General features: G+C 44.4%; 12 protein-coding genes and 4 long non-coding RNA genes across 44 annotated transcripts; 5 read left to right on the top strand and 11 right to left on the bottom strand.

The window, feature by feature from the left end:
- Nucleotides 1-1,319: 1,319 nt before the first annotated feature.
- Nucleotides 1,320-105,148, top strand: TBX4 (T-box transcription factor 4). 7 transcript variants are annotated; one of them, XM_083715149.1, is made up of 10 exons: nucleotides 1,320-1,686; nucleotides 2,116-2,185; nucleotides 57,793-57,948; nucleotides 61,429-61,523; nucleotides 72,477-72,596; nucleotides 75,245-75,392; nucleotides 87,850-88,002; nucleotides 98,580-98,668; nucleotides 99,773-100,014; nucleotides 101,576-105,148. In XM_083715149.1, exons 1-10 carry the CDS (start codon nucleotides 1,670-1,672, stop codon nucleotides 102,202-102,204), a joined length of 1,719 nt encoding a protein of 572 aa, XP_083571275.1. In that variant the 5' UTR covers nucleotides 1,320-1,669; the 3' UTR covers nucleotides 102,205-105,148. The 7 variants fall into 7 exon arrangements, with proteins under 7 accessions (XP_083571275.1, XP_083571277.1, XP_083571274.1 ...); XM_083715151.1 differs by lacking the exon at nucleotides 1,320-1,686 and adding an exon at nucleotides 38,314-38,459 and having other exon boundaries at nucleotides 2,123-2,185; XM_083715148.1 differs by lacking the exons at nucleotides 1,320-1,686; nucleotides 2,116-2,185 and adding an exon at nucleotides 26,801-27,018.
- LOC310832977 lies at nucleotides 65,934-71,213 on the bottom strand. 2 transcript variants are annotated; one of them, XR_014558498.1, is made up of 3 exons: nucleotides 71,142-71,213; nucleotides 70,443-70,569; nucleotides 65,934-66,042 (listed from the first exon to the last, which is right to left on the bottom strand). It is a non-coding gene; the product is annotated as an uncharacterized lncRNA (long non-coding RNA). The 2 variants fall into 2 exon arrangements; XR_014558499.1 differs by lacking the exons at nucleotides 70,443-70,569; nucleotides 71,142-71,213 and adding an exon at nucleotides 67,119-68,421.
- On the bottom strand, nucleotides 77,019-299,372 carry BRIP1 (BRCA1 interacting DNA helicase 1). Of its 12 annotated transcripts, XR_014558455.1 has the most exons (26): nucleotides 298,947-299,371; nucleotides 297,056-297,183; nucleotides 295,744-295,855; nucleotides 293,806-293,994; nucleotides 291,633-291,763; nucleotides 289,637-289,762; nucleotides 265,134-265,430; nucleotides 260,234-260,455; nucleotides 258,754-258,953; nucleotides 256,230-256,362; nucleotides 255,585-255,739; nucleotides 255,314-255,479; nucleotides 254,776-254,916; nucleotides 253,293-253,454; nucleotides 222,525-222,684; nucleotides 220,672-220,793; nucleotides 199,911-200,023; nucleotides 194,105-194,187; nucleotides 189,573-189,896; nucleotides 184,022-184,822; nucleotides 181,993-182,067; nucleotides 180,157-180,235; nucleotides 159,460-159,533; nucleotides 154,560-154,659; nucleotides 100,612-100,770; nucleotides 97,740-100,025 (listed from the first exon to the last, which is right to left on the bottom strand). XR_014558455.1 is itself a non-coding variant. In XM_083715014.1 (25 exons), exons 2-24 carry the CDS (start codon nucleotides 297,146-297,148, stop codon nucleotides 100,618-100,620), a joined length of 4,137 nt encoding a protein of 1,378 aa, XP_083571140.1. In that variant the 5' UTR covers nucleotides 297,149-297,183; nucleotides 298,947-299,372; the 3' UTR covers nucleotides 99,900-100,025; nucleotides 100,612-100,617. The 12 variants fall into 12 exon arrangements, 6 of the variants coding, with proteins under 6 accessions (XP_083571142.1, XP_083571140.1, XP_083571144.1 ...); XR_014558454.1 differs by lacking the exons at nucleotides 97,740-100,025; nucleotides 100,612-100,770; nucleotides 159,460-159,533 and adding exons at nucleotides 77,021-77,392; nucleotides 77,765-78,079 and having other exon boundaries at nucleotides 298,947-299,372; XR_014558456.1 differs by lacking the exon at nucleotides 100,612-100,770 and having other exon boundaries at nucleotides 181,188-182,067; nucleotides 298,947-299,370.
- A 1,392-nt stretch (nucleotides 299,373-300,764) lies between these two features.
- INTS2 (integrator complex subunit 2) lies at nucleotides 300,765-331,952 on the bottom strand. Of its 5 annotated transcripts, XR_014558460.1 has the most exons (26): nucleotides 331,837-331,952; nucleotides 329,979-330,511; nucleotides 329,607-329,745; nucleotides 328,399-328,501; nucleotides 327,950-328,063; nucleotides 326,483-326,613; nucleotides 325,516-325,689; nucleotides 324,105-324,331; nucleotides 322,407-322,532; nucleotides 321,117-321,188; nucleotides 320,845-320,959; nucleotides 320,644-320,712; nucleotides 319,295-319,429; nucleotides 317,680-317,856; nucleotides 316,619-316,727; nucleotides 315,015-315,119; nucleotides 313,802-313,966; nucleotides 311,988-312,189; nucleotides 311,264-311,389; nucleotides 309,021-309,210; nucleotides 306,643-306,948; nucleotides 306,119-306,226; nucleotides 305,157-305,262; nucleotides 304,713-304,889; nucleotides 303,682-304,119; nucleotides 300,765-300,896 (listed from the first exon to the last, which is right to left on the bottom strand). XR_014558460.1 is itself a non-coding variant. In XM_083715023.1 (25 exons), exons 2-25 carry the CDS (start codon nucleotides 330,269-330,271, stop codon nucleotides 303,950-303,952), a joined length of 3,639 nt encoding a protein of 1,212 aa, XP_083571149.1. In that variant the 5' UTR covers nucleotides 330,272-330,511; nucleotides 331,837-331,952; the 3' UTR covers nucleotides 301,456-303,949. The 5 variants fall into 5 exon arrangements, 4 of the variants coding, with proteins under 4 accessions (XP_083571149.1, XP_083571152.1, XP_083571150.1 ...); XM_083715023.1 differs by lacking the exon at nucleotides 300,765-300,896 and having other exon boundaries at nucleotides 301,456-304,119; XM_083715026.1 differs by lacking the exon at nucleotides 300,765-300,896 and having other exon boundaries at nucleotides 301,456-304,119; nucleotides 330,449-330,511; nucleotides 331,837-331,950.
- Nucleotides 331,953-334,505: 2,553 nt separating this feature from the next.
- On the bottom strand, nucleotides 334,506-437,596 carry MED13 (mediator complex subunit 13). The gene is made up of 30 exons (XM_083714985.1): nucleotides 434,815-437,596; nucleotides 432,700-432,934; nucleotides 408,989-409,157; nucleotides 384,860-385,005; nucleotides 381,526-381,723; nucleotides 378,630-378,812; nucleotides 376,944-377,106; nucleotides 374,304-374,414; nucleotides 372,344-373,027; nucleotides 365,325-365,532; nucleotides 364,363-364,429; nucleotides 363,722-363,849; nucleotides 362,606-362,696; nucleotides 361,074-361,288; nucleotides 357,536-357,732; nucleotides 356,298-357,211; nucleotides 354,369-354,536; nucleotides 352,780-353,003; nucleotides 349,770-349,959; nucleotides 348,140-348,590; nucleotides 346,792-347,008; nucleotides 346,094-346,285; nucleotides 345,635-345,858; nucleotides 345,018-345,160; nucleotides 344,154-344,312; nucleotides 343,873-344,061; nucleotides 343,005-343,156; nucleotides 342,103-342,276; nucleotides 340,613-340,713; nucleotides 334,506-339,925 (listed from the first exon to the last, which is right to left on the bottom strand). The coding sequence occupies exons 1-30, from the start codon at nucleotides 434,878-434,880 to the stop codon at nucleotides 339,793-339,795; spliced, it is 6,492 nt and encodes a 2,163-aa protein (XP_083571111.1). The 5' UTR covers nucleotides 434,881-437,596; the 3' UTR covers nucleotides 334,506-339,792.
- On the bottom strand, nucleotides 414,103-419,620 carry LOC310832980. Its single transcript, XR_014558502.1, has 2 exons — nucleotides 416,206-419,620; nucleotides 414,103-416,162 (listed from the first exon to the last, which is right to left on the bottom strand). It is a non-coding gene; the product is annotated as an uncharacterized lncRNA (long non-coding RNA).
- Nucleotides 437,597-445,745: 8,149 nt separating the features above from the next.
- Nucleotides 445,746-520,085, bottom strand: LOC310832831 (uncharacterized protein). The gene is made up of 30 exons (XM_083715021.1): nucleotides 520,067-520,085; nucleotides 518,479-518,704; nucleotides 517,251-517,397; nucleotides 515,044-515,158; nucleotides 511,998-512,110; nucleotides 509,835-510,009; nucleotides 507,106-507,334; nucleotides 505,186-505,309; nucleotides 503,742-503,910; nucleotides 502,578-502,756; nucleotides 498,185-498,328; nucleotides 496,716-496,877; nucleotides 494,142-494,257; nucleotides 492,985-493,028; nucleotides 492,149-492,252; nucleotides 491,060-491,219; nucleotides 487,677-487,778; nucleotides 486,430-486,591; nucleotides 484,451-484,544; nucleotides 481,699-481,843; nucleotides 480,049-480,253; nucleotides 476,715-476,893; nucleotides 476,168-476,333; nucleotides 475,330-475,491; nucleotides 473,915-474,078; nucleotides 468,486-468,667; nucleotides 456,015-456,072; nucleotides 453,472-453,624; nucleotides 450,339-450,539; nucleotides 445,746-448,587 (listed from the first exon to the last, which is right to left on the bottom strand). Exons 2-30 carry the CDS (start codon nucleotides 518,608-518,610, stop codon nucleotides 448,549-448,551), a joined length of 4,125 nt encoding a protein of 1,374 aa, XP_083571147.1. The 5' UTR covers nucleotides 518,611-518,704; nucleotides 520,067-520,085; the 3' UTR covers nucleotides 445,746-448,548.
- A 174-nt stretch (nucleotides 520,086-520,259) lies between these two features.
- Nucleotides 520,260-537,683, top strand: RNFT1 (ring finger protein, transmembrane 1). Its single transcript, XM_083715228.1, has 9 exons — nucleotides 520,260-520,417; nucleotides 525,203-525,636; nucleotides 528,387-528,463; nucleotides 530,575-530,675; nucleotides 531,596-531,749; nucleotides 533,882-534,040; nucleotides 535,500-535,565; nucleotides 535,997-536,098; nucleotides 536,708-537,683. Exons 1-9 carry the CDS (start codon nucleotides 520,389-520,391, stop codon nucleotides 536,840-536,842), a joined length of 1,257 nt encoding a protein of 418 aa, XP_083571354.1. The 5' UTR covers nucleotides 520,260-520,388; the 3' UTR covers nucleotides 536,843-537,683.
- A 757-nt stretch (nucleotides 537,684-538,440) lies between these two features.
- Nucleotides 538,441-564,175, bottom strand: RPS6KB1 (ribosomal protein S6 kinase B1). The gene is made up of 15 exons (XM_083715192.1): nucleotides 563,752-564,175; nucleotides 558,106-558,155; nucleotides 556,799-556,919; nucleotides 556,488-556,556; nucleotides 554,257-554,404; nucleotides 554,047-554,104; nucleotides 552,896-552,996; nucleotides 551,639-551,729; nucleotides 550,322-550,412; nucleotides 548,879-548,986; nucleotides 547,922-547,984; nucleotides 547,285-547,362; nucleotides 546,498-546,605; nucleotides 545,298-545,410; nucleotides 538,441-544,592 (listed from the first exon to the last, which is right to left on the bottom strand). The coding sequence occupies exons 1-15, from the start codon at nucleotides 563,821-563,823 to the stop codon at nucleotides 544,355-544,357; spliced, it is 1,509 nt and encodes a 502-aa protein (XP_083571318.1). The 5' UTR covers nucleotides 563,824-564,175; the 3' UTR covers nucleotides 538,441-544,354.
- A 195-nt stretch (nucleotides 564,176-564,370) lies between these two features.
- On the top strand, nucleotides 564,371-570,811 carry TUBD1 (tubulin delta 1). 2 transcript variants are annotated; one of them, XM_083715211.1, is made up of 9 exons: nucleotides 564,371-564,584; nucleotides 565,528-565,722; nucleotides 566,927-567,074; nucleotides 567,198-567,414; nucleotides 568,367-568,598; nucleotides 568,875-569,039; nucleotides 569,342-569,482; nucleotides 569,691-569,874; nucleotides 570,381-570,811. In XM_083715211.1, the coding sequence occupies exons 2-9, from the start codon at nucleotides 565,551-565,553 to the stop codon at nucleotides 570,481-570,483; spliced, it is 1,362 nt and encodes a 453-aa protein (XP_083571337.1). In that variant the 5' UTR covers nucleotides 564,371-564,584; nucleotides 565,528-565,550; the 3' UTR covers nucleotides 570,484-570,811. The 2 variants fall into 2 exon arrangements, with proteins under 2 accessions (XP_083571337.1, XP_083571338.1); XM_083715212.1 differs by lacking the exons at nucleotides 566,927-567,074; nucleotides 567,198-567,414 and having other exon boundaries at nucleotides 564,373-564,584.
- Nucleotides 570,812-574,977: 4,166 nt separating this feature from the next.
- On the bottom strand, nucleotides 574,978-575,743 carry LOC310832968. Its single transcript, XR_014558489.1, has 2 exons — nucleotides 575,642-575,743; nucleotides 574,978-575,536 (listed from the first exon to the last, which is right to left on the bottom strand). It is a non-coding gene; the product is annotated as an uncharacterized lncRNA (long non-coding RNA).
- An 8,632-nt stretch (nucleotides 575,744-584,375) lies between these two features.
- On the bottom strand, nucleotides 584,376-689,508 carry VMP1 (vacuole membrane protein 1). 3 transcript variants are annotated; one of them, XM_083715240.1, is made up of 12 exons: nucleotides 689,383-689,494; nucleotides 673,286-673,385; nucleotides 671,143-671,278; nucleotides 670,397-670,487; nucleotides 669,066-669,176; nucleotides 652,653-652,820; nucleotides 642,664-642,795; nucleotides 621,989-622,069; nucleotides 611,607-611,723; nucleotides 607,671-607,732; nucleotides 588,175-588,274; nucleotides 584,376-585,806 (listed from the first exon to the last, which is right to left on the bottom strand). In XM_083715240.1, the coding sequence occupies exons 2-12, from the start codon at nucleotides 673,353-673,355 to the stop codon at nucleotides 585,666-585,668; spliced, it is 1,209 nt and encodes a 402-aa protein (XP_083571366.1). In that variant the 5' UTR covers nucleotides 673,356-673,385; nucleotides 689,383-689,494; the 3' UTR covers nucleotides 584,376-585,665. The 3 variants fall into 3 exon arrangements, 2 of the variants coding, with proteins under 2 accessions (XP_083571366.1, XP_083571367.1); XM_083715241.1 differs by lacking the exon at nucleotides 689,383-689,494 and adding an exon at nucleotides 677,113-677,131; XR_014558474.1 differs by lacking the exons at nucleotides 584,376-585,806; nucleotides 588,175-588,274 and adding an exon at nucleotides 603,078-606,822 and having other exon boundaries at nucleotides 607,388-607,732; nucleotides 689,383-689,508.
- On the top strand, nucleotides 588,274-603,548 carry LOC310832961. Its single transcript, XR_014558480.1, has 3 exons — nucleotides 588,274-591,119; nucleotides 601,838-602,781; nucleotides 603,080-603,548. It is a non-coding gene; the product is annotated as an uncharacterized lncRNA (long non-coding RNA).
- A 92-nt stretch (nucleotides 689,509-689,600) lies between the features above and the next one.
- On the top strand, nucleotides 689,601-692,485 carry PTRH2 (peptidyl-tRNA hydrolase 2). Of its 2 annotated transcripts, none has more exons than XM_083715314.1 (2): nucleotides 689,601-689,694; nucleotides 691,808-692,485. In XM_083715314.1, exon 2 carries the CDS (start codon nucleotides 691,815-691,817, stop codon nucleotides 692,331-692,333), a length of 519 nt encoding a protein of 172 aa, XP_083571440.1. In that variant the 5' UTR covers nucleotides 689,601-689,694; nucleotides 691,808-691,814; the 3' UTR covers nucleotides 692,334-692,485. The 2 variants fall into 2 exon arrangements, with proteins under 2 accessions (XP_083571440.1, XP_083571439.1); XM_083715313.1 differs by lacking the exon at nucleotides 689,601-689,694 and adding an exon at nucleotides 689,895-689,999.
- A 5,928-nt stretch (nucleotides 692,486-698,413) lies between these two features.
- CLTC (clathrin heavy chain) lies at nucleotides 698,414-773,308 on the bottom strand. Of its 2 annotated transcripts, XM_083714989.1 has the most exons (33): nucleotides 772,686-773,306; nucleotides 747,109-747,316; nucleotides 742,053-742,321; nucleotides 739,993-740,154; nucleotides 739,114-739,227; nucleotides 738,048-738,221; nucleotides 731,417-731,614; nucleotides 729,973-730,173; nucleotides 728,576-728,728; nucleotides 727,004-727,126; nucleotides 726,031-726,168; nucleotides 725,041-725,205; nucleotides 724,700-724,880; nucleotides 723,473-723,636; nucleotides 720,769-720,894; nucleotides 719,540-719,682; nucleotides 719,135-719,369; nucleotides 717,518-717,640; nucleotides 717,248-717,393; nucleotides 716,232-716,415; nucleotides 715,590-715,782; nucleotides 712,658-712,815; nucleotides 711,405-711,569; nucleotides 710,622-710,729; nucleotides 710,310-710,477; nucleotides 708,926-709,075; nucleotides 708,527-708,658; nucleotides 708,217-708,327; nucleotides 707,866-708,036; nucleotides 706,623-706,844; nucleotides 704,719-704,739; nucleotides 701,173-701,248; nucleotides 698,414-700,089 (listed from the first exon to the last, which is right to left on the bottom strand). In XM_083714989.1, the coding sequence occupies exons 1-33, from the start codon at nucleotides 772,725-772,727 to the stop codon at nucleotides 699,965-699,967; spliced, it is 5,049 nt and encodes a 1,682-aa protein (XP_083571115.1). In that variant the 5' UTR covers nucleotides 772,728-773,306; the 3' UTR covers nucleotides 698,414-699,964. The 2 variants fall into 2 exon arrangements, with proteins under 2 accessions (XP_083571115.1, XP_083571116.1); XM_083714990.1 differs by lacking the exon at nucleotides 704,719-704,739 and having other exon boundaries at nucleotides 772,686-773,308.
- Nucleotides 773,309-776,406: 3,098 nt separating this feature from the next.
- On the bottom strand, nucleotides 776,407-800,887 carry DHX40 (DEAH-box helicase 40). 2 transcript variants are annotated; one of them, XM_083715144.1, is made up of 18 exons: nucleotides 800,786-800,874; nucleotides 799,811-800,012; nucleotides 799,364-799,509; nucleotides 798,729-798,848; nucleotides 797,445-797,675; nucleotides 795,598-795,664; nucleotides 794,270-794,401; nucleotides 793,939-794,038; nucleotides 793,159-793,245; nucleotides 790,807-790,989; nucleotides 790,588-790,668; nucleotides 788,024-788,181; nucleotides 785,940-786,054; nucleotides 785,039-785,147; nucleotides 783,031-783,125; nucleotides 781,602-781,671; nucleotides 779,343-779,571; nucleotides 776,407-777,478 (listed from the first exon to the last, which is right to left on the bottom strand). In XM_083715144.1, exons 2-18 carry the CDS (start codon nucleotides 799,992-799,994, stop codon nucleotides 777,339-777,341), a joined length of 2,247 nt encoding a protein of 748 aa, XP_083571270.1. In that variant the 5' UTR covers nucleotides 799,995-800,012; nucleotides 800,786-800,874; the 3' UTR covers nucleotides 776,407-777,338. The 2 variants fall into 2 exon arrangements, with proteins under 2 accessions (XP_083571270.1, XP_083571269.1); XM_083715143.1 differs by lacking the exon at nucleotides 779,343-779,571 and having other exon boundaries at nucleotides 800,786-800,887.
- Between the last annotated feature and the right edge of the window lie 35,349 nt (nucleotides 800,888-836,236).

Here is an 836,236-nt window from a genome sequence, read left to right on the forward strand (position 1 = left end):
CGTATGTTTTTGGATCAACACGACAACCTTTCTTCAAATACCGCCACCCCACCCCCTTGAACAGGCCGTCTAAAAGGGCATCCATAGTCAAATCCATCATATTTATTACATTTAATCAAAATTTGATTTTGGTTAAATTTATTCCATATGCATTGTGCATGACGTGTTCCCATTTCAAGTCCTGAAACACAGCTCTATAAATATTGCCCTGTTAAGTGGCAGCTACGATGGATCAGATACTTGGCCATTGAACACTAATATGTTCAGGGCCAAAGAAAAGAGCCAGCCTGGTAAAACGCCTAGAGTATTGGGCCTTGGGGAACCTGGGTTCAAATCTCTGTGAAACTCCGTGGATGACCTCAGGCCAACCAATATATGTCTTACCTAACCTCCTTCAGGAGGTGGTGGACTTTCATTCATTGGATGTTTTTAAGCAGATGTTGGATGGCCATCTGTCATGGATGTTTTAGTTGTTCCTGCATTGCAGGGGGTTGGACTAGATGACCCTTGGTCCCTTCCAACTCTACAATTTTATTGTTTTACCTCACAGGGTCATTGTGAGGATAAAATGGGATAGTCCCAGTGCTTGGGAGGAAGTTACCTCAGATTAACAAATAAAAAACTGAACTCTACATTGTCATAAAATTGTTATACCAGGGATGGAGAACCAGTGGTCTTCTCAATGTTTCAGGACTACAACTCCCATCGGCCCCAACTAGGATGGCTTATGGTCAGAGATTATGGCAGCAGTAGTCCAGCAACATTTGATGGGGAGCTGATTCCCCACCTTTAACAAACTACACTTCCCAGGATTCTTTGGGGGAAGCCAAAGTGGTATGATACTGTTTTAAATATATGGTGCGGATGAGGCCAACTCCTATCATCCTTAGCCAGCATGGCCAATGGTAAGGAATTATGGGAGTTGTAGTCCGCAACATCCAAAAGGCACAGCATTGGTTACCCTTGGCCTAGGGCAGGCTTCCTCAAACTCGGCCCTCCAGATGTTTTTTTGAGATTACAATTCCCATCATCCCTGACCACTGGTCCTGCTAGTTAGGGATCATGGGAGTTGTAGGCCAAAAACATCTGAAGAGGGCCGAGTTTGAAGCAGCCTGGCCTAGAGCCTGCTCAAAATACTGTAGTTTCTGAGGGCCTAACAAATTTCCTTCAAGTGTCCTTATTTCTCCTCAGAGAACTGCAATTCCCAGTGTCTCTAAAGGAAAGAGTAAAAAAAAGAGGGACTTTATAACAAGCCCAGTTCTGCTTAACAGTAGCACAGGCGACCTGAAGCCATTTTGCAGGCGGAGGTGTTGCTCTGTCCTTAAGGCAGGACCGCAGGCCTGAAATGTGGCCTTTGGGTCTCTTCCTTAGACCGCACATCCTCCTCAGCCTTATGCCTCATCCTCCTTGATTGTTTTTGCCTGGCTGGAATGTGACCTTGAACTCTGATAATGCTCCCTGCTTGCATGGACGGAGGATAGAAAAGGATGTGTGAAGGATCTAGCCTTTCTTAAAAAGTCAAAATCCACATTCACCTGCAGTTGCCTCTGGGAAAAAGCTTGCCCAGGCTGAAAAAGATTCCTTATAACCTACCTGCCCTAAGGTATGGCCTGAAGGTGCACAAGGCCTCTACCAGATGAAGTGAGGCAGGTGTGGGTAATTGCAGAAGATGCAAAATGTCAACAGGTGTGTGGATCTTAGCATCAAAAGTACTTAAGTGATAGAAAGGAGAGAACCTCACCGGCTCTGAGGGGCTGAGTTAAGTAACTAAGGTGAGGACATACTCTTGAAAGAGATGAGAGCTGATACAATTTAAATGGAGGCCAGGGTTGACAATAACATTTTACATTGCCAAGTGTGTCTGGCTACTTTTAAATTATTAGCTGGGGTGAGTGTGTGAGTGACTATTTTAAAATGGTCTTGTTTGGCTTGAGATGTTCTCAATGGTTTTAAAATGTGTTTTTGTTTTATTTTTAATTGTATTACTTTACTGCTTTGTTTGCTGCCTTGGGTTCCTTTGGGAGGGTTTTAAATTAGTAAAATTATATAGAAATGTAACTGATAAAAAGATATCCACATTTTAAAAATAATAATAAATTTTTCTTACTAATTTAGCTGCTCTACCACTGGAAGAATGAAAATGGTGGAAGACACACCCATAGATGACTCCATAGCCCAGATAAATGTAAGTGTCCTTTGTGGCTGCTGCCAGTATTTCACCGTGCAGACCTTTCCCCCCAGAGTAAAAACTACTTATCATATGCAAGCTTGTGTACTGAAGTAGTTTTTATGCTGTAACACACACACACACACACACACACACACACACACACACACTTATTTTGCCCCAGCTGTGGGCAACCAATACTTCTGTAACCTCATGCTGGGAGATGGTAGCTAGGACATGCACTTAAATTATGGAACTTGCACCCACAAGAGGCAGTGTTGGCCACCAACATGGCTTTAAAAGAGGATTAGTCAGATTCATGGAGGATGAGGCTATGAACAGCTACTAGCCACAATGGCTATGTTATGTTCTACCTCCAATGCCAGAGCTATCGTGCTCCTGGATACCAGTTGCGGGGAACTTCAGGTGGGCAGAGTGCTACTGCTCCCATGTCCATCTTGCAGGCTTCCCATAGGCATCAGGGTGGACAGGATACTGGACCAGATGGGCCAGTGACCTGATCCAGCAGACTTGCCTTATGTTCTTATGTGACAATGTATTGGTTAAGGTTTTTGGACTAGAACTGGGAAGACTTGGGTCCAAATCTCCTCCACTCAGCTATGAAGTTCACTGGCTTACTTTGAGCCAGTTGATGGTTGTATTTATGTATGTTTTAATGCACCCAAAGCTTTTCTTATACTGCAGCACAGAAAGAGTGCGATAAAGAAGGCCCGAGATATTTTTGTGTCTGATGCAGAACAGCAAAAGGACACCCACACACCCAAAGTCTGCCCAAAAACTTTGGTGCCTGAAGCAGAAAAGCCTACAAGCAACCTCTTCCCATGCCCCCACAGAAATGAAATGAAATTCCAGAAATAATATATTAGATAGCTATTAATTTGGTGCCTTTTCATGACACTGCAAAAAACAGCTGTGCCAACCAGTTGTGGTTGGTGTCATGGTCGGAAGTCCCTCTTCCAGACACTGAGTTTGGATAAGGGATGGGGGCAAAATTTGATTCAGTTTGCATTTTAAAGGGGAACCCACCTAGTTCATGTTTCCAAAGCAACACACAAACCAAAACGTGAGAAATTTGTAATTGTCTGAATTTTGCAATGCAATTCTCCAGCCAAGTAACGTTCACAAGGCATATATTAGTGAAAATGACATACAAAAATGTGTATATTAGGGGAAGCGGCTTTGCAAAAATATGTGTTTGCAGAAATCATATGCAAATATGTGTATATTAGGATTGATTAATAGTAAAATACTGGTGACTTTAATTGCGGATTTTAAATTAAAAATAATTGCAAACTGATATGGAAATGTGGAGAAGCTGAGTTTAAACTTTTATAAATGAGAAATCTAAATTGGCAGATTGCCTCATCCCTAGCATGCACCTTTGCCCTTTTGGATGGTCAACACCTGCATTCCAAAATTAATTCTGCTCCTTGTAAGAAGCTCTGCATTGAGCTGCTAACTGAAGAGAGAATAGCTAGTATTTTTAAGGCATTGTTTTCAGCTGCAGCTGTAGATTTCCAGTAGCAAATGTGGGGTGGGGAGAGAGGGTATGAAGTTGTTTTATCAGGTTCGAGCCTGCAGCTTATGGAACATTATGGATTTCTTTTGCATTGTCTCCTGAGGATTCTCCAAGATTAAAAAGTAAGGTACTGTGCATCCAGTTTGGCTACAAACTGACTGGGGAAAGCACTTGTGTGCTAATAGGAAAAACATAAGCCTTATTTTTTTCCCACCTGAAGGCCGTACATTATAGAGGAAAAATAATAACTCACCCTGTGTGATTTAGATAAATATATATATATTTAAAAACTCTAGCATAGGATCTCTAGCCAGGGATGACCCTACTACAAGGTGGAGTGAGCTATCCTGTGTCTCTGGGGGCAGACTTTGGGGATACAATTGAAAGCTGTTGTAGCTAACCTTTTCTAATCCAAGGAGCCCAGGTCAAACTCTGTGGAGGGCCAATTGCCGAAATGCACATGACTGAAGTGTAAAAGTGTGGCTGAAGTCAAAGTCAAACTGAATATCTTTATATTGCATGTGGTTATGGGCCATATTAAGAGAAGGGCTGTAGTTCAGTGGTAAAGTTTTGCATGCAGTGGAATGTTTTGCATGCAGAAAGCCCCAAGTTCAGTTCCAGGGCTGGGAGAAGATTCCTGTATGAATCTGAGTTCACCTGGGCACAGTCTTGTCCCCGTCCCCACCCCACGTAGGGTGAGATGCATTGTATTTGTATTTCACCTGACAGCAAGTGTGCTATAATGGTTAGAACATCACACTCTAACCTGGGAGACCTGGGCTCAAATTGCCACTTGGCTATGAAGCTCACCTGATGACCTTGGGCTAGTCACTGCCTCTAAGCTGAACCTAACTCACAGGTTAGTTGTGGGTATTTAAATCAGTAGGGGGACACCCTTAAGCTGGGATATAAATGCAACAAATAATGACTATACTTTAAATTATTGTATTATTTCTAAATATGCATCTATGCATTGAAATTAGCAAATGCAAACTTTTGGTCCCTTCTTTTGGAGGCGAGGAGTGATGATGCACACCATCCTTCTCTTCCTGTCGCTGAGGAGAGTGTTCCACAAGAAGGGAGCCATAACCTCCCTCTTGTGCATAGGTGCCACTATTTTGGTTTCATAAGGAACAGAATGCACAGACTGAACATCCGAAGTAGAATCAGTGCTTTTCCCCCCAGGGGTACTTAAGGGTAAGCAGTACCGGCACATCTTTTCGTTGTTAAGAAGTGTGGCACTTAATGTACCATAACAACTTCATGGTGAGTACTGGCACCTCTTTTTCTAGGAAAAAAAAAGCACGGGAAAGAATGGTGATAAAAAATAAGCGTACTGCAAGTATTCAGGCTCCTATCCTGGCTCTGATGACTTGTGAGCCGAGATGGATGGGTGGACCCATCAATTTTGGTCCTCTCAGTTTCTCATATTTCAAATCTTAAAATCAGTTCTCCACATTTCTGCAGCAATTCACAATTATTATTATTATTATTATTATTAAAAATTCTCCTGAAAATGTCAGCATTTTTGTGTAAATTTATTAGCATTTTTGTGTAAGTTTATTGCATACACATTTTTGTATGCAATTTTCCCTAATACAATGCATTTTTGTTTTTGCACAAATACATGCATTTTTATGCACACTTTGCCCTAGTATATACATTTTTGTACACATTACTTGAATGGAGAACCACATTGCAAAATTTGGAGATGTATGAATTTTGAAGGACTGATGAGTTTTGAGTTGCATATTATGTCGGAAAATGCGAATTTGGTAGGTTCTGAGTCAAATTTCTCCCCCACCCCTACCTGTGACAGATGTTGGGGGAATGCCACAGAATTGTGACAGAGTTTCTTCTGTATTTAGTGGAGTGTGTGTGCACATGTTGGGGTCTGGCACAAGCCAGCTGAATATGTACAACTGGGGCTTTGGGGAATTAAATTGAAAAGGTACAAGGTGAGGTGTAGAAATCATGACGTGTGAAGCGAAATGGGAAGCTCCTGCTTTGGCGGGGAGTTGCCACAACCGCTTCAAGGTGTTCCTGAACCTGTCATCAGGCTGTTGGGCCTCCTTTCCAAAGGTAAATAAGCCAAATAGTAAGAGTGTCCGCAGCTGACATTCACCGGGGATACCAGCTGAGGCCGAAAGGAAGAGGGCATGCATTGGCTGAAGGAACCAGCATATATGGGAGTTCGACGCCAGTGCAGTGTGGAGTGTTTACCTTAACAACTAAGGAATTATGACTAATAATCTGAGGATCAATGCAGAAAGGGGACATAAGAGACTTTCAGGCAAAACACATGCAAAAAAAAAAAGAAGAACAGCCATCCCAACTGGTTCCCTCCAGATGTTGTTGGACTCCAGTTCCCCTCAATCCAGCCAGCATAGCTAATGGTCAGGGATGATGGGAGTTGTAGTCCAAAACAAATAGAGGGCACTAGGTTGAGGAAAGCCTTGGTTATTAACAGTTCGGGAAACACTGATTTAGATCTTTTTTAAAAAAATGCAAAGCAGCATAGGAAAGACTAGTTGACACTTGCAAGAGGCCTTTAAGCTGCATTTTCGGCCCTAGCAAAGGAAACTGTTTTTTTGTGATGGGGGTGGGGAAGGAAATGCATGAAATGTCTGTTTAGCTTGAATTTTGTATTCCTCGTAATTAACATCATTCCGTCTGATTAGTTGCCAACAAGCTGCCGCAGCAGCTGCTTAATTTCCCAGATCTTTATGGCGACCCTGGCAAGAACGTGTGGGATCAGGTGTTCCCCCTAATTGGCAGCGATCTTTTGCTGAATTTAGTCAAATGCTCTTTGACATTTCACCCTGTTGGGTCTTGTAAAAGTAAACTCCCTTTAACTTCACTAGGAGGAGATCTGGGAGATATGGAATAAGTTTTAGGGAAACTGCTTTTGTGCTGATGTAGAGAGAGCTGCTTTGAGGGTGGCACCCGGTGTTAAGGAGAGATGTGAAGGTGGTGTCATGTGGCTTGCTTTTTCTCCCTCCTCCAAATAACGCCTCATTCATGAGTGCAGAACCTTAGACCTGGGGACCAAGTGTGAACAGATAAAGGTGAACTTGCCTAATTTGGACTTTCTGAATACAACACGCTAACTGGAACTCAACCATCCATTGAAAAGTCCACTTCTCCAAATACGTCATAGGATCTTAGAGTTGGAAGGGACATATTTTTCCTGTTTCTAAAAAACTAGTATGAAGTGAAAGCCAAATCAAGGCTGCATCATAACAACAGCACCAGGAATATTAGTGTCTGTAGCAAGGAAAACTATATCTTCTCCTTGTAGTGTCTTAATTCTGGTGAACGTCATGACCTGAGACCCACTGGGGTCAACACAGCAGGCAGACATTTCTGATCATACATTTCTTTCACAGCACTAATATTTCTGTTTTGAGTTAGCAGGCTGTAAGTTATTGTTCTTAGAAACTATTGGCAGCTAGCAGGACACCAAGGAGAGCTTGTGCCAATTAGGAACTCAGAGAAGCTGCTGAGTTCCTTCAGGCTAACTGGAAGGTGAACTATGGCTTCGTAGAAAGGCACAGTGCCCCTATGCTGACATGTCACTCCACTTACACAGAACATGTTTCTGATACCTGACAGGTACAACTCAGGAATACCATATCTGAGTGTTATAATTCAGAGGCTTCATCCTGCTAAGTGTTGAGTCTGCAGAAACACGTTCCCACAGCTAAACTGCAAGATGTATCTAGGACTGGATCTAGCACATTTTTTAAAAGTGTTTCAGGAAAATGTGTTGTAAACTTCATTATGGCGAAAGATGGGACTCCACAGTGCCATCTGGTGTCAGTGTTATAACACATATAAAACTAATATAGCTGAGTCCCATTATTGCTTATGCCACAAGATGTGTCCATAATTGCAACTGCAAGGCCAGTTATGCCTAGCAGGCCTAAATTTGAGATAAGGGCCTAATTTTGCCCCTGCCCGTGGGAAGTGTTGTAGCAGTTTGACAACTCACTTTTGTGGACACTGGGCTGGGCAGTGAGCTGTGGCCTGGCTCCCACCCCTGGACAGGGACGAGAGGACCATGTGAGGGGGCTATGAGCTGGCGGAAAGAGGGGGGAAATTAAAAAGGAGGTAAAAGAAGAGGCGGCAGGCTTGTCTCGTTGATGGTTGAGTGTGTGAAAATGACCCACACAAAAATAAGGAGAACCAGCCAGGGAAGAAAGCGGGGTGGGGGAATTGAAAAGGCTCATTCCCTCTACCACAACCAGTGCCAATCCCCATCAAAATACATTTTTATGCATTTTATTTAAATTTATATTTAGTGGGCTATCTAGATAGAGCAGTCAAGTCCCAACATTTCCTATTTGCTAGAATGGGCACACAGAGGAATGTGGCTCCAGCAGGGAGGACTTCCTGTCAAACCTGCAGGAGCTACCTCCCCCTGGGTGCGACCATGTAGAGATGGGTGTGACCCAAATAAAAGGACTGATTGTGTTGCCAAAGCGCTCTCTCGATCTTTTACTCTCTTGGTGTCCTTTCTTCATCTGCTCTTTGCCTGCGCATGGCTCATCCATAACAAAGAATGAGACTTAGCTCAGACTTCTCTCATACCTTCCAACATTTCTCCAATAAAAATAAGGATGTCTTCTTCTTCTTCTTCCCCACCCATCTGACTGGCAGGCTCCAACCTCTCTGGGCGGCTTTCAACATACAGTATATAAAAACACAATAAAACTATACATGATAGCCTTCAGATAGCTTCTGAAGATTGCATAGTTACTTATCTCCTTGGCTTTCTGGGTTGTATAACTCAATAACCTCCAACATTTCTCCAATGAAAATAGGGATGTCCTAAGGGAAAGCAGGACATTCTGGGACCAGATCAGATACCAGGACGGCTTCTGTAAATCCAGGACTGTCCCTGGAAAATAGAGACACTTGGTGGGTCTGTCTTCTCTTCAATATAATCTACAAATGCACCAAGGCATCCTGGATTGCTTCATTAAAAGGCTGAAACCAGCTAACTAACAGCTTCCTATTTGCTGCAAAGGAATGTGTTCTGATCTATGCTCGCTCACGCGAGTAAGGAAGCATAATATACATTCCTACATATTTTCCCTCTAAGTAGGCCAGGAACAGAACTGCATCATTTTGAAAAGTGCAAAAACTGGTTTTGCATAGCTGTATTTTCAAATACTGAATTCCTCAAGCATTGCTACATACAAACAAACCTATTTTTAAGACTAAGCCGATTCCTGGCCTGGTCAGCGATGAGCTAATATGTGTGTATGTGAACCAGCTTGCAAAATAGCTCTTCTTTTAGGGCTGTTATATTATTTGTGACATATATTCTTGCCCATCCAACAAGTCCTCTGATCTTAAAATTGAAAAGAGAGAGGTTCAGAGTTAAACTAAGGGATTGTGTATGATAAAACACAGAGGCCTATTTGTTAAATGGCTTTGTCTTATGAAACCAACTCCCCCCCGCCTGTCCGACCGCCATATTCTTGGTTTTCCCATTACCAGTTTTATTGGGTTTTCTGTCGGAAAAAGATGTCATCTGAAGCTTGTAGCTGAATGCTGACTTAGATAGTATTATGTGCAACACACACACACACACACACACACCTCCAAACAACCCAGCGTCTTTTGAGTGTGTGTGTGTGCACATGCATGTGTGTGTGTAAAACCCTCTGATGCTCATAAGCAATGTGGCTCCCTTCCCAGTTAGCGCTGTGGGGCGGAGAGGTCTTTGTCTTTCGGATGCTTCTCCCACACTCTTCCGTCACCTGACCACAGCAGAGGTGTGAGGGAGGAAGCAAACTGTGTTCCACCTACTGATGCCAAAATATTTCTCTCCCCCCCGCACCACCCCCTTCTTTTTATAGCTAAAGGAAGATGCATCTGAGTTTCCTAAGTTTAGGTTGTTTCTTTTTAATGGAAGAGTTGGATTATTTTCCCCATATCTGGCCTTCTGCAGTTGTTCTTTGGGGACATCAGGTTTTATTTGGGGGGGTACACATTTCATATACAACCTGTTTCTTGAGAATCCCCATTATTTTGATCCATTTTATTTTTAAGCAATCCTGGTGACCAGCCTGGTGCCCTCCATATGCTTTTGGATTGTAACTCCAATCGACTTCAGCCACAGCCTGTGGCCTGATCCAACAGGGCTCTTCTTCATGCTCTTATGATGATTGTTCTCATCCCATTGATGTGGGAAATCTCCACAACGCCATGAATGAAATCATTTTAAAATTCTACTAAGCACCGCCACAATATTGGTGTAAAGGGCAGATTTGCAGGTTGCTGCAAGGGACAGGAGAAACCACGGAAAGTTGCCTTTCTTCCTGTCCCATGGTGGATATCGCCCATTTATTTATTTTGCCCAAGCCTAGCCACTCAGCTACCTTAGTAAAAAAACCACACACACACACACACACACACACACACACACACCATGTTTAAAATGCATTATAACACTGTGACACCAAATGGTACTGTGGAGTTCTGTCTTTCGGCAACTTGATTTCCCATTATGAAGTTTACAGTGCGTTTTCCTGAAACTTTTTTTGATGTGTCTAGATCCAGCCTAAGAGAAAAGTGTTGTATGAAGTTGGGACTTTGTCCCTCTGTCTTTAACCCTAGGTGAGTAAGGGGTTTCATTTTAAGGAAGGCTTCCATTTTAAGGAACTCTACCATGTTTCTAACCATATCAAATAATTCCTACGCAGTTCTTGCATCTCTGAGCCCCAGTGCTCCTATCCGCTGGCTGCTTATTCTTATGAACTATTAAATGGGCCTATGTACAAATTAATGCGCATGCCAAAAGCACAAATCCTACTCCACTCCACAGGTAACTGTTGGCTCCTGTGTCAGTTTAAAGTCCACTTGGTTCTTTCTTTATTAACATTTATTTATTTTGAGTTTTATTTTGCAGGTTGTAGTTGCCACTTAATCTGAGCGATTTAGATAAAAGTCATTTTACCCATTGCAATATATTACCATGGCAGCGTTCAACATAGTACTTCAAGTCAATCCACTGAAATACACTTAACAGCACAGAAATACCACCAACGGTACCAGAAAGCACTGATAATAGTATTAGAACATTGAAATATCATAGAAACGTATGAAGCCATATTACACTGAGTCCATCTAGCTCAGTAATGTCCACACTGACTGGCAGCAGCTCCCCAGGATTTCAGGCAGGCATCCCTACCAGTCCTACCTGGAGATGCCAGGAAGGATCACAGGCCTTTATACCCTTGATGCGGACTCTTGCTTTTAAAAGGGTGACGTTTACATATGGTCATCAAAAGGGGAGTGTTCATATGCCTCAGAGGCAGCACTTTTTATTCCCACTTCATGTGTGACCAGGGCACTGAACCCTGAAAGCAACTTCACAGAGTAAGGCCGAGCGAGGCCTGCCTTCAATTGAAGATTCCTCCGACTGCAAGGGACTTGGGATATTGTTCACTGGCAGGTTGACATACAATATTATAAACTGCACTTCCTGTGACTGAGAAGTACTTAACCTTGAGGCTTCCCAGGGCTTCCTCCTGACTTACGATGTCCTTTTTATAGGATGGTTGATGCTAGTGTTTGAGTGATTTCATTGCCAACTCCCCCGTTCTATGGGGTTGGTTTTTTTTTTAAAGGCCTACTGTCCAATTTAATGGGCAGTAGGCCTTAAAAATACCTACCCCTTTAATAGCGCCGCTGAATCTCTTGCCCTTAGCGATTCATCCCTCGAAGGCTGTGTTGCAAATGCCATTCGGAAATCCGTTAACACAGTAACCTTTGTCAGTTTCCCAATTCGCCCTCCTCCTGGGGTGGCAGGAGATTGAGAAGGAGCCAAGTCTGGGAGACATGACCTGCTGACCCACCTTAAGCTGGGGAGGAAGGAAGTGGTCTTTAAGGTAACAGCGATGCCAAGACCTGCTGTGTGACACGCCCAGAGAGCCATTCCATTCTGATGCCGTTTGGGCCCTGAAAATGAAATGGGGAATGCTAATGCAACACAGAATCCATCATACAAGCGTTGCAAAACAGCCGTGAGCTTGTTTTGAAGGCTTGCAATAAAAAATTCCTCCTGCGGTCATGTCGGCCCTTTGAAGCAGATCAGGATTCTTTCCTCACCACTCTTCGTGCAAACGCACGCACACACGAAAAAGAAAAAGATGCAGTAGTAGCTGTTGTTGTGCTTAAATAATACAGGAATTGGAAGAATGTTTACTTTGTAAAATTCAGTTCAGGTCCACACTGCATTTGATAAAGAGGACTTTAAAAGGTAAAGGTAAAGGTACTCCTGCCCGTACGGGCCAGTCTTGACAGACTCTGGGGTTGTGCGCCCATCTCACTTAAGAGGCCAGGGGCCAGCGCTGTCCGGAGACACTTCCGGGTCACGTGGCCAGCGTGACATCGCTGCTCTGGCGAGCCAGAGCCGCACACGGAAACGCCGTTTACCTTCCCGCTGGTAAGCGGTCCCTATTTATCTACTTGCACCCGGAGGTGCTTTCGAACTGCTAGGTTGGCAGGCGCTGGGACCGAGCAGCGGGAGCGCACCCCGCCGCAGGGATTCGAACCGCCGACCTTTCGATCAGCAAGTCCTAGGCGCTGAGGCTTTAACCCACAGCGCCACCTGCGTTTGAGGACTTTAGTCCACAAAAATTCTCCTAAAAATACTTTAAAGCTGTTTGTGGTGGGCTTGCCGCAACAGTCTTTCATTGACTAGCCCTTTGGAAGCTGCAAATGCAACCATAACTCATAGCCAGCACTTCTGTGGATGAGAAAGAGACAGCAGAGGCTTTGTATATTGGTGTGAAGCAGGAGAAACCTAATACAAGAGGTCAGATAAATTTAACATATTAAAAATACTATGAAAACCAAAGGGGCTGGCTTAGAAATTGACTACCAAAAGACAAAGTGGTGTTCACAAGCTTTGATGGCTGTGAAATGTGTCAGGCGAGCTTGGCTGCTGGATCAGGCCATCTAGTGCAGCATCCTGTTCTCACAGTGGCCAACCAGATGCTCCAGTGGGAAATGCACAAGCAAAACCTGAGCACAAGACCACTATCCCCTCCTGAAGTTTCCAGGAACTAGTATTCAGGAGCTCGCTGCCTCTGACAGTAGAAGGTAGAATATAGCCATTGTGGCTAGTAGCCACAGTCTTATCCTCCATGTAATGCTCTAGTCTTCTTTTAAAACCAGTGTAGTTGGTGACCATCGCTACCTCTTGTGGGAGCAGAATCCAATAGTTTAGCTATGCACTGCATGAAGAAGTACTTTCTTTTTGTCTGAGGAGAGTCCGGGGGCCAAACTGAGAGGTCTGGAGGGCCACACTTGGTCCTCAGGTCTGAGTTTCCCCACCCACCCTTTAAAGCAGTAATTGTTTGCTTCCTCTTTGATACACATAGCTTCATAATCTAGGAAATAACATTAATAAAAGTTATTGGGGCCTTCTCGCCCATGAAGCAGGCTGAAGCAGACATATTGGGCGGCAGAATCCTGTGGCACAGCACTCCTATGGGCACCCTGCCCACCCATGCCACTGCTGCTGGGGTCATGCACTGATTTCTTTCTGGGAAGCTGCCACTGCCACTACGCAACTGAAGTTAGGAAGGCTGCAGCAGGGGGAGGGCGTCAGCGAGGGGTGTTGTCTTCCCATTTCAGGCAGCAAATAGGCAAGACTACTCCTGGCAGTTCTTCAGTAGTCAAACGTGGAAGCAAATAGAACTTTCAGAACACTCCATGTCTCCATGGCAGACCTGTGATGTTGAGAGAGTGTGTATCTAAATGATCCTATCTTGAAAAACATTAAACATTACAGACCGTTTCTATTTATTTTTCTCTTCCCGCTAATATTGTCCCCGAAATTAAGCTGCAAATGTAGCTATTGCTTTCTTTCTTTCTTTCTTTCTTTCTTTCTTTCTTTCTTTCTTTCTTTCTTTCTTTCTGATTAATCATCCGTGTTTGGCAGCCGAGACAGATTTCATGACAGCGATGAGTGCTTTTGATGTGCTGCTCCTGTCAGGGTAACTTCACTCCTCCTTACAGTGCCTCTCTCTCCCCTCCTTCGCTCCTTGGTGACTGAGGAATCCTTGCAACATCTCTTCACCACTAACTTGACTTACCTCACAGTTTATTTAACAAGTAATGACATCAAGGGTGTCTCTGAACCTCTGACTAAATGGTTGGAGACTTCTAAAAACATACACTGGGCTCTACTTAGACTTCAAAGGTGGGCAGGATTCTAGGTTGACCAGGAGGCTGTTTTTAAGTCCCTCTTCTTTCCATCCTTTTTAAAGAAGGAATGGGTGGGTGGGGATTTAAATAGAACTGGGAGGATATACACAACAGCTTGGAGAAATGGTGGGGCCAGGAGATGGCCACGAAGGCTAGAGATGGCCAGTAGCCATGATAGCTGTGCTCTGCTGCAAATTTTGGAGGCAGTGTGCCTCTGAATACCACTTGCTGGGAGTCGCAAGTCATCTGCTTGGCCACTATGGGAACAGGATTCTGGCTAAGCAGGGCTTGTGCCTTTTGTATCTGAGTGTGGTTCGGGCTTCTAGCGAAAGATCAGGCAAGCTTGAAGCCTGCCTACCCTTGCTGTAAAGTGCCTTTACACGCTGACAACTTTATTTATTTGCTCAGTTTCTCAGTTGCCTAATAATCAAAGTTCTCTGGAGAGCAGGCAGATTAAAATCACAGTTTGAAACTCCTGTTAGTAACAGCGCACAAACATACCAAAGCAGAGGTTGGCTTACACTGACGATGTCAAGAGCTAGTTGATGAACATTCAGTCACAGGCTGGTGTGAGCAAGCGGAACTCGGGGTGAAGGGGTGGGGCTATGCAAATAGGATTAGCCTCAACTTCTTCATCATGCTTGATGTCCCCAGTAGAGAGCACAGGAAACAGTTTTGGGCTCTAAGGGTGTGCCCCTTCTATTTCCCCTCCTCTTTAAAATGAACGAATACCCATTCTCCCCCTGCAGTACAAGTCCCACTCCCACCTGATTGGGATCCTCGACTACTGGTCCTGCTAGCTAGGGGTGATGGGAGTTGTAGTCCAATGATTTCTGGGGACCCAAGGTTGAGACAGGTTGACCTGATGCACACATCCCAATCAGAAGCTGCATTACAAAGCCCTGAACAACTTGTGTCCAGGGTACGTCAGGGGCCACCTGAACTCTTATATCCAGATGAATTACTGAGATAATCTACAGCAGCATCCTTAGTCATTCCCCACATTGGTGGGGCTCATCTGACAACAAAAATAAACTGAACTTTTATAGTGTCATGAGCTGAGTAATATGGAATACTCTGCCAATAGAGATTCAGCAGGTGCCTTCTATTTCAACTTTTACATGCCCACAGAAAACTTTTTTTAGTCTTTCAGGCTTATGCAGCCAGTTAAGAATACATCTTTCCATGATAGCTAGCTAAATTCTGATTTAAACATTTTAATGTGATTTTTATTGTATGGTTATATGTGTAATTGTTGTAAATCACTCTCTTTTTATGAATTTTTGAATTTATGATTTTTTAAAATAAAAATATATGCACACAACACATATACAAAACAGTCCTGGCAATGCACAAGTCTTCCAGTTATAGTGTTACCACCTATCATAGTAGCAGGTGTCTTTTTGCTAGTGCTTGCAGATCCAACTGGGAACTCTGCAACGCCCAAATGAAATGCTCTTGATTAGGCTCAATATTAGAAGGCAGGTTGTTATGTCAGCCCCTGCTCAGCAACAAGAAGGCTTGTGCAGCAGAGTGGCTAAAAACCTAAGGCTGTGCACACACCATACATTTAAAACACATTCCATACAACCAAAGAATCATAGGAACTGTAGTTTAAGAGTGCTAGGAATTATAGCTCTGCAAAGAGTAAACTAAAGTTTGCAATTTTTAAAAGAAGAAATTCCTCATGAAAATATAATCAATGTGCACATTTTTGCACGTAGTTTTGCCTGATACAAACACATTTTTAAATAAAATTTCTGTAATAGAATGCATTTTTCTATGTTGTTTTACTTAATTTAATGCATTTTAATGCACACTTTATCCTAGTAAATGCATTTTTGTACACATTGCTCGGTTGGAGAGCTGCATTGCGAAATTCAGAGAAGTGTGAGTTTTGAAGGATTGTTGTGCTTTGGTTCATGTGTTGTTTCAGAAAGTGCAAATTGGGTATTTAAAAGCAAACTATACAAATTGGAAGATAACAAATCACTTTCATATTGCTTTTATTCGGATAGTTTTATGGGGTAACACAAGAAGGAGGTCTGTGCTGCTTGTGAGCATACAACCTAAAAGTTCAAGATGGGGGAAAGACAGCTTGAGGCCCCTTAGAGAAAGAGACAAGAATAATGATGGATGGATGAGAAAATGCAGTTTACAAGTGACTATATCGTAATCCTATTATTACCCTTCTCCAGGATACTCCATTCCATTTCACTCTTTCCCTCCCCTCCCCCAACTGACACTCGACATTCTGTTGTTATTGAGTGTGATCAGTCTCCCACCCCATTCATTTTATTTTGCACTTCTGCAAATCATGGGATTTCCATGAGTATGCTGATATCTCTCTAGTTGCTGGCACTCAACATCTGAATTTGTTATTAGAAGCAGAGGTGACAAGTTTTGAAAAGAAGGCCATCTAAGCTAGTTGATCTCTCCACCTCCAAGGGCAGTGAAATTCCAGAAATTAAATTACTTATATAAATCATTACATACATACATTATACATATACAGAACAATCATTATTGGGCAAAGCAATATTTTGACAACTGGAATCATACCTTTTGTAGAGTTTCTGGCTATTAAATATGTACCTAAAATCTGTGTTTCCACTTAGCAGAGTATTATGGAATGACACTTGGGGCATTCAAGTTTTTGTTTTTAATATTTGTCCAAAACAAAACAGCCACAATCCATTTTTCTGGAGAGGGGAGAGAGTTGATAGTGTGTTCAATCAGTAATACCACTCTTGCATCCAAATCTTGAAAGCAATTTGTGTTTCTCAGCAGTCCTTACAAGAGCTCCGTAAGGTAGGATGATGATGATGATGATGATGATGATGATGATGATATTGATATTGATATTGATACCGATACCCTGCCCATCTGGCTGGGTTTCCTGGCTAGGTTTGCTTATTCCCATACTCCTACTGGAGGGACTGAGACTGGAATCTACAGAAAAGAGAGATCCCCAGATTTACTTAATGATGCAATTGACTAAGTAGGTATCTTTAGCAGCTACCTCTGTAGGGCAGATGTGGAAATGCAGCACAGCTGTTACGCTTCCATAACATTTTGTAAGCCATTATCTGCTTAGATATCCTGGTGTCATTGAGGATGCATCGAGAGCCAGAAAGGAAAGAAGCCCCATTCTCCAACCCACACAGAAAGCAGATTGCCCTGAATTAAATTCTGAGTTGCCGCAGGCGACTGAATCCTAGAACTGGAGGAAGATAACTTACTATTACCTGAAGATGGGATTTTGTATGTTTTGGGTGGAAAGAAGTGTTTTTCAGCAACAAGGTCAAGGGTGGAGAACCTGTGACCATGAAGATATTATTAGATTCCAATGCCCATTAGCCCAACCAGGATGGCTAGTGGTCAGGAATGACAGGAGTTGCAGTTCAGTAACACCAAGAGGAGCACAGGGTCCCCAACCCAGCTAATGCTATCCAAATTGGCTCCTATTGATTTTTTTCTAGTGTGCCACCTAAGCTTTGCTCCAGCTTTGCTCACTTAAAAACTACTGTGTTCCTCTACCTTCCTATTCTCTGTCTGATAAAGAACATGCACCTCTCACGACTAGAGATGGATCCAAGTAACTGCTGGATTGTATCATTTCAAAGCTAGTGAATCCTGCCATTTTTTAACTTGTTTGTTCCAGCACTGCAGCCTGAGCCCTTCATACTATCTAGTAGTGCAGCGGTAGGGAACTTGTGGCTCACCAAGTGTTGTTGCACTCCAGCTCCCACCATGCCTTGTCACTGGGAGTCTAAGAACATCTGAAGGGCCACAGGTTCCCCATCCCTGAAGTTGACTTGCATCCCAATTGAGGCTGTGATCCTACACACCAGGCAGTAGTGGTGGTTGGTGTTCATTGATGGAAGGCAGGGAGACCAACAGTAGGTGGAACCAGAACCAATGAAAGGCAGAGCCAGCTAAACTAGTTTTGTCCCCATCCTCCTCTCTGCTGAGCACTATCAGGGCAACACCGAGACTAGGGAGGATGAGATAGTGAGTATGGTCTGTGTGTGTGGTTTGGGAGCTGTACGGTCAGGGGAAAAACAATGCTGTCCAGGGTTGTAAAGACTGCAGAGAGAATAATTGGGTGCACTCTTCCCACCTTGGATCAAATCTATGCTTCCAGGTGCCATAAGAAAACTGCAGAGATAGCGCAGGATAGTGCGCACCCCGGAAATGATCTCTTTCAGCTTCTGCCTTCTGGAAGAAGGTACAGGGTTATAAAGACTAGGACTAGCCGCCTGAGAAACAGTTTCTATCCAAGTGTGAGTTTGGTTTTAAACGCAGTGTAAGGTAGTCTCTATGGGAGTATATTGTATTTAATTATGGGGTATGAGAGTTTTTAGGGGGCTAACCAGGCTGGGATAGCTGGGATAGCACGCTTGTTGGTTTTTGAATGTCTGCTGTAGATTTTTTCAATTTCGTTGTTCTGTATGGAACAATGAGAATAAAGATTATCGTATCATATCATTGTAAGGAAGAAGGCAAGTAGGTGGGGGATGTCTGAGAGCAGTGTGAGGTTGGTGTGGCAGTGCCCCATTTGCCCTAACAGCTGGCAGCCTCTAGTGGCTGGCAGAATGTCTCACTGAACTCAGTGAGACTTACTTTTGGAGCAGGAGCACTCTGCGAGTTGGCACTCTCCTCTCCTACTCCCTTCCTAAGACTGTGACTATGCAGGCTTTGTGGATCCAATCATGGCAACTTTTTCTCTCCTCTCACCTTGGGATTTTCTTAACGTGTAGTCTGGATTGGTGAGTTTTGGAGAACTCTAAAGGTCACGCGTGACTTTGCAACATTTTGCTTGACCTTAATAAAAAGTATTTCCTAGTTGCAGATTTTGACTTCCCCACCCCTGCCCCAGCAAAGCAACACTGTTTCCAATGCTTTTTAAAATTTTTTTAGAGCAGACCTGCAGATGAATATGTTTTCTGTTTGAATGCTAAATGGATGCTTTCTGAATAAGCCACTGTCTGAAATTCCAGGTGGTTGTTAGTCGCTCACATAACCAAAGTGCTCTGTCTAGCTTCTCTTTTTGCCTGGTGGAGGAACACTGTATAACTCCAAAGCTTGTACAAACTTTTTACACTGGCAGGTATCCATTTGATAAAACATATACTAGAACACAAGATGGTTAGGCTAGGCCCTTCTCTCGCGGTCTTCCCCTGAGCAGCAGCTGTTGAGTGTGGCCACCCCAACGTCCCTGAATATGTATACCTGTGCAAAGTTCGTCTCTGCTCCCGCCCTTATAAAGAACAGTTCCCACCTACTCTGTAGGCCCATCTCTGCCTCTGTGCTGAACAGGCCTGAGGTCAGGATGAAGGAGCCTTGTCTCTCAGGTGCTCACAATGAGCTCTTGCCAGTGTTGCGCCGGGAGTTCCAAACCAGCACAGTTTCCAGGGACATTGATACTGCCGCCAAATTTATTGGTGCTGGCGCTGCCACCGTAGGTGTGGCTGGCTCTGGTGCTGGCATCGGGATCATATTTGGCAGTCTTCTCATTGGCTATGCCAGAAACCCTTCCCTGAAGCATCAGCTCTTCTCCTATGCCATCGTGGGTTTTGCACTCTCTGAGGCCATGGAGCTGTTCTGCTTGATGGTGGCATTCCGCATTCTCTTTGCAATGTGAAGGAGCCAGGTGTGCTGCCTGTCATGTGCTCTCCTCTCCCCCCCCCCCCATGTTTAGTCCAGTGTGTACGACAACCTGATTGTTCTGTGGTAGATAGGGGAAACCCATCTCTTACCAAATCTGTCCAGCTCAGAGGGGGCAAGTCAATAAATACTGTATTGGTCTAATAAAATAAAATAAGGATGGTTAGGCTATTGGTGATTCCACTTGGTGACTCCTTCCTTTCCCATTGAACTATAATGAAATTCCACCTAATTAGAACCATTGAGCTATGATGAAATTCCACCTAAATTAGATGCAGAGGCAATTTTTGAGGGTCCTGGCAGGGTGGGGAAACAGTGGTAGAGGCTTTTAGGAGAAATGTTTTAATTTACAGTATTTGATTCTGAAGGAAATACAGATCAGATTGCCAGTAGGATCCTGATCAGGAATGAGGCATGATTTGCTAATCTCAGTTTTCTGCTTTTTCATCTTTGGTCGCATTTCATACCAAGGAGAAGTGCAGCTTTCTGATTTCTTATCAGTGATGGTGCAGCTGTTTTGCATGCAGAAGATCCCAGGGTCAATACTTGCTGGTCAGCATAGACAATACTAAGTAGTAGGGAAGGATGAATCTGTCAATTTTGGTGTTTTGTTTTGCCAATCTTAAATTTAGTTCTCTGCATTTCCATACCAGTTTGCATTTTTAAAAAACATAAAAGCATGTATGAAAATTCACCAGCATTTTCCTTTGCATAGACAATTTTTTGCAATGCTCTTTCCCCTAATGTAATGCATTTTTAAATGCTATTTTCACGAATCTATGCATTTCAAGGCACCTCAATATATGCATTTGGGGGGGGGGGTATGCATTAGTTGGCCGGAGGATTGCATTGCAAAATTTGGAGAACTGCAAATGTTCATGGATGGCTGTGTTTCGGTTCATATATTGTTCTGGAAACGTATGAACTAGTTAAATTTGCTTTTAAATTAGAACCAAATTGAATTTCTCCCCCATCCTTAATTACTGAGCTAAATGGACCAATGGTATTGACTCAGTACCAGGCAGTTTCCTGTGTTCTTGTGTACCAATTCTTCGTAATTTGAAGCAGCTTTGATGCTCGCTTCCTGCAACTCTGGATATTAAAGGAAAAGAGGATAGGAGATAAGAACTTCAACTTCGTCCAAGTTTCCCATGCTGACCATTGTTGGCTTTTTAAAAAATGTGTCATTAGAGCCTAGTATGTGTAATTCATTATTTAATTTTCCCACTGGCTCTTCCATCCTTCCCAAGGAATCTGAAGAGAAGTTCAAAGCAGTGTGTTCTGACAGTTTTTGGTACAAACACTCACTTTCTCTGTTTACATTATAGACATTGTTTCTTTAAAAAAAAATACATTAAGGCAGAGAAAACCTTTTAAGACTGCTTTATTTTATTTTCAAGTAAAATACTAAAAGTGCTCCTGCTCAAACAGGGGAAAGTTGACTGTACAAAAATCATAGCTGAGGTTTTGGGGGGCTTGAATACAACTAAGATAATTGTTTATAAAAGTATATAGCTGGGATGGAGAGAGGGGAAGATATATCAATTTGGGGGGAGTCTAAGAAGAACTAGTGCAAACATAGGCAAACTTGGCCCTCCAGATGTTTTGGGACTACAACTCCCATCATCCCTAGCTAACAGGACCAGTGGTTAGGGATGATGGGAATTGTAGTCCCAAAACATCTGGAGGGCCAAGTTTGCCTATGCCTGAACTAGTGAGTCACCCAGGCTGATTGGCCATAGCTTGAAGAGTCTCCATGGTGTAGAGAAAGTGGATACAGTAGAGATAATTTTTGTCTTCCTCTCTCATGATACTAGAACTCAGGGACATCCAATTAAGCAGACCAGATGGGCCTTTGATTGATCCAGCAGGGCTCTTTTGATGTCCTTTGGAGTGACAAAGAGAAGTGCTTCGTTCAGTTTTGTGGAACTCATAGCCACAAGACATGGCTGTGGCCACTGTCTTGGATAAATGGATTGAACAAATTTAATGGAGGAAAACAGGGGTCTACTAGTAGCTTAAGGGAACCTGCATAGTCCAAGCCAGTACACCCCTGAGGAATAGACACAGAGGACAAATGAGAGAGAGCCTAGATGCCTTTCTTGTCAGCTTCTCTAGCTGACCTTTGGTCTGATCCTTCAAGCCCCTTATTGTGTTGTTACAAAAGGTTAAGGGCAGAATCCAAACCCCAAGCTAAGCATTTAAGGCTCCAATCCTCTGAACTCTTACTTGAGAAAAGCCTATTGAACGAAGTCGGTTTTACTTTACGGTAAAGATGTTTTGCTGCCTGTCCAATGAATAATAATTTTCTTCTGGCGATGGCACTGTGAATCATGCAAATCTTGAGTCCTGTGCATGGTCTCTGGTCGGGCAGCCTGGCTAGGGAAACCTGTGGCCCTCCTGTTGTTATTAGACTCCAGCTCCCATCAGCCCCAGCTCCTGTGGCCAATGGCCATGGATGATGGGAGATGTAGTCTGGCAACATCTGGAAGGGCTACAGGTTGTTTACCTCTGCTCGAAATCCAATATAAAAACGTTGCTCCCATTACTCTTCTTCTGTTTTACTGAACTCTCACAAAAGCTGGGTCTTAAAACGCAGTCAGAAAGTGTTGCAGGGCACTTTGATTGAATAAGTACACCTGAATTCGTAGTCGGTGGCTGGAAGTGTGGGGAACTGAGCCAGTTCCTCTTTCGAGGAGGAAATGCACATGCATGCCAGCCCCCCTCTTGGAGATTTATTATATAAAGCTCAAATGTATACCTTACAAAAACCGGTGTACAGCAGGCCACGCTCAAAGGACTGGTAATGCTCTCTGAAGGCTAAGCGATGTTAATTGCTCCAATATGATTGTATATCTTTTGTGATTGTCAATGGCAAGGGGGATGGGGAGATTCAGAATTTTAAAAACTGTTTTGTTTGTTTTTTGAAACGCCTTAATTTGATCTTTTAAATAATGACAAAATGGATTCCTTATTGTTTAGCTTTGTGCTAAACAAACAAACAAACAAACCCCAAGATGGATGGAAAAACCCTATCCTTCCTATATTTGGCTTAAAGAAATCTAAGCCAAGCTATTAATTCAACACTAAAATTATTAAACTTTATTAGTAGAGTTCCAGGTTTGAAGGTCTTGTCTGAGCAGATGAACATGGCTGGATGCTTCATTTTGTATATTGAATGTTATGTTTCAGGAGTTAAGTTTTGATTAAGTTTACAAAAAAGTAAAGGAGTGGGATGTCTGAGACAGCAATTCTAAACACAATTATTAGGGAGGGGGAGAGAGTGGGTTGTATCCAATGTTAGCTCTGTTCTGAGCAAACCCACAGAAGTGAGTAGGAGTGACTGACTTGAGTTCATTACTTTCAGTGGGTCTACTCTGAGTAGAATTTAGCCAGATACAAGCCAATGGTGCTTCTGAGTAAAGATTAGGATCTTGCTGTAAGGCTGCACATTTACTTGGAAGTAAGCCCTACTGAATACAGTGCGGCTTAATTCAGAGTAAACATCCAGGAAGATCAGATTGCATATCTACAGTCCTGTCTATGCAAACTTACTTGATAGTAAATCAATATTGAATCTGCTAAAATTTACTTCTGAGTAAACATAGGGTCAGCCTGTAAGTTACTTGGCCATAAGTTCCACTGAGCAAAGCAAGGGTTTACTCCCCATCAAATATGCATTGGATTGGATTGCAATCTTACACACACTTTACAAAGCTTCATTAAACTTAGTAGGGCTTGCTTTTGACTAAACACGCAGAGATTACTGGCAAGAACAGTCTTTTTGGATTGCATCAAAATGGTCTCCCATTCCTTGGCCTCTGTAAGATGTTTGCCCAGTAAAAATTTCCATTTAAAGAAATGGCAAAAGAAAATAATGACCTAATGAATGATACCTCTCCCTAGAAATACAAACTGTTCAGCTATTGAGGGAGAAAAGTGAGAGTGGGGTAGAATGTTTAAGTGTGCAACTCAACCAAACCCGGCCACATTTTAATGTTGCATTTCAATGGGAAATTTCTGAGATTTAAATGTACTTTGACTAGTTAATGCAAATCCCCATCCCAAAAAGGAATGTTTGAAAAGGCCATTTATATGGATGGCAAAGTTTTGCAACTTATGAATGGGAAAGGCAAGAACAGACATTTTTACATTGGTGTCCCCCACTTCCCATAAACAGTTTTGTTCCCCTATTCTGTCCAAGACAGAAGGAAGAGAGGGGAGGACTCATTTTGGTTGCTTGCTATTTCTCTCTTAAAACACTCCCCCCCCCCCACCATTTTGGGAAACAGCTACCCAGCTCTTAGCTGAAAGCTCCTCTTTCTCTCCTGTTGGCCACTCAAAACAAATAATAGTGATAAATCCTTTTCAGATGTTTGTGGAAATAAATCACTAGAAATTTAATTAATTGTTTCACCTTAACTTTGTCCGGTCATTCCTTGTTTCCGGACTGGACTGCTCCCATTACTAAGATTTTGGGTCTGCAGGAAAAAGCTGGTTTCCTTGGCTCCTAAAGGTGTGAGATCTGGAAAAGTTACACACATCCACACACCTCAAAAAGAGTGTGTAGGGTACCTTTGGGGAATCTTTGGGGGGGGGGAGAAGAGGACAAGGAGGGCATTTCCAGATCTTCAGGGATGTGTAGACTAAGTACATATTTCCTAAATTTTGACCATTTATGGAAGGAGAATATGGTTTTTTAAAAAGGTCATATTTTGAAGAAGAATTCTGTGCCTCTAGGAAACTGGCTATATTTCCCTTTATAAGCACAGTTTTTTCCCCCATTGCAGCTTGAAGTAGCCTTAGACAGACTGACTTTAAATTAAAATGAAATTTGCAGTGGGTTTAATTGAAGCAAACCTGTGCACTTTTAACTCTGCTTACTGGGAGCAAGACCAGTAGGGCCCCAGTGGGGCCTTCCTCCAGTGTAATTGTGTAATATGGGCCTCTTATTCTGCATAGGTCACCTCCCATTTTTTTTAGCCTCACAACCAGCTTTCTGCAGTGAGTGTATTTCATGCTCTTTCCAAGAATTCTATCCCTATTTTACTCACTCACTCTTCAGCAGGACTCTCTCAAGAGTCCATGGGACAAGTGAGCAAAGCTGTGCATGTCTACACAGAAGTACGTGCCATGGGACTTGCCCCCAGGTTACTTCGCATGGAAGTAAATGCTACTCCTGAATGATGGAGTCCACTCATAAGATTACTCAGAGCATGCATTGTATTGCTTTGTAAGTAGGCATGGATTTAGGCAGTTAAAAACAACAACATGCAACATTCCAGCAGCAGGATCGGAACCTCTTCCTTGGAAGTAAGTACGAAGAGAAGGTCACTGGGTTTGGGGTTACTGGGTTGGAAGCATTTTTTAAAAAAATATGCGACCCCTCCCTAGTTCCGCCGCCGCTCGTTGGGGTGTTGTATGTGAAGTGGACTAGTTGCCAGAGTTTAATTTGATGCGGGGCATATATGCCAGGCAATAACAAGAGTGCCTAGAGCGTGTGCAGAGTATCTGTGCGTCGCCACGGGCCAATCACAACGAGACACACGCGCGTCCGGGACTGAAATAGTCCCCAGGGTGTGATGGCTGTTCGGCTTCACTCCGGCCACTTTTGACAACTCCACTAGCTATTTTGTGCCAATCGTTCGCCTTTTATTCACTTGTCGTTCTCAGGTTATGCTAAAAAAAGTGAACGCTGAAACGAAGCAAGAAACCCTTTAGCAGCAATTTTTTTAAAAATTGGGATGGTGTTTATAGCTTGACTGTCTAATAATAAACGTTCCCCGAGCGCTTCCTTGAACGCAAATCGGCTGAGAGAAGACTCACTAAGGAACACCAGGATTGTTTAAAAACAGCACCGCCCCCCCCCCCCACGCAAGTCTCTCTCAGTATTACAGTTTAATGCGTCCCGATGGTTTGCATTGTAAGCGCCTCGGGGCTTTGGTCGTGCTACATAAATCAATGATCTTTCGAATTTGAACTGAATTTCTTTCTTTCTTTCTTTTTTAAGTGTGTAAAAGATCGTGTTGAAAAACACCAGATCATTTAAATTGGGGGAGGGGGGCAACATTTGCCAGAGGTGGAGGGGGCGGGAGAGAGAAAGCGCAAGGCAAAATTGGAAGTCGATTTGGACAAAGTGGGGGGAGCAAACAGACAAATAAACAAACGAAATGGGTTATCTTTGCGTTCACAAAATCAGGCAGAGATATTTTTTTGCGGGGGGGGGGGGAAACCTTACCTCTCTAGATCCTGTCTTGACTTCAACACGGTGTTCTCAAGAAATGGATAATTAATTATATGGCTTCAGTTTTTAAAATGTAGTGAGGGAGGGTTAATTTAAAAAAAACAAAAACCCCACACACAAGCATCTAAAAATCTAACCTGGAAAACTTCAGGCTGATCATCCAAATATTTAATGACATCATTCGATGACATGAGACCAAACTCCTTTAAAAAGAAAAGTGGAAGGTCGCCACAAGCTCTCCAGAAATCCAGCCTAGCCATTCACTCCCTATGCAGGGACCAGTTACTCAAGAGGAAGAAGCCCCACGGCGTGCCCAGTGAGTGCTTAAGTTGGCAGGGTAACTGCGCCATCCTAAGCACGTCTACTCAGAAGTAAGCCTCCCACTGAGTTAAGGAGAGCTTTCTCCTAAGTCAGGCTTTGGGCAGCTTCTCCACCCTTTAGGTCGCCCCTAAACAAAGAAACAAACAAACAAACAAAACACAAGCAAAAAGGTTATTACATTTAGAACACGCGTTTGGCTTTTCCCTCTTGATAAAAGTTGCCCCTGTTGAAGGAAAGGGGAGAGAATGTTATATTTCAGAGCCAAATAATCGTACGCAGCACCTGTTTGTCTTCCTTCTGCTCCTCTGATATAAGCAACAGGTAACAACAACCCACCTTTTTAAAATAGGAGGTTTGCTCTGGGGTTGCTTTTTTTCACCACCGCCACAAAAGCCTTCTCTTCCCTGCTCCCGCCTTCTCCTTCAGTATCAAACTTCTAGACAGCCCCGGATTATATACATAAATATATTTAAGGTCTGGGGGAAAATGGTTCATTAAAAGGCTGACCCCAGTTTACTTTTCCCCCCTCCCCCGCCTTCCAAATCTGCTTCTGTTCCCAATTTCAGCACCACGTGACGGTGGGAGTGAGTTTAGGGGGTTTAAATTCACTTTCAAGGATAGAAAAAAAGGGGGGACAGAAGTCTTTAATTTTTTTAAGGAGGGAGATAATCTTGTCCCAAAAAGAACCGGTGTTGTGTTGCGTTGTTTGTTTCCTAAATGCCACTGTCTTTCGTGGAAGGTCCACGGAAAACAAGAGTCCTTGTAAAAAAGATTCCCCCCCAAAACTTATTTTTTGGGGGGTGGGAAGGAAAGGCAATCTTTGGAGTCGGGTTAAAACAAGCTGAGGTAAGATAAATCTCCCCTTGTTATGTTATGCAGTAAATGTGTGTGTATATATAATATTGCAAATAAAAGTGAATAACAGTGCATTATATACAGTATAGGTCTACTCAAAAGCAAGCCCCGCTGAATTGCCCGGGTGTGTCTCTAAGATTGCAGATAAATGCGTGTTTAATTATGGTTTTGTTTTTTAATTGCAATCGGAATACAATTGGTTCTAAGATCTGGGCACCACAAACCTTTTTAATGTCACGTCTAGCTTGCAATCCTATCTATGCAATTTACCTTGGAGGAAATCCCATTTAACTCAGCGGCGCATGAGTAGACCTGTGTATGAAGAATTTAAAATGGGATAGCCCAGATGTAGCCTGTTGGAGGGCGCTGGATAATGCTGCAATCCTATGCACATTTTAAGTCCCAGGGGTTTCCCGAGAATGTTAGGATCGCGCTGAAATATATTTGTTTTGGCAACTCTTTATATATATCCAGTTATATTTTATATATATCTATATATCTATGACGTCTCACTGGTATACTAGTACATACGGATAGGCTGCAATACACAACAACCTATTAACGTCGGTGGCAAAATTCAGGTTTTGCGCGTGGGATTGTACTTGCGGACGTTTATCCAGACATCTTCCTTTTGCACGCCTCACTAGACAAGTATCCACACGTGCCTTTGCACGCGTGTAAATGTTCTCTGGAGGGTTCCCATTATCCATATGGATACAATACAAAGTTGGGGAGGTTAAGCTTTGAAAACTAATCATTGTGGATTTAGCTGAAGAGGTCAGGCATTTAAAATCGCAGACAGTAATTCTACCCCCCCCCAAAAAAGCACCCGCTTCTAAAAAAAACCATATTCTGTGCTACAGAGACCATGCATTGCATTTGAATTATTTTTTTTATTCTTCTGAAGTGGTTGAAGAGGAGAGTTTTTTAAAGTATCTTTCAATAGTTCACTCTCAGGTGCTGTTACAGTTTTAAACTCTACTTTTTATTATCAGATTTTCTTCACTCTCCCCCCCCCTCCTTTCCCCTATTTTGTGGAGTTTTTCTTTGCTATTTTTCTTTCTGTCCTCACTTCCCTATCCTCTTTTCCCCATTTATTTGCGTGTTTGCTTTCCTCCATTTTATATATATGCATTTTTCTATTGGTTTATAAATACTAGCTGTGGACCTCCATCCCTTAACAAACGCCGCATTTAAACAATCGCAAGGTAAGCGCTCTTGGTGTCCCGATGGCAGACAATTTGAGCACCTGCTTAACATACTGTAATGTCTACTCAGAGGTAAACTCAGATTGCGTTCGATGGGGTTTAGTTCCTAAATCAACACATTCCCTAGTCCCATTGAATTAAATAGGACTTCTGAGTAAACATGCATGGGATTTCACTACTAATCCTTGCCCTTGACATTTATACCCGCAGAGCGATCCTATACATCTCTGCTCAGAAGTAAAATACCAATGGACTCCATAGGATTCATTGCCCTAACCAGGGCGCTCAGAATTGCGCCTTGACAAAAAAAAAAAAAAATCCTCTTTTCATTTTGGAAGGATGTCGGTGCCCTTAATCGAGCAAAGTTAAAAGGGTTGATTGAGCTCTATAATATGGTAAATTTCCAGAATCCAATTCTCACCCTAGTCAATAATCTAAAATCGCGAAATTATTGATATATTCAGAGGGGAGGGAAAGGAAATTAATAGATCTCTCCTGATTTAGCTGCCTTCACACCGGTGTTTTTTTTGGGGGGGGGGGCGGCAGTTCTGTCCAACGTCAGTCGTGCTCGGAGAAGATCCTTTGAAATGAATGGGCATGTCTAATCTTCCAGTTCAGTGGATCTACTCGTAGATTTTAGCTGGTTACAACCACGAGGCTGCCAGCTATGGGTGCTTGTCTGGAAGAGTAAAAGCTCACTGGCTAGGAGGAGTTTACTTCCAAGTAAAATCTCGGACTGCAGATTATAGGATGGACGGGGATATTGCAGGACAAGAGAGTCTTAAATGCCTCCTTCGGAAGCCAACGCTACCCATCCCAACGGAAGTTGTGGCTATATTACATTCTAGATGCGGAGGCAACAGGCAGTAGAAGCGATTGGCTCGTTGATTCCCAGCCATCTCTCTCCTTCTAATTTCTCTCCATTTTCTGCAAGAAAGCCTGAAAAGAGGACCTAGAAAGGAAGAAAAAAAAACACCCTACATTAATGGTGTTTTTTTTTTTAAGTTAAAGCAAGCTTTGAAATTAAATACATAAATCCGAATTAATGACGACTAATCTGTGCGAGCATGTTTTTTTAATAATAATAATAATAATCAAAACTATGGTTTGTATCCAACTAGATTGTACTCCGAGACCATCTACTGAAATCAATTAGTCATGTCCATGAATGGCAATGGTTCTTTCTTTGAGCAGGACTGAAACGTTGGGTGCAACTCCGCAGGTTTTCTTCCCAGAGATCCATATCCACGGAGAGTCACTTTTAAGTTGCAACCTTAAAACACTCCTTCTTGGTGCATTGAACTCGATGGGCGCAGTTTGAGAAAAGAATGGGTGTTAGGGTTGCAGTGGAAGCGGGCCATAATTCACAAAGGAGGGCGCCCTATTGGAGCTCATGGGAACTTAATTCACCGTTCAACGTGGATATGTAAAACTAGATACATTCCCCGGCCCTATCACAAAGTTGGGGCCTACAAGGTCTTGATTCCTCCAGGCGGCCGACCTCGCTTTTTGGGGCGCTTTTACGCACGAGATCCGTTTGTGTCCGCGGGCTGACACCTAAGACCCATTGGCCTTGCAGTCCGCGTGAATTTAAGGTGCAAGAACAGAGTTGGGCTTTATTCCGAGTAAATAATTTCCAGGCTACCATTCTATTCACACTTCCATAAAAGTGAACTCTGAGGGGTTTACTTCGGGGAAAACATGACTTGTTTTTATATGTATATATGTATGCATATAAAACTGCCATTAAGGTCGGCCAGAAATGCCAAGGATCAGGATGGGATTCTAATCTCTCTCTACTGGGAAAGAAGTCCCATTGAAACCAGTGGAGGTTACTTCTGAGTAAACATGCTTCGGAGCGGGTTGAATGTGCGTGAAACCGCTGAATTCACTCCGGAGTCAATCCGGTTCCATGTTTAATGCCACGTACGCATTTTAGGAGAGCGAAGTGACTTGTTCCCCAAAGTAAGTCGCTTGAGAGCATCTGTATGCGTCTCGTTTTGCTATTTTAATTAATTATGTGTTTTTAAAAATAGGGTGTTGAAGGTAGAAAACTACTACAAAGTTTCGTAGGAAGGATCTTAATTTTTGAATAAAACCAATAGTTTGCTGGTTATTTTTTCTGATATTATGGTTGGTTCTCAGAAGGACATTTGCAAGATTGTGGATTTTTGTCTATTTCTCTGGATAGGATATTTTAGCACCAGGACATTTTGAACAAATATCCATGTTAAATGTAGAAAACCCTTTTTAGAGAGCAGAATGCTAATTTTTTCATTTTTTTAAATTTAAGCATATTTAGATCTGTGTGCGTGCGTGTGTATGCATGTGTGTGGAGTAAATGTGTAATCTTATGCACACTTAGCTGCTAAATCCAATGGCATTCAAAGCCCTAGCCTGTGCCGCCGTGTTCAATGGAGCAGCCTCCAAAGTAAGCACACCGAGGACTGCATCTTTAACTTCCGAATAAACGCGCTTATGGTTTGCACTAAATGACACATTGAAAAAGAACTCGGATTCTGTAAGAATATAGGAGTTAAGGAGTTCACACAAGAATTTGTCCCTAACCCGAGGTAACCCCACGATTCTCTGAGCCAGTTTCACTCGAAGCAAAGCTTGGCCAGAGAAGGTCGACAACCCTGCCGTGTGAACCCTGTTTACTTGGAAGTAAGCCCCACCGTGTTCAACGGGGGCTTACTCCCAGGTAAGTTGTAGGTAGGATTCCAGCCTCCTGTGTCCAAAGCGCTGGCAGGGTCCACCGCCTGGTGACATTTCGCAGGCTTTCCCAAATCGTTTATTTATTACAGGCTGAAATGTTGGAGGCTTTATTTTTTAGCGGAGCGGGGGGTGGAGGAAACGCACCATTTGGCACCGACTGAATACTCTCCATTGTGTTCTGATATCGGCACCGAGGAAGCCGCGCCAATTGTTCACCTTCAGCTGTGTTTTCGTACTTCTGGATCCTCTTAATTTTGTGTTCTCTCATATTTATGTATGTGTGCGTACTGTATAGTATATGTTAAAAAAATTCTTTCCTTGGGCGTCAATTTCTTTGACTCTTTTCATCCTATCAGAACTGAGGTTGTGGAGACGAGCGAAGCAGCCTTCTCTCTCCCGCAGTAATTTGGGGGGTGTTTATTAAGGCTCGGCCTCTTTACTCAAAAGTAAGACCCCTCCACCACCTTCCGCTTCCACATCCCATTAAAACTGACACTGCTCTAGACATTTGCTTTTTGCAGGTAGGGAGGTAGCATGTATGTACAATATGCGTGTGATATATTTACTCCTCTTATTTAATCCGGTGTCAATCCCCATTCAAAAGAAAAGGAATCGCTGCGGAGTTAGTGGGTGTGGGATCATAACCATCCTCTTTTCGGGGGAGTGGAGAAAAGAGAGAGAGAGAAGCAAACTCCAGACTGTTGTTTTGGTGCAGGAAATATATAATTAACTTTTTGCAAGTTTTGCCCTCGGAGCCATCAAATCTCCACATCGCCATTTCTTCAGACCGCTGCAATTCCCGCCCCGCACCCTACAAACCCACCCTTCCCAAACCCCAAAATGAATCGGTTCCTGACCGACCCACCCCAATCACTCGCTATGGGGGGGGGAGGCGTAACCTCTCTTGCAAACGTGTTTTTCTCCCCTCCTTCATTCAATCAATGGGGGGCTCTTTCAATTTTCTACACCCCCCCCAAACTACATTGCTATAGGGTTCATGGACAGGGGGAGTGACGATGGCCCTGATTCCCCCACCTAAAAAAAATAATGAATTTACAAGTTCCCTCGGAGGAAGCAAATCAAAAGGCCCAGTCAATAATATTTGTAACTGTACAGTTTTGGCCGCCATATATATCATAAATAGCACATTTTTCAGAACAGCTAATGGATCAGTTTTCATTTGCGCTAAGAAAACGAGCCGGCTCCCTTATTTACTTCCAAGTGAGTCCCACGTATGAGTAAGTAGCGCTTATTTTCCAGGTAAACATGCTATTTTGGAACAGGGTGGGAATATTAATAGCATAGATGTATATTTGTTTTTAATCCACCGGACTGACTGGTGTGTGTGTATGTATACATTATACATATATATATATATATATATATATATATATATATATATATATATATATTTGCTTTCGTAGATTTTCACGGGTACAGGAATGCAGGTTTTGGTGTCCTCGGGTGTCTTCCCGTGTAAAAGTTGGGGTGTCTAGACACCCCAACTTTTACACGGGAAGACACCCGAGGACACCAAAACCTGCATATATATATATATATATATATATATAAAATGGATATGTTTGCCCGCGTATCTTTAATATTTCAGCCTTTAACGCCACAAAATTCTCCTCCCCCAGGAATGTAAAATGCCATCAAATGTAAGTTCGATTTGTCTTAAAATGAAATGGTGTTTGCTTGTGTGTTTTTGAGGCATCTTAAATGCCACAGGGACTTCGATTTTCTTCTTCAAGTCCCCTTTCTGTTTTGTTTCGCTGCTTGAACAGTCTGGGCCCAATAATATTTGACTTATTCATGCCCCCTCTTCTCCAAATGCTAAATTGGTTCCCCGAATATCCTTTTTCCTTCCTCCCAAGCCTAATCGATTCCCCAAATTAATCAAATCAGTTTGAAACTAGATGAATCTCGCTCCGGTAAGTGTTTTAAAATACCAAATATAGTTCTGAGGAAGGTGAGATGAGGTGCTTCCCCCCCCGCCCCCCCCCCCGCCCTGTATCTTGGCCGGGAGGGGAATAAGACTTTGACTCTTTAAGTGCTCTGTCGCTTTGAACTCCACCTAAAAGATAGATGTAGAGATTGCCCCAAAAAGCGGGAAGGGGGGTGGCAGAAAAAAATAGCGAAAAGCTTCCCCTCTCCTTTCTTCCTCTTCGCCTCAGAAGGGGCCACGCTGAAACTTCGTCTGGGACTTGAGTTTTTAACAGCTCAGGTCTGTGCCATGCATGGCTACTTGGAAATAAACGCCAGTGAGTTTAGGGAGGCTTACTCCCAGGTAAGCGTGGATTAGATTGCAGCCCGAAAACGCCTTGGTAGAAGCTCCTCTCCCCTCTGCTCTGAAGCGAGGATAGCTGCAGAATATTGTTTTCCGAGCTGCAAAACTGGTAAATGGTCTGTCTGTCTGTCTGTCTGTCTGTCTGTCTGTCTGTCTGTCTGTCTGTCTGTAACCACTTCTGTCCGCTTAGAGAGATGCAAGCTTTTTGAGTCCCACAGAGCTCTGCTTCAGGAATTCTATTGTTTGTTGGATATTTTCGCGACGGGGTGGGGTGGAAATGTGGACACCTTTCTCCCTGCCAAAAGGCTTTTTTTTTTTTTTGAGGGGGGGCGCGCTCTCAATCTCCAGGCAGCACAATCTTGGTTTGGAAGGCAGGGGGTCATAGCCAAGACCTACTTGGAATAGACTCATTGAAGTGAATGAGCCTATGTTTGTCATATCCATTGCTTTTCGACGGGTCTACTCGTGAGTATCACCAGTACTGGATACAAGGCAGGAGTTAGGAAGTGGTGGGTAGTCAGACAGTTGTTAGTACTGCTGTTGTTGATTCTTATACTGTAAGGGTGTAAATCTTTGCAGAATACAGGAGCATAAAAGGTCCCTTTCCCCAAAGAGCTTACAACCTAAAATTTGTCCACAGAAGAAAGACTTGGGGGGCATAAACAGGGGGAACCCCATATGATTTATTTCAGTTGCACATACTTAGTTCTGGTAACAGGCACCATTACAGGAGGGCATTGGGGATTAGAAGGCTGTGCCAAAGGGTTCATAGAAAAGGTGGGTTTTGTGAGAATGGATTTGGTGCAGGTAAGAAAGAGGGGTCGTAACAAAAACTTTTAAAAATCACCATCAGTGATGTTGATGATGAAGACAGCCCCCTGTCCCTAGACTCTTAACATAAGTGGCCATAATTTTTAAAGATTGTTACTCTTAGGAGTTTCCTAAGCAAGGTAGCGGAAATCCACTCTTGACTGAGGACCTCTTAGGAGCTGGATGGATTTGGTCTGTCAAATAACCGGATGGCTGTTGTAGGGAGTCTAGTCCTCCAATGCCATAGCATATAGATTATATGATGGTGCTGCAAGTCCCAGGTGTATGGCAAAAGACCACAGAACCTCCTAGGTTCAATCCCAAGCATATCCAGGTAAGGAGAGAGAGAGACTCCCTGTCTGAAATCCTTGAGAGCTGCTGCCAGTTGGTGTCAACAGTATTGAGCTAGATGGACCAATGTGCTGACTCGCAATGAGGACATTTCTCATGTACCTTTGTGTGTGTGTGTGTGTGTGTGTGTGTGTGTGTGTGTGTGTGTGTGAATTATAAAATTTACTAGGTTTTTTGTTTTGTTGGGTTGCAAACTTTCTAGAATCTGTGTCCTTCTGAATACAAATAAAATTTCAGCTAGAAATTGGCATGTGGGGTTCGCCTTCTAAACTTGAGGAAGTTAAGCCCCCTCAGGCTGATTGTAGTATAATTGCATTTAATTCAGGCTATCCAGTGCTTACTTCACTGAGTTCAGGGTCATTTGCTGTTTGGTTGCTGACACTTCAAAATGTTTTTTTTTGTTTTTGTTTTGCTTTCTATGTGGTTTTGTTTGCCCACTCAGTTGAGTGATTGTGATGGATGGGTTTTGGACCAGAAGAGAGTTGGTCTTTTTCTGTGTTTCTTCCAACACCTAATTATGGAACCCACCAACATGATGTTGTGAAGGCCACAAATGGCTTTTTAAAGATAGAATAATAAGGATTACAGAGCCATCCTATGCAGAAATAAATCCCATGGAGTTCAGTGGGACCTACTCCCAGATGAATGTGTATACAATTGCTGTTGTGAGGCCATTTCACAGAGAGATCTATCTATAGCTATTAGGCTATGGTATCTAAATTGAACCCTGGAAGCAGTATACCTCTAAATTTCAGCTGAGGGAGGGATGGCCATATTTGGGGTAGAATACAGGACCAGACAGACCTTTGGTCTGATACGGTGAGTCATTTCTCATATTTCAATGCGCCCAAATATCTATATTATATTAATTATTTTCTAACAGTACTCTGTAAATGTGCAAATCATTCCCAAACCTTTGTATAGCATATTCATCTTCACATTACCCAATTTGGTCCAGTGTGGCTAAGGAAAGTGGAGATGCTGCCATGCGGAAGTCAATCAAATCCCACTCTGCTGCAGACACCATTGTGTGGGCCCTGGGCAAATCCCTCTCTCTAGACCTCAGTCCTCCAACCTGTAAAATGGGAATGAACAGTTATCTGTCCCCTAACACGAGCTGTAAGGGCCTAGCTTTGTAAAAGGTTGTAATAATACATTTTAGCCTTTCTATGCAGGTTGTGATTATCCCTTTTATATGGATGGAAGCGTTGAGGCTGGCAGCTGCTCGCCCAGTGCAAAACATATTGGATTCTGAGGGTTGTGCATATATACGTGTGCTGTTCTGCTTTCTGGTTTCCCAGAAGCATTTGGTTGTCAACTTCTGGCCTAGAAGAGGTTCTGGTCTGATACAACAGGGCTCTTTTATGTTGTGTATCAGCTTGTCCAGGTCCTTAGATCTGGAGAAGAGGTCTTTCTCATTGCCCCATCACTAGGGGATATATGTGGGGTGGTGACATAGGATGTGGGTTTCATCTTCATGGCACCCTGAGAGTGGAATGCACTCGCCTCTGGAAATACAGTGGGTGCCAGCATTGTTGACATTCCGGTGCCCTGTTAAAACCAGTCTCTTTGTCCCAGATGTTGCAGGATGCTAGTGCGTTGCTGTAACTGATGGAGTTTTTATGTTGGAATTCTATTTTACATGCACTCACTTTTGCTGGCTTCTTGTAATATTGTAATCTGTTTTAGGGTTGTTTGATGAAGAGCAGGTAAATCATTGTGCTTAATTAACAGACAGACAGCTTATTGGCTCTCTGGGGGAAAAGGTTCAACTTTTTAAAATTCAGGAACAGGTTATGAGTATGATGCCGTAGAGATCTGTGTGACTCAGGGGAGGGCAGAAGCGAGATAGCCCAGGTCAGGGTGTGCTTGTGCCATCAGCTTCCAGCCCAGCCAGAAAGGACTCCGTCACAGTAAATTTTACCTCTATTATTAAAATTGCAAACCATTTTGGATGCGTTGGCAGAAAGGCAGTATACAAATGCAACAAAACACAGACCTGTGAAACATACAGAAAAGGGGAAAGTGACATGACCCAGGTTGGAGCATCTTTCTGAAGACAAAAGATGAGAAGCTCTTGGTGACAAGACAACTACTGGGAGGAGATCAGGGTAGAAATTGTATAAAATTTAATTTGCAAGACCGACAGGCAAACTTGTTTTCATCCCCTCTCTCTCCCATAGGACTCACCCAGTGGAAATAATTAGCAGTCAGTTCAAGATTGACAAACAGGGGTGTATTTGTTCACTCAACTCATAATAATTAATGGATGGGATTCACACTCACAAGCTGCGGAGGTGGCCAGAAACCGAGGGGACAGTTTTCAAATTTTGGATTCGGCAGATTAGTGAATGGAGGTAGAGAATTGTGAAAGCTGAACTGAACTTCCAGGTTCAAAGGCAGTCTATCTCTGGGGCTGGAGGGGGGCACTGTTTTCACGCCTGACTTGTGAGCTTCCCAAAGACAACTGGCCGGCGGCTGTTAGAAAAACAGGACACTGTACATGGGCATTTAGTGCGGTGCAGCCAGTTCTTGGTGGTTTCAGCGTCTTTCAATGCTGCATGCCACAGACAGACACCCTGCAGCAGGAAGGAGAAGCAGCACCTGTTGGATAGCTGGTCTGCTGTACTGCTGTTTTAAAGGCACAGACAGTGGCGTAGCGTGGGGGGTGCAGGGGGGCCGGCCGCACCGGGCGCAACATCTGGGGGTTAGGGTTAGGGGGCGCAAATCCATGGGTTAGGGGGCGCAAATTACTTGCCTTGCCCCGGGTGCTGACAACCCACGCTACGCCACTGGGCACAGACCTCCTTGCCTGTTGCAGCAGGAGCACTGGAGAGCCCTGGGGACACAGAAAGATAATCCTGAGTCAGATCATTGGCCCCAGTGCTGTCTACACTGACTGGCAGCACCTCTCCAATGTTTCAGGAAGGCAATCTTTTTCAGGCCTGTCTGGAGATGTTGGGGTTGGACCAGGGACCTTCTTCATGCAAAGCAAATTCTCCTCTACTGGGCTACATCCCTTCTCCCTTGCTTGTGCTTTGGGGCTCCTCTTTTGGGGCAGGGTGTGCACTGCCTGTCCCCCCTCCCAGATATCTGGCCCTTGATATAGATGTGGGCTTTTATGCTCAAAAGCCGAAGGCCTGCTATCTCTTTTGCCGTTCAGCCAGTATTATTAGCTGATGCCCCGAGCATGTTATTTGCCTGACTGTGCTCTCCAGATGTACTATAATTTAAACCATGATGTGCCTCTCTGACCCCCCTCCCTTTCGGAAAGCAGCATCCAAACATTGGGAAGGGAGTTCAGGGTGGAGGGACGAGATGGTGCTGTCCCAGCTTGGCTCCATGGTGCTCTGAGCAAAAAGGGGGGAGAAAGGGGGTGAGGAGGCAGGGCCAGTTTTGGGAAAGGGGACTGCAGGTTGAGGGAGAGTGTGGCGGAGATGGGGAATAGAAGGAGAAGGGGGCCCCGGTTGCTTGGAAGATCCTAAGTAAGAAACTAGTTGGAACTCCCGAAGACTGACAGCAGCAACGTCAGCAGAGGAGAGGGAGGGAGGGGCGGCAAGAAGGGTGGGCAGTCAAGACTCCAAACTGGCGCTCTCTCTTCCCTCTTCTCTCTCTCTCTCTCTCTATCTCTCTCTCCCTCCCTCCCTCTCTCTTTTTTATTTAATGGAACATTTTAAGAGGAGATCTTAAAGGTACAAAACGAGATCTATGGGAATAGACCAGCTTAGAAGGAACCATCTCTCTCCATTTGGGATCCCCTCCCTCTGCGTATTCTTTTCCCCCCGAAAAATAAAATTAAAAAGCAGATTCATTTTTTAAGGATATAGAACCAGAACCGGACACTTTTTAAATTATCCTTTGGTGGTGGTTATTTTGTATGTTTGTGCGAGTTTTTCTTCTTCTTCAAAGGATTTGGGAAAGGAAGGGTGATTTCCCACCCCCACCCGTCTTTTTAACAAGGATGCTGATCCCTCTTGGATGCTTTTGATGAAGCAACAGCAGCGAAACTTCGCCAGACTTCTCGTTCCAGCAGCGTCAAGCCTCGAGCGATTACTGTGAGTCAAGAGTTTCTCTCTCCACTCCCCCCCCCGCACCGCACCGCGTCGCGCCGCAACACACACACACGCACACACACATCGCAAAGTAAAGACCCCCAGCTAGGTTAAAAAGGGGGTGGTGGATGGAGAGGGAGGGAGCAAACCAAAGGAAGTGTTTGCCACCTCGCCAGCGTTTTGCCAGGCACAGAGTGGGGGTGGGTGGAGGGAGAAGAGGAAGGACCAAGCTAGAAACTACAGGAATGAATTCACCACCACCAGTAGAAAAAGAGGGAGGGGAGACCTGCCAGGTTGGGTCCAGATCAACATTATGTGCAGTTGTTGGGTTGCGCTTCAGCCAACCTCTCCTTTCTTATATGTACGTGCACGCGCGTCCCCTCCAATTTGTGTTGAGCTTATGTATGTATCCCCCAAACTAATCACAGGGGCCTATGTGATGGCGAATGCGTTTCAACTCCTGTTATTTCTAGGGGAGGAGAGGAATCGCCAAGGTTTGGGGAGGGAGCATGAATCTTTTGGGCAAGGTTCTGAATGAAAAGAAAATGGAGGGCGGGAACGATTTTTTTTTAAAAAAAAAATACACATATAAGTGGGTATTATAGCATTCTAGCTTGAACATTCTAAAAAAAAAGCTGCTATCTAGAATTTGTAATGGATTTGCCAAAACCACACACTCCCTAATAATTATTTTTAAAGATCCAGTGTAAGTTTTATTTTTCAAAGTATTTTTTTTTCTATCACACTTTAGATACTCTCACTTTAATCTGATGATTTATTTAATTTTACCTGACCTTCTGGGTGTTTTGAGTTGATGATTTGCAGAGCGTAATCTTTAAGCATCTTTGCTCAAAAGGAAGGCCCCTTGAGTTCAATAGGACTCCCTGACTAGCAAGACTCACAGCACTAGATCACTCATTCACTTGATCATTCGACCGCACAACTTTGCGTACCGGAAAACAAAAAGTACAGAGCTAATGTTGCTATATATCACATTTCAAAAAAAGTAAATTATCATTTTAAAAGGCCTCCCCCCCACAAGAAGGCATGTTCTAATCAAAAAGAGTTCAAAGACCTGCAACTATGCAATAGATGGAGATCTTGGGAGGTGGGAATAAAAACCCATTTAGAAGCAGAAAGAGAAAGTATTTTGAAAACGGTTCTTAAAAAAAAAAAGACAAAAACGACGACCAGATCGATTTGCCAACATAGTAGTCGGAAATTAGGGGCGTGTGTTTTTTTTTATCCTTCAGGACTTTGTAACTCCCTCTATACTCTATATATGGCGAATGCGCATTTGCCAACATCTCTGCCTTTACTTCGGGAACGTCACAGACTCCCGACCGAGGTGGATTCGAAAGAATAACACCTTAAACATTAATGCCACTAATACATAAAAGTTCTGGGGAGAGGCGCCTGCGTAGAAACGGTGTTCCTTCCTCGCCCTCGGCTTTGAACTTCAGACAACTCATCTGAACCCGCGTTACCTTCGGGGCGGCGGGGAGGAGTTGGGGAAACTGGATGTAAACAAAAGCGTCCGCGCTTTGGAGAGCGCTTGTTTGAGAAGTCTTTTTGATCCAATGTGGCCAGGTTGAACCTCCTGTAGTACAGGAGGAGTAGGAAGGAAGGGGAAGACGACGTAGGAAGAAGTTTCCCCGGGAATTTAAAAGAGTGTGTGCGCGTTGGGGCGGGGGAGATGCGCCAGCCTCCGATATTAAACTACGCTTAAACTTGGAAAGTTTAAACCCACTGATATCTGCAGAGCCTACAGTAAAAATTAAAAGAAACTGGCAGCGCTCCAAGTACAACTGGGGAACTCACCTTAGATTTCTAATATTCCGGGTGGGGGTCGATCCTCCAAGTGGTGGCACTGAGTGGAAATCTAGACACTTAATTTTTTTTTTTTAAATGGGTAGGCCATGCTTGATTATGTCGTGGCTGTAGCTCTCCAACGGTTTGACTTCACCTCCAAAGCCGCGGTCTTCCATTGTGTCCAGATACAGACGGGTGCCTGCCAACCAACCAACCGGGTCCCCATCCAACTTGATCATTATTTCAATCAAGATCTAACATGATAACATTAACAGTAGCAACACAAATGCATTGTTTTTGTTGTCCTCATAGGATGCTTAGTTGCAATAATATAAACGGCGCTGTTCTTAAAATCAAGGATGATAATTTTCCCTGGCCACGTTTTGCCCTTGAAGCAGCTTGTGTGTGAGAGAGCAAGGCCACCACTATGTTACAGGCGGGGAAACTGAGGCCGAGAGAAATCTGGCCAAGTCAATGGTGGCCAGCTGGCATTTGTTTTATGAGTTGGATTTCTGAAGCCAACCACACTACGTGAACTTACTCTGGAGTAAGTTATTTAGAAGACGTAAATCTCCGGCATATGCCCGTAAATAAATGTGCCTCGCGTTACACAGCTAAGGCGGAATGTTTCTTTCACTCCGGTCTTTGGTCCCCAAACTTGCATGAAATATGTAACTTATTTGAGAATCAAACAGGCATACGTTTTGGGGTGGAATGATACTTTCTTCCTCTCCCTCTAATTATTTTAATAACAAATAGCTTCCTAATTCTAGGTGGCCTTCACCACGTATGAGGAACCAAGGTGAACATTTTCTTTTAAAATATCGATGATGAGACACACCCACCCACAAAACTTCTTCCTATGTGTTTTGGTTTTTTTTAAAAATACGAGCAGTGTATTTTAACTACAAGTGTCACACACCTCACCACCTTACAGACCGTCCTTTAAAATTAGGGAACCTTACACGCTGCCTAAATGTCCCTGGTAGGCATGTGGGTTTAGAAAGATGCAGGCTCCGCAGAGCTGGACTGAGTTTCTTCCAGACTAAGTGCGTGTTGGCTTGCAGCTTAACAGGGCGATCCCACTCATGTCAACTCAGAAGTAAGTCCTACTGGCGTCAGTGGGGCCTACTCCCAGAAAAGCAGATTTGTAGTTATAGCTGCGCCTATATGCACGCTCATGCCTGAGAGTAAATCCCACTGAACTCAACTGGGCTTATTTGCGAGTAGACCTTTGTAAGGTTGCATTGTAAGTATCCCAATAAAAGCGACCTCTCTGGGTGCCCTTTGAGCAGCATGTTAGCTTCCCTCTTGAAAGAAACTGTTAAAATCGCTTGGCTAAATCTGTTTTTTAAAACAAACAAATATAGCCAGAATCCTCCCTGTTTGTGTAAATGTCAAGGCATGCATTATATAAAACTCCAACGCACCTACTTTTAAAAGGGGGGGTTGGGCAAAGGGAAGTTTACTCTCTTCCGCTGTGCCGCCGTTTTTTTAAAAGCTGGCTTAAAAAAAAAAAGAGATTTCAGGATGGTGTGTAGATAAATGGTTCCTTTCCTTTAAGAAAAGGAAAACAAAAAGGAAAGTGCGTGTGTGTTTTTAAACGTGCTGGTGATCGCGCCGCTCAGACGTCACCAGAGCGCCCCTTTTTAAGCCTAAGGCGTTTTGGACAAGCAAGACATCCAGGGAGGCCTCATTCCTCGATCCCAAGCAGGCTTACTTGGGAGTAAAGCATCAGCCTGGCCCATCCACCCCCACCCTGCTTTCTGCGGACGTGAAATGCTATATCCTCAGCAGCAGGTAGGCGCACTCCTAGACGCGCCATGGAGGGAGATACTTGGAAACGAGCGCCATTGAATCCGGTGACTCTTGAACAGTGGGAGTAGGCATGCAAAGAAGGTTTCCCGTTTGCAGCGCCGTCCTGGGCAAGTTGACCTGGAAGTAAGTCCCAATAGACCCAGGAAAGTCGGGCATAGAGTAGCGGATAGGATTGCAAGGGATATTGTATGGGGGGAATTGTGGGGGAAGGATCCCATTTAAGGCTGAGCAATTCCTGGTGGTTTCCATGCGCGCACCAGTGCCTCCTGCCCCATAGCGCCCAGACGTTCTCTCTGCCGCCTCCTAATGTATATATACTTACTGTCGGTACTTTTGCGTTCCTCCTAAGAGCACGTGAATACTGTAGTGAGATGATTATGGTAGCGCCCTCAGCGTCCAGGCGGCGTTTTACAGTTTCCGGAGCCAACGCAGGTCGCTGCACGCGAGGCAAATGCAGCCTGGTTTCTGACTAGGCCTCATTCGCTTTACAGCTGCTCTGTTATGTGAAGTAAATCTCAGGCAGCGAGACTTTTTCGTTTCCAAAATTCAGGTGCATACAATTAAGTAAACAAACTCCCTCCCCCACCCCCCGCTAAAAAAATGAGGCTGCAGGGTCGTTTACCTGCAATTTGACATGCCACACAAGCGTATGGATGTTGATCCGCAACATTCCTTGCTGTGTTCAAATGGGGCTTCTTTACAAGTAAATGGTGCGTAAAACGTAAAGGTGGGATTTGGGGGCATAAACAACAAAATCTACTATTATTTTAAATTTCCATGCCTTTGTATTGCGGGATACTTTCTTTCTTTCTTTTGGTCTGCACCCCGCCTCTTAAAACTGTTGAAACTGGGGGTGGGTGCGTAGCTGACTTGGTTCAAAGTTTGTAAATTTGGAAGGAGAAACAGGGTTTTAGAAAAAGACAGAAGATGGAGGTGAGGGTGAAGTTGTAAAGCCAGAAAACAACACTCAAGGGCATGTGACAGGCAAGAGTGGGATTTATTTCACTGGGGGGCAAAGGCGAAAAGGCTCGTCGGAGGGAGGGAGAGCCGCGCCGCAGTCCTCCTAGATGGGGCGTCGGGGAGAAAAGTCCATACAACCCCATCGAGTTGCCTTGGATCCTGCAGAAATATCGCTGCGAGGAAATGGTTGGGGCAGGACTAGAACCCAAATTTGGTCGTGTTTGGTAGAAAACACAACTGCGAAGCAACGCGTGAACAGAGCCTGCCCGTCGGCGGCCGCCTTATTCAATGCATTTTAGAGCGATTTTATACTGCTGTCAACTCCTACCAGTATGAATCACCCTGGTCAGTTACACTCGCTTAGTTTGTTTATTCCGAGTGCTTGGTCTGGTGTCTCCCCAACATCCCAAAGACTCGGGAATGCTTACTAAACTTTGTATATATGTGTGTGTGTTTTGAATTATAGCTCAATTAAACGGTTGCATTGCTTTTTAACTAACTCTCAATTCAGGCTGCAACCCCTATGCGCAGTTACTTCCGAAATAAACAGGCAGAGCATCGGATTACGCTACCTGATCATAGCAGGCATGTTTACTTAGTCTAAGTCCCGCCGGCTGCTAAATATGGGGCAACCCTCTACCCGAGGTTTTGTTTAAGAACTTCACACTCTTGAATGATCCAAACACACACACACACAAGCCACCTTAAAGCGTGTTTTACCCAGAAGGACGCTCCCTCGAGTTTGGTAAGATTTTTACTCCAGAGGAAACGCCCCCCCCCCCCGTTTATATTTGCATTGTGATTTAAATTGGTGGGGTTTTGTTTTGTGATTTAAATTGGTGGGGAAACACAGCGGATTTTGTGGCGGTGAGAACAACAGGGAGAGAGAGCGCAACATGAAAGGAGTTCAATAACCTGTTTTTAAAAGGGGGATCTTCCTTATTTACTCAGGAATAAATTGCTCTAAAATCAACAGGGCTTGGGTGTCTTGTGTTTACACAGGAGGCGTGAATCAGTGGCCCATCAGACACTTTAGGTAGCTTCTGGATTGTGCCCCCATGACTGACACGTGACAGCCCCCCCAACCCAGAGGGCTACATTTATTTGAAAGTAAGAGTCACCTTGATTTCAATTGGACTTTCTTATGAGAAAAGCCTACCGAGGTGTTGCTGTAAGCCAGTGAACTCACCTTCTCACGACGAGGGTGTCGTCTTGAAAGGAAGACATGGCTAGCGCATTTAAACTAAAATCAGTAAAACCGTCTAGTAGACTCTTTTAAATAAATAGCTTGTTAGGGTAGACCGAAGTGAGGCCGCCTTTGTGCATACTTACTCGAACTTGATCCCGGTTGAACTCAATGGGATTTGTAGGAAATTGTGCATCAGATTTAAATCCGAGGTTACTTGGGGGGGGGGGAGCGGAGGGGACGTATTGTGCATTCCTATGCATGTCTACTCAGAAGTAATTCCCGCTGAGATCAGAGGCACTTAATTCAGAGGTAAACGTGCGTAGGATTCCGTCCCGGAATCTGCAGGACCCTATTCAAGTTCATTCTGAAGTACGTAAATCTCTCTTAATCGGTGGGGTTTAGTTTAAGGTAAAACGGACCAAGGGGTTGCACGTAAGATAACAAAGATGTTAGATATGCGATTCAAGCGGCCGTGTAAAGGATAAAGTCGCAAGCAAATAGAATCCTCTGTGCGCTATGCGTAGTCCCAGGGTACTCTAAGATTATTTTAGAGCCCTGAAGGAAGTCCTGTTGAGAGCTCAACGTGACTTCCTTCCAAGCAAATAAAACCCCGTGGTTGTTTACTCATAAGTAAAACCTCCCGTGTTCAGAGGCGTACTCCCAGGCATGGGAGCTGCTCCCAGGAAAATGTGCAGTCTTGTGTGTGAGGATTAACAAAAGTTACTCCAGGGTGTGAGTGGAATCCTTTAAAAAATGGATTCTAAGCAAGCTCCCCAAATGAAATGAACACGCTTTGCTTCAAGGAAAGCAGGATTTCCTCCCCACAAATAAAAACAAATCTGGAAGAGTGTTTGATTTGAGCAGACACACACCTTGATTGGGTCCTAAGGGTGGTATCCAACTAAGTCACATTCCACTGAAAGCACTGGACTTCACCAACTTTCAAGCCCATTCATTTCAGCGACTTTTAAACCCTAAATTTACCACCTAAATTTTCTAGTTTTGTGTAAAGAGAGGTCACACTGGGTGCAAAATCAAATCCCATTGAAATCTATGCACAGTTAATTTCCACATAGGATACCGCGTGCAAGTTTTATTTTAGTGGGGCTGGAGTCTGAGGACATCCTTCAAAGTGAGATCACACACACGCAAATGCAATGGGTTCCTTGTAGTAAAGTTTAGTTACATTTCAACATACTGATAGTACATCACGTGTGAATTGGGTCGGCTAAGCTTCTAAGTACCTTTAGCATGCTACTGTCTAGGGAGTATGCTTCACTGAAGATGATGGGATTTGCTTCTGAGTAAAACATGCCGAGGATTGCATTTTGAGGAAGATCAGGGTTGTAAGCTTACTCAGGAGCAAGTCACATTTCAATAATTTTATTCCACCTTTTACAATATACTGTACTTCTTGTTTTGCGTAGTTCATATGTGGTCAATAGTGCCTAAGCATCCTTAATCAGCATTGGCTCTCAAGCTTATTATCATCATCTTTGGTCAGTTTTATAATAAGGGTGAATTGTAAGCAGCCTTGAATTTTTGTTAGAAAGGCAAGAGATAAAAATGCTTAAAATCAATAAAAACAACACTAAATAACAGTAATAAATAAAGCTGTGATCCTGAGACTACTTATCCCCACTGAATTCAATAGTGCAATCCTTACCATGTCCACTCAGGTGCAAGTCCTATTGAATCCAAATGGGGCTTGCTTTCAGGTAAATGGGGGCTAGGATTCCAACCTCACTGAAATATACTTGAAGTGGGGTGTGTTTTATTTATTTTCATTATACCCAGCAGGGGTTAATTTGAAGTAAAAGTTGCACAGGATCAGATCTGCATTAATGGTGCTGCTTGGGGAATAGAAACAATCCATTTGTTTGTAAATTTCAGCATGGGAGTGAAGTTGATCTGATCTTTTTTTCAGGCTTAGCTTTTATATTGCACATTTCATTGTTAGATTTTGGGGTGTCCCCACCCTGCCTCTAATCTGCTTAGTAAAACTTGGGAGAAAAGCTGTCTGCCTCCCCTCACTGTATTATCTTTATTGCTTTTTTCCCAGTGACTGTCGGAGTTAGGAGAAGGCAGGCCCTTTTATCTTAACTAAGGCTCACCGTTTACACAGAACATCTTTTCGTCTGTTTTTAGTATTATTACCAAAGTTTTAAAATGGACTCCAGATAAGGAGTTGGGGGTGGGAAGCAATATTGCAGCCTCCCGTTCCCCTGAATCTAATTTAAGTAATGTTATGAACGAGAACATTTGCATGCCTTTTTATATCTTTAGGCGCAAGGGAAAAACCTTGTCCAATGGGGTTGACTAATAAGGCTAGATTTTTGCATGCTATACACAGATGTAAGTATCACTGAGTTTAAATGAGTTTGCTTCCAAGTAAGCATGCTATAGGAATACACTTGTAGGATTTTTTTTAAAAAATGTATCACATATGTGTTGCCTTGGTATCCCAGCAGATAGCAGGAACAATATGTAAAATTACGGTTAAAATTAGAATTAAGTGGATTGCCTGTAACTTTGTGGGACTCTCTCAAGATCTTTAAAGCGGACAAGGCTAGCCCCTGAGGAGGTATTTTCATCTGGTGGGGAATTAAGGGAGTTTTTCACATGGATTCTAAGTTCCATTGATCCCAGGGTAGAATCAGGAGTAAGGGGCTTCAAACCCACTTGCTCAGAAATAGATTGTGAGGAATGCAACCCAATCCTGCACATGCTTACTCTAAGGTAAACCGCCCTTAAGTTCAATGAGACCTCCGAGGAAATTTGCATATAGCTGTGCAGCTTTAACCTGAAGGAAAATGAGTTTAGGTTTGGAAGGATGAAGTCTCATTCGCCAGATTGAGATGGGAAAAGGCGTTCGTAAAGAGATCTGATTGATGCCCGCAATATTACTATTTATCCATTATGGGAAGCCTTCCCCAACAAAATTAAATCTTCCAGTGGCAGAAAATAATCACATATTTTCATAACCAAGAGAAAAAGATAAGAATCTGAATGTACTGGGAAAGGTAGAGAAACTACCAGTCAGTCTCTTGCCATTCAAAAAGTAAATCTACTTAGGAGCAAATTCCTTTGATTTCAATGCAGTTTACTTCTCAGTAAGCCTGGAAGCCTAAACACCGCCTTGCATGTTTACGCAGAAGTAACTGCCACTGAGTTCAATGGGACTTGCAAGTTTACAGGTTTCAGTCAGCATCACTGAAAATTTTGCTGAATTCAATGGGACTTCTAAATCAATGTGCATGGATTTGCAGCCTCTTTTGGACTTAGCTTTTGAGTAAACATTCATAGGCTCAGACTCTAAATGTGCTAAGGGGAGTAAGTCTGAACTATGAGAAAAAAACTTGTAAGTAAATGTAAGTAAGTAAGTAAACATGCAGAGGATTCTGTTGCACATGTGAGAAAAGTGATGCTCAAACTCACTTTCTAAGACTGCAGTCCTAACACACCCTGCTTTGTTACTCCTAAGTAAGCATGCATAGGAATCTAGTTGCAGTCAGCATACTTAAGCCAGAATTTCTAACAGGCTCCAATTTGAGAGCCTCCCCTCCCCTTTTTCAGTGGGAACAGCTGCAGCCCAGCTTAAGTAGTCTTTTTGGGCTAGCTGTGGGGGGGGGGTTGGGGGGGAGGAGGAGTCTTTCCTTCCTGCCTCTCTGCTGCTGCCCCTAACTTGAATATTGCCCTCATATGTTAATTTAAAGCTAGCCTATCTGAATGCCCTCTTGTATTTGCTGTTTATTCCCCAACACTACAGGAAAAAATATATCATGCAGTCAAGGTGTATCATTTCTGAATTTATGTTCCTTAGCTTAGAAGACCTCTATGTCTGTGACCCTGTTTGCTGGCAACTGGGGGTGTGGGAGATGCTTTTAAAAATATCCTTCAAAACCAAGGAACGATTTGGGTACCCTCTTGGGAAATCAGGGGTAAAGGGAATTTTAAAACTCTCATTTCTTTATAATGCAGGACAAAATTAGGAGAATATGTATAAAGTTGAAGGGCGATGTGAAAGGAGGACCTCTTTTGCATGTACATGGTGCTTTTGCATCTCGCAATGCAGGTCTCACAAGTCTGATGTCATTCCCAAAGTCAATTTGCCCGGAGATAACAATAGGACAAAATAACCCGAGCCATGGGCAGGAATACTACTTGAAACTCTCTTAAAAATGGTTGGCTCCAGTTGAGCTAAACCTAAATCCCGGTGACCATACAAAAATCAGAAGTAGGCATGCTCATCTGTTAGGAAAAATCCAGAAGTTACAGTCAGGTAGTATCTTATTTTGAGGACCAGCTAAAATGCTGCAAAAACACACACAACAAAACCTGGAACAAAACAAGCAAGCTTTTGAGCTATCCAGGACCCTTCTTCAACTGAACCATAAGACTTGCTCACTATTTTGTGGCATTCTATTCAACACCCCTAATAACCACATTGCCTTTCTGTGGTTTTTGACTTTGTGGTAATTGTTATTTTCTGCATGATGTTAATAGCCTTATCCTATGCACACTACTCATTGGGGGACCCCCTAGTAAGTGTGCTTAGGATTGTTGTGGAAGTCTTTCTGAAGCCAATAGAACAAGTTAAGAGTAACTAAAATCTAGTTGCTTCCTTCAGTGGGATTTAGTAATGATGACCAGCCTTAGCTGGCTGGCAACTTTTAATCTGTCTGCAGATTTGGGAAGAGGCAAGGACAGGCAAACTCGGCCGTCCAGATGTTTTGGGACTACAACTCCCATCATCCCAGCTAACAGGACCAGTGGTCAGGGATGATGGGAGTTGCAGTCCCAAAACATCTGGAAGGCTGAGTTTGCCTATGCCTGGGCAGGGAGATCTATAGAAAAACAATAGACTTGGTAAAATTTGGGAGGTTTTTTTTTAATTGGTTAAGTCTGCTGTGCTGTTAACGGTAGTATGAGCTAAAGGCATAACCAGGTAATCATGTGCATCTCCGTGGTTGTGGAAACCTTCACCTTGTACTTGCTGTTAAAAGAGCAGGAGCAGGCCAAGCCATTTTTTTCTGATTAGTTGGCAAACCTAAGTGGAAGAGAGGTGAAAAATGGGGTCCATTTCTTTACGTTCCCAAGAACAGCCACTTGTATTCAATTCATATGGGTCACCTCCTGAAGCTGTTAAAAATAAATAATTCCCAGACTGAAAAGAGATATTATTGTACAGCAATTGCAATAATATAATCAACACAGTTCATGTATTTAAAAGGAGAGGGGAGAAAGGTGTTTCCAAGGAGATGTTAGAGGCTCAACAACACACACACCAGGTCTTCTGCTTTCCTCAAACCAAAGAGCATCTCTCCCTACTATATAATACTGCCACTGTGTTTTTCACCAAAGTCTTGAAAAACAGCTCATGTTCAGCCAGCGTGCATTGATACAGAAAACGGAGGGAAAGTCCTGGAATTATAAAATATTAAGGGGGTATCGGTATTGCCAATGGGTGGGTAATGATGTAACTCTAGCAGCTTTTCTTTAAAAACAACAACAACACATTTTATGCTATCTAAATTTGATTTTGGGGGAGAAAAAAATGGCATTGTTTGTTAGAATTTTGGTCTCTTGAACTTCCAAAGTATTTGAATTGGGGGGGCGGGTGGTGGAATCTCAAGGGCCATTATGAAAGAAGTTGCAAGAACTTAGTAAAAGACACAAAGATAAAAAGCTATGTGTTGGCTCACTCTGGGGCCTACGGTTTATATCCATTAGGGAGTCTAGCCACTTCTGTTCCATGAGATTAGACTGAGCGAGTTCCCAACTGGCTTTGAACCAAAATGAATTTGGATACAATGTGAACCACTCTCTCTCTCTCTCTCTCTCTCTCTCTCTCTCTCTCTCTCTCTGTGTGTGTGTGTGTGTGTGTGTTGAGGATGCATGGGCAAATGATGTCATTTTCCTTGGAAGCCTATCCCAGTCTTTAATACCTCGGCCCCCATCCCACAAACCTTCACTTTCTCTTCCCTGGTGCTTTCCTAAGAGTCTCATAACGTTATTCTGTATTAGATGGAAGCCCCATTGATTTCAGTTGGACTTTACTCATGTATCGCTGTGTGAGAAGGTGACCCCCCCCCCCAAATATCTAGGGCAATACTCTTCCAACTATATTCCTTCTGGGATAAAACTGAGGTTCTTCAGCAGCTCAGCAAGGGCTCCTCAGTGAGAAGACCAGGCTTCCCAACATCTCTAGAGCAACAGTGAGGTCTGATAGCGTTGGTTGGAGTGGTGGGTGAAATTAGAATATGCCCCAAAATCCTTTGCAACAATTGCGGGGTGATGGGGGGGATAGGAGCACAGGGACGTAGGAAGTTGCTGCAGACTGTCAGACCACTCTTCCAATCCAACTCAGAATTGCCTGCTCCAGGAATAAGGAACTTGTGGCTCCTCCCAGATGGATTGCAGCTCCCACCAGTCCCATTCAACACAGTTCATCGTCAGGGATGTTGGAAGCTGGAGTCCAGCAACATCTGGTAGGGCACAGTTTCTCCATCCCTGGTCTCTGCTGACTGATGGTGGCTTTCCTGGAGTTCAGACATTTGTCTTTTCCCAGCCCTACTGGAGATGCCCACCTTTGTGGCATGCAGTAGTCAAGTAGACATGCAGTGGGTTTGCCTCTTCCTTCCTTCCTTCCTTCCTTCCTTCCTTCCTTCCTTCCTTCCTTCCCCTTTCCCTTTTTTCCTTGTCACAACCTAGTGGGGGTATAGAGTATTTGGCTGCTAAACAGACTCCTCCTAGCTACTGTGGTCCAAATAACCTAGGTGTTGGGATTTAGAGCAGGCAGACAAGGTTCCAAGGGCACAAAAGTGATGGGGTGGTGCAAGGGAAGAAAGGATGAGTTTGTTTAGCAGCCAAACACTTTGACAGGCCACCAGAAACAGATGCGTGGGCCAAATGTGACCCATGGACCATGGGTTCACCACTGCTGCTCTATCCCACACAGAATTCTTCAGACCAGGGGAACCCAAGCTAGAAGCAGCAGCTATACAGTATAGGGCCACCTCTTGGTCCTCGGCCTGATCAAGCTGCAGTAATTAGCTCTTATGTAGAGCATCTGCTTTGCATCCTGGATATCCTAGGTTCAATCCCTGGTACCTCCAGGTAGAGTTAGGAATATTCGTGTCTGAAATCTTGGAGAGCTGTGGCTGCTGATCAGTGTAGACAGTGTTCAATGACCAGTGGTCTGACTTGCGTATAAGGCAGTTTCTAGTGTGTTTATGTACCTGTATACCATGGGACGCGGGTGGTGCTGTGGGTTAAACCACAGAGTCTAGGACTTGCTGATCAGAAGGTCAGCGGTTCAAATCCCTGCGACGGGGTGAGCTCCCGTTGCTCGGTCCCTGCTCCTGCCACCTAGCAGTTCGAAAGCACCTCAAAGTGCAAGTAGATAAATAGAGACTGCTCCAGGGGGAAGGTAAACAATGTTTCCATGCACTGCTCTGGTTCGCCAGAAGCGGCTTAGTTATGCTGGCCACATGACCCAGAAGCTGTACACCGGCTCCCTTGGCCAGTAAAGCAAGATGAGCGCCGCAACCCCAGAGTCAGCCACGACTGGACCTATTGGTCAGGGGTCCCTTTACCTTTCTTTACCTATACCATGTTAGCTGCTGGGAATCACAAGTGAGAGAGTGCTCCTGTCCAGCTTGTGGGTTTCCTATGAGGGCCACTGTAAGAAGAAAATGCTGGGCTTGATGGTCCTTTGGCTCAGATGCTTCTGATGTTCTTGTGGCTGAACACATTTGCTCACTTACGATGTTTGGGCAGTTTCCTGTGCTGTTTGTTCCTGCCTCACTTTTTACAACGTGTGGTTAGGATCATAGTCTAAAGCTGCATTCTTAAGTATACTTTAGCTATACTATGTTGGGGGTGAGTGAGCTGGTAGTTAGGAGAGGGCATTCATATGTGCAAACCCATCCCTTCTTCATTTGTGGCACCAAGGAACGAATCTCGTGTGAAGGGCTGCAACTCAGTGACAGGCCTCGGGTTCAACCCCAGGCATCTCTAGGTAGAGCAAGACCCTTAGTCTGGAACCCTAGCGAGAGCTGCTGTCAGTCCATGTAAACAGTATAGGTAAAGGTAAAGAGACCCCTGACCATTAGGTCCAGTCGTGGCTGACTCTGGGGTTGCGGCGCTCATCTCGCTCCCGGGTCATGTGGCAAGCATGACAAAGCCGCTTCTGGCGAGCCAGAGCAGTGCACGGAAATGCTGTTTACCTTCCTGCCAGAGTGGTACCTATTTATCTATGTGCACTTTGACATGCTACGAACTGCTAGGTTGGCAAGTCCTAGGCTCTGTGGTTTAACCCACAGCGCCAAGGCAGGTCTTTATGTTCCTATGAATGAATGGCAATGGATCAAGACACTGAATTTTCAAATTTCAGAGTTGGAAGGAGGTATTGAAGTCCAATCCCCTTGCTCTGTGCAGGAATCTTGCCGCTACAAAACTGGCCAGCCAGGCTCTACAAACAAAGCCGTCCTATGCCACTGGTCTGTCTGGCTTAGTATTGTCCCTACACTGACTGGCAGTGTCTCTCCTGGGTTCCTGATAGGGGACGTTGCCACCCCTACCCAAAGATGCTGAGGATTGAACCCAGGACCTTCTACACACAAGGCATCTGCTTTGCCGCTGAGCTACATCTCTTCTCATATTCTGCTCATCCAGGGCCTGGAGCAGCTTAATTAATAAATGTATTATGCAACAACCCCCAAAATACCACATTAAAAACAATGCAGCAAGGAGCAACACTAAGGCAAGCAATCAGCTTTTGGTTTTGCTTGGGTTAGAACGAGGGATTGGGGAGAAATTCATTCGGTTCACTTTTTAATGCAAACACTTCTCATTTGTGCTTCCTGAACCAATGCACATACCAAAATGCAGCTATACTTAGAAAGTTGCACTTCTCCCTATTTTTTGATGCAGTCCTCCAATCATTTTTTCCCCTTTACAGAAAAAGCACATGTTGGGGAAGACTGTGGACAAAACTATATATTAGTGAAAATAATGTATAAAAATGCATTACTGCCTTAGGAAATTGCTTGCAGAAAAATGGGCATTAGGAGAAATGCCTTTGCAAAATGTGTATCGATTTTCATGCAGAATTATTATTATTTTTAATTTTTTAAAAAGGGACGCTGGCAAGCCGATGTGGGATTGGGACAAACTGATTATAAGATTGGAAAAACGAGAAACCAAAATTGATGGATCCTAGCTAGAACTGGACCTTGGGAATTTGTGGTTTAAAAAGAGGTGCCAAACCTCAAGCCTTCCTGGATGGAGTTAAGATTAATTTATGCCAAATGGGATCCTCAAGCTGTCAGTGGTCATGTCTGGGAAACTCTTCCCTCTCATAGAGTCTGACCTGACTCGCAAGCAACCCACCATGCTTGGCAAAGGCCACCAGCCATGTATGGTTTAGAATCATGGAATCACAGAGCTGGTAGGGACTGCAAAGGTCCTCTAGTCCTGCCATGCAGAAATCTTCACTAAAGCATCCATGACAGATGGCCAGCCAACCTCTGCTTAAAGAGCTGCAACGAAGAAGAGGCCACCTCCTTCTGAGGGAGTCTATTCTACTGTCAAACAGCTCTTACTGTAAGAAAGTTTTTTCTGGTTTTCAGTCAGAACCTCCTTTCTTGTAACTTGAAGCCATTGGTTCGGGTCCTACCCTATGGAGCAGAAGAAAACAAGCAGCCCCTCTAAGTCTCCTCTTCAACAATCTAACAACAATCTGGAAACTAATCTGTTGATGCAGCCTGGAATAGTATTAGGGTTTGTTTTTATGCTGCTGTATCACACTTTTGATTCAATTATGCTTGTGGTCTATTAAGACCCCAACAACCTTTTCACACAGATCACTGGAAAGCCAGGTGTTCCCCATCCTATATTTGTTTTTTTTAAATAAATATTTATTAAAGATTTTCTTAATACAATAAAAAAGAGAAATAAAGAACATAACATATAGTTTTACAATCACCATACTTTCTTCACTTCTTTGGACTTCCTCACATCTCTCGTTCCTGCGTTCCAAATTTTCGATCTTTACCCAGCAATTTATCACCTTGATTCAATTCTTGTATTATAATTTTCCAATATTATCCCTAATTTTAGATAGTATAACCCCCAGCTTAGAAGCTTAATTTTAACACAATATTTATCCAAAATTTTTCTTTTCTTATAATTTCATTTATCTTCATACTCCTTTTAACTAGCTTTTTGGTGCCATATTGTTAATAATCTTACATCTTTCTTAACATTCATACAATTTACAATATTTTTGTAAGTAATCTTTGAATTTCTTCCAGTCCTCCTCCACAGCCTCTTCTCCCAGGTCTCGGATTCTGCCAGTCATTTCTGCTAGCTCCATATAGTCTATCAGTTGCATCTGCCATTCTTCCAGTGTGGGCAAATCTTGGGTTTTCCAATGCTTGGCGACAAGTATCGTTGCTGCTGTTGTTGCATACATAAAAAATGTTCGGTCCTTCTTTAACACTCTCTGGCCGGCGATGCCCAAAAGAAAGGCCTCTGGTTTCTTAGGAAAGGTATACTTAAATACCTTTTTCAACTCATTATATATCATTTCCCAGAAAGCCTTAACTCTAGGGCAGGTCCACCAGAGGTGAAAGAACGTTCCTTCGGTTTCTTTACATTTCCAACATTTATTATCAGACAAATGGTAAAAAATTTTTCAAGCTTAACTGGAGTCATGTACCACCTATATATCATTTTCGTAATATTTTCTTTCAAGGCATTACATGCCGTAAATTTCAAACCGGTGGTCCATAACCTTTCCCAGTCAGCAAACATGATATTGTACCCAATATCCTGTGCCCATTTTATCATAGCCGATTTAACCGTTTCATCTTGTGTATTCCATTTTAACAGCAAGTTGTACATTCTTGAAAGTACCTTAGTCTTAGGTTCTAACAGTTCTGTTTCCAATTTCGATTTTTCCACCTGGAATCCTATCTTTTTATCCATCTTGAAAACCTCTTTAATCTGAGCGTAATGTAACCAATCTCGCACTTTATCTTTTAGTTTCTCCAAACTCTGCAACCTCCAATTATCTCCATCTTTTTCTATTATTTCCCAGTATTTCGGCCATTTGGCCTCCATATTGAGTCTTTTCCGGGCCTTAGCTTCCCCCCATCCTATATTTGTATAGCTGGTTATTCCCGCCTAAGTGTAGAACCTTGCATTTGTCCCTATTGAAATTCATTTTGTTAGTTTTAGCCCAGTTCTCCAGTCTATTAAGGTCATCTTGAATCCTGATTCTGTCTTCAGCAGCAATGGCCACCCTCCCAGTTTGGCATCACCTGCAGATTTAATGAAAATAATAATAATAATAATAATAATAATAATAATAATAATAATACTCCACCCATCTGGCTGGGTTTCCTCAATACCTTCATCCAAGTCCTTTGTAAAGATGTTGAACAATAACGGGCCCAAGACAGAACCCTGTGGCACCCAACTTGTCACCCTTTTTAGCATGATGAAGAACTGTTAGTGAGCACTCTTTGGATTGGGTCAGTCAACCTGCTACAAATCCACCCAACAGTTACCTTGTCCAGCCCACATTTTACCAGCTTCTTCACAAGAATATCATGAGGGAAGTTGTCAAAGGTCTTACTGAAATCAAGATATATTATGCCCACAGCATCCCCCTGATCCACCAAGCTTGTAACTCTATAAAAAAAAGAAAAAAAAGAATTGAGATTCATCTGGCATGACTTGTTTTTGATAAACCCATGTCCACTAGGTATTTTGAGTTTGAGTCTGGGCTTGTATGAACAGGGGTGGATGAGTGGTGGTTGACAAGTACCTGGCTGGTTGACAAGTACCATGTCTAGTTTGTGGAGTTACACATTGCAGAGACCTGCCCTTATACCAGGTTGTGTGGTGGATGTGGCTGAACTGTGGTTTTTGAAGTGAAGGTGTTTGTTCACAAACTCTTTTCTTTATCAGTATCAGGGCTGTGTTCACCTATTTACATTTAAGGCCTAAACCATAGACTTTGGGAATGGGACAACCCCCTCCCCCGCCACGATTGCCATTCTTTGGGATTGAGTGCTGGTGTTACCACTTTCCCACTTTCCCTCTCTTCCTCCACTTCATTAGGACTCAGCCTGGGTTCCTTGTGGAGTAAAGTTGGGCACGATCTCAGAAATAAGGTCAGATTAATGATGATTTTAATTCATTCTATGGATTTGGGCTCCAGCTTCACTGCAGCCACGTCTATGGTTTTGTTCTGTGGAATTTTCCCTGCGTAAAAAGGTCTGTCCAAAATTCTTCTCGACTCAGGATAGAGTGGCCGTTCCTGTAACACCGGAAAAGACCGCCATGTTTTTCATGTTGAGGAAAATGTGATGCTGGCAAGACTAGCGTGGGAATAGAATATTCTTCATAATGCTGAAGAGTTTAGAGATGGGACAAGATAAGAGAGGGCAGAAGGAAACGAACTCAGCGGCAGAACAAAGTTCCATTAATTTTGAACCAATTCACATGTTATGGTTTTATCAAATAGCCCACCAAGCTCTGCATTTCTTCATCCTACACCTGCTTCATATGTGGGTTCCTTGTTTTAAAACCAGGGTCAGATTATATATATATATATATATATATATATATATATATATATATATATATGATTTGTCCGTTTATTGTGGGCAAATCTTTCATAGGATAGAGAGCTGACTTTGACAGATGCGATAAAGCTAATCTGAAATAAAGTAATTATTGATGATACAGGAATCAAAAAAACTTGGTCTCAGAAAAGTGAGTTTTGATGATTGCAATGTTCACCTTAAATAGGACAAGAGAATTGTGACCCTGTGAGTTCTTATCTAGGTGAGATTTTTAATATATAAGGAAGGTCAGCTCCTCTCTCCTTGCAGATGTTGGGAGCCCTGGGAAAATTACATTTCCCAGTATGTTGTTTGCATGTGGCTTGCAGCTGCAGCAACCCGGTGCCAGAAGGAGTGGGAAACTTTCCTTCCTCTGCTGCTGGTGGAGTTACAGCAACAAGGTGGGAGAATGTGGGCAGCTGAGACTCGATTGTGCTCTTGATGACATTCAGGGGCTACAACAGGGTCTGATCTGGCTCAAAATTGGGCTTGGAATTAACTCAGCTGTTTATTTTTTACGGGGAAATTGTTCCGTTTTCTCCTCCTAATTATGAGCCTAAGTGGGGGAGGTGTTTCATTTAAGGTTCCACAGGGGTCTCTATTGTCTACAACAGAGATTTCCCATCCTCACTGTAACAAACCTTTGGAGCTATATGGAATAATAATAATAATAATAATAATAATAATAATAATAATAATTTATTATTTATACCTCACCCATCTGGCTGGGTTTCCCCAGCCACTCTGGGCGGCTTCCAACAGAATATTAAAATACAATAATCTATTAAACATTAAACGCTTCCCTAATCAGGCCTGCCTTCAGAAGTCTTCTAAAAGTCTGGAATATTCACTTGTGGAATTTGAGAGGAAATTACCCAACTGACTGAAAACCCCTTGTTTGCTTTTTTTTTTTTAGGAAATGCTCCAGGAGAAAAGTTTGTCTGAGCCGGAGGATGGATTTGCTGCGCCCCAGGCCCCTGGCCATTCTGAAACCACAACGGGTTCCCCTGTTCTGGGTGTAGCAGGAGTCAGTACGCCTCTGAACAGCCCCCAGGGTCCAGATCCAGAGCAGGTATGCAGCATGTTTAAATGAGTCTGTTTTCCCCCATCCTCTCATAATACAGTGGTACCTTGGTTGTCGAACGGCTTGGCTCCCAAACAAATCGGCTTCCAAACGCCGCAAACCCAGAAATGTTTGTTCCAGTTTGCGAACGTTTTTTGGAAGCCGGACGTCCGACGCGGCTTCCACGGCTTCCGATTGAGTGCAGGAAGCTCCTGAAGCCAATCAGAAGTCGCGCCTTGGTTTTTGAACGGTTCTAGGAGTCGAACGGACTCCCGGAACTGATTAAGTTTGACAACCAAAATACCACTGTACTAGAATTCACACCCACACAATGATTTCTACAGATTCAGGACAGGCAAAAGGAGAGTCCTTCACACTGGGCGCAATTAAACTATGGAACTGCTCTCATAGGAGGAAATTATAGCCACCAACTTGTATGGCTTCAAAAGAGGATTAGACAGATTCACGGAGGATAAAGCTATCAGTGGCTACTAGCCAATGTGTCTATTTGGTTTTGTCTGCTTAAAGCAGTTGTTCCGAAACACAAATGTAGTTGTTAAAGTCTCCTGTGCACCAAAATCGCCTTCCCAATGGAGGAGGCTGCCCTGTAGTATCTCTGCATAACTTAATGCTCTGTGGCTGCTTCTGCTCAGCCTCAGTTGGAGGTAAGGAATTCCACGGTGTCTGTTTCAAGTGTGATTAGCTCATTGGGTTGTTCCAGTGCAGAGGCTCCAAAGAATGGTTCTCCTTCAGAGATGGTCACATGTTGGTTCTCTGCATGAGTGATGGCTTTGTGCTTGCTGTTTTCCTCCAATGAGCCTCTGTTGGTGGCAGGCCGTTTCGTTGCAGCTCTGCATTGGGTGTGGATCGCTCCATCACTCCCAGAGATGTGGCAGAACGGTTGGTCCTCAGAGGAGGCTACCTGTTGCTTCTCTGCATGGGCTTAGATCTTTTGAATGAGAAGGCACACCCATGATAAAGACCTGTACAGAAACACTGGGTATTAAAATCCCCTCCATGGACAATTCTTAGGGGTCATAATATATTTATTTATTGTGTTTATATCCCACCTTTCCTCCAAGGAGCTGACTGTGCCATACACCATTACCCACCATTCATTTTATCATCACAACAACCCTAATACGGTGGTACCTCTGTTTATGAATGCTTCTGGTTACAGACGCTTCAGGTTACGAGCTCCGCTAACCCGGAAGTAGCTGCTCTTGGTTGCGAACTTTGCCCCAGGATGCGAACGGAAATCGTGCGCCAGAGGCCACATTAGCGAAAGCACGCCTCAGGATAAGAACAGTTGCAGCCTAAGAATGGACCTCTGGAATGAATTAAGTTCGTAACCAGAGGTACCACTGTATTCAGGTTATAGCTTGAGATATATGGGGGCAAGGTCCATGGTCACCTAAGTGTGCTGCATGGCTGAGAGGGAATTTGAACACAGGTCCCCCTTCCCCTCTCCAGGTTTGACACACTTAACACACTGTACTGGCTCCCAGGATTTACAAGAATGGAGTATTTTTAATTCACTTTTTTTTGGGGGGGGGCAAACCCTGACTTAAAAACCTGTACCATCTTCCTTGTTTTTGTTTGGTTTGTTTGCTAACCTTGCTAGAAAAAAAAAAACAACAGTTCTGACCACACAGTAGTATTATATGCCAAATTATTTATTGTAATCACATTTTTTGGGTTGTTGGTTTTGTTTTTTTCTTTAAAAAGAGAGTTATAGATCCTGCCATTTTTATGCAATAATTAAATGTAATTGTGTACCTTTCTGCCAAAAGGGGGAGAAAGATTGTAAATTTCCTTGCAAATCCACCCTGGCTCCTGATTGGTTAAATCTGTTTAGTAAGTGTGTTTTTATAAAGTGTTGACAACTTTCCTGTATCAGAATTATAACCAGTCGTATAATAATAAAGCTGAGAGGTGAAACTGAGAGGGAGCCTGCATTTGTTCCCGAAATTATATTTTAAAAAAACCCAAACCAGTTGTGTTATAAATTCAACATGCATTTAAGTAATAACAATTATGCCTCAAGCCCTGAAGCTCAGTTTTAACTCTTGTTTGCTCTGATGATTGATAGCTAATTATTTGGGGAGGGAGGGGGAGGAAAAGCAAAGACAAATTACCAGCAGATTATGAAAAGTCAAAGAAAATTGATCTTAAAGTAAAATATAAGTCACCAGCCATTAAATGGAGGGAAATGCAGATTTCAGTGAAGTCAACCAATGAGAGACTTCTTTTGGTCTTTGGTCCATCTAGTCAGCTGATTAGATTTGGTTAGTGAGCTGTAGACTCTATAGGTGGCCTCAGGTTGAGCCTCTATTCTCACAACCTCAAGCTTTCCTACCTACCTGAAAAGGTAACTAAGCCTCACAGTAAACATGTGCAAACCGTACAGGCACTTGCTTTTAATTCCAAGAGATATTCTTAAGGGTGTGAATTGTTTAAAAAATTATTAGAAAGGACCACAGACACCTCCTTTACCCCAGGCCAGACTATTTTGTCCATCTAACTCAGTTTTGTCTGCCCTGATTGGAAGAAGCTCTCCAGGGTCTCTCATTCAGAAGTCTGTTCCATCAGCTGCTACCTGATGCTTAAAGGAAATAAATAACTATAAATGAAAACAGGGGGTGATAAGAACCGAACCAGGGAACTTCTGTATGCAGTGCTTAAAATGGCACTGACGGCAGGCAAAATTATAGACATAGGGGTAAGCAGGGAAGCTTGTAGAAACAGCGGACTGGGATCGGGTGCTGTGGGATCTTCTCATTGCCACGAGCTTGCAGTGGTTGAAAAAGTCTGATGGTCACATCTTGATGTGACACAAGGACATTTGCTGTGTACTTATGACGATGACTGTGGGGCCACGTGTGCAAACCTATCCTCCAGCCTCTGTCTTCACACCAGAGCGCTTCTCGCGTTGAGTTGATGCACTTAACCGCCCCCCGCTGCCACTTCAAACTGTCCCATGAGCAGAAAGGTCAGGGGTGGAGTGGGTGGGACTGCATGTGTCGAGCTGGGGTTGGCATGGACAGCCCCACACCCTCTACCTCAGGGGTGGGGAACCTCTGGTTTGTGGGTATAATTAGGTCCTCCTAGGCTTCCCCATTTGGCCATTTCAACGAAGCCACACCCACCAACCTTACATATAGGAACCAGGTGTGGGGGAGGTTAAGACCTGGCTCAGCCAAAAAGGGCTTTGCAGGCATTGCTGATTAGCTGATCTGTGGCTCCTGCACAGGGCTTTGCTAGACTCAAGGAACAGCTGAGCCTGCATGGTTTGGGAGTAATTCCAGAGCAGTCAGCCGGGTAGCCTGGCCTTTAGTTCACAACAAAATCCAATTTTGTTTCTTCTCTTTACTGCTTGGTCTGGCCTAACCGACTTTCCTCAGTAGCTGTGTTGTGTTTGCCTTTTCTCAGTTTACATTTTTGTGGCTTTCTCACTTGTTCTTTTTTTGTTTGATTGTCTTGTTGAAGACCATTGAGAACATCAAGGTGTACCTGCATGAAAAAGAACTATGGAAGAAATTTCACGAAGCTGGCACAGAAATGATCATTACTAAAGCTGGAAGGTAGGTTTCTAAAATCCTGTCATTTTTAAATGTTGCTTTTAAATGTCTGTCTGTGTTCTATTTAGTTGAGCTCTGGATCCTTGCGCCAATGACCTCTTTGAAATTCTCCACTATAATTGCGGATAGAGGATTCTATTCAATGTTAGTCCTGCTCAGAGTAGATCAGTTGAAATGAGTGGACCTGACCTAACTTGGGTCCATTAATCTCAATGGGTTGACTGAGTATGACTAACACTGGAGAAAGCCCAGACAACTTGTGGGGGAGAGGCAGGGGTGTGGTGGTCTGGGGCTATGGTGGGTTGAAAATCCATTGCTATTCCTGCAGGAGAAAGTCAACCCTATTCACTGGATTCATATCCATTCCAGACATGGGACATATAAGTGAACATTGGCAATTTTTACTCTTGTTTCCATTTTCATCAGGATTCTCCCAATATCCATACAACCAGGGGCAATATATCAACCTGGTACCAAATAGATAATTCTTGCCCCTGGTGGTCACAAGCTTTGATTATCCATATTCACTATGGACACTCAAATAACACCAAGGAGCATCCATGGTGGATATGGATAATCAGGGCTACTCCAACTTGTTTGGTGAACTGATGACGTGGAAAAGAGAAGCGATTGTGGTTGATTTTTAAAGATTGGGGGTGTGATACAAGGGAGGACTTGTGTCCCAGCAGCTACAATCGGCTTTGGAAACATTATTCTTTCCCTTCCCTTTGAATGCATTAGAACGAAGCCAGCCCTATAAATTACCAGCAATTTATTGCTAGCGTCTACGTACTAGGTTCATTACTCCCTTGTAGGCTTGATCTGCGGGGGGATGTTGAAAAAGCAGAGCAACCTCCACGCTGCAAATGGGCACGCCGTTGTTGCCAAGAGCCTGTGATTTATAAAGTGGAAACATCTTTAAAATGCACTCGCTATCTTTTCAACGTTGGACTGTTTTTGTTACAGAAGGTGGGGCGGGTAAAGTCAGAGCGATTATTTCATATTATAAGGGGAATCATCAAAAGATTAAACAAAAAGAAGTTTATGTTAACCAAGTTCCCTGAACTTTGCATAAAATAGGTTGACTCCTTCGTGGATAAAATATGGCGTGTAGAAGTATACAAGGCTTTGAACATCGCAGTGCATAAATCTGTGTGTTTTTCCAGTTCCAGAGTTTCATTATGACTTTATTTTGGCATGCATAATATCTTCTTCTTCTTCTTTTTAAAAAAGAGTTAATTGGAAATTATGCATTAGATGCAAGCTCCAAAAAGCAGAATTTGCTGGCAATTTCTCTTGTGCTGATCTTATCAAAGTTAAACAATGAACTTGTATTTAAAACACCTTTCTGAGTGGTTTTGCCCTTCTTTCCCGGAGACATCTGTTGGCAAAATCAGGCCGCTGGTCTAGATCAGTGTCATCGGACATGGCAAGGCTATTCAGGGCCCCGAATCCCAGAGGGGGCCCGAAATCAATATTCGTCCACATTGCTTAAAAGAATTGTGTCCAGTAGATGCAATTTGAGTTGCATGGCTCAAATCATTAATTCATGGTGGTATCTATTTCGACAATCCTTATGTTTGAGAGTCAGTGTTGCAGGTGTTGCAAAGGTGGAGCACTGCAGCAAGTTGACTGTTCTGCTGAAGCGCGTTTTAATTATTTCTACATATTGTCTCCAGAAAATGACATTGCAAAGAAGCTCTCTCTTAATGAAGCTGGATGCGAATAAGGCAACAGGGGTTATCTAGACCCATTGCTGGTTGCCAGTGGCCCCCCACAACATTTCAAGCTTCAGGGCTTCAAAAACATAGGTCCGCCACTAGGGAAAGGGCTGCAGCTTGGCCGTTGAGCATCTGCTTTGCGCAGTTACTGTGTTGCTGCTGCTGCTCCTTTTAAAAAACAGGAGATGGCATGGAATGAATTTTAGGAGCTTTTGTATGCAAAGTAGGTGCTCTACCGCTAAGTAGTGAGCCCATCCCAGAATTTGCTGGCTCGCAAATTATTCTGCTTGGAGCGGTGAGGCTCACAATTGCAGGAGCAAGATTTTTGCAAGTCAGGAATGGCATGCAAAAATAAATCAAAATGCTGTGTGTGATGGAGGCTGTTCTCTGGTGCAGTGTTTCTGTTCCACACACCCTGCTCTGTTGGTGGGCTGAAGCTGGTGGTACAACTTAACCTCGATGGCTGGGTCCTCTCTGAACAGCATCCTTTAAGGCTTATTGATTTTAAGAGACCATCCCTTGGCCCCTAGGAGAACACTGGCTCTGTCTTTTATGGGAGCAATTAAAGCGGTTATGAAACAGAGCAGGGTCGTTAACCGCGATCCCACTTTTGTGATATTTATAGGGCCTTTTTCAAGATTTACATTTGAATAAAATGGGAATCTAATTTTAGCTCTGTTATGGGTTTTTATTTTGGGGGTGAATTTTTTTAATTTTGAGGTGCGGGTGGTGCACTGGGAGAGTCTAAAACCAGCCTGTAAAGCGATCAAACTCTGTTTCCCTCCTATGGTAATGGAAATGAAATCTTTGTTTAAATCTCTCATGCAACGGTATGGGGTTAACTGTCCTTCCTGTGAGATGTGTGAGAGAATGTTCTAAATATTAAAAAAAGAATTAGATGAGTTGTTATAAAAACATGTACCCAAATATAAAAACTCCCCCTTTTCCACATAACCTCCATGGCACTGCCACCAGATAAATCTCTTCGATCTGTCCGCAAGGCCACAGGTTCAGGGTTTCCTGTGTTTGGTGAAAAGTGGATTTGGGGCTGAAAAATGAACTAGCAAGGAGAACTCCCGCTGAACTTGCCTTGTTTGTTATTCTGGAGTAAGGATCTGGCCCAGGCTAATCCAGCACTTCAAAGAGGACGGCCCTCACTTTGTATATAGAACGTCATGGCAGAGAGTGGCGTGGTTGATAAGAGAAATTGGGGATGGGACGGTTTTGATGCCCTGGGAAAACGGGACTTTAGTGGGAAGTGCTTTGATCTTTTCTAAAGTATTTTCTGTAGGGTCATCTGCCTCTTTTTCTTCTTCCAAAAGGCCTCTGCTGACTCTTTGTCTCATACACGAAAGGCTTAGTATAATCTGTGCTTTTAAAGGGAGTGGGGATAAAAAAAAGGGAGGCAACCTAAATTTTCCACCAAGGAAAGCTTGCAGAATGCAAACTACAGCAATTTTTAGACATCATTTCTGAGGCTTTGCTTCTTCTGCAAGGTTGGGGAATGGGATCGCGGGACAAAGAGATACTGAAAGCCTTACCCCACTGGATTGCATCAGATTTTGTCAATATTGTTTCAAGCCCAGCTGTAAGGACTAGAAACTTGATGGTTGGTTCGTTTGTTTCAATGCAAATGGGAGAATGTTGAATTCTGCCCTCAGTACTGATGTTCTGCATTTATAGAATTACAGGTAACAGCTTAAGAAGTTCACACTTATCTGGTGAATATAGGACTTTGGTCTTGGTGTAATAAGGTGAAATGGCCCTGTCTCTTCTTCTGTCTACCCCCCTCCAATAAAAATTTCAAAAAGTCGTGTTGCCAACAAAATGCTAGATTTTGAATCCATATCCTCTCCAGTTATTTGATGGATGAAAATAATTTTTTCACCCATCAAACTTCAATTTTTCCACTTCTGCAATTTGAAGCAGCTTCTTTTTGTTTCTTTAAGTTTGTAGGCTCCCCCCTAGAACATGGGAGTGCACATGTTCCTTGTATTTCTTTGTTCTTAAAGCACTGGGAAAGTTCTTCATTCAGCCACGTCCCCCCTCCAAAAAAAATGTTGCAATGAGAATTGTTGTTTGGTGACCGGTAGGGTCTCTTCCAACTCTACAATTCTACGATTCCACCATTGGTGCTAGATCTAAAGAACAGTAGTAAGTGGCGGAATGAATTGGGCCAGTGTTACACTTGGTTTTCCAACATGGATATTGCTGCTGGAAACCAAGAAGGAGGGGAAAGGCAGAAGGGTGTCAGCTCACTTCAGGCGCACTGAACTATGCCTGCCTCCCCTTCCTTCCCTGGGTTACCATAAGTGATCTCTGTGCATTGGGAATCATAATCATAATAAGTTTATACCCCACCCATCTGGCTGGGTTTCCCCAGCCACCTGAGAAGCCAGGTAAACAATGCCCCCCTCCATCCAGTTCTGCCCTGCTGAGTGCTACTGCTAAACCATGGGTGAAACTAGGCTTTATTTCACCTTGGTCAAAGACCCAGTTTGCCACACACACACCCCTGTGCATTTATGCGTACACATACACACATGCCGGGAGTCTCAATGACACCCCTCTAGAGGCTTCACCCGGGGCAAAAAAACCTGGCTAGCCCCCCTGTAGCTACGGCACTAGCTAAACAATATTTCAACATTCTGGGTTTCTTTTGGGTCATATTAAATGGCACTCTGAAATGAAGTGAAGCATAATAGGCTTTATTTGACTCTTTTGAGCTAAAAATTGTCTTCTCGATCATAAGCGGTTGGACTTTAGTCTTTGCTTTTTCTTAGAATCTGAAGGTCCATCAGCTGTAACAAAGTGCAAAAAAGTGGCTTAAACAGATGGGTGAACATAGAATTAGGCAGTGGTTTCTGTTCCAACATGTGTTTGTCACAACAAGCACTGTTTCCATTCTACCGCAGTTTGCTTTCTGCCAAATACTATGTTGTTCTTTTCACTATCTGCTGTATGACAAAGAACATACATAACTATTTATGTAGCTTACAACCATTTCAATGTAAAGGAAATGTCAAAACAATGTTTTAAAAAATCACCAATCAGGTATTGTTTGTGTACCTAACCCCCCACCCTCAACAATGATGTGAACAAATACTGATCACATTTGCTTGACTAATTTCCTTACCTGCACCAAATTCTACTTCCCTTTCCATTGGAATTCTCCAACACCCCTACCTCCTATGGTGGGGACACTGGAAGAAGCGACTCTGAAGGGATCTCAGGATTTTCTGCGAAGAACCATAGATCAGTGGGAGAGCACATGCTTTGCATGCGGAAGGTCCCAGGTTCAGTCCCTGGCATTTCCAGGTCCCATCTGGAACCCTCAAGAGCTGATGCTACTCATTGTAGACAACACTGAGCTAAATGAGCCAATGGGGCCAGTTCTCTATATCACAGCTTCCTGTATTAAAGCAACCCTTAGTGCAGAACTCCAGGGACAGGAATCTTGTTTTATTTTCAGGAGACAAGTGGTAACTTGGTGGTAGAGCATCTGCTATGCATGCAGAAGTTTCCAAATTCAATCCATGGTATTTCCAGGCAGGGCTGGGAGAGACTTCCTGCCTGGAACCCTGGAGAGATGCTGCCAGTCAGTGTAGACAATTCTGAGCTAGATGGACCAATGGTCTGACTAGGTATAAGCCAGCTCGCAATTTTCCTGAGAGGCTGTTGCCCAGTTCCCACATACAAGCACACCTGTTTTCTAAGTCCTGATGCTCTTTCTGCCAAATGTCTCTGTTGGTTGGGATGAGGGATTCTGCCACTTCCGTCGTTGGCACTGCTGCTGACTCACTGGTTGGGGATGTTGTCCAAAACAAGCCAGAGATCCCTAGCCAAAAAGTCTAACACACATTCCTACCTCCCCTACCAGATAAACTATGTGATTCAAAGGCTGATCAATCTCTGGATGGACTTTTTGGCTTTATGTCAATAACCACCAAACACAGCCAGGAACTGTGGGACTGCTAGAAGGAATAAAAAAAAGAGGTTGATTTTTAAATAAATACAAATCCCCTAAGTGGTTTCTCCTCTAACAGTTAATTTAAAAGCCATTTGTGACTATCCAAATGTGCCCAGGACAAACTGAACTGAGGAGGGATCACTTCATTATCAGACCTAATAAGTCACTCTCACTTCATCGCTTAGCTATTTTAGCCCTGGCCTTTTTCTTAATTTTCTTTGTACTTGGCCACCAGCAGTGCCGTGTTCTACGCAGGGCTGCCAAAGTGATCTGATTGCATAGAAGGACAGTCCAGAAATGTCTACAGCAACCTTCTCCAACCCAGTGTCCTCCAGATGCTGTTAGACTACAACTCCCAGCAGCCAGCATGGCCAACAGTCAGGGATGATGGGAGCTGTAGTCCAAGAACATCTATGAGGTGCCAAGTTGGGGACGGTTGATCTACATCATGCAATAGGGTCATTGGAAGCTATTTGAAGAGCAGTGGTGGTGTGGCATGGATGCAGCCTTTTCCTCCAAAGTAGAATAGATAGTCCTCTATTTGATGTCTCAGGGGTGGGGAATCTGCAGCTCTCCAGATGTTGCTAGATGCCATCTCCCATCAACCCCAGTCACAGTCTTAAGAAAATAAGAAAAGACTGCTGGATCAACAATGGAGGCAGAACATAGTCATCATGGCTAGTAGACATCAATAGCCCTCTCCTCCATTAATTTTGTCAAATTCTCTTTTAAAGCCATCTATGTTAGTGGCTATCAGACAGCCCTTCAGATATTGGAAGGTGGCCACCATATTTTCTGAGGAACATTGTCCTTATTACCCATTTCTAGTATAATGTTTTCATGTGCAAAAACACCCCCCCTCCAAACAAAGGCCATGTAAGACCAGTCAGCCCTTCTCCTGCCCTAGAATTTATCCATAATACTTTGCAGCTCACAGGGGTTCCCCACTGAGCAAATCAACATAGAAAGCCAGTCAATAATGTGACTTGGTAATCTATTTGTTTCCTCTGCTTACAAAACTCCCATTTCTCTGTATGCAGATGGAAGAGAACATAGTTAGTGGGCTGGTGGGTTTTTCTGCCTCCCTTCTTTAGAATATCAAGGCCAGCTGGAGAGCTTTGGATGTGACAGTTCCTCTCCATGCTGACATTTCATGGGGTTGGTGTGTAACAGCTGTCGCCTTCCCCAACTAATAAAGATGTGCATCTCAACAAAGTCTAGCTTCATAAACTCACCTGCAAACCTTTGGAGGTGTTCTGTCGTGTCCCCCCCCCCCCCGCACTCATAAGCTAGGGTGAAAGATTTAAGTTGTGTTGTCAACGTGGGAGGGGGCAACTACCACAAAACTTCCCAGTTATTGCTGAATGAGCTCAGTCTGCTTTTTCCTTCCTTTGGCCAAAGTGTGGTTTGTACGGAATGGGGGAGAAATTCGTTTGATCCTTCTTTTAATGTGGAACTGCGGCTTAGTCACGCTGGCCACATGACCCGGAAGCTGTCTGCAGACAAATGCTTGGCTCCCTTGGCCAGAAAAGTGAGATGAGCACCGCAACCCCAGAGTCGTCTGCGACTGGACTTAACTGTCAGGGGTCCCTTTACCTTTACCATATCCACACTTCCTGAACCAAAACAAATGCTGATAAGAGGACAGCATCCCCCCAGTTACCTGATAGAAGTAGTACTAGAACATAAAAATATCACAGTGACACAGGAAGCTGTCTTATATCAAGTCAGACAATTGGTCCATTTAGGTCAGTCTTGTCTACCACTGACTGGCAGCAGCTCTCCAGGATTGCAGGAAGGGAGTCTCTCTCCCAGCCCTACCTGGAGATGCCATGGTATTGAGTCTGCATGCAAGGCTGGTGCTCCATCACAGAGCTATGGCCCTTCACTGATTTTCCTCAGCAGACTGAGTTAGGAGGTGCTGAGCAGGCCCTGTGGTACATCCAGCTGGTATAATTCCCTTTAATTCCTTGCTGCTACCCACTCACTGCTTTGTCTGACACCTTCTCACTTCACTCCATGCTGATGCTTCACTGCCATGGGGCATCAGCAGTCCCAGCATGCGCTGTGTCAGTGTAGCAATGGATGGACATGCACAGGTGATGTCTGTTGGGCTGTGGGATCCTGAGCTGGCTGCTACTCTGTCTCCAGGGCCTTTCTCAATATCCCAGTCTCTGTGGCACATTGGGAGAAAGCAGCGAGGCCAAAACAAGGCAGGCCCAGCCAGTCTAGCAACCACCAAGCCTCTTCGTCCCTGTTCAGGAAATATGGGAATGGGGCTGGGGTGTTTCTAGCCCTCCCTCCATCATAATTTGCCTAAAGGTAGAGCCAGACCCTCCAAGTGTCTCTATTTCCCAGGGACATCCCTGATTTAGAGAAGCTGACCCAGTTTCTGATTTGATCCTGGAATGTCCCACTTTTCCTTAGGATGTCCCTATTTTTGTTGGAGAAATGTTGGAGGGTATGGAGTTATCCAACCCCTGAGCCGTCTGAAAGCAATCCTGTATAGGGAAGTGTTGTTTTTTAAAATGTTTAAAATGTTTTTATATATGTTGGAAGCTGCCCAGAGTGGTTGGGGCAACCCAGTAAGATGTGTGGGGTATAAATAGTAAAATTATAATTATGGAATGGGACGTCCCTATTTTTATCGGGGAAATGTTGGAGGGTATGTAGAGCTGCCCCTGCCTTTTCTATTCACTGTCTCTGTGCCATTCAAGAAGCCAGATAACCACATGACTTGCTAGCTGAGAAAACTGGAGAATGTCTTCTATTATTATAGTCCGCTGCTTCAAAGACCTGGGTGTGCAAGTTTTGGATGCTGCCAACCACAATTGGGTCAGATAGTTGCCCAGTTATCTCATTCCGCCTGTGCTTTCCTTTGTATGTTTCAATCAAGAAAGAGAAACATCTCACAAATTCAGTTTCTATCCAATTTTGATGATTACATTACTACAACCTACTGGGGAGGTGGGATAGGCAGGGCTTTTGATCCATAGTGTCTCTTCCCACACAAATATATAAAACAAACACACATACTGTATTGCCCAAGCTTTTGACTGAAAGCCCCAGCAGTTGCCAAGAGGTTGAGAAATACATTTTCATTAAGAAAATTTAACTGACAAGTCGCTGGCATGGTGCTTGCAGACACCAAAAATGCAACAGCTAATAATCATGATGAAATGTCAATGCACGGCCAGAATTTTTCCTTTTTTTAAAAAAAAAACTTCATACCCAGGGCTTTTTCCTGGAAAAGGGTGCAGAAAATTGGCAAGATCCAGTGGCTCGTTGACCCAGCTTGATTTGTGAAGCCAAATGCTACCAAAGGCAGTTACAGAGTAGGTTGCAACTTAAGCAACACCTAAGATCAGATGTGAGTTCTAATTTGTTATCCTTTCAAAGAATTTCGGCTGTATATATGATGGTAGGGGCTTCACTGCACTCTATTTATTTTAGAGGGCTATTCTAAAGAACATTATAAACTCTGACTTGTCTACTCTATATGAATTCCATATGCTAAAGCTTAATTTTAAATGCCATTAAAAAGCACTTAACATTTACAGTATATCAGATCTCTGCTCCTTTAGCAGCTTGGATGTGCTACAGTTTGGAAAATGTTCGGTAGGCAAAAGACAAAAAAGAGCCCTTTAGAAGTTGGGCTCATAAATATCCTAGTAGAATCTTCCAGTGCTGTGTTTAAAATTATACTGAACAAACTTTTAATACCCAAGTTTTTTTCCTTATTAACCCCTGTTCATTTTTGGGTATAAGCTTTTTTTAAGGCCTAATTTAAAACAAAACAAAAATAAAATAAACCTTGGCTTTAAGATTAAATTCTTTCTGTAGCATTTCTCTCATCTCCCTCTAAAAAGTGTGAATTAGTCTGTATATTTGCAAACTGAAATATGCTACTGTATTTATACAGGTGCTTACCTGTGTCCCAAGGTTAAGAGAAGGGCACAGCTTATGAACAGAAATCAAAGATGGCTGGGGGTTTTTTTTTTGGTAAACCGCCCCCTTTTGAGCTCAAACTAATTACATGGTAAACACCTGGAATTTATGCAAGGGTGTTAGAAAGAGCTGATTCAAAGGTCTTCTAAAAGGAACCCATTTTGTGGATTTTTGCCCAAGCGGTTACAAAATGGCTGCTCTGACGACAAGGATCGTTTACCCCACAGACAGAGACTGTTCTTCTGTCACCAGGACTTGTCTTTCTTTCTTGTTCATTTACTAATACAAATCTCTATTTATGAGGAGGATAAGACTATCAAGCCCAATGGTGTTGTGACAGGTACCCCACTGCCATCTTTTTTGAGGAGGAATTTGAGAAGAAGCTGAGGGAAATTTTTATTTTTCTTAGGTGGAGAACTGAGGGAAAAGGGATACGTTGAGGGAGAATTTTACACCGTTACTTTCAACCAGTTTCTGGTTTAGGGAGCGCTTGGCAGGGGCGGGGGGGGGGGGGGTAAAGGTTTATTTGATAACACCACATTTCCCCAAGTCTCTGAATCTTGCACAGAAATGTTTTCAAAATGCTCCTAGAGTGCTTCACGGGAAATTATTGAAGAGATATATATGACTGCAAAGCACTATGTAATAACAGTACTCAGCTTTTATATAACGAGGGCCGGTACTGCCACTAGGCAGAGTGGAACAGCTGCCTCAGGCTAATGATTTGGGAATGGTTTCATAAGATGACAGCAAATTGTTAGTTGCTCACTTTATTATTGTATTTTTACTCCCAGAGAAAATTCTGTCTCAGGTGCCAAAATAGCTTGGCTGGCTGTGGGTACTCTGTGCACATTAACCAAGTGTCATCTTGCTGTCCTGTACCAAACAGCAACATAAACCAGCCAGTTGATTGATTGTGAATAAATTCTCTTAGACTGGTTGCAGGAAAATTTCTTGTTGGGTGCAAAATAAAACACTGAAGGGGTTTGGGGAGCAGGCTAGTTTCTCACATAGGCAAAATGAAAAGAATACTGCCTGTGCATTTTGCCTTGTATCTCAGGTTCTACAAATGCCAGAAACTTACTCTTTTTTGTGGGGGGTGTTAAAATTGGGAATCTAGGGATTATGATTCTCTCTCTCTCTCTCTCTCTCTCTCTCTCACACACACACACACACACACACAGTGAAAATATGTATGCATTCCTCAGCACTGCCTGGAGTAGGCTTATAGGGTATGCTTGTTTGCTTCTCAATTTGGCCCCTGCCTTCTGACCTAATGCCTATTTTTGTTTGTTTGCTTTGTGTCGTTTCTGTAAGGAGGATGTTTCCAAGTTACAAAGTGAAAGTCACTGGGATGAACCCCAAGACCAAGTACATCTTGTTGATTGATATTGTTCCTGCAGACGATCACCGGTACAAATTCTGCGACAACAAATGGTACGTTTTGAAATGACAATTAAAATCACCCCAGCAGATCTAGAGTTGCGGCCTCATCTGGATGGTAGTTCAGTTTTGGTGGTGTAGCTTGCAACAGGAAGAGCAGGAAATGTCTTTGGCAAAGCAATCTTTACTTACCTCTTCATCCCTAAGCAGCTCCACACTCTCATTTTTGGGAACTTGTAACCTGCACAGCCTCTACTTGGCTTTGCAGATTGGGGGCAGGTTTGAGGCAGACTTCCCCTATATATGGAGCAAGTATTGGAAACATCAAAACACTGCTCCTTATACTTTGAATTAGAGCATTGTGGTTGTATTCTGGACACCATTAATGCATTATGTGTTGTTCTGTGCCAAACTTTACACACCCACTGAAAACTTTCTATGCAAGCAATTAAGACTCTTTCCACATTTGCTAATTTGCTAATAGATGTCTGATTTTAACTTTTTATATGGTTTTTATTGTATGGTTTTATAAATGTTTGCTGTAAACTGTTTTGATTTTTTAAAAATGAAATAGCTGTATTTATATATATTTCTAAATAAGTGGTTTTTAAGTGGAGCAAGCAAAAGTGTGTTGGTTTAAATGCTTAGGGATGCCCTGCCTGTGTAAACAAGGACTGCTTTCGGTTCAATAACACTGATTGGGAAGCTGCTTCAGATATCCCAGATACTGTGAGCAACTCGTAAACAATGGTAGCTGCTTATTCCTGAGGCGTGCAGACTTGGTCGCTGCAAAGTGGCCTTGTGCAAAAATGTTTATAATCATCCAGTAGATGCTATTCACCGATTATTCATCGGTGTACTTAGGATTTTGCACTTTCAAAGGTTAAAAAAAGTTACGTCTACAACATACAATTTAAAGCACATTTCTTTCTCCAAATGAATCCTGGGAACTGTAGGTTTGGTAAGGGTGCTGGGAATTGCAGCTCTGTGGGGATTCTTTGGAGGAAAGCCCTGTGTTTTAAATGTATTGGTGTGGATGTGACCCAAGCTCCCTGTCCTTACAATCTCAGTGTTGACAGTGAGGAAAAACAACAGATGGAAGAGCTAAATGACAAATGGGAGAAAGTGGGAGTGACAGTTTTTGTTTCAGGTGGGGTTACAATTTGGAATAAGGATTAAGAAGTTATGTCAAGGACGTCACCATAAAGTTTTGAGAGAGGATATGAAGGAAGGTGAGGGGTGTGTGCATGAGATGTATATCTCCAGGCTACATCCCTTAATTGTGGGAGCTCTGAGTGTTTAATTCTTAACCTGCATTCTCCTTCCACAGTCTCCTTGGTATTGGGAAGGTGCTCAATGAACACTTCTTATGACCCAAGGTGTGTGTGTGTGTGTGTGTGTGTGTTTGTAGCCATTGCTTCTTACTGTGAACTACTGTGGGTTGCAGCTGCTAGGACAGTGAATAGTCTTTCCCAATTCTACCTAGAGACACCGTGGATTGAACCCAGGCCTTTCTGTATGCAAAGCAGGTGCTTCCTCTAAAAATAAAGATCTCATTTGTCAAGGTTCTGAATTAAGGGCTGATTTAAATAGCAACATAGGAAACTGTCTTATACTGCATTAGACCATTGGTCATTCTACCTCATTATTGCCTACACTGGCTGGCAGTAGCTCTCCAGGCATTTTGGGTAGGAGGTACTTCCTCAACCGTACCTCAAAATGCCAGGGATATGCTCTACCACTGAGCTATAGCTGGTGGCAGACAGTGAATGCTCATCTTGTTGGTTTAGTGAGAAAATTAGGGCAGTGAAAGGGAGGGAAATTCTTTTGTAGCAACCTGGGTTTTCAACCAAGCTGGAACTCTTGCTCCCCAAATGAATTGTGGGAGTACAGACTATTTCACTGGACCAGATCAACAGTACTAAGGAAGCCTAAGAGATGGCAGATGGAAAGGCGAACATGCTCAGGGCTTCATCTGAGGTCCAGCTCTGGAATATAATTTCCAATGCCAAAGCAGAGCTCCGGAAGTCATGAAGTAAAAATGGAAAAACACAGTGATGGTCTCCATCAAATCTCACAATTCCACCTCCCACCTTGTACGCAAAGCTTGTCAAGCTTTCAAAAAGCACTGGGGGGTATTCAACAAAGTTTCACTCAGGGTAGACTCATTTAAATTATATCTAAATTGGGTCCATTAATTTCAATATGTCTGAGAAAAACTTTGTTGAATACCACCGTGAATGTGTGTGTGTCTTCAAACCATCCTTGGACTTATCTGAAGGATGGTAAATTTAAAGTAAAGAAATCCAGTTCAGAATATCAGCTGGGTGAACTATGGAAGCATAGAGCAGAGACCTTTTCATACTACCCGCAAGGCTGTTTAAAAATCTTTAGGTTAAATTTGTTGATGTTGCTCTCTCTAAAAATAAAGCATACAATAAAAATACAAGGCTCGCATTTCATGGCTGGTGTTTGGTAGTTGAAAAACAAAGTGGTTTTTTTTGTCTTTTATCTGCTGTATTTACTTCACAGTCCATCAGATTTCTGCTCTGTTCTTCTTCATTCATTTAGAAACCTTTTATGGTTATGATTTTGTAGCTGTCCTTGAATGGCTGGAGACGTTGGGCAAAACATATCGTACTGAATTAAATCTACAAATGAACACCATAAAATTAACCTTTCTGCGTTTGCTCCCCTCACAGGATGGTGGCAGGTAAGGCTGAGCCTGCGATGCCTGGGCGATTGTATGTCCACCCAGATTCACCTGCCACAGGAGCCCACTGGATGCGCCAGCTGGTGTCATTTCAGAAGCTAAAGCTCACCAACAACCACCTGGATCCCTTTGGACATGTAAGAGAAATGACTATATATAATTACCAATGATGTTTAGGCTGTCAAAAGATTCCATCTGGGAAGTTGCGTAAAACTTGTTGTAGCAAAAACAGCAAAGGGTGTTTTGGAACCTTGAAGATTAACAAATTCATTTTTGCATAAATTTTGTATGGAGTGGAGTCCAGTTCTTATGCCATAATAAACTGGTTAGTTTTCAAGGTGCCTTTGATGTTTTAGGACTACAACTCCTATCAACCCCAGCCAGCTGCAGGTCCCACTCATGCCAATGGTTCTTGTGCAGAATCTCTAACTCCAGGTTGAGCTTCCAGCATAACTCTACACACTCTTGTCACTGGCACCCAGAATCTGCGTAGCCTTATAGTTTTGATAGTTGTGCCAGACATTTTTTTGTGAGTGTTGTCTTTGATTTCCGTCAGCAGAGGATTCAAGCGTGGCCACATGTGAGCATCAGATACTCTTTCTTAAGTATCTCAACATTTTTCATTGGTTGCTGACACTGTGTTGTCTGTTTATCCATTCATATTTGCATATTTCTCTTGGGCTTTGACTCATTCTGCAGTTTCCTGTTTTCAGCCAACTGAAACCTTTGATGTATAACACTTTGTAGTGTGCTCAGAACTGATGGTGTAAGTCAATCACCCCCCCCCCCCCGGGTGTTCAGAATATTTATACACAATATACAGGGTATTTTTTATTTGGAAAATCTTCATTGCAGAGACTGGAAAAGGATGTGACCGGTGGTTTTTATAAGTGCAGAACCTTCTCCAAGGCATAGCAGTGGGCCAATACATTGCTTACTTATTGGTATATCATTGCAAAGGGTACATCTAACTAGTGTTAAAGTGCAGATGGGAACATATGTGTATAAAGGGGTCTATGCAATTCTTAGCAGCAGGATATTAACTCAATTACTTTCTCTATATTTACATTTTTAAGAGTTATTTTATTTCTTCCTCTTTACCTACCATTACCTGGGCTGCTAATATACCGCTATTTATGTTGGTTCAATGTGAATGTTCATTTTGGCCACAACCAAACAGGACATTTTTTGTTGGCATTGGAACCTGGATGGCTTGTTGTTGCATGGGATATAAAGTTTTCGACACAGGCATTCCCATTTTCCACTTTCTGCATTCAAGCATAACTGATTCAGAGTTGCATTTTGCAAACTGCTCTGACTCTTGCCTTATTGACAAAAAGGTATGCGATGGAGTGATCTTGCCTGTAGCTTTCCCCTTGAAAATTCACGAGTCAAACATGGTTTTTAAAGCTCTGAGTGGGTCAGAGTCCAAGTTGCTGCAGAGCTGCCTCCTCCAATGGCAGTAGACAAACTGGCTATGGAAGGCCCTCCCCCTGGAGTGATGTCTGTCCTCCTTGTTTGTTTCTGTCTATCCAACTCTATACGGTTTGATACTGTGTTGTCTAATACCTAACAGCAGTGAGCAATTATGTATCTTTATGGATATACAGTGGTACCTCGGGTTACATACGTTTCAAGGTTACATACACTTCAGGTTACAGACTCCGCTAATCCAGAAATGTTACATCAGGTTAAGAACTTTGCTTCAGGATGAGAACAAAAATCGTGCTCCAGCGGTGCGGCAGCAGCAGGAGGCCCCATTAGCTAAAGTGGTGCTTCAGGTTAAGAACAGACCTCCAGAACGAATTAAGTTCTTAACCCGAGGTACCACTGTATTTTATTGTTTTATCTTTGCTGTGCATCACCCTGAGCACCTTCTGGAGGAAGGGCAATTCATAAGTGTAATAAATAATAAAATCAAATTTGCATGCATGAACAGCTTCCAACATAGGCTGCTATTCCTCCTTAGACGTTACTGTGTTTAAAGCTGTGCTCTGTACACGATACATACATGAATAAGCCATATTATACTGGTCTGTGAAACCTTTGTTAAAATGCATTATAGCCAGGGACAGGTTTTGGAAGATTCTTGGATGAGACACTCTCCATGGTGATGCTTGCTTAATTTGTCCCATGCCTAGAACAGAAATCAATTCAGTAAATATGATTGGTATTCATTGCTTCTGTTGCTTTCAGCCTGCAAATGATACATGATTACACCTGCCCATCCCCGTTTACATTATGTTTCTTTTTCATTGAAATTAATGGGCTGGAATAATATAATAACAACATAACTTATGTCATTAATCATATAAATTATGAAAGTTACGTAATTTCAAAGCTGAAACGAATAAAGTAGTTTTTGGCAGAAAACAAACCGCAGCAGGTATCTGAAGAAGTGTGCATGCACACGAAAGCTTATACCCAGAACAAACTTAGTTGGTCTCTAAGATGCTACTGGACAATGTGTTCTGCTGCAGTCGAAATAAATAAAAAAATCAATTATTACCACTGGCAATATTCCATCCATTTGCCATTTGGGCAGACTGAGGTACTTCTTTTCTGATGGTGGAGCTTCTCTCTGTTGCTGGGTGGAGGGACACTTCTGTCGCCTCCCTCCATTTGCCCCAGCAGGGCAGATTGGGAGTTTGGAATGCTCCGTTAATGAATAATCTGTGGATGACTTCATTATGCCTCCCCTTGCTGAGAAGAGTGTGGTCTTTTCCATCTGATGTGAACCTCGTGGGCTTCATTCATCCTGACCTGGGTCTTTTTCTTGGAATAACTGAGATTCTCAAGGAGCTAAAACAATTTTTGCGTGTGCCTTAAAAAAGGAAAAGAAAAAGTACTACAGTAGGAGAAGCCAACACTCTTCAGTGGCAGATAGTTGAAGAGGCATTTATCAGCCTCTAAATGTTAGACATCCTCTTAAGCCACATCTACTTAAAAGCAAAATCCCTCCTCTTGGGGTAAGACATTAATTTATGTATTTCAAAATCTTTACATGCGCGGAGATAATCAGCCTGACAAAAAAACCTGATTTATGTGTGCGTCCTGAGGGTGGCTAGGGATATAACAAGCTTAACTATTTTGACAGATATTTGGGCTTTGGATGATTCCCTTCTTTTCTTTCTTAGGAAGGGGAAAAAGGGGAAGCCTTTTTGAAACATATACAAGTAAAAAATGCTGACACAACCAAAATGTATTCATTAATAATGCCAGATTTATTTAAGCTGCTGTGGATCCAACTACTGCTGGAAAATGATACTCCATCCTTCACAATGCCATTGGAAGGGAAATTCAATTAATACTATTGCACATACATTGCCCGTCAAGAAAGATTCATCTATGAATATAATGTCTTCAAAACGTGCAAAATAAGTTTGTACATGCAGTAGGCTGGGGAGGGCATTAATGATATCATCTATCAGAAGTGTGATATGTTTTCATAGGGGTACTCATTCATGAAAGGAATTCCAGTGTCAGGAAGCTGTAGATGTATAGGATGGTTAGATGTATGGTTAGAAGAGAGAGGTTGGGAGATGCCTTGGCCAATCAAAAGACAGGACTTGCCAACCAGCACAGTCCTGGAGAGACCAGCTGCAGTTCGTAAAGCACTTCTGGAGCAATGAATTTCTAGATCACTCAAGCAAGTGGGCCAGAGAATAACCTACAGGGGAATGGGCACAAAGTTGTTGAGGGTTGGCAGAAGGTAAATTCCCATCAGCTGGTAAATTGTCGCATCATTTGCAGTAGATTGGCAAGGGTTTCTAGATGGTGGGCTTTGGAGTTCTAGTAAAAATCTGAAGTAGACCCTAACACCTGCCCAATGCCCTGTTAGCAGTTCTGACACCCCCCCCCCCAATCCGTTGATGACTTGGAAATTGCAGGTCTTGGCAGATCACATATTGATTTTTCCACTTGTAACAACTCTAATGCACTGTGCTAGCTGCTTTATGATTTTTACTTGCATCTTTATTGCTGCTTTTATTTTTTATGTTGTATTTTATTGTACTGTGTTACAATTTGAAATCTATGAAATTCAAATTGTCACACAATGAAATACTATATATAAAATTAGTTGTTATATATTCTATTACAATCAGATTTCCATAGAATTCAAATTCCATTGCTATAAAACACAAGAAACAAAAGAAGCAACAAAAATACAAAAAGTTTCAATCTGAATGATTAGTATGATGGGTGTGCCACCTCCTGTCTTCAGCTACAAATTCACACACACACTGCAGATCATGTGAATGTAGCTCGTGGACCCCTGTTGGTTTGCAGACCACAATTCAGGAACTCCTTCCCCCCATGTTCAACTGCAGGATATCTAATGCAGTTTCTCTGGCTGTGTCCATTCCACAGAGAAAGGCGGAACCCCCAATATCAACTGTTGTCATGCTTTGGAGTGACTCATTGCCTCCTTGCAGAATCAAGGTCTCTGGGGAATGAGGCAATGCTAGAGTCCAAGCCAAGGTGCTTAATTAGAGGGAATGCAAAGTATCTCTAGTGGAGAAACCAAGCCAATGTCAATTCCAGGAATGAAATTGGAGCAGCTTAGGCAAAAAGGAGGAGGCAGCAGCAATAGTGGAGCTGAAGGAACATAGAAAGCTGCCTTAGTCCAACCAATTTGTTCATCTAGTTCAATATTGTCTACATTGATTGGTAATCAGTTCTCCAGGGTTTCAGACGGGGGCATTCCCAGGCCTATCTGAAGATACCAGGGATTGAATCAAGGACCTTCAGCATGCAAATCACAGTATGCATGCTATCCTTGAGCTACAGCTCTTACCAAAATGTGGCAGAGCCAGGAAGCAAGGCAAGAAGAAGAGTGGGCTTGGAGTTGTGTCACACAGAAAGTGTGTCACTGCATGGTCAAATCTATCGATAGGAAGAGGAAAAAGCAGCATGCAAGGGAAGGAACTGTTCCTGGGTAGAGGAAAGCATGCAGGAGGCTGGTGATGTATGCCAGATTATTCTTTTCTCTAGTTAAGTCCCACAGCTAGCTACTGGGAAATACACTGTTTTCAGGAAAATGACAAAGAAATTTGTGGCAACTCAGATTTATTATGGCATAAGCTTTTGTGGACCAGACCCTTCATCACAGTGACAATTCCTTTAAAGCAAAATAGTTACAGTGACTGATTAACAAGCCAGCAAGAACATTTTGCTCTCTGGAAAGGAAGATTCTTGATCCAAGGTATGATGGTGCTTCTCCCCGCCCCTTGGGCATTTGGTCAAAATTGGAACAGTTGGCTTCTGGGGCCCATATTTATCTGTCTACAAAGAGGCAGTTCTTCTCCCAGTTGATGTACTTGATAAATATAAAACAAAATGTACAGCTCGTATTTCCTTCCACTGCCCAAAATGAAGAAATGGAGTAATTCAGTTGACTCATTAGACCAAATGCTTGAAAAGAAAGTAAAAGACAGAGAGCGTGTTCAAGAGGGATTATACTTCAGTTATATGATTCCTTGGGAGAAGCTATTAAAATTGTGGGGCTGGCACACCACTGTCTGTTGTTTTGTATTAAATGGGTGATTGTCATGGCAACTTTTGCAGTGTGTGACACCTGATCTCCTTTGGAGAACCAAGGAACTCTCTTAAAACAGCTCCCGATTTATTTATTTATTTGCTCACGGGTCAACATACTATGCATTGATTTCAGGGAAAGTTTGCATTACACAGAGCAAAGTGGCCTGATCAGACGTTTTGAATACTTAACGTTAACTTAAGAAGCCACATCTCTTTCAATTTCCAAAACATTTATCATTCTTAAGAAATCCAAAGCAATGCTTTTTTAAAAAAACAACAACACAATTACTATATGGGCCTCTATCCTGCCTTTCCAATGCCTTATCAAGTCTGTACGGTGCTATAAATGTAAGCAAGACTCTGTGTTCCCAAAGGTACATATCTAGTGCTAGGAAGCTGAACTGGTATATAACTCTGAAAAATATATATAGATCGATATTGGCTAAATATATGTTTGGAGAGGGGATATGTTGCGGGGAGGGAGGGGGCGAAGGTGTTTTATAAGTGGCAGTACATTTTGAAGTTAACGGTTAACTTTAAACTGCTTTAGTTTGTACAAGGAACTCAAGTAACAAAAATTGTGCCTTAAGAAAGAGAAAATGGACAAATGTTTAGGGGGTGAAAGAGCCAAGGGCTAATTCTCATGTATTGGAATAACTCCTAATTTGATGTTTTCTGATCATGTAAAACTGCTATTGAGGGAATGCCCATTTTAGGGTTCAGGTGCTTAACAAAAACAAATATCTACCTCTCTGCAGATGGAAAGCTATATATCAGGGTTTTAACCAAACTTTCATGACATGCTAACTCTCCAGGTGCAAATGTTAATCTGGGGGAACGCCGGAACAATTTGCTCTCTAAAATACTATAGTCTGTGAAGGACTGCACCAGGACCCTAGGGTGATGGGTGGGAAAGAAAGAATAAAAATGCTATTTGGCGCTACATCCCAAGTAATGCAAGGCCCTTTGATGGGCTTTACTTAGCACTAGCATCACCAGTGGAATTTGAATTGAGTTCATTTCATTGATAGTACATATGATTCAAGCTTTGTTTTCTTACAAAAGAAGAGTTCCAAGAGTCACTTTTGTCCACTAAGGGCCTTATTGCGTGGCGAGTTCCCATTCCCCCAGCGGAAATAATGACACATGACACAAGTATTAAGGTTAATCGGCTACATAAGGCCACAACTTTATTGGTTACAGGTGATGAGCGGTATTGGCTTAGGCATTGGTCCTAACCAACTATATCCGACTTCAGCCAGTCTGCTTGAATTCCGGGAAGGGTTAACCACCAGTAGGGGGAGTCCTGCTGATGCACATTAACTGGGAACTCCCCTGGGGTCACCAATTGCGGATGTGCATTAGGCCTTCACCTCCCCAGGCTTCGGACAGGGCCACACATCCCGGAATCCTTTATTGGACTACCCTTCAATATGTGGGGCAGGTGATGGCACTACCTCCCCTCTTCCATCTACAGAACAATACCAATGCCTAACTGCCAATACCAAGAAAGTTGTGACGATTTGCTACGAGGTAGGCGAAAACCAAGTGGTTGGTGCCAATTTGCCTAGTGGAAAAATTCCTACCAGGCCCCTCAATGGCGACCAACCAAGGTCCATAGCAAGGTCAAGGAATGAAAACCTTATAGGGCAGGAGGGTGGGAAAAACTGGAACAGCTGGCATGCGGCAAAGAGGGAGATCCCCGGCTGCCTCCTGCCTTAAATAGGGCAGGCCACACACCCATAGCCAGCCGATTGGATGGCCAGGGGATGACATGGCCGGGAATCCCCCCAATTGTGCAGGGTGGGGCCGTGAAGCCACAACCCCACCTCCTCTGTAGGGCGGAAGTGGCTTAATCGGAACAGGAACTTAGTCCAGGGGCCAGCAACCTGGCACCCACCGGCCTACACAGCCCCCTCCTTTGTCTCTCCCCATGACTGCAATTACACTTGAAATAAGTGACTAGGGTGGTAGTGTGTGCTTGGTTGTGATTTGTGTGTAGCAGCACCCACAGTTGCTTTTCCAGTTTGCAAATGTGCTCGAAATACGTTGTCTTGTTGATATTCTTACTACTACAGTACTACTATTACTACTACTAATTTTATTATTTATAGGTAGCCCACCTGGCTGGATTTCCCCAACCACTCTGGGCAGCTTACAGCATATTTTAGAAGCATTTGTTGGGAAGTAGCTTATAAATCCTTAAATAAAGCTCATCCACATTTCTGTTTGCCCCATGATTTCTAGGCAAGAGTCTAGAGGTTTTTCTTTCGTACTGCCACTTCCCCCGGGAACACCCACAGTTCACTGCTGAATCACAATGAACATCAGCCCACAGAAAACCCAATTGACGTTCATTCCAATTCAGTAGTAAACAGCTGGTTTCCCCAGAGAAAGTGTCGAGACAAAGGAAAATCTTATTGGACTAGAAATCATGGGACAAATGGAAATATGGATGAGCCCAGAATCACTGTGGAATCTGTATGAAAAATCTGAACATTCATTGTGCACAGGCTTCTGAGTGCCTGTCATGACGCAAACTTATACCCAACCTGACAGTTTCTAATAACCAAATGGTGTGCACTTTACTTGCTGAAACAAAGCTTCTGTTCATATGGGTATTATTTACACCAAACAACGAGCTCCTCTCACGACGTGTAGAAGTTTTCCCTTTTTCAGAGCTAAACCTTTAATTTTCAAATCTGAGCATAGCTAATTGGGGGTTTGAATTCTAAATGCAAGGCTGGAACTCTCTGGCCAGAGGACCCCACCAGCTTAAAAGGGAAGGTAATGCAAAATTGTACAACCAGGCTGGGAAATGGGTCATGGGGGTAGGGATGGGCAAATCTGTCAGTTTTGGTTCTTGTTTCTAATTTTTCCAGTAACTTCATTTTCCTAAATGGCCAGATCAGTTTGCATTTTTCTAAAAAGTCCTAATGAAAACTCATCAAAATTTTGGTGTGTAATTCTCCTAGTAAACACATTTTTGTCTGATATTTTCACCAATATATGCATTTATACACACTTTGCCACAGCATGTGCATTTTTGTACACATTACTTGGCTGGAGAACTGCACTGCAAAATTTTGAAAAGTGATTTTTGAATGAAGGCTATGTTTCAGTTTCTTGCTTTAGAAAGTCTGGGTTTAGCTGGTTTGTCTTTTAAATGTGAACAGAACTAGACTTCTCTCTCATCCCTAAATGCGAGCATTTGCATATTTGCAGGTTCATATTGCATCTACCTATCACTATCACTAAGTGCCTGCAGAAATCTTGGCTGCATTACACCTGAGCTAAATAGAAGATGTTTTGTGTGCTCAACACCAGGATGTTTGTTGTGGTATCAAAGTCACCGTTTGAAGATAGATTTTCAGATGTCCTCCAGTGACATCATTGCTACTATATCGACTAGTCCCCCACTGCCAAAGCAACTTTGTGGTTGCTGTTTTAACTGCAGTTCAAAATTCAAACTCACAACTAAATGCATTCCCCACCTGAGTATGAAAATGCTGCAGGTGACTAATGATCAGCGGGAGGGGAGCCTGCTTGAGCTCCAGGTGTGCTCATAATACTTGGACTGAAATCTAATCAGCGTATCTTTGGCAGGTTCATGCCCTAAATTTTGATGGGCAGGGGGCAGTATTAGGAGAGGTGCTTGTAGCAAACAGTATTTATTAGAATGAATGTGCAAAGTGGCCCGTGCAGAACTATTCAAAACAAAGTTTATTTCAATGCCATGTTTATTTCTCTGTTCATGTTTTTTCTGTGGCATATCCTACCACATTTAGTTTTAAGAGGCTACATAGGAAGCTCCTTATACTTAGTCAGACCATTTGTCCATCTAGCTCAGTACTGTCTGCTCTGACTGGCAGTGGTTCTCCAGAATTCCAGATAGGTAGATTCTGGCCCCACCTGGAGATGTCAGGGATTGAACCTGCGACCTTCTAAATGAAAAGCATGTGCTCTACCACTGAGCCACGGCTCTTCCCCAAGTTTGATTCACTTTATTTATAAAATGTATAAGTTTTCATGGTCGGCAGGCTGCATGCGAAGCCGCTGCCTTTTATTTGCGTCATTCTGTGCAGTCAACTCCCCTCGTGCACCAGGTACTCCATCCCTCGTCAGCCATGAAATTCCTCCAAGTGCTGTAGGCAGGGCAGAGATGCAGGACTCCAGAGGCACGCTGGGGCAGCTTAACGACTAATGGAGTGTGCGCCCTTTGCAAAGCTCCCGCCAACTGGCTCCAACCCAAAACTTTAGGTAGGTTTTACGGGTCACAGTTGTACCTTTTGGAGTCTCTGTAAAATATCCCTTTGAGCTGGGACACCACCTCAGCAATACTGATTCTAGGCAGGTAGCCTGGGCTGCTGTTTCATATGCCCCCCCTCCCTGTTTGCTTCTAAAAACACTTTCTTTGTGTGTAAGAAAGTAGTGCAGTCCAGCTGATGAGATTCAATTGGAGATCTTGAAAGTGGATTAAAGCATTAGACCCAAATGGGAGCTGGGCGCCTCAACTCTCTTGGTATGCTTTGGAGCTCCCGGAACTTCTTCTGCTCCTGGAACATCTACATGTTACGAATAACAGTGGAGCGAGTGAGGAGGGGTGCAAAATTATGGCCTGTTTTAATAGAGTGTTTGGTGAAGGGAAGGTGCTTTACTTTGATCTGTGTTTTTCGTCTTTTTAAGCGACAAGAGATTGATGGAATCTCCATATCCTAGAGGTTACCAGACCATGGACGACATAAGTTTGGCTCTCCCTGACTTAGGAGTTAGGAGATAAGAATAAACTGCAACATTTTGCTGCAGCAGGTCCCACTATTTGCTGTTAGTAGATAATGCCATTACAACTTGAAAATCTCATTAAATATATTTTAAATTCTCATGAACAATAGAAGTATGATTAACTAACTTCCCAAATTAACTACAGTGATTACTGTTTTGGGAGTTAATTTAAAATCTCCTCAGTGTAACTTCTGGAGCTGTCCTCCGGTGGTTTGATATCACAGGGCAAGCAAGCCAAGTGAAATATATATTAATAACAGCCTTAATAAAGCAGCCTTCCCCTCTTCCTTGGTCAAAGCTCTATAGCCAGACAGCAGCCAAATAGTTAAAAGAGAACCCCATACAAAGCTGATAAAATGCCACGCTGCTTTCTCATTCCTCCTCAGGGAGGAGAGGGGAAGGCTGATCTGGAAAATATCATCAATAAAAACTACATTTAAATGGTATATCATGCAGCTGGCTACTGTGGGCAGAATTATATGCAGTCAGACCAAAAGGGCCTCAAAAGAACTGATCCTGCCATAATGGTGTAGCTTGACCCAAATAGAAAAGAATAGGCTTCTGTTTTCCAGCCCCAGCCCCACTTTCCATCAGCATCAAGATTGTGAACATGGCTAAACGGAAGTGGAGGGGCCTCGATCGGGTTGCTGGATGTTCTTTCTGCCTAGATACCATAAATGTGCAATGATTCTCCCCCTTTCCTCTCCCCATAACACTCTGGGGGGTGTGGGCCTCTGCAAGTGGGAGGCAGGGAGAGAAGGGGGCAGTCCCCCTCTTCCCATATGAACCATAATCTCCAGATCCCCAGCTTTCCATAAAAGAGAGAGTAAATTTCTAGCATTTGCAGAACCTGAGATATGAGGCATAATTTACAGGCACTATTATTTTCAATTTTGGGGGTGAGAAACTGCCCTATTTTACTTTGTCCTCCCCCCAGGCAGAAATTCCTGTGGATGTCCATGGCTATGGGGTCCTTATGAATATATGCAACTGTACCTTGTACGTACATATGCATGTGTATATATCTATCTATCTATCTGCCTGTCTATCTTTAAATATACTATATGGTGATGGGCAAATGAGTCTATTTCTTGTCTACTTCACTTTTGTATTTATTTCTTACAATATTTATATGCAGTTTGAGGCAACCTGGCAGCCCTGCAAGCTTAACTTGCCACCCTGTGTCTCAGGACCTAAGTAGGAGACTCGGCAACCCTTTCCCATCCAACTCTTTCCCATCTAACATGAGTAAAAAGCTACACTGGGCAATACTAACTCTCTCCTCTAATGAAAACAGACCCATGCAGAGGATGCCTTTGGCCTTCCATCATTCAGTGAAAGTGGGAATAGAGCAGCTGGTATTGCTGTACCGTCAAGTGCATACTGCAAAAGGGGGGGACGTCCCCCAGCCTCTCTGCTTGCTGTTGGCTAAGAAATTAGGGGAAAAGGTGAGGAATGTTTCTGTGAAGGGAAAGAAAAATGAGCAAGAGAATGAACAGGCATAGGATGAGGCAGTGCTTTTTAAAAAAAAATGTTTAGGGGTACTCTCATTTTGACTTAAGAAAATCACCATTTTATAGTTCAAATCGAGGGAAATAAGTACAAAAGCAAAGTTTCACAAAAATGTTTAGGGGTATGCATACCCCTGTGTACCCCCAGAAAAAAGCCACTGGGGGGAGGAGTGGCAAAGGTAAAATGAATACACTGATTTGTGATTGGAACTGTTTGCATTGCTTGACTGTTTCAACAATTGCCATAATTCCTTGGTCCATTCCTGGGCCTAATTTAAAGTGTTAGTTTTGATTTTTGAAAAAAACTCTTAATGACTTGGGAGCACAGTGCTTTAAGAAATGATCTATCTCCACATGCCCTTGTCCATACGCAAAGATTTTCTCTTCTCTGGCTTCTGTAGTCTGAAGGGGTTTATGCTGCTTTTAGAGTTTGTTCCTCTTATTTTTATGTTTGTCTAAATTGGTTTATTGGGTTTTATCAATCAGAATTTGTTTGAAAGGCATGGTTTAAAAATATGCTATTGATGAAATAAATAAATTGGAAGCAACCAGATACGTTTGTTTGGCTTCAGGTCTCAAGAGTTACATCATTTTTTTTTACTCACACACAGGAATGCAGACTCCTTCCTACTTGAAATCAAAGCCAAAATTCACCATAATGTTTTAAATGCCTTTCCCTGCTCCTATAATGCACTCCAGTTGAATACACTTTGTTGTACAGTATTCCTAATGAGTTCCCTTCTTGTTTTCCTTTCCTCAGATCATTCTTAATTCTATGCACAAATACCAGCCAAGGCTGCACATTGTGAAAGCAGATGAGAACAATGCATTTGGCTCCAAGAACACAGCTTTCTGCACTCACGTGTTTCCAGAAACATCCTTTATATCCGTGACATCCTATCAGAACCATAAGGTTTGTGCCACCGTGGCCCAAAATAATATTTTGTTTTGTGAATTTGGTGATATGTTTGGGGTTGTGGCAGCAGCAGGTGCAACTTAAACCTTTGTAAAAGAAACTCCACCAAAGTAGCATTTTTCCATTGCTTGTCCTGATGAGAACTTTACTGCTCAGACAGAGAAGTTTTAGTACTATGAGACAAATAACCTTCTCTCGTCACTTTCTTCACACTGTGACTGGATCATTTCTACCTAATGGTTGGTAGTTCACATTTATACTTTAATCATATCGATTCCTTCTTACTATTCTTCCGGTGTGCCTGTAATAACCTCATTGCTCAAGGGTTCCAGTCTTCTCATATTCTTTGTCTTCAGGTTTTGTAGGTTCGAGAAAGCTTTGGGACATTATTAGGTGGTTAATATCCAACTCAGTTTTACTCAGTGTAGACCTACTGAAATGAAGGAACCTAATTTGGTCACATTCATTAATTTCAGTGGGTCTACTTTGAATAAAACTTAGTTGAATACCACCCAATGTTTCATTTGGGTCACACAGGTGCACCCCCCCCCCCCAGATTTGAAATGAAGAGAGCTTCGTTAAGTTCTTTATTTATGTTGTAAAAAAAAAAAAGGAGCAGCATTGCTAAGTTCTTGGGTTCGTGGGATTGTGGTGCATTGGGGCAGCTGCAAACCTCTGCGTTAAATGGAATATGTGCACCATTGTAGTCATTACGGATGATACCCCGCCTTGCAGGCAGGTTCTCATTAAAGGCTGATTTCCTGTAAGAGTGTGTAGGTCAGGGATGGGCATTTTGTGGCCTTCCAGATGGTGCTAGACACCATGTCCAGACTTTGGCCATGCTAGGAGTTGAGAGTCCAATAACGTCTGGAGTGTGGCAGGTTCCCAACCCCTGGGGCCCATGCTCAGAAATCAAGCTATTGCCTTTGGAAAAAATTGCATGGCCAAACTGTAATCCAAGAATGTTGGGCCAGCTGGCAGTGAGCCAAGGGCAGACAAAAGTAAGGACTGCTTCCCACAAAGAGTAATTAACTTACGGAGTAATTGGCTATGAGGTTATATGGCTTTTTTTTAAAAAAAAAGATTAGACAAATGAACAGAGGCGGTGAAACATACAGAGCAGATGCCACGATTTGCTAAATAGAACATCTGTGTTCACAGGAACTGTGCCTATGGGGAATAGAGGCTGGGCAGAGCACATCACACGGGAAGGATGTTGGCATTATGCCAGGCATTATGCCAGGCCAAGGTGGGCCTCCATCCAGAAGACAGTCTTTTTGGTTCTTAAAGGTTGTGTCAGAAGACAGGCTCTGAATAGAAAGCACCCACCCACTTGCCCTATGCTTGGTTTTACCAAAACCCAGAGGATGCCATTCAGGAAAGGAAGGAAAGTGTACTGAGTGTGTGTATGTGTGTTTAAAGCAGGTATCTTGGCAGTCACAGTGAGCCCAGTAACTAATGAATCAGAGGCCATAAACTCTCGGATGTCATTCAAAACAGCAAGCAAACCTAATAATGACTGGTAAAGCCCAGCCATAAATCTACAGTGAAAAGTAATTACGGTATATGTATTTAGGGAGACATACAAGGAATGTTACTATAAAAGCAGTTAAGAGCCTGCCTTGCGGTCAGAACATGAAGGAAAAGAAGGATTTTTTTCTTTTTTGAGTGGGCGTGAGATTGAGAGAACTGGAGGGGGGGAAACACAAAATGGATTTCAGCTCTTGTTCTTGTGGTAGATTTACATGCATTTTGTGAAGGTTTGGTCTGATTGGATGCATGTGATACAACTGGAATCTGAGTCAAGGTCTGTACAGACTGAGAATTGGCGCTCCAAACCACACACTGTCTGTGTATGTGTGCGTGCACTATCTATTGCTCCACAACCTGTAGAGCAGGAAGGAGAACAAACTTCAGACTTGTGGGATCAATGTCTTTCTTTGGGGGGAGGGGGGTGTTAACATCAAGTTCCACCAATTGGAGTCAAGTGAGAGAAAAATGGCATGGGGTGCGTGACTGAACATAGACCTAGAATTAAGAAAGAGGTATTCGAGCACATGTTTAGCTTTTGATACCAAAACTGAGCTTGGCGCCACCCCCCCCCCCAACCCCAGCTCTGGTTTTCCTCTAAGTATTCTTGGTTTCAACAGTCTAATTCAGGGGTCAACAAACTTTTTCAGCAGGGGGCTGGTCCACTGCCCTTCAGACCTTGTGGGGGCTGGACTAGATTTTGAAAAAAAATATGAATGAATTCCTATGCCCCACAAATAACCCAGAGATGCATTTTAAATAAAAGGACACATTCTACTCATGTAAAAACACCCTGATTCCCAGATCGTCTGTGGGCCAGATTTAGAAGGCGATTGGGCCAGATCTGGCCCCCAGGCCTTATTTTGCCTTTTAGAGGGGAAGCCTTTTAGTTGCTACTGTTAAACACTTGGGGGGGGGCAGAAATGTTTACTGATCTATTGGAAATCACCCAGGCATTTACCAGTAGATTCCCGGTCTATATTTTGCCTGCTTACAGCTGCAAAATGAATGAAGGGCTCCCAGCTTGTATCTCGGGAAAAGGTGCCCAACAAAGCCACTGGTTTGAGCAGCTGTTTAATTAAGGGCGGAAAACATAGAAAGGCACAGGGGATTGTAACAAACTAAGTTCTGTTCAGACCAGACCAGACCCACTTAAATTAATGGGCATAAAGTTAGATGTGTCCATTGATTTCAATGCCTCTGAGTTAGGGATGTCGGAGAATTTTGACAGAATTGGGAGCAGAAATTGCAGGAGTTCGCTTATTCTTCAGGAACAAAAATCCATCCAGCAGCTGCTACTGCTGTTTTCAGTTTATGTTTATGATGCATAATTGATGTTTCCCGCCCCAATTTGCATTACATTTCCAGTGTCAGACTTTGGGCTCTCAGATTTCAGCGGCACCCTGTGCAATGTGAAAATTCAGGGACCCCTGCCTCTCACACTCTGTTCTACAGTATAGATGTGGCACCCAGTGCAACCACACTGGTCACACTCCCCTAAAACTGACTGGAATTTCCTTTGCATTGAAATGAATACAGTGTTACCTCAGGTTACAGTCGCTTCAGGTTACAGACTCCACTAACCCAGAAATAGTACCTCGGGTTAAGAACTTTGCTTCAGGATAAGAACAGAAATTGCGCAGGTAGCGGCGGCGGGAAGCCCCATTAGCTAAAGTGGTACCTCAGGTTAAGAACAGTTTCAGGTTAAGAATGAACTTCCAGAACGAATCAAGTTCTTAACCCGAGGGACCACTGTAGTGTAGAATAGCAAAATGATAAGGTAATGAATTACATAAAATTCTGCCACAGATGGCAGAGATGAGAAACACAGTTTTTGTTAGAAGCTGAACTGCAGTCCAATGGAAACAGTAATGCATGTAACAAACATGAATTGGAACATAAATCAGTGCCTTCTTACATCCTTATTCTGAGTAGGACTAACTTTAGATGTAATCCAAAGCAATTTCTCCCAAACTGCTTGTCACAGGATTCAACCAAAAATGTTGACAATCACAAACTTTACAGCACAGTGTGAATTTCATGAAATCTGTGCCAGATTGTTGGGCAGGGGGAGAAATCCCTGATCAAGGAAGGCATTCAAGAGCACTCGTCCTCCTGACACCGTCTTTGACTCGCTTAACCCATAGCAAAGTTGTCAGTTATAAAGTGAAGCTCTCCAGAAACAGTTTTGTCTGGAGAGGCTTTATAGAGGGAGATCACCTTAAGGTCTCACTTAAAATGTCAGTATTAGGGAGAGGGTCGTATTTCTACACAAATGACCCAGGGAGATGTACTGGTTTCGACACCCAGCTTAAAAGCTCTTTTCCTCACAACTCCATTCACAAACAGGAACAGTTGCTGGCTTTGGTAACTTCAAGCAGCTGAACTGTATACAGTACTGTTTGGGTACTGTGAGCCTCATGAGCTAACCAAACGAATCAGGGAAAGCAGTTTTACAGCACTCTGGCTTTGTAACTTCAGGAGTTTATTCCATTTCCCAAACTAAACAGTGGACTCTGTGAGGCGGGAGATGGAGAATACAGATTGTTGAAACTGCAGCAGATTGCTGAAACTGATTCAGAACAAGGCACCAAACGCATCATAGGACTGACACTAGCAGCTATTTAGTTCAAATCTGAGGCTGTTTGGTAGCCACTTTGAACTCTGCCTCATGCTTTCCTATTTATTTCAAACACTGATGTGCCATTAAAATGTTCAAGACAGCTGACAATGGTTAAAAATAAGAAAGACATGAGATTAAAAACTGCAAAAATGGTTTAACTTTGGAGACAATGGTGGTGAGATACTTTATAGGCAAGAATGGCATCATTCTATGCAATGTGCTGGTAGTCTTTATAAAAAATGCTGTTTTTTATTGTGATATGAATGCAAGCCAGCTTAGGAACTCTTGTAAGGGCTGAAAAGTGGGGTAAAAGTGATATACCAGTATTTGATTTATCTTCAACAATATTGACCCCCCTTAGTTGCCCCACATCTAATTCTATCTTCAACAGTACCACTCACATGCATCAATACAAGAATGGGCAGAAATTAGACTAGACTTGGTGCAGTTAACTAAATTTAGACTCTGGACTTAGTGTTTTTTTTGGGGGGGTGGCAGCAGCAGCAGCTGGCAATGTATATTACTTCACTAACTTCAAAATGTGGTAAGCCAGCAAGGATGAGAATGAAATTTGATCCATTTAAATGTGACTCCAACTAATTAGCAGCACTTTCTGGAACTATATATGAACCAAAACACAGCCATATTTCAAAATTTGCACTTCTCTGAATTTTGCAATGCAATTCTCTTAGCTAAGTAAAGTGTACAAAAATGGATATACTAGGATAAAGTGTGCATAAAATTAATACATTGGTGAAAATAACATACAAAATGCATTCTATTAGGGGAAATTGCTTTGGGGGAAAATGTGCATCATAATAGAAAGTCATACTAAAATACTGCTGAATTTTTATGAGTACTTACAAAATTTGCAAATTGATTTGGAAATGTGGATAAGTGAACTTTATGTTGATCAAATGAGACACTGAAATTGACAGATCCACATGTCCCTAATTAGCCAGCCCTGGAGCATTTGGGTGCCCTCCTGCTCCTTCTGTTGTCCAGGCTCTGGACCTTTGCCCCAAAGTCCTACTCTGATGGCAGCACTGATTCAGATGTAGCAGTAGACTCATCAGATTTTTTGTTTCTATATTATTTAACAACCAAACCCTCCCTCTTAAATTAAGCTGCTCAAGTCTCTGTTCTGTGTATGCAGATTGGGGGTCATGTGGCGTACTAAGTAATTGACTCTGCTTCCCCCCAGCCACTATTTAACACCTGGCTCTGATTAATGGACCTTGGGGTTCTAGTAAAAAGCAAAGTAGATCCCATAGGCTTCAGGTTTGCTCACACCTGCTTTAGAGGAAATGCAGAATGGCCCAGGGCACAAGCTCAGAATTCTCAAAGCATTACTTAGGCCAGTGATGAAGCCCCATAAATTGTTTTCAGTATCAAGCTAATCCCTAAAACATTCTGCTTCCACTAAGCTGGGTGGGGGATAAAAAATCTATAAGTAAAGGTAAAGGGACCCCTGGCCATTAGGTCCAGTCGTGACTGACTCCGGGGTTGCTGCGCTCATCTTGCTTTGTACAGCTTCCGGGTCATATGGCCAGCATGACGAAGCCGCTTCTGGCGAACCAGAGCAGCACACAGAAATGCCATTTACCTTCCCGCCGGAGCGGTACCTATTTATCTACTTGCACTTTGATGTGCTTTCAAACTGCTAGGTGGGCAGGAGCTGGGACCGAACAACGGGAGCTCACCCCGTCGCAGGGATTTGAACTGCTGACCTACTGATCAGCAAGTCCTAGGCTCTGTGGTTTAACCCACAGCGCCACCTGCGTCCCTCAAAAAATCTATACAGAATGTCAAAAGCATGCTTTTTTTGGTTCTGCTTAGCCTGTAAAATATCAGACACTCTTCACATGTTTTGAAGAATCATCACTTGCTTGATGCTACCAAATCTAGCTTACCTCACAGCTTCAGTAGCGTGGTAAACACACTATCTACTAATGTTAGAAACATAAGCCCAATTCCCACCATCTTGTGGACATCTCCTAACCTCATTAACTTTCCCCATGTTCAAGTTGGCTGCAAATTGTGTCTCTGAGCACGTACTGAGTGCTCTCACCTTGCTTTCTTCCCACTTCTGTCCTCTTGTTCAGAGGCACATTGTAGTCGGGATCCAGAATGCCAAGATGTTTCTGGACTCCAGCTCGCACCATCCCTGACCATTGGGCCATGCTGGCTGGGACTGATGGGAGTTGGATTTCAGCAATATCTGGAAGGCACAAGGTTGGTTTCCCTTTACCAATTAAACACCAGCTCCTTTCACTCCAAGATGCATGGCAGCCCAGAGGACACAAGATTTATTGTAACCTATAGGAAGATATATATCCAATCCCCAAGATGAATCCATGTGTTGAGTTGACCTGTGCCCCATTTAGGCTGTGGCTATTTAAGCACCCACTCTAAAAAGGACCTGCCAACTGAGAGACTATATTATTTCAACATCCAAAATGCTGCCATTATGGAGCCACAAACAAGCAGCTCATTCCCAGGTTGTCTATTCAAATAAAAACAGACTTGGCAGAGCCCAGGCAGGAACCCTCAGTGTGAATCTTGGTTGCAAAGTTACAGTTGTAAGTGCAGCTGTATAGCCCCAATATGGTTAACCAAAGAATCCACTAAGAACATTCTTAGTAACTCTGTGGCATCTTTTAATCATGTCAATTATGCTAATCAGCTGAAAGGACTCTGGTGTGAGATCTGTAAAAGCACTTATATCAAAGCGTCCATTTGGGGCGGTGATGTAGCATCTAGCAACATCATCTTAATATCCTGGGACCAGCAGGATTGTATCATTTGGTGTGATACAATCACTTGAAGACAGAGAAGGCAGGAAGGATATGGAATCTGATAAAGGGGCAACAAGAAGAATTAAGGAAGGGTTTCCTGGAAAGGAAAAGCAGAGAAGAGGTAAGATTTTGAGGCAAGAGTGAATAGTCTAGGCATGCCAGGTCAGGCCCATGGTTCATCTAATGCAGAATTGTCCACACTGGCTGGCAGCAACTCTCCAGGATTCCACTCAGAGTTCTCTTCCAGTCCTACCTGAAAATTGAATGTGGGCCCATCTGCATGCAAAGCAGATGTTCTGCCCCTGAGCTATGGACTTGCACAAACATTGTGGCCACCTGTTCTATAGGAGCTGCAGGGCTAAATTTAAAGGATGGCTTCCCCTTCAGGGAAGTTATGACTGAGGCAGATATGTAGAAATCCCAAAATTAAGAGGATATGTAGAAATCCCAAAATTAAGAGGCAGGTTTTCCTGATGCAAGAGCCCATTAGGCTTGAAATCTGGAACTTACCCACTGAAGGTCAGGGCTGTGGGTGCCCTAGCTCTTTCCCTGACTCTCTTCCCACCCACCCTAAAACAAAATGTATGGAATGGAGGATAGCTGCAAACGTCTTTTTGTTTAGCAAGGAGATGGGAGTTAGAGTGAGAAGAGAGAAACACTGTAAACAGAACATTCTGCATTCTGTTTGCAGGCAGTAAAGAACTTATTATAATGCCAGTTGTCAAGGTGTCCTTTGGTGACAGAAAGGAGCTGAATGAAGAAGTGTTCAATTGCACCTTGGTTTGTGGGTGGAGTGTTTAGGCAAAGCATTGCAGCATCCTGCGGTCTTTGGAAGATTGTTAAGCTGCCACAGGCTCTACCACAGCTTAAGGAATCTCTAGGGAAAGGCTAACTATGTGGGGGGGGGGCAGCCTGACTCCCTCAATTACAGAGCCAGTAGCATCACTTTTCAGGTATCATTTAGTCACTTGCCTGGAGCTGTGCCTGCCATCAGCCTTGAGAGTGCTGCTCAATGATGCAGTGCACGGGGACACAGGGCGTGGAAGGTAGCGTTGTAAAGAGAGGCTAAAAATATAATGAAAAGCCACATTTTTGAAAATCCTTTTTTGAAAAAGAAAGAGCAGAATTGGCCAAGATGAGTGTGCCAGGAAAGCTGCAGCCAGCCAGCAGAAGGTAAAGTGGCCTCCTTTTGAAATGTCAGTGCCTTCCAGGAAGAGGGACTTGCCTTGCTCACCCACTTTCCCAATAAGCATTGCTGGGCTGCTATGTCGTGTTTTAGCAGGGGCAGTTTTCTACTGGGGTCCATTCCACATTTGTTTCTGTTCTCTCTCCCCCCCCCCCCCCGTAACGCTCTTTTGGGCTGGCTTGTGATGTAGACAAGGCATGACCCAGCCTGTAACAATTTCACCGCTTTTGCTGCTGTATGCCACCATTTTTTCACACTCCTTTTATGACAAATTTTTAATAACTGAATTTTTCCCTCGCTGTGGATTGCCACGAGAGTGAACTAAGTGTTATTGTTTCTATTATCTGTTGGTGAGGGTGCTTTCAGCCTTGCTGAACTGACTTGGCACCCTTCACCTACTTAATGGGGTGATGGAAAGGCATCTTTGGCAATGAAGTTCTACCCTCCATTTTACTCTTAACAACTTGTCAGTGATCCTAATTCCCCTGCCTACTTCTCAATGCGGTTGTGAGGCTGTGCTTAAGTTGAAAACCTTCCCCAACCTTCACTTTTAACTGGGGGTGGAGTCACATTAGTGATTATAGGACAAATGTGACTGTGGTGGTAGCATGGATCTCCAGAAAGAGCTCTGGGGCAGGATCACTTACTCAGTAAGGAATATTTTATCCCGAGTCTTTGACAGCAGGGTAGTGGTGGGCGGACTTCTGTCCACTCCAGCCATTGCTGAGGATCCAGCTTCTCCCTCCATTAACTTGTGATAGAAGTGTGACCTCTCTGTTAACCTGCACATGGTGAAGGGTAAAGTAGTGGCTACGTTGCCAGAAATGGCTTCCCACTTCATCAAGGACGCCCCCTTTGGGTTTACTGGGTCCTTGCTGGAGTGGTGAGTTCCCCCTTCCTTGCCAAAGCCCTGCTTTCTCTGCCACTTATGCCAGTTCATGGAGATAACTCTCTCTCCATCAACTGTCTGTGTGAGTGCAGAGGCTTTAATGTATGTATGTGATTTTGAAAAGTGATTATTTAAGTATCTCCCGCTTCTCCATGTAATTTAATACCTTCCCTATTTTTATTATGGAATGGAAACACATCAGAAACTGTGTTTTAGAGCTTGTCCACACTTCTGCTTGTCCCGTGCTTTCTAGGCAGGTTTTTCATTTGCCCAGCCACTTTCTCCAGGCAAACCCCACTGTTTACCGCTAAATTGGAACAAATGTCAATCTGCAGAAAACCTGTTTGATGTTCCTTCTGATTCAGCAGTAAACAGCAGGCTTTCTTGGGGGAAAGTGGCAGACAAGCCCTACACATTGTGTCCCTTCAGTGCCAACTGTATTTTTCTGAGAAGTGCAAGTACAATGATGGCGCATATTAATAGGGATTTGTTTTGCATATAAAGAAGAACCTACCTAATTCACAGTTTCCAAAACTATGCAAACTGAAATAGGGCCATCCTCCAAAATTCACACTTCTCTGAATTTTGCAGTGCTATTATCCAGCCAAGTAATATGTACAAAAATGCATATACTAAGGTACAGTGTGTCTAAAAATACACATATCAGTAAAATAACACACAAAATATCTTTATATGAGGCATGATTGCTTTGTGAAAAGTTGTATATTAGGCAAAATGCATGTACAAACGTGCACATTAGAATAAATTTGCATTAAAATGCTGTTGAATTCCCATGAGGACTTTTAAAAGAGTTGCTGATGGATATGGAGAGCTGAAGACTGGAAGAATGAGAAACTGAAATTGTCAGATTTGCTAATCATAAATGAATGTGGATTGCACCTTATTCTGACATGTTTCTGAGCCAAAGGTCCCAGAACCAAGGATTGATCTGAACCAATATGTAGGTCACCTCTACACTGTAGACATGGACTGGTTTTATACTACCAGGAGGTACTCAAGCACAAAACATGGCTATAGGTTGGTAAGTGCGTTGGACTAGGACCTGGGGAACCAGGGTTCAACAGCCATGAAGTTCACTGGGTGATCTTGGGCCAGTCATTATCTCGCAGGTCAACCTACCTCAGAGTTGTTGTGGGGATAATGTGGAGGGGGAGAACCAGGTACACCACCTTGAGCTTCTTGGAAGAAAAGGTGGGATATAAATGCAATAGATAAATAAAATAAAACACTCTGTAGCCATAGCAGCTTGAAAAGTGACGGGGAGATGTGTGAGATGAATGACTAGCTACTGGGAAGAGATATAAGCACCCCTACAAGCCAATCAGGAGAAATGCTAATTTTCATCTAACCCTGCAAACAAATCAGAAAGAATACTAATAAAGACTGGATATAATCTAACTACTACATAACTTTGTTCAAGCAATTCAGGATGAATGCTAAATGCTCAATGAATAGGTCTTCTGGAGAAGCACAAAGTCTGCAGTCTCCTTTCAAGTTAATAACTCACCACATTTATTTCCTTAATAGATAACTCAACTGAAGATAGAAAACAACCCATTTGCCAAGGGCTTTAGAGGCAGCGATGACAGTGACCTGCGCGTGGCAAGATTACAGAGGTGGGACAACTAAACAGAGACAGATAAAATTAGGAAGGGCCAGAATAAGCACAGGTGTCTCTCTGTCTAATACAGCTACTTCATGGGCAGTGTTTTCTTTGTAGGTGGGGAAAACTGTATATATTGTCATCCCTGAAGTGTGCTGCATAACTAAGTTATTAATTTTATAAATTGTCAAGAGTGCTTCTCAGCAATAACCTCAGAGGAGAGTTCTTTCAGACTTGAGTCCTACTATAGCCCAGCAACAGACACAACACACAGGGCTTCTGCTTGTCTGTTTTGGCTCTTGCTTTTGCTGGATCGTGTCCCCTTGGGGGTTCTGTGCAAGCCGCAGCAGATCTTGATCTTCATAGCTATCTGATGCTTTGACTTGCACATTTTGCTGCTTTGGCAGGAGCCCATGTGTGCTTGGCAGAAGTGGGCTATAAATAAATTAAATGTGCATTACAGATGGGAAACAGACATGGAGCAAGGGTGCTTTGCCCAAGGCCACCCACTCAGCTCTGTGGCTGAACTGTGATCTTAAATACAGATCCTGTCGGCTGGGGAAAAGAGCATACGCTTTGCATGCAGAAGGTGTGAGGTCAAATTCCCAGCATCTTCAGCTAAAAGGCCATCAGGTAGCAAGGAGCTGCTACAGTACCCATACAGTCTTAAGGTGACTTTCTTATGCCCAGCACTCCAGGGCAGTTCTTCTGAGGAACTCCTTCCACATCCGACAATCCAAAGAAGTTGTGTGTGTTGCAGGAGATTCTGGGGACATATCCTAGGGGGCACAGTCCAGGTCATGCATAGTGCTAGTCTGAGAGCCTAATTGGGTTCATTGTTACCCCATATGGAAGGGTGTGCCTTTCTAAATCATGCCCTCCTAAATTTACACCCATCACTCTCCTGCAACAGGCCCACTGCAGAAGAATAAGAGCAGAGATGGCCTTTGGTCAAGCTGCTTTTAGAGAAACTAGTCCAGTGTTCCTGAAGGAAGCTTCCAAGGAACACAGTTTGGAAACCATCTTTCTAGAGCCACACAATAGTGAGATAACATTCCTGATGGTTTTGTTCTGTCTAAATGTGTAAAACTGGTTCTTTTCCTATTGCATTTTGCAGCAAAGAGTATCCAGTGATCTCCAAAAGCATAATGAGGCAGAGGCTGGTGTCAACTCATGGTCAGCTTTCCACTAAATCTGACGTCAACTCGCTCCACGGAAGCCACCAGGGGCTCCAGCATTACCAATATGAGAATGGTGCTCACATGCAGTTTGCAGCATCGGATGCCCAAGACCTGCCCCTCAACACCTTCACGGCACAAAGAGAATCGGGGCTCTTCTATCACTGCCTGAAGCGGCGAGGTAAGTGAGATCTGTAGGCAAAAAATTTTAGGCTAGGAGACCTTACCTAACAGAGTAGTGGGGTTTTTCCAGCGGATTCTCTAAGGGAAAAAATGTCTCATACAATGCAATTCTGATTAATAGCAATCTTAGTTACTCTGAATCCTATATGGTTGCATTTCTTGTAACACTAGTTCAATGAATGTGCACACACATGGAATTTCATCTCTCTATGTGTGTATGTGTCTTATTTGGTGTAGCACTGCAATCTTAAGCACACTTATGAGGGAGTAGGTGCCATTGAACTCCAAGATTTAATTCTGAGTAAATGTGTTCAGAGCTCAGCTACATGTGACTTTGAAACACTTGACCTAAAAGTTAAACAAAGCCATAAGCTGTGTACCCAACAAGCAGAAGAGCAAGAAAATTGTTAATTACACCACTCTGAAAATTGGTTCTTTCAGAAAAATGCATTTATTAACTAGCTTATTCATTGTAAAAAAAAATGGGGTTCCTCGCAACAATAATTGGGGCTTCCCGACCTCAGAATGCTGTTCTACAGCAAAGAAGCATGAAGAGAGATTCCCCCCCCCCCCAGCACATAGCAAAAACGTTTACCAGCCCTTAGCATTTATCTGGCAAGTTTTCTGCAGCATTTTGACGTGAAGTCCTGGCAAATGTAGACCACTTCTCTTTTTCTGGACAGCGCTCTTGATAAGGCATTTGAGGGCTCCTTGAACTTGTCAAAAGCAACACTACAAAAGCATTGTGGCCAGCCTGTTATCGAGATGAATGAAAAGTAATTGCTGGGTGTAAGAAAGCAGTAGCCAAAGTCATTTAAACTTTCAACTGATAGAGAAAGCCCCTTAAATTAAGATTGATTGGAATAGATGGACATTGGCAATGCCCTGCCTTTTTGAGAATGAGGAATGTCTTTCGAAGAATAAACAGGGCTATTGGATTATTACAAAGGCAACGGTGTAGCTTCCCCGATCAACAGACAGCCTGATTCTGCTCAGAGATAGGTTCACCTTAGGCATGCCTACCTCTGCATAGGATCAGGCTGTAAGGTGCATAACACAAGGGATTAAAAAGCAAGTTGTATGAAGGCAGACTGAAGAACCAGGATAGGGGTTAATGCTGGGCAGAGGAGGAAGGGGCTATTCCTACGGTATTTAGAATAGTTCAAATGATCACAAGGAAGATGACAGGGGACACCTGCCACACCTGCTGTGGAGAAAAGGCAAAGTGGCGAGTTTCAACTGGAGCTTTGTCTTTCAAACTTTCTAACTTTAACGTGCCCTTTTCCTAATTGATTTTTTACTGCATCTTGCAGAAAGGGAACGCATTCAGTTGCCATACCTTTGGGGGCATTCCTATCGCCCTATGCAAACACAGAGAGTGACCAAATATATCCAACAATCCAGAGGGATGGTCAGCAATAGGGCACTTTCTGTACCTGGGCTGGATATTGATTATAAGAACTGCATGTAGAGGAAACTAGCAATGTAGTGGTCTGTGCCCAGAACCTTTTAACTATCTAAGCATTTCTCGCTTTGCTTGTTCCTTGGTATGCATGCAGAGGGTGCCCGGCATTTGGATTTACCCTGCAAACGCTCTTATCTGGACGCCTCCTCTTCTGTCGGGGAAGAGCACTATTTTCGGTCACCACCTCCGTATGACCAGCAAATGCTGAGCCCCTCCTACTGCAGCGACGTGACGCCGCGGGAGGCGTGCATGTACTCCAGCTCCGGTGCTGAAATTGCAGGTGTCTCATCAGTAGAAGACTTGCCTCCTCCTCCACCTCCTCCACCTTTGAGCTGCAATATGTGGACCTCAGTTGCACCTTACACCAGCTATAGTGTTCAGACAATGGAAACTGTCCCCTACCAGCCGTTCCCTGCTCACTTCACAGCTACCACCATGATGCCGCGTCTACCCACCATCACGAACCAGAGTTCCCAGCCGCCGGGCAACAGCCCCTTCACGGTCTACAATCAGCTTTCACAGTCTCAGGCCCGGGAGAGAGTCCCTGCGCCCTCCTTCCCAAGGGAACGGGTGCACCCCTCAGTGTGCGAGAGGAAGCCCCCCTCTCCCCACTTAGGCGCAGCCAATGAATTCCTCTACTCTCAGACCTTCTCGCTGTCCAGGGAATCTTCTTTACCGTATCATTCAGGAATGGGGACTGTGGACAACTGGCCTGATGGATGATTCCTGCAACTGGGCAGGGAACCTAAAAATTGCGGTTAAGAGTCAATGCTCCAGGACTATGTTAATTCAGTGTTAATACCTGTGGGTAACTTGCACTTCCGTGACACCGACCAAAAACATCGGTGTTTGTGTAGCTGAAGAGCTTGTTTTCTGTTAGACACAAAAGCAGCTCAGTCTTGGGGGTGGGGGAGGGGGTAAAAACCCAGTTCAAAAAAAATAAAGCACTCGGCTCAGTGGCCTGGACCACCAGTCGTATTGCCCAGTGAGAGTATTTGCCTCAAAGAGAGATGTGGTTCCCTCCATGAAATCATGAAACACTTATTCTCCCTTTTCAAGCACATGCATGCACACAAAATATACACCAGACTGTTCACTGAATGCCTCCTCAATTTCCATGCATTTTGGATACTTTACAAAAAACAATGCAGAGAGCAAACACACAAAAATTGAGCGTGTGACCCAGAAAGCCACTTAAGCAGATTAAATGTGTATGCCACTGCCTTCAACCGCAGTAGGGCTTGGCCAAGCTGGTGCAGTCTTGGAAGCTGAAATCAGCACTGATCAGGGGAGATTTTTTGGGGGGGTTGCCCCCCAGCCCAGTTTTTGCAGATAGAGAAAGCACTTCTAAAGAACATCATTTTCCTCCCAAAGGCACTGGGGGATCTGTTTATTTTGGTTTCTTTCATTGTCTGTTTTCCAATCTTAAATTCAGTTCTCCATATTTCCACATCAATTTCACTTTTTTTTAAAAGGACTTATAAAATTCATCAACATTCTAATCAAAATTTATACACATTTTTTGTATGCAACTTTTTTATCATATACACATATTTGCAAAGCCATTCCCACTAATATATGCATTCTACATTGCACTTTGCTGGAGCACCGCATTGCAGAATTTGGAGAACTGCAGCTTTAGAAGGATGGGCTGTGTTTTGGTTCGCACATTTGTTTCAAAATGTGTGAATTAGGTAGGTTTGTATCACGCAACATCCTGTGTTAAGACCTAGTGCTGTCCCAGCAGTGCCTTCTGGGAGGAAATTTATGATGGATGGCCACTGGCTACCCCAAGATTTTGTTGCTCTTACCCTCCACGTACAGCTAGGGGGAGACAGCACTTTTTAAACTCTGCGGGAAAAGAAAGAAGGCATTAAATGATAGCCCCTCCACCACAACTCTCTAATGGTTCGGGGTAGTCCTCCAAATAGTTTGCAGTTAGTAAATCAGATACAGGGGAGACCCAGACAAGTCAACTTCTGAGTTAAGAATACAAACCAGGAAAGCAACCCTCTGAGTTTCTCTGGCAGGAATACCACTGCAATGAACAGGAGTTGTGCTCTCTCAACATGACTCCCATAATTCCAGTGGAGATCCTGCTTGGGGGTGGGGGATCTGGCTGGATTGACCCTGCTCAGAGAACCACACCACAGAATAATCAATTTAAACACAATGGATTTAGTAATACACCACCAAAAAAGTATTATTTCCACTTAGCTTCAGCACAAAAATGACAGATGGTCATAAAACTCACTGAAAATGGCCATCTTGCACCAGAATCTGCCTCTCCAGAATATGTAGTTCAAGTAAACATGAAACGTAAGAACATGAAAAGGGCTCTGCTGGCTCAGGCCAAAGGTCCAACTCATCCTTCATCCTGTTCTCATAGCAGCCAACCAGAAGCCTGCAAGCTTGACTGCACCACTTGAGGTAGGCTTGACACAGAACTGTCCTTTCTATGAAACTGATCATGTGCAGTTCTGCCCTCAGCCACGTGCCCTGCTTTAAAAGTCAAAATGTGCTTTATACTTGTCCTGTTTGCCCCATAGTGGGGTAGGAAAGCTGAAAATAATGCCAATATATTTCACATCAGGCAACCAATGCACCTCATTTGTTTCAGATAGTACATGGGTGGACAAGTCTAAAAAGCCTGGGACACAAATTTTCACGGCCCTCTAGCAGCTATGGTGCTTGCTATAATGTAGTGTATTGAGTGTTAACTCTGGAAGTGTATACTTAATTTGGCCCAAACTAAGCCTCCTGATCTCATCTACCCATGTACTTTCTGAAACTAGCTAGGGTTTATGGGAGTTGGAGGTGCCATGTTGGCTACACATCTGCTAAAACATGAGTGGCAACAATATCACAGGCAAAAGTGGACAGGTTTTCCTTACTGGAACGAGTGCAGAGCCTATTCCTGGTCCTTAAAAGGAAAGTAACGAGCAGAAGGAAAGCCCAGAAAACCAAACCCAATTAATTCCTGCACCTCCTAAGAATTCACATGCAAAAACCACACTTCAACAGGGGCATACATTACTGACCAATTCCTAGTCACCCAAACTGGTTCTCTCCCCAACACGGTGACGTCTCCAGTCTGCTGGGATTCTACACCAACAAATTGGGATAATGAAAAGGAAGAGATGGTTTTCATGATGGCAGGGCCACTAAGGAGAAGGTTACTTTTCACCCAGAACATCCTGTGTGGTTATTCAATTAGCCTGTGTGCGGCTGGTGTGGGGTTCTATAATCAGAACTGGGAAATCACTACAAGTGTTGCATGCTGAATAATTATTTATATCTATATATATATCTATATATATAAAATATAAATATATATATCTCACAAATGCAGGCCCACATGTTCCATTCAGCTTTGCTTTTTTTTTTTAAACAACGAAATACGTAATAGAATAATGAATGTTGCAAGGGACATTTTTTAAGGAAAAAAAGCTATTTAAGTTAAAAAAAATTTTTTTACACCCGTTTGTGATGTAAAAACTAAGTTTTGGTTAGATGAAACATATATGCTACAGATAAATCTCTATTAGAATCCACTTTAGATAAAACGCAGTGTGGCATTGTTGTTTGTTTTTTTAAAGCTTTGTTACAATAGTATGGACATTTTATTTTACATATCAGAACATAAAAAACATTTTACTACTATAAACTGTCTCTGGGTGGCTTTCAATAACTAGCATCCACATTCCTGGGTATGTTGCTTCTCCATCATTTATAATAGCCCTTTGGACAACCTGCTGTCCTCCAGATGTTTTATATAGCAGCTGCCATCAGCCCCAGCCTATAAGGTAAAACTGTTCTTGGTCCACACTGCCATGGAGAAGAAAATTCTCTTGCAAGGAAAAGGAAGAAGGGTATGCTCTCCTTGTCCTTGACAGCATTAACAATTTTTTTAAAAAATGTGTGTGGATATTTCGTTGCAACAGTCAACCCCCCTTTATCCCACCTTGCATAAGATAGGACAGTGCAGGAACAGCTTTGCAACCCAGAAGGCTATGTGTTCAGTGTCCCTTACCTCACACCCTATCTGCAAGTTGCTACCACCATTATGAAGGGGCTCCTTTGAGTATATCTTAATTATACATATACACATTTATTTATCAGTAACCTTGCTTTGTTCAAAGACTTGGAGTGAGGAAAAGCAATTTTTAAAAGTCCCAGCCTTTTTCTTCTCAGGTCTTATATGGATTTATATTTCCAGCACCTAACTTTTCCTCATTGGTCTGTTACCCCCATATCCGTTGGCCTCAACAGCACTTCTACCAATATTGGATTTGGCCCTCACTCTGCGTAGAACAAATATTATAGCAGATTGCTGAGGGCCTATACGTCATGCTCAAATATGCCAGAAATTAAAGAAACTAAATCCATGGGTTAAAAAATAAATTTGCTAGCATTGGCCATTTCATGCATTTGAGAAAAGCCAACATCTGGAATAAAAAGGGCGCTTTTTGGCAAGGCTATTTTCTTATGAAGGAGGCGGGGGTCCTCTCCACATTCTGGAAAATATGGGCTGCTCCACATTACTTTTAGTATGTCATTAAATAATTCTTATTGCAGCTTGTAGAAAAAGAATGTTTCCTTTGAAGAGGAGAAACTCCCCAAGGAGGAGGGTGGAACACTCTGTAAGGCAGAGAAGAAGCTATCACTTCTGTTGGGCAGGCAGGCTTCTCCAGCGTTACTTGGCCCAGATGAGTAGACTGGGAAGTAGCCGAATCCTAAGCCTTGCCACAAAGCCACAGAAATTGTTAGTAGGGGGCATTTGTAGTAATTCTTTGCACAGTGCAAAAGGTGAAACAACTGTTTGATACAAAATTGCAACCATCCAAGATTATTACAAATTATGAAAGGACCTGCTAATTGCCTAGGATTGCTGAGAATAACCATTGTACACAGCTGTAAAGTATCTATGTGAAAAATACCCAGTTCCTGCCAAATAACAATTACAGCCAAATGTCCAAACTGAATTATGGCCAGCACCATGTTAAGTATGGGTGACCATCAAGGTAAAGGCCGCATTATATGGTAACACAAGCAAGTACGTTGCCCTCTTTGAAAAGAAGAAGAAAGCCTTTTCACAACCTGGTGCCTTCCAGATGTTTTGGACTACAACTTATACCAGCCAGCAGAAATACGGCTCTCCTTCCAAATTCACACTTCCCAACAATGCAAAATTGCCTGCAAAAATGTGTGCACTAGGCAAAGCTGGATATACATATGTACACACACATATATAGACATATGTGTATATTAGGAGGAGAGCCACATGTGAAAATGTGTGTAACCGTTCATGTGGAATTTATATTTGCAAATGAATGTGGAAACAGGGTGAACTGTTCTGAAGATTGGAAAAAATGACAAACCAAAATTGACAGATTCAGCCATCCTTACAATAATACAAAGGGAACTATGCAATAAAGGACATGGTTCTGTCTAAAAAAACCACAATCACATTCGGGAACTGAATTATGAAGTTCAGCAAAAGCCAAAAGGTAAGAGACCGGGGTTGCTCCTTTAGGGCTCAGAGTAGTTCTATGGATTGCAGCAGCAGATGGTTGGGATGGGTCATATTTATGACACCCCCCGCCAGTCTAAGCCCTGAGGTGGAACCCACTCAGTGGAGCACACTTTTTAAAAGGAGCCAAAACACATTCAAACAAGATAAAGGCCTGGTATGGATGTTAACTCAGTCCTGAGCTAAGCCCTAAAATCTGCTTGTCCTCTCCCAAAAAGGCTGGAGGGGTGGAGAAACTGCCCCTTAACCAGATTTAACACCTATAAACCATGGTTTGCAAAGCCACTTATTCAACTCCTGATTTTACTACGCCGTTTGTGGTCAGCCCTTAACAATGGTTTGAGTGTAGCATCTAACCACAATTAAAGAGCACAAACCATTGTTAAAAGTGTTTACATTCACTTTCTCCTCTTATACAGTTTCCTTCTCTTACCCACTTTGTTTTGATTCTTACTTATTCTGACTCTTCAGCCACTGCTGTTTGTGTCTGGGTAACTGCTTGACCAGTGCTGAAGCCCAAGAGTGGTCCTCAGCCCATAGTTTGAGAAGCACCGCTTGAGATGTTTTAGACTACAATTCCTGCCATCTCTGATCACTGGTCATATTGGCTGGCTGATGGGGGTTGTAGTTCAATAACATCTGGAAAGCACCAGGTTGGGGAAGTTTGACAGAAGGTCTGCTGGGCCAGAGCCAGCTTCAAGTTGTAGGTTGTTGGGGTTTTTTTGGGGGGGGGGCAGAAATGGGCACCGGAGGAATATTTGATAGCAGCAGTACCAGCTCCCCAGCTGAAGCATAATTCACATTTCCCACAATGCACTGGAGTGATGCTACATGGGGTGCATTGTGGGAAATGTAAATGGTGACTCCTAGACCCAGCACTGGTCAAAAGGGCTCCCTGGCACCTGCCCTAGGATGCCACATGCTGGCACCAGGCTTAGAGCTTTGAAAAGCCATAATCGGTGCCTTGAATTTTACTCAGAAGCATGCTGACACTTACTGGGGAGGAGCCAAAGTTGTAAAGCAGATAAAATGTATTATTTTAAGAAACCAAGTGGTTAGCAGTGGTTTGGTCTCAGACCTTTGCGGAAGGGAAGGGCACCCTGTCTTTGATGAAGAGCAAAGGACTGTACTAATATCCAATTAGCTCATTTTCATTGCATCCGACTTGTCGCTGAAGGGGTTTGTACACACAGGGCAGAAGTGTTTTACAACATCCCAAGTTCTTTTATAGAGGAATTGTTTGAACACATATAAAAAGAAACACATAGAGCCCAGTGCTCTAACAACTTGCCTCAAGTAATGTTTACACAAACAATGACAACCACACATCTCAGGCTTTCCTTTCTTTTTTTTAAAGAAAGACCGAGCTCCCGAACGTTGCTTCGTTTCAGCTAGGAAATACTTAAGTGGTTCTCCGCAAGCCATAAGGAATCAATCAAGAGGTATCTTGGGAAGGTGATGAACTCGCCGTGTGCATCAGGAAATAATGGGAACCAGCAACGGGCGAGCTCAGCCAGAGAGAAAGCAATGGTGAGAGTTACCAAGAGATGGCAGGCAGGACAAAATAGACAACGGGACAGGTAATCAATTCAATTTGAACAGGTGACTGAAGGCACCATAGGCCCCTTGTCTTTGGTGATTAAAACATCATTCTCCAAGATGAGGCATCAAAGGTCAGGCAGAAAGAGAGAAAGTTAAGGAGTCAATGAAGCCGCAAGTTTAGCAGGGATCTCAGCTCAGAATGTAAGGGACAGCCTCTCTTCCTGTCCTTTTAAGAAAAGCAGCCAATTTGAAGATTAGATAGCTTTCTTTCCTAGGCATTCATCATTATGAAGGAGAGAAGACAGCTTGGAAGCTGGAAGAAAACCTTGATGGGGATTTCTGTACAGTATCATTCAGACAAGATTTTACAACTGCACACACATGAACCTTACTCTCCTCCCCAAAGAAAAAAAATGTGGGTGGGTGAGGGGAAGTCAGCCGTTTCCCCACATTCCTTCCTTTCCAGAGGGTTGGGAAGGGGAATGGAAACTTTCCACACAAGTATTCCGATCCACCTTGACTGTGTGCAGTTGGAATGCTCGTCTGGACACACTTCTCAATGCTCAATTTACGGATGCACAGGGTGAAGAGGAACAGCCCCGTTTTGAGCTGTGACTCACTTGCAGGAAAGGGCAAGCAGCGCTGCATCCGGGCCAGAGGTTTATTCCCAAACATTTTAATGTCAAGTTCATACAGTCGTTACAGCACATAAAGGTCACTCCCATGTGGAATTTCTCCTCTCATTCTCCTATGGTGAAGCTCCTTCCCACAAATGTGGTCAGATTTATATTTATCCATTTAATGAAAACTGACACAATACTAACCTCCTACTGTAGAAAAACAACTAGGACCAAAAATAGCTTTTAAAAGACTATGCTCTTTAAATAATGATGTAACATTCTAAAGGGCACTCAGTTTGAAACTGCAGGCAATTGCTCTGGAATCCTTGTGGAATCTCATTTTCTGTATATTGGTATTATATTTTAAAATATGCCCTTAACCGAGCCCCTACTATTAAATCATTGGACCCAATGATTAATCAACGGATACTTCCTCCAAACGCAGAGGACACAGCTGGTCCCTGCCTGTTTTACTGCACACTGATTGGTGGTGTCTTTGAACAAAACCTCTGGGTTCCCATGAGGTGCAGCTCTGTGCAACTGTACGCCATCCTCTGCTCTCTAACGGGGAATCCATAATATCAGTCGATCAAAATCAAATATTTTTTTTAAAAAGTACTATGGAATATCACTATATGGCTCTACAGTTCCTCATATGGAGATTCTTGAATTTTAAAATGCTTCCTAGATCCCCTTTCTTAGGGTTTTAAACTCTTTTTAACTAGATAATTCCAGTATGTGGCTGCATATAAAGGGGGGGAAATGCAATCGCCCTTTTGATATCTGTCTCAGCGGAAGAACTCAACGAACGCACTGAGGTTTCGCTAATGAAATTCTAGACGGATTCCACATTGGCAACCAGATCTCTATAAATTAGCCTCTGATGCTTGCTAGGATTATCATAAAAAGGGTTCTGTTATCCTGCAACTGCTCCCCCCCAGAAGTCTTAGCGCTTATGGGTAATCTGAGGATCCTTAAAGGATCAGCTGCATAAGCAGAGCAAAATGGAATCCATAAACAGTTGAATCAGTGGAGGCACCTTTAATCTTCTGCGAGAGAGATCATTTCTGATGGAGTCCATTTAGTCTCTGGGGACTCTGTTAGGCCCCTCATGGGAACAAAAGGCTGCAAATGCAGCCAGATTCCTGTGTTATCACCAGGAAGGCAGAAGCAGGCTGCTAGAGATGCAAGGGAAGAGTGAGCCTAAGAATGTCAGAAGAAGCCTTCAGTGGGATCAGCGTCCAACCAGATGCCCCAATGGGAAGCCCACAAGCAAGACCTGAGTGCATCAGCGCTCCTCTTCCCACTTGTGATTCCCAGCAGACCGCCTCCAACCATGGAGGTCAAACATTGTGGCTTGTAGCCGTGGACAGCCTTCTTCTCAGTTTGCCTAATCCATTTAAGTTCATGGCCATCACTGCCTCTTTCAGGAGCAAATTCCCACCTTAGCTATGCACTGTATGAAGAAGCACACACAGACACATTTAGCAACTGGATGGTGATGCAATACTGACTGCTGGCCTTGTTGCTTGGGTCTGACCGCTTGGCACAGCTCCTGGGTTCTTGGTACCTGACTCATCTTTGTCACTCAGTCCTGATACTTGCATGTTTGTGTTCATTTTGTACCAAGCTAAGCAGGACTGGGTCCGCTCAGTGCCTGCATGGGAGACACAAATGAAGTTTTCTGGTTCTCTGCTGGCATCAGTGCCCGCCTTGGCCAGAGCATTAGAGCATCAGAAAGTAGGAAAAAACTTTTCTTTCTTTCTTTCTTTCTTTCTTTCTTTCTTTCTTTCTTTCTTTCTTTCTAACACAGTTTAACTGTCATGGCTTCTCCACAAAAAAAACTCTAGGACTTACAATTCATTGAAGGTGTTGATATTTTTTTTTTTTTTTTTAAAGTGTCTAGCCTCCCTTATAGAAATTCAAACAGTCTCTTTTTATTATCAATGCTGGCAGCTGCACTGATGGTTAATTGCACAAGGAGGGGACTCCATTCTAGAATAAATCTGCTATTTCTCCCCTGGATCAACAACAACAACAACTGCAAAGAAAGCTCCAAACCTCAGAGTGCCTGAACTGTGATTTAGGATCATCACCTGCCTTCCTCATCCTCATCCCAGCATCCTCGAGCCTTTCATGAAGTCAATTTCCTGGAGGCCTGTGGCCGTCACATGGAACAATCCATCCTCAGTGCCCCTCTTAAGATGTTGATCCTTTAATTTCCTCCACCCAGTTCCTGAAGGCAAACGAGGGCCCACTTTTTATGCTGCGCCTTTGCACTAATCGTTTGTGGCAGGCGAAGTGAAAAAAAAGAAATCATTCCACATATTGCTACCAATTTGGCCAGAAGAGGTACTAATTTGGATGAACTGCTAGGCAGTTTTTAAGAGCTGAGATGCTGGATCACTTTAATAATAATAATAATAATAATAATAATAATAATAATAATAATCTACCTTGTGGACCAAACAAATGATCCACTATTCAAGCAACAGCAATTTAGGGTAAGCTGATCCAGAACTCCACAATGGTGCTGTAGCATCAGTTGGTGCAACAATTCTACAATTCAATTATTCTAACCACCAGTGCTAGCTGGCAGCAATATTTTGCAAACCTGTTTAGAACTGGGTGGAGATGGGGCAGGATGAGGGCTGTAGCCCAGTTGCAGAACACCTGCATTGCCTGAAGAATGTTCCAGGTTCAAGCCCTGGCATTTTTAGGTAGCGCTGGCAAAAGATTCCTGTCTAGAAAGCTGCTTCCAGTCAGTGCAGACAGTACTGAGCTGGAAGGACCAACCAACTGACTTGGTATAAGGCAGATTCCTATAATGTTCCTGACTAGCACAGAACCGGCTGAGTTGGTGGAACTCAGCTGACTGAACAGATGTCAATGGACTGGCCACAATGGCTGGAAGGAACAGAACTGTCAGCCAAAAGAATAGAGATGTCACCTCCAACATTCCTCTGCAATGTAGTTTAGCATGGTCATTTTAGAATTTGGCTGACTGAAAATAACTTCAAATTTGGAATACAGGAAACTGTCCTAAACTAGGTGTCCCCAACTGTACTGGGCCTGGGGGCACATACAAAAATCTAATAAGTTGCTGCAGGCACCACAAAATACTCATTTGACATAAGAAAAACTTACCCTGCCCCGGCAAAACGCCGCTACCCACAGCAAAATAAGGAAAGCACAGACACACCCGCCCCCTCCATACAACCCCCTCCAAAACAGAGACAACAATTTTAATTGACAACAGTTTTTTAAAAATTAAAAATCAGGGCCTTGGTGGGTGGCAAAAGGAATGTCTGAGGGAAGCATTTCACAGCATTGGCTCATTATTATGAACTAGACATTGATTGGCAGCCTGGGGATTTCTAAAGGATGTTCAAAATTCTGCAACACACAAACATCACTTTTGATGACAAACCGAGATTTGGAATCACTGTTACAAGAATGCATTAGGGGTATGTTTGGTTAAAAACAACAACACTTGGCCACGTTCATGAATTTACATATTGACTTATTTATTTATTCTTTTTTAAAATTCTGCCTTTTTAAAAAATGAAGTGCAAATACTAATTAACAAATAGCAACAGCCATAGCCATAGCCAGGGATTGAACCTGAGACCTGCTGCACTCATAGCTGGGTAAACATGGACTTCTGCGTTTTTGCCACAATACTTACTGTCTGGCTAAGACAGGCTGTAAACATTATATTAATAAAGGAGGTAAGCAGTATATTAAGATCCAAAAAGATTTAAAGGAATGCTGGCAGCAGTCCTCAGAAAACACAGAAGTTGTAGAACAAAGTCAGATTTGTACTTGCCTCCTTGTTTTTGATACCTTTGCTCTCTGCACCAATGAGGGCTAGAAACTTACTTTTTGCTTTAAAGGAAAAGGAGGATCGTAACAAGTGCATCTACGAGTGATGCAAAAGTATGTCAAAGACTGTTGGCAGCATTTCGCCAGTCCCAAGATGTACCAAAAGAGGAGGAAAAAATCCAACACCAGTTGATTTATGTGCTGCTAATTCCCCCCTGAGACGATCAGATTTGGACTGGCCTGATTGTAGCAGAAAAATCTCTGCACAGAGATCAGCTCTGAACTTGGGCATAAGATCCTAATTATTTGAAAGCCATTTGTTTTCACAGTGTGCATTTTTTTAAAAAGAGTGTTCGAGTCAATGGCATTTTAATACATTATTAAATGGCTTTTTTACAGCAGGACGTCTGTTTTGCTCTTTCTGCCCAGGACTGAACTTGGGGCTGCAGAATTTTATGTTTCAGGCTGAATCTCTTTTCAGAATTTCACATACTTAAACTAATTTAATAAGAAGAAAGTCTGAAGGACTTGCTAGTTTAAAATATGTCCTCGCAGTACCTTTAGACTTTAAATAGTATTGCATTAAATACAGCGAATGCAACTGAAGAAAATGTTGAGGTGCAAATACCATAATCTTTTAAAAGGATATTAAACTGATAAGTAAAAATAGCTGAAATGTAAACCCTGCGATTCTGGCATTTAAAAGCCCAATAACTGATTTTGAAAACTTTTTTTTTTTTTTAAGTCCTGACCTTTCTAGTTGTTGTGGATACAGCCCCTCCCAAAATGAAAAGAAAAAAAATCTGCCTGGGATACCACGAAAAGGATAAAGCAACTCATCATTTATCCATTTGCCTATCTTGTTGCTATGAATTAAGAAATTATCTCAAGATACATTCATTTTAGTAGCTGCTGGGCAACTGATTGCTCAAAATTGGAAGACCCCAGAACATTTGGAATTGTCACAGTGGAAACAGAAAGTATGGACACTGGTGCCCTGCAAAAAGTTAACTGAGGAAGTCAAGGCATTAGCCAAGCGATTAGCCGGAAAAGGAGAAGATGATAAATTTATGGTGACATGATAACCATTATTACACATTCAATGGACTACCACTCACAATGGCACCCACTGAACTCACTCCTGACACCTTGGAACAATGTTTTCCTGTAAATAAATATTTTTGGAGGCTGTAAGGTAGGGTGGGTGGGAAGTAGGTAATACTGAAAATTAGATCTATTGATTTAATTCATGGGTAGGCAAACTCAGGCCCAGGGGCTGCATTCAGCCCAATCACCTTCTAAATTGAGCCCGTGGATGGTCTGGGAATCAGTGTGTTTTTACATGAGTAGAATGTGTCCTTTTATTTAAAATGCATCTCTAGGTTATTTGTGGGGCATAGGAATTTGCTCCCCCCCATATAGTCTGGCCCCCCACAAGGTCTGAGGGACAGTGGACTGGCCCCCTGCTGAAAAACTTTGCTGACCCTTGATGATAATAATATTTATACTGTGCTGCTATCAGGGCTTTATTTCAGCTGGAACTTGCCGGAAGTCAGTTCTGGCCCTTTCTCAGGTGGGTCCCATTGCCATTATAAGAGAAGGGAAGTGTTCACAGTGAGTTCCGACACCTCTTTTTCTAGAAAAATAGCAGTGGTTTCCATGAAACTATTACTCGAAAGGGTTTGTAATAAGATGCCTATGGACTATCAGTGAAAATAGAAACTGACTCTTCTTCGACATACTAATAATTAGAAGAAGCAGTAGTCCTGTTTATTTATTTGAGATCTGTATCATTCCCAAGAATAGAAACTGCGGCCAACAACACTTAATACAAGCAATAACATACAATAAATAATCCCATCAATTAAACATCAAATAAAGCCCATCAATAAAGCCGGCAAAACATTGTAGCAATGCCAAGACCAACAGCAATTAAAGTTACAAAATAACTAAGCCATCTTCATTGCATCTTAGAAAAATTAGAGCGATTCCAAAAGACCTCATCCCTGTTATAAAAGGGTCTTCCTGCTTTCCTAAAAACCCAACAACACAGAGCAGGCCTCTCTAAACTATATGGTGAAAAGAGTTCCCTAACAAGGGTGCCACCACTGAAATGGTTCTCTGCCGGCCTTCGGCAACCTGGTGCCCTTTGAATGTTGCTGGACTCCAGCTCGGTCCCAGTCAGCGTGGCTAATGGTCAGGGATGAGCCCACCCTTCGCCTCGAGAGGGACTAAGGTCAAGTCTCATTACAATATATGCTTAGACTGGATTGCCGTGTTGTGTTTTGAAATGATCTCCTGTTTAAGTGCTATTGTGATGATGTATTGATTTGCATTTTTGTTGTTTTGTAGTAAGCCACTCTGAACATCTTTATACAGAAAAGTGGCATTCAAATTTTAAAATAAACAAGGAGGCTCAATCAAGTGACAAAGCAGCATTACTTTTTGTCAATTTAATAATGTAGCACATTGGCTTTCTAAGTTCTGGTGACAATGTGCCAAGTGTTCCTGGAGAACTCCATTAAGACATCAATCAAAGCAACATTGTAATCTCCTAGTGCAAAACGGACAAAGTTTTAAAAACCTGCAATTCCAAGGGAGAAGACTGCCATCTATAATCACATCCACACTACCAGTTTCAAGTTGGCATAATCATCACGGTTCTCAGCCTGAGAACTGGAGTTACACTGAGCAAGACAATTATCCATCATAATTCCTTATAGTACCTTCACAAAACGACAGTTCCTACGAGGAGGGAGCCATGACAAACAAAATGATTTCAATCTGGTTTAAATGTGGAAATGTCTACATTAACAAAAGTATTATTTGCATGATTCTTGGGGGATGCCATAACAATTAAGGTAGTTTCAAACCGAGGGGGGTGGGGGTGGGAATGCAAAGACAAGGGTTTGTGTGTGTGTGTCTGTGTGTGTGTGTGTGTGTGTGTATGCGCACTTGTGTTTAAGAGAACAACCGTTAGGAGCACAGAGGTGCATTCTGAGCAAAATCATTTCCACACAGTCCCACGGCAGCTGTTGGGCCCTGATGCTGCTTACAGATTTAAGAACTTTTTAAAAAGAAATGAAAAAGAAAAGGAACGAGTGTATTCGAAATGCAGGAATTTCACCAGTGTCTGGATGGATGTTTTGCGTTAACATGGCTTTCAAGACCAGCTACAGGCCAGCATGCCAAAATTCAGCCAAGAGGTGTGTTTTTATGGCAGAGTCATAAACCCACAAAATTAGTGGTTGAGAATGGAAATTCTGACACATTCTTGATATTAATAGCGGGAATAAGCAGTGCTTTTTCTTTTTCTTTTTTCTTTGACAGGCTGAGCCAGTCTCTTATATCAATGGTGCTACATAGTCTGTTTCTGTGTGCAGCAAGTATGCAGCCTTTAGCCAAGTGGTCGCTACAGATTTAAGCCTCTGGGGGTGGCTCTCCTGGGGGAGAGCACGGAGAAGGGGCAGCAGGAGTTAGGGGTTGTGCCCTTGAACAGCAGTGTGGGTGCAGGGCTGAGGAGTAGGCAGTAGATAAGGACTTGGAGTGTGGGGAACAGAACTCAAGTCTCTGCTTGGCCATGAAACTCACTAGGTAGCCTTGGGCAGCCACCCACTCTCAGTCAAACCTACCTCACTGGGTTGTTGTGAGAATAAAATAGAATAATGCACCATGGAATAATGCCGCCTAAGCATCTCTCAGAGGTGGAACCCAGGCAAGGGCTTCAGAAAATGTCTTAGGGTAGACTCAGGCCATATCTCCCTCCACTGGCTTCTGTGCCCACCATCTTCCTTTTCTTGTGGGAATGGGAATGATTTCCTCTGGGCTGCATCAACTCTCGCTTTGCTGGCATTTTAAAAGGGACAGGCAGGACCTCTGGGCTGGTAGCAGGCAACCCTAAACAGTCTCTATTGAGGATGGTTGGATGTGGCATTTTAAAAGGCTCAAGTATGCTGCTGTTTAGTTTTTGTTTTTAAAGGGAATCTGGGCAGCTGCAAAGGTGCTATTCCAGTTCAGCCACTGCAGCAAGGTCACCGTCCAGGGAAGATTCCTGGCCACTTTTGTTTCCACTCCAGGCTGTGTATAAGGAGTGGGTTTAGCCAAACGCTGGTGTGATATATTGACTCTGCTTGGAAGAAATAGCCAAGTTCTTAGAGTCAGGCAGACACAGATAAGTGGGGACCTTCAGCCCTGTCTAGACTAATAAATGAAAGCTTCTCTCCCACAGTGGTCAACACTAAAAGGGATGTGGGTAGCTGGGTCCACCGGATCACGTGTGGTAGGAAGGACTCGAATTTTGAAGCCTTTTGGGGCAAGCCAAATGCTTCGTCGAAGGCATCAGTCTTCTGCGGTAACCCTACTAGGTTGGCAAATGCCAAGCATCACAAAAAAATGACAGCTTTCCTCACTGCCAACTGCGGCTGGATGGAGAAAAACCCCAAATTCACTGAACACTGGAACAGGACCGCAGTGTGAACTGACCAAAAGGGTTATGTTAGCACTTTGGAAGCTCAACTTGACTGACCAATGCACGGGGATAGGCCCTTCCCCCTCCCAAAGATTGGTAAGAAATAATGGAAGACTTGTGCTCCACTGTTTCACACTGAAAGGGGGCGGCAATTAAATAAAGCATCCTCTACTGACCCAACAGATTAATCAGGAGTGGGCAGATTTTGTTTCTTTGTTTTCTGCTGGGTTCACCGGTTGGAGCCTGGTGCAAAGTAACAGCTCGGGAACAAGATGAAGAACTGTAGAGCCCAGTGCCTCTGAGCATACGCTCGGCCCAGTAATTTGTTTTCAGTGCTCACAGATACACCCCTTCATACAAAATGCTACTCCTGCCCCCCTCCACCCAGCTTTCTTGATTACAGCGGCCTAATTTAGGAGGGGGGCGGGATTCTTGTAAAGCCATTGGAAGTTGACAACCCCTGCTGATCTACTGCAAACAACCTGGAGCTTTAATGGGAGATTCTGGTCTACCTATTGCCTGCCTATGGATTAAATGATCTGGACGTCTGCAGAACCATGTGCCAGACCCATGTATATGTAAGCCAAGCACTTCCTTCGGAGATCATGTGCTACCAGAACGACGTTTGTACAAATGGAAGAAGGCAAGGGGCCAGTCTGCAGCACCACTTTGTTCCCCCTGTTATCACACACTTGGGTGGGTACAAGGTCAGGGAAGTTAGGAAAGAGCTGGCTGTGTGTGCAGTGAGCCATCTGAGGCACCACAGCTACATACAACCCAACGTACGTTGGCCTTTCTCTACATAGTCAAGGGAACACAGAGAGCTGCCTTGAACTAGACCAGACTCTTTCTTCATGAAGCCCAGCCATAGACCGGCTTCTGACCCCTGACAGTATGACAAGAAGTTGCCTCATAGCAGGCCAGTCTCTTTGCCCATCCAGCTCAGTACTGTTTCCTCTGACAGGCAGAGGCTCTCCCAGCTCTCAGTCTTTCCCATCACCTGCTGCTACTTGATCCTTCTACTGGACGACACCAGAGAATGAATATGAAGCCCTTTTGCATGCCAACCATGCACTCTCCTCAGGTATAGCTCCTCCATATTCCACCCATACAGAAAACGAACATGTTGGGCCACTTCCCTGATATGCTAGCTTTCTATGGGCAAGGATTTATTTTTCTATCTACAGAGGAGCATTAAACCTGTGAGCCTCTCCCGGAAGTGATGTAGATCAGATACAGGTTGACCTTTGCTTGTGAAATCACAACCTTCTCTCAGAATGTTTATTGGTTCAAGCTCCAGAACCTTGATAGGGGATAATGCTATACATTAACTAAGAGCCTACTGGATTGTCAACCCAGTCTATCGGATCCTCTCTTTAGCATGTACTGTCTTTGCCCAGGTGCCTCTGTTGCCCGAGAATTAACCCATAAAGCTGGGTGACAAATTAAGTATCGTGTAGGACATTAGAATAACAGAAGCCATCTTCAGTCCAAACTTGGCCATCAGCTTGACCCAATTGTGAAAGGAATTGTGATTGCCCTGATCTCTAAACACAATCTCATACCATGTCTTGACTATCTCATGCACAGAGTCCATCCCTGCCCACAGAAAACACTCTGGTATTCTGTAGTGCTGGCCCTATTGTTAGGTAAAATGAGCATTCAGAGGCTGGATGTAACACCAATGGCTTTCCTACACTGTTAGGGTGTTGGATGAAAGTGGATGGAGAAATGTTCTTTTCTCTCTCATGTAACACTAGAACATGGGGATACCGATAAGGCTGATGGACAGATAAAAAAGAAACCACTTCTTTGCACAGCACATAGTTAAAGTAAGGAACTCGGTCCTGCTGGAGGCAGTGATGATGGTCACTGACTTGGATGGATTTAAAACAGAGTTACATAAACTCTTGGAGGAGAAGAATGGCTACCAGCCACCATGTTGATCTTTAGCCTCCACTGTTGGAGGAAGTGTACTTCTGAATACCAACTGTTGGAAACTGGGGCTTCCCAGAGGCATCTGGTTGGCTGCCCTGAGAACAGATGGACTAGATGGGCCATGGCCAGATACAGCAGCCAGGCTCTTCTTATGTCCTGGTGATGACCCAGAGTCCCTCTCAACTGCTATGAGTCTGTTTCCCCTGAGACCCCTAAGTGAGCCTGCACTACACCCCTTAAGCTAGCATCCTGCACCCTCACCATAGTTAAAGTATGGTAAGTTTCAACAGCCAGTCCCGCTGGAACCTGCACGTTCCAGGCAACGGAGGCGCCATTTTCTCCATTGCCTTAGGCAGCAAAATATATTCAGTTGGCCCTGCTACTCTGTACAGCGCCTGACACCCTGTCAGTGGCAAATAAACATTGAATAGCAGCAGCGCCAGGAGGAGAAACCAGAATGAGAACCTTACAGAAGGAATGCCAGAGGCCATTCGTTTTGCCCAAGGGAACGTTACTGTCAAAAGCCAGAGCCCCCACTCCTCCAAAGAATGCCTACTTAAAAGATAAGGAAATAAAGATACCCCCCCCCCGAATCTGGATTTAATTTTTTTTCTTTTGGAGGGGGAGAGGGGGAGTTAATCCTCACTTCTACATAGTTTTCAACGTTCCCCATTTCACACGATTTAACTGCCGAAAGCTCTTGAGATTCTGGGTCTTAGAAGCAGAGCTGGTGCATTTCACAATGATGCGGCTAATGTGTCAGAACTTGTAAAATAGCTCTTAGCGGTAGACCTCCATTTAGAGTAAGACGGAAACTGGCTTTAAACGGTCACGGCTTTAATATCTAGTCCATTACACTGGAGCAAGGTCTTGTAAAGAGTCAATTATGGGATACTTCTGATTTGATCCACATGCAAGGGAAATCCGCTCCTCTGCCTTTAAACCTCTCCAGTAAGTGTCCTGTTTAAATAATTAGTGACACTCTTTCTTTGATCAAATTGATTTGCTTTGTTATTCTTTTATGTTAATTTGGGAACTTAATCCACGTAAAACCCAGGGCAGACTTTAATCTGCCCTTCAGAAACTCTTCCACCCCCACCTCCCTTCATATATATTGGGACAACCAAGAGGTTTTCCAGAAAACCCTGCATCTCTTTAAAAAGTTGTCTTCAGTAAACTAAAATACCATCCAATGTAGAAAAGAAATGAAATCCAAATAATAAAAACCTAGCGAAAGACACTCCTGCAAAGTGTTTATAAAAAAAAATGGTGGTGTTCAATACAAAATAAGCAATGATTACTATGTTAAAACAGTCAGCGAACTGATTTCTGAAGAGTTTATGCATGGTCAAGTGTGTCTGGAGCACTGCCTCTTAGTGTCAGTGCGCATGCTCAGCTACCAAGTGGTAAAACTGGTGTGCGTGTATCCTCCCTTTATGAAAAAATCTCCCCCTGCACATAGAAAAGATAACCCAGGGAGATGGCAAAATTCTTCTCTCTGAGATGCTAGATTTCCATAAGCAGGGAGGGTATTTGAATAGGATCCAGTTATAATTCATATCTGAAAACTGGTTTTCTTTCAAATAACCACAGGCTTCCTGCACCTGGAGGAGGGAGAATGTTTGCCTTCTCCCCTGGCGCCACCTATACAGTAATACCTCTGCAAACGTCCGCCGCGCCTAGTGTCTGTTCCGGCGAACATCTGTGGCAAACCCAGAAGTACTGGAATGGGTTACTACCGGGTTTGCTGCTCGCGCATTGCAGAAGCGCAAAATTGCGCTTCGTGCATGTGCAGAAGTGCAAACAGCTCCCCGAGCGTACACAGATGCGACGCTTTGCCCTGCGTCCTTTTCAGCTAGCGACCAGGGCTCCGGAACAGATCCCAGTCGCAAAACAAGGTACCACTGTACAGAATGAAAATCCTGATTCCATCTGAATTTTACACAATATTATCTGGGATCTGTAAGATCCCAGATGCCTGCACTGATGTCAGTAAGGATTTCTTAGGGAACTGAGCTATTCTCTCTTCCCCAAATAGGATGGGTCTACACTTGGGGCATTGCTGGGTACTTAGAAGACTTGGTGCACTGTCCCACATGTTTACACAGAATTTGCATATGCTAATTTACATTCATTCATACAAATTTAGGCTGAGTTTCAGAGAGGAGGAAAACAAACTCTGGCTGTTCGGACTTAACTCTGAGCTATAGGGGGTGTCAACAGGCTTTTCTGGGCCCAGTACACTGTGTGGATCAGGCCCTTTGCCTCACCCACAATCTGTTAGCAAGAACTGTGGCATATGTACATATGAAAGCTGAACAAGTGCCTCTGGGCAAATGAAGATTGTCTGGGCTGGGGTCTCATGCTTTGTAGCATGCCCAGTCGTCTTATAACCAAAGCTAAACAATTTGATTTTTTTTTAAAAGAGGGGAGAGGGGCAGGAGATCTGGGGCACAGCACAAAAAGAGTGAGGAATCACACACACACACCCCAAGAACACCCCTGTAAGCAAAGCCTTTGTTTCAGATTCAAAGTCCAGTGCTGTTTACATGGGTGGGGCCAGTCAGTGATGTTGTGATCCTTGGGAGACATCAGGAGTGAGTGCTGTGGTCAGAGACGCAACATCCTTCAGGCCTTCTGCCCTGGAGGAACCAGCACCATTAGCATGACGGTGAAAAGGCCTTTGGTGGGAGACCAAAGAGCTCTGGGACCCTTCCCCAACTTGGTGCCCTCCAGAGCTTCCTGAGACTACAACTCATTGACCATTCTGGCTGAGGCTGATGAGAGTTGGAGTTAAACAACATCTGCAAGGCACCAGACTGGCGAAAGCTGGTCTGCAGCCTCATAGACCTGATTGTGCCCATCCTTTTGCTCTTCTGTAAGCAACTTCTGGGAGCAAAGAAAGAGCTGGGAGAATAGGATGCTGGACAACACAGGCCTTTGGTGTGATCCTGCAGGGCTCTTCTCAGGTGTCAGGTGTAACATTTCTCTTAGGTTCCTGCCTTTATCTTGGGAGAAAAAAAGACTGTTCATAAGGGAAGCACTCCAAATCTTTGTTAAAAGTGTAGATAAGATTGTTCTGTTTCAAGCAAGCTTACCTCTGCGTTATCCCTCCATAAAATGCTGCTCATACAGGTACATGTTGCAGAGCAGCTGTGTTTGTGTGTTTGTGGAGGAGGCGGACCTGCAAACTGGCGACACAAGTTCTGCGGGGATCTTTGTTGGAGAGTTAATGTCTTGACGACCTCTACTGTTCAGATAATGTACTGTACCAAGCCTACGCCATGCTAACATCTTTCCTCCTCTGCCTTCAAAAATAATCAGGCACATTCATTTGGCACTCATCGTCCACAAACCACACTGGCAAAAACAACACCCAGGTTGCTGCTCAAGAATTCATTTTATCACCCAGACTCAAATGATTTATCTTGAAGAGGCAATTGATTTTGTTGTTTACAACAATACGGCTCTAATGAGTGCCTTGAATGTGGTCTTAATGCGGGGAGCTTCACACAGTGCATGGGGAGTTATATCAGAGTGCACTCTGTAGTCAACACAATAACATGGGAAGCTGCCAGGTTCCGAGTCAGATTTCTGGTCCTTCTAGCGCAGTACTGTCTACACTGACAGGCAGCTGCTCTCCAGGGTTTCAGGTGACAATTTTTTCCAAGCCCTGCTTGGAGATGCCGGGGATTGAACCTAAAACCTTCTGCATGCAAAGCGGATGCTCTGCCACTGAGCTATGGCCCTTCCAGAAAGCCAGTGTGGTGTTGTGGTTAGCATGTCAGCCTAGGTCCTGGGAGACCATTGATCGAATCTCCACTCACCTGGTGACCTTGGGCAACTCACTGTCACTCAGACTAACCTACCTCACAGGGTTGTTGTTGGGAGAACTATGTACACTGCGTTGAGTTCGCTGGTGAAAAAGGGGCATATAAATGCAATAAATAATCCTCAAATTCTGTTCCTAAGAAGTTCTTACTTGTTCCAATGGTGCTTGTGCAGGAGAAGTGATTGGGGTGGAATGTTTCAATGACTGACTCGGTCATCTGGCTGTCTCTGCCCAAATCAATCTCCTCCCCTTCTGGCGATGGTTGCTATGCAGTCCTAACCCTATTTACTTGGTAGCATGCTAAGTTTGCTTTGGATTGCAGCCTTGGGTATATTGTGGCATTTTAACTGGCATGGGTGCCGCTGACTTTGTGGCTGCTCTGACACCAGTTTGCCTGAGTAGTTCACTTAGTTTGCCTCTTGTGTGGTACACAGAAAGGGATGGATGGATGGATGGATGAATGGGGATGTGAATTCCAGGTTCCTTTCAGTTTCACATTTTTCCAGTCTTCCGTTTCCCCCTTTTCCTGCATCTGTCTGTCATTTTTTTTTTTTACAAAAGAAAAGTTCTCATGAAAATTAATCAGCATTTTGGAGTGCCCATCTCCTATAATATTCTGTTATGATTTATTTAATGTATCAGGTCCTAATACAAATATAGGGTTGTAGCAAACATTATAATCGTTCTTTGCATATGCAAAGAGCTTTTTGTGCCAAGAAATCTGAATATTATTTGTTAACTAAATAAAAAAAAATGACTACAAGTTTTGTCAGGTTTTCAAATGTGCCCACGGGGCCTAAGAAGGTTGGCGAACTTTGCTTTTGATGATGCAGAGGGCATTGCATTTATGAACAGGCACACTGTCTGTAAACACACAAAACTTCACTGCTCATAGAAACCTAGTGTAGAAGGGAGAAGAATCTTTCTGATAAGCTACTTGTTTTAAGTGCATGGAGTTTATATCTTTATAAACACACACACACACACAGAGGGACCATTTAAAAAGTGTATTCTGCCTTCAGCTTGCTATGGTACAGTTTCTCTAGCAGCTCCTTTGCTGCATGTATTGACCAGTTCAGCTTCAGGACAGACGACACAGGTGGAAGTGCTACAACATGCCTAGGATTAGGATGGGAGCAACTGCAGGTTCAGCTGTAGCCGCTTCCAGAAGGGGTTGTGTAAAGGGAGGACTAGCTACAATAAAATAAAATGACTACACACGATTCTCTACCCATCTGACAACCTGCATGGGAAGACACCACATGGCCACGCCCTTTCCTGCCACAACCGCAGGATTAAGACACTCTTGCTTCTAGAAGGAGGGCAAGGAATGGACTGCCTCCAGGAAGGATGCTACTGAAGTATTAACGCTAATCTAGGTACAAAAATAGTCCCCCCCCCCACCCAATCATCACCATATAGGACTCTAAGCGCTCAACGGACATTGACATATAGCTCTTTGTAACCCTCTGTGCTGGGGACGAAAGCATTATCGCCCTAATTTCACAGCCAGAATAAACTAGCGTGCGCCGGGGTGGGGGAGAATAAGAGAGATTATAGGATTTCTGCTGTGTACGCACAACACATTTAACCCTCCCACGCACACACACACCTCGCAAGAATCATGGGAACGGTAGTTTACCCCTCACGGAGCTACAATTCTCAGTATCCTTATAAAAAAAACTAGTGTCCCGGATTCTTGGGGATAAGGGGGGTGCGCTTTAGGTGTATAGTGTGTATGCAGCCTTGCATCATAAGGCAAGCACACCCTCCACATTTCAGCCTAAAGCTCAAATCTCATAAGTGTTGCTGCACTTCCAAAGCACAGTTTTCTGGCGCACGCTTCTTAAGGTGTCCACTGCCACGTGGGGAGGAATAGCATGACAGGGAGAGTCTTTATTTATTTAAATTAAATTATAAAGTTCAGAAGCCTATTTTGTTATGGCATGTGTAGAGTGCAGCCAGATCAACAGTGGATTGTGTAACTGAACCCAGGACATGGCTTGTAGGAGAAAACACGTCAGACACAATTTCTCCGATGAAAATAGGGACACTCCATTCCATAACGATAATTTTACTATTTATACCCCACACATCTTACTGGGTTACCTCAGCCTCACTGGGCAGCTTCCAACATATAGAAAAACATAATAAAACATTAAACATTAAAAAAAACCCTTGCCTAAACAGGATTGCCTTCAGATGGTTCAGGGATCAGATAGCTCCACACCCTCCAATATTTCTCCAATGAAAATAGGGACAGCCTAAGGAAAAGAGGGACATTCCGGGATCAAATCAGAAACCGGGATGGATTCTCTAAATCAGGGATGTCCCTGGAAAATAGGGACACTTGGAGGGTCTGCAGACAGCATACGTAGTAAGGTCAGCAACAGTATATTTTACTGACAGGTAGTAGAGAAAGATTTTCATGCTCATGAAAGAAAAGCAGATGCAGGGCCAGCCAAACTCCCGTGGAAGGGAGTTCTGCAATCTGAGAGCAGCCACTGAGAAGGTCCTTTTCTGCATCCCCACCAATGTGCCTGTGATGGTAGCAGGACTGAGAAGACCTCACAAGTCCAGGCAGGCTCACATTATAGACATACAGTCTTTCAGATAGCATTAAGGTTATATTCCCCATTAAGCTGTATATAAGTAAACAAAAAAAAATACTTATATCCTACTTTCCTTTCCCCATGAAAGTGACCCTTTAAGGCAGTTCATTGCCATAATTTAAAAGAAGGAAAGGATAACAAAAAGAAAACAGCTGCAGCGAGAGTAATTCTAGCCAGAACAGAGAACAAGAGGGATGGGTGAATCTGCCAGTTACTTGTTTTCTAACCTTAAATTGAATAATTCACATTTCCACAGCATTTTGTGGTTTTTTTTTTTTAAATAAAGGTTCTTGTGAAAATTCATAAGAATTTGAGTGTGAATTTTCCTTAATATACAGTTTTGTATTTTGCAAAGCGGTGTTCCGTAATACAATGTATTTTCCCCGCATTCTTTTCAGTAAAACGTGCACAACCTCACGCTAGCATATGCATCCTTGCCCATGTTACTTGGATGGATACCTGCAAGGCTCAGAAATATGAAAGAAAAGTCCTTCTTCCTGCAGTGCATAGTTAAACTATGGAACTCGCTCCCACTGGAGGCAGTGATGGCCACCAACTTGGCTGGCTTTAAAAGAGGACTGGATAGATTCATAGAGGATGTGGCTATCAATGGCCACTGGCCATAATGGCTATGCCCCCCTCCACTGTTGGAGACAGTATGCCCAGTTGCTGGCAATATCAAGTGCTCTTAAGGTTCAGCCTGTGGGCTTGCCATAGGTACAGTGGTACCTCGGGTTAAGAACTTAATTCGTTACAGAGGTCCGTTCTTAACCTGAGGTACCACTTTAGCTAATGGGGCCTCCCACTGCCGCCCTGCGATTTCTGTTCCCATCCTGAGGTAAAGTTCTTCACCTGAAGCACTATTTCTGGGTTAGTGGAGTCTGTAACCTGAAGCGTCTGTAACCCGAGGTACCACTGTATCTTGTTGGCCACTGTGAGAACAGGATGTTGGACTAGACTGGCCACTGGCCTCATTCAGAAAGGGCTTTTTTGATGTTGTAGAATTCACAGAAATGTGAATTTCAACAATGTGTTTTGGTTCACATATTGCTCTGGAAAGCGTGAATCTTTAAATGTGACATGAGTTTCTCCACCACTCCTAGAGAAAACATTATCCCAAGAACACCTGGCTGGGAAATGTGTTGGAAGGGTGGTCAGGGAGTTCTTATCCCTCTCTGTCTTCACCCAGATCGCTTGTTGCGACATTTGCCCGTCTGTAAGTCCAGCGCTAACCCCGTTTCGGGGACCCTGTCCTTGACCAGGGCTTGGAGTTCACTGGGAGGCATTAGGCCTTGGCAGCCTCCCTTCTTCTTCCCACTTAAGCTGCAGTAAGCTCACATACAGAAGGGCTGCGTCGACATATCAGAGTGGAAAAGATGTTTGGATTAGCCGAGAAAACCCATTTCAAATCTCAGATGATAAAACGCCCTAAATCCTAATTGCAACTTTCATCTCACGTCTTAGAGGCCTCGCAGCCAGCTGATATGCCGATACTGATCAAGCGTTTATGTTTGATAAATGCAGCTTACCGGGATCCCCGGCCTCGCTGGCTGACAGAGTTAGCTCAATAGGATCCAGGCTCCGAAAGGTGATTATCTGCCTAAAGGAGGAAGAAGATGAGCCCCCAAGGACAACCTTGTTTGTCAGTTTGTGCACTTAATCAGAACAAAGCTCATAATGCTAAGAGCTTCTCTGTGTTATCGAAAATAAAACAAAAGCCGCTTTTAAATAAATTATGCTGCCATTTTGCTGGGGGGAGAGAGGGGAAGTTCACCGCTAAATTACCTTTTGGCTGCAATTCTGCCAAGAGGTAATTACATTCTGAATGCTATAAGCAGGGGCTCGGGTTGATATTGGGACAGTGCTGGGGTAGCGGTTAGAGCTGGTAATGGAAACTTTGGCCCACCAGATGCTGCTGAACTACAATTCCTATCATCCCTGGCCATTTGGCCATGGTTACTGGCCAAAAGCTCCTCCCTCTGGGGTTAGGATGTTGGCCTAAGATTGGGGGAGGAACCAGGTTCAAATCTCCACTCAGTCATGAAGCTCATTGGGTGATATAGAGCCAGTTACTCTTTCAGGCTAACCTACCTCATAGGATTCTTGTGAGGATAAAATAGAGGTGGGTGGCAGCCATGTATACTGCCTTAAGCTCCTTGGAAGAAAGGTGGGATATACGTGCAAGTAGTAATGATAATATTCTGATATTAAGGGATTTAGGGTTGCTGCACCTTGTCATCCACTGCCATTGCTACCATTTTGCACCTTGCTGTCTGGGCATTGGCAAGGTCCACCAGGCTACAATGATGAGGGGCTGTAGCTCAGTGGCAGAGTGACCAGCAGAAGGTCCCATGTTCAGGACCTGGCATCTTCAGGAAGAGCAGGGAAGACTCCTGTCGTACCTGAAGCCCTGGAGAACCACAGCCAGTCAGAGGAGATAATGCTGAGCTGGATGGATGGTATTCTGGCTTGGTACAGTGGTACCTCGGGTTACATTTGCATGTGTTTGTATGAAAGCAAGTTGTATGAAACAGCATTAGGTGGGAGGCAGAAATGCAGCTTGAAAAAATTGGAAAGGGAGAAATATAGCAGGATAAATCTTGGGTTTTTTTGTCTCATGCATACTGTCCTAAATAAATGCAAACCCCCCCCCCCCACTTCCAAGTACATTTTTGGAGGTATTATTTGATAATATGGTCTAATTTTTGTTGTGGCCTTGTTAAATCGATGTGGACGTTGACTGTATGCGCAACTTGAAGACTTGACCCAAATAATTGCTTATTTCTGCTTTTAAAAGAAACATTAAAGATTCCACCACAAAAGAGGTTTGTATGGTTACAGTGGTACCTCGGTTTCTGAACATAATCCGTTCCGGAAGACCATTCGAGTTCCGAAATGTTCGAAAACCGAAAACTCAGTAGCCAACAGCTAGGCTATTGGATCTTGCACTCAGCGGAAGCCGTGTTTCCTGTTTGACTTCCAAGGCGTGTTTGAAATCCAAAGCATTTACTTCTGGGTTTACGGTGTTCAAAAACTGAAATGTTCAACAACAGAGACATTCAAAAACCAAGGTACTACTGTATATGTTTCTTTCTCCTCCTTCATCCATGAGTCCTCTGGGGTCAGGGATGAGCAGTAGAGAACAAAGGGCAGTAAGGCCAGTCCAAATCTGCGAATGGGCTTGATCAGAGATCAGGACCACCTTTACTTGAGCTTATGGAACATTATGTAAAACGCCCGGCCTTGTTTTGATCAGACGGCAACAGTACAGTACTTTGTATTGTTCAATGATAGTTTGGCCAACGTTGTGTGGAACGGCATGATATTAATTTTAACAGTAAGAATGAACCTAAGAAGAGCTTGCTGGATCAGGCCCATGGCCCATCTAGTTCAGCATCCTGTTCTCGCAGGGGCCAACCGAATGCCTGTGGGAAACCCTCTAGCAGGATTTGAGCACAAGGGATCTCTCTCCTCCTGGAGTTTCCAGAAACTGGTATTCAGGAGACGAGGCAGAGCACAGCCATCATGTATGTACATTGCCACCTCTCCTTACGCACTGCACAGAAAGAAGTCACTGGCTCACACATCTCCGTCTAAGCCAGCACATAATATGGAAACAGGCCTAATGCCTCTTTCTAAAGACCTGAGCCTGTCAGAGCTAAATTGCTAATGCCCCTTAACTACATTAAGATAGCACCAAGGGTATAGGCTAGTTACTTTATCTCAGCCTCCACTCCGCACTCCCATAATGTGATTCTAATGCAATGTGACCACCGGGTCCTCTTTATTTCCCTGCATTATAAATTTAATATAGGAAGCATTATTTTTACGGAACGTCTCGGAGGTTCATCCAACTCCATTTTTCTTCCCGCTTTTTATAACAAAGGGAAGGATTATTTATTTTCATAAGGGCCGCTGCAGTCCCAAAAGAGAGAGAGAAGGAGAGAGAGCCATGTGTTGAAACTTTTTTAAAGTTCATTTTTCTTTTCTCCTTCATCAGTCTTGTTGTATGTGTGTGTTTTAATTTGAAAAATGGAAGTTTGATAAACTCATTTGAAATAACCATGGAAATGGATCCCTCCAATGGTAAATTCAGGTGGCGAGTGCCAGTTAGATAGATCCCAGACAGAAAGGGGACACTGAGGAATAAGAGGGGGGTATTAATAATCTGCTAGAGACCGCAATGCCTCAAGGACTGCCCCCTCCATGTGAACCTACCTAGACCCTGAGATCAACATCTGAGACCCTTCTTCGTGTGCCTCCTCCATGAGAGGTCTGGAGGGTGGCAACATGAGAATGGGCCTTTTCTGCACTGGCTCCCCATTTGTGGAATGCTCTCCCCAGGGAGACTCGCATAGCACGTTCATTACAGACTTTTAGGAACCAGGCAAAAACATTTCTCTTCAAGAAGGTCTTCTACAGCTTTTAAATGTCTTTGTGGGAGGGGGGGATATTGTTTTGGGCTTGGTTTATTGCGTATTTTGAGCTCTCATTTTGTATTTTACGTTGTGAACTGCTCCGAGGATAAAGGGCAGTGTGGTGTCAGTTGGAAAAGAGTAATGGAAAACTGGGGTTGTGGTGGAATGGAGTATTCTGGAGGACGACACAATTAGGTGACTGGAAACCTGAGCAGCGGCAGTCTCTCTGGACCATCTATGAGGGAAAGGCTCAGGGTGAGAGCATTTGCTTTGCATATGAAAGGTTCAATCACTGGCCTCTCCAGGTAGGGCTCAGAAAGAACCTTGCCTAAAACCCTGGAAATCCACTGCCAGTCACTGTAGACAATGCTAAGCCATATGGACCAACAGTCTGACTCAGCATAAGGGTGATCTCTATGTTCCATTAGAATTATAAGGCAAATACAAGTTTTGGCACATTGTCCTCCCTTTGTAACATGGTGTTTCGCCTCAAATATTCTGTTACAATGCTGTCAACACCTTTCAGCCAAAATTTCTGTAAAAATATAGCTGAAAACACTTGCTTGTGAAAGTTTCAAAATAGCTAGGTGGGAATTCTGAACAGAACCCAGGATCTTAGAGCAAAAGGATGCATTTAACCTTCTATGGTTATTCATCCTGATGTATAATGCAAGAATTCATCTTGCCTCCAACAAGTTCCTTGAGCAACTAGGAGTGATTCCTCTGTATTCATAGGCACCGACTCCATGGGGCCTGAGGGGGCCCGAGCCCCCTCAAAAATTCGTTTGGGGGGGCTCCACCCCCCCAATAATTTAAGAAAATTATTAGTTATATTATGCTTTGTAAAATCACAAAATTATGTTGGTATTTTTTATTTTCCTTGTTTGACGATAGTTACCTTTTAAAATACATTCAGTAATAAGTTAAAACAAAGCCACTCCCGATCTAGAGAGGGGGTGGGGTTGCGGGCTCTCGACCCATCAACAAGCTCGCGGGGCTGGCGTCAGCCCCGCGAGAAGCGGGGATTCCCCCTAGCTCATTAATATTCACCGCCCACGGCGGCAGCCAATCGGCTGCCGCAAAGGGCGGGCCCTCACAGGTTCACTTAAGGTCGGGGCAGCCCGGGGCTCGCCCCTTTCGTTCCCCCAGCAGCAGCGGTTTGGAGGTCTTGGGCCCCCCCAATATTTTTTATAAGTCGGTATGGGCCCCTGCCCCCCCAATATTTTTTATAAGTCGGTGCCCCTGTCTGTATTACACAGCCGAAGCCTTAAAGAGGGGAGGAAATCAATTGCAAGTAAACCAGAAACAAGCATGTGTGTTTAACCACACACCCAGTTGCATTTAAAGCACAAGCAAAGATACAGCTTTTACACTTGTAATGACATTTGTGCCCTACTTTAAACGTTACCAAACTGTTTGTCTAATCCTTTAGGAAACACCATAATAAGGCTCATCTCCTTACTTGCAGCCCATTAGGAAGGCAAACACAAAGATTTAGTTCCTCAAGTCTGTCTCTAAATCTTCTAAGTGAAAGATGATTTACAGTTAAGCTAACAGAAATGTGACCGCCCTGGAGTCTGGAAAGCCTCAATCTGATTTGGGTAATCTTAAATCACGAGAAAGGATCTCGTCTCATGAACCTTGGATTCATTTAACGAAAAAATCAGAGCCCATTGCGAGACATTCATTAAATTATAAAAAAGGTTTATGGAGTTTTTCTAACACAGGAAGAGTGTCAGCAATCGCCTGGGAACCAAGCAAAGGAAGAGGTGGAAATAAACCCTTTTTCAGGGGAGCCAGATAAGGATTATTATTTTTTCACACACACCTCTCCCCCAAAATGGCATAAATTAGTCAACATTTTTATGAGGAGTGAAAAAGTCAAACTCAGATATTTTAATTAGGAATATTAAGACGGTGGTGTCTCAAAGTTCAAGTCAATGAGTATGCTGTGGGAGATGGGAGCGCTTCAAGTGCGTATAGCTCACTGACTGACCTTGTACTTAATCTAAACTGGGACCTGGACAAAGTACCTAGTGGGTGTGATTTAGCAAGTCGGCGAGAAATCTTATTTGCTTGGTGTACAAATGGAAGATAGTTACCAGTTGTGCATTTTAGGTGTCAAACAACAAACCTGACAATGAGCAAAGGTATCTTCTATTGAGACTGCCAGTCTAAGGGCCCTGCCATATTCAGTGGTACCTCAGGTTACATACGCTTCAGGTTACAGACTCCGCTAACCCAGAAATATTACCTCGGGTTAAGAACTTTGCTTCAGGATGAGAACAAAAATTGTGCTCCGCAGCGCAGCGGCAGCAGAAGGAGGCCCCATTAGCTAAAGTGGTGCTTCAGGTTAAGTACAGTTTCAGGTTAAGAACGGACCTCCGGAACGAATTAAGTACTTAACCCGAGGTACCACTGTATTACACAGCTCAAAAGCTGCTTTGCTGCCAGTGGACACTCAGCAGGGAGCTGCATCCAACTCAGGTACTGAACAGGTGTACCTCTATATAAGGATGGGGGAGAAATTGGATTCAGTTTTCATTTAAAGGTGAAGCCACCTAATTCATACTTTCCAAAACAAAACAGCAACAATGTTGTCATTTGAGATCTGCATTCCTCTGAATTAGGCAATGCAGTTCTCCAGCCATGGGGACATATAAAGGCATAATTGATGGAAATAACATCGAAAAATACATTATATTACAGTAAATTTCCTTGCAAAAATGTGTATATTATGAGAAACTCTCACCAAAATGCTGATGAATTTTCCCGAGGGCTTTTCTTTTTTAACTGCAAGACTGACTCTACAATTCTACGATGTGGAAATGTGCAGAAGTGAAGTTAGGATTAGAAACCAAAACTGACACATTTGCCCATCCCTGTACTTCCAAAACACATGTCTGCTGCATTGCATTCTTAGATGTTCACTTAAAAAACTATTTAAGACATATGCGCATACACACATGAAAAGATGGAGTCCATCAACAGTGTAGGTAATTAACAGCATATATGATGACTACAGCCAGAATCTTGTAGACAAAACAGTAGCAATTACAAGGGCAGGAGAAAAACCAGGAATAATTACGAAGAACACCCACAACTAAAGGTTGTTAGACAAACTGGGACTTTGCCTCAATAGCAAGCTTAACACATTAGGTCAGAATGAAGGGGAAAAAGAAAAGTTGGAATAAATTTATGGCTCACTGAATACACTTTATCAATTTCTGTAAAAAAGAATATGCCTGACCACATATACAACAACGCTTAACAGGAATCTAAATGGATGGCAAGAACACAAAAACACCTCTGAGCAAATAAGTTAAATAGAGTTTGAAATTTAATGCTATCAAGTATATACATCACTACAATTGAATTGTTAGCAAGATATACTTAGAGTAGACCCATTTAAATGAATGGGCATGACTAACGTAGGCCCATTAATTTCAACAGGCCTACTATGATACAATAATTTACTTCTAGAATTATTTCCTTTAAAAATATGTATGGTGCACTGGATAGACAAACTTTGTCGTTTCCTGCTCTTCAATTTAGAGAACTCCACTCTTCTCAGAGCATAAGACATTTGCTCTCATTTTTGTTTCATTGAGGGTGCTGTTATGTCTGTTTTGTGATCAGAAATAATAATTATTTTAACAGAGAATGTAGCAAAGTAGTATGTGAAGAAGACTCAAGAATGGTTTCACATTTAATATGGCATCAGGTTGACGAATGTTTTCTACAGTATATGCATAAAAATGTAAAGAAAAAAAAATACATGTTCCCAAATACTTGGGGAAACAAAATGGACAACCACTGGTCATCAACATGACCAGTCAGCCTATGCTTGTGCCATTTTGCTGACTTTGGATTCACACACCTCACATCACACCATACGACACATGGCGGGAACTTGTCCTTCAGTCACACAAACAAGCCTAATTTTTTTTACAGCAGCAATTCTTGCAACATGATTAATAGAACTGAAGTTAAGGAGAGCTTGTTCCCCGGAGGAAGCTGTTTTCATGTGAACAGCTCCAAGTCTCCATTTTCAATAAAGCTTTGTTGCAGACTTGGCTTCTGTGGCATCTTTCTATTTTACAACTTGAGCAACCCTCGTGGCTGTAATGGCTATAGAGAAAGGCCCGACCTGCTTTGCTGTATTTTAAAAACGTGGGTCCCAAAGAGCCTTGGGGTTGACAAGCCACCCTTCCTTCATACACCACAAGGTGAAAAATAATCCCTGCTAACATTTAATTACGGCATTTGCCGGGTTGGCCCTCAGTATCAAAGACATTCAACACTTCTCCCTCAACGTCCCACATCGTTCCTTGATTATACCCCACAACTCCGCCAACTCCAGAGCTATTCCACTGAAATTGTTATGGTGACGCAGTAGTAAATGGCCTTAGAGGCTCAACTAAGGCACGCCCTGAAGAATCCCGAAGGCGTGACATGTGCTTCTCCTTTTTCTTTCTGCTCTCCTCTGACAGCCAAGCATCTACTAGAAATGACCTGCAGACAATTCGTTTTAGAAGCTGTCGGCACCTTTTCTTTATCAGCCAAAGGAGCGCTTTGCAAAGCACTCCATCTTCCCCTGCATGGTCTGGGTAGCTTTGTGGCAGAGTGTTCCCAGGCCCAAGATGGCCTAAAGTAGCAGAGAGTGAGGAACGGCATTAAATCAAAGACAGTATCTTGCATATATGCTGTAATCATTGTATACCCAGCCAAACAGAAAGGAACAGCCTCCAAAAGACTAAACTAGAACACAACTGCAATGTGTTCTTTTTATTTGGATGGCATCGGATCTCAGTGAGAGGGAGAGAGCATGCACTGGCTGTAAATGCAGTTGGGCCGGAAAAAGGTGAATAGTCAAAATTAGGCAGGCACAAAGATTCTAGGCAGAAGGAGCTCAGGCAGTGTCCTCAGTGTCGTGTAGTGGTTAAGAGTGGTAGACTCGTAAACTGGTGAACCGGGTTCGATTCCCCGCTCCCCCACATGCAGCTGCTGGGTGACCTTGGGCTAGTCACGCTTCTTTGAAGTCTCTCAGCCTCACTCACCTCACAGAGTGTTTGTTGTGGGGGAGGAAGGGAAAGGAGAATGTTAGCTGCTTTGAGACTCCTTCGAGTAGTGATAAAGCGGGATATCAAATCCAAACTCTTCTTCTCACCCAAATCACACAGTGTCCTCATCAAAAGTCAGCATGGCAGCAGAAGGGAACAGTGCTGCACGGGATTAACACAGGGTGGAACAGAGTGATGTTGCCCCCACAGAGTCATACCTAGGGGTTGACAAAACCAGCCCCTACCAGGGGTGCAGGCCCAGGTGGAGTGTGACAATCACCCTAGAAATTGCTGTGTGGTATGCCTCTTTGCTTCATCAGTCCAGCTGGACAAGGTGACTTGGAAGACCCAAATCAGGCCAGGCTAGCTCTACAAAACCACTTCTTCAGGTTTGGTTCATCCTTGAAAGATGCTGCTAAAGCAACTCATCCTTGAAAGATGCTGCTAAAAAGCTGTACCTTGTCTGCTCTAAAACGTGACTGCTAAGTCTGTATTATACCATGGCATCTGCCTCCGGTCCTTTGGATCCTTGTCTGTCCACTTGGGGACCTGACCAATGACCATGTCGCTTGCCCTTGTTCCTGCCACCCGTCTAGAACAGAGAGTGGGGATTCCAGCTCCCATCAGCTGCAGCTAGCATGACCAATGTGTAGAGATGATGGGAGTTGCTCTAGAAGCATCACATATTGTCTTATCCTTTCCTTGTCTACCTTATCTGCCTCCACGGCCTGAGTGCCACCTGACTGGGGGTGAGAGTAGCAAAGCACCCAGAACAAAGCACTTGAAAATTTCATTGATTTCAGTGGGAAAGTTAGGCACACGCCTAGATCCCTTCCGCTAAAATCAATGAGGCTTAAAAAGTGCAAACTTCGGCTGGATTGTGCCCAAGGTTTTGACAGGGTGGGTTTTTTTGTTCTGGGCGGCATGGAAAAGTCTTCATTTCCTGGGTGCCTCGTAGGTCATGCTACCTTTAAACAAAGGGGGAACCTGTGGAACGGCACAACAGTTTACAAGCTTAAAGACATGCGGATAAAAAAGGGGGGGAAATTCATCTAAAGCTGTTACAGTGTTGTGTTTTCAAGCAGACGTTGTTTTCATTGTATTATTTAAGTATTTGTTCTTTTGTGTATTGCCAAAAGCACTTTGGTAGGGTGGAGAGAGCTTCACAAAGAGGGCCATTATCCCTCCCTTCCTTAGCTTTTATACTCTGGCTGCTCAGAATTACTTTCACAGATCTCCTAGGAACACACTTTAAATTCCATTTTAAGAACTCAAGCCCAAGCCCCTACAAATGCAGCTGGTTTGGGGGTTCCTGATCTAGCCCCTCAGGAAGCAGCTACCGCTACACTGAATCTGAAACTCGCAATAACAGTAGAAGGAAGGAAATCTCCCCCAATCCCTCCCCCCCCAACCAAAAGGCAAATTTGATATGCAGAAGCCATTATCAGGCTGTGTCCATATAGTATGAACACAATGATTGGCATTTAAAAACTTTGAACGTGTACATTTAGTATGTGGTGCTCTGAGTATAAAATTCAAGGGAAACATTTTTATACAGACATATAATCAGGGGGTGGTGGTGTAGCAACCATCAAGGGGGAAGATGAGTGTCTTTTATAGCAGGTGTGGGGGACCTTTGATCCTCCAGATGTTGCTGAACAGCATCAGTTCCAGCAAGCACTGGCAAATGACCAGGGATGGTGGGAGTTGTAGTTCAGCAACATCTGGAGGGCCAAAGGTCCCCCACTCCCATTTTATAGAGTTAGCTAAGGTACTTCCGTTTGCATCTAGATGGCAGGTGGTTATTAGCTACTATGCTATGGGGCTGGAGGGTAGGATGGAACAAAACAGTGGGAATGTTCCCAGTGAAGGAGATGGAAGTCTTGAGTTTTGCAGCTGATGGTCAAGATGGAAGCTTGATGCCACCTGCGCAGGGATGGCTAGAAAAGGTTTCCTGTTTGGGTGGGATCTTGCCTAAGCAAGAAGGTCTTCCTGGCTTTGATGTCCTTAAGCGTGGCCCTTTGGTCCCAACTTATCTTCATTCACTGGCTGACTTTTGGCTTGCACACCTTGGCTCTGCTTGACCATCAACCACAACAATTTAATTCCTTAGTTCCAATTCTTGCTTATTCCTCATCTCTGAGTCCTGGCTTCTGGTTCCTGACAACTACATCATATCAGACAGCTGCCTCTGGCTCAGACCAGACACTCGGACTCTTTCTGTGACAATTGTCCTGCCTCAGCGGTTCCTAACCCCCCCCCCCCGCTCCAATGGATCACTTGAAAATTGCTGAGTGTCTTGGTGGACCACTTAATGATTGTTCTTTCTGCCTGTTGTAGCAATTGTAATGTGCTGTGCTATGTGTTGTACGGCTTTAATTGTATTTTTACTGCTTCCTTTATTTCTTATATATTGTATTACCATTTGAATTCCATATAACTCAATAGAATTCAAAGTGCAAGTGATCTTTACAGACACCTGAATGAAGCCTACGGACCACAGTTTGGGAACACTTGTCTTTACCATAACACACAAGAGCCCTGCTGGATCTCACCAAAGTCTCATTGAGTCCAACATCCTATTCTCACAATGGCTAACACGATGCCTATGGGAATCCCACAAGCAGGCCAGGAGTGCAAAAGCATTTTCCTAGAGTTCCCTGCCATGAATTCGCTGCCTTGTTTGGGCAAGGTAGCTGTCTGCCCTGTACTGTGGACACACCACCAGTTCCCTACATGGACTGAACAGCTAGTTTCCTGACTACGATTCCCTGGATCCCCTGTGAAGGCAGATGGCATATCACTGTGGACTATATACACTGGCGCTTTGCAAGGACTGGCTGCTAAAGGTACATTTAAAAAATGAATGAGGTCACATACCTATCAATTCATGGCCTGAGCCAGAATCTGAAGCTACCCAGCTCTAAGATGAGCATGCTCTACTTGGAACCTGTGGCCCTCCTGATGACGACGGACTGCAGCAGGTATCATTCCTGACCACTGGACCTCACTGGCTGAGGCTGATGGTAGCTGGATTTCACCAACATGATATACCTACTCCTGCTTTAGCAGCTTCTCCTGATTACAAGCTGTTTAGAGTGAAGAGCCACCTTGAATCTTACAGTTTTATAGGACCTGGTGCAGCCTAACCAACTTGTGGGGTCACCTGGCAGCATTCAGGCTGGAGCTGCAATGTGGAGCAGGGGTGGGAAGCTGGTAGCCCTACAAAGATTGCTGGATTCCCATCAGCCCCAGTCAATGGTCAGGGATGGTTGGTGCTGGAATTAAAAAAAATAACAAGCTGGAGGGACACAGTATAGTAACCTCTGGCCTAGAGTGTGCCCATAATCTAGAGAGCCTAAACACCCTGGTTTGTTGAAAGGCCAGACTTTTCGTGTCTCAGGGGACTGGCTGTTGGAGGCTGGGAATCCAAGCCACCCTGGTTACCTCTACACCTTGCACTCTGCAAAATATTAACGCTTCGTGGAAGCAGAATGCACTTGTGAAAAAAAAGCAAAATGGCAAACAAAGTAAACACATATTTTCTGAAGGCCACAGATCAGCAGAAGGAGCTTATTTTTCTAAGGTAAGGGCACCACGTGTTGTCAGACTGCAACTTCCATGACCCCTGACATTGGCCATGCCAGCTAGGGTTGACAGAAGTTGGGAGTCCTACAATATGTGGAGGACAGCATGTTGGCAACCCCAGATCTTTCTGGCCTCCAGCCTAAAGGGAGGCTCCACCAGAAATATAGGGAACAAAGCTTTCCCCTTTAGAAAGATGAAACCCTCTGTATACTGGTGAGAGGTATTCAATAGCAATGTTAGCACACCTGCCAAAACATCTTTTCTATTAGTGTTTATATTCAATTCTTTGCTTTGCTTTCACATTATAGGAAACAGCTTACAAAGGTACCTTTGTCCTCCCACCAGCACCATTAGTAGCTTTTGAACATCTTGCTTATGTTTCCTCTTTGGATGGGCACATACAAAGTCTATTATTCGCAATTCACTGTTCTCAAAAACCTGTGAAAAGTTCAGTGTAGCAGGTGACTGAAAGACAGCGGCTCCCAAAACATTACAACTTTTGTGTCAGCCAAAGGGCGTTGCCCCAAAGATCGAGCCACTGAATACTCTCTCATGCATCATGACTTCCCCACATTAAAGCCTGAGCTAATACCGGACGGAGCTTTTATACTGTGCATGGAGGAAAATTAGGCAGCCTCTTTCATGTGCAAGGTATTTACCAAGAGAGGATCAAGCTTTTGTTGCTCAGCAGAAGTGATGACAATGGAAGAACAACATTAAATGAGCAGTGCCAAGTGCGCTGCGATTGTGGTGAATCATTCGGGAGCATTTGAAAGACGTCGCGTCGGCTGGCTTTTAACTTCCCCTCGCTACGAATGTGGGTGGTGTGCAACGCAGGGGCCAGAGGGAAAGCAAATGGTGGGTACACCGGATAACAGATGGCAATGAACGCAAGGACATATTCTGAGCCTGTTGGGTCAGGCCAATGGCCCATCCAGTCCAGCATCCTGTTCTCACAGTGGCTGACCAGATGCCACAATGGGAAGCCTGTAAACTGAGCATGAGCATAATACCACTCCAACCACCTGTGATTCCCAGCAGCTAGTGGTCAGAGGAATACTGCTTCTGACAGTGGAATAAGAACATAGGCATTGTGGCCAGCAGCCACTGACAGGCTTGTCATTCACAAATTTGTCTAAAACTCTTATAAAGCCAGCCAAGTTGGTGCACTGCCTCCTTTGGGAATGAACCCCTTAGTTTAACTATACACTACATGAAGTACCGGGTACTTTATTTTGTCTGTCCTGAATCTTCTAGCATTCCAGTGGTGGTAAAAAACCCCGTGTCCCTCTAGATATTATTGGATTACGGCTCACACCTTTCCTCACCATTGGCCATGGTGGCTATGGCTGATGGGAGCTGGCACCAAAACATTTCTAGAGACACAGGTTCTCCCCATCCCAATGCGGCAGGTGATCAGGCAAGGCAGCTCCTCTGACCTATTCTGCCCATGGCTCTGTCAACCTCTTCCTTCCCCGCTGTGAGGCATACATGCAGGTCTGAAATTTTACAAGAACATAGGGAGCTACCTGACATCAAGTCAGCTCCATTGGCCTATCCAGCTCAATACTGTCTACACTGCCTGGCAGCAGCTCTCCCAAGATTTCAGACAAGGTTCTCCCCCATCCCTAACATGGCGATCCCAAGGACTGAACCAGAGACCTTCAGCATGCAAAGCAGATGTTCTACCACTGAGCTATGGCCCTTTCCTACGAGGTTGGGCAGGAAAGGAGAATAAGCAAGAGAAACTGCTGCATTGAGTTATTTAAAGGCAACGTGCATGTGATCTAAGCTTTCCAGGTAGCAGCCCTGGACTCAAGTTCAATTCCTGGCATCTGCAGTTACGAGCAACATGGATTGGGAGGCCTTTGCCTGAGCGATCATCAAGTCAGAGTTCACAACAGAGTTAGAGATGGGCCAAGAATCTGTTATAAGCTTGTGTGATGGTAGCCGCTTCTCCTCTTCTTCCTCCTCCGTGAATTTGTCTAATTCCTTTCTCTCACCATTAAAGTAGTGGACATCACTAGATAGCATGACAATGAATGCCATCAGTTAATTATACTCTGTATTGTGAAGAAAGGCTTTCCTTTTGCCTGCCAGTCAGATTCATTGCATAAACTTGAGTCTCAGTATTATAAATACGAGAGAGCACGGACGCTAATACTCCCTTACGTGCTCGCTCTGCACCATGCATAAAGTCATACATCCTTATTGCAGTGGTGCACACACTTTTTTTTTAAGGCTCCAGGACACATCTCCTCATAGGCAACCTTTTGGTTGCCATGCATGGCAGTGATGGGCAGAGCCAGAGACAAAGAGCAGATGGAGCCACAGAGGCAACTTGGACCTTTGTACTGTATTCTATGTTCCAGCAACACACTCAGAAGGTTCAACAAAACCGCCCTCATCTCTACATCCAGGTGAGAACGAGGCATTATAACAGTTCAAAGGCAAATTGCAGCAAGGCAAAATCACTCAGAGAAGGCAATGGAGCTATGGTGAGACCTTGAGGGCAGAGAATGGCTTGGGGTTAGGAATGGGAGGGAAATTCGATTCAGTCTGCATTTAAAGTCAAATTTACCTAATCCACATTTTCCAAAACAGCAAGTAAATTTAAACACAGGCTATTCTTCGAAATTTGCATTTATCCAAATTTTGTAATGCAGTTTGTCAACCAAACAACATGCACAAAAATGCATATACCAGGGTAAAGCATACACATAAATGAACATATTAGTGAAGATAACATGCAAAAACAAAAAAGGAAAATTGCTTTGCAAAAACGTGTATATTAGGAAAAAATTAAGCTCAAATAATTAATTTTCCTGATTATGTGTTTTTTTTAAAATGCAAACTGATGTGGAAATGTGAAAAGTGGAATTTAAGGTCAGAAAAATAGAAATTGAGAGAAACCAAAAATGACATATTCACCCATCCCAACCTGGGATGAGTCCCAGGGACCAGGCGGAAAGGGTCACATTCAGCTTCCTGGCAAACAGGAAAGACAAATTAAGAAAACAACCATGGCTGCTTTCTCACTTGGTCACTGCTTCTCCTAAAGATAACCCTGATCTTACTCTTAGAGCAAGGTAAAGTCACAATGGCTAAAATATAGTGTCAGGTGGGTATCATTCCATGCCATGCATCTCCCTTGCTGCTGATTTTTCAATCTTAACATGTGTCAAAAAACAACAACACTAAAGTACCAACCTGGATGCATAACACTAATGTATTTGCTACTTCAAAAAACATCCACGGCTTGGAGGAATGAACAGCCTTTGGGGGAGAGACACAAAAGGTTTATCCATCACCATTAAAACACAATAGTTGCTCGTTCTCTTAAAAATGTCTTCAAAGGGGTAGATGCAGTGTTTTTAACAACAGTCGTAACAACACCTGGGTTCCCCGTCAGTCTGCTCCAACACAATGATAAAAACACATTCCATTAAAACTCCAGGAGGGAACAGAACAGCATCAAAGTTCTGAAGGACACTGAGTGGAAGCAATGGGAGAGAGAAAGAGCACACAGGGGACTTAAGGGGGTAAAATGTTGGGTTTAGAGTTCTTTTCTACTTCCGTGTTCCCTTTATTTCATTAACAGAAAAGCAGATATAAAACACATTGGGATCTGTGTCTAAAAGGCAGCATCAAAAGCCCATTTTCTAATGTTGCCACCTGCAGTCATCTTTTGCAATTGGTACCAGCCTAGCAAGTGATCCAGGGAGCTCACTGGGGTTCCAGTTTTGAACTAGTGCTCTGAACAGTGGTCTCGTCTACCAAAATGATCGAAGGGCAGGAGAACTCTGCTATGATGAACGGTTATAGCATTTGGGGCTTTTGCGTTTAGAAAAGAAAGGCAAAATGAACTGTGGTCATGACGACAGAGGTGCATAAGATTATGGAGAAAGTGTGTAGTTTTCCTCCTTCCCATATAATACTAGAAGCCAAGGGGTCGTCCTGTGACGCCTAGCGTTGGAAGATTAAGCACAGACTAAAGGAAGGACTTCTTCACATGGCACATAGTTCAACTATGGAATTTGTTCCTACTAGGGGAAGTGATGCTCACCCAATTGGCTGCCTCCATTGTTAGAGGAAGTATGCTTCTGACTCCCTGTTGCTAGAAACTGCAGGAGAGTAGAGTGTTGTGCTCAGGGGTCCTGCTTGCAGGCCTCTTAGAGGCAGCTGGTCTGCCAATAGGAGAACAGGATACTGGAACAGATCCTTCAGTCCAATCCATCAGGGCTCTTCTTAGGTTCTGAGTCCAATTGTCAATTTAGTCTGATTTTATCTATATTGACTGGAACCAGCTCTCCAGGCTTTCATTTCCAGCCCTATCTAGAGATGCCAGGGATTGGATCTGGAACTTTTCCTACACAAAACAAACACTCTCCCCCACTGAGCCATGGCCCTTCTCATTCCACATGATTTATTTTTTTAAACCAGGGAGAAACACATCTGAATTTTTTCAGTGTTCCTGGGGATTGTTGATCTGGAAGCTACTGGTTATCACTGCCCTGCCGCACCCCGCTCCCGTAATTTCAGTGTTAGGATGAAAGAACAAAGCCAGGAACTCTTGTTAAGCACAGAAAAACAGATTTGGAGTCTGACAGCTCCAAGCTTCCTTCTGCCAACCTTGGGGATGAAGCTTATTTGTTTATCCCATTTGGATCCCACCCTCCCTCTGAAGAGCTTAGGCAGGCGTTCCAGCCTCACCGTATCCCTGTAAAGAAGGGGCAGGGGCAAACCAAGGGTTGCCAGCCAATATTCAATGAAAGCCATCAGACAAAGTAAAATTAGTGCTTTGCTGCCACCTACAGTTGTGTAAAAAAATCCTGCCGTGGTTTGATTTATTGTGCTCACTGACAAGATGAGGTTGTCAGCAAAAGGAAAATGAGCTCCACTGCATTCCATTTGAGCACTTCTGGTCTAACACTGAACTGCTCACCCTGCTGTTAGTAGCACTGGGTGCTACTATTTCAATATTACTGAACACTCAGGCTGTGGATGATGGCCAAACTGAATAGGAAGCTAAATAAGTCTTTAGTAACCACACCAGATTTTTAGAAGCAGGTGCAGCTCCCAACCCCAACAATATCTGAGATTGCAGCATGTACTGTTTAGTTTGCCTTCCTACAAAATCTACATTATTCGCCTTGCTGTCTGCTGTGGCAAAATGACATAACTTACGTAATTCACGTAATTCATCACTTTGTCATTATGTTATTCCACCCTGTTCCTTCCAGTGCAAAGGAAACGCAATGCAAATGTGAAAGGGAGGGGACAGAAATGAAATCCATTATGTGCCATTTGCAGGCTGAAAGCAACAGCAATAGTGAATACCAATTGTATTGCTTGATAGAGTTCCGTTCAGGACGTGGGACGATTAAAAACACCAGCAATTCCTATTTCTGTTTTCATTGGAATTCTCCAGAATTCCTATCCCACAACAGTATTGTTTGCCCTGGGACAGAAGCTGGCAAATGGAAGCCTTATTCTGGGGCTAACAGCAGCTGCAAAGTTCTGGTGGGTGGGACCATGGAAGAGGAGAAAAGGGTTCATCCTCTTTTCCCCCTGCACTGTAGCCTCCATGGAAAGGGAGAGGAAGGCAATGGGCTGCCTTGTACCAGGTGAGACTATTTATCCATTTAGTCCAGTTCTGGCTACTCTGGCTGCTATAGGGTCTCAGGCAGCAATCTCTCTCACCAGCTGCTACCCGATTCCTTTTTTATCTGGAGACATCCGGGATTGAACTTTGGGACCTTCTGCATGGATAGAACTATGTACCATTGAACTATACTCCCCTTTCTACCATCTAGTTGTACACTCATCTTTCTGGCGTTGACCAATCTGATGGTCCCTAGTTAGCTCACATGGAGAGTAAAACAGATTTGTTTTAAAGGAGTACTGACACATTGGAGTCACAAACAGCTTTAGTAAAGAGAACACCAGCAAGGCTACACTTCTCTCAGCTGAAACTCTTGGCCATTTCAACAAGGTTTTGAAAGTTGTGCAGGATTAGATTTATTTCAAAAGGATCAAACATCTATATAACCATCTTCCCTCCTTTCTCAGTCTTTGATCAAGAGCTTATTCCTATAAAAACTAAAATGAGGTTGGAGAGCACATTGGCTGATTGTCTAGAATAAACCTTTTCTATTCTCCAGGCATGTTGTTTTTTTGATCCCCTTTTGTTTTCCAAGTCAAAAGACACATTATCTGAAATAACTTGCAAAATTCGGAACAAATATTCACAAGGCTTTGAATGAACTCTTCCCAACCCCTCACTCATCTTTCAGCATTGCAGAAAATACTCTTATTTTATCCCTGTGCTTTAAAACAAACAGAAAAGGTTGCCAGCTGAGGCTCTCAAGATGGTAGAACCGAGAATTATATCAGGGGGTTGTGGGGGGGAAATCCTCCAACAGGCCAACAACTGTCAACAGTTTAAGCGGCTGCTGTTTGGTCAAGTGAGTTTGCATACAGCCGTGATAAAGGGGGGGGGGGGGAGAATGAAATCAAAGGAGTACAATGTAAACATTTTACAGTTTACATTTAATAAATCCAAATTAAACATCCAGATTCGCCCTGAAAACAGGTCAGGAGGTTGTGTGGTAGAAGTGGATCAAAACCCAACACTGGAAGCCTTAACAAGCAATATTTAGTGTAAAATCTGCTTCAGTTAAAATGCAACGGCATATCCCCCTTCTACTTGCTTGACAGAATGAGCCTAAGCAAGTTTACCTGGAAGTAAGTCCTAGTGTGTCCAGTGGGATTTGCTCCCCAATAAGCATGGCCAGGATGGCAGCAACTTGTTCCTAAATGCATAATTTTAAATGATTTATTAAAAGGTGGAAAGGGGGGGGGGGGCAATATTCAGCTAGGATGGAGAACTTGCGGCCTTCCAGGTGTTGTTGAACTACTACAACTCTCATCACTGGCTGGGCCAAGGATGATGGGAGAGGAAGCCCAACAAATATCTGAAGGACCATAGGCTTCCCCACCCCAGGTATTCATGGTTCACCTGAGTTCTGGTTTCCTGTGCTTCTCTATTTTATCTGATGTTGATCTTGTGCAGTCAGCATGGCTGCGTCTGATGGGAGTTGTAGTCCATTTGTGTAGTGGTTGAGGGTTGCAGAGGGTCTAAGACCTGTTACTATTTCTGCAGCAGGGTCTCTGTCCCCAGTGTCCTAGAGCTGTCCAATCACCATGAAATGGGAGCTTTTCAGCTACTGTTTTTTAGCTTACCATTGAGGAAGACTGAAAACACAAGGTGCTTCACTTTCAAGAGAATAGTGCAAGTTCTGTTACATACAATGGGAATTCACAGAAAGCACAAGTAACTTCAAAAGACAATATTGCAGCACTCTAAATCATTTGCCCATGTACCCACAGAGAAAATAGTAGGCCTACATGAAAGGCAAAACATGAACACCTGCATTGATTGTTGCAATGCATCCCTAATTATTATTACTGTTTTGTGCTGCTAACGGAGCAGTTTGACTTCACCCCCAGAGGCGCCCTCCATTGTCTCTTGAGACAGACAACAACAACAAAAATTAGATTATTGTATAACCTTGGAAGGGATGTGGCTGTGCAAAAGTGTCAACTGTGCTTCAGTTCTTCCCATTTACTTTCACATCTAAAATGGTTTTGCAGCACACAACATATCCCATTTTATTTTATTCCATAATCAGATGTACTTGTAGGATTACAGAGATTGCAACCAATTCTAGTATCTAAAATAGCACCTCACATATATGTATTATCCTGCAGGATTACTATGGCTGCAGATCAGTTCAGCTACTCAAGAGCAGCACATATGTATTTAAAGGAACCATACTGAAAGATGCAGCCATAAAGAAATAATGTAACAGGTGGCAACATAAACAAACACACACACACACACACACACACACACACACACACACACACCCAACTGCAAAATTGGGCCTATGAGAGTGATTAGCGATTGCTTAAATTAAGCCTCCTTTTCTGAGTGACCAGCATTATATGTGAATGCTTTACTCCTTTCCTCTGCCCTAAACTCCCCTTCCTGGTATTGAACCTGTAAACCACACCAAAAGCTTACTCGGCCCCCTATCCACTCCTGTCCTCAGCCATCTTGTGAAGCTTCCAAACGTACGATCTTAGTGACATTTAAAAAATACTTTTAAAAAACCCCAAAATTATGTGCCATGTGATTGACATGGCTTGGATTTCTGCTGCCAATCAATAGGAATCCATATGGCACCTGTTTACAATGATCACAAGTCACTCACCATCAGCATCATCATAAATCTTGGACAATAACTAACTGGGAGCCATGGCCCACATTTCTTCACATACAATTTTTACTGCCTTGATGTTCTTTAGAGCTGGCATGTCAACATGTAAGGCGGGGTTATAGTGTACTGCCCCTGCCTCCGGGCAGTGCAACAACATTAGACTAGTTCTCAAATAGCAACCAGAGATATCCCCCCCGTCCTTAAACTGATGTTCCTTCTCCCTCCTCTGGCACTCAGTTTTACAGCTGTTTGTATTGATATTGCAATTTTCCATTATTTGAATTCCTACCTCTTTTCCAAGAGGCGTGTGAATCTCGTTAAATGTTGTTGCGGAACTATTAGCAAACACCCATCTCTTGATTCCTTCATGGTTTCTTTTGGCATGCCCTTCTGTCCTCGTCTACTTTCCCCATAAATTACTGAGTCCTGAAAAGACAGCAGCCCCAAAGAAGAACACCTATATGCTTTGCAAAGCCCCAAATGCTAGATGCAGAGAAGGCTACATACAGTTTTATCATACGCTTGTAAAACACACATGTAAGGCTGCCGTGCTAGAACAGGGTGTTTAGTCTGGGATCACCAGATCCCTGTTCAGCCACGAATATCACTGGACTACCGGGAAAGGACTATAGCTCAGTGGCAGAGCACTGGCTTTGCATTGGTGGCCCTAGATTCAATACTTGGCATTTATTTATTAATGTAGCAGTTTCCCATGTTCCTGCTTTACACTGTCAGACAATTGATCCACATCTCTTAGTAGTGTATTGTTCATTAGATATGGTAGATGTACCAGTACTTTTTATTCTCTAATGGTGTTTAATATGTGTTCTAATGGATTATTTTATGTTGTATGCTGCCTTGATAACTTCTGGTTTGATGGTGGAATATACAGTGGTACCTCAGGTTAAGTACTTAATTCGTTCTAGAGGTCCGTACTTAACCTGAAACTGTTCTTAACCTGAAGCACCACTTTAGCTAATGGGGCCTCCTGCTGCTACCACACCACCAGAGCACGATTTCTGTTCTCATCCTGAAGTAAAGTTCTTAACCTGAAGCACCATTTCTGGGTTAGCGGAGTCTGTAACCTGAAGTGTATGTAACCTGAAGCATATGCAACCCGAGGTACCACTGTAAATGATTATATTAATTTTTGGTGTTTAATGTTTTAGGGGATTGTCTTAATATGTATTACGTTGTCTTGGTAGCTTCTGGTTCAAAGGCAGTGAATGAATCATTTTAATAATAATCTGGATGGTGGTGGCTGGGATAGAAACATAGCTGAGTTAATAACAGGAGGTGAGAGCAGGAAGATAGAAGCTTGCAGCTTAGAAGCATTCACGGGGAACTTTTTTGGCTTAACATCGTCAAATGAACACAAAGGTCAGCTTTATTCAACCCTCTCCACCCCCAGTCCTTGAAAGTGTAAAAATAAAAGTCTGGAAGCAATCGTCGCTAGCTATTATTCCTTCAGCCTGTAATGCAGTGGAGTGATAAAAAAGAAAAGAAGGATTGACTCTTATGAAGTAAAGAGCCAGAGAAAGGCGCTATATTATGCATGAGCCATAACGTTTTGTCCTGCATAAGCAAATCTAATGTACTTAACCCGGCTTGTGCGCTAGCAGATCACATCTGCACATTTTTTCATGCTGACACTCCAATACATAACACAAGTCTTCCACAGGGCTCGCTCAATTATTTTCCACGTCCATTTCGACACCACCCACCTCTTCCATCAGAGGGGCAGAGAACATGCTTTCCATGTACGAAGTCCTGGTGCCTTTCAGTTAAAGGTGATGGGGAAGATTCTCTGCCAGAGACTAGACAGCCATTGCCAGTTAGAATAGACAAAACTGGGCTAGATGGATGGATAGTCTGAACTGGAATAAGGTAGTCAATTACAGACATTTAGATCACTTCTGGAGTTCAGTTTCAAGTCAAGGACTGATACTCAATACTCTAAGTCTTTCCAAAGATCTAGAAAACTGCATGTTTCAACAAGGTCAGCCAGTCTGGCCCATGATGTTGGACTCTGTAAAGGGCAATGACTTCTATCCAGCAAGTTATTTGGCCCTTGTTGATATCACCAGCCCCTATTACATTTCTACGAGCAAAGATGCAAAGTGAGCCCAAAATGGCCTTTAAAAATTGATAAGGGCTTTATGGAGCTTCTAGACTTATGTATCAGTTTCATCTGGCTCTGTCAAAATGCTAGTCAATTTCCCGCTCTTGTCTGATTTATTGCTGCCGCACACCATATTTGCATCACTCTCCTCGTCTGACAGTTCTGTCAGGGCCAGGCTCCACTCTTGGTTAGTACTGACTCAATGAATTTTAGCTCCCCTCCAGTCTACTTTCTGGACCTACAGTCAGCTCTTTCTAGGAGCAATCTCCACGCTGTTTAGTTAGCTCCTGGTTCACTTATAGCCCCAAGGCTTTGGGAGAATTGGATATAAGCCACCATTTTGCTTGCATGCAGGCCATGCCCCTATACTGAGACCAAGCAAAACCCAGAATGGTTTCCAACTGGAAAACTGGGAATTAAATATTCAGTAAAGTTCACCGAAGAATTGGCAACACTCCTTTCATTTACTAGGAAATTGGGGAGTTGAATAATCTGGGGTTGATTCTTTTCCATCAGTCCAGGGGGAAAGTATATGATGTTCTGTCTCCTAGCCTATGGCAAAGTGGCTGTATCAAAGTTGATGCCAGATTCTGGGTGGCTTTTGGGAAAATTAGACCAAGGGTGATATGAAAACTGTGGAAATATTGGCGATTAGGTGCACTTTCGCATGCAACTGGCTAGCTCAGAGGCAGCTCATGTAATGGGGACATGGTCAGGCGTTGCCAACACCCAATATGTGTAACAGACTTCAAGGGACTCTCTCTGCATGAACCTAAGTTGGAGGCAGCTTAGCTAGGTCCCATGTAAAGAAGAAGAAGAAGAAGAGGAGGAGGAGTTTGGATTTGATATCCCGCTTTATCACTACCCGAAGGAGTTTCAAAGTGGCTAACATTCTCCTTTCCCTTCCTCCCCCACAACAAACACTCTGTGAGGTGAGTGGGGCTGAGAGACTTCAAAGAAGTGTGACTAGCCCAAGGTCACCCAGCAGCTGCATGTGGAGGAGCGGAGATGCGAACCCGGTTCCCCAGATTATGAGTCTACCGCTCTTAACCACTACACCACACTGGGAGCAAAGATGATTACACTGGTTGTTGGCGAACTAGGGCAGCGGTCATGGACCTGTTTCAGCCAGTGGGCTGCATTCTCCCATAAGCAACCTTAGGAGGGCCACTTGCCAAAGATGGGCAGGGACAGAGGCCAAAGTGGCTGGGGCAATTGATGTGACACTTACCTTTTCCCAGCCACACAAAAGCCAGAGGTTTCTCAACTCCCACCCCTCCATCGGGGCAAGCAAGTGGTATTATCGTAGTTCAAAGACACATCCCAGCCAGGCAAAAACACTTGAGGAGGGTGTGTGGCTGGGCTGGAGAAGAATGTGGCTTGGGTGATAGACGTGGTTAGAGAAGAGCCCTGAGGGCCAGATAGAGAGGCCTGGAGGGCTGCTTTCAGTAACTGGGCCTGAGGCTTCCCACCTCTGAATTAAAGGCAGATAAGTCTAACAGATCACACGGCCTCAATACGACACAGGAGTCCATACTGCCTCCCTCTCCTCTAAGCAACACATCGTGCTTTCTCTTGTCCTCATCTGTCAACTGACTGACTGCTCTGAACACTAATTTTGCGCAGCAATTAGCTCACCACTTCCAAGTTCCCCTCCTCGGTGCCCGAACATGTCTTTGCTTTTCAGCAGACACTGCTCTCTTTTATTGGCTTAAGAGCAACTTAGCGGTGACTCATCTTTGCATGAAAGACAGATGTCATCTCCAGTTTGGTTAAGCATTAACCTTGCTCTTTGGTAGCAGCCAGTGTTCCCTACCCACTCAATGCCTTTCTAACACACACACACAAAATCAAACACATCATTCATTGTGACCTTAGTCAAAGAGGCTGATGAAAGTAAACACCTGCGCTAAGCCGTAGCTGGAGAAGGTATTTGATCTCAAGCTTTGCTCTTCATTTGAACTAGGACGCTCTTTGACAAGGCAACCAGCCTCTCCCAGGGTGGTGTATGTGCCTCCCCGACTCCTGTTGTTAGCACTAAAATACTTAAATCTCCTATTGTGAATCCTATCAATAATCGCGTTTGGGCTCCTTCTTTTAAAAAATATCTATCTTATCGTGTACTGTCTTTTAGCCTGTGAGCTCATACCTGCTCTAATCCTCTGAAGATGAATGACATACAAGTTCTAATGCCGCCAGATCCTGTTACTAACAATTACCAGTTTTTCCTCCGTATTTTCACAGCACTTAAGGACACAAGGAAGGGAAAGGAGGGGAGGGCTTTCTTCAAAAAGAAGAGATCAATAGCAGTTCAGAGCCAACGATGTTGTATTTTGTTGGATTAAAAGTGTTTAGCCATGATCTCTTCCAGCAAGACATGAAGTGTTGCATCAATGAAAATATACAGTAGTCACACCAAACAAAACACACCGAAAGGGCAAAGGAAACAATGGGAGGATTACCTTTAAACAACACATTAAAGCATGTACATAAAGGGTTGGCAGCAGCCGGGGGAGGAAACTCAGCAAGTCAGATCCTGTGTGTCTCCGCCCCCTCCCCCTCCCCCAAAATACATGTTCAAAGTCACAGTATTTAAAAGAGTTTTCTTCGAATTAGTACGATTTCTAAATTGTGGAGTTTTTCTAGATAGCCTCAAAAAGACACAACAGAGCAAGCTATGTGAAACTGTGCGGCCATTTCCCTCCAACCACCAGTCCTTTCTGCAAACGAATGTAGTTGGATTTATTTACATAATGTATATCAAATATCTTGGATATAAACTTATGTTCCCAGAGGGGCTAATGAAGTAGCAAGATACAATAAAAGTAAACATAAAATGAGAAGCAAAAGCAAGGCGTACAACCTAACATAACAAACTAAAAACAATGGTTTGAACCTGACTATTCCCCACCCACCTCCCGACTATAGTTTAAACAAAGCCACAATATTGAGTTTGGATCCCATGGGGAAGTGTAGTTAACTTTTAAAATGATGCTCTTTTTATTGCTGTTTTCATTTGGGTTTCGTTTTTTATTTAATCTTCTGCTCAGGTTAGCTTGGTGCAGATGTAACAGGAAATGATGGTTTCCTGCTATAAGAGCGAACTTTCTGTTCACATAGGAAGCTGCCTCATCCCAAGTAAGGCCACTGGTCCATCTCACTTGCTACTGCCTGCACTGATGACCAGTGGCTCTCCATAGTTTCACACAGGGAGCGTTCCCATCCCTCCCTGGTGATGCCAGGGATTGAATCGGAGACCTTCTGCATTCCAAGGAGATTCCCTGCCACTGAGCTAGGTCTCTCCATCCCTCCCTTGTCCTGGTGGAGACTGAAAGCTTCCGCTCTTTAGCTTATTTATCTGGACGCAGGCAATCAAGGCAGTTTACAAATAAAAATAGGAATCTGCTTAACAAGTCACCAACAAGTACAAGGGGAATATATGAATTTTAAAATAATAATAATAATAATAATAATAATAATAATAATAATAATAATAATAGTAAGAGACCCCGTTCCAGCCAAATAGGGTTCATTCTAGAGGTGAGTGAGCATTTTAGAGAGCAACTTTAACCATAGAGAGTAACTATATTAAACTACATTCTCCTCCAAAGCACAGGAGGCAAATTAATATCCAATTCACATCAGACTACCCGGCATAAAACACAGTTAATAGGAATATGTGGTGGAATAAAAAAATAAAATAAAACTGAGGAGCAGACAACTTTGGTATGCTAACAAAATTTTTACAATCTGTAGTATAGTTATTATTTTTATTATACCGTCCTGATGGATTTATTTTCTTCCTTCTCTATAAACCTCTTACATCCAAAATGGATATTAAAGGGGATATGTGAGAAATAAACTAGCCAGAAAATCCTTTTATCAATACTAGACCCCCCGGGCCAAACCCTTGCAGCCATATGGAACGGAAGCACATGCCAATAAGCTAGTGGGAAGAGTTACGCAAAGTACTTCCAAGACGAGTCTGTAAAAGAGTTTCTAGGAGTTACGGGGACACAGCTGAGTGTATGCAGCTCTTGGAGAAGAGAGACTGCTACAGGGCAGCTTTCACTGCCCTGGTAACCACCAAATGCCTTGGACTCCACCTCCCATCATTCCTGACTGTTAGCCATGCTGGCTGGAACTGATGGGAGTCCCAACAGCATTTGGAGGACACCAGATTCCCCACCCCCTGATTTAGAAGGGGAACCTGCCCTTGAAGCTCAGAAAAGTTTTTGCTGCTAGCTATATGTAGGCTCACTGTGGCATCACAGGTTGTTACATCAGAGCAGCTGAGCCCAATACCAATCAGAGGGGTGGGTGATATCTTGGGCATTTGGTTACCCTCATTTGGTAACAAAGGCCCAGTGCAAAATCAAAAAGCCTTTTGTGGGACCACTAGGGAACTGCAAAGCTGACTTAACAGCTCTCTTGGCAAAAAGAAAGGCAAGATATGAAGAGATAACAGGCAGAAGAGAGGGAGGAAGAAGTGGATGAGGAATCAACCCATTTCCCATCTGGGCCAAGTTTCACCCTTAAGTCCATTCTATTCCATTTCTGTGTTGATCTGAGATTATTTTGAAATATATGTCTTTGAAAAACAAAAGCACTGCACACACTCTCAAAATATGCATCTTTAAATGTATTTTGATTTTTTGAGCCAAGAACATCACCAGAAAATTTGGGAAGTTGTAGACAATAAAGTTCAAGTCTAAACCTTTATCCCATGTGGTGTTCATCAGGCACGATCATACTGGAATTAGCCAAGAACTAATTCCTCTATTTGAGCAATTGGGGTCTACCATTCTAGTGGGCCCTCAGCTAGCATGGCAATTAGCTTCCATATGTAGCAAATATAAGATTGGTGTTAAGGAAGTGCCAGCACACAATCTCATTAGGAAGAATAACAATAATTGGAAGCTGAGTGAGTAAAGGTGTACGAATATCTACACTTCAAAACTTAATCTGGTTTAATATTCTTTCCCTCTCATCGTACCCCTAACTGTGGGTCTCCAGATGCTACTGGACTACAAAAAAGAAATGGGGGAGAGATTTGGTTCAGTCCACGTTTTAATTAAAACCAGCATCATTGGCACTTCCCAAAACAATATCCAAACCCAAACGCAACTATGCTTCAAATTTCACACCTTGCTGTATATTGTGATTGTCACGCTCCTGTATAGGCTAGGGTCCCTGTTTCAAAAGGTCTAAGGCTCTCATCAAAGTACTCACCGACACAGGCAGGGTAGTGCTGGAGCAATGCAGTCCAAACAAAGCGCAGATGGTCAGTCTAGGTCCAAACACGATCCAAAAGCAATTGCCAGGAAACAGCCTAGGAGGGAACACTAGGATCAGGAACAAAGATCTACAGAACAAGTGAATTGTGTTTTACCCCAGCTACTGGAAGGCTCAAGAGGGAGACATTATATGCTCTGGCCTCCTGAACCACACAGCTGCAGGTAGTAAGAGAGCTTCAGAGATTGCTTACTTATGAGTAGACCCCTTTCACATGAGCAGACCTAGAACTTCACAGACACATACTATAATGTTGTTTTTTGGTCTGAACCCAAATCTTTTGGTGCCGGTGTTCTTGAGGACTAGGAAGTGGTTCCATGAAATTATTTTATATACGTTTTTATTGTTCTGTGACTTCAAGAATTTCCATAGGAAGTAATTTGTAGATGGAAGAAAATAAATACGAATAAACAAATATATTCAGTGTGAGTGCAAAATTCAAAGTTGATAAGCCACAGTGTTAGGGAAATTGATCCACCTTCTCACCATATGATTCACAATATACTTGACCAGATCGTTTATGCAGAGAAAACTAAAATGTGTAAAGCTGAAGAAAAAAAAGTTTGTTCCAGTGCAATAGGAGATACTCAATTTAGGGAAATGGCAAAAAAACTTAAGGATTTCACTCAACATGAGATTTATAGGGTGAGAATCATTTAATAATAAAACACCCTAGAGAGAGTTGGGAGCAGCAATTCCCAACTGGGGGTCGAAGCATGAGAATAAGAAGAATTATATTCAGATTTTTCAAAGGCGCACGATTCCTGGAGTTGCAGGGGTAGTGAAAACCAAACACTTTTCTTTCCATTAGGTTTCAGTGATAACATTCTGTGCCATTTTAATAGACTACGTATCTTGAATTACAAGAACGCACATATACATCGGCATATACAATCCCTTAGTGAGAGGGAAAGATCTCAGTTATTCGCAGGGCACTCAATACCATTACATAATACCCCTTTCCAAACAAGCAAAAGGAGGCAAAATTTTTAGCTGGGGATTTAGTCACACTTCATCAGGATCGCGTTTACACGGGGCCCAGCCAAATGCAAGTGAAAGTTTTACTGTCAGTTCACTTTGCATGTGCTATTACTAATCCACATGAAGCCTGCTGAGCTAAACCCCCAAGGTGCAATCAGTGTTAAAATGTTGTGAAGAGAGTGTTTAAAGTTGAGGTTAAATGCATTTGCCAAGGTATGGGTTTTGTCCAATGACAAGCTGAAAGTGAAACGGGCAGAGGTTGGGGGGGGGGGCGTGTGTGTTGCTCTAACCAGATATGTGCCATAAACACGGCAGGGTTACAATGCAAAGGTTGCTTACGCACCAGATATGCTGCTGCAATCATCATTTTGTCGATATGTATGCTTCACAATGGGACGCGGGTGGTGCTGTGAGTTAAACCACAGAGCTTAGGACTTGCTGATCAGAAGGTTGGCGGTTTGAATCCCCATGACGGGGTGAGCTCCCGTTGCTCAGTCCCTGCTCCTGCCAACCTAGCAGTTCAAAAGCACGTCAAAGTGCAAGTAGATAAATAGGTACCGCTCTGGCGGGAAGGTAAATGGCATTTCCATGTGCTGCTCTGGTTCACCAGAAGTGGCTTAGTCATGCTGGCCACATGACCCGGAAGCTGTACGCCGGCTCCCTCGGCCAGTAAAGCGAGATGAGCGCCACAACCCCAGAGTTGGCCACGACTGGACCTAATGGTCAGGGGTTCCTTTACCTTTTTATGCTTCACAATTGTCAGCTAGCAGTCCGGCTACTAAGTCATCCAGTAGACAAAACGGACACTGGTAATTTTGGAAGAGAAATCACTCCCATGAGAGGCTTCAAAAGAGGATCATACAAACTCAGGGAGTATCAATGACTGCTGATGTTCTACCTTCACTGTTAGAGACAGTATGCCTCTGAATGCCAGTTTCTGGAAAGCGCAGGAGGAAGGTGGTGAAGGAGCATCTCCATCCCCATCGTTCATCCTGGACACTGAGGTCCAGCGCCGAGGGCCTTCTGGTGGTTCCCTCCCTGCGAGAAGTGATGTTACAGGGAACCAGGCAGAGGGCCTTCTCAGTAGTGGCGCCCGCCCTGTGGAACGCCCTCCCATCAGATGTCAAGGAAATAAACAACTATCTGACTTTTAGAAGACATCTGAAAGCAACCCTGTTTGGGGAAATTTTTAATGTTTGATCTTTTATCATGCTTTTAATATTCTGTTGGGAGCTGCTCAGAGTGGCTGGTAAGATCTTACTAATAATCTCCTTTTAGTGTGCTATTTATTATTCTTATTCTTATGCTCAGGTCCTGCTTGTGGGCTTCATATGGCTATCTATGGCATCTTTTTAACTGCACTGGTTCAGTACTGGCATGTTTGGCTCCTTGGGCTCCTTTGAAGGAAGTTGTGGGATATAAATTTAACAAATAATGTGGTTGGCTGATGTTACAGCAGGATCCTGGGCTAGAGGGGCCACGGGCCACTTAATGGTACTGCAACTCTACCATGGGCTTTGCAAAATCTGCAGTAAAGCACACGGTTTCTGTTTGCAGATAACCTCCCCAGGACTTAAGATCTTCCCCAGAGGCCCTTCTCAGAGTGCTCCCTCCGCTGTTAGCTTACAGGAGTGGTAGCCCCTCCATGGGGTATATTCCCCCTGAGGAAGCTCACCTGGCTGCCCTCTGTACAATCTTTTTGGAGCCACTAAAAAAATATTTCTCCCCTACCCCCTTCAATAGTTTTAACAGTAGAACAAGTTCATTTAGGGTTTTACAATGAACATCCACTTCTCCCTAGCTGGTGTTTTCTTAACGGCCGTTGTATTGGGGTTGCTGATTTTCTTTCTGTGGCATGAGGAATTTTCTTTAATTTATATCACAGAGGAGTTGGTTGTTTAACGTTTTTGGGACGCGACTATGCTTGTCAGTTTTTGTATTTTGTGATTCTGTTACGTTTTCGTAAGTCGCCTTGTGGCTCCAATGTGAGAGGTGCACAAATCCAATAAAAAGTAATAAATTGAAACACATAACCTCTGCCCCTGTGGGTCCAGAGTGTTGCCGTCCCTCTGAGAGTTCCCACCCTATTCATCCAAAAATGCAATTTCGAAGCAAATGTGGCAAGTTCCAGCTTGAGCAAAACCAACCGACCTAAGGAGTTTGAGGTACCTGAGAAATGTGTGTAATTTATCCAGGGGTTCCAAACAGCAGTAGCTGGAGTAGGCCTACACTGTGAGATTGTTCTGAATAGGTAGAACCAGCTCTAAGACCGAACACTTATTTACAGCAGGCTTCTTCAACCTCAGCCCTCCAGATGTTTTGAGACTACAACTCCCATGATCCCTAGCTAGCAGGACCAGTGGTCAGGGATCATGGGAATTGTAGTCTCAAAACATCTGGAGGGCCGAGGTTGAGGAAGCCTGATTTACAGTATTTATTTTACATATTGTTATCCTGCCTGCCTTTCAGACAATCACTGTCCCCCAAAGTGGAGTGCATCAATTTTTAAAAATGTCATTTATTTGGCTGATGGATGGGACTATACTGCCCCCCCCCCCCACCAGTCCCAGAGCAACAGACACCTAGAACCTAGCATTGTTTCAGGCAGGGAGGGAAAATACAAGCTCCTGTGTCTGCTCTTTCCGTGGCTGGTGCATGGGGCCCCGCTGGGTCTCTCACTTGCCCTGAATTAATCATGGGAGGAAAGGGGTGCAGACTTCCAATGGTCCCAAGTCCCTTTTGCTGATGGCAGACGTCAGCGCATGCAATCCTGGGTGAAATTGTTCTACTGTCCAGGCTTCATAGAGCCAAATTCAAATCCTCATTCAGCCATGAAGCTTACTGAGTGACCCTGGACTAAGTCACTCTCTTGCTCTCTTCTTGAGAATATAAAACATCCAGATTTTAAGAGTTTGTTTGCATTTAGAGTTGACTTTATGCAAGCGTGAGTTACATGGCTCAGACATTTAATGTCTATTATTCATTCCTGCAAATGCGGGCGCTCAGGAGAGCAAGTCTGCATGATTAATCTGTGGCTCATGCGAGTCTTGTGCTCTCTTGTCCACACCTGTGCAGGTGGGGTCGGTTTTCTCTCTGAAGATCTACCTTTTCTTCAAGAACAACTTAAACAAGTATCATACTAAAGCTTTCAGGAAAATTTAAGTGCTCTTTAGGTTAGCAGTCTTGATAAATTCCATGCAGTCATCTAGAGAATTTTCACTTGGCAGTCCAGAACTATCAAGGTTATTTCCTTCTGAAAAATGATGTTTTGACTGGATTGGGGAAGCAGGGTGGGGGCAAGTTTTTTCACTACGGCAAGATGTGGCCGTCAGAACAAGAGAGAGCCATCTGTTTGCAATTGGGCCTGGCTATTGTGGTCTAGTTTGCTGGTAACAGTTTGCATACTAAGCTTAGTAAAGTACACATTTAAAAAAATAAAGGAAATATAATCAGAAAGAGGTAATGTTACTGTAATTTTAATTTACTCTGGAGGAATAAAGGTCAAAATTTCAAATCTATTTCACTATGATGGGTTGGCATGGTGTAGTGCCTGAGGCTGCAATCTTTTACACACTTACCTGACGGGTGCAAACCCCACTGAAATCAATGAGCTTACTTCTGAGCAGAATTGCAGTGTAAAAGGAGAGAGGAGGTAGGGGATTTATGGGTTCAAATCTCAGTGAAGCAGCAGAACTATTAACTGAAAAAGACTTTGACATCTCAGAAAGCACCTCTCCCATACATTGAGAGTTAATTATCATTTGAGGTATGACAAAGTATAATACGAATAAAACAAAGTTTGTGATTGGGGAAACAATAAATATATCAAGGGAAGGCCATATCAGCATCAATTTACCTGGCTCACCCTGTAGAACTTTCCAAGGTTTGTTCTATACAGGCTCAGAACAGCCAGGAGGTTCTGCACGGAGACTGCAAAGAAAAAAAAAATGCTTAATTTAGATGACTTAAATCCCTAGGTGAAGAAGTTGAATGTTCCAGCCTTACAGACCCAGTTCGAATCCTCATTCAGCCATGAAGCTAATTCACTGAGCAAGTCACATTTTCTCTCTTCCACTGTGTGGTTTTAACTAATCTTTATGTTTGTTATATTGCTGAGTTACCTGTACAGGCAATCCTCCTTTTGCACGGAGGGCTCCATTCTGGACCCCAACACGCGTTGGCAGAGCCCACCTGAGCCCACTCTGCCCTTTTACATTATGTCTTTATGATGTTTGGGGCCTATTTCTGGGTTTGGTTTTGATCACATGTCACTCAGACGTGCCTAAACCCGGAGTTGCCTGTACAGTGGTACCTCAGGTTACAGACGCTTCAGGTTACAGACTCCGCTAACCCAGAAATATTACCCCGGGCTAAGAACTTTGCTTCAAGATGAGAACAGAAATCATGTGGCGGCAGCGCGGCGGCAGCAGGAGGCCCCATTAGCTAAAGTGGTACCTCAGGTTAAGAACAGTTTCAGGTTAAGAACGGACCTCCAGAACGAATTAAGTTCTTAACCCGAAGTAGCACTGTACATTACTTAGAGACAGTCAGAATTAAGTGGTATATAAATGGACAAGCTGACTGACTACTTATTAAGCCGGACAGGAGGAAAAAACTGTATACAATGCCCTCAGCGCCTTGGGAGAAAGGTGGGGTGGAATGGGAATTTATTTTTTTATTTATTGGATTTACATACCACCCTTCATCAAAAGATCTCGGGGCAGTTCACGAGGAAAAAACCCCCAGATAAAAACACAAATAAATATATTACGTGTACCAATAAATATATTAGTAGAGAATTGGCTGTAAAGCTGTCGAGTAATGCCAAACGAATAATTCCTTTGATATTGTCAGCAAGGTTTACAAAAGCAGAGGAGGGGAAACTCAGTTATGGATTTACTACGTGGACTTAGGATGAAGGGAGGCTGCAGATCTTCAGGTGTTGGACTGCAACTCCCAGCATCCCCAACCACTGACCATGCTGGCTGAGGCTGATGGGAGCTAACAGCCAACACCATCTGGAGAGCTATAGGCTTCCCAACGACTCTTATCTCCAACTCTTCATCTGCACCATGACCTACCTAGCAGGGCTGTTGTAAGGATCAGTAAGTATGTCATGTGAAACATCTGAAGACTCTGGGAAGCATTCCATTCTATTATTATTATTATTATTATTATTATTATTATTATTATTATTAACAAAATGAAAAGCCACTGAAGTGCAGTTCTGCTGCTCTACACAAACTTCCGAGAAGGTCAAATTTCCCCCACCAATAAAAGTGGCTCTAACATTAGTTTTTTTGTTAAGAAACCTCCAATAACTGTTGAAACTAGGAATGGTTTTAAAAAAGCATTTGCAGGCAACTGCTTAGAAAAAAAACCTAAAGCTCTTTTTGCACATGGAATGAACATTATATTGGACTCATCCAACAAGCTCCAATATGAAATCTCCTCTCATGCTAAATAAGCACCTGGGCTGAGAGAATGATTCGGGGAATCCAGAGTTGAAGCCTGAGCGCCATTAATAATTATTGGATTAGTTGTTTTTTTAATCTAGCTCATTGTTTCTTTTTCTACATATACAAAGTGATCCATTAAAAGATTTTCTAAAAGCCTTTTAAGACAACTAGGGGTGGAAAGAAATCTGGTTCAGTTTGCATTTAAAGGCAAACCTGATAAATTCACACTTTATGAAGCTGTATGCAAAACGAACTACAGCTATATTTTGAAACTCACTTTTCTCTGAATTTTGCAACACTGTTCTCCAAACAAGCAACATGTATACAAAAATGCAAATACTAGAGTGAAGTGTGCATAAAATGCATATAAAAGTGAATCTAACATGCAAAATACATTATATTAGGGGGAATCGCTGCAAAAATATATGTATTTGGAGAAATTTTCATCAGGATTTTTTTTTAATGATAGCAATAATCACAAACTGGTGGGGAAATGTGGGGAAATGAACTGACTGGAGAGAACAAGAAACTGATAAATTTGCCCATCCTGAAAAGACATTGCACTGCCTCATTTTAACACAGTTGAACGGCTTCAGGTAATGTTGCCACAAGATGATCAAATAGAATGCAAAAGAAGGGCAGATAAAGAGTGCAGGTTTTCCCCGCCCTTGGAGTCATCACATAGGCCAGCATATTGTTTGTTTGTTTGTGTGTGTGTATCTATCTATCTCTACACAGAAACGATTAACTAAGAGGAACTTCACCAGATGCTTGGGAATGTAACTTGCTCTTCAATTATATTTACTCAGCATCAACTCAAAACGAAGTGCACTGTTAGCAAGACAGGAAAACCTTTTAAGATTACTGTCTGATAAGGGCATGGGTAAGCTACGTAGTAAATCTTAACAGCGATGGGGGGAGAGAGAAAAAGGAAGTTATTAAGCCTACTGTGCAAGGAATCACATAGTCACCATATCATGATGGAAAGTTTCTAAACTGAAACATCTGATCTGTCGGTTTCTTCAGAGACATGGCTGAATGTAAACATACCCAAAGCAGATTTATTAGTCTGTGGATAGTCCTCATTATTTGAAATGCATGTACACGCACACACACCTAATAGCTATCAGAAATACTTCATTTCTAGAAGACGTGATTTTTGACCTGGAAGACTTTCCCCAAATCCAGATGTGCAGTGGTTGGTGGCAGTTGCTCAGCAGTGAATCAAAGGTATTTTGTCTATGCTTAAAACCATTATTTTCTTTTATTGCTGCTTCACATGTGCTCCTGGGCTGTGTGGGTTTAGGTTTAAAAGTTTTAGTTCCAACTGAACTTTAGCCATTAGTATATTGCCAAAACATTAAGAAAAATATTGATGCCAAAGTAGCCATTAGCCAAATGTTTCTTGCCAAGGACAGCAGCTGTGAGTCTACAGTCTCCCTCTATAATGTATAGTACAACTTGCCTGCTTCCTTTTGTCACCGTAAGCCACAGATCAGTGGTAAAGAACACCTGCTTGGCATGTAGAAGGAACCAGGTTCAATTGCTGGGATCTCCAGCTAGATTTGGGCAAAACCTTGGAGAACCACTTCTGACTTAGTGCAGACTACTATTCTTTCATTCTTCCAGACCCGGGAATCACCTTTAACCAAAACCTGCAAGTGGAGACCCATTCCTTAATATTTTGTTTATCATAAATTTATGTGGAGGTGAGAGTGCTGCTGTTGCAACCCACCTTAGATCAGACTGTGACTCAGAGGTGGGATTCCAAACCCACCAGTTGAAGAGCGATGTTGTTTGACCAACCTTCCCAAACTTGGTGCCCTCCAGATGTTTTGAACTACAACTCCCTACATGGCTGAGGACATTAAGGAGGGCATTTAGAGGGCATGAGGGTGGGGAAAGCTGCTGAAGACAACACCGAACTAGATGGGTAAACTCTGACTTAGGAGTTTAAAAACCTAGGTCACCTCTGTCTAGATCAATATTGGTGTGTTTTATGAACTAGCAATTTTACCTTGGGGACGCAGGTGGCGCTGCGGGTTAAACCACAGAGCCTAGGACTTGCCAATCAGAAGGTTGGCGGTTCAAATACCCGCGACGGGGTAAGCTCCTGTTGCTTAGTCCCTGCTCCTGCCAACCTAGCAGTTCAAAAGCACGTCAAAGTGCAAGTAGATAAATAGGTACCGCTCCGGCGGGAAGGTAAACGGCGTTTCCGTGCACTGTTCTGGTTCGCCAGAAGCGGCTTAGTCATGCTGGCCACATGACCCAGAAGCTGTATGCCGGCTCCTTCAGTCAATAAAGCGAGATGAGTGCCGCAACCCCAGAGTCGTCCGCGACTGGACCTAATGGTCAGGGGTCCCTTTACCTTTACCGTAATTTTACTGTGATTATTTTGCTTGTGCAAACCACAGAAGTTCCAGGAAGATGTTGACAAACATTAGAAAGCAACTAAGCATGTTCCCTTGCCAACCGTATAGTAAAAGCTATGGTTTCCCCAGTAGTGATGTATGGAAGTGAGAGCTGGCCCATAAAGAAGACTGATCGCCAAAGAATTCATGCTTTTGAATTATGGTGCTGGAGGAGACTCTTGAGAGTCCCATGGACTGCAAGAAGATCAAACCTCTCCATTCTGAAGGAAATCAGCCCTGAGTGCTCACTGGAAGGGCAGATCGTGAAGCTGAAGCTCCAAGACTTTGGCCACCTCATGAGAAGAGAAGACTCCCTGGAAAAGACCCTGATGTTGGGAAAGATGGAGGGCACAAGGAGAAGGGGACGAGAGAGGATGAGATGGTTGGACAGTGTTCTCGAAGCTCCCAGCATGAGTTTGACCAAACTACGGGAGGCAGTGGAAGACAGGAGTGCCTGGCGTGCTCTGGTCCAGGGGGTCACGAAGAGTCAGACACGACTAAACAACAACTAAGCATGTTCCTATGAAGCTGCCTTATGCCAAGGGTTTTAGATGGCAGTCTTGCCCAGCTCTGCCTGGAGACCGCAGGGATTGAACTTGGAGCCTTCTGCCCCGAGCGCCTCCTTCCCCCCATTGCTGCAGAGTGGGTCACTTGTAGAGAGGGCTTTCAAAAGCAGGTTTTGACATGGTGTTGGAGCCCAGACTACCAAGTACACCCTGTTCAGCTCTTTAGAGCCAGGCCAGGGATACTATTTATGCCAGAGCAGGGGCCGTGTCGTGATGGACGAGGCTGGGTTTAAGAACTTTACATGAGAGATACAAAACAGAAGGCAAAGAAAGGCTGAAGTGCGGGGTAAGATTTACGATGTTCAATTATTTCCCTCACAATTCCCCCCTCCCTCTAGGGTACAAGCACATAATATATTGTACTTTCCATTACCTGGTACAAATATAAAACATATCTGAAAAACACATTTCATCCCTATAACATATTAAAACAACAAGAAAGGGGCCATGGCAGGGTTTGATAGATTAACTGTCGCCCACTGATGTTGTGCCATATTAGTTAACAGCAAATTAATATCATCGCACACATTTTATTCCCCCTTACATCTTACAAAGAAAAATTAGGCCAGAAAGCCTGCAATTCTGAAACTCCTGTATTAAATCCCAAAAGCCGTAACAACACACAGTGGAGCAAGAGCAAACCTTGTCCATTTTGGCTACTCCGGGACATTTCCTTTAAGCCACCGTAAGCTCCAACTCAAAGCCGCAGAGACCCCCTTTTGCGATCTAGATTCTTCTTGACACGCGTGTATTTTATGAACTGGCATATTTCACTGCATTTATTCTGCATGTCCTTATTGTGATCTGAAGCCAGGGCTTTTCATCAGCACCCAATTGTTAAAATAAATCCAAACAACTCAATAGCTTTGGGGTTACGTAGTTGTAAGAAGCCGTAAAGGTAAAGGTAAAGGTACCCCTGCCCGTACGGGCCAGTCTTGCCAGACTCTGGGGTTGTGCGCCCATCTCACTCAAGAGGCCAGGGGCCAGCGCTGTCCGAAGACACTTCCGGGTCACGTGGCCAGCGTGACATCGCTGCTCTGGCGAGCCAGAGCCGCACACGGAAACGCCGTTTACCTTCCCGCTGGTAAGCGGTCCCTATTTATCTACTTGCACCCGGAGGTGCTTTCGAACTGCTAGGTTGGCAGGGTAAGAAGCCGTAGATGGTTGCAATTTTCTGGTACACATGAGTAGATATAGATGAAATCGATTTCATTTGCTATGAATTAATTCACACACACACACACACACACACACACACACACACACACACACACAAATGAGAGCCACATGGAACCTCCATCTCCAGATGCAGTTTGCTGCTGAATATCTATTGTTGGACAAGGTGGGCGCAAGGACACAGGAAAAAGCCTTACATTGAGTCAGTCCATTGGTCTATCTGTCTTAGTGTAGACACGGACTGGCAATTGCTCTCCAGGAGTTCAGGTAGGAGTCTCTCCCAGTCTAACTGGAGATGCAGGGGATTAAATCAGTGGCCTTCTGCATGCAAAGCAGGTGCCCTGCTATGGTTTCCATACCCTGCTCTGGGTTTCCTGGAGGTTGCCCTGGGGGGCTCCTGTCCAACAGCCTCAGGTGCAATGGTCTCCTTATGTTCAACAAAATAAAAAAAATCCTTCCAGTAGCACCTTAGAGACCAACCAAGTTTGTTATTGGTATGAGCTTTTGTGTGCATGGACACTTCTTCAGATACCAGTATTTTCATGCATACACACGAAAGCTCATACCAATAACAAACTTAGTTGGTTTCTAAGGTGCTACTGGAAGGATTTTTTTTTGTTTGTTTGTTTCAACTACGGCAGAACCACACGGCTACCTATCTATATCTAGAATTATGTTCATCAGTCCACTTTGATTTTTTCTGCAGTAGCCAGAGTCCACGATACACCATTTAAATGCACAAACCTGCCCTGGCCTGTTTCCAAACAGAGAGAAGCACATGTTGTCACAAACCCTTATATATGGTTGAGAGAGACATACTTTTTTTAAAAAAAAGTGGGAACAGTTAACAAGTTGGGATTTGCTGATGGTAATAATTACATTGTATATCTGGGGATTCATGACTTCAATAATTAACTCTGGGTACTAAAAGGAAAGAAATGAAACATTTAAAACTGCTTATATATTTAAATTTACAGGTTTGTGCATTTAGATGATGTATCGCTCGCTCTGGCTACTGCAGAGAAAAGCAATCACAAATTACATATTTCTAAAGGAAAGGAAGACCCTAAACAATTCTATGCCATTTGGTGGGATTTAATTTCTTATCTATCCAGTTCAGATATACAAAACTCTCTTCCTCCACCAAAATGCAAAAATAGGCTTTTATGAAGTTTTTTGCTGCTTTTATTTTTCTACATTATCTGCTCTCTATTCATTAGGAAAATACAACCTCTACTGCTGCTACGTTTAGCAATTTCAATCAGGTTTCCCCCCGTTTGTTTTTACTTTTGATTTTACAGTAATAAAAAAAAAACTTCATGAAAATAAATAAATCCATCAATTTGGTGGTCTGGTGGTCCCATATGGTAAGGTTTTGTTTCAACTTGGGAGGGAATCAGACAAAGAGGGTTGGGAAAGGCAGATGGTGGCAGGAGGAGATGATGAGGTTAGCAAATACAATCAGCAACCAGACGTTAGCGGTTTTGACAAGTGCCATTAAAGACAGCCAAAATAAAGCTGTCGCCTAAATGCTCCATGTAGGGGAATTCAGAGGGAACCTGGAGCCCATCAGTGCTAAATCTTTTAACCTCCACAAGAGAAGAGGAACAATCTCCAACCATCTACAGAATAGGAGGAAAGGGGATGTCTAGCAACTATTAGTGGCGCTCCAAGGGTAGATTCACATTTTTTAAAAAACCGAAACAAAACCAAGCAATCCCAACAGTCCCCAGGTATTTGTGAGGGAAAATGGGTTGTCTGACCCACAATTCCTGTATAAAAGGAATTGGCTATAAAAGGAGCAGAAATGGCTTCTTCCCATACCTCTAAGAAGTTAGTTTGCATTTGTCTCCCTCTTCTCTCTCTCTGAGGAGGAAAACAAATATACTTTTAGGAATATTAAGTTATGCTCCAGAAGGGAAAGAATATATCTCCAGCAAAGAAATTTCAAAGGCAGACTCCAGCATGAAATCATTGCCTCGAGTTTTAAAAGATGGTTCATTCTGTTTGAGAATAAATAGAGTCAATGGTTTTGCATTTCCCTTCAGGTGTCTGTTAACTTAGCATGCTGGGGGGGGGGGAGTATTGCATTATTGGCAATTAGTTATTGCTCAACTTCTTTTGCAGACATTTAGGCTTCCACTGAATTGCCACAGAATGTACTTTCATTGCCACCAGCTACTTTGATGGTGCTAAGCATCTGCTCAGGGTTTAGATGGGAGAAACCTTGGGACCACAGGGCTCGAAGGGGGTACAGCCCCCCCCCAACCCAATACGTCAGGGGCCGAGAGTCTCGCAGGTAGTTAGCAATGCGATTGGCAGGTGACCACAGTGAGCCTTTGACAGTGGGGCAGTGTCCCCCCACTCTCTGCTTCCTCACCTGGGTTTTGCTCTTCCACATCCTAGTGACCCCTGCCCCCCCAGCACACCCTTTTTAGCATGACAACCCCCCCCCAATCATTTGACCCACCACTGCAGTGGAAATTGCAAATCGGACAAAACAGGATGATTGCTCTGGAGAGAGACTAGAGTGATTGGCAATGGCCGGGTTTGGCTCCTTGGCTGCTGGTTGCCGACCCCTTACAGAGCTCAGCCTCCACCTCTTAAAACTACGCAGAAAGAGGGAAAACAGTGCCTTGTCTCCACACATATACCAGCAGCTGGCAGAAGGACAATTAGGACCTACTGGTAGCTCTCCAGGTGATTTGCAGTAAATAAGCAATGATACAGAATCCCAACCATTTAGCAATGCCAGCAACAAAAAGCCTCTCCTTCCCTTAAATGAGGCTGCTGAAATCAATAAAGCTTTGGGTAAAAAAGGAAATGTGTGTGGGTTCCAGTTCTGGGTTGAGGATGTTCTCGGGGGCACCATATTCTGTTCCAATGCTAGATCCCACAGAGAAAGCAACAAGGCCGGAGGGGCAAGGCTAGGTTGAAGGTTGCTGGAGCACGGACAGGCCTGTCAAAACTGGGAGCTGGCTGAGGCCTTGTGAACATCTGTCTCCAGACTACCTCTTCCAGGCTCCACCCCCTTGTGGAGAACATCAGAGGCTCCTAGGGCCAGCTCTCTGGCCTGAAGATGAACACTGCTCCTACATTCTATAGCTTTCATCTTAGTTTGCTCCTTCCACCACCAGACTGGTGATGTGTGTAGGGAGATATCTGGTTCTTCAAAGGAAGGTGCTTGTGAAGATCTGGGCTCTGGCCCTATAAGTTCTTGGGGGCTGAGAAGTTCTTCTGGGGGGCTCTTGTCCAATAGCTTCAGGCGCAACGGTCTCCTTATGTTCATCAGTCCACTTTGAGCCTGGAACCTGACTCATCTCTCCATCTAGTGCCCCTGCAGCCTCTGACTCAATGTCCAGGTCACTGCTAGATTCAGGGGTCAGGATAGTGCCCACTTCGCTGTTTCTCTATTTTGCATTTGACTCTGATTGGTGCATCTTGGGATTATAGTGAAAAACAAAGTAGATTCAGCAAGCCTACCCACTCTGCCCACTCCTACCGTACACCACCTTCGTTCCATAATGGAGGAAAGGAAGGAGAGACACATGCTGAATAAATTTGACCCCAATTCTTTGCATTTTAAAAAATACGTCCATGTGTACACATACCTGGCAACTGAGAATAACACTTCATGAATCTGATGACATGGACATCTGATGGTGTCATAAAAGTCAATGCCATAACAAATCCCACTAGTCCATAGGTGGTGCTGAACTTCAGCCCCCATCAGCTGCAGCCAGCACAGCCACAAAGTGCCCTGCCATCTGAGCTATGGAGGGTGGTCACAGGAGATGGGGCTTTCTCAGTAGTGCCCCCTTGCAGTGTAATCATATGGGGGGACCCTGTGGGGATGAGCATGATAGCTACAGCAGGGAGCCCTCCTTCACTCACGAAGGTTTCCTGCGCATTTTAAGGGTGGAGCTAGCACATTCATCCCTCTGAGCCCCATTTGCACAATTACTGTGCATGGTGTCAAGAGTACTTGAAAAAGTCTTTTGTGAACGCCTTTCAGGTGCCAGGCAAAACCTTTTTCTTAATTCTCCCAGGCTTTAAAAATCTGATACTTTCCATCCCATTTTGCTGAGTTTTGACACGCCTGTTACACTCCCCCCTTTTTTTAAGGTTATAGCTTTTCTGCCTGGTGTGGATTTTAGCTCCTTTTAATTGTTTCAATGCTGCTAATCAAACTGCATCTTAGTTATTTTGTTTTTAATTTGATTTGACACTTCTTGTCCATTGCTCAGAGAAGGCAAGTTACGGGGTGACTGTTAAATGCAGTAAGTAAAACAAACTCTCTCCACTGAAGTGGAATTTCAAATTTATTGGCTTGCATGTTTACTCTGATAGAGGAAGAATCCTTCCATTTTGTTAGGAAAGAAAATCCTAACAGGTGTATGTGAAAGGCTATTTGAAGTTATTACAAATATCTCAAGTATCTCACTAATACTGATACCAGGGTGCGGTATATTATTATATTATATTATATTATATTATATTATATTATATTATATTATATTATATTATATTATATTATTATACACTGTGATCAACTCCCGCCTGGGAACCAATGTCCCCACTGTGGAAGGACATATGGATCCAGAATTGGCCCCCACACTCACTTATGGATTCATTGTTAAATTTGTGCTTATGGAAGACAATCTTACTCGGCTACGAGTGATCGCAAAAGAAAGAGAAAGAAAGAAAGAAAGAAAGAAAGAAAGAAAGAAAGAAAGAAAGAAAGAAAAGATAATAAATTTATACATAAAGTAAACTTCAATAACTGAACTCACCAGAATAGGCAGGTGAAAAAAGCAAATCAGGCTAAAGCAGTAAAAACATTTCAAAATGCTTGAACAAACTAATCTATGTTTTAACTGGGTGCCAGAATAACAGCAATATTGGAACCTGGCAAGCTGGCAAGGGGAGGGTATTCCAAAAGCAGACAGCCACCATAGAAAATGCTTTATCCTGCATCATCACACAGTTGTCTCATTTTCACACTCTCAACAACCTTACAAGAGAGGAAGACTAGCTTAACAAACTTCACAGCTGGGTGGGGGGTCTGAACTCAGATCTCTCTGGTACAACTCCAACACTTCACCCACCAAAGCCCACTGACTAGAAAAGTTATTAACTTTGGCTGGATCATACCGCAAGTTCAAATTTATTTTATTTTTTAGAGAAGGAATCTCCATCCTCTCAACTCATACTGATAAAAGAGGCCTGGGACTAGAATCGTTTATTACAGTTTGCCTGATGACTTCCAAATGTTCTTGTATCGACCGCTCGAAGATAGAATTTCTGTTGCAGAAATTACATCCGACTGACAAAGAAATTCAATCTCAGCAGAGTTTGGCAATGTTTCCCTCTCTGAAGCACAAGATGGTGTTTTGGAAACTACAACAGAAACATACCACCCCGGTCTACTGTGCATATTGGACAGTTTGTCCAAAAATAAAGCAATGAAGTAACACTTGAGTGAATACTTTTCAACAGTCAGTGAGGCCTGGTGGGTTTACCTGGCGGCAGCGGCAGACAACCAAACAATGTTCTGATGAGTGCCAGGAGACTAGATCTTGAAGTCGCTACTTAAATTACCCACAGTGACTTGGATGCGTTGCCACTTTGGGGCATTGTGGGAAATTTAGATGGTGCTTCCAGACCAGGTGCCGATTAGAGTGCTGTTTGTCCAGTCAAAACCTATGCCACAAGAGTATTCAGTCCTTGAGTCCAGCTCTTCAGGGTCTCAGGCAAAAAAAGGTCATTTCCCCATCACCTGCTTTCTGATCCTTGTTTAACTGCAGATGCCAGTCATCCTAACACTGGGAACCTCTGCATGCAAAGCAAGTGCTTGATCACTGGGTGACAGTTCCTCCCGGCGATTGCTCTTGCTTATAGAGAAGCTTTGCAGCTACAAGTGCGCTACAATCAAGGTTTTAAAAAGGGCATCTCTTTCCATTCCGCCCCACCATATCGGTTCCACACAGCACCGTTTTCATTCCGCTGCAGTTTGGATTCCACAAAAATGATGTTATTCGGCTCACTGTTCACCATGGCCAAATTTAATAATATGTTACTGTTAGGAGAGTCCACGTCATTCATTTCATTAGGGCCTGGGGGTGCTCTCATGAAGGTACTGGGGGGAAATGATGGCAAGCAAATTGAGGACCGGGGGCAGGGGAATGTTGACAATGAATACCAATCACATTCGCCTGCCTCATTATCATTCCTCTTTGCAGATGGGCATGCAAACTGACATAATTCCCAATACCATTTTCCATTTTAATTGAATTCTCCAAAATCCCTAAATACTAGTGACAGCTTCCATTCTCTAAACAAATAAAACAAGGCTGGCTCTATTCATCTTCCCTTCTACTCGTTTTTAAAACTGGAGGTGCTTGGAACTGAACCTGAGACTCAGAGAAAAGAGAGTTGTCTGGCATCTATTTTAGTATGATTTAAGCACCAGGCAAATATATATTTTTAAATTTTCTCAAGCCTTTTAATCTGCTTTAGTTTATACCGCCCTGAGAACCCCTGTGATGGGGTGCCCTATAAACACTGTAAATAAAGCAAAGTAAAATAATGTGAAGGTTCCCCACACTCCACTCCAAACATGAATGCCATTCTGTGTTGAAATCACACCCTCAGCAGCTAGGAGATTTCCCATAGTGATAACAAAGAGGGGTTTGTTAATGCTGCAATTGAGGGGTCAGCGGCAGCTGCGTCCAGGACTGCATCATAACAGTTCTAAAATACTGGCTGGCGACAATAGCTCTCATTAGAATACAGAACAATTAGAATGTTGCATTTGTAATCTCAGCATCTGCTACTGAACTCTTTTTAAGCAGATCTTCATAATACAGAATCTACTAGAAGCTGCGTCTAATTCAACCACCTCAAAATTGCACCAAAAGATTGCTTTAATTGGAAGCGCGGGGGGACACCCAGTTCATTTTCTTCAGGCAAAAATAACCATACAATGTGTTAAAGTAACAAAAAACCAAACCAAACCCCAAAACAAGCTTATTCGCTCCCCCATCTCAGCACGCTTCATAAGTCTTACTGTAAATCAAAAGGCTTAATTAAAAATGAGGAACTGGAATGTCAGAAGCGTGGCCAGCTGCTACTGGAGAGTTCAGTATTAAAACATTTTTAATAAAGACGTACAGTAGCACTGAACATTTCATTTTGTTTGTTGCGTTGGGTTCTGCTTAAAAATGCAGTTTACGGCTAAACAAAATAAGATCTCAGGGTCTCTAGAGGCATGTTTGCTTACTTTAATGTTTATAGTGTGTCTCCTAGAGATAATTCTATTTAGAAAATGTTCAGAAAAGGTGACCGACATTCAAAACTTGGATGGGTCCAATAGAAGTCCTTATTTGGCTTAGCTCTTTGTATACATCTATGTATTTGTAAGAGAGATTTCTAATTTAAAAATCAAATGAATGTGGAATGCAGTATTTTGGCTGTAAAACACAAAATTCAATATGGCAATATGGTAAAGTTAAGCGGACACTGTGAATCTCTCTCTCTGGGCTATATCACATGAATGAAGAAATCTTTGCTGATTAATTATATTAGTCAGTTAATTGATCAATCAATTAATCTTCATAGAAATATAATAGCTTTAAGGAAAAACACATTTACTTTTAGAGGATACACACACACATCACATTGTCTTAGAAGAGGTATTCCCCAGTGTCTATCAGATGAGAAAAAATGCTTCTTCTAAAGTGGTACTTGCTATCATGGTTTGGTGCTACAAATAACAAAACATTAAAAGCCTACTGCTCTCTTAGTCAATGTTACCATTCTCAGTTGAGCCAATTAAAAAAATGAGCCAATTAATCAAACAAAAAGCTGTAGTTATGTGTGTATACAACAAACTGTTTCTATGTGGCTTCCTCCTGGCTGAGGGTTCTTAGGCAGCCACCTGAGCCTTTTTCAGGATACTCTATTCCCTCCCCCCATTTCCACCTGGTTTTCCTTTCCTCAACAGAGAGTTGATGATCTGTAGCCACTGAGTAGGCTTTAAACTATGTTGGGCTGTTGTAATGTTTTTGAAATTCTGCAAAACATTATTCCCTGAAGTCTGCTAGGAGATGTGGGTGAAGGACATTGTTTTAGCTACATGAGAATTGGCACTCAGAGAATGAGTTTGCTATTAGAATATAGGACATGTAAGTAAAAAAAAAGGGGGGAAGGTAAGGGATCCCTGGACGGTTAAGTCCAGTCAAAGGCGACTATGGGGTTGCGGCACTCATCTTGCTTTTAGGCCGAGGGAGCCAGCATTTGTCCGCAGAGAGCTTTCCGGGTCATGTGGCCAGCATGACTAAACCGCTTCTGGCGCAATGCAACACTGTGACGGAAGCTAGACCATTTACCTTCCTGTCGCAGCGGTACCTATTTATCTACTTGCACTGGCGTGCTTTCGAACTGCTAGGTTGGCAGGAGCTGGGACAGAGCAACGGGAGCTCACCCCATTGCAGGGACTCGAAATGCCAACCTTCTGATCGGCAAGTTCAAGAGGCTCAGTGGTTTAGACCACAGCGCTATCCGCATCCCTTTGACATGGAAGTAAAGGTAATTAGAAGCACAATGCCATCAAAATTTGGCACTTTTCAGACCTCTCAATTTCCATGGGCTGAGTATTTAACTGTGCCCTAGATCTTTTCATTTTCTTAAACTGTAATTACTCATCCTGGAACTGTAGGAGGGACAGGGATACGACCTGATCTAGCAGGAACATCTCATATGCAGGTCCTAGTGAAATGAATGGGAAATCTGAGAAAGCCAATTTTGCTTCCAATGGGGCTACTGCATAGTGTCCTATTGAGTTGTGTCATAGGAACATAATGACTGTCACAGAGTTATAGAATCATAAGAGTTGGAGGGGGCCCGAAGGTTCATCTTGTCCAACCCCCTGCAATGCAGAAATCTCAACAAAAGCATCTATGACAGATGGCCATCCAACCTCTACTTTAAAACCTCTAAGGATGGAGAGTCCACCACCTCCCGAGAGTCCGTCCCGTTGCTGAACGGCTCTTACTGTCAGAAAGTTATTTCTGATGTTTAGTTGGAATCTCCTTTCTTGTAACTTGATGCCATTGTTTAGCGTCTTAACAAACAATAAGAGCCGTACTGGATCAGACCAAAGGCCCATCTAATCCAGCATCCTCCTCTCACTGGAAAGTAGCCAACTAGACCAATGCAAGACTTCCCCTGGGTGCTCTGCCCACATTTTGTCCTGGCGCCACCCCTCCCCCCCCTTCACCCACCAGTGTATGTGGCCCTTGGAAGGCAGTCCTTGAGGGAACACAGCCCTTGGGCTGAAAGGGTTTCCCACTACTGTCTTAGGAAAATGGACAATCGCTTCCAGTTATAACCCTATAGGCAGCTCCAGACATTCTAAAGAAGGACACCAGTTGACTGTTCCTGCGTTTCTAATGTATATCTCAATTTTTTGAGGGGGTTCTGCCTTCATCAGCTGCTACCATGGTCAACCATGAATAGCTGATGAAGGCAGAAGCCAAAATGTTTGCCACATAAATTAAAAAAAACCCTGTTTTGTTAATCACAGTAACGTATATATTATTTAAGTGATTAACCAAATCCTAAGAGGGATTCAAGAGAAGCTTGCATTAGTGCTGCTTGGTGCTTTTATAACTATCTATGGGATATACTCACATGTATACACACACACCTTACAGATGAAAAATAATTTTAAGCTGGAAACTGGCCTAATGGGCACATCTCAAAGATGAAAGACGGTAAGGGAAGAGATGGAAATATAGGTTACGCTGTCAACAAGAGTTTAGTTAGAAAACCTAAGCCAATCCGATGATTTTCATCACATCTTTTCAGAAAGGTTTGTCTCCTCCTAGATTTGTCTACTCACACAATTCTCTAAACCAGATTATAAAGCTAAATCCAACCAAAAAAACCCTTAACGGATCAGGATTTCATTTCTGGCGCTGCAAAAACTTCAGTTGTGGCCAAGTCTTATCAGCTATAGTGGCAGACAGATTACAGAAGATGCGGTTCAGGATAAGTATGAAGCACTACCCGGCTTAAACCAATTACGCACTTAGGAGCAAAGTTGTCAAACCGCAGATGATTGCCAAATCCGCACATTTAATTTTCTCGGCACTTACATATTTCATGGGGAATTATACTGCCAGTGCCGGCTTTGGGAGGGACAAAGACAGCTGGTTAAAATAATAACAAAAACTTTTATTTAAAACCATTACGGGAATAAGTGGGATATAAAACAATGAAGCCGGGTTTAGCCTGAAGAATGCCACAAACAGAGGATGAATAAAAGGCCAAATCCAGCCGGCTATGAGATTTGATTTCTCCCTCCAAGGCAACATTTTACCCACTGCATGTGTTTGCTTGTTGATGGATATTTCCATTAATTATCTTGACAACTGATTCTCATCTCCTTTAAAAGGAGAAGCTGTGTATGAGCCCATCCATTATAATAATAATAATAATCCTGATCTGTCCTAATTATGCTTCGTGGAACTGGAGGCTCGAAAAATGGAAGGCATGCAACTGTAATTCAGCTTCTAGGGCTTGCTACTGCCTTACCACAACTCTGTGGCTCCTGAAGAACATTCTGCTACATTCTCAAAAACATATGACCAAGAGAAGAGAAGAGAAGAGAAGAGAAGAGAAGAGAAGAGAAGAGAAGAGAAGAGAAGAGAAGAGAAAGGGGGTGGGGGTAAGAAGGCAGGCACTGTACAATTTAAGTCACATAATTAGCAATTATTGCCTGCACACTCCCCAATAGAAAATCTGTTGCAAATCAAGGGAAAGAAACGTTAATGAGCTACTTCTGGGCTCCTTGCTCTGGGTAATGCGTTTGCATAATAATGAGGTGCAATCTGCTGAAAAACACATAAAGGACAAATTAATAAGGTTGTCATTTTTTTGCCCGATGATGCTTAATACAGTTTTCATAATCTGCTCAAGACAAAGGTCAGTCACTCAGACACAGCCGATTATGCATTCGCGTGGCAGATGAAATCTTTATTAAACAGAATGATGAATCTGATTAACATGCGCTAACAAATATACAGTCTGCAGGGGGAAAAATGAGCGCCGCCACCTCCTGCAAGCCTCCCTCACGTCGACTATTAAGGCTTTACTCAGATTGAGGTCAGACTGGTATTCCCAAAAGGCGCATTAAGCTAAAAGTTTGCCAAATGTGGCAACATGATGAACAAAACAATATCCTGTTATATAAAGAGTGGCTGCCTCGACAGCTGACCATCTAATCAGCAATGGTAACAAGCCCTTAAATAAATTTAGAAAGAAAAATAATAATAATCTTTTTTACAAAAATAAATGCGGCTAGCGAAACACAGGGGAAGTGTTATTGGATAATCAGCAGCAGATCTCAAGAAATGAGAACACAGATGGCGCCAGGTTCTTGGACTACATCTTATGTTTTCATGACTTTTTCGACATGGTTAGTTGATATTTTACTGGGAAGCACAGCGTTCCTCCCCAAATTCTGTTAGCTGAGGGACACTTCTTTGCTGAAGTAAAGTTGAATGCACAATTCATTCTTAAACCTCAAAAGGTTTACCTTTTAAAGTGTGAAAGAGTAAGAACAACCCACTCCCAAAAGAACAGAGGAACATAAGCCACTGGTCAGACTGTTTTGCCTATCTAGCTCAGTATTTTCTACTCTGACTGGCAGAGGCTCTCTGAGATCAAAAGAATATCCTTTCTGCACTTGGTACCTGATCCATTTTAAAGTGAAGATACCAGGGATTGAATTTGGGATGTTACCAGGCAATGTTACCCCAACTTCCAGCAGAAGCTATTTGAAAGAAAGGCAAACACCAAAACATGCAGAGATGCAATGGGAAACCTCCTACAGTAGTTGTATGGGAGATCTGGGCTCACTGGAACCTTTAATAATTGAAGTAATCTATAGTAGCAAACTAACAGCTCTTGTGCAAGCATACAGTTTAGAAATTAATGTGTACATACATACTTCCCCATTCAAAGATGCAGTTTAAACAAAACCATCAAGTCTCTACTCCATGGTTGTTTTAAGCCTTTCTACTGATGACTGCAGCAAGACTTTTTAAAGCAGGGGTGGAGTACATGTGGCTATCCAGATGTTGTCAGGACCATTGACCATTGGCCAGGCTGTTTGGGCTGAAGAGCCTTGAAGTCCAAAAGCATCTGAAGGGCCACAGATTCCCCACCCCTGCTGAATCTTCTCCCATCTTCTCCAGCATCCAGTTAGCACAGTGGCCAACCAGATGCCCATTATGGGAAGCTCACAAGCAAACTCGACACCTTGCCTTTCATTTCTCATTAGACTAAAAACCAAATCACTAGGAGCATTCATGAATTTTGGCATCTTTTAACCTCTCAAGCTCTTCTTTTAAAAGAAAAAGAAAAAGCCTGAAGTAGATTTAGTATGTTCAACAAAATCTAACATTCTTTACTATAGCTTTCAGTGTATCTTTTCCCCTCATAAACATACAGTACCATAGAATTAAAGGTATCCTTCATGCCAAGTTAGCTGGTTTTATTATATGCTATTGCAGACGTCTGTCTAAATGTAGTTTTTACAGCAGCAGGTCAAATTTCACCTATGAAGCCTAAGAAAACCTTGAGGACACACATTTTTTGCTATTATATGTTGTTCCACAATCACTCAATCTCCCAATGTGGGAGATATGGTTATATACATTGTCCCTTTCCTGTTCCTCTTTAAAGGATCTAAACAAAATTAAATTTATTTTCAGGAAAGGCTGAATTCCATGAATATTCTTTATTAAAAAGTATTGTGTTCATAGGGTTATGAGAACTACTATATAATGTAGATTTGGAGCCAACAGTGGTATTGGACGCTGAACCGAAATAATAAAATTTAAATAATAAACAAACAAATATTGGATTACCAACTCTCATTATCCCTGATCATGGGATGTGATAGCTGGGGTTGAAGAGAGTTTGTAGTCCAGTAATATTTGGAGGAGTGGGCAGTCTGGTATAGGAAATGGACCTTCTGGTATACTTTGAAGTACTGTTTGTGGCCGACTGAGATAAAGACTGCAAAACCACCTTTAGATGTTCCTCATGTTACAGGGGTCCAAATGGCCTCAACTAGAAGCTGGGCATTTAGTATTGCCAATGCCATGCTGTGGGATTTTCTTCCAGCAGAGATGCGGCAGTCATTCTCACGTTTGACTTTCAGAAGCTTATTTTTTCCCCTGCTGACAGGCCTTTGTTGTAAGTTGTATAGAATTTTAGTCATTTTAATTACTTGTATTTTTAAATATTGCTGTACAATGCTCTGACATTTTAGGAGAGGGCAAATTATAAATGCAGTTATAAACAGATAAAGTGGGTGGGTCCAATTTGCATTTGTATTACAAACGAGAAGGGCTACCTGTATCTGGCTTTTGATGCACCAGATAAATTTGATTTGCTGGCGGCTGGGTGCCACTGCCAGAGCCAGTTATTTTAGCCCCCATTGGAAAACACTGGGAGGCCGTTTGTATGAGATACGGTTTAAACATTGCACATAGTAGATAAGAGAATGTTTTCCAGATAGCATTCAAAGATAAAGCTGCATTCATGTCTTAAAACGAAACAAGAGAAATGGGGGGAGGGGGAAGAACCCACCAGATTCAGATTATATTTTGCAAAGACATACTAGAAATAAAAATGTAAAATTATTACATATTAATTATCACCAGACTGTAAAACAACCTGAGAAACTGGAAGATAATGGAAAAGGCATGTTTCTTACAGACAGAGAATATCCAAGAAGCATTGCCATATTTTTATGTCACAAAAAGCAACTCTGAAGGTAGCAGTGGTACATTCATCTAGGAGCCTTTTTGTATGCAGGTAAGGGGCAACGCAAAGAGCCTCATAATTAATCCTAGTCACTTTTTAGATTTGCATTTATTGACAACCTTCACTAAGCCCTGCAGCACGCCCCTTTCAAAAATTAGTTTGTGTATGTGCTTTTTAAAAACATGCTTGTGATAGAGGATCTGCTGCTCAAAGAAGAAAAGTCAAAACTCCCTCTGGATACATATGTACAGTAGCTTTTTGGATAGCAGCCAAGGGATATAATAGTTGGGGAAATATCTGCAGGAGCTCTTTTACCTTATGATTTCACCGCTGCTTGATAAACTGTCAGTGTTTCCTATAGATGTGCAAGTCACGCCTTATCTGTGATGATCACCTTCTGTTAATGTACCCAATTCATAAGCACAACCCTTAAAAGATTCCGCAGCCTTTTGGCGTAGTTTCCAAATTATTTTCTTTTCTACATCAGCAGAGGATTCATTTTCCTACTACTTCTGGAATTACAAAATCAGAATGTCTGCAATCTGGAAACAATTCTCAGGCATTGCATTTCTCAAACAACAGCCCTCCATAGGTGTGCAACAAGTCAATTTTGAAATGGGAAAGGGGAGATTCTAAAAAATAGGTTGCCCGCTGGGCATGCCCAAACTCTTAGGTACAATCACAAATATCTGAAAGGCCACCTCCTTCCCTACAGATGCTCTTGGGTATTAAGATCAACAGAGGACCTCTTGGTAGTTCCCTCTCTCTTGGAAGTTTGGGAGGAGCGTGGTACGAGAGGGCCTTATCTGTGGCTGCCCTTAAGATGTGGAGTTCTCTCCCCAGGGAGGTGTGCATGGCACCTTCACTACATAGCTTTCCTCATATGCAGAAAATGCATCTCTTTACCCTAGTCTTGACACCTGAGATATATGGACTCACCCTATTTTTTATTGTAAATTGTTTTAACTGATTTTAACCTTGTGCTTTTATATTGTCGTAATTGGGAAATCTGTGGTTAAGGATGAGTAGTAGTAGTAGTAGTAGTAGTAGTAATAATAAAAAGTAGCACACTAAAAGGAGATTAATAGTAAGATCTTACCAGTTACTTAAAGCAATATTTCTCACCTCCAGAGAATATAACACAGTACCGACTTGCAAGCTGGAACTCTCAGCATCTCCTTCATAAGCATGAAATAACAGAGATATAAACTAACACATTAAAGGCTTTGCTGTGTCTAAACACACAGTGTAATAATTATTTTAAGAGAGAACCTATTGGTCTCTCATCACTTAGCACAATAATAACAATCATGAGCTCCAACAGAAATAAATTAGTCATCATCGTGAAAGCACAAGCCATTTGGATCAATATTTTATTGCTTGGAAACTTACATACATTGGGAATATAAAAAAGTATTAAAATAAAAGACTTGCCCAACATGACTGCATTATACAGAAAGCACTTTATACCCAGCTGTTCACTGTTTTAAATAGGTTTGATGAGCAGATCTTGTCTTACTAAGATCCATTGAAACTTTGCTAATTATAATTGTGGGAGGCTCACAGTTAAAGCGCTGCTTGGTGATTATGAACAAATATAGAAACTCCATCCTTCCTTAACCTTTGTAGCTCTTGACCATTCTCTAGCCCAGTTTTCTTTCCTCTCTCAGGCTGTAATTAATGCTTGATATAGATGTTAGTGCCACCAATTTTTTTTTAAAAAATACTTTTCTCCCTTTTATGGGCCCTAAATGCTAACTATTTGTTGTGGGACGGCCTGCTCATTTGCTGAATGCAACACATGTGACTCTTTAGGAAACGCTTTGTTCAAGGCTAACAACACAGCAGCTTCCAGTAAACAGGATAAAGCCAATTCTTTGAAATTCCCATTCAAATGTAAAATATCGTATATCAGCATGAATTAGAATTGCCCCCAGATTTGTTTAACAAAAGTCAGGGGAAAGCTAGCACCGATTAGGGAAGTTTTCTAGGAGTGTCAGAAAAATCTCAGGCTGAAACTGCGACTAGACTGTCCTGTGGGGCAATGAAGAAGAGCGCTGGTGGGGTGGAAGCCACTGCACTGTCACAAAATGTGAGAAGTCCCTGTTCATGCAGGGGGGGGGGGGCTACCTTGTGGCTCCTGCTTGCGCTGTGGGAACAACCTAAGCACCAGGCCTTCACAGCATTGGTGTTCTCAAGCAGAGTCAAGAGAATATGTGAAGTATCACAAGACAAAAAAAGGAACAGTCAATAAGGGCTGTAGTGATAGACACACACCTGGCTGCCTTAGCTAGCCAACAGCATACGGTATATTTTTGTTGGGTATCCTGTTTGATCAAAAGCGAAACAGTACCAAGCACGTAACCAGTCTCTGAAACACAGTTCCCTGCACATGAATCTGGGACAGATTTTGCAAGATTTCTGCTCCCTCTCTTCTGGAACCACTTTAGTGGCATGAGAATTTCCCATCACAGCATGGCACGGCTCCTTTGCGTACCAAAGCTACCCACCCCAGAAACTGGAGCAGTTTAGGGAAAGGAAGATATTGTGCATTGGAGGCTGGTGTCCATTGGGGCTGGCAGGGAAGAGAAAGCAGGGAGCGCAGGAGTAGGTGGAACTGGAGCCTATGACAGACTAGGTCCATTAATTCTGATCTTGTCCCCATCCTCTTGCTTGCTAAGTTCTAAGGTGACACCACTAACATTAAGGAGGAGGAAGCTGACTCCTGGGCTGGCTGAGGATAGACTGAATTTGATGGGAATTGTCTCGTTTACCTAACGGGCAGCCTCCACTGGAACTGTGTCATGGAGAAGAGGATGCAAGATTAGACAAGTCATTGGCCAGATCCACTCATTACTTAACCTGATTCCAACTGGATTACTATAACTACCACTATAATCAAACTTGAAAATCTACAAATTGTTTCCGACTTTACCTGTCAGTGACTTGGCCCCTCCTTTAATAGATGGTTTCCTGATTCTTCGTTTATATGTTCTCTGTACTTTCAGTCCTTCAATAAATTCAGGATTTGATTATTATATTGCACCAGTGTGACCAAGAATCAGTGATTTCATGAGGCATTCCCACAATTATTCAAATTATTATGCATTTCCACCACTGAGGACAACTTGGGTCAGGTTCTTAACAACACAACGTTATATTCAAGCCCCATTACATACCTTTTTCACACACGGAATGAAAACTTATAAACCTGGCTGGTCAGTGTTTATTTTATCAATATTTTTTAAGTGCTTAAAGCAATTAGCATTTTGTAACCTAAATTCAAAGAACCTGATTGAAAGGAGGACTGAAAGGGTTTTGAAAAAACACCACTGATTCTACCTTTATATGTACATATATGCAATATACATAACAAAGAATTCTAAAATGAGTATATTTAACTTCAGCACTTCTTATTATCTGTTCCATTTAAGAGAAATATTTTTGATGAGATGTAGAAAATGGTAAATTTAAAAAAAATGAAATTAGGCTGTTATGCTGTCATATATTCAACAGTACGAAGGAGGTTATGCTGGCATATGTTCAACAGTACAAAGATTTCTAAGGGCCAGCTTACCCTTTGTGTGACAAACACAGATATTTCCTGTGGCAAACAGAACAGAAACATATTTTTCTTCCCAGGGAGTCCTGTTTTGGCCACAATTTTCCCTAGATGTTTAAGGATCAGCAATTGTCAACCATACTTTACATATTTCTTATGCGAAACACAATTGATTTGTAAAGTGTTAAGAAGCTCTAAGGGGTGATTCAGAGAGCACATCTTCCTAACAAAACTGAACACATCCTCAAGGCTTCAACACAGCCTTCCTTGATTGTTAGATGTATATATAAAATAAGAGCATGCTAAGTAGGTTTAAGAGGTGATGAAAATAATCTGGATCTGTTTATACTGCTGTGTTCTGGTCCATCTAGCACATGATGTATTAAAGTAGAAACAACAGATAAAGAGAGTGGCATTTTTTGCACACAAGCAACAAATTTTGGACCAGTTTTTCCCATTGCATGGCAACTTCTGAAGCTACCACACAGTGAGGTCCATATGAAATCCAGTTGTTTAAAAAACAAAAAAAAACATGTAGCAGCGATTCTGTGTGGCTACCATGCCTCAGCAGACTACTAATATTTTTAGCCAGCCCGCAAAATCTGCTGGCTGCAAAGCAAATTTTTGCATGGATCCTCTTCAACACTCCCACCCCCGCTTTATTCAGGTGCAGCATTCTCCTGCAGAAAGGAAGCAATCAATGAATTGGGCTGCATCATAATTATTTGAAAATGGTATATTTCCTGAACACTTCATTGACCAGCTTCCAGTTATTTCTAGGAATAGCCCAGTGATACAAAGCAAGGCTACTTTTACTTGTGACAGACACACAAGAGAACTTTCCCCAGAGTGCTCACATGAGTAGGACCTGAAGGTCCTACCCATCAACTGGTTACTTCAACTGTAACCACGGCAATCATCATGAATCTGGGTTTAGGCTGCAACTGCCTCTGTGCTGGCCACCAAAAGCAATAGCAATAGCCTCCTCCTCTCTTCCCTGTAGCATGTTGAAATGGAAACGCATGACATGTCACCGCCATGTTGGCTATTTCCATTTCTCTGCTCCACATCCTGATTGCAGGGGTAAGGAACCTGGATGTAACAAGATATAACAAAGATAGGGAACCATGCAAGATGATGACACAGTGCCACACAATTTACATTATTTAACATCACCAGAGAGAGAGGAAGGAGGAAACGCTCTCTTTTTTTTCAGATAATATCCAGTGATTCTTACTTAGGTATTGTTTTCATTGTACTGGTTTTCTGAAAAACTGAAGCCTATCCCTAACATCAGGAAACAACCATAGCTCCATGATTTCTAGCTAAACTAAAAACTCATTCCTAAGGGGTTCCTCCACCCCACCCGACTACTGATAATTAAACTGGACAGCGGACACACCTTTGTTTCGTGATCTGGAAAGCTTCTTTCTCTTTGCCTCCTGCTCAGCTTCACCTATGCTATTAGTACTATGTCCAGCTGCTCTGACTGCCCCTCCAGTACTCTCACTGCTCTGCACGATTCCAGGCTCCTCTGCCTTCGTGTCAGCATCGGTTTTAATGCTGACCATTGCATCTACTAGCTTTAGAGCACTGGTTTCATAAAGCTCTTCAACTTTACTAGAGCTTGCAGTTTCAAAGGAAATCCCAGTCTCGCTGCAAGTATGAGTTGACAACTCCTTTTTCTGTACTGATGACTCGACACTGTTGAAAAGTTCAGGTGTGAAATAGATACTGTCATCGTTGGCATCTGTCTCTGCAGCTATATCTGATGTTGAAAGGTTCGCGTTTCCTCTCACTGGAGAAAATGCCACGTCCCTCCCCTCTTCGTGAGCCCAGAGCTGCTGCTCAGTAGGATATTCTTGAATGGCCTTTCCAGCAGAAAAGCTAATCGGTTCTCTACATGGTGACAATCCAGTTGCCCTGTGTTGCTCAACCAAAGACACATTCTGCTGGGGTTCATTTGCAACAAGCTGAGTACTTTCATCCATTGGTATCTTTGGTTGGCATTTAGCTTTGGAGAGGTCTTTCTCATTCAGGGCATGCAGGGGTGTTGAAGTCAATGGTTTACTGAAATACTGTTTTATACTGACAGAGGAGAGCTGATTATTTGCTTTCTCCCTCTTGTTCTTCCCGATCAAGGTTTTGGGTTTGGAGTCAGTTAGGTTTTCTTGCTTTACAGTCTGGCTGAATGGCTGAAGATCTGGAATAGAAGGGCAGAGGCATATAACTAGCTGGATAAACAGAAACAGGTAATAATGAATGCTTGTCATTATTTTTAGCATGTACACATCAGAAAACACTGTTCAGTTTCTAGAACAAGGGTGGGCAACTTGTGGGATGATGGGAGTTGTTGTTCAGTAATATAAGCAGGGACACATGTGCCTCATTCCCGCTTTAGAGTTATTTAACTCAGTGGCTTTCAAACTGTCAGCCTTCAGGAAACCTCACCAATTTTTCTGCCATTAAATCCCTGCACATTACAGAGAATTCTGTGGCATGTTCTAGGGCAAATGCAGTTCACAAGAAGCCCTGACCAGGCATTTGGGGCCTCAGTGTTGCGTCACAAGAACAGAGAGTGTGCACCAAACAACATCCTATACTCCTACTATGACTGCTCATTGCAAGGGAAGGCTTCCTTTCAGGAAATCTTGCCTGCCATTACTCATTTTATTACTAAGGAATCTCTGACCAGTTTTCCCTCCGTTTCAAAACCAATAAACTAGATTAAACTCTTTGTGGAAAAGGAGAGGCACATGTTCTCAACTAGCTGTTACGCTTCATTTAGCTTCAGGCTCATTACCCTATTACTCAGTTGTAGCATCTTTTCTCCACCTGGTCTTGTCTGTCTAACTGACATCTTATTTATGTATTTAGTCACCTTGTGCCAAAGCCTCTAGACAACATTCAATAAAACTAGTGAAAAACATCCAATACAATCAGTACAACTAGTAATAAACCGAGCAAAACTAAACTGCAATAAAAACAACTCAACGCTAGCGTAAATAAATACAGACACCCTTACAAGCAAAAACACATCACCATGAGAGAAACAAAGACATAATTGAATGATGCTAAAATAATATTATAGTGTTAAAAGATGATAAAAATTATTAAAAGGCTTGGAAGAAGAGGAATGTTTTCATCTGGTGCCAAAGAGTCACTGAAGGAGGCACCAGGCAAATCTCTTTGGTAGAACATTCTACAGACAGGAGCCACCCATTAAAAGGCCCTATCTCGTCATCATCCTCCAGAAAGAAGTTCCTTTCAATTTTGTTTTTTTTTTTTTTATAATAATTTTTATTAAGGTTTTCCAAATTAGAACAAATCAAAACAAATTAAATCCAATCTATTGCCAATAACTAGGACTTCCCCTCCCTACCCCCTCTTGTGTTCCAAATCTTCCAAATAAGCAATTAAATTCAACAAATTCTTATCCCCAAATTACACTCTTCATCAATAACCCAATTTATCCAAATTCCCATCCCCTAAGATCGATCTATACCCTTCAACGAGTTTCCCCCTTTCAAACATAGTACAGATGGAAATAAGATAAATATAAATAGTAATTTTACAGCCTTTGGATTCCAATTTTCCCTCCCCTCTTTCCCCTTTGCGTTTCACCTATCCCTCCACTTCTAATATCTTCCTGGAGTTCCCACATTACACTATGTCCCTCAGGTTCTTTGCCAGTCTTTAATTACGGATGTCCAATCGTAGAAGGAGTCTATCAAATAAGGGCCCATTTCTTCTATCCAGGTTTTTATATCCAGGAGTAAAAACTCCAATTTTGTATCCATAAGCTTGTCAAACCTGAATATCCCAAATGTTCCCCCAGTTCTGTCCAGTTCTTGTTGTTTCCTTGTTCTTATCAATCATTCTCCTCCTTTTTATTTCTCTGTTCTCCCACAGAAATGTTCTTTTTCCAAAAGTTTCTAGTGTCTCTGCAGAGGTTTGTTATTCTTGAAGCAAAGCATTACATCATGTTCCTTTCATTTTCCAACAAATAGTTCCATTGTTTCCTGTAGTGTGTAGACCTCTGTAGACAAAATAGTGTTCCATTCCTGCAGTTTCCCAGGAGATTGAAAGTTCCATTCAACTGTTCACATTTCCTGTGAAAAACACATGCAATGTCCCTCGGCTCCTCTAGGTGGATTGCAATAACAAAGTTCCCTTCCAGAATCACATCCACCAGACCAAGTAGCTTGTTGACCGATATTTAAAACAGTTTGTATTCAATTTGTAACAAATATAACCGGCAAAGTCCTTATAACAAAGTCTCTATTTTAATCTTCCTTTTTGACAGCTCTTTGACAGCTGTCAAAACCTCCATCACTTTTCTCCAGGCAGTTTCACGAATCGCTCCAGGGATTCCGGGGGGGTTGCTTTTTTTTTTTTTTAAACAATTCCACTTTTCTCCTCCAGCTCAATCTTATAATTTTCCCTCGCGAAGTTGCTGATTCGGCAAGATAAGGTTACACTCGATCTTAGTTGTCCAGTCCTTTGTTTTGGCTCTTCTACAATTTAGGGGTAGGCTGACTTCCTTTTTTCCACCTCCCCCGTTCGCTCCGAATTTTAAAAATTTATCCCCCTTTTTTTTTTAGTCCATATTCCAATTACTCACGGGTTCTTCTTTAGAGCCGAATTTTCAATGGAAGAAGTCAGCGCTCTCCGCCGGATGGCATGCGGCTGCGCTCGGCAGGGATAGCAGAGAACTCAAAGCACCACGCTTCTCCCCGGCACCCGATCCGTAGCCTTTAAAAAGGCTCCTTCACGAGTCGGGAGGGCGCTAACGGTGCCAGCCGAGTCTCCATGTCCACGGCCTCAATCTGGCCGTGGTTTTTAAGGGTCCCCGCATCGCCGGTGCGGTAGGACCCAGCCCCTGCCAAGCCGGCTCCCTCCGGAGCTCGGAGGGAGCCCGCCATTCGGCGATGGCGCCGACCCGGAAGTCATTTTTGTACACATTTATGCCAATCTAGTAATCCCCTGGGAGCGCAAGGACAATGATACAGATGAGAGACAAGAGCTTCTTCATTTACTACAAGGAATGGGATCACTGTCCACTTAAAGTGAATAGAGAAGCCCTTGGGGACCAGGGAGTTTCAGGTATGCACTGAAGCACATACAGAGCTCTGGACTGGGAAGAAAGTAATGTCCACAGAAGCCCCTGCAATGTTTAAAATTTGAGGGAAGATATTAGAAGTCCTCTAGCGCAGAAACCCTTCATAGACACTATTAGCATTACATTAACATGGTATTTCCACATTCACAGAACAAACTACAGCATAACTGTGTGTCTTTCCTTCCCTTGGAATTGTGCTACAGCATTAGTAGGTTACTAGTTTTCAAGTAACTGGATTGATTGACATAAAATAATGTAACAGCCTATGTTAAATGTATACACAACTAGGGTGGGGGAAGAACCTGCCACTGAACCAAATAGCACTTTGTTAAGATGAGTTTAATCCCTTCTTTCCACTCAATAACAAAGAGCCCAATGTGTGTGGCCAAATGCATAGAGACACAAATATATGTGTGTGTGTATGTGTGTGTGTGTGTGTTGCCTTTCTGACTCCTCACTCTGCACTGGGAACAATTCCGGACAACTTTCCAGAATAGTTTTGAGTGGACAAGAGACACTACAAAGAGAAGAAGAGGGCCTCACTGCCCTGCTACATGTGAAAAAGTTCCAGCATGCACCTTGAGACTCTGTTCATCAGTGGGGAAGAATCCACTTTGCATGAAAAACGTCCCAGGTTCAATCCCTGGCATCTCCAGTTAAAAGGATCGGGAGGTGTCCATGAGATGGGATTCTAAATGCTAATGGGAAGGGGCAGTATCCCACCAGGTTCTTTTTGAATGTAAGAGATAGCAAGCGGCTCTCAGGATTAAAAAAAAACAATAATAAAAGTTAAGGGGGGGTTGCAGGTGAGGGGAAAAGACCTCTCTCTGCTTGGCATCCTGGAAACTCACTAACAGTCACAGCAGAAAATAATAATAACAAAACCAGTGCTGAGCGATGTCTGTTTTTCGACACTGTGATATCTCACTAGCTAAGCATGGCAATATACCGATATATCACGATGTCTGAAATAAGGATGCAACTATGTAGAGGCAAATGCGGTAATGTCCTGGCATCTGCTACTACTTAGGGGTCTAAAACAGATACATTTTTATTTACCTTTAACATATTGTTGCAACTGTTCTTTTATAGTATAGAGCGGGGGTAGACAACCCTATTGACTTCTCAATCTGGCCTGTGGATGGTCCAGAAATCAGGATGTTTTTACATGAGTAAAATGTGTCCTTTTATTTAAAATGGGTTATTTGTGGGGCATAGGAATTTGTTCATATATTTTTTTCAAAATATAGTCCAGCCCACCACAGTCTGAGGGACAGTGGACTGGCCCACGGCTGAAAAAGGTTGCTGACCAGGTATAGAGCAGCAGGGGTATTAAGAATCATGAGAAATGATGACCGTCTTTTTCTCATATCACGATTTTTTACATAGCACACATTGTAATTTGTGTTATATAGCCATGCCAAATATTATGAAACTGTTATCATGATGTGGATTTCAAACTGATTTTGGATGATACATTGATACATTGCCTGGCCCTATAACAACCAGCCTGAACTGCTATAAACAGCTTCCTCTCTTTTTTAATTAATAGTACATTGCTGGATCAGACCAAGAGTCTCAGTAACAAGAATACACTTCGTATCCATCAGAAACTGGCCAATGGTTCACCAGGAGACCACAATCTATCTTCTGCTCTAACAGATACCACTCGGCCAGGTGGATACATAATCTGACCTAACATAACACAGCTTCTTATGTTCTTTGGTTCTTACTCGTAAGCAAAAAAGATGAAGTCAACTTTAACAAATTTCCCATAAGTATTTCAGGAAGCTACTTAAAAGGTAAAAAAAAAAACCCCAGTAAAACCTACTTTGTTGATTTGCAGATATGTTACATGACTGACTGGATGTCGCTGGATTAATTGCAATGACGTCTGCAGCAGAAAGTGTTTCTAGGGTTAAATCATGCACTTCTCTTTCAACAGTAACACCTGGTGATAGATGAAGAGTTGCCTCCAGGAAAGAACTTGATGACAGATCTTTTGAGCTTGAAGACTTGAGCGCAGATCTGTCGTTACCCTGAGTCGAAGAATCTGTGCTCTTCTGGTTTGTTTTAGCAAACGCATCCAAAGAACCAAGGGCACAATCGAAGTTTTCATGGTGCTGGACTAGCTGACGAATCCATTTTGACAATCCTTGGGAAAGAACGATTTTATTTTATTATTACTATATAGCAAGACAGGGAAGTCATGTCATCAAAGTTGTACATGCTTAAAACCTTATAAAAACTGTGTTGCTGTAGTTTATTCTTGCACTAGGCACACAACTTTGAATTATTTGAATTCAAAGATTTGAATTATTTGGTCTGATTTTGTAATGGCAATGAAGAGTTACAACCTGATTTACTGATGCTGCTGGCCATGACATGGTATATTAGAATAGAAAAGGGAAACTGGCTGCTTAGGGGCAACAGAGTCAGATGGGCAGGGTACAACTACAACAACAACAACAACAACTATTATTATTATTATTCCATTACACTACTACTACTACTACTACTACTACTACTACTACTATTATTCTGCCATTACACAATTCAGCTGTGCCTTCTCCTACACAAGGCAAGACACATGGGAGTAAGCGACAAGGATGCATACAGGGGAGGGATGTACCCAAGTCTAACTTTCCCATAAAAATAGGGAAAAGGAGGTTAAAGAGCCATTTGCCTCTGGTATTGGCTTCCATGGCACTGGGTGGAGCAAATGTCGATGGCCCTTTAGCCCTTGCTCAAGTCTAAGTGTTTGTCCCTGTTAAAAATGAGTTGCCAAACAGAGTTTTAGAAAGCCACACTATATGATAATAAGAATGTTAATAGATTATCACAATGAAAATATTATGGAGAGCAACCCACAACATGAAAACTGAGCATTAAAATAATGTTGTGTGCACACAGAGTTGCATCCAGTGCTCTACTCACAGAGTAAACCTATTGAAATTATGTCCATTAATTTAAATGGGTCTGCTCTGAGTAGAACTTAATTGAATGCAACCAACACAGAGAATCAGATTATGCTGAAATGGCAAAATTAACGGGTGTGTTAAGAAACCAAGAGGGGAAAAAATATATTAAGGAGTGGGGAATATTTGTGGAATATTTGAAAAATCATGGTATGAAACTAAGTGCATTGGTAGGGTTAACTTAAGACAAGCAGTTAAAAGTATTATTAAGATTAATTGTAGAATAATTTAAAAATGGAGTAAAGTTAAAATTTTAAATAAGAGAAGAAACCACAAAAGGGGGAGGGAGTCTGATTTGTATCTGTATTGGAAATATGACATTGTAAGATTTGTATCTGCAAATTCTTAAAAACTGAAAATAAAATTTATGAAACTATTTAAGAAGGAAAGAAATGCTGGTGGCTTTATGCTTTGAAGGAAAGGGATTTCTTTGTTGCTATCTTTTTATCCCCCCCCCAAAAAAAACCAAACATTTTGTTTGATCATTTTAAAAGCAGTTTCAGTGCATGTGTTCTGATAAAGACTGAACAAGTGGAATCTTTCGAAGTCAATTATATTTTTGGATTCTATTATACTATGGGTATAATAATCATTCTATCTTTGGATATATTTAATTCATAAGCACCCATTGCATTTTCTGGCAAATTGCTTTGTTTCAACGAGAAATGTGCTACTGAGAATCAGTAGTCCAGCCCCCAACTTCTTGAAAATCCTGCCATGATTACTGCTTCTAAAATTACCGAGAAAGACTTTCATGTGAGGCAATGATATCCTCCCATCTTGCTGCCTTTTCTGAGACAAGGGAAAGACCCTTCGTACGATAGAATCTGAGCACCATCTACTGTCAAGACAAGGGCAGTATTTGCTTCATCTCCTCCCTTCGCTGAAATTGCTTAGAATCATCAAAGGGAAAAATAGGTGCCATCTCTATTTCTAATATTTAAAGCAGTTTCTTCTACTTAGTGTGTACTAGTGGACCAATTTATCTGTCATGATTACCAAACGTTTGCTGGTAACAGGGCTGCCTGTATCCGAGCTGGTGATGTTTGCAGCTACTTAAAAGCATTTCCAAGAGTACTGAAACATTCCTTCCCCTTTTTGTTGACTTTTTTTTCAAGAAAATGTTTGCCAACTCACTTACAATAGCCTTCCCTAAAAGGTGGCCTTTTCCATGTTGTTGGACGCCAACTCCAAATCATTTACAATAACCTTCCCCAACGTGTGGCCCTTTGGATGTTGTTGAGGCACCAAAATGTCTAGCTTTTATTGAAAAACTGACACACTGGGATATTTCAGCATAGCTATTCTACACTTCAAAGCGAAGTAGATTAAGAACTAACCTCACTCGGTCAAAACAAGGAGATGCAAAATTAAAACAGAGAAGACATTCTGATGCCCCCACCTTATATATATTTTAATAGCTAATAAGGCTGAATGATTATGAATACGCTCCTCAGATTACTAATTTATACTGGGCAATGAATTTATCTGGGGTGGTTGATTGCTTTGGTACAATGTCAGTGTTATCAGTCATAAGGATTTCATGAGATCCATATTTTATTTACCTCTCACTGCATTTTTAACTGTGAGATTTTGTATCTGCAGCAGCAAAGCTGGAGGCCAGAACACATTCCCACCCACCCACCCAGCATTTATTCAGCTACTTTAATTAGAAATTCACACAGCAACAAACTAGGTAACAGACTGCAATGCACAATGGACTAAAACAAGAGGGAATTGCAATGAAACTTTGCAGCACTGTATCATCAACCCAAACTGGAGTGTTCCTGTTCAGGGTTCCAGCCAGCTAGGCATGATGTCTGCTAATAAATTATAAGTTGCAAAGGGCTGAAGCAGGACATTCCATCGTTCCTCAATGGACACTTGACTTTGCATGTCTAATGCACATGCTTGTTCCTCATTGGGCTATGTGTGTTAGTTTTCGTACTTCTGCAAATTTCAGAACTCTCCATAAGATGCTGACACCTCCTCGCTCCGGCTCCATTTCAGTCAGCACTCACCACTCGAGCTCATTATTAGAGGGAGAGATATGAAAATGCTTGATGTTTCCAAATGTCACAGTGATTCATATGGCCTAGGAAGATGTTTTCAAATGCCAGAACTAGACATGACGGAGGATGTGTGGCTGCTGTTGAAGAGAGCAGTCCCATGTCTCTGCCTCTCCTTACTAACTTCTAGCAACTGATCACATCTAACTCCTGACATGAAGTTGTCACGTTCTGGGTTTCAGCACCCCGGCAGAGGGCATCCAATGAAGTCCAGTAGGAAAGCTCTTAAGTGAGCTGTTGACGTGGCAGAAATATGGAAGAGACCAGAAGTTACTGGGGAGAGGAGGAGATGCAGTGCTGCTGCTTTACAGAAAAACCATGTACCCTCCATTAACTTCTTGCCCAAGCGAGTTGACAGCAATTTGCACCACGATCAAGGGCCACTTCACACACATCAATTTACCATAGCAAAGCATAGGTGCATTGTTCATATGTGATGGTGCAAAATACTTACAACCCAACAAAGAAGTTCTGTCTTGAAGGCTTTTTATTTTACAATAAATAAAATATTATCACCTGCCCCAAAGTAACATAGGTATAGGAAAGTGATATGTTTATAGAAAAATCACAGGAGATGATGCCCTAAAATTTAATATTTAGAATTACCTTTGCTTGCTTTAGATACATGCATAGGAAAGGGGTCTGGTTCCAATCAGAGTAGACCCATTAAGATAATAGGATCTACTCTTACTTGGAGACAACCCTAGATATAGAAGCATCATAGCTCTGTGGGAAAGGGCATGTTTTGCATGCAGAAGGCCCAAGGCTCAATGTCTACAACAGGCTTCCTCAACCTCGGCCCTCCAGATGTTTTTGGCCTACAACCCCCATGATCCCTAGCTAGCAGGACCAGTGGCCAGGGATGATGGGAATTGTAGTCTCAAAACATCTGGCGGGCCGAGGTTGAGGAAGCCTGGTCTAGAATCTTCAGGGGGAAGGGTCAAGTAGCAAAAGATGGGGAAGACCTCTGCTTGAGATATTGAACAGCCACTGCCACGAGGGGAAGAACCATAGCTCAGTGGCTGAGCACATGCCTTGCTAGCATGCAGAAGCCCTCAGCGTAACCTTAGAATCTGGGGTAGCCAACATGATGTCCTCCAGATGCTGGTGTACTACGACTCCTCTAATCCCTGACAACAGGGCATGTTGACTGATGGGAGTAGAGCCCAACAATGTATAGAGGGCATCACACTGGCTCTCTCTGTTTTAAATCAACCAGCACAGCAGCAACATGATCCAAAGCCATGGCCTTGATATATATAGTATATAAGCCAAGTGTCACTAACCAACATCTCCAGGGTGTTCATGTGTCTTACCAGCTATGTATTTATTTGGGTTCCTTCTGAAGCGATCATCAACTAAAATAAGCGCTCCCCAATCACTCCTGTGGCGAATACACCTAAAACAGAGTAACAGGTGAGAAAACAATACATGATGACTCTTATTGGGTTTTTTTTTTAAAATGGGGAAAGTGGGAATATAAGAATGTTCATGATATTTACCTGATAGAACTGTTTCAGATATCACTAAAACTTACAAAGCTTCAGCTAATCATCAGGGTGTTAAATATCTAAAACCTGTAATGTTCTGAGTCCACTGAAACTGGTACTCACACCCAAGGTGGAAATGATTGTAGTGGGTTAATTGGAGAGACTAAATATTTCAGCACAAATAAAAAGTGACTGAGGGACCTGCTCTCTATCTTGCAGACCTTCTTCAACCTGGCCTGGGAAGGCGTAGCCCTGACTGACTGCAGCTACAGAAGCTGAGGCTGCTGAAGAGGCCATCTTGGCTGTTTCTTAGTGCAGACCCAGTTCATTGAGCCTGAGCTTCCACAGCTTCCACCTGCCATGAACAACCATTGGCAGGACTGGCAGCAAAAGCAGCAGCAATGTTCTATGTTTATGACAATATTTTATTCTCTTGTTAATTATGCTGTTCTAAATGTGAATTTTACATATTTGACTTCCTTTAGTAATGTTTTCTTTTGAAATGTTTAAGATATTTTTTTTTGTTAACTTTGCTCCATTAAATGTGTATTCTGTAGTTGACCTCCTTTGCAATGTTTCATTTTGAGATCTTAAAAATAATATTTTAGTTTCCTGTTAATTATTGCTTTGAATGTATAGGGAAGTTTTTAAAGTCTGATGTCTCACAGTGTTTTAGATTTTTTTGGAAGCTGCCCAGAGTGACTGGGGCAACCCAGTCAGATGGGCACAGTACAAATAAAATTATAACCATAACCATAATAGACTTTCTTCAGTAATATTTTATTCTGGATTGTTTTTTTTAAAAAAATAATAATCATGTGTTGTAAACCGCTTTGAGATGTTTTCTTAAAAATATAAATGTAAAGCGGTATAGAAATGAAATGAATAATATTAATAATAACAAAAATAAAAGAGAGGCATGTTTATTTCATATCTAACCACCTGTACTTTGATCACGGATGTAACCATTTTTCTGCCACTAAGCTTGCTGGACAATGGCATCAGTAATAACAACACAGTCCTGTGGCACCTTGAGAACTAATTGCAATTGCACCTTAAGGACTAATTTTTTTAAAAAAAAATGTCACTAGGCACAATCCACCAGGAATCTCACAGCAACATATCCACGCTGATGGCCCTCACTACCTCAAAATATTGTGATGGGCACCAATATTGATGGCTTTAAAGGGGAATGAAGACAAAATAAGGCTAAGGGTAACAAGAGGCAATATTCCTCTGAATAGTTGTCACTGGGAATCACAAGTAGGGATAGTGCACTCATGTCCTTCTCATGAACTTCCCATTGGCATCTGGCTGGCCACTGTGAGAACACAATACTGGGCTAAATGGGCCTTTGGTCTTATCTGATAGGCCTCTTCTTACGAGTTTCTAGAAACATAACCCACCAGTTGCTCCTTGTGCAACTCCCTACTGCCCAGGGACTTGCACAGAAGCAACTCTTAAGAGACTGGCCCTTCTTATTGATATGAAAAGCCTATAACAAGCTCACCACCAGAAAATTCTGCAGGTGGGCTTTCAGTGAAGTCTTCATCACCAGGGGAGTGTGGGGGAAATAGCCAGAAAAACGAAAGCCAAGTGCAAAATTGTGTAGTTAAAATAAATGTATTGGGCCCACTGGAGACATATCCCACACCTTTCAAGTGAAGCAATGCTGCAATTTCATGGCAGAGTTGTCACCTGGCCATGCGCAACATCTGGCATATTCCCTCCCCCCCAAGTGATCACATTTCATGGACTTCATGTTACTTCAAATACTACCACAGCAATATGAAAACGCCACATCTGAGACTTAAACCAGCTCACCTTTTATTTGTCAGTTTATGCATGTTGGAATACAAAATAAAAACCCATGAAATAACTATGTCCTTCACATGGGCAGGTATTTTGTACCTGTAAATCTTGCTTAGGGTTTAGTTTGGCAGCCACACTATAATTTCAGGTGGATTTATAGGATCTTTCTTGTTTTTTTAAAAAAAATTGTTTTTTTTTACAGTTAGGGGATTTTTCTGAGTTATATCACCTCAGAGACACATGCGAATCTAGGTCACAAGTAGATGAGGTCTACCTTGCTTATGGTACCTTGCAATCTCATTCCATGATAGACCCTTCCACTGCTCCATCTCCATCACTATGGTCCTATGGGTGAAAACCTATTCATAACAGTTCTTCTAGGGATGGGGAAGGAACTTCTGCATGCAAAGCAGATGTTCTTCTACTGAGCTAAAGGTCCTTCCCTGCCTCCAGCTGGACTTAAATCCCTTTAAAGATGTTCCTTTTGGTTTTCCATACCAATCTCCCTCAGGCCATAGCAAGCTGCCATCTGGCCCAGTACTGTTTTATTGGACTCCAGGGTCTCAGGCAGAGAGAGGTCCTTCTCATCATCCAATAATTGTTTCTGTTAATTGGAGGTGCTGGGGAATGAACCTGGGACCCTCGGCCTACAAAGCAGATGCTCCATTGCGGAGCTACGCCCCCCCCCAGACATTTTAGAGTGCAAGCCTAAGGGAAAAAGCTGTGTCTATCTTCTGGTGTATGAAACACACTAGATACTGTAGGCAGCCTAGATAGAACTGCCAGGTTGGAAGGGACCTCAAGGATCATCTAGTCTAATCTCCTGCAATGCAGGAATATGCAGCTGTCTCATATGGAGATTGAATCTGCGACCATGTTATTATCAGCATCATGCTCTAACCAGATGATAATGATAATAAATATCTACTCTATTTTTGGAAAGTTGTCTGTTTGCTATGCATTTGGACAACTTTTTAGATGTCATAACCACATGGTTCCTGAGATCAAGGAGCAGGTTTTTGTCTATATTTTGATATGACTATTTTAAGACAGGATGGTGCACTGAACCTTTTGAAACTGCACTAATCTTAACAACCGATTTCAAACCTGTAGTGATTTTGTGGTTTCTTAAAATCCCTCAGCAATGCTGGCTATGAGAGGCTGCTAGTTATTATTGATGTTCCCATTTCTTTACCAGAATTTTTTTTGTTTAAAGCACTTATTTGTTTAAAGCACTTATTCCCCTACTAGTCTGCTGTAGAAAAAACAACAGCATTGAAGAGGCACCTTCTCAGCAAATACTAAGGAGAAAGAGGGAAGCTTCTTTTGCTTTTCGAAAGCTGTGTACTTTGTTTCCAAGAAGACCAAGATACTTTTTTTTTGAAAGGATCGGATGAATATTCATATTTCCCAAAGAAGCAAATGCTCTGCTAGATGTGCATGCCTGATTTTTAGAACAAACAACACCAGGTTTGGCAAGCCTAGTGAGTAAGACAATGAAATGACATATAAAGAGGACTTCCGGGTCGGCGCCATCGCCGAATGGCGGACTCCCTCCGAGCTCCGGAGGGAGCCTGCTTGGCAGGGGATGGGTCCTACCGCACCGGCGATGCGGGGACCCTTAAAAACCACGGCCAGAGGAGGCCGTGGACATGGAGACTCGGCTGGCACCGTTAGCGCTCTCCCGACTCGTGAAGGAGCCTTTTTAAAGGCTACGGATCGGGTGCCGGGGAGAAGTGTGGTGCTTTGAGTTCTCTGCCATCCCTGCCGAGCGCAGCCGCATGCCATCCGGCGGAGAGCGCTGACTTCTTCTATTGAAAATTTGGATCTAAAGAAGAACCCGTGAGTAATTGGAATATGGATTAAAAAAAAAGGGATAAATTTTTAAAATTTGGAGCGAACGGGGGAGGCGGAAAAAAGGAAGTCAGCCCACCCCTAAATTGTAGAAGAGCCAAAACAAAGGACTGGACAACTAAGATCGAGTGTAACCTTATTTCGCTGAATTAGCAACTTCGCGAGGGAAAATTATAAGATTGAGCTGGAGGAGAAAAGTGGAATTGTTTTAAAAAAAGCAACCCCCCCCCCCCGGAATCCCTGGAGCGATTCGTGAAACTGCCTGGAGAAAAGTAATGGAGGTTTTGACAGCTGTCAAAGAGCTGTCAAAAAGGAAGATTAAAATAGAGACTTTGTTATGAGGACTTTGCCGGTTACATTTGTTATAAATTGAACATAAACTGTTTCAAATATGGGCTAACAAGCTACTTGGACTGGTGGATGTGATTCTGGAAGGGAACTTTGCTACTGTAATCCATCTAGAGGAGCTGAGGGATATTGCATGTGTTTTTGACAGGAAACTTGAACAGTTGAATGGAACTTTTAATCTCCTGGGAAACTGCAGGAATGGAACATTATTTTGTCTACAGAGGTCTATACACTACAGGAAACAATGGAACTATTTGTTGGAAAATGAAAGGAACATGATGCAATGCTTTGCTCTTGAATAACAAGCCTCTGCAGAGACACTAGAAACTTTTGGAAAAAGAACATTTCTGTGGGAGAACAGAGAAACAAAAAGGAGGAGAATGATTGACAAGAACAAGGAAACAACAAGAACTGGACAGAACTGGGAGAGGGAACATTTGGGATATCCAGGTTTGACAAGCTTATGGAAACAAAATTGGAGTTTTTACTCCTGGATATAAAAACCTGGATAGAAGAAATGGGCCCCTTTTTTGATAGACTCCTTCTATGATTGGACACTCGTAATTAAAGACTGGCAAAGAACCTGAGGGACATAGTGTAATGTGGGAACTTCAGGAAGATATTAGAAGTAGAGGGATAGGTGAAACGCAAAGGGGAAAGAGGGGAGGGAAAGTTGGAATCCAAAGGTTGTAAAATCACTACTCATATTTATTTTATTTCCATCTGTACTATGTTTGAAAGGGGGGAACTCGTGGAAGGGAATAGATCGATCTTAGGGGATGGGAATTTGGATAAATTGGGTTACTGATGATGAGTGTAATTTGGGGATAAGAACTTGTTGAATTTAATTGCTTATCTGGAAGATTTGGAACACAAGAGGGGGTAGGGAGGGGAAGTCCTGGTTATTGGCAAAAAGTTTATAAATTGGATTTAATTTGTTTTAATTTGTTTTAATTTGGAAAACCTTAATAAAATTATTATAAAAAAAAAAATTACACAACCACGAAGGAAATATAAAAAAAAAAATATGAAATGACATATAAAGAAAACTTTACAATACAAGTGGCATAGCTTGAAAGCGAGGAAGGTGCAGGCTACAGCCAGAAATCTCCAGTACTGCTTTGCAAAATGCCTTGTTACTCGATTCTACAAAACATCACTTCAGCTTTAGCTGAACTGGTGTACAAGATGTTTAGTCCACAGAGAATGCAGGTCACAAATGTTTACAAGACTGCAGATTATAGTTCAGAATCACTTACAGCAAAGTGAGGGAGCTACCGGGTTCAGCTATAAGTGGGATTTTTTTCCCTCCAATGTTTTGGGGCACCTCTCTACTTTGTTGGAGGGTTGGAAGAAGGGCTGTGACTCAATGGCAGAGCACCCACTTTGGATGCACAAAGTTCCAGGTTCAATTGCCAGCGTCTCCAGGTCAGGACGTGGGGGCAACTCCTGCCCCTGCCACACCCTTCTCATCTCTGATTATGATTCTTGTTCACCTGTTTGTGTCTCTATTGGTTTTGTTTTCGATTAATTGCAATTTTGCAAACAAAACAAAGCAAAAATAGATAAAGCCCCAAATATATATGGATCTATACAGGAATAATCTAATTCTACTCACCTGCCCAATGCTTGGTTGAGAGCTCTGAAGGCCTGGATTTCATACCACTGGCTGCCTGGTAGAAGTCCTCTGTCTTTGGAATGTAGGTCATTGTACTTCCTCTTAAGCTCAACCTGGAGAAATTACAATATATTTTAAAATTCCTGCATAAATTTCAAGTAGTACAACTGTTAATTTGCCTTATCAAGTAATTATCAAAACAAGAGAATGGCTTTTTCAGCTGCCAAACTGCTCTATTATTGTGGACAAAATGATAAATAAAACGAATTCAGGTAACCAGCAGATATCTATATATTAATTTTATAACTCTGAAAGAACTTTCCGAGCTGGCGTCTATACTTAACTTTGTTTATGGATGCAAGTCTGGGAAAACCAGTTACAAAAATATTTTAAAATGCTTCTTATGGTTCTCAGTCTGTTAACATTGTACATGTTGGTAAAATAGTTGATATCACTTTTCTTTTCTTTCACTCCACTTTCCCCCCTGAGTGCACATGTCTCCTCACTTTGCTATGACTTTGAGGATTCTCAGCAAAGTGGGAAACTGCATAAACCACGCTTTGCACTGAACAGCTGAAATACAAATTATGATTTGGATCTAAAGGGCAGTTAGGGCAAACTATGATTCTAAGACATCCATTACATCCAGTCTGTGGACCTCTGGTAGCCCTGGAAACAGGACAGGTACTTCCTGTGGCTAGGTGGGGGTACAATTCTACCTCCCCTCTCTTGTGAAGCACAGGCTAAAAAATAGTTAGAACTCCTCCTCACACATCTATCTGCTCAGACACGAGATGGAATTTTTCAGAAAGTGGAATATTGAGTACCAGCAAGCCAAGCCAAGCCAAGCTCCTTGCCCTCCTTTTCCAAAGGCAGGGAAGGCACTTGGGTCAGGATGGAAAAGCCCAGGCCTGCTATTCAAGCTCAACAACAGGTTTAGTTTGAAAAACGAAAGGCATAAAGCTACACAAAGGAAGGTTAATTTCACTGCTCTTTTGTTCTATATTAACCTTTTAAAACTGACAACTGAAAGGACACGCTTCAAGAGATAAAACAGCAGACTTCTAACCACTTCTGACAGGTAACTTTCAACTCGAATTTGGGTAAGGATTCTTTTCTTTTTATGTTATTTTATGTGCCTATGCCCTTTTAAAAAAAAAAACATCCTGTCAAATTTACAAATTCAAACTTTGCAGCCAGAAAATAAATCCAGTTTGATTTCACAGATCTAATATTTGTTTCCGTCACTCAGAATTTATTGATTGGGGGCTGAAGGTTCCCCCTACTGCATTTGAAGTTTGCTGAGCAAGCCTTATATAGAACAGGCCCCAAGTAGTTTTTGCAAACCATTTCCAGTTCCAGACACTCACTCACTCACTCTCTCTCTCTCTCTCTCTCTCTCTATATATATATATATATCCTACCCCTTCCATTCTGATGATCAGAGCAGCAAGGCTGCCTGAGACCCGCATTCTCTTCTGCAACCTCACAGAAACATCCAGGAACTAAAGCAGAACTTGTTGGATCAGGCCAAAGGCTTGTCAACTCCAGTGACCCACAGTGGCCAACCAGGTATCTGTGGGAAGCTCAGAAGCAGGACCTAAGTAAAACAGCACTCTCCCCACTTCTGATTTCCAGCAACTGGCATTCAGAGACATACTACCTCCAACAGTGGAGCTGGAGCATAGCCAACAGAGCTAGCAGCAAGTGACAGCCTTTTCCATGAATTTGTATAATCCTCTTTTAATGTTACTGAAAGGGTCCTATGCAAAAGAACAATAGGCTCTGCCTCACAGGGCAGATCTGGTCTGTGCCTTACATTTCTTTGCACTTAATGCCATGCAAAATTAGCCACCCCACCCATGTTACTTCAGAGCTCTGCTAAGCAGGACATGAACCTCTGTAAGTAAATGATGGAAAATAAAAGGCTGCCTTTGGTCAGCAACTAAGTTTCCTGGAAAAGGTAATGTGTGGGAGGGCAGATTTGTCCATGGGGCTTCTAGTTGCTGACCCCCGGATATAAAAACTGTATAGCTATTTTAAATAACAAGACAGCTTTTTTTGGAGGGGGGTGTAGAGACACAGTGTATCACTGCTTAATAACAGAATAACAGAAAATAAATTCAAACCCTTGTGTCTGCTCATTAAGGGTTAAAGTGTTCCTTGTGAATCACGTAACAGGTAAAAGGTCAGCGCATGTCACTTTAACGCAATCAGAATCCATTTCACTGTATACGTTTGCATTATCAGGCATCACCGTGACGCCCGATTCAACATGACATGCTGCATATGTGAAAAAGCCAGCGTCTCCTGCTAGCAAATATCCTAAATGTGCAAGTAAAGCACAGGCTAGAAGGGATTAGTTAAAATGTCAAAAGACAGCCCTTTACTTCTACCTGTTCATCCTTAAAAATATACTCCTAGCTATCAGGCATGCTTTGCAGACAAAGAGCTCCAGCGAGGAGCAGCAGAAGGCCTGTGGCAAGCCATGTCATCTTGTAGCTGTCAGAGAGATTAGGCTTTGATCTATCTGGGAGGTCACGGTCGCATTCATATTAGCCGGAGTCTAACAGCATTATACCTGTTAACCACTGTTTCCTTAATGCTTAATTAGACAGACCTCCCCTGCAACTGAACATTAACCAAGAATGTTCCCTCCTCTTGCTCTATTTCGTCCCCTTCCCCACCATTTCCACACCAAGCCGAGTTTTCAAGAAAGAAAAGAACAGGCTGTAAACAAAAACTTTTTGCCTTCCAATCTATGAGCAAAGAAATGCTTTGGAATGATTTAAAGGGCCTGGATCGCCTTCCTCAAGTGCCCTTTTTTTTAGTGCTTTCTCCATGCATAAGGTTAATTACACATTATGGAGAAGATATTTAGCGGGGCGGGGGGGTGAAATACAGGAAGGGATAGAAGAGAGATTCTTTTTTGGGGAATCAAGAGGGAGGGCACACTGGAAATGGAGGGCTTCACCCCTGTTTTTTAATTCATTTATAAAAATATTTATATACCACTAAGTCATAAAAAAATCACATAATAATAATAATAATAATAATAATAATAATAATAATACTACAATTTTTCTACCACCCTTTATCAGAAGATCCCAGGGTGGTGTACAACATTAAAAACACATTACAGAACATATGTTGTAGAGCATACTTGAGATTAGACAAATTCATGGCGGGTAAGTCCACCAATGGTTCGGCTCTGCTTCCATGGTTAGAGGCAACAGTGCTTCTGAATCCCACTTGCTGGAAACTGCAAGAGGTGGAAGTGCTCTTGTGGTTGGGTCCTACTTGCAGGTTCCCCACAAGTATCTGACAGGCCACTGTGAGAACAGGATACCTTGGTTTGCGAACAGTCTGGTTTGCATACGTTTGGATTACAAACACGTCAAACCCGGAAGTGCGTGTCCCAGTTTGCGACCTTTACAAAGGGACCTCCGGAACGGATTATGGTTGTAAACTAAGGTACCCCTGTACTGGACCAAATGGGCCATTGTCCTGATCCAGCAGATTCTTATGTTCTTATAACTTGAAATTCTGCTGCTCCAAGAGAAGCCTGTATGGACAGCATCAAGTCAGAGAGGAAGAAGAAGAGGAGGAGGAGGAGTTTGGACTTGATATCCCACCTTTCACTCCCCTTAAGGAGTCTCAAAGCGGCTAATAATCTCCTTTCCCTTCCTCCCCCACAACAAACACTCTGCGAGGTGAGTGAGGCTTCAGAGAAGTGTGACTAGCCCAAGGTCACCCAGCAGCGGAGGAGCGGAGACATGAACTCAGCAGCTGCATGTGGAGGAGTGGGAAAGCGAACCCAGTTCACCAGATTGTGAGTCCGCCGCTCTTAACCACTGCACCACGCTGGCTCCAGGTTTGGGAGGCTAGCAGCACAGCTCTTTGGGTGGCCTTGGATGAACCGTTATCTCTCAGCTTAGCCTATCCCATGAGGTCTGTGCCAGTGCTAAAGGAGGCAAGAATTTGCAACGTGCCTTTTGGGGTGCAGGGAATACTAAATGAGCTAGAAAAATTATGAACAACCATGTTAGGAGGACGTCACAAACTTTCAGCACAGCTTGCTGGGTGGTCTTGGGCAACCCAGTTCAGATGAACTGACCTCAAAGGGGTTGGAGATAAGAACACTGCTGCCTTCTATGTTTCGGATGGGAAAGCCTAAATATCTAAATGCCTAAACATCTCAGTCTGTCTATCCACCAACTCCAAGCCAGCGAAAAGGTGCCAGATGAGGCTCTAGACAAATTCCACTCGAAGAATCTTTCCTCTCTTCTTGACTGTAGAAAGCTCTTCTATTCTTGACTGTAGAAAGCTCTTCTATTCTGGACGCATCTTCTATTCTATCAGACATTTAAGTTCTATTAAGACGCACGCGGGGACGCAGGTGGCGCTGTGGGTTAAAGCCTCAGCGCCTAGGACTTGCCGATCGAAAGGTCGGCAGTTCAAATCCCTGCGGCGGAGTGCGCTCCCGCTGCTCGGTCCCAGCGCCTGCCAACCTAGCAGTTCGAAAGCACCTCCGGGTGCAAGTAGATAAATAGGGACCGCTTACCAGCGGGAAGGTAAACGGCGTTTCCGTGTGCGGTTCTGGCTCGCCAGAGCAGCAATGTCACGCTGGCCACGTGACCCGGAAGTGTCTCCGGACAGCGCTGGCCCCTGGCCTCTTGAGTGAGATGGGCGCACAACCCCAGAGTCTGTCAAGACTGGCCCGTACGGGCAGGGTACCTTTACCTTTACTTTTAAGATGCACGCACACAACAAATATAGTAACATAAAGCCTTATACTGAGTTATTAGATAGCTGGTCCACATAGCTCAGTACTGTCTACACTGGCTGGCAGTGACTCTCCAGGGTTTCAAGCAGGGGATATTCCCAGCCCTATGTGGATGTGCTGGAGATTGAACCAGGGACTTTATACGTGCAAAGCAGCTGCTCTACCACATCCAAGGGTGACGGGGCAGTAAGGAGGGAGGGAAGCCATGGGGCAATAATCACTCCTTGCCTTTGCAAGGAGCATGCCTGCCTTTTATTCTAGGAGCTGATCAAGATTAGACAGGAAGCAAGCAAGGGCATTCTGAATGTAGGAGTCAAGCATGCTTACAACTTGAACCTCCCACCCCCACCCAAAAAATGATATCAATTTTTTTTTGAAACATTGGCTTAGTTCAACAAGCAGCTTCGACATAAAGCTGATACGATTCTCAGAGCATGTGACGCTGGAAGCTCTAAAGAGATTAAAATATCCTCACATAAACAAAATGTTAAGATCGGCATGGCACTGCTTTATTCCTGAGCGATAAAGCCTTTTAGAAGCGGGAGTTCAGCCCATTAAATAAATATAAGGGCTAAACCTGTTAAAACGTAAGGATTCAAACCATTAAGAAAACTTTGCCTCAGTAAAAATAAACACATTGTCCACCAGACACTCATGCAGAAAGGTTTTATCTGTAGCCAAAGGAGGAACCTTTCGACCCAAAACAGTTTAAAGCAAAAACCCACACCAGAGCAGGAAGAATTCGCAGAAGAAACATTTTCCATCCAGTATCAGCATACTGTAAACACCGTTATCAGGGCAAACTATCGCAATATAAATTTTACTGACTGATCCCTTCCAATCGGGATTCAGGCCTCATCATGGGACTGAAACTGCCTAGTTCACGCTGGTTGATGATCTCCGGCGAGCTAGGGACAAAGGTGAGAGTTGTTTCCTAGCTCTGCTGGATCTCTCAGTGGCCTTTGATACAATCGACCATAACATCCTTCTGGACTGTCTAGAGGGGCTGGGAGCTGGGGGCACTGTTATGCAGTGGTTTCGCTCCTTCCTCCTGGGCCGTGTTCAGAAAGTGGTGGTGGGGAATGAGTGTTCAGACCCCTGGGCCCTCACTTGTGGGGTGCCTCAGGGTTCCGTCCTCTCCCCCATGCTTTTTAACATCTATATGAAGCTGCTGGGAGAGATCATCAGGGGGTTTGGACTGGGTGTCCATCAATATGCAGATGATACCCAGCTCTACCTCTCTTTCAAATCAGAACCAGTGAAGGCGGTGAAGGTCCTGTGTGAGTGCCTGGAGGTGGTTGGAGGATGGATGGCGGCTAATGGATTGAAGTTGAATCCTGACAAGACAGAAGTACTGTTTTGGGGGGACAGGGGGCGGGCTGGTGTGGAGGACTCCCTGGTCCTGAATGGGTTAACTGTGCCCCTGAAGGACCAGGTGCGCCCCCTGGGAATCATTTTGGACTCACAGCTGTCCATGGAGGCGCAGGTCAATTCTGTATCCAGGGCAGCTGTCTACCAACTCCACCTGGTATGCAAGCTGAGACCCTATCTGCCCGCGGACTGTCTCGCCAGAGTGGTGCATGCTCTAGTTATCTCCCGCTTAGACTACTGCAATGCGCTCTACGTGGGGCTACCTTTGAAGGTGACCCGGAAACTACAACTAATCCAGAATGCGGCAGCTAGACTGGTGACTGGGGGCGGCCACCGAGACCACATAACACCGGTCTTGAAAAACCTACATTGGCTCCCAGTACGTTTCCGAGCACAATTCAAAGTGTTGGTGTTGACCTTTAAAGCCCTAAACGGCCTCGGCCCAGTATACCTGAAGGAGCGTCTCCACCCCCATAGTTCTGCCTGGACACTGAGGTCCAGCGCTGAGGGCCTTCTGGCGGTTCCCTCATTGCGAGAAGCAAAGCTAGGGGACCAGGCAGAGGGCCTTCTTGGTAGTGGTGCCCGCCCTGTGGAACGCCCTCCCATCAGATGTCAAAGCGATAAATAACTACCTGACATTCAGAAGACATCTTAAGGCAGCCCTGTTCAGGTAAGTTTTTAATCTGTGATATTTTAGTGTATTTTTTATCTCTATGGAAGCCGCCCAGAGTGGCTGGGGAAACCCAGCCAGATGGGAGGGGTACAAATAATAAATTATTATTATTATATTATTATTAATTGCTGCTTTGGGCTTTGTACACTGCATATCCTAAATACAAGGAAAACAGACTGTATTTATTTTTTTTACAAATCTGGTACATTTTTCACAATTTTCAAGAGAAGCAGCTTTAATCTAATACAGTGCAATATCTTGCTAAAAATTAATGGGGAGTGCTGGTTGGGGGAGAACAAACTAAAACAGGCTTTTACAAACTAAATGAACGGGTGGTTTAGGACACCCAATATATTTTGCTCCCTAAGGTGAAGGATAGATGTCCCTCTCCCAGACCTGGGCCAGAGCCTGGACCTCACAGCCAGCCTTTCTTCAAATCTGAAGAACCAGTCTGGAAATGCAGGGAGCACACCAAGAGGGAGGCAATGGAAGGGAAGAAGAATGCCTGTCTTCAAGCAAGAGGGTTGGTCCTTTAAGTTGTATACAAGGGGGTGGAGCCTGAAGGGCTTTCCCAGATGATCTCAGTACATCTCTACTGGGATGTATCTGAAGAAGTGTGCATGCACACGAAAACTCATACCAAGAACTGACTTAGTTGGTCTTTAAGGTGCTACTGGAAGGAATTTTTTTTGTTTTGACTATGGCAGACCAACACGGCTACCTATCTGTAACGGGATGTACAGGGTAAGGCAGTCCTTAAAGGACCCTGGTCCTAATAATATGGCTGAACACTAGTACTGGTGGACAAGCTTAGGAACACATGAAGCTGCTTTGTACCAGGTCAGACTTTAGGTCTCTCTAGCCCAGTATTTTCTCCACTGACCACTACAAGGTCTCAAGAAGAGAAAGGGTCTCTTCCCACGATCAGAAATGTCAAGGATCAAACTTGGAACCTTCTGCATATAAAGCATGTGCACTCTAACGCTGAATTAAGGTCTTTCCCCATGAGCTTCCTTGAAATACAGGTTTTCCCACTGCTACTAATCTTTCCTTCCTGTGCCCAAAGTAAGGGGAACCTTGGAAATGTACATGCTGAGTGATAGTGAAGCCCTACAGTGTGCATCCAAGATGAGGGATGAAGAGCAACGTGGTGCCCTTCAGATGTTGCTGGGCTACAAGCCCCATCAACTCCAGGCCAGCACGGCCAATGGTCAGGGAGGATGCCAGTTGCACTCCAGCAATGTTGTGGGGCCAGATACTGGCTACCACTGCTTTGGGCAATGACCTAAGAACCCTTTGCAATATTGCAAGTACTGCATGGCAGATGCACTGGGTTCTCCTTAAGAGAGAAGCCCATGTGGAAAAGTTTCCCAGAATGCAGGAAGTTCAAAAGTCACGGCCCTGAGATCAATGACAACATCATTCAAGAAAGCAGAAGAGCCACGCTCCCTTTTACACCAGTCACAAAGACGGCCATTTCACAGCCATCTTGAACAGAGCAGAGGCAGAAACTTTCTGCCATTGTCATCTAGTATCTGCTACCACAGTCCTAACATTTTCACATTCTGATGTTCGGCGGGAGGGTGGAGAGGGGGGTTGGCTGGCACCCAGTTTTAATGTTTTCAGATTATAATGTTCAATATCTGACAATGGCAGAAAGAGGGAGGGAAAGCGGGAGACACATCCCATTCCTATACGAAAACGACATGAGAAATAACTGCTTAAGATTTCACATGTCAGAAGAGCTTTGCTTCCACCTGAAATAGCAATGATTATGCTCCTTCACAATGCAGCTTGCCACCTAGTTGTCCCCCCCACCCCACCCTTGGCCTAGTGACTGCCAAGCAGCCATAAAAGCCAGCTAGTGTGAGAAGTGAAACATCACCCCCCCCCCCCGGTCTTTTTATAAATAAAAATCTTTTCAAGTGGGAGCAGCATTAAACACTGCAGCTTTTAACATCCCCACCACGTTCAAACGGAGGGGTAACATCTGTGAGAATTAAGACTAAATAGTGCATGTATAAAGACTTGGGCGGTCACAAGAGCACACTTCAAAAGATCCAGGCTCCTCGGTGGAGTCACTAAAAGCTAAGATTTGAACATTCAAGTCTCTATTAGTCTTCTGGGGCTAAAATACGAAGGGGAGGCTGCTATCTTGGAACTATTGCAAGAGCAAGCTGCCGAAGCAGACATAAAAAAAGACCAGAGTCTCACAAATGAAAGCTAAATGTTTGCATTTAGGTCATAAGGGCCCTTTCACACATACCACGATATCTGTATCACTCTTGCATAAACAAGAGCTGAAGCTGTTCAGCACAAACCCTGGTTAAGGAGGAACCATGTTAACCATGACTGATTGATGCAACACTTCACTCTGCTTAAGGCAGGCAAGAACAAATCCCATGGTAGAGGCAAGAGGCAAATGGAAGGGGTAGGAAAGACATGATTTTGCAGTCCACTCCTGATCTCTCAACTGAATTTAATATGTACTTTGGGGTGCTCTTAGCTGCCTTCTCCCATACCTATAATTGCATATTTTAATTTTTTATTCTGAACCACCTTGGAGTATACTTGTAAGAAGGGTGGTATGGTATGCAAGCAACTTAAATAAGTAAATATGAGTCTGCCCATAAATTAAGATATATGAGCCAATCATTTGGATTCCTTCCATCCAGATTTTGTTGAGATACAGCTCCTATCATTCCTGACCATTGACCATGGTGGCTGGGGTTGATGGGAGATGGAATCCAACATCTGGAGAGAACCAAGTTGGCTACCCATGGACTAAAGAGTTCCAGATTCAAATTCTCAGTCATAAAACTCACTGGGTGCTCCAAATGAGGGAAAGTCGGAATTCTTCAGGAAGCTGCATGAGACTATGCTGGATTACTTGGACTATAGTAACATCATTATGCTGGGTGATATGAATGGGGTTGTGTCTGTAAATATGGATAAGTCACAAAGTGCCAACATATCGAAAGACGGCAGACTACCCAAAACTTTTTTTGAAATGACAGACAATATGGACTTAGTAGACATTTGGAGGGTTAAGAACCCTCTAGGGAAAGAAGGGACTTTCTTTTCTGAAGCTCATCTGACATGGACACGAATCGACCAAATCTGGACAACTAGAGGACTGGCACCTAAGACTAGAAAAGTGGAAATCTGCCCAAAAACCTGCTCCGACCATAATGCTTTGAAAGTGGAATTGAGACTAAATACAACCGGATCCTTTAGATGGAAAATGAATGACACTATTCTAAGAGATCAGGAGATTGTTAAGAAGGCCCAAAAAACTCTAAAGGACTATTTTGAGATAAATTTGAATACTACTGTGGAAAAAAGAACAATCTGGGACGCAAGTAAGGCAGTCATGAGAGGGTTTCTAATACAACAAAACACGATTAAGAAAAGGCTCTGGAATGAAAAGAAGGAGAAGATATTGGAGAGAATAAGAGAAGGTGAGAAAAAATTAAGATCTAGGCCTAAGTCGAAGGACGTGTTAAGAGAAGTGAAATTCTTCCAGGCGCAATATTCAAAACTGATAAACCAAGAGGTGGAATGGAAAATTAAACAAATGAAACAAAGATCCTTCGAATCGGCGAATAAGTGTGGGAAACTGCTAGCTTGGCAGTTGAAAAAGAGACAAAAGCTTAATACGGTTACAAATCTAGAGATCGAAGGGAGAATGGTTCAGAAACCCGAGGAAATCAGAAAGTGCTTCCAGAGGTACTTCAAAGAACTTTATACACAAGGGCCGCAAAAAGCCTCAGAGGTGGATCAATTTCTAAAAACTAATGGATTACAAAAAATACCCCTGGAAATGAGAACAAACCTGAACTGTAATATTACACAGCAAGAAATTGAAAGTGCCATTCAAAATCTTCAACTTGGCAAGTCCCCAGGCCCGGACGGCTTAACCTCCAAATATTATAAAGTTTTAAAGGACTATTTGATACAACCTTTGATGGAGGTTTGCAACCAGATAATGGAGGGAGGGAGGGCACCGGAAACGTGGAAAGAAGCTTTCATCACATTGGTACCTAAATCAGAGACTGAAAAGACCCAACTTAAGAACTACCGCCCCATCTCACTCCTAAATGTGGATTATAAAATTTTTGCAGATATTTTGGCAAATAGATTTTAAAAAGTACTAAATGAAGTGATTCACAAAGACCAGGCTGGCTTTCTCCCTGGTAGGCATTTGTTTGACAACACAAGAAACATTATTGACATTTTGGAACTACTACAAACAAATCTGAATACCAGAGCGGTTTTGATTTTTGTTGATGCAGAGAAGGCCTTTGATAATATTTCTTGGATGTTTATGAAGAAAAATTTGGAAGGGATGGGAGTGGGGCGGGGGTTCGAAAATGGTATAGAAGCAATCTACACAGAACAAAAAGCTAAATTGATAGTAAACAATGTGGTGACAGAGGAGTTTAAAATTGAAAAAGGGACACGCCAGGGGTGCCCTCTATCCCCCCTATTGTTTATTTCAGTCCTGGAGGTGTTGCTAAATATGATTAGAAAGGACCGGTTGGTCCAGGGAATTGAGGTCGGAGTGAAACAATATAAATTGAAAGCATTTGCAGATGACTTGGTATTAACACTTCAGGAACCAGTCTCCAGCACTAAAAGAGTGTTAGAATTAATTTCTGATTTTGGTCGGGTGGCGGGGTTTAAGTTAAATAAGCAAAAAACCAAGGTTTTAGCAAAAAACTTGACAGCTACAGAAACAGATGAGTTCTCCAAAGAAACGGAGCTGAATGTGGTTAAAAAAGTAAAATACCTAGGGGTGTACTTGACCTCCAAAAATTTGAATTTGTTTAAAGATAATTATGAGAAATGCTGGTCAGAAATCAAAAGAGACTTGGATATATGGTCAAGACTGAAACTTTCCTTGTTAGGCCGAATAGCTGCTGTAAAGATGAATGTATTGCCGAAAATGTTATTTTTGTTTCAGGCCCTACAGATCGTGGACAAGGTGGAATGTTTTGGAAAGTGGCAGAAGGATATTTCTAAGTTTGTTTGGCAGGGCAAAAAGCCCCGAATAAAGTTTAAAATATTAACTGATGCGAAAGAAAGAGGGGGATTTGCCCTGCCAGACTTGAGGTTATATTATGAATCTGCAGCCTTCTGCTGGTTGAAAGATTGGATTTTATTGGAGAACACTGATGTCCTGGATCTGGAAGGGTTTGACAATGCGTTTGGGTGGCATGCATATTTGTGGTATGACAAGGCCAAAGTGCATAAATTGTTTAAAAACCATATTGTCAGAAGAGCAATTTGGAGGGTCTGGATAAAATACAAAGACTTATTGGAGAGTAAAACTCCGAGGTGGCTCTCACCGGTAGAGGCCAAGGCACGTAAGAGACCCAACATGGAGGCCCACTGGCCTAAATATTGGGAAATAATTGAAAAAACTGGAGACAATTGGAGGTTGCTAAGTTTGGAGAAATTGAAAACTAAGGTACGAGATTGGTTGCACTATGCGCAAATTCAAGAGGTATTTAAAATAGATAAAAAAGTTGGATTCCAGGTGGAAAAATCGAAACTAGAGACTGAATTGTTAGAGCCAAAAAGTAAACTACTTTCGAGAATGTATAACTTGCTGCTTAAGTGGAATACACAGGATGAGACAGTCAAATCCGCTATGATAAAATGGGCTCAGGATGTGGGGCATAACATTATGTTTGCAGACTGGGAAAGGTTATGGAACACCGGTTTGAAATTCACGGCATGTACTGCCTTGAAGGAAAATATTATGAAAATGGTATACCGGTGGTACATGACCCCAGTCAAGTTAGCCAAGATATATCATCTGTCTGACAACAAATGTTGGAAATGTGGAGAGGCGGAAGGGACATTCTTTCATCTCTGGTGGACCTGCCCGAAAGTGAAGGCCTTCTGGGAAATGATCCATAATGAACTAAAAAAGGTATTGAGATTTACCTTACCTAAAAAACCAGAGGCCTTCCTTCTGGGCATGGTGGACCAGAGAGTGCTTAAGAAGGACAGAACCTTTTTTATGTATGCTACCACAGCAGCAAGGATCCTGATTGCAAAATACTGGAAGACACAAGATTTACCCACGCTGGAGGAATGGCAATCGCAGTTGATGGACTATATGGAACTGGCTGAAATGACTGGCAGAATCCGAGACGCGGGAGAAGAAACAACTGAGGAGGATTGGGAAAAGTTTAAGGACTATTTGAAAAAACATTATAAGTTGTATGAATGTTAAAAAAAAAAAAATGCACCTTTCAGGAAATTCTAGCTTCAGCAAATGTAAGTTATTGGAATGAAAATTAAGACACAAGAATTCAGAGGTAAAATAATGAAATAACTTTATTGTGTTTAATATAAAACATATAAGAATTGAGCGACAGTAAAATTGAAAATAAGGAACATGATAAAATGGAAGTTACAATAAGTTTTGAAATAAGTTAACAAATTGCTGATGCTTTATAAGACAGAGAACGCAGGGTTCGGAGGATGTGGGGAAGTCCTATAGGTTAGATGGAAAAAGAATATGGAAATTTGTTATTTATATCTCTCTTTCTTATGACCACTCTTTATTCTTTTTTCTGTATTTCTGTACTTTTAAAAAAAGCAATAAAAAAAAATGTTTAAAAAAAAAACCATAAAACTCACTGGGTGATCTTGGACTATTTGGGAATTTGAACCCAGGTCTCTCTAGAGCAGGCATCCCCAAACTCAGCCCTCCAGATGTTTTGGGACTACAACTCCCATCATCCCTAGCTAACAGGACCAGTGATCAGGGATTATGGGAACTGTAGTCCCAAAACATCTGGAGGGCTGAATTTGGGGGTGCCAAACTCTAGAGCATGGGTAACTAATGTGGTGCTCTTCAGATGTTGTTAGTTTCCATCTTACATCAGCCACAGCCTGCATGGTCAGAGGCCAGGGGTAATGGGGTTTTTAGTCCAGCAACATTTGGAGGGCACCATGTTGGCTGTCCTTACCAGACAATTGCTCCAGCCACTACCCCACATTGGTGCTTTCTCTTTGTGATACACAATACAGCTTAGACTTGGCTCTTTCCCCTTTGCGTCCTTAATCCCAGTGACAAAGAAAAGAGGGGAGGCTTATATAACATTGCAACCAGGGAAACACTTTCTAGTGTTGTCAAACTACGGCACACGGCCTCTCTGAGATCTTGAAGTTCTACGGCTTTGACAAATCATGTAGCACATTCACCCCGGGCCCCATCTACTCATCACAGTTGTGCAGGCTTTGAGGGACTGCGAGCAAGTGACTTGATTAAAATCTAATGCAACGAAAACTCTCCTCTGAAGAGAAAATCCAATCCATTTCCAGTGAAGCAGAAGTGAAGAAAAAATCAAACCGCTTCCCTTGAGGTACAACGCGGCTGCATACGCTCAGTGCCACTGCGTCTAAGGTGAAGTGGTAAGTGTCAGTCATCCTTACAATTCCCCAAGGTGATAGCTTCACTTTTAAAGCCTTCGACATACTTTGACAGTAAAGTAAAAACTTAAAGGTCAGCGCTACTTGCTAAGGACAAGCTAAACACAAGAAAATCACTTTGGAATATTCCCCCCCTCCCGCCTTCTTCTTGGATCAGAAAAGTAAACTACCGAAGGTATAAAGGAAAAAGTTTGTCTCTTTGTCAGAAGGTTTCACTGAAGGGTATATTTATGCGAAAGCTTTTCTGAAACTTGTGCCAAGGTACGGAGATTAAATGTCGCTCCAGTAGTGGTTTGCCAACCCCAAGCCCTTAATCTGAACTTCAGTGTTACGGGTTTTACTGCCATCTGGCAAAGGGACTTTACAAGGCTGTATAAAACTACAGGTAGCCTCCAGCACCCTTAACTGGCAATTTCCTTTAAAATATTTCTGCACTGTAACTTTGAATGATCCAGTGGCATTACTGCGCGATTCCCATTTTGAGAGGGCAGCGTTTCACAGCAATTATAAGGGCCAAATATTTATACAAGGTCACGAAAGATGTTCTTTTACTAGACCTATATCCTGCTTTTTCTCCAGAAACCCTAAGGCAGCACACATGGGTTTCCCATCCACCTCTCCAAATTCATTTTATTCCCCACAACAACCCTGTGAGGTAGGTTAGGCTGAGAGACAGCGACTGGCCCAAAGTCACCATGGACAACCTCATGGCCGTAATGTCAGTCAGTCAGTTTATTGCGTTTTAGCAAACAGCCAATATGCACTTAATTTCAGAGGGCATAATGTCTAGTGCAGATGGGGCTATGACAAGAGAGGTCTTTTCTCTCTGCTAGCTGCAATAGGGCAGGCACGGGTACATAGTTATTCCTGATGGGTAATCGAAAGTCGTCCTCTGTCAGTGAGAAGCATTAGCCACCTCGATTCAATTGATTCCTCATCAGGGCAGTGAAGAAGCCAGGGTCGTGAACTTGAAAAATATTTCGCCTCATTAACACAATCCTGAAGCACTGAAATGTGTAACTGAATTGATGTACTCCATCATGGTTCACAAATTATGCTGTTAGATACCTTCCTAAGTTAACATTCGAACCACAGTGGCCTTTACTTCAAGATAGATACCAACACGTATGAATGTGTAAACCACATCATGGCTATATTTTTATCAATTGAAAGGAAGTCAATAATCTCTAAGTTTATACACACACACAAATAAAAAACCCTTGCTTGTTTATTTCTACACCCAGTGCCTCATACGCAACGTTCCTGCCGAAAGTGGCTCTTACTGAATTATGGTCTCTTAAGAGTCATCTAGGAAAGGTGGAAGTGAAGAAATCCTCTTTGGGAACACTAGCCTGAGGTCTGCACTTCAGAGCTGCCCATTATCAACATTTCACGGAGACTTTCCTTATTTTTAGGTCCCCGAGGAAAGAGTAGTAAATTACAAGTCAGGCTCACCAAGCCACACTTGGCTCCAAAAATCACATTTTCCTACCTCAACATTGAAGTCCCAGAGGTGGGCAGAGGAAATCTGGTCACAGCCAAAGAAGTCATTTTTTGGCTCAGAAATGCATTTTCCTGCTTCTCCAAAGCCCTCCCCACTGAGAGTACCAGAGCTTTGTGCTGGACTCTTAACAGCGCTCTCTTTATTTTTGCTGTAACAGCCAGCTTCTGAAGATTACAGCAATTATTTTTCACTCCCATAATATACAAGCAAGTGCAAAGGCTCCGCTTTTCAAACTCCCTGCTTCTCTTTCATTAAGGACTGATATAGCAACTCTCAAACTCTGCAGCAAAAAATCTCCCGATATCTGGAGCAGGGGAGACTGAGATTGATTGATTCTCCTCAAATATAACCAAGAGAAGAATGCAAAAGGTGTCACCATTACGAAAATCAATTCATTAAAACAACATTTAAATTAAACAACTGACAATTTTAAAAATAATCAAAATGAATAATAGGATCTGTCACACATTCAAGTCCTGTGATTCTGCACAAGTCTTTTTTTAAATAAATATTTTTATTAATTTTCCAATATAAAAAACCCATACAAAACAAACATCTTATTTATCACCAACATCCCCTTTTTTGACTTCCCTCAGCCTTTCTGATGATTCTCCGTTCTGCTTACTTCTTCCACATTTCTTACTTAATATTGCACTACCTTAATATCTTATTTATCCCTTATTTTTTAACAATATTTCTACCTTGCATTTTCACAGAACTTCCTGAAAACGTGATTTGATCATCACATAGTGTTTGCATATACTCTGTAAATTTAGTCCAGTCTTCAGTGAATCTCTGGTTACGTCGGTTCCGGATCCTTCCTGTTAATTTATCAAGTTCCGCGTAATCTGTCAACTTCATTCTCCATTCCTCAATCATAGGCAATTCCTCTTGTTTCCATTTTTGGGCCAACAATATTCTTGCTGCTATTACTGCATAAAAAAGCAACTTCCATTCTTTCTTATTAACTTCATTTCCTATTATTCCTAATAAAAATGCTTCTGGTTTCTTAATAAATGTATATTTCAACATTTTTTTCATCTCATTATATATCATCTCCCAAAAGCTTTTTACTTTTTTACATTCCTACCACATATGATAAAATGTTCCTTCTTTTTCTTTACATTTCCAACATTTATTGCTTACTTTATACATCTTTGCTAACTTCACTGGTGTAACATACCATCTATACATCATCTTCATCACATTTCCTTTTATTGTGGTACATGCAGTGAATTTCATTCCTTCCGATTCTGCACAAGTCTTAATAGGGTTATTGGTGGGATGTGTAAATATGAGATTCAAGAGTATGTTCTAATTACCTTCCAATCACAAAGTTAAAATGATAAACGCACATAAAGGGGCTCCCGATACAGTTATTTAAGAGAGGGCTCTATGGTTTATACTGGGAATTTCTCACCCTGAAACTTACTTACCTAACACCACGGAAACTAGTGCTGATATGCCCAGGAGCCTTGCCAAAATGATGGAGAGGCTTTACCTCCACAGGCACACCCCTTCACATGTGGTAGGAATGTCCCCAAATCCAACTCTTCTGGAACATCAGTCATACAAGAAATATGCAAAATAACTAAGCAAGTATTAGAAGTCACCCCAGAACTGGCCCTACTGAACATCTTCCAAGATAATATTGCCCACTCACATTATAAAGAGCTCATAACCCACCTACTCTCAGCAGCCAGAAGAATCATAGCCAGACACTGGAGATACCTATCAGGAGTAATCATGGACCAATGGTATCAAATAATATGGGAAACAGTCTTACTAGAAAAACTAACCAACAAACTGAAACTGACACGGGGACAAGTAGAAGACGCCTTCAGCCCAGTATGGTTCCCCTTTATCATATACATAGCCCAATAAGACAACAACAAGAATCTGCCGACAGCATACAAATCAATCTGGCTAACCTGATCCAAAAATCCACCCCACACACATAAACAAATATTGCTACAGCCAACCAAAGACAACCAACCACACCCTAGGCCACCCTCAACCTCTCTCACCACCCAGGTAATACAACAAGCAAATTGTAAGAGAACCCATACAAAACTCCACACAAAAGCTTATACCCAGAACAAACTTAGTTGGTCTCTAAGGTGCTACTGGACAATTTAATTTTTTTAAATTTATTTTAAAATAATAGAAGCATTACCACCCCACCATCCCCCTCTTTTCTTCCCAAACTAATATTGCATGCAACCCTAACGTCTCACAGCAAATGAAACTGATCTGTAGAAAACACAACTTGAAAAAAGAGACAATGCACACGTTTTTGTAAACTAAGAAATCTTTCATCATCATCATCATCATCATAAACGAAGGACCACAGACCAGCTCTTCTGCATGCCAGTGTGTTTTTCTATTACAAAGTGCATCAGCAGATGTGCAGTAATGGTAGATGGCCCCTGGCCGCTTTATGTCAGAGAGTTTCCCCAGTCAAGTCAAGTCCCTCTTCTTCAGAAGTACTTAATCTTCCCCGTTGCTCACCCTCAGCCCCAGTCTCAGGAAAGACTTCAATTACTTCAGTAGCAAGTGGCAGGAATTCAATAGAGAGAGCATTGCTTTCACTCTAGACACAAGAAAAGGCTGCTGGCTTACCCTGCCATGTTGACATGGCCCCAAAGACAGCTGGCAGATGAATGCTCAGAATACCTTTGCAGCCAAGGGCCAAGCTGACCAGGGACGAAACTCAGCACAGAATGCTAGAGGGAGTGGGGAATAAATGCGGTGCTTCTCAATAACACCTACTGGATGAAGTTAAAAGAGGTCTTGATGGTTTTCTTCTTCTCCTGGGGACACACCATCCATAATGGCTTTTGTGAATTGACTTGCTGATGTAAGGCTATCATCACATGTCCCTCCCAGCACTCAGATCACAAACAGGGTCAACCTGACCCAAATTGCAATACTTCTTCCTGGAGATGTCTCAAGGTGTCCTTAGATTTCTCACTGTATATACATATTGCCATTCCTTTTTTAAAAAATTTTTTATTCATTTTTAGGTAAACAGAACTACACAAGCGACAAAGAACACACAACATATTGGTCATCACAACCTCCTACAAGAATAGAAGTTAATGTCCCAAATGTTTGTATTGGCTCAGTTCAATAAATCATTCCACAAGCTCAAACGAGAGTGTGGTAGTGATCTTCCATTGTCTTCTGTTTCCACTTAGTTATATATTATCATTCTTAATACAATTCAGGTTTTGGGCAAACTTTGGTCAAAACTGAGCAATGTTTCCAAATGAAGCGGCTTTTTTTTTCTTCTTCCAAACCTTGCTTAGCAATACCTAACTTTACACAATCTAGGGAAAACGGCAACATTTCTAGCATCTATAACCACCCTGGTAATAGCTCATGCCGCCTAACTTAAGATATTTAATTTATTTAGCAAAATTTGTAAATGACTTAACTTTGATTAAATGGGTTCACAAATACAGTGGTATCTCGTGTTATGGACGGGATCTATTCCAGAGACCCGTCTGTAACGTGATAAGCCCGCAACTCAAAGTGCCACGTCTGCGCAGGCGCACGGTGCGATTTGGCACTTCTGCGCATGCGCAAAACGCGATTTAGCGCTTCTGAGCATGCGTGAGCAGTGAATCCCGGAAGTAACCCATTTCAGTATTCCCGGGTTGCCGCGGAACGCAAGACGAAAACACGCAACCTGAAGTGGACACAACATGAGGTATGACTAACAAAATATACATTACAATTGTCAATAAAGAGCAACATTAAAAATAAGGTGATAAACCCCTAAAATGAACAGAATCAATATAAACGTATACACTCTAAGGAAAAATTACAGATTAAAATACATGTCTGGATAGGGCCAATATGGTAGCAATGAAATTCCTCTGTCTGGTTATGACTTCAGGCCACTGTGGTGCAGTGGTTAATAATCTTGGAAGAGGACCCCACTCAGTCATTAAGCTTATTTAGTGAGCTTGGGTGAGCCACTATCTTGTCGCTTAACCTACCTCACAAGGTTGTTGTGAACATAAAATGGAAAGCAGGAAGAACCTGAGCTTAGAGAAAAGTGGGAAATAAATGCAACAGCAGCAGCAGCAGCAGCAGCAATAATAATAATAATAATAATAATAATAATAATAATAATAATAATACCAGCAACTAGGCAAGCATGTCATTGGACCCAATAATAGCAAACAGCTAGGTAAGCACATAATAATAATAATAATAATAATAATAATAATAATAATAATATATTATTTCTACCCCGCCCATCTGGCTGGGTTTCCCCAGGCACTCTGGGCGGCTTCCACCAGAAGGTTAAAAATACATTAAAACATCAGTCATTACAAACTTCCCTAAACAGGGCTACCTTCAGATGTCTTCTGAATGTGATATAGTTGTTTATTTCTTTGACATCTGATGGGAGGGCGTTCTTAAAGGTTTTCTTTTGTTAGTTACTTGTCAGAAAGCTGAGCAAGAAGCCTCCTGAATCTGAGCATGGAACTTATTATAGCAAAGAAAGGGGTGTGTGACATCAATCACCATGAAAAGCACGCAATAAATAGGAAGCCTCTGTACTGAATGGTCTAGAGCTACAATTCCCATCACCCTTGACCTTTGGCCTCACTGGCTGGGGCTTATGGTAGAGGAGTCAAACAATAAATGGATACCACAAGTGCCCTCACCCTTGAGCCAGGCCTTTTCTCCTTTTTTTTGCAGGCCTTCAAGCAACAAGCACTTTGCTACAGCTAGCAGGTGACAGCAGAGCTCTAACAGCAGGACACATTCAGATGAAGGTCAACCAAGATTCTAAACCAAATGAGTACATAACTTTTCAAGGCTCTTTGGTTTATATGTGCAAAAAACACAATCTTTTGGAAAGAGGCCAAGTGTGCAGTTATACACGGGTGGGTGATAAAATACTGAAACTGGACATGATGCCACTTACGTGATTTAACAGTGTCAAGTTTCCTACCTGAAGGTCCTTCACGTTTGGAAACGGAATTCCTATGGTTACAACGGCACGGGCATTGTCATCAGAGAAATCCAAGCCTTCACTAACTTTGCCTCTGCAGACAGCAATAAGCAGTGCCCCATCTTAAATGAGAATGATAAAGAATTTAAGTTATGGATCATATCATTCATAATTTTGGCTAAGCGATGGAAAATGAGCGAGGTCCCAGACAAAGAGGATTGACAACTTAAGATATTAGAATATGCAGAACTTGCAGGTTTAACACATGGAGTAAGAAAGCAGTAAGAACATATATTTAAAGAAGAGTGGAAAACATTTATTGAATATATGGAAAATAATTGTACACAACTGAGAATGCTGGCAGCATTAAGATAAATTCAACAGTGTAATTAATAATAATACTATTATTTATTTATTTATTTATTTATTTATTTATACATACATACATACATACATACATACATACATACCCTGCCCATCTGGCTGGGTTTCCCCAGCCACTCTGGGCGGCTAATTAATGTTTGAATTGTGTAAAAATGACTTGAATGGTTATAGTAAAATATGCAGGAATGGAAGATATGTAAAATGAACCATGGAAATAAATTAGGGAAGTCACTGGATATCAATGAGTTTCAAAATGTTTATTTTGAATCATGAAAAATTGAAATTATATGAAAAGGCGTAATTTAGCCTAAGTGACTTGTACTTGGGAAGACTACTTCCTGCTGTTCCCCTGTACACCTGATGAAGTTGGCTCTTGCCAGTGAAAGCAAGTGCCGCAATGTGGACACCTTCAGTCTTCTTCCTCATTATCCATTTATTTGTCAGAATTCTTACCCACTTTTAAACATAAGACCCCAGGTTGTGGTGGGTTAAGGAAATGTAAAAATACAGTATTTAAATCAGTTTAAATAATTGGATGGGTCCTACAACCCTATATCTCTCAGGTGTCAAAGGCCAGGGTAAAAACTGGATCTCCAGCATATAACAAAAGCCAGACAGCCGACCGCAGTTCACTGAGTTTGGCTCAGCAAGCTGACCAAAGGCATCATCGCCTTTGTGCACAGGCAAGGATCAATAGCACCCTAGACATGTTAAGTCTTTGGGCTACTGCAGAACTCCCTCTCGCTACAACCTCTGGAGTTTGTCCCTAAGGAAGGATTTAGTGAGAATCCACCAACCTCAGAGTATTTCCAATATTTTTCTTGGCCAATTCATGCATTTTTTCATCACTTACATGAAGTGTGCACAATGTCATTAATGATTTTTCAACAAATAATATTATTCTACTACTACTACTACTATTATTATTATTATTATTATTGCAGTTTCTTTTCAAATTTCTAATATCCCTGATGAACAGTGCTCCTGTTCAAAGTTCTTTGTGATCTGGTACATTTCATGAAAGAAGAGCTTTTGAACCTACTAACTGGCTTTTTGTCATTTCCTGCGGTAACACTGGCCCAACCTTTTGGCTCCTCTTCTCTCCCAATACACAGCAACAAAGGCAGACCTACACATAGCAAAGAACACAAGGCTGCTGCTGAAAGCAGAAGCCATGGGTCTAGTTTCTGCCACCTGCCATATAGCATGCAGCACAACTTCCCTTGACCGTACTACATTATGAAATTACCCCCAGCGGAGGCTGGCAATGTTATCTAGATAGAACAAAGAAACCCACAACATTGTGAGGTCAGGAGACATGGTAAGTTGCACGAGATGTTTAGCTGAGATGGTGGAACTTGACACAGGGCTGGCAGCTTTAGCAGCAGCTGGTCGTGCATCCTACAGTCTTGCCCCAGCCTCAGCAGACAAGTTTTCAAGCTTCTACATTTTTGACTTGGGCCACTTACCTTTTCCTTCTTTAAATTTTATGGCATCGTAGTATACTTGCAGCAGCTCGTCAAAGTCAGCTTTGTTGCCTCCTTTAGGTTCCACGATGACTGTCTTAATCAGTTCAAGCTTTTCCCATAAGCCAGTGTGCAGCCAGCGATCTTTCAGTTTATCTAACATCTGAACAGATGACCCCAAAAATGAAAGTATAAGAACTATGCCTACCAATTCTCCTGCTTCTTTCAAAAGCAAAATGATATACGCACATGGGTAAAATACGATGTACACAGAAAAGAACTATAAATTCATTTCTTTCTGTCTCTCTTTCTTGCAAACTGGTTTAAGCAGCCCACTGAAGAAAATGAAACTTAACAGCTTTGGGATTTTGAAACATCAGTTCTCTAAGCAGAAAGTATGTATGGAAACACAGTCATATGGCACAATTATCATTGCAAAGACATACAGAAGTTACCGGGGGCGGGGGGAATCAATCATTTTTTTAAAAAATAGGCAAGACTGCACTTATTTGTAACAATGACATCTATTTTAATATGTATTTTATTTTATTTTATTTTTGCACTGCTTATTTTATTTCTATTTGGAAAAATTGGTCAATATATTATTAATTTCTGACTCGGTATGTATTTCAATGTATATCCTATATTTATAATAATTTCAAAGTATATTTCATACTTTATATAAAGCACTTAAGTGGTTTTTATGATAAAGTGGGATACACATTCTGTCAAATAAACAAAACAAACTGAAATTATATTCCCATTTTTTACCACCCTGTAAAGGGACTTCTGATGTCCTTGCAGTACAGCTCCTGGCTTGTTCCAGGTCTGGCCTGAGGTGGTGAGACAACCTGGATATTTTTTCAGAAAATATTCCACAAAGGGGGGGGGGGCAGATATCCAATTTTAACATGAAAACAATCCCATCAGGTACATTAGGCTGAAAGATAGGAGAGTCCCTGACTTTGGTTCCCCCACTTCCCCATATCTTAGCTCGGCATCATTCCCCCATGGCACTTACAACAGGTGGGACTTATGGAGGTTGCAGTCCAAAACACCTGAAAGGCACCAGGCTGACAAAGGCTGGTCTCCACTGACTGGCAGTGAGATTCAGACAGGGATCGCTCCTCCCTGGAGTTGTCAAGGATGGAACCCGGAGCCTTTTGTATATAAAGCATGCCCTGTCCAGTATGTGGGACAGCACAGCATCCATGAAGAAGACCCGTGTTTTATTTGTTCTATTATCTATTCCTGCTTGGGCCCATCAAAATATCTAAACTGTACAAACAGTAAATACAATTGTCTTCTGTCGCTACTGAGTGGCAGTTATTTTGCATGTACAGCAATATACTCACCCACCCACACAAATCTGTTGAATTACAATAGCTATTATGCTCACTCTATTCATTCTTGAGCCGTGCCTGACTTATTGCCCTCACTTCTTCTAAGAGTTTTGCCTCAAGCAGTGCAAAACTGCTCCCTGTGGAACCTGCAGGAATTCCCAGAGCAGACACCCGCAGCATCCCTTATCTCTTAACCTTATTTCCTATCCAGCAACCTCAGACTGAACTCTCGAGAACCCTTTAAGTGCCAAAGTTCACTTGGACCTAACAGCCTGGTTCAGCAAATCTAGGCAGGACCCACAGCTATCCATGAACACATGTTCCCTTTAATGCTTATTAAAGAAGAAGTAAAGGGGTCATACGCCTTGCACTCTGAAGTGGCAAGTGGAATGAAAGGGGGAAGGATGTGTGTAAAACATTTGTATTCAAAATGAAGATGTCCAAAGAGGGCAAGATAAAAACAGTAATATTGAATTTCAAAAACTTGAACGCAGAAGTAACAGAGAACTAATAACCAGCCTATTTGCTCCTTTTACCACCTCCCTGCTCTTTTCTAGAATGAACCTGCTTGCCTTCACAAGCCCCAGATGAAGTCAGTCACTCCCGTCAGGCCAGCAAGTGTGACTGTGGGGCCCACATTTTAATCCTGCACCAATATGGTAACTCCCATGTGGCGCTCATTGCAGCTGCTGGTGGCACCAGGTGCATTTATCTGGGAGACAGTGGCAGTGAGCTGTCTCCCAGATATTTGCTCACATTTGCTCACTGAATGAGCAGGTTCTTTGCCTTTTAAAATGGAAGTCATAGATTCCTGTTCACTGTTGGCAAAACCAGCACTAGAACAGCTTTGCCTGGATGCCTTGAGGGAAAAACCCTAAAAAATCTTGAAAAGCCATTATTATTTCCCAGTTTGCGGATGACTGAGAAATGCAATGAGCATCTTTCACTTTTCACCCCCTAGAGGGTCTGCAATCAAAGCCACTTCTGGCCCCTCCATAGCTTTGGACTTCTAAGTGATGGCTGCCTCTCAAACATAGAGCCTGCACCTGCTGCACAAACATACCCAGGCAAACATTTCAGGCAACATAAAAAAAATCCTCTACACAAGGCTATGTATTGTAACTGACAAACATTATTTTGTTTGTTACTTTGTTATGTAATTTTGTGTTTCCATACTGTAAACTGCTCTGTGATCCTCGGATGAAGGCTGTTACAGAAAAGTAAGAAATAATGATGATGATGATGATTAATAATAATAATAATAATAATAATAATACCAACAACAACAGACATGAATTGGGGAGGAGGGTGTGGCACTAAAGTGAAGATATCCATTGAGTGGGCTAAACTCATCAGTGTGCTGCCAGATCTCTAGCAAAGTTTACTGGGAAAAGCCTAGTGCAGTGTTCCCCTACCGAGAGCCCACTGGGTTTTGCTAAACTACAGCTCCCATTAGTCCTGCCCAATTTATACTCCATTTATATGCTCAGAACAGGGATTGCAAACCCTTTTTGACCCATTCGCAAACTAGAGATATTGTCGTAGGCACCGCATATGCACACACACCACAACCAAGCACAGGTCACAATCTATTCTATTTGCTACAAGAGAATGTCTCTTTCAGCGGGCAAAGGAGACCTCATGAGCACCAGGGATGACCTCCGTGGGCACAACATTCAGCTTAGAATAGTCTAGAACAACAACATCATCATCAACAACAACAACAACACTTTTTGACTCCTAAGGTTCATACTGCAGGTTATCCCTATTTATTTTATATTCCGCCCCTCCTCCCAGGGGTGGCAAACACACATGGCAAAACAATAAAAACATCTAAAAACAATTCAAATACAGTTCCAGATTTGTACTTTTAAAAGTTTGTTGAAAGAAAAAGGATATTCAGCAGTCTGTCTATTATTTAACAGAAGGGGATTCCAAGGGGCTGGTGCCACAACACTAAAAGCCTGATTCAATGTGTGGAATGGACCAGGAGGAGAGAGTATCTGCAGGAGGCCCTCTCATCTGGAGAACATAGTGATACAGTTGCTTAACTCTTGCTGGATCTTCATGCCCCACAATTCCTGATAGCAGGATGTTTTGTGTGAAAAATATTTGGTATCTCCTGTCCCTTTCATTCTTTTTTTAACTTGGGTGGGTGGGTGGAATTTACAGGGCAGCTGGGCATTGCTTCAAAGTGTAACGCTGGGGAGACCTCAGGCCCCCCCGCCATCTTGATATGCCCAGCAGAACTTGATACATTTATGCAAATCTGTGCCCCGAGCCCTTTAAGTACACCTGGCCATTTGCCTCAGTTTTATTTTGAACCAACAAGATGTGCACTTTTGCACATACAGAGAACACAATGCGACGATTGAAAGGACGCTACATAGGGCCTTACACTCTTGCTATGACAGAGAGTGCTACTGAAATGCCGCTAATAAATAAAACTAAATAAAATATATTGCTCTCATGCCTCGCAGGAACTCCAACCTTAAGAGAAGAGTTAGCCAGAAGAAACAATAGCACTTTGGTGCTGAGAAAAGCAGAGAGTGAGTCGTGCTTAAGAATAGAAGCCATAGAAAGAAGCCATTAACGTTCACAGATAGTCACTTTTCCACCCAGGGGAATAATAGTTTTCACAACGTGAGGCAGTATAAATATATATATATGTTTTATTAAACTGTTTGGAAATGGATTCTTTGCCCAGAGAAGATTGCTGGGAAGGCTTCGGAGGAGGCAGGGTGTAGGGAAGAGTTTGCCTACATTCAACGGATGCTGATGAGTTTTTGAGAGAAGTGTTTCTATAATTTGAAGGAAGTGGTACACCCTATTACTTTGGGTCAGTTCAAGTATGTCACATTTTCATCTCCAACTTGTGCAATTGAGCAACACGTATGTTTACTACACTCACAAGTGATGGTATCTCTGTGGGCTAGTGAAAATGTAAAACCCCAAAGACCAAGAAAATGTTGTAGGGTCACACTTTGGGAGCAGTTCAGATATAATGCTAAACCATGGTCAAGAATTCCCTACCTCAGAGCGCACCAGGGCAGTTTAAACTATAGCTTACTGAAACAAACAAGGATCAAAAACCACGGTTTGATCTTGGACATTTCAGTAAACCATAGTTTAAACTAAACACCGTTTTTCTGCATTTGGAATGTATAAAAACCCATGATTAAACAAGGAAGCAAATATTTTCAAACAGAGGGGATGTGGAAATGCTTGAAACCAAGCAGATTCATTCACTAAGTGCTAAACTACAGCTCACTCATATCTGAACCAGAATTGTATCTCCCCGTGGCTAAGACGAACCAGGATTCCCATTTTAATACAGAAACATTTCCTAACTAATGTCAATCCTTGTTTTCAAAACTCTCATCAAGCTGGGAACATAAGTAGCATTTGACGCAGTTGAAACCTATCCCCAAATTTCCATAAACTGAGAAGTTTCTCTGCAGAAGAGGAGGGACTGTGTTTTTCCATGGCTGGCTCATTATGTTCTGCACCAGCCCAGAGCAGTTATAATGTTACATGTGAACTGACCTTTAAAAAAAAGCATTGGCATGTCAGTTACCGTAACTTCTTGAGCCACTTGTAAATTTTATCTTTGCAGCGAGGCAGCTCCCTTTCATATTTTTGGCAATTTTGTCAGTCAATCTCTGCCCTGCCCTGAAGAGCTGTTGCCTCGTATTCTTCATCAGCCATCTCCTGGTTTTTCAGATGGCATTTCTCCCTCTCACCAGACCTCAAGCAAAACATGGCCAGGCAGTATAATATATGTTTTGCCCTAGGGCCTGTTTAGCATAATTTCCAGCTTCTTAAAAAGAAAATAAGCCGAAAACAGAAGTTTCAGCACTTGTACAGCTGCTGATCTTGCTTCCTTGGGGCATCATTTACTTCTACACCTTTTGGCATTCTGAACAGAAGTAGAACAACCACAGTTAGGGGAAGGATTTACATTGGTCATCTTGCAAGTTAAACTAACAATACTGGTACTTTCAAAGATGTCTTCCAATTTAGTTTATTACCTATTTATTTATTTAATAAATTTATACACAATATATGGAAACCTCTAAGTACTTCGTAAAAAAAAGTAAAATCACAAAGCTTAATAATAATAATAATAATAATAATAATAATAATAATAATTTATTTGTACCCCGCCCATCTGGCTGGGTTTCCCCAGCCACTCTGGGCGGCTTCCAACAAAGATGAAGCATACACTAAAATGTCACATATTAAAAACTTCTCTGAACAGGGCTGCCTTCAGATGTCTTCTGAATGTCAGGTAGTTGTTTATCGCTTTGACATCTGATGGGAGGGCGTTCCACAGGGCAGGCACCACTACCAAGAAGGCCCTCTGCCTGGTTCCCTGTAACTTGGCCTCTCGCAGTGAGGGAACCGCCAGAAGGCCCTCAGAGCTGGACCTCAGTGTCCAGGCAGAATGATGGGGGAGGAGACGCTCCTTCAGATATACTGGACCGAGGCCGTTTAGGGCTTTAAAGGTCAGCACCAACACTTTGAATTGTGCTCGGAAACGTACTAGGAGCCAATGTAGGTCTTTCAAGACCAGTGTTATATGGTCTCGGTGGCCGCTCCCAGTCACCAGTCTAGCTGCCATGTTCTGGATTAGTTGTAGTTTCCGGGTCACCTTCAAAGGTAGCCCCACGTAGAGCGCAGAATGCATGCAGCATACAGCGAAAAACCACAATCAAAATTGTGAAACAACCTACTGAGCAGTGAAATTAAAAAATTAAAAATCGAGAAATGCCTGAATAAATTAAGTTTTCAATTAGTATCTAGAACACATTTATGTACAGTGATGTTCTAAAGGACTGGAGCCACTACAGAAAAAACATGCTTCCACATTGTCACTTTTTGTAATTTAAACACACACACACCCACTTCTGTAAGAAAATTAAGTATGTGGTGAATTCTTTCTTATTGAAATTAGTAGGGCTCATGAGTGTTTAACTTTTGCAGGATTGTGTCCATTATTTTATATAGCTCTATCGATATAATAGGCAATATGATAGAATATGCAAAGAAGCATGACTGGCCTGGGTTTATCATTTGTTTTTAGGGTTTTGTTTTTTCTACTGCCTAAGTTTTATTAAGATTTTGCCCATCCCATCCATTTTTGCCTTTATATATGCTGAAATGTATATTTTTAGCCCCTGCTACTTTTGTGATTGTGGTTTGCATTAAACTATGTTAATGTTGTATCTTACGTTGTTGTAACCAGTACTTGGACCTTAGGGCGAAGAGCAGGTAATAATTAACAACATAAAATAACACATTCAGTTGCTAATACTATCAGTATGCCAGTTTCTCATAGTGGTGTTCCTGTATCTGTTGCTTCTGGTTGGCCAAAAGGCTTTTGACAGTGTCTGCTGGTATGCAGGGGACATCACTCAGCCCAGAGATGTCTCTGCATGTCTTACCCTGATCCAAAGGTGTGGCTCTTTCTAAGACATATACATAGCTGGTGAAGACACACTTCAAATGGAGACAGCCCAGGTGGTTGCTTAGTCTGCATTCATGGACTGGCCAGCCCTGCAAGCAAATGGGGGGCATCCCTTGCTAAATTGAGGTGTGCTCAAAGTCCCAGTGCTACCAATTGCTAAAAGTCCATTCTATAAAAATGCAACCTGAGGCTGACGAGAGCTGGAGTTCAACAGCATTCGGATGGCACCACAATAGATACCTCTGGTGAAGACAATATGAAGACTAGGTGGAACCAGTGATCTGACTCGCTATAAGGCAGCTGTCCTAAAGCTGAAAAACAGATAGCTAGGGCAGACACAGGCACACATAGCAGTCATTCTGTACCCAGACAACACTGAAATCATTACTGAAATCATGAAGGTTGAAGCTACTCCAGCATAATTTAGCAAAAAGTGAAGCAAGACGACAGTAGAACAGCTATTAAACTTCTCCAGAATAACAACAATAAGAGAATCACAGTATTGGCACCATCTTCAGTGCAAAAAGTCAGAGGCACTCAAGGGACTAACATTGATCTAAAAGCTCCCCACAACGTGCACACACATACGCACCCCGCCCGTCATCCAGAGCTCTTCATGTCGTTGCTACCAGAATTTTCTTTTTGAATAAGCACTGCTTCAAAATTAAAGTGTGTCTCCAGTGGGCTGGAAATGCGTTTGAAGGGTCAAACAGAAGTTCTACACACAGTCAGCATAAAACTTCAGGAACGGAATAAAAAAAGAGACACAAAACCAGTGAAATGGTAAGATGGCTTAGGAGAGCCTGTGTTTGGGTGGATGATGTGGGGAGGGGGCAACCGCTGTCATGAAACATTTGAGGCAGGAAGCACTTTCCAGCTTCACAATCACACAAAGTGGCACCATCTCTCTCTCTCTCTCTCTCTCTCTCTCTCTCTCTCTTTATTTATTTAATGTTGCCAAATTTGCTAAGATGCCCAATAGTAAATACACTATGAGCATTGTACAAAAGGAGAAAAATATTAAAGGGGGGGAGACCACAAAAATCTAAGAACAATTATTATTATTATTATTATTATTATTATTATTATTATTATTATTAAATATATATACTGCCCTTCTTTTGAGGATCACAGAGTGGTTTACAGTATAATACAAAAGCAGATTTAACCATGAAAAATGGAACTAAAACTGTAACAAGTAGTAATGACAGCTTTAAAAGGCAGTAGAATTAAAAAGCTTGGAAAAACCAAAAAAAAGGGGGCGGCGTGGCACTGAAAAGACATTAAAATAGGTCTGGGGGAGGGCACTGCATAATTGAGGAGCCACTAAGATCCTTCGTCTTGTAACCATCCACTGTTATCTCAGCTGGTTGGGGCACTTTGACCCACTTTTTGTTTAAGTCTTCATTAAAAAGATTTACGCAGGCTGGCAATGCCACCCTTAACAGAGTCAGAGGAGTTCTTTTCACATTTATACACCTGCCACCATCCACTATAGAAAATTCACTTAGACAAACAAGACATGTCATGGGACTTTTCAACTCTGCTGTATAACCCTAAATATTTGAAATATTTTAAGCCAAAACAGTTTAAAAAGAGAATTAAATAGACTGATTTCTGTCTCTCAAGTGGAATCTATTAGCAGCTGTTCCACCTAGTTGCAGCAGAGGGGAGACAAGACAGTGGTGCCCACTCAATTGACTGATCTTCCCTCCCTCCCTCTCTCTCTCTCTCTCTCTCTCTCTCTCTCTCTCTCTCTCTTTCCCTCTAGTAATTTTAAGTACAGGCAAACACTCCTCCCCCCTATTTGCATGGAGTTTGTGTTCCTGGTCCTCACACACATCAGCAGACCAAACATACTGTAAGCCCAGTCTGCTCTACCCCATGATGTCCCCATTCCACCCTCTTCTGGGTCCGAACACGACCCATGCATGCACGGCTGCATATGCTTTGAACACACACAAAACAATGGTATCCAATAGTGCCAGAATTAGCATGTTTCCCCTTTCCTTCCCTATATATTTTTCCTTTTGCATCATGGCCATTAGATTGGAATCCTGAAAGCAGGGCTGTCTTGGTTTTTAGCACATGAGGTTTCATGGGTCTTAAGAATTAACCAAGGTTTATGAATTGTAGCTCTGTAATTTTGAAGATGCAGCTTAACGATCTATGTTTAATGATTATGTTTAACTTACGGTGGACAATTTGGATAATCAAATAAATGCTTAAAAAACAACCCACATCCTATGTAAAAAAATTGTTGTTGTTGCTGTTGTTTAGTCGTTTAGTCGTGTCCGACTCTTCATGACTCCATGGACCAGAGCACGCCATGCACCCCTGTCTTCCACTGCCTCCCGCAGTTTGGTGAAACTCATGTTCATAGCTTTGAGAACACTACCCAACCATCTCATCCTCTCTCGTCCCCTTCTCTTTGTGCCCCTCCATCTTTCCCAACATCAGGGTCTTTTCCAGGGCGTCTTCTCTTCTTACGAGGTGGCCAAAGTCTTGGAGCCTCAGCTTCAGGACCTGTCCTTCCAGTGAGCACTCAGGGCTGATTTCCTTCAGAATGGATAGGTTTGATCTTCTTGCAGTCCATGGGACTCTCAAGAGTCTCCTCCAGCACCATAACTGAAAAGCATCAATTCTTTGGCGATCTGCCTTCTTTATGGTCCAGCTCTCACTTCCATACATCAGTGGTTTTCAAAGTTTTCCCCTTCAGGAAACATTCCCCACATAAATTCATAGGACAGTTCTTGGGGTGTATGCAAAGCTCTTGTATGGTCTAAGTAAGGCTGATTAAAACTAAATATTGCCCTATACAAACTGAGAGCATGTCCCATAAGAACACAGGAAGCTGCCTTAGAGTGAATCAGACCACTGGGTCCTTCTAACTCAGTATTGTCTACTCCAGTGTTTCCCAACCTTGTGCCTCCAGATGTTTTTGGCCTACAACTCCCATCATCCCTAGCTAGCAAGACCAGTGGTCAGGGATGATGGGAGTTGTAGGCCAAAAACATCTGGAGGCACAAGGTTGGGAAACACTGGTCTACACCAACAGCAGCTCTCCAGGTTTCAGGCAAGGGTTTCTTCCAGCTCTAACTAGAGATGCTAAGGATTGAGCCTGGACCTTCTGCACAGAAGGTGGTTGCTCTACCACTGAGCTACAACCGTCTCCCAGAACACGTTCTCATGCAGCTGTAGACTGAAGGGGGAGATTGATAATGGCGGTCATGATTTTGCTCAGAGTGTTAAGCTGGTGTGCAAAACATTGCCAGATGTCCATTGCGATCAAAACCTTCACAAAACACGTCTGCACGTGTAAGGAAACGGGGAGTAAAATCTGGAGTAGCTCTCACAGGCTTGACACAAATAGAATTGTTAAAAAAAAAGGAAAGGGGGGCACACGCTGCAACTACATAATTAAACTAGGCTCAGGACATGGTGATAAACTGGGTATTATGAACAAGAAGATGATCACTATGTGCACACACTAGCACAATAAACAGTGAATAATTCATAGTCAATTCTGAAGATAGAGTATGCATCACTCAACTTGTGGGGAACGCAGGGGATTTCACTGGTATGATTTTTCTTTAGGGACAATGACAAAGTGCCACTCGCCAGCAGGAAACTGAAGCACTGAACTATGTTCCATGTGCCATAAATCAACACTGCAGCCTACAGGATGTCTCTCTGGTACCAACATACCATCAATTTTTCAATAACCCCCTTTAAATAATGGAAAATGTGAACAGCGACAACAGTAATGAAAAATGAAATGTTTTGCACGCCAAAGACTCCAGAATAACACAGCTAATATGGCGAGCCTGACAATGAATTGGTGGTCTATGTAAAATGCTGGATATTCCTGAAGCAATTATACCTATCTGGTGCAACAATCGACCTTAGCTAACTTACAACTTACAAAAACATTCCAGATATGCGGGTTTCAACTTGGTGGCGGAAAGTTTAACCAGTTTTGTACCTTGAGCGAAATCCGCTTTATGTGGAAGATCCACTGGTTAGGAGCAGAGGAAGCTGCCTAATACCAAATCACAGCACTGGTCCATGCAGCTCAGCATCATCAGCATTGAGTGGCTGCAGCTCTTTGGGGTTTGACACAGGGAGACTTTCCGGCCCCATCAGAAAATCGGAGCTGCAGTTCTTTTTTCTTTTCTTTTAACAAACATAGGGAGGTATGGAAAGGTCAGCAGCTTCCTATAGCCAATCAGAAGCAGCATTTTGGAAGTTGAATGTTGCGGAAATCAAACGGACTTCCGGGATGGATTCTGTTCAACTTCCGACGTACGACTGTACTTTCTACAGGAGTATAGCAATAAGGGCTGGGGCTGATGAATCACTTGAACTCCACCCTTTATCTCCTACTTGGTGCTACCTATATTGTCAGGTCACAATTAATTAATTAATTAATTAATTAATTAATAATTCTATACCGCCCTTCATCCAAGGATCACAGGGTGGTTTACATATAAAAACACAAAAAACATATTAACAGAGCCAATAAACACACACACACACAAACACACACACCCCAGTTTAAAAGGCCATAGATTATTTAGATTCAGGTAGGTAGCTGGTCTGACACAGTCAAAAAAAAAAAAAATAGCAATAGCACCTAGACCAACTAAGTTTGTTCTGGTATAAGCTTTCTATATTTTTATAGATTGTTTAATTAGCCAAAGGTCTGGGAGATGAGAAATGTCTGGCACCTAAAGATATGTAACAAAGATGCCACGTGAGGCTTCGTGGAGAGAACATTCCACAAGCAGGGAGCCACCACAGAAAAGGCTCACTCTCATGTTGCTATCAGATGATAATGGAAGGGTCCGGGTTGGCTACCAGGAAAAAAATCCTGCTGTTTTGGGGCAACATGCTACCAACAGCCAACAATGCAGGCTCAGAAATGCAAAAGTGCCCTTCTAAGTCTGGTTATGGGCCAAATGAACACTGAGAATTAGACCTAGCAAGTGCATGTCTGAATCCACCTGTGGAGGGTCACAGAAAACTATCAGTTTTGCAACAGAATGTTTAAGTTGCAAGTTTAAGCTCCTTTGGCCAACATTGTAGCTTTGTTCATTAATGCATTAACAATAAACCTCAACGACAGGACTTTGGACATAAACGCCCTAAGATTGTAATCAGTCAAATGGGGCATTGGATTCTTTTGACATCTCAATCGCATCAAGCAGTGAACCTCTAAGAAATGTCAGAGGGAGTGGGTAGTGGGTTGGCTGCAATGGTACAGAACAATGGTTAGGTCAAAGCAACCTAGGCAAGTTGTATAAAAGCTGTGCTAATGCATGCAGTGATGTTTAAAGCAACGCATTGCTTATTATTTGCAACGAAGCTTTTGCTTTACTTTATTTCCATTTTGTGATCGCCACAAAGCATTTGAAAAGCGACCTAGAGCTTCACGGACTGAGTGCAGCGTATAGCTAATCTCCCTCCCACGCAATTGTTGCTTAAATGGTGTGGGTGTAGGGTGGGACTGAATCTATAAGTTAATCGAAGTGGAAATTAGTCCATGTGTTAAAAACAAGCCACTCCAATCCACCTTACCACTGTACTCTAAAAAGAGAAGAATTCTTCGTTTATTTTCCTGCTGCTGCATGTTCAAGATATTTAAACCAACAGTGTGATTAAATATTAAAGGATGCTGCTATCCGGGGTGTGAAATTCAGTGGGAAAAAGTTCCATCTGCCAGTGCGGCATGTAATTTTTTTAGACGTGATGTCCAATAATCTGCCACCGACTGTCGCTATGGATTCCACTTTACGTGATGTGAAACCGTTGTTGGAAAATATCCTCCCCCAAGTAAAAAGCAAGTGCCAGAGGGCACTTCAGAAAATGAAAGCCCCTGCGGGTCCCAGCTGTAACAACCCACCAATCTATCCCCACCTTTGGCAAGGGGACGGGAAGTCAACTCCCTTGGACTACTAGCACCATCTTGCCGTTGTTTAAGTGAGACCGTGTGCCTCTCCCTCTGTCCCCAGGAATCCCAGCAGCTGCCCATATTTAAAGTGCCTGGTCTCAATAGGGATTATATTGGGACAACCACTGGCTTTCTCCACACTCACAAGTCTGCTGTCTTTTTAAGTCTCTGGGAATGTGCCTTCTTACAGTTTTCTTTTTGGATGCTTTGTTAAGAAAACACACACACCAGAATTAAAAACAACCTGGAAAATACAGTACCAGAGAAGTGTGCTCTCTTTCTCTCTCTCTCTGATGCTCCTGCCCACTAAAAAATCACCATTTGCAAACTCTCCAAGTTAAAATGCTTCAAAAACACTGCCATCTTCACATATTTATTTATTCGAAAGAATGTAATTGCACCAGGATCATGGTGAACTAGACTGGAATTTGTTAGTGGCAGCTAAAAACAAAATGTACTCTGCAATGGCATAACTCTAAACCAGGCTTCCTCAACCTCGGCCCTCCAGATGTTTTTGGCCTACAACTCCCATGATCCCTAGCTAGCAGGACCAGTGGTCAGGGATGATGGGAATTGTAGTCTCAAAACATCTGGAGGGCCGAGGTTGAAGAAGCCTGCTCTAGACCTTCCAACTCTTGAAGAGAATGATGTTCCAAGGATTTGGATTCTAGTCTTAATGGCCAAATCGATAGACTTTGTCCACTTATGTGACAGGTAAAAAGCAACAAGCAACACTTGAAAAAACTTGGGACTCTGTTTATTGCCTATGCAAAGTGACCTGGATGTTAATTCTTATTTGACATTTTCAGGGGTTTAGTGAAATTATTTACAATTATCCTTTGCAATTAAGTTTTCCAGTGGTATATACAGTTGCTTGTTGTAAAACAAACAAGAAGGGCTGCAACCTGGTTAAGGCTGAAAACCTATACCTGCTTACTTTTAAGTCCCATTAAACTCATGTTTTACTTTGTACAAAAGGACTGTGAGAGTTCACAACACAGACAAAGCTGGGCAGGTCAAGTAGGAAAGCTATCAAGAGGCAATTCACAAATAACTATTTCCCAGCCCCCTCCTTCTTCCCCCAGCAATGCTCAGGAAATTCCAGCAAGCAAATAGCACATGCTGTCTGTCTGTCTGTCTGTCTGTCTGTCTGTCTGTCTGTCTCTCTCTCTCTCTCTCTCTCTCACACACACACACACACTCAATCACACACACACACTCAAATAATAATAATAATAATAATAATAATAATAATAATAATAATAATAAATTTCATTGCAAAAAATATTGTGACTAGACATTCCGTTGTAGCAATTGTAACCTAGGTCTAAGGTGCCATTTGGTGATTAGCTTATATATCTGCGTTTCTAACACTAGGTGCACTCCTGTCTGAAATACTGGAGAGCTGCTGCCAATCAGTGTAGACAACACTGAGCTAGATGGATCAATGGCCTGACTTTGTATAAGGCAGCTTCCTGTGATTCTAAGTTTCAGCAGGCCCAGGGAAATCCAATGGTTTGCAGACGTACCCCTCCCCCCAATCAAATAAAAACTTGGGGAAAACGGACTAAAGCAGTAGGTGGAGGAGCCTAATAAGGACTGACTGACGGGTACTCTGAACAGGAGCCCTCCATGCTGCAACATTTTGTTGCAGGTCCCACTCTATAATCATTTTTGCTTTTGAGAGGGCAGCTTGATGGGGACCAACTTAGAAGTTCATAATCCTCCAAAAAGGTACACGGTCACCCTTCTGAGATGTTATCGAAAGTACAGAAACTGGACAATCCATACCTGCCTGCATTAACCATTAGCGATAGCCACCCAAGCAAAGAAACCTAACTTGACAGATTAAAAAATGATGCAAAGCAAGTGAATAAATACCCAAGTACACTTTACACAATAAAGTATCAAGTTTAAAAATTTAAGAGCTATTATTTCTCATGGCTCCATACTTAATAGCATTTCAGCCGTCCATTTCATGTCTCGTCTCACCGCCCTGCTGATGGTAAGGAGATGCTGTTGTTGATAAAAGCCATTCTCGGTGGGACAGAAATTGATCTGAGAAGTGGTGGAAACTTTCCACTCCTTCCTTCGACCAAGGTTTGAAGGAAGGATTTAGTGACCTTGCAAGCACTGAAGCAGGTTCTTTGATAGAAGCTTCAGGAGGCCAAAGCAAAGCTATCACTCAACTCGGCAACTTGAAAGATACAGTCCACAGGCAATATGCCCACAGCAATTTCTTCTCTCACCTCAATACCGGACTTCAAACCAGAAAAATGACACACAAAAACCATTTGCTCCTCTATTCTTAAATAGCAGCTTTTTCCTTGGATAGTTAAGATTTTGTACATTGTGCACTGAAATAGCTTTTGATTAATCCCCTCAACTAATGACACCTGAGTGAGTTATGGTTCAGCAGCAGATTAAAGCACAGGAAGCCTAGAGAAGGAATAAACGGACAACGGAGGGATGCAAAAAGTGGGTTCCCTCAAGAATGAGTAGAGGGCAGTGCGGTGAGGTGGCAATTTGCTGATGACACCAAATTATTCAGGGTAGTAAGACCAAAGTACAGGCGTTCCTCCACTGATGCATGTTCCACTTGCAAATGACATGTGGCGCCAGGAAACTAACCAACAAACTGATTGACCACTCCTACCTGTGGCCCATATCCCCACTCCTAACACCGTGGGGTGCATGTCCACAAACACACACGCCAGCCCTGCCCTGGCACCAAACTCAAGGTGTGAGTGGGCAGTCAGCACATGGGATCAGTGCCTACCCACTGCACTGCTGCGTCCCAAAGCGTCTCTCGAGAGCACCCTAGAGGGCTCAAATGACTAGCCAAATATTTCAAACATCATCTGACCACAGCAAAGTATTTTGAGACTAGTGTTGTATCGATGACAACACACTGTTTTTATTCCATTTGTTAGGAATGGAAACAGCAAGGCCAGTTAATCTCCCACCCCTGGCAGCAGTCAGGGGGCTGACCCAACAGTGGCGCAAAGCTTCTCCCACTGGCTACCTACTATAACTGCAGGAATATAAGACGCCTTATGCCATGTCAGACATTTAGCTCAGTGCTATCTACACTGACTGACAGCGGCTCTGCAGGACTGCAGGCAGGAGACCCTCCCAGCCCTGCCTGGAGATGCCAGGAATTGAATCTGGGGCCTTCTGCGAGCAAAGCATGTGTTCTACCATCAATATATCTTCAAGAAAGAACATAAGGAATCATAAATGGGAGAGGCCACTAGCTAGTGGGTAGGCAGACTAAGATCAGGGAGCCCAGGTTGAAATCCTCACTCAGCCATGCAAGAAACTCAGCCTAACCTTCCCTCACAGGGTTGATGTTTGGATAAAAGGGGGGTTTGGTGGAGGAAACTCTGTGTCTCCTTCAGCTCCAATGCGGGAAGTGGGAATAAAAGGTAAAGGTAAAGGTACCCCTGACCGTAAAACGTATTAAAGTAAATATTTCACTGCAATTGTTTAAAAATTCAATGCCATTGGTTTAAATCCAACAGAGTTAAGTTCCCTTAAGCTCATTTAAATCAACTGCTCTATCTATACCTAATTGTGCTGGATTTAGGCCACCGTTTCATAACAACAGTTTGTTTTTCTTTATATTTAGCCATAGTTACAAATCTGATCTGGGACGCAGGTGGCGCTGTGGGTTAAAGCCTCAGTGCCTAGGACTTGCCGATCGAAAGGTCGGCGGTTCGAATCCCTGCGGCGAGGTGCGCTCCCGCTGCTCGGTCCCAGCGCCTGCCAACCTAGCAGTTCGAAAGCACCTCTGGGTGCAAGTAGATAAATAGGGACCGCTTACCAGCGGGAAGGTAAACGGCGTTTCCGTGTGCGGCTCTGGCTCGCCAGAGCAGCGATGTCACGCTGGCCACGTGACCCGGAAGTGTCTCTGGACAGCGCTGGCCCCTGGCCTCTTGAGTGAGATGGGCGCACAACCCCAGAGTCTGTCAAGACTGGCCCGTACGGGCAGGGGTACCTTTACCTTTACCTTACAAATCTGATGGTTATCTTCTTTGTTCTCATAATATTTATGTTCTAAAAATAGTTGGCCATTCTCCCTTCTGATGTGATATTCTTTCCTTTTCCCCTACCTCCCACACCTTTTCTTGTATTAATCTGATCTTCTATATATATATATATATATATATATATATATATATATATATATATATATATGCTTTCGTATATATATATATATATAAATAAAATTTTTATACTATGGGCTGTATAGCATGCTAGTCCTACTCAGAGTAGACCTACTGAAAAGAATGGACCTGATTAACTTGGGCCTATTACTTTCAATAGGTCTACTCTGAGTAAAATTTAGTTGGCTACATAAGAGCCTGCTGGATCAGGCCAATGGCCCATCTAGTCCAGCATCCTGTTCTTACGGTGGCCGAACAGTTGCCAGTGGGAAACCAGCAAGTTGAGTTCAAGTACATGAGCCCTCTCCCCTCCTGCTGCCTCCAGCGACTAGAAGCAACCTATGAGCTGCGTCTAGTATTAATCCTACTCAGTATAGACCCTTTTAAATTAATGCCTATGACTAACTTAGGTCTATTAATTTCAGTGGATCTACTCTAAGTAAAACACAGTCGGTTACAACTCTATATAGCTAGATGCTTGAAGAATGAATCCCAAATCCAAACTACTGGAAATAAGGGCATCGTCTGGAACATGGTGACGTTTTGTACACCACTTTTTAATTTCTGTCAGGCATTATTCTCTCTCCTGTTTAGTTTCATGCCATTAAAATTAGATTAACTTTTTGTATTGTTTTATGCACTCTTCCATTGTCTCTCGAGACAGACGGATGCCAACTGAACTGAACAACTAGATATATTGTTTTCTTTGTATTTATTTATTTATGTTATGATTCGTTATAATGGCTTCTCTTTTCTCATTTTTTTCTTATTCAGTTTCAGCATGAACACAGATACATACTTATATCTGAGAAAAAAGGCAAAAATATATATAATTGCATACAATTCTGGAAAAACACAGAAGTAAAGAAAACCGAGGAAAAGGATAAGGAAAGGAAACACAGCAATTATTTGCAATTGATTTACCGGGGGGATGGGTGAGCAATGTACTGTTGCAATTATTATTTTTTCTTTTTTGTCACTATACAGATTCTTACAAGAGGTACATAATCCAATTATTCATTAAATTTGTATACCACCCTTCCCCCACTTGTCGGGCTTATAGTATGGTACGAAAAACAATACATTTTCATACTGTTAATTGAAGTGTAGAGTGTTTGAGGACCAGAACATTTGCAGGGAAACCATGGTCATGTTGTGCGGATGCCTGATTATCGTTTTCCGAAGCAACTACTCTATTCCGAACTTAAAAATGGAAAGCGTAATGCTGGTGGTCAACAAAAGAGGTTTAAAGACTGTCTCAAGGCAAATCTTTAAAAATGTAGTATAAACACCAACAATTGGGAAACACTTGCCTGTGAGCACTCCAATTGGAGAACAGCCTTTACCAAAGGTGTCGTGGGCTTTGAAGACACTTGAACTCAGGATGCAAGGGAGAAACGTGCTAAGAGGAAGGCACCCTTGGCAAATCCACACCGTGATCAACTCCTGCCCAGAAACCAATGTCCTCACTATGGAAGGACGTGTGGATCCAGAATTGGCCTCCACAGTCACTTACGGACTCATTGTTAAAACCGTGTTTATGGAATACAATCTTACTCGCCTACGAGGGATCGCCAAAGAAGCAGCGGCATTCTGTAGTGGAAAGAGACACTTTAAAAGCTCTACTCTAGTAACACTCACATGAACAAACCTTTCAAGGAGGAGGAACATAAATGAAGGAGTGAAACACAGAGCATAAAGCAAGGGCCTGTGTTCCAGTCCCTCTTCACTTTTAATTCTTGCCAATGAGAACAGTAGTTAAAAGTTTATGTTGGGCGTTTTCATTTTAAAACCTCGATTTATCTAAACATGGCCTCAATTGCCACACTCTGCTTACAAGTTCTGTATCAGCACAAGATCAAGTACCACAACTACTGTTACGTGCTACAGCAGCTGCAGTGTCTGATTAGGATTGGAAAGATTCGGGTGCAAATCTTCTCTCAGTCGAAACTACTTCACAAGGTTGTTATAAGGAAAAAGCAGGTAGGAAGAGAAACCACATCCACCACCTTGAACTCCTTGAAGGAAGGGTAGGATAAGAACTAGTGTGCTTAGGTTCATGTAGTTGGAAAGTTTAATTTCAAATTCTGGTCATACAAATACACTTTTTACATATTCTTCTTCTCTCTCTCTCTCTCTCTCTCTCTCTCTCTCTCTCTCATACACAGACAGACACCATGGAATGTTTCCCTCTTATCTGGCTATTGTCATTTTACTGTCTCAAACTTCTTAAAAACAAGCCATCTCACTAGGGAGGAAATCAGTCAGCATCAGGCCTAGTGGGAAAACTCTGCACTTGCTCAATGTCTGTGGCTTTTACACAGTTCCAGATGTTCCGTGCATTAATAATGCACTAACTCAAACCCTCTTTTTGAAACTTTAGAACGTGCAAATTGCATTAAAACCTCTTTGCCCTCATTAATGGTATTGTTACAATCCCAGTACTCTGGAAAATGTTTTTTTGGCATTTGTTTAAACTTTGTGATGTTGCCATTTAAACTTTGTGATGTTGCCATTGACTCACTTTAACAGCCAGTGTTCAAATCTTAATGCTTTTAAACAAGCCTGGCTAAACAGACTACCTTCTTTTGTAAATTTATTGATGTTAATTCATAAAACTCTCATCCCCCCCCTACCTATCAAGCATCAATAAAATGCTTGAATAAAATAAATAAAATACTTGAATGTTTACCCAGGTATTTAGTAAACCTTAAAGCGCACAAGGATGGTTTTACAATGTAAATCCAGCACACATTTAATCTTGAAGGAAGTTTTCAGAACGAATGTAATGCTTTCTAAACGACTTCAAAAACAAATTAAAATCCAGATTTACTGCTCCTTCATTCTGCCCACCCATTCACCCATCCACATTCAAGACTTGGGTATCTTGGTTTCTACTGTACTTATACAATTGCTTTTAAAATATCTGGACTCTATTAGACAAGAGCCAGATATTTGGGAGGAGCCAATTTTACCCTTGATTGATCCAGTAAGATGGCCTAATTGGAGAAAATTTATTTGGATATGAATATCCGGTGTGTTTGTTGCAGCAGAGAAATCTGTTGTTTTCAGAATTCAAACTGAAGTACCTGATGCCTAACCAAGATGGCAGACTTGATTTTGAACCCAAATGTTCCTGCGAGCTTTTAAAGAGGCAGCACAGGAGAGTGAATGAAAGGTAAATGGTGGGTGAGTGGGACGGAACAAAATATTTAAAAATAAAAAAAGGAATGAAAACGGGAGCAAACACTAGGGGTTGAGTTTTCTTTGTTCATGAACTTAGTAGCATCTGCAAAAACAGATCTGCAGAAATGTTTATGTAGAAACCAAGCCATAGGAAAGTTAACCTTTTTCATCTGACGGAAAGCCGTACTGATGGAAAACTCGCAATCGGCCCCAAAATGCAGCTTTGGAAATGTTCTCTCTCCAAAGAAAAACTGGCAGTGCAAGTCAAGTGAGAGACCCCCATTTTCAAAGCTGAAAGACCTATTGTGCCAAATGACTGGGCCCAGACAACCTAAGAGAGCCTCCTTCAATCCTGTGCTCCATCAAGCACGAATGCTTTAAACATGACATGTATGCACCAAATCTGATATCTTGGAATTGTCTTCAGCTGGAGACTCTTCAAGGTAGGAACCAATCTCTCTCTTCAAAAAGTTTGTGCAAGATGTTCTTTCAGATGTGGCTTTCAGTGGTCAACAGTGAAGGGTTTCTCATGAGGGCATGTGAGGCACCACCCCACCAACCCCAGTCTGTCCTCAGCCAGCCCATGCCTGCCTTCTTACTGGCAAACCACTCCAAGGTGTGGAATTCGATATCAGCTTCCACTTCCTTAAGTCTCAAACTGTCCTTGCAGAATTCAGCAGGAAGATGGGAACAAAACTAGAATTAGTTTGCTCTGCTTGTCATTGGCTCTGGCTCCACCTGCTGTTGGGCTCCCTACCATTTCCAATAAGCAACAGCCACCACTGGTTGTCAAGGGCAGGATAGTTGTTTTGTATGGTGATACCCACACCATGAACCCTTATGATGGGACAAGCTACAAGCCCAAGAAATAAAAGAAGCATTTTTGTCCTTCTCCTGTCCATTTCTGTCCAAGCTAACCTCTCCACATCTAGATGATAATGTCCCTTGCTCAGATTGCAAGAATGAACATGCACGGTGCTCAGCTTTAAGAGGCAAAGGAGTGAAACAAAACCAATGGCCGAAATGTAAATTTAGGCAAGACTCAGGAGAAAGCAGCTTCTATCAAGGCTTAAAACACCTTCCTAAGGCTGATGCCCAGCACAGCCAGGGAAGAGAAGAAAAGTCGAATGCTGGATCCAATCAGGCAGTGTGCCAATGCCTGAAAAGGAGTGAGCCATGCCGAACAATAAAGTGAACAGTTCGTTAGCAAAACGCCCCCCCCCCAATGTTATTTCAGACATTTGTTAGCAAGCAGCCCAATATGGCAGAATGTGAGACGCTGTTAACAACAAATGCCCCACTCACCAAGTCTTACTGGTCCTCTGAGATGGGTCCCTCCCACCCAAATACTCTACCTATATGATTTCAAGTGCCCATCCCACCTTGGTTGCCTGCCTCACTAAACGCCCCCCCCCCCCGCTAATGTCAGAGGGTCCCAAGGGCCCAAAGCAGCCTCTCCCACAGACTCAGAACTTGCCCTCCCTCTGCAGAATTGCTGTCACCTCACACTGTCTTCTAGCTTAGCTGAAGAAGGTCACTAGGAGCCCCAGATACGAGGCCACCCCAGTGAGGTTCTGGAACATTTTCATTAGGTGTGGAAGAATTTTGATGTGAACACTTGTGGCTCTCACCAAATGTGTGCACGTATGTACTTTTGGACATTTATCCTGGCATGTGGAGGGGGGACGGGAAAAACCTGCACAGGCCCAAGAAATCATTTCCCCCCCATTCTTTATCTTTCTGGCCCATCTTATGTTACATCATTTACAAAAGCCATATTTGGCTTAGTGAGATCAGAACATTGACAGTTTACGAGTATTAATGCTCTTCAGTGATGCACGGTTTTTGTATCTGAAGTGAAATTAAAAGTATATTGTGCACTCTCTCCCTCCCCCTTTATGCCTTGTTAAAAACGTAATTCCAGAGTGTATCTGTGAGATGTACCTTATTAGCTTTTCAGAAAAGAAAGAACTGATTCCAAAACAAAACAATTAAAGCAGCCTGCCCTAGAGAGCAGGTATAATCAAGTCTCTCTCTTTGCTAAATATTTTATTCACAAGTTTTAAATCAACACTCTCAACCGCTCACCACCTTTCTTTGATCCTCACCACCCCACAAGTCATTTCATAATTATTATTTTTCTCATTTTCAAATATTCCCCCTTTCCTAAAATGTAGTTTTGGATTTCGCCACCATGGGGAAAATATCAACAATTAACTTGAGGAACTGAAAACATTCAAAAGTTACTAAGAAACTACTGAGTACCCAACTAGGAGGAAACCACAATTCATATATTCCATCTCTGCAAAGGGAGGCGTGGAAAACTCCCAAGGCTGAAAAAGCAGCCTCAAAAGTACATTCATCATTATGAGTTCCACTGGTGGGACTTTTTAACCTACACGAACTACTTCTGTCCTTCTGCAGGTTGTGTCTACTAGGGATATAAAAGGAGAGAAACGGCAAGACTGGGGAGGGTGGTGGCATAGAATGGTGGTGAAATATGCTCAGCTAACGCTGTCCCGAAGCATTTTCTGCCCCTGCACCAACAGCTGGTGTCTGCCAAGGCCTGGGACAAAGCTATGAGAGGTCATCTCTCTCAGAGTCTACTCCTAGAACAAAGAGGGCAGGCACCATCACACAACTCTCTCTGCGTTATATCCTATTTAGAGTAGACCCACAGGGGTGATAGCCAATAAAGATTTACTCAAAGGAGACCCACTGAAATTAAAGGGCCTAATTTAGTGATGCCTATTAAATTCCGTGGGTCCATGCTAACATTGGATGCAACCTGTGCTATTTTTCTGGGGAAAGAGGTGCCGGAACTTACCATGAACGCCTCCCTTGTTTTCTTATAATGGCAATGGCACCCACCTGAGAGGTGCCATAACTGAGTTCTAGCTCAAAAAAAGCCCTGGATACAACCCAACAAAATTCAATGGTCCTAAGTTAGTCATGTCAAATGGTTTTAAAGGGTCTACTCAGGGTATGACTAAAATTGGATAAAAACTGATCCCTAATTTCAAATACCAATGTTGTTTAAAAACCATTCAGTGCTACAAACATTCAGTAGAGTCTTCCCGGATCTGCTCCTACTTAGAGGGTGGGTATCTGGTATAGCACCCAATGCACTACAAGGAGCAGTTAGCCATAAGGGGAAATTGGCACACGCACAAATGCAAACAGAGCAATCCATGTGTAGAAATGTTTCATATTTTTGGATCTTGCCCAAATCAACATCCAAGCAGGAATGACATTAATCAAGAATGGTTTAAATGCTGAGCAGGAACAAAAAAAAATGAATCACATCGAAATGTTTTCACCACATTGTGACCAGCCACCATGGAAAGTTCAGTCATCAGCGTGATGGATCATCCCTGAAATTTATAAGCATTAGCATTTTTCTCCTTGCTGGTTAACTTTGACTTTGATATGACACATATTGAATGAATCATTCCAAGATACAGACACTAGGCAGGATGCATTTAAATGCAGACAGGTCGGCGACAGGCACCCTAATGACCCTTATCTTAATCTTGTTTAAAAGCACCTTAGATTTCTGAGTAATCTTTTCACTTTCTGATATTCCCCTTTATAGGGTGTGCTTGCAGGGGTTGCTACCGATTTTACTAGAAGTGTTTTTATTACTAACATCAGTCTCCCCTCCTGCTGTAATGCATTCAACCTTCAGAATCCTGTCTCTCGCCACAATTTTTTAAATAGTAGAAATTAAAGTTCATATCTATATATGTGCACATAAAAGCTGTTTTGAAGACTTGCAGAGCTTTTGAAGCAAGTGTTATTAAAAAGCTGCTATTGGGTTGGGGGAGAGACAGTATAATTTAAATAGGTGAAACAGTCAAGATCTGGTCACTCTTTCTGGAAAAAAAGGGAGGGAATCCATCCATATAAAAATGCAAAAGCACTATTGCACGGTTTTATGCATGTTATTTATTGCCGTAGCCATCAAAAATGGGATTTTGTATGCTCAGGACTAGACAGAGACTGCAGAGACTTGGGAGGCTCTCCTACTAAATTCTAGACGTAAGTGAATGCAGTAATCAATATCAAAGCCTGGGAAGGGAAAATGACAAAGCTATCAGTTCGTAATAAATAGGTGGTTATATAAGCTAGCACTGTGTACAACCTGACAGTTGTGGATCTTTTAAAAACCCTCTTTTCTTTTAAAAAAAGATTTTAGTACATTCCTTTCTTAACTATTGTGGCTTATCATCTGCTTGTTTAGCCCTTACCCCCCATCCCGAGAGAGAGGAGCCTTGAGTTCATTTAATCTCTCTCAACCCTTCTCTTTCTCTCTCTAAAAAAAATGCTATAAAAGATAATAAATCACTGTTTGATACCCTTGGGGTGCAGCAGACAGAGACTAACAGCTTGCTATGCTGCACTCATGTGGTTAACATTAAGCACAAGTTTAAGCAAATCAGAATATGCAGCTATAAATACAAAACTCATACTCCTAATATTGAATAGGAAAGCCATATGTCAGGCCATGGTACTTTCAGGAATGGGTCGAGGCTGTAAGCCAGTAGTGGGGAACCTCCAGCCTGCAAAGCTAATGAAGCACAGCAAGGAACCTCATTTGGTCCACAAAACCATTTCCCCCAGGTTGCACTTAACACACTGCATACCTGATGTCATATATGATGGCACCACAGTACCGAAACTAGAGAGATCCTCTGAGATCTACCGGGTGCCATCTCTTTAGCATTCAAATACATACTGAAAACTGTTTTTGTTTTGCTTTTAATGTGTTTTTCTTCCATTATTCAGTGCTTGGTTCTTAGGTCTGCTGTTTTAAGATTCTATTTTATCTATTGCTCTTTAGAATTGCTTTACTCTTATGCTGTGTATCTGAAGAAGTGTGTATCTGAGTAAGTGCATGAAAGCTTATACCCAGAACAAACTTAGTTGGTCTCTAAGGTGCTGCTGGACAATTTTTTAATTTTTTTCGACTTCATCAGACCAACACGGCTACCTATCTCAATCTACTCTTATGTTGGAAATCAAGCCTTTATCAGGAGAAACTGGCAACTCTCCCAGGCACCCGGCTTGGTCTCCTGTTGACCTCCCTGGCTGTATTCCCCAGCAGGATCCAGGCTAGGTCTCGATAGGCGATTCTTCCCAAATGTGGGAAGAACACACCCACTCTTTCCTGCTCCCCGGCAGGAGAAAGAGATAGACAGAAATGTATTTACATGCCTTTATTTCTGTCTTTGCAGCATTACAGAAAACATGTCTGTACTCTTCAAACTCCAGCAGTCAAGTGACAAAGACTTCCTGTACTTCCTGTACATACGTAAGAGGAAGAGCTCATATTACACTCTGAGCAAATTCCGGTGCACTGCCCTGTGAACTGACTGTCTCACTGTTTCCCACGGACAGTCCCAACATTCCCATCATGTTTTGTTTCCAAGCTTCCAGTTTGCAGCTGCATTGCTTCCATATTGTAACAGTTTGTGTTATTGATTGATTGTCTAATGGCTGTTTTTAACTCTCCAAGCAGGTATGGTGTGAGCTTTCGGACAGAAAAGCAGAATTAAAAAGGAGCTATAAATCTAGTCTAACCTAGTCCATCTGCCAACACATTTCTCTGAGGCACTTCAACACCCTGAAAGGACCCTGATTCGCTTCCTAGTTTTCAAGAGCTTCCCAGTTTAGCTGGCCAGTGACATTTCCTGCCCACCACAGGCAAGGACCACAGGACTGACTACTTAGTGACTTGGCTCCTAAGTTGCACAAGTGCAGGAGTAGTGCCACAAACTGCAGAAGCAATACGTATTCAAAATAAATTTGTTAAGTTTTATTACATTTTCATCCCACCCTTCATCCGTTTAGCTCAAGGGGCAAGCCAGCATTCCCATCCATCGTTTTAAAAAAAATCTTTGCAACAACTCTGCAAGGTGCATAGGAACGTGTCATAGACTTAAGGTAAAAGGTAAAGGTACCCCTGCCCGTACCAGCCAGTCTTGCCAGACTCTAGGGTTGTGCGCTCATCTCACTCTATAAGCCGGGAGCCAGTGCTGTCCGCAGACACTTCCGGGTCACGTGGCCAGCGTGACAAGCTGCATCTGGCGAGCCAGCGCAGCACATGGAAGGCTGTTTACCTTCCCGTTATCATAGACTTAAGTCAGACCAATTACTCCATTTAGCTCAGTACTGACAACACTGACTGGCAACAGCTCTCCAGCTTTCAGGCAGGAGTCTCCCAGCCCTACCTGGAGATACCAGGGACTGAACAGGCATATTCCCTACCACGGACTAGCCCAGCATCGTCCAGTGAGCCATGTGGCAGAGTGGGAATTTGAATATATAACTCTCACCTATCATTCCACTTACTACTCCTTCCTGGTTCTCTCTAGATATCCATCTATACTCAATAGCACACACTCTTAGCTGTTGATTGAAACTTTCAAACACACAGATTCTTTTAAGGGAAAGCAGCTGAATAGGTGGCACAGCAAAGCTGCTCTGAAGCTGCCTAGAAACTCTGCATCCTTTTCCAAACGGACTTGGAGCCAGAGAGCTCAATACAATTATGTCCTGGGTTCAGCAACAAATCCCAGGTGTGCAGGTGTATTGTTTTAGACCTCTCAGCAGCCTTTTGATACCAGGGTCCACAAGGAGCTGCTGATGCACCTGTGGGCTCTCGCAGGAATGGTGCACTTGAGTGGCTTCCTTTCCCTCTCTTTGCTCCCTGAGGGTGGAGCCAGGTAATTGCTCCTGTGCCCAGAGGAGTTCTCTCCTATGGATTAAGGAAGGTTTCTATGTTGTCGCTTTCCTTTTGTCCTATATCAGCTCAAATGGACTCCACAAAGGGAGGAGGGGGACAACGTGAAGAAAGTGGAGATTTCAACGACAAAGAAGAAAACATTTGCCTTTTGATCTAAGCATCCTTACTTCCATGGGGAAATCTGCAGCTACTGAGGTGTTTTAAAAGGTGGAAGGCACAAGCCGACAGGAAACAGGTTGCTTATCTACAACAGGCATTGTGTGGTGCTAGTGTTGCATAGCGGTTAGTGCTGGACGAAGAATTGGGAGGTAGAGGGAAATATTAGTATCCAAGAAAAAAGTGCTCTGTAGCATTCTAATTATTTGCACATATACACTCCAGTCACTTTCATCTGGGAAGAAAGCATGGAGTATCCTGGAATGGGAGAGTGGAAATAGGAGAGTGGGGTGGAGGATGTATGCCACAAGGCAACTCATCCCTCAACCACAATTCTTTCTCTTCCTGCACCTCTTCAATAAAATTCACTCCCCTGTACTGTGCTACTCTGGTTAACAACTAGTTGCATATTTTGCTGGTCACCTGGCCCTAATCTTCAGCAGACAAGAGCTGCAAAGCAGTTCATTCACAGCCATTTGTCTACCAGTATAGCAGCCTTTCCCAACCTGATGCCCACCATTTTTTGGACAACAACTCCCATCAGCCCCAGCCAGTATAACCAATGGCCAGGGATGATGGTAGCTATAGTCCAAAACTAATGAGAAGGTACTAGAATGGACAGGCCTGCATTAGAGTGAATGTGTTGTAAGTATAGGAATCAGCTATCAGCACCACCAATTATATGATTCAAGCAGGAGAATACAGCATGATATAAATGATGTTATTGTTATTGGACTATTTACAATTGAAATGTTGTTGAAATGTAGTCATGCAGATTTAAAGCGACTAGTGTGAATGCAAAAAAACCTGGAACAGATCCCAGGCTCAAATTCAGAGGCGTCAGATAAATGCAAGGTATTTTATGAGACGTGTTATGTTTGCATGTCTGCACACATGGCTCTGGCAAGTATTAATGCGAAAGGAGTCACATATTCAAGTGGACTCCTTTTTTCCTTAGCAGTTGGTTTTACAGTCCAATGTGGTCACCTATTGGTTATTTTCAGTAACTGCAAGACCTCCTTTGATTACTGCTGTCCCAAGAGAGCAGGCAAAATTAAGAATGTGTAGCTTCCTGACACCAAGCAAACATTGGGAACTGGAAAACATGCAGGACAAACCTTTTATCCTTTTTATCTGCATTTCCATAATTTTTTTTGTTACATTTTTTCCCGGAATCCCAAATATTAGCAAAAATATTCTAGAGCATCACAAATAGAAGGCACATATGACCACAAGTGCCAGCCAGTGCAGGAAAACATATTTTTTGCCTCCTAAACTGCTTCTTTCAGTGCTATCTCTGACATAACCTGATGTGATGAACCGAAATGAGGTCAGAGGGCTGCATCCTGGCTGCTCTGATCTGAGTGATTGATATGTGTTTTGTTGTTGCGTGGTCTTGATGGAACGAGGGACTAAGAGTCCTTAAAAACACCAGTTCCTTTCAAGTTGGCACGGTGTGAGCTCCAAATGATCCACTCAAAAATTCAAAAGGAAACATGAAATAACTTCACAGAATTAATGCTCATGTGCAAAATGTTTCTGGGTTTACGTGAAGAATGTTTCAATTCTTCCAACAAGGAAAGCAGAAGCAGCTGTTGAGGAGAAACCAACGCTAACATTGCTGGCCAGATATCAGAAGCCAAATATAATTATCAGAGAATTCATTACACGCACTAGATTGTATCTAATGTTAACCATAGAGTAGACTCATTAAATTTAAAGGGCCAAGGTTAGTGAGGTTCCTCACTTTCAGTGGGTGTGCTCTGAGTATGCCTAACATTAGATACAACTCATCATTTTTAAAAGCACCATCATGGTACTTCTATCATGAAATATCATCAGTCATCAGTTCAAGGCAGAGCTTCTCAAATCCTGTCCCTGGGAATTTCCCAACATCTTGCAAGAAGTGTCTGAACATCACAAAAATTTAACAAAGGCAAAACAAAGAAGACTGGCTCAGTTATTAGCATTTCAAATCTCTTCCCAGGTTTAGGAACAAGTTGGGTTAAAAGAAAAGGGGTGGAGAACGGCCTACATCTGATCACAGAGGGGTGGTTTTCTTAAGCTTACAACATGGAATTAAAAGAAGAAGAAACCTATGGGCTCCCCAGGACCATCGAACTATAAAGTAGAAGAATACAAACCATTATAGCCCATTCAAAATATGAACACAAAGCACATTGAGAGAGGAATACACAATGCTAGTAACTGCCTGTGCCTCTTATGAAGAAGCTCCCTCATGCTGCTGGTTTGCCAGCTTCACTGGACCCCCATCTGTTTTCAAGCCCAATTCATTGTGCGACTTTTGTTGCTTGAGACTAGGGACCTTTGTTGCTTGAGACTAGGGTACCCGAAAGACCACCTATCTCCATATGGACCCATCCAGATCTTTTTCCCAAATGACTTTCTTCATATCCTCCACTGGGGAAAAGATGCAGCATGTACCTACTGAGGGAAGGGTAATTTTGGTGGCATCGTTCTAGCTATGGAATGCCCTTCCCCAAAGAATCTTGCCTAGCACCTATTTCAACACCAGGCAAAGATCTTATGACTTTGCTAGGCCTCTTGAATTGTTCCTACTGTGGGCCGAGGTATGGTTTTAGTTGCTGCTTTACTATGTTTTATTGATTTATTGTATGTATTTTAAAATAATGCTTATCTTTGTTGTAATGGGACGCAGGTGGCGCTGTGGGTTAAAGCCTCAGCGCCTAGGACTTGCCGATCGAAAGGTCGGCGGTTCGAATCCCTGCGGCGGGGTGCGCTCCCGCTGCTCGGTCCCAGCGCCTGCCAACCTAGCAGTTCGAAAGCACCTCCGGGTGCAAGTAGATAAATAGGGACCGCTTACCAGCGGGAAGGTAAACGGCGTTTCCGTGTGCGGCTCTGGCTCGCCAGAGCAGCGATGTCACGCTGGCCACGTGACCCGGAAGTGTCTCCGGACAGCGCTGGCCCCTGGCCTCTTGAGTGAGATGGGCGCACAACCCCAGAGTCTGTCAAGACTGGCCCGTACGGGCAGGGGTACCTTTACCTTTACCTTTATCTTTGTTGTAAGGGATAAGGGATGGCCTACTTTATTCTTAGGGACGCATGTGGCACTGTGGGTTAAACCACAGAGCCTAGGACTTGCCAATCAGAAGGTTGGCGGTTCGAATCCCCATGATGGGGTGAGTTCCCGTTGCTCGGTCCTGCTCCTGCCAACCTAGCAGTTTGAAAGGACGTCAGAGTGCAAGTAGATAAATAGGTACCGCTCCGGCGGTAAGGTAAACAGCGTTTCCATGCACTGATCTGGTCCACCAGAAGCGGCTTAGTCATGCTGGCGACATGACCCAGAAGCTGTATGCCAGCTCCCTCGGCCAGTAAAGCGAGATGAGCGCCGCAACCCCAGAGTCGTCCGCGACTGGACCTAATGGTCAGGGGTCCCTTTACCTTTACTTTATTCTTATGTGACGACCTCTGACAATAACTTTCTGATGGTAAGAGTTGTCTGACAGGTGAATGGACTACCTAAGAAGGTTGTGGGCTGTCCTTCGCGGGAGATTTTTAAACAGAGGTTGGATGGCCATCTGTCAGGGATTCTTTAGCTGTGATTCCTGCACCGATCACCCTTAGGGTCCCTTATAACTCTATGATTCTATGAAAATGGACACCACACCCTTGATGTGTGGAAGTGTTGGCACACATATACAAATAACTGATATAACCCCCATGTAGCTTGAAAGAAGATTGAAAATGTTTGATTGGCATCTCACCTTGTAAGATGGCACAAAGCACAAAACCCCTTGGCCGATGGTCTGACAAACTGAGAGCAGAAGCTCCCCAACTTCATCCTGGAAATCAAAGGTCTCAGCGTGCTGGAACGTAGCACATAATGACCTGCCTTTAGGGCCAGCTCCAACAGTACCAACCCACACCTGTTGGGGGAAACATTTCATTGCTGACATACATATCGGTAACAAAATACATTCCACTATGAGACTGCAGGATGGAACTGCACTGTGAAAAAAACTTGTGGCCATGGATTCAAGAGACTGAGACAAAACTGATCAGGGCAAGTAGGATTATTGGAAATGTTTACTTTTAAAATCCAATGGCAAAATAAATCAAGACATTTACGATGCACAGAGCTACCTGCATGCCTGCCTGGAGCAAGCAGCAATTCCTTTCAGGCGAATAGGCTGTCAGACTCATTGCTCAGACTGCCCCTTGACATACAGGTGCTGGAAGATGGGCAGATTGGTAATTGTGTCTGTGTGTTCACTGGGAATGCTGAAGAACAGATATGCTCAAATATGTATTCCAAGCATATATCCAAAAGTGCAAATTCCACAAAATGCATTGGGATTTATTACTCTCATAACTTCTTAGCAAATAAAATTTTGCTTATTTTATTCCAGTGGGTGGAGTTCTACTCATGGGGTTTACTTACTGAGGGACCTGTAAATTTGTGTGTTTGCATTATTTCTGCTGCAGCCCCCACGACGACCTCCCAGGCTGTTCCTGTAGGCCCAAAAACCCACCAGGGCAGCTTTTCAGAGGGTACAGGGGAGTGCAGGGGGGTGAGGGATCAGAAAAAACCCCACCTGCCTCTTTCTGCTACATGTGTATACTAGGCATCAGAGCTGACAACAAATTCGCTCAAAAAAACCCACTCTTCTGAAAACATTGATATTGGCTGTTCTCCAACTAAATGCACAGCTAAATGCACAGCTATGTCACTGCACACACGTGTGTGTGTGTGTGTGTGTGTGCGTGTGTGTGCGTGCACGTGCGCATGTATATATGTATTTATCTGGCAAGAATCTATTCCAGTACTTAATATTTGGCAGTTGGTACCTAACACTCTTTGTTGTATGACATGCAATCATATTACATATTTGGTGCCTGCCACAATGTGCTGTCTCCAATGTTAGTTCTATTCACTGAAATTAATGGACTTGACTAACATGTTGATAGAGTACAGTCAAAATGTGAATGCTAGTGTTTTGGATATTAGTGAGCATTCAATTTTTGGCTCAACAATTCCTCACAACTGAGAACCTGATGCAGTTGTCACACTGCTTGCGTTAACCCAACAGGCACAACATTTTGCATGGTGAGGAAAAGAAACTCTTGTATGGGAACCAGGCAAAATGTATACATCATATGGAATGCCGCAAGTAAACTACACTACAGCATGGTCCCTACAGCATATTAACATAAGGGTGAACCCAAGCCCAGATGCAATGAACATACCTGGGAATTCCTAATAACATGGTTTGCTTCAAGTTGAATGGAAAACTTCACACCAAGCTCAGAAGAAAAGGAATCCATCGGGGAGAGCGTTCCTGAGGTCAACACGACTGATCTAACATTGCCACACATGTCTGAGAAGGCCTTGAGAGAAGAATTTTATTTATTACATTTATATCCTACCTTTCCCCCCAGTGAGTTCAAGACAGTGTATATGGTTTCTCTCCCTTCGCACATTTTATCCTCACGATGACCCTGTGAGGGAGGTTGAGAGACAGTGACTTGACCAAGGTCACCCAAGGAGCTTAGTGGCTAAGTAGGAAGGTGAACCTGAGTCTTTCCAGTCCCAGAAGGTTCCAGGCTCAGTTCCCAGAATCTCCAGCTAAAAGGAGATCCTTCTCTGTTGGGAGGCACAGGAGAACCACTACCAAAAAAGCAATCCTGGACCAGTTGGGCAAATAATCTGACCTGGTATAAGGTAGCTTCCCTGTTACTTGTCCCTAGGTTCTCTCCCGCATGCACACACCCAAAACTGTCTTACCACAGCTGGATTCAAGCACCAGAAACTGAGTGTATGCACTGCTGTTTTTTGTCGCGATCTTCTTTTTGATCGTGCAAAGAAACCATTCTCATCTGGAGTATCAACTGGATTTTCATTAGTCCAAACGTAGGCTTGCTGCAATGCAACTCTGTAGTCATCAGCAAACCTAAACAAAAATGACATAAAACCCTGAAAAATACCTACAGTTTGCATGTTTAACTTTGAAATATTAACAGCTGGGGGAAAGGATTGCTTTCAGAGCCTCACTGACCTGTGATTCTCTTTAAAAAGATACCCCAGGACCATGAATAACCCCTTCAGCATAATCTGAGTCGAAGGGCTTATAATTGGAACCGAAACAAGCTCTTCTCCTCCATTGAACAGATTTACTTTTTCCTCCTTTTCAAGAACAGCAGCAAAATGTTTCTGCAGAAGACCAAAAACAATAAATTAACACAGTAAGCAAGCCAAACTCCAGCTTCCTCCCAACCTGGTTACTTCCAAATGTTGGAAGGTTGGAAAAGGTTCACCTACATCAATAAATGGCTATAAAACTTTGATGTTCTCCATGACAGTAACAGTCATGCTAAAGAACAGAATCTTCAGCAGGCAGAAACTCAAGAAATCAAGAGTTGCTCAAACTGTTGCTCAATATTGAAGTTCAATTTTAAAAACCTTTAAAAATACCTGAAGAAGCAAACTAACACATTCCCTAAGATAAAGCAAGATGATAAATGTGTCACCTGGTCTGCAGTTCTCAGGAATATTAAACGATTACTAATTTAGACTGCATGGTATCATAGTTTCCTGGATTCAAACAAAATGGCCCAACTATGGTTTGCTGCTATACTGGGAATGGAGACCTTCAACACCCACACACAAGAGAAAAAAAATATGAATTATTACACATCCCTACCTGTAAGATGGGGAACGTGGCGTTGGTTATTCCCATTTCATGCAGGAACGCCACCATTTGTTTTCCACTCCAAACCTTACTAGAGGTCTCATAATTTCTCTCCACAAGCTGACCAATAGTTTCCCTCAACCAACTGTAAATAAATAAAACCCAGAAGAAGCAGAATTTTTGTGAACATTTGTACATTAGACCTTCCATTCTACACACACTACGGAAGTAATCAAATGCTTTAATGCACACAAAGAGAAGGGCCTCCTCTGGGGTAGCATCCGTGTCATGCAACGTCCTGCTCCAGGAGGCTGGTTTGGCTCTAACCCTGGTAGTTTCACAAGACTGGAACTACTTTTAAAGACATGGGCTTGGCTGGCACAAGACAGTAGACCATGCTACTGACTTGCCAAGACCAGGAAAATGTGCAGACTCCCCAAGATGGGGCTCGCAACCATTCTGCCTCTCCAATCCATTTTACTCCCATGTGCATGTTCTCTGAACATGGGCGTGTGCTTAAGCTCTCTCCTCGCTAACCACAAGCTCTAGCCAATAACAAACCTTGGCTGCAGCTTATGGTTACAAGGAGCAGAGCCTAACTGCAGGCCTGGATTTAGATGATACATTAAGCGAAACCACAGCTTAGCTTAGTGTGGTGCATGGCCCTGGTTACCCATAGTGTGATTCAGGCCACCAACAGGCACGATAAGCAAAAGCTCTAAAAATGTATTGCACGGTAACTAGTACAGGACTGTTATAAAACTGGATTTCTTAGCTGGCAGCCCCACCACTTTATTTATCAACAGAGTCTTAATTGTTGGCCGCTTTATGTCTCATCTATTGCTTTCCGCCTGCTGCCTGCACTTCTGTTGGCAGAGTTGACAGCGAGATCAACCTGAGTTTTCCTGATAAGGTTAAAAGACTTCAGGCATTTCGAGTCTTCAGCTATGTTCCTTTCATACGATGCAAAACATTTTTAAGATCTGAAAAGCCACCATGAAAAAATTCACCATCTGTTTCAGTAGCAACTGCCTCCACTTCCCGCCCCTTGAACCTTCATAGAACAGAAGAGGTAATGGGAAGGCACAAAGTTTAGAATGAGTAAAATTAACAAACATCTGTTCTGAAAACCAATTTGGTCTAGAGTTGACACTGCTCCAGAGGACATAAACTCACAGAATCTATGCCGAGCTACCCAACCAACAGACTCATGTAAATTGTTCTACTGGTGGATGGAAAATTTTCAGGTTGGAAGGGGGGGGGGGAGACTGAATTTTTGGATGCTCACACATATTAAAACAAACAAACAAATAAACAAAATACACACAAACTGGCCATGTTAGGAAGAAATGGTACACAGGTTTCTGTATCTACGGGTAGCTTCTATATGGGACGAGTCCTCAGTACTCCTGATACAGACTGAAGTAGAACAGGCCAGCAACAGATCCATCATATGCCTATTGCGCATATTACTCAGCTGTCAATCAGTAAGATTTCCCCTATCATTATTATCTTAATTATTTAACAGACAGGGAGAAGGGCTGCAGCTTAGTGATGCAGAACTTGCTTTGCATACAAAAGGTTCCAGGTTTGATTCCCAGTAGGGCTGGGGAAGACCCCTGCCCATTAGTGTGTAGACCAGCCTTTCTCAACCTTGGGTCCCCACATGTTGTTGGACTAAAACTCCCATCATCCCTAACCACTGGTTCTGCTAACGAGAGAAGATTGAAGTTGCAGAATAACAATTATCTGTGGACACAAGGTTGAGAAAGGCTGGTGTAGACAATAAATTAGATGGGACCAATGGTCTGATTTGGTATAAAGCTTCTTTTATTCCTATGCCTTGACTTACCTCTTCTAGAGGCTTTAAATAGCCATGGCAATAGTAAAACACAAGAGGACTAAAGTCACAATTCAATTTAACTGAATGTTGTAGGACTCCTGAACACTAAAACAGAAGGTGTGGGTAAGAAAGAGAGCTTTATTTAAGGCTTGCAGCCATACAGGTCAGGCTACAGACACAACTAGAAAGTCTGAGAATAGCACCAGGGGGCCCAAGACCAGAAAAAATTGCAAAGATGTTTCAACAAATGGTCATGCCTCTCATGCCAGCTTTTAAAAGCAAGATGTGTCTCCCTATGAGACTGGTGTGCTTTGAGGCACACACTTCTCCACCATGGGCCTGCTCCCAACAGTGTAGGTGGTGCCAAGTTCTCATCAACAGGAAGAGAACTTCTGGCTCAGCCCATCTGGCTCCCCTGCTCTCAGCTGCCCAGTCTCCCGTCTTGGCTGGTTGGCTTCCTCCCCTGCTGCTAGGGAATATCTCCACTCTGTAGATAGGGCAAGGCATGGGAGCCAGGAAAACTGCCTCCACCTCCCCAGCTTCTAAAGGCAAAGGAGGAAGGGGGCACCCTTCCTCTCATCTCGCTCCTTGCTACTGGCATCCATCTTTCTCTGACAGGAACTGCCACCCCAGCCCAAGACAGTTGGGTTCACAACACCGAAAGCTATCTCTGGTAAATTAGCTTCCTCTTACTTTGTCAGACTGCAGCATACAGCACGCAATGGTTCGTGATCCTTCCTCCTAATGTTGTTATTCACCATGGTGTCCAGCTCCTCTCGGGCCAATTTGAGTTGAGTTTCCGTCACGCTGTAGCTGGCCGATTCCCGTGCACAATCCTCAATATTATGAGCTTCATCTAAAATGATCACCTGGTCTTTCAAGTCAATCTCCATCTGCAAAAGCATGAAAACCAACAAAAACTAAAATCAAGTATCCAGTAAATTCACATGATTTCTTCGGTTAGCAGTGAAACTGCAAATTTTGCTTTACCAGGCTATGGATTTTCCTTTTTTTAAAAAACAACACAAAACCTGCAGGAAGGAGGATGTCAGTTGTGGATAATGGTTAAGTGTTTGACCTGGGTTCAAATCTTCACTCAGTGACAAAGCTTACCCCTCAATATTGTATTAGTGAATGTATCTATAGTCATGTAGCTAATGTGACAATGATGGTCAAAACAACAATAAAGAAAACAGGAGACAAAGCTTACTGAATAGTTTTGGGCCAGTCACTGGCCTGCTTCACACATCTATGAACTCAGCCCAGCAGAGTAACCATGGTTTGCTTTCTGGCAGCAAACCATGGTATCACTCTGGAGTGGCTGTCTGGGTTAGAGGTGGGCGACACTGCTTTGCCATGGTAACGGTCCTACTTGGACGGTCGTTTCCAGTGGGTGATGCTTGGAGAGTGCTCTTCAGCCCCATTTAATGTTCAATGTGGCATTCCTCATGGTTCAGTTTAATCCCCTTTGCTGTTTAACATCTACATGAAACCACTGGGTGGTGTTATCTGGAGTTTTAGAGTATGTTGTCAGCAACATGCTGATGACATACAGCTGTACTTTACCTTTACAACTGCATGTGTGGCAATGGATGTGCTGGACTGTTGTCTTGCCTCGGTAATGGACTGAATGAGAGCCAACCAACTGAAGCTCAATCCAGGTAAGACAAAGGCACTGCTAGTGGGGGTTCTCTAGACCAGATAGATGAGAGGTTACCCTAGGTTAGATTACTGCAACAGTCTTATACATGGGGCTGCCTTTGTAGATGGTTCAGAAACTTCAGCTGGTGCAGAATTTGGCGACTAGGTTGCTCACTGGGGCATATTACACTGATTGTGGCCCATCTGCCAATTAGTTTCCAGGCTCTATTTAAAGTGTTGGTTTTGACTCATAAAGCCCTGTGATCTTTAGAAGAAGGGCAGTGTGAGAAATCTTTTGCTTGCTACTGGGCACCAAGTGTTCATGGAACATCACTAATATATTTTCTCCCTCTGTTCACAGCTCATTGGATGCAAATCACAATCTCTTCCTTTTTGTGACAATAGGAAGATCTTTTACACAGCAACATATGAAATTTCCTTCAGGTTGACCTTCACTAATATTATTTCTTAAGACAATTATAAATAAATAAATAAATAAAATGTTAAAACACGTGCTTGCAAATATACTTACACTCTCTCTTATTTGTGAGTCTAGAAGATAGTTGTAAGGACAAAACACAATCCTAGCCTCCGCCATAAGCTCTCGAGCTGCAAAATAGGCACAGGCACGTAGCTTCTTCCCGAGGCTCACTAGGTCTTCGATGTCCCAAGCCTGGTATTTCTTACGTGCAGATTTTAAGGCATGATGTTCGCTAAGCTTATGGACTCCATGGTAGTAAGAACAAGATGTGCCCTAGAAGTAAATGATTTAAAAATTCAAGATTCAAATATGCACTGCTAAGCATAACGATGCACCCCAGTGTAGTTAGTTTTGCAGAAGTGTATTTCAGTAGTATCAGTAGTACTGTTTTGGGGGGACAGGGGGCAGGCAGGTATGGGGGACTCCCTGGTCCTGAATGGGGTAACTGTGTCCCTGAAGGAGCAGGTGTGCAGCCTGGGAGTCATTTTGGACTCACAGCTGTCTATGGAGGCACAGGTCAATTCTGTGTCCAGGGCAGCTGTCTACCAGCTCCACCAGGTACGCTGGCTGAGACCCTACCTGCCTTCAGACTGTCTCACCAGAATGGTGCATTCTCTGGTCATCTCCTGCTTGGACTACTGCAATGCGCTCTACTTGGGGCTACCTTTGAAGGTGACCCGGAAACTAAAACTTATCCAGAATGCGGCAGCTAGACTGGTGACTTGAGAGTGGCCGCCGGGATGGTATAACACCGGTCCTAAAGGATCTTCATTGGCTCCCAGTGCGTTTCCGAGCACAATTAAAAGTGTTGGTACTGACCTTAAAGCCCTAAACGGCCTCAGCCCAGTATACCTGAAGGAGCATCTCCTTTCCCATCATTCAGCCTGGACACTGAGGTCCTCCTCTGATCCTCTTCTGCTGGTTCCCTCACTGTGAAAAGCGAGGTTACAGAGAACCAGGCAGCGGACCTTCTCAGTAGTGGCACCCTCCCTGTGGAACACCCTCCCTTCAGATGTAAAGGAACTAAACAACCATCTGACTTTTAGAAGACATCTGAAGGCAGCCCTATATCAGGAAGCTTTCAATGTTTGGTGTTTTAGTATGTTCTGATATATGCTGTGAGCCACACAGAGTTCCTGGGGAAACACAGCCAGATGGGCGGGGTATAAATAATAATAATAATCAGTTCAAGCAGAGCTGGTGAAATGCAGCATATTGGTGGAGTTCAAATGCAATGGGAAATCTTGATTTCTTGTTATACAGACAAACTGACAAGTCATAGGTTTATCATCCCCTTTGTGGTTTCAGGGTAGGAAACATCCACTTTTACACAAACCACCATTCTCCATTACATCCAAACTTGGGGAATGGAAGTTGTTTAAACTCTTGTTATGAGAACAAGCCAGATTAAACAGTGGACTCAGGTACTGGCTTGAAAAGTTTAAATAGACCACAGTTATCTAACTTTGGATATTCACAGGGAACTGTGGTTTGTTTAAAAGTGAATGCTTCTGATCTCACCACACAAGAGGTGTCCTAGGTAGGGGTGTAATGCTAGTGCCTATGACTCTAGAATCATTTTCACGCATCTAAAAGGGCTGAATTCTGCAGAAAGGAGATTCTTGTTAAGTAATTACTGCACTAGCATTTGGCATATTCTCCTTTTGTGACCTAGCCTGTTCATTTATAGCTGTTTGTGTGTGTGTTTTTAAGTAATAAAACAATTTGGTATTTCCCACAATGGCTACTTAAATGCAAAACTGAGGCAGAAAGACCTAAATGAGTCCCTGAAATCATATCCTTTTTAAGCTCTCTAAAGCGTCTTCAACAAATGAAGGCTGGCCGAGAGACGCTCATCCATGTTAAGCCTGTAACACAACCCTAAGGGAAGGTTGGCAGTGGAAGTGTTATCGCACTTGCGGCCTCTTAGCTCGGCAAATTGTCAGTTATCCGTTTATCAACTGACTTTTGCAATATGGTCTTAGGATAAAACAAAGACAACTAAAGTGACAGAGTTAATTGGTCCTCATTACCACAACAGCTCACCCTCAGGGCCTGTGGGGTAAAGAGGGTATAAAGACTTAACACCTTGTTTACACTTGTCAAATACCAAAGTCTCTTGAAAACAAGAGGAGAAAGAAAAGGAGGGGGGAGTTTACCAACACTAGGCATAGCAGTCAAGTATGGTCTGTAAAAGGGACACGGGTCTGTAAAAGGGACACTGGTGGCACTGTGGGTTAAACCACAGAACCTAGGGCTTGCCAATCAGAAGGTCGGCAGTTCGAACCCCCGCAACAGGGTGAGCTCCTGTTGCTTGGTCCCTGCTCCTGCCAACCTAGCAGTTCGAAAGCACGTCAAAGTGGAAGTAGATAAATAGGTACCGCTCCGGCGGGAAGGTAAACGGCGTTTCTGTGTGCTGCTCTGGTTTGCCAGAAGCGGCTTAGTCATGCTCGCCACATGACCCAGAAGCTGTATGCTGGCTCCCTCGGCCAATAAAGCGAGATGAGCACCGCAACCCCAGAGTCATCCACGACTGGACCTAATGGTCAGGGGTCTCTTTACCTTTACCTATGGTCTGTAAAAGCAAAGAGGGCTATGCTCTGCCAACATCAACTCCTACCTGTCAGCCTTCTTACAGACAGCACTGCCTGTCAGCTTTCTCCTCCTTAATCTCAATGTTGCCCTTGCCAGGAGAAGGATGCAGATATTTGTTGGGTACCACTCTCAGTGGGTACCAGCCTTTCTTCAGAAAGGTTTTGGACTACAACCAAGGAGACCGGGGCTTGAATCCATACTAAGTCACAAAGCTCATTTGGTGGCATGGGCTACTCAGACATGTTTGGCCTAAACTGCCTCACACGAGGCTGAAGTTACCATAACCTCTGTATGCAGCAAACACACCAGTCATTAATAAAATTATTTTCATGCTTATATGATATGCAAGCATTCCTAAAATATATGCTATTAAGACCTAACAGGGAAAAGGCTTCAACAACCAGACTGTATATGAGACACACACATGAACAGGAAAGTCCTCATCAGATCTTATCTCTACCATGGATTCACTAGGTGGGCTAATAGTGCTGATTTATTTTACAGAGCTACGAATATAAGGTTCCTCCAAAAGAATTCCTTCCTCCCCTCCTGTCCCTCACCCCTGTCCTTATCCTCAGTGGGAGGTTTTCAGAACAAAAAGCTATCCAAAGTAGTTGAATATGTGGGAAGATTCAGGATAGGTGAATTGAAGTACTTCTTCACAAAGCTCATCATCAAATAATGGAATCTACTAGCTCAACTTGTAATGATGGCTAATGGTTTGGATGGTTTTAAAAGGTTAGACAAATTCATGGAAGATTCATGGGTATCACTGACTGCTAGCCACAACGACTGTGTTCCACCTGCAGTACTGGAAGCCATATGGCCTCTGAATACAAGTTACTGTGGAATACAGATGGGAAGAGTGCTGCTGGGCTCAGGTTTTCCAGAATTAACTGGTTAGCTATTGTGAGAATAGGATGCTGGGCTAGGTGGGCCTTTGGTCTAAACCAGTAGGCTCTTCTGAGTTTCTTAGGTGGGTTACCCCAAGAGATAGTGATTAGCTGAAGGCAACCCAATGAACTTTCTGACTGAACAGGGATGAATGTATCCAAATTGTTCCCCACAGCACAATCCTATAAATGTTTACTGAAAAGTAAGTCCCACTAAGTTCAGTGGGGCTTTTTCTCAGAAAGCTAAGTATGTGATTGCAGGCTTAAAGTGCTACTTAAAGAGCTATTAATCTTAATATCATATCATAATAATGAACATGTGTCCAAGCTCCGTGACTCCAGGACTCGCTATCTCGCTGGCATGCTCCTCATTAACTTTTCAGCGCCTGGAAAAGACTTTTCTGCTTTGCCAAGCTTTTGGAATGTGTTTTGGCTCCTGTTGAGGAATTGTGTTTTAGCCGGTTCTGGTTTTTAACTCTTTGTTCATATCATCGTTTTTATTATATTGCACTTTGCACTGAACCCTTTAGGGGTAAAAAGCAGGATAAAATTATGATATGGATAAAAATAAAAATAACTAAAATATATGTACACTATATCTGGCACAAGTCTTCCCATGTCACAGTAGCATGAATATGGATAGTGACCATCCATTTGCAACATTTAGCACACAATCTGCAACCCAGTTATTTAATTTAGATTTAACCCTTTTGGCCATGATCTCCAGATTCACACCAGATTCTATACTATGTAATAGCAGTGTTTTGCTTTGTTTCTAAAAATGCCGGGCCTTTCAGCGCTGGGAGTTATTATGTAGGGAAATGAAAGGCAACAAATTAAGAATAGAAATTTTAAAGTTGTTTAAAAGATTCAAGAGTGCAGACAAATCTTCTCTACCACAGAGCCACACAACATACTTTCCAGGAACGCAGAGGCCTGATGAGATTTAAGCACCACAGTTTGGCAGACTATATGTCAAAACAAAACATGTTACAAACACGTAAACGAAACAAATCCTGGTATTAAGGGGAGAGGTTACTAGGAAGAACCTATTATTCCTATATATGTACAGAAGAAGTCAAATTTGCGTTTTTCTAATGTTTTAAACTAGACACTGAACTCAATTTTTCAAACCCCTAAATAAGGAAGGGGGGAGAGCATTCCACTTCTGAATACAGTCATACTTCATGTTACGTTTGCTTCAGGTTGAGCGTTTTCAGGTTGCGGCCCGGAAGTATTGGAAAGGGTTACTTCTGGGTTTCGCCACTCGCGCATGCGCAGAAGCGGCGAATCGCGACCAGCGCATACGCAGATTGCGTTCTGCTCATGTAGCGAACGGGCCTCCGGAATGGATCCCGTTCACAACCAGAGGTACCACTGTACTACATGAACGGCAAAAGAAAATGTTAAAAGCAGAGAATATTATTTTCTTCAGGAAATGGTAAAGAAACAAAACAACTCACATTTTTGGCTTCCAGCAACTCTACACATTTTTCATTCTTGCTGCTGCAGCTGGACACTGTTGGATGGACACAAGTGTGGTCCCTGCTAGAAAGAATAGTCATGGGGACATCTGAATATGCCGTCCTCCGCATCTCCCTGGTAATCTGAGCAATTTGTTTGTGGGTACGAGTTCCAAAAAATATTTTGGGGACAAATGCCTTTCCTCCATTTTCTTTCTTCTTTTTATCAGTTGCTTCTTTGACTTTTGCTTCGACCGAAGAACAGGAGCACTGAATGCAGGCACTGGAAGGCTGTAACTGAAGGGCAGAGAAATCTCTTTACGGACATTAGAACAGGAAAAAAAATATTATTTTCTCTCTCTAAAAGTGTTTATTATTGTCTACACACAAGAAAATTGGGTCATCAACAACTATTCTTGGAAACAAAGCATTTAAATGGCTGTAATAATCTTTCTATGCTTCCCACCCATTTAACACCTGTTAAAAAGAGCCTGACTTCAGGTAAAATAAAGTAGACTCTCTCATTTTAACCAGAGCTGTCTATTAAACAGCAGTCATCATAACACTGGATACCTGACAGCTTCAGACACAAATTACGGTAAGTTACCAAAAAAAGTACTTAAAGGAGCTTCTTTTGCATATTGAGAATTAGGCTGCACTTTTTACATCCAGTTCTAGAAACAAAGGTCATGAATAAATCAAAGTCTTGGTAAAACAGGAGCTAAAAAGGCTACCTTGGCCAGACTCCACTAATGTCCAAATTAGAGAGCTCAAATCTGCCACCTTTTTTCACAAGTAAAACCAGGCTACCAAAGTAGAGGTATGAGAGCAATGGCTGAGATATGGGATATAAATTTGCAGATAAATAAACTGAAGATTTTAATTTTTAAAACAATTGTGGGCACTTCACACAAGTAGTAACCAAGAGTTGTACAAAAAAGCCCAAGGCTGAAATAAACAACTCTTTTCACGACAAACCTGATCCCAATAAGACTGCAATCTTATTCATACTACCCTGGGAGTAAGCCCCACTGAACACAGGATGACTTATTTCTGAGTAGGGATAGAGGGATCTGTCAATTTCAAGTTCTCTCAGCTTTTCATTTTTCCATTCTGAAGTTCAGTTCTCAACATTTCCACTACACTTTTTGAATTATTTTGAAGTCTCCATGAAAATTCAGCAGCATTTTAGTACGAATTTCTCTTAATATATACATTTGTATGCAATTACCTAATATATACATTTTTACAGAGCAATTTTCCATGATAAAATGTGTTTTCACTAATATATGCATTTATATGCACACTTTACCCCAGTGGTAATTGCACTGCAAAATTTGGAGATTTTCCAAGGATGGCTGTATTTCAGTTCACACATTGCTTTGGAAAGAGCAGATTACGTAGGATCGCCTTCAAATGCAAACTGAATAGATTTTCTCCCCAAACCCTACCTCTGAGCAGACATGCATGCATTTGCACCCAAAGTGCTCTTAAAAAATCTGAAGCAGTCAAATTTATACCTGATAGCTTCAGGTGATGCTAACAATACTTTTCACCTGCATGTATTGAAGCACTTGCTGAAATGTTTTTCTTGAATGTTGTCTATAGAGCTTAGTTAACTTGCTCAATAAATTATATATACACACCAAACCAGGGAAAACTGAGTACAGCATATTAACATTTTGATACCATATTTCTCTTCTTGCTTTTTCCACAAGTCAAACTGCACTTAATTAAACCCATGCTATTATTGAAAAATACCATGAATTTATATTGATTGTGGATTCTGGAGCCATGTTAGCCTGCTGCAGCAAAAAAATGCCAAGCAAATATTTCCCCCTCCACTTCCCAGAGTTGTATCCATGCACTTCCCCCTCCCCACTCCCCCCCCCCCCCCGCAAACAACAAATTCTGTTGGTGATTGCTGAAACTATGAAAAACTGGGACACTGAGAAACAAGAGCAGGGATAAGCAAACTTTTTCAGCAGGGGGCCGATCCACTGTCCCTCAGACCGTGGTGGGCCGGACTATATGGGGGGGGGGGGAATGAACAAATTCCTATGCCCCACAAAGAACCCAGAGATGCATTTTAAATAAAAGGACACATTCTACTTATGTAAAAACACACTGATTCCCAGACCGTTTGCGGGCCAGATTTAGAAGGTGATTGGGCCAGATCTGGCCCTCGGGCCTTAGTTTGCCTACCCATGAACAAGAGGAAGGCATCTGCATGATTGCAGAAACCGTGAGGTTTACAAAACTACGAACAAAACAAAAACACAACAAGGGCAAACAAAAAACAACAACCCCAAAACAGCCCAATGAAGTCTTAGCATGCTCAGAAGCCACAGAATGGTGTCAGTTGGAAAAGGAAAACGGGGATGGGAGGATGAAATGGAGTATCCTGGAGAAGGGCTTTGGCTGGCAGGCTAGAACCCTGAAGAAGAGGCACTCTAGACAAGAACTGATGATAGCACTGCAACCTTTTGCTGTAGGCTCCACTTGTAGCTTATTATATAAACAAAAAATCCTGGATAAAGCTGGGTATGTAGGTAGCATGATAGCTCAGCTGCTTTGTTCCACTCTAATTACGTTGCCACTTAGGAACCCTCCTCACTTGCACACTTACTTAGAAGGCCGTTATAAGATTTTAATAAAGAGGAACGTATATCTTTCGAGGGGGGTGACAGAACACTGCAGAAATAGCTACTTGGAATAAAATATGCTTATGCTCTAAAGCTGCACGAAAGATTATTGGTGCAAAAAATGACACTATGAGAACAGGAAGCCAAACACTATTTTCTTGCCAGCTTCACCATTTCTTGTTCTTTCTTTCACCCTCCTCTTAATTGTAATCAGTAAGATTATCCTCCATAAGCAAATGCAAAGTCACTGTGCGCGTTACGCCACAATAGCAGGGATCAACTATCTCTTGGCCTCCGCTCTGTGGAAAGGCAGGTTCAAATTACCCTCAGTCCCACTCAAGCTTGTCCACCATTAAATATTACAATACACGATAGAATGGAAGTAAATGCAACCCTTCTGAAGCTGTCACTCACTGGGATAAAAGGTCCGCTGACGTGCCAAATAAACAGGCCGTCAAAGCGGGTAGAGTTACCGGCCGTGCTAGAATTGTTACATTCCTCTCTCAGGTTGCCAGTAACAGCAGATTTCATTACGGGTGTGCTGCCACGTTAAATAGCCCGTTCCAAATATCCTGCCTTCTCTATATTGAATAATTACTTATTCACCAAAAAGGATAAAAGGAAGAGTTATGAATGGGACCCTTGTCAGCGATAAAGGAGGAAACAGCTGATGGGCAGTGTACGTTACATATGTGGCCATGCTGGCCTCCGCTGTACAGCCAGGCAGAGAAAAGCGAAATTCAAATTATGTTGAGTGGTATTTCTGCCTGGGCTCTGGTTTGCTCTTCGGAAAAGAAAGCACGCAGATAACAACAACAACAACAACAATGTCAATATGGTGAAGTGGAACAAGAGTTTAGTAGGTCCATTGCAGACATGCTCTCAAATGAGTGCCCCTCCAACACACTGGTGGATGAATTCTTCTGTTTTAGAGGGTCAGGGCCATAGATCAGGGGTAGAAGCACCTGCTTTTCACAAAGAAGGACCTGGGTTCAAACCATGGCACCTCCAGGTAGGGCTGGGAATATGTGAAGTCTTGAAGAGCTGCTGCCAGTAGATAATACTGAGCTACTCAGTGTAATGCAGCTTCTTTCTGTTCCTATTTTCCCCAAGGAGGAATATTAGAGAAAATAAATGCTAAAGCCTGGTGAGCAACCTATGAATGCCAACTTGGGCAAAAGGTGGGGTATAAATACAGTCAATACAATCAATCAATCAAGTTCTGCATGCAGGAAGGTCTCAGGTAGGTGCAATCCCTGGTGTTTCTAGATATGGCTGGGAAAGTCTTCTACTTGATAACCTGAAGAGCTGCTGGCAGCATCGACAGTACTGAGCTAGATGGACTAATGGTCTGATCTGATATAAGGCAGCTTCCTACGTTCCTATCTAAATCAGATCTTAACTCAGAGCCATGAGAACCAGAAGCAGCTAATCTAGTGCCCTCCAGAGGTTGTTGGGACAACAACTCTCATCAGTTCTAGCTAGCACGTCCAATGGTAAGGGGAAATGGGAGCTATAATCCAACGATTTCTGTAGTCCACCACGTTGGATAGCCCTGATCAACTACTCTTTTGCCTCTGTGCTGACAACTGAAGAACTGACGACAGAAGACGTTTTTGCCTCTGGGGAATCCAGCTGCCAATCTGTATCTTGACAATATGTCAGGTATAAACATTGGAACCCTGTGGCACCTTACAGATTAGCCAATTTATAGATCGCATAAGGTTTCGGTGATCACAGTTGACTTCATCAGAAGCATAAAAACTTATGCCATAGTGTATTTGTTACTCTTTAAGATGCCACAAGACTCCTTGTTGTTTTTGCCACAACAGGCTAATATAGCTACCCCTCTGGGAGTCAAGTATAGAATATCCCATAATAGAGAAATATGAGCAATGATGCTGTAATGCAAATCAAGATGATCGGAAATTTTAATTGACTTTCAATAAAAACATGAATGCCTTCTGCTGCAGCTTTTATTAGGGGGCGGGGGAATTAAAATGTACTTGGCATGAAGGTTGTTTTTTTTTTTAGTATATATAAAGGCATAAAGACAGCAAAATCTGTGAAGAGTTGAAGAAAAAATAACATTATTTTACAGGTGGCCTTAAAGGTTTTTCATAAAAGGTTTGAAATTGGCATAATACTGCCTTTAATAAGCTCTTCGCCCTCTACTGTGGCATTAAAATGTTACCTTTTACTTTAAAAAACCAACATCAGGAAAGTAGTAAACTTGGTCTGATTTTATAGTCACCAGTAAAATTGTATAGAACTGCTTTGCAGTAGTCATAACATTTCTGCAAGCCACAGACGCCATCAGCCAAAAAATAAAACCTTTAAGAAGGTGCCTGTCTAACTTTTTTGGGCGGAGAGGAGGAATATGTATGTATGTTACAATTATAATTTTAGCAACTGAGGTCTTCGCTTTATTTGTCTTTCTGAAAAGGAATTTCTCCCCTTTAAACACTCTGCTTGCAGATTTTTTTTTTTTGGTAAAAAAAAAAGACAAGTCTTCGGGGATGAAGTTATGCACTTTAAAATAAGGTCTGTTAAAATAAAAGCCTAGTATGTTTAAAAAGTAACTGAAGCATAGAGTTGCCACCCATTCGCAATTTTTATAGACTGTTCTGATTTTGTGAGCTGCATCCATAATATGTAGCAAGCTGATTATGGACAGTTTCACCCACTACTACATTTTCTAGGAAGGCATGATAACGTGTCTGGGGCAAACTTCAGTTACTGAATGTCTAGTCTGAACAAAAGGCACTGGCAAAAGGGGGGGGCAGTGAAGAAAAAATACACCCAGCTTATTTAAGCAAACTATTAAAGGTGCCTTAATGTAGTAGAATGTAATTTATAGCATTCTTCTTTTGTTTTCATCCGCACATTAGTTATTGAAATTGCCCTGCCAGATCATCCAGTCTTTCCCAGGGGGCACAGAAATGCTGGGAAGCCCAAAACCAGGTCATGGAGGCAACAGTCCTCTCCTGCTCTTATTCCTCAGCACCTGGTGCTCAGAGGTATACTTCAATTGAACCTGGAGGTTCACATGCATGCAGCCATTAACATAAAGCCACTGTCTTTCAATGATGCTGTCTAATCTTCTTCTAAAGACATCTGTGCTAATGGCCATCATCACAACTATAATGTTGCAAATTCCCTAGTTTTACAAACTGTTTAAAGGAAGCCTTATTTTTGTATGCTCTGACAATTGATTTCGCTGGACGATTCTGAGTTCCAGTATGGCAGGCCCACAACTTAAGTGGGGGTTATATTGCAGGGCTCGCGCCTAAAGCCACAAGTATGTATGGTCAAAACCCATTGGGTTTGATGGCGAGTGCTGAGGTCATTTCCCCAAGAATTCCATCCCGTTTTTAATTTTAATTTTTTTTGCCACACATGTAAAGTTGAATATGCACAAGTTAAATGCATGCAAGTTGCAGGATTACTGTACTAGAAGATTTAGGAAGAAAAACTTATCTATCCACTTTCTCCATGCCATTCATCATTTTATAAACCTCTCATTTTTTTGTCAACTTTTAAAAAAATCCAGTCCTAGTCATCATGGCCTTTCCCCATAAATTTATTCCAGTCTTTTTTTTTTAAAAAAAAAAAAACAACCCACAACAATTCAGAAATGCAGTCATTTCGTGTTTCAGCACCTACACTTTTGAACTCCTTGCCTGTTGACAATCAGCACAGGCCTTTGCTGTACTCCTTTCAGAGCCTACTTAAGACACTTTTCCTGAAGTGAACCTATCCAGGCATGTAAAAGTTACACGTATCATTTCGCTTTGGCTACTGTTGATTTTTAGTGATCTTTTGAACATTTTAAAATGCCTGTTTTCAATAATGATTTTAATTTTTAAGCCTATATATTTGTAAACAGCTTAGGGGTTGTTGTTGTTGTTGTTATTTTTAACAATCAATCAGTATCTAAATTTTGTTAAATAAATAAATAAATGCATTCCTGACAGTACACTAGCAGTTTCTCTTGCAGCACAGTTAAGAGGAATCCCGGCCTGTTTTCCAACTCACACGTTTACTAATTAATTCAAAGCAGCATTACTCAAGCTCAAAAAATAGCAGCCCCACTCAAGTGTCTGATGAGAAAATATCCCCGCAAATGCAATAGCCCACCCCAAGTCCTTTCTTCAAATTTGACGTAGGTTAAGTTAAAGCAAACAAAAACCATATAGGAATGTAACATTGGAAAGACATTTGCCTTTCTTTCCTCCTTTCTTTCTTAACACAATTCTAATTATATCTTTACTCAGATTAAAAAAAAAACTTCTATAGGTGAAGAATTGGGAATTCAAATATTAAAAATACCTTATGCACCACTTCATAGCTGCCCCACTTTTAGAGAAAGAACCCAATACATTATTTGAAGAGTAAAGAAAATAACACTTAGAAGTCACCATTTCCCAAATATGTTCACCAGCAGAATTTTTATGAAGTCGCCTAGCAAATTTAATGCAGAATGTGGTTCTACCTTCAGCAATAGTAATAAAAACAATAACCTACAAAGTACTTGGCTTATGCACCCACTTTATTGTTGCAATAAAAGAAATATGCTAGCATTGGTGGGCAGAAACATATGGAGGACAACAGGCAGTGGTTTCAAATCCCCTAGTAACTTATCCCTAAGCTTCTCTCTCTTGCCAGGGCACAGTGGCTCCTGGGGACTCAGAAGGGACTGTTACACAAAGCAGACAAAGCCAAGGCGGGAGAAGAAGAGTCCTGGGCAGCCTTACTACCAGGTAACATATGGAGCCCACCTCCCACAGCAAACTCTGCAAGGACATTGATTTTTAATTAATTTATATTTTATTGAATTGTCAGGGTTGCATCTAACAAAGTTTTAGTTAGAGTAAACCCACTGAAATTAATGAACCCGAGCTAGCCATGCTTTATTAATAGGTCTCACTCTTAGTAGGACTGGTGTTGGATACAACCGTTAGAAAATACAAACTAGAAGAGCCCCCCCCCCCCAAAAAAAACCCCACAGAAGCAATCATACACTCAAAAATGCCATCCCCTCAAGAATCCTGGAGTTTCCTCCTAAAAGGTCCCTCCACAGCCTTCCATGCTGAGTCGGAGGATTTAAGGTGTTCTTTTTTACATATTGAATAAGGCAAAACCAAACGTTAATAAAGCAATCATCTTCTGGTTGTCCTTTCAATGCTGTCAACTGTCTGCTCAGCTTCTCTGTTAGTCCCCTAGTCCATACCAGTGTTTGCTATAACGTTCCAAGTACCAACTTTCTGAAGCAAATAATTATTGGGCCCGTCTTTGCTGTACTTCTCAAGACATCTGGCATTTGTACCATGAAGCCCTCTTGCCTTCATGTGTGTTGGGGGGGGGGTCTGGTTGGCCTAACTGTAGTTCTTTCCACTGGCCATAGATCTCCAAACTCAAAAGCCTCACATTGTTTTAAGGCTTCCTCACAGAAGAGGTGTTCCAGCTCCATGATCATTTCACTTGCCCTTTTCTGAATCTTTTCCAGCTCTAATATCGTTTTTGAACAGTGACCAGATTTGTATTCCAAGTGTGATCACACCACAAATCTGTAAAAATGGCATTATAACACTGGCTGTTCTGTTTTCAATTCATTTCCTAACAATTCCTATTTGTGGACTTTGTCTTTTACAGTGCTGCTGCACACTGATTCAATATTTTGATTGAGCTATCCAGCACAATTTTGAGATCTCCTTCCTGGTCAGTCACCACCAGTTCAGATCCCATGAGCCAGGCTTCCTCAACCTCGGCCCTCCAGATGTTTTGAGACTACAATTCCCATCATTCCTGACCACTGGTCCTGCTAGCTAAGGGCTCATGGGAGTTGTAGGCCAAAAACATCTGGAAGGCCGAGGTTGAGCAAGCCTGCCATAAGCCAAGGGTTGCCAAAACAGGTGCCTGAAAGTTCCCTTCCCAATGAAATAAGGCTTGTAAAAAGCATTCAATTAAAGCTGATGCAATAGGTTGTGCCCATGACAGTTTCTCCAGTTTGCAAATGTGTCCATGGGTCCCAAAAAGTTGGCATCCAAGAATATATGCAGCTATGATTTGTTTTGCCTCAATGTGCACCACTTGACACTTGCTTACAGTGAAATGCACTTGCCATTTTAACACCCATTCACCCACTTTGGAGAATCCCATTGGAGCTCCTTATAATCCCTTTTTGTTCTTACCACATGGAACAATGTGGTGTCATTAGCTATATAAGGCAGCTCTCTATGTTCTCCAGCTTTGAGATTGAGAGAAGCCTGTGCATGTTATGATGCATTTATGAAATACTTGGAAGAAATTTCTTGCCTCCTCCCTGGGTCTAAGGTAGGGAGGAAGCCCAACACTTGCCACACTTACAAGAGGAGGCATGAGATACTCACTATGACAAGTGGAACTGTGGATCGCTAGGCCCAGCCCAGTAAAGGGTTCACCAGCTAATGTCCATGCCTTGTCCTTGTGGCTCTTTCTTTATGTGGGGTGTAATCAGGTCAGAAGCAGCATGCATCAGCTCCAACCTGGAAATGCTTCTCAATATCAACTCTGGCTCCGGCCTGGTGGAACGCTCTGCCTCATGAGACCAGGGCCCTGCAGGATCTGATTTCTTTCCGCAGGGCCTGTAAGACAGAGTTGTTCCGCCTGACCTTTGGCTTGGAGCCAATTTGATTCCCTCCCTCTTTCTTTTTTTCTTTCCTTCTCCTGCGTCGAGGCTACATTTTATCTTAATGTTGTAATATTTTAATGTTGTATTTTAATTTTGTTTTTAAGTTGTAATCATTCAACTTGTTTTTATTATTGCTTGTAAGCCGCTCTGAGCCTGGCCTTGGCCTGGGAGGGTGGGGTATAAATAAATTATTATTATTATTATTATTATTATTATTATTATTATTATTATATCAGTTGCTGGAAATCACAGGAGGAACAGGGCTCTTGTGCATGGGTCCTGCTTACAAGTCTCCCACAGGCATCTGGTTGGCCGCTGTGACAACAGGATGCTGGACTAGATTAGCCATTGGCCTGATTCAGCAGGCTACAGTGGTACCTCGGGTTACAGACGCTTCAGGTTACAGACTCCGCTAACCCAGAAATATTACCTTGGGTTAAGAACTTTGATTCAGGATGAGAACAGAAATCGTGCAGCAGGGGGAGGCCCCATTAGCTAAAGTGGTACCTCAGGTTAAGAACAGTTTCAGATTAAGAACCGACCTCCAGAACAAATTAAGTTCTTAACCCAAGGTACCACTGTATTTTTATGTTTTTGAAAGTCAATACCATGGGGGAGGAAATGAAATGGTCAGAATTTAACCCAATCTCTTTAAGTCCTGAAAAATATTAACATACGCAGCGGGAGATAGTTACTATCTAGCTAACTAGTGGAGGTGTCCCGTCCCCCCTGCATAAGCCTCCAAAGCAGCCAAGACTAAACACAGTCAGAACGAAAAACAAACGAGCAGATAGATTTAATGGCCAAACCATTACCATGGCTCTCCTGTTCTGGGGGGACAGCGCTACCCAGGATAAGCCAGTTTAGAAGGTCAGCAGTTATAAAGGCAAAGAATGAAAACATCAGAAACAGAAATCAAAATCGCATGCAAACTAAGGCTAAACAAAACAGTGGGGTTATGCTCCTTGACATCAGTAGCTGTAAGCGCTTCCTTGATATTCCCCATCTGCATATCATAGGAAACAAAACCTGCCTGGTGGTGAATGCCCAGTGTGCGAAATCTCACACAAGGACACCCTACTAAGATAACTGGAGTGGCATTATTAAAGCTTCTCTTAAAAAGAAAACCTTCTTTTTAGAAGGCGTAGTCTTCAGCTTCTTGATTAAACTGCACAAAGCAGCTGTTTATCCACTCGCAGTAACCAGCAGGTGAACCCGATTCAATATTTATCACCGGCTTTCACAGATCACCGCTAACCAAGCAAACGTTTTAATTAAGCTGGAGCTTGCTTCAAAGAGCTCATTCAGGACGTCAATCAGCGAGGGTAAGGGATCGGATACTGTGTCAGGTGAGAGTGTGTAATACAAATCCACAACTTTCTTCATCCCATCCGCCGTAAGCTAGCCCCGCTGGAGAGCCCACGCTCTGATTGTAACAGACTGCCAGTCTCCTGGAATGTGTAACCGAAGTCACTCGGACCCCATTGTGGAGGTTGTAAGCAATATGTTAAACTGCAATGGGCTAGCACATTAAGACAGATCCTTTTCACAGCTGTTTCTTGATACTCCAAGTGTTTGTTACACTACTCTCCATTTACTGTTTACTTTCTTGCCTGAGTGTAAGTGGGGATTCCTTAACGCAGCCGCCCCATGATCTCAATAAAATTAAATAAAAAAATTAAAAACCAACAAGAGTCTGTGCTTCAGCAGACCCAATGCTTCGGCAACAATGGAAGCTTTACCTTCCAGTGATTGCATATGAGGACTGAGTCAAACCACCAGATAGACAATTTTTGAGGGGCACTGATGAGAGATGGGAGTCCAACACCAACATCAAGTTGGGGAAGAGTCCCATGTGCCAGCTAGAGGTATATAAAATTATGCATAGTGTAGTGAAAGTAGACGGAGAAGCTTTTTTCTACCTCTCCAATAATACTAGAACCCAAGGACTTCAAATTAAATTGAACGTTGGACGATTCAGGACAGACAAAAGAAAAGTAATTCTGCACAAAGCACATAGTTAAACTCTGGAATTCGCTCCCAATAAGAGGTAGTGATGGCCACCAATATGGATGGCTTTAAGAGGAGACCAGGCAGCTCCATATAGGATTAGGCTATCAGTAGATGCTAGCAACAAAGGCTGTTCTACCTTCACTATCAGAGGCAGTGTACCTCTAAATAGCAGGAGCAGGAACTCGCAAGCGGGGAAAGGATTGTTGCCTTTCAGGCTTCCTATAAGGATCTGGTTGGCCACTCTAAGAATAGGTGCTGGACTAGACTGGCCTTATGTTCTTATGTTATGTTTTATATTGCCACAGCTTGATGATGATTGGCTTGTGGTAACACAGTGGTGGGTTTTTTCAGTGGTGGCACCAGTGATGAAACATGAGACACCCGATTTGTATTCACATCCCACCACCTCTTTAAGACACAATTGTTTATGCAAGCATTCCCACTAGTACGAACACTCTGAACTAATTGTTTTACTTGCTCTTTTAACTGTTTTAATTGCCACGCTTTTAATGGGATTATTTTGTTGTAGATTTTAATTGTAGATATTTGATGTAACTGTTTCACTGTGTATCTTAATTGTGTATGGATTTCATACTGGGAAACCTCATAGGAGCCATTTTGGGTATGTAAGTGGCATATAGATTAATCATCATCATCATCTTATGCTGTATAACTCAGTTTCTGAGCAGAGGCCCATTACACACCAAAATATAAAATAATATTTCTATGGAAAATGCAAAAAGGACTATGAAGGGCAAAAACTAAATGCTACTACAGACTGGTCACCGATAATAAAGTCACTGGTCACTGGAAATAAAGAAATCACATTTATTTCTTTATTCAACATATCTGTGCTGCCTTTCCAAAGCTCAAGGAAGTGTACAAAAATGTAAGTTAAAACAAAACCTAAAATTAAAGAGCTAACAAAGTGTTCCGGGGGGGGGGGGGAGGCATCCCTGAATACTCCCCAGCAGTAACAAAGGTCAAATGAATGCACTTTGAAATCACCTGTAAAGGGCCAGAAGAGATGAATGGTCTACCTCTAAGTAGACACCATTCCATAGTTTTGAGGCAACTGATGTAAATGGCCTTGCACCCAGTTGTGCTGGCCTACAAGAGAGCTTTTTCAGTGTGTGGTGCGCGTGTCTCCATCATTGTCAACTTTCAAGAGGAGTTTGGAAAGATTCCTATTCACCCAGACATTTAATTGCTATTCCAGGTGATCCTGTTATCACTGGATGAAATAATGCTTTAAACTGTAATTTCTTTTATAATACTTTCAACTGAAACTGCTTTTAGATGTTTTTATTTGTAATTGCTTTTAGAATGCTTTAACTGTTTTTAAAATGCTTCGTTTTTGTTTGAAGACTGTGTATCTGTTTATCTCCCTGAGCTCCTTAGGGAGGAAGGGTGGGGTATAAATTCAATAAATATGTTAAATTTTCATACATACATAAAGACATAATTTTATTAGCGTGATGCCTTTCCAAAGTTCAAATCATGTTCAAGGCGGCTTATGACATGAAAAAACACACACAACTGCAACATAAAAAGAAGTCATAAACATTAAATAAAACATCAAAAAATACACAACCAAGCTGCACAATTCCCACATAAAACATAAGATCTAAAATACAGATACAGTGATACCTCAGGTTACATATGCTTCAGGTTACATACACTTCAGGTTACAGACTCCGCTAACTCAGAAATAGTGCTTCAGGTTAAGAACTTTGCTTCAGGATGAGAACAGAAATCATGCTCCGGCAGTGTGGCGGCAGCAGGAGGCGCCATTAGCTAAAGTGGTGCTTCAGGTTAAGAACAGTTTCAGGTTAAGAACAGACCTCCGGAACGAATTAAGTACTTAACCCGAGGTACCACTGTACAAAAACCCAACAGCAGCAACCACAAACAAAAAAACCAACCCACTCTCTGGAACAGGAAGACAAGGCAGGGTCTAATTAAATGACCAAAGTTGGCATGACAGCCAATAAAGGGAGAAGACATAAATAATCAATAGGAAGTGAACAGGTACCCCACAAACTAAGAGGCTGTTTTACTCAGACCAGATTTATAGGAGCTCCTGAACGCCTGGAGCAACAGCAAGGGAGGCAGGGAGGTGAGGAAAACATGTAGGGAATGATCCAGAGTTCTAGGGCTTAATAATTTCCCACAGCATCAATACATGACCTTCAAAAGACAGGTAGATTCTCAGGATTGACCTCAAATGCAACAGAGTGCACTCCAATAGGAACAGAACAGTGAAAAAGCCCTGGTACAAAGGACCACAGTTCAAGCCTCTTAACAGGCATTTTTACCTGTTCACCTGCAGCAATTAAAAACATCTCTAGGTGATTGGGCATGCTAGTTCTTTATTTTCCATGGATGTGCTGCAAACAACTAACACAAGTGTATGTGGGTAAGTGAGACAGCACAGGGTGAAATGTCGGCAAGCAACTTATTTTGCTTTCATCTGCAGGGCTGCCATAGTTTAAATATATAAAGATGTGCAGCTGAGCTGTGTTTACTGAACTACACCAATTGTGTTTGAAGTCTTGCTTTTACTAAGCTGCCAGTCATCAGTAACACACAAAGGTCTCTCCCTTTTTTAAAAAGAAAACAAAACAAAAAAAAACCAAAAACCACCCTTTTAAGATAAAAGGTCAGGCCCAAACAAAAAGCTCAGTGCCCTTTTACTGTTAAATATAAATGCAATTCTTTTCAAAAAGATTCCCCCACTCCAATCCCCCCCCCTTCTTATGCAACCCATGGCTTCTTTCAACTGAACAAATATGCTTTAATTGTTCCATTGGAAATACATGCCCTCTGGGTTAAGGACTAAGTAGGATCTCCAAAACCAACACATATGTATATTCAAAGGGCTCTATGCAAGGGCCTTGCTTCTGTAATGTGTTGTTAGCAGAAGGGAAAGAAAAACATCCGTTAAAAGGGCATATTGTCAGTGAACACCACAGCAGGCACAATGCTCACCCACTGTGCATGATCAAAAGGTAATAAGAGCAAAAATTTACCCAGGCTACCTTTATCATGGCTCTTGCTTTTGTCTCCTTTCCCTGAGCTGCAAACCATACTGTAGAGTCACTGCCAGAAGCTCATTTCAACAGAAAGGGCAGAATGAGGTGAGCAGGTCGCTGAAAGATGTTAAGGGGGGAGGGGGGATCCCTCAAAATGTCTAGAAAGAAATTGCACTATGTCACTTGGTGCAGTGTCTGAGTGAATACCATAAATCAGGGAGGGGAAAGCTGTGGCTTTGTGTGCTGTTGGACTGCACTCCAATCATCCATCACCAATTGGCCACACTTGGTGGGGTTGATGGAAGCTGAAACCGAACATCACCTTGGGGGTATCAGGTTTCCTGTCCCTGCTGTGAGCAGCAGAACACTTGCTGCACGTGCAAGGCCCCAGGTTCAATCCCTGGCACTCTCCAGATCAAGCTGGGAAATACAGTACTCCCATCTGAAGGCAATGCCAGGTAGCCTAGACCACGGCTGGGAAACCTGCAACACCTCCAGACATTGACGGACATGTAGTCCATTATCTTCCATTATTAACCTGGTGTAGAAAATACTGGACTTGAGGGTGAAGGCTCATAGTTCCGTGGCAGGGCCTCTGTTTTTCATGCAGGAGATCCCAGGTTCAATCTGGCATCTCCAGGTAGAGCTGGGGAAAGACCTTTTCTGAAATCTTGGAGCAGCCCCTGTCAGTCAGTGTAAATAAGGTTGAGTTAGATGAACCAATTGTTTGACTCAGTATAAGGCAGCTTCAGATTTTTCCTACATTTTATTGAAGCAGTGAGGGAGGGAATAAATGTGAAATAGTTGTTTACTCTTTTCTTTTCTTTTTGTCATTCCATTCTATTCTCCCATTTTAAGAAGAGCCCAGCAGCTTTGGAATGCCTTCGGGATATTCCATGAGAACATGAGTCAACATGCAAAAATAAAGTAAATGTTGTGACTAAAGGCAGTTTCACACATTACAAAAGAAATACATTATAGGATCCCAGTCAATGGACACAGCTGCCTGACAAGCATGCCTGCATGATGCATGTGATTGCTAACACATTACCCATTTTATGAACAGAAAATTTAGGGGTACAGGACAATCTTTTCTTTCTCCATGCCTGTAATGTTCCCTTCCTGCACTTCCGAGGGATGTGAGTACCCAATATCACACCAGCTGAATTCTGCCCTAATAGGGTGAAGCATTCCTTACAAAGAACTTCTCAATCGCAAATGTTAGTCGTGTAGAGCAGGGGTGAGCAGACTTCAAGTTTGTAAGAGGTACTTTGTTTTTTCCTAGAACTCCCAAGGTCTACACATTAGAGCCAAGTACAAAATAGGGCTTAGTAAGCAAGCTAGGCATGTGCTTTAAGCAAGGCACCTTCAAGTGTATCCCAGCCCATGAATTTGTTTTCAGTGTCTGAAAAACTGAACTCTCAGCCCTTTCACAAAAGACCGACTCCTGATTCCTCCTGCCCCAGAAACACCACTAATTTTGAGGTGGAGCTGAGGTTATTGCTAATTTTAAACCATTGGGAGTTGGGAATCCTTGCTGATCTACTGCCAATCATTCAGAGATCTACCTTCTGCCCAGCCCTGGTTTAGAGTAGCAGTGGGTAGACTTCACACTTGTAGTATCTGAAGTCCATGATAGGGACACAGAAACACATGAAACTGCCAAAACCACATAACACCGCTCTTGAAAGATCTACACTGGCTCCCAGTACGTTTCCGAGGACAATTCAAAGTGTTGGTGCTGACCTTTAAAGCCCTAAACAGCCTCGGCCCAGAATATCTGAAGGAGCATCTCCACCCCCATTGCTCTACCTGGACACTGAGGTCCAGCGCCAAGGGCCTTCTGGCGGTTCCCTCATTGCAAGAGGCCAAGTTACAGGGAAGCACGCAGAAGGCCTTCTCGGTAGTGGCGCCCGCCCTGTGGATCGCCCTCCCACCAGATGTCAAAGAGAACAACAACTACCGAAAATTTAGAAGACATCTGAAGGCAGCCCTGTTTAGGGAACCTTTTAATGTTTGATGCATTACTGTATTTTAATATTTGGTTGGAAACCACCCAGAGTGGCTGGGGAAGCCCAGCCAGATGGGCAGGGTATAAATAATAAATTATTATTATTATTATTATTATTATTATTATTATTATTATTAGTCAGACAGTTGGTCCATCTAGCTCAGTACTATCTAAACCGACTAGCGGTGGCTCACCAGGGCTCCAGACAGAGGGATATCAAAAAGAGGCACCTTTAATCCAGTCTGGTATTGCTTTATTACAAATATAAATAAATTAGACACAGAGGCCCTAAATACACTAGCAAAGTATGCACCCACCAATTTTTTTGCTGCTAGGACTGGACATTGGAGATCAGTGACCAGTGTCTTGGTAACTCTGTGCTGTACATTATGAAACTTGTTAAAAAAGACAAAATAAGCAGATTAAATGTCAAACTTAGTTTTATAAGTTATTTATTTTTACCTACCTCTCATCTGTTGGTTATTTATGATTTGTAGCCCTGTCTTTTACAAAATTAATTTTTTAAAAAGAAAACCAACTTTGGGGCTTTAAGGCACTGAAATAGTTTTGAAGGATCAAGCTTTAGGCCCTGCCTACCCTACAGATTTAATATAGTTCGGTGCCGAGTTTCATTATCAAAAATCTATCCACCTAATTAAGTGCAGTCAGGTTTTTTCCTCTTCTGGCTCTGTAGTAGCAACCTGAAATAATCAAGCCCTTTATCTAAAAAGATGATTAAGAACTGGATTATAATTAACTTTTTCATTAGTTCAAGAGTCACTTTAAACAGATTTTGAAACCTGAGTCTTGTGAACTTTCACATTTTGAGCAGACAACGCGACTAGCTTATTATGCGCATATTTTGGACATATAAGGTTCACAATACAGAATCTGCAAAGGAAGACAGTGGCCTCAAATTCTGACATTTTACAGGAAGATATGGTACATGTGTAACAGAGCAAGGTGTTCACCAAACTGGAGAGGGACACTAATCACACAATTATAAGGTTTGCAAAGCAGGCACCCCCCACACTCCTCCAACCCTTATTTATATAGTCATACCTCGGTTTGCGAATGTGATCCATGCAGGAGGCACGTTTGCAACCTGCAGCGCCACGACTGCGCACGCGCCTGACGACATTTAGTGTTCTGGTATTTCCGGGTTCAGCGCGATCCATAACCCGAAAACGCACAACCTGCAGGACTCGCAACCCGAGGTATGACTGTACTTCTCTGTGAGTCAGAACAAGAGAGTTCAGATGCCAAGAGAGCACTTTCTCTGTGGCAGCCCCTAAAAACTGTGGAACTCCTTCCCTACCAAAGTGTGTCTAGCACTTTGCAAGAAGCAGAAGATACACCTATTTATCCTGGCCTTGGTGCATAAGTTCAGGTATTTTTGTGGGACGCATCTCTTCTGTTTCATTTAACCTATATCAGGCACGTCCAACAGGTAGATCAAGTAGATCATGATCTACTAGTAGATCACTGGATGTCTGCGGTAGATCACTGCTCCCCCCAGAAGCTCAACAGCTTTGGCTCCACTAAAAAAAGCTCAACATTTTAGCCTGCAGCCCATAAAAATGGTGCCTCCCTTCTCCCTAAAAAAACTCAACAACTTTGACCTGAACCCCTAAAAAGGAGGTAGATCTCTGCCAGTCTCTTGGGAGTTGGCCACCCCTGACCTATATTATTGCTGCTTTTGTCTGGAATTGTTTTATTTTTATAATTGCATAAACCACGGATATTGTAAACTGTAAAAAAAACCAAATGTACTGTCTTTTATTACATTACAATTAGAAATAAATATAAAATACAATATATAAAAAGAAGAAATGTAATGTAATTTTTAAAAAAATCATACAGCATCTAGCACAATTGCAACAACTGGCAGAAAAATCATGAACTGGGCTGCCAAGGCTCCCCCTCAGCAATTTTCATGTCGTGTGAGGAGGGCATTTTGGGAACTGCTTGCATAAACTGTTTTAGTTGTTTTTTAGTGTATGATATTATGTATCCTATTGTTCAAACCCACCCTCTGACTTCATAGTGGAGGGCAGGTAAAAAATCAAATCAAATAGATAAGAGGCCCATTCTTCTTCACACCAATTTTAAAAAATAAGAGTTCTGAATGATCCAAAAAAGCACAGCCACACACGTCCAGCCCCTCTACAATTTCAAAAGTTCAATTTACCTAATAAATTGTTACAGTCAGGTTCATGAATGGAAACTGCCCTAATAAAACTTCCACTTCAAAGCAGAAACCGCTTTCTGCCACAGGTGGCAATTTTCCTTTACTCTTGCTCTATAATCCACAAGCTCATTTTAACAGGCTAAAGTGCTGCATACATAAATATCACTAAGTTGTGGTTTATTGTCTTGCGCATATATATATATATATATAGAGAGAGAGAGAGAGAGAGAGAGAGAAACCTGTAGTTGGCTCAGCAATCATGGATTTCTGTTGTAATTCAGAAGAGAACTTGAAGTTTGATGTTGTTCAGGTTCTTTTTAAGCGTTTGCATCTGAAAACCAACAGTGCCCCCTGCTGGGCTCCAGAGTTCTTGACAATGAAATACCACAGAGTTTGGCAGATTTTAAATTCTACAAAGCTTTTCTGTACACTAATAAAAAATTATTGCACGCTAAAACAGATATAGATCCTCTTCTTTTTAGCAAAAAAACTTTTTTTTTGTTAGTGATGAGCGCAATATAAATTTTAAATCCACTGAAATTAATGAGGATGAATGTTAGGTACATTAATTTCAATGGATCTACCATATTTTTTGCCCTATAGGACGCACTTTTTCCCCTCCAAAAATGAAGGGGAAATGTGTGTGCATCCTACGGGGTGAATGCAGGCTTTCGCTGAAGCCTGGAGAGCGAGAGGGGTCGGTGTGCACCGACCCCTCTCGCTCTCCAGGCTTCAGGAAGCTCTCCGCAAGCCTTGGGAGCCCGCGGCAGTTCCAGTCGGGCTCCCTAGGCTTGCGGATAGCAGCCTGCATCTCAAAGCCTGGGGCGCACTGCACAGTGCACCCCTGGCTTCGGTTCCCTGACTTGGTTTGGAGGCTGGCGGCGGGGAGAAGCACACTTCTCCCCGCCGCCAGCCCCACAAGCTGGGGACAGCGGGGAGGCGCAGCGCCGCCATTCCGCTGTTCCCCGCCCTGGTTTGGGCTTCAGGCAGATATCCACAAGGCGTGGGAGCCCGGCGGGAAGTCGCGCCGGTCTCCCAAGGCTTGCGGAGAGCTGCCTGTTCTGGGGGCTGGGGTCGGGGGAAGCTCGGGCTTCCCCCGCCCCAGCCCCGCGCCTGGGGGGGGAAATAAAAGTTTTTTCCTTTATTCCCCCCGCCCCCCAAAATAGGTGCGTCCTATGGGCCGGTGCGCCCTATGGGGCGAAAAATACGGTAATTCTGAGTAAATCTGGTTGAATAGCAATCATTTGTCTAGTAAAGCTACAATGGGAATGGTTGTTATTCCATCTGTGTGTGTACATGTACACACATACCCACCCATGCAGTGCAGTGAGGTGGTAGAATGGACTGAACCACTTTATAGTTTTTAAAAAATGATTCCCTGCAAATATTTTAAAGTCACCTTTAAGAGCAAAAGTCATCTTAGAGAGGCTTAGAAGATAAAACAGAGCACAACAAAACAATAAATAAAACCAGCAATGCTCAACAGAAGAGGAAGCCTAAAATTGTTAAAATCCAGTAACAAGATACAACAAAAAACATTAATCCAACAAGTACTCCTCAAAGAAAAACAGGTATGTCTTCAGAGCCTTTTGAATGTGCTGGTAATAATGGGGCTGCCAGACCCCAGATGCTAAAGCATTCCAGAGACATGGAGCTACTACAAATAAGGCCATCTCCAATCTCCTAGCGCCCACCAATCTAACTGCTGGCACAGCAGGCAGGTGAGATGGGCCTCCATTTCTGATCTTAAAAAACAGGAAGACTGATATAGGTGCAGCAGACTTTAGTAGCTTGGTTCCTAATCAATTAAGGCTTTAAAGCATAAAACCAGCACTTTAAAGGTTAAAGAAGCCAAGGAGGGAGAGAGAAGAGCCGAGGTGTTGTATAGTGTTGGACTAAGACGGGGGGAACCAGGGGTCAAATTCTGACTCAGTCATGAAGCTCTCACTGGAAGAATTTGGGCCAGGAACTATCTCTTAGCCTAACCTACCTCACAGGGTTATTGCAAGGATAAAATGGGGAGTGGAGATAGCTGTTTTACATCACTGTGACTTATTGGAGGAAACAATCTAGATAGATAGATAGATAGATAGATAGATAGATAGATGATAGATAGATAGATAGATAGATAGATAGATAGATAGATAGAGATGATAGATAGATAGATGATAGAGATAGATAGATAGATAGATAGATAGATAGATAGATAGATAGATAGATATAGATATAGATGATTGATAGATAGACAGACAGTCAGTCAGTTCAGGAGCCACTCATTCTGCCTTCCCAGAATGCTCTGCATTCCAATCAATACACCTACACTGTGTTAAACAAAACAGATTTACGCAAGTGAGAGTTCAGTAGGTGTGTCATATATTATTAAAAGTTCATACATTGATTCACAGGGCCAGATTTTTCTGCTGACATGCTTTCAGTGAAGGGGGAAAAAAATCAATGGAGTTACCTTGGCAGACAATCTGACCCATTTGCATTTAATGGAATTTCAAAATTATTCAGTACTTAAAGAAACGGCTTTAACTTGGAACGCTATTTGAGCTCTGATTAATAAATCACTTAAAATTGTTTAAAAGATCTCCTGTGCCCAACTGGTTTTAAAAGCTTACAAGATTCCACTGAAACGAGCATGAATATTACACAGTAATGTAAAAGAAAGGCCCCTTCCATTGCTTTCCATAACATCCAAGGCCACGGGCAGCATTTACACACCCAAGTCATGTAATTTGGTCACCAACGTTTTGGTGACTCTCGGCCAAACACCTGAGCTGTCTCCACTGAAAAGTATTACATGCCCCAGCTGATTTTAGGATTCTAGATGATACTTTCAATTCTTTATTTAAAGATTTATAAACCACATTTTCATATGAAATATATAAATATATATGAGCACATCAGTAAAAGTTAGTTGGACAAAGAATCTCTGGTTTGAAAGGCCTGTCTGAATGGTAGGCATCTAATAAGGAGCAGTGGTAGCTTCTGACAAATATCTGTTGGCATGTGGGAGTCAACAGGACGACCAAAAATGTCCCACTAGAAGATCTCAAAAATCAAGGTGAAGCATAAGGAACCAAGTGGTCCTTAAGGTTCTTTGGGCCCAAGTTGTTCAGGGCTTTGTGAAGTAACACAAGAACTTTGAACTTGGTCCAGTAGCAAACTGGTAACCACTGGCAGCAGAGTGGCATGCTGCCAGTAGCCTGGTCCTGTGAGCAGTCTGGCTGCTGCATTCTGCACTAGCTGCATCTTCTGGACCAGACACAAGATGGAGGTTTTATCTGTGCTTTCATACCTGCAACTGCTTATCCCCACATACGAGGCACCACTTAGTGTCAAAGACAGAGAAACATGTGTGAACTGGCCTTCACAGTTTCAAAAACAACTCATTGTTTTGGGTTCCACACCTGTAGAGACAACCTTTCAAAGAATCTGAGGTAGTCCAAACATAACATTGAACCACAGCTTATAGAATTCAGCTTCCTGAGAATCTCAGCTTTTACTGGATAAAAAACTTCTTTTTTTGCCCTTACAACTGAGAATATATGTTTGAAAAATTGACTGCATGCAGATGTGACACTGAACTACAGTCAGCAGGGTGTGAATGAGTCCAGCCTCTTATTGCCCCCCCCCCCACTTTCACATTACTTTTCATTAACCAGTTAGTTGCGTTTTTCTGTAGTTTGCGCGTCAGCTGTGGCTGGTGTCAAGCAAGCCAACTTCAAATAGTGGTTTTTGACGCTGGCACATTTAAAGGAACCATAGATAATAGTTTTGGCAAGCTGCCATTGGCCAAAAACTATAAGCAAAACTCGCAGCCCAAATTTGCTGGAGAAAGATGGAGGGGAGAGAATGCAAACCTTGGAGAAGGCTAGCCTTGTTTACGTCTGGTTAAACCACAGTTTAGTAGGATATCCAAACGTATTCTGTGTGCAGCTAATGCCTGGTAGAAGCCAGTGTGGCTCCTGGATAAGATTCTCAGTAGACAAGGTTTGGGACTTCAGTGTTCTCCATGGTTTGGTGCGATTTACCCAAGCCTCAGTGACACATGCACTTGTACACATCATCCTTTATTCACATGTGATTCCCTCCCTCCTTTCCTGCTGTGAGGCAAACTATGGTTTGCCATTTTGTCTGAACAAGAAGATTTTTTTTTAAAGAAATAATTGAATTTTTTGTTTCACTTCAAAGCTTGGATGGGAGCCTGGGCTGTTGTACATTCCAAAGGGACAGGGTTTATCTGAAGTCACTACTTGTGAAGCAATTTTGCTGAAGGAATCCCTATTGATTTCCCATAACGCTCAACTCCACTAAAGAAGGACGCTAACTATAGAAGCAACTTAATTGTGCAGTCACTGATTTTCAGTTAGACACTTACAACAGCAACAATGAAAATCAATACAAGTTGCCCAACTTATTAAGTCATTGTGGCAGCTGAGGTCATTAACTCACAGCACACACAAAAAGTAAGCACTTACTCGTGTCAGTAATAGTCCATGCGCTTGTTTAGCTGTTCCTATCATCCCTTCAAGAGGAGTCGTAAAACGAGCCAGCCCAGGCAGAGAACCAAACTAGCCACATGCCTGGTGTACAAAAATCCCTGGGCCACCTTTTTGAACCATACTTTTTAAAAAAGAGACAGCATGAAGAATGTGTTCAAAGGCAGCATTTTACAAGTGCCGTGAATTGAGTTTTGGCATAGCAAAAAAACCTAGCAAAAATAAGCCAGGAAATTCTGAACTGTCCACAGTGAATGCCTCAAGCGCCCCAATACATAAATAAATAAAACTGAGAGGTCCTGTGAGTCTATTACCCACTGAAAAAATAGGCTGCCCACTGCAACTTTGCCTGAGCCAGCATTTTTGCTCTACATCTATCCAGTAGTCTTTTCAGGGAGTAAGCTATTTCCTCCCATCTCTACAGCAGGAGCAACTGAAATACTGAATTTCTCTCTCAATACAGTGCACCTAAGAATTACTTGACATCAGAAAAGGCTGCCTATTGTATCTCTGCATGAGTCACTGCACTGGGATTGTCTTCTTCCAAGTAGGAGGCGCACACAGACTGATTCACAGAAAGAGGTTGGGCATTTTTCAGAGTTGGCAATCACTTACTCATAACTGCTCTTATTTATTTATTTTTTAAAATAATATTTATAGATTTCCCTTCCTCAAAAGAGCTCAAGGGGGTGTCTATCAAAATACAGCAAGCTAAAAACATTATAACAAATCATTAAAACAGATAGAAAGTTTACTCCTGAGCAGCTATTATCAGACGGCAAAAGCCTGGGTAAATAAAAAGGTGTCCAAGTGATGTTCGAAAGCCAGCAACATGGGAGACAGACACAGCTCTAGGGGGAGAATGTTCTTAAAGTAAACCTCCTGGGGGTACAAGAGCAAAGCATCCATCCACTTTTATTTTTGAGCCAAACCGTGTTTCCACTATTAGAAGACTGGGCGACACTGTGGTAAGTGAACAACAACAGCAAGTGGTTCAGTGTATGAAAGAAACATGGCAAAAAAGTAGCAATTCTCTCTCATTATATTCGTTCAATATAAAACGGTTATCAAATAACATTCTGGTGATAAACATCACTATATAACCTCCACAAGAAGAAATGTCGACTATGAAAAAAGAAAGAAAGAAAAAGGATACTTTCTTTAAAACAAAACTGTACATACTATAAGCATCAAAGGCCAGAAAAACTGAAATAAAAGAGCATAGGAGAGATGCAAACTCTCAAGCAGGGGATGCCTTGAATACCAAGCCTGCCAAGGTCTTTGCTGGAGAAAGAGCCTCTTAATGTTAAAGCACCAGAAGGTGAAGGAGCAGGTGGGCCAGCTAGAACACCTGGGTTTCCATGCTCAACTCTTCTGCAACAACATAATTGGTCTTTGCTTCTTGAATCCAGAGCAGCCATACTTACTGTTTTGAGAGAGAAAGGGGCCGATTTTTCAGAGCACACAGTCAATTCCCCATTTTTCTGCTGCCGGTAAACCTCCAGAGCGTCAACTAATTGGGTTCCGTGGGACAGCCGGTGCCGTTTCCTTGCCTGTAAGGAACACCCAAGATGCCTGTAAAACTCAGGTAGGAGGCACAATGTCTCCTTTTAACCCAGTGGCTTTTCAAAAGTTCCTACATTGATGGGATTCCTTTCCCCACAACCAGTCTGTCATGGACACTGCAAAGTATTCTAGGCATTTGCTAGAGGACAAAGAGTTCACCTAGGAAAGTGGCCAGGCCAGCTGTATGTTAGCATGGTCCTGTATCAGAAGAATCCACCCTAGAATGTAACTGAAACTCCATAATGAGGAAGGCATGAGTCAGACGTGTCTAGTTTGCTATTGTCTCTGCCATTTGGGTCTTAAGTTGCTGAGCTAGGACCCAACTATTGCAGGTGTGGGGAACTTGGGCATGGGGGCCAAATGCACACTTCAGGCTTCTCTATCTAGACCTTGGGACTCTCCTGAAGCCACACACCCCTCTCCCAGACCATAACACTCTCCAGCCCTGTTATTGTGTCCTTTTTGCCTGGCTGGAACATGTCCTTTAACTATGATCATGCTTCATATTTGCATGGATGGCTGTATTTGTAAAAAAAAACCTTTGAGTGGCTGGAATGTCATCTACTCTGCAAGAAAATTCATCTTGCCCCATCAGTTTCGGCCTCTGTTCCTTTCCATCCTCAATAAAGTGCCCACAAAGTGCCCCAGTTTTTTGCCAACTCTGTCGTAGATATGATGAACATACATTCTAACACAGCTACAATTTAAGATATTTAGGGAATAGAAAGGCTGCATGCTTTAACCAGTAAGATCAGGGATGAGGAATTTCTGTGGCCCTCCAAATGTTGCTGAGCTACAACTCCCATCACCCCCAGCAAAGAGGGACAATAGTCAGGGATAATGAGAGTTGTAGCTCAGCAGTATCTGGAGGGGAAAAATTTTACATCAACTGAATTTTAGATTAACAGAAATTCTAATTGTTGCGAGTCAAATGGAACAGCATTTAAAAACCATTTTAACTTGTTGTAACAAGGCATGAAAAACATAATAAAGATGGCCTGTCCTTCCAAAATGACTAGCAGGTTTCATTCATTTTATGTCCAGTTATTTCACACTTTCTCCAGTATCTCAGAAAGTTTCAGTGATATGCATTTGTCTTTACATGTAGTCGGTTAATTAAAAGGCAGACGATAAATGAACGCAAACACTTTTAAAAAAAATCAGCGTACAGCCCTGAAATAAAGCACTTCAATTTTAAGATATGTCTGTAATTAATCTTGCCTTGTAAATGTTCCCAAAAGTTAACAGCCTATTTTTTAAAAACCCAATTATTAGCCCATTGGGCACTAACAGGGGAAGAACATAGAATTGAATTTAAATGCTGAGAACAGAAGAGGCAGCTTCTCTCCTCATTTCTATGAAAGGTGCAAACGGGAAACTGAGGACCCATCTAGACTTCCACTAGGAAGCATGGGTTCAAGTGGTTTTCTGCTTATCCCATGCTTTTTGGACACAGTTTCCAGCGGTTTTCTGTTTGCCCGACTGCTTTGCTGGGGGAAACCCAGTATTTAGCACTGAATTGAAGCAAGCGTCAAAAAGGCCCATGTTTTCCTGGAGGAAAGTGATGGGACAAGCGTAAGTATGGATGAACCCTGTATGTTCCATCCATCCTCCGCAAACCTGCTCATTCATCTGCATGCAATTCCGGGTCACTGCAGGCAACCAGACTAGTGCTTAGATACAAGGCTGAGCTAATAACAGCCTTCTGTGGGAGAAACGGGGGGGGGGGGGGAATCAACAGTCTGGGTTGGGTTGTGACTCAGTCCTACTAATCTGTACATTTTTAATTGACGTGCTGATCCATAATTGGACTGATGGAAACCTGAATTAATTTTGCTAGCAGCAAACTTTACTCACCTGCTGGTCTGTTTCTAATGAACGAATCCTTTTCCTATCTACTATAAAATCATCATCTCCATCTTCATGTGAAGACGCCTGCTTCTTTGCAGATAGTTTGGAAGCGAGTGTGGTTCTTGAGCTCTCATCTGCTATGGCAACATATAAAGTAGAAAATCCCTATTATTTAGCCACTGTAGGAAAAAAAATCACGACGAACATGGCAAGAATAAAACAGCACCGCCAGCTACCCACATTATAACAAAACTAGCACACAACAGCATATTAGAAAAGAAGTGAAATGCTAACATTTATAATTGAACTCAATATTATAACCCAAAGCTAGCAAACTCCTCTGCTGGTCAGCAGAAAGATCAGTATGACCTCCCCTTCCCCAACTGCTTTATGAATTTCTAGCTCCATCTGCACAATACATTTAAAGCAGAATCATACCACTATCAGACCCCTAATACACCTCGTAGAGCTACCATTTGCAGAGTGGTTTAATAGTCAATCCCTCATCTCAGAGAAGGTGTGAACTGTAGCTCTGTGAGAGGAATTGCAGCCTCCTAACAACTCTCAGCACCCTTAACAAGTTGTAGTTCCCAGGCTTCTTTGGGGAAGCCATGGATGTTTAAAAAGGTATGATGCTGCTTTAAATGTGTAGCGCAGATGAGGCCTTTGTCTTGGGCAGTATACACCGACTCTGCTGCAGCACTGTGTGTTCCAAGGTTTCCACAGCGGGCTGACCATATTGACACTAGTGCTGCTCCAAAGGGATCCTTCTCATTTGTCCTATTATCACTGAATAGATGCTAGAGAAAAAACTATTCTTTATTGAATCTTATAAAAACCTTTTCCAACAAAATCTGGAAGCCAAAATAAAAGATAAAAGAACCCTTCAATCCAACATTTTTCACGTCTCTGCTGTAACATTTGCAGCTCCTAATGGAGCAGGGGGGAATCTCTGGCCCATAGGTCCAATTAGGCTCACCAAGCCCCTCCATCCCATTTGGCCACAGGGCCAAGCCACACCCAACTACCACCTATCACAGGGTTTCCCAAACTTGGGTCTCCAGCTGTTTTTGGACTACAATTCCCATCAACCCTGACCGCTGGTTCTGCTAGTTAGGGATGATGGGAGCTGTAGTCCAAAAACAGCGGGAGACCCATGTTTGGGAAACCCTGACCTAACATCAAGCATGGGACAGGCAATGTCACAGCTGCAAATAGTGCCAAATAAAAGTATGGAACTTCTACAAGTTCCAGATCAGAGTCATTCTGCACTTTCAAGAAATAGGTCCTACACTTTGAAACTCCCTGCCCATTGATATTAGGTAGTCACCTTGATGTATTTTTTTGTGCCTGCTAAAAACTCTTTTGTTCCAGCAAGTCTAGCCACATGTAATTTCAACAGACTGTTTATTTTAAACTTCTTAAATGTCTCATGTTCTAATAAGGGTATATTTATTAAATAAACAAACACAAGTAATGGCTTAAAAAGAGCCATTCTTCTTTGCAGCCCCAGCTTTGGTTCTCTCCCTATCATGCAGCTTTTGGAATAAACTGAAGATATTTAGGAGTTTCTGAGTGTCTCAGATTCCTTCCAAAAACAGTGACAAGGAAAGGTGTCAAATGCAAAAGGCACCAGTTTCTGTGCTAATTTATTTTTCCTACACCTGACTTTAGCTGACTGGCAGGGGGGGTCTGCCCTGCCCACCTGTCAATGCAGCCTGCAGAGGGTTGGGTTATTTTCAAATCCAATCCTCCAGCCAAAAGTGGTTCCTTACAGGGGTCCTAATGCAACAGTTCTGATATTACTGCCCTTCATCTGAGGATCACAGGGCAGCTTACAATATAAAAACACAAAAGTTCATAACCTAGTAATAAATGAAAACAATAACACACACACGGTTCAAAAGACCATGGTGCCCTGATTACTATCCCCCCTCGCACGAAACTGTGAATTGAACCTCAGAAGATGCTAACCCATATGTCGTGTTACTAACACATCTGACCAATAATCCCAACTTTTTCTTTTAAGGCCCCAACTATTGTAAAGCTTCCTGACCTAATTGCCTGGAGGCTATATCTTACAATGGGTCTTTGCAAGCTCACCCTTGAAGGACATCAGTGCTGCACGTGCCCTTCAAAGAAGTTTAAGAAACATTCCAAGCAGTGGCTTGAAAATTACCTTTGTTTCTTGACTTGGTTCCACTTTTCACGGGTGTCACCGTTCCGCTGTTGGTGAAGGAACAAGATGCGTCTTGACTCACCGCTACACTGTTCTGGGCCTGAGCTGCATGACAGCGACAGCCACATGGCATCAAGGTCTCTGGCTTCTTGCATTCCTTTGAACATGGCAATTCATCAAGCGGTTTGTCTGAAGAGCAAATAGGGGAATATTATTCACCTTCTTTTCAAAACTCCAAGAAAGAGGGAGCCCAGTGAAGATAACCTGGGACCTGATCCAGCTGGACTTCCCCCCACAACAAGAGTCACCCACCAAGAAGTGTTCCAGGAGAGAGGGCTCATGGTGTCATTTGCATGCTGTGACACAGAGAGGTGTGTGTTGGGAACAGTTTACATCAGAAAAGTTTCCAATGCCACATAGTAGCGATAAATCCCCTGAAAAATATGAACTTCAAATTCAAAACTAGCAAGCTGGCCTAGTACAGTATTTGTTATTGGCAAGCATTCATTGTTACTAATGATCTCATGAAAAGGATTTTCTTTTCCCAGCAGAAAAAATGAAGCAATAAAAAAAAATCCGCTCTAAATCACTGATGTGGCCATCATTATCAGCACATTGGTGGGTTTGGGGAGTGTATCCAGAAATGCTTTGATTTGCAAACCCCTGTGGGATTTTTAAATTTAAAATTAAGCTCAGTATATAAATAAATAAAGTGTGTTTTAATGTTCTCAAATTGAGCGGATATAGGATAAGGCGGCCATTCTGCTGGTGCAGCATCTACTACATCAGGATAGATAAAAGAAAGTGCTTCTTTTTGCAGCAACATAGTTAAATTATGGAATGTGCTCCCACAGTAGGCAGTGGCAGCCACCAGCTTGGAGGGTTTTAAAAGAGGACTGAACCAATCCATGGCTATAAATGGCTACTAGCCATCATGGTTATGCTCTGCCTCCATGGTCAGAAGCAGTAAAGTTTCCGAATACCAGTAACTGGAAAACACTTGGATCCTGGTTGCAGGCTTCCCACAGGTAGCTGGTTTGCCGCTGTGAAAACCAGATGCTGGTCTAGATGAGCTACTGGCTTGATCCAGCAGGCTCTTCTTAGGCTCACATTTCACCCCACCCCAGCATACCTGGGCTCTGCCCATCAATGAGCTCAAATTCGAAACAGTCGAAGATGAATTGGGTGGCAGCTCTAGTTATCAAGCGTTGAGAATCTAGTAAGGTAACATGCCCAGACTGGACCAGAGTCATGCACTGCGGTGAGCTCAGACCTTACTCAACCTCCTCATCCTTGGAAGGTGGAGCTGCTTTTCCCTCGGATCGTAATTCTTTTTGTGCCCAGGGACCCCACTGTCCTCCTGAATTGTATGCTAAACATTGCAGCAGAACTCAATAATGAATAAATGACAGTCAACAGCTACTTGAATAATTTACAGACCCAGGAAAAAAATACATCTTCCAGCCAATTGGGCCACATAATTTCAGGCAGCCAACTATGCATTTCCTATGCACAGGGTGACCAGAGGCAAAGGAACATGGGGAGATCCCAATGCAGATTCAGACCATTGGTCCATCTAGCTTGGTATTGTCTACATTGACTGGCAGCAGCTCTCCAGGATTTCAGGCAGGGAGTCTCTCCCAGCCCTATCTGGAGATTCCAGGGATTGAACATGGGATCTCCCACATGCATAGCAGATGCTCTATGGCTCTTCCCCTCCAAAAAATGCCAGGATGGCTCCTGTACCTTTGAGTAAAAGAGGAATTTTCAGCATGAGCTGTTACACAGGGATAAAAAAGCCCCATCCTCCCTTGCCCTCAAACACCTTCAAATGCCCTGATTATCAAATACTGTCGCTTTTCTAAAATAAGCACAGCCATGCAGACGGGCCTCTCTAGGGGAAAGACTCCAAAGCTGAGACTCTACTAAATGGCTTACCGTAAAGTGACTGTTGCCATGACAATGCAGAGCAAAGCAATGCCAGGCTTTTCCCGCTTCCAGTAGGACTCTCCAACAGGCAGTGCTGCTTGGAGTTGAGCCCCTTCACAATCTGTGAGTAAATAAATATAATAAGTACAGGGGATTGTAAACCATCTTGAGTGAATGATATTAGTGCAGTAACGTGTGTTTTTTTAAAATAATATCATCTGAAATACCCAGCACAGCCTAAGAAAGTATTTGCTCATCCTGGAGGAAACTATTAGGTTGCAGAGGGGTATGTTTTGTAGGTTCTGATGGTTGCTTCAATAAACCATAGTTCAAACTGCAGTTCCCACTGCTGATGTTAACAACTGTGGTCAATTTGCTAGGACACTAAGGAGCAGAGAGGAGTGAGGAACCCAAAACTCCAGCAGCTTTTTCACACCCTGTTTCAGAGTAGGATTGGAGAACCTGTAGCCTGCAGGTCAAATCAGAACCAGCAGATGTCCCAATTCGCCCATTTTCCCCAACCTTGCTCACCTGTCCCTCACCTGACCTCATATGTGTGGGACAAATGAAGACATGGCTGCAAAGAAACAATTGGGAGCCTTATAGATGGGCAAGACTTACTGTAAGTGCCGATCAGTGCTTTTTCCTTTCTCCTCCTGTGATGAGGCTGCATTTTAATGTTGTATTTTAATCTTGTTTTTTAAGTTGTATTTCAATCAACTTGTTTTTATTATTGGTTGTTAGCCGCCCTGAGCCCGGACTTGGCTGGGGAGGGTGGGGTATAAATAAAAATAATTATTATTATTATTATTATTATTATTATTATTAGAACACATCCCACAGGGAAACACTTTCTTTGACTGCAGTATGATTTTAAACTATGTGGGGACAAAGAAGCAGGGTTTGCAGCAGGTGCAAATTCTGTTTCTTTTAACAGCATAATTTGATTTCATAGGGCAAAGGCTTTACATGATGTCAGGGGATGGAGAGGTGGGAAGTCCCCATCCACCTGTCAAAGTGGCCCAAAGGCATTAGGAGAAGTCTGGATTCAGTCTGCCCCAGTTTAGAGCTATGTCCAAACCAGACCAAGATATGAGCATTATTGCAAATTTCATTCTGAGTTTTGTAAACATTTCTAATTGTTTTGGGTTTGAGGTTTGCATTTGAAAAGCAAGCAAGCAAACAAACAAACAAACCAACAAACCCAAAAACAAAACTCAACCATAAAACAGAAATTTTAGAAAACATTTTAAAATGAAGACTACTAGAAAAGGTTGAGAAATCTGATTTACTTGGCTGTAACTTCAATGAATAAACTTACTGCATTCATCATAGCAAGCTGTGAAGGGTATGCCTTGCAAGGGAAGAGAATTTTCACACCTCCAATGGTGTATTCTGACGCTGATGAAGCCATAACCACATTGAGTTTTCAGAATTCTTGATTAAAATCTGCAAGATTAAAAAAAGCAAAGCTGTTCTAAATGATGCATAGGATGCTGTAGGAACATGGCAAAAGCCACAAAGAATGAGAGAAAAATAAATGCAAACTGCTTGCGACTAGTAAGACATTTCATTCAGTCTTACATGAAGTTAGACCATTGGTCCATCTAGCTCAGTACTGCCTAAATGACTGGCAGTAGCTCTCTAGGATTTCAGACCTGGGCTCTCTCCAAGGCTGACCTGGAGATTCCAGTGACTGAACTTGGACCTTTCTTTTCCTGTGAAGCATGTGCTCGAACACTGAGCTTTTGTCCCCCACCTAAAAATAAAGTTTGTGTCCTCATGCCTCTGGATAAAGGGCTGAATTACATAGGAAGCTGCTTTACACCCAACCCAGTAAGACCATCAGTCCGTGTAGCTCTGTATTATCTACATTGACTGGCAGCAGTTCTCCAGGATTTCAGTTAAATATCTTTCACAATCTTACCTTCTTTGTAATCCACTTTAAACCTTTATTTACAATTAAATGGTTTACAAATTATGTTAAAATATAATAGATGGTAATCAAATTTATGTATCAACCTTCCTCTTAGGATGGTACACAAAAAGCTAAAATGCAAAACAGCAATAATAATGGAAAGTAATCAATTATTTCAACAAAACCACTGTACGAAAGAGTAACCACACAAAAAAAACCAAGAACACTTTTTAAAAAACCCGCTTGTTCCTAATATGTTCGATTGTAGCTATGAGTTTCTGGCTTTTGTGTGTCTGTGTACTAAAAAAAAGAAAGAGGGATGATTTCCAAAATGTGCCCAAATGGATGTTGTTGTACCTCATGCCCTAAGATTTACCGTATTCTCCCAGAGTTTTGGGTTGGATGAGGCTGGCAGGGGGTGAGGCTCAAAACTGAAGGAAACTTTGTGCCAGAGGAGATTAAATTTCTATTCCACCCTTCCTCTCAAAGGAGTCTAGACCAACCAGCAACACAATAATAAAACAAATGTTCATGTCGCTTCACAACTGCATACCCCAAAGTGCCCATAAAATATTTCAGGCCATCTTTGTACATAACAAGAGATTGGTGGTTTTTTAAAAAATCTGTCTTACAGAAATGTTTGGTGTTTTTTTAAAAAAATCAAGAATCAAAACACTCACGTGTCTGGTTTTTATTTTTAATGGCTTGTGAAATGCTCAGTATCGCCGTAGTAGCCAAAGTTAGTCCTACTCCTAAGTAAGCCATGGAAAGTAATGTGCCTGACTAACTTAGGTCCATCGATTTCAATAGGCCCACACTCAAAACTAGAACTTAGTTGGATTCACATCGCCATTTAATAAGTAACAGCAACCAACTTGTGTGTGGAAAGAAAAGCAGGGGAAGAAAGCAAATTTTGTCCCACTCAGCCATAGCTGGAGGAGACCCAGTGTGAAATGTTCTTAGGACAACTGTTTTGTGGGTTCTGATCGCCACCTCAGAATTCATGTTATTTTGAATTCTGATTTATAAATAGCGGGGGGGGGGGGAGAAACGCCGCTTTTCTTTCCTCCTAAAATTACGAGGGTTTATATACATAAATATACACAGAGAGATTTATGTACTATATATATAGCGGCAAAATAATCGGACAGAAATTAACGGTCAACATACGCTCCCCCCCCAAAAAAGGATGGAAAAGCTAAGGAATCCTCCCCCCTCCTCTTGCGAGTTAGACTCGCCCAGCACGCGCGTCTCAAGCCCAGGGCCGCGCGCACAGAAGAGACACACTTTTTACCTCAGGAATCGGGTTCTCTTCGGTTTAGACAAGCCCTCCTTCCCGCCTGTTTTTCCTCATCCCACGAAGCCCGTCTCCATCCGGCACCTCAGCCAATCACTGGCGAGACACGGGCTTCCACCGGCCAATCAAGAGCCGCGAGCGGGTCCAATCCAAACGTCCTGGGATTATTCTAATCGGAACTCAACGCTTGGCGTGTCTTCCGGGTTCCTGCTGTTGCCTAGGTAGCCGCTCGGTTAGTGCGGCCTACCTGAATTTCAGGCGTCTCTGCCTCCTCCCCTAAATTTCCCAAGGTGGAGATTCTCTGGCCATCGCTTACCACATTTTTGAAGGATGTCTGTGCCATGTTTCGTGACAAAAACCCCATAAATCATCTTAATCGAATCGTAGGATTGGCAGGGACCCCAGGGTCATCTGGTCCAGCCCCCTGCAATCATAGGCATAGACAGGATTGGGGGGGGGGGGCAGTACATCAGTTATTTTTATTGATTTACTTGATGGGGACACTCTACCCATTACACCAGGGGTCAGCAGACTTTTTCAGCAGGGGTCCGGTCCACTGTCCCTCAGACCATGTGAGGGGCCGGACTAGATTTTGAAAAAAAAAAAAAAGAATTCCTATGCCCCACAAATAACCCAGAGATGCATTTTAAATAAAAGCACACATTCTACTCATGTAAAAACACCAGGCAGGCCCCACAAATCACCCAGAGATGCATTTTAAATAAATGGACACCTACTCATGTAAAAACACGCTGATTCCTGGACCGTCCGTGGCCCAGATTTAGAAGGCGATTGGGCCAGATCCGGCCCCCGGGCCTTATTTTGCCTACCCATGCATTACACCATACTGACTCTTAAAATCAATTACCGTAACTTGCACTTAAATACTCATAAAATCAATGGGAAGAAAGGTAGTTTCTCAAGTGCCACGCATCTCAATGATAAGAAAAAATGCACTGTAGCTTACTAAATTTGGTTAGGAAGGTCACAAGAGAGAGGCGGTGGTCACTCCTATATTAAAATCACAGCTACATGCTTAAAGTTGTCACTTTCTATCAAGGTTACCAGACGTCCCCATTTCCCAGGACAGTTCCCAGATTTACAAATCAGTCCCCTGACAAAATACATCTATTTAGTAGGAAGTTGAAAAGTGTCCCCGGATTCATTGAAAAAAATCTGGTAAATTCATTCTATCACAATGTGCAATATAGGTTCCTCCACTTTCCTCTTTAGAGAGGACTTTTGATGGGTATTTTTGGCACAGAGGTTGCCATTAATTAGCTTACAGGGACATCTTGTGGTTGGCACGAGTTTTTCATTTTTTAAAACACTGCATTGCTTCTGCCAATTTTTTGCTTTGTTTCTAGTACAGTGGTACCTCGGGTTACATACGCTTCAGGTTACAGACTCCACTAACCCAGAAATAGCGCTTCAGGTTAAGAACTTTGCTTCAGGATGAGAACGGAAATTGTGCTCTGGCAGCGCGGCGGCAGCTGGAGACCCCATCAGCTAAAGTGGTGCTTCAGGTTAAGAACAGTTTCAGGTTAAGAACGGACCTCCGGAACGAATTAAGTACTTAACCCGAGGTACCACTGTACAGCCAAAACAACGTTGCCCTAGTGCTGGTAATGGATTGTATGTTTTATGTACTACTGTTTTTTACTAGCCTATTATCCTTCTTAACGGAGTATGCCAGGGATTGCACCTGGGACCTTCTGCATGCAGACAGTTCTCAACCCAATGAGGTCTGTTCCCAGCTACCACTCCTCTCTTAAGTTGTAGCTCCTTGGGAAGATCCCCATTTGAACCTGTAGCTGGTTGTAATGTTCCAGAGTTTTATTAAGCAAAAATCTCAGTTCACAACGCTTCACTTCTTACACAGGTAACCCGTGGTCTTCTGCATCTAGGAGATGCCATTTTCTTCATTTTTATTACAGAAGTTTGCATCTGAGAAATGTATAGAAAATGTTGATTCCATATGTGAAATGCAGCCAGACACCACTCTGCATCACTTTCATACCCACATTCACATAAGGTTACCACTCTCCTAAAGAATTATCCACGTCCTCTGACTTGAACTGTGAGCAGCCCTTTCAGAACCCAGAATATGCATGAAGATTCAATAGGCAAGACACAGCTGATAATGCCACAAGTTGCATACAAGTTATCATTACAGAAAACAAGTGTGATATGCAACAGAATGTTGCAGCATGATGTACTCCTGTACCGAGTTCCAGTCAACCGACCAAGCCAATAATTTTCTTTTCAATTTCCCACCCCCATTTCCCCACGCTTTCTAACAGTCAGTCCCCCATTTGCTGTACTTTTGCAAACCTTTGTGTCCTCACAAATCTCTTGATGCTCCCCCCTTTTTGTGTATGGGTGGCTCCATTTGGACTCCTTACGGATGCATGCTCAGAGAATAAGCTTGCTATTATTATATAAGACATATACATGATGATATACAGTATATATATATATATATATATAAAGACAGACAACGCACTGGAACAGTACAAATGTTTATAAGAAACGCACAATGTCCACTGGGTCTTCATTGAAATAAAATGCTCCCAATGGTATATAAAAATATTACAAGCCTAAGAAAACCAGAAGACATGAAAACATATGTACATATTTTACAACAGTCTAAGAAATCACTCTCTTACAGCCGGCTAAAATATTTAAAAACTGTATTTTAAGAAGGTAATACTGGCATATAGAATTGGGTTTTATCCAATGCAGAGTAGACCCACTTAATAGACATGACTAATTTCAGTGGGTCTACTCTGAGTAGGATTTAGCTGGATACAATATAACCTCAGCCGAAAATGTAGCCAAAGGAGGTTTCAGAACAGCATTGTCAGGATCAACCTGGTGGTTTCACTGAAGAATCAAACAACAGTGATGAAGAATTTTAAAATCAAACAGGAGGCAACTGTCCATCTTTGAAGAGGCAGTTTTGACACTTGGCCCTACACTGACTGATCCCTATACCATAAAATTGCAACATCCAACCCCTTTTGTGTGCATGAACCATGAAGGCTCTTCTGCATTCAATGACTGCCTTGGATGTCCCACTAAACCATGGTTAAAAGTAAACTATTTCACATGAACAATGAGTGTGGTGGTATGTGCTCTGCTCAAAAGTCTCCATTCTGTTCCTCCATCGGGGAGGAAACCAGCACTCGCAGCCTTGTTTCCCTCAAACAAACCGCAAACAGTATGCCAAGAACAAAACTTAAGCTTGGAGAGGAAAAACCATAAGCGCTGGTTAGCACATGACGTGAAGCCAGCCTCTGGTTTCTTTCTTTCCTGCTGCAGCAGGAAATGACTTTGGAGCAGGGTGCCCCAGGATGCTGCTCCTTAACATTATGCCAGAGTTTATTTTTAACAAGAGTTTAAATGTGACGGCCAAACCAAGCCATTGCGCAAAAACACACACAGAAAACGGTAGAGATCTGCATATGTACTTGGAAGATTGCACCTGATTATCAGGGAGAGGCATTTCGCTACTAAAATGGTAACTTCTAAGCAATAATAATAAGCAGGATATGTGAAGGACTTCCTAACTGGACCACTGAAACAGCCATCTGAGATGCAATTCTTTTTACCTAAATCAACCAGGATTAAAAACTTGAGGGTTCTTGACTTACAAAAGGATCACTTCAGAAATATTTGCTCCCCTTTCATGGCGAGGAAAAACATGAACATTGCTTCAGGCTTCGTATGTCCATTTTTTACACTCTGAGAATTAGCACACCATAAGAGAGTCAAGACACCCCACATTTTTCCTTAAAAGCCGTACTGAGATTAAAAAAAACCCCCAAAACAAACTGAGCTTAGCTCTGTGCTACCTGAACACTTATCAGAACTTATTTTTGACACAGCAACATCACAACAATAAAAATGCATTTCAATAAAACTGCTTTTGGTACTTTCCCCCACGCAGGCATCGCTAAACATATTGAACAGCCACGTTCACACAGTGCTTTTAAAAACATGATTTTAGGGTTTGTTCCCCCCTCCCCCAGAAAAATCTGCAGCAAAATTCACATTTGCCAAAGATACTATAAAATGTTGGTACTTAAAACTGGAAATTTGACTAGGAAACAAAGCATTAGTTGTGAGGGAGTCATAGACAGCTGGGGACCTGGGTGCAAAATCTGAGAAATGGAAAATTGCCGGCTGACCCATCAACTCACCTGCTGCCCCTCCTAATGGCTAAGAAGAACTTTGCAGTCCCAGCCAACCACCACATAGCCACTTCAGGTGACGCCAAAATTCTGTTTGTTGCATTGATCGAGAGTTTCCTACTGCCCTCTTTCCTAAAAAAAAATACCCCTGCTGACCACTCTGGGAATTTCAAACCTCAGCTGGCTCTGAGCAAGCAAATAGGGGCAAAAGGAAAGAAACCCCCACCAAAACTGACCCAGTGGGGCCTACCACTACATGCAGACTTGTATTAAACCATCAAAAAAGTTGCATCTCTCTCTTTCTCTCTCTCCAGTTCCTTTCAAACTCTCCTTGTTCATTTCACAAACCAGCCTTCACCTCTGGAGCATCTGCTTGAATGGAAGTTGTCCCACAGATTTCAGACTGTGGTTCGGCTTTAACTCAGGACACAGGGCGGAAGAGAACCATCTGAGACACTGAAGAAGTAGAAAATGGCAGGGTAGCAATTTCTCCATTTCACGAACACACACTAGGTCAGCTTTTGCAAGCCTCTCACCTCGAAAAACCACCAGATATGGATTCCGGAAGGAGCTGACACGGAGACCACTGCAAAAACCTTAAGATGCTTTCACTGAAAGCGGCGTTTCTCTGCTGCATCCACAACTTTGCATTAAAGCCAAAGCTAATGAAAAATATACAGTTTCCTTCCAAGCCAATTCGTAGCTTCACTTTGGCCTGGAAAGCTTCAGTTTGGAATTTACCAACCAGAAGTCAGCATCCGCCACCAAGTACCCAGCAACGGCCCTTTCCATTTCGGGCACACCTTAAACTCCGCCGACACTCATGTTAATTATTTCGATGAAAGTATTTTCGATACACTGGCATAGCTGGACGTTGGGGTCCAAGCTGCTGGTGTCTCCCGGTCCAGTTTTATGACCCGGCTCTTTGTGAAGTCTTGTTCGCTCGTACGGTTTCTCCTTCAGTTGCTGGAGACCTAGGGGACAAGTCAAGGCGTTGCAAAGTGAAGTAGCACTTAAGGAAAAAAAAATCAAAATCAAATATTTCCTTTGATTCAAAGGAATCCTTTGATTCAAAGGAAAGGATAGAAACTCTGTGGCAGTGCCAATTATCATTCTTATTTTACAAAAAAAAGTCTCAAAGTGACTCATGCAGACTAAACAAAAGGCTCCAGGTTTTACTTCTGGAATCTCCAGTTTAAAAGGCACCAGGAAGCAGGAGATGAGGAAGACCTGTATTCTGCCTTGGACCCTGCAGAGCTGCTACCAGCCAGAGTAGACAGAGTAGATGGGCAAAAAGACTTACAAAGCAGATCTGTATGACTTCTCTCATTGTGGGCAGGTACAAGGAGATGTTCAGAACAGGCCATGAAACCTCATCCCAGACCATGCAAACCTTAATCAACGGCACTCCTCTGATGGCCGAGATTTTAGCCACACGATCTTCGCGTGTTTCTAAGTGGACCTTATTTGCCACAAATAGACGTGTTGCTGAATTTTCAGCATTCAGAGGAGCTGATCTAAGGAGCAATCAGCACACCAATCACGTCTGTCCAGCACGAATACTTACGCGTAATGATTGGGTCAAAATCCCTCGTCTCTGTGGCGACATCCGAAGCACAAACCTGCCCGATCTGGATGAGCAGGGACATGATATCCTCATAGAGGGGAGGGAAGGCTTGGCAGAACGAGACCAGGCAGGGCAGGGTGGGGACAAAAAAGGTGTAGCGCTTTGCCTCGGTTAAAACTGGAGAGACAAATTGTGCTTTTAAAAACAAGACAGATCCAAACAATGAGAGCCACCATTTAAACAGGCACACAATTTAAACACATACACACACTGTATTTCATATGCATCACCTCAAAGCAACCCTGCCAACATTTTAGGGAATCCACACATTCTGTGACCACTTCTATATAATTGCAAAGTGGCGACTCGCACACGTGGGCAAGCAACCACTGGCTCAATGCACATAATGTGAATATCTAGGCTTTCCATACGTTCAACAATTACCTGTTAGCAGCGTCCCCATGACATTGATAGCCAAACGGGCCACACTGAGGGATTTTGGCAGAGCGTATTGAATACATAAGTAAGAAAGTAACTGGATGGCAAAAATCTGGAAGACAAGGAAGCAGGGAAAGGATATAAAAGAAGCAGTAGGGTTTTGTTTTGTTTTGTTTCTAAAGTAAGACTATCCTGTGTGAAGTTTTATTGTGCATTAAAATCAGAAGTACCCTACACTCCTACACAGACATTAACACATGTAAACATTTGTTTATATATAATTTTTATCTATAACCCCATAGGTAGGAGAAACCCATGTGGGGTACAATCAGCAGCTGCACACAGAAGACCCAAGGGGTGCTCAAAATATTCGTTTGTTTGTTTGTCTACTTACTTGCTGCTTCTATGCTATGTATTTCTGCAGCATATGTGCCAAAATGGCTTCTAAGTGATTTACAACTATTAAATCAGTATGCTATTAAAATGAACAGCAACAAATCCACTGGGGCATTAAAACATCCTAAATTAAAACAAACAGTAAAACAAACTATTAAGTAAGTTTTTTAAAAACCAGATAAACAATAAAATTAGAAGTTTGGAGCAAGGGAAGGGTTGCCCATACAGGTGTCTTCAGGGGCCGGCGGAATGCCGATACTGATGGGGCCTCTCCTATTTCAGCAGGGCGGGCATTCACCAACACAGGTGCCACGGTTGAAATAGCCTGCCTCCATGTTACCACAATATACAAAACCCATCTGGCATTTTCCTAGCAAAGAAAAATAACCACCACCGCTAGACCTAAAGGAAGTACGCATCAGGGGCAGTGCTTGGCTGCTTTGAACCAGGGCTGAATACGGGATCTATCTTTCCAATGACAGGGAGCAGGATGGGTTGGGGAGGGAGCAGCTCTCTCTCTCTCTCTCTCTCTCTCTCTCTCTCTCACACACACACACACACACACACACTACCTGTTTCTCCAGTTCAGGCTGAGCAATCAGTTCAGGTATGAAGTCCAAGCAGATGTGCATGGATGGGATGCCCGCCACTGTCAGACCAAGCAGCTCATACGGATACCCCTGTTTGAGCAAAAGAGGGAGAAGGTATCAGGGTTGCACCATGAGAAGATTAATCAAGGAGTTGGAAAGAAGCCACCTGGTTCCAACTACGGTGTGTAATCTTGCCCCACATTTTAGTATGAGCAAGAAGAGTTTACTGTATCAGGCTAGTGGCCCTTCTGCGCCAGCATCCTCACAGTGGTCCATCGGATGCCTGGTGGGAAACCCGCAAGCAGAAGAGCACCTTCCCCTTCTGAGATCTCTAGCAGCTGGTACTCTGAAGCATGACTGGAGGCAGAAGAGGCCTCGGTCTGCTCCCGACCTTTGCCCACTCAGAGCTGCCTGTGGTCCACTGATCTTGCTGCTGGTTCCAGCATTGGACCAGAACACAACAGACGAGACACCCTGTGAATGAGGCAGGAAGAACAGCCACACACCTGGAAGTGAACTAGCTTGGCGATGTTGGGGTCGGCAATGAACATCTGGTGCAGGAGGCAGCAGATGAGGCACTGGACCTCCCGCAGGTTGCAGAGGAGACTCTTCTCTTCCTTCTCCCCATTTCCCTCCACCTCCATCTCCTCCTCCTCCTCCTCCTCCTCTTCTTTCAGTTTCTTCTTCCGAGGGCTGGAGTTGGCAGCTCCTGGGATGGGCTTCTGCTGCCGGCCACAGCTGTTGTTGATCAGGGGCTTCTCTTCTTCCATAGGCAAGCAGATCTCCAGAAGAATCTGGACCGCAGCGCTATCCTGGACAGCAAGCGAGAGGAGGCAAAGGACAAATGGCAACCCACAAGGACCCACAGGAAGAGGTAGTATACAGGTCTTGAAAGACCAACACTGGCTCCCAGTATGTTTCCGGGCACAAGTCAAAGTGTTGGTGTTAAAGCCATTAAAGCCCTAAAAGGCCTCGGTCCAGTATACCTGAAGGAACGTCTCTACCTCCATAGTTCTGCCCGGACACTGAGGCCCACTGCCAAGGGCCTTCTGGTGGTTCCCTCGCTGCAAGAAGCCAAGTTACAGGGAACCAGGCAGAGAGCCTTCTTGGTAGTGGCACCTGCCCTGTGGAATGCCCTCCCACAAGATGTCAAAGAGAAAAATAACTACCAAACATTTAGAAGACATCTGAAGGCAGCCCTGTTTAGGCTGGGTTCAAACCAGCCAGATGTACTCCACACTCTGCCACATTTTGCTGCAGACCCTAACTGGTTTGCTTAAATTGGCCGTTATGGAAGTTGAGGGCAAGCAGGATGATAAAAGCAGGATGTTGCAATAACCAGAGTTCTTAACAAACAGAAGTGAGAAAGGGGAAATTAGGCGACCCAAATTCTGCTGCAAGAAAAGGCTGGATTCCGCAATCTGAATCAATTAGGCAAAACTCTGCATCATTCCCCTAGCCCCCCCCCATTTTTATTCTACATCAAAGCAAAGAACAATGGAGATCACCGAAGGCCCACCCACAGCCGCTGGAAATCCCAAAAAACAATAAACAAGGGGTGAGAAACCTCTGACCCTTCAGAAGCTGTTGGACTTCAACTCCCATCGGCCCCAGTCAGTGTACTCGATGGACAGGGGGACAGGAGTTGTAGTCCGGCAATATCTGGAGGCCCACAAGTTCCCTGGTCTAGGCAGACATTTGCAACACTTTTGAACTGAGCACTGTGGGATAGAAACGTAACCGTCTTCAAAATCACTTGTTCCAGCTACTGCTGCTAACTATCGATTCAGCATCCTTTGCTCAACTGAACAAGTGAGGATTGGGGGGGGGGGCTCTGATGCAGTTTACACCCAGCTTTGCAAGCAGGCAGAACTCCGAAGAGACAGAGACCGACTGGCAATGCCCCCTGCCAGCTTCCTTTTGTTGGCTCATCAAAAGGCTGCAGTTTGCAAAGCTGATTGCTCAGTCCTCTTGCCGCAGCTGGAGGAAAGTTGGAAGCAGTTAAGAGTGTGGAGGGGGAGAGAAAGTAAGAAAACTGGAGGGGAACTAGTCAAAAGGAAGGCAGCGGGGGAAAGCAGGACTCTGCTGAGCCAGCGAAGTGGCAAAATTGACCATTCTTCCTCTCTCTTGGAGGGAGAGAGAGATAGCTGCTGCTTTTGGTGAGAGGCATTCCAAGGAATGGTGCAGCAAGGAGACCTCCCTTTGCATTCCTTCATGCTCTCACAGAGGATAAAACAACACTCACAAGGGGTGGCAAGAAGGAGGTGGAGTGAGAACAAAGGGAGGTCAGCGGAGAGAAAAGGGCTACTCTGGAAGGAGAAGCCTGCCCTTCCCCAGCTGCACAATGGACAGAAGATGTGACTCAGCTGGCAGCTCACAAGGAGGGGACCTTTCGCAGAAGACACACAAAAAATGAAGTTTTCAAGTTTGTGGACTGATTATCTTGTGAACCGCCCAGAGACCTGCTAGTATACAGTGATATACAAATTTGATTAATTATAATAATAATAATCCCGATCTCCTTGCGTAAATGTCTAAGAACTGGGTTGGATTGACAGAGGCAGAAGGGAATATGAGGTTCATCTAGTCCAACCCCCTGCAATGCAGGAATATGCAGCTGTCCCATATGGAGATCAAACCTGCAACCTTGGCGTTATCAGCACCACGCTCTAAGTCTAACCGATGGAGCTACCCAGGTTGGACCACCAGCCCTTGCCTGAGCCCCTGGCAAAGCGCTGTCTTGCAAAAATGCTTGGAAAAGGGGGGATCTTCAAGTGCAAGGCATAAAAACCACCTAACTTGGTGGTGGTGGTTTTTCCTCTCTCTTCTTTTTTTTGCTCAGGCAAGATTTCAGATCACAGATGAGGAGCAGTTGCAGAATTACCTGGGCAGCCAGCAGGGCATTTTTCAGTTCTTCCCGGGTGACTTCTGGGGCCTCCAAGCCCATCAAGTTGTTTTGGGACGGCCTGATGTCCTGATCCGCCGTTTCCTTGAGATGGGCGCTCAGGAACGCTTTTGACGCAAGAAGGTAGCCGTTCAGCATGTGGAGAGTGATATCCATCAGAGGGGGGCACCTAGGGGCATGAAGCCAGGGGAAGAGAGAGAGAGAGAGAGAGAGAGAGAGAGAGAGAGAGAGAGATGATGTTGGGGGAAAGAAGCTAGATTTAAAAAGAAAAGTAAAAAGGAACTTAAAATCTCTGCAGGGTGGGGAGCATTTTTCACTCTGAGGGGCCACATTCCTTGCTGGGAAACCTTCCAGGGGCCACATGCCAGGGATGGCAGGGCCAGAGGCAAAAGTGCATGAAGCAGTGAATAGGACAATCATTATCATCATCATCATCATCATCATCATCATCATCACATTCATTGTTGTGATTGTTGTTTAGTCGTTTAGTCGTGTCCGACTCTTCATGACCCCATGGACCAGAGCATGCCAGGCACTCCTGTCTTCCACTGCCTCCTGCAGTTTGGTCAAACTCATGGTGGTAGCTTTGAGAACACTATCCAACCATCTCGTCCTCTGTCGTCCCCTTCTCCTTGTGCCCTCCATCTTTCCCAACATCAGGGTCTTTTCCAGGGAGTCTTCTCTTCCCAAAGTATTGGAGCCTCAGCTTCAGGATCTGTCCTTCCAGTGAGCACTCAGGGCTGATTTCCTTCAGAATGGATCGGTTTGATCTTCTTGCAGTCCATGGGACTCTCAAGTGTCTCCTCCAGCACCAGAATTCAAAAGCATCAATTCTTTGGCGACCAGCCTTCTTGATGGTCCAGCTCTCACTTCCATACATCACTCCTGGGAAAACCATGGCTTTAACTATATGGGCCTTTGTTGGCAAGGGGATGTCTCTGCGTTTTAAGATGCTGTCTAGGTTTGTCATTGCTTTTTTCCCAAGAAGCAGGCGTCTTTTAATTTCGTGGCTGCTGTCACAATTTGCAGTAATCCTGGAGCCCAAGAAAGTCACAGGCATCATGTTCATATCACAGCTTTGTTCAAGGAGCTTGAGGTGGTTGTACACTGTTTTCCTCGGATTCTTCCTCACAACCACCCTGTGAGGCAGGTCAGGCTGGGAAGGAGGGACTAGCCTACTCACCCAGCTAGTTTCATGGATGAGTGGGGATTAGAACTCTAGGATCCCAAGACCTAATGGCCAACACTCTTAACTTTTACACCACCATTGGCTGTAAGCCCCCCCAATCTCTCAATTTAGGGAAAAAAGATCAGAGTTCAAGGACCCGTTTCCAGTCACTCAGAAAAGGATATGCAGCAAGGTCAGACAGAATCTCAAGGGCCAGACAGAGAGGCCAAGGGGGCCTGAGATTCCCCATCCCTGCTGTAGGTTATTAGCTAGGGATCTGAAGTGAAGCAAACCATGAGCTCCGGGTCAGGTGACACACCGAGCCAAACTATGGCTTAGCTCACAGCAGCACCAAGACCAGAAAAGGGTGAAAGTGAGTGCAACCGCCTCTCCAGGGATTCTCACGTTTGAGTGAAGTCATTGATGGTGACAGCAGTCAGGAAATTAAAAGACGCCTGCTTCTTGGGAGGAAAGCAATTACAAACCTAGACAGCATCTTAAAAAGCAGAGACATCACCTTGCCAGCAAAGGTCCATATGGTAAAAGCTATGGTTTTCCCAGTAGTGATGTATGGAAGTGAGAGCTGGACCATAAAGAAGGCTGATCGCCGAAGAATTGATGCTTTTGAATTCTGGTGCTGGAAGAGACACTTGAGAGTCCCATGGACTGCAAGAAGATCAAACCAATCGATTCTGAAGGAAATCAGCCCTGAGTGCTCACTGGAAGGACAGATCCTGAAGCTGAGGCTCCAATACTTTGGCCACCTCATGAGAAGAGAAGACTCCCTGGAAAAGACCCTGATGTTGGGAAAGATGGAGGGCACAAGGAAAAGGGGACGACAGAGGACGAGATGGTGGGACAGTGTTCTCAAAGCTACCAGCATGAGTTTGACCAAACTGCGGGAGGCAGTGGAAGACAGGAGGGCCTGGCGTGCTCTGGTCCAGGGGGTCATGAAGAGTCGGACACGACTAAACGACTAAACAACAACAGTGTTCCATGCAAACCAGCCCTCAGTGAAAGAAGCCAAGAGTGGGGCTGGAGGAGGACTGCTTACCTGTGGACTCTCTGGTCACATCTTAGCACAATCAACGGGTCAATCATCAGGTCCTTCTGAGTGTATTTCTGTTGTCTGACTACGTTATTGGACGGCTGCAAGGCGTTCGCCGTCATCACCCACAACCTACGGGAAAATAAGGGCCGTGAAGTCTAAGCGGAGCTGGAAGCAAAAGCCATGTGAGGCAAGCTGGGAGAGTCAAATTTTACCCCATCGAAGCCTAACATTAAAGTGGTATGGTGATGCTTCTGAACAGCCGTGGCTTTCCCCCAAAGAATCTTGGGAAGTGTAGTACAGAGATACCACCAACCCCTCTGGGAATTGGAGCTCTATGGCAAACTACATTTCCCAGGATTCTCTCGGGGAAGCCAGGACTGTTTATAAAGTGGTGTGATACTGCTTTAAATGTATAGTGCAGATGGGGTCTGAGGAGCAAGTCCAAAGTTAAGATCAGAGCATAATCAAGAATAGAGAAACACACCGGAGATCGGGAAGGCCTTGTGGGCCAAGCAAGGATAATCTGCAACAGGAAGCCCTGAATACTTCCTTTCCAAAAGGACCCAATGGACTGGGTGGGCTGAATCAGCCAAGGGCTAGAAGACATTTCACTGAGGTCACCACTACTTGCAGTTTTGGTGGCTCACCACATGAGGGAGCTGCACACGGAGACATGCAAGATGAGACTAGAGTGGCCCCCAAGAGCAGGACCAGGGCCTCCTCCTACCTCCGAGGCATGACAGTGTTCAAGGCCATCCAAAGCCTGTTGACGGTCTGAAGGATTCGCCGAGGGATTCCCGGGTAGAGCAGCTGGTTCATGTTGGACGTCAGTGCCTCCGCGTAAGGGATCAGCTCTCCAGCCGAGAGGAGCGTCAAATGCTCCAGAATCTGCAGCACTTGCGTGTGATTTGCTTGCAGCGCTGAAAATGCTGAACGAAATTAAGTTTCACCTATCATCATCATCATCATCAAATTTAGTACCTGCCCTTCATCAGCAAGTCCCAGTAGATTGCAACAATTTAAAATTCAGAATTTAAAACACAGAATCGCAGAGTCCCCCAAAATAAAAAGGTAAAGGGTAAAGGGACCCCTGACCATTAGTCCAGTCGGGGCCGACTCTGGGGTTGTGGCACTCATCTCGCTTTACTGGCCGAGGGAGCCGGCGTACAGCTTCCGGGTCATGTGGCCAGCATGACTAAGCTGCTTTTGGCGAACCAGAGCAGCGCATGGAAATGCCGTTTACCTTCCCCGCCAGAGCGGTACCTATTTATCTACTTGCACTTTGACGTGCTTTTGAACAGCTAGGTTTGCAGGAGCAGGGACCGAGCAACGGGAGCTCACCCCGTAGCAGGGATTCGAACCGCCGACCTTCTGATCGGCAAATCCTAGGCTTTGTGGTTTAACCCACAGCGCCACCTGCGTCTTATACACGATGGCGTAAATTGCCATGTTGGCACTTTGCGATAAATAGGCGGGTTTGGGGTTGCAGTTTGGGCACTCGGTCTCTAAAAGGTTCACCACCACTGCCTTTGACCACTTTGCTTGAAGAATAGCCTTACCCCACACGTGATCACTCAGCCCCGTCAGTCTGCTGAACTGGCATTTCTTCAAGCACTGTATAATGTTCTGCATTTGTGAGGAATCAACCTCTTAGTGTGGCAACCCGTTAGTGCAGAACTCCCTGCCTATTGATATTAGGCAGGTACCACCATTGTACTGTTTCTCATGTTTAGAGCAGCGGTAGGCAACCTAAGAGCCGGGGGCCGGATCCAGCCCAATTGCCTTCTAAATCCGGCCCACGGATGGTCCGGGAATCAGCGTGTTTTTACATGAGTAGAATGTGTCCTTCTATTTAAAATGCATCTCTGGGTTAATTGTTGGGTATAGGAATTTGTTCATTTTCTTTTCCAAAACACAGTCCGGGCCCCCACATGGTCTGAGGGACGGTGGACCGGCCCCCTGCTGAAAAAGGTTGCTGACCCCTGATCTAGTCCAACCCCCTGCAATGATCCTTTCGCCCAACGTGGGGTTTGACCCACAACCCTGAGAGTCTCATACTCTACCGAGATAAAATATATTGAGCTGCATGAACCTTTTCCAATCTAGCTGGTTCCAATAAGAACTGTAATGTTTAATAAATGGTGCCTAAGCTTGCATTTTTTCCCTTCTCCCTTCTCCCTCCTCCCTTTTTCCTTTTGGGTCAGGTCTTTTTGGGGACTAGCTGGCTGCTGATCTTTGTCAGCCGCTCTGGGCTTCGTTAACAATAAACGAAGATGGTGTACCAAGTAAAAAGTTTCTGCAAACAAACAGCTTAACAACTGAATCCTTTGCAGTTCTGAAAAAATGTACCTGTTTTTGACTTACTCTTGGGGTGGTCCTGTTTGGTTTTAGTGATTTCATATTTTAATGGCCACTGGCTCCAAAATATATAAAATCTGACTGTCAGACAACGGGGCTGTGCTGGGTAGAGAGGATTGTGGGGGTCCAGAAAACCCCACAGAACACTGACCAAATGCAGTTTCATAGGGGGAGGCACCTTACCCTCTTGAAGCTGCTTGGGGGAGTGTTTCTTGGCCGCGTCCGTCAACAGCATCCTGCGCAACAAAGCATCCGTCCCTGTGATGTGCTCCTCACAAATCCAGTCATCCACGATGGAAAGGTGGGGATAGTTGGTCGCCAGGAGCCGGAGGAGGGCCGAATGTAAGCCTTCAAGAGAGGAGAGAGACAGAATGTTTTAAGGTTGAGGGCGGAAAAGAAAAATGACAAGTGTGACAACTTATTTAAACATTTCATTGGTTATTTATTAATGGCAGTGAGAATATCAATAGCCAGAAATGGGAAAGAAGCAAAGGGTTTAAATCAGGCATAGGCAAACTCAACCTTCCAGATGTTTTGAGACTACAGTTCCCATCATCCCTGACCACTGGTCCTGTTTACTAGGGATGATGGGAGTTGTAGTCCCAAAACTTCTGGAGGGCCGAGTTTGCCTATGCTTGGTTTAAATGTACAAAAATGGGGAATTGCAAACTCAGATGGACTATGCCAAAATGGCAAAGCTGACTGGAAAACTCAGGAACCAAGAGGATAAAAGCTTGATGAAAGAATGGGGAAAATTTATAACGTATCTAAGAGACCACTGTAAGCAGATGGAAATATTGGCAGGATTCTGATTTCGCTTATAGTGTAACAATTACCATGAACAATATGGATTAATATAAAAGTTAAGAGTTTGGAAGAAGATGCAGTTTTAAATGTTTAAAATGGGACTCCATGGAAGGGGTGGGGAAGTCCTGAGATTCAGAGAAATTTCTGTACAGTATACGGTTATATATTTGGATTTTTATAACTTTGTATTGGAAATATCAAAGAAAAATTATTTCAATACAATACAATAAAATAATAACATTAAATAACATTAAATAAAAGTACAAAAATGGCAAAACCTAATCTGGGAGATGGCACTTTCAAAAAAACTTTGTGCGGCTAGAGGGCAAAAGAAACCCTGAGAGACTTCTGTGATGGACTGCTGTGATGGACAAATTTATCCAGCATACTCAACAGGACAAATAATACCTGTTGCATTCCACAATATGCAGTTTCATTGGTGTCATATTTTATTGCTAATGACATTAGCCATTTTCAGACTCTCTTCATTTCAGCGTCTTTATGAGCTTTATCATTATTATTTAGATCCCAAACAGAGGCTTGTTTCTCCTGCGCACACAACCTCCACAAACTTTCAAGACAGACAAACCTCCCAACTCTTGCTGCAGCCCTTGGGCCTGCCGGATGAGATACTTGATCGGGATCTGGTCCATCAACGCCGGGGAGTAAGACTTGGGTTTCCTCTGCATGGCAGCTGTGAAAGAGACAAGGAAAGTCGCCTGCCGGTCAGTCAAGAACTACAGCTGATCAAATGGCAATCATTCAAGACAAAATATTACAGCTATTCAGGATTCTAGCCACTTTATCTGCCCTGATACTTTACTTTACTTTACTTTATTTACTTTATTTACTTTACTTCATTTATGAAAGTAATTATATACAGTTAAATCAGAAAAAAATATCAAAGCGGTTTGCAACATTAAAAAGACAAAAACCATACCAATAAAAGCATTACAAGGGTTACAAACAAAAGCAAAAAAAAGTTAAAAGCAAGCTTCAGATTTAAAACGGTGTCATACCACATGAAACAGCTAAAAAATCCTGGGAACTGTACCTTGAGTTCTTTGGAGAAAAGATTGGGGTGGGGGGAGTATTAAGTAAATAAATGACTTTTAAGGATTCTGGGAATTGCTATAACTCTCCACTCCCCACTGAGAGCGACAATTCCCAGAGTGCTTTAACAATCCATCTCTTCCTAGGGAATTCTGGGAATTGGACATGGGATGGAGCAGAGCGACCTCTCCCTTATGCTTTGGAAGGGGAAGCAGGAAGCCAGACTGGGGGAAGCTGAACAGGAGGGTGAAAGCCTGCTGCCTAGAATCAGGTGCCACATTTGCAGATGGGAGCAGGCCCACCAGCCCAGACGGAGTGTACGCTTATAATCCTGACATCCCCAAAAGGCGAGAGGGTCTTGAAATTGAATGCCCAACACCTTGTCTTTAAAACCTTGGTGGTGGGTGCACCGCAGTGGCTGACTGGGGCTTCTTTGTTGCTTCTGTCCGGCTCAGAACTGCTTGCCTTGCTCCCAAACTCCTGAGCCCTGTGTGTCTGCTGCTGGGCCTGCCTGAATGAAGATCTCTTTCCTACTTCAAATCTTCATGTGAGTGTTGGGTGGGAGCCAGGACAGCCACATCTAGAGGGCCATAGGTTCTCTGCCCCTGCATGAAGGAGCTAACGAACCAGAGGGCCATGTATGGTTAGGTTAAGAAATGAATGAATGAATGAATCTTTATTTGTGTCAGGCCTTGGCCATAGCAATAAAACAACAATAGGATATACAAAGAATAGAAATAAAAAGTCAATTATATAAAATACATTTTAGGGTTTTGAAACAACCCAAGTTATATGGAGGTGCAATTGTTTGAATATATAGTGATATACCTTCCACTCTTCCCCTCTTTATTCTCTTTTTACTTTTATTTTATTCTATTTCATTTCATTTTATTATTACTATTATTAGAATTTATATGTCACCTATACCTGCAGGTATCAGGACAGTTCACAGGTAAAAATATAAAAACACAAAGTACAAAATAAAAATAAATAAAAACAACTGAACTATTCTAAAATAAAAAAGGAAACAACCTAAGTTATGAAACGATCCGACTGGAGACATTTGCTCATATATTCTCAGCTACTTAGAGCCTGCTGAAAACTCACGCTGTCCTGCAAACATTACATCCCAACACGTACCCAGGGTCTTGGAGCTGGCTAGGATTGCCTCTTCGTAAGACAGAATGTAATACAGGACGAGAAGTTGGGCTGTGATTCCGTAACGCTGATTCAGGCGAGCGTTCTCTCCCTACGTATGAAAAAGGCACAGAAGACACAAGGCGCATTCATATAGGAGAGCACAGGGTGATGTCTTGCTGGACTACAACTCCCATCATCCCAGGCCACCACTGGCCATGCTGGTGGGATGGGGATGGGAGCTGGGAGGCCCAGCAATATCTGCAGGGCCAAAGGTCCCACCCCAGCCTTGCATTAAACTTAAAGCCAGACCCCTGAGTTTGCTTAGTACTGTGGCTTGGGCCTACAACTGAGGAGCGAGTATTAGCCTGCTAGGAATTCAGCACCATAAATAATCCTAGATACAGGAGGGCACGTTCTTCGTTTTGCCATCAGCTGCTACGGAAGGCGGATTCACCAGGCTGCCTTGGCGAGTGCCGAAAACGGCTCGGTCGGCACGACAACCCATTCTCTTCTACACGGCCCACTTTATAGGGACGGAGGATCTCAGATTTTTTTCTCTGCACTTGGGGAATGCAAATGAATTCAGCATCTCAGTTTTAATGGCAGACTCCAGACTTAAGGTCACAGAAAAATATAAGCCATCAGAATTGTTACTAAACGGGGGTCAGAACTGTTAGAGAGAAGGATATTGTTGTTATCGTTATTTTATTTCTTGCCTTTTTTGCCCTGCCTTTCTTCCAAGGAGCTCAAGGTGGTGTAGGTGCTTCTCTGCCTCCTCATTTAATAATTTAAGAAGCATTCTAAGTCAAAATTATCATTTTAAAAACTATTTCCAATTTGCTATACTATTTTTAAAAGGAACTGTGTTCCCCCACCCCACCTGCTCCTCCATGGTTATTTCTGAGAACCCTAAACTGTATTTGATGTTTACAGTCCGTAGAACAAATAAAGTGAAATTATAAAGCCAGATACAACATCACACACACACACACACACACACACACACACACAGAGAGAGAGAGAGAGAGAGAGAGAGAGAGAGAGAGAGAAATTAGCTATACCCCCATTAGTCCTTCAAAAACATTCAAGATCTCCTGCTCTGTGATTGGCTGATTTGTGGCTTCCGGGTTGGATTTTGATGCCGGTGTGAGGACAGAGTTGATGTAGACATCGATCAGGGGGAGTAACTGAGGGTGGAGCGGAGTGGTGGTTTCACACAGCTGCCTATAAATCCAGTCCTTCAAAAAACCAAAAAAGGAGAGTAAACTTAGTATTTCAAGTCTTGGCTAAGTAAAGAGGAAAATGAACCCAACTCCTTTCATACTTAATGAATAGCTAGTTTGCCCTGCAACCCCCAAGGTCTCTGAACTAGAGATTCTGGGGTTCGAACCCACAACTTTTGGCGTACAAATTGTGTGCTCAACCATTCAGCTCTGCTTTATCTCACCTGAGGTCATTTGTCCCCCACAGTTCCCTCTAACTGCCAGCAGAACTCCAGAAGTCTGCTCAAGAGCCTTCCCCAGCCATGTCTGGTGAAGCCAGGAATTTGAACCCAGGACCTTCTGCATGCAAAGTATGCAGACAGAGGAAGGCAGGTGAAGACCACCTCAGGGCCTGCTCCAGTTGGACTACCTCCTCACCACTGGGTGATCTACCATCAATGGTTACGTGGGACACATTATAATGTGTCTGTGCTAGGTTAAAAATTGTGTTGTGTTTTTAAAATATGCCATTCAATGTGGCACCTTGGTAGGATTTATATCCTGAAAGGCGAGGTATAAAAATAATTGCAGTAAGTAATAAAAAAGAATGCTCTACATTTTGAGCTACAGGCTGCCGAGACCATATAACACAGGTCCTGAAAGACCTACATTGGCTCCCAATACGTTTCCGGGCACAATTCAAAGTGTTGGTGCTGGCCTTTAAAGCCCTAAATGGCCTCGGCCCAGTATACTTGAAGGAGTGCCTCCACCCCCATCATCCAGCCCGGACACCGAGGTCCAGCTCTGAGGGCCTTCTGGCAGTTCCCTCACTGCGAGAAGCAAAGTTACAGGGAACCAGGCAGAGGGCCTTCTCGGTGGTGGCACCCACCCTGTGGAACACCCTCCCACCAGATGTCAAGGAAATAAACAACTATCTGACTTTTAGAAGACATCTGAAGGCAACCCTGTTTAGGGAAGTTTTTAATGTTTGATGTTTGTGTTTTTATTATTCTGTTGAAAGCCACACGGAGTGGCAGGGGAAACCCAGCCAGATGGGCAGAGTATAAATGATTAATTATTATTATTACTATTAAACCGTGTCAGGTTATTAGGTTCATCAGAGCTCAGCACTGTCTGCTCTTAACAAGTGGCTCTCTGGGGTTTTCAGAAAGGGCTTTTTCTGAGTCCTACTGCCTTGAAAAATAAAGCAATATCCCAGTCTTAAGGGTTCTGAATTGAGGACTGGTTTAAACAGGAACATAGGAAGCTGCCTTATAGCAAGTCAGACACCTTGGTCCCTCTAACTCAGTGCTGTCTACACTGACTGGCAGCAGCTCTCCAGGATTCCAGACAGGGGAGATTTTTTCCGGGGATTGAACCTGGGACCTTCTGCAGGAGGAAAGCGAGGGCTCTGCAAGCCCCTTTGTCCCTTCCGGATGCAAGAGAGTTTGGTCCCGCAGACGCAGTCACCCACCTTGATGGAGACTTTGTGCTTAGTGAAAGAGCGGCTCCGGAGAAGCTGGTAGATGCAGTGGATGGGCAGGAATCCGGTGATGTTGGCGCTGAGGTTTCCCGTGACGGCCACACGGACTGCGTGAGCTGTGACCACCTGGGACGGAGAGAGGCCTTGACTTCATTAACCTTTCAGAAACGGAACAGCAGAACAGCGCCAACAGGGAAGGAAGAACACATGGAGCAGAGCGCCATTCAACTGTATCTAGGAGCACCAGGAAATCAATTTAGGTTCATGGTTTTCAGTTGGCCTACTCGGAGCAGAACTCAGCAAGTTGGGACTAGTGAGATCTCCTTCCCCCTCAGCCGCTTCAATGTGCAGAACTGGCCCTGTTACAGCTGCCCCATAATACTCATGGAAGCACCTGCACTTTGAAACTCCCTGCCTATTGACGTCAGGAAAGCCCATCGAGACAGGTGAAATGTTGACATGAGTTTTAATCAGGTTTTTAGCTTATTGTTGATTTTACTTGTTTTTTGAATGTTTAAAAGTGTTTCTGCTGATCATTTCACCATTTTATTCTTCTGTAAACCACTTTGAAGGGGCTGGTGTTTTTTTGTTTTTACAATCAAGCATTCATTTCATAAATGTTATGAAATAAAATAAATTCAGTCAGAAAAAAACCTTCAATTTCATTATTGACCCAGTGAGATTTTGCTCACCTGCCCACACCACATTCCCGAACTGGATTTATCATCCTGGACTGCTCAAAAGATGTTGCAATGGCCTCAGCCCAGTATACCTGAAGGAGCGTCTCTTCCCCCCTTCAGGTATACTGAGGTCCAGCGCCGAGGGCCTTCCGGCGGTTCCCTCCCTGCGAGATGTGAGGTTACAGGGAACCAGGCAGAGGGCCTTCTCGGTAGTGGCACCCGCCCTGTGGAACACCCTCCCATCAGATGTCAAGGAAATAAACAACTACCTGACTTTTAGAAGACATCTGAAGGCAGCCCTGTTTAGGGAAGTTTAATGTCTAATGTCTTTTAAAAAATTATGAGCTGTAAGCTGCCCAGAGTGGCTGGGGAAACCCAGCCAGATGGGCGGGGGATATATAATACAATTATTGTTGTTGTTGCTGCTGCTGCTGCTGCTGCAATGCAGCCCTGTCATTTACTTCCCCAGAAGTAAAGAGGAAGAAACAAGAGAGGAGGGAGGGGTAGGATGAGAAGGGAAAATAGCTGGAAGAGCCGGGGTAGAGTGGGAGTAAAGGAAAGGAAGGAGAGGTCTGAATAGACAGAAAAACAGCAGGGCAACTTTTCAAAGGCGTTTTGCAACAGAGCCACACAGACTGAGCATGGAATGGGCTGGGTCACCTGTTCCGTGAAAATCTCCTGCGTGAAGATGGTCTTCATGCGGCTCAGAGAACTCGGCTTAATAACAATCTGAAACAAAAGGGTTACATGTGTAAGAACATAGAAAAGCTTGCTGGATCAGGCCAACGGCCCATTACGTCCAGCCTTCTGCAGGAGGAGAAAGCAAAGAAGGACGCCACTGCACAAGGCAGGAGTGCTTACCTTCATCCCCAGAGTAGAGCAGACCAAGTCGATGATAGCGCTGAGCTGGTTGCTATGGAAATACATGGCAACCAAGAGCAGCATCTCGCCAAAGGATGCTGATACCCCAGAAGTGCTGTTGGAACAGGAGACGGGAGGAGGAGGAGAAGAGTTGACAACGAGGACATCATCATCATCATCATCATCATCATCATTATTATTATTTTGAAAACACTTCAGTGGCTGCATAATTTTTCCCAGGGAAAGCAGAAAAAGGCCCGCTCTCTCCTCACCTTTCAAAATAGGCTTCTTCTTTGATCATCCAGCTCAGCCACATCACCATCAGCTGCTCCTGTTCAGGAGTGCTACATAAAAGAAGATGCTCCCGTTATAGATGCAGATGAAAGAGTCAACTAGTCCCCATTGTTTTATGTTATTATACCGAGCCAGGCCATCCCATCAGGTGTCCAGGAGATAAAGAACTACACAACTTTCAGAAGACATCTGAAGCCGGTCCTGGTATTGGGAAGTTTTTAATGTCTGACGTTTTATTATGTTTTAATACGTCTTAGAAGCCACGCAGAGCAGCTGGGGGAACCCAGTCAGATGGGGTGGGGTATTAATTATAATAATACAATAAAAACCTAGCTAGGAAACTAGAAGGGCAGTGACTTCCCCTCCCCCACTTGATCCCAAATATTAAAAAGGGTAGGTGATGGTTGACTGACTGATGCAGGGAAGGCGTTTCATAGCGAGGCACTACAACCAATCACCCCAAAAGCACTATCATCTGCCTAGCTTCAGACAGCAGAGGAATCTAGAACAGTATAGGCCCTGCCTCTCTGACACCAGGGAAGCTCAGCCAATGGAAGGGACTCTTCTCCTTGCCTCCTTTATTATTATTATAAATATTCTGTTGGTAGCCACCCAGAGTGGCTGGGGAAACCCAGCCAGATGGGCAGGGTATAAATATTACTACTACTACTACTACTACTACTACTACTACTACTACTACCTTGCCCCTCTGTGACATAAGGGAATACCTGCAGCTTCACCCCATCACCCACAATCCTGCACACGGCAATAACTCTGCAATAAAACCAACTGCCTTCTTCCATCCAAACTTCCACCCCTGGGAAAATGCTGGACATTATTAAAGGGTCAACAAGTCCTAAAGGCTTCTGCAAGGCAGGACGTCTAACAGGGGTCAGCAGACTTTTTCAGCAGGGGGCCGGTCTACTGTCCCTCAGACCTTGGGGGGGGGGGGAGACTATATTTTGAAAAAATAATAATGAATGAATTCCTGTGCCCCACAAATAATCCAGAGATGTGTTTTAAATAAAAGCACACATTCTACTCATGTAAAAATACACTGATTCCCAGACAGTCTGCCGGATTTAGAAGGCGATTGGGCCAGATCCGGCCCCCGGGCCTTAGTTTGCCTACCTATGGTCTAAAGTCCTCTGCAGGTGGGAACGGGAGAGCTTCAAAACAATGCTTGGCCAATGTTGTCCCCCCACATTTTCTCTCCCCCCCCCCACCCTGTGACAAAAGGGTTCCTCCGCCTGCCATCGAAAGGGTACCTGACAAGCGTGGAGAAGGCCAGCAGCATGCAGAAGGAGAGCGAGACAAAGCGGACGCCGGCTGGAGTGGCCGGGGGGCGGCTGGTCATGAGCTGGAGCAGCTGCTCAGCCTCCTCGTCCGTCGGCCTGGACACCACCAAGACAAAAGAGAGAGCCCCGCCGTCTCGTCAGGACAAGAAAGCATTTTCCTCAGAGATGCAGGGGGTTGTGGGGCAGGCACAAATATTTATGTGAGTCACAAGCCCTCAATAAAAGTTATCAGCCTGCCAAAGGTTCTTTTCTTGGAAGATTCAGGAGGAACAAAACAAATTTCTGTCACTCAGCGATTCGTTGCAACTGTGGAACTCCCTCCCACAAGAGGAAGAGCACCGGTCACCAACTTGAATGGCTTTAAGAGAGGAATTGGGCATATCCGCAGAGGAAAAGGCCACTGATGGCTATGCTCTGCCTCCTTGATCCCTTCAGAGAGCTATAATTCCCAGAGAGGTTTAACAATCAATCCCTCATCCCAGGGAACTCTGGAACTTGTAGGCCAGTGAGGGGAACAGGGGTCTCCTAACAACTCTCAGGAACTTTAACAGACTACAGGTCCCAGAATTCTTTGGGGGATGCCATTAGTGTTTAAAGTGGTATGATAAAGAGTTTTAAATGTGTGTTGTGGATGGGTCAGCCCCAAACTGTAAGGCAAACGGGGCCCAAATCTGCAAATAACAAGGGTGATTCAGGAGGAACTGCATTGCCCTCATTCCGGGTACTTTAGTAATGATTGCAACTGTTATGTACTGTTTTTGGGGGACAGGAGGCAGGCAGGTGTGGAGGATTCCCTGGTCCTGAATGGGGTAACCGTGCCCCTGAAGGACCAGGTGCGCAGCCTGGGAGTCATTTTGCACTCACAGCTGTCCATGGAGGCACAGGTCAATTCTGTGTCCAGGGCAGCTGTTTACCAGCTCCACCTGATACGCTGGCTGAGACCCTATCTGCCCGCGGACTGTCTCCCCAGAGTAGTGCATGCTCTGGTTATCTCCCGCTTGGACTACTGCAATGTGCTCTACGTGGGGCTACCTCTGAAGGTGACCTGGAAACTACAACTAATCCAGAATGCGGCAGCTAGACTGGTGACTGGGAGCAGCCGCCGAGACCACATAACACCGGTCTTGAAAGACATTGGCTCCCAGTACGTTTCCGAGCACAATTCAAAGTGTTGGTGCTGACCTTTAAAGACCTCAATGGCCTCAGTCCAGTATACCTGAAGGAGTGTCTCCACCCACATAATTCAGCCCGGACACTGAGATCCAGCTCTGAGGGCCTTCTGGCGGTTCCCTCATTGCGAGAAGCCAAGTTACAGGGAAGCAGGCAGAGGGTCTTCTTGGTAGTGGCACATGCCCTGTGGAACGCCCTCCCACCAGATGTCAAAGAGAACAACTACCAAACTTTTAGAAGACATCTGAAGGCAGCCCTGTTTAGGGAAGCTTTTAATGTTTGATGTATTATTGTATTTTAATATTTGGTTGGAAGTCGCCCAGAGTGGCTGGGGAAGCCCAGCCAGATGGGCAGGGTATAAATAATAAATTATATTATTATTATTACTATTATCATGCCACCTGAATGTCTTGGTGAATTATCATCCTTGACGAGTACCATTTTCTTGTGTGTGCTTCTGTACATACAAGCCGACAAAAGAACGCCCAAGGTGCTTACTTCAGCCCTGCGATGCCCATCAGAGCGCAGTAGAGACGCAGGAGGGCGCTGGCTTTGACCACGTGCTCCTCCTTCAGCCCCGAGTACACAGAGACATTGGGCTCCATGTCCGCCTCCGCTTCCTCCGGCACATGCATGCTGCGGACAGTGGGCAGGATCCCCATCAGCTCCAGGAGCAGCTGACGACGCATCTGCCAGAGCACCGAGCTGACCGTCTCCCTCTTCCTCTGCGCAGGAGAAAGGAGGAAACGTCACGAGGCGGCAATCCCAGCAAAAACAGCACAATCCTTTGAAAGGGCCTTAACAGCTTCCTATTCACACTCATTCCCCACCCCGCTTTAGCTTCCCTTAAAAGCTCAAAAAGCACCACACGGGTGGTGCTGTGGTCTAAACCACAGAGCCTAGGGCTTGCCGATCAGAAGGTCGGCGGTTCGAATCCCCGCAACAGGGTAGGCTCCCGTTGCTCGGTCCCTGCTCCTGCCAACCTAGCAGTTCAAAAGCACGTCAAAGTGCAAGTAGATAAATAGGTATCGCTCCGGCAGAAAGGTAAATGGCATTTCCATGCACTGCTCTGGTTCGCCAGAAGCAGCTTAGTCATGCTGGCCACATGACTCTGAAAAACTGTCTGTGGAAGCGGACAAACGCTGGCTCCCTCGGCCTTTAAAGAGAGATGAGCGCTGCAACCCCAGAATCATTCGCAACTGAATTGTCAGGGGTCCTTTTAAAAAGCTCAAAAGTGCTGTAAAGCTCTGTTTTCAAAACAGATATTATTGCTATTGCTAGACTTGCTAGCTATTTGTTACCATTCAAGGGACTTGCATTTAAAAACATAAATACATTATACCATTAACAAATTTCAATGAAACATTGTCAAATTCATACACACACACATACTGTACAGTTCTTTTTAATTCTTAGATTTATATACTACCTATAAAATATTGACAAATTCATATAAAACACAACAGTTCTCTCTCTCTCTCACACACACAAAAACTTTTACATATATAAAAGTTATATATAACTTTTTATTTCTTACTTTTATTTACTACTTTTTCCTTCAAAGAGCTCAAGGTAGTGCATATTATCCTCCCTTCCGCATTTTATCCTCACAACAACCCCGTGAGGTTGCTGGGTGGGGATTCGAACCCTGGTCTCCCAGGTCCAACACTCTACCTATTACACCATACAGTGCTCTCTCTTTGGGAGAACAGCAAGGCTTTAGGTTCCCATGTGAGTCAGAATCAGGGATGGAGCAGAAATTCCAATTCGGTTTGCATTTCGAGCCAAATCCATAAAATTCCACTTTTCCAAAGCAGCATGAGAACCTTCAGAATTCACAGACGTTCTCACAGACATAGCTAATTAAAGCACCAGGACCCCAAGGAACGGAAATGTCAGCAACACTCACCTGCTGCCCATTCCGGATAAAAGTCCCAAACCAAGTCCGGACTTTAGCGTTGGTCCCCAGCAACAAACCACTGACAAAGCAGACGAGATCACTGACACTGTCCTCCGAAGACTCGTTTTTGGTGTGGTCCAGAGTTAAACCAACACCAAGTCCAGGTAAGTGGCACTCTTCCACCTGACCCAAAAGGAAACAGAAAGTGGAAAAAGCCACACATGCTCAGGTGTTTATTCGGCCTTTTACATCTGGGCGCAGGATGGTATTGTCTTTCTCGTGATCAGGCTATGTGTCTTTTGTGTTTTTATACTTGCAAACCTCCTTGTGATCCTCAGACAAAGGGCAGTAAATGAATGTAATAAAAAATATTTAATTTGGAAGGCGATTCCCCCAAGCAGACGTGTAGACACAAAAGGGACAGGAACCAATGACATTTTTTATCTACAGCATTTATACCCTGTCCTAGTTTAAGCAAAAAAGGTTCTCAGAGCAACTTATAAAAATTGGTTCTCTGGCAATCCCTGCACATAATAAAAAAGACACGATGAGCGAGGGAACGGAAAGGAGAGGAAGTATGGGAAAAACAAAGCTCAAGCACAAATTCTTCAAGTTGCAGCGGATGTCTGTGGCAATTGTGGCTGCCTTGCCCTGGATGAGGAGCAGTCCTGGAAGCCCTCTTAAGACCCCTTGACCCACCCAAATATCATATCTAGGAATCAGCAGGTCGCAATGCGCAGGTCCTTTGCTTAGACAGCTGACGATAGTAGTTGTAGCACGGCGTTGATGTCGTTTTGCCTGTTAAAAATACAGCACTGAGCCACTACTTGCATCCAAGAAAGTCACTGGATCTCCCTCCCTCCAAGCCCTGCTCCTTCCTGAACAGCCTGCAGGTCTCCCAGCCATTACGAACACCCCACCAGCAACCCAAAGCTCACTTTCAGTCGGCCCACGCAACTCTTCTGCAAAGACTTACCACCATGCCTCGGACTCTCAGTGCCTGGGCAGGGTTCATCTTGCAGAGTTGGCGGAGAGCCTCTGTCCTGCGGCGGCCTCCAAAGCTTTCCTCGTCCTGCCGCTCGCCGTTCTTGATCAAACCCCTGCACACTGAAACCAGCCAAAGGGAGAGGGGGGTTACTGTGTGTGATTGGTTATGACCCCTGTCAGGGAACTGCCATCGAACAGGGGCAGGAAACAGAGGGGCAGTTGTGTTACAGGGAGCCTCCGAAAATCTTGCGAAGCAGTTCCTCTTTTGGTGATGAGGAATGCCCCACCTCCAGTGGGGAAGACAGGAAAGGACCAGAGGATGCTGGGGGGAGCCTCAGCACCACTCCTGGCCAAGCCGGCCAGGAGGGAAGCATGCCCCTTCCGTTGCCCACCCTGTGCAGAGGTCTAAAGCGCAAAGGAAAAGGCTGAGCGTAACAAGACTTTTGTGTTGGGGGATGTCCCGGAAACAAGCACTCCCGGATTCTGCTAGCGATTGAGGCAGACATGAACTTTGGGTTTCTGCACTGTAAATAGTTTTTGCACTTAACCTAATAAAGCCTGTAAAAGACAGGTCGGAGTCCTGCCTGGTTACTCATGAGCAACCACCTCTGCCATCTGACAACCCCTCAACATTGGACATAAATTGCTTCTCCTTTGCAAAACCCTGTCTATTTTAAAACATTACGACACCACGTCAAAATTTCCTAGCGGCTATTGGTTATTCCAAGACTTGGCAAATTTCTCTTCGGGGGGGGGGGGGGAATCTCACCTAAGCTAAATGTGTTTAGAAGCCAAATTGCTCCTTTGCCATTCGGTCTAATTTTATTTTATGCACAAACCCGGCACTCAGGAGTGTCGGGTACCAAAGGCGTATGCGAATGTCTGGATTTAGTACAGTTGTGCTGGCTGGGGCTGATCTGAGCTGTAGTCCAGAAAACTTCCGGAAGACACACAGTGGAGAAAGTCAATAACAGAAATATGGCTTGTAAAGGAAGAGGAAGCTGCAAATTGCTAATGGCAATTTATGTGCCCCACTGCCATCTATAAAACAGCAGCTGCCAGCAACTGGCCACAACTTCTACCCCAGGTAGCTGGCACTGGTAATAGATAGTGTTTGTGTCTTTGTGTGATTTGAAGTAAAAGAAAGCTGTAAGTTACAGTATACAAGTGAATCTGTTGTAGTGCACAGTGTTCCCCCTACTCAGGGCTCCAGCCAACCATACCCTTTTGCAAAACACTCCGTTTCGACCCACTCCCCTCACCCTGAGTCTATCAGCATTTCCACGCCCACTGAGCATAATGAGTCTGTGTTGGGCGGTTTTTGAGCTTCCCGTATGCCCCTGGGGTCCCCCCAAATCTGCCAAGTCCTCCCCACCTGTGCTTGGGTGGTGCTGTTTCGGCTACACAAAAGGAACCGCATTCAGAGAATGAGTTTGGTATGAATTGTGTAGGTTACCTTCGTTAAAGCTGTCGGGAACATTGGCTACTAAGAGACAGAGGAACCAAGCGCCGTTTTTCACATGCAGCAAAGCTTCAGCCACGTCCACAATAGGCAAGAGCGATGGGAGTTCTGAATTGAAATAGTTTTAAAATATTAGCAACGCCCACCGACAACTTTCAGTCCTGAGAGTCAAATCGGGAGAGCATTTGTGAATACTTCGGGAGAGAAGGAACCTCTCACTGGCAGCAATTGTGGATTTCCTCCCAGTGGAGAGGAAATTTCTTTCTGTGCCATAATAATAATAATAATAATAATAATATCATCATCATCCATCATCATCATATTTATATCCCACCTTTGCTCCAAGGAGCACAAGGTGGCCCCCTCACACAGCTTGGGAACAAGTCATTTATTTGGACTCAATCGGTTTTTAAGAAGCAGTTACGACTTCAAAGAGCACACACCAGCTTGGAGGATGCAGAGGACATCAGCGGCTTCCTCCAAATAAACAGGGCTCTCAAACAGCTCCGACGACTTGAAAAAAAACTCACAGTTGGCCTCAGCCACCTGCAAAGAAAAGTTGTATTTAGAGAGGCTCTTTAAAACAGAACACACACCAGTTGTGAGGCCTGAGAACACCCAGGGAGGGCAGACGTTCAGGCTTGCGGGATCTTCTTTCTTCGTTTTACTGGTAGCCCAAAATCCACCAACCAACTGAAGGCTGGTGCAAAAGATATAGGCTGAATATTAAATAATTCTGAGTCCAGGAAATTTATTCTAACTACCATTTTAAAAAATCCTCAACTGTATTATAAATGTAAATAACCCCCACTTTAGAATTCATATTTGCATTTATTTACAGCACAATGAATTATACAAACATAAATAAAGAATCTTCTGTTTGACCTGCTATAATACATATAGTTCTATTTTTTTCTTCTACTGTTTTCCTTCTTTTAAAAAAACTATAACAAAAAAAACTCCAGTAATGAGATCCATGTTTCAGTTTATCTATTTTATATATATATATAAATTTTTATTAAGTTTTTCTTTAACAAATAAAAAAAATGTTTCAGTTTATCTAATGCTTCTTCAGTTGATCCTGCTTACCCTTAAAAAGACCACACCGTTTTATATGTAGCTGGAACCGTTCTACCAGATTCCCTCCTATTTATAAAACCAACAACCAATCCCAGTTTGCCAAAAAAATTATTGGACCTCTCATTTTGTTTGTTGTTTAGTCGTGTCTGACTCTTCGTGACCCCGTGGACCAGAGCACGCCAGGCACTCCTGTCTTCCACTTCCTCCCGCAGTTTGGTCAAACCATTACTTGGACCTCTGTCATTCTTGGACCTCACACTACTTGAAATTTGTGAGACCACCAAACCTGAACTGAGCTCACAACCCCTTCACGCAAAAATCCACTGATGGTTATTTTACCCACCCCAACTTTATTCATTTCAGCGGTACGCTGGAATTTTGTATTTTTGTGCTAGCAGGGGGAGGATCCTGTCATTGCCACTGTTAAAAAACAACAGGCGAAAACCCCTGCCAAAGTACTTCAAATCAGTCTGGGCACCTGCCAATCAATTCTTTTAAAAGGAAAGAAAAAGAAGAAGAATCTTGTACAAATTAAGAAGTTCCTTAAGGCAGTGGGAGGGAAGAAACTCACCTTGTTCATAATTGCCAGCAGTTCACTAAGCACAAGACGGAGGCGCCGTGGAGAATCGCTGTGTTCAAACTCCAGGGTGAGGCCATGTTGCAGCTGAGACACCAAGATGCTCTCGCCACTACCCCCTCCAAGCTTATGCCTAGCAAGAGGACAGAACACACAGCTGCTCAAGTAGACTGAAGGAGCACATCCCCCTCCAGAAATGCCTCACCCAGGGCTAGAAACTTGTGGCCCTCCAAACACTGCTGGGCTACAACTCCCATTATCTCTGATTATTGGGCTGTGCTGGCTGGGGTTGATGGGAGGCAGAGTGCACACAATATCTGGAAGCCCCCTCAGGTTCCCAATCCCAGGCTTGCTCCTTTTAGTTACCTAAGCTGTTGTTCCTTGTTGGCATCCTGTTCCAAAGCGTGAAAGTCCACAGACAGCAAGGCTACGATGGAGTTGACAGCTTCCACTCCAGAAAGCAAGCGAAGGATCAGCTTTTTGTCCTGGGCCCAGCCCTGACTCTGATCTGCCGGGGCACACAAGGCCATCCGCACCAAGCAAGGCAGCAACAACCGGAGCTCTGGATCACTCAGGGCCGCTAAGCGCACGACGTCTACTTTCTGCATGGCTTCAAAAGCATAAGGGCTGACGAACTGCAGTGCCGAGCAGTCCGCCATTTCCCCAGGTGCCTTGAAACCACAATACCGCAGGAAGCTAAGCCGGGTCAGGTGACAGTCGGATGAAGATCCAAAATTCCAGGAAATTAACTGTTAGTCAGCAGGTGCTAGTATACGGTTAAATATTAGGGACTAGCAGCTTTAGGGCAGGAGGAGTTTTCAGAGGCAGCAGCCTACCTCAACAGATGCACATAGACAAAGAAACGGCTAGTTTCATCTCTAAACACAGGCTGCAATTCCCTGTAGGATAAAACAAATCAAGACAATAAGAATACAATGTGCAAAAGTAACACAGGACTGCAGAACGCTCTCTCATTAGTTTATGTCATGAGTAAATAGCAACCACCTGAGGAACAAAATATACTTTGTCCAATTATCCTAATTTTTTAAGGCCCTAGAATAATCTTTCTCTAATTGTTGTGGTAAAGATGGTTTGTTTAGGGTGATTTACTGGATTCCCCTGAAACTGAGGTGCTGATGCAAGGGCGTGGGGGACTAAGCAAGTTTTCCAGCTACACTAAATGCTTCCTCCCTGAAGCATTCTGCAGAACTCCAAAGCCTTCTACATTTCCCTGACAAAGCTAGTAACAGTATCATTTATGCTAAAAGTTTCCCTTGGAAGGTCAGTGCTACATTCTCTCTAGCCCAAGTCTTATTGTAACTGGTAATAATAATAATGCAATCCTACCCATGTCGATTCAAGAAGGTGCACTGAGTTCCATGGGGCATACTCCCAGATAAATAGGGTTAGGACTGCAGCCAAAGTCTGGACTAATTACAAAAACCTCATTTTCTTCCCCTATTTATCCCAGTCACTGTTTCCCTCCCATTTGTCTCATGTGCCCATCCGTAGATTGTTAACGCTCCTCTCATACTTTGCAAAGCACCTGGATGGAGCTTTATCAATGAAAAGTTATTTTACAACAGCATTTTAAATGAGTACGCAAAGGGCAATCCCCTCCCTCCTTCGGTTAGGGGTGCAAAAAAAGGAGGTGGGGAAATTAGGCAAAGGCTGAGAGGTAGTGTCGCACAGTGGTTAGAAGGTGCCTTCCCCAACCTGGTGCTCCTCCAGACGTTGCTGAACTACAACTCCCATAATCCCTGACCACTGGCCATACAGTGGCTGATGGGAGCTGGAGTCCAACAACACCTGAAAGGCACCAGAAGGGGCAGGCCGAGTTAAAAGTGTCGGACTGGGAAGAGCCACGTTTTAAAATCCTCACCCTGCCATGGATTCCGTTGGCTGGTCATAGCCAAGCCAGCCGTTGTGCCAACCTGACCTACCTCACAGGGCTGTTAGGGAGATAAAACGGGGATGAAAAGAGCCATGTAGGCTACCAGGGGAAATGCGAGGTATCCATAGAATATAATAAACAGATAAATAAATGGCACTGAAGGAGCAAACGCAGGAGAGCGATAGAGGAAACGGGCTGTGCCTAAGGAAAGAACCCAGGAGTCTCAGGTAAATGGGTAAAAGGGGGAAATGGGAACCCAGGTGTCCAAGCCCTACCTAGGAAAGAGAAGCAGACCCACCTGCCCACCCCGACCCAGAAACAACCACACACCTTCGTACACAACCTTATGAGACACTACTTCCGGCAGCGTAGCGTCATTTCCTCCCAACAGTAGTCGGCGCCCAGCAAGCCGGGCAGCGCCCAACTTCCGGCGCGGAGCAGAATGACGACAAAAAGACCCGCCTTCGTGAGGGCGGAAGTGACTTCAATCACGCTCTCCTCTATTTCCGCCCGGAGTTCAGTGTTTTGCCCGCCTGTAAGACAGCAGCAAGGGGCAAGCCCGTTGTTGTTTATTAATGGTCATTTTAAAGTGTTTATGCAAAAACGAGAACTCTCCCAAGGTGACTTAGAAGGGAGAAATGATTCTGGGCTACAGCCAACGTCTAGCATACTCAAGAGTAAAGAGTAGACCCATTTAAATTAACAGGACCGGACTTACGTTGCTTCCTGCATTTCAGTGGGTATGACTTTTAAGTTGGATACGATCCCACTCTAAATGTAACAAAGCTAATAAAAAAGAAGCAAATAAAAAATCAGAAGTAGATGCGGATAACAGCTTGTCATCATTTAAAATTGAGTCATTTTATGTTATTAATATAATTTATTTTACTCGTTTATTCTGTGCCTTATAATCTGTATAAATGTAATGCTAAATGAGAAGGGCAGCAGTCCAGGGTGAGGAGTGTGGAGAGTGGTAGTTGTAAAGATGAGATATCACTCCATTTCCAGTTTATTCCGGAGATAATAGAATGTTCCTAAGGATAAAGGAGCCACACAGGTTCTTTCCATGCGATGGCTAAATTTCAAGTAGCAAGACACTGCAGGAACGAACATCTCAAGGGATCGTGGGTGCCTAAGCCTAAAAGTAGCTGATATTTTTGTCCTCCTTTCAGGCCATCAGGAACTTAAAAGTACTTCATGTATGGACATAATAAAGGCATATTTTAGCACAGTTATGGTGGAACTGTTGCCCTCCAGCTCCTATCCATCCCAAGCAGCATGGCCACTGAGCAGGGATGCTGGAAACTGAGGGTCAACAACATCTTGACAGCCAAAGGTTTCCTATCCCTGTTTTACTCATTGCTGCTAAAATTAAAAATACAATCTACATTGCTACAGTAATATTTTGAGTAGCCCTCTGTGTTTAGGGTGGCGGCTGCCTTCTGTCCACCTTGCGTAAGAGAGAGGATGCAGAAGTCACAATGTGGTCCAACAAGCTATGCTAGTTTATGGGATCCTCTTTCTTAACTTTCTGTCACCATACGTCTTTCACGTCTGAGCAATGACAGGAGAGAAAGATACATGAACAGCTTTGCATAAATCAGTGTGTTTTATTCTGCTGTTGCTAGTTATAATCGGGGGAAAGAGAACTGAATCTCTGCCTTTTGGGAAATTTTATTCACCTACGCTGTGGGTTAAAGCCTCAGCGCCTAGGACTTGCCGATCGAAAGGTTGGCGGTTCGAATCCCTGCGGCGGGATGCGCTCCCGCTGCTTGGTCCCAGCGCCTGCCAACCTAGCAGTTCGAAAGCACCCTCGGGTGCAAGTAGATAAATAGGGACTGCTTACTGGTGGGAAGGTAAACGGCGTTTCCGTGTGCAGCTCTGGCTCACCAGAGCAGCGATGTCACGCTGGCCACGTGACCCGGACGTGTCTTCGGACAGCGCTGGCCCCTGGCCTCTTGAGATGGGCGCACAACCCCAGAATCTGGCAAAACTGGCCCGTACGGGCAGGGGTACCTTTACCTTACCTTTACAATTCTGAGGCTCCACCAAGCATTTCAGCAACATCTCTGTAATGTAACCGGAAAGGGCTCTGGGCTTTTAAAAAGAACTAAGCAGGATTCTGTGCCATCTGATCTCACATGTGTGGCTGGCTACTTCTTACCTGGTGGCTTTTAAGTGCAGGGCTGACCATGTTCTACCTCCACTGAGGATAAAGCTATCTATATCTACTAGCTATGAAGGCTGTGTCCTACCCACCCAATCATCAGAGGCAGTGTACTTCTGAGAACAAGTTTCTATTCTGCTTGTGGGATTCCTGTAGGTATGTTAGCCACTGTGAGAACAGAATGCTGGGCGAGGTGGACCTTTGTTCCTACCCAGCAGGGCTTCTTTTACGGTCACTAGGTCCCAGTGGCGAGTATTATGGTGTCAGTGTGGTGTGCTGCTTAAGAGCATGGCCTGGGGGCCAGATCTGGCCCAATCACCTTCTCATCGGGAATCAGCGTGTTTTTACATGAGCAGAATGTGTGCTTTTATTTAAAACGCATCTCTGGGTTATTTGTGGGGCATAGGAATTCATTCATTTCCCCCCCCCCCAAAAAAAAAGAAATACAGTCCGGCCCCCCACAAGGTCTGAGGGACAGTGGATCGGCCCCCTGCTAAAAAAGTTTGCTGACCCCTGCTTAAGAGTGTCCAAGTAAGACTAGGGAGATCCCAACTCTCAGGCTGCAAAGGCCGCTGAGTGGCTTTGGGCCAGCCGCTAGCTCTCTCAGTCTAACCTACCTCATAGGGAAGTTGTGAGGATAAAGTGAGCAAGGGATCAAGTATGAATACTGCCTAGACTGAGCCTAGTGGAACGAAGATTGGATAAAAATGCAAAGAAAAGGTGGCGGGGAGAAGAAGTTCTGATTCAGGAACCAACCCATACAGACTACTGTCACTTTTAAGGTCATGTGGAGTTGTTGTTTTTAAAAAAACAAAGAGACGTCACAATGAAGGAAGGCTTCATGAATAATTTATTCCATTTGAATTTTTTTTAAAAAGTATAAACCTTTTTCCATTTCCTCAATCACAATTTGTACAACTCAGTGTTCATGGCATTCTGCAACAATAGTGTTTGTTCCTTATTTTTATTGTATTTTTTGTTATCATAATGTTAAATAGAGAGAGAGAGAGAGAGAGAGAGAGAGAGAGAGAGAGAGACAGACAGACAGACAGACAGACAGACAGACAGACAGACAGACTTGGACCATTAAATGTCACTGCTGAATACGAACTTAAGAAATCTCCTCTTCCTCCCCCTGTTAAAGTGACCCAGCTTTTTAAAAGAACATTTATGAAACCAACATGTCCAGTAACGATGCCACAACTTTTAAAACGCAAGTAAGTGTTTCCAAGGTTCTCAAATCCAGTTTATTTGGAAAACCTACTAATTATACATTAAAACTTTCCTGAAAAGTTTGACCCTGAGGATTAACTTTTTCAAAGTGAAATTTTACTCCTTTAGAAACAGATGCAAAGAAAAGGGTATTTTCTATATGTGATTTGGGATCCTTAGACTGAAATTATTTTCAAAGGTGATAAAATTTTGTCATCTCGAGAAATTTATTTATTAATATTATTATTATTATATATTTATTTTGTGTCAGGACAGCTAGTAGCAGAATTGGCCTAATTGACAAAGCAAGCTGACAAGAAGGAAAACCCAGCCCAAAGCAATGCTGTCTGCATACATGGCTAAGAATTAACAAAATAATAGTCTGTGCCAAAGCTAGCTGCAGGGCACAAGGGCAGTTTGAATAGGATCAAAATCAGAGTGTTTTCCAGTAACACATTTTGATATTGCAGTAAAGACAAAATATGCTTCATTAAACACACCTGTGAGCTTTCTGTAATAATGAAGGGCTTTGAAAAAGAAGTTGCCAAGAGCAGGCAAATACAAAAAAAAGGAGTAAGTTAACTGTGCCATACAGATGGATGTGTAAGATGAGAGGTTTAATAAACACTTACAGAAAAGGGTGTGCATCTAAGGCCACAACTGTGGAAACCAAGCAGTTTGAACATAAGTTATAGCTCACGCTGGCTAGGTATTTGCAGAAATGCTACCACCTCAGCTGCCTTCTGACCATCCATGTGAAGTATGCACATGCCCTGTGAATTGATAAATCAGCACTACTAATGAATTAAGAAGTCAATGAGGCCTGCAAGGCTTTCCCAACCTTGGCCATTTCATCAATTTAAAGCTGTCCACAAATCGAAAGATAGATGCCCATGTTTCAACTTCCTAGCCTTTTTGAAAAACATTCTAATCCTTTCTATGTTTTAGCTCAAAATGAATTTTCTCTTTTCTGTCTAGGGAGGGGGAGAGACAGAGACACAGAAACAGAAACTGTGATTTAGAGCTCTGGCAGGTGGCACTCTGACCCAAGATAAGACAGACATCCTACTCTGAGCAGCATCCAAAATCGGGGTAGTCCTACAGCAAGGTGATTTGGCAATTCTGCTATTTAGTGTTTTGCAAGCCGGAACACCAGTTGTGAGCCTTAACAAAATGACACAGAAATCTCAGCATTTCAAATGGATTCACACAGAAATCCTCAAAGCATTGTGTAGTCTGTATGGGACAAACAGAAAATTGAGGCAAAAGCCTTTGGATGGCTTATATGGAAGAACTCTTTATTACGAAGCAATACTATAGCTCAATGAGAATAAAGTTAAATAACCTTTCCATAGGTACAAGATAATGCCACGTGGGGTTGTGCTTTGATAGTTTTAACCTGAAATGTGCTGGGGATTTCTTCACGATCAACTGTTTCCAGCTGTTCAAACTTCTTTCCTCTGCCATTTACTTGAGTCCAGACAGGTCCGTCAACAGCTAACCCTAACCCCAACATCCCTTGCATGCTTCCATGGCAATTAATTTAAATCTGATTTCTACTGGCATCTTATTCCCTAAGGCCAATTGTCCCACCACCGTGCGATGATCATTTAAACAGGTAAATGGCAGAATCTCTGGGCAACCTTATCTTCCTGAAATGGACCTACTATGAAGTTAGCTCCCTAGTCAACAACACACAGTCCATTCTGGAGTTTTGAGGACGTCTGTGCAATCTCAGTGCTACACCCAAAGTCATGGTCCAGCCAAAGTGCATTTAAGTTCCACTGGTTTAAGTGGGGAAGATTAAGCACACATTTAAAGCTCTCCAAATGAAGTCCCATGAGGCTTGGAAAGTACTTAATGCTGGCTGACTCATTTTCTGCTATAGGCAAATAATTTTAGCACCACTCTTTAGGGAGGTGGAAACATCTGGAGAGTATCTGCCGTTAGCAGATACTTGAATATCAAAGACAGGTGTACACAGAGAGAAAATGCAATGCAATAAATAGCAGAAATGTAAAATGCAACCCCAAATATTTAAAATTTGTATGTGACTATGTTGCACTTACTTTAAACATCAGTCCCTAATTTAGGGGGCCAAGTTTTACTTCAAAAAGCTCACCCCAGGGATGAAAGAGATGCAGATCATTTTAATACCTGCACTTACATCATCATATAGTATTATGAGCACATCGAAATGTTAATCACTCTCATCTTGCAACAAAATAGGTGGTTTTTCAGTCAGGACTCTGTAAAAGTTTAAGAGGAACAGGAAATCTTCATCAATTCAACTTAATTTGCACACCAAGAAAAGTTGCTACTAGTGCTTGCTGCCGCCACCACTGATATATTCTATTAAGAAATTCAAAGTTTTGTTTTTTCACAGAAAAAGAAATGCTTTCAGGTCTAAATAGGTTGTACATACTTCACATGATTTCAAAAATATCCTGAATACTTGCAATTGCAGTACTTTGGAAAGAAAGTAACTGGTTATTACGAGGGGGGTTGAAGACTTGGGATACTAGCGCTGCAATCCTAACCCCCTTACCTGTGAGTAAGCCTCACTGAATTCAATAGGACTTACTTCTGAGTAGACATGGTTAGGCCTGCACTATAAAACAGGCTCCGTGAGCCATTTTGCTTGACAAGTTGGTGACCTTTGCTATTAACAAGGCTTCCTCAACAAGTCTGCACCACTGCTCACCAAACCTCAAAAAGCGAAGCTGAGCAGCAGCAGGTGGCTGGTGGTGGGAACAACTTTCCTAAGGGTCCCACTTACCCGCCGACATGGCTGCCGCTGCTGTTTCCACGAGTGCTTCCACTCGGGTGGAATATGGTGCCCTAACACAACCTGCAAAATAACGTCCAGATTCAATATTTGTGGATGGAAACACAGCCTCAGGGCCAACCTTGCATAGCGGAAGACCTTCAATTGGATGGGCACAGTAATTCTGAAAGCGGCAGCATGCAGATATGAAAAGGGGAGGGATCAAAGTGTTGCCTCCAGGAAGGCAAGGAAGCAACTCAAGACTGGATACATGGGTGGAGGAGGAAGACGAAGCCACCGGGTTCACAGGCAGAAGGGAGGAAGAGGTGGGAGTGGCGCAGTTCATGCCCGTTCCCTTGGCGTTTTACCATGCTGGAACCTGGATGTTTATTTCAAAAGGGGAGCCTGAAACTTCCATTACAGAGTGTCAAAACCAATAAGAAGATTAGATCAAGAGGCCTGAGAAAGGGGGAGTGGGAAAGAGGAGAGAGAGCAAAAGAAAGGAGGTCGTTCTCTCATTAGCGGAATCAAGTTCAAACACCAGAATTCACTGAGAACCTATTTACACCATATTCCAATTCATATGCATATCAAAGCTTAGAATCAAAACTGATTGGGTTTTCCTTATTGTGTTTTTTTTATATATAGTAGTATGTATAAAGTAGCTAAAGTTGGGCTAAAATTCCAAACCATAAAAGGAGGACAGCAAGGGTAGCAGTGGCTGCAGTTTTATGGTAATTTAATCCAAACACGGAGAAGGTTGAATGGGATCCTAATGATGAACCCCAAAATACTTGGAAGATGAAAGTGACACAGCTTCACTGAAGGGAAGGGCATTTTTAAAAGGAAGAAGAAGAAGAAGAAGAAGAAGAAAGTGTCGCGATTTCATCGGGTGACACAGATTCTCTCTTGGCTAAAACGCACAGGTGGAAGAGCAGGAGGTCCTTGCAGCAAGCACACCCTCCTTGCTTGAAAAATGGGAAGAGGCCTGAAAAAACTAGTCTCGGCCCTCAACAAAAATACAAAAAAAATTAAAACAATTTATTATTATTATTATTATTATTAATATTATTATTATTCTTTTTTAAAATTCTCACTACAAGTTAAACCACCTAACAATATCACTTCTTTTAATATATTGCCATTATGTTAACTCTGCAAAGGTGTGATATAAAATTGCTGTAAGACCCGGTACCTTTTTTTCTCTCTTCGATTTTATATAAACACAGTGAACTTCATTACTGTACACGTATAATCTGCAACTACAGCTTAGCTGTAAATCTCCCACACACAATGGCATGGACATTTATATCCCTCCCGCCCCAACTCCTATATTCCCCCATTAAACTGTACATCAAGACCAAATACAAATTTTACTGTCCCCATACCCTCAACCCCCCCCCTTACAAAAAAATAATACTCTAAAAGCAAACCTACCGCAACTTTCAATTAAGACGATTACATATATATTTTTAGACCAATTGCTTTAAAGCAAGAAGGCGGTATAAACCTTCTAGGAAAATTTTTTTTTTATAAAAGAGGTTAAGAAATATAAGACAATTTATACATTTAAAAACTTACAATAAATAAGAGATGCAGGCATTTTTTTTTGAATACTAGGTACTATAATCCGATACAAGAACATTGCAGTGTTCCAAAAGCATTCGACAAATTCTGGTTTTTTTCCTTCCTCGTTTGTCTTCTTATTGTCTCCATGCTCATACTTTTTAAAATATTCATTAAACATGGCTGGGGCCTATGGCTCATATACTCTTCACAAATACTGTGACGGGATGGGGTTGGGGGAGAGAGAGAATGGTTACTTTGCTACTAAAAAGATGTGTTATAATACATTTCGACTGATCAATTCATCACTCCAATCAGTCTGGTATAGGCAAAACACCAACAAAAGCAGGGGGCAGATGGAGAATTAAACACCTGGGTTATGCAGTCCCCACCGCAAGTCAAAACCAAATAGTTGCTGGAAGTGACCAAAAATGACATTCCCCTCCCTCAAATCACAAAAAAATGACTTGCACAGAGAATAATTAACTTAGTCCTGCAGCGAAATAATCCTTTCCCTTTTTGTTGTTGCTCTGGTTGTTGTGTTTTTCTTCTCCTTGCCCAGTTCAGATAAAGATCACAGCATATTCATGATAAAGTTATACAACTGATTCAGCACCACAAAGTGAACTGGGAGACACGACCGCCGGTCCTGGGTCGCAGGATCACAGGTTAGCCAGGAAAGTGCGTTGTACTGTTCCAACACAAACCTGGGAGAAGGAAAGAAGGGAACAAGGACCAGCCAGGAAGTCATTATTGGGAAGGCTTTGCAGTTTTTTCAGCACAGGTCACTAGGATATAATTTATTAACCCACATTTCTGTTAGCAGAGGAGCTTACAGTAAGAGGCAGGCTCAAAATGCTTCACTTCCAGCTACCAGGTGTATATAGCAGGGAGGAGCTGCATGCATGGGAAGGTTGGAAGTTGGCCAGGGGGTAGAGTAGACACAACCTTACTCAACCCAAGTGGTACAAGGAAGCCTTCTTGAACTAAAGGGGCCTACTCACAAGAAGTGTGCACAGCTGTAGGTTTTATTCAACTAAATCCTACTCAGAAATAGACCCAGTGAAATGAATGAATGTGGGAGTCTTTAATGTTTTGAGATATAAAGATATATGTGTCTGCACAATACACACACACACATTACCTGCCCTATTGGTCTTGGTCCATTAGTAAGATAAATTATGAGAACAGCTTCATAAGACAACCTGAGAATTTCTCAGTGCTGAAGGATGTATTAAAATAAATTCAACGTACTGTGCTGTGTAAATGAGCGTATAAGCAAGAGAAAACCACCGGCAGATTGTAGCAAACTGCATGGCTACAATAGCAGAATTGCACCTTTAAACAACAAATCCTGTATTTTGCACGCCCTCACACACAACTGATGATCATACCTGAGGACATCGGAAGTTTGATTCGAGTCAAGAGGGTGGGAGTGTTTACTGTGAAGTAGCTCGTCCGATTGCACTGAAGGCACATGGAGGTGCAGAGAAGCCTTTAAAAGAAGTCAGAACATACAGTAAGTGTTTATTACAATGCTTTAAAAGAGAGAGAGCGAGCTAATAATCAAATAATAATTCCTCTATAGGGACAGAGTTTAGAGCATAGCTCTGTGGGAGGCCCTCCTACCAGTGGGTGTCCACCACAGTAAAGATCCCCTCTATAACCCTGAACACACACACACACACACACACACACACACACACACACACAGCGCAAGTCTTTTCTGGGTTTTGTTTCCATCTCATCCTCTTCGACCAAATGGAGAGAAATCCAAACAACCCCCCCTCCCCAAATTCTGAGGGGAAAAAACCAAGGAATGCAATTGTAACCAAGTTTATACTATCACTCACTACATTTACAAAATAGGATGGATGGCCACAGACAATTAGCCAGGGAAGGCAGAGTACAAAGAAATGAGCCAGTGAATAACTTGTGGGAAAGTAGTGGGTAAGGGTCCCCCTAAACTCCTCCACATTCTTGAACACAACAACTTCCCCCTGCTCCCAGGCAATCCCCCCCCCCCCAGCAGAGGGCAAAGTGCAGTTGCTCATCCTTGCCTACTGGGGCAGAAATTGGGTGCTCTCTCTAGTTTTAGCAAAGCCGCCCACTACTCAGTTTGGAGCCAGGGCACAGCCTTCAGCTGGTCCCCAGACTTGACTGGAGAAGCACCTGCTCACTGCTGCACTCAGAGCCAGGGATCAGAAGAAGTCTTGAGCAAATCCTGAATCTGGGTTCGAAAGGCCAGTGCCGGAATGCTTGGCTGAAAGGAGAAAGAGCATCTTTCCCTCTCTACAGCTCAGCGGAATAGCTAGCTGCTTGGGCGTCCGGGGCAGTGCAAATGACCTGCACCCGGGGGCGGGGCAAGCCAGGGCAGAGCACATTGCGCTGAACCTCCACAGAGTCCGCAAGCCCCACATTGTCATTTTGGGCAGCGTGGAGCCTGCAGGTGGCCAAGTCACCGCGTCACTCCCCAGGAGAGCTGTGTGGCCCCCTCAGTGATGACACCCGGGGCAGCCCGCACCCACCGCATCCCCCTTGCTACACTACCGCTACAGCTCACACCTTAGTGGGACACGTCTCTGAAAGTCTTTGGCCACCAGTGACTCCTTGATGCTGTACCTGCCACTTCCTTGATCAGGCAGGCAGGAGCACCCTGCTGCTTTGAACGAAGTAGTTGGCTGTTAAGTGCAGACACAAGTCTTTCCAGCTGACTTGGTACATACCAAATGCCCGCCTACAAGCCCACGTTGCTGCTACTCCCCCACTCCCCCCGAAAAGCTCTCCTGAAACTTACATAATGATACGCAGTGTATGTCTTTAGAAGCACTCTCTCAACAATACCAATCCCCACACCTCCCAGACTTTGCTGAAGGTTTGTTACCTTAAGAAACAGGGGACACTGATTTTGTGCTTGAGGACACGCCGACCAAAACCAGTCAGGCAACGGACCTGCTTTGGCAGTTGAGACAAAGTAACCAAGGGCCAGCGGTTGCTGTAGGATGTTGGTGACTTCGTCGTGAGACTCCGTTGAGAGCAAGCGATCTGTACCTTGACCCTGGTGCGACAAAACAAAAGGTGGGGAATTGGCAAAGAGCGCACAAGGAAAGCCTTGCTGGATCAGACCAAAGGCCCATCTAGCCCAGAATCCTGTTTCCTGCCACAGCCAACAGCATGCCTACGCAAGCAGGGCAGGAGTAGAGTAGGCCACAGCTGCTCATGGTCCTCAACAACTGGCAATCAGAGGGTGGCTGCCTCTGGTCCCGGAGGAAGGAGCCTTAATCCCTCAGACATTTGCCAAATCCCTTTTTAAAGCCATCTGCTGGTGACCACCACCACATCTTCAAGCAGTGAATTGAACAGATTAACTATGCCCCTAAATACCCCACTATTCAGCTACATTGGATAACATGTTCTAATTTTAAGAGAGAGAGAAAATCTTCTCTCTATTCTCACCATACTTAATGCTGTAAACCTCTATCATCTCTCCCCCCCTCCCCTTTGAAAACAAAAAAAGCCCAAAACATTGCAACTCTTCCTCATAAGGGAGTTGCTTCATTCTAATCATTTTGGTTGTCCTTTTCTAGCCCTTTTCCAGCTCTACAATATCCTTTTTGATATGAGGAATGCAGAAGGCAGCACTATATCCCAAGGAAGGATTCCTTTTATATTTGGTTGCCACAATATTGAAATGGGGTACTTGACAACCCCTTGGCCATCCAGATCAGCACTGAGGCAAACACATGGTTGAGTTCTTAAATATGGTTTCTTGCCATAAAACCTTACCTTGCCCATGTCACCTCCATGGGTGAAGTGGGAACTTGGTGAGTGCACAGGGGACCCGGTAGGGGATGCAGGGAGGATGTTTATAATATCAGGATCAATATCAGGATCTCCAGTGTCTAACAAATCAAAGAGCCCCATTCCATCTGCTCCATCTTGAGAAAAGCAACAAATACAACAACAAAGAGTCTGTTAACAGAGAGTTGCTATCATTATGATTTATATAAAAAAAGGAGAGTACACAATGTTATGAAGAAATTATTTACCCACAGCTAGCATGACATTGTGGTTGGAATACTGGGCTTGAAACAGAGGGCTGCATTCAAATCCCTGGGCACCCATGAAATACATTCAGTGATATTGTAAATCTGGCTGGTCCCAGACAGCTCTTGCTTCAACTGACACTGCATATGCATGCCAAGACACACATGCACACAAACAATTGGCCACTGCCCATTTTGCCTGTTCCCTGTAATCATGGGGTTGAGATCTAATAGGCTGCTCATAAGCACTCTATCAGAGGACAGTGAAGACCTAAGTCGGGGGGTGGGGGTGGGACAGCAGTGCAGATACTGGAAAGGAAGCAAAAGGCTGGTGTGGCTGCAGTGAAAAACCTTATGCCTAGGAAAGGCAGACTTGTGTGTTCTGGGGGAAGGGTGCTTAAGAAATTGGGGTCAACTAAAGAAGCCACAGGTGCCAAGGAGGATGGGGAAAGCCCCACTTGTGGTCTAGAGATAGAGAAATCTATGTTTTGTTGGGAGGGCTCAATTTCTATCATCTACAGGCCTCATTTTTCATATCTATCAAGGAAACATTTTTATATGAAAGTATTTGAAGACACACAAACACATACACACAAACAAACACACACCATTGTTTGTATTAAAGGCCAGATCCAAACCAGTTTCAGTGGTATAAGTTGATGATGCTACTTGCACAGATGCAGACGTGGGAAACACAAGTATATGAGTGCACGACGTATCCTGTGGGGTGTTTAGTTGGGACGTCTGCATATTTAGGGTGGTGCTGCGCCCAAACACTGAGCCAGTTGATACAGAATCTTAAAGAAAGAGAGAAAGAGATTTCACTAAATAGTACAGCCAATATGTTTGCTTTCATAGAAGCAACAAGTGAGAAGCATTTCACAAATACCTGGCATGATGACAAAGGATCCCTGCGGTTCGACTGCCACTAAGCAGGCGCTGAGAATGCTGGGAGAATCGGCAGTGGAGATGCCACACATCCTGCACATGTCTTTCAGCCTCTTGCTAAGTGACTGCAGATTTCGGCGACTCAGCAAACAACTCCAGTCTAAAGATGAAAGCAGAGAGATTGGCTACCAAGGAAATGATTTTAAATGTAAATGATGGCTAGCTGCTGTCATGTTTAGACCACAAAATGGGTACATTAAAAACTGGATGGACCACTGTATACAAGCTTCTTTCTTAAGCTATTCCGACCTCTTTTCCAAGAAAGGAAAAGAAAGCTAAGCTACCTGGCAAGCAAACTGCTTTGGAAATTATTTTCTTTCATCAGTTAGTGACTGTTCACAAGGCTTTTCCTATTTCAGGTGTTAAAATTGCCAGCAGGGGCTAAATCCAAATTCTCTGCTGAAACTGCAGTTTAGATGACAGAAAGCCCCTTTTCCCCATGGCATAAACACTCCACCCCAAAAGGAGATTACTTCCATATGTATATAATTCTTTGATCTCAGGGGCCACTCTGTTCTCCAGACCAATGATCCTGGAGCAAGGAGTAGTCTCCGCAAAAGTTCATTTTGTGACCCCTGCATTGCTTGCAACAATTTTCTGTGGCAGTAAGGGCTTCACAGTTCTAGAGCATGCATGCCTAGTCACATTTATAGATTCTATCCAAAATGTGTGTGTGTGTTATGTACATTATTAAATGTGCCATTTTTGTTCCATATCAAGCATTTTTGCTAGAGAGGGGACAAACTTGCACAGAACGTTGCATCTCCATGGGTGACAAATATCTTCAGAGATGTTTCCATATTACCTTTTAGCTCCCCGTGGCCTATTCTTCCAAGACGTCCTATTACAACTCTCCAAGGCAACGAACTCATCTGCACGAGCCCCAGGCACCATTCCCAGAGTTTCTGAAGACCAAGTCTGCGAGCAGACCCCTTTTTCCTACGAGCCCTGGTAGGAAATAAAGATTTACTAGTAAACAAATGTTTTAAGACTGCTCCCAAAGAACATTTAGACACTGTTACACTTCAATATTTGGGCAGCCAGGATCAAGACGGGGGGAAGATTCTGTACATGTTCAAAAGGTGCAAGATCCAAGCAGTAAATCAATGCATCTACTCCTTCTTTATTTAATTACTTACACCCTGTTTTTGAAAATGAGATGCTTCTAAAAAAGCTTTAAAAAGTAAGAGTGGGCACGTGTGTGTGTGTGTGTGTGTGTGTGTGTGTGTGTGTTTGTGTGTGTGTGTGTGTGTGTGTGTGTGTGTGTGTGTGTGTGTAAAATCAAACACCCTTCAAACATGCAGTAAAAACACTATCAGCATAAAAATCCATGAACCATTAAATGAATCATAAAAAGGTTTCCAGGAAAGAAAGTTTTTCTAAACTTATCAAAATACAGGAAATGAATTTCACAGCCCTTACCTGTTAGGTACATCAATGTTGATAATGCAGGTTTCCAATAGTTCTCCATATAAATCTGTGCACGATGCAAGAAGCCACCTTTGATCATGAGAGAGACAGTAGCCCACGAAAAGCACATTATATTTCTGCCCAGCCTCTCCAAAGGTTTCTCCCAGCTCTGTCTGTTTATCTTTGACAGGAGCCAATATGAAAGGAGGGGCGTACAGCTTAATACACTCTGGTCTCTGCAAAACACACACAAAACAGAACACTTAAAACCACAGGATTACTTGTCCCACAGAATAGCAGATCCCCATATAAACAAATGAAACAGAATTGTGTGCATGCACACAGCATCAGTTTTGCCTGAGGGATAGGCGCTCACTCACACACTCACACTATTGATACGTATCTCATTCTGCCAGTGTTTTTCAGAGGTTTACCAGATTTCATGCCTACCAACTCATGGTTCTCACTTACTTCTGGACTCCTGAGCGCCATCTCCATTGCCAAACCTGGGCCAAACCCAGTTAATGTTTTCACATTGGTCGACGTTGGGAGTGGCCTCCGGCATTGCGTGAAGGCGGAGAATGCCAGCGATTTTAGATGCTGAGTGTAGATCTGCCTGTCTTCGTTCTTGACTGGTTGTAACAGATATTGACAAGGAACAAGCTAAGAAGGTCAGAGAGGGAGGAAAAGGTAAGTAAGTATACACTGCCCAATCTGATACCAGTATATAGAAGCATTAAGACAGGAACAGCCTTCATGCCAAAGAAAAAGTAGCATTTGCACCAGTTTTGACTCTGGGCAACATCCTATCACAATATCCTGTGCAACCAATAATAAATCACTATAATAAACCAGGACACAGCCATGTGCGTGGAATCATAGTATCATAGAGTATAGCTCACAAGATGAGGTCAACATCAATGACATGTTGGTACTTTCAAAAAGAGCTAAGCAGCCAAAGAAATTTATTTAATTCTCCTGTTCTGACCTGAACAGCACTTGAGTTAGGAACCTTTAAAGAATCACACAAACCACCCAAAGCCACTGTAGAGCTAGAGCAGGTTTTAAGTCCAGCCATCAGAAGGTAACAAGGCTTCCAAGAACTACTGTGGGCAAACACATTAAGCAACAGGCTGCCTTTGGCTTCCCACATCACAGAATCAGCTTACCTGAACAGAAACAATGTTTCTGATGTTAGTAGGGAGATTTTGGATCATTTCAAGAAAGCAACGGAGAAGACCCAGAGTCCACACGCTGGAGGAGTTGCCCTCCTCCTTCTTCTCATACGAGAAAGGGTCAATAATGTAAACTACGATGGCAGGTGGGTAGGTGACTGCGTGGGAATCGCCGTCAGTGGGGACTCCCACTTTGTCGCGGTCCATAGTGCTGTAAGCAGAAAGCAAGCAAACATAAGAAAACAGAAAGCTTCTTCCTTGTAAGTGTTAAGACTGTGTTATGTGTTCACAAATTAACTGACTTCTTTTCACCCAGCAGAGAAAGACTCCCATCTCCCCTACGCAGTATTTTAAGGGGAAGCCATATTTGCGGCTTTTGGGAGCCATCAGTACCTTTGCGGCATCTGCAGCTAATATACCTTCCCCATCAATTATCTCAGGCTTATCAGAGCACAGCAAACACATTACTCACTAACAAAAGGGGCACAAAGGTATTAGGCACTCCTAGCACCAAAGGGTAAAAAATTAATGCAGGCATCCTTCAGAGATGAGTAACCATTGGTACAATTACTCACACTGTACTTCCTCAATTTTGATCAGAAGTTTGCTGGATTTAACAAGAGTTGGAACACTTGACCTGGAAGTAGAAGGAAGCCTAGGGAATTCAATCTTTGCAAATTCCACATTGCAAAAATTAGTGTGTGTGGTACTTTGCAAAGCAGAAGAGCACAGGCCTTGCTCCAAGGAGCTTACAATCTAAGGCACTGGAATACTTTCAAAATTTAGCAGCTCACATACAGTCCTTGGTTGATATTGGAGACTGTCATAGCACAGAAGGAAGGATACACTTTGATCTGTTTGGGCCAAAATGCTGCTAGCTACAAGTTGAAGCTCAAACAACTGCCTTACTTCTATAGTGTGGTTTTAATGACAGCAAGGACACCTGTTCAAGAAATCAGATTCCTGCAAAGGAGATGCCAAACTGGTGGCATATTTTCTCTCATCTTACTTGGAAGGGAAGTTCCAGCAAAGTCCCCAATCGCCCCATTTTGCTTTAAGGATAAGAACCCAGCATGGTGCAGAGGTCAAGAGTGTCAGAATGAGACCTCAGAGACCCAAGTTCAAGTTCAAATATCTATCCATCTATGAGGCTCACCCGGGTTACTTTGGGCCAGTCACCATCTCCCAGCCTAAACCTACCTCACAGGATAGTTGTGAGGATTTAAAAAAAAAAAAATGAGGGGGAGAACCACGTGTGCCACCTTGAGCAACTTGGAAGAAAGGCAGGATACAAATGGAAGTGAGTACACATTAACTGATAAATCATTCTTTGCCATGTTACCTCTCTGAAACTTCTGAGTGCGGCTGCGGAGGGACTGACGGGGCTTCCCCCGGGATTGCTGCGGATGGCAGCTGTTGCTGCTGCGTCCCCGCCTGCCCATTCTGGACTGTTGCAGACTGCGTGGAGAGGGAGGAAGGAGTAGTAGTGTTGTTCATGCTGCCAAAAGGTGGAAAGGATGATGGTTTGTTCGCTGAAATCCCACCGCCTGAACTGGAAGAGGAGGATGAAGTGGCAGTCGTGGTCATGGTGGAACTGGCCGTGGTAGTGGCAGAGGTGATGGCACTGTTTGAGTTCATTGGGACAGCATTACTGGGAGCACACGAAGGGGTGGATGATGGAGTAGAGCTGCCTCCAACCTGAGGCGGGACTGATGTAGGATGGCTGGTGGGAGGAACTAGGCTGGACTGAGAAAGCAAAGAATTGTCCAATGGCTGTGTAGCAAGGTAAGGACCTTAAAACAGAAAAAGGAGAAGAAATTAACCAAACCTTCTGCTTCTGCGTTAATGAAACTTGACAGAGCATCATATTCATTTAGATAGAGAACCCGCCAAACTGTAGGTCCTTCACAGTTTACTACACAGGGGAAAGAGAAGAGATACCTATTTCATGGGGGGTGATAACCTTCCCTGAAATTATTATTATTTGATTTGTTAAGTCGCTTTATCTTGTCCAGTATAAGCCAAAATGATTTACAACCAAACCAAAGGCGGTCTACCAATCATCCTTTAAAATACAAAAGTGCACCAGAGCGCCAAAGGTTTTCTAGGTTGAATTCTCAGTTCACACAGAGCACCTGTCAAACTCAGCAGTGCTCACAAACTGACTTTGCATCCATAAACATGACCAGGGCTTTTTTTTCAGCCAGAACTCAGTTCCAGCACCTCTCAGGTGGGCGTCATTACCATTATGTGAGAACAAGATTCATGGTGAGTTCTGGCACCTCTTTTTCTAGAAAAATAGCACTGAACATGACCACAAATGCTTGGCATAGGTCTGGGTGCTGGAGGGTCTGGGGGTGGAGTAAGAAAAGAAATAGATGTGGAAAGAGTTCCCCAAAAGTAGAAAGTTAAGAGTCAGAGGCCAAGGCGACTGCTTCATGTTTTTGGCTCCTGAAATATGATTGCCTGAAAGCCCCAACAACTACTTATGGTTCACTTAATGTAACTTTGCACTAACAAGATCAAATTAGATTTCCAACCCCTGTAGCTGCACAGAACATTCTGAACCCTAGAAGAAAACATAGCTTTCTCTGTCTGATTTAGCAACTCACCGCTAATATGCAAATTATATGGGTCAAGGGACATGGACAACTTGCACTGTACCAGATCGGAATTACAGTATGGGTAACTTCAAGCATGGGAGCTGCATTTTTTGCATGCCAGCATCTCATCAGCAACTCTGTTCCAACCACATATGTATTGTATAACCACAGTGAAATAATTTTACAAGTGATGGCTTTAGGGCAGGGATAGCCAACCTAGGGCTCTCCAGATGTCACTGGACTGTAACTCCCAATATCCTGGACCAGGGGCTATGTGGACTACAATTGATGGGGGGTGAGTCCAACAATACCTGGATGGCATGATGTTGGCTATCCTTGCATTAGGGGAAGGAAGTGGGGGGAACGTACCCAAATCATATCTGCAGACTTGAGCGTACAGTTTGAGTCTAGAAAATGATTCGCTGTTGGCGTGAGCTGCCTGGGAGAACCACTCAGCGACAGACTTCTCAGAAAGTTTGGTTGAAGCAGCAGATCCGACTCTCATGATCCCGTCAGGCAACAGTTTACAGATGGGTCGATGCTGGCCAAGCCTGCAGGACTGCAAAAGAAGCAGCAGGAACCAAACATGGTGAGTGGACAAATATTTTGACAAGTGGACCGCAAGTCTAACATATGGGACAGTGTCACTTTAATGCACTGGACAGAACACCACAAAGCCCACAGCACCTCAATTCATTTTTTTGGTTTAGGTTTTTAAATGCTCTTTATTAATTTTGCACATCATTTAGAAGACAATATATCTCAATGTAGTTTTGCATCAGTATGCCTTTTCCAGATCCATGGCATTCACTGCTCCTGTCCCGAAAGTGCCCAAAACTGGAATCTTTGTTGACAAATAGAAGCAAAGAGCTTCAACTAAACATTGCAGCTATTTGCTTTGATGCAGCTGCTGAATCTCCCCCAGAACTTTCAAGCTGTTCAACAGTGGAACGGTCTCCCTCAGGAGGTTGTGGACTCTCCTTCCTTGGAGGTTTTTAAGCAGAGGCTGGATGGTCATATGTCATGGATGCTTTAGTTGAGATCATGAGCGCAGCCAGGATTTAGTGGGGGGAGGGGGGAAACTGAGCTGTTTGTGACATGACTGGTCAGTTAGTTAAGTATTTCTATTTACTTACTTGATTTAGGGGGGGCAGCCCCCCCGGCTACACCTATAGTTGCGATTCCTGCATTGCAGGGGGTTGGACTAAAAGGCCTTTGGTGTTCCCTCCAACTCTACAATTCTATGATCCTCAAGCAACAGACTGCAGAGTTGACCCCCTGAGGTCAGTCATTGTTTTCTGTTATGATCGTAACAGAGAAAATTGTTTCCCGGCTTCTTGTGTGAATCTGCAATCTGTACACATTGAGGTTATTTTAATGTCTTTTTATCATCTTGAGTTTTGTTCTGGCTCGCAGCCAAGGCAAATAAACTTGGACCTGAGGAGTAAGTACCACAGCTCCCTGCTGCTGCCTATGCTGCAGATTAGCAACCCATGGTATAAATTAAGCTACAAGGCATAACGCCATGAAGCTTGCCACAAAAAGATGCCTCTACTGTTCTTCCAGGGAGGCTGCCATGTTAGAAGGATGCAGCAAAATCTAAAGACTGTTGTTTTGGACATTTTTCTTATGAAAGACGTGATTCAGTACCTTTATATGTTTGCCCTACAGTTTATTCAAGTGTCTCCATAAAGTTTAATACTCTCAAGCATTTTGGTTGCAGGTTAACCCATAGAAACAGTGGATTACGGGTTTTTTAAAAGTAGCCTCATGGCAACCAAAGAACAGCAAATTAGTGGACCAGAGCACACTTTGCATGATGCATACAAAGTTTTCCCCAACTATAGATAGAAGGAGGGGAGAGTTGTCACAAAATTAAGTCAGAAGACCTATGGGGTTTTTTTTTAAGCATGATCCTTTCAGGAACTGCATGTTCCTGAAACAAGACTAAATCAAATAAAATCAATAAAACAAGACTAAATCAAAAGAATGAATGATCCAATCAGTGCAGGTGTGACTAAGTCCCAACTGGTAAGGAATTGGCAATTGAAGATGAAAACACACACCAAAAGAAGTGATTGAGCCGCTCCTAACCTCTACTGAGCCCAAGTTGGATGGTGTGAAATCTGCCAATGTACTTCAACTTAGCAGGCTTGACCCTGGAGTCTCCTTTTGAAAGTGGCCATACTTTCAGCAAATGTTTCAAATCTGCTACTGAACCGCCAGTGAAAGAGAGAACTACTCACACCGACTCTGACTGGATCTTAATAATACTCTGGGATGAGACAGACTAGTACTATTCTTCTTTCCTGAAAGCTTCAACGTGGCAGAACATACTAATTTTAACAATTATTATTGCTATTATTGCCTGCCCTTCACCAACAGGCCTCAGGGTGGGTTACAACAACTTAAAATTAAAAACAGCTAAAAAGTATTATAATCACCGGAATAGGGTTGGTTCTGGAAACACGTTTTGGGTGTCAAAAGGCCACCCTCTTATCCTAACAAGATTTAGTCCAAAAATACAGTGTGGCTACCCTGTTACATTAAGTAAGCTTTTTAAAAAAATATTATAAATCCTTGAGCTGAGCCGGGGGTGGGTGGGTGTGCACGCACACACGCATGCACTCAAATAAAGTACCGTATTTTTCGCTCTATAAGATGCACCAGACCACAAGACACACCTAGTTTTTGGAGGAGGAAAACAAGAAAAAAAAATCTGAATCTCAGAAGCCAGAACAGCAAGAGGCGTCGCTGCGCAGCGAAAGCAACGATCTCTCTTGCTGTTCTGGCTTCTGGGATAGCTGCGCAGCCTGCATTCACTCCATAAGACGCACACACATTTCCCCTTACTTTTTAGGAGGGAAAAAGTGAGTCTTACAGAGCAAAAAATAAGGTAATTTTGGCTTGCCAGAGTATTCAGAGAAGCCTTGCCATAACGCTAGTTGCTAATCAGAGATTCAACGGATTCAAATATACCGAAATCCTCTTTTATTTGGCTTTTGTTAAATGCAGGGTAAGACTGGCAATGCCTTGGAATAATGGCCAGACAGCACCTTGCAGGAGCACAGGGAAGATTCAGTAACCTGGAGTTAACACTGTTTGTAGCCTTAAATGCAGGAGGGCAGTACATAATTTAACCACTTGATGGCATCTGCATGATAAGGAAACTGCTACTTAAATGAAGCCCTGCTAAAAGGAGATGAGTCTTTTATCTCTTTCTACCATCCATTTTAGCTGATTTGTTGAGATAAGGTCTGCAGGAGGTTTTAAGTGTCAGCTGGAATGCAAAGTTGATAAATGGCACCATTAAGGGGGGGGGGGGGTAGGATTCCTTCTGGAGCACTCCACGCAGGGCCTCCTTCTCATATTCCCTTACCTCATATATTGCTGTGAGATCCCGAAAGAAGGTCTTTGCTCCGTTCAGCAGCGCTTCATTCTCTGGACACACCACAACGTAAGCAATGTCTCTCTGAGATCCATAGGGTTCCAACATCAGCCTCTCCCAGTACGGTAAGGCAAATGGGGACAGCACCAGGAAGTCGTAATCGTATCCCAACAAAAAAGTTGGAATGGGCAGTGGTTCTGGAGACTCATCAGTTCCTAGACAAGGAAAGGGACATTTTTTCCCATATATTAGAATGGAACTGGAGCGCAACAGTGCACCCCCTTCCAGATTCAAGGGAAGCAACTGCCGAGAGAAAAATAAGATGCCAGATGTCTTCTGGAGCAAGTTAGTCACTCCTAGTACTGCCATCAAAACAGAATTGGTCCATTCTGTCCCATCCGATCTACCTTTTTTACTACTCTGTTCCCTGAAAACAAAAGCTGGAAGTCCACGGAGTTAAACAAAGATACCAAGATGCAAAATCCTGCAAATTAGTCTAAAGCCGGAGGTCTTAAGTAGTGATCTGTAAAATACTCTCCAAACATTTCTAGTGCAAAATTGGGGGCTGGCATGTAAACAAATCAAGCAGCAAGTGTGGCTTCCCTCATACAAACAAATCCAAAGTACTGGGCTGAAGGACAAAAGTTTGCTTCCTACATCTTGGGAGAACTCATGAAGGCTTCGGTAGGAACAAAAGGATCTAATGAGGGACTCACAAATGAAGATTCACAGTAGGACTCCATAGCTCAATTCAGACATCACTGCCATATCACCATCAGAAATACACTATGGGTTCACACACCCCACATCGTTCCCTTCTATACACCAATTCCCTCCTTTACTTAAAAGTTTTCCTTAATCATAGTTGCCCATTTTGCCCTACCTGGGCAAACTGGGTGTAACCATACTTTTCTTCCAAATCTGAAATGGAAATCCACTTCTACCTAGGAGTTTCTTCTTATTTGGAAACACGGAAGGGGGGACAGAATACAGTGGTACCTCGAGTTACGAATGCCTCAGGTTACAAAGGCTTCAGGTTACAAACTCCGCTAACCTGGAAGAGTTACCTCGAGTTGAGAACTTTGCCCCAGGATGAGAACGGAAATTGTGTGCCGGCGGTGCAGCGGCAGCAAGAGGCCCCATTGGCAAAAGCACGCCTCTAGTTAAGAACAGTTTCAGGTTAAGAATGGACCTCCGGAACGAAGTAAGTTCGTAACTAGAGGTACCACTGTACAACATCTGGATTATGGCTGTATGGTTGATTATATTGTACTGAAAGGATAGGATACAATTTTAAAGTTCTCTGGTCTTGATGTCTAGCATCTCTATAAATGTTCCTTCATACTCTCCTATCCTTCCAGCCTATCATGAGTTCCAAAATAAACTCATGACCAAAATTCAACCCAAAGAAGAGTGCATCATAACCTCCCAAAACCACAGAGAATAAACTGAGATTTCAACATACTACTACTTCCTGAATTCCCTCCACCCATGCACTAGGAAAGGGTAGGAAAGTTTAAAAATGATCCCCTCTCCACACTGAAATAAATGAAAGAAACTGATCTGTGGACAACATTTACCGTAAGTGCCTCGGCCAGCCATTTTGTGAAACTGCTGCCACGTGAGAGGACCCTGCACTCCCCAAGAGCGAACGGTTCGTTTTTTCTGAATTGCATCCTGGAGGACAGGCTGAAGTGAGAGCAGCATGCGAAGGATGTCCTGAGAACACTGCATGCTCACGTCTCCAACTGAAACAACCAAAGTTAGTTCAAAGAGGTTGCAAAGTAGTGTCCTAGTCACAATCTATACATATCAACAACGCATTTCTAAGCTCCAGGTGTTGTACATTAAATGCATGAAGTTATCTGTGCTCAGAGAACGCAACCCACATCACTGCTATGAAATTTTCTATTTTATTGTACACTGCTTTGGTTAGTTTAGTTTAAAATGAGGGATGCAAACTTTAAGCAGTTTTGGTTGATGAACTACAAGTTAAGGCCACAATTTATTTATTTTTTAGGTGCATTCACTTATCCACCTCTAAAGGCATCTTAGTAAAAACACCATTTGCATTTAATTTTTAAATCAACCAACCCATTCAAAGAAAACAACGCATTTCTAAGCTCCAGGTGTTGTACATTAAATGCATGAAGTTATCTGTGCTCAGAGAACGCAACCCACATCGCTGCTATGAAATTTTCTATTTTATTGTACACTGCTTTGGTTAGTTTAGTTTAAAATGAGGGATGCAAACTTTAAGCAGTTTTGGTTGATGAACTACAAGTTAAGGCCACAATTTATTTATTTTTAGGTGCATTCACTTATCCACCTCTAAAGGCATCTTAGTAAAAACACCATTTGCATTTAATTTTTAAATCAACCAACCCATTCAAAGAAAATGATTAACAGATTAAAAATTCTTCAACTGGTTGACAACTCTACTTAAAAGCAGCATATGGCTTGTCACTGAAATATTCAATTTCAGTCTTCCAAAAACCAAGTAAAGCACATGGGGTGCTTAACTTTCAAAATATTTGGAATTTCCCCCTAAAGCTAAGGAGTTTATGCTTGCTTCAGAGTGTTTGTTACCCAACATCCTGAACAGATACCTGCACAGAAAGATTCCTTAAAATATGCTATACAGCAAAGTAAATACATCCTATGCACACTAAGCTTGCAAAGTAGGCAGGAAATATAGCACAGCCATAGCTAGGTCAACTTGAAATGTCCCACCTAATTCATATTTTTATTTTGCACCTTTATATACCTCTTTTTCTAATTACAAATCAATATGCTTCACATGAGTATAACTTAAAAGATATGGATGGTTCAATTAGGTCTGGTATGGGCCTTTTATGCTTTTATGTGATATGTTTGGACAGGCACATAAATAGGTTCTGAAGGCATGTTCTGATGGATGGTTGATCTCTGAATGATAATCTTATCTACCATCCTGGAAAAGTTATTCCTGCAGCCCAGGGGCAGATCTCTCCCTGCTCTAATTTAGAAAGTATTTCTCAGTTTCCTTAAAAATCAGAGTATCCAGAATTCCCTCATGTTCACCATGAAGAGGCCCTAATTGATCGCAACTGCAATACAACATACTGCCAAACAATCATGTGTATGTTTAGCGGCCTACATCAAAGAGATAGACAGACATTTCTCAAGCAGCCAAAACTTTGAATCTTCCAGGGTAGGCATGGGGAACTGTGGCTTCCAGATGCTGCTGGACTACACCTCCCATCAGTCCCAGCCAGCGTGGCCAGTGGTCAGGTACATTGGGAACTGTAGTCCAGCAACTTCTGGAGAGCCACAGGTTCTCCACCCCTGTTCCAGATAATTATAAATTGGCATTCCAGATATTTTAGGTATAATTAGTGCACCCAAGCAAGCTACCCATTCTTTGCAATTTATGGTAAATCAACTAAGTGATCCCTTTTAAGTCCGCTTTTTATATAGGGTGAGAAATTTAAAACATTATGGGCGGGGGGACAACTGCAAACACTTACCATTTTGTTTTGACCAATGGTGCAAGCAAGTACTCTTCACAAGTGCTTCATCAACTTTCCCTCCCGACATGTTGTCCATAAACTGGCGCCCATGTTCCAGCGCAAGGTAGCAGTCATTACAACAATCCCTTTCTTCAGCGCGTACCAGGTTGCCGATGGCTCCAGCTTTTGGCAAGGGGTCGTGGTCAGCCGCTCCAAATGGCGAGAACAGGTTGGTGCACTGGTCTTGCAGCAAGAGTATCAGCTCATCAGGCAGCCTGTCAGCCTCCTTCGATCCCCCGCCGTGCTCAGTGGAGCCCGTGCGAAGGGCCTCAAAGCGCTTCTCCACATCTTTGCCACATTCCGAGCTGCGGCCTAGGATGTCCAACTCATCCTCTAGGAATAATCCAGAGTTGTTGCCAAACTTCCTGTTCATCACTGCGCTGAAGCCACAGGTACACCTGTACTGGGCCTCTTGTGTTGGATCTGGAATGTAAACTCCAACATCGGCACCTTTGATGTTTGTGTTGCAGACGCAGATGCAACAGCTGTCAAAGTTACAGTCTTTGAAGAGGTTCATCACCGATTCAGAGAGGATGAGGTTTACGTAGAGACTGTGGGCCTCAGGGATAGAAGGAACAGTGGGAGGCTCAACAGAATTTAGCGGTCTGCAGGTTGATGGCGTTGAGGCTGGTGAATACAAGTCCGAATTCTCATATTTGACTGAGCCTTGAGCACTGGCTGGCCCACCAGCCCCACGGGGAGTCCTTGGAGTCCTTGGTGTCCGAGGAGTTGGGAAACGGGGGGTGGAAGGCGAAGGGAGAATGCCAGGCCCACTGTTACTGGGTGGGGCACTGCTGGGTGGCATTCCAAAGGGCGTATGTGTTTGTGGAGTGTAGGCGGGGCCGTATTCTTGATCAATAGTGCTCCCATCACTAGGGGAAAAAGAGAAATATTTTTACCCCAGGCTTTTAAGTAGTACGTTCTCTAGAATTTTTTTTTTTTAAGGATCTGAGCAGACAAACAGTGGGAATCACTGCCAGTAATAGGACAAAACAATGAAGATACAGCGGCACATGGCAACAAGTTTAGAGGGGTAACATAGGACAACCCACTTAAGAGGTTACATTACACCAGCTTTTCCAACGTAGAGTGCTGCAGATGCTGCTGGACTCCAACTCCCATCAGCCCCTTCCAGAGCAACCAGCTGCCAGGGATGATGGGAGTTGCAGTACAAAACATCGCACACAAGCACATACCCTTCTTTGATGAATGGCATTGCAGGCCCCGGAGGAAGCAATTCCAGCTTGCCAACAGTCCAGCTCTGCCGGTAAACACACTCCTCCGGCAGCTTGATGGGCTGGAGACACTGGCTTGGTAGAGTCTTCAACGGAGCAAACATGGAACACCCCACAAAAGCTTGGCTGTTCTCAGGCTTATAAACGTAGGAATAATCCTAGAAGCAAAAAGAAAAGACGTAAATGAAGAGCTAACATGCATAGTCGGAAAAAGAAAAGCCAGTTGTCCCTTTGGTTTGCTGCCTCTGGGCTATGAATCAGGGGAGATGGCTTGAGTTCAAGTAGAATAATACATGGGCCAGATCTGGGCTTAGAAGCTCATTTTGAGTCTATACTAGGTGTGTTTGCACATCACAATATGGCACAGTTAATGGTTTAGCCGTGAACGTGCAGATTGTTCCCACTCTGTTCCTCTCCCTAGCTAGCAGGAAAAACAAACTACGATCCTTGATTTAACATTATATCCAGACTGTGGATTGGTTTTTCCTTTGCTCCAAACAAACCATGATCTGAAAGGTTTGATACAGGTATTGCAGATTCTTATCAGCTGGGGTTCAGGACAGAATTGTCCTGGTTAGCTATTTAAAATTTACAGTACAGCACTCTGTGAAGCAGGCATAAGGTACTGGTGGGGTTACCCATTCAAACACCTAATAACTTATGAAGGCGTAACTAAAGCTACCTTCACACAACTGCAAGCTAAAAAAGTATTAAATCAACCAGGACTGCAACCAAATGAAGACAAACAACTGAGAAAAGCAGGCAGTGGAGAGGAAGACACAGAACTCAAAGGAGGAGGCTGGCAGCAGATGAAAAAAAAGGGAGGGGGGAGAGAAACAAGTAAAAAAAAAAAACCCTGCAAAAAAGGCAAAAACAACATACTGAGGGCTTCTTCTCTGCCCCTGAAACAATCAACTGTAAATTTGACCAAGAGTCATGAGCTCTGTTACCAAAATGGGCACAAACTGGGCTATTATTCTTTTATTTTTGTCTGTAATATAACCATGTAAAACATGTTCTGTTTCTGGGGGGAGGGGGGTTAATGTTTAAAAGGTAAAGGTAAAGGTACCCCTGCCCGTACGGGCCAGTCTTGCCAGACTCTGGGGTTGTGCGCCCATCTCACTCAAGAGGCCAGGGGCCAGCGCTGTCCGCAGACACTTCCGGGTCATGTGGCCAGCGTGACATCGCTGCTCTGGCGAGCCAGAGCCGCACACGGAAACGCCGTTTACCTTCCCGCTGGTAAGCGGTCCCTATTTATCTACTTGCACCCGGAGGTGCTTTCGAACTGCTAGGTTGGCAGGCGCTGGGACCGAGCAGCGGGAGCGCACCCCGCCGCAGGGATTCGAACCGCCGACCTTTCGATCGGCAAGTCCTAGGCGCTGAGGCTTTAACCCACAGCGCCACCTGCGTCCCTGGGGGTTAATGTTTACGTTTCCCCAATTTCACCTAAGCATTTGGCTCATGAACGAAAGAGGAACTATTCCGCTCCCAACCACAGGTGTAGGGATTATTATGTTGGGAAGGCTGGAGGGATTAGGGAGGGGAAGGCGGGAGTCTGAATGTTGAAGTTAATTCCTTTTGAAATTCAGAGCATCTGTATTTTTTGCTGATGGAATATGGTAATAACACTGAAATTACTATGATGCATAATACATCTATTGCCTGGCTGGTTGGTTTTTTAAACTAGCCTTTAGTGCAGGGGCCGTCAACCTGGTCCCTGCTGCCCACTAGTGAGCGTTTCAGGATTGTAGGTAGGTGGGCAGTAGGGGGTTCTACGGCACAAGTTGAATCCTCTTTCCAACGAGCACTGGTGGGCGGTAAGGAAATTTTACCATCAAGAAAGATGTATTAGTGGGCAGTAGGTATAAAAAGGTTGACTACCCCTGCTTTACTGGCATTAAGTTAAAACAGTAAAACCATAAAATCATACAAAGCCATCCAAATACATTGATAATCCAAACACATACAATATATAAAATAGATAGCCACCATTGACTAAATCAGGCAACTTTAGATTTAGCTTTAAAGATCTTGGCTAAGTACCCTGAAACAATCTTGGCAGTTTCAGTAGTATCATCCCTGGTATATGCTGCATAATTTTAAATTAACCTTATAATGCCACACTTAACTGCAATAACTTTGAATGTAAATGACCTGGGTACACCAATTAAATGAAGAAGGATATGGTCTGCTTTAAAGTGAGATAACCCAGACCTTAATTTTTTTACAAGAGACACATAAAAAAAACCACAATACTGGTATAAAAACCTTCCTCCCAAGTGTACCCCTCAAAAGGTTCTTCCAAAAGTAGGGGGTCAGCAATCTGGATTTCTCCCAAACTTGATTTTTATTTAAAAGATATACTAAGTGATCCCACTGGAAGATTTATTTTCCTTAAGGGTCTGTTAGAGAACTCCTGGCTGACATTATGCTCTATTTATGTACCTGATACCCAACAATAACAATTTCTGGATGTAACATTTCCAATACTGCACTCATTTATACAAGGTGAAGTGTTAATAGGTGGTGACTTAAATCTTGTACTTAATGATTATTTTTATAAAAGCAGGAACTTCTCATCTATCACAAAACCCGTGGAAACTGCCTTCGTTTAAAACATCCCTCTACAACATTTTACATAAACACAGCTACTTTGATGCTTGGTGCATAGCCAATGCAGAACTAAGAAACTATACATATGTCAGCAAGGTGCAAAAATTGTACCAGATTGGATTATTTATTAATCACAGAAGGCCTTATCTCTCAGCTTCTTAATATCTTAGACCATGCCCCTGTTATCACCAGAATACAATGAGGAATATTCAAATCTAAACCTTTCTAATGGAAATTCGACCCCTGGATATAAACTTTATTTTTTTTCTATTGAGAAACTCCTTAAAGAGATTCCTGATTTCCAGACAACATGGAACCCCTTAGCTTTGGCATTGAAAGCAGATGATGATGTTAAGGTTTTGAATTAATTGGGGGGGAAGCATCTTATCAATATGCTCGTAGATGATGAACATATTCCTTTCTGATCCTGAAATCTAATTACCTGCTGTTATGCACCAACTTGCTACAAATGGCAAAATATCTGGGTTCATTGTTAACTTCACCAAATCTGAGCTGATGCGTATACACACCCTGCCAAACCTACTTCATTGGCACAAAATAAGTGGACTGAAACTCTGTATACACCTAAGAATCTATCTAAACTAGAAAAAAACTTTACTTTCCTGATAGATTTAACAACTAAGCTCAAAAAATGGTCAGTTAACATTCTCACTGGTTGTTCTGTAAGATATGGTATCCCTTTATCAACTTTAGGAGACACTTTCTTTGGTTCCCTTTCTTGGAATGTCTAAAACTACAGACATCAGCTGCTATTTTTCTGTACAACTACTAAGCCCTGTTTTCTTTATATGGGTATGTTTTGTTACCTGAAATTAAGAATAAATTAAATAATAGCAGTAACAGTAATAAAGACAACTTAACGTACCTTTATTTCTGAGGGTTTGGGGCTACAGAATCCCTCATCTACTTCAATCCTGAACTGAACACCAGCAGTAGCGCCATTTCCTTCTAAGACAGTCCCTCCAGGCGTGGTGTCCATGCTGCCATATTCCTTGTTGTTCATATTCATGGGAGAAAACCCCATAATGTGTTGCTCCAAGGATGGTGGTGTTGGGTACATTTTATGAAGATCTGCAGTGCCTGGTTTAGATTTAAAAGGATTTTGAGAGAGAGAAAGAGAGAGATGTTGGGTGCTCAGACATCACAGCTACTCTCATTTATCGCAAGTTTATCGTGTCTTCAAATGCTTGCCTGCAGCACATTCCCAAACTATATCATTAGCATAAAATGTACACTCCATTAATATTTCCCTCACTAGTGTTCTCTTTCCCTGTGCCCCAATCCCCATATTGGGACTGTGAACCCTAGTGTGGGAAGTTCCCATGTGATTCATCCTACCTGTTTGGTGTAAGCTTGGCCCTTCAAAATATATTGCATGAAGTGGTCTCCCAAGTAGGTAGTTTACATACAAGGGTACAGAATTGCGGGGAGGGGGGGATATCTGTGCAGCAGGAACAGAAGACCAAGAGATGCGAAAGATAGCTGTAGGTGCATCATAGGTAAAGATACAACCCAACATGTGTGTGACTCACTATCAACAAGCAGCCAGTGGGGCTAAATGAGCATAGGAAGATGGACAGTTATCAACCAACGTCTGAAATGTAATACTTGTTTTCTGGAGCTAGGCACACCCAGCTTCTACCAAGTTTGAATTCCACAACAGTAAATTTTCTAGAGATTTTCAACAACCCAAGACAGCCAAACTGCTTCCCCACTGGCTTATTAATGTTGCTATTTTACAATTCTGTCACAGAATGCAAATAAAGCATTCCAATGTCTTGAACTAGTCTTTGACCGTAATAATATTTTTTTTATTTTTTTAAAGCATTTCTATGTTACTGGTGCTTGCTAACTGTAGCAGCAGCAGCAGCAGCAGCAGCAGCAGCCACACAATAAAAAAAGCTAGTTTGTGAAGTAGTAAACTCAGACATGTCAATTTGAACTAGCTGGGGCTAAGAGTAGGGGCAGGGAGTGGGGAACCTTTTTTGGCCCAGCAGGCCAGATCTTTCTCTCTCCCTGCCATGTGGCAGACTTGGACACACCTGCCTGTCAATCATTGGATATCATAACGTCATAAGGTAATATGACTGGTGGGTGGTCCTGCCCAACTATCAAAGTTGGCCAGGGAGGCAGTGAGAGATGGTGACCTTTCTGAAGGGATCGAGTAAATGAGAGCAGATTCTCTGCAGGGAAATCTCCTGTGCACCTGAACCAAGCAGGATTAAACTCCCTGGGCATTTGTCAACATGTCAGGAGTTCAATCCTGTTTTCTGAAGGGATCAACTGCACAAGCAACCAATCCAGCCGCATCCCAGGCGTGGGCGGCTAGCCAGAAGTTCCCCCAAAGTATGTGTGTTTGGGGGGTCATGGAAGGAGAGGAAAAAGAAAGCAGCTTACTTATGCATGACAAAGGGTCCAGGTTTCCTGCTTTTGACTCTTTGCAGTTGGATTTGTCATCTGCTCCATTCAGCATTCTTTTAGATCCAGGCTAGGGAGGGAAGAGGAATAAAAGAAACTGACTCCACAGGTATCGCTGGATAAAAATAAGGTCTTGCACAGCTTCATCAATAGCAATGACTTTGCAGCTTTAAAAACCGTGCCATGTCATGGGTAAATTCAGAAACAGGCAGGAGTTTCAAAAGCAGTTTATATTGGATGTGCCCTTTGATTCAAAGCAGGCAGAAAGCTCACAATGCCTGCTCAAGCCCTTGGGTGTGCCTAAATTACCTCTTAGGATGCCAGCCATTTTAGTTCACTTTTCCAGAAAATGTATATGCGAAGCAACTTTAAACATCCAAATCACAGCACCAGACAATAACAACAAGGTTGACAAATTTTACAACCAAACAGCCAAGTAAATAAACAGAATCTGCTCCAAATCATGCTGCAGGATAAACATTATTTGCAGAGTTAAAAAGAGGGGGATTTAAGTTAAAATTTCAACATAGCCACTGAAATTTGAGGAAATGTTGCACACAGAAACAAACATTGCACTTATTTAGAAGACTTTCCTACGCAACTCTGGGCCCCATATCATCCAGGCAATGGATCATCTAAGCAAGCTGTTTCCGTCAGCAGCCTCACTGACCTCACTTAGGAGGCTGATAAAGATGAAGTGTGAAGCAAGAGCCCATTTGCACAATGCATGTCTGTCATTCAGCAACTCTCGGCTAAGACTTATTATGCAAACTGCCTCCTTCAATCTATACTATTTGAGCAGTTCCCTTACTAAGGTACTGACTCTGCTTCAGCTGCTTTGCAGATTCAAGTCAACAAATAACCCAAAAACGCATAACTCACTTTACAGACAACAGTTATAGGGAAAGGCTTAAGATTATACAAACAGATCCAGCTCAATTGGAGAGTTATCAGAATGGCTCAGAAACTGCAAACAGGAAAACAGGTTCAATTTTTTTCTTGTTTTTAGTTCAACACTGCGCTTGCTGTCATGTGGTGCTTCTTGACCCCCACAACAATATGAAGCTATGAAACATATCTTATCAAGCCACTTACTGTTAGCTCATCTTCATCAGAGTTGAAGAGATTGTCAAGGTCAGTGTAAGAGACAACCAGGTCATTTTCATGAAACAAACTAGTTGACGCCGTGCGATTGTGAGGGGGAATACGCTGGGCATCTATTGCTGAAAGGAGAGAGATCAAAGGCTCAGCAATGGACTTTGTTCTAGCAGTTTAGACAATATAGTTTAATTAGAGAACCTACTATCAAATAGAGAGACACGGGGGGCGCTGTGGGTTAAACCACAGAGCCTAGGACTTGCCGATCAGAAGGTCAGCGGTTCAAATCCCTGCAACAGGGTGAGCTCCCGTTGCTCGGTCCCTGCTCCTGCCCACCTAGCAGTTTGAAAGCACGTCAAAGTGCAAGTAGATAAATAGGAACCACTCCGGTGGGAAGGTAAATGGCGTTTCCGTGCACTGCTCTGGTTTGCCAGAAGCGGCTTAGTCATGCTGGCCACATGACCGGGAAGCTGTACGCCGGCTCCCTCAGCCGCAACCCTAGAGCGCCGCAACCCCAGAGTCGACTGGACCTAAGGTCAGGGGTCCCTTTACCTTTACTATCAAATAAACCAATGCATACTTGTTGTTCTATCTAGTTTTTAAAACAAACAGCATGTGTTTCAAAACAGCAGTGTTACCTTGTTTGACAGAGGGGCTAAACAGTGACATCGCATCCTCTCCAACATTAGGTGTCCCATCTTCAGCCTGCAAACAACAAAAGGGGGCAGCAGGCCGCATGAGTATGTGACTGCACCACATGAGTTATTTAACATATAAAGCTGCCTTATACAGAGTCAGGCAGTTTTCACCAACTAGGCACTTTTCGGATGTGCCAGTCAGGGCCAATGGGAATTGTTGTCCAAAACAGTTCAAAGGCACCAATTTAGTGAAAATTGGTCAATTTCAACTGGCAGTAGCTCTTCAAGTAGAAGTCCAAGAGCCTTTCAGATACAAGAGTATTAGTTGTCCCTTCTGCCTGATATTGCCTACTCTTACAGGCACTTGTTCTTGGGCAAAGTTCTTCCCCATCGCTTGCTACTAGAGCCAGTGTGGTGTAGTGGTTAAGAGCAATAGACTCGCAATCTGGTGAACTGGGTTTGCATCTCCGCTCCTCCACATGCAGCTGCTGGGTGACCTTGGGCTAGTCACACTTCTCTCTGAAGTCTCTCAGCCCCACTCACCTCACAGAGTGTTTGTTGTGGGGGAGGAAGGGAATGTTAGCTGCTTTGAGACTCCTTCAGGTAGTGATAAAGTGGGATATCAAATCCAAACTCCTCTTCTTCTTCCCTATGCCCTATCATTTATCATAAACAGGTGACCGTGTGACATGGGGCAAGGCACTGAGACTGCTTTTTGAGAAACACAAAGACACACGTGCATGCTTTAGCTGAGATTTCTGCAGTGCAGGGGTTGTACTAGATGACCCTCGGGGTACCTTCCAACTCTACAATTCTATTACTCTGCAATCCCTTTGGGGTCACAGAACTAGTTGCAAGGCTCTACATCCTCTTGGCTGATGTGTGCTCCTCACTTACTGTTTCTGCATATGCTCCTGGTCCCTCATTCCCTGTGCTGGGCTTCACCCAGACCTTTCACTCACCTTGTGCTTTTTCCCAGCTTCTCGCTCGCTGTTCTGCCTGTCCTTTTTATCAGGAAAAGGGAACTCTTCATCTCCATCAACAAATGCATACGGATCCATTTCAGGTTCCTGGTCAGCTACTATTGCTGCTAGATACTGGTTCTTGCTCTGGTACTGCTGCACCAATTCATCAGAGACTTTTAAAGGTTTTCTACATTGCACCATTAACCTGTACACAGGGAAAAAAAAGAGGTTACAATGAATAGAAACCATATGCCAAAACCCTTCCAGTGATTAAAACCTTTAATCGCTTCTCAAATTGTAACCCATCTTTCCTCCAATGTGCTCAAGACAACATTTATTACCCCAGGAGAGGTGGGCTGGTCAGCACAGTTCAACCAAAGCAAAGATCACCCAGTGAGTTTCATGGCTGTGCAGGGAGCTCAGCTGTCTGCTGTCCAACTCTAACACATTTAAGCACCATACCTTACAAGTTTTCCCCCAACACCACACACATAGTGGAATCCAACCCCCACCCCACCCCCACAAAATTATAAAATTCACTAGAGTCCCACAACTACTCTAGACAACAGTGGATTTCTTCTTCCTGGTTTTTTCATATGAGTTATTATCAATTTGGTATTTTAAAAGTCTTTATGTCCATTCCTAATTAGTACATGGCTTATGTCAGCTCTTCTTTCCCAGCACTTTACAATGAGGTCTTTAAAAAGGACAGCACTATTCACATCTCAGCTTTTGCTTATGTTTATCAGTATCAAACCAATTAGCACTTCAGTAACTGCCATACTGGTACAGTACAGTTTATTATTACTATTATTTTCTTACATGCCTTTCACCACAAGGTCCCTGGGTGAGTTTGAACAACACAAAAATACAGTATTAAAATCAGTTAAAATAATATACAATCAGATACATGATGAAGAGCCTTTAGCTCACAAAAGCTTATGCCATAATTTTATTCTGGACATTATTCCAGGAGGGATTTCTTCTCTTAAAATTCCTATTTTGCTAATGAATGAAGCAAAAACCACTTCTCTCATTGCCCAGAGTTTACATTATTCTCTGCAATGAAGGCCTTTTGTGCACCAAGACCAGAGAAATATGCTTCACAGGAACATACAGCAGTACAGTTGTAGATAATGGATGGTTTAGACTAGAGTGGGAGAGAGAGACTGTGGTATCCTGGGGGACCACTGACCAGCCTCTACTAAATCAGCTGGGGCTCTCTGCAAAGTTTGTAGGAGTTAGGGAAACTTGATCTGATCTAGCAAGGCAGTTATGAAGATCAGACCTAGATTTATTAACTTCAGTTAGCTAGCTGCATCAGGTGTCTTCAGATCATGCACTGGGACCATGCCTTAACTGTGATCATTTCCATTCAATCTATTTAATCTCCTTAGGGTTTAAAATGCACCGGCAGGCCTCCATGTGCAGAAGAGACTCTGCTTCAGACTGTCATCCTCAAACTCATGGAGGGTTTCATTCTGTAGAGCTGAGCTCAGTGGACCACCAAAGCTTCATTCAGGTGGTTCGAGGCAAGCCCGCATTAAATATTCATTTTAATTTTTTTAACTGTGTTTTTACTGCTGCTTTTATTTCTTACGCTTTATGTTTCTGTGTTGCAATTTGAGTTATATGGAGTACAAATTGGAATGCAATAAAATACAATGTAACAAACAAAGGAAACAGTAACAAATACAATTAAAAATATAGAGCATCTATCACAGCACATTGCAATTGTTATAACCGATGGAAAAACAGCTAAGTGGCCTGCCAAGACAACCAGCAAATTTCAAGTGGTCAGAGGGAGGACGGAGTTCGGGAAGCACTTCCACGGCAATGGGGCAGGTCTTAGCAGCACATCTTCACTTCCTCTTGAGTGTTTTTTACATGTGAGGAGCTTGAGCAGCTGAATGGGGCTTCATAAACACAGCAAGTGAAGTCAACCCATCCTTGGGTTAAACATTTGCAATCTGAATAATAACCAGTGGTATCCATTTAGAAACACATTAGCAAACCTTTTTTTTTAAAGGCTCAAAGTTTTGCAGTCGCTTATAGCCAGTAAGACCACTGGAAGGCTATTCAGACAATGAAACTTTACATTAGGTAGTTCAGTTAAGCCATAACTGGCTAATGCAGGCATCTAGCAGGCTAAAAATAATTTTAAAAAATACTGTTGCTTTATGAAAGTACTTGCAAGACACTTATAAGAAGTAGTCTCTGAACTGAAAGGCTGTCAGCAGATTGAACTGGAACCCAAGGTCTAATATATGGGTCAGCACCCAGGGAGCCCTGACCAAATCTCCTAAGATCTGCAAACCAGGTCCTCCCACTGCAGAGCGAGAGACAAAGGAGGTGTGGAGGAAAAGGCACCGGGTCAGCTGACCCAACCTGCACACCAAAACAGGAGGAGGATGGTTGAGGTGCTGGTCCATGGCCTTCTTTACCACCTTAAAGTGTCCTCTCCAGAAAAGCAAGCTGCTGAGCAAGAGCTTAAAAAGAACCAGAAGATTCTCTGCAAACTAAGCCTGTTTCTCATGGTGGTGGTAACCCTCTGTCTGGGCTGCAGGTGGGGGCCTCCATGAGTGAATGCTCCTCTTAACTCAGTCATGCAAGCCCCCACCTGCAGACTTGCAATGCTACAGCAGACAAAGGTTCACCACTACTGTGAGAACTAGGCCACAGGCACGTTAAAAGAGATAAACAACCTCAAGCCCAGGAAGTGAAAACAAGAACACACTTTTCGGTGCTTTATACATCCTCAAACTACTGTGGTAGATGAAAATATAATCAATCTGTTTCAAGCATGACCATTTGGAGCATGCTCTTCCCAGGCCTCCAGTAACTTGAGGATAACTTTGCACAGTGGATTTTCCAACTAACAGGAGCTTCAGCCTGCCCTCCCTGGCCACAGAGACACATTTGATCAAGTCCTGTAGTAGGTCTTTTCCTAAACCGCCTCTCAGGTGGGCAACAAACTGGCTGCAACTGAGCATTAAAGACAGCTGGCATTTCTATCTGGAAGCAGCTGGGATGCTCTCATGACCCTTAGCAACACCACACACTAGCAATTTCAATACTTTTTACCTTCCAATGTCAAGTTGTTTGCTGTTGCAGGGATGCTGGCCTTCACTGTTATTCTAGATATTTATATCCTGCATCTCTGCCCCAAATAGAGACGGCCAAGGTGGCTTACATATTAAAAAAAAAGCCGTCTATGAACACTGGAATTTGCAACAGTAAAAAAATACTTAACGGGCTGCAGATAACACGACTTCACAGTGGAGAGGAGAAAAACCAGTATCTAATTCAAAAGCCTCCTGGCTCAGAACCATCAGCTTCAAGCAAACTGCTACCAGGAGGGAACAAAATGGATTTCCCAAGGCAGGATGTTCTACAACCTAGGTGAGGCAACAGACAAGGTCCTGTCATGTGTATTCCCACCAACTGCACTTCAGGGAGCAGTGAGACATGAAACATCTTCTGCCCAGACAGGAATATAGGATATACCAAAAACAGACCATTGGCCCATCTCTAGCTCAGCACTGCCTATATATATATATATATATATATATATATATATATATATATATATATAGTTAGGCAGTGACTCTTCTAGGTCTCCAGCAGGAGCTTTTCCCAGTCCTACTTGGACCCCAGGGATCAAACATGGAACTTTCTGCATGCAAGGCAGATGGCCTACCACTGAGCTATGGCTCTTCCCCTGATCTGAGCTGTGTGGAAGGCTCATAAGGTAGGACGCAATTCTTTCGATATCCTGATCCTAAGCCATTTCTTGTGCAGAGATCAGGCCACAGAATATACTCAAGAGGGAAAGAACGGTAACAGACAATTTTACTGATCTTCTCATTCATGAACAACAAAGTTCCTCGGAAGACCATTTGTAAGGCACTATTCAGATTTATTTCTATTTTTAAAAACTATCTTGTCCAGAAGCAAAACAACTTTTTGGAAAGACGACAGCACAGGAAACCTGCTGACAGCATTGTTTTGTTAAATTGGCACCTGCCTTCAGAATAAGATCACAAACTAAACCAAAATGAGATCGAAAAGGAAATGCATGTTTCCTTACCCTTGAAAAAGAGCAAAAGAACAGCTGAATATTATTCAGAGTTTGAAAATGTTACCAAGCAGCTAACAGCTGATGCACAAAGGATGAGCGACAGTTGCAAGCAGCACACTCAGCTTTTACAAAACTGTAGAGCTTATTGGTTTGTGTGGGATTTTTTGTTTTTATTACGTATTTTGTGTTTTTTATCTTGTATTTTTATGTTGAAAATCCTTGAGATTTATGGATTAAGGGAGGTATACAAATTTAATAAATAAAAAATAAATAAATGAGAAGCTTATTAATTTTTCTTCTACCAATATGGAGGGAAAAGGAACTATTAAGTGTTGGTGGGCTGCTTCCAGTCTCAGGATAAAATCAATGAATGTATTTTCAAACTTCTAGTTCTAGATTTAAATGCCCACTTAAATCCAACAATTACAGGTGGGCTCTGCCTTTATTTTCATTAGCTCATTCAGAGGCAATCCAGCTTTGTGCCCCTTTCATCTCCCTCTATTTTCATGTCTCAACAGCAGCTGTACACATCTCCTATGATTGTCTTAGAATACTTCAGACACACGAGTTGCAAGTTCCTTATGCCAGGATTATTTCAGGAACATAACAGCTCTTTTGAGATTCAGCAGTAATCAAGGACAATTAAGTTCACTGTTGGTTAGAAAGGAGGATGAATTACAAAAAAGGTTGCTATGAAGCCTTTGCACAATGGAAAAACAAAAAAAAAGAAAGAAAGAAAGAAATGATCCCCTTCTAGACATACAGGAACAAGAATACGACCCCTCAAAAAACTCTCCCTGCTGCCACTTAACTAGCACTCATAGGACGTTGGGCACTGATGTTTACAAGTATACAACAAAGATGTTTTAAGCACATACTTGAAAACTTCAAAAGTGTGGACAAACATGAGTTGATAAGCACGTGTCTCATGCAGATAAACTCATTACTGTGCCAAGTTTCAGTAGGTAGCTATAGCCAATGTACTTTTAGGGATAAACCCAAGGTTTGCTGCCAGGTTATATGTGACAAAGCCTAGAACAGGTGTAGCAACCTAAGGCCAGTGGGCCTTCTCAATCCTGCCTGCGGGCGGTCCAGGGATCAGCATGCTTTTACATGAGTAGAATGTGTCCTTTTATTTAAAATGTATCTCTGGGTTATTTATAGGGCCTGCCTGGTGTTTTTACATGAGTAGAATGTGTGCTTTTATTTAAAATGATGCATGTCTGGGTTATTTGTGGGGTGTAGGAATTTGTTTATATTTTTTTCAAAATATAGTCTGGCCCCCCACAAGTTCTGAGGGACGGTGGGCCCACGGCTGAAAAAGGTTGCTGACCGCTGGCCTAGCATTAAGCAAACATGAGATGAGAAGGGAGTCAAAAAGTGACAAGAGATAAGGGCAAGTGAAAGGTGCCATCTTTGCACAGGCCACAGACCTCTGGTTCCAACTGTGAAAGGTAAGAAGTGGTGATGTTGAGCAACTGCCCTGAGAACAGGGGCTAGAGGAGAGCCAAACAAAGACACCAGAACAGCACAGAACCATCCCTCCTGCAACCCAACCCCATTCAAAAATGATTCCTCACACAGACACTTTTTAAAAGCAGCTTGAAAGCTAGTCTTTCAAAGCCAAGTCTCAAGACTGCACCCCCACCCCATCCCCTTCTTTTCCCACTCCCCTTTCCAGGTTCCATTTCTATGATTAGTTTCTATTGCAAGTCAATTAAGGAGCCATTTCTATAATTTCAAACTCAAGTTAGCTGCTCTGAGCACACAGGATAGGAACAAGATATAAATCTTGCTGATACTCTGATATCAAAGAAAACACTCTCCAACAGATCCAACAGACATGGGGCAAGAGATAAGTGAGAAAGCTCAAAAAGAAGTTAACTTCAGTCATGTTCCCTTTAAAAATCAGAGGACATAATTTCCCTTTTCATTCCACAGATTCCAATGTATTGCAGAGTTAGTTACAAGCTTAGAAGCTGGGAAACCCACAAAGGGATTTTGCTTTTGACTGAAGTGAAAACAAAAATCTAGAATGGAAACTATGATAAATCATCTAGCTGAAACAGAGCTTTTTATTCATAACAAATAAAGGAGATTCATCAGCCACAAAGAACAAGGGAAACAAAGGCAGACCAATTCAAATATTTTGTGGTTTTAAGTCCACAGCATAAGCTGCATTTTAAAACTGGTATTTCATTTATAAATAATAGCTCTTTTAGCAGCGAACACCAAGAGGTATTCAATTAAATGGTAGGTCCACTTTCAAGAATTTGACACACTCCTAGTTACATAGTCCTCTCTGAAGGAAATACAAAAGCTTCCAAATCTTAATAGCATACGGTGGAGTTCTTGGACCAGGTTGGCTCTATAGCAGACCTGGGCTATCACTCAAGTGGCTTTTTATAAAGAGAATAAAAATCTCCAAGCAGGAGAAAACTGCAAAAATTAGTTGAACATATAATTTAAGCCATCTAGCCCAGTATTATCTTTTGACAAGCAGTAACTTCCAAGGTCTCAGATTTCTTTCCCAGCACTTGTTACTTGAGATCCTTTGAACTTGGAAATGCCAGGGAATAAAACCTACGAGCTTCTGCATGCAAACCACATACTCCAGCCCCATGCTGTGCCCCTCCCACCAAATTCAAATGGTACAATCATCCAATCCCTCTAGGATTTGAATACAGGACCTCTCACACTCTGAATGAGAATTTGAATTTTCTAGTACTCATACATATACACAATTGAGTGAATACTTCTGCATTTTTATCCTGGACATTCACAATTAAAATGCCCACAGCAGAACCTCAAGTTCCGCTCTTTCTGAACCATGATAATAGAAAGGAAAACAAAATTATCTTCTCATAAGAACTAAAAGGTTTTTGGATTAGATGCAAATTCTGCTTTTAGAAGTTAAAACATAAGGTATGCTTACTCTGTAGCTGAAGGTAAGTTGTCTGACCCTGCAAATCCCATAGGGTCATCCTTGAACTTTTCACTTGGGAGTTGTGGTGGCAAGAAATTCACGTCCTTTTTCTTTGGAACCTTGTAATACTTCCATGTGGAATCTGCATCTTCTTCTTCCAAGTTCACCGCTGCACCAACATACATTGTGGGCTCTATAACTTCTGGGAATTGAGCTGGGAAAGTCTGAGACAAGCCCTCTATCCTGTCTTCCATTGTTTTTGAAGGAACTAAAGGATCTGGAGTTGGCATCTGATAGAAATGCTGGCTCTGGGGAGTGGAAGGAGTTTTAGTTGCCCCTTCATCAGCAACATCACACGGGTGAGGACTAAGGGGAGGTGGCTGGGGAGAATTTGCCATTTCAGTGCCATGCATCTGAGGAGTCTTTGCTACATCATTAGTTCTGAGATTTGAAAACCTCACTTGGTTATCGGACGTGGTAATCACAAGCCTCTGATTGGCCGAGTCCGCCTCCATGGCAATGTCATCAGTGATGGAAACACGATGGTGAAATGGGGTCAAAGGACGTTTCTGGGGCTTATCTCCTTTCTCTTGCTTCTCATTTGCCTTGTGCTTTGGAGCTGCTTGCTGTTGCTGGCCCACAGGTGGCACTGGCCCCTGCTGAATCGCAAGTCTTGGCTTGAGACTTTTGTACCTAAAGAGGGACAGGAGAGAGAATTGGGGTGGGAATCATCTGTACTGTTAAGTGCCAGTAGCATTTCACATTTCGGCAACCATTACACAAAAGTGAATTCAGCTAAATATGTTGATATGCAGACGTAACACTTGTCCATGATTACTATACTGCTTTGTGGTTTAGCTCGGTGAGTTAAGCCTTACCTTTGCAGCTTATGAACACGGAGACACCAACTAGTCACCTTAGTAGCAGAGGGCATGAAGAGGCGGCAAAACTGCCTTAACCACAGTTTTCTGAGTGCACACGCGATGCTTACCCACAGTTAGCGGAAGTCATTGTTTGCAAACCCACTTCCAACTGTGGCTTCCCATCCTGATTTCCATCAGTCCTTAACTGTGGTTTAGGCATTCAGATGCAATGCTTAATAATGGTTAAGCATTATGTTGCCACAGGGGAACACATTCCTCCTACAGCTATTGGCAAATATGTATGCCTTAATGAAGCATTTACAACCAAGTAAAAAGAGAGGACAGAGAAGGAGGCAGGATAACATATCAAGATGCTGCTGCTGTTCCACCTAGACCAGGCATAGGCAAACTCGGCACTCCAGATGTTTTGGGACTACAATACCCATCATCCCTGACCACTGGTCCTGTTAGCTAGGGATGATGGGAGTTGTAGTCCCAAAACATCTGGAGGGCCGAGTTTGCCTATGCCTGACCTAGACTGTCCTCTGGCCCACCTATTACCAACTGCCCTCAGGGAAAGTCCCAAAAGAAGGAAAAACAAGCAGAGAAAACACCAGCTACCTATGCTTGCTCTAGCTGGGCTAGATTTCCTTTGTCTTAAGCATATGGTTTTTAATGTATCCATTGCCCATTTAATATACCCATTACCCATTTGACTTGTAGTCAAAAAGCAGGCTACAAATCCACTAAATCAGTCATCTTCAACTCTTTTAGACCCAAGACCCATCTTTAATCCAGTGCATTTAATCCATCCTTAATGCATTTGGAGAACAATTTCTTTCTATCTTTTTACCATATATTTGTATGGTGGTAGTGCTGTTGTGCCTCATCTTAGTTCCAAACCCTGTTAGTGGATCCCAGCTCACCAGTTAAAGACCAATGCACTAAATAAAATAAAGTTCCAAAGAGCCTTTACACCTAGTCTGTTAGCTTACCGTATTGACCAACATGTTACCTTCTTACTGTTTTATAATTTTTATAAAATGGATCCAGAAAGATTCCTTCATAGTTTTACACACTACAACTGAATGTTCTGCAAACTTTACCTTGAGCAAGTGCAATTTGTCCTCTGCGTGGCTTCAACAAACTCCCAAAATGACATTTTGTCAACTGTCTCATCTTCACATACGCCATTTGATGTAGCAGAATACTTCCTCCTGCATTGCATTTGGGAGAGAAATTCTTCTTTTAAGTAAACTGATGAAAATTGTGGAGAAAACATGAATCTGTGGTGGATCATATAATTACTGAATCTATATACTTTCCTGGTTCACCTGTGTCTAGAAAGAATCATATTTGGACAAGCTGGATTTTTCTCTCTTTGAAGCTGATGTTGTACCACAAATGACTAACAGGCATGTGTTTTGCTTTCCCAGTAGTGATGTATGGAAGTGAGAGCTGGACCATCAAGAAGGCTGATCGCCAAAGAATTGATGCTTTTGAATTCTGGTGCTGGAGGAGACTCTTGAGAGTCCCATGGACTGCAAGAAGAGCAAACCTATCCATTCTGAAGGAAATCAGCCCAGAGTGCTCACTGGAAGGACAGATCCTGAAGCTGAGGCTCCAAGACTTTGGCCACCTCATGAGAAGAGAAGACTCCCTGGAAAAGCCCCTGATGTTGGGAAAGATGGAAGGCACAAGGAGAAGGGGACGATGGAGGATGAGATGGTGGGACAGTGTTCTCGAAGCTACCAGCATGAGTCTGACCAAACTGAGGGAGGCAGTGGAAGACAGGAGTGCCTGGCGTGCTCTGGTCCAGGGGGTCACGAAGAGTCGGACACGACTAAATGACTAAACAACAACAACACGTGTTTTGCCAGGCAGCAAAATACCTTTCAAGTTAGTACCTTTTGTGGACTTACAATGTGTGTGTGTGTACACACACAGATGAAAACTTTCAGGGAAACGCAGACAACATTTACCATATCAATCCAGTGTAGTAGAGTCATACCTTGGGTTACAGACACTTCTGTTTGCGCGATTTTGGGTTGCACACCGCGCCGAACCCGGAAGTACCGGAACAGATTACTTCCAGGTTTTGGCGCTTGCGCATGCACAGAAGTGCTGAATCACGACCCACACGTGCGCAGATGCGGCGCTGCAGGTTGCAAACGCTGCGGGTTGCAAAATGGCCTCCTGCACGGATCACATTCGCAACCCGAGCTACAATTAAACTGCTACAATTGAGAGGGCCATTTCTATATATTGTTTCAGTTTTTAATGTTGACTAATTAGGAAAAAGTGTGACTATGAGGGGGACTTCATAGCTATCTATAAAATTATGATTCACGTGAAGTTTCCCTCCCTCTCATATAAGTCTCACACAAATGAGGTTGACTGGCAGCTGCTTCAGGCTTTACAAAAAAGAAAGAAAAAAGAAGGAGCTTTTAACACTATGCATAACAAACAAGAAATTCAGTGCCACAAGATGTGTGGCAATACCCACAACTTTGTGCAATATTAGATTAGCAGAAAGGGGGTAGGCCTATCAGCAACCGTTAGCCCACGGCAGCTAAATGGAGTCTCCCACATTGAAAGGCAATCTGCTTTTGACTTCTAGATAAGGAAGTGCAACCACTACCAGAAGACCTTCCTTGTGTGTACCCCAAAGCATCTGGGTGGCCAATGCTGGAAACCAAAATGCTGGTCCAAATTCCAGCAAGGGAATGGCTTAACTGCACAGCTTAACAGCACCACCTAGAACTAGGAATCTCAACAGAGAAATGGCTCCTTCCACAGGTCCCCACACCATGTGTGCAGGTTTGCTGCTGCTCCAGATACAAAGAAAACAACCTTCATTACAGGCCATTATCTTCCTCCCTGCCTTTCCCAAGAGCCTGCCAGTTCTCATTAAAGAGTGATTTATCTGCCCACTAAATACACCCTGTTATCTGCTTGGCATTTGATGTTGACTTTTGTATATTGTTTTGTCTTTGTTTGCTGCTCAAGCTTTAATAAAAATAGCTTTAAAAAATAAAACAAAAACCTAAATACACCACCTGTTCTGGCTTTCCTATTGCTCCCACTTGCTGCCTAGTCTTCCCAATCTAACTCCTAAGCTAGGACACAAATTCCAAATCCAATAGACTAACCTGGCAGCATGGAGGGAGGAAAGCAAGGAAGTATTCTTTCTTAGTGCCTTGATCAAATATTATTCCTAAAAATGCTGGAATAAATTAATTTATCTAGTGTGCCTGCTATTTGGAGAAGGAAATTGAGGAGATAGGCTGGGCAAAGATAGATTCAGGGTAAAACTCTCTGGACAGAGAGTTTCCAAACATGTTGCTGCCCAGGGCCTAAGTAGTTTCTTACTAGTGAGTAGCAAGTTGACACACTTTCTTCTAGGATAGAAGGGTAAAGGAAGTATAGGTTAGGGAACATACATTAGTTTCTCTAGGATGGGAGGTGGCACTTTCTTGGGTCATAGCCAAGGGAGAGATGGGAAGGGAGAGAAAGCTGGCCAATACAGCAATCGATAAAAGTGTTTTACACATCCCCATCCATCTCCTTTACATGCCTCTGATGTCTTCAGACTTGGGTGAGCAACAAATTAAAAACACTAAAATGTACCAAGCAATTAAGGAACATGTGCAGCTTTGGCTGAACTCATTTGAAAGCAACTGTGTTCCACTTTTAAGTACAGATTTTACAATGTCTCCATATGCACACAAAAACCTCATACATACTTGGTCAGTGCTCTGTTCATATTGCATTCTTGCCAGACTCTGTCAACCACTTGATTGGCCAGCTTCCGAGGGATTTTGCCCCCATGGTGACTAATGCTTTCGGAGCTGAATATGTCAGAAATAGAAGGGAGCTTCACCCACTTCTGGGCTGAACGAGTATCAACTGAAGAGAAAGAGGGAAGGCAACACAAGAGTTAACTAGACTGTTAGACTTTATCCATCCTATCTGCTTTAAAAAAAAATCAGAGCGCAGAAGCAGAGGCAGCCACAGCATTTTGTAGGCACCAGATAGTTGTTTTTTTAAACAAATTGTCTTCCTTTTAATTACTTACTCTAGGACACAGCAGATAAAAAGGCACTAAAAGTGTCACATTAAATTAGGCTTTGTCTATTTCTCATATACAAATTACAAAGCATTACACAAATTATGCTCAAGTTATTTGTTTGTTTGTATACCACTATTTCATTCATCCCCTTCATGGATCACTGCCTTGTCATGGCGAAGGGGCTTGAATAACTCCAAAAAGCTCTGAGCTATGTCGTGCAGGGCCACCCAAGACAGACAGGTCATAGCCGAGAGTTTAGACTAAATGTGATCCACCTGGAGAAGGAACTGGCAAACCACTCCAGTATTTTGCCAAGAAAACTCCATGGGCATAAAAAAGGAGAAGCTTTGAGAAGAAAGTGAGAGTTTCCAAGGCATGCTCTGGTTCGTGGGGTCACGGAGAGTCGAACACGACTAAGATGACTAAACAACAACAGTTTCATTCATCTCTCTCTCAAAGAATTTTATGGCAATAAAAACATAAGATCATGCAATATAGTTAAAAATAGAAAAAAATTGAAGTAATACTTCAAATACTGAAGTATTTTGAAGTATACTGAACAAATGCAAGTTTCAAAGTATGGAACAAAAGTAAGAGACGATAACTAGGTTCTATCCAGTTTTGAAGCATGCACACCCACCGTGAATGGTCAAACCTACAGACACTTGTGCTCAGAAGTCTGTAGTTTTTATCATGACAGATTGCATGGAGTGCAATCTCGTCTATCTCTCCCGCACATTCCTGCTTTCTACTCTCCAATTTACCATGGAAAACCTCATCAAAGCACCAGGGACTGAGAATGGACAGCAGCATGCACTCAGAAGGTATCCTTTGGATTTCATTGTCTAAGGGTAGGGGTTTGAAAGCACACCTTGCTCAAGATGAGCAGACCTGGGTTTAGTCAGTGCCTTGGGAATCACATCAGCTGCCCCTTTGGTTCCATGATGGAAGAAAGGCAGGATATAAATGTCAAAAAATAATCATGGTATTAACCATTACTTTATGTCAGGGGTCAGCAAACTTTTTCAGCAGGGGGCCGGTCCACTGTCCCTCAGACCTTGTGGGGGGCCAGACTATATTTTGAAAAATAAAAATAAAAATGAACGAATTCCTATGCCCCACAAATAACCCAAAGATGCATTTTAAATAAAAGGACACGCTAATTCCCAGACCGTCTGCAGGCTGGATTTAGAAGGCAATTGGGCCGGATCCTGCCCCCGGGCCTTAGTTTACCTACCCATGCTTTATGTCTTGCTGATGAGAGGCTATTTGGGCAGGGAGAACATGTCAAAACAGTACCTCGCCTTTGTAGATTTTAAGTATGACAAAGCTGATGGATGGGGAATGAGTTATACTCTACCTGTCTGAACCTCTTCTGGGGACGTAGGTGGAGTCAGAGTGACCGAGGACATGGCGGGATCTCTTGTGGAAGCAGGCACTTGATGGACACCCAAGCAGTTGCTTGACCCAGCAGTGCTAGGAACAGGAATGTCTGTCTGAGGAACTAAAACAAAGCATGCCGGGTAGACCATCCGTACACCAGCTAAAAATAAATAAACAAAAAAAGTTGATTACACAGTCCAACCCAGGCACAAAGTACATCACTACCCACTGTAACACAAACTGCTTTTTAAGCCTTGCTTGAAACAAACAAACAAACAAGCAAAAAATCTGACAGGGAGACAATTTGAATTCTCCACCCTCATTTTATCCTCATATGTGAGAGAGGTTGGGTTGAACGGCCACAAACTGGATCAGCATCACCCCATGAGTTTCCTGGCAGAGAAAAGGTCTTCCCACTACACAAGCTGTTTACATCATGACTGATCCTCTCATCAAGGAAACCCAGAAGTAGCTTCTCTGAAAGGCAGCTGTAGGAGAGAGTTTCGAGTATATTCTTGGTTCAAGCAGAGCGAAAAAAGGGCCAAACAAGCCTGGAGAGTGAACTAACTGCACTTGGGACTTGACCCAGAATTTTTGAAAATGTGCAGTTTCTTTTACATCACATATGGGGGCTCTTTAGCAAAGCTTGAAAGCTACCACACTCCACTACACTAAGCAGTATCAATTTCAGCAACTGCTTATTAATAATAACATATGATGCAGTAAGTAACTGTTTACAAGAGGGTCAACATTCCTTAAGGGGCAAATCTGTCAGGGAGTGTTAGCAGTGGATGTGGCCAGAGCCAAGAATGGGAACAAACATCCAATTTTCTAACCCCCCCCCCCAACCTCTGCAACTGCCTTCCTTGTCTCCCTCCTCACCCCAAAGGCTTCAGCAGGCAGACTTGGGAGTAGGGGTGGGAGGAGAGGAGGGAACAGATTGCTCTTGGCCAATATCTGAACCAAGAGCCTGCAGAAGGCTTTTGAAATTAGGTTGAGAGCCTCATGAAAATTAGGTTGGGGTGCAAGTGGCCCACCCCTGCCTTATGACAAGCTGCAGGAAAACTGTTTAATATAACCTGAAAATTGCCAACATCTCCTCTTTCACAGACATCCCAATGAATGACTCAGAAAATTACTAGCATCTCCACTAAGCCCTGTAACACATGGCTTACGGTTCTCTTCAACTATGAAATCTGAAACTATTTCCGCTGTTGCATATAAATCCTTGATGGCCCCAATCATTTTGCCCATGCCTCAATTATTCTTCTGTCCAATGCTGGGCTAAAAGCATGTTACTTGTCAGTGATGCAATATAATTTATCTACCTTTTCTTTTTCTCCACTAAAAGCAGTAAGACTCCTTGTCATCTTCCTCATAAATCCTACTCTAGTTTGTCTTATAATAGTGCCACTCTTCTCAGTGAAAATGCTTTAAATTTCAATCCATCCTACCGCCATTCTTCTTCTTTTTAAAGTTAAATAACAACATACGCTTCATTGTGACTTATAATTCCTCTGACACTCTTAAAGCAAATCGAATTCTCAATTGTTTTCACTCTAGGAGGTCAGTTTTGTAAATTTTGGCAACTAACCTTAATGCTAAAAGAAGCACAATTTCTTATGACTGCTTACAATATTTCCCTTTCCTTCATCTAATAACCTCAAGATAGTACACATGGTTCTCATCCATCAATTTACCTTGTAATGACATTGTGAAGTTTATCAGGCCAAGAGATATAGTGACCAGAACAATGGGTGACTGCTATGCAAGCAGACTTGGGTAGCCAATGTATTATAGCCTTGTAGGACTCCCAGCTCCCACCAGCCCCATGGCCAATGGTCAGAGATTATAGAAACTTTGGTGGGCACCAAATATATAGAGATGTGGGTGTGGGTATATGAATGATGCACCTACCTTCCTCTAAGCCTTCCTTTCCCTTTGCATTACCAACTACAAACTGTTTCCTTTGTTTTAAAATGTTCCATGATCAGATCTGTCTGACATCTTGTGCCCCCACTACAATCCATGCTCTTGGTGTTTGTTGTTTTTACACTTTCTTTCCCTCCATTTGCTCTATTTTACCTTGACATTCTATGTAATAACTTTCTCATAGTTTTAGTGTTCAGTTTTTCAGCAAAGCTTTTGAGTCCTCTTAACCTCACGATTATCTCAAACTATACTAGTTCCCATTTAAACAAAAGCTAGTGGGATATCAGAACTATGACAATTATTTATTAGACATTACTGTTGTGCCTAGCTCTTGCTTAGAAGGAAGAAACAGGAGTCACCAATTTTAACTTTAGCAGCAAGACCTTTTTTAAAACAGGCAATTAACAGCTCCTAAATTGGTGCTCTCCTGTCCCATTCCTGATAAAGATAGCTCATCAGCAATATTTTTAATAACACTGCAACACTTATAGAATCATTTAGTTGATTTAAAGACATAGTCTGATTAAAAGAATGTTTGTTTTAAACAAGGCAACAGCCCAATTTTTTTACATCTCCAACCCCTAGTGTCTGTTCCAATTTACACAAAGATGACCAATAAGAATTGGGGGGGGGGGGGATTGTTACTAAATCTACACTAAGTAAGTTTTCCACAAGTGAAGACCATCTTGACTGTCTGGTGACAAGACATTTATCAGAGAGCGGAGAGCTGCATTAGAAACTTCAAAAATAGTAATTAAATAAAGCAATTTCATTTGTTGGAGGCAGGTGAGGAACTTGTGACCCTCCAGATGTTGCTGGACTAGACAACTCATCACCAATGGCTATGCTGGTTGAGGCTGATGGGAGCTGGGAATCCAACAGTATCTGGAGGGCTACAGTCCCTCCCACCACTGGTTTAGGGATTTAAAAAGCTTTCGTACCAACAAGGACTTCCACAGCAGCGAGAGAGTCATCCTCCCAATCCATTTCTTCTTGCTTTTCTTCCAATCCCTCCTTCAGGTTGGATGTGATAGGATAGAACTGTTTCCATTCCCCAATCAGTTTTTTCGTAGCTGAATCAGACAACTTGAACGACTGTCCAGTGAGTGTACCATTTAATCCAAAGGGACTTAGAATAACTACAAATACAAAGAACAAGGACATTCATCATTCACCAGCACCACCCCAAAAAGATCTATGATGTATACTCAAGGGCTGTTGGTGTGTCAAGGGGCTAAGCTTCCATGTGCAGTAAATTTGCAAAGGAAGTTAAATCTTTTCAAGGATTCCACTATAACATCTCTTTTGCTGGATGGCTAGCCAAAGCCTGTATACCATCACTGCCCCCATGAAGACTCATATTTGAGATCAGTTTCAGTGGATAAGTTAAGCAGCTATTAGAAGCTTTAGGGTGAACATTCCAGTTCAGAATATTTACAAGAATCATTACCAAAGCCTGCAAGGCAGGGCAGAATAAAAAATAGCCAATGTAATTAGTCAATAGCATGGGATGCCATGGGTAGCTCCAACCCTCTCACTGATTTAATCCAAGGGCAATTCAAGGACACATTCCAGTCAGGCAAAAACATTCAAGAAGGCTATGAAGCAGGACTAGACTAGTAGGGGTGTGGCCTTGAGCAAATTCCAGGGGCCAGATTCACCCACGCACCTGGGTCTGAGGTTCCCCAGCACTGTTCTATGCTCATTTTTCTTTGGAAATTTCCAACTAAGGCTAAAAGCTGAATATTGCTTCATATCAAGGGAAGTTCCACTATCTTTCCTTTTTATTTTTTATAAAAATGTTTACATAACACTATTCATAGAGAATATCAGAATGGTTTACAAAAATTATATATAATGCAATGCAAATATATATATATATTTATAAAGTTAAAACCAGAAATCAGCTAAGTTTTATGGAAAGGTATAGTCTTATTTGCCTGGATAGGACACAAAAAAATGTAAGTTTTCAGCAGGTGTTTAAAAGTTCGAACAGAAGGTTCCTGCTCAATCCCTATTGGCAGAGTATTCCATAATACTGGACTCATAACACTAAAGCAGGGGTAGGCAACCTAAAGCCCATGGGCCACAAGCGGCCCATGGGGCTCGTTTAACCAGCCCATGGACCCTCGCCACCCGCTCAGTTGGCTCCCATGCGCCACGCTAAACCAGCGTGGAACAGAGCAGAGACCGCCTTCCGCAACGCTGGCCGGCTTCCCATTGGCTGCAGAAAGCTCCTGCAGCCAATGGGAAGCCATGCACGCCTCCTCCACGCCGGAAGCAGCCAGAAATAGTGTTTGTGCATGTGTGCGTGCGTGCACACTCCGGCCCACCGCAGCATCTGCGGGACCGTGAACCGGGCCAAGTTACAAAAACTTAGCTGACCCCTGCACTAAAGGCTTGGCTTTTTATGACTTAGGAGGCTATTCAGGCATATTACAAGAAAAGAGTGGGCAAAAATCTTGTGCTTTTTTGCTCCCTTCCCGCTTCTCCTGCACACAGAGTTTAAGGCTTTCCATCTTGGTTTGTAGTAAGTGTAAACCATAGTTTCCTGGGAAACAAGGAATGTCAATCATCTTCAGACTACAGCTTGAAATCACAATTTGTGAACAAACCAGTTTGCACAAATCATTTTTCAGGGTTCAGAAAGAATGACAAAGGAGCAGGAGGCTTCTAATCGCAACACATAGTTCAGCATTATGAATAGCCTCTTAACTCTGACAAAGTTTGAAATCTCCACTTAAAAGCACCGTTTTAATTAGCAGGGTAGACTGTGCTCTACTGTGCTGCATGGCAGCAAGGAGCCATCCTCACCTGACGATCTCAGGACAAGGACTTATTGTCCCTCATTAAAATGTATGTGTACTGAAATAGGGTGAGTTATGTAAGAATCAGTGTACCATAACAGCAGATAGAAATTCATCCAAACGTCTGATATAGAAACGCATTGTAAGAGATCAGCAGTAGGGAACAATTTTCTCTAATACAGGAGAGGTGAATGGATTTTTTTTTTTTTAAAGAAACACCAGTAACATCTACTGAAACACAGATTGCAAGCTGCTACATACAGGTTAGGCTCAAGTTATTTTCTTTTCTTTTTTAATAATAGGGAAAACCTGGTAACAAGAGAAGGATGATCTCTAAAAGCATCATAAACTGGTCTATGTTAGGAAAGTTACCCTTCAACAGTTGGCAGCAGCCGACAGACAGCTGAAAAACTGCTGAACATGAGTGTTTTTTTAAACTTGCATGTAGAGGAACCAGTCAAAAAATAAGTTCAGGGTCATTCCAGGAATAAAACATATGAGATCCATTTACTGCCATCAAGAAGTTTTGGGTTTTAGCGCAACATATAGGCATCAACACTGAAGAATCTCGACGCATCCTTAACAAGAATAGCTTATTAGGTTGCATTACAGGAAGCTCCAGTGCCATTTCACACATTGATAAGAGGCAAACACAGGCAAGGCCATCAGGTGTACATCCCAAAAGCTATAGCTAATCAGCGTTTCTTGGCAAGAGTACCTGTACAATACATATTTGCTTCAACTGGCATTAATGTACGATGTGAAATGACACTATGTGAAACGACACGTAGATTAAAAACCACATTTTGCCTATTGTTTACAGCAGCCTCCCCCTACCTCATGCCTTCCTGATGTTCTGGACTACAACTCCCATCCTCTCAGATATGTGACCATGCTGGTTGGAACTGATGAGAGTTGGAATCTAAAACACCTAGAAGGGACCAGGTTAGGGAATACTGAATTGAAGATTCTCATATTTTGTTGGAAGTTCAAAATGGATCTTTCAAGACAGCTATTCCTGACAAAGCTGAGTGTTCAGAATAACTAATAAAAAAGAAAACTAAAATCCAGGAGAGAATCTGCAAACTTATTAAGACATTTTCATCAGTTTTGTGATTAACCTCTACTCCAGGGGTCAGCAACCTTTTTCAGCGGTGGGCCGCTCCACCATCCCTCAGACCTTGTTGGGGGCCGGACTATTTTTTTTGTGGGGGGGGTGAAGGAATTCCTATGCCCCACAAATAACCCAGAGATGCATTTTAAATAAAAGGACACGTTCTACTCATGTAAAAACACGCTGATTCCCAGACTGGATTGAAAAGGCGATTGGGCTGCATCCGGCCCCCGGGCCTTAGGTTGCCTGCCCCTGTTCAACTCCCTCTTGCTACGAAGCCTTCATTTAGATAACAGAAAACAGTCTGTCCAAAAAGGACACAATTAATCTCTGGAGTCAATCAAAGAAACCTACCTTGGAAAGGGCTGTTAGACTGCTGGGCCAGGGTGAGATGTTCTTCACTAACAAAGTACACAGGTTGGTGCTGGTTGATTTCCACGCTGGTACAAACATTGCTGTCCCCGTGCAAGAAGAAGGTGAAGGAGCAGGACAAATGTTCACTAAGAAAGAAGCAGAAGGAAATCAAGGTGATTGGTCCAAGCAGGCATCCCAAGAAAATAAAAAGTGCAATATTTCTTTATGAACTGCCTAAGTAAGTTCTCTGTGCAGCTTACAGTAAGAAAGAAAAAGACACATAAATACATTATAAACACATAAATACAGTATAAAAATAATCCCTCATTCACATCACTGAAGTTAAAATACAGATATAAAAATTGAGAGGCCCTTCAAAAGATTATTTGAATGTAGAAAAGAAAGGATTTTTTGGGGGGGGGTAGGAATACATTCCCAACTCAAAATGGGGGGACTATATTTTTGTCCTGCCCCAAACGAGTGGTCAGGAATCCCTTAGTCAAACCAGTATCATCAGCATTCCACACCATACACATCAAGTGATGAGCAAGATCACACCTTTTGATGCAGACCAGAGATAAAGAACCTATTGTTCTCTAGCTGTTGTTGGCCTACAACTCCCATCATCCATAGCCACTGGTCACACCAGTTGGCATTGCTGGTTGCTGGAGTCCAACAACATCTGGAGGATCGTAGGTTCCCCATCCCTGATGTAGACATTCCCATCCTCTACTGCACAGAGCAGAAACTGGAGGCCCCAGGACCAAATCAAGCCCTCTTAATACCAGTCCTCACTTCCCAGTTAAAAAAATCACAGACCAGAAGAATGTGTGGAGAAGCAGTTTACCAGTGGCTACAGCAACCGGACTTTGCTGGGTCCATTTCATAGGCACCAGCTGAACACAGTTAGTTACTGACTGAGGCAATGCAACACACTTGTTCATACAGCATGATACGTTATCACCACAAGCTAGCACAGAAAGGACTAAGTGCAGCTGGTACCTTGTGTCCTTAGCCAATAGACTTTGCAGAAACATTTGAGATAAATTTCTTTCAAGATTTAAAAAGGTCCACAGTTCCCATTTGTAAAAGGGATTAAGTTGTTTAAGACCACCAATTGTGTCTTTAGTCTTAAAAATTTCAGAGCTAACAAGAAAATGAGTGCAACAGCACCTCAGAAAGTGGAAGAATATAAACTACAACACTTTGGGGAAAGGTATATTTAACCAGGCTGTTTAAATTAATCTATTTGTTTACACTCCATTATCTTCAAGGACTAATGAGCATTTCGGAAAACAAAAGGTCTTGACTAAGGATTCAGACACTCTTCTCTTCAATTAAGTTGTAAGAGACTTAATGCATATGCTCCAAGGCATCCTTGGCAATCTTCAAACAAAAACCTGCAAAGTAACTCATTCTTAACTGTCCTTAAGTAAACAAAAGCCTGGAAAATTCAGCACATGCATCAGGAACTTTAAATCCACCTGTACAGCTGCCGCCACCTCCAACACACACTTGTATAGTTGACTGAAAGGAACAATTTAATAAAGAAAGATCATGTTGGTACTGCCTACATGATAAATAGGCTTAACATGGGAAACCTAGATATACCAGGGACAAAGGTTTAACTATCTTCTCAAGACCATTTCACATATTACAAAGATGTTGGTAACCAAAGATACTCTCTGCCAAGAGGCAGCAGACATTCACAACTACGGAGCAAGTACACAGTTCATTTTAGATGCTTTACACTTTATATGGCTGGGGGAAGCTTTACACATTATGTTTTGGAAGTAAATTAAAACAGTCATCAATAATACCAAATCATATTCAGTAGGCACCTAAAAACATAACCAAACTGGAGGAAGCCCCTATCTGTGGACATATATATAGTAGAAACTTAATTAATGCTCTGTTAATATGGCTTCCCACAAAGAATCCTGAGGATTGCAATTAACAAAGGATGCTGAGAATTCTTCATTAGACCTCCTCACCCTACCTCTGGCCTTGTACAAGTAACATTGACAGGGGAGCAGGAATGATTATCGTATGAATATAATGATTGTTATATCAATTTAATGGTGCAATTCTATATATGCTTACCTAGAAGACAGCTACATTGAATTCAATGGGGAGGGACTACAGCACAATGACAGAGCACATGCTTTGGATGTAGAAGGTCCCAGGTTCAATCCAGTTAAAAAGGACCAGATAGCAGCTGAGGGGAAAGACTCATCTTTGGCTAAGACCCTGGAGAGCTGCTCCCAGACAGAGTATACATTACTGGGTTAAATAGGCAAACGGTCTGATCTCATACATAGAACCACAGGGAGTTGTTTTGTAACAGGATATTTATTCTCAAGTATGCATGCATAGGACTGCCGCTTGTTACATACATGTGCTCTTGGTATCAGTTAAAAAGGTAAAGGTAAAGGTACCCCTGCCCGTACGGGCCAGTCTTGTCAGACTCTGGGGTTGTGCGCCCATCTCACTCAAGAGGCCAGGGGCCAGCACTGTCCGGAGACACTTCCGGGTCACGTGGCCAGCGTGACATCGCTGCTCTGGCGAGCCAGAGCCACACACGGAAACGCCGTTTACCTTCCCACTGGTAAGCGGTCCCTATTTATCTACTTGCACCCGGAGGTGCTTTCGAACTGCTAGGTTGGCAGGCGCTGGGACCGAGCAGCGGGAGCGCACCCCGCCGCAGGGATTCGAACCGCCGACCTTTCGATCGGCAAGTCCTAGGCGCTGAGGCTTTAACCCACAGCGCCACCTGCGTCCCTTAGATCAGTTACCTATCTATAAAATGGCAATAGGGACTTCTCTACAGAGGTAAATGAGAAGCATCAGAAAGTGAGGATCATAAATCACTGTGTACACCAAGTGTGTTGATGAGAAAGTCAAAACAAAAGAGCTTTGTTCTCAAATCTGAAATGTAATGCCCTGGAAATGGAAATGTGCACACAAGAACTAGGGGAAATGTTTTGTTTTTGAAACTGGAATTAAAAACATCCTGAATGGAGGGGAGGGGGAATCACCAGCCAGAGTGTCTTAAAGACTTACAACTTTAAAAAAGTAACACTATTTTTGTTCCAGATCTTTACTCGTTTTCACAGGGGGGGGGAAAGTTTTGTGTGAGTGCTATGACCAGAACTCACTCTCCTTCTTTACCTATATCAAGGGTTCTCCTAACAAGTAATGAAACTACACATTTATACACAGAGAGAGACAGAGAAAACATTAATTTCTTTCTCTCACACACATCCTTCTTGCTTGGTGGCAGGGCAGAGGGATCACAAGTACCAGTACTACAAAGGAAGGATTTTGGTGATTTACAATTAGCATTCAGAGATCTAAAAATTGAGAGATAAAAAAATAGCATTTCCATACCCTCTCAATAAAGCCTCTCAGTAAATGGTACAAATCCTATATTTATAGAACTAACACAAAAAAATATAAGAAAAATCAAAGCTATATGGGAGAGCTGAATTTTAGTCAGTCCCAAATCACTTTCACGCACACAGCTCAGACCCTGGAGCTATTACTCCATCCAATGACAGCTTGAAACTGAAACCTTGATTTCTCCTCTCTCTCACCTAGCAAAAGCAGGAGAAGATGGCATATTTAATTAGGAAATTAAGCTCAGTAGGCAAGTGCTAAGATTCAACAGCACCCATTTCCTTGCAATTGCAGCAGGTAATGTACCTAATTTGTGTTTGGGTTGCAATGATGCCTATTTGACCAAAATTCTAAAAGCCATGCTAGTTCCTCAAACGCACGTGCACGTACACACACACACACACACACACACACACAGGGCAAGCGGTTTCACATCTATCATGGAAAGAGATATCACATGAAACCCCACCTCTAAATCAAAGACATCAGAAATTAGGAGTGTGTTCAAATCACCAGTCAAACATAAAAGCTACTGTTTTATGTTTTGTGTTGGGTCCTTCCCTTCTGTGCCATTCATATGCTACAGCTCTCAACTGTCATGTCAATAATGGTTTATCATTATCCCTTATAGTATTAAACTCTGGGGGGGGATACCCCAAACACTGACAAAAGCAGAGAAATCACCGCATAGTCAAGATGTTGTCCTTACGTCAGGGGCAGTCTGTGCTGGATCTTCCAGCACTAGCTCAGAACACTTCCAGCACTCATTTTCAGCTGGGCGTGTGCCAGTTCTTATGCAGCTGCATCAAACAACTTTCACAGTTTAGCTCAGACAACTGAAAAAACTAAACTGAGCAGATTTATTAGCACTAAAAAAAAGCAAGCAAACAAACAAGCAAAAACCCCAGCAAACCTGGCAAGACCCAAAATCACAATTCAATGAAGCTGCTGTGTTCAAATAATTAGGGAGGTTACCTAGCTCTTTTGAGAAAGCTGCAAATCTAAGAGGCAGGTGCTACCTCGGTAAGGCATGATAGAACTGTTTTTGAAGAGAAACAGCCTAAAAAATAATTAAAAGTGGGAAGCATAGCCCCAAAGGAATGCACTCTGTGCTACCAGACAGGCATTCACAGGAGATCATCAGAATGAAAACAAGATCATAAGAATATACGAGCCCTGCTGGATCAGAAGGAAAAAATGCCTATCAAGTTCAGCATACTGTTCTCACTGTGGCCAAGCAGAGCACAGCAGTATTCTCCTGCTTGTAATCTCAGTAGCAGGTATTCAGTTAATAGTGTGCCAGCAACTTCCATCAAGCGTACTATATTTACCAATATTTTCTACATCTAAGCGAGGGCAGAATCACACACACAAGACGAGGTTCACAGTTTAGCAGGCTTAGCTTTTTCACCATGGGTGGCACTCAATGTTAGTCATACTCATTGAAATCAATGGTCTGCACTCTCTATTACATAGCTGGATATCACCTAATGGGTATAATCCAAATTAAAGTACTTTGAAGTCCCAATAATTTCAATGGGAGAGATTAAAGCAGCTGCTAAATACTTCTACTGACGGCAATGGAGCACAGAAGTACTTTTGAGCAGGTGTGTGCAGCAACTGAACTTCCAACATTCACTGTCTTATTAGCATCGCAGCAAATTCTTTAATTGGGTCTTCCATATCTTTAATTTTTTTTATTTAAAAAAATCCAAGCAGTGTGTCATGTTAAGAGAAGAAATATCACTCAGTAGCTATCACACATTTCTGCAATCAAGAAGCTGAATTTTGGTTACCTGTTTCAGGTTGCCTGTTTCAATTCAGAAACCATTTTGCTTAACAAAATAAAGAACAATGAGAAACACACAGTTGCCACCAGGGGAAAAAGCATAAATTAAAAAAGAGAGGTGACCGTAGAGTTATTGAAGAAGTTCCAGAAATGAGCTCCTGCCTTGCATGCGGAAGGTTCCGAAGTTCAATCCCTAGCACCTCCACTAGCTGTGCTGGTGCCAGTCAGTACAAACCTAGCAATCCACAGGCAGCCAACAGACCAGCTGCAGAGCAGTCAATAATATATGTGCTTGGACTGCACTTGATTCATCTTTTTCCCCTGCAAAAATCAAGGGCATTTTAACCAGGGCTGGATTTAGCAAACAGGCTAACACTAGCCTAAGACTGCAATTTTCGTAATACAGACCAGTGCAGTCTGCTCATTTTTCCCTCAAAAATTGCCAGTTAAAGGAGCCCTTCTCCATGACCTCACCTGACCTAAGGCTCATGACTTTCATAATACAGTACTGGTTGTGATTATGATGCCAGTACTGAAGGGGGAAATGGTTTATCAAGTGGTTTGCTGAGACCTGCGGGAATTTTTATGTGCACTGAGCAAGACAAACAAGTAGTCTGATTTGGTATACACAACATATCCAAACTGCAACATGGAAACAAAGCTTAAGGAGAAGCATGTCCTTCTACACAAAATATTAAAATGTTACCTAGGAAGTAGTTAACAGTTAAGTATGCATTATTTTTTTCATAACTATAGTATTTATATGTTTGACAGGAATTATTTTATGGAATGTATCAAAGGACGAAAAGCAAACAAACTAGTACTAGAAACGATCACTAAAGTTGCTGTCCTATACAAGTCCTATGGAACTTAAAGTGGCTTATGGCTGAGCAGACCTGTATAGGGTTACAGTATTATTGTATAGGAATTTACAGGACTTGCATAGGACTGCACTGTTATTGTTGCAGTATTAAGATCTGCACAGGACAATCTGTAGGGGTTCACAGATACAAAACAGAGGAATTTTCTGTATCTTGTAGTAATTAAGCAAATCTTAAAGGATACACATGCTTTGATGATTGTGGAGAAGTCCTTGTTGACAGAGAGAAAAACACACAACATTGTATTAAAAGTTTGTTTTCACAAGACCACTTGCTAGCTTTATCTTATATACTAATGATTTCATATGCCCATCTTCCTTAACCAACTGGTAATAGCAGACCATAGACTGGAACTTTCCATTCTCAGAATTTTTCCAGAAAAGAGCATGGAGTTCTACTGCTGGATCTTTTTAAACACACTCAATAAAGCCATTCTAGAAACCTATAAATTATTTCTTTGACCTGTGATCCTATTAATTTAACAATAGACTCTGTTATCTCCTTGCAATCTCAAAGGCCAACCACATAGAATATGTCAAACTAAAAGGAGCCATATGTTGTTCTTTGCATTTGTCTGTCTTGAGAGGCAATGGAATCATAGAATCATAGAATCATAGAGTTGGAAGAGACCACAAGGGCCATCGAGTCCAACCCCCTGCCAAGCAGGAAACACCATCAGAGCACTCCTGACATATGGTTGTCAAGCCTCTGCTTAAAGACCTCCAAAGAAGGAGACTCCACCACACTCCTTGGCAGCAAATTCCACTGCAGAACAGCTCTTACTGGAGCACGCCTCTGGGGATAAAGTCAAACCACTGCATTAGCAGCACCTAAGTGACTTTCCCAGTGCACAACTCATACATATACACAGTATGTATGGGGAGGTCCAGAGCTGCCTGGACAACCAGACCTCCCTCTCAGCCGCACTGGTCCAAAGGAAAGCAGAGCACCTGCTTGACTGCAGTAGCTGTGGGAGGAAAGAGGTGTACAAGGCATCATTCAACCATCTTAGGAACTCCACTCTGGATTTGTGCAGGGTTTGCTCCTTAGCATTTGCTTCTCCTGAAGATATCCAAAAGACAGGGGAGGTTTAGGTTGAGTTTTCCTTCTCCTAGATGGGCTACCTTCCTAGGTTGATAAGCCCCATCTGCCCCTGATTTCCCTCTACAGCACATACAGAAACCGCCTTCTTGACTGTTGGACCCATGATTGACCTCAATCTGCCAGAGCCTGCCTTCACATGCAGTAGATGTTCCTAAATCACCAAAGATTTGAGACTCTTCGGCTACCCTCATCTTGTTTATTTAGGGCTGTTCTGAATTTCCTGGACATAGGCGGGATTTGCCCTCCAACAATGGCGTCCGGGTGGAATTTTCTAGCACCCCCGGGGGAAAAAGCTCCACAACTTTATCACTTTTTAAAATATGGAAACCCTAGTTTAGTCAGCTAGTCAAAGTCATTTACCATGGTGTGGCACAGTCACATGGTGACAGCTTCCAGGAGTCACAAGTGAGAGCAGGGTGCAGGGCTGGGGACCACAGCTTATGCAATAATAGGGTAATAATGTTAAGATATAATGGAAGCTGGGAGAAGTATGGAATCTGGGGTGCCCCACTACCACAATATTATATATGCTTCCTTCAATTTATAATTTGCAGCTTCATTTCATAAGATAGACATTACATGAATGTGCAGAAGTATTGTCCTATCTGCATAAAACGTAGGTATGCATAGGCAAGTTGTGCTAACAAGCTTAATTTACAAAACAAGCAAGCAAAAGTCTTGTGCTAAATGTACTCACATAGCTCACCTCTAATTCCATCACAACCAAATGCTCCCAACAGAGCTCAGTTTCTAAAATGCATTGTTGCATAACTCAAGTGACATAATGGGTAACATAAGAGCTAAATAAAACAGTTTCAACGTTGTAATTCACTTCTTTCAAATGACTATACTTAGGAAGTATGACAAGATATATATCATGCATACCTCTTTGAGCATGTTAAACATTTAGTAGATTCTCAGTGCCTAAAACTATGAAATAGAAATGCATGCTTTTAAACTGCCATGCCTTAAAATATTCAAAAAATTTCAATAAAAATCATTTCAAAGTAAAAATTGGAATTTTATAACATTTAAGCCACATTAAATGTGTTCCATCCGCCCTACTAAATAGTTTACTTTTAGTAAGCAATCAATATTATCCAGTTGGCAGAAAACCGATAATAAATTTCATGGTGCTTGGGGAAGTAATTAAGAATTTCACAAAATCTTACAGAAACAATAGGGATGCAAGTTTTATTACAAGGCAATAACATTAGTTGAGTTATTGGGAATTTATGGGGGACACTCAAGAGCAATTATAGATCATTACAGAGGAATCTGCATCCAGTGTAATGCCAGTGTACTAGAAGAAGCAAAGAACATCAGTGTTGAAGCAATGATTCTTCAACATCAACTTCATTGGACTGGTCATGTTGTTCGGATGCCTGATTATTGTCTTCCAAAGCAACTACTCTATTCCAAACTTAAAAATGGAAAGTGTAATGCTGGTGGTCAACAAAAGAGGTTTAAAGAATCTGTCAAGGCAAATCTAAAAAAAAATGTAGGATAAACACCAACAATTGGGAAACACTGGCCTGCAAGTACTCCAATTAGAGAACAGCCTTTACCATAGTGTCATGAACTTTGAAAACACTCTGGATGAAAGGGAGAAACGAGCTACAAGGAAGACACATTTGGCAAACCCTCACCATGATCAACTCCTGCCCAGAAACTATGTCCCCACTGTGGAAGGATGTGTGGATCCAGAATTGGCCTCCACAGTCACCTACGGACATACCACTAAGACCATGTTAATGGTAGACAATCTTGCCCAGCTACGAGTGATCGCCAAAGAAAAAGATTTTAACTAATCTTACCATTATAAAAAAGTTCCAAAACATATGTATAGGCCTTTAACAAATTGTTCTTTTGTTTACTTTTTAAAAAGATGGAAACAAGATTATACTCTGGGCGCTACACACCAGCCAGATAACTGATCATGTGGAGAAGCCCACCATGTCTCCTAGTCATGACTGATACCACTTCACAGCATGGTATTTCAAAGTATTTTACATAAGGTACTTTACACCCTCAAGGCTGAACAATATTAATAATTTTAATCTGGGTTGCTGGAAATGTGGTACTGTAAATGCTGTATTTATGTGTTGCTGGCGGATATGTTCCAAGGTTAAATTGATTTGGACAAATAAAATAAGCAAGTTAGAAGATTCAATACTTCTAAATGCTTTTGATTTTTTGGTGGGCTACAAATTGAAACTTCAAAAGATGTCAGACCTAAGAAAATTAATTTGGCTTTAATATATACTGGGAAAAATCTGGATAATAAATTTTAATGTTTGATAGCCAACAGTGAGGGATGATGAAAGTTACAGTTAAGTGTATCTGGAGGACTACAGAATCCCCATCCCTGTTTCAAAAGTGAGGGAGAACACTTTCAAAACCATTGCTGACTTCATGGTGATTTGAAAGCAATTCTTGGGCAGTTTTCTTTAAAACACACACAGTAATTTGCAATTTACAATGGCATTTTGTTTCTATAATGGAGAAAATATCAGTTTAAAAAAACAAACAAACTGCAAAGTGTTACAGAACACTTATCATCTCTACTCTTATGGATCAGATAGCCTTCGTGTAACCTTGCTACTTTAAACAGATTTATATTCCATAGACTAAATGCACATTTTCTTTTTTTAAAAAATCCATTCTGCTGATATCCAAACATAGTTTTCCACTTGTGATTGGGTATTTATTCAAATACTTGTTAAACAGTTTGAGTGGCTTTAACTAGCTTAGCTTAATTTGACAGTCTGCAGTCAACAGCTCTATTCTCAGATTAAATGCCGTAATTTTAAGGATTACCCAATGCTCTTGAACAGCACACTGAAAAGTCTCATGAATTATCAATTTGTCAACTGCAGGATATAAAAAGGGGTGTATTTCAACACGGAGAGACAAGCTACTTGCTGTATTTCTAAAAAAACTCTAGGTGTAGCCCTTCTACTTTCCACTGGAATGTATTTATGTCAAAATATGCATCTCTCAGAGGTTGCCTGCTGAAGGATTCCTCCCACCCCTGCCCCTAATAACAGTGACATCATCAGTATGGTAGATTCTCATAATAGCCTTTCCAGTCACATGACTCCTGCAGTAATCATGTGGCAGAGACAGGCATGATAAAAGAAACCCTTTTTCTCTCCCACTACTCCCCCTTCACCTTCTTGCAGAAAGGGTATGATCTCCAACTTTATAGGGACATGGGGGTAACACAGTGCACTGGCCAAGCCCAGCACATGGCTCTCTACAACAGGGGGTCAGCAAACTTTTTCAGCAGGGGGCCGGTCCACTGTCCCTCAGACCTTGTGGGGGGCCGGACTATATTTTGGGAGGGGGGGAATGAACGAATTCCTATGCCCCACAAATAACTCAGAGATGCGTTTTAAATAAAAGGACACATTCTACTCATGTAAAAATACGCTGATTCCCAGACCGTCTGCGGGCCAGATTTAGAAGGCGATTGGGCCGGATCTGGCCCCCGGGCCTTAGTCTGCCTACCTATGCTCTATGACATAACTTCCTACAAGCAGTTGCAGGTGGTGGTGGTGAGACTAAACAGTTCTAATGTCAGATGCAGGGGTTTATCATTTCAGGTAGGGAGAGAGAGAGAGAAGCAGCAGTCAGTGTACTGATCTCACAAGGCCATGCTTTCACAGAGGGGGAAAACTCACTAGGAAATCATGATAAGAAAACTGCACTTTGCACAAGTGTTTCACCTCTGTAATCATACCATGCTGGATAACACAGTTACCCTTCGAAATAACTGAGCATCACCAGGTACAATTGTGTGTCACAGCACAATTCTCATTTCATCACCATGCATTTGCCCTTGCTGAGGTATCTGCCGTCCATGACAAAGTCCTCACTTACTAAAGAAGAGAATTTAGAGCTTCTGATGATAAAGCTACAAATAATAAAATATTTCCCTTGTAGAAATATAGAGAGAGCACTGATTTATTCAAGTCCACCCAAATGAGCCCATGGCAGAGGTGCTGTTTGAACCAAGGACTTCCAATCCACTTTGCACTTAGCAACTGCACAAAAGCTGCATTATTTTACTATTAAAAGTATAAAAGTATCATTCACAAGCTTCCACCTTCTCTTATCCTCTAGCATGGCCAGGAGATTGGAAGCTTACACTTTACTTTAAGTAATTAACTTTACTTAATCATATATGATTGTTGAAACAAGGCTGTTTCATAAATTACAGTTTGAGGTTCATGAAACTATAGTTTGGCCAGGTTCGGACATCACAATAAGCTGTGGTTCATCTAAAATGGATGGGAAAGCTTTCAAGCTCCTTCTCACAGCTGTACTGTAGTGGGAAGAGTTCATCATCATAGCACCGGTCTGTGGTTTAGCAGTAAGTGCAAACACAGACAACTCACCATAAGCAGAGAATTCTCATACTCAGTAACGTAAAATATTCACAATGCCATCCAAAGTGTCCATCTCAATGTGGTGGGTTGGGAGGGGGGCAGAGAAAGAGAGACTGAAAGCAAAGCTTCTGCCCTCTGTCCTCTAATACAAGACTTAAAATTGTAGCAGCTGCAAGCTGTAGCACAAAGAAAGCATGCTTTTGTCTGTGAAAGTACTTTTAAAAAACAATGAAGTGTCATTAGTAATCTTGATGGACCGTTTTTCATATATAACATAGATAAAATATTTAAAAATGTTATCTTGGGCTAACTTTTGCTTCTGCTACGGCTTCCTATCCTGTTTCTGCAAGTAATAGTCACTGATTATTATTCAACTACAGAATGACAAACGCACAATTGTTTACTCTCCAACCTCACTCTGAAAACATTTGGGAAAGGGCCATAGCTCAGCAGCAGAACATCTGCTTGCATGCAGAAAGTCCAGATTCAATTCCCAGCATCTCCAGGTGGGGCTGAGAGACACGCCTGCAAGAAACCCTGGAGAGCCACTGCTAGTCAGTGTAGAAAATATTGAGCTAGATAGACTAATGGTCTGACCCAGTAGAAGCCAGCTTCTTATCCTACATTACCAGATTGTTAATTTTTATGTGGAAAAATACTAAATAAAATTAAATGCTAAACAGTAAGAGCCACTATATTGTAAGTGAAACAGAAAGTGCTGGCCTTGGACCAGGGAGACCCAATCCTTGCTCAGTCAAGGAACTCATAAGGAGGCCTTTGGCAAATTACCTTTAGTCTACCAAACAGGACTGCTGGGGATAAAATGGGATAACTGCAAATGCCACCATGAGCTCCTTGCAGAATATAAAATGAGATGCATACATACAAATGATCTAAGTAACAGTCTTCCACTCAAATTTTTCCTCGAGTAAAATCTTCGAAGTAAGTCTATAGTGATTTCATTTGAAGCTAGAAATGAGCACACTTTTCTTTGAAAGTATACACCAAAGCCTGGTGGGAGGGACCCAGATCACTAAAGCTCTCTCTCATTCTCAAGCTTTCCAGGCAAATCCACAATCACTGCACATTCTAATCAGACAGACAAGGGAAAACGTCATCCTGATGTAAAGTGCTAAATTTGTCTCTTAGTGGTCTCTGTAGCAACCCAATATTCCAAAGAGACAATCATGTGATCAATGCTCTTAGCTCCTGCTGTTTATCCTGCACTGTCCTACTTACAGCAGCTTTCAATTCCAGCTGTCTACAGCAGAAAAGAAAAATCATCACCTGGCCTCCTGCAGTACATGGTCCCACTTCAGGCTCATCTGAATTGATATTTTTTTAAAAAAAGATATATATAGCTTGACATTACTGAAGCAGGGAGAAAAAGAGGAAAACTGCAAGTTTAAAAATGAGAGAGAGAAAGCACCATTTGAATTAACTAGAAACACAGGCTCAACCAACTAGTGAAACTATAGGGTGAACTATCAGTATTAAGTGATTAACTCTCAATCCTAATGGAGCCATTTACAAGTTAGAAACGCAGGAATCAAACTGGTTAGCATAAAGTCCACAGAATTAAATCAATGAACTCACACAAACATAAACTTAAATTCAAACACTCTGGCTTAGCTATCTACTTTTCCTTCAAGTCACATTGCTGTGAAGTTGGAAGCAATTAACCTAAGCCCTAATTAACCTAACCTCCCCTATATAAAGGTGACAAAGGCTTTTTCGGCACATAACGCTAAACTATGGCCTCCATGTAAACCATATTGTATAGTACCCAGAGACAAAAAAAATAAGCCACACTCCTAAAACTGAGCCTTTTGCATAGAAATCAAACTCATTTTTAAGCTTTGAGCATGACTGCTTCCTAAATATTTGATGCTGGTTCTTTGGAATTTTAAATATATTTTTTTTTCTAACTCAGACCCAGCTCTGGAGGGTCCTGTCATACAATATGTAAGTAAACTAGGATTTATTTATTTTTATCATTGTGTGTAAGCGAGACAAACATATTTAAAGGCAAATTTTGACATGTAGGAAAAGAAACGAAACTGACAAACATTAAATTACTACTATGCTCAGAGAGTCACAGTTAACTAAATTTTATGAACTACAGAAGGTACAGAATGGACTTTATATACCCTCCTCAATTTAGCAGGCAGAGTGTCTTCCTTCTTTCAGGCTTTCACCCCCTAGATATATGTTCCAGAGGTGTGAAAGTCTGGGGGAGGGAAGAAATGGGCGGTGCTTGCTGCCTTCCTCTATCAAAGCCTTAAAACATCCAGGTCAGGTGGAATGGGGAAGGTGGGAAATGTGCAGTATATACCGAGATAAAAACTTAGGTTATCATTCTGAAAGAAAATAAATTTCATTTCAGACAACATTAAAATCATAATTACAGAGCCGATCCACATTACGGTTAGCTTTAGAACTAAGATTTAAAAGGTGATTACAGTACCGCTGCTGTGTTTGACATTTTTGTATCCTCAGATATTTGGTGTAGGAGAGCAATCTGGGAGATGGCCAGAAGTATTGTTCCTGCAACATGGCAGTAATAAGGCTTTTAGGCAGCCTTGCTTCAGATAAGGGACTTGACACTGTGTTGCAAGAGCAAATGCCTGGCAAACTCCCAGAATTCTCTCCCACACCAAATACCTGAAGATACTCACTCTGGGAGTTTGCCAAACACACTGCTCCTGTAACACAGTGTCAAGCCCTTTTTCTGAAGAAGGCGAGAAGAAATGATGCAGGATCAATATTCTGAGCCATTTGCGCGCGCGCGCTCTCTCTCTCTCTCTATCTTTTGCGTCAAGAGAGAGAAACTGATGACAGTCGAACACAAGTGAGTATAAATGAAGTAACGAACTGGCACATGAAAGAGTTGAGTAGCTTTTTCAATTTTCACAAAAATTCCCATTTCTGGAGTCCATGAAGCTCAGTTAAAGATCTTCGGGTGCCTCCCCCATGAGAGATCTGGAGGGTGTCAACATGGGAACAAGGCCTTTTCTGTGGTGGCTCCCCATTTGTGGAATTGCTCAACCAAAGAAGCCTCGCCTGGTGCCTTTGTTACTATCTTTAGGCACCAGATGAAAACTTTCCCCTTCAACCAGGCATTGATTAACATTTAAATGTGTCTGTGGGAGACAGGTTTATTGGTTAGTTTTGCTTTTGTTTTATTATGTATTCTGTGTTTTCATTTTACATTTGTATGTTTTGAACTGTGAACTTTGGACGAAGGGTGATATACACATTTACATCATCATCATTGAAACCATAAATATCAACATGTTCCCTGCATTCTTTTGTTCGTCATCCTACAACCAATTCCAGAGATTACCAACAGCAGAGATTACCAAGCGAGATTCCCCCCCCCCCATTACAGTCTGCCTCATATAGCATTAGATCAATATTCTGGTGTAGTATTTTATTTTCCTTTTGATTGCACCTGCATCATTTTTCACACTTTCCCCTTTTCTTTAATATCAAATAAACTGCTTAATTGGATTTCTGGTGTGTATTGGTTTTTGGACACACTCAAAGGCTGCTTGTCCACAATGCTTAGACAGTCTGGGCTATGCTACCTATTTAACATGCCTGGGAGTTATCGGGGGGGGGGTGATGGCTGAAGTTGTCAAGAAGCAGCCTTTGAATTTAGCGGGATACCCCCTTGCTACAAAATAGATCACTTTAAGACAGTGGGAATGCCACATCCCCAGCCCTAGAAGGTGACAAATAAGTGGGGGAGGCTAGACAAGAGAAGAGAAGTGTAGGAGGTTATCCACTGCAAGTGAGTTACTTTACCAGGTAGGCACTGAAGCAGGGGACTGCTGTTCTTAACAACCCCCATTGGAGAAAATGGAACTTTCAGGTTTAATATTATTTACTAGAATGAAGAAGAGAAATCTAATAAATAAGCATGTCTAGTTTCATATATCTGCAGTTACTATGACATGTTGATGATGGTGGGGTGTTTAGTTTCCATTTCTGGATCATAACGCCAAGGCCTATATGTTGTTTCCAAGCCCAGGTAATAAACTTTCCTTTTGTTTACTACAAATGTTGGCTTCAACTTTCGACTTTTGCTCCCATTTCCCTCAATTTGACAAAGCTTCGCTCTCCCCCAATGCTTTCTGATTCTCCCAGGCATTTAAAAATCTATGATCTTAACAGTTCTGAATGGCAACCCACTGTTTACGCAACATATTTTTAGCCATGCTGCAAAACTGTTTTTATCTTTCTCCCCAGGTTGTATGCTACAATTGTTATACTGTATGATATGCTATATTAATATAGTATTTTATTATTTCATGTTCTCTGGAGAACAATGTAATTGGGTGACTCAGATAAACATTGACTCAGATAAACACTGTAAGTAAACAAACAAAACCTAACTTGGGTGCCCTAGGGTGCAGCAACCTGCAACTTCATCTACAACAGAGGGTGTGTTTGGGACCACAGTTTCAATAAGAAGAAAGATATGCAAAAAGTTTTGGGGAGGACCTTCAATATCTCTTCCTCCATAAAGTCACAAACTTAGCCCCTGGCATCTCAATTTTCTACCATGCAATTATGAAACAATCCTAGATTTAGGATCCCTTTGTGGGGGGTTGGGGTGACAACAATAAGTTTCAAATAAAATTGACTTTTGAACTCCCCATTGAATGATTCTTTGCAACTAAAAATAATAATATTTTGAAGTCATGAAGGGAAAATGTGTTTGGGGTCCCGTACTGGGGTCAAAAGTATTTTAAACAAAGAGATGAGCAATGTGCAGACCTCAAGGCTATAGCTTGCGGTTGTTGTTGTTGTTTCTAAATCTCCTGACTGCAGAAAACCTCAAAAATTTGATGCTAAAATGATTGTGATTGGTTCAAATTCACTACTTTCAACTACTGTATGGACTTTAAAGTCACATAAAAAAATTTCAAGGGACCAACCACAGAATGTCATGTTGTAAGGCATCAATTTTGAGAATCATACAGAATAAAAGCAAAATGTCAACGTACCATATTGTCAATTTGACATTTCCCAGGCAGATTCAGCATGCTTAAACATGTCTTTTTTTTCCTTTTGTTGACTAACTGCATGTTAATTTTGTTTAGTGTACAAATAGCTGAAAAGGTTTTTCCTATAGCCAAAAGTAGCTGAAATTATGGTGGGGGAGGCATAATGAAATCCACTCAGGTGCAATCCTACACACACTCACCTAGAGTAGGATTGTTCTGTCATTGTGGCTTAAAACGTTATGTTCAAACAAACACAAAGCTTTACTTGCTGCTTGAAAGGCATGAGAACTCAATAGAACACTCTTTCCTCACATTAGATCATTTTTGGGAGGCAGTATTAGGACACTGGGAAGGAGGAATTGTTTTATAATTTTATAATGCCCAAAGTGCTCTGCCCATAAACACAGTGCTGATTAGGGAGAGTTAGCAGAAAAAAAGTTTTTAACGTTTGACTAGGCTAGTATTGTATCAATTATAAATGCATAACACATGCTGTGCTCATTCATTATGTTACTATTTAATTTTATGCAACAAGACATTTCTAAAAGAAAATAATTTGCAGAAAAAATATAGTAATTTATATACATATATATATCTCCTATTACTGTTGCAGTTCCATGAAAATATGCATTTTACGAAGCAGGGAGGGAAGAGCTAGGGCGATCTGCAGATGACCGATTCTTGACACCTACTCCATTGGCCATGATAAACATCTGATTTAACTTTCATTTCCTAATCAAAGAGACTCTCCTTCTGTAATCTACAAACAAATCACAAACTATCCCTAAATATTCCAGAGTACACTAGATACTATTTTTTTTGCTATGGAAAGCCTGCACAAGGAAAAAAAAACATTTGCCAGAGATCATTTAACCTGTAAGAACTAATGAGCCCCACCCTCAAACTAAAGCCAGAGCAAAGAATAAGCAAGAACATTATTCCTCCATATCCATACAAAATAGCTACTAAATTCTCTCCAAGTATAGCACATACAATCCAATTATGCAAGTTTTGGAACTGAGTTTTCTAATCTAATATTTAACTTCAGGATCAAAAAGAAGCAACCTCCATTACTTTCAATGGGGCTTTGTGTAGGGTGCCCCGAAAACTTCACTGAGATACAACAACTTGTGTTCCCTACATTTTATTTGTATTTATCCCTACCACATGAGTGTTTATTCTAACAAACTCTTTCAAATTAATAAGAGAGCCATGAACTTGCAACTCTCATTTACAGCAAAAACAACAAGTATTGTGGCAGACTGAGAAATTTATCAGGGCATAAGCTTTTGTGCACTACAGTCTACAATGTATGAAGCATTAATGAGTTACAGATATATGTGCATAGTTGAGAGATTGAATGTGAACAGTGTGAACAGCATTTCATTTCCCTCTAATCTCTTTACTAACCCACCCCCTAATATATGTGCTGGAGCTTGATATATGGAGGGGGGGTGACTCTGTGTGTGTACTCCACACACAGACACACAAACACAAACACTTGTGAATCAGGATAACGCTTCAAGCATATGAACTGCAGCCCACGAAAGCTTATGCCTTAATAAATTTCTTAGTCTCTAAGGTACCACAAGACTCTTTGTTTTTCCTTCCATGCAAAGTGATTGTTCTGTACACAGTAAACTGCACTAAAATAAATTAACAGCTTCACATTAATAGAATAAAATAGTACTGAAATAATTTCCTAATGGGGAAAGCCCATAAGGTGGCGCGCAGCAGCTCAGTCCGGAAAGGCAGCTGTAGTTTCCCCCCAGGGTGGGGTGGATTTAATATCTAATTAAGTACTAAATAAATAGACATGTCTTGATCTCTCCCCTCTGCAAAGTATTTTTTTCCCCATAAAACGAGTCTGCACACATTTTACATTTTTTCCCTTTAAAAAAAAAAGCCTTCATATGGCTGTTTTTTCCTGGGAAACAAAACACACACACACACACACACACAGAGAGAGAGAGAGAGAGAGAGAGAGAGAGAGAGAGAGGGGGGGGGGGGCCTGCCTGCAAGCAGCAGAAGTACAGTATTCCTCAGCTGGAGCTGTTGCAATAAAGAAGTGGCTGAAATTAAACCACAAGCGAAACACTTAAGAAAAGCTGTCTGACTCCCACTATGGAATTTCCTTCAAGAATGTCCTCAGGCCATGTCAATGGGAAAATGTGAAGGGTGCAGACTAAGTGCAGAGATACTTAAAAGGCTAATTATTTCTGCCCTTTCAGTGATAAGTGAATTATTCATTAAAAGTTTTACCTAATAAAAAAGAAAGAAAGAAGTCTTTGCAGCCTTCAATACATTTATTCATTTTAGAGGTCAGGTCATCATATTCTATCATTTCACACAGGGAGCGTAGGTGCTGGCAATTGTTATTTCCTTTATCAGGTGCTCATCGGAATTGGTGAAATTATAACCATTTGACCTTAAGGGGCTGACACATATAAAGCTGATTCTGCCTTTTAAGTAAGGCCTTAATAATAAAAAAGTGACAGTTAACGGTATTAAACCACAGAGAGGAAAATGCACACACAAAACCCTCATGTACTCTAAAAACATATATTCAGACAAGAGCAGCTATAGAGGTCTGTGGGTTGTTGTTGTTGTTGTGTGTGTTTTTTAATGTTCTATGTACTTGCAAGTACCTGAAGCCTTCAGGTCTCCAAACTCCTGCACCAAGTGTAGAAGGAGGAAGAGACAGTTGCATGTTCATATCCTCAAGAGGTGTAAATCTAGCTGAAAGCCAAAGGCCACCACTTGAAGCAAAGACCACTAAATGGAAAGCAATTTCATGTTAAACACACACTCATACTTCTAGAGCAGGGCAGGCCAACTTTTCATACCAAGTGAGCTGCAAGAGTACTTCAACACAGAACCTGCAGCCCGCACGCTGCTTGTTGCAGAGGGTAGGGAGTGAGGCCAAAATTTGACACACACAGCCCTCATGCTGCCTTCCAAAACTTAGCTAAGCGAGGCACTGGATTTTGGGAAGAAGGCAGAGATGGATTTAGGGGAGCATGACCAGTTCAGTCGCACTGAGTGCGGAGCCTCAGGGGCACCGCAGAGGGATCTGCAACCATTATGTAGAATGGGAGAAGAAAGGTGGAGGGTGCCAAATTTGGGTGTCACACAGGGCACTGCTGAAATTTGAGACCCCAAGGTCTGCCCCTGCTGGAAGGGTCCTGAAGCCCTCTCACCTCCTTCCTGAAGCTAGGAAAGCACTAATATGGCTTTGAGAAAGGGACAGATGGGCTCTAGGATAAGGTTAACAGATTTTTTTCAATGAATTCGGGGACACTTTGCAACTTCAATGGACTTTGTATGGGGACTACTTTGTAAATTTGGGGACTGTCCCCGGGAAACGGGGACGTCTGGTAACCTTACTCTAGGACCCTGTCAGAGCCATCACTTCCCCTTCCCAAAGCCCAGTCTCACTTACCCCACTTTGGGAAGACAGTGTGATGGCTGCCAAAAAAGGCACTGAGGGCAGCATATGGCCCTCAGGCTGCATGTTGGACCACTCAGTTCTAGAGAAAACTAAGAGCAGTAACTACAAAAACAACTCAGTGGTTAAGCACCCGCTTTGCATGCAGAAGGTCCCTAGTTAAATCCCTAGCACCCCCAGTTCAAAAAGATTCAGGCAGCAGATGGTTGTAAAAAGCCTTTCCCAGAGACCCTGGAGTGTCACTGCATGTCTAGGTATACAACAATTGGCTATATGAGCAGAGAGTCTCACTTAAGGCAGCTTCTTACATCCCCCTGCCCCCGTTTTTTCAAAGAAAGCTTACAGTGTGGGGACTATTAACTTACAAAATCCTAATCAGTCTGGAACCAGAGTATCCAAAGAATCTCTTGCCCAACCAGTGACCATAGCCTTTTCCTTAGATGCTCCCACCTTCAAAGTTTAGGTGGGTGGTTACTAGAGGCTACTAGAAATAGGGCTCTCCTGTTATAGTGTCCCAGATATAGAAACCCCTTCCCAAACACATTTGGCTGGTGCTAACATTATCTTTTAGGCACCATGCTAAGTGTGTCCTATTCACTCAAGCCTGTAACAACAATCAATATGCCCTTCACTGCTGCTGGATGTTAAACTACGATTTTTATTTTTTTTAATGGTTGTAAGCCACCTTGAAGGTCTATATGGTGAAAAGGCAGGATATAAATGTTTTAAAAATAAATAGCCTATACTAGTTAACTATAATTATGACAGAGGAATCCGGAATAAAAAGGTGTGTGTTCAGATAAGTACTTGCATACACATTTGAAGTATTTGGTTTCATAACAAATGGCCTCAGTCCAGGAGAGAAGGGCTGACTGGCAAAAGGAGCAGAATAATCAAAATAGCTTCTCTTCTGTTCTCAGCGTCAGACGTATCCCTATGCTGTGAGGGGAGCTGCTGTAGTTGCTATTTTTAAAAAATTACTTTGGTAGCACCAGCGCACATTTGATAAGGATCTGGTGGATAAAAGGGATAGTGAGGTCCATAAAATCAATAACAGAAGGTCCGCATTGGGGAGGTCTTCCTGTGCTTTGTTTGACCTTATTGCCACTGTTACATCTTCCATTTGAGAGATGAGAGATGGAACTGAGCTTACTGCTAGCACTGATTAGAAGTGGAATCTGCACTGTGGTTTAAGGCAGTCCCTCTTCTTGTTCTGTTCCAATTAAATATGCTTCACTTTCAGAGAACATCATGGGGATATCTCTCCTGTGCGGTCTGGTGTTCTGGAGTGGGGGATTGGTCCCAGATCTGAATTGATTTTTTCCCTTTCCAATGTCAGCCTTTGAGAATTCTAGTCAATATGTTTGGCAAGAGCCTGCCTTGCTCTTGCACATCTCACTATGATGGTGCTAGTTATGCCCAATAAGCTTATTAGAAAATTATATCCTATCCAAGCACCAGTGCTCCAGATACTACAGTTACTTGAGGGAAAAATTAAAATCACAGAATTGTAGACTCAGAAGGGACCCAAAGGGTCATATAGTCCAAACTCCTGCAATGCAGGAATTATGAACCCCAAACTCAAAATCAACTGATGTCCTATGTTAAGATATCTGAATCTAACACAAGTTGCTTAGGTGTATTTGAAAAGTGAAAATTCCAGACATTTATTAATCATTAGCTGAATATCTGGGGCAAAGAGTAGTTATAATGGTATTCATAAGAATTAGCACTTATTTTGAAAAAAATATTACTCAGTATTTGCCAACAGAGATGTACATTTATAATTTGCACCGTATCTGGCTGGTTGTGCCAAAACAAATTTGCTTTTCACAAACTTCTAAGACACAAATTTGACAAAGCATTTCTGAAGAGCTGCTAACAGGTGCCATCCTTCAAGCACTAGCAATTCTAAAGATGTCTATCAAAATTTAGATGGCAATGTCATTTTTAAAGATAATTTGAATAGTTCAAAATGCTGGGAATATAACATATTATAGCAGCTGTAAGAACCACATTTGATTTCAGTATTAAAACTCTATTTGCTTCTTAAATGCATAAATTCTGCTTCATCAACTAAAAAAGCCACACATATTGGAAACGAATCGCACAGTTAACAACCAGACAAAATCGTAACCAAGAGTTCTGGCTGCAAGCAGCACACCACACTGCCAACTTAAACCAAACTGAGAATGCTTGTCCAGCAGTCATTTCTCACAGTGGGCTTTGTAAGTCCACAAGTGGACATAAACACAATAGCTCCCTCCTGCTTTTGATCCTCAGCAACTGATATTCAGAGGCACAGTGCCACCAACACTGGGTAAAATAACCATCACGACTAGTAGACATTGACAGCCTAATCCTCCATGAATTTATTAGTAAAGAAACACATTATTGTTTGGGTTGTTCTTTGCCAGACTAAAACTGGCACAGGCTACAGTAGAACTTTCACCAGAACAGAATACAGGGATTAAAATAATATTCAGGGGTTAAAAAGGAGTTTGAACACATACAAGTGAAAACTGCTTCAAACTTATTGTATTTACATCCCACACCTTCAGCAAATTTATAGAGTCGTACCTTGGTTTTCAAACAGAATGCGTTCCAGAAGTCCATTCGACTTCCGAAACGTTCAGAAACAAAGGCACGGCTTCTGATTGGCTGCAGGAACATCCTGCAGCCAATCAGAAGCTGCACGGGACGTTCAGCTTCCAAGGCAAAGTTCGCAAACTGGAACACCTACTTCTAGGTTTCCGACGTTCGAGTTCCAAGTTGTTTGTGAACTAAGCTGTTCGAAAACCAAAGTACGACTGTACTCCCTGGGAGGATAAGAATAAAAGTGCAACAGAAATAAATAAGAAAATAAAGTATACAAACCAACATGAATTAAAACAGCAACAAATGGTTAAACGAAGCACTAAAATAAAACTGCTCCGAGTTAAAATGAGCTGACATTAGCGGTCCTTAAAAGCATGGGGAAACGGAAGTGATTTTGCTTGGTGCCTAAATTATGAGAGAATGCCAGGTGGATCTCCATGAAGAGGGCATTGCAAAAGCAACCATGTTCATTGCAACTACTTAAATTCTCCCCCTAGCAAGCATATGGTGTGAATGACAGGTGCTGTTTCTAAACAATGCAGATGGGCCAAGGAGCCATGGCCAAATGGGATTCCTTGGCAAGCATACCCTGCATCTTTAGAAACACATGCCTGCCGTTCCACTTTATGGTTTCCTATAGGAAATACATAAAGCAACCCTTGAAGAGATTCTGCAAGAAGAATGGTGTAGGGATGCAAAACAACTACAGTTTTGAAATAATATGTCTCTAGAAACAAACAACAAAAAAGGATAATGAAGTGTTCCAATATGCATTCTTCAAGCCTTGCTGCAGTTCACCATTTTGTCAGTCAACAACAAAATTCACACAATATGCTACAGAAGAGGACAACACTGCCGTGCATTCCTAAAAAGGTGATATATCACCTTTTATTAGAGTGAACTAAATCATCATAAAGCAGCCAATAAGCTTTCCAGTTCTTTCCCCCATGTTCCTTCAAAATTGTCTTCTGGAGAAGACGAGGGATGTTTCAAGGCATTAATATCTAGTTTTAAGAGTGCTGTAGAACTCTAAAGCTTCCAATTTTGTGACTTTTAGTTGGTCTTAATGAAGTGTTTTATACCACTGTCATTTGGGGATATTTTTAATGGCTACTCCATTGTTGCCTATATTCTGAAAGAGTAATTTACCAAATATCTTTGTAGCTCTTCTACATGGGGTTTTACCTTGTGTTTTTATACTGCCAACAGCAGCCTGGACAAGAAACAACTGAAGTAAAATCCTGGTTCCATCAGTATCAGAACAAGCAAATATAAAAAGGAATGATAGAAGCACAAGGATAGCTGTAGAGGAAGATTCTATTTTAGAAAATTACAAACATATGGAAGTCTATTCCATCACCACATGAGATCTGCACTTGCATGAAGAATCAGTTCACCGTTCTCTATTTGTAGTACAAAACAAATAACCATTATCCTGAAGCTGCAAGTAAAAAACACACTGGGAAGGAAAAGGGGGAGGAAAATGCACAAGGTATCCTACCTTTTATTTATAGGTTTCTCATCTTTCTCGTAAGGCTTCACAAACCATTTCCCGATGCGCACAAAGTTCCGGTTCATTAGACATCTTTCCACCAGGTTGTGAATTGCTTTGAATAGCAGAGTGCGACATTCATAGGAAAGCCCATTCTCCCATACACCGTCTTCCTCATCTGCAAGCATGGGAGGGAGAAAAAAAAGTTAACAGCCAGCTTTCAGTGGAGGTGCAAAGAAAAAGAACGCCACCAACAATAACAGCAATAACATTAGTGCTGACTAAAAGGTCACTTCATACATTACATTTAAGAGTACCCCATAGGCTTCTTCAACATAAACATATTGAAGAGTCTTACAGAAAGACAGAAAATGGCCCATCAAGCCAAATACAGGCCACCCAATTAGGAGCTCTCTGTTGTCTCAGACAGAGGCCTCATGCTGCTCTTAAAAGACCTTTCTATTTAACCACAGATGCCAGGGACAGGACCTGGGTTTTTCTGCACGCCAGTCATTTGCTCTGTCAATGAACTCTAAGAGCGCTCCTGCTGTCGAAGTTTAGAATGCATTATCTTTGGGGAAAGGACATATCTTCTTAATTTTTATTATTACAGGCACCATCTAGCCCAAGCTGGGTACTTTGGTTTTAATGGAACATACACGACACTCCCATCAAACTCAACCAGAGGCTTAGACGTATTTGCCACACACAGGCTCAGGCCCCATATAAACTAAAGACGTGGGTCCTGTCACACTAGAAAATGACTGCGATGTTCCAGGAATCCCTTAAAAAGGCCTGGCCCCGGTAGTCACTAGGTCACTTCCTCAGATACTCCACTGAAGCCTGACTTCCCTTAAAATACCTGCTTCTGGTAGTTACTTACTTAAGAGGAACAAAGCTCTCTTCATATATTCATTCACACAAGGTAGGTAGGAGCGGGGGGGGGGGGGGTGGAAAATTAACTTTTAGAATCTACCCAGATCAGAACACAGGCAGTTGAAACATTAACCCACATTTAATTAAGGAACATTACATGAAGAGCAAGAAGCCATTTCATACATTTATTATCATTATTATTATCATTATTATTATTATTATTATTAATTATTATTATCATCCCGTCCATCTGGCTGGGTTTCCTAGCCACTCTGGGCATCTTACAAGAGTTCTATCCTAACACCCCTTAATAAATATGCAAACTATTTTACATATGTTTTTATTATCCTGTTCATCTAATTCCTTCTTTCTTTCCATCCTTTCAACCACTCTCTTCTTCAGTGATAATTTCCAACACTCACTTCCTCACATTCTACTCCACTCCCCTATTGACAATCATTCTATTCCATTCACTCTTCTGCCATGATGACCAAGAAATACAATTGGGGGACAGAGTTTGACAGCACATCCTTGCCATAACACTTCCAAAAATGCCTGTTTGGCTTTTTTTCATAGGAATGAATGGTTGCTATACACTCTTATGAGTAAAAGTACAGTGGTACCTCAGGTTAAGTACTTAATTCGTTCCGGAAGTCCGTACTTAACCTGAAACTGTTCTTAACCTGAAGCACCACTTTAGCTAATGGGGCCTCCTGCTGCCGCCGCGCTGCTGGAGCACGATTTCTGTTCTCATCCTGAAGCAAAGTTCTTAACCTGAAGCACTATTTCTGGGTTAGCGGAGTCTGTAACCTGAAGCGTATGTAACCTGAAGCGTATGTAACCTGAAGCATATGTAACCTGAGGTACTACTGTACTGCCCTTGGGAATAGTTTTGAGGTGAGGTCACAACCTAACACACCCTGACTTGATCCTCACTGAACTGACTGCACTGCTCCCCCCACCCACTCCAATAATCCATATGATATGCAAGCTTCTTCCACTCCCAATAATTTACAGTAATAAATAAGATGACTAGACAGAATGTGGTTCTGACCCAGTTAAGCCTACAAGTCTGTATCCAGAAACACATAAATGTCAGCCTTGGGGGAAAAACTACTGCGCTGGGGAACAGTGGTGAGGAGAGGTCACAACCTGACCCAGCTCAACACCAAGCAACTCAGGAATTGCAGGAATTATAGAGAATTGTGGGGCATGACACACAAGCATGGTGAACCTTTGCTACAGGTTTGAGAGTTGTCGTCAGTCATTACTGTCCAGTTCATTCCAATATACCTACACAAACTAAGCTTTCACCAAGAGTAGACAATGACATCAGCTGAAGTCTCTGTAATGTTTCCACATGTCCACTCAGACAACAGGGAAGAAGTGTCTGTCCTAAGGTTTCCAGGAGTACAGGTGCCCACATCAAGATCTACGTTTAGGAGCAAATGGCATGGACTTTCTAGAATCTCTAGACAGAAGCAAAACTTGCATTTCCCCAGAACACATAATGCCAATTTTGAATCCATCTGATGTATTCCCCAGACAAAAAAAAAAAAGTTTAACCTGACAGAAACTTTCACAGTGTGTTTTTATCATGCACATCAGATATTGTTTCCATGTTAACAGACTTCTTTCAGTCAGATTGCAGCACTACAGTTAAATGCCTTGTTCCTTTTCCCAGGCAGGAGTATGTACCACATAACCACTTTAAAAAGGTGGCTGGCTGCCATCTGAAGAATTTTGAGCTCAATGTCTATTACATGAATTTACCAGCACCAACTTTAGAAGGCGGATGTCTGGCTGAAAAGGCAAACGATAAGTCAATCAAGATTTCTTTCTACCCATTTTATTGCCTCCAGGTTGGATAATAAAGGTCACTAAAGACAGTGCTTGTTTAACCAGTTTCCAAGCTCTCACCTCAAAAAAGGGTCTAGCACTTCTTTGGGAAAAGATACTGAAGCTTCAAATTTTTCTATCCATGTTGATCAACACTTAGATGTACCAAGGAGTGGGTTGAACTTGGCAACACTGATAAGTACTACCAGAATCCAATAATGAAGCCTGTCAGATTTATATGGGGTGGAGCTGTGGGTTAAACCACAGAGCCTAGGACTTGCTAATCAGAAGGTCAGCGGTTTGAATCCCCGCGACGGAGTGAGCTCCCGTTGCTCGGTCCCTGGCTCCTGCCAACCTAGCAGTTCAAAAGCACGTCAATGTGCAATGTGCAAGATAAATAGGTACTGCTCTGGCGGGAAAAGTAAACAGCGTTTCCGTGCGCTGCTCTGGTTCACCAGAAGTGGCTTAGTCATGCTGGCCACATGACTCGGAAGCTGTACGCCGGCTCCCTCGGCCAATAAAGCGAGATGAGCGCTGCAACCCCAGAGTCAGTCACGACTGGACCTAATGGTCAGGGGTCCCTTTACCTTTACCTAAGCTCACATGAGGTTATTAAGAGAGCACAGGATCATCATACAAACACCTAAACACACACTCACACAAAATGTCAGCCAGTTTTCAAAAGGCTTCTTCAGAATAAAATCCTGATTCGTCACTCAGTCCCATGCAGGGTTGTATGCCCCAATTCAGAAGGTGCACAGAAAATAATACAGGGAGGCAGCTCCTGGGAATCACTAATGGAGGAGGTATACTGCCTTCAAGCCTTACTAATGAGAATCTGTTAACCACTACAAAGAGATAAGATGTTGGACTAGATAGGCTAGAGGTGGGGAACCTCAGACCCAGGAACCAAATCCCGCCCTCCAGGTCTTTCTTGCTCTCTGGATTCTTCCTCGACCATGCCTCCTTCCCAGCCCACACCCCCCAGCAGCCATGCTATGCTCTGCAACTTCTTTGAGTGCTTTTGCTTGACTGGAATGTGTTTTTAAATTATGATAATGCCTCTTCCTTGCCTGGATGGAAAATGAAGCAGAATATGGGTGTGGCTGGAATGTAGCCTACAGTACAAAGGAAAGAGTCATATCCATTGCTCCACCCACTTTTGCCTCTGGTCCTGTGGCCCTCGGGCTGAAAAAGGGTTTCCATCCCTGACACATAACTATCGGTCTGACCCAACAGAGCTCTTCTTGCGCAAGATTCTGCTTTCATATAATTTTCAATGCAGGTTGTACAGCCCAGTCACCTGCCAACATAGTCCATTTTTATAATAGGGCTACTCCTGACTTGTCTCTGTTCTGACTCACGTTTTAAATATGTTCAGGAAGTGACCACAAAGAGCTAAAGTGGTGCGCCTCTGCAACATCATTAAGGCTCAAATAATAAAGGCATGCAAACCAACAGATACTGTGTCCTAAGATTTCTGCAGCTACAGTGGTTCCATTTGATTATGGGGCAGTACTATAAACCAGACAACAAACAAACAAAACCATGAGCTCACAAAGCCCAATTATAGTACAGGCTTAACTTTCCAAGGATGAAAGAGATGTACAATATGGGCAGGATCCCTGGAGATGTTCCTCCTGTCTTAGCTGTTTGTTTTCCATTGATACTTAAGACACCTGTTTTGTCTTCTTCATTCAAGAACAGCTGCAAATGATTCGAAGATCCACAATCTTTGATACCTCCCTCTCCATGGAGGCGCAGATTGCAGCTATAACAAAAGCGGCATTTTTTCATCTCCGCCAAGCTAAGCAGTTGGCTCCTTACCTCCCTCACCCTGACCTAGCCACTGTGATCCACGCGACGGTCACCTCCAGACTGGATTATTGTAACTCGCTCTACATGGGACTGCCCTTGAGACTGACCCAGAAACTCCAGCGGGTGCAGAATGCCGCGGCGAGACTCCTTACGGGGTCCTCGCTGCGAGATCACATTCACCCGGTGCTATACCAGCTGCACTGGCTCCCGGTGGAGTACAGGATCAGGTTTAAGGTGCTGGTTTAAACCTTCAAAGCCCTATACAGCCTAGGACCCTCATACCTACGGGATCACCTCTCCTGGTATGCCCCACAGAGGAACTTACGGTCTTCAAATAAAAACATCTTGAAGGTCCCAGGCCACAGAGAGGTTAGGCTGGCCTCAACCAGAGCCAGGGCTTTTTCAGCTGCGGCTCCAATCTGGTGGAACGCTCTGTTACAAGAGACTAGGGCCCTGCAGGACTTAACATCTTTCCGCAGGGCCTGCAAGACAGCTGTTCCACCAGGCCTTTGGTCAGGGCGCAGCCTGACCCCCTCCTTTGGCAATCTTTACAGAACTTTATGGCTGCCATCAATTTTGATTTTAATTAATTTTTATAATGTTTTTAGAATGTTGCACTATTAGTGTTGTTAGCCGCCCTGAGCCCGGCTTCGGCTGGGGAGGGTGGGATATAAATAAATTATTATTATTATTATTATTATTATTATTATTATTATTATTAACAATGCCTTAAAACTTATCATAGTAGACCTCTAAGACAACCTCAGCCATAGGGCATCAAGAGGCCATTTGACCATTTAGCATTCAGGGTCAAATACCCTTGTGCGGATTCTCCATAGCTCCAAATGTGAGGACAAATACCCCAGGGATGCAAAACACCAAACAGCACACAGATGCTCCTTCTCCAAAAAGAGAAAGAAAGCAGAAAACAAAATGAGATCCTCATCTCATATCAAGCTTCAGAGCAGGCACAGGTTCCGCTTTTTTTGAACCGAGGAACAGAGTCTACTTTCTGTAGTGCTGAGTTCTGCAGCAGGCCAAAGAAGAAGAGAACTAAACTAATACTGCCTATTCTGGAGCTCAACCTCTTCCCCCCCCCCCCTCTCTCTCTCTCTCACACACACACACACACACACAAGTCATCTGGCATCTTCAGAGTCAGAGTCAACAGAGATAACAAATAATGTATGGCTTCTGTGCCAAACAAGAGATTTGTTGTCAAGGGAGACTCTGCATTCAAGTAAAAGGTAAAATCACATATTCACTTCTTACACACAGCCAGGAAGTTTATACTGCAGACTTCTCACTGCATGGAGAGATAAAGCAGAACTAGCACCCCCTCAAAAAAAAAAACCATAAAAGGAATGCATGAGATTAACAGCAAAATTTGTAACGATCCAAAACACAAGTTGGATTAAGGGATCAATTCTACGTAAACATAATTTAGCAGAAAGTAAATTGCATTGAACTCAGCAGGAGATGCTTCCTATTTAGAATTCATGTTTAGAATGTGGACTTGAGCAATTCAAGTGGACTTACTAGGCAAGACACTCCCTGGTGATAATTGCAACCTACCAAGCAGGGACATCACAGGGATAAACATGATTGTGACACCACAAGTTTAAAATGTGTCAACCTGAAATCACGAAAGCATATCCTGGAGTACTAAATCATTAATCCAGTTGCTGTCTCTGACCACCATTCACCCTAAAAAGGGTTCAGTTAGTCTTCAAGAGAAAGGCGTCCTTCATGAGAAAGAGGTGCAGTCAGCCCTACATAAGCTCTTTATTTGCCCTAACTAGCTGTCCATAGGAACATGCTTTTCAGCAAACCACTGCACAACTATAATTATCTGGAGGACACAAGCAAAACTTGATGCTTTCTGTGGGGGTCTATTCAGCCCCTGATGAGTACACAGCTCTCCATAATAACGGAGAGCAACATACACAAAGGGAACACAAACTCCTCGCCATTAAAGAACCAGGAGACAGACTCAAAACGTAACTACAAGATAATGATCAGATGGAAGAAGTACCCATCTTGCAAAATAAAAAAAGAGAATTACTTCACCTTCAAGGCACAGAATAGATCTAATGAGATTAAGTTGAAATGAACCTTCAGAAGCGCCTTCAGGAATGATTTAATACACCATTAGTTGGGAAGAGGGGGTGTCACATGTTTGAAAAAATTGTGCCAAGTTCCCTTGTGGTGCACACATGTGTATATGAGAACATAGCTTTGCAAAACTCATGTTTTCTGGAAAGAGATTAGAACATTTAATATATGTTTTCTGGACAAGCGATTGCAGAGGTTTTAGGTAGGTTCCAGAAGGCTTTTTCTCCACTCCCTAATCCAGAAGAATGAAACACATACACACATACCTGTTCTTAGAAGTTACAGCATTTATTTATTACTGTCCAGACTGGTTGTCAGGACATGCTATAAAATAGTATTTAACAGAGTACCTTGAGATTCTGGATAAAGACAAGGGTTGCTAAATGGAAATCAAGTGACAACTTGTTCATAATCATATTTTTTTCAATAGGTGGCAGAATATTGAATTCCTGTTGCCAAGAGATTATTTTTTTCCCTAATTTAAAAAAAGGAGTCAGTACTATTGATACTGTTACAAATTCTTTAGTGTTTAACACTATTTAAAACAAATTGACATAGGGTCATGTTTTTCAATGCACACACTGTTTTTGACGATTGTATCACATCAAGCACAACACAGCAAGATAAGGAATACTGCCCATTTGCCCAAACAACAGAAACCTATTTCCTTCCCTAAAAACCCACTGAAAATGAGAGCAGTGGGAGGACTTAACGTGCTTGCCCTTGGCGATGTCAACACACAGACAATCTCTTCCTCGGGATCTCAATTGCCTGTAATCACAATTCTAAAGATGTCAAAGTAGCAACAGCTCAGAGCTCCACATGGGCACATACACGTGAAAGCCCACTAACACATACAAGGGGTATTGTACCCCTTAAAAGCTTACATCTCATTAAAAAACCAAGCCCACAAAAAATTGCTACAAAACTAGAGTTCAATACTGCTCTTGTGTGTTTATGCATGTGCACACACTCACACACTATCAAGAACAGTCCAATAAGGAGAAATTCACACAAGCATTTTTATTTTCTGAGCTCACCCTTTCAGACCACTTTTGGAAACGCAGCAAGCCACATTGACATGGCATACTTTTTTAAACTGTTAACATGCTACAATCCCATTCAATTCAGATATATTTGCAAAGGATTCTAGACACTTGGTGGGCCAATAAGCTGTGACAGTGGCAAGGAACCTACTACTTGATAAATGCCTGAACAGTCCCCAGTTATTGCAATCCAGCTCTGCAAGGATAACAAGAAGACTGACCTAGTCTGTGCAGCATGAGAGGCCTTGAAGAAGCATATGCAGTAGTTCTGGGTGTCAAGCTCAGCTGGTTTGGTTGGAACCACTCAACTAGCAAGAATGGCATGGCGTGCTGACTTCATTCAAGGTACTGTACTTTTCCGTGTATAAGACTAGGTTTTTTTTTACTTTAAAATAAGGTTAAAAATCTGGGGGCCTCTTATACACGAATAGTGCATATGCCCATTTTCTAAATTTGGGGTCCCCAAAAGTAGGGGGCATCTTATACATGGAAAAATACGGTATGTGGAGGACTCCCATGAATATGGCATATGCTTTGTGCTTACCTTGGGTAGTAGGGCCATCAACATTACACAGCTGCCCAAAACTGTACTGGGTAAGCAGAAGGAACTGCTCGCCTTCAGTGGTGCTTTGACAATGAGCTGAGGCTGTGCCATGGTGGCACAGAGTGGGGCTCCTCACAACACTTCCACACAAGGGAGTCAGAGCTTTGGGCAAAAGCCAGTTCCACTGCAGATATGATTAGTTACCTCTGCATTCAAATTTGGGGTTTCTTTTTTTTGGGGGGGGGGTGAAGAATATGGCTGTAGGATCAGTGCACATAACCTGTAGCCACAAGCCCATCCTTTCTCCAAGGGTTACTCAGGGGTTGGCCTGGGCAGCTCATCTTGTCAACATCAACCACTTCTTCCTGCCTTCTTTACACTAACATTCAGAAGTTTCAATGCAATAAAGCTGTGGCCTATTTTATACCCAGCTCTATCTCCATCTCCTCTCTCTGTTGGGTTACAGGTGCAGGCACAAGTTCTGTTATGATGTGTCTGCAGCAACTTCTAGTCAAAATATGGCAGGCAACAGTTCCTGGAAATCAGATCCCAAAGAAATATACAGGGGTGGGTGGAAGTAAATAGGAAGCCTTAAATGCAGCTCCTTTAAGCTGCAAAAAAGAATAGAGAACTATATACCCAAGATTCTTAGCTTACATAGACAGGTGAAACAAGAGAGAAGCACACATTTTTCTCCTGTTTCACTTATCCCCCAACCAGATCTTGCTGATATCTTTGCTGGGCTGGCAACAACCAATCAAATAACTGGGACCAAGATCACTGCATCAGGAAGTGCTCAGTTCCTTAGTGGAGTTGATTGACAGTGCTACAACTTGCCAGTCAACATTTTTAGCTACAACCCAGGAAGGCTCAAACCATTCTCCTCAGCTTAGGGAAGGCTTATGGCAGTTGGACAAGCTCTTAAGTAAATAGAAGCCCCTGGTACTCCATCATAAACTAGTGTCTAAAAGAAAGGGGCCAACAGAGCTCAGAATAAGAGACAACATGTTTTGCATCAAGAGTTACTGGCAAAGAGCCCAGCAGGCAAGAGCCTGCCAGATCCCTTCATGCAACTCAGTTCCATGTGGATCTCATGACACAGTGATTGACATATTGGTTGTCCAAACACTGGCTAAGGTTGTAGCATGATAAATAGAGAATATTCCTGATCATGGGAGGGTTTTGCTTAAATAAATAATGAATATAAACCTGTTCCTGGCTTCTCTTTGACGTGTATTTGTGTGACCAAGAAACTGAATGCAGACTCATCCCTTAATGAATCCATCTGAGAGAAATACAAGGAAAAGCTGGAATGAAGCTGAAGAGTAAGAAACTTACCTGCTATGCCAGACCTTGGGCTTATAAGGCAAAAGTTCGTCTTCTACTTTTTCCTCATAAGACTAGTTTGCTAATATATTCACCCTAATGAGAAAAACTTGAGAACGCCATTATGAGGCAGGCAAAACATGCCCACCGAACCTCACTCTCTTGAGTAATGTAGCCTATACCAATATGAGGCTGATGAGGAAATGCAGTTTATGTGTACACAGACACACACACAAAAACACAGCTGTTCCAAGAGATCATTCAAGGGTTCTTCCTTCTACCGGCATCTATCATAATGTCAGACAGATATTTTACTAATATTCCAGTAAAATGGGAAGGCAGAAAAGAGATGAAAACATTTTATTACCAAATGTAATATTGGCCATTGTTTTGTTTAGCAGCAGCAGGTACAGTAACAAGCACAAGCAAAGAACATTTGATAAAGGAGAGAGTGAAATGTGTGTTTAAAAAGGAGCCTCTTGATGTTTATTATTGCCCACATACAGAGACACACTTCTAGCATGCTAATACCTGCTTCAGTATTCCAGACATTCTGCAGCCAACGATCTGATTTTTCTGCTGAATGTGAAGAAAACTGATTCTACAGGAGAATTTGCAGCAGTAAAACGTACTGTATAGAGGTTGTTTTTTTAAAAAAATGCTGTAAACTCTTAATAGGGAAGAGGAGGAGGTAACATTTCTCCTGCCTTCCTATTATGGCTCCTGCAAATACTCAACGTATGTAACTCTGAGAAATAACATACAGCTTATTATAATAACCAAGGAGAATTACATAAAGATCTCACTTCAAATGCTCCAACAGCATCCCACAGTACTCAAATTGCTGCAAGGACTGTTGAGTGCTTTCTTCACTAGATCATAGAGAGGGAAAATGTGGTAACTTACAGGATGTACAGTATCAATACCGCAGTTCAGTGGATGAGTTATGGATAAAAGGTTTAAGACTCAATTCTCCACTCAAAAGGACCTCAGGTAACAAAAATAGAACAATGTCAGCCTGACATTCCTGAAAAATTGCTGCCTGTCAGAGTAGGTCATTCTATCCTAGGCAGACCACATGGTTTCATGTGATCGAACTGGACTGACAGGAAAGGTTTAAAAAGTTAGGGCTAGGAAAATCCCAGATGTCTTAAAATTTTGATGCCGGAAACCCTGGTGCCCAATTTCCCACACAGCCCTCCAGCCCTGTGCATAGTTAGCATTACCTGACATATAGGCACACATACTGTATCTCTCCCCCCCCACACGCACACTATAAACCACACACCATAACCTAACCAGGTTATGGGCTCACTTGTTTTTATTTTTTGCTTTTTTGCAATCTCCTTCTCATTATTCTTTACACCATGTATACTGTAATTTACTTAGGAGTTAAAGCAGTGGCATTCAAACTTTCTAACTTGATTGAACCCATTCCACAATGACCTGTTGGCCCAGAAGTTCCATGTTTCAAAAACAGGGCCGGTCCCAATATGAGACAGAGTGAGACAATTGCCTCAGATGGTAGGTACTTGGAAGGGGGGGGGCAGTAGTGTGAGCTCCACAGCTGCTCTTCCTGAGTACCCTAGCCTTATAAGGAGAATGAAGCTACAAATGCCATGTGGTCTGACTCCTGCACCACCAAAGCTAACCTGCTGCTCTGAGTTGCAGTGGATGAAACCATCCCACTGACAGTATTGTCATTCATCTTCCATGCTTTGAATCTTCTTCACCTTAGGCAGCAAATGTCCTGGGCAGGCTCTGAATTTTTAAAAATTCTGTAATATATGTATCTGTATGGTGTGCAGTCAGTGCACTGACCAGGCCTACTGAGGCTTCATGAATTCAGGGTATACCTAGAATGTACTCACCATTTGCTTGTGGCTGCCAAAGCAGGGGAAAGTTGCAGTGGTGGTTTTGTTATTTGGGTGAAGACAAAGGGAATATGATTGAAACCAAGTGAAACATGCCTTTTAAATAGTTTGAAAATTACTATAAATGCTACAAGCCACTTGCTTGTAGCAGCACCTTGCCAAGCATTAAAGGAAAAATTACAAAACTAGAGTAGCTGATCAAAAACAAAAAACTCTGCTTAACAAGCTCAAGTCAAATATTGAGCTCCAAATTTATTACTTCATAGAAGATGGCATCAAACAAGGAAATGTTTCCAAGAAATATGACAATTTCTTTCCTTCAATTTTCTTTAACATCAGAAAAAGCATAAAAACCATAGTTGTATGATTAACCTAGAAAGGAGTAATAAACAAATAAATGTTCGGGGGTGGGAGGGAAATTATGCCATTTTCTTTTCTTTTTTTTTAGATTTTAAAATAAATCTTTATTGAATACATTTTTTAAAAAAAAAACTTTAAAAAGAACAGAGGAAATTATGCCATTTTCAGCAGACTTCCAAACATAGTCCAAGTGTTTTGAGCAACAGCAAACACACACATTAAAAGATGGCAAAGTCCAAACTGCACTTTGTACTCTAACTTCCACATCCTACAACAGCACACGGAGTTATCTCTGAAGAGATTTAAACCTATCAGCTTCTCCAAACTTACACAGCTGGAAACTCTCATTTGATAACAAATCAAGAATGAGATATAAATCCAGGTTCTTATTTCATCACTTTTATTGTTTATGAACTGGAACCTTCCCTTTTTGGAAGGGTGGATTGATAAACTGTTCCAGCATAATGGCTATGCAGTTGCCATTATGTATATCACAAACCTGGTATACATATAAAAGTTGCTCCATTTCCAAACCACCATTGGGAAATAAAGAACAACTCAGAAGTTTGAGCGCTCCATCTCCCTACATTATTGTATCCCCCCCCCACACCAAAAAAACCCCTGCTTTTGTTTCCATTGGCTGCACATCTGCACTGCCATTCTCACAGACCATTGCTAGCTCAAGACTATACTTTGCAAAGTGACTTCAATCTAGCCATAACAGCAAACTACAGTTTACAATTAACCAGGCTAAGAACACACACCAGTGCAGACACTGACTACTTTAAAGAACAAAAGGCAAAGTTGAACTCGTGAGAGAACACGAAGAGTGAAGTAGCATACAAGCTTGGAAGGTGCTTCCAATCTCTTAAACATTGCTGAAATAGAGCAAAGGCTGTGACATGATGCAGACACTAAGTGCATCAGTTAAAAACCATGTCCTAAGAGTGTGTAGTATAAGTTCTTTCCTTTCATTAAAGACACATTAATTTAAAGACATGTACCACCTGAGGTAATGTGATTAGCTTAGTGAGGTAGCAAAATTTGTTTACCTTGGGGAAGGGGGGAGTGTTTAGAGAAATGATAGAATGCCATTTGTTTATTGTGGAAAATGGTAATTATTAACCAAGCCACATGATGTAGGAAAATCTGTGTAACCATGAGTCTTGAGCCAAAAAGTCTATTTGGAAATAATTAACATTAACTAATATTTTTACTGTATGTGAAGAGGAGGGGTGTGTGGAAAATGGTTCCTTAAACCATCTCCTTGCTGAATATTCAGATGTCGTAACTCCCTCCCTAAGAATGAGTCTATATACAAAATATTATTCCAGGAAGGAACCTGTTCTGCGATCCTGACACTACAGCAGCTACCACTTACTTTCCAAAGGCAGTTTTGAAAGTGTTAAATGCAAAGCTGTTGGAAAGCGACCAAGTTAAAGTTATGGCAGTGAAAACAGACATTAAGAGTGCTTCAGTTTCATGACGGAGAGGATCAAGCCTCACTTCTCAAGCTCCAGCATTGCACTGACCCTATTCTTGCCACAAACAGCAAAAAGCAGTGTGCATTCAACCTCATCTAGCCTCAGGAGTTGTGCACAGTTAAATTTTCTTTTTTTTAAAAAAAAAAAAAGTGATCTAGAAAATTAAATTGCACATAAATAACCAAGGGATCTCAGGACAAGTTCCTGGGGAGAAAATATATCCATTACACTTTACTGGACTTGTCTCATCCTTTGAGCCTTTCGGATACGGCAAGCAATGTGTCTAACTTACCATATAGCCATCAAAAGCAAGTCTGCAGGGTGGGGACAGAAATCGTGCCTCACTCTGCTCCCAAAAGACACACAGGCTCAAGCTTTGGGGGCTTCCCATAGGAACATAATTCCAAAAGAAGCGGCCAAAAGGGGCACATGCCAGCCAGTGCAGTCTTAAGTATGTTTACTCAGAAGCAGGATTTGAAATTAGCAGGGTGCCAGGTGCATTTTGTGCCTAAAGATTATCCATTTGTGAACACCTCAAGAAGTCAGGTTCCATTTTTCCACCTGGCTGACACTCAAGGATTACTGAAATGTATGTGCTTTGAAGCCTCAAAGTATATGTTAAAGATAGACTATATGTTAAGAAGTTTAACAATAAAGGGTTGAGTGCTTTGAAAACTGAAGTATGGTACCAATATTATTATTGTAAACACCAAATGAAACATGTATTAACAATTTCTGCTAAAAATACGATATTAACAATGTGTCATTTATGTGAATTGTGTATTAGTTCATTCTTATTAATAAATAAAAAGTGTTGCTGACACCCCCCACCCAAAAGGTGACTAGACATTCTGTTTTGATGCTCACAACCCAGGGGTCCCAGGAGCCATTTGGCTCCTAGCTTTTCTATCTCAGTTTCTAACACTGCTCAGAAGCAAGCACCCATTGAAATAAAAAAAAAAGAGTTGTAAAGGGGTTCCAGCCTAACATGCGTTTTTGTCTAGCAAATTATACATGAGAAGAGTAAACTCTTTACAGAATATTTTGTCAGCCCAAGCCTCCATTTACATACACACATGTAACACTGTTCACATGTACCAGTACTTAGGGAAGAGGCTCGAGGAAACGCGCACCCCCCCCTTATTAAGCCATCTTGCATTGGCAACAAGATTATCAAGCCCAAAGTCCATGTTTGCCATCTTGCACCCATTCACCGCCCCTTTCTGTGGAGATATGAACCACGGACAAGTTATTGCTGGCACAGCAAAGGCCTGGAAGGTGCTGTTGATTAAACCTTTCCAGCTTTTACGCATATCAAGTACCAAGATAAAAACCGCAAATGAAGAAACACACTGAGGGGTTGCGCAAAAGGCACTGAGGCAATTGCTTTGAAAAGGAACCATTCCGATGAACAGAACATGTCTCCACATGTATCCAAAAGGTTGCCAAAGAACACGATACCATTAACTTTTTGTTTTTTTCTAAACAGTTCAAGAGGCTGAGAAATAAGGCTTCACACTCCCAGCTGAGCAGCCCCGATCTTTCTCCTGCTAGCAGGAAAAGGATTTGGGCTCCCTCAGCTAGGGTGTGGGAGGCTTTGCGCTGCCCGGCTGAGAGGGCCATGCCAGCAAAGGGAGCCCTGGCGAAAGAACCTGTCAGGCTCTGTTTGCAGGGATCCCTCCGTCTTTGCCAGCAAGGGGTTGGGGGAGCAAGTCACCTCTTTCTTCTAGGAAAAGGAGGCTGTTTCCTCGCCCCTCACCCCCTGACAGGGAAGGTGAAGGATCCCTGTGATTGCAGCTGTCAGTCTCCATTCTCAGGGATCCCTCCGTCTCCACTGGTGGTGATGGGGAGACAAGCAAGCAACATCTTTCTCCCAAGAAAAGGAGGCCACTTGCCCACCCCTTCTAACTTGCCAGAGAAGGGAGCAAACGGAGCCTGTCACACTTCGTCACAGGGCTCCCTCCGTCTGAGCAGCAGGCTGAGGCCTGCTGCATTGGCCACGATCTGTGAGGTGCTGGGGTGAAAGCACCTCAGTTCCCACGCAGTGAGAGCTGAAGCAGTCTCACCCAGAGCCTCGCAGGCTGGGGCCAATGCAGCTCTTTGTATATCGCCAAACTGCCATGTCTGGCTGGTGATATACTGCGATGCTCAAAACCTAATATCGCCCAGCCCTAATCTGTATATTGTGATATTTAGCTGATGATATAACACAACGCAGGTAACAAGATATCGCCCAACCCTAATAAGCAGCATAGGCTTCCACTTCTCCCTGTCCTTCATCACTTGCTATTCCACCCATTGAAAGAATGCCTAAACCATGGGTAGGCAAACTAAGGCCCGGGGGCTGGATCCAGTCCAATCACCTTCTAAATCTGGCCCACGGACAGTCCGGGAATCATCGTGTTTTTACATGAGTAGAATGTGTCCTTTTATTTAAAATGCATCTCTGGGTTATTTGTGGGGCATAGGAATTCATTCACTATTATTTTTTCCAAAATATAGTCTGGCCCCCCCACAAGGGCTGAGGGACAGTGGACTGCCCCCCTGCTGAAAAAGTTTGTTGACCCCTGGCCTAAACCATTTCCAAAATCCAGGAATTCAACTACATTATACATGCACACACAATTCTATTTGCATGGTTTTTCACTAGCACAGAATATGCACAGTCCTGTTTATCTGTTGGGGTGGGGGAGAAAGAGAGAGGCAGACACAACCACTATTGCGCCTATCAGGACAGACTGTTGCTTTCCTAGCAAGCTGCAAGCAATGGAGATGTCCTACTTTAAGCCCTGCAGGGGAGGAATTACAATAATCGAGCTTCTATTGTCACTTGGGACATGTGTCACTGTTGTGAGGCTGTCATAAGATAAAAATAATACCACAGCCAAGAGCTGGCTGCACAGCTGAAGGGGTAATTTTCATATTACATCTGGTAAATGGTATCAAGATTCTTCACCCAATACCCTGGCTTCAGAAACAAATCCCTTCAAGCCAATGCAGGAAGAAGGCTCTGTGGAGAGCAGGAAAAAAAGAGAAAAAAGAGCAGCAGTTATCCCAGGCTTGATGCCGATAGCCAATGCAGCCAGCTGGCAGAGGCATCCAAGCATTCCCTTCCAGGCAAAATAACAAGGTCCAGGGCCTGAAGAACAAGGAAGCATACAGCTAGATGGCAGAAAACATCACCAATTCTGTACTGTTTGGTTTAAGGAAGATCCAAAAAAACCAACAAAATGATGAGAAGCCTCTTGAAGGAGCCTGCATTCAGTTCCTTCAGCGGCGCTATGGAAGGCAGAATACTTCCAGATCCAAGTAGTATCCTTCAATCTGATGATTTTTAAACTATGCTCCATCAAACCTGTTTTTTCAGTGGTTTATCGAAGAGAAAAATAAGTTGCAGTAGACAAGCTTCTGTGAAAGACAACCTGTCCTGCAATGTTCTGCTACGTGCAACCACAAACAAATGCCAGGTATATTTTAGGGTGCACTTTCAGTTCCCACAGAACAACAACAAGGCCCAAATGGACTGGCTACCTAGCACTACATGCAAAGTGGCTATGTACCCTCAGGATCTTCTGCATAACACAAAGGTGTTCTGTGGCAGAAATGGTTCCCTGGAGGTAGAAAGCTTGAAAACTGCTGCTTTAAATCAATTACTAAAAAGCTCCAGCCAATAGACTTGCACAAAGGGCCACTGCCAAAAACTCTTAATGCATCCAAGGACCTGCAGCCGCAGAAACACCATTTCATGCTCCGAAGCAAAGCCAGAACCCAGTAAGTGTCCAAGAAGGTCTGAGAACGTATAATCATTCCTTTTCATAAGCTTGCCCAATATCATTGCACAACTTTCTAAGAATTTTCACTCAAGTCATTCTCCTCCCTCTCATGATAAGATGCCCAATACTACATTATACTGCCCACAGTTGTTTTCAGCCAGAGAGACATAGCACAGAAGTTTCAGAATTCAGAAAAAATGCATTATCCACAGTCAAAGCTTTCCAGCTAATGAAGCACAAAACCTAGTCAATTAATTTTAGGAAGTTTCAGTATATTACACATAAAGGGAAATGTGATAATAAAAACGGGCCAGCGAAATAACAGAATTGGTAGCGAACATTTTTTTTATAAAAAAAATGAACATGTAAATCAAAACATTCAGCAAGTTAACTAAGCCTTAATAAACAGCAAAGGCTCATACTACCAAGGTGGCACAAGAAAAAAGGATCAGCAGAAAAATTCTCTTACGGCTTATCAAGTGTGCAAAACATGTAGCAAAGGCTAAACCACAGTATGCAGTGTTGATCTATATCTGAAGCATAAGCTCAGTTAAATCCCATATAATTGCATGTTCAGCTATAAGAGGGGTCAGCTACTTGAGCAACCCAGCCCAACTTTTCCCCTCTACAGTACCTACTGGGAACAACAAATCTGAGGCTACAGAACCTTGGACCTCACTTTTTACTCCACTCTTAAAAGTGGCCCTCCAAGATAAACAAGCATATATAAGGGTCTGAAAGCAGCTTCTCTCTTTCAGATATATCCCAGGTTCCTTCTTAGAAAATTGTATTGCATAACTCCTTCTGAATGCATTAATGTAGAAAACTATGAAAAAGCCCATTGAAGCTAGCAGCCAACAACAACTTTTCACTAAGCTGCAGGTCAGGTATTCCTGAACACAAAGTCAAAAGTCACAAGATTTAAGAGTTGTGGACAATGTGGGGAAACCAGTACAAATAAGCGCATTGTATCCCTGCAATGGAATGCACTGACAAGATGGAACATTTATGTAAAAAGAACAAAATATAAAAAGAAAGCATTTAGACCAGGGATAGGCAAACTAAGGCCGAGGAGCCGGATGCGGGCCCCCCCAGGCTCGTAAATCCAGCCAGCAGACCCTGCTGCCCGCTCGGTCAGTCCCCACGTGCTGCGGATGCTGGCGCGGCTTCAGATTGGCTGCAGGAAGCCTTGTCACCTGCAGCTAAGGTAAAACCGGTGTGACCATGGATGGAGAAGCCGGCAGGAGAGCAGTGGGTCTGAGCTACACCATGGGCCTCGTGATGGGCGCACCACAGGGCTTCAGCCAGAGTTTGGTACACCTGCTAGCCCCGTGCCTGGCAGCCGGCTTGGTGCTGCTGCTGGTGGCGCGCTCGGCAGCCACACTGGAGCAGCTGGAGGGCGCATTGCCTGCCTGGCACTCCATGTGCGCGGCCTGCCCGCCAGCCTTGGACAATGGGCCACAGCGTGTGGTGCAAGCCGCCTGTTAGCTCTGCGGGGATGGGCCAATGGAGCGGCGGCTGCTCGTCAACAACACCGGTGAGCAAGCACTGCCGAGACGCGCTCCTGAGCGTGTGCAGAGTGCGTTCCCCCTCCATCTTCAGAGGCAGCTGCAGGACCGGCTTGCAGGGTATTTATATTTTTCAAAATATAGTCCAGCCCCCCACAAGGTCTGAGGGACAGTGGACCGGCCCCCTGCTGAAAAAGTTTGCTGACCCCTGATTTAGACTATTGCTGCAAGATATTGCAAGCAAGACTACGGTCATTATTCTCTGGCAATAATGTCCTATTTCAACTTAAAATGTACCACACTTTCGAAGGTTCATTTGCAAGGCTACATTGACCCCTGCAGTCAATCAAACTTGAAAGCTATTGCTCCATTTTTATTAAAAGCTTCCATAACTCGTGGATACACACAACAATGGTTCCACTGTGATTCTAGGAATAGGACAATTTACAAGCTTTGTTTCAAAAGGCTGAAATAGATTTCCGGCTCAATGAGATGTTATGACCAGTATCCAAAGGTCTGTGCACTACCTACCACGCATGCATACATGCATGAGGGGATGGTTTTTCACTTTTTACCACATTCCCCTTTTTGAAGGGCCAATTCTAGCAGGAAGCTGGACCCTCTGAAACAGCATTCCATAAGGGCTAAGCTGCTGCTTCCAGGAAGGAAATTACCGTAGATCCCTCAGCCAGGTATGCAAGCTCACGTCTGTGTCACCCATTCCAAATCAATGAAGGGTTGGTGGTAGAGGACAGCCTTCATATGCAAAAGGTCCCAAACCAAAATCCCTAGCATGTCTAGTTGGATGGACAAAACAGGCTGATGCAGTCACACATTCCTACAACTGAATGTTAAAAGCTTAGATTACTATCAGTGTTTGCATTCCTATGCAACCTTGCAAACAGCCTCTTGTGTGCGTACATCTATCACATAAATATATTAAATCAGATTTGTTTGTTTTGCTGCCTTTCCATTCTTTCAGATGGTGTTCTGAGTAAAATGAAAATCTGAATATCCCCAAAATACAAAAAGTGTCCCGGTAAGAAAGACATCTCCCTTTCCCATCTTGAATGCCTTAATGCACCAAGCTTAAACAGATACTCCTGCAAATCTACTGGCCTTTGCTCGGAAGCAGCCCAGGACAAAAATAGGTTTATGGTCTAAGTTACAGCTCAGCTTTACAGAAGACAGTCTGTGCAAGTTATGACTGAGGTAACTCACAGGGCAAAATAAGGAAGCTATAGATGTACTACCAGAATGCCCAAGTATCTGATCTGCAAGTGACTCCTTTTTTGCAAAAGCCTCTCCGTTCTAGGACTACTGGCTTTAACCACGTCCTGCTCCCACTAACTCAAGTACTTAAAACACATCTGCGATTTTAACAATAAAACCCTTCTCTAGTATATAATATGCCACTGTTGGGTTAAGTATTCCTATAGAAGAGTGGTACATATGGAGATTCAATAAGATTATGCTAATAAAACTAGTGCAATTGTTTCAAGTCGACTGGCACCATGGCAACGATAACTGCTTCCCCTCTTTATAATGTACACAGAAAACTATATGTAGTGTAAATGCTAGCAAACAGAGGTACAAATGAGGAATCTCCCTCTTCAGATCTCCTCTTTGCCTTAGCCAAGCCACTTAAGTTTAGAGTTAATCATAGAGCTGATACACATAGAATTGTAGAGTTGGAAATGACCACGAGGGTCATCTACTCCAACCCCCTACAATGCAGGAATCTTCTGCCCAACGTGGGGCTCAAACCCACAACCCTGAGATTAAGAGTCTCATGCTCTACCAACTGAGTTATCCCAGATGAACCATCTGTTTGCACCCAGGAGATGCCAGGACCAATCCCTGGTACCGCAACTTAAAAAGGAGCAGGGAGCAAGGGATGGTAAAGACCTTCTGAATGAGAAGCTGGAGAGCTGCTGCTAGCCAGAGTAGGTGACACTAGATAAAATGGCCAAAAAACATGAAATGGTATAAGGCAGCTTCTTGCATTCTGACACACACACTCAGTCTCAGCCACATGAAGAGATTAACTACATTGCAGAGCTGCTGCAAAGATGACTGAAATGCTGTACACAAGTGCTTTAAGCAAGTGTTAATTACCATAATCACCTGAAATAAATAAGATATTTGCGAAAGTGGATATAGGCTAGAGCTAGAGGTCTGTATTCTTTTTACAACATAGAGGACTGTAACTCTTTACTGCCAACATGAGCCAGCCAACGTTGAGGCTTCTCAAGTGCATGTTGAAGGAACCCACTGAATCAATAGGACTTTAAAATATTTGTCATGGTTGCTAGTTCCCTGTAGAACACTCCATAAACAGGCAAAATATTTTAGACCAGGTGCAATTTAGAACCAAAAGCAATTATCCCTTTCATAGCATATTTTCTGTATGTCTTGTAATAGAGCAGTACAGTACATGATTACATTGTTGTAGCATTATTTATATCACATGTTTAGTATTTTTCCAATTTTGTATGTTTAATATTAAATATTAAATATCAGCCTCAGTGCAGCCACCAAGCACTACAATCTTAAGAGGCATTCCTTAATAAAAACACTCTCCATTCCCCAATACACAAACAGGCAAATTACGAGTGTAAGGAAGGAAATGGCACTTTTTTCTGGGCACCAAGTTCCACAATGGGTGCCATAACCACAAAAATGCTCCAATCTACATCTTCAGTGTCCCAGAGGTACTCAGTTTCATCTGGGTTATGCTTTAGAGCTCAAAAGCAAGCTTAAGATAAAAATACATAATAAAAAAGAAATTGCCAACACAGCTTTATAATTTGGCACTTGCCTGGTTACCTGCAACAGGTAAGACAATGGCTCCCAGATGACCCAAAAGTCCCATTGCTGCCATAGAGATCACTGGCATTTGAAGTCAGCACCATCCATTAAGCATTGTTAGTGACACAGTTTCATACAGATCAGCTGCAATCATAAAGATCTCCTTCCTCCCCATCTAGCATGGAGGAAATCACGTAGCACTACATAGAGGCCGCTCCTGCAGCTTCACCCTGCTGCCAGTCGTGAGTTGGGACAAGAATGCCAGACAGATGGGAGAGCAAACTGTCAGAAGCATCACCATGAAGCTACGGGGGAAAGGAGTAATATGGGCAACTACCTACTGAACAGTTATTGCCAAGACTACAACAGTACCATGTCTATATTTAGTGACTCTCTCTGCCTGCAGACAGTTTAAACATGACCTGCCATGCGATCTCACATATTTCAAGCGTTCAAAATGGCCTCATGTGTACTCTCACAGTCATCTTTACAACAGCCCTTTCAGGAAGGACACTGCTATTATTCCCATGATCTGATTTAAGAAAAAACAACTGTATTTTTATACTACTCAGATATTCACAAACTTGAGAAAGAAGCTTGTCTGAGGCCACCTAGTGAGTTCATGGCTGAGTCATGATCGGGGACTTCTGATTCACAGCTCAAATGTCCTAGAAACCACACTACACAGAATTTGAAGACAGGAAGTAGTAGTGTGACAGAAAGGCTGCTTAATGTACCTGAATGACTATTAAGCATTTAGGAATTTTCAATATAGCACAGAGAGTGTGCTAGGTGTACATAAGAGTAAGAGATTATAGTGTTTAAATAGGACATTTAAAGATTTAAGTGCATCTTCAGGCTCATAAAACGAGATTGCTGCCAAGGCAGAGCGGAGAGAGAAAACAGTCCAAACTTGGAATAGTTTTATATAGATGATCCTACTGCAATCAACATGTACTCAAATTTCTAGTGTCAATTCATACTAAAAAAGCATCAGGCTGCTTTATACAGCTAAGTCACAATAGCAGGTCATAACTGGTGAGAAGACAATGTGGGTCAGAATCAATAACAGCATGTAACAGGTAATTCAGATTTGCCAGCTTCCTCCCCAACTTTAAACCTTTCCTCAAGATCTACTTCTACAAAGCTGTCCAAGTCTCAACTTTCAAAAAAAACCCCAACCCACAAAACTGCTGTCATTTTACATACACCCCCCCCCCGGGGTTTGGAGCAGCATCTCTCGCCATGCTCTGCATGAACACTCAAAACAGCTGACAAATAAGCATCACACAGCAAGAATAAGGCTGTACACACACCATATCTTTAAAGCACATCTGAAACACATTTTTTCACTTGTGAATGGTTGCTGGGAATTTTAACTCTGTGAGGACAGTGCTCATAATTTTTTAGGGGTGGGAGTTGCTTTAAATGTATAGTGTGTACACAGCCTAAGTGACACCTGTGAGGTCTATCATATGCGCCGATTCTGAAACCACCAGTTTAATTATACACAACTGCCTTATAACATGCTGCCTTATATCAGGTCAGGCCCATCTAGCCCAATACTGTGTATTTTGACTGGAAGTGGTTCTCCAGAATCTCTAGAAGTCCTCGACTACAACTTGATATTTTAACTGGAGATGCCAAGGATTCAACTTGGGACCTTCTACATGCAAAGCATGTGTTCTGCCCCTGAACTATAGTCCCTCCCCATCACCTATACTTCAAGATGGTGGTTTAAAACAGCCAATGCAGCCTCCACATCTAAGCCTCCTTTTCCTAACAAAAGCCAGCTGTACCTCTGGCTTTAGCAACATACCTAACAAAAAATATACCTTACAGAACAAAATTACCTAGACACAGCATGACTTACAGAAGCACATGACTCCACACCTGCCTCACTATAGCAGATGTTTACATTCAACACAAATACTTGTGTTCTATACATTCAAACTTATATTCCACCCACTTTTCCAAATGTGTTAACATATCTTTAGAGAGAGAAAAACAAAGCAATCCCACAAGATGTTCTCCAAGATTTCTCCCACACAATCAGAAGACCAGTTTGCACTTCTATGTATTTGCAATTTATTGGCACCCCAAGGGCACATGACATTTTATGGAGTAACATTAGCTGGAGAGAAGTCCCTGACCAAAGGAGGTTCCAATATAATAATTATTTCTGAACAGCAGAGTAAAAAAAGTAAGGTGAATAATTGCAATAATGTGTACTTCATCTCTCAATTCTCAATAAATCCAAGCTTATTAGAGCAGCAAACTAGGAAAATAAAATTGTATATCTGAAAGATACCACCACACAAAGTGTCCAAGCCTTCTCTGCCTTACCTGTTAGGTCATGATGAATTAGGTCAGTAAAATTGGGGTCATCGCCCCACCAGAATATCCACAATTCTCTGCGCCCAGGCCTCTGGTCTCGCCGCCACACACTCAAGACGTCAGCTTTGAGGCAACGACTGTAGCTGCTTAGGATAGGGTCTTCTTCGGTAACCGGGAACAGGATTGGTGCAGATGTTGGACCCTGCCATACATAGCGTTTCCATTTAATTCCTGTTAAATCGGCCTGAAAGAAAATTGTAACAGAAATTAGACTAGAGGGAACTGGAAGGTTTCATTGTAAAATTGCAGCGGTTACCAAAGACAGATATTTCTATTCACTTCCCAGCAGGTCTTTCTCCCATTTCACTAAGCACATATGCATTTTGGACTTAAAAAATGCATTTTCCCTACCACCTCCTTATGACAACTTTCGGTCAATAAGCCAGTGGCAATGACTTCAATCTCTGTTCCGTTCAAATCAGTGGGAGTTTTGTTATTCAAACAGAGCATCCTAGGATGTCAGAATATCATAAAATCAAGTGCTTGTTTTGAACTATACCATCACTTTTGCAAATCCTGCTGAATCTCCAAATATAGAGAACTCCCTTTCCTGAGAGAGAATCTACATCTGTTACAAATGCAAATAAACACCTCACTAATAACCACTTAGCACTAGAAGCACTGCAACAAAACAACCTAATCATTTTGAAAGGCAGAGGCTTTACTGAAAATACTGACTATCCCCATGGGGGGGGGGGAGGAACCAACAAAGAAAAAAAAACCATTCCAAACTTTTAATGGATTCCACTACAATTCAAGGAAACTTTCAACAGTTCTTTCTCCACTCCTATTCCGAGAAAGAGGGGTTTTTTAATGACCAGTGTTTCAACAGCAGCTGAAGGGGGGGGGGGCTAAGAGAAATGGTAGACACTGGCACAGGGTTCACTTTCCAGCTGTTGATAAAGAGGGTGCTATTTCCACTCAACACTAAATTCACTTGCTTCCCCAGTATATAGATACAATAAAGGTTCTCCTGGCCTATTTAATTCCAACAAGGAAGGTTCCAGCACCTCTGTCAAGTGACAGAATTTGCAACAGTTGGTGATCTTGGAAAGAGAAATGGAGAAGAGGGAAGACATGCTTTAAAGAGACACTGGCACTCATGAGCAGCAGGCCAGCTCAGCCAGTAACCTGTGATCCTGCAGAGATAGACTGCTTGGATTCCTTACACCCAACTACGCATCAGCACAATAGCTTTGGCATAGATTTTTTTATTTTTTTTAACTTTCAGGATTAAATAACACCAGCTGGTCGAGTCTGCTGCCAATTTGCATTGAAATAAATCCAGAGTGAGAAAGTGGTCAGCAAAACCCACGCTGGGATCTTAACTGAATGAAGGTTTAACTGAATTCCACGGCAGCAATTAAATAAGGCAAGGTTACAAAACTGTGGAGGGATCCGTTTACACACACACACACTTTAAAAAATAAACAAATAATGTGTAACCTGCGAATAGCAATAGAGTGGAGCTTCCTCCACCCGGACTTATGTTGCCAGTTTTAGTAGGGTGACACTTTTAGGGAACTGGGGGGAGAGTGAGGGGAGGATTTCACCAAAGTTAGCTTGGGAACCAGAAAAAGGAGGGTGGGAGAGAGAAGAGCTAAGCTAAAACTAGGCTGAAATTGAACTGCAATAAAATAGGCATAAGTAATCATGTCACCTACAACAACAGATTAGAGAGAAATCGAAAGTTAGTGGAGAATCAGAGGAAGAAAAACAAAAGAGGGTGAAGAATGATTTGGAGAAAAAGCAAGCTGGAGCAGGGGAGTCGTAGGCATAAAGTCTTTGGAGGAAGGGAGGGAGACAGAGAGGGGAATATATATACAGGAGAGCTAGTTGATGCCTGGCAAGGCCTGCTCCAGAAGACTCCTCTAGCAGATGCAATGCTAAAAATGGCTGCTTTGCTTCCATTCCTCTCTCTTCTCCCCCCCCCCCCACTTTCCTTTCCTCTTCCCTCCCCTCTCCTGGCGATCTCGTCTCCCTCCCCCCTCCAACCTTTCCTTGCATGATTATCTCCGGCGATCTGCACACCGCCCCCCCCTAAAAAAAAAAGTAGCCACTTACCAAACAGAATAGGTTGGAATGGCAATCCTCAAGGCTGGCCCCGTTCGGCACGAAGCAGGAACTCATCCTCACAGCCACAACCCACACGCCATTATCCCACAGCCTCCGACAAGAAAGAAAAGAGACAGACAGAGCGAGCGAGCGAGAGACACACACACGCCGACCGAGAGGGGAGGGAGAAACACAACCGAGGGAAAACGGCCCTTTTCCCTCCCCCCTTTAAAAAAAAGAATCACACACACATTTCGGGGAGAGGAGATATCAAGGGGAGGGAGAGCGCACAAGTAAGGGAAAGGAATAAATAACCCGGGGAGAGGTTAAAAGGAAGGAAGAGGCAATTTAAAAAAAAAAGTGCAAAAGAAAAATCTTCGTGGAGAGGGATCAGTTTTCACAGCCTCCTGGGCAAAAGGCGGCGGCGGGGGAGAAAGATTGGGGGTACTTGATCCAAAGGGATTGCAAAAATAGAAAGATTTACGATCTTCAATCTGCAAACGCGGGTGGGGTGGGGGCAGAAGGAAGATACACAAATAATCCAGTGGCTGTAGGGTGTGTGGGAAATAATCCAGGAATTTCTCTTGCGCCTTGTCCCCCCCGCCTCGTCACACCGGATTTATAGAGTGAAGAAAAGACCGGGGGGGCGGAGATAGAGAAGAGACGGTGCGAAGTCCTTTCCTCGTTTCTTCTCAAGAGTTGGAGATGCAAAAAGGTCGTTTTTGCTTCTATTTCCACTCCAGAAATAATAATAAAAAATCAAGCCATTGGAAGGGGAGGAGAAAGGGAAACTTTCTGGTCTCCAGGAGGTGGTGGTTTGTCCCAAGAAGGTGGTGTTATCCTTGACTGGCCAACCTCCCCTTCCCCAAATACAATTTTTCCCTTCTTCCTGCTGGAGGTGGGGGGAAAGGGAGGGGGGAAAGAGTTTAAGCGGAGTCTTCCAAGTTCCCTCAAGAACTCCGAGGATCCTCCTCTAAAATCCTCAGCATCGAAGTGGAGGGAAACTCAGATGGGTATTTTCTTCCAGATGGGATTTCCAGTTGCTAAATTTGATTTTTTTGGAAGAGGCCAGGAGTGATGTTGATAATGGAGGGTGGATATGTATATATCTTCTTCCCAATTTTTTTTCTTCCCCAAAGATATGGGTGAAAAACAAGCACACTTTAGGAGGTGATGAGATGAACTTCAAGATGAACTCATCCACACACACACCCCAAAAAGCCCTCTCCCACCCTTTTATTTCTTACGCACAGAGAGGTTCCAAGCAGGAACCACTTAGAGCTGAGTGAGCAAAACCCTTTTCCAAACTGCCTGCCTCCAAAAAGAAAAATCTTCATCCAAGCACTCAAGTGCACTGAAGTGTCCTTTTTGCTGCTGATGGGTAAAAAGAGGGAAAGGAATGGATGGCCTCCTTGTGCCCCCCTCCGAAAAGCCCTTTTAAAAAACAAAATTAATTCCTCAGGTCAATCCTTCGTGCCAGGAATATCTGCGGATGGCGGTTGATCGGTTGGTTTTTAAGGGAGTAAAGTAGCAAACCTTTTCCCCACCTTCAAACAGGTATAAGGAACCTCTTTTTCAGCCACTGAACGGGGAAAGGGCAGAGAAAAACCAGGGCTATTCCTCCAAAAGTAATTATGATTTTTTAAAAAAACAATTGAATTATCTGTGACGGGTTGAGGGTATTAAGAACTGAAAAGTCCCCTTTCCAAAAAAAATGAAGGGAGAGTTATTCCTCGGGTTAATCTTCTAGGCCACAAATATTTGCAGAGAGGATAAGTTTTTTTTCTTTATGGTAAGCAGCAACTGAAAAGACTTTTTCTCCCTTCTTTCCTTTGGGCAAGAAGAAAGAGTGTCCCCTTTTCCTTCTTCAGACACTGGAGAAACGAGATGATGAAGTTGACGGAAGAGCTTTTCCTTTTAAAAAAAAGATAGTAAAAAGTGTCTATGGGATGAGAAGTGAACTGAAATATTTTTTCCCTCCCTCATAAAGAAACGAGTCTCTTCTTCTTCCACGTCTTCGAAGAAACTGGAGAGAGGAGAAGAAATAACTTTCCTCTCAGAATATATATATATATATAGAACGAAGTGTCTGGAGGGAGGCGAAACTTTCTTTTTTAAAAAAAAACCCAAAATCCTTTTAAATATAAATATATAGCGTCGCCACGTTAGATGGAGAGAAACCAAAACTCTCTTCCTTCCCTTCCTTTTTTTTTTCTTCCCCCCTTCCAATTTTTGCCGTGAGGGAATTTCTGCTTCTTTTCTTCTTGGGGCCCCCACCTCCCCTCAGGAGACGGTGACAGGTGAAGGCGGCCGAAGAAGGGCTGGAGGCGGCGGCGGGGTCGGCTGCTGCCTCACGGGGGAAGAAGGGTCGGCGCGCCACGAGCAGCCCCTCGGCGATGCCGGCCTCTCTCCTCCTCCTCCTCGCCCTGGTCTCCCTTCCCTCAGCGGTGTCTCTGTCGGCGGCTGCCCAGCCGCGGCATCCTGAGGGCTGGAGTCCCCGCGCCGCCGCCTTCCTCCTCTTCTTCCTCCTCCGTCTCCGCTCGCCTCCTCAGCTGCTCTCGGAGCCCATGACGCCGCCGCCGCCGCTCCAGAAACCGAGGCGCGACGCCGCTTCTCCTTCCCCTCGGCGCCTTTGGGTTCTATTCTCCCTCCCTCCCTCTTCCCTCGCTTCTCTAATGGCGGCCGCAGCAGACGAGCAGCGTCGGGAGGGTAGGAACCTGCCCCTCTCGCTCTCCTCCTCCTCTGGCTCCCGCCGCCATTGGCCGCCCACTTTTCCTTTTTCTTTTTTCAACCCCAGTCCGCCGCCGCTGATTGGCCGCCAGCGCGTCACGTGGAGGGGCTCCCCGGCTGCGGCCCAGCAGCCACTGGCTCCTGGGCGAGAAACCCCGGGCGGTGGAAGGAGCCGGAGGAAGAGGAGGAAGGGGATTGGTCGGAAGCGGAGTGAGAGAAAAAGAAGAGACGAGGCGGCGTCCGGCCGCTAGAGGCGCCAGAGAGCAAACGGAGGCGGGGTAGGGAAGACGCGGCGGGGGGAGAAGCGGAGGGGAACCGAAAAGTTTCGGACGGAGGGTGGCTGTTGAGCAGGCGCCACCTAGTGATGCGGTGGAGATACTGCAAGGGGAGGCTCGAGCAAAACGGCTGGGAATATTGGCGTTTCGGGGATTTGGGTTTCTTTGGCTTTTCAAATCGCACAGCAAAACAAACAGTTACAGATCTCCCACGCGTAATTGTCGCAGCTTATGACTGCAAAGAAGCGGTAAGCATTAAAATCAGATGAGCAAATTAAGTCAGGCAACTGTCCGCTCCCGCCCCTCCCAAACCCAGTGTGGGAAGGTGGAGGTCGTGAAATGTCAAGAGAAGTCTTTAGGAAAGTTGGAAATGGAAACCATAAAAACTGATCGGATGCTGTTTGTCCCCCTCTGTTGCTGTTATTACTACTGCACGTCCCCTGCACTGTCCATTATTATTAACATTCTTGTCATAATGGTATAATCATCATGATTACAGACAGGAATTGAGCGAGCCTGCTCTTATTAGCAGCAGCAATAGTATTACTATTACATTTCCCCTGCTCCTCCCATCATTATTGTCGTCAGCATGATAAACACTTTCTTATATTATTGTCATCCACACCAACATCGTATGATAACTAAATTTGCTTACGTGTTAACAGTAAACACTGAGCAATCCAGACTTCACCAAGTATGCATTTTATCTAAATAAGCACAAGTAATCGTTTTTTAAAAATAATTCTATCATTTATATCCCACCTTTCGGGGCACAGCCCACCACAGGTGACTCGTTTTCTGTGGCTGACAATCTTATTATTTTATTTTTATCCGGTACTTCCAAGCTGATCCAGGGGCAACAAAACAGCAGTTGTGAGGGACACAGTTGCAGCAAAACAGGAAGAGGGGGGCAACAGGACCCAACATGGTTGATATTGAGGGAGGTTATATTTTAGGCATTTGGGCCCCTAGCCATTTAGGGCTTTGTGTGCTAGTATTTAACACATTGAGTTGTGACCCATTCCCAACTGCTCAGGTGAGTGCATCAGATTTATGTTGATGTCCCCCCACTGACATCAACTTATGTTGTGAACCTGAGATGTGCAGATGAAGGGTGGTATACAAATTTAGTAATAAATAATAATAATCAATATGAAGTGGGAACCAGCTTTCAATAAAAATAATAATGTTTAATAAGCTCTCATTTGATCATCATTCCTGCTAACCTGCTCTGATGGAAAATCTTCACTGGATTTTATTGTTGCTATTATTACTTGGAGGTGGTGGTGGCATTTTAATATTTCAAACAGGACCTGCAACAAATGTGTGGAATATTCCCGTTTGAGGTTTCAGCCAGCCAGCCACGCATGCCCTTTGTCAGGTTTCCATTCCGTTCCATTCCATTCTATCCCCTCACCTCCAACAGAGGTGTAACATTAAACGTAGCAAGCATGCAGCTAGTTCCTTCTTGTTTCTCAGTTTTAGTAACAATGCTGGTGACACTCCATCACCCAAGTTTGCTATTAGAAGGAATCATTAGTGGTAATATTTTAAAAGAAACAGTGTCCAGTGGAGCTTAGGAAAGGAAACAGTTGCTCTGACTGTTTGGGTTTCTGTATCATTAACTTGTCTAAAATAAATTTCAGCACTGTGGTTGGGAGGGGGGTGTTAAAAGTTGCACCTACCAACCTTTCCTCATCTACTGAACTATGGAAAGCACAGGAACCCTAATAAAAAAAGGCTGGCTGTTAGGGTTTTTATTTAGATCATGTCTGCTGGATATTTTGCTCATTGCTGTTCCCTGCCACCTCCGCGAGCCCATTAAATAAAGTTAATTATGGATATTTTTAATAATCATTTCACTCTATTCCATAAGGGGCAGCCCTGTTAAATCTGTTGTAGCAAACACAGCAAAGAATCGTGTGGCACGATCAAAGCATATTTCGGCTGCGATCCTATCCATGCTTGCCTGGGAGTAAGTTTCATAGCTCTCTAAAGGTCTTACATCTGAGCAGACGGGCATACAATTGCTGTATTGTGTCAGTGACTTCTGTGGATCAGGGCCCATTTAGTTCCACTTAAATCCCATTTAGACAGCCAGTGTGGTGCAGTGGTTAGAAAGTTAGACTAGGACTTCTTTTCATAATCTTTACTCAACCCTGTGAGTATGTCATAATGTCAACATAAAGAGGGCATAAAGAGGTTGTAACCAATGCTATTCCTACTCGGAGGAGACCCATTTGCATGAATGGGCATGACAAAGTTAGGCCCACTAATTCCAATGGCTCTTACTTACAGCATAACTTGGTGTAAGCAAACTTCCACTTGTCCCCCAGCTTCCCCCTGATCTGCTGAATCGGAACAGATGTCAATTGGGTTTTCTCTGCTCCGACTCAGCACTAAACAGTGGGTTTTCCTGGGTAAAACAGAAAATGCTCAGACCGGTCTGAAGCTAGGGACAAGCAGAAGTGTGGACAAGCCCTTAGTTTAATACAACCCAAAATATTTACTTATTTAGATATTTGGGACCCTGATCTTCAAGGGAAGATTTCCAGAACAGCTTACAACACACAACTTTGAAAAGGTGAGAGCAGGACTGGCTGGCGAAATTCCAAGTGGTTTCAAGGTGGCTGCTGGATAACAGCTTCCTGAGGACAGGGATATGATTAGAACTCAGAGCACAGGCCCATTATGTTGATTTGTGTACATTTTTCACATGCAACCACACCCACCCCACCCTGTGTTTCAGATCACATATGATTTCGGAACTATAGCTCCCTGGTAGAGCACCTGCTTTGCATGCAGGTCCAGTCCCTGGCATCTCCAGGTATGGCTTGGAAATGCTCCCTGCCTGAAATTCTGGAGAGCTGCTGCTAATCAATGCAGCCAATACTGAGCTAAATTGACCACCAAAGGTCTGGCCTGGTGCAAGGCAGCTTCCTATGTTCCTGAGGCCACTATCTCACCCTGTCTAACGGTAGGGCCTGCCCTGATATATATACACACAAGTAAAAAAAGTAAAAAAAATCCATGTGTGTCCTAATTAGAAATGAATTTAGAGCATGGTGTTTTTGTTTTATTTTATTTTTAACCTGAGAGATGGATTCCTTAATTGCTTGTCTCCTTATGGCAGCTGGGGATGGAGGCAGGGTGTTGTGGAAGGGGGAGGGGGTTTGGAACACAAGCTCCTTTCCAAGAAACTTGAAGCAGATGGTTTTCTCCATGGTGACCAAAATGAGGACACACAGCTAGCAGGGGATATTCTGCAGCAGCCAGTCCTCCAGAGCAACGGCTTTGAGAACTCTGATGCGCAAGCGCAGACAGCCGCACACACACTCACACAAGGCATCCCAAAGTTTCCATTGTGGCACTTTGGTCGTTAAGAGTAATTATCTCCCTGCACTGAGATAAAGACTTGTTTGCAGTGTTATTAAGTCCCACGTCCCCGAGGAGAAATTCAACACTTTTGCAAAGAGATCGCCGAAAGCAGCCGACTTCAGCGAGAATGCCGGTGGGATGATTTTCCTATTACCAAAAAATAAAAATAAATAAAAAAGTCACAGAGCATAGCACTTGGAAAGATGGTGGAGCTGAAACAAACCCGCAGGCCCCAAAATCTGGATGGGCAAATTTTCATCGCAAGAGTTCTTTCATGCCAACGATTTTGGTTGCATTCAGGCTGGCAATGACATTGTGATACTACAGGCAGAAAAGCGATGGTATCCTTTGCCCGCTGATGCAACGAAATAAACCAGAGTATATTCCACGAACAGACACGTGTTTCTTTTATTTCTCACATGCACCTATATTTCTGAGCAATTAACATGTCATGACTACAATCAGAAAGGGCCCTGGGCATGCCTGCTTGAGGCACAAATCATTCTTCTATAAGGGGGGGGTACTTGTCTGATAAACAATGTGACTGATGCCCATTGGGACTGGTAGGGCAAAAGGCAGGGAGACCAACAGCAGATGGAGCCAGAGGTCATAGCAGGCAGATCCATACCCCCCCCACACACACCATTAGCTGTATGCAGAAAGACAGAACAATGGGGGGGGGCTGGCTGAGGCAGACTGAGGTTGATGGGGCAATGCCCTACTTACCCTAATGGATAGTCACAACTGCCTATAACCATTATAACTATTAAGATAGATAGATATAGATATAGATATAGATGAAGACAGGAATGCCTGGCGTGCTCTAGTCCATGGGGAGATGACTAAACGACTAAACAACAATAAATAGATGTAGATGTAGACACACACACACACACACACACCCCTATTACGAAGTTTCCACGCCAACCAAACCCCTTTTTAATTCTCACAGGCCTTTCAAATCTGATCCTTTTGAACCTGAAATGTTTTGTGCCCGTCATGGGGAACCTGTGGCCCCCTGAACTACAGCTCCCATCAGCCCCAGCCAGCATTGCCCATGGTCAAAGTTGATGGGAGTTGGAGTCTAGCAACTTCTGAAGGGATGCAGATTCCCTATCCCTGTTTCTGAGCCATGATTACAGTGGTACCTCGGGTTACAGACGCTTCAGGTTACAGACTCTGCTAACCCAGAAATAGTGCTTCAGGTTAAGAACTTTGCTTCAGGATGAGAACAGAAATCATGCGGCAGTAGCGGGGGGCCCCATTAACTAAAGTGGTACCTCAGGTTAAGAACAGTTTCAGGTTAAGAACGGACCTCCAGAACGAATTTAGTTCTTAACCCGAGGTACCACTGTATATGCCTTGGATAGGCTTTGTCCTATTTTATATTTATGGCTTCAATGCTATTTAGAATTCTTTTGTTGTTGTTTTATGTATTTTATGCTTTACGTCACCAGAGGATGTTAGTTATTGACTAACTAATAAACACAGCAAATAAATACATGCATAAATCTATCAACTGTTCTTACAATGCACAGCTCTATTGCAATTTAATATTTAATGCAGGAATGGTGAAGCTGTGCCCCTGTGGATATTTTTGTCTAACTATAGCTCTAATCTGCCCCAGTTTGTGTGGCCAGTGGTCAAAGATTATGGGAGTTATAGTTCTGACAGCATATGAAAGGCCACAGATTAGCCACTCATTTTAACATCTCCATGAGCATAGCGTCTTATTTTCTTATGATCGGTGACAACAGCAAGTCCCTTTGAAGTTGTTACCTGACATCATAATGATGTCCAATCACTGACAGGTAAGCACCTGCACCAACTGTCAAGGATGGCCCACAGAGGATGGGCCAGTTCTTTATCTGGCTCTCAGTCTGAAAAAGGTTCCCCATGCTACTTATAAGCTGTGCAAAATTTTCAAAATGTTTCCTGTATTGCAGAAGCATCTGCAAGGTACAGAAAAGTATTCACATACTGAGTGCTCCGCTTGACACAGATCAATTAACTGAGATTGTAGCAGAGGTAAGGACATCAGACGAACACGGCTGGGTCAGGCTAAAGGAGATCCATCTAGTCTAGCATGCTATTTAAACAGTGGCCCCCCAGATGCCCCAAAGGGGTGCCCCACAGCAGGACATGAGAACAGCAGCACTCTTCCCATTTGTGACTCCCAGCAGCCGGCATTCATAGGGACCCTGTGCTTGAGAACTTTGGACACGGCAAGAAATAATGGCAAGCAACATAAACCCATTAACTCTGAGGCAGATAACCTACTATATTCAGAACTGATGAGGTCATTATATAGGGGTGGTTCCTATTTGTATAAAGGTATATAACCTTTCAAGTTTCACATGTCCTCAGAAGGAGGAGGAGGAGGAGAGCCAGGCATATTACTCAAAAGTTTGCATTTTTGTTGCTTACTTTTCTGATCTGCCTGGTGAAGATTTCTGTCCAACTGAAAAATCAACCCATGTTCACTCTCTCACACAGAGAGAGTACAGTGGTACTCCGGGTTACATATGCTTCAGGTTACATACGCTTCAGGTTACAGACTCCGCTAATGCAGAAATAGTGCTTCAGGTTAAGAACTTTGCTTCAGGATGAGAACAGAGATTGTGCTCCAGTGGCACCGCAGCAGCAGGAGGCCCCATTAGGTAAAGTGGTGCTTCAGGTTAAGAACAGTTTCAGGTTAAGTACTGTCTTCCGGAACGAATTAAGTACTTAACCTGAGGTACCACTGTACTGAAAACTGGAACACATGCCCACATCACAATGGATATAGAATAATAGAATAATAGAATGGTAGAGTTTTGGAAGGGACCCTGAGGATTATCTAATCCACCCCCCTGCAGCAATATGCAGCTGTCCCATACGGGGATCGAACCTGCAACCTTGGTGTCACCAGCACCACACTCTATCCAACTGAGCTATCCAGTCATCCTCTCAGGAAGGGCAAGCAGTGCTTACACTAGGGCTGGGGACCTGTGGCCCCCAAGATATTGCTGTCCCCAGTATTGTCCAAATATGTCCTTCCAGGCAACCAGAGAATTACCTACAAGCTCATATACCGGCGTCTTCCTTGCCCCACCATCAGACAACAATGTTGATTTGTTTGACGCAAAAGATTTTTCCTTTTTTCAGAAAAGACAACAACACACATTTAATATTTGAGGTGCAGCAGATGGCCTTGTAGGAAGGGAATGCAGACTGGCAGACAATACATTTGTGATTCTGCAAGCCTGGAATGTCTCCGGTGAGTCAAATGTTCTAGCAGCAGGAGGAAAGGTTGGGGGGAGGGGATTAAACAATTGGCAGCGCTGATCTGTTATATGAAGACAAATGTTCTCCTCACCCCCTCCCCACCTCTGATGTTGGTTCTGAAGGATGATGGCAGGCAGGTTTCAAAGAACAGCCTTTCCCAAATTGTTGGCATGGCTGCTGGTCAGGGCATTTAGAATTCATTCATTTGTTCAACTTTTAATATGCCTTTCCTTAGTTAACATCCTGGGTCAGTTTACAAAAATACAGTGAAAACAATACTTTCTATGTATATTTCCTTTTAAAATAAACCTTAATAATGACTTTAAAATATTATTCCAAGCCACCACATCACTACATTAGAAAGCAACATCAGTACGTCTGGCTCAAAGCACAGTAGTCTCTCCCAAAGACTGTCATGGAATGACAGCCACTGTGGCGTAGTGGTTAGAGTGTTGGACTAGGTTCAAATCCCCACTCGGCCATAAAACTCACAGTGTGACTTTGGGCCAATCTCAATCTCTCAGCCAAGCCTACCACACAGGGTTGTTGTGAGGAAAAAATGGGAAGAGAACTATGTAAAATAATACAAAAAAATGATTTATACCCCACCCTTCCTGGTTCAGAAAACTGGGCTCAGGGTGGCTAACAACAAAATTAAAACACTTAATTGATGCAACAAAAAACACAGTATAAAACATGAATAACAATAAATTCAGAATTCAAAAATAAATTTAGGAGGAAAATCCATCCAATAAACATTAGATGTATACCACGTTTGCTTCTTGGATGAAAGGTAGGATAGAAATGAAATGAAATAAATAAGAGATGTATTCTCTTTTCGGGGGGACGATGATGAAGCAATGAGGGTGATGAAAGTAGCTAATATGGAAGAGATGGTCCAGATATCCCAGAAAACCCTGCCACACATACAAGGTCCCATAACAGTGCTTTAGGGGGTCCTAGAAAAACAAACTGACAGAAAAATGAGAGGAACCAAAAGGGATAGATTTCACCATCTCCAATTCGTACAGCAACCTATTTATGTAATACATTTATACCCCATCTTATTAAAAGATTGAGGGAAGTTTACACATCAACACCACCAATAAAAGCAGTGAACCACAGCCAAACAAAATAAAGCCAAGGGGGGGGGGGGGAGAACTCCAAAGGAGTGAAAATAAAAGAAAAACAGAGTAGCCAGAGGAAGTTAAAATAACAATCCACTGAAAACACAAAAACTCTAAAAACAATCACAATTTTAAGAAAAACTCCATTTGAGCCTGTTTCTTTACCTGAGGGCTAAGGGTCACTGGCAGGTGTGTCCGTGCTCAGAAGGCCATTCCAGAGTCGGGGCCAGACTTCATGAAGAAGACCCAATCTCCACCTCACCTCCATATAATCCCAGGGAAATCCTTGTCATCAATGGCCCTGCGGAGGAGGACTGAAGGAGGGCCTGGCAGGCAGGTGAAGGTGAACACCTGAGGGCCAGATCCAACTGCCATTCCCACCCCTGGCCATTCTACCACCAACTGCCCTGAGGGAAAGATTCCAGGAGAGGTTCCTGCTGCTCTAGCTGCCTGTAAGGATGGGGAAACTTGACAGTTTTGGTTTGTCTTCAGCTTCTCCTTTATTTTTCAGTCTTCAGTTCAGTTCCCCACATTTCTACATCACTTCAAAGGGGAAAGGTTCAGAAAAGGGCAACCCAAATGATCAAGCGGATGGAAGGAAAAGTTGCAGTGTTTGGGACTTTTTCGTTTAGAGGAAAGGCGGGTTTGAGGCGACATGATAGAAGTGCACGAAATGTATGGCATGGAGAAAGTGGATAGAGAAAAGCTTATGGACATTTCCTTGGTGGCAAGGGAGAGGGGAAGCTATATAAAAAGGAGGATTCCTGGATGCCAAGATCCAGGTTTGGGGCTATTTGGAGAGAGAACCCCAGCAGAGATTTAAAATCACATAATACGCAGCAAAGTCAAGCACGGACCTTTAAAATATGTCCTTGTGAGTTTCGAAACTTCCCTCTTCCCTTAGCATAGAAAAGAGCACACATTTGGTAAGTTAAAAATGGTTTACTTACAAACCCTCCAAAGGCCAGGTTCATGTGCTTTCCATACATCACTCAGGAAACACAAGCAGTAGAACTAGGCTGTTACTGTGGTGAAAATGGTAGTACATAAATAAGGGATGCCTAACAGAGGGTCTCCCCAGATGATTTCAGGGCACAAGGAGGAGGTCTCTCACTTTTTCAGTGCACAAAGTGCTAAACACAAATACATGTTACCAGACACCTTTCACAACAGCCTTGTAAAGTAGGTCAGCCCCCAGACCCAGATAAAGCATTGCCTCCCCTGCTGTTCCATGCTCAGGCCCTGCTCATGGCAGATAAGATCAGACCAGGGGTTGCCAACATGGCGCCCTTCAGGTGTCCTCCTGGTGTTCATAAAGCCTTTGATCTCCGCTACCACCCTGCCACTGGTAGGAATATGAGGGACATGAGTGGCAGAAGTAGACTGTGGGAAGCACAAAGTCAGGGAAGCAAAGGGAGGAATGGACTCACTGCCTTGCCTGCCCTGGGGTGGGGAGAGTGGCTACTTTTTTTCTCCCTTGAAAAGTATGCAGAGCTAAAAGAGAAAGCTGGAAGTGTGACTCTCCCTCCTGGGTTTTTTCAGCTCTTTCAGAGCTCAGATTAATTCATCCAGTTCCTACTTTTACTCAACCATGTTGGAAAAGTTAAATATGCGCTCTCTCTCTCTCTCTCTCTCTCTCTCGTGCAGGGGGGCACAGGGGCGGGTCTAATATGGAGGTGGGGAAAGATAGAAGTGACCAGAAGGGATAAGAGTCACAAACCCCCAAAAGGATGGAAATGCCAGGATTAGACATACAGTGGTACCTCTGGATACGAACGGGATCTGTTCCGGAGCCCTGTTCACATCCAGAAGCAAATGTAACTAGCGACGGCATGTCTGCGCACGCGTGTGTCATTTGTCGTCGCTTCTGCGCATGCGCATGATGTCATTTTGAGCATCTGCGCATGCGACAAAACTCGGAAGTAATGCGCTCCATTACTTCTGGGTTGCCGCGGAGCTCAACTCGAACGTGCTCAACCCGAAGCGCATTCAACCCGAGGTATGACTGTACAGTGGTACCTCGGGTTACATACGCTTCAGGTTACAGACTCCGCTAACCCAGAAATAGTAACTCAGATTAAGAACTTTGCTTCAGGATGAGAACAGAAATCGCGCCACAGCAGCGGGAGGCCCCATTAGCTAAAGTGGTACTTCAGGTTAAGAACAGTTTCAGGTTAAGAACAGACCTCCGGAATGAATTATGTACTTAACCCGAGGTACCACTGTATTCAGATAAATAGCTGCAGCAGACTGGATTTCCCCCCCTCACAGTCTTTATCACTCCTTCCTCTGATCACTTCAGGAGTTGCAGAAGCAAAACTGTGACACAAGCCTTCTTGTCTGAATAACCTACTTCTCTCTCTCCCCCCCCCATTCCCCCCCTTTAAGATTTCCCAATGGATAGAACGTGGTTACAAGATTGACTTCAATTGATTAAATGAGATAGCTTCTCCCACCACCCCTGCTGAAACCAGAGACCTCCCATTTATCATCAGAAATGTAACAAAGGAACATGTTGAACCATTAGTAAATGAAGCACGCTGGTTTTAAGTATGGGGAGTTAAGGAGGCAGAAAGAATTGCTTTTGCCGCTGGAGACCATTACTGCTACATTAAAGCCACAATCCCATACACACTTATATATGGGAGTCAGTTCCAGTGGACTTGTTGGGACTTATTTATGGGCAGACATGCAAAGGATTCTGTTGCATCTTGCAATCTTTTACAAATTGCACAGATTGCGAATCTGAGATGTGTGTTGTGTGTGTGTGTGTGTGTGTTGTTTTTTTTACACAGAGCCACACATTACATGTAAAGCATGTTCAAAGGGTGCTGGAATTTTGAGGGTGAACAACCACTATGGAAATTTTCTCTTCTTCCTCACATTCCTGGATTCACAGTTCCGCCGCACAGAATTAAGCTTCCCATACTCCTCTTTCCTTCATGGACGCTGTTGAAGATGATCGGTCACAGTGGACCATATCCTGCATTCATGAGTGCTGTTTCCTGCAATGCAATGGACACCGTGTTCATTTTGTCCAGAGATGCAGCCCTCCAGAAGTTGCTTAAAACTCCTTTCGGCCCCAGTCAGCGTGGCCAACGGTCAGAGATGTCAGGGGCTGGAGCCCAGCAAACATCTAGAAGGGATCACATATTGGCTACCACCAGAAGAAATGAAAGAAGCATCAGGACTAGGCAGCCCTAGCCCAGGGGGATCAGAACCAGATGCATTGAAAGGGCACCTAAGGCAAGGCCAGGGAAGCTTACTCAGCCCCAGGGGGCCACATGCCATTAAGGGGGCTGAATTCCAAAGGTGGGTGGGGCAATAGGCAAATGTGGGTCCATGTGTGACCTTTAGGCAGCTGGCTACATTCCAGCTGATATAAGAAAAAACCTACTCCTTTTCCCTTATAGGGTACCCCAAGAGCCCATACAGAGTCCTTTTGTACGTTCGCTATTGGTAGGAGAAAATAACAGAGACCAACCAGAGAATATTGAGAAGCAAAGCAGCTAGTAAGCCTGATCTTTATTAACTGTTGCAACAGGGTGCTCCCCCACATGCAGGAGAGAGGAGGACCCCGAGCCATGCATGCAAGCCCTTATATAGACATTTTTAATTGCCCACCCTGGAGTCCAAGACCACCCCCAGATACATCATACCTACATCACAGAAAAGGTGGTCTACAACAGAAATCTGAGTGCGTTGTTTATCTCCTGTCTGGCAAGTTACCTAATTGCATTATTTGGGTTTTGGCCACTCTTTTGTTATTATAACTACTTAATTCCTGAATCTAGGTCACTGGTCACAGGCTTACACCAAGTTCATATCTTGAATGTGCCCTTAAGACAGGATTTGTGAGGAAAGAGACAGTGGGGAGGTTTCCCACTTTGACCTTGCAGATAAATATTTGAGGTCAATTTGTTCAGGACCTTTTCTATGGGGTTTCAGACATGTGGTTTATATATACAGTTATGAACATTTATTTATTTTATATATGACCTTCAAATTCTTATAACACAGCCACGTAAAAGCCAAAGCTTTACACATCCACACAGTCATCCCTGGGAGCTACTAAATAACTGCAACCCCCAAAGAAATGGGGGTGAGGGAGAAAAAGGCTCCTCAAAATGTGGGTAACATTTGGGAGCAGAACTGTGATGCAGCAGCCCCAAATGAATGCAGAATATAGGCTCACTTTGGCTGAAGGCAAGGCATTGTGGGGAGGGGGGAGTTAACCCTTTCCGCCCCCATGCAGTCCTGAATAAAATCCTGACTCTGGAGCTGTGTTAAGAGGAAAATCCTCCACTGGCATGAATGGGGGGGGGCTTTCCTCCCTCAAATGCAAACTTCCTGAGTGGGCCAGCTTTCCCAAAAGACTGCAACAGAGGAAAGTGTTACACTCTGTCACCTTTTCAGCTGTGATCCAGATAATGATCAGCCCTATTTGCATGACACACACCACACATCACTTCCACATTTACAGCACATGGCTTCCCCCAAAGGATCCTAGGAACTGTAGTTTACCCCTCCCCCAGCACCCCAATGAAGGACAGTTCCCAGGAATCTTTGGGAGAAACCACGTGCATTAAATGTCCTTTGAATGTTTGTTGTGGATGAGTCCAAATATTTATTTTGTTGTTTGAACCCCTAAGACCTCCAGAGCTGCTGAAACATCTCCATGTGCTATATATAAAACAAGTGTTGAATGCTTTGCACTGCATTATATGCTTTTTACATTTTCCATTTCTGCACTTACCACAACATTGTAAAAAACGGCCCCCATTGTTTGCTTGTAAAAATGCTCTTGCTGCAGATATTCAAGGCTGGTGCAACCCAGTTTTTTTGTTTTTTTATCCAGGGTTTTCAGAACAAGCTGTGACATTTCCTTGCCCCTCTTGCTGGCTCGAGCTGCCAAAAATTTCCTTGTTTTGTCGACAGATAGGAGGTCATTGAGAACCTACATTAAAGCGATTTTTCAAAGACAAAACTTCATGAGAGGGTTGCGAGAAACTAAATTCAAAAGGCCCTGAAGCCCAAATAACCCCCCCCCCCCCAGGGAGGATGCTTTCCAAATATCTGTATGATTAACTGATCTTCCGAGCTCTGAGCTTACATCTTCTTTCAATCAGCGTCCACTGAGGACAGGCAGTCTTGCCGTGTGGATGCACCTGGTGCCTTCGGAGCATTTGGTCACTCTCAAGTGATGGAAAAGAAAGAGAGCTACCTGTCGTGTCCCTGCCTGAGTCACTGCTCTGACCTTGCCTCCTTCAAATCACCTCCTCTGAGGGTGCATAATCCTGCTGAGTCTCTAAACCTGGTGTGTGTGTGTGAATCATTCACGACTCAGTAGGTTTACCTGACCACAGAGGAGGCTGACTGCTGAATTTCTTCATGAGTCACTGCCTTCAGCTTGCTCCTTCCATTCAGCCTCTGCTGAATGTTTTTAAGTTGTATTCATTCAACTTGTTTTTATTGTTGCTTGTTAGCCACCCTGAGCCCGGCCTTGGCTGGGGAGGGTGGGGTATAAATAAAAACTATTATTATTATTATTATTATTATTATTAACAACAGCCAGAAGGCCACAGCTCTCTCATCCCTGGAATAGGCAATGCTGAGCTCAATGGACCAAGCATCTCAGTATATGGCCAACTTCCTAAGATTCTTATGTTTATTTTTGTTATTCCAATAGGGAACAAAAAGATCCCGCTCCTTAAGCAATTCGTTAATAGCATTTGTTTTTCCTGCTGCATGCGACTGCAGTTAATTTGCCCAGGGTCTCAGTGCCCCATATATTATAAAGGAGGAGTTTTCATAGGCCTCCAGTTTAACTGGCAAACACTTAACTACACACCGTTTTGTTATAGTAATTCACAGGCTTTAATTTGAAGCTGGGGTGCCTGAGCAGGTGGGTGGGGAGAGGCAAAACAACGACCCCAACAACTCCCCCTCTATCCTCTGTGGACTGGCAATAAGTTAAGTACCAAAGTGTGAGGGTTTGCTGGCTGCTGGTGCAGTCAAACAACCCTTGCTGGATGCCAGAAGCCGCTCAATTTAAGCATCCTTTTTAAGACACCCAAAAGCACCATCTACAAAAAGAAATCGAACTCTTACATACTAAGTAGCCTAGATTTTCTCTAATCCAAAAGCCACTTTCTTGGACCCTTGAGCCCAATAAGGGTTTGTCTTTTTTTAAAATCCACCACTCCACTCCATTCCCAGCCGTGTCCTGAACTTCTTGTGTAATTAAGCTTGGCTTGTAAGAACCTCTACACATCTCTTCTCTGCAAACCAGAAAAGGGTAGTGGTCAGAGCGACCTTCCTCAACATGGTGCCCTCCAAATTTTTTGGACTACAATTCCCAGGGTCCCTGACCATTGGGCCTAATGGTTGGGGCTGTTGGGGCCAGATCTGAAGAGTGTTGCATTAAAAAATATCCAACAGGATGCTCTTAAGCACTAAACCAATGGATTTTGTTGCCATTGTTGCCATTTAGAGTATGTTTGTGATACATGAATAAACATTGTATCAAGCCACTCATTTCCCCCATCTGCACTTCAAATTGAAAGTAGTATCATACCACTTTAAACAGTCATGGCTTCTTTCCCCAAAGAATCCTGGGAGTTGTAGTTTGTTAAGGGTGCTAAGAGTTGTCAGGAGGTCCCTATTCCCCCTTACAGAGCTACAATTCTCAGACTAGTTTAAGAATCACTCCCTCTTCTTCCCAGGGAACTTTGGGAATTGTAGCTTTTTTGTGGGGAATGAGGGGTCTCCTAACAAAAGGGGGCCTCCTAACTCAGCACCCTTAACAAACCACAGTTCACACAGTGGGGGGGAGCCATGTCTCTTAAGGTGGTATAACAGAGCTTTTAATGTATGGTATGGATGCAGCCCAGGGAAGCATGACTTTATTTGGCAATACCTATCGCTATGGGTTAAACCACAGAGCCTAGGACTTGCCAATCAGAAGGTCGGCGGTTCGAATCCCCTTGATGGGGTGAGCTCCTGTTGCTTAGTCCCTGCTCTTGCTAACCTAGCAGTTCAAAAGCACGTCAAAGTGCAAGTAGATAAATAGGTACCGCTCCGGCAGGAAGGTAAACGGTGTTTCCGTGCGCTGCTCTGGTTCGCCAGAAGCAGCTTAGTCATGCTGGCCACATGACCCGGAAGCTGGACACCGGCTCCCTCGGCCAATAAAGCGAGAATGAGAGCCACAACTCCAGCGTCAGTCATGACTGGACCTAATGGTCAGGGGTCCCTTTACCTTTACCTTTATCAGACAGATGACTTTGTTTGACTGATTGGTCCAAATCTTGCTCCTTTCACACAATCCTACTTAACAAGGCAATGCGCCTCCTTTTCATTCAGTTCCCATCATCCCTGACTGTTGGGCATGCTAGTTGGGAATGATAAGAGTTGTAATGAAAAAAATTATTGGGCTGATGGAAGATGGAGTCGCAAATCTCTGGAGCGCACCAGATTGGGACAGGCTGGGTTAGGGTGTTGGACTAGGACCCTGGAGATGAAAAGTGTGGTCTCCATTCAGCCACAAAGCTCACTGGGTGACCTTGGGACAAATTGTTACCTCTCAGCTTAACCTACCTCACAGAGCTGTTGTGAGGATAAAGGGTTGTTCGCCATCCCGAGAGCAATTTCTTTTTAATATTATGCTTTAATGTTGTTATCTGCACTGGGATCTTAGGGGGAAAGGTGGATCATAAACAAACAAACAACAACAACAACATCTTGCTGAAGGTTGGGATAGAAAATTGCTCTAAAACAATGGAAACTAAATAAATACCTACACATAAGGGACAGATGGAGGATCTGTGAGAAGCTACACAGTGAAAGGAATGTCTGTTATGGATTTATAATTACATGAGCGTTCAGCTTACCGGCAACTCCTGCCGGTCATCGTCAAAGTAATGGCCATCCCACACCTCGGTAACAAGACTGCCGTACGTGTCTAGAAGCTGGAGCCTCTTTTTCTGCAAACCTTCAGACATGACATCCTTCACTGGTCGGGTGGTTATGCCCTGTAGAAATTCCTTGCGAACACATAGTATCAAAAACATTATGTCTTCCAGAAGGACAACCCAAACACTCATTAAGAAAGGGGGGGGGGTATTTTGAGATAATCTGCATTGTTATGACTCACAGGCCTTGATAACCAGATTGCACATCAACACCACATTCCCACCAAGAGATGTATTTACATCACAGCTTCTCCAGCTACACCATTCCTGTCCTCTCTTTCCTAGTTTCTATTCTATTCTTGAAGACACACACACACACACACACACACACACACAGAGAGAGAGAGAGAGAGAGAGAGAGAGAGATCCAGCCCAGTTATTAGGCAAAGTGAGGCTGCTGCCTCAGGCAGCAGAAGCCCCTGCGGTGGCTTCTCTGTGGGCACCCCGCCTGCCCTGCTGCTTCCACCAGTGGCGGAGAAGTGCTGCCACCATTGGCACTGATTTCAGGCCAGATCGCCTCCATTTTGGGTGATATCAAGTAGGTGTCTTCTCCACTATACTCTTTTCGGCACCTGCTAAAGACGTTCTTGTTTAGACAAACCTGCCCGGAAACTTCGAAAGTTGAGGTAATTTTAATCAATGTTAGTAATTGTATGTTTTGAGGTATGGCTGCAAGTTTTTCTTGATTTTACTGTTTTATCTTTTGTAAACTGCCTTGAAGCATCTTTTTTACAATCAAGTGGTATTTAGATTTTTATGAATAAATGAATAAATACGACAACAACAATTTTTTAAAAAAGCTGCTTTGCTGATATTGTGTGCCTTTGTTTTGTTTTTAAACCCCACACAAGGGACAGATCCATACATTTCAAGCACATTCTTGCCCCAAACCTGGATCTTGGCATCCAGGGAATTCTCTTTTTATATCCCTATTTCTTCTTGCCAACCAACATATTCAATACACATTTAAAGCAGATGACTCCCCACCGCTAAAGAATTCTGTGAACTGTCATCTCCCCCTCCCAGAGCTACAACTTCCAGCACCCTTAACTAACTACACTTCCCAGGATGGCTTGGGGAGAAACTCTGTGCTTTACATGTGCGTTGAATGTGCTTGAAATGAATGGCATGAATCTGCTGTACAGTTAGGAGTGCAGCCTAGGTGAGTAATTGATATTCACTTCTATTGGTGGAAAGCAAAGCACTATTAAAGGGTGACCACGGCCAAATCCCACCTATTACTGATGACAGGTAGCATGGCAATGTGCCCATTTCACAGACACAGAGACTCAGTCCACACAGGGATCCCTGAAGTGTGCAGGCTCTCTCACCTCCCCACACAGCCCCTATCATAACGACAGTCATTTTGCTTGCGTAAAAGAACCACCTCTCTCTGCTCTCTTTGTCCGTGAAAAAAATAATAATAAAAGGCTAACGTGAACCCAGGGAGGTTTAAAAGCAGACAACTGAAAAACTGCAATATTGCAGTTACAATATCCTGTTTCTGCCATCAACAGCCAGGAGGTCGTGCACACACACACACACACACAAAAAAAAAAGGAAGAGAAAAAAACAAAGCAAGCCAATCGCGGATAGGAGCATTCCACAATTTGACATATGGATCCTGCAAATGCCAACTGCAGGATTACATCACGGAGAAAAGGACAAAAGAGAATAAAATTAGTTCTGTCAGCTCTACGAGGAACCAGTGCCAAAAGAGGCAGAGAGGACATCTCTCTCTCTCTCTCTCTCTCTCTCTCTCTCTCTCTCTCTCTCTCCCCCCCCCCCCCCAATAAATGCTGTGGGGAGATTTTAACAAACAGGGTTCGGACAGGGATGCTGGTCTGCCTCCAAGCCAAAGAAACAGAAGCACCAAATTAATTCTGCAAATCACATTAAAAACTGACCTAGTAACTAACGGCTCCAAGTTTTAATTAGATGGCTAGATCAACTAGTTAAAGATTCTGGCTCCACTGGTACTTCAGGCCAAATGCAGCCTTCCAATCCTCTCTATCTGGCTCTCAGGACTCCCCACCCCCATCACACACCCTCCCCAGCCACACCCTCTCTGCCCAGGCCACGCCCTCCTTCACACCCTCAAGTGTTTTTGCCTGGCTAGAATGTGCCCTTGAATTCTGAAAAATATCCCCCCATGCCTCTAGGCTTTTGGCCCTGGAGGTCAATCAACAAAAGCTTTGGTTGATTAACCACCAGAGCCTAAAATCCCACTTGTCTAGCTCAGTACTTATTTTTCACATCTGTATTTTGCCTTTAATGAAGATCCTCAGGCTAGGACTTTGACCAACCTCCCCTTCCCAAGAGAGCTTCTAACAAGAACCCCACTCTCCCACCTAAACACGGGCCATTATCAAAAATGAAATCACTCAGAAGCTTCCCCCCAGTGCATATTTTCCATCCAGTTCCTCATCTAAAACAATAAGGTAATTTTGTTCAGTACTCACAGGACTCGGCACCCCTTGAAATAAAGGCGTGTTGTGCACCCCACTTCCTACGCAGTTTCTGCAAAAGAGAGGGCAGATTAATCCAACAGGTAATCTCTGTTCCCTGTCTTTTCCTCTGAAATTTACTATTAATACAATTCCCCCTAATACTGCAAGCACTGAATTGGAGTTTAATTAGATGCTAACCAGAGGGGTTTTGTGCTTATGAGGTAATAAATACTCCTCGAGCTAATAAACTCCAAGACAGAAGGAGTGGTTATTAATCTCCTGAAAAAACACACACACACAAACTTAGCAAGAAGAGCCCCTCAAGTTATTACTGCTATACGTGGACAACTATTGATTCAATAACATGGGTGAAACATTGAATGTTTTTCCTCAGGCCCAGGTGAACGAAAGGTCTGCAGGGAGCTGGATTGGGGGTAGAAATGGGAAAAAATTGTCAGCTTCAGTTTCTCTCAGTTTCCCCATCTTAAATTCAGCTGCCCATATTTCCACACCAGCTTGTTGGTTTGTTTTTAAGGTCCTTATGGAAATTCTTCACCATTTCAGTGCGAATCTCATTTCTGTACATCATACTGCTGCTTAGAAACGGTAATGATAAACCAGTACTTAAATGACTAAAGTATATCAAGCATTGGTCTGCAGAGTTTGATTTCAAACCACGCGGGAAAGGAAAAGGGGACACCCGGTGTCAGATGACTGACAAAGGGGTGGCCCTGCCCACTTATCAAACTTGGCCCCACCCCTGCAGGCTCAAAGTCAGGCAGACACAAAACTGGACACACTGTAAGAACTTTGAGAGATGGAGGCAGAGTTATAGACATGTCCAATCTGCTTTTAAAGCCATCCAAGATGGTGGGCATCCCTGCCTCCTGTGGCAGTGAGTTCCATAGTTTAACAATGTGTACTAGATTGGGCTCAGGAGGGGGGGGAGTTATGTTGCATTTGTTATATAACCACACATTGCTGTCAGGCTCATCTCTCTCTCACGGGCTTCAAGAACCGCATAATGAAAAGCAAGCATATATTGTTTCTTTTTTAAAAAAGCCCTTGCATAATGCATTTCAGTGTGCATAGTCAAGGCCAAGCCGTGGCATTTTGCCACTCCAACATGGCTGCACCACATAATCCAATTCAGTTCAACCCCCAGGATTCTTTAGTGCATCGCAGAGGTTGCTGGCGCCCCAGCGGCAGCCAAAGGTTTTCAAGCACCATTGAGGGAGACTGACAGATGCTGCTGGGGTTCAGACCAGCTCTGGTCCATGGTAGTGAAAGTGCCTTCTGCCCACTCAGGCTGACCATTGGCTCTTCTCAACAGGGAGGTCATTAAGAGCTTCCCACCCAGGTGGCATTTTGCCTGGAGAATTCAGTTTTGGCTGAAGATCAGGCTGATCTGACCACACTCCTGCACAACCCTCACCAAAATGAATGGGGTCTGCACAACACCAGTGGCACTCCCTTTTCCCCTATGATAATGACCACTGGGAGGAGCGCAAAGAAAATAAACGCCATGGCACATTTGAGCAGCACAACCGGGCACCTTCCTCTGCCCCGACTGCAACAAAACATGTCTCTCCCACCTTGGTCTCTACAGCCACAGCAGGCGCTGTAACCTTCCAACAGTTTGACCTCGCCCCCAAAGGCAAACTCCTCCATTCTTTCCTGAGACAGACGGATGCCAACAAAAAAATAGCAGAGAGGAGCAATGTCACTGAGACTCTCCACCTCAGGCACCTCCTCTTTTGCACGCGTCTGGGACTTGCTTTGGGGAAAGCTTGGCTTTTGGCATCACATTAGGGGTTCTTTCAGTGGGCAGAGGCTCATCGGGGCTAAATCACAGGGTATACGACTTTGGCAAGCCAGATCAGCACCTTGGAAAGCTTCCAGCAAGTCTCTATGGACTGGGATTTCTTTCCTTAACCAGGCAACACGGGGAGATGTTGCCACAGCAAGAAGCTCCTTCTCCTACTTGGGTTTAATGGTGTATAGAAAGGCCAAGGAAAGACCCCATTACCACCACCTACTGGTGACAATGCGATCATGTTGCAGCTACAGCCTTTCATAGAGTCTCAAATTCTTCACAAACTGTCCCAGGGAGTCTTATCCCGGGAGCAGTCCCCAGGGCCGTCTTACCCACAGGCGCAAGGGGTGTGGGGCACCTGGGCGCCAGGCCGAGAGTCTGGGGCCCGAGAGTTGAGCCCGGGGAAGAACCCGCCCGTTGGATGGAGCGCTGCAGCGGGCTCTTCTGCTGTGGGCGGCTCTGCGCCATGAGTTCGGGGGTGGCCGAGCTAGCAAGATGCTGAGGCAGCTGGCTGGCTCCGCCCTCCTGTGTGCCTGGGATTGGGCAACCTGGGGGGTGCGCCGAGCGGATCTTTGCACCCCGGCACCGCATATGCTTAAGACAGCCCTGGCAGTCTCCAAACTAGAAAGGAGCGGAAGTCAACTGATACCATTATAAAGGCAGGCAAGGTGGGTTCTGTGATTGGCCCCACCCTCTGAGAAGAGCTGGCAGTGCTCCTTAGAGGGACCTTGTCCGATTTCGTATTTGTGACCATTTGCAGTGCCGAGGACAGGGCTCTGTGATTGGGGCCCTTATCCTCTGGGTATGCAAACTGAGGGAGAGGCATAAGTCTATGTCCTCCAGCTGGCAGGGCCCAAAGGTGGACCCTGGAGAGTCTTCCTTGGGCATGGCAACTCAAATACCCTCTTTTGTGAGAACTCTGAGATGCAGGGGACATGACAGACTATTTTTTTTTTGCGGCTGATGATGCCTAACACTGCTCCATTGGCACCACAAAAACTCCTGCTGCCCCCCAAATGACTTGCGTACTTGGGTCACCTCCTTTGCAGAATTCACATTTCTTTTGCTGCAGATATCCCTTTTTAACTTCCAAGTTTGGAGCATGCACAGCTCTGGCCCACAATGCGGCTGACATTTGCAACTTTAAATACCGTAGCACCGAGAGCCAAGCCTACTGCAGACCCTGTTACGTTTTCCGCCCCCACTCTTACTGCCTTTGCCACCCGGGCTGCCTTAACTGTTCCAACGGTTCTTTGCCGAGCGTAGCACATCAAGGATTTAGAAACTAACCATTTCTGACTGTCAGGATTTATATCCCAAACAGCTGTGCCAGGAAAGCCATGGGAATCAAACAGCTATTTGGGGAGCACCATAATCTATTAACTTCTCAGGTCGTTTTGATTTCAGCAGCTTTGCAAATAACGGCACGGTGCACTCAAACGCACCACTTCAGAGGCAACTCTTGGGCTATTGTGTTCTCAGGCAAAGGAGCCTCAGGTCCAATGTGAATTTGTCCCAAGAGGTTTGGGGAAGGGCCACAGCTCAGGGACAGAGCGTGTGCTCTGCAGTCAGAAGGTCCCCTGTTCAGTTCCCCACGCCAGTTAGAACTGGGAGGGATTTCTGTCTGAAACCCAGGAGAGCGGCTGCCTGTCAGTGTAGGAAGTACTAAGCAAGATGGACCAATAGTCTGACTCAATATAAGGCAGCTTTCTATGTGGTCTTCTATAGACATTACTTTGGGTGCTGTATCAGGGGGTACCTGCTGACCTCTGATGTTGTTGTTTAGTTGTTTAGTCGTGTCTGACTCTTCGTGACCCCATGGACCAGAGCACGCTAGGCACTCCTGTCTTCCACTGCCTCCCGCAGTTTGGTCAAACTCATGCTGGTAGCTTCGAGAACACTATCCCACCATCTCGTCCTCTGTCGTCCCCTTCTCCTTGCGCCCTCCATCTTTCCCAACATCAGAGTCTTTTCCAGGGAGTCTTCTCTTCTCATGAGGTGGCCAAAGTATTGGAGCCTCAGCTTCAGGGTCTGTCCTTCCAGTGAGCACTCTGGGCTGATTTCCTTCAGAATGGATAGGGTTGATCTTCTTGCAGTCCATGGGACTCTCAAGAGTCTCCTCCAGCACCATAATTCAAAAGCATCAATTATTCGGTGATCAGCCTTCTTTATGGTCCAGCTCTCACTTCCATACATCACTACTGGAAAAACCATAGCTTTAACGCTGACCTCTAGCTCAGTGTATGTTTGCACACAGAAGGTGCCCTGTTCAGTCCCCAGCATCTCCAATTTGAAAGACCAGGCATCCAGTGGTGGGAAAGACTCGACACCATGAAGAGCGGCTGCCAGTCAGAGTAGCTGGGCCAGATGGTCAGACCTGGTACAAGGTGGCATATTTTCCACTGAACAGGCTGGTACTAAAAACAAAAACCAGCAACAGAGAAGCCACGGCCCTCCAGATTTTGTTGAACTCCAGCTCCCATCTGCCCCAACCCACATGGCCAATGGTTAGGGACGATAGGAGTTGCAGTCCAGAGACATCCGAAGGGCTGTAGCTCAGTGGCAGAGCACCTGCTCTGCATGCAGAAGACTCCTGCTGAAAACCCCCAAAAGCTGTTGCTGCTCATCAGTGTAGACAACCCTGGACTTGAAGGACCAATGGTTTCACTTGGTATAAGGCATTTTCCTACATTCCTTACTGTCAGGGAACTGCCATCAGCTCAGAGGCGAGAGGTGGAAGGGCAGCTGGGTTACAGGAGAAGATCGTGAGAAGCAGTTCTTCCTCCGGGGAGGAGGGAAGCCACGTCTCCAGTGGGGAAGGGATGCAGGGCTCGGAGGTTGCAAGGGAGCGCCACAACACCGAGCCTGAGCAAAGCGGGGGGGAGGCAGGTCCCCCTTTGCCCACGCCCTCTCTGCGCAGTTTACGCACAGAGAGGGGAGGCATAGGATGGGGGTCAAAAGACTGCTCTGCTGGGGAAAGTTTAAAGACCGCCCACTCCCAGATTCTGCTAGTGACTGAGCAAGACATGGAACTGAAACGTTCTGCACTGTGAATGTTTTTGCACCGATATTAAAGCCTTGAAAAGACCAGTGGGGGTCTTGCCTGTTTGCTCTTGAGCAACCATGCTGGCATACATAACACTTACATTTCCCCATCCCTTGACCTTGGCTTCTAGGGACAATGCTGCACTTTTGAACCTTGCTCTCTTGGGTAAGTGTTCTGGTAAAAGCTTGGACTGAGACCCCAGCTCCCTGAGGGCACCCCTCCTGGAGCTTGGCACAGACCAGCAGGCACAATGGCTAGGGATGATGTGAGTCCAGCAACATCTAGAGGGCAACAGGTTCTCCATCCTTGAGGCAGGACAGCACAGAGGAGCCTGGGCTGCACCCATTTGTCAACATTGCTGTGATTCTCCATTAAAGTAGAGGAGAAAGGATAGCAATTCCAGAACAAGAGCCAAGTGTGGAAGCAACTGGTGATAACAGCCACCTGTGAAAGTGTTAGCTTTTTAAAATTCCATGGCGCATCTATTTCTTCCCAAACAAAAACAATCTAACTCCCCAATATTAAACCTCCAAGCGGAATATTGTTCACAGAGCCGATACAGATGGCTTTACCCTCTGGGTATAAAATGGCTGGATCTTTGGGGAGTGTTTTCAGGTCTTGGGACAGCTACATTAAGATTTCCAGCTCTTATTACTTCATATCTGACATTTATTCCTAGTTTGGTAATAGGAAAATTACCAGATAAAATTGGCATTTGGCTTGGATTTCCCCCCCCCCTTCCTATGAGCCTCTGCTAATATGGAAGACGGCAAGTCGTCAAATTTATTCAAGTTTTTCTTGTCAACAATATCATTAACCAAATCCCTCAATTTCAAAGTTAATAAAAGCATCTGGGTTTTCTAGCACAGCAAGACCGGCTTGCATATTTAAAACCGCATACATAGATGAATTTGCATTGGACCAAATTTGCATATTAATGAAGGACTAATTGCTCTTTGCAGTCAGTTTCATGCATACGAATTTACTATTCTTTTTTGAATGCTTGAAAAGATCCAGCCCCCCCAACCAAAAAAAGGCAAAAACTTTTCAAAATAAAATAAAAAGCTACAGAATATTTGAGAGGCAGAAAAGGAAGGGATTCTCAGACTACATTTAAAAGCTTCAGCCAATTATTTCATTTCTCGTTTTTTTATCACAATAGAAAAAAACACAACAGGTATAATTTACAAAGGCTCTTGGAGATAAGTGGATTTTTCCTAACCTAACCAAAATTTAAGAGATTTTTAAGAAAAGATTACCCATTGTTAAAATCTTACCTCTAGCTTATTCCATTTATGTAGGGTGGTATTTAGCCCTCAAAACTCAAGAGAACCTCCAACCTGCACCTGACCTAGCCTGAAACTCTGCTCAGATCTCAAGCATTGGCCTTAGAGAGATTTGGAAGGATTGACCAGCACCTTAGACCACTGCTATCTGATCTGACATCCAGCTGACTGGATAGTCAGGCAGATAGTCCCAGATCAAGGTCTGATTGACTGCTTTGCAGGAGGGGCACTACCAAGAGATTTGCATGTTGTCTGCAGAAACTATGGTTCTGGTTCTCCAAAGACTGGATGAAATCCTCACCAAAATAGTTAACATTGAGAAACAATTGGATACTAGCTCTTCCCCTTTAAATGCCCAAGGGCTTAAAAGGATGATAAGAAATGAATCTGTTAACAACTCACCAACTCAATCTATGGATGAAGTGAGGTCCTGTCAAGTCTTGCAAACGAACCAGATAATGCTTGAGATTCACCAATACACTCATAGGTGGATGAACCACAGACAAATTACTATGTCCTTGTCTCAGCTCCTGAATTTCCATTACCGAAATGTAGATCTAAAAAATTTCCACTTCCTGCCTACCTTGAGAAACACCATGCGCCTATTTATGACCTTTAGGTCATCAACCCTCCCATCTCGACTCATGGAGATAAAGGATACCCTATGGTGGTTCCATTCTCTCCGCCCAGTGAGGGTATTTAAGGACGAAACTAGGAGGCAATTGGTCCCTTGCATAGAGTCAAAGCTAATGCGGAGAAGGGAAACCAAGCTCAACACTAGAAACACTAATTGCCCGAAGGAAGAAAATAACTTTGTAAGCCTAGAATTACAAGACCTGAAGAAGAGGCTAATGAGTATAAAGACTGAGATTTCTACCCAAAATATAAGGACAGAGTAGAGCCTAGAGCACAATATTTAAAGACGTCCAACAGCTCTTTATCCCATAGAAAGACATCAGTGCAACTCCCTGTTCCCTTTTCAAACGACACCAAATTAGATGAGGAATTTGGCGCCTCCAACATTTCTATGGCAACAACACCTAAAGAACTCTATGTTGCTGACAATCTGGAGATATCCAGCACCAAATCTACATCTGGACCTTTGCCTAATGTTCCAAAAACCTATCAGAATGATCAACCTTCTCTACTGTACTCCTGGCGAGACAGGATGGACAGATCTTCCGAAGCTGGCTCTTTGTTGGCCAGTGATCCACATTTTATAGCGCATACCTCGTTAATACTCCCACAGCCACAGATAGAACCAACAATCCTCCAATTAACCCAGGAGGGAAAGGGTGATTGACAGTTAATGAAACACCATGGGGTGCGGTTGGTTGGGTTTTATCTTCTAGGGATACTTACCCTATTAGACCTCCACCTCTTTCCCATACCATTTTGACCCAGGAGTCCTGGCCCAAGGATGACTTGTTATTGAGGGGATGTTACCCATCTATTGGGGAAACTAGTATGGGATCTGGGATTTCCACAATTGAAGGGCTAGGGAGGAATGGCGGTGGGGCTAGATATCTCTATCGGCGAAGGGTTTCGAGATGCAGTGATCCTCGAACCCCTTCCAATCTACGCCCCATCCCAAGGGATGAGGGTAGGGAGAGCAAGGATTACACACCTCCGTCATTGGTGCTGTCCAATGCCAGGTCCATAGGCAACAAAACCGCCACCATGTGTGACTTTTTTGTCTCGCAGGAGATTGACCTGGCTTGCGTGACGGAGACCTGGGTACGGGAAGGTAAAGTAGTCTCCCTACATGAGATAACACCCCCAGGTTTCTCTGTCCTCCATCAATCGCAGACTGTGGGTCGGGGGGGAGGAGTAGCGTTGTTAATCTGGGAGGATTGCTCTTTCAGAGCTCTGCCATCACCGGCAATCTCCAGCATTGAATGTGTTGGTCTCGTGTGGGGCATCAAGGAAAGCTTGGCTGTCTGGCTGGTGTACCGACCACCCAGCACACCGGCAGCCACCCTGTCAGACCTGCTGGAGGTGGTGGCAGGCTGGGCCTTGGAGTTCCCAAACCTACTGGTTTGGGGAGACTTCAACGTCCATGCCGATGCCGCTCCCTCCTCACAGGCTCTGGACCTAGTGACTTCCATGGCAACACTAGGGCTCTCCCAGTTTGTTTTGGGCCCCACTCAACAAGCAGGCCACACGCTGGATCTGATCTTTGGGGCTGGCATAGATGTGATCATGCTCCCCACTGTGGAAGTGCCATGGTCTGATCACTACGCTCTGAAAGCCAATATTGACTTCCTGCTCCTCCCCGGCTCAGGTGGCGAACCTATTTGGGCTCGTCCACGAAAACTGATGGATCCTGATAGATTCCGACAAGCCTTGCGGAACCCTGCTCCTCCTGGCGACTCAATAGATGACCTTGTTGAGGACTGGAATAACCGGCTCTTGGCAGCCATTGATGAGATCGCACCTAAGTGCCCTCTGTGACCCCGTCGAAACCGGGCCCCTTGGTTTACTGAGGAGCTCCGGAAAATGAAGCGGGATCTCAGACGGCTAGAGCGAGTATGGCGACGGACTCGTGACGGAGCCTCAATAACATCTTATAGGATGCTTATGAAAGCCTATGAGATGGCTATGGAAGCTGCTAAGAAATCTTACTTTGCAGCTTCCATTGCATCCGCTAGCTCTCGCCCGGCACAACTTTTTAGAATAATTAGGTCAATAACGTCCTTAGGAGAACAACCAAATTCAAGCACAAATTCGACCCACAGCTGTGAGGCATTTGCGAGCTTTTTTGCGGAGAAAGTCCTGTTGCTCCGCCATGACCTCCCTGCCAATTTAGATACAGTGACTGAACTGGAGGCCCCTCGACTGACTTCAGGTCCAGTGTTGGACCATTTCGATCGGATACTCCCTACTGATGTGGATAGATTCCGCCAAGTTGGTAGGCCCACCACCTGCCTCCTTGATCCGTGCCCGTCTTGGCTGATTAGGGAGTGTCCAGATGTTGCGCGGACCCCCCTGGTTGAAATTATCAATTTGTCCCTTGACACAGGGACATTGCCAGGGGAACTGAAGGAAGCAGTGGTGTGTCCACTCTTAAAAAAAACTTCATCAGATCCCTTAGACCTATCCAATTACCGCCCAGTTTCAAATCTTCCATACCTGGGTAAGGTAATTGAGAGAGCGGTTGCTGAACAGCTTGGTAGGTTTCTGGAGGAAACATCGGCATTAGATCCATTTCAGTCCAGTTTCCATCCTGGTTTTGGAACGGAGACGGCTCTGGTTGCCCTAACAGATGATCTCCGTAGACAACTGAATCGAGGCGGGTCAGGACTGCTGATCCTTTTAGATTTGTCAGCAGCCTTTGACATGGTCGATCATGATCTTCTGGACCACCGCCTCGTAGACGTGGGGATACAGGGCATAGCCCGTAACTGGTTGTGCTCTTTTATCTCTGGTCAGGGACAGAGGGTGGCACTAGGGAGGGAAATGTCGTCGCGCCACTCCTTGGTGTGTGGAGTGCCGCAGGGCGCAATTCTCTCCCCGATGCTTTTTAACATCTTTATGCGCCCCCTTGCCCAGATTATCCGGAGCTTTGGGCTGGGCTGTCACCAATATGCTGATGACACTCAGCTCTATCTGCTGATGGATGGCCACATCGACTCGGCCCCGAACACACTGACCAGATGCTTGGAAGCTGTAGCCGGATAGTTTCGTGGGAGCCGATTGAAACTAAATCCTTCAAAGACAGAGGTCCTATGGCTAGGTCAGGGTGGCATGGGGATGAGGGACCAACTCCCTTCTCTTGCGGGGGCCCAATTAGTGCCATTGCCTTCCGTTAAGAGTTTGGGTGTAATCCTTGACGCCTCCCTTTCCAGGGAGGCGCAAGTTACAGCAACAGCCAAGGCGACATTTTTCCACCTTCGCCGCATCAAGCAGTTGGTCCCTTACCTTTTCCGCCCCGACCTGGCCACAGTGATCCATGTGACGGTCATCTCCAGGCTTGACTACTGTAATTCGCCCTTGAAGCTGTCCCAGAAACTCCAGCGGGTACAGAATGCTGCAGCGAGGCTCCTCACGGGGTCTCTGCCATGGGAGCATATTCACCTAGTGCTTTTCAAGCTACACTGGCTCCCGGTGGAGTACAGGGTCAGATTTAAGGTGCTGCTTTTGACCTTTAAAGCCCTTCACGGCCTAGGAACCTCGTACCTATGGGACTGCCTCTCCTGGTATGCCTCAAGGTCCATAAATAACAACACCCTAGTGGTCCCAGGCCCTAAGGAAGTTAGATTGGCTTCAACCAGAGCCAGGGCCTTTTCAACTCTGGCTCCGGCCTGGTGGAATGCTCTGCCTCATGAGACCAGGGTCCTGCAGGATCTGATTTCTTTCCGCAGGGCCTGTAAGACAGAGTTGTTCCGCCTGGCCTTTGGCTTGGAGCCAATTTGATTCCCTCCCTCCCTCTTTCTTTGTTCTTTTCCTTCTCCTCCTGCGATGAGGCTACATTTTAATATTTTAATGTTGTGTTTTATTTTTGTTTTTAAGTTGTAATCATTCATCTTTTTTTTATTATTGCTTGTAAGCCGCTCTGAGCCCGGCCTTGGCTGGGGAGGGCGGGGTATAAATAAAAAATTATTATTATTATTATTATTATTATTATTATTATTATTATTATTATTATTATTAGAGCCTGTACAAGTTGCTTCACATCCCTTCCATTTGGTCCAGAGCGTGGGGATACAGCAGTTGCTCCTCCATTGATGCTGATAAGGGAGACTTGCAGATATGCTGCAACAGGTCTGGGGGAACCTGTAGCCCTCCAGCTGGAGTCCAACCACAGCTGGAGGGCTGCAGGTTCCCTAGCCCTGCTCTACAGACCACCTCCACTTGGCTATGCCACTGAAAGGGAGCAGTAATGATTCCGCCCTTGAAAACAGTCGCACTTTGTATTTTTAAAGCACTTTTCCTAAGTCCTCAAAAGCCTTTTAGCTGCTATTCCTACAACAGCCTTGAGAAGATAGGCCTGCACTATCATCCCCATGCTATAGACTGGGGAAGGGGTGTCTGTGGTTGACACAGAGAGTAAAATGGTTTGTTTAAAGCCATTCAGGGCAATGCTAACTGAGCTGAGATTTCAGCTAGGGACCTCCCAGCTGAGAGCTCATTTGTAGGAGAACAAGGAGTTGCCTTATACTGAGTTAGATCCATTGGTCCATCTAGTTCAGTATTGTCTACACTGACTGGCAGCAGCTCTCCAGATAGGAGACATTCCCAGCCCTACCAGGAGACGCTGGGATCAGAACCCAGGACCTTCTGCATGCTGGACAGATGCTCTTCTAGCGAGCTATGGTCTTGTTGCTATGGTGTGAACAGAACCAGTGCAGTCCATTCTCCTTGCAAGTATATTGAAGGAACGGGCAGGTGGCATCTCATCACCTTGTCCATTCTCAAGGCGAGCAGCAGCTTTTGCAGCTGCCTTCCGCCTTCTCTGCTTCCATTTCATCTAGGGGGTAATTCTATCTCTGGGAGGGCAGTTAAGGGATCCGCTCCAGATATAAATGCTGGCATTTTGTGCTCCGAAAACTGGGAAGCTGAACAGTAAATATACCTCCCTTCTCTCCCAAGATAGCTTGCTTATCCTTCAGTTGCAGATGCGGCAATAACCCATCCAGATTTTGGCACTGATCTAGATTTCATCTCCCTTTCTCCCGCTTTAAATGGGATTTGGAGCCACCAGTCGTTTTTACTACCGATGGTTTGGTTCAAATAACAGCAGGGTTTATGGCTTTAAGGCCGCCTCTCACTGATCAGGATGGCACCAAGCATTCCCAAAACAGCCACTGCCATGACCGGAACCCATGTCTTGGGTCACAGTGACACTAAACAACACTTCCCAGGATTCTCTGGGGAAAGCCATGTGCCTTAAATACACTTTCAACGTATTAGGTGGCTGTGATCATAGTCAGGTGCATCAATTTCAATGGGTCTACTCAGAGTATGAATAACATTTGATACAACACAACGGGGCTTACATTCCAGTAAATATGCTCAAGGCTCTGCTGTAAGTCTAAAAACCCAAACACAGAAGCATCTACCGTATTTTTCGCTCTATAAGACGCACCAGACCATGAGACGCACCTAGTTTTTGGAGGAGGAAAACAAGGAAAAAAATATTCTGAATCCCAGAAGCCAGAACAGCAAGAGGGATCACTGCTTTTGTTGCGCAGCAATCCCTCTTGCTGTTCTGGCTTCTGGGATAGCTGCGCAGCCTGCATTGGCTCCATAAGACGCACACACATTTTCCCTTACTTTTTAGGAGGGAAAAAGTGTGTCTTATAGAGCGAAAAATACGGTACATTTAGATTCACCTGTTGAAGAGTGGAAGAACCGTCCACCCCAGCTGGGATTGTTCGTTGAGCTCGATGTTCTGGCCAGAACGTGGTGCGACTGTGCCTGGTCTTTGTCCACTCGGATCTGGGGTGTAAATAGCATCCAAGCTGTATATCTGGACTAGCAGAACGCTGTGATCATCAAGATAAGGATGCAAAACCTACAATAAGGCAGAGGAAATTTAGACGCACGGCAAAGAGCTGATACAAGATCCAAGGAATGTTTTAAAAGACTGAACACAATGGCATGAGAATGTGGGAAGCCAAGAGGGGTTTCAGAAATATAAAATTCCAAGCATCTCATTTCATTTAACTTCCCTAAGGAAGTTAGATTGGCTTCAACCAGAGCCAGGGCCTTTTCAACTCTGGCTCCGGCCTGGTGGAACGCTCTGCCTCATGAGACCAGGGCCCTGCAGGATCTGATTTCTTTCCGCAGGGCCTGTAAGACAGAGTTGTTCCGCCTGGCCTTTGGCTTGGAGCCAGTTTGATTCCCTCCCCCCCCCCCTCTCTCTCTTTTCCCCCCTTCTTTTCCTTCTCCTCCTGCGATGAGGCTACATTTTAATATTTTAATGTTCCATTATTTTAATTGTTGTGTTTTATTTTTGTTTTTAAGTTTGTAATCATTCATCTTGTTTTTATTATTGCTTGTAAGCCGCTCTGAGCCCGGCCTTGGCTGGGGAGGGCGGGGTATAAATAAAAAATTATTATTATTATTATTATTATTATTATTATTATTATTATTATTATTTCCCCCCTCCAGGAAGAAATATTTAACAGGCTTCTTAACTCTTCCCCCCTGTCAGGCAGGCCGTCACCTGTAAATAGGGCCTTCTTGGTAGTGGCGCCTGCCCTGTGGAACACCTTCCCATCAGATGTCAAAGAAATAAACAACTATCTGACTTTTAGAAGACATCTGAAGGCAGCCCTCTTTTAATATTTGATGAATTATTGTATTTTAACATTTTGCTGGAAGCCACCCAGAGTGGCTGGGGAAACCCAGTCAGATGGGCAAGGTATTATTATTATTATTATTATTATTATTATTATTATTATTATTTTGCTTTTTTGACAGCAGGTGTGTGCTTATTGGTTTATACATTCAGCTATCCTTCTCGTGGTTTAAAAAAGAGCCTCTGGAGGCAGAATAGTAGTAAGAAAAGCCTGCATTAATTTTTTATAAAACAATTACATTGCTCTAAGGACATGTTGGGTGGCTGTTGGTGCTATCACAGGCACTAGCCAATCAGCACCCTTAGCCAGTACCAACCAATCAGCACCTTCTGCAGTCAATCCCAGCCAAGTGGCACCCTTGACTTTCAGCAGTTGACTTTAAAATCTGCAGAACTGATTTTTTCAGAACTAGCCCCTAGAGAAGAATAGTTACGTTTGGAATGAGCAAGATGACGCCACTTCCAAACCAGCCACACCGCTCTAAGAATGTCACGATCCTTTAATTCTAAGCTCCATAACTGGATGTTGAGGCATGTCTTGAATAGGGAAAATGAATCTCAAGTCAAAAGAAAAAAAATATTAACAATTCTAAAAAGCAAACATAAAATATTCCCTGTCCTGGGGTAATAGTGTGACTTAAGAAGATCAGCATCCTTGCAGTATAAGAACATCAGCTGAAGATTATGATTGGGTTATGGTGCGATATTTTATTTTCATTTTGAGGTGAAGAGAGGGGAGAGGAGGGATCCGACTGAGACAGCACATTTCCAGAGTTGCTAAATGCACAAAGAGATACTTTAAACCGCCTCTTCATATCATCACTTCACAGCTAAATCTGTGTAAGGCAACTGATGGGCAATTTGATTCTCCTGCGTTGAAGGGAGCAGTTCTCAGCAGTTAACCAAGATTTCATTTCTGTGCACAACAGATGTTTGGATGTTTCAGGAGAATCGTAAATAGCAGGAACTGTGCAGTACATTTCAGAAAGCTGATCTCAGTTTAAACGCTCATTTTGCGAACGTGGGGTTTTTTTTTAGGTTCCTGTGGGAAAATGTCTGGAGGAACTTTTCCTTGGCCACGAGTTCATATAAAAATGCTAGGCTGTCGAAGTGCGCAGACTAAAAGGACTACCTAACAAAGAGGGATGTCAGGGAATTCTAACGAAACCAAAAACTGCCAATGTTCGCTTTCTCATCCCATGTCCGGAACAGAAATGAATCCATCAAATGTGATCAGGATTTGCAGTTGCTGTTCCTGTCATTCCACAAACATTACATAATTCATTATGTTCCTCCCTCCATTTGCAATGTGAAATTGATTGGGTGAAACAATGTAATGACAACTTAATGTGTTTTATGTAATTAGTTGTGTAAATATGCCATTTTGCCAGAGTGGACAGCGAGATGAACAACATCGTTTTGGGAAGAAAATGAACTGCAGCAGAATGGAAACAATGTTGTGTGTAACTAATACATGGAAATGGAACGGAATGGAACACATAAAGACTTGCTGATGGCTGAACCTGTGGCTGCTTTGTGGCACAATGGACAAAAAATGGAAAATAATTCATGTAGTACAAGCCAAACAAGCAAGGTAGGGCTAATGACATGTTTGCTAGGCTACAATGAAAAGTAGGCTGGCACCAATCCTTCTGTGATAACGGTGCCAGGCAAAGTCCAATGCCTTTGCACAGGCATGTATGGGACGTTAGCCTATCACAAGAGGGATGCAGGTGGTGCTGTGGGTTAAACCACAGAGCCTAGGATTTGCCGATCAGAAGGTTGGCGGTTCGAATCCCTGCGACGGGGTGAGCTCGGTCCCTGCTCCTGCCAACCTAGCAGTTCAAAAGCACGTCAAAGTGCAAGCAGATAAATAGGGACCGCTCCGCACTCCGGAGAAGGTAAACGGCTTTTCCATGCGCTGCTCTGGTTCGCCAGAAGCGGCTTAGTCATGCTGGCCACATGACCCGGAAGCTGTACGCCGGCTCCCTCGGCCCATAGAGCAAGATGAACGTGCAACCCCAGAGTCGGTCACGACTGGACCTAATGGTCAAGGGTCCCTTTACCTTTACTTTACCCTGTCACATGGCAGGTGCAGGAGGAAATTATGTACTGTCATACATTTCCTTCTCTATCTAGGAAGAAGTTCTAGACATTGCAAGATCTGTTTTCATTGAAGTCTAGTGGAATCTTCGTTTTTTAAAAGGTTCCTTAGTTGGGAACAGTAAGGAACGGCAGCTGGGATGATCAGTGAAATAGAACCAATGTAAATCCACAGTCCAGACCACACCAAGCCTTTCCCTTCAGAATCCACTAACTTTTCCTGCCCAGGACATACCTGATGTCCCTTCAATGTGATTTTCGGGGGGGGGGGGGGAATCTGTATTATAATGGGTTTGGCAACATGCGGTCCTTGCTAATGTTTCATGTGGCCCTTGGTTAATTTTTCCTGTGGGCTGCAAGGATGGGGAAAACAGGGAAAGGGCTTGGGGGAGATGGAGAGAGAGAACGCGCACAGAGGTGCCTTGCTCACTTCTGGCTCTGTTCACTGTCAGAATGTGCTACTCAACAGACTTCCTGGCCCCTAAGCACCCAAGAGATTGCAGCCCTCAACAGAACAGGCTCCCCACCTCTGATCTATATTCATTTCAGACAGCTAGCCAGCCAAACGAGACAAAAGGCCTTCTTCCTTTGGAGAAACTGCTTAATCCAACTGAAATAGTGGCATGAAATAGCAGGCCCCACACCTTGGAGAGCCCAGCAATGGCAGGCTTAGATGTTTCTTATCACAGTGAAACAGTTAAAATAGTTGCTCCAATGGATTCACATGGCAAGAAAGGAGATTCTGACTACACATTGGGAAGACTTTCTGATGGCAAGAGCTCTTCAGCAGTGGAATGGACTTCCACAGAAGGTGACGGACTCTCCTTCCCTGGAGACTTTTAAACAGAGGCTAAGTGGACACCTGTTAGGGATTCTATAGCTGTTCTATTGCAGTCTAGACTCTTGGGGTACCTTCCAACTCTACAAGTCTATTATCCTAATTGTCACTTCGCACATATAGTGAAAGCAAGCAGATAGTGGAGGCTGGTCCATTAGGCTGAATGGGGCAGTCCCCCACCAAGCTCAGTCTGCCTTCACCTGCCTACCTTCTGACTTACACTCAGTGACTACAAGCATAGGCAATTTTGGCCCTCCAGATGTTTTGGGACTACAACTCCCATCATCCCTGACCAATGGCCTTGTTAGCTAGGGATGATGAGAGTTGTAGTCCCAAAACATCTGGAGGGCCAAATTTGCCTATGCCTGGGCTACACTGCCTGTCAGCTTCCTCCTCCTTAATGACAGGCCTGTCTTTGTATAACTCAGTAGGGAGGAAGAGGGTGGGGATGAAACTGGAATTACAGTGGTGCCTCGCAAGACGAAATTAATTCGTTCCGCAAGTTTTTTCTTCTTGCAAGTTTTTCGTCTTGCGAAGCACGGTTTCCCATAGGAATGCATTAAAAATCAATGAATGCGTTCCTATGGAGACCGCTTGCCAGGCTGGCGGTGCGGAGAAGGGCTTTTCTCCCCACTGCAAGCCTTCAGGACAGGTACGGGAACAGAGGGGAAGGCGCACAGCGCTTCTCCTCTGTTCCCGGGGCTTGCGGTGGGAGGAGGGTTTTTCCTCCCCACTGCCAACATTCAGAACAGCATTCTGAATGTTGGCGGTGGGAAGGAAAACCCTCCTCCCACCGCAAGTCTTCAGGACAGCCTTCCGAAGGCTGGCAGTGGGGCGGAGATACCTCCTCCCACCGCCAGCCTTCGGAGCAGCCTTCCGAAGGCTGACGACGGGAGGAGGTCTCTCCGCCCCACCGCCAGCCTTTGGACAGGTATGGGAACAGAGGGGAAGGCGTGCAGCGCTTCTCCTCTGTTCCCGGGGCTTGCGGTGGGAGGAGGGTTTTTTCTCCCCACCGCCAACATTCAGAACAGTATTCTGAATGTTGGCGGTGGGAAGGAAAAACCCTCCTCCCACCGCAAGTCTTCAGGACAGCCATCCGAAGGCTGGCGCGGGGAGAAGGGCTCTCCGCCCCACCGCCAGCCTTCGAAGCAGCCTTCCGAAGGCTGGCGCGGGGAGAAGGGCTCTCCGCCCCACTGCCAGCCTTCGGAGGAGGTCCGAGGACAGTGGGGAAGACGCGCTGCGCTTCCCCGCTGTCCCGGAGATTTCCCTATGGGCTTTCGTCTTGCGAAGGAAGCCCATAGGGAATTTCGTTTTGCGAAGCGCCTCCAAAACGGAAAACCCTTTCGTCTAGCGGGTTTTCCGTCTTGCGAGGCGTTCGTCTTGTGGGGCACCACTGTAGTTAGTTTTGCCTGTTATTGGCCCTGGCACCACCTACTGTTCGGCTCCCTGCCTTCCACCCTACCAGTCCCAATGGCCATCTGCCACTACTGCAAGATGGCAGTTCGGCGACTCCGTACCACAGATGGATCAATCCACTTGGGCGATCTCTGCAGGCTTGAAAAATCAAGTTGTTGCACCAGGAATGTTTCTTCTCCTCCCCAGCGTTGAGGCAACTCAGGCAACTGCATGCTTGCAGCCCCCTTAAGGATTCTGGCCAGTGCATTCACGTAACAACCATCAGCTGAAAGGGGAAGAAAACACAAATCAGTAAAAATTATACATATTTAACGGTTTGCTAACAAAAATAACTGGGAAAGGCCTTTCTACCTACAACTATATATTGTACAGAGCAGGGAAAGTGGAATGAACATGCGCTACTCACCTTACTCCTTTGGGATCTCGGTTACCTCTTGTGCTCCCCTAAGTGCAAGTGCAAGAGTGAGCTGAATGGAATTTCTCCCCCATCCCCAGCTCAGAGAGAGGCCACAGCTTTCCCTGTTGATGGACAGTCTCTTCTATGTGTTAAAGAAAGAACTGATGCCTGTCTATTGTCATCATTACAGCCATCATTTTTATTGACATAACATTTGTGTATATATATTCTGTATTTCTGTAACATTTGTTTTAGTTTTCTGTTCACCACTTCGAGATTATATATATGTGTGTGTGTGTGTGCATTAAGTGGTATAGAAATGATCTAAATGAATAAAAACAAATGTATGAGCAAGATTTCTCTCGCTCATAAAACGAAGATAACCATCTTTCTCCCAATAACCAGAGTCTTCTTCAAGACTTCCTTCTCCACGCAGAGACTGTGTATGTCTTTATCTAAGCAACCAAGAGTTTGGCTGACACGTGTCTTACACGGGCTAAGCTGCAAGAAACGCCTGAAATAATCAACCTAGTTTCTATCATTGTCAGAGACTGCAAAGAAGCAGCAGCAACAAATCCCTCTATTTAGTTCAGGCATGAGTGCCGCTGCTTATGTAGCCAAAACGGCACCCCCCATGCCACTGCTGCTGTTTATTACTGCTGTAGACCAATAAAAACACCACCCAGGTTTGAAGGAACCCCACAGTTGGCAAAACTATGAAAAAAGAATTAGAATAACACCCTTAAAATGTTTGTGTGGGGGGGGAGAAACAGCCCAATGAGCATGCTCAGTGGATAGTGAATGCTATTGGAGGAAGAAAAATGAGAAAACCAGAATAGAAAGGGAATCAAATGGAATGGAATATCAAGGAGGCAGAACAGTGAACAGGAACACTCAACACTGCAAAATTTTGCTGCAGGGTCTGCTAGTATTTATTTATTTTATTTGCTTATTATGCTTGCATCCTGCCTTTCTGCCATGGGACTCAAGCTGGGCATAGATAGAGAACTGGCCTGCTTAGCTTCAACTGGATTGCTGCATTACAAATCTTCAGGCCAAACTCTGAAATTGCTTAGTATACTTCAGGGAGGGAAACACAAATAATGTTCTTTCAGCTACCTTTAAGCCCAAACGCTTGCTTGATTCGGACACGGACTCCAGCTTCCTGCCGATAACGGACCGCACGATGTATGTCGATGCACTTCAGAGGATGCTGTGGTGACAAATGTCCTCTCTCGCTTAACTTTTCGACACACCAGGCTTTCAGCTGATCGGGCAGTACTGCATGAAACAAGGAATTAGGATATGGGAAGCAGTAGCAGCACCAGGGGGATGAGCACCACTTGGCAATGCTTAAGATTAGGATCTCAGAGAATTCTGCCAGAAACAGAAACGGGAGCAGAAATTCCCACAATGCGCAAACCACACAAGAGAATGAGAATGGTATTTGTTGCCTGCAAACATCATGGAAATCACTAGGTTATCTTCTGCGTGGAACTTTTTAACGTTTACCTTGCACTGAAATGCACTGGAGTGAATTATGAAACTGCTTTTGGCTACAGCAGATAGCAAGATGAACAACATGGGTTTTTGCAGAAGCCGAACTGTAGCAGAATGGAAACAGCGCTGATTGCGATGAACACAGGGCGGAAACAGCCTCCTCCTCCTCCTCCTCCTCTCACATCCCAACTTAGAATACCCCAAGAGTGGAGAAGCACTGTGGACTTCCAACAATGCTGGACTACAACTCCCATCAGCTCCCAATGGCCAGCAAATATGGGAGTTGGGAGTCCACAGCATTGGGGCGAACCAGGTTCTTGCACTAGTGTCTGGTGTGTTTCAAATGCACTAGTGTTATTCAAGGCGCACTCCAATGTCTCTCAAGACAACAAGTGACTGAAATAAGCTTTAGTGAACAAAGAGGCGGCTTTTGTGATCTAGCCAACCATTTTCATACCTCTGCTTTGCTCCTTGTTCATTAACTGCAGTGCCATGTCCAGCACAAGGTTTGGGAAGCTGCTGTCCTTCTGAAAGCTTGAGATGATCTCCAGCTCTGAACTGTTGGGTTTTGCTCCATCGGTGAAATAGTATCCTGCCAAGTAACTTGGGGGAGGCACTGGAACCTAAAGGGAAGAAAAATAAGAACACAGGCCTACAATCTAGAAGACAGGGCACAAAAGGGAAAAGGGACGAGGAGGGCAGAGGAAAACAAACCAACTCCAGCCTCAACTTCTTAATATTACAAGATTATTATAAATAGCTTGAACTGAGACAGTTCATGGAAATAAGAAGGCCAAATGAAGTTGATCTCTCAGCACAGAGATGTCTTTAAGGAGCTCTGGTTGACGTTACTGATAATGCTGCAAAGGACTGGTATATTTTCTATTGAGAATTCCTCATAATTGTTATCTGCAGTGAAGTTGAAGAAGACAAGGTCTGGAGAAGGGCTGAACTTGAATAGAAGAACTGCAAATATTTATACAAAAAATAACAAAGAGACTTGCCTGAGCATGTGGTAAGAGTCGAATAAGGAGAGTACAGCAAGGAATAACTGCATGGTGATTCAGTGAAGATGGGGTAAGAGGTGAGGGTCCGTCTTCCAGCAAGCCAGCTCTCAGTTTCAGTTGAAACCCTCCCACATTTAATTCTCCTTCAGCATTAAAGATGTGGAAGGCACAGCTTCCTACAGTCATCCACAAAGGGGCAAGTTATTATTTGATTTAAAAAAAAACCCAAATGTCTCCCTATCCAGACCTTGCTGGATTCCCAACTGCCTTAGCCGGCATGCCTAATTTAGTCATTTATTTATTAAATTTCATATACCACCTGATTGTAAACAAACAAGCAAACCTCAAAGTGGTTCACAAAAAGAACAACACAATAAATTAATCAGTGAGAACAGTTAAAAACAACTATTTAATTTTTTTTTAACAAGTTAAAACCAATGATAGGGTAAAAAGACCAGATTGAAACACATGGCAACCTACATGTCTGGATAGGCCTGCCTAATCAAAAATGTTTTTAGTAAAGGTAAAGGGACCCCTGACCATTAGGTCCAGTCGTAAACGACTCTTGGGTTGCGGCGCTCATCTTGCTTTATTTGCCAAGGGAGCCGGCGTACAGCTTCCGGGTCATGTGGCCAGCATGGCTAAGCAGCTTCTGGTGAACCAGAGCACTGCACGGAAACGCTGTTTACCTTCCCGCTGGAGTGGTACCTATTTATCTACTTGCACTTTAACGTGCTTTCGAACTGCTAGGTTGGCAGGAGCAGGGACCGAGCTATGGGAGCTCACCCCATCGCAGGGATTCGAACCGCCAACCTTCTGATCGGCAAGCCCAAGAGGCTCAGTGGTTTAACCCACAGCGCCACCCGTGTCCCCCCCCCAAAAGAGAATAGCCTGATGTCAATAGGTAGGGTGTTCCAAAGAACCATTGCTGCCACACACACAAAAATAATTTTTGTGCAAACGGGGAACGAGTATTGTGTAGCACCCTTAGCAGTGCCAGGTCCACAGATCAAAGTGGATGAGAGGGCATATATGGGTGTTAAGGTGACAGGAGTTGTAGCTCAACAAGATCTGGAAGGCCCCAGGTTCAGGAAGCAGGCTGGCCTGAGTCATCTCTCGGTCCCCAGAATCGGCGGGTCCACTCTTGTGGGGATTGGTGTGCTCCATCTTGTTGGCATTCTAGTATTTTATGTCTTGCTCATTCTTCCTTTTTTAAAAAACCCCCAAAGAAACCTGCTGCTGTATCCTAGACTGATGGTTTCAATTACTTCTTCCACACAACGGCCTTGAAAAATGCTTCTCTTCTTGATCAGTAAACTGGATGATGACTCCCTCTATCACGTATTCCCTAGCCGGAGTGCCTTGTTTATGTGCCTAAGTTAAAACTGCATTTGCCATCTGCCAGTCCAATTTGTGTCTAAAACGATTCCAACTCCTTTTCCCCCAACCCCATCCAATGGCAAAGTAAAAATGTAGAATCGCAGATCTGCGACGCTTTCACATTCAAATGTTCATCTGCAGTTCGCTGCCCGGGATGTTTGGGCTGAGCCTGTTGCAGATGAATGGCTTAAAAATACCAACAACAACGCAATGTAATGTTCTCCCACGTGTGAGGCGAACTGGACTCATCTAAGATCTCGGCAACTGCCCGAGACGGAATCTATTACGTAATTATTTATTTAAGTAACAGCGCGTAGACATCACTTAATAATAATAAAATTGCCTAAACGGTTCACAGAAAATAGTATTTGCTAGAAAACGCCGATAAAAATCATCAGACTTCCTAAACAAGCAGGCATAATAAAAATATGAGAAGAGATAAAATCAATAGCTTTAAAAACATACATGATGAAATTAAATGTGTGGGCAGCCTTGCCTAAGCAAAAGAGGTTTTTATCAGGCGTTGAAAAACAGTACAATGGTGGTACCGGCCTAATATCAATAGGCAGGGAGTTCTGCACTAACGGGTTGCCACACTAAGAGGCTGATTCCTCACAAATGCAGAACATTATACAGTGCTTGAAGAAATGCCAGTTCAGCAGACTGACGGGGCTGAGTGATCACATGTGGGGTAAGGCTATTCTTCAAGCAAACTGGTCTAAGGCAGTGGTGGCGAACCTTTTAGAGACCGAGTGCCCAAACTGCAACCCAAAACCTGCCTATATTGGAAAGTGCCAACACAGCAATTTGCGCCCCCGTGCCCCTGTGTATAAGACACGATGTATGGAAGCGAGAGCTGGACCATAAAGAAGGCTGATCGCCGAAGAATAGATGCTTTTGAATTATGGTGCTGGAGGAGACTCTTGAGAGTCCCATGGACTGCAAGAAGATCAAACCGATGCATTCTGAAGGAAATCAGATCCTGAAGCTGAGGCTCCAATCCTTTGGCCACCTCATGAGAAGAGAAGACTCCCTGGAAAAGACCCTGATGTTGGGAAAGATGGAGGGCACAAGGAGAAGGGGACGACAGAGGACGAGATGGTTGGACAGTATTCTCGAAGCCAGCAGCATGAGTTTGACCAAACTGCGGGAGGCAGTGGAAGGCAGGAGTGCCTGGCATGCTCTGGCCCATGGGGTCATGAAGAGGCAGACACGACTAAACAACTAAACAACAACAACAAGTATAAGACACCCCCTATTTGGGGGGACTCAAATTTAAGAGAATGGGGAGAGATGGCCCAGAGTCATTCAGCTTTTTTTTGGAGAGGGTAGAGCAAAGTTGTTCAGCTTCTATGCACAGCCTACAGAAAATCACTAAGCCCACTGAGAAACGCTGAAAATCGCTTGCGTCAATGCAACCAACATGCGCTTGCCAGCTCACCAACAGCAGACTGCCAGCTGCTTGGTGGGCACGCAACTCCCCCAAACGCCACCACTCTAGGGAGAGTTTCCCACATGCACTGGCATGGGGTGTGTGTGGAGTGGCTGGAAACCTTGTCTGCTGTGCGTGCCCGCAGAGAGGGCTTGGAGTGCATGTGTGCCATAGGTTCATTACCACTGGTCTACGGGACGTCAGGTGGGCATTCTGTGCTGCTACTGAGCTCTTGCCAAAAGAGGGAGTGCCAGGGATTTCAGCCCACCAATAAGGAAGCTTCTTAATAGCAATAGGCTAGGGCAAGTCAGGTGATACTCCCTGCTCTCGATAAAAGCTTGCGGATTTGGTTTACTCGCTGGCTTCAGTGCCTAAGATTTTTCTCCTTCTCGTACTGTCTGCACATGAGCTAGATCTGTAAAGAAGTGACTCAGCTACAACACTGTCAGGAGGAAATGCAATGTTTCAGAAATGGATAATTTTTTTAAAAGGGGGGAAATGGCTTCTAGGTCCCGTTACCTAGCAGAACGAGGTCTCCAGAATCCATGTCAACTGTATGAACTTGAAACAGAAGCCAAGTGTTGATATCCATCCCACTTGAAATGCCTTCATCTATTGCTGCTCGGTACTGGAATTCTGGATTTCGAGACGGGCTCTCGAGAACAGGAAATGCTACAAAAGGGTGCAGATTGCTGAAGCCCGTATTCCTGAAATGACCTGTTACCTAATGAGGTAGAGAACATTAATTTATATATTATTTTACATATGCACACATACAATCTCTACAGAGTTGTAGAGATTTATTCATCTCTGTTCCAGACCTTTTTTTGTTCTGTGTTCTTGGGGCAAAAAGCAATATTGACTACATCTTCCTAGACCTCCATGACTTTCCCATTGTTTTATGCTTCCTTCTAGCCTAAATCAGACAGCGAGGGGAGTCCAATCGCCCTTTCCTCCCCACTCTCACGTTTCAATGCAAAGTTGTCACAAAGGTAGAACAGCATCACATGCACGATAATAAATAATATACCCAAAATTCAGCCACGTATCATTTACAGATAAGTGTGTTTTTCTGTATGCAGAAGGCACCATGAGAGAAAAAGGAGTCCAACTGGATTCTTGTATATGGGGTGTTGTTGTTTTTACATCAGCCAACATGACCTACTGGGATAAATAATTTCCAGCAAAACTGGTCTCGGAAAGCAGATTTAAGGGCCAATGCAGAGTTTCCTTTCTGAAAAGAGAGACTCGGACAAAAACAAGGATGCGTGAATCTGTATATGACAGCTTTCTCTTTTTTTATAATAAATTTTTATTAATTTTTTTCATAAAATCTCCAATCATACAATTTCCACATCACATATTTTAACTTATTGAACCTCCCTCAACTCCTCTGACAATCATCCGTAGTTAAATTTCTATCTTCCTTAATTATAGTATCGCCTTTAAATAAAATTTTTCTGTCCTCATTTACATTATTGCAATGTTCCTTATTTTTTTTCACAAAGCTTCTTTAAAACACACTAGCATTGTATGTTCCTCACATACAGTTTTCAAATATTCTCTGAATTTTCCCCAGTCCTCTAGAAACTTATGATCTCTTTGGAGTCTAATTTTTCCAGTTAATTTATCCAGTTCTGCATAGTCTGTTAGTTTTGTTCTCCATTCTTCCAAAGTACGTAGTTCTTCTAGTTTCCATTTTTGGGCCATCAATATTCTCGCTGCTGTTATTGCGTATTGAAAAAGTTTACAGTCCCTCTTATTTATTTCCTTTCTAGTTATTCCCAGTAGGAAGGTTTCTGGTTTCTTTACAAAGCTATATTTCAGAATTTTCTTTAACTCATTATATATCATTTCCCAGAACCCCTTCACTTTCTTACACTCCCACCACATATGAATAAATGTACCCTCTTTCTCTTTACATTTCTAACATTTGTTACAGGTTTTGTACATTTTTGCCAATTTAACTGGTGTCATATACCATCTGTATACCATTTTCATAAGCTTTCTCTCTTTATGTAAAGCAAGCAGCTCACAGCAGAAGCCTCCCTGCTGGGCATAGCAGCCCACTGCCCTTTTCCCAGACCACCCCAGCAGCTACGCAATATGGAATGCTAATAAGAGCACATTGACTGAAGTGGGGAGCTGCAGGAGTATTCTGAAGCTTACCTTTGTGATGGTTGCATTATCAGGTATATAATGAAGAGCATCTATATACAGATCAAAGGGCTGGCTGATCCTCGGAGGATTTGGTAGCATGATGCTGGGATCATGCGGGACCCAAGGAGCATAGTGAAAAGAGGGTCCTTGGAGCCTGATCAATACAAACAAGCACAGGAAATATAAATCAAGCACGTTTAAATGGTTTAAAGGTAAAGGGACCCCTGACCATTAGGTCCAGTCGTGGCCAACTCTGGGGTTGCGGCACTCATCTTGCTTTATTGGCCGAGGGAGCTGGCGTACAGCTTCCGGGTCATGTGGCCAGCATGACTAAGCTGCTTCTGGTGAACCAGAGCAGCACACGGAAACGCCGTTTACCTTCCTGCCCGAGTGGTACCTATTTATCTACTTGCACTTTGACGTTCTTTCGAACTGCTAGGTTGACAGGAGCAGGGACCGAGCAATGGGAGCTCACCCCATCGCGGGGATTTGAACCGCCGACCTTCTGATCGGCAAGTCCTAGGCTCTGTGGTTTAACCCACAGTGCCACCCGCGTCCCTAAATGGTTAAATGGTTTACATCAGAGGTTTTCAATCTTTTTGAGTCCACGGCTTCCTTGACCAACTACCGTCTTTCTGCGGCACCCCTGTGGGGCTCAGGAGCCCAGTTATGTCACCCCTTGCCTGCAGAGCTGGCAGGCCCTCACCCCTTTTCAAACACCCTCCCTGTGGAGTTTTCCCTCAGCCTCCTCTCTTCTCTCCTCTCCTTGGGAGTCCTCTGGGCAGCTGCAGCTGCCACACTTGGTCTATTAGCTGCCCTCCTGCCCCAAAGAGAGGTGCCTCCTCCCATTGCCCCACAGGGGCCTGCGAAACACCCCCTGGCCAGCCCCAGAGGCACCATTCACCTGGGGAGCTTATAGCCAGGGCTGCTGCAACAATCACGAAACACGAGAGGACACCAGAGGAGGGAGGGAGGGAAGGGAAGGAAAGAGGGACAGAGGCCAGTGTTGCTCGTGACATCCCTGACCATCATCCAAGCCACCCCTGTGGAACGCCCTCCCATCAGATGCCAAGGAAATACAGTGGTACCTCGGGTCAAGAACCTACTTTGTTCTGGAGGTTTGTTCTTAACCTGAAACTATTGTTAACCTGAGACACCACTTTAGCTAATGGGGCCTCCCGCCGCCGCCACGTGATTTCTGTTCTCATCCTGAAGCAAAGTTCTTAACCCGAGGTACTATTTTTGGGTTAGCGGAGTCTGTAACCTGAAGGGTCTGCAACCCGAGGTAACACTGTAAACAACTTTTAGAAGACATAGGAAGGCAGCCCTGTTTAATTCTGTTGGGAGCCGCCCAGAGTGGCTAGGGAAACCCAGCCAGATGGGTAAGGTATAAATAATAAATTATTATTATTATTATTATTATTATTATTATTATTATTATTATTATACACAGTCTTTTCTGGCACCACTCCCCAGAATCCTGCAACTGGATTGAACCTGGGACCTCCTGAATGAAAGGGGTGGGATGTGAGGGCAATCTGGCTGAGACATCTGTCACCCCATTGATGAAAGGGGTGTGTTCTCCACCACTGAGCCACTGCCCTTCCCCTGCTGCTAAGGTGCAGTTTCCAGTTTGGGCCCAAGAGATAGGAAACTTGCTCATTTTCTCAGCCGTTAAACTTTACCAACTTTTCCATTTATAGCATGTGGTGCGGCAGGAACCATTTCCTCCTGCCAATCTGTTTTGCTTGCAGACGACTGACTGACACCAGCAAATAAAATAAAAATAAAACTTCGTGCAGCTGCCGGCTTCACTTTTGAGGCTCCCAAGCTGCACAGTCCCCCTCCCCCCTTGCTGGTATGTGCTGTAAAAGCGCCGCCTTGGCTTCCCACTTCAAAGCTGCCGGGGTTTTGGAGAACGAGGCGGTTTCTGTGCCTTAAACACTCGCTTTTGTATTTTCATTTATACATGTTAGCGCCCCTTTTCAAGGCAGGCCCCGTGCCAGACACAACGTCTTGAAAAATAATTTACAGTAAAATCATCTTACGTTTTATACGCCGTATTGATTTTGGCGTTAATTTTCAAACCTGTGAAAGTCAGGGGGGGGGCGTAAATCTGCAGATAAATTGGCAGAAATGACAGGAGAGAAAATGTTCAACGAGGGAGAGTTGTGTGTGTCGGCTGTGAGCTATTTAGCTAGTTAGATGAGAAATATATCAAGAGAGGCCCCGTAAATCCCAATATGAGTCATAAATATAACAATGCATGGCAAGATATGGTTTCGGTAGGAAAGAACAAGGATCTTAGGGCAGAGACAGGGAACTAGTTTGGGGTTCTTTTGCTTTTTAGAAACCAGAAGGTGGCTTTAAAAAGGGATTGCTGCTTGCAGCACAGAAGCTTGTCAAATAAAAAGCAGTATTGTCTCGCATTAATAATAACATATTAAATATTTTGGAAATTTGTTTGCTCGCTTTGCATTTTGACAGCTCTTGAGATACCATACGCAATCAAATTTTGCAGGCTGGTTCGTGAGATCAAGGTGCAGGTTTTCATCTATGTATGGATACAATAGTTTTGAATCAAGATGGCAGACGGAACTTTTAAAAACTGCACAGATTTGAACCACTGATTTCAAAACTGCACTGATTTTTTGGTTTCTTAGAATTCCAGAGCAACACTGGGTAGGAGCCTTCTAGAAAAATAAAATGCAGCCAGTATTTTCCCATCCAAGCCATGTTCCCCCCAAGTTTCAGTGGTTACCTTTCTTCCCTCAAGCGGTGGCTTTGCAGTCTCCGTCTTTCGTTGGCAACATCATACACTGTCAGCTGGATCGTTGAACGGCCCTCCGCAAAATCTGGAAACATATGTGATTTACTGCAATGCACCTCTACTTTCTAGTACAATTAAACACACACACACTGTACTCTTCACACAGAAATAGAATTATTGTCAGAAGGTCAAGTCCGGCACAGCTACAGTTATCACTCAGGCAAATTTAAATAGACGGCGGCAGCACAAGATCAATTAAGAAAATTAAATGAAAACCTATTCTTCTCTAAGTGAGAAATTGGCTCCCCCTTTACAGACCCTTTGGCAGCTGCCTCAAAGGAATTATCCGTTCTCTGGAAAGAGACCCAGAGGGGCATTTATTGGCTGAGACTCCAGAGCAAAGTGTGTGGCCGTCATGATTGTACTAAGACTCAGATCTAGCATGCAACAAGGGGCGCTACCTAGGTGGGTTCAATCCCAGATTTAAAAGCGTGGGAACACTCTGCAGTATAGGTGTCCTCTGGGTGTCAGGCATAGAACACTACACTGCAAGGATGGGCAAACTTCTGCCCCGTCTTGAGGGCACCCAGGGCCAGCCCAAGACATTTTGTTGCCTGAAGTCAAGTTCAATATATGCCTTCCCCCTGCTTCTATTCCAAATATAATAACAATAATAATAATAATAATAATAATAATAATAATAATAATAATAATTTGCACCCCGCCCATCTGGCTGGGTTTCCCCAGCCACATACAGAAGCCAACTAGACCGGCAGCCAAATCGTAGATCACACCTGGACAACCTGTTTTTTATTTAGCATTGAACCTGATTTGCTTTCAGGGAGATTAGGTGGCTATTGAATGAGCATTCATTTTGATTTGTTTGAGGGGAGGTCAGATAACCATTGTGTCAGGGCAAGTGTTGTCCCACACTTCCCCATGCATTTGCAAAAAAGGTTTGACCTTTGGAGAGAAGTGAATTTATTGCACAAGAACTCCCAACCATCTGCAATTGTGCAACCTGGATTTTCCAGTATATGACTGAATCTTACCTGTAAATATTGACAGTTGGGAAATGACCTCACTTTGATACTGGCATGAGAACAACACCCTCCACTGCACCCGCAGCAGGTTATTTTAGGAGGTACAGGGTAGGCTGTTAGCACAAACACCTCATAATTTCCTGTGCCTCCAGCACCTGCCACCTGAGGCAACTGCTTCACTCTGCCCAATGAAAGGGCTGGCCCCAAGCACCACATTCCCTTAGAGGTAATCTGCTAGGGGTCACATACTGGAGCCAGATACAAGAAAGTTCTGGATTAAATAATCCAGAATAAGACTACCCTGCTTCAATGTTTACTTTGCTCCCATCAGATTAGAATTCCCAATCCTATAGGTCCACTCAGAAGTTAAGTCCCACCAGGTTTGATGGGGTTTCTTTCAAATAGCACCTTCTTAGCAACATCTCTCTATAGTGTGGTGGAATGTGCTGGTCAGGTCAACCAAACCAGCGCTCTGCAACTGCCCACCCCCTGGCCTTTTCATTCATTTCCATAATCCCAACCCAAGTTGTCCAGGCCAATAGTGGCTAGAGGCAGAAGTATGGCCAACAGGGAATCCCCCAGACCTGACTGCATTGTTGCTGGGCAAGTTCCTACACATCCTCAGCTCTGATGACAAGATGATGTCATTGCCCATATAAGGAGAAATAAAAGAAGTGGTAGGGGACAGGGCCCCCACCCGGAGCCCCACATTTGGATGTTTTGGATTTACTGTATGGTTGCAGCCCCAACACCAACATTATTGTTGGTTATTATATTATATTATATATATATATATATTATTGGTATTATACCAAAATTATTATATGAACCCATGAGGCCAGGTTCGTATGATCAGTTTTAACTATGGTTAGCTAAAAAGTGTGGTTTATAAACCATAGCTTCACCCATTACCTACGACTCTGTTACCTTTGGGAAGCTCTCTGAAAGGACACTCCATTATAGCATCAGGCACTTCCCCGGGATTCAGAGGCACGCAAGGTGAGAATTCCCTAGGGGCCCAGATCATTCCAGAACTTGTACTTTCTTGCTGGAACACATCCACTTTCTGCCACCCAAGAGCCAGTGAATCTGTAAAGCAGGAAAACGAGGTTCTTAGTCGGTTTACATCTCTTTTGGGGGTAACCAAACCAGACAGCAGCAGTAGCAGCAGCAGCAGCTCTGAAGACAGGAGTCCTAGAGAGGGCAAGTGGCCTTTTCTCAACCAAGGGCTAAATGCAATTCTTTTGTGGGCTATTTTGTGTGCAAGTGTGATGATAGTGAAGACTGGTGCACTAGGGGGAAAGGGGTGTTAAATATACTCAGAGTCGCAAAGTGATTTCATGCTCTTTATTCAGCTCATAGTGGTGAGGAAGAATGAATGAAAGTCTCCTCAAAGTATCTGCTTTATATACATTATTTACACAATGGGATGCACATGATTGGACAATTCCAGAATTCTACTGTAAGCCAATCAGATTGTGGATTCACTTCTATCTGGAGCATGATTGGGTGGTTCCTGCCAACCAATCATACTGCTGCATTGTTCTAGGACCAATCAGACTGCTGCATTCTGGATCCTATTGTTCTAGGACTAATCAGACTGCTGCAGTTTGGATCCTATTCAACTCAGTACATAACAGGGTGCTAACCCATCAGCCTCACTCTGCCCTCAGCCAGACCCCACCTTACCTGTCTCCTTACTTACAGCCAACCGAGGAGGTGGCACTGCTGATGCTCACAACTACTCAGAATTAACAACAGCAACAACAATAAACTTGCCCTTCACCCTAAGATCCCAGGATACAACTGTTAAAATACAACAGTCCAAAACAAGACAAAATCACAGAAATAAGGTGGGTCCTAAAATTTAGAAATCAACAATGAGAATAAAGGAGTTTTGTATTCAGTGGTGCACTCTCCTTCCTAGGAGGTTTTTAAGCAGAGACTGGATGGCCATCAGCCATGGACGCTTTAACTGAGATTTCTGCATTGCAGGGGGTTGGACTAGATGACCCTTGGGTCCCTTCTAACTGTATGATTCTATGAAGGCTATACAATGAAGGTGCCGGATGCAGCATTGTGGAGAGGGAGTTCCACGGCTGCCACAAACAATCCTCTGTTCAGATACCGTGTGTGGAGAGAATGCGAACTGCGCCCACCAAAGAAGACGTTACCTGTTCCTTTAGGACTGTACGTGACCTTCAACAAGATGTAAGGTTTTGCGTCTTGCACGCCTACGAATGCTGTTGGGTCCAGGGAATCAAATGCGAATGATTCTTGACAACAAGAACAACAAAAGACAAGGGGCAGTTATTTGATCGTTGTGTTACTTTGTTTTAGAAATGATTTGCAGTTTTTGTAGCAAAGAAAGAGATTTTTTTTTCCAGTCCAGGGATTACGGTAGCTAATTTTGAAGGGACAGAATTAACTGGAATATATACCAAGTCAGACCATCTAGTGCAGTATTGCCAACACTGGCTGGCAGCAGCTCTCCAGGGTTTCAGGCAACAAAATCCCCCCCTCTTTGAATAAACATTCACTAACTTTTTATTGATAATAATCAGCTAAATAGTTTGACGATCTATACAAGTTTGTAACATGCAGAAAACAGCACTTTGAGAGAAATCAAAGACTGGAACTGAGGGAAGTCGGGGTGTGGAGAAAAAATAAGGATGATATGTTTCTGGATAATATGTTTTGTTTTAATTTTGAATAAAATAAATACAAATTTCCCCAGCCCTACCTGGAGATGCAAGGAATTGAACCTGGAACCTATGGGAATTGTAGTTCAACAACATATGGTGGGCCGCAGGTTAGTCACCCCTGTTTCAGAAGCCGGACTTAATGGTTTTACTAACCCCCACGTCTTTAGATGGTCATATGCATTATTTAATTCAAGTGTGGTAAGCCAACCCTGCTGCATTTCTGGGGGTGGTGTGGGGAGCTGCTGAGTGGGGCCCTGGACCTCTCCCAATCCTCATTCAGTACCTAGAGAAATTCATGGATTCTCCCTAAGGCCACACTGACTTCAGAAGCACAGGAGAGCAGAAAGGGATCTCCCTGGTACTGTGCTGAGCAAGGAAACACTTGGAAAGCAATGAAGCTTCTTGGAGATTTCTGATGGTTTATAGCTTATTTGTAACTTGAGAAACAACCTTTGCCCTTATATACCCAGCAGGTCCCTGAGGCCCATGAGAGAGCTTCTCCTGAAAAATCCAAAGATATCAGAAGCCTGCTTGCCCCACCAGAACCAGGAGCAGGGCTTTCCTTGTGTAATAGCCGCTGTTCGAGATATGACAGGCACCCACTACCTGCACTTTCCAGAAAAAACTAAAGACATTGATATTCAGCTTTCCCAGTTGGATGAATGGGTCTCTGCCATCGGTGTCTTTTTTGCTTTTTTAAATATATATATATATACACACACACACATATATATATATATCTGCTGGGTTTTGCTGTTGCTTTTAAGCAGTGGCGTAGCGTGGGATGTCAGCACCCGGGGCAAGGCAAGTAATTTGCGCCCCCTAACCCGTGGATTTGCGCCCCCTAACCCTAACTCCCAGATGTTGCGCCCGGTGCGGCCGGCCCCCCCTGCACCCCCCACACTACGCCACTGTTTTTAAGTTGTTCTTATTGTACATCACCTGGAAATGTCTCCTGGAAGGCATTGAATAAATTATGCAGAGGAAGAGGGCAGAATTCCTGCATTGCAGGGGGTTGGACTAGATAATCCTTGACGTCCCTCCCAACTCTACAGTTCTGTGAAGAATGATGGGGACCAAAGTCACCCTGCTTTGTGGCCTGCTTTGCATGCAGAAAGACTCTTTTTCTGGCATTTCAAGTTAGAAGGCACCAGGTGATTCAAAAGACCCTCTGCATGAGACCTTGAAGAGCTACTGCCTCTCAGACAATACTGGACTAAGTAAAGCAATGGCTTGAGATAGCATAAAGGCAGCTTCCTATGTTCTGGATTAGCCTGCTATATAAATACTAAGAACCTTTGCTTGGTCAAAAAAATACTTCAGGGGTAAAAGCTCCCCACTCCAGAAACTGGGGAACCAGTGGCCCTCCAGATGTTGGCTGGACTCCAGCTCCCATCAGACCAAGTCAGCATGGCTAACAGTCAGGGATGATGGGAGTTGTAGTCCAACAATGTCTGCATCCCTGGCCTACAGCTTAGCTCCCACATTGGGCTTCAGTTCTAAGTTGGCTGTGACCTTCCTTTAGTCAGTTTCTCATCTTAAGTTCTTCCTACCGACAAAAACTGCAAACGGCGTAACATTTCCAATTCCTCAGCAGGACTAGCATGGGAGGGAAGAGGGAAGGAGGAGAAAAAAGATATTTTATGTACTGCCTGGTTGTATAACAGCAGTACTCTCTATTGATTTGCAGTATTCTCACAATAAATAGCTTTTGAGTTTTAATTAAACCTCTCAATTTGTTTCCAGCCATTAGTCAATCTCAGCAGCAACTTATTGTTCTGCACAGTATATTACAAAAAGCAGGGAGAAATTAGCTCCTAATTTATTCAGCAGACAGATTTTCTGGGGATAACTTAATTCTTTTGGGGCGGACCTACATGTCAGAAAGAACACGGGACTGCTGCCAAGGATGACAGACTGCAACTCCCATCGTCATTAGTGTTTTTAATTATTTATTAAATTTGTATACTGACCTTCATCCAAAGACCACAGGGCGGTTCACAACAGAATGAGAACACAAAATACATAATAAAACAAAAACAAAACAATAACCTACTCTCCAAGCGGGAGATAACCAGAGCATGTACCAAGACAAGTGTCTTGGCAAGAGCATGGCAAGACAGTGTGTGGACAGGTGGGGTCTCAGCTAGCATACCAGATGGAGCTAGTAGACAGCCGCCCGGGACACAGATTTGACCTGCATGTGCTTCCATGGACAGCTGTGAGTCCGAAATGACTCCCGGGCTGTACAACTGGTCTTTTATGGGCACAGTTACCTGGTTCAGGGGGACATGGGTGGTGCTGTGGGTTAAACCACAGAGCCTAGGACTTGCCGATCAGAAGCTCGCCGGTTCGAATCCCCGCGATGGGGTGAGCTCCCGTTGTTCGGTCCCTGCTCCTGCCAACCTAGCAGTTCGAAAGCACGTCAAAGTGCAAGTAGATAAATAGGTACCGCTCCAGTGGGAAGGTAAACGGCATTTCTGTGTGCTGCTCTGGTTCGCCAGAAGTGGCTTAGTCCTGCTGGCCACATGACCCGGGAGCTGTACGCTGGCTCCCTCGGCCAATAAAGCGAGATGAGCACCACAACCCCAGAGTTGGTCACGACTGGACCTAACGTTCAAGGCTCCCTTTACCTTTACCTAGTTCAGGACCAGGGGATCCCTCACACCAGGCCACCCACTTTCTCCCAAAAACAGAGTTCATTCTCAACCTGTGGACCACCATCCACTAGAGAGCTGATGTTCCCTGGCTGAGCACCAACTTGAGGAAGGGCAAGCTATTTATTGTGTTTCGGCTGATAATGACCTTCCAGCATTAAAAATACTCAGCAACCAACTGGTTCGTTTTCATACCACTGAACTGAAGAGTAAATCCCGTTTCTGTTTTTCCTTGGGTTTTCCGCAGAAGGGAAGAGCTGAAAGAGCTTGTCTTGGAACGCAGCATTTCAGGGCCACAAAACACCGAAACTGTTAACTTCACAGCAGAAGGATCAAATTTTTTAAAGAGAGACTCCTATGAGAAGGGAGCGGGGCGGGGGGCGGGGATTGAAAAAAAGGAACAAGACATATTATTCTACATTACAACGAATGAGTCACTGTGCAGATCAATTTAATTAATCGCAGGGGGAAAACATTACTTTTCCAGTGCCTACCTGTGATTGTATTACTGAAAGGGCACAAGTCTTCAGTCTATCCTGCTATAATGTACGATACAGTCAGCAAACAAAGGAAAATGCATCACTGGTCATAACTGGCGTGATCCATTATAATAGAGCAGTGGCTTTCAAACCCTGTTTCAGTGGCATGTGGGAGGGTGGAGTGGTGATGTGGGGCAAGGTTAGCAGGGAGGGGCTCTGGGGTGGCAGCATACAACTTATGGGCTCTCTCTTCCACCTGCACTACAAACGGATCTGGTTCAGACAACAGGTATAGCATTTTGCAAAATCATGCTATGTTTTCTATCCCTTCCCCTAGGGGATTGAGGACACGATTTAAGAATGATAGTCCTTTGATACTGGATATAAATGCATTTCTTAATCTGTATCATGGTACTGCTTTTGTGTACTCCCTTTTTCCGTTCTGCATTTTATGCTTTATATTGAGTCATGGTGCTATTGTTTGGGGTTATATTAAAATGAATAAAAATTGAAACAAAAATAATCGAATGAACTAGAAACATTAAAAGATAGTAATTGCAGAGTAACGAGTAATGTGATTTCATCCGGGTGGGGCTCCAGATGTGGTAGGACTCCATCTCCCATCATCCCTGACTGGGGCTGATGGGATTTGGAGTTCAACATCAAGGTGGGCCCCAGGTCCCTCACCCCTGCCATGGGTTTTGCTCAAAACAAGTTATCTACACCCACATCTCTCTTCACTTGACTTCTCTCTTTGGTAAATTAAAGATTATTGCCATGCCCATATAATTAATTTACTACTTACACTGTGGCGAGTCTCAGCCCGAGGAACTGGTAAAACTACCGTCAATAAAATATCCTTCACGCCAGTTGGCGAGATTTCCCCAGGGTCCAGACACATTTTTCCAGCTGCGAAAACAAATTGTCAAAAGATCATCATTAACCAATTTCCAGAGGGGCAGCAAAAGCAATAAAGTGTGTTTTGGCACCTTAAAAACAAAATCCCTTCCCCCCCCCCATGTCCTTTTCATTGTCCATTCATGATAATTTGCGTTCATGAGGGTATTGGGGTGGTTATCTGCGATCCCGCTTGAGATGCTGTTTGTGTTCTGGGGCAGATATATTGCTCTGTTTCCAATTGGTGCATGTTCCATAACTTCCTGTAACTTTTTATAACATGCATGTTCTGGTGCGGCAGGGCCGGTTCTCCCACTTTTGTGGCCCTTCGTCAAAAGATCTCAAGGTGATTCACAAGACAACTGTTGCACCCGTGACCCACAAGCAACAACAGCAGCCCACCAGCCTGGCCCAGTAACTGCAGAATATCACTCCTGGAGGGGGTGAGAAGAAGCCGGCACCCACTGTCACAAAAAGCATGGCTTATTTTACCAGGCACTGCAGTTTCTTGAATGAGTCTAAACCCCTTTTTTCAGAGGAAATCTAATAATGATTGTGGAGTGCTTTAGAAAGGCTCAATACACAGTAGAGTAAGTCATGATTGTTGTGGTAGTTGAGATCTCTGCTAAGACATGCCAGCTATTGTGATCTGCAGGGACTTTTAACCTTTAAGCTCTCTCTTTTGTGTTCTTCAGTATTAGCATCAACCTAGAACAGGGCGGGTTGCGGGGGGGAGTTACGTACCTTCTGTTGAGCCATGCCTCGGAGGAGACAGATCCACAAGCGGCCTGCACATGCAAATAGTGCTAATTAGTGGGTTTTCATAATTTAGTTCCTCCTCTCAGTACACAGAGGAAGAGGAGGGAGCAGTAGGCAACAATCAGAGCTAAATTCTCATTTTAATTACTTTTGCTCATTAAAGTTATTCTGCAGTCTGCTGTGAAAAACACACACATCCCAGAAAAACAAAAGCAGGAACAACAGAGTCCAGCATTTGTACTTGAAAACAACAACCAAAAACCACAACTACACACATGAGCATCGCAAAACTATTTCTGCACACAGCACAGACAGGCATGCATAATTTCCCAGTATAAAATATTCATTGTGGCTGAAGGATTTAGAATTGCTCTCCTTAATTTATAAGTCAAATGAGAGAATGGCTGCACCGCAGTGTTTTCTCAGCAAGAGGAGGAAGATCGAGTGGGCAGAAAGTGTGGCTTAAGAGTGCTGCAGCCAGCACAGCAACTGGAATGCCAAAATTAGGAGTATGCGACTCCAGAAGTCATCTAGTCCAAGCCAGTGTCCTTTATCGCAAGAAGAGCCACCCGTTACTATGATGCAATGGGTGGTATCCATTGCATCCATTTTCGTAGGTGGAAGTCGCTAAATGACTATGGGTTCACTTTATTTTAGCCCTACTCAGAGTAGACCCACTGAAATTAATAGACATGACTAACAGAGGTAATTTAATTTCTGTGGGTCTACTCTGAGTAGAAGAAACTATAACTATAACAACAACAACAGCAGCAGCAGCAGCAGCGACAATCATGGCTAGGGTTGAAGGGAGCAGGAGTTCCCCATCCCTGGTGTACAGTGGTACCTTGAAAGTCAAATGGAATCCATTCCAGAAGTCCATTCGACTTCCAAAATGTTCAGAAACCAAGGCGTGGCTTCCAATTGGCCGCAGGAAGCTCCTGTGGCCAATCAGAAGCTGCGGAAATTGCGTCGGACGTTCGGGTTCCAAAGAACCTTCGCAAACCAGAACACTCACTTCTGGGTTTTAGGTGTTCAGGAGCCAAACCGTTCGACTTGCAAGGTGTTTGGAATCCAAGGTACGACTGTTATTTGTTTGCCAACTGGCCTTGTAGGTATTTTTGAGCCAGGGTGTGGTCCTCTACCTTTGATTCAGTCTATTAAGCCCAGGAACATCAGCAGGCAAGCCCCCTTGCTGTAAGTGAATCCAAGCCCTTTGAATGTCAGCTGTGAGAAGCTGGGAGGCTGAAGACAGAAACACCTGAGAGGGAGAGGGAGACAGGAATTCAACACTCTGCATGATACAGATTGGATCATCAGTATTTCATAGACATCAAGGCCACTTTCTGCTGGAAATAAAGGCATTTCCCTTCTCCCTTAAAAGGACACCTGAAAAATATGATTTGTTTCTGCAAACTCACCTTATTGTTCCGCTCCCCCCCCCCCCGCAATATTCATTATGAAAGGCTGAATTGTTTTTGTCTATGGGTTTATTTCCTAATAGGTTTATTTCTTATTCTTTTTAACATAAATGATGCTATCAAGCTCATGATGACATTATCATCACTGGATCAGATTGTTATAATAGGTGTGATACTTGTTGTATATTTTGTCATTTCTATGGATTCTAAACTGCTTTGTGTATAAAAAGGCAGATGCTTAAATTAAAAATGAAATGAAATGAAATAAACCTCATTTTACCCACAAATGCTCTGTGAAGGTAAGTTAGCCAGAGAGAGGGGGGGGCAGGGGAAAGAGACTGGCCCAAGGCTATCCAGTGAGCTTCCAGTCCAAACTGTGATTTGAACCCAGGTCTCCCAAATCCTCATCTGACCTAGGAACACCACAGAAACATGGGAAACTGCCTTATACTAAGTCAGACCATTGGGTTCACCTAGACCAGTACTGCCTACACAGACAGGCAGAAGTTTTCTGGGGTTTCAGCCAGCCTCACCTGGAGATGTCAGGACTTGAACTTGTAACCTTCTGCATGCAAAGCAGATGATCTGCCATTGAGCGACGGCTCAGTCGGTAGAGCATGAGACACTTAAATCTCAGGGTTGTGGGTTCCAGCCCCACATTGGGTGAAATATTCACGCATTGCAGGGAGTTGGCCAAATGATTGCCTTGGTCTCTTCCAACTCTACAGTTCTATGATTCTATGGGTGACAGCCCTTCCCCAGGGCTGTAACTCCAGCAGGAGCCCACGAGGCTGGCAGATCCAGCCAAATCGCACTGGAGCCTTCAGGACCTCAGACAGCTCCAAGTTGGCAACTGGCTCCAAGGAAGACCTTTTGTCTCCTTTGAGCCAGACTACCCCTCTTAAGCTCCACTCTCCTTGAGGAAGTGTCTCTGGCCCAGAACTTAGCACCCCCTTGCCTCCCCATCCATTTCCACTTTGTGCATTGCCAGCAATGAGGAGCAGGCACTGGGGAGCCCAAGACCCCTGGTGTAGAGGGGGTAGCTCTTTGGAGGTATAATAATAATAAATTTTTATTTATACCCCGCCCTTCCCGGTTCAAAAACCGGGCTCAGGGTGGCTAACAACAAATTTAAAACAATTGCTTGTAAAAGCAGCATAAAATACAGTATGAAAACATGAATAACAATAAAATTCATAAATCAATTTAGGAGAAATAAGCATTAGATAATCGCCAGGGCTAGCTGGCTGAATTAGTCCTACTTGGGCCAGTGAGGAGGCCAGGGGAGAATTAGCTGTGGGGTTTCAGAGCGGGTAATCTTCATAAAAGGGGAGGGGACGGAAGAGAAGGGAAATAAAAGATCGGGCTGAATTCAGATTAAAGGCCAGGCGGAATAGCTCTGTTTTACTGGCCCGACGGAAGGAGGTTAAATCCTGAAGGGCCCTAGTCTCATGGGACAGAGCATTCCACCAGGTTGTAGCCATCACTGAAAAGGCCCCAGCCCTGGTGGAGGATAGTCTGACTTCCTTAGGGCCCGGGACCTCTAAACTATGGTTATTCATGGACCTTAAGGTCCTCTGTGGGGCAGACCAGGAGAGGCGGTCCCATTAAAAATCTGGCTCATGAAGTGCTGCTGCCTCATGGCATCCTAGTTTGAGGTCTCTGTCTCCAAGGGCTCCCAATTTGGGGGCCTGTACTCAGCACCTCTGTAGCTTAACAACACAGGAAGAGCCTGTGGCCCATCTAGTCCAGCATCCTTGTACTTACAGCGGCCAACCAGAAGCCCCAAGTGCAAGTAGGACCTAAGCACAAGACTTCTGCTCCAAAGACCTGCCTGGATGGTGCACCGCCTCTGTGTCAGACACGAGTCCTGGCTGATGCTTGAGGTTGTGGCACATGGATAAAAGAGACTACTTCTCCATGCAGCACCTATCAGTGGCTATGAGCCATGATGGCTATGTTCTTCCTCCATGGCTGAAGGCCATGATGCTTCTGAATACCAGTTGCTGGAAGTCTCAAGAGAGGACAGTGCTCTTGTGCTCAGATCCTGTTTGTGGGTTTCCCACAGGCATCTGGGGGGCCACTGTGAGAGCAGGAGGCTGGACCAAATGGTCCATTGGCTGTGCTTTTGTTTTTTATTATTGCAATGTATAGAGAGAAGAAAGGAAGGGGAAGACAGGGAGAAGTGAAGCCAGTAAGAGGAAGAATATGAGCAAGAAATCAAAATTCCAGATTCTTTCCCTCCCCCTCCCCCCCATCCAACTGCAGCCCCCAAATAGAAAGCAAGCTAATACACACTTGTCGAACTGCTGGGTAGTCATCAGCTGCCATTAACGAATCTTTTAGCAACAGAAGGACGGAGACACAGAAATTCTGCATCACATCCAGGCTCCAGTCTTTCATGAATAACTGGTCCCAGATCAACAAGACAGCAGGCAAGTTCAGAACACCGACAAACCCCTATGCGAAATAGGAAAGCCAGTTTTAAGTTGGTGGCAGTGTCTCCCCAATGTGTGATAGCCCAGGCACCATTTTCTTTCTAAAGCTACATTGGAGGAGGGCATTGCAAAAGAGGTTTCTTTTCAGAATGTGTGAGCACAAGAATGACCCATCCGAACAGGAGGCAATCCCACTCTGCGTAAGTCATTCTTCACTCCAAAGGCAATTAACTCCCCTGCTTCTCTGCAAGAGCAAGATGGACATTAACGCTCCAAGTTGCATATGATGTTAAGGTAGGATGGAATCACATAATTCCAGCGGAAGCTGATTGGGAACCAGAGCGGCGATTCTTACAGAGACACAACAGGCAGCTTCTTCAAAAGGCAGGTAATTCTGCTGTCCTGTGATCCAATCACAACTGATGCAAAGTCAGGGCACAGTTACCTGCACCTAACAAAGGCAAATTGGAAGGAGGGGAGGCTAGAGGAATGAATCACGCAGAGATGCACTGGGAAGACCCCTCTGCAGCTGGGTAATTTCTTCTGTGTTTGTGTATGAGGAGTGACTCGCTGATCCAATGACACAAAATGCTGAGAGGTAGCAGGATTAGCCGTTCCTCAGCAGTGGCCACTAGCATGAGTCAACAGCTGCTGAGGCAAGTTAGGCTTTAACAAGAGAGGCTTATCTCACTGCAGGTAGAGAGAGCCACCCAAACTGAGCTGCGGTTCTATTTAAAGCAGAGTCTGGTGCTGAAGCAACATTTGAACCCTGCCCCTGTGAGGCTCCAGCTTGAACATCTTACCTTGCCAGAGCAGTGAATCATGCAGAGACACAGCGAGCAACCTCCCTCTGGTGGAGGAGCCTTTAATGATTTATTTCATTTTTCATGAAACATTAGTCACTTTCTGTAAGCACAATGGAAATTGCTGCCATAGAATCTGTCCTTTCTGCAGCTAGGGGCTCCTTGACAAGCTGGTCAAGTGGGAAGGAGTTTCTCCCCTCTTCTCCCATAACACTAGCTGAAGAACGGGAATTTGGAATCCACTGAGCCAGAGCACACATTGGACACAGCAGTGTGGCTGTAGCTGCAGTACAGCCCCTTGTGGCTGCAAGCTGGTACTGCAGACACACTCCAGAAACATTACACAACTTCACCCTTAGGAGAAATCTCCTCCACGGGGTCTAAAATCTGGTGGCTAACAGGATTCTGCAACATATTCTGATCACCTCTGAAAATTTTTCAGTTGTAAAGGGTGGCCAGGCAAACAATTTATTTGACAAGCTCACCACTCTACCAAAAAAGGATTTGCTGGCTTCTTCGTTTTTACCTCTCCCATCCACTTCCTAAGGAAAACCACAGGGCTTGCCAGAATTTCTTTGGTCCCGTTTTGTCTTGATGGGAATCCATTTTCAAACGCGCAGATCCCTTGAGCTCTCCCTCTTTCCTGAAGTATCAAATCCACCAGAAAATCCTGAAAAAAAGGGGGGGGAAGGAACCATAGCATTTGTGGTGGAATAATAACAGGTCCTCCCCATTCTTCACTTCCTACAAGCATGGAGAACTTTCCATTCCAATTTACCTGTTGAATCTGAGGCATAATATAGGAATGGAGAACCTAAGGCCCTCCGGGAATCCCTTTCTGGCCCTTCTTAGACCACACTGGGCCTGTTCTTTCTTTTGTTCTTCTTCAGTAGGATGTGTCCTTGAACTGTGATACCCAACCCCTTTCTTACCTGATGGGCCCAGGTCTCCCCTGCGGAGTGCCTGGGGGCCCCAGTCCTGCCACTCACCACCTGGCCTAGGCCGGGGCCTGACAGGCTCCATAAAGGACTGCTGCTGCCGCTGTTGCTGAGCAAAGAGGGCTCCGTTTTTGGTTTCTTTTTCTTTTTTAATTGCTGTTATTTTTTTAGCTATGTCATTTTAAGGGACCCCTGACCATTTGGTCCAGTCATGACCGACCCGGGGGTTGCGGCGCTCATCTCGCTTTATTGGCCGAGGGAGCCGGAGTAGACCTTCTGGGTCATGTGGCCAGCATGACTAAGCCACTTCTGGCGAACCAGAGCAGCGCACGGAAACGCCGTTTACCTTCCCACCAGAGCGGTACCTATTTATCTACTTGCACTTTGACCGTGCTTTTGAACTGCTGGGTTAGCAGGAGCAGGGCAGGGACTGAGCAACGGGAGCTTACTCCGTCGCGGGGATTCGAACCGCCAACCTTCTGATTGGCAAGTCCTAGGCTCTGTGGTTTAACCCACAGTGCCACCTGCGTCCCATGTCATTTTAAACTGTGATTTTTATGCTGTAATCTTTTGATTTATGTGGAAATTGTTTTCCATTTGGTAGTGTATTTTTTTGATGTGGTTTATTTATTGTTTATGACTTTTGTAATTATGTAAATCTTGTCGTGCTGTAAGCCGACTTGAGCATTGTTTTTAACTGTGGAAAGGTGGCATACAAATAAAATGATGATGATGACGACAACGGCTTTTGAATGCCTGGAATGTAGCCTACTGTACAAAGGGAAGACTGGTATCAACCAGCCTGCCGACACTTGCCTCTGGAAGCACTGTGCTTACCAGGAGGGAGAAGGGCAAGGCAGCAGGAAGGCTGGTGTGGTGCAGGCACAGCAGCAGACAAATCCGTTGCTCCTGCTGCTGCATCTCCCCACACCAACATCTATGCCAGGGGTAGGCAACCTAAGGCCCGTGGCCCAGATGTGGCCCAATCACCTTCTCAATCCAGCCCACGGACGGTCTGGGAATCAGCGTGTTTTTACATGAGTAGAATGTGTCCTTTTATTTAAAATTCATCTCTGGGTTATTTGTGGGGCATAAGAATGTTGGGAAACTGTGTACGTGCAGCTACTCACACAGAGTCAATTTAGGTTTGGCAGACAGCCAGAAGGCAATCTGAAGGAGTAAGTCTGCCTGGTGATAACAGAGGCATGGAGACAGCTCCCTGACTGGTCAAGCTCTCTCAAGGGAGTGATAATTAATGGCCTACTAACTGGTAGTTTAGAGTTCGTGGTTCAGTGTGTCAGTGTAGGAGTTGTGAGTCGTATCAGAGAGTGCTAGCATAAAATCCGTGTTCTGTTCCTGTAAATAAGGTAAAGGTAAAGGTACCCCTGCCCGTACGGGCCAGTCTTGACAGACTCTGGGGTTGTGCGCCCATCTCACTCAAGAGGCCAGGGGCCAGCGCTGTCCGGAGACACTTCCGGGTCACGTGGCCAGCGTGACAAAGCTGCATCTGGCGAGTCAGAGCCGCACACGGAAACGCCGTTTACCTTCCCGCTGGTAAGCGGTCCCTATTTATCTACTTGCACCCGGAGGTGCTTTCGAACTGCTAGGTTGGCAGGCGCTGGGACCGAGCAGCGGGAGCGCACCCCGCCGCAGGGATTCGAACCGCCGACCTTTCGATCGGCAAGTCCTAGGCACTGAGGCTTTAACCCACAGCGCCACCTGCGTCCCACTAAGTGCTGTAAATAGTCCACTGTATATAATAAACACCTAACTACAAGTTCCTAGTTCCTGCTTCGTCTATCCTGTCTGCAGCCAAGTTGCCTATTGCTTCCGTGGATTCTGCGTTTACTCCGATAGGTCTGGCTAAGGTCCTGCAACTAGTCAGAAAGTTGTGAAACACCAAAAAGGTTTTGCCAATAAAGAATTCATTCATCCCACCCCCCAAAATATAGTCCAGCCCACCACATGGTCTGAGGGATAGTGGACCGGCCAGCAGATGAAAAAGGTTGCTGATCCCTGCTCTATGCCCTCTAATTAACAAGACTGACGGGAGAACGGGTGCACTGCAGCAGCCCTCCCAACATGGGTAGGTCCCAGCATGATCACCAAAGGCCAATGGCAGAGGTGGCTCCCACCACCACACCACCAGCAAATGGCCAACTACCTTATGGTGGTTCCATTCGCACTTAGGACAAAGCACCCCAAAGAGTAGGGGCAGTATGGGAGCTTCTCTAGACTGGCGGTGTTCTTTTATAGGTATATTCTGCATTAGTGGTGGATTTATACTGCTTTATTTGCTGTTTTGCAATGCTTCCTCAATGCTACTGCATTATTGCATCAGGGGAGGGACTTTTGAACTATAGAGCAACAGGAGTGGGACAAGCCAGCCCACCACCGCAGAACATTTGCGGTAAAAATACCCCAACCCAGCAGGATTTCTGCACCTCTTTACCCTTAACTTTTTTTTAAATTCTTTTTATTAGTTTTCGTTTAAGTAACCAAAAGTAAACAAATCAATAATATCAAAAACATCCATAAACCACAAAAAAGTAACATAAATTTCCATTGCAATTACCCTTGACTTTTGACACTTGAGATGTATATTTTAGGGCCAACCTTATTTCTGTGATTGTAAGTTGCTTTAAACTGGGTTTTTTTTATATTGTGCTTTAATCATAACCAGCCATGAGATCTCAGGCCGAAGAGCAAGTAAACAACAACAGTAATGCTACTACTTATTTGTTTTTATTATTGCTTGTAAGCCGCTCTGAGCCCGGCCTTGGCTGGGGAGGACGGGGTATAAATAAAAAATTATTATTATTATTATTATTACTACTACTACTGATAAAATGCATGCACTGATTGGAAATGGAGCAGTATGTTCACCTCAAAACTTATGCAGGTGAAAATCACATTGAAAGCAGGATTGCATATAGCCACCCTGATACTATCATGAGCACAAATTGTCAATAGAAAGGATGTCGGGGGGTAGGGCTGAGGTCCAAGAGTCACAAGAGAGAGTGCTTCATTCCTGGTACAGTGATACCTCGGGTTAAGTACTTAATTCGTTCCGGAGGTCCGTACTTAACCTGAAACTGTTCTTAACCTGAAGAACCACTTTAGCTAATGGGGCCTCCTGCTGCCGCCGCGCTGCCAGAGCACAATTTCTGTTCTCATCCTGAAGCAAAGTTCTTAACCTGAAGCAATATTTCTGGGTTAGCGGAGTCTGTAACCTGAAGTGTATGTAAACTGAAGCGCATGTAACCCAAGGTACCACTGTACTCCCTGTTTCTACCACCAGCAGGACTCTTGAGAATCCCCAACCAACAACAGAGCCAAATGCCTGCAAGGGATGTTCTATCAAACAGAAGAATGGGTTGCCCTCTTTGAAAAGGCATGATTGGCACTGACATTACAAGCTTTTAAATGCCAAGGGAAGAGCTTTTTTACATTTTTTGTCTCGTCGTGTTTTGTTCTGTTTACATGTCGGTTCAAAACTGTAGGGGGGGAAAAGGTAAAGAACCCCTGACAGTTAAGTCCAGTCGCGGACGACTCTGGGGTTACAGCACTCATCTCGCTTTACTGGCCGAGGGAGCCGGCATTTGTCCACAGACAGTTTTTCTGGGTCATGTGGTCAGCATGACTAAGCCACTTCTGGTGAACCAGAGCAGTGCACGGAAACGCTGTTTACCTTCCCGCCGGAGCAGTACCTATTTATCTACTTGCACTTTGATGTGCTTTTGAAGTGCTAGGTTGGCAGGAGCAGGGACCGAGCAACAGGAGCTCATTCTGTTGCGGGGATTTGAACCGCCAACCTTCCGATCGGCAAGCCTTAGACTCAGTGGTTTAGACCACAGAGCCACCTGCGTCCCTTACTTCAAAACTGTATTTTTATCTAATTTTATTCATGCTATTGTACATTGCTCTGGAATCTTTTGATGAAGGGCAGCAAATAAATATCTTAAATAAATAAATAGGTACCTTAGGGTCAACTGTGACATTCTTTTTGAAAGCGCGATGAAGGTGAGCAAAGAATTCAGCATCTTCTCTCTCCAGAAGACTCATCACTGACTCCGCTGTTACAAAGAGTTCCCCCCAAGTTGGAAATAGGTTCTGGTGTAGAGAATGCAGGTACATGGCTAATTCATAGGAGTGTTCTGCTACAATTAAAATCAAAGCAATCATGTCAACCTTTATATATTATAAGATACTTCCCCCCCCACCCCGCCTACATGGTAGCTCATTTCAATCACCAAGTTGGGTGGGAGCAAAAAGGCTGTGGCAGATAGAGAAAAGGAGTGGCCGAAAGAGATGAGCGAGACAGAGCAAGGTAGTGTCAGAAAAGAGAATGTGAAAAGGGGGTTGGCAGGGAGAGAGAGAGAGAGACAGACAGAGACAGAGAATGGGTGTCAAAAAGTATGAAAAAGGGGTGGCACAAAGAGGGAGAAAAGGAAAAGCGCTCCCACTTTTGGCTTGTGTCCCAACTACCACCAACTCTACCCCCCACCTGCCAACAGGAAAAATATTCCCCAATTCCTGGTCTAGCAGGTTTCTGTAATTCTTGCATTACCTAGCCATTCGATGTCAGCCTAACCTAGGTGCTAAAAGTATTAAAATACAATTACATACTTCCAAGCCCAGGAAATAGTTCTGAGTACCAAAACTGGACTGAGATCACAGTCCTTCTATATGAAGACCTACCCCAGAAATACTCAACCTCCCAGATTCCAACGCCATGGCTTTCTTCATTTCAGAAGTATAATTTTAGAGGACATTCATGTTGTTGTTGCCATTGCTAAACTTTTGGGATTCTCCCTGATCTACTTGAATCCCCTTGAATATCAGACAGGCAACATCCCTGTTGTCCTTCTGGCGCCTACTGAAGACCTTCCTCTTTCAACAGGCCTTTTGAGGATCTTTCCAAGTCTGCATCTGCATCACAATTGTATTTAAGATTTTTTTGTTTATCATTTTCTCTCTTGTTGTTTGCCACCCTGGACTTCCTTGGGAGGAAGAGTGGGATATAAATTTAATAATGTAACGCTTCAAAACACCCAATTGACCTACCAACAGATGAAGGCATAACACCTGCACACAGAGGAACAACAGAAATCCTGCAGTCATTTTGGATAGTAAATGATTTACCTCTTGGCGCTGTTTGCTTAAATGCCATTTGCAGAGGGAAAAGCCAGTAGATGAGGTAGGGGTCATAGGTGCCGTTGAAAACATACAAGACGTTTAAGCTTTTGCTGGTCTCCAAAATCACCTGCTCGTTTGTAGCAAAAGGACGCAAGCAGGGAACACTTCTATATTTCTGTGGGAAGAAATTAGATGGGTGGCAGGGGGAGAAATGCTGTATTTTTGGCATGTAGCAGTGAGAACAGCATGGGAGTGAAAATACTCAAGTTAACATAGGACAAAACTTCTCAGTTTTAACAGCTGAAAGTGTGTTTGGTGTTGTAACACAGTCTTCTAAATAAGCCCATAGCAGGAACTAAGGGGCCGTAACTAGGATTTTAGCAGTTGTTGCTTTATATGTAAGCCACCTTGAGTAAATATAATAATAACGACAGCAACTCCACGGTAGAGCGTAGATTTCATATGCAGAAGATGCCAGGTTCAATTATCCCAGGTTATACACAACTTATACATATATATATATTAAAGTGGTTTTGCAATGTTTTAAATCAATTATTTATCCCCAGCAAGTCAAGGTATTTACTTAAATTACAAAATTTATATGCCACTTGCCAATTAAAAAAAAAGCATCAAAGCAAAAAGAACAATAAAATTATCAGTATAAACAGTTTAAACTAGCTATAGTGGTACCTCGGGTTAAGTACTTAATTCGTTCTGGAGGTCCATTCTTAACCTGAAACTGTTCTTAACCTGAAGCACCACTTTAGCTAATGAGTCCGTAACCTGGAGCGTATGTAACCTGAAGCGTATGTAACCTGAGGTACCACTGTATTTGAAACATTCCCAAAAATAATATTTAAAATCAACAGTAAACAACAACCAGATTTTTTTTAAAAAAACCCAACATTCTACATGTCTGGATAGGCTTTGCCTAAACAAAAAAAGCCTTAAGCCGGCATCAAAAGCACTATGGTGAGGCTGCCTGCCTGGTAGGCAGGGGGTTCCAAAGGGAGTGTCCTGCCACACTAAAAGACTGACTTCTTAACAAATGCAGAATGAGTATCATGGCATCTGTAACAGTGCTGGTCAGCAGACTGAAGTGGTTAAATGGACACATATGGGGTACGGTGATCTTGCAGGTAAACTGGTCCCAAGCCATTATGAGCTCTATATACGAATAGTAGCACCAGGTCGGGCTACTGCTGGAAACACTTCCACTTCCAGAGACAGGCGTAGGCAGAAGCTGCAGGGCCATTCCAGCCTTTTTATTCTGCCTGCCTCTCTCTCTGTCTGCTTCCTCCCCCACCCCCACCCCACAGCTTCCCACTGAGTCATGGAAGTTGAGGGAACTGGGTTGCTGCTCCGTACCCTCTTCCTCCTCACCACAACCCCACATTTTTTGAAATATTAGGGAGTGCCTGCCTGTAACTGTCGGGGTCCTTCAACTCACCTCAACAACTGTATTTTCAATAAGACCTGAAAGAGGTGACCGTGTGGCACTTCGGAGATTCAGTTCCGCCATCTGCCGTGCTACAGTTTGCCCAAAGTCCTCTCTGGCGTCTCTCTCAGTAGCCCTAGGATGGATTTTATAGTTTTGAGGGCTTTTAAAAATAGGTCTCAGGACTAATTTTTTTTTAATTGAAAGGAGCCAGAAGCGGAGTTTAAAGTGCCAGAAAGCAGAAGCAATGTCCAAATCTTCAAGACAGATTATTCAACCCTACCAACAGGAAGAACTTTCTGACAGTTAGAGCTGTTTGACAGTGGAATGGACTCCCTCAGGAGGTTGTGGGCGCTTCTTCCTTGGAGGCCTTTAAGTTGAAGAGGTTGGGTGGCCAACTGTCATGGAAACTGTCACAGGCAATCAAAGTCCCAGCAGGGGACGTCAGGACCTGGAGCAAGATGGCGGGGTGGGAGGAGGAACAGGGGTCCAGAAGCCAGGAGTCAGGAAGCCAAGAGTCCAAGGGTCATAGAGCCGGGAGTCAAGAAGCCAAGGGTCCGAGGATCAAGAAGCAGGGAGTCAAGAAGCCGAGGTTCAAGGATCAGGAAGCAAGAAGCCAAATGCAGCAAGGCAGGAAATGTGTTGCTGTGGCAAAGAGCTGAAGGGAAATGCTGATCTTATATATATTTTTATAGAATATTTATTAAGATTTTTTATAATAATACAATAAAAATAAAAAAAATGACAGAAATACAAATACAAAAAAATACAAAATAAGAATAATTTTTAAAAAACACACACACAGATTTTCCATTACTTATTTTCCTTTAGCTTCTTTCCCAGACCTCCTCATACCTCCCTTTTTTGTATTCCACTTCAAATTGTTGGTTCAGCAAATCCTTACCCTTAAATTTTACCTATTTCAAACCCTTTTTTTATATTCTCTTAACGCATTACAGCTGGAAACCACTTAATAGGAAATGCTGACCTTATAACCCTTCCCAGCTCTTGCCACCAGGTGCTGTGAGTTACCAATCGGCCTCTCCTGTGAGGCTGTGACTTGCCTCTTCAGAACTAACTTAGGAAGGTCCCAGTCCTGCAAAGTCCTATTGGTCACAGGGCCTGGCTCCTGCACGCACACCTGACAGAAACTTTAGTTGACATTCCTGCATTGCAGGGGGTTAGAGTAAATGACCCTCGAGGTCCCTTCCAACTCTATGATTCTTCCAACTCCCAGAGGAACCTCCCTGACCACTAGGGCTTGTAGGGCCAGAGTCTGGGCCCTCATGGACACCTTACCCTGAACATAAAGAACTAGGCGCTTCCCCTTGCACATCAATAGTCTGACAGGGGCAACAGAGCACCAGGAGGAAGGCTGTGGAAAGAAGGGGTGCCCACCTTCAGGCTAGAGGATTGGCTCTTTAAGATGACACTCTCTCAAGGCTGTGGAGACTGGAAGCGGCAGTCTGGGGTGGTAGAGGCACAAAAGGCCTAAGCCTGCTGCCTGTCTCTGTTGGAGCAAGTTGGTCACTCAGAGCTGTCCATGGTCCTGCAGAATTCATCCAGACTTCCTGCTCCCCCCCCCCCCCATGGGATCTTGCATCAGACCAGAAGACATCTATGCCTTCACAGAACCAGCACCAGCAATGGCCGACTCTACTGCTGTGACAAGCCTTGTCTCACAGGTTTGGTCACCGCCATGGATGGTTCTCCTCACAGCCCCTGGGTTTGGAGCCAGGAGCCATTCCGGGACACAAACGTCTTTCCTAGCGTAATACTCAGGCTCCTTTGGTGAGGACTGGGTCTGGGGCCTTCTACACGCTAAGCACGTGCTCCGCTGCTGAATTACGGCCCCTGCTTCATCAACATAGGGAGGGGAGCGGTCAGGAACTTGTCTTTCCCTTCTTCAGCTGCACTCCCGGAGATACTTACATGAGTTCTTTGGTTTGCGGGCTTCCAGAGCTGGCTCTCAGGAGTTTATCAATCCAAATGAACTGCCGGAGTGTCCTTGGAAGCAGTTTCCCACTAAGACTTTCACACACCACTGACATGTTCTCGGAACCTCGAGAGACTATGGCACAGAGCAAATCGCCTAATAAATCGCTCTCTGGGCAGCTAAGAACAGGGGGGTGTAGCTCAGGTCTGATATGCAACTGCAAGTCTGAAAAGAACAGACGTAATTTTTAAAAAGTGACTCCTAAGCAGTCAAGGAAAGGAAAGGAAACCTTCCACCTAGCTCATCATTTGGGAGCAGCCACTCCAGCAAGTCGGGGAGCAGGGAGGCAGAGCTCTGCTCTACTGTGGTAGGCCTGCCCCACCAGGCCTCCTCTCCTCTCAGCTGTCACCCAGGGGCAGCTATTCCATCAGGCTGCCTCCGTGGGAGAGATGGGAAGCCATAGGACACATTCCATCAGGTCTGCTGGAAGCCCAGCTCCGTCAGACACCTCCTGCCCCTGATCTGGGCCAGCTGGTCATTATAGAAACAAACAGTTTACAAAATGGTGCCTGAGTTTTGGTTCTGGTTTTCCACTTCCCTCTCCCTGTCCCTTCTCTCTTGTGTATCTATCTCTCTATTGCCTGTAGGGACTGTCTTGTTTGGCTGGTATGCAAGTCGCTCCAAGACTGCTTTTGGCTGAAGAGCAGGGTTACAACTGCTATAAATAAATAATAAACACAAAACCAAAGAGATAAACTGAACAAAAAAAGGCATTGATTTTGGACCTACAGTTTGAACATGTCTGGAAATCAATGCATGCCAATAAGGACCCGTGAGCCTTATTTATTTGGATCCACCAAGAACGCACATACAAATGATGGACTAAATTTTGTCGCGAGTCCAGGATTCTAAAAATGCATCCGTCTTTAAAGTGTCACATGACTCTGTTATTTAATGTGTCACATGACTCTATGCAACGCCTCCAGTGTTGGGGGCTGTGTGCTTCTGAGAACCAGTTGCCGGGAATCACAAGTAGGGACAGTATCCTTGGCTTGATCCAGCAGCCAGGCTCTGCTTATGTTCTTATGTTTTGCTCTGATAGCTGTATACCCGTATATCTGTGTGTCAGCCAGGATCTAAAGAACCGAGTCAGAGCAGCCGCATGATACCACACAGCAAACCACTTCTGAAACTGCATGAAGTATCAAAAGTGGTTTGGAACATGTTGGAGAGAAGGAGCGTCAAGAGAGGGAAGAAGAAAGTCAAAATGCCCACTGGCTGCTAGCACATCAGAAGTGGCTCTCTGAATTGCAGGCATTCGATTAGGATGTTGAAATTATTTTTCCAATGTAAGAGACTTTGGAGAGCTTTCTGTTTTCTTAGGTGCTTATTTGTTACCTGTTCCCCCACCAACCCAACTACCCTGCTCAGCTGCTTTCTCCCAGTTTTTAATACAACTTGTGCATACTTCACAACTGAACTATCCGGCTTCCGATTCAAAATATTTAAAATACTCCAGCGCTGTGGAACTAAAAAGGCTCATGGGACTATGCTGAAAACAAGCTGGCAGAGTGGCATTATTTTGGAAAGTGACACATACGCCACAGTAAATTAAGCCTCGCTTACAGCGCGCTTGGGTTTGTGCACCAGTGTACCGAATTGCTTTTAGTCTGAATGGATAAAAGATGAAGACACTCTGTATCAGCTGAAGGGAGGAGGGGAATAACCTCTATTAGCTCTTAGTGCTATGAAAGCAAACACTTGTGGGTGCCTTTGAAGTGGAGAGCTTTTTATGTTTCTTATGTTTCTGTAAATGGGGGGAAACAAACCTTTCAAAGTGGATCTAGCGTCTTTCTTTCAGTGGAAGGGAAGACAAACAAACGCACACACACACAGCAGATGTTGTGTGAATTAATCAATGATATCCGATTTGGAGATGACTCGCTCATTCAGAGTTTTTAGGTGTGTACACCTAATGGTTTTGAAGTTAACACATGTAACGTTTGTACAATGACCAAACTACTAAAAATGATAGGGACCCACAATGCCCGGCTCTCCCATTCCTCTACATTTTGTGGGGAAAGCACTAGTGACCTACCCCCGCCCCTGATTTGGATGGGGAGGGGGAATTTTCATCAGGAAAATAGCACCAGTGGAGAAAGGGTTAACGCCCCAATGCTGTGGTCCCAAACCAAATCTTTTCCCCTGCTATATAGCCCAAGTCACTGGTGGTGGCTGTTCCCCACCTACATTTTTTTAAAAAGGAGATCAAATCGCAGATCTCCATCATCTCACCTGATCTGGCCCTTGTTTTCACATTATGATCCCATCTACACCATACGTCTAAATTGGATTTAAGGCTCATAGCTTCCCCCAGAGTATCCTGGGAAATGTAACTGTGTGAGGCATAAACTACAACTCCCAGTTACCCTTAAGAAATCACAGTTGCCAGGATTAAATGGGGGGGGCAGTGTGCTTTAAATGTATGGTATGGATGCGACCATTCTTTATACTACGTGAAATGTCCCAAATTCAATCCCTGGCATCTCCTGGGAGGAGATGGAAATACTGGAGTGTTATTGCTTGTCAGCTAGATGGACTGATGTTGATATGACTTGATACAAGGCAGCTTCCAGAGATTTTTAATGAAGCATGTTGGGCTGAACCAATTTTTCATACACAGATTTAAGCCTCACTTTTAGAATTTCGAATGCAAAGCTGGTACCTTTTCCATTTCCATTGACTTGAGAAGCTGGTCTTTTAGATAAGACTAGACAAATGTCTTTACTCTCAATGGATTTAGGCCTCTGCAGAACCATGGAAGTTTCTCCCGAGACCCTTGATGACTGGGGCAGTTTCCATAAAGCTTCACCTCCTTGCGCACTTCCTTCGAGATGTGCCTATGAAGATAGAATTTGCTGTCAATCATTGTAGTTTGGTGAGGCTACTAACTAAGGCTGTAGCCATGCCAAACAGTTAAAGCAGACTTTTTAAAAACTGTCAAACATGCCTAGTATTTACAGTGATACCTGGGGTTAAGTACTCAATTTGTTCCGGAGGTCCGTTCTTAACCTGAAACTGTTCTTAACCTGAAGCACCACTTTAGCTAATGGGGCCTCCTGCTGCTGCCGCGCCACCACAGCACGATTTCTGTTCTCATCCTGAAGCAAAGTTCTTAACCTGAAGCACTATTTCTGGGTTAGCGGAGTCTGTAACCTGAAGCGTATGTAACCCGAGGTACCACTGTATTTGCAGTTGACATCCATTCATTGTTATTAAATAACTTATAAAACAGAATATTTTCCACAGAAAAAATTGAAAATTTTCCAAAAAACAGATTTTCCCCCACCAAGTATCACTGATGACACACACTGTCATTGTGATGAGTCAAGCCAACTTCTTTCATATGCTCTGTGTATTAATGTTTTACTTTTACTTTTAATGATCTATTGCTTTATAGCTCATCATCATTTATTTTTATCGCAAGCCACTTTATTCTTTTATTAGAAAACTGGGATAAAAATGAACTACACCATTATGGAAAGAATGTTTATTAACAGGCCAAGGTTACTATTATTTCTTTGTTTTCATAGGATCGTTAAACACACTTAAAGCTAGGTAAAGGGAGCTAGGGGTTTTTTGGGGGGTGGGGGTGGGAATAAGCTCAGTAAGGATTTTAATGAGAACCTACCTTGGGATAAATGGGGCAATCCCATGGGACCATGGGACACCGGTCCTGAAAGCACTGGCCTGGCTATGCTCCTGGGCTAAATTAGTACTAGCATATAAAGCCCTAAATGGCTTGAGACCCAAGTACCCAAAAGAGTGCCTTCCTCAGTACCAAATGTTTTGGACAGTACGACTGGCAGGTGAGGCCTAGTTGATGCTGCCGCCATCAGAGGCTGCCCAGTTGATGCTGACGCATGGCAGGCCCTTTTCAGTGGTGGTTCATTGGTTGTGGAACACCTTCATTAATGAGGTACACTTATCTCCATCTCTATTAACTTTCAGGAGTTTGAAAGCATTCCTGTTTAACCAGGCATTTGGTGGCTAGAGAATATTGTTCCCAGCAACCTCAAGATCACTGGATGGAATAATGCTCTCAATTGTCATCGTTTTTGGATCATCTTAACCTGCTTTAGAATCTTTCTGCTTATTGTTTTTTATTTCTATATCTCTTCCTCCTTGGAGAGGAAGGGCGGGATGTAAATTCAATCAATCAAAAATAATTCTCACTCTCCAAAACAATATGAGGACCAAAAGAGAACTATCTTTCAAAATTCACATTTTCCTGAATTTTGTGATTCAATTCTGCAACCAATGTGTACCAAAAAAAAAAAAAAAAGAAAAAGAAAGAAAGAAAGGCTGCATGAGGGGAAAGAATAAAAATGCATATATTAGTGAAAGTAATGAATAAAATGTGTTACATCAAGGGAAGTTGCTTGCCAAGAAAAACGTGTGTGTTGGGCAACATTTCATACAGGAGAAATTTGCGCTACAATACAAATGATTTTTTGCAAGGTCTTATAATAATAACATGAACAGAAGCTTGGAGAAATGAGAAGCTGAGAGCAGAGGAATCAGTCAGATATATCTATATATATTTAGGCTCCATTGCGACTTACTTTCTTCCACAGAAGTGGAGGGATGCAGCAATTGGAGACCACAGGGCAATAGGGGGCAAACTTGCCCCCCCAGCACTGACCCAGGGTGGCCCAGCCCTCACTGATAAACAGCCCTGGGTGGTGGAGAACATTGTAATTTTCTTGTGAGATACAAGCCCCTCCTTTCACAAATACCCCTCTTGTCATAACTCTGGGATTTTAGCAATGCTTCATACGTTTTAAAAGGAGTATCATCAGCAGAACAGGGACAATGCATTTATTACCTTGCGACGGTCTCCACAGGTGGCCAACAGCAACTCCATCTCGGCTATTACAACACTGTAGACGTCGTCAAGAAAATGAACCATCTCAGGAGCCAGACTGGCTGCCTCAGCACCTGCTCCACAGAAAGTTAAAATCTCTACTCATTTATGAAACAGGGGGTGTGACTGTGATAACCTCCTTCCATCCAGCTTACCTGCTTGTTGTAGAACACAAGTGGGGCAACCTGTGGCTCCACATCCCATTACCCCTGACCACTGGGCAATGCTGTCAGGGGCTGATGGGAACTGGAGCACCCAAACATCTAGACAACCACAGATTCCCTACCCCTCCTGCTTTAGAAAGAAGTGGAAGCACTTGCCTTTCATGGCTGGTGGCTACTAGCTGCGGAAATCTGGGACAGTGACACACCTCAGTTGCCTGGGCACAATTTGACAGGAACAGGCTGGCTGATCTGAATGCAGGCAAGCGAATAAAGCAGAACTGCCTGGGTTTGGCAGGTGGATGAGAATGAGAAGCCATTGAGGAGCCTGCTCCAAGAGCAAATGGCTTGCTTTTTGGCTGACTTGATGCTGATTCCGCTTGCACCACCTGCATGTCCACTCGTTCTCCGTTCCTCATCCTGTTGCAATTCGTGGCATTTGCAAATGATTGCACACATGGGACTGTGTGTTAAGGGGATGTTAAGTGTTTTGTGTCATTGTGTTTGTGCGTTCAGGGTGTATAATTGCAGCTACTCAGGAGAGGGTATTCTTCATTCCAGCATCCTGACTATGTGATACCTCAGATATGGTTGGCTAGTGGAATGGAAAGCATGGAGCCCAACGGCTTGTTGGGCCACACTTACTTTGGGGTCTGGCCCTGCCCACTTTTGGGCTCCACCCAATGATGGAATGTTCCCACTGGGCGCCCGTAGTTTTCACCTTGGACTTAAAAAGGGTTTCCCAGTCTTGCTGTAAATCAAGACACATAACGAAACACACATGTCACAAGTCTCCTGTTCTCTCTCTTTCAAAAGACACTGACCCCCTAGCTTCCAATTGCTCAAGGAGGGGGGTAGGGAAAGGCATTTACAATATTGGTATTGACACACCCTGCCTTTTAAATCCTTCCAAGGCTCCTTTTGGAACTCTCAGTAAAGCAAATGGGAAGTTTTCTGTGTGTCAAGAATACAGAACTGATCTTTCAACTTTTTTTAAAGCATTCCCCCCACCTCCTTTGAAAACAGCGATATTATTAACATGAAAGGAAACAGATGTCTTTTTCACATGCAAACTAATCTGAGGCGATACGCTGAAAAAATAATAAAAAAAAAGACGACGGGCTGTGCAATCATCTAATTTTTTTATTCTATTTTTTTGCTCTCTGGCAGAACTAGACGGCGCAATATTTTTCAGGTTTCCCACAATGCAAAGTCAATTTGGAAGCAGCGGGACTTCTTCCAGTACAAATTGTAATTACTTCAAAGCTCACGCAGCAAGGATATTGCAAGTCAAATAGGTTTCCCTGTCCATTTCCCGCCCCCCCCGGCCCCCTTTCATTGACTCATTTTTAAAAATTAAACCACACAATAACATTGCCACGAGGGAAAAGAATTTGCGGGAAGACAGCAGTCATAACAGACTGGGTTCAAAATCACTCCTCATAAAGGATATTGGCTTGATGGCTCTCTGAGTAAAGCGCATTTATAACTCATCCTGAGCCCTAGGTATAGAGTGGGAAATAATATGTGCACACACACACACACACACACACACACACACATGCCCAGTTGCCATAATCCAGGCAGGAGGCATACAGACACTCACAGCACAATCCTAACCATGCTGAGTTCAATGCCTAAGGCTGCAGTCCTACACACCTAGTTATTTGGGAGTATGCCACATTGAGCTCAAGGGGGGGGACTAGCTTTAGAATAGACATGGATAGGATGGCACTCAAAATCAAGATTCCACTCACAAACACCTAGCTGGATTAGGAACTGCATGAAAAGCCCATGCCACATAATAGGCAATCATGCTAATCAGCTGTTTCAGAAGGGGAGCAATGGGCTAGATTTAATTCCCTCTTCACTTCTCTCCCACCAAACAGCTGATCAGGATGACTGACAATTCTCTGGCCAGGAGGCATGCAGCCCTGGTGTGCTGTGTATAGGGGTGGGAAAATCAAGGCCACGGTCTCTACTAAGTGACACTGAATATGGATGAAGCCCCACTGTGGAAGTGTTTGCCAATCTGGACTTTTTCTATGGTTTATTTCTGTAGATCACGGCATCAATAAAGTTGGCCTTACTTGATATGAAGTGTACCCCCACAATTAACTATTTTAACCTTGCCTTGATGTAAAGATGAGCACAATAATACGAAGCTTTCAGCAAGCTTAAATTATCGCCTCCTGTAGGGGTTCTGCAAAGAAAACCGAATTGTCCTTTGACAGTAAACTCAGGATTCAGGAAACAAACAAGATAACGGTTTAGTTGTTTCTCACAAGTGCCATGTCTTATCAGCTGCAAAATGGGCAAGGTAAAGGACTCCCTGTCTGAAACTCAGGAGAGCCATGTGAATCAATGGGCTGGCTCTGTGTAAGATAGCTCCCTAGGTTCCTATGCTCTTTCGGGGGGGGGGGGGTGTAGCTCAGTGGTAGAGCATCTGTCTTGCACACAGAAGGCCCTGGGTTCAATCCTCAGCATCTCCAGGCAGGGCTGGGAGAAACCCGTCCTGAATCCTTGGATAGCTGCTGTCAGTCAATGCAGACAATACTGAGCTAGGTGGGACCAAGGATCACAATGATTGTTAAGCCAACTTTTTAACATTTCTTATAAAGTCATGAGCTTCATGGAAGGCCAGAGCCCGTAGAAAAGAAAGAATGCCAAGAAAGTAAAGGTAGGTTTCTGCCTAGAACCAAGCAGTAGATAACATGGTTTTGCTTTATATTTTGAAAGGCGAACCTTAAGTGGGCTTGGAAAAGACTGAGTTTTATCCATTCTCTTGGTGATTGTTTCCATTGACTTAGTTTGTGTGCAGGCTCTAAAAGAACATCTTGACTCACCTGAATGAAAATGACAGCGAATACTTTCTGCCGCTTTCAAACACTGATTGTGTAGCCAGACTCTTGTAGCTTCTTCCAGCTTTGTGTTGTTGATCTCACTTATGGCTGTGGAGGACTAAGTGGAGATAGTTGTTTTTAACAATTAGCTTTCTGTTGCAACTCACAGGAACAAAGGAAACTGCCTTAAAACCAAGTCAGGCCACTGGATCCTGCTAGCTCAGAACTGTCAACATTTGGCAGCAGCTCTCCAGGGGTTCAGAGAAGGCTCTCCCCAACCCTATTTGGAGTTGTCAGGGATTGAAATCAGGACATCCTGCATGCAAAGCAGATGGTCTGTCACTGAGCTATGCTCCACTCTATACAGTGGAACCAAAGGAATTATTAGCTGAATTATCAAGAGGTGTTTCCCAGAAAAGAAACTGAGTTTTTTCAGCATAGATGCAGTAAATATCCAAGTTTTCTCAGTAGTAAAATTTCAGTTCTTTCTAGTTAAATAGATTTGGGCTCAATTTAGCCATTTGGTCACCAGGGGAGGGGAGGGGACACAGCTCAGTAGTGTAGACCCTGCTTTACATGCAGAAATTCAGTCACCAGCACCTCCAGGTAAAAGGAGAAATTGGCATGTGATGGGGAAGACCTCCATTTCAGATCTTAGAACAGGCATAGGCAAACTTGGCCCTCCAGATTTTTTTTGGCCTACAACTCCCATGATCCCTAGCTAACAGGACCAGTGGTCAGGGATGATGGGAATTGTAGTCTCAAAACATCTGGAGGGCCAAGTTTGCCTATGCCTGGCTTAGAAGGAAGCTGCTAGACAGACTAACGGTGCCTGTCCTGGTATAAAGCAGTTTCATGTGTTCCATTAAACCAGGGTTGGGGAACATTTTTCAGCCCAAGAACTGCATTTCCTTCTGGACAAAATTCCAAGGGTCACATGACAGTGGTGGGTGTGGCCAGAGGCAACAAATGTAATGTTATCGGATTGATGGGTTGGTTTGGATGTTGTGGGTCCCCTCCAACCATGTGGTTTTGTATTTGTAAGATGGGAGTTGGTAGTAGAAGGGATTGAGGAAGTGGCCAAACCTAAAATTTAGAGTTGGAAAAGGTCATCTAGTCCAAGCCCCTGCAATGCAGGAATTGAAGGATGGGCAATCCAACGTCTGCTTAAAATCCTACAAGGTGAGAGAGTCCACAACCTCCCAAGGGAGAAAGTTCCACTGTAGAACAGATCTTACTGTCAGAATTCAATGGCCGCAGCTGAGCCTGTTAAGCACACTATTTACATGTCTAAGGAGTTGACCAAGTACAGATGTGTTGGGGTAAGGTTGGGGTAAAGGGACCCCTGACTATTAGGTCCAGTCGTGGCCGACTCTGGGGTTGCGGTGCTCATCTCGCTTTATTGGCTGAGGGAGCTGGTGTACAGCTTCCAGGTTGTGTGGCCAGCATGACTAAGCCGCTTCTGACAAACCAGAGCAGCGCACGGAAAAGCCGTTTACCTTCCCACCGGAGCGGTACCTATTTATCTACTTGCACTTTGACGTGTTTTTGAATTGCTAGGTTGGCAGAAGCAGGGACCGAGCAACGGGAACTCACCCCATCACAGGGATTCGAACCGCCGACCTTCTGATCGGCAAGTCCTAGGCTCTATGGTTTAACCCACAGTGCCACCTGTGTCCCATGTGTTGGGGAACCCTCCTCAAAAACCTGCAGTAATGGGGAAGCAAACTATGTTGGAATGTAAATGCTGTGAGCCCTTCCATCTTCAGTTTACTTATATGTGTAAATATAACCAAATATCCTCAAGACACCAGAGATTCCAGGGACTTTCATTCCAAGAACAAACCCTGGGTAGGCTCCGGAGCCCTGGAGGCTCTCATTCTGGCTCTTGGTGTGGTGGGGCAGAGATGCAGAGTTGCCCTTCTGACCCTGGTGCCACTATAGTTCACCTGGATGGGGCTGGGTTTGGTAAAGCAGCAGTGAAGTTGTGGCTGGGCAGATGCCCACAGTGGCTTTGCTGGTGTGACTGCATAGTCCTGACCTTGTCACTGCCTTGCATTGGCCAGAAATTGGTAAGCTGTGGCAACACTGATATCAGGAGGGCAGCTCTGCAGTTCTGGCCCATCACACTAGCCATGACTAGAATCTATACCAACAAGTCATTGTTTTAATGTGACCTTATTAGCCTTTAGTTGTTATACCACACTTACGAGTGAATCAGGCTGAACAGGGCAGTCAATGAAATATCTTTTGACAAAGGTCTGGCCAAGGAGATTGAAAACCATTTTTCTTTGCTTTGGGTCTCTTATCTTGTCCTTTATTTCATCGGCGAAGGCAGTTTCCAATCTCTCTAAAACCTAGAAAAATCATCAGTTATTTTGCATGTGCACCGACACCACACAGACACAATAGTTATTAGGAATTACTTGCAATCCAATTTATTATTTCCATTTGCCTATATTGAGCTCCAGTGAAGTTTAGTGGTTCAAGTGTCAAACAAGGGCCAGCTCTCTCCCTGCTCCCATCCCAACCCTCATTCAGTGGTAAAGCCAATTGAATGACCTTGGGCTAGTCTCCCCCTCAACTATGGGCTATTATGAGCATAAATTCCTTGAAAGGAAAGGCAAGAGGGATAAATGTCACTAATTAACAAACTCTGAAGGAGGAGGAGGAGTTTGGATTTGCTATCCCGCCTTTCACTCCCCTTCAGGAGTCTCAAAGCGGCTAACATTCCCCTTTCCCTTCCTCCCCCACAACAAACACTCTGTGAGGTGAGTGGGGCTGAGAGACTTCAAAGAAGCGTGACTAGCCCAAGGTCACCCAGCAGCTGCATGTGGAGGAGCGGAGACGCGAACCCGGTTCCCCAGATTACGAGACTACCGCTCTTAACCACTACACCACACTGGCTCCACACTGAAGCTAAGGATAGTCCATGCAGTTGTCACAACAACCCTGCGAGGTTAGTTTGGCTGACAAACGGTGATTGGGCCTGGCAAATTAAGTTCAGCTGAGGGGTGAAGACCCAGCGACCTTCAGTGTGTGATAATGTGGTGAGTGTTGGACAAAGACTTGGGTGACCAGCATTCAAATCCTCACTCACCCATGAAGTTCACTAGGTGACTTTGGGCCAGTTACTTTCTTACAGCCTAAGGAACCTCATAAAGATGGGGAGAACATTGTTCCTTGAGCTTCTTGGAGGAAATATCCTAGAATATAAATATCCTAGAATATAAATGTAACAACAATAATAACAACAATTATAACAATGAGGCCCCTGCAGAAATTTGAAACTGGACCTAAAATAAAGGCTAAGAAACGTATTTTGGAACATCCTAAGTGCCATATAAATGGTAAGTGGTATTGCTGTTGTTGGAGGAGGAAAGGAGGAGCAAAGGAAGAAAAATAAGAGGGTGCAAGCTTTACAGCAAAGATTAGTACCTTATGCCATGGCTTTCCAGGCAATAGTGTTTCCTGTAGGCAGGCACTGAACCAAGAGATGCTGCAAGTCTGGTTATGGTTGTCTAATTTTGTTCTTGGGTGTCCAGATATTTCTCCAGTTTCTTTCTCCATTTCATGCAGTATTCCCCCTCCCCCAAGTGATATGCAATCACTTCTAGTTTTCCAGTTTAGAAGGTCTTCATGACATGACACTGGAGGGGGAAAGCTGCAACACAGACAAGAGAGCTGAGGTCCAAATTATTACAAGCCCAATCCCAAGCACTGGATAAAAAGGACTTTGCCAGGTGAAAAAAAAGTTAACACACAGGTGTAAAGATGCATTTAAAGACTTTCAACGTAGCACCTTCAGACACCATGGTGCCTCAGACACATAGCACCCGTACCAATTTAAAAAAACTTTTAATTGAGATTTTGGCTATATTGCTTCGTTAGGAGTGTTGCCTGTTTATTTTTTTTGGAGAGATGTCTGCTTAAATTATTCTGGGTTATTTGGGGGAGGTACCTGTTTGGAGGTACCTGGGTTATTTGGGGGAACTACCTGTTTGCCTGGCATGCTCTGGTCCATGGGGTCACGAAGAGTCGGACACGACTAAACAACAACAACCTGTTTGGAAGGGGGTTCTGAACACCAGCAGTTCTTCTTCCATTAAATGGGTGTTTGGTGGCACCTAGGCCAGTTTCTTAGTCTTCCAAATGTGCCTTTTGGGCTCCAAAAAGGTGTGTGTGGGGGAACCATTGGTGTATGTTATGAAGATGGACACCAATGCAACTAAGAGGGTCCACGTGCATAAGCAGAGGAGGCACATACAGCAAATCTAGGAACCGTCACCAGAGATTGCTTCGGACAGGATGTGCATTAAACCTGACTTGTTTTCTACAGGATGTTGACTGCAATACCCCAATACTGTACTGTAACTAATTTCACATCTACTCCATACATGGAAAGCACTCTTATAGCACTTCCAACAGCCATAGATCATCCCACAAAGAATGCTGAGATGTGTAGTTTGTTCAGGGTGCTGACCTACCTGAGCTACAATTCCCAGCACCCTTAGCAAACTACACTTCCCAGCACTCTCCATGGCTGTTGAATCGGGAAAGAGTACAGTACTTTAAATGTATGCCAGGGATGTAGAATAATCAATAAGGTTTAGTGTCCAACATCAGTCAAGCTCAGAGCAGACCCACTGAAATAAGCGGACATGACCAAGTTGGTCCCATTCATTTAAAAGGGTCTACTCTTGAGTTAATACTTAGTTGGATGCAACCCTAAATCAAAAATGGCAGTGAGAACAATAATTAATACAAACAAAACAGTAACAATGTTGACGGTGGTGGTAATACAACAAAAAATGAAGCGGACAATGACAATACAGTAATAGATCAGCAGCTACGATAGCAGCAACGAAAGGCAACAAGTGATAGTAGAAATGTGCAACAGGAATAAAAACAGCAAAATAATGGGCATTATAATAACAATAAAGGGCGAATAATGGTGTTAGCCGTACTCAAGAGCAGACCCACGGAAGGCAATGGAACTTAGGTTTACTGATTTCAGTGGGCTTACTCTGAGAGGAACTTAGGTGCGAACAACAAAATAGAATTATTGCTATTATTATCCTTATTGTTGAATAGCCACCTTACGGGGGCTCAAGGAAGCCGCGCTCAGCTTCTCCTCCGCCTCGCAGGCCCGGCTCTCCCGTTGCCATGGCGACCGGGCCCTCCGGGCCTAGCTCTCCTTCTCCCTCCTCCTCCGGCCACTCCTCTTCCTCCTCGGGCCGGTAGTTGGAACTTGCCCGGCCGGCCCCCCCCCTTCGGAGCCTGCCTGTTTACTCGCCGGCGGGGATGGAGGCTGACGGGAGGCCGCGGCCTCAAGAGCGGCGCTCGCCATGAAGCACCGGCCGCCGCGCTATGAGAGGTAGGTGGGTGAGGAGAGAGACTCTGCCGCGGACCCCGAAGAAACCCGAGTGGATCCCTTCCCCTTGACTCGCCCCCTCTGGCTCCCTTTCCCCCTTCCTTCCCTTTACTGTATATAAACTCTTTCGCCGCCTCCCCCCTCTATATAATATCATTTATTAGGCCAACCAAAGCAGAGCGAAGGGGGGAGACTTAATGTTGGCTTTGAAAGCTGTTCTCCGCGTCGTTTCCGTGTCCCTTGACCCAAGTATTGCCCTAATGTTACGGGTTTGGGGTTTGTTTGTTTTTTCCCTACAGGCCGACGAAGCTACCTTTTTTATTTTCTGGGACACCTTCCCTCCACCAGCTTTCACTTTCTCAACTTCTTGTAAGAAGTTGTGGTGGTTTCAGCTTTCCTGCAAGGTCCCTTCAGTCAGGCTGCAGGTGGGGGTTGGAGATAAGAGCTTTGGTTGTAAGCTCCCCCCCCATGCCCTCTGTAGCTGCTCAGAGACCCTGGGGTTGTAATAGCTTCACACGGGGGGCTGGGCTCCAGGATCATTCTGTTGCCCTTCTGTTGATGCTGATAACAGTATTTTACGGGACTGGAAGGCTCGGTTTGATTTCCTCCTCTTTTAACAGGCGTGTTTTTTAATTATTATTATTTAATTTTCCAAATTTTGAAATTTACAAACGATCAAAATAAAAAGAGAATTCCATAAATTCCCATGGACTTTCCTTCTCCCTTTTGTGGATCCTTATGTTAACATTTTTTTCCTCCCACATCTTCTCTATTAGTCCAATTCTATTAATTCTCCATTACAACCATAGTCCAACTACAAGTATCGTTCCAATCCTACGAATAATTTTAAATGTTTACAGTGATTTTATATATGTATTTATATATATAATAATAATAATATAATAATAATAATAATATATTATTTATATCCTGCCCATCTGGCTGGGCTTCCCCAGCCACTCTGGGCGGCTTCCAACAAAATATTAAAATACCGTAATGCATCAAACATTAAAAGCTTCCCTAAACAGGGCTGCCTTCAGATGTCTTCTAAAAGTCTGGTAGTTGTTGTTCTCTTTGACATCTGGTGGGAGGGCGTTCCACAGGGCGGGTGCCACCACCGAGAAGGTCCTCTGCCTGGTTCCCTGTAACTTGACGTCTCGCAGTGAGGGAATTGCCAGAAGGCCCTGGGTGCTGGATCTCAGTGTCCTGCCAGAATGATGGGGGTGGAGACGCTCCTTCAGATGTACTGGGCCGAGGCCGTTTAGGGCTTTAAAGGTCGGCACCAATACTTTGAATTGTGGTCGGAAACGTATTTTCCCCATTCCATATTAAAATTTTGGCCTTCCCAATTCTTAATTCTTCCAGTCATTTTTGCCACTTTGGCAAACCCCTGTGCGTGTTTGCTTAAGAAGCAAATCCTACAGTACTGAATGGTGCTCGCAAGCAGGACCCAAATGCTCCTCCCTTCAAATATGCTGTGGTTTAGAATGGGTTCTGGGACCCATTTGGATGGGCAGTGAACAAGGGCGGAGACCATTTAGATGACTCCCTCCTCTCCCCCCGGAGGGGCAGTTGTACCTGGGGCCCACTGCAACTGGTAGGGGGAAAAGGTGGGGAAACCAACTGCAGGTGGTGTCTGGAAGCAATGGCAGCCAGAGTCAGGCTAACAGGTGGTTGAGGGTAGACTGAGGTAGATGGGGTCGTGCCTTGATCACCTGAGTGAACCAGGTGCCACTGCTTGAGGGCTCTAGATTCAGGTAGGTAGCTGTGTTGGTCTGACGCAGTCGACCAACTTGAGGGCTTTCTGCTATCCACCAGAAAACAGTCTGGGGTCAAGGAACCCATTCCTTTACTACTGGCCTCTATTTTTTATCTGACACTCTGTTATCCCTCCCTTCCTCCAAGAAGCTTACAATGTCATATACATCAGTGATTCCCAATGGGTGGTCCGCAGACCCCAGGGAGTCAGCACAACTCATCCAGGGGGTCCGCAGCACCACTCACACAACAAAAACTACCATAGAAATATCAAGATTTTCAAAAGTATGGAGTTCATGGCTTGGCTTTTGAAAAACGGGGTCTGCTATACATAACTACTTGGGAACCACTGCTGTATTCCCCCCCCCCTTTTGCACCCCCATTTTATCCTTGCGACAGGGCTAGGCCGACAAGTAGTGACTGGCCCAAGGTTACCCAGGTTGTTATTATTTTTAATTGGATTTCTTAACCAGCCTTCATCACAAGGTCTCAGGGTTGGTTGAAACAATTTTAAAAGACAAGATTAAAATCAGTTGGAACTATTTGCAATCAAGAGAATATGGTGGGTTCTAAAATATATATATCTTGGACATCAAATGCCACGCTAAAGAGGTGCATTTGCCACATTCAATGAAAGTTACAGAGTGAAGGTCAAACCTCCCTGGGGAGGTAATTCTACAGATTTGGGGCTGCCACAGTGAATGCCCTTTCTTGGCCACTGCACCCCCACACCATCATATGTTTGAAAGTGGTGTAGCTTCTAAAAGGCCTTATGACTGAGTGGAGATTCGAACCCAGGTCTCCCTCACGCTCCAACCACCACACCACACTAGTTTGCCACCTCTGCTTGTTGAGATATGGATTTCTGTCTATGAAACAGGAAGACCCTGTTACTGATGGACAGGTGTGGAGAACCTTTGGCCCTCCAGATGATGCTGAACTACAGCTCCCATCATCCCTGACCATTGGTCATGCTTGCTGGGGCTGGTGGGAGCTATAGTACAGCAACACCTGGCGGGTCAAAGGTTCCCCACCCTTGCTCTAGGAGCAGGGTGATAGGAGACTTAAGGTTGGATGTATGCCATACTTGATTTCCCCAAAGCATCATTAACTGTATTTTGGCAAGGGTGTTGGGAGTTATAACTCTGAACCACAGCTCCAGGATTCTGGGAGAGAAGCCATGTGCTTTAAATGTATGGTAAAGGTACCCCTGCCCGTACGGGCCAGTCTTGACAGACTCTAGGGTTGTGCGCTCATCTCACTCTAGAGGCCGGGAGCCAGCGCTGTCCGCAGACACTTCCGGGTCACGTGGCCAGCGTGACAAGCTGCATCTGGCGAGCCAGCGCAGCACACGGAACGCCGTTTACCTTCCCGCTGGTGAGCGGTCCCTATTTATCTACTTGCACCTGGGGGTGCTTTCGAACTGCTAGGTTGGCAGGCGCTGGGACCGAACGCCGGGAGTGCACCCCGCCACGGGGATTTGAACCGCCGACCATGCGATCGGCAAGTCCTAGGCGCTGAGGCTTTACCCACAGCGCCATCTGCGCCCCTGCCTAAATATTATTTAACTGCAATTTTAAGTTTTTTTGAGTTAGTTTCCAGAATTTGATCTCCAAATGAATAGTTATGATTCAAGGGATCTAAGAGGACGATCCCTTGTGACCATTCAAATTGGAGAATTACAAGGATTCTCTTGCTGACAGAGTTGCCATCTGTCATTTCCTGTGTACTTTGTGAGATGACTTTAATAACAGATATTTGCAGCGCTTGGGCTGGGGACTTTTAAGGGCTATTCTGTGCAAATGTTCCTGAATAAGTGTAAAATTTTAACCACCTCCATGCAGTTCCTTCAGCTTTCACAAACCTACACCTGCCTTGTAATTCTTTTGAAGGCTGAACATACCACAGACAGAGTCATTTAATCTGTCTTTGAGAACCACACAGGGCCAGCTTCTGGCTGGCTAAGGTTCTAATGGACCCCTATATGCCCAGACTCAGCAGATAGCTGAAGATCTATCAGAAGCTGCTGTATACAGACTAGTAGTCCATCTAGGTCTGTATTGTCTATGTCAGGGGGACAACAAACTTTTTCCTCAGGGGGCCAGTCCACTGTCCCTCATACCTTGTGGGGGGCTGGACTATATTTTGAACCTCCCCCCACGACTCTCCCCTCCCTTCTCCACAGCACCAGACGAGCCCCGGTGGCTGCTTACCTGTGCCTTGCGAGTGGCAGAGGCTGGTGGCGGTGGCAGAGGGACTATGACCCATGGTCTACGTTGAGTGGCAGGGGCTTTCCAGGGTTTCAGATAGAGGTCTAACCCAGCCCTTGTTGTTTAGTCGTTTAGTCGTGTCTGACTCTTCGTGACCCCCTGGACCAGAGCACGCCAGGCACTCCTGTCTTCCACTGCCTCCCGCAGTTTGGTCAGACTCATGTTTGTAGCTTCGAGAACACTACCCAGCCATCTCGCCCTCTGTCGTCCCCTTCTCCTTGTGCTCTCCATCTTTCCCAACATCAGGGTCTTTTCCAGGGAGTCTTCTCTTCTCATGAGGTGGCCAAAGTATTGGAGTCTCAGCTTCAGGATCTGTCCTTCCAGTGAACACTCAGGGCTGATTTCCTTAAGAATGGATAGGTTTGATCTTCTTGCAGTCCATGGGACTCTCAAGAGTCTCCTCCAGCACCATAATTCAAAAGCATCCATTCTTCGGTGATCAGTCGAAGAATGGATGCTTTATGGTCCAGCTCTCACTTCCATACATCACTACTGGGAAAACCATGGCTTTAACTATACGGACCTTTGTTGGCAAGGTGATGTCTCTGCTTTTTAAGATGCTGTCTAGGTTTGTCATCGCCTTTCTCCCAAGCCCTACTTGGGGTTAAATCTGGAACCTTCTTCATGCAAAGCGTATGCTCTACTGCTAAGCTACAGCACTTCCCCTAATAACAGATGAAGATTCCGGTCCTCATGGTTCTAAAACAAGGGCTGATTCAATTAGAAACCATTTTAAAATTGTTTCTTTGTTCCTCCTTAGGAATCATCTCGTCAAAACCGAGCAATTTGGAGCAGATCACCTCCAACGTGCTGCCATGCAGCCCCACTCAAATAATCGCCACGGCGCGGCAGGAAACAGCAACGGTACCTCAGCCTCTCAGTGCACTCATGGAGCACGGTCACCAGGAGAAGGATCTTGCCAGCATGGAGGGGACATCCACATCCAGCTGAGCTCTGCTCTGGGAGAAGCAGGTGAAGACGCTGGCGCCAGGCAGCACCTGCAGTCAGGGACTCAGAGCCATTCCCGCTCCCACTCCCACGGCGAAGCTCGAGGGCCTCAAGATGGCGGCTCGGATTTGGAGGAGCAGAGCGGCAGCTCCCTTTCCGAGCTCAGATATCTCCTCCACTGGCTACACAAGAGTCTTCCGTACATCTTGATCCTGTCCCTCAAACTCCTCATGCAGCACATAATGGGTAGAGTACACGCCATTGCGCGCTCTGGAGACAACTGCATTTATCTGGGTTTGAGGTTGAAAGAGAAGCAGCAGGTTGTGCTTCCAGGCCGGGGGATTTAAACAGTTTTAGCGCCATCTTGAAATCTAATTTGCCTATTTCTGGTTTCCCTATTAGCCTTGATCACTGGAAAACTTTATTGGCCCGTTTCTGGCTTCTGAGATTTCACCAGACACCACCCGTATGATTCCATGATTTGCAATAATAAGGACTAGAAGGTGGTGGTGGTGTTTTTTTAAAAAAAGAAAAACAGTTAAAGCTGAAATTTTCAAACGGTGGTAGAATTTTGCCCTCAGTGCCACATATTATGTGCTTTATCTGTACTTCTAGAACTGAAACACAAATTCAGGCTGGCTTTAAACCTGTTGCTGCTTTTACTACCCACAGTACCCAGGATGAAGACTTATTTCTGCCTCTCCTTTGGGATTTTAAATTGAAAATGGGCAGCTTTATTCCTTCTTCTCCTTTTTACAGGTTGAAATTAGGAGTGGGGAACCTCAAGCCTGGGGGCCAAATATGGCCCTCCGGGCAATCCCACCCGGCTCACAGGGTTCTGCAGCTCCATCATGTGCTTCTAAGTTTCAAGCCCAAAAAGGGAGAGGAAGAACCTCAGGATGCTGCTTGAAATTGAAAAGTTTGTTGGAAAAATTACAGTTGCCCTGTGCATTTCATTGCCTTGCCTTCTTCAGGTCCACTGTAAAACAAAAACAACAACGACACAAGGAGTGTCCAATGTGCTTCAGGCTCAACAGCATTACACCAGTTGGTTTAAACTGGGGATTGGGAACTTGTGGCCCTGCAGATGCTGTTGGACTATGACTCCCATCATCCCTAATCATTGACCATGCTGGCTGAGGCTGATGGGATCTGTAGTCCAAGAACATCCGCGGGGCCACAGCTTCCTCATCCCTCCTGTAAATGAAAGAACTGATTAAAATTATTTATTTATTCAACAAATCTTTATGACACTTTTAAGGAACACAATCAATATAACAATATAACAAATTGCAATTCAGAACTTAAAACCAACAACTGTCTAAAAGCTTGCAAGCACAAGATGCTTATCAAACACAGTATCTTATTTATATTTGTATGTTCATGGTTTTATTAATTTCACTGGGACTATTCTGAGTAGGTAGGATGCAGCCCCTCTTAGCTTGGCTACCAAGGCTTGGCAAAAATTGAGAATCCCTGATCATAAGCCCCTGTACTACTATGACCTTATGTACAGAGTTAGTTATCACTGTACCATTCCCAAGGTCTTCCTGAGAGTCCTTCTCCCCTCCTCTTCTCTTGGGGCTTTCAATTCTTCTTTCCTGCTTTCTGCAATTCCGCTGCTGAGAAGCTGCTAAAATGCATTTTAGCTTTTTCAGTTTATTCTTTTGTGGTCATATACTCAGGGACCCTTGGCTTACTGCAAAACTAAAATTTTGAAACACCAGGTGTCAAAATCTGCAGCTCCCTTCAGCCAGATTAAAAATATTCCTGAAATGTACCCATTCTTTTTTCCATCACTGGAGAAAGGTTCCACGATGGCTAAAGATTTCTAAGCAACAGAATGGTTTTTAAATTGCCAACTTGTTTTACAAGTCCTGAAATGTTACTGGCCCATCAAAATGACTAGCCAACAGATCTGGGCTAGCCATCTGTGGCACACAGGATGCAGTCCTTGGAATTTTTCCTGAATAAAAGACCCAGTTGACATAATCCTCCTGCCTTAGTCATTTGGAAGTGATTTTTATTCACAATGGCTGTGGCTGTTTCCCATTGGGACTGATAGGGCGTAAGGCAGGGAACCCAACAGTAGGTGGAGCCAGAGCAAATGTCTGGCCCATCTACAGCCAATGATTAGCTTTGCCCCCATTCTTCTCCTTGCTGTGTTATGCAAGGGGCAACATTGAGACTAAGGAAGACAAAGCTGACAGCCAAGGCCACCTGCTGGACTGGTTGTAAGAGGCAGACGGGTAGTGGCTGGTTGAAGTTAGACTGAGTTTTATGGGGCTGTGCCCCATTTGTACTAATAGGCCAGCTGCCACTGCAACAAGTGACCAGATGAGTGGGTGTTTATCGGCCTGGTGCAAACATATATAAAAAGACCTCAAGGTGCTGCCAAGTTAATGCAAATGTAAACAACGATGCAAGTGTTGTTTGTTTGATCTAATTTATTCCAGCTTGATTTATTAGATGCAAACTCTCCCCAGTGTGGTAAATAGCTTGAGATTTTTCCAGCCAGCCAGCACTATGCCCTAATTGTATAATAGCGAGGAGGATGGGGTGGAATATCGATGAGCAGGGAAGCAGGAGAAATGGCAGTAAAGGTGAGAGAAGGTCTACTACAAGAACATTTTTCCAGCTAGTGGAAGCCCCTCAAATTTTGGCCTTTCGCAGGTACTGCTGTGCCGTGTTTAGACCTCTCCCTTCAGCGATGAGAGCTAGAAGCATGCTCATTACTATTTAATTCATTGGAATTCTCACTGATCTGATGATTTGTTTAGGGTGCAGTCAGAGCCGTGCAGTACAGCAGTGCCCCTGAGTATATAGTGGCTAATTATTTTTGTTCTGTTGTCTAAAACAGTTACAAGATATACTGTGCAATGCCCTTTTTGATTTTGCTGCTTTGTTTTAAAAAACAAAAATTAGTTTGATGCATTTTTTGGTTCTTTTTCTTTTTCTTTTTTTCCGTTTTGTAATTTACCCTTTTTTCCTAATAGGCATTTCTCTGGGAGTTGGGCTGCTAACAACTTATATGTATGCAAACAAAAGCATTGTAAATCAGGTTTTCCTAAGAGTAAGTATTGACCTCTCCGGCGAGGTTGTAAGTATTTTTTTAAAGCTTCACTTTACCCAGGAGATAGATGCGTTCTTGACAGAAACGTGGAAAAGAGTGTTAATTTGACAACACACACATTCCATCGCTTAAAATAAAAAAGGTTGATTTAAGAACAGCTGCAAAAATAGAATATAGTTATAATGAACCATTTACATAATATTTTTTCCCGCCTGCTTTGATGCAACCTGAACATTTCTGCTGCGCTCAGCACAAACTGACTCTACTTAAAGTTGCACACAGGCCTCTGCCATACTTTTCCCTCCCTCCCTCCAAGTCTAGCCTGGGGAAAAATTCTGTGCTGATCTCATTGTAGCTGCCATTATAGATAATTGTCTTCAGTCTGGCTCAGCTATCTTAATATTTTTGCCAGCTAGCAAAGGCCTTTTTCTTAAACTAGGGCTTGGGGGGGGGGGGGGAATGAAGTGATTGACCATCAGAACTTGCAACAATAATATTGCAGTGTGAAATGCTCCTTTTCTGAATGCCAGCCAGTCATGCCCTTTCACAGGATACGCCATTCCATTCCCCTCTTGTTTCCCCTACTCCGCCATTCCCTGCAGTCAGTCAGCATTCCATATCTACCGAGCATGCTCAGTTCTCACTAAGCTCTTTTGGGCTCCCTGCCTGTTTGCAGGGGCAGGTTTGTACTTGTGCAAATTGTGAGATCTTCCTAAGCCTTCTGAGACATCCCATTTGGTGCATGGATGGCACTGTTCTGGTTACACAGGAATCCACGCAGTCAGATAACGGGTCTGCTCTTAGTATATAGGTCTTTACATCTTGCCTTGCTGCTATTTATATCTCATGTGGCATTACTTTTCTCCCGTTATATTTTATTGGCATTGATTTGATTTGGGTTATAAGCCATTCCTCATCCTACTTGTTTGAAAGGCAAAGTATAAATACTGTGTGCAAACAGCTTGTCATGTTGTAATAAAAGTAGTCATCTTTCCATCTTTGAATAGAGGTTGAAAACAAGAATCCTGAGTATGGTTGTTCTGAAGAGGCAGTTTCCCTTAAGGCTCTTGAGAACCACAAACCATTTAGTTATGATCGCAACTTGTTTTGAGAAATCGGTCCCTTTATCAAGGGATTTCCTGCAGAATTTTTTGTTTGTTTGAAAGACTGCATGTGACATCTTCTCTTACTCCTCGCCTAGCACTGAAAATCTGTTGTTTAAAGCAGATGTGGGGAATCTTTGGCCCTCCAGATGTTGTTGAACTACAACCCCCAACAGCCTCAGCAAGCATGGCCAATGCCAAGGGATGATGGGAATTGTAGTTCAACAGCATCTGAAGAGACAGACGTTCTCCACACCTGGTTCAGTGGGATAAACTGCTCAAAGTGTTGGGGTAATAACTACCCATGTGGCTGTCTTTTTGTGTATTTGTCTACAGCTGTTCTTTATCCTCTTTGGGGGGGGGGCGAGGGGGACTGCTCACTGTCTCATTCCAAAGGTGGTTCAGGGTGGGCTGTCAGCTTTGTAATCAAGTTGGGGCCAGTTAACAGTAGGGGCTTCTTAGTAACATAGGCTCCAGCGTAGCATCACATACAAATATGTACATTTGCATTTTGCATACGAAATCCCCCCTGAAAAGAAATGTGGAATTTCTCTGCTTTCCTGCAGCTTCTAAAGGTGTTTGGCAGGGCCATTAGGAGGAATGTCATCCCCACAGGTCCATAAGGATATGGCTCCCAGTGGTGCGGCCAAGAATCTTTAAAAACCTTCCCATTGAATTCAGTGGGGCTTAATGCCAGGTAAATGGTATTAGGACTGTAGCCTTAGATTGCAGAAGTAGCAGTCTGGCTAATTAAGTGGAGGGCACATTGCCTCTGCCACTTGTTGAACTTCATCTCCCGTCACCCCTAATCAATGGCCCTACTGTCTGGGTCTGGCTTATTTGGAGCCCCATCCCCAGGCCTGTACTCCAAAAACTTGCTTACAAAGCCCTCTGAGCTCAGCAGCCTCTTAAATGGAGAATGAATGGCAAAATCACAGCAGCCTAGCATCTTGTAACTAGAAAATGCAGTCATTTGAATTAACCATTTGAAAACTCTTACTCTTGCAGGAAAGGTGTTCCAGACTGGAGTGTGTCTGGTTATTGGCATTCCTAACAGGATCCTCTCTCCTTCTGTATTATACGTTCTACCCTCAGTCTCTTCATTACAGGTAATTCAGTGCAGGTTAGAATTTTTTCCCCTTCTGAACAGCAGTAAAAACAGTCTTCCTTGATGTGTAATGCATCCAGACCACATCTATACCATACATTTAGAGCACATGACTTCCCCCGCAAGCAATAATGGGAACAGTTTTTTGTTAAGGGTGCTGGGAATTATAGCTCTATGAAGGTTAAACTATAGTTCCCAGGATTCTTTTTTGGGGAACAATGCTTTAAAGGCATGGCGTGGCTGTGGCCTTACTCCCCAAACGTGCTGATAATGGACACAAGGTGCCTTTAAAAAATGGGTGGGTAATTTATTTATTTCACTACCGTTTATTTCAACAGCTTGTATCCTGCTCAATACTGTTGCTTCTAAGCAGTGTGCAATAAAGTTACCCCCCCCCCCCAAAAAAGATACAACTGAGATAAAATGGATTAAAATGAACTATAAAATCAGAAAAGCTTACTCAGAATTCCAGATTTAAGTTGTTACCGGCTGTGGTGAACCAGTTACCAGGGGACCAAACTGCAGGTGTCACATCCCTTTACGTCTTGTTTGTGGGCTTCTTCAGAGCATTTTCCTGCTCATGGTTGGAAACAGGATACTGGTCTGGGTGGTTCATTCCAGGAGGGCTTTTTATATGTTGGATAACATACTTGGATGGATGGAAGGAAGGGAATTATAATCCAGTCTTGAAAAGTCCTATTGAAGAATTAGTCATATAAAAAGTGAACGACTGGCTTGGTTTTTGCTTGCTACTGTGAACGCCCCATAGGAAAAATAAATTTGTAAAAGGTGATTTCTTGGCTGTAGCATTCTGCTTGAAACGAGAAAGTGTTTTTGCATTTGCATTTCAAGGGTGCTAAAATACTTTCTGTGAAAAAATGTCTTCAACTTACCATCTCATTTGCCTTTGTTTTTTAAAAGCTTGATCCTTTTAAGTCCTACTGTGGATTACACAAATTTCTGGGAGGTACTTTGGATCGTGGGGATCACAGACTTCATTCTGAAGTTTCTCTTCATGGGCTTCAAATGCATCGTTCTCTTGCTGCCTTGTTTTATCATGTCTTTTAAGTCCAAGGTAAGAAAACTTTGTCGTTGTTGCTGTTTTTTAAAAAACCCTATTTTTAATATGAGTTAGAAATACACAGTTGTATCACTGTCATACACTTAACTTCAGCTTGTGATGATAAAACTTAGCATATTTCATTGCAACAAGAGAAGCACTTAGGTTTGCTAATTCCTAGGAAAGGCTTCCTTCCCATCAGAGCAAGAAGGTTGAGCTTTCAGAAGGGCTGAACTGGAAGGGAAGGCATTTGTCATAAGAACATGAGCAGAGCCCTGCTGGACCAGCCGGTGGCCTATCTAGTCCAACATCCTTTTCTCAAAGTGGCCAATCAGATGCCTGTGGGAAATCCGCAAGACATCTTGAGCGCAATAGCCCTCTCCCCTCCTGTGGCTTCCAGTAACTATTATTCAGAAGCATCCCTGCCTCCAATTGTGGAGGCAGAGCTTAGCTATCCTGGCTAGTAACCATTGATGGGCAAATTCGTGGAGGGTAAGCTTAATCCTCTTTTAAAGCCATCCAGGTTGGCAGCCATCACTGGCTCCTGTGGCAGTGAGTTCCATAGTTCAACTAGTCAAGTTTCCGGGGTGAAGGGTCAGGAAAGTTTCCTCAGGGCAGTGTCAGGAAAAAACGCCTCCTTTTCCACACATTTCAGGGATTGCTGCAAAAAGTGTTGGATGCTTAGAGGTCCCCGATTGCTTTAAAATAAAAAATAAATAAAAAATAGAGGTCCCTGATTGCTTAAGTGCCTATGTGACTAGTTCAGCAAGCCGTTCCACTTGTGCTAGAGAGGCATCCTTTTCCCTTAGTGCCCTTAGCACATAGCCAAATCCGACTGGGATCACTCAAGGGGAGTGAAGTTTGAGCCATCAGCAGAGATGGGGAAAGCAGTGGCTGTGAACAGCCACAAGGGAACGTAGGGTGAAGAAGTCTTGAGTCAGCTCTGCTTAAATAGTTTCATAGCATGAGAATAAAAACATTGAAGTGAAGTGGGGCTAACACCTGTCTTATTAATGAATGGCAGCTTGCATTGGCCGAAGTGGTCTTGAACCGTCACTAGCAAGAAGTTAAGCATTACCCTTTAAAAAGAAAAATGCACACCCTAAGATGCATATATATATAGTAATTAGTGGTGGAAGGTACTTGACAAAGTAATGATGTCTCAACATTAATGCTGACTTCTCATAACACTTTGATGTACGATGAAAGAACAGCAGGCACTTCATCTGGCTTAAACTGTTTAGGTGAGAGGAGAAGGGCTTAATGACTGAATAAAATCTGGTTTGCTTTCAGACATGGGCAACTGGACAAAAATAAATCATTAAATATTATCTTGTTAGAGGTGAATAATGAAAATCCTGCCAGTTCAGCAGAGATCTGAGTTATTGATTTGGTAAAAAGAATGTCTGGGAAGCTTTGCCAAGCAGAGATTCCTGGCACTGCTGCAATTTTATTTATTATGCTAGAAAGCTGAACTCCTAAGAGCTGCCTGTGTCTATTTGTATGATGGGTTTTTTTAATTACAAAAAATAGATATACCTCTTCACAGGCTTCCGCAGCCGTTAACCCCATGGGTTGTGTCCAGTGTTAGTCATGTAGGGTTAGTGTTAGTCACGGAAGGCCCATGGAAATAAATGGATATGATTTACATAGGTCTGTTGATTTCAGTGGGTCCACTCTTTGAGTAGAACCTAGCTGGCTACAACCTTATATTTGGTCCAGGCTTCTGGCATTAAGCATGATCTGCAAGAGCAACAGTGGGGAAGCTCTGGACCCTGGGTCTGAGCTGCCAGGCCCTACCCCATTTGGCTCACAAGCCTTGCCTACCCACCCTGCCCCTGGCATCAGGTGGCAGGTTAAAGACGTGGCTTCTCTGTCCAAAATAGGACTTGCTTTTGGCATGGGTAAGAACCCCAGTGAGAATGAAAACAAAGCTCACTGGGTGACCTTGGAGTAGTCACTACCTAGCCTACCTCAGAGGGCTGTTGTGAGGATAAAATGGGAGTTGGGGGTTGGGAAGGGATGAATTCATGTATGCCATCACAAGCTCCTTGGAGAATGGCATGGTAGCAGCGTTTATGGAAGCTTGGAGTGATGGGCGGGTAAGAAATAAGTATCAACAATCTTCTTTGTATGTTGTAAACCAGGGTTATTGGTACATGCTCTTGGAAGAGCTCTGCCAGTTTTACCGCAAGATCGTCCCTGTGCCAGTCTGGTTCCGGTACTTTGTCGGCTTGAGGGAGCTGGACAGCGCATTGGGGTGGAGTCTCGGAGTCTTGATGGCCCTGCTCTACCTCATCCTAAAGGTAAACTCCGATCTGCTGCTAAAGCCTCTTTTCTTAAAAACAGTGTGGCAAGAGGCAGCCTGGGTGTAAACACAGCAGCAACACATTGCCGTGTATGTGAGATTGCATGCACCTTGTCTTTCTAGGCATCAGTTTCTTCAGCTAACAAATGGCGAAAACTATTTTTCTGTGTTAACCTGGAGCAGCTAGAGCTATGCTTGGCTGGGGCAAGGTACCCAGCTGGGTTCCTTAATATCAGTTTCCCTGCACAGGAACCTCCCATCTCTCCTTCCAATAGAGAACGTGGATGGTAAGTCGTGACAAACAGCCAGTATGGAGCCACCAAGCAGGAGTGTTGGCATGCTCTGGGGAACCGTGTGTGTGTGTGTGTGTGTGTGTGTATGCGTGTTGCGCGCACACCCACCCACATCCAGCTTAGTAACTATTGAATGCTGAGTGCAACTTGGAAAAGATGAATGAAAAGCCAGGATGTGGGGGGCATAGCTGGCCGGCACACAGAGCAAGAATAGCCTTTGACTAAGTTATAGGTTGTAAATCACTGAACAAGATGGCGATTCTGGGACCAGTATACCTTAAGGTAAAGGTAAAGGGACCCCTGACCATTAGGTCCAGTCGTGGCCGACTCTGGGGTTGCGGCGCTCATCTTGCTTTACTGGCCAAGGGAGCCAGCGTACGGCTTCCGGGTCATGTGGCCAGCATGACTAAGCTGCTTCTGGTGAAGCAGGCCAGCGCATGGAAACGCCATTTACCTTCCCGCCGGAGCGGTACCTATATATCTACTTGCACTTTGATGTGCTTTCAAACTGCTAGGTTGGCAGGAGCAGGGACTGAGCAACAGGAGCTCACCCTTTTGCAGGGATTCGAACCACCGACCTGATCGGCAAGTCCTAGGCTCTGTGTTTTAACCCACAGCACCACCCGTATCCCAGTATACCTTAAGAACCTATCAAATTTCCAAGATTGGTATTCAAGGGAGACCCTCCTCACTGCCCCATCACCCCCTAGATACATGGCAGGCGGTATGCTGTTGTGCCTGTCTTAATACATTGTATTTACTGTAAACTGACCTGACTACCCCTTGACAGAAAATCAGGGTAGAAATCTTTTGAAATAAAACAAGTCTTGATTGTGTTAGCTTGCAGTTCTAACCTCACTTGGCTGAGAGGAAGCCTCCCTGAATTCAGGAAGGCTTACTTCTAAGTAAGCATGGTTAGGATAGCAGCAGTGTCTTTTGGGGTTTGTTTTCTCAGCCTCTACTGTTTTAACTTTTTGTCTTTTTTGTGAGCATCTCTTATTTTGACTTTAGCTTTGTTCTATCTGCTCTAGGCTTATAGGAGAAAGCCCACAACTTTAAATTGTTGTTACATGACACTTAAGACCCCTTCAGTGTTGTTTTTTTAAAGCTACATTACTGTTGAAAGCTAGTTTACATCTATTTCCTCTCATGTTATCTTTTCAGCTTTTGAGCTTCTTTGGACACCTGAAAAATTTCAGACGAGTCTTGCGGATATTTTATGCACGACCAGTGAGTATTTGTACTGTCTTAAGAACATTTTTCTTTTCTGTTTAAACAAACCACAGTTCCCTGTGACATTCAAATTTGGAGCTATGATTTAAAAAACAAAACAGGGGAGGCAAAGGTCTGTCCATACTGCTGTTGTTGGACCACAGCTAGCATGGCCAATGGCGAGGGATGGCAGGAGCTGTAGTTGGACATCTGGAGAACACTAGGGTGAAGGCTGATGTACTTTCATACAGAAGCAGCCTGTGAACCAGGAAGTCCACACCGGTGTCATAAATACACTAGACACCTTGTCTGCAATATATGGATAACACTACTACTCTATCAGAGGGGACTGCTGCAATGATTATTTAAACTGTACATACCTGTGTATCTGGTGCCACTACCTTCCTTGCTAGAAACCAAGTATTTGAGCCTGTTCTCTATCTTTGCAGAACTTCGGTGTCGCAGCCAGCAAGAGGCAGTGTGCGGAAGCGGAAGACATTTGCTCCATCTGCCAAGCTGAATTTCAGAAGCCTGTTCTTCTCATCTGCCAGGTAACTCACCAGTGTTATTCTCCTGCCGCTGTCCCAACGTTGTTCTGAACAGCCAAACAATTCCTTATACACTTACCCAGAGTTCCTCAGTGCATAGATCAGCAATGATGGACAAGGTTCTTTGATAAGACAACCTAACACCCACCTTCACTGCTCTTTCCTGGAGTGAAGAAAGTCTGCAACTCCTTGCCCTCCACCAGGGATGGGGAGTTTCAGGCCTGGAAGCCAAATGGAACTCTCCACACCTGTTTGGCGCTTGAGTTTTTGCCTGGCTGGCATACATCCTTAAACTCTGATCATGACTCTAGCTTGCCTGGATCAATGATGGAGGGGTGTGTTTGTGTGCAAAGGTGTACTTTACATTCGTTGCTCCACCCACTTTTGCCTCTGGCCTCATTATTATTATTATTAAATTTATATACACCCTTCATCTGAAGATCTCAAGAGCGGTTCACAAGATAAAAATACAGAATAAAAGCACAAGAGAGGGAATGCTGCCCTTGAGCCGAGCCCTACACCAGTTAAGGGATTTAAAAGTATGCTGAATGTTATTGAGTTGCTGAGCTCCTTTGCACCCCATTGTGCTCAAAGCAGCCTTTCTCGTTTCAGCACATATTTTGTGAAGAATGCATAGCTCTGTGGTTCAACAGAGAGAGAACGTGCCCCCTGTGCAGAACCATCATCTCGGACCACATCAACAAGTGGAAAGATGGGGCAACTTCCGCACAACTACAGGTCTATTAAAAACCCTGTCGGACACAAGAGCTACAGTTTGAATGCTGGTCTTTACCGTTTAAGGGGGTTGGGTGGAAAGGAGGCGTTAGAAGAAAAAGGTACTCAGGGGGTTAAGTCTACATACGTCCATCTCTCAGCTGCTGCAGGATTTGGGTCCATTCAGACACAAAGCAACTTGCTTGAAAGCTGCTTTTTCATGTTGAAGTCACCTTCAGTTGCTGGTTGTGTGTAAAATATGCCAGAGCTCTGTTCTTCAACCTTGGTTCCCCTGGTGCCTTTGCACCAGAACGCCCATCATCCCTGACCATTACTGGCAGGGGCTGCTGAGAGATGTAGTCTTGTAGTCCAATTTCATGAGGGGAACCAAGGCTGAATAACATTGGTTGAGACGTGCTCAAAACTTTTGGCAATGCTGCAGGAGCAATAGCCTCAAATTCGGTTCCATGCAGATGTCTAAACCAGCCTGTTACCAGAGCATAAATAGGATCAGTATTGCATGTGATATGCTAAAAATCCAGTTTGCACAAATCTTGAGATTCTATGAGAGTTACCACTTTTATGCCACTTGGCTCCTGTAGAAGCTGCTGGTTCCTTATCCCTCCTGCCATTACAGCAGTAGCTACTTATATTCATGCAAGAAAGTCAGGAATGACCTTTTTGCTTCAATTATGCACACATAATTTTTCTACTTTTGTAAGCCTGGATTTTTAAAAAGCAAAATCTTATACTATATTTTGTCATAAACAACTACATTTTATTACAAAGGGGAAGAGATCTATTTTAGTGATACTTAAGACAACAACCTGTGGTATACCTAAAGATTGGTGAGAATAAAAGCAGTTTTAATCTATTGGTCTGGGATTTCTTACTACCTCTTCTGCACGTATACGTTTTCCAACATATCATCAGTGAAGCTGCTTATAAATGTAACCAGTAAAGCTTTCAAAAATTAAAAAACAACAACACTTCAATTCTCAGACGGTGACAATTTTGCCCGGGGGTTCTGTTCCTGGCCCCCACATACATCTGCAGAGTTTGCAGAAGCCCATTCCACCCCCATTCTGCCTTTGTCCAGGTCCAAAAGGACCTGTGCATCAGTGGTCACACATCAATTGGATGTGTGCAAAATGGTCACTGTGTCTGTAACAAAAAGGCCTACAAGCCAAGGTAGAAACATGGCGCTAGATGTTGGATTCCCAACTGTCATCATTCTCAGCCACTAGCGGGCCACAAGTTGCCCATCTATCTTAAGTTAAGAAATCAAGGTATAAGCACAACACTTGGCTCGACAGCACATCAATACATGTTTTCTGAAAAACAAGTCTGTTAATTTGGAACTAGATTCAAGTCATGACTATCCCTGTTGATTGAAGAGTTGTGACTGACTTCTGTGTCATTGGGCAGTCATTTCACTGTATAGTGAAGTTATGCTGTAGAAGCGGTGTGTATGTTGCTTCTTTTAAAAAAACCAAACTCCAAATTAAGTCTACATTTGGTTTGAAAAGCCCATCAACTGCCCCTTGATCTGCAAACTTCGTAGCAACAGGAACTGCAAGCCGAGATTCTCAAAGAGGGTGCACAATAAATAAATAATCAATATTCATACATTCATTCAAAGTTGCATTTAATTGCTATTTACATCCATTTGTTTTGAAATAAAGTATATTATTACAGTAAATAATACAGAATGAAATGCAGGGAGGGAGTTTCAACCCCTCATACCATTCTTAGTAAGGCAGCTGTAGAATCTGATTCTTAACAGATGGTTTACAAAGCCAGCTAATGTCTAGCAGAACGAACACTTCCTTAAAGCATACAGATGAAAATTCAAAACCACCAAACCTTGAAGCCCTTATGCAGCTTTCTCCCGCTTCCTTCCCTTCCCCAAAGGCTCATAGACACCATGATGTAAACATGTTAATTTCTGAAGATGCCTGCACAGTTCGAGACACCAGAAGTGATGAAACCTAGATCCCCATTTGCTCCTCTTCCAAGAGCTTAGGGACAGCTGCTCACACCATCAAATATACTAAGCTGTCTTTGAGAAGAGACCAGGGATCACTCTAGCATTGCTGCTGCCCAGATTTGATTCATATCAGTAGGGCTCGGAAGAGTTTGCTGAGCAGATGCGTGTGGCTCAGCAATGTTTGGTGGGTTCATTAGCATCCTCTTGCCAGAGAGGACAAGGTAATAATATGGCAGCTGGGGTTTTCTTTTTCCCTTCCAGGTTCAGACCACCTTTCCTCTTCCGATATACATACCCAAGAGTGGGGAAGCAGTGGCACTCCAAAGGCTGCTGGTCTCCCAGCAATCTCAGCCAGCATGTGGAGAGCCACAAGTGTCGCCAACCCTGTCTTAAGACTCCCAAAACAGTAAGAAAAGAGGAACCAGTTCATGCATAAACCTGGGCAAGGATTCTTAACACACTTCCCTTCCATGATAATGGGAACTACACATAAAATTGGGCCGACGGTGCATAGCACCCAGACCATCTACGTGATGGGGGGGGGGGGGGAGGTGATAAGCCACACAAGCCCACTTTGGCCGGCTGAGTGTTATCAATGTGGGCCTTATGCAATTAGGAGAATGCAAACCCTGTTGCCCATTAAACGGCATACAGATCCCAACTAGCTACTATTTCTTGGCAATTCTGGGAACCTTCACTTTCATAAACAAGAACAGGAGCAGGGAGCGGGAAAGGGTGACTCCACCGGACACAACACTCTAGACCCGGTGTGGGCAACTGTTGGCCCTCCAGATGTTGCTGCGCCACAAGTTGCATCATGCTTGGCCTTTGGCTGTGTTTGCTAAGGCCGATGGGAGTTGTAGTCCAGCAACACCTGGAGAGCTAAAGGTTACCCACACAGGCTCTAGAAAAGATGTCCTTCCATCAACTAGGTTGTAATGAGAGTCAAACACTCAAATGCTGTCTAATCTCACCCCCAATTCCCATGGGTTGCAAAAATTCAAATGCACCACGTATTCAACAGGGAATGGCAACAGTTGAGATTTTAACACACCCACCCATAGATCTCTTGGGATGGGAGGGCTCTCAGGCCAGCTGACCTATTCACTTCTCTGTTCCTCAAAGTGAACAGTGGAATACAACAAGCACTGCTTACATTTCACTATCATGGATCTCTAGTGGAAATAATACATGGTTCAAGTTTAATGCTTAAATATGTGGTTAGCCTCAGCAGGTATTAATCCCATTTTTTTTAATAATATAATGGTACAAAAATCTATAAAAATCAAATTATAGCAAAATCCCAAGATTATAATTAAAAAAGCACATCTTGTACAAAATAAATCTTAATTCCTATACCTCAATGAAAACTTTTAAGACTTTTTTTAAAAAAGAAAGCACTTAAGTTCTCTGACAGTCACGGCATTTCACACACTAGCATTCTTTCTGAAGTCATACAGGAGTAAGAATCCCACTCCTTTTCAAATTCTTGTGACTAATATAATATTGATACTATAACAGCTATATACAAAGAGAGAGACAGAGAGAGAGAGAAATCAAGGTTTGGATATCTATTTATACAAATAAATACAGGATAACCCCATATTGCATAGTGTGTGCTTGCTGTCCGAAGTCAAGATTCAAGAGTTTCACAGTTCAAAGATGATGAACACAGTTTATAGGAAGTCGACTTAAGGGAAATGTTTAAACTGAAAAACAGATTCAAAACACTTTTGCCACCTTCTGCTGACCCTATTAGCCAACCTGATGGTTATATTTACCCAGAGCAGGACCACACACAAGATCACCAGAGATCTCTCATTTTAGAGAAGAGGTAGGGCTAACCCCCTACCAAATGGGGCTCGCTCATTCTAAATTCGGCTCTCGTATGACTCCTGGCCATTTCCGTGGGGCCTGCCAACGTCATGGTTTCCAGATGTTGGAGGGCTAAATTTCCATCAGCCTTAAGCCAGAATGGCCAAAGGGGAAGCTGTGGTATACAACATCTGGGTGGAACCATGTTTGGCTACTCAACATAATCTGTCACACCCCAGGGAATTGTGCCCAACAGAACACTCCTACTATTCAGACGTAAGTCCAATGAGTTCAACAGGACATACCCTGAGGCAATGGCACACGGGATTCTAGCACAACTGATTTCTGGCTTTCACAAAGCACAAGTCATCATCCACAACTATACTGCCTCCAATACATAAAACGTGAGTGAACGGCAAAGTCAGCTTCACTGGTACTAGAGAAGCGATAAACATTCGGTTGTCTATAGAGTCACGGAAGTTGCCTTGACGCAGAAGTGGGGCAACTCTGGCCCTTCAGATTCTAGACTCCGACTCCCATCATCCCTGACTGGCCACGCTGGCTTTGGCTGATGGAAGTTGGGAATCCAAAAACAGCTGGAGGGCCACCACCCCCTGCCTTAGCCGGATTTCCCTTGCAAAACCAAAATGTGGAAAAACAGGTCAGCCCTAATAGCTCTTCAAAGCCAGTAAAAGCACCCAGGAACTGCCAAGTCGTGCCCAAGACCTGGTAGAGACGTTGATGCAGGTAGAGAACATCTTGACAAAAAGCCAAGCACTTCCCACCTTCCACCAGTTACCTGTGACGCAGGCACCACATAGGACCCTCCCCGCTGCTGCTCTCAAACGTGCAATTCGTTTCCCCGATACGAAGATTACATAAACGAAGCTCTCGCACTTCCGGCAGCATGGCGTTGCTAGAATCACGCGTTTCCTGGGCAACCTGCATCCGCCACAGAAAAATGGCGTCTAACCTTAAGCCGGGCTCAACTCTGCTTTGAAGTTAATACCTGTATTTCTGCAAGACATGGAGTTAAAAGAGTATCCACGAGTGGAAGGGCAGTAGGCTCGACCCAGAGCAATTCCATCTCCCCACCTCCATGCTTCAAAGATGTGAACATTTAGTGGAATGGAGTGACTCTGGGCCTTGGGAGGATGCTACGCCCCTCAAGACTTCATTTGTCTGTCTCCCCCCCCCCCCCAAAGTCCCACTGAAATTAGTAGGGGTTTTCAAACCACTGTCCAATACTACTCTTCTACTTGAATTTTGCTGCTCCAAAGAAGAGGGACTACAGCCCCCAACATTCCTGACCACTGCCATGTTGGCTGTAGGGGCTCATGGGAGCAATGTCCAGAGGGCCACCAAGGCCCCACCACTGGTGACGTCTTGAAGCCAGACAACTGCAGGCGGCACCCACACACAGACTTATCCCGCTGTTCCCATTGCAGCCACATGTAGCCTGCGCCCTGTGAAACCATCGAAGGACCCTCTGGAATAGCACCGGAGAGAGAAAGCAGGGGCAGTAAGCTGGCAGGGTGTGTGGAATCCACAGATGGTGGAGATCCAAAGCAGGATCTAATCCACTAGGGCTTAGGAGCAGCCATTGTTTTGCTCCATGCTATACTGTACTGCAAAAGGTGGATCCTCTGACCGGATTCAGTTATTTTTCTTTTTTGGAAGAGTTATGGCTTGGATCCTATGGCTCAAGAGAAGAATCAAAAGAAAGCAAAAAAGAGAGATCTATTTCCTACAATGGCAGAATTTGCAGAGAAAGTTAGAAACTGCACCATTACACAAAATCCACTCACACCTACTCACGCATACCCACCCACTCTCTACACTAGCGTAAAGCTCTGCAGACCATTATTCACCCCCTTTCGCCAGCTACGTACATGGAAATGTTTTATTTAAGGCAGGAAGTATTAAGTTAAGGTGAAGATACCTTTATTTAATTCTTTGTACCTGTAAAGTCACTTTTGTACAGATTTTATTTTTTCAACAACAATCGCAGAAAACATAAATAGTAAACCTTTTGAACGTTTCCTAAAATTAAGTTGCAAAAGTTCTCTGGAAGACATTCGTTGAAGGCCATCTTAATAATACTTGTTGTGTTTTGCTTTGTGTCTGTGTGTGGTTTTCTTCAATACAATCAGTAGATGGATCGCCTCAGCACAAAGGAAAAAAAACAAGGTTTTTTTTGTAATTCATAATGGAAATGAGAAATGGAGCCAAGATGGCAGAAAACCATCTCTCCAAAGCATTACCACTTAAGCTGCAAGGCCAGCATAAATGTAAATTGTAAAAAAATAAAAAAATAAAAAGATACTGTGGTTGTATTCCTTTCTAACACCCTTTACTTTTCTCTCTTTTTTTGATGGCTTAAACGATCTTAACATATTCCTGGTATCTCTTAAAACAAATTATAGAGGTGAAACTTTAGCCAGCAGGTTCCTGCTTAGAATGATGGGAGGACAGTACTATAAACCCACGGCAAAGAAGGGGGTGGGTGGGTGACAACTTTGATGGACGCGCGGAGCTCTCTGTACTGGCAGGGAGAGACCCCCCCCTCCACACTTGCATGGATCTGTATGGGTTGTACCAAACTAAATTCAGCTAAGAGCAGAACCACAGAAACGAAGAGACCCAAGTCTGTCACGCCCTTTAATGTCAATGAAGCTACTCTAGAGTAGGCTTAGCACTGGAGACAACCCAATGCAAACAGAGGGGCTGAGTTGGAGGTCACGCCTCCCATGCCCGCTAGGGTTTTACGCAAGGGGGGGGCACCTGATCTGATCCTGTAGAAAGAGGCATTTTAAATAAGACAAGGCAGGGAGAACTCTCTCACCCACCCCATTCCAATAACAGTGATTTCAATTTCATCTTTTTTATATATAAAAAAAAACCAAACCAGTTCCATTATTTCACTAGGAGAGCAAACAAATTCTTAAGCCTTCTTCCCCCTCCAACTTCAGCTCCATCTAACCAATAATTCTGAATATAATTCAAAGTCCGGGATACTTTCCATAATGAACCATCTTGGGGGGAAAAGTGGGGGAGGAACTCTATTTGAAAAATATATATATTTATATTTATACTTTTAAAAAAAAGTTGTGTTTTTTTTTGCAGATGGAACAACCAAGGGTTGGAGTTTGTTTCGGATCCCCAATTTCACACAACCGCAGGAAGCCACCTGAAATACGCCTACAGGCAAACGAATCCATGGGGGCGGGGAGGGAGGTCAAGCCCGAGAGGTGACACTCTGCACACGTTTGGCTCAGTGACCCAGGCTAACCCTTCAGACTGTGTGGCGTAGAAGCCACACCCTACCCTCAATACTGTCCGGCCTGAAGCTATCGACCTGAAAAATCCTTGATAAGAGAGCTGAAAGAATGGCACGTGCCCACGGGACACGCTGCACGGCTGTGCTTTAAGAGTCACACAATACTATTTTGCCCAAGTCCTCTCTTAATGCACCATTGATTCGGAGGAGAGGCAAAAGGGGGCAAGGAGGAGGAGGAGAGAAGGATCCACGGGGTTTTTTTTTGCCCTCTTCTTTCCCAGTTCATTCCGTGCGATGGCCGACTTGGATACTGTCGCTGAGAAAGAAGCCGCAGGAGCCCTCGTTTACAGCGTGATGAGAGGGGACGCCCCTCAGAGGAGGAGGAGCAGGAGGTTCATCCTTCGCGTTCGGTTGCTGCTACCCAGAAGCAAGTTTTTGGAAATGATTGCCGCTGATTTCATCATAGATTCATGCGCAAGTGCTCTGGCCGCTTGGAGATCATAGGGAAGGCTTGTTTCTTGTAGGGCCCGGTGTTTGGCTGCCGGATAGGGAGTGGAGCTGAGGCCTCCCCACAGACCGACACGTCCATTTGCTCTATCCCACCTGTCTGCATTGGGTACTCCATGGGCGCCTGAGCGTTTCCCACGCCAGAGGAAGTACCTCGCCCCCAGTAGTCCCCAGGAGAGAACTTGATAGGGCTTTAAAGAGAGAGAAGAAACGTTGGTTGAAAGAAGTTTTGCGGAAAAAGCACACAGAAACATGCTAGCTGTTGCACTACACCTAGCAGAAGCACCTATTCAACAGGTTTCATTGGGCTACGGTTTCTGACTTTGGAACTCCACAGCAACATCCAGGAAACTTCAAGGGATTTCCGAGCCTTGTGCCTTTCAGATCATGCGAGAACACTGCTGGGTCAGGACAAAGGCCAAGAAAACATCCTGTTCTCAGAGCTAGGTGCCCCTAGGAAGCCAGCGAGAACCAGAATGCAACAGCACCCACCACACTTGCTATTCTCAGCAACGGGCATTCAGAGGCCTCCGACAGTGGCGGCAGAAGAGAGCCATGAGCCGCACAGCCAATTCTCAGAGAGAAATGCAGTCCACAACATCTAGAGGGCACCATTTTAGCTGTTTGGCAGCAGCTCTCCTGGGTTCCAGGCAGGGAACCTTTCCCACCCTTACATGGAGGCATCAAAAACTGAAGTCTTGACCTTCTGCATGCAAAACAAATGCTCTACCACTGAGCTATGCTCCTTCCCTAGTGAGACAGAGCACTATAAATGGTAAAATTAACCATTTATATTCTCTCTCACCACCCTCGAAAGGCCCAGACCCTCAACACCTCAATGACCCTCTTGCTGCTACTCACCAAAACTAAGGATGGGGGAAGGGAAAGTGAAATACCTGACGGGTGTCCGTGGGCTGCCAATGAATCTGCGAGGTGATCGGATTTTTGGTTCAAAGGAAAACTTCTCCTTCACACTTTCAAGTACAGATGGAGCCACGTATGTGAAACCCTAGATGGTGGGAAATAATTGTTGCCAAGTCCAGCCCACCCCCACCCAAAGAATTCGAATGAATGTTCTGTATTGTGACAGGAGCAAAACTTGAAAGAACCAGTACCCTCCCCCCCCCCCCCCCAAAAATCCTAGCCATCAAGATAGAGCCAATATGTGGGTTGTTAACAGGAACATGAATGAACATCAAAACTGCCTTTGGTCAGAGCAGTGGTTTTCAACCAGTGTGCCATGGCCCCCAGGGGTGCCTTGATGGAGGCTCAGGGGTGCCACGGGCAACACTGGCCTCTGTCCCTCTTTCCTTCCCTCCCTCCCTTCTCTGATGCACTCTCACGTCTCTGCCTCCCAAAGGCTTGCACAGCTGCTTATTGCAGCAGCCCTGGCGATAAACTCCGCAGGGGAATGATGCCTCTGGGAGGCACCTCTCTTTGGGGCGGGCGGGCAGGGGGCAGCTCAGAGGCTGGGGGGGCAGCAGCTGCCCGGAGGACTCCCAAGGAGAGGGGAGAGAAAGCTGAGGAAACACTCCACAAGAGGGTGCCCGAAAAAGGGTGACAGGCTGCCAGTTCTGCAGACAAGGGGTGACATAACTGGGTACCTGAGCCCCGCAGAACAAATGTAGGTGACTAAGAGAGCCATGGACTCAAAAAGATTGAAAACCTCTGGGTCAGAGCATTTGCTCTATTGTGCCTATGTGAACTTTCAGAAGCTCTCAGACAGCTGTTGCCCAAATCCCTGTATTAATTTCAACTCCCATCAGCTCCTGCAGCCAGCATGGCCAACGGTCAAGAATGATGGAAGGAGTCCAACACCATCCACAGGCTCCTTATCCCTGGCCTATGCCACTACATAAAACCAGCTGCAGACCAGAATAAGGTACAAGGAGCAATGGGAAACTGAGCCAACTAAGTAGTTAAGGGAGATGCAGAGCGTGCCCAAGCTTCAGAAAGGAGGCCTGGCAGTGGCAGAGAGCATCTTATCTTCCAGAATGTCTGCACCCCTCAACAGGCCTTCTGACATTCCCTGCAGCCTGAAGACCAAGATTCTGCTGGTTTTCAACAATCCAGCACTTTGCCCCACTCCTACTTACCACAAAAACCTGGTTGGCACTTTCACTGAGAGTCGAGTCGTCGGGGCTATCGACAGGAGTCTGACGGGTAAATTTTGCATCAAACTGGCTCACATCCTCTTCGGATTGCTTTGCAAAATAGATAGATTTGGATGAAGGTCAACAAATTATGAAGCAAAACATCTTTAATAGCAGGTAAGGACTGAAATCGTCAGAATGGCAGATAAAAGAAACTGCAGGAAAACTCCCTGATGACAAATCACTATTTGAAGAGGTCACCCCTTTTGGGGCAGTCCATTGACAGCACTCTTTCCACCCCTTTGGGGTCACTACTTCAGTGTCTCCAAAGGTCTGGAGTGAGCAGCCCCAGGCGAGAGACAGAGTGGGAAGTGCTGCTGCTAGACCATTTGGTTGTTTCAGTTGTCATGTGTCCTGTTTTCTTTACCCAGGAATTTGGTTTAAATGGAAATTATAATTGTTGTGCTCACTACAGCTTACCTTTGCTTTGATTAGTGATGGAGCTGTTGAATTTGTTTGTTATTTATTAGACTTGCTTTTACAGAGTCTGTATTTTTTGTATACTATTCCATTTACCCCCCTGTGCATTTTTCATTTTATTTTTATGTCACCATTCCCTGCTCTTGAAATATTCAAGGAAGAGCTAGGTATAAATACTTAGAGGAGAAATGGGGTGTGCCTCTGAGTAATTATTTAGGGGGAAAGCCTGGGCACTTTGGGATCCACAAACCATAAAATACTAAATTGTGAAATACTATCCAGCACCAAAGGAAGCATTACCAATACATACCAATAACGGTTTAAATGGGGGTTCCACCTTCCGAGCCAATAGCTCTTCCCAGTTGATGTGTCTGAAGAAAGGATGAGCCTAAGGACCATTATTAGACAACAGTCAGAATCCAACCCGGAAGAGAAAAAGATCTCAAAGTGGAAGCTTCCTAAGCTATACACAAACCTAAAAGGGGACAACTTGTCTGGTGTGCTGAAGGTGATGAGAATGAATACAGGCAAGGAGGAAAGCCATGTTCGTTTCTTTCCTCAGTTTGGATTCAAGTCGTGCTTACAACTGGTAATGAAATAATAGGGCTCTCTTTAGCTGTTATACATCCCACTGACCCTAGAATTGCTCTGAGAGGCAGCCAGCATTTTCTCCCTCTCCCCCTCTCACACATAGCCCTAAACCACTAGTTTCCCAAACTCCTTGAAGGAAGCCAGGATGGCAAACCAGTTCAAAACAATTTGGATTGTAATTTAAAAAGTAAGAGATGCCCACCGTTTCTTTCAAATAGTATACAAACACTGTCTCTATGGAACATGCTCCAGATCACAACACAGATGTCCTTAAACAAAAGAAAAAAGGAAAAAAGAACCCAGGAGAAAGTCTAGCCTTGTGTTCCAGTTGAGCAAAAGCATTAAGCAAAAATTACCTGAACTTCTCCAGCATCTCCAGGACCAGCTCCTAGACGTGAGGCAGCATTTCTCTTTAGCAGCTTAGAAAAGGGGAAATATATTTAAGAAAATGTGAGGGACCCAGGAAGCCTGGGTTGCATACTGAAGCAGACAGCTGGAACTAATGATGCCAAAGGCAGAACACTGGATCATCTACGGACCAAACTCACCCACAATATTCCAGCTCCTTACTGAAGTACCTCCTTCCTAAGAAAATAAACTGCAAGCATTTCCTTCAGCTACCCTTTCTTTTAAAGAACTTGTGACTTAAATGCAAGGAGCAGCATCCAAGGTTAGTCATACAGGAAAACCACAACTTGCGTTTGCTTTACTTACATGATTGCAACCTTTCGTGGGTGGGAGTAAAATAAGCAGATAAACGGAAAGCCAAGGAAACTCACTGCTTTCCACTCTCCATTTATTTACCCCCACCTCACTTACAGGGCTTTGAGGAGGGAGTGGCAGGGCTCTGACAGCATCCCAGAACCCTCACATGGCCAGGTAACCAAGGTGACTAGCTTTGGGAAGGAGGCACAGCAGGTATGGCAACGCCTTCCTTCCTTCCTGATAAGGTGTGAGGGTTCTGGGAGCACCCCAGAAGCCAGTAAAGAAAGTGCTTCTTCTTGGTGCTTCGCTTATCAGGGTCTGGGAAGGTCGCCCATGGCCCTCCTGCAATGTTCCCAGATGCAGGTAAGCAGCCCTCTGCCTTGCAGGGTGTGGTTCCAGGGGTTCCAGACCCTCAGAGCCAAATCCTCGCGTAAGTGGCAGGCCCTCTGTATTCACAAGTACATGACTAACTTAGAGCCCTTAATTGCAATGGGTCTAATTAAGTAAGGTTTTAGTTGGACGCAACCCAAAGTCATTTAATTGGGGAAGCGCTGGTCTGTGACTTGCTTTAAGATAAAACCCCCAAATTTCCCTATTAAGATCCCCACCTTTTTAAGCAGATCTCTGGCTTCTTGCGTGAGGTAGGGAGGCAAGTTGAGTTTACACTTGAGAATCTTGTCAATGGTTTTCTTTCGATTCTCCCCAGTGAATGGGGGCTATGGAATGTGGGAGACAGAGGAGAGGAGGTAGAAAAGAGAGAGAGGAGGCCATAAGGAACTATGCACCACAATTATGCAATTTCATATAAAAATAGATACTCCTGCTTTAACATATTTTTATTTTGAAAAGCAAACACACAGTCCCAATTAAAGCCATTTCCACACAATGCTATTCTGAAGAAAGCTTTGGAAGTACAGCAAGAAAACCAGTCTCAATTCCTGGGCTGCAAAAACAATGGGAAGAGCACTGGGTTTGGTTTTTAACATAGGCAACCCAAGGCTAAATGGTAGCTCTGGGTGGATCATTTACATGTCAAGGTGAAGCAGCCAATGAAGGGGAACTGGGGCAGGGGAGAACCAGCAGTGATGACGTCACATATGCTATTTAACAAAATGGCTGGGATGAGCAGACAACACACACCGGGCGGAAGTATTCAGTATGGAGGGCATGATGCAGTTTGCAAGCAAATAACCACTAAAGATCTAACCTCATCATTAAAGCTAGCTCTGGAATTTTTATAAGGCTGTAAAAGTGAAAGATCTACAATCCAACCCCCTCCCAGCGAATAAAAAGATTATCATAGGAACACAAGTAAGTCCTACTCAGAGCAGCCCCACTGAATTAATGGACCTAATTAATGTTTGCTAATGTCAGCGGGTCTATTCTGAGTATGACTAGGGCTGGATACAGCCCGTAAGGAAGCTGGCCAGCCCCTAGTCCATCTAGCTGACTTGGCAGCAGCGGCACTCCTGGGTTTCAGGAAGGCAGCCTCTCCCAGCCCTTCCTGGAGATGCCACTGGGGTCTGAACCTGGCACCCTCTGCAATGTTCGGTCACTGAGCTATACGGCCTTCCCTTTTCCTCTTGCCACTTCCATCACTTTTATGAGATACCACAAGTGAGCAATGGGCCTACTTGCCTCCAAGTCCAAGCGTAAATTGACCCACCATTCCATCCTGCAAAGATGTGACAGTATCATTGCTCAGTGGGAGTTTCAGACATAAAAGCATTGCCAGTGAGTCAAGAACCTCTGTATTTAATACGATGATTCCACCATGCAACACTGCGATTCCTGCACTGGACTAGATGATCCTTGGGATCCCTTCCAGTTTTACAATTCTATGAACACTTAAAAGCCCATCCATCTCACTAGAGATGGTATCATTGTTTTCATTTGCTTTACTTCTTTCTTTACATTTTCTGATTCTTAGCAATGGTGATCGATAAATGCTGCTTATAAGCTCATCAAGAGAGGCTAGTGAGCTCAGAGGTTTGGAAAACCCTGCTCTATGAAATGAAAAAAATGCATGCAGTTTATAAATGTGCACCTACTGCTCCAGTCAGCATGTCATACATTAATGCCCCTAAACTCCACCAGTCCACAGCACGGTTGTGCCCACTCCGCATCAAGATTTCAGGAGCCCTAGAAAGACAAGAAAAATCAAAGCAAAAAAGTTTTGAACAGGCAGATAGCACTAGCCTGCCCTCAAAGAAACATAATGAACATGTAAAGATGGCCCATATACGGCTTAAGTTGTATTGCTGTACAATTATTACACACCCCTGCCCCCCCAAACCCTATTCAGAAAGGCTTGTAAATAGCCACTCACCTGCGGTGAGTAAAAACAGCCTCCAGGCAACCAGACAAGAAAGTTCTTTTTCACTGCTGTGTATGGATCCACATTTACTACAAGCCTCTCCTATAATATAGAACTGACCTATTGCTAAAATAACCTGCAACTGACTTCCAAGTAAATGAAAACCAGGTACTTGGCTTGAATCTAGGGATTTGGAGTCACCATATCATTGTAAGCTTGTAGTAGATAAACGAATGTCACACTTTTCATGACATGTGGATCAGCACATAGTTGCTACATGCTTTGTGCCCCATAAATTAAAAGATAGCTGTTACTGCTTGGCTGTGTAGTATAGTGGGATGTATGTACCTCATATCACAAAATCAGATCAAGGGAAGTTTCTGAAATATACGGAGCTTTGTTTTGTGGGTCATAAATGTTTATCAGCCATCTTCTGATCCACTGGGCATGAAGAGTGTAATGCTCTTAACCTGGTTCAGCCTTACAATGGTACATGAATCTCCAGCGATTCCAGATTCCAAAATTCATGATTCCTAACAAGCAACTGTCAATGATCTGAGCTCAGCTGCAAGTTACCACACCACCAAAGCAGCATAATTTTACTAGCTTGAGAATATGCAGGTGGCTAAGCTAGTTTTAAGGGCAAACTCAGTAAAACGTTTTAGGTTGATTTACAAAGTTATGTATAAAATCTAGCTTCTTTCAAATATACATGGTTTAGATAAAGCCCTTCGGCTGTGGTGGGGAACCTGTGTCCCTCTGCATGCTACTGGACTCCAGCTCCCATCAGCCACACCAACAAAATTGACTGGTCAGGGATGATGGGGACTGCAGGCTGGCAGCATTGCTCTACAATGGTGTCAGGGAGACTTCTCTACATATAGTGTCTCAAATATTTATGGAAGTAGTCCTGAGCTCTATAGACAGCCTAGCCCCTTGCCCCTCACCCAAGAAAAGCCCATCATATATTGAGCCAAGTTTTTAAAAGGTAAAATTTAGCCATTACCCCCAGACCAGAGAAATACTTTTCTGTTTCATCATGCGGGCTCACATGTATTCTATTGTTCCACAGAATGTATGCGTGACAGTTCCATCATGAATGGATTCTTTACACAGTCCAAAATCTGTCAGCTTAACATGACCTAAAAGGAAACGGGGGGGGGGGGGGAATGGGAAAGAAACACTAACGTGTCATTCTAATAAGTCGTATCTGAGACCAAAACCCCAGTACTTAATTTATAAACTGTTTTTCAGCAAAAGCCCCTCAAGGCAGATAAAGTAAGTCAATTAAAAAGCTGTAACCTTAGAACTATACCGATTCCCAACAGGAAAAACACACAAGCCCCACTCCATATGCCCCACAGGTTGAGATCCAATGTTAGTCATAACACAAAACGTACTCACTAAAATCAATGGACTAAGAAATGTTAAGTCCACTGAAATCAACAGACTTTCTCAGAGAAAGACTAACAGGGTATTACTCTGGAGACTTCAAATGCTTGGTGGCATACAGCTTGCTTTCAAAGAATTGAAATAACATATATAACCATGCAGTATCTTGAGGGTGGCATGAAGAGCAGTGTCCTTTTTTGCCCTAACAGATAATCTAGATTTCCGACTGCCTCAGGAGAACATAGGGGAAGCATTAAGCCACTCTGGGAGCCTTTCTGGCTGAGCAGCAGGGTAACATGTTCTAAATAAACAAAACAGACTTCCCAAATGGCTGGATTCAGTCTGAGAAAATGGGGCAAGGAGGGACAGCTCAAACAGAGAAGCGCGTCAAAGACACCCAATCCCTTTTCCATTTCTCTTCTGCGGGTTTTTTTTTAAGATTTGAAGCCTGGAGACAGGAACGGTCTTAGAGCAGAGATGCAAGCTTTTTCTGGCTGGAGAGAAATGCTTTAAATCATCCTTACCAACCTGCCACCCTTCAGATGATTTTGGACTGCAACTGCCAGCCTAGCTAGGGCTGATGGGGAAAGGCGGCAACCTTTGAGGGTCATATGCCTTTGGTAGGCAAAAGAGGGCAGAGCACCAATTGTGACCCCTCTCTATCCTTGATTCAGGCAACCAAGAGGCATTATAAAAGTTCAAGGACACACCCCAGCCTGCCAAAAACACTCAGTGAGGCTGCAGAGGAGGGCCAGGGAGGGATGTGGCTGGGAAAGGTGTATGATGGGGGAGAATCCCAAAGGCCAGGCAGAGAGACCAGCGTTTGGCCACTGGGCCTGAGGGTTTCCCACCCTTCTTTCAGAACTATAAAGCTATTGCACGTGCCAACACACGAGCTCACTGTCGTACCACTAACCTTGGTGGTTGAGCATGATGTTTTCTGGCTTTAGATCTCGATAGATAATCCCCTTCTGATGCAGGTGCCCCAAAGCCATTGAAATTTCAGCCAAGTAGAAGCTGAAATGCAAGAATTTCATTAACAAATAAATGCCAATAGCAAAATGTGTCATATCTGAGTGCAACAATTCTGTGGCTCAATATTAAGATACCGCACCAAACTGTGGTTTGCACTAAGCATAATTTTAGAATGTGAACCAATCAAAGATCAGGCTAGCCAAGACCTAAATAAACCTAAATGGTTTATTTCTCCATCCACTTCCTACCCCAGGCCCTAGGTGGGACAGCCTTCAGAGGGGGAGCAACAGTCAATATAGGCATCACTCCAAACCACAATCAGTACAAACCACAGCCTGCACACCTGATTCAAACACCATTTCCAGTTCTGCCTTGTCAGATGTGACAAACAATGGTTTTTAAATTCAGACGTCACACCAAACCATAGTTTTGAGATAAGCCTCAATTTCACTGCCAGCGTAAGTTAGTTCTGCTCCTCAGGAGCTGGAGGGTGAGCACTCAAGCTACTAAGCTGAAGAATTGAATCTCTTTACTTCACTTCCCTCCTGGCCGAAACAAGTGCATTCTGGCGGATTCTCCCAGCATCCCAGAGTGTACACAGAAAATACCGTATTTTTTGCTCTATAAGATGCACCTTTCCCCTCTTAAAAAGTAAGGGGAAATGTGTGTGCGTCTTATGGAGCGAATGCAGGCTGCACAGGTATCCCAGAAGCCAGAACAGCAAGAGGGATTGTTGCTTTCACTGCGCAGTGATCCCTCTTGCTGTTCTGGCTTCTGGGATTCAGAATATTTTTTTTCTTGTTTTCATTCTCCAAAAACTAGGTGCGTCTGGTGCATCTTACACAGCGAAAAATACGGTACTTACTATTCCACAGTTCCAAACATGGGATCCATGCACTGTTTTGTTAAATCTGGGTATTTTCCACAGGAACATAGGTTCATATAGAATACCCAAACTTGCCAGTTTGTTCAAAATGGGCAACAATTATTCAACTCTGCAAAGGTTAACACTTTCCCAGAAACTTCCTTACGTAGGAACACAGGAAGCTGCCTGGTTGTTGAGGCTTGGAAATTGGAACTTGTTTGTCTTACCAAGCTGTGTCTTCCATAAATATCCCCTCTCTCTCCAACTGCATGAACAGTTCTCCTCCTGCAATGAAATGGGTATTGGGTGGAGAGAGAAAGGTAAGAAACAATAAGTCATCTTTCTGCTATATACGGTATGTGAAAAAGCTTCCACCCCACACTGCTGGCTGGCTACAATACCAGAATTCACATTCTGACCATCAGTTGCATCCTTACCACTAAGATACTCAAGGATGAGGTAGAGTTTTCCACCAGTCTGAAAGGCATAAATCAAGTCTACAATGAACGAATGCTTGACTTCCTCCAAGATGTTCCGCTCTGCTTTCGTGTGAGCTGTATCTTTTGCATTTCGCACAATCATTGCCTAGAGAACAGAGACTTCAACAGTAAAGACAATGTTCTAAAGACTACACCAGAAACCAACTGTCAGCAATCCCATGATACACAAGCACCGATTGCTGCCATCATGATGGAGCATGAAGGACTTATTCGCACATAACTCTCAAACCATGGTTTGAAGAGGGGAGAGCAAGCCTTGGGCTCACACACTCTGCCCCTGCCCCCGGGCTTTGATTCAATCCCTGCTTCACCACAAGCCGAAGTTTCCCACTATATTCAAACCAATCAAGCAAGCTACCATAAGCACTAACAAATGTGCCTTCAAATCATGGTTTGAAGTGGGTTTCCGGTTCTTGTTTACATGGGGTTAACAGTAAACCATAGACTTATACAAATAAATGCAAGTGTGTCATCAGGAGTCTTGGCTTGGGTATAACGCTTGAGCTGAGCCAAGAGAGTAAGCTTCTGGGCCAAGGGTTGCCACCAGCAAGTCAACGTCAGCTCTTAATAAAAAGCGCTAGCGTCTTCTCACTGGTACTTGGCAACACACTGGACACCTCTTCTTGCTCTTCCAATTGTTCTCTCATTTAGCTGGACTTTGCATTCATTGTTACAGGAAACATGTTGTGATGAGATCAATGATTCCTCACACAGTTAAAAGTGGATCTGAATTTCTTCTACCTCAAATAAATGGGACTAAGTGGTATGCCTCAGTTGGATCATGTCCAGAGTAATTTAGGTTTCAACAGAGCAATATGCACTCGGCAACCTTTTAAAAAATGTAAGTCAAAGGGCTCTGCAAAGTATGCTATGCTAATATACTGCGATAAGCCATAAATAAGAATACTGGCTTGCAAAATATATCTAATGGACCTCCCCTTGCGTGACTTGCTCTCAAAACAAAACAGAGGTCCAAAAGTTTGTGTGCAAACCTATAAAGAATTTCGGAGTCATTAAAGAAACAGTCGATTCCAATTCATAAAACAAGTGGTAGCCAATGTGGTGGCCTCGAGACATTTTGGACTACAACCACCACCAATGGCCAATAGTCAGGAATGATGGGAATTGTAGGCCAGCAAAAATAGATAGATAGATGATAGATAGATAGATAGATAGATAGATAGATAGATAGATACCCAGACGCACCATGTTGCCAACCTTGGCATTAACAAATAAGAACATAAGAAGAGCGTGCTCGATCAGGACATGGCCAACATCCTATTCTCATAGTGGTCCATGTTCCCACAAGTGTGACCTGAGAACAACAGAACTCCCCACACCCCTGCAGTTCCCAGGAACTGGCACACTAGTTACTGGTTTCTATTCCAGAAGCGAGTGCAGCAGTTTTAATTATAGGAAGCTGCCTTACACCATTTCGGACTACAGTGGTGCCTCGCAAGACGAAAAGAATCCGTTCTGCGAGTCTCTTCGTCTAGCGGTTTTTTCATCTTGCGAAGCAAGCCCATTGACGGCTTAGCGGATTAGCGCTATTAGCGGCTTTTAGCGGCTTATCGGATAAGCGGCTTAGAAAAAGGGGGGGAAGGAAAAAAAACCCGCAGGAACTCGCAAGACATTTTCGTCTTGCGAAGCAAGCCCATAGGAAATTCGTTTTGCGAAGCACCTCCAAAACGGAAAACTCTTTCGTCTAGCGAGTTTTCTGTCTTGCGGGGCACCACTGTAGTTGTTGATATTGTCTACTCTGACCAGTGGAGGCTCTCTGGTCTCAGAATTTCGGACTAAAAAAGAATGGTTATGCTCTGCCTCCACACTGAGGCAGCAATGCTTGTGAATAACAGTTGCTGGAAACCACAGGAGGGGAGAGTGCTCTTGTGGTCAGGTCCTCCTTGTGGGTTTCCCACAGGCATTAAGTGAGAACAGGATGCTCGACTAGAAGGGCCACTGGCCTGATCCACCAGGCTCTTCTTCCGTCTCATCAGCCTCTCTCTGGTCTGTTTTTTAAAAAAGAAAAACAGAACAAAACCTGGAGATGCCAGGGATTAAAACCAGGACTCTCTGCCAGTGACATGAGCTCTTGTTGCTGAACTATGATCTCTTCCCCTCAAGACAGCCCCTCTTATTTAATAGCTAAATGTCAAAAGCCAACTCACCTTTTTAAGCACCTTCATGGCAAATATCTTACCAGTATTGGCTCCCGTTACTTTTCGAACTTGGAAAACCTGTCCAAAACAATGGAGATTAATTAGATGCCTTTTTAAAAGAGAGTTAGCAGACACTGCAAGGTCTGCTGTTTGAAGCTCTTCCACTACCAGGGAGCGGTAGAGAGAAGTCTTTTGACTTCAAACCAGCCAGAAAACTTCTGTTTTAGATCATCTTATAGATAACATGCATATATTTATTTGTTATTTTTTCCAATATTTACAGCATCTCTCACCAAGCTCACACATCTCATACTTCTTACCTTTCCATAGCCACCTTTTCCAAGGACACGTAGCAGCTCAAAGCACTCTGGGCGGATCTTTTCAGGGCCTCTGTTCACACTAGTTTCCGAAATCTCAAATTTTTCGCAATGCTCCATGCCACTAACAAACAAAAAAGTTTCAAAATTAGGGTAGCCTTTAAAACAATACTAAGTACATTAACTAGTCTGTATATAACTAAAAGCCTCCCTGTGAGGTGCTCAGGAAGGGATGGGGGAGAAAGTATTATTTAGTATACAAACTCTGACTACTGCAGATGAGAGTTCTAAATAATTTGAATTGTTTAATTTAAGAAATACATTTTTTCAAAGCACAGTATATATATATATTTTTTAAACATGAAACGTTTCTGAAGTCAGGCAAATGAAACCATTCTAACACATGTGCATCAACCCAGATTTCCTTATATGCTTGAACAGGATGCATACCTGGACCTAAGCAGAGTGCTCTGAAAGCACTAGTTTTAAAGGGGAAAGAGAGATAAGCAAAGGACTAGAGGCCAATGCCAACTGCAGAGGAGAGAATACCTTCATATATAAGGGAAGGGAGACCCCTACAGCCCCCTGCCCACAAAGGCTGTTTCCACATTGCAATTGCAGCAAGTAGGACACAATACAGGAAACCTCTTTTGCATCTGAAACAGCTTTTGCTGGATTAAGACAATAAATTATTGATACTGGCCTGTTTAGGTTTACAGCCTACTCCAGGAATTGACAATGTGGTGTCTGCGGCTGCAAGGCAGCCCTGAGGTCTTCCCCTGTGCCCACAAAGCCTTTGAGTCTCCCTGATCATTAAGTAGTGAGAGTGGGCAACATTTGCTCTCTTAAAAAGTAAATAGAGCTGAAGGAGGAAATTGACAGAATGACACTCTTTCCAACTTCCTTTTTCAAGCTTTAGTTTAATACTACCGGGTTCAACTTTTAACCAGATTCCTTGGAAAATCTCTCTCTCTGTGTGTGTGTGTGTGTGTGTGTGTGTGTGTGTGCTTTTTCTCATTCTGTCTCTTGGAGGGGGAGATCTCCTTCCAACAAGCTGGGAGATATAACTGTTGAAACCGAATATAGGCACAGAAACAAGCAGACTGAGACCAAAAGCTGTTTCAAGGGCCCTCAGAATATTGCATGGTTCACTCTCGAGCTCCTGACAGCACAAGGAGCAATTTCATAGGCAGGAACAGCTAATTAAACATGATCGCATTGCCACCTGGACTCTAGCACTGACTTAGGACAGGACAGTTTCCTCCCCAACTCTTCCATTGACAAGGATCCATTTCCAGTTAAAAACTTACAGCTCATATGGGATGACTCCCCCATGGTCCATGCTTTCACTTAAGTGACCCTAAAACAAGATAAGCGGGGAGGAGAGAGAGAGAATCAGAAAAGTAAACAGTGATTGTTTAGAAAGAACTATGAATTTTTGCTTAAACATTAACCCAGGAGTTAGGACTGACAGCACTGCAAGACTGCATTCAGCTCTTACATAAGCACAGTCAGCAGCAGGGTATGGTAATTCCTATGCTGGGTTTTTGTGGAACATCCACAGAGTTCGACAGGAGCGCTGCCAAATCCTCCGAAGCACAGCACAGGGACTCAGCACTCTTTACCCAACTACACTGCTACCCAATTTCGTACAACGCTGACAGTCACTAATTTAGCTCTTAAAACATGGGTCTTTTCTGGACACTACAGATCAGAACTGCTTTTACCACTGAGAACTTACTGCATTGGGGAAAATCAGGATCTGCTTTACTATACAAAATGAAGACAACGCCTAGGTCCCCGACACCTGGGCTGCTGGAGACTTAATGGGTTGGAGCCAGAGTTATGCAAACAGAACTCTATCCAGGCAACTGCCCTCTCATCCCCACTGCAGCCCTCTCCTCTCAAAACTTCCACTTGTTCGGCTCCCTGAAGCTCAGCTTAGAGAGTTGATAGAAATATTGCATGGAGGATGGAGCACACTTATTTTCTCTGGCCCCAGAGGGTAGGACCCAAACCAATGGCTTCAAGTTACAAGAAAGGAGGTGCCAACTAAACATCAGGATGAACTGGATCCTGATGGTAAGAGCAGTTCAACGGTGGAACAGACTCCCTTGGACGGTGGTGGGCTGGCCTTCATTAGAGGATTTTAAGCAGAGGTTGGAAGGCCATCTGTTATGGCTGCTTTTGCTGAGATCCCTGCATAGCAGGGGTTGGACTAAATGACCCTCAGGGTCTTTTGCAACTATACAATTCTATGTTTCTATAACTGCAGCCTATTTTCTGCATGGAGAAGCATCTTTTCAGCCTGACGTTCTATACTCCAAACAAGTTTATAATCTGCTGTTTGTGAAAACTAAACCTGTGTCACATATGAAGGACAGACCATAGGAAAAGTTAGCCTTAAAAAGCTACTAATATTATTTGCCCACCCCCATCCATGCTTGGCGTAGCTCACATGGGATTGATTTTATTCATTTACAGAGTCTGAAGCTAGACATCACCACCACTTCACCAAGGGTAACAGGACTGTTTCCAGTCCTCTCAAAAACTAAAATGCAGTCGTACCTTGGTTTTGAACGCCTTGTGACTTGAACGTTTTGGCTCCCGAAAGCTGCAAACCTGAAAGTGAGTGTTTCAGTTTGCAGCCAATCAGAAGCCACACCTTGGTTTTCGAAAGTTTTTGGAAGTTGAACGGACTTTCGGAACAGATTGAACCAAGGTATGACTGTCTTTCTTCGCATCATTCTACTGCCTTATCACCAGCAGTTACAACTAATGTCAGGAGTACAAAAATCCAAGCATTTAAGGGAGGGTGTGTGTGGACTGGTGATCGACTCCTGGATAAAGGGAGGGGTCAGGAAGCAGGTTTCTAGCAAAACCTTGCTGGGCCCAATGTTTTGCAAAACAATTTGCACCTAAGGCTACTGTTAGTAAGTAGAACATTGGTTCTGTATCCACCCCAGATAGGAATAAATTACTTGTGTACAGCATTGGTGGCATAATAACAAACTGGTTGTGGATATGAAGACCTAGGAGATGAAAAGACTATTTCATCCTGGCAAGTTTGAAAAGATATACCACCATGCACAGACAGAACAGATATTCTACAATAGCGTGCACACACACACACAAAAATGGGACAGGCTGATGAGCATAAAACCACCTGTCATGCAACAATGGCAGGATCAAAAGCAACCTCAGAGCACATGGGTTTTGATCTACAAAATCAGAACGCTACTTAAAAGCTTTAAAATACCATTTTGAGTGTATAGTGGCAGAAGTAACAGCAGATATTCTTTATTTTCAGGTAAAACACTAATTAAAAGCCTAGTCAGAGTGTGTGTGTGTGTGTGTGTACATACCTTTATATAAGATGTGTTATATAAGCATTTTCTTTTGAAGAACATTTACCTTCAATTTGGACGCTAGCTTGCAGCACCACAAAACAGCATCAATATTTGCAGACCTTCACAAGAAGGTTAAATGAGGTCACCCCTCACTGTATTGATGCTGTTTTCTTCTGCAGAATAGCCCTAGAAAAACTGGAAGCTACCTTATACAGTGGTACCTCAGGATACAGACGCTTCAGGTTACAGACTCCGCTAACCCAGAAATATTACCTTGGGTTAAGAACTTTGCTTCAGGATGAGAACAGAAATCGTGCGGTGGCGGCAGGAGGCTCCATTAGCTAAAGTGGTACCTCAGGATAAGAACAGTTTCAGGTTAAGAACGGACCTCCAGAACGAATTAAGTTCTTAACTCGAGGTACCACTGTACTGGATCACACCACTGTTCTGTCTGGTTCTGTCTAGAGTAGAGCTCTGTCTAGCTCTACTCTACATCAATAGATAGCAGCTGTTTGGGATTTCAGATGAGTCCCTCTTCCAGCCCTACCTGGAGATGCCAATGCTCTGCCAATGAGCTATGGCCTCTCCTAACCCTAGGAACTTGCAATATTTGTCAGGTTTCAAGGAAGCTGGATCTTTAGCATGGAAGCTGTGCTCAGTTACAGCCAGTACTCATGCACTGTCCTAAGACAACTACTTGCGGCCAGCAAACTAGCAGCAACACCGTTCCACAGCCTAGAACACTCACAGCCTGATCCTAGGTACGTTTATGCAGAACTACATCCAATGGAACGTATCCCCAATGTATGTATGCATTAGACTACAGTCCCAAGCACTCTAAACAAGACTTGGCAAATAACAGAATTATCTAATAAACTGGCATTCTGGAGGGAGTCTGTCTCTTGGCACACTCATGCTTAGACAGTTGCACCAGCAGAAAAACTGATGTGTCAACTATGTGCTGCTAAGAGAAATTGGACCCATTTAACCCCAAACACATGGAGGACTCTGGAGAGATTAGATTGAAATTTCTGGCATTTTTTGTGATTTGTGCTTTTGTAATCCTTTGTATTCTTTTAATGACTTGTATACTTTTAGCAAGACAACTTTTTTGTTCTTTACGGTTTAAAATGTAAAAGAAAAAGTTTTTAAAAACCCAAATGGGTCACAGCAAGTATTCTTTGCCCTTATCCAGAGTGTATTGCAGGGAATGAGTACACCTGAATATGATTTTGTGTTCACTTGTGCTTCAGCACCCATTTATCAAACACAAAAGCGGTAGCCCCGTTGGAGCAAGGGGACCCCCAAGCCCAGCCTTGCTTGTAACCCACTCACTTGGCTTACCACAGGCAACTAGGAATGTTAACCTGGGCTCCGCCTCCTTTCCAGAGTACGTTTGCTTCCTTCCTGCCCAGTGCTGAAACCAAGCAGGCTGTGGAAGCTTAAGAGTGCTTTGTCACTCCTCAAGCATTTCCATACTGTACGTGCAAGAGGTGATGTGCCTTCCAATGCATTCAGCATAGGAACCAAGAGGACGAATGACAAAGCTCTCCTTCCCTCTTGCTGTCAGCCAGCTATGTATCTATGGTAGACAAGCAGCAGGTCAACATTCAGCACACTAACCCAGTATGCTGATGGGCAATGGACAGATCAAGGCATGCTTTCTACCACTCACCCACTTCCTTTCTATGCTGGATGTGCATGACAGGGCTTTAGCCTAACAGAGAAACACTGCAAAGGGACATAGCTCTCTGTCACAAGCCTGCTGAGTTGACACACAGGAAGCCCCATTCTATTACTCCAGCATAGAAACCATGTGATCTGGCAACATATATAACTTCATCCCTCCATTGCCAATCCGCTGCACTGCCTCACTGGATGAACAGGAGACAAAGTTTCTTCCTGTACAACCAAACAGGCTAAGCAGAAGAGGCACAAGGAACACTGATTTCTAGCCTGCAAAATGTTTTTACTTACCTGCTTTTAACTCATAAAAGAGGGGCAGGCAGTGCTCTGCTTGTCTTCAACAGTCTCTCTTATGGGTAAAATTATTACAGGATATTAAGTGTGCCCCTCAAAAGTTACAAGGCTGCTCTAATCAGGCAGAGCCACATTCATTTCCTAGACAACCCTTTCCCCGCATATGGCAGTATCTGCATGTTCTTATCACCACATACTATCTTTTGCCTCTCCTTAATACATTAAGTCAAAATAGAGCAGCTTCTTAAAATTCACTCCACAAAAATGATTATAAGCAAAAGGCAAAATAATGGGTAGTCTACTACCAGACCTACTAAAATTAATGGCCCTAGCTTAGTCACATTCATTAATTTAAATAAGTCTACTCGGAATAACTTAGTTGAATACCAACCCGTATTTCCTCACTCCCATGACTAAGCAGCATCTATTAAGATTAACTGGGTCGTTAACAATAAGTGCACTAGTTCACTTATTAAAGCACTGTTATCATTAGTAATAAATTCCACAGGAGAAGATGTGTTGTTGCAGCAAGAACAGTAGAAAGTCTTGTGATACTTTAAAGACCAAGGCTGCAATCCTAACCACACCTACCTGGGAATAAGCCCCATTAAATTCAGCAGAACTTACTTCTGAATAGACATGATTAGGATGGTGCCATAAAGTGCTTATAGGATTTTAGCCTATCTAAGAGTAAACCCCATTGACCTCAAAAGGACTTTCTTCTGAGGAGATGTGGAAAAGATCGAACTGCATCAGATTTATTGCAGCATCAGCTTTCATGGACTTGTGCCCACTACATCTCACTCAGATTCATTAAAATGCAACTATTACCTGACAAAGTGAGCTCCAGCCCTACCAAAGAGGATGCTGCAATAAACCAGTTAAGTTTTGAAAGGTGCCACAGGACCTTTATCACTACTGAGTTCTTAATGCAAGCTGCTTCTGCGCTTTCTGTAAAAAAAGGCAGGGAATAAGCGCCTTTTGCTACCACAAAATGTATTAATGGCCACTAGGAACATAGGAAGCTGTCCTATACAGAGTCAAGCTGTTGGTTCACCTAGCTAAGTAACTGCCTAATAATCATGAGAATAACCTGTGACATAATCATTAATTTATTACCGCTGGATCATCATAATCCTGAATTTAAAAATAATAATAATAATCTGTCGGACGCAATGCAGAAACAATCATTTAATATTGCATTATTACTAGATATTAAGTGTAGTAATAATAATCATAATAAAATGCACAATGCAGGAACCTAAAAAATAGTAAGAACACGTGTCAAACCCAATGCAAAAACACGGTCACGGATTTGTATGCATTTATTACTACTCCCGCTATTCTTCCTACTGCTCATGCCAAGGGCACAATGCGGGAAGGCAAGCAATGCAGGAATAGCAAGTCAGTTATAACGGAACCATCCTCGCCGCCCCCAAGAGCCGCCCGTCCGCCTCCCACCCTCGGCCAAGTCCTTCCCCAAAGGCGGCCTCGCCCGGCCCGCCTCCCTCCCTCCCTCCGACCGGGGCCTCCGCCGCCTCGCTCTCCCCGCCCCCGAGGTCTGAACCGGGCTCCCCCGAGGCGCCTCCTCCCGACCGGGCCGCACATGGGCCGGGCCTGCCTCACCCCCTCCTCCAGCTCCTCGTCCGAGGCCGCCTCTTCGGGCTGGTCCAGGTCGATGTCGAAGACGCCCGCCATGGCCTGGGAAACGCGAGCGGCGGCGGCAGCGGCACAGCCGGAGCCGCCCTTCGCTGCCTAGTGGCGAGAGCGCGCGGGTGAGGGCCGGAGGGCCGCCTCATGGGCCCGCAGCGGCAACCCCGAGCGCCGCCATGACGGCCGCCATCGCCCAGGCTAGCCGGAGACCTTCCCCCGCCTGCTCAGCGCGCCTGCGCGGCTCTTCCCCTCCAGAGGGACTGCGCAAGCGTGGGGCGGCGCCGGGGAAGCGGGCGGCCAGGGGCACCTGGGCTCGCGGAGCCAATGCGCAAGCGCCAAGAGCACGCGGCGGCGCTTTCCGAAAGGGGCCGTTGCTCTCTCTCGCGCGCGGTGACGTCACTCGCCACACGTAAAACAGCGCAAGCGGCGTAGCGCCATCTGTCGGCCCGCACGCGCCGTGGTAGAAATTTTACTTCTACTGTATTCTCAGGCTAGATATAACTCGACAGTTCTCTATGTCTTTGCTATTCCCCCCCTTTTTTTTTCTTTGTAGCGAGCATGCGCACAGCACGTCGTGGTCCACACCACGCGGACGCCGCGCGTGCGTACGGTCCGGCAGCCGGCGCACGCGCGCTGATGCAGCTGTTGTGCCCTCCTTTACCGTTTTGTCTCCTTTCCAGCACCAATTTTCCCGCCTGAGCCAGCGACGGAAGGGGAGCATGCGCAGAAATGCTGGCAGGACGGGGTCGAAGGTGCTGTTGGCAGTTGGTACAGGTGGTCAATGGATGAGGTGCAGCTGTGGAAGGGTGAGGCTACGCACGTGCGCCTTGAGGGAGAGAAGGGTGTTAAATGGGGGAGGGGGATAAATGGGAAAAGGCGGGACATTATGAGGTGAAACGCGCACACAGATTGAATTTATAGATTTATTTTTTAAAAAAAAATGCTTGGGTGTATTTGCATGTAACTACATATGTATAAAACCATGTTCATTAATTCGCTGTTTTAAAAATATTCTATATTTTTAGTTTTATTTTATTTAACTGTTCCTATGAAACATCCTGAAGGTGTTTTTAATATATCAGTACCTTGATCTGTTAATATTACTAGTTTCAATATTTAGCCTCTATGTGGCACAGCACAATCTAATGCATCTTTACTCAGAAGTAGGTGCCACTGAACTCAGCAGGGGAGGCATAAATGTTTTGGGACTATAACTCCCATCATCCCTGACCACTGGTCCTGTTAGCTAGGGATCATGGGAGTTGTAGTCCCGAAACATTTGAAGGTCTGAGTTTGCCTATGCCTGCAGTAGGGCATTCTCCATTGTAGGTATCTTTAGGATTGCAGCCTTAATATTTGCATGGTATACACCATGCCTTTCAGGCATATGGCTTTCCCCAACAGAATCATGGGAACTGTAGTTCTGCACCCCCACAGAGCTATAATTTCCAGCATTATTAACATACTATGTTATTTACGTGTATGGTTGTATATGCAGCCATCGATAATAGGCTACAATATTTGAATACTTTCTAACTTTGGTAGACTTATGGCAAGGCTACAAGTGCTGCGCATCCTTGATTTCAGTGGGAGTTAACGCACGAGCGAGTGTACGTTGAATGGCAGCCTAACAGTGCACTTCCAAACGTAGTTAGTCAAATGTCAGTCCTACTGAGTTTAATGGAGCTTCCTCCCAGGGATATGAACGTAGGATTACAGTCTTAACAGCGAGACATGATTTATTTGTAGGATTGAGGCTAAACTAGAGGAGAATGTCTATCATCACAATACAACTTGGTCAGTGCGGCAATCAGATCGGTCGCGAGGTGTTTGATACCATCTGCACAGACTTCCGCAGTACGCATGGCTTGTGCTCCAAAAAGGAAAATGAGTCCTTCCAGGCAGCCTGCAAAGAGCGGTTCTTCAGCGAGGAGAAATCCAGAGGTATGACACCTACATACATATGTAACTTTATTTGTATGTTCAAACAATGTTCAAGGCAGCTTACAGCATGAAAAGAATACATAACCACAACATAGCAAAAATAGTCATAAACAATAAACAAAACATTAAAAAATACACAACCAAACTGAACAGTTTCCACATAAATGTCCAAGTATCTAAAATAAAGATACAAAAATCAACAGCAACAACTTTCCACACCAGCAAAAAGCCCTAGCCCAAGAGTATGTTCAGCAACCTCAGCTTTTTTTGTAGCTGGAGTCAGTCTGGGCTCCACCCTCCCAGGCCAGGTGGAAAAGGCATTCAAGGCAGGGAGCAGGTCTTCCAGGACTCTCAGCCAAGACTGTCTGACACAGAATATGCAAATCCTTCTTGCCCCACACCAATCAAGAGGGAAATCAACAACCAGAAATGCATCCACTTTGCATGTGTGGAATTCTGCATGTGATTGGATATTGTAATATCTCAGGGTGTTCCTCCAGGTGAAAGGTTGCACCCTTGCTGCCATTCCACACTTAAAACAAAAAATGAAGAAGCCCGGAGGAGCAATTTTGGTAAAGGGTGGACCATCAGGAGTGAAAGCTAGCCTCTGCACTACAGTGGTACCTCCGGTTGCGCATGGGATCCATTCTGGAGCTCCGGTCGGATCCTGAGGAATTCACAAGTGGAGGTGCCTGTTCTGCATGGCGCAGTAGAGCGCTTTTGCACATGCGGCAAAACCTGGAAAAATACTTCTGGGTTTGCCGCGTGTGTAACCCGAAGGATACGCAATCAGAGGTGTGCGTATCCAGAGGTACCATTGTATTGCAAAAATGAATAACATTGGGATTAATAGCTTAATAGCAGAGCAACAGCTTTGATTGTGGAAAGAGTCAGGTTGAATCCCTGGCTTCTCCTGGCAGGGAGAGACCCTAGCCTGTAAGCCTAGAGAGCTGCTGCCGGAAAGTGTAGACAATACGGAGCAAGATGGACCAGCAGTCTGATTCGGTAAAAGGCAGCTTCCTGTGTTCCTTTTTTTAAGTCACAAATTAGCACCTGGGGAATTGTGTTGCTTGTCCTTGACATTGCTGAAGTTGTCCAGTAGGTGTCAGCCGCCTTCCATCAATAACAATGGGTACATTATTTGGGTGCCACCTTGATGGATCCCAAGTCTACATCATTGGACTTTTATTTTCTTCCTCATTAGTGCTGGCTGCCCGGGCTGTCCTGGTTGACATGGAACCTAAAGTGATTGGTCAAACTTTATCAACCGCTTCAAGGTCTGGTTCCTGGAACTATGACCATCGGTCCCACTTTTGTCAGAAGCAAGGGTCAGGAAACAACTGGGCAAATGGGTATGTTTGGTTTTATAAGTGGTGCCAAAGAAATGTATCTCTGGATTGCTAACATTTATAATCCAGCTACAAAACGCTCGAAGCTCCTTTTTGTTCTCTTCCCCACCCCAATTTGTGCCACAGCTACTGCGTTCATGGGCCCAAGCACAAAGAAACAATCATGAACTTGGTACAGAAGGAGGCTGAGAAATGTGACCGGCTGAGTGGTTTCCTGACGGTTATGAGCATGGCAGGGGGTACAGGATCGGGTCTGGGGACGTTTGTGACAGAAAGCCTGAAAGACACCTATCCCACCTCATTCCTGTTAAACCACGTTATCTGGCCCTACAGAACTGGAGAGGTGAATTCCGTAGCTCTGTGATGGTGGGGGTTGAACCTGGATTTGAAGCGTACTCTTTCATAGGGACATCAGATGCTGCCTTATGCTGTGTCATCTGGCTCAGTATTGTGTGCACTGACTGGCAGCAGCTCCCTAGGGTTTCAAATAAGGGGCCTCTCCCATTCCTACCTGTAGAATGATGCTGGAGATTGAACTTGCGACCATCTTAATGCAGAGCAATTGCTCTACCATTGAGCTATATAGATGGAGAAACTGTTGGTGAAGAGGAATGTAAGGTGTTGGCATCCTAGGAGCACTGTTCACTGCAGTTTTCTGCAGCCTCCTGTATGCATGTCATTCGCTCTGCTTACCCTCCACAAAGCAGTGGTGGTTGGTGCCCATTGGACTGGTAGGGCAAAAGGCAGAGAAGCCAATAGTAGACGGAGCCAGAGCCAATGCCAACTACAGTGGTACCTTGGTTCTCGAACATAATCCGTTCTGGAAGTCTGTTTGACTTCCAAAATGTCCGAAAACCAAGGTGCAGCTTCTGATTGGTGCAGGTGCCCTGGAAACAATAGCCGACAGCCGCATCGGATGTTCGGCTTCTGAAAAGCATTTGAAAACTGGAACACTTCTGGGTTTTTGGCGTTCGGGAGCCGAAATGTTCAAGTACCAAGGCGTTAGAGAACCAAATTTCCACTCTAGTTTTGACCTCACTGCTGAGCTCTACAAAGGCAATATTGAGACTAGGGAGGAGGAAGATGGCAGCCAGTGCCACTCCCTGGGCTGGAGGCAAGTAAGAAGGCAAGCAGGTGGGAACTGGCTGAGTTTAGACTCAAGTTTGTGGGGCAGTGCCCCGTTTGCCCTAATAGACCAACCTCTGTTGCCCCATGGACAGCAAATCCCCTCTGGTGAGATCATCTCCATGTGGAAAATGTAACATCCACTCCCTGTTTCCCCCCTGCATTTCCAGGTTATTGTTCAAAACTACAACTCTGTCCTGACCCTCTCACACTTGTATCAGTCTTCGGATGCCCTCCTGGTTCATGAGAACGATGCCATCCACAAGATCTGTGCTCAGCTAATGAACATAAAGCAGATATCTTTTCAGGATGTAAACCGAGTCATCGCCCATCAGCTGGGGAGCGTCTTCCAGCCAGCTTACTCCTCTGAAAGTGCTGCTCACTACAGCAGAAGCCCCCTAGGTATCTGGTGTTAACTGAAGTTCTAGCACTGTCCTCCAGCTCTTGAGGTTTTCACTGGATTGCAAAGTAGTCCATATAAGTTACTAGCCTACAAACATTCTCATTAGTCTGTCAAGTATCCATCCATGTATACATGCTAAGATAAATGGAAAGGACATTTTGTAAACTCATCAGACCAGAGACCAGAGAAAAACAAAGTAGATGTTCAGCATGAGCAAATGCAGTTCTCTCTCTGACACACGTTAAACCTTCATTTCTGTCTTGTCTCCTCCTCAGGAGATCTAATGGAAGCTCTAGTCCCCCACCCTGAGTTCAAGATGCTAGGTCTCCGGAACATTCCTCAGATGTCCGAAAACTCCCTTGCCTACAGCACTTTTGCGTGGCCCGGGCTTCTGAAGCACCTGAGGCAGATGCTCATTGCGAATGCCAAAATGGAGGAAGGTAAGAACTGCAGGTGAACTGAAGCAGGTTGAACAATGTATATCCAGAGTCGCATATGGGCAGGAGGTGGTCCTTAAGACCAGGTCTTGACTAAAATTCAATAGGGCTGCCAGGAATTAAACAGAATTGGGGGGGGGGGTTTGGGGGGGCGATTCTGGCCTAAAATTGCCTTCCCTGCTATAATCTCAGGACTGTGGGACCATACTCCTCCACACAGGGCACACTCCTCACCAGCCCTGCTGTGTGCCGTCTGGCTGGACTCCCAAGTGTTGAGACATTCCTGTTCACTTTTCTGTTTGCAGGGATTGATTGGCAAGTGAGGCCTCCGGTGCGTGGACTCCCTGCATCAGAAAAACAGTCTCTAAACAGGACAGCTCGTTTTAACACCTCCATCGCCAATCTGGTTACCTTGCGAGGAAAAGATGTACAAAGCACGGATCTAGGTGAGAAATAGTTGCAAATTCCTCTTTTAGGTAGTGACACCGGGAGAGAGTTTTACGATAACCACAAAGAATGTCCTATTTCTTACATTTGTCTGAATGCACAGTGTACAGTACATCACTGCTCCTGAGCTTCTGGAATGGGATGGGACAGAAGTGGAATAAGATAGTGACTGATTATTTTTTTTTAACACCTTGTTGATTATTGTAGGAGGATTCCAAGAGCCTACCTTGTATACTTCCTGGCTAAACGCTCAAGATGCCTTGACCATCTGGAAGACACCAAGAGCTTTTAATAAATACGAGAAGTCAGCATCTTTGGTCAGCAACAGCCAGTTTTTGCTGAAGCCTGTGGACAGTGTAGTGGGGAAGGCCTGGAAAATGTTTGCTTCAAAGTAAGTGGGAGAGGACAGGTTGTCATCTCAGACTTTGCTGTGTGCACAGGGCATGGAGTAAATGGAAGTAAATAAACCAGAGGGAGAGATGGGAAGCAGGAGTACTTCCTCCTTCAGTTCTGTTTGAGAAAGGAACTTATTTTGGTTCCTTCTCTCCCTGAACCGTTTCCATCCCAACTGGCCATTATAAGAACTTGGAAAGTTCTTGTTTTTCTCTTCCCTCTCCTTCTCTTTTTTCCTTTTGTGTTAAGTTTTTTAGATAGTAAGCTTAAAGTAAGTACTTTTTTATTGATTTGTAATTACTTTTTAAGTGATTCATATGCTGCTCTAGGTGTACATTCGGCTGAAGGGTTTGGTAAAAATGCTATAAATAGTTGAAATCTGTGGAACAAAGTTAGTCTTGACTAACTGAACTTCTGCTGCTTTCAATGCAATTTTGTCGCAGCTGATTTTAGCTGGATTGGTGCCCCTTGCTCACCAAAACCTCTTGTTCATTCCACACACAGGGCTTACGTGCACCAGTATACAAAGTTTGGGATTGAAGAGGAAGACTTTATGGACTGTTTCACAACTCTGGAACAAGTCATTGCTAGCTACACCAACCTCTGATTTTCAAATTCATCCTTCACCAGGAGGGGACAGCATTACCAGTGCAGATCTAAAATCCTGGCAAGAGCCCTTAAAACTGGGAAATCTTGTGAAGAATTGAATGTAGCAGGAGGACTCTTTACATTCCGTCCCAGGCAAGTGCATCACTCCAGCCATCTTTCAAAGACGGGAGCTTTCCATGCAAACAATGCTTCTGAGGGAGCTCTAGCTTTCAGTGGGGGATGTAGATTGATAACGCATATTCATTTCATCCCTTTACCTGCATAAAGACTTTGTACAACCTAAATTGCATGTGTTTTGTATATAAAGTAATTTTATTTTCTGATGATGTTGTCTGTATGCTGTGTACTCATTCTTTGTACCTCACGTTCTGTAAGTTGCCCTGGCACCTTACAAGAGGCTGTATCATTTTATCCCTCCAGCAGCCACATGGGGTAGTATAGGTTGAGAGGTGACGACTGACCTTGCTTTGTGGCTGAAGTTGGAATCTTAATGCTTGTCCTCTGTGCAAGTTTAACACCTCCACTACACCCGCATTAGATCTCATGATGTGTGAGGGCCAGATTTTGGGTTGTGCATTTGCTTGTTTAAGTTACTAGTTGTGATAGAGAGACAGGTTGGGGTAAGGAGATCCTGCTGACTTCTGCGGTTAAAAGGACCTCCATACACACTTGTGGATGTTTTGACACACACACTCTTCAAAGAGTTTGCAACATTTGAACATACAGCACTACAAGTGATGTCCACAGTGGTACATTAATTACGTACCTTGTCCTTACCTGATCAGTGCAATAACTCTGTACACAGGAAAGTTTGTAGGCTATGCGTTTAAAAATAAACCACAAGATGGTGCTGTTGTGCAGCCTACTGGGCACTAATTGGGTCTAGGAATCTCAACATTTCCCATCTCATACAGGAAGCAAGCAAGCAAGCTGTGTCTGTCCAGGTGACATTGGATTCCCAACTCCCATCTTGGATAACCGTTGGCTCTGCTGACTTAGGCTGATGGGACTTGGGAGGCCAACATCTGAAGGGTCAGGACTTGCCCACCCCTGAATTACACGGTGCAAGTTAGGATTGTCATATTTTGAAGAGCAAAAAAAAAAAAGGATACATTTGCTAACTTCTACTTTTAACTATGGATCGCTATGACGACACTCATTTTACATACCCATGAAAAAGAGGACGTGTCCTGGAAAAAGAGGACACATGGCAACCCTAGAAGTCTGGGTGGGGAAATTGGTCCTCCAGGTGCTGCCAGGACTACAACTACCATCAGCCTCTGCAGTGGTGTCCAGCAGTATCTGAAGGGTTTCAGGTTCCTGGCCACTCCAGGAAGTGATTCCACCCTGTTGCTACGTTTGGTGCCTGCTAAATATTTGCACAGCAGCGCTTTCTCCACTATGTGGTGCTCCAGGTGTTCTGGACTGCAACTCCAAATCATCCCTGATCACTGACCACGCTGACGGGAGTGGTAGTTTGCCAACCTGGTGCCCTCCAGATGTTGCCGAATGCTGATACAGTACATACCCATCAGTATTTTTCTGGCACTTTGAAGAGCAATGCCTTGTAAAAGGTCCTTGCCCCAGGAGTTTACAATACACATTTCAACCAGGAGGAAGTAAAGGCAGCAGGAGGGTGCAAGAAGAAAAAAGGCTGGCGGAAAAGGGTGTTAATGTGCACAAATGCAGTTGGGTGTTTATGGGGAGTGGTGGGTAGACTGAGGTAGACTTAAGGTAAAAGCTTTGGGGAAAATAAGGATTTCGAGGAGGGATTTGAAGGAAGAGCGATGGGTCTTAGGCCACATTCACATACCATATTTTTAAAGTACTATGATACCACCTTAAACTGCCATGGCTTCCCCCAAAGAATTCTGGGAGCTGTGGTTTGTTAAGGGTGCTGAGAGTTGTTAGGAGACCTTTATTTGCCCCCAGAGCTGTTTAAGAATCAGTCCTTCACAGGGAACTCTGAAAATTGTGAACCTTCATTTGAGCTAAAACGTTCCAAGTTGAATCATAGCACTTTAAATGTACAGGGGATGCGGGTGGCACTGTGGGTTAAACCACAGAGCCTAGGACTTGCCGATTAGAAGGTCGGCGGTTCGAATCCCCGCGACGGGGTGAGCTCCTGTTGCTCGATCCCTGCTCTTGCCAACCTAGCAGTTCGAAAGCACATCAAAGTGCAAGTAGATAAATAGGTACCACGCCAGCGGGAAGGTAAACGGCGTTTCGGTGCACTGCTCTGGTTCGCCAGAAGCGGCTTAGTCATGGTGGCCACATGATCCGGAAGCTGTACGCCGGCTCCCTCGGCCAATAAAGTGAGATGAGTGCCACAACCCCAGAGTCGGCCACGACTGGATCTAATGGTCAGGTCCTTTACCTTACAGCTAAGGAATGAAGTTTTGTGCTTGCTTTAGGAAAATAACTGGAGGTGTTCTCACCTCCAGTTAATTATCCTTGCGAGCAAACCTAAAGATCATTTAACACTTTAAGGATCTAAACATTTCTTAAATGGAATCAACCATGTGTATACTTCAATGTGGCTACAGAGCATGTGTGTGGTAGGGATGTCCTGTGGCCCTCCAGGTGCTGTTGAACTCCAACTCCCAGTAGCCTCAGCCAACATTGCTAATGCTGAGGAATGGTGAGAGTTGTGGTCTGGAGGGCCACAAGTTCCTCACAACTGCTATAGTTGTGTATACATCAGGAAAGACCCGACCTTTTTTGTTTGTTTAAATAGTGGAAGTCCTCCAGATTTTTTCACACAAAGAAAAATCCCCTCTTCATTTCAGTAGCCTAAATTAGGTGGGAAAAATAATGATGTGGCTGTTGTTCAACACACATTGAAAGCACATGGCTTCTCCCAAACAACCCTGGGAACTGTAGTTTGGAGTGGAAGCCCTGTAGTGGGGACTACAGTTTCCAGGAGTCTTTGGGGAAACCCTATGATTTAAACATGCATTGAATGCACTTTAAATGTAGGGTGTGGATCTGCCCTCAAAGCACCCAGAGATGTACTGGTAGACCATCCCAATCTACTTCCAAAGTAAAACACAGGACAGCGACCAAGGGGTAAAAGTGTGTGTTTCGTGTTCTCTTCCGTCTCTTTTCCAAGTAGCCTGGCACTTTGACTGATGAAAGCCGCGCCCTGGGAGCAGCTGTTTACTCTTCTGGGGGAAAGGGTACCTCCGTTCTGCTGAGTCACAGAGCCAAATGACGAACTTATTATGCCATTAGGAAAATGACCTGAGGGAGGGAGGGAGGGAGGGAGGGGAGCTGGATAGGCAGCAGTACCTGAATTTAATCAAAAAATATGGGATGGGAAGCAAAAATCTCTTAAGAGATGAATGCAAGATATTAACATCTTTGGTGGAACCGTGACACAGAGCCTTTGGAATAGCATGGTGGAATCACTATAGGGAAGATATTTGAGCTCCACAGAACCATGCAGTGACCCTTTTACTGAGTCAGACCCTTGGGGCATCTAGTTCATTACTATTTACACTGAGATGCAATGTGGCTTTTCAGGGTTTCAAGGCAGGGGATACTCCCTGCCCTACTTGGTTATACTAGGGATTGAAAATGGGAAGTTCTGCACACAAAGCAGGTGGTTGGACTAGATGACCCCTGGGTCATCTAGAATTCATAGAACTCTAGAATTATATGATTCTGTATACAGTCATACTTTGGGTTTAATGTGCTTCAGATTGAGCACTTTTGGGTTGCGTTCCACAGCAACCCGGAAGTAACGGAGCTCGTTACTTCCGGGCTTTGCCGTTCGCGCATGCACAGACGCTCAAAACGACGTCACGCCCATGCACGGAAGCGGCAAAACACAACCTGTGCATGCGCACCGCGTCTTACGTTCTATTCAGGATGCGAACGGGGCTCCGGAACGGATCCCGTTCACATCCCGAGGAACCACTGTATTGGGAGGGCCAAAGGTTCACCACACCTGGTCAACAATGGCAGTGGCTCTCCAGGAGATGCATGGGATGGAACTTGGGACCTTATGCTGCTAAGCAGATGCTCTGCCACTGAGCTACAGCCCTTCATCCCAGGCATGGATGGGGTACCTGTGGCCCTCCTCATGTTGTAGAAGAAGAAGAAGAAGAAGAAGAAGAAGAGTTTGGATTTGATATCCCACTTTATCACTACCCTAAGGAGACTCAAAGCAGCTAACATTCTCCTTTCCCTTCCTCCCCCACAACAAACACTCTGTGAGGTGAGTGGGGCTGAGAGACCTCAAAGAAGTGTGACTGGCCCAAGGTCACGCAGCAGCTGCATGTGGAGGAGCGGAGACACGAACCCGGTCCCCCAGTTTACGAGACTACTGCTCTTAACCACTACACCACACTGGCTCTGATTAACTGCTGATTATAGTTATACTGCGGCTCCATAAAGCCACACATTTTTATTTATTTAATGGACTCCTAAACCTACCTTTTGAGGGGGTATACCCTTCCCGATGTCAAATAAAGAAAACACATTGAAATCCAACAATTTAAACTAGCAGTAAAAACAATCAACACTCCGCAGATTAATGGTTTTTAAACAGCCACAAAAAGCACTAGAAAGCTGACTGAATTCTTAATTTATTTTTTTTAAAAAAATATTTATCTTAACTGCAAGGCAATAAAAAGCTACCCCAGTTTAACACCCACCTGCCCCATGGCTGTTAAAAGGTGCAGGAAACCTGCATGCCCACCCACACAAAAAATTTAAGCTGGTAGGCTGCTCTTGTATCTCAAGCAATATTCCTGTTGTCACTAGAGAGGCCTATAAAAACACCTGCAAGGTCACTGTGAACCATTCCAAATCAGCACCTGTTACTCAAAAGGGGAAAAACAGCCTCGCCTCAGATTAGCACTGACCTGGAGTTTTGTTGCTTTTTTTATTGCTCAGAAATTTGCATAAAAACCGGCCTCTGTTTTCTCTCTGTGAATTATCTCTTCCTGTGACTCATTCCCCACCTAGAGTTTCTCCTGCTCATGGCTGCCTCTCCCCTGTTCTTTCTACATGAGGGGGGCACAGGCCTGGGCTGATGAAGGAAGCTAAAGAAAGAAAAGAGAGAGAGAGAGAGAGAGAGAGAGAGAGAGAAACTGGTTCATATGCAAACAACCAAGAATGCATAAAAAGTGATTGGGTCAATGGCCCACCTAGTCCAGCATCCTGTTTCTCACAGTGAGCAACCAGATGCCTCACTGCCTCTTAACCATAGAGGCAGAGCATGACCATCTTGGCTGGTAGGCACCGAGAGCTTATCCTCCACAAATTTGTCCAATCCTTCTGCAGAAGTGACTTCCATTGTTTAACTATGCACGTTTCCTCTCTCTGCTCCCCTCCCAGCAGCTATTCCTCCTCTGGTCACTGCTGTGGATATGCAACCTGATTCATGGTCTCCAGGCACTGCGGTCAAGGGATTCCTGTAAAAGTCAATGGCACCAGCTTTCAAGTCACATTTGAAAACTTCCTTGTAATGCAGAGTTGATCTGCCAATGCACGTAGACATGTCCAAGGCAGTGCAGATGTCGCTGGGACAGGACTGCACAGTCCATGCTGGGTATGTGAGTTTGGGAGAGTGCATGTTTGTTTGAGACTCTGTCCTGCCATGTGATGCCCAAAAACTTCCCAGTGGAGCTCATGTGTTCCCGTATCAGTCGCTACAAGCCACAGCAGCCGCTGTAACTCTCCAATGATTTTCTTCACCTCCAAAGGAACACCCATCCATTGTCTCCAGAGAAAGATGGATGCCAACAAGCATGAAGACTTTATTTTAACTGTCCTAAATCTTCAGCTCCATTGGATTTTCATGAGTGTTATGAGAGACGGTGCTATTTTTCTAGAAAAAGAGGTGCCAGAACTCACCAGCAGCACCTCCCTCTTTCTCTTACCATGGCAATGGCGCCCAGCTGAGAGGTGCCAGAACTGAGCCTTGGAGAGCGAGAGCTTTTCTCTACCACTTTCTCCATGGCACGCCATGCATAATTTTATAAACTTCTATCCGATCACCTCTCACTTGCTAAAAAGGTCCCGAATGCTGCAAGCTTTCCTCATCGTGGAGTTGCTCCATACTTGTGATAATGTTGGTTACCATTTTCTGAATATTTCCCAACTTTACAACAGCAAGTTCCTAAGTCTTCATTGGCTGCAAAGATATGCTTGGAAATGTATGGGACACGACATGCCCGTTATCAGTCAATGTATCAGAAGCCAGAAAGGTGGCTAAACAAGATCCACACAGATTAAGTGCAACAGAGGTTCAAGTAGTTGCCTCTTCTCTATGATATAATTGCTCCCAGGCTCCAAAGTAATCGGAAATAATAATAATAAATTGCTTTAAAAACAACCAACAGGCAAAATTATTGGAAAAATAAGAAAATTGATGCAAATTTGCTTGAATTATACAGGTCATAGAGTTCAGGCTTTTGTTGCTTAGAAATTAGGCGTGATGGGTGCGATACTTTAATTGATGCCAGGCCCTATATTTCATGATCAAAGCCTGTTCTTTCAGCAAAGCCCTGGGGGGGCATAAAAAATTCCTTCTCACCTGACAATTCCCCAACTCTGAGGTGTGTCTCCTGAGGGCAATTACGAAAGCATCATGAACAAGTTTCACCTTTCTCTGTCTCCTTTCAGCCCCAAAGGGAACGTTCTCAGTTTATCACCCTAGAGATAGTGGGTTGTTGGGGAAAGAGGGGAAAAAGCACACATTTATATTCCTCAAGAGATCGGGGGAGGGGATGGGGGAGAGCGAGAAAAGCCAGATCTCTTACGCAAGGGAACGGCTCTTAACGTCTAAACAGGGCGGGAAAGTGACGTTCTCGGAAGAGGGATGGTGACCTTTGGAGCAGAGCGAAGAACGTAACTCAAGGCATTTAGAAATGGGCCATCGATTCGTGCAAAGGTCACCGTTTGCGTTGAAAGACATGGCCTGCCTGACCGTTTTGTCATCTCGATCCCTACAAATTTGCTTACACTGTTAGCCCACCCTCTCACCAAACCCCTTGTGTTCAAGTGTTTGGGAGCATTCCCAGTTTATACATGTGTTTGGTGCCCCAGAGAGCTGCAAAAACAGTGATCGCCAGGCAATGTCGGCTGCGACCGAAGGGGAATGTTGTGCAAGTGTGTGCCTATTGGAAACAACATTCTCCTCCTGCCACAGCATCATTAATTTTTTTTTGCCTCAGTTGAAAGTTGTCAGTCAAGTGTGGAGAGGATTTTTTTTTTTTAAAGTACATCTACTCATTTGAATCCGCAGATCTTCAAATTGAGGAGCGTTCTCTTGACAGTCCTTATAACAGTAAATATCTATAAAATTGGGTACTGTAAGGTTACAAGATCTTGAATCAGAGCCCTTGTTTCCGTCAATATCTAACTCCATTCTCATTTTTAAAAAAGGTTTGGGAAAAGCAAAACCCCCACACAAAAGGTTTCTCTGAGGATAAAATGTGTGTATGCACTTTATGTATATACAGTGCTTTTTGTGTGACATGACACTTTGAGTAAAATAAGAGTACTAGCACCTTGGGGTTTTTTAAAACCTTATCTATATCTGTGTGTCTGGGAGAGGTACCCGTCTATGTTTTTAAAATCATTTACAAGCTGCTTATTAATTTTTTAAAACACACCCTTCAGATATGACTTTAAGTTCCTCAGAGGAAAGTGTGTTCCTCAGAGGAAAGTGCATGTAAATGTTATAAATGAATAAATTAATGAACACTTGTGTTTAAAGAAATATATGTCTTTACTCCAGAACTGAGCACATCAGTTTGTACACCATGGTGCTTCTTTTCACCACAGAACTTTTATAAGAAGGAAATCTGAGGTGATTTTACGTGCTAACACAAAGGCCACACTGGTTTCATGGCTTGCAAGGGATTCTGGTGGGCGACGGGAGTCACTTTATGACCCTTGTTGAGGGGAAAATATGGGATATATATCACACACATTCAAGCAGTTCAAAAGACCAGACCAAAATGTGAACTTTTCTAGACATAAGCCACACGGTTTGCCACAAATGAGCGTAAATGCAGGCTATAATGATGTCTTTCTCAAGCCCACAGGTGACCAAGTCCTAAACACATTCATAGATGGTGGGAAATTTTGCCAGGAAGAGAAGAGGGGAATTTTCTGAGGTAAAACTGTGCTTCTAGTTCTTCTTATCAGTAGCGGTTTCAAAACAGCCTGAAGAAAAGCCCTTCCCGCACAAAACTCAAACTTCTGACTAGCAGTGCAAACCTCCATGTGTCTACTCAGATTTAAGCCTTGCTTAATTCGATTATTTCTCTTTTACCCTTTCTCCTGCTGCCCTGATTTAGACAGTAAGCTGCTTGCAGACAGGGACCTACCCGTCTGTTCAACACATGGATTTTTTGATTGCTTGCTGGGGCAAAACAAATTCTGCAATGCTCCACATACAAATATATATATTTCTTTTTTTGAGGGGGGGAATCACACGCACATGGATGCAGATCATATTCAATTGGAGTCATCTCCCAAAGTATGGTGGACCTAGGATGAGGATGTATCTTAGCCTTAAACCTATATCTGGAAGCAAGCCCCTGCCATGTAACCAAGAAAATAAATTAGGACAGACTGAACACAGCTATTGCCTTCAGGGCTCTTGTAGGAGGGGACACAAGTGTCTGTAGGAGAAACCTCAGGCGTGGGACCATCCCCATTTTCCCCCTCAGTTATTTGAATCAATTTCAGCTTATCCCACAGGTGCATATTGTACCAGAGTGAGCTGTTAAAAATGGGGTGCTTTACATTTCCTTTGGAAGCCCTTAGACCCCAGTCATGGAGGGTGGCAATATGCACTTACACAGTGAAGGAAATGTATTTTTCAAATGCCCTGGAGCATTTTCATTATCTTTTAAAATTCCACGTGGTTCCAGGACTAAGCTTTGGCATTGTGATACCATTTAAGCCAGGGGTCAGCAACCTTTATCAGCTGTGGGCCGGTTCACCGTCCTTCAGACTATGTACTGGGACGGACTGTATTTTTGGGGAAAATAAATAAAAATGAACGAATTCCTATGCCCCACAAATAACCCAGAGATGCATTTTAAATAAAAGCACACATTCTACTCATGTAAAAACACCAGGCAGGCCCTACAAATAACTCTGATGTATTTTAAATAAAAGGATACAATCTACTCATGTAAAAACACGCTGAGTCCGCGGGCCGGATCGAGAAGGCGATTGGACTGCATATGGCCCACGGGCCTTAGGTTGCCTACCCTGATATAAGCCTTGAACAAAATGGTAATTGCTTAAAAAAACAACCAGTCACACAGTTCAATCCAATCCATGTTACATTAGCTTTGAGTCTTGTGGATTTCAACGTATTATCTAGTAAAAGTCAAGCTAGTGCCAAATACAAGTTTCCTTATGATTCACAATTACCAGGAACTCTCAATTTATGCACAAAAAGCAGATCACTCACTCTCTCTTTCACACACACACACTAATTTGGTATTCATACATTCTTACGCCTTGACCACCTAGGATGGGGATATGCTATAAATGTAGTAAGTGTTGGGTAGCAGCCTGAATAAACAAGCATAAGGCAGACACACAAAGATTCTCAATTTACAGATCCACAATCTAAATGTGCTTGAAATGAATCAATCTTACCACTAAAAATTAGATTTTCTCTCTTTTTTATTTGACCAACCAGCAAAGCATTTATTTGCATTTAAGAAGTTTTGAAAATATTTCATCTTTTTACTGGGTCATTAAGTATCGCAGAAGCATCCTTCTCCCACCCAACCCTCAATCAGAAAGAGGCACAATAACCCAATATAGCATCAAATAAGATCTACCGGTATACATTTTGCAGAATCTAGCAGAACTATCTATCTTATCTGCACACAAATATACAAATGTTATACTGGTTATTCTAGAAGGTGCTGGACTCTGTAAAGAGCTTGGATAAAGAATGGTATACAAGAATTTTCCTGGAGGCTTGCTATATTATGAGCTATAAAAGGGGAAGGGAAGGTATTGTCTGCAGGAATTTATTGTTGCTAACAATATAAGTGAGGCCAAACTTTGAAATGGCTTATCTGAGTTAATTATCTTAGTCCCATGATTTCTTTCACTGCTTTGTTCTGTGCCATCAACCACTGCTTCATGAGACCATGTGCCAAGGTGCTGTTCCTCCTCTAGAGTTAGCTGATCCGACGTGATTCCTGAGTTACATGTGGTTTCACTCTTTAAATAAGGGTGTGTGTGTGGAAATCCTGCTACGTGATCAAAACTGACAGCTCAAGGCAATCCAGGTATAATAAACTCAAAGAGTAAGCAAACCTGAGAATGGGACATGTGGGAAATGCAAGTCGGTGCAAAATGACCACGTAAAAACTACTCAACCCGCTGAAATTTCCTGACCCAGGCCAGAATGACAATTTATGCCAAGCAAACAATGGCACAGATGGGGAGAGCCTGTGGCCCTCCATTTGTTGGACTACATCTCCCATCATTCCTGACCCCAGGATCATGCTGTCTGCTGGAAGTTGAAGTCCAGCAATGTCAGTAGGGTCACAGGACCCCCATCTCTAGATTGGCAGCAGAGCAGGAAGGGACAAGATTCATGTATCTGCTGTTAGCTGTTTTCCCCTCATGAAAATTCCTCCTATCCAGGCCTTTTCCCTCCCTGAGGTGGGCAGAAATCAGACTGGGGTGTGTGCTCTAGGAAACTTTAAATCTATCGCTTTCCCCCTGCTGTTATTTGGCATATATGAGGCTGAGGTTCTGTGTGTTTTGGCATAACATCTAGTTCTGGCCTCAAAAGTACCAAAGACGTAAAACAAAATGCATTAAAGCAATGAGGCGTTAAAAGGTATTCATTGTCCTTTTGTTTTGGTTTTAAAGTCTGGTTTATTGAAAGAACCAAGGCATGAAATAAGACAGATAAAAACCAACACATCAAAATCACCATATTAAGATTTCCTTCAAAATAGGCATGGTATGAAAAGAATCTCGCTACATGCTGTTAACTATTACTAGCACACGTTGAACACTGGTCAAATGGATTGAACGGCGTTTCTTAAAGAAAATGACTGCTGGATTTAGGGTGGTGGTCTTAGAACAAGGCTGGGTGGCATTTCGACCAAGACAAGATAGAAAGCCAAAGCTCATGAGCCTGGTGGTAGATGAGGCCATCCTCGTAGCTAATGCCATTTCTGCAGCACTGATTGCATAGTTCTCAACAGCCAACCCCCAGAGGAAAGCTGCATCTCTTTGCAAACAGAAAGCTGCATCTCTTTGCAAACAAACCTTAAAACCAGCGGCTTAGATCCAAAATTTGGTGGCACACATAAATGCACACTTCCCCATGTCATGATCTGTTCTGGATCCTCATTGTCTGCTTTCAGGGAGTGTGGTGGGACTGTAATTGGGAAGACATTTTTTTTTGGGGGGGGGGGAAGTCCTGAGCCCTCTTCAAGCATTCTAAATATGAATTAAGCAAACATGCAACCTCTTTATTTTGGAGGGAATGGAGCCTCCTTTACTCATCAGAGGCTCCCTGTGCTTTTTAACATTTTGATTTCTGAATGGCTCTTCAAGTTTGGGAGGTTCCTTGCTTCAGAAGTTAGCTCTCCGAGGAGTTGGAAGGCAAAAAGAACAGTGACGTGGAGGAGAGCTAGCGTGATATCCACTGCCTCAATCTCACATGTTTACTTAAACAATATTTACAATTCCTGAGGAGTGATCTTGTTATGTTAGCAGAGCTCCATTTCATTCACAAAGTGGAAGTCAGGTCCATAATCCTTCTGGCTGAATTCAATTGAGCATGAAATGCCTCCCATGCCTTTGAGCAGAGAAAGGGTTTCTCTCTCCCCCTCCCCCTTTGCTAAAAAGCCTTTGGGAAATCGTACCACATCCACCAGTCATCCCAGCTCTTTGACTACTCTGAAAACATACCTGCAAAAAACCCACCTTGTCCCAAACATGTCCCAGGATACCGGTGACTACCTTGGAGGAGGAAGGTTTTTATTCATTACTAGAAGCTTGGTGTTGCTTGGGAACTTGACGAAAACCAAAACCAAAACCAAAAACCCAGTGAAGTTTTGAAATCAGTGGTTAACATCAGTGAAGTTTAGAAAGGTTCAGTCTGCCACCTTGATTCAAAATGGTGTTCAGTTGTATCAAAGCACACAAAAACCTGCTCCTTGATCTTAGGAACCATCATGTAAAATTTGTTCACAGTATCTTAAGAGGGATCCAAATGCCGAGTGAACAAAGTACTCTCCAAACCATTTGGCAGATTCAAAGTACACCTTTCGTTTAAATCTATACTTTAGAAAACCTCAGACACTTCAATAAGGAAAGACAAAAAGACACCGGTGGGTATTTGTTTGACAAAGAGCTTGGAGATGGATGAATACAGTCAAGATGAAAGATACCAAAATGTCAGACAGCCTACCGACTGTTGTTGCCATGACATCCAACAGTCAACATCAGTCTGATAAGCTATCCAACAGAAAGGTACAAGGCCATGGAGGTATCACGACGGTAGGCAGACGAGCGGGAGTGATCACAACACATGACACACATACACCAAGCACAATCCACACCTTGACAAAAACGGTTAAACACAGATGTGCAAGAAGAACAAGCTGGTATTCAAAAGGTGATTGCACAGGTACGGCCTTTGTCCCAAAGAGAGCCAACTTAATTCAACCATAATAGGACGGTCACTCTGAAACCTAGCGATGACACCCTGAAAAGGGAAAACAGGTTTCCTGGCATGGTTTGAGAAATAACATACAAGGTCTTCTATTTTGTCCCAGGAAACCCTCTTAATTGTTAAGGCAAACCAGTGATAGGCTTTTCTGTCTTATTCCACATCAAAGGAATTCAGGAAGCTGCTTTCTACCGAGCTAGACCACTGGGTCAATTTAGAGTCGTATTGTCTATTGGTTCTCCAGCATTTTACATGGATATTTTTCTCCTGGAAATGCCAGGGATTGAACCCAGGGCCTTCTGCATGCCAAAAGCATGTTCTACCACAGAGCTATATGGTCCTTCCTCCAAGAGAAGAGAAAATGTGTGAATTAAGGGCCCTGGGGAAGCTTGAAAAATAAACAAAACTGAAGGCACACGGAACAATCAGAGGTCTGTCTCTGCCTTGCAATGTTGGGAAAGGGGAGGCGCAGCATTAGCTCTGCATGCAAGCCAAAATAGAGTGGGCAGTCATCTAGGAGGGGGATACCTCTTTAAGGGACCCCACCTGATATTTAGGGGAACTATCAATGTCTCCGGTCTTATAGGAAACTGAGGAAGCTGCCTTATATTGCACAAGACCCTTGGCCCACCTAGCTTAAAGGTAAAGGTAAAGGTACCCCTGCCCGTACGGGCCAGTCTTGACAGACTCTGGGGTTGTGCGCCCATCTCACTCAAGAGGCCAGGGGCCAGCGCTGTCCGGAGACACTTCCGGGTCACGTGGCCAGCGTGACATCGCTGCTCTGGCGAGCCAGAGCCACACACGGAAACGCCGTTTACCTTCCCGCTGGTAAGCGGTCCCTATTTATCTACTTGCACCCGGAGGTGCTTTTGAACTGCTAGGTTGGCAGGCGCTGGGACCGAGCAGCGGGAGCGCACCCCGCCGCAGGGATTCGAACCGCGACCTTTCGATCGGCAAGTCCTAGGCGCTGAGGCTTTAACCCACAGCGCCACCTGCGTCCCTCCCCACCTAGCTTAGGACTGTCTAAAACAGGGACAGGGGACCTGTGGCCCTCCAGATTTTGCTGAACTAGCAACTCCCATCATTCTGGCGATTTATTGGGTTGTGGCAGAAAGTGTTGCATTTTCTGCAGGCGTTAAAGCAAAAGCAAAACACAATATACACACTTGCTGTTTAAGAAAAAGGCATTTAAAAAGTTATTTGAATGGTTGTTTATTCCAGTCACCCTTCTTGCACCTTGCAAGACACCTTCCTGTGCATTTCCTAACGATGCTATGCAAAACATCGCAAGTTAACCGTTTTTAAAAAAGAAACACAAACAAACCCAACACAACGGGCTACTTGTCAGTTAAATAAATAAAATTAACCAAACCATGTCAAGGTCCCAACACTTTTCTATTTCCTTGAGTGAGAAGTTCTTGAGGGAGGGGAGAAATCAAAGAACAAAGAGCTCCGGAGGATCAGAGAGACCCCGGAGGGAGATAAAACTTTGCAAAATAAAATGAAGGTGAAAATAGGAATACAAAAGGGTTAAAGAGGAGGAGGAGGAAGAGCTTTAAAAGATCAAGACAAGAAGGTCTGGAATGATCCAAGGTGATTTTATATATATTTCTTCTGTTATCATCTTAACGTCATTCTAAATATACAGATTTTTTTTTCTTTTTAATGGAAAAAAGAAAAGAGAACAGCAGCAGATGGCACCAGTGTCTCTGCTCAGAACCATTATGAAGTTAAAAAAATCTGAGATTCCACCCACCCCACCCAACAAGTAATGGAGAACCACTGAAGAACCCAGATGTTAGCACGAGGGTCATGCAAGTCTGCTAGCCAATCTAAGACTGTTTATTCAATGTTAAGACTGGGATGGACATGTGACCATCTCAGGGGAGAAGGTGGAGCTACCAACTTTGGACTTTTTAATAATTTTTTTTTTTTTAGAAAAAACTTAGTGGCAAGCTGGGTCTATAAGTTATAGTCCGGAGTTGTGCTGCCTGTTAAAAAAAGAAAAATCTGTGATATTGGGCTGTATTCAAATAAGTTTTACTCAGTTAGGTCCATTGAAGTTAATGGATCAATGTTAATAAGTTCAATGGGCTGTATTGAACCAAGTCCAAAGTCCTGGTCATTCATTTCACTGAGTCTGAGTAGGACTAGCATGGAATACCACCCAGTGGGTCTACTCTGAGTATGAATGTTGGATATAATCCACTGGAAATATAAATTTAAAATAGGAGGCAATGTTCTCCCCTTATATTCCAACTTGGATGAAATAAACAGAAGCATGTACATTACCTTTACAAATGGCAATCAATGAGAAATGTTTACTAATCGGCAGAGTTACTTTGAAAAATAATGATAATAAAAAACACCCCACAACCCTCTCACCCACCCTCCAATTTCAAATAATGCCAATTTTGTTTTTGTTTTTTAATGTGAGGCTGGTCGTCCCAATTAAATTTGGGGTCTGTCTCCCTCTTCCCCGGAGCTCATTTGGTTTTCTCCTCAGAGGACATCTGCTGGAGACGCTTAGCATAGCTCTGAGCCATCGAGTTTATAATGGACAGGATGAAATAGCACACCATGACGATAACCAACTTTTCAAACATCCATGACAGCCAGTTTTCGCTCTGCAGATGAAGGAAAAAGGAGAGGGGGGGAGGAGGAGAGAATCCAGGTTAGAATACACAGACAAAAAAATTCCTTGGACTGACAGGGAATGGTTAACTTCTCCCCCACTTCCAAAAATGCCCACCTAGCTCACTTAAAGGCTTTCAAGATTGTGACTTATTTGCCATAGAGCCCGAGAAGAGTTCTGGGGGATACTACATGCAGATACAGGCCAAATTTGCTGGGTCTTCTCTGTTGCCCCAGGGGAAATCTAGAATTGGCCCTATATAGCTCAGGGAAGGAGGGCAAGTCACTGCCAGGTAGGGTAGTTAAAAAGCCTGACCTGGTCTAAGGCTGCTTCCTAAGTTCCCTACAAGACTTGCGTCCCACACTGCAGGGGTAGATCAGCAAAAGTAGTAAGTCCTTCAGGGGAAGCTAACTGAAGAAGGCCCAAAGAGCTTCTGAGGAAGGGCTGTAGGTAAGCAGGCAGAGAATTTGCTTTGCACACCGAAGGACCCAGATTCAATTCCTGGTACCTCCAGGTAAGGCTCGGAAACACTCCTGCCTTAAAGCCTCTAGTGAGTCGCTGTTGTTGGCCAGAATACTGAGCTAGGTGGAACAAAGATCCAACTCTGGTTTAAAGCAGCCTGATGCTGGCTCAGACGATTTTTAATCTATCTAGCTGAGCATTGCCTATCTAGCAAGGCAATCGCACTGCCCATCACTCCATGCTTTGAACTGGGTGGGGACCCTGGACTTTACTGCATGCAAATGCCAAGCCTCTGCAGAAAGCTACTGGCACAAGGAATGAGAAACACGCTGTAACAGAAGCTAATGCGAAACCACCCAGGGCAACCTTCCATCAAGACAGACCAATGGCCCATCTAAGCTCAGGACTGGCTACACTGACTGGCAGCAGCTCTCTGGGGTTTTGGGATGGGTAATTGGAAACGCTGGGGATTGAACCTGGGATCTCTTCTACATGCAAGGCAGATCGCCTACCCCACAGAGCTACAGATCTCCCCGGCTGCTCTTTGCCCCTGCTTTTTGGGCGCTTGAGCGCAGGCGCCTCCAAGGGGTTAACTAAGGGCGATCTCGTCCCCCGCCCCTCTCCCTGCCTGGATCCAGAGAGTTCACACTCGGGACAATAAAGAAATAGAAAGAATCTGCCGCGCCCCGTGCGCAGTGCAGCCATTGGCTGGCAGCGGAGTTCCGCGAAAGGCCACCCCTCGCTTTTGTTTTGTTTGCAGCCTGTTCCGGTTGGCATCGGGGTTGTGCAACCCGCGACTGACGCAGCAGAAAAGAACTGCTATTAAAACATTTGCCGGAAAGAGGGCTGGAGAGGGGAGAAGCCTGGGCGTTCCCCTTCGGGGTCAAGAGAGGGCAGCAGCGAGCAGCAGCATTTTCAGAATGGGTCATTCACATAATTCCCCCTGATATCGGCTTCCTGGTACCTGAAGGCTGCCTGACTTTCCCAGGTGGGACAAGACTCCAGATGCCCGTGAGTGCTGGATGCTCTGTGACACACTCGGTTTAGGGTTAGGGGAGGGAGGGTGAGCTTGTGGCAACCTCCCCCCCCCCGCCAGACCAGCGTTGTTGGGCCGCTGCTGCAGTCACCTCCGACCATTGGGCAGCGCTACCTGGGGCTGATAGGGAGTTGCAGCCCCCATGCTCGTTTTAGGTTCCGGCAGAGAAAATACGAATCACCAGGGTATTCCTGTTGGGAGGAATCTTGATCTTGCCGGATCATCGCCCTCCTACGTTTGTTTGCTTTTGGAGTATTCCAACACGGAAGGGCACAAATTTAACCCGTGGTAGTCCTGGCTCAAGAGTAGACCCACTGAAAACCATGCACATGACAAAAAAAAAGGCCCATTCGCTTTAATGGGTCTACCCCGAGTCAAAATGAGTTGGCGACAACTCATTTAGGGTCATATAATAGTGCCCCCCTCCTCGGGCTTGGCTTGCTTCCTAAAACAGACCTCTGGGACAGTCATTCTAGCCATCATTTAAAAAGGTTCAGTTTTAAGGACTGCTGACCAGCTCTTCACCCCACCCTCTCTCTTTTTAAAAGCCAATTGTAAGAACATCAAAAGAACTGGATCTGGTCATCACAGGGGACACCCAGGCGCTCCAGTGGGAAGCCCTCCCCCCCCAGGACCTGAATGCTACAGCAACTCTCCTCAACAGTGCTAAGACCCATCATTCAGGCGATTATTTTTTTTTAAGCTGCAATGTGACAGACTAGGCTGCTGTCCCTAAGAGGATCTTTAAATTCAAACCCTGAAGCTAATCCCAGAATACAGGAAGCAGGTCCGGGGAGAAGGTGGGGTGGGGGGGGGTGGTGAAGTCAGGAAAACAGAAATAACAAGGCTGGAGATTTCTTACCTGGGGTGCTCCTTCCGCTTTGTGGTGAAGCTTCAGCCGCTGAGTTTCCAAATATTGCTGAAAGGGCTTCTGGAGAGAAGGGCCTACGCTGGGGACGGCGCTAGGTCGGGTCCCCCAAAAAGAGCAATTCAGGCAGAACATTCGGAAAGGGTAAAGCCGGGTTTAGGGGGGTGGGGTGGGAAAGTGAGGGTGGAAGAAAAGAGCACAAGAGGAAGAAAAAAATATTATTTAGCTGGGGTGGGGAAAAACTTACCGCCAAAATTCAAAATCACAGCTTAAGGAAGTGGGGGCGATCAAACCGGAGGCACGTGGAAGAACCACGGGTCTTTTGGTTTTTTGTTTTTTTAAAAAAAATAGCACGTGGTTATCGGCTTTCCTGATGGTTTGGAAGTACAGAAAACTCTCCCCTTGCAAAAAAATAAAATTAAATTAAAGATAGAGAGAGGAAGGAAGAGACAGAGAAAGAGAAAAAAAAGGGGAAGGGAAAAAAGCCCAAATAGCAAATGTTTTTTGGCAGCCAAATGCCGGTTAGCTAGATCGGAGGCAGCAGAGAGAAGCTGGAGGTCTGAGGTTATATTGCTAACTGTTCTTCCTGAAAGCCAAGCCTGAGAGCGAGCTCAATGCATCAGCGCAGTGCCAGGAGTTCAAATGGAGTGACTTCTGAGAAGTCCCAACCATTTATCACCAAGGGTTCCTGTAAGAACTGGTTTGAACCGATTAGCAAGGAAATGACTTGGGCTTGTGTCATTCGCCCCAGTTTAAAAAAGAAACTGCCCGCCCCCCCTCCTCCCACCTCGGTGACTTGCCCCCATCGGCTCAAAAGGAGGCGGGCCTTTGCTCCAATCAAGTCCTTATTAGGACAATTCCTGCGTCATCCATCCATCTATCCATCCATTCTCTCCACCCCCCTTCACACACTCCCTGGTCCAAAAAAATAAAATAAATGCATTAGCCAATTCCAAAAGGCACCTCCCACAAAAAAGGGGGGTTAGAGAAAGAAGCCAGGCAATAAAAGGAGAAAGGAAAAAAAGTGGCTGATTAACAAGGAACAAAGGAAAAGCTGTGAACTTTTCCTTCTTCTGAATCATTTCATACTTTATGGCCAATGACTCTGCAGGCAAATGATAGTTACGGAACACACCTTACCTTGGGAGGAATAAGGAAAACTGATTAAAAAACACACACGCTTTCCCAGATATCTCTGGTTTCCCAACAGGGTACGGCGTGGTGGAAAGGCTAGCTCTCAGTGCAGAAATGGCTATTTGCCTCTGAAAGTGGCAACTGAAGATCATCGAGGCAATATGTTTACAGGGATATAGGTGTGGATGGAGGGGAAAGGTGTCCCTCCATCACCTGAGTAGAGAGTGGTGAAGAATAGCTTGAAAGGTGGGGAGAGAGAAAGGAAATCAGCCAAGGGCAGTTTTGTCAGAACAAGGAGATGTCCTCAGAGGCTGATAAGTTCCATATGATTAGATAAATTCTCCAGCCTCTCCCCTCCCTGCAAGTACTGTATGTGCCACTGAAATCAGAAGGGCTTGCATGTGTTGTCTAGGATTAGGATGCTAAACTCCCAGTTGAGAGCAGGTGGGTTTGGGCAGGGTGGGGGAGGCAGGTTCAAATGGCCGCAATGCTCAGTCTCTCAAGCTCATCCTACCTCATAGGGCTGTCGAGGAGGATGAAACCGAGGGGGGAGCAGAAGGCAGGAGCCCCTGCACCCAGGCAACTAACTGAGCCTCCTGGAAAAGTGGCAGGATGTAAAAATGTAATCAGGAAATGAAACGAGAAGCTCTGTTGCTTTGTTCTTTTGAATGCAATTAAGACACTAAAGGCAGCACAGTGCTTTAAGAGGGCCGGCTCTGCCATTAGGCACAATGACCATAACTCCGCATACAAAAGCCAGCTGGGCTAGTAGTTAAAACTTGCTTCAACGCTGGCCACAGGATAGCATGCTCCATCATAGCTGAGGGCAGAAGTCTAGTTGTGGGGGCACAGCTGCCTCCCTCCCACATTTTGGGGGGAAGTCCCCTCACTGTGTCTCACAGGCCATGCTAAAGCGATCTTCCCCCTCCCTTGAAAAGTGAAACAAAAAAGAAATCAAAGGAAAAAGCCCCTTTTAACAAATTCTAGCTAAGAGGTGCCACAGAATGCGGTCAATATAATGTGCCCCAAAAGTGGGACCTAGCCCTTCTTCGTTTTCCTTGGAGACAAGTTTTTTTTTTTTAAACCAACTAAAAATTAAATATTTTTTTCATTGCTCTCTTCATGGGAAATATGAAAAGCGATAGACAATGCTAGTCATACTCGGTATATCTAACAGCATCTCAAGTTCCATTAATTTCAACTGATGTATTCTGACTTAATTTGATATCACCTATATAATTTATATACGTTTGGATCTACTGATCCTTTTGGAAAGTTTCAAGCAACTCTTATCTTAATGCACATACATGTATTTTCCTTTAGGGGTTAAATCTGTTTTAAATAAAAATTATCCTTGCCAAAGCTTCTGTTCCCCTGAATTTATACTGCATTCTTCATCAGTCCTTAAAAATCTAGCTATGGCTATGTCCATGTTAATCCCATTCAAAGTAAATTGGATGCAACCCATGATTTTTAAATTTTACCATACAGTAAAGTACTTGATTTAAATATATATATATTTTCAAGGACTGGACAGTGAACACAGTTCAAATTGGGAACCAGGTTTGGTAGTGGTATATTTTCCTTTATAATTAAAAAACATTTTCTCCCCAAGGTAACGTGATTAAGGTAAAAATTGTCAGCTTAGGAAAGTCTGCAAGACCAAAGTGAAGACTCATCTCCCCGCTATGATTGTGCAGAATGACTCGTCCAGCAAAAACGAGTCACCGTATTCTCAAAAATCACACTCGGGTTAAGATTTCAGATGACACAGAAGTCCAACAGAGAAAAGAGCTTTTGAAAAGGTAATGCTTTTGCTTGAACAAACCTGCATTAGGTAGGAAATACTTAGATGGTGAGAGTTGAATGACTGGCAAAAGAAATTATTCAGGTCTTTTTAATTGCAAGAGCCGATATCCATTTGCCATCAAAAGTTATTTGCTGAGCAAAGTTCGCATTGTTCAGGATTGGGTGGGTACATTTTCTTCCTGATGCTCAGTTTTATTCTCTCTCTTTTTTATATCACTTTTCCCGTAACAGAAAACAGTGCAGAATGACAACCTTGTAAATCCATTGCACAGTATAAATTTTATTAAGTTATTCTGTGGTCTTTCGGGAGCTGTTTATGAAATTACACAACTGAGTGTTATCTACTGAAAATTTACAGCTTGTCCAGGAAATGTACACCATGCGTTTTTAATACAGAGGAGAAATTTTATTTATTTTAAATGTTAAAAGGCTATAGCTTCTGCTCACTCAGTATGATTTTTTTTTAAAAAAAACCCTCTGCAATTAAGTTTGGTTTATTAATTAGCATTTTGCATACTTATTCTTCATTTATGTAAGACTCCTTCAGAATGCCAAAAGGGTTAAAAACCGAAACTGAGAACAGCTGAAATGATTTTCCCATTATCCAATTAAAAGGGAACAGAAAAACACATTATGGAATTTGAGTAAAAACTTTCTAGATGGCATGGGTTTTATTAAGGTCAGTCAACAGTCAACAGAGGATCTGAAAGATGTGTCCTCCAAAATGTGCATTTGACCAATATATATATCAAAGTGATGCCCTTACTATTATTACCATTATTCCACCATCCATGTGCATTACGCTTTATAGAGTGGAAGAACATACGTCCTTGCTTCAGCTACTGCTTCAGTCAGTGACAGATATTTCAGGTATTATTTCAAGAAATCTGCCTTTGCCTGGCACGGACAATGACCGCAGCGGTGTCAATGTGTTACTACACTGCGCCTTTCGTAGGGCAAAACTGCAGAGTAGTAACATAGTTCTGGCTTTCTAGATGCAAAAAATAATAAAAATTTTAAAAATACTGTACAGCAAGGCTACTATCCATGCAGTGTAAAAATAAATAAATCTCAACTTCTACAGATTTTACTTTTAAAATAGTAGCTTATCTTAAAAGCAAAATAAAAATTAAAATTGGGGGGTGTTGTCCATATAGGTTACTGAAGTGCCAGTCCTATACCTACTTCCCTGGAAATGAGCCCGATTTAATTCAATGGGACTTATTTCTGAGTAGTAGGATCATTCTGTCAGAGCAGCCGATGTGTTATTACAACCCTGATGGTGGATATGAACAGCCACAAGCCCTGAGAAATTCTTATGATCAAAATTTTAAACATCCCTAGAATTATTAATGAATTAGCTAGGAGTCAGTTACTGGATTTATATATAAAGAATGACCCAGGTCAGCTACTAACAACAAAGGCAAATTTATATCTAAAAAGCAAAAAGGAAAAAAAAGGAAGTAAAAATTTTGGTGTTCCTTGAGAAGGATGTTCCAAACTCACCTTAAATTTCGCTTTAGAAGAAACTGAGTGACAACTGGCTATAAATGTGTAAGGTATTCCTATAGTAGATTTTTAAAAAAGTATTCTTCTTTACTACAATAAGTGTTTGTAAAGTATGCTCCTCGCTGGACTTTTTTTATATTTTGAATGATGAATTGGAATAAAATTTATGCAATTAAATGAAGCACTACAATGACTGTTAACTGTTTTACAATGCAATCCTGTACGTAAATTGAGGCCAACGGGACTAATTCTACATGCAACACTTTCTTAGAAAAAGGAAATCAAGGATTACAGCCTCGATTTCCTTTTTCTAAGAAAACTAAGAGTGTGTGATTCCTCTAAGTACTTCTGATCCCCACGGAACAGAGTGGGCAACCCTAATTTTACCTTTCAATTTGATGGAACTTAACTGGATTGTGCCTCAGCTTAATTAATTTCTGTTACACTCAAGTGATATGAGGTACCTAGTCACCACTCAATGCCGAAACCTCTGAAATCAACTGGCATGTCTGAATGTATTGGATCGTGGCAACTGTTTGCTAAAAGCTTAATAAAACCTAGATTTTAAAAATACCTTTTTAAAAATACCTGATTTTATGAAGACAGATGGGAATATAAATAAAATACAATTTGCAGTTTTATTTCTTGTACTTTTTTGTGTTTGTGTTTCAAGGCTACTACATGTACTAAATCCAGTTAAATGACCAAATAAAAAAATGGGAAATGTATATTTTGGCTTACAGAACATTTAATATTGTGAAATGTAACAATGTGCCAGTGATTTTAAATTATAGTCTGTTTTCAGGATAGCTACCATCACCCAAAATGTGCCCTTTACAGGGGGGAAATCTGTTCTGATTACTGTCATCTGAACAAAAGGACACATTTCTATCAAAAAGGCTGAAAACATTGGTAGTGTATTTAGTATCTAAAAACTGTTTTGTCCATCATCGCAACAAATTTTATTTGGAACTGCTTATACAGTACTGCCTTTTGGCACTAAGTATCCATTTTTGCATGCAATTAAAACAGTTTCATAAATAGCTGGGCAGATCAGAAATTGAAAAATATTATTTACAGTCTCCAGTCTTTGAAGACGATTTGTTAATATCCCCTTCACAGACATTAAAACTAAAAAGCCACTATGCTGGAAGTTAAACATTTTGAATGATGTGTGGATTTCAGTGTGACAGTGAAAAACATGCTTTATTCCATTAAAATCAGTGGGATTGAAACTCAGCGGAATCAAGCCATAATCATTATTGCCTTTATTACATTGATATCCACCCTTCTCCCAAGGAGCTCAAGAAAGCATACATCATCTCTTCATTACCTCACAATATCCCTTCATTACCTCACAATAACCCTGCAAGGTAGGTTAGGCTGAGAGAGTCAGTCTGGCAGTGGCACAGAAACTTCATGGCTGAGCAGAGATCCTAATCCAGATACCCCACAGCCCAAGTTTCTAGCCACACACTGCGCAGTGACATGTGCCCTTCTGTCAAACCCTCCTCTGAACAAATGAAGCACTATTACAACTGACACCCCACCCTAGTGGGATCACTACCCCTTTCCTCGCTGGCTCGATATTCCACATTTTGACAACGTCCCGAGGCAATCCCCTCTGTCCATTTCTCCCCTTGCACTTATAAAATCAAAATCCCATCTGCATTGGGGAACCCTGTACTCCAATTTCCAAAGTTTGGAAAAATGTAAAGGTAAAGGTTCCCCGACCGTTAGGTCCAGTCGTGGACGACTTTGGGGTTGCGCGCTCATCTCGCTTTATAGGCCGAGGGAGCCGGCGTACAGCTTCCGGGTCATGTGGCCAGCATGACTAAGCCGCTTCTGGTGAAACCAGAGCAGCGCACGGAAATGCCGTTTACCTTCCCGCCGGAGTGGTACCTATTTATCTACTTGCACTTTGACGTGCTTTCCAACTGCTAGGTTGGCAGGAGCAGGGACCAAGCAACGGGAGCTCACCCCATCGTGGGGATTCGAGACGCCGACCTTCCGATCGGCAAGCTCTAGGCTCAGTGGTTTAGACCACAGCGCCATCTGCGTCCCTTAAAGTTTGTATAGTACACGGTATTGCAGGAATATGGAAGCATCATCAAAATTTCAACTGCAGAAGTACACAAGATAACTTTTAAACAGCCAATTATGTGTATTACAAATCTCTGCTATGCTTCGGGAACAACGAACACTTCTCTATTAAGAATTTGGAACTGGTCACTGTTTGGCTAGAAATTGGACCCTGTTCTTTATTCTAACAGCCAAATGGGTCAACGATCTTACATTGCCCGGTGTCCCTTTTCTTAATAAGCAACAGACAGAAACGGGTTCCAAATTGTTTAATAGCGCAGTCCTAAGTGCTAAATATAGTTAAGCTCCTCGGTCTTTTCTTTTACAAGCCAGATGGCCTGTCCTGTCCAGAATTCATTGTACTCCGGACTAACGCTTCTGGACATTTCTTGCCAGCTTTCACGGACAAGGAAGCATGTGTTGCATTTAAGGATGCTGAACATCCTTCAAGCTGCCGGCCAAATGCACTTCTGAGAGCTGCAGGTTGTTGTTGTTTTTGGTTGTTGTTTAAAAAAAGAGGGAAAGTAACTAGCCCTCATGAGGAAGGAAAGCTTAAGGAGATGGCGATGGCATATTTGAAAGCTTCAGAGTAAAAAGCAGTGGTTGGTTTGCCATTCCAGTAATTGGGTGGGATTTTTCTGTGGCATTCTGTGGCACCACAAACCCTTGCGCTCCTACTTCAGAAAATTCTCATGCTCTAAAGGAGTGGTTGTCAAGACTCTGGGTCAGTTTTTTAAACTCCACGCAGCAACACACGACTGACTCTCTCCCTCTCTCTTCTGTCTATTGTTTCCTCTCCTGTTCCGACAATTTCTCGCCATTTTCTCCACTCTGTTCCATCCTCCCCTCTCCCTCACCTTGGCTGCCTCTATCCATCAACCTAATACTTTCTAGTCTCCTCTCTTTCTCCATCAGCCATGGTTCACAGTTCCTAAAACCACTTACAAAAGTGTGCACTGAAAAGCATTCTGTTCAAACAACAGTTCATCTACCAATTCTGAAAGTTTTAAAAGAAGGTAACTAACCTACAGCAGACAAATATTGAGCTCCTGTCCCCATATCCATTGGGAAAGAGGTGCTAGAAGATTTCAACTAGGGGAGTTAAGTAGGTGATTAGTACAGTGGTACCTTGGGTAACAGATGCTTCAGGTTACAGACTCTGCTAACCCAGAAATAGTACCTTGGGTTAAGAACTTTGCTTCAGGATGAGAACAGAAATTGTGAGGCAGCAGCGGGAGGCCCCATTAGCTAAAGTGGTGCTTCAGGTTAAGAACAGTTTCAGGTTAAGAACGGACCTCCGGAACGAATTAAGTACTTGACCCGAGGTACCACTGAAGCTGCTTTCCCCTCTGTTCACACAGAACAGATTTGGAAGTGAACAGAATGGCAGAGGCTGGAGATGATGAATGAAGGGTCTCCTTTCCAGAAGTGGCTGATGTGACAATGCAGAGCTGCAGAGCCACCCTCCTGAAACCAGCTTACCTGGACAGGTCAGGGCAGTGGCGAGGTTGGAGATGGGCGAAAGCATGAAATCTAGCAGTACATCAGCCACGAATGGATTATCACCCTCCTCCCATACAACCACAGAGAAGGGAGGTGTGTGTGAAAGCGAGTTAGATTGGCATCTTGGCTCTTTGCTTGCCTCTTTGTTTCTGATACAAAAGGAAATACCTCACTCTTAAGCAGACCGCTGGCCCATCAGGCACTGAACAGCCGATTCTACTTGGCAGTGGTTTTTATTCCCAGGCAGGGTCTTTCAAGGCACACGTTTGCATATGGTTTGCATGCGCATCAATGCAAATTTAGGGAACCAAAGGAAAAAGGTGCCTGCAAGCTATTTTTTTTAAATAAAGAGAAGATGATGATTGGGGGGCACACTGCTCAGACCTCCACAGGTCCCCCACCCCTGGGTCTCATCCAACGAGGTACAGTGGTACCTCAGGTTAAGTACTTAATTCGTTCCGGAGGTCCGTTCTTAACCTGAAACTGTTCTTAACCTGAAGCACCACTTTAGCTAATGGGGCCTGTTGCTGCTGCTGCACCGCTGGAGCACGATTTCTGTTCTGATCCTGAAGCAAAGTTCTTAACCTGAGGTACTATTTCTGGGTTAGCGGAGTCTGTAACCTGAAGCATATGTAACCTGAAGCGTATGCAACCCGAGGTACCACTGTACTTTTAAAGATTGCCTGAAGATATGCAATACAAAGTATGTAGTCAACACCCAGCTCTGCCATTCCTCCCAATACCTCTTTTAGCCAGCAATTCCCCACTTAATTCTGCAAAACCACGAGGACTAGAAACCTGAGTGCCAGCAGGCAGCAGAAAGCAGGTATCATATTCCCGGCCCCAGGCCTATTAGTTTTTGCCATGGTGGTGCCGGGGAATTTGACCTCGCAACCGTGAGGCTTCTTCCTGGCTCTCTCTTTGACAACCTGAGTGAGTCAGGACTGCAGGCGTCAGATGTGGCCAGCGGACTCTGCTCCCTTTGAAATTGTATCGCAGAAGCAGATCGTTGAAACGTGTTACCTCGAAGGAAGGAAGGAAGGCGCCGTAAGGTGATGTACATCATGCAAACTATACAGAGCAAGATGCACATTGATGGATGACTTAAGAATGAGTCACATCTCCGTCTCATCTCACAACCCTGCTCTGGAAGGAGAAACAAAGACGTGAGGAGCAAGAAGGGGTGTCTGCGCAGGCTTGCTAAATGCCCTAGTGATGCTCTTGGCTGTGTACATTTACATCTACATTTAAAGCATCTAGTCCAGCATCTTGATCTCACATTAGTCAGCCGGATGCCTGTGGGAAATCAGCAAGCAGGATTCGACCGCAAGAGCACTCTCCCCTCCTGTGGTTTCCAGCAATTGGTATTCCTGGGAACCATAGTTCACACCTTACAGAGCTACGATTCCCAGCACCCTTACACTACAGTTCCCAGGATTTTATTTTTTATTTTATTTTTTGGTGGGGGAAAGCCAGGGGTTTTAAGCATATGGTGGGTACACATCCTTCGCTGAAAGATTTGCTGTGATGGGAATGCCAGAGGGGACATTCTTGCTGAAAATGGCAAGCCTGCTTTGCAAGCAGAAGATCCAATCCCTAGTATCTCCAGGTAAGAGTAGGAAAGACTATCTGACTGATCCCAGAAATCTGCTGCCTGTAAGTGAGACTGTTTGGGGGCGCGCGCGAATCCATTGGCTGCATCAGGCTCACAGATAGATAGATAATACTTTATTCGGCTATAAGCCCACAAGGTAAAACCAATCAATCAATAAAATTTCCCCACCCGCTGTAAATGATAAATGAGCTGGATGGACCAATGACCTGACTCGGCTGAAGGCAGAAGGCATGTTCCAACTTTTCACTTGGAACCATGAGGACTAGAATCATAATTTATTTTTAGGGGACGGAACGCAGCTCGGTGCAGAGCACCTGCTTTGTAATGCACAAGGACCCCGGTTCAATCCCCGGCACCCCGAGTTAAAAACTAAGGAGGTGATTGGAAAGCCTTCTACTTCCCCATGGGGCCACATAACCTGGCTCTGCAAAGATCACTTGGCTCGCCTGGAGAAATTATGCTTGGGGAGCAGCACCCTGCAGAATGTCTTAGGGTGGTGATCTCAAAACTGGCATTTTCTGCTGCCGCTGCCCCCCCCATAGGGGAAGCAGCGACCATCCATACCCCACCCAAGTAGGACAGCATGCAGAAGGGGCTGGCTGAGGCTGGTAGGGCAGTGCCCCATTTGCCCTAAATGGCCCAGCCTCCACTGCCCATGCTCAATGCAGTTACAGTGGTACCTTGGGTTACATAAGCTTCAGGTTACATATGCTTCAGGTTACAGACTCTGCTAACCCAGAAATAGTGCTTCAGGTTAAGAACTTTGCTTCTGGATAAGAACAGAAATCGGCAGCAGGAAGCCCCATTAGATAAAGTGGTGCTTCAGGTTAAGAACAGTTTCAGGTTAAGAACGGACCTCCAGAACGAATTAAGTACTTAACCTGAGGTACCACTGTACTCTGAGCATCACTAGGACATGACGATGGAGAGAGGGAGGGAGAGACACACACACAGAGGTGATTTTGGGGCGGCAACCTCGCGCCTGCCATAACCTCTGCTTCCAGCCCATCTTGCATCATAGGAAACAGAGCCTAATGTTTTGCTTAAAAGTTTCCAGGGTCTCTATGTTTGGGGCCAAAGTTGTTCCAAACGACTGTATGGGTACTGTTTTAATAACTCTGCACCAGACTCTATTAAAAAAAAGAAAGAGAGTCCGGAATAAAAATAAAAACAGCTGTTCAAGGCCGAACCGCTGAACAACATTTCTTTGTGGCTTTGTACTTTCTTGGGGGGAGCGGTGGCTGAAGTTTTTATTTTTAAAAAGGAGGAGCTGTTTGTTTATTATGTGTTGCAGTTATATAGCTCAACTTTCCACCCAGAAGCTCAAAGTAGTGTACACGGTTTCCCACCCTTCCACATCTTCTCCTCATGACAACCCGTGAGGTAGGCCAGGCTGAGAGGTAGTGACTGGCCCAAGATCACCCAGTGGGCTTCATGGCTGAGTCCTGAGTCGGGATTCGAACCCTGGTCTCTCACGTCCTGGCCCAACACTCTAAGCACTGTTACACCACACTGCTTCTCTTTACCACAGGCAATTCCCTCCCATGGAAGAGTCTGCAGATCACCCCCTGCCACCAGATTGCCACGCAAGAACCTTTGGCATTCGTTTTTTTAGGGAAGGGCCGTTGCTCAGTAGAAGAACATCTTTTAGGAGAGACCCCAGCCTGAATCCCTGGAGAGCTGCTGCTAGTCACAGACTCATAGAGTCGGAAGGGACCCCAGGCTCATCTAGTCCAACCCCCCTGCAATGCAGGATGCTCAACCGAAGCGTCTAGTCAGTGCAGGCAATACTGAGCTAGACATGCCAATGGTTTGATGCAGCCTAAGGCAGCTTCCTATGTTCTCAACTCTTAAAATGAAGCGGAAGGCTGTAGTTCCAGTTTTAGAGCACCGATGTTTCATGCGGAAGGGTTCTAGTTCAACCCCTCCTTCGGCATCTTCAGGCAGCGCTACGAGAAGAACCTCTCCCTCCTGCTGCTGCCTGTCAGTGCAGACAGTACAGTGGTATCTCAGGTTAGGTACTTACTTTGTTCCAGAGGTCCGTTCTTAACCTGAAACACCACTTTAGCTAATGGGGCCTCCCGCTGCCGCTGCTGCACGATTTCTGTTCTCATCCTGAAGCAAAGTTCTTAACCCAAGGTACTATTTCTGGGTTAGCGGAGTCTGTAACCTAAAGCGCCTGTAACCTGAAGCACCTGTAACCCAAGGTACCACTGTACTGAAATGGGGGGGGGGGCACAAGGATCTGTATGGAACCTTGCTATGTTCCCGTTTTACAGAAGTAAAATAATCTGGGACAAGTCTCGGGAGGAGAAGATGCTTATGTAAATGCAGAGAAGCAAAAGAGGAGATTTTTTTGGGAGGGGGGGGAATAGGAGACCCTGCTAAAGCATTCTCTGTTGCAGGGGTAGCTAATCCGTTCTCCAAGATCCGCATCTCATTCCCCGCTCCCTGCCGCACCCAGGCTCCTTCCACCTGGTTTATCTGAACCTTGAAATGGCTCATTTAATTCCACACACAGACACTCCCCCACCTCCAGACGGTGATATAAACGGCTTTTAACGGTTAGATTTTTTTTTTTAATGATTTGTCATTTCCTGTAATGATAAAAGGTTCTCGCAGCCTTTAAAAAAAAAGAAAAGCCATCCGTTTCCCCTGCGCTCAGCCAATACCAAGGCAAGATGCAAGGCGATTCAGAACAAACCCAGACCTTTGAGGAGCTTGACTCAGTTGTAAAAGATCACACTGCAGCAGAAACTCTGGATCAGCTCCAGAAGGGAGCTTGCCACTCCAAACCAAGGTCGCTTACAGGAAGACTTGGACAGTCTGTTTTCTGGAAATATGCTCTCATTTCGGCATTAAAAAGTGTGTGTGTGTGTGTGTGTGTGTGTGTGTGTGTAAATACTTGCTATATATAGTTGCCAGCACTGGCAAAAGGAAGTGATGAGATTTCTGAAGTTCGGTTCAAGCAGATCTTGTTGGCTTTATATTAGTTTTAAGGCTGCAATCCTACACACACTTATTCGGGGATAAGTCCCACAGTGGACCTTCCCTCTGAGTGAACGGGAAGAGGATTGTTCCTGTCTCATAGAGCTGTTTCAGGAGATGTTAAGGGCTGAAACCTACTTCCATTCACGGTGAACATTCATTTATCATTTTAATACCTTCCTTCCCCAATAATTCCAGTTTTTAGTATGGTAAACCCGGAGGTCCAAGTCACCGTTTTCGAATACTCTTGCGTTCATTGCCCTGGACTGCAAGAAAACCCAGGACCACATAGTACAATTGGCTCTGCCTCTCTCCCTAGGCTCTCATAAAACACAGACAGTAATCTCTTTGGGCCAGGGGCCTGTTGCTTATTGTTACTCCATTAAGCACCACCAGCATGACACGTTTTCCTCCAAGGAGCTTGAGGCGATTTATGTGGTTCTTCTCTAGCCCCATTTTATTCTCACAACAACCCTGCGAGGTGGGGATAGGCTCAGACCACAACTGGCCCCAAATCACTCACCGAGCGAGCTTCATGACCAAGCATGGATTGGAACCCTGGTCTCCCAGGTCTTAATCTAATCCACTACACCACACTGGCTTCTGAAAACGTGTGCAAGGGCATGTGTTTTTGTGCACATCTGCTGGGCGTATATTTTGATTAACAGCTGCAGGTGAGAGCTTTTTCTCAGTAGGCGCTGCATTCATTTCACTGCAGGAGAAATCATGGCTGGCTGGGGCCAATGACCTTTGCAGATTCGAATACAATCCTACTGACCACAGCTCCTGATCGCACACTCACTCACTTACTGGCTTTCGGCTGCTGCGTTAAATCCCTGTAGCTCTTTTTTCACACACCCACACACCCTCCTCCCAACCCCACAATTACTGTGCTGCTGCTGCTGCGATCCATTTAAAAAGGGTTTAAAGACCTTACGTGTCTAGAATTTCCTTCACATCTGCGCCTCCTTTTCAAAATAATAAATGGAACTTTCTCCCTTCCCCCTTCTGTTTCAGAGTTGCCCAACTTGCGTACTGCGCTGAGTAAAGAATGTTTTCAACCCAACTGGATGAATTTGGTGGGAAGAGGTCGCTTACAGCACACGCAGAGAAAAAGAGAGATCCCAGTGCCATGACTGAGAAACTTCCGAGACAGTTACACATCTCCTTGGCTTCCGCATCTTTTCCTAACCAAAAGCATTAAGACAAAGCCAGTGCAACCCTTCAATTTCTTTGCTTTGAAGAGCTTGGAAACTCCGACTTGTTCCCTATTAGATACTGAGCTTGGGTTCTTCTTCCCACCTGGAAGAGGGGTTTGGATGTTCTCTGTGTCAAGTTGGCTGCCACAAAAGCTTCAGAAAAGCCGCAGCAGAGGTGGTGGTGGGGAGCCTGTGGCCCTCTAGGTGTTTATTTGCTTTTCATTCATTCAATTGACATCCCAGAAGGAGCCCGGGGCAGCAAACGGCAAGCGACTGAAAACATATGGAAAGGCAATTCCAATACCCAAGCAGATGGGGAAAGTTCTGAACTTGAAAGGCTTGTTGCAGGACTCCAGCTCCCATCAGCCCATGGCTGGGGTGGGGAAGATGGGAGTTGGAGTCCAGTGACATCTGGAGGGCCACATGCTACCCCCCCCCCAATTTTAACCCACTGGTGCAATGCTGTTTAAGCTGAAGCACATTGGATGCTCGGATTAAAAGAGCATCGTGTTCAGTAGGGAAATATATAAAGATACCTACAGACCCATCTGGCAACCTGGTTTCAGGTTTCGTACCTGCAGCTTTAGCAAATGGTTTTATTGATGTATTTCTAGTCGTCTGCTGTTCATGAGGAGCCCAGTACTTTTGTGGTCTGCTTTGGGGACAGGTGGTTGGGGTCATGCTTGCCCGTATCCATGACAACTACACAGAAATGCACCACAAAGCATTGTCATAATTTATTTTTATTTTTAAAGTTCCAGTGTAGAGCTACCATATTTTTCACTATATAAGACGCACCAGACCACAAGACGCACCTAGTTTTTGGAGGAGGAAAACAAGAAAAAAAATATTCTGAATCTCAGAAGCCAGAACAGCAAGAGGGATCGCTGCGCAGCAAAAGCAGCAATCCCTCTTGCTGTTCTGGCTTCTGGGATAGCTGCGCAGCCTGCATTCGCTCCATAAGACGCACACACACATTTCCCCTTACTTTTTAGGAGGGAAAAAGTGAGTCTTATAGAGCAAAAAATACGGTACTTTCTCCTCCCCCCCTTTTTTGTAGAGCTACTTTCTGTGGCACTACCCCGCTCTCCTGCCTAATGTCACGTAACACTTTGCAGAAGTTGGGAACGGCTTGGAAATTCCCCACTGGGCAGCTTAAAACAAGAGGAGAACGCTCTCCCTCTTGATAGCAAAGCAATTTATTAAATTGCAGGAGGGCGGAGGGAGTGAAAAGGAGGATGGGGGCTGGCTTCCTTTGACAGGGGTATGGTCTGCCAAACCATGTTCAGTTTGCAGAAACACCTCTTAAAAGAAATAAATGGCTGGGAATCCCTCAACCCACATTGAAAGGGTCTTTATGATTTCATACATAGTCATTTAGCTGACAGTCTCAAAAAGAAAAAGCAAGAAAAAGATACCAAAAAACCAAACAAACAAAAATAATATTCCTTGCAGTGAAATTAATTAAATCTGCTTGGATAAAAGAAAAGCACCACAGAGCAAATAAATAAATATGCTAGACATCATAATCGTGTGACAGAGTTCTTCTTACTTCGAGTGGGTGGGGTAGGGAAGGCAGCCAGAAAACAAGGAAGGTTGCAACATTTAGTTTTTAAGTGGCTGGAAATAAATACACTTGACTGTGTATCTTTCAAAGAATATATACAGCACAGAATGGCTATGGAAATCTCTCACTGCACCCCCCCCCGGCCCAAAATATAAAGTAAAATATTGTGTGCACGCATTTGATTTTATAAATATAGGTTGCCACAAGTACAGCGTCTGGCGATAATAGGAAAATTTTGCAGCCCATGCCTGGAATTGGGCGGGGATATTCAAGAAGCCCAATGGGATCTGTTTACATAGAAAGCAAACCTCACTGGTTCAGATGGGATTTGCTCCCAGGTAATGGTGCAAAAAAATCTGCAGCCTAGATTTGGCTCCGGCTGCCTTCAATTTAATCCACCAGGAAGAAGAACATGCCTAGCAAGTTTAGATTGTGCACCGCAAAAGGGTGAGCTACACTTTGCGTCCGATAATAATTAAGAAATTCTGGTTCCTGCTGTGGTTTTTGCACATGGTTTTATATACGCTACTCTGGGGAGACACAGATGAGGTCATGTTTGAGAGATAGAAATAATAATAATAAAAGCCAAACGATATCAGGACATTCCAGAAGTTTTCCCATCTCCCGAGAACATTTTTGAAGCCTGAGGTGAACCACGCAACAAAGTTTGGAATCTGATAGAAGCTTTTGCAAAGATATTAAGCAATGTAAGGGGGGGAAGAGATAGAAACTCTCTTGAAAGTTGATGAGCGAGGACGAAAAACGCTACTAGTTTTGGTCTGAAGATTTATAGGTGTTTTTGAAGAGACCTCACTTCAGAACATCAGCTGTATACCATACTTTTCAATGTATAAGACTAGGTTTCTTGACTTTAAAATAAGGTTAAAAATCTGGGGGCATCTTATACACAGATAGTGCATATGCCCTTTTTCTAAACTTGGGGTCCCCCAAAGTAGGGGGCGTCTTATACATGGGGTGTCTTATACATGGAAATATAAGGTAAATGTAATAAATAATAATAAAAACCTGGATCTGAAAGCAGAGCAGGATTCTTAAAAAGCTATTTATACCCTGTTTTTCAAGGCAAAAAGCTTTCACAAAGTGGCTTACAATAATAGCTGAACTAGCATACAGATCTTCCCTGAATCTCTTCTACTTTGTACGATTAAGTGTTCCAGTAGTTTAGGAGATTGGGGGGGGGGCGATCCTAATTCACAGTGAAAATCTGCACTGCACCACCCTTCAGATTGCCTTTGAGAAGGGTCATTACAATGATAAATGTGCACTAATAGACTTTTATTTTGTAAACAACGACAATGCATTTGGAAGCTCCGGAAGTTATAAAAAACAGATTTGTTCCAGCACTGAATTGTTCAAGAATGTAACTTTGCATGCTGCAGCTACTCTGCATAATGCTACCCATGTCTAGTTTACATACTTCCAGAGCAATTACTTCAAGACACTGCGATTCTGAAAAGTATCTTCGAGACAAATCCACACACACCCAGCAAAATATACGCAAGAAAATACTAAGGACCGTGGATATTAGCTCTATCAACTGTACACACAACACAACACACAAACACACACGGGTCAAGTCTCAACCTAGGATGGGGAAGGGGTAGAGATATCATGAAATCAGGAGGAAATGCAAGGAGGGAGAGAAAGCAAAGAAAAAGAAGAAGAAAGAATACAGTACAAAATAAAAGTGAGTCCCACATAGCATGGGGGGGGGGGTTAATGCTGGGCCCAAAAATGAAAAGGCTGAAGACCAAGTATAATTCCTCAACCTGATGCCCACCAGATATTCTGAACTACAACTGTGCCCTGACAATTGGCCATGCTGGCCAGAGCTGATAAAATTGGGGGGATGGGACACAAGCTATAATTGTCCGGGGGTCCTTTACCTTTTTTTTTACATATATATATATATATATATATATATATATATATATATAGAAAGAGAGAGAGAGAGAAAGAGAGAGAAAGAGAGAGCGCGCGCGCAAGAGCACTGGGTGTTTTCTGTAGCTTCCAAAAAAACCCACACACAAAAAACAAGATTCTGCACCAGGGTTAACCCAATTTCTGTGTGACTTTCAAGTGATTTCTGCAAATTGCATTCATGGGGAGTGGAGATTTCAATACCTTTGCGTGTATTTGTGGAATTTGTATTAAAAATGTGCGCAATACCAAATTTATTCAGCAGTTCCTGGTCATGTGGAGCAGCATGGAAGGGAATGGGCACAACATCAATTCGTCAATGCCTTTATAAATGGGCATTCATTTTTTTCTTTTTAAAAACTCTGCTATTGTCCCTTTTAACATGGGACAGGGCAGACAGGATACAAGCCAACAGATATTTAAAAATATAAAATAATTGCATGCTTGTTATCTACAGCCTTGCTCTATTTCCTGCCCATAAGAGTCAATAAATTCTTCGTTTTAAAACAAGTCTGAATCACTTCCTAAGACAGATGGACACTCATTTGGGAAGGGGTGTGTGGAAACATAGCGAATTCATGTATTTTCTAAAACAGGAATAGCCTGTCTATGAAAAGTGAGCAAGCTTTTCTAATGAAACAACATGCTGCTAATACCCCCAGAATCATTGTTTTCTCCTTTGACATTTCGAAACATACTCCACATTCTAGTACCAAGGCACTTCTGAAGAAATATACTGTTTACATTGTACTTCAGAAATATACTGTTTACATTGTACTTCAGAAATATACTGTTTACATTGAAGGTTGTTGAATATCTTCCTTTTCACAAGCACTTTAAGTAAGCTTACTGATTTTATGGTTGGTTCTCTCTTTATTGTATCATTTTTAACCTTACCGTACACCACTCAGAAACTAAGGTGTTAAGTGGTGTGTGTGAGTGTGTATTTAGCATTTAGCATATATATATATCTCAATACAACCAAGCACACTGCCAGGCATTTAGGCTGATACCCAGGACACATGAAAAGCATCTTGTTGAGCTGGACCAGGCATGGCAGGACTCTAACTCCAATGAGCCCCACACAACAGAGCCAATTATCAGGGGTGATGGGAGTTGTAGTCCAGCAACATCTGGAGGGCACCACAACTGGACAACAAAACTAGCAGACTACGGCTACAGTTCTAAACTGGGCTGTAAATTCTACTGGGCTGTCTCCAATGCTTTTCCTGCTTAGAGAAGACCTATGGAAATTAACGGACACGACTAATTTAGGTTTGTTAGTTTCAGTGGGTCTACACACTGTCTTAATAGTTTCACTTAATAGTTTCACTTAAGACAGTGTGTAGACCCACTGAAACTAACGTACCTAAGTTAGTCTTGTCCGTTAATTTCCATAGGTCTTCTCTAAGCAGGAAAAGCTTAGTTTTACTCGAGACAACCTGCTGAAATGGTACTGGCCCTGATATACCGTATTTTTCGCTCTATAAGATGCACCAGACCACAAGACGCACCTAGTTTTTGGAGGAGGAAAACAAGAAAAAAAATATTCTGAATCTCAGAAGCCAGAACAGCAAGAGGGATCGCTGCGCAGTGAAAGCAGCAATCCCTCTTGATGTTCTGGCTTCTGTGATAGCTGCGCAGCCTGCATTCGCTCCATTAGACGCACACACATTTCCCCTTACTTTTTAGGAGGGAAAAAGTGAATCTTATAGAGCAAAAAATATGGTAAATGTTGGCTTCTGTTCTTCCTCTCGCTGCAATTTTAATTGCTGTATGCATCATTTTGTAGGTGTTTCATTGTGGTTGGGTTTTTCTTTTTTTAAGTGTGAACCACTTTTGAAATTAAGACAAAAAAGCCCGGGATATAATGTTAACAAACCAAGAGCAGTAATTCCGTTCTCTTCCCAGGCTCCCTCCTCTGTTCCTTCTTAGGCAGCAGAGAATGGGTTAAGTCCATAAGGCGCCCTCCATCTGTTGCCAGACTCCAACTCCCATCAGCCCTTGCGGCCAGCATGGGCAATGGCGTAGCCAAACCTCATCTGAGAGGGCAACCTGATGTCTGCCCCCAAGGCTGCAAAGGGTTCAAAACAGCAATACTTCCCAACAAGGTGAGTCAGTAGGCAGCTATAAAGTTACTCACCCAATTAAGGCCACCATCTGTTCCACTATATGTTTGCTGAATGTGATAATGACAAAAAGTTTCTGAAAGAGGGAAAACATCCGTCAGAGGCATATTCAACTGAAGGGGAAGCCAAAACAATTCAAGATTACAGCCCGTCTTCCAATGCAATTAATCATCCTCTCCTGTTATTTTGTTACCCCTTTGCCTTGACATTTCTTCCAGTGTGAAGGTCATCTAGGCCTTAAACTAGGCACACAACTTTGGCTGGAAAAGGCAGCTTTGTGTCTCTCTTCTCCCCAGATCCCACAATGTTTTACCCATTGTGTCTCAATGTCCTCATCACTTTAAAGTGGGGACCAGATACATTTGTTACACAATGGTCTGGTTGACAGGCAATGCTAAGCCAAACCGTAGCCAAGCACAAAGGAGCAAGTGGGCAGGTACACACAGTTAAAGTCACGGCTGCTACATGATGGAGCTAAATACCTGCAGCTAAATGATGATTTGGAGGGATGCAGGTGGCGCTGTGGGTTAAACCACAGAGCCTAGGACTTGCCAATCAGAAGGTCAGCAGTTCGAATCCCCGCGACGGGGCGAGCTCCCGTTGCTCAGTCCCTGCTCCTGCCAACCTAGCAATTCCAAAGCACGTCAAAGTGCAAGTAGATAAATAGGTACTGCTCCGGCGGGAAGGTAAATGGCGTTTCCGTGTGCAGCTCTGGTTCGCCAGAAGCGGCTTAGTCATGCTGGCCACATGACTCGGAAGCTGTACGCCGGCTCCCTTGGCCAATAAAGCGAGATGAGCGCCGCAACCCCAGAGTCAGCCACGACTGGACCTAACGCTTAGGGGTCCTTTACCTTTACCTTTTAAATGATGATTTGGTCTAGCATTGCGTCCGAACCTGGGGGTGTGTGTGCAAGGTTTGCCTTACCTCCAGACAAACCCCAAGCAGTAATCTAAGAACAAACCTTGGCTACCCTTTGTGCTTTGTCTGGCTTGAGACAAACCATGAACTCAGTGCTAAGCCAAACCATGGATTAGTGCAGCAGCAGGATGAGCAAGGGAGAAGCGAAATGGCTGTGACTTTTACTGTGAGTACCCCTCAGGCTTGCGTAGTGTGTGAAATGGGCCACCAGAAGAATGTGAAGTATTTCCAACACTGCCCCCTCTTCTACAAGGAGTTGCTAACCTATGAACCCCCCCCAATGTTGCTGAACTACTATCAGCTTCAGCCAGCATGGCCTATGGCAAGGGATGCAAAAACTGCTGTTTTGCAAAATACAGAAGCAAAATTCAAGGCTGTGCAAATGAAATGTAAGCAGCTTTTAAAGAAGGGACAGGGAACTTGTAATATATCAGGACTACAATTTTCATCATTCCTGACCGGATCATCATGCTGGCTGGGCCTGAACAAAGCTGGCGTTGAAACACACACCTGCAGGGCCACAGATTGTTCCCATTCGCGCTTTAAAGTCTTTAATTTATTGGCCGTTGGGCGGATCAAAATCTGCCATGGCCAGGAAAATAAGATGCTCTTTGCACTAAAAGCTCATTACGTGGTAAAAGTATGCTTGGACTGTACCATATCAGACCATGGGAAAGTAATTGAGGGAAAATTATCCCTACATATCAAAAACAAATCCATAAAGACAAGGAATTTGTGCGTGTGTTTCTTTTAAAGTGCAGAGTACATTTCCCCCCCTCCAAAATGGAGAATTTAAAATACTTTAACCCAACTGGCAGACAGGACTGGTGCCATCCAGAAGCAAGCTTATCACTTGACGAGGTATCTGTCCTCTTAAAATAGGTATCCAAGTTTTGTTTTGTTTCTTAACGGATTGTTTGCTCAAGGAATTCAGAGAAAAACAACTTTAAAAATAAAACAAGATAATGGGGAAATTGTGTGTCAGTGACAGATACAACCGCAAGGGCACCAGACTCCATAAATCAAGGATGAAGGGAGCATTTTGTGGTTTGGGCCACCTCCAGATCTCTCCACCTCTGCCTCCCTTTCACTAAATCGGGGGTGAGTGGCTCTTTCTACTACAGATCACTTGCATGCACACATACTTGGGCACAGTCCACACCCCATAAGGAGAGCGGTGTGGCTAAAAGTCAAGAAATTAGGAAGGTCTCACAAGTCACAAGTTTAAGTTCAAAGCCCGTTCAGGTGCAAAGCACCCATTAAATGTGGCCCTCTCCACATATTTTGTTACTCCTGTCTATTGGCCTCGCTAGATAGGGCTGATGGGAGCCCATCAAAACCGCAAAGGCCGCTGGCTCTGCAAACCTTTCGGCATCCCTGAGCCACCTGCCTCACGCATGTGAGGGGATCCAATTTGGCCCCATAAAGGACCCGCACTCTGAGAATCAGCTCGCCATTAGTACACGGGACTCCATTTTGCGGTGCGGATTTAAAGGCCAATTAAACGCAACAGTAAAACGAGCTGCTGGGCCGAGTCCAGAAGCTTCCTGTTTGGCATGGAGGGCAGGGGATTACATCGTAAATCTTCTGTGACAGCTACATTTCCTAAAATCCTCAGCTACATCAGAAAAAAATAAACCCACACACAAGAGAAGTTTAGGGCTCTGTACCACAATGCGTGTGGATAAACAGACACAACAAGATAATAGAGATAATAGTTCCACGCTGGCTGAAGGCCGGGAGTAAGGAGGGGGAGATCACACACTTTTATGGCAGATGCAGGGTTTACCCAATGTTGAATAGTCTGGGAAATCCACTCACGCCATCACCCCAAAACCACATGTGGGTGTAGATCATTATAAATGACATTCTGAAACAACAACTATGGAACAGCACGTCCTCTAAAACTTATCTCACCAGAGCAAGGTTTTCCCCCCAGCTCCCAGACTATTTATCCTCAGGGAAGCCTATAGATGTTTAGTTATCCTACTGACTAATAGTGAACTCATTCTCCCCGATTGTCTGGGCAGTGTGGGCCGGGATTGATGGCACATGTAGCCTAACATCTGGAAGGCAAGATGTTGGCCACCTCTGTCATTTTCACACTTTTGATGTTATGAAAGGGTTGAACTATCCTTGTAGAGGTATTATAATCCCCCAATATGACCTTTTTCTTTAACAGGATGCAACATGCATACGATAGCTAAATGTTATCAAATCATGTTTCTTTGAATTAAGCAAAAAAACAGCAGCTAATATTCATGGAGTACATAATTAAAGGTCTTAATCTCAATAGAGGATAAGCATTCAAATTTTCTTGTACCTTGTTACACCAGAACATGATTTTCAAGAGGTTATTTTTCAAAGGTTATCATTTTGCCTACCCTCTATGACCTGGATTATATTAGTCAGTTTAACCCTACAGGCTATATCCCAAACTTTGGCCAACCAGTACTATAAATTAGGGGACTCAGTTTTTACTCCAATTTACAATCAATATTTATACGTACTGCATGTAGTAAAGAGAGGATTGTCTCCCTACAAGACACAGGTCCACAAGACGTAATACTTTTTATTAAAAGTTATGGGGGCTGTGCTAATTATTAGACTTTCAATTGTTCGTTTTCTGCAAACCATTCAGGGCACAAGGTATTTGTGGAAAATGTGGCATATAAATAAACTGACTATGACTAATATTATTGTTTCCTTTATTGCAGATGGGGAAGTGGGGTGGTGGGAAGAAGGTTGAGCCACTTAATGCTTTCATGGCAGATGCAAAATGCAAAGCAGGTTCACATATTTTGTGCTTTTAGTCATTAGGCTGCCCCAGGAGGAGGGGTGGGTGGTGGGTGGGAAAAGAATAACGGTAGGTCTGATAGTGACGTCACTGGCACATTCCAATCAGTGCTCAACATTAACACAGCCAGTGTCAGAGACTGCCTGGAAACAGCAATTACGATTGAGATTGGAAATGCGTGAAAAGTCCCGGATGGAAGGACAGTGTTTCTGCAAGAGAGGCCAGCGCCATTACCTGAATGTGCATCTTGATTATTGCTTTTCCAATCAGGGTGGCGCCAAAGAATGTCCAAAAGGGAACGAGGAAATGTCCACATGTTATCCCAGCCAGGTCAAAAAGAGGGTTTGGAATCTGTAAAGTTAAGAGAGAGGAAAAGGAGTGAGATAAGATGGAGAATTTCGCCATAACTTGATTACACTGGTACCTCGGGTTACATACCCTTCAGGTTACATACGCTTCAGGTTACAGACTCCGCTAACCCAGAAATATTACCTCGGGTTAAGAACTTTGCTTCAGGATGAGAACAGAAATTGTGCTCCAGTGGCACAGCGGCAGCAGGAGGCCCCATTAGCTAAAGTGGTGCTTCAGGTTAAGAACAGTTTCAGGTTAAGAACGGACCTCCAGAACAAATTAAATACTTAACCCGAGGTACTACTGTAATGCCAAACAGCCACTGGGAAACTGGACAAGTCTACGGAGAATCACAGGCCTAGTAACAGTTCTCAGCCGCAAACAGAACCTCCATGTTTAGGGGCAGCCTATACATCTTTCATCATCATTAACTTTGGCATTTATTCTTCATGTTCTACAAAAAGTGCCTCAAGGCAACTTAAACTACTCAAACTAGAAAACAGCCGAAAATCAATTAAAAATCAAGCAACAAAGGGAAGAAAATACAGCAAACAGTATTAGGAAGATTAGTTGCTGAAGGTGTGTGGGGAGATAGTGGAGGAGGGCTTTTGCTGTGATGCTGTGCTTGTGGGCTTCTGGGAGTCCACCATGAGAAGAACAAGACTCTGGACTAGACAGGCCAGTGGCCTGATCCAGAAGGCTCCTATGTTCCCAGTGGTATGTGGATAGCCACTGTGGAAAATAGGGATGTTGGGTTTTAGATCAGCCTTCTGTTACCTGGAGCCCTCCAGATGTTTTGGCCTCCATTTCCCATCAACCCCCAGCCAGCTTGACCAATGGCTGAGGATGATGGGAGCTGCAGTCCAACAATATCTGGAAGATACCATGTTGAGGAAGGCCAAACTGGATCCTTCATCTTCCAGTGGTCGGTCAGGACCCTCTAAGAGACCAAGGTGGGTTACAAATACAGCATTGCCACCCTGCAAGCCTTCAAATGCATGTTTGGGTTAATGGTGGGTCCAGGGTCTGGAAAGCTTGAAGACTACTGCAGTAAATGAGCCTCACGTCTCCTTATGAAGTCCTTAATCCTTTGGAAAAACAACACAAAATATGCGAGCTCTCATTTTCTCCTAATTTAAAAAAGGCTCGTACCCAAGAATGTTAGTGTTACAGCACATAAATTTCCAAAAAAACTGGGGAGACCTCAGCTAGACAATGTCCCAGACAAACAACAGACCCTGCCCCGATTCTCTCTTGCTAGCCCCAGATTAGAAACAGCTCGCAGACGTCTTTTGTAAGAAATGCACAAAACCACAGCCAGCCATTTTAAAGCCATACATTAAAAAGAAGGCTCCCCCATTAGCTCCCACCCCCCAAACAAGTGTACTTGGCCCGGTGAGTCAGTCTCTGAGACTGATCCCTCATGAATTGCATCTGAAACAAAAGACAGAAGGGGGAAAAACAAAATAAAATCAACCTTGGTATTTATTGCTGTGCGTGTGTGCTGCTGAGAGAAAGATGAAGCCAAAAAAAGGTTTGTTCCACCAAAACCGGGTTGTGCGTCTTCTCACCCTGCTCCTACATGAGTCACGTGACCTGCATGAGATCACGGAGCCCCAAAGATGTGTTCTGTTGGGGGCCATGCTTGCACACGCTTTTTGGGGTGCTGCGTGAGTTTGGGCCCCCCAAAAGTGCTTTTTCAGGGTGTAGGAAGAGCTTTTTCAGGGTGAGATTTGGGGGGAAATCATGGCACCCAAAATGGCCGCCGTGCTCTTGCGCAATAAAACAGGATGCCTCATTTTTCCCTGGGATGGTTGTGGGGTATATTATTATTGTACACGCCATCTTTCCTCCACAGAGCTCCGGGTTTCCGTTTCTCCATTTTATCCTCACAACAACCCTGTGTGGTAGGTTAGGAAGCCTGATTATAACATTTTGCTAGCAGTGCCGGGTGCACACCACCCTTTTGGTTTTTTTTGTTAATTTCTGTCTTGGGGTATCAGGGACGCAGGCTGATATGGAGTTAGACCTACCGGTCCATTTGGCTTGGCACTGGCTACACTGACTAGCAGTCATGCTTCAGGCGGGATATATTCCCAGTCCTACCAGGAGATACCAGAAACCTTATGCGTGCATGGTAATAATAATAATAATAATAATAATAATAATAATAATAATAATAATAATAATAATAATTTATTATTTATACCCTGCCCATCTAGCCGGGCTTCTCAGCCACTCTGGGCGGCTTCAAAAAATATATTAAAATACTGTAATACATAAAACATTAAAAGCTTCCCTAAACAGGGCTGCCTTCAGATGTCTTCTAAAAGTCTGGTAGTTGTTGTTCTCTTTGACATCTGGTGGGAGGGCGTTCCACAGGGCGGGTGCCACTACCAAGAAGGCCCTCTGCCTGGTTCCTTGTAACTTAGCTTCTCGCAGTGAGGGAACCGCCAGAAGGCCCTCGGTGCTGGACCTCAGTGTCCGGGTAGAACGATGGGGGGTGGAGATGCTCCTTCAGATATGCTCTACCACTGCAGTACAGCTCTTCCCAGTGTTGGCTGAGGAAGATCCAAACAGCCACAAGCCACCCCCAAGAGCCCCAAGAGTTTGCGTGGATCTTGGGCCCCAATCCACTCACTTTCACAGAAAGCAGACTCTCATTCCCTGTCAAGTGCTGCTTTTGAAAACTCCCTCCTGTTTCAAAAAGCATCTTGCAGTGTTGGTCTGGGAGTGAGGGAGGGCTGCTATGTGATAAAGAAGAAGAAGAAGAAGAAGAAGAAGAAGAAGAAGAAGAAGAAGAAGAAGAAGAAGAAGAAGAAGAAGAATTATTTATTATTTATACCCCGCCCATCTGGCTGGGTTTCCCTAGCCACTCTGGGCAGCTCTCGACAGAATTAAAAGCCCAATAAAACATTGGATATTAAAAGCTTCCCTAAACAGGGCTGCCTTCAAATGTCTTCTAAAAGTCAGGTATTTGTTTATTTCCTTGACATCTAGTGGAAGGGCGTTCCACAGGACGGGCGCCACCACCGAAAAGGCCCTCTGCCTGGTTCCCTATAACCTCACTTCTCGCAGGGAGGGAACCGCCAGAAGGCCCTCCTTGGAGCTGGACCTCAGTGAATGATGGGGGTGGAGACGCTCCTGTTCCCTGTTCCCCACAAACCCCTCGGGTGCACAAAACCCCCAACCATGCATGGTTCCTGGGCAAGGCTCACTGATTCTGCGGAGTAAGTGAGTAAAGAAACCGAATGTACCAAAATCTACATCGCAGGCATCCTACTAAGTCTCTGAAAGATCTATTGCTCTGATCTTGTCTCTTTACAATCACCCCTGCAGAGGGGTACTGTGTTATTTTTTGGGGGGCGGACGTGGACATTCCACGGCTTCGGGACAATTGCTGTGGCAGCCCATAATAGTTCAGCACCTCACGCATAGTCTAAACACAGAACAGGGCCTTGTCCAATTGAAGGTTGCTGGGATGGGAGGTGATGTATCAGTGCTGATGAACCTGTGGCCCTCCAGATGTTGCGGGACTCCCAACCCTCATTAGCCCCAATCAGCATGGACAAGGGCAAGGGATGATGGGAACTGTAGTCCAAACACTGGCATTGTTACCTGCATCTGCACTTTGGAACTCCCTGCTTATTGACATCAGGCAGTGCTTATTTAAGCAACTGCTTGAAACAGGTAGTTTGGGCAACCCTACCCAGACACGTAGCTGCTGCTGTGTTTTAATCTCTTTTTTTACTGTTAATTTTAATTATTATTTAAAAAACTAGCTGGCTTTTATTGGTAGTTTTAATATTTGTCAACTACTTAGAAGTTTTACTTGCTACAATCAATAAGTATAGGAACTTAGTTCAGTAAGTATAATGAATAAACATAGTCCAGCAGATGTACCTGGAGGCCTAAATGTCCCCACCCCACCCCCGCCATGGAAGTCCAAACATGGAAATAACAGCAATGGACTACCTTACTAGTTTGTTGTAGCGTAAGGCCTACTGAGAGAGAATGTACCTGTGATAGCTTGGAGCCATCTAAAATGCTCATTGTAAGTATTATTGCTGTTATTGCCCCAGCTAAATGGTCAACCTTTGCTTAAAGGGATCATAAAAATATCCGACCTGCCACGCTGATGCGCTAAGTGTTCAGACGCATTATACAGCACATTGAAAATGTGACTCTTTATCCCCAGTCTAGACAAGGTATGCAAGAGAAATGCAACAGCCTGGATTTGGCCCAGATTAACACAGCTCTCCTTGAAGAAGATAAATTCATCCAGAGTCCTGTCAGTACCTACTCTGGCTAAAAGGGGCTTCCTCCCTCCCTCCCACTCCCTTCTTTAAAAGGAGAGAGGGGCATGAGCAAATAAGAAAACTCGAGTCTGGTTCATTTATCCTTCTTTTCTGCAATTACTGCACTCACAGTGAGATCACAACAGATATAATTTCAATAATAATAATAATAATAATGCAGTTTTTTCCAAGTTGGCAAATGTATCTCTCTACTTTTGTCTTGCAAACTGGACAGTAAAACAGGGTGGGTGGCTTGCAACTTTTCATTTGGGATATGTTATACTTGTCTTTCAAAATCAATAAAGGCGCTGTATGTGATAAATGAGAATAAAATGAAAACATTTTAAATAGCCAATACAATCCCCAGTCGCTAACAAGGTCCCAGACAACTGGGGTCAGGCAGTCTAGGCCAAAGTTAGCTAACGTGACACCTTACAGATGATTTGGACTACAACTCCCATTATCCCTGATCGTTGGCTGGGGATGATGGGAGTTGTAGTCCAAAATGATGGGGGGGGAGGGGAAACCATGTTGGCTATCCCCATATTGAGTTATAAGAACAAATGTTTCTGTGTTCGTTTTGCTGGAGTTCTGGTTCCAACCCTCCTGCGGTCTTCAGCATGGGGGTGTATCATATAAACTTGTTACCAAAGGCAGAGTTAAATTTGACTATAGAAGAACTTTGCAGAGAAAACCAATTAAAACTCTTGAGACCCTGGGGAAGACGTTGTCCCTTTCAGAACCCTTTAAATATCCGATTTCCTTCTATTTATCTGTGCGATTAACGCAATGGCGCTGGTGCCACTGGCAGGAAAGAATCTGGTGACTGATTCACTGCTACTACGAGCAGAACCCAGAGGAGATGTGTTTACTTGTCTCGGTAAGGAGGACAAAATGTTCTGGAGATTAAGCTGTGGATGTCGTAATGTACAGGGTAAGGAGGAAGGCGGATTCAAAAGACAAATCACATTTTTCCAAATTAAAACGTGCACCAACATTGCACAACCTACGAAGGGGGAGGGGGAAAACCCATCACATTCACCAGAAATGGTGTGCATCCTTTTCCAGGTAAACCTTGGTCCCGCCTTGCAAAGCAGTCATCACAAATAGAAAACTTCACCTATAGCTGGAGAGGGGTGAGAGGCAGTCTGGAGCTAACCTGGGCTCAACTTTACCCGACTGCCAAATTTCGGGTGAGCTGGTTAGAGCTCTGAGCGGACAGTACATTTAAAGCACCCCTTTTCCACTTTTAGAGTCACGGATTACACCCAAAGCATCCTGGGAACTGTAGTTTGTTAAAGGAGCTAAGCGGCGTCAGGAGACCCTTAACAAACTGCAGTTCCCAGGATTCCTAGAGCATCGGGGAGCCATGATTTTAAAAGTGAAATAAGAGTGCTTTAACCGTACAATGTGGATGTGGTCTGGGCCTATGTGTGATGGGGGTCGTCACAATTTCCCCCCTCACCTACATCTGTTTAAATTTTGTTCCCTGTTCAGTTCAAGTTTATTAATGCGTGATTGTTTACAATGAGGACAAGAGAAAGCACGCATTTTTAAAATGTTAATATAGTTTTGCCCTAAATTGTAACATTTTTGATATTTGCTGGTTTGAGGGCACATCTTGCTTAATGAAGCTGAGGTCTGCCCAGAGTTTTAACGGGATCCAGGCCAGAAACCCCCATATAAGTTGCCTTGATGGAAATGAACTAAATTTTGCTAGAACCAGTGCATTTGCTTCGAAACAGATGCAGAATGTTTATTTCAAATGCACAATTAAATAAATCCCCACTCTTGTCTCGCTGAGTGAACTTATGCCCCCAACTATCTTTCAGACTAACCTACCTCACAGGTTTGTTGTTAGGATAAAATGATGATGAGGAGAGAGAGAAGGCTACCGCTGAGGCCCTCAGAGGAAGAAGGGGATATAAACTAATGCAGCAATAACGAGAAATAAGAATATTTTGAAAATGAGAATTTCACGAAAGCGCAAAGTCTGACTCACTTTCCTTCACAAAAAAAGCAAAGCAATACAATTGAACTGCTTAGGTGCCCTTCCGCACAAAAGGCATCTCACAAAAAAAGAGGGAAAAATAGCTGCTGCTTAATTACTATATTTATTTATTTTGTTCCATCTATTAATAGCTTCCTATAAAACATCTTACGGCACATTAAACTTTTAAAACCCAACAGGGGCAACATAATGTCATAATGAAGGGGGGGATTTTTTTACCAAAGCAGGCCATGAGTTAGCAGATAATTTAACAAGCACACAGAAAAAAAGTAAAAATGGAGGCAGACAAGGGCAGTTTAAATCTCTTTCTCTCCCTCCCACCCCATGATTTCCAGTTATATTGAGCTTACTTCAGCTCAAGTCAGCTTATTCAAAGATGCCTCATGCCAGGGTGACTGAAAGCTGGTGAGTCAGATCCAGCATTTCTAATGCAATGAAGGCCTGAACTGAGTGACTCAAATGAGCTGCTAGACATGGATCAGGCCGAAAAGCTTTCTAAAGTACATTTCTGTAGGCTTTAATGTGCATGCTTCCAAATCTGCTCCAAAATGCTGTTAAGTCGGTGTCATCCTGGGAATCTGAATGGCACGGTTCCCAAAAAATAAAACAAAGAGATCTTAAAGTGAAACGGAAAACACAGAAACATAAATTAAGTAAAATCAAAATAAAACAGGTTTAGCCAGCTGAAAGACCAAAACAAGCAGAGAAAGGTTTCTATTTTTTGCCCTCCAACTATTTCTATCATAACCCTGAACAGAGATTATTTTATCACAACCCAATGTTATAAAAAGTCATAAGGTTAATTTACAAATGAATTGACTTCCTCATCCTGCTGTTTTATTAGGAAATCAAGAATTTACGCTCGGGGTGTACTGATTCAAGGTTTTACTAATGATATACAAAGTCCTCTATGTCTTGGGACAAGTTTATTTAAGTCAGGTTTTTTTTGAGGGGGGTGCCTTTGGCCCTTTAGAGGGTTACCGAACTGATGCTCCCCCCCCCCAGCCCCACCAAGAATGGGCCATGGGCAGGGATGCTGGGAGTCGTAGTTTAGTAACATCTAGAGAGACACAAGTTCCTCACCACTGGTTGTTTCATGCATTTGTGTAATGTCATAAAAAAAACCAAAAAACCTTCTGGTTGGGTAGATGTCGCAATGAAGTGCACTAACAAGATATACACGCAGCAAGCAATTGCACACCGGACCTGCAAGACTGTGCCCTTTGGGGATGATTTCAGAACTGGGACCAACATGAAGTCCTTGCTTACTGACAATCCACAGGCAGCCCAAATTCAAATAAATAAATAAATAAATAAATAAATAAATAAATAAATAAATAGGTAACTCCAAACAATGTTGGGGGAAGGAACTCAGAAATACAAGGCAGTTCACCAACAGTACAGGCTTAATTGTTAAGAATTTAAACACGGTTAGGACAAAATCAAAACCAGTACACTTTTAACAATTCTGTAAAAGTTGCTTATGTCTCTTTTATAGCTCGGAACACAAACTTTGCAACTAATTCGGTTAACCTGATACGTATGCATCCATAACCAAGAAAGCTGTAAACCGCTCTAAAGACCATCTTGGGAATAGAGCAATTAAGGACAAATAACTCTGGTTCTTTTGACAAAATACTAAGCATGGGTGGTGCCATTTTAATTCTAATTTAACAGCATTGTCTGCTGTGTGAACATGAGGTATTGTTTTTAACATATTTGGCTATATAGACTCCATTTCCCAAACCAAGTTACCTACAGGACACCACAGAGGTTCTGAGAAAACTACTTAACGTCCGATCTCAGCTGGGCAGTTTGCACATTCAATATAAATAAATAGAAATGTGTGTCTGAGTAACAACAACAAATATAAAACATGTTTTCTGAGCCGCAAGAGACCACTAACAGTCACTTCCCTGAAGACCCCAGTGACTGGGCAGGGATATAAGCAATCCTTAAGTTATCCTGGACTCAAGCTGTTCAGCACCTAGTAAATTAATATAAGAACCTCAAAACTACCCACAATTACTTTAGTTTTGGGGAAGAGCATGGACGTTCAGATCGGTGTACTGCTATGGGCTGCAAATTATGCCAACATCATCATGGCTCACTTAGAATGAAGCTTTCTCAACTACAACGCTCCCCAAAAGCTTCTCTTTTTATCGGAGATAACACCGTTAACACCTCTTTTTCATCTGGACTCCTAGACAGGACGTGACGTCCCACCAGGACTTTTATAACTTTCTCCACATTGTCAGTCCAGACCACCACAAAATCTACTGGCTCTACACAGCCAGGTCTGACAATGCAACACGTCTGTTTGGACTTGGACCAAAACTTTCAACTAAACAAATCACAGGGGGCATTCCTTGATTGCGTTACCCCACCCAACAAAGTGGGGAAGGGAAGCCTTGGCTCAACAAGGCCAGATTGGCACCCAGGAGCAACCTGTTGGAGCATGAAAAAGGTAAGAACATCAGAAGATGTTCTGGCTGCTGGACCAGGTCAGGTGGCCCATCTAGTCTAGCTTTCTGTTCTCACGGTGGCCAACCAAATGCTTCTTCGGGGAAGCTTGCAGGCTGCGACATTTATTCCCATTTGTGACTCTCAGCGGTAGGTTGCTTCCAACTGAAGAGGCAGAATATAGCCGTTGTGGTAAGCAGCCAATGATAACCGTAAAGGGACCCCTGACCATTAGGTCCAGTCGTGGCCGACTCTGGGGTTGCAGCGCTCATCTCGCTTTATTGGCCGAGGGAGCCGGCGTACAGTTTCCGGGTCATGTGGCCAGCAGGACTAAGCCGCTTCTGGCAAACCAGAGCAGAGCACGGAAACGCCGTTTACCTTCCCGCCGGAGCGGTACCTATTTATCTACTTGCACTTTGACATGCTTTCGAACTGCTAGGTTGGTAGGAGCAGGGACCGAGCAACGGGAGCTCACCCCGTCGCAGGGATTCGAACCACCGACCTTCTGATCGGCAAGTCCTAGTCTCTGTGGTTTAACCCACAGCACCACCCGCGTCCCACAAGCAGCCAATGATAGCCTATGAGAAAAGGGAATGGTTGTTGAAAAGAAATAGAGGAGGCCCTTCCCAGGGAGAAAGGATGCTCTGATTCCAACTAGCAATTGCCAGCAGGCTCTGGAAAGGAAAGGAAAGGAAAGGAAAGGAAGGGAGGCACAATCTAGCCTTTGACGCCTGACGGAGGGACAAGGGCTTCAGGGCCCATTGCAATACCTCTGTCTAAGACGCACCAGCAATGGCCTTAATTCAGGGTTCCCCAAACTCCCTGAGTTGCCATCGACCCCAACCCAAACTCTTTGAAACATAAATGAAAACAAGAGTCAAGAAATATCAAAATGTAACCAACATTTATTCCCCATCAATCACCATTACCAGGAAGTCTAAAATGTAAAAATAACATCTCATTAAATAAAGTGGTTCCTCACTGGCAGGTGAGGTGCACTCTGTACATGCTCATTATTGCTGAGGCTCATATTTCCTAATTATTATTTTTTTTCACCTTGTAAGCGCATTTTCCATCTGCAAGTCCTTTCAAGCCCATGGTCTTTATCCACTGTCTGCACATCCCTGTGCAACCTCAGGGGTTTAATATAAAATGCTTGTTTTCAGCTTGGCCTATTGCTTGGGCATCATCAAACCAACCACCCTTCTCTGCCTTGCTCCTTCACTCCTCGTCACGTTTTAAAATCTCAGAGTCTGCCCTTCATCTCCTTATTTTGATTTTTTAAAATTGATAAGACCCACTTTGAAGGGCAATCTTTGTCTGAAAAGGATTAGAATATGACGATTTGATGAATAATAAAGAAAAGCACCTAGACAGCTGTGAGTTCCTTGCTGGGAAAGGTGGAACGGGTAGTGAAAGTTGGGTGTGGAAGGTGGAACGGGACAATTTCAACCCATCCATACATTTATTGGAGAGAAGGAGTAAGGACTTACTGAAGCACACGCCAGGATTCCAAAAAAACCAACTTTCTGCACAAGGTTCTGGACTGCCAGCTTAGCACGGGAGGCAAAGTCCTGTGAACGAAGAAAACAACAAATTAAGTAACCAGAGATGGGGAAAGGGGGAGGAAATAACCAACCAGGGCTGGGGAGTTTATTTTTCCAACCCCACAGGATTGCACAGCCTTTCTCACATCTCCCTTCCCACCCTGCATTGTGCAAGTGTGTTTAATAAATTTTTTTAAAAAAGCCTTTATTAAGCGAGAAAGAGGACATAAAACTGACACACTGTTGAACCAGACATCCGGCGGGCTGATTCAGATTGAAAACGCTGAACTATCCCAGATGCTCATTTGCAGCTCTTCCTGCTAGAGTGACCCTTTCGAACTTTTGTGACACAGACAGGTAACGTTCATCACTCAAGGGGGGGAAACACCTCCCTTGGGATCTCTCCCCTCCACACACACCTGAGCTGGAGTTGGCATCACGGCCATTAAGTCTTTAGAGAATCATAAAAACACAATTAACTGCAATTAGCAAAGGTGTGAACATGGCTTTCTTTTCCGAAGGGAAGGGTTACAAGCCAGGATTTTTCCATAAAAAAGCCCTCCACAGCCCCACTCAAAACGCTAATAACTCTTGGCTGTGGTTTGGTGGCAGGACATACTCTTGGCACGCAGAAAGGACCAGCTTTTATTATCCCTTGGCACTTTCTGGTTAAAGGAATGTTAAGTACCAAGGACAGGAAAAAATGGACCTGCCCAAAATATTGGGGAGCCATCGTCAGAGGAAATAGCAATGAGCTGGGTTCCCCCCACCCTTTTTTAAAAATATATATCATAAAATGTATATACCATTTAATTGTAAACAAAACATTGAAGCAGTTTACAGAAAGAATTAAACAATGCAACAATCAGGGGAAAAGTTATTTAAAACACACACAAAATAATTTAAACAAAATTTAAAAAATTCCTTCCAGTAGCACCTTAGAGACCAACTAAGTTTGTTATTGGTATGAGCTTTAACAAACTTAGTTGGTCTCTAAGGTCCTACTGGAAGGATTTTTTTAATTTTGTTTCAACCACGGCAGACCCACATGGCTACCTACAATTAACTAAAATAATTTAAATCAACGATAAGCTAACCACGAGATTGAAACACGTGCCTACATGTCTGGATAGGTTACAGAAACAAAAGTGTTTTCAGCAGGTGATGATGAGATCCTGCCTGATGTTAATAGGCAGTGAGTTGCACAGTGTTGGGGCTGCCACACTAAAAGACTGATTTCTTACAAACGCGCAACGTGGAATCTCATGTTGGCAGATTTTAACAGAGCAAGAAAGAAAGGCCACCTGATTCAAATAAAAGGGCTCAAGATCTGGGCTGAAGACATCACATTACTGCAAATAACATGACAATAAAAAAGAACTTATGTAAGTTGTATTTTTGCCATGATATTAAATAAATATGTAACACACACACAATTTTTAACAAATGTGGAATGAAAAGAAACCCTTATTAATCCCAAACAGAACATTTTTTTGAAACATGGCCTCTGGAAGATGCAAATATGTAACTTATGTTATTGCCTTTATAACCAATGGAAGGACAGCTGACAAGAGCGCAAGTCGCTTAAAGTCATCAAGTCACTTAAAAGCAATTAGAACGGTCATAAATTTGGATAAAACAACTTCATGTTTAAACAAGCAAATAAAACCCACTAAAAACTACAACCAGCCAGCAACACAGCAGCAGAAGGGTAACTAACGACTGGTGATACAGAAGAAGGTTTAAAATCATTTTTCACTGAGGAAAGAGCCAGCCTGAGGGGCTTCACCGGGGAGGTAATTCCTTAGAAGAGGGAGCACAGCCAATGCCAAAACCCAGAAGTACCAGAACGGGTTACTTCTGGGTTTTGGCAGTCGCGCATGCGCAGAAGCACCAAATCACAACCTGTGCGTGCGCAGATGCGCCGCTGCGGGTTGTGAAAGTGTTTCCCGCACGGATCACGTTCGCAACCCGAACGTCCACTGTATATGTATATGTACACACACACACACACACACACACACACACACGTTTACTATTATGGAAAGATGTACAGTGGTACCTCGGGTTAAGAACTTAATTCGTTCCGGAGGTCCGTACTTAACCTGAAACTGTTCTTAACCTGAAGCACCACTTTAGCTAATGGGGCCTCCCGCTGCCGCCGCACGATTTCTGTTCTCATCCTGAAGCAAAGTTCTTAACCCAAGGTACTATTTCCGGGTTAGCGGAGTCTGTAAACTGAAGCGTATGTAACCTGAAGCATATGTAACCTGAGGTACCACTGTACTCTTAATTGCCTGAATAAGCCTGGTAGAATAGGAAAGTTTTCAGTAGGCATTTCATAGCTGAAACAGAAGGCACCTGCTGAGTCTCTGTTGGCAGGCCTGGGTTGATGATACCGAAATCTCTGTTTCATGCTAATGTCAAATGAGCTACACCTCAGCTCTGGGGACAGCCAATGACACGCCTGCAGAGGATCTCAGTGATCAAGCTGAGATATAAGGGCTCAGCTGGTCCCTGAGGTACCCTGGGCCCAAGTTGCTCAGAGGCATTGTAAATTTATACAAGCACTTTCAGAGTCTGACTCAGTCACGGGTGGGGAGCCACGGCAGATGTTTGAACAATGGTGCCACATGTTGCCGGCCAGATGTCCCCATCCAATGACGCTCCTGAGTCACACCCCAGGGCAGACCTGGTCTCAGGATTGCTAAAAAGGTAAAGAGTAAAGGGACCCCTGACCATTAGGTCCAGTCGTGGCCGACTCTGGGGTTGCGGCGCTCATCTCGCTCTATAGGCCAAGGGAGCCGGCGTTTGTCCGCAGACAGCTTCCGGGTCATGTGGCCAGCATGACTAAGCCGCTTCTGGAGAACCAGAGCAGCGCACGGAAACGCCGTTTACCTTCCCGCCGGAGCGGTACCTATTTATCTACTTGCACTTTGAGGTGCTTTCGAACTGCTAGGTTGGCAGGAGCTGGGACTGTGCAACGGGAGCTCACCCTGTTGTGGGGATTCGAACCGCTGACCTTCTGATCGGCAAGTCCCAGGCTCTGTGGTTTAACCCACAGCACCACCCGCTAGGAAACCACCAATTGTTAAAGAAATCTAAGCTAGTGAAAGGCACATTTAGCCACCGGTTGTCATCAGGGCATCCAAATATGCTGCCTGAACCAGCAGCCCTCCAACTCTTTAAGCGATGGACATTATCCTTGATGGGGAGAGCTTACCCCAAAAGGCTGAGCATTTCAGAGTAGCAAAACCTGTACCAAGAACACCCTTGCTGTTCAGAGATGGAACACTGATCGCCCAAGGAGGAAAATATCCTCAAATGGGTGTTGGGACATCAAACAAGGGGCAGCTTCTAATGTATATGGCATGGGTTGCCCATACAATGCCTATGGAGCCTGCAAAAGCTCTCAGCAACCACCTCCTCAAAATCCGCCATGCCCCAATGACTGCCATTCTTGGTCAGTTCCTGTTTGCACAGGATTCGGCCTCTTCTAACACTGAACCCACCCCCACGCCTGCTTTTCAATGGGTGCCAAGACTGGACACCTTACCCCAGCCATGCTGAACAGAGGAAAAGTGCAAAAGGGGTGTCTCTGCAAAGCCAATATGGCAGTCGATGATGGAGGTGCTGTTTCTCCCATCAATGGGTTGGCCGATCGTTTTGTGATCCTGCCTTTTTCTCTGCTCGTTCCAGCATGGGAGCCATCTTGTGTCGCGCCATGCTCTGACGGCGGCTGTTTTGTGATATGCCACCCAAAGCAGCCATTTTGTGAATGGAGACCACAGCATCCTCTCAAAATTCCTGACGTGTGCATTGGTTCAGGAAGGTTGGTGACCTCTGGTAAATGGAAACCTAAAGTAGCCTAACTGATGGAGAACAATAATCCCAAGAGCAGGACTGGACTTCAAATTCAGGTTGTGGGGAGATTTGTCTATCTGCTGACCAATTAAATAAGGCAGCAGCCCTTAAACTTTCCATCCGAGTTATAATAGGCAAGCCACTCAGCATTCCTACATCTCATTTGCCTTTATAGAAGCTCAGCTTTGGGAAACTTCTGAAGCAACCAATGGTTACAGGACTCATGTTTTACTTTATTTATTTTTTAACCTACACCCCCACCCCAAGTTCCCAACTATATTCTTACAAATATCTAGTACTGTACTGCAATACAATAATATATTGTATACAATGCAAAAGAAAGGAGCACATTCATGGAAAACTCCTGTGGCAAAATTTTCCAAACCATCTTATGTTAAAACTAAGGACATTCCCAAACATATGAATTTTATATAGAGGCACAGAAATACGACAAAGTATGAAAATGAGTCTGACTGGATCATGCTAGTTTCGAACAAAGATAGTTATAATACAATCTTTTATGTTAAAGGCTGGCTCAAATATAAAAATTATGAGTCTTTATTTAAATAGATCTAGTAATAAAGATTTTCCACCGATGTTACACTCTAGGGCGGTGAAACTGCTTTTACAGAATGTGCTCATCTCAGAAAATATACACATCATTTGACTCTGATTAGAAAGTGTTGAAGAAAAACCAGTTTCAAAGTTTCACCTTGGTTTGAAAAATGCAATATAAAAAATACTAGATAACAGGTTTTTTAGCTAATTAAACAGCAGCTTAAATTATTACTTTTAGGCAACATTTAAAATGCATTCTCTAAAATGGTTTTAAAAAAGAGGTTTTGCCTGCTAATTTCAAGACTTTTTTTTTTAAAGGTCTGATAAGACAAACTTTATAGGGAAGTTAATTATGAGAACACATTTAACTCATATATATATATATTCACCCATACTGAGATCTATTTTATGAATTATAATTTAATGATTATTCTGAACATTGGCAGTTCATAAATATGATTGCAAATACAGTAAATGAAGGAATAAAATAATATATACAGAAAACAACAGCCTTTCCCCTGATTCATATATAATTCAGTGCAGTTCAAATGCTTGCATTTTTTAACATAAAAATTCAAAAGCAAAAATAGGTCCTAATAAAAAGAAAATGGAGTTTTGCACAAAGCTCAAACATTTCTGCCTATTCAAAGCTTATTTACAGCTCAGTAGAACTAAAGGGAATATGTTACACATACATACTACCATTTCCATCAGCTTTAGATTGAAGATAAACCAGTTGTCATATATTCCTTGTAAGTTGACTCTAAAAAAATGGAATTTTCTTATTAAATGAACCATAGATGTAAATCTTGCTTCAATTTACCTAGTCTTCATGAGTGCTTGGTTTAAGATTATAGATCGATAATGATTATAATTTATTATCTGCCCTTCATCCTAAAATCCCATGGTTACAACAATTAAAACCCAATATGAAAACTGTGTAAAACAAATTCACAGAAATTTTGCGGGTGCTAGATATAAAGATATAGATAAGGGCCAGTATTATAAAATAAAATAAAATGTGTTTATTAGGTTTGAAAGACAGCCTTGTCAGCAAATCACTCCCCCCCCCCCCCCAAAAGCTGGAAAACTTTCAGGAATTAGCAGTTTTATTACACAGTACATTTTAATTTATTTCTTTTAATAGAAAAGACTTGGGTGCTAATAAAATTTCAGTTTGTTCCAGGAAGGCATTTTCAGTGTCTATTATCTACAGATGCCAATATGGAATATACTTGCATCGGTGCAATCTGAGGACAAAGACTTATAGCATTTTGTGCATGAATGGTGCATTCATCCCTTAAGTTGTGCATTTATATTAATGGTTTTCAACGGCTAGATTTTGCTGGCAAGAAATTTTCAAGGGGTGGGGGGGGGGGAGAGATGATTTGTTGATTTCATAACGCATTGTGAAAACGAGCTAAAGAAGGGGGAAATTAATTGCATGCTTTAAAAGAATTAGCTGTCAACCAAATTTAGCTCGAAGTTATGAATTATTTTGAGCAGCAGCAACAAAGTTTAATTACGTGTTCTGCCCTTCTGGCTAAAAATTATAAGGTGTGTGAGTGTTTACGTATCCCAAAAAGAAGAGAATATGCAACTCCTTTTGGCAAAAGCTTGGTACCATTTAGAAGGGACCACTCAAACAGCCATTGCTGAGAGTGATTAATTGATAATATATAAATTAGCTGGTGAAAGCAAAGATCCAGAGTGTGTCTTGGGAGGGGGAAAGCCACTTCTAATTGCCCAAAAAATGCCAGTTTTGGGGACGGGGGACGGGTAGAGATCCATGATTCAAAGCAAGATACTCTATTTAGTGCCCTTTAAAAAAAATATGTTTTAAACCCCAGTTTATAATTAAGGCACAAAGCAACAAGCACAGCCACCCATTATTAAATCGCTGGGAATGAAGACAGGGAAAGCCCCTTCCTAGCAGGAATGTGGAAGATTTCTGCATTTAGGAGATCTGAATCTTCTGGATTCGGGCCACCACCATAGCTGCTAGATGTGGGAAACTGCAGCTTGTCTTTCTTTTCACACACAGGTTATGTGCGACTGGGGAGAGAGGGGCTTCCATGCGTATTATTACCCCTTTGCTGACTTGGAAGCATATATTTTTATATATATATAAAGGAAGGGGAGGTGGGGTGGGGTTGGGGGAAGGAGAAAAAGAAAATAAAGGAGAAGTGAACTAAGAAGAGTATGTCCATCTGCACAGCGATTTCATAAGAAGTCTCCCTATTCTGTTTGTGCTACCATGGTAGATCTGAGCATTAAGTTTTCAGTTCCCATTTTGCCCCAACGATTGCACAAAACACATTGCGTTACTGAAACATTTGAAAAATAATAATATTTTTTTTGGGGGGGCGGGAGGTGGTTTCTGAAGAGTTTCCCCCCGGTTTGGTTGTACAGTAAAACGCCACATTTATTGGATATTAAACCCAAACAGGTATGAGCTACAGTACAGTAAAATCGGGCTGGATTTCTGTTTGGCTTCCACACAACTCATGTTATAACCTTTTTGGCAAAGGGGACAAAGTAATTTGGGGAACTACACTGGTAAAGACCTAAAAAAAATAGTCTGAGGATGTGCAAAAGAAATGAGATTGTTTAAAAAAGAATTGCACTTCTAAGTTTTCCACATTTGGAGAAAAGCCTATGATAAAGGGTACCTCAATCCTAAAAGCATTTTCTAAGGTGCTAAGAACCATGGATTTTAAGGTGAATTAGTCCCATGGAAACATGTTCAAGATAAAGGTAATGGACAGCTATCTACACATCAAAGAATGAATTAAAAGGGCATATGATTTTTATTTCCAAGTTCCTCATTTATAAAAGGGATCAAAAACGCTTAGTTAAAAAGAAAATCAAGTTTGCCCTAGTGAATCCGAACACCAGTTCTTAGAAAAATTTAAACTGTTTTCTATGTTTTGTTTTGTTAGTATTACTTCTTTAAAGTTTTCAAATATTCTAGGAAGAGCACACAACCTATATCAAATTCTAAGCAACAGCTAAGAGTTTTTAAAATCTGTGAACAAGTGGGCTAAAATAAAATAAATCAAATAATGGTTATGCATTAATAGTAATTATTTCATTTATCAAACACTCAGAGATTGTCTCTATTTCATTCTGCATTTTTTTGTTTATGAACTTTAAACATATATATATAATCACAGAAGAATACTGCAGTACTACTAACATGTTAAGGTCTGAAGATTCAGAGATTCTAATTAGTACTAGAGTAGAAAACATTAGGTGAATAAATAGAGCTTCAGAAGTAAAGACCTTTTGAAATTATTTGGAACATTGATTTTTTTTGGATTTTCTAGCTTTGATTTCCTTAATGAGAAATTTTTATTTGGCTTAAAGACACAAGCCAAAATCCCACCTGCAGTAATCAAAAAGAGTTTTCACAGTTTCATTCCTCAGATGCTAGGAATGAAAGTCAGTTTCACAACTTTTATCCCATTTCCAAAAAAAGGCAAAGAGGTTAAAAGAAGATTCACTTTGGGAAAGTTTTTTTTTTAAAGAAAGCAACAATCCAGTAACACTTTAGTAATCCCTGACAGATTTTAAGAGACATAAATATATCTTATATATGAGATTTTAAAGTTACTTACGGGCAAAACATTATTTCCCCCATTTTAAAGAATTTAGACTTTCTTCTCCTTTCCTCCTGATTACTGCGATTAATTTTCTCTATTGTAATGATTTTTTAAAAAATAAACTTATTTGGTCAACCTTATTCCTAGCAAAAGGATGACTGTTCGTCGGCTTAGAAAAGGGCTTCCTGCCACTAAGCATGAACCGGCCGGGAATAGTTCAATGATTAGTTATTACTTCATTGGATTAATCATCAGATCACAAGAGCTGTGCTGGGAATAGGCACCCTCAAAATAAAAATAAAAAATAGGATGTTGAAATAAGGACCGATTCACAAGTTCACATTTACAATGTATGAAAGGCTTCTCTTTTTGCCTAGTCTAGCTGTTTCCCACACCAAGGCTTTGAATTAACGGGATCAAAACTAAATCATCAAGTGCTCAAAAATCGGGGACCGTGGTGGAACAATCACATTGATTCCTTAACAAAATGTGGTTTCTAAAAGTGCTGTCTTTGAAGAGGAGGAAGGACCCTTCGGTAGGAATAAAGGACGCTGGCTTAAATTGACTCAGACCATCGGGTCCACGGAGCTCAACACTGCCTATCTGTCTGTCTGTCTGTCTCAAGCATCCCCAAACTCGGCCCTCCAGATGTTTTGGGACTACAACTCTCATCATCCCTAGCTAACAGGACCAGTGGTCAGGGATGATGGGAACTGTAGTCCAAAAACATATGGAGGGCCGAGTTTGGGGATGCCTGATCTATCTCAAAAGGGGAAAAAAGAAGTGGAAGAAGAAGAAGAACAACAAGAAGAGTTTGGACTTGATATCCCGCTTTATCACTACCCTAAGGAGTCTCAACGCGGCTAACAATCTCCTTTCCCTTCCTCCCCAACAACAAACACTCTGTGAGGTGAGTGAGGCTGAGAGACTTCAGAGAAGTGTGACTAGCCCAAGGTCACCGAGCGGGTGCTTGTGAAGGAGCAGGGAAGCGAACCCGGTTCAGCAGATTACGAGTCCACTGTTCTTAACCACTACACCATGCTGGCCATATGACATAGGGACTCCCAATCCTATCAGCTCTAGCCAGCACGGACAACGCTCAGGGATAATGGGAGTTGTAGTCCAACAACATCTGGAGGGCCATAGGCTCCCCATCCCGGACAGTTGAGGAAAAAGCTGGGTATGAGTAAAAGTTGGAGAGAAGAACAGGTAGAAGCAGATTTGCAGGAGAAGAAGTTACTGAGTCTGGATTTCAGGAGTCCCAGTTCTTACTTCTACCTGGGCACTATGTACTATGGGGGTCAGCGTCTGCAGTGCTGCTGCGCGAGAAGCTTTTTGTTCACAGGTGGGGGAGCTGCCGACTGAGAAGAGCGCCATGCAAGAAAAAAGACACCCCACCCTCCCACCAGCCAGAGAAGGTTATTTCATTCCCACAAGCTCTCCCCTCCTTAAGACCTTTGCACGGCCGAGTGGAATTTATATGCTACAGCCTGTATTTTTTCTTATTCACCACTTTTCGTTCCTGCGTAGACAACAAGAGCTCCTCTGCTAGCTCTTGAGCAAGACTTCGCAGAACCACAGTGATGCATTTTCTCCTCCGCATCATGGTTCTCCAAATGTGGTCTTAAAAAAACAAAAATCAACGTGAAATGATTATGTTGTGTTTCCATTTATTTAGTGAGTATTTGAAGCCTTAAACACCCCCCCACACCTGTTAAGGTGCTTTGAACAAATAGGGGAAAGGGGGGGGGGTACACTGCTAAACATACCAGCTTGCTCACCCTGAAAAGAGCTGAGTTGGGAATCTTTGAATGGTGTTCTATGAAAAAACTGGTGCTCCTCAGAACCTTATCAGGGGATTTCTCAATAAGACGACATATGAAGTTGCCTTTATACCGAGTTACACCATTGGTCCATCCCTGGCAGCAGGGATTCAGAAAGGACATTCCCAGCTTCACCTGGAGATGCCATTGTGGATTAAGCCTGGGACCTTCTACACACAAAGCACATGCTCTACTCCCTGAGCTATGTGTTTGGATGTTTGTTGTACATAACCTGGAGTTCCTTTGGAGGAAGATTGGCTTAAAAAGACCCCCGCCTAACAAAAACTAGGAACACAGGAAGTTATTTTGTGCCACGTTGAGCAAAGGATCCAGCCTACCCCATTACTGTGCAGATAAAGAAGGACCTTGTTTTTCTGATCCTTTTAAACTGGGGAAGCCAGCGATCAAACAGGGGAACCCGTCTGAATGAAAAGCCGGAGGTCTCCTGCTGAACAATGTCCTCTTTCCGCCAAAGAGAGAGCTTTGCCCTTGTGCAACCTGTGCAGTGGAGCTTGAGGTGGGTGGGGGACATTATGGGGCACACACAGTTCACAGAAGACGAGCCAATCCAGCAGCCCAGCCCATGTGAACCGACCGTACGGACAGGAGTTCCATGGCAGCCATGCTAGGGACTGGATCCTGATCCCTTATGTAACATGCTCTGCGCAACACCCAACTTTCCAGTGGCAGCATTTTAAAGGTTTGCTTTTGACTTCCTGTCTGCCTTCGCACCCCCCAGCTATATCACCTGGACCGGGTGCAAACAGGCCTGTCATTCAAGGCAAGCCCGTTCATGTGGGCATAGATGGGGAGGCGAAGGCAGCAGCTGCCGGCAAATGTTTTGCCCACAGAGTTAACACACCCAGCCCAACTCTATAAACAGAACATGTTGCTTCGTTAAAAGAACAAGAAGAACCCCTCTGCACGGTGATGATTGCGATAATGAAAATAACAAAAGGATGCTCCATGATTGACCCAGCCGAAGAAGCATCTTCTGGTTTTACCCACGAATACCTGGATCACATGGCTCTAGGACAGGAATGTAAGAACAGCCTGATGGAACGAGCCAACGGCCCGTCTAGTCCAGCATCCTGGCCTCACAATAGACACCCGGATGCCTGTCAGAAGCCTGCAAGCGGGACTTGAGCGCAACAGCGCTCTCCATACCTGCAATTCCCAGAAGACGCCATTCAGAGGCAGTGGAGGGAGAACACAGGCAGTACGGCTGGCGGCCGCGGAAAGCCTTCTCCTCCCTGAATTTGTCCACTGAAAGCCATCTAAATCTCTCCATCCACATGGTGAGAAACGCAGTTGGGCATTGTCTCGAATCATAGAATTTAAGATGCAGAAATCTTTTGCCCCACGTGGGGCTCGAACTCACAACCTTGACATTAAGGTTCTAATGCTTTACTGACTGAGCTATTTGGACATGCTGGGTTACAGCTGTTTCACATGTATGTGTGCTGCGTCACATACACACCTTCTCCAGAAGTAACCCCCCTCTGATTTCAGTGAGGCTTACTCCCAAGTAAGGCTAACAGAGGATTGCAGTCTCGTTCCCTTTCCTTTAAGGGCAGGGAAACAACCCAATATAGTTCTCAGCTCCCATCTCCTCTATGGGTGTCATTGTGTCCCCATTGTATAAACTGGCTCTTAGATTGCAATGAGGATTATAATGAATGGGTTACAGTATTTCAAACAGAAATATCAATTCCCAACGTATGAATAAAGGGGTGTAATAAAAGTCTGTTTCAATTTTCCAAGCACGATTCCTCCCTCATTGGATCTTTTTATTTTGGAAACGGTTCCACCAAAACAGATTCAAGAATTGGAGTAGGGAATGTGAAAGAAAGACTGTGAAAATATCATTTCAACTATGCATGGGGGGCTTTCCAGGGAAGCACTAGAGATGGAGAAAAAGGCAGCTGATGGGGGTGTCTGATGGGGAAGGACTGTGGCTCAATGGCAGAACACCTGCTTTGAGTGCAGAAGGTCCCGGGTTCAATCCCCAGCATCGCCAAGTAAGGAGAGAGCCCTGCTTGAAACCCAGGAGAGCCACTGCCAGTCTGTGTGGGCAAATACTGAGCTAAAGGGGCGAACAGTCTGACCCTGGATTAGTTAGGCAGATTCCTATGTTCCTATGGCAGCAATTGCAGCAGTGATGGCCAGAGTCAAAAAGGAGCTTCCCTTCAACTCCTCAAAAAACGATGGAACCAACAAGCAAGGCCCACTCCCCCTTCAACTGATGCCTGCTTGGTGCCCCGTCCCGCCCAGGGCCACAAGATCTGGCACTCGAGGCGAGTCAAAAAAAGGGTTTGATTGACAAAAATGACGAATCACGCAGACCGAACCGAAAGACAATGAAAGGAAGTGTGGGGCAAAGGAGAGAGGAAAAGGGTTTTCTGGACCCAGCCTTTTTATCGGGGCTGCATCTGTGGGTGTGGCTATCCCACCCCACATTTTCCAGCTCTCCGCCACCCCCTGGTTCAGGTCCTGTGCGCCCTCCCTGCTTAAAACCAGCATGTGCAACCAAAAAGTGACTTTGGCTATGCCCAAGGACTGGCACATATGGACAGACACCCACTCTCGTTCCTGGAAATTAGATAGCAGGCTATCCCACTACCTCCTTCCTAAGAATTGCTCTTGGGAGCTCTACTGGCCCAGTATCAAATAGAGGCTGCTGGTTGCAAACTACAAACTTCAGGCCACCCTGGGTGGAAGGAGTGAGCCACCTGGTTCTTTAAGATCCTTGCCACAGCATATAACACATCGCCCAGTCAGTACACAGGCATCGCCACCAGGTTAACAGGCAGCTGGTGGGATCTGGTGCAATGTGGCAACAAAGGTCCCATTCGATGTGAATATTTAAACCAGACCTCTGCTATGATAGGAAGCTTGCTTTGCAGACCCAGGTTCAATCCCTGGCCTCTCCAGGCAGGGCTGGGAGATAACCACTGTCTACAAACCTGGAGAGCTGTGGCCAATCAGTGTTTCTCAACAGGGGTGCAGCTGGGGTTGAGTGTTTCCAAAAAATATGTGCAATATAATTCAAGGTCACGAAATTTCAATCCGTTTGAAAATTCGAATAATCAGGGTTTGAAGGGATGAATGCGATTTCCATGTTAGCTAAAAAAGGGCATTGGTTTTAAAAGTTTGAGAAACACAGGTTTAAAAAATACCGAGTGAGGTGGACTTGTTGATCTGAGTCTAGATCTAAGGCAGCTTCCTCTTTTCCTAAACTTATCGGACCACCATTAGCCGCCTTGCCTTACTGAGTGTTGGCATGGGCAGTGGCCAGGGTAGTGGGAAGCATGAGATTCCATGCATGGACTTCATGGCTCAACTACTCAAAATTCTCTGTTGCCACTACCCTAAACTACTTCTCATTTTGCTCTTGAAACACCGACCACTCACATCTTCCCTCCTTTTTTTCCGTTTTGAAAGGACCATTTTAGGAGGTGCGAAGCTGTGACCTTGATTTATTATTTTTGGGGGGATGAGTCGCATTTAGACGCTAGCAGCTGTTTCCCCCACCCACCCAACCCACCCGGCTCTCCCAAGTTTAAACAGGCAAGTGACGAGTTAACAGGCGAGACGGCTGTCGGCAGAACTGCTGAGTAATGAGTGTGTAACCCCCCCCTTCCCCCTTCCCTTCCTAGACTCCTTTGGCTAATCTGCAAAAGAACGGAGTGTTCCTGAGCTGGTTGTGTTCAGTTAACTCTCGCACACCTGTTGACCAGTCTTCAGCGAGAGAAAGGAAAGATAAAACGGCCAGCTGGTGTTAGGTTACCTTTGTTGGGCTGGTTTTTTATATATATATTTATAAAAAAAGAATGACGTGGAAAATCCTTGCTGAGCACATGATTGGTTTTCGTAACTTTTAATTGCCATCTGCATCTCTCTCTCTTTCTCTCTCTCTCTCTCTCTCTCTCTCTCCCTCCCTCCCTCCCTCCCTCCCCACTCCCTAAGACCTTGAGCACATGGCTATAACTCTCCAACTTCAGGCCTGTTCTGACTTAGGCCCCCTCTGCAATATACATTTAAAGCTATTATTATTATTATTATTATTATTATTATTATTATTATTATTATTATTCTACCCTGCCCACTTGACTGGTTTTCCCCAGCCACTCTGGGTGGCTGCTAACATATACAAAAGCATAATAAAACATTAAAAACTTCCCAATACACGGCTGCCTTCAGATGTCTTCTAAAGGTTGCATAGTTACTTATCTCCCTGACATTTGATGGGAGGGTGTTCCACAGGGCGGGTGTCACTACCAAGAAGGCTCTGGGCCTTGTCTCCTGTCAGCAACCTTTGTAAACTACGGCTCCCGGGATTTTTTAGGGAGAAACCACGACTGTTTAAAGTGGCATCACAGTGCTTTAAATGTATGGTGTGAATGTGGCCAACAGTCCAGCCATTTCAATCAGGACCTTCTTTCTTCCCTGCCTTGTATTCATCATATTCTGCCACTGCACTGACCTTCTTGCTCCCCAGTCTTCAAGCCCCCCTCCCCTGCCCCACAGGAGGTCACCTCCCGCAACAGCCTATCCTTCAGTTTGAGGGAAGGAGTTGATTATTAAAACATTGACTTTAATATGTGTTTTACGCCAACTTTCCAATACTAAAAACAAACAAAAAAAATTCCTTCCAGTAGCACCTTAAAGACCAACTAAGTCAGTTCTTGGTATGAGCTTTCGTGTGCATGCACACTTCTTCAGATACACAGTGACCAACACAGTGACCAACACGGCTACCTATCTGTAACTTTCCAATACTAGTGATTCACAGAGCAAGTAGCTCAAGGTGGGTTCAAAGTGAAGTGCGATAAGTTAACCAGTGAGGGGGTGGAGGAGGCAAATATGTAGGGGGTGGGGGAACCAGCAAGCCAAAACTCTTCCCTAGCAAAAGCAACATTATATATGCTTAGCCCCTGTGCTCCTGAAGAAATAAAAATCATTTTGCATCGTTTCTGGAAGGTGATGGTGGTGCTCAGAATGCCAACAGCCAGGTGTTTTGGAGACTGGGAGTAGACCATTGGTAGGCAAACTAAGGCCCGGGGGTCAGATCCGGCCCAATTGCCTTCTAAATCTGGCCTACGGATGGTCCGGGAATCAGTGTGTTTCTACTTGAGTAGAATGTATCCTTTTATTTAAAATGCATCTCTGGGTTATTTGTGGGGCCTGCCTGGTGTTTTTACATTAGTAGAATGTGTGCTTTTATTTAAAATGCATCTCTGGATTATTTGTGGGGAATAGGAATTCGTTCATTTCTCCTCCCTAAAAAAATATAGTCTGGCTCCCCACAAGGTCTGAGGGACAGCGGACCGGCCCCCTGCTGATAAAGTTTGCTGACCCCTGGAGTAGACACCAAAAACTCCTTGAGTTGTTGGTACTTGATACATGAAAAGCAGGCGCATGAGACCCCACCCCGATAAGACTGAACGTGTCTAAAGGGGCAAGTGGGCTTTGAATCTGGGGCGCTGAGCAAGAGCTAGGCCTGCTTGTCTCGTGCAGAGCTTTGGCCCAAAGGGCGAAAAGGGTTAAGACAGACCCACTCCTCCGTGCCTTAGCAAAACGAATGCCTCAAGGTCCTGGAATGTACAACACACAGACAGATCTCGCGGTGGCCACCCATTGAGGAAATACAGGCCAGATGCAAAAGAACAATTAATAAAGGAAGGAAGCTGATTTGAGGAGGAGGGTGGGAAAGAGGGCTGATGGGAAAGATCCGAGAGGCAGACAAGGGTTGGCTTTTGGAGTTGGATCCAAACCCCTGCGTTTCAGGGTGGGGAGGAACAGAAGGGGGAAAAATATCAATATTTCCTCTGTCTCAAACATGGTAGCCTCCCATCGTCTTCCCAAATTCCCTCTTTTGTGAAACCAGCTCATGAACTATTTTTAAGCATGCCCATTTGCTGGGCGATAATGAAGAAGTCGCAGCGACAGTCATCCTTGTCTGGCAACCGGAGGATCCTTTTAAGAAAGAGGGAGAGGACAGAATTCAGAAGCCAACTGGAGCAGACTCGTATGCTAGCTAATAAACAGAAGCTTGGCTACGGGGAGGAATTACGTAGAGCAAGAGAAACAGCCAGCATTTTTTTTTGGGGGGGGGGGAGTAGAGACAAGGAAGTTCTCGAGCCAAGATTTAAAAAATCATGTTACTAGTTTCGTGGGCTCTGAATGTGTATTTTGTTGAACAGCACACTGATACACACACACGCAAAGCTACACAGTAAGCCACTTTGGAAACAAAAGGGAGTTTCCAAGGCGGTTTGCGAAGCAGCGCAGGATGGGAACTTTAACTCTGCAAAGGAAACAGAAGTTTGAAAGAAAGAAAGAAAAAATCTCACTGAGTGTATGCAAAAGACTATTCTAACTAGTTCCTTGGTCCCAGTCTCAGAGGAAGCCTTCTAGGGACGTCAGAAAGTGTGTTGGAAAAGGGAAAGCGTTAACCTAGCTTTCCTTTCCCCACTATTATTCATTCATTTGTTATTTAAACCCCACCTTGTCCTCCAAAGTGCTCAGAACAGCATACGTTGTTCTCTCCCTTTCCATTTTATCCCCACAACATCCCTGCGAGGTAGCTTAGGCTGAGAAGGATGGTGATTGGTCTGTGGTCTCCCAATGAACCTCATGGCTATAAGCTAGTGTGGTGCAGCGGCTGGAGGGTCAGGCTGGGATAACCAGGGTTCGAATCCCAACCCAGCTGCGAAGCTCTTCATTGGGTGACCGTGGGCCAATCACGACCTCCCAGCTTCACCTACCTCACAGGGTTGTTGTGGGAGGCGAAATGAGGAAGGAGAGAACCATGGACACAGCGGCCCTGAGCTCCCTGGAGGAAAAGGCTGGACATGAATGCAATGAATGAACAAATCATAAGCTGTGTCAGGGGTTTGCTATTGACACTGCTAAGATCTAATGAATGGAACTTTTTTTTAAAAAAAGGAAATTCATAAACAAGGTAGCCAGAAAACTAGTCTGCTTCAGCTACACCTGCTGATAGGCAATTATAAAATAGCTTTGCGCCCGTTCACCTACTGCACCTTTCCAAGTTCCCAAAAGCGAAGGTGCAAGGGCGAGGCAAGCGCACTTTGTACTTTCTGTCGCAGGAAACAAAGAGGAGAAGAGGAACTCCCCGCAGAAAGATGGAGGAGGGAAGCCAGTTCCCACAAGAGCTCTAAGAAATGCTTCGAGAGCTTAGAAGAGAGGGCCTCCATGATGGTCCTACTGAGCTCCCGAGTTCATCGTTTTTAACTCCTCGCAAAGGCTCCGTCCATCTCATTCTCCCCTGGACAGGAAGTCGCCCGTCCCGGGGTGGGAGACTCGTGACGCAACATTAACCCCAAGAGTGACAAACCTAAGCACGAAAAATAAAATGAAAGAGATACACCCCCACCCACCCCAGCCCACTGGAGTCCACGTTGACAAATTCTTTAAACAAGTCCTGTGGTTACAGGGAAACTGGTTTCACCCTGACTCATCCCTGCTCAAACAGTTTACTGGAAATGGAGGGGAGGGGGAATTTGCTGAGAAATCATGTGATGGGCCAGACAAACCACAACCAGCAAAAGGTTCAGAGGAGTCAAAGGAAGAAAAGGGGAAAAAAGAAAAGAAAAACTCAGCCCTGGGTCCTAGTAACAACTGACACTCCATAATTCCTAACCACCCAGCCCTGCCTTAAGCTCTCTGAGGTTTATGTTGCCATAATCCCTCTCTTAAGTTTGTTATTTCGAGAGAGAGGGGGGGGGGAAGGGGTTGGGGAGAGTAAACAAAACAGCAGGCCACTGATAGTAGCACAAGGCAACTGCCAAATATTTTTTAATTTTACGGGATGGGAGGGCAGCAAATGGAACAGGAGGAAGAGCTGGAACGGCTGCGTGTGTAACTGGCAAGCCCAAAAGCTACTCGGTCACTCTGGGGTGGCTTCTCACGCTACGTTTTGCAGCCTCGAGGAAAGAGCTGCGAGCTTTTTGTATGCGTAAAAAAACAGAGCAGATAAGCAAAAGCTTGTTCAGTGAATGGGTGATTTAAGGCATGTGGGCTGGTTGCCTAACAGACCCATCAGGCGCAAGGCGGGTGCCAAGATCATTTTCGTTCCCAAGCCCCCTCGAGGCAGCCAGGTAGGTGCAGCGTTGCCCAGAGGCGGCAAAGGAATAATCCTTTTCAATAAATAAATAAATGCATGGTTTGTATCCAACATTAGTCTTACTCAGAGATGGACGTGGCTAACTCAGATCTGTCCATTTCAAAGGGTTGACTCTGGGTAAAACTTAAGGTAAAGGGACCCCTGACCATTAGGTCCAGTCGTGGCCGACTCTGGGGTTGTGGCGCTCATCTCGCTTTATTGGCTGAGGGAGCCGGCGTACAGCTTCCGGGTCATGTGGCGTACAGCTTCCGGGTCATGTGGCGAAGCAGACCAGCGCATGGAAACGCCGTTTACCTTCCCGCCGGAGCAGTACCTATTTATCTACTTGCACTTTGTGCTTTTAACTGCTAGGTTGGCAGGAGCAGGGACCGAGCAACGGGAGCTCACCCCGTCGCGGGGATTTGAACCGCTGACCTTCTGATCAGCAAGTCCTAGGCTCTGTGGTTTAACCCACAGCGCCACCCACATCCCACTAGTTAAAACTTAGTTGGGTACAAATAATCTGGATGGCCTTAAAAGACAAATTCCTGTAGGACAAGGCTATCTATGGCTACCAGCCATGATGGCTGTGATCTTCCCTCCATTGTTAGAGGCAGCATGTCTCTGAATGCCAAGCAGGGAGAGGAGAGCTGCTGCGCTCAGATCCTGCCTACTGGCTTCTCATGGGGCATCTGGTTGGCCACTGTGAGAACAGGATGATGGGCTAGATCCAAGCCTTTGGCCTGATCCAGCAGGCGCCCTTCTGCTGTTCTTACGATGTCTTGTGATACTGTGTGTGTAGCTCGCAGGGGCAAAGGAAAGAAGCCCACTGCTGCCCTAAGTGGATTAGACTCAAGGCTGATCTCATCCAGCATCAGTCCGGAATGAGGGGAGTCCAGCAACTGCTTCTGCTATGAAGTCACAGGGACATGGAAAACAGGCTGACCTCATATCACATTGGACTATTTGTCCGCCCAGCCCTGTGTTGTCTACTCTGAATGGCAGCGGCTCTCCCTGACTATCAAGGAGATAAGGACCTTTTCACATCACCAGGCACCTGATTGTTTTAAATGGACATGCGAGGGATTGAGATCAGGGATTGAGATGCAGAACATGAACTTCCTGAGGATGGACAGTGTTTAGAGCTAAGGAGGGGCAAAGGAACCCTGAAGGTCTGGTTGGGCCTTCCAACCTGTGTTGGCCAGCCTTCAGCCAGCACAAATCTTCCTAGGCTCTTCCTCCTGCCCCATTGTGCCACATTTTTATTCCACTAACGCACCACTGTAAAAATTGGAGGTGGGAGAGGAGAGAGTAACCATTTTTCAGTGATTCGGGCCTAAAAAGCACATTGGCCTGGTCTGTTCCAAAGTTACCTTGTGAATACATTTCTACACTAGCAACCCAGACAAGCAAATTAAACTACCATTCTCTCTCTCTCCTCACTCCAGTCCTCACATCTCAACTCCCCCTGCTAAATCAATGCCAACACCTCCTTTTCCAACTCTACAATTCTTTGACTCTTCCTCCATTCCTCTATCTCAGGGATTGGGTGTTGCTGAACTACAACTCCCATCATCCCTGACTGCTGGCCGTGCTGGGGCTGCTGAGAACTGGAGCCTAGCAGCATCTGGTTCCTTACCACTGATCTAAGGAGCAGCGTTTCCCTCTCTCAGGATGGGATGTGGCTTCTGAACAGAGGCTTTCTTCCACCTCTCGCATGCAAGAGGCAGGAAATGCCGGCGCTAAGTTCAGGGATGGGGAAAACCTGCGTCTTTCTAGATGTCGCTGGACTCCTGATCCCATCATCCCCTGACTGGCTGTGGCTAATGGGAGTCCAACAACCCCTGGAAGTAGCCTTGGCCTACCTCTTTGTTCCACAGTAACTTCCCTAAAGACAGCCATTTCTAGACTGTATACTTAAATGCGTGTCCCATGCTTCTTCTCACCGTATGCAAAGAAGTCAACAGTCAGCATCCAGCATCCATAAGTGTGCATGCACATGAAAGCTTATACCAGAACAAACTTAGTTGATCTATAAGGTGCTACTGGACAGTTTATTTTTATTTTTATTTTGACTGTGTCAGACCAACACAGCTACCTACCTGCATCCAGCCTTAGTTAGCGATGACTTCAGTGGGTCTACTGTGAGTAAGACTTAAGACAGTTGCAACACTTTGCCTGTGGCAAAATAATGCTCTTGGGTGCCTTTCCCTGTGTGTGTACCTGCCCGTTTTGGTCTTTGGCAGTTTCTCATTTTTCCAATATTAATTTTTCTACATCAGTTGGTGATAATAAAAATGTGCCCAGCACCAGCACTTTAGTACAAATTTATCCTAACAGACACATTTGTCTGCGATTTTGCCCAATATGGAACTTTTTGCAAAGCAATTTTCCCCAACCCAATGCAGTTTTGTATGTTCTTTTTACTGACATATGCCTTTTAAATGCACCCTTTACCCCAGTATATGCATTCTTGCAAACGTCACTTGGCTGGACAGCTTCCCTGAAAAGGTCAGAGAAGGGCAAATTTCAAAAGGTGGCTGCGCTTTGGCTCCTGTTACCGTTTTTGGAGCATGTGAATTAGGTAGGTTCACCTTTAGACGCAACCTGGGTTGTCTTTCTCTCCGCCCCTGACCCTACCTGTGCGGTCTGAGCATGTTCCAGCATCTCCTCAAATTCCTGATACTCCTCATCATCAGGCTCCTCTCCAGAGAGACGGGCCGCTCTGGCCATGAAGTACGGAGGCAGCTCCCCAATGGCTGTGCCGGCACCCTGGAAGGGGGGTGGGATGGAGGAGGGGGAGAAAACAACAGCAACAAAGGGATGAGCATTTCCCTCCACTCAAGCAAATTGTGCTGGAACGTGGCACAATTTGTACAATGCCATCCAGCAGATTTCATGGGGAACCCAAGCCTGTATCTTCCTATTCCAGCACATCCTCAGTGGTGCAGTTAAGTCATTTTAGACTCTGGTCTTAATGGATTTATGGGGGACCCTCTTTAGAAGGGCAGGATATTAACAACATCAACAACACTTGTCTTAAGGGGGAGGGCTTGCCCATTTTGCTGAGTGGTACCCTAGGCCTCTGCCCCAAAGTCCCAAAACAATGGTGCCATTGCACATTCTCCATTCCACCATCAAATAGAACACACACAAAAGAATATAAGAATAAGACAAGCCTGATGGACTAGGTTCAACTAATCCAGCATCCTGTTCCCACATTGGCCACCCAGGTGACTGTGGCAAACCTGCAAGCAGCAGCTGAGCCCAAGAGCCCTTTCCCCTCCTGCGTTTTCCAGCAGTTGGTCTTCAGGAACATTACTGTTCCTGACCATGGAGGCAGAGCAAGCGCCACCACAGTTAGTAACCACTGAGAGCCTCATCCTCCGTGAATTCATCCAGTTGTCTTTTAAACCCGTGAAAGTTTGTGGCCATCACTGCCTCCTGTGGGAGTGAGTTCCGTAGGTTAATTATGCCCTGGGTGGTGGACTTTCCTTTCTTGGTCCAACATTCAGCTTCACTGGAGACCCGTGAGTTCTAGTGTTATGACAGAGGGAAGAAAACTTATCTCTGTCTACTTTCGCCATGCGCAAAAGCACACATGACAAGCACTCCATTTGGTGGGATGTGTGGATGGGAGGCTAGGGGTTTTTTTGGGGGGGTTGCATGTAGGTTTTATTTTATTAGTTTTTTATCTTCTATTTTGGAAATGTACATCCAGTGGTTTTTTCCCTGTACATATTTTGGGACCCCCCAAGAGAGTGGGGCCCTGAGCTGTACCTTGTTTAGCTTATATGTAAATCTGGCACTGATTATGCGAGAGGGAGAAACACTTCTCTCTGTCCATTTCCTCCACCTGCAGTTCTGATGATGCAGACATTGATACTGATATACAACTATCTCTCCCCCCCCCCCCCCGGATATATTTGGCTACAAGACGAAAGGGTGCCGAAGGGCCCTGTGCATCGCTGGGTATGTCCTGTCCTGCGGAGTCCTCCTCCTCCTATTTTACTGGAAGCCCGAGTGGGACGTGTGGGCCAACTGCGTGCCCTGCGACCTGGAAGAGGCTGACGTCGTGCTCTTGCGAACAATAGTGGGTGCCTTTTGCATCTCCCAGGAAGCTTCCCCAAGTTCTCATCCCCAGAGGTTGCAGGGAAAGGAGGCTAGTTGAGGGTACCTCTCGACTCTACAATTCCATGATTCTATAACTACAACTCCCATCATTCTGACCATTGGGGTAAGCTGGCAGGGGCTGATGGGAGTTGTAGTCCAACAACGAATGGAGGGTCAGAAGCACACCATCCAATGAACTGGAGAATCCCTCAAGACTTTACATCCCCCCACCTTTTATGTCCTCGCAGCCATTAACAGGAAATAACCACGGCCGACTTTTTTAGAAGTTCTGCCACAAAGGAGAAGCAGGTAATTTGTTTTCTCAGGACAAAAGCACCCAACAGCAAACAGATTGCTTCACCCTGGTGGTTAAAAAGCACACCTCTCTCTTTTTTTGTGTGTTTGTGTGTGTGTGTGGGGGGAGAGGTGGGTTTCCACGCACGCAAGAGCCCCGCACGGGCCATCTGGCTAATCAAAGGTTAACGGAAGAGGAAGCTTGGATCCGATTCAAGCAGTGGCTCAGAAAGGCAGGGAAGGTAGGGAGGAGAAGAATCGGACAGCTGGCGGGAGGAGGGGTCCACCTCGGCCACAGAGGCAGATGTCTCTGCTCGGAGCCGCCGCTGAGTGACAAATGCTTTTATAGGGCTCCTTTTCAAGCAAAACTCTATAGTTGTTTGGCCTCCTTTGTTCCCCTCCCACAGGCAGCTGCTGCTGCTGCTGCTGCTGGCGGTGGGGACACAGAGTGAGTCGCAGCTGCTTTGTGTACCCTTAGCAAAATATCATCAGGTTGGCTTGAAAGAAAAACATTTTCAAAAAAAGAATTCTACTTTTTAAAACCTTAGCGGTTAAGTCTAAGGCCTGTGTCCTGTTAAGGAAGGAAAACACACACAAAGCAATACACCACCCACCCACCCACATGGCTCTCGTGGTTTGTTTGTTTTATTTTAATTTTCCCATTATTATCCAGATGCAGATCATTTGCATTGCGGACAGAGGGGAGGGGAGCAGATTTTGTGAGCCGTCCGATATTCCAATCTGTCTCTTAGGCATGCAGGACAGGGTTTTGGGGTTGATTTTGGACACTATACATGCCGAGGAGAATGGTTCTCGATTGCCTACTACCTCATGATCCTGCAATGGTTTTTTTGGGGGGGGGATGTGAGGGACTCTCATCAGAATATATACGTAGCAAGCAATGTGGTCACATGTACACTCTTGAACCATATAATCCTTGATTCATTCATATGTGTGTGTGTATTCATTCCCAGATATATATGGGATGAATATCAGAAACGGGAATGTTGTTACAACCAGAGGACCACCTTCTATTCAGGGCAATCTTACAAGGGCCACATGCTAAAAGTGGGTGGAGCCCAAAGCAAAAGGGAAATAACATACGCCACAAGTGTCCCGAAAAACTGGGACACCCCATTTTTTACTGCTAGAAAATGTGCCCATTTTGGCACAGCACCCCCTGCTTTTGTGGGGAGGAAACCACAGCATGAAATTGCACGAGATCATGGTAACCAACATGGCCGCCATTCTCTCACAATAGAAAAATGAGAAGATGGCATCCAGGAAGATGGTGTCCTGGACACTGGCCTCAAAGTGTTGGAGGGTATGCAATGAGAAATGAATCTAGAGCAAAGAATGTGGATTTCAGTTGGTTAGTTTCTTACAGATCCCTTTCTTACAGATCCCTTTCAGCTCTATCCAGACCAGCATGAGGTGTTATCAGAGTTCAAAGGCACAGTCTAGTCAGCCAAAAAAGAACTAAGTATGCAAAGCGGGGCTGGGCCAGGTGGCTGAAGAGAATTTCATGGGCTGGATAGAAAGTTCCGGAGGGTCGGATTTGGACCTTAGGCCAAACATCACCATCATCCTTTGAATGAGGAAGTGAGAGGTGTTGACATGACTTTCCGATAACTGGACAATGTGTGAACCAGCCCTAAATGAATTTCTAAATAAAACCCTGCACAAGAAATGCATATGGGAAGTGCAGATTACATACCCGCAATCTACACAAATTAAGAGATCAAGGGAGGGGCAAAACACCACCTGCCTCCAAACGCAACACTATTTGTTCAAGGAGACCTTCTCAGGTTCAGCCACACAACCCACAGGCAGGGAGCAGATGAACCACAGAAAGCCCCCAGCTCCCCACCTTAGAGGAAGCTGGCTGCAAATGACTCAAAGCCAGCCAGCCAGGTTACACACCAGGGAGGTGACAAAAGAGAAACCACACACACACAAAATGACCCACCACTTTCACAAGGGGGGGGGTCATTCCACCCATATAACTGCAGTAAACGACTCCTCTCTCTATATATATATATATTTTTAAAGAATAGCAGTATATAAATATTTATATAAAATAAGTTAGCATGGAGTGCCTAGGAATGCCTGGAAATTCAAAGAAACACCCCAAATTTGTGATGTTTGAATGGACAGTGTAATCTGTGAGTTTTGGGGCTGCACACCCAATTTAGGGCTGCACACCCAAATCAGTTTTTATGAGGGGGCAGCTAATGGTTAATTAGGGTTAATTCGGTCTGCCACTGATTCAAAATGGCGCCCAGCATCCAAATGTAGACAAAGACTGCTGCCTCCGCCTCAGGAAACCTTGTGCCAAGTTTGGGGACAGTATCTTGAGAGGCATCTAAAATGGCGCAGGTTGGATCCACTGTGCCAAATTGGGCAACATTCTTCTCAAGGGGGCAACAGTATCTTCAGAGGTGCCTAAATGATGGTAGTTTGGCCCTGTTGCGCCAAAATAAAAACCGCCATCCTCTGCCAGTCAGAGTAAACAATACCAGCCTAGGCATGTACACACTCCTCACTAGATCAGGGGAGGGAAAACTTTTCCCAGCCCGAGGGCCACATTTCCTTCTGCTCAACCTTTTGAGGGCCACATGCCACGAGTGGGTGGACCAGAAGCAAAGGTGGGTGGGACAACTAACGTAAATTAAGGGAGGGGGAAACCACTGGGGGTGTCAAGCAGAACCAGTGAGGCTTGTGGCGAGTTCTGAGGGCCGAAGAGAGAGGTCTGGAGGGCCTGAGGTTCCCCAATCCTAGAACAGACACAGAGGCAGCTCCCAATGTTTGTAAATCAGTAACCGATGCAGATGGAATAATACTCAGCTGCCAGGGTGGGGTGAGCCCTAGTGAAAACTCCAACTGAGCACAGACAGGCATGCAGCTTTAACTGTGCAAAGCAAATTATAAAAACCATGCTAACGGCTTCCTCTATTTAACTCCTCTCTCTAACTACATATCTGGACAATGCAAATTACAGAAGGCTACTATCAAAACCTGCAGCCCTGTGCCCCACAACCCCCCCTTACACACCTTCCTATTTATCGCATCCCCACACCCCGGGGAAGTGTGCCCACAGAGAGAGAGGAAAGAGCTGTTCCCGAGTGGGAAGAATAACTTTTCATTCCGCCCTTTGGGGAGAACAAAAGGAGCCGTTAAACGGGTTCGCTGTGGACAATGCTGTAATCTTCCAGTTCGCTGCTGCCGATTCAAAGCGTGAGCCTGAAAACAAGTGGCAGTTATTTCCACTCCCTCCCCATCCAAACAATCCGTTTGGGGGAAAAAGTTTTTAAAATTCTCTCGGGGTGATGATGCAAACGGCAAAAAAAATAAAATAAAAACCATGTTGCTCCACTGAAAAAAGAAAGAAAGAAAGCATGCCACTTTGTTTGGGCTTTGTGTTGCTAACCGAAGGGGGGGGGGGAGATTGCCTTGCACGTACTGGAAGTGAACTTTCCCTGAATTAGCTGGGTCACATGCCGAGAGTTGCAAAACAACTCAGATGAGCACAGCGATCATATGAGCCCATAGAACAGATCCCCCTATTACAGCATTTCCCAAACTTCTGAGAGCTTAAGCACTCCCTCCCCACCTTAAACTGAAGACCCTTCTCACTCCTACTTTTAAGAGTGAGACCCCCCACCCCCTGAACCCACCTGTACAAGTAACCACCCTGGCCCCTGGAGGATAGGCATCTCTGTGGCATCTCTGCAATCTGTGCAGTCCAGTCACTCCCCGTGGAAGAAACACAGGAGCAAATTGCTTGCTCCCAGAGGCTGATTGGGACGCGGCATGCCAAGAGCATGGACTCATGCAGAGGTGCAGTGGACAGCCTCCTCCATGATCCACGGGAATGGCTGCCCTTGTATATCTATTCCCCATGCCAGCTTTCCCCTCATACCCCAAACATCCAGACCAAAGGCCAGTTTACTTGGAAATTACATCTGTTTCTGCAAAAAGCAGCAGAATGAGGTGGAAGGACTGAGGGGTGCATAGTGTTATGCCTCTCCAATGTCAATTATTTTTTATTATTCTAGTTCAAAGATTGCTAACTTGTCTTTTGGGTTTCAGTGACTCCAAGGCGGTAGACAAAAAGATCTGTAAGATCAAACCATTTGTTAAAACTGCAACCCTGAAACCCTAATCGAGGGGTTGCCAACTGGGTGTCCAGGAACCACGAGTCCTTCACTCACTGCTGTCGTCACCACAAGGTGGCGAAAGTGACTTCCCTTCTTCTCCTTCAAAAAGACGACGGAGGAAGTGGGAAGAGTGACACTCTTTCCCACTTCCTCCTTCAGCTCTATGGGGGAATATAATGTGCTAATATTCCGCTTGCAAGCGGATTTTTTTTTTACTTACTTCCGCTACATTTTTAGACCTGGCCTCAATCCCAACCGTTTCATGAGAAACTTTCTAAGAAACTCATGCATAGAGTGCTTCCAGAAAGGGGTTGTACAGTATATCGCAAACGGATCATAAAGGCCAGACTGTGCAGGTCTGGCACAATGGCTTCTACACCTTCCCTTAATTTATTTTTTCTAGACATGGGTGCTCAATGCTGTTCTGTCCCTTGAAGGCCACGCCAGTGGGCAGAGACTGATGGGATGCATCTCAGGGATGTTTCCGTCTGTCCCCATCACTCTTCTTCTGCCCTCTGCTATCTCCTTCCGCTCTGGGCATGTGAGCAAATATTTCTGTGCATGCGCACCTTTAAAAAAGAATCCCAGGAATTTCACAAAAGCAAAATAGCACCGGCCTTACGGTGCAATCCTAACAGTCTCTACTGAGAATTCAATGGGAGTTACTTCCAAGGAAAGCGGGGCTAGGATTGGAGCCTTGATTTGTGTTTCCTCAATGGAAGAAAAGAGGATGGGTTTGGTTTTTTCCAGGGTGGGGGCATGATCGCTTTATTTTTCATTATAGTTCGTTTCTTTATTTTATTCTTTTATCTGTTTCTATACTGCTTAATACTAGGACATTCTCTAAGCGGTGCTGGCCCAGGAGACCAGGGTTCCAGTCCTCACTCAGCCATGAAGCTCTCGCTGGGTGACCAGTCACTGCCTCTCGGCCTAACCTACCTCACAGGGGGGATTAAATGAGGGGGAGAAATATATACACCACTTTGAGCTCCTTGGAGGAAAAGGAGGGATACAAATGAAATAAATAAATAAATAAATAAATAAATAATAAGTGATTTACAAAATAAATACAGTGAAACTGAAAAACTAGGAATAAAGTAAAATAAAATACAAAACAATAAAATCCTCCCACCACACAAAATCAAACATGCAGGAGCATATTTTGAAAACAGCTCTAGAGTCAAGAGCTCCTTCCCTCTTCCCAAGGCAGAGCCTGACACACAATAGACAACCTTCGTCCCACTAACACATATGCATCACACCAAAATTCTGTCTCACATGTACATAAATCATGCGCTTTCTTCTACTCATCCAATATCACCCAACCCACTCTACTCCCACACCTCCCACACCTCCACAAACGCACACGTATTATCCCCTCAGCCACTCCAATGTATCCCATCTCCATCACCAAATGCCTCCATCACCACCAGATGCCATCACCAAAGGCATCACTCCCTCCCCTCTGCGACAAAAGAAGCAGACCATTCGCTGACAAAACAGCATAAAAACACCAGAACGAATGGTCACCCATCAATCACACGGTTCCCGACTGCAATTGGGATTGCTGTCTTCCACCCCAGCGTGCCTTCCTCTCATCAAGGAGTGCCCCTCAACCCACACAAGGGACTCTTCCTAACTCTTCCCCCCAAACCCACAACTTGAAGCAGGGCACCTCCCTCATCACAATCCCAAGTCTCCTTTGGGGTTGCGCTTCAGCTGTGCTGGTCTATTCACTGTTGGCCAGGGCTGGTTATAAGGAGCATATAACACCCTTCTTACAACAGCTCACTGGCTACTGGTCTCTTTCCGGGCATGATTCACAGGGCTTTATAGGGCTTTGGCCCAGGCTATCTATCTGAAGCACCGTGTTCTCCAATATGAACCTGCCCAGGCTCTGAGATCTTGAGGGGAGGCCCTTCTCTCAGCCCCGCCACCCTCAAAGTCACATTTGGCAGGGATGCAGGCCAGGGCCTTCTTGGTGGTGGCTCCCAGGTTTTGGAACTTCCTTCCTGAGAGGCTAGACCCCCTCCCTCCTTGTTGCCTTTCCTTTGGTAGGTGAAAACTGTTTTATTCAGGCAGGATTGGGGGGACTGACTGTTTTTAAGGAAAGGGTTCTTAACAGTGGGAGATGGGAGATGGGGGACGGGTGGGCAGTGTTAAGTGACAGTGAGAGTTCAGACCTTCCCCAATTCCCCCCATCCTTGTTATAAAAACACGTGGAAGCGTTAACCAGCGATGTGTTATGGGAAGAGCAGGTACAGTCTGACTTAGCGATCGGAAAGAAACAGAAGCCGCTGCCCTCTGTGAGCACGTGCCCGCTGGCCTCTGCTCTGGTCCTCCTTCCAACTGGGACAAAGGGGGTGGCATTTTGAGATGCCCATACAGAGATACAGCTGCCAGCATCGTTTAGTTTACAGGAAATCAAGAGGCAGCGCCTGCACACTCACACAAGCGAGGGCAAGGGGAGGGGAAAACATGTTGTGAAATCAGCTAACAGCAAGCCTCCCCTCCAGGGGAAGACAAAAAGTCGCATGACACCCTGTGTCGTCGTCGTCAGCAGCAGCAACTGCCAGGATACCCTGCAGCCGCTTTTTCTCGGGAGCATCCTTTAGCCAGGAGGCCTTGGAAGAGGATGCAGGCAAGGCAGGGGGCGCCGCAAAGCATGTCAGCTGTTACGGGCATCCCACCCATCTTGGCAGTGGCTCCCCATCAGTTAAGCAGTGCCCAATCTCTGGCTTAATGTGTCTGTGGCTCTTCCTGCTGCTGCGAGACAACTGGCTCACCCCTTATCTACCCAACGGGATCACTCTGGTCTGTGGGAAAGGGCCTCCTGTGTATGTTGTCTCTCATTAGGAGATCTGTTCCATGTGATGAATTGAGCCTTGAGTGTGGCAGCATTGGCCCCGTGGACCGACCTCCCATCATGTACCGAAACAGGTCCCCATCTCTAATGAAGACCTATGAAGACCTCCTGTTCTCAACAAGCGGAGGTTTTAACCCTAGTCTGTATCTGCGCTGGATTATTCTCTTTCTTTCTTTCTTTTTGGTTTTTCAAGACCAAAAACACCACCAACCAACATTACAGGCCTGATGTCCAGTTATTTATCTGCCAATGGATTTAAAACTGTATAAATATATATGGGGGGGGGAATCCTTTTAACTGGTTTTACATACTAAGTTGTTCTACATGTGTTTTTCCAGCTGATGTTTCTGTTGATAGATTCCTTCAAGACGCAACGTAGAAAGTGATTCATAAAGGAAATTGAATTAGCAACGTGCATGGGCTCTTGGTTCTGCCCGATACTCCTGTTTCAAACATCGTGCCACACACTCACCCTCCCATCTAATTCCTGTTCATTGTCATGCTACACACACCTATGAACACACGCTCATCTGTATCTTACTGCAGCCTTCTCAGCTCCCCTCATAAACCTGACCACTGGCCATCCTGCCTGGGGCTGAGGGGAGCTGAGAGGCCGTCAGCCTCTGGAGAGTACCTGCCTGGGGAAGGCTGCTTTATTGTCACCAAGTCAATGCTAGACGTAGGGGAAATAATTTCACTATTTCCCATTTTCTTTTCTTTCCCTGTGCCTATTTTAAAACTGCAAGCAAGCACATTGGGGCAGGGAACTGTCAAAGCTGTTATTTGCAATGCAAGTGGATTATCTATATAAAGAAGAATAAAACAACAACAAGGAATACACTTTGAAAATGCAAATAAGGCAAGTTAGAAGGACATCAGTGCGCTGATACAAAGGAGACCTTAATTGATTTTTAAAACATCTTAATCTGCACACACTTGCATATAAAATCAAAATTTCTAGAGGGGGTGTGAATCACTGCAAGCAAGAAGGAGAGAGAGAGAGAGAGAGAGAGAGAGAGAGAGAGAGAGAGAGAGACGGGGTGGCTGAAAGAAAGGGGGAGTCCTGCTTACTTTTGGCTTGGGTGAGCTGCTAAAAACTTGTGATTAGTATCTGTTTTGAGCTTTATTGACAAGGCTGCTCTCTAACCTACTAAATTTTGAAAAACATATATTGCTAGGCTTGATCAGTTTCTTACCCACATGCAGGCCTCCAGCCTGACTTTCGAGATGATGGTCCATAAAGAAATTGATCCTTCAACCCCTTCTACATCAGGGCAGATAATTTGGTCAGGATAGGGCGGTTCGGGGAAATTGACAGAGTTACATTCGTAAGCAGCAAGCGTCACCGATGCTATGTGTGGACCCTGGAGAGAGGAAAGAGAAGCAGGTTGGTGGCGGCGGCAAATATGCAAGGATTGCAGTGAATAATCAGCATGTGATGATGCTTCCGAAACAAAACACGGTTATGATTCTAATAGTCGTACCCTGGAAGTCAAACGGAATCTGTTCCGGAAGACCGTTAAGACTACGAAAGCGTTCGGAAACCAAGGCGCGGCTTCCGATTGGTTGCAGGAAGGTCCTGCAGCCAATCAGAACCCACGGAACCCGCGTCACACATTCTGGTTCCAAAAGAATGTTCGCAAACCGGAACACTCACTTCCGGGTTTGGCACGTTCAGGAGCCAAAACGTTCGACTTGCAAGGCATTTGGGATCCGAGGTATGACTGTACAAGATTTGTTGGCTTATTTTATATTCCAGTATTTACCTTTCGGGCCCTCAAGAATTCTGGACGCAGGCGCTCTATGACCAGGAAGGGAGTTCCATTTGTTGACACATGTCAGCCCCCATTATAGTTAATCGAAGAGGCAAGGAAAGCACCTCTGCAAGGAGAAGAAGCTGGGAGAAGCTAACCAGGAGTGTAGCAAGAATAGGGGGAAGGACACAGCAAGCTGCCATGCCAAGTTAGGCCATTAGTCCATCTAGCTCAGTGCTGTCTGCACTGACTGGCAGCTTGTACACATGAAACGGCTGCAACCCAGCTAACAATGTGTCTGAATAGCTCAGACGGTAGAACATGAGACCCTTAATCTCAGGGTTTTGAGTCTGAGCCCCACATTGGGCAAAAGATTCCTGAATCGCAAGGGGTTGGACCAAATGACCCCCACAGTCCCTTCCAACTCTACAATTCTTTGAGTCTATGAATGAATCGGGGGGGGGGGGCTGTGGGCTCAAACATACCTATCACTATTTCCTCTGGAATTTTTACCCTTCAAAGGAAAGTTCCTCACACAGAGACTGCCTCTAAGACCATTTTCGGTTTCAAGAGCAGTGGTGCGGTGTGGGGAGCAACTAGCTAAGAAACCAAAGCCACATGCAAAGGCAGAATCTGCTGGATCCCGACCGCAGCATAGAATGGCAGACTTTGCAGCTCCGCCCCTCAGTTATCAATGTGCAATTCGGTCATTACCTCTGGAGAACAAATTTTCACAGTGATGTTTCCTCCCCACCCGCAACTCCCCAGTCTCCCTTGAGAATGATTCATGGACAGCAGGGGGTCCTGGCAAATGGCCAAAGCCAAGGCCTTCTGTATGGAGAAAGGGCCGGAAGATAAAGGAGCTGAGTGACTCACACCTCCAGGTTTCTGAGCCAGGAAGGGGCACAGGAAGTTTGCCTTACAGCAAGTCAGACGACTGGTGCAGACGGTGCCAAGCTAAGGGGACCAATGGTGAGAAAGCCTTTATTTTTCACCACGGGGCACATAGCCACAAGAGTAATGTGTTGGGGGCCACACTGCCTCAAGGGTAACCCACTGAGGGCCACAAAGCCCAAAGGGTGAGACCTAAAAAATACATTTCAGGTATCCAAAGGCCAGGGTAAAGGGAGCGTGTTGTCAGCATACGATGAAAACTATACACTAGGAACGTGCCTATGCTGGATCAGGCCAGAGATCCATCTTTCCCAGCATCTTGTTCTCACAGTAGCCAACTTCCCAGCGCTGAGCCTCGCCATCATTGCTAGTAGCCACTGGCAGCCATATATCCTCCATGAATTTGTCAAGTCCTCTTCTAAAACCACCCAAGTTGGTGGCCAAGGCTGACTCTGTGGATGGGGAATTCCACAGCTCTCAAGCGTGGGGGTGCTGGGCCCCAGCCCCCAGCCCCCCTGGGCCATGCTGCCAGCAGGGGATGCTGAGAGCATGGCAATATCCGGCAAGCCACGGCCCCTCCACACCGGATCTATTCGTTGGCGTGCACGCAGGAGAACGCAGACAAAACCAAACGCCAAAGAAAGGGCTGTATGTGGAACTGATTAGCGCATCAAACAAAACTTCTAACAGATTGTCGCCGTTAGCGCCAGTGAAAATATTCAAGCCAAAGAAGCGCAGCTCCAACTAACGACTTCCTCTTCCAGAGAACAGGCTCCCACATCCTTCTTCTCCAAGAGTTCTTAAAAGGACCCTCTGTTTCAAACTTTGTTTGCCATATGGACTCTTGATAGAGGGTGGGCAAGGATGCCTTCAAGATTCTGATCCAAACTGGGTGCCCAGCTCCAGAGAGGATGGGCTGTCGGTGGGTGTTAGCAGCAGGAGTCAGGCCACCCGGTGTCACTGGGGTTAACTCTTTATTCAAAGGAACTTGTCAGATGGCTGTGGTGGTTCCTCGAGAGAAACCAGGCAGGACTCTGACCTGTCTTTTACAGGCTTTATTCTTGGTGCAAACTATTTACAGTGAAGAGCGTTGTAAGTTCATGTCTGTCTCAGTCGCTAGCAGGATCTGGGAGTGGTCGGTTTTTGTACCTCCCCCAGCATAAAAGTCACGTTACCCCCAGCCTTTTCCGCCCCTCCCTGCGCCGAAGACTACGGCACAGAATGGGCGCTGGCAAGGGCGTGCTTCTCGCCTCTCCGGCTTGCTCAGGCTCAGTGTTAAGGCTCTCCCTAGCATCCCCTTGCCCCTGCGCTTCTTCTCCACTGGAGGTGGGGCTTTCTTCCTCGCCGGAAGAGGAACTGCTTCGCAAGATTTTCCGAGGCTCCCTATAACACAACTGCCCTTCCATCTCTCGTCTCTGAGCTGATGGCAGTTCCCTGACAGAACTGAAACAGCGCAGGCCTAGTGATCACAGCAACTCTTCCCAGTAGCTCTTGCCCCAGTGAGGTCCCCGCCTTCCCACCACTCTCTAAGGTTCTTGTCCCCCTGTTCCTTCCCAGCAGCCTAAGGCTCCTTTGCCTTCTTGCCTCTCGTTGCTCTGCCCTCTTCATACCTCTTCTGGTCCTGGGAGACGAGAGGGCAGGGGAGCTGGTCACAGCAGGAGGGGGAGACCCCCCTGGCTTCTTCAGAAGCCTGCCTCCACTCTCCCTCTCAGCCCCCTCCTCTCCACCCTCCACTTCTGCCTCTGCCACAGCCTCTTCCTGCTCACTAACCCTCTTCAGCTTCCGACACTTCCTCCTCACAGTCTGCTCCCTCTTCTCTCTCTGACAACTCATTGTTGTCCCACCGCCATTCCCTCTGAACCTTCTAAAAAGTAGGGAGGAAACAAGGTCGCAATGCACTGAGCTGCTGTAAATATCCGTCAACGCACCTGAAGACTGGCCCTATTTAGGAGCGCTGTTCGCCTGAAATACAAACAATTTTATAATGGGAGATTGGGGGAAGGCTGGCATTCGGGAACCCACAGAAACCACACGGCAATGGGAATGAAAAGTAAGATGTAAAAAGGGCATTTATAAAGATAATTGAAGTATGGAGTGCTCAGAGGGAAGGAATCTGGGGTCTGTATCCTTCTCTCTTATGGATCAATCTCTTCCAAAGACAACTGGGCCCTGGATCATGGTTTGGCCCAAGCCCACAAGATTCCTCTGTGAGCTCAAATTTATGACGTTCATGTTATATGCACAGGGAATGGGGAATTAGGCTGCCGTGACTATTTCCATGGTACCTAGTAGACAGTCTCCTCTTTGATATTCCAGTGGTTCAAAAAGTATAAATATACTTTTCGGTTCAGACGCAGCCCCCAGACAATGGGCTCGGTGTTAATGTGACCAAACCTTGAGGCTCGTGTGCTCTGAAGCAAAGAAGTTTAACAATTATCCAGGTCCAAAAATATTCCACTGTGGGCAACTGCATGCACATTAAAGTTTGAGGAACTAGAATGCACAGGTAAGTAAAGGGACCCCTGACCATTAGGTCCAGTCGTGGCCGACTCTGGGGTTGTGGCGCTCATCTCGCTTTATTGGCTGAGGGAGCCGACGTACAGCTTCCGGGTCATGTGGCCAGCATGACTAAGCCGCTTCTGGCGAACCAGAGCAGCACACAGAAACGCCTTTTACCTTCCCACCGGAGCGGTACCTATTTATCTACTTGCAATTTGACGTGCTTTCGAACTGCTAGGTTGGCAGGAGCAGGGACTGAACAATGGGAGCTCACCCCGTCGCGGGGATTCGAACCACCGACCTTCTGATCGGCAAGTCCTAGGCTCTGTGGTTTAACCCACAGCACCACCCACGTCCTACCAGAATGCACAGATAGGGCTCCCTAAATGGGACAAGTCAGGGCTAGATGTATCTCTATGGTTAAAAACCCCATAGAGCAGGGAGTACCAGCCTGGCAGTTGCAAAGTCTTCACTGCTGCCTCTGGGCAGGAGCCCCAGGTTCTGAGCTTTTTTAGGGTTGCCATATTTCAAAGAGGGGAAAAAAAAAAGAGCGCTTTGACGACTCTCATTTTAAACACCTCTACTATATTTCGGCTATAGAAGCTGTGATATATTGCTGAGGGGGTAGGAGGAAAGAAGAGGAAAGCAAGTCTTTGGCCACCAGTTATTTCTACGTCTCTTCCAGAAAGCATAGTGATATACACATTGGCACATTTAAAAAAATCTGCCCAGACAGAAATTTTACCCCTGAAAGAGAGGATGTGTCCTGGAAAAAGAAGGCACATGGCAAACCTAGAAGGAAAAAGTCTCTTAGTCCTCCTATAAAGTTACGGGACAAAATATGCGAGTAACTGAGCAACTTTTGTGACATGAGAATGAATGTGGTGTGGCCATCTTGCATGGTTTTCCTGGTCCTGAGGAATAGCTGCCTGGTGCTATTAGGTCATTACAGCATCTACTCCCTCACTCCCTGTGCACATGTATAAAATCAATATTGTATGATCTCCGCAATCAGGAGCAGCAGGACATGGCTGCCTTCGCATGGCAAGCGTAAGAACTCTCCTTCGTCAGGTATTCTTTAGCTGTGATTACAGGGGGTTGAATCAAATGACCTTTGAAGGTCCCTTCCCACCGTACCATTCTATGACTCTAGTTTGTTGGGGGTGGCTTTTGTGCCAGGCCTTGCTCCCCATGACAGCCGTTCTGTGCTATGTTCCACCTCCTCAGCTGTTTTGTGATGGGAACCCCGCCCCCTACACACACTAAAAATCCAAAGGCCCCACGGGTTCAAAAAAGGCTGGCGGCCCCTTCAACAGAACATGTCCGTTTTCCATTCTTAGACCTTGGTCTGGTTCTTTCCTGTACATCTGGGGTTTCTTCTTTTTAAATTTTATTACCCCCCCCCCAAAAAAAATCCCTTGGGTTCACCCTGAGATATGTAGCTAAGCATCACAAACTAAGTGTCGGGGGGGGGGAATGATCAATCCTACCTCTATAAGTGGGAGCACCATAGAGCTATCACTACTAATAATCAGAATATTTGCGATGACTTTGGTTTTGCCATTTATTTTGGCCAGAGGCGGGAGGGAGGGAGCAAAGCATGACACTAAAATCCTGCATTGGAAACTTCGTCCAGCTTCTGCCTCTCAAACTTTCAAGTCACACACCCTAACTGCTAACGGCGTTCTAAACTGTGGAAGTGGCCCCGATCATTTATTGCCATTGGCAGAGTTTAAATAACAAAAAACAGATAAATGAGATGTGATCATAAGGAGTAGGAACTTTAAAAAAAAAAAGTTTAAGGATTAAGATGGAAGATAAGATTTTGGACGCTGCCCTGGATTCACAGTCAATTCCTTTGTACAGATAATTCCTTTGTACGTTCAGGGAAGACAAACAGCAAGAAGGGAATTGTATGAGGAGGGTTGAAAAGGTGCTTAAGAGATGAGCCACAGCCTAATCATTAATTTTTCTCCCCGCCTCAGCTAACTTGTGTGTGTGTGTGTGTGTGTGTGTGTGTGTGTGTGTTATTAATTGCCAGGGCGGGTTCCGACAAGAGAGGGAGAGGAGAGAAAAACCCTATTAGGAATCTCCTTTGATGACTTGGGTGCAAAGCATTTGGCTGCCACACAATTTTGACAGAGGGACCCTCAGGAGCCTGTGGTTAGAGACTGGAATTCAAGTTGTTGAGAATTGGAGGGTGAACCATAAATCAAAATGACATGAGAGGCTGGTCATCAGAAGATGAAGTTTCTTGCCCCCCCCCCCATTCACCCTACATCCCAATTTCCCCTCAGCCATTTTTAAAAGAGGTAATATGGTAGCCCCTCTCTCTACGGAAGACCTGTTGTGTTGTTGTTTTTTTTAATGTATCAAACTTAAAGGAACATGCTTTCTTTAAAAAAAACGAATCAAAACTCCGATGGGTTAAAGCTTTCGAACGAGGTTCATTCAAAGACTTTGGCAAAGCTTTTTTTCATTTCAAAAAGATGGGGGAGAGGGACCCACACATCACTTTCCAACTTCATTGTGAGTCTGCATCCCTTGGACAGAGTTAGTGGGAGCGATCTCTCAAAAGTGCTGGCTAACAACATTAAAAGATTTGAATATTAGTTTCCTAAGAGGCAAACAGGAAAAAATAAAAGGTGCCCAAGATTGAAATGGTCTCTTTTAAGTTTTAATCGGTTCAACCACAAGATCAATCGTCTAAAGAATTGGCTAAAGAATGAGTTCATTTAACCCAGAATTTAATCTGGGTGGGGAGGAGCAATTCTGGCCTGGGTGGTGTTAATTGAAGGGCAACATTCCTTTGCTCGTTGTCCCCCCCCCCCCCCATTCTGACGAGTTACCGTAACAGGGGATTCAAAAATGGTTCTGCAGTTTCTAAAAAAGATTTCAAATACAAAGAGGATGGAAAAGCGAAGCAGCTGGAGACGAGTGTGATGGTGGCGATGGGAGAAAAAAGATCCCTCCTCTCTGCTTGCCATCAAGCATTCATGAAATATGGTGTTTCCTTTCAGCAATGTGGGATTTTAAAACTTTCAGTACAAGTTCTCGGGGCCGGGGGGGGGGGGGGAGAATGTGTCATTCCATTTTGATGAAGAGAAACAAGAGCTATTTTCTCATGGGAAAATCGGCCTGCTTGCCTCACCACAAACAGCGACTCATCCCGTCCCCCTTGCTCATCACCGTCCTTACTCAAAAGCCGAGCGAGACCGTGACGGAGCGTTTTAAATATAGGATGGGCAAGGAGTCCTCATACAGGCAACTGTTGAGATGTGAGGAAAGGGGGGGGGGAGGTGCGGATCGGATCCTGTCACACTGCCCACCCACTCCCAGCAGGCCTAAGCCGAAATTTCTCAGAGGCAGGCCTCACCGAACCAATGTAACCTCAGTGGCTACCAATTAAAGGTAAAGGGATCCCTGACCATTAGGTCCAGTTGTGACCGACTCTGGGGTTGCGGCGCTCATCTCGCTTTATTGGCTGAGGGAGCCGGTGTACGGCTTCCAGGTCATGTGGCCAGCATGACTAAGCCGCTTCTGGTGAACCAGAGGAACGCACGGAAACTCCGTTTACCTTCCCGCCAGAGTGGTACCTATTTATCTACTTGCACTTTGACGTGCTTTCGAACTGCTAGGTTGGCAGGAGCTGGGACCAAGCAACGGGAGCTCACCCCATCGTGGGGATTCAAACCGACGACCTTCTGATCGGCAAGTCCTAGGCTCTGTAGTTTAACCCACAGCGCCACCCACGTCCCGACTGCCAATTAGCAGGTCAAAATTAGGGGACAAAGCTGTCAATGGCTACTAGCCCAAGAGGCTATGTTCTGCCTGGTGGAAGTAAGCCTCTGCATGCCCATTGCTGAAAACCCCAAGTGGGGAGAGTTGCTCATGTGCTCAGGTCCTAGACTTCACCTGGGGCACCTGGTTGGCTATTGTGAGAACAAAATGATTAATTAGGTGGGCCGTTGGTCCAAGCCGGCCTCTTCTGATGTTCTTAGCTGCTTGGGGCAGGTTGCAGCTGTTTAAACACACAGCATGAAACTCGATTTAAAAGAAATGACAGCAGAGAGGCTAGGGTGGGTCTTAAAAATATCTCTCTCAGGTGTCAAAAGACCAGGGGAAAGAGGTGCTTCTGCCATCATACGGTGGAAACTTCCCATTGAAGGTGCCAGAGGGACCTTGGTGGGTAGGAAATTCCACAACTTAGGGGCTGCCCCAGAGAGTTCCCTCTCTCAGGCTGCCACTGGTAGAGCTACTGAGGGTGTGGGGACTCTTGGCGAACGTTACTGCTAATTATTAATAACTTGCAATTGAAATTATAACTGTGATATTAATGATAGTGACATCATCTTTCTCCCCTGGACAGCAGAATTACTTCCCCCTCAAAATTATGCATGTTTGATATCGTTGGATCATTTATCCTGACTGTTTAAAATTATGCAGAGGAAGCAGATGTGCATGATTGCTTGGGTAAAAAGTTGGAATGACTTATGGGACGAAAGCAAACATGCATTAAAAATATAATAATAATTGGCAAAATCTTTTGGCTTCTGCAGAGATCTCCCCGGAGCAAAATCTGGCTTAATTCAGTGCCTCCCCGGAGTTCCTGTTTGCACAGCCCCCAGAGGTTCCGTCCAAGCACCGCCAGCACTTCTGGGAACAAGAGACCCCGCGGGCACTAGGTCACTATCACAGACGGGGCGGAAGTGATTTCCGAGCTTTCCATGCCGGCATGGAGCGCTCCAGGAAGCCTCAGCCTATTGTGAACAGCGCGACAACTAGAGAGAGGAAGTGGCTGAAAAATCACGGAGGAAGCCCACGAGACAGATGGAAGTCGCAAAAACAATTCACATACCAAGAGAGAGAGAGAGAGAGGGAGGGGGGGAAGAGGCTAGGTTTCCAGACTTTTAAATCATGCTCCGGATCCTCTCTTCTCCATCCAAGCCATTCTCACTCCAACCCCTCTCGTCAGTAACCCGACCTCAGCAACGGACAACGCCAGCGATTAGCACAAGCCAGTTTTGCAACGCAGATGTGTGAAGTTAAGAACAAGATCCGGCATGCAGGAGAGTAACTCTAAGTCACTGCAGAACTTGCTTGAGAAAAGAGAGGAAAAGCACACACAGAGAGACAGCAAGAATGAAAGATGTGTCCCTGATGCTTAATACGGGCTAAAGCTTAGAATTGTAGTGCTTGCCAATCAGAAGGTCAGCGGTTCGAATCCCCATGACGGGGTGAGCTCCTGTTGCTCGGTCCCTGCTCCTGCCAACCTAGCAGTTCGAAAGCACGTCAAAGTGCAAGTAGATAAATAGGTACCGCTCCAGTGGGAAGGTAAATGGCGTTTCCATGCGCTGCTCTGGTTTGCCAGAAGCGGCTTAGTCATGCTGGCCACATGCTGTACACAAGCTGTACACGAGCTGTACGCCGGCTCCCTTGGCCAATAAAGCGAGATGAGTGCCACAACCCCAGAGTTGACCATGACTGGACCTAATGGTCAGGGGTCCCTTTACCTTTACCTAGTGTTGGAAGGGACTATGAGAATCATCTAGTCCAACATCCTACAATGCAGGAATCTCAGCTAAAGCATCCGTGACAGAGGGCCATCCAATCTCTGCTTGTGTATAAGGGTGCTTTTATTTTTTGCCAGGAATTCCCCACCATTCACTGGAGTAGCCCAGTGGTACTGATCCAGGGCCTCTTGAACCCACAATTCACCAGTGATCGTTCTCTTCCTAAGCATTTTGTTAAATGGGTTAGCAAAATAATTCAATCCAACTCCTCTCGATTTCCCACTCAGCTGACAGAACACTATGGGGTTTATTCTATTATTATTATTTTTTAAGAGGGGATAAATTGGTGCTACACCCTCACAGCTGTGCTCTTCCACATGATATTTTGGGGCGCTGCCCTGGCCCTTCTCCTAGCCCTTATTAACAGGAGGAATGCTTTAGGAGGTGCAGGCAACACCCACGATAGAGGCACAGACGTGCAACTCAATGCAGATGTCTGGTAAACACACAACCTCAGCTTTTAGAATTACGTTTTGTTACACTTTATATTTTTTTGTTATTGGGTGCAAGCCACATCCATATTTTTTTAAAAAACAATAACAACAACGCTATGGATTGCACCTGCTTTGCTTTGAGATTTATTTTTATTTTTTACAGTTGGGAATGGGTGGGGTTCAGTAAGGTGCGATGGGACACTTGGAAGAGAGAAGCACATTGTTTCTTGAAACCAAGAGCAGCACTCCCAAGGTCACCGTGTCCTCTGGGGCTTTCTCCCGCCCCTCCTGACTCCTCTTCCAAAGAATTAGGAAAACAAAACCGATTCCCGAGAAAAGAGGAAACGGCCCGCGAAACAATTGCGCAACTCGATTGGCACAAACCCTGAAAGGAGTTTAGCAGAATGCAGAGCATGAAACGGGTCGGTGCGCTTTGACGGTGCACAAAACCTGCCTTCTACCGAGTCAGGCTATTGGTCCATCTAGCTCAGTACTGTCTACACTGACTGGCAGTGTCTCTCCAGGGTTTCAGGCCAGGGACAATGCCAGCCCTACGTGGAGATGCTGGGGACTGAACCTGGGACCTTTGGCCTGCACATACCTGGGGAATGATGCAAGCCTTGCTCTTTACCACTGAGTTACATCCCTGTCCCCATCAGAAACTCATCACCTCTACTTTTGACTCCAAGATGAGAAAAGCACTTTGCACATGGACCTTTTTTTTTTTTAATCATACTATCTTCCCCCTTGTTACTCCTAGGGAATGTCCCTCTGCGCATGTTCAGTTGTCCCTAGCTCTGAAGTACTTTGATTTCTAGAAACAAGACAGTGTCAGCTCTGCTTGCACCCTGGCATTAGAGACAGGCTCTTCCGCTACAGTGGGCGTTTGTCTCTTCCTTGCCCTCATATTTTTTTTTGGGCATAACCCCTTCAGGTGGCATGGAAATTGTCTGGCTACCACAATGGCTCTGTGGTCATATCAGTTGTGAATTAGCAGTGGCTCGGGAGCCTATCTCCCTCGGCCAGTGCTGCTGCACACCACGAGCAAAAACTAAAAATAAACACATCAAGAAGACCGAACTCTAGGAAAAGCAGCAAAGCCACAGCTTAATTCAGCCAGGCAATCTGATTTCAAATGGTTGCAATGCCAGCAGAATCTCTCGCAAGAGGCTTCTGGGCAAGGCTGGGGAGTTGGGCAGCCAAGGGGTGGAGCTGGTGATCACTCGAGGAAGGCGCCCGTGACGGAGGCACGGGTGTCACGAATCTGGCAAAGGCGAGGTTTGATTCCGCTGGGCTGCAGCTGCTAAGATGTGGGGATTTACCAGCGTGGTATTAGGGCAGGCAGAATCTGTGCTGTTGGTTGTCACAGCCAAGACACCCAGTTGCAGATGTGCATCTTAAAAAGCATGCTCTCCAGAAAGCTGCTGCTTTTTTTGGTTTTCGATATGCCGGAAGCCACCCGGAACAGGCAGGAAACGGAGGGCTCCCCCGCACGTTTCAAACAGGGAACGTGATGCAAAAGGAGCTTGTGGTACAAAGGAGGCTGGCATAAAGCTGGAGGGCCTTTCGCGACTGCTGCAGCCTCTCACTCCAAGCCAACAAAAGCAGGCTGCAAAGGGAAATGCAAGAGCGCTTGTTATACATTATAATGATGCATAAAATCCCATTCAGCAGTTCAGTACAGTGGTACCTTGGGTTACATACGCTTCATGTTACAGACTCCGCTAACCCAGAAATAGTCCCTCGGGTTAAGAACTTTGCTTCAGGATGAGAACAGAAATCACACGGCGGTGGCGTGGCAGCAGGAGGAGGCCCCATTAGCTAAAGTGGTGCTTCAGGTTAAGAACAGTTTCAGGGTAAGTACAGACCTCCAGAATGAATTAAGTATGTAACCAGAGGTACCACTGTACAGTACTATTGACTTGGAATATTTCTCATAGTTCATCTCAGTAATTCCTTACACTAGCCCAGTCATGTTAAGACACAGAAATATTAAACCCGAAATGTGGGTGAGCGGACCAAGGCTGAGCAAGAGACCTGGCTCAGCCACAGAGCGCCTGCTTTGCATGCAAAAGGCCCCAGGACTGAGGAAGCCCCAGCCTGAATACCTAGAAACTCGCTGCAAGTCTGCATGGACAATACTGAGCTAGATGGACCAGTGGTCTGGTTCAGTATAAGGCAGTTTCCTTTGTTCTTATGTTTTCAATGTCTGGGCCTCCTCTCTGGAACACATGAAGCAAGAGATGGTGAAAGTGCCCCTGAGCACATGCAGAGTGCACTTCCAGCACCGTTAAGTGTGAAGAGTGCCCCCCACATACCAGGGGAAAGAGGCAAGTCTCGCCTTCCTTGTTCGCAGGCCATGAGTTGTCCGTTTCAGGGAAAATCAGCTTCCATGATTCTATGATTCAACATGTTCCTTGTGGAGTTTGTATGCTAAGAAGCAAATCAAAAGCAAAACTACGAGAGAGCAAAGCGTGAGGGTTTTTTGTCACCGATGACCAGGACAATGGTGCCATCTAGTGTCTGCTTTAAACAACACAGCAAGAACAAAGATTTGTTGGAAAATTGTAATCCAACTTCAAATGGGTACTTTTTTATTTTAAAGCACGACCCTTTCAAGGTTTGGGCAGAACTCTTCCATGCAGAACCAAAAGCCACGAAAGCAACTAACAGGCAAAGAGGAGCGGTTTTACTAAACCACAATCAGTAAGCAGCTGGTTTGGGGTTTTTGCCCAACACAGAACTCTTCATTTCCAACCATTTCCCCCCCTACATGTCTGAAGCTAGCAGTCCACTTCCACCAAAAAGAGAAGCCCCAAAAGAGGTTATTGTTTCACCTCATTTTGATAATTCAGTTCCTGGAAGTAGATATGGACTTGTATTTTTATGTTGTGAAGGGCCCTGAGATCTACGGATGAAGGGTGGTATACAAAATAAAGAGATGATGTTCAGAAAAAACGCAGGAAATTTGATTGCAAACTGGGGGGAAATAGTTTCAGAGACATCCCTGTATTTGAAAGTCAGAGTTGGCAAGGACCATGAGGGTCAGCTAGTCCAACCCCTTGCAATGCAGGAATCCCCCCCCCCCCCAAATTAGGGCTTGAACCCACAACTCTGAAACTCTGAGATTAAGAGTCTCATGCTTTACTGGCTGAGCTATCCCAGAAAACCATCTCTGTTAAGTGGAACAGCAAGAATTAAAGGGGACGTGAAACTCAGGGTGGGGGATGAACAGCTAGCAGCCCACAAAGCCACTTTGTCTCCTGTACATGGAAGCAGAATTTGGGACCTGCAAGGACCTCAGTCTACAACAGACCTGAGTTTATTCATAAGGCCACGTCTCTCTTAGAGCGTAAAAAATAAAGCTAGTAGGAAGGTGGAAGAATTAAAGGAGCATGGAATGTTGGAGGTTTTGATTTCAGCAATGTTGCTTTTACCGTGTCACTTCCTTGTGGTTTCTTATTAACCGGGTTGCAACAACTTCCTGATCGCAATAAAAAGTTGCTAGCGCCATGTATAATTGGAACACTACGTTGATCAGTTCAGAACAGGTTCTGATTGATGGGGTCTTTTCCAGTGCCATTGCCTTGCCTTAATAAGCAGAGTATTGGACAGACCTTTACTTTAATCGCAGTGTGAATGCTGGATTTTCTTCCACATGTAGTATCTAGCAACTATTACGGAATAAGGATTCCGTAGCTTAGGGGCAGGCCACACGCTCTGCAGGCAGAAGGTCCCCAGTATAATCCTTGCATTTCCAAGGAGGGCTGGGACCCTGGAGAGCTACTGCTGGTCAGTGCAGACAATAATGTACTACGTGGACTAATGGGTTGACTTGATGTAAGATACACTCGGAGAAGACCCATTGTAATCACTTAGCATTAGGGTGGGACAATGTATCAAGACATCGTGCAAAATTGCTTTGAAGACCACATTGTGCTAATGGTTTCTCAGTATTTGACATGGCAATATATCGCAAATCACAATGTGTTTGTGTGTGCTATGTAAAAAAAAAAAATTGAGATTTGTGGGGGAAACTGTGAAGCCAGTCGTTGCTTCTCTCATGATTCCTGCCACCCCTGTTGCTCTGTACTACAAAATAACAGTTGTAACAGTATGTTAAAGGTAAATAAAATCTTGTAAGTTTTAGACCCCTAAGTAGTAGCAGTTGCTGGAACATTAAGCCGTTCGCCTCTACATAGTTCCAGACTTATTTTAGACATCGTGATATATTGGTATATTGGGAGGTTTAGAAGGTGATATATCACGATGTTGAAAACCAGACATTGCTCAGCCCAGCCAGGCATGGATAAGAGGTCTGTTGAAATGAAATCGAGCCTAACTGTACAGTGGTGCTTCGCAAGACGAAATTAATCCGTTCCGCGAGTCTCTTCGTCTTGCGGTTTTTTTCGTCTTGCGAAGCACGGCTATTAGCAGCTTAGCACTATTAGTGGTTTAGCGGCTATTAGGGGCTTAGAGAAAGGGGGGGGGAGGGAAAAAACTCGCAAGAACTCGCAAGACGTTTCGTCTTGTGAAGCAAGCCCATAGGGAAATTCGTCTTGTGAAGCACCTCAAAAGACGGAAAACTCTTTCGTCTAGCGAGTTTTTCGTCTTGCGAGGCATTCGTCTTGCGGGGCACCACTGTAGTTGCAGAATTTATTTATTTCGTTTATTCCTAAGACCGCTGTTCAGCATAAATGGGTCACAAAGCTGTCGACAGAACTGTCAACAAAACCATTCCACCAGTCCAATAACATGATATATAAAACAATAAAAACCACACGTAAAAAACAGAACAAAATAGGCACAATGCGACTTAATATGCCTGCTGTGGGGGAGAAAACGAAGTTCAACGCAGAGGTGGAGGCCTGTTTGATCTCACCCAGTTTCTCCATCCTGGCTTTATTCAAACCTTTGCTGTAGTTTCAAACAGCCATTTTCCCTCTCACTCTCTCTCCATCCCTGTTTTACTCAAACTTTCCCCCCTTCAGTGTCTCCCCCTTCTCAATATACTCTTACTTTTCCATTCCTCGTCCGCCTCATGTGAGAGAGGAGCAGAGCTCTCAAATATTCCAAAGGACGTGGAGTCCTCAACTATTCCCTAGTATTTCAGTCAAACTTCTGTTGTTGTTTAAAACTGCCATTTCCCCTTCAATTTTTTGCATCTTTGCTCAATTTTTTGTTTCAAACCACCGCCCTCCCTCCCTCAGTGTCTGTCCTTCTCTTCTCGCTTCCATGCCACAGCCCTGCTATTGTTCAATAAATCTTCACTTTTGCTCCCTTATCCTGCCCTGACTTCATCCATATCTACCACCAAGATGAGGCACTACAAATCCTCCAATGGCCATGCGGTGACATTCTTACATTTTTATTACATGAAGAAGATCTTCAACCCTTTCGAGTCCACGGCTCCCTTGAGCAACTACATTTTTCTGCGGCACCCCTGTGGGGCTCAGGAGCCCAGTTATGTCCCCCCTTGCCTGCCGAGCTGGCAGCCCCTAACCCTTTTTCAAACGCCCTCCCTTGTGGAGTGATCCCTCAGCCTCCTCTCCTCTCCCTTCTCCTTGGGAGTTCTCTGGGTAGCTGCCGCTGCTGCCGCCGCTGATCTCTGAGCCGCTCCCCCCTGCCCCCCAAAAAGGTGCCTCCTCAGGTCACCCCACAGGGGCCTGGGAAGAGGATGCCCCCAGCCTTGGTGGCCCAATGGAGACTGGCCAAACAGCTTCACAAGCCCTGAGGAGGCAGAGATGTGAGAGGGCATCAGAAGAGGGAGGGGAGGAAAGAGGGACAGAGGCCAGGGTTGCTCGCAGAACCCCTGACCATCATTCAAGGCACCCCAGGGTGCCACGGCACACTGGTCGAAAATCACTGACATAGAGATAAAAAACAAACCTGAAAGTACACTGGGAGTGGCCGCCGGGACACTGGTCCTGAAAGATCTTCATTGGCTCCCAGTACGTTTCCGAGCACAATTCAAAGTGTTGGTGCTGACCTTGAAAGCCCAAAACGGCCTCGGTCCTCTGTACCTGAAGGAGCATCTCCACCCCCATCACTCAGTGTGGACGCTGAGGTCCAGCTCCAAGGAGGGCTTTCTGGCGGTTCCCTCACTGTGAGAACTGAGGTTACAGGGAACAAGGCAGAGGGCCTTCTCAGTGGTGGCGCCCACCCTATGGAACACCCTCCCACCAGATGTCAAGGAAATAAGCAGCTATCTTATTTTTAAAAGACATCTGAAGGCAGCCCTGTTTAGGGAAGTTTTAAATATTTAATGCTGTATTGTTTTTAACACTCGATTGGTAGCCGCCCAGAGTGGCTGGGGAAACTCAGCCAGGTGGGGTATAAACAATAAATTATTCTTATTCTTATTCTTATTCTTATTATTATTATTACTACACCCACCCGCGGAGTCACTCATAAGTCACACGTGTTGTCTCTCTCTCTCTCTCTCTCTCGCTTACCAAGTAGAGCAGAAAGGTGTGAAGACCCGTTCCAAGTCCCACTGAGGACAGAATGCCTAAGCCTACCCAGTAGGCACACCATAAGAGCTTCTTCTCCAAATAATGCACATACTAAGAGAAAAGAGGGTGGGGGAGAGAGAATAAAAAGTTACACTTTCACAAGAAGGTGCAATGCTTATCCAATCCTTCTACAGCATGCCACTGAAAAGCAAGTAAAAACACAGACGTTTCGAAAAATTACCATAAAACCAGTTTTAAGGATGTGTCATATGACTGGTGCTGCCTGAACACCTGAGAAAGACAACCATTTCCATGGTGCCAAAAGGTTGGTGCTAGGTGGGTTTCCCTGGGGAGAGCATACCTTAAAGGGGATGAGGAGCTCTTATTGTGAGACAATAGCACACATCAAAAATAAAACAGAATTCTGTGCAGTTCAAAGGACAGTAGCAAATTAAAAAACCTGCAGTGCACAATGTTTTACCAATTGGTGCTGATGCAGAATTTGAGTCCTGGGCTGGGAACCTCTTAAGGCAAGGGTGGGGAAGCTGTGGGCCCCTCCAGACATTGTTGACTCCACTTCCCATCACTCCCAACGTGGCGAAAGGTCAGGGATGATAGAGATTGCAGTCTGGCAACATCCGGAGAGCCACAGGTCCCCTACCCCCCACTTCAGGTGCTGACATCTGCTCCTAGAAAGCCAGATCTGGAGGAAGAAACAAAAAGCCAAAGACCAGCACACAGAGAGGTGAACCTCACATAGGTTGCTAGAAAAAGCAATTATTTTATCTTATTTCTATATCAAAAATTGCCCAACAGGTTTCCATTTCAGCATATATGTTTTCATATGTGTTGGAAGTGGCCCAGAATGGCTAGGGAAACCCAGTCAGATGAACAGGGTATAAATAATAAAATTATTGTTATTGTCAGGAGTCTGGTTGCTGGATCAGGCCAGTCAACTACCTAGTACAGAATCCTGTTCTCATAGTGGCCAGCCATGCCTAAACGAAGCCCGCAAACAGGACTTGAGCACAACAACCGTCTCCCTACTCGAGATTCCTAGAAAGTGGCCTTCGGGAGAAGTAGAACATAGCCATTGTGAATTTGGTGGGAGCAGATTCCATAGCTTTAACTGTGAGCACTATCACTTAGACAGAGAAGAAATTCCTTATTTGGAGAATATGAAGCGACCGTCTCTTCTACTGATGCTCGTTGTCCAATTTCGGGCATTTTTTCCCCTTTCTTTTTTTTAGCTTGCTGGCCTACCGAGAGAACGCATGCAAGCCCTCTGCATGTCCTGAAAGCGCTAGGCCCCATTTGATATGTAGCGTTACCTGTTGATGTGCGCCTTCAATATAATACGCAGATGTAAGCAGTGCCAGCAGCAGTAAGAGAGACACCACGATCCTTCGGCGATGCCACAATCTTGGGAGGGGGGAAATAAATAAACTGCTGTTAGAATCAAAAATCCAGAGAAGGACCACACTGACACGCACTGGTACCACCCTCCCTGCCCCATTCATATTCATATTTCAGCCACAACAACAACAACAATCTTTTTTTATTATTATTATTAATACTCCACCCATCTGACTGAGATGCCCCAGCCACTCTGGGCGGCTGAACCTGATAACGCTCTCCCCCCGCCCCACTCTAGCAAGCCCATAGGAATGTAGGAAGCTGCCTTGTATTGATCAAGACAAGTTCTTCCTAAGAATTATAACACAAGATTCCAGAACAGGCTCCTGAGATCTTTGGAATTTGCAGGAGAGACCACCCCCATCAATTATGTACCGTGGCAAAGGTGCAGTTCCTTCGCCATGGGGCGGATCCTACCCCATTCCATTAGGTGCACCACATTCTAGCGTCAGGGGAAGGGAGAGAAAAAATCTCCAACCTCTTGGACTAAATCAGGACACAATAAAATCTAGGCTTTGATAAAGGAAGTAGAGTCAGAGGGGAGTGGAGCTGGGGGACGGGCGGCTAGTGAGTGCCTTTCAACTGGACCCAGCCCCATTTGGGAGGGGAGGAGATACCCCATGGTTCAAGAGTAAAAAGTTAAGGAGAAGTAGGCCTTTACTTTATGGTCAATTCTTTCAAGTTTAATAATGTTTCCAGGAAAAAATACTGCAAGGTAATGAGTGGCTTCTTCCAGAGGACGATATCCAGGCGCTCTTCGCGTTCTCTCTTCTTCTGTTCGCTTGACGGAGAAGGCTCTGCAAAGAGGAAGGAAAAGGGGAGAATTAGGAGAGAAGAGCTATGAGAAACGGCAAGCATCGCCAGCCCTGTGAAAGATTTCACCCTCCGAGTGAAACGAGGGAATTCTCTTCTGGGTATGAAACCAATGTGAGGCCATTGACAGCCCTGGGGGATTCATCACCCACCAGATGGTTGCTCAGCTGGTTGCTTGTTCCAAAAAGCAAAAGGGCTAATACAAGGGCAGAGAAGTGCAGGTCTTGGGGATGAAATGCTAACCTCCAGATCATTCTGCCTGGCCCCTTGGAACTCTCTCAAAGCACACCCCCAAAAGGTCTTGCTCTCAGCCCTCCTTGAATGTTTTTTGCCTGGCTGGAATGTGCCCTTGAACTCTGATCATGCTTCTTGCCTGCCTGGATGGGCCATAGAGAGAGGTGTTTGTGGGAGCGGGTGGGTATAGAAAAGCCTGGTATTTGCAAGGAGAGAACGCATTGCGCAAAATAAGACTGGCTAAGCAGAACTTCTTCAGCTTATATAACGAAAACAGGTTGCAGTGTTCAGCTTTTTTGGGCACAAAGTGTTATGTGACTTCATAGCCTGTAGCACCGAGTAGACACAGCCTGGTCCTGAAAGCCTTTTCAAATGCGTTTTCAAAATAGGTTTGTGGCTTGATTTGCATTTTATTGCAAAACGGGTAAGGAAGAAAGAGGGGGGGGGCTTTAGCTCAGTGGAGGAGCATCTGCGTTGCATGCAGGTTTAATTGCCGGCATCTCCAGGTAGGGCTGGAAAGACCTCTGCTTGACATCTGTGTAGACAGAGCTGAGCTAGAATCAACCCAATGGCCTGAATCTGTGTCAGTCAGTTTCCCATGTTGCTGGACTCCAGCTCACATCAGCCTCAGAGGATGAGATAGCATCAAAGACCCCGACAACTGCTATCAAGTACAGCAGGACAGTATTGAGCTAAATCAGGGGTGGGGAACCTACCTGAAGTTTGATTTTATAGTTTTAATGATTTCCTGTATTGCGTCTCTGTAGTTAAGTAGTATATAAATTACCTAAATAAATAAAAGTAGATCTAACACAAGCAATCAGAATGAAGTACCGTATTTTTCGCTCCATAGGGCGCACCAGACCATAGAGCGCACCTAGTTTTTAGGGGGGAAATAAAGAAAAAAATTTATTTCCCCCCCAGGCCCCAAAGAGCAAAGAAGCCAAGACAGCGAGTGGGATCCATCCTGCTGGCTGTCTTGGCTTCATTTTTAGCTGCGGGGCTGGGGCGGGGGAAGCCCGAACTTCCCCTGACCCCAGCCCCCAGAACAGGTCCGGGAGCGGCGGGGCTGGGGGCGCACTCCTAAGGCTTGTGGATAGCTGCCTGAAGCCCGGGGAGTGCAGTGGGAGTTGGCGCTGTGCTCCCCAGGCTTCAGGCTTCAATCCGCAAGCCTTCGGAGCGCGGCAGGAACTCCTGCTGCGCTCCAAAGGCTTGCGGATAGCTGCCTGAAGCCTGGAGAGCAAGAGGGGTCGGTCAGCGAAAGCAACGTGAAGCCTCCAGAGCGCGGAGGAAGAGCTCCCTCTGCGCTTCAGAGGCTTCCCGTTGCTATTGCTGAAGCCAAGGAGCCTGCATTCGCTCCATAGGACGCACACACATTTCCCCTTCATTTTTGGAGAGGAAAAAGTGCGTCCTGTAGAGCGAAAAATACGGTCACTCAACTGTCACCTCAATAGTCTTCAGATCCTCTCAACTAAAAGTATCTAAGCTAATACAGATATTTACTGAAGTTTAAGATCTGAGAAATTTCTTCCTTCTGCCACATCCCAATTTCCTTTAGTATCATGGCCGTGGTGGGTGGGGCCAGAATAATAATAATAATAAAAGCCGGGGCAGAACAGCAGATGAGACTCTTATATTTGCAAAGTAGGCTACAATCCAATCATGCAAAACTAAACTATGGTTTCTATACCCCCTCCCTCAATATACACTTCCCCAAGCAAGCAAGCAAGAGGCATTGTCCCAGTTCACTGTCTCACCTGTAAAGTTTCCATTGTGCTGCTCTTTGCTCATTGCCATGCGCCTCAGGTCTGTTCCATTCTCTGCCATTTCATAGATTAGTCACTTACGGGGACCTACCTTCAAAAGGGACAAGACGCAAAACTCACAAAGCTGTTAAGCCCAAAGTTGCCCGACAGCAAAAACAAGACTCTAGTGTGAGATGATTCGGCCAGGAGTCCACATTTCCACTTGACACCCTCTCCAGAGCAAGGAATGTAGCTCAGTGGGGGAACATTTGCTCTGGCGTTCAAAAGGTCTCTGATTCAATATCCAAAATCTCCACACAGGACCGGGAATTTCCACAACTTGAAACCCTGGAGAGACACTGCCAGTCAGTGTAGACCAGTGTTTCCCAACCTTGGGCCTCCAGCTGTTTTTGAACTACAACTCCCATCATCCCTGACTAGCAAGACCAGTGGCAAGGGATGATGGGAATTGTAGTCCCAAAACAGCTGGAGGCCCAAGGTTGGGAAACACTGGTGTAGACAATACTGGGGTCGGTGGATCAGTGGCCTGTATAAGGTGACTTCCTATGTTCTGATTTAAATCAGCCCTTAATTCAGATCCATGAGGACCGGCATCTTCTGCATGTTCAGGTGGGCTATGTGTTATGCATGGTAACCACCAGAGGGAGCCCTTATCCATATATAGTATTGTATGATCAAATATCCCAAGTCTCATCTAAAAAGGATCAGTGCAAAGGTGAGATTCACTAGTCCTCATGACTGCACAAGGCCACCTGGAGAAGTAAATATAGGGCCAAAGTTCACTATGTTTTCCCAACTCATGCAGTGTCTAAACCAGGGGAAGGCAACCTGGTTTAGGTTGGATCAAAGCAAAAAGAACTTTGAGAAATGAGAACCTTCAAGTTTAAGGGAAGGGAAATTGACTGTCTGTTCAATGGTGCAGAAAAGAGGCAGGACTGATCCTTGGATTGCCACTTTGCCAGAGCAAAACCCTCCAGAGCAGCAGCAGCCCAAACTAGCAAATTGCAGCTTTTCACAACACAGGATCATTTGCTGATGGGGGCTGTTAAAGTAGGGTTGCCATGTATTCTTTTTAGGGATCCCCCAAAACTGTAGAGCGTTTTTCTTAGGGAAACCCAGAAAACAAGTTGCAGAGTATCTTTTTTTCAGACAAACCCCAAAAACACAAAAAAAACCCCACCCAAACGCCCCCTGATTTTTCAATTGACTAGATCTAGGACATGGGTAGGCAAACTTAGGCCAGGGGGCCGGATCTGGCCCAATCGACTTCTCAATCTGGCCCACAGACGATCTGGGAATCAGTGTGTTTTGACATGAGTAGAATGTGTCCTTTTATTTAAAATGCATCTCTGGGTTATTTGTGGGGCATAGGAATTCATTCATTCCCCACCCACCCACCCCCAAAAAAATAGTCCGGCCCACCACATGGTCTGAGGGATGGTGAACCGGCCCACGGCTGAAAAGGTTGCTGACCCCTGGTCTAAACTTCAAATTCCCCAGCTCATGCACTCTGATGGGAGTTGCACCCAAAGGAATGCAGAAGCTGGGGGAGACTTTCTGAGAGCAGAAAGTCACGCAAACCAACTACTTTCTGCAAAATCTCGTCATATACACCAGAATACACCACCGGGCCAAACTTCCCAAATCGAACGTCTTACTCCAACCATGACCTTAGGTAAAGGGACCCCTGACCATTAGGTCTAGTCGTGGCCAACTCTGGGGTTAAGGCGCTCATCTTGCTTTACTGGCCGAGGGAGCCAGTGTACAGCTTCTGGGTCATGTGGCCAGCATGACTAAGCCGCTTCTGGCGAACCAGAGCAGCGCACGGAAACGCCGTTTACCTTCCCGCCAGAGTGGTACCTATTTATCTACTTGCACTTTGACGTGCTTTCGAACTGCTAGGTTGGCAGGAACAGGGACCGAGCAACAGGAGCTCACCCTGTCGCGGGGATTCGAACCGCTGACCTTCTGATCGGCAAGTCCTAGGCTCTGTGGTTTAACCCACAGCGCCACCCGCAACCTCTCTAAATCAAAGTCCTAATTTTGCGGGTGCCAATTAACGAGCTGGCTTTATTCAACAGCCAAGATGTGCTATATTGGTCTGCAGGGAATCCGAGGTTGAAATCCCCACCGTGGACCTGTTGGGTGGTGGTGGGGAGTTCCACAAACAAGGCTGCCCTGAAAGAGTTTCTCAGGTGATGAGGATAACCAGAGGAGAGTCTCATTTCCTGACCTCAACGACAGGCAAACAGGCAAGTTTGCCTGGAAACAAGCATCCCTTTCTGCATCAAACATCTCCTGACTTTTCAGCTTTGCCTTCCAAATCCCTTCTGTGCTTTGAGAGTTACTTGCTATCAACAGAAACCACTAAAACCAGAGAGCGGCAAGAGGATAATATCTTTCCATGAGTAACCCATATTCAGGGCAAAGACTCAGCAGAGGGGGGGGGGGGCTTACTTGTAAGCATAATTCTAAAGCATGGAATAGAATTTTATTATTACGGTCACAGACCAGTTCTGGCTCACTTACAATATCAGGAAAACCATAAAACACAACAGGAATACATTGAATTGCAATTGGGTATAACAGAAACAATTCAGATATAGCGGCAGTTAAAAATATATATTAAATCTTGATCTGACTAAAATATAACCTACAATTATTATTTAAAACTTTAATGATTTTGGTAGCACAGCTTGTTCCCTAAGTTTTATGGAGGTCACACAGAATTTGGCCACCCTTAACGTGATCTCTAGATCCTTTTCCTCTACCAGGAGTTTTAGACGTTGAAATTCGGACCCATTTAGAGATTTTTGTATAACAGGAGTGATAAATAGCGAGTGTATATCCCCGTAGAAACAGCAGCGTGAGAGACAGTTTCTACCTCCATCAAGCCACAGGGGCATCCGCGTTCCACGTTTGGTTTACCCTCAAATCTGCCCTGCAATTAGGCAGATAGCAGCATATTGAATCTAGCGAGGGTAAATGACCGTCTGTATTTAATTCTATAGCATTTTTTTAAAAAAAAATAAACGCCCTGTCTTTCAGGGAATATGCATGGACTCATCCACCAGGGAACCCCTTTTCCACATTGCAGGGGGTTATTAGGAAAATTCCAGGGGAGGTGTGGGGGACCTGTGGCCCTCCAGATGTTGCTGGACTACAACTCCCATCATCCCTGCTGGCTGGGGCTAATGGAGTCCACAGCCCCCCCCCCCAGGAGTAGAGCAGGCTCCACTAGTTCTTCCCTTTGGCTCTGCACAGGCCACCACCAGCAAGCACGTTATCTCCCATGCCATCGGTTCCACCAACGTTGATCTTCTTTTATAGCAAGCTTATCAAAGCAAAGTTTAAAGAACCAAGTGGTTTATAGCAACTTAAAAAGCAGGATTTTCTTAGGAAACAAACCGTCTTATCACCAAATCCATGTTTATCACCAAAGCCACACTTTAAAACAAGTGGAAAAACAAGTTCATTAAGAGAAACAAACCAAGCAAGCAAGCAAGCAAGCAAACAAACAAACCACTAGCACCCCAACAACATACTCCCTTCTCCCCCACACTCCCAGCAAACCGGAGGAACATTTCAGCATTTTCAGTGGCAAGACCCGAGCAGAATGATCCCTAACGCTTAAAATTCCTAGGCATGTTTTTAGGTGCTTGGCTGACCAGGCAACTGAGGTCTCCTCCCATCCTTTCTGCCTCTGGAGTAAACAGGCAGACGTTTTAAAAATATAATTACTGCATTATAAATATAACACCAGATAAATTCAACCCCAAACCAAATAAACCAATTTTCCCAACCGAGCTTTAATGTACCTCTTTGTGCCTTTGCCGTCTTGCTCTCAAAGGAACGAAACAGCCCAGGGTCTGTTAAGTGCTGAAGGGAAGTTCTCCGAGTTCCAGAGAGAGAAACGAGAGCCCACCCAGGAGGCAGTGTAGAATGAACACCAGTTTTACAAGGTTGAGACAATAAGTTTCTTCAGACAAACTATTAGGGTGGTGTGGAAAGGGGTTTTTTTTATTTAAAAAAAATCCTTGTATATTTTTAGCACTATGAACACCCAAAAGGAAACATTCAATTAGGACAAAAAATTTAGGACAAAAAATTAGGACATCCTTGAAAGGCACCCAAAACTGGCACAGCACAACTTAACGAAGAAGTTACTTTGCAGCAAAGGGAGCAGAAGGGCTCTCTCTCTCTCCCTCTCAGGTACGGCTGAATGGCTGAACCCATCAAACAAAAGTGAGAATTGTAATGCCTCCCAGATGTTTTTGGACTCCAAATCCCATCAGCCCAATGGTCAAGAAGCCACACCATGTACTTAAAGCACATACAATCCCCATTTAAAGTGTGTGACACCCCTCGAAGAATCTTGGGATTCCCCCTCATAGAGTGCAATTCCCAGCATCCTGAACAAATTAGAACAGTATTCTTGGGGGGGGGGGTTGGGGGGGAGGGTAGAAGCTATGTGCTTTGAATGTGCACTGGATCACACAACTGTAGAGTTGGAAGGGACCCTGAGGATCATTCAGTCCCACCCCCTGCAATAGCAGGACTATGCAGCTGTCCCATACAGGGATTGAACCTGCAATCTTGCCTTCATCGGCACCGCGCTCTAACCAGCTGAGCTATCCAGGCTGTGCTTTTAAGTGTGTGGTGTGGATCTTCTGGTAGTCCCAGAAACGCCAGAGGTTAATGCCCGCTGCTGTAAACAAGTCTATGCGCTTCCTTAAGGCAGGGGACGGGGGGATTCTCCCCAAACACCCAGAGAGTCCTCTTGAAAATAGTGACGGAGCCATCTCCCTTGAAGAATGTAAAATCCAATCCCCTTAAGCTATGTAACACTTTGAAAGGGCCTCAGGGGAGTCAGGTGTCCTTAGGGGACCTTTCGGGAGAGAGAACAGGTGGTCGTCTGGGCCCAAGATCAACTGGCAGAGATGTTTAGCAACTGACGGGCTCATGTCCTGCTATGTTCATTTCCCCCCAACACAACCAAGAGACACGGCAACATAGTTTAAACATTACATTATATTTTAGTTACTGGAAAAGCAAGAGGACCCACAATCATTAGCTCATTGTACAAGCACCGATTGCACAACAGGACACATTCCCTGGGCGGCGCCTGCTTAATCTGGCCCAAATGGGGTGTCCTACTTTTTTTTGACCAGGTCTGAAGCTGGCGGTTGCATGGGTGGGGCTGAGAGAATGGGATCCAGCTCTGGCAGGAGACAAGGAGGTCAGAAAGAGAAGGAAAGGTTGGTTTGTTTCCAAAGGGATTCGGCAAAAGCTATTCGTCTGGGATGAAATAAAGTTCACCTCAGGTGACCAGGTAAGCAAGCTTTTGTAAAACTGAAGAGGGCCGCTTCCTTCCCACTTTAGACCTTTTGCTGTGACCAATGTTACATAGATACACGGGGACTGGCAGGCTAGGAAACTTGAACTGGACTTTAAAGATGAACCCAAACAAAACACTGTGCCATGGAGTGCTCCTGTTCGGCCTTCCAGCAAGCCAATCACACCCTTTCCCAAGATACTCCATTCCATTCCCCACATGGCCAACCATCACAAATGAGGGGAGCTATAGTCAACTGGAGGACCACACGTCCCCTGTCTCAGAGAAACGGGATGCAACTTTAAGCCTGGCAAAGGAACAACATGTTAGATGTGACGGACCCTCTGGCCTCACATTATTCTTCAGGTAGTTGGTGTCATAGATGGTTCTCTTCAGCTCATCTCCAACTCAGAAGTTCACTTTCCCCAGTTCTCTCAAGACACCGTGTTTAAGACCTTGATAAGATCTTTCCAGATTAGGCCAACGGGCCTTGTAGTTCCTACAGTGACCAGAGAGATGCTTATAGGAAGTCCATTGAGCTGTCATGTAACACACCTGTTGATGGACATAACCCCCCCAAGCATTATGACCCAGATCCACAAGGCCGACCAGAGCCTACCCTCTGCCAACTTCATGTGGGCCAAATTGGACATCACTACGACATCAGGTGACAATTCCAAAGCGGTTTGCCAAAACCACCAAGCAGTCAGCAACTTGGATGTTTGTTTGGTGCGGTTTGGGTTCAGACTGGACCTGCGAGTGGGCAAAGCAGGGCTCACGCACCTTCAAAGGGGATGAAGCTGATCAGCTGGTCTGTGCTGACAGCAAGCTACCCCAGCTCCACTGGTGCGGCTGATCTGAGAAGGGCTCGCCTTGTGCACCAATCAGCAAGCCCTGCTTGCAAAGGAACAACTTACATGCCCCCCGTCTGACACTGCACATGGCATCAGGCTGGAGACGGAGACAACGGAGAAACGGCCTCAAGGGCGGATTCGTGCCCACACCCGGTCTAACTCCCTTTTTTGAAAACACTGGCTCTCAGCTCAGCTTTCAGGATTGTGTTGAAAAGCCTAGCCAGATCAGACCGAAAGTTCACCTTGTCCAGTCTTTCACACCCAATCTGATGCCCTCCACAAATGTTGCTGGAAATACAACTCCCATCACCCCTGGTTGCTGGGCATGCTGGCCGAAGCTGACATAGTCCAAAGCTGGCATCCCCAAACGGTCCTCCAGCTTTTTTGGGAACTACAATTCCCATCATCCCTTACCACTGGTCCTGTTAGCTAGGGATGACGGGAGTTGTTGTCCCAAAACAACTGGAGGGCCGAGTTGGGGGATGCCTGGTCCAAAGCATGTGGGGGTGGGGAGGCCCGTCTATTCTCTGTGGCAGAGTCTCCTTAAGGTCCCAGGAAAAACTTATTTCCAGGTTCCACTTCCTCCTGAGCTCCTTTCAGTTGGAAATGCCAAGGCTCTTCTGCATGCATAGCATAGCTACGATGCCCCTTCCCAGCTGCCTGGCTGCCCATTGACAAGCCTCCTATGACTTAGCAAAGGGTCAACAGATACGTCTCCCCCCCCCCGTGGGCTTGGGGGGTTGCCAAGCCATCCCATCAATCCTCCCAACCTGTCCCCGCTCCCCTTCTTTCCCCGCCTCCACTCCCAAGCTTTGGGAAATCCCAGTTTGGAACCAGCTGCTGTCAAAAAATAGAATATGAAACCAGGGACACTGCCGGCCTGACTATTATACTCTGTCCTTACTTGGCTGAACAAGAATGACCTGGAAAACTAACAAGGGGTGAAAAAATAATGGCCTGCTGTATCATTATCAATGACGGCTAAAGCAGAGACACTCACTTTCATGGATTTATTTTCCCTTCCAGACTCAGTAGTAGTGAAATTCCTCCATTCCAGAGGATGTTAGAAGATTACACAGCAAATGCTTCATTCAACAGGCAGTGCTATGCGTCATTTGTAGTCAGACCATTGTTCCACCTAGCTCAACACTGTCTACCCCAGGATTGTAGAGAACCTTCTTCGGGCCAAGGGCCACATTCCTTTCTGGGGAACCTTCTGGGGGCCACATGCCAGAAGCGTATGCTTTACCTTTTGTTCAGTAAGCTAGTTTCAGCACACACACTGCTTTCCAGGCAAGCAAGTGGAACGATCACAGACACATTCTAGCCAAAGAAAAACACTCAAGGAAGTCATGAAGAAGCACTGTTCTACACTCCTAGGTCTTTGGGCACCTCCACATAAGGCTGAGAGAGACTGCCAGCCCATGTGGACAATACTGGGCTCGATGGACAAATGTATCTCAGGCAACTTCCTCTATTCCTAGGTATGACTGGTTGGCAGGCAGGGTTTCAGGCAAAAATATTTTACCAGCCCGCTCTTTGGAAACGCCAGAAATTGGATTCGAGACCTACTATACACAAGCAGATGATCTATCAGTAAGAATGGCTCTTTTCCATGCTGAGATGTCCACCTGATGGGGCCATGGTCCAAATGAGTCACACTTAAATCATGTCCCAGGACTCACAAGCACACACCAAGATATCGCTAATCTCCAAATGACTTTCTGCCCTGGCCTTACCTACTTCCATTTGTAGTGAAAAATTCTGCCCCATCGCTACATCAACTGGATTTGACAACTGCTCTCAATGCAGAAGGGCTGCAGAACTGCTAGCCGTAAGCAGGAGGCTGTCCGTTGTGTCTCCGCATGAGTCACGGGAAGGAGGTGACGCATGAGCAATTGGACTCAACTGGGGTGAGGGTGTTGCCCAATTCCATTCTGTCCCTGCACTGGCTGTGATCAGATCATTCAATAACTTCTAATAGAGAAATATAGCCAACCCTGAAGAGAATACCCACTGTTATCCCTACCGACCACAGCTGTGGGTTATGAAAGAAATCTATGGTTAATGATTTACTGGGAATTTGCTTCTGTTCTGCTCCTCCTTGCTAGTGACTCAGAGCAACAAACTCCAATTCTTAGAATCCTTAGACCAGCATGACATCAAATCTGATTTAAAGGTAAAGGTAAAGGAACCCCTTGACTGTTAGGTCCAGTCATGGCCGACTCTGGGGTTGTGGCATTCATCTCACTTTATTGGCCAAGTACAGCTTCCGGGTCATGTGGCCAGCATGACTAAGCCACTTCTGGTGAACCAGAGCAGCGCATGGAAACGCCGTTTACCTTCCCGCCGGAGCGGTACCTATTTATTTACTTGCACTTTGACGTGCTTTTGAACTGCTAGGTTGGCAGGAGCAGGGACCCAGCAACGGGAGCTCACCCCGTCGGAGGGATTCGAACCGTCGACCTTCTGATCAGCAAGTCCTAGGCTCTGTGGTTTAACACACAGCCCCACCTGCGTCCCATAAATCTGATTTGCTTTGCTCCATACTAGGATGAAAAGTCATAGCTTACCAATGGTGATTTGTAAAAGAAACCGCATCTCACAGTTTGGACCTAATGTGAGGCCGAGGATTTTGGTTTGCTGCTCTCATGTTGTAAGGGGAGGAGGGGGAAACAATGTAGAATTGATCAGCACGTTCAGAGGAAACCATTAACCATGACTTAGCGCAAGGTGCAAATGCACCCAAGATCTCATTGTTTCGTGCTTGCCTCTTTCCAATCAATACTCTAAACGCAGCCCCCCATTTTAAACCACAGAAGGAAAAATGAGGGCCTCAGTGATCGAAAGCCAGTGAAACCCAGCTTCAAAACCAAGGGGCTAGTCTCTCGCTTCATCGCTAACCCTCCAACTCAGAGGAGGCTATATTTAGATCACGAATTCTGCTCCTCGCAAGTCAGACGCTTTAAAATCCATCACACTTTCCCCTTCTTCAACCCCCAGCAATTCTCCCCGCCAATCCTATGGCAACACAGCTGCTCATGAATGAACATGGTGCCTCAGCAAAGGGAGAAAGAACACACACACACCAACCAGTGTTAGGAAATGCAAGGTCTCCTCCAGCTTTGATTCTCACTCTCATAAATGACTTTGAAATGAAGTGGAGAAATCCTCACCACATCAATCAACTTTAAAGACTGACTGAATAACCTTTCCCCTTACTATGAATGGATTGGGGGGGGTGTTTGGGGGTGGGAGGAACTGGAATAAGTGTATAAATGACAAAGATATTATTAGAATGGGAAACAAAAGACGACCTAGTTAAAGCTTCAGTGACGCACTGGGCAATAGATATAGGACACAATATAGATCTTAACCTCTGGGAGGAACTTTGGAAAAGGGACTTGAAATTTACAGCATGTTATTCTTTGAAAGGGAACTATTTGAAAATGATTCATGGATGGTACTTAATTCTGAGTAGGTTGGCTAAGATTTACAAGACAGAATCAGATACCGTATTTTTTGCCCTATAGGGCGCACCTAGGTTTTTTGGGGGGGGATAAAGAAAAAAAAATATTTCCCCCCCCCAGGAGCGGGGCGGGGGAAGCCCGAGCTTCCCCCGACCCCAGCCCCCAGAACAGACTATCTGCAAGCCTTGGGAGCCCGGCGGGAACTCTGCCCGAAGCCCGGGGCGCGCTACTCAGCGCGGCCCAGGCTTCGGGATGCAGGCTGCTAACCACAAGCCTGGGGAGTCCGGCGGCAACTCCCGAAGCCCGGGGTGCACTCCGCTGCGCTCCCTGGGTTTCGGGTTGCAGGCTGCTGTCCGCAAGCCTTGGGAGTCCGGCGGGAAGGCTTGCGGATAGCTTCCTGAAGCCTGGAGAGTGAGAGGGGTCAGTGCGCACCGATGCCTCTCGCTCTACAGGCTTCAGCGAAAGCCTGCATTCGCCCCATAGGACGCACACACATTTCCCCTTCATTTTTGGAGGGGGGAAGGTGCGTCCTATATGGCGAAAAATACGGTTAAGTGCTGGAAGTGTAAAGATGTGGAGGGAATGTTCTTTCACATATGGTGGACATGCAAAAAGGTAAGAGTATTGGGAAATGATTTATAATGAACTGAAAAAAGTGTTTAAATTACTTTCCCCTCAAAAAACCCATAGTCCTTTCTGCTGGGGATAACCCAGACTGATATCCCCAGGTGTCAGAAAAGGTTATTCATGTATGCAACAACTGCGGCCCATGTTTTGTTAGCCCAAAAATGGAAAGTGAGCAAGGTCCCAACTAAAGAGAATTGGCAACTCAAGTTGACAGAATATGCATAACTTGCAGATTTAACATATAGAATAAGAGAGCAAGAAGAACATGTCTTTAAAGAAGAATGGAAAATGTTTATTGAGTATATGGAAAATAACTGTACAGCTGAAAATGCTGGCAGCATTAAGATAAATTCAACATTCAGCAGAGTAGAAAATTGATTTGAATGGCTATTGTAAAATATGCAGGGATGAACCATGGTAAAATGAACCACGGAAAGAGAAGAAGTCACTGGATATTTTAAAGTTTGCCAAATATTTAGTTGAAATTGTAAAGTAGAACATTTAATAGAAATTATTATTAAAAAGAGTATAAATGACAAAGTTTGGGACACCATTTCCGAATCTTACAAAAAGCAGGAAGAATAACATAAGAGGCCTACTGGAGCAGGATTACTGTTTTGTAAGTGATTTGTTAGCCCCCGGACAACACACACATAGTGAAAGTGCAGGATATAAATTACACTAATATGCCCCAATAATGCAGATGGGACTGAACCTGAGGAACATAAAGGCTCCCTTGCCCAAAAACACCCAGAACAGATCCACATCATATATTTAAAGCACACACAACGCACGTTTAAAGCACATTACTTCCTCCAAAGAATTGTGGGAAATGCAGTTCCACCTCACAAAACTACAATTCCCAGCACCCTTCACCTACTACAGCTCCCAGTATACTTTTGTTGAAGTCACATGCTTTAAATGAGTGTTGAATGTGCTTTGACTATACAGTGTGAATCAGCTCTTGGTGACGTTGGCAAGTTTCTACCTGAGGAGAGATCTGAACCGGCTCTTAGCTCACACCCATCACCACAATATTTTTAATAAACACAGAAAGCGCGCAGGAGGGAAATGGCAAGGATGAAGGAGTTAACAGATAGCAAGATACATCATTAGTAGTAGTGGTATTAATTAAATTTGCATACCACATTTCATCTGAAGCTCACAGCATAAAAATATCAAACGAGAACACAAAATTAATAATAACAATAAAAGCAATAATCCCCACTTACCCACAAACACATTTAAAAGGCCACAGAATATTCACTCAGCCAAAAGCCTAGTTATCGAGAAAGAACAGACAGAACAAGGTTATCTTTGAAACCTTTGAGTCTTAAAGGATTCAAAGTGAACCTTGTTCTTTGTGAAAAACCACACGAAGATCCAATATTAAGCCTTTTGGACTCTGTCTTGAGAGAGACTTTGTACCAACTTTGAGCAATTGCTTTTTACAATTATATCCTCTCATGGGCGGCAGTGTATTTCAGATGGACAAAGCCAGCCTGTCAATTAACAAAGATAACAAGATCAATGAGAGAGATCCACAGCACACACAAACGTAAGCAGTGGCTTATAGTCGATTTCTCACATTTTTAAACGCCACTTCCTGGCAAAACTCCCAAAGCGTTTTTCCACTTATACACACACTCACAGAAGTATAATGTGCAAAGCATTAAGAGGTCAATGTTGTGGACAGAAGCACATAGCCACAAAAGCAGAGGTCTGTCCCATTCAAATCTTGCCTTTGCAACAGAACACTCTCATCTCCAATTCTTCATCCACATACTGGGAAGAAGAAAGCTAACTAACTTTCAGGGCTGCTTTTTAGATTTTACAAACTGATCAAAGACTGAAATAATGGCACTACAGGGATATTGAGACAACTGCAGCAGGGGGTCTGGAAACAGGGTATACACCCACAAATTGTAGCTTTTAAAATAAATAGACAACAAAACTCATAAACAGAAAGTGATCTTGGAATTCCTTGCCTATTGAAACAGGCAGACTTCACTGTACTTTTTCTGGTGTCCACAAAAACATTTTTGTTTAGGCAAGCCTTTCCAGACATATGGAATGTTGGTGTGTGTGTTAATCAGGTTACAGTTTGTTTTAATTACTTTTAAAATAATTTAAATAATGTAGGTTTTAACTGCTTTATACTGATAATTTTATTGCTTTCTTCATTTTGTAAACCGCTTTGAGGCTTTATTACAATTAAGCTGCATATAAATATTGTGAAACAAAATAAACAGCTGGAAACAGTTTAAAAATACAGGAGATTTTGACTTTGAACTTATCTTCCTTTCAATAATTTTGACCCTGTTTTGATGGCTAAAGTGAGGAACTCGGCTATATTTTCTGTGACTTCAGGATTGGAGCCTGACAATCAAAAACAAAGAATTCATCTCAGTTTCCCAAGTGTAGAGAAAGCACTGAGATAAACTTGGATATTATAGCTTAAAAAATTACAGTATAAGACAGACTTTGTCAGTCTGGTGCCCTCAAGATGTTTTGGACTACAACTCCATGTGCTGGCTGGGGCTGATGGGAGTTTTTAGTCCAAAGCATCTGGAAGGGACCGCCATCTAGTATCTTGACTGAACCTATACACGAATGCTAAGTTGCTCAATCATCAATGCCAAAAACCTCACATGTTTTCTGCGAAAGTGTGCCAGCTTCTTGCCTCTACAATACCCATCAGAAACATCTTCCATAAATCAGCATTACAGCCTGATCTGAATTGTGTTAGGTTCACAGGACTCCTTTCTTCGAAAGCAGGCTAAATCAAGAGGCTAGATGAGAACGATGCGAGATTCAGACACCAGAGGGAGCAACGGGAAGAGGGAGAGGGACTGTTCTGGTGTGAAGGTCTTGAAGAGAGATTCTGCCTCAAAGAGAGGGCTGCAGTCGAGCCTCAATTTGAAAACAACAACAATAAAAAAAGAATCTAACCACCAATTTCCTCGTTCTAAAGTTTCACTGCTAGCTTGCGAGACACTACCCAAACACTGTCAGCCAGGGCTGGGATCAGGGGAAAGCCAAAAAGAAAACTGATCCCTTTTATCACTACCAGAAACTGAGTCTGAAGGGCACTTCTGGCCTGTTGCTATTTTTGGTTGGGGTTCAAGTGCAAACAGGCAAGTCCAGGTTGCGCAGGTTGTCTTGAGCAACAAATCCACTTCCCAAAAATACGAGGCTTTTTGCAATAAGGAAAGTGATGGGAGTAATGCTTGCTTTGAAACAACACTGTCTAGCCTCCCTGCAAGCAAGTCAGAATGACATGAGGTCATGAGGAGGCACTCAAAGTATTATCTAAGGTGAGTGGGTAGAAGGGGCATTAGCCCGGCTGCTCTTAACAGGGCAATAAGCTGTTGCCACCTCAGTGAAGTGAGGAAATCAACATTCCTGTGGGAATGTTGTGGCAATGGGAATGTGTGCGTGCGAGCATGTGTGTGACACACCCCAGAAACAAGTTGAATATTTCGTTCAGTAAACTGGGGGCAAAGAGGAAGATAGAGAGGGTAGTAGCATCATCACTATCCCATCTGGCTGTTAACCAGAAGGTTGGTGGTTCGAGCCCACCCAGGGACGGCTGTGGGCGGGATTCCAGATTTCAGGGGGTTAGCCAAATGACCCTATTGGTCCCATCCAACTCTACAAATCTATGAATCACTTTTGTAAGACTCCTAAGAGGAAACTGCCATTATCATGTTTCAACTTCACAAGAGATCTCAGGTGGCCAAAAGAGGGAATTTCAGCAGGTGCATATTTTCGAAACCTTACAGTATTGTGGCATGACAAGCCATGGCAGCAGAAATACTTACTTAAAAATAACAACAAAGCAGCTATCCAGCTGCTCTCTCCCTGTGCCTCATGGCCCACAGCCTTTGTACGAGTGTCTGCAGGAATTTTTTGAGGTTGTGGGGAGTAAAACACTGAAACCCAGGGAATGGGCCAGCCTCTCTTACGCACGGTGTCTGTATATTTTGCCTTGCATCTCAGGTTCTATGAATGCCAAAAGCTTACTTTTTAAAAAAAAAAGAAAGAAAGTGGTGAGCCTGGGATAGAAATGAAAGCAGTGAGCCTGGTTCATGGAACGGGATTGCTGCCCCTCTTGCCCCACTAGCACCCCATGGCCTTATGGCTTTCCCCCCCATGTGACGGGAAAATAAGTGGAATTGTCTCCCAAAGTGCATTCATACTTTCAGCATACAAGAAATCCAGTTGTCCAAAATTTTAGATCTTTAATAATTGGAAAGGCTGTTCTCTCCTTGATGACACTCTGACACAAGTTGAACCAAAGAAAAGCTCTTCTTTCCATCTGTTAGATGACAACTGCAACTGGGTTTGGCTGCCCTATTAACACGCAAGTCCAAAACATTCATTTCCGTTAAGTAATCAATAATTGAAATCCTTCCCGCTCCACACTCAATTCTTCATACCAAACAGAAACGTATACACAAACACATGTGCCAATATTTCAACCCCTGCTGTTAATGTGTCTCTAACGCTCTCAGTGTTTAGTCTGTAAGCTCCTTGGGGCAAAGACCTGTCCCCTTTAAAATAACTACATACTGCAAAATACAGAAGATTAAATAAATAAGAGCTTCTATGAAGAGCCCATGGACATTGAGAAGATAATCAAGTGTATATAAAATAAACCAAATTAAAGAAAAAACTGATGCTGTAACTGAGTAGAGACTCGGCTACCCGGGGGTAAGTCCCACTCAACTCTATGGGGCATACTGAGTAAGCAAGCATAAGTTTGTACTGTGAATCATACTCAGGGCAGACCCATTCGTTTTCAACGAGATGACTTGCAGTACAAATCTATGCTGTACACTAAGAAATTCCACTGTCCTCAATGAGACTTGCTGCCAAGTGTGTATAAGATTGCAGACTTTAGTCAGATACAAGCCTAAGTAGTTACTCAGATTTCAAAGACAAGTTAATAGAAAGCTGGTCTTTATTTTTATTTATTTATTTATATAAGAAGACTGCATCCAATCTTAGCCATGCTTGGATCAAGCACATTGGACATGCCTAACGTGCATCCATTCATTTCACTGTGTCTACTCTGAGCAGAACTAACAGACAGAGCTAGTTGGGTTTCAAGGCAGAATTTGAACCTGGCTCTTTATCTCACCCACCAACCACTGCCCTTCACACTGGAGCCACAACTGAAGAAGAGAGCTAGATGAAGAAAAAGAAGCCCACCCCCCATCCCCAAACAACAGACGATGCCCTGCTCCCGCCTACCTTCAGAGAAGACCTACTGAAATCAAAGGACACGACTAGCTCAGTTGGTCGAGCATGAGGCTCTTAATCTCAGGGTCGTGGGTTCGAGCCTCGCATTGGGCGCAAGATCCCTGCCTTGCAGGGGGTTGGACTAGATGACCCTGGTGGTCCCTTCCAGCTCCACAATTCTATCACTAACTCAGCTCCATTGGGTTGTATCCGGCGCTGACCTTTCTCAAGGTAGACCCATTGAAATCAAGGGGAGAGGGCGGACTGAGACCCCGCTGGTTCCAATGGGTCCACTCTGAGGAGAACTTGGTTAGTCACAGCCCACAGGCAGCTCTGAAACCGAAGGAGGGAGAACCGTTGGATAGGGGCAGCCTCCCCACCCCAAGACCACCGCCGGGGTCCCTCCCTGCTTTTCCTGACAGGATAATAAAAGCGTAGGAACGGGGGCGGGGGCGGGGGGGGGAGAGACTCCGCGCTCGCCTTGCCTGCCCCGTGTCCCTCCGGGGGACCCGTAGGCAGCGGAGGCCGCCCCCCCCTCAGGCCCCCGCCGCTTACTTCGCTCGCTCTCTTCCCACAGGCGCGCGGCAGCCCCGGCTCCGTCCGGCTTCTTCCTCTCCTCCTCCGTCTCCGCCTCCTCCTGCCGCTCTTGATGTTACCTCCGGGCTTCGGGCCAACCCGGAAGTCGGGGGAGGGCTCTCCGCTCGGCCCCGCCCACCGACCGGAAAGCCGGTCTCTTCCCCGTCGCTTCCGGGCGCGGTGATGTCATTTCCCGCGCGGCGCCGGTTGGCGGCGTCGGCGTCTCCTCACGTGCCTTCCTTTTTTGGATCTCGTCTTTCTCTTTTCAGCTTCATTACAGGGAAAGGAAAGGTTTAAAAAATAAAAAAAGGCGGGAGGGGGCTGGGAAGAGAGAAAAATATACAACTATTTCAGTTGGCAAGCGCGCTTTCCGATTGGTCGGTGTGCGTGTGGCGTCACGCAAAAGGGCGAGGCGATTGGCCGGCCGTCATTTGACGTCGCCCACAGGCCGTTGGGAAGAGGGGGCGGGGCAGCCTTCGATAAAGGCACGGGCGGTGTTGCGATTGGCTAGCCGTGTTTGTGACGTCGACTGCCGGCTCGCATCGTGGCTCCTGCTCTGAGGCTGGTCGGCGGCGCGAGGAGGCGACGAGAGGCTGGTGAGGAGACGCGGAGGCGGCGGGAAGGGGGAGAGAAAGTGTGGGGAGGGTCCCATGGAGCGCGCCTGTGACTCAGGTGAAGATATGCAGATTTATGCAAATATAGTGGGGAAGCCAAAGAAGTCAGTTCGGACTCTTAGGCCTCTCCGCCTTAAAAAAAAAAGAAAACTCGCTCGCATGTGTAAATTTACTGTGAAGCTGGCCGCCAAAGATGGGGTCCTTCAATGAAAACTCTGGCCGATTATTTATTAGTTTATTAGTATTATTTTTACTATTTTTAATTAATTTTCCATATCGCCCTTCACCCAAAGACAAAAGGACGGTTACAACTTAAAACAAAAAAAATTCCTTCCAGTAGCACCTTAAAGACCAACTAAGTTAGTTCTTGGTATGAGCTTTCGTGTGCATGCACACTTCTTCAGATACAACTTAAATATACTCAGAGTCGAGAGTGGATGTCATGCTCTTTATTCAGCTCATAGTGGTGAGGAGGAATGGAAGTTCCCCCAGAATGTCTGCTTTATATACATTATTTACACAATGGGCCCCACGTGATTGGCTAATTCCGGGATTCTCCTGTAGACCAATCAGGTTGCGGATTCATAGGAAGAAATGAAAACGCAGACCCATTGAAAAGGAATGGAAATTACTAACTTGGATCCATTCACTTTGGTGGGTTCAGCTTCCTAGTTGGGTACAACCCATTTGATTTATTCCACTCCTTTGTCCCCTATAAGGTGCTAGGGTAGCTCGCAACAACACGAAAATACAGAATTAAGTATCATTTGGCACAATTTCAATACTGTATGTAAGAACAAAAAAAATTCCTTCCAGTAGCACTTTAAAGACCAACTAAGTTAGTTCTTGGTATGAGCTTTCGTGTGCATGCACACTTCTTCAGATACCTGAAGAATATCTGCATGCACACGAAAGCTCATACCAAGAACTAACTTAGTTGGTATTTAAGGTGCTACTGGAAGGAAATTTTTTTGTTTTGACTATGGCAGACCAACACGGCTACCTATCTGTAACTGTATGTAAGAGTTAGCCTATGAGTTGAGGACCCTTGGCCTACAAACCCATTGCCTCCCCCCCCCCCCCTGCCCCTGAAAATATCCTGTTCTCTCTCATGGCATAGCTCTAATGGCTTTAGCCCAAACGTAGCAGAGTTTTCCTGCACAGCGAAAAAGCTAGTTGAGGTGGAAATGACTAGTCAGCTAGACTCAGAATAACTATTTACAGGATTTATTAAAAGGAAAAAATAAAACCAGCAGAGTTTCTGCATACAAAAACAAAGCAAAATAAATCCTTTCTTTCTCTCTCTCTCTCTTAACCATACACAGCACTCCTACTCCTAACACACCCAACACAAACTGTGCTAGCATTCCTAGATAAGAGTTGAGTGCTGGTCGTTAACCAATCAGAGTAAGTAGTTTCTAGGTCAAGCAGACCTTGGCTTTCTGCCAAAAGTAAATTGACACTGCCTTGAGTTAATTGTGTGAAGCCAGAATCTGTAAGTTTTCATGAGAATCAATTAACAGAAACTGAACAGCTTTGAACTACAACTCCCAGCACCCCACATGACCCATGGCAGGGGATGGTGTGAGTGGGAGCCTGCATCATCTTCGCCAGGTAGGTGCAGGCTGGTTTACACCAACACTCTCTAAGCTTTCAGTCTTTCCCAGATGCAGCTGGCAGTTGCCCAGCTTTGAACTTGTTCTGCATGGCTTTGTTGTCGTGAAGGCTGCAATTTCCATTTTCCTGAGCACTCCTTAGGTCCTCCTAACATTCCTCTCTTTGATCGCTAGATGTACTATGGATTACCTTTCTAAGCCCGGTCTCTTCAGTATAATTGCTGGTGTTGCCTGTGGGGTATGCCTGGGCTGGAGCATTCGAGCCCGGTTCTTGCGACCATCCAAAGCCAGAATGACCCAGCTTGCCAATGAACTGGGCAACGAAGCCACTATCATGGGCGAAAGCGGCGAATTCAAGATGGTGATTGTTGTCCGGAACGACCTGAAGATGCAGAAGGGCAAAGTGGCAGCCCAGTGCTCCCATGCGGCTGTCTCAGCCTACAAACAAATCCAGCGCCGAAACCCTGAACTCCTGAAGCAGTGGGAGTATTGCGGACAGCCCAAGGTGGTCCTCAAAGCTCCTGACGAGGAAACGCTGCTTCAGCTCCTGGGCGAGGCCAAAACGCTGGGCCTGACAGTGAGCTTAATCCAAGATGCGGGCCGTACGCAGATAGCCCCAGGTTCGCGGACTGTCCTCGGCATTGGACCAGGACCAGTGGAGGTTGTGGACAAAGTCTCTGGCCATTTAAAACTTTACTGAATACGGAGCATCTAGCCCAGAGATAATGATATCAACTGTACAGATTTAAAGCAAACAACCCCTTAAAAACAATGATTATTGAGCAGGATCATAGTTTATTTTTCATTGCCTTTCAGTATTTGGAATACATAAAATGCAACAGGTTATCTGTCCACGCTCTGCTTCTTTGTTGTCTGCTGGTTAAACATGATCCTTGAACTTACTGTCCTAGGAAATTGTTGATAGGAGGAAAAAAATAAGGACATGTATAGTAAGTACAGGGTGAAACCTGGTTCTCTGGGGCAGGCTTTGTGGATTTATTTATTTTTAAAATAGAGAATTGGCTCTTTGAAAATGGTCAGTCTGAAGGGACAGTTTTTAGGAATATGGACATTGTTCCTGGGATGAGGAACTTGTCACTCCTTAGGTGTTGCTGGACTCAGACTCCCATCCGCCTCAGCCAGCACAACCAGTGGTTTGGGATGATGGGAGTTGTAGCGTAGGAACCTCTGGTCAGCCACAGGTAGCCAGACCATCCTTGTTTTAAAGACTCAATTCTGAGGTGAGGAATGTAAAGGTGGGCATCCTACAGAGTTCTTTAGTTGTCATTCACATATGCATAAGTATGATCTGAAAAGAGTTAAAGGATATTTCAGCCGAGCAAAAACTTTGTCTGTGGTCTGGGGAGAGTTCCAAGAGCCAGATGGAGAGGCCTGAAGGGCCGCATTTATTGTTGCTGTCTAGCAGCAGCATCCTGATATTTGCAGCAGCGTATCTTGCCTTCATGACAAAACAAAATCCATCTGTTAGCTCAGTCTTCGATTTCAATGACTAGGGCAGCAATGAAGCAGTAGCAGCATCCTGCTGCTTGTAGCTGGACAAGTTTTTTAACTTGCCTTTTTTCACCCATTAGAACAGCCCTTTGAATTAGTAAAATGCAGGCAAAGGAAAACTGCAGGTTCTTAACCTTTGGGGGCTTAGCAGTGATGCTGTGTTAAGTGACTTGTGAGTGGATCTTTAGCAACAGAGCATGGAGAGCAACTAGAGCCATAGGCCAGGACTGTTGTACCCCGACTGCTAGGAGGGCCCTAATTTCCCTGGAAGTAAACCGGAGGCATATTTCTACAGTCATTTCTACACTTGTCTTCATCTTCTCCAAGAAGAAACGAAGCACACTTCCTCCTCCACAGCTGTGGGCTCTTTGTATAGTAACAGAGCAAACCTTTGCATATTTTCATGGAAGAAATCTCAGTTATGTCCAACTGGACCTACCTCCAAATCCTGGGGACTGTTAATGATCCTGGGAATTGTAGCTCTGAGAGGGGTAAGCTATAGTTCCCAAGATTCTTTGGAGGAAACTGTGTACTTTAAATGCATAGTGTGTACTCTGCCAGAGCAGTAAACTCAAACAGCATGGTGGAATAAGTTTTCAAGGCCTGACTGATCCCATTGTGGCATAATTTGGGAACTGGCAGCCCTAAGGCAATGCTGGTGGGGGCTTTTCCAGCCTAAGGGCCACATTCCCTCTTAGGGAGGCTTCCAGGGGCCACATGCTTTCCCACAAGGGGATTTCAGCTTAGTTCTTTCTCTGACACCCAAGCAATCACTATCTGGTATCCAATACAGTAAAAACCATTTTAACCTAAAACCAAAATTTATATATAAAAAATACAGAGATCAAGCAGGAACACTCAAACATCTGGACAAAAGGCAGGTTTTCACTGGCTAATATAGTGTCAGCTGGAATTAGTGGGGGTGTTTTAGATGTGGGGTGCCACTCTAGAAAAGGCCTTGTCAGACACATCTATGCTAATCTATGCCCAGAAGAGGAACATTAAGAGTTAACACATAAAGCACATTAAGTCACCGTACTTGTCTGGCTCATGTGCTCAAGCCAGAAAAGCAAGTTGCTTTTTGGCATGAAAGAGGATTTATTCAACCATGTAGGCAAAGAGCTGAATCAAGGGTGGAGTTAGCCTTTGAACTGGCAGTAGGGTTGGATGTAGCAGTGCACCCCACCCTTTGCAGTTAAATGTACAGCTGTTAACTTGGGAAAATACTAGTCACTGCAACTGTGAATCCAAAACTGTATCTTTATTATCTCCAGGGACACCCTAACGAGTTAATTAGCCACAAAGGCCAGGATAACTTTGCTGTGATAGTTTCTTGCAACTGACTCTGCCTCATTGTATTCTTGGAAATCAATTAAAGTTCTCCTTTTTAAAAAAACAAACAAACACCATCTCAGCAGTGCTGAGTACGTGATCAGCAATGTGCTGCTGTAAGAATGCTGCACCAGTTTCACGTACACTTAGCTCTAATTATCACTTAACTTCAATGTCTGCGTTTCATTGCCACTCAGCTCCCACCTTACATTTGCCCCCTTTTATAATACCTTCCAACTGAGATTTCACTTCATGCATCTGACAAAATGGGGTTTAGTCCATGATGAAATTTGTGTCAAAATAAGTTTGGTAGCCTTTGATTTAAAAAGTACCCACAAAAGCCAAACTCTTAATTATTCCATCTTGCCCACTTCCATTGGATGGCAGCCGGTCGAGGGTAGACAGTTTCACCATCAATCAGTTTGAAATCATGGAGAGTCACTACATGTCAGCATACTAGACAATACTGTCGTGTGTGTGTGTGTCAGAACTCCCCCCCCCGTGTGTGTGTGTGTGTGTGTGTGTGTGTGTGTGTGTGTGTGTGTGTAAATTAAGAGCCCTGGAAGGATGGGGAGGGTAGCTTCTAACCCTAACCCTTCTCCATTCCCAAATGAGAATAGTGCCTGTACATTTTGCCTCATATCTCAGGTTCTACAAATGCTATAAACTTGCTTTTTTAAAAAAAGAAAAAGATGGGAATCTTGGGATTGTGGTCTATGCATGGGAAGCAGACACAGCCCCCTTCTCCACCCTTGCTCTCTCGTGGAAATGGTTAGAGGACCAATGGTCTGACTCAGGTTCAGAATTCAAGCCTTTTTATATGGAACTATGAGGACTAGAATCTTGCTTTGTTTTCTAGGGGAAAGGCCGCGCAGGTCTGTGATATAGACTACCTGCATTTAAATGCCTCTAGGCTGCAGCCTTTCAGGTGCACATGGGGGAATAAGCAGATCAACTTCAAAAACAAAGAGCTGTTCGGTTAGCAACTGCCGCACCTTGAAATATCTATGCAAGAGCGCAAGTGATGCAACAGCATGTAAGTGGCATGTTGTGATTGCACCTTCGCAGCCTGTGATCAATGCCTGTTTATAAAATGATGGAGAACCTGAGCAGGTGCTGCCCTCTGGTGGACATTTCATCCAACAGCCCAAAACAAGTGTGTGTTGCAGAATTTTAATTTCATTCCTTGTTAAAAATCCCCCAGCATACTTTATTTGCAGAGCAGTATGCAAGTTGCATAATTATGTGCAATAGTTTGTAACACCTCTCTGATGTCAAATATATTTTCGTAATTTTATTATGTCTGTTTTTAGTGCAATCTGACACATATTTTATGTGGGTTGCTTAAAACAGAGATAGACAAAGATGGTAATAATAATAATAATAATAATAATAATAATAATAATAATTTATTATTTATACCCCGCCCATCTGGCTGGGCCTCCCCAGCCACTCTGGGCGGCTTCCATAGAAACCAAAAATACAGTAAAATATCACACGTTAAAAACTTCCCTGAACAGGGCTGCCTTAAGATGTCTTCTGAATGTCAGGTAGTTGTTAATCGCTTTGACATCTGCTGGAAGGGCGTTCCACAGGGCGGGCGCCACTACCGAGAATGCCCTCTGCCTGGTTCCCTGTAGCTTTGCTTCTCGCAATGAGGGAACTGCCAGAAGGCCCTCGGCGCTGGACCTCAGCGTCCGGGCAGAATGATGGGGGTGGAGACGCTCCTTCAGGTATACTGGACCGAGGCCGTTTAGGGCTTTAAAGGTCAGCACCAACACTTTGAATTGTACTCGGAAACGTACTGGGAGCCAATGTAGGTCTTTCAAGACCAGTGTTATATGGTCTTGACGGCCGCTCCCAGTCACCAGTCTAGCTGCTGCATTCTGGATTAGTTGTACTTTCCGAGTCACCTTCAAAGGTAGCCCCACGTAGAGTGCATTGCAGTAATCCAAGCAGGAGATAACCAGAGCATGCACCACTCTGGCGAGACAGTCCGCAGGCAGATAGGGTCTCAGCCTACGTACCAGATGGAGCTGGTAAACAGCTGTCCTGGACACAGATTTGACCTGTGCCTCCATGGACAGCTGTGAGTCCAAAATGACTCCCAGGCTGCGCACCTGGTCCTTAAGGGGCACAGTTACCCCATTCAGGACCAGGGAATCCTCCACACCTGCCCGCCTCCTGTCCCCCCAAAACAGTACTTCTGTCTTGTCAGGATTCAACCTCAATCTGTTAGCCGCCATCCATCCTCCAACCGCCTCCAGACACTGACACAGGACCTTCACCGCCCTCACTGGTTCTGATTTAAAAGAGGTAGAGCTGGGTATCATCCGCATACTGATGAACACCCAGCCCAAACCTCCTGATGATTTCTCCCAGCGGCTGCATGTAAATGTTGAAAAGCATGGGGGAGAGGACAGAACCCTGAGGCACCCCACAAGTGAGAGCCCAGGGGTCTGAACACTCATCCCTCCCCACCACTTTCTGAACACGGCCCAGGAGGACGGAGCAGAACCACTGTATGACAGTGCCCCCAGCTCCCAGCCCCTCCAGACGGATGTTATGGTCGATGGTATCAAACGCCGCTGAGAGATCCAGCAGAACTAGGAAACAGCTCTCACCTTTGTCCCTAGCCCGCCGGAGATCATCAACCAGTGCGACCATGGCAGTTTCAGTCCCATAATGAGGCCTAAATCCCGACTTGGATTCTCAACTCCCACTTTTTCTAACCATTGGTCACTCTAGTTCGGGTTAATGGGACCTAAGAGTCCAAAAACTGCTAGTCTTAATACTTAAATCAGCCAAGGCACACTCTAAGCTTCAAGTGAGGCTCTGGGGGAAGCTCAGACACCACTCTTATGGCATAGTATGGGAGAAGTGTCTTATTTTAAGCATAAAATCTATTAAGGATATGATGGATTTGTATTGTTTATGGTGGAGTTCAAGGTGGTGGGCAATTGTTCTTTTGAGGGGGGACGTTGCTGCTTTGTACATTTTAATATAGGAGGAGACGCTCAGCAAAACATGCTTCCAAAAATTATGTGTGGTTCTATTCACACAGAACAGAGACTGACAATCTTTGCTTGCTGGAGAACCTGAGAATTGCAGTGTGTGTGCGTGCAAAGGATTGTCTACTTCAGCCACTTCTTGGAGGGAAGCTGTATTAACATGACATCAACACGGTTGTTGTGTAGAACAGTTGCCAGCCAGCAAATAATCTTGATATGTCTACTTCTGAGTAGAGCAGGGTAAGGAACTGGATCTGGCCAGTTGTATCTGCCTTAAGTTCTGCTGAGTAGAGCCACAGAAAGTAATGGAGGGAAGTTAACCATGCCTGTTAACTTTAATGGGTCTTAGAACTTAGTTGAAAACATACCTATGGCAAGGTGTTGTTTTTTAAGAGTAATCAAGGCACACTCAAGTGACCTTTTACAACAAAAAGGCAGGCTTGCAGCTCTGGTACGGACAGGAGGAGTTTGGGTGGTTTGATACTGGTTAAGATCACCAAAATGGATTTGTTGCAGGGAAAATATGTGATACAGGCAGCTTATTTTTCGTAGTCTGTTCTCGTAGCCGCTGCACTGAGAACCCTGTAGGCATTTTGTAAGTGGCTATATCTGGCTTTATTTACTCTTGTCGCCTTTAAAATGGCAAAAGCCAGATCGTTACCTATATTGCAGTAAACCAGACACGTGTTGCTTTGATTCTCGTCAGCACCCACTCCTCCTAAACATCTGCTCCAGGACCTAGAGAAGACCCAATCCAGGACAGCCCAGCGAGTTGCTAGGTGGTTTGGCCACATGCACCACCCCACCATGTGCCAGCAGAAACTGGACTCTTCCAAGCCAGCCAGCCTTGCCAAGCAAGTCTGGTCTTCCTCCAGCGGCTGGGTTCATCATTTTGTACATGCAAACATGACAGTAATTCGAAGAGTGTTTGAACATTGAAGTCAATTTTATTTTGAAGCTAAATATATTAAGGCAACTTAACATACCTATAACATGATCTTTTTATTTTTTAAAATTTTTTGTCAGATTTAACTGGAAACACTCAAAAACTACAACCCTAAAGAGGTTTTCATCACCTGGTTAAAAGACGCTGTCGTTGGCCCAGCTGCAGCCACCTGTTGAAAAGTGCTATCATCTCTCCCCTTATTCCAGTATATAGTCCCCAAACATCTGCCTCACACACATCTCTGTCTCTCTCTCACACATAATCTCTTCAGTGCAAAGTCACCTGCCAATATAGTCTGGTCTCCATAGTAACAATTTGGTATTTTTGCTAAGTTGCTGGTCCCCTCTCCCGTCTGACCTTGAAAAGCATCAACCCTTCCATGTTTTGCTTTTCAACCGAGCACATACATCATAAAAAGGAGCTTGAAGAAGAGAGATGCATACTGAAAAACTACCATAGAGCATGTCCACAGTCCAGTAATTTATTATTATTTTTCCAATTCGAGTCATTTTTAAATTGCACAAACAAAAAAATTGAACAGCAGTTGGTTTTCTTTCCCCCCCTCCTGCTCTTCTGTTTGAATTCTCTCTCTCTCTCTCTTTTTTCCCCCCTTCCCTCTTCTGTACACTCAGCAAAAAAATATTGATCTTGAACACCACAATATCCAACATACACGAACCGCAGGGCAGGGTTAGGTCAAGTACACGCACACTTGGATTCATGGTGCTCCCTCCTTGTTCCTCAATGGAAAATAAAAAAATGGTCCCCACAAGAAAAGCACAGGGTATACAGTAGCACGACAGAAGGGTCATCATCCGTTTACGTATGGAGTGAACACACACTAGCATTTTCTCTAAGACTAAACTGGAAACCTGCATAGGTTAAAAAGGGGGGGAACTCTACTAGGTTTGCCGCTGTTGTTTTTTGAATTCAGGAAAGGTTGTCTGTACTCATGTCTTTTATTTTTAAAGAGCTAAGCAATCCAAGCGGGGTAGGAGATGCTGGTTTAGTGTTCCAACTCCCAAATACAAATCCTTCTCTTGGTTTAAGCTTTTCTGCCGCCACCCCCCCTCTTCAGAATATACGACGAGACTTTTAAATGCATTTTTTTTCCTTAGATAAGACGGTACATATTTGTAAAGCTGCTCACATACACTGAACTTTAGATTCGATAGTAGAGTTTAAACGTTTACAGAGTGCAAATTGGAAGAGTCACAAAGAGACCGGGGTTTAATGTCAAGAAGCAAGTCTTGCAAAAAAAAAGGGGGGGGGAAAGCCCACTCAAATATTCCCATTTGGAAAGAAAAAAAACAAGAGTCCTTTCTAAGTGACATGGAATGTGGAAAAAAGAAGGATTATGCTTAAGTGGGACTGAAAAGGTTTGCGCTGGGGACGGGGAGAGAAACAAAAATACAGTCCTTCATAAAGTAAAGGTTATAAGGGGCACAAAGCTTTTTCCCTGTCGAGCTGAAGTGGGACGGTGGAGTTTCAGCAGCAAATCGATGCTAGCTCCAAACAGACTTGCTTTTCTTACATGGTGTATCCGAAACCGGGCTGAGGCTGCCCATAGGGAGGGGCAGTGTAGCCGTATCCAAAAGGTGCTTGTGGGGGGACTGCGACGCTGGGCCCAGCCGTCAACATCAGCTGGGGCTGGCCTAGGGGGGAAAGGAAGAAGGGTTAGCTAAAGAATCAGTGCTCCATTCAATCCATGTTCATAAAAGGGGACAGCATGAGAACCCCTACGACTAATTTTTATTTCATTTGTTTAATCAGAACTACCAACTCAAAACAGTTTACAAAAAGCAAGCAAGCACTGCTCTGAAGAAGCAGCATTCCTAGCTTCTAATTCACATGTCTGTGTAGACTTGCTGAAATAGAAGGCTTCATATACAGTATTGTGTATTATGCCTAGTGAGGGCGCCTTGCCTAATGTAGACAGGCAAGGAGTTCCACAACAGAGATGCTGCCAGACTTAAAGGGGTTTTTTCTCTCACTAGTGTGGAAAGCACTCAAAGTGGCGCTTGCGAAAGGGCTGAGTGGGCACATTTGGGGCAAGGCAGCCCTTCAAGGAAACTGCCATTAATTCCAGCCATCGTGAATTATCAGCATATACGGTGGAACCTTGGCTTTCGGACGTCTCTGTCGCTGAACGTTTCGGTTTTCGAACGCCGGAAACCCAGGAGTAAATGTGTCCGTTTTCAAACACACCTCGGAAGTTGGAACGGCTTCCGCTGTGTGTATCTGTTGTTTTTCACAATTTTCTCTACTGAATTGGCAGACCACCCTTTGCGCCTCGGTTTTTTAATGTTTTGGAAGTCGATCCGTCTTCTGGAACGGAGTGCATTCAAAAACCGAGGTACCACTGTACCGGTATTTAGCTGCTGACGTATCACAATGTTGAAAGCCAAGCTTTGCCTAGCCCTAGCACCTTCAGAGAGGGGATGCCTCTCCTGAAAATTGACCCCCTTTCCTGCAATCTTGTAAGACTGCTTCATTAATAGAAAAGTTTTAAATTTAAATCTGCTCAGTACCCTACAATGAACAAACTCAACATGGCAGCTCTAGGTATCTTCCAGAAACACACTGTACCAGGGCAGGGAACTTCAGGCCCAGGGGCCAAAAGAATACGGCCTCTGTCTGCCGGCTGCCAAACTTCCGTAAGTCCTGTTTTAGAACTAGCTGCTGCAAAGCGTGCCCATTTTATCCACCCAACTGCACATTAAGCCGCAGGTCGTTACCATAAACAATGGGCTGTGTTTCCGTTGCCTGCTCTTCCTCTTTCCTCAGAGACTCTGAGGCGTCCAGTTTGTCCACCTAGGAAGACAGAAGAACCCCAAAGAAATCAGGCAAGGCTGAGCTGTAGAATCTCAACTCCCGTTTTGTTTTCTGGCAGAGAAGTGGAAAAGCCTTCAAGGGGCGTGGAACACAGTCAGAGAAACGAGGTCGCTCCCAAAATGAGGTTTCGGGGGCTGGGGGGCGTGGAGTTAACGTTAGGACTGTTACAAAGGCCGCCTCAACTACATTGGACAGCCGTTTGGAGAAAAGACGTCAAGGAGGTTCTGCCGATAAACCTTCAGAACGGAGGGGAAAGCCTGACACCTACCGCCAAGTGGTTTTTCCAGTTATTCATTCCCCAAGCCTAGCCTGGACCTGTCAGGCTCATCGTCTCTAGAGGCTGCACTTGGGGGATCAAATGACCACATCCAATAATAGGTTTCTAGGCAATTTGTCACACTGACATCCAACAGATTTGCCACATCCGCAGCTTGCAACGTGACCTGCGATACCTGTCTATTGAGCCTCTACAGGCCCCACCTGGACCTACTGAGACACAGGTTTGGGTGACCTAAGAAGCACAGGCGCATCTCTTTAAAAAGAACAGGGTTGCAACCATTTGGTAAAAAGCAAGACTGGAGGAGGTTTGTCTGCCATCCAAGCTTCTTGCTTCTCCATGACCTATGGCTGCCTTTGACAACGTGGTGCTCCTTGGGTTCTAAGGGACTACAACTCCTACCAGCCCCGGCCAGCAGGATGCGAGTTGGGAGTTCAAAACACCTGGTGGGCACTCGGGCTGGCAGAGGCTCATCATATACAGGAGAAAACAACCTTTATACTCTTCAGAAGTGTGGGGGGAGACACAGCAGAGCACTGGAACTGTGGCAGGTTGGAGGAAGGTTCAGTGCCCTCCCACCTCACCCCCAACCTGAATGAAGTGCCCAGGATGGAGAGATTTTTTGTTCAGCATCCAAAGGATCACAGCAGAACCTCCCACAGGTCAGTGTGTTGTAGGTGGATTGCAGAAGGATTATAATGGGTGGATCCTAACTCCAATGCCACAAATTACAAGACTAACTTCTATGATCTGGAAGTTACCCTTGGAGCTGAGGAAGATGCCTTCTATCGGGTCAAACTGAATGTCCACCTGAGCACACATTGTCTCCTCTGACCGGCAGACGCTTTCGAAGGCCTTAGCCGGAGAGATCTTATCCTCACCTGTCACTACCTGATCCTTTCTGGTTTCCCTTTTTAATGGGGAATGCTGGGAACAGGTTCTACATGCCAAGCAAGTGATTTGCTACTGAGCTACGACCCTCTCCTTACTGTTTAGTAAGACTGCTAAGAACTTAGGCCCTACTGGGTCAAGCTAATGGCCAGCCTAGTTCAGCCTCTTGTTCTCATTGCGGCCAACCAGACGCCAGTGGGAAAACCGCAAGCAGGATTCAAGAACAAGAGCCCTCTCCCTTCCTGCAGTTCCCAGCAAGTGATATTCAGAATCATGGCTACCTCCAGCCGTGGAGGCAGGGCAGAGCTACTATCGCTGGGCTGGAATCCACCTCTAGAGTAATAGGGTCAGGAATTCAGTTTCCCCCACACCCCCTGGTTGGCTTCCCGACAAAACACAAGGGAGGTTAGGAGAACACACAAGGGGGCAGGGGGAACACATGTGGAGGGGGGGCATAGAGGCAAACGAGAGCGTCCAGTCAACCTTTCTCAAGCTTCATAGCCTGCTCTCTGGGCAGATCGTGTTACCCCTACAAAAGTCAACACTGCTCCTGCTGGGAAGCCTGCGGCGATGAGGAAGAACCAGAATAAGCTTGGGATTGTGTGAGGTTACCGAAGCAAAGATCCAGACAGAGAAATGCAAGCTAAGCAGAAGAGGCAGTCTCCACAGGGCTCAGGCCAGTTTCTGGACCAGACCATTAAAAAAACAACAACACAAAAAAACCTGTCCATTAAAAATAAATTTTAAACTCTACTCAGGTGGCTCTTACTAAACACAAGGGTTTAGAATATACTCTGCAAGCTTGTTTAAAAAAAGGGGGGGGGAGAGAAGCTGCTCTTTACACAAAAAACCAAACTATTGGACACTCCCTGCTGATAGATTTCGTTAAGTGCACAGAACTGCATTTTTTAAAAAAAGAAAGGCTTTTCCACGGAGACTGCGATAAAGCTGCAGAGGGGGGAGAAAGAGTAAAAAATAAAAATAAATAAATCACATGCGGTCAATGTTTTTTATATATATTTATCTATATATTTTTGGTGCCATGTGTGTGATTCATGGAAAAAAGGCAAAAGAACTGAAGCAGGGGAGTGAGGTTGGAAAGATGGCGGCCAGACAAGGCTCCCTTTCCCACCCCCACCTCCCCAACAAGTTCACGGCACGCAGCACCCCACCCCCGCCCCTCCCCGTCACCCACAGCAATGCGCTTTGCAGCTTCAGGGGAAAGTGAGATGTAACATCACAATGACTGTTGAACATGCTCAGTTCAAGAAAGCAAAACACTGCAGTTCATTAACCTTTTTTCACACCACACTTGTCTTTTGGTTTTTTTCCAACCAACTCGACTTGCTAGCTGCTGAAGGACTTTTAGGGAAAAGAGCGTTTTAAGGCACAGATCTGCAACAGGTTCCAGAAGCTGCTGCAGGGGGCTGCTCAAAAAAGGAAGAGGTGGCAGCTTTAAATCAATGTCTGATTTGCAGACTTTTTGGAAATGGCCTTTTAGCATTCCCTCGAACCCACCAGCCAAACAGAAAGGGGTTTAACTCCTGGGAAAGGAGCATCAATTCTGGTTTAAAGGAAATGCTGAGAACGTCTGGGAGGGATTTGGTTTTTTTTGTAAAGGTGAGAAGGGTTTAAACCAAGAGGGCTTTGGCTCAGGGAACGAGCCTTGGGCTGGAAGGAGAGCCGGCTGGAAGTGGGAAAACTGGACACCGAGTTGGAGGTGGAAAAAAACCCAGTCTTTAAGCAGCTAGCTGGAGCATTCTTTGGTTTTGCCTACTTTCAACGAGACACATTAGTAAGACTCGAGGATCAGGTGTTGGATCACAGTCCTTTCCAACGAGGCAAAAAAGATATTGCATTAAAAGAGGGAGAGGAACCCAGATTGCCACCCTGATACTCTCTGGGGGTGGGGGGAGAGGGTGGCACCACTAAAATGATTTGCCGCCACCTGCAGGGCAATTTATTTTGAAATGTTTCTTGGGGACCAGGTTCCCAGGGCCTTGTGGTCGCTCTTCAAACTGTGATCCAACTGATTGCATCCAACCTTCCTGGGAGAGCCTATTAGCCAATTAGTGTCTACTGGTTGGTCCTACAGCTAATGACTATGGTTTTAATTTGCAGAGGCTTTAGTGAGATTTCTGTTCAAGGGGCTGGCGGGCAGAAAGCAGTAGCAGCAGTGTAGTAAAGGTAGGAAGGAGGGGAAGAGGGGGAAAACTCATGCAGATATATATCCTTAGACTTAGGCCTCCAGACTTAAAGATGGAAAAGAATCAACTTTCACCTTTTCCTTTATTGTATCAACCTGCAAAGGAATTCAGAAGGTGCAGCTTAGAGGAAAAAAACTCACTCCATAATAGAGCATTTCTTTTTCTTTTAAAGGTAGATTAAGCAAAGAGCAAAGAAGGGTGGGGGGGTATTAAAACCTTAAAAAAACCCAAAAACATATTGGAAGTTATCTGCTACTGAAAGCCAAGTCGGGCTTCCGATTCCAAGGCCAGGCCTGGTTATACACAATGTACGTTGTGAAACTGAGTGCAGGCTTTCTGGACTAGGATGTTGCTATGTTGAGATTGCTGCCCCCGGGTTAAAGGAACAAGGTTACTGCTGCCACCACCAAAATTATTTCTTCCTTAACTCCTGCATGCTGGGTTCAAGTCCTTTTTTGACCTGTGACCCTGTGTTTCTGAAAGGAACATAACCTTGTGGGGTAGGGCTGGGATCCAGTCTAAATAGTTCACATCCCAGCATACACAGAACCACCTAATCTCAGCCTTGGTCACCCAGTTTTCTCACACTTTCAGGAGCAGCAGGAGTATGCTTTTAGGAGTTTTGACTGTTTTCGGAAGGCTATTCTAAACTGTTTTTAAAGAGGTTTATTGTTTTAACATTGATACATTTGCCGCCCTGGACTCCTTTGGAGGAAAGTGTGGGATATAAATTCAGTAACTAAAATAAAATACTCCCATTTAAACGATTATACGGCTACTGAGCAACTTTCACTGTTTTTGATCGAGAGCTACTGCGGCAAGCACTACAAGCTTCTGGATAAATCTTTTGTGCAGAGCGCTCACTCAAATGCACCTTTCCATAAACACAGGAGTGCTGCTTGGGGGTTGGGGGGTGGAGAGAGAATTCAGACTGCCTAGATCTAGGAAGGGCAACTGCTGGGAGCACGAGCTGGCTGGGGTCATCGAGGCACCATTCTTTCAGCGGAAGGATTGCTGAGATCGCCCAAAACCTTTTGGAACCCCTGAAACACTCAAGTTTTAAGCTGGTGCTGCAACAAGCAAATGGAAAGCCAGCCGCTCAAGAGATACCTCTTTGAAAGCATCACTTGGGCTGAGTCGAGGAGACCAGAAACCCATTTTCATAGCTTGACCAACAAGGGAGGTGGTCAGTATGGCAAAGAGCAAATCACCTAGCAGGGACTGCAGCACTTGTTGCTGGACAGATTGTTCCTGAGTGGGCAAAGCTTCCAACCACCTCTGAAGAAGATCCACAGTGGATGATAGAAACAGACCCTTTCTGGCTTGGTACATACTTCTGCACCGGGATGTCAGCTCACGTAAGGAGGAATTGCAAAGGTCTGGTTGCATCACAGTAATTGCAAATGCCAGCATATGCGGGAAACACGGCGTTCAATCCTTTGTGGATTTAAGTCTTACAGATGAACCACTCTTGATTATCCCCAAAAGTGGCTTCCAACCTGCAGGAATTGGTCTTGCGAGACCAATGCTAGACTGATCAGGGGGCTCCAATTCCAGGCCCATCCTCCAAGCTCAGCAATGGTAGAAGTTGTGGCTGATTACACGGTGTCACCTGCTCTGGTCCTGGACCTGATCTGGGGCTGCTTCCTGGCCGGGACTGCTCTTTATCAAGACAGGCAGAACCTATTTAACTATGTTATAAAAACGGTGACTTGAAAAACTTGTGCTCAAGCTTGCTTTCCCCTCCTCCCTCCCATTCCCTTTTCCTCTTGTGCCATGTCTTACTGATCAGGGGGGAAAGTCTCAAGAAGAACAAGTGCCAACGAGGACAGAGACTGACGCTCCAAGAAGCACAACGCAGGGGTTAGTTGCACACATAACACACAACTGATTGTGTTCATGGGGAAACAGCACGGCAAGCAACCAGCAGGGAGGCCTCTGATTTATTGGGGTGGGCGGGCTCTGAGGCCCTCCTTACCTTGCTCAAATACTCCTTCATGACCTGGATGAAGTAAGGCATGGCAAAATCCATGATATTGTGCCTCCAGGCTGTCTCCAGGACAACATCTGGCCGGAGGAGGTCATAGCAGGTGAAGAGGCAGGCCCCAAAACACTCCCTCTTGCCCTCCTGCAGGAACCACTGCAACAACTCTTCCGCCAGCTCAGTGTCTTTGGACTCCGAAGCGTACTGCATGGCATCCTGGGAGGGGAAGCAGGTGACAAAAATCAGAAAATGTGCCAGAAAAGAGGAAAAGAGAAGAATGTGTCAAGCAATGATGTGTAACTGCCCTACTGCTCAAGAGCGGCCTAGCTGTTGCCCACCTAACCCAACTTCATGTTTGGGACTACAAATCCCATCAGCCCCAGCAATGTTTGGGACTACAAATCCCATCAGCCCCAGCAATGTTTGGGACTACAAATCCCATCAGCTGTGTTGGGAGCTATAATCCAAAATATCAGAGTGGGGGAAAGGCTGGCCTCTCCACTGTGTTTTCTCCATCTGCAGTAGCTGCTACTAGGGCAACGTTTTCAAAAGGAATGATGTTACTAGGGATCTTCAGAATGTTCTTCACACTTTTCTGTTACTTGGGCTCTTTAAATTTATCAACGTTTATGAAAAATGCCTTTTTAAATCTTAAGGACAGGAAGCGCTTTTTTATTCCTCCCCCAAAGTAGAATGCTGTGATTTCCCAGAGAGGTTCAGAAGCCTAAGTTTGTTTCATGTCACATGCGGTTTTAGACGGGTATCAGCTTTATGTATTCCAAACTTGAGCTACTTTTACATGAATATGCGACTGATGAGCTGTTTGATGATGCCCCCTTTCTTCGTGTATTGCAGTTGTGGAATCTATCATATCTTTATTCTATTGTGTCCGATTTAGATGTTTAGTGACATGAAGCTTCTCTGGAGCCTATTGGTGAAGGGTAGTCTACAAAGCGCTTGAACAGACATATTTCACATGGATGTGTAGTCTACTTCTTTAAGAACACTTGTTTTCCAACAGCTGGGTGAGCAGATCCAATTACGTGAATCTGAATAAACCATACAATTTTGAAGGCAAGAAGGAGAGGACAAACACCATGTCATGGAGGGTTGCAAGCACAGATCAAAGAGCCTCGGAAACTCTTCTGCAAGCAAAGCTGCTTTGCCCTCATCGCTGCCTCCTGCTGGTCACCCTCCCGCTACAGACAGGCAGCGCTCACCCCACCAGCCCTGTCACCTTGTATAGCCTGTCTTTCTTGCACAGCTCCACACTCTGCTTCCAGCGGTTGTTGCCTTTGAAAAGATAGGCAGCGATTCTCCTGAACTCAATCAGCTCGTGCTTCTCCAGGCGCTGAGCAAGGGAGATGTTGTCAAAGTTGTCATAGGCATCTATCGAGGTCCTGAGAGCCTGGATGCGGGGGAGAAGGTTTTAAAAGGCAGGGTATAGGTATAAATATAATAAGATAATATCTCAGAGAAACAGAGGATGTGGTTTCTAAGCAAAGATGGTATGGAAGTTTCTGATGCACATAACTGAAGATGAGTTTTAGCATCCTGAGAACATGTGACACCCTGAAACCGTTCCTACCTGATAGTCTTCTTCTATAATGAAGAGGTTGTTCAGAGATTCGTTCACCGATTTGTTATTGTGGTTCTGAACGGAGCGCAAGTAGGGCTTCACCAGTGGAAGCTGTTTAACCTGTGAACAGGGATAGGAGGTTACTGCACGACCCAACCAAGCAGCCAGGGGCTATTTAATCATTTTTTTAACTGCCTTAAAGTTGGGGGGGGGAATCTTGGCCAATACACAAGTGGCTGTGCTCGATCTGTGGCAAGGCCACTTCCAAATTAAGGAGGGGATGCAGATGGAAGTTTGCTCCAGAGAGGGATGACCCTACCTTGCTGAAGAAGTTGACCGCACGCGTGTGGTCCAGTCGGGGAGACAGCACCATCAGCAAGTCGTTGAGAAGCAGAGGTTTGAACTCCAAGTAAAACTGGATCGCTTTGTAATACAGCTCCACGTTGGCCACCTGAGGGAAACAAAGGCAGGTTAACTGGCTCCCAAACATTTGCAAGGGTGGCAGGGAAAGCTTAAGGTCACAAAGGCGCAATTCTGGCTATCCCTGGCACAACGCCTCCTTCGCTTTGGCACAGTTCCCAACAGAAAGCCACTTGCTCATCCACCACATCAGTGGTGCAGGATCATGCAGGTGCTTCCTGTTCCAACGGCCAAATCAAAATACCCACACAAGATATAAAACCTACCAAGGGGAATTCACTGAGAAACAGGACAGTACCTTAGTGATGATGTCTTTGAACTGCCCTTCCTTCCAAGCATCTGTCGGGTGGTTCATCATGGTAATGATGGCGTTATCATATTCTTCGTATTTGTCGTACAGGAAGACTAACTCGGCCCAAAGATGGGCTTGTTCAGCTGCCCTCAACACCTTCAAGAAATGAAAATGGTTTAGACTATGGTCTGCAGGAGTCTGTCAGGTCACCCACAGCGTCTGTGAAAAACACTTTAGAGCCTTGAATTGTTCGGAATTCGAATTGTAATACAATATAGAAATCACACAGCATCTAGAGCAGTGCATTACAATTGCTACAAAAGGCAGAAAAATCATTAAGTGGTTCACCAGGACCCTGAACAACTTTCAGGTGATCCATGGAGGGTGAACCACTGGTTTAGAGTATTAGAGCCAGTCTAGAACAGGCTGAGAGCCTTCCTAGCTTAGACTAGCACAGCATCTGTGTTCAACAATAACCAACCAGATGCCTCTGGGAAGCTCCAATGGCAGCCTTCCTCAGTTGGTCCTGACCAATGGGAATTCACAGGAAAGCAAACCCCGCCTCCCTGTGCCCAGAGCTACTTGGCCATTATCATGTCTAATAGCCATCAACAGGTCTACCGCCCATTCAGTTTGCCTCACAGGCCCATGGAGAGCGCTGTCCTGCCACAAGTGTGCACTGTTGGAGCCACTGTTGCCGCTGGTGCTACTGAACTTCAATGTCTGAGCCAGAATGGTGACAGCATTTGCTCCTTGAAAACATGCTGCAGTGCCACCCAAATTGCCTTGAGAAAGAGGAAGCGTATGAGCGCATTCTCCTCCACCTTGATGACGCCTGTGAGGCAGGTTAGGCTAACAGGTAGCAATGGCCCAAGGCCACCCTGTGGGCGGCCACCCTATAGCTGAATGGGGACACATTACAAAGCTGCACTACCACCAGTTCAGACAAGATCTTTTGCTCAATTTGTAGCCGCTCCCCATAGGCTCTAAGCAAGAAGAGGTCCCTCCCCAAATTGGAGCCAGGACCTCCCTGTTCCTAGTTTAACATAGTTTCCCCCCCCAAAAAAAAAAGACCTCTGATTTTTTTTGGTATTGATGTTGTCTTTTATGCTCTTTTATGCTGTTTTTAAGTTGCATTTTAATCAATGTTTTATATTTGCTGTTTGCCGCCCTGAGCCCGGTTTTTAAACTGGGATGGGAGGGGTATAAATAAAAAAATTATTTTATTATTATTAACTCACCAAAATGCTCAGCCACAATCACTCTGCAAGGTTCTGGATTTTTACTTTTTAACCTGTGTTCTTATTACTGCACTGATCTTCCTTTTACACAGCCACCCCCACCTGTTTTCTATTCCTCATACAGTTTGCAATCTCGGGGACAGAGTTACCTTAGGAATGTTGACTCGCGACCAAAAGAGCTCCAGGTGTTCCCTCATTTTCTGTGGCTTGAATTTGGAGTAGAGGATGGCCAGCTCCGTAAACATTCCCATATGGGCCCGCTCCAGCCCCAGAGCCGATTCCAACATGGTGATCAGCTCCTCAAAGTAGCCACGGTCCTGGGGGTGGTGGGGGAGAAAGAGTAACGAGTTAATGCTCAGCAGCAGCCGCCGCCTCCTTGAGCACCCCTTTACGAAGGCAAAGCTCTGCAGTGCCATCAGTACTGGAACACCCATGCTTTTCCTTCCCCACCTCCCCATTACCTGGTAATAGTTGATGAGCTCCTCCAGTTCATCCGCATGCACAACAATGTGAAGGCCGCACATCTGGGCCAGGCGGAACTCTTTCCCATCCACGCACGCAAAGCAGACCTGGAGGGGGGAAACGTCAAAGACCGAGCTTCAGTTACCTTCTCTCTCAGAGGAACTGGGGGAGCAGCAAAGTCCTCCTCTCTAGAAACCGCTTTCTCCACTGTTGCACTGAGCCAGCATTGTTCTCCAGATGATGCTAGACTTGAATTGCCATTAGGCTCAGGCTGGTGAGGCCAAGGATGATGGACCCATCTAGCTCAGCACTGACCGTACTAACTGGCAGCAGCTCTCCAGGCCTTTTTCAGGCCTTCCCAGTCCTACCTGGAGATGCCAATGCTTGAACCTTTCTGCATGCAAAGCAGGTGCTCTACTACTGAGCTACAGCTCTTCCTTTAAAACCAAAGCAAGGCTCCAGTCCTCATGGTTCTGAATCAATGGCTGATTTAAACAGGAACAGAGGAAGCTGCTTTATACAGAACCTGACCATTGGTCCATCTAGTTCAGTACTTTCTACACTGACTGGCAGCGGCTCTCCAGCGTTTAAGACAGAGGACATTCCCAGCCCTACCTGAAGATGCCAGGGATTGGAGCTGGGGACTCTTCCCTGACACTGTCACGTCTGATCAGGCCTCTCCTCTTCCATGAATCTCTCTACTCGCCCCCGCCCTCTTTTAAAGCTACCCATCAAAGCCAGCATGAACAAGCTCTGCATACTGCATGAAGCAAAGGGCTCACCTCCTTCCAAGTCCGAGTGCTGTTTGCTTTCCGGGCCCCGTCCACGGCTGCCTGATATTCGCCGAGGTGGACCAACGTGGAAGCCAAGCGCCCAAAGTTGGAGACATTGTTATAGAGAAGCTTGGCTGCGTCATACATCTTCTCATCATAGCAACGGTCGCCAACCTAGGGAGGAAAATGGTGAAGAGAAAAAGTGCTTGATTTCGTCCATCCAACCATGCTCATTCCGTACTCAAGCATCCTCTCTTAAAATTGAGGTCACATCTTCCCTTACTACTTGTTCTCAATTATCTGAATACCTTTTCTCTGATTACACCCCCCCACACACACATTTTTTCTCTATTTTCAACTTCTCGTTATTTAGGCACCATCTGTCCACCCCACCCTGCAAAGCAATGACAAGACAAGGCTAAACTATCTGAATCATTTGACCATACGAAAGCATTTATCTAAGCTTTCTGAGTGGGATGAACAGTTCCAATGATATATGAATGCTGGACCGATCAATTTGACAAAGTGTGGTTCCAGTTTGCCAGTTTTGTGAATGGGAATAGAGACCCACACAACAGTATGGCACAGCTACATTCTCACTGGCTTGATCTCAGTGATATGCCCTCACACGTAACACAGTTTGAATTACATTTCACAAGTTCTGGAAATTTGGAAACTTCTGACTGCCTGTATAAGCTTTCACTGCTCCAAACATAGGTCACTGTACACTTTTGTTCATTTGTGACTTAACGCCAATAAAACTGTATAATAACAAAGCAAAAAAAATGCTACTGGACCAGTTTAACCAAAAAGCCTGGCTTTCTTTTTACAAAAGCACATGCCCAAGTTTAGTTCCATTATTTCAGAAGCCCATTTGTTCTGTTTTTGTTCCATTCTTTCTCCAAAGAGCAGTTTACATGGCTCCTACACATTTTATCCCCACAACAGCCCTTTGAAGAAGGGTGGGCTGTGAGGTGGTGACTGTCTTAAGGCCACCCCCAGGGCAGTTTTAGGGCTGAGTGGAGATTCTAACCAGGTCCTCCGAGCCTTCAACACGCTAACCACTCCAAAGAAAACTTCTCAGATCCCATATAAAAATCATTTTGATACTTGAGGTCCCCTCCCCCCAAAAATCATTGTATCTAAGAGTGTAAACCCAAACCTTGCAAAGAGACAGGAGGAGCTGAACTAACCAAACTAAAAACAAAACAAAACACCCCACACTTGAAATTCGCATTTAAAAGGCTGACGGAAGGACTCACTTGTTGAATGTGGGCATTGTTTGGCCCATTGATGAATTCTTCCAGCTCGGCCAAACGGTTTGTTTTAGCAAGTGCGAAAATGAGTTCCGTCTCCACATAGGATTCCCGGGCCTTCCTGCGGGCCATCTGCAAGTATTTCACCAGCTCCTCCCAGTTTCCTAGGTTGGGGGGGGGGCGGAGAGGAGAGGAGAGAAAGAAAGAAAGAAAAGTTCAAGGTCACATCATGCTGACAATCAGCAGGGTTGCCCAGTTAGGCTGAAAGGCAGAGATCCTTCACTTCGTACTTATTACTCGACCGCACAGTCTCACTCGACGAAGAACGTCACTTTTTAGGAAAGGGAGGGGTGGACAACATCACGGCATGTGCGACACTGGCAAAAAGCAAAAACAGGATGAGCCCCCCCCCCCCCGAACACTGATTAATTCGTACTTAGACTTGAGCTGCGTGCTGAGCTATTAGAGCAAAACACAGTCGCTCATTCTTGCTGGACAGAACACAAGCTTCCCAAAACTAGGGAAGAGGGGAGGAAAAAAAATCGGGTCAGCCAAACAATCCACTTCTTTGTCATCCGCCCCTTATACTGAGCAAGTCTGTTCAACGCATCTGGTAGAGGATAAATGTACTTTGCCAACCACTTGGGTATCTTGCCATTAGGGAGGGAGGCAGATCCTCATCTTTTCCTCTGCTATGGGTTTCAAAAAGTGGGACCCGAAAGGGTGGGGGGGAATAGACCCCTCTTGCAGTTATGGGAGGGGAGTTAAACGGGGGACAACCAATTGTTATGGTGGTACAAAGAAGTCTTCGTGTGATTGCAAGAATCCTGGAGAGGGGCTCTTCTCGGCCTGGTCACCCTGAAGGAAGGTGACAAAAACTGGGGAATAGAGAGAAGAAAGCAAAGAGGCTCCTTTAACAGAAAGAAAGTCAATGTTGCAGGATAACTATGCTTCGAAAAGCTGCTTCCTGCAACAAGGAAGAGAAAGACTTAATGCAGCAAGAGGGAGCGGGAATGGGAACACCCAGGAGGAAGGCACCTTATAATTATTTTAAATTTGAAGTTAAATTGTCAAAAATCTTTGAAACTCAAAAAAATAAAAAAGGCAAAGAAACTGGTGTAACGTGACATATGAGCCAGGCCACTGTCTCGTAACTAGGAATTCCTCATCCAATCAAGTTCTGCTTAAAATGTTTTCAGAAAGGAAGAGGAGGGCTGAGGGGGAAAGTTTCACGTGCGACTGGCTGCAATGCCAACCCTGCCTGATCCTGCCATTCTAGAGAAACTTGAAGGAAAGCAAAAACAGATCCCTCTCTCAAGGGCCCTGTGCTGTGGAACAAACTGCAATAGTCGGGTCAGATTCCCATGTGCAATAGCCAGCTCTTTAATCACTCTCTTGTGTTTCTGGGTTGTCATGGTGGAGCAGGGGGGGTGGAACCAGATACAGCTGCCAGGACAGGTCTTTCAACCACCCCACAGGGTGACTCCGCATGTGGGAAGGACCACTCACCCAACATCATAAGAGTAACAGGTGACTGAAACCTGTCAAAGTCCAAAGGAGGTTTTGGTAACCTCCAGAGGATCAGCAGCTTACAGCAGCCTCCTCCGAAGGCTAGGGTGCCCCTTCAAAGGGGCTCCCCCTGGGACAACCAGCTGAGAATTGGTCACAGGGAGTCCCTTTCAAGTCTGGAGGGAGAAGCGCTCCTTTTTAAAAAAGAAATCCAGAAAACTGATTGCATTTAAAGCGCTTCTTTCAGTGCTTTGAATGCAAAGTGTTGTAGCCAATGCTACTCAGAATAAAACCAATGAAAATAATGGACATGACTAACTTGGGTCCATTTATTTCAACTCTTGAGTAAAGCTTTGTTAGAGATAAGCTGCTTCCTCTGGAAAGAGAAAAAAATGATTCAATTAAGGAAGTGCTCCCCCTGCCCTGAGCAAGCAGTTTGTATTCAAAGTGCATTGAACCCAAGTGGCTTCCTCCAGCCCACTGAGCTGAACTAGGGAGTTCCCAAAGTGGAACTCCCTAAGGTAGTCAATACCAGCCAAGTGGCGGGACTTTGGCAATGCAGGGCTCTCATTAAGGTTTGTGCCTGCAGAGACCTGCCCTGCGCTTTGAAGCCCCAACAATTGGCTGGTGGGACTTCAAAGCACCTTGCAGCCACCAACTGTCAGCTGACTGGATGTGCCTGCAGACCCCTTTTGAGCCCAGCTGCAGCTTTAACTGCCCCTCATCTGACATTGTGAGGTGAGGTCTGGGCAGGGCTTTCTTCTCAGTTCCAGGACCTCTCAGGCGGGCGCCATTGTCATTACAAGAGAACAAGGAAGGCGTTCATGGTGAGTTCCAGCTCCTCTTTTTCTAGAAAAAGTAGTACTGGGTATAGGGCAAAAGGGCTTGACTAGGCCAAAATGGTGTGGTGGACCTAATTAGGCCCACAGGTCAGAGGCTCCCCGCCCTGTGTTGGAGCAGGAGAAGTGGAGAGTTGATTGGAAAGGGAAGGGGGGAATCAAACCTTGGCAACATTTTGCAACAAGGATGAGGAACCGGCAGCCCTCTAGGTGTGGGATTCCAGTTCCCACTAGTCCCAGCAAGCAGGCCAAAGCAGTGATGGGTGCCACAGTTTTCCCATCACGGCACTGCCATCCTTGTCCATTTTCTTCCAGCTGCCATAATTATAACTGTGCTTACTGCAAGCCACATTAAGAGCAATGCTGGACTGAGAATGTGAGATGAGAAGCAGAAGGAATGAATGAATTTTTGAAAGAAAGGAAGGTCACCCAATGCATTTAAATTACGACTTCCGGGATGCGTCAAGCTTTTTACAATCACAGAAGTGCTTAAGTTACTGCAATCCTACCTGGGTGCTGCCTGTTCTGAAAGCTCCCAGAAGGCAGGCTACTGAAAACCAAACTTTATGTGGGGGGTTCCCAAGCCTTACCGCTGGCATTCGCAGCCTGAACCACTTCCATGTATGAAGAAGGATCGTCCGCTTTGATGTAGGAGTCTATCGCTTCCTTAACCATCCCTTTCTGAAGCTGAGCTTTGGCAAGCTGGCTCCACACGGCTGGCTCATTGCAGCGCTCAGCGAACTCGTAGGCACGGTCCAAGTTGCCAATGTGTTCGATCAAAACCTAGAAAGTGGGGAGACGGCTGCCATTTAAAAAACAAAAACTAATAGCGTGCTTGTGGTAGGCATTTGCCAGTGCAAGAGTAGCTTGGCCAGAATTAAGCCTAGCATGTGCCTAGTTAGGCCTCCGAAAGCCTTCACACAAAGGATGACCAAGCCAATTTTCAGGAACTCTTAACATGAGGCATGGGAAAAGCCCGCTATAAATCTTTGCAGCTTCCCCCCAAGGGTCTAATTAGTATCTAGGGCACCTGAGCTGTATATGTAAAACCTGGGCTAGAACCCATGCAGACTGTGGTGAACTGGAACACTTGAAACTTGGGCTGGATTCCCTTGACACGGAAGTTGCGCCTTCAGCACAAATACATGGAGCAGTTTGGGGACACAAGCCAAGACTCAGCTCCGTGAAGAGAACCATACCCAGAATTCAGATACATGGACACCCAGCACTACCTGCACTGCAGAGGTGTTGACATCAAACTTCCTGAAGATGGAAAAGGCCTCTTCAAAGAGTTCGTTGCTGATCGCGATGTTGGCAATATCAGGAGCATCATAGTTGTCCAGGCGGTTGATGTATTCCATGACTCGGGTCCGGTCGGCCTTGATAGCCGTCAGAATGAGGAGGTTCTGCAGGTTCCTTTACAGGAAAAAGCAAGCAATAGAATTAAGGCAAGGAATTAAGGCATCAGCAGCCATCATTCAAAATGACATAATAAAGGTTTAGAGTGAGTTCACAGGTTCAGCCCCAGATCTCTGAGAAGGGTTTTTGGCCCGAGGACCTTAAAAGTGTACCTGGAAGTTGCTGACAGTAAGGGGCTCGATCAGGTGTGAGGAGCCTTTGTGCTCCCAGATGTTGCTGAACTACAACTCCCATAATCTCTGGTCATGCTTGCTAGGGCTGGTGGGAGTTGCATCATCTGGGGGCACAAAGGCTTCCAAACCTGGGCTACATATGCAAATAGTGTGACTTGGTATAATAATGAAGTGCCACTTAATATTCATTCAGCAATTATAAGGAATCAAGTCTTCCACTCTGGAACTCTTTGTCCATTGAGATTAGGCAGATGTCTTCATCGTACAGTGGTACCTCAGGTTAAGTACTTAATTCGTTCCAGAGGTCTGTTCTTAACCTGAAACTGTTCTTAACCTGAAGCACCACTTTAGCTAATGGGGCCTCCTGCTGCTGCCGCACTGCCGGAGCCCGATTTCTGTTCTCATCCTGAAGCAAAGTTCTTAACCTGAAGCACTATTTCTGGGTTAGCAGAGTCTGTAACCTGAAGCGTATGTAACCTGAGGTACCACTGTACTCTTATTTTGGCACCTGCTAAAAAAAGTCCCTTACACTGCTAAAAATCTTATTCAGCAAGCTGCCTGAGCTTTTGAGGTTTTACTCACAAATTTCCAACCATCTCCCCCAAATATTATTTGAGGTGTGAGGGTAAGGGTAAGACAAACACAAGAGTACTGACCTGTGTTCACTGAACACGGAATTGTCAAGAACAATTTTCTCCAGCAACTCAATGAGTTCATTGGGAAGGTCGGCGGTCATGAAAGCCTTGACTGTGACAGATACTTCTTCAGGGTCTTGAGTTTCAGAGAGAGCTGTCTGCACAACCTGATGAGAGAGGGAGGGATCTGAGCAATGGGTGCCCGCAGCTGGCAACTTGCTTGCCTACTGCTCACTTTCTTAAGCGTACACACAGCACAAGCAAAGGGGAACAGAGAGGAGCGCAAAGTACCTGGTCAATCAGGGGTCTCCGGTAAGGGTTGCTCTCCAGCAGTACACTGGCCCACAGCTCAGGGTCCTTGCGGCGCACCAAGTAACGTGACAGGCTCTTGAAGAGGGAGTTCTCGTTGCAAACCTGGAATGCGAAAGAATAATATATTCAGGCAGGGAAACCAAGGTGTTCTAGTGTGAGGGGGAGGAAGAGAGAGAAAGCGTCAAAGAGTTCTGAGCCTGGATTTTACAGAGGTAAAAAGTTCTCAGCCAGTGCACAGCCTTTAGTCATTTGGGAGGGTCTGGAGTAGAACATGGGTTGGAACAGAGAAGTCCTGCCTGGGGATGGTTTCTGGCAACCACTCTTTTTTTGTTCATGTGTTTTTATTGAATGGATTTCTGAACATACAAACAACAAGCATCATATCAGCTGCAATGGTGTTCAATGTAAAGTTTGGTAGATTAACTTAAGCAGCCTCTCCGTAGGTCTCCATGGGTAGATGGAGGAATAACAGAATCAGAGTTGAAAGGGTCTCCAAGGGTCATGGAGACAAACCCCCCGGGATGTAGGAATTACAGCTAAAGCACCTCTGACAGATGGTCACTGAATCTCTGCTTAAAAATCTCCAATGAAGGGGCGCCCAGCACCTTCTGAGGGAGACCATTCCACTGCCAAACAGCTCTTACTATCAGTTCTTCCTGATGTTGTTTCTTGTAACTTGAAGTCATTAGTTTGGGTCCTACCCTCTGGAGCAGCAAAAAACTAACTAGTATGAAATAAAATAAAACCAAGCCAAACTGTGTTGAAGTCACCTCTTTTTAACTTTTCAGCTAAAGCAATCTGCCAAATGTTTGCCTACCACCTCCATAATGTTAATCCTAGAACAGTTTTCCAGTGTTTCCTTACCAGCTGATGAGGCGCCGCCATAGAGAATACAACTCAGTCCTTTTAAGGAAAACTGGCCTTTTGATTTTCAAATACAGACAGCAACACTAGTTGAGGAATACACTGAAACTTACAACCTGCTGTTTTAACAGTCTCTTCAAATCGAGCGTTCCATTTTTCCAACCAGCCAGCCAATTTAAGTTCTGCTGCTTCTGAGTACATACAATCATAGAATCATAGAGTTGGAAGAGACCACAAGGGCCATCGAGTCCAACCCCCTGCCAAGCAGGAAACACCATCAGAGCACTCCTGACATATGGTTGTCAAGCCTCTGCTTAAAGACCTCCAAAGAAGGAGACTCCACCACACTCCTTGGCAGCCAATTCCACTGTCGAACAGCTCTTACTGTCAGGAAGTTCTTCCTAATGTTTAGGTGGAATCTTCTTTCTTGTAGTTTGGATCCATTGCTCCGTGTCCGCTTCTCTGGAGCAGCAGAAAACAACCTTTCTCCCTCCTCTATGTGACATCCTTTTATATATTTGAACATGGCTATCATATCACCCCTTAACCTCCTCTTCTCCAGGCTAAACATGCCCAGCTCCCTTAGCCGTTCCTCATAAGGCATCTTGAGAACTGCTTTGATACGTGTCCTATTTTTCAATTAACATCATATCCAGCATCATTTCCTGACTCTGAAAGACACTACAAGAGCATCTTTCTAGCTAAGAGAGACTCAGTGTGTTAGATACTCACATTAATTAGCTCCTGGTCGCACTGCCCACGCTCATAAGCGACGCAGGCCAGATGCGGGTCTCTCTTCTCGCAATACTTCCCCACCACCCGGCTGTCGTAGTAGGGGTTCTCGCGAAGGAACCTCTCGGGGTTGTTGTTACTGTCAATGTAGATTTTAGCCAGTGCGTTGTGGGTGGCTGGTTCCTCGCAGCCCTCATGAATTCGGGCTTCCAGCCAGGGAAGGAGGAGTTTCAACCTTTAAAAAGGGGAAAGGGGAAAAAAGAGTCAATTGGTAATAAACTAACAACACAACAGAACAGAGCCACAACTCAAAAAACAGGTTCAACATTCCTGGTTAGAAATACCGAGGAATGTTGATGCCCCCACAAAAGAGAACACTATTCCCACAAGCTGCGTGAGGTTTACCTATTTCTTTTTTCTACTTCGGCAACAAGCTCATCCGTGGAGAACTGCCCTCTCACAACCAGGATCAGGCTCTTTATGACGTCTTCGGAGCAGTCCACGTCAAGCAAGCCCCCGATGACCACAGGGAGGCGACTCGGGTTCACCTGCAGCAGCAGCAGCACCAAGATGTCATTAAAGCAGCAAAACCACAATCAGACGCAACAGGCTCCAAACCTCATACTCCACCCTCACGTTACGACCCAAAAGAAGCTTCAGCTCCCGTAGCGGGACAGCGAAGGATGCAACGCTGGAGGGCAGTTAAGCAACCATCCCCCCAGACCCTCCCAGAAGGTGTCCTTTGTTCTGGGGTACTTTGGCTCTATCGGCATAGGAAGCCAACAGGGAAACCACCCCCAACCTTTTGAGTGCCTTTCATTAGGCACACTTTTGACAATGCGGGTCACTATATAAGAGCGATTAGAAGCCAGTTTACTACAAGTTTTCAAGGTTAGAGTCTGTACAGACTAGAAATCCTAGACAGCAGCCCAGTGAGATTAAAGCCAGAGCACTGTTTGTTTGTTTATTTAAAGAAATACATACTGTTATTTCATTTTAAAAATAAGCATCAAAGCAGCCTACGGCAAAGATACATTTAAAAACACCCAATAAAAGCCGTATTAAGACATCAGTTAATTATTGTGGAAAAATGCATGCACTGGCATGGTTATCGTGCTGGACTATGGCCTGGTTGCCGGGGGGGAAATGGGGAGGGGGAGAACTACCTTGAGCTCTTTGGAGGAAAAGTGGGGTATCAATGTAATGAATGAAATAAATAATATTCTTAATTGTCTGCATATGGGAAAGTTTTCAGCAGGTGGTACCTCGGGTTAAGTACTTAATTCGTTCCGGAGGTCCGTTCTTAACCTGAAACTGTTAACCTAAAGCACTGTTTCTGGGTTAGCGGAGTCTGTAACCTGAAGCGTATGTAACCCGAGGTACCACTGTATTCCACAGAACTGGGCTGATGACACTAAAGACTCCATTTCTTGTTTTTAATCAGATAAGCCTCATCAACTCGGGGAGCGACCGATGAGCTAGATGATCTCATTGACTGAGCTGAAGTTTATGTGAGCACCACCATTTCTTGGCTGCGTCAGTTTGTGACAAAAAGCAGCCAGTGAACCAAGGTGGCTTATCCCGGAAGGTCTGATGGTTCCCCTTTTCAGGACTTATAACCACCTGCTCCTTACCTTCTGCACATAGATCTCAATGTATTTTTGGAGGTTGTTCCTGTACAAGTACAGCACTAGATCGTGCACAAAGTCAAAGCGGTCGCAAACGATGATCAGTGGGAGCTGGTCTGTCAGTTTTGCTTCCTGCAAAAAAAAAAGGGGGGGTGAATGGGAGAGAAATCAAGGTTTGAATGAACTGCTTTCCTGAAGAGGGCTGTAACTGTGCTGTGAAAAGCAAGTTTGGCGAGATGAAGGCATCTATACACCCTAGGGACAGACAGGTTTCTATCCAAATTTAATCTAATGAGTTTATTTACAGACTTGGTTCTTCTTTACAACCATACATGTCCCAAGGTCTTATCCTGCTCCAAGCTCCCGATTTATTATTTTTGTGGTTTGTTTTTTTTAAAAAAAAACAGTCATCCAATTTACAGCCACAGCTTCACGCTTTGCAGGCAGTTTTACAAAATGCACAAGACGCCAAAAGGATTACAAGCCTAGACTAGGCCTCAGCATTTGCCAACTGCTACAAGTTACACAGTGCGCAGGATCAACTCTGAGATTGGGGCTGCTAATACAGATTAAGGCTTGCGTTAATACCGAAGGGTGGCGTGCTTAAAGTACTTGAGCCCTTTCACCTTGCACTTCCAAGTCATGTCTGCCTGATCCCCTCAGGCAAGTGAATAATTTCCGGGTAGCCAAATGGAGGAAGCTCTTGCAAATTGGAGAGACTGGATTCTTGCTCGCCTCCATCCTCCTGTTTGGGTCCATCATCATGTATTGCAAGAACACCTTGATCTGAAAGCAGTGTCTTCTAATCCAGGCTCTTAAAACAGGATCTGCTTACAGAGCAGGTTGGTGCCCATTGGGACTGGTGGGAAGACTAACAGCAGGTGGCGCCAGAGTCAACAACAGCCACCTCATTCTAGTTCTGTCCCCATCCTCTTCCTTGCCAAGTTTTACAAGGGCAACAATCCTCTTGAACTAGACCCATTGTGGGGACCTTAGCAACTCTTCCCCAGCTGAGGATGAGGGAAGCAATCCAAGGACAACATGCAACCCAAATACAGAGCGGAAGTAACTTGGAAAAAGTGGCCAACTTACAAGAGTCGCTATCGCCCCAGCTCAAGAAACCCTACGCAGCTGTTGCAATTTGTTATGTGTGGGTATGAAATGCTACCCCTCCTCAGAGTAGACCAGTGGTTCCCAACCCTTTTTTTTTTTTTGGGCCATGCCTCACCTAAGCATCTCTAAAATCCTGATTGCCACCCACCCCCCACCCAGTGACATAAAATTCTTATTATTCGAAAAGTGAACTCCTATTCATGTGGAGGAAGCCTAAAAGGCCATTAACTTGGTCTAAACAAGCTTCCAAATTGCCCCCCTTAAAAATTAAATTGCCCCACATTGGAAACCACGGGAGTAGACCCACTGACGTTAATAGGAATGACTAGCTTGATTCGTTAATTTCAATGGGTCCACCCTGTGCAGGATTACGTTGAATCCAACTCTCTGACTCCTAGTAATAAAATGATAGGTAGCGTTCTTCTCTGTGAATGACATTTGAAAGCAAGGTGTCAAGGTCACACACGCACGCACAAGAAAGGATTGTGTTCTAAAAGGAAAATTAAGCCACCACACACACAGTTTTTCCAAGGCTGCTAATCCCAGGACACAAGCCTCTACACTAAAAGTGGACACTGAAAGAGTTAACAGATCGGGGAGACTTCTATACTGGAAGGTTTACCTGGTACATGTCCTGAACATCCCACAGACACAAGGATCAGCACAAAAGACAACAGACTGATCAGGAAATGGTTGACTCACAAACACATACACGTAACTCAAAACCGCTGCTTATAAGCTAACTCCAAAGACAACTGCTAGATTACTTTACAAGGGTCCCAAAGCCTCTTCCTTTGTTCTAGCTCCCCACACCATCCCCACTAACAAGATCTATTCCTCCCTAAGGGCTGTCCCCCATGTTAGCCCTATTCAGAGGAGACCTATTGAAGCGGATTGATATGGCTAACCAGAGCTGCCAAAAGTGTTGAGCAACTTTGGCTCAGGGCCAGGAGCGGGGAACCTCTGGCCCTCCAGGTCCTACTGGACTCCCATCACCCATCACCCTGGATCAATGACCCTACTGGCAGGGGCTGATGGGAGTTCTCCACCAGCAACAACTGGAGGGCCACAGGTCATGGAACCACAGAATTGCAGAGCTGGAAGGGACCCCAAGTGTCATCTAGTCCAACGTGCGGCAATGAACTCAAGTATCTGTGACAGATGGCCAGCCAAGCTCTGCTTAAAAACCTTCAAGGAGGGAGCCCACAGCCTCCTGAGACTGTTCCACTGTTCAACAGCTCCTTCGCCTGTGATTTAGCCCTTTGCTCTGCCAAACTGTCAAAATCAATACTTAGCTGTACCTTCAGGTGGTGGCAATATCGTAGAATCACAGAACTGTGGCTGGAAGGGACCCCCGAGGGTTACCCAGTCCAACCCCCTGCAATGCAGGAATGTTTTTAACAAAATGCACATGTTCTTTTAAGGAATCAAAGACCGCTTATATTCCAAGAGATTTATCAATGGCCTGAGCTGTATTGTTATTTCCAATGGCCTCCACCACCAAAATTAGAATTAAAAACCACAAGCCGATGATAAGCTGGCCTGGCTATGGGGAGCTGAGGTGGGAGCGCAGAGGATTCTCCTATCCTTTTTTTACCTTGAGGAAGTTCTTCACCCGCTCTGGGTCATAGCAGTTGCTTTCCCTGCAAATTCTTTCCACCTCTTTAATCTGGCCTGTCTTGCAAGCAGCCTGGATGTATTTGAAGTGCACGTCTGGGTCCTGGCTGAAGTTGACGATGGAGCCCAGGAAATAGAAGAGACCTAAGTGGGGGGAGTGAAGAAGACACTTTAAAATTAAATGTCAATACCTTGGGAATCAAGCGGAGCAATTGTATGACCAGTCTGTGTAATACACGTTCTTGCAGGACTGTGGGAAGACTAGTCTCTGTGTACAAGGAAAGTTCTTGCAGACTTCCGTGTAGGGCAAGGGAGAAGGAACCTTTCAGACTGAGCACCACATTCTCATCTGGGCCACATGCCAGGGGTGGGCAGAGCAAGCATTCTAAGTTTTACCTTTGTGCACTAGGCTCATTTCTGCAGACCCACACACCCCGTCTGTCCTTAGGCTCCAAGCCCCATTTCACTCCAGCCACACCCCCTCACATTCTTCACCAGCTCTGCTTTGCACCCTCCTCAAGTGAACTTAGCCTGCCCTTAAACTCTGAGAGTGCCTCTTACTGGTGCAGCTTTTGACCTATAAAGCCCTTCACGGCCTAGGACCCTCGTACCTACAGGACCACCTCTCCTGTTATGCCCCACGGAGGACCTTAAGGTCCATAAATAGCAACACGCTAGAGGTCCCGGGCCCTAAGGAAGTCAGATTAGCCTCAACCAGAGCAGGGCCTTTTCAACACGTCTTGGCTGGGGAGGGCGGGGTATAAATAATTTTTTTTATTATTATTACTCAGTCAGTTGGAGGATAGAGGTGTGTGTATGTGTTGTTTTGTTTTATTTATTACATTCATATCCCAACTTTTCCTCCAAGCAGCTCAATGTGGTGTACCCGATTCTCTCCCTCCCAATTTTATCCTCATAACAACTCTGTGAGGGAAGTTAGTTAGGCTGAGATGGAGTGATTGGCCCATTGCCTGGTGAGTTTCATGGCTGAACAGGTACACAAAGCCTCCTCTCCCAGGTCCTAGTCAGACACCCCGATCACAGCACCACATTGGCACACCTTACTGTACTAAAGGAAACCTTTACATTCATTCCTCCGTGCACTTTTTCCTCTGGTCCTGGACACCACCATGCAAGTGGCCTCCCCAGGCTGAAACAGGTTCCTCATCCCTGTGGCGAAGAGCCTGAGGTGGCCCTGTTGCCTTACCTTCAAAACTCTTGAAAGATTCGAAGAGTTCAATGAGGGACTGGGTCGAAAGCTGTTCATGGTACTTTGAAGCAACCTGGACGCATATCTGCAAGTTCTGGCGGATGTTGGCCGAGAGCATCGCCCGGAGGCATTCGAGGGAGTCTTCCACCGAGAGGGAGCCAAAGTAGTTCACCAACCACTGCAGGTTAAAAGCAGGCAGTCAAAAAAAATTATCTAACCCATGGTGATGTTCTAAGTCCCATTTGCACACAGCAAGCACCCAAAGCAGAGGACTTGAACTGGAGGAATCAGTGATGGAAAGACTCATCTCAAAATACAGCTGGTTTGGGACACCGTACCTCGGGGTTGAGAAGGTGAGTGTGGACGACGGCCCGCTTGATGTCATACAAGTCGGTGAAGTGTTCCAGGGCTCTCTGGAGGAGGCCAGCTTTCTCGCACAGCTGGGCAATGTGGGCTCGGTCGTAGTGGGTGAACATCTGGTTTCCTAGGATGGCATCAGCAACCTGGAAGGAAAGGGAGATTTGGCAGTCAAAAGGCAGGCTTCGTTCTACACCTACAGCTTTGCCACCAGGTGTAAACTTTTAAGAGGCTATAAGGAAAGCCAGTGACGTGGTACAGCAAGCCTCAAATATATTTCCTCCCATGTGCTCAGAGCATCCGTCGTCAGGCGTAAAAGCAGCCTGCTTGGAGAAGTAGGGATATTCCAGGCATTTCTATGTGGCGTCTGCTCTGAATTTCTCACTTAAGAAGGCTCACCAGGGCTGCCCATTCACAGCTTTAGAACACCACCACAACCACAGCCATTTTCAGAGGACTGTGTTTTGTGTCTGACCAGATTGATGCAGCCACCTCTGATATTTCTTAATGTTTTGTTTACAAATCAGAGCGCCGGACTGAAGAGCTGTTTTGAGTTTCTATTGTTAACACATGTTGAGGCTCAAGAATAATATACATGGTGCAGAAATATTCATTCCACAAATCAAGAAAGGGATGAGTATTTAGACAAGGTTTCTGGAGCCTTAACTCTCTTCATCCCTTGCTACTGACCACGCTTGCTGTGGCTGATGGGAGTCGTAGTTCAGGAACACCCAGAGGCCCAACAGTTCCCCGCACCTGATCTAGATGGTGTGGTTGCTTTGAAGCAACCCACCAACTACTGGATAAAGCGCAAGTTCAATCCCCGTTTGGGTTGTTCCTGCTGCATTTCAGAACCGAAACATGGGGAATATAATCACAGAAACAAGGGTGCCGGCCCCAGAGCTACTGAGCTTTAGTCCAGAACACCCACCTGGTTGCAAAGTTTCCATAACCCCCAAAAAAGTACCTACCTGAGGGGCATGCATAAGGTTCATTTCAAGCAAGCGGGTTTGCAAAGGTCCCTCTGATGGGCGGTTGTTTTTCAGGGCATCCAATAAAAAGGCTGTGCATTGCTGAATCAGGTTGTACTCCATGAACACATCCACTATCTGGAGGGGGAAGAGAAGGTTCGCTGTAGAGCTCACACTACTTAAAACTGCCCTGAGGTAGGGAATAAAGCACTGTACAATTTGTTCCCTGCAAAATCCTAACTAACTGTACGCGTTATCTCAATCAGAAGAAGCTGTCCATATCCCAAGGCTCTCAAGGAGCTGCTTCCAGTCATTAACACTGATGTAGCACAAATCTGCTGTTACTCACTCAAGGGCCCTGCAAAGGGTGGGCTGGAACGAGTGGTACTCCAGCGGTTGGGACTATAATTCCCATCATCCCTGACCATCAGCCATGCTGGCTGGGAATGATGGGATTTGAAGGCCAGCAGCATTGGGAAAGCCACATAGGTTGTGGCAGGGTCTCTTACCTGATCCTAGAAACCACAAATACCACCTCAAAGTCATTGCAAAAAAAATAAAAAATGTTCTGGAGGGATTGAGGAACTTACTCCATTTTTTTTAACCTTTTGCATGTTTAAAGACTTTCCCACAAGAGCTAATATACACTATAGCACTAAGTATATAAACTATTGCTGCAATCAGACCTGGAGAACCACCCAGTTTCCAGTCTTCATTTGTAGATGCAGCCTTTCGTATCTTTGCAACAGCCTTGATTTATCTCGAATTATGCTTGTGGAAAACAAGCTTTGGACATAGAATCACTTCTTAAAGTGATAAACCAAGTTATTCCTTGAATTTCTTACTCCAATGCCTTTCATCTAAAAATTGATGCAAACACCTTTCTGGAGGGGCAATCAGTATTTTCAGGTCTCTAAAAGCAAAAAAAAAAAAAGGGCATCTCCTTTTTTCTTCATGTTCAAGTTTTACTTACTTGGGTGATATCTGCAAGAGGTTCCTCATCCTGAACCAGCATTTGGGCAAACTGCTGTCCTTGGTCTGGGCTGATGCGCATCACATTCCTCAGGAGGAAGATCCAGTCAGGAGTGTAGCCAACCTACACACACACACACACACACACACACAGAGAGAGAGAGAGAGAGAGAGAGAGAGAGAGAGAGAGAGAGAGATTTTGTGAACTTTTTAAAGAGCCAGCTATCCTGGCAACTTCCAACCAGTTCTTAAGATCTACAGATCTATTGCTGGAAGCTCAAGTTCTATTACATACCCCTGGAATGCTACCCCAAAACTGAGCCTCAGAGGTGCAGGGAAGACCCTCTAGACCAGCCTCCTGCTGCTATTTTCTGATTTGCCAAGGACTATTTCCAGCACAGTTGGTCTTTTATAGGAATGTCACCAATCCCATTTTAGGCTTTAAAGGTCTTGTTTATTGATTCCGGATGCTGCTTTGTTCCTTACTGTTGGTTTTTGCTTTTGCCTTTTTTTGCAAGATGTGCTTTGTGCTTTTTTTTCCAAAAGAAAGGAAACGACCTAATACATTTGATACATAAACTAGAAAGCAAACCACTCAGCCTAAGCTTCTACATCAGAAGGGCTCGTCTCCTCTGGCGCACCTCCTGGAAGGGGCTTCAGCCAAGTTCCGCGAGGAAGGTCCGTAGCTCAGGAGTGCTCTGCATGCAGTAGGTCCCTGGCTCAAACCCCAGTGGCATCTGCGGGTACTCTGCCTGAAACCCTAGAGAGCCACTGCCAAGTCAGCATAGACAATGCTGAGTTAGCTGGACCAGTAATCTGATTGGTGTAAGATAGCTTCCACTATTAAATCACTGCAGCCACCCAAACAGGCAAGCTCTGCTGGTGTTGCCGGTTCATCTTGTGGTTCTGACTTCCACAGCTAGCTTCTGATCTCTCGTGCACATGCTGTATCACAGGTATGTCCAAAGTCAGAAGTATATGTCCTGGGGTAAAAAAGCTCAACAACAACTTTGGTGGGCTCTCGTGAATGTTCACTTCATCATCAGACTTCCTGTTTAGCCGCGGACATTGTTGAAGCACAGAAAAAGCTCTCTGAAGTTTTCTGAGCAGCGTGGGGCTCCGGGCACCCCCGCTGCATCAGAACCCACTCCTCCTCTCTTTCCAAGGCAATAAAAGTTACTCAGTTTTTAGCTATTAAAAAATGGACACAGACACTTTGAAACAGTTCACAGTAGTTGAAATAAAAATTAACCAGCAGCACTATGCCATAAAATGAAGAGTTGTTGAAAGGCTCACAAGACTAAACTGTCTGGGGCAAGGATAAATAATTTCTCTGCTAGATAGGCCACCCTGAGGACAGCATCCTATCACTGGGGCGACACTGAAGTAGTTCTACCGAAGGTGGAAATCCACCTAAGCTCTGAGGGTGCTGGGAATGGCCAAAGGGAATCACCAGGTAACCTCACCCCATTGGTCGCTGCTGCCAGTCAGCAGAGCCCAAGCAGGGTTGGCAAAGCGAGCACCCCAACATGAACTCCAGTGCCCCCCTGGTTCCAGCCCAACAGCAAATCACCTTCTTTGCATACAGCACAATCTTCTGAACTTGTCCCGTTTCAGCAAAACACTGGATCACTTTGCTGGGAACGTTAGCCCTTAGGTAGACGCTCAGAGCCAGTGTTGGGTCCACAGATTTCACCAGGTCCCCCAGTTCTTCGGAGCATTCCAGCTGTTTCCCCCGCAGAAACAAAAACGAACATTTAAACAGGTTAGAAAAGAGAAGCAAAATGACAAGGGCTGAGCTGCGAAATGTGCAAGATGGAATGGCTGGAGAAGAAACTCAGAGGGTCTCTTGCGGACCTATGACCACACACACACACACACACACACACACACCACTGCCTGCCAGCCACCTTGCGTCCTGTGAGTCATACGAAACGGGGGTGGGTAAAGGGTAGTGGGGGACCAGTTGGGGTTCCCGACTCCAAATGGGTTACAACAAATTACCATTGTGAGAAAAGGATGCCACATTTTAAATTGTTGTGGCCTGCCTGGGGAACTTAGGATGAAGGGCAGGTAATAAATCAAAACAACTAGATATTAACACGATTTTTTTTAAGTAGTTTATAAGTATTTAAAATAACGAGCGAAGAAGGCTCCACACCTCCTTCTAAAGGAGGCAAACCAAAATGCACAGCTTATAACTGGAGACAAAAGAGCCGGTAGAGGTCAAACAGTTCTATAGGGCACAGATCCAGAAGGCTTTGGGGAAAATGAAGGGGTAGAGAATCCAGTGCCCTGAGTTTATCTGGGAAGGTCCTGGCAAATGAACAGTTTTCTGTAACCAGCAATCTGAAGACAAGGTTGCTTTATATGCAATGTGGCACTATTAATTTTGATATTTGCCACAGCATGGATCTGTAGCTTACCAGCCCCTTAAGAGCAACCTCAACACCCTCATTTACGGACAGCTGCTATTTGGGCTCAATGCACAACAGAGCCACTGAATTCAGTCTGCAGAAATGATGGATTTGGTGACTGGTAACCTCCTAAGTCAGGGACGCAGGTGGCGCTGTGGGTTAAAGCCTCAGCGCCTAGGACTTGCCGATCGAAAGGTCGGCGGTTCGAATCCCTGCGGCGGGGTGCGCTCCCGCTGCTCGGTCCCAGCGCCTGCCAACCTAGCAGTTCGAAAGCACCTCCGGGTGCAAGTAGATAAATAGGGACCGCTTACCAGCGGGAAGGTAAACGGCGTTTCCGTGTGCGGCTCTGGCTCGCCAGAGCAGCGATGTCACGCTGGCCACGTGACCCGGAAGTGTCTCCGGACAGCGCTGGCCCCTGGCCTCTTAAGTGAGATGGGCGCACAACCCCAGAGTCTGTCAAGACTGGCCCGTACGGGCAGGGGTACCTTTATCTTTACCTTTTAACCTCCTAAGTCACACCGCCCCCCAAGTCCTTCAAAAAGACGTGCTTTACCTTGTCTTCCTTCAGCCATTTCTCCAGGAGCTGCTTGCGTCCTTGCTGGAGCACCGGCCGGCAGAGTTCGAGCGACTCGTACTTGTTCAGCTGGCCTTGGTCTAGCAGGATACCAAAATACTGGAGCAGCGGAGAGGTCTGACCTGCCTGTGCTGGGACACTCTGGAAGCGGCGGATGGTGTCTGGGGTACGCAAGATCCCCTTTGGAAGAGAGAGGGGTAAATAAAATGCATCACTTGTCCTTTAGGGGGCGTAATTTTTCACTATTTTACCTGACCTTAAGATTAAAGTTATGGACATGTGCCCTCATTTCCCAACCTATCAGCAGACACAGAACTGCTCTAGTGAACCAGGCACAACCCAGTTAGTGGAACTTGCTATTCCAGCTGACTTTTCCATTTTGGGTTTTTGCAATGGTAAATGGGAATCGTTCCCAGAAAACGTGCTGTTCATAAAATCCCACAAACAGTGAGTTATTGCCGCACAGATTCATACTACCTCACAGTCCCAGTTCCCCCAACTGGACATTTAGATTATGAACACAAAGGTAGTTATATAGCTAGCTCTTTACAGATTGAGCAGACCCCACACTTATACCTTTCTCCAGTTAGAACAAAAAGAAAAAAACACGCGTCTGTTTAAACTTTCCATTTATGGTTCAGATGAATTGTGGTTGGTTTTTTGTATTTTTTTACAAAAAAATATTGTTTACTGCTTTTGATTGTTATCCACCTTTAATTTCTTCTGAAAAATAGGCAGAGTACACAAGGTTTTTGTTTTTTTTAAAGTTACTATTTGCACAGCACTTTTAAAAGAGGACAGATCTCTGCCCCGAAGAGCATCCACTAGCGAAACAAGAGGATGGGAAAGGGTGTTGAGACAGGGCTGTGTGTGGTTGCCTCAGGTTACAGTACAGCAAGTGAATGGGGGAGTTTTGCCAAAGGATTCACAGAAAAGGTGGGCTTTCAAAAGCAAAGGAAGAGGTGGCATTCATGCAGGTGGACTCAGTAGCCCAGGGTTGTAGGCAGGTTTTTTTTTTTGCTGGACCTCAACTCCCATCAGCCCCTGCATCTGCCAACAGAGATGCATGATGGGAGTTGTAAACCGAAGACATCTGGACTATTGTGATTCTGTTTAGGATGGGCTAGCTATGTTCCTCTGCAACTTCATTCAGCTGCACAGATTTAGCCCCAATTGCTAGAGGAGCGTGACTCCTACCTGCTGGTGTATAATAGAAAGGGTGTAGTCTGTCATCCTAAATCCCAAAGTGGCAGCCCGGAATAACTCAAACTGATATCTAATAGAGCACCTCCAGGGGTTGGGAGACAAGCCAATGTGAAGAAAGCATGCAGCCAGCAGTGACCACAGCATCACACTCTGTGTGAGTGATTCTGTGCTCAAGGGGCCCCAAAGCCTGGGTGGCTTAAAAGCCATTTCTCTATACCTTTGGGGCGTTTGCCGCCACCTTCGCTGCTTCCGAGTAGCTCCCCTGGGCAAAAAGCGCATTGAATTTCCGGGCAAAGAGCTCTTCGGCACCAGCAAGGTTGTTACGAACGGCCATTCGGAGAGCCAGGTCAGGGTTCTGCAGCACGTTGGTGATATATGGGATGATGTTCTCTTCTTCCACGCACACAGACAGAACCTGCGTTGGAAATATAAGACAGAGAGATTTCAGTAAGGCTTTCGACAAAGTCCCCCATGACAATTTCGCACAGAAGCTGGTAAAATATGGGCTGGATGATGTTACTGCTAGGTGAGTTTGTAGCTGGTTGACTGACCAAACCCAAAGAGTGCTCACTAATGGTTCCTTCTCCTGGGAGGGGGGGCAGGGAGTGGCAAGTGGGGTGCTACAGGGTTCTGTCCTGGACCCATTGTTGTTAAACATCTTTAAAAATGACTTTGATGAAGGAATTGAGGGGATGCTCATTAAATTTGCAGATGGCACCAAACTGGAAAGGGTAGCTAATACTTCAGAAGACAGAATCAGAATTCAAGACCACCTTTTGGAGAACTGGGCCCAAACTAACGAAATTAATTTCAATACAGACAAATGTTAAGTTCCTATACATAAGGCAAGAATAATCAGATACACAAATATAAGATATGGGACACCAGGATTGACAGCTACATGCAAAAGGTATATGAGGGTCTTAACAGACCACAAGCTTAGCACGAGTCAACAGTGTGATGCAGCAGCAAAAAAAGCTAATGCTATTCTAGGCTGCATCAACAGTAGTGTCCGGATCAAGGAAAGTAATAGAACCACTCCATTCTGCCTTGGTTAGAGCATACCTGGGGTACTGTGTCCACTTCTGAGCACCAATTTTAAGTAGGATATTGACAAGCAATGCAGGAATTGCAGCTAAGAATCCCTGACAGGTGGCCATCCAAAACATGCTTAAAAACCTCCAATAAAGAAAATTCCACCATCTTCCAAGGAAGTCTGTTCCACTATCCAACTGCTGCCTGGAAGTTATTCCACCATCTCCTTTCTTGGAACTTGAAGTCATTGCTTCAGGTCCTACCCTCTGGAGCAGGAGATAACACCCTTGCTCAATCTTCCATGTTGCAGCATTTAAGGTATTTGAAGATGGCTCTCTTACCCCCTCTGAATTCCCTCTTCTCTAGGCTGAACATTCCCAGCTCCCTCAACTACTTGATTTCTAGACCCTTTAACATGGTAAAAGGTAAAGGTAAAGGACCCCTGGACGGTTAAGTCCAGTCAAAGGTGGCTATGGGGTGCGGAGCTCATCTCGCTTCAAGCCAAGGGAGCTGGTGTTTGTCCGCAGACAGCTTTCCAGGTCATGTGGCCAACATGATTAAGCCAATTCTGGCATAACGGGACACCATGAAGGAAGCCAGAGCGCATGGAAACACTGTTTACCTTCCTGTCACAGAGGTACCTATTTATCTACTTGCACTGCTATGCTTTTGAACTGCTAGGTTGGCAGAAGCTGGGACAGAGCAATGGGAGCTCACCCCGTCACGTGGATTCGAACTGCCGACCTTCTAATCGGCAAGCCCAGAAAGCTAGCAGGAAGGAGAGGCAAGGGTGGGGAGAAGAATCTCTCTCCCTGATAGGTATTTCACTTCATACAGGAAGCATTCAAACCAATGCCTTCTTCGCTTGCTCTCTGAAATGGTGCCGTTCAGAATTGCACTGCTTCTTCTGTGCGTATATATAGGAGCTGCTCTGAGTTGGGGAAGGGCTCCTTCTTCCCCTGTGTGAAGGGAATGAGTCACTGGCCTTTTAGGCTTTCGAGGCCCAAAGGGAAGAAGAGAAGAGCAAAGACTCTTCTGCCAACAGCAATGAATCATATACTCCCAGTCAGCTCAGAAGGACATCATGCCACAAATCTGGACGCCATTATTTATATATACATGCATTTATTTACATGGTTTACCAAGGGGCATTGGGATCCCAGATGGAGGCCTGACATCCAGGTCAGATCAGATTTGCATAGCATTCCAAACCTCAGTAAGCATGCAAAAAACGCACTCTGCAGACTAGAGCATTCACAATGTGACAGCTGGTCAGGGCTGCAACTCAGCACTCCCGGCTGCCCCCAGAGCCAGTGCGCAGGCAGCACAGTTTGCTAATGTTATGCAAGCTGGTATGGGGACTGCCATTTAAAAAATACAGATTGTTTCCAGATTTCTCCATCAATAGCTACTTAGCCACAGCAGTCAAATATGGGGATTGCATTTAGTATCCCACCGAAGAGACGATACAGGAAAATTTCATGAAGTTCCTGCAGGTATATCCCTTTGCTGTGGGAGACTGAGCACTGGGTTGAATCAACCTTTAATTTCAACCAACTTGGGAAACCTTGTATTTTAAGATTTGAATTCCGACAAGCTTCCTAAGGGTCGTCCCCCACCCACACTCACGGAGAAAAACAAGCAGAAAGACTCAGGAGTGCATAGCCCCTAGAGCCTAGGTCTGGCATCTCTCTGCAAGATTCTTTTTTTTTTTTTTTAAGAAAAGGTATGGGGATGCAGCCGTTCACTTTAGTTAAGATAGAAAAGTGCCACCACTGAAAAAACACTGATCTTTCAGAACTTGCTTCCAAGGGACAGTGTACCAGGAACATCCCCAGACTAGATTTCGTCATTTACCTGAAACATTTATACCTCACTTTTCAGCCAAAAAACTCCCAGAGCAGCTTACAGCTTTATTTTTTTAATAAAGACAGTCCCTGCCCTATGGCTTACAAAGAAGCAACACAAAAGGAAAGGGGAATGGGGAGGAAGTGGGGGTAGGGAGCAAACTAGAACTAAACTAGGAACTAAAATCTCAATGTTACTAAGTTCTTACAACAACCCACTTGGATGAAATAAGGCTGTTCAGTTAGAAAAACAGGAAGCGGTGGCCCCTTAGAGATAGCCTGGCAACTCAACCTTCCTAAAGTGGCTGAAATGCCACCAGTATCTGTTGACCTTACAAGGTAGGGCCTAGCTGGAACCTGTCCCTCCTGGCAGGGAGGCTCATAGGAGCCAAGCCAAAACCATCAGTACCAGAGCAAGTTGTCCAGTTCCTCTTCCTCACAGGGCAGCTGGATTTGAAAAATTCCCAGAAAGGGCCCAGCCCAACTGGGAGAAAAGGAGAAGTTGGTGGGAGCCACGGTTCCTCACCATCTACTTACTCTCCTCCCCAAAGAGGGGCTGGAACCAACATCCCCCAAGCGAGAGAAGGCCCCTAGACTTAGTTCACAAGTTTTTAACCACCAAGGCACAATTTGTGAGGACCCTTAATACTTAATACAACAGCTCAAGAACACCCAAGTGGGGTGGCTAGACAGCAGAACCCCATCAGGCTGCTTTGGACAAGTATCTTCTGCTTCAGAGCAGCATTTTGGCATGGCAAACCACTGTTTTCGTTATGTGTGCTGAACTAGCTGGGTGGTCCTTTGCATCCTGGTCTAGGTTATGTGTGTGAGAGAGAGAGACAGACAGAGAGAGTGCACAGTTAAGAAGCTGGGAAACTTAACATTACCTGAATCAACTTAACACGGCCCATAGTCCAACAACAGAAGTCCTGCGCTGCAGGCAGGTGGCCCCAGTTTGAATTCCTGGCACCAGGACAATCAGTGGCTGGTGACAGGTAGGATTCTGCCCTAGAGAGCCACTGCCAGTCAGTGGGGGAATACTGAGGGGGCTGGGCACGTAGCCCAGTGTAAGGCAGATTCCGATGCAACCCAGGATCTAATACACAGAGGAAATGGCAAAGCTGCTGCTTCCCAGCTGCCAGGGAAAGGCTTTTTCAGGGCCATAGCAGCTTAGTGGCAGATTAACACAATCCGAGGAGAAGGGGGATGCTAGCTCTTTGAGAAAGCTGCTGGAATTCTAAGATTAAAGCAACCCCGACAGCAAACCAGTCCAAGTAGCCTTTGCCATTGGAACCATACCCAAGAAGGAACTTAAGACGAGTTTCACCTTAACACTGTCATTTGGTACATATATGGAGGGGTGTTTTTTTCAAGAAAGCATTAAATGCATGAACAAATCCTTGTGTTAACTGCCATCTACTTGCATTTATTAATTGCTACTACCCCACAGGTAGTAGGGACGCGGGTGGCGCTGTAGGTTAAACCACAGAGCCTAGGGCTTGCCGATCAGAAGGTCGGGGGTTTGAATCCCCACAATGGGGTGAGCTCCCATTGCTCGGTCCCTGCTCCTGCCAACCTAGCAGTTCGAAAGCACGTCAAAGTGCAAGTAGATAAATAGGTACTGCTCCAGTAGGAAAGTAAACGGCGTTTCCGTGCGCTGCTCTGGTTTGCCAGAAGCAGCTTAGTCCTGCTGGCCACATGACCCGGAAGCTGTACACCGGCTCCCTCGGCCAATAAAGCGAGATGAGCGCCGCAATCCCAGAGTTGGCCACGACTGGACCTAATGGTCAGGGGTCCCTTTACCTTTACTACGCCACACCCTGGCTCCCCACTAGCTGCAACCTTCCCCAAGGTTGCAAGAAATGATTCAAGCCAGACAGACTTGACTATTAAAGACAAAAGAGGGGAGAAGACTGAAGGACAGCTCACTGCTACCTAGGCCAGTTTAATTTCCGGAGAGGGGAGAAGAGAAGAGAGAGTGGAGGAGGGGAAGACAGGGAGAGAGAAACCAAAAATCCAGCAGAGGCTCTAGAGATAAAAGGGAATTAAGTTTTAAATAAAGGGCAGTAGTAGAGCACCTGCATTGCATGTGGAAGGTCCCCGGTTCAATCCTCAATGGCTTCTCCAGGTAGGGCTGGGAATGTTCCTCTGTCTGAAATCCTGGACAGCCACTGCCAGTCAGTGTAGACAACACTGAGCCAGGTGGACCAATGGTCTGACTCAGCACAAGGCAGCTTCCTATGTTCCTTTTGCTCTCCATACTTTCAAACCAGAACTGTGTTGGTGGGCCAAGAGCTAGCAGGGTGGCCACACTTTAGAGCTTTTGACAGAGCCATCCAATTAGGTAGAGGCTTGCAATGTGGCTTTCCAATCCATTTAGAATTTGCGTGGTGCCAAAAAGCTGCGTGTAGGATTATCTTCAGAGAAACCACGGCATTTCAGCAAAGAAGGTCTACCACTCATTGTAAGGGAATGAAAGTGGAGATGGATGACTACTACACGAACACCCCAGAAGTCATGCGGCTCCTACAGTGCCACATTTGTTCAAAGCCCAATTAAAACTTGGGTAGGCTAATCCGTCGAGGGCAATTAAAGACTGCAACCCTCTATTGGGTTAAGAAGCAGAATTAAAAGGCAGAAAAGCATGGGAACGGGAGGAGAAGAGGAACAACGATACGTAAAATAGTACCGTTCACATTTTAGCACTTTGAAGTCCTCCCAGATCCCTTGCAGGAGTACAATCAATGGAGTTCCCAAAGGATGCCCAGATCTTTTGCTACCCCGTGCTTTTATTAACTCCTGGCTGCTTAAAAATGGGGTCTGTGCCCTTATCACAAGGTTTGCCATTGAAATGAAGCCGAGGAATGCTAGGGTAGGGTAGCCTGCCTTGGCCATTACAATCACAGAGTGGCAACAGATTAACACAACAAAGAGAATGCCGGTGTGTGTGTGTTCTTCCAGAAGGACAACCAGAGGAAAAGGTGTGGCTTCTGGGTCAGAGGGGTGTGGAGTCCCAGGCTACACTTCTGTGGTTTGTAGCAAATGCTAGTCCTACTCAGAGAAGAGCCATTTAAAATAATGGGTGCAACTGACTTGATCCCATTCATTTCAGCAGGTCTTTAGTGGGACAAGACCCTTTAAGTCCAGGGCCAGAGGTGGGAAATCTGTGGACCTCCAGACTCCCATCAGTCCCAGCCAGCATGGTCAATGGTCAGGGATGATGGGAGATGTGGTCCAATAACACCTGGAGGGTCACTGGTCCTCCCATGCTTGACCTCGGGGGGGGGGGTCAATTCTCCCTGCACTAGATCCTCAAGCACCTGATATAGGACTGACTGGGAAGTCACGGCTACTGGCTGAAAAGTGACATCCCGCTGCAGACAGCACGTAGGGAACTCAAAGCAAATATCAGTGGTATGCCAAAGATCTTTAAGGTCAGCAGCGTTAAACATTTCCAAGAGACTGCTCAGGCGGCAAACTCTGAACTTTCACCTACTAACGCTCAAATGCAACACTTTGACCTGCTTTATGGAAGGGGTGGCAGGTGGGAGTTTTGAATGCCTGCACAGAATACTGCACCAAGACTCAGATGTTGAAGAGCATATGAAGGTTGGGGAGAGAGAGAGAGAGAGAGAGAGAGAGAGAGGGAGAGGGAGAGGGAGAGGGAGAGGGAGAGGGAGAAGCAAGCACAGCATCCACGTTACATTTACCCACCTGGCCTTAACCTCGTAGTAAAGCCAGCTTCAAAGTCTGTGCAATGGGCTTAATGAAAACCATGGTCATCCAGATGTTCACAGACTACAACGCCCATCATCCCTGGTTGGTGGGAGTTGAAATCCAACAGCATCTGAAGGGCTGCAGGGTCTCCCCATCCCTACAACCTGAGTCTGACCTGAGCTCCTTTTTAGAGGAAGGGCAGGATGTGAACACAATACAAATCAATAAAGAGAATTAAGATTTCATTACTTGTCCTTTTCTGTTCACGCCAATGATTCCAGCGGTAGCTTCATGGGGGGCGGTGACAAAGATGGTCTCCCCACTGATTCTGTTCATGTAGATGCAGGTGCCCGTTTCGAGGTCATACAGGTGGATATAGCCGTATTTTGTGATCAAGAAAACCACGTCGTGCTTTTCGCTTATCTACAGGGAGAAAGGTGGGGGGCAAAAATGAACAGAGACAGTCCTTTTAAGGTGCTCCACCATGTGTTGTGATCAATTGTATACACTCTCCACCAAGGCACAGAGCTTCAGTAGGAAGCGAAATTAAAGCTATGTGATAAGGGAATTTGAAGATATACGTAATGCAAATTGAGCAAGTTAGCAAGCTGACCCCTTTTGCATAGAATTCAAAGCCTTCCACTAGTCGTGGTGAGAGCAGATACACAATGTCCTCTAGCCCAACGAGATATATTCACCTACCCTCTGGTTTCCCAGATTTTAGCAGGAATTGCCTAGAGGGGTTCAAGTGCTTCTTTGCAGCAGTATAGACTGTAAGATTAGGCTTGTATTCAACTAAGTTATATGTCAAGGTTAAGTCTAAGTTAGTCATGTCAATTAATTTCAATGGATCTACTCCTGGTCTACTCCATACTTTTTCCTGAAAGCTGAGATTCTCAGAATACTGAACTCTGCAGCCATATTCACCCATATTGTTCTCCCACATATCCATGGTACACAAACACAGACCTGGCTGTAGTTTAGTACCGGCTACGAAGTAAGTTGAATACATCAAGTATGAACTGTCCAAGTGCCAAAGAGCAGAGCGAGCTTCGCTAAGTAACGAGCTGCCTGACAAGCACTTACAAAAGCCAAAAATACCTGAACTTTCGTTCTATAAAAGGGAAGGCTAAGCAGCAATTAAAGGCAGCTTACACAGTTAAATCCAAGGCTTGGAAGTTGGCGGTATTAAGCTTCGCCATTCATCAGCATTTTGAAATGACTTATTTACAGATGATTTTCCCCCCCCCCTTCCAACAACAACAACAAAAAAGGGATGAGGAGTAAGAAAGCAAAAATTGTCCCTTGGTAATACCTGCATTGCTACTGGGAAGTCATTCTGTGCTTCAGGTGGGAAGAAGACATCCACAGCTTTCTTGGGGAAAGGCTGGTTTCCTGTGGGAGGGGTGCCAACTTCAATGATATGCAACTGCATGGGAGAGAAAGAGGATTGAATTGCATCTCCAAGCTTCCTTGGAAAGTTCCTCAAGCATTTTCATCATTCAGGCCTGCTATCTTACATGGCAGCAGCCACGGTGGGCGCAAATACTTTTCAATACTCTCTTCCTTTATCAAATAAAGGGTGAACGCTCTAATTTAAAAGGGACCAGGCTATAGCCCCGTTGACACTAGACTGAGGCCACTGAACTGTGCGAAAGATCAGCCAAGATATGCTTGTTACAGCAAGGCCAATGTGGGGTGTGTCTTTTGCTGGAAGTCTCCTTGCTCCAGCGTCCATCCAATGTTCTTCTGAAAATGAGTGCAGCAGGGAACAGGAATTTTTTCAGGCCACATTTTCTCTTGTGAGTAATCTTGCATGGGCCGCACATCAGGTCCAGAGGCAAAAGTAGGAATGGAAAGGAATGCAACTCTTAACTATGCACAGTAGCTACACCCTGGTTGTGCAAATGTCAAGAGGTTTCTACACACCCCCTCCCCCCAAAGAAGCATCATCACAGTTGAAAGACACATTTCAGCCAGGGAAATACAATCAAGATGGGTTTAGGGCTGGACTGAGCATGAGCTGTAACCTAGGAAGACACCTGAGGGCCAGGTAGGGAAGTCTGGAGGGCCACAGCCTCAAGGCCTGAGGCTCCCCACTGTTCCACTATCGCTTCCCTTTTTCTCATATCTGCCAATTAGGCTCATTACAGGCCATACCCAGAACCCTGTATTTGTGTCCCCTCCCTTTTACCTTGCCTCCCGCTTGTCCTCTCACTGCAAAACAGAAAAGGGTGGATTCTTCCGCATTGCCTTCCATCTTGAACTGCGCAAAGCTGGCCGCGTGACCCTCAATGGGCTGTGACACTTTCCTATCTACGGAATAAAGCTGCATGGCTCCTACTACACGGTTTTGCTTTATTAAAAAAAAGAAAAGAGAAGAGCACACACATGAATATTCAACTCTGTAACATTATGATAACCATAAACTCTAATTAACTGGCTTAAAACACCAGCTAGGCAAATTTATGCAAGCCTAGGCATAGCCTTTATAGACACAGGAAGTTTTTTTACTTGTACATTTGTAGAGGGGCAGAAAGTCTGGTTTAAAAGTTTGGTTAATGGCATAATCTACAGCAGGGGTAGTGGTAGCCCCTTGCATTCTGTTACACTTGCAACATCCAGGCCAAATGTCAGGGATGACAGGAGTTGCAGGCCAGCAACATCAGGAGGGCTACAGGTTGCCCACTGGTGGCTTCACAGAACTCTCACTCCACCTGACCAACTTGAAAGTGAGGTCATTGGTCTGAATGGAATGAACTGCAGTTAAACCCTTTTTTCCGAAGAACTGTTTCCTGCAGTGATCATTCTAACTGCCCACTACTCAACAGTATGAGAAGAGCTGGTATCCAGGACCTAGATTTGCTTCCCTCCCCCCCCCCCTTTTTGTAAAATGCTTTCTATCTAAGGCATTATTCTAAACTGCAAATTGCCCAGGTTGCTTTGGTAGAAAAGGAGCACTGAGTTAAACAAAATGAAAACTTGCATTTGGCTCCTCTGGTTTCCTCCTGTAGCGCGGGGATGAGGAACTGGATCTGGCTGGAGGGCTGGACCCTGATTTCCTCCACCTCCCACTGGCAATATTTGGCAGGTGGGTGGAGTGCCAACCTGTCAATTACCTGACATCAGGTGACCTATTTCTGCACACACAATTTGAAGATAAAAAGACTGCCCTCTGCTGATCGCTGGGGTTTGTAGAGCACTGTGCAAGAGATTTGGTAGGTGTCATCTATCAGTTCAACAGTGCCTACATGCCCCCTTTTAGCCCTGTGGCATCTTTACCTGCCTTCCGCCTGACATCATATGAAGTCAGACGCAGAGCAGGTGGGTGTGGCCTGGTCAAAACAGCAGGCCAAAAGGGGCAGGCCCAATACTTGAGCAGCAGTGATGAACCCCCACGCCCCCTCATTACACTCCTACAAGTCACTGTCACCCACAGCCTCCTTTTCGCCAGGCTATGGAGGCAAGAATTTGCCCAGGGAAAGCTGAAGTATTGTTTTAGCCACAGGATAACAGACTTCCGCTGAACTGCATTATAACAAGTTTCTATTTAACAAACTCTACAGGCACCACTGAAAGGGACAATAGCTTACAAAAAACAAAACCCAGGAACACCAAGGTTATTTTTAATGAGAATGCAGTATGCTACGGCCATTAGGAATACTCCCCCCAATCTCATTGACCTTGGTCAGGGTTCAGGCTTGCGGTCTGGATTTTGTCACATTTTATCAAGACGTCTTTGCAGAGTGGCATCTGGTCACACTATTTCATCGGGGTAGATTAAATACTGTGACTTTATGCTGGGACAATGACCAGAATATCAACTTGGTATGCATAGGGGGTGGAAGGAAAGGGTGCAAGCTCTCCACAGAATGCAGACACACAGAGTCCCCGTATAGCCATGAAAAAATTCAAAGGTCGTGTGCTTGCCCATTAGTAAAATGGAGAGGGTGGCAACCTGTGGTTGAGGCAATATGCCTTTGAATACGAGCTGCTGGGTATCACAGGTAGAGAGAGTGCTGCTGTTGCACTCAGGTCGTACCTGCGGGCTTCCCATGAACATCTGGATGGCCACTGTGAGAACAGAGCACAGGACTAGATGGGCATTTGTCCTGATCCAACAGGACTCTTCTGATGTGATGTTCCCTAGGGTGCGGGAACCACTCTGCCCATGCAGTTTAACACAGATTCTAGCTAAAGCCACAATTTCCACATATTTGGATACGCATACATCCACTTATACCAATGCATTACCTGTGCAGATATACCAGTCAAAAGCAACCATTTCTGCTTCGCATCCGTACGGTAGTTGATAATCTGGCAGCCGGCGAGGCTAGAATGGCGATCAAACATCTTAACCGGCTGAGACTCCCCTTCCATGCTCCAGTGGTACACAGCGCTGTCGGTGACCAGCGCAACCGTGTTCAGAGAAATCCACTTCCAAAAGGTGACGTCGTCCGTCATGGTGTGAGCTTTCATTTTGCTTTTCATTTCAATATTAAAGATCTGGAGGGTCTTCCCAGCTAGGGACACAATTTACAGGGAAATTAGCTGAAGCAGAAGCAGAGCTGGAGGGCCAAGGTGAGGGCTTAAAACATCTGCACACACCACCTGACCCATCAGGAAGTTTCATGCACTGCATTTAGTTGTGAAAAATAATAATAATTCTCAGTGGGCTGCTGCTTTTTAAAATAAAAAACAGACACCAACATTTCTAAAGTCACATCTACTACTCTTACACACAAGTTACTATCATAGAACCAATTGTTGAATTAATTGGTTACGGCTTCACAGCCAGGTATTGCAAACATGAGTCTCGTTCATACCGAAGTCGAGATGTTTTGATTCTCATGCTAGGTTAAACTCATCCTTAACCCAAGAGGCGGATTTTTAAAAAAGACTTCTCACTTGAGAGATAAAAAGTACACCACGGCATACAACGGGCAGTGCTACACACACATTTATGTCCGCATCGAGGACAAGTACAGGAGGAACACAAGACAGGTTTTCCACGTGAATAGGCAGTCACAAAGCGGACACTTTGTTAGGTCAGCTGCAAGTTTGGTTTTGATCGAACCAAAACCCTTAACAAAGTTTCTTTACTGTTGTGTACTGCAGATTATTTGGGTATGGGGGAAGATACGTGCACTACACACGGGGGGGGGGGGAGGGAGAAGATGAGCTCACACAATGACAACCAGGCAGGCTTTGGCGGAGGGGGTGCTTCAAGTCTCAGGAGGAGTGGAAAAGGGGGGTGAATGTTCACATGTCAACGCTGGATCATGCCACCACCTCCGGCATTCTTACCACAAGTAAGGAATCAGTGCGGCACAGCTGACTTAAGTGCTGGTAATCTGGAGCAGGGCGGCTTGGGCCACCAAGCTCTCTGCGTGGTCTTTCCCACACCCACCCCGCAGGGCTGTTGGGAGGGCAACATTGGGAACTACCACATGGACACTGCCCTGAGTTCCTTGGGGCTGATGGGAATGAAGCAGCAATGCCTTCAGTTCCCAGCAACACGCTTAGCTGCAACCTCAGGTAGTGGAAACCAAGGGGGAAGGGCCTTCTCTGTGGTGGCACCTTTCCTATGGAATTGCCTCCCCTAAGAGCTCTGGAAAGCGCCCAGTGCCCATGATGCTTTTGGCACACTTGACATACCTGGGCCTTTCTGGTGTTTAAATGTTAATTCTTAACATTTATAAATGTTAATTCTTAACAGTTATTTACAGCAAGTGGTTTTACTGGTTAATAATAATAATAATTTTATTATTTATACTCTGCCCAAGTGGCTGGGTTTCCCAGGCACACTGGTTGTATCAAATGGACCTGTCCCAAGTTCTGAGATGGCTTGAAACAGGTGGCATATAAATACTTTTGTACTGTGCATAAAAATAAGCAGTATACCATGGAATAGCTTCCATACGTGTGGCTCTCAGACTAGTGCTGTTGTAAATATCCAACAGCTTAGGGATAGAACACCCACATTGCATGTCAAAGGTCCCAGGTTCAATCCTTGGCATCTCTAGGTAGGGTCGTGAGAGACTCCTGCCTGAAACCCTGGTGAGCCACTGCCAGTTAGTGTTAGACAAAAAACTGACCAACGGGCTGCCTTGGTAGGAGGCAGCTTCCTATGTCCCTAATGTGACAGAAAAGGGGAGGAGAGCAGGCAAAGAGCCACAGAGCAAGCTCTAGAGAGGGCCAAGGAAAGAGGCCTGTGGGACACTGTGGAAGGAAGCCAATACAACTTTCCTTTGGGTACTAACCACTGCCAGGAGTACAGCTTACTATCAAGACGTTGACCAAGGTTGGGCAGTAGAGAGGAAAAGCTAGTGTAGCATTATCTCCCAGCCCAGTCATGACGCCGTAATTGTTTCACACCTCCTGCTTTGAGAACTAGAATTGCGCCAGGCAGAAAAGATTCATGGGTGTCATTAGAAGCAAGGACATTGGAGGGGGGGCGTTATTCCATTTAAACAGCTAGGGGAGAAAGCTGTGTGTATTTCCCTCCTAAAGTTGTGTGTGGTTTTTTATTATTATTATTACACAATCCAGAGGAACACAAAAGCACAGAAGCTATGCTGGCCAGACTTTCAAAGCAATTAAAGAACTACGTTTCAGGGCTGAAGGATATGAGTCAACCATCCACCAAGGGTCACCCATTTGCTCTGAGCTGGGCTTGGGTTGATGGTTAGTCTTCAAGACAACAGGTTAGGCTTGTTTCCTTGGGGTTTGTTTTGTGTTTTTTTAAGTGGCAAGGATGGGTGAGGGGACGGAACCAGGACTAGTTCAGTCGGTATTCCTTTCACTATGCAAACTTGGATTTAGAGATTGGGGTTGGTAATCCAAGATAACATCTATTGGACAGCCAGGCTACGGCTTCAGTTTCGCCCCACACGGAGCACATGAAAAGCAAAAAATAATACAGCCAGATATGGAATTGTAAGAGTCTCAGTCCTGTTTATAAAAAGCTTTATGCATATCCAAGTTTACAGCTTCCAAGCAAGTGCATCTCTACAGCTCCAAGTAAAGATGCTGCAGGTACAAGCATTGCGGGAATTGTTTTTTATTTTTTCAAAAAAAGAAAGAGGAGTTTTGAGAACAAGACTCCACAGCAGACAGAATATATAGGTCCTTGTCTACTCCTCCACCTTAATTATTCAGAGATGTGCCCCCGTTAAGCCTTTAAGCTGGTAAGCCTTTTGCATTCTCTTTTCATAAAACAGGACAAACACAAATACAATCTGAAACGGAGGTAACTCACCATCTGCACACACAAGAAAGCATTAGAAAGTGTGACAAAAATAGTGATACAACATTAAAGCCATCAGAAGAAAAAAAGAGGAAGCTATTGTAATGAGACAGTTGAGAGCTTACGTTTCTCCAGCAAATAAAAGAAATGAGGCAATACGCTGTCTTTTGGGGAGGGCAGATGAGCAGTGCTTTTTAAAAATAAAATAAAATAAAACTTTGACTGTTTTGAGCAAAAGTGACTAGGCAGTTCGCATCCGGCACAAAGGCTTGTTCAAGTTGGGACTTGTAAACCTAGGTAAGTTATATTTACCAATTTCTTGTGTAACAAAAGGGATACTATAACATTGTTTTGCCCTGTCTTTGAAAACTATGCCTCAGGAGAGATGGAACGTGGAAAAAGGGCAAGGAAATTGGTGCACCCCGTTAGAAGGAGGAGGTGAAGGGCCACAGCTGAGTGGTAAATCATCAGCTTTGCCTGCAGAAGGTCCCAGGCTTTATCTCCAGCATCTACAGCTGGGCTGGAAAAGGCTCCCTGCCTGAAACCTTGGAAAACTGGCAGTAAGTCAGCATTGAGGATACTGACCTAGACAGACCAATGGTCTGACTTGACAGAAGGTAGCTTCCTATGTTCCTTATTAACTTGCTTAAGAGAACAAATGGGGTCCCTTTGCTAATATTCTTACTCTGATTTTTTAAAAAATGATTGCAAGGTTTTCTTTAAAAAATAAAAAGTGATAGTGACTCCTGGTTTGAAAGACACACTAAGCCAAACCTTGGCTTAGATCTGCCCATCACAAGATCAAATGGGCCAAGGAAGCGCAAATCAGCTGCGAGATCCTCTCCAGGAGCTCACATTTGCACATTCCTGGTGAGCGGTCGTCTGGCTTACAAACCAGGTCACTGATGGTAACAACTGGACCCTGGATGAAATCACAGGGGCAATCACCACCAATAATGAGGTGGGATGCAGTTTAACTATGCCATTCTCTTCTCTCTTATCTCCCAGTTGCTAATTATTGTAAGCTCTCTTCAAAACTTTGGTCTTCCAGTGCTCTGGAAATGAACACAAGCACTGATCACGCCAGTTTTCCACATAACCACTAGCATAGGCACCATGGGAGATCAGGAATTCCAGACAGGCGAGCACATGAAATTCCTTTCCAGGAGAATGAGCAGGCTGGAGCAAATGGCAGTCTGTTCCTCCCTTTGTTAACCTTCCCAGTGTCTATCCTGGCTGTGGAGTAAGTGAAGCCCCTTTCCCCAACACTGACCCATGGTCAACCTTCTGGAAGCCATACCTCCAATTAGGTGCGATCAAAGGTGTGGTGAGAAATGCAGCTCTCAAGGCTGCCTTCCAAAAGACTACCCACTAGCTATTCTACTCAATTTTAAATCTTATAAGTTCATTATTCAACTCAGCATTTTTTTAAAAAAAAGTTTAAGTGGGGCTTAAAACCCTTTTGGAACCATGGCAGCTTACCAGGGGAACAGCAGAAGTAGCAGTAATTTAAACCCTCTTATTTTTAATAAATAACTGGGGGGGGTTCATAAATCAAACAAAAAACTTTCAGGGAGCTGGGGACAGCCCATGGGTTAGCCACTCTTGTTTAAATCATAAACAAGTTCCAGGGCTGTTCTATTACTTATCTCTCTAAGTTGTTCTGGGAGCCCTTCTTTTGTTAAAAAGCAAAAAAAGCCCTGTAAGTAAACTAAGAAGCATGCAACTATTTTTTTTTCTTTTTTACTGACTAGAAACTTTGGGGGCTTAGCAACAAGGCTCGTTTAGTTTAAACAGAGCTTTCGATGGAAGCCATACCGCAAACCAGCCTTATATTGGAAAAAGCCATCAAGGATTTCACTAGCTCATCAACCCTGCTGGTTTGCAATAAATGCTGTGTATGTTTAGTAACCCACAGCTTCTCATAGTTGTAAGAATAGAAAAAGTAGTAATGACAAACTAGTAAGGGCAACAAAAATCAGTACACCTTTTGAAACTTAAAACACGTTTCTAAAAAGCTCAACTCCAATTCAGAAATATGTTGAGAAAGATTTCCTGTACCTTTCAGGGCAATGACCTTGCTGGCAGGGTTCATGATTGCACTGTCAGCTGAAATTGGCCGGCGAATGGGATTGCTGGGGTCATTCATGTCAATGATGACCACCTGGGCCTGCTCTCCAACTTTCTCTCGTATGCAGATGAACTTGTCAGACTCCATGGTCAGAGTACTGAAACCAATGTTGGCTGGGTTAATGCCCAGGTTCTGGAGCTGGAAGACAAACACACAAGAGAGTTCAAAGTCATTCAATTATTCATAGTCCCTTTACAATAGCCAACATCTCATAAAAACTCAATAGGGTTTATAATACTCTGGGATTCCAAGCTTTGTAAAGGAGGAAGGAGAACTCTAGGACCCTGTCAGAGCCCTTGCGCTTTCTTCCTGAAGCTGGACAAGCAGCTCTCCGTTTTGGAGGGGGCAGTTCCAGGGAGTTGCTGGCTTTACACAAATTTGCTTATACCGTGTGACAGCCAAGAACCTAGTCCCCATGGAAGATGAAAGTTACTTGCAGTCTCCTGTAAGTTCCAAAAATCTCAGAAGCCCACTATGTAGTGACTCTTAGACTGCCTGCTCCTGTTATGCAGAATAGCATTCCTTTCAAGATCCAAGGTGCCCAAGTGCTGCACTTTCCGGAAACAGATGTTCCAGCAGGCTTTCCCAGCTGGATAAAAGGGTCTTTGCCATGAGAGTCTATTTTGTTTTGTTTTAGTTTTAATGTATCTGCTGCTTATTTGTGTTTTTAATGTGCATCACCCTAAGGTGGTTACACAGAAGGCAATCAGTGATAACAGTAATAATTCCCCCTGACCAGTGACCCCCACTGATAGGGGCTGGTGGGAGTTATAAGCAGAAGCATCTGGAGGGCACCATGTTGGCTAACCAGACCTTGTAAAGAATATCTGAACAGGCCTAGGGAACCTGGAGATAAAACTCTTACTTTTAAATTTGTTATTTTGAAATGTATATACCTTGCCCTGGGACCTTTTGGTGAAAGGTGGGTTATAAAACTGGTAAGTAACAAAATTCCTCAGCCATGACGCTCATTGTGTGATCTTGGGTCAGTCACCGTCTCACAGGGTTGTTGTGAGGATAAAATTAATGGTAGGAGAGACTATACAGCCCTTGGAGTGCAGCTAATAGGGTAGAAAATTGTTGGTTGGTTGGTTGGTTGGTTTTTTAGAAAATGCACTGTTAGAAAGTTGAGCAATGGGAAAGGACATAATATTAGTCAGATCTAAAACCAAAGTTGAACCATAAACTTTCCCTAGGAAGCACATTAATGCACACAGCTCTTCAGACATGTTAAAAACCATAAATTAACCATTTCTTCGTCTATTTAAGATCTGTAATCTCCTAACAAGTATTCCATTAAAAACAATTTCCAGGTAAAGTGCTGAATATAGCATTTAACCAACACCAAAAGAACTTTGATGTTTGTTTGTTGTACTGAATGTCAACACCCCATATCCAGGACACTGGGGATGGAAGGGGGGGGGATTCCCAGAAAGCCCACATCACTAGGCAGAATATAAATCTAATCTGCCCATGGCCCCTTTGGAGGTAGGGCTGGATACAAATTTAATAAGCAACACTAAAAATAAAATAATCCCATCTCCCCTTCTAAATACACAGCCACAAAAGAGGCTTTGCTGTGCTCCAGGGCACATTCCCCAGTTCAAATTGCATCCCTTATGTACTGTGCAGGTAAATCTGTAATCCAGTGCACACCTGGTCAGGAGCAACCTCCAATGAACACAAAGATGAGGAGGGTTTTATAGTGCAACGGCATCTAAAAGAGTTTCCTCCCAGCCCTAGTGCTGCCCAGATGTTTTGAACTTCAAACTCTCATCCTCCCTGACTATGGGCCATTGCTGGCTGGGGCTGATGGGAGTTGTTGGAAACCAACAGCATCAGGTTGGGAGAAGGTTGGTCTAGACCAGGCATAGGCAACCTTCAGCCCTCCAGATGTTTTGGCCTACAACTCCCATGATCCTTAGCTAACAGGACCTGTGGTCAGGGGTGATGGGAATTGTAGTCCAAAACATCTGCCTATGCCTGGTCTAGACCATAGTGCTCCACTTCCACACACCAGAATACGACCAAACAGCCATTTCTATTCAGCTCATGAAAACAGCTGCCAGGTCCCAAGGTCTTAAGATGACAGCAAGCCAGTTTTTCTTCAAAGGCATGAACAAAGCATGCAAATTAGTGCCTAGAAAGCTAGGCCAACATGGAAGGGTTTTAAGGGAAGGCTGGATGCAGAAATGGGCACTGCAGCAACACTTGTTGAACAGCCGGAGGAAACGCTGCAGGGGTTACGACACTGAGGCCTCTTCTTCAGTGGGTATTAACCGATTCTTTGAGGGATGCGTTTGGCCATGATGTTTGCAGTAGTGTGTTGCACCAGCAATTGGCCCTATGGCAAGTGGGATTTGCAGGGAGAGCTAAAAAGGATTGCTCAACAGAAGCCTCATGTGCCTAATGCAAGCTGGGCAACCACCCTGGCCAATTAGTTTGTTGCTTTTTATTTGCCCAGGTCCCATCTACAAAGAATGCAGGGCCTCCAATTAGCTAGAGAGAAACAGAGCATTATGCACGTGAACGAGTTTCAAGGTCAGCACTGAACTGTAGGAATCTTTTTTTTAAAAAAAAAAAAGTATTGAAGCCCAATAAATGTGTTGTAGTTCAAGGCGAGCAAGATTGCAAAAGGAAGTTCTACAGAAGCTTCCTTCCTAGTTTTTCATTCCTGCGGGTAAATGTTTCTCCTGCATGGTCTGGGAATTGGGGGGTGGGGCACAATCATTCAGTGAAGCATGGTTGCTGTGGAACAAAACCAGGATAGGAAATATAATTGCTGGTCCTGCTTGCAGAGTGTTGAGAGCCCAAGGTACCTGGGAAAGTAAATGGCGAGTCCCAAAAGGCCTTCTGCTCCAGGGTGTAAAAAGTGGCAGTACTGACACAATGCTATTCAAACGTAATTAAATCGCCTCTGCAACAACAGGAACTAAGCGCAAAGGCTTTGGGTGATTACTAAAATCAATGGAACTAACTTGCATATTACTTATTGCATTTATCTCACCTTTCCTTCGAGGAGCTTAAGAGGGCATACATGGTTCTCTTCCTCCCCATTTTCTTCTCACAACAATTCTGAGATGTGGGTTAGGCTGAGAGGCTGTGATTGGCCCAAGGTCACCCAGTGAGTTTTATGGCAGAGAAGGGATTTGAACCCTGAGCTCCCAGGTCCTAATCCAACACTCTATCCACTATTCCACACTGACTCTTGGTCACGTGCATTAATTTCAATGGGCAAAACTTAGTTGAATGCCACCCTTAAACTCTTAATAATAATAATAATAATAATAATAATAATAATAATAATAATTTTTATACCCCAGCCACTCTGGGCAGCTTCCAACCAAATATTAAAAATAATACAGCATCAAACATTAAAAACGTCACTAAACAGGGCCGCCTTCAGTTGTCTTTTAAAAGTAAAATAGTTGCTTATTGCCTTGACATCTGCTGGGAGGGCGTTCCACAGGGCAGGCGCCACTACCGAGAAGGCCCTCTGGCTGGTTCCCTATAACCTCACTTCACGCAGCGAGGGAACTGCCAGAAAGGCCCTGGGTGCTGGACCTCAGTGTCCAGGCTGAACGATGGGGGTGAAGACACTCCTTCAGGTATACAGGACCAAGGCCGTTTAGGGCTTTAAAGGTCAGCACCAACTTTGAATTGTGCTTGGAAACGTACTGGGAGCCAATGAAGATCTTTCAGGACCAGCGTTATATGGTCTCGGCGGCCCCTCCCAGACAATAAGAACAAGTTTTCCCACTGCATCCAATGTATGTGTAACCTAACACAAACACACACCCTCTAACATGGACTGCTTCCCCAACAGGTAAGCCCATGTGGAAATGGTCCCCTGAAAGTAGGAATGCATTTATTCCCCAACTTTTTCTCCAAGGAGCTCCAAGTAGCATACATGGTTCTCCTCCTCATTTAATCCTCACAACAATTCTTCGAGGTACGTTAGTTGAGAGGGAGTGACTGGCTCATGGCCATCCACTCAGTTCTATGGCTGAGTGGGAATTTGAACCCTGGTTTCCCAAGTCCTGCTCCAGCACTCTAACCACTACTCCAAGCTGAAGAGACCAAGTTAACACTAACAACATTGCACAAGGGATGGGCAGAGCTCAAGCAAAGCCATTTAAGCAGCAATTACTAAGCAAACCGCATTTTCCTGTTTCGACTTGATTTTCACTTCTGCAGAGTGTTACAGGGAAATTTAAGGAGGCTGTGTGTGTGTCACACACAACTACGCTTCGTTTTCAAAAGCAACATGTTTGAGTCGCACTGTTAGGTCTTATAACGGAGGGACTGAGTCAAATCCCTGTTTAACCAGCTGGGAAGCTCACGGGTAACCCTGAGCAAGTCCCTCTCTGCCCTCTCTACCTCAGGAGTTCTAGAGAGGATGCATATATACTTAACATTTGTATAGTACACACAAGGATCCAAAGAATTAAAAATGCTTCAAGAGCCCTGGAAAGTAAATTAGTATTATTCCCATAATACAGATGTGGTACCCCTCTGAAGGGACGCAGGTGGCGCTGTGGGTTAAAGCCTCAGCACCTAGGACTTGCCGATCGAAAGGTCGGCGGTTCGAATCCCTGCGGCAGGGTGCGCTCCCGCTGCTCGGTCCCAGCGCCTGCCAACCTAGCAGTTCGAAAGCACCTCCGGGTGCAAGTAGATAAATAGGGACCGCTTACCAGCGGGAAGGTAAACAGCGTTTCCGTGTGCGGCTCTGGCTCGCCAGAGCAGCGATGTCACGCTGGCCACGTGACCCGGAAGTGTCTCCGGACAGCGCTGGCCCCTGGCCTCTTGAGTGAGATGGGCGCACAACCCCAGAGTCTGTCAAGACTGGCCCGTACGGGCAGGGGTACCTTTACCTTTACCTTTACCCCTCTGAAAGCCAGCTGCTGGGAAACACAAGCTTGTGCACTTCTCCTTAGGGCACCTATCTGACCACTGTGAGACCGGGGTGGTGGATGAGATGTGCTTTTGGCTTGATCCAGCAGGCTCTTATGTTCTTAGATGGGAAGCCATACTCTTGGCCTCAGATCCCTGAAGGCAGGAATGGGGAATTCGTGGTCCTCCAGATGCTGCTGAACTTCTACTCCTATCAGCCCTCACAAGCATGGCCAGTGGCCAGGAATGATGGGAGCTGCAGCCCAGCAACTTCTGATGGGCCAAAGGTTCCACACACCTGTGCTAAGGCCACAGCGTTTGAAACTCCCATTGTTCCAGGCGCATTTTGCGTCAGGGAATTTCATTAGCGTGAGCAGTTTCTGAGCTCTGGGCGCAGTACTACACCTAAGATTTCAGATTAAAACTGCAGAGTGGAAGGAAAGTAAGACCTTTTCCTGCGTCCCCACTTCCAGCTACTCTCTGAAGACTGAAGAGACAAGACCCTCTTAAGAATATTAGGGCTAGGACTAGACCATGTGAAAAATGAACTTAATATTTTAGCTGCAGTTCGTTCATTTTCAGCTATGTATTCTTGTTGCACCCATAACCTAGGTTTAAGGTGCCACAGCTCCTAACATTCATATCTCAATTTCTGCCTAGGTACCTACCCTATGGTAGAGGCGGTAATTCAAACCAGATTTGTACTTCAGTCTGAGTCACTACAGTAGGCCAGCTTTTGAGCAGTGGATCAGACTGCCCCAGCCTGATGTCCTCTAGGTGCTGTTGGACTTCAACTCTCATAAGCTCTAGCCACCATGGCCAATGATTGGGGTGATGGGAGCTGGAGGAGCCCTGCAGCAGCTGGAATGGAGCTGGGTATGGGGAAAGCAAATGAAGATCATTCTGAGCTCCTTGGGAGGAAATGAGTGACAGCCATGTTTAGCCAGCAAGAGAGCCTAGAACGGTTAGCTCCTCTCTTTTTTGAAAGGACAGCTCTTCTGCAGAGCTCTTCCCCAAGGACTCTGTGCACTTTCAGTTCCTCACTTGTGCAACAGTGTAGTAAACTACCAAGAGAGAATGATTCATTCACAACAGCCAGATAAGGGGGGCAAAGACTGGAAGCAAGAGTTTTGCAAGAGCCAGCCATTTTCACAGACACCTTCAGAAGTATAAAAGTTCTCTATTCTGCTCCTTAAGGTTAGCTCTTGGGGGCGGGGGGCAGACGCTTTTCACAATCTTCACAATCGTTCCTGTGAAAACCTCGTGGAACATCAAGAGGGTGTGAATTCTTAGTGTGCCGCCCTGCCTTATTATCAGTGACATTTCATCCGCCACAATAAAGGCTCCACCTTCCCAATTCAGCTGTGTCCTTCCTTGTAGCCTCCGATAAAGACAGGGTGTGCCACTCCTGTGCTTCTCTTCTGTAATGGCTGCAGAGTTACATTGTGGAGCCGTAGGAGTCCCATGCGAGGCTACACACCCAAGACCCCCACGCCCCACAAAGCCGTCCTGTTACTTTCATCCTTACAACAGATACAGGGAACCTCTGGGTCAGGAGGTCGAATTTGGCCCTCTACACTTCTCTATGTGGCCCTCAAGGACTCTCCCTATGTCACATCCCCTCATCAGGCCAACACCACCCCAGTCGTACTCTGCATCTGCATCCTCCAGGATGACTATATTTCTCTGGCTTGAATGTGTCCTTGAACTGTGGCAATGCTTCCTGCTTGCCTGTATGGAGGACAGGGAGCAGTGTGCGCCTGTGTGTAGGGGGTGTCAACATCTCTGGCTTTTGCTTAGCTGGAATGTTACCACTGTGCAAAAGTAAGAGCCCCAATTACTTCTAGCCCCATCCATTTTGTCTCCAGTGCCACTTCTACCCTTTAAAGGATTGTCTAAAGGGAATTGGGGGCCCCAAGACTGTAAAGGGTCCCCCAACCTCTGCTCTACCACAATGCACACATTTCTAAGGTTTACTGGGTTGAAATTTCTCCCAAGATGTAAGTGGGTAGACCCTAGCACAGAAATGACTATAGCTCAATTCTGTCCAATGGTGACTGTTCTATTCAAAGCTACACCACATAAAACTCTGATGGGTTTATACTGCAGTACAAATAGCTGTTTAACAAAACAAGAGCTGTATTTGTTCTGCTATCTGGGGGAGAAATTCAAGAACATTCATTGCCTCTGGCGTGGAAGTATGGTTTTTATATATAACAAGGACTATCGTCGGGGGGGGGGGGAGCGAATGTATGGCAACAACAAGACAAACCCATCTCAGATCTGCATCACAGGGATAATCATCTGCTGTGCTTCAAGGATATCAAGCCCATTATCAGCTTTTTAATAGACAGGGTGTTTCCGGTGCAGGAGCACCATATCTCTGAAGCAGGTCACCTATAACAGGGGCAGGCGCTAAAAGCTGCATCAGAAAACACATCCGAGTGAGAGGGAAGGTCAAAGTGAATGCGACTTACACGCCACATTTGCTGTGGTTTCGGATCTGCCAGGTTGAAAGATGAAGGGCAGATTTACTGCATTGATATAGTGTTCGTCTCCCATGGTCAAGGCAGCACACATGGTGTGTCTCCCTCCAGCCAAGTATCACAACCTGTAAGGTAGGCGAGGCTGACAGACAGAAGACACCAAGCCATCCAGTGAGCTTCCCAGGTTTTCCGTGCCCCCAGTCCAACGCCCAACCAGAAGACTCCTTCCCAGCCTCTAACTCTACACCACCTTTTCCTCAGTTCACGCAGCAATTCTCGTCAGCCCCCAAATTAAGACACTTTAAACACAGTTCCATTCAGATTGCTCATTTCACGTCTTTATGTAAACCGGTTTAGAGGTTTAGATTGTTCTGTTATTACAGCAATTTATACACCACCTTTCACTTCAAGAACATATATACTGAGGCGGGTTCACAAACAAACAAAAGCTGACTGCAAAACAACAATAAAACCAACTGAAAGATTAAGTGTTTAATAAAACACCACCACATTGTCAGACACTACAGTAGCTAAAGGGGTAAACAATTATACTTTGTACAGTCATACCTCGGGTTACAGACGCTTCAGGTTGTGTTTTTCCGGGTTGCAGACCACCAAAACCTGGAAGTACCTGAACGCGCTACTTCCGGGTTTCAGCGGTCCCGCATGCGCAGAAGTGCCGATTCACAACCCATGTGTGCACAAACGGACAGACACGGGTTGCAAACGCTGCAGGTTGCGAATGTGCATCCCGCACGGATCATGTTTGCAACCTGAGCATCCACTGTATTCCGCTGAGAATTAGTTTTATCCTTGCCAGCCCGGGAGGTGGGCGAGTCCCTCTAAGAGGCCGCATCAGTGAGCTTCATACATAGTCTTGCACCAGCTCAAACATGGGTCTACCAGACCTAAGCAGAGCCAATACAAGTCACCACATCAACTAGAACAGGGGTCGGCAAGGTTTACCTCGCCTGGGCCAGTTCACTCCAACAGAGATCCCTCCATGGGCTGGATTGCGTGTGTGTGTGCACACCTGCGATTTCTGGCATCCGCACATGCGCAGACGCAATTTTTGGTTCCACGGAAGCAAGTCGCCGCACTGTGCTGCGCCTCTTTAGTGCAGCATGCGGAGACTCATCAAGCGGGCGGCTCGTGGGCTGGTTAAATGACCCCCGTGGCCGCTTGTGGCCCACGGGCCTTAGGTTGCCTACCCCTGAACTAGAAGCATGTTGGCTGATTTATTTACTTTTTTAAAGCAAGGCTTCTTAAGAATCTGAGAGCAGCCTCAAAGATCATGCCTCAGGAGCAGTAGGGTAGGCTACCCACTTTGATATAACACAGAGAGAAGGGAAACTAATTCATGCACTGCTACGCCTTATCTTCCATTTCAGCTCCCCACAAGCGTCTTGTCTACAACTGCGCCGTCAAGTTCTGTTGTAAAGCCACACCTCTGCGAGTAACCATTCACAAGCTATTAGTAATGCACCACTCCCTTCACTAAATCTACCGTGCCAAACCAGCATTGCTATCCAGGCTCAAATGAAATATGCTGCCTTGAAATGCAACACTGCCTTAACCGTCTTTCGCTTTTTTATATTCTCGCTCGTACTTTCAACGTGCTTCATTGACTGGCTGGCTGGCTCCACTTGGCCAAGGACTTGTCTGAGGAAAGTACTGTGTTGCAGAAACTGCCCTGTCCTGGGATTCATCAGATCTGCTGCTGAATCTGGTCTGGTGGCAGAAGTGCTTCTGGAGCAGGACTGCTCTTTAGCAAGGGCAAAGCAGTCAGAACCGCCACTCACACAGGCTGTGAATGTAACTTGAACTGTTGCCTGAACTTGCTTTTCTCTTCTCCCTCCTGTTCCTTTTTCCTTGTGTGCCTGAGACCTCAGGACAGGGACCATTTCAGAACTGGTTTCCCCCCCCCTTTTTTTTGTAAGCTGCTCTAAGAGCCATTTTGGCACACAGGGCGGAGTATAATATCTGCCAGGAGTACTTATTTCTATAGACACAGACAATGGTTATTTAGGCTGAAACAGGTGTGTGGGGAGCATTTAGTCTTCCCAGAGGTTGCTGAACTTTAACTCCCATCAGCCCTAGCAGGGCACAATCAATGGACAGGAATGATGGGAGTTGTAGTTCAGCAACATCTAGAAGGATAAATGTTCCCTGCACTTGTTCTGAAGGAAAAGAGTATGGTTCCTGCATCAACTTTTTTTTTTTAAGTTTGGTGTATACACTTTGTTAGCTTCACACAAGTCACTTTATCTGGGGTTTGTTGCAAGTGTGGAATACAAATCACATTATTGAAGAGATCTCATCTGCACCTGTCCCCCATCTCTTCTATTCTCTTTTCCAGCTCACTCCCTTTTAAAGGCTGAACTGGCTACACAAATTTATGGAAATGCACATTTTATTAATCTCATTGGCTACTTATAACAGGCCAAAGTGTGGCAGATGGTAACAGTTATCTGAGCAAAGACCTAGCTTAGCCACAGCACTTAAGCAACAAAGCAAGGCAGATTTACCTTAATTATAGCCATCTGCTAGAATGAGCAATCCTGTCAATTTTTTGCAGAACCAGTGTCAGAAGACACCCTTGGTCAATGGTGTTGGGACAAACAGCTGCAGGCAGCGACTGCAATCCATCACGCAGGTGAGCAAGCTGAAGTTCCATCAATAAAAACACTTTTCCTCCAAATTAAGGGTGAGAAACAAAGAATGCTCAGGATTCTATCAAATGCCCGCAAGCTCTGCACAAGCATATCTTAAGAATCAATGGGTCCCAAGCCAGGGAAACAATATCCTTGGTGATCAAGATAACTGTAAGGTAAAGGTAAAGGTACCCCTGCCCATACGGGCCAGTCGTGTCTGACTCTAGGGTTGCGTGCTCATGCTGCTCTAGAGGCCATGAGCCGGCGCCGTCCGAAGACACTTCCGGGTCACGTGGCCAGCGTGACGAAGCTGCTCTGGCGAGCCAGCACCAGCGCAGCACACGGAAACATCATTTACCTTCCCACTATAAAGCAGTACCTTTTTATCTACTTGCACTTAAGAGTGCTTTCGAACTGCTAGGTGGGCAGGAGCTGGGACCGAACGACGGGAGCTCACCCCGCCGCAGGGATTCGAACCGCCGACCATACGATCGGCAAGTCCTAGGCACTGAGGTTTTACCCACAGTGCCACCCGCGTCCCCTTCAAGATAACTGACTATATGCCTAATGGCTTTCTCATTTGGTCACAGCAGTATGTCTATCAAGAGCAGCTGCTGATCTCCTCACCATCTTAAGAGACTATGTCCCAAATGCTCCCTGGTTCTCTTTTTTTTCCTTTTCGGAACATAGGATACTGCTTTATCACGCTGGTCCATCTAGCTCAGTAAAGTGGTACCTTGGTTCTTGAACTTAATGCATTCGACTCCCAAAAAGGTTCAAAAACCAAACGGGAACACTCATATCTGGGTTTGCAGCATTCAGAGCCCATTTGTTCGGGAGCCAAGCCGTTCAGGAACCAAGGTACCACTGTACTGTACTGTTCCCCCCCCCCCACTCACACACAAACGGCCCTCCAGATGCTGATATACTCCAATTCCTATCATTCCATCCCTCACCATTAGCCTTGCTGGCCAGTACGAGTCCAACAGTTTCTGGAGGGCCACCAAAATTTCTCCAAACCTATTTTATATGATCCACACATCCCATAACAAAGAGGAACTGAAGAGCAGCTGCTATTATTACAGCACCCAAGCATTTTCCTCATCTGTCTCTTCAGCTCCCTGAAAATCTGAAACCATTTATTTATTTTAACCATAAAGGGTTTTTGAAAAATGCTATCAACTGCACACATAATTACAAACTGCAGGCTAATACTAATCTGGCTACCTTGTTCTTTATCATACTTTGTAAAAAAAAACATGGTATTTTGCACATTAACATACACCAAACAGATTGTGACCATGAATTTGTCTTTAGCTGTGGTCTAAACCACTGAGCCTCTTGGGCTTGCCGATCAGAAGGTCGGCGGTTCGAATCCCCATGACGGGGTGAGCTCCCATTGCTCGGTCCCAGCTCCTGCCAACCTAGCAGTTCAAAAGCACATCAAAGTGCAAGTAGATAAATAGGTATCGCTCCGGTGGAAAGGTAAACGCCGTTTCCATGCGCTGCTCTGGTTTCAGTGTTCTGTTGCACCAGAAGCAGCTTAGTCATGCTGCTGGCCACATGACCTGGAAAAACTGTCGACGGACAAACGCCAGCTCCCTTGGCCTGTAAAGCGGGATGAGCACTGCAACCACAGAGTCATCTGCAACTGGACTTAACTATCATGGGTCCTTTACCTTTATCACAATTACTATTTCCCACAGAAGTAGAATAAGAATAAGCCTACGCCGTCTGGTGATTCAGCGGCTGTCACCACTTAAGGTATTATCCATATCCATATAGAGGACAAAAATAGAAGTATTTGTATGACGACAGTCCCATGCTAGAAGATGACAACAAAGACAGCATTCCACTGCCACTCGAGGGTGTCAGGCTTTCAAGTGGTGACATACCATGGACAGGTCTATACCATACGTGTACATTTAAACCACATGCCTCCCCCTCCCAAAAAATCCCAGAAATTACATTTTCTCCTTACAAAGCTATAATTCCCAGCACCCTGAACAAACTACAGTTGCCAGGATTATTTAAGGGAAAGCCCTGTGGTCTAAATTTATGGTGTGGATCTGTCCCATAGTTCTATTACGCCAGGCAGCGTGGCCAAAATGTGTTTAGTGTTCACTATGTAACAAAAGAGATTTTATGGTTCTTCATTCTTGTGATGCATCGTGGTTTTTGTTCTTAATGCTTGTGGATATATATTTTATAGAAGGTGAAGCATACAAGTTCTGTACAAATGTGTGTGACACACACACACACACACACACACACACACACTTGTTTTGCTGTAAGTATGCATTAAAAGCCAGAAAGGTTTCCCTAACCTCCCAGGAGGCCATTTTGTACCTACTCTGCTATTTGGATAATTACATTCCATTTACCCTTACTCTTGAGCAACACCTTGCTTAACACTATGTAACCTGCTTGGGAGCACCAAGCTTTATACCTGCTATAATGTAAGCTGAAGAGCCCAGGACCATTTCCCTCAAACGTCATTAGAAGTGCTGTGGCAAGAGTGAATTACAAAGACCAATGTGTAAGGAAGGCATTTCTATCAATTAACCCCCGCAGATGACAATTAAGGAACAAAAGATGCTGACAACAGCAAGCCACTGGGTTTCTTCCAGGAGAAAAGTTGGCGTATTTTGCTAGAAAAGCCTCTGAGCTGTCACCTTCCAGGAGGAAGTGACAATGCTGCATTCTCAGCATTTTTCGGCAGATTTCATAGCACACAACCGGATGCTGGCCATTGTTCTGTTACTGGAGAGAAAACTGGGCCCCGTCCTCCTGCAACATGTTTGTCTTCCAAAGAATGCACAGTAGACACATTTTTTGCACGCTGAAAGTTTCCCCTAACCTACTATGTTCCATACTTTTGGAACCTGGGGCACTTTCTTCCTGGATGAGAACAAGGCAGTTAAAATCCAGATTTTTTAACTCCATTCTCAGAACAAACAGGAACCTCCTAACTGCAGGACGGGCCCTGTCAATGCCCCACCCTCCTCTTAGCCGCTGTCAGAGAGGTGGAGCAGGGATATATTTTTTTTGTTTGACACTGCGCCATATAAGGTACATTGTGTAAGCATTCCTGTATTCCCTTCTGTAAGCTGCAACAAATGCATTTTAACTCCCTCCCGAAGGAGGTGGCACTGCCTATCTTTTTTTGACAACGTAGTTCTTTTAATACTTAATTCACCTTCTGCAGGCAAAGGTATAGATTTCCGAACCATACAAGGGCTCCTACCTTCCTTGCCTTTGCAAAGAGTCTCTTTCTGAACCTCTCTCTCTCTCTCTCTGCCTATTCTCATTCCTCCTTCTGCTCCTTTCTGCACACCTGCTATTCCAAGCCCTCTTCCGCCTGCCCCCACTCTGGCCTGCGTTCAGGTCTCACCTGACTTCACACTTCCTCTTCACCTTCTGTTTCGTTAGGAAGGCTCAGCATGCGTTTTGGCTTCGTGTACCTGTTAACTTCTGTGGCTTCCATAAGAACTTGCTGGATGAGGCCAATGGCACATCCAGTCCATGATCCTGTTCTCACAGGGACCACCGGCTTGCAACCAGCAAACAGGACCTAAGCGCAAGAGCACACTCCTCTCCAGTAGCTTCCAGCAACTTACCTTCAGAAGCATTACTGGACCCAGTGAACAACTTGCACCATTAATATACCATCATACCTTGGGTTACAGATGCTTCAGCTTGTGCGTTTTTGGGTTACAGACACACCGAAACCCGGAAGTACCGGAACGGGTTACTTTCGAGTTTTGGTGCTCGCACATGTGCAGAAGCACTAAATCGCACTTTGCGCATGCACAGAAGCGCCAAATCGCAACCCGCAGATGTGCCGATGCGGGTTACGAATGCTGATGCGCCACTGTGAGTTGCAAACGCTGTGGGTTGCAAACGTGCCTCCCGCACGGATCACATTCACAACCCAAGTGTCCACTGTAGTTGATGACTTCTGCAGAGATAGCTATTGGACGAGCAGATACAAAGAGTGCTGCAGCATTTTGGAAGCTAACAAGGTTTACTTAATTCACTCCGTAGCCCAAATTCTCCAAGCCGCCCTTCCCCAACCTGGAAATCTCCAGGTGTTGGTGGACACCCATCACCTCCAATGATCGGGGCAGGTGGGAGTTGAAAGTTCAGCCTCTGTCCACCTGCTACCCTCCAGATATTTTGTAGTCCCAACTCCCACCCGCCTCAGCCAGCACAGCATGCTGGCTGCGGCTGATGGGAGTCGGAGTCCAAAATATCTGGATGATAGCAAGTTGGAAAAGGGTGTTGTAGTCCAACAGCATCTAAAGGCCATCCCAGGTTAGGAAACGTGGCTCTAGAGGACACACTTTATGTAAAATAAGCTTTCCTGTACTGAAACTCACTTCAGATGAATAACATCTCTGCACTTTATGCCCATACGTGTATATTTTCATTCCCACCAATAGAGGATGTTAAGTGATGCATCTGATGAAGTGGACCAGGGAGGCTTATACTACAAGATCTGCTGGTCATTTAAGGTGCCACAAGACTGTCATTAATATAAAAAGTAAAGGTAAAGGTACCCCTGCCCGTACGGGCCAGTCTTGACAGACTCTGGGGTTGTGCGCCCATCTCACTCAAGAGGCCAGGGGCCAGCGCTGTCCAGAGACACTTCCGGGTCACGTGGCCAGCGTGACAAAGCTGCATCTGGCGAGCCAGAGCCGCACACGGAAACGCCGTTTACCTTCCCGCTGGTAAGCGGTCCCTATTTATCTACTTGCACCCGGAGGTGCTTTCGAACTGCTAGGTTGGCAGGCGCTGGGACCGAGCAGCAGGAGCGCACCCCGCCGCAGGGATTCGAACCGCCGACCTTTTGATCGGCAAGTCCTAGGCGCTGAGGCTTTAACCCACAGCGCCACCTGCGTCCCGTCATTAATATAGGGAGTCATAATATGAAGGTAAGAGAATAGTCAGGAAGAGTTTAGATGATCTCCAAAAGTAAGAAAGGCGCTGAACATGCCTGTATGTGTTCCACCACACAACAAGTGGGTGGCATGAAGAGCACAGCCGGTAATCTTAGATGGCAGATGATCCTGCTGCTAGTATCTTTCACTTTCCATAGCTCTTCTTGCGAGCGCCTTTTTGGATAAAAGGATCTCATAAAATAAGACATATGTCATTGTGAATTACTCGGGGGATGAACGACGAGATCAAGTGAATAAAATGTGAACTTTTCTGTGCCAAGTGACAGAATAGAGATTTGTCTCTTTATTGTCAAGAATGGCCTTAGCCAGCTAAGGTAAGACCAACCCACTGCCCTCCTCTACAATATAAAGGCTACGACCCATAAAGCCTTTGACCCCAAATAGTTCCACAGACTAGATTTCACCCACATTTTAAAGAAAGGTTCTGGAACAGCTAGGTTGCAATCTTCTGCAGATAAGCCCCTATTTTAAGAAATATGGGGAGGAAAACTGGAAAAATCCATGGGGTGGGAGGTTTTTACCAGTGTCAGAAACTGGGATAGGAATGCCAGGAGCCATGTGATTCCTGGGACCTGCGTCTTTTGCACTACCCTGAAGACCCCCTGAATGACCCAGCCAAGCAAGTGGTGCCTGGACATCTCCACCAGTTACAAAAGGCTGGTTGCCAGTCGCAAAATGGGACTGGTGCCCGATAATTTCGAAACCTGGTTTTTACTGAGGGATGAATGGGGAAAGGGTGAGGGGCTTGTAAAACAGACAAAAACCCATGAAGTTTTAGAATAATCGGAGTTATGTTTCAGAAGTATTGTTTTAAAAATATTGTTACAATAAATTCACACTACTGCAAAGTCATTATTAGTTATTTATAAACTGCTTAATGCAAGTATATAAATATAAAAATAGTAAACAAAATTCTAAGTGGCCATAATTTGGAATCTAAAGGGGGCCGGAACTGGTAGCTTTCCTTCCAGTACTGGATGTATTTGGTTCAATAGATGGTTTGCATAAAAATAAATATAATAAGCAGCAAGTTGTATTTCATGTTCTTGAAGCATGAAATACATGTAAGGCCCCCTCAGAGTATTTACCAAAGGGCAATATAAAATATGTAAACAATTTAAAACAACACAGTTTAATGAAGTACTGCAGGTATTTTAGCTTTCCCCTCCCCATGGCTTCAAAGAGCCTAGATTTTCAACAAGCAACAATGCTTGGACATGGTACTTGCACCCGCCTTTCAAGGGCTTTGGGAGAGGGCAAAGGTAGGCAGTGTTCTTAAAGACTCACGCCAAAGAAAAGGACTTCAAGACGTGGGAAATGGATCAAGAGCAGTAATGTGTTTTATATTCAACTGGACATTTAGACATTGTCATGATTTTTCTATTTACTCAAAACAGCCTTGCAAGACTGTCAAAGACTAGAAGTTCAAATATTAACTCATTATTAACTCAAATATTAACCCTGGATATTGTTTTCCTTGATATGTTATGTTATGTTTTGTTCTGCTGATGTGCAGAGTTGTTTGCATATGCAGAAAACAAAAATACATTCTAGAAGCCTAGTTTTTTATATCTTTAATCCATAACTGCTTATGTTTCAAGAGTCATTAATAACTCTCCACTGTATTAACGTAAGCCTAAAGCTCCCTGCTGCATAAACCAACTCCGTTAAGATTACAGTATTCAGTCACCTACTGAACTACTAAATTTTTATCTAGTTTACCTGCTTGCACATGTCAGTGTCAGTCATTTGTGGCACACAAAGTCTGTGAGAGCAAAACCCTCTTCCCATTTCAGACAATTTTCTGCCTCATAACTAGATGTGTGAGAAATTTTGTAATGAATGTGGCTAAAAAGAGGCTACTGGACTGAGACTTGGATGGAACATTATAATATTTTATTGGATCCTCTGGAGACAAATTAAAAGAGCTTCCTGCCTGATCCATCTGTAGGTAGGTTTTTTGGAGTAATTTGTCAGAGGCAACCAGATAAATCGTTTTGTCTTCTCAGATTTCTAGTTGCAAAGTGAAAACAGCTTAAAGTTCAACACGATAATCTCCAAACCACTTCTACAACCGTTCTGGACAGACTCTGCAGAACATGAACAACATATTCCTTCACACAAGGAGGCAGATGTACAGGAAGGTACCAAATATACATGCAGATGGAGAAGTTTTTCCACAGCAGGTACACTGCGGAAAAGAGGTCAGTTTTCTTTTAGACAGACCGTTTCATTGCCAGAGCAACAGACGGTTACCAAAGCCAACTGCCCATGCTGAAAGTGAGCAGGGATGCAGGTTTCATTTGTCACTTTGAGGCTCAAAGGAGGCAGACACGCATAGCCTGCATCTTGAATAATGCATCACCAGTCAGCTAACAGAGGACGAGATATCCAGCAAATGGAGGCGACCCTACCTACAGCACCTGACAATACCTTGCTTGAAATAACCCAGATACCAATGCTGGCATCTCTGTGGGAATCCAAAAACATTTAATTCAAAACAGCAGAGGGCAGAATTTAAATACAGGGGGGTTTACGGACTGCTCTCCCATATGAAGAAGCATTTATGTTTCCAGAGAACTCCAACATTCCCGGGATTCTTCTGGGAAAAGATTAATGATGGTGGACAAGATTCACAACAAACTACAGTGGTACCTCAGGTTACGAATTTAATTTGTTCCAGAGGTCCGTTCTTAACCCGAAACCATTCTTAACCTGAGGCGTGCTTTCGCTAATGGGGCCGCCCGCCATGCCGCAGGGCGTGATTTCTGTTCTCATCCTGGGGCAAAGTTCGTAACCCGAGGTACTACTTCCGGGTTAGCAGAGTTTGTAACCCAAAGTGTTTGTAACCCGAGGTACCACTGTAGCTTTCTTCTGCAATGTGTAACAACAAATAAGTGTTTGGAAGGCCTGCAGCCTGTACAAGAAGGTTGGGGAACCTGCAGCCTTTGCTGGAGCAGACTGGCCAATGGTCAGGTCCAATGGGAATTTTAGTACAACATATCCGGAGGGCCACAGTTTTTCCCACCCAAGCCATACAGAGCAACAGTGAGGCTCAACAAAACTGGCCCATACAAACCAAGTGTATAGCTAGAATATGGCCCAGAATCCTCTGCAGCCTATGGGTGTTCCGTAGAAGACATGCTGTACAATCTCAGCAAACAAACTGGTGCTCAAAGGGTTCCACTAAGCTAATAAGTTCGAGATCAAACACCAAGCTGAGCTAAACTGTGTTACTGCCAGATACCAGTCATAGTACTGCTGATCAATGACGTGGGGCAGGAAGATTTCCAACCTATGTTTTTCAGTAGAAATGTTTTATTTCCAAAAATGAATCATCCCACATTAGCAACAATGAACATCCTATAAAACTGGGTAGTTTTAGAAGCTGTGGTGTGCAATCCCCCAACATTATTAAACTTAGGCAATGGCACAGAGCTTTGGGCATGCTACAATTATAGTGCAGTCCTATGGAAATCTATTCAAAATGAAGCTCAGCTTACTTGAGATCTACTTCCAGGTAAGTGTGAACAGAACTGAAATCTTAGCATGTTAAGAATTCAGAGCCTTCATTGTTTTCCTTGCACTGAGTTGCACTTGCACTGAGTTGTCATGTAATGCATTTTTTTTAAAAAAAATAATTAATGCAAATTTCCACCCACCTGAGGACACTAAATGTTACTTGAAGGCTTCTATTGCTTTTCCTCGAACCCCATCATCCTTCCAAGTTAGCATTTCCACATACTAGGAACCAAGCCTAGATTCTGTGCCATAAAGTTTAATTTCATCAGAAATGCCTTCCATTTCTGAACAGAAATGTTCAGAAGTGTCTGAACATCCATGGTTCCCCTCTTTGCTGCTGTTTCAGTGTCACTTTCTGTTAGCTCCCAGCCTATCCGAGATCACATAGTGGATGTGACATCACAGCATGCATAACCAACCACTTTGCCCCCCTCCCCACTCTGAACAGGTGAAGGAAAAGAACACTTCCCCATTACACGGTTGATGGAAGACAAGGCAGCATTGTTTCAGCCAACCAAGTCCAGTCTAGGCAATGCCTGGATGGGAAGACGATGGACCCTAAAACACCATGCACCCCATCTAGGAGTTCCTTGGAAGAAAGGTGGGGTGTAAATGGAGTAATAAAACCACACTGGTTTGTTGTGCTGCATCAACCGCAGTATAAGCAAAGGAGCCTCCACAGTATGTGGTGCCCCAATAACATTTTGCACCCTTTTGACCACTCCTAAAGAAATGGTTGCAATGCCAAACAAATTAAATTATTACAAGTTGAAGTCAGCTGTCTTGGAAAAAAAGGAGTGCATATACCAAGCTTCCTTCTTTATCACCTTTTTAGCATTCAAAGGATTGAAGCAAAGTTACACCCTATTTCAGGGAAATCCCCCTGAAGGGGAACCCCACTTCAGGTTTCTGAAGGGCCTCCAAACAAAAGAAAACAGCTGTGATAACTTTGAGCAGAGCAAGAGCACTGCCTCTCGCCAACTTCATCTACATTTTGCCTTATCATCCTATGCAGTCTCCTTGGCAAGAACTTTGGCACCACACAGAAAGCATTTTCCAGAAACAGTTGCTTGCATACATTAACCAGGACCGGCCACGTTTAAAAGGAGGCAGCCCTGAAGAGAGAAATACCCAGCGGCTTTCTCCCACAGCCATAATGACATCAAAGCACTGCAGCTTACAGCCCATCAACAAACTGAAATTTAAGGCAAATTTCAAGGGTGCTGCTTAGGCAAAACTTATGTACAAACTCCAGGTCACTCCAATTGAGTTTTCAACCAGGTCTCCAAAATTCATTGGGGACCAGGGTAGTCTAGCCCCCAAGACTACTAAGAGCCCCTCATTATGACAGAAGGAATGCCTGAAAAGTAAATGGCAAGGAGACCGGCAAGATCCCCATCAGAAAGGACTAGCATGATCAAAAAGGATGCAGGAAGGCAGGTTTTGCCCTTGCTGCAACATTCTCCTTAAGTGTCATGCTTCTATCTTTTCCCCAAAGGAGGGGATGGTAACCATTTATGTACAGGAAACAGTAAAGAGGTGAGAGGAAGGTTGCCTCTGGTGTTGTGCCACCCATTAAGAATTACTCTCCTCTGCTGCACAGCAGCTCATGTTTCAGGATCCTATCACAGCGGGGCAGAAAATACGGGGAAACTTGCATAGAAGCAGGATCAATATTCTTGGGAGAATGCCCAAGTGTCTATTCTGCCCTATGCTGCAAGCGCAGATTTTCTAAAGATGCCAAATTGCAAATAAAGCAATCTATCAGTACAATATAAGCAAGAGTCACAGAAATCTGCAGGGTGTGCATTTTCGGCAAAAATTCCAAAGAGGAACAGTGCAAAGGCTCTCTCCCAGGTTGCGCTGCCAAAAGTCTGTGCAGCAAGGACGCCTGCAGGAGCGTGACTTGCGATCACTTCTTTGCCTGGTTCTTCCTGACACAAGAGGCTAGAAGCCAATGCTCAACAGGAAGCAAGATTAGGAATTTTCTTTTTACAGTACAGCTACTCACATCAGAGATCTGTTCTTGCTGCCACTAAGTTCAGAGACATGTTCACAATGGACATGCAACATCTGAAAACCAGTTGCAAGTACAGTGGTACCTCGGTTTTCGAACAGCTTAGTTCACAAACAACTTGGAATCTGAACAGTGCAAAACCGGAAGTAGGCGTTCTGGTTTTCGAACTTTTTTTCAGAAGCCGAATGTGCTCCGTTTTGAGTCCCCCTGTGTTTCCTGTTGCACAGCTAATGTGGTTCCCCCCATTGTAATTCAAGCCTTCCATTTCCGATTGCAGTGTCCTAAGGTAATATTTGGAGCTTATATTTGGTGCTTTTGTTTTTGCTATTTATTTTGCGTTTTTTGTTTTGAGGCTTTTTCAGTTAATTTGTTTTTGTGACTTTGTGGATCCCTGTTCAGCTACTGACTGATTGAGTGACTGCGGAGATCAATAAAAGCCCCCCATCCAAACAATGGCTATCATCAGTGCAGGTAAGGGGGAAAAAATAATTTTATCATCTACAATACTATTTATTTTATAGTATAGTACATTATTATTGCTTTCATTTTATGGCTCAATGGTCTCATTAGATAGTAAAATTCATGTTAAATTGCTGTTTTAGATGTTGTTTTTAAAAGTCTGGAACAGATTAATCATTTTGCATTACAGTACTTTCTATGGGAAAGTGTGCCTTGGTTTAGGAACACTTTGGTTTTGGAACAGACTTCCGGAACAGATTAAGTTTAAGAACCAAAGTACCACTGTACTATGAGTAACACTTGTCAAATTTCTTATTTTCTTTCGTTTTCAAGGTGATCCCCCCCACCCCATTTTGTTCAACCAAATTATTTGCAGGCAAACAAGGAACAAAGCATGGCAGAAACAGCTTCCTCCCTCTCACCCCCCTCCTACAATGCCACACATACTTCCCAGTAGGCACTACTGGAGGCAGAGATCCAGTGCCGCCCACACAATAAGGATTATATTATTCTTGTGAAGTGGCAACAGTAGGAATTGCAGCAGAAACCACTTAGCTAAGCTCCCCTTTCACAATGCAAAGTTTGAATGTGTCAGATCTTAGGTCAGGCTGACATCTGAATGGCGGGCAAGAAGGCAGAGGGAAACCAGCCCAATAAAGCAATAGTGTGAATACAGGAAGTTCTGATTTTAAGATAATTGAGCATTGAGCACAAGCAATTTGAAGTGCCTGCTTGGAGGGAAGTGAACGACCAAGGTACAGGGGAAAATTCACCATCACTGAGCCATCTTTGCACACATATGAATCTGTCAGATGACAGCATCTACACATCAAGGGAATGCAACCCTTACTTGCTCACACACACCCAACTTCTCTACAGACACTGAAGGCAGCAGATTCCTTGAGTAAAGCTGGGGAATGTTGCTGTAAAAGTGGATAACCTTTCCCCTAACAGGCAATGCTATTTCAACAGTTAGGAAAGCTGTGATTCAAGAGTAGCAGTATGTTTGTTCCTTCTACTTCAGGAACTCAAAGGGCCATTTCCTGGAGTGATTGGGGTGCACTTTGTAGACAGATACCTGCACAGTCACTACTACAGCTCCACCCACAGAAAGATGAGTACTGCCTTTCTCAACCTTCATCACAAAGAGAAGGAATCCTCAAATGCATCTGACCAATCTAGCTCCAATCGCCTGGATTCCACTCCTGCACTTCTATTTACCTGCCACAAGCCGCACCAACATTTGTCTCTACCTTTTATGCACACCTCAAAGTGACTGGATATTGCACACCTGGTCCCACTATGACCTCTGACCTTGGATTGCCCATCACATTATACCACAGAATTCCTTTAGTTCCAAATACTTTATTAAGTTCAGCCTAACCTAACACCCACCTCCGGAAGTCAACCAAACCCAACTGCCCTAGCACTGATGCTATTTGACCTCCCTGGAACAACATCACATCATTTCTTCCCGCTCCCTCCTGTTTTAAACTCCTTACAGTTTCTCACCATCAGTTGGGACATGATCCCTACCTAAGGGAAACATGGGATAGAGCTTGAAAAACATAAGAAACATGTGCCATTATCCGCTCACTCTCACTTCAACTGTCCACGCATACCCAACATTCCTTTTGGGCTTCCCCTGCAGAGTTATTTGCAACATTACCGAATCTTGACCCACTATACAGATCTCTCTCCCCCTAAAATCTACATCATCAATCATTCACATCATCTCCCATCTGGTTCTAGTCGCATAATTCTTCCAGAACAACTCTGCAGTCAGCAGTCACACAAATCATTAACCAGAAACCAATCGACCCCCCTGACCTATCACTGCAGGTCAGGTTCTTGCTGCCATCAAGCCCCTGCATTAGCCTAGCAAGTTAATCTACATTAAGGCATGTATACCACACCCAATTAAGCATCAGAATAATTCCTCTTGGCTTTTTCTTTTCTCTAACCCTGCCAAATCCATCACATGGAGAAACAGCCACCTCCCTCTCACACAGGTGCATCTACCCCTTCAAATTAGTCCAGGGCTACTTCCACCCACACTATATGCCCAAACATTAATGCCAGCCACTTTGAAGAACCTCCCTAAATTTCACCCACCCCACCCTCTTAGTCTCCAAACAGGACTGCCCCTCTCCACACACACTTTAATCCCAACTGCCTTTACTTCTTCTCTCCTCCATTATTTAAACCTTACTGTTGCTACTCTGGAGCACCATCTCCTCCACATTACCTAGAATGCCTTTATAATCCCACTCACAGTCAGGCATCCCCTCCCTTCCAAAGTTACTCCAGGATCATCTTCCTTCCTGCCATGCCATACAGAAACACCTGTTACTCCGAAAGGTTTTGTCCCACCTCAGAATTCCTCCAAATGCTGCACACAAACAGCCCCAGCCACCTTCACTAACAGTTCCCTCTCTTTTACTTCATTATCTGAGGGCCGCCTTCTCTCCTCCCTACCTGCAAGCCGCTAAACTCCCAGTCACTTTCAGTTCTCCACCTAAATGCCTCAGGCCCCCATCCTGCCTCCCAGCTCCTCTAAAGCCCCTGCCCCCATCTAGGTCTCATTCACCACCTCAACTCCTCCCTCCCTCCCTCCCTTCATTTAGAAGAACTGGCTTTCCTCCTCTCCCAAAGGAATCACTCCCAACACTTCCTACCCCACACTGTCATACAGATGGCATCACTCCTTCCTCCTCCTGGAAGATCACAGAACCGCCTCCTCTTATCCTTACTCTCTACATATTGACACTTGTTTTTCCCTAACCTTCTCTGGAGTACCCCTATCCTTTTAAACCGAGCCATTTTACCGCTGCCTCACTCTCAGCACGCCTTCTTTACAGGATGAAACTACCGCACAAATTGCTTCCTACACACACTTCCAGATAACCTCATGACCTTCCATCCCTGTGCAAAGTTAGGCACACACCCCTCTTGCTTCCACCCCTCCTCTAATGCTCCCCTTTAATCCCAGTCCCCTGCCTTCTCAGCTCCCCACTCCCAGCAGCCCGCCAGGTGGCTTCCTAGCCTCAGAGTACCCAAACCTAAGACCCTACAACACACGTGTGTGCATACATTACACAAACTCACACGTATTTCCTCCACTCTTCCAAATACCCCCTTTAATCTCAGCCCCTCCCCACTTCCAGCAGCCCTTTCACACACACATTATTTCCCCCATTGATAATCCTGACCTTCAGTGTAACACCCACCCACCTCACTTGCTTTCCCTTAAATTCTTCAAATACTCCCTTTTAATCTCAGTCAGGGCCTCCCTTCCACTCATCTCAGCTATCACACAGATGGGTACTCTAGAAAGGGAAGAGTTAAAACCTTCCTTCATACATGTATTATGTACACACATGCCTCCCCTCCCCCAAGGGAGGGGATAGTTTCCCCTGCCTACTTCTACCAGCCCTCTCTCAACCATCACAGATGACTCCCCCCTTCATATTTATCTCAGACAATCAGGCAGCTCTGGCCTCTGCCCCTCCACCCAACCATTATTCAGGAAACCCAGTTTAACCATAGCTTCTCCTGCCTCCTCCTACCAGTCCTCCCTCTCAGCTATCACACAGATGTCCCCTCCCTCCTTCATACATAAATACACCTTGCCAGTACAACTCCTGCTTTACACCCACCCCAAATACCTTCAATGAACTTCCTTTAGTCCTATTTCCTCAGCTACCTCTCCGTACCCTTATATCAAAGACCAAACTTCATATCACACACACAAAAAAGACACTTGCCTCCCCTCCCAATGGCTCCAATGAACCCCCTTTAACTCTAGCTTCACCCCCACTTCCACCCCCTTCCACTATCACACAGACGCCTCCCCCATATATATATAAATTACATATATAATTTGAATTACATATATAATACAAACAACTAGCTTGCCAGCCCTTCCAGAAACGTCCTTTAATCTTAACTTCCCCCACACTCACCTCCCAGCAGCACTCTCTCTCTCTCTCTACTGGTATTTGGAAGCATGTTGATTTACACATATCAGTTAACTCCGCATTAATGTAACGTTTTTTAAAAAATATGCAACTGTGCATTTTTGTAATATTTTGTTCAAGTTGCCTGCTGATGCTTCCAGTTTCTGCGAACCACTTAAGAGGCGTTTTTAATATGTTAAACTGTATAGAAATTAAATAATTCAACGCACAAATCTCTCTTCTCCCCCCCCCCTTCTCCTCAAGCCCAGGAGCTCCCTCCCAAGTCCTCCACCTGACCCCTTTCCCACCTGCCCCAGCTCCTAACCCAGGACCCACCTCCCTTCGCCCCCATTCCTCCAGCTGCCCCCTTTCCCCGGGCCCCCTCCTCCTCTGTCCCCCAAGGCCTAAAACTGTCACACATAGAGAGCCCCTCCTCTCTCGGCCCCGCTTCCAACCCCAGGCCTTCCTGACCCTCCCGCGTCAGGCATTCCCCACAGACACGACCCCCTTCCGCACCCCCCTCCCCACGGGGTTTTTTTCCCTTGAGACTCACCTGCAGGTGCTCCTGGAAGCGGATGGGCAGGATCTGAGCCATGGCGCCCGAGGCGTTGTTGGGGTTTTGGGGCTCCAGCCCGGCGTTTGGGCGGGGGACCTAGTCTCTCCACAGGAAAAAAGAGAAACACGGGAGGAGGGGGGGTGAGAGAAAAGAAGCCGACAGCGAGGCGAGCCAAGGACCCGGGAAGGGGGCAAGGGCGGCTCTCAATGGCGGGGAAAGCAGAGAGGGAGAAGACGGTGGGAGGCCGCCGCGAGCGATCCGGAAACAGCCGCCGCTCGCTCGGCGGAAGGACACACCACTTTCCTCCTCAAGGGAAGGGAGAGCAACGGCCGGGCGGCGCAGGAACAGTCACGGCGGCGGCGGCGGCTCCCTCCGCCTTATCCTCCTCCTCACCTGCCGCCAATTAGCGCAGCGGCGGAAGGATCGGAACGCCGCCCACGCAAAGGAATCAATGAGAAGCGCGGAAGGATACGCGAAACCGGAAGGGACTTTTTTCTTTCCCTCTCTCTCTCGATATGTCTTTCTCTAGCCAAGCTTTCGCCCCCCCTCCCTCTCGCTCTCTCCTGAGTCCCGCCTACTTCGGCGCTACGTCTCTCCCCCCCTTTTTTTGCCACATCATGCGACCTGGGCGGAGGGGTGACGTCACTTCCGTTCTCGCGCCCCACAGTCATTACCACCTGGGATTCTTGCCCCGTGATCACATGATTGGGGGGAGGAAGGTGCTTCTCTCTCTCTCGGTAGACTTTCTAGGCAGAGGAGGAGGAGGAAGTTCACCTTGTTCTCCTCCGCGTTCTCTTTCTCGGGGATTAAAATAGTCCCTGGTGAGAGGGGATGCTTAGAACACTCCATGGCGTAGGTGGTTACGGCGCCTGCGCGGAAAAGAGCTGCTTACGGTTTTCCGCGGGTTCGAATCCCGGCCTTGGCACGCAGAGTGAGATGACCTTGGACTGGTAACCTTGTTCCACAGGTTAATGCATATAGAGAGCGGGAGAAAGAGGCTTGAGGCTGTGCAAATACTTAATAAAATCAACTGTCAGCTATATCAGAATAGGTCTCTGGGCAGGCTACGTTGTAAAAATGTATATAAAAATTAATCTTTAAAAAAATGAACAATGTTAAGTAAATATATCATGTATGAAACAAGGAGAGAATATTCAGCCCGAGGGCCACATTTTCTTGTGGGGGCCACATGGCACTAATGGGTGGAGCAACAAATGCAAATTGACCTTTTTGTAAATGAGCTATACAAGCTCTGACCTACCTGCACCTCGAAGTTCTACCAATTTTACTTTCTGTTTTTCAAATTTTTCCAGCTGTGAATTAAGTTCACCCCATTGCTATCCCACTTTGGGCTGTATTCTTCTTAAATTTGCGGGGGGAAACCCTATTACATACATTACCTTGCAATGAATTTTCGCTAATATAATGCATTTTGGGGAGTTTTTTCACTAACATGAAGCATTTGAGGGTGCACTTTCCCCCTAATATAGGTATGATTTGGGGGGGGAATGAATTGCAAAATTAAAAGAAGAGGAGATCTAGAACGAAACTGTTCACCTATTTGGTTCAGGGAATGGAAATCAGGTGGGTAGGTGTTACAATGTGAAGCACACAAAATTCTCCCCTCCCTAGGATTTGTCCCATTTTGTAAATGTCAGCCACCCAATTAGCTGAAAGAGATACACCTTGACTCCAGGCAATTAGGAAATGACTATTGCAATTTCCAAGGTTTTGCCCACCCATGGTTGGGCCTAGGATGTTTTTGAGGCTTCCTGTTGCCTTCCAAGGCATTGCTCCTAAACTAGCAATGTGAGAGGGGAGCCATTTCTCAAAAGACTTCCATGGTAGCATTATCTTCTTTAATCCAATGGCATGCCATTGTAAAAATAGAAAACTGTGGATGAAAATAGATTAACCGGGAGGTGGAATTGCTCTGTTCTCGCCCGCCCCCCGCAAAGCCCGCATAGATCTCCTAAACTGTATGAACCCCTTCAAAGAACTTACCAGGGATTTGGGGGGGGGGGTGCAATTAGATAGATACATTGAACCACGACTACTAAGCTGCAAATGTTTAAGCATTACAAGTGTGGACCTGTGCTGTAACAAACTGCTGCAATGTGGGGCACTTTGGTTCAAGGCTCCCCCATCTGATGTTTCCTACCGAATGAGAACATGCCAGAGCTAGGCAGCAGGCACAAATTCAGTAAATAAATAACATTACAGCCTGGATTTTTTAAAAATAAATTTATTCGGGCAGAAGCTTTATGAACCAGTCTCCTCCAGGTGTGTTCGTTAGGATGTCCAATGGTAAAAGGTAAAGGTAAAGGTACCCCTGCCCGTACGGGCCAGTCTTGCCAGACTCTGGGGTTGTGCGCCCATCTCACTCAAGAGGCCAGGGGCCAGCACTGTCCGGAGACACTTCCGGGTCACGTGGCCAGCGTGACATCGCTGCTCTGGCGAGCCAGAGCCGCACACGGAAACACTGTTTACCTTCCCGCTGGTAAGCGGTCCCTATTTATCTACTTGCACCCGGAGGTGCTTTCGAACTGCTAGGTTGGCAGGCGCTGGGACCGAGCAGCGGGAGCGCACCCCGCCGCAGGGATTCGAACCGCCGACCTTTCGATCGGCAAGTCCTAGGCGCTGAGGCTTTAACCCACAGCGCCACCTGCGTCCTGTCCAATGGTAGCTTTGGGCTAATAGAAGCTGCTCTGCAGGTGCAATGGAGGTCAGTGTTGATTTCTGCAAATCCCTCCTATCCAATGCAGCGCACATACACCCCGCCCCTCACAGGAGCATAGTGCATAAAGGTAAAGGGACCCCTGACCATTAGGTCCAGTTGCAGATGACTCTCAGGTTGTGGCGCTCATCTCGCTTTATTGGCCAAGGGAGCCGGCGTACAGCTTCCAGGTCATGTGGCCAGCATGACTAAGCCACTTCTGGCGAACCAGAGCAGCACACGGAAACGCCGTTTACCTTCCCGCCAGAGCAGTACCTATTTATCTACTTGCACTTTGACGTGCTTTTGAACTGCTAGGTTGGCAGGAGCAGGGACCGGGCAATGGGAGCTCACCCCGTCCCGGGGATTCGAACCGCCGACCTTCTGATTGGCAAAGCCCTAGGCTCTGTGGTTTAACCCACAACGCCACCCGCGTCCAAGTGCATCGTATATACGGTAGTATAGAGCAGCAGGGATGAAGAACCCTGGGCCTGGGGGCCAAATGTGGTCCTCCACATCTCTCTCTCTGGCCCTTGGGAGACTCCCCAAGCCACATTCCTGGCCAGTCCCTGCTTTTCATCCTCCTTGAGTGTTCTTGCCTGGCTAGAATGTTTCTGAACTGTGGCAATGGCTCTTCCTTGCCTGGAGGATTGAAGAAACTGGCCTGCTATTGTACAAAAGTTTGCATTTGTTGCTCCACCCACTTTGGCTTCTGGCCCTGCAGAACCCTGGCATCTGGCCCTTGGAAGATTGTGCAGCAAGGAATACAGCCCGTCATTTCCCCAAGGATGCTGGGCTCATCTAGCAGAGCCTCTTCTTATGTTCTTAGAAAGGCCACACAAACTAATCACAATGGTAGGCTGCAGAAACACACATCCTTGCTATAGGTAACCCTGCAGAAAAATGGGAGACAATGAGGACCAGTATCTTTAACTCAACTTGAAGGTCTCATCTCAAAAGGAGGAAAAGCAGATCCGTCCAAGACTGATACACTCAAAAAGCTCAATTTAAGCTGTCAGAGCTTTATAACAAAGGTACAAAAAACATTTCTTATTCAACAAAAGGGGTGGATATTTTACAACCAAGAATACACACACACACCAGTATATACAATATCACAATGAATATATTCTTTAAAAGGCTTAATAAATGCGTTATAACTTCTTGCTTGAACAGTTCACCCAATGTGAGTGTGCATTTTTAGAAAAAGGTTGCAGTGTCATAGGCCCCTTTCCAAGCCAATAGATGAACAGTGCTTGGAAGCAGCATAGGTAAGAACCATAAATATTTTTAATGCACTCGTTTTTAAAAGGTGGCTCCCCGCCAGGGTTTTGTCAAGTGGCCTTCTCTTCTGATCGCAGAACAACGCCAAACAGTTTGATCAATTTTGATATGGAAAACTGTAAAGTGGCTTTTGCAGGGCGGAAAGTCCTCGCAAAAGAGACACAGAGGAGGAGGGCGTATTAGAGAGGGAAGTGTGAGAGTCTTTGTATGAGAGAGGAAGGTTTGTGTAGGAGAGACAAGAGAAGTTGGGGGCTTGTTTGAAGTGTAGTTTGTAGTGTAGTTGCCTCTTTAAAAGATAAAGATTTGGCCTCAACACCTTCAGAGGGGTCTCGCCCATGACACGGCCACCACCACAGCACGCTTGCAGGCTTTTCTGAGCTAGGAGCAGACATGGCATCCTCTCAGCCTCCACGGCAACCTGCTGGGACTCTCTAACTAGAGCTGTCCCTTTGCAGCTGGTCCTTATATACACAGTGATGTAGCTCCACCCACCCGAGGTATCAGGTGACAGCTTGGGCTCCCCTGGGTCCTACCTTCCCACCGTCTCCATTCCCCAGCTCTAGCTGTGAAAATTCAGGTGAAACAAGTGTACATTGTGGGTGGCAGGGACGGAGAAGTGCTGCCAGTTCAAGTAAGCCGCAGTTTCTAGGTTAGCTTGTTTCCTTGGAAGAGGTATTTAATTCCTGCATTCTCTGCTGCTTCCTTTCTAAGAACCGTGCCCTAGCATCACTTATCGATTGGTTATCATTCCTCTTCTCCATGTTCTTTGCAGATTTGTCTGTCGCTTTTTCTAAAAGGGAAAGGGGGAAACCACACACTAGAAGTCAATATTGCAAAATGCAGGATTTCTATTATTATTATTATTATTATTATTATTATTGCTACTGCTACTATCATTTATAAATTTATATACTGATTATGTGCCAATATGGCTTCTGTGCTGTTTACCACTATAAAATCACACCATAATTAAACTGCACAATAACATTAAAACATCCTAAATTAAAAAATGATTCTTTTCACTGTATATGTTAAAAAAAGTAAAAATTAAAACAACAAATTCAGCAGCTCACTTAAACAGGTGTGTTTTGATGATCCGGCGGAATGCCATTAATGCCATTAATGATAGGGCCACTCATATGCCAGCAGGGAGGGCATTTCACAACACCGGTGGAAAAAAAACGCCTGTCTGTTACTACAAGCTGATAATCATAAGGCCAAGGCAGAACTAACAGGGATAGAGAACATTTCTCAGCCCAAGAGTCACATTCCCTTTTGGGAGATGCTCTGTCCATGCACTTCAGCCTTTCCCAAATTAAAATCATAAAATAAAACTACCAATGAAAAGGGGTGATTGGTTATTTCTGCCTGGGGACAACTTTCTCTCCAGCTTTGGTTACCGTGAACCATGCAACAAACCACAGGCACAACAGATGAAAGATTGTTTATCCAGTCCAGTTTCAAAATTCAATCCAGTTTCCCCGACCTGGCCACAGTGATCCATGCGACGGTCACCTCCAGGCTTGACTACTGTAATTCGCTCTACGCGGCACTGCCCTTGAAGCTGTCCCAGAAACTCCAGCGGGTGCAGAATGTTGCAATGAGGCGCCTCACGGGGTTTCTGCCATGGGAGCATATTCACCCAGTGTTTTTCCAGCTGCACTGGCTCCCGGTGGAGTACAGGGTCAGATTTAAAGTGCTGGTTTTGACCTTTAAAGCCCTTCACGGCCTAGGACCCTCGTACCTACGGGACTGCCTCTTCCGGTATGCCCCACAGAGAGCCTCAAGGTCCATAAATAGCAACACCCTAGTGGTCCCGAGCCCTAAGGAAGTTAGATTGGCTTCAACCAGAGCCAGGGCCTTTTCAACACTGGCTCCAGCCTGGTGGAATGCTCTGCCTCATGAGACCAGGGCCCTGCAGGATCTGATTTCTTTCCGCAGGGCCTGTAAGACAGAGTTGTTCTGCGTAGCCTTTGGCTTGGAGCTAATTTGATTCCCTCCCCCTCTTTCTTTTTTCATTTTCCTTTCTCCTCCTGTGATGAGGCTGCATTTTAATATTTTAATGTTTCGATATTTTAATGTTGTATTTTAATCTTGTTTTTAAGTTGTAATCATTCAACTTGTTTTTATTATTGCTTGTTAGCCGCCCTGAGCCCAGCCTTGGCTGGGGAGGGCAGGGTATAAATAAAAATTATTATTATTATTATTATTATTATTATTATTATTATTATTATAATATTAAAATCCAAAATGCCAGCTTTGGGCACCTTTGTAAGGAAGGGATATCTATCTAATAAATACATGAAGTAGCCAATAAGATTTAAACAAAACAGCATCACAGAACATCATTGCAATGGGAGGAAGAAGAGCCACTCAGCCAAATGTCTGACTAAAAGGGTGCATTGTAACCAATCATCGAAAGGCACAGGACTTATACCGAGTCAGACCCTGGTCCATCCAGCTCATTAATGTCTACACTGACTAGCAGTTGCTCTCTGCAGTTTCAATCAGAGGCCTCTCCCCGGCCCCACCTCATGCCTTCTGCTTGCAAGCCAGATACTCTGATACCGATTGCACCAGATGCAACTTTGGAGAGGATACCATTCCACTCCACCACCTGGGGCCACCACAGAGGAGGTCTTGTCTGAGCTTACCATTCCGCTTCTCGAGGTCCTCCTTGTTCCTCCATTTGGCCATCTCCTCCTCCGTCACCTCCTCCCGGGCCATGCTGCTCAGCTCGTAAGCGTCGATCTTGTGCAGCCGGGGCAGCAGGTCCTGAACCCACTCGTAGCGGACCGGACACACCATCCTGACATAAACCTTGGAGGTCACGAGGACATCATGGAAGAGGATCCATTCCAGCTGGGCTTCCTGATCACGGAGCTGTGGGAGACATGTGTGCTTTCCAAGTTATCAGAAATGCTTCGAACAAGAGCAGCTTCCTTTCAGGAAGGAGACGGCTATCGATGGCCACTAGCTATGATGGCTATGCTCTGCCTCCAGTTCCTCCTGAACTATATTGCCCATCATTCCTGATCCCTGACGCAACTGGCTGGGGCTGATGGGAGCTGGAATGCAGCAAGTTCTGAGGGAAGTCTTTCTCCCTCTCACAAAATAACAGAACCCAAACAAGGCCATCTGAATGCCTGACGTTTCAGGAAGGCAATAGGAAGCAGTTCTTCGCATACCTGAAGGAGCGTCCCCACCCCCATCGTTGTACCTGGACACTGAGGTCCAGCTCCGAGGGCCTTCTGGCAGTTCCCTCATTGTGAGAAGTGAAGTTACAGGGAACCAGGCAGAGGGCTTTCTCGGTGGTGGCACCTGCCCTGTGGAACGCCCTCCCACCAGATGTCAAAGAGAACAACAACGACCAGACTTTTGGAAGACATCTGAAGGCAGCCCTGTTTAGGGAAGCCTTTAATGTTTGATGGACTACTGTATTTTAATATTTTGTTGGGAGCTGCCCAGAATGGCTGGGGAAACCCAGCCAGATGGGCAGGATATAAATAATAAATTATTATTATTATTATTTAACTAAAACAGTGGAATTGGCTCACGTAGGACGGCAAGGATAGCACCAATTTGGATGGCTCAAGTAGAGGATTGTTCAAATTCATCGTGGACAAGGCTATCAATGGAAAAAACAGGAGGGTTAGAGTTGCTCTTTTGCTCAGATCCTGCCTGTGGCCTTCCCAAAGGCATCTGGTTGTCCACTGTGAGAACAGGATGCTGGCACAGATGGGCCACTGGCCTGATCCTGCAGGCTCATCTCATGTTCTTAAAGAAAATTAAAGGTAAAGGGACCCCTGACCATTAGGGCCAGTCGTGGCCGACTCTGGGCTTGTGGCGCTCATCTTACTTTACTGGCCGAGGGAGCCGGCGTCCAGCTTCCGGGTCATGTGGCCAGCATGACTAAGCCGCTTCTGGCGAACCAGAGCAGCGCACGGAAACGCCGTTTACCTTCCCGCCGGAGCAGTACCTATTTATCTGCTTGCACTTGGTGCTTTCGAACTGCTAGGTTGGCAGGAGCAGGGACCGAGCAACAGGAGTTCACCCCGTTGCGGGGATTGAAACCGCCGACCTTCTGATCGGCAAGTCCTAGGCTCTGTGGTTTAACCCACAGCACCACCCACGTCCCTCTTTAAAGAAAGGTACACCCCAGTAAAAACTGCAGAGTTAAGCATGTACCGCACTGGCAGCTTCCCGACTTCCTGTCTTAAGGGAAATCCTTGTTATATCCATCTAGCTATCAAGTAACCCCTGTGTGTCTGGCCACAGGACCCCTGCCTGCATGATGAACGACACTGCCATAGGTCAGTGGAAGAACACCTGCTTTGCCTGCAGAAGGTGCCAGGTTCAATCCCTGGTGCCCCCAAGCTAGGTGGGCAAGAGACCCCTGGTCTGAAACCCTGGAGAGTTTGCTGCCGGTCAGGTCTGACTCAGTGGAAAGCTTATTATTATTATTATTATTATTATTATTATTATTAAATAATTTATACCCCGCCCTCCCCGGCCAGAGCCAGGCTCAGGGCAGCTAACAACAGTAAAATTACAGTAAAAACATAATAGGGGGGGGGAAAAGAAAAAAACCCAATTTTAAATACAGGTTATAAGGTGTAAGTTGCCTCGTGCCAAATCAGACCACTGGTCCACCCAGCTCAGTATTGTCTCCCTTGACTGGCAGTGGCTCTCCGGGGGTTTTGGGCAGGAAAACATTCCCAGCCCTGCCCAGGGATGCAATTGGGGACTGAACCTGGGACCTTTCTCTTAAAAAGACTATTTACCTATACCATCAAATAAAGCCAGGAATGCAGAGAATCTGCTTGGCTGGGCTTTCTTCTTTATCTAAAGAAAGGTTCAACCATTCCATCCCCCCACTCCCCAGCAATTATTAACAGAAGGGGGGATCTTACGGCGGACGAAGGGTGAATGTAGACGGTGCTTCCGTGGCCGTCCATGGTACAGAACGACTTGCCTATGGATCTGAGGGCAAAAAACGCAAGAAGAGGTTGACACAGACTTTCCAAAAACCAGCCCGTACCACACCACCCACTGAAAGAGACGATCGCGTTTCCTTGACTATTTGACAATCCAATAACGGCGATAGTCTTGGGACTTTTGCCATTTTAACCCCTGCGCAACTGTGCTCATTCTACATGTTTTATGTAGCTTTGTTTTCCCCTCTTTTAATTTTCCATCTGCTGTTATAATTGTCCTGTCTGTTTTATTTACACTACAAAATGAAGGGACCCTGAGGATCATCTAGTCCAACCCGCTGCAATGCTCAGCTGGTTAGAGTGTGGTGCTGATCATGCCAAGGTTGCCAGTTCGATCCCCATATGGGACAGCGGCATATTCTTGCTTTGCATGGGGGTGGATTAGATGATCCTCAGGATCCCTTCCAACTCTACGATTCTATGAGCTTTTAACCTCCGATAGCATGCTTATTGACAGAGCACTGCAGCCCTATAAACCAGTGAACTCCCTTTACACGGTCTCCACTCAAAAACATCACAGAGCCTTTACTCTGGTATGTTTAAATGTCCTTCCATCAGCAGTTCTGGAGGGGAGGTTCCCCAAGAACTTCCCGGTCATCAACATAAGGTAAAGGAACCCTAGACGGTTAAAGTCCAGTCAAATTCGACTATGGGGTACAGCGCTCATCTCCGCTGACAGACAGCTTTTCTGAGTCGTGTGGCCAGCATGATGAAACCGCTTCTGGCGCACGGAACACATTTGCGAGTGCCAGAGCACACAGAAATGCCGTTTACCTTCCCGCCGCAGCGACACCTATTTATCTACTCACGCTGGTATGCTTTCGAACTTCAGGAGCTGGGACAAAGCAATGGGAGCTCACCCCATCGCACAGATTCAAAATGCCGACCTTCTGATCGGCAAGCCCGAGAGGCTCAGTGGTTTAGACCACAGCGCCACTCCTTTTCCCCATTAATGTAAATGTCCTTGTGAATCTAGAGAGGCAGAAATGGTAACTCATGTCCTTGTGTGTCGTTCTTTTTATCATGACACAGGTAAGATTTTTACTGAAAATCCTCTTTTACGGAAATTCCCAAGATGATCATGAGCATTTCCTACTTTTTTGCTCCTTTCGGATAAGAACGTACCCAGGGGGAGTGAAACATTGCGCAGCTGCGTGCAAATTTCAACAGGGACTAATTTCAGCAAACTTAAAATCTCGTTTTCCATGCCTGGCATCCTACAGTACTATACAGTTATTGGTAATATTATGGCTATAGTTCTGCTTGCTATTATTTTCTGCAGTACACAATTTATTTCTGGATATTGGTAATTGACCGTAATGAGATTGATTGTTGAACTCCTTACCTCCTGGCAATATTGGCAAAATAACCTGCACAGAGACATCTTCTCAGGATTTCATTCCTGGAGCCGTCAAAATGCTCTCTTGGAAAGTCTGGCAGCTAAAGACAGACAGAGAGAGAGAGAGAGAGAGAGAGAGAGAGAGAACCAAAAACTGCCTTACTCAATCCAATGGAAGGTCTTTCTACTCCATGGTGAGCCAACATGGAGTCCTCCAACTCCCATCAGCCCCAGCCAGCCTGGCCAACCGCCAGGGATCATGGGAGCTGTAGTCCATCAGCAGCTGGAGGGTGCCACGTTTGCTACACTTGTTCCAGGTCAATCCTCTATTATTTATTTTTATTTATTTATTTAGGAAGTTTATATCCCCCCCCTTCCACCCAAAGGCATCCCAGGTGGCAAACCCACAAGAAAGCTAAGCCATCTTTAAAACATCCCCCAAACAATTCCAAGGCACATGCAGACTGGGAAAGATCTCTGCTTAAAAGCCTTGTTGGAAGCGGAAAGTCTTCAGCTGGCACCAAAAAGACAACAGAGATGGCGTCTGTCTAATATTTAAAGGGGAGGAAATTCTACAAGAACACCAAAGGCCTGCTTTATATTTTGTGCAGAGTGAATCTCCTGATGGGATGGTATTTTCAGGAGGCCCTCACCTGCGGAGCGCAGTCATCGACAGGGCATATAAGGGGACGAGACAATCTTGCGGGTATTCTGACCTCAAACTGTGCAGGGCTTAGTATACCCAAACCAGGTAACTGCAAGCTAGTGCCAGCCAGATTCCTCAGTCCGCCCTCCATGGGCCAATTTTGACAGTAAGTAAAAATTACAAGAGATAGTAAAATAAAATAATAAGGTCTAAGTTCAATGAGGCTTGCATTAGCAGCTCTTGAAAGTCCGGAGCGGGGAACCTAAACGACAGCTCTGAAATCTCTGGTGTGTGAAACAGTAAATTTGTGTTTTGGAATGACTGTTTCAGCAGGCAAAACCAAAGACAATCAGGAGTTTATTATGTCAGGGAAGGGTGCCAAGCATGAGCTTTGAAATAAAAAATTTAAGGTCTCATATATATATAATAAACGTTCATAAATGTACCAAGCAAACACGTACATAAATATATAAACACCACATGTCTGAAGCAGCACAGGAAAACAGCCCTGAAACCATTTTGACTCCCAAAATGACCAAATGATTTCTCTGCAAGGTCAAGGAAAATGGAAAAGCCTCCCCATTGTCTTTTCCTTCACAAATTCATTCCTGTCTTAAGGGTATGTCTGTGTATGAATAGGGAGAGCCTGTGACCTGGCTCAGGAACTAAGTATTTATCATTACAAAAGAATGGCCAGGCTCCCCAGGGTATCCAATCAAGTAAGCATTAACAGGTACCCTGCCAGGCACGAGGTAAACAACACACTCAGATTTCTGCTGTAGACCGCCCCTTCTGTGATGTATGTATGATGTTTCTGGGGGTGATCTTGGACTCCAGGGCGGGCAATTTAAAATGTATATATAAGGGCAGGCACACCTTGGTTCAGGGTCCTCCTCCTTCTTCTGCATGCGAAGGGGGCACCCTATTGCAACAGTTCAATAAAGGTCAGGCTTACTAGCTGCTTTGCTTCTAAGTGTTCTCTGGTTGGCCTCTGTTCTTATCTCCGACCGATGGAGAACCTTGTGTCCCCCTTAAGGGAATAAGGGCAGATTTTTGTTTATTACAGCTTTAAGAAGCGTAAGAGTCGTGCAGGATCAGAACAAACGCCCATCTGGTCCAACGCACTCTTCTCACTGTGCCAAGGGGAAATCTGCAAGCAGGAATCCTGACAGCGGCCGCTGAGAGCCTCCATGAATTTGTCTAACCCTCTTAAAGCCATCCAAGTTGGGGGCCATCGCTGCCTATTGTGGGAGTGACTTCCACAGCTCTAACTATGCGCAGCTCCTTGGGGAAACCTCCCAAGGACCCCTGAGTGACACTGCCCCCCCACCCCCATCCCAAGACCCCCACCGCCCAAGGTAGACCCACCTGCTTCAGCTTGCTGGTGATCTCCCAGAGCTGTCCTTCCACACTGAACGCCATCTTCAGTGCTCTCCAGTGGACCCAGTTATCCCGGCACCAAGCCGAAGGGGACTTGCTAAGCCAGAGGGAAATAAGCGAGATCAACAAAAGCTGTTGTTTTAAACGGAACATGGGGAGCTGCTTTCTGAAAAGCTAGATTTGAGTCCTCAAGGTTCTCAATTAAAGGCTGGTTTAATAAGAAAGGAAGCCGCCTTATGCCAAGTTTATCTAGCTCAGTACTGTCTACACTGACTGGCAGTCTCTTCCCTACCAGGTGCCAGGATGTTTTCCTGGATAGAAGATGTAATAACATGTGCAAGGAAATTAACACATGTTCCTTCACCCTCTTTTCCTTCTGGCCCTGTCCACTGCTGACATCTGGCCCCTGCAATGTTGCTCAGAAGGGAATGTGGCCCCCAGGTTGGGCAAAGGCCCCACACCCCTAATATCTACCCCCCCGAAACCTTGAACTCAACCCTACTTACAACCCTCTGGCCATCTGCTATTCTGGCACAAGAGAAAATTCTTCGAGATATTGATGGACTACAACAGTGTTTCCCAACCTTGGGTCTCCAGCTGCTGTTGGACTACAATTCCCATCATCCCTGACCATTGGTCTTGCTAGCAAGGGATGATGGGAGTTGTAGTCCAAAAACAGCTGGAGACCCAAGGTTGGGAAACACTGGACTACAACACCCATCGTCCTGGACCCAATAGTCGCACCGACAGGGGCTGATGGGAGTTGTAGTCTGACAACACCTGGAAGGCACCAGCTTGGAGAAGGTGACCTGGAAATGGGGCTAAACATCCCTGCTTCCTACCAATCTTACATTCTGCCCATTTTGAAGCCAATCCCTGTCTTGGGTACCTTGCTTTGCACTGTTCGAAGACATTCAGGAGAGTCGCAAAGTCGTTGCATCCTCCCGCTTGCAAAGACAGCTCTTGGTGTTGCAGCTCAGCTTCTTTCTGAGCCTCAGGATCACCTAAGGAAATACGGTGACCAATGTAAGGTAGTCTTTCTTATGTTTATCCAGGATGGGAATAAGATTGAGATGGCAGCCAGGTTTCTGCAGCACGCAGTGAGGATTCCTGAGTGTAATACGAGTGTTAGGTGCAGATTTTGCTGATTTCATTGTACAGAACCTTATTGTAACCTTGTTTATATGCCAATAAAGCTTTGAGAATTTGAGAAGTTGGATGAAGTTGGGCATCAATTCCTTTTATTCCAAATTTTCCAGTGCAGTCTAATGCTTTTTGGGTACTTGCGGGCTTCTATCATCATTTCCTGGGTCAGGTGCAACAGGAAACAATGGTTGAGTAACCCAGGAAGTGTTTTATTATTATTATTATTATTAATCCAAAAAAGGTCCGAGACAAAAGCTTAGCAGAACCTGTCACGTGAATTAGCAGTGGGGAAACCTGTGCCTCTGGGCATAGACAGAGTGATTTCCCAGTCACTGTTCAGTTGCTACAGCCCAGCTTGTGGCTAGGGAAAGGGGCTAGCTGTGGAGGCACAGGGCAGGTTTTCAAGTTTGGTTTTTTAAAGTGGGCACAGATAAATAATTAAGTAGCCCCCCATCTGCAGCAGATCCTTTTCAAAGGCACCACTAGCATGCACTGCTTTTGACTGCTGAGCCAAAGAAACCCAAAGTTAATGTGTTACAGAGATTACCCGGCACCACCAGCGAATGTGGGGAGGACCATCAAAGGACCTTTGTCCCCTGGCAACAATCATTCCTATTCAAGCATCACTCCCCTGCCCAGCCCTTTGCCTATTTTTTTCATTTCCACAGCCCTTACAGGCCTCTGCCATAGCACAGAAAACAGCTATTTCCCTCAGGGCTTCTCAGTCTAACCTACCTCACAGGGTTGTTGTGGGGACTAAATAAGGAGGGAAACACGGATGCTACCTTGAGCTATTGGGTGTTGTTGACTCAAGCAGGACCTTCCACTCTCACACCCCTTTTCTGTTTTCTTTCTCCACCTGATACTTAACATTCCATGCCTGCTAAACATGCTCAGATTGGGCTAGGATTTTGGGGTGGGGGGGGGCTCCTTGTCTTTTGTTTTAATAAAAGCCTTTTGCACTTCCATAATCCCAAGAATTTCCCTGAGCACACTATTATTAGTTAGTTAGTTAGTTAGTTAGTTAGTTAGTTAGTTAGTTAGTTAGTTAATTATTTCTTTATACCCCAGCCATCTGGCTGGGCTTCTCCAGCCACTCCAGGCGGCTCCCAACAGAATATTAATGATTATGATAATTAATAATAAGAATAAGAATAAAGCAATCAAACATCAAATATTAAAAACTTCCCTAAACAGGGCTGCCTTCAGGTGTCTTCTAAAAGTCAGATAGTTGTTTATTTCCTTGACATCTGCTGGGAGGGCATTCCACAGGGCAAGCGCCACCACCGAGAAGGCCCTCCACCTGGTTCCCTATAGCTTCACTTCTCGCAGTGAGGGAACCACTAGAAGGCCCTCAGAGCTGGACTTCAGTGTCCGGGCTGAGTGACAGTGGTGGAGACGCTCCTTCAGGTATACTGAACCGAGGTCATTTAGGGCTTCAGAGCTTAGCACCAACACTTTGAATTGTGTTCGGAAACATACTGGGATCCAATGTAGGTCTTTCAGGACCGGTGCTATATGGTCTCTTGAGAAACCCTCTTGTTCTCAACTGCTGTTGGCACCCAATACACAAGTTCGCTATTAGGAGGGTGCCTTTGAAAAATTTTAAATTTGCAAGGCTAGATAGAAGTCACGTTTTCTTGATGCAAAATGATGTGGGTTACCTAGATGCACAAACCTATCATCATCACGATCCAGAGCACAACAACCTCAGCTAAGGCCTCCGCAAGGAATGATCCTACCCTAAAAGGACAGTCTTCAGGGGAGGAAATGTGTGTTCTCTGGCTCCACAGCTGCCAACTGCGGCCACCCCTTCTCCCGTCCTACCTGGTCGAATGAACACTTTTTCCACTGACAGCATGGCTGCGATTGGAAGCATCAAGTCTTCGCAGCCTAGAGAGGCAGCCTTTATGACAGCACAAGTCAGGTTCGGAGGCAGGGGGAAGCGCACCATGAACTCCCCCAGTTTGGTCACGTAGCCTCTCCTAATTTTTGTGGCGAGAGAGAAGATGGGTGGCAGGGAAAAAGGAATGAGGGTTAATCTGGAAATCTGGTTATCCTTCTGTTAGCCAAACATTAAGCCCTAAGCATGTGATCCCATTCCACAAAGTGACATCAGAGCCGTCACGTGACCCACTGCATAAAGTAGCAACATGACATCAGAGAAGTCAAGGCTCCGCCCACTTCTGCCCCAATCGTAATTTTATTTATTTACTCTACTACTGAGTTGCAACCCCCAGTCTGGAAGCAGACACATATATCGGGGCCTCCTACCTTTTTAGGCCTGAGAGCACATTTGTATTTTTGAGCAAGTGTACCACTCCCTCGAGGGACGCGGGTGGCGCTGTGGGTTAAACCACAGAGCCTAGGACTTGCCAATCAGAAGGTCAGCGGTTCGAATCCCCGCGATGGGGTGAGCTCCCGTTGCTCAGTCCCTGCTCCTGCCAACCTAGCAGTTCAAAAGCACGTCAAAGTGCAAGTAGATAAATAGGTACTGCTCCGGGGGAAGGTAAACGGCGTTTCTGTGCGCTGCTCTGGTTCGCCAGAAGCGGCTTAGTCATGTGGCCACATGACCCGGAAGCTGTACGCCGGCTTCCTCGGCCAGTAAAGCGAGATGAGCGCCGCAACCTGTGGAGATTGCAAGCCTGGAATGGCATCAAGAGGGTTCTGAGGTATTTGCAGGAAACCAAAGACTTTTGTCTTAGGTTGCCAGCGCAAGGTGAAGTCAAACTGACTTGTTTTGTGGACTCGGACTGGGCTAATCCTCAGGATCGCAAGTCCGTGTCTGGTCTAGTGAAGTTTGGGAACTCAGTAGTTGGATGGAGGTCCAAGAAGCAGAGTCTTATAGTGCTCTCATCCACTGAAGCTGAGTTCAGTGCTCTTTCAGAGGTGTGCAGAGAGGTAGAGTTCTATACTTGTTTGGTCAAGGAACTCTGTGGAGAAAATTGTCTGCCGATACTTGTCTTCGAAGACAATCAGCCATGCCTTCGTTTGGCCGAGACGGGTCAATTCAAGGCCAGGACCAAACACCTAGACATTCGCTTTCAGAATGTGTCAGAGTGTTCAGGAGGGGTTAGTTGCGTTGAAGTACTGTCCCTCCGCCAAGAACCTCGCTGATGGGTTCACAAAGCCACTCACCTTCCAAAGACATGGGGAGTTTTGCGAAAGTCTGGGTTTGGGGTGACCAAGGGTCAATATTCCCCCTCAGGCGCAAGACAAGAGGGGGTGTTGGGTGTAGTGAAGGGTTAACCTTCTATGTCTCGAGCTTGAGGGGAAGGGCTTACAAAGGAAGTAAGCCAGGACGTTACGTCACAGCTTGTTATGCTGTGAAAGAGTGCTTTCGTTTTTGAGTTGGAGTGCGGCTTTCAGCCGAGAAAGATGTCTGAATTCTCTGGTGGAGTATTTGACTGTTTGGCATGTAAATAAAAGCTTTTAGATTAGAAGAAGCCGTTTGGACTGATTTGCTGTGCTTCTCACACATGAGATTTTGCTGTGCATCTGCTTAATTGCTTTCTCCGGAGCTACGCTGAAAACAGAAGCTGGCAGACGCTGGAAACCAGAAGCTCGCAGCGGAAGCGTAGATGGACAATAAAGCAATAAATCTTCTGAACACAACCCCAGAGTCGGTCACGACTGGACCTAATGGTCAGGGGTCCCTTTACCTTTACCACTCCCTCTGGCCATTCCCCCCCCCCACTCCTCCAGATCAGCCCACCCGCATCCCAACACACACAATTTGCTTCACCAAGAGATCTGGGTAACAGTCAGATTCAGCAAAATGAAACCGAGCTGTGAAAAGTGCATTGGAGCTGAAAGAGGAAGTGGGAAAGAGTCACTCTTCCAACTTCCTCCTTCAGCTCTATGAACTATTCAAAAGAGAGAAAAAAGTAACCACACTCACCACCCCACAACTAAAGGGACACTTGAGCAGGGTGGGGGTGCCCAGAGGCTTCCTGGGTGGCAGAGGCAGACTTCACAGTTGCTATTGCACCATCCAGGTGGCCCCTGTACAAAATATGCTCTGCTTTAATCTGCTGTTGTTTAATAATAATAATAATAATAATAATAATAATTATTTATACCCCGCCCATCTGGCTGGGTTTCCCCAGCCACTCTGGGCGGCTCCCAACAGATAAATATTTTTATTGATTCTTAATTTCAAGCAAGACAGGGAATAAGAGCTTAGTAGTTTTTTTTCAAAAAGAAGAAGAAAATATCCGTGGATGGCTATAATATGAGATGTCCCAGTAAAAGTTCCATGTGTCAATGGAGAGTAAAAACCGGCAATCTCTTGTTTTTGCTGATTTGTTAGGTGCATGGGAGGTAAACATAATTTATGAAAATTACAGGGAAAATAAATGTACAGTGTGTACACAGGTGCTTAAACTTACCGGTCAATAGCGCTGCATTGATAAAGCTCCTTAAGAGCTTCCAGAATACGTCTCTCTTCCGGGCGATCCAAATAAGGAAACCTAAACAGAAAATGGGGGGAATCGTGTCACCAGAGGTTGCGGGATTCCTTAAAAAGAAGTGAAGCAACAAGATCGCCAACCCTCTTCCCTTCCCCACCCCCGTGACTCCCCGTTTAGCTCGTTGGGCAGGATGGGCACCTGATGACATCGTGGATAGCAAGGCACTTCAAGGTCAGGACGACAGACGTCAAGCTGGTTCGCCTGATCTCTGGAACCATGTGGTCGGGCATACACTGCTCCCAGAATTCCTTGCTGTACACCCGGTAGCACTTCCCAGAAGATGTCCGTCCGGCTCGGCCAGCTCGCTGCAACGCTTCGCTCCTGAAAAGAGGATCATTAACTAACAATTATCAATATATTGGCGGCTAACTAAATAACTTAGGCTTCAAATATGTGAAAGGCCGCGTCCTTCCCCACAGGCCTTCTCAAGTTTTAAGCTCAGCACAGGGGGCCTCTTGGCAGCAACAGAAAATTATTATTTTGACTACAGTTAATGCACAGCCAAGGGACGCAGGTGGTGCTGTGGGTTAAACCACTGAGCCTAGGACTTGCCAATCAGAAGGTTGGCGGTTCGAATCCCCGCGATGGGGTGAGCTCCTGTTGCTCGGTCCCTGCTCCTGCCAACCTAGCAGTTCGAAAGCACGTCAAAGTGCAACTAGATAAATAGGTACCGCTCCGGCGGGAAGGTAAATTGCGTTTCCGTGTGCTGCTCTGGTTTCCCAGAAGCAGCCTAGTCATGCTGGCCACATGACCTGGAAGCTGTACGCCGGCTCCCTCAGCCAACAAAGCGAGATGAGGGCCGCAACTCAAGAGTCGGCCATGACTGGACTGGGTCAGGGGTCCCTTTACCTTTAACGCACAGCCCCACACTACTTCAAAGAACAGAATTTGGAAAGAGAGAAAACAACAGGGTTCCCTTTCCGTGTAAAACATGGGTAGGCAAACTAAGGCCCGGGGGCCGGATCCTGCCCAATTGCCTTCTAAATCCGGCCCATGGACAGTTCAGGAATTAGCATGTTTTTACATGAGTAGAATGTGTGCTTTTATTTAGAATGCATCTCTGGGTTATTTGTGGGCATAGGAATTCGTTCATTCCCTCCCCCAAAAAATATATAGTCTGTCTCACCACAAGGTCTGAGGGACAGTGGACAAGCCCCCTGCTGAAAAAGTTTGCTGACCCCTGATGTAAAACAGCAGGGTCCCCTCCTTGGCCGAGGGTTTTAAGCAAAGGGTGGGCAGGTGTCTGACAGAGGCTCAGCAGTTGCAAGATTCCTGCCACTGACCAGAGGGTTGGATTGCATGACCTCTGAGCTCCCTTCCGAAATTCTACAAAGCCAGGATAAAATGGAATGCAGGTCAAATGAACAGAGTTATACGTGTGATGTTAAATTAGCAACTAGCAGCAATGTATCCAGCATTGCTCGAGAAGTCTAAAAAACTCATTTTAAAAAATCAAGGCAGTTGTAAAATCAGTGGTTAAGATCAGCACGGTTTCGAAAGGTTCAGTCTGCCATTGTGATTCAAAATGGTACCCGAACTAAGAGAAAAACCAACTGCATGATTTCAGGAAGCATCACAGAATTGTAGAGTTGGAGGAGCCCTGAGGGTCATCTGGTCCAAAGCCCTGCAATGCAGGAATCTCAACATGTGGTTCCCCATCCAATTTGAAGCCACCGCGCACCCTGCTTAGCTTTGCAAATGTGCTGGCAATTTTACCACTGCATGAAAATTTTGATCATGGTACCTTAAGAGGGGTGTCTAAATGCATAGTTAGCAGACCCACAACTTTCCAAAATACATAACAGATACAAATATACAATAATATTTGTAATAATAATAATAGTTAGGTAAAGGTAAAGAGACCCCTGACCATTAGGTCCAGTCGTGGCCGACTCTGGGGTTGCGCGCTCATCTCGCTTTATTGGCTGAGGGAGCCGGCGTACAGCTTCCGGGTCATGTGGCCAGCATGGCTAAGCTGCTTCTGGCGAACCAGAGCAGCACACGGAAACACCGTTTACCTTCCCGCCGGAGCGGTACCTATTTATCTACTTGCACTTTAATATGCTTTCAAACTGCTAGGTTGGCAGGAGCTGGGACCGAGCAAAGGGAGCTCACCCCGTTGCAGGGATTCAAACCACCAACCTTCTGATGGGCAAGCCCAAGAGGCTCTGTGGTTTAGACCACAGCGCCACCCACATCCCATAATAATAGTTACTACTAACCCAAAACCTGAACCTGAATTTGCTTATTTCCTCCGCCCTCCCAGCCCATTTTCCTTTTGTGTCATGCCTTTTTAGATTGTAAGCCTGCTGGCAGGGGCTATCTTAAAAAAGATGGCTCTGGGAGCCTTCCTTTTGGCTGAAGAGCAGAATTATAACAAATTATTATTTGTTGTAGCAGCCTGTGGAGAAATTACAGGTTCTATAAGAAATGCTGTTTCCTCTAAATGTGGGGGGGGGGACGACAAACCCCACAGTACCTCAAACTTACTTAGAAATGGGGACAACCTCCAGCGTGTCCAAGCCCACTCTCGGGTTGTGGTTTAACTGCTTCACAAACCCGCTGTCCACCACGTACCTTAAAGAGAAGCTCAAATGTGATCCATGCATTCCACCATCACAGCAGACCTAATTTTGGCCCCTTAAACCAGTAGTGGGCCATCTTTTGCAGCCTGAAACCCGCATTCCCTCGTGGGCCTGCTTTTGGGTGTGGGGCCACATGTCACTAGTGGGTGGAGTCAGAGGCGAGCTGAGAAACAGAAGCGACTCTTAATTCTGTGCAGTAGGGACCTATCTGTGCCATATACATCTAAAGCGGTATCCTGCCCCTTTAAACTGCCATGGCTTCTTCCCCCAAAGAATCCTGGGAGCTGTAGTTTGTTGAGGATGCCAAGCGTTGTTAGGAGACTCCATCCCAGAGTGGTTTAACAAACAACCCCTCTTCCCTGGGAACTCTTTATTTATTTACTTGCCAATTTATAACCCATACATTCGTAAAATGTGACAGCCAGTGTAGTATAGTTGTTAAGAGTCTTGGGCTAGGGGTCTGAATCCTCACTTAGCCATGAATTTCACTGAGAGAACTTGGGCCAGTCATGGTCTCTCAGAATAACCTACCTCACAGGGTTGTTATGTGAATAAAATGGTGAAGGAAGAATCATGTGACCTCACAAGGGGGCGGTATTAATTTTGGCCATTCCAAGTCACCCACCCCTCTGTTCTCAGGCCTCTGCCTCATTCTCCTGGTCAAAAAATACCCTGAACAGCTAACCTGATTCCATCAATTGTCAGAGAAGTTGCGGCAATATTTGTGGCCACCACACACTTTCGGATTCCTGGAGGAGGAGGGAGGAATATTCTCCTTTGTTGATCTGGGGGTAAAAAAAAGAGTTGTAGAGACCTTGAAACAGACGTCTGTCATTAGTTTTTCAAACGGGGTCATGGGGAGGAGAAATGAGGCTGTGCCTTTTTGCCCAGTCAACCCGAGTTTCAGCAAGGCACTGCCTGGACAGCTCCGAATCGTAAGGACTAGCAACTTGGTTGGTTTGCTGGCCGGTTTGTAATGAAAGTTGAGGTTCTCACAAAGCAGAACTCAGACTCACCTGTTGGCATGGAGCCATATAATGGCAATATGAGCAAGCCTTCAACAGAGCGATCCCTTACATCAAATTGGTAATCGATAGACTCTGCCTTTTGGAAAAGCAACTCACAGGTTTTCTCAATCTCGGACTGGCCTAAAAACAAAAAAAGAAACAAGGAAGTCTTGGGGGGGGGCAGAGGGAAGGCTCCCAAATTGCAAGCCTGTTTTCTAAAAAACTGTCCAGCTTTAGCCAGATTCTGCTCTGCATTTGGAGCTACAGGGAACCAGGCAGAAGGCCTTCTCGGTAGTGGTGCCCGCCCTGTGGAACGCCCTATCAGATGTCAAGGAAAAAAGCAACTACAGTGGTACCTTGGGTTAAGTACTTAATTCGTTCCAGAGGTCTGTTCTTAACCAGAAACTGTTCTTAACCTGAAGCACCACTTTAGCTAATGGAGCCTCCTGCTGCTGCACCACCGGAGCACGATTTCTGTTCTCATCCTGAAGCAAAGTTCTTAACCCAAGGTACTATTTCTGGGTTAACGGAGTCTGTAACCTGAAGTGCCTGTAACCCGAGGTACCACTGTATCCTACTTTTAAAAGACATCTGAAGGCAGCCCTGTTTAGGGAAGTTTAATGTTTAATTCTGTATTGTGTTTTTAATATTTAATTGGGAGCTGCCCAGAGTGGCTGGGGAAACCCAGCCAGATGGGCAGGGTATAAATAAATTTATTATTATTATTATTACTACTACTACTACTATTACTATTATATACACTCACTGCTGAAACGCAAGGCTCTCCATATGCATTGGCACCCCACCGGCTTCTGAAGATGCACTTGATTAAGCAGACACTCCCCTTGATCCCCCAAACCTGGAGTCACCTGTTTTAATTGCTGTGCTGTTTTTTACAGAATAATTTAATTGTGTATTTTAAATATGGATGTTTATATCTGAATGCCTGTGTAATGGGGTTTATTTGGGTTTTTTTTGCATGTTGCAAGCTGCTTATTTTAAGTCTTTTTCTGCATTAAGCTGTGCATGCTAATAAATAATGGGCTGTATTCCACACTAATCAATCTCAAGAGGAGACTCATTGAAACTGATTGACTAATGGAGGGAAATCTGCTTCCATGAGTCTACTCCGAGAAAAACCTAAGTCGGCTACAACGCAATAATATAAATAATAAAATTATAATACTCTGCTGCAGAGTGCAAATCCCAGGTCACTCAAGAGAATCCAACGCACTCAACGTCAGACGAGAGCCTGCTAGCACCCAGGTGTGTTTTTATTAATATCGTAATAATAATTTCACCACCAAAAGTGGTTATTCTGTATGGGAAATGCTCACCTGTTAGAAAAACCAGGATGTCTCCGGCTGAGCCGCTCAAGTGGATATCCAAGGTGACTTTTACAGTCTGAAACAAGCAACATTAATAAGATTAGGACTGGCTGAAAATAGATCCCCCTTTTCATGCAAAGCGTTGGAAGCCATTTCCCTTCACACACACATGTATTCATGGACTTCCTCTGCTATAAAACCAATGTAGGGAAAACTACACTTTGCCACCTGAGACTTTGGGCTGTGGCAACCCCTGCTTCCTTCACAGGCTCAGAAATGCTCTCCAGCAGTCTGGGGGAGCCCACAGACCCAACAGGAGCTGCTGAGAATGCAGAACCTGTTCCTAGCCATATAAGCTCCACCCCTTGATCTGCATAGCCCCACCCCAAGTTCTATTTTTCAGCCACACCCCATCATGACTTAGAAGAGAAGGAGAAATAATTCATTCATTGACACTTCAGACGTCCTGGGATGTATCCTGCATTCACCAAGGCCACATTCGCACATCTACAGCTCTATCGTATCACTTTAAAAGAGTCATAAAAAGTAAAGGTAAAGGGACCCCTGACCATTAGGTCCAGTCGCGGACAACTCTGGGGTTGTGGTGCTCATCTTGCTTTACTGGCTGAGGGAGCCAGCATACAGCTTCCGGGTCATGTGGCCAGCATGACTAAGCCGCTTCTGGAGAACCAAAGCAGCGCACGGAAACGCCATTTACCTTCCCGCCGGAGCGGTACCTATTTATCTACTTGCACTTTGACATGCTTTCGAACTGCTAGGTTGGCAGGAGAAGGGACTGAGCAACGGGAGCTCACCCCATCGCTGGGATTCAAACCGCCAACCTTCTGATCGGCAAGCCCAAGGCTCTGTGGTTTAGACCACAGCGCCACCCGCGTCCCAAGAGTTATAGCTTTCCCCAAATAATTTTGGGAGCTGTAATTTGTTAAGGGTGCTGAGAGTTGTTAGGAAACCCCTACTCCCCGCATAGAGCTACAATTTTATTTATTATCATTATTTATTAAGTTCCCAGAGTGGTTTAACAACCAATCCCTCTTCAGAGAGAACTCTGGGAATTGTAGCTCTGTGAGGGGCATAAAGAGCCTCCTAACATCTCCCAGCACCATTAGCAAACTACAACTCCCAGAATTCTTTAGGAGAAGCCATGACTCTTTAAAGTGGTATCATAGTGTTTTAGATATACCACGTCAGCGCAGGGAATGCCAAAAAGCCTTTGTAGGTCTAGCCATTTTCCTTGGTGATCCTGTGGAGGACCATAATGCAGTGGTAAAACACTGAAAAGTTTAAAAGGTTTAAAAAAAAGGTTTTAAAAATCCTTAGAATGAAGATTAAAACCTGTATAGGTAAACACTGAGAACGGCTGTTGAGCTCCCTTTGAAACTGATTTACAATTATTGGGTCCCCAGAGAATAAAACACTAAAAAGGGCCTTGCCCCCTGATAAATTAGATAGCGGCTGAACCAACACCACCACTATCACACAGGAAGAAAAACAAACAAACCCCAGTTAAACCATTAAAAGAGCCTGCGGAGCTCGGCCAAGAAAGACCTTTCTCGACGCCACCTTGGCTGGAAGTCCAGAGGCCCATAATGAAGAAAATGGTTAGATGTGATTTTAATCCACTTCCAGAAAAGATTAACAAGCAAGGTGGGAGCAGCCAGAGGTTGTTAAGGCATTGGAAAGGTGCTTTCCTCACCAGAACTGAACACAGGAAACAGCCATACCAAGGTTTTCTACACTGCCTGCCAGCGGCCCTCTGAACTTAGGACCTTTCTGCAAGCGAGGCCGGCGTTGCTTACCGCTGAGCCACAGCCCTGCCCAATGCCACCAGCAAGTACCTCTGTAAGATACGCAGAGCCGTCAGCATCCCTCGGGCCCACCAGACCACAGAACCTCTCCTCCACCGGATAGTTCCTTCCAGGAATGTCCACCACCGGGCAGTGATTGAAGAATTCAGAGAACTTGTCCGTGTCCAGAGTGGCCGACATCACCACCACTTTCAATGGCTTTTTTCTCTCCGGCGGCTTCTTCCCTTGAAACATTTGCTTCAGCAGGCCAAACAGGATATCCTGGAAGCGGGAGGGGAGCCAAGCATCTAGTCATCATTAAATTCCCAGGGTCTTCCCTCTTACAAGCCTTCCACCCAGACACACAACAAAACCCCACAGCCTGTTGGGTCAGGCCAATGGCCCATCTAGTCCAGTATCCTCTTCTCACAGTGGCCAACCAGCTGCCCACAGGGAACCCTCCAGAATGATTCAAGCACAACAGCACTCTCTCCCCTCCTGTGGGCTCCAGTAAGTGGCATTTGGAAGCACTGCTGCCTCCAGCCGTAGAGGCAGAACATAGCTATTGTGGCTAGTAGCCACCGATAGCTTTTGCCTCCGTGAATTTGTCCAGTCGTCTTTTATAACCGTACAAGCTGGTGGACATCACTGTCTCTTGGGGAAGCGAGTTCCACAGTTTAACTGAGCACTACGTAAAGAAGCAATTTATTTTCCTCTATCCTGAATCTTTCATCTGCATTGGATGTCCACGAGTTCTACAAGGAACCAGGCAGAGGGCCTTCTCGGTGGTGGCACCTGCCCTGTGGAACACCCTCCCACCAGATGTCAAAGAAAACAACAACTACCAGACTTTTAGAAGACATCTGAAGGCAGCCCTGTTCAGGGAAGCTTTTAATGTTTGAGGCATTACTGTATTTTAATATTTTGTTGGAAGCTGCACAGAGTGGCTGGGGAAGCCCAGCCAGATAGGCGGGGTATAAATAATAAATTATTATTACTACTACTACTACTACTACTACTGTTCGGAAGAAAAACTTTTCTCTAGCCACACTCTCCATGCATAATTTTGCAAACACCTATCATGAAGGCCTTTTCCCCAATCTAAAAAGCCCCAAATGCTTTCACCTTTCTCCCTAGGGGAGTTGCTCCCTCCCTTGGATCATTTTGGGTGCCATTTTCAGGCCCTTTCCCAACTCTACAATGTCCTTTTTTCGGAGGTGAAGCACCCAGAACTGTACACAGTGTCCCAAACTGTACACTTGCTTCCCCTGAAGGCGATTTCTAGGCAACCAAGCGAGCATCTCTTTATAAGCCCATTCTGGTTTAGTTACCCACCGTGCTCAGACTCCGCTCGTGAGCTTCATCAAGAATGACAATGCTGTATTTGGTGAGATGTGGATCTGCCAGTATCTGCCGCAAGAAGCAGCCGTCCGTCATGTATCGGATGGAAGTATCCTGTGCGGTTTCAAGATCAGGCATTTGGTTAGAGCACATGTGGAGAACCTTTCTCAACCCCAGGGCCACATCCCTTCTGGGGGCACCGCATGCCAGTGGAGTGTGGGGCCAGAGGCAAATGTGGGCAGAGCAACCAATGTACACTGTTGTCAGTGCCTGGCTGGATGCCAAAGCGTGGTGGGAAGCTCCAGTTAAGGTACCCCCTAGCGAAGCCACAGAGGAAGAAGGCCCAGACCCAGAGGAGTGGTGGTAGGACACTGAAGAAAGATCAGAAGAGAGAGAAAATGGGGGAGGGGGGTGAAAGACACAGGAGGCTTGAAGAAGAGCCAGACACAGGGAGCCCTCCAAGGTCAAGACTGAGTGCAAAGGGACACACTTGGAGCTCAGAATCTGAAGAAGTGGACAGACACTGCAACAGCTTCACAACAGCTTCCTGATCCCTCTGCCTTGAGCTCCTTCCCCCTTTGACTCAGAGGCGGCGGGGGATAAGAGATAAAGTTTGATAAGACTCGTACCTCTGAGACACATTCATCAAAGCGAACCTGATACCCCACGATGCTCCCTAAAGGGCAGTCCATCTCCTCCGCCACCCTCTGAGCCACGGACATGGCAGCCACTCGCCGTGGTTGTGTCACGCCAATCGCCCCGTGCTTGGCAAAACCTACAAAAGGGAGCAGAAGGACTTATGAAGTTGCACAGGAAGAGGAAAGAGACTGACTGGATTAACAACCCTTTTAGAAAGAAAAAGCAGCAGTTCATGAATTTATTTGGGATTGTCTGGATAAAGGACACAGACCCCTCTGGACAGAGAGACATGTGTAATCCATATATTTTGCTCTATAACTCCCATTGGTTCCAGGAGGCACAGCCATGCTGCCTGGGGCTAATAGGATTCATATTCCAAAATGGAATAAAGGAAAATATAGTCACTGCTTTTACCATATAGAAAAATATATGGTTACCTTCTTCAAATAAGTATTTTGGAAGCTGGGTGGTTTTACCACTGCCTGTTTCGCCCGTCACTACAATAAATGAGTTATCTCGAACAGCCTCAACTAATTTCTTCCGGTATCTGCAGATTGGCAGAGAGGCAAAGCCCAGATCATCTCTCCTTTCTCCTTGGTGCAATTTGGATTTTCGCTTCATCTGTACAACACAGCAGGGCTAAAGAGAGAGATATAAACACGCCATGATCAACGATGCAACTCCAGATGTCACCTGAAGGCCACAATTCTAAATAGACTTATTTGAGAGTAAGCCCCACTGAGCACAGGAGTACTGAGAGCTGTTTGTTTGTTTCTTGTTTATTACATTTATATCCCACCTTTCCTTCACAGAGCTCAAGCATGCTGAGTGGGGAAGTGGCACCTGCTAGATGTGTTTGTCAACAAGCTCAGAATCAGCTCAGTAAAAAGGAAAAAAGGGAGGCAGCCCTACACACAACCTCTAGCAGGAAGTGGCCTGATACAAATAGTTCACCAGAAGCAATGAGGAACTGACAACCCTCCAGATCTTACTGGGCTATAATTCCTTTTCCCCTCGGCCACTGACCATGCTGGCTGAGGCTGATGGGAACTGGAGTCCAGCAACATCTGGAGCACCGCAGCTTCCTCACGCTAGCTCTGACTGGCAGCGGTTGCCTTAAGAGTCTCAGCTCGAGAAAGTCTGTCCCAGCCAAGTCCGACCTGATCCGTTTTTTTAAAAAAGGCAGATACTGAACCTGGGACTTTTAATAATTGCAATAACCCGCCCTTCACCCTAAGGTCCCAGGGCGGATTACACAATATTGACAACACTTTTAAATCACAAAAGGTGGCTCCTAAATATAGAACATTTCCAGTGTTCTATATTTAGCAAAAGCCACCCCTTCCCATACCATTGAAGGGGGGAGAAACAGGAGCCCCCCCCCAACCATCTCCTTCCCTGAGCACACACACCTTCTGCAGGTAGAAAACCACGTGGCCCGGCTGGAGGCGACTCTTTCCCCCTTGTTTTTCCTCTCGCAACTCAAAATCAGCAGGGAAGCGGCGCGCGCCTATGACGTTGCCGTCCTCCCGGCACAAGCCACGCCCACCGTTCCAAGCCACGCCCACAGCTTCATTTTCTTGCATCTTGCTGCTGGGACGTTAGCGAAGCCGCGGCTCTTGCGTGCTCGGCAACTGCACTTGCTTTGCAAGAATGGCCAGGCAACCCATAATATCCCGTTGGGATTTTGAATATCCTCTGCCCTTACTAGGATCTGCTTTGCACGCAGAAGACGCCCGGTTCAACCCCACCGGCATCATGAGGCTGGGGTTGAGATGCCCCCAGTCTGGAGACTGTGCCGGATTTACATACGGGCCGAGTGGTTTGCATCCCAGGGCCTCATTATAATCTCTTGCCAAATTATTATTATTATTAGAAAACGGATTATTTTACTTAGCTATTATTCCCCTCTGAATGCTCCGTTTACTTTTGTAAACTTATTAAAAGTTACAAATTTATCAACAATATTTTCATCAATGCTAAATTTTCAGCGAGGTTCTACTTCCATTGAATAGGTAAACATGAGGACGAAGTCTTACTTATCATGATGCTATTAAATTGGGTCCTCTCAAAGTCTCCAAGTGCCTTAATCCCGGGCAGCCTGGAGAGAGTTGCTGCCATATAGTGTAGACAATATGGAGCTAGACAGATGTAATGATGATGTAACTCAGTTTAAAGTAGCTTCCTGTGTTCCTGTTTAAAACAGCTTTTAATGCAGAACCGCTCAGTCGGTAGAGCATGAGACTCTGAATTTCAGGGTCGTGGTTTTGAGCCCCAACGTTGGGCAAAAGATTCCTGCATTGAAGGGGTTTGGACTAGAGGACCTTTGTGGCCCCTTCAATACTATGATCCTATGAAGACTGGAACCCTCTTTTATTTCTAAGGGAGAGGAAGTGTGCAGCCTTTTGTATGCAGAAGGTCCTGGGATCAATCCCAGCACCTGCAGGTAGGAGATTGCCAGGCAGTTATTGCTGTGCAGCGATTCCAGGGATTACCCGAAGGTGGCAGACTAACAATATGAAACACAGAGGGGGGTGAGGTAACAGGACAGAGCATCACAAGAGACCTGCAGCTGGATCAGGCCTGTGACCCAATTAGCACAGCATCCTCTTCCCGCAATAGCCCACCAGGTGCCACGATGGGAAGCCCAAAACAGAGCTCTCCCCAGTTGCAATTCCCAGCAACTCCATGAATTTGTCTAATCCTCTTTTAAAGCCTGCTAACTTGGTAGCCATCGTTGCCTCCTTTGGGGATGAGTTCTGTAGTAATAATAATACAGTGGTACCTTGGGTTACATACGCTTCAGGTTACAGACACTGCAAACCCAGAAATAGTGCTTCAGGTTAAGAACTTTGCTTCAGGATAAGAACAGAAATTGTGCTCTGGCAGCGTGGCAGCAGCTGGAGACCCCATTAGCTAAAGTGGTGCTTCAGGTTAAGAACAGTTTCAGGTTAAGAACGGACCTCCGGAACGAATTAAGTACTTAACCCAAGGTAGCACTGTAATAATAATAATTTATTATTTATACCCCGCCCATCTGGCTGGGTTTCCCCAGCCACTCTGGGCGGCTTCCAACAGAACACCAAAATACAATAGCCTATTAAACATTAAAAGCTTCTCTAAACAGGGCTGCCTTCAGATGTCTTCTAAAAGTCTGGTAGTTGTTTTTCTCTTTGACATCTGGAGGGAGGGCGTTCCACAGGATGGATGCCACCACCAAGAAGGCCCTCTGCCTGGTTCCCTGCAACTTGGCTTCTCGCAGCGAGGGAACCGCCACAAGGCCCTTGGCACTGGACCTCAGTGTCTGGGCAGAACGATGGATGTAGTTTAACTATGCACGCTGTTAAGCAGTGCACGCCCCACTTTTCTGTGTCTGTAAAGCACAAAGGTTAGTACAGTCACATAGCGGAAGGGAGATCCACAGGTGCGCAGTGGGGCCCCTCCCCACCAGCCATCCCTGCCCCTAACAGATCTCACTCCTTTAGGTCAGGACTGGGCAGGCTACAGATCTGTTAGAACGAAAGAAGAAGGTGCATCTTCTGTTCTTGTTTAAATCCAAACCATGAGGACTGGAATCTTGCTTTATTCTTAGGGGAACAGCCATAGCTCAGCATCAGAGCACCTACTTTGCATGCAGAAGGTCCCAGGTTTAATCCTTGGCTGCTGGGAGAAAACCCTTCTTGAAACCCTGCACAGCTGCTGCTGCTGCCACTCAGTGTCGAGAATACCGAACTAGATGGACCAATGGTGTGACTCAGTTTAAGGCAGCTTCCAATGTTCCTAGAAGCCGGAGAGCCACCAATCAGGGAGTCTGTAGTTACTTTCTATCCAGTGATCCTACATTGAACAAAACATTGGATTAGATCAGGGAATTCCAACCTCCTTGGGCCCAGGGGCACATTTGGGAAATCTAAGAAAGTATTGTTGGCACCGCACAAAATGCCCATTGTACAAGAGGAAAACTGGCAAAGGTCAGATATTGTTGGGATAGCTCAGTTGGCAAAGTGTGGGACTCTTAATCGCAGGGTCAGGGGTTCGAAACCGGGGTCGGGCAAAAGATTCCTGCATTACAGGGGGTTGGAGTAGATGACCCTGGTGATTCCTTCCAACTGTATGAAAATTTAAAATAAAAAACTAGTAGGCTTTGGAGGGTGCCAAGGTGGGTGCCTAAGGACACCCTAGGCCTTAATGCAGTTTAAGCAGGCAAAGCTGACGTTCAGGTCTGCGGCTGAATCACCCCTGCAGAGCACAGACGTTCTGGAGGCGCCCTTGGTCTGCAGATGTTAGCAGGAGCAGGTCCTTGTTTACCCTCCACCTGCAGAAGATTTCTGTTTATCAAGCTGATCTTAAAGGCACAGGAGATCTGTGGGCCATACCTTGGAGGACTAGATTGAAGGAGGGGTGGTTTTCAACTCAACTCGGAGAGAACAAAAACAACATAAACCCTCCCCCCCCTAAAAAAGAAAGAAAACAAGAGCACTTTGCTTCACAAATCGTTGCCTCCCTAGACTGCTGCTGCTGCTATTTTGAGAAGGCCTAAAGGAGAGGGATGTTTTCTGTCTCAATAAAATACAGAGAGCCCCGAGCAGGGAAGCATGAAGTTGACAGAGGGCCCCGTTAACATCAGCACAATCTGAGCTGTCAAGCCAGTTTAGGAAGCAGAGGATGGCATGCCAGAAAAAGCAGAGGCTTCGGTGGCAGGGAAAAGAAGGGCTTGTTCAAAGCTCTGTCAGCATATGGGGTCTTTTGCAGTATAACATAAGCCACACACACACACACAGAGGGGTGGAGAGGAGCACCTCCAAAATGCATGTTGCCTCATTTGTGCCGCCACAAAAATATATACAGTGGTACTGCTGGTTACAGACGCTTCAGGTTACATACGCTTCAGGTTACGGACTCCGCTAACCCAGAAATAGTACCTCGGGTTAAGAACTTTGCTTCAGGATGAGAACAGAAATCGTGCTCCGGCGGTGCAGCAACAGCAGGAGGCCCCATTAGCTAAAGTGGTGCTTCAGGTTAAGAACAGTTTCAGGTTAAGAACAGACCTCCGGAACGAATTAAGTACTTAACCCGAGGTACCACTGTATCAGGGAGATAGATAGATAGATAGATAGATAGATAGATAGATAGATAGATAGATAATTTATTACGGTCAGAGACGAGCTTATAAAACACACTTGGGGGTACAGTCCCAGAAGGAAAACAAACAATTAAAACAATGTACAACAATAAATTTAAATTTTATAAATGTGATAAGGTTCTCCTCCTTCCCATTTTATCCTCACAACAACCCTGCAAGACAGGTTTATAATGATAATAATGATAATTTATTATTTATACCCCGCCCATCTGGCTGAGTTTCCACTCTGGGCGGTTCCCAATCAAGTGTTAAAAACAGGACAGCATTAAATATTAAAAACTTCCCTGAACAGGTTTGGCTGAGATGCAATGACAGGCCCAAGGTCACCCAGTGAGCTTTGTAGCTGAGTGGGGGATTTGAACCCTGGTCTCCCAAGTCCTAGTCCAACACACTAACCACTGCACCACACTGGCTCTCACACTGTGTGTATGTTTATATACCTGTATGTCTTCTAATCCAGGGTCCTTAGTAAATGTGGGCACTTGGGAATACATAACATCTCTGCCTGAGATCATAGGACTAGGTTTTAACAAGAAGTTCCAGGTCTCTAGTCCTCACTGAAATGGTGAACTCATATTGGGGTTGCACGACATCAGGATCTGCAGTAGTGTAGCCTGCCAAATCTCTGGGTGCTTACTGCGGTTATAGGCCCAGGCAGGTAGAAAAAACCTCTGGTGGCAATATCTGCATGGCATTTGACAAATAGGGCCCTTTCAGAGACTTTTTGGTGTATGGATTCTGCAACAACTCATTGATACAATAATAGTGCATTTGTGGTGGGTTTACTAAAATCACCTGGTTGGCCTCTGTGAGAACAGGATGCTCAAATAGATCGGCCATTGGCCTGTTCCAGAAGGCTCTTAGCTTTCAAACTCCACCTCTGTGACATATGTATGGGTGTGTGTGTTTAATCATCTGTACCAAATCACCAGAACTTCCCACTAGAATTCTGCAATTTTAGCAGAAGGGAGAGAGGCGCAGGCAGAGGCAGGAAAAAGCTGAGTCCGCATTGCAACCCAGCGACCTTTCCCTTCGCAGTTTGCACCTGGTTCCTTTTGCACAGGAGGGCCTTGGAAACAGCTGCGCGTCTGATTCTCTCATTAATTAAACGAAATTGTTTAATGCCCAGATTCATCAAATCATGCATATTTTAAGGTGGCACAAACACACTGGAGAAATAACCTGAAGCCTGAACGGGAGCATCTGCTGTGGGAGTTTAATTATCACATGAAAATAAACTCGTACAATTAGCTATTCTTTGCAAGATGCGGATGAATCAAGGCTGCCATTCAGCATGGTTATGTGGGGCTTTTATCTTGCTAAAAAACAACAACAACCAGTGGGATCGAAGCCCAGATAACTCATGCCGGCTGGCACCTGAAATAATAATAATTGCAACTCTGAAAGGTGAATTCAGGCATTTCCTGTGATTCTGATTTTAGGTGAGCTGCCTGATATCCTAATGATGGGAGTTGGAGCAGCGTGATGAGTCCGCCACCTTGACTATCCCTGTTTAATATTGGCTAGCAGTGGCTCTCCAAGGTTTCAGACAGGCTTGTATCCCAGCCCTGCTTGGAGATGTTGGGGGTTGAGCCTGGGGTGTTTTGCATGCTCTAACCACTAGGCTATGCTGCCCATGAGACTTAATGCATCTGATGAAGCAGGCTCGTTAGTTTACTATATTTTCCCATGATGGAATGTATTAAGCTGTATCAGCACCAAACATTTAAAGCGCCAGGATGCACTGGGATTCCTCCAAAGAATCTCAGGAGCTGAGAGTCTGGGTTTGCTGAGAGTTGTTAGGAGAGAGGCCCCTGTTCCCCTCCCAGAACTACATTTCCCAGAGTTCCCTGGGAAGAAGTATCGATTGTTAAACCCACTGAGAATTGTAGCCCAGGGAAGGGAATGTTGTTGTTTAGTCGTTTAGTCGTGTCCGACTCTTCGTGACCCCATGAACCAGAGCACGCCAGGCACTCCTGTCTTCCACTGCCTCCTGCAGTTTGGTCAAACTCATGCTGGTAGCTTTGAGAACACTGTCCAGCCATCTCGCCCTCTGTCGTCCCTTTCTCCTTGTGATCTATCCCAACATCAGGGTCTTTTTCAGGGAGTCTTCTCTTCTCATGAGGTGGCCAAAGTATTGGAGCTTCAGCTTCAGGATCTGTCCTTCCAGTGAGCACTCAGGGCTGATTTCCTTCAGAAGGGATAGGTTTGATCTTCTTGCAGTCCATGGGACTCTCAAGAGTCTCCTTCAGCGCCATAATTCAAAAGCATAAATTCTTTGGCGATCAGCCTTCTTTATGGTCCAGCTCTCACTTCCATACATCACTACTGGGAAAACCAGAGCTTTAACTATACGGACCTTTGTTGGCAAGGTGATAGAACAGCTCCCAGGATACTTTGGGAGAAACTGTAGCAGTAAAAGTGTTATCATACTGCTTTAAACATACAGTGCAGATAGAGGTCTCTGTTTCTAAGGTGCTGTAAGACTTTTGTTGACGATTGTGTTTGCCTTCCAACTGTAGGCGGAAGCAATAGGTGGAAGCAACAGGAGGTTCACAAACATGTTTGCAAAGAGTGTGCGATGTGCTCATGAATCATTCCTGTGTTCGATAATATGTGGGCTAGTCAAAGAGATGGAGGAGATTTGAAGTGGCAAAGATGAGCAATTGCCTCTCTTCAGTGCCTCACTATTACAAATCAGAACAAATTGGGCGGCCTTCTGTCCACCTGTGACTCATTCTGCGTCATCCCCAGGTATTTTGAATAAAAATGGGGAAAGCTCCATTTTGGTCGAGGAAGAGAAAACATGCTACTAGGCCTCATCGCTCAGACTCAGAAAGGACTATATATATAAAGAAGCCAAATGTTATGGTCTCATTTATTCAATGGGCACTTAAGGTAAAGGAACCCCTGACCATTGGGTCCAGTCGTGGCCGACTCTGGGGTTGCGGCACTCATCTCGCTTTATTGGCCAAGTACAGCTTCCGGGTCATGTGGCCAGCATGACTTTGGCGAACCAGAGCAGCGCATGAAAACGCTGTTTACCTTCCCACCGGAGTGGTACCTATTTATCTACTTGCACTTTGATGTGCTTTCAAACTGCTAGGTTGGCAGGAGCAGGGACCGAGCAACGGGAACTCACCTCGTCACGGGGATTCGTACCACTGACCTTCTGATCGGCAAGTCCTAGGCACTGTGGTTTAACCCACAGCGCCACCCTCATCCCACAACGGGCACTTGTGGGTTGTATTGTAGGCTGACCTACATGAATGTTTCCTTGGTCATTTTGACTGCCATTCTTATAAATGAGTTCATGAGAACAGGATAGGGAGTCATGCAGATGAATCTGCTGTTCATTTCATGGTGTTTTTGGCCCTCTGCTTACAGCAGGGATTTCCAACACAATGCCTTCTAGATGTTTTGGACTACAATTCCCATCAGCTCCAGCCATCATAACCAAGGGAAGTTGTAGTCCATGTCGTCTGGAGGGAGCCACGTTGGCTGCTTCTGGTTTACAGCTAACTATGGAGAGGTCAGGGACTGTCTGAATACAGATGAGGGGGCACCGGAATAAAGCGATCTGGGGGAGCTTGTAATAGCTGGGAGATGAGAGTCAGGAGAAGGTACAGGATTGGAGAGGGAAGAACAGGGGCAAGAAGAGGGAGAAAGATGGGTCAGGCTGGTGGAGAGTCAAGGGCTTCCACACCTCCACCTCCTCCTGGCCCCACCTCTCCTGCTCCCAGAACCAAAAGAGGGCCGAAGAGGGAGGAGCAGAAGTAGGCTACAGGCGTAGTCTTCGTCTGCTTGCACGCAGCTCGGGTGGGGGAGATACATAAGCCGAGTTTGGAGGCTCTGTTGCGGCAACTGCCTCATGTGAGGTAGCTGAGAGATGTAGGACTGATGGAGAAATGTATGAAGCACTGCAAAGTAGAGAAAGAATAGAGATATTAGTTAGGAGTTAAATGTAATTGTGGAAGTAAGAAATGTATATTTAGTGAATAGATTGGAAAATTTTCAGATGTGATTGATGGGAGTAAATAAAATGGTATAAGATATGAAAGTATGTTTAATTATTGTTGAAAATGATATGTTGAAAAACTAATTAAAATTTTATTTATTTTCTTAAAAGGAATGATGGACATGCCTTTTCTTAACTTGTAAGTGTACTTTTGATAATAAAGAGTTGATTCCTCCCTTCTGGACATACCTGACAGCACATGGTTAAACAACAAAATGCGCTCCCACAAGAGGCAGTGGTAGACACAAACTTGGATGACTTTTAAAGAGGATTAGACACATTCACAGAGGACCAGGCTACTAGCCACAGGGGATGTGTTCTCCCTCCGCTGTCACAGGCAGGAAATGTCTCCGAATCCCAATTGCTGGGAATCACAAGGGGGGAGAGTTGTTGTGCTTGAGAGCTTTTCTATGGGGCCATCTGGCTGGCCACTGTGAGAACAGGATGCTGGACTAGATGGGCCCCTTCTGGCCTGATCCAGCCGGCCATTCCTATGTTCTCTCCAAGAGAGGGAGGAGTGAAGCAATGAGGATGTCAGCGCAGCGATGCTCCCATCACTGTCTGCACCGCGCCGACACCAGCACTGCCACCTCTCCACCTCCCAGTAAGCATAGCAACATGGCTGACAGGAGGCCAGGTGCTCTCCTGGGCAGCTCTACCCACTGGCCACCCCTCTTCCCGCATCAAGCAGCGGGTTGCACTAGATGGCCTCTGAGGTGCCCCCTCCAACTCTCTGATCAAGGATCTGCTGAGAACAAACAAACCAACTAGCCGCAATTTAGAAGCAGCTGACACAGTCATTCTCCAAACCCTCCCAACCAACAAGTTCAATTAACGGTTTCCAAATGACTTTCCTTAACTCTAATGGATTTTCTTAATTACCGTGCCCATTAAGAGTTTAATCAAAATACCGTGCTGGGGCCCAGGAGGGTGGGGAACCCATCTGAGAAGTTACTGGAGTTGGCACGAAGTCATTCCCGTCTTCCATTCACAGCTGTTCCTGTCTTTGCTTTTAAACTCGTGAAATCCTGGTCAGCAACCGCATCTGGGCAGAGGGCTTGTTTCCAAAAGGGAGCAAGGAACAGGAAGCTGAGATCTGGAGCTGTGTGTCCTAAAACACCTACTAAAGTCTTGGTTGTCTTGAAGGCACACCTTGAATTTGTGAGGGGCTGAGGTCCTGTGTCAGCAACAAACATGGAATTAGAATACTTCAGAGCTGACTTACACTAACTCCATACTGTCTACACTGACTGGCAGAGACTGTCCTGTGTTTCAGATGGCCCTTTGCAGCCCTACCTGGGAATACCAGGGATTGAGCCTGGGACATCTGCATGCGAACCAGGTGCTCTGCTGCTGAGCAATGGCCCTTTCCCTATAAGCAATGCAAGATGGTAGCTTTGAATTAAGGGCTGGTTTTAACAGGAACACAAGAAGCTGGCTTATAGCAGTCAGGCTATTGTATCACCTAGCTCAGTATAGTCTTCTGTGCTGAGTGGCAGTGACTCTTCAGGGTTTCGGAGAGGAAATCTTCCCCAGCCCCACCTGTAAGATGCTGGGGACCTTCTACATTCAAAGTGGGCACTCTACCAATGAACTACAGCCCCTCCCCTAATATGGTCCATAGGAAATTCCCTTGATCTGAGTCAGATTCTCAGCCCATGCAGCTTGGTGTTGTCTACATTTGGGAATATTGTTGCCAGATCAGCAGCACCCTGCGATTTCAGGGTCCAAAGCTGAGACCTAGGGGCTGCCTCTGGTGATGCCATGGGGATGGCTGAGCCCTGGAGATGGAGGTTAATTGGGAGAGGAGAGCACAGGAGGACAGACCCTGCCGAATGTCTTATGTTGTAATTTCCAGCTAGCTTCTGCTGGGCTAAAGCTTGCCAGCTGCATATACAGTCTTAATATTATTATTTTTATTATTATTCAAGGCACTCTCACCTGCCTACAGACTCATACAGGCCCATACCTGCCACCAGGAGGGGGCCAGGGAAGATTTCAGAGATCACCTGGAGGTCTGGGATCCCTGCCTAGGAAAGGGGACCTTTTATAGCCTGGGGGGTCATGTTCCCTTCCAGGATCAAAGATCAAACATGCCAGAGCAAAAGAAGTAAATGTCACCGTTGTGCAGCAGGAATAATAATAATAATAATAATAATAATAATAATAATAATAATACAGTGGTACCTCAGGTTAAGTACTTAATTCGTTCCGGAGGTCCGTTCTTAACCTGAAACTGTTCTTAACCTGAAGCACCACTTTAGCTAATGGGGCCTCCTGCTGCTGCCGCGCCACCGGAGCCCAATTTCTGTTCTCATCCTGAAGCAAAGTTCTTAACCCGAGGTACTATTTCTGGGTTAGCAGAGTCTGTAACCTGAAGCGTATGTAACCTGAAGCGTTAGCAGGGTTAGCAGAGTCTGTAACCTGAAGCGTATGTAACCTGAAGCGTATGTAACCCGAGGTACCACTGTAATAATACGCTGTCCATCTTCCTGGGTTGCCCCAGCCACTCTCGACCACTTCCAACAATGGATAAAACTACAGCAAAACATCGAACATTTAAAATGTCCCCATACAGGGCTGCCTTCACACATCCTCTCATTCCTGCATCCTGGGAAGCAAGAGTTTAATGCTGTGTTCCAACTCATGCAGGGTACTGATCAGGACAGGTGAGGGGTGTCACTTGGGAAGAGGAAGGATATGGCAAGGAGAGAGTCCTGAGGGCCAGAGAAAGATGTAAATCGGGCCCCTGATCCTGAGAGTCTCTGCCCTACACTGAGCCTTTGCCAGGCCTACCAGGTAATTGAACGCAGAGCAGATGTTCTGTCAGTGAGCGATGTCCCTTTTCTGACAGGGGATGTGTGTGCGTGTGAAGGATTGACACACTTACAACCTTGTACACAACACAAAAGCACTCTCTCTGTGTTCATCTGTCACAACGGCTACAAAAAGCTGAAGCCTCCCTGACTCGACACGCCGGGATGTATAAATATCTCTCTCTGATCTGCTTTTAGAACAACCTCCTTGTCAGGTTTTCTCTCAGGCAAAGAAAGCAGGCAGGAAATATATATGTATTAAAAAGCCGCCTAATTAAATATTAACCTTTGCTTTTTGTTCCTGCTTTAGAAAACCCTGTTAAAAGCATTTAAATCAAAAGTCGGGAGAGAGAAGGGAAGGGAGAGGTTTGCTTGTTATTTGTTCCCAAGCCAGCTGCTGTTAAGAGGCCAAATATATCCATTTTATTTTATTTATATCTCACCCTAGGAGCTCAAGGTAGCAGACATGACTCAGGTCACGTTTCAACTACCTTGCTCCCACAAAATTACTGGGAACTGTAGTTTCCCCCTCGTGTACTTACAATGCACTTCTAACAAACTATAGTTCCCATAATTCGGGGGGGGGGGTGTGCTTTAAATGTATGGTGCTGATGTGACTTATTCCTTTCCTCCCATCTTCTCACATTGACCCTGTGAGGTAGGCTAGGCTGAGAGAGAACATCTGGCTCACAAACACCTAGTGCAGTGATGGCCAAACATGGCCCTCCAGCTGTTTTGGGACTACAACTCCCATCATTCCTATCTAGCAGGACCAGTGGTCAGGGATGATGGGAATTGTAGTCCCAAAACAGCTGGAGGGCCAAGTTTGACCATCACTGACCTAGTGAGAGCTGCATAGCTGAGTGGGGGATTTGAACCCAGATCTCCCCGGTCCAACCCTGACACTGTAACATGAGGCCTTCTGCGCCCAAAACAGGTGATCTGCCACTGAACTACACCTCACTGCCTCCCTATAGTATGTGTTGGGATCCGTTGGTCCCCAGGATGTTGCAAGCATGACCAAAAGCTGAGGATGGGAGTTGTAGTTCAGCAACATCTGGAGGGACAAAGCTACCCCACACCTGCTCTGTAGAGAGGAGTAGTAGCAGAGGCTGTGGCGACTGGTCTGATGGTTTTCCACTGGAATCATTTGACCATTTTTACTAGGACTGTTATATTATTACTTTATAGAATTCACCACCTGCCATGCTGGGACGCGGGTGGCGCTGTGGGTTAAACCACAGAGCCTAGGACTTGCCAATCGGAAGGTCGGCGGTTCGAATCTCAGCGATGGGGTGAGCTCCCATTGCTCGGTCTCTGCTCCTGCCAACCTAGCAGTTCGAAAGCATGTCAGAGTGCAAGTAGATAAATAGGTATCGCTCCGGCGGGAAGGTAAATGACGTTTCCATGCGCTGCTCTGGTTCGCCAGAAGCGGCTCAGTCAGGCTGGCCACATGACCTGGAAGCTGTACACCCGCTCCCTTGACCAATAAAGCGAGATAAGTGCCGCAACCCCAGAGTCAGTCACAACTGGACTTAATGGTCAGGGGTCCCTTTACCTTTACCTGCCATGCTACTAATGTCTTTCCATCACCTGTTGGACTTTCCTCTTCCAACAAGTATTCAAAGTGGAGATAAAAAACAAAAACAAATCCCATTTAGTATATGTATTAGATTTGAAATGGTTTTCTTAAGTGCGCCTTCCCCAATGCTAACCATCTTGGACTGGCTCCTGGAAGCCAAGGCACTTTGCCACCCCATCCCTGTTGTTGTTTTTTTAGGGACCAGGACCCCTCATTGTTCAGAGGGCATTTGGCTCTGCCCCCCGGCTCCTCTCGATGCTGCATGCATGACGTCAGGACGTCACCTCAGACCCCCTCAATCGTCTGGAGCAGCTGGCGTCTCGGGTCTGGGACTCGACAATCAGCAGTTGAGAGGTCTTGCTGGTGGTTGCTCTGGTTGTGCTGACTCACACCAGGGCCTTTCTACTGGTGGCTCCACAGCTGTGGAATGCCCTACCTAGTGAGGTGCACCTGTCTGCATCATTATTAACTTTCAGGAGGAATTTGAAAACATTGCTGCTTACCCAGGCATTTGTTGGCCGAAGGACACTATTCCTGGCAACCCCATGATCATTGAGTGGAATAATCTTTTTAACTGCTTTCAGTCGTTTTTCATTGTAATTGTTTAAATCTGTTTTAAAATGTTTTTGCTTTGTTTTGGGGTTTTTTACATCATATATCTCTTTGCCGCCCTGGGCTCCTTGTGGCGAGGAAGAGCAGAGTATAAATTAGATAAATAAAATTAGGTGTGCAATTGTTTAACTGCCTTCATTACCAGTAATCATATAAACAGTTAAAATGGTTGCATGGGAATTGTTGTGCATGCAATTGTTCCATGTGTTTTTAATTCTGTTGTGAAATCAGTTTGATATGCTTCACAGGAAGTGATTCGTAAATGAAGTTATTATTTTTGTCTTGCCAAGAGAGCCTCCGTTTTGGAGGAGAGTTTCTGCACCCCCTCATTTTACTTGACTGAGGTAGTTTGTATATAAAGGCCCGTATCCTAAGCAAGATGAAAGTAGGTCATCAGTAGGCACACAAATATTTGACTCCTACAGTATTGTGGTATAATTACATTAAGTAAGCAAAGTATTTCCTCCTTTGATCTTACCAACTGTGAAGTATTCCATTTCCCATCCTCTTTGATCTTCCAAAAGTGGGGAATCATATTTAAAATAAAATTATTTACGAATCCGTGAGAGAGGTTGCCTTAAATTGATTTCGTTTCTTTTAAGTGGTCTCTCCCCCCCCCCTTCTCCTTTTTTAAATATAGCGCTTCATCCGTTGTTTCATTTATTGGTCCAAAGGCAGCCAAGGGAGAATGATGACTGAGCTCTTGCAATATTCAGTGCTGGAACAGGCAGAATTGGCTGGAGACGTTTTGCAGGAGGGATTGTCTAAAGGTCATTTATTGGCCATGGTTGAATTAGCAAATATATTATCACTGTCAAAGTTAACTTATTTATATACCACTCTTTCTAGCTATCTATCTGCTATCTATCTATAGCTAATAGCAGTTTGCATCCAATATTCTACTGTGAAATCACTTTGATATGCTTGATAGGAAATGATTCATAAAGGAAATAAGCAACAGCAATAAAACATGTCGGTCCTCAACAATACAGTATATCACAAATGATGCTATAAAAGCAGCTGGAAGGAAGTTCATAGTGCCAGCTTAAACAAAACATTGCGACAATACACAGTTACATATTAAAATGTTACGTTAATACAGTTACTAACATACATATATATACAGTGGTACCTCAGGTTAAGGACTTAATTCGTTCTGGAGGTCCGTTCTTAACCTGAAACCGTTCTTAACCTGAGGTACCACTTTAGCTAATGGGTCCTCCTGCTGCCGCCACCACACAATTTCTGTTCTCATCCTGAAGCAAAGTTCTTAACTCGAGGTACTATTTCTGGGTTGGTGGAGTCTGTAACTTGAAGCATCTGTAACCTGAGGTACCACTGTAAATCAACATCAATTCATTTTCTTTCCAGCACACCCTCCTTCCCAGCACCCAGATGCTCCTGGCCCCAGACATAGGAGTCAATGCCTAGGACCAAGGGGGCTTTGACCCCCCAATAAAAAAAATGAGGGGGCCGGGACCTCCAAAGTTGATGGGCATTCCCATTCAAATGGTGTGCATGCACTGTGCCATGTGATCAATTATGTGTAAGCCTCTCATTCCCCCCCCCAATATTTTATCCAAGTTGGTACCCCTGCCCCCAGAACGCCCCTTTTTGAGGGACTTAGATCAGCCTCAGCTCAGAGCCTAATGTACCTCACAGGGTTGCTGTGGGTATTAAATGAGGAGGGGGAGAACTATATACACCACCTTGAGATCCTTGGTGGGGGGAAAGGCGAGACACAAACGCAATTAATATATAAATAAAGTTATGACAATGGATCTTTGGCAGAACCAGGGTTGGGGACTTAAGGCCAGCTGAGCTGGAGACCCACTGAATCCTAAACTGCTCACCTTGCCGGGTCTTGCCATAGGATTTCCACCTTATAAATATCCATCATAGAATCATAGGGACCCTGAGGATCATCCAGTCCAACCCCCTGCAATATGCTGCTGCCCCATACGGGAATCGAACCTGCAACCTTGGCGTTATCAGCGCCACGCTCTAACCAACTGAGCCTTCCACTATGTAATGAGCACAAACCATCATGAACGCACCACAAATCGGACGCCTACCATATGTTGAATTGGACCATTGTTCCCTCCCTGAATGTGACTTCTTTGGATGTCACCCACAGCACTGCCCATAAACATAGGCACAAAATGAATGTCCGTATGCTATTCCTATTTCCATAGCTACTTTTTCCATGTTGCTATTTCCATAGCCTGAGTCAGGAGGGTGAGTTTTCGGTTCCCCGGGAGAATTATTGCAAAAACATTTACTCAATTGCAGTCGTGTGCAGGCAGCCTTAAGGTTTTTTTCTTTTCTTTTTCTTTTCTTTTTCCAGAAGGCCTTAAATAAACTCCGCTCAACTCCCAGGGCAGACACCGGCTGCTGAGGAATCAGCTTTAGTTTCGTTTTTCATAGAGGCAGCCTGGAATCTAAATCTGGAAGTGGGGGAGGAAAAAAGTTGCTTATAGCTCACTTTGTTCAGACCCACGGGGGAAGAATGACACAAAGCAGGCTGGATTTTTGTTTTTAAAACATGTTTTGCATGGGCTATGTAGCCTAGTGGTGCAACACATAGTTTTTATGTGAAAAGGTGATAGGTGCAGTCCCTGGTGTCTCCGGGTAGGAAGGGGGGAAATTTCCCTGCGTAAAGCCCTGGAGAGTTCCCTGTCAGTGTACTGTAAAGGTAAAGGTAAAGGGACCCCTGACCATTAGGTCCAGTCGTGGCCGACTCTGGGGTTGCGGCACACATCTCGCTTTATTGGCTGAGGGAGCCGGCGTACAGCTTCCAGGTCATGTGGCCAGCAGGACTAAGCTGCTTCTGGCGAACCAGAGCAGTGCACGGAAATGCCGTTTACCTTCCCGCCGGAGCGATACCTATTTATCTACTTGCACTTTTGATGTGCTTTCAAACTGCTAGGTTGGCAGGAGCAGGGACCGAGCAATGGGAGCTCACCCCGTCGCAGGGATTCGAACCGCCGACCTTCTGATCGGCAAGTCCTAGGCTCTGTGGTTTAACCCACAGCGCCACCCGCGTCCCTTCAGTGTACTGTAGACAATACTAAATGCACAAATTGTCTGCCTCCAAATAAGGCAGCTTCCCGAGTTCCTATTCAGTCAGCCCTTCACCCCAAAAGACACAGTCCTCCACTTCTTCTGAGACAGACCGATGCTATCATGGGCATGGAGAACCCATGAGGACTAGAATCTTGCTTTGTTTTTAAGTTGAGGGCTGTAGCTCAGTGATAGAACATCTGCCTTGCATGAAAAAGGTCTCCTTCCTCAGCTTCTCTGAGCAAAGCTGGGAAATACTCCCTGCCCTGCTAAGATTATTGTGTTAACTTAAAACACACATTCCCAGAATGCCTGCAGTCCCGTCTCAAGGACATCTGCGCTGGCTTGGTAGATGGAAGATGGCAGGATCCCCAAGGACGCGCTCTGTGGGGAGCTGGCTTCAGGCGCCAGGCCCGTTGGGCCCCTGCCAACTCTACAATTCAAGGATTCTATACAAAGATTTCTGCAAACGTGACACGAAGGCTGGCAACGTCAACCCTGCTGTGTGGGAATCCCTTGCAGACGACTGCCTTGCCTGCAGACAGACAGTCAGGTTGTGTATCCACAGCAGTGGCCAGAGGAGGACTTACCTCTGGGAGGAGCGCAGAGAGGAGAAACGCCATGGCGCATCTGCATCAGCACAACCGGACGCCTTCCTCAGCCCTGGCTGCAACAAAACATGTCTCTCCCACATCAGTCTCTACGGCCACAGCAGGCGCTGTAATTCTCCAACGGTTTGATTTCACCCCCAAAGGCTTCACTCCTCCATGGTCTCCCATGATAGACAGATGCCAACAAGGGATTAATTTGATTCCCTTTGCCTTTACAGTGGTACCTCTGGTTGCAAACGGGATCCGTTCCAGAGGCCCATTCGCAACCTGAAAGGAACGCAACCCTCATCTCTGCGGGTCACGATTCGCCGCTTTTGCGCATGCGTGTGTTATCATTTTGCGCGCATGCACGAGTGGCGAAACCCGGAAGTAACCCTTTCCAGTACTTCCGGGTCACGCAGGACGCAACCTGAAAACGCTCAACCTGAAGCAAACGTAACATGAGGTATGACTGTACTGTATAGGCAAGCATACCAGAGTCACACTTTGTGAAACAATCCATAACTGAACTACAGTTTCAAAATCCACTCTTCTTCCAAATTTGCAATGCCAGGGTTCGAATCAACACTCGGCCCTGAAGCTCATTGGGTGACCTTGGGCCAGTCTCCGCCTTTCAGCCTAACCTACCTCACAGGGTTGTTGTGGGGATTCAATAAGGAAAACCATGTAGGCTACCTTGAGCTCCTAGAGGGGAAAAGGTGGGATATAAATGCAATAAATAAAATGTGTTGGTCCAAGACTTTTTGTGGTCTTCTTCTGCTAGATAGTTCATTGCAAAAAAACAAATAAAAAGTTGCCTTCCTAAAAATCCACTTCTGCCCAGTCAAAGCCAAATACTGTTTGAGATGCTTTCAGGGCCAAGAGGGACCAGAGAGGTACCGGTAAGTCAATATTATTTTTTGCCCAAAAGGAAATTTATATTGTGTTTACCTCTCAGCTCCTCGTAAAAAAAACTAGACAGGACCGAATTTCCTCCTTCCTAACTTAATATTTACTCAGCTGAGGAGCAAAGTTCAGCTGTCTTTATCAATACATTATTTTAGCAGTTCCTTAAGAAAACAGAAGAGGCTGGAGTGGGGGGTGAAGGGGAGATGGGGCGATGTTTGGCTTGAAGCGCTAACTGTGGATGGCTCACTCCTGTATTCTCAAAAACCAGCTGTATTCTCCAGAAATGGGTTGGGGGCCTGGAACCCTTCCAGCCCCCCACCTGGGGCCCAGCTCTATCTAAAAGCGGCACCACCAACAGTTAGGTAATTTTAGTTTCTGGACTGAGTGGACTTATTCTCTCTATCGTACCACTTTAAACAGCCATGGCTTCCCCAAAGAATTCTGGGAGCTGTAGTTTGTCAAGGGTGCTGAGACTCTTGGTAAGAGACCCCTGTTCCCTCACAGAGCTACAATTTTCAGAGTGGTTTTGCAATCAGTCCCTCTTCCTGGAGAGCGCTGGGGGTTGTAGTTCTGGGAGGAAAATAGGGTGCCTGGTAACAGCTCTCCGTACCCTTAACAAACTACAGCTCCCAGAATTCTTTGGGGGAAGCCATGGCTGCAGATTTGCATAGTGCACTTCTTCTGTGTACAGCACAGCTGTCAACATTTCCCTTTTTTAAAGGGAAATTCCCTTATTCGGAATAGGATTCCTCACAAGAAAAGGGAAAAGTTGACAGCTATGGTGTACAGTGGTACCTCAGGTTAAGAACTTAATTCGTTCCGGAGGTCCGTTCTTAACCCGAAACCATTCTTAACCTGAACTACCACTTTAGCTAATGGGGCCTCCCGCTGCCGTGCAATTTCTGTTCTCATCCTGAGGTAAAGTTCTTAACCCGAAGTGTTTGTAACCCGAGGCATCACTGTACTTTTCTTTAAAAGTGGTTCCTGTTATGTACTGAAGTTCTCACCCTGGGCCAGCAGGGGGATACTGTAGATAGTTCAGGTCCACATGCAAATAAGGGATCAAAAGTGACGTTCAGTGATTGGATAGTTACAGAAAGTTGTTACAGTTATGTTGTACTGGAGCTCTATATAAGCAGGCTGGCTGAACCCTTCAGTTCAGTTCTGTTCTGACCTGTGAATAAACAAGAGCTGTTTAGAGAATCGCTGTGTTGTCTGATATATTCGCCCACAACTTAACAGTTCCCAAATGGAATCAGTGAAGCTTACCAAAATGCGGCTCATGGTCAAGCAAAATCTCTGGACGATCATACCACTGTCGAAATTGACACATCTGATTAAGCTTGGAGAAGAAAGGGCAAGTTCATTGGAGAAATTAGGAGATATTGGTGGTGGGGGGGAGAGGTCTGTTGGATTGCCTCTCAAGTGCAGCATCAAAACATATCCAGTTGCGTAATTTAAACAGCAGGAGAAATGTCGTGAGGCTGATCGGATGCCTGCTAGCTTATGTTCAGGCTATGTGACTACATGTGCTATTAAGATAACGGACAAAGAGATAAGGGGGAAATTGACAACCAAACATGCACATACTTGTTCCTGTTCAGAATGCCAGCCAGTCAACCTTGCTCGGCCTCTCAGTACTCCATTCCATCCTTTATCCCAACTTTCTATTCCTTTGCTATTTCCCCCCTAACGCTCCCCCCTAATTCCTTTGCTATTTCCCCCCTAACACTCATATGGGCTACCCCGCATTTTTTAAATTCAAAAATCTTCCAGTTTCCTTGAGTATGCTATTATCTTTGCTTTGAGCTCCTTGAAGGAAAGGTGCGATAGAAATGCGGCAAATAATCATGGCGTTGATGAGCGTCTCTCTCATGCGCTCATAGCGAACTCAGATGGTGGGTGCTGACTGGGACAAAAACCAAAAGGGCCACTAAGAAACCAAAAGGGGGAGATATTAGCATACTCAAGGAAACTGTGGAAGAAGATTTTAATAAAGTTTTATAAAGTTCTCTCCCTCCTGTTTCAGCCTCACAACAACCTTGAGAGGTAGGCTAGGCTGAGAGAGACAGAGACAGAGACAGAGAGATGGTAACCAGCCCAGGGTCGCCCAGTAGGTCTCATGCCTGAGCAGGGATTGGAACCCAGGCCTCCAAGTCCTAGCCTGACGTTCTAACAGCCACTAGGTCACACTGGTGGTGTAGCAGGAACCCCCCCCCCCAATCATTCAGTTTGTACAATCTTCACACACACTCACACACTACATACGCTACGCTTCTGTTATAAATTCATAGAAAATCAACCATACATCAGATTTGCACTGTTCCACTTTTATTTTACTCCATGAAGGAAGGACTACAAAATGGGGAAGGTTTGATACAGGTCAGCCATAATCCCTTGAACATCCCAGCACATCCACAGGAGCCCTGCCCAGTTGCTATGCCAACCCTGATGGTCCTAGAGAGAAGACAATCAAGATCACAAAGAACTTCCATATGGGAGTGGATTCAGCATGGACTGGAACAAAAGAACAGTGATTGGATTCCCCCTCAGGGGGCAGGAAACTGCAACTACCTTTTCTCTTCTGAAAATGACTCATGGGGAGGGGGAGAAGGGAACCAGCCAGGTGACAGGACACTCAGGTTACCACCACCACCCCTCCCTCAACCCCTCCTTTCTGTGATGTATGCATGATGTTTCTGGGGGTGGGCTTGACCTACAGGATGGGAATTTCAAAAGTTTTTATAACGCCTTGCACACCATTTTTCTGGGTCCTTCCTCTCTCCTGCAAGTGAGGGGAGCACCCTGTTGCAACAGTTCAATAAAGGCCAAGCCTGCAGGCTGCTGATTTGCTCCAATTTACTCTGGTTGGTGTCTTTACTTTTTGTCCAAGGGAGCCCTCGGATTTTTCCGGTAACAGTGGAAAAGTTCCAGGCTGATTTTAAAGACACAAGAGGAGATCAAATGGAAACTACGATGCACAAGTATGTGTGTGGATTGTTCACTCAGTCATTCAATCAATCAATCAATCAATCAATCAATCAATAGATATAGATATATCCGATCTCAACAGATATATAGACAGCAAAAGAGAGAAAGAGGGGCTGCACACACACCACAGATTTAAAACACATGGCTTTCCCAATTAATCCTGGAAACTGTAGTGTGTTAGGGGTGCTGGGAATTGTAGCACTTTGAGGAGCAAGCTACAGTTCCCACAATCCTTGGGGGGAAGACGTGTGCATTCAATGTATCGATGTGTGGGTGTGTATAGCCGGATAAATGAGATATGGATATTTTACAGAAGCGTTTAGAATACTTTAAAATATAAAGCTGAGCATTCAGGGGAGGCTGGGGAAAATGTAGGGTAGGATGGGGGCGGGCAAAGTCCTTGCCACTTGCCCACCCCATCTACATCCCTATCGGGAAAGCACAGAGGCCTTTTCTGTAGCGTATTATCCATTTCCATGCTCTCGGCCAAACCGCTTTGGTTCCCCCCACTCCCGCCCCCTGGATCATTCCATCTGTGTGGGCTTGTTCTGTTTCGCCTGAACTGAGTGCCTTTCAGCTCCGCAAGGGGGGGGGGGGCAAGGCGAGCTCGACGACCTTTATGCAACTTGAGTGGAAGTACTACTGCTCCCTGAAGCATCGTAAAGGCTCCAGACCTTCAAGCCAGGATTTTGAACACTGATGTCATTATATATATTTCCCACAGAGGCGGGATATGACCCCAAATCTCTCAGAATGGGGGGGGCAGGGGCAGGGGCAGGGAAGAGAGGCGACGTTGGAAGTTTGAAGTAGGGGAGGAGCAGGCCAGGATTCGAATTCGCAACAGCACATAACTTGGCCTTAGCCATTGGTTCCCGCCACCACCCCTCCAACATTTCTCCGATGAAAATAGGGAAGTCAATAATAATGATAACAACAACAATTTTATTATTTATACCCCACTCATCTGACTGGGTTGCCCCAGCCACATAAGGCAGCTTCCAACATATATAAATACATAACAAAACATTAAACTTCCCTAAACAGGGATGCTTTCAGATGTTGTCTTCTAAAGGTTATAGAATTACTTATCTCCCTAGTTCACGAGTCATAAAACTCCATACCCTCTGATGGAAATAGGGACATCCTAAGGAAAAGAGGGGCATTCTGGGATCAAAGGAGAAAGTGGGATGGCTTTTGTAAATCCAGGACTGTCCCTGGAAAATAGGGGTCTCCTAGCAGTCCGCAGCACATAGCTGTCAATCTTCCCTTTTTTGTGGTAAATTTCCTTATTCCAGTGCCTTTTCCTGCTGCTTCCTGCTGCTATCCCGGATTGTTAGATATCCCGTAGACTTTCCCCGCGACAGGTGAGACTGCTGATCCCTTATTTTTGAGACTGCTGATCCCTTATTTTCAAATCTGAAACTTGACAGCTATGCCTCAGCGCCCTTAATGAACTACATCTCCCAGAATTTTTTGGGAAGGGAAGCTCTGACTGCTTAATCCAGGCATGTCAAAAGACCATTTTGGGGGCCTAATGCGGCCCACCAGTCGATTTAATCCGGCCCCCGTGGCAGTATATGTCCTGGGCTAAAATTCTAAAGAAAGCTCAGCGACTTCAACCTCATGCATGTTCATCAAATCTGGCCCTCTTTGAAAAAGTTTGGGCACCCCTGGCGCCTTAAAGGTAGTGCTATTGTGTGAATCTGGCCTGATGTTTTGGAGCACAGCTGGAGAGGGCCCCAGTCTGCTTTCAGCCACACGGCCTGAAGTTGTTCGGAGCAGAAGGAATTGTTGCAGAAGGCAGCTCAGGAGTCTGGTGTGTCAAACTGTAATTCTGCCTCCTCACCCAACAGAACACAGCTGTAAGCGGCGCAAAACATCTCCTCTGCTGGCCAGCTGCTGAGATTTATTTTTACACACACCTCCTTTGAAAGATGTTCTCAGTACGGATGTAGAGCTTAAATGTTACTCCCTCATCTGTCCGTCCGCCCTCCCCGCCCCGGGGGAAATAGGTCAAGAAGCTTTGAAAGTCAGGGAGCTCCTACGCCACTGCTGCTACTCTGTGTTTAGGGAGTCGGTTGCACAACGGCACAAATTTAGGTTTGCACAACTAAAGTGCCTTTTGGCGCCCTGGCGCAACCAACACGCCTCTGCACACACAAATCAGACACTCTCTGCAGTGAGAAAAGTGCCAGGAAAACATCCCAGGAAGTGGGGGGACGTCACCATGGCTTGACGCAACCCCTCGCATAATGACCCACAGACAAATCAAAAGACATGCTCATTAAACAGCTAACGTCATATCTTCCTGGAAACTCTGTGCAAATGAATGAGGACACATGTTCAAATGAATGAGGACACATGTTCTTAAGAACATGAGAGCCTGGCTGCTGGATGAGGCTAGAGGGGGACCCATCTAGGGCAGTATCCTGCTCTCACAGTGGCCAAATTGACTAATTCTCTCTTAAAGTTGTCCAAATTGGTGGCCATCCCTTTTCTCATGGGAGGGAGTTCCAAAGTTTTAGCGATGGGCTGTATGTGTGGAGAAGTACTGTATTTTCTGGCGTATAAGACTACTTTTTAACCCAGGAAAATCTTCTCAAAAATCGGGGGTCGACTTATACGCCGGCTACAGCGGCAGCTCCTGCAGCAACTCCCCACCAAAGGACAAAACGACAGCAAATTAAATCAGAGGACACCAAGCTCTCTAGATGAAGCAGAAATATGCTTGAAAATTAGCCCCAGAAGCCCCCACAATCACCTGCTCTCTTAGAGTGCTAGCCACCGTGGAGTAGGCTCAGGTTGGCTTGACTGGTTTTTTAAATTTTTATTTGGTGTGCGTTGGAAGAGGGGTAGTTTTATACGGCGAGTATATCCCAAACTCTATATTTTAACTGGAAAAGTTGGGGGGTCGTCTTATACGCCGGAAAATACGGTACTTACTTCCTTTTGACTGCCCTGAACCGTTCAGCATTCAGCTTCGCTGCATGGCCACAAGTTCTAGCATTTATGCACAATAAACATGTTGTTGCAGTTCCCTCTAGGGTAGGGGCTCGGTGGCTTGAGTAGCTGCCTGGATGGCAGAAATTCAACAGGTCAGACTTCGCTCATCACTGCATTGAAGCAGATTTGCATTGCATTTTACTCTCTCTCTCTCTCTCTCTCTCTCTCTCTCTCTCTCTCTCTCTTAGTGTATCTGATTCTGCTAAGTTTCCTGCCAGCATTCGGTCTGAGACTCTGATCCAGCAAAAATCTGGCTCTATCAGCGCTTAACTCATCAGTCTATGATTCTCTGTCTGTTCTGGCTACTGCCCCAGCAAAGACTTTTTTTTAAAAAAAGGAACACCGTCCTCTTCAAACCTCCCTTTGCAGGCCCATAAATCCAAGACTCTTTCTTCCCCGGCTGTAAGCATTTGCTGTTTTACTTACAAAGGCTGAATAAAAATAGCTCCATGATGGGGAAATACCCCCCCCCCCGACTCCCGTCACCCAGTGGAAAAGAAAACATCAGTCTAACTTTCCAAAGGAAGCATGGAATGCTGTTCAAACATACATAGCCGCACACACTCCTATATTGTATTATTTTTGAAAAGGGTTCAAGACTCCGCATGGAACAGTCTGGCGAGAGGATGTGCTATGTACATTTTCCGTTGGGGCAGCAAACTGGTTGCAAAAAACGCCAAGCTTTGTCTCAGCTGAAACAAATGACCCGTCTTCACTATATATTTAAAGCACTATCGTGCCACTTTTAACAGCCATGGCTTCCCTCCCCCCCGCCCCAAGAACCATGGGAAATGTAGCTCCGTATAGTAAAAGCTATGGTTTTCCCAGTAGTGATGTATGGAAGTGAGAGCTGGACCATCAAGAAGGCTGATCGCCGAAGAATGGATGCTTTTGAATTATGGTGCTGGAGGAGACTCTTGAGAGTCCCATGGACTGCAAGAAGATCCAACCGATCCATTCTGAAGGAAATCAGCCCTGAGTGCTCGCTGGAAGGACAGATCCTGAAGCTGAGGCTCCAAGACTTTGGCCACCTCATGAGAAGAGAAGACTCCCTGGAAAAGACCCTGATGTTGGGAAAGATGGGGGGCACAAGGAGAAGGGGACGAGAGAGGATGAGATGGTTGGAAGCTGCCAGCATGAGTTTGACCAAACTGCGGGAGGCAGTGGAAGACAGGAGTGCCTGGCGTGCTCTGGTCCAGGGGGTCACCAAGAGTCAGACACGACTAAACGACTCAACAACAACAACAACAAAAGGGTGCTGATTGTTGTTAGAGGAGACCTGGTTCTCTTCCCAAAGCTGCAATTCCCAGAGTAGTTTAACAGTCCGTCCCTCTTCTCAGGGAACTCTGGGAAATGTAGCTGTGCTGGAGTAGTTATGAGGCACTTGTTCTCAAAGAACTACAATTCCCAGGGTGGTTTATTAGTTAATCCCTCTTCCTAAGGAACTCTGGGAATTAGGATCAGGCCCATAGCTCCTCTAGTCCAACATCCCAGTCTCACACTGGCTGCCCAGATGACTGTGGGAAACCTGGAAACAGGATTCGAACCCAAGAGCACTCTCCCCTCCCACAATAACCAACAACTGGTATTCAGAAACATTACTGCCTCTAACTGTGGAGGCAGAGAACAGCCTTCATGGCTAGTAGCCATTGTAGCCTAAATTAAGTATCATGAGGACTGGAGCTTCAGTATATTTGTAGGAAAGGAGCCTTGCCTTGGATTGTAGAAGCTCCCAGATCCAGTCTCTGGCATTTTATAATAATAATAATAATAATAATAATAATAATAATAATAATAATAATTTGTTATTTATACCCCGCCCTTCCCGGTTCAGAAAACCGGGCTCAGGGCGGCTAACAACAAATTTAAAACATTTAATTGATTCAACAACAAAAAAGCATAAAATACAGTATAAAACGTGAATAACAATAAATTCAGAATTCAAAAATCAATTTAGGGGGGAAATCCATCCGATAAACATTGGATGATCACCAGGGCTAGCTGGCTAAATTAGTCCTATTTGGGCCAGCGTGGAGACCAGGGGAGAATTAACTGTGGGATCCCAGAGTGCGTAATCTTCATAAAAAGGGGAGAAGGAGGGAAGGAAAGGTAATAAAAGATCAGGCTAACTTCAGATTGAAAGCCAGTCAGAATAGCTCTTACAGGCCCTGCGTAAGGAAGTTAAATCATGCAGGGCCATGGGTCTCATGTGAACAGAGCATTCCACCAGGTTGGAGCCATCACTGAGAAGGTCCTGGCCCTGGTGGAGGCTAATCTGATTTCCTTAGGGCCCAGGACCTCTAAACTATAATTATTCATGGAGCTTAAGGTCCTCTGTGGGGTGTACCAGGAAAGGCAGTCCCATAAATATTGTGATTTTATGTTGTGAACTGCCCTAAGATCTACAAGTATAGGGCGGTACACAAATTTAATAAATAAAATAAAAATAAATATCCAAGTAGGGCTGCGAAAGACACTCTGTCTGAAACCCTGGAGGAAAACACACATATGCACAAATACACAATTCAGTCTTCTCTCCAGAGCTCACTTTATGCACCAGTAGCTCAGCAAAGCATTAGCCAGTCCTGGCCCGCTTTCTAGACAGAAAATAAATGACATCTGCTCAGACCAGAGAACAGCCACCAAGAAACGGACTCCATCTGCTCACCTCTGTGCTCTGCTCCCAAAAGAACCACCCTGTGCATCCCTCGGGGCTCTTCACCTGCCGTTCTTCTCCCAGGTGATGTTTGTGTCTCCTGCGTTTGGCTGTTTCACAGATCCAGCCTCGATGCGACGATCCTTCTTTCAAAACGACTTGGCATTCTTGCCATATCTGGCGACCGAGAGGCAACAAGAATCATGCAGAGAAAAGTTCCCTTCCCTCTCCCAAAGCAGTAGAACTCCATGGGCATCCCATGTTGCAGGATTCAGAACAGACAAAAGGAAGTGCTTAACACTGTATGTCAGCCACACTGAAGCCTTTAATTCATTCAAAGCAGGGTACACATGCTCTGAATGAATGAATTAATGAATTAATGAAATTTCTGGCCCTGTAGATACTCTTGGACTCTATCACCCATCAGCCCCCACCAGAAAAACCAAGAACCAGAGATGATGGAAGCTGTAGTCCAGCAACCTGGGGAAGGCCACACATTATCCCCTATCCCTGCTTTATGTATTAACATTTAAGTGTGGCAGCACCTACACTTTGGAACTCCCTGCCACTTGACACCAGGGAGGTGTCTTCACTGAACTCTTTTCTGTGCCTGCTAAAAAACATTTTTATTTAGGCAAACCTATCCAGGTAAGTGGGACGCGGGTGGCACTGTGGGTTAAACCACAGAGCCTAGGACTTGCCGATCAGAAGGTCGGCGGTTCAAATCCCCACGACGGGGTGAGCTCCCGTTGATCGGTCCCTGCTCCTGCCAACCTAGCAGTTCGGAAGCACATCAAAGTGCAAGTAGATAAATAGGTACCGCTCTGGCGGGAAGGTAAACGGTGTTTCCGTGCACTGCTCTGGTTCACCAGAAGCGGCTTAGTCATGCTGGCCACATGACCCAGAAGCTGTATGCCGGCTCCCTCAGCCAATAAAGCAAGATGAGTGCCGCAACCCTAGAGTCGTCCGCGACTGGACCTAACAGTCCACAGTCACTTATGGACTCATTGTTAAAACCATGTTTATAGAAGACAATCTTAATTGGCTACAAGTGATCACTAAATAATAATAATACAGTGGTACCTCGGGTTACATACACTTCATGTTACAGGTGCTTCAGGTTACAAACTCTGCTAACCCAGAAATAATACCTCGGGTTAAGAACTTTGCTTCAGGATGAGAACAGAAATCATGCTCCGGCGGCACGGCGGCCTCATTAGCTAAAATGGTGCTTCAGGTTAAGAACAGTTTCAGGTTAAGAACGGACCTCCGGAACGAAGGTAATAAATAATAATAATAATAATAATAATAAATGTTTTAAGTAGCTGTTTTTAACTGCTTTTTAACCTCTAACGTTATCTTTTTGGAAACAGCTTTGGAAACTTGCCCTGCGTGCAAAGACAGGCTCTGGTGGATTGAACAGATGAGACTAATTGTGTATCCAAACGGTCAAGAAAGAGAGTTTTTGCGCATGCTGTGAGGGGCAGGTGAGGCTAATCCACCTGAGAACGTAGCTCATCTAGAAGAAAAACTCTGATCCTAAACCTCCTCTGCCCTGCAGGATATCTTCAGAAGAAAACGCTAAAGAGTAAACCTTACACAAATCTGGAATGGAGTCCCTAAAGTATTTGGATGGCACCTGGTACACCTCCTTCCAGCAACTCCTGCAGCCCAGCTGGTGCCAAATGTCTTGCTCTGCTTTCCTTTGGACCACATCAGTGAGGCCTAGGTGTGTGTGTGTCTTGTTATCTCGGCAGCACAGGACCTCTTGACACACTGCCCAGGCTTGTGCCCCAGGGAGCTCACTTTGATGCAGTTTGACTTCACCCCTGGAGACACACTCCATTGTCTCTCAAGTCAGACGGATGCCAAAAACGAATAGCTTTGATTGTGTGTGGTTTGAAAAACAAAGAAAGAAAGAAACAAGCAGTAGAGATATATATATAATGAAATTAAATCCAGTCGTGGGGAAAATAAATTTGAATTCTGTGGTTTTGCATATGAAGACATAATAACAATCATCTGTTCCTTAGCAGGTCTTCAAATTAGGTAAATACAACCTCAGATGAACAACAATCATGACACTAAAGCCAAAATGGAAAAGCCGTGTGTGAAAAACTAAGTACAGCACACCTTAGGATACAGTAGCTTATAGAACCACCTTTGGCAGCAATAACATGTAGGTCTTTCAAGACCAGTGTTATATGGTCTCGACAGCCGCTCCCAGTCACCAGTCTAGCTGCCGCATTCTGGATTAGTTGTAGTTTCCGGGTCACCTTCAAAGGTAGCCCCACGTAGAGCGCATTGCAGTAGTCCAAGCGGGAGATAACCAGAGCATGCACCTCTCTGGCGAGACAGTCTGCAGGCAGATAGGGTCTCAGCCTACGTACCAGATGGAGCTGGTAAACAGCTGCCCTGGATACAGATTTGACCTGTGCCTCCATGGACAGCTGTGAGTCCAAAATGACTCCCAGGCTGCGCACCTGGTCCTTCAGGGGCACAGTTACCCCATTCAGGACCAGGGAATCCTCCACACCTGCCCGCCTCCTGTCCCCCCAAAACAGTACTTCTGTCTTGTCAGGATTCAACCTCAATCTGTTAGCCGCCATCCATCCTCCAACCGCCTCCAGACACTCACACAGGACCTTCACTGGTTCTGATTTAAAAGAGAGGTAGAGCTGGGTATCATCTGCATACTGATGAACACCCAGCCCAAACCTCCTGATGATCTCTCCCAGTGGCTGCATGTAGATGTTGAAAAGCATGGGGGAGAGGACAGAACCCTGAGGCACCCCACAAGTGAGAGCCCAGGGGTCTGAACACTCATCCCCCCCCCACTTTCTGAACACGGCCCAGGAGGAAGGAGCGGAACCACTGTATGACAGTGCCCCCAGCTCCCAGCCCCTCAAGACGGTCCAGAAGGATGTTATGGTCGATGGTATCAAACGCCGCTGAGAGATCCAGCAGAACTAGGAAACAGCTCTCACCTTTGTCCCTAGCCCGCCGGAGATCATCAACCAGTGCGACCATGGCAGTTTCAGTCCCCTGATGAGGCCTGAATCCCGACTGGAAGGGATCCAAATGGTCCGCTTCTTCCAGGCTATATGTCCTGATATGTAAAACCACATGATTCAAAGGCAGTGCACTTTCTTTTCCCCATGACTGTAAAATAACCTAGGAGCGAGTCTTGTTGAACTGAATGGGACTTACTTCTGAATAGAGGCATATAGGATTGCACTGACTGCCAGACCCCAAAATATAAACTTCCTGCCAGCAGGGGCCTGTAACAGGATCCGAGGACTTAGGCTCTTGGAAATATGTACTAATCTACGCAGGGTTCAAAATGCGCCAACAGCCTGTGCAAAGCCTTTGGGGAAGCAGGGCCACTGAATGGGAAACAACCTCCCTTTTGGATCTGAAATAGCACCTTGTGACTGGAACAGGTGCAAGAAATTGACCGGCTAAGCTGCTCATGGGTCATACACAGCTCTTTGGGAAGAAGAGGGTCGTGTGTCAAGGAAGATTTGCTTGACAGGAAGAGAAGTATATGTCTTAATTTTTTAAAAGCCTCTTGCTTCAATAAAAAAACTTGCGGCATTTTAAAGACTAACAGATTTAGTGCGGGCACAAGCTTTTGTGGACTCAGCTTCACTTTGTCAGGCATGAAGAGCAGATCCAAACTACTGTGGCCCGTGTTTCGTTAGCCGAAAATGGAAAATGAGCGAGGTCCCAGCTAAAGAAGAATGGTCAGTTAAGCTGATGGAATATGCGCAGCTTGCAGACCTAACATATAGAATAAGAGAACAAGAACAACATATGTTTAGAGAAGATTGGAAAATGTTTATTGAATATATGGGGGGAAATTGTGTACACTTGAAAACGTTGGCAGCATTAAGATAAATTCAACAGTCCTGACAACAGCGTAAATTAGGTTTGATGGATGTAATAATGGAATACGGAATGGTTGAGTTTATGTAAAATATGCAGGGATTTATGGTATGCAAAATGAACCATGGAAAGAGAAGAAGGGAAGTCATTGATATTTTAAGGATGTTTAAATGAGTATTCAAAATTGTAAAGCAGAACATTTAATAAAAATGATAATAAAAAAGGTCGTCAAAGACAAGACGCAAAACTGAAATGCATGAAAGGTTAAGCGTAGCGACCGTTTTCAACAGCTAAGTGGCAATAAAAGTGTTCTTCAGCTATACTCTGCTAATTTATCACCCATGGGGGGAGGCAGTGTGGTGTAGTGGTTTGAGTGTTGGTCTAGGAACTGAGAGACAGCAGGGTTCAATTCCCCTCTGGGCTATGAAGCTGACTTGGTGAGCTCCAGCTGCTTTTGAACTATAATAATAAAATAATAAAATATAATAATAATAATAATAATAATAATAATAATAATAATAATAATAATAAATTTATACCCCACCCATCTGGCTGGGCTTCCCCAGCCACTCTGGGCAGCTTCCAACAAAATATTAAAATACAGTAATGCATCAAACATTAAAAGCTTCCCTAAACAGGGCTGTCTTCAGATGTCTTCTAAAAGTCTGGTACAGTGGTACCTTAGGTTACATACGTTTCAGGTTACAGACTCCGCTAACCCTGAAATAGTACCTTGGGTTAAGAACCTTGCTTCAGGATGAGAACAGAAATTGTGTAGCGGTAGCGCAGCGGCAGCAGGAGGCCCCATTAGCTAAAGTGGTGATTCAGGTTAAGAACAGCTCCAGGTTAAGAACGGACCTCCGGAATTAAGTACTTAACCCGAGGTACCACTGCAGTTGTTGTTCTCTTTGACATCTGGTGGGTGGGCGTTCCACAGGGCGGGTGCCACCACCGATAAGTCCCTCTGGCTGGTTCCCTGTAACTTGGCTTCTCGCAGGGAGGGAACTGCCAGAAGGCCCTCGGCACTGGACCTCAGTGTCCAGGCAGAACAATGGGGGTGGAGCCGCTCCTTCAGAGCATCATCCCTGACCACTGGTCTTGCTAGCTAGGGATGGTGGGAGTTGTGGTCTGAAAACAGCTGGAGACCCAAGTTTGGGAAACTTTGTTTCAGACAGATGTCTTCTCCAGGCCTACCTGAGGATGCAAGGACCTCCATCTGTCACCTTCTGCATGCAGAGCAGCTGCTCTAAGCTGGTGGTGGCTGGGAGGCAAGCGAGCCCAACAGTAGGGGAGGCCAGAGTCAATGAGAGGCAGATTCTGCTAAATTCTGCTGGGACTATGAAGAGGAGAAGGGATGCAGGTGGCGCTGTGGGTTAAATCACAGAGCCTAGGACTTGCATATCAGAAGGTCAGCAGTTCGAATCCCCACGACGGTCTCCCGTTGCTCAGTCCCTGCTCCTGCCAACCTAGCAGTTCGAAGGCACATCAAAGTGCAAGTAGATACATAGGTACCACTCCGGCGGGAAGGTAAACGGCGTTTCCGTGCACTGCTCTGGTTTGCCAGAAGCGGCTTAGTCATGCAGGCCACATGATCCGGAAGCTCCCTTCGCCAATAAAGCGAGATGAGCTCCACAACCCCAGAGTCACGAATGGACCTAATGGTCAGGGGTCCCTTTACCTTTATGAAGAGGAGAAGGAACAAGGAGAAGGCCGGCAGGGACAAGCCCTGAACTGGTTGTAAGTAAGAAGGACAGGCGAGTAGGGGCTGGCTGAGAGGGCAGACAGAGGTTGATGAGACAGTGCCCCATTTGCCCTAATAAACACACCTCCACTGGCAGACTCTCCAACATTTATCCAATGAAAACAGGGACATCTTCATCCAAACAGGGACATCTTCATCCAACAACAACAACAGTTTTACTATTATCATGCAGCTTCCAGCAGATTTTTAAAAATAAGAAAACATTAAGCATTAAAAAAAATACCTCCTTATACAGTGGTACCTCAGGTTACACATGCTTCAGGTTACATACGCTTCAGGTTACAGACTCCGCTAACCCAGAAATATTACCTCAGGTTAAGAACTTTGCTTCAGGATGAGAACAGAAATCGTGCTCCAGCGGCACGGCAGCAGCGGGAGGCCCCATTAGCTAAAGTGGTGCTTCAGGTTAAGAACAGTTTCAGGTTAGGTACGGACCTCCAGAACGAATTAAGTACTTAACCTGAGGTACCACCGTACAGGGCTATTTTCAGGTGGCTTGGGGGTCGGATAACTCCATACCCTCCAACATTTATATGATGAAAATAGGGACATCCTAAGGAACAGCTGGACATTCCAGGATCAAATCAGAAACCGGAATGACTTCTGTAAATAGGGACACTTAGAGGGTCTGCACTGGTTCCCCCGAACCCCAAGTTACTGCTCTGACCCTTAACAACAATTAGAAACTTACCTGCCATCAGTTTGAAATGTAGGGCGAGAAGCCAGGTTACAGGGAACCAAGCAGAGGGCCTTCTCGGTGGTGGCACCCGCCCTGTGGAACGCCCTCCCACCAGATGTCAAAGAGAACAACAACTACCAGACTTTTAGGAGACATCTAAAGGCAGCCCTGTTTAGAGAAGCTTTTAATGTTTAACAGACCACTTTATTTTAATACTTTGTTGGAAGCCACCCAGGGTGGCTGGGGAGACCCAGCCAGATGGGTGGGGTATAAATAATAAATTATTATTATTATTATTATTATTATTATTATTATTATTATTAGGTGTAGGCATCTTTGCAAATGCTTAGCTCCAGGCACCTTGGTGCAGAATTTGGAGTGATGTGGGAGGAGGCAGAGGAAGAGGTAGGTGCTTGAAAACAGTGGCCAAACCTCCTCCATTTCCTTAGAGATCTTTTGGCACCAATCCTGTGAACAGCGGGAGATGATGACCTCTAGGTGACCTCTCTCCCCCGCCTTGCAGCTGCTTTCTGCAAGGCATTTAATCTATCTATGCCCTGTCCCAGGAAAAGAATAACCCACTGTGCTATTTATACCCCCAAAGCGTACATCTTGAACAGAAATAGCCCCCCCGGGCGTCAGAACGCGCTCTCCAGCTTCAGGGCCCATTAGAAAATCTGCTGTCACCAGAAGCAGAAAACCTACGCCATCCACAATGCTACCTAAATATGTCACAGGCAGGGCTGAAGCAAAGAAAACAACCACCACTCCACTCAGCAGTCATCGAGGTTCCCAGAACCACAAGGCCCCGCAAGCTCAGGGTCAGGACACCTGCTTGGAATGCAGAAGGCCCCCAGTTCATATTCAATAGATTTAGTTTGGCTTGCCACGTCACTTTGCAAATTTGCACGAAAATTCATCAAATCTTTAATGCTGCAATAGACACATTTCTCTTAGCAATTTTGCCTAATAGGAACTCTTGCAAAGCAATTTCCCTTACTATAATGGTGTAGTGGTTAGAGTCATGTACAGTGGTATCTCAGGTTAAGTTCTTAATTCGTTCCGGAGGTCCGTTCTTAACCTGAAACTGTTCTTAACCTGAAGCTCCACTTTAGCTAATGAGGCCGCCGCGCCGCCAGAGCACAATTTCTGTTCTTATCCTGAAGCAAAGTTCTTAACCTGAAGCACTATTTCTGGGTTAGTGGAGTCTGTAACCTGAAGCGTATGTAACCTGAAGCGTATGTAACCTGAAGCATATGTAACCCGAGGTACCACTGTACTAGGACTAGGGAGACAGCAGGGTTCAAATCCCCTCTTGGCCATGAAGTTCACTGGGTTGCCTCAGGCCAGTCACAGCCTCTCCGCCTACTTCACAGGGTTGTGAGGAGGGTAAAACAGGACGAGAACCCATGCATTCCACCTGGAGAAAAGGTGGGATATAAATGTAACAATATATTATAATGCACTTTTGCATGTCATTTTCACGATTATACGCACTTTTATGAACACTTTACCCCAGTATATGTATTTGCTTTGTACCCATTACTTGGCTGGGTAAGTGCCCTACAAAACCCAGAAAAAGACGGGTGTGTTTTGGCTAGGATTAGGCGGGCTTGTACCTTTTCATGTGAACTGAACCCGATTTCTCTCCCATCGCTACATCCTGTTAAAAGGATGTTAGGCAGAGCAAAGGATGGGGAAAAGAGCCTCTTCTCTCTGCCGTATAATAGCCCGGAGAGCAGTGGCCAGACAGAGTAAGCCAGAACTGGGTCTGATTCGGTATCAAGCAGTTTCATACACAGAAGAAAACAATTAACACCCCCGTCCTTAATGACCCAGCTAGCAGCTTGGCTGTGACAAGACAAACAGATGCCAAGCCTTGCTCTCCGGTTCCATGCGGCCATTACGGACTATTAGCCGAGCTGCTGTTCCAAGATGCAAACGAAATGGTGATTCATAGACAGGGTGGGTGTTTATCTGCAAATCTGCTCCCTGATCACAACAATCCCACGGAAGGAGGACCTTTGCAAATCGCCCAGGGGGAGGACAGCAACACAAGGCTATGTTTTGCCTTATATGGTATCTTGCCATATGTCCATCCAGTTCAGTATTTTCTATGTTGGCAGCAGCTTTTCAGGTTCTCAGCCAAGCAGTGTCTCTTCCAGCCGTGCCTGAAGAGGGTGGGGACTGAGCCTGAGGCCTCCCGCTAAAAGTGAAGCAAGATTCCAGTCCTCATGGTTCTGAATTAAGGACAATTTAATTGGAAACTGCGGGAGCTGCCTTCAGATACTGAGGAAGATCGTTATTCTACCCCAATATTGCCCGCACTGACTTACAGCAGCTCTTCAGTAAGGGCCTTACTCTACCTGCTTGAAAAGTAGATGTTGTAGCGTGGAGCACTCATTGAAAAGCTGATGTAGCCATTCATTTTGGAGTAAGACCGGGAAAGACCCGGGTTCAAATCTCCATTGAGACAGAGCAGCAGCAGCTCATGTTACAATGGAGCGTTTGAGCTCTCTCTTTGCCACCCGCCCGAACCCATCTTCACATTTCGGCAACACAACACCAAGAGGCTAGCGGAGGTGAAACCCAGTACCAGGGTATCATCTGTCACCATGGAAACAGTGGGCTCCTCCATGGCGCTGTCATGGAAACACAAAGCTACAGAGCAGGATGAGTGAGAAGGAAAATTCTCTGCAGGAATAAAAGAGGGGGGGGAGGTCAAGCTGTCTGGATTTGGGGTATAACTTCTGACCACTTCAAAATAAACCAGGCCCAAAGGGACTTTGCTGAGTGAGGGCACTGATGAGATGTAGACACCAACAGCTGTTCAGTCTTGTTTTAATGGCATGCTCCTCCACCTGCCTCACTTTGTCCTAAGGTAGAATCATAGAACCACAGAATCACAGCGATGCAGGAATATCAACTAAAGCATCCATGACAGACGGCCACCCAACCTCTCCTTGAAAGCCTGCAATGAAGGCAGGTCCACAACCTCCTGAGGGAGACTGTTCCACTGTCAAACAGCTCTTGCTGTTCAGGTCCTCCCCCCCAGAGCAGGAGAAAACAAGCTTGCTCCATCTTCCTTCAGATATGATTTGAAGATGGCTATCATATCTCCTCTTTTCCAGGCCAAACATACCCAGCTCCT

Source organism: Podarcis gaigeae (assembly GCF_964106915.1).
Source record: "Podarcis gaigeae genome assembly, chromosome: 15".
Lineage (NCBI taxonomy): Eukaryota > Metazoa > Chordata > Lepidosauria > Squamata > Lacertidae > Podarcis > Podarcis gaigeae.

Excerpts from the sequence above, each read along its gene's own strand:
- PTRH2 (XM_083715314.1), top strand. The coding sequence starts at position 691,815 with ATGGATTACCTTTCTAAGCCCGGTCTCTTCAGTATAATTGCTGGTGTT.
- RPS6KB1 (XM_083715192.1), bottom strand. The coding sequence starts at position 563,823 with ATGGCGGGCGTCTTCGACATCGACCTGGACCAGCCCGAAGAGGCGGCC. Across the intron at positions 550,413-551,638 it reads TGTGGAACAATAGAATACAT|GGCTCCTGAAATCTTGATGC; the intron begins GTGAGCCCGCAT and ends TTGTCTTTCTAG. Across the intron at positions 548,987-550,321 it reads ATGACATGCTGACTGGAGCA|CCCCCATTCACTGGGGAGAA; the intron begins GTAGGTGCACAT and ends CACATTCCATAG.
- INTS2 (XM_083715023.1), bottom strand. The coding sequence starts at position 330,271 with ATGGCGGACTGCTCGGCACTGCAGTTCGTCAGCCCTTATGCTTTTGAA. Across the intron at positions 312,190-313,801 it reads CCCCAAGCAGCTTCAAGAGG|CATTTTCAGCGCTGCAAGCA; the intron begins GTAAGGTGCCTC and ends AATTTCGTTCAG. Across the intron at positions 304,890-305,156 it reads CATGGGGACGCTGCTAACAG|TTTTAACCGAGGCAAAGCGC; the intron begins GTAATTGTTGAA and ends TTGTCTCTCCAG.
- BRIP1 (XM_083715014.1), bottom strand. The coding sequence starts at position 297,148 with ATGGCTTCATCAGCGTCAGAATACACCATTGGAGGTGTGAAAATTCTC. Across the intron at positions 189,897-194,104 it reads CCCAAATAAATACATAGCTG|GATTGTCAAAATGGATTCGT; the intron begins GTAAGACACATG and ends TTCTTTCCCAAG. Across the intron at positions 184,823-189,572 it reads CATATCTGCAAATCAACAAA|ATCTTCAGCCATTCAGCCAG; the intron begins GTAGGTTTTACT and ends CTTCTATTCCAG.
- DHX40 (XM_083715144.1), bottom strand. The coding sequence starts at position 799,994 with ATGAAGCGAAAATCCAAATTGCACCAAGGAGAAAGGAGAGATGATCTG. Across the intron at positions 794,039-794,269 it reads ATATGGCTCCATGCCAACAG|ATCAACAAAGGAGAATATTC; the intron begins GTGAGTCTGAGT and ends TTTTACCCCCAG. Across the intron at positions 781,672-783,030 it reads TTTGCCAATATTGCCAGGAG|ATCCATAGGCAAGTCGTTCT; the intron begins GTAAGGAGTTCA and ends TTTTGCCCTCAG.
- MED13 (XM_083714985.1), bottom strand. The coding sequence starts at position 434,880 with ATGAGTTCCTGCTTCGTGCCGAACGGGGCCAGCCTTGAGGATTGCCAT. Across the intron at positions 381,724-384,859 it reads GTCTAACAGCCCTTTCCAAG|TTATTCTAAGTCCCTTTGGA; the intron begins GTAGGTTTCTTT and ends TTGTATTTGTAG. Across the intron at positions 339,926-340,612 it reads CAAACTTCCGATGTCCTCAG|GTTTGTGTTGGAACAGTACA; the intron begins GTATGATCATCA and ends TCCTTCTCCCAG.
- CLTC (XM_083714989.1), bottom strand. The coding sequence starts at position 772,727 with ATGGCTCAGATCCTGCCCATCCGCTTCCAGGAGCACCTGCAG. Across the intron at positions 723,637-724,699 it reads ATCTTTCAAGAGTTTTGAAG|GTCTCTTCTATTTCCTGGGC; the intron begins GTAAGGCAACAG and ends CCCCCCACTTAG. Across the intron at positions 708,037-708,216 it reads TTATAGAAGAAGACTATCAG|GCTCTCAGGACCTCGATAGA; the intron begins GTAGGAACGGTT and ends CCCCGCATCCAG.
- LOC310832831 (XM_083715021.1), bottom strand. The coding sequence starts at position 518,610 with ATGGAGAAAGAAACTGGAGAAATATCTGGACACCCAAGAACAAAATTA. Across the intron at positions 468,668-473,914 it reads AGTGGATTGATCCATCTGTG|GTTTTGCATCCTTATCTTGA; the intron begins GTACGGAGTCGC and ends GCCTTATTGTAG. Across the intron at positions 453,625-456,014 it reads TTCAAGGGGTGCCGAGTCCT|GAATTTCTACAGGGCATAAC; the intron begins GTGAGTACTGAA and ends TGTGTTCGCAAG.
- TBX4 (XM_083715148.1), top strand. The coding sequence starts at position 26,890 with ATGCCACTGTCTTTCGTGGAAGGTCCACGGAAAACAAGAGTCCTTGTA. Across the intron at positions 88,003-98,579 it reads CATCCTATCAGAACCATAAG|ATAACTCAACTGAAGATAGA; the intron begins GTTTGTGCCACC and ends TTTCCTTAATAG. Across the intron at positions 98,669-99,772 it reads CGCGTGGCAAGATTACAGAG|CAAAGAGTATCCAGTGATCT; the intron begins GTGGGACAACTA and ends TGCATTTTGCAG.
- TUBD1 (XM_083715211.1), top strand. The coding sequence starts at position 565,551 with ATGTCTATCATCACAATACAACTTGGTCAGTGCGGCAATCAGATCGGT. Across the intron at positions 569,483-569,690 it reads TGTACAAAGCACGGATCTAG|GAGGATTCCAAGAGCCTACC; the intron begins GTGAGAAATAGT and ends TGATTATTGTAG. Across the intron at positions 569,875-570,380 it reads TGGAAAATGTTTGCTTCAAA|GGCTTACGTGCACCAGTATA; the intron begins GTAAGTGGGAGA and ends TTCCACACACAG.
- RNFT1 (XM_083715228.1), top strand. The coding sequence starts at position 520,389 with ATGAAGCACCGGCCGCCGCGCTATGAGAG. Across the intron at positions 528,464-530,574 it reads TAAATCAGGTTTTCCTAAGA|GAAAGGTGTTCCAGACTGGA; the intron begins GTAAGTATTGAC and ends TTACTCTTGCAG. Across the intron at positions 534,041-535,499 it reads TGCTCTACCTCATCCTAAAG|CTTTTGAGCTTCTTTGGACA; the intron begins GTAAACTCCGAT and ends TTATCTTTTCAG.
- VMP1 (XM_083715240.1), bottom strand. The coding sequence starts at position 673,355 with ATGGCAGAGAATGGAACAGACCTGAGGCGCATGGCAATGAGCAAAGAG. Across the intron at positions 642,796-652,652 it reads GGCTGGAGGCCTGCATGTGG|GGTGCCGGCACAGCCATTGG; the intron begins GTAAGAAACTGA and ends CCCCCCTTCCAG. Across the intron at positions 585,807-588,174 it reads AAGCGGAAGGAGCACCCCAG|AGCGAAAACTGGCTGTCATG; the intron begins GTAAGAAATCTC and ends CTTCATCTGCAG.